Source organism: Odocoileus virginianus, chromosome 7 (assembly GCF_023699985.2).
Source record: "Odocoileus virginianus isolate 20LAN1187 ecotype Illinois chromosome 7, Ovbor_1.2, whole genome shotgun sequence".
NCBI lineage: Eukaryota > Metazoa > Chordata > Mammalia > Artiodactyla > Cervidae > Odocoileus > Odocoileus virginianus.
This window is the reverse complement of record NC_069680.1, coordinates 2,710,598-3,861,677: the sequence shown is the minus strand read 5'-3', so window position 1 is coordinate 3,861,677 and position 1,151,080 is coordinate 2,710,598. Positions and strand designations below refer to the sequence as shown.

The 1,151,080-nt window shown below is 40.9% G+C and overlaps 7 protein-coding genes and 2 pseudogenes across 30 annotated transcripts; 6 read left to right on the top strand and 3 right to left on the bottom strand.

Moving 5' to 3' along the window:
• Positions 1–14,474: 14,474 nt before the first annotated feature.
• Positions 14,475–24,387, top strand: SLC25A28 (solute carrier family 25 member 28). 5 transcript variants are annotated; one of them, XM_070470013.1, is made up of 5 exons: positions 14,691–14,780; positions 20,748–20,879; positions 21,002–21,230; positions 22,318–22,374; positions 23,543–24,387. In XM_070470013.1, the coding sequence occupies exons 2-5, from the start codon at positions 20,847–20,849 to the stop codon at positions 24,058–24,060; spliced, it is 837 nt and encodes a 278-aa protein (XP_070326114.1). In that variant the 5' UTR covers positions 14,691–14,780; positions 20,748–20,846; the 3' UTR covers positions 24,061–24,387. The 5 variants fall into 5 exon arrangements, with proteins under 5 accessions (XP_020752975.2, XP_070326114.1, XP_020752976.1 ...); XM_020897316.2 differs by lacking the exon at positions 20,748–20,879 and having other exon boundaries at positions 14,475–14,780; XM_020897317.2 differs by lacking the exons at positions 14,691–14,780; positions 20,748–20,879 and adding an exon at positions 14,787–15,091.
• Positions 24,388–82,711: 58,324 nt separating this feature from the next.
• Positions 82,712–85,471, bottom strand: NKX2-3 (NK2 homeobox 3). The gene is made up of 2 exons (XM_020907566.2): positions 84,950–85,471; positions 82,712–83,457 (listed from the first exon to the last, which is right to left on the bottom strand). Exons 1-2 carry the CDS (start codon positions 85,305–85,307, stop codon positions 82,712–82,714), a joined length of 1,104 nt encoding a protein of 367 aa, XP_020763225.2. The 5' UTR covers positions 85,308–85,471.
• An 88,027-nt stretch (positions 85,472–173,498) lies between these two features.
• Positions 173,499–196,617, top strand: GOT1 (glutamic-oxaloacetic transaminase 1). The gene is made up of 9 exons (XM_020907568.2): positions 173,499–173,738; positions 181,700–181,881; positions 189,525–189,648; positions 190,103–190,215; positions 190,445–190,549; positions 191,684–191,834; positions 191,920–192,085; positions 192,810–192,952; positions 195,817–196,617. Exons 1-9 carry the CDS (start codon positions 173,621–173,623, stop codon positions 195,954–195,956), a joined length of 1,242 nt encoding a protein of 413 aa, XP_020763227.2. The 5' UTR covers positions 173,499–173,620; the 3' UTR covers positions 195,957–196,617.
• A 5,679-nt stretch (positions 196,618–202,296) lies between these two features.
• On the bottom strand, positions 202,297–267,473 carry CNNM1 (cyclin and CBS domain divalent metal cation transport mediator 1). 2 transcript variants are annotated; one of them, XM_070470010.1, is made up of 12 exons: positions 265,522–267,473; positions 237,373–237,516; positions 233,417–233,557; positions 230,790–230,959; positions 229,024–229,123; positions 228,624–228,671; positions 225,156–225,218; positions 217,358–217,521; positions 208,651–208,807; positions 208,315–208,464; positions 206,137–206,238; positions 202,297–204,923 (listed from the first exon to the last, which is right to left on the bottom strand). In XM_070470010.1, exons 1-12 carry the CDS (start codon positions 267,083–267,085, stop codon positions 204,844–204,846), a joined length of 2,883 nt encoding a protein of 960 aa, XP_070326111.1. In that variant the 5' UTR covers positions 267,086–267,473; the 3' UTR covers positions 202,297–204,843. The 2 variants fall into 2 exon arrangements, with proteins under 2 accessions (XP_070326111.1, XP_070326112.1); XM_070470011.1 differs by lacking the exon at positions 225,156–225,218.
• Positions 267,474–344,463: 76,990 nt separating this feature from the next.
• Positions 344,464–1,010,962, top strand: HPSE2 (heparanase 2 (inactive)). The gene is made up of 12 exons (XM_070470009.1): positions 344,464–344,837; positions 347,729–347,886; positions 410,447–410,608; positions 753,327–753,500; positions 763,870–764,041; positions 786,526–786,573; positions 853,376–853,469; positions 870,203–870,309; positions 874,807–874,921; positions 982,264–982,409; positions 989,617–989,763; positions 1,008,367–1,010,962. The coding sequence occupies exons 1-12, from the start codon at positions 344,548–344,550 to the stop codon at positions 1,008,530–1,008,532; spliced, it is 1,779 nt and encodes a 592-aa protein (XP_070326110.1). The 5' UTR covers positions 344,464–344,547; the 3' UTR covers positions 1,008,533–1,010,962.
• On the bottom strand, positions 374,980–379,886 carry LOC110147019 (small ribosomal subunit protein eS1 pseudogene; annotated as a pseudogene).
• An 11,548-nt stretch (positions 1,010,963–1,022,510) lies between the features above and the next one.
• On the top strand, positions 1,022,511–1,047,703 carry HPS1 (HPS1 biogenesis of lysosomal organelles complex 3 subunit 1). 17 transcript variants are annotated; one of them, XM_020884332.2, is made up of 21 exons: positions 1,022,511–1,022,601; positions 1,024,273–1,024,379; positions 1,027,603–1,027,752; positions 1,027,849–1,027,965; positions 1,031,354–1,031,491; positions 1,031,700–1,031,842; positions 1,033,791–1,033,899; positions 1,034,926–1,035,086; positions 1,035,561–1,035,663; positions 1,036,340–1,036,432; positions 1,036,577–1,036,646; positions 1,038,113–1,038,168; positions 1,039,477–1,039,644; positions 1,039,724–1,039,903; positions 1,040,990–1,041,051; positions 1,041,525–1,041,659; positions 1,041,741–1,041,806; positions 1,042,803–1,042,947; positions 1,045,037–1,045,150; positions 1,046,381–1,046,463; positions 1,046,961–1,047,703. In XM_020884332.2, the coding sequence occupies exons 4-21, from the start codon at positions 1,027,849–1,027,851 to the stop codon at positions 1,047,121–1,047,123; spliced, it is 2,106 nt and encodes a 701-aa protein (XP_020739991.2). In that variant the 5' UTR covers positions 1,022,511–1,022,601; positions 1,024,273–1,024,379; positions 1,027,603–1,027,752; the 3' UTR covers positions 1,047,124–1,047,703. The 17 variants fall into 17 exon arrangements, 16 of the variants coding, with proteins under 16 accessions (XP_020739991.2, XP_020739995.2, XP_020739996.2 ...); XM_020884333.2 differs by having other exon boundaries at positions 1,022,558–1,022,605; XM_020884331.2 differs by lacking the exon at positions 1,022,511–1,022,601 and adding an exon at positions 1,022,633–1,022,810.
• A 1,552-nt stretch (positions 1,047,704–1,049,255) lies between these two features.
• PYROXD2 (pyridine nucleotide-disulphide oxidoreductase domain 2) lies at positions 1,049,256–1,073,935 on the top strand. Of its 3 annotated transcripts, none has more exons than XM_020884353.2 (16): positions 1,049,256–1,049,658; positions 1,053,625–1,053,644; positions 1,056,326–1,056,419; positions 1,056,500–1,056,573; positions 1,061,201–1,061,356; positions 1,063,485–1,063,638; positions 1,065,866–1,065,927; positions 1,066,019–1,066,116; positions 1,067,535–1,067,676; positions 1,068,039–1,068,173; positions 1,069,450–1,069,522; positions 1,069,769–1,069,925; positions 1,070,293–1,070,447; positions 1,071,172–1,071,278; positions 1,072,798–1,072,918; positions 1,073,690–1,073,935. In XM_020884353.2, the coding sequence occupies exons 1-16, from the start codon at positions 1,049,532–1,049,534 to the stop codon at positions 1,073,758–1,073,760; spliced, it is 1,746 nt and encodes a 581-aa protein (XP_020740012.2). In that variant the 5' UTR covers positions 1,049,256–1,049,531; the 3' UTR covers positions 1,073,761–1,073,935. The 3 variants fall into 3 exon arrangements, with proteins under 3 accessions (XP_020740012.2, XP_070326108.1, XP_070326109.1); XM_070470007.1 differs by lacking the exon at positions 1,049,256–1,049,658 and adding an exon at positions 1,053,444–1,053,477; XM_070470008.1 differs by lacking the exons at positions 1,049,256–1,049,658; positions 1,053,625–1,053,644 and adding an exon at positions 1,053,801–1,055,982.
• A 923-nt stretch (positions 1,073,936–1,074,858) lies between these two features.
• On the top strand, positions 1,074,859–1,075,512 carry LOC110131589 (guanine nucleotide-binding protein G(s) subunit alpha pseudogene; annotated as a pseudogene).
• Positions 1,075,513–1,151,080: the final 75,568 nt, after the last annotated feature.

Sequence of the window (1,151,080 nt, the reverse complement as noted above, 5' to 3'; positions counted from 1 at the left end):
AACTACAGTGAAGGCAATGGCAACCCACTCCAGTACTCTTGCCTGGAGAATCCCATGGACGGAGGAGCCTGGTAGGCTGTAGTCCATGGGGTCACTAAAAGTCAGACATGACTGAGCAACTTCACTTTCACTTTCAGGCACTGGAGAAGGAAATGGCAACCCATTCCAATATTCTTGCCTGGAGAACCCCAGGGACAGAGGAGCCTGTTGCGCTGCTGTCTATGGGGTCACACAGAGTTGGGCACGACTGATGTGACTTAGCAGCAGCACCACCACAATTAGAGAAAGCCTATGCACAGCAATGAAGACCCAGTGCACCCAAAAATAAATAAATAAATACAATTTAAAAAACAGAAAAGAAACCTACATTTTAATCCCAATACTGCCTTTAAGCATTTGTAAAGCATGATTCTTTACAAAAGCCTGCAGTGCTTATTTGATTAACAGCTTACAGGCCTGAGTTCTGAGGTTTCCAGTCAGGCGGCCAAAAAAATGGGTTGAGATCATTTCTCCATCCCATTTGCTGTAATTCAACATGTTGAAACAAATTACAGAAATACGCATTTCAAAACAGGTTTTTAACTGCTTTTTACAGGCTTGTCTACAATTAAATTTGCAATTTTCTCAAGATATCCTTGACTCTATCCAGCAAAATCAGTCAAACCACACTATGTATTAGTTGTATGCTTTGCTTAATTTCTCATCAATTCTCCTTCATTCCACACTCCATCCTGCCCTAACCTCTAATGGAGTTTAATGTGGTCTTTGCTATCCCCTCCAAGTTTACTGATTTCTCCTGATGTGTCCTGTAGGTACTTTATTGTCCAAGACCAAATTCACTGTCGCTCCACTCATCACCTTATCCACCCAAACTTCCTCCATGCATATTCCCAACTTTGATGAAATACCCTGTGATTCACCCAAGCAGAAATCTGCAAGTCATTCTTGAATCTATTCTTTCTACTTCCTTTTCCCATTCCATCCAGTTAGTCACTGGGTGTTCCTAATTCAAAGACCTAAAATTCTAATATCTTCTGCTGAAATCTTCTAACTGGTCACCCTACCTCCAAAGACCCATGCCCCTCTTGAGTACCCTTCCATTGTGACATAGTGAAATATAATCATGCTATTTCCTGTTTTAAAATCCTTCTGTGGTTTCCCATCCCAATGAGATATAGTCCAAATTCCTTGGCATGGTGTGGCAGATTCTGCTGACTGTCCACCCCAAACACCAATGACCTCTCTTCCACCTTGTTAACAGAATCCCAATTTTATTCTAGTAACCACACTGCTATGCTTGGCTATGTGTTTCAAGAGTGCTAGCTCCCACATCAGTCCTAGAGAGTAAACTGTGACCGGTCTGTATCCATCACAGTGGCCTATTCCTTTACCAAATATTGAGCCTGGGCATATGGTACAGTTCTAGCTAAACGGAAGTCAACTGTTGGGAGGAATGGGAGGAGGATGAAAGACATTTTTGGGAAAGATTTCCTCCATCTTAAAAGAAATTAAAAGTTTACATAATGAGAGAGAAGAAAAGGGCTCTTTTCTACCTCCTGAAGGATACCTGGAGCTGCTGTAGTCATCATAAGATGGGTAGGGGGCAAGTCTGGGAATAACAGACTAGAAATATAGAAAAAACATGGGAGAAGCCCTATTTACAGACTTATGATTTAAGGCACTAAATTCATAACTTTTCTTATTTTTAAATCAGTTGAATCAGGGGGTTCTGTTAGCTGTGGTCTCCTAACTGATGTGTGCTTAAGTCGTGTCCGATTCTTTGTCACCCCATGGACTATAGCCTGCCAGGCTCCTCTTGTCTTGGCTTAAAATGCCTGATATGGTCTAACCCCCAATATCATCCAAGCTCCTCAACAGGTATTCTCACATACAACCCTGACATATTTACAGTTCTCAGAATTATGCCTTTTCTTACCTCTGAGCCTTTGCACTTCTTATTACTTCTATGTAAATGACTTTCTTTCACTTCTCTTCCAAACGAACTCCTCACGTGACAGCTCACGTGTCACCTTCTCTCTATGAGCTCCCCCAGTCAGCCCTTGTGCTTCCTATCTGCTCATGTAGCACTGTGCTCACGCATACTTCTATTAGGGCAGGAATTGTTTTAAAAGCTGGCGGCTGTTTGAGTGGGCCTGGTATCAGCTGGCCTGGTAGGGAGACAGAATATCTAGGTTTTGGATGATAATGGGTATGTTTGGTCAGGGAAAGTGGGATCCCCTGGGCTTACTCTAGATGGGAGAGGTTTAGACCAAGAAGACTTCAATTACTCTCCAAATAAAACACAGACATTTTGAGCATTCCCTCTAGAGACTGGGTTTGGGGAGCTCTGGTAAAGAAAAAAAAATGAGATAAAAGAAAGATGAGGGACCTGTGCAAGGTGGTAGCAGACAAGACAGGAGAGAGCAGCCCGAGAGAGTCTCCATATTGTTTGTCTATAGTTGTATAAGAAATGATCTCTCACACATGCACCCCAATGTTCATCGCAGCACTGTTTATAATAGCCAGGACATGGAAGCAACCCAGATGCCCATCAGCAGACGAATGGATGAGGAAGCTGTGGTACATATACACCATGGAATATTACTCAGCCATTAAAAAGAATTCATTTGAATCAGTTCTAATGACATGGATGAAACTGGAGCCCATTATACAGAGCGAAGTAAGCCAGAAAGATAAAGACCATTACAGTATACTAACACATATATATGGACTTTAGAAAGATGGTAACGATAACCCTATATGCAAAACAGAAAAAGAGACTCAGATGTATGGAACAGACTTGTGGACTCTGGGAGAAGGCGAGGGTGGGATGTTTCAGGAGAACAGCATTGAAACATGTATATTATCTAGGGTGAAACGGATAACCAGCTCAGGTTGGGTACATGAGACAAGTGCTCGGGCCTGGTGCACTGGGAAGACCCAGAGGGATCGGGTGGAGAGGGAGGTGGGAGGGGGGATTGGGATGGGGAGTACATGTAAATCCATGGCTAATTCATATCAATGTATAACAAAAACTACTGTAATGATGTAAAGTAATTAGCCTCCAACTAATAAAAATTTAAAAAAAAAAAAAATGATCTCTCCCAGTTTCCGTGGATCAGGGATTTACAAGCAGTTTGGCTCAGGGTCTCTTGTGAGACTGCAATCAAGATGTCAGCTGGGGTTCTAGTCATCTGACCTCTGAACTGGCACTGACATATATGCTGCTGAAATGGCATACTTACACGGCGGGCAGGTTGATGTTATCTGTTGGCGGGAGGCCTGTGTGCCTTCTCACATGGACCCTTTCCTGGGATCCTTGGCTGTCTTCACGATGCGGCAGCTGGCTTCTCCCAGAGCAATCTGAGAGAGAAGGATAATGTGAGTGCCAGGTAGAAGCTTTTTAAGACCTAGCCTCAGAAATCACCTATCTTCACTTACACCACATGTTATTTGTTCAAAGCCAGTCACTAACTCTCAATCCACATTCACAGGCGGGGCAATCAGTCTTCACTTTTTGAAGGGAGAAGTATCAAACAATTTGCAGACGTATTTTAAAATCACCAGTCCTCAAGACAAGGTGGTAGGGAAATTTCAAATAATAGCATTGACATCTAGAACTCATCTCTGAATTCTGTGCTACATTATAATCCTCTCCATGACCCTGAACGTTCAGTAAAAAGTCTAATAACACTACAGCCATGTGTTGGAGTACCTTGAAAAATGATGGCCTAGCAGTGCAAAAAGATGACAGCAACGGTAGGAAGTGAATTACCAAGTAGGATGATTGAAAATTTAACAAACACAGGAAATCAGGGCCACAAGTCATTCACAGAAATGAAAGGCTCTTCAGAAATATCAGCTGGGGAGGTGGGATGCAGTTGAAAATGCCCACAGTACTTGGGGTGAAGGCATGGGGAGAAGGATATTAATCTCCTTCTCTTGGTTTCCTTTCTGATTTTATTTGAGTGTGGGCCATGTGAATTTGAGGATTCTGACTCCATCCTGGCTCTGGGAGTGGGACATGCAAGCCAGGCCTAAGGTAGTGGGCTAAGTCCCATCTTTTGGCCACAGCTGCTGTTTTCAGGAGTGGTCACACAGCCTAATTCCAGGCAAAGAGACATATTTTCTGGAGCAAATAAAAAGTTTATTTGCTTTTCTTAGGGAGTGTTTGAGGGAGCCCCCCCCCCCCCGACACTCCCCAAATTCTTGATGACATGGTTAAGTTACTAAGTCCATTGAAACCTGAATTCCATTCTATCTCTGGATAGCCAATTATTTGAGCTAAAAAATATCCGTAATTGTTTAAATCAGTATGAAAGGGATTACTCTTCTTTCAATGTGTTATATGTTTGATAATTTTCACAATTAAAATGTAGGGGAAAATTACATTAAATACCATTTTCTCAGCTACCAATCTGGGAAAGATGAAATGTTTGATGATATACTATGTTAGTAAAGGAGTAAAAAACATTCCATTCTTCCATATGCTCAGGCCCCAAATCTTGGAGTTATCCTTAATCCTTCTCTTACTCTCATACCCACCCCCCACCCAGTCCATAAGAAAAGCCCATTGGTGCTACCTTAAGAATGTATTTCAGAAGCAGCCATTTCTCACTAACCTCATTGCTACCACCCTGGTCTAAACTACTAAGGCAATGAAGAAATGCACATTGGATAAGGCAAACATGGACCAGGTAACAAGGTCAGGGATGTACCTTTAGTAAAAAGAGCAAAAAAGGGAAATAGAACCTGGAAAATAGCCAGGAAAATGACACATATAATTCAGGGCTTTAAGGTTCACATGTTGAGGCCCACATCTGCTGTTTTCCGCTAATGATGATATTTATATTGTTGATAATGTTTGTTGCATCCACAACTGTGGCTAGTTGCTTGCTTTGAAAAGATACCCCATATTTATAAAGGATTCAGCACCACAGAGCGTTAAAAATATATCACATCTACTTAGATAAATACCCAAGTGTCATTCCCTGCTGATAGTTTATCTTCTTTGTATGTCAAGGACAACAGACTGTTTACATTCTCTGATAATATTCAAGGAAAGTTTTGCAATTTTAGCCATTTTACTTAAGAAATTAAAAATATTTAAATCTAGTCTTTACAATACAAATTTCATACATTAATTGAGGTCATACATGACACAGACCTGAAGTCAGGATATTATTGTCAGGATTATTTGTGAGATATCCCAAATTTGGTGCTCTTGTCTAGAAACAAGTTGATTGTGCAAAGAAGCAAAGGACAGTAACTAGTTGTGGGCATCTTGGTTTCTTGATTAGCAGTTAGGTGACATGATGCCATCAATTTCTACAATGGGTGAATGGGCAGTCATAAAGAAAAGTAAGTAATAATAATTATAATAATCTTAATAATAATCAATATTTGTTGGGTTCTAACTAGTTGATAGCATAGTAAGAATTTAACATTCTTTTTTGACTGAATCCTGAAACAATTAAGTACTTGCGTATTATTATTATTACCATTTTACAGATGAGGTAACTGAAGTTTGGATTAAGTCATGGAACTTCAGCTACTCTGTGCTCTCTCCTTCACCTCTGACATTCATGACCAAGGCAATGTCAGGATGAGTCAGACAGAAGTCTCTGTTTCTTCCTTTTTTAAATGATTGTAATTAACTATTTTGGGATTGATTACCTTGATCTAGAGAGGCAACACTGTATGCCTAAGTTTACACTCTGAGGTCAGGCAGGTAAGTGTTTGAAAGCTGGTTTCACAACTTTCCTAGCTGTGTGGCCCTGAGGAAGTTATGTTCGTGAAAGCTCATTTTCTTGTCCATAAAATAACAATAATAACACTTCTAGGGTTGCTGCCCTCAATCTTTCTCCACAGCAGCCAAAATGACCTTTTCAAAATGCAAAATTTGATGATGTTATCTAATTTCAACTCAAAATGAGATCCTATAGTTCTAAAGATATAAACTGATACCTTTAACATAACTTTCAAAGCCTCTCCTGGTCTGGCCCCTAATTTACCTCCCAGCCTGCATCTCAGTTTATGCTTCCTCTAGTCCTCATAAAATACTGGCCTAAACCTTTCACTACAAGACTTTTGCAATATGACAGTCTTTTTGTCCAGAAAGTTCTGCCTCCCTCACCTCTTCTACTGCTCCCCATCTGATTCGGCTTAGCTCTAATTGTTAAGATCTTATTTTAAATGCCACTTTCCTTGTGTAACATAACTTTGTTCGAGTCCCTCTAACATACATTTTCAGTGTATCACAGGTTTTCCCTTCACAGCATACAGCCAGGTTGTGATTTTACATTTTTGAGCCTCTGGTTAATGCCTGTGTTCTCCACTAGACCCTAAGCTCCACCAGAAAAGAGGCCATGCCTAGGGTTACTCATCTTTGTACCCCAGGCACCTCGTTCAGGGCCTGGCATGTATCATTTGAAAGAATACGTGAACTGGCTAACACTATTAAGCTCTACTGACCCTGCTGAGACTATAACGTTAGTCTACAAAACAAGCATCATCTGGATGTTTAAAGCTAGTAGGGTGATATGCTTAGTCACTTCAGTCATGTCTGACTCTTTGTGCCCTGGTGATAACAAAGTAGTATTTCGCAAAGTGTGAATAACCTGCTGGGAAAATGCAGATGTCCATGCTTCATTCCCAGAGATGTGAGTTGATAGGTCCAGGACAGGGTCTAGAAATTTGCAAGTCTCAGGGTGACCACTGGTAAGAGAGGAAGGAAAGGAACAGAAAGAAGAAGCTAACTCACAATCTATCTGTTAGTAAACTCTTACAAAGTAATAGCAGGGCTCTTTTTCCAGTCCTGCTTCCTGAACTCTCTTTTGAACTTGTTGCTTACAAGGCAGCTTCCCAGAATTAAGGCCATGATTAGGAAAAGGATGAGCTTTGCTAGCACCCTGTTGTGTGCTGTCTCCGGCTACAGCTGCAGGACACCGAGGAGGGCTGAGGGGTAAAGGAACTGGAACTTATTGGATGCATCATTGCTACCACCTAAGGGGAGAAATAGCAGCCGAGGCTCAAGATCTGTGTGTCTCATTCATTATTATTTTAAATAAATTCTGCCAAATTCTTACAGTGTTTCAGGTACTAAACTATTCTGAAAATATTAATATTACTATAATGTTACAGTGGAAAAAAGAAAGATACTCCTCTTGATGGGGCTTCCCATATACTGATAAACAACTACATAAAAAGTAAACATTTATTGGACTGTACCTCTTAATAATAGATGAATGGGGGTTTAAAAACATTTTAAATTACATCCTGGATCACTATATGGCTATTATTTTTTTGGTAAAGTGAGATAGAGGTCATCACCAATTCTATTCCTATATTTTGTTATTATAGGTAGTACCAAAGAAGGTTTTTACACAAATAAATGGGATTTTGCCAAATACTTGTCACATTTTCCCATATCCTTACAATGATTAGAAACCATCTCATTTGAAAAAGGATGTGTTATTCATTTGAGTAATCACTTTTTCAATTTCTGGAAATAAACCCAAAAAGGCTTATCAAGTGACTACTAACTGTTCTTATTTCTCTTTTACTTAGAGGCATTTTGGTGTTGGAGCTGAAAACCCCTTAAAAATGTGTTTCAGGATTTTTCTTGTTGTGAATAAAGACCTACTTCAATTATTTCAATTCAATTATTCAATTATTTAGGTCATGTTAAAGTGCTGTAAGAAGACAATTCAGGTAGGCAGAAATTGGTATATTATATACAGGTTTGTTATTTCAAGGGCTTCCCTGGTGGTTCAGAGGTTAAAGCGTCTGCCTGCAATGCAGGAGACCTGGGTTCGATCCCTGGGTTGGGAAGATCCCCTGGAGAAGGAAATGGCAACCCACTCCAGTATTCTTGCTTGGAGAATCCGAACGGAGGAGCCTGGTGGGCTACAGTCCACGGGGTTGCAAAGAGTTGGACACGACTGAGCGACTTCACTTTCACTTTTGTTATTTCAAGATTTAAACAAGTTTAAAATTATACATTTGACAGAATTAAAAGAACATGTCACCATCTGAGATGGAGATATTACTTGTAATTAAATGAAATGGTTTCCAAAAGTTCAGGGTATTATATCTTAGATTATATTATTTTGGGAACACTTTTGTTTTACCAGATACATAAGTAGATGCTTTTATGAATGCAGTTTTATCTACTTTGTGAAAATAAACAGCAAAAACAAGAGACGGCATTATATGACTAGTAGGTACAGAGTTTACAAAATGGTGTAAAAATAATTGTTTAGGGGAATTATACAATTTACAACATGTTTCTGTCAAAATAATAAGGATATAATAGAAATACATCAGCTCAGTTCAGTTCAGTCGCTCAGTCATGTCCGACTCTGCGACCCCACGAATCACCGCATGCCAGGCCTCCCTGTCCATCACAAACTCCCGGAGTTTACTTAAACTCATGCCCATCGAGTCGGTGATGCCATCCAGCCATCTCATCCTCTGTAGTCCTTCTTCTCCTCCTGCCCCCAATCCCTCCCAGCATCAGGGTCTTTTTCAATGAGTCAACTCTTTGCATGAGGTGGCCAAAGTATTGGAGTTTCAGCTTCAGCATCAGTCCTTCCAATGAACACCCAGGACTTATCTCCTTTAGGATGGACTGGTTGAATCTCCTTGCAGTCCAAGGGACTCTCAAGCGTCTTCTCCAACACCATAGTTCAAAAGCATCAATTTTTCAGTGCTCAGCACGTAAAGGAAGGCAAAAAATGAGTGGCAGTGAGATTTGTGCCCAAATAATAATACGGATTTACTGTATCAAGTAAAATTTTTTCTGGTGTCTATTTCATCTTTAGTACAAAATGAACTGAAACTTCCTACTTGATAAGAACCAGTGAAGCTAAAGTAATTTGGGAGGGCTTTGCCTGTGAGCCAGGCCTGATGTTAGGTTTGTTTCTTAGATTGATCAAAATAAGTGATTTTTGTTTTGCCTTTTTTCTCTTTTATAAATAAGATCATTTAGGAGAAAATATTTTTTAAAATGTGGTGATAGTAACTACCACCATCTGAAAAAAATTGTGCAAAGAAAGACAGTTTATTGCTTAAAGGATGATGTAACTAAAGTTCCAAAAGAAGATACTCTTTCAGTTGCTTGGCTACATGGAGGTTTTTATGCACCAGGGCAATGAATTCTAACAAGATGAAGGATGATGGGCAAAGGCACTCTTGTCTTTTATATGGTGGAAGGACAGACTGAGAAACGGGAGGAAGGAGAGGAGAACTGCCTCATCTGCTTTCTGAGGAAGATTAGTTTTAGGAAAGATATGGAAGATGAGGAACAACAAATCGATTCCCTTATACTGTTCCCCACATACTCATTGGAAAGTCTTCCTGTACACATTCCCCAGTTGGAAACTGCTAAAATATATAATTCTATCTTCTCATCCCTTCAGTCCTTACTGATTGCCCCTTCTCTGAATTCCTACAGCTCTTATGGTCTATTCTTGATAATTTAGGAATCAATTTCCCTTTAAGTAACTGTAAAGAAATCAGTCTTATTTTCAAGTGTGGCTGCCAGAATCAATCCCATTCTATATTATACTCATACTTCATGTCTGGTCATGAACAATGGCAATTCAGGGAAAGAGAGTAATGTTAAGTAGTAGTAGGACCTGTTTTAGACCTTCAAGATGAGATTTTTATAAGAACAAAGAGCAAAATGCATTCTAGGGAAGAACATGTGTTGGGTTAGGATATAAATCAGTTGTTGTAATGAAGACTCAGGCTAACAGCAACCTCATGAACAAGCTCCCTCCTGTAACAGAGCATGCAGACCAGAGCACTAATGTAATCCGTAAGGCAGCAGGTTTTCTCTACCTCTTGCTCTGTCACTTGCTAAGCTATGCCATGTCCTCATGACCAAAAACAGTTGACATCTTCTGGGTCTTGGAAGGGAGAAAATGAGGAAAATATTCAAAGGGGACATAATCTTTCCTTTTAAAGGCAGAACCCAGTAATTTCAAATTTGTAACTTCAAATTTGCAATTTCAAATCAATTACACTCACATCCCACTTGCCAGAAATGAGTCACATACAAAGCTAGCTACAAGAGAAACTGGGGGAAAGCTGCTGAGAAGCCATGGGCACTGCCCAAGCTAAAACTTGAAATTTCTATTACTAAAGAAAATAAGACAATATAGTGGTCTCACAGATTAACATAGAAAATGACAGGAGGTAGAAGAGAGCATAGGGAAAACAACTGTCCTAAGAATATAAGAAATTAAGATTCTACAGTGTTTGACTGAGGAGTTGCAGGTGTGGGAAGTTATTGAGGGTTTATAAAGAATATCACCAAGAAAGTTGTCTCTTTGTTTGCTAATTTGTTTTCTAGGACAGTTTAGGTGCTGGTGAGATATAGGATACAGTATGTAAGATGTGATGAGAGGGTATATCAGAGAATTAAGATGGATAAGGTCCTTGTTATTTGAAGTGTGGCCCAGGGTCTCAAATAGCATCAGAATCACCTGGGAGCTTGTCAGAAATGCAGAATCTTAGGCCCCACCCAGACCTACAGAATTATAATGTGGCATTTCTATAGATTCTTTAGTGAATAATATTAAAGTCTGAGAAGCGCTGGGCTAGCTTATGCTATGATATGTAATAGTCCTAAAATCTATACTTTAAAACCACAGATATTTCTTTCTTGCTCATGCTGAAAGTTCATCTGGAAGGAAGAGGGTGGCAAGTAAGTGACTGCTTCATCATCCTCATCCGGACCCCAGCCTGATGGCGCCTCTACCATCTGAACATCACCAGTCAGGTGGCAAGGGGAGGTAATGTGCAGCTCTTACACTTCTCTCACATTTCCTTTGTCAAGCAAACCCCATAGCAATGCCTGGCTTCAACGAGGTAGGAAACACAACTCTACCATGTCCCTAGAAGGAAAGGAATCAAAATACTGGTGAAGCCAGGAGACTCCAGAGGTAGGGAGGTCTTTCAAAGGTCATCACAATGTGCATGTAAAGTGATCAGATACTGGGAAAATATAGTATCACTTGGAAGGAAAAGGAGAGTATGAACAACAACAAAGATATTTCAGAATAATTATTCTGAAGTAATCAAGAAGGACTCCCAGCTTTAGAGTCTGATAGGGTAGAAGTGAAAAACTGTGGAGGAACTGGTTGTTGTGGGGAGCAGAAAGCCTGAGTTTGGAATCAGTCAGTCAGTCAGTTCACTCGCTGAGTCATGTCCAACTCTTTGTGACCCAATGTACTGCAGCAGAGCAGGCTTCCCTGTCCTTCACTAAACCCCGGGGCCTACTCAAACTCATGTCCATCGAGTCAGTGATGCCATCCAACCATTTCATTCTCTGTCGTCCCCTCCTCCTCCCGCCTTTAATCTTTCCCAGCATCAGGGTCTTTTCCAATGAGTCAGCTCTTCACATCAGGTGGCCAAAGTATTGGAGGTTCAGCTTTAGCATCAGTCCTTCCAATGAATATTCAGGACTGATTTCCTTTAGGATGGACTGGTTGGATCTCCTTGCAGTCCAAGGGACTCTCAAGAGTCTTCTCCAACACCATAGTTCAAAAGTATCAATTCTTTGGATATGCTAAATCAGAAATTAAAGTGGATATTCACCCTTCACCTATCTTTCCAACCTCATCTTCTATCACTCCCTCCCATCCCCAACCATGCTCCAGCCACATTGACCTTTCTGTTTCTTTGAATACCAACCTCGTTCTCACCTTAGGATTGTTGTACTTACAGTTTCTTCTGGAATGCCCTTCTCTGAGCCCATCATGAGCTCCTGCTTCTCATTCAGAACTTACCATAGTGTTAGTCACTCAGTCATGTCCGACTCTTTGCGACCCTATGGACTGTAGCCTGCCAGGCTCTTCTGTCCATGGGATTCTCCAGGCAAGAATACTGGAGTGGGTTGCCATTCCCTTCTCCAGGGAATCTTCCTGACCCAAGGATAGAACCTGGGTCTCCTGCATTGCAGGCAGATTCTTTACCACTGAGCCATCAGGGAATACCATAGTGTTACCTCCTCAGAAAGGCCTTTCCTAGTCATACAAATGTAACCACCCAATCACACATTATCACACCTCCCTACTTTAGTTATCAGCATAGTATCTAGGGCTAACCAATATTTTTAATGGCTTATTCCTCCCTCTCCATTAAAAAGTAAGCTCCATGAAGGCATGGACTCTATCTCGTATCACCAGTTTCAAATACAGTGCCAGGCAGAGTTAGTATCCAATAAATTTACTGAATGTTCACATGGAAATTTCACTTACAAGATATGCAAAAAGGGAAATATAGATAGGGCTCCAATGAGGAAAACAGATTTGGGATAGTGAAGTTCTCTAAACTATTAGATGAATAGGAAGTATTAGACCTTTAGGAATGTTCCCCCCTTGTGGGTAGAGAAGTGTAGGAGATTCAGAAGTCTAAGGGGTATAGCAGTGTCTCCTGAAGCAAGGACAACGTTTCAGTGAGTTGATGGGTCAATGATGGGCAAGTGTTACCTCTTAGTGAAGAAAAATGGGAATAAGAAAAAGACCATTGGATTTGGAAAGGTCATTTGTGACCACAGATTAAAAGAGCAAAAATGTAGGGCTTAAGAAGAGAAAGGACTTGTTAGGTATAGCTCATTAGTGGAGCAGTTTGGCAGTTAAGGGAATTAGTACTCTAGCAGGATTGAGTGGGTTTCTTTTTTATGAAACCCAGGCTTCTTAACTTGAAGTTAATGGATCCCTAGGGGGTCCACAAGTCACTTTTAGGGACTCTGCAAACTCAGAAATTATAGGCAAAATTTTCTGTGTGCAGAGGATCAGAGGTGCAGGGAAGAGGATTTGTAGTTTCATTAGTTTTCAAAAGGTCGAGACCCAAAGGGTAAACAGTTATTGCTGAATAAGAAGAAAATAAGCGAGTTTTGTTAAATAAAAAATTAAAAAACTCGGAGGCCCAGAAAATGGCTAAGCTTTAAAGAGAAAAAGGAAAACCGCTTATCTAAGCAAAAGCTAGGAAGATTTTTTTTAAAGTTCACAATTACATCATCATTTCAGTAAAAGTGGGAGTAGAGACCTATCTGGAAACACTGGAGAAACTTGTGGAAACACTGGAGAAACTTGTGCAAACACGATCCAGTGAAGGGTTACTGAAGCCGGGCAGATGGAGCGCGGAAAGCCTGCGCTCATCAACCCAGCCTGAAGCCACAGCAAAGCACCACCTGTGTAACCTCAAGGCCTAGGTGATGCTCAAGGCTGGGGACTGCTAACATTGTTCTTTAGCCATAAGCGCCCCTCTGAGACTCCAGCCCACCTGTCTGCGAGAGAGAGCCGTCTTACAACAAAAGGAATCCTCACCGGGAAGGTGGGCTCATCAGTAGTCAGCTTAGGGACACGCTTCCCCTATTTCACACACTTTCCTGCTGTGTTTGGGCAGCAGCGGCCTCCTGCCCAGCCGCCCCACCTGTCGTTTCTGAATCATCCCGCCCCACGTCGACACCTCTCTTCCCGGCCTCAGTTCTCGACCAGGCTCAGGGTCTAACGTTAGCAGGTCTCCTAACTCATTCTCAAGAACTGCGGGGTTTATTGGGTGACTCCAGGGCCTGAGGAGCACCGAGCCCTCAGGAGTGTGCTCGCCCATGGCCCACAAGGAACAACACTCCAGACCTGGGAAGCGTTTAACCGGCCGCCGCCTGCATGTCGCAACAGCTTTCCTGACAGGCCGGTGGGCCACGCCAGGGGATGCCAAGCCCAGGCCGGCTCCGCCCCACGCCAGCCCGACATCCCGCGGGAATAGAGCTCTGGCGTCGGGGCCCCCAGCCCGCACGCGACCTGCGAGTCTAGGGAGTCGGGGCTGGCGCTTGAGCGCGGATCTTAACGGCACCAGTCAGCGGTTTGACCTTGAAGGCCGAATACCGCCCTTTCCCTCCCCCACCCTCTCTCCCTCCCCACCCCCAAAAGCGATGCAGCCTGCAGCGCACATAGCTCCCCGGGCGCCAGTCTGGGGCCCAAATTCCGCCTCGATAGCCCTGGGCGCTTCGCCCTCTTCCTGTAGCCAATCGGATCCCAACGTAATGCTAGCCAATGGCCGGGGTCAAAGCATCAAGGGTGGTTGAGCCTATCAAAGTTCAGCCTTAAGTTTCTCCCGCCCTCCAGAAAAGTCGGAGGGCGGGTTGATCTTACCTGTTGGCCAATCAAATGGCCAATAAACAAGAAGCTTCCAAGATCAAAGGGGAAGGGGTGGGATCTAAGCGGTAGCAACGCCGCGGGGCGAAGGAATGACAGGCAATTTCACTAATACCACAGACATATTTTTTAACGTAAGCAAAAGGGCGGAGCTAACTTGGCGGCTGCACCAATGGCTGACTGAGGGGCGTGTCCTCGGGGCCAAGCGGGAGCCGGAGGCCCCGGGCTCTCTGGGCCGCGCCTGAGGCAGACGCGACGGGGCTGGGGGGCGGCGGCAGTGGCGGCGGTGGCGAGGGTGGGCGCCGCAGCTGGCCCGGGTGGATGGAGTTGGAGGGGCGGGGTGCTGGCGGTGTGGCGGGGGGGCCGGCGGCTGGGCCGGGGCGGAGCCCCGGGGAGTCGGCGCTGCTGGACGGGTGGCTGCAGCGGGGCGTGGGCCGGGGGGCCAGCGGCGGGGAGGCCGGGGCCTGCAGGCCCCCGGTTCGACAGGATCCGGACTCCGGCCCGGACTACGAGGCGCTGCCGGCTGGAGCCACTGTCACCACGCACATGGTGGCGGGCGCCGTGGCAGGGATCCTGGAGCACTGCGTGATGTACCCCGTCGACTGCGTCAAGGTGAGACCTGGACCTGCTCCGAACCCGACCTGGGGCTGACCCGACCCCCTGGGTCATGCCTGGAGCCAGGATCCCAGCCGAGAGGCAGAGCCGACAGGGCTTCTTTTCTGGCTCCTACCATCACCACACGATTCGACCGATACTCCATGCAAGCAAGGTCCCAGCCGGGAATTGATCCCAGTCAGGAACCGGGACCCATTTCTAACCGTCAGTGAGATCTGAATCGGGACTCTGGGAAGAAAATCTGTCAGCCAAAACCCTGGATCCCAGCTGGGACTAAACAGGAATAGGGTGGGATGGGAAAGGAACAGGTAAGTGCTACTAACTTCATTAAGGTAACGCTTATTGAAGACCCTGAATAGGACCTTAAAAGTTAGAGATGTTCTGATTGCTTTTACAAACACATCTTGTGTGTTTACAAGTGACAGGGCAGGAACCAGAGTCTGGGATCTCTCAGTTAGATGAAAGACTTACTTATTAAATCTTAATCGATGAGTGAGTGGAAATCATTGTGCAGTCAGAATTCAGAGTTCCTGACTGGAAATAATACGGGAAAGACCATGTTCAGGGAAAAGTTTCGGTTTCTCTGTGCAGCAGGCCTGATACCCCACCTATTTCCTGAACATGAAAATTTAGCTGGGATTGGGGTTGTGTATGTGCAGGGAGCACGTCACCCCTCCAAGGAGGGATGGACCTCATAGTGTATATCTTTAGCCACTTGAAGTTGACAAAAAGGGAAAAGTTGCCTATAAGGGAGGCATTGGAAATAGATGTATTGGAAAATAGAAGTTAGTGTGAAGAAAGTAGATGTTAGTGTGAAGAAAATGAAATGGGACCAACATGAGGGCATGATTCCTGGGAAAGTAAAAATAATTTCATCCACACCAGGCAGGCTGTTGAGTGGGTACAAGACTAGGTGGTGACTCGGTGTTTCTGAAGAAAGCTGGGTAACGAGGGGGAATGCATTGTTCTTTACAGTTCTTATTTTTGTGCATTAGCAAAGGAGCCACCACCAAATAAGTTGAGTGAGAAGTAAACTCAAGGGGACTATTGAAATAAATATACTGACAGAGACTAGTTCTTCCTTTACATGTTAAGGGTAAGAGTCGAAAAATAGTCTCACAGCTCTTGGATGTATGTCTTCTTAAACTAGGGAAAAGTTACATGTTCAGGAGGAGAGTATTAACTTGGGAGATGCAAAATCTGTCTCTTCTGCTTCTCCCTGGTTCCAGTACCGTTTCATGTTTTCACTCGTAAGGTGGATGAGGAAGTGGAGAATATGCTTGTTAAGCTTTGTAAATGACACTGAGCTGGTAGGAGTATTCTAGCACACTGCAAGGTAACTCCTACCAAAGGCCATACATTGAAACTGGTAAATGCACTTGACTAAAATGGATATTAGAATTTTAAATACCCATGTCAATTGTGAGGAATAGAAAAAATAGTAAAATCCATGAAAGAGGAGTAAGAGGATGGCTAGTGCTCTAACAATATTGAAATGTCAAACAGATAAGTACAAGTAAAAAAGATTGAGATATTTATATAGAGTCTAGATTGAATGACTATGAGTTGTTAATGCTATGTATCCAAAAGTTAACATCTAACTGCAGAGTAACCTCACTTATTTGAACTGTGAGTAGAGTTTAAAGAGTAGATAGTCCAGGGTGCTATCTTTCAGGATGGGTATCAAATGAAAACTGGATCAAGGAGAGTAATGGCTTGAAAAATACAATATAATAATGTGACTGACTTAGAAATATTACCACTGCTATTCAATTTAAGTGTTGCCCCACTACATTGGGCAACTATCTCCTTACTCCATATATTTACATAAATACTGGTTTTGTTGTAAACAATCTGTAACTTCCTCTGTTAGAAATTCTTCTAGAAGAGGGGTCCCTAACTTCCAGGCCATGGACTGGTGCTGATCCTGTCAGATCAGCGGCGGCATTAGATTAGAAGTAAAGTGCACAATAAATGGAATGTGCTCATATCATCCCAAAACACCCTTCCTTTCTGCCGTCTGTGAAAAAAACTGCCTTCCACGAAACTGGTCCCTGGTGCCAAAAAGGTTGGGGACTGCTGCTCTAGAATACTTGGCTGCATATCCTTAAATGGGGCAAGTCTTTGTCCTCTGACAAGATGGAGTTGATGTTTTAGTCATTGAAGCCATTCAGAATCAAATGTGGTAGTTCAGGTGGGAGATCAAAATGGGTAATGCTGATGGGGGTCAAAGATAAGGTAGGACGGGAAAGCAAGGAGACTGATTTCCTCCTGAGCTGATAAACCCACTGAGGGAACACTTTAGAAAGAGAAGTTCCAGAAATGTTTTGCATAAATGCAGCAGCATTGCTGAAATAAGTCACTTGTAGCCTTCCAAGTTAACTGTTTTGAAGAACAGTTCTTATTCATTTACATAATGTTGGATTTTTTCTTTAATTAGTAATACAACATTACAGTCATGCCTCAAAGCTCTCTATTAAATAATTATTTCATCTGGAGGAAAAAAAAATGCTCAGGAGTTTTCAAAAATACAAAAGCATATTTTAGAAGAATCATCTTCATTTGCCATAGATGCTGGGATTTAAATGACTATAGGGAAAAACTAGGTGAGACCATTAGGACTCAGGGTCAGTTAATACTGATTACAGCAGTAGATACTGTTGTGCAGACTTGAAAGTAAAATTCAAATCTCTTCCTTCAGAAGGGGCTTCCCAGTTTACTTGTCCCTAGGCAGCCCTTCTTCCTCTTTTACCATAAATAGGTGGCAGAGAGGAAGAGCAGCCCAAAGTACCCTAAGACTAGAGGCAGGTATCTGTGTTAGAGCCTAAAGGGCAACCACAGTGTTTGCCAGTGAAAGCTGACAGTGCCTCTGGCATGCAGGACTGTGCATCCCCAGGCCACTTATCAGGGTCAGGTCGACTTAAATATCCTTGGGAGGGACCATGGGAAGTCAGCATAGCCTGGCTAGGCTACAGTTATTCAACCAGCTATTTCCATGGTCATAATAGGGAGATTTGGGAGTGCAAGTGAATTCCAGTTTTCCTCTTCTGTGCTTCAGAGGCAAGCACCAGACTTTATCTAAAAGGATAGGTTCTGCAACCTAAAGCAGTCAGAACTCCTCCCAATATCTTGTTAAGCACCTGTCACCAAGGTGCTGCTTTTTGGCTTTGCAGTGGTGAAGCAAATAAATCTATAAGTTAAGGAGAAAAAAACAAAGGGAAATAGATCTTTTTCAAACTAATGGAAGATTAGGAGATGAAAACATTGGCTTCTTTGATTTTCTTGTGTCTAATAATAAGTATTCAGTAAATGTCAATTGCTCATGTTTGTCATGCCCTGTCTGATGTGCCTTACAGTTATTGATTTAATCCTTGGAACAGCTTCATGAAGTAAACACCATTTTCATTATTTTATAGATGAAGAAAAGGAGGCAAGTTAAGTAACTTGCCCACGGTCACACAGTTAGTGGCAGAGCCATGATTTAAGCCGAGTCTGACTCCCCAGCCTTCCATACAGCCTCCCAGAAGCAGATTTCCAGAACCAAGCAAGGCACAGAATTTCACAATAGTGCTGCTTCCTGCAGATGAACAGCTGGACAAATCGATCATTTCAGCCACAGAGGAACTTTAGATTGAAAACAAAAAATAAAAAATCAAGCCTGATCTATATGGTTAAAATCTATATAGTGGTTAAAGAGCAGTTAGCTGCCCGTCCATATCTTCAAAAAGTGGTAACATGAGACAATGCTGCCATGATGTGTAAACTCTAAGATATGAACTAATATTTCTGAGAATCATATTTGAACACAATAAAAAGCCTTGTATTTCTGACACCTCATAAATTAGCAATGGCTTTTACATGCTTTAACTCTGAATCCCCCCAGTAGCCCTGTGCCCTAGCCATCCTTGGTCTCATGTTACAGATGACGGCCTGAAGCTCAGAGGTTAAGTGACATACCCGAGGCTACACAGCCAGCAAAGCTGGGGCTCCTACTCAGGCTTTCATGCCAAAATGTGGCTTGTTTTACCACACTGCTTCCTTCCCTATTAGTCTGACTTTTCTTCAAAGCCAGGCAGTGTTTTTTTATATTGAAGACTATTTGTTAATTCTTACTTAGAGATTTCATCTTTCTCTGAAAGATTTATTGACTCACAAATTTGGGAAGCCATATTTATTTTTATATTTGGTGTGGCTTAGGCCTGGGTCCTCTCCATGAGGGTGTATCTTCATTGAGTTAGAATTGTGAATTAGATTTAGACATGTGTGTAAAATGTTCAGTGTAACTTGCCACCATCCAGGTTTCTCTTGTGGGTAAACGGTTCCAGGCCTCTGAGGCCAGACCTTCAAGTCTGGTTACCCAAATATGACACTGACTCCAGTAGAACACTGTGATTTCTAAACATTCCCTCAATACAAGATTAGTTGTTTAACAAACCTGTGGAAACACACAGTTGTTAAGCTACCAGTTTATCTATTAGTGTCCCTACGCAGCAAAGGCCTGTAGTCTTGAATAACTCCTCTGATGAATTTTATCCTCCCAGGTGATGTGAAAGATCAGTAAACACATTCTTTATTGGAAATTGATGTTTTTTGGTTATTTTGTTTTGTGTTTTTTTATTGAGAAGTAAAAAAGAATGTATCACATTGTGATAAGATCCTGTGTATTTCTGACTGAACTTCAAATAATTAATCTTTTATCCAGTTCTTTGTTGGTAGCTGGAAGGAGAAAATAACTCTAGAAGATTGTGGATTGCTTGCAGCTAACTAGGATTTGTTAATCTGGTTAGATTGTTTTCTCCCTTGCTTTTGAGAAGAGACATTACTCTTGGATTAGATGGACAATAGGAAGGTTCCAGCTGTTCAATCCAGATTGAATCAGTGACAGGAATGAAGTAGGAATTTAAACTGTACTTGGGCATTAGTTGCCCCTATTGGTTCACTAAAAGTCTTTTTGAACTGGTGTAAACAAAACTAAGGTTCTTCATTCTTCCATTACAAACAAATCTCAAGTGCCTACTGTATTGCAGGCACTGGACATTAATTTATACTGATAGCCTCCAAGCCACCTTAGCCTTGAAATGGGTCAGTAGACAAGAGATCTGCCCTGTAGACTCATCTTTCAGAGAAAGTTGGTGATTTGTGAACTATAAGATTAATTTCCCAAGTTTCAATAAAACTTTGTCCAAGATTGTCAGAATATCTACCATATACATTCATTCCAGTCATTGAATCCTCTGGAGATTCCAAGGGTTATGTTTCACTGAGACTAATTTTTATTCATTGATGCCAGTTTTGGGATTTAGCCAGTTTAGATTAGAAATCTGGAATCTCCCTCAGTTTTAGAAACTAGATTGGTTTCCACCTTCATAGTTTGAGGGTAAACTTTCTTTCCCAGGAAACTAGAGCAACATCTATTAGGAATGTTATTTCTGCCAAAACTGTAATGTGCAGGCCCAGCTGCCAATGCCAAATATTCTGAAGAAGTCAGATTATCATCAAGCTTATGTCAGAGGTTGAGTCCTCATCTCATTAGTATGTGATCAGGAAGCAGGCCCAGGATCAGTCTTCAGTAGCAATAAAGTATATTGTAGACAGTAAATAGCTAACTTTAGAATCCACTTGTAAAGAGCTCTCAGCCTGAGTTTATTAAGATACAAAAGCAACTTTTCCTGAAACACAGGCTTAATATTTGTTGCTGAGGCTCTGAATCACTTTGAAGTTCAAGAACACTTGCCAAAGAGTAATTTTTTGAGGGAAAATAATGGTGTTCTACTCATAGAGTCATGTGTTATTGTTTAGTCATTAAATTGTGTTCAACTCTTTTGAGACCCTGTGGACTGTTGCCTGGAAGGTTCCTTCTGTCCATGGGATTTCCCAGGCAAGAATACTGGAGTGGGTTGCCATTTCCTTCTCCAGGGGATCTTTCCAACCTAAGGATTGAACCCACCTCTCCTGCATTGGCAGATGGGTTCTTTACTGCTGAGCCACCAAGGAAGCCTGTAGAGTCATAGATGACCAGAAAAAGAAAAAAAAAAAAAAATCCAAGGCTTGGAAAGATTGGATATGGATTTGGAAGGCAGTAAAACTGGATGCCAGGTATCACTTCTACATATTGACGCAATTTCACATAGAAGTCTGCCCGGAGCTCAGGCCTGAGTGCTGAGACTGGGTGAGCCCTCAGATCCCTGACACTGCACTTCTCCATTCTGTACTTTCAGACCCGGATGCAGAGCCTACAGCCAGATCCAGCCGCCCGCTATCGCAATGTGTTGGAGGCCCTCTGGAGGATTATAAGAACGGAGGGCCTGTGGAGGCCCATGCGAGGCCTGAACGTCACAGCAACAGGCGCAGGGCCTGCGCACGCCCTCTATTTTGCCTGCTATGAAAAGTTAAAAAAGACATTGAGTGATGTAATCCACCCTGGGGGCAATAGCCATATTGCCAATGGTATTGAGCCTTCCTGTGCTGGTTCTCCCACTTTCTCAACTCTTTGGGCTTTGCAGCTGTCAGTGCTCTCGAGTCTCAGCATGGTCTGAAGCTGCAGCTTTGGGCTGGGGTAGGCCAGATTATAGAGAAGGGACTTCCAAACCTGATGTTCTAAGACAGTGAGCTGCTTCCACCCCGCGCCTTCTTCCGGGCACCTCAACAAATGGTTACAGTATCCTTCCTTATGTACTTGCTTGACTCTTTGGTCTTCTCCCTGGCATCAACTTCTAATGCCCTGACAATGTAGACACACACTCTGAGCTGCCCACTCGGTGTATTTCTTGGTAGTCAGGTGTTAATCCTGCTCCTCAGGGTAGGATTGGAAGTGACCCAGTTACCCACGCAAGACATTAATGGAGCCTCAATTCTTTGCCTCACATTTTCAGGATCCCAATTGCCCAGAGGCAGTTTGTGTAACAGAGGACAAGACAAGAGCTTAACAAGTGAATGGGGGTGGGGCCTGGGTCTTTTGTCCAAAGAAACCAAAGGATGAAGGTTATATGGGAGTGAGGGAAGGGATAGCAGCCTGGAGAAAACCAAAGTGAAAGGGGAGAGGAGAGGGTGAGGGTTAGGGTAGTTCGGACCCTGAGAGAAAAGTCTAGATGGATAGCTGTTAGGATCTGGAGACAGGCTGGGCAGCATGGGGCAGCAGGACAGGTAGATGGGGTTCTGTGGTGGAGACCTAGTCGCCTGCCCCTCGTGTGCTGATGTGCTGGCATCCCCTGGTCACAGTGGATCAGCTTCCTATCTGGGGCATGAGCTGCATCGGTCCTCAGAGCCATCTTTGTTGATGAAATCCGGGCTGTTCTCTCAGACTCTTCCTGGCCTTTGTATGGTAGACTGATGGCCATAGTAAGTTAGAGGGAACAAATAGCCTCATTTCTCTCAAGAGGCATTTAGAAGCAGTGGGTTCCCGTCTTTTAAACTGGCTGCTAGTATCCCCTCTCCCTGGTGTGGTTATCACAGCCACTCCCCTTCACTCTGGGGTCTCCCTGAGTCATTCACCCCCTCCTGGCCTTACATGTGGCAGTTGTTTTTTCCTTTGCAGGTGCGGCTGGGTGTGTGGCAACATTACTTCATGATGCTGCCATGAATCCAGTGGAAGGTAATGATTCCTCACCCTTTCCCTCTGTGAGCAGCTTCATCTACATCTCCAGGCTTTTCCTTTGTTTGGGGTTTGCAGAAGAAAGCCAGGGAGCACAGCATCAGTTTTGGTGGGAAAGCCTGCTGTATTACATTGTCTTACCAGTAGAGGGCGCCCCCTCCACGCTCTCAGTGCTTAGGAAGATTCCCTTAGGCGGGAAGCATATTCATTGAGATTTAATTCATCTGGGGGTTCCCTAGAAAAACATATGAGACTGTCTGTGGCCTGTTCCTGGGTCTTCCTGAAAGTCCACTTTGTAGTGGATTTGATCTAAAAAATTTATCAGATTATTTCACTTCTCTTCAAAGAGATGAAAATGGATTTTGACGTTTGAAACTACTGCCTTTCTTGTTGGAATAAATAATGATTGAGATAGAAATGAAAGAGTGACATTAGCAGAGCTTAGTCCCTGCATGCTGCTTGGATCTTGGCTTTTCAGTTGGAGAATGAGGTCCCCAAACAAATATGTAAGGACAGCACAGTTTCCATGTTCCTTAAAGTTCCAGTTCTTTACCTGTCTGGGCAAGACCACGGCAAGGAAGGGGTCAAAGCTAAGCTGAAGATCTCGAACTCACTCCATGAGTCTGCTTGAGGGGGTGGGAGGTGTTTGGAAACTAAAGGCACACTCTTCTTGGCTAAGACTTCTGTTTTTGGTAGCCCTTCTCCAGCTCTTCCTCCTGTGGAAGGATGGTGTCCTCATATTGTAAGAGGTCCGCATTCTGTGTACCTGAGGATTGGGATTGTTGGGCTGCATGTTTGTCATTATGTTCACTGCCACTGAATCTTTTCTTGTCCTGGCACTTCATGAAAGACTAAGATGGTAGTAATAATAGGTACTTATTCCAAGGAAACCCTATGGAGTCTCTCAACGGTAGATATATATTAATTGGTTGGTCTTAAATCCTACTGGAAGTGGTTCCATTATTTTTTAGCCCTTTATCAACCCTCTCCTATCCCCTCCTCTCAAAAAGGGGAAGCTTCCACTTAGCAGGCCAACTGACAACTCACTCATACTTTTTTCTCTCTCCAATCCATTGGCTGATCCACTGACTTGGGACTCTGCTCCTGGACATTCCTGCTCACCGGCTGAATGCTGTCGATATTGCCTTCTCACTAATGGCACCGCCAGTGGTCAAGCAGAGGATGCAGATGTACAACTCACCGTACCACCGGGTGACAGACTGTGTACGGGCAGTGTGGCAAAACGAAGGGGCCGGGGCCTTCTACCGCAGCTACACCACCCAGCTCACCATGAACGTTCCCTTCCAAGCCATTCACTTCATGACCTACGAATTCCTGCAGGAGCACTTTAACCCCCAGAGACGGTACAACCCCAGCTCCCACGTCCTCTCCGGAGCCTGTGCAGGAGCTGTAGCTGCCGCTGCCACAACCCCACTGGACGTTTGCAAAACACTGCTCAACACCCAGGAATCCCTGGCTTTGAACTCAAACCTTACAGGACATATCACAGGCATGGCTAGTGCCTTCAGGACGGTGTATCAAGTAGGCGGGGTGACCGCCTACTTCCGAGGGGTGCAGGCTAGAGTCATTTACCAGATCCCCTCCACAGCCATCGCTTGGTCTGTGTATGAGTTCTTCAAATACCTGATCACTAAAAGGCAAGAGGAGTGGAGGGCAGGCAAGTGAAGTAGCACCAAATGGAACCAGGGTTCAGCCAGCACTGATGCCCTGCCCACGCCGGCCGTGTTTTCCGTCTTGAGACATGTCCCAGCCTCGAGTGGAGGAAGGAAGGCACAGGGCTTGCTCTCCCCAGGCTCTGGGTGTCTGGCTGACACCAGTTCCTGCCGCCCTCTGTCGCCACCGCCTTTCCTTCCGGGCCCTAAGCAAGTGCAGCGAGTCCCACCACAGCATCTCTGACACTCTCCTTCCTGGGCCTGATGACCTGCTCTAGACTGTTACAGAGGGATAAGCAGCTCATTCCCCTGGTTCCTAATAAAAAGCCTTTAAATTAAATAGTTTCATCGGGTTTGTATTGCCAAAGGGGAAGTGAAATGCTGTCAACCGTTCTTGATTTGAAGTGTAAATCAAGGGGCCTATAGGGAAGGTTTATTGCGTGTATAGTTTTTGTATCTGCTGCTGTTTTCGTGGTGATTTAAGACTCTGGGGTCATACTCCCTCTTGGTTAGTAATAGGCTCCAAGGAATCTCTCTGATGGCAGGAACAATGGGTCTTTGACAGATCCTAACTAAAAAGGTGCTCTTGATCCTCACTGTTGCCTTTTCCCTAGGGCAGTGGCATGGCTCGGGCAGGTAGATCTCTCTCCTCTGATTCTCAGCTCCCCCTGCAGCAGTAAACCTTTCCACTTGACGCTTGGTTTTCTAATGTAGTTGCAAAGCTAAAATTAGTCGGTGAGGCTTCAAGTCCCGAAGATTACATGGTAAATAATAATACTTTTCATTTGATGTTAAGGCTTTTACAAAGTACTCTAACATAGGTGATCTCATTTGGTTCTCCCAAAATCTGAAGTAGGCAGTGCAGGTATCATCTCTGTTTTACAGGTAAGGAAAGCTCAGAGAGGGTGTGACTTGCTCAAGGTCTCACAGTAAGTGCAGAACTGGGACCCCAACTCAGATCATTTATCCCCAGAAGTGAATCTGATTGTGCCCTCCTACAGATAGGGGAAGAGTGGAGGGTATGTCCTACACCTGCCATCTGAGGGAGCTCCCTGCCCAGGACCACTTAGGCTCTGGGAGACTTACAGGGACAGGGTTTTCACTGGTGGGTTTGGTGGGCCAGTTTGTTCCCTGTTTTTTTTTTGTACCTGAGCCAGTTGTTAGCAAGTTGTTCAGTACACAGAGTGGAAATTTAACCCCCTAAAACTTCCATCTGTCATCTTTGCTATGTCATCTGTCATTCATTCATTAACTATTGAGTATCTTGTGTTGGGGACATGATGATAAATAAAACCATCCCCACCCTACCCCCAAAAAAAGATTAAAAAAATTGAAAAATTATCCCAGCCCTCAAGGAGCTTGTCTGGAAAGGAAGATACATGTAAACAGGCAATTACAAGATAAGATGACAAGAAACATGATAAGTAAAACTAGACACTTGTTGAGAGGACAGACTACCCAACCTGGTCTTGAGTGACAGGGTAGGAGGAAGTGACATCTGAAGGAATACCTGGAAGGCAAATGAGCTGGGAAGTTTTATTGTTTGGTCGCTAAGTCGTGTCCAACTTTCTTGCAAACCCGTGGACTGTAGCCCATCAGGCTCCTCTGTCCTTTGGATTTCCAAGCAAGAATACTGGAGTGGGTTGCCATTTTCTCCAGGGGATCTTCCCCACCCAGGGATCGAACCTGCATCTCCTGCTTGGCAGGCAGATGCTTTACCACTGAACCACCAGAGAGGCCCCAGCTGTGAAGAGAGGAGGGGAAATGTTCTCAGCGAAGACTTGGAGCATCTGGGGTTCAGTTTGCAAGGGGTTCCATGGTGGCTGACAGCCTGGGCAAGGCATGCAGCTGGAGAGCCAAGCAGGGGCTGGGTCTTAGAAGCAACACTAAGGAGTTTAGGGTTTATCCTGCAGGCAGTGCAGAAGAATTACAGGGTTTTAAGCAGAGGTATGGTGTGATGAGATCTGCAACTGATACAGATCACTTAGGCTCTCTAAGGAAGGATTAGAGCAGCAAGACTGGACAGGCAGGCAGACTTGGGAGAAGGCTGCCAAAGTCATCCCGGCAAGGCTGCACAGAAGTCTGTGCAGGCCTGTGGTGAGGGAGAGGGAGGAAAGTGGCAGACGAGCAGGGTTAGGGCTGCAGATCAGCGGGATTTGGTTACAGAGTAAATCTTGTTCTCCTTCCACCTGACAACCCTTCAAGTATCCTGTCTGAATGCACTTGAAACAGACTGTCAAGGAAACAGCAGGGTCTCCTGTTCTGAGCCTTAAGTAAGCTCTGCCAACCCTCTGATTTAGTGATGGGAGAGAGATGTTAACAGTGCCACACAGTGATCGCTAAAGTCTGAATGGCCTGTGTAGTAAAAAGCACGATGAAGTCATTGCAGAGGTCATTTCAGAGGGTTTGCTTTTCAAGTGCAAGAGAACAGCTAGCTGCCTCCCAGCACTAACTAAGCCCAAGAACAAAGGGATGCCTCCCAAACCGGGGTCCTGTTGTCAGCTTTCTAGAGCTACTGCCTGGCATGGTACCCAGACCACAGCGGACACGGGGCAATAATATCTGCTCTTCAAGAAAAGGACATGGGATAATTTCAGAAAGAATGTAAGTCACTAAAGACCTCCTCAATTCTAAAGCTGCTCACAAATAATGAGAAAAGATTGCAAAGTGACCTTTCAGTCTTCAATGGTGTTCCAGCTACTGCAGGACAGTTGGTTTGGAGTTTGGACCTGGCCTTAGGTTCCCAGGTCTCTGGATCCGATCACTAGAGGAGACAGAGGCAGAACAGGGTGATGGGGTGAGAGTCTAGATGCCAGTGACTGGGTACCTGGGTCCGAAACCAAGCCTCACTTTCACAGTGCTCACCACACCCATGGAAACTGTGGATTTTGAGGTTAGCCCCCACCCAGAGTCTGCCTGGAAAGTCAGGTAGGTTATTTGGCACTGTGAGGACCCAGCACCAAGCCACCATCAAAGGCTCAATTCCTGCACAGTGCTAACTGATGGGGAAAATGAGAAAATAAGTCACAATTTGGCCAGAGAAAAATTTCTTAATCTGACAAGCAAAACCAGTGTGAATGAAACAATCTTATATTAACACAAAGCAGTGTATAGTCATGTACTAGACTACATGAAACCAACAATGAGATCAAGAGACAGAAAAGATTAAGTCAGAGTTAATGAAGAAATGGCTCTGATGAACAGTAAAATGAAAAAAAAAAAAAAACTTGTAAAAGCCAAAAAAAGTGCTAATTTTATAAACTTTAGAAAACATAGAAAGAAAATACCTCCAATCCTATTACCCAGAGAATATGACAACATTTTGATGTGCACATCGTCTAGTATTTTTTCTATGTGTATTTTTTGTTAATTTTCAAAAATCAGACCACATTGTCAACAGCTTATTTCACATAACCGTATATGGTGCCCATCCTTCCATCTTATTAAATTTTCTTCCATTGCCTCAATGTAAATGGCCACATAATATTCTATTGTTCAAACGTACAATAGCTTATTTGGTCAGTCTCTTGGTGCACCTTTATAGTAATTTATTCTCAAGAGCATTGTTGTGGGAGGTCAAAACTGAACAACAAAAAGGAGAGCAGGGCAGCTGTGGAGAGAAGGTGCAGGGTGGGGAGACAGTTTGGTGTGGCCTCCCAGCAGAAGCTGAAGAGATCCTAAAGGGAGACCAGGTGTAGGGTGGTGGTTGGAAGGGGTGAGGCTGAACAGCGAGAAGGTCAGAGGTAATGGGGTTCTTAGAAGTCATCCCTCCTGGAGCCCTGTCCCACTCTACAGCATCCCTGGCAGACCCACTCCAGGGTTTGGGCGCTCACTTCTACCCGAGGCCCAGCATGTTCACTCGCTGCGAAGTTCATTGGTTAGAAAGTTCATTCTTTGGTCTTCTGCTTCTTCCATTTTAGAATCATGTCACTCTCCTGATTTTGAGGCCAAATTCCTCACCATGGCCAATGGGGCTTTACATAATGTGGCCTCTGCCTGTCTCTCCAATCCAAACCTACAACTTGAACACAAGACATTCAAAACAAACACATATTTTCCTGATAATCTAAAATATCCCTTCTGTTGTCTTCAGTCATGGATTTAGGAGACAAACAATATTCTGTCTAAAACTATCAGAAATCTCACATAATTGCTGTTCAGCTTGGATGTGCAGTACCTATTACCTCCTGCTACCTTACATTGGTGAGCAGAGAACAATTCTATGAGTGTCACACACAGTATTCCTGCATCGTCAGGGCTCCATAAGTGCAAGCTTTCCACCACGACCACCCCTGCCGTCCACACTCACACACGGAAAAGGAAGAACAATTCTTTCTATTGAGGCACTTAGGTCTCCCTGTAATTTCTGCCTGTGATCTCCCTCTGCTGCTGGAGCAGCACAGAATCAGACTAATCCTTTTTCTCTCTGACAGCCCCTCAAAAATATTAAGACAGCTGTCATGTCACCCAAGGAGGGTCAGATTCTGGAGAGCCTGAAAGTGAGGCGAAGGAGTCTAGACTTGACTTGGCAGCTAATGACGAGTTCTCGTGATTCTTAAGCAGGGAGGGACAGGACTAAAGCAATGTCAGGATGATTCAAGTAACAGTCCAGATAGGGGATGACCTGGAGTGGGGGGTGGGTGGCACTAGAGAGACAGGAACTTCAGGTGAGGGCCTGTCATCACTATATAGAAAAGGGGGACCCTCAGAAATATTGTTACTGGAAGATGAAAGGGGCTTGATGATGGTTTAGACAAACATGTGGGAACTCAGGGCTTCCCAGTTCTCAAAGACTGGTAAAGTGGTAAAGACTCCAGCTGCTAATGCAGGAGACACAAGTTTGATCCCTGGGTCAGGAAGATCCCCTGGAGGAGGACATGACATCAGAGGACATTCCCTTAAAGGAAGGACTGAGTCTGAAGGAAGAAGAGAGAAGAGACAAGAGTTTTCCACCCAGCAGTGCTGGCTCAAGGAATAAGCCGAGGGATGGAAAAGATGTGGCTGGTCCTGAGGGCAGAGAAGGGAGGTTGCTTCAAAGACCAAATTGGAGGGTGCTGAGGTCATATGCCCATAAAAGGCATTTTGCTTCAAGAGGGACTATGTGATGAAAATGATGTTCGATGGAGAGGCTGTGTGCAGATATGAACTGGGGATCCACCAAATGCAAGAAGGATGGCAGGAGATTTCTGAAATCACCCGGATGGGAGGTATTTGCCTGGGTTCAGGCAGATGGTAGTGGGACCATCTATCTGTTCACCCTACCTCCTAGCAGATTGATAAAATATGAAACTAAGAAGTTACATTTTATATGGCTCTGTGGTCTAAGATCACATTTAGACACATAGAATTCTGCAAACAACCATTGCATTAACTGCTCAGGTGAACCTCACAATCACGTCTGAGGGAAATATAGGAGAAGCTGTGTACCTTCCACCACTTGATACCATGTGTCGTAGACTTGCTCAAATGTGAGTCGTGTAAGAATCCCATGTGTTAGGTATGCAGGAATTATTATCCCCATTTTGCAGGTGAGAAAACAGATGCTGAGAATGGTTAAAGGCATTTGCTCACAGCCACATAGCCAAGGACTGTCAGCCAGCTCTTTGGATCCTGATTTCACAGGTACAGTGTAAAACACCACCTTGGCCTAGATCTGCTGCCCACTTCAGCTAAATACACCAATTACTGGCATTAATTTACTAGTAATTCAGCTAGACTCAGCCGAGTCTGGTCTGCCCGGACGAAGAGCCCAAGGAGCAGAAGTAGAGGGGAGGGTGAGGGGACCAGCCCTCCCATCACTCCCCCCATCTTTTAGAAGACATTGAACACTCTCTGTGTGCCCCACTCCCGACTCAGACAGGGCCTGGCTTTCCAGGAGGTGGACAGCACATTCGATCTGCATTAGGTCAGCTTGTGCAACAAGATGAAGTTTGGACAGAGTGAGAGCAGGGTCTCAAGGTCACTGTTATTTCTTCATGACAGGGTGGAGTATTAGGAAAGCCAATAAAATGCTGGTGCTTGCTTGGAATCAGAGAAAGCAAGGTGGAGATCCCTGGGGAAGCATGGTCCTACCCCTCGTCCAGCAGATACTCCTGCCAGCCCTTCAAAATCCACTCCCACTCCCCAGCCACCTGCAGCCATCAGCCAACTGCAGTCCGTACAAGCAACAAGTTCTCGAGTTTGAGCTGTCTTCCCCTCCTCCCCTCAAATCCTCTCTCTTTCAGGACCATGAGCTGCTTATTTAAATTTTTCTAACCTATCTAATTACATAGGTAATTGTGAACTGAGATGGTTCTTGCTTTGGAATATGTAAATTTAAGGTACATTTTGCATCTGGCTAAATCCTGAAATCTCTGCTTTATCTTCTGCCTGGCTCACCTGATTCTCAGACCACCTTCCACAAACTGCAGTGACAACTATGACCCAGCAGCAGAGATGGGGGTGGGGAGAGCATAAGGCCCACACACGTGTTCACTACAAATTCGCAGTTACCATGGGCACTTGCTATGGGCACCTCTTAAATCATGTGCAGCTGCAGCTGCTGACTTTCAACACCCCCTGAAAGGAGTTCAGGGTGAAGAGCAGAAATGAGGCACTCTGTGCTTTGGAAAAACTGGCAGAACAAGTCTTCGGATAGAATCTTTCAGGAGTCAATTTTATGCACCCAATTCTTGTATCTCCTCACATCTGGAAAAGCACTAAAATCCTTCATGGTGACATCTGTTCCTTGTAACTAGCAATAACCTTCATGAGACTAGTAGAAACCTTTTGCAAAAAAATATGTGCTTGATTACACGTACTTCCCCTTCACCAAAATCACATATATACTGACCTTCCACCCCTACCTCTTTGGAGCAGTTTCTCAGAGCTATCTGAGATGCTGTATCCCAGGCTATAGTCCTCATTTTGCCCCAAATAAAACCTAACTCTCAACTCTCACTTTGTACATTTTTTTTTAAGTCAGGGAGACAGTACACCTGCATTAATTCTGGTCCCATTTAACAAGTCTAACAACCAAGGCAAAGGTCACCTTGAAAGAATCGTCTGGTTTCTAAGATGCTAATGTGCCATTCCCTTTACCTCCAGCACTTACTCTTGAATCATTCCCACCTAAACCAGAGCATGCCCTAAAGTGGTCGACTATTACAAGGGATGAGGGTTACTGGTACACCTACCAGAGTCCACCTTGAAGAGTCAGAACCACATCCTCTCTGAAGGGATCGGGTCTTTTTTTTTCCAAATGAGCTCTTGAAACAATTGCAGCTGGCTTGTTACATATGGGATTCCCTGCTGACTCAGATGGTAAAGCGTCTGCCCACAATACGGGAGACCTGGGTTTGACCCCCGGGTCGGGAAGATCCCCTGGAGAAGGAAATGGCAACCCACCCCGGTACTCTTGCCTAGAAAATTCCATGGATGGAGGAGCCTGGTGGGCTACAGTCCATGGGGTCGCAAGGAGTCGGACACGACTGAGCAACTTTTCACCTTCACTTGTTACACATGCATGTTCCCAGGGCCCCAGTCAAAGCCTTTGGAGGTATGGCTCAGGAATCTGCATTCAGCATCCACCATCACCCACCACACCCCAAGTGATTATGATATCTCATAAAGTCTGAAAACTGATCCAGTCCAACCTCTCAATTTACAGATGGGAAAACTGAGGCTTATGGTTACAAAGCCATATGACCATAATACAAATTTCTTTCTCAATCTCTCTCTGCTTCTTTCTCCTCTTTTCTCTCCCTCCCTCATTTCCTTCCTTCTTTTCTCTCTTTATTTCAAGACTGTAGACTTTTTCTCTTTTACTACATACAGGTCAGCACAGAGGTTCCAGTTCACTGGGCAGCTTTGCTCCCCACATAGTTACGCGATTCAGATTTCTTGTGCGTTTAAATGTTTTAGGGTTTTTTTCTTTTGAAGTCCTAATTCGTTCTAAAATCAGTAATGAGGAAAGATGGTTTGACACATAGCAACGAACATAATTTTTCATCTGCCCAGGAGGCTTAAGACATGGGCAGAGTGGAAATAAATGGAAAGCAGGCTTATCCATTTGTTCTTTTATTCATCAAACCACCACTGACCATCCAGTGGTGGGACTGGTGCTGGGAGTACAACAGCACCTAAGACAGGGCCCCTGCCTTTGTTCTAAGTCAGTCCACGTCACAGCAAGACTCGAACTGGAAAATGAAACCGGATGACTTAAGAGCAAGCGCTGGCCAAAGGGGCCAGCAGCAGCCCCAAGGGAAAAACAACATGGTCCCAGGCCAGCTTTGTTCTCTCCTGTGACCATCCCCCTTGGCTTCCCTCTTCTTGGAGCAACAGGATCTGTGGTCCAAGACTCACATATAGCCAGACCGGTTATATCCTGGGTTCAAGAACAGAAGTCAGGGTGGGGAATGAAGGGGGTTCTTCCTCCCTCCCACAGCATCAGTGCCCCATGTGCTGGAAACAGGGAAGTCTGTGCAAGGCCTCCCTTGACAGATCAGCAGGCTTAGTGGTCCATGCAGAGCCAATAAACATAGTCTCCTTGGACTTTAATAACATTTTGAATGGGTTCCCACTTAAGTAGTCCTTGAGAAACTTGGAAAATATGGCTCAGTGTGAAAGTTTTATTAAGCAAGATGTTGGGAAATTAGTGGTGTCATTTAGCATCCCCCAGAATCATTTTTGGCATTAATTTGCTTTGCCCTAGGTGGTCTCTGAGCCACCCTTGTCTTACCCCCCTCTGTCTCTCTCCTGATCCCAGTGACCCTTAAAAGGGAGGTGTGCAGCTTTGAACAAGGTTGTAAACTGGGACTTGCATAAAAACAGGGGTCAAGGGAGCTGTAACAGAATGATTTAAGCAAACTAAGGCTATTTTATGTTCCAAGCTAAGTGTTAAAAGCATAAAACCATTCTTAAAGACATGCTGGCTGAGTATATGGAGAATAAAACTTCCTTCTGAAAATAAACTTTGTCTTCCACAATCAGTTCATTATATACCATCACAAAAGTGTGGTCCAGGCAGAGGGGAAGGCATTGCAAATGCAGAGGAAGGAGCAGAAATTGCACACGGGTTGAGAGTGGGGAGGAGCCAGGTTGGCTGCCTGGGGCAGGAGGTGGGTGAGGCTGAGGGAACTGCCCAGGGATCCTGTCCCTCTCTCTGGAGGTCACCTCGTAAATGCACAGCTACCTGCCTGCAAGAGGCAGAAAACAGAAGGGAACAGAGAAAATAACAGCTACTGATAGTTACAGCCACCATGGCTCTGCGCTTCCTAAATGCAGAACACTGTGCTCGGAGACTTCTGTACATTTTCTCACTTGATTTCTCCAATAAATGTGCAAAGAATGCATTATTCCCTCTTTCACACATAATCTAGCCATGGTCTAGCTTAGGGTGGATTTAAACTCAGCACCTGACCCCCACTCTAAAGAGTATAGTATTTTTTAAAAATCACATCATACCGAAGATGAATATAAGTAACTGTGATGACATGATCATTTCTTACTGTTTTCCTGCATTTACCTGCATATGTTTTTTTTGGAAAAATCACATTTTAAAAATACAAGTCATACATATTTAACACATTCTCATAAAAGCCAAAACAATAAGAATCCTCCTGATATTCCTACAATTAAATAGCTGTGAACACAAAAACATACTGGAGAAAAAATTTTTTGAAGAGAAAAACAAAATCTACAGTCCCTCCACTTTCATGAAGCAACTGGGAGTGATGAGAATATTACTTTTCCGTCTGATTTTCTTTCCCCCCTGCATCTGTTTTGTGATATACATTTGCATTTTGTATCCTGCTTTCCTCAAATTATGTCACGGGCATTTTCTGTGTCATCTGCCTGGTCTTCTTGCTAGGTAACATTTAATTGAGAGCCGCAGTTGCTTAAACATCTCCCAATGGCTGAACATTTAGATTGTTTCTAGTTATTTGCTATTATCAAGTGTGCTGTGATTAAGATCTCCAGGCATTTTTCCCCCCCTTTCTCTCATTTGGATTATTTCCCTAGCATTCCCAGAAGTGGAATTATTAGGTCAAAGGGTGTGAACATTCTTAAGGCTCTTGATCCATAGTGCCTAATTGTTTTCCAGAAGGATTGAACCCATTTTTATTACTTGGAAACTGGCTACTTTCTCTATGTGGGAAGTTCTAGGGAAAGACTTTGTTTAAGATTTCTTATTCTGCTTAACTGAAATCACTACACTTTCATTTTGCTGTTTCATACGGCCCCTTTCAAAGTTTGTTGACAGTGTTTGACCAACTGATTACTGGGTGGAAGATTTATAGCAGTCTCCCTGTCTCCAGGCTCTTCCTGCCTTCAATCTGTTTTGCTCACTGCAGCCAGATTAATTCCTCTGGAAACATCACTTGCCTTGAGTCACTGCCTGCTCAATAACTTGTAGTGACTCTGTTTTCTCCAGGATCAAGTCCAAACTCGTCTACTGAGCCTTAAAGACCCTCCTGAGGTCCCACCGCCCTTCCCTATTCAATCGGATCTCCTACCAACTTCAGCAGAAACTTTCAGCCACTCCGCTTCTAATCCTCCAATTATGCTCCATCTGCTTTCCCCTTTTGCTTACGTTTTCTCCCGCCTGGAATGCTTCCCCATCCTTTATACCTAGTTCAAATCCTCTGCTTTCAGGGTGGTTCGGTCTCACCCAGTCAGTTGAGAATTCTCTAAGAAAAGTCATGGAAAGTGGGGAAAGATCTAGAATCAGGAATGCAGAAAGAGGGGGAATCAAGGGAAGGAAGGCAGTGGTGATGGCAGGTATGCCATCGGGGGCCAGGGGGACCCAGGCGCCCTCTCATTAAAGTCATGAATGAATGGGTTGGCAACAGAGATCAGACTGAAGGCAAAATTCTTTGTAGTACTGATGACTGTGAGATCTGTGAGAGAACAGGATTATGGGCTAGGGCTAATAAAATGATGATGACAATCATAATTAGGATTAGCTTCACTTTGAAAAATAATGGTGAAAATGAGAAAATCAATTTATATTTTATGAAAAGAAATGCTCAGGAAGTCCAGTGCTGGAATGGTAGCTTTCTGCTCATCAAGGACTCTTTAGCCATCTGGAGTGCCATCCCTAGGGTATGGCCCTCCTCCTCATGCTCCAATATAGTATTTGGGGCACCAGCCATCACATCCAGAGTCCAGACAATAACAGGCATAAAGATGATGAAGAATGTCTCTGTTTAGGGAGAGTTCCTGGACGTCACAGGCAACGATTTTGCTCAGAACTCATTGGCCTAGTCACATGGCTGCACCTAGCTGTAAGGGAGTCTATATGCCCAGATAAAAATCAGAATTATATTACTAACCAAAGAGAAGAAGAGATGTGGGGGCATGCAGCTAGCAGTCTGTACTACCAGCTATTATGGCACTAGACTAATAAATTTATATCTATGATGTCTTTTAATTTTTATAGCAATTCTATGAGCAAGTACATAGTGGAAAGGAGAGTAAGACCTGGACTGTGTTTGAGTCCAGAGCCTGGGCTCTTTTTTAAAAATGTTTTTAGGCTTTGTGGAAATTTATGTTTCACGATATTAAAAAATCACAAAATAATTGGTAATTTTTTTGACCGTGCAAGGTCTTTGTTACTGTGTGAGGGCTTTCTCTAGTTGTGAGCAGTCTTTGCTGGCAGTGCTTGGGTTTCTCACTGTGGTGACCTCCTTTCTTGCGGAGCATAGGCTCAAGAGCTCCTGGGCTTCAGTAGTTGCAGCAGTAGGCTCAGTAGTTGTGGCTCTCAGGCTTAACTGATCCGAGGCATGTGGAATCTTCCTGAACCAGGGGTCAAAGCTGTGTTCCCTGCATTGGCAGGAGGATTCTTACCCACTGTACCACTAGGAAAGTCTGACAATTTTTTTTTCTTGACCAAACACACACACTTCACATTTCAGAGATTGAGTCTTACAGACTCTGAAGTTGCATCTCATCATACAGAACTGACTGGAGCCCCTCCTTTCATATGAGTTTAGTTACATTTTTATACTGTAGGTCTTATTCGTGAAGAATATATAAGATTTTCTCTGTAGGTTGTAAAAACTCAAGCGGTTCTCAATAAATAATATTGAAGTAAAGTTCTATAGAGAAAAATAGCAATTAATTTTGTAGAACGTTTAAGTTAAACAGTTTTCACAAGTGAGATGTCTACTGAAATAGTTGTGAATGTGAAAGAGGGTAAGAAAGGTGAAATTCTTCCTTGTATTGTATTTCAAATTGTTACTCTGGTTTACCTAGAAAACAAATGAATGGGGAACTGCCTCATAGACAGGGTAGGCAGGTTTGCTAATGCTAATTTTGTGACTGACTGGAATCTGAGTTGCTAGGAAGCATGAACTTTTGGTGGAGTTGGATGGCTTTCATAGCCCTAAATGGAAAGGCAGGGTGAGGGTGAGGCAGGATGGTAGGGGGCAGAGGGCATATTTGATTACAGAAGGAAAGCTGTTTGGAAAAGTATTTCCAGACTGAGAGGGATTGCAGATGGAGAAGGAAGAGAGAGCATAGTGCAGAGGCTACTTTTAAAAATACTGTGGATAGGGAATGTGGTCGGGGAGGCCAAATGGAGTTTAACTACTTACAGATAGGCAGTTTTAGCTTTACACCACTGGCTACCCTGCGTGCTTCCCAAGTTCCCAAGGCCGAATTATATTTAAGGACTGAAGCTAAAGAACGGTCAGACCCAGTAACTGCCAGCATGTTGTCCCTGAGTCCTGCTTTTGGTGACTGTGTGTGCCTGAGTTGTCTGCAGGCTGCAGTATAGGTGGGGCTGCATTCCAAAGGAATGACAGAGTCTAGATGCTGCCAAGGGAGAGGAGCCAGAGAAAATCAAAGGGAGAGGCTAGTTCCCAGAATGTAAGCAGCTGGAAGGCAAGCACCAGGTCTGTTTTCTTCCATCTACATCCTTATGCCAAGTACACGGTCTAGTCCATTGTTCCCTCTACCCTTACCCAATGAAGTTTTCTTAAATGAACAAATGAACAACTTCTTAGCTGAGATCACGAGCTAAGAAGGGTCTATAAACATCTTCCTGCTGTCCCTTTAAGGTGACCAGTTGGGAATGTCAGGAAACATTTTATGGGAGTCAGCCCTGGCCAGCTTTATCACATGGGCAAAGTCCTGGTTGAAGCCAGGGGCTGGTTTCAACAATATGGTAGGTCTCTGGTATGGGGCCTAGGACCTCAAATGGCAGTGACTGAGAAATATCTGAGATTGGATAAGGGGAGTACTCCATCCTTTCTGCCTCTTTTGCCCTCTTCCGACCGTTTATTGACCCCTTATTAAGTCTCAGGCCTTCCCTGGTGGCTCAGACAGTGAAGAATCTGCCTGCAATGCAGGAGACTGGGGTTCCATCCCTGGGTCAGGAAGATCCCCTGGAGAAGGAAATGGCAACCCACTTCAGTATTCTTGCCTGGAGAATTCCATGGACAGAGAAGCCTGTCAGGCAACAGTTCATGGGGTCGCAAAGAGTCAGACACGACTGAGTGACTAATACAACTAAGTCTCCGGTATCATCTTAAATGCTGTACATGTATTATCTCATTTAATCTTCTGATATTCTACAGAGGTCAACATTGACAATCCCCATTTTTCAGATGAAGAAACTGGAACTAGAAGAGGTTAAGTAACCTGTTCGAGGAATGAGAGCTCTTAAATAGAAAAGCAAGATACCAACCCAACTCTCCCTGACCGGAAAGTTTAAGTTGCAACTCTTTGCAATCCCATGGACTACACAGTCCATGGAATTCTCCAGGCAAGAATACTGGAGTGGATAACCTTTCCCTTCTCCAGGGGATCTTCCCAACCCAGGGATCGAACCCAGGTCTCTCGCATTGCAGGCAGATTCTTTACCAACTGAGCTATCAGGAAAGTCCCCGACCCCAAAGCTCTAACCTTAACCATCCCACTCCTGGCCTCTATTGACTCTATGTTCCAACTCACTTACTCAACCTGGTTGCAAACCATTTTGTTTACCTATCTACTTAACATTTTATATTGATATATTTTCAGATGAACAGAAAGTTTGCAAAAACAATACAAATAATCCTCACATAGCTGCCATCCACAGGCCCTAAATGTTGGTCTTTTATTGCCAGGAGTTAAGTATTGTTTTCATTTTCTGACATTTTTATGTCCCGTTGGTCTTAAACTTCCATCGATTTTTTTTGGGGGGATTGCAGATCCTGGCTGAAGGTGAGGAGAAGAATCAGTGTGGCAGCTGGCTGGTGGGGAGGATGCTGCACTGACCACATGGGAACCCTGATCACCCTGGAACAGATGTGCCGACTTCCAGCATTCCCCCAGAGGACAGCAGGGTCATCCAGTGACTCATCTAATGGTGAGGCTTCTGAGGAATGTCCCAGATGCCACACTTGAGAGATTCATTAGCCACAAAACATGTCTAAACAAGGGAAACATTAGCAATGATGGCCCCTCATAATAATTTCACCTCTTCCTTTTGCTGTCAGTTCAGGGCAGAAAGACTTACTGTGAACCTACTATGTGTCATGCACTGAATTAAGTACTGGGGAAAATGATAACCTTGTCAGCGATGCTGCCTCAGAAAAAAAAAGAGATGGTTAAATAGAAAAGATTGGGGAGCCTTGGTAGGAATTTCCCCACTGGTATTCGATCAGGAACCCTCAGTTAGGGAAAAACCTCAAATTATTTTGGAAACAAAATTAGGAAGCTGGAGGTGGGGGAGAGGGGCAAGAGAAGGTGGGACAAGTTCCTGCATGAAAACAAGGTAACCCAGCTCTGTCTCCTGCCTAATGCTGGTGGTCCTGGGGTGGGGGTGGGGTGCAGCTCAGAGGGAAGCAGGCCCTGTGAGAGGTGGCCTGAGAATTGAGGGGGCCAAATACTGCAGTTTTAAGGGCAGAGAAATACAGGTAGAGTCCCCAAGCAAACCTATAGGCTATAAAAAATGAGAGGATTTGGCTAATGCTTCTGGGACAATATCTGCCTACAGAGTAGAGAGGAAAGTCACAGGGAGCACCCTTACCCTCCAGGTCCTGTAAGGCCTGTTAGCCTTCTTGGTCCTTTTTCCTTTCATCTTCTCCATGCCTCCTGCATGTCCAGTTTCATCCTGCAGACTTCTACAGACCCAGAAAACCCCAGAGGGGATCTGCTGAGGCTCTGAGGTCAGGCAGGTCTGGATTCATGTCCCAACTCTGTCACTAACCAGCTGGATGGCCACTTAACTAACCGCTCTGAATCTCAGTTTCTCATCTATAAAATGCAGTTGATGATACCTTCTCATGAATTTGATGTCATGATGGAAGGAGCTTATGCATGGAAAATGCCCAACCTGGCTCCAGGCAGTCTTCTTCCCAACTTCTCAGGCGCTTTCCCCTCCCACCTGCCTGCCCTTCACCTCTGATAGCAACAGTACCCAGTGTGTTGCTTTCTCCTTGTCCATTTTTCCCAGGTTATGGTGGAAACAGACCACAGAACCTGAAGATCTGGGTTTGATTCCTGGTTCTGCCATTTAAAAGTTGTATGACTTTGGGGAAGTCACTTGACCTCTCTGAGCTCCAGGTGCCTCACTTGCAAAATGGAAATGATAGCTACCTCAAATGAGATCATGTAGGGAAGTATTTTGTAAGCATTGAAGAACTTTATGAGACTCAGTTGATGTTTTGCTGCCTTTCTTATCTCTTTCCACAATTCTCCCATTTCCACCCCCATCCTTTGACATCAGGGTAGAAAGAAGCTCTGAATAGGGAGCTAGGGGCTGTAAGTTCTGGTCTAAGCTCCATCATCAATCTTGGGTCTTCTGTCAAATCATTCTCTTCCCAGGGCCTAGGTTTGTCTGTCTGAAGAGACTCTCTCGCAGCCTCTTCTACCATGAGGTGTCACACATTTTTGGCTACAAAGGTCAGGAGTTTATTTTCGAACAGGAATAGAGTCGGACTTGGAGGACGTCACCGCTCCTGTGCGCAGCTCGGCTCTCACCACATTCTTCTATTAACACGTCCACGATCATGCACTTCTGGGTCGTGTGTGAGCCTGAGGGTGTCTCCAATACTCAGTTTAGAGTAATTAGTCTCTTTGACCCTTAGCAGGGGAAATGTCTCCAGTTGGGGGGAAATGAAGTTGTCAAACATAGCCCTTAAGAAGAGGGAGATTTATAGGAGATCACATACAAAAGCACAGGAATTAAACAAACAAACAGGGAAGGAGCACTTAGCAGCTCAGACCAAACAATGTATACCTCACGCTATGCTCAGGCGGGTCAACCAGTGGTCTGAGGTCTCCCCAGGCACCACCCAAGTGTAACAGCCCAGACCATTGTTCATCGTCCCAGAAACCCTTCCCAGAAACCACAGGGTCGCAGGAAGGTAAAACCAATGACGTCTCTGAGGGGAAGAAACGGCAGTGGTCAGCACGTCCTTCAGTGTCCATTTTTTTTAAACTTGCCTTTGTGGAGCCCAAGATTCGGCCCCGCTGTCTGTCCTACCCCACCTCGTGGTGCCCAGCTCCCCAGCTGCCCATCACACCGCACCTCCTCGGGTCCCTCCGGCTCTCCTGCCCTCTTGGTCCTGTCTCAGGTAGAACCTCCATAAAACACAGAACGCAGGGCTTCCCTGGTGGCTCCGTGGTAAACAATCTGCCTACCAATGAAGAGACACGGGTTCAATCCCTGGGCCGGGAAGATCCTACACACCTCACATCAACTAAGCCAAAGCCCATGTCCATGCTCCGCAACAAGAGAAGCCGTCACAATGAGAAGCGAGTGTACCGCAAGTAGAGAAAAGCCCACGCAGCAATGAAGAGCCAGCACATCAAAAGTAACTAAATAAAATTAATTAAAAAAAACAATTATTAAAAAGACCAGGTCAACCAGCAGTTCAAGGTCTAGTTTTATTAAAAAAAAATAATTTCAGCTAAATCACAATTTTTTTTAGTGTAAGTTTGTCCTGTGGAATATTTGGGATATACTCATACTAAAAATTAGTTATGGTTTAACTGAAATTTAAATTTAAGTAGGCATTTGTGTATTTTTTTTTTTTACCTTTTATTTTGTATTGAAATATAGCTTCCCTTGTGGCTCAGCTGGTAAAGAATCTGCTCGCAATGCGGGAGACCTGGGTTCAATCCCTGGGTTGGGAAGATCCCCTGGAGAAGGGAAAGGCTACCCATTCCAGTATTCTGGCCTGGAGAATTTCATGGGCTGTATGGTCTGTGGGGTCGCAAAGAGTTGGACACAACTGAGCGCCTTTCACTCACTCACTCATAGCCGATTAACAATGTTGTGATAGTTTCAATGAAGGGATTCGGTCATACGTACGTATACATACATCCATTCTCCCTCAAACTCCCCTCCCATCCAGGTTGCCACATAGCATGTAGCAGAGTTCCCTGTGCTATATAGTAGGTGTTTGTATATTTTTATATGCTAAATGCTACTACTTTCAAAGCATTTTTTATTTGTTTCATCTCTGTCCAGAATATACCACCCCCAAATCTTTCCTTGGCTGGGTCTATGTCATTCAAGTTCCACTCAAGTGTCCCCTCCTTCGAGTGACACTCTCTGACACTCCCCTTTAATACAGATTAGCCACACTCCCCACATAGTGCTTTTCTAGCATATTCCCTTGTATTACCCTACTCTGAAATGAGTTCGCCTAATTGTTTTCTTGCTTAATGTCTATTTCTTTCAGCTAGAATAAGAGACATTGCTGTGTTTTTCCCTCATCATTTGCCATCACCTAAATGTACCTGGAACAAGCTCAGCATTTAATAAATATTGGTTGAATAAATGAACAAGTAGAATGTATGCTTCAGAGCAGTGCTTTACAAACTTTAATGAAACCCTAGAGATTTTGTTCCATTTTGTTAAAATCCAGATTCTGAATCTGTAGGCTGGGCATGGGCCTGAGACTGGCATTTCTGACAAGCTCTCAGTGATGCTGAAGCTGCTGGTTCACAGACCACACTTTAGGAGGCAGTGGAATTCTCTGTGATGATGGAAATCTACACTCTCCAAAAGGCAGATACTGGCCACATGTGGTTATGGAGTACTTAAAATGTGGCTGGTGTCACTAAGGAATTTCACCTAATTAAAAATTTTACTTAATTTTATTCAGTTCTAATTAATTTAAGTTTAAATGGTACACCTATTTGAACATCACAACCCTAGGGAAGTGATTCTAAATCTTGGCTACACATAAGAATCACCAGAAAGACATTTAAAAATACAGGTGTTCAAGACCTAATCCAGACAAATTAAATTAAATTAAGTCAGTATCTCTGGGTTTGGGTCTTACTTTATTAGTTCTTACTCTTTTTTTTTTTTTTTTTTTTTGGCCATGCTGCACGGCATTCTGGATCTTAGTTCCCTGACCAAGGATCAAACCCATGGCCCCTGCAATGGAAGTGCAGAGTTTGACTCACTGACCACCAGGGAAGTCCCTACTCTTGTTTTTTAAAAGCTCCCCCAGGTTATTCCTAAGTGCATCCAGTGTTGAAGATCTCGCCTTAAAGTTTTCAGAGCAGCAATATTTTCCATTCAATTCTTATCACAGCCTGGAGAGCAGATAAGACAAGTGTAACTAAATATCACCCATCCCATTCTACTGGGAATAACTGAGGTGCAGGAAGGTACGTGGATTTGCCCCACGTTATATAGCTGGAGAAACGGGCAGCAGAGGATGAGATGGTTGGATAGTATCACCAACTCAATGGACATGAGTTTGAGCAAACTCCAGGAAATACTGAAGGACAGGGAAGCCTGGCGTGCTGCAACCCATGGGGTCTCAAAAAGCCGGACACGACTTAGTGACTAAACAACAACAGATATATCTGGTAACTGATGGAGTCAGGAGCCACACAGCCCTGTTTCCACGTCCATCCACCGCCTCAAATTCTTTGTGAAAAGAGGCAAATGTCTTCAGTCTGCCAGTCCTCCACAGCTGCCATCCTCTACCCACAGCTGCCACCAACTTCCACGTGCCTTTGAAGCCCCTTTCCCAGGGCCGTGTCTGGCCTCATCTGTCCCCAGAGAAGAGAACCGATTAGAACCCACACCCTATTTTCATTGCTGATAGAGAAAGGAACAAGTATCCCTCTACCAGACAGGAAGGAGATCCAAAATTGAATGGAGGAGGGCATCTGGCCATGGAACTCACCACTTCCGAGGTGGGGCATCCAAGTGGAGCAGACCCATTCCTTCCTGTGGCACCTGCCCATGAAGGCACAGACCCAGGGGTCTTAGGGAGGGAAGTCAACAGTGACAACACATGAGACCTGGGGGGATCTCCCGAAGAGTTCACAGACCCTGCTGGGGTTTTCCAGGGCAGGGTTGGGAGGGTTAGTTTTAGGTGATGCATGGAAAAATTATTAAATATTTAATACGTATGTGTTTATTTTAATATATATTAAGAAAAACACAACTCATTAAATCTGCAATTTCACAGACATTTCCGATATAAAGTTCCTGGAAAAGTTAATTTACTTAAGAAAAAAGAGAGCACATTTAAAGCAAAATGTTAAGGAAATAAGAGTCTGAGTGGGTCTTTGATATAGCTAACATGGTGATGGCAGTCTGGGTGTACCCCGAAGTTACAGTGGGAGGGGGTGGACAATGTCCTTTGTTTGGGAGGTCAGAGGTGGAAGGGAAGGCTTTCATGGAAACATTCTTATCCGCAGCATGTCTTCCAATAATGAAGAATTTCTCTTGTTGACAAGAAAGCCATTGTCTTGGAATAAAGGCCAGGAATGAAAACAGCACCGCATCAAGCCCTCCAAGGCCCACAGTGAGGTCCAGGTGAGGGAAGGGACAAGTCCCCAGCTCTTTCAAGTCCCGACAAGCCTGCAGCAGACCACACTCCGCCCAACACCTGGGTCCTGCTGCAGACACGCCGGGAGAACTGCGGTTGTCAGAGTGCAGGGCAAGGACAGGCCCTCGTGGAGACCAAAGAGCCTGGTCCTAGCTGTCCAGGGACACCATAGTCTCATCAGTCCCAGCCCCCACCTGGAGCCCAGGTGGACTAAGCTCTGAGTGGCTACAGCCAAAAAGCACACACCTGTTATCTATGGGTCCAGATCCACATACACTCAATTCACACCTTTAACTGCCAAGGGGGCTCGCAGTCCCCTGGGGAATGGATGAACCAGGACTCTGGGATGGTAAGAGGATATGTACTCAGTTTAATGGGGTGACTGCCACACTCTGAGAATGAAAAAGGACTGGATCTAGTTTTTAGGAATGAGAGTTGCTGTTTTTAAGATGCTCCTTCAAGAGGGTAGGAGGTATGAAGAGGCAGAGCACAGAGGACTTTGGGGCCAGTGAAAATACTCTGTGTGATACTAAAATGGTAGACACATGCCATCATGCATCTGTCCAAGCCCATGGAATGTACACCACCAAGGATGAGCCATAATACAAACTGTGGACTCAGGTGATTATGTCAATGTATATATCACTAGTAACAAAAGCACCACTCCGGGGGCTGGTGTGGAATATTGATGTTGGGGTAGGCTGTGCATGTCGGGGGGGGGGGGGTAGTGCAGTGGGGGGGCTGTACTTTCCTCTTAGTTTTGTTGTGAATCCAAAACTGCTCTTAAAAAATAAATTTAAAAAAAACAAACTCAAGAGAATTTGTGAACACACACCCAAAATCCAATCAAAATAATCTAGGGGTGGGTGGAGGGTGACTTTGAGAGAACCAATTTAATTGTGGGTGTAACTGAGGAAGCTTAAATTGTTTATATTTCATGGGACTTGGGCTAAAGAAAGAATGTGCTCAGAACTGGCGAAGTCTATAAAAGGCACCCATGAAAGTTTGCTCAGAGAGCCAGTTTATAGTTACAGTACAATGTGGGGGATGTGGTACCCAAACTCACAGCTTGGAGATCAGCTGTGGAGGCAGGTCACAACTAACACAACTAACAGTCACATCAGTGGCTAACATTAAGAGAATACTTACAAGTGTCAGTCACAATTTAAAAGCATTTAATCTTAAAACAACCTTAGGAGGTAGGCATTAATAATATCCCCATTCTACAGATGAGGGAATTGAGGAACAGAGCTGTTAAGTGACCCACCCAAAGCCATATCTGGCTAGTAGGCATGGAGCTATTTGGCACTCACAGCTGCACAATACTGCCATTAAGACCATCCAACTAACACCCATGCTCCAAGCTCATGCTCGCCAAGCTATACGCAAAGGCAATGCTGGCTAAGACAGCAGTGATGGTTTAGTCATTAAGTCGTGTCCGACTCTTGCGACCCCATCAACTGTAGCCTGCCAGGTCCTTCTGTCCATGGGATTTCCCAGGCAAGAATACTGGAGTGTGTTGCCATTTCCTTCTCTAGACGACAGCAGAGTGGGACTCAAATCTTACCTTTATCACAGTTCAGTTTCTTAACCATTTTATGCCCCAATCCCTCATCTGTAAGATGGGAATAGGAACACCTGTCTTGCAGGGTATATGGGAGGCTGTTCTCAAAGCCCTTAGCAGTGTTCTTGGCATGGGGGAGGCCGTCTTGGTTACTGACCGGCTTAACCTCCCCTACGGGTAAATATTCTTGGGGAACCTCATAACAATGGCTCCCTTTTACTGAGGGCTTCCCATATGCTGTGCCCTCTGCTAAGAGCTCTGAGTACATTCTCCTGTTTCATTGTAACACACCCTGCAAGGCAGGTGATAATCATTCTGATTCAAACATCTGAATTCTGGTTTATCCATTTGCTTCTTGGGAATGTAATCATTTCCCCAGAAACAAATATCTTCTGGGTATGGAAACCCAAATTGCAACTTGGAGCCTGAACAGCTGAGGCCCTGGCCCAGAGGGCTCCATGGGGATGCCTGGAGGGCCACCCCCCTCCTCCCGGGCAGCAGCCATCTGCTGCACAGAGCCACCTCTAAAGGCTGCCACAGGGTATGTCCGGACACCCTTAAGCTGCTAATCCTAGCATCAACACCGTGCTTTTCCTTGAAGGATTTCCTTTAACAGAATTGGTATTGACTAATATTAACACACAATCACAAAACAGTTAACACCAATGCTTGTTTGATGTATGGCCTCCTAGGCAGATATCTGCATATGTATCTATACATCCTTTTTAAAAAACACAAAACAAAACAGAATTCTCTTTTATGTACAGTTCTTGCTTTTTCACTTAACATATGATAGAAATCTTTCCACATCATAATATACAACTCTATACCATACTTTAAAAATCTACATAAAAATGCAGCATGCTTTTAACTGGTTAAGGAACAGTGAACATTTTTCCTTTTTTAACTCCTCAATATATTTAAATTTTTCAACAATGAAAGTATATTGCTTCAGTGAAAAAGAGATTAGAAGTGCTTTTTTCAGAACTGGTTAGAAGTCCATTGAAAAGATGGACTTCCCAGGTGGTGCTAGTGGTAAAGATCCTGCCTGCCAATGCAGGAGACATAAGAGACATGGGTTTGATCCCTGGGTCAGGAAGACCCCCTGGAGAAGGAAATGGCAACCCACTCCAGTATTCTTGCCTGGAGAATCCCATGGACAGAGGAGCGTGGCGGGCTACGGTCCATGGGGTTGCAGAGTCAGACATGCACATTGAAAAGATAATGCGGCAACACTAAAAGTAAATATAGTTTCAGTTTCGTTCATTATTTTCCAGTTCTTTTCCACATACAGGAACTAGAACAAATATTTTTACTTAGTTAAGACAATGCTGAAATACTCCTTTATCACACTATCTGAAACACTTGCCCATTTTACACGGAGCTCCCTTAAAGGTGTGTGGAGCACGGGGGTGAGGGGCGGTGACAGGCTATTTCACAAGACAGTGACCAGAGCAGAGCTCCAGGGACAGAGCCCTTAGTGCTCTGGTGAAAGCCCTGGACCCCTACTCAGAATAATACTTTCAAATGTATAAAATAATATATACAGGATTACAGGAGAAACCAGTTCCATTGAAGCATAATTATCAGAATAGAGATATGTAAAATAGTAATAATATATGTATCTGTTTGTGCACTAAGGAACAAAGTCTAGCAGTGAGTATAATTTCTATCCTTAATTCCAAAGTTGTGATGAACACAAATATTTCATGATATATACAACACAACAATGTGATCTGAAAGCATCTGTGATTTCTATTGGTGACAAGTCTCAGGATCATGAATATGGGTGCGGTTGTTGAGCACATTTGTAACTCAAGGAAATTTTATATTTCATGTTAGCAAAAATAAAGATGTAATTTTCCCCCACCCAAATTCATAGATTCCCTGAACTCTTAAAAGAGAAGTGGGTTCTAGGTTAGCATTTGTAGATGCCTGCTCTACAGAATTTCTATACTTAGTAGCCTAGGAAAGATGAAGGAGACAATTAAGTCTTTTTTCATTTTTTCTTATGTCTTCTACCCAAACCACCATGCTCTCTAGCTGCCATGATTATGAGATCATTCACAATTAATTTTCTAGAGATGGGTTTCTCCTATCTCTAAACAATTGCCCAGCCCCCACCCACTTCCACGCCCTGGTCACCCTCCATAGATACATAGAAAGAAGCTCTTCTCACCATCCTCCAACTCAGCATATTTCATATTTGCACTAGATTTAACATGCACAACCCTCTTTCTTCCTTCCTGATAGTTACAAAGTCGTCAAACAAGTCCAATCAGTTCTGAACGAAGGAAGCTGGATAATCCGCCTACTTATTGGAGGCTGCCTAATCCAAATAGATGTTTTTCATCACTGACGGTATTTTCCAGGACTCTGCAAATCCAGAGGATCAGTCTCCTTCCTTCACACAAGCATCGGCGCTGGATTCGTTTCTGAAATCGCCGGCACCAAACAGGCTCTGGTTCTTGGCCCAAGTTTCAGAAATTATCTGCAATGATTGTACTCTCTTTTCCTTCCACTAATAATTATATAACATATTGTTTTGTGTGGCACCTTATGCTTCTCAGAAGTAATGTTCACACATGAAATGCTATTATCCCAGAGGCAGGATGTGGACACGGAACTCTGGATTTCTAACCCAATGTTCATTCCATGATGCCAAGATTCAATTATTACTATTTCCGTTATAACAGAGAATTCCTGAAACACAGTGAGCTTACGTCCCCTATAACTAAACATGAAAGTCTCCTGATCTCCTTTAATATTATTTGAAAATTTAAAATGCTTAAAACATGGAGGCTAAAAACAAATTGAAGCAATGGGAATTTTAAAATACTCTAGTTTTAAAAGTACTACTCTTATTTTGATTTTTAAAGACAGCAGAATTTAACTTCATTACATTATATCCTAGTTGTGTGGTTGTCCCAGTTTCCCTGGGACTGGCCTGTTTTAAAGCCTTTCTCATACAAACAAGAAACAGGGAACACAGGGGGCTTCTGTACCTGGGAAGACCCTTCAGGGTCCTGCTCAGTTTCAGTATCGCCAGCTCCAAGTGTTTCTGTGAATGACATGTACCCCCGAAGCAGTGCAGAAATGGATGGCTTAGGGTTAGAGGGAGTTCATGAAAGAGATGGAATGAGCATTTGGTCTCCTGACTTCCAGGCCTCTCTTCCTTGCAACATCAAATTAAGTTTGATTAAGCCCAAGGTTTGATTTTTCCAACACAAATCTCCCTCCTCTCCCCACTAACCAGCCAGGATCTGGAAGTTTTGTCCTTGTAGATTCAGAGCCTCCTTCACTCTTCCCCAGGCTTCCCGGTGGCTCAGTGGTCAAGAATCTGCCCGCCAATGCAGGAGATGCAGGTTTGATCCCAAGGTTAGGAACATTCCCCTGGAGAAGGAAATGGCAACTCACCCCAGTATTCTTGCCTGAGAAATCCCATAGACAGAGGAGCCTGGTGGACTACAGTCCATGGGGTCGCAAGGAGTAGGACACAACTTAGTGACTAAACAAAAACAACTACACTCCCCACCCAGAGCAGGTGCAGTTTGGGTGGCAGGATTTGAGAAATATATGTTGCACTGCCTCCCCAGTGGCATATATCCTGCTAGTCTGTTACAGGACTAAAGTTGAAATGATTGGTGAGTGAAGAAGACAAGTTCTCTCTTACATTCTAGCAAATCAGTCCTGGGGAGACTGCCTTGTGCTTCTTCTAGAAGCAAAGCACTTCGAATCTCCAGTGTCCTGGAGTCATTCTGCCTTGCATGTTTGTCTAGCACTATTCGGCCCCCACCCCCACTTCTCTCCCAACACCTACTCCTTCTTGGCAGTGTTGGGGGTGGGTGTCTCTTTGATCTTGGTTCAGGTGGAAATCAGAGGAAATCCTAGATTAGGCTCTGATGGCCAAAGAATGCCTATCAGCCCCAGGGAGGGGCACTCAATTGGAATGAGGTAACAGCATGGACTTTATGTTTATGGAAAAAAGTTGCATCTTGTGATTTTTCTGTAAAAATTGAGGTAATTTGTGTAGGTACTGAGTAGTATGAATTTGATAGAGGGAAAAAACACACATTGCACGCAACAATAGGGTTAAAGGTGACCAAATGTCCCAGTTTTCTCAGGGCCAAGCAATTTCCCAGACTTGGGACTTTTCAGTGATAAAACCAGGTCACTCCAGTGATAAATACTACTTACTAACAATAATTTACTATGTGTCAGACACTATTCTAGCACTTTACATTCATTTACTTCTCAACTGACTCAATGAGAGAGGTACTGTAGTTATTTCTGTTCAACAAATAAAGAAATTAAGGATTAGAGAAGCTTTCTAGGTAGCACTCATGGTGAAGAACTCACCTGCCAATACAGGAGACATAAGAGAAGTCGGTTCGATCCCTGGGTAGGTAGGATCCCCTAGAGGGGGGCATGGCAACCCACTCCAGCATTCTTGCCTGGAGAATCCCATGGACAGAGGAGCCTGGTGGGCTATGGTCCATGGGGCTGCAAAGAGTCGGATACGACTGAAGTGACTTAGCTCGTATGCACAAGATAAGTAACTTACTCAAGGTCACACAGCTAAGTAAGTATGGAGCTGGGATGGGAACCCAGGTCTATCTGACTCTCAAATCCATTACGGTCCTTAACCATCATCATAATATTCTTTCAAATATTTATGAAGGAAACACATATTGGGACTAGCCTTTCGGGGATTATTGTATTGAATTGTGTGGCTCTGAATAAGCCACATCTCTATGACCACTTCTCAAACTAGGAAGAGGTTTAGAAAATAATTCTTCTTATCCTCCTCCTCTCCCACCTCCTCTTCCTCTTCCTCCTTCTTTTTGACACACGATGCTTACTCAATTTTGCAAATGAAATAGAATATTCAGGAATAGATATAAATACATATAGGAACTTACTATTTGATAAAGATAGGACTTCAAATCAGTGGGGGAAAAGGTGGTTTATCCAATGAATGTTGCTGGAACAACTAGGTAGCCATCTGGAAAAAATAAAGTTGGGTCCCTATTTCACACTTTATACTAAAATAAATTCCAAAAGGAGTGAAGGTTTCTGTGAGGGAATGACATCAAAGAAATACTAGAAGGAAGCATGGGAATGGAGAAGATCTTTCTGAGTATGATACAAAATTCAGAAGCCATAAGAGATAACTAATAAGGACCTACTGTATAGCACAGGGAACTCGACTCAATATTCTACAATGACCTATGCTAAAAAAGAGTGGATATTACATGTAAACTGATTCACTTCATTGTATACCTGAAGCTAACACAACATTCAGTATAGTAAATCAACTACACTCCAATAAAAAATTTTTATAAATAAGCCATAAGAGAAAAATTGTTAAATTTAACTACATCTTAAAAATACTTTGTACAGCAAAACAAAGTTAAGATAAAAGCAACTGACGGAAAGATTTTCAAAGTATCATAAAGCAAGAATGGTGGCTCAGATGGTAAAGAATCCACCTGCAATGCAGGAGACCTGGGTTGGGAAGATCTCTGGAGAAAGGAATAGCAACCCACTCCAGTATTCTTGCCTGGAGAATCCCATGGACAGAGGAACCTGGTGGTCTACAGTCCATGAGGTTGCAAAGAGTTGGACATGACTGAGTGACTAATACTCACATATACACAATGGATAAAGCATTTGTACAAATGGTGAGAAAAAGACTGATGAGCAATATAACAATACAGCACAACATAATAAAGAAATAATGAGGATAGACAGTTTGCAGAAGAGACTGACTCAACCATTTGAAAAGATAGTCAGCTTCACTGATAAGAGAAAAGAAATCAAGGCTACAAGAAAGCATAATGTCTCACCAGTTGCACTGGTAAAGATTCAAAAACCAGATAAGTCTATATTGGTGAGAATTTAAATTGGTAAAACCTCTTTAGAGGGCAACTGGCAAAGTCAACCACAATTTAAAATAAACTATAGCCTTTGATTTGACAGTTCTATAGCAACATCACACACGTAGGGAAATGACCTGCAATGATTTTTATTACACTTCTTTTGGTCATTGGAAGAAACCTATCTATTCATCAAAGGGAACTGGTTAGACAGTTGTGCTACATCTATCAGTTCATTTCAGCTCAGTTCAGTCACTCAGTCGTGTCCAGCTCTTTGCGACCCCATGTACTGCAGCATGCCAGGCTTCCCTGTCCATCACCACCTCCCGGAGCTTACTCAAACTCATGTCCATCAAGTTGGTGACGCCATCCAACCATCTCATCCTCTGTTGTCCCCTTCTCCTCCTGCCTTCAGTCTTTCCCAGCACCAGGATCTTTTCAAGTGAGTCAGTTCTTCAGGTGGCCAAAGTATTGGAGTTTCAGCTTCAGCATCAGTCTTTCCAATGAATATTCAGAATTGATTTCCTTTAGGATTGACTGGTTTGATCTCCTTGCAGTCCAAGGGACTCTCAAGAGTCTTCTCCAGCACCACAGTTTGAAAGTATCAATTCTTTGGTGCTCAGCCTTCTATATGATTCAACTCACATCTGTACATGACTACTGGAAAAACTACTAGAGTGGTGTGCCATTCCCTTCTCCAGGGATCTTTCTGACCCAGGGATCAAACCTGGGTCTCCTGCATTGCAGGCAGATTCTTTCCTGTCTGAGCCACCAGGAAGTCCCTAACACTGGAAAAACTGTACCTTTGACTAGAAGAACCTTTGTTGGCAAAGTAATATCTCTGCTTTGGAATACATTGTCTAGGTTTGTCATAGCTTTTCTTCCAAGGAGCAAGCATCTTTTAATTTCATGGCTGTAGTCACTGTCCGCAGTGATTTTGGAGGCCCAAAATACAAAATCTGTCACTGTTTCCAATGTTTCCCTATCTATTTGCCATGAAGTGATGGGACACGATGCCATGATCTTAGTTTTTTGAATGCTGAGTTTTAAGACAGCTTTTTCACTTTTCTCTGTAACCCTCATAAAGAGGCTAATTCCTCTTGGGTTTCTGCCATAAGGGTGGTGTCATCTGCATATCTGAGATTATTCATATTTTTCCAGGCAATCTTGATTACAGTCTGTGATTCATTCAGCTGGGCATTTTGCATGATGTACTCTGCATATAAGTTAAATAAGCAGGGTGACAATATATAGTTTTGAAGTACTCCTTTCCCAATTTGGAACCAATTCATTGTCCCGTATTCAGTTCTAACTGTTGCTTCTTGACCTGCATGCAGGTTTCTCAGGAGGCAGGTTAGATGGTCTGCTATTCCCATCTCTTTAAGAATTTTCCATAGTTTGTTGTGATCCACACAGTCAAAGGCTTTATTGTAGTCAATGAAGCAGAAGTAGATGTTTTTCTGGAATTCTCTTGGTTTTTCTATGATGTTACTTTTCCAGTGGATGTTAGCAATTTGATCTCTGGTTCCTCTGCCTGTTCTAAATTCAGCTTGTTCATCTGAAAGTTCTTGATTTACATACTGTTGAAGTCTAGCTTGAAGGATTTTGAGCATTATCTTGCTAGCATGTGAAATGAATGCAATTGTGTGGTAGTTTGAACATTCTTTGGCATTGCCCTTCTTTGGGACTGGAAGTTCCAGTCCCTTCCAGTCCTGTGGCCACTGCTGAGAAATAAATACAGACAGATAAATTTTTCAAATATATGAGAGACCCAGGGTTGCCTTCATGGATGTACAACCTGTGTACTTCCAAAGGGCTCCGCATTTGCTTTAATGTTCTGATGTCACCATCTTGAAAGTCTTAGTAATTTTTGAACAAAGGTCTCTTCCCTTTCATCTTGCACCAGGCTGTGTAAATTATCTTGCCAATTCTGGAGAAATTCTTGGTTTACAAGTGCTGTCTGAGGTTAGGTCCAGATTTAAAAGGAGAAACTTATGGAAGTCAAGACATTTTTATTTGCTTTTGGTCACTAATGACAACCATTACAATAAATAGCCAAATAAATCTTTCAATTACAGGGCAAACAACCAAAATCATCCATATTTGCTTGATCACTGAAAGCCACACATTTGCCTGCAGGAACGCCTACCCTCAAATGATGAGGTTCACTTTGCTCAAGTTGGAAAAAGCCATTTACAACTCTTCAAAAACTACCTGACATTTCCATTTTCTGTGAAAGGATGGTCCGCACAACAGAAATCTCATGTGGTTTTTGCCTGCCACACAGACTAAACAAAATGATGCTTCTGTTAAAACATAAATGCATGAGATATTTTGCTTTTAGGAATTTTATTACAATAACCCCAGGAGGCAAACACACACCCAGTACTAGCTCCTCACTGACCAGGGTAGCACTGCCGAAGTCTGAACAGTCTTTCAATCTGGGGAGTTTTAGCCAAGGATGCTTATCCTTAAATGAATGGATTAGATATATATTTTATTATAGGACTAGACTAAGTGACAGACACACTACAGCAAAGTGAACCAAAGACAATACTCAGAGGATAAAGAAGGAGAAAGGTGCAGCTTAGACAACAATTATATCTACTTAGTTTGCATTTGGTTTTTCGGCTATAAAATGGGTAAAATACTACTTACTTGACAAAACCATGCCATGGATTAAATGAGATAATGGACATGAATGTGCTTTGTAAATGACTAATTACTAAGGTGTCATCATCCATATCATTATGTAAGCATGTTATTTTCAGTAGGTATCTGTGTTTGTACTGCCAGTGGTGTTTTGAATGGGAGAAGGCAGCCGCATTTAATACCTCCAACACTAACTAAAAAAACTTCTTCTAACTGCAAATGTAATACAGGGCTTCCCAGTGTAAAACAAACAACCCAGAAGTAAATAGGATGAAAAGTAGAAGCTCCCCTTTACCTTCCGCTGCAAATCCTAGTCCTTTTAACAGAGCATAGTAGACATTCTTCCAGGAGGACTTTTACTTATTTATTTATTAACTTTTAATTTTGTATTGGGTATAGCCAATTAACAAAGTTCTGATCATTTTTGGTAAATAGCTGAAGGGACTCAGCCATACATATACATATATCCATTCTCCCCCAAATCTCCCTCCCATACAGACTGCCACATAACACTGAGCAAAGCTCCATGTGCTATACAATAGGTCTCTGTTGGTTATCCATTTTAAATACAGCAGTACGTACATGACCATCCCAAACTCCCTAACTTTCCCTTCCCCCTGGCAACCATAAGTTCGTTTTCTAAGTCTATGAGTCTCTTTCTGTTTTGTAAGTAAGTTGATTTGTATCATTCAGGAGGACTTTTTAAAAATGTATCTGAATAACAAAATAAACTACTAGAATTCTATGAGATGCATCACAACCCCCTACCCAATGTTAGGTAATGTCACTTCTTCTCACCAATAAACCCTTTGCTAAAGCAGAGATGCCCATAACTCCTAACCTTGCTTCATTAAATCAGCTGCCCAATGCAGCTGCTTCCTGGATGTTGAGAATATTCACAAGCAATCATTTTTTTTTCCATTTATTTTTATTAGTTGGAGGCTAATTACTTTACATCATTACAGTAGTTTTTGTCATACATTAAAATGAATTAGCCATGGATTTACATGTATTCCCCATCCCAGTCCCCCCCTCCCACCTCCCTCTCCACCCGATCCCTCTGGGTCTTCCCAGTGCACCAGGCCCGAGCACTTGTCTCATGCACCCAACCTGGGCTGGTGATCTGTTTCACCCTAGATAATATACATGTTTCAATGCTGTTCTCTTGAAACATCCCACCCTCGCCTTCTCCCAGAGTCCACAAGTCTGTTCTATACATCTGAGTCACTTTTTCTGTTTTGCATATAGAGTTATCGTTACCATCTTTCTAAAGTCCATATATATGTGTTAGTATACTGTAATGGTCTTTATCTTTCTGGCTTACTTCGCTCTGTATAATGGGCTCCAGTTTCATCCATCTCGTTAGAACTGATTCAAATGAATTCTTTTTAATGGCTGAGTAATATTCCATGGTGTATATGTACCACAGCTTCCTCATCCATTCGTCTGCTGATGGGCATCTGGGTTGCTTCCATGTCCTGGCTATTATAAACAGTGCTGCGATGAACATTGGGGTGCACGTGTCTCTTTCAGATCTGGTTTCCTTGGTGTGTATGCCCAGAAGTGGGATTGCTGGGTCATATGGCAGTTCTATTTCTAGCTTTTTAAGAAATCTCCACACTGTTTTCCATAGTGGCTGTACTAATTTGCATTCCCACCAACAGTGTAAGAGGGACAAGCAATCATTTAAAGACAGATCCTGCCATTAAATTTTAGAATAATCCCTAGACTGATTACCACATCTATCCTCATGATATTAGGTCTCTGGGGAGTAGACCAGTGGGTGACTCTAATCATTATGGTTTATAATAATCTTGGGTCAGCTTTATAATAACAATAATTTTTAAAGTCACTTTGCATGTATCACCTCTTCAAGTTTTACAAAGGCCCTATTAGGTAGGTAGGGATATTAGTCCCATTTTAGAGATGAAGAACCTGAGGCACAGAGAGGTCTAATGACTTTAAAACTCCAGTGGGATATGATCCTCATGCAAGGCTTTTGAAAGCACAATCAGAGGATCCCAGTGATTTTCCAAGGCCACCTACAGTAAAACCCCCAGGGACTTTGAAAGGGCAGATTCCTGGGTTCCACTTCAGACCTATGGAATCAGGTTGTAAAACTATTTAACCATCACCACCACTCATCTCCAGAACTTTTTCATCATCCCAGACTGAAACTCTGCACCCATTAAGCAACAGCTCCACACTGCTCCTCTCCAGGCCCTGGTAACTACTCTTCTACTTTCTGTCTCTATATACTTGGCTATTTTCTAAGTACCTCATATAAGTGGAAGCATTCACTATTTGTGTCTGGCTTATTTCACTTAGCACAATGTTGTCAAGATTCATCCATGTTGTAACATGTGTCGGACTTTCGCTCCTTTTTAGGGCTGAATAATATTTCACTATATGTCTATATCACATTTTGTTTATCCATTCATCCACTGATGGACACTTGGGTTGTTTCCACCTTTTGGCCATTGTGAGTAATGCTGTTACGAACATAGATAAAAATATTTGTTGAAGTTCCTTCTCTCAACTCTTTTGGATATATACCCAGAAATGCACTCCCTGGAACATATGGTAATTCTATGTTCAATCTTTTGAGGAACCATTGTACTGTTTTCCATAGTAGCTGCATCTTTTTATATTCCCACCAGCAAGGTACAGGGTTCCAATTTCTCTGCATTCGCTGCAATACTTCTTTTCTTTATTTTTTTAATATAACAGCCTTAATAGGTATGAAGTGGTGGAATCTTCACTTTTAGCACACCCCTCCACATGATTGTTACTCACATCAAAGTTTGAGAATTGCTGTCTTTAGAAATCTTAGCAGCAGAAAGAGAAGGGGCAGTGAGCCTTCTAATTTGGAGGAGCAAAGCTGGGTTTGGGCTACAAGTGTCATCATCAATAGTAGATTAATGGGGATGGTTTGATCACCCCTCAAATGAAAAAAAATTTAAAGAAATGGTATTCAACCACCTGCTAAGAAGTTGGTAGATTGAAGAAGAGAAACAGGGAAGACAGTTGCTGACCTTGGTAGCCACCTTGAGCTGAATCAAAGCAAAGAAAAAAGTCCCTCAAACCAAATATTGTCCCATAGCAGCCTTGATCAGAACAAATAACGTTTAACCTCTCAACCCACAATGGGAAAAGAGTTCCTTTCTGGCAACGTGTGATTGAGTAAGAAAAGCAAGGTCCTATCGCCACAGGCGAGGGGAACTGGGGCCGGCTACGACAGAGATGGGGAAAGGAGGCAGGCGGGGAGGAGACGATGGAGCTGTGAGCCGGCGACCTTGGATTTCTCCCCATCAGAAAGTTTCCTTAATACTTACCTTCGTATTCATCAAATTTTTGGATGGTTAAATACACTGATAAGAAATAAGATGGGTCTCAGGCGTTCAAGTGATGAAATTGTGCCCCCTAGTGGCTGTTCTTTAGGACACTCAAGCCATGAAAGATTAAAGAATGGGAGGCGGAGTGAGGAATGGTGGTGATCAGTGGCAGTCTCAACTGAATTGATTCCAGTTGTCTGGGATGGAGAAAAATTTGAAAATATTCTCCCCTGTCCTTTTTCCTGTGATAATCTGTATGCTGTCGAAACATGAATATTATCTATAGTGAAACAGATCACCAGCCCAGGTTGGATGCATGAGACAAGTGCTTGGGCCTGGTGCATTGGGAAGACCCAGAGGGATTGGGTAAAGAGGAAGGTGGGAGGGGGGATCGGGATGGGGAATACATGTAAATCCATGGCTGATTCATGTCAATGTATGACAAAACCCACTACAGTACTGTAGAGTGATTGACCTCCAACTAATAAAAATAAATGAAACTAAAAAAAAAAAAAATCTGGATGCTGGCAGTACTTTCTGTGATGGAGTGACATAAAAAGAGAGAACAAAATTATTCATAATCGCACCATTCAGAGTTATTCACTATTTGCATTTTGCAAAATATTATCTAAAACTTTTTACTATGTATATATTAAGAAGGAAATAATAATCTTTGTTGGTGGTATTCACTGAGGCATTGCATTTGTATGTATGTGTTATATATTCCCAGAAGAATCATCCCAGGATTTTCTCTCCTGTGTGATTTCAACTTGCTTCCACCTGGTCCACGATGCCAGGTGAGATCACTAATACAAACTGATGGGATTGGATCAGGTTGTCTGTCATTATTCTAGATCACCAAACTGCACACCCGAATCTGGGGTTGATCACTTTACAATTGCTTAAGTTGCTTTTGAGTAAACTCTGCCATCATTAGGGGATGCTGTATCCTCAGTTAGAAACCAGACGATGGCTTTGGAGTACTGCCTGGTGAGAACCTGGTATTTGCCTCTCCCTAGCGATGTTGATGGTGTTGAGATCACTGGCCAGAATGTTCATGTGCACCTTTATGGCAGCACAGAAAGACGGTGGAAAGAGCATGACAGTCTTTTATGTCTGTTCACTCAAGTCCTAAGCCCAGGCCAAAACCTCTATGTGTGAAAAGGGCTTCACTGAGAAGCATCAAACCAACACATACTTAAGGGCTGCGCAACCACAGTCCTGCTCCCCGGTGTATATTTAAGAGCATTGAAAACAGGTTCACACAAAAGCTTGTTCACAGATGTTCACAGCATCGTTATCATAACAGCCCCAAATGAAAACAACCCAATTGTCCATCAGCTGATGAATGGATAAACAAAATGTAGTCTATTCATACAATGAAATGTCATTTGGCCATAAAAAGGAAGGAAATTCTGATACATGGTACAACACAGATGAACTTTGTACACACTATACAAAGTTAAAGAAGTCAGAAAAGAGCACATATTGTATGATTCCATTTACCCAGTAGGCAAATCCATAAAGACAGGAAGTAGATTGGTGGTTACCAGGGATGGAGGCAAGAGAATGCAAAGGACTGCCAATCATTATGGGGTTTCTCTTGGGGGTGATGAAAATGTTCTGGAATTAGGTAGTAGTAACAGTTGTATAACTTTGTGAGTACACTAAAAATCACAGAATTGTACATTTTTAAATGGTGAATGTTATTGTAAATAAATTGTGTCTCAATAAATTTTTAAAAACTTATTACGCTATAGTGAAGTGAAAGTTGCTCAGTCGTGTCCAACTCTTTGTGACCCCATGGACTATACAGTCCATAGAATTCTCCAGTCCAGAATACTGGAGTGGGTAACCTTTCCCTTCTTCAGGGGATCTTCCCAACCCAGGGACCGAACCCAGGTCTCCCTCATTGCAGGTGGATTCTTTACCAGCTGAGCCACAAGGGAAGCCCAAGAATACTGGAGTGGGCAGCCTATCCCTTCTCCAAGGGATCTTCCCAACCCAGGAATAGAACCAGGGTCTCCTGTATTGCAAGCGGATTCTTTACCAACTGAGCTATCAGGAAGCTTAATAAAAATAATAGTAAAAGGGGACAATTCCCCTTTGACTCTGGAGAGCTGATCAAGAAGCACCTCTGCCCAGAGGACAGGACAGATTTCTTCGAAGCCAGAGTCTTTCAGGTTCCACAGCTTCCAGCAGGGAAGCCTGCAGGGTCTAGAGAGATCCCACCTTGTAATTTAAGGCATCTGACATCCATCAGTCCTTGGAGGGAGTGCATTTAGTAACACACGAATCCATCCCAACATACTTGAAGGGCTGTCATGTGACACAGGGATTGGGCATCTGAGTAACTCCAGTCGGCAGAATTAGGACCAGTGAATGAAGTGACAATAAACCACAGTCTGGTCAATAAAAAGACAAAGTCCTGAGGGGTTAGAGCCATTCAAACATGGCATCAGTGCTTTATCTGGGCTGTATTCCAGCAAGGTCGGAGGACCAACCCCTGGGACCTTGTATATTTATATATTCTGGCCAGGACTGAATGTTCCAACTCAGAGGTCCTAAGAATCTATATGAAGGATGACAGAGGAAAAAAGAAACTGTGAGAAAGGAGAGTCAAGAGGTGGATATTGCCAGAATCCAGGACCAATGCATCAGAATCCGTGACACAGTCCGAATGGGGCAGCTCCTGATCCACTTAAAGACAGCCTTTTCTCAGCAGGTGGGCGGAGATTCGGAAAGCACAGCTGTGAGCAGTCAGACTACTGACTGACCCTATTTGAGGGAAAGAGTTATTCAATCTCAAACCCTCAAATGGGGACTTTCCTGGTGGTCCAGTGGCTAAGACTCTGCATTCCCAATATAGGGGGCCCAGGGTTGATTCCTAGTCAGGGAACTAGATTCCACATGCTGCAACTAAAGAGTTTGCATGCCACAACTAAAAAGATCCTGCATGCTGCAACCAAGACCTCGCACTGCCAAATAAAAGTTAAAAAAAAAAAACAACCCTCAAATGTTATCAGGAAGTACTGCACAGTGATTAAGTACAAGGGCTCTGGGTTCAAAACCTGATCCACTAATTAGTAGCTATGTGACTTTGGTCAGTGAATTAAGATCTCTGGACTTCCTCTTCCCCAGTTAAAGCAATGGGATAATCATAGGACCTACCTCACAGATTTGTTCTTCGGATTGAATGAAATAAGGCAAATAAAGTGCTTGGCCCTAACATACATTGACAGTAGCTGCTGCCAACTGACCTAAACAAATTGAACTATGCACAAAGGATTAGGCTGTTTTTGGTAACTGTAGGTAGCTCCCAAACATTACGAGTTGTTAAGGGCTAGCTGCTCTCCCAAAAACTTCACTATGCACAAGTTTCAGATCAAATTCTGTCACATTTCAGACTTTTATCAGACACTCTTTTATCAGCAAGAAGACACAAGAGGAACCTATTCTGGAAACTGATCACAACTCTGTCCTTTCAGGTGCTCTAACCAGGCCTTGCATCAAAGGTTTGCTCCAGGGGGTCTCCACAACCTAGAAGCAAGAATGGGTTAACCTGGAGGCTTTAGGCTTTGACATTGTGGCTGGACTCAGGACCATTTTAGAATCTACAGGTACCACAGGTACCATCCAGACTCTTTCTTCCAATCATGCAAGGGTAAGGAGGGACTGTAAGCTGTCTTAGCCAATGAGCGTGTATCTTCCAGACCACTGATTATAATGATGAGAGTCATTTCTAATGGGGTTTTTAACATGCCACATCCTCCCGTCCCCAGTGAAAACCTATCTAATATCCTTATGATGCCAATTATAATACTCTGATGCTAATAGGAGATAACGACTGAGCCTTCATAGTAGCTGTGGACATTAATTAAATGCCACTGGAATACTCCTCTACTGTATGTTCTTGATTAAGACACTGGGCCTTCCCTAGAACACAGATTAACTGAACACATACTTACCATGACACTGTTAAGCCACAGGCATCTGAATACTGACTGCATTCCTCCAGTGCCCTGGTGCTCCTGAAGAGACTGGCTTTTGGTAGGAACTAACCACCTAAATTATGAAATGCCTCCATAATTCCTTTAAATCTTTTAGCCCATTGAGGTTCACAAAACAGCTGTTTGAGGTGTGGGCTATGACTCCCATTTTACAGATGAGGAAACAAGTTCAGAGAGGTTAAGTTATTAACACTTGCAAAATAGTCACAGAGTTATAGGACAGTTGGCAGAAATAGTGAAAAAGAAAAACCCACACAAAAGCAACGAGACTCTCCCTGTATGAATGTAGCATGTTATCTTAGGTGACAAGCAAGAGAGAAACTGTGTGGCCATCCAGGTGGCTCAGCAGAAAAGAACCCGCCTGCCAACGCAGGAGATGTAAGAGATACGGATTCGAGCCCTGGGCTGGGAAGATCACCTGGAGAAGGAAATGGCAAGCCACTCAGTATTCTTGCCTGAAAACTCCCGTGGATAGAGGAGCCTGACGGGCTACAGTCCGTGCAGTCACAAAAAGTGGGACATGGCTGAGCGAGAAAGCACACACACACCAAGCCTGTGGTCCCATCTCCTGCAGAGAGCCTTTCTTTAGTGAGAAAAATCACTCATCCTCTCACATAGCCAGTGCAGCTCCTTTGCCTCCATTTGAGCGTTAATTTCATACTTTCAATTGACTGTGGAGAGATGCACTCTCTTCCCACTGGACCTCTAGGGTCTGTTCATGCTGCCTTGCCCACGCCCAGTTCCAGACCACCTCCATCTAGAATTACAGCAAGCCCGGGGCTAGGGTTACTGCACTTAGCACTGAAAGGCCGCCTCATTCCAGCCTTTTAGATCCCGGCAGCTAATCACTCATCACTTGCCAGTTGGATGGTGTACGCTGGGCTTGCTTTGTGTCTGCCAGGGCCGAAAACAAGCAAAGGGTGGGGGTCATCAGGAATGGAACAGGCTGAGCAGGGCTGGAGGATGAGTGACATGGGAATTCAGAGAACCAACATCCCCAGGGTGTTCAGGCTTGTGGACAGATTCGAGGGTCTCTATAACTGACATTTGCATGTGACTAAGGGCCCACATGCTCTGTCCCTAACTGGGCTTACTGAAGGTTTTATGTGTGTTTTTTTTATTTTTTTAAATGAGAACTTCAACACAGTCACTATCTTTAAGAGGAGCCTTCTGGTGGGGAGATAAGTTTTCTCCTAATTTACCTCCAAGACTCAACCAGCCTGTTCCTTCTCTTCTCTTCCAGTCCCCATGAAATATACTCCCATTCACCTTCTCACCTAGTCCAGGAACCTCAGAGTACCCCCTCTCCTTCACCTCTTACATCTGATAAACTGTTGCATCCCATAAACTGTCACATTCCACAAATGTTCTCTCCTTTTCTGTCTCATTTCTAAGACCCTAGGTTCAGCCTTTCATCACTTCTCACTTGGGCTATTGCAATAGTCTTCCCACTAGTTTCCCCAATTCCAGGATCAGACCCTTAACTCACCCCCTCCCCACTGTAGCCAGAATGATCTCTCTCAGATGTATATCTGACCACATCATTTCCTTGCTAGAAACCCTTCAGCAGCCTCCCATGCCTGGGGAATAAAGTGCAAGCTCCCAGTTCTTTCTGTTGCTCATTCAATAAATATTTGCTGAGCACCTTCCCTGAACCAGGCATTATGCTAAGAGTAAGGATACAGGTGGGAACAAAACCAAAATGGTCTTTGTCCTCAGAAAGTCAAACAAAACAAGTAAATAAGAAAACATCTGACCTCAAATTGTGGTAAAAAGATACAACATAAAGAAAGTGGAGGCTAGATTTGAGAATCACAGTGGGCGCCTACTTGAGACCAAGCTTTCAGGGAAGGATCTCTGAGAACTGAAGGATGAGTAGGGGGTGATCAGGTAAAGAGTGGGAAGAGCATAGAAGAGCTTCATGTCTTTTGGAAACATAAGGAAGGCTGTGTAGCTAACTGCACAGTGATGAGCTAAGAAGAGGCAAGGAGAATTTGGGTGGAGGTGGGGGGGGTGGGCGTTGTAGGGGTCAGACCATGCCTTGTAAGCCATGGAAAGGGTTTGTATTTCATTCTAAATACACTGGGAAGTCATTGAAGACTTTGAAGCAGGTAAGTAACTAGGTCTGACTTTTATTTTCATAAGATCACCTTGGAGGGTACATGAAGAATGTCTCAGAGGGCCACAGAGTGGAAATGCTGTTATGTCCTAAATTCATATGTTGAAGTTCTAGTCCCAGTATCTCAGAGTATGAATGTATGTGGAGGCAAAGTTCTTAAAGAGGCAATTAAGTTCAAGCAAGGTGATTAGGGCAGACCCTCACCCCATATGACTGATCTCCTTAACGAAAGAGATTAGGACACAGATGCACACATGTGAAGACCATGTGAAGACACAGGCAGAAGACAGCTACCCACAGGCCAAGGAGAGAGCCTTCAAAAGAACCAACCTGCCGATACCACGATTTCGGACTTCCAGTCTCCAGAAATATATGAAAATAAATTCTGGGTTTTAAGCCAACAGGTCTGAGGCCCTTTGTTGTGATAACTTAAGCAGACTAATACAAGTGGGAGGTCGACTTAAAAGATCCTGGAAGAGGCCAGGCTGGGAGAAGATGATGGTGGACTGTTTCAGAGGGAAAGAAAAAGAGATGGAGCAGACTGGATGAATTCCAGAGGGATCTTTGAGTACAGACTATAGAACTAGAGATGGAGGGAACAAGGGTGATCAGATCAGATGGGCCTGAACAGGTGATGGTGATGCCCTTTACTGAGATGGGGAGGCTGCAGGGAGAAAGAGGAGTGGGCAGAGAAGCCAGATTCCTTATGGTGACTTCCACGGAGTTCCACGTGCTCAACAATGACAAAGACAACATTGGCTGACACTCCTCCAAAAAATTAATGAATTAAATTAAATAACCCAACATGAAAATTTAAATTAATAAACTTTGTTTTTTAGAACATTTTTAGGTTTACAGAAAAATAAAGCAGAGTTCCCATATAGTCCTCTCCTCTGCACAGTTTCACCCATTATTCCAACATGTTTTAAATCCAAAGGAAATTGTTCCTAGAGTCAAAATAAAGCTTAACCTTTCTATCTCTTTCCCAACACAGAGAGATGGTTTCAGTGTGGAAAAACTTAGTAGTGCCACAAGTGAGCACAGCCTGCCCCGAGCTCTCTCTTAACCCCCTCTCCCACCAACTTGCCACCTTCCTTTTGATGGAACTAGTTTAATTTTCTTCACTTAGCCTGGCCAACTGCTCTTCATGCCTCAAAATTTGGCTCATGTGTCACCCCCTCCCAGATGTCTGTCCTGATTGGTCACCCACTCTGCCCACATTGGGCCAGTAGCCTGTGCAACCCACAGGTTATCCCTGCCAGTATCAGAGAGAAGGAAATGTTCTTTGTGAATGTGTCACCCTACCTCCCATGACACTATAACCAACAGCAAAGCAGGGAGCCTGGCTTATCAAATCTGTATTCCTAGGGTTTCCCTGGTGACTCAGACGGTAAAGACTCTGCCTACAATGTGGGAGACCTGGGTTCAGTCCCTGGGTTGGGAAGATTCCCTGGAGGAGGGCATGGCAACCCACTCTAGTATTCTTGCCTGGAGAATCCCATGGATAGAGGAGAAATCGCTTGGTGGGCTATAGTCAATTGGGTCACAAAGAGTCAGACACAACTGAATGACTAAGCAAAGCACAGTGCCCAGCACAGTGCTTGGATATAACAGTACTCCAGAAATATGTTTTTCAAGTGAACAGAAAGTGGTTGGTGGAAAGAATGAATGAAGGAAAGAAAGAAAGAGGGAAGAAGGGACGGAGGGAAAAAGGAAGAAAGAAGGGAAAGAAAAAGAAAGGTAAAAAGATAAAGGAAGAAAAGAAGGAAAAAAGGGAAAGGAAGGGAGGGAAAGAGGAAGAAAGAAAAAGAAAAAAGTGTATTTGTGAATTCAGAACTTAATAAACTCAAAGCCCGTCAGCAAGACTGCCTGCTAACTGCAGAATACAGCCTCCCTGGGAAGCGGAATCACATGGCAGGTTGCAGAAGGTCCTTAGAGGATATAGAGCGCTGGGCAGTAACAGGAGCAGCTGCTTGCGGCGAGATGTTGTCTAACACGTCAGCCAGGGAGGCTCGGGGTATGTGCTGAGTGCTGGAAGGAAAACAGATCATCTTCTGTGTACATGGCCCGTGTCCCTGACCCCACCATTAGAGTGACCTATTGTGTGCGAATGGGAATTGGACATGTAATCTATAGACTCTGGGTTGAATCCAATTTTGTCCACCTGGTAAATGAGTGTTGGTTAGATGATCTATCTCCCTGGAGGTCATAATTCCACATAAGTGGTAACTGGGTCTTATCAAGCTGTTCCAATTCTTGTAGCTTCTACGATGTCCTCATGTGATACCCCCAGTGTGTTAAATATTTGTTGTGCTTGACAAATAGGTTCTATTTCAAGTTTTCCCGTGGACTGGCTGTGAGACTTTCAAGAAATCATATAATTTCATTTTTATGAAAATGAAATTTACAGGACTTTCATTTCCTATCTGGAGTTACGTATAGAAATGATCTAACTGCCTTCTCTAGAAAATTCCAGGGATACTGAGTGGATGGGTGTGACCCTGGAAATGAAGCAAGGAGCTTAGAGTAGAGTATGCACCTTCAGCATTCTACGATCCTAACCCTTCCATGCTGCCGGTGTCCTGAGGACTTCCCCTTGATGCTAATCACATGAGTTCCTTCTTGCTGGCTTCCCTCACCTCCCTTGCACTGTATAAACTGTGTGTGTGTGTGTCAGGGGGTGGGGTGCTTTTCTCTATCAGAGATCACTGATGCACAGCAAAAAGTACTATGGTTTATATAGTACTTTTAATAAAGTACAAATAAAAAGCAATTTAATATAACTGCTATTTTTATGAGAGAATTACCTTATTTTTCAATCCAGATAATAAATACATCAATCTAGGAATATCAAATATTCTTTAATTTCATAAGTCAGTAGAGAAAAGGAAAAGTGAGGGAGAAAGAAGGAAGGGAGGAGAGAGAGAAAAAATGCCAAGCAGAGATGTAAAATGGAAGAGACAGAGAAAGAGGCAAAGAGGACAGAGGGAGGAAACATCTGGTGGGGGGAGCGGAGAGGAGACCAAGCAGAAGTGGATGGAGAGGGTGAAGAGCATCCAGGGGGAAAGATGAAAACAGAACCTAAATGCCCTTCATGGGCCCTGCTCTTCCCCAGGGCTGTCGTCTTTCATTGCAGGGTTATTTGTTCTCACTTGCCCTAAAGTGTGAGTCTTCAATTCATCACTGTCTAAAAACCAGATCTTCATCTGCACTTTCAGTGACTTAATGATTAAATCCACTGTAGGAACTTTGGTCATTTAAGGGAGAAATTCTTGAGTCTGTAGGGGCAGTGACAAGAGCAACACTTATCTCAGTTGCCTGATGCAATCAAGCAAACCAAGTCAGAAAGCAGGGCTTTTCCTGCCCCAGGGACAGGCCAAGTCACCTACTGATTGCTGAATTTTTCCCCAAACAGTGATAGTGACAGTTTTGGTGTCCTGTAAATGTGGCCAGCACATCCATTCAGTGTCATGTGATTCACGGAGTAAGGAGCAGGATTAACGGATGCATATGGAACCAAGGCCTCCATGTTTGGTTGTGGGGGTTGTTTACTGAACAAGTGCCTGGTCCAAGAGACACCCATATCCGATACAAGCAGCTGGCAAAGCCATGTCCACTTGGAGAAAGCAATGCCTTTTCCTAATTTGCCCAAAGGCACCAGTGGACTTATGTGACCCAAAGTTCAATCAGAGAAGTAAGTATAAGTGAAGTCATTCAGTCGTGTCCAACTCTTTGTGGCCCCATGGGCTGTAGCCTACCAGGCTCCTCTGTCCATGGGATTTTCCAGGCAAGAGTACTGGAGTGGGTTGCCATTTCCTTCTCCAGGGGATCTTCCCAACCCAGGGATCGAACCTGGGTCTCCCACACTGTAGGCAGATGCTTTACTGTCTAAGCCACCAGGGAAGAAGGATTGCTTATTTATCTGAAGGAGGCTGCAAGGGTGTGGGCGGTTCTAGAGACTTGATCTGCACATGAGACGGGCTCCCGTACCCCAAGATGGCAGCAGGAGAGGAGGATGGACTATCTCAAACGTCACACCCATCTTACATTTACTGTCTGGCTTGATCACACCCCCACAGGTAGGTATGAGGTAGGTATGAGGTAGGTATTTCCTGTTTTCAGATGATGACACTGTTGGTTAGAGAGACTGAGACCCACCAAGGGCATGTAGGATAAGCAAATCTGGGAACTTAGCACAATACTAAGCCTAAGTTTGTCAATGAACAAAGGGCTGTGGATGCTGGGAACAGGCATTTGTTATGTAGACTCTGAGTCAGACGTTCTTGCTGACTTGCTGAAGAGGTATTTGGGGCTGTTGTCAAGTCCCTCTAAACTGATTTCTCTCACTGTCAGGCATGAGTGCATCTTCTTTAAAGGACTATCAGGAGTGGAGGACAAAGAGAATCCAGTCCTTCCTCAAGGAACAGCCCACCCTCCATTCTGGGAGACCTCTGAAGCCTGAGTCTGTATGACTTTGCGTCCCAGGCCCACACCAGAGGGTGCTGACCAAGGTCCTCAGAGATCAGAGACAGCAGCAGAGGAACGGTGCATCCCCCTGTGACCACTAGAGGGCGCAGGCAGGGCCAGTCACAGCTTTCCCCAGATACTAAACACGTGGGAACAGTGATAGAGCCCCGGTGTGGGAGGCAGTTCTTAGAGGAAAGACCTCACCACGGGTAGCCATTGAGGTCTTCCCTGGTGGCCCAGTGGTAAAGAATCCACCTGCCAATGCAAGAGACAGGGGTTTGATCCCTGGTCCAGGAGGATCCCGCAGGCCTCAGAGCAACTAAGCCCCTGTGATACAACTACCTAGTCCAGAAGCCACAACTATTGAGCCCATGTGCCACAACTACTGAAGCTGGAGCCTGTGCTCTGCAACGAGAGAAGCCTGAGCACCACAACTAGAGACGAGCCCACGCAGCAATGAAGACCCAGCACAGCCAAAAAGAAAGAAAGAAATAAGAGCCTCCATTGAGGAGGACCTGGACATCCAGGTGAAGCAATGTGTCTTGAAGGCACACTGGAGAAGGCAAGGCGATTGGGTCAGTCACCTGCTCTGGTACCAGCAGTGTGACCTCCAGCAAGTTGTTTTTAAACTTTTCTGAGCCTCAGTTTACTCATCTGTAAAATGGAGCTGCTAGCCTTGGGGTTGCCGAGTTGCCATGAGCCTTCTAGAATATCTAGTATATCACCTGGCATGTTAAGCAACTGCACTGTGGTTTATTACTATAAAAATCCTCCTATGTTTCTGGACTTAGAGGAATTCTGAAATTCTTCTGGAGAGAGGCCCTGAAGAGATTCTGAATTGTAACTTGCTGGTAGAGGTTGTGTTCCTTCCAAATAGTCACGTTTTTAAGTGTATATGCTCGTAATCTCAGAGGAATTTTCTTGTACCACATCCAAAAGAGTAAATAACATTGGGGACATGCAGAGTACAGAGCTGGGTGAGGGGATCTGGGAAGGGGCACTGGCAAGAGAGGAAGAAGTGCTGGATATAAATGCAGGGGCAGAACACTGAAAATAGGGAGGCTGTGATTACAGTGGGGGAAACACTGGATTGGACAGGACATCTGAAGGGCGTAAGTGGAGGGATAACCTGGAGACAGATGCTCTCCTATCTGGAATTGTTTTTTCATTTTTAAAATGGGAGGTTGATTGAGTTGATCCCTTCCACCTTTGACATTCTCTCATTCTACATGGAGAAGCAGGAAAAGAATTCCAAAGAAGCAGAAATGTAGGACAACACCTATATCTGGCCCAAGTTATATTTCCAGTTGCTCATTCTTTCATCAAAGTGCTGACTCTTTCCAATCCCATGGACTGTAGTCCACCAGGCTCCTCTACCCATGGAATTCTCCAGGCAAGAATACTGGAGTCGGGTAGCCATTCCCTTCTCCTCAAACTGGACATTATACTCAAGTGTTGAAAAACAATTGGATGGACAAGAATTCCTTGTCCTGAAAAAAGCATCATCTAGTGGGCAATGTCAATGCCTCTCCTTTCATGTGTTCAGTCTGAGAGGGCAGGAAGGCAATGTTAAGGATTAAATGGGAGGAGAAGGTGGAGGAACTCTGGATCCAACTTATTTATTGAATCCCTCAAGTTTCTGCTGTTTGTTGAACCTGCACCTAATACATTTTGCCAATTTTTATAACACTAGTAATTTTAAGAATAATGTACTTTGTTTACACTGCTCTTTATACTTTTCTAAGCATTTTCTACTAAATTATTTCTCTTTTATATCTATCTTTGTGGGCAATATAAAAGAAGCATAAGACATGATCCTTGCCCTCTAGGAGCTTATTTTTAAATCAAGGGTGGAAATAGGTAGAAAATAAATAAAACCATGATTTGGGTCAAGAGAGAAGTTTTGCAGGTGAGACCATCTCATTTACATTAAAATAATATGATATGTGATGGCCATGAGCTTTGGTAACTGAAAAAGACTTCATAATTGAGAGGCAACATACTTACAAGTTGGGCTTCCCAGGTGACAGAGAAGTAAAGAATCTGCCTGCCAAAGCAGAAGACTCAGGTTCAATCCCTGAGTCAGAAATATCCCCTGGAGAAGGAATGGCCACCCACTCCAGTGTTCTTGCCTGGGAAATCCCACGGAAAGTGGATCCTGGCCAGCTATGGTCCATGGGGTCACAAACAGTCAGACACGACTGAGCACACACATGCACACACGCATACTTACGAGTTAGGAGGGGTTTGACTTGGAAGTGCTGAAATGTTCCTCCAGGAAAGAGCATGGAAGACAAAGGGGTTGAGGGTGGGGGACACTAAAGAGGTGGTATATATCACTAAAAAATAATAAGAAATTTGGTTGATTTGGCATGGTAATGGTCTTGAGAGTATATTTGATCCTATATATAGTAAGACACCACAGTGCAACTGGGTAGATTGTACTTTAATTAAGAGGTATCTGGGGAAAATCAGTCCGGTGCTGGTATAAAGATGGGGCTTATTAGTGATATGCTCAAGCCACAGGACGAGTTAGAATGCCATTATAGTAAAGGGCTTAGATTTTTGAACCCTCACTTAAGACCTGAGGATCTTTGTACAAAGTGTCCATATCCTCAAAATCTTCCCTTTTTTGGAGGTGGGGTCCATGCCATGTAGCATGTGGGATCTTAGTTCCCTGACCAAACCCTTTGCCCCCTGCAATGAAAACATTAAGTCTTAATCACTGGACTGCCAGGAAAGTCCCGAAATATTTTTGTTAACCCTTAAAAATGTAGATAATGGCACTTACTTTTTAGGATGGCTTCTTTTTCTATGCAGAGCCCAGTGCCCAAAATGTTTAGGTATTCAGACAGTGTTAGTTCTCCCATTCCTTCTGCTCTAAGTGAAGAGAGACTCTTAGGGGAAATGTGCATTGATTGACTGGTTCCAACCCAAGGGAAGAGAACCAGGAGCAGTGATGCCCTGGGCAGAAACTACAGTGTGAGTAGGTTGGGGAAGTGGTGATGAACTTGAGGTGCCAATGGTATAAGTACATAGAGAACTATCCCCTGGGCATTTGAAAATATGAATTTAGAGGAGGACCAAGCTAAAGCTGTAGATTCAGGGACACTTCATATAAAAGTGATAGGTGACACCGTGTGTGAGCAGTGTCAAGTTTCAGGACAGCAAGAGTGTAGAAAAATCATGAAACTTGGAGGGTTCCATGAAGTGGGGTTGGAGAAGCAAGAGGAGGAGCAGCTACTCTTTGAGAAAGAAAATGATTAGGAGAGTAGAGACTGTCAAAAATTTTCCCAACTTTCCAGTAAAACGTCACTATGGGGGTTTCCCATATGGGTTTGGTCCCTGGTTGGTCCTGGAACATCCCACATGCCACGGAGCAACTAAGCCCATGTACCACACTACTGAGCTTGTGCTCTAGAGCCCGGGAGCCGCAGCTCTTGAATCCCACTGCCCCAGAGCCTGTGCTGGGCGCAACAAGAGAAGGCACTGCAGTGAGAAATCATGCACCACAACTAGAGAAGCCCCCACCCTGCACAACTAGAGAAAAGCCCGCACAGCAACAGAGACCCAGCACAGCCAAAAATAAATCAATAAGAAATAAATAATAATTTTTTAAAAATGGTCATTATGCTAAACATTGAAGAGAGGTAATAAAGCACAAGCTAGAGAAGTCATCTGATCTCAAAGAATGAGTCTCATATAATTAGCTGGACTAGCAGGCCTTCAACACCTCAGGAGTGCTGCTGAAGGGTACCAATATCTAGCACTTGGGAGATGAGCGTCATTTAGGCAGAGGGAAAGGGAAGTAGCTCTCAAGATTACTGCAATCAAGGTCCACATAATGACCATTTTCAACAAAAATTTAAAAATTCTGCTTCAGTTTTGCCTATAAAAGTTGGACTCAATAAATTTATCCTAAATGCGGTTTTGAAATTATCCTTTGGATAAAATGGCTTGTTAAAACAGTGATAACAAAATCTGATTAGGGCTAGGTTAGCTTCCCTAGCAAAGAAGATGACATCCATCAACTGATACTCTCTTCTCCTATTACTCATTCTCCTCCTGCCTAAAGCCTCTTTCAGAGATCCTTTCTGCTATTTTGCTCTGTGTGTGTGTGTGTGTATATATACATATATATATATATATGTATATATATATATGTATATATACACACAAGGGCACTACTTTAAATTCTCTCATTATTGAAGAATTTATCTTTGCCTGCCAAATTTAAGAATGCACTTAACAATAAGAAATAATCAAAAATTGTTGGCGGCGGGGGTGGGGGGGAACAAATTCAGAAATCTGACTCTAAAGGGGGAAGGAAAGATATCTGAGAAAAGAACGTCAGTGTTAAGATAAAATAGAGAGTCTGCTACATGTTTGAAGGTGAAGGGAGGGAAGGGAGGTAGAAAATATGAATTTACAGGGTGGGGAGACCTCAGAGCTCAAAAGAAGAAGCATTGTTTCTAGAAGTAGGAAAGAAAGTATATCTATACTTAAAGGGGAAGTGTTACTTGTGGAGAGAATGGGTATTTACTCCTCCAAAAACAAAGTAATAAAAACATAAATTGAGGAGAGTGGGTCCCATGACGAAGAGCCTGCCAGTGGAACTCAGCTTTCCCAGTAAGGTAAGGAAAGATCAGTTCAGTTCAGTCGCTCAGTCATGACTGACTCTTTGCGACCCCTGAACTGCAGGACCCCAGGCTTGCCTGTCCATCACCAACTCCCGAAGCTTGCTCAAACTCATGTCCATTGAGTCGATGAAGCCATCCAACCATCTCGTCCTCTGTTGTTCCCTTCTCTTGCTTTCAATCTTTCCCAGCATCAGGGTCTTTTCCAATGAGTCAGTTCTTCATGTCAGGTGGCCAAAGGATTGGAGATTCAGCTTCAGCATCAGTCCTTCCAGCTTTCTTTATAGTCCAACTCTCACATCCATACATGACCACTGGAAAAACCATAGCTTTGACTAGATGGACCTTTGTTGGCAAAGTAATGTCTCTGCTTTTTAATATGCTGTCTAGGTTAATCATAGCTTTTCTTCCAAGGAGCAAGAGTCTTTTAATTTCATGGCTGCTGCAACCATCTACAGTGATTTTGGAGCCCAAGAAAATAAAGTCTCTCACTGTTTCCATTGTTTCCCTGTCTATTTGCCATGAAGTGATGGGACCAGATGCCATGATCTTAGTTTTCTGAATGTTGAGTTTCAAGCCAACTTTTTCACTTTCCTCTTTCACTTTCATCAAGAGGATCTTCTTTGCTTTCTGCCATTTAAGGGTGGTGTCATCTGCATATTGGAGGTTATTGATACTTCACCCAGCAATCTTGATTCCAGCTTGTGTTTCATCCAGCCTGGCATTTCGCATGATATACTCTGCGTATAAGTTAAATAAACAGAGTGACAATATACAGCCTTGACGTACTCCTTTCCCTATTTGGTACCAGTCTGTTGTTCCATGTCCAGTTCTAACTGTTGCTTCTTGACCTGCATACAGATTTCTCAAGGGGCAGGTCAGGTGGTCTGATATTCCCACTTCTTTCAGAATTTTCCACAGTTTATTGTGATCCACACAGTCAAAGGCTTTGGCATAGTCGATAAAGTAGAAGTAGATGTTTTTCTGGAACTCTCCTGCTTTTTCTATGATCCAACAGATGTTGGCAATTTGATCTCTGGTTCCTCTGCCTTTTCTAAATCCAGCTTGAACATCTGGAAGTTCTTGGTTCAGATACTGTTGAAGCCTGGCTTGGAGAATTTTGAGCATAACTTTGCAAGCATGTGAGGTGAGTGCAATTGTGCGACAGCTTGGGCATTCTTTGGCATTGCCCTTCTTTGGGATTGGAATGAAAACTGACCTTTTCCAGTTCTGGTCATTGCTGAGTTTTCCAAATTTGCTGGCATATTGATTACAGCACTTTCACAGCATCAGCTTTTAGGAGTTCAAGTGTTTAAAGGCTGAGGAAAGGAGGCCTTTTATGGGGAATAACCCACAACAGCCCAGGCACAGAAGAAACGGGTGAGCTAGACACATGTACTACACAATGACCACGAGGTTGAGGACTGACAAACTGAGGCTATTTCACCTGGAAGAGTGAAGGTCTAGATGGGTTTTGATGGCTGGCCTCAAATATTTGAAGAACTGACACATAGAAGGAGTAGATGTTTGTGGGAACAAGAGGAACAGTGCATGGAAGGTGCAGGAAGCAGATTCCATATGAACGCAAGGTAGAACTTCCTCCCACACGGCATGGAGAGATGAGTTGTTCTCCCATGGGTGGCGTCCCAGAGCTATGGGAGAGTTTCTTGTCCAGGATGCTGCAGACAGGACTCAGAATCAGAAAAGAGCTAGACTTTGGTGATTTCTAAGGCCCTTCCCACCAGCACAGTTGAAATCTATGAATCTGTAGGCATGTAACACACTTAATTTAAAGAATCCCAAGACTGGGTGGCACCTTAAAGGCCTTTTAATATAATAGCCAATTTGACTCTTCAGCCCCATCTGTGAGAGACTGACCAAGTAATCAGGAACTGTAAAGCACAGCCAAGTTAAGCCTGAATCCATCAGTAAGCCACTAGGCGCCCTGAGTTTCTAATAATTTACCATTTGGGTAAGGAAGTAATCTGCGGACCTCCCAGAGAACTCAGTGTCAAGATGGGTGAGGTGAAACTTTCATTAGAACCTATCTCAATGAAAGAAGAAATACGTGTGAAATAATGGTGAATCCTGGATATAATTTTGAATTGCTTTTTACCCTTGCTTATTATTTGAAAATCCAAACCCTCTAAGCAAATCCTGGATTATTATTCATATTTCAAAAGAATCTTTCACTTTACAAAATAATTCACTTTGGGCAACAAATTTCAGGGATGAAATTAAAATGTATTCAGTTCTTCTCCCTTGCTTGACACAAGCAAAAAGCTCTTTTGCACACAACTTTCCAAGAAGTTGTGTGTCACACAAAGCAAATTCTACTAGTATTACAACATAAAAAATATTTCCTCTGCTTAACTGGCCACACACAAGTCATCAGTGATTGATCTGAGTTCATCTGAAGGGACGCTTAGCAGAGGATATCTAATTTGATCCAGAATTTCAAGCTCTGCCCCAGTCAGGGCTCTGTTTAATCCAGGGAAGGGAAGTAGAAAACGTGGCACTGGGTGGAAAGTCCTCCTGGGGTTGCTGCCACTGTTTACTGTGTGGTCTTGAGGGGAATGACTTAACATCTCTGAGGCTAAGTTTCCACATGTGTAAACTCACAGGTCATTCTGAAGCTTAGAGAGAATGTCTACAAAATCATACACACACACAGAGCTTGACACAGTAAGGAGTCCCCTTACTGTTTCCCCAGGGCTGACTTTGCTTCTCAGCAAGCCACTGAGGTAGCACATTCAGGGCTGCTCATCCCCTTTTACATAAGGATGAGCCAAGCTGCAAACCAAATCTGCAGCCTGCACAAAACCTGGCTTCTGTACATGGCTGCAGCCTGCCAGGTAGTCTCACCATGTCCTCTGGTGGAATATTCCAATTATAACAGTAAAGGAAGAGGGGAAGCTGATTTTAGGAAGGCAAAAAGTAACAACAGGGATTTCCCTGGCGATTCAGTGATTAAGACTCTGCCTTCCAATGCAGCAGGCGCAGTTTGATCCTTGGTCAGGGAATTAAGATCCCAAATGCTCCGTGAGAAGGCAAAAAAAAAAAAAAAAATTAATAACAGATGTGGAAGATGGATCACCTCCAAAGATAGAGCCTTTGCCCTAGTGCCCTGCTAATCCTGTTAGTTTCAAAGGCAGAAGGTTGATTGAGTGGGTGGCCCAGCTGCAGAAGTGCGCTGGCATGAAGGGTAAGCTTTAGACCCCTATAAGATCTCTCAGGGCTCCCCAGGTGGCGCCAGTGGTAAAGAACCTAACTGCCAAGGCAGGTGACAGAAGAGACACAGGGTCGGGACGATCCCCTCGAAGAGGGCATGGCAATCAACTTCAGTGTTTTTGCCTGGAGAATCTCATGGACAGAGGAGCTTGGTGGGTTAGAGTCCACAGAGTTGCAAAGAGCCGGATATGACTGAAGCAACTTAGCACGCATGTTGGAAACATCTCTCAGTCCTCAGGAAATCGTCCAACCATCATTATTATTACATCATCTTCACTATGGTTAAGTGTCAGTTTTCATGGTCTGATTTAAAGGTGAACAAAAAAGCCTCTTTTCACTATATGAAGAGAAACAGAATGAAAATAGTAACCACTTCGGTGCTGCTCTCAATGGAAATGTAAATTGGTACCACCAACTTTAGAAAACTGCTTGGTAGAATCTACTTCCGCTAACTTTCATCCTCTAAGATGCAGCAATGGCACTCCTAGGTATGTACAGAATAGAAACGTGCATTACGGTCATCAAAAGGAATACTAGAACTGTGCTAACACATATGACCCTTTGCATCTAAATTAATCATAATTTTAGACAACTAAAATCCAATCCCTCAGTCATATATGCACTGTTCAAGTGAGCAGCAGCCACATGTGACTTAGTGGCAACCATACTGGACACCACAGATATAGAACACTCCCATTACTGCAGAAAGTTCTACAGGGTACTGTTCTTGGATGTTTGTAGGCGCATTAGTCACCACGGCCCAAATCTAGAAACTACCCAATGCCCATCAACAGCACAATGATGAACCAATTGTGGCACATCCACACAAGGGAATTCTGTAAAATAATGAAAATGAGCAATCTACAACAACACGCAGACTGTATATCTCACAAATTTAAAAAGCCAGGCAGACAGAATACTAGCTATGTGATTACATTTATACAATGTTCCAAATAGGGCAAAAAAACCCCGTGGGTTGGGAAGATCTCCTGGAGAAGGAAATGGCAACCCACTCCAGTAGTCTTGCCTGGAAAAGAGTTGGACACGACCGAGCAAGCGACTTCACTTGGTGGGGATGGTAGTGATAAAAAGGGAGCATAAGGTGACTTGGGGTAGGGGTCGGGCACTGCTTTATTTTATCATCTAGATGTGGTTCGCAGAGAGCGTTCAGTTTCTGAAGATTCAGTGAGCTGTATGTACACTTATGTCTTTCCTGTATATATCATACTTCGATAATTTTTCCAAACTTCCCTTTAGAAAATTTTGCTGCTATGAACGTTACCTACATTTCACGTTTTTTGTGGGAGCGTCTTTTCAATAAAGCAAGCGTAGTTTTGAGATCAGTGCCCTTTCTCCGCCCCAGGCCCCCCTGGACTTGGCCCGAAGCCACACGGACTCACCAACCTCCCGCAGAGCGTCTTACCTCCGCGCCGCGCTCTGGGCTTGGCTCCGCGCCCCGGTAGTGACCGCCAGGACGGCCGCTTCTCCCGCTCTGGGCTCTCCTCGGACTCGCCGAGGGCTCCCTGTCCATTGGGTTCTGGCCGCCCCAGGCCGATGTGAGACACTGCGCCCGGTTCCGAGGCACCTGGGCCACCCGCAGTGGGTTCTGAGGCGCCTCCCGTTCAAGCGGAGCGGGCGGCGGCGGAGCACTGAACTCAAGGCATCGAGAATCCGCCGTTCTCCCCTGGAGACGGGAGAAGGCACCTGGGATATCCCCCCTGAGCCCCGAACCATTAAGCGAAGGAGGAGGCTGCGCTGGAGGCCTTGAACCAACCCGCCCCCTGCACGCGCTGCTGTCCCGCCGAGCGCCCGCCCACCCGGCCCCACCCCTGCCCGGCCCTGGAGTCGCCTTGCCCAGAGTGGCTAGGTTTCCCTCCTGACCCCTTCCTTCCCGCAGCAGGGGTTAGGGGGGACTCGTGGCTCCCCCAGGAACCTCCTTTCACTTCCCTCTTCAGTCGAATTCCTTAAGTCCAAACCTCTGAAATGTTTGCCAGCCTTGACGGCCCCGCCAGGTGGCCCCTGCCCCTGGTTTATCAGCAATGGCTCCGGTCCGCCCCGCTCTCCCCACGCACCTATGAGTGACCCAAGGGTAGAAAACAGTCCTGGGCTTCTGAGTTATACACAGCGCCTAGCACCGGCCTGGCTGATGCCTACCAGACACTGCTTGTTGTTTAGTCGCTAAGTCTTGTCCGACTCTGGGACTTCATGGACTGTAACCCGCCAGGCTCCTCTCTCCACGAGGTTTCTCAGCAAGAATGCTGGAGTGGGTTGCCCTTTCCTTCTCCGGGGGATCTTCCCGACCCAGGAATCGAAACCGAATTCCTGCACTTGGCAGGCGGGTTTTTTTGTTTTGTTTTTTTAAGACACTGCTGCAGTAAGCTGCTTTTACATGGATCATCTCCTTTAATTTTCAAAGCCAAGGTGATTGGCTCATGAGCACTTACATATATAAACATTCATTGAGTTGTATACTTACTATTTGTGTGTTCTACTGTCAGAAAGAAAACCTACAAAGAAGGCACTATTAAGGATACCCATTTTATAGAGAAGAAAACTGAGGTTCAGAGAGTTTCTTACTCAAGGTCTCTAATGATGTTTATGGTGGCCCTGAGATTGAAATAGAGGCAGTCTGACTCCAGAGTTCATCCTCTTAACCCCTCAAGATTGTGAGGCGAGCAGAAGTAACGCCATGGCAGGCAGCTTAGAGTCTTGGAGGCCTTCTCTCTTCCCGCTCGGGGATTCGGACACCGGGCATAACAAAGATGAGGCTCTGAAGAAAGAAAAAGTGCTGTCCTAGAACCTATTCCACAAGCCCCAAGAGTAGCGCCTACCCACTGCTTGAGCCTAATGTGACACTAGTCATTGGATGGGGAAGGATTATCGCTTTTCTCTGCTTCAGAGCTCAGAACCCAGAGGGATGGTTTACTTCACCTACGCAGTCTCATGGGTCTTTAGAAGGCTTGTCTGGATTTTACATTTCCTCCTGAATCACAGGACAATCAGTAACTAGGCGGTGGTTTGGGTCTGGGAGGGTGTCTTTTCCCCCAGAGAGGGAGCTCAAGAAAGAAATAGTTGTTAGTCAAGGGTTTTCACCCTCTGATGGCCAAGGCACTGGAACCTCAGTGACTGAGCAGTACGGAAATCCTTCAGTGAAGAGATGTGAGCTATTTATACCCAAAGATTGAAGGATCTGGGGAAGGATAGGGATCGGGGAAGGGGCTGGTCCAGACTGGCTTTAAGTATTTCAAGACACGCAAAGTGCGCAGGAGCCAATTCATAGAACCAGCTCTGTTTCCTCTATGAGAATCACACGCCCCTTTTCCAGAAGCGGAGGGGATGGATGCAGAGTGAAGGAAGACTAATGCGGGCCAGGAGGAAGCCAAGCAAGGAAGGTGGGTATCCGGCGCTGGGGAGCATTGAGAGGCCACGGTCCAGCAGGATACAGACCAGGAGGGAGAAAAAGGAGTTGCTTACTTAGGAAAGCCCCAGCAGAGGTATGGAATCTGCTCCCAGAGCCTTGGGTTTCATAGTATGCACGCGCTGAAACCCAGGCTTAGAAGCGAGTGCTCCGTGCTGGGCAGCATCTTGATCACTAACCATATTTCTCACCTAGTGAATGCAGGGAAAGTTGATTTGGGTCTCAGATGCAGGTCCTGGATTAACTGCATACATTCCAGCTTTCTACCCCCGCTCCACCCTTCCCTCTCCTTGAGTCTTCTTCCCTACCCCTAAACGTGGTGTCCTCTTGTCAAGGTTACTACCAAGTTCTCAACCTTCTTCCCTAGGTTTTAAGCTGTAGGGCTAGGGGCAGCAATCCCTCGGGGAAGCCATATCCTGCCCACCCCCCTCCCCGAAGCATCATGGGGTGCCCAAGGCCCGACATTCCTCTGGGATGGGGATAGGCTGCAGGTCTTCTGTGGTCGATTTCTGGTGTTCTGGCTCCACCCAGGTGGTCCAAGAGTCTAGCTCTGCCCATCTTCCCTTGCAGCCAGCACCCAGTGTGAAGTTCCACAGTACTGGGGCCATCTGCATTGGGGATGGCCACTCTGAAGCAGCCTGGCCCCATGGTCTCCTTCTGTGTTATATGTTCTAGGGGGAAACGATGCCAGCCTGGCCCCTACGACCTCACTAGGCCCTCACATGGCAGGGAGAGAGACAAATAAATTTTTTCATGACACTATGTGGTGATGCTGGAAAGTACCTAAGACTCTGGTGGCACTATTAGAGAGTGATTACCCCCACTTGGGTGGTTCAGGAAAAAAGCTTGGCCTTGAAGGAGGAGCAAGAGTTTACCAGAAAGATGGGGGTGTTAGAGCATTCCAGAAGGAAGGGAGGACATATGCAGAGACAAGGAGGCGGCAACAGTAAAGCGCTGCTTGGACTGGCTTCCTTTTTGTCATTCAGCTTGAATCTGATCTCAATGTGGCTTTCTCTGATCACCTACTCAAAAGAATCCTCCCTCCAGTACTTGGTTCTCTTTCTTAGAAGCAACTACCTATTTTTACATTTATTTTGTTAGTTGTCTATCTCCCCGGCACACACACTCCTTCAAATCAACGTTCTAAGCCTGCGGACACTTCTATTTTTCAATGTTCTGCAGTGGCCAGAACACTGAAGTGAACATGTATTAGTAGTATCAGTATCAGTGAATACTTGTGAATAGATGGATGGATGGAGTCCGAGGCTGCAGGCAGTGAGAAACGTCTTAGGAGGCAAGAATCCCCTCCAAGCCCTTAGCCTGAGAAACTCAAGGAAAGATAATAGCTCCAGAAGGAAGGCTCTCTAGGAAGGGGGTTGGGGACATCGCGGTGGTGGGAGGCGGTGTCCCAACTGCAGGGCTGTTTGAGAGAGGAGGAAACTGGCGGCGAGGAGCTGAGGGATCCGCAGCCTGGTGTGCCCGGCTCGGGGGTCTTTCTGCTTCTAAGGAGGCAAGGGGAGGGCGGGTCTTCGCCCCCCGCCAGGCGCCGCCTGTCGTGCTTCCCGCTAGGCCCTTTTGGATGCGTCCAAGCCTCTTCCTGGGCGGTCAGTGGGTTTGGTGGATTGCCTTGCCGGCCTGTCTCCCTCTCTCCCCTCCCCTTTTTTTCTTCCCTCTCCTCCGGGACTCTGCAGCTCCCCAGCCCGGCGGCCCCGCAGCAACCTAGCAGCCCCCGCCCCCTCCTCTAAGGGAGAAATTGCTAAACTTGTAGCAATAATGACCCTGCTTTCAGGCAGCCGACTCCCGCTGAACCTCTCGGCGCCCGGGCCGGCCCAGCCTAATCAGCGCGCCCCTCCCTGCTGCCCGCCCAGCCCCCGTTTCCCCTGGCCGCCCCCTCCCCCAGCGCACAAAAAGTGGGGAACAAAACCCCCGCGCATTTCTCCGTCCCTCTGTTGAGCAGACCTCTGCACAAAGCCCCCGCTCTGAGAAGCAATGGGGAGCTCGGGGGGGACGTCAATCCCGACGCGCTGAGGTTTTTGTTCGCGCAGGGGACTTCGCCTTCCTACCACACCTTTTGTTCGGGACTCCAATAAAAAGCCATTCTTTCCGCACCTTCCCGGCCCGGAGCCGCCTTTCAGCGAGGCCCGGCCCCACAATGGCGCGGCGCGCTGAGGCCTCCCCATTCACCCGCCTTGGCACGCTCACAATCGGCCGTGTGGCAGCACTGGCCTCGCACAGGCATTCTCCGCAAGTGACAAGGAGCCGCATAAAGCCTCGGCCGCCGGGGGAGAAGGGAGGGCAACCGAGGGGGAGAACTCGGCCGCGGCGGGGCGCAGCGCCCCCGGGCGCGCTGGAAGGCCGGGCGGCGGCCGAAGATGGAGCTGCCTTCGCGCCGCCTACGGCTAGGCCTAGGGGCGAGGTTTCCTTTACTCTGGAGGCATTCGAGGTGGGCAGAGTCTAAGCCTTGATCTAACGCAGGCCCAGATACTAGCCCAAGCTTCTGGGTGAAACTTGGGGGGATTTCAAAGCCCCACCTCAAAAGGCCTTGAGTCTCCGATCTGTCCTCCCTACGGCAGTAAAGAGAAATAAATGAACAAAGCCCTGGAGACCGGACTTGCAGCCTGGGGCTGAGGCAGAAGAGACCAGGCCTGCGATTGCCCAGGGCGGAACTGCTTTCCCAGAGCATCTTTTCCTTCCCCGCAGCCCTTTTGAAGGATCCCTCCCTACTTTTGTGGGCTAAACAAAGTCTGTAGCCGGCCAACCGTTTGAAAATATTGCACCTTGTTTATTGACTCCTGTAGTGTATGGCAGCGGGTGTGTACATGGCGTGTGGATATATTTAGTTATATATATATATATATATATATATATGTGCTGAATACAGAATAGGAAACAGAAGGAAAGCCGGTAACACCTCCGGTGGGCCCCTAGGTCCCGGTTTTGTTCAAACCCCCAACTTTTGATCTCGCTCCGCTGATTTTTCTTGCAGAGTTCTACGCCTCCTGACAATCTGGAGATCCAGGCCGAGGTATCTGTTGCGGAGGGCAGGCGGGTGGGAAAAGGAAAACGGACTGTAGTGTGGCACTCCAGCCCCGCAAAGTGAGCAGAGGGTGGGTAAGGCCTGGGAATTTCTCAAGCCACGACGCCCATTTTTCTCTCCTTCATGCTGTTCTCTGTCCTTGAATTCTCCGCCAGCGCTCTGCTGAGGCCGCAAGAAGGCTGAGAAAGAGAAGCCCTTCTTGCTCTGGGAGAGACGACTGGCAGCCTGAGTCCCAGCCTTTCGCACTCCCTTTGGGGCCGAGATTGAGGCCATCGTCCTCCCGGCACCCAGTCAGCGTTTCTGCCTCAGAGATGGTCTCCGTGAAGGCTCATGCGCATCCTCTTCGCCCCAGATGCCCCTTCCCCGGACTTCGCGTAAGCTGCGCTCCGGGGCCCTGGGGAGCGAGACGTGTATGTATATATATTTATTTTTTTTAACGAGGGGACCTGGTCCTTCCTTGGAGCCAGCCTTTCTCGCTCTTCAGTCCCGCGGCGCCAGGCTGCGGTGGGGTCGCCTGCCGCGTTACCCGCCCGGTCCCTACCAGGCCCGGATGCCCTGCAAGGTACCCTGAGCGCACGCGGCCCCCGCCGTCGCACCCTGGTGCAACGGCTGCGCGCCGCCGCCGCCCCCGAAACCGGCCAGGTTGCTCACGTTCACGAAGGGGCCGCCTCCAGACGCACTGCAGGCGGGCTGCATGGCCGAGGCCGCCGAGGAGGCCCCGCCGCCGCCGCCGCCGCCACTGCCACCGCTTGCCGGGTACGCACAGCCGTAGCTGCCGCTGTAGGCCGCGGCGGCGGCGGCGGCTGCGGCGGCGGCGGCGGCGGCGGCTGCCGAGTTCCCATAGCCGTAGGCGGGGAAGCTGTTGTAGGAGTAGGCGCCCGCGCCCACGCTGTAGGGCGCGCCGTAGGCGGGCGCGCCAGGAGTGACGCACGGCTTGCCGTCCCGCACCAGCACCGGCACCGCCACTCGGCGCGGCGGTGGCGGGGGCGCGTGCCCGCCCAGCTCCAGAGACTTGTCCTGCCGCTGTCTCTTGCACTTGTACCTGCGATTCTGGAACCAGATCTTCACCTGGGTGGATGTGAGCTTTAGGCTGCTGGCGAGGTGCTCGCGCTCGGGCGCCGACAGGTACCGCTGCTGCTTGAACCTGCGTTCCAGCTCGAAGACTTGGGCTTGCGAGAAGAGGACCCGGGGCTTCCGGCGGCTGCGTGGCTTCGGCCTTTCGCTCTCCTCTGCCGCCTTACAGTCTCCGGCCGCCTCCAGAGGTTTCTTCAGTTGGCAGCTTTCTGCGGAAGAAGCAAAACAACAGCGTCTCTTAGTTGTTCCCGGCCTCTCCGCGGCTCCGGTCCAGGAGCACTGTGACCCTTTTTGGTGGCAACGCGGAGCGTGCAGTAATAACTGCTTGGGTTTTGGGGAAAGTTTGTGACTTCTGGCGCCGTGGGACCCTTCGATCGCCCAAGGCCCCTCACCACGTCCTTGACGGGTGGAGGCACGTAGTGTGGGGAAGGGTAGTTAGCGCGCGTTTATTTAGAACTTCAGCATCTGCGAGAGATTACCCTGTATTAAATGTGCAGCTCGGCTTGCTAATGATTATTTTCAGGATGAAAGCTTGTAACTACATAACTCTAATATTTGCAAATTCGCTTGCCTTCTTTTCCGTCATAAATAGCTGAAGGTGTGAGAGGCATGTTGGTATTTGGCGACCGAAATGCGTGCGATGTGCAAAAATATTCCTGCTTGGAAATGTCTGAGTGTACTGCTATTGCCCAGGAACTGGTGTTTTTTTTTTTTTTTTTACTTTTAAATGCCTACCTACCCACAACTGAGTGTCTGAGTAACGACAGCCGTTACCTTAGAAAGAAAAAGAAATTTGATTGACTGACTGACTTAGACAGTTTCATGTCGATTTTAGGCCCAGGGGAGCTGTCAGAGCACAGGCCTTGGCTTCCGCCACAACAAAACTTCCCTTGGGGAAGGAGATTCTTTTGGCTCTGTCTCCTCACAAACACTTCCTTGGAGGCTTTATTCAGTTATTCTGTTGCCCTACCCAATTCATCTCCCGTCCTACTTGAGCAGACAGGATCTAAATTCGGCGCGTTTTTCACTCATCCCGAAGCCACACAATTTGGGACACAAAGCAAAACGTTACAGATTTTCAAAGAGGCTGGTTGCCTCAGGGGTGCGAGTGAGGAATGAACTGTGTTCCCATGCGCTTTCCCAGCATCCCCTCGCTCTCTCCCGGGTGCCACGGGTGCAAGGACGCAGGGTTGCAGGCGGAGAAGTGAGGAAAGCACCCCCACTGAAGTTCTACCTAAGTTCCTGCGCCCTGCGGACACCAGGCACAACACATAACCTGCTTGGACTACCTTTTCCGAGAAGAGGGAACGGCTGTCCTGGCCTCAAAAAACGCATCTCACGCCAAGGGGAAAGTGGGAAAAGTTGAGGCTCATGCCCCTCTAGCTCTTGGGAAGAGCTAGAGTTGTCAAGCACCCGGCAGCTTAGCCCACGTTGCTTATCCGCATCAGGGCAGCAATAACCACCAGGGCTGCATCGCCTCCTCCCTCTGGGGGGAGTAGTTGGCGGAGTCACCTTGGCCTTCTCCCTCCGCCCCGGCTCCCTTGCAGCATCTGAGTTTTGCGGAGCTGTCGCTGACCAGGAACTGGCATGACACCAGCCAGGAGCTAAAGGGGAGGGCAGCTGTGCCGGCAAGGTTGGTGGGCTGTTTGCGGGAATCCCGCCATTGCTCCAGATGCGCGTTTCCTTTCCCCCTTTACTCACTTTGGCTTCGGTCCCTCACGACCTCGGGCTCCTCTTCATGTTCCTTAGGCCCGCTGCACGAGTCTCGCAGGACCGTTTGGACAAAGCTCTGGGGACAGAGCCCCGAATCCCCGTGGCCATCGGCTGTAGCTAGTGAGTTTAAATAGGACAGTTTCTCGCCCTCTTCTTCCTCGTCCTCCTCCCCTCCGTCCGAAAACTGCGTCCCCTCAGCGGCGGCCAGCATGCAGGGCGCCGAGTGGAAGTGGTGCTCCAAGTCCGCCTGCAGGTGCGCGCCGTGGAAGTGCTGTTGCTGCTGCTCCAGATTCAGAATGTCTTTGACTGAGAAAGGGGTGGAGGTGACCGGGCTTGGTAACATCATCAGGGCCACTTAATTGTCCAGTCCAAATACTCAATAAATCCCAGCGGGGGCGGGGAGGCAGCTCGGCGGCTCCAGGTCTCCTTCTGGACTCCGCCGCTGCTGCCGAGTCGGGCTTTTGACAGACGTGGTCCCACTCCAGTCTAAATCGCCTCCATTGGCCCGGACTTGGGGGTCTGGGTTTTGTTACAGCCACTGCAGGGACTGGGGCCGGGGCTGAGAAGCAGGAGTCCGGGGCTCATGCGTCACGTCGGGGGCGGGGCTCTCGCCCCGATCTCCCTCCCCATTGGTTCCAGCTCCTGTAGACCACACCCCTCCGCGTCCACTGAGTGGGGGTGCTGCGTAGCTACCAGAAATAGACAAGGACTAGTATAGAGTCTCGAAGTCGTAGTGGCTGCGGGAGAGGCTGCACTGCCTGGGGTACGCGAGCGACCGATTCCCATCCCGACTGGCCGCATCTTCCCAAGTAAAGCCAGTTCTGGGAGGCATCCTGAGAACCAGCTGCCAGGAAGGATAGCCCAGGAACGTGGTTTTTCCAGCTGCTGCGGAGGCAGGAAAACTTCCTGGCTTGTAAATACCCGGCACTGGATCCCCAAGGAGATGGAATGTTTTATATATCTATGGACGGGCGACGTGTGCGTTCTCGCCTTGTTGACTTTGCTCAAGCTGTTCCCTCCACTCGGAAAGCCTTCTCCACCCTTGTCTCCATGACAAGCCTGTTTTCTGAAGCTCTGCTCAAATGCCACCTCCTCCAAGGAAGCGCTCCCTCATCGCCTAGCCGGAAGTCATCTCTCTCGCATCTGAACTCGCAGCGCGTATTAGTAAAGGACATTCGTGTCACTTATCACTTCCTGCCTAGTACTATAGCTATATTGCCTGCCTGGTCTCCCCGAGTAAATCATGAGCCCCCGGAGGGCAGAGCCCCAGTTGCATTTGCTTCTATAGCTTTTCCAGCGGCCTCACTAAGCAGGTATGTGAGAGACAGGACGACGGAGTAAATACTGAACTTTGTGGTCTGACAGCTCTTGGTTTGAATCCTGGCCTGTGTAGTGTATGGCCTGGGTGTTTCTAAACCTCAGTTTCTTTGCTTACAAAAAGACAGTAGTACCTTCTTCAGGGTTGTTGCCAGTGATAAATGAGGCAAAACACGCCAAGATTTTAGTGCAGGGCCTGCTCATGTTAGTGCTCGGTACATGTCACTGACTACTGTTCTGCATCAGAAGTCAAGCAGTGTATGTTGACTGCATTGGTGATGATGTTCGGGGTTCAAGGGCTTCACACACTTGGTAGTTTCATACGGTCTTGAGAGCAGGATCTGTCTTCACAAGGGAGGTGACCCAGCCTTGGAGGCTGTCTTTTCCGTCTATTGAAATCGGATGCCTGGGTCTAGGCCTTGACCCTCTCAGGCATCTTTCTAATTTCTCCAACCCACGCCTCTTCAGGCGTCTGTCTAGGGCCCTGGTTGTTTTGTGGGCAAATCTATGGTGTCCCCTGTGATTCTGGAAACTCTGCACAGATAGAGATCATCTTCCTGTACAATAGGCATTTGCTTACCACCACCTCTAGCCCAGTGAGCAGCAGCAGGAGCTGCTGTGAGACCTACAGAAAAACCTGTCCTCAGGGCTGGCCTTGAAAAAATAGGGACCGATTTGGCCCAACCATGGCACCCCTCATTTGGCCCTAGCCTCTCCAAGCATTTTTTTGCGCCAAGATGGTAGAGCGGAGGGAGCACTGGCTTCAGCTAGAAGGGGCAGGTGGGAAGCGCAGGGACAGTGGACAACACCTCCCGGCCGCAGCGGACTGGGAGTGAGAACGGGAGCGGAGAGCTGTCATGGGAGGACTCCCCGCAACGGCGGGAGCAGTGGGTGCCCAAAGCCGAGGAGAGAATGAACAGCCAGTCGGGAGGGGGGAGAGGCGGGGCTGTTCAGGAGGGAGCGGAAATGGTGCGGGGAGTCAGCCCCTGGGGCTGCCTGGGGAACTGGGATTCAGCGCCGGCCACGTGCGCCCGGGAGTAGTTAGCTGGTGGCGGCCCGCAGGCTGTGCGGGAGACTTTATGTGAGTTGGGCTTTGCGCCGGGATGACCATCCTTCAGCCGCAAGGGCGCCCGATGCCTTTCTGCTCTGAATTCTAAGATTATTGAGGCCTTGGGCAGAGCTGGGGTTTCCAGACCAGGCCACGGAGCTGCGGAGAGAAGAATGCGCCTGCTTTTGCTGCGGATCGAGAGTTGCTGGGCGCAAAGATCAGAGAGACGAGGGTGAGTGAGCGGCACTGCTGAGTGGCAGTTCTTGAGTACATGCGTCGCGGTAGCAGGCGAGCATAAAAGAAGGAAACTGCCTGCAATCCCACTCCTCCACCCCCATCCCGAGGGCTAGACTGTCGTTGGGAATATTCCTACTTCCCGCTGGTCTCCTAGTTTTTAAAAAAAAATTTTTTTTTTGCTTCTTTAAGCGGTTTTTTTGAAGTGATATCAAGATTCAGAAAAAAAGACAAAAGCTACAGAAAATATCTGTCCCCAGTGTCCAACCGAAACCTTCATTTCTCCTTGCTACCTTCTCTTGCTTCTCCACGGCGCTTCGCTCCTAGGCCTATCCTAAACTCATCCCCCAAATCCGTATCTTAGAACTCATGGCCCGGGGTGCCGGGAACACCGAGACACGCCCACACCGCCGCTGCTGCCGCCGAGTCCACCGAGTCGCCTTCTCCCTTAGCACGTGGAAGGCTGCCTCCTTCCCACCTGCAGGCCCACGCGGTTCGATCTCCTCCAAACCCATTACCACTGCTACCCCGCCAGATATCCTTGACCCAGGTCTGAAGAATTCTCTGCTGAGGTCCTTGATCAAATTGCTCCTCGCAGGACGCCCTGAGGGACTGGAGACCTTTGAGGAGCCGGATCGTGGAGAGCACAGGCGACGGGGCCTAGCAAGGGGGTTGTACGCCGTGTCCATTTCTCTCCTCAACCGAAGCTCTGCGTGGGGCTTGTCTAGCGGGTGGGAGACTTAGATCTCGGCCTTAAGTCCTGAGCAGGGGCTGGGATCATCTGATTGTTCAGGTTCCCTTTGGTCCATTTGGTTCCCCAGCGGCGGAGCTTCCCTGCAGGGATACCCGCCAGGCCAATCACATCTAGGGAGCCTGCCTGGCCTGCGCCCGCACCCCGACAAGCTTGCGCGCAGCCAACTGCGCGGGGCTGTCCGGAATGAAAACGCCAGAGTGGTGTTACACTGCAGCGGTGGTCGGTTCTCCAGAGTCACTTATCAGAATGTGAAATCTGGTTCCAGCGCCTATCCAGTTACAATCTCATGCTAGGACATTTGCATTCTTTTGTCGGAAAAGAGGATCTTTGAAATCCTGGAGCTGTGCTCGACTAATAATAGGTTTTTGTTCCAGATAGATTAGCTAATTACTGTCAGATAAAGTAAATATCGGTGCATCCAAGACAGCGTTTGATTTTATTTTAATCGAGTGTATCTGCCTATCTTCTGTTTTGTCACATTATACATTTGTACAAGTCTTTCTCCTCCCATATGTGATTACAGGGCATAGTAAAATGATAGCATATTCTCTGAGGGAAAGTGTACCTTTTGTGGAGAAAAACCACATGCTAATCATTACAGCAAACTTTATCAAAGAAAAATGTGATGGTGCTTTGAAAGCTGTAAAGTGTTCCCGTAAAGTATTATTGTATACACAAAAACTGCTTAATTAATATACATATAAATATAGGCAGAAAATTGATCACTTTAGTTATATATGCTAAAGCTTATTCTGTTATCCTTCACTTGTTTAAATAGCCATTTATTTATGTAGCCATGGCTACAAAAAAAATTGAAGATTTTAGTGGCTTTCTAATCTAAATGTATACTATAGTCAGGAGTAATTTTCTTTCAAGGCATGAGAAACCACCATGGGGTGAACTCTGCTAGCTGAAACTGTGTGATAACATTTTAGGCGATTTTTTCCATTGAAAAATTTCCTTCTTCCTTTCTTTCTTTTCTTTTTTTTTTTTTTTTTTTTTTCTGCTCTCCCAGAAACTTCATTTTCAATGACATCTTTGGGGGGGAAAAAAGAGAGACAAGAAAAGTAAAAATATTCCTCTTTTACAGGAGCATTAAGTAGGTTTTTGTTATTTTGTTGTAGTTGCTGCTGGTGGTGCATATGTGTGTATGTGTGTTGATTTGGTTTTTAGTTGAGAGATGTTAAAACATATCCAGATTTGTCAGCATTCTAGAGGCTAGTGTTTTGTGAGAAGGGGAATACATTATCTCCTTTTAAAGAAATGTCAACTAGGTACATCAGTCCCATAAAGTATTAAGCTGATCTAATTTCTCAAGAAGAACTTCCCCCCCAAATTTCAGCAATTTGGTAAGAGAGATTTTAAAATGGCATTTTGAGAATTTTAGCTTGTTTTCCATGTGGTTGTGTAAATGCCAGATTTCCCCAGATTGTGTATGGAATTGAATTTTCTAAATAACCCACCACTTCCCTTCTCTGGGAGAAAATTGGTCCAAGTTCAGTAATCCCTGTAGTTCTTTGTTAATTACAGGCCCTTGCCAATGAAGCAAGTTTCGATTTCTCAGGGAGAAGAGCTTTCATATCTATCTATGTATATCTGCTTCACTCCAAAAAATTTTAAATATCTATCTATGTATATCTGCTTCACTCCAAAAAATTTTAAGTTAACAATATAAATAAAGCTTTTGTTATCAAAACAGTTGTTTTGCTAATAAAACACAGAAATCAGAAAAGCTAACTTTGTCGAGTGAAAGTCGATATTTTTTCAAACAAAAACATGTAAATAAAAGATGCCTATACACAGACATTTATTTGTACTATTTGCGTGTGTTATTTGGGAGTGCAGCGAGCAGTTTTAACTTGAGGATTAAATTGGAATTCTGGATGCATTCCTTTTTTTTTTTTAAGTGTGTTTAACTTCCTGTAGCGAAATTTCGGTGTCTTTAGACCGTTTAAAATACAGACTGACTTCAGAAGGGCGGCTGCAGTCTTTAGAGAATTAATTCACTTAAACCCGAGCACCTCCTTGCTCGGAGCACTAAAGGTTTCGGGGAGGGATGTGGTTATCATGTGCAAGAACGAGCGATTTTTTTTTTTTTTTCGTGACTCTTCCCAGCGCGATCTTATTTACTCCCGACCGCAAACCGAGTAATCTCGGCCTCCTCGGACGCAGAACTCTTCTCCCCTATCTCCCTGGGGGTCAAGTTGGAGCGAATAACTTCAAAACGTTTGAGAAGAAGAGGAACAACAACAAAACCTTTCTCACTTGGAAAGACACTTTTGCTGAAGCCTTGTCGTTTTAAGTAACGCCTTATCCCGCCTTCACTGTGTCCAGCCTGGAGTTCCCGGTCTCTGGTCGGCATCGGGAGAGCGATTCCGAAGGTGCACCGGGACCTTCGCTCCGTTACTGGGCGATCGTATCTGCGGGTCTAGGGGCCCACTTGCCCTTGGTTCCCTGAAGCTCTGGGGGCACCCAACAATTACCACTGCCCTGGGATAGTCCCATCTTGCTTGACCCTGCGGAGAACTGGGGGTGGAAGAGCGTGGACTACTGACTTTGCTCCGAACGGCCGGGGACCCGACCTGGAAAGGACCGAGGCCCCAGGCGGCTGGGGCGCGCCAGAGCGCACAGCCACAGGGACAGAAAGCGTGACGCGCGGGGGAGCCAGGTCCGGTCCCTCAACTCCCTGTCTCGGGACTTGGCGGCCTCGCCCTGCAGAGACGCAGGTGAGTCGGGTCGGAGGTCAAGAGTTCGGCAACCGCGAGGCTGGGGTGTCTGTCAGGTTGCCAGGCCTCGCTCAGCCCTGCAGCCAAGGGCGCCGCGTCTCTCTTAAGTCCGAGCACTTCGGCCGCGCTGGTTGGGACCTGGATTCCCGGGCTTCTCCGCGCGTCTCTATGCGGCTGCTGGCCAAGAGCCCGGGGCCCTAGCGAGGAGCCCCGGGGAGACGCCGGCTGGACCTCTGTCCTTGAACAGTAGGTTCTCGAATTCCGCTGGACCTTTCCTCACTCCCGCCAACCCGAGAGAAGGACCTCCTTACCTCTTGCGGCACCCAGGGGCCTAGGAGAGATGCGGAGGCCGGGACCCCAGAACTTCAGTGGTCATCCTCCTCCCTCTCACAGCCAGTCTCTTTTCCCCTTTCCACCCCTTTCTCTTTCTTTGGGCCTGTCTCTGACTCCCCCGCTCCGCTCCTTTCCTTCCTCACTCCAAGCTTTTCCTGACCACCCTTCCCCCACCTCCTTTCTCCTTCACCTTCTCCTCTCCCTGGCCTCCTCCTCCTCCCCCACCTGTTTCGCTCTCCCTTATTTCCTCATGCCTTCGTCCCTTCCTCCATCTTATTTCATTCCCTTTCCCCCTTTTCAACTCCATTATTTTCTTGCTTTTTGTCCCTGGACCCTGCAGGTGTTTGGTATGGAGGGACTCACAAACCCTTGCACCAGCGGTCCCCACTCCTGAGCCCCAGGCCCCCTCCCCCTTTCCACCCCTGTGGAAAGTCCACTCTGTCTCAGGATCTGCGGGTAAAACTGCCCAGGCACCCTTGGGTGTGTGATAGGAACGCTCCTCTCTACCCTTGGAGCCTGTGGGACTTTTCCTAAGTCCCAGCTCCCAGCCCCCAGCAACCTCCCCCAGCAGCCTCAGGCATGGGCCCTGATGAGCCGGTGGAGCTCCAGGTGGCGAGCTTGGCCACCCTCCCCATGGAAATTCCCACTGCAGGCAGATCCTGCAGAGCCTCCGTTTCCTTCTATTGTGGCAGCCTGGAGAGGATCACAGCAGAGTTGAAGGTGGCAATAAGGCCTGGGCCCCAAGCATCCCTTGAGAGGACAGATGGGGGCTCCCAGACCAGGGCTGACCCCCTCCCCCACTCCACACAGGCTAGAGCAGGCTGGACTGACCTTCTCTCCCCTTTTTTTTCCTGCCAATCCCACTAGATTAAGGGGCCATTTAGCCTTGAGATCACCTCAGCTGGGAAGTGTTTCAGGGACTGCCTTAAAACACAGGGGGCTAAATCTGGGAGAGGACAGAGGGGCCTTGGCTCTCACACTAGCCAGCAGGGGCAAGGACTGAGCACTCCTGGCCTACCTCGCTGCTTTGGGGCCAGTGGGACAACCGAGACACTGCCTTTTGGAGAAGAGACAGGGTCCCCAGCTGCAAGGTAGGCAGCGGGCCAACTTCTACCCTTTTACCTCCCATCAGCAACTACATTTCTGAAGGTGCATTACTCTAATAAATATGGATTTCCAACAGATAGATGCAGACCTCCCTCACATATATGTTTCTATGGATATATCTTTCTCCTTAAATGAAAAGGAAGGTGACTTCCTGTGTGAAGACAACAGTATGTGCACAGGTGGATAGGCAGGGGGAAGAAGGCATGCAGGACTCCCCATAAATGTAGCTTCCACAGTAGAGCTCTGCCCTTTCTGAGAGTGTGGTCAAAACAGGAGGACTGGGCTAACACTCATTCTGAATTCCCCTCCCTCCTTTTCCCCTCACAATGTGAATTACTTGTAGTAACATGAGATTTGTAGAGAAATGTTTATATGATCCAAGATGAGAACTAGCTTCCATGACAATCAGATGCACTATTTCCATACAGGCAATTTATGGTATCATTACAATTAGTCTTGTACAAAGTGGTCCCATAAGGACCTGTCTAATTTGCAGTCAGAGAAGAGGGAATAGATTTTATTACCAGAGTTGTAATGACTGTGTGTGTTCTTGAAAGTAATAAAAACCACATTGAAATTATACTGCAATTTATACTTAAAAAAATAGACACCCATTTACCCATTAGTATAATAGAGACGGTGGCCTGTGTTTGTGTGTGTATGTAATTGTGCCCATACACAAAGCAAGTGAGCATGGATGCGGGCACATATGAACATTTTACACCTCCCACAGCCAGTAAGCTTGTAGGTACTCAAATCACAGAAGCATGCTTGTGTGAGAGTTGGCAGCAACGAAACTCTTCTCTGCAGGAGAGAGCCCACAGAGTGAGGAGACTGCCTTTGGGGTTGGATCTGAGGAAGACAGGGCTTTCTTTAAATCATAATCACACCTATCTTGGGCCAAAGCATTGACCCTGGAGTCCACCAGAGGGGCCTGGAGCCACGGTCTACCTCTTCTGTAGTCTTGTGACCTCGGGCAGTCCTTCAGCCTTGCTAAGCAGCAGTTTTCTCACCTATAAAAGGAGATAATAATGGTGTGGACTTTACAGGCCTGCAGTCAGGATTAAAGAAACGGTGGACGGGAAGCACTTGCAGAGCCCTCCTGTGTAGTCAGTGTTCCTTTGCTGGCGGCTGAGGGTGGGTGTGGGGGGTGATTGCCAAACCCAAGGAAGGGGGCTGTGAATCTTTCCTCCACTGAGTTGAGATCAGACAGCAGTATTCTTGGGTGTCCCTTTTTTCACTTGGGGAAAAAAAAGCATTAGTTATCAATCAAATTTTGCAGGGGTTTTTGTTGGGTTTTTTTTTTTTTTTTTTTGGTCCCCAAACAAGGATACTAGTTCTCTTAATCATTTAAGTTTTAGGATATACCTTCAGAACCACCAACAGCCTCCCCCTCTCTCACTGTCTTGAGCCACAGCAAACAAAATCCCACACCCAGGCCAAGCTTCCCTCTTCCACAAATGCATCATTTTTTAGCTGCAGTAAACAAATCCCCAAAGTCTCATGTCATTGTTATCATGTTTAGATAAAGATCTGGCCAATTAGTGTCCTTGCTGGAATGTAAATAAATCTGCTGCCCCAGACCTACCCCAGTGGTGGGCGTCCTCCTCAACCAAGCAATACCTGCACTTTTTCTCTCCTTTTCCTTCTGGTGTGGACAAGAAAGTCTGGCCTTCAAATTCACATGGTTTCTAATCTCTTGTGTGTGGACCAGATCTGCTGTGTTACCTTCTCTGAACTTATTTTCTTTTTCATAAAGAGGAGTTCATGAAGACCACCTCACAGTTGGGAGTAAGCAGCAGTAATAATCAGAATAATACTATTGATAATAATAACTAATTCTCTCACCAGCAATGGTGATATTAATAACATTAGCAACTGTTCATGGATGGCTTTTCTACAAGCACTGTGGTATGGCTCAATGATTAAGAGCTTCCCCACTCATCAACTTCCACATAAACTATCAACCCATAGGTAAGCCACATGGGTAGGGCTGGGAGACTCATGGGTATGGAGATCAGAGAAGAGCACCAGGCATTTTGTGAAGGCTCCTTAACTGTTCACCATTGTTATTGTTTCTGCTTCTCGTAACAGAATCCTTGACTATAGCCCTATTATTGTAACCATTTTACAGAGGAGGAAACTGAGGCCTAGAGGTGAGGTAACTAGCCCAAGGTTGTTAAGTTCCTTGCTTTCCATATTCAACTCCCTTTCTTCACCCTTCTCCCTTTCCTGGGCAGCCCCAGGGTTACCAGCCTGAGAACCATTGTGTGGGCTGCGCTGCCCAGGCACTGTTCTCTCTGCTTTTGCGAATTCCTGCTCGGTACTGGACAGTCCTACTTCTCCCCTCCTCAAATGTTTCTGCAAGGCCTAAGTGGTAGTCCACAGCCCCCAACAAGAATGTGCCTGGATGGTGGGATTGACTGGAAACTGTCTGGAAGATAAACTGGCTGGGATGCAGCAGGGACGTGTGGACCTTTACCCTGCCTCTCCTCTGGCTACCAGCAACCCCTCTGAGCTGCTTCCGTCCTCACCATCTCCCTCTTTCTTTGCCTTCTCTTCAAAAAGGAGAGAGGCTGCCGCCTTCTTCTTTGACTTCTGAGGCTCTTGCCCTGGAGTTAATACAAATCGTGATTGTAAGCTTCCCACCTGGTAAACAAAAAAATCACAGGCATGATCGTTACAACATTCCTATGAAACAGATTTTTGTTCCTCTCCCTTCAATTTAGAGCCATGGAAATCGAGGTCCAGAAATAAAATGACTTGTCCAAGTTCACAAAACGGATAGGGGGTGGGTGCAAAACTTCCAGGCCTGCAGACGCTGCGGCTCCACCGCAGGGGTGGGCAGCGGAGAACGTCCTGCTCCAGGAACCAGGATTCCAGGGCTACCTGCCCCCAGGGAGACCTTCCCGGTGTCCCTGAGCTGACCACTTAGCCCGAGGGCCGCCTCGATGTGGGAGCCGCGCCTGTAGTCCTAATATCAGAGGAGTCCCCTTCGCAGTCCAGGTAGCGCTGCCAGCCCCCACTGCCAGGGAACAAGCTCCAACAAGCTTTTCGAGGTACCCCCCCCCCCCCCACTTTGTCCGGGCCTCTCAGGCCACTCTGCCCACGCCCTTCGCAGAAGAAGGAACTTCCCACTGGGAAGCAAACCACCGCAACCCGGCATGGCCGGGGACTCTCTGGAGCCAGTCTCCAGTCCCTGGAAACACGGCCCGTCGGAACTTGAGCAAGTGTCCACACCTCGGGTGTGCGCACTGCGCTTCCTAGAACAGAGTGATGGGTTCAAATTCTGTCCCCACTCTATTTCCAGGCGGATTCCTGACTTCTGAGTCCTGCTTTTGTAGAACTGGAAATAGTCAAAGTACCCACCTCATAGGTCGCTCTGAGGGTTAAAGGAGATTACCTCTGTGAACCACTTAGTATGGTGCCTGGCACAATAAACGCTCACTAAATGTTAGTTTATTGTGATTAACTCCGGGACTAGTGGAGGCTATCTTTTCCGTTTCTGGGTGTGAGCTCTGCGTCCCTGGGGGCATCGAAGCTGCAGACGCGGCCGGATGGCGCCTCCGGGGCCCGTGGTTGGACACTTGGGAGCGCGAATTTTTGGAGAAGAGCCGGCGTAACCCTGTGGCGCCAGGTTTGAGGCTGGGCTTGGGCGCTTACGTGAACTCACGCGGTGTTCTCCGCGTGTGCGTCTGTCTGTTCGGAACCGCGTGCGTGTCTTGGCCTGTGCGTGTCATGAGCCGGTCCCGCTGACGCACCTGCGGGGACCTCACCTGCCTCGGTTTACCTGACGGATGCGTGGTGTCCGCGCTGTGTACACAAACCCCAGCGAGCCAGGAGTCCAGGGTGCTCGGCCTCCAGTTCATCGAACAATTTGCGCTATTAATGGTTATTTTATTTATATCGTTAGAATAGTCCCCCCGGGTCTGTTTACACCAACGTCTGGCCGTCCCGGCCGCAGTGTTTGGACAAAGGATTACACTAATGGATGGAGAGCAGGGAGGGGGGAAGGAGGCGCGGTTGGAAACGGGGCTCCGGGCCGACGCTCGGGGTGGGCCTCCTGGGAAGAGGGAGCAGGCCTCTCCTGGGCCTGACCTCTGACCCTAGGAGGGAAGGAAACGTGTCTGCCGGCGATAGGAAGCCTAGGCCTCCGGAGGGGTGGAGGCTGGAGGAGCCTGCGGGGTGGAGGGAAGCGGGTGGGAGAGGAGGGGGCTCCTACCTCTCCTCTCTCAAGGCCGACTCCAAATTCGAGGTCGTCCCGCTTGGGTGCGCACACACGTCCATAAGTAAACAAGACCTGGAGCTACCAGGATGGCGGCCGCTTTGATTCACCCTATCGGTGGCGGCCAGTTCAGTGCTTCGGCCTCCAAATCCGGATTATGACTGAGCCCCGGGCGCCTGGCGGCCGGCGGGGTTAGAGCCGCCTTCGAAGAGTGGCGGCCCAGCGAGCGCGCAGCTCCCCACAGCACCTTCGTGCCACCTGAGCACTCCGGAGCAACACGCGGCCTGGCCACCCACCTCCGCGCAGTAGGAAGGCCCGCCATCTGGCAGCGGGCAGGTGTCTGGGATCTCGGCAGCAATGAGCTCGAAAAGGCTAGGCTTGGAATTCCTGGTTTTCAAGCGTCTTTGCTTACAGGGCTAGGGTTGATGCAGAAAAATATCTAACGCTTGGTTAGCATTTACAATGTGCCAGACACCATGCCAAGCATTTTTACACTCCATACCAGTCCTAGGAACTATTACCCCATTTTACAGAAAAGGAAACAGGAGACTTCAGCAAAGGCTCACAATGTCAGAGCCCTGGCTCAAACCATGCAGTCGCGCTTCAAAATTAGCGCGATGCTTCTTAAAGTTCTGAGGTTCCTGCACCCGTTCAGAACCGTGATGTGAGCTATGAACCCTCTCCCCCAGAAGGATGGAACCGTTTGTCAGTTATTCCATGGGTTTCCCGGTCCCCTCTAGGCCCGTCAATGGACCTCTGATTAATAACTTTGGCTTTACAGGTTATATAAGTATTTGGTTTATTTTTTAAAAATTTTATTTATTTATTTGACTATACCGGGTCTTAGATGTGGCATGCGGGTTCCCCGACCAGGGATCGAACCTGGCCTCCCAGCATTGGGAACTCAGAGCCATAGCCACTGGACCACCAAGGAAGTCCCTTAATTTGTTAATTTTGAACATCAATTAGTAAGGTAACTTTTTCTGTTGTTTTATAAATGAAGATTCCTGAAGCTCAGAGAGGTAAAGTCCCTCGTTCGGGATCACCCAGCTAATAAATGTGGAATTGGGGTCTCAGATCTTTGAGCTCTAGAATCTTCGTGGACACTTCTCCAGTCTCCCCAGACCCTAAGGTTCTCCTTTTCTTTTCCTCTTGCCTCTCCCTTTCGCTACTCTGGGGGGAGGACACGGGGCCAGCCCTTTGGACGGTTTGGTTATTTCTTGGGGCCCCTGAGAGGTGCTGGGCTGGCGGAGGCGCGGCCTCGGGACCCGGTTGCCCTGTGCTTTGGGGGCCGCGCTGCCAGGACGCACGCTCCGGTAAACGGTTTATCTAAAGACAACTTCTGTTTCTCGTTCGCTGTCGGGAGTTGCCCTGCAACCAGCAATGAAAAATGCGCCTTTTCCCGAGACTCTGGCGCTGGTGATTTATGTGGGAACCGAAATCACCCGCGGGGCCTGGGCTGCTCAGCTGGGTTTAGCGGGGTGGAGGGCTGGGGCGGGCCTGGAAGAAAACCTGGTGCCCTGGCCCCTCCAGCGCCCGCTTTTACGGCGCCTCCCCACCACCCCTACCTCCAGGACATTTTACAGCCGCTCCCCCAGGAAGCTGAGCGCTTTATCGCGGTTAAGTAAACACCATTATCCCAGGTCCATTAACAAGGAGATTTTGGCGTTGTAAATAGAACGCAAGAGGGAGAAGAGCAGCTCCAGAGAACTCGCTTGTAAAACGGTAAAGGGTCTTTAAGATTTATGGCCGCTGATTGGCCCCCCAACCTCCTAAGAAATCCCAGTCTTGACCAAAGCCAGAGGTGGGGCATTCCCGCTGCCCTAGAAATCCCGCCCTGGGGTGTTAGGACTTTGAGAGTCGGGAGTCCCCAGGACGCGTCTAGCCTGGTCATTAATTTTCTTAAAGTTACAAACCCAAGAATGCCGATCTCTTTCCGGCTGTGGATGCATAGATAATCTCTGCAGCTCTCCAGGAGCTCTGAGCAGAGAGCATCCAGTGGAGATGGTGCCAGGGGCCAGAATACTTGTTTTCCAGGCTACTGCCTCATTTTTAAACTGGATAGGGCTTTCAGCAGCTACTTAGGAGTCTAGAAAGCACAGGAGACTTGTAATTGGGGAGCATGTCCCAACTTCCTGTGTCCTGAGGTCTCGTTTGGCCAGCTCATATAGCCTTGCTTTTCCTTCTCTTTCCAAAAGGAAATGCCCACCTTGTTTCCTTTTGGTCCAGACTATGTATGTAATCAAGTGAGGATGCTGGTACTGGCACACAGCCCAGCAGACACTCCTGCCTCTCCACCTCTCTGAGTTTCTATTTCTGATGAGTATCTAGTGACCTGTTCCAGGAAGTTTTTACTCATCTAGAGTGTGGTTCTCTTATCCCCTCAAGTCAATATTTATATTGACGAAACAGTAGATTTTGAACTAGGAAATGTGTCTCAGTTTGATGGAGAAAACAAAGGGACAAGTTCTCCAGGCCAAGGGAAGCTTCGGGAGAACCCCACCCCTCCTAACCTTTGCCAAGGTCACTTTCAGGAAGAAGTCGCTGCAGAGAGGCTGCTCCTTCTTCAGCCCTGAGAATTCAGTGGTTCTTGTGAGAGCTTCCACCTGGTGGAAAGGTTGGCTTTGGGGCAGGGGCAGTAGAGAAAAAAACAGGAAGCAAAAGGATGCTAGAAGTTAGTTTGGCCCTTTGGCATAATTAGCTCCATTTAGAGCAGGGACTTTTAACTTTGTTTTTCTTGGCCAAGGACCACTTTATAATTTTGAGAGTCTAGGGAAGACTATAGACCCCCCTGTCAGAATAATATTTTAAATGCATAAAGTTAAATACATACAATAATCTTGAAGTATATTTGTCAAAATCTTTTTTTAAAAAGTAGGCATATAATAAAAACAGAAAAAGAGACACAGATGTACAGAACAGATTTTAGACTCTGGGAGAAGGTGATGGTGGGATGTTCTGAGAGAATAGCATTGAAACAAGTATACTATCAAGGATGAAACAGATCACCAGCCCAGGTTGGATGCATGAGACAAGTGCTCAGGGCTGGTGCACTGGGAAGACCCAGAGGGATGGGATGGAAAGGGAGGCGGGAGAGGGGATTGGGAAGGGGAACACATGTAAATCCATGGCTGATTCATGTCAATGTATGGCAAAAACCACTACAATATTGTAAAGTAATTAGTCTCCAACTAGTAAAAATAAATGGGGAAAAAATAAATAAATAAATAAAATTTAAAAATAGGCATATAATAATATAGGTGCTACTTTATTAATTGATTAAATAAAGATGTATTTTTCTCTTTAAGTTTATGGGCCCCCTGAATCTATCCTCAGCTTGGGGGAATGGGGGAATTCATAAACTGCCAGGTTATGAACCATTGATCTAGGGTCAAAATCTAGACCACTTCATCTCAAAGAGTGTTCTCTGTATCACCTACATCAGAACCTCCTAGGGGTGTTTGTTAGAAAATTACATCTTCTGGGATGTAATCTGTAGGTGGACCTAGAAAACTTTCTTTAAAAGTATTTTTATTTGGCTGCATTGGGTCTTAGTTGCAGCATGCAGGATCTTTAGTTGTGACAGTAGGGTCTGGGCTTCCCAAGTGGCTCAGAGGGAAAGAATTTGCCTGCCAAGTAGAAGATGGGGATTGATCTCAGGGTCAGGAAGATCCCCTGGAGAAGGAAATGGCAACCCACTCCAGTATTCTTGCCTTGCAGGACAGAGGGGCCTGGTGGACTGCAGTCCATGGGGTCTCAAAGAGTCAGACATGACCTAGCAACTAAACAACAACAACAACAGGTAGGATCTAGTTCCCCAACCAGGGATTGAACCCAGACTGTCTGTGCTGGGAGCAAAGTCTTAGCCACTGGGCCACAAGGGAAATCCCAGAAACCTGTATTTTAAACTGAATTCTCTGAGTATTGTTTTCACACAAAGTGTGAGAATCACTGCATCTGGACTTTCCTGAGTAGCATCAGCACTGTGGTTGGTTGCTTGGATAATGATAGGGAGATCCTTGGAGAGCTGAGGGGTGGAATGGGAAAGCAGTATTACTGCTTCCTTGGAGACTAGTTGGAGGAGGTGCACATGGGCTTGGTGGGCACAGTGAGCTGGGCCATGGGAGAGCACCAGGAAATTAGTGGCAGGATGGGAATATTTTGATAAAGGACACCAATATGCTAGCAGAGGCTCTGGGAAAACTTCAGAAATAAACTGGTGCAGTTAATTTGTAGGTTGTAGCAAGCCACAACCTTATGACTGTATATAAACTTCATCAGCTCTTGCACAGGCTTCCTTTCTGCTTCCAGTGCTCTGAGTTCTGAGCTCCTTTACAGAGTCTCCCCATGTTGGTATCATTGGAGCTTTCACTGGAGCGTTCACTCACTCTTCATTCAATGAATTCCATGAACTAGGTCTTGTCCTAAATGCTATGAAAGATACAGAAATGAGTAAAGGGGTGATCACTACACTTAAGGTATTTTCTCGCTCTCTCTTGTCACTACTAAATCTTAAACATACTTGATAAGCATTTGACCCAGCCATGATCTGATGTTTGTGTAATCATCAAGGCCATAGAAACCTTACTGGGAAGGAGGAAGAGTTTATAGCATATTGGTTAGTTGGAGACTTGTCTTTTCTATTGATGAGCACAGTTTTAATGTTAAATTGTTGAAAAAGGTGGGGTTTGTTCTAGGTGTAACAAATGTGTAAGATAAGCCCAACATGACATTTGAGAATAGTTATGAAATTACTGGCCCTGGATCAAGCAAGTTATTACAAATGACAGCATAGACTATACATAGCTCTAACTAATACATTGTCGCCTGGCATGAGCTTGAGCTCTAGCAGTACTGTTTGCCTTATTTTGCATTCCCACACATGTTTCTACCAGGGTCACAGAGCCTATTGTCATAGAGAGCTGGTGGATCTGTGTGCAGAATTCAGAGGGTAATAAAAACAAGAAAGTGGAAAGGAAGTAGGGTCTAGATTCGCAAGATTTGGGTTCCAGTTCTGTTTCTGTCACTTAAGAATTCTGTGACTTGGACAAATAAGTTGAGTTTGAATTTTCTCTTTGGCAAAATGGTTACAGCAATGCATATTTCATAAACTTATTGAGGGAGTAAGTTAGATAATGTGTCATAAAAGTGCTTTGTAAACTACAAGTCATTAGACAGTATAAGTAGTAATTATATGCTTTTGGAGTCAGGCAGACATGGATTCTAGGTGGGTAGATATCACTTACTTGCCATTTATATAAGTGAACTTTCTGGGCTTAGTTTTCTTACCCTAAAATGAGACTAATAATATCTTTCTGTGAATCATTGTTCTAAGATTTAAATGAAGTCCTGGTATGTGAAAACTGTCCAACACATAGTAAAGAAGCCGACAAGCTATTCCTAGGTTGTCAGTGTTGGGATGGCAGTGACTGTGTCCTATTTATCTTTATGTCATTAGAACAGGGCTGAGAATGCTGCACATAGCAGACTGTCAATGTTGGTTGAATGATTGAGGAAGCTTCCTTAATCATGTCACCAAGTGCAGCATAAACTATGCTGAACAGAGTCCACATTGGCTAAGCAGAGCTACTCCTGGGTCAGTTTCAACACTAATTTTATCCCAGTGGGTCCCCTGCATTCACTCCTCTCCCTTTAGGAATGATGAGACTCAGATTCAGTAGCAGCAAATGGCTGCAACACATGGCTTGGGGAAAATACAGGTTTTTTATTTAATCAAGAAAACAACCATCAACAAGTATTTATTGAGTTCGTACTATGTACCAAGCACTGTTCTAAGTGTTGGAAATTAAGCAATAAACAAGACAGACAAGATTTCTGTCTTCAGTCTCTTCAGCCAAAGAATGAAGCCTGGAGTTTCTGTTTCTTTTCTTGTTTTGTTTTTGAGATGAGTAGATTTCAGAGTCTGGAGACTGACGTCCAGGGAACTTGTTGCAGTGACTGAGCTCGAGAAGGTGGTCTCTGTTTAAGGAATTCAGTGGTGTTGCAAAGAGTCAGACATGAGTGAGTGACTGAGCACACACACAAGGACATACAAAGGACAGGAGAAAGAAGCAGAAGCCCAAGAATACTGGAGTGGGTAGCCTATCCCTTCTCCAGCAGATCTTCCCGAACCAGGAATCGAACTGGGGTCTCCTGCATAGCAGGTGGATTCTTTATCAACTGAGCTATCAGGGAAGCCCATAATCACACACACTAGTCAACAAAGACACAATTGCAGAAGGAGAAAAAAGAAGAGAGAGAGGGTCGGGGAAAATAGAATCAGTTTTCTATTGCTGCTGCAACAAATTACCACAAACCGAGCAATATAAAACAACACAAATTTATTGCCTTACTGTTCTCTAAGTTAGAAATCTGACACGGGTCTCACTGGGCCAGAATCAAAGTGGTAGCTTTTCTGGAGGTTCTGGGGGGAATCCACTTCCTTGCCTTTTCCAGCTTCTAGAGACTGCCCACATTCCTTGGCTAATAGCCCCCTCCCTCTGTCTTCAAAACCAGCAATAACAGATTAAGTCCTTCTTAGCTGCCATCTCACTGATTCCCTCTGACCACACTTGGGAAAAACTTCTGTGTTATTAAGGATTCATGTGATTAGGTTGGGTTCACCTGGTTTATCCAGGAAAATCTCCCCAATCAAGGTTTATACCCATAATCACTGTGAAACTTTGTCATGTAAGGCAACATATTCATAGGTTCCAGGAGTTAGGGTATGGGCATCTTTAGAGACCATTATTGTGTCTATCAGAAAGAGAGAGAGGAGAGGAGAAAGGAAAGAAAAAGGGGTGTGGTGGGCGGAGGCAAGAGTGGAGTGGGGAGAGAAGGAGAAAGGGCTGGAAGGCGGGAAGAAATACTTGCCTGGTGTCTTTCCTGGAAGAATGGACTTCCAGTAGTTGAACAATTAAGAATTAAGAATGCAGCTAAATCCAACATTATCTACTCTTTGCTGCACATTCAGCAGCTGCAGACACAACATATGACACTTGAAGCACAATCAAATGCTATTACCTTATGCCCTCTGTCCTCATCCAGGAATCCCCTGCTACTTGCAGGCTGTGTCTGAGTGTTCAGGAAATCAACTCCCTGTTAACTATGCTTTATCTTTGTCCTATTTCCAGGCTTCCATCTGATGCAAGATGAGTCCCAGGCAAAACTGCAAGAAAGCTGACGTTTGTCTTTGATGCCACACTTGTCTTTACCACTAAACAGACTCCTCTGCTTAAAAGCACATGCAAAAATGTCTGAAAGATTTTTTCTTTCTTTATAAGATACACACATAGGAAAAGCCTGGAAGAGAGTCTCCAAAATGATAGCATTTATCAGGTGGTAAAATTATGGATTTTTTATTTCCCTCTTAAACACTACCTGTTCTTTTGTATTTATCAATAAAAATGTTAATTCACAAGTGCTACCCATTTGGTGGAGAATTCACTTTGCCATATAGAACTGAGAGGTAGAGATCAAGATTTAGATTTTATATTTTTATTTCTGGGGAGGCAGCTTTGCCCAGAAGTGAGGCATGTGAGACACAGGTAGATCTGGGTTGGAGTCCTAATTCCTCCACATGTAAGCTGGTTGACCCTGGGCAAAAGACTCAGTGTCTTCAGATGTAAAACAGGGAAACTAAATAACTTTTAACTCATAGTGTTTCTGGAGAATTACATCAGAGGGGTACACAAACTACTTTGGTTGGTATCTGGCACACAATGGGCCCTCAGTAAACACAGTTGTTATTTTTAAAGCTCAACATTCCTTAATTCAACCTTCAAAGTAAATATCAAATCTACTATCAGGGACAGCAGGAGTGGTCATGGACCTGATTTCTGAATATGAACGTGTTTCCATTTGCAAACCTCCAATTTGAGTGAAAACTCATTAGTCACAATTATATAGACAAATAGTATTGGTAATACAGGATGTTAAAGCAAAGAGTAAGAAAAGCAGCCTTTCAAATTTATTTTATATGTTACTTAAGGGGCACTTAGTATTTTCCAGGCCCCCTAGAGATGGGTCTCTGTCCCTAAGAATTTATAGCGTACCTGGAGGAAAAGAAATGAATTTGAGTAGCTATAAAAAGAGATAGAATAGATAAATACCCTGGAAGGCTAAAGAAGGAGGCTTCTATGGAGGACAGTCAGGGGAACTTTCATGGAGGAGGTGGGATTTGAGCTGGGTGGGATTTTGACAGGGTGATGTAGGGTGGGAATACTCTCGATCACCCCAAAAGCATTTTCAAAGTCAAGCTTCCACCAGCATGAAGAGTCAGTCCTTGTTATTACCAAGAACTATGCTCTTTGAAACATAAAAATTTCAATGCATTATTACAATGGTTCTTAAAATGATAAATATACGAAGGGTATAGCAATGCAAGATGCTTATTTGTTAAACAGTCTATCAAAATTTAAGCATGGTATCATCTCAATTATGGAAAATGTACAGAAAAAAGATGACAAGAAATACTTAAAAATGTTAAAGTTTGTTCCTCATAGTTATTGAGGTTATGGATTTTTCCCCTCTGTACAGTAGTGTGTATGTGTGTACTAAAATATTGAGAAGGCATTATGCAAATACAGTTTTAATAGCAACTGCCATGACATAAACACTTATGAACTCACTACCCAGTTAAGAAATAAAACATGGCTTTCAGAAGCATTTTGTTCACATATAAGCAAGTAAGCACATACCCTTTTTCTTCCTTGTTGCTTTTTGCACAGATAGTAGCATTTCGCATTTATCTCCTCACCAAATAGCACTTTCTTGTTGCTGTTGTTTAATATAGCTCTGCATAGTACTCCATTGCGTGGATGAATGAAAATATAATCAACCAATACACTAGTGATGAACTTTTATGTTATTTCATCTCTTTTCTTTCTCTTTTATTTGTTATTGAAGCATAGTTGATTTACTGTCTCTTTGTCTTTTGAAGGCTTTATTTCCTAATCTTTTCCCTCACTCTTTAAGATTTTTAGCTTTTATTAAACATTTAGAATTTTAATAGTTATTGCCAAGTTGCACACTCAAAAGTTTATAGCAATTTATACTTTATATCCATAATTTATAATTTATATCCATCAAATATATGAAAGTGCCTGTTTTGCATTATTCAGAAGAGTCAAAATATGGAAATAAATATCCATGAGTGGATGAGTGGATACAGAAAATGTGGTATACATGTAACCAATATAGGTTATCCTCAATCTCTGAAATATTCTTCTATCTAGTGGGCTTTGTAGGTTTAGTTTTTTTTTTTTTTTTTGTCTTTGTCTAGCCTACCCTGCTAGATGTAGGTTTAGTTTTAAATAACATTTTTGATGATCTAATTATACAAAAGGTAAATGATTGCTAGATAAAATGTATGAAATACAGAAAAGCAAATAAAACTATTTTAAAAACAACCATAACCCCAACCAGCAACAACCAAGTTACAATTTGGGGGGCATTTATTGGTACTACTATAATTTACATTTCTTTTCTTCTCTTTTTTGATACAAATATGTTAACATACTAGTATATTGTTTCTTAATTCACTTTTTTAAAAAGTTAATAACATATGATGAACATTTTTCATATTATTACTTCTATAATGTCTTAAACTTATTAAAATGTTTATTATAAAAATCTGAAACATAAAAGTAGATAGAATATTAGAATATCATGATGAACATCTGTATATATACCACCTAGATTTGAAAATTATTAACATTTTCTCATTTCATTTCATTTATTTTGTTTTCTCTGCCGAGTATTTTATTTTATTTAATTTTATTTTAATTTTATTTTATTTTATTTTTCATTTATTTTTATTAGTTGGAGGCTAATTACTTTACATCATTGCAGTGGTTTTTGTCATACATTGAAATGAATTAGCCATGGATTTACATGTATTCCCCATCCCGGTCCCCCCTCCCACCTCCCTCTCCACCCGATCCCTCTGGGTCTTCCCAGTGCATCAGGCCCGAGCACTTGTCTCATGCACCCAACCTGGGCTGGTGATCTGTTTCACCCTAGATAATATACATGTTTCGATGCTGTTCTCTTGAAACATCCTACCCTCGCCTTCTCCCAGAGTCCACAAGTCTGTTCTATACATCTGAGTCTCTTTTTCTGTTTTGCATATAGGGTTATTGTTACCATCTTTCTAAAGTCCATATATATGTGTTAGTATACTGTAATGGTCTTTATCTTTCTGGCTTACTTCGCTCTGTATAATGGGCTCCAGTTTCATCCATCTCATTAGAACCGATTCAAATGAATTCTTTTTAATGGCTGAGTAATATTCCATGGTGTGTATGTACCACAGCTTCCTCATCCATTCGTCTGCTGATGGGCATCTAGGTTGCTTCCATGTCCTGGCTATTATAAACAGTGCTGCGATGAACATTGGGGTGCACGTGTCTCTTTCAGATCTGGTTTCCTCGGTGTGTATGCCCAGAAGTGGGATTGCTGGGTCATATGGCAGTTCTATGTCCAGCTTTTTAAGAAATCTCCACACTGTTTTCCATAGTGGCTGTACTAATTTGCATTCCCACCAACAGTGTAAGAGGGTTCCCTTTTCTCCACACCCTCTCCAGCATTTATTGCTTGTAGACTTTTGGATAGCAGCCATCCTGACTGGCGTATAATGGTACCTCATTGTGGTTTTGATTTGCATTTCTCTGATAATGAGTGATGTTGAGCATCTTTGCATGTGTTTGTTAGCCATCTGTATGTCTTTCTTAGAGAAATGTCTGTTTAGTTCTTTGGCCCATTTTTTGATTGGGTCATTTATTTTTCTGGAGTTGAGCTGGAGGAGTTGCTTGTATATTTTTGAGATTAATCCTTTGTCTGTTGCTTCGTTTGCTATTATTTTCTCCCAATCTGAGGGCTGTCTTTTCACCTTGCTTATAGTTTCCTTTATTGTGCAAAAGCTTTTAAGTTTCATTAGGTCCCATTTGTTTATTTTTGCTTTTATTTCTAAAATTCTGGGATGTGGGTCATAGAGGATCCTGCTGTGATTTATGTCGGAGAGTGTTTTGCCTATGTTCTCCTCTAGGAGTTTTATAGTTCCTGGTCTTACATTTAGATCTTTAATCCATTTTGAGTTTATTTTTGTGTATGGTGTTCTAGTTTCATTCTTTTACAGGTGGTTGACCAGTTTTCCCAGCACCACTTGTTAAAGAGGTTGTCTTTTTTCCATTGTATATCCTTGCCTCCTTTGTTGAAGATAAGGTGACCATAGGTTCGTGGATTTATCTCTGGGCTTTCTATTCTGTTCCATTGATCTATATTTCTGTCTTTGTGCCAGTACCATACTGTCTTGATGATCTGCCGAGTATTTTAACATACTTTCTGGCATTCGTGACATTTTACCTGAAATACATTTTTCTAGATTTTAGTAAAACCACTCTTCCTCAGTTCTCTCCTTAATCTAGTATTGTTACAAGTGATTTTATATATTTGTATATATATGACACACATATATAATTATGAGATGTTATGTTTATTTTGTATGTATATTTCATATGTTTATAAAACTACATGATAGAGTTACAACACTTCTCTGAGGCAAATAGTGGAATTTGGCAAACTCCTTGTCCTGAGGGACCCAGCACCCTTGTCCTTTCTCTAGGGACCCAACAAAACCACTCAAAGTTGCTGGGAACTTGAAAAAAAAAACATATTGAAGAGTATATACGTCTTTAATATTTTGTCTTTAAATCAACCTTAGCTGTGAGGTAGCTAGGGAAGATATTAATATCCTTATTTTACAGAGCAGAAAAGACTTCCCAGGTGACTTTGTGGTAAAGAGCCCATTTGCCAGTGCAGGAGATGCAGGAGACATATGTTCAATCCCTGCATTGGAAAGATCCCCTAGAGGAGGAAATGGTAACCCACTCCAGTATTCTTGCCTGGAAAATCCCTTGGACAGAGAAATCTGGTGAGCTATAGTCCATGGGGTTGCAAAGAGTCAGACACAACAGCACTAGCATGCATTGAGCAGAAAACCAAGATTCCATGAAGTTAAAGATTTGCTTTAGGCCATGTACTGACGAACAGAGATGGGATTCTAATTCATCTTCTTACTTTAAAAGCAAATATTCTTCCTCTAGGGAGTTTTGCATCTTGAAAGAGAGCTGTAGGAGAGGGGGATGCTTTATACACAACGATGAATAGGTGGTGTGGGATTCCCGGCTTGGAGGAAGAGGTCTGGGGAAAGAACTCCCTTTCCCAAGACCAGTCTCTGCTTGTTTTGCCTAGAGTTGGAGGTGGGCATGTGAGGGTCTGCCTTGTGGGAGGAAGCAGTTGGGGGAGATTTTGTAAAGGAAGAACAAAAAGGATTTTGGAATTTTCTGGACACTGGGAAGGAGACCTTCCCATCGGTGAGAATTCCAGGTGCAGCATTAGTGCCAAAGGAACGTTGATTTGGGAGTGGTTGTGTCGACCCTTCAAATCCCACCCTTAGTCATTTCCATCTTGCTTACAAGCAGCTTTTCACAACATCTCCCCAGTCTCTCATAGCCTATCCCTGGGCACTGCACATTCAGCTGAGGGAGTGGAGACGCCAAGCCTAGCTCTGGTGGTGACCTTATCAAGACTTTTCCATCATACTCTCTGGGTCATCGGAAAAGCTTGCTCATTGTGCAAACCAGCCGGCTTCCAGGGAACTCATCAGCAGGCTGGAACTGGGGTATGTGTGACCCTCGGCTGCTCCCAGGGCTTTCCCCTTCCTTCGGCCTACCCTTGGTTCACCTCTGGAAACAGACCAGTTCTCCACAATTGCACCCAGGGTGACAGCAGGTGTGATGGATGGACACGGAGCTGCGGAGTGGCAGGGAGTGTGGTCAGGAACCCAAGGCTGTGTTTATGAGAAGGAAGAGGCTGTTTCCTGGAGCAAGCATAATGCAGCTCTAAAAAAGGCAGGGGAAATACATCATGTGAGGGAGCATAACCCTGGGAGGGCCGCTGGGAATCTGAGTACCAGAGAAGCCCAGGCAGGTCAAGGTGCCTCTGACAAGGCCTTTTTTATAGGCCATTTGCGTGAGGGTTTGCTGCTGTTCCCTGCAGAGCTGACAGTCACTCAAGGTCTCTGTGGGGAGCTTGCAGGCTAATCTTAGCTGTTGCTTTCCAGACCTTCTCCACTGGCCCTGCTAATGCATTTAGGAAAGAAATAACAGACTCTATTGTTTTAAAAAACTGAAAAAAAGCGACAGTTTTGGCTGTTGATTCTCTCATTGTTGCAAATAGGTTGGGAGTATTAGCTCATAACCTCCTTCTAAACCCAGAGCGAAAGAAAGTTTCACTGGATTCCTCTCTGAAAATGTTTTTCCTCCTAAGAGTATTATAATCTCTGTGTAGCCGTAAGAGTTCTTTTTCCTCTAACTTCCCTGAAGATCCTGCTGGGCCCTGGAGGAGACTTGGGATAGAATGAGCTCTCTGTATTAGTTTCCTATGGCTGCTGTAACAAGCTATAAACCTTGTGGCTTCAAGCAACAGAAATTTATTCACTTACATTTCTGGAGACCAGAAGTGGAAACTGAGTCCTACAGGGCTAATGCCAAGCTTCTGGTGAGGCTCCAGAGGAGAATCCATTTCTTGCCTCTTCCAGTTCTGGTAATTGTCAGCATTTCTTGGCTTTTAGCCACTTCCTTCCCTGGTGGCTCAGCTACTAAAGAATCTGCCTGTAATGCGGGAGACCTGAGTTCCATCCCTGGGTTGGGAAGATCCCCTGGAGAAGGGAGAGGCTACCCACTCCAGTATTCTGGCCTGAAGAATTCCATGGACTATATAGTCCACAGGGTCACAAAGAGTCAGACATGACAGAGTGACTTTCATTTTCACCTTCAAAGCCAGAATCATAGCATCTTTTCTCTCGGCATCTACTTACTTCTTTCTGCCTCTGTAGTCCAATCTCCCTCTAACTCTCTCTTTTATTTTTTCAATTATTTTTATTGCAGTAAAATACACTAATATAGTTTATCATCTTAACCATTTTAAAGTCTACAGTTCAGTGGTACTAAATACAATCATAATGTTGTGCAGTCATCACTGCTATCCACCTCCATAGCTCTTTTGTCTGTAAAACTTAAATTCTATACTTATTAAACAATAGCCCATTCTTTTCTTCCCCCCAGCCCCTGGAAACCATTGTAACACTTTTTGTCTCTATGATTTTGTTCACTCCATGTATCTCATATAAGTGGAATCACATAATATTTAGCTTTATGTGACTAGCTTTCTTGGCTGATATCACTGGCATAATGTCCTCAAAGATCACCCATATCATAGCATATGTCAGAATTTCCTTCCTTTTTATAGCTGAAGGTATTTAATTGTATATATATACCCCATTTTGCTTATCCATTCATCTGTTAATGGACACTTGGGTTCCACATTTTAGCTATTGTAAATAATGCTCTGAACAGATGTGTATAAATATCTCTGTGAGAACTTACTTTCAATTCATTTGTGTCTATACCCAGAAGTGGAGTTGCTGGATCATATGGTTAGTTCTATTTATAATTTTTTGAGGAACTGCCACACTGTTTTCTGCAGCATCTGTACTATTTTACATGACTTTCCCCAGTTTTCCACATCCTTGTCAACACTTATTCAGTTCAGTTCAGTCGCTCAGTCATATCTGACTCTTTGTAACCCCATGAACTGCAGCACGCCAGGCCTCCCTGTCCATCACCAACTCCCAGAGCTTACCCAAACTCATGTCCATTGAATTGGTGATGCCATTCAACCATCTCATCCTCTGTCACCCCCTTCTCCTCCTGCCCCCAATCCCTCCCAGCATCAGGGTCTTTTCAAATGAGTCAGCTCTTCGCATCAGGTGGCCAAAGTATTGGAGTTTCAGCTTCAACATCAGTCCTTCCAATGAACACCCAGGACTGATCTCCTTTAGCATGGACTGGTTGGATCTCCTTGCAGTCCAAGGGACTCTCAAGAGTCTTCTCCAACACCACAGTTCAAAAGCATCAATTCTTCGGCACTCAGCTTTCTTTATAGTCCAACTCTCACATCCATACATGACTACTGGAAAAACCATAGCCTTGATTAGATGGACCTTTGTTGGCAAAGTAATGTCTCTGGTTTTTAATATGCTGTCTAGTTTGCTCATAACTTTTCTTCCAAGGAGTAAGCATATACTAACTATCTCTTCAAGAAAATTAGAGATACCAAGGGAACGTTTCATGCAAAGATGGGCACAATAAAGGACAGAAATGGTAGGGACCTAACAGAAGCAGAAGATATTAAGAAGAGGTGGCAAGAATACACAGAAGAACTGTACAAAAAAGATCTTCATGACTCAGATAATCACGATGGTGTGATCACCTAGAGCCAGACATCCTGGAATGTGAAGTCAAGTGGGCCTTAGGAAGCATCACTACGAGCAAAGCTAGTGGAGGTGATGGAATTCCTGTTGAGCTATTTCAAATCCTGAAAGATGATGCTGTGAAAGTGCTGCACTCAACATGCCAGCAAATCTGGAAAACTCAGCAGTGGCCACAGAACTGGAAAAGGTCAGTTTTCATTCCAGTCCCAAGGAAAGGCAATGCCAAAGAATGCTCAAACTACCACACAATTGCACTCATCTCACATGCTAGTGAAGTGATGCTTAAAATTCTCCAAGACAGGCTTCAGCAATACGTGAACCGAGAACTTCCAGATGTTCAAGCTGGATTTAGAAAAGTTAGAGGAACCAGAGATCAATTGCCAACATTCGCTGGATCATAGAAAAAGCAAGAGAGTTCCAGAAAAACATGTATTTCTGCTTTATTGACTATGCAAAAGCCTTTGACTGTGTGGATCACAATAAACTGTGGAAAATTCTCAAAGAGATGGGAATACCAGACCACCTGACCTGCCTCTTGAGAAACCTGTATGCAGGTCAGGAAGCAACAGTTAGAACTGGACATGGAACAACAGACTGGTTCCAAATAGGAAAAGGAGTACATCAAGGCTGTAAATTGTCACCCTGCTTATTTAACTTCTATGCAGAGTACATCATGAGAAACGCTGGGCTGGATGAAGCACAAGCTGGAATCAAGATTGCTGGGAGAAATACCAATAATTTCAGATATGCAGATGACACCACCCTTATGGAAGAAAGTGAAGAAGAACTAAAGAGCCTCTTGATGAAACTGAAAGAGAAAACTAAGATCATGGCATCCAGTCCCATCACTTCATGGCAAATAGATGGGGAAACAGTGGCAGACTTTATTTTTGGGGGCTCCAAAATCACTGCAGATGGTGACTGCAGCCATGAAATTAAAAGACATTTACTCCTTGGAAGGAAAGTTAGGATCAACCTAGACAGCATATTAAAAACCAGAGACATAACTTTGTCAACAAAGTTCTGTCTAGTCAAGGCTATGGTTTTTCCAGCGGTCATGTATGGGATGTGAGAGTTGGACTATAAAGAAAGCTGAGTGCCGAAGAATTGATGCTTTTGAACTGTGGCATTGGAGAAGACTCTTGAGAATCCCTTGGACTGCAAGGAGATCCAACCAGTCCATGCTAAAGGAGATCAGTCCTGGGTGTTCATTGGAAGGACTGATGTTGAAGCTGAAACTCCAATACTTTGGCCACCTGATGCGAAGAGCTGACTCATTTGAAAAGACCCTGATGCTGGGAGGGATTGGGGGCAGGAGGAGAAGGGGATGACAGAGGAAGAGGTGGTTGGATGGTATCACTGACTCAATGGACATGGGTTTGGGTGGACTCTGGGAGTTGGTGATGGACAGGGAGGCCTGGTGTGCTGCAGTTCATGGGGTCGCAAAGAGTCGGACATGACTGAGTGACTGAACTGAACTGAACTGAATGCATATATATGGAATTTAGAAAGATGGTAACAATGACCCTATATGCGAGACAGCAAAAAGAGACACAGATGTATAGAACAGTCTTTTGGACTCTGTGGGAGAAGGCGAGGGTGGGATGATTTGAGAGAATAGCACTGAAACATGTATATTATCATATATGAAACAGATCGCCAGTCCAGGTTTGATGCATGATACAGGGTGCTCAGGGCTGGTGCACTGGGATGACCCTGAGGGATGGGATGGGGAGGGAGGTGGGAGCGAGGTTCAGGATGGAGAACACATATACACCCGTGTCTGATTCATGTCAATATATGGCAGAAACCACTACAATATTGTAAAGTAATTAGCCTCCAATTAAAATAAATAAAATAAAATTTTAGGTAAATAAACCCCAACAATTACCTTTTAAAAAAAAAAAATAAAGGAGTAAGCATCTTTTAATTTCATGGCTGCAATACCATCTGCAGTGATTTTGGAGCCCCCCAAAATTAAGTCTCTCACTGTTTCCCCATCTGTTTGCCATGAAGTGATGGGACTGGATGCCATGATCTTAGTTTTCTGACTGCTGAGCTTTAAGCCAATGTTTTCACTCTCCTCTTTCACTTTCATCAAGAGGCTCTTTAGTTCTTCTTCACTTTCTGCCATAAGGGTGGTATCATCTGCATATCTGAGGTTATTGATACTTCTCCCGGCAATCTTGATTCTGGTTTGTGCTTCATCCAGCCCAGCGTTTCTCATGATGTACTCTGCATATAAGTTAAATAAGCAACACTTGTTACTTTCTGTAATTTTGATAGTAGCCATCTCAATGGGTATGAGTGAGGTGGTGTCTCATAGCTTTGATTAATGTTTCCCAAATGGTCACTGCAGTTGAGCACCTTTTCATGTATTTATTGGCCATTTGTATATCTTCTTCAGAAAAATGTCTATTGAAGTCCTTTTGAACTGAGTTGTTTATTTTTGTTTTTGTTGAGTTTCTGCTTTCCTCTTATAGAACACTCGTGATCACATTTACAACCCCTTGCATAATCCAGAGTAATCTCCCCTTTTCAAGATCTTGCACAATCTCTTTTCCCTTACAGGGTAACGTTCACATGTTTCAGAGATTAGGACCTGGATATTTTGGAGGGCTGCGATAACTTCCTATAGTTATAAAAACCAATCACACCCTTTAATAATAAAGGAATTTACCCAGCATTTACTGTGTGCTAAGTACTGTGCTATGTGCTTTGATTCAGGCACCTTTCTAATTCTTCCACCCTGTGAAGTAGAGACTGCCCTCAACTTGCAGACAATAATGGCTAACACACACTGAATTCTTAGTATGTGCCAAGCTGTCTTCTTGGATTTTAAATGTATTAACTCTTTTCACTCTTACAGCAACCTACGAGGTAGATACTACTATTATCTTTATATTAGTGATGGGGAAACTGAGGCATAGACAGGGTAAGTAATTTGCCTCAGATCTTCTAGTAAAAAGCAGAACTGGAATGTGAACCTAAGCAAATAGTTACTAAACTTTCTGTCAACCCAGCTTTGTTCTTCATAGCAGAAAGTTTACTTGGCTTTGTATTCTCTTTATTCCGCTGAAATAAAGTGGAATAAAGAACTGTGGCCTGAGGGTCACCTAGAAGGTCAATTGGAAAAACGTTAGTTTTTTTTTTTTCATTGTCTGGGTATATTCCTTTGCATTCAGTATTGTGTTTATATCCACATTGAAATTAAACATTCTTAGAGGAGTAACATACTGTAATTAATACTTCTGTGTGAACAGGTTTACTGGGTAGTTTTTATAATAGAAAAGCATGAACTTGGAGGGTTAAGAAAGGGGAAGCTGGGTGGGAGTCTGGGGTGAAAAATCATGAAGGGGATAGAGGAATAATAGGGAATGAAATGACCCAGCTTCTGTCCTGAGAGGAGGAGTTCATGATGAGGACAGAAGGATGGACAGAGGTGGGAAGACAGAGATAACAAATGAACTGGAGTATTTTGAGCCCATTGAAGTCAAGGTTGCTCCAACTGACCAAAATCAAAGTGTGGAAATGAGTAAATAGTCAGGCATCAGAGCAGGTACTTTACTGGGAAGTAAGGTAGAGAGAAGAGATGATAAAAGGGATTCATTTCATCAGATTTTTTTAGCCCAATAAAATCCCAGTCCATCACTACAATCTAGTAATTCAAAAGTATTCATGAGTAAATAGTCAGGCATCAGAGCAGGTACTTTACTGGGAAGTAAGGTAGAGAGAAGAGATGATAAAAGGGATTCATTTCATCAGATTTTTTTAGCCCAATAAAATCCCAGTCCATCACTACAATCTAGTAATTCAAAAGTATTCATTAAGTTCTTACTGTGGGGACTTTCGTGGTGGTCCAGTGGCCAAGAATCCACCTTCCAATTCAGAGGATGCAGGTTTGACCTTTGGTGGGGAAACTAAGATCCCACATGCCACGGGGCAACCAAGCCCACGCAGCAATTACTGAGCTAGAGCGCCATGGAGCCCTTGTGTTGCAACATAAGATCCCAAGTGCCCCAACTAAGACTAGATGCAGCCAGATAAATAAATATTTAAAAAAAAAGTTCTTACTGTGTGCTCAGGGCTTTTCAAAGAGCAGCCACTGGAGAAGCTCCAGCCATCATGAATACAAACGTGAGGGAATGCCTGGATTGCAAATTGACAACCTCAGGGCCTAACTCTGGAAGTAATATTTTTGCCAGCAAACCATTTAAAAAGTGAATTAGGATTTAAAGCATTTTTTTTCCCCAAAAGTTAGCCATGCCCCATCCAGCTCACCAGTTCACATTCTACATTGGCAACTTCTCAACTTACTTCATTCATTACTAATCCAGACCCTGCAGGCGTGAGTTTGCAACCTTTGGGATAAGGCCTTTTGCCTGCCAAACTTTCAGAATGAAAGCTATTATGCCAAGGAAAACCTTGCTTACAACCATCTAAGTAACTCTAAAAGGGCACATATCTGATCCTTTAGCTTCATTTGTCCACTAGGTATGGCTTCCCATGTGTCTCTAGTGGTAAAGAACCCACCTACTAATGCAGGAGACATAAGACAAGCAAGTTCAATCCTTGGGTTGGGAGAAGGGAATGGCAACCCAGTCCAGTATTCTTGCCTGGGAAATCCCATGGACAGAGGAGCCTGGCAGGCTACAGTCCACGAGGTCGCAAAGAGTTGGACATGACTTAGCAACTAAACAAGAAGAACAAGATTAACCTTAGCCTCCATGAGTTGTGTGGCAAAGAAGTTATTTTGGGCCAACACTCATTAGGGGCTGGCAGGGGCTGAGGAATGAATATTATGCTAGATGATTCTACCAAAAGGAATAGGATGTCAGAGCTAGAAGACAGCTTACTCATTCCTTCAACAGTATTGAGTGCTAGCATTCTGTTAGGTGCTGGGGTCACAGCAGTACAAGACAAAGTCTCTGCCCTCATGAAACTTATGTCTAATCTTGTAGCTACTTGGAAACTGTGTCTGCAGCCCAATACTTTTATTATGTAGACCATGAAACCAGGATCAGAGTAGGAAAATAGATTGAGTAGGGTTAGATGGCTTGTTAGTGACAAAACCATGACTGAAAACAAGGTTTGACACTCATTCCCAGAACTTTTCTACTTCCTACCTTCTTCTTAAAGATTTTCTCTGCCTTCATTTTCCACAATGATCCATTCTTCTGCTGAGGAGGATCTTACTGAGGTTACTTCAACTTGACTATGAGTTGAGTTTCCTGTCTTAAAGGGTTGAGCAATTTGTCCCTTATTCATAGAGCAACTTCCCTCCTTTATTTCCATATTATGTTCCTTCTCCCCTCTAAGTTACATTCAAAGACTTCACTATCTACTGCAATCATGCTATTCTAAAAATGGGTTAAACTCTAGTTAAAATGGGTCATTTTCACAGAATAGTACATACTGTATGATGCCATTTATATGAAATTCTAAAAAAAGAAATTCTATTTATATGAAATTCTAGAAGACTATATGCAACCCTATGGACTGTAGCCTACCAGGCTCCTCTGTCTAGAAGACTGGAGAAAAAAGAAGCATATAAATAGTTACCTTGTGTCAGTGGTGAGAATTTACTGCAAAGAGGCATGACAGAATTTTAAGGGATGATGGAAATGTTCTCTCTTTAATGTGATCATGGTTGGGACTTCCCTGGTGGTCCTGTGGTTATGACTCCATGCTTCAAGTGCAGGCAGTGCCAGTTCAATCTCTGGTCAGGGAACTAGGATTCCATATTCTGTGTGGTGCAGTCAAATAAATAAGTAAATATCAGAAAAACAATCAATTAAAAAATATGGTCATAGTCACACAGGTGTATACATTTGTCAAACTGTAACACTTACTCCTTGGAAGGAAAGTTATGACCAACCTAGATAGCATATTAAAAAGCAGAGACATTACTTTTCCAACAAAGGTCCATCTGGTCAAGGCTATGGTTTTTCCAGTGGTCATGCATGGATGTGAGAGTTGGACGGTGAAGAAAGCTGAGCGCCGAAAAACTGATGCTTTTGAACTGTGGTGCTGGAGAAGACTCTTGAGAGTCCCTTGGACTGCAAGGAGATCCAAGCAGTCCATCCTAAAGGAGATCAGTCCTGGGTGTTCATTGGAAGGACTGATGCTGAAGCTGAAACTCCAATACTTGGGCTACCTCATGCAAAAAGTTGACTCATTGGAAAAGACCCTGATGCTGGGAGAGATTGGGGGCAGGAGGAGAAGGGGGTGACAGAGGATGAGATGGCTAGATGGCATCACCGACTCGATGGGCATGAGTTTGAGTAAACTCCGGGAGTTGGTGATGGACAGGAAAGCCTGGCGTGCTGTGATTGATGGGGTCACAAAGAGTTGGACATGACTGAGTGACTGAACTGAACCTTAGGATATGCATGTTTTATTGTCTGTGGATTATGCATCAGTAAAGACAAATGTTGGCAAAGGGAACTTTTTGAAACGAGCTTGTCTCTCTGCAGAGAGGCAGATAGGATCTGCCAGAATAGAGATTTAGGACTTAAAAGTGCAGTGACTTAACTAGTATAGGTGATTCTACCCTGGGAGAAAGTGAGACTGGAAAGGTGACTCTGCTCTTTGCTCACTTGGCCTCATTTGCCATGTGCCCGTCATGGTGTATTCATTTTGCTGCAGTGGGTGTGATCCTGGTGTTTCCAGATACTTTAACCGGCTAGGCTGACTTCCAAAAATATCTATAGAGAGGCGTGTAAGTATGGGCACATCTATTCTATTTTACAGCTGATTTAGGGACTTTTCAAAGCTGAAATTTTATTACACACATGTGATTTTCACCAAGTCAGGTGAGCTGAAACCTTAACTGCTTTTTAAAAATTATTATTATTTTAGGCCAAAAGTGCCATCTTGTAGCAATTTGCCAAATGACCAACACAAAGGGAAAGGGGAGAAGCACCCATTATACATCCTCAGGGCCTTTTAGGAAACATGGAGTTGCTTCTTTGGCTACATACATGTGGATTTATCAAATACAAGAGAGGTGATATTGTTGATGGCAAGGGAATGGGCACTATTCAGAAAGAAATGCCCCACAAGTATCCCCATGGCAAAGCTTACAGTGTGAACCATCATGCTGTTGGCATTGCTGTAAACAAATAAGAACAAGATTCTTGCCAAGGGAATTAATGTATGTATTGAACATATTAAGCACTCTAAATGGAGAAGGCAATGGCAACCCACTCCAGTACTCTTACCTGGAACATCCCATGGACGGAGGAGCCTGGTAGGCTGCAGTCCATGGGGTCATGAAGAGTCGGACATGACTGAGGGACTTCATTTTCACTTTTTACTTTCATGCATTGGAGAAGGAAATGGCGACCCACTCCAGTGTTCTTGCCTGGAGAATCCCAGGGACGGCGGAGCCTGGTGGGCTGCCGTCTGTGAGGTTGCACTGAGTCGGACACGACTGAAGCAGCAGCAGCAAGCACTCTAAGAGGCAAGACAGCTTCCTAAAACGTGTGAAGGAAAATGATCAGAAAAAGAAGGGAGCCAAAGAGAGAGATACCTGGGTTCAACTAGAGCTTCACCCGGAGAAGGACACTTGTAAGAACCAACGAGCTCACATGTGAGCTGCTGGAAACTATTCTTTATGAATTCATTGCACAGTTGGCATTAAAAAAAAAAAAAAGGAGAAGATCTTTGTACTGTAAAACAAAACTAAACTAAAAACCTATTTCATGAAAAAAAAATCAACTCCACTATTTGTTCTTATCTCTCTTGTGGGTAGAAGGCAGAAACTGAATTTTAGGTTCATCACAGTTTAACCTCCCTTCACTTGGGGTATTGGACTGGAGATTTTTCTGGGATTTTGAACCAGTGGGTCAACCTGCAATAAGCCCAGCCTTTTCCATATCTCCAAATATGATGTCTGTGAGCATGTGTGAGTGTATGCTTATGGTTGGTGGCCTTGTCTCTTCTATCAACTTGGAATCACCTCCAAACTCCTGAAAGTGAGAAGTTATATTCATTTTTACAATAATACGAGTATATACAATGGTCTCTGTGGTTACCTGATAACTTGTGAGTGTTTCATTTCCTCTGCTCAAATTGTAATTGTAATTTAATTTTTAAAAGGCTCAGTGAAAAACACCTGATGTGCAAATCTCTCCACAGAAGGACCACAGAGCCAGTGAAAGCATTGCAGTGTAACATTTAGTTCACTGAAGTTACCCAGTCCTTCTCCAGCCTTACACTGTCCTCTGTGTGGTAAACATACTATTTGGGGGAGTCATACATATAGGGCTTAATCCTAACAAATCATTTGATTTGCTACCACTTGATACAACCCATGGTACTTTCACATGCATTATCCTTATAACCAGCCTGGGACATTATTGGACTGATATTATTATCCCCGTTTCATTGATGAAAAGCCAGGGCTCAGAGAGGATATGAGATTTGCCCAAGGTTATACGTGAGTCAGCAGCAGAATTGAAACAGGACCAAGAGCCATGGACAACCAACAAGAATAAAAAACCTGTAGCCTTATCATAAAAAGATTCATTGGACAAATATAGGAGGAAGGCAGTCACAATTTATTAAGTACCTACTATGTGCCAGGCAGTGTGAGAGGTGCTTTATGCATATCACCTCATTCAAGGTCAAAGAAAATGTGTGGAGTTGTAATTTTGTGTGTGTGTGGGAATGACTATTGTCTCATTTTACAGAAAAGGAAATTACAAGAATATCCCAGAATATTTAAATGACCAAGCCCTAGTTATTCTTAACCTCAACTTCAGTCTCTACTTCTTCTCCTCAGCCTCTAACTTCCCTACCAATCACCATTTTCACTTCATCTTCAACTTCATTCTCAATTTCAACCTCATTCTTAATTTCATCTTCCCTTCTGCATGATCAGGGAGAATCAGTCTCAATAAATGGTTGTTGGTGATAAGGAATTTCATGTTTCCTGAGTAACTCCACCTAGTCTTCAACTTGCCAGCACAATTTCTGACACACTATCTTTCTCACGCCAGTCTGTAAATAATTGTTTTCAGATATTTCTGTGGAATAAGCTTGCGTATTATTTCCTCTGTTAATTTGTAAGCTCCCTCAGGACAGGAATTATGGTTATATTTTGCTCTCTAGACTAAGAAGCTAGTGTAGTTATTTTCGGATTGTGGGAAGTTAATATATGTTTTTTCCCAGTGATGACAATTTCACTCACACTGGGTTCACAGGTTTTCTTCGCTGATCATTTTTATTTGCTTTCTGTGTTGGGTCCAAAGATTTATCATTTCTTCTTGTTTTCACACTATATTATTTACTACTATCATTAGATTGTACTCACTGTATTTACTTATTCATTCAACAAATATTATGCTAGATAACAGGAATAAAAAGAGTTAAGATACAATCACAACTTCAAGTCTTGAAGGATCAACAAAGCTTTTTTCATTTTGAATACATTTCATTTGTGCTGGCTTTGTGGTTTTGCAATTAGTAATCTGAATAAAAAGAATAGCCATAATTTTATTTAAAAAATTGTTGGATTATTCTTGCAAGGAGAAGAGAGCAGATTTTAAGGTTTTAATATGATTCTTTTCAAATGGTCTTTAGCCATAATATGGCTGAATTTTCTCTTCCATTTGTAATACCTTGCATTTCTCTAGTGTTGAACCAGCTTCTTTGAGTTATTTCCTTTTTATGAGAAAGGATCTTACATTAATTTATTTTATTTTATTTTTTAGGATCTTACATTAATTTAAAGGGGCCTCCAAGAAGTAGTAAGAGTCCAAAGAAACATTAGGAACCACTTTACAAAAAAATGAGATACTTTCATGATTCAGAATCTTTACCCTGTAAGGAGATTTATTTATTGTCTTTGGAATACTCCATCCAAAAATAATTGCAGGATGTCCATGGTCAGAGAATGACACAGACTGGAGTCACAGGGATTCTAGCTGGATGGAAGCTTGGTGAAATACAGTATAAGACAGAGCCTGCCCTTTCTTCTCAGTGTGCTAATTTAGATTTTGGGGATAGGTCAGTGTGTGAAGAAAAAGAAAGATACAGGATTACTTTTCCTAGAAACATCTGATTAGGAAGACACTTTGATACATCTTTTAGAAGACATCCAACTAGATAAGCATCATTTTGTTTCTGAGAGCATAAAAAAATAAATTTCAAAGAGCATCCTCCCTACATATTGCAGCCATCAGTGTAATAACCTGCTCATATCCTGACTGTCATAGTTTCCATTGTCCAACGTGGTTCACTATGGTGGTTTTGCAGTATAGACAAGAGCAATAAATAGAAGAATGGGGCCTTGGATATATTCTACAGTACAGTGCAGGTAAGAAGTTGGTGAGCGTTTTTCACCCATCACTTTTCTCCTTTCCTACATCTTTATTTTTTTAGGAACTTCATAATCTGAGGATCTTTTATCTCCTTAAACTTACTTTTCATATGTCTTCTCAATCAAAACCCCCTTTCACAGGTTAGGTCAAGTTTTCTTACTTTCATCCCTCCCCCACAGGATATAATCCCTTCCTCAGTTCCTCTTGGGAGGAATGCCTTTTCTGCCTTTCCCAGTGCTTTCCTTCCTCCAAGGTCCACTTCAGACCAATGTCCTCCATCAAGTCCTCCCTGACAGCTCCTGCCCAGTTCCCTCTTCCTTCTCTGACCTCCAACGACACAATGGTATGTGATAATAATAGCCTTCATTGGTCCACTGGTTGACAAAGCCCTGCATCCACTTGAGATTTTCACAAGCCTCTGAAGTTGGTAAGAAGAATTTTCTTGTCCCCTCAGAGAGAGAATGGGAAACTATTCCAAGGCCATATTGCAAATGGCCAAACTGCGATGTCAGCCCAAGTCCTTAAAGTCCAGACCTTTTCCATTACAGTCTTTTGTCTCTCACTCTTCTGTTAGCCAATAGTGCCTAGTTTAGAGGTGAGAAAAATTAGACTGAGAGGGTTATGGTCTCCTTGAGAGCTGGAGAAGGGGGGAATGTCTCTAAAGCACTGCAGAATGAGGGCATGAATTCACTTGTTTGTTATGAGAAATTTTCTGAACCAAAGAAAAGAGGTATTTAAAAAAAAACACTAGCAGAGAAAATCTCCCTCCTTTGGCTGTATGACAGTTCATGCCTGTTCATATCATTATGTCAGACTTAGAATAATGAACAGCAAACGAAGTCTCTTTCCTCACTAGACAAAAGGAAGAACTGGGTGTTTCCCCAGTAGGAGACCCAAATGTGATGACTGAAACATTAGGATTGAGGCTGAGTCACTGGCATTGGGGGAGGTCAGAGCTTTCCCCCACTGAGCTTTCAAAGCTGGTAAATGTACTTAGGGCTGTAGTTACACACACCTGTTGGCTGCAGCCAGTGCTGGCATTGTTAGCAACTGGAACACGGTTCAGGGAAAATCTCCAGCTGTCTTTAGTGCTTTCAAAATAGATCTTATCCAAATCAAGGCACTAGTATTTTATGTTTTAAAAATTAAAAAAAATAATTTAAGATTCAAAGTAGTTGCAAAATACTACAGAGATTTCCTATATACACTTCACCCAGTTTCCCCGATGATAATATCTTACCTAAATCTTGTTTGATTTTAATGTAGTATCTAAGAGCAAACACTTTATTATTTATGATGGATCTGGCTCCCCTGGTGGCTCTGTTGGTAAAGAATCTGCCTGTAATGCAGGAGACCTGGGTTTGATCCCTGGGTCGGGAAGATCCCCTGGAGAAGGGAATTCTTGCCAGGAGAATTCCATGGATAGAGGAGCCTGGCGGGTTATAGTCCATGGGATTGCAGAGTTGGACACGATTGAGCAACTAACACACATACTATGATGTTTCTAGGGGCTGATGAGCCAAGTTGGGTGGTTCTCACCAGAAGTCCTTCATTCAGTGACTATCAGATGACAGCTGAGTCTAGAGTCATCTGAAGGTTTCTTCACTCACGTGAAGTTGGCTGGTAAAGCATCTCTCTCCATGTGGCCTTTCCTAGTTCCAGTTTCCTAACATAAGGTCTCAGGGTAATCAGATTTCTGGTGGAAGTAGCTTACTCCAGAGCAATTGTTCCAAGAGGTCTGGGTGGAAGGTTCTTATAATGTAGTCTTGAAAGTCCCAGAATTTCACATTCTATCGGTCCTTCCATCTGTCACATCCCTTCCATCACATTCTATCGGTCAAGCAAGTTATTCAGGACAGCCAGATTCAAGGAAAAAGGAATCAGACTCCACGTCACAACAGAATAAGTAGCAAAAAATTGACAGCTATCTTTAATCACTGACAACTGCCCTGCAGTTTGGTTATTCCCAAGTGAGTGGACAAGTGCACTAAGGAAGAGCTCATTAGAAGCGTTGTTTATGTCATTAGCAGGATAAGTCCTTATGTCTGATTGGCCCTATGAGAATTTTCATCCAGTTATAGGGTCACAACACCAATAGGCAGCATATGCTCAATAAATGTCTGATAGAACAACTGAATCACCTTCTCCACCCAGACACACAGTGGAAATAAACAGGGAAGCAATGACTATCTCTGTGGACTTTAGGGTAAACCCTGGAATTAGTCTTCTACTGCTGCAGCTTCCATTCTCCAAATAGGCTGGAATCCATTGTATTTTTTGCTGTTTTTGTGTCTGTTACAGAGTAATCCCCCTGGACTAGATAAGGCACTGTGCTAGGTACTACATGGTTTACCAAAATGATTTATGCATGGGTTCTGCTCTCAGGAACATAACAATCCCTCACTACCTTTCTGCTGTCTATTTTCCCACCTCCACGTTAAACAGGACTGGTGGGGAGGGGAACTGCTTGGGGTGGGGGGCAATTGCCAGGATGGTTGTGATGGTTAAAACAGGTTCAAGTGGTTACTCCATCAGCAGCTTGTCTGTTTGCTTGTTTTAATATTTATTTGACTGCTCCAGGTGTTAGTTGCAGCATGTGGGATCTTCGTTGTGGCATGGTGATTCTTAGTTGTGGCCTGTGGGATCTAGTTCCCTGACCAGGGATCATATCCCCCGACCTCCTGCACTGGGAGGGCAGCATCTTAGCCACTGGACCACCGGGGTAGTCCCAGCAGCTTGCTTCTTGACAGCAGCCTCCAAGGGAGGGAAACATCCTTCTGGTTCTCAGGCTAAGAGCAGGGGATGGGGACTGGCAGGCTGGATCTCCGATTTTTTTCCTCCCCTTTTACTTACATTACCATATGCAAAATAGATAGCCAACAGGAATTTGCTGGATGGCTCTGGAAACTCAAACAGGGGCTCTGTTTCAACCTAGAGGGGTGGGATGGGGAGGGAGGTGGGAAGGAGGTTCAAAAGGGAGGGGACATGTGTATACCTATGGCTGATTCATGTTGAAGTTTGACAGAAAACAACAAAATTCTGTAAAGCAATTACCCTTCAATAAAAAAATAAAAATAAGTAAAAATTCACCCTTGTTCCGTGTCCAGATGTCAAATCATCTGGGGAACAATTCTTTGAGCACGCGTTGTCTGGGCGAAAAGAAAAGCCTTCACCAAGAATGAGGACCATCCAACTTGGGGTGGGTGGACTTGGGAAGTCTTAGGTAGGAACACAATGGGCCAGAAAGGAAGCTGAAGACAGGAGGGAGCTAAGAATGAACCCTGTGCGGCTTGAACTAAGGGAGAGGCGCAAACTGAACAACTCAACCAGTTTGTATATTGAAAATGCTTCCTGTGATCCGCTTTCTGAGATTAAAGTTCCAGCCCTGGGGTTTGTGGGGAGGAAATTCAGAGGAGAGGAAGTTAGGTGGGAAAATGGGTGTGCCTGACAAAAGCAGAATTGGGTGAAAGGGCGCCACCTGGAGGCCTTTTGTGGTGGTGGGAACAGAAAAGTGGAAACGGGGTGCCTCTGGGAGCGGGGTCTCAGAATCAGAAGAGAGGAAGAAGAAGGTTTTCATCTGAAACTCTCTTATAAATGGAGACAGGATAGTGGCGTCATGGGTTGATAGAGTGAGCTGCTGGAAGAGAACTGTGTATGTCTAAACCCTGAGGAGTGTTATTAAGTGGAAGGGAGAGGCGGCCTTAAGAACGAAGATGGAGGAAGGGAGAAGCCAGTAGATAAACCTTAAGGTTGGGCTTTTGAGAAGCCCCCTTGGCTGTGGTACTGCCAGTTCTCTGTTTGTGCCATGCCCTTTCATACCTCGGGACCTTTGCTCACGCTGTCTTTTCCGCAGGGAGTACCCTCCTCTTTCTTGCGTGCATGCTCAGTCGCTTCAGTCGTGTCTGACTCTTTGCGAGCCTGTGGACTGTAGCCCACAGGCTCCTCTGTCCATTGGGTTCTCCAGGCAAGAATACTGGAGTGGGTTGCTTAGACCCTCCGTCAGGGGATCTTCTTGACCCACTAACTGAACTTGCATCTCTTAAGACTTCTGCATTGGCAGGCGGGTTCTTTACCACAGGCACCACTTGGGAAGTCCCTCCTCTCTTCTTGGGCCTGGATAGTATGAGGTTTTCAGATACAGTGGAAGCTTCAGAACCTTAGAGAGTCCTTTCCTGATGATTCTCAGTTTGAATTAAGGGGCTCCTCTTCTGTGTCCCTGTGACTTGGTGTTCCCTTCGGATGTAAGCTCTATTGAGGGAGAGATTGTGTCTGTCTTGCTCACTGTAACGTTCCTATTGCCTAGAACTTGTAAATTCTTGATATATATACCTACTGAATGAAGCACTTCTGTTGCAGCAGTTATCATAGGAATGAAAACTGTATAGACTTCTCTGTCTCTCCCACCGCACTTTTAACTTCCTGACGGCCATCTTGGTATCCCCAGCACAGTAGCTCAGAACCTGGGAAATACAGTATGGTTTATCAGTATTTGCTGAATGAATATAAGAGGGGGAAATCTGGGGGTACATGTAAGATAGCAGCTAGTTAGTGATTCTAAACTCTGGCTCAGGTCTTCCCAGGTGGCACAGTGGTAAAGAATCCACTGGCCAATGCAGGAGACGCAGGAGACATGAGTTCGATCCCTGGGTCAGGAAGACACGCTGAAGTGGTAAACAGCCACCCACTCAAGTATGCTTGCCTGGAAAATTCCACGGACAGAGGAGCCTTGGTGGGCTACAGTCCATGTGGTCGCAAAGAGTCAGACACGACTGAACAACTGAGCATACGCACACACAAGCTTTGGTTCATAGGAAGACCAGCAGGGGAGCATTAAAAATACTGCTGCCTAGGCTACACACCAAACCAATCAAAACAGATTCTCTGGGGGCCAGGTATCCATACTCTTAAAAAGTTTCATAGGCAAGTTAATGTTGGGAACCTCTAGGCGAGGCTCTAAGGGAATGTCAGAACCTAAGGCATTGGAGAGAACATTCCAGAACAGAGTTCCATTCTGCTGGAAGGGAAGGGACTTTAGTTCTCTTCCAAAGCTGTGTAGGTACTGGAGCAAAAGAGAATAAAGAAGGTTAGTGTGTGTGTCGGAGAAGGCAATTGAACCCACTCCAGTACTCTTGCCTGGAACATCCCATGGACAGAGGAGCCTGGTAGGCTGCAGTCCATGGGGTCGCTAAGAGTCGGACATGACTGAGCGACTTCCCTTTCACTTTTCACTTTCATGCATTGGAGAAGGAAATGGCAACCCACTCCAGTGTTCTTGCCCGGAGAATCCCAGGGATGGGGGAGCCTGGTGGGCTTCTGTCTATGGGGTCGCACAGAGTCGGACACGACTGAAGTGACTTAGCAGCAGCAGCAGTGTGTGTGTGTTACTCGTGTCTGACTCTTTGTGACCCCATGGACTGTAGCCTGCCAGGCTCCTCTGTCCATGAAATTCTCCAGGCAATAATACTGGAGTGGGTTGCCATTCCTTTCTCCAGGGGATCTTCCTGACCCAGGGATCGAACCTAGGTCTCCTGCAATGCAGGCAGATTCTTTAAACTGCCTGAGCCATCAGCAAAGTCCAAGGAAAACTAGATTCTATCCTCACACTCAATGGGTTTTCTCTGTATGAGAAGAACTGAGGTAGCCAAATGAGTTTTGCTTTTTTAAGAAATCAGAGCATTTTCAAGGATAATCTTCACCAGAATTCCCAGGGCAAGCAGAATCAGTATTATCTGGAAGCTTATTAGAAATGCAGCCTCTCTAGACCCCACCCTCCCAGACCTACTGAATTAGAATTGGTATTTGCCAGGTGATTCATATGCACACTGAAGTTTGAGAAGGATTGTTCTGAAGTAGTTTTCCCAAAGTGTGGTTGGGGTACCAGCATCATCTGAGGTAAGGATAGGGTGCTGTTGGGAGAATGTGGTTATCACATGTTAGTTTGCATCAGGATTACGTAAAGGGTAATCTCATATTGCTGAACAATTCCCATTCCACATGGGAAATGGTAAATCACCTCACTCAGTAGTTCTGGGGCGGAGTATGAGAATATGCACTTCTAACAAGTTCCCAGGTGATGTTGATAGTGCTGGTCCAGGGACCACCTCTTTGGTTTTTACAAATAAGCGTTCTTATGACCATTCATGTACAAGTCTTTGTAAGGACATATGCTTTCATTTCCTTGGGGTAAATAAACATCTAGGAGCAAAATTGCTGGATCACGTGAGAGTTATGTTTTATTTTTTAAGAAATTACCAAACCATCTTCTAAAGTGGTTGGACCATTTTACATTCCCCTCAACAGTGGACAACAGTTCTAATTTCTCCACATTTTCACCAACCCTTAGTATCATCTATATTTCAGTTTTAACTATTCTAATAGATATATGGTAGTATTTCAGTGTGGCTTTAATTTGTATTTCCTTAATGTCTAATGAGGTTAAGCATCTTTTCATATACTTGTTTGTCATCTTTATGTTCTTGTGGTGAAGTGTCACAATTTTTTGCCATTTTCTTATTGTATGGGTTAATTTTTTATTATTGTTTTTTTTCTTATTATTAAGTTTTGGGAGTTTTTTATTCTGAATATAAGATTTTTTTATCATATATGTGATTTGCAAATTATTTCCTTTTAATCACCATTATCTTTTCATTCTCTTGGCAACATCTTTCGAAGAACAGAAGTTTTAAATTTTGATAAAGTCCAATTTATCAATTTGGTTTTATACAGAATGTACTTTTGGGATTGTGTCTAATAAATCTTTACCTAACCCAGAGTAACAAAGGTTTTCTCCAATGTTTTCTTCTATAAATTTTTTATAGTTTTAGGTTTTACATTTGAACCTATGGTCCATTTTTTGTATTAATATGAAGAGATCCATTCTTTTCACTATCATTTGTTGAAGACACAATCTACATCTTTAATGTCTGTCAACACTGCTTTGTAGTTTGCAGAATATAGTTATTTTGTATCTGTTGTCACATTTATAGCTAAACATTTTATATCTTTTGACACCCTTATAAATAGTATTTTTTATTTAATTTTAATTTCTAGTTGCAGTATGTAGAAATACCATTAATTTTTGCATGTTGATCTGGTATCATGCAACCTTGATAAACTCATTAGTTCTAGTAGTCCAGACCATATTGTTGTTGTTCAGTTGCCAAGTTGTGTCCAACTTTTTGCAACCCCATGGACTGAAGCATAGCAGGCTCCTCAGTCCTTCACTATCTCCTGGAGTTTGCTCATATTCGTGTCCATTGAATCAGTGATGCTATCGAACCAGACCACACTGTTGTCCTTCCCATATGCCTGTAAATATCCTGGAGCTCTGTTCTAGGATTTTATTAAATCGCTTGGGAACAGTTTAACGCTGTTGGGTCTTGTTTTTAAGATTTGTTAGGTAGGAAGGGGGCAGTGTTCAATCCAGGACTAATTAGTTTTTACTACAGAGGCAGTATCCTTCTATGTACTCATACCCCCACCCCCACCCCCACCCATGCATCTTGAAGTTTTCAAGTCTTGCTGGTGAGAACAGATACTCTTCTCAGCCCTGTGTGCTAGTCAGTTACCTCTAACTTTTAAAGATGATTCTCTGGCCTCAGACAGCTTCCTTTTATCTATGTGCTGATCAGTCCTCAGCAGAATACTCAAGTGGGAACCTTCTGCAAACCTCTAAAACTTCCTCTTTCTTTGCAGTTCTCTCCTGAGAATTCCAGCTGAGAACTGAGAATGTGGTCTTCTCAGGCTCTCAGCTTTTATTTGCAGCTCACCGAGTTTACCTGGCTCTGCCTGGGTGCCCTCTCTCTGTGCTATGGCCTGGAAACTCTCTCCAGGCAATAAGCTGGGACAGTTATACTGCTTCCTTCATTTGTTTCAGTCTTTCAGGAATCATTATCCTTCTTTGCCTGATATCTCGTGCCTTTCAAACCACTGTTTCAGGCATTTTGTCAATTTGGGGGGTTGTTTCAGGTGGGAGAGGAAATCAGTCCTTAATCTTGGCCAATAGTTTGCATGTAAAATTTAAAGCGTGCTTTTATCCTAAAAAGTTTTTTTTTTAAATATATTTTGTGGAATTAAAAATAATTGGCTTATGTATTTCTCAGAGAGAACTATGGTTTTCTTCACCTGAAAACTGTTCCTGACCAAGTGAATTGCCCTGTTCTTTAAAAGCAAGCTCACTACTCTCTGCAATGTTAGAGCAGAGCCGCATCTGAATATAAACCAAGCTGTGTTAAATCACTCTGTGTGTATTTCACAATGACCGGCAAAACACAACTGTAGTCCTAGGTACAGCCACTTGAACTAGAGCAGCAGCATTAAATCTTCACCTCACTCAAGTATGGCCATTCTGTGGTTTGCTTTTCAGCTGACATGTCAAAGACATTATGAGGAAGAAGATGAAACTCAAAGGTAAGATTTATAAACATACGCTCCCTGCTCTTAGATTAAGTGTCCCTGAAGACTTCAACCTAAAGTGGACCTCTGTAAGTCAGAATCCTGGTCGTGTACACGCTGATGTCTTCTATTTGGATACCAGTGGGAATTGTTAAGTGACTGTGTAAATCTGACGATAGTGAAGCGCAAGCATTTATTTGAGAATGTTGAACAGGGGGAGGTGCAAAACATGGAGCAGTAACAAATGAAAACTGCCTCTAGACATAGAGGAATGTCAGGGATATATTTAGGCATAAGTTGAAGTATTAAAATTTAAGCACACTATAGAAATACTATAGATTCTGAGGCCTGGATTCAAATCCTATTGGTGACGATTACAGCTGTGTAACATCGGGAAAGTCACTTTGTGCTGTGCTTAATCCCTTCAGTCATGTCCGACTCTTTGTGACCCTGTGGACCGTAGCCGGCCAGACTCCTCTGTCCATGGGATTCTCCAGGCAAGAATACTGGAGTGGGTTGCCATGCCCTCCTCCAGGGGATCTTCTCAACCTAGGGATTGAACCAGGGGAAGTCATTTTACCCTTCCTTAGTTTCCACAGTACTACCTTATAGGGTTGTTGCAAGACTTAAATGAAATAATATGTGCAAAGCTCTTATAATAGTGCCTGGATACAATGAGCTCAATATAAATATTAGTCATTGGTACCACCATCATCATTTTCTTTTCATGGTGCACAATAGAGAGGTTTATGTTAAGGCAGAGAGGTTATGTATTAGCACTCATGTTAATACATTTTTTAAATCACCGAAGGTAACATTAACACTTCAAGTTTTGGTGATAGAATAATGGGAGATGTATCATTATAGAAATAGACAGACCAAGGAATGGAAGGCCTTTGGGGGCAAGATGTTGAGTCTGGAACCGAGCATGTGTTGCAGCTGCAGCATCATTCCAGGAGTAGGTAGGTAAGCAAAAGAAAGTTGGATAAATAGATGGGAAGCTAAATGGATTTGGGTATCGTCCTCAAAGAAATGATAGTTGAAGATGTGGGAATGAATGAGAAGAGAAATATAGAGAAAACATAGAGAAAGATGAGAGTTAAGGACAGAACTTCAGAAAATACCTACAGGATAAGTGCTGACAAGAAGGTTTAAGAAAAGAGAGAGTGGTCCTAGTGTCCAGGCCTCACCCAGATAATTTCCATCAGAAGCTCTAGAGGTGAAATTCATGTGTTAACATTGTCAACACCCTCCCCAGCTAGTCCATGTGCAGCCAAGGTTGAAAACCATCATTCTAGTGGCTTATGTGATGCTTAATGGTCTTTAGGGTTGTGAAGGAAAGCAGTTGTTAAGGAATAAAGTCCTAGTTTATTGGATTTAAAAAACAGAAACTCTCACATTCTCATTTTGCTAAGGAACCTGGGGCTCAAAGCAATTAATTAATTGTGTGACCTTAAACAAGAAATTTAATAAATTTCCAATCTTGTACTTACCCTCATAGCCTTAGACACAAACCCCTCTCCTTTGTCGTCTCTCACCCACTGCTCCCCATCCCAGCCCATCTACTACCCTTGTCCTGAGACTCCCAAGGCTGCACAGTCCTTCCAGAGTCTGTCCATTCAGATTTGAGAACGCATTTCTGACAGCTTAAAGGCGCACCTGATGTCTCTTCAGCACCAGCAGACCAGACCACCCTGTCAGAGGAAAGCCCTTTAAGGGGCTCTCTCAGACCTTTGTGAGCCTGGGAAGAAGGTTAACCTCCAGGAGAAAATGGGGTGAGGGGATCCTGTATTTTGAGGTTCTGGAGGTAGAGAAGCTCTGACTTCTAGCACAGCCCCTTCCTTGCTTTTCATGAATTAGCATTGAAGTCTGAGGCTGTGGTGGCAAGGCTGCTCAACTGATGAGGACACAGCATTTGTGGGAATTCTGTGACTCCAGGAGGCAAAAGGTCAGTTTCTTTTCATTGACAGTATTCTTGCTGCCTGAGGTTTATCTCTGCGGATCTTGACTGGTTTCCAGGGTTAGGCTTCACCTCTATTGTTATCTGGAAACACAGGAACAGCCCTGTTGTCGTGCCAGACTGGGTCAGACGTTGGACCCCACTCCCCACGACACTGTAATTACACCCTCTTGTCACAAATGAAGTCCTATGGTCTTTTAAACCAGCTGGAAGAGGATTTTTAAAGATATACAAACCTGCTCATGTTCTTCTCATACATACATTCATTCATTCAGGCTTGATTTGTACTTCCCCTATCTTTCATTTTTTTCCTCTGGGCTCCAGAAAATTAGCCATGAATATGACACAGCGTTGGAATGCACTCTGGAGCTTGAGGACACGCCTGAAATCCCCTTCAAACACTTGTCTTTCATGCATCCTCATATGCTGAAAAGATGTGCACATGCAACCCCTGAACTCACACATGACTCCACCAGCCCGCAGTAACACTAAAAATGGGTTTGAGTTACACATGTACTTGCTTATACCTCGGCTCACCCACTCCCACCTGGATGTTTGTGTACACAGGGCCCGTTCATTCCTAGCAAAGCCAACATCTGTGTTCACGCCCACATCAAAAACACACCTCCAGGTTCCTAAGAAACAAATGGCAACAGAGAAGGAAAACAGGAAAGCTGAAAGAACTGCCCTGCTCCTCCCCTTCTGTCCTGAAGCAAAGCAACCAGGATCTTTCGGGCTCACTTGGCGTGCTGGGCCCCAGTGTAGACTTTTACAACAGGCCCTGATCTGACTCCAAGGCTGAGCGTAGCAATCTCCTCCCCAGCCATGTCTGCTGCATTCCTCCAGCTGTCTCCAGGGTAGTTCTCCCTAAATGCAAACTATTAGCATTTCCTGTTAAAACATTTCTAATAAATAAATGAATACATCATCTTCTTAACCCAAAGCAGGTCCGAAAGCAGCCTAGGAGCTACTCTGAGCTAAGGACGGACATGGACCACCCAGCACCAGCCCTCTGGCTTAAGGCCAGTGCTGCTTTTGTTTGAATTCTTGTATGAGTAACTGCTCCAGTTGACGCCAACCAAGCTCAGTGAAATATTATTTTTAATATTAAATAAATAGATGGTGGGGTGTGTTGATCTCCCCCCCCCCCCCCCCCCCCCAGTAAACTGTAACATCACAACATAGAAGCTGGCTCTAATATCCAGATTTCCCCAGATAGCAGAAGGACGGCTGACATTCTCTTTGACCTTCCTCATGAAGCACTTACCCCCCAGGAGACAGAAAAGTCCCAGTTGGTTTTGACAGGACCCTATTTGGAGTCAGCTGGGAATTCAAATACTAACAAAACTTCTATGGGATCACCAGCCACTTTTGTTAATTTTTCTAACTTATCAATTCCTTTCACTATACAAAAGGCACATGCTCTTTACATAAAAGTCGGAAGGCACAGATAAACAAGAAGCTGCCAAAATACCTACTAAGAGACAATTACTGCTAAATTTTGGTGACTGTTTTTTCTTGCTTTTACATATTTACATGTATGTATAACACTTGGTGAATGTCAGTTTTACAAAAATGTACATGGTAATACATATGTTTTTTTAACACAGAGTTGATCTTGGGCATCTACTGTATGTCAGTTAATACTCTCCTAAAACTCTACTTGTAGGACTACATAGAACCCTATCACATGAATTTGTCACAGTATACTCTACTGGGATCTTGCTGGTGGCTTAGATGTTAAAGAATCTGCCTGCAATGCAGGAGACCCAAGTCCGATCCCAGGGTCTGGAAGATCCTTTGGAGAAGGGAATGGCAACCCACTCCAGTATTTTTGCTTGGAGAATTCTATAGACAGAAGACCTTGGCGGGCTACAGTCCATGGGGTCACAAAGAGTCAGACACGACTGAGTGACTATAATGATAATGATAGTGTTAATCACTCAATCATTTCCAACTCTTTGGGACCCCATGGACTGTAGCCTGCCAAGCTCCTCTGTCCATGGAATTCTTCAGCAAGAATACTGGAGTGGGTTGCCATTCCTTCTCCAAGGGATCTTCCCAACCCAGGGATCAAACTTGGGTCTCCTTTGCAGGCAGATTTCTTACCATCTGAACCATCTATGCTCTACCAGTCTCCCACTGTTGGATATTAAGGTTGTTTTCAAGTTTTTTTTTTTTTTTCTATTATAAACAACACTCTAGTAAAAATATAAATAAAGTAAAATTCTTGTAGCTAAATCTTTGCTTATATCCTTAGTTATTTTCTTAGGATAAGTCCCAAAAGTAGAATTCTAAGACCTTGGCCACATATTGTCAAATTGTCCTCTAGAAGATTATACCAGCTTACATTGCCACTGGCAAGGAACCAAAATGGTCTCCTGCTTGAACCTCTGCCATTCTGTATATTATTCTTCAAAAACATTATTTATTTATTTATATTTGGCTATGCTAGGTCTTCGTAGCTGCGTGGGTTTTTCTGTAGTTGTGAATGGGGGCTTCTCTTGTTGCAGAGCATGGGCTGTAGGGTGCAAAGGCTTCCGTAGTTGCAGCTCACGGGCTCTAGAGCATGGGCTCAGGAGTTGCGGCGCGCAGGCTTAGTTGCTCTGTGGCATGTGGGATCATCCCGGATCAGGGATCAAACCCATGTCTCCTGCATTCGCAGGTAGATTCTTTACCGCTGAGCCACCAGGGAAGCCCCCAAAACAAAGTTTGACAACTTGTTAGACAAATAAAAGAAAGAAAAAAGGAAAAGAAAAAAGAACCAGCAATGAGTTGGTGATGGACAGGGAGGCCTGGCGTGCTGCGGTTCATGGGGTCTCAAGGAGTCGGACACGACTGAGCGACTGAACTGAACCTTAATCATTTAACAGGAGAGGTGAGCAATATAGAAGTTTTGCATTTCTCAGTCTTTTTTTGCAGCATATCTTTTTTTGCCATGCTGGGCAGCAAAGAATACAGACAAAAGAGGAGCCCCTGTCAGTGATGACCTTCAGAAAAGTTCAGACAAGTGAGAAGGTGTCTTAACATCAGGTATGAGTGAAGGAAGTCGACGTTCTAAAGCCCTAAGGTGAGCCAAGAAGAGAAGTTCTACCACGGGGTTCCCCAAATGTATTCTCAGAGAGATTCATTTATTTGAAGGGAAAAGACACTGAGGTCGAGGAAATTTGGGAAACAGTGGGGTAAACCAGGTTAGACCAGTTTCTTCACAGCAGGATTTCTCAGAACGTATTAATGCTAATGGGGGTGCTGAAGCTTTAGGGGGAGACATGTTTGCGATTGAACTACAGATCCAGCTTTGCCCTCCACCCCATCTTTCCATCTTTTTTAACTTTCCATAGAATATCTCATGGACCTGGTGTTTGGTGGAACACTCTTTAGGAAATCCAGTCTGATGCCATAGTGAAGAGTGGTCTTCACAGGAAAAGCAGAGGATGGCAGCTAGGACAAAAATGGAGGGATGGGGCAGAGAGAAAGGAGGAGACAAGAAAAAGCAGGAGAATAGAAGGGTAATTGGGAAAAAAAGGATAGGTGAGAAACACAAAGGTGAAGGGAAAGGAGAGAGGAAGGAAAAACTTAAGAGAATGAGGAAAAGGAAGAGGGGAGCAGGAAAGTATACTAGAGAGACCCCTCCTTACTGAAACCACCTCTCCATTGCTTTGAGTAGAGACCCAGGGGCCTGTGTCTTCTCTGTGCTCATCTCCCTCACAGCCACCCAACACCAGCATGTTACTCTCTACTGTGGGTTTTCTCTGAACTGTGACCCATCTCACAATCCCTTCCTTAATGGCTAATTACTTAAAATGCAAGAATTCATTTGCAAAGGAAGCTCATAGCATGGAAATAAACAGTGGGCCCCAAAGAAACCCAGAAAAATAAAACAAGAAATTCCAAAAATATTTAATTACTGCATCTCTTATTGTTGTTGTGTAGCTTCTTATAGCATAAAACAAGACCACAACTAACCAAACATACTCTACTCAGCCAGAAAGTCTAGTCGTCTAAAGAGCAGATGAAGGCAAACTGACAGCTTTTAAGCCCCAACAGGGCTTTTAACGCAAAAGGGCCTGCTTTCAAGCAAACTGAAAGCACCAAAGTAGTAAAATAAATTCCTAAAAGCTTAAATGCTGTGCATGTACACAGTGCTAAACCCCTTAGAATTCTACAACAAAAAGATACTTAACTACTTAATGGAAGCTGTTTGTTATTTTTTTTAAAGTCTCAAGTAACACATACTAAAATAGAAATAAGTATTTTGAAATAAACTCATGGAGTGCTCATCCAAATCTGAAGCCCCTAGAGTTCTCAGAAATATGGGATAGGATTTGAAGTAGTTTGGGCTTCCCCAGTAGCTTCCTGGTGGCTTAGTGGTAAAGAATCTGCCTGCAACACAGGAGACGCGGGTTTGATCCCTGGGTCAAGAAGATCTCCTGGAGAAGGAAATGGCAACCCACTCCAGTATTCTTGCCTGGGAAATCCCATGGACAGAGGAGCCTGGTGGGCTACAGTCCATGGGGTCAGCAAAACAGTCAGATACAACTGAGCAAATTTGAAGCAGTTACATTAAGACTGATACCAGATTGCATTTGAACAGTGATTCTCACCGCTTAATTACCATGATTCTTCTGTGTGTGCGTGTGTGTTATTGTTGTTCTCTACAGTTAGTCTCTTATCTTGGTTTTCAGTCCGGATTTATGTTCACAATTGCTCATGGGCTCAGTGCTGGACTGTCAGGTTGACCAATGACATCCCCAAACTTTCTATGATCTCAATGAGTGTAGTGACTAGCATAATACACACTGGGTTAGAGAATGGAGTTGATACTAGAATATCCAAAAGGAAGGAAACTTGACATGTAGTTAACCTATTTAATTCTTCCACAGATAAGGAGTTAGCCTTTCTTATTATTAAAAATAAGAGACATAAACCAATATTACTGACTTTGTAAGTGCTCCAGAGGATGAAAGCCCTCACATTTGAGATTTTTCTGAAAGCCTACCAGCTTTCAACATTTGCTGCATATTTTGAGTTGACTCATCTTGAGCCTCTAACCCATGGTGGCCAGTGATGGTACACATGTTCTCACTTTCTGTGCCTGTGGCAGACATCTCTAATCTATCTCTACCTTCTTTCCCACTGAGTGGTCTCTTAGTACAGTGTTCCAAGCAACCAGTGGGTCAGAGCTGGTGCTGAAAATGAAACCAACTTGTCTTTCTTGCTCTACTCTGAATCTGAGGTGATTTGTTCATAAGGCAAGTGGAATACAGGCTCAGGACTCCTCTGAATAGGGAAGCTTGAGATCTCATGTTAAAGATGGAAGATACAAAAATGAGGGGAACCGAGAGACATAGAGTCACGTGAAAATAAGATCTGACTTTTCTCCCATCCTCTTGAAAGCTGTTTATAAATAACTCCTCCTCGTTGTTTTTGTATCCTGTACTCCTCAGCACAAATGCAAGGATTGAACCAAAAGGTATCAGAAAGTTTTGTCCAAGAATGGATTAGTCTGGGATGGGGAAACTTCCAAAATGGTCTTGGAATAATACTGATAGGGCTATGGGTCATAATTTCCTGGTCTCCCAAGTCTTTCTCATATTAACCCCTTGGAGCTTGACATCTCTGTGAGAAAGGTGAAAGAGATGTCATCTTTTCTTTTATTCACGAGGAAAGAGAAGCTTAAAGTAGGTGAGGGATTTTGCAAGGTCACATGGCTGTGAAGGGATGGAGTCAGAAAAAGAACCCAGATTTTGAAACTGAATCCAACGCTCTTTCTGAAGAAAGTTGTGCTGCTGACATTTGGCTGGAAGCAAGCCAAGATAGGTAGGGCAGGGCCAAGAGATCATTTCAAAGACTTGGTTTAAGGAATTCCCTGGCAGTCCAGTGGTTAGGACTCCACACTTCCGCTGCAGGGGGTATGGTTTCAATCCCTGGTCAGGAAAATAAGATCTGGCAAGCCTTGCAGTGTGGAAATAAAAAAGGTATAAAATGTCACTTTTAGGGAAACATTTTGATATAAACAGAGTAAAGACACCTTATGAAGTGGAACAAAGAATTTGCATGACTTTTTACAATAAAATGTAAGTTTTCAAAGATACTGGCATCCTTTTTCTGGTCATGCCACCAGGCGTTCTGATGGTATGCTTTCATTGTTCTCTGCTGTTCTGGTGGAAGTGAATGAGAAGTATTGCTCTTCAACATGCTTTTCTTCATTCTTTCTTTTCTCCTCCTCCTTGTTCTTCTTTGTCATCTTCATTTATCTAGGTGCTGTTGCCACCCTCAGAGTCCCCCAGAGGCAGCTTGTTTGTGAATCATTTCAGAGGCACGGAGCTGCCATGGCTAGGTTCTGGTGAGGCTCTCTTCCTGGCTTACAGACAGCAGCCTTCTCATCACACACATCCTCACATGGCAGTGAGAGCAAGAGAGTCTTTCTGCTGTATTTTCTTATGAGGGCACTATCCCCACCACAGGTGCTCCAACTTCATGGCCTCTCTGGATGGGTTGATCCAGAGCCTGAACCCTATTATCAAGGATTCTCATGTCCATAGCATTGTCTTCATACTGAGACTGATGTAGGATGTCTGAGACTCTGTGCTTCCTAATTCACCTACAGTGAACTTGTATTGATAGTTGGAATTAAGCATGGGCCCATTCCCAAGCCAATCACCATGGCCAGTGTGAGGGGCTTTACTGATTCATTTAACTGAATCAAAAGTTCATTTCAGGAGCTGAAGTGTCAGCCCATCCAAATTGTACAGCTATTTCATAATCTGGGAAAGAAAGGAGTAGAGGTGATGGGATATGACTATGTTGCCACCTACAATATCCTCTTTAAAGCTATCCACTTTGAACTATTGACTGTGTCTGCTACAAGGTAAGTTGTAAGTACAATGAACAGTCTAACAGTCTATCTGCCTGTTTATAATGAGCTATCGTGAACATCCTGGGAGAGGGTAATAATGGGATAGACCCTACAGAAAACACAAAGGGAAATGCTGTGAGGCCAACACCCGCTCTGAACTCTTATGTTGTGGCAACACAAAGGAATTCAAGAAAGGGACAGAAGCCCCTGACCCCTGAAACTGCATTTGGGGCTTCACTGGGTCCACATTCTTACCTGCATTCACTCCTTCCTCCAGGTCTGGGAAGAGTCATCTTCATTCTTCTTCCATCTGAAAATTTCAATCACTTTCCAAATGGCTTTGGAATATATATAGTTCAAAAGTTGAGAGTCCATTATGCTAAGCGAAATAAGCCAGGCATAGGAGGATAAATATGGATAATTATACTTATATGGAGTACCTAAAGTAGTCAAATTCATAGAGACAGAGAGTAGAACAGTGGTTGCCAGGGGCTGGAGGTGAGGCAAACAGGGAGTATTGCTTAATTGGTAAAGAGTTTCAGTTTTGCAAGATGAAGAGTTCTAGAGATGGATGGTGATGATGGTTTCATTACAATGTCAACTTAATAGGATTGAATTGTATACTTTAAAGTGATTACAATGATCCATGGCTGATTCATGTCAATGTATGGCAAAAACCACCACAATATTGTAAAGTAATTAGCCTCCAACTAATAAAAATAATTGGGAAAAAATAAAGTGATTACAATGGTTTATGTGTATTTTGCCACAACTAAAAAAATATTGAGAGCCATTTGTGGAATTTCTTTTTTTTTTAACCTTACTTTCACCAGAACATTTTTTTTTAAACTTCTATTTGTATTATAAACATCTTATATGAATAGTCAGCAATTTTTTCCCACCTCAAACACTTTTTTTTTACAGATAAATTTAGACCTTCTAGTGAGCTACTGTAGATTTTTTTTTTCTAGATTCACATGTATTTTTTATTTTTTTGTCTAAAATTTTCTTTTTAATTTTTACCCTCCTGATACTGGAGTTTTCTGCAGCTCTTTTTTCCTCTCCCAAATGGAGTAACTTTAATTAGTTTTAGTGGTTATTAGAGTTACCATCATTTCACATTTTCTTGGGAGGATGAGCATAGCCCAACTGTGTTTTGGGTAGGATTCAGATAAAGCCAAATCCTGTCACTAACTAGGGCTGCAGACTGAGGGTCACATCTTTCACTCGTTCTCAACAGTCACCTCCTCTGCCAGGTCCTTTATGAACAAGATTTCATTGGGTTGTTCCAGCTTCCCTGAGAGGTCTGTATATTGTCACCATTATACACAGGGACACCCAGAGATGTTCAGTTCAGTCCAGTTCAGTTCAGTCGCTCAGTCCTGTCCGACTCTTTGCAACCCCATGAATCACAGCACGCCAGGCCTCCCTGTCCATCATCAACTCCCTGAGTTCACTCAAATCCATGTCCATTAAATCGGTGATGCCATCCAACCATCTCATCCTCTGTCGTCCCCTTCTCCTCCTGCCTTCAATCTTTCCCAGCATCAGGGTCTTTTCCAGTGAGTCAGTTCTTTGCATTAAGTGGCCAAAGTATTGGAGCTTCAGCTTCAGCATCAGTCCTTCCAATGCATATTCAGGACTGATTTCCTTTAGGATTCACTGGTTTGATTTCCTGGCTGTCCAAGGGACTTTCAAGAGTCTTCTCCAACACCACAGTTCAAAAGCATCAATTCTTTGGCACTCAGCTTTCTCTATGGTCCAACTCTCACATCCATACACGATTACTGGGAAAACCATAGCTTGACTATATGGCGCTTTGTCGGCCAAGTAACATCTCTGCTTTTCAATACACTGTCTAGGTTTGTCATAGCTTTTCTTCCAAGGAGCAAGCATCTTTTAATTTCATGGCTGCAGTCACCATCTGCAGTGATTTTGGAGTCCCAGAAAACAAAGTCTCTCACTGCTTCCATTGCTTCCCCATCTATTTGCCATGAAGTGATGGGACCAGATGCTATGGTCTTAGTTTTTTGAATGTTGAGTTTTAAGTCAGCTTTTTCACTCTCCTCTTTCACTTTCATCAAGAGGCTCTTTAGTTCCTCCTCCTCTTCTGCCATAAGGGTGGTATCATCTGAATATCTGAGGTTATTGATATTTTTCCCTGCAATCTTGATTCCAGCTTGTGCTTCATCCAGCCCAGCATGTATCATGATGTACTCTGCATATAAGTCAAATAAGCAGGGTGACAATATACAACCTTGACGTACTCCTTTCCCAATTTGGAATCAGTCCGTTGTTCCATGTCCAGTTCTAACTGTTGCTTCTTGACCTGCATACAGGTTTCTCAGGAGGCAGATAAGGTAGTCTAGTATTCCCATCTCTTGAAGAATTTTCTAGTTTGTTGTGATCCACACAGTCAAAGACTTTAGTGTAGTCAATGAAGCGGAAGTAGATGTTTTTCTGTAATTCTCTTGCTTTTTTTGTTATCCAACAGATGTTGGCAATTTGATCTATTGTTGTTCTGCTTTTTCTAAATCCAACTTGAACATCTGGAAGTTCTTGCTTCACGTACTGTTGAAGCCTAGCTTGGAGAATTTTGAGCATTACTTTGCTAGTGAGAATTTTGAGCCAACCTGAGTGGAGGCAAATCCCCGGCTTCCCTTTTTAAAGCAGAAACAAGGATAGCACTTTTCAGAAATAAAGGAACATTTACAAAGATAAATTGTTATTCATTTGTATATAATAAAATGACATGCCTACAGGTGCCCTGACAATTCCAAGGCTGACCATAAAAGGCCAAAAAGTGGGCAGTGATCCAATTCCTGGAAATCCCCACCCCTTTTCTAAAGCAGTTGGAATAATCCTTTCACTCATTAACCTATGAAATTACCCAGTGCATAGGGAAACTGAAAGTGTGTTAGTCACTCATTCATGTCCGACTCTGCAACCCTGTAGACTGTAGCCCACCAGGTTCCTCTGTCCACGAAATTCTCCAGGCAAGAATACTGGAGTGGGTAGCCATTCCCTTCTCTAGGGAATTCCCTTCCCAACCGAGGGATTGAACCTGGGTCTTCTGCATTGCAGGCAGATTCTTTACCATCTGAGAAACCCCATGTTTTGGGGCCTCTCTCAAGCCTTTTGAGACAGATCACATTCTGTCTATGGAGTGTGTGGTGTATTTCTCTCAATAAATCTACCTATCACTCTGCCTCTTACTAGAAGGCAATCAGAAAGCTGTGACATAAAATACCTGACCTGCAGTAAGTCCTGAGGCCAGTTGTGCTATTTCAATGAAAAGTAAATGGGTTCAGGTCTTAGCTCATGCGTTCAAGTCCCAATCTGAATTTTGGCTGGGTTTGAATATCATGTGAACTGTGTGGTTTCAAAGTTAAGAGTGTTTTCACACTCTAGCAATGCCCATCACTAACTAGCTGTGAGACCTCAGGCTGGCCAAATGAGTCCACCCCTCCAAGTCTCATTTCCCTCCTATGTAAGGTTTCAGGGAAGATTGAAGACGTACATACACACAGCATTCAATAACCTCTCTCATAATGTTCTGCTATCAATGAGCCTATGAGTTGGATGTCAATACTCCAGTTTCACAGATAAGGCAGCCTTTGGACCGAGGTCTGCTGTGGTCAAGGCCCATGTTCTTTCCATCTCCCCACTGCTGTGACCCTCATGTGAACACTTGTTCACATACTGTCTTGCACCGTTACCAGACTGTATTTGAGGAGGCCAAAACAGCCCTAAGTAAACAACTGTTGGAACTGCATGCATGAATGCCCATGTTAGTAAAAGGAGAGGAAATGATTTGAATTTGAGAGACAGAAAAAGCTCTTGTACCAGAGGCTAATAGATTAATTCATTTAGACAGTCAGTTAATATTTACTGAGTATTCATAAGATACCTGGCCCTATTCATATAGATTGTACAATTTTGGATGCCTGGAGGGAGTGGGTAAGGCAGGTTGGGGGGATTGGAGGAATGGGGAAGTTGGCCTAAGAAAATTCTGAATTATAAATTTTAATATTTATTATTATTTTCAGATAATTGGAAACCTCAAACTGGGTTAAAAACTATTATTAGAGATAGTAAAGACTGATATTATAGTATGATTTATAATAAATATATTAATAGTAACTGTTATGTGAAAACATTTCTGTTCTCTTTCTAGTCCCAAATTTGGTTGCTTGCAAACTTTGCATAATCTCTCAAAACTAGCCATTTTAAATTCCTAATTAGCCAAGTCCAAGTGAAGGCTTTTATTGGACTGTTTCTATGGGCAGAAAACACTTGAAAAGAAGACTTCACTTCTTGGATAGGAGGTGCACAGAGTCTTCCAGAAAGCAGGACTTCTTGTCTGGAAGGAGGTTTATGTCATTCATTTAATTTATGAAAGGGACAAGCAGCGCAGGTAGGAACCCCAAAGGTCCCAGGTATGTGTAGTTAGTTGAGGGGTAACACCAGCATTGCTGGTGGTTAAGTCAGGATGTGGTTAAGTCTGGGTGAAATGGTAGAAAGTGGTGAGCAGAAGGAAGAACCCAAGGCCAAGGATCCCTCCATGTGGGCATCTGCAGGTTCAGGCAGGTAGGAGAATGACAGGTTAAAGCAGGTTGGATCACAAGTGACACAGTGAGGAAGGGCTCATGGGAGTGGCTCCCAAGCATGAATCCTCAAAATGAGTGTTGAAATGGGAATGGGATGACTCTAGGGACCACACTCCTCTTGCTGTCATTCTTGACTCATTAAATGGATTCTGACTGGTGCAGAAAGGGGATGAAGGAAGGCAGTCTAATCAGGTGCCTCCAAGAAAATTTGAATCCCAGTTTGTCATAGGCTGAGCTATCTTGGTAAATCATTTAATCTTCAGGCTTCCATTTCCTCATCTGTAAAGTCGGGATGACAACAACAGTACCTTTCTCCCAAGATGCTATGAGGATTAAGTAACTTGATGACTGTCACATGTTCAGCATTGTACCCAGCACCTAAGCACCTCGGTGCTCAGTACCAGGCAATGTGATGAATGTTGAACTGGCAGGATCTAGGGCTCCCACTTTTGGTTTGCTAGCTCCTCCAGGGCAGGATCTAAGGTTTTATCTTCAGTGCTCATTAAACTATTTAGTTCACCATCATGATTGTTAATAAAATAACATTCAGCTATTGTGTAACATGGCTTCTGCTTCCAATGATGACTAATACCTGATACCAAGCAACCTCTCTGTGGACTTGGAATCAAGTCCTCCAGGTTTTTTCTACCAGAAGAAGAGACAGCTGAGCTATAGCAACACAGTTGTGTTGTCATGTGAGTCATCCCTGCTCCCACTGCTTATCCTTCCATCAGTCCCTGAACCTCAGATCCTAATAAAAGAGCCATCATAGAAACAAAAAAGAAAGGAATATGAAAGCAGAAGAAGAAAATGGTCCACCTGGAGGGTTGGAAGGCATTTCTGAAGGTTTTCCAGATCAACCACCCCATAGCCGATTAAGTAACAGCGAAGTCCAGAAGGGGACGGAGAGAAGTGACAGGAGGAAGGAAGGGGACCCTCCAAGGAAAGGCAGATTACAGATGTTAAGGGGGTTCAACAGAAGCTTTACTTCTAATTCTGATGTTAACAACTGATCTATACTATGTTGGAACACTAGACTACCTTACCTGCCTCCTGAGAAACCTGTGTGCAGGTCAGGAAGCTACAGTTAGAACCGGACGTGGAACAGACTGGTTCCAAATTGGGAAAGGAGTATGCCAAGGCTGTACATTGTCACCCTGCTTATTTAACTTATATGCAGAGTACATCATGATACATGCTGGGCTGGATGAAGCACAAGCTGGAATCAAGATTGCAGGGAAAAATATCAATAACCTCAGATATTCAGATGATACCACCCTTATGGCAGAAGAGGAAGAGGAACTAAAGAACCTCTTGATGAAAGTGAAAGAGGAGAGTGAAAAAGCTGACTTAAAACTCAACATTCAAAAAACTAAGACCATAGCATCTGGTCCCATCACTTCATGGCAAATAGATGGGGAAGCAATGGAAGCAGTGAGAGACTTTGTTTTCTGGGACTCCAAAATCACTGCAGATGGTGACTGCAGCCATGAAATTAAAAGATGCTTGCTCCTTGGAAGAAAAGCTATGAGAAACCTAGACAGTGTATTGAAAAGCAGAGATGTTACTTGGCCGACAAAGCGCCATATAGTCAAGCTATGGTTTTCCCAGTAATCGTGTATGGATGTGAGAGTTGGACCATAGAGAAAGCTGAGTGCCGAAGAATTGATGCTTTTGAACTGTGGTGTTGGAGAAGACTCTTGAAAGTCCCTTGGACAGCCAGGAAATCAAACCAGTGAATCCTAAAGGAAATCAGTCCTGAATATCCATTGGAAGGACTGATGCTGAAGCTGAAGCTCCAATACTTTGGCCACTTAATGCAAAGAACTGACTCACTGGAAAAGACCCTGATGCTGGGAAAGACTGAAGGCAGGAGAAGGGGACGACAGAGGATGAGATGATTGGATGGCATCACCAACTCGATGGACATGAGTTTGAGCAAGCTCTGGGAGTTGGTGATGTACAGGGAAGCCTGGTGTGCTGCAGTCCATGGGGTCACAAAGAGTCGGACACAACTGAGCGACTGAACTGAACTGAAACTATGTTGTAGAGGCAGAGATTCCTGGGGAGTAGACAGGAGGTTTCTTCCCTAGGTTCTGGGTCTCTGCCTGAGAATCTCTTTGCAAAGAGGCATCTAACATCTTCTGTAGATATTCTCATCAGATAACTAGCTTAAATTATATTAGACTTTTTTTCTCAACCCTAATGACCCTTTTCCACTTTTCTTTTGTAGTACTCAATGTATGTTGCTACCTTTCTTTCCTAGGCATCCCTTTCCTTTTTAAAATGTTGCTTCTCTACTTCTCTTTCATTCAAAGTATAAACATTTTTTTAAAAAAGTCCCTTCATTTCCTTCTTTTCTCTCCCACTGCCTCTTCAATGCTCTATCTCCTGCCCTTTGCCCTTCTGTTCTTTCTGATTATTTGTTTCCTTTTCTGTTTTACTTGCCATTTATCTTGCTCTAATGCTGCATATGAGCCTCTACTCATATTCATGTCTACATCCTCAGTCCAAGATAACTCCATCTCTTCACAGGGAGGAGAAAACTAGAAAAAAAACCCAGAGCTCTGGGTTCTGGCTCTTCTCTTATTGTGTAGCTCTGTTATTCCCTCGTGCTTTTGATTCTTAGTCTCAGCACTGAAAAGAGAGAATGATGCAGGAATACTGCTCAGCAATGTGCTCCACTAATCATCTTTCAACTAAAGCCTTAGAAGGCACAGCTTCGCTACATAAGCTGCAAGATGTTCCAGGCTGATATTATGCCTTTCAGGACTAGGTAATCTGCTGAAGTCCAGCCTCTGCCAGTCTACTGCCCACACTGGGACACTATGTGATTCTGGGATTCACTTTGGAATTACAGAGATTTTTGACAGAAAGCTTCTTCAAAGCCAACAGAATCAATCTAGCCACTTGCCATCTAAGTCCCTGAAAAGGGAAACTCACTACTTCTCGAGGCAGCCTAATTCATTCCATAACCAAATAAGAAAACTAGGTTTTTCAAAAAAAGCACATTCATATATTTTGTCTTGGTGGCTGCTTGCTTAGCAAACTCTCCTTCCATGAACTATAGTTATTTGTAGTCTTCAGTAACCATAGGTCATTCCCCTCCTATCAAAGTCTTTGCAGGAGAGGGCTTTAGAGTTATCAGAATACTGAATTATTTGTCTTTTTCAATTTTATAGATGTGATGGTAAAAATGTGTTTGTAGTGCATGGATCCATCCTTATCAGCCTCATTGTCATGTATGATAATAATAGCTAATATTTCTATAGAATTACTATGTGCCAAGCATTCTGTTTAGCATTTTGCATATATTAAATCAAGTAAATGTGATTTCTCTAAACAACTTTTCCTATTTGCTTCCCTATTGGGGAATTTGATGGCCCATCAAGAAAAGAAGGAATCTAAATGTCACCTAGTCCAATCCTCAACTTGTCCCATAAACCCCAGAGAGGGTGTGTAGTGTGGTAGTGGTAGGATCTTAAGTACCATCTTAGTTGGTAGTGTGGGACCTCAAGCATCTTACTAAGAAGTTCATTGCACATAGCCAAGATCAAGAAAGGTATTGTAGGAACCTGAGATTCTCTTTCATAAGAATTTGCCTTGCTTTGCTTTACATGTGGCTAATACTCTGCCACAGGGTGCTGAAATCACCAACCTTACATTGTTATCTTTTAAAGTAAGTCCTTCTTTGAATTTCTTTTAAGCCATTATATTATCTCTCTTTCCAGAATTTCCTTCCAAGCCACTGAGATTTCTGAATAAGGAACAAAACCATTTCAACTGCTCTTCCATTAACTCCCCTATCAGACAACTAACAGACACAGTTCAGTTGACCTATTCGAGATCTGCCAGGTCTTTCTGCCTGGCTTGTGGAAGGATGTAAGAAGCAGTGGGAGAACAGGTATCAGGAGAGGGGAACCTTGGGTAGAACTCGGAGATGGATGGCGTCTTTCGGGCTTCATGTGGAACAGAGCACATCTCTGGCAGGAAAGAAGGGAGCTGGATCCCTGGTTATTTGCTTCCATGGAAGTTCACCTGAGTTCTTCTCTGGGATGGAATTGGAAACTCCTGCCCAATACTGATTGTGTACATTTCTTCTCAAGACCCTCTCTATGACCCATCTACCTTTGGAACCATGTTTGGCAGCATCAGTAGAGAAGAAAGATTTAAACTAGAAAGATGGAATTTGTATGGATTTCAGGGTTACACATGGGCTTCCCTGGAGGCTCAGACAGTAAAGAATCTGCCTACAATGGGGGAGACCTGGGTTTGATCCCTGGGTTGGGGAAGATTCCCTGGAGGAGGGCATGGCAACCTGCTCCAGTATTCTTGCCTGGAGAATCGCCATGGACAGAGGAGCCTGGTGGGCTACAGCCCATGGGGTCACAAAGAGCTGGGCGCAGCTGAGGACAGCACAGCACACGATCACACACACATCTGTGTGTTTGTTCATTGTACCGCTTAAAACTGCGGGAGCTCGTGTAAGTGACTTAACTCCCTGTCTCCAATTCTTTCCTTGTGACTGATAGCACTGATCTCAAACGCCAATGTGGGTTTCAAACAAGGTAACATGGAATAAGTTTGCATAATGTTAGATATAGACACTCAGTAAATGTTAGTTTTCTTATCTCTCACTGTGTGTGTGTGTTTGGAGAGAAGAGGAGGAAGATTTGAAGAGTATGGATCGGAGAACTGGTCCAGAAATAAAGGATCTATAAGTAGTCAAACACAAAACAGGAAAGAACAGAGGTGAGAAATGGAAAAAATAAGTTTACAAAAATGCTATCAACAGCAAATATTAACTAAACACCTCCTATTTTTATGTTTAGGTTCTCTACCAGTTAACCAGTGTGTAGGACTAAAGGATTTTTTTTTTTGGCTCTCAGTTCCCACCCAACTCCCCTACATCTGGAAGCCTCAAGTCTTAACCACTGGACCACCAGGGATGTCCCAGGGTATTCTTGTCCTCACAAAGCCTCAGTACTTTTGAGAAGACAAGATTTATTCATTTATAAAAGAGATTATTAAAATACAAAGGACCTGCTACTCTAGGAGTTGAGAGGCAAGATCAGTCTGTGTTTCTAGTCTCTGGAGACTGGACGGCAGTTCATTGGTGCTGTGGGTGGGAGGCAAAGGAAGATGAGAAAATCTTAAAATGATTTCAGTCTGATGACAAAGGCTTGGAAATGTCTTTACACGGGGAGACCGCTGATTTTGTTAAAACTGCAGTGGTGCAAATGATCTTGGTATTTTTGTGACAACAGAAAATCCCCAAACAAACCTAAATGGGGCCTGCTGAGGGGGAGAGGTGGGGGTGGGCAGGCTGAAGACGTCCAGTGCATTCTCCTGGTTTCCTTATTCAGTCTGAGAGATGCTGATGCCCCTTGTGGAGTTACTTATCTAGATTCTCTCTAAGCTCCGTTTCTTTCTTTCCCCAGCAGATCCCTGGAGAGATGCCCTTTCAACCTTTCAACTCTGCTAAATGCCTTTTGGGTCCCAGCAGTGCAGCCCATTGGGTGGTTGGATTGACTTACAGCAGACTATTACTGAGGGCTGTTAGGGTTGGTGGAAAGAATTCTAGCCAAATCCTCCAGGTTAGAAGAGAAATGACAGATCCTCCTCAAAGTATTCCTGTGACAAAGCACAGCAACCACCCTACAAATGGTTAATACTCCCCCCTCTTTGCCCCCCCACCCAACTTGCTGCCAGAGATCAGCTAATCTGATAATTATGGCAACAAACACAGTTTAGACAAACAAGACCTGACCCTGAGGGTTTGGAATGAAAACATTTACTCTCTCCCTCCCCAGAGAGGCTGTGCCTGGAGCATACACACAGAGAGACACTGGGAAAATACCCTTGTGCAGACGGACAGGGTGAAAACATCTGTGTTCCTGAGCTGCTTAAGAAGATACAGTTAATGGGGAGAAGGAAAGGGGTGGGGGCGGTGTGGGGAGTGGGGAATGGTCCAGTCGGAGGGTGTGCATGTTTGGAAACATGCACCCAGAAAATATACCCAGAACTGGAGATGTAAGCCAATTGTAACTGATTTTACAACAGAGGCAGAGTGTGAGGAGGGGTACAGAGGAATCTGAGTGATGCAGAATTCCAATGAAAAACCTGGATTGTGGCTGGAGGGGGAGAAACATCTTAAACTCCCAAAGTAGGATTTCTCCCTGAGAGCTGGAAGGGAAGATTATTCCAAATAGTCCACGATGCTAAGTGAATGTATTAGTAATATCTACTTGCCAGGAGTGAAGCTCACAATGACTTGGTTGGTCATCCTTTTCTCACCCCCAGTTTTGCTTCTGAGCTGAACACGCCCTTTCCCCCTCGCTGTCTGCCTCAAAACTTGTCGAACTAATAATACTTTCCCCACTTTAGGAATCTAAAATGATGCTTCCTAGAAGGAAATTTTCTGCTTAAACTGGAGATTTTGACCTTGGCTTGCTTTAACCTGGAATTCCAACAGTTTTTCCTTTCTCAACTACCCTCAAGTTTTGCCCCACGTACCTATGAGCCTAATGTCATCCTAGAGCCAGATGTCATTTCTTTTTTACACGTGGCTAGTGGTGTATCAGCTGGTAAACACGCCTTGTCCCTTAGAGCTCTCCAAAGGATCTCTAGGTATCTGAATCCTTGGAGATTTGCAGATCATATATATAGATGACACCAAGCTAAAAGGAGCAACTACTGTGATTGATGATAGGATCAAGGTTTAAAAGGAATTCTGTAAGGTGAAAGATGGCCTAAAATCAATAAGAGAGATGATGTGCCAGGAATGTGAAGCACTGCATTTAGGTCCACTAATCAATTTACGAGTATGGGATGGAAAGACCTGCAAAGCAACAGTTTATGTAAAAAACAAAACACAGCAAACAAAACATTTTTTGGTCAATGACTAGTTCAATATGAGATAACAGTGAACCTATCTGAGTGCATGGTAGGTGTTAATAAATTACCATAATCATATTAACATTTTACTGTATTCTAATCTAGGGAAGGGTAGAGCTGAACAAACTTTTTTCTTCCTTTTTTTCCTAAAGTATAACTGTTGGCTGACCAAGTAGAGTCTAAGAGGTTATGCAGATCAATTTTCCTTTGTTTGTGTTTTAATTTAATTTCAGATTCAAGGGCCCAGTGGCAATCTACATAGGATCCACCTTGGAAATCATCAAACCTTGTTCAGCTGGTTCCAACTGCCCCTGGATTTTGAATCCCACTTGGGTCCACTTACCTCCTCCTCTACCAATCTGTTGGAGAGTCAGAGAGTCCTCTACTCCTAAAGGAAAGACATGCCTATGTGTGTGCTTAGTCGTGTCTGACTCTGTGACCCCATGGACTGTGTCCCGCCAGGGTCCTCTGTCCATGGGATTCACCTGGCAAGAATACTGGAGTGGGTTGCCATTTCCTCCTCTAGGGGATCTTCCCAACCTAAGAAAAGATACTTCTTTCCAAATAGTCCAGTCTTCTCACCTCTCCTTACAGACTCCATGGTTGTTTGTCCACTTGTTCATTTATAAATCCATTAACATCACTATGTGCCAGGCACTGTACCAGGAACCAGGATTCACTAGTGTTAAGACCCAGTCCTTGCCTTCATCAGGCTTATGTTCTCAGGGGGGTAAGCAGACCCTAAATAAAAACTAAGAAAATTTCAGATAATAAAAAGATATGAAAATTTGGGACTTCCCTGGCAGTTCAGTGGTTAAGACTCAGTGCTTCCACTGCTGGAGGTATGGGTGAGACCCCAGTTCCTTGCAATGTGGCCAAAAAAATAAAAAGGTCTGAAAATTTACGCTGTACTTGAAAATCCTTGCATCTTCTGCCTAGAATTCTCAGAATGTTACCTTCTGCTTCCTAATCCAGCTCAAGTTCCACCTTCCCCTTGAAGGTAGAGAGTTCTACCAGCTCTCTCCTCTGATTTTCTGGTGTCCAGGGACTTGTAACACACAATTAACACTCAGTTGCTCTCTAATTGTTTCCCTTACACTAATTTTGCCTCCCAATAGACTGTAGGAGCCAGTAAACTTTGAAGTTAAGGATATGCCTTCAATTTAAACATATTCAGTCAATCTTTAATAATACACTGTTAAAAAGGAATTGAGAAGCACAGCTCAAACATAACCTGAGGTTTTAAAGCTGATTCCCAGATAACCAGAGAACTTCTTTCAGTGTCTCCGAAATCCTCTAGAATAAGAGAATAAAATCAAGATGGTAGTTTGTTTATTTGCTGAATTTAACTCCTCCAAAGAGCCCAAGAGTCTGTAAGGAAAGGAGATCTTTAAAGCAACAAACATACTTTGAACAGAGTATTAGTAAGATTAGAGAGAACAGCAGGAGAGAAACAGCCAGCAAGCTCAAAAAGGGAAAAAGTTAGGGCAAATTCAGAAAAATGCTCAGTCCAAAATGAAGCCCAGATAACATTCTTTTGGGCACTTCACACTCTTTAAAAGAAAAACAGCCCCAAAACAAAACAGAAATAGTACAAATGACCATCAATAGAGTACTGATTAAAACAATAATGGCAGCTTCGGAAGGTGTACAGGTATGTGGAAAGAATAAAGTAGGTAAAACTATATACATGGATGTGAAGAGATGCCACTGTGTAGTTTCAGAAGCAATTTTCAGAATGATACAGATAATATGATTCTTTTCATTAAAAAATTTGTACACGTGGAGAATATGCATTTAAGGATATATATACTAAATTCTGGAGAGGGTGTGGAGAAAAGGGAACCTTCTTACACTGTTGGTGGGAATGCAAACTAGTACAGCCACTATGGAGAACAGTGTGGAGATTTCTTAAAAAACTGGAAATAGAACTGCCATATGACCCAGCAATCCCACTCCTGGGCATACACACCAAGGAAACCAGATCTGAAAGAGATACGTGTACCCCAGTGTTCATCGCAGCACTGTTTATAATAGCCAGGACATGGAAGCAACCTGGATGCCCATCAGCAGACGAATGGATAAGAAAGCTGTGGTACACATACACCATGGAATATTACTCAGCCATTAAAAAGAATTCATTTGAATCAGTTCTATTGAGGTGGATGAAACTGGAGCCCATTATACAGAGTGAAGTAAGCCAGAAAGATAAACACCAATACAGTATACTAACACATATATATGGAATTTAGAAAGATGGTAACAATAACCCTATATGCAAGACGGAAGAGACACAGATGTATAGAACAGACTTTTGGACTCTGTGGGAGAAGGTGAGGGTGGGACGATCTGAGAGAACAGCATCGAAACATGTATATTACCAAGTGTGAAACAGATCGCCAGTTCAGGTTGGATGCATGAGACAAGTGCTCGGGGCTGGTGCACTGGGATGACCCAGAGGGATGGGATGGGGAGGGAGGTGGGAGGGGGGTTCAGGATGGGGAACACATGTAAATCCATGGCTGATTCATGTCAATGTATGGCAAAAACCACTACAATATTGTAAAGTAATTAACCTCCAACTAATAAAAATAAATGGAAACAAAAGGATATATATATTAAATTGTTAACAATGGTATTTCTGGGAATGGGTTATAGACAATGGGCTTGGGGAGACAGCAGGGGATTTTAATAATTTTATAACTTTTCTAATTTTAATAACTTCATAATTTCTGAACTGTTGTAAATTCTGCACTTAATTATGAATACCCAGAGTGGTTCCTGGATTTATATATGCCCCTTGTGCCACATGGAAGAACTTTCGAAGAGAATTCCTGAGCGCCAGCCAATGGACTGTGCACAGTTTTGCTCTGGGGGCATTCTTAGGTAGCACCGGAGTGTGTCCCACCAGAGATGTGGCAGGGCACAGAGGAGAGCCACGAGGAAGGGACAAGAAGCATGTTTTGTGTTTGCTTACTTCATGCAACTCAAGGATGCACTGAACAAATTCCTTGACAAATTTTGTTGTTGTTGTTATATAAATGGACTCTGGGAAAAGCATGTATAAATAGAATTTTTGCATCACCAGGCAGTAAGGGAAACTAATATTTAAGAGATGTTGAGGTCAAGAATGTGGCTTTGGAGGGACTTCCTTGGTGGTCCAGTTGTTAAGACTCCACTGCAGGGGCCTCGGGTTCCAGTCCCTGGTTGAGGAGTAAAGATCCTGCATGCTGCATGGTGTAGCCAAGCAAAAGAAATTTTAAAAAAATTTTTTTAAAGAATGTGGCTTTGGAATGATGCAGACTTTTTTTTCATTTAGTTTTATTAGTTGGAGGCTAATTACTTCACAACATTTCAGTGGGTTTTGTCATACATTGACATGAATCAGCCATGGAGTTACATGTATTCCCCATCCCGATCCCCCCTCCCACCTCCCTCTCCACCCGATCCCTCTGGGTCTTCCCAGTGTACCAGGCCTGAGCACTTGTCTCATGCATCCCACCTGGGCTGGTGATCTGTTTCACTATAGATAATATACATGCTGTTCTTTCTAAACATCCCACCCTTGCCTTCTCCCACAGATTCCAAAAGTCTGTTCTGTACATCTGTGTCTCTTTTTCTGTTTTGCATATAGGGTTATCATTACCATCTTTCTAAATTCCATACATATGTGTTAGTATGCTGTAATGTTCTTTATCTTTCTTGCTTACTTCACTCTGTATAATGGGCTCCAGTTTCATCCATCTCATTAGAACTGATTCAAATGAATTCTTTTTAACGGCTGAGTAATATTCCATGGTGTATATGTACCACAGCTTCCTTATCCATTCATCTGCTGATGGGCATCTAGGTTGCTTCCATGTCCTGGCTATTATAAACAGTGCGATGCAGACGAATTCTCAGTTTGCCACTTACTAGCTTTGTGATCTTGGACAAATTAAATCACCTCTCATTGTTTTCCTTCTCCTTCTTCTGAATCTTTTTGCTGGGTCTCCTCCTTTTCTTTTCAGCCCTGAAATGCTAGTGTTCTCAAGGCTGCTGTCCAAGGCCCTCTTTTCCCTTCTTTGGGTGATATTATCTTCTGATGGCTTCAGTTAATACTACTGTATGCCTATTAACATAAAAGGCAATGAATAAGACCAAATCTCTCTTATCAGCTTCATAATCTGCCTAATACCTTCTAATGAATCTCCATTTCCCTCATGCTAAAACCCTTTAACATGCATAATATAGTTAGTTTTTCAATATCTTGGGCCAGGTTAGTTTTCCAATCTCATCACTGACACATTCCCTCTTCTCTCTCTGCTCCATTCAGACCAAACCATTTTTAATTTCTTCCACTAACCATGTTATGTGCTCCTTGAACTTTGAACTTTTACAATATTTGGTCCTCCTGCTGGGCAATGCCAAAGAATGCTCAAACTACCACACAATTGCACTCGTCTCACACGCTAGTAAAGTAATGCTCAAAATTCTCCAAGCCAGGCTTCAGCAATATGTAAACTGTGAACTTCCAGATGTTCAAACTGGTTTTAGAAAAGGCAGAGGAACCAGAGATCAAATTGCCAACATCTGCTGGATCATCGAAAAAGCAAGAGAGTTCCAGAAAAACATCTATTTCTGCTTTATTGACTATACCAAAGCCTTTGACTGTGTGGATCACAATAAACTGTGGAAAATTCTGCAAGAGATGGGAATACCAGACCACCTGACCTGCCCCTTGAGAAACCTGTATGCAGGTCAGGAAGCAACAGTTAGAACTGGACATGGAAAAACAGACTGGTTCCAAATAGGAAAAGGAGTACGTCGAGGCTGTATATTGTCACCCTGCTTATTTGACTTATATGCAGAGTACATCATGAGAAACGCTGGGCTGGATGAAGCACAAGCTGGAATCAAGATTGCCAGGAGAAATATCAATAACCTCAGATATGAAGATGACACCACCCTTATGGCAGAAAGTGAAGAGGAACTAAAGAGCCTCTTGATGAAAGTGAAAGAGTGGAGTGAAAAAGTTGGCTTAAAGCTCAACATTCGGAAAACTGAGATCATGGCATCTGGTCCCATCACTTCATGGGAAATAGATGGGGAAACAGTGGAAACAGTGTCAGACTTTATTTTGGGGGCCTCCAAAATCACTGCAGATGGTGATTGCAGCCATGAAATTAAAAGACACTTACTCCTTGGAAGGAAAGTTATGACCAACCTTGATAGCATATTAAAAAGCAGAGACAGTACTTTGCCAACAAAGGTCCATCTAGTCAAGGCTATGGTTTTTCCAGTGGTCATGTATGGATGAAAGAATTGGACTCTGAAGAAAGCTGAGTGCCAAAAAATTGATGCTTTTGAACTGTGGTGTTGGAGAAGACTCTTGAGAGTCCCTTGGACTGCGAAGAGATCCAAGCAGTCCATGCTAAAGGAGATCAGTCCTGGGTGTTCATTGGAAGGACTGATGCTGAAGCTGAAACTCCAATACTTGGGCCACCTCATGCGAAGAGTTGACTCATTTGAAAAGACCCTGATGCTGGGAGAGATTGGGGGCAGGAGGAGAAGGGGATGACAGAGGATGAGATGGCTGGATGGCATCACTGACTCGATGGACATGAGTTTGAGTAAACTCCGGGAGTTGGTGATGGACAGGGAGGCCTGGCGTGCTGCAGTTCATGGGTTCACAAACAGTCGGACATGACTGAGCGACTGAACTGAACTGAACTGAAGTGCTGTAGCCTACTGGTCTAGCACCTACCCTGGTGGTTTCCCAGTACTGCCCTCTTCACACTGCATTGAATGACCTGTTTACACATCTGGTTTGCCCATCAGATCATGAGCCCCAGAAAGCTGGGACCATTTTTGTCTTGTTTGTCACTGTATACTTAGAACGTTATGCCACCAATACTGACACTTGATAGTCTAATTATAGATATTTGTTAAATAAAACCCTGTTGTTATTAACATGAGCAAGGTAATATAATGGGTAAGAATTGTGAGCAAGGTGATATAATGGGTAAGAATCAAGGTCTGGGTTCAAATTTTAGTTCTACTGCTTAACAGCTGTGCAACTTTTGGTGAGTAATTAACTAGTCTGTGCCTCAGTTTCCTGTTACCTTCTGTGACCCCATCTAAAATGCTTAGAGGAAATGGACGAAATGAAATAATTGTTTTCATTACCAAGCAAGTGCTTAGTAAATATCAGATAATTTAACACTTAGAAAGTGCTTAGAACAGTTTCTGTCATATAGTAATAACATAATAAATATTATTTATTATTATTACTATAATTTTGTAATGATAAAAATAATCTCTAGTTTTAAAACTGTAGATTTCTGTGTATAGATTTCGCTTAAACCACAGTATATTTGTATGTAGTAAGTTAGGTAGTCTGATATCTTTTCCCCTCTAGGAAGGTATTTGAATGCTCGAGTGGAAAATTATTAGGAACCGTAAGACAGAAAGGGAGGAGATTCAACTGTGTTTAGTGTTAATAGTGTAGATTTCAGTTTTTCAATACAGTGGTTGCACTTTAATGTTTCTATGGTTGTTGCTTTTGTTCTGATGTCTGTTCTCAAGCTTTGGTGTGCATTGGCATCACCCAGTAGCTTGTTGAATTATCCATCAACTATCTCCATTGCTGGTTCTGGGACAGGGCCTGGGTCCATGGACTTTTACAAAGAGCCCCTGATTCTGATGCAAAATGAGATTTAAGACCCTGTGAGCCAATAAAAAGCAATTCGTTAAAATCAACAACTACTATGTCTGGGTGGCAGCTTCAGGCTCAGCAGGACTTTGCTGAAGTTGCCTTCTGGAAAGGGCCCTGAGAGATTGGTGTCCCAGAGATGCCTCTGCTGCTGGGCTCGATCATTTCCTCCAGGAGACTCCTAAAGATGCCTGGCTTCACCTGTAATAGGAACAGCTGCCAAGGAACCGCCCTAGGCTTGTTAGGGGAGGGGAAGAGGAGGTCCCCCAGGAGGTGTGCTGGAAGCACCATTGGAAGCCCTTGTGGAGGCACCATCCTATAGCAGCAAGTAACAGCAGTGCTTCTCAAAGCCAGACTCCAGGATCACCTGCATCCAGAATCACCTAGAGAGTTTGTTAAAATGCAAGTTCTTTGGTCCTACTCCATACCTACTGAATCAGGATCTGCAATTTAAACAAGCTTCATAGATTTGTCTGAGACATGTTGTTGTTCAGTCACTCAATCATGTCCAACTCATTCAGACCCTATGGACTGCAGCATGCCAGGTTTCCCTGTCCTTCCCTAACTCCCAGAGCTTGCTCAAACTCATGTCCATTGAGTCAGTGACGCCATCCAACCATCTCATCCTCTGTTGTCCCCTTCTCCTCCTGCCTTCAATCTTTCCTAGCATCAGGGTCTCTTCGAATGAGTTGGCTCTTCATATCAGGTGGGCAAAGTAGAGTCAGAGAACTTGAGTTGATCACAGTGCATCCCAGCCTCTGCCATCTGAAGTGGAGAGGTGTTTTTGTTTCGTTTTGTTTCATCACTCTCCTTCCCAGCAGACTGCACAGAACCTAAGCTGACTTCTCGAATTGTATTTTAAAATTTTATTTACTTATTTATTTTTCGTCTGTGCTGAGTCTTCATTGCTGTGCGAGGGCTTTCTCTAGTTGCAACGAACCAGGCGAGTCTTTGTTGTGGTGCACAGGCTTCGCCTTGCAGTGGCTTCTCTTGTGGGGTGAGGGGGGCAGCGCTCTAAGGCCAGGCTTCAGCAGTTGCAGCATATGGGCTTCAGAAGTTGCAGCATGTAGGCTCAGCAGCTGTGGCTCATGGGCTTAGTTTCTCTGTAGCATGTGGGATCTTCTTGGATCAGGGATCAAACTTGTGTCCCCCACACTAAGGCAGATTCTTATCCACTTTGCCACCAGGGAAGCCCCAGGCTTCTCAGATCTTACATGATCACCAGCCCTCAAAGACCAGGTGGAGGGTGTAACCTCGAAAAGACTTGTAAATCAAAGCATAACTTTCTTTGAATTTTTAGATGTTATGCCCTTTTCTGAGGGCAACTCGAGTGGGCATTTGGTTTTCAGGGAGTGTCCGGTTAAAAGGATTTTCTGTAGAGAAATCTCAATTGTGGGCCGTGTCTGGATTCCTCCTGTGGGTCCTGCGAGGGCGGCAGGGCCATCCGGGTGCACTTGGCTCTGCTGAGTGAAGCGTTTTGTAGGTGACATCTATTCTCCTTATCTGTCAAAGAGAGATGAGCCCGGACTGGGTTGCCGCGGGGGATGTTACCGCCTTGGTTTTCCCATCAAACTCTGTCAGGCTTTGTAACTTGAAGGAATGAAAGCGGGGAGTGGGAGAGGGACAGTTTCTAACGAGCTGTCAGCAGGGCCCCACCAGCTTGCCTCTGCCCTGACTTTGTTCCAGTGCTATTAGGGTAAAAATCTTTGAGCTTCTCTCAGAGAAAGAGAAATGGCCCGGGGCTGAGAGGCACAGATTCATAAGTAATTTCCCTCATTATACACTTCCAGTGCTTAATCACCATTTCAAAGAGGAAGAGCCATCACAGTGGACTTTGAAAACTTCGCCCAAGTCAGGATGCACTGCCCTTGCACTGTAGCTTCATCAGGGTGCCCTTCTCAGCTGCCTAAACTGGGGGAGACCTGGCTCTCAGCAAGGCTGAGCTATAGCAGGACTTCTCTCCCTAGTGATTTTTAGGGCTGAGACAAGGCCTAAAAATGCTTGTCCCACTTTTACAAAGTGCTTGTGCAGCGATCGCTCCAGAAGTGGGATCTGCTTGCACGGATGAGTTTTCCAAGGAACCAGAGAGGTGGTCTGAGTCAATGCCAAGTGTAACATTGGATGGGAGGGTATCTAGAAAGTCAGAGCAACCCAATTCCAGTAATCCCAGAGTTGAAAAGCGACAGGTTTAGCAGCAAAAACCTCAGTACACTAGCCGTTTTTGTTTGGTGTAGGAATTATATATTTATTTTTGTCAGTCACTCTACTATTTATTATAAAATTACACACTCAAGATTATAATGTTAAAAAATCATAATTATCTTAAATAATCTGTAATCCAGGATTACAGATGGTGTGACAACCAATAGCCCTGGAATGCACTTGGAATATTTACACAAGTAGTGCATGGATACATTCTTGTAAAATATTTAGAAGTTTACACAGCAAAAAGTCCCTTTCCCTCCCATTCCTCTTCCCAGAGGTAACCACTGTCAACAGTTTGGTAAGTATCCTTCAGTCATCTTTCTAAACATTTATATACACATGTATGTATATATGCACACTCATCTTTTCACATAAATGAGATCATATATCACATATTGTTATGTAACTTAAAAAACCCCGAATAGTGTATATATCTTGGGGATATTTTCATGGCAGTACATATGAGTCTTCCTCATTTATTTTCACATCAGCACAGTACTGTATTTATTATAGGGATGAACACTTCTTAGGGAATCACTCACTAACTGGTGGGCATCAACATTTTGTCCAGTGTGTTTGCTATTTTAAACTTTTAAAAACAATGTATGCCCAAGTTGCACCCAGACCCACTGATTAAGAATCTTTGAGAGTAGGGTGTACATTTTGGATTTTTTTCAGAGAAAAAAAAAAGACCCTGGAAAATTCTAATGTGAAGCAAGGATTGAGAATCATGATCTATACATTAAACAAAATAGAACTCTAGAGCATTTTACGGTAGTATAATTACTATGGAAGCAATCAGAGACTATCAAATAGTCACTGATTAAATTTGAATAATTTACTTTGAAAACGGCTTGAGTGAATCAAGTTATCCAGGTGAAAAATAAGTTTGATGTTTAATAGCTGCATAACATTTTTTATCTTTGGAAATGCTTTCCTTTTTTATCTCAGCATCTTGGATTTGAAGCTGTGAGCAAGGTAGGCCAGGAATGAAACAGTCCAGGAAGCTGATGGGGCTAAAAATGATGCTTCTCAAATTTAATGTGCTTAGTAAAAATCTGGGAATCTTCTGAAAATTCATATTATGATTTAGTTGGTCAGGGGTGGGGCCTGAGATTTTGTATTTCCAACAAGCACGTGGGTGACACTGATGTTGCTGATCTGAGGACTGTACTCATTATTAGTAAGAACCGGGGTAAAAGGTAGTAAGCTACATACAATGGAGAACCCAGTTCAACAGAAGAAACTGAGTGTCCTCAAATGATGGACACTTGGCCTGACAAAGAAAGGGCTGAAAGGAGAAGGGAATACAGGATGGGGAAGGATGAAGGGCAAAGAAGCGCTTCCTCTACATTAGCTGAGCAAGGATATCTTTCATCTTGGAATTCCATGCCCCAGACAGGGGCACATCCTGAGTGTGGCACTAAAAGCATTCCAAGACTGCTGGCTGTCGTACCAGCTGTAATCCTGGAGCTTGCCCAATACTAGTTCTTGTCTCTGTAACTTTCCCTTCTGGGGAATCCTGATGGTAGCCCATGGGTCCTGAAGTGCTCATGCCACAGCCTTTCACCTCATTTACAACCCGCTCCTTCCCCTGGGAACCAGAGGCCCTAACTCTGAACTTGACTTGTCTCTGTCCATCATTTACTCTCTTGGTCAGTGGTCTTCCAGAGGAGACTTTGTGGCCCAGCACTGGCTGTTATACCCATCAGACATGAAGTAGATACCACAAGTCTCTTGGCAATACCCACTCGCTATCTAGGATAATTCTGTCCTCTTTGGGCAATGCCTGTCATCAGTTTTCCTCTCACCCTTTAGAAATTCTTGTTCTGTGTAGAATAAAAACAATAAGCATGTAAGTATGTGTTTCTGATCCTTCCTTTTTCTTGATGTTTGTTTTTTTCTTGAAGAAAGATCTGATTCACAATACACTTTGTTACTTGCTTCACACTTCTTAACTGAGTCAAAAAGATAATATACTTGTATCTTACTAATAGAAATTAGATTTTTTAAATACTATTTTTGTGTTTTTATCATTTGGAAGAAAAGAGCTAGGAGCACTAATACAATGATAAAGATATTATTTTAATGGGCCATTTTCTCTTGAAAATATTGGCCACCAAAACACATTCCAGAAATTCAAGATTAATGTGTGCAAGCTGGAGGGTCTGAGAGGTGATACTGGGGTGGGAATTAGCAGGGGAATGCCATCCATACTGGAGGGAACATTCTGAGGGGAAAAGAACTGGCCTCAACTAGATGAATTTCTTATTATATGCTTTCAGTTCCTTTTCCATGAAAAGAAAAACAGCACTCACTATGGCTGTAATTTTAGTAATTTTATTTGTACATTGCTTTTATTGTCTGTCTTCTCCATTAGATTAGTGAATTCATGAGGACAGGGACTTTGTCTTTTTTTTTCCACCATGTAATCTCTTTCTGGCCCCGCTAAATGGCTGGTGGTATCTTACTGTTTCCCGACCAGGACTGAACCCAGGCCATGGCAATGGAAGCACCAAGTCCTAATTACTGAGCTGCCAGGGAATTCCCTCACCATGTTGTCTTTAGAACCTAGTGAAATGCCTGGCACATAGTATTAACAGAAGGTCAATAAATATTGATACAATGAATAAGTGATTGGAAAAAATAAAGAAGAAAAGAAATAGTGGTATTATGAAATGAAGTTAAACTAGGTTAAAACTAAAACTAAAAAAATCTCTCGAATTTACAAAGCTAATAAATGCATTATTGCCTGCCATATTAATAAACAAAGGACTACACTATTATCAGTGACTGGGGCTACAGCATAGGGTGAACTGGTAAACCCTGAGGAAACTCAGGAAAGGACAGAATACCAGTCATGTACCAGCCACTAGACTGCAGCTACTCTCTATGGTGAGCACTGAAAAAACTCCGGATGTGAAAACACAGTATATTGGCCCCAGATAGCTGAGTACATATCAAAGGAATGATTTCAATGAGCCCAGACTCTTGCATCTTCCTATATAGAAAAGCACTAGATTCCTTAACTTGCAATTTCTATTAGTAGTTTTCTTTAATTAACAGTAATCTTTTGTTCCTACTACCTGTCTTTTGTTGTGAAACTCCTATATATCCTAGCTCCCTGCTCACCTCTTTGGAGCAGTTTTCTCAGGGTTACTAGTGATGCTGCCTCCCTGGCTTGAAGTCATAAACATTCCCACCGAATGAAATGTAACACTTGACTTTTAGGTTGTGAATGTTTTTTTAGTTGACAAAGCTTAGCTTCGGAAGAAAGATTCCTGATTGGAAAAGTTGGAGACCCATTCCTTCAGTCACGTGGAAGATTGAAACATAGCGTACCCCTTTCAAATAATTTTGACGTTGTTATGCAATTCTTTGTAAGACCTATGCCTCTTCCATTACCAGAGCACAATGTTTCTCTGTTCAGAACTTGGAACTCTTGTATGGAAATTAATATGATGTCAGAAAGCAAATACAGGGACTTCATTACAGAATAAGAACTTCCTGTGGCCTTTTTAAACACAAATAATGGACCAGTAATACATTTAAAATGTTTTTTAAAAATACAATTTAACTTAAGGAGAAATTATCAGATATATGTTAATATTATTAATATAATATATAATAAATTACAGATAATATATAATTATAAACATATAAATATTATATTATATAACTAATATATAATATTATAAAATAATATAATTAATATAATTAGTATCAGATTAATATTTGGTATGCATTAACATAAAATAGTCTTTGCTCCCTGGAATAAAAGCACAATATGATATCTAAAATCAGAACATCTCATTCACCCTTTCATTTAATAAAATTTTTTGATGCCAGAGGCCACATGGCAGAGTGGAGCAGGGACCCTGAAGCTAGACTACCTACATTCCTATACCCACCATTGTATCAGCTCAGTTCAGTTCAGTCACTCAGTCGTGTCTGACTCTCTGCAACTCCATGGACTGCAGTAAACCAGGCCTCCCTGTCCATCACCAACTCCTGGAGCCTACTCAAACTCATGTCCATTGAGTCAGTGATGCCATCCAACCATCTCATCCTCTGTCGTCCTCTTCTCCTCCTGCCTTCAATCTTTTCCACCATCAGGGTCTTTTCCAATGAGTCAGTTCTTTGTATCAGGTGGCCAAAGTACTGCAGTTTCAGCTTCAGAAACAGTCCTTCCAATGAATATTCAGGATTGATTTCCTTTAGGTTTGACTGGTTTGATCTCCTTGTAGTCCCATGGACTCTCAAGAGTCTTCTCCAATACCACAGTTCAAAAGCATCAGTTCTTTGGTGCTCAGCTTTTTCTATAGTCCAATTCTCACATCCATACATGACTACTGGAAAAACCATAGCTTTGACTAGATGAACCTTTGCTGGCAAAGTAATGTCTCTGCTTTTTAACATGCTGTCTAGGTTTGTCATAACTTTTCTTCCAAGGAGCAAGTGTCTTTTAATTTCATGGCAGCAGTTACCATCTGCAGTGATTTTGGAGCCCCCCCCAAATTAAGTCTATCACTGTTTCCCTTGTTTCCCTACCTATTTGCCATGAAGTGATGGGACCAGATGCCATGATCTTAGTTTTCTGAATGTTGAGTTTTAAGCCAACTTTTTCACTCTCCTTGTTCACTTTCATCAAGAGGCTCTTTAGTTCTTCTTCGCTTTCTGCCATAAGGGTGGTGTCATCTGCATATCTGAGGTTATTGATATTTCTCCTGGCAATCTTGATTCCAGCTTGTGCTTCATCCAGCCCAGCGTTTCTCAAGATGCATATAAGTTAAATAAGCAGGGTGACAATATACAGCCTTGACGTACTCCTTTTCCTATTTGGAACCAGTCTGTTGTTCCATGTTCAGTTCTAACTATTGCTTCTTGACCTGCATACAGATTACTCAAGAGGCAGGTCAGGTGGTCTGGTATTCCCATCTCTTTCAGAATTTTCCATTGTTTGTTGCGATCGACAGAGTCAAAGGCTTTGGCATAGTCAATAAAGCAGAAATACATATTTTTCTGGAACTCTCTTGCTTTTTCGATGATCCAGTGGATGTTGGCAATTTGATCTCTGGTTCCTCTGCCTTTTCTAAAACCAGTTTGAACATCTGGAAGTTCACGGTTCACATATTGCTGAAGCCTGGCTTGGAGAATTTTAAGGATCACTTTACCAGCATGTGAGATGAGTGCAATTGTGTGTGATAGTTTGAGCAATTTTTGGCATTGCCTTTCTTTGGGATTGTAATGAAAACTGACCTTTTCCAGTCCTGTAGCCACTGCTGAGTTTTCCAAATTTGCTGGCATATTGAGTGCAGCACTTTCACAGCATCATCTTTTAGGATTTGAAATAGCTCAACAGGAATTCCATCACCTTCACTAGCTTTGTTTCAAGTGATGCTTCCTAAGGCCCACTTGACTTCGCTTTCCAGGATGTCTGGCTCTAGGTGAGTGATCCCACCATCGTGATTATCTGGGTCATGAAGATCTTTTTTTATAGTTCTGTGTATTCTTGCCACCTCTTCTTAATATCTTCTGCTTCTGTTAGGTCCATAGCATTTCTGTCCTTTATTGTGCCAAGCTTTGCATGAAATGTTCCCTTGGTATCTCTAATTTTACTGAAGAGATTTCTAGTTTTCCCCCTTCTATTGTTTCCCTCTATTTCTTTGCATTGATCACTGAGGAAGGCTTTCTTATCTCACTGTTGTATGGATATGCCTCTTTTGGCAAATTGTTTTAGTGCTTTTTGCCTCCATTTGTTAATCCATTAAATGGAATAATAAGACGCCTACTTCAACTGTTTTTGTAATTTAAATGAACTCGTTTTTATTGAGCTCTTAGGACAGTACCTGGAGTATAATAAGCACTATGTGCATGTGTGCTCAGTTACTCAGCAGTGTCTGAGTCTTTGCAACCTCATGGACTGTAGCTCACCAACTCCTCTGTCCGTGGGATTCTCCAGGCAAAAATACTGGCGTAGGTTGCCATTTCCTTTCCCAGGGAAATTTTCCTGACTCAGGGATCAAACCTGTGTCTATTGCATTGCAGGTGGATTCTTTACCCATTGAGCAACCTGGGAAGCATGTAAGCACTATTCACATGGTTTTAAATAAACAAACTCCTGTCATGCAGGTATCAAGCACCAACAGGCTCCCAGGAAAGTTGTGAACTAGTATCCTCTGAACTCTTGCGATATATCAAGCACTAATCTGTAGCAGTTTTGCGTCAATTTTTATGACAATTCTGATGGCGACATCGTCCTCCCTCATTCCTTCAGCCAGTACTTATTGAGTGTCCACTAGATGTCAGGAGCTGTTTTCGGTCCTGAGGCACAGCATCTTGGGATTTATGTTTTTAAAAATTATTATTTTACTAAAAAATGATTTTCAATAGCGCCCTCAATTTCCAGATCAGCTCTAAATTGTAGTGTGTCTCACTAATCTCTATTAAAACATTCTTATAACTTCTGAAGTTTTAAATTACTACATTCCTAGAGCTTTGTAGAACTATTTTTTCACATTTCTGTTCTACTTAATTATCATTGTTAGAGACTATCTTAATTTTGTATTCTTGTGGAATCACTTTCAAATCTGTCATTTTTCAACAAAAACTTGATTTTTTTAGGTTATAAAACAATATATTTGTTGAAAAGTATGTTATTTTTCTATTGAAGCAATGCTGTAATGCATAGTTGTATATCTCTATGCCTATCTATCTTTGTAAACTTATGTAGAAGTCTTTAGGATAGACTCCTAAGAGGAGAAATTGCTCGGTGAAATGGTATATGCATTTTAATTTTGACTGATATTGCCAAAATGTATTCTAAGAAGAGGTTTTTAGCTATTGACACTCTTACCAATAGTGCACGAAAATGCCTACACCCCTACACTCTCAACAACATGATTTAACAATATTTATATATATTTTTGTCAGTCTCATAAGCAAAAATAGATAAATTGGTGTGGTTTCAGTTTTATAATGAGGATGATTTTTGGTCCATTTATTGGCTATTTGTATTGATTGCTGATTGATTTCTCTATATCCTCAATTCATTTTTATATTGATACAATGAAGCTCTGAGTATCTAACAGATGTGACTGATAAGCAGGCTGCAAGTATTTTTTCCAAGTCATATTTTAACTTATGGTATCTATCATCAATTTTTTCTTTAGATTATGTCATGATTGGGAGAGTCTATTCCATCCCAGTACTGTTTCAAAAATCTCCACTATCTTCATTATTTTGTTTGTAGTTTAAAATATTTAAATCTCAAAAAATTGCTGCTGTGATAGCAATTATGATTAACAGTAGTACTTAATTTTCAGTCATTAGCAGAAGTCACATATTTTGAAAATCAAATAATAATAAAGTGAGTTTGTTTTAAATGGTAAGTTTCCGTCATATAAATGTTTAATTATATGTTAGACATAAATGACTTGTGAAAGCATTTTATAGAGGCGCCTCTCATTTCTTGCATATATTCCCATGTTTATAGAAAATGGCTGAGAAAATGATTAGGGAGAGACCACGGCAGAACCTCTATGAGGGGAATGAATATTTAAAACAGAGTAGAAGTCTTTTGATTACCTTGTTCTTCACATTCCTATCCACAGAGTGAAAGTCCTATATTTTTTTCCTGTTTTTGCCCAATCAACAAAGACGTGCTTTGGAAAGCAGGTGATGTGGAAGCTGGTTATTAAGAATTAATTCTGGGTGAAAAAGTTATAGAGATCTGTCGCACACAATTTGCATGTAGCTAAATCGACTGCATTATACATTTTAAAATGGTTAAGATGGTCAGTTGTACGTTATTTTTTTTTACCACAATTAAAGAGTTAATTCTGCATTATAGTGTATGTTTTTAATCAATCAACTAGTATTTGAGTACCTATTATGTATCAAATATCTTGTTGTGGTGGAGGATACTGGGAAATATAATTGGTGATTTCAGTCCTCAGGGAACTAACAAGTTATCAAGTTGGAGAAAATAGTTGAGTAAGAATGAAAATGTACAGTCTCAGGCAGTGTAATGATACCAAAGGAGAGAGACACAAATTCTTATAGGAGTTTTAAAAAAGCAGAAATCTGACTACAGTGATAGAAATGTTAGGTACTTAAACGTCTTTGAACGCACTTTAACATATATTTTCCAAATTGACCCTTTTACCAGATCTAGGAGGCATTATCTCCATTTAACAGATAAGGAAACAATGGCTCAGAGGTTGTAATTTTTCTGAGTTCACATGGCAGAGCTGGGAACTAGTTTCAGTGTTTTCCAGTTCTTACTCCTAGTGGGCTTTTTTTAAGCTGGCACTGAAGATTTACTGCCTGAAAATTTTGAGGGTTAGAGCAGAATACAAACGTGCTAGGGACACTGTGGTTATGTATTTGTTAGAATTAGGATTATTCTCTCCTCACTGTCATCATGCCAAAGAATATAAAGTAATTTTTATTTATTTACTGGTTATGCTGCACGGCATACGGTGTCTTAATTCTGCTACCAGGGATCAAACCTGGGTCCCCTGCATCGGAAGCTCGGAGTCAACCACCGGACCACCAGGGAAGTCCCTCAAGTAACTTTTAATACAAAGTAAGGAATCTTTTTTTCTTACTATTTACTGCAGAGAGAAACTCAAATCAAGCTGCAATTAAATGAGGTCTAATGTGCAAGTCTGCAGTTTCACCGCTGTGTGTACACAACCGTTTGGCCAACTGCAGTCCATGACAGACATTCCTTACCCATCATGCCTGACATCATTCTTTAAAGTCATAATATATGTGGTACAGTTAAAATCATTCTGATCTGACCCAGGTGTGACAGAAAGGAAAACTAACACATGTAGCAGAATAAAGTCAGTGAATTCGAATTTAAAAGCTGTTCTCAGGGCTAAGACCACATGAGTTACACACATTTTCTTAAACCACATCCTGCTGGTTCAGTGAACTGACTTCTACCCAGAAAGTGCAGAGCCTTAGGTCTTTTCATACAATAACCCTATCTGATTGCCCAGGGTCAAGCTACTGTTTATCTTTGCCAGACACAACCCATATCCTGAACAGAACCCATATCCTAAAACCTGTGTTTTTCACCAATTATTTCAGGGCAATACAGGCTCTGACATTCTTTCTACATAATCACCTAAACAAGAGAAATAGTCTAATTTTTTGTTTTTTAATTATTAGTTAAAAGCAGCTCAGTGGTAAAGAATCTGCCTGCTAATGCAGGAGCTGCAGGGGCTGCAGGTTCGATCCCTGGGTCCAGAAGATCCTCTGAAGGAGGAAATGGCAACTCACTCCAGTATTCTTGCCTGGAGAATCCTATGGACAGAGGAGCCTGGCGGGCTATAGTTCATGGGGTTGCAAATAGGCAAACACGACTGAATGACTGAGCACCACTACAAATGCACACACAGTGGTCAAGAGCTTGGCTTTTTTCATTTTCTTTCTCACGAGTGCTCAACATTTTGCAAAAGAAGGGCCGTGCTGCCCTCTACTGCAGGATGTTGAAATGTTCACAATACACTTCGATATCCGCCTGCCACCCCCACCACAACCCAGCTTTGTGGGATAGAGGAAGACAATCTATTACAATGTTTTACACTATCCCTTTAGGAGGTGTTTAAAAGAAATGTGAAAAACAACCGCCACAACAACAAACAAACAAAAAAGAAATGTGTTCTTGGAAAATAGATTGAATTTGTTTCCTTCATTATTTCTTTATCTGCCTTCATCATTTCTTTATCTACCTTCATCATTTCTTTATCTACCTTCATCTTATACCAAAGCGTAGGACTTTAGGACATGATCTAACAACAAAAAAAGGACATTACAACTTGGGGGGGAAAAGCTTAAGACATTGCTCTAGAGGTAAGAGGCTGTGTTTTGGTGCATTCAGGGAGAAACAGAGCAAAGGGAGGAAATTTTATTCTGACTTTAAGGTCTGTGATCTTCTGGTCTCCTTTCATTTGGAGTGTTGTCATTAGCTTTCTGCTAAGGTGATCTTATTAAGTGTCCAGTACAATTCTAAGCATTTTAGAGTCAATCGTTTAATAATATTAAAACATTTAATCTTCACAGCAATCCCATGTGGTAGAATTATTACTATCTCTGTGTTACAGGTAAGTTAACTGAGGTATACAGGGGAAATCTAGTCCCAGAGGCCATGCTTTTAACCATTATACTACACTGCTCCTTTAAGTACAAAAATTATATAACACAACAATTTTTAAATGGTGCTCTAGAACTTAGTTACATTAACAAGTAGATAAAGCACAGCCACACTTTTCAGTCTTGTTGATATCTCTGTTATACAAAGGCCGTAGCAGTTTTTAAAAAGTTCTGCCCATGTAGGTGCATAGTTTAGGAACTAATATTAGAACTTGTCCACCCCAGGCCTCACTAGACACGCCCTTTTATGAAACAGGAAACAGCAAGAGACCTTCACTTGGTCTAATCCATCTGTGCAGGTGGGAAGAGAAGTCATACATAGGGAGGGAGGGATTTCTCTGGTGGTCCAGTGGCTAGGACTCCGAGCCAATGCAGGGTGTGATCCCTGGTCAGGGAACTAGACCCCATGCGCTGCAATGCAGAGTTCGAATGCCACTGAAGATCCCGTGTGCTGCAGCTACAACCTGGAGCACCCAAATAAATACTTTAAAAAGTATACGAGAGAGAGGAGAGAAGTGAGGGAAGAGATGCAAGGAGATGGTTCCATCAAGACACACCCAGGAAACAAACGAGTTAATTTGAAGAGAGTGGTTGATAAGCGATCACTTTCCTTAGCAAGAGTAATCTCAATACAGTAGGAGGACAGCATCAACCTAGGGCTTCTACACATATCTTCTCGGCCACAATTTAGACACTGAACAAATCTCCTCTTACAGCTTTGATTTTTATTGTTTAGCACACAACTCAGATTCTAAATATCCTACCCTTTATGACAGCATATGCCCAAACACAACCATTCCAAAGCACTTTTGTGCTTGAGTGCAAAGTGTGATAAACTCCTCTCTCCCTTGACTTATTGCTAAGTGTAGATCTGGGTATCAGGGGCAAGATTAACTGCAATAAGCAGGTGTAGATTTACTTAGAGGTCCATGCAGGGCCCACTGCTGCCCTGGCCTGCCTCTTACACTATGGGGCAGTGCTGTCTAGCCCTGAAGGCTTCAGATTTCCAAGTATATTGTTAAAGGGATTCATTCCTGATCAAGTTGTTGTTGTATGGTTCCCACCTCTTCCATTTCAATTCTTTTAAAGAAAAAAAGAAAAAAAAGAAAAAGGCAGAAGGGGGATGGTAGGTACAGACGGTCCCTTGAACAGATAATCCTAACGAGGTCAGTAGGCAGGGGGAATACCTGCCAGTCTTCCTTCTGACCCTCACTGCCCTTTCCCTGGACTCTTTTCCCTGCCTGCCTATTTGACTGGGCAATGTTTGCCTCTCAAGAATCCTTTGAATTATCCATTGGCAGGGAGGCGGTCTTAATCCATTCTAAGTGTTAAAATTAGCGATGGCCTGGAAAGCATTTTGTTTACTTCAATACACAGAGTTTGCTTAGAGGGGCAGCCTGCAGGACTCAAGAGAGGAGTACTGAAGTTAATCTCCGAGAAACATATTCATGAGGAGACTTGGATTCCACATAATATATAATCTCCTCCCCTAACACCCAGTAATTGTCCCTTTCTAAAACTCAGAACAGATATTATGAAGACATGAAGAAAAACCACTTAAGGTACTTTCTTTACCCCTATCAGCACTGATTTGGTTATGGGGTTGTTTAGGTTGCCAATTAATATTTATTTGGACTTAGCTAAGTTGATAATGTTGAGGTAAACTAGGGTTGTTTTTCCCCGCAGTGAATGACGTAAGGGGTGACCATGATATTGTTGGCCAGTGCTATGAAGACTGTAATCAAACTTTGGGAAGGCTGGGCTATAGAACATCCCACTCAGCAGTTGCCCTTTGCCTCTGCTTAGAGAAGCACGAGAAGTTCACTGTCATTTCACCTTTGGTGTTGAGCTTGCAATCTTAAAGGAAAGTGTTGTCAATGAAACACTGTGGACAGTTACCTTTAAAACTAGAGGTTAAATTTCTGAAAAGAAGCAAATGAAACAAAGGTTGGCAGCTGTTGTGCAAAGGTCTTCTGGCTTTGTTACTTTGAATGAAAGATTCGTTGTGAGATTTGTCACATTATCCAATGAAGGGAGGCTGAAGTATTGCTTTTTTTCTGAAAAACCACAAGTACAGGCTCTTCCACCATTTATTGAATACTTGCTGAAGGAGACTAATACAGACTAAGATCTCTAGCCAAGAGTGTACAGATGTGCAATGATAACAATAGCCAACATTCTGTGAGTGCTTACTATGTGCAACTAAACACTTGATATTTATTAACTCATATAATCCCCACAACAACTCTTAAGGAAAGTACTATTGTCTCCATTTACTGAGCAGGACCCGAGAGGTTAAAATAACTTGCCTAGACTTGCCCGAGTTGGTAAGTGGTAAGGCTAGATTCTAAACATAAGTAGTCTGCCTCCAGAGCTGGGTTCTTAACTGGGCGTTTTCTAAAATATTGCCAACAAGATACAGAAGCATAGGAAAGAGAGATGGATTTTAAGCAGAGTGAGGGTTAAGGCAAAGCTTTGTGGAGGAGGCATTTGCTCTGGATCTTGAAGGTCAACAGGTGAAGAGAGGGGCTGGGGAGGAAGGAACAGCCTGACTAAAAGAAGACACAGTTTGAGTATGGGCCAGCTGACGACAGCAAGATGTGGTTGAGTGCCCGCGTGGGAGAAAAGCTGGAGGGGGAGGCCGCGCCCGGATCCGGAAGGTCCTTGAGGACCAAGCTTTCTCAGTAAGGCAAGGGGAGCAAAAATCTCAAACTATAAGGGTGGCAGAAAGGAATTCCTGGACACTTCTTTTAGTAGGATGGTCCCCTGTCTGAAACCAAGGCAGTGGCCCACTAATATTTCTCTCCGGGGAAAACAGCCGTTCGAGATGGTCAAGGTCGTCCACGAGGGCTCTGGAGCTGCACGTCCCGGCCGAGGACTCACGTCCCGTGCGCAGAGGCCGGATTTAGCTGCCAGCCCGAGCCGGGCCAGGCTGGGTCAGGAATGTGCGTACTCCCGGGTCTGGCAGCGAGAACACCAGTTTCGCGGGTAAGGGAAGGCCAGTACTTCAGAATTCTCGTCAGCTATCTCTCTCTGGCCTCTTGGCCCTTGAAGGTCGAGGAGGCGGCCTCCTCTCTACGCAGCTTGGCTCCTCCCCTCAGCCCCGGGAGGGCCAAGGAAAAACGGCCTCAGTGATAGGAGCATGCTCTGCCAATCAACCACAGCCCCGCCCCTTCCCAGCCAGCATACGTTGCATTGGTTGCATCATTACCGGCCCTCCGATAAGAGTTTTTCTTTGATTGGCTAATAGCATCCCCGCCCTCCTGTCCTTTTTGCGTCAGAAGCTCGCGATTGGTTAACCGCGTTGCCGAGCTCCGGACGCGGCTCGACCATTGGAGGCCGCGGGGCGCCCCTCCCTCCCGCCTGCTAGGTGAAGGTGAGAGTCTCCTCCAGTCGCCGCGGTTAGACCGGACCGAGAGGCTCCAGGCGCTGGGTGGAGGCTTTCAGTCAACTCCTGCTTTCTAGCTATGGCGCCTCCATCAATCTTTGCCGAGGTTCCTCAGGCCCAGCCGGTCCTTGTCTTTAAGCTAACTGCTGACTTCCGGGAGGATCCGGACCCCCGCAAGGTCAACCTAGGAGTGGGAGGTAAGGATGCAGTGCCTAAGAGTGTGAGCAACGTGGGAGTGGAGCTGGCTGTGGGGACCGTAGGAGATGCCGAGGTCTAGAAAAATAAGCTTGGAGGCGAGGCAAGATCTCCGAGGCTTAGTTCAACCTGCCCCTTGTATATGGAGTCCCTGGAAAAGGGAGATGCATCTGTGTACACACAGAATAGGTGTAGCAGTCAACACACAAACAGGTTTTCTGATTCTACATTGTGTATTCATTGTGTATTGCACTGCATTCTTTCTCCTCTTAAGAAATGGGGCAGTCAGGGATTGAAAGGAGGAGGAGAAAAATAAGAAGCCTGATAGGCTTGGAGTCCTGGCTACTGGGGAATGGATGAAGGAGACCTCTTAGCTCTACAGAGCTCTGGTCTGAGTCGGTGAATATTTGAGTGACTACAAGGTATCAGTCAGGTACTTTACCAAGCCTTATTCAGGAAAGACTGAAGCTTGGAGATTAAAATCAGCAGGTGTTAAGTGAAATAATAAAGATCTAAAATGCTTCTGAGACAGGGTAATGCTCCCTTGGGATCTGGGAAAAATGTTTGGGCTGTGGGGGGGAATGGGTAGAGATGGTGGAAAAGAGAGGAAAGAATGTGGACAGTAGAAGCTTACTTTCCACGCATCCTTGTCATCATTTCTTGTGTGTAATTCTTGGACCTTGGACAGCTGAGAGCATTGGGTTCTTTTTTAATTACTACCAAGAAAAAGATTTGGAGTGGAGTGCCTCTGAAGTTCCTTTAACTCTTAATCTTCTCTGATTTTGTTATTTCTGTCAACGTCGTTGGGATGCTTGCAGCCGCAGGACACTTACCCAAGGACATACAAAGCAAGCCAAGGAAAAGAGCACGAGTAGGATCATGTTCTGTGCTAGGGAACAGACAGAGTAGAAGGACTAGAAATTTCAGAAAGAGAAAAACTGAAGTGTTTTGTAGAAAAGAAGCAGTGGCAAGGAGGTTCAGAATCAGGTGTCCCACAGTGATGTCTATTCGTAGGATCTGTTAAAGTTTTCACGAGGGAGTATGGGGGAGGGGTGAGGAAAAGGCAGGTAATGGGTACATGGTAATGAAGCAGCAGGTAATGAAGCTGGGTATTGGATACATGGGCATCCATTATATTATTCTCACAACATTTGTATATCTTTGACATTTTCCATAATAAAGCATAAAAAACCAGTTGTACATAGTTTCACCCACAGAGGGAAAGTGATGCTTTTAGCAGGCAGCAAAGTGGGGGTGATATTGAAAGACCTTGAATTGAATTGGAATGAGCACTATTTAAGCTCTTAATTTAAAACCAATCCAGAACCTCCAAGTAGTTCTTCAGAGCTGGGTATAACATGATGAACTAGTATTGATGTTAATCTAAATGCATCTTTTTAAAACTTTAGATTTTATTTGCTTGGTTACCTTTGAACTATCCTACAGGCTTTAGGTGAGAATTAAATGCATTTAAAATGCTTAGAACAGTGTCTGGCACCTAAGTAGGAGTTATGTAAGTACTAGCTATTACTGTGGTTGTTTTGGCATTTCTTTGGGTGGGTTGCATAAAAGATGTTGAGTAAAAATTTTCAGCTCAAGAACTGCAAAATGAAATAAACCTGGTTCAGGTTGCCCATGCAGAAAATAAGCACCCTGCCAGCTATGGCCAGAAGTGATTGACTCAGAAGCACATTCTGCGGCCTAGATGGGGGTCACTTTAACTGTGAAAGAGCCTTTGTCATGTGAGAACTGAGGAATTCTTTCTCTTTATTACAAGCAAATGATTTATGCAGTTAATCACATTGAGTGCTCAGGATGACTCTGGAGGGTTGTTTATTACTATTACTGTTTTAGAGGTAAGAAAGCTGAAGCCCAGATTGATGAAACATTTTGGCCTAGGTCATAGGCTTTTAAGTGGGGGAGCTGGGATTACAGGCCATGTCAGGTACCTGGGTCTCTGTCCCCTTCTCTATTTTGGGCAGCTTCAGGTGGTCCAGATGGAGCCAGTGCACTGTGGTGGGAAGAGTGAGAAGACTTGGGTACAGGCCTGGGTCTGTAGTCCAGTGATGTGACCTTGGAAGTGTTATTTAACATCCCAGGCGGGACTCCGTCGATTAAGTGAGGAGCCAGAAAGGAATGACCTTCCTCTAAAATACTACTCTTAAGATTCACAAGCATGTTACATGACTGTAGTATAGGATAATAATGTTACTGGTCTAATCAGATGACTTTGAAGTAAATAATTATATGTGAAATGTGACATATAAATGAAAAATGCTATCTAAATGTTATTTTTATTGATCACTGTGACCCATTGTTTTTTTGTGGATGGTAAGTGTTCAGATAAGAGTCTCATTAAAGTATAGTATTGTGAGAAGTCTCTTTATGGCATTCTTATGTCCTAGCTTTGTTTATACACATCCCAAAGTATATCCTTTGTGAAGGAAATGTAATCAATCTCGCTGACTTTGGGGAAGGTGCTTTTTTTTTTTCTTTCTAAGTTAAGATAAAACCTAATGGAAGTTATCCAGCTCAAGTTCTATTGATGCTGGGCATTTAAAATAAGCTGCAACTAATCTCATTAGCTCTTTCCACTTGCAGATAGTTTCCCCAGGAATTTTCTTCTTGCTGTTACTATTTGCATAATTTCCATGTAGTAACAGAGCAGAGCATCATATTTTCCAGTGTTGAATATGAAGCTAAGTTTCAGACAGTAACTTTAAGGGCAGGGGAAACATGCATCTAGCCTGATGCAGCCTGAAGCAAGACATTTCTTCACAGACTCCAGTCCGTTTATCATGTAAACTTTCTTTTGTTCCAGATAAACTGTGCTTGCTTTTATATTTGTTGTTTCTAATGTGGTTTCCTAGCATTTTCAAATAAAATTGTGGGTGAGATGTGCTGTATCAAGGGTTTCTGAGTATCCCCTACCCTTTCCCAGGGACCCTAGTTGGAGAAGGACCTTAAAGAGGCATATGTTCATGGGCTCTTGGGTGGGAATGGATGAGGGAAGGGGGGGTGATGGTTTGATCACTTAATTTTCCATGTTCTTCTGGAAATTGAGACCGCTGTACTCACCTGCAACCTGTGTGACTCTTTAAGAGATGGTCCTTGGGGAGAAGGGCAGTGGTGCATGGAGATGGGGGGTGTGCTGGTAGAAAGACCTCTTGCACAGTCCGTCCCCTGGGGCCTGCTGGCTTCAGGCTTTCCCTGAACATCTCTTGCTCATCAGAAAAAGCACAGGTATCCATGCACTTAATAGTATGGCAGTCTAGCCCTTACCGTCCTGTGATCTTGGGGAAACTTCTGGCCTCAGTTTCCAGATCCCTAAAATAGAGATCATAATATTGTTTTGTGAGTTGTTATAAGAATTAAATGACAGTTTTTTAAAAAAGGTGAAGTGTTTAGCACAGTGCCCTGTATGTACTAAGTATTCAGTAAGTTCTTGTTATGACTATGGCTTCAGCCACCGTCCATGTCTATAATTATAAAATCTTTTTTTCCATCCTGTACTACTTCCTTGAATGCTGGACCCATACTTGCTACAGTTTGCTGGACATGTTGTACAACCACCTCAAATTCAGTGTGTTCAGAACAACACGTGAATTCTACCCTCCCCCCGCATCTTTTCTTTTCCTCTTCTGCTTACTTGGTTGCCCCCTCTCCCACCTCACCCCCACCAGTCTTTATTCAGACTGGAGAGAGTTTGGAGGTCATTGGTGACACTTTCATCAACTCTACATCTATTTATTTGGTCATTAGGTTCTGTCTTTTCTTTTCCTCATAAGTTTATCATGAATGTCTCCTCTTTGTTTATCCCTGCGGCTGCTGCCTTAATTTAGGACATCATTATTTCCTTTGTGGATTATTGCAGAAACCTCCTTACTTAACCATCTATTTCTGTCCTCCTTCCAGTTTGTTTTCCAGTTTGTTGTCACTCAAATGATTCTGTTTAAATGTACGGCTGTCCATGTCACTCACTTAAATGCTTTCAGTGGCTTCCCCATTGAGACAGTGTTCCTTAGAAGAGACTCCAAGACTCCTTGAGTCATTCCTTGCTGTTCTTCCATGGATCTTATTTCTGAGCCACGAAAATGCAGATCCTCAAAAACCTCATCTCTCCAAGCCCCTGGGACCGTGCACAAGTGTTCCCTCTGTCTGGAATGCCCCCTTTCCTGGTCTGTCTTTTAAACTCTTATCATCTTTCATACTCTGTCTTTTGTAAAATCTTCCCTGATCACTTACAGGAGAATTAAGGACTCTATGCTGTGTTTCCTGGGGGGAGACCAGACAGTATCTTGTTTTATCTTACTCACCTCTGTGTAGCTGCTTCTAGTCAGTGCCTGGTTCATAGTGGATTCAGTGAGTACCTGTCAAACAAATGAGAGAATGAAAGAATGAATGAGAAGCTCATAGGTCCAACAAACAGGAATAAAATCCCTGTGGCAGAGCTAGAATAGTGGTTGTTGATAATGCCTCTTCCTCACTGCTCTGATCAACTGAGAGTGACTGTAGGACAGTTAGGACATTCAGTAGGACAGTTAGACAAGGCACTGAGAATAAATCTAGAACTGAATCTGGGGGAAACTGGGCAGTGAAGGAAGCAGAGGTGTGAATTGGCCAATTTCTCTTTTGTTACAATATGGACCCAGTGCCTTCCTGCCTCCAGTCATATTACAGGATTTTTTAAAGTTGCACGGAGTATGTTTGTTACTGGTAAGAGCATTCGTACGAGGACTTTTTCTTTATTTTTCACATTTTATTTATTTATAATACATGATTTACAAATGACATAAATATATCTAGCATAATTATATATTAATAGAAATCTTCTAAACATAGATGGGAAGCATAATAGAATTAGCTTTTCTATGAGCACCCATATTCTTGTACATCTAAATAGTATCCCCTCAGTGCTGTAGTCTGTATATACTGCCATTGCCCAGAGTTTTCTGGAAACCTTCTTTTCCAGAGCATGTTAGACCCACAGAGGAGAACATCTTTTTATAGCTATTCTCCATTCATATCCAGTCCATTCACCTGCCTACTCTGCTGGGCATAATGCAAGTACTGTTTTCAAAGATTAAATTTATGTTCAAAGGATGAAAATATGGGACTATTGAGGATATGCAAAATAATGAGATGTTGCCTCTATAAACAATTCCAAGAGAAGAATTCCAGGAATATTTAGAACAGTGGCAGCATTGTGATCATAGATGAGGTGATCTCTTTCAGGGACGGTGATTACTTGAGAGTAAGTTATTTTGGTATCTCTCTGAAAAACCAGACCAAACCTTGCCTGATAAAGCAGGATTTTTGAACTCGTTGAGAGGGAGTTAGTTTGGTGGGCCAGTGGGTCTCATGTGACTGCTATGACTGTATTGTGCATCAGATTCACCTACCCAGAGACTGGTTGTTGATTCGTGGCTGTGTCAGTCTGGAACTCTGTTCACATCTTTATTACTGGCTTGATATGCTTATCAGATTTGCAGATGACACATTTCTGGAGGATAGGGTTAGTGGATGGAATAGAAGACAGACGCAAAATCAAAATATCTTTTTTTTTTTTAAATATCTTATTAAGTCTTATTTGTTGTCTGACTTTTGATCTAGTAATTTTACATCTAGAAGTTTTTCTAAGGAAGCCCTCATGAATGTGTATAAAGTTATAAAAGCATTCATTACCTTGTTTATATTAGCAAATAACCAAAAGTACAAATAGTTACTAAATTATATGTAGAAAAATATTGTCTAGCCACTAAAATTGTGTTGTATATGGCTCGTGTGTATGAAAAATGCCCAATTACTTCTATGCTAAGAGAAATGCAAATTTAAACTACCCTGAGATAGCATTTGCACTCTTAAATTGGCAAAAATTCACTCAGTGGCTGAGGATGTGGGGAAGCAGACATTCTTATACACTGATGGTAGAAATGTAAACTGATAAAATCCCTAACCTATGGTAGGAATGTGTGACTCAGACAGTATAAGAATCTGCCTGCAATGCAGGAGACCCGGGTTTGATTCCTGGGTCAGGAAGATCCCCTGGAGAAGGGAATGACTACCCACTCCTGTATTCTTACCTGGAGAATGCCATGGACAGAGGAGCCTGGTGGGCTACAGTTTATGGGGTCGGAAAGACTCAGACACAACTGAGCAACAAACATACTTGGTAGGAAAGTAAACTGCTAAAATCCCTGTAAAAAAGCCAAGGTGGCCATATCTATCAAAGCTGCAGATAACACAAAGTATGCTTAAAGGTAACATATTTGCATTTAAAAGGACCATATTCTTTAAACTTTTCATCAGTTGCTGCCAGTTTCTTCCAGTCAGTTTTAACCATATTTGTCATACAACCATGTGTTGTAAATGAAAATCAGTTGAGAGTAGTAAACTAATGTATACCCTCAAAAACAACAACAAAGCTACAAATACACATACTTCTCAACCTACTCTTCCATTTTCAACCCTGCCTTTTAACAGCTATATTTACATACATGTAAGATGATGGATGTACAAGGCTCACTGAAGAACTGTTTTCTAATAGCCAAGGGTTAGAAACAACTCCAGTGTCCATCAGCAGGAGACTGACTAAACAAATTATGGTGCATTTATCAGTTATGCAGCTCTAAAAAGAATATAGATACAGTACAGAGATTTAGGTAGTTAATGATGATGAAAGAGGTTCATAATATACATTTAACAAGTGGAAAAAAGCATGCTGAAAATTCTATATGAAAATGATACATAATTTATAAAAGAGTATACTCATGTAAAGTTTGGAAGGTTATACACCAAAATTTTTACATTCCTCATCTCTGAGTGCTGGAATTACGTGTTAATTATAATGTTTATTATTTTGTTTCTAGGCTTTTCTAAATTTTCTGCAATCAACATGTGTTCAAAAAACATCAACTATCGTAAAAAGTGATTAGAAAAAAAAAGTCAGGGATTAAGGCTGAGCAGAAATCAAGATAAGAATTATTTTAAAAATGTCAGTTTCACCATCCCTTGCCAAAGTATAGGCTTATTGGAGACCTAAACATTCCAGCAGAAGCAAATTCCTGTCAGAAATCCTGCTCAGAGAGGTCACTGGCTTGGATACAGGCCAGAGTAGCTGTCCTCTCAAGCTGTAATCTCAGAATGATCTTAAGGTACTATAGGGAGAAAAAAATCAGTGATAGGATAACCCAAGGTAGACTGGAAATAATTGTAGCATAGAAGAAATACTTAGAAATGTGCTTTAATTACTATTAAACATTATGAAATAGTTAAACTTACATCAGTGAAAATGTGAAGCTAAGGAAGTGAGTGGTAAGAACAGTCAAAGTGGTAAACGCTGGCTGTTATAAAAAATCGGTAAGAGGACAAAGATGTGTTTAAATTGGATGTTGGATGATTGTGTAACCAGTTTTTGGAATCTTCAGTCACAGAGTGTCTCCTTGCCATTTGTCCCAATTCTGTTCTACTCCTCCGCTACTGCCCTCTTTCTCCGTGTTTGTGTTTGCAGGTGAGGCATTCATCTAAAGTAGCACCGAACCCTTCTCTCGGGGTGATGCAGAAAGAAGGCGGTTGCAGGGCAGGTGGCCCTGGAGACCTGAGTGCCATAGTAATATTGACATAGCTAGCATTTGTATGGTATTTTTAATTTGCTAAGTGCTTTTGCGTGTACTCTGTCACTCAATCAGACTCTGTCATATCCCAGTTTTATTTCAGCTTTCTACTTGTTGGAGGTAAGAGCTGTAATTTCCAGAAGGATAGGAATCACATCTGTCCTTCTGCTCGTCCAGCACCTAGTCTGGTGCCTGCCGAAAGCAGGCAGTCAGCAAGTGAAAAACTTTAATTCCCCTCCCAGTTCTGTTTTGATTGGAAGGTGGTAGAACTCCCTCTGTTCACAGTTCCAGACTCTTCCTTGGATGAAGCCTAAGGCTCCTCCGTTGTATGTCTCTTTCTTGTGTCCTAGCTTATCGCACTGATGATAGCCAGCCCTGGGTTTTGCCAGTCGTGAGGAAGGTGGAGCAGAGGATTGCTAACGACAGCAGCATAAACCATGAGTATCTGCCCATCCTGGGCCTGGCAGAGTTCCGAACCTGTGCTTCCCGCCTGGCCCTTGGGGATGACAGCCCAGCTCTGCAAGAGAAGCGGGTGAGTCTTGGGTGAGGATCTGTTTTCTCTTTAGAAGCTGTGAGGGTAAAAAGAGGTTAAAAATTAGGTGTCGTGTCTATTGAACTGTCAGTAAGTAAGGGTTTAAAGAGTGACCTCAGGAACCTGATTGTGCAAGTAACGTGCTTTTGTATAAAGCATAGTTTCTTTAGTTTTTTTTTGCCCAAGAAGTGGTCAGATTTCAGCTGTTGGGTTTGAAGCAGTCAGTGGGAATATCAAGCCAAGGGAGCTTAATGGAATGATCAAGACATCAGGGTCTGGATCCAGCTCTGCCACTACTTTTGACCAGAGGCAGCCCCTCCAGCCCTTACGACTCATCTATGAGTTAGAGAAAGACTAGTTTATGGTTCATGGTCCCATAAGGAGTATTTGCATAGGGAATCATTTAAGGGACCACTGAACGCCCAAAATTCTGAATTTCAGAATTCTATGTGTATGTGTATTCCATACAGATTTTATCAGATTTTCTGAAGGAGCCTGTGGCCCTCCAAAGTCTAAGAGCCACTAGTTTAGATGCTCTCTGAAGATCCTGCCAGTTCTAATATTTGATTCTTCTAGTCTTGATCTCAGCATCTCTCATTTAAGTCCTTCCTGGTACATAGTCTATGTGTAACTAGAGATACATGGAAGAACACATTTGGCCAGAGGCTGTATGTGACAAAGTAGTGTGATAGAGATTATCAGTATTATAGGAATTCAGAGAGAGAGACTGGTAGAGTCTGGAGGTGGGGCTTGAGCTGAACCTTGGGGAATGAGGCCAGGGCTCATTCTGGTTCTGTACTCTGACTCTATTACCTGGGTGGTTTTAAAAGCATACTAGTGGCAGGGTCCAATACCAGGCCTGTTCGATCCGAATCTTGGACAGTACCACCTCCTGCCCTTTTATTTCCTTTCCCTCCAATTCCCTTCCCCTCAAGGGTATTTTTTAAAAGCTCCTCAATGTTATGCCAAAGGACAGCCAAGGTTGAGAACCACAAAGCGCAGAGGAAGAAAAAGGAATATTTGTCTAGAACACTGGGAGTCCAGGGACAAAGGTTGGAGGTAAGCAGGTCTGCTGCTGATGCTGCTAAGTCACTTCAGTCGTGTCCAACTCTCTGTGATCCCATAGACAGCAGCGCACCAGGCTCCCCTGTCCCTGGGATTCTCCAGGCAAGAACACTGGAGTGGGTTGCCATTTCCTTCTCCAGTGCATGAAAGTGAAAAGTGAAAGTGAAGACTCCTCTGTCCATGGGATTTTCCAGGCAAGAGTGCTGAAATGGGGTGCCATTGCCTTCTCCAAAGCAGGTCTCGGTTGTAAAAAGACCTGCGTGAGTACAGCTGGGAACATGTTGGCTAGATCAGGCAGGCTGATTTGTCAGCCAGGGCAAGGGAAGCCCCTTGAAGGTTTGTGCAGAGGAGTTTCCCAATAAGGGTATTTGAAGAAGATAGACCTGGCTGGAGTGCAGGAGGGGGATGAGCTCAGGTTTTTGCAATAGTCCAGTTAGGTATTATGCAATTTAAATCAACTGCCCTATTGCTCTGCTGGGCCATTGTCAGCCTGTTGGAGCAGCCTTCATGTATGAAAGGGACCGTGTCTTGGAGTCATTGATTTATTCTCATGCTGTTACCCACACGCCCTGATAAGCACATGGCAGGGTAAAATGAACATTGCACACTCTTAGATATGTCAGGAGACAGGGAGGCTCTGGATGAAGATCTTGGAACTCAGATTAATGATTAGGTAAGTATCAATAATTAACTTGATTAGAGTTTTATCTGGATTGGTATGAGAGACTGTGAAGGAATACTGATAGAAATAGGATAGAAATGGTAGAGATAATGGTTAGCATTGGGAAGTTGCTCTGAAAATCCAGGGTTTCCACAGGGGAAGAGAGAGAGTCCTGATGAAGTTTGAAAATGGGGAACTTTGGTAACTGGGGGTGATCTTTTGAGACATTGTTGATAAATTAGTTTTAACTCCATTGTTAACAAATGAAAAACAGAGATTCTGTGTTGGCAAGCTTCTTCCTCTAAGACTTTACATTTCTTACATGCTTGTTAACTCTGCTGGCAGATAGATGCTTGTTCCCCTGCCCATTGTTCCCCGTTTTCCTCACTTAATACTCGGGGCTGTTGCTGGTGGAACAGAGCCCTTCCTCTTAGTCTAGTTCATCCTGTATTGTGTTTTTGATCATAGAACAAATTTAAATGGCAGTCTGTAAATATTTGAAGACTTGTACTCTCTTTTTTTTGTGATGGTTTAGGGTACCCTCTTGGCATCTCCAAAACCCTAGGTACCTATTGATACTGAGTTCTGAGTTCTTCCTCTTGCCCCGCACCTCCCCCAGGTGACTGTCTTGTTCAGCCCATTGTCAGCCGATTGGATTCTCATAATAGCCTCTGGCCTCTAGTCTCTTCCCCATTCTAGTGTATAATGCACAGTGCAGCTAGAATGATCTTCCTCAGCAAAAAAAATAAGCTAATCCTGTCACCTGCTTCCCCTGTCACACACACAGTGTCTCCTCCATTATCTACAGGGTAAAATGCAGACTCTGCCCTGGGCATGCTGCGTGTTTTGTAGCCAGGCTTCATCCTGTTCTTCCAGTTAGTTACTCTTGCTCCCAGGTCCTGCCGTCCGAAGAGCCTGCTGTTTTCTAGACCCGTTGGGCCCTGCCGTGACTTGGCACTTTTGCCTCAGCTGTTCCCTCTGCTGGGAATGCCTCCGTTTCTCAGACTCTGCAGTCCCACCTCCAAGTCCTTCAAGGCCTGATCAAGGGTTATTTCCATGTTGAATCAGCGAGTGCTCTGAGTCATCACAGGACTGCACTGCTGGGGAGACAGCAGTGCTTTCTGGATTTAATGTGCAGTCTGTAAGCCTGTCCCTCCCACAGCCTGCCTTCTTCCAGGGTAGGAGTGATGGCTTATTTGTCCACCTCCCAGATCTTCAGCACTTAGCTCCTAGCCTGGCTCCTCAGACACCTCAGATATTTGAGTTCCCTCATTCTCCCAGTTAACAGATGAGTGCTCACCACTAGGCACTGTTCTAGATGCTGGAGCACAGTGGTGACCAAAACACCCCAAGATTCTCCACCTGGCTTATGGTTTTGTGGGGAGAAACCCAAGACTAAACATAATAAATAGAAGCACAATATAGTGTATTGGAAGATGATAAATGCTGGAAAAAAAAAACAGGGCAGGGGAAGGTATATTAGGAGTGCTGAGGGTTGGAGTGGAAGTTTGACTAGGGCGGTTGTGGTAGAAATAGAAATAACATTGGAGCCGAAACTTGTAGGAGTTGAGGCGTGAATGAAAGAATGAACCAGAAAACAAACAGTAGTCATGTCTCTTCTTAGACTGTTCTTCTCAAGATTTCACATTACCATGTCCATTAACCATTTTGAGGAGCCCTATTTTCTAGACTCGTCACCGCCTCTTACCGCTTTTCCATCTTCAGATCTTGGAATCGAGACTAAATGTCCAAATTTCATCTCCTACCTGATAAACATTTCAGCTTCTGAAATTACTGGGCCCCTGCGGGTAGGAGGTCTTGTGAACCATGAGATGGCATCATGGTTTCCTGGCTCGGACCATTGCCTTTTAGAGGTTTGGCATTTTCTCTGTGGCTCTCACCTTCTTCTTATTGTTTTTCAGTCGCCCAGTCACGTTCCACTTTTTGCGGCCCCATGGACTGCAGTGCACTAGGCCTCCTGGTCCCTCACCATCTCCCAAAGTTTGCCTAAGTTCATGTCCATTGCTTTGGTGATGCCATCTAGCCATCTCATCCTCTGACGCCCTCTTCTCCTTCTGTCCTCAGTCTTTCCCAGTATCAGGGACTCTTTTTCTTCATCTAGTTCAGTCCATGTTTATTTAGTGCCACGTGCCAGATACTGCCCAACTAACTGGGGGCACCCAGATCAACACGTCGTAGCGTTGACTACAAGTGGCTCCTAAATGGCTCTCCTGTTCCTCGCAGGGAAGTCATTACATCAGCAAATCGTGACCTTGGACAGGCATTCTAGAGCCAAGCGGGGATTCCTTCCAGCAGCATGGCTAAGTTGGAAGTACAGATCATCTACTGGCATAGTTTTCTGCCAAGTCTTAGCTGCATTTCTCTTGTTCTGGATACCCCTGTTTAGCCACCCAGGCCCCGTTGCCTGCTCCCTTTGAAGTTTGCATTTATTTTCTTTGCTATTATGGTTTTTTCCTTCATCCCAAATAGAAGACTTTCTTGGGCTTTAGAGCAGTTTGCCAAAAATCAGTTCACAGAATGATCAAATAGACATATTATTGATTCACCCAAAGTTTGTTCCTGCTAGTTTTTGATATAGTTTAGAGCAACTCGTGTTTCACTGAATTCATCTACTGTACAATATATTTTTAGAGAGAATTATAATTTCTTGAGAATTTGACATGTCACTGTCATATACCTCATGAATGTCAAGGATTGGTTAATGTTAGTGAAGTGGGTTCATCTCTTGCAAACATTTTTAACCTAGTGCACTGACTTTCTAGGGAAGCCCAGGTGGCTTGTGGTAAAGAACCCACCTGCCAGGCAGGAGACATGGGTTTGATCCCTGAGTCGGGAAGATCCCCTGGAGAAGGAAATGGCAACCCACTCCAGTATTCTTGCTTGGGAAATCCCATGGACAGAGGAGCCTGGCAGGTTACAATCCATGGGGTTGGGTTGTAAAGAGTCGCACACAGCTTAGTGACTAAACAGCAGCAATTGACTTTCTGACTTCTTTTAGTTAACGAATTTGCTTTCTGGAGTGAGAAAGGAGTTGGAAGCTGAGCACAGAAAATAAAACCTATGCCTGAGAATGTCTTCACTGATATCCACATGCACCTGTCACATATCCATGGTAACTTAAAACCCTATTCAAGGGAAACCTTGCTCATTTGTATAGGAAATAACATACAAAATGCTGAGGTGTTTGAAATATGAAATAAGGAATAAAGTCGACATTCAACTTAGTTGATGAGAAATCCATAAAAAAAAAATTTACATTTGGGATACATGACCTTGGTAGCCATTTGCACAAGGAATACAGGTAGATCACATTGTGAAGGCAAAATCTTTAAAGTAATGGGAAGGTACTGGTGCTCGGGGGCGGGGGTGGAGGCGACTACTGTGAGGAACCACATCGGATGTGCACTGACCTTTTCCACTCCAGTCCATGGCCTTTGCTTCTTGCAGTGGACGCCATGCTCCGTTCTTTGTTTCCCTGAATGTCAGTCTCATTTCTGTTTCATGTTTCAGTGTTCTCTCACAGATGCTCAAATCTCTGAATAAAAATAGAGCAGTGGGGAGTAAGAGCGACAGTTGGTATCATTACATGGTTCCGAGCTTAAAGGGGATTTCTGCTCATGATTCAGTATTCATCATGAAGCTGACATGTGGCTAAATCAAAATTTTTTCAAGTTGTTTTTAGGATGTCTCCATTGGTTCTTGTCTTACTGAGCATTTATATCAGAAATAGCTCTGTTTTTCTCTCCTGTTATGATGGTCATTTGGTGATCATTTTCTTTATCTAGCAGTATAACAAACTTTATATTTCTTTTCTCTTTTTTTTGAACATGAGAAAATCAAAGTTTAGTAACACATATATATGGGAGAGGCCTAGGAAAACTGACTCACTCCTATAGTTGTTAATCACACATTCAAGGGATAACTCACTGGACCAAGGGGTATTTTTAAATGTACTGTTGGATTCATAGTGTTTATTAATATTTATTTGGGACATTAATATCCATATTCCTGAAAGAGAGCTCTCTTTTTTGCTTTGTCATCTTTTAGCATTGGTGTTATGCTAGTTTTTAAAAAAAAGATTTTGGAAGCTTTTTTTCTTTATCTTTAAAGGTTTGTTTTTTTCCCTTTTTTTGTGGAAAATTTCAAACGTATATAAAAGTAGATAAAACATTGTAATGAACAAACCCCATGGATCCATCAGCTGGCTTCAACAGTGATTTATATTGGTCACCAAAGTGGAATTATTTTACAGCAAATTGCAGACATCTAAATATATTTTTTTAATTATTAAAAAATTTCCAGCTAACACATGAATAGATTCTCCTTATCTTTTAAAAAAAAAAAAACATAGATTAGGCCAAAGTCCCTTTGACCACTATTCCCTCATCCTAGCTCCCTCTCCAGAGGTTGTCACTGTTATTACATTGGTATATGTACTTCCTTTTCGATAGACTTCTTTATGTGATCTTTTTCTCTCTTCTTTAGACATTTAAACAATATATAACTTATGACATTTCTCTAGTTAGAATTGTGAAGGGGCAGGATTAAAGATGTTCAGACAGAACAACAGAAGTAGGGCCTCGTGACTAGATGTAGAGCGAGGCCATCTGGAAGTATGCCCAGCTCTGCCACTCACCAGCTATAGATCCTCTGCCAAACCACTTCTCTGCATCAGTTTCCTCATGTATAAATTGGGAATCTATTACTTATTTTATAGGGCTGTGTGAAGGTCAAATAAGTATGTGTGTGAAGTGAAAGTCACTCAGTCGTGTCTGACTCTTTGTGACCCCATGGACTATAGAGTCCATGGAATTCTCTAGGCCAGAACACTGGAGTGGGTAGCCTTTTCCTTCTCCAGGGGATCTGCTCAACCCAGGGATCAAACCCAGGTCTCCCGCATTGCAGGTGGATTCTTTACCCACTGAGCCGTCAGGGAAGCCCAAGAATACTGGAGTGGGTAGCCTATCCCTTCTCCAGCAGATCTTCTCGACCCAGGAATTGAACTGGGGTCTCCTGCATTGCAGGCTGATTCTTTACCAACTGAGCTATCAGGGAAGCCCATGTGTGTGAAGGTATTTTGTAAAAGGCAAAATATAAGACTTTAATAATTGCTCAAGTGAGGCCATTCTAAGATGAGGAAGCCTGAGGAGAGAAAGGTGGTGTTTGCATAGCACCTTTGTTCTGTGAGGACATTTCTAAGGATTAGTAAGCCTTCAGTATAGCGTTGAGAAGGTGCATTGCAGATTGATGTTGATGGCAAGCGCATAACATATTTTACAGGCTACTGTTGGAGGGCAGCTTTGATCTTGGGATGGGTGCAAAGGAATGAGTTTGCCTTGAAGGGCACACTTAATGTGGCCTAGGTATGTCCTCTACCTCTGTGTTCAGAGGGATGCTCCCTTGGGAGTCAGGCTTCCAGACTTCCTGGGTGAAGACCTGGCCTTTCTGCTCAATAGCTGGTAACCGAGGAAAGCACTTCACTTCTTAGCCTTTGTTGTTGTTCAGTAGATCTGTCATGTCCAACTCTTTCCAACCCCATGGATTGCAGCACACCAGGCTTCCCAGTCCTTCACTATCTCCCAGAGTTTGCCCAAACTCATGTCCATTGAATCGGCAGTGCCATCCAACCATCTCATCCTCTGTTGTCCCTTTCTCCTCCTGCCCTCAATCTTTCCCAGCATTAGGTTCTTTTCTAATGTGTTGGCTTTTCCCATCAGGTGGCCAAAGTAGCTTAGCCTTAGTTTTCTTATTTGTAAACATGGGCAAATAATACTTCTTCATGTCTTTATGATATAGAGATAACGCATTTAAGGAAGTGCTCTTCATTACTGTATTTTCCCTAATGTTATCTGACCTTACCCTTAAATGACCAGCAACCCTGCTGTTTCTCTTTCAGGTAGGAGGTGTGCAGTGCTTGGGGGGAACAGGTGCACTTCGAATCGGAGCTGAGTTCTTAGCGCGCTGGTACAATGGAACAAACAACAAGGACACGCCCGTTTATGTATCCTCACCAACCTGGGGTGAGTCCTGTAGCTATAGTGAGAGGAGAAACAGAGGAGCCAGGGGAATTATCCTCATGAGTCTCACTGCTTACACTGAAAATGTAACCCAGCCCTGGATCAACTAACAGTGAATGGCTTGAGCAGTGGATTATGGCAGTACATGGGTAACCTGATGCTTAAGTTCAGATTGGCAATACTTTTTCCCAAGACTCTTGGCGAACTTGTGTTTAAGTGAATGTTGAATGTTCCCGGAGGAGGGAGATCCCTCTGTAGCAGGATGTAAATCAGCATGACGACAACTGGTTGAACTTGTTCTTGGTTACAGTCATTCCTCTCAATCTTAACCTCTCACCTCTATGTCCCCCCGTTGGACGTGGAGCCTGTGAGAGCCCTGGAAGCTGCCTTGTGTCCTTTCCATTTAATGCCTGCTAGTGTTTGTAAAACATTTAATGTTTTACCCCTTTGTTTACAGAGAACCATAATGGTGTCTTTATTGCTGCTGGATTTAAAGACATTCGGTCCTATCACTATTGGGATGCAGCGAAGAGAGGACTGGACCTCCAGGGTTTCCTGAATGATTTGGAGGTGGGTGACTAGAAGAGAAAAAGTGGACAGAATGCCAAGGTTTCAGGCAGAGTGGGGGACAGTCTTTGGATCAGTTGATAAGTGAGAGAGTTTGAGACATCCTCCCCAAGCCAAGATGCATTTTTTCTGAAATGGCTCGTAAGGAGGGAGTGCCTGTCCTCTGTGCCCCTGACTCTGCCCCACCATGTCCCTGCTGGTCTCAGAGCTGACGTGGCTTCCTTCTCCCCAGAAAGCTCCCGAGTTCTCCATCTTTGTCCTCCATGCTTGTGCGCACAACCCAACTGGGACTGACCCGACTCCGGAGCAGTGGAAGCAGATCGCCTCCGTCATGAAGGTAACTGCCTTTTCAGGGCTGCTCTTATATTGGTGTGTATTAGCAGTTGATGTATTCAAAAGAAGCACCTATGTACTGAAGAATTTGGAAAATAGAGAAAAGCCCAAAGAAGAAAGTAAGTATTAACTATAAATTCTAGTACTCAAAGAAAGCCACTGATAGCATTCTGGTATGCAGAATATCAGGTTCTTTTCTTTTTAAATTTTTTTAGTGTAGTTATACATGCTTAAGCATGTCACATCGCACATTGATTAAATCAGTTGATGGTTGTTTAGAGCCCAGGTTTCTTGTTCTTGTGAACAATATATGTAATAAACCTTTTTATGATTTCTTTGGGATAACTTTCTACATTGGAATTCAGCTCAGGGTGTGTGTGTGTGTGTATTCATTAACGTGTTTAAAGAATGCTTCTTGATAAACTACTATGTACCAGGTGCCATGGGGGTACAACAGTGAACAAAGCAGAGGTGGTCCTACCTTCAGAGAGTATGGCCTGTCTGAGGAGATAGCTGTGTTGTTGGGGTGCCTTGGAGGCACACATCCCAGACTTTGGGGAGTGCGTGTGTTTGAGGAGGGCTGATGGTAGCAGAAGAAGCCTTCCTGGAAGAAATGGTTTCCCTGTTTAGCCTTGAAGGATGAGGACAGGTTGGGACTGACAGGGGAGGAAAGTTTCCTACAGAGGGAAGAACACTGTCAAAAGTCCAAGACAGAGGTCTTAGTCTGTTTAAGGAAGAGAAAGTAATTCTTGGTATGGGCTAGAGTTTCAGGGGAGGGGGTGAATGACAGGCCAGGCCCTGTGCTGAAACCTCAGACTTGATTCTGAGGGCGATGGGGAGCCCCTGGAAACCTTTGATATCCTGGAGTGACGTGATCAGTTGTGTCCTGTTGGCAAAGCAGCATCATAACACTCTTGGACTAAAGAAATGAGCTTTACTGATGTCATTAGATTTGTTGCTTGGTATTTAGGTGAGCAGAGAAACAGATGTAAAGTGGAGTTGGATACAGAAAGGAAAGATGTAGGAGGAACGGACAGAATGAGACGTTCCTTCCAGGCACCAGTTGGGGAAGGAAGGCCGATGTCTGAGGTCGGTCCCAGGAGCATTTCCTGCCCTGACTCGCTTTCCTTCCTCGCAGCGCCGGTTTCTGTTCCCCTTCTTTGACTCGGCCTATCAGGGCTTCGCATCTGGCAGCCTGGAGAAAGACGCCTGGGCCGTTCGCTATTTTGTGTCTGAAGGGTTCGAGCTCTTCTGTGCCCAGTCCTTCTCCAAGAACTTCGGGCTCTACAGTGAGTGCTCTCCTGCGTTACAGCCCGGCTTCCCTGGCCCCACCGCCACTGGACCCCCAAGGCTGATTCCTGACCTTCTTTTCAGATGAGCGTGTGGGGAATCTGACGGTGGTTGCCAAAGAACCAGATAGCATCCTGCGGGTCCTTTCCCAGATGGAGAAGATCGTGCGAATCACATGGTCCAATCCCCCGGCTCAGGGAGCACGGATTGTGGCACGTACCCTGTCTGATCCTGAGCTCTTTAATGAATGGTAAGGGGCTCACGCCCGATGGGTGAGGGGTGGGGTTGCAGAACAGAGATTGTCCCATTACATCTCACTGTCTCTTCCTTTTACTTTGGCAGAGGCAGGGCAAAACTGCTTGAGCCTCTGTGAGTGTCAGTCATTTCTCTAAAATAGGGCTGGCTCCTACATGTGTGTGTAACACAGAACTGGAAGTGTAGGAAGGAGACCTTGGGTGAATGGGAGTTTCCTCTCCTCTCCCGCCTCCCAGGCTTCCTCCTCTTAAAGCAGGAAATACAGGGAGGGATTTCTGTTAGAATAGAATTAAGTTAGTGCAACAGTTTGGGGGCTCTTCATTCTTATTTAATTCATATGTATTTTATCCTATTTTGAAACAGAGTAATTTTTGTGTAGTAGCTGAATCTGCAATCTCTACTTACTATTAGGCCTGATAAAATACATTATTCTGTCTCGAGCAGCACCTTGCTGAAGTCTGAGTTAAAACATAAGTGGTATTACAGCCAGTCTACCCGAGACTAGCAATAAACTCCATCAGTGAATATAGTCCTTCCCTTCTGTCTAGAAAGTCCATCTCTCTGGTCTCCTTATCCACCCATCTAGGCATCAACATACCATAATAGATAGGTTGTGATTCTGTTTTTAGCTTATAGATTAGATTACATTTTTAAAATTTTTATGTTTTTGTGTGCCATCTCTGCTGTCTGGGTTGGTATTCATATTGCTGTCCACTCAGGACAGGTAACGTGAAGACAATGGCAGACCGCATTCTGACCATGAGATCTGAGCTCAGGGCGCGATTAGAAGCCCTCAAGACTCCGGGAACCTGGAACCACATCACAGAGCAGATTGGAATGTTCAGCTTCACCGGGTTGAACTGTAAGTGGCCCCACCTCCTGGAATGCTCACCGCTAGACACAGCACTCCTTACAGTCAGTGTTCCAGGGCTTGGCTCCCTGAGCTGTCGCCCATTTGGTCAGCCATGACTTTAGACTGGAACAAGTTTGATTTTCTCAGTGTGACCCCCTCCATCTCCTGGACCCCTGGGGTTTCAGAAGAGCATTGTTGTGGCCCACTGTCCTGACCATAACTCAGATATCTTCATTTTGGTGGGCTCCGGAAGTGGCTCAGGGCTGACTGGGAAGTAATAGGATTTGTACCTTGGAACCTTCACTTATGAAACATCTTTTATAAAGGCTCAAGCACCTTTTGGCTTGTCCTTATTCTTAAGTATAAATATTATGTATGATTTTCCAGGGACTTAATTTCTTAACAGGTCTTTCCTAGTCTCCAAGCATTGCCTAGGCTATAACGTTCTCTCTTCATAAAAAAGAACTTAGATTTGTAGTTGGAATTAAAAGCCGATTGAAAGTCTAGTAGGCAGCCTTGCATAATCTTGGTCAACCATCAGTGGAGCATATCAGTGATGGGCCATCCCGTCTGATGAGAGTGGACGCGTTCATCTAGTAAATTATTCCCAAGCACCTCAAGTCAAGCCACTGTTCATGTGGTGCAGATGTGACCTCCGTGTGGCACTTGTGTCTGAGTGGCTCTAGAAACAGGTATGTGCTTTTGGATAGTACGTGGACTGTCAGGGGTGCTGGGAGGTCCTATAAACCAGGACCGTCAGTGCGCCTGTTTGAAATGGGCTCAGAAAAAAGCAAAGGTGGTAGAGATTATATATTGTAGACCCACAGAGATACTTTGGGTAAAATGAGGCTACATAAGAAAGTAAACAGATAGCTTAGTTAACCTTGGGTGTCCTCACCATCCTGGTGTGGGGAATCAGTGCATTGGACTAAGGAAAATCATTCTTATACAATTTTTAAGATATTAAGTGTAATGGAATGGTAGTAGTAGTAAAATGAAAATGGCTTAGTAGTAATATTCTGAAAGCTCACAAGGTGGAGATGTCTTCCCATAAAATATCCATATTGTCCTGCTGTTCAGAGTAGGGACTTAGTTTTATTATGGATTGGAAAATGGTGAGAATAAACGTAGGCTTATAACATAAAGCTACATATTTAGAACTTGGCATCATTTACCACCCCCTCTTTTAAAAAGAAAGAGGAGGGGTTTTTTTTTGTTCCCAACATTTTATTAGGAAAAATTTTAAACATACAGAAAAGTTGGTGGAATTATACAGTGAACTCCATGTGCATACCACCTAGTTTTTACAGTTCTCATGTCGCAGAGCTTCCTTTACTACATCTATCAGAACAGGGGCTTTCATCCTGAAATGATATTTTTAAAATTGTGTTTGTGTATGTTACCCTTTTTTTAGGGAAGGAGTCCCTAAATTTTACTTGCTTTTCAAGTGTGGTACTCCCCTACCCCACAAAAGAAGAGGAGTTTTGTTTCTGTTTAAAAAGAGAAGGTGGAAGTCCTGTATCCACATCTACCTCCGGGGCATGGGCTTAACAAGTGTGCTCTTTTGGGAGTTACAGGGCCTGCCTTAAAATTCCAGATCCAGCGACTAGCTTTGTAGCCTTGGGAAGGTCATGTAACTTCCATGTGTAAAAGGGGGGTGATAACTGAGCTAATCTAAAGTGCTTGGAACACTGCCTGGCACAAAGTGTTTGCTCCTCTGATGATTATGAGTTTATTACCATGTTAGTCTGCTTGGGCTGCTGTAGCAAAATGCCATAGACTAGGTAGTTTAAGCAACAGAGGTTTGTCTCTCACAGTTCTGGAGACTGGGAAATCTGAGCTCAGAGTGCCAGCACCATCAGGTTCTGGTGGGGGTTCTCTTCCTAGCTTGTAAATGGCTGTCTTCTTGCTGTGTCCTTATGTGGAGTGGAGGCGGGAGGGACAGAAGGGGAGAGAGAGAGAGCTCATCCGTGAGTAGGCTGTCTGGTCTCCTCTTAGAAGGTCACTGCTCCCATCACACGTGCTCACCCTCATGACCTCATCTAAACCTGCCACTTCCTAATACCATCACATTGGGGGTTGGGCTTCAACATATGAATAGTCCATAACTATTAATATTATCCTGTTCTCTCAAACTGATGGTGTCTTAAGGGTGCTAATTACTTAAGGGGAAAAAAATCACCTAAAATCCACTAAATGGCTTTACAATAAATCAAAAAAGCTCTAGATATTATGACAGAAAGGAAGTACAGACAGTCCCTTCCCATTTTGTCCACAAGCGTTTCTGCAGACTCAGGGGAAAGCCCTCCTGCATGTGTGTGATTGACAGTTGAGATGCACCAGGCCTGAGAGGTCTAACAGTTTTCAGCCTGTGAGTTCAGGTGCACAACATTTATCCAGTAGCTCTCATCTCAGGGCCTTGTCCAGTGTACTGTGAAAATGAAGTGTCAAAGTGAAGTTGCTCTAGGTGCTCAGAGTTAAGCAAATACAGTTGAAGAAACATAAATGAAGTGATTCTTAACAGTTTTTCATATCAGTGGGTTGGTCTTGAGTCTGTGGGTTTGGTTGAGTTAATGGGCTGTCCAGGTGAATGTAACCGCCAAGGTTTGATGGACAGGTAGTCCCAGATTAACATTCCCATCAGGAAAACCATGTTAAGCTTTCTGGGGATTAGAAAGTTAGCTCATGAGAGTAGTTTCCAGAATCTGTTGAGCGTTACTTCTTGCTGTGTCACACTAACAAAGTAACTCCTATTGTTTTGCTTCTCTGTGAAGGGGGAAAGAAGGAAATTGTCACTATAATGGACTCTTTGGACCTCCATTGCTTAAGGATTCCTTCTGCTCTAATTATATGTCTTTTTTGGTTTTCAACAGCTAAGCAGGTTGAGTATCTAATCAATGAAAAGCACATCTATCTGCTGCCGAGTGGTCGAATCAACATGTGTGGCTTAACCACCAAAAATCTAGAGTACGTGGCCACCTCCATCCATGAAGCAGTCACCAAAATCCAGTGAAGAAACTGCACTCAAACCAGCACCACCAAAGCGGTCCTCTGTTTCATGTGTTCCCTGCCTGCACAGACCTGGTTGTAAACATCACAACTAGATTAGAGACTACTGAGGGACAGAAAAGGCTACTCTGGTGAAGTGGCTTCTGTTTAAACTGGCCCCACGGGAAAAGAACATCTCTTGAAAATAGGGGCCTGGGATTAGAGCCATTTTGGAGGTCAGAGCAAATTAAGGTTTTTATTTGAGAAGAATAAAAAAGTACTTTGATAATGAAACATAAATGTCTTGCCCCCTTGCTGGAAGCGGGAGTATTGCCCATGTCACTCACATGCTCCCCTGTGTTGGTTTACTTTGTATCAAGTCCCAAAGATGAAGTTGTCTGAAGAGCCAAGTGTGATTGTGGGTGTTGGCTGTGTCATTAAAACTCGTCATCTCGACCCAGAGTGTCTGTCTCCCTGCTTCTTCTGCATGGTTGTGTCCCTAGCCCTATGCTTGAATTCTTTAGGGTGATCAAAGTAAGAAATATATTTATATCTCACCCACACATTTAACTGAGATAAAGGTTTCACAGAATAGTATTTACCCTTGCTATGTGTAGTAGATTCTGTTTTCTCTTCTATCATGTTCTGTTTCACTGAAGTAATAAAAGTAAAAGTGCTGATTGAGACCCATGGACTTGATTTTGTCATCCTCTAATGGGTTGTAACCCACAATTTAAAATGAATGCTATGGTGGGACTTCTCAGTTGCCAAAGAAAATACTCAAATGTATTCTTGTGGTCTGCCTCCCTTTGTGAACTCACCATCCCACAGACTCTTGTCAGTGTCCTTCAGAGGCCAGCCGTCGTCTTATATTACATAAGAAACTGAACTTCATGGATTCATAGAACGGTTGACATCACTCAGGGTGATTCTAAAACACAATCCCTCCCACTATAGTTGGAGTACCTCTTAGTCTATTGAAACGATTAGAGCCACTTAGACATAGCTCATATTTTTTCAGGGAGTCCAAGGGCCTCTCCAGATGATGGTTTAGTAGAATTTCAGCCTTACCTCAAACAAGAGGGCTACTACTTGGCATTTTAAAATATTGAAAAATAACTCTTGTTATGTTAACAGGATCTGCTATGTCATCCTGCTACAAGATCTGTTAACAGGCATCCTTTGAGTTGTTCTAAAATCCTATAGATTTTTAGAATATATTTGCCATGCATATCACTGACAAAGGATTACTATTCTGAATTACAAAGGATTATAATCCAGGATTTTTTATTTTAATTTTTAAAATCCTTCATATTAAACATTAAAAGAAAAATACAAATACTGTTAGAAAAAATGAACAAAGGACATGAATGGGTAATTCAGAGGGTACCAGAGCTGTGTGCATTAATGAGGGTAAAGCTCACGGATAATTCTAAGTGGATGAAAGGTGAAATGTGATGCCATTTATGAGACCATTTCTTAAAATGTGCTGCATACTGTAGTTGCTTATGAGTACATACGTATGTAGTAAGTTTTAAAATATAGGTAGGAAAGGTATACCTCAATCTCAGGAAAGTGGTTACCAGTGAGGAGAAAAGGAGTAAGACAGTGAGATGCTTCACCTGTAATTAATATTTTCTTTAAAAATTACATATGTAAGGGAAATCTGAGGGGCTTCCCCAGTGGTCCAGTGGCTAAGACTCCACGCACCCAATGCAGGAGACCTGGGTTCGATCCCTGGTCAGGGAACTGTACCCCATATGCTATAACTAAGAGTTTGCATGCTGCAAGTAAAAGATCTTGCATGCCACAGCTAAGGTTGAGGGCTCCCTGTGCTACAACTAAGACCTGGTGCAGCCAGATAAATAAAACTGAATATTTTAAAAACAAAGGTCTGAGGAAAGACTTTATTGAAAATGATTTATTGTCAGGCCCTATTCCAAGCCCTTTATATATATCTATGTAGGTTCACTTAATCCTCAATGATAAATCAATGCAGTGGGCATTAATGTTAATCTTCACCGTCCACCGAGGAGAAAACAGGCACAGTGAATCGAGTGACTTGCCTAATACCGTATCAGTCACATGACTCACAGGTGATAGGGATCTGAAGCCATGAAGTCTGGCTCGAGTCCACAAGTTTAACCTGTTACTTAACCCTCGTACAGCAGGAAGGGTGAGTGCCGAGCAGCTCTCAGGGTCTCCCAGCGTGGCCTGTGACTCGCTCAGCGTCAAGGGCAGAGTAGACTACAGGGCTTTCTCTGTCAGAATTCAGTCTTTCTGAAGCCTCATCTGAAACTTCCCTTAGTGACTCAAAAAGGTACAAGGTGACCACGTTTATCCAGGGCCGCCTCCTTCACTTGCCTCCCTTCCTGAAAATACCTGTCCAGTTTTTCACTCTTCCCTCACAGGAAGAGGGAAGACACTCCTCACCAATTCCTATCCCTCACCAGTTCCTTCAGCATCTACCTGGAATAGGACACCATGTATCTCCTGGTTCTTGACTTGGCAAAGGACACAGCAACCCCTTTGCCTTTGAAGGGCAGAACCACACATCTCTACCCAAGAAGCCAGTTATACTAGAAGCAAACGTTCCCTCAGTGCAAGGCAAGAACTCTCCATTCCTCACACCTGACCATCAGTGGCTAGAAGCCTCATTCGGACAAATCTCATGTCACAATGGAGGATTCTGGAAGGAATGGAAGACAGTGGGAAGTCACCGGAATCCATCACCATCTCCCAGAGCTTGCTCAAATTCATGTCCATCGAGTTGGTGATTCCATCCAGCCATCTCATCCTGTCATCCCCTTTTCTTCCTGCCTTCAATCTTTCCCAGCATCAGGGTCTTTTCCAATGAGACAGTTCTTCACATCAGGTGGCCAAAGGATTGGAGCTTCAGCATCAGTCCTTCCAATGAATATTCAGAACTGATTTCCTTTAGGATTGACAGGTTGGATCTCCTTGTCATCCAAGGGACTCTCAAAAGTCTTCTCCAACACCACAGTTCAAAAGCATCAATTCTTCAGTGCTCAGCTTTTTGGTCCAACTCTCACATCCATACATGACTACTGGAAAAACCATAGCTTTGACTATATATAGACCTTTGTTGGTAATGTCTCTGCTTTTTAATATGCTGTCTAGGTTTGTCATAGCTTTTCTTCCAAGGAGCAAGTGTCTTTTAATTTCAAGGTTGCAGTCACCATCTACAGTGATTTTGGAGCCCAAGAAAATAAAGTCTCTCACTGTTTCTATTGTTTCCTCATCTATTTGCCATGAAGTGATGGGACCAGATGCCATGATCTTAGTCTGAGCCCCCAGGGAAGCATCTTAGTCCTCATGACTATCACAGATAATCTGGAGGCACTTCACACCCACTCCTTACATGAGGCTGAGGCTCACAGGACCACTGCCAGAGTCATGGGGCTGTCTTAGAATGGGAAGGTTCTGGGCCGGGGGTGGGGCACCCAACACCTCAGCCTGGGGCTCATTCTGAGGCTTAGCAACCTGCAGGAGCCCCTGGAGCACAGGTACATGGCTGCTGCTGCTGCTGCTGCTAACTCGCTTCAGTCGTGTCTGACTCTGTGCGACCCCATAGATGGCAGCCCACCAGGCTCCGCCATCCCTGGGATTCTCCAGGCAAGAACACTATCCTATAAATCTTGTTAAGTCAGCATGTCAGGAACACTCAGTGTTGGGCTGCATCCCACAGGCCTGCAAACCCTGTACTTACCCAGCCTTAAGACAAAAACAATAAAATTTTACAGTCCTTTTTTTTAATTAAAAAAAACTGGCTGCATTGTGCTGCATGTGGAATCTTAGTTTCCCAACCAGGGACCAAACCTGCACCCCTTGCAGAGGAAGCGTGGATTCTTAATCACTGGACTGCAAGGGAAGTCCCTAAAATGCTACAGTCTTGAGGGCTGATCAAGATCTTAGAAGTCATCAGCTGTAGCCTCTCTCTCCCAATGAAAGGGTCTCTTCTGTGTTGTCCCTGACTCGTCACTTTCAACTGGGTTGGGTGGGGGGTTGTGTTCTTTCAATACTTGGTGAAACATCCATTTTACTGTTGGAGCATTTTCATTAAAGAGGTCTTTTACTTTGATCCAGAATTTGATTGCCATCTACCCTATCCCCTGGCTCCCCTCCTCCCTTCCTTTAAATGACACACACTAAATCTTCGGGTACTTCTGATTGATGACCCTTCAAATATTTGAGAGTAGTAGTTGGTATTCCTTGCTTTTGCTTCTCCAAGTGAAACTCCACCCTCCATGATGCTTCAGTGTTTCTGCACAGATTATGGCTTCTATATCCTTCACCACCCGGCTCGTTCCTTGGAGTCCTTCAGTGAACTTGTGTTGGTGCGTGACTGGGTCTGGAGGATGTGAATGGATATGACCTCACACTCATCTCTTCATTACCTTTCATTTTATTTTTCTTTCTATCAATGTTTGTTCTCCTTCCTATTTAAAGATGCTTGCCCTTCATAAGGGAATGAGAAAAACTGGAGTACAGTGATTTCTACCTTCTGTCAATCTATCATTCTTCCCAAACATAGCTCTATACTGAATTCTAGACAGGGGTGATAGGACCTCTGAGGTGGCAAAGATTGGTTCATGAGGGCAAAAGAAAGTCTAAAATATTAAAGTGGTTTTGTGGTCTCCCAAAGCAAAGCCCTACTTGACAAAATCTTATTTCTGGGTATCTTAATTTATCAAAATCTTAATTTCTCTTGTTGGGCAGAATTTGAATTGAGTATTTCTCTCTGGGGGGATTGCTAATGAAAAACCAGTTGGAAACACTTCTTTAAGCCAAAGTATACTTACCAAAGTGCTCAAATGTTTTTAGCATATAAAGAAGTCCCAATCTCATGAGAATCTGGCCTTCTTAATTCTCTTGTTACATGTCTGTTCCCTGCAGTGTGTTCCTTTTTCCCACTAGTGTTCACACGAATGGCCTTGGGTAAGTCTGGGAAAAGCTGGCCTTAGCCAGTTACACAAGGTTCTTTACTGCAGGGCTTCTCCGTGCGCCTCGAAATGTGGGCACGCTCGTTTCTTTCTCAAAACCACCCTGGGAAGGAGCATGGTCCCTGGCCTGTGTCACAGTTTGTAAAATAAGTTATGAATTGCTCAAGGTTCCATGGCCACGAAGTGGTGAAGACTAGGAGCGTGAGTGCTGGGCCGATCCTACCTTTGAAGTTCACATAGAACCCTCAACAAAATAGTTATTAGTATCATTTATTTAAGGCTTCCCTCACGGCTCAGATAATAAAGAATCTGCCTGCAATGCAAGAGACCCGGGTTTGATCCCTGGGTTGGGAAGATCCCTTGGAGAAGGGAAAGTCTACCCACTCCAGTATTCTGGCCTGGAGAATTCCATGGACAGAGGAGCCTGGCGGGCTATAGTCCATGGGATCGCAGAGTCGGACATGACTGAGCAATTAACATAATTTATTTACTGTTAATGAAATTTAGGAGCTTCCCAGCTGGTACTAGCGGTAAAGAACCTACTTGCCAATTCAGGGGACATAAGAGATGCAGGCTTGATCCCTGGGTTGGGAAGATCCCCTGGAGTAGGAAATGGCAACCCACTCCAGTTTTCTTGCCTAGAGAATACCATGGACAGAGGAGCCTGGTGGGCTACAGTCCAGGGGGTTTCAAAGAATCGAACACTACAGAGCATGTGCGCACAGTGAACTTTACAGCCTGTGGGCAGCTCCTGGGAAGAATCCCAAGCAGTCCTGGTGCAGGTCACTAATTGTTCTGTGTGCTGGTTGGAGACAGTAGTAGGTGAGAGATTCCAACCTTCCACAAAGTCCAATAAGCCCTCCCTGCTCCCTTGTTCCTTTTCCCAGCGTCTCTTTGGAAATCACTGGAATTGGGCTACTTTGGCTCCTCTCCAAAGGGCCTGCAGAAGTGAGCCAGCGAGCACATTGCTTCAAACGCTAGACTGGATCTGGCCCCTAAAACCTTGAACTTGGAAGGCACCCAGTCCAGTGCCTTGCAAACACAGGGCTCTGAAAAATGCCAGCCCTTCTCATTTTCATCCTCATGCTCCTTTCTTGTCTAAAGTCACACTCTGGCTTCTCATCTGGGTTTTACTTTCCATTTCTGAAATTTGTTCCTGCAAGATCTTACCCATCTGACATCCCAAAGCAGAGCACAGGGCTTTCCTGTAACCTTACCTGCAACCTCACACCTGGCCTTGAGAGGAGTGCCTCTTCAAGCAGGTGGCCCTCAGGTGTGTGCCCCACCCCGCCCTACATCTCAAAGGAAAACCACTCTGGAACTCTGAGATGCAGGGGCAAGGAAAACAGCCATAGTCCAGGAAAAGGATTTTTATTTTATTTAAAAATTATTTACAATGTATTGAGCCTTCATAAATACTTTATTTCAAAATCCTCTTTTTTTTTTTACTTTTTTTGTAACCTGGAGAAAATCTTGGGAGGGGGTGGGGTAAAGGGGGAGGTGTGGTGACAGGCTTCTTAGGGATTTTGCAAAGAGACGGGTGTGAAGCAACAGCAGTGGCCTAAGGCGTAATGAAAGGAAGACTGGCCAGGCGGAACCCTTGGGCCAGTGGCCAGCTGGGCAAGAAGACTGCGTGACTGCGCACCTTGTTTGAAACAGCATTCACCGGTTTGGGTCAGAGGCACCCAGCACCGAGGGCTGACACTTCGGCTGTTTCTGCCAGGCAAGGGTAGGTGTTGGGGGTGGGTGGTAGCTGTGAGTTATTTACGAGAAATCATGCACTGCTGAGCCTCAGGCAGGGCCAGGCAAAGGATGTGAAGTCAATAATACACTGCTGAAAAAGGCAAAGTCCACTTCCACATGCTGTGCCCCTCCTGTCTGCAGACACCTGCTGGGGTTTGGTGGGGACCAAGTTACGTGGGTGTACGCTGTAAATACCATAGGGTATGCCAAGGACTTCTGACGACTTCCACTTGGTGGGTGCCAGCTTTCGCCATCGATTTTGATGGACACTTGGGAAGGCCATTTACAACTAAAAATCTGTCTCAAACTACCCAGTATTCACTTCATTCTGCATTGCAGAAACTCTGGGCTGAAAGTTCCACTAGTTAAACAGTGGATTTTAATACTTTGCGGGTCTGAGAACTTTGAGAATCGTATGAAAGCTTTAGCCCTCTGGAAAACACACATAAGAAGGCAGACACTAAATTCTGACAGAGTTAGGGGTTTCATAGACCCTCTGAAGTCCAACAATGGACCCCCTGGAGTGACGGACCCCAAGTTAAGAACCCCTGAGGTAAAGGTTCCCGTGGGTAAGCATTTTCTTTTGAGATGCAAATAACCCAGAGGAATTATCAGTCTCTCCACCCTCTATGTGATTATTGATTGAATGGGTTTGGGGAAGTGGGAGTAATGGTTTTGGAGGAAGATGAGGGAAGCCTGAGAATTACATCCCCAAAGAAAAGTTAGGGAATGGTTTTGAGATGAGCACTGGATTACTGGATCCCTGATCTAGGGAACCCAATGGGTGGGATATACATCAGAAAGGGATACAAGTGTCCCAAAGACAACCTTCACTTACTTCCACATATTCTGTAAGGCTGGCTCTGTGGTTTCTCATCAGTTTACTCTTCAAGCAGGTCTGTGCAGTCATCCTGCCACCTGGTGGTTATCCTTGGAATTGCACCTGTCCCAAGTGAAGTGAAGTGAGGTTAAAGTTGCTCAGTCGCATAGGAAGGATTCTCTGCGACCCCATGGGCTACACAGTCCATGAAATTCGCCAGGCCAGAATACTGGAGTGGGTATCCTTTCCCTTCTCTAGGGGATCTCCAACCCAGGAATCGAACCCAGGTCTCCCGCATTGCAGGCGGATCTTCACCAGCTGAGCCACAACGGAAGCCCAACATCAGGTGAAAACGGTGTTGAATGTACCAGCTCTCTCTGGTACTTTATTCAGAGATCTGGTACATTCTAGGAATAAAGTACACTCAGCTGACTTGATGGAGTGAAGGAAAGGGTGGGGGTGGAGAAATGGACAAAAAAAGAAGAGTGATTCTTCAATGTTCCAGTGTAATACACACTGAAGCTGCATGAGAGCTTGCATCCTTCTTGGCTGACCTGGGCACTCTTTGGCTTTTCATGGCTAAAACTTTTCCATATATATATATATATATATATATATATATATATATATATTTGGAATTTAAAACCTGAAGTTCCATCTCTGGCTCCCAAATGGGTTTCTCTTCTCCTTGCTCCTCCTCTTCCAGAGCAGATTTACTGATGGACTGATGACTACTAATCAGGAGCCAAAACAGATGTGTCCCTGGGAAACACAGTGACTTGAGGTTCCATCTTACATTCTTTTCATTCCAGCTGAGACACACCTCCCAGGCTGCTGGAACCCTCTTCTAACAGGAAACTGGTCACCAACAGTTTTCTGTCCTGTAACGTCACATGGCAGCATGACTGAGTCCCGCTGCTCTAATGTTCTGGAGAAATTCTTGGTGCATCTCCTGAACTAACTCTCCTACCTGCTGCCCCAGCCTCCTTTGTTCTCACCTGCCAGTGGCACCTTTTGACCTAAGGGAAGCATGAAATATGGTGCCAAGTGACACCAAGGAACAGGAAGTGCATCAGGGGTCCTAGAGTGGCATTGTCAGCCTGGGGTCATTTCTTCTGCAGTCCCAGACTGTGCTATGGACGAGATCATTTTTAGCATGTTCCATTGAGGCACCTCCTTCCGTCACAGCCACCGCAAGGCTCTGAGTCAAACTGGAGGTGATGAGAGAAAAATCTGCCACACTGACGGCTAGGGGTGAAGAGGTGGTAAAGAAAGCAGTACGCTCTGTCACCAGTGGGAGGCCTTGGGGAGAAGCAGACGACGGGAGGATGGGTTCTCCCCAGAGCTCTGGAATCTCACGCCCCCAGTGGACGCTGACAGCGCTGTCATGTGATGAGAGGCGTTAAGTTGGAGTTCTCCTCAGAGGTTCTCTCTCCATCTGGTGACCTCTTCCTTTTTCGACCACCTGAAAAACACAGTTTCTAAGGGTCAATCTGTAAGGCTGGGAGAACATGAGTACTGTCTCAGGGGCCCAAGCGCTCTTCAAAATAGAAACAGGAATGGAGACAAAGCCCTCGATAGTTTGGCAGTAGTCTGCATTGTCTCCAGGTGCTAATATCAGCATATGCACATCTTGAAGGATTAGAATGCATCTTCCACCTGAGATGACATCTCCAAAAAGCTACATGTCCAGATTAGTGCCAATGGATCGAAGATTTCCTGGACGGGATCGAGCGAAGCCCACACAGTGTCCCAGGAGCATGCCTCCTCATCCCCAGCTCAAATGGTTGCCAGACACCCTCAGAGAGAAGACTGGTCTCACGGACTTTGATGTCCCTGAGCCAGAGGTGGTGGTTGTAGCTGGAAGCCATCCCCAGGGACCTACACTCTCTAGATCAGAGGCAACCTCTCTTCTGCATTGGGGTATGTGGGGGTGGAGGGTACTCTGTTCCCAGCTCCATTGTTTTTAGAAAGGAGTACTTTTCACCTTGTTCTCCCTGCCATGGACTTCCTTCCACAGAGGATATTGCTCTCCTTTTTATTGAGTTTCCTGAATACAAATTTTCTTTAAAAGACCAAGTTGTGAGTATTTTAGGTTTTGCAGGCCATTTGGTCCCTTTTGCAACTACTCAACTCTGCCGTTGTGGCCATCAATGACTAGTGGGTTCTATGATCCAATAAAGTGAAAGTGAAAGTGTTAGTTGCTCAGTTGTGTCTGACTCTTTGCGACCCTATGGATGGTGGCCCACCAGGCTCCTCTGTCCATGGAATTCTCTAGGCAAGAATACTGGAGCGGGTTGCCATTCCCTTCTCCAGGGGATATTTCCAACCCAGGGATTGTACCCAGGTCTCCCACACTGCAGGCAGATTCTTTACTGTCTGAGCCACCGGGAAGCCTCCTTATTTTTTATAGGAATGGGCAGGGGAGGAGGTCAGGATTTGATCTGTGGCCATGGTTTACAGACTCCTGCCCTAGACAACTACCCATTGAATGGGACAGACGCCCAAACTATCAAGGGTGCAGTACCTGCCCAAACCCCATTACAGGTTTCCACATTTGTACCTCACTTGGGTTCCCAAAAGGAGTCAATGGTTTCTCCTTCAGGAGTAAGATCCTAGCATGTTTTTCGTACTAACCAGCTGGTGGGTGGTTTTCATCCTGGTAAAGAAGTACTCACTCAAGGTTCTCAGCAACTTCTTGCCCATGGTTTCCTCCAAGTCGCTGCTGTAGGGGCTGGTCTCTGTGTCCAGGTTGATATGACAACATTCACTATCTGATGCTGAGAAAAAGAAAAGAAGAAAGAACACAAGCCTTTCTACCAGAACACCCAGGGATCCAGGTAGGGTGTTTTTTGCCAATGCTCCTTGGCAGGTGAAAGCTCAAAACCAGAGCCAAGGCAGTGGTGGCTGTAACATAGAAGGGATGTCCAGGAAGACAAAGGCTCTAATTACTTAGCAAGAGGCTTTTTAGGGCCACAAAAGGAACTAAGAAACAAGGGAAGAGGAGCAAGAATCCAACTCTCCAAGCACTGTTAGGTCAGACAGAGGCGAGAACATGAGAATTTCCACTCAGTATCTGCCAGATAAGAAGCACCTTGGAGGAAGGTCGGGTGTCACCTTCACCTTCCTCTCCTTGCATGAACCCTGAAAAAATCACAGGGCTCAATAACAGCTAAGCTCATGTGCTTTCTTCTTCCAAACCGAGGGGGGATTCAGAGAACTGCCAGATCTGAGAGCTGGAAAGGGACCCAGGCCCTGACCACCAATGCCTCTGAATCTCACTGTGGAGGCACATGGTGTGGTGGATTGGAGAAGCCATTTCCCTTCTCCAGGCGTAGGCCCTCATGTGTCATAAGAGGAGGATGGACTGGAATAATCTCCAAAGACTGGCCCATCTCCTCTATTCTCATTCCTTTGATATCATTCCTTGCTACATGTGTTAGCTATTAAAATCCATCATTCTAAAACCATCATTCTAAATTCAGGTCCTGGAATTGTGATTACGCATATCCTAGATTTTCTGAGTTAGCCACAAGTTCAAACATGTTGTCTCACTGACTTCAAAAGTCTATGAGCACTTGTCAGGTCACTGCTCTGGACTTGAGGGATCTCAGTCTTGTGGACTGGGGTGGGTCTGGAGGCAGGATGGGTGCTGGCCTTGGGGTCGTTGGTGTGTGTGTGGGGGGGGTGCAGAACACATGGAGATGATTAGCTTGATGATTAGCAGGCAAGCATAGAAGGATCTCAGGACTGGTGGGACGCTGGGAGCTTGGAGCAACACTGCAGTCAAGACAGGAGTATTCAGTGTCTCCATGGGAGGTGCTATGATCTCAGAGATCAGGACAGATCCTACAGATTACTGCTAGTCTCAGGGGCTCAAAGAAGGGGAAGAGCCCTGCCAGTAAGAGCAAAGGCTGACCTCAGTTTCCTAATCTATGTGCTCAATTGCTCATTCGTGTCCAACTCTTTGAAACCCCAAGGATTGTAACCTGCCAGGCTCCTCGGTACATGGGGATTCTACAGGCAAGAATACTGGAGTGGGTTGTCCAGCCCTCCTTCAGGTGATCTTCCCAACCCAGGGATTTAACCCAGGACTCCTGCATTGCAGGTGGATTCTATACTGTCTGAGCCACCAGGGAAACCCTTCCTAATCTATAAATTAGGCCTAATAATAACTTCCTAATATTTAGGGAGCACGGTACCAGTACTGTGATGCACCCTCCTATAAATGTTATTTCATCTCTGCTCAAAGCTACCCACCATGAAGCAGCCACCGTGATTTTTATCTATTAACATTAGGAAGAATGGGTTTCCTTGGGTGCTCCGTGGTAAAGTACCCGTCTGCTAATGCAGGGGATGTGAGCTTGATTCTGGGTCGGGAAGTTCTCCTGGAAAAGGAAATGGCAACCCACTCCAGTATTCTTGCCTAGGAAACACCATCGTCAGAGGAGCCTGGTGGGCTACAGTCCATGGGGACGCAAAAACGTCAGACATAACCGAGCGACTGAAAAACAACAAACATAAGGAAAGATATCTATTAAGCTAAGGAAACCGAGTCTTAGGTTAGAGTAACTTGCTTAAAGTTGCCGAACTCCTAAATGGGGAAGCCAGGGTCTGAATCCAGGTGAAAACCTAGCTAACAGTGTTCTGAGAATAAACGACCGCGGATCTGATGCCTGGGAGGTGCACAGTAAGCCTTAGTGTTCCTTCTCTGGTAGCATAAGGAGGTGGGGAGCTTTACGTGGGGGCTATGGTCCCAGACTTCCCTCACCTGGCTCACCTGGGGCCATACCAGGACCCAATGGCCTTGACCCATCCCCCCTTTACTTCCACGGGACTCAGCTTCCCTCCCGGACCTGCTCTAGCGGGCACAGCGGCAGGAGACAGCGAGAGCTGTTGCGTGTTCTGCTCCTCAAAGTCGGTCATTTCCTCCCGGGTGAAGGCCATCTCCTCCATCCGCAGGTACACGACCTCGCCGGGGCTTCTCAGCCCATCTGAGCGGCTGCCTGGGGAGGACAGTAAGTGTATCATCTTGCTGGTCTGGAGGAGACCTGAGGCCCCCTGAGAAGAGACTGCAGCTCTGGGCGGGGCCGAGGAGGGAGGCGGGGCCGGGGAGGGAGGCGGGGCCAGGGAGGGAGAAGGGCCTTCCCCACCCCACAGCGGCCTAGTTCATCACCTCCCAACCGGCTTACACGGCAGGCTGCTCCGGTGGCTCAGGAGGGTGGCAGCAGGGTCATCCTTGGGAGTCTGGGGTGTGCCCCGGGTCGTGGAGGCCTCCATGTCGGGGGACTGGGGTGAGCTCTCCATGTGGCAGGCGGTGAGCGCGTTCTGGTACTGCTGCCGTGTGATCTGGAAGATGGAGGCACAGAGCTGGGTCGAGGTTCAGGAGAAGCTGGGCAGAGCCCTCCCTGGACCTGGCTCACCTTCCTGAGCTCAGAAGCACCCCCGCTAAGGTGCTTTGGAACCTTTGGCCTTGGTGGCCTGGGATCCATGTTCTGGGGCCCAGCAGCTAAGGGGCAAAGAGGGAACCCCTTTGCCAACAGCGTTCTGTTCATTTTTATTGGCTCTGGACTCTTACACCTGGAGGAGCCTTCTCCTGAGACCCCGGAGAGGATGGAAGGCCCTTCAGTTAGCAGGCGGTTGCCCATGGAGAGGTTTAAAACACAGGCTTACGTTGTTGCCAAGGGCCCTCTTCCTAAAGGGCAGTCAATGAGGACTCAGCAAGAACAAGATCGATAACTTGTGTAGAGGCTGAAATAAGAAACCTCCATATGAAGAACATAAACTTTGGCAAAACCACAGATGAAGTCAATTTATTACTACTGTTTTTTTCTAATGCCTTCCATAATCATATAGGAATCCATTTGATAAATCCTTCAAGAAAGTAGTGCCAGGAAGAAGCTCCTTTCTGTAGATGCATTATATACTTCCTTATATTGAATGAGGACTCAAATATCCACGAGGTTTCCTTTTTTTCCTTTTATGACAGGAAGCTCACAAATCTATTTATTTGCAGTAACAAACTCATTCCTGATTTGCACCAAATTTGGCTTGTAATCTCAACTTTTATTTAAAACATCATTGGGTTATTTATTTTTGGAAATCCTATATATTATTGGAAGTGCTACAAATATACTAAAGAGATGGAACTGATGATTCGATTTTCAGACATTGGTGAAGGCTCTAGTGCTAATGTTATGCAGAAGAGTTTGCTTTTGCAGACAGACATTGGAATATGAGAATAAAACCTTCCATCCATTTAGTGCATTATGGCTTACAGAGTACTCAGGAATGCATTATCTCCTTTGGGCACCATGGCTGCAAGGGGGTAAGCATGAGAGGTCCTGTGATGCCCATTTTACAAATAAGGAAATGAAGTTCAGAAAGGTTGGGGATTTGCCTAAGGTTTGACAGTTAGCAAGCCTTCAGAGCTCCAGCCCTGAGATGTGCATTCTATTTGGGAAAGTGCTATTCATTCTCAGGGGCCAGGAGATGGAAGGCGAGGTGGGACTGTAGAACTCCAAGTTCTCTGAGGAGAAGTTCCAGGGTCTGATAATGGCTAGGATCTGCTGTGCAATCTGGGCATTTCAGTTTAAAGGGCCTTTACTCTTGCTGTCCAGGGGAAAGCATCTGAGCTCACCTCTGTACATTGTAAATGCACCTGGCTTCATTAGGCTGCCTTTCACAAAACTTTAGGGGAAGTCCCTCCAAAACAGCTATGTTGTTTGGGGGTTCCATAGGCATCAGATGGGAGAAGGCAATGGCAACCCACTCCAGTACTCTTGCCTGGAAAATCCCATGGATGGAGGTGCCTGGTAGGCTGCAGTCCATGGGGTTGCTAAGAGTTGGACACGACTGAGCGACTTCACTTTTGCTTTTCCCTTTCATGCATTGGAGAAGGAAATGGCAACCCACTCCAGTGTTCTTGCCTGGAGAATCCCAGGGACGGGGGAGCCTGGTGGGCTGCAATCTATGGGGTCGCACAGAGTCGGATACGACTGAAGCGACAGCAGCAGCAGCAGCAGCTGGCATCAGATGACTGAAGAGAGGTAAGACACATGGTCTGAGCCAAAGTTATTATCAAAACTCAGTCTTCTAATGTTACCATGGGTTTCTAAAAATGAAGCTTTCTTGGGAGTCTTGAAGGTTCTCCTGGCTTAAACGACAGGAAAATGTCCTAAATGACTCTTGGTAAGCCCAACAAAGCACTTGATATTATTCTATTTGGGTTCTTTTAACTAGTTAGTTTAGATTTGGCTTCCAGTTTAGTTCCCTGGTGACTCAGATGGTAAAGAATCTGCCTGCAATGCAGGAGACCTGGATAAATCTCTGGGTCAGGAAGATCTGGAGAAGGGAATGGCTGCCAGCTCTAGTATTCTTGCCTGGAGAATTCCATGGGCAGAAGAGCCTGGCGGGCTACATATAGTCCATGGGGTCCCAAAGAGTTGGACATGACTGAAGGACTAACACTTTCACTTTTTCACTTTTAGTTAAAGACCAAATGATTCTTCGCCTAAAAAATATGGTGTGAAACACACTGCCTATTCAAGACAAAGGCATTGGGCAATGCCTTGGTTACCTGCTCTAGGGATCTCACAGCCTTGCTTTCACAATGCTTCCTCTTTTAAGTTAGAAAAGTCACAAACAAATATGATGTCAACAAAAATGAAAGTTGCTCAGATGTGTCTGACTCTTTGCGACTCCATGGACTGTTGCCTGACAGGCTCTTCTGTCCATGGAATTCTCCAGGCCAGAGTACTGGACTGGGTAGCTGTTCTCTTCTCCAGGGGATCTTCCCAACCCAGGGATTGAACCCAGGTCTCCCGAATCGCAGGTGGATTTTTTACCACCTGCATCAAAGTGTCCCTTTAAAAGAAATTTGAGAAGGCACTAGCCAAATGTATTCAGGAAATCTCCCCAGCTGCATTTCTAGATTCAAGCATCACTTTTTGTCAGTTCCCTCCTCCTGTTCACCTGTGAAGCCTCTTCTACCTAGCACAGTACTATCCAAGAAAAATACAATGTGAGATCACATAGGTAAATTTTTTTTTTTGGCCGAGCAGCATGTGGGAGCTAAGTTGCCTTACCAAGAATTGAAATTATGCCCCCTGCATTGGAAGCACAGAATCTTAACCACTGGACCACTAGGGAAACCCCCACATAGGTAATTTAAAATTCTCTAGTTGTCAAGTTTTTAAAAAAAGTAAAAGCAAACAGGTGAAATTAATTTTATACATTTCATTTAACTTAACATATCCAAAATAGCTTCACTTCAATGTGTCACCAATATAAAATAATTAATGAGGAATCTTACATTCTTCTTTGTATCAAGTCTTTGGAATCCAATATGTATTTTACATTCTAGCAAACCTCAGTTTGGATGAGCCACATTTCATATGCTCAACAGCCACATATGGCCACTGGATTCTGCATCAGACACTGACGGTCCAGCAGATCAACTAAATAGCTCTGCCCAGTTTTGACAATCCAGCCTTGCATGGCCAGCACAGAATCACTGGTCTGGCTCAGCCCCTTTTACATTCCTTGAGTGCACCATATTCACTTGCCTTCCTTACCCCTTCCTTCCCTCTCCCTTTTGACCTTGCCTTCCCTCACCTTTTAGTCTTTCTTAATTCTTAAAGGTCCAGTGCATTCTCCAGCCAATACAGTGCTTAAAATAAAGTGTCATATGATTTCATAATCAATTAGAAACTACCCTGCATTGGTCACTGTCATTTGATTTATAGTTCTTTTCCCCAATTATATTTCTTGATTACAGCTCATGATGCCTAGAACCATTGTTAACTGCTTACGAAATACTGACTGGCACCAAGCGAATGAAACCACTGTTCAAAGGACAGCATCTTCTTATTCTCTCTTCACTACTGTAGCTACCATTTCTTAGCAATAGCTTGAGTTCAAGTTGTCTTTTACTCTAGCCAGTTAAGAACTCAAGTGTCCTCTAAATTACAAAAGAAATGGAGATCAGTTGATCTTGAAACTAACAGGAATTAAGGGTACCCTTTGGGACATTTTGACTTAGCAGTCAATGCATCCAGAAGTTCACCTTTGAGCCAGAGTGATGTTTCCAATCCTCTTATGGTGTTCTGCTTACATTTTCAACTCTCGGGTGGTTTACTCATCCCTCAAGGGCTTCCCTGGTAGCTCCTTGGTAAAGTATCCACCTGCCAGTGCTCAAGATGAGGGTTTAATCCCAGGTCAGGAAGATCCCCTGGAGATGGAAATGGCAACCCACTCCAGTATTCTTGCCTGGGAAATCCCATAGACAGTAAAGTCTGGCAGGCTATAGTCTGTGGAGTTGCAGAAGAGTTGGACACAACTTAGCGACTAAACAGCAACAGAAATTCATCCCTCAAAACACAATTTTGCAATTTAGAGATTCTGCCTCCAGATGGTGATGGGGCATCTTTGCCATGGTTACACAATTCAGGTTATACAACATCTGTCAAATGTTCTTAATTTAAAGATGATATTAATATTTGTTGAATACATTAAAGAATTCCTAAAGATTCTTTGGTACCTTCGTAACTTATTAACTCCTGTTAATCATGGCTTTGGGGCTTTCCCGGTGGCTCAGTGGTAAAAAATCTGCTTGCACTGCAGGAGACTTAGGAGATGAGGGTTCGATCCCTGGGTTGGGTCGATCTCCTGGAGGATGGCATGGCAACCCACTCCAATATTCTTGCTTGGATAATCCCATGGCCAGAGAAGCCTGGTGGGCTACAGTCCCTAGGGTCACAAAGAATCGGACAGGACCGAAGCGACTGAGCATGCACACACACACACACAAACACAAACAAACACAGACACAATCATGGCTTTAATACCTTTCCCAGATACTCACTGGATATTGGATATACCTTTCTTTCTAATTTTATATTGAACTCAAATTATGCCTGGACTTAATGAACAGTTCTAGAACTTAGTCTGTTGGACAGGAAAAGCCTCTGCAGTCAGTCATAGGGGCTTAGGCCAGTGAAATCACCCTTGAGCTTTCTCAAAAACTCTTCGTATTAAAAAAAAAAAAGGTGGGCTTGAGGAGGTGAGTAAAAGAGCAACCTGAACATGGCCCTAAAAGTCCATTCAGTCAGGAAAAAAAAGTCATCTTATATTAAAAAACAAAACAGAAAAATCAAACCCTTAGGTTAAACAAGAGCTTGAACTTACAATGTTCCCTTCTGTAGAACAACCCATTGCAACTGAAGTTTTTAAGTGACTTGAACCACAAGTTGAAAGAGATTTCTGAATAATACTTTACTAGGTTTCTAGCCTTCCCTAAACTTCTACTGACAGGTAGCTTTCTCAATTTCAAAATATCTAGGTAGACAAAAGGACCATGTGCAGTGATGCCCCGCTGCCCCAGTCACAGCAAGGCCCTCTGGCCTGAGATAAAGGATGACACCTGTACCTGAGAATTGACCTCAGATTTGGAGCTCTCAGCATGCCACTGGCTCACTGTCAGGAAAGGGACTTTCCTTTTATGTTCCTTGTTATTTATAGAATGTTCCATTTGCTTTTAGAAGTGGATATATGAGATATGTGAGATCAATTGTAAATTTTAGGAAAATCCTTACAAACTTGTTGGGTATTCATCCTAACACATTCCATTTTGAGGAATAGCCAAATCCATCTCCTAAAAGTTCTCTCCAAGCTGTGCACTCCCAGAGATGTTTCAGAAAACTCTGGGCTTATCATAGTTGCTCACTAAACATGACGCCTCAAAACCTCCTTCACTTTTCTCTCCAAAGTCTCATGGATTTTCTCGACTTATGATATAAATGGTGTTATGGACTGGATGTTTATGTTCCTCCAAAACTCATATGCTGCAATTCTAACTTCCATGGTGATGGCATTAGGAGGTAGAGCCTTGGAGGTAGTCAGGTCATGAGCAGGGAGCCCTCATGAATGCGATTGGTGCCCTTATAAGAAAGAAGCCTACTTCCTCTATCTCCCCATCTCCCTGCTCCTTCCCACCACATGAGGATACACAGAGAAGACAGCCATTTTCAAACCATGAACTGGACTCTCACCAGATGCCATCTGGATTGACCAGCACCTTGAACTTGGAGATCCAGCTTCCAAGAACTGTGAGAAATAAATGCGGTCTGAGTCGCCCAGTCTATGGTAATTGTTATAACAGCTAAAATAGACTAAGACAAGTGGAAAGACCTGAGAAACGAACTTAACAAAAATTCCCAATGCACTTAAAACAGAATCCAGACCCTGTGCTCTGGCCTAAAGATGCCAGGTAACACTGCTACCCACATTCTATTCCCAACTCATGTCAGCCTCTGTCTGCACATAATGCGCCAGGCCAAATATCCTTGGACCACCAAACTCTCTCCTGCCTCTGTCATTTCTATCTTGAACATTCTCTCCACAGCCCCTTCCAGGTCCCAAGAGAAAATTTCCTTTTCTCAGCCTGCTCTAATAACCATTTCTAAAGCAGCCTCCTTGCCAACTCTGCCCAGGCACTGTTTATCCCATGATCTATTTCCTTCAGAGCCTTCATCATTCTCCTAAATAACCTAGGTTACTGATGTGGTTACTTGTTTATCACCTTTCTCCTCCTGTGAGCCTGGAAGCTCTAGAAAAGCAGGAACTTGCAGTCTTGTTGACCACAGTATCTCGTTGATGCCTAGACAGTGCTGAGCACGAGCAAGTAGTCAGTAGATACCTGTTGAGCCACTGACTCATATCATGACCTTCAATTTCTTTTCCCACAAACCACGTGCCCAGTACTACCAACCACTGAGTTAGCACAGCAGAATTTCTCTCCTCCCACTTTTTCCTACCCCACTTCTGAGGACGGTCTACAATGACAGGGCTTCAGGGCTGGTGGCAAGAGGGAGGAGAATCGTGGGCTGTTGTTTTCTGAGGTTCAACCTCATTATCATGATAGACTAGTTAAAGTGTCCACAATCATACATACCGTGCATACTGTTGGATTTGTTACTAAAGCACTTTCCCTTGGCTCTATCAGCTCTGATTTCCCTGAACTCTCTCAAAGTCCAGTGACTTGAGGGACTTGGACTCTGGAGACAGAGAGACTTAATCTTGCAGCATGCAGCTTGGTTCTGCCACTTCCCAGCTATGAGAACTTATACTCCGCAAACTCCCACGTGTATGTATGCTGAGTCACTTCAGTTGTCTCTGACTCTTTGTGACCCCATGGACTGGAGCCTGCATGGCTCCTCTATCTGCAGAATTTCCCAGGCAAGAATACTGGAGTGAGTTGCCATTTCCATCGCCAGGGGATCGTTCTGACCCAGGGATCCAACTGGCATCTCTTATGTCTCCTGCACTGGCAGGTGAGTTCTTTACCACTAAAACCACCTGGGAAGCCCCCTCAAGCTCCCATTTCATCTATAAACTGGGGATGATAGAGTACCTACCTCTTAAGGTGGTTGTGGGACTAAGTGGATAATTCAGATCAAGGACTTAAAGTGCATAGCACAGAGCACGCTACCAACAGTCACTACCCCAGCCCACTCCAGAGGTACGGCCCCTCCCCTGGTAACTCTCCATGGTTGCTTTTATCAATGATGTGTATTTTAGTTCAGGGTGTCTACAGAGTCATGGAACACAGAAAGCCAGTTAGCACACACCACCCTCAAATTATCAGGGTGAGTGTTCTGAACAGAAGGAGAGGACCTTCTCCCACCTTTGTGATTCAGCACACCATCATCCGGCCTGCAACCGGAACGACAGTCACCAAGTAAGCATGTTGGGTGTTTAGTTGGACTCAGGTAAATAGGTTTCCCTCTGATCTCAGGCCAAGTGTGCAATGATTTGCGGAATGCTAGCAAACAAAACCAACAAAATAAAACCTATCAAAGCAAGAGAAAGGAGGAAATCTTAGAATATGTTTGTCTAATATTAAACTCAGTGAGGGGTATGAAGAAACAGCTTTCCTTAACTATAAGGTGATAAGCATTGCTGCCTCTCTCATACTTGCAAAGTGATTCTCTTCAAATAGCTCAGTGACAGGGCAAGGTGGTATGATAATTATACAAAGATTTTCAGCTAACCTAACAGGTTGCATTGTGTTTTAGATTTCTAGATAATAATATGTGAAACCTTATACATATGTAAGATCATAGCTGGGATTCCCAGGTGGCTCAGTGGTAAAGAATCTGCCTGCCAATGCAGAAGACGCAGGAGATGTGGGTTCAATCCCTGGGTCAGGAAGATCCCCTGGAGGAGGAAATGGCAATCCACCCCAGTATTCTTGCCTGGGAATCCCCACAGAAAGAAGAGTCTGGTGGACTAGAGTCTGTGGGGTCACAAAGAATGGAACACCACTGAGCATGCATGGAGGCACCTGAGAAGCCACTGTACACTATATACTACTACATTGTTGTTGTTGTTTATTTCCTAAGTCGCGTCCAACTCTTTTGTGACCCTATGGACTGTAGCCTGCCAGGCTCCTCTGTCCATGGGATTTCCCAGACAGGAATACTGGAGTGGGTTGCCATTTCCTTCTCCAGGGATACTCTACTATATGCTTGGTTTATTAATCCCCTGCAAATTTATCTTGAATAAACCAAATCAACCTTGAGCCAATGATGGGGCAATTAAAGGAAACAGTCCTGCTGGCAACTTCTCTCAGGCAAGCTAATTCCCTATCTCTTCCTGCCTCAGTTTTTCCACATGAAAAATGGGGAGACAGTCATGAACAACCAGGGTTCAAATGAACAAAGGAACAATAATAGTGACAAATAATTAACAGAATAGAACTGACTGGGGAGAAAAAAAAAACTGACTGAAACCAGGGCCTTTGGAAAGCCGAGGTATGGTGTTCATGCCGCATTCTCTTGGAACGGGGAACAGAAGGCTGCAGGGTCGGGGTGAGGGGAAGGCCCTCTGCAGAGTTACCTTCACGAACTGCACGTCGCTGAGGATGTGGACCGAGTAGTCGGGCGTGTAGAGGTTGTTGCTGCTGCTGCATAGCTGGGTGTTGCTCCCCCCAAAGTCGCTGCGCTCGCGGTTCGGAGACTCCGAGCGGTTCAACCCACTGCAGCGGGAAGGGGACCGGTTTACTGCAGATGATGAGAGAGGAGATGGGGGGAAGGCAAGGAGGGTGGGGTGGGGAGGCAGCAGGGGGAAATAAAAGAGGGAGAGAGAGGAAGGGGTGTTGTTTACTGAGGTCCCACAGGACATTTAGGTTATGGCAACACGGGGCCCTCACCTCTCCCCTCAGAGCCCAGGAAATGCCCTGCTGCTCCATTTATGAGTAACAAATTCAGACCTCTGGGCTCCACTTGGCTCAGGCTCCTTCCCTTCCCGTGACCTCTACCAGCGGGGAGCTGGGTGGTCCACTGCCTTTCTTGGTTCAGGGGTAAGGAAGGGCAAGAGATGAGGACCCTGCTGGGAATGTGGGTGGCTACCCCAGACCATGAGACCCTTTATTAACCAAAGTGAGTTGTTTTATATAAACTCCATTCACAAACCTTCTTTCAGAAAGGCTGAAGCCTTAGGTTTGCCCTAAAAACCACCTGGCAAGCACAGGTAACCAGCTCTCACTGTGGTCAGGCATTTCAGAGGCAATGTCAGGCCTGCTCCATAACTGGCAGGCAGGGACCAGCAGAGACCCACAAGCCATATGGATAGATATTTAAATCACATCAATAAACTGTTAAAATATGCTCTATACTTCTCCTTGACAAATATACCGTCTTAACAACCTAGTAGGCCAGGTCAGGCTCCTTAGATTTTTGTGCCAGAAAATAGGCTGCAGGGGAGACCCTGCCCTGCCCTAGGGCTTCCTGGCCTGGTCTCCTAGAGCTGTCTGGGTGGAAAATTCAGGAGTCCTGTATCTGAAATATGTTCTAGAAGGAAAAACACAGCTCTGGGTGGTATACATCCCTTTGGCTCTGTGAACTACTCACCCCACAGAGAGGAGGTGGAGCTGGGGAAGGCCAAAGTGGGGCCCCCTCTGGGGGGGTCTCAGGCAGGGCTCTCTCTAGGCTCACAGGCTGGAGGCTGGAATAATGCTCCAGACCTTCTGTCAAAGGCCTCCTGAATATTCTGAGTCAGTCAGAATATTATTTTTTCCATTTTCAAGAACAATTTCTTGGGAAAGTTCAATTATGATCGTATCACTTGATTTCAAAATGGACTGGGAACTGCCCTCCCAGGATCAACAGAAGAGAGGTTCCTAAGGTGACCCTAGCATTATCTCCACCACAGAATAACCCTGAGTGAGACTGCAAAGCCCTTTCCACCGCTCAGCATCCCTCTGACACCACTCTGCATTTCTTCCCAAGAAAGAGAAGTGGGAAGCTGCAGCCTCTCCTAACACAGTCAGTTCAGGGGCGCCAATGAAGAGCCTGATTGTTTAGAGATTAGGCTCCTCGGTTCCTTCAGGGAAGAACCTTAGGAATTTAATTTTGTTTCTTAAGATAATGCTGCCATCAATCAAAATGATTAGCATCTCTTTGGAGTGACTTCTGGAGGTCTGACGGTCTGTTTAGCTGTCAAGCTGTTACTGTTGTCTGGCAAACCATGTAGAGGGAAGATTAAAATGACAATATGTTGAATCATTTTCTCATTAGAGCCAGAATAATCACTACCTTGATCAGATTATAGAATTAAGGGTTCTACCTCCAGTCTTTCCCTTCTCAGTTAAGTGTTATCCATATATACACTGTAGAAACCTGGGAGTCTCCTGTGACTCCTGCCAATCCATCAGCCCCACATCAGGTCTCTATCTCCGCTCAAGTCCCAGTTACTGTCACTCTTGCCTCGGCTACAGTCTGGTCTCCCCAATTATAATGTCATAATCTGTTCTTACCTCAGCTGTCAAAAGCACATTTTAAAAACACAAATCAGGGGACTTCCCTGGAAGTCCAGTGGTTAAGAATCTGCCTTGCAATGTAAAGGACACAGGTCAATTCCTGGTGGGGGAATTAGCAACTAAGACCACATGCCACAGCTGGAGAGTCTGTGCGCTGCAACAAAAGATCCTGAGTGCCACAACTAAGACCTGGTGTAGCCAAATAAATAAATATTAAAAACAAACAAAAACACACAAATCAGGTTCCAGTTGAATCTAAGCCCCCCATGACTTGACCCTAAGCCCTAAGCCCCCCATGACTTGACCCCTGCTTTCCCATCTGATCTCCTCCTGGGGCTCTTCCCCACCTTGCTTGTTCTGCTCTAGCCTACTGGCCCCCTTGTGGATCCTCAATCATGTAAGCCTCCCCCACCTCAGTAGATGCCATTACCCCTGCTCCCCTCGCCCTCATTTTACCTTCATGCCCCCTTTTCTCTCCTCATTTTAGCCCTCCAATCCCTGCACTCACTTTTCAGTCATTAGGTCCCTGAAGGAGTTTTAATTTAGAATCTAAATTTTGTTTTTAAAAAGATTTCAGAGCTTTTAGTCACTCTGGAATCAGAAAGCCTTTTCCAGCAACCTAAGTCTTTCCCGGTAGACTGATTTCTTGAAGTGAGGGGTGGGCAGAAGGACACTCCAGAATGCACTGCCAAGGCCCCATAATTTGAGGAAGAGGCCTCAAGAAACATCAGAACTTTCTGTTTGTCTGTCTATTTAATAAGAGTGTGTGAAACCAGGAGTCCTGGAGTCCTGCTTACCAGCTGCGTGACACCAGAGTGACCAGGGGCCGAGAGGGACAATGATGGTGATGTGGAGAACGGAATAAAGCGCCAGTGTGACTACAGAGCAGCAGTATTGGGCAGAAAATGACCCATTCACATTTGGCCCTGGTCCCTTGAAATAAATGGACAAGGTCTGGCTTGACCCACTATGGCTGTTCTGAGGTGGTGGCTGACTGAGTCAGTTGGTAGTGCTTACTCAGGTCTGGCTGTCTGGAAAAGGGGGCAGGCAGTCCTGCAGGAGTGTGGCTTCCTTGGTTGAGAAGAGTCTGGAAAACCACACCTTGATCTGGTAGGTTGTTGTCTTCAACTCAGTTTGGAACAAAGAGAGTGGGTGTGAGCAGGGGTTTGTGGCTTCAGTTACCCTGAGAAATAACCACTGCTCATGGATAATCCTCCACTTTGCCTGGTGGGACCTGTGCCCCACAACCCCACACCTCTGTTCTATATTCTCATCCCTTATGTCATCATTCAAGACAGCTTCAGCAAGGCTGATAGGGAAATATATTGTGCTTACTAATCAACTTCCACTTACTTACAAGCTATGACAAACCTAGACAGCATACTAAAGAGCAGAGACATTACTTTGCTGACAAAGGTCCGTCTAGTCAAAGCTATGGTTTTTCCAGTAGTCATGTATGGATGTGAGAGTTGGACCATAAAGAAGTGAAAAACTGATGCTTTTGAACTGTGGTGTTGGAGAAGACTTTTGAGAGTCCTGTAGACAGCAAGATCAAACCAGTCAATCCTAAAGGAAATCAGTCCTAAATATTCATTCAGCTGAAGCTGAAACGTCAATACTTTGGCCTCCTGATGCCAAGAACTGACTCACTGGAAAAGATCCTGATGCTGGAAAGATTGAAGGCAGGAGGAGAAGGGAACAACAGAAGATGAGATGGTTGGATGGCATCACTAACTTGATGGACATGAGTTTGAACAAGCTCCGGGAGTTGGTGATGGACAGGGAAGCCTGGCATGCTGCAGTCCAAGGGGCTGCAAAGAGTTGGACATGACTGAGCGACTGAAATGAACAGAATTAACTTCTGCCTGAATCACTTCCACTTGCTGTTGAAAACAGAGGAAACAGTTTCAGCCCTGTTCTTCCCAAAGCTCTCATCTTCACCAGCGCCCAGCGCAGGCGTGTCACCCTGCTGTCACTCACAGGGCCCACACGCCAAACACAAGCAACATCAATGTTGTGCTGGGAGGAAAAACATGTTTCTTTCTTTTTTTTTTTTTAAGTGAAGACAATGCTATTGAAGATTTATTCATAATATCCCAAAGGATTCCCAACACCAAAAGATACAACTGTCTTACAAAGGTTGGGTCTATAAAAGCCATCTTTAAAATGAAAAAGGAATCTTTATTTCATGACAAAGAAAGTCCCAGCCCATCTGACTGTTGTGCAAGATCAATGACTTTGTGTCCCAGAGCCTGACATTCCTCAATAGGTAGGATGCTGATGACTCGGCATTTTGGTAATTGTGCACATACACTCAGAAGTTTTTGAGCAAGGGAAATGGAAATGCTTTTAATAAAAAAAAGAGAGAAGAAATCAGTAACAGACGAGTGTCCCAGCAGCATGGCAAACTAGTTCAAGTTGTATAATTCCCCTTGGCATTTTCTAAGAGCACAGAGGCACAGCTTGGGGGAGTGAAGAGAGAAGAAAAATTCTAAGCACAGAGCAAAGAGGTCTAAGAGGCGACGAACTGGGTAGTGATGCATGAAACTGACCACAGGATCCCTCAGCAGGGTGCAGGCCAAGCTGTTGCCATCTCCCTCGCCCATCTTGCTCTTACATCATGCTCTCAATTTGGGTGGAGAAGTGTGGCAAGCTCATTCCTGCAGACTTCGTGTGGTTAGCCTGTAAGGTACATCTGTCCTGGATGGCAAGTTGGAGTTCCTGAGTTTGGGTGGAGAAGACATTGGGGTAAAATCAGGCTGGGGTGAGAGAAGGGGTGGAAGAGGTTTTTAAAGTGCAGTCAGGGCTGGATGGAATCTCCCCTCATTCTGCACGGATAGACAGGGGCCCTGAAAACCTAGACACACCTCTGGGACTCTTGCTTTACTTGTGACACCTGTGCCCAGAGCTTTCGCAACTCTATCCCAGGAACAGGAGACACGCACAGAAGAACACCTCATTCTCCTTTTCAGTCTGGGGATGTGAGAAGAGGTAGGGTTCAGCAGCTGCCTGCTTACATCTTTCCGAGTCTCACTGAGGGACAGCCCAATTTGGTCATCGTCACTATGCCACAGGCCATCTGTGTTTTCTTACTGGATGGGGGAATTTAGTTACACAGGCTTATAAGAGTACAAACTAGGATTATTAAAATTCATCATCCTGGGGTACTATTCAACATCAGACAACCAAATGCCAAAAGCTCTCTGTCAAAGCTACAATGTGAACTCTGCAAATCAGCCCAAGCTAGGAGCCCAGATGAACTCGCTCACGTTACATGGAGCTTTAATGGTTCCCAAATGTTTACTATGCAAGAGCCGACCCAAAGAAATATTTCCACTTACCACATTTCACAAAGTAAAAAGATTATTTTTAGGTACTTCCTTTATATTCTGGGGAAAAAACTATCTCCACTGATCTCAAAGTACATTACAAATGCAACTGGGCATGGAAAAAGGACCCTTGCTCGCGGCCTCTCTCTTGCTTTTGTTCTTTCATGGATTCAGAAGGACTGTCATGGGGAACTTGAAGTCATCTCTACCATCAGGAGAAGAAAAAAGGAATGAATCCAGGGACAGAGAATGATAACTGTAGTGGGGCTGTGTACTCTCAGTGGTTTTATTTTTAAATGAAAACATCTGCAAATCTGGCCAATCACAGCACACTCTGGAGGTAATCCACACACACTCTGCTCTCCTTATTTCACACTAAGTCTCAACTAGAAGGAAACTGCCTTTGCGTAATGGTGGCAATATTTGGAGTAGGGACCGCCGGCCTCAATCCAAGGTGAGTACCATAGTTCATTAGCACAGCTGCTTTCAAAATGCAAACCAGTCGCAGCCCTCTAGAGGGCACAACAGGCCCGCATTCAGAAACGCAGTGAGGTCCCAGGCAATAGAACAGGGCTTAAGGGAGTTGGATTCTGGTACTCAGCCCTCTACATCCTAATTACGCCTCCGACACTGATGCAACGGCTTAATTTCTTAAAGCTGTTTCCTTACCTATTGCTCCCAAACAATTTCTGCCCATCTCCTAAGGTGGTTGTGGGGATTTAAAAAATATTTAAAAAATAACCAGGCTTTTTTTTTAAAACTTAAAAGCCCTCTTAATTTCCAGGGACTCCCCTGGAGGTCCAAAGGTTAGGACTCTGTGCTTCCACTGCAGGGGGCATGAGTTCAATCCCTGGTGGGGGAACTAAGATCCCTCCTGCCATGCGGTGTGACCAAAAAAAAAAAAAAAGGGAGTAAGACATAATATATATAAATTAATATATCTGGGTAATAAATCAAGTATGGGGCCAGAATGTGCCCACAACTGCTTTCTGTAAATCTGATGACTGAGGCTTCTTCTTCTGCTGATATGGAACAGAAGGAAGAATGACTGGAAATACTAAATTATAGGATTATACTGATGAACTAGAACTAACCTTCTGTTAAGTAGGAAGTTATCATTAACTAGGTTGTCTGATGAGCTGAGGGTTAATTTTTAAAAAGTATGTCCCTGCTCTCATGCTTCATTCTTCTTTTTTAATGCTTTGATCTTTTTAGTTGAAAATCTTTAAAAAATGTGCATCTTCCCTTTCTGCTGAAACTAAAGAGCACATTATTCATTCACCAAGACTCCTCACGTGGGAAGGATCTTGAAGGTCCATGATGTGGTTGTTTCTAATTTTGCTGGCATGTGGGAGTGACCACTCAGCTGGTGAGGGCACCAGATTGGCATCTCCGACGGGCCACTCCCCTGGAGTCATCATAAAGGCATGAGCTCCCACAAAATGAGAAAAAAAAATTTATTTCTTGGTGGAAAATCACCATGAAGTAAGAGAGAAAACTGATGAAATTGGAGAAGGTGGTTAATTTGTCTTATGCAGATAAACATGGGAACCAGATGGTTTTTGATGGAAAACTCTGGTTTGTGAGAAAGTAGAAGTCAACATAAATAGTTCTGAAGTTGCAAATTTGGGGGTTTGAGGTCTCGGCCTATTTGAATGTTGAGAATCTACTATATACACAGTGAAATACAACTGATTTCTTGATGATGAGGCTATGGTGGGGCCTCAGAATCACTACCATAGCATTGGAATAAGGAAGACAGATGTAGAGGGTGTGGGAAATTGGATTGTGCTTTAACTTCAGGGTAACTTAAATAAATCCTTAGTTTGGTCATTATTTGCTCCATGAAACTAAGAAATAAACTTCTAGGGATGAAAAAAAGGAAAAACAAGCTCTTAGCCGATTGTTCAGATTTATTACATTCTACTCCATCTTTGAGTTATAGTATGGAGCTGCTTTACCTGATTAAAAAGAAATTGGTAACTTTTCATTAACAGGAGAGGTTAAACCTAATGAAAAGTTGTACTGAAGTTTTTAATATAGCATCCTTTGTGTGAGCACAGCCAGTGAGATTATGGTCACTACAAAGTAACATTTCTAGGAAGATGAGGTGGGGTTAGTGGTTAACTGAGGTCAGAGACTACATAGAAGAAAAGACAGGAAAAATGGAAATAAAGCATAGCCTTTCATTGTTTTCTCCCATTTTTCACCTGTTGCACCTCTTATCCCTCCTTTCTGCAGTCAGACAAACGATAAGGAAAAACTCAAACCATTCCCCACCAGCCCTCCCCATTTCTCACATGGATGCACACAGACATATCCCTGGGGGCTCAGTTCATAAGTGACACCACCGCACCAGCAATGCTTGGGCAGTGAGTACCAGTGAGTATTAGCAGTGCATCGTGCTATGCCTTCGTCCTGGGTGTGTCTGTTGGGAGAGGCTAGTTTTCATGTGGGACAGTGACAGAGACCAAAGGCCTCTTGTAAACCCCATGAATCTATGGAGACCCCATGGATCTATGGAGACCGAGACCCCATGCATGTTTACCTGGGGAGCCTGCCAGAGAGTCCCCTCTGCTGAAGGCGAAGGTACGAGACACAGAGACAGGCACTAAAGAGTCAAGGATTTGTGAGTTGCGAAGGGGAAGATAAACACAAAAGGAGAGAGACAAAGAGCAAAGTGGGTGAGACAGTCTGCTCCTGGATCTTCACAATATCCCATTTCTCTGCCAAAGGGAGTCTTGCCTCTGGAAACATGGAAATCACATCTTCTCACAAAGTCACTCTCCGGAAAGAAGAAAATAATTAGATTTTGCTGAAGGTCTTCCAAAAAGATGCACAATAATCTCAGAGGGGATGAGACCCACCAGTGACAAGAACAGGCAGTGCCCCAGCAGGGAGTAGGCGTGGGCAGGGTTCCATCTGAGGCGCCTTTTTGAGCCAGCACATGTGTTGGGAGCCCAGCACTGCATTCCCCCAGGCCCTTCCGACTGCCTTAGGGCTTCTCACCTGCAGCAGGGCTGAAAGCAAAGTGCAAGCTCCTGCTAGGGTCATCCGTGAGGAAGAGAAGGCCATCTTCTGCCTTGGACTCCTAGTGTTTCCCTCAGTGGGCACAGTGCTGGGGACAGCCAGAGCCTCGGGACACAGGAGGGGCAGTTTCTAGCAATCTTAATGTGAATCAACTTGATAAACTAAATCATAGTCACTTCTTAGCAAGTACAAGTGCTCCAAAGCACCTCTCTTCCTATCCCCTTTTCCTTCTCTCTCTTTCCCCACAGTCTGAAATGGTGCTGGCTATCACTTGGGGCCTGGGTGAAGTGGAGTGTGTAGTAATATTCCAGTCCTTCCCCAACCTTGACCCTGATTGAGCAGTATTTCCAGGAGGGAATCTGTCTTTATCCCTCTTTTCTGATCATTCCCAGAGTCCCTTCCAAGAAGCTAAATGAAGTCAGTCTGCAGGGGACAGCACACTGAAATAGATGGCTTTGGCAGTCTTAGTTGCTGCACCTGATGACTTGCCTGAAATTACCCAATAGTGTAAAGAGGAGAGGGGAGAGCCTTATCCTACCTGATAATCATTTACTTTGTCAAATAATCATATTCTTTGTCAAAGAATATTTAAATGGGCCCCTAGTGTTGCAAGACACACTGGAATAAGAAATCCCATTGTCTTGAGAAGAATCCTAGTGCTTCCAGGCCACAAATTAAATATATCTCAGTCAAGCAAATAGGAGACTTGTTCTCTCCCACTTCCACACCCCTGTGGGCATCTGTTCTGGTCATGCTGAGCTCAGGTCCCATTCCTCCAGATTACCAGGCTCACTGTGGTCCTCCTGGGTTCCCTGGCAATCAGAACCAAGACAAAGGAGACAGTGCTGACTGTGCTTCCTTCACCGAGCACAGGAAAAGCAGAGGACAGACTTATAACCTCAGACTGATTTATAACCTCAGTCTCAACTTTGAGACATCGGTCACAGGGCCAGTGTTCTGGTAAACTCAACATCTCATTTATCACCCTCAAGGCTGACAAAGCTCTAGATTGACATTAAGGACAGGGCTAGTTAGGTAGACTGAGACCCTACAAGGATCCACCACCTTGTGGTTCAGCCTTAAGCTCTTCCTTGACCTACAAGTAAGGTTCTTGGACAGTGAAAGATGCTGGGTGGCTGGACCTGGGCTGAGAGGTGGACCTCGAATAAGCAGGGGCAGGGGGTAGTGGTGGTGGTCTTTGCACTTATCCACACCTCACTCTATTAGGTGTGGAGGGCTCATGGGAGAGAATGGAAAATGTCTTTATATCACTACAAGCTAATTTGATTTCTTTTTCCTCCTGAAGATGGATAAATAAAGATGCTCAGAAGTGTGGGGAGGGAAAGAGAGGTTAATATTTCTTTTTAGTTAACCAGTTTTGAAGGAGAGATTACTATTGCAGGTTTATTCTGTCTCAATGATAAAATAGATTTTGATTGAAAGAACTAGAGACAGGAAGCAAGGAGGAAACCAGATAACATTTTCCTACTACTTAAAAAAATTTTTTTTAAAGAAGAAAGTCATGTAAATTAGATGGGCTTGGGACCTTTACGCAGCAATTTACCCCTAGAGTCCCTACTTCTTTTGGTCTTATGTAAAGGCCAACACATTTAGGTAACACTTTGAATCTCAGTAGTCACTCTACCTTGTGCAAGCACCAGTGTGATGGCTGGTGGAGACCTCCTTTGGAGAACCAAGGTCTACTTGGTCCTATAGACCATCCCTCTCCCATATCTTGACTTCTTGTTCTTCCAACTGATGCTTCCTTCACCAACCTGAATTGAGGTTTGCCGGTTTAAAACATACCAGGGTTTTTTATGTTACAGTCCTCCTTCCACATATGTGGGACCACTCCTTGGGTGTGGGCAGCTATTTCAATTTCATTTAAGCCCTCTGTTGGGCCAGGGTGGGAATTACACTGTAAATTGTCCCAATATTCCCACATAGAAATGATATCCTGGAACACGTTGGATCTAAGATCTGTATTTCATTGTGCTGTTTGAATGAGTCAGGCCCCTGGAATGCATTGAGGTAAATAATTGCATTGAGGTGATTCGGAGCAAGTCATTTCTTTAGTTTCTCTGTTAAAACAGTATATGCTTTTCAGGTGCCATAGATTGTGAGTTCAAGTTTTGGGACCCTCTGATAAATCCCAATGTAAAGCACTATGGAAGATTTTTTTTTTTATGATGAGAAAAAAACACCCATTTGGCATTAAAATGGCCACCATAAATACTAAGAGCTGAAAGCAATGCAAAATTCAGACTGGTGAATCAAAGACAAATCTAGAGAAATAATGCTTTCTGGATCACACTTATATCGCAACAAATGCCATGCCCTCTAAACACAAGTACGATAACTGATGCAGGAAGCAGAGAGAAGGTAGAGCACAGAAGGGGCAGAGAACACCCACCAGCAGCCTGTGCCAGCCCCTGCCATCAGCATGCACGGCCAGCCGCAGACCCCTCTCCACCTGCTGAGATGTGGTCAATGAGCAAAGAGAAGCAGATGAGCAACATACGTGCCAGCCTGAGGTTTACATCCTAAGACCTTGCTGTTGCCGCTTACTAAATGCCACAGACACAATAATAGCATATTAAGGTTTGCAAGTAGAGGACAGAGGGTGAATTATCACAGCACAGAAGGAACGGTTCAACCTCCAACAGAGCACACAAAACCGCCTGCTTGCATTCCCTGGCAGGTGACAGCAAATGGTGCCTCCCCTCACAACCTCTCTCGCTGGTCATTCATCACTTTGCACATGAGCAGAGAAGCAGCAGAAAACATTTTAGACTCTCAGAAACTAAGCCCCCCGTGGCCTGCAGGTACCTGGCAGAAAGCAGTGTTCCTGGCAGAGCATACAAAGAGGCTGCCAGCATTTTTGTTAGTCCCAGCCCAGGCTGAGAGTGGTCAGTCCGGGTCCCCAGACTGGGCTGAGGCAGGACCTTGGCAGGGAGGACAAGGGAGGGGTTTGAGAGATACATACGAAAGACAGAGGATCCAGCCAGGCTTCCAACCTTCCGCACATCGTTATCTAAGGACAGAAGGATGCAGTGTGTTTCAGAGGCAATTCAGAAAACACACCTTCTTAAAGGAATTCTCCCTCTTCGACCCCACCCACAGCACTAATCAACCCTGCAAAAATAGGGTAATCAGGTGGAAGTATAAAGAGTAAAATAAACGTGTCTTTTCATACTGAAAATTACCACTATCCATCCCTAACACTGGATAATGTTACAGTCTACCATGTACTTCCACTTCTAAAGTCTGGGAAAGTAAAAGGCTTGTCCGGGGTCCATAACAGGAGTCATGACTTGGAACCCAGATGCATTTTCTCCACTATCCCACTGCTTCCCCAATAAGCTACGGCTTGGAAACTGGAATACCTGAGCAAGCAGTGGTCATGATGGCTGGGACACCATAGTAGGTGAAGGCTCCGTTCTCGAAGCGAAGGCCTTCCTTACCAACCTCCACCTCCACTTTACCCTGGAGAAAGAAGGAAGTGTGCTAAGGGTGTGGATGAGCACTTCCAGCTCTTTTAGTGAAGACGACCCTAAGCACTTCTGTTTGGATAATAAGTGGACCTAAAATCTTATCACAGGAGAATGTGAATTCCATCCAGGTATGTTTTGGAAAAAGCAGCTTTAACTTCAGGAGCCCTTGGCAGTAAAGTCCTTGCTTAGTTCATAAAGAAGTATCCAGTCATGAACATGCAAGCTTTCCTTGAAGACTCTAATGGCTCCTTCATGAGGCAGGTCCAGCTAGCTCAGGACCCCATAAACCCCATAAACTGCTCCAGTGGTATAGTCTGAGACTAGACCATCTCTATTATCTCTAGCTGAGATAAAGCCAGATTCTGTGAGAAGCCTGAGCATATGGTATGCTATTAGGGGTCTGAAACCGTGTATATGCACTGCAACGATCCATACCAGACCCTACAAGGTCTGTACTATTTTTACCCCCAGTTTTAAAGATGAATCAATTTTGAGGCTCATAAAGATTACATAACTGAGTCAAGGTTAGTTAACTAGTACCAATATTGGAATTTCAAAACTAGGTCTTTCCAATTTCTGAAACTACCCTCTTGCTCCTATATTTTACCCCCACCAAGATTTATTTGAAAATGGTTACATTTATATTAGGCATAAGACTCTACTTGCGTTCCTTGTGTTATATAAACAAAGTAAACACCCTTCTCAATTTCCAACAGTAAAGAATGTGACTCCATTTCTGGAGAAGGCGGCATTTTAACGAGGCTATCTGGAAGGATGGGTTTGAGGCATATACCGTGTCCGAGCAGGCAGGTGGCAGGGGGACTGTAACAGAGAGGCCCTTTCTAAGTCAGTGTGAATTTAATTAAGATTTTAAGACAATCATTGTATTTAGGGTTCACCAGATTCTATTGGGATGAGACGATGAATAGGGACGGGGCTAATGGTGGAGCCAGGCCAGGAGGCGGGGCTGGAACCATGCCTGACACTTATTTACAGGCCTCTCCACTGAGCAACTGAACTGAACTGAACTGAACCACTTATTTACACCCCCCTCAGGGCGGGGGGGTGTGTGTGACTGTATTCATGTGCGTACCAGGAAGATGCTGCATCTCTCTCATTTGCTTGTTTATTCCCTCATAGTCCCCTAAGGAGAAGATTAAGGGACTGCGACGGTTGAAGTGTGGCAGAGAGAGTGGACGTGTTCCATGTGCCTCCAGAGAGGAGAGCAAGGAAATCAGAGATGGTGAGATTTTAGCAAGACAGAGAGAAGAGCTTAAAACAAGGAGTGCCTGAAATTTGGGAGGCAGTGCACAGTTGCATTCCTGGGCATGGCCAAGCAGAGACAAGAGGTGATAGGGATTTTGTAGGACACCAGTTTAGGAAGTTCAGCAGCAGAACCCCCTTGGTTGGGAGCTACCCACTGCACCCCCAACCACAAACATTGCTGACATCAGACTAAATGCCATCTAGATACTATCACTCTAGGATGCCAGCCAGTCACACCTGTCTCCTTCTGTGAGTCATGGACAAACGCCCGCCCCAGCTGGCCTTGCTCCCAAGGCAGCCTTGGAACTTGGCTTGGAGGAGGCATGGGCATTCCTCTTCAGCCTGGAGAAGTCCTATCTTGCCCTTGGAGGGTCCAGCGCTTTCCCACTCACCTGCAGAAGCAGCACAAAGTAGTCCACGGGGCGGTTGCGCTGGTAGAGGTAGTGTTCTGGGGCCTTCTTGTTCTTCTCATCAAACTTCAGCTCCTGAATCACGTTGGGATGTTTCAAGAGTCGGAGCAGGATCTTCTCCGAGAGGTACAGAGACTTAAACGGCTCCACTTCTAGGGGAGAGTGAAGGTAGGAGGAATCGGCAGCAGGGAGGAGTCAGGGTGGACACACCAGAGCCATTCCCGCTCCACGCTCCATCCTGCAATTCCCTTGGGTGGGTGGTCGGGGGGGGGGGGGGTGTCTTAAGCCCAGTGTGCATCTTCGGGCCCTCTGGGGGTATGGGTCCCTGCACTGGCATCTCAGGCTGCTGTTTTGACAGTGTCCATTTTGTTATTAATTTTCTCCTTGATTTTCTTTAAAGCTGCACATAGACTTAAAAAAGAAGAAAATCCTGCCATTTGTGACAGCACGGATGAACCTGGAGGAAGTTATACTAGGTGACATAAGCCAGGCACAGAGGGACAAATATTACATGATACCATTTATATGATGAATCTAAATAGTCAAATTCATAGAAACAGAGAGTAGAATGGACTGGGAGAAGGAGGTAATGGGGATATTAGTCAGAGGGTATAGAGTTCCAGTTATGCCAGATGAATAAATCCTAGAGATCTACTGCACAGCATATAGAGCCCAAGAACAATACTATACTGAAGACTCTAGAGAATCCCCTGGACAGCAAGGAGATCCAACTAGTCCAATCTAAAGGAAATCATTCCTGAATATTCATTGGAAGGATTGATGTTCAAGCTGAAACTCCAATACTTGGGTCACCTGATGCGAAGAACTGACTCATTTGAAAAGACCCTGATGCTGGAAAGATTGAAGGGGGAGGAGAAGGGGATGACAGAGGGTGAGATGGTTGGATGGCATCACCTACTCAATGCACATGAGTTTGAGTAAACTCCAGGGAGTTGGTGATGGACAGGGAGGCCTGGCATGCTGCAGTCCATGGGGTCGCAAAGAGTCGGACATGATTGAGTGACTGAACTGAACTGAACTGATACTTAAAATTTTGCTAAGATCTTATGTTAACACACACACACACACACACACACACACACACACAAATAGTAATAACACATATAGAAGGTGGGAGGAAACTTTTGGAAGTGATGGATATGTTTATGGCACAGGTTATGATGATGGTTTTATGAACATATGTGTATCTACAAGCTCATCAAGTTGTTTACCTTAAATATGTACCATTTTTTGTATGTCAACTATACTGCAATAAAGTGGTTTAAAAAGCAACTGGAGTTGGACATGGATAAGTAAGCCATGTGAACATGGCTAAAAGGCTTTAATGCTATGATCAAATGAAATACGGAGAATTTAATCTTACTTATTTGTATGATGTATATCTGTTGAGCGAAATGAAATTTCAAGTTAACAGGAACACTTAATTTTTAAGTGGAAAGTTCTCAATAAGAAGCATCATTGAATCATATTTACATATTAATAGACATTATTATATGTTATATTATTATTTATATTATGTTATACTACAGTATTATATTAGCCACTTTCCTGGTGGCTCAGATGGTAAAGTGTCTGCCTGCAATGCAGGAGACCCGGGTTCAATCCCTGGATTTGGGTTGGGAAGATCCCCTGGAGAAGGAAATGGCAACCCACTCCAGTACTCTTGCCTGGAAAATCCCATGGAGAGAGGAGCCTGGTAGGCTACAGTCCATGGGGTCACAAAGAGTCGAACACAACTGAGCAACTTCACATAGTATTATATTATGGCATATCATTATATTTACAGATACATCTGCTTTGTTCTAGGAAATCAGATACCCAGTTGACATCTGTAGTCAACATTGAAAGCCTATATTAGAACTATAAAGTCAGAACTATATTACATGTTGAAAACCCTAAAGAAGCTCCAATTTAAAATTTTCTACCTTTTAGCATCTGGAACAGTACTAGCATTCATTATACATTCAATAAATACATGCCAGATTAATTAAATAGTGAACTTACTAATGTGTGTGATTGTTGTAGGTCAGCACATTAATTAGGCATGAGTGAGAAGATTAGACAGTTCAAAGACAATTTTACCTTCTTTACAAGAAGGAGAAATTTATCTTTGGATCCTCTCTTTTCTTCCTCTAAAGATTCTGGGATTCACAGTCCACGTCTGTATTTGAAGAACTCATAGCTCACAGGCCTACACGGCTCCTGGAGGGTCGGGGCCCCAGGACCTTTGTGGCTACATAGGACATCGCCTGTCCCTTTCAGAGGAACCCTCTGGACCACCAACCCCCACCATGAAGCAGGTAGAGGAATGGAAAGTGCAGCGGTGGATTCCTCAGCTCTTTTCTCAAGTAGAAGAGAGAAAAGCAGAACTGCATCATACTCACTTACCCTGAGAAGACCGGAGGCTGAAAACGAGCAAATGCAGGGTCCCCTGCCCAAGGATAACCTCCTTTTGCGGAACAGCGGTTCTCAGTCCCTGCACTGGACTCACGTTACAAGGTTTTAAGGATGACCGGTGCCTGGGTTCCACCCTCCAGAGCTGCCTTGCCTGGCTGGGGTGGAGATGCAGGAGGGCAGGGTTATCATACCTGTGGCCATGAAGCGGTGCGTGGCCAGCAGAAGCTGTGGTGAGATCTTCACCCTCATCTCCGAGTCGGAAAGCTTAAACAAGGAGAAGTCGTGCCGCTTCCTCTCCCTGTGTGGGACTCTCTGCTTTTTCCGATTGTCTGCTGTGGGAACAGGGGACAGACGGCAACTTTCTCAGAGTCACTGTTGATTTTTGGAGGTTTCACCTGAGGCAGGTCCTTTGGGACCATGGGGATTTCTGGAACGTGTCAACAAGTCTCGGTATTAATTGCACTGAAGTGGTGAACAGTGGAAAAGCAGGAGGCCGGCCTGGGGCTCCCACGTTCAGGCTTCCAGGGCTGGCTCCCCTGCTCGTGAGCTACGCAGCATCTCTAAGCATCACAGCACTTGTGTGCTTTAATTTATACAATAAAGTTAGTGATTAATCATGACTCTTCTGCTCATAAGTTTAGTGCCTGCACGCTTAGCCACTCCATCGTGTCCGACTGTATTCAACCTCAGGGACTGTAGCCCGCCAGGTTCTTCTTCTCCTGCATTGTAGGCAGATTCTTTACCATCTGAGCCACCAGGGAAGCCCCATAGGGTTAATGATTAATTATAATTTTTCTGCTCATCTCAGGTAGTTATTATGAGATTTCCATCAGAATCTATCTGTGAAATGCTTAAAAATAACTGTATGCTTACAAAAAGGCCTTCACACACGAGGGACTTGTGTCGTTAGCATCAAGGACTATGGCAGGGCCTGAGGGGTTTCTGCCTTGGCCATACTCCTGTCCTCAGAGCTGGACTCATCTGGTCTCTTCCCACTGATTTAAATCATGCTCTGAGCGGTACTGAGGGATGCCACCCAAAGGAGGAGGGGGGTGGTCACTCCCTCTTTCCACTCATAATTCTCTTGCTTCAACTCTGGCCCCTCCACTGGGATAGAATTGGGGGAAATAAAGGAAAGATCGAGAAAAAATGTGACTAGCTCTATAATCCATAAAGGTGAATTCTCCGGGTGGGGGCCTCAGGCAGGACTATTGTGATTATTGATTGAAAAAAAAATCTGCTTTTTCCAATTTAATTTTTCTCCCTGCTTTTTAAAATCTTGTCCAAAAAATATATATATTTTAGATCTTGTCTAAAATATATATATATTTTCAGGGGGTGACTTCCCTGGTGGTCCAGTGGCTAAGACTCCATGCTCCCAAGGCAGGGGGCCTGGGTTTGACTCCTGGTCAGGGATCTAAGATACTACATGCCACAATGAAGTGTTCACATGTTGCAAATAAAAAGATCCTGAGTGCTACAACTAAGACCTGACACAGCCAAATTAAAAAAAAAAAAATCTGTTTGGGGGTAAAGGGTAGGTTTTCTTTGGTCATATGTCTCTTGCTTTCCCTTAGTACTGAGTAAAATATTGAAACTTTAGCCTATCTCTTCTGGAGAAGGAAATGGCAACCCACTCCAGTATTCTTGCCTGGAAAATCCCATGGAAGGAGGAACCTGGTAGGCTACAGTCCATGGGGTCACAAAGAATCGGACACGACTGAGCGACTTCACTTTCACTTTCACTTTCAACCTGTGTTAGGGGTGCAGAGAAGCAAATTAGGGTTTTTCTAAAGTTGGCCTGGAGCAAAACAGGGGTGCAGGGAACTCTCAGTACAGGATGAACAGACACAGTGGAAATGAAAGGGAGAGAACTCCAGGGGACGGGCTCCCAGGGACTCTCCCCCTCCTTCTGATTTTGCTCTGCCACATGACTGAGTTCCCTTCTAGAAGGAAGAAAGTGCCCTCCTCCACACTGCTCTCTTGTGGGCCTGCCTTGAACTCTCAGCCCTGGCTTTAAGGCTCCTTGTGTCTGGTTGCCACAAATGGTGAGATCCCACAGTGAGATCCAGGCCCAGCTGTCCTGGGGTTCAGGATCTGGGGAGAAGCAACCAGTAGTCCTGGCTCCTCAGCCTTCTCACCTTTCTTAAGGATTCATGCTTTTATTTATGAGTGGGAAAATCGTAACCCTCTCTTTTAGAGAGAGGATGGTTTAGCAAGAGAGCAGCAAAGATATCTATCAGACCATTCTTTTCCAATTACTAGTAAGTAACCTCCTGATTTACATGACGTGTTCATCTAAATATTCCCTCTCTCTCCTCCATCAGAATGCTACCGAATAGTTCATCACTGGAGAATCAGTTTCCTCTGATCTCCCTCTTCACTCCTTCTATTTTATTTTATTTATTTTTAAAATACTTTTTTTGATGTGAACCATTTTTACAGTCTTTATTGAATTTGTTATAATACTGCTTCAGTTTTATGTTTTGGTTTTGCTGGCCATGAGGCATTTGGGGTCTTAGCTCTCCAAGCAAGGATTGAACCCATACCACCTGTGTTGGAAGATGAAGTCTTAACCACTGCACTGCCAGGGAAGTCCCCATTCCTTCTACTTTAATAGTGAGTATTGGAATATCAGGTTGTTGAAACAAATGCCCTAGGAAGAGCTTACTCACTTAGACTGTTGTCACTACTATTAACATCAGCCACTAACACTTCAGTGTGAATGTTTTCACCAATATATCTATTGAGACACTTGGGATTTCTAAATCTAGAGCAGAGTGATAGTCAGAGGTGGAGAAGGGGGAAAGGATTGGGGGATGGAGAGATCAACCCCTATTTTAAGGAGAGGAGCCGGGCCAGGGCTCCACTGCAGCAGCAGACACTGTGACACTCCTGCTATGTTTCATCAAGGCTTGGCCCACCTTGGTCTGATCTCTTCTCGCCCCAAAGGGAAGCACTCTTTCTGCACCACTCACTGCCTTAGAGTCTTGAAGTTTTTTCTGCTAGGAGCTTATCTTTGAACAGTTGCCTCCAGCAAACTAAGGACACAGATCTGGAATGGGTTCTCTGAGGGGAGGATGGGGACTGCTGTCCCAGTTGATGAGATTGGGAGGAGGGGACACTTACTGGCCTAGGGACTCCCATGGATTTGATAACACTTCCATTGTCGAGGAAAGCAGGCCTTTGTAATGTTTGCGAGCAAAGCTTTGATAAGTCTCAGTAGCGAAAGCAGTCACTATCGCAAGGAGGAACCTGTGTTGTTGAGGGGGAGTGGGGAGGAGGGTGAGAAGACTAGAAAGGGGGGAGCAAGGGCCAGAGCCAGGGGTGGAAAGGGAGGAGGTGGGGAAACCAGGCAGCAGGGTTGAAAACACACATAGGACAAGAGCAGCGTCTAAAAGGACGACTTAGGTTTGGCTTAAGTTGTGCTGGGTGATGGAGAAGGCAATGGCAACCCACTCCAGTTTTCTTGCCTGGAAAATCCCATGGAGGGAGGAGCCTGGTAGGCTGCAGTCCATGGGATCGCTAAGAGTCGGACACGACTGAGCGACTTCACTTTCACTTTTCACTTTCATGCATTGGAGAAGGCAATGGCAACCCACTCCAGTGTTCTTGCCTGAAGAATCCCAGGGACGGCGGAGCCTGGTGGGCTGCCATCTATGGGGTCGCACAGAGTCGGACACGACTGAAGGGACTTAGCAGCAGCAGCAGCAGTGCTGGGTGATGTCATGAGTCTCCACAGCACGCTGATGTTGTTGTGAGTGAATCATGAGTGGAACCCCTAGGGATGCTGGGGTCTGTGTCCAGGTGGACAAAGAGACAAACCAGGAACAACACGGGGAACAGAAACAAGGGCAAAGAGGTCATCTGAGGTGCACTTCATTTCCTCCATCCAAAGGCAAGTAGGTCTCCTTCTCATAGTCCTGGCTCTGTTCCTGAGGTTCTCTCTTGATAAACATTTAGCTAGCACACTCAGTGACTCAGCCGTGGTTCAAGCTGGGGCATCTTGCCAGCCCCTGGCAGGAGGGGGCTGACACACAGCAACACTTGGGGCTTTTCCTGACGCCCTTTCACACTGTCCATTAAATTAAACCAGCTCTGAGAACCTCAGAGGAAAATATGATGGCTTTGGAGAAGAGCCACTTACTGTAGAGGTCAGTTTCATCCAAGATCTCTGACTTGATGATCTCCTCTATGATGTCCTCCAGTGTGACGATGCCCATCACCTCATAGAAGGGGTCCCCTTCTCCCTCGTTATTCACCCGCTGGACAATGGCCAGGTGAGACTTTCCTAGAGACAAAGGAAGTCATAGTTAAGCATCTGGGATATTTTCAGAGAACTTTCCTTGTGAGAAAATGATCCTAAATTGCTCTCTGACCAATCTTGGGACCGAACCACTGAACCCATTCCAGGATCTGTTTAAAATATGAAGTTTGTGTACAATCTCTTATAAATGCAAACTTTATACTTTTATATCACTGTCTCTTTTCAAGCAAGTTACTTGGACTTCCCTGGTAGTCCAGTGATTAAGAATTTTCGTGCCAATACAGGGCACATGAGTTTCATCCATGGTCTGGGAAGATTCCACATGCCTCAGAACAGCTAAGCCTGCGTACTACAACTACTGAGCCTGTGCTCTAGAGCCCACGTGCTGCATCTTGAGAAATCCCATGTGTGGGAACAAAGATCCAGTACAGCCACAAATAAATAAATAAAAAGAAAGTTACCTGATATACACAATGCCATTTAAATGTTGATTTTTTTTTTCCACTATAACTTTCCTGTATTAAGTATATCTAAGCTGAAGGAGGATGAAGGATGAATAATCTAATTGAGAGAATTCGAATTTGGAGTTAGAAGAACTAGGTTAGAAGCCTGCAAACCTCCCCGCCGCCATCCCTAACTATCTTAGTGACTCTCTGTGCAACTTACCCTGGACAAACCAGTACATTAAACCTGTACTGAGTCTCAAGCTTCTCATCCAGCATTAGAGGATAATACTAAAATGGCGATTTTCAATGTGGCTCCCAGAGGCTTTGATATGCCTCCCATTGAGAAGTGTGGTCTACACCTCCCAGAATATTGGAAATAAAAGCAAAAATAAACAAATGGGACCTAATGAAACTTAAAAGCTTTTGCACAACAAAGGAAACTATAAGTTAGGTGAAAAGACAGCCCTCAGATTGGGAGAAAATAATAGCAAATGAACAAACAGACAAAGGACTAATCTCAAAAATATACAAGCAACTCCTGCAGCTCAATTCCAGAAAAATAAATGACCCAATCAAAAAATGGGCCAAAGAACTAAACAGACATTTCTCCAAAGAAGACATACAGATGGCTAACAACCACATGAAAAGATGCTCAACATCACTCATTATTAGAGAAATGAAAATCAAAACCACAATGAGGTACCATTATACGCCAGTCAGGATGGCTGCTATCCAAAAGTCTACAAGCAATAAATGCTGGAGAGGGTGTGGAGAAAAGGGAACCCTCTTACACTGTTGGTGGGAATGCAAACTAGTACAGCCACTATGGAGAACAGTGTGGAGATTTCTTAAAAAACTGGAAATAGAACTGCCATATGACCCAGCAATACCACTTCTGGGCATACACACTGAGGAAACCAGATCTGAAGGAGACACGTGCACCCCAATGTTCATCGCAGCACTGTTTATAATAGCCAGGACATGGAAGCAACCTAGATGCCCATCAGCAGAAGAATGGATAAGGAAGCTGTGGTACATATACACCATGGAATGTTACTCAGCCGTTAAAAAGAATTCATTTGAATCAGTTCTAATGAGATGGATGAAACTGGAGCCCATTATACAGAGTGAAGTAAGCCAGAAAGATAAAGAACATTACAGCATACTAACACATATATATGGAATTTATAAAGATGGTAATGATAACCCTATATGTAAAACAGAAAAAGAGACACAAATGTACAGAGCAGACTTTTGGACTCTGTGGGAGAAGGTGAGGGTGGGATGTTTCGAGAGAACAGCATGTATATTATCTATAGTGAAACAGATCACCAGCCCAGGTGGGATGCATGAGACAAGTGCTTGGGCCTGGTGCACTGGGAAGACCCAGAGGAATCGGGTGGAGAGGGAGGTGGGAGCGGGGATCGGGATGGGGAATACATGTAACTCCATGGCTGATTCATGTCAATGTATGACAAAACCTACTGCAATGTTGTGAAGTAATTAGCCTCCAACTAATAAAAAAAAAAAGAGAAGTGTGGTCTAATCTCTTCCCTTGAGTCTGGGCAGGCTTGTGACTGCTTCAATCAATGGAGAACAGGGAAAGTGAAAGTGTTAGTTGCTCAGTTGTGTCTGACTCTTTGTGACCCCATGGACTGTAACCCATCAGGCTCCTCTGTCCATGAAATTCTCCAAGCCCAGGGGATCTTCCTGACCCAGGGATCAAGCCTGGGTCTCCTGCCTTGCAAACAGATTCTTTACCACCTGAGCCACCAGGGAAGCCCAGAGAACAGAGAAGTGTCGGTGATGAGGCTTCTGAGAATGCATCATAAAAGGCATGTAGCTTTTGCTGCAGAAACACTCTAAGAAGTCTGACAACTACCTTGAGGCCACCACGGTGAAGGGGACCCATGTCGGTGCTTAGGTGACAGCCCCAGCTAAGCCTGGCCTTTCAGCCATCTCACCAAAGTGCCAGACAGGTTACAGAAGAAGCCTTCTATGGCAGTGGATCCTGCCCCACCTGCTGGCATCCTCCCCAGCCATCTAAGATGTTTCTAGCCACCGGCACAATCACTGTGAAGCAGAGATAAGCAACTCCCACTTAATTCCTGACTCAGGAGTCTGCAAGCATGATAAAATGGTTGTTGCTTTATGCTTCCAAGTTTTGAGGTGGCTTGTTAATAGCAGCAGTTAACTAGGACAATCAATTTCCATCAAGTGATTGTGGAGTTCAAATGACCTAGTGGATGTGTCCAGGATCAGCTGCACAGAGTCACAGGGTAGTTAGGGAGTAGGGGCAGGGAGGTTTCCACGGTGTGGAGGCACTGTATAAACTATGTCACAGGCATTTAGTTAACTTACTGCCCAACAACTGACTAGCAGTAGTTAACATTTATTGCGCTAACTACATGCCAGGTACCATTTGGAGCACTTTACATGTATCAGTTCATTTCATCCCCATAACAACCCCCGAGACAAGTACCATTATTATTCCTCTTTTACAAGTGAAACAACTGAGGCACAGATTAGTTAACTAATAAGCCTAAAGTTACAGTCTGTGTAAGTGGCAAAGCTAGACTTTGTGAACCCAGGTAAACTGGGTTTTGGTCCTAACCTAGAGACTGTCTTACCTAAGAGTCCTGCTTCACCTTGGTTTATTTTCATCCACTGATAGATGCATTTTTCTGGATCTGTTTCTAAAAGGACAATCTGGGTGGTTCTTTTCCTTGGCTAAGAGAACATCTCCTTAAATTAGGAGACTATCTAGGGTGCTGATTCAGATGCTATTCTTGCCCCCCACCCCCCCAAAAAAGGAAGTTCATGCTTTATCACTGTTACACTGTATAAGCTTTTGCTCACCCACTGCTAGAAATAGCAGAGTAGTAAGCTTGCCAGTGCATCATTAACCATTAAAATTTAAACAACATGAATTTCTGTATAAAATACCTCAAATCGCAAGATAGTTTATTGGGATTTTTAACAGGACAGATGGCATCTATATCACTCAAAAATAGTCTCTAATTTCCTCCCCACCTTCAACTCATCCTTCGACTTACTCCCAAACTGACTTGATCAGGCCACTCCCCCGCTCAAACAGCCTCCCTAGTGTGCACAAAGTATCTAGGCTCATTAGTTTGGTATTCTCAAAACGGTAAAATGTAGCACCTTCCTGTTTTTCTAACTGCATGCCCCGCCACATCCTCCAAATATCCTGTACCCCAGAGGAACCATGTTACCTCCAGCTCCTAACTTCCTCCACATCCATTTTCCAGGTTCTTACTCACACTGTTTCCTTTTCCCATTCTGTCTCTACCGGAGCTTCAAGTGTCAGCTCAGTGCCAGCTCTTCAAGAAAGCTCTCCTGGATTTGCCCCATTCTGAATCTGAACCAAACTTCCCTTGCCTGTGTCTCTAAGCAAGCCCTTGATAACTCCATTAAAGCATTTATCACAATTTGCTGCTTCTCATAACTTACAATATGTGTGCCCTCTATAGCAGCAGTCCCCAAACGTTTTGGCACCAGGGACTGGTTTCGTGGAGGACAATTTTCCCATGAATGGGGAGGGGGATGGTTTTGAGATGATTCAAGTGCATTGCACTTGCTGTGAATTTTATTTCAAAATCTAATGCCGCCACCGATCCGACAGGAGGTCCCAGTCGTTGACCTGGAGGCTGGGGACCCCTGCTCTACTGGGCCTACGTTTCCTCCTCAGATTCTAAGATTCTTCAGGACAAAGGCTCATACACTTAGTCGGGGTTCTCTCTACACAACAGGCAGCCAATAAGTGCCTGATGAACTGAACTAAGACTGAATAAAAACCCACAGTTTATGTAATACATGATATTAAAACCAGACAAAACCCTTTTTAAAAACTAAAATACAGTGTGTTTAAATTAACATTTAAACTGAATCAGTGGTTCTAAAATTATTCTTTGAAACAACGACATCCTGCCCAATTGGATTGAAGTGTTTTGTAGCTTAAATTAGATTATGTTAATTGTTAGGATGTGCTCAATTTAAAATTGTTTTTTTTTTTTTAACACATGTTCTTAAACTTCTGGCACCTGCTCTCACTTTTCTCCTAACATGTGCTAGCAGATGACAAAACAAATGACTAGCATAATGGAAAAAGTTGGAAAAGTGATTTCTTAAAATTATTTTCTATAATTGGATAACTTTTTGTTATGTGGAGCCCAGAATATATATAATACAGCCATACTTCCTGCCACTAAGAGGTTTAGTTCATATAATGGGATTAAATAAATCAACATCTTGAGTTGTTTCACAAGAAGTGTCCTAACTTCCATGTGAAAATCCACCACTGGTCTACACCTTTCAAGGTCAATTTGAGGACAAACTATATGATCATCTGGGAATAGTGATTTCAAGTCCTAATTATATGATATTCAAGACAATGTACTTGTGTAATCTATTTAGAAATACTTTATAATTCACAATCAGCCTTTATGATTCCGTCAAGTGCCTATAGAGATCTATAAACAAATGAAGGAAGTCACTGTTTCTTGGGGACAGACTGGAACAGGAATCAATAATCACATAACCCTGTTCTGAGCTGACAATGGGACAAGAAAACCAGCTGTTCCCATGACACATGTACCCCAGGTCCTTCCCTCAAAGCAGCTGGCCTTGGAGACGTAACTCCTGGCACTCCTGCTCTTCCTGGGCCCCAGAAGTGCTGGGGAGCTGTGGGCCTGAGACGGAGTAGGTTCATGTCTCTATTAGAGAGCTTATCAACCCTGAGGGATGACCTATGAGTATTCAAAACTGCGGCTGTGGGGGCTCAAATTTCGCAAGTGTTTCCATCTTTTGCTGGGCAAAAACTGGTTTCTGACATGCTTTATTTCTCGTCCCGTGGATGAGTGCTGTGTCTCCTTCCAAATGGCACACTTGAGGGAGTGGCTTCAATCTTGGTTGATCCCCTCTGCTGTCCTTCTACGCAGTTCTGCGAATGCTGTCCCTCTAGAGACTAGTGGAATTTCTCAAGTTCCTTCTCATGACCACTAGCCTATTGATTTCAATTTCCTTCCAACTTACTAAAAATTTGGGTATCTGTGAAAGAAATTTAAAATATCAATAACCTCAGGTATGCAGATGACACCACCCTTAAGGCAGAAAGTGAAGAAGAACTAAAGAGCCTCTTGATGAAAGTGGAAGAGGAGAGTGAAAAACATTCAAGAAACTAAGATCTTGGCATCTGGTCCCATCACTTCACGCAAAATGGATGGGGAACAATGGAAACAGTGAGAGACTTTATTTTCTTGGGCTCCAAAATCACTGCAGATGGTGATTGCAGCCATGAAATTAAAAGATGCTTGCTCCTTGGACGAAAAGCTATGACAACCCTAGACAGCTTATTAAAAAGTAGAGACATTACTTTGCCAACAAAGGTCCATCTAGTCAAAGCTATGGCTTTTCCAGTAGTCATGTATGGATGTGAGAACTGGACTATAAAGAAAGCTGAGTGCCAAAGAATTGATGCTTTTGAACTGCAATGTTGGAGAAGACTCTTGAGAGTTCCTTGGATTGCAAGGAGATCAAACCAGTCAATCCTAAAGGAAATCAGTCCTGAATATTCATTGGAAGGACTGATGTTGAAGCTGAAACTCCAATACTTTGGCCACCTGATGCCAAGAACTGACTCCTTGGAAAAGACCCTGATGCTGGGAAAAACTGAAGGCAGGAGAAGGGGATGACAGAGGATGAGATGGTTGGATGGCATCACCGACTTGATGGACATGAGTTTGAGCAAGCTCTGGGAGTTAGTGATGGACAGGGAAGCCTTGCATGCTGCAGTCCATGGAGTCGCAAAGGGTCAGACATGACTGAATGACTAAACTGAACTGTGAAATAATTTAGGTTAATGATGATGAACATTAACATTTATACAGAACTAACAATTCGTTAAGATGTTTCATACAGGGTATAGGAGAGTCATGGACATTGTGAGAAGATTTCCTGAGAATTGTGAGAAGCCCTCATTTTTTGAATGAGAGATGTTTGGCCCCGCTTTCTCCAGAATCTATTGAAAGACAATAGGAACTGTGTCTTATACAAGTGTCTTATGTGTATTTTGAAGCAAGGTAGCTTCTTTCTCAACTTCTGCTAAAGGATTCTCTCTCATTGGGTGCCCACTTCACTTGAAGAATTAAAAAAGACTATTTCTTTAGCATCGTTACTATAATAAACATGATGGCACGTGGAGAACAGCAACGCTGTGTTGAACTGCTCAGGGTGCTTTGCTCAGTACTTTGCTCGGCACACTCCCAGGCTATAGGTAAGTCCAAAGCAACTGGGTCCCTGGAAAAATCACCCTTCCTTTTGCTAAAAATAGTCAAAGTGAAAAAATTTAAGTTTGCTAATTCCAAGGCCTTATTTGATCTGATTAAGATATAAAGACTCAGGGCTTACCTGGTGATCCAGTGGTTAATAATCCATCTGCCAGTACAGGGGGACATGAGTTTGATCCCTGGTCCAGGAAGAACCCACATGCTATAGAGCATTTAAGCCTCTCCAATGCAACTACTGAGCCCGTGTGCCTAGAGCCCACCCTCTGCAATAAGAGAAGCCACCATAATGAGAAGCCTGCTCACTGCAACTAGAGAAAGCCTGCGTGCACTTAAAAAAAGATACAATCGGGCAAAAGGCAATTCTTTAAATAGAAAACTCATGAAAGCTACCACCTGATAAGGTATGGTCCCTTGACCATACTACCATGGCACTGAACACCAATAAATGAAAATCTCTGGATCGGATTGAAAGATAAGGAAACTGGATTTTATGGCGATGCTTTCTAGAAATTAAGGCAACATCTGTCTCTGTTGTAAGAATACATTTCATTCTGGGTTCAGTAGTGTTCTACTTCTGAACTGGTAGTTACTGGCTTGAACTGGTAGCTACCATGTTCCTGGTATCCAGCCTCAGCGGAAGCCCCAGTCCTGTCCTGCTGATCTGGCCTGTTGACACGCCTTTCCTGGCTTCCAGCAGCTGTAGACTCTTTAAGCCTTGATTTGCTGCCCTCTAGGCTACTTCCTCTCAGACTCTGATTTGCAATCTTCAGCTCCAATGCTGTCTACAGCTTGATGAAACACAAAGTAGAGAATACGCACCTATGGCTTAAGACTTGTTTGGACCACAGTGTTAGGATGATTTTGGTGGAACTGGAGAAGTAATCCTCAAAGAAGCATAAGGGGTAAGAATATGGGATTAAGTCATACTAAAGCCCTCCATTAAGCAGGGCCACCTGGGGTAGAGGTACCACAATATTTGGAATACATTCCACCTCGTTCAGTGTTTCTCAATGCTGGCTCTATACAAGAATCATCTGAGAAACTAATAGATACACTCTGAAGACTGGATCTCATGCCCAGACATTCTGATTTCATTTGTTTGGGAAGGGGCCAAGACACCAATAGTTAAAAACATTACTCAGGTAATACCAATGTTCAGCCAAGTCTGAGAATTATTACTTGCTTTACAGTCATGGTTCTCAAAGTGTGGTCCCTGGACTATCAGCATCACTTGAAACGCAAATTCTCAGGCCCCACTCCAGACCTAGTAAATCAGAATCTCAGGGGGTACAGTCCAGTGATCAGTGCTTTAGTAAGCTTTTAGCTGGTTATGGTGCAGGCTAAAGTTTGAAAACCACTGGTTTATAGGTAGGCTCTATGGCACTCTGGTTGTCTGATGACCTCTACTGAAGAAGAGAAACAAGCACTGAGGTTTCTAATACAATCCTCATCCTTTCCATGTACTTGGTTTAAGTCACAAGATGTTAAGTATTCATGAAAGGAGAGAAAATAACCTCCTGGACAAATGATAGTTGTGTGGCAAGCTGATGAATGCTTTCTCTTATATGATGTGGTGGTTATGGTATTTTGCTACAGGGCACAGAGTGGCAGCTGACTCTTTCATGCTGATCCTGGAAAGAGGTTTCTTACAGCTTTGTACCAATGAGACAAGTTTGAAGTACTGCACCATCTATTAGGCTCTTTGTATAACTGAGGTCAATAAAATTTCCCACTTTTGAGAGTCAAATTAGTCTTTTCTGTTGCTCCAAGAATCCAAAGGGTGGCCCTAGTACTGGTTACTGGTAGTTCTCTGTCTTCACTACCTGTCATCAACATGCCCAGACTTCTTAGAAGGGTGACTAGGTTTCCAAACGTTGCTTTTGAAGCAGTGGTTCTCACCTGGGGCTGATTTTTGCCTCCCAGGGAACATTTGGCAATGTCTGGAGACAATCTGGCTTGTCACAACTTGGGGCAGGAGATGATACCGGCATCTAGTGGGAAGAGGTCAGGGATGATGTTGCTCTACAACAGCCTCAACATAAGGAGTGTCAAGGTTGGAAACCTTGCCCTAAAGAAAGTTATAAGTGTCAGCAACGTTACAACTGTACTTTGGTATTTGAAGAAGTTGGAATATCCTTCAAAGGTCCTTAATAAGTGTAGCTTCTAGATGGTTTAGGCATATCCACAGAGAAGAGCTCCCAAGTACCCTATCAGCATACCTCCCATGCCTTGAAAAGAAAATCAAATAATTGATTTGCTTTCTCTCTCTTTCAAAAATAGTTACAGCACTTTGGTAAGGCAATTGTTCCCAAGATAAAACACAGAAGCTGGGGGGAAGCTTACTGCTTGAAAATAGAGAACCAAGAAAAGCAGAAATCATTTTATGGTTTTATGGTTTCTGCCTCACTTATGACCTTCACCTTGTAAAATCTAGTGGCTTTGCTACATTCTTATTCTTTCTGATATCCCTACAATATCCTTTATTTATTTGGTAGGCAGTATTGAGTGCCTCTTCTTTCCTTCCTTTTTTAAAAAAATATTTATTTATTTATTTGGCTGTGTCAGGTCTCAGTTGCAGCACGAGGGATCTAGTTCCCTGACCAGAGGTTGAAACGGGGTCCCCTGCATTGGGAGCACTGCACCACCAGGGAAGTCCCAAGTGCCTCTTCTTTCTGGTTATGGTCTTGGTGACTCTCTATCACTTGAAGTGTGGGACCACAGCACTGCACATCACCTCATTCAAAATGCAGGCTGTTGCATTTGAGTCAGTTCTAATGAAGTGGATGAACCTAGAGCCTATAATACAGAGTGAAATAAATCAGAAAGAGAAAAACGAATATCATATATTAACACATATATAGGAAATGTAGAAAGATGGTCCTGATGAACCTATCTGTAGGGCAGCAATGGAGACGCAGACACAAACAGACTTGTGGACATGAGGGAGCAGTGAAAGAGAGGGTGGGATGAACAGACAGAGTAGCATGGAAATGTATACACTACCATGTGTGAAACAGATAGCCAGTGGGAATTTGTCTTATGACTCAGGGAGCTCAAACCAGTGCTCTGTGACAACCTAAAGGGGTGGGAGGGAGGTCCCAGAGGGAGAGGACATGTGTATACTTACGGCTGATTCAGGCTGATGTATGCAGAAACCAAAACTATATTGTAAAGCAATTATTCTTAAAATAAATGAATTTAAAAAATGATGCAGGTTCTTGGATTCTATTTCGGACTTATAGAATCTGGATCTTGGTGGGTGGGGTCCAGACAGCTGCTTTAATGATATCCCAGGTGATTCTTATGTACATTAGAGTTTGAGAAGCACTGTTCTTGACACTTGCTATTCAGTGTGGCCCTTGAACCAGGCATAGGCATCATAGGATCACCTGGGAGCTTGGCAGTTTGAGTCACAATCTGCAGATGCTCAAGATCTCAGGTGATTCTTATGACTCTTATGGAGTTGAGTATGAAAAGAGCTGGCCAAGACTACCCTGTGTTTCTTTCTACCCTTATGACTAATATTTTTCTGCTCCCATTGTGGATTCCTTTACTTTATCCTCACCTGAAGGTAAATATTAGAGAAGGAAATGGCAACCCACTCCAGTATTCTTGCCTGGAAAATCCCATGGACAGAAGAGCCTGGTGGGCTACAGTCCAGGGGGTCACAAAAGAGTCGGACACAAATTAGCAACTAAACAGCAACAACAGAGATAAATATATCTTAAAGACTTTAGCTCAGAGATTCTCGACACTGGCTGCCTGTGGGAATTAGCTGGGGAGTTTAAAACCTATTGATACCTGTGTCCCACCCAGGAAAGTTCTGACCTAATTAGTCTGGCATGTGGTCCAGGCATTGGGATGTTCAAAATACCTTCAGGTGACTCTAACCTGGGCAGTTGCAATTAAGAACCTCCATTCCAATCCCTGATCCTCTGCTCTTCTCTCTCCTCTGGATTAAATATCCCTAGGACTTCCCTGTAGTCCAGTGGTTAAGAATTCACCTTACACTGGAGGAAATGTGGGTTTGATCCCTGGTTGGGGAACTAAGATCCCACATGTTGTAAACAACTAAGCCGGTGAGCCTCAACTAGAGACTGAAGATCCTGCATGCAGCAACTAAGACCCGATGCAGCCAAATAATCAATTAAAAAAAAAAAAATCCCAGCACAGCCTTTCAATGTCACCATCACCTCTTTCCTGAACTAAATTTATATCTTAACATCAGAGTCTATTTTGAACTGTCATCTTGTTTTAGACATTGTGCTTGAGCTGCCCCTTGTCTTGTCAAAATCACTTATCCAAATAGGACACACGATCTCCAAGACCCACTATCCCCACTCTGCCTCCCTCTCCACCACAACAAATGGGACCTTCAGCTCTAACCCAGGAGTTGTAACCCAGGAGTCAGTTTTTACCTTCCTTTCCTTTGCTCCTATTTAGAAAATAAAAAATCCCAGTAAACTTCCAATTCTTTTTCCTCTTCATTCTCTCAACTGGTATTTATTAAATACTCCTATGTGCCATGGAGAAGGCATTGGCAACCCACTCCAGTACTCTTGTCTGGAGAATCCCAGGGACGGGGGAGCCTGCTGGGCTGCTGTCTATGGGGTCGCACAGAGTCGGACGACTGAAGTGACTTAGCAGCAGCAGCAGCACTATAATACCAAGCACTCATCTAGGCACTGGGCATGCAGCAATGAACACGATGGACAAAATCACTTTCCTCCTGTAGCTTACATTCTAGTACGTGGGGTGAGAGATAATAAGGCAGATAAACACATGAACTCTATTGCTCTGGCTATGGGAAAAGCACAGCAGGGAAGACTGGTGAGGGAGTCTGTGGACGGAGTGACCATGTAGTACAGTTCTAGGCAAGGGATGCCAGATAAAGTCCCTGAGCAGCTGGTGTATGAATACAGATCTAAAGGCGGTGAGGTAGGGAGCCCTGTGGATACCTCGGGGATATCAGCAGCATAAGATGCAAAGGCCTTGAGTTTTGGAAGTGTAACTGATGTGCTTGAGGAATGGTTGCAGAGTGAAAGAGGACAGTAGCAGGCCAAGGTCACGGAGGAAAGGGGTATTTGCCACTTTGATAGATAGAGCCTGAAAGGTCTTTGTGAGGAGTCTGGCTCCTACTTTGGGTGAGATAAAGTCATTGTAGAGTTTTGTGTTTGTGTGTATGTTTGGTTTTGGCAAAAAAGTGATATGATCTGACTTACATTTTAAAAGAATCTCTCCAGCTGCTGTTTGAAGAGTGGACACAAAGTGGGCAGAGGTGGAAGCAGAGAGACCTCACAGCTCTGGTGTTCATCCAAATGAGAGATGGCTGACAGCATGGACCAGAATGTATTGGAGGTAGTGAGATGTAGACAGATTCTCTATATATGTAGAAAGCAGAACCCATGATGGACTGGGTGTGTGGCAAGAGAGACAGAGAAGTTTGGGCCTGAAAAACTAGAAGAATGGAACTGCAATTTAGGCAGTTGGGGCATATTGTACAAGGTGTAGATTTAGCAAAGAGAGCAGAAGTTCAATTCTGGATAGTTTGAAGTTTGAGATGCCTTTTAAGCCTCCAAGTGGAGATGTCAAATGTCAATTAGAAATTTAAGTCTGGTTTAGGTTGGTGATCTTTGGGAGAATGAATGAAATAAACAAAGGGAGTAAGAGAAGACAAAGAGATTTATTTCTCAGCCCTGGGCACTCCCAACATTCAGAGGTTAGAGAAATGCAACATTCAAGCAACAGATATTTGAGTGTCTGATAGGGGTAGGTCCTGTCCTAAGTGCTGACACTGTATCAGTGAATATGATGTAGGAGGAACAGAAAAAGAGACTGAGGAGTGTCCAGAAGGCAATGAAGCCTCATATTTCCCTCTTTCCAATTGCAAGTATATAGTTGTTAATTTCCACACTCTCATTCTATCCTGGACAATTGCACCAATATCCTATCCAGTCCTCCTGTTGATTTTTTCTGCCGTGATCAGTCCTATCCAGTAAAAACAGATTGACTTCCCCCGCAAACACTACATTCATGAGGTTATTCCCCATCTCAGTAACATGGATGGGTAACCAGGGAAGGTCATTTCTGAACTCTTCTTCCTGCCTTGAACTCTTCTTCCTGCCATTAGAGGCCTCCATGGCTTGGGGTATATATATTGCCTTTTTTCCCACTAACTCTGTCAAAATATGTTGTGCCAAAGAATTGAGGCTTTTGAACTGTGGTGTTGGAGAAGACTCTCAAGAGTCTCTGGGACTGCAAGGAGATCCAACCAGTCAATCCTAAAGAAAATCAGTTCTGAATATTCATTGGAAGGACTGATGCTGAAGCTGAAACTCCAATACTTTGGCCACCTGATGTGAAGAAATGACTCATTTGAAAAGACCCTTATGCTGGGAAAGATTGAAGGCGGGAGGAGAAGGGGATGACAGAGGATGAGACGGATGGTTGGATGGCATCACCGACTCGATGGACATGAGTTTGAGTAAGCTTCGGAAATTGGTGATGGACAAGGAAGCCTGGCGTGCTGCGGTTCATGGGGTTGCAAAGAGTCGGACACGACTGAGCGACTGAACTGAACTGAACTGCAGCTTTAAGAGCTTTCATTGATCTGGTATGATATTTGTTTGTAGATTATGTTTTTTTATTTGCCTGGGATGTCGAGGAAGGGCACAGTGATACAGAAGGAAACCTAACTGATGACAGGATAAAAGAAATGTAAGGAAATTTCCACAATCAATTTGGTCTCTGGGCCCTATCCAAGGTAAACAGCTGTCATTCTTATTTTCTTATTATATACAATGACTTCCATATGGGCTGAATCAGGGAAAGCACTTGTTACACAAAATAACTAACTAGATAGAATTCATTTAACTAGATCAGTGAGGTGAAAGGCAAATGGGGGAGTGTCTTAAGTACTATATAAGCATTATCTTTAGCCTTCATGTTAATCTTACAAAGTAGGATCAATATTGTCATTTTTAAAATATTGTCATTTTAAGAAGGAACGTAAGCCTCATTTGGAGTGGTGGAGTGACCTGCCCTAGTCACACAGCTAGTAAACAGAAGAGCGGGGTCCAGGTTCCTGTGATTATGTCTGGCTGTGGTTCCATGGTCTGAGACAGCAAATCACAGATGTGGCTTCTGGTTCTGCCTCAGTCACTAACACTGAACAGGACACTTGTGTCTCCAGATCCCATGTGCCTCTTCAACAAAATGGGGATAAATTCTACTGACTTCACATGCATGGTGAGCACAAAATGAATTACTGTTTGGAAAGATCTTTGCAAATGTAAATGCTTTGCAACTATAACGGATTATCATTGCTATTTTTATAATTTGTCTTTTCTGGGCCTCAGCTTTCTCTGCCTTAAAATTAAAGGATGGGGGGATTTACTTGGTGGTATAGTTGATAAGTGGAGAAGGCAATGGCAACCCACTCCAGTACTCTTGCCTGGAAAATCCCATGGGTGGAGGAGCCTGGTAGGCTGCAGTCCATGGGGTCGCAAAGAGTCGGACACGACTGAGCAACTTCACTTTCACTTTTCCCTTTCATGCATTGGAGAAGGAAATGGCAACCCACTCCAGTATTCTTGCCTGGAGAATCCCAGGGATGGGGGAGCCTGGTGGGCTGCCATCTATGGGGTCGCACAGAGTTGGACACGACTCAAGTGATTTAGCAGCAGCAGAAGTTGATAAGATCCTCCTGCCAATGCAGGGGACACGGGCTCAAGCCCTGGTCTGGGAAGATTCCACATGCCTTGCAACAACTAAGCCCTTACGCCACAACTGCTGAGCCCTCATTCTAGAGCCTGTGAGCCACAACTACTGAAGCACACATGCCTACAGCCAGTGTTCCCCAACAAGAGAAGCCACCGAAATGAGAAGCACGGCAACAAAGTCAGCACAGCCAAAATAAATAAACAAATAAAAATTATAAAAAAATTAAAGGATGGGATCAGGTGATCTCCAAGGTCATTTTTCATGCTCTAAAATGCTATACTAAACAGTCCTGGGCCACAAAACCAGTTTGGCTTAACAGGGTGCTTCTTTGTGATGAGATGTGCTTTGCTTAATTACTCAGTCATGTCAGACTCTTTGCAACCCCACGAACTGTAGCTCGTCAGGCTCCTCTGTCCATGGGGATTCTCCAGGCAAGAATACTGGAGTGGGTTGCCATGTCCTTCACTGGTGTGATGATATATGATATACCAAAATTTTAACAGTGCCAATAATTATAGCCTCTTAAGTTTGCAAAGGAGCTTGAACTCCTAAGTTTTGTATTTTAACATTAAAGAATAAGATGAGAAATATTACCTTGACACAAGCTAGACTTTAAAAAAATTTATACAGTCAAATCAAATCCCTTTTTATCAAATCAGGAAAAGCAACATAAAAAATATCCTACCAGTCCTGCAGCAACCATCTTAATCTGGAAAAGCAAAACAGTTCTTTTTTCTAGTTTTTTAAAAAAAGTCTATACTTTGTAGTAATCCTGCCCTACTTCATCAGAAATAATTAATGCATTTATCACAAAAAATTTCTCAAGCCACTAAAAGGCAAATTATAAAAAAAGCCAGCCATATCACCCAGAACACCATGGTAACCAGCATCACCAGGGCATGAAGAAAATAGTTGTTAGTCACTAGACTCTAAGCTGGTTGGCAGTCTGGCTTGCTAAGCAACACTACAAAAATAGCAGCGTAACCACCCGTTATCTGGAGGTGACTTCGCTCGGTCTTGAGTCTGGTCCCAGGAGGAACTATTCCAGGTCTGAACACCAACCCCATACCTGAGACTCCCAGCCCAAGCCTAATTAATCATTTATTCAACAAATATTTATTGAAGCCTATTGTACATCAGGCATATGATTCCCAACCTGTGTATTTACTTGGCTTCTCAGTTAAATAGAATGATTTTGTGATGAGCGAGGTGGGGACAGGGATTTGCTTGAGGCTGACTCAAAAAGAACTAGCAGCTGACAGCAGAAGATAGAGAAAAATGAAAGAGCAGAGAACTGATTTATAATGCAGCATAAAATAACTACACTCATGACCATGATCATGCGTCATCAAGAAAAGGTTGTTATATTTAGGATCCTTTATTAAGGCAGGCAGGAATGGGCATAAAACATTTTAGAAATATCACCACCAAAAATGGTTAAACTATACAGTTTTGGCACTTGGAGAGAACATGAATTACGTTTGACAAACGTCTCAATCTGCCTAGTTTCCCATTTTGCTGGAAGAAAAGCAACAATATAATCACGGCTTTAACAGCTTTTGAAGGTCCTCTCGGCTCCCTTTCCTTTTCTCGCTCAAGCTCCTGCCTCAGCTAGAATGTTCTTTCCCTTCATAACTGCATATCAGAGTCCCTCTTCATTCACTTCCTCAGAGAAGTTTTTCCAGATCTTTCCAGGGAATCGGTTCTCTCTAGCAGCCAATCCCCCTCAGCCACCCCATTACCCATAGATGTTGTCTGGATGCCCTTGTCTGTACCCCAGGCTGCTCTGTATCACTTCCATCAGGGCCCTTCCTCTTCTCATGTTCTTGGATATTTATATTCATATCCATCTCCCAGAGCCCTGGTAGCCCAGCATTCTGATAACGTCGATAGAAAGAAGACGGGTCGGCAGAGATGGCGCTTTCCCCACTGGGTGTCAAATGGCCCAGGAACCCTGCAGGACACCCACTTGGCCCTCTTTCCTCAGAGCCTTTGCATGTCTGTTCCCTTCTCCTGGAAAGCTCTGGTGAACTCCTCTCCACCCTTTAGGATTCAGCACAAATATCACTTGGGCAGGGGGTAGTTTATCCTAACCTGTAAGACCAGGTCAGGACCCCCTGTTATATGCTCTCAGAGCTCCCTATACTTTTCCTTCAAATCACTTGTCTTCCTTTGTAATTATTTATTATTAATGTGTATCTCCTTACTTGACTACAAGCACCAGGAAGACTGGAGGCCTCATAGAGAATAATGTCATATGGAAAGGAAGGAAGGGAGGAAGGGAAGAATGGAAGGAAGAATTGAGAAGAATCTAGTTTGGAAAGGAATAGACAGCAGGAAATAGAGGATTGAAATTGTTATTAAAGGTCCAGGAATCTCTAAATATGGGCCTAGAGGTAAACCAGTTTATGAGAGTACTAGAAAAATCTATTCACCACTAAAAAACTAAGATCATGGCATCTGGTCCCATCACTTCATGGCAAATAGAAGGGGAAAAAGTGGAAACAGTGACAGATTTTATTTTTCTTGGGCTTCACAATCACTGAGGACAGTGACTGCAGCCATGAAATTAAAAGATGCTTGCTCCTTGGAAGGAAAGCTGTGACAGACCTGAAAAAGTGAAAGTGAAAAAAATAGTGAAAAAAAAGTAAAAGCTCAGTAGTGTCCAACTCTTTGTGACCCCATGGACTATACAGTCCATGGAATTCTCCAGGCCAGAATACTGGAGCGGGTAGCCTTTCCCTTCTCCAGGGGATATTCCCAACCCAGGGATTGAACCCAGGTCTCCTGCATTGCAGACAGATTCTTTACCAACTGAGACAGACCTAGACAGTTGTATTAAAAAGCAGAGATATCACTTTGCCAACAAAGGTCTGCATAGTCAAAGCTTTGGTTTTTCCAGTAGTCACGAATGGATGTGAATGTCGGACCATAAAGAAGGCTGAGCACAGAGGAACTGATGCTTTTGAATTGTGGTGCTGGAGAAGACTCTTGAGAGTACCTTGGACTGCAAGGAGATCAAACCAGTCAATCTTAAAGGAAATCAGTCCTGAAAATTCATTGAAAGGACTGATGCTGAAGCTGAAACTCCAGTCCTTGCCCACATGATGTGAAGAACCGATTCTTTGGAAAAGACCCTGATGCTAGGAAAGATTGAAGCCAAAAGGATAAGGGGACAACAGAGGTTGAGATGGTGTGATAACATCACCGACTCAATGGACATGAGTTTGAATGAACTCCAGAAGATAGTGAAGGACAGGGCGGCCTGGTATGCTGCAGCTCATGGCGTTGCAAAGAGTTGGACATGACTTAGTGGACGAACAACAATAGAAAAATCTACAGACCCCCTGCCCTCAGACACCAAATGCTTTAAGGGAGCCAAAAACATGACCAAGTGTATCTGGTTGTTAAAAAATAGAATCGAGGTAAGCTACTATGTCCTCCAAGTAAAAGACGACCCACAAAACATGATAAAAAGAGGAAACAGAATTTGATTGCAGTCTGTGGGGTTTAGATTAGATATAAACAGAGACTGATAACAAAGGCTGTTATGTCCTAGAAAGGATAAGTAAATCTAAAAAAAAAAAAAAGTGTGAATTAGACTCTCTCTCAGGTCTTTCAGTGCTCCTTTCAGTTCAGATTCTCTTGTTAGCTGGTATATCTACTGCTAGGCTAAGAAAAAAAGAAGACTACTGCATAGCAATATTAAAATAATCATAATGAAAAGTTGCAAAGAAAGAAATATAAATCAGCAATTTTAGCACCTTGTAGAATTAATTGTTTTCACTTTTCCTTGTTTTCTTTTGTTCTTCCTCCCTGGATATGATGGATTATGCTTTGTTTACTGTTATTCTAATTATTGTTTAGAAGGTAAACATCTTATTCTAAGTTTTACTAATTATTATTTAGCAAATGTTTAACACATTTTAAAGCATTTTACCTCTAATTATATTGGTGAAATATAACTTTGAGTGAAATAACTTTTTATTTTCTCTTATAGAAGACAAAGAAAGGAACATTCATGTTTTGGCAGCTTTTTATAGAATTAAACAGTGGGATGACTATTCTTTCTGCTAAAATAGCTCACAATAGAATTTGGAGTGATGAAGCAAAACACTGACTTTTCAGATTATTCCCCAGTGAAAATATTACACTGTGTGTCTGTGCCAGAAGCACTTACTGGCTGGTTGGATGTTCTTTAGGGAACAAATCATATGCAGTAGACCAAAAATTGAAGTGGACCTCTTTCAGCCCCATAATTGCTGCTCAATGTCTTTCTTGTTCACGACTATATTCCCAAGTCCCACCCAGGTGCCTGACCCAAAGCAGGAATTCAATACATATTAATTGAATGAATGAATGAATCAATCAACGAACAAAGGCCGAGTTTGAAAATAGCAATAGGCCATTTACATAATTTTAGATAGCTATGCTTGCCTACAGATCATGAGTACCCCAACATTACATGGATTTTGCTGTCTTTTGTTTAGGAAGACAGAGCTATATTGTTTAACCAAGTTAGATACTGGAGCTATAGTACCCAGAGGCCTTCAGCTTTGGGACAAAGCTTTTTTCCTTCCCTGTGTTATCTATACAAGACTAGTTATCTCCTAAAAACAATCCAATAAATAGAAGAGTAAACTTTAGAAATTAAGTTCAATAAATTTCTAAGGCTGTGTTTTATGAATTTAGTGTTCCCAAATTATAGAACTCAACTCAAGGAGAGTAACTGTGAAAATAATACCACTTCATCAAAAAACAACTCTTTGGATTAGAATGGGATATTTGATCTCTGGAAGAAGGTAAGACCAGAGGGTTTTTCTTTTTCTCCTGTTTAAGAATTTGATTAATGTTGTTATTATATGCAACATATTTTTAACATGACAAAATATTAAAAGTTATTATTTCAGGACAGTAGAATGATTATCTTCTGATGATTTTCATACTTTGTTCTACAGTTTTCAATTTTCTAGAGTGAATAAGTATAGAAACTTAAAACTTTAGTAAAAATTTTGTAAACGCAAAACAACCCTATCATAATCACTCTCTTCTCCATAGTCTCATTGCATATTAGTCTTTCTATTATTTCATTTTTGCTTTCTCTGGTGGCTCAGCTGGTAAAGAAGCTACCTGCAATGTGGGAGACCTGGGTTCAACCCCTGGGTTGGGAAGATCCCCTGGAGAAGAGAATGGCTACTCACTTCAGAATTCTGGCTTGGAGAATTCCGTTGACTGTATAGTCTATGGGGTTGCAAAGCGTTGAACATGACTGAGTGACTTTCACTTTCACATTTGCTTTAATGATTTATGTACAGGTCTGTCTTATCCACATAACTTACATGCTAAGCTATGACTTGTGAAATGTAATATTGTAGGAAGTTGGGGGGAAAGACCAGTCCAGGCTGCCTTCTAGCTTTTCAAAGGCGAAAGCTATTTTCTCACTAGGCTGAAGGCTCCTTGAGAGGAGGTATTGTCTCATATACCCAACTCTTAGCACAGTGTTTGAAAAGGGCTAAATAATTGTTACCTAAAGAAGTAAAGAAACATAATGCTGCTGCTGCTTAGTTGCTTCAGTCGTGTCTGACTGTGCAACCCTATGGACTGTAGCCTGCCAGGCTCCTCTGGTCCAGGGATTTCTCCAGGCAAGAATACTGGAGTGGGTTGCCACACCCTCCATCACCGTGAGAGGGTAACAGGCAGGAAGGCCAGGGGTCTCCAAACAGAAGAAATAGGCTGCAAGTGTCAGACATTTTTATCTCTCTTAAACTGCAGGAGGAACCAAACATGATATTTTTTTTTTTCCTTCTCTATACAAATTTAAAAGGAGTTTTCTCTTAAAATACTGCGTTGCCATGACACCTGGTTTCACCTGAAGCTAACTATTCTCAAAACCTTGAGTTAACCAACACATTTTTCTTATGGAAATGTTTGTCTTAAGTATGTTAATGTGCTATGCATTTACCCCAGACTCTCTAAATTCTGCCAAAAGGCTCAGAAACTACTTGACAGACCAGTATGTTATACTCAGATATTGTTCCCCTAATCTATGTAAACGAAACTATTTGTTTGGTAATCTGCCCTTCTACAAGATTCAAGTCAATTGTTTTATGGCCTGGGATGAATTATCTGGTGCCAAGATTATCACAAAATGCAATTTATGGATGAGGGGCCTGGTGCCATTCTGAGTTTTAAGACATTCCATTTAAGACATTCTTTCATTAACAGACTGCTAGTGACTATATAACATGCAGCTGAAGACTAGCAGGGGGGTACTCTTTCTGCCCCCTTCTGATGACTGTGTCAGAAGCTTTCTCTATCTCCTTTATACTTCATTAAAACTTTATTACACAAAAGCTCTGAGCGATCCAGCCTTGTCTCTGGCCCCGGATTGAATTCGTCTCCTCTGGAGGCCAAGAATCCCAGCGTCTTATGGTTCAGCAACAACCTTTCAACGGGATCTTCCCAACCCAGGGATCGAACCTGGCTCCTGCATTGCAGGTAGATTCTTTTACCACTGAGCAACCAGGGAAGCTCAAAGAAACGAATACATAACACGTTCCCCCAACATTTAGACTTTGACTTTGTCCTTCGGCATGGTCCAAAGTGATTGGACGGAAGGTAATGAATGATTCATTTACTAGAGCTCTGCAGATCCCTTCCGTTATATTCAAGCTTAACTCCTTCCAGTCATTCATTCAGTCATTCAATAAAGACTTATTGAAAACTTACTGTGTCATATCCATTGTTAGGTGCTACAGCTACAAAGGTAGATATGACAGCCTCTGTCCTCCAGATGCTCTTTATATGGATGGGTGACACTTTTCAACAGATACTATAATACCCCATTAATTCAATAATGGAGATACTGAAGAATTAATTAAGTTGGCCAAATCTGAGGTTGACAGGAGAAGTTTCGCAGGGGAGGTGGCCCTTGTGCTGTGTGCTAAAGGAGGGGCTAGAGTAGGAATTGGGCTTCCCTGGTGGCCTACATGGTAAAGAATCTGCCTGCAATGCAGGAGACCAGGGTTTGATCACTGGGTCAGGAAGATCTCCTGGAGTAGGAAATGGCAACCCACTCCAGTATATTTGCCTGGAGTAGGGATTAGTTGGGTGATGTATGTTTCTGTCAAAGAGGACAGCATGAGTAAAGGGACAAAGGCAAGAAATAGCACAGTGTGGCCATGAAGTTTGGCCTTGCTGGAGCATAAAGCTGTGGGAGTGATGAGTCTGCAGGGGAGGGCTGGGAGCAGGTCCTAAGGACACAGTTTAGACTTCATCCTGCAGGCAGTGGGGAGGACTGCAGAAGTGTTTGAAGCAGAGGATGATGACACCAGGGATTATTTATTGGCTCCAGAGAGGATGGATTTGAAGGTTAAAAAAAAAATTTGGAGGATGTAGAACTTCTCAGGAGGCATTTGCACAAATGAGTATGTAATAGATTTGTGTTTATATTTAGTAATCAGAGCTAACATTTATTTAGCACTTATTATATGACAGTTAATAAATAAGCTGTATTATGCAATATTGTCTTGCTGCAGCTGCAATATTGTCTTAATATTATCTTAATATATCAAATAATCCTGACTCAGAGGCTCTGTATCAACCTAGAGGGATGGGACGGGGAGGGAGATGGGAGGGAGGTTCAAAAGGGAGGGGATATAGGTATACCTATGGCTGATTCATGTTGAGGTTTGACAGAAAACAAAATTCTGTAAAGCAACTACCCTTCAATAAAAAAATAAAGTAAAAAATAATCCTATTATTACCCTAATGAAGCAAAGAGTTAAATAAATTGCCCAAGGCCAGGATGCAACCTAGAGCGGTCTGGTACCAAAGCTTATGCTATTAATTCCTATCTCATTTGTTTAATTTCTGTCTCCTGTATTAGTATGAAAGCTCCATTCAGACAGGGGTCCTATTGGTAGTAATCTCCACTGTGCCTACACAATATTATTTATTGAATAAAATTAAAGAATAACCTAAGCAGAATAAATAGTGGACTAAGGTATGCATAGGTATTCAATAAAAGAAATATGCAATATTAGCAAAATTTTGCAGACTTTGTTCAAATATGGGGCTGACTTTGGAGATTATTATGGACTGAATGCTTGTGTCCTTTCCCCTCTCCAAATTGACATGTTGATGCCCCAACCCTCAGTGGGCCTCTAAGGTTCAATAAGATCAGAAGGGTGGGGTCCTAATCCAAAAGAATTGGTAATTTCATGAGAAGAAGAGAGACCAGAGCTGTTTCTCTGTCTCCCTGTGTGTGTGCACTAAGGAAAGGCCACGTGAGGACACAGTGAGAAAGTAGCTGTCGGCAAGCCAGGAAGACAGCTCTTATCAGAGACCAAATCAGTTGGAACCTCGATCTTGAACTTCTCACCTCCAGAAAAGTGAGAAAATAAATTTCTGTTGTTTAAGCCATTCAATTTGACATCTGTTGTGGCAGCCTGAAATCACTGTGGCAGACAGTGATTAATAAGATGAGGGTGAGGGGAAGGAGAGAATTTCTAGCCTGGTAGCCTGTGGGCGCAGTGGTGCTGCTAACTGGGGTAGAGAACCCGGGAAGAGGAAAGATTGGTCATGGTCAATGGAACAACACTAATTATTCTGTACTTAAAGTTCACCTCACTCAAAAATAATTGAGTGAGAAATAAAACTGAAATCAGCCATTTAAGATAATTTATTTAATAAATATTTATTCAATGATATTTGAATAATGTCTTGTCATATGGCCAGGGCTTTCCTGGTGGCTCAGCAGTAAAGAATTTGCCTGCCAGCGCAGGAGATGTGGGTTCGATCTCTGGGTTGGGAAGATCCCATGAAGAAGGATATGGCAATCCACTCCACTATTCTTGCCTGGAGAATTCCATCGACAGAGGAGCCTGGCTGGCTATAGTCCATGGGGTCACACAGAATCAGATATGACTTAGTGACTAAACAACAACAAGAAGTAGTAGTCATGAGGGCCACTGTGTTTGTTCTGAGCACATAAAGTAAGTAAGATTCATTCTCCGCCCTCAAGGAATTAACGGTCTAGTGGGGAGAAATATTGTTCCATTTTGTAAAGCTAGCATGCTTGCTTTCCTTTCCCCCACTTCTAAAGACTTGGAACTCCTAAGAAATGTATAGAGAAAATCTTAAACGGATATGAGCTTTGGAGTCACAAGACCCAGACTTGAATCTGGGTCTTGGAATATACCAACCAGGTGAGTGATGATCTTAGGCAGAGCAAGTAACTCTTCCAATTCTTATGGTCCTCACCTACACCTGCAGAGTTGTTTTACGGATAAAAGAGGTAGAAATTTTTTGTAAAATGCATATTAGCAATTAATGTAATTATAAAAAGCTACATTTCCAATCTGCAGAAACAAGAGGTGAATCATGGGCAGCAAGTCTGAAGTGAAAGACCAGCTTTGAACTCTTGGGATGGCAGGAGTTTGGGGATGGGAAGTATAATAAGACGTGTGGTGGGGAAAAAATAGGCTTTCGGGGCCTTCAATCTGGTTCAAATCATGATTCAGGCAATTATTAGCTCTGGAAAGTTGAGCAAGTCATGTAATCAGTCTGAGCTCTAGTTTCTTCATCTGTAAAATGGAGTTAATAATTCTTACCCAGGAGGGTTGTTCTGAGTATATAAAGAGCTTGGCGTGGTGCCTAGTAGAGCTGTCGCTCAATTAATTGGTAACTGTTGTTCCTATTAAAATGACCATTTTCCTCTCCTACCTCCTACGGGGTTTATTTAGGCGGTTAAATTACCTGAAGTACAAGGGAGTGAGGTAAATGGAAGGGCTGTTATGACTTGACTAAAATGTTATTTTTAAAAGTAAAGAAAGACAGTTCAATTCAGTTTTCCTCTCCTAACCTATGATGGAAACAGAACTCTTATAAAAAAATGACCACTGTATTATATGGCTTGGAGCCAGAGAACACCTACCTTAATAATTATACCTTATATTTATTCTATTCTAAGTTAATCTACCAATCATTGTTTTTTTTTTCATTTATTTTTATTAGTTGGAGGCTACCAATCATTGTTAATAAGAATCTCATAAGGCAATGCTTCTCAAAATTTAATGTACACGTGAGTCTCTTGGGGACTTGCTAAAATGCAGATTTTTATTCAGTGGATTTGCAGTAAAGCATGAAAATCTGCATTTCTATAAAGGTCCCAAGTGAGGCCCATGCTTCTGGTTCATGGACCACACTTTGAGGAAGGAGGGAGGTTCTAAGGGGGCGTGGAAATATCTTCCTTGGTGTAACTACCTGCTTCTCTTTGGAGATCTACCTAATTGCAAACTAAGCACTTGCTGATAGAACACTACCAGGCCTTTTTAAGACCAGATTTAGAAATTCTGCAACAAGACTCATATCTGAGCAATACTGACTTTTTCAAGCAGCCTACTATGTGCGAGGAACAGTGCAAGGTGCCAGAGATACAGTGGTTAGAAAGGCACAATTTCTGCTTCAGGAGACTGCCTTTATTCTAACACTGTCCTCCCTTGGAGACTGTTATCTTTCTTAGGGCAATCTTATTGTCTCCCCTGTTCCCTAGCTCTATATAGATGCCCAGTAAATAATTAATGAATAAATGAGTTCCCAGGAATTTCATTAAAAATGTTGTCTGGCAGAGAAAGGCAAATGCTGTATGATATCACTTACATGTGGAATCTAAAAAATAAAACAAACTAGTGAATATAACAAAAAGAAACAAGATTTATAGATATGGAGAATAAACTGGGGTTACCAGTGGGGAGAAAAAAGAGAGAGGGGGCCCCATAGGGGTAGGGGACTAACAGGTACAAACTATTATGCATAAAATAAATAAGCTACAAGGATATATAGTGCAAAACAAGGACTACAGCCAATATTTTACAATTACTATAAGTGGAATGTAATCTGTAAGAATTGTGAATCACTATGTTATATGCCTGAAACTTATATAATATTGTATATCAACTATACCTCAATAAAAACAAATCTTGTCTAGCAGTGCAGGACAATGAACACTATCTTGGCTATCACATGTAGAAAATGAAAGTTGCTCAGTCACGTCTGATTCTTTGAGAGCCCATGAATCCACCAGGCTCCTCTGTCCATGGAATTCTCTAGGCAAGAATACCTTGCCTAGAGAGTGAGCTGCCATTCCCTTCTTCAGGGGATCTTCCTGACCCTGGGATTGAACCCACGTCTCCTGCACTGGCAGGTGGATTCTTTACCATCTGAGTCACCAGGGAAGCCCAATCACATGTAAGAGGTGGTTAAATTAAAAGGGCTGATAGGGTGGGCCTTAGGGCTTCCCAGGCGGCTCAGTGGTAAAGAATCTACTTGCCAATGCAAGAGCCGAGAGTTCAATTCCTGGGCTGGGAAGATTCCCCTGGAGCAAGAAATAGCAACCCACTCCAGTATTCTTGTCTGGAAAATCCTATGCAGGAGCCTGGTGGACTCCAGTCGATGGGGCTGCAAAAGAATTGGACACGACTTAGCGACCAAACAACAACAACAAGGGTGAGCCTTAATCCAGTCTGACTGGTGTCCTTATAAGAAGAGACTCACACACACACAGAGACTCCAGAGCACACACACCAAGCAGCCACTATGTAAGGGCACAGCAAGAAGGCCACCATCTGCAAGCCAAAGACAGTGGCTCCAGAAGAAATCAAGCCTGAAGACACCTTAATCTTGGACTTTCAGCCTCCAGAACTATGAGATAATAAATTTCTGTTGTTTAAGCCACTCAGTCTATGGTATTTTGTTATGGCAACCCTAGTAAACTAACACAAATTCTCATAACTTTTATGCCCAGAACCAAGACTCCATTCTGGAGGGTACATAAAATGTCAGAAAAATACTGAGACTGGATGGATGAACCTCCAAGTGCAGTGGGATTCAGTCATGGAGGGATTGGGGGGAGACCGAAGAGGGTGAGATAGTAGCCCAGATTGGGTTAAAACAGCTGCAATATATGTACATTTCCTTTCCCTTCTCATGATACCAACACAAAATGTAGGATTGTTCTCTCTTCAAATCTGAGATTGAAAGTAGCTTTTTTGACTTTTTCCTCCTTCTCAGGTTATGTTTTGATATTCAATACAATTTTACTTGTTTAAAAATATCGTGGCAGGAGGAAGACCACAGATTTCTCTCTGAATGCAAATTCTTCATATACAAAGAGTACCTGTGCTGATAAAATAGGTAATGAGACTGAATTTTTGACAAACAAAAATATATCAGAAACATGCAGTCAAGTGAGATTTCTGCTAGCCACAGGGAGCTACATTTGCAAGCAGATTCTAAAGTCAAGGGATTATTTTTTTGCTTTGTTTTTTTTTTTCAATAAACATGCCAACTCATATGTATAGATGAATGCCTCTTTTGAAATTCTGGGAGGTTCTACACTTATTCTAACTGTGTCACTGTTTTCAAATCATTTCTTCAATTGCTTTAAGGGTCTGTGAGATGGTCTTCTGAAAGCTCTCAATGGTGACTCGTGAAGGTAGATTTGACTTTCAAAAACAACCCAGGGTCCTTCTGGGTCAACTCTGGTTAACTAGGGGGACCAGTCAAACTTTAATGTCAAGAGGATCAGCTCTAAAGTTTCCAGGCTGATTTTTCTTCAGTGAATCATTCTCAACCTCAGAAGACAGTTTCCAAAGGCAAACCCCAGACATGTAGTAAACATGTTACAGGCATGACAACAAGGGCAGGGGATGTGACCGCTCTGAAGGAAACTCCATTCATTTGGATATGCAAGTTTTTTAGTGGTTTCCTTTACCAGAATATTTCCTCAGGTCTAGATCTACTTTTCTTCATGAGACCACAGTTTCTGGAAGTCCAAGGATGTCACTGCGTTAGTTAACTTTTAATCTCCAACCTGGGTACTTGGTCTGTGTCCAAGGCACAGCTGATGGAAAGATCAATATGGGGGAAGAATAGCTAAGATGCCTGGGGCTTGCTCTATGTGATTCAAAGGGCAAAACTAGGACCCAGAAAAAAGCTCTGGAGACATAAATTTCTGCTCCTCCTAAGAAATTCATTGTCAGCAGCTGGAGCTGTCCAGCAATGGAGTTTGCTCTGGAATAGGAAATGGTGAACTTCCACCCAGAGCGCATAGTTCAAGGCAAAGACACTTGTTACAGGAACCTTTAGAGGTTTCTCCTGCAATGGGGTGCTATGCAGTGTCCACCAAGGACTAGCCCCTGAGTTCTACCTGCACAATAACTGACAACTGGTGGGCCCTGAAAAATACTGGAATGGAATGAATGAGGCATGCAGTGAATCTTGTGAACCACATAAAGGGGAAGAAGCAGGAACTCAATCAGCCTCAAGGAAGGTAGAGAGAAGTGCAATGAAAAGACCCAGGAAGCCATGCGGTAGGACCTTCCTCGAGTTTTTGGTTCCATAGGAGAGAAGCTGCTCTGGGTACCTGAAGCCTCACGTGTTTACGAAAGTCCATGCGGGGGTCGCACCGAGTCGGGCACGACTGAGCACGCAAGCACTCCCATATTTTAAAGGGGGGAGGAGTGGAGGGAGGAGATAGACCACATGCTCACCCTTCTTAAATTCCTCCAGCACCGTGTCCAGCCGGGTGTCGTTGAAGACGCAGTGTAGGGGCCGGTTGTAGAAGCGGGTGACGGTGAGAAGCGGCGTGCAGTCGTCGGGGTCCACGAAGGCCAAGTCCTTGACAAACAGAATGTCCACAATGTTGTGCCGCTGGTCGCCCTCGTATACGGGGATGCGCGTGTAACCGCTGCGCAGGATCTCGGAGACGGTCGCGAAATCCAGCACCGCGTCGGAGCGCAGCATGAAGCAGTCCCCGAGGGGGGTCAGCACCTCCTCCACCACCTTGGTGCGCAGCTCCAGGGCGCCCTGGATGATGTTGAGCTCCTCTTTGACCAGGTCGCTGTAAGGGTCCGCGGCTCGCAGCGTCTCCAGCAGCTTTTCCCGCGTGTAGAAGGTGCTGATCTCCTGGCGCAGCGCCCAGTCGAGCAGGCGGCCCAGTGGGTAGCACACGGGGAAGGCGGCCGCCATCAGAAGCCGGGTCAGGCACACGCTGTGCGAGGCGATGGCCAGCCCGTGCCGCGAACACACGGAGTAGGGGCAGATCTCGGCGCCCAGGAACACCGCGCCGGTGCACACGAGCGCCGGCAGCCACGGGAAGTGAATTCCCGCGTCGCCGTAGTCCTCCCCGGTGCCCCCGACGCCCGGCGGCAGCGAGGCGTACAGCCAGCCCGCCAGGGCCGCGTTGGCTCCGGCTTGGCCCAGGAGCAGGGTGCAGAGCAGATGGGTCCCCCTGCCGCGCACGGCCTGCACTCGGCGCGCCTGCTCCTGCTCGGCGGCCGAGCCGCTGTTCCGCAGCACCCGTAACTCCACCGGGTCCAGCGAGAGCAGGCTCAGGCGTAGGCCGCTGAACAGGGCAGACAGGGCGAGCAGCAGGAGTGCTCCGAGCGCCCGCAGCCAGGCGGGGGGCAGCAGGTCCCCGCCGGGGCCGTACAACCGCGGGCGGACGCGCAGCAGGAAGCCGCCGGCGGCGCCGTGGTGGTGCCAGGCGCGCCCGTCCCAGGCGCACAGGGAGAAGAGCTTCCCGCCACCGCCCGCGCCGCCTCGCTCCGCCTCGCCCTTGCGGAGTTCCCGCACCCGCACCTGGACTAGGGCTGAGCCCGCCACGCCTCCCGGGCGCAGGGGCCCCAGGACCTCCACGTCCGATGCCCAGTCGCTCTGCTCGCGGCAGCGCTGCGGCCCCGGGGGGCGCGTGGGCACAGCGCTGGGCGCCGCGCCGCTCCCTCCCGGAGGCTCCTCGATAAACACGAGTCGTGGAGCCCAGTCGCCGGTGCTGTTCTCCCCCGGGGAAAAGGTGGGTGCAGGTACCGGCGCCGCGGGCGCCGCGGGCCCGGGCTGGAAATAGACTCGCAGGAGGAAGCTGGTGCCTTCCGCGGCGCGCAGGGTGCCCCCCTCTAGGGACACGCGGCCTCCGGCGGTGTCCTCGGGCCGCAGGCCCAGTAGCCAGGCCGCGGCGGCCGGGGGCCGAGGGGATAGGGAAAAGAAGAGCAGGAGCACAGCGCCCCGGCTGCAGCAGTCTCGGAGCCTGACACCCACCGCTGCAGCGGCCGCCGCCATCCTGCACCCGGCGCGGTTGCACGTGATACTGCAGAAAGCCGAAGGAGAGCTGGAGGGAGGAGGAGCCGAAGCCGGGAACCCGGCCCCGGGCAGGTCACCACGTGTACGTCCCCCCGCTCGCGTGAGCCGGAGGCCGTGGGGGTTCAGACCCAGCCCGGGCCGTGGCTCCCCACGGGAAGCTGGAGATGGTCATGCATCATTGCACTGTGATCCCGACCCACTTGGGTACTCAGAGTCGCAGCCTAGGGAAAGCTGGGTCTTGAAGCATGGCCTCCTACTAGAGCATTAGGGCGCCCCTGGGCGAACTCCTACCCGGCAGTAATTTCCTGCTGGTCCTTCCCCTTTACCATTGGCCAGGGAAATTTCCCAGCAATTCGCCTCTCCTCCTGCCTCTTGCGTTCCCCCTCCTGGTCAAAAGATATTCTGGAGACAAGTCTTGAATCTGTGTGTTTGTCTCAATTTCAGCTGACCTTTCATGTTTTAAAAATTTACAGATTACTTAGGTTAAATCCTTTTTAAGATCTCAGTGTCCATTGATTGGAAATTGTGGAATGAAGCTATGATTCCACTGTGTGATGGAATACTATGCAGCAGGAAAAATAATGATGTGGCTCCACATGTTTGTGATATGGAAATACCTCCAAAGTACTAGTTGAAATATCAAGGTGCAGAGCAGTGTGTGTCATATGCTACTGTTTGTATTAAAAATATGTACGTATAAACGTTTATGTACACATATACATATATAAAGTAATAGATTTAATATGCAGAGGATACACAAGAACTTTGTAATAGTGTTCAACTCAGGGGAGCAACTATAATACAATGCCAAAAGCAGGAAATTGGCATTGAAGAGTTTTGTCTCATTTTACCGCATGTATAGATTTATATAATCATTGCTGAATCAAAATGCAGAACTATTCTATCACCATAAAGAGCCGGGAGGGAGACTTTTTACTGAATTCCTTGTATTGTTTGAACTTACCATGGGCTTGTTACCTTATCTTACTTTGCATTTTGAAAAAAAATTATATAGTAAAATTCATCTCCTGGTGTACTATTCTGTGAGTTTTGACATATGTTCATTTAATGACCACAATAAATACTAGTGCCATGGGGACTTCCTGGCAGTCCAGTGGCTAAGAATCTTCCTTGTAATGCAGAGGACGTGGGTTCTAAGATCCCACATGCTGTGGAGCAACTAAGCCAGCATAATTTAGCTACTGACCCCCTGCACTCTGGGGCTCACTGGGTGCAACAAAATATCCCACATGAAACAAGTGGCAACTAAGACCGGAGGCAGCCAAATAAATAAATATTTAAGAAAAAAAATAGTGCCATCACCTCCAACTTTCACTCTTTTTCTTTGTGGTTAACTCTGCGCCCCCCCACCTCTATTTATCATCTAGCAGCTACTAATCTGATTTGTTGTCTCCAATAGTTTTATTTTCCAGAATGTCATATTAATGAAATAATACAGAATATGGCCTTCTGGCTCTAGCTTCCTTTACTTACTTAGCAATATGCAGTTGCGAGTCACCAATGTTGTTCTGTTTATCAATAGTTCATTCCTTTTTATAGCTAGGTAGTATTTTATTACATTGGAGAAGGAAATGGCAAACCACTCCAGTATTCTTGCTTGGAGAATCCCATGATCAGAGGAGACTGGTGGGCTACTACTGTTCATGGGGTTGCAAAGAGTCAGAAAGGACTGAGTGACTAACCACATTCTATTACATAGATGTATCACAGTTTATCCATTTATCAGTTAAAAAACATTTGAGTTAGTTCCAGCTTTTGGCAGTTGTGAATAAAGCTGCTACAAATGTTTGTAAGCAAATTTTTGTGTGAACATATGTTATCATTTCTCTTGGGTAAATTTACCACAGGTCTGTATTACCTTTTAAAATATAAAAGTAACAATACTTTGGCATACTACCTTTGGCACCTCTGACTAATTTAAAAAAATCATATGTGAAATATTATATTTCATAGAATTTCAAAGATATTGATTGAGAAAGACTTGCAAAAGATGAAGCTCAATATGGTCCAAACTCAAAGTTACCTTCTTTTCATAACAAACTCTTATCATCCAGAGTGGAAGCAGCCCCCTCCTTGTCTGTGACTACCTAGGCCTTAGTGGGCTGCTGCTCACATTCTGGTCTCATAGGCTGCTTTTCACACTCTGCAGGGAGGGAGTGTGAAGCAAAGCTCCTATTGCCTTAAAATACATAGATTCTGTGTGCTACAAGCTGCCTCTTGCATGGGCTGCTTAGGAGACTGAAGAAACATTTAATCCAGAGAAGGAACATTGAAGCATTTATTGGAAATGTAGGGGAAAGAGTGGAGGTGTCAGGCATGTGATTGTTTCTCTTAAGCTGGCAAAAAAAATACATTCTCACTTTTGTCCTCACACTTAGATCTCCCTCCTCTCTCAGCACACAGGTACCTGTTATCCTAAGGGTTCTCCCACCTCTTTTAGGTCACAGGACTTTATCATCATTATAATACCACCTGACACCTTTAGCAAGCTTTAGAGTTACAAAGGGATTCCATATCTATTATTTCACACACAAACACATACATGCACACAGCCTTGTGAAGTAGATGTAATTGTACCCATTTTACAGATAGGGTAAAATGACTGGTAAAACTTCTTTGAATTCTAGGCTGATGCTCCCTCACTCCATAGGGCTGACATGTGCCAAAATCGAAGCTATCAAAAATATTCAATTAGGAATTAAAAAACCTAAATGTCTAATATAAGGTATTACATTCCCATTGAAAATAAAGTTTTAATACAGAAAAGCTTACATAAAAATAAACTATAACCCCATCAAGCAGAGATAAATAGTTAATATTCTGACACATTTCCTTTTTTATTTTCCACATAGATAACTGGGAAGAACACATACATATACAATTGAATACATATTATGCATACAATTTTAGTCTGCTTCTATCACTTAACATACCAAGAACATTTTCCCTAATGTAATAAAAATTCTTTGAAAAGCATATTTTTTAATATTAACAAGTGTTAGGCTTCAGAAAGTCAACTCACAATTCTGGACCCATTTCCTTATCTGTGAAATGAAAGACAGTTTTAAGGTCCTTATCCTTTCATGAATCAGTGAGTACGGACTAATGTACACCAGGTGAAGATGATCTAAAGAGACTGAGTACTTTTCCTTGTCTGAACAAGAGGTTTTGGAAAAGTATTGGGTTTCCAAAGCTTTACTGTAGCTGAAATGATTCCTGGGGACAGATTCAGGCAGTGTGATTCTAGTAAGTAAGAGCTGCCAAAAATGGTTCTCCAGAATCTGGATGTTGACTATCTTTTTGGCTTACAAAGTGGGCAACTCCTCAGTTCCCAGAGAGATGGAAGAAATGATACTTGCCTTTAATCTCATGACTAAGATATTTCAGAATATATGTATTAAAATGCTTTTATTTACTTCATTACTTGTTCATTCATTCAATAAATACTTGTTAATATTCAGTAATCCTTGCCATCACTGAATTTAGATTCCCCTGAGAGTGACAGATGTGAACCAGAAATTGCTTACCTATCTAATTAATTAGTTACTCTTATGAAAGAGATGTTCAAAGTGCATGCAAGTGTATAACCTAGGACAAAGAGGAAAGCCTGGGTAGATTATACCCAAAATGAAATGAAAGTGGAAGAATTTAAATATTAGGAAGAACATGAAACATATATTCTGTATCTTCTTTTTTGTAATACTTTTAAAACTATGAGAATGTATTAATAATATCCCTAAGAATATAATCTGTTGACATTTATCAAGTGCTTACCATGTGCCAAGTACATTATCCCTTTTAATTCTCACAACAGATGAGACAATTTAGGCTCTGATTGGGTAACTTTGCAAAATTCCTGTTGCTGGTGGGTAGTGGTGCTCAGTTGTATACACAGTTTGAGTTCAGAGAGTACAGCTTAAAAAGTTAAGAAAAAAATACCAGTTAACCCTTACTATGTATTAGGCATAAACTAACTCATTTAATTCTCAGAAGAACCTTTGGAAGTAGGTGGTATTATTATTTCCACTTTATATGAGGAAGCTAAACTACAGAGAGATTAAGTACCTTGGTAGCCAAGAATACATATATACAACCAAGGGCAGATGCACTGCCACTGTACCACACAATTTTACACAATACTACAGCTACCTGTCATATTTTTGCCCATTTACATACACCATCTTACATAGTCACACATATATTTCTACAACTATAGTATTCTGTTTCTTTTCATTCATCATTATAGCAGGTTTTCCCTCATTAAAACTAACTGTAAACACGTTTTTCCTTTTTCCTCCCCACCTCCAAGTCCATGTGTGCTCAGTCACGTCTGACTCTTTGCAACCCCATGAACTCTTCGGTCTGTGGGATTTCCCAGACAAGAATACTGGAGTGGGTTGCCATTTCCTCCTCCATCCCATCTCCATATTCTGTTGTTATTGCTGATTATTTGTTAGTTTTACCACAGGCACAGAGGATTGAGTTAATCATCTTTCTCAGTTCATGGGCTTTGTAAAGTCCTCCTCCACTCCATCCTGAAGGTTCCCTGGTGGCTCAGTGGTAAAGAATCTGCCCGCCAATGCGGGAGACATGAGTTCAATCCATGTGTCCGGAAGATGACCTGGAGAAGGAAATGAAAATGCACTCCAGTATTCTTGCCTGGGAAATCCCATGGACTGAGGAGCCTAGGTGACTATAGTCCATGGGGCTGGCAAAGAGCTGGACACAATTTAGCAACTTAACAACAACAACAACACTACATCTTAATCCCAGCCCCATCTCCTCCTGCTTCAGGCAGCCATTCCAACTTATTTGATATGTCCTTAAAACAAGTATAAAATATTGTTTGGGGCTTCCTTGGTCATCCAGTGATTGAGAATCCATCTGCCAATGCAGGAGACACAGGTTCAATCCCTGCTCCAGGAAGATCCCACATGCCGTGGACAGAGCAACTAAACCTGTGTGTCACAATGACTAAGCCAGCACTCTAGAGCCCGTGTTTCACAAAAAGAGATGCCACTGCGGTAAGAAGCCGGTGTACCACAACTAGAGAGTAACTCCTGCTCTTCGCAACTAGAGAAAGCCCTTGAGCGGTAACGAAGACCCAGTATCAGTTTGTTCAGTTCGGTCGCTCAGTCGCGTCCAACTCTTTGCGACCCCATGAATCACATCAGGTGGCCAAAGTACTGGAGTTTCAGCTTCAGCATCAGTCCTTCCAATGAACACCCAGGACTGATCTCCTTTAGGATGGACTGGCTGGATCTCCTTGCAGTCCAAGGGACTCTCAAGAGTCTTCTCCCACACCACAGTTCAAAAGCATCAATTTTTTGGCGCTCAGCTTTCTTCACAGTCCAACTCTCACATCCATACATGACCACTGGAAAAACCATACTCTGCATATAAGTTAAACAATCAGGGTGACAATATGCAGTCTTGATGTACTCATTTTCCTATTTGGACCCAGTATCAGTTTAGTTCAGTTCAGCTGCTCAGTCGTGTCTGACTCTTTGTGACCCCATGAATCGCAGCACTCCAGGCCTCTGTGTCTATCACCAACTCCCGGAGTTTACTCAAACCTATGTCCATCGAGTTGGTGATGCCGTCCAACCATCTCATCCTCTGTTGTCCCCTTCTCCTCCTGCCCCCAGTCCCTCCCAGCATCAGGGCTTTTTCCAGTGAGTCAACTCTTCGCATGAGGTGGCCAAAGTACTGGAGTTTCAGTTTCAGCATCAGTCCTTCCAGTGAACACCCAGGACTGATCTCCTTCAGGATGGACTGGTTGGATCTCCTTGCAGTCCAACGGGCTCTCAAGAGTCTTCTCTAACACCACAGATCAAAAGCATCAATTTTTCAGCGCTCAGCTTTCTTTATAGTCCAAGTATAGCCATAACTAAATAAATCTTTTAGAAAACATTGGTTTGTGTGTGTTTTTTTCTGTTATTGTGATATGTTTCCCATACCATAAAATTCACCCTTTTAGAATATACAAATCTGTGATTTTTAGTATATTCATAAAGCTGTGCAACTGTCATCACTACCTAATTCCAGAATATTTTCAGAAACCTCCCCAAAGAGACCCTTATTTATTAGATGCTTCTTTCCCCCTGACCCAGCCTTTAGCAACCACTGGTCCACTTTCTGCCTGCACTTTTCATTCTCATTAGACATACTGTAGAACTTGTTCTGCTTATCACATTTTCACTCAACACTACATTTGTGAAATCTGTCCATATTGCTGAATTACAACTGATATGATGGTTCTCAATGCTCTTCAATACTGCATTGCCACAACATTAATTTCATTCTAATGTCCCTTAGAGAGGGACACTTAGATTGCCATCAATTTCCATCTACCACCAACAATGCCACAGTTCAGTTCAGTTCAGTTCCTTTCAGTTGCTCAATTGTATCTGACTCTTTGCAACCCCATGAATTGCAGCACGCCAGGCCTCCCTGTCCATCACCAACTCCCGGAGTTCACTCAAACTCACGCCCATCGAGTTGGTGATGCCATCCAGACATCTCATCCTCTGTTGTCCCCTTCTCTTCCTGCCCCCAATCCCTCCCAGCATCAGGGTCTTTTCCAACAAGTCAACTCTTCACATGAGGTGGCCAAAGTAATGGAGTTTCAGCTTCAGCATCAGTCTTTTCAATGAACACCCAGGACTTATCTCCTTCAGGAAGGACTGGTTGGATCTCCTTGCAGTCCAAGGGACTCTCAAGAGTCTTCTCCAACACCACAGTTCAAAAGCATCAATTTTTCAGCACTCAGCTTTCTTCACAGTCTAACTCTCATATCCATACATGACCACTGGAAAAACCATAGACTTGACTAGACGGACCTTTGTTGGCAAAGTAATATCTCTGCCTTTTAATATGCTATCTAGGTTGGTCATAACTTTCCTTCCAAGGAGTAAGTGTCTTTTAATTTCATGGCTGCAATCACCATCTGCAGTGATTTTGGAGCCCCCCAAAATAAAGTCTGACACTGTTTCCACTGTTTCCCCATCTATTTCCCATGAGATGATGGGGCTGGATGCCATGATCTTAGTTTTCTGAATGTTGAGTTTTAAGCCAAAATTTTCACTCTCCTTCTTCATTTTCATCAAGAGACTCTTTAGTTCCTCTTCACTTTGTGCCATAAGGGTGGTGTCATCTGCATATCTGAGGTTATTGATGTTTCTCCCAACAATCTTGATTCTAGCTTGTGCTTCTTCCAGCCCAGCGTTTCTCATGATGTACTCTGCATATATGTTAAATAAGCAGGGTAACAATATACAACCTTGACGTACTCCTTTTCCTATTTGGAACCAGTCTGTTGTTCCATGTCCAGTTCTAACTGTTGCTTCCTGACCTGCATACAGGTTTCTCAAGGGACAGGTCAGGTGGTCTGGTATTCCCATCTCTTTGAGAATATTCCACAGTTTATTGTGATCCACACAGTCGAAGGCTTTGGCATAGTCAATAAAGCAGAAGTAGATGTTTTTCTGGAACTCTCTTGCTTTTTCAATGATCCAGCAGATGTTGGTAATTTGATCTCTGGTTCCTCTGCCTTTTCTAAAACCAGCTTTAACATCTGGAAGTTCTCGATTCACAAATTGCTGAAGCCTGACTTGGAGAATTTTGAGCATTACCTTACTAGTGTGTGAGATGAGTGCAATTGTCCGGTAGTTTGAGCATTCTTTGGCATTGCCTTTCTCAGGGATTGGAATGAAAACTGACCTTTTCCAGTCCTGTGGACACTGCTGAGTTTTCCAAATTTACTGGCATATTGAGTGCAGCACTTTCACAGCGTCATCTTTCAGGATTTGAAATAGCTCAACTGGAATTCCATCACATCCGCTAGCTTTGTTTGTAGTGATGCTTTCTAAGGCTCAACTTGAGTTCACATTCCAGGATGTCTGGCTCTAGGTGAGTGGTCACACCATCGTGATTATCTTGGTCATGAAGATCTTTTTTGTACAGTCCTTCTGTGTATTCTTGCCACCTCTCCTTAATATCTTCTGCTTCTGTTAGGTCCCTACCATTTCTGTCCTTTATCGAACCCATCTTTGCATGAAATGTTCCCTTGGTATCTCTAATTTTCTTTGAAGAGATCTCTAGTCTTTCCCATTCTGTTGTTTTCTTCTATTTCTTTGCATTGATCACTAAGGAAGGCTTTCTTATCTCTCCTGGCTATTCTTTGGAACTCTGCATTCAAATGGGAATATCTTTTCTTTTTTCTTTTGCTTTTTGCTTCTCTTAGTTTCACAGCTATTTGTAAGCCCTCCTCAGACAACCATTTTGCCTTTTTGCATTTCTTTTCCATGGGGATGGTCTTGATCCCTGTCTCCTGTACAATGACACAAACCTCTGTCCATAGTTCATCAGGCTCTCTGTCTATCAGATCTAGTCCCTTAAATCTATTTCTCACTTCCACTGTATAGTCATAAGGGATTTGATTTAGGTCAGACCTGAATGGTCTAGTGGTTATCCCTACTCTCTTCAGTTTAAGTCTGAATTTGGCAACAAGGAGTTCATGATCTGAGCCACAGTCAGCTCCCTGTCTTGTTTTTGCTGACTGTATAGAGCTTCTCCATCTTTAGTGACATCCTTACCATTGCCTTCTGGATCAGTGGGGGTTTCCTCTGATATGTACCCACTGTGGAACTGTTGGGTCACAGTGTATACATATACTCAGTTTTACTCAGTACAACCAGATTGCCCTTAACCAGTAGTGTCTGAAGTTTTCTATTTTCCTACATCTTAGCCTACACTTAGTATCATTCACTTTCCAAATCCGGCCAAGCTAATGGGCATGACGTGCTTTTCCATAAAACAACAACAACAACAAAAACTTGCCTGTCTCTTATTTCTAACAACTTTAAGCATCTCTTTATAAATTTGTTAGCCTTTCAGTGTGAAATTGAATGGATTGGGGCTGAAGTTTGAGGCTGGCATTTAAAGTACATCTTCTCTTTTCTAGGACATATATTCAACAGTGCTTCATATCTGAAAACACTAACTCACGTTTTACTTGGCTTGAAGCCCTGCACCAACCCAGACAGAGGCATGGAGAGGAAGCTTCCTGATAGAGCAGGGGTAAAACAGCCTGGATTTGTTAATATCTACAATAAACAGTTAATTGTGTGCACAGCATTTCTCATATAGAGGCATTTCTAAGAGTTAATAAGAGACGTCCCTTCCCAGGGTAAAGAGTTTTATCCCCCTAAAAAGGTCAAGAGCTTTTGAGGGGAATGATCACTCTCTAGCATCTGGGCAGTCAGAAGCTTAACTGATTAGTCAGTTAATCAGTTCATTCAACACCTGAATGAAGTAATACAGTGGTGGGGTACCAGCCTGGGTCACAAAGAGTTGGAGCCAGGGGCAATAACATCCAGTCAAACAGAAAAAATATTCATAACATTGAAGGTGTTTTCTTTACTGAGTGGGGATGGGGATTGAAAGTTACTTATATGTGATTGGCTTGAATGTTGCTTTCCAGGATAACCCGGTTCTCAGATGGGCAGGAGAGAAAGTAAGTCTTATTAAGATAGTCTTTAATGCACTCAAACATTAGTTTTTTCGTAGCTCAACGATTCTCAAATTTTTATGCATAAAAATCTCTTGGGATGTTTTTTTTTTGACAGGTTCTAGAAGAATAGATAGGAAACTGTTAACAGTGGTTGCCTCTCTGAAGAGAAACTGGTAGCTGGGAAACAGGGATAGGAGAGACTTTTCCCTTTTGATCTTTTAAATTTCATACAATTAATATACTTTTTTCTATTCAAAAATAATTTACATTTTATTAAAAAAATGCACATTCCTATTTTGATTCTGTGAGTCTGGAATAGGACCCAAGAATCTGCATTTTAACAAGCATCTCCTGTGTTTCTGATACAGCTGACTGTTGGTTCACTTTTTGACAAAAGATGATATAAAAGAGTGGCTTTTAATCTTGTTTGGATTTACACACTCCTGTGAATTTCTAATGAAAGCTATGGGCCTTTTCCCTAGAGAACTGCACATGTACTCAAGGACATAATCATGTGAATATGTTGTGAACACAACTGTAGGCATTCGTGCCATTCCAGTGGCATTATGCCATCCATGTTTCTTATGTTAGGGACCCTGATGTAGAGGTTTTGTTCTATATCATGGCAAGGAGTTTTTATTTTAAGAGAAGGAAATTCATAGAATTGAGAAGAATTTCAAGTGGGGGCATTCATGTGTGCACGGGTGTGTGTGTAAGAAAAGAGCAGAGGCAATTTCTACTTTTGATGATGGGGCTCCTTCTCTATTTCTAGAACCAGTTCCTAATTAATAAGGGACAGAAGATGGATCCCTCAACAATTCCCTTCCAGCTACGTCCTGTCCACAAACATGCTAATGAAATCTGCAGATGACCCCAAAAGAGGATATGCTTCAAACACCAGGAAAGCCAAAGAAATTATATAAAACATTAGCAGTATGGCAAATAGAATGACTCTCAGCTTGGAAAAATTTCAAGTTGAAGTATATAGGGAAAAGTAATCAGAAAGAAAATTTTTCATGGGGAGGGCAACACCTGGAAAATAATAATGTCTATAGAACGCCCAAGGGTGATGCTAAATGGCAAATTAGATACATGTCTGTTGTATAATGTTGTGAGAAAAATAAGACACTGACCTCTTGTCACAAAGCAGGGAGATAATGGCTCTTTCTGTTTGGCCCTAGTGAGATAGCACCTGGGATGCTGTTTTTAGTTTTGGACACTTCATTAGAGGAAAATTGTTGATTAGCATTTGGGAATTTGGAGGCAAGAAACAAGAAACAATTAAAAGCATACATTTGAAATGACTCAACTATTCAAAGCCAACAGCAAAGAGAGAAAAAGGAATAAGGAAGCTGCACTTAGATTATGCTGCTGAGAAATCAAAAGTCTCTTCATTTCAAGTTCAGCATAGAACCACTGATTGTTGGAGCTGGGAGGGACTTTGGAGATGACTTTTGCTGACCTTTAATTAAGTTCCTGGGCAGTGCCAAGATTTTTAGCTAGGCAGGTTGCTCTTGAGCTATGGATCCCATAGCTATGTAGAAAGTTTCCTCTTAAAATATAGATCTGATATTATTCTCCTAATTAAAACCCTCCAGTGGGTTCCACAGCATTTAACATAAATTCATCTTTTTATCAGGGCCCACACTATTCTACTGAATCTGGCCTTTACCTAGATCTTGACTTTTACCACTATCCACTGAGCTCACCAATGTTCAGCCACAATGTGCCTTCCCCCTCCATCTCCTGCTGTTTCTAGAACTCTTCAAGGTCTTTTCAACCTCAAGGCCTTTGCATTTCCCGTTTATTTCTCCAGTTCCTTGTACTATTGATTCCGTCTCATCATTCTTCCTTCCATAACCATGTTATTGAAAGTCTCCATCCCCACTCCATCATCCTGCTTATAGTGTTATCACAATTTGTAATTATTTGCATTTAGTTACTTGTTTATTATCTTTTTCTTCTATAAGGACGTAGAATGCAGGAGAGCAAGGACCTTTTCTATCTCACCCATTCTTATATTCCCAGTGCCTTGAATGAAGTAGTAGCTAATGTGTATTGAGTTCTTATTTTATTTCTGAAACTGTTCAGTGTCTGACATGTATGAGCTCATTTAATCCTCACATCAACCCTATGAAATTAAACTGTGATTATCTCCACCTTACAAATGGGGAAAATGAAGTGCAAAGAAGTTAAGTTAAATTGCCCAAGGTTAAACAGTAAGTGCTAGGGACAGGATTTGAATCTTGGCAGTGTGATTTGCCCAGGGCCTGAGAAGTTAATGGAATAGTCAAAGATAGCATCTAATACTTTTGACTGCCTTGTGCTCATTTTGCCTGGAAAACTGGCAATGGATTAATTACTTCGATAGTTACACACTATAACCTTTTCCCCTATGAGAAATTCTAGTAAATGAGAATTTGCTTCCATACTTGAGAATGTGTGATCTTGAGTCATTCCTTTTGGGGCTAATGAGGAAAAGAGGCAATTTAGGAAGAGGGACAGGAACAAAAACAGAAAGTTAAATATATGGTGGAATGAGATTTGAACTTGCTGTGATACAGTCTTGTGAGAGGCAAAGGAAGCTAAGAGGAAGTAAAGCAAGGACATATTTTTCTGGACCATTAGGAAGCAGGGAAGTGGGGTGGTATAAGAAGAATTAAGGGCATGTGCTTTGGCATGAACTTATTATGGGCCAAAACAAGACCTATATAACTCCATATTTTAGAGAGACGATTGAGAAATACCTGTTTAGCTAGACCAAACAGACTAAACAAAATATGTCAAAGGACTTTTTGCATTGAGCATCCAAATGACACAGTCTCTGTGAAACTGTGAGGTCAAGAATGTGGGAATCAGTGACAACCTGGCGTTGCAAAATGAGAAAGGCATATTTGGATAGAGGAGCCAACAGCACAACATTTTCTTCATTTTCAGATTATCTGTTACCAAACAAACCACATTCCAAACCGACCAAAAACAAACTGGAAAGTTTTTAGCATGCATGGTAATTTTAGCATGCAGTATAATTTCAATTACACTGAAATTATTTGGACATAATCACTATTATTTATACAGCTTATGAGGTTCTCACAGCAAGTATACTGGGGTGGTTTGCCATTCCCTCCTACAAGTGGATCACGTTTTGTCAGAACTCTCTACTATGACCTGTCCATCTTGGGTGGCCTTACATGGCATGGCTCATAGCTTGAGTGACATAAGCTTCTTCACCACGAAAAGGCAGTGATCTGTGAAGGGGATAACTGTCCAGTATTTTAGTCATCTGATGCAAACAGTCAGTCGACTCATTGGAAAAGTCCCTGATGTTGGGAAAGTTTGAGGACAGAAGGAGAGAGGGGCGTCAGAGAATGAGATGGCTAGATGGCATCTCCGATGCAATGGACATGTACTTGGGCAAATTTTGGGAGATGGTGAGCAACAGGGAGGCCTGGCATGCTGCAGTTTATGGGGTCACAAAGAATCGGAAACAACTGGGTGACTGAAGAACAATGAACAGCAACACCACTATTATTCACAGACGTGGGGTAAATGTCAAGAGAGTTCCAGGAAAAAAAAATAGAGTTCCAGAAAAACATCTATTTCTGCTTTATTGACTATACCAAAGACTTTGACTGTGTGGATCACAATAAACTGTGGAAAATTCTGAAAGAGATGGGAATACCAGACCACCTGACCTGCCTCTTGAGAAACCTGTATGCAGGTCAGGAAGCAACAGTTAGAACTGGACATGGAAAAATAGACTGGTTCCAGATAGGAAAAAGGAGTACATCAAAGCTGTATATTGTTACCCTGTTTATTTAACTTATATGCAGAGTATATCATGAGAAATGCTAGGCTGGATGAAGCACAAGCTAGAATCAAGATTGCTGGGAGAAATATCAATAACCTCAGATATGCAGATGACACCACCCTTATGGCAGAAAGTGAAGAGGAACTAAAGAGCCTCTTGATGAAAGTGAAGAAGGAGAGTGAAAAAGTTGGCTTAAAACTCAACATTCAGAAAACTAAGATCATGGCATCTGGTCCCATCACTTCATGGGAAATAGATGGGGAAACAGTGGTAACAGTGACAGACTTTATTTTTGGGGGATCTAAAATCACTGCAGATGGTGACTGCAGCCATGAAATTAAAAGACACTTACTCCTTGGAAGGAAAGTTATGACCAACCTAGACAGCATATTAAAAAACAGACTGTGCCACAAAGGTCCATCTAGTCAAGTCCATGGTTTTTCCAGTAGTCATGTATGGATGTGAGAGTTGGACTACAAAGAAAGTTGAGTGCCAAAGAATTGATGCTTTTGAACTGTGGTGTTGGAGAAGACTCTTCAGAGTCCCTTGGACAGCAAGGAGATCAAGCCAGTTGATCCTAAAAGAGATCAGTACTGGGTGTTCATTGGAAGGACTAATATTGAAGCTGGAACTCCAATATTTTGGCCATATGATGCAAAGAGCTGACCCATTGGAAAAGACCCTGATGCTGGGAAAGATTGAAGGCAGGAGGAGAAGGGGACAACAAAGGATGAGATGGTTGGATGGTATCACTGACTCAATGAACATGAGTTTGGGTAGGCTTCGGGAGTTGGTGTTGGACAGAGAGGCCTGGTGTGCTGCGGTTCAAGGGATCGCAAAGAGTAGGACACGACTGAGTGACTGAACTGAACTGAACTGAGGTGAATGTTAACGTTAACAGCCTTAACAGTTTTATTAGCAGGAATAAAAACATATGTACAAGAGCTTTGACTGGTTCACTCTTGATGACCTTGGATTTTTCAACTCCCTGTTGCCTGACTCTAATCTTCACAAAGCAGAGATTGATATTTTTAAAAATTTCTCTTTACAAAAATTATTATATTGAATTATAGTTGATTTACAGTTGTGTTAATTTCTACTGTACAGCAAAGTGATTCAGTTATACATGCATACTTTCTTTTTCATATTTTTCCTATTATTATTTATCATAGGATATCAAATACCATTCCCTACAGTCATTTTACAGTTCAAAGTGATTTATACCATCATTTCAGTATTAGAGTACAATAAATTTGACTATATGCTTTCTTCTACCTATTAACTTTAAGCTTTCATGTTTTCTGATTACTTATTAGTGTCCTTTCATTTGCTTAAAGAAATTCCTTCAGCAACTCTTGTAAGGAAGGTGTAGTGGTGATGAATTCACTTAGTTTTTGTTTGTCTGGGAAGAGATAGGTATTCATAAAACAAATCTGATTACATTAACCCTCTGCTTCCAAAGGCTCTCTGTTTTTCATACGTGGCTTATCAAAGTCCTTCGTGAACTGCCTTCTCTCTGCTTTGTCACCCTGCTTCTCCATGATGATAAGTGGCAGAGCTGGGGTTTGAACTCAGATAATTGACTTCCAGAGCCAATATTCTTAATGGCTTGCTTGCATTGCCCCAGCAGTCAGGTATACTGAATGTCCTTTATTGTCTCCAGGGATCTATGATTTTTCTTGTCTCTAGGCTTTATGACATGCAGTTGCTTATGCTTGAAACTTTCTCTGCCCACTCTCTTGGCTTGGAAAACCCCTTTATATTATCTTTCATATTTTATCTTTGAGGTTTACAAGATTCCCCAAGTCTGGGTTAGAAGCCCTTGTCATATGGTCCTATAAATCCTTTCTCTTCCTCTGACATGTAACTTATTTGTTGTATTATAATTTCCAGTTTATTTACCTCTTTAATGAGATTTTTAATTCTGTGATTTTCAGAGGCTGGGATATTTTATACATCATTACATTCCCAGTGCATATAGGAGGCACTGGTAAGATATCTTGTTGTATAAATGAACAAAAAGATCCTATTCTGCAAGTTTTAGAAACTTAATACTGGGGGTTGAGAAAGGAGTACTGTTGTTATTTTCCTATTTGAATCTCCTGCTGGGGCGGTTCAAAGCACAACCTAAAAAGAACTCAAAGGCAGCCGTGATGCTCAGAAGAGAGAGAGGTCTGGGATGAGTGGAATTTGGTACTGCTTTGCTCCTAGGGTTTTCTCTCCGTGGCCTATTTTTTGTGGGTGGACCAGTTTTTTTTGGTTGGGTGGAGCCAGAAGCCCCCTCACAGCCCAGAATATCTCGCGGTGACTCCTCATCAGCGAGAGCAGCGCAGAGCCTCCTCACAGCCCACAACGGCCGCGCGTCGTGTCACTGAAAGTGCAGTAACGTTCCACAGGTCGTCGAACATGCGGTGACTTTCCAACACGTGTTCTGCCTCCGCTTGACTTTCTGGGATGCCCGAACATGGAACTGAAACCGAGGAAGCCTGCGCAAGAACGATGGTCCTCTAATTGGAGCCCCCTGAGGGGAAGAAACCCAGCGAGTGAGAAAGAGCCCACCGAGCGCTGCAGGCGTTGCCGCGAGCGGCCACCCCACGCCTGACTCGGACCCCACCCTATGGCCTCTGATGGGCTGAGGACAAAAGGGAAAGCCCGCGTAGGGTAGAGAAAAAGAGGAACCCGCGAGGGGGTTATTTTTCCCTGTCAGCAGTGGTGAAGAGTCCCAGGGTCGGTGAACAGAGAAAGGCACCGAGCCGACACCCGACCGTGGGCTGAGGGACCCTGGGCTGAGGTCGGAGAGCAGCAAGTGGTGACTCAGAAGACAGGTGAGTAGCACCCTCTTTTGAGGACTCCGGGAGGGACTAACGGAAGAGGGGGTATACCGAGAAAATATGGACTCTCTGCTAATGAAGGGGATGGGGACCGAGGGCACAAGATTTGGGGTGTGGCCCTGAGGGATCAAATTTATACTCACCATTCTGGAAGATCATGGAAAATACTGGTTGTATTTAGACTTAGATGTGATGCAGTCGGTTGACCCTTTATGGGACTAAGTGGATAGAGCTCAGCTGAAGAAACTGCTTGTTGTAAAACGTTAGTATAAAATCACCGTAGAAGTAACTCCAGTACTGTCTGCGAATCTCCAAGCGTTATTTGCTTATCCCGAGTCCAGAGATGTAGCTGTATTTATTTTTTGTTCCTCTTCATTCTGTTTTGTCCTCCATCCTGTCTTCCTGTCCTCGATTTTCACCCCTCTCCTTCCTTCATCTCCTCCTCCTCACTACCTCCTTCCTTCCATCAAACCAGGAGTTCTTAACCTTAGAATTCTGGTGGTCCCGTGAACTATTGTGGAAAGAAAATCACATTTGTTTAACATATAAATAAAACAGTTCATCTTTATCAATTATGAAAGTGATTGTAACCACAGGAATATTAACAGTATCCAGACTGTCATCAATAGAAATCAAGTGATATTAACAGTGCCTGTACCTTTATCACAAATCACAGATATCATTCATTTTGTGATATGTAGAAATATTTTTGCTCACTACTATAAAATTGAGTTATTTGACTTGCCACCTTACCTTTTATTCAATACATTGACACTGAAACATATTTAATGTTTTATCATTAATTTAAAAATATTTTGATAACTATGTGTGCATGCTCAGTCACTTCTGTCGTGTCTGACTCTGTGACCCTATGGACTGTAGTACAATATAATTCGTTGCCTTTGCATACTTTTAATCCATTCCTAATCTTGCTATGGTGCTTAGACGGTAACCTGATGATCTTGAGAAAGTGAATGACCCCGATCACTCGACCACAAATCTTTTTCTAATTTAGTTGGTTTGCAGTTCTTTCTTTCAACAAAGTAGGAGGACCTAATGTAGCTAGCTGTTAATTGATAGATAATTAGAAGTAATTTTTAGTAATAGGTCACTACAGGATTTTTGGCAAATAAGTCTGGAGATTGAAGAATTACATGCTGTTGCCATAGCAAAATGATTATTCCTAATTACTTATGTAAACAAGCTTTTTCAGAACTTATATTTAAAAATAAATAAATATAGGAAAGGGATTGATTTTGTAGAGCAACTATTACTGACTTTGCTACTAGGGAAGCCCAGAGCAACTGTTACTGTGGGTAAAAGCATGAATTCATAAAATAAAAGCTACATTCATCTCACTAAGAAATATGATGCAAATACAATTTTCCTTATGTTTTGTATTTACATAAATTTTATTATGTTTATACTGCTTTGTTCAATTGGATGCTGATACTAATTGTAATGACAATGTAATTCAGAAGAAAGTTTTAATACTCTGAGCTTTCAGAGCTATGAGCGGATAAGTTTATTTTGTTTTAAGCCAACAAAGCTATGATCATTTGTTACAGCAGTCACAGGAAATGGTTCATTGTTGTTGTTTAGTTGCTAAGTTGGGTTTGATACTTCGACCCCATGGACTGTAGGGGTTTGTTGTGTATATATTTGTTCAGTTTTAGTAGATAAACCAAATAGTTTTCAGAGTGGTTGTACCAATTTACACTCCCAGAAGCAATGTATGAGAGTTCTGGTTGCTCTACGTCAAGGGTTGGGGGTTATATATTCAAGAACTGGATAGTAAATATTTTAGGCTTTATAGGCCATGTGAGCCTATGGCAGACACTCAGGTCTGCTATTGTAGCATGAAAGAAGCCACAGAAAGAAATAAAGAAAGTGAAGTTGCTTAGTCGTGTCTGACTCTTTGCAACCCCATGGACTGTAGCCTACCAGGCTCCTCTGCCCGTGGAATTTTCCGGGCAAGAGCACTGGAGTGGGTTGCCATTTCCTTCTCCAGGGGATCTTCCCAACCCAGGGAATGAACCTGCATCTCCTGCGTTGCAGGCAGATGCTTTACTGCCGGGGTCCAGCCTCGGCAGGATCCATGGGGTACCCTCGGGATGAATGGTGTCGGCGAGAGAAGACACGTGAGACCAGCCTTGATAGGGCCAAATCTGCGAGAGAGAGAGAGAGAGAGAGAGAGAGAGAGAGAGAGAGAGAGAGAGAGAGAGAGAGAGAGAGAGAGAGAGAGAGAGAGAGAGAGACCAGACTGGCAAGGCTTTATTTTTTACCGTAGCTTTGATACCCTAAGTTAGTACATTTCTAAGGGGAAGATAGTTTAACATTACATCAGCTTGTTCTTTACAAAACCAGGGTATTTTCTGCATACTTCTTTGTTTATGAGGGTCTTGTACATTATCTTCTGGCCTTGGGGCCTATTAACATTTTATGCAAGTCAGGTGAATGTAAACCTATTTTCTGTTTCTATGGTGACCTTAACTGAAAGGTAGCAGTCTCATAGGGCAACAGTACAGAGTAGAAGTATAACTTTGTTAACACAAAAATTAATTCTTCTGCAGAAGTTGTCAGTTAAATTTATCTAAGAGGTTTACCCCACACAGACTCTGCGGCTTCAGTGAGGCAGCCTCTGCCTAGCACTCCTGGCTGACAATTAACAACCATCTCATTATTACTACACTAGGGCTAAGCTCTTATTTTTCTAGATCTTTAACTATATTAACAATGGTTTCCATAACACAACCTTAGCACATTAAGAGCAAAAACACAGCAAGCAAATGTTAACCCAATAACCACCTTTAGAATAATTTTTCTTATGTTTTCTAATAGGACTCCTTCACCCCCCAAAAAGGCTCTATGTCTATTAGGGCCTTTATATGATCAGGTTCTTTATGCTGTTTTATGATTAGGGTATTATGAGCAGTCATGCATATTAGTACCCAGGGCATAAATGCATTTGCCAAACAAACTAAAATACCAGCAAAGGAGTTTAAATTAAAACACTCCTTTCACCCTGGATAATCTCATAAAATACCACTACACGGGAAACTTATTGATTAAAGTTCTAAATTGATTCTTATTTGGAAAGAGATCTGGGAAGGCCTTCTGCCTGTGTCACAGAAATTAGGGAGTAGTTTATTGAAGCAGGCATCAGAAAGACAGATATCATCTTTAAGGTGAGCGCCGGGGGCAGCTTTTCGGAATCCCTGAAAACCTGATCTGCCTTGCCTGTCAGGTTTTCTCCTCATGACCTTGTCATGGGTAGGATCTCATGAGCTGGCCTTTTCGAAACCCCTGAAAACCTGATCCGCCTTGCCTGTCAGGTTTTCTCCCTCATGACCTTGTCATGGGTGGGATCTCGTGTGCCGGCTCCCGGCAATTTACCATCTGAGCCACTAGGGAAGCCCCTCTGAGCCACCAAAGAAGCCATGGACAGTATATAAATGAATGAGTATGGTTGCATTCCTATAAAACTTTATTTATGAATAAGGCAATGATGAGTCTTATTTTGTTGACCCTCACTCTTTGTCTTCACTAACACTTGTTATTTTCTGTGCTATTCATTTTCGCCATTCTGGTAGTGTGTAGTGGTATCTCATTAAGGTTTTATTAAAAAAATCACACATCTCTGATGACTAATGAAGTTGAGCATCTTTTCAGCTGTTGAACACTTACATATACACTTTTGTGAACGGCCTGTTCGAGTGTTTTGCTAATTTTTAAAATACTGTTGTGAGATATAATTCACATACTATCAGATTCATCCTTTAAAAAAGTATACAATACAGTGGTTATAAATGTATTCACAGAGTTGTGTTACCATCAACATTACCTAATTTCACAGTATATTTAGGCCCCCGAAAAGAAAGTCCCATAACCATTAACAATTACTCTCCATTCCTTCTACTCCTAGCTCCTGGAAACCACTAATCTACTTTCTGTCTCTGAATTTCCTTATCCTGGACATTTCATATAAGTGGAATCATAGAATATGTGATCTTTTGTGTCTGACTTCTTTCACTTAGCATAGTATTTTCAGAGTCCATTCATGTATCTGTAGTGGGCAGAATAATGGCCTCAAAGATGTCCATGTCCTAATCTCTGGTACCTTGAATGTATTACCTTACGTGGCAAAGGGGCTTTACAGATATAATTAAAGACTTAATTGATATGAAGAGATTATTCTGGATTATCTGACTGGTCCAGTCTAGTAACAGGAATTTTTAAAAGTAGGAGTGCTTTCCTGGCTGTAATTGTAGGGAGATTTAATTATAGAACAACCCTCAAAGAGGTGCAGTGTTGCTGGCTTTGAAGATAGAGAAAGGACCCTTGAACTAATGAATCTGGGCAGCTTCCAGAAACTGCAAAGACAAACAAATGGATACTTCTCAAGAGCCCTACTGAGAACTTGATTTTAGCCTAGTAAGAGCTGTGTTGGGCTTCTAATTTGCAGAATGGTAAGATAACAAATTTGTGTTGTTTTAAGCCACCAAGTATGTGATAATTTGTTATGCATGTGTGCTAAGTCGCTTCAGTCATGTCCAACTCTTTGCAATCCTATGGATTGTAGCCTGCCAGGCTCCTCTGTCCATGGATTTCCCAGGCAAGAATACTGGAGTGGGTTGCCATTTCCTCCTCCAGGGGATCTTCTGAATCCAGGGATTGAATCTGAGTCTCCTGCATTGGCAGGAATGTTCTTTACCACTAGTGACACCTGGGAAGCCCAATTTGTTATGAGAGTAATATAATAGAAAACTAATAAACCTTTACAGTGAAGTAGTTTCAATTATATTGAAATTTGAATAGATTTTAGAACTTTAATTATAGGGAGCTCAAAGTGAGCCAACTTGTGATCATAAATGAACGTGAGTAAAATTTGTTGGTGAGAAAAGAGACCTAAAAGATGTTGGGCTTGTCTAACATTATGAGTGCTCAGAGGATCATTAGCTATTTCTTCACAGTGTCAGGGATGGAAACATACCTGTTTGCTCTTTGTCCTCTATTTTATTTTTGGGTAACTCCCCTATGATTATGGGGCTTCCCTGGTGGCTTAGATGGTAAAGAATATGCCCACAATGTGGGAGAGCCAGGTTTGATCCCTGGGTCAGGAAGATCCCCTGGAGTAGGAAACGGCAACCCACTCCAGTATCTTTACCTGGAGAATTCTGTGGACAGAGGAGCCTGGTGGGCTATATAGTCCATGGAGTCACAAAGAGTTGGACACGACTGAGCGACTAACACATTCATTGATTTTTCTATGATTTAGGGGTTATCTTTTTTAAATTTTGTGGAATTTCCAGGTATAACTAAAATTTGATCCCCAGTATCAGTTAAGGCCATGGAGATTTGTTAGTTTGTCTATTTCAGTAGGTATTGATGTTAATTCATAATCTGTGTTGTAGAGGCACAAAAGTCAATTGGCATTCTTTTTATCTTTTTGTTGTATAAATTCTTTTAATAAATTTTGGATTTTACATTGGCTTAAACTGTGAACCTCTGTCCCAGATTTTTGTTTCTTCCCATTGTTACAGTGTATGAGTGTGTTTAGTAGATATATTTAGGGGGGAGTGTGGCTGTCTGTTCTGTTCATATTTATAACTTCCTTCCTCCAGAGATTCTCAAATCTGTATCATCAAGGATTGGGGCCTATTCCATGACAGTGGTGTATGTGTATTAGTTTCTTAGTCGTGTTCCGACTCTTTGTGACCACATGGACTATAGCCCACCAGGCTCCTCTGTTCATGGAATTCTCCAGGCAAGAAACTGGAGTGGGTTGCCATTTCCTTCTCCAGGGGATCTTCCTGACTCAGGGATTGAACCTGGGTCTCCTGTGCTGCAGGCAGATTCTTTACTGTCTGAACCACCAGGGAAGTACCATGACAACGGTAGTTTCATTAGATTTAAGGATCTTGGTATTAACTCAAGTTTGAATTAACTCCTTGGCTGTGCCACAGGGACACCATAGGTGTTTTTCTCTATAAACCCAAGAATTAGGGTTGTTTTGGAAACTAAGGCCTGGATGGCAGCAACAGCAGTGGAGATATTTCAGGCATAGGATGCTAGTGAGCCATATTCTCTTAGGAGGGTGGACCTTAGTATTCTGGCTGGTGATTAGTCTTCCTTCACATAAATGGTGACTTGGGTTGTGTATTGCAGTGTTTTGGTCTTCCCCCTGAGTATTATGTTGGAACAGGGATCAATACCTGTTTGAGACACACAACCATTAGTTATAGGGTAAGAATAATTTCCCTGAGTCTAGTGTTAGTCACAGCTATGCTGGAGTTGAGACACATTTCAGTAGGAGACACACAGGTCCTGGTCAAGACACATTATCTAGGGCCATTTTAAGAAGGGATCTATTCCTATAGTCCTGTCTCTAAATGTCAGTTATTGAAACTACTAATTTAGGTAAGTTAAATCTCTAACAAAAGCTTAGTGTGTGTGTGCTAAGCCTCTTCAGTTGTGTCCAGCTCTCTGCGACCCCAGTGGACTGTAGCCCACCAGGATCCTCTGTCTATGGGATTCTCCAGGCAAAATTACTGGAGTGGGTTGCCATTTCCTCCTCCAGGGGATCTTGGATTGAACCCTCTTCACCTGCAGCTCCGCACTGCAGGCAGATTCTTTATCACAGCCACCAGGGAAGCCCAACAAAAGCTTAGTAGGAATCAGCGAATGCAAGACAAAGCAGCACAGCTCCAAGTCTAAACTCTCCAGCCGGCAGCGGCACAGCTCAGAGAGCTTGCTAGCCAGCAGACAGCAACTGTACAGTAAAGTGCACACACGCCAGCAGTCCGCAGAACTAGTTAGCGGCTAACGGAAGGAAGGAAAGAAAGACCCTCAGTAGCTGTGGTCATCATCTGAACATTCTACTCACAGCACCAGTTGTATTATGGTGCCCTGTGAGGGGCAGGATCAACCTCTCTCACCAAAAATTTCATTAGGATGTTGAGATTGATTTTACCACAGATGAATAAAGAGGATAAAAAAGGTTTTATTATTCATGAAATGAGGCTTTCTGGAGGTGAGCAGGGCAGGCTCCCAAGCAGGTCCAAGAATAGCTTGAGAGAGTGAGGAGGAGAGACTAGCTTTAGCTCTCATTGTGGAAATAGGGTGTGGATGGGGTGATAGTATTTCCCCCATGGGTCAAGGCTACTGTGTTTTGAAACTTACCAGTGCCAAAGTGGGTAGCAGGCAGGCTCTTTTGCTGGCTTGCCCATTTGTGGGGCACAAAGGTAAACAGGAGTGGTAAGGCTTGAAAGATGCTGCAAACTTTTTATTCCAGTGAATCTTTGATCAGTTGTAGGAAATTCTCCATCATTATCTCTTCAGATGCTGCTTCTGCCCTGTTCTCTCTCTCTTGTTCTTCTGGAGCTGTAACTACATGTATGTTAGATCTTTTGACGGTGTCCCACATGTTTCCATGTTCTGTTTATTTTCTTTCTCTTCATATTCTCTTTCTCTTCTCCACTACTTCTAGCAGTCTTTTTTCTTTTTGTTCTTCAGTTTGGATATTTTCTGTTGATATCTCTTTGAGCTTACTTCCTGTCTTTGGTTAGGTCAGTTTATTTTTAGATACATTCCTTGGGTTCTTAATCTTATATTTTATTTTCAGTTTTAGAATGTCCTTTTGGTTCTTTATATAAATTTCACTTGCCTGTTGAAAATTTGTATCTTTTCATCTCTATCTTTTCCTTTCTTTTGTTTAATATATGAATCATTTAAAGTCCTTGTCTGCTAATTCCAATATCTAGATCACCTATTGCTCTGCTTTTATTGGTTACCTGTCAAGTGGTTATGTTTTTATATACCTAGTAATTTTTGTTTGAATGTCAGATGCTTTATATTAAACACACACACTCACACCCCAATAACAACTTTAGAAGGTTCAGATAATGGAATTTTTTACCAGAGAAGTAAGATTCTAAGAAGGTTGAATAGGGGCCACCTTAATCCTGTTGCAAACTTATTTAGGTCAAGACTGGTTTTCAGTTTTGGTCAGATCTAGTCCATCTTTGTTTTACTTATTCCAAGGACATGGTCCTTTATGGTTTTTTACTGACAGCATGAGGAGAAGGGGGAAGTCCTGTGTTTAGAATCAACATTAAGTTTTCACTCTACTTTCCAGAGGTATTTGAATTATCCTTTCACCTTTTGAAATTTCAAAATATCACATCTTTTGGGGAAAAGACTGGCTGTGGCTTGAGATCACAGCTGCCAAGACTACTGGTTTCTCTATTTTCTAACAGCAGCTTTCTGAAGCCTAAATTCTTAGTCTCTGGTTATGTCCATATTGGAAAATGCAATGAGGAAAAAAGTGATAATAGATGGTAACATTAATCTGTCATTCTCTCCAGTGCTTTCACCTCCCACTGGCTAAATTCAAGACCCTTTATCTCCTAAGTATCCATAGACTCTAGAAAATTCTACTCTGCTCTCTGGAAGTTTTGGCTTACCTTCAGAATTTAGCAAATACTCTGAGGAAGAAACTGGTCTTATGTTTGAGGCTTTTCAAATCTTCAGTTTTGTCACTCCATCCCAAGCAGTTATCAAAGATTTGGCTCATTTCTCTGCCCTATAGTAGCATTCCTGTCCTTGCCCTGACTTCAAATCTCAGCCACTGGCTTGCGCCCAAATATGACAAATGACTCCCAAGCACTGTGCATTCTAAGATTACTTCTGAATGGTTCTCTGCTCTCTGGAATTTTGTCTCTGATATTTCTTATTGCCTTTGCTGCTCTTTTTTTTTTTTTTTTGCCTCACTGCATGTCATGAGTGATCTTAGTTCCTGACCAGGGATTGAATCATGGCACTGTGCCCCCTGCAGTGGAAGGTCCAGCACCTACCACTGGACTGCCAGGCAAGTTCCACATTTGTAGCTCTTTGATGGTTTTAAATATGTGATTTTGTAATTTATCCAAATTTTAATTGTTTTTCAGTGGTAATGTTTATCTGCTTCAGACTACTTCATCCTACATGGAAACATCAGTGTTCATGTCCATATTAAAAAAAAATCTTTTGGAAGGTTGTGGAGCAATGTTTTGAAGACCACTAAACTAGAAATTGATTAAATAGATAATTCTGGTAAGTATTTGGCATGTTTAAGGAAATAAGTGCTATGAAAGTCAAGGTTAAAGAAACTAGTTTTGGGAGTACACTTTCTGAAGGCACTGTTGTCTAAGATGATTATCTAAATGTTAAGCAGGAATTAGTCGGGCATTGTTGAGGGTGGGTTTTTTGAAAATTATTGGAATCTCTTAGCTAGCAGGCTGCATCTGGCCAATTCCTCATACTTTCCAGATAGTCAGTACTGAGCATTTGGAAACTGTGTACTGTGCTTTCTGGTATTCTGAGGTCTGAATGTGCCCATATCATACTTCTTATCTGCCCTTCATGTTAACCTACCTTTCCTAAAATCCTTATTATTTCACATAAATTTAGATGCTAGATTCTTGGAAACAGTCCTTTTTAAATTGGATCTGCCAACTGGATTCAACTTTGGGTTCTAATTGCACAAAGCTAGGGTAGCATTGTTTTAAAGAAACTTTACTTTCCAGTGGAGTAGTTCACTTTTCTAGGACACTGGAATAAGGAAAGAAAAGGTTCGTTAAGGTCCCTTACCTGTGCTGTGTCAGAGAGGAGTGCAGCTTCTTTCAGGAGTCTGAGAGAGTGAAAAGTGTTTTCACAAGTCTTTGAGGCTGTGAAAGATTACTTTAGTTAATTCTGCAGGGCTGCAACAATTTATGAAGTAATGTTATTACCATTGTTTTACGCATGTATAACTGACAGGCTGGGTAACTTTCCCAAGATCATCGGAGTTGGGATTCAAATCCTGCAGATGTAATGCCCATATCTGTATTCTTTACCACTACCCTATTTTGAGTATTGAAAATTGTAGGTTGAGGTATACTCTAACTTGATATAATTTGAAAAAACAAATGCCACTGATCAGACAGTATTGTTGCTTTCATCTGATAGAAATATCCCTAGGATAGAGGTATTTTTGCGCTAAAAAAATTTAGCCAGAAGGTGAAGACTAAGGGAAAACCTATAACCTCATTTGGAGTTTACTGCATTAGCCTTGCTAATCAGCAGTGGGCCTGGACAAGTATTTGTCCAGTCATAATGGCAAGTGTTTTGGCTGGTGGACTTGGAAAGTCACAGGGATAGCCAGGGTTTGGACTGAGAAAGACATTTTTACCACTCTCTGATCATATTTCCCCTCCTTTCTGTTTCCTATAATTGGCTATAATCTGGGGCTGAGGTTTAAAAAGTTGTAATTGTTGTATTATTAATTGAAATCTAAATTTCTGTTTTCTTGATCAGTTTTTCAGTTATTCTGTGTTTATATATGGTTTTATATTGTTTGAAGATTAAAAACTATTTTTCCAGTATCTGTGTTTTCTTTTAAAATTGAAAGCTGTAAAAAAACTTGTTTTTCCCTTGAGTATTACCCTTAATTGACTCCTCCCACACTCATCCCTGTTTCTATAGGAAGAGCAAAATGTTCCTATCCCCTTCTCCAAAACATATTTTAGGACTGAGTACACAGTCTCCACAGAATTTTTTAAAATGCATTTTAATTCATGGCTTGCTCAAGTTTTCAAATTCCTATTTTTGTATGGCAAAGGTGAAGTGTTTCAAGTTTTATTTCAATGTGCATTATTGATCTTTCAAGACACAGTTCAAGCCCCATGCTCTTCATAAAGCCTTTCCTAACTGCTCTGGCCAATCCCAATATTTCTCAATCCAGCTCAGCATTTGCTATATAATCATGCTTTTTGAGATAGTTCACATAGTTTGCTTTTTAAAAAAATTTTGGTTGTTATTTATTTCCTATGGTAGTTTTATTTTATATTATTTTATTTTATATTTTATACTGTTTTATATTTGTGGCCCTTTAGATTCAATGGTGGCTCTCAGATAGGTATTGTATGTGTGTGGTGGTAATGGTGGGGGATGGTAGCTACTATCAGACTTTACAGGTGAAGAGGATCATATCTTGGAAAAGCGTAGAACTTCTGACCTCTTGCTTTAGCCAGTAAAGTTGTTGTTCAGTTGCTAAGTCGTGTCTGACTCTTTGTGACCCCACGAACTGCAGCACTCCAGGCTCCTCTGTCCTCCACTCTCTCTTGTAGTTTGCTCAAATTCATATCCATTGAGTCGGTGGTGCTATCTAACCATCTTACCCTCTGCCTCCCCCTTCTCCATTTGTCTTCAATCTTTCCCAGCATCAGGATATTTTTCAGTGAGTTGACTTTTCACATCAGGTGACCAAAGTATTGGAGCTTCGACTTCAGCATCAGTCCTTCCAATGAACATTCAAGGTTGATTTCCTTCAGGATTGACTGGTCTGATCTCCTTGCTGTCCAATTGATTCTCAAGAGTCTTCTCTAATGCCACATTTCGAAAGCATCAATTCTTCTTCACTCAGTCTTCTTTATGGTCCAGCTCTCACATCCATACATGACTACTGGAAAAACCATAGCTTTGACTATACACAGACCTTTGTCAGGAAAAGTAATGTTTCTGCTTTTTAATATGCTGTCTAGGTTTGTCATAGCTGTTCTTCCAGGGAGGAAGCATCTTTTAGTTTTGTGTTGCAGTCACTGTCAGCAGTAATTTTGGAGCCCAAGGAAATAAAATCTGTCACTGCTTCCACTTTTCCCCTTCTATTTCCCATGAAGTGATGGGAAATTCCCATGGAATTTCCATGCAATTCTCCAGGCAAGAATACTGGAGTGGGTTGCCATGCCCTTCTCCAGAGGTTCTTCCTGACCCAGGGGTTGAACCCATGTCTGTTATGTCTCCTGAATTGGCGGGCAGGTTCTTTACCACTAGCACCCCCTGGGAAGCCCCCATGCAGGCTTGAAAAGAAAGTGAAGTCACTCAGTCGTGTCCAACTCTTCTCGACCCCAGGGACTGCAGCCTACCAGGCTCCTCCGTACATGGGATTTTCCAGGCAAGAGTACTGGAGTGGGTTGCCGTTGCCTTCTCCGTTTAAGTTCAATAAGTGAAGTCGCTCAGTTGTGTCCGACTCTTTGCGACCCCATGGACTGTAGCCTACCAGGATCCTCAGTCCATGGGATTTTCCAGGCAAGAATACTGGAGTGGGTTGCCATTTCCTTCTCCAGGGGATCTTCCCGACCCAGGGATTGAACCCGGGTCTCCCACAGTGTAGTCAGACGCTTTACCATCTGAGTTACCAGGGAAGCCCCCATATAGGCTTAGTAGAATGTTGTACACATAGTAGGGATTCAGAAAATATTTGTTATTATATTAATGAATCAAATGATGCTTTCTGATGGAAACTTCCCAAATGTTCACATCCTCTGTTATTAGCTAGTTCCTAGCGGGTTTTCAGAAATTTCCAATGTGATATGTCTGTCTACTTGCTCCTTTCCTTTCTTCTTCTTTTCCCTATCTTCTCCTTTCCCCTCTCCCTGTCCCTGTAAACTTTTTTGGGGGACATCTTCAAACTAAAGCCATTTAGTCAGACCCTTCTTGTTTCTAGGTTTTGTTCCTCCTTGCAAATTTCAGTTAAAGTTCACTGGAGCTTGCCAAGGGCTGAGAGAAAGACCCAGCTTTCTTCTCTTTCTGCCCAGACACCTGCACAGGCCTTTCTTAGTGGGGTTCACTACAGTGTGATTTACTTGGCAGGTTGGAACCCTCTTCAGGCCACTATCTTTTTATAACTAAATAACCTAAATGGAACTGAGAACAAGAGAAGAAAAGAGAGAATATGAACCAAGCAAGAAAAAGTGCACAAAAAATGCAGATAGTCTGAAGATGTGGGTGGTGGTGCCAGCTCAAGTTTTTATTAGGTGTGTAATTTGGGGGAAATCTCTTCTTGGAATCTCAGATCTTCATTAGAAAAAATTCAGGACAGAGGGTGATTTCTGTGTTCCCTTCTGGCACTAAAACTCAGTGATTCTCTAACCACTAACCAGAGAGGGCAGAAAAAAAACAAATGAAGATCAGACCATTGTGAATTCAGAATGGGAACTCTTATTGGTTGGCACATCTTTTGTGACCTTGTTGCTATATTATTCTAAAATCAGTGTTGTAAGCTCTCTTAATCTTTAATCCTACTTGTTATTCTTTCCTCCATAGTATTACTTCTGGAAACAGAATACCTATAAGAAGAGGGCCCCTCCAGCGTTCACTTTAGGTCTAATTCCTTATGGTTGTTCAACAATTGCTTTTTCTCTTTTAAAAAGCTATGTTTAAGTACACATAATATCCCCCCCCCCCCATTAACCGTTTTAAAATGTATAGCTCAGTGATACTAAATACGATCACATGGTTGTGCAGCTATGACCACCCTTTTCATCTTGTAAATCTGAAACTCTATACTTGAAGTGAAGTAAGAGTTGCTCATTCATGTCTGACTCTTTGAGACCCGATGGACCATACAGTCCGTGGAATTCTCCAGGCCAGAATACTGGAGTGGATAGCCTTTCCCTTCTGCAGGGGATCTTCCTAACCCAGGATTGAACCCAAGTCTCCTGCATTGCAGGTGGATTCTTTACCAACTGAGCTATGACGGAAGTGAAACTCTATACTTATTAAATATTAGCTTCCCATTTTACCTTCCTCCAGTCTCTGGAAACCCCAATTATATATACTTTCCATCATGATGATTTTGATTATTTTAAGTTCTTCATATAAATAGACTCACACAGTATTTTTCTTTTTGTGATTGACTTGATTCACTTAGTATAATGTCCTCAAGATTCATTCATGTTGAAGCATATTGCAGAATTTGCTTTTTTTTAAGGCCTAATAATTTTCATTTTGCTTATCCATTCATTTGTTGATAGACTCTTGGATTGCTTCCATGTTTTAGCTGTTGTGAGCTGCCATGAACATGGGCATGGATGTGCAGCTATCTCCTTGAGACTTTGCTTTCAATTCTTTTAGGTATATGCCCTGAAGTGAAATTAGGGGTTGTATGGTAATTTTATTTTTAATTTTTTGAAGAACCCCCACAATTTTTTCCACAGTGGTTGTACTGTGTTACATTCTCACATACAGTAAGCAAGGGCTCCAGTTTTTCACACCCTTAGCAACACTTGTTTTCTTTATTTTCTTATATTAGAATGGGTGTGAGGTGGTATCTCATTGCAGTTTTGATTTATATTTCCCTAATGATTAGTAATGTTGAGCACTTTTTAATGTGATTATTGGCCTTTTGTATGTCTTCTTTAGAGAAATGTCTATTCAAGTTCTTTGCTTATTTTTTAATCAGATTGTTTGTTTAATCAGATTGTCTCATTGCTGCATTTTAGGAGTTCTCTAAATATTCTGAAATACATAATTTGTAAATATGCTCTCCCATTCTATGGGTTGCCTTTTTACTCTGTGGATAGTATCTCTTAGAGCTTCCCAGGTAGTGCTAGTGGTAAAGAACACACCTGTCAGTGCAGGTTAGATGCAAGAGACAGAGAGGTTTGATTCCTGGGTCAGGAAGATCCTCTGGAAGAGGGCACAGCAACCCACTCCAGTATTCTTGCCTGGAGAATCCCATGGACAGAGGAGCCTGGCAGGCTGCAGTCCTTTGGGTTGCATGGAGTCAGACATGACTGAAGAGACTTCACATACACACACACAGTATCTCTTATGGTACAAAATTTAAAATATTTCATGAAGTGCAGTTTGTGTTTTCATTTGTTGACTGTACTTTTTGGTGTCATATCCAAGAATCATTGCTAAATCCTGTGTTTTCTTCTAAGAATTTCATTGTTTTAGGTCTTACATTTAGGTCTGTGATCCATTTTGAGTTAATTTTTATGTATGATGTTAGGTAAGGATCTAATTTCATTCTTTTGGGTGTGGATGTTCAGTTTTCCCAATACCATTTGTTGATAAGACCATCCTTTTCCCATTGATTGAATTTGGCACCCTTATAAAAAATTATCTGACCATATGTATGTGAGGCCTTATTTCTGGGCTCTCTGTTCTATTCCACAGGTCTATATGGTCTTTATTGCCAGTACCACACTTTTTTGATTGAAAGTGAAGTGAAAGTTGCTAAATTGTGTCCAACTCTTTGCAACCCCATGGACTATACTGTTCATGGAATTCTCCAGGTCAGAACACTGGAGTGGGTAGCCTTTCCCTTCTCCAGGGGATCTTCTCAACCCAGGTATCAAACCCAGGTCTCCTGCATTGCAGGCAGTTTCTTTACCAGCTGATCTATCAGCTTTTTTTGATTACTGTGGTATTATAGTAGATTCTGAAATCAGGAAGTGTGAGTCCTATAGGTTTATTCTTTTTCAATATTGTGACTATTTATGGTCCCTTGAAGTTCTATATGAACTTCTGCAAAAAAATTCTACAGAAATGTCATTGGAATTTTGATAGGGATTGCATTGAATCTATAGATAGATGGCTTTGGGTAGTATTTACATTTTAGCAGTATTCATTCTTCCAGTGCATGAACTTGGGATGTGTTTCCATTTATTTACATTTTCTTTAATTTCTTTCAGGAATGTTTCAACTATAAACCATTGTAGTCGAAACATTGTACTAATCTTTCAGCTCCTTGATTAAGTTAGTTTGTCAGCATTTTGGATTGCGCGAATTTAACTCAGATGACCACTGCATCTACTACTGCGGACAAGAATCCTTTAGAAGAAATGGAGTAGCCCTCATAGTCAACAAAAGAATCCGCAATGCAGTTCTTGAGTGTAGTCTCAAAAATAAAGAATGATCTCTGTTTCTAAGGCAAACCATTTAATAGCACAATAATCCAAGTCTATGCCCCAACCAGTAATGCTGAAGAAGCTGAAGTTGAATGGTCCTATGAAGACCTACAAGACCTTCTAGAACTAACACCCAAAATGATGTCCTTTTCATTATAGGGGACTGGAATGCAAAAATAGTAAGTCAAGAAATACCTGGAGTAATAAGCAAGTTTGGCCTTGGAGTACAAAAGGAAGCAGGGCAAAGGCTAACAGAGTTTTGCCAAGAGAATGCACTGGTCATAGCACACACTGTCTTCAGACAACACAAGAGAAGCCTCTACACATGTACATCACCAGATGGTCAATACTGAAATCAGATTGATTATATTCTTTGCAGCTGAAGATGGAGAAGCTCTATAGAGTCAGGAAAAACAAGACTGGGACCTGACTGTGGATCAGATCATGAACTCCTTGTTTCCAAGTTCAGACTTAAATTGAAGAAAGTAGGGAAACAATTAGACCATACATGTATGACCTAAATCAAATCCCTTACAATTATGCAGTGGAAGTGACAAATAGATTCCAGGGATTAGATCTGATAGAGTGCCTGAAGAATGATGGGTGGAGGTTCGTGACATTGTACAGGAGGCAGTGATCAAGATCATCCCCAAGAAAAAGAAATGTAAAAAGGCAAAATGGTTGTCTGAGGAAGCCTTACAAATAGCTGAGAAAAGAACAGAAGCTAAAGGCAAAAGAGAAAAGGAAAGATATACTCTTCTGAATGCAGAGTTCCAAAGAATAGCAAGGAGAGAAAAGAAAGCCTTCCTCAGTAATCAATGCAAAGAAATAGAGGAAAACAATAGAATGGGAAAGACTAGAGATCTCTTCAAGAAAATTAGAGATACCAAGGGAACACTTCATGCAAAGATGGGCACAGTAAAGGACACAAACGGTAGGGACCTAACAGAAGCAGAAGATATTAAGAAGAGGTGGCAAGAATACACAGAAGAACTATACAAAAAAGATCTTCATGACCCAGATAACTTCGATGGTTTGATCACACACCTACATCTTGGAGTCAGACATCTTGCAGTGCGAAGTCAAGTGGGCCTTAGGAAGCATCCCTATGAACAAACCTAGTGGAGGTGATGGAATTTCAGCTGAGCTATATCAAATCCTAAAAGATGATTCTGTTAAAGGGCTGTACTGAATATGCCAGCAAATTTGGAAAATTCAGCAGTGGCCACAGGAATGGAAAAGGTCAGTTTTCATTTCAATCCCAAAGAAAGGCAATGACAAAGAATGTTCAAACTACCGCACAACTGCACTTATCTTGCATGCTAGCAAATTAATGCTCAAAATTCTCCAAGCCAGGCTTCAACAGTACGTGAGCCGTGAACTTCCAGATGTTCGTTGGATTTAGAAAGGGCGGAGGAACCAGAGATCAAATTGCCAACATCAATTTGATCATCAAAAAAGCAAGAGAGTTCCAGAAAAGCATCTACTTCTGCTTTATTGACTGTGCCAAAGCCTTGGACTGTGTAGATTACAACAGACTGTGGAATTCTTAAAGAGATGGGAATACCAGACCACCTAACCTGCCTCCTGGGAAACCTGTATGCAGGTCAAGAAGCAATAGTTAGAACCGGACATGCAACAATGGACTGATTCCAAATTGGGAAAGGAGTGCGTCAAGAGTGTATATTGTTACCCTGCTTATTTAACTTATATGCAAGTACATCATGCGAAATGCTGGTCTGGATGAAGCACATGCTGGAATCAAGATTGCCGGGAGAAATATCAGTAACCTCAGACATGCAGATGACAGCACCCGTATGGCAGAAAGCAAAGAAGAGCCTCTTGATGAAAGTGAAAGAGGAGAGTGAAAAAGTTGGCTTAAAGCTCAACATTCAGAAAACTAAGATCATGGCATCTGGTCCCATCACTTCATGGCAAATAGATGGGGAAACAAGAGAAACATTGAGAGAATTTTTGGGGGCTCCAAAATCACTGCAGATGGTGATTGCAGCCATGAAATTAAAAGACGCTTGCTCCTTGGAAGAAAAGCTATGACAAACCTAGACAGCATGTTAAAAAGCAGAGACATTACTTTGCCAACAAAGGTCCGTTTAGTCAAAGCTATGGTTTTTCCAGTAGTCATGTGTGAATGTGAGAGTTGGACTATAAAGAAAGCTAAGTGCCCAAGAATTGATGCTTTTGAACTGTGGTGTTGGAGAAGACGCTTGAAAGTCCCTTGGATTGCAAGAACATTCAACCAGTCAATCCTAAAGGAAATCAGTCCTGAATATTCATTGGAAGTACTGATGCTGAAGCTGAAACTCCAATCCTTTGGCCACCTGATGTGAAGGACTGACTCTTTGGAAAAGACCCTGATGCTGGGAAAGATTGAAGGCAGGAGAAGGGGACGACAGAAGATGAGATGGTTGGATGGCATCACTGACTCAATGGACATGAGTTTAAGCAAGCTCTGGGAGTTGTTGAAGAACTGGAAGGCTGGCATGGTGCAGTCCATGGGGTCTCAAAGGGTCGGACATGACTGAGCGACTGAATTGAGCTGAACTTCGGCGCTTTATTCTTTCTGGTGCTATTATAAGTGGAATTGTTTTTGTAATTTCCTTTTCAGATTGTTCATTGTTTGTGTATGGAGATGCCACTGATTTTTGTTTGTTACTTTGTATCCTGCTGCTTTGTTGAATTCTTTTATTCTAACAGCTTTATTGTGGAGTCTTTAGGATTTTCTGTATATAAGATCATATTGGGACTTACCTGGTCTTCCAGTGGTTAGGACTTTACCTTCCAATGAACACGGTGCAAGTTGGATCCCTGGTTCAGGAGCTACGATACCACATGCCTTGAGGCCAAAAAACCAGGATGAAAGCACAGAACTAATATTGTAACAAATTCAATAATGACTTTAAAATCCACATAAAAATAATCTTAAAAATAATATATATAAAGATTATAATATCTGTAGAGATAATTTTACTTCTTTTATTCCTATTTGGATGCCACCCTTATTTTTTTTGCTTAATTGCTTTGACCAGAGCTTCCAGCACTATATTAACTAAAAGTGGTGAAAGTGGGCATTTTTTCTTTTCCTGATCTTAGAGGAAAAGTTTTCAGTGTTTCACCATTGGTTGTGTTTGCTGTGTGCTTTTCATATATGGCTTTCATTGTATGGAGATGGTTTCCTATTTCTATTTTATGTAGGTTTTTATCATGAAAGATGCTGAATTTTGTCACATACATTTTCTGAATCAAGATGATCTTGTGTTTTTTCCTTTAATTTTGTTGATGTGATGAATTATTACATTGATTAATTTTTGTATACTGAACTACTCTTGCACAGCAGGAATTAATCTCACTTTGGCATGGTATATAATCCTTTTAATATGTTGCTGAATTGTGTTTGCTAGTATTTTGTTGAGAATTTCTACATTGGTCTTCATAAGGGATATTGATTTGCAGTTTTCTTCTTTTGAAATGTCTTTCTCTGGCTTTGGTGTCAGGGTTATGCTGGTCTCATAGAATGAGGTAGGAAGCATTTTCTCCTTTTAATTTTTTTGGAAAAGTTTGAGAATGGTATTAGTTTTTCTTTAAGTGTTTGGTAGCTTTCACCAGTGACACCATCAGATCTAGGGCTTTTCTTTGTATGGAGATTTTTGATTACTGATTTATTCATTTACCGAGTCTTGGTACCTTTTATGTTTCTGGAATTTTTCCATTTCTTCTAGGTTATCCAGTTTTTTTTTCATACAGTTCCTCATAGTATTCTCTTATAATCCTTTTTATTTATGTAGAATTGGTACTAATGTCCCCACTTTCTAATTTTAGTAATTATTTTCTCCTTTTTAAAAAGTCAATCTAGCTAAAGATTTCTCAATTTTGTTGATATTTTCAAAGTATCAACTTTTTGTTTCATTGATTTTTTTCTATTTTTCTGTTCTTAGTTTCATTTATCTCTGATCTTTATTTTTTTAATATTTATTTATTTTTGGCTGCATTGTGTCTTAGTTGCAGCACACAGGATCTTCACTGCAGTGTGGGGCCTCTTTGTTGCGGTGTGCAGGCTTCTCTCTTGCTGCTGTGTGCAGGCTGCAGCACACAGGCTCAGTAGCTGCGGTGTGCAGGCTCCCGAGTGTGTGGGCTCTGTAGTTATGGCACATGGGCTTAATTGCCCTGCAGCATGTGAGATCCTAGTTCCCTGACTAGGAATCGAGTCCAAGTCCCCTGCATTGGAAGGTGGATTCTTAACCACTGGACCATGAGGGAAGTCCCTCTACTCTAATCTATGTATTTTTAAATTCTGCTATTTTTTCATTTAGTTTTTTCTTTTCCTAGTTCCTTCAAGTTGTAAAGTTAAGTTATTGGTTTGAGATCTTTCTTTTTTTCAATATTTGTAGCTATAAATTTCCCTCTTAGCACTCCTTTTGCCATGTCTTGTGAGTTTTACTATGTTGTGTTTTCATTTTCATTCATTTCTAAGTATTTTCTAATCTCCCTTGTGATTTCTTCTTTGATATATTGGCTTCTTAGAAGTGCAATGTTTAATTCTCAAAATTTTGTGAATTTTCAGTTTTCTTTTTGTTATTGATTTCCATTTTCATCCTGTGTGGCCAGAAAAGAAACTTTGTATGACATTTATATTTTTAAATCTATTGAAACTTAGTGAAAGTCACTCAGTCGTGTCTAACTCTTTGCGACTCCATGGATATCCTTGGAATTCTCCAGGCCAGAATACTGGAGTGGGTAGCCTTTCCCTTCTCCAGGGGATCATCCTAACCCAGGGATCAAACCCAGGTCTCCCACATTGCAGGCAGATTAAGATTTATTTGTGGCCTAGTCTATGGTTTATCCTGGAAAACATCTCATGAGAAGATGTGTATGTTGAGAAGAATGTGTATGTTGCTGTTTTGGGGTGAAGTATTCTGTATGTCTATTAGATCTGGTTGGTTTATTGTGTTACTTAAGTTGTCTATTTCCTTATTTATCTTTTGTTTGTTTAATTCATTATTGTGAGTGGGATATTGAGATTCTGTCAGTTTTTGCTTCTCATATTTTGATGGTCTGTCACCAGGTGTGTAAATGTTTATAATTGTTATATCTTCTTGCTGAATTGAACCTTTTATTAACATATAATATCCTTTTTCTTTTATAAACTTTTTGACTTAAAATCTATTTTGTATGATATTAATGTAGCTACTCCTCATCTCTTTTGGTTACTATTTGCATGAAATAAATCTTTTGTGTCTTTGTATCTATAGTGAGTCTTTTATAGACAATATATAGATGGATCATGTATTTTAAAATCCATTCTGCTAATTTCTGCCTTTTCTTTCTTTATTTTTAATTTATTTTTTAAAAATTTATTTATTTTAATTGGAGGCTAATTACTTTACAATATTGTAGTGGTTTTTGCCATACATAATTTCTGCTTTTTAACTGAAAAGTTTAATAAATTTGTACTTAATTGCTGATAAGGAAGGACCTACTTCTGCCATTTAACTAACTTTTTTCTATGTGTTATATGTGCTTTTCATTTCTTGATTTTTCCACAGCCTCATATTGTGAAGGAAATGAAAGTATCATGGTTTTAATACTTAAAAGTACTTTTTGAAGTGTACACATTATATGATTCAGTACCAAGATGAGAAAGACTAGTTTTCAAATGTTAAATAGTCTTTAAGGAAAGTGGAACATTCTTGAGAAAGATGAAGTTATTTAAGAGTTCATTTTAAAACAACCATTAGTTAGATGGCTTTATTTAATATTTATAGATGACTCTGTGGAGATATAGATTAATAGTAATGGCAGTCTCCATTTGTTGAGCAAGGACAAGCACAGTGTTAAGTCATTACATTCACAGGACAAAGGGACAATGAACTGATTTCTTATGCTTTTATGAGTGATATTTTTATAATAACATGAAAAAGTAATATATATTTTCAAAATCCTCCCAGTAGATAGCAGAGTCAGTTGGATGTTTTTGTGAATGTTCTCAATAAAACACCTTGTTAAATATAGTATTTAGGTTGGTGCAAAAGTAATTGTGGTTTTGCATTGTTGAACTTTGCCATTTGATATTGAAATACATTCTTAAATAAATGTACATCGTTTTAATGTACATTTCTCTCTCCTTTTTGCTAATGACTTATTACTTGCTGTTTATTTTATATTTATTTAGACTGTAGAAGTGATTTTAGACAAAAAGCAAATTCGAGTGTTTTTTTAATTCAAGTTCAAAGTGGGTCGTAAAGCAGCAGCAACAACTTGGAACATAAACAACACATTTGGCCCAGGAACTGCTAACAAATATACAGTGCAGTGGTGGTTCAAGAAGTTTTGCAAAGGAGACAAGAGCTTTGAAGATGAGGAGCATAGTGGCCAGCCATTGGAAGTTGACAATGATCAATTGAGAGTAATCATCAAAGCTGATCTTCTTACAACTACATGAGAAGTTGCCAAAGAACTCAACATTGACCATTTTATGGTCATTCAGCATTTGAAACAAATTGGAAAGGTGAGAAAGTTTGATAAGTGTGTGCCTCATGAGCTGACCGCAAATCAAAAAAATCATCATTTTTAAGTGTCTTAATCTCTTATTCTGTGCAACAACTCTGAACCATTTCTCAATCGAATTGTGATATGTGATGAAAAGTAGATTTTATATGGTAACTGGCAACAACCAGCTCAGTGGATTGGACCTAGGAAAAGCTCTAAAGCATTTCCCAAAGCCAAACTTGCACCAAAAAAAGGTTATAGTCACTATTTGGTGGTCTGATGCCAGTCTGGGGGCTTCCCTCTTGGCTCAGATGGTAAAGCAGCTGCCTGCAATGCAGGAGACCTGGGTTTGCTCTCTGGGTTGGGAAGATCCCCTGGAGATGGGAATGGCAACCCACTCTAGTATTCTTGCCTGGAGAATTCTATGGACAGAGGAGCCTGGCAGGGTATTGCCCATGGGGTTGCAAAGAGTTGGACATGATTGAGCGACTAACACTTGCCCGTCTGATCCACTACAGCTTTCTAAATCCTAGTGAAACTATTACATTGGAGAACTATGTGTAGCAAATCAGTGAGATGCACCGAAAACTGCACCACCTGCAGCAGGCATTGCTCAACAGAATAGACCCCATTCTCCACAACAACTCTTGACCTCATGTCATACAACCAGTGCTTTAAAAGTTGAACGAAGTTGGGTTACGAAGTTTTGCCTCATATTCACCTGATCTCTCACCAGAGTACCTCTTCTTCAAGCATCTTGACAACTTTTTCAGGGAAAATGCTTCCATAACCAGCAGGAGGCAGAAAATGCTTTCCAAGAGTTCATTGAATCCTGAAGCATGGATTTTTATGCTATAGGAATAAACAAACATTTCTTGTTGGGAAAAATGTGTTGATTTGTAGTGGTCCCTATTTTGATTAATAAAGATGTGTTTGAGCCTAGTTATAATGCTTTAAAATTCACAGTCTGAAACTGTAATTACTTTTTCATCAACTTAATAATTACAAAAGTAACCACAGTGATAAGTGGGCTATGTGCTGGGCACTTCTTTATTAACTCTTAATTCTTCCAACAACTCATGAGGTAGGTATTTTTTTTTTGATGTGTTAAAAAATTTTTAAATCATTTTACAGAGGATAGATTGAGGTACAGAAAGGTTAACTATATAGTTTTTGTAATATGTTCAGTTCAGTCACTCAGTTGTGTCCGACTCTGTGACTCCATGGACTGCAGCATGTCAGGCTTCCTTATGTTGTAATATGTTAGAGCCTTTTTCTTGTAGCTATATGGTTAAGAGAGAACACTTTTCTTTACTGTCCTTTTGAGACTTCCTTCTCAAGCACTTTTGAGGAACTGTAATTTCAAAGCTAAACATTGGAATTCCATTAGAACTGAGAGAAAAGAATCAGAGAACTGAGACCTGAAAATCGTAAAACTGTTAGTACAGAAAAGGGCAGAATAGAATTGTAGCAAATACTTATTGAATGAGGGAATGAAATCTCATTTAACAGATAAATTGAGGCTCAGGGAATTTAAGTGCCCTGTTCAAGTTCTCAGAGCTATTAAGTGTGGGAGTTTGGATTTGAATCCAGAGCTGGAATTTTAACAACTGCATCGCTTTTAACATAAGACTGGTATACTTATTGTTATTTATAACACAGGGTAGCAGAAAGAGAGTTATTGTACATATGCAGGGTAGGTAGTGATGATAGGGACTAGTTCCTAATTTGGCCAGATTTTCTCTGTTGCTATACTTCAAATTGTGGTGGTTTTGTTGTTCCCCAGAGCCTGCGAAAGATTAAAGGGAAATTTTGTCATCGTTTCACTGCTGATGAGAAGTGTGAAAGAGCAGTTGAAGTAATTATTAGATAGTTAAGATTTGGGGAATGAATCTCAAATATCCATTTTGTTTCTTTTCTATATACCAGGGAACATTTGAGTCTCTATTGCAGATGTTAAATAAATAAAGTTGTGTTTTAAAGTGGTGGCGTTCATACTCTTGGTGATTTTGCCAAACTTCCCTTTTTGTCCATTTCTTCCATTATTAACCTTACTGAATCCTTCTTCAGATAATCTGGTTCATTCACTACCCCTCTAATAGACCGTTCACTGTCCTTTCTCCAAGTTCTTGCCTAATGGAGGCTATAATCTCTCGTGATAAATCTGGAATATTCATAAATTCACCATCTTGTAAGGGACTGCAAAGAACTTCTGATCCAGAAAGTTGAAGAGACTTGTCCTGCCAGGGTCATACTACAACAGCTAATGGCAAGGTTAGTCTCTGAACTGAGTCCTCCTGAACTTGCAGTTATAGACTCTGTGTATAGCTCACTTTTGGATTGCTAAGAGTGGTCTCTAAAGAATATGCTGAGAGGGCCTCTGGGTCTCTTCTGACATCAACTTCAAAATATGTGCCAGTGTGATTTTCATATACAGAGTATGGGATTTTTCAAGAAAGTCACGTCTGTTTTATTTACTCAGTGTAGTCCCTGACAGCAATATGCAAATATAGAATTTATTTAGTCTGCCTCCTCTGGTGACTTGCCAGTCTCTGAGTGGGGAGGAACACATTTCATGTTTCCCATGGGTTTTGTTTGTCATAGCTTGATTTCCCATAATGAAAAAGAGCCCTGGGTAGCCCCATATGGGATGAAGCTGGAGATTATTAAATGCTTCTGTCTTATATACATTCGGCATTCACATTTACTTATGAAGTTCCTCGATATATTGAGTTTAGAACTTGCCAAAATCTATCACTTAAAAATTGGTTTCTTGGGTATTCCCATGAACCATAGTATTTGACAAAGGAAAGTTAGCTATTTAGTTACAGTGTAAGAAATTGTAACCTGGGTTTTGTTTGCAGTTTAGAAATCTTTCTTGGCAAAGTGTACTCTTTTAGGTAAAGAATAAAAGCCTTGATTCTTGTTTAGAATTATGAATTCTTTTACCTCTGTTTTTTTCCATTACCAGCATATTCTTTTATCAGAATGGATGTTCTTGGTCCAAAATCCAGCATCATTCTACCTTTCTGTAATTTTTTGGTAGCATTTCTCTGAGAGAGCTCATTTATGTGCTATCACTTTCTGTGGTATTAGTAAAGTAAATTAGAAGCCATTTCTTCTTCCTGTCTAATTGGTTCTGTCATTTATCAAAAAGAACAACAATTACAACTATGTTGTTCTGAAGTGAGATTTTTTTTCTGATGATAAATGAAGATCCAAGGAATTTATATGAGCTCAATGATCAGGAGAAAAATAATGTTTTTTTATAAATTGTAGTTTTGATGAATTAGTTATCTTTGGTATTTTGAAGTCTAGAATCTAAAGAGGCATTTTTTTTTAAAAGGAACTATGTGCCTAGAACATAGTCTCTTTTAAACATTACACTGTTACTCTCTTGCCCTTTTTCATAATACCCCCTTGTTACTTCAGTAAAGGAATGATCTGAACCTTTTATATATTGAACACCTACTGTGTGACCACTACTTTTATGTAGTTTAACTTATTTAGTCTCTTCAACAACTTTATGAAGTGGTTATTTTTATACTGATTTTTACTGATGAAGAAATAAATGGTGAGAAGGCCCAAGTAATTTGCCTGAATTCACATAATGTGATAGAGCTGGGGTTTAAACTCAGATTTGTTGATTTCTGTGGCAGTGAATGCCAGTTGCCTACTTGGTATTCATCCTCTCATCTTTCTTATAAACGGAACCCCAGTTTTATTTGAGGTGGCCAAAGACTGTATTTTTCAGCCTCCTTTTCAGCTAGGAGTGGCCATAAGATGTAAGTGGAAGTTATTGGATGAGGCTTCAAGAAATGACTCAGCTGGGAGTTGTTTTTTGCTTTTCTCATCTTTCCTGTCTAGAAATTAGATGTGATGGCTGAAATTCCAGCATGGGCATGAGGAAACCTTGTAAATGGAAGCTACTTGCCAGTGCTAAGAAGTAGAAAAACAGAAATCTGAGACCCTGATGATAATGTGGTGCTACCATAATAGTTTTGAATTGCCTGCCTACCTTAAGACTATGTTAATGAGAGAGAGAGAGGGAAAAAACCATTTGTCAGATCTGTATAATAAGCAGCTGAATGGAGTTTTCTAATTAAGACAGACTTCAAGAATCATTCTACCTTTGTTGTACCAGAGCAGTAGCTGGTTTGCTTGCCATTGTTTGAATAGCCAAGTGACTAACTTTTTAAGTTTATATAGTCCAGTGTCACTATTCAAAGTATAATGGGTAGACCCAGAGCATCAGCATCACCTGGGAGTTTGTACAGCATTTCAGGCACTACCATAGACCTATTGAATCAGCATCTATAATTTAACAAGATCCCTGTGTGACTTGTATGCCTATTAAAGTTCGAGAAACACTGATTGCCTTATAAGTCACAAGAAGTTCTTAACTGAAAATGAATTTGTAAGTATATTTATAGGTATGCCTTGATTTATGCAATAGATGTATTTATAATAAACAGTAGGGCAAGTTGATGCTTTGTAAATTAAATCATGTTAAACACACCAGGACAGAGGGGCAATTAAAACATTTTTCTTTGGCTGACATACTACTATATGCCAGTTACTTGCATTAATTCTTTAAAAAATCCAATGAATATAGGTATCGTCATCATCATCAATACCATTGCCATTTATGAATGAAGAAACTAGAGATTTGAAAGTTTAAGTAACTTGCACACTCTCAAACAGCTAGTTTACAGCAAAACTGGGGCTTGAATTAAAATCTGCCGGATTCCAGAACCTGTGTTCTTAAAGCATTTAAAGTGATCTCATGATGTAGTCTTCAGTAAGATCTTTCTCTTTTTAAATGAAATGCCCTCTGATCTTTTTTCCTTATAGATTTTGATTTGCTGAAACAAGTTATGTAATAAATATAAGAATATGATAATGCTGTTATATATTAAATATGTTATTATTGGCACTAACAGCACTATTTCTGCTAGAACTCTTTAATTGAACATATATAAAGTCATAAAGATAATACTCAGAATAAAATCTGCATTTTGAAAGTTCCTAAGTATCCTTCTTGATTTTATAGTTTAAATTTTATTTCTTATGCTGTTATTTTTTCTAATTATGTGTTTACTATAGAGTGTTTTGGAAATACAGAAAATAAAAAAGAATAACATAAAATCCTTTGTAAACCCAGAAATAGCTACATCTGCCTTTCAGACTTTTTTTTCTTATATATGTATTACTTTACACATATTCACTGTCAAAGTATTATAGAGTCCTGTTTGAAGTTTTACATATCAGTTTTTCTTAAGTGAGATGCACACACATTAAATAGTATTAAATGATAGACATCTTGAAGATTCATCCTCTTAGGAATTTGAGAATCTATATTTCATTATATTATGCATATGGCATTTACACTATAAAGAGTTAACTCATTGTTCCAAAAACTACTAGAATGCACAAATGGTATTTCTATTATTAAATGTCTTCTAACATGGAGAAGTGAGGTCATTATCTAAAGTGCCTTCAGAATTGGAAGGGCTTGTAGGGATCTCACCTAGTGGGAAACCGTTCCCCTTCCATTATCCTTATCTTTTCATGGCTTCATCCAGTGAAACTGAGCTCACTACTTCAGAAGGCATCCATTTCATTTTTGTTGCACAACTTTATTTGGTAGATTTTCTTCAAACTGGGCCCAAACCTTATTTTCCTTTGTTTCATACCTGTTCCAAAGAATAGCAAGGAGGGATAAGAAGACCTTCCTAAGTGATCAGTGCAAATAGAGGAAAATAATAGAATGGGAAAGACTAGAGCATGCGTCCTTGCATTGGGGAAGGAAATGGAAACACACTCCAGTATTCTTGCTTGGAGAATTCCAGGGATGGAGGAGCCTGATGGGCTGCCATCTATGGGGTTGCACAGAGTCGGACACGACTGAAGTGACGCAGCAGCAGCAGCAGCAGCAGCAGCAGCAGCAGCAGCAGCAGCAGAGATTTTGTCAAGAAAATTAGAGATACCAAGGGAACATTCATGCACAGATGAGCACAATAAAGGACACAAATGGTATGGACCTAACAGAAGCAGAGGATATTAAGAAGAGGTGGCAAGAATACACAGAACTATACAGAAAAGATCTTAATTACCCAGATAACCACGATGGTCTGATCACCCACCTAGAGCCAGACATCTTGGAGTGTGAAGTGAAGTGGACCTTAGGAAGCATCACTACGAACAAAGCTAGTGGAGGTGATGCAATTCCAGCTGAACTATTTCAAATCCTAAAAGATGATGCTGTTAAAATGCTGTACTCAATATGCCAGCAAATTTGGAAAACTTAACAGTGGCGACAGGACTGGAAAAGGTCAGTTTTCATTCCAATCCCAAAGAAAGCCAATGCCAAAGGATGTTCAAACTACCACACAATTGCACTCATCTCACACGCTAACAAAGTAATGGTCGAAATTCTCCAAGATAGGCCTCAACAGTATGTGAACTGAGGACCTGCAAAATAGAAGTGCTTCAGCTTCTCTCTGATTTTTCTCAGCATTAAGTGTAAGCATCTCAGGAGAATGAGATGATCTCATTCAAATTTTTTTGATTTATATTTTTGTGTACTTTTAATATACATTTTTTGGTATAGGAATAAATGTTATAATTCATAAATTAGTAATGTATATTGATCTGTTAAAATATGGTCACAAAATTTGGAGTCCACTTTTCTATCCTTCCAATGTCCTTTCAAATTCAGAAGTCTCTTTTATAGTCATTTCTCTGGGTAATAGTGTCCTGGGAATCTTTCTTCAACTGACCTTCCTAAGATGCTGATTTTAAATTTCTACCACCTGGTTTCTTTCCCCAGAGAGTCTCTGGCTTATCCCTGCAGATGTGGCCTACTTTGGTAGAATAACATTTTGTGAGGATAGACTCTAGCAATATATTGTACCATGAATTATTTAATTATAGTTTTATTTAAATTTTTTTTGTTTAAAAAAATACTTATTTTTAAGTCAGGCCTTAGTTGTGGCCTGTGGGGTGTTCCTTGTGGCCTGTGGGGTCTTCCTTGTGGCATGTGGGGTGTTCCTTGTGGCCTCTGCGGTCTTCCTTGTGTCAAGTGGGGTGTTCCTTGTGGCATGTGGGGTGTTCCTTGTGGCCTGTGGGGTCTTCCTTGTGGCCTGTCGGGTCTTCCTTGTGGCATGTGGGATCTTCCTTGTGGCCTGTGGGATCTTCCTTGTGGCATGCGGGGTCTTCCTTGTGGCAGGTGGGGTCTTCCTTGTGGCAGGTGGGGTCTTCCTTGTGGCATGCGGGGTCTTCCTTGTGGCATGCGGGGTCTTCCTTGTGGCATGCGGGGTCTTCCTTGTGGCAGGTGGGGTCTTCCTTGTGGCCTTTGGGGTCTTCCTTGTGGCCTATGAGGTCTTCCTTGTGGCCTGTGGGGTCTTCCTTGTGGCCTGTGGGGTCTTCCTTGTGGCCTGTGGGGTGTTCCTTGTGGCCTGTGGGGTCTTCCTTGTGGCATGTGGGGTGTTCCTTGTGGCCTCTGCGGTCTTCCTTGTGTCAAGTGGGGTGTTCCTTGTGGCATGTGGGGTGTTCCTTGTGGCATGTGGGGTGTTCCTTGTGGCCTGTGGGGTCTTCCTTGTGGCCTGTCGGGTCTTCCTTGTGGCATGTGGGATGTTCCTTGTGGCATGTGGGATCTTCCTTGTGGCCTGTGGGATCTTCCTTGTGGCAGGTGGGGTCTTCCTTGTGGCAGGTGGGGTCTTCCTTGTGGCAGGTGGGGTCTTCCTTGTGGCAGGTGGGGTCTTCCTTGTGGCCTGTGGGGTCTTCCTTGTGGCATGCGGGGTCTTCCTTGTGGCCTGTGGGGTCTTCCTTGTGGCATGCGGGGTCTTCCTTGTGGCATGCGGGGTCTTCCTTGTGGCATGCGGGGTCTTCCTTGTGGCAGGTGGGGTCTTCCTTGTGGCCTTTGGGGTCTTCCTTGTGGCCTATGAGGTCTTCCTTGTGGCCTGTGGGGTCTTCCTTGTAGCCTGTGTGCTTCTCTTTAGTTCTGGTAGGTGGCCACGGGCTCTGTAGTTTTGGTGGGCAGGCTAAGTTGACCCGCGGCATGTGGGATACTACTAGTTCTTCCTCCAGGGATTGAACCCATATCCCCTGCATTGGAAGGCAGATTCTTAACCACTTGACCACCAAGGAAGTCTCTTATGTATTTTTTTATTGTTAGATTCCCATGTATGGAAGAGCCTGGCTGGCTGCAGTCCATAGGGTCACAAAGAGTTGGACATGACTGAGCAACTTCACTTTCTTTTCACTTTAAAAAGTTATATCCACATAAGAGGTATCACTGAGTCTGCTTTTGGTGAAGTATGTAACCCAGCTGAGTGTTTCATCACTTGGCTTTATGGTACACGAAGACACTCTCCAGTTTACTCTGTGGAAATTGAGAAAAAAATTGTTTTTCAGACAGCTGTAGTGCCATCCTTGTTAGAGAATTTCATTACCTGCATTTAGCCTCCTAAGAGTTATCTCAGACAGAATGGGAAGTTCTGAAAATATCTGACTGCTCCCAGAGATATTATCTCTTGCCAAGGCAGTTCTGAAGATGAAAGTGAAAGTCCCCTTTCTGTCCCCATGTCCATTGACTGATAGATTGTAGCTCAGGAGCTCCAAGCTGTTTCTGTTCCTATCTTCTTGAACTTCTTGCTCATACTGATAAAATACATTTAGCTATACTTTATACAAATGGTATCAGAGAAATTATATGACCACAGATTGTTAATGATCTGTTTGCTTTTATCCTTTATAAGGGTTTGCTTCAGATTGGATCTTAGAAGTCATGTCTATATAGTGGATATAGAGGATATAGTGAACATATCCTCATTGATCAGAGCATCATGGCTTCCTATTGTCCCTGCCATTAAATGGTCATTCCCTCTCTCTGTGGTGTTCATTTTTAGAAGGTCAGTTACTGGATCATTTATCTATCACTCCATCCATCCATCTATCCATCCACTGCCTATCCACTCATTCACCCATTTTATATGTGCCCTGCCTAAACATCTGTATCAAGTAACTCCAGGAGAGAAGGCTTATCTTCCTTGTTTCTCTTGGAAACTATCAGACCCGATTCTCCTAGGTTTTAGTGCCTAGACTTGGACCCTGTTTTCTCAGATTCTGTTTTGTCTGTAATTTGTTAAGCATCTACCTTAAACCTGTTTTATGGTCATTGCATATTTTAATATTTTGATTTTTTTCTTTTTATTTAGAAAAGCTCATTTAATGGAGAATTTCCAGAAGATTCCCAGAATAGAATTAAATAATGAACCCCAATATTTCTTTTTTTGGAACCCCAATATTTCTATCACCTAGGTTCAATAATTACAACATTTTGAGAATGTTTTCAGCTATTTTCCCTCTCTTCTCTTCTTTCTAGAGTATTTTAAAGCAAATGCCAACATTTTTGAAATTGTACTTATTTTGAAATTGTACTTATAAATACTTCAGAATGTATCATTAAGTCTGAAGATTTTTTCCTTTTTTAAAATATTACTATGACATTCTGGGTTTGTTCCATCTTTGATGTTCTAATCTTTGCTTAAAGGGAACTTTCATAATGGGAACGATTTAAAGAAAGAATAAAGAGGAAGTTGGAGTGTGTATATGGGGGCATGAGAGAGTAGCAGTGAAGATCAGAGCTTTTGTCAAAGGGAATTTAAATCTGTCTTTTAAAATTAGATACAAGTGATCAGATGATTCAAAACATAACTGGTTACCTGGTATCACCATATTGCAGTTTTTATTTATTTATTTAAATATTATTTTTATTTATTTGGCTGTGCCGGGTATTAGTTGTGGCATGTGAGATCTTCAGTTGTGGCAGGTGAGATCTTCAGTTGTGGCATGTGAAATTTTAGTTGAGGCGTGTGGGCTCTAGTTCCCTGACCAGGAATTGAACCCAGGGCCCCTGCATTGGGAGCATTGCTTTAATCATGTCCAAATCTGTGTGACCCTATTGGACTGTAGCCTGCCAGGCTCCTCTGTCCACAGGATTCTCCAAGCAAGAATACTGGAGTCAGTTGCCATTCCTGCCTCCAGGGGATCTTCCTGACCCAGGAATTGAAGCATTGTCTCTTAAGTCTCCTGCATTGTCAAGCGGGTTCTTTACCACTAGCACCACCTGGGAAGTCCCTACAGTTATTATTTAATCTGACTTGTAAACAGATGCTTTTCTAGGGTTTCCCAACACAGGTCCAGAACTTGATGATATTCTAATACATATTTCATTATGTATCTCTAAAAGATAAGGTCTTTAAAATCATAACTTGAATTATATAGTTGTATCACCTATAGAAGCATATCACTTGAAAGAATTGGCAGTAAGCCATTACGATCAGTAAATGACCAATTTTCTTTTTTAAAAAATTATTTATTTTTAATTGAGGGATAATTTCTTTACAATATTGTGTTGGTTTCTGGCATGTATCTTCATAAATCAACCATAAGTATACATATGTCCCCTCCCTCTTGAACTTCTCTCTCACTTCCCACCCCATCCTGCCCCTCTAAGTTGTTGAAGAGCACTGGTTTGAGCTCCCTGAGTCGTACAGCAAATTCCCCCTGGCTATCTATATTGCATATGGTAGTGTATATGTTTCTATGCTACTCTCTCCATTCAGTTCACCTTCTTCCCCTTCCTGTGTCCACAAGTATGTTCTCTATGTCTTCATCTCCATTGCTGCCCTGCAAATAGGTTCATCAGTACCATTTTTCTAGATTTCATTTATTTGTGTTAATACATGATATTTATTTTTCTGACTTACCCCACTCTGTATGATAGGCTCTCGGTTCATCCACCTCATTAGAACTGACTCAATGCATTCCTTTTTATGACTGAGCAATATTCCATTGTATATATATACCACAGCTTCTTTATCCATTCATCTGTCGATGGACACCTAGGCTGCTTCCATATCCTAGCTATTGTAAATAGTGAGTAAATAACCAGCTTTCTAATTGCTTCATAAATACTCTGTATTTTTTCATTTTGTTTGAATTATGTTGTGGTTGGTTTATATTTATTTATGGGATCCCCAGGTCGCACTAGTGTTAAAGAACCTGCCTGCTAATGCGGGAGACATAAGAGACTCAGGTTTGATTCCGGGGTTGGGAATATCCCCTGGAGGAGGGCATGGCGATCCACTCCAATATTCTTGCCTGGAGAATCCCTTGGACAGAGGAGCCCTGCGGGCTACAGTCCATAGGGTCGCAAAAAGTCAGACACGACTGAAGCAACTTAACACACACACACACACACAGATGTATATTTATGTATATGTGTGTGTTATTGAAGTATAGTTGATTTATAGTTGTAAAACTAATGTTACATTAGTTTCAGGTGTACAGTATAGTAATCAATATTTTTATAGATTACATTCCATTTAAAATTATTATAAAATATTAAACTCCCTGTGCTGTACATTACATCCTTATATCTTATTTATTTTATTTTATTTTTTTTCCATTTATTTTTATTAGTTGGAGGCTAATTACTTTACATCATTACAGTAGTTTTTGTCATACATTGAAATGAATTAGCCATGGATTTACATGTATTCCCCATCCCAGTCCCCCCTCCCACCTCCCTCTCCACCCGATCCCTCTGGGTCTTCCCAGTGCACCATGCCCGAGCACTTGTCTCATACACCCAACCTGGGCTGGTGATCTGTTTCACCCTAGATAATATACATGTTTCAATGCTGTTCTCTTGAAACATCCCACCCTCGCCTTCTCCCAGAGTCCACAAGTCTAGTTTTACCTCTTAATTCCCTTCTTCTGTCTTGCTCCGTCATCTCTCACTGGTTTGTTTTCTGCTTCTATGAGTCTGTTTGGTTAAATAGTTCACTTGTTTCATGAAATTAAAATTCCACATATAAATATTTTATTTATTTTTAAAATTCCACTTATAAATGAAAATATATAGTACTTGTCTTTATCTGACTTCACTAAACGTAATACCCTTTAGGTCCATCAGATGATGTATTTTTTGTCTCTTTTAATCTAAAACGCCTCCCCATGTACAGTTGTGTGTGTGTGTGTAGAAGAAACTAGACCATTTGTCCTGTAGAAAGGAAACTGAGTCTGGATTTTCCTGTTTGCATTTCCTTGATGTTTAATGGATTTCTTTTCTTTCTGAATTTTCATGTGACCTAGTAATTGAGTTTGGAGATCCAGATTCTTTTTTTGTTTCTTCAAAACTTCTTAGATAATGCTTTGTTTTTCTACTAGGTGGCACATCATATCTAATTTTCTCTCTTCTTATAGTGGTATTTTCCTAAGGATCCACAATTCCTCTTGGTAGCAAAATCTGGGCTTCAAGGGTATTCATTGCTATATTCAATACTATAGGATTTTTTACTTAACCTCATATTTGTGTTTGTCTTTTAATATTACATGATGTTCTAATTATGTTTCCTTTTCAATACTGAGATCTGTGGTTCTCCTGAATGCTGGATATGATAGAATAAAAGAGAATATTACATGAAAGTTGATTTACTTTATCCCACATTACACATATAACAGTGTAAGAATAATAATACCAACACTACTGCCAACAATTATAACTATTATAGATGTATAAATTACTGGGCTTTAAAGTCACTTGAAATAGTTCCTATGTATGTAGTTACGTTGCTATGTGGATACACTTTTAGGTTGCTTTGTTTCATTTTATTTTCAGATTTTAATGGCTGCTTAAATTTTTTTTTAAATTAGGTAAATTATTTACATAGTTATAAGTCAAATCAGTAAAACAAGCTAGTTTAGAAAATTCAGAGTGAGCCATCGAGATGGTGGAGGAATAGGATGTGGAGCTTACTTTCTACCACAACTACATCAAAAATACAACTGCATGTGGAACAGTTCTCGCAGAACATCTGCTGAATGCTGGCAGAAGACTTCAGACTTCTGAAAGGTCAAGAAATCTTCGTGTAACTGTGTAGGACAAAAGAAGGAAGAAAAAAGAAAGAGAAATGAATCTGGATGGAACCTGAACCCTTGGGAAGGCGCTATGAAAAAGGAAATGTTTCAGCACCCTGGAAGTCCGGTCACTGGTGGGGAGATCGACCAGAATGGAGGGAGATCTTCTGAGCCTTGGAGGAGAGTGTAGCAACAAGTTTGCAGAAGGCAAAATGGAGACCTACACAGACAGGTCTGTGCTCATAACCTGCCTTGCACTCATAGCCTCAAATGCTTGTCTGCTGGTACAGGCAGGGGCTGGGTGCTAAAGCTCAGGCTTTGGGGGTCAGACCCCAGGAGAGGACTGGGAGTTGGCTGTGTGGAGATGGCATGAAGGGGCTGGAGTGTGATGCAGCCACAATAGAGACTGAAAGAAGCCTGAGCCCATCAGGGGCAAGTTGCCATTGTTGGGGGGCACGTGAGGGGAGGGGCAGGACTGCCATAAGATCTTCTTTCCCTGAACATGTGTGCTCAAACAAGAAGACACTGCCTACCTGAGCTCTAGGGGTAAATGTGAGCTACCGCTGCCATCATGGGCCCCAGGCTGCCACCACTGCTGAGGAAACCAGGAGCAAGCACCAGTTGCTGTCCCCACGGACACAGACCCCTGGAGCACATGCAGGATGGCACATCTGCACGCCCCCTTTCAGGGGATAATAGCCAGCACACACTGAGGAGAGAGGTGAAAACATCCAAACTAAGAGCCCTTGTGCTGCAAATATTAAACCCATACAAGCTATGCAGGGATGTTCCTGTATATAAATAGCCTTCTAAGACTACAGTAGATAATTGTTTCTCCTAAACTCACAGAGAGAAATACAAGTAAAATGGAGAAGCAGAGGAACCACTCCTATTTAAAAAAAGAGCAAGAAAACTCCCCTGAAGGAACAAACAATGAAATAGACCTAATCAGTCTAATAGGCTATATCATCCAATCTACTCTTGATTCCCTCCAGTGTATATTTTATTTCAATTATTGTTTTCTTCAGCTCTGTGGTTCTTCTTTGTATTTCCTAACTCCTTGTTAAAATTGTCATTGTGTTTATCTGTTCTTCTCCTGAGTTCAGTAAACATTTTCATTGTGTAGATTGCTTATCTCCACTTTGTTCAGTTCTTTTGAGGTCTTGTCTTGTCACTTTGGAACATATTCCTCTATTTCCTCATTTTGCCTAGTTTGTGTTTACTTCTGTGTGTTAGATGTCGGTTATGTTTCTCCAATAGTAGAGAAGTGGCTTTATGTTGGAGACATCTCATGAGCTATATGCTCTAGGTGTGTCCCCTGTATGGGCTATGTGAGTCCTTCTGTTGTGGGGCCAACTACTGTGGGTACCGCGATTGGTGGGACTGGCCCCTGACCTGGTTAATTGCCTGCCCTGCCTCATCTGGTGACTTCTGGCTTCCTGCTAGGCAAGGTTATGTTCTGGCATGGCTGACTATGTGACCTGGGGGTCCTGAGGCTGGTGCTGGCCCACTAGTAGGCAGGCCTAGGACGTAGGGTGGCTTGTTGTGCAGCCTAGGGCCTCCTGGGTCTGTTTCTGGTCTGTTGGTGGGTAGGGCTGAGTACCAGCATGGCTGGCTGCATGACCTGGGGGACCAGGGCTGGTGCTGGCCTGCTTGTGGGTGGGGCTAGGTCCAAGCATGGCTGGCTGTGTGACTGGGGGAGTCCTGGAGCTGGTGCTGACCCACTGGTGAGCAGATAAGCCTCCTTGCACTAATAGTCTAGAGGGAGAACCCCAAAATGATGCATCCCCGTAGCAGTGTCCTTACGGTAGAGCAGGCTCCCCCAAATGGATGCCACCAATGTCTTTCCCTAAGGGAAGTCCAAGTTGCCTCCTGCCTCTCCCGGAAGCTCTCCAAGATCAGCAGTTGGGTGTGCCCTAGGCTCCTTTCAAAGCATGTGAAATTCTTGTGTGCACATTTTAAGAGCAGAATCTCTGTTACATGTAGCCCTCCAGTTCTCCTGTATGCAAGCCCTATTGGCCTTCAAAGGCAGACTTTTGGGGGGCTTGTCTTCCAGTGCAGCATCCCCAGACTAGGGAGCCTGATATGGAGCTTGGACTCCTTGCTCCTTGGGGAACTTCTGCAGTTGCGGTTGTTCTCCATTTATAGTTCACCTACCTATGGGTCTGGGTTTTGACTGTACTGTGTTTCTGACCCTCCAACCTGTCTTGTATGGTTCCTTCTTTATGTATTAAGTAGTGAATTTTTTTTTCTGCTAGTCTTTGAGTCTTGAAGTTAGTCTCAAAGATAGTTGCTCAGTAAATAGTTGTAATTTTGTTACGTCCATGGGAGGAGATGAGCTCAGGGTCTCCCTACTCTGCCATCTTGACCATACTTATATTCTCTCCTCCACTTTTATCTGAGCTTTCTGTTTCCTATGCCTAAATTGTCTATGCACTGGACAATATGGATTCTTTTCCCAAATATTTCTCCTCATTATGGGGTTTTGTTTGTGGAAGGGGAGTTTTGGGTGGTTGGTTTTGTGAGTTATCATAGAACCCAGAAGCTTCAGGTCTTTCAAACTTCCTGTGGGTTCTTTTTTTTTTTTTTTCTTTTTTTAAAGAAATTAATTAATTTATTTAAACTGGAGGCTAATTACAACATTGTGGTGGTTTTTGCCATGCATTCACATGAATCAGCCATGGGTGCACATGTATTCCCCACCCTAACCCTGCCTCCCACCTCCCTCCCCATCCCATCCTTCAGGGTCATTCCAGTGCACCAGCCTTGAGCACCCTGTCTCATGCATCAAACCTGGACTGGCAATCTATTTCACATATGATAATATACAGGTTTCAATGCTATTCTCTCAAATCATCCCACCATCGCCTTCTCCCACAGAGCCCAAAAGTCTGTTCTTTACATCTGTATCTCTTTTGCTATCTCACATATAGGGTCATCATTACCATCTTTCTAAATTCCATAGATATGCATTAATATATTGTATTGGTGTTTTTCTTTCTGACTTGCTTCACTCTGTATAATAGGCTCCAGTTTCATCCACCTCATTAGAACTGATTCAAATGCATTCTTTTTAATAGCTGAGTAATATTTCATTATGTATATGTACCATAGCTTTCTTATCCATTCATCTGCTGGTGGACATCTAGGTTGCTTCCATGTCCTGGCTGATGTAAACAGTGCTGTGATGAACATTGGAGTACATGTGTCTCTTTCAATTCTGGTTTCCTTGGTGTGTATGCCCAGCAGTGGGATTGCTGGGTTGTATGGCAGTTCTATTTCCAGTTTTTTAAGGAATCTCCACACTGTTCTCCATAGTGGCTGTACTAGTTTGCATTCCCACCAACAGTGTAAGAGGGTTCCTTTTTCTCTGCATTTATTGTTTGTAGACTTTTTAATATCAGCCATTCTGATTGGCGTGAGATGGTACCTCATTGTGGTTTTGATTTACGTATCTCTGATAGTGAGTGATGTTGCTTATCTTTTCATGTGTTAGTCATCTATATGTCTCCTTTGGAGAAACATCTGTTTAGTTCTTTGGCCCATTTTTTGATTGGGTCATTTATTTTTCTGGAATTGAGCTGCAGGAGCTGCTTGTATATTTTTGAAATCAATTCTTTGTCAGTTGCTTTGTTTGCTATTATTTTCTCCCATTCTGAAGGCTGTCTTTTCACCTTGCTTATAGTTTCCTTCGTTGTGCAAAAAATTTTAATTTTAATTAGGTCCCATTTGTTTATTTTTGCTTTTATTTCCATTACTCTGGAGGTGGGTCATAGAGGATCCTGCTGTGATTTATGTCAGGGGTGGGATTATGTTTTGTGTATGTTTTCCTAATTTTATAGTTTCTGGTCTTACATTTAGATCTTTGATCCATTTTGAGTTTATTTTTGTGTATGGTGTTAGAAAGTGTTCTAGTTTCATTCTTTTACAAGTGGTTGACCAGTTTTTTCAGCACCACTTGTTAAAGAGATTGTCTTTTCTCCATTGTATATTCTTGCCTCCTTTGTCAAAAATAAGGTATCCATAGGTGCGTGGATTTATCTCTGGGCTTTCTATTTTTTTCCATTGATCTATGTTTCTGTCTTTGTGCCAGTACCATACTGTCTTGATGACTGTGGCTTTGTAGTATAGTCTGAAGTCAGGCAGGTAGATTCCTCCAGTTCCATTCTTCTTTCTCAAGTTTGCTTTCGCTATTCGAGGTTTTTTTGTATTTCTATACAAATTGTGAAATTATTTGTTCTAGTTCTCTGAAAAATACCGTTGGTAGCTTGATAGGGATTGCATTGAATCTAGATTGCTTTGGGTAGTATACTCATTTTCACTATATTGATTCTTCCGTTCCATGAGCATGGTATATTTCTCCATCTATTTGTGTCATCTTTGATTTCTTTCATCAGTGTTTTATAGTTTTCTATATATAGGTCTTTTGTTTCTTTAGGTAGATTTATTCCTAAGATTTTATTCTTTTCATTGCAATGGTGAATGTTTTCTCATTGTTAGTGTATAGGAATGCAAGGGATTTCTGTGTGTTAATTTTATATCCTGCAACTTTACTATGTTCATTGATTAGCTCTACTGATTTTCTGGTGGAGTCTTTAGGGTTTTCTATGTAGAGGATCATGTCATCTGCAAACAGAGTTTTACTACTTCTTTTCCAATCTGGATTCCTTTTATTTCTTTTTCTTCTCTGATTGCTATGGCTAAAACTTCCAAAACTATGTTGAAGAGTAGTTTGGGCACCCTTGTCTTGTTCCTGACTTTAGGGGAAATGCTTTCAATTTTTCACCATTGAGGATAATGTTTGCTGTGGGTTTATCGTATATGCCTTTTATTATGTTGAGGTATGTTCCTTCTATGCCTGCTTTCTGGATGGTTTTTGTCATAAATGGATGTTGAATTTTGTCAAAGGCTTTCTCTGCATCTATTGAGATAATCATATGGTTTTTATCTTTCAATTTGTTAATGTGGTGTATCACATTGATTGATTTGCAGATATTAGAGAATCCTTGCATTCCCTGGGATAAAGCCCACTTGGTCATGATGTATGATCTTTTTAATATGTTGCTGGATTCTGTTTGATAGAATTTTGTTAGGGATTTTTGCATCTATGTTCATCAGTGATCATTTTGTGGCATCTTTGTCTGGTTTTGGTATTAGAGTGATGGTGTCCTTATAGAATGAGTTTGGAAGTTTACCTTCCTCTGCAATTTTCTGTAAGAGTTTGAGTAGGGTAGGTGTTAGCTCTTCTCTAAATTTTTGGTAGAATTCAGCTGTGAAGCTGTCTGGTCCTGGGCTTTTGTTTGCTGGAGGATTTCTGATTACAGTTTCAATTTTCATGCTTGTGATGGGTCTGTTAAGATTTTCTGTTTCTTCTTGGTTCAGTTTTGGAAAGCTATACTTTTCTAAGAATTTGTCCCTTTCGTCCAAGTTGTCCATTTTATTGGCATATAGTTGCTGATAGTAGTCTCTTATGATCCTTTGTATTTCTGTGTTGTCTGTTGTGATCTCTCCATTTTCATTTCTAATTTTGTTGATTTGATTCTTCTCCCTTTTTTCCTTGATGAGTCTGGCTAATGGTTTGTCTATTTTGTTTATCTTCTCAAAGAACCAGCTTTTAGCTTTGTTGATTTTTGCTAAGGTCTCTTTTGTTTCTTTTTCATTTATTTTTGCCCTAATTTTTGTGATTTCTTTCCTTCTACTAACCCTGGAGTTCTTCATTTCTCTCTTTTCTAGTTGCTTTAGGTGTAGAGTTAGGTTATTTATTTGACTTTTCTCTTGTTTCTTGAGGTAAGCTTGTATTACATGAACCTTCCCCTTAGCACTGCTTTTACTGAGTCCCATAGGTTTGGGGTTGTTGTGCTTTCATTTTCATTCATTTCTATGCTTATTTTGATTTCTTTTTTGATTTCTTCTGTGATTTGTTGGTTATTCAGAGCATGTTGTTTAGTCTCCATATGTTGGAATTTTTAATAGTTTTTTTTTTCCTGTAATTGACATCTAATCTTACTGCATTGTAGTCAGAAAAGATGATTGGAATGATTTCAGTTTTTTTGAATTTACCAAGGCTAGATATATAGCCCAGGATGTGATCTATCCTGGAGAAGATAGAAGTGTGCACTTAAGAAAAAGGTGAAATTCATTGTTTGGGGGTGAAATATCCTATAGATATCAATTAGGTCCAACTGATCCATTGTGTCATGTAAAGTTTGTGTTTCCTTGTTAATTTTCTTTTCAGTTTATCTATCCATAGGTGTGAGTGGGGTATTAAAGTCTCCCACTATTATGGTGTTATTGTTAATTTCCCCTTTCATACTTGTTAGCATTTGCCTTACATATTACGGTGCTCCTATGTTGGGTCAATATATATATATTTATAATTGTTATATCTTCTTCTTGGATTGATCTTTTGATCAATATGTAGCGTTCTTTGTCTCTTTTCACAGCCTTTATTTTAAAGTCTTATTTTATCTGATATGAGTATTGCTACTCCTGCTTTCTTTTGGTCTCTATTTGCATGGAATATCTTTTCCCAGCCCTCCACTTTCAGTCTGTATATGTCCCTTGTTTTGAGGTGGGTCTCTTGTAGACAGCATATATAGGGGTCTTATTTTTGTATCCATTCAGCCAGTGTTTGTCTTTTGGTTGGGGCATTCAATCTATTTACATTTAAGGTAATTATTGATAAGTATGGTCCCGTTTCTATTTACTTTGTTGTTTTGGGTTTGAGTTTATAAACCTTTTCTGTGTTTCCTGTCTAGAGAAGATCCTTTAGCATTTGCTGAAGAGCTGATTTGGTGGTGCTGAATTCTCTCAGCTTTTGCTTGTCTGTAAAGCTTTTGATTTCTCCTTCATATTTGAATGAGATCCTTGCTGGGTACAGTAATCTCGGTTGTAAGTTTTTCTCTTTTATCACATTAAGTATGTCCTGCCATTCCCTTCTGGCCTGAAGAATTTCTATTGAAAGATCAGCTGTTATCCTTATGGGAATCCCCTTGTGTGTTATTTGTTGTTTTTCCCTTGCTGCTTTTAATATTTGTTCTTTGTGTTTGATCTTTGTTAATTTGATTAATATGTGTCTTGGGATGTTTTGCCTTGGGTTTATCCTGTTTGGGACTCTCTGGGTTTCTTGGATTTGGGTGGCTCTTTCCTTCCCCATTTTAGGAAAGTTTTCAACTATTATCTCCTCAAGTATTTTCTCATGGCCTTTCTTTTTGTCTTCTTCTTATGGGATTCCTATGATTCAAATGTTGGGGCGTTTGACATTGTCCCAGAGGTCTCTGAGGTTGTCCTCATTTCTTTTAATTCTTTTTTTTCCCCCTCTCTGCTTCATTTATTTCCACCATTCTGTCTTCTACTTCACTTATCGTATCTTCTGCCTCAGTTATTCTACTGTTGGTTCCCTACAGAGTGTTTTTGATCTCAGTTATTGCATTATTCATTATTGATTGACTCTTTTTTATTTCTTCTAGGTCCTTGTTAAACATTTCTTGCATCTTCTTGATCCTTGTCTCCAGACTATTTATCTGTAACTCCATTTGGTTTTCAAGATTTTGGATCATTTTTACTATCATTATTTGAATTCTTTTTCAGGTAGACTCCCTATCTCCTCCTCTGGTTTGGTTTGGTGGGCATTTATCATGTTCCTTTACCTGCTGAATATTTCTCTGCCTTTTCATCTTGTTTAGATTGCTGTGTTTGGGATGGCCTTTCTGTATGCTGGAAGTTTGTGGTTCCTCTTTATTGTGGAAGTTCCTCCCTGTGAGTGGGGTTGGACGAGTGGCTTGTCAAGGTTTCCTGATTAGGGAAGCTTGCATTGGTGTTCTGGTGGGTGGAGCTGGATCTCTTCTCTCTGGAGTGCAATGAAGTGTCCAGTAGTGAGTTTTGAGGTGTCTATGGGTGTGGTGTGACTTTGGGCAGCTGTATATTAATGCTGAGGTCTATGTTCCTGTGTTGCTGGAGAATTAGCATGGTATGTCTTGCTCTGGAATTTGTTGGCTCTTGGGTGCAGCTTGGTTTCAGTGTAGGTATGGAGGCTTTTGGATAAGCTCTTGTCGATTAATGTTCCCTGGAGTCAGGAGTTTTCTGGTGTTCTCAAGTTTTGGATTTAAGCCTCCTGCCTCTGATTTTCAGTCTTGTTCTTACAGTAGCCTCAAGACTTCTCCATCCATACTGCATCGATGATAAAACATCTAGGTTAATGGAGAAAAGATTCTCCACAATGAGGGACACCCAGAGAGGTTCGCAGAGTTACATGGAGAAGAGAAGAGAGAGGAGGGAGATAGAGGTGACCAGGAGGAGAAGAGGGGGAGTCAAAAGGAGAGAGACAGATCTAGCCAGTAATCAGTTCCCTAAGTGTTCTCCACAGCCCAGAATACCCAAAGAGATTCACAGAGTTGGGTAGAGAAGAGAAGGGGAGGAGGAGATAGAGGTGACCTGGGGGAGAAAAAGGAGAGTCAAAAGGGGGAAAGAGCAATCAAGCCAGTAATCACACTCCTAAGTAAAACTGGGTACTGAAGATTGGATTCTTAAAGGTACAAAATTGATAAGAAATACCAAAAGGCAAAGATGAAATATCTAGAGTAGAGGTTAGACTCTAAAAAATGCAATATTAAAAAAAAAATCACAAAAATTATAAAAAATATATATGAAATTTGCTTTAAAAATAGGATCTTTTTTTGCAAGGTAATAGTAGGTTATAAAATTGAAAATTAAAGGAGTAATAAAGGACTTAAAAAATTTTAAAAAATGATTATAGTAAAATATATCTAGGAATTTCTCTGGAGCTTTTGTGGGCAGTGTGGGGTCAGTTCAGTTTCAGATAGCTCCTTGTTCCAGCTTATACTTCTCGAGATCTACAGTCCCCTACCAATGTAGTTGGTCCTAACTACAGGGTTTAATCTGTTTGCACCTGTCACTTCCAAAGAGGTTCCCTCTGTTTATTTTGGCTTCTTCTGTTTGCACGTCTCTTCAGTGTCTAATTTCCGCCCTGACACAAGGGGGTGGAGGTGGTCACTTATCTGGGCTCTCTTGTTCAGTCGTGCTGTGGGGAGGGAGGAACACTGCAAACAGGTATCACTGGCGTGTGTGGGGAGCGCTCGCAGTGTCTGGGCCACAATGGGTTTGCCCCGGCTCACAGCGTGTGTGCTTTCCTGAGGTCTACACTGCTCAGGCGCCAGGTTGCTCTGCATTGGAAGTATCTAAAGTGGGCCCTGGGTTGTGTGCACTTCCCAGGTCTACGCTGCTCAGGTTCAGGTTCTTGGGTACTCCACAACGGCACAGACTCGGTTGGGCCTGCGTTTTGTGCCCTTCCCAGGTTTGAGCAGCTCAGGTGACCAGGTGCTTGGTGAGTGCACTCTCCCCAGGTGGGGCAGTGCGTCTTATCACCTCCCCCATCCCCACCGCTCAGTTTCCTGGGTGCAGTGGGAGCATTGTCTCAGGTGTGCCGTGTGTCTCCTCTGGGGAGCTGATCTCTGGCTGCGACCCTCCTGGTGGATGTCAGCCGTCCAGGATCCCAGGAAGACTTGGTTAGCAACTGGGGGCCTGCTCACACTTTGGTGGAGGATGCCGTCTCTTGGGCCGAGATTGCCCCTCACCGGCTCTGGCTGTCACCTGCCTGCCTCTCTGCCTCCGGAGCGGGATGGGCCAGTCCACAGCGGGATAGCTCTCCTCTGGTATTTGGTCAGTCCTTTGTTCTGTGAGCGGGCTGGCAGTGCCTTAGGTTAGAGCTTTTCGCGGGAAAGTTCTCTCTCTTTTTTTTTGTCTCTGGTTATCCCACCATTTGGGTTGCTATCTCACGTTAGCTCCCTCAGATTGTTCTCAGGGCATTCAGGCCCAGTCCTCACCCTAAGCAATGCAGGCCGTGCCTCCCTGTTCAGCCCTCGCTTGCTGGTGGTGGACGTGAGTGTCCGGGCTACTTCTCTGCTGGGAGTTGCAGTTAGGTGCGTAATCTGTGGGTTTTATTTATTTTTTCCTCCCGGTTATGTTGCTCTCTGAGATTCCAAAACTCCCCACAGACCCGCTGGTGAGAGGGTTTCCTGGTGTTTGGGAACTTCTTTTTCACAACTTCCTGGGTCTCCATCCCTAACTCTTTTGTCTCTCTTTTTATCTTTTATATTTTGTCCTACCTCCTTTCAAAGACAATGGGCTGCCTTTCTGGTGCCTGGTGTCCTCTGCCAGCGTCCAGAAGTTGTTTTGTGGAATTTTCTCAGTGTCCAAATGATCTTTTGATGAATTTGTGGGGGAGAAAATGGTTTCCACATCCTATTCCTCCGCCATCTCCCTGTCCTCTTTTTTTTTTTTTTTTTTTAAAGAGTTTGTTTTGGGGATGTGGACCATTTTTAATGTCTTTATTGAATTTTTTTTTACAATATTGCCCCTGTTTTATGTTTTGTTTGTTTGTTTGTCTGTGAGGCATGTAGGATCTGAGCTCCTTGACAGGGGATGGAATCCACAGCCCCTGTATTGAAAGACAAAGTCCTAACCACTGGACCACCAGGGAAGTGCCTCCCCATGGATTCTTGAACCATCCACAAGTTGGATAATACAAAATCTTACCAGTTTTCTGCCCTGTGTTCAATGTCTGCCATTCTTTCCAGTGAGTATGTGTTAGAAAAGAGAGAGAGAGAAAGAGAGAGAGAGAAACAAGAATGCATAGACATGAGTTGCTGCTGCTGCTGCTACGTCATGTTAGTCGTGTCCAACTCTGTGTGACCCCATAGATGGTAGCCCACCAGGCTCCCATCCCTGGGACTCTCCAGACAAGAATACTGGAGTGGGTTGCCATTTTCTTCTCCAGTGCATGAAAGTGAAAAGTGAAAGTGAAGTCACTTAGTCGTACCCGACTCTTGGCGACCCCATGGACTGTAGCCTACCAGGCTCCTCCGTCCATGGGATTTCCCAGGCAAGAGTACTGGAATGGGTTGCCATTGCCTTCTCCAGATAGACATGTGTTAGCGGGTTTCTAAGACGACTTCAGGAACCAGTTTCTCAGTGCCTTACCCTGACCACAGTATGCTCATTAAAAGTGAACAAAATCATGAGTATAGATGTAATTTTTGTACTGTAGTAAATGTATATCAAATTTAGAATCTATGGGGAAATAAAATTATCATTATTGCTGAGAAAAGTAAAATTTATCCTGTGTAAGATATGTCCTCTGTTGTATGGAAGGGTGTGTCATTTAAATTGAGGATAGAAGACTCCTGAAAGTGTTAAAAATGCAACATTGATTTAAATGTTTATTAACTCTAAATATATGGGCTTACTTGTATGTTACACTGATTGGTTCAGAAAAATCCAAGTGATTAAGGGTTTAAATTCAGGTATACTGACAGACATAGATTTGAACCCCCAAGCTACTTTTTACTAGTTATTGACTTCCAGCAAGTTACTTGATCTTTCTAAGCTTCAATTGTTATAAAGATTAAATGAGATAATGCATTAAAATGCTTTTGTGAGTGCTTGGTACTCAATAAGAACTCCAGAAGGTTGTTTATTTTAAGTATTATAATTTGTCTGCATGATGGATTTCATACCTGAGATGATAAAGGAAGGGCTTAGTGACATCAACTTTATTTTCTTTTTAAAATTTTTATTGCAGTATAGTTGATTTACAGTGTTGTGTTAGTTTCAGATGTACAGCAAAGTGAATCAGTTATGAATACACATATACCCACTCTTTTTTATATTCTTTCCCATTTAAGCCATTACAGGGTATTAAGTAGAGTTTCCTGTGCTATACAGTAGGTCTTTATTAGATATCTGTTTTATACATGATAGTGTGTATGTGTGTGTATGTGTCCTGTGCTATACAGTAGGTCTTTATTAGATATCTGTTTTATATATGATAGTGTGTATGTGTGTGTATGTGTCAGTCCCAATCTCCCAATTTAGTTCATTTGTACCCTTCTTTTAGACTTCACATATAAGCAATATCATATTTGTTTTTCTCTGTCTGGCTTACTTCACTCAGTATGGCAGTCTCTCTGTCCATACATGTCACTGCAAATGGCATTGTTTTGTTCTTTTTTATGGCTGAGTAATATTCCGCTGTATATATGTACCACATCTTTACTGTTCTCTGTTGATGGACTTTTAGGTTGCTTCCATGTCCTGGCTATTGTAAACAGTGCTGCAGTTAACATTGGAGTGCATGTATCTTTTAGAATTATGTATTTTTTCTGGATATATAGTCAGGAGTGAGTTTGCTGGGTCATATAGTAGCTCTGTTTTTAGTGTTTTAAAGCAACCTCCATATTATTCTCCATAGTGGCTGTACCAATTTACATTTGCACCAAGGTGTAGGAGGAGGGTTTCCTTTTTTCCACATCTTCTCTGACATTTATCATTTGTAGATTTTTTTTTAATCATGGCCATCCTGACAAGTGTGAGGTGATACCTCATTGTAGGTTTGATTTGCATTTCTGGAATAATTAGTGATGTTGAGCATCTTTTTATGTGTTTTCTAGCCATCTATATAGATGTCTTCTTTGGAGAAACATCTATGTAGGTCTTCTGCCCATTTTTTGGTTGAGTTTTTTGACATTATGTTGCATGAGCTGTTTGTATATTTTAGAGATTATTCCCTCATTGATTGCCTAGTTTGCAAATATTTTCTCCCATTCTAAGGACTGTCTTTTCATTTTGTTTATGGTTTCCTTTGCCGTGCAAGAGGTTTTAAGTTTAATTAGGTCCCAGTTTTAAATTTTTGTCTTTATTTTCATTACAAGGGGGATTGAAAAATATCTTGCTGTAATTTATGTCAAAGAGTGCTCTATGTTTTCCTCTACAAGTTTTATAGTATCTGGCACTACATTTAGGTATTTAATCTATTTTGAGTTTATTTTTATGTATGGTGTTAGGGAGTGTTCTAATTTCATTCATTTACATATGGCTGTCCAGTTTTCCCAGCATCATTTATTAAAGAGACTGTCTTTTCTCTATTATATATTCTTGCCTCCTTTGTCATAGATTAGGTGGTAGTAGGTACATGGTTTATCTTTCTATCCTGGTTCATTGATTTATTTTTCTGCTTTTGTGCAGTGTCATATTGTTTTTTTAAATGATTTTTAAGCTTTAGTAAGTTTAAACATTTTATTTATTTTTGTCATGCCACATGGCATACAGGAGGGATCTTAGTTCCCTAATCAAGGATTGAACCTGTGCCTCCTGCAGTGGAAGTGTGGAATCTTAACCATTGGACCATCAAGGAAATCCCCAGTACCATACAAGTCCCCAGTACCATACTGTTTTGGTTACTGTAGGTTTGTAGTATAGTCTGAAGTCAGGGAGCCTGATTCTTCCAGCTTATTTTTTTTTCCCTCAAGATTGTTTTGGCTGTTTGTGGTCTTTTGTGTTTCCTCACAAATCAAAAATTTGTTTGTTCTAATTCTGTGCAAAATGCCATTGGTCATTTTATAGGGATTGGATTGAATCTATAGATTGCTTTGGATAGCATGGTCATTTTTACAGTATTGATTCTTCCAATCCAAAAACATGGTATATCTCTCATCTGTTTGTGCCATCTTTTATTTCCTTCATCCACATCTGATAATTTTATGAATACAGGTCTTTTGCCTCCTTAGTTAGGTTTATTCCTAGGTATTTTATTCTATTTGATGTATTGGTAAGTGGGATTGTTTCCTTGATTTCTTTTATCTTTCATTGTTAGTTTATAGGGATACAAGAGATTTCTGTGTGTTAATTTTGTATCCTGCAGCTTTATCAAATTCATTGATGAGCTCTAGTTTTTTGGTAGCATCTTTAGGATTTTCTGTATACAGTGTCATCATGTCATCTGCTAACAGTGACAGTTTTACTTTTTTTTTTTTCCAATTTGGATCCCTTTTATTTCTTTTTCTTTTCTGATTGCCATGTCTAGGATTTCCAAAACTGTTGAATAGCAGTGGCAAGGGTTGATATCCTTGACTTGTTCCTGATCTTAGAGAAAATGCTCTCAGTTTTCAACTTTATGTTTATATTGAGTCTTCCTCTGGCAAGAACAATTTTTGCCTGTTTGTCTGCCGTCATGGTATTGTGTGTTTACCGTTCCTGTTTAACTGCAGGACTTCCTTCTGATTCCATCATGGCTCATACACAGTGCCATGCTGCCGTGCTGTCACTCCAGTGTGTCCAGCTCTCTGCAGCCCTATAGACTGTAGCCCACCAAGCGCCTCTGTCCATGGGGTTCTCCAGGCAAGAATACTGGAGTGGATTGCCATTCCCTTTTCCAGGGGATCTTCCTGACCCACAGATTGAACCGGCATCTCTTATGTCTACTCTGTATTGGCGGGCAGGTTCTTTACTACTAGCGCCACCTGGGAAGCCACAGTGGGACTAGGTAAATGGTTGATGACTTTTTTCATCTTTATAGAACATGAGTAGCACATTACTTGTTTTTTGATAATCTGGTTAAAGCTCAGATGAGCCATGCCCAATTTTGTCTTCATGAAACTCATGTTTCTTTACCAACTGGACATTCAGACTTCTCAGCAAATGGGAGTTTTTCTGAAGCTGGGGCTGGCTGTTGTTAGGTTTGAAATTGCTGCTTCATCTATCATTACTCTCACAAAGAGCTGTAGACATATCTGTATGGGTTTTCATGATATTTCTAATTGATGTACTTCATATTTTACAATTGCTTATTCACCATCAATTATAAAGACCCTGTAAGTCTATATTGCTTGTATTGTTCACTGACTCAATTTCTGGGCTTTGGAACATCATTTTATTAATTAATAATAGTATCATATCCTTTCTTCCTTCTTCCCACCAGCTATTTAAGTTCTCTGTGTTATACAAAGATTAATTTCACTAAAATTTTAAAGAAGTTTCAGTATTTAAACATTAAAACATAGATATATTTAGCCAAGAGGAACAGGGTGGAGCTAGCTTTGGCAACCTCTCCTAAAAGAATGGTGCTCAGGATCTATTTGCTGTTTTGTGAAGTAATGTTTATCAGATTTGAAATATGAATTTTAATCATTTGGGGAACCTGTTAAAATGTAGATTCTAATTTGGTTGGTCAGAGTGGAGCCAGAGATTCTATATTTCTAACTGCTCCCAGTTTATGCTAATGCAGCTAGATCTGTGGACCACATTATGAATAGCAAAGCCTTAAAGCAGAAGTATGATCTGCCCAGATATTCAGTGAGCTATTAAAACACATTTTGCCTCCCATTTACATTTTTATGGGAATTAATTGTATGCAATATCTTAGAGGCAGATTATTTATATTAAATACAAATATAAAATATAAATGAGGGGAAGATCCATTTACAGTTTTTAGCTTCATTAAGGATGGATTAAGAAGCATATTTAGATTAGTATTAGAGGTTTAGTTTAGCTGTTAAATATTTTTCTGATATTATTAAGCATTTCATTTTTACATGTGCCCTACAAATTACTACAATATCTCTATAAATTGGGTTACTGTTCTTATTTCACATATAAAGAAATTGAGATTTAGGAAAGTTAAACAATTTTCTTAAGGCTTCATAGTATTTAAATACTAAAGCTGAGATGAATGTAAGTCTGACCTTGAAGCTCATTTGTTTGGCACTCTAATAAGCTGCCTTCCTGATTGTTTTCCTGGGAAATGGGACTTACATAAATGTTTAAACAGGTCTTATGGACCCCTATAAAGTAGTTTATATGTTTATCTCTCTACGAAAATTAAGGTAGTCTAGCGTTGTGAGTCTTTACTAAGTTTTGTGAGTCTCACAGAAGTGATGAAAGGGGTATGTGAAAATTCACACACACACACGTTTTCCTTAAGTGAGATGCAGTATTGTAAGGAGATATTTCCTCATCTCTACACCAAGGGCCTTAGATGATTTCCAAGATTCCTTCAAGCCCAAATATCCTATAATGTTTGTGACATTTTTGTTTTTTAAAATGGATTAAGATAGATAGGGGAATATAAAACATTTTCACCAGCAGATGGCACTCAAACATTTCTACGGCAAGCAAGCCTTCGTGAAGTTGCTCAGTCGTGTCCGACTCTTTGCCACCCCATGGACTGTAGCCCACCAGGCTCCTCCATCCGTGGAATTTTCTAGGCAAGAGTACTGGAGTGGGTTGCCATTTCCTTAGCTGTTCCCAAAGTAAAAACTACACAAAACCGGGCTTCCCTTGTGACTCAGCTAGTAAGGAGTCTGCCTGCAATGTGGGAGACCTGGGTTCTATCCCTGGGTTGGGAAGATCCCCTGGGGAAGGGAAAGGCTACCCACTCCAGTGTTCTGGCCTAGAGAATTCCATGGACTAGTTCATGGGGGTCACAAAGAGTTTGACATGACTGAGTGACTTCTACTTTCACACAAAACTAGGAACAGATAAATAAGAAAGAAGAAAACAAAAAAAACCCCCAAGCATCCAACTCATTGAAGTATGATGTATTTCAGTCATCATTTTGATGGAAAATTACATGTACATTAAGTAATAGACCCCTTGTTGTTGTTTAGTCCCTAAGTAGTGTCTGAGTCTTTTGGAACCCCATGGACTGTAGCTTCCCAGGCTCCTCTGTCCATGGAATTTTCCAGGCAAGAATACTGGAGTGGTTTGTCATTTCCTTCTCCAGGGGATCTTCCTCACCCAGGGACTGAACCTGCATCTCCTGTGTTTGCAGGCAGGTTCTTTACCACTGAGCCACTGGGAAAGCCCAATAGGCCCCTATATAAACACACAATAATATTGTCATAATCTTTACAGTACTCCACAGCACTTTCACCAAAGTCTATTTACAGCGCTTACCAAATGGATTTTTGTTAACTTGTTCATTTTCCCAACTGGCCTGTGAGGTTTCCAAGGGGGTAGATATTCTTTGCCTTCCAAGGTGGAGAGGCAGACAACACTATCTAGCCTGTAGTCAGCACACTCAATAAATATTTCTGCCTTTCACTTTCCAGAAAATGGATTAAGTATTGCCTTGAATGCAGGAAAATGTTTATGAGCATTGGTCCCTTTAAAGCCTTTTGTTTAATTTTCTTCTTTCAGTGATTACCTTATAGGCATCAACTCTAATGTGTTTGATGTATGTCCTTTGATATTTTTTATCCTTATAAAATATATTGTTTCATGTGTGTGTATTTTATTTGTGCTAATGGTTATAATGCTATAGCTATACTTTTTTTTTCTCATGTGTCATTCTATTTAAGGCCTATCCATGTTGTATGTACATTTAGTTTGTTGCATCTAACTGCTGCCTTCCTCATTTTACCTGTTCATTTCCCTTGTGCTGAACATCTAGGTGCCTAATTCCTTAGTATTAAAATCAATTCTTTACTGCTTATCCTCATTCAGGTCCTTTGATGAGCCTTTTTAGAGTTATTTGGGAATTTATTCCCAGAGTGGGGTTGCTAAATTGTAGGGAATACACATATGTAATTTCACTAAATATTGCCAGATCCCTCTCCAGAATGGCTCAACCAATTTACACTCCCATCAGTGTGCAAGAAGTTTCCTACCTCCCCACATCCAGAGTTAGTTATCCAGTATTCACATTTTGCCAATCAGATGGTGTAAAGTGAAAACATTTCTTGAATGAAGGAATAATCAGTTGAGAATCCACTAGAGCTACTAGGATATATGATACATACTTGCATAATTTTCCCCCTTTGAGGATGATCCCTCATTGTTTGAACTTGCATTGTCTAAATGTAGGAACAGAATAGATTAAAAAATTTTTTTTGAATTATCCCTTAGTATTTGAACACTTGCTCCTCATTATCTGAAGTCTAGAAATCAAATAGATTCAAATAATATATCCTTTGTCATCTAAATTTTCTTCTTGAAACCCAAATAAAGTTGTATAGCAAGGGATCCAGAACACGCTGAGGCCTCATTCCAAATCAGTTACCAGAATATCTGGGGGTGGGTCCAGGCAGTTATTTTTAAAAAGATCCTCAGGTGATTTTTAAAAAATTAATTTATTTTATTTTTGGTTGCGCTGAGTCTTTGTTGCTTTGTGTGGGCTTTCTCTAGTTGTGGTGGGCGGGACTCCCTTGTTCTGGACCTCGGGGACTCTAGGCGGGTGGGCTCATTAGTTGTGGCTCTCGGCCTCAGTAGTTGTGGCTCTCGGCCTCAGTAGTTGTGGCACACAGGCTCAGTTGCTCTGTCATGTGGAATCTTTCCAGAATAGGGATCAAACCTGTGTCCCCTGTATTGGCAGGCAGATTCCTATCCACTGCACCACCAGGGAAGTTCTCCTCAGGTGATTTTAATATGTGGCTGAGGTTAAGAATCACTGCCCTAAACTCTCAAATTGATTTTATATATTCCCGAAAGGGAAAGACATTTTAAAAATATTTATTTTTTATTTGTTTATTGATTTGGCATGCAGAGTCTTCGTTGTGGCATGCGGGATCTTTTTTTTTTTTTTTTTCAGTTGTGGCGTGTAAACTCTTAGTTGCAGCATGTGGGATCTAGTTTGCTGACGAGGGATGGAATCTGGAACCCCTGCATTGGGAGCGTGGAATCTTAGCTACTGGACCACCAGGGAAGTCCCGGAAAAAATTTTTTAATTTTTTAAACACAGTATTATGATGGCTAGGCTTCAGAAGATCAAAAAAAGTAAGTTAAAATGTCTGATGGAAATGAAACATGCTTTCTAAAAGTCACATCATGTTAATATCTCTAGGTGACCAAAAGGAGTTGAAGAATTGGGAAATTTGTTCAGAGTGTTAAGGCAGGTACGGTTTAGCACAACTGGCACTGAACGAGGAAGAACTTGTATCTGCTTATGTGGGGGCAAAACTACTCCAAAGAATTAGGGATCTAGATGTTAGTTTAGGCAGAGGCAAAATACTCAGTTGAGTAAGTATGTATGGATAGAGTGTGTCAGCTGATTTTTATTATTGAGGAGTGAACTGAATCTGTGGTAGTCTTTCTATTGTCAATATTTATATAACTCCCATTATTATGAACTAAGCACATTAGGGTATTTAAAAAGGTCAAAGTGTGCCATTAGCCTAGGGAGCAAAAGAAAATATAATCACAGCTATTCATTTATGTGACACAACTTGTGTTCCAGGCAGCTGTTTTATTACAGGCTCAACTTCTCATTGTTGAGGCTGAAATAGGAGGTAATTGAAATAAATATATATGATATACATATTTCACTTTCTTAGAAATTATCTTTAGCATTATTTCTTACAACTATCTCACTCAGAAAGTGGTATAGTGGAAACTATATAATATAAACAACTTATAGTTATTTGAAGGTATGTATAAACAACATAATGAAGTTATAAAACATGTGAAAGGCGATTTGAATTTTTGTCCTGGGACATTATATGTAAAAGTTCTCAGATATTTTCAATAACAAACACACTGAAAGTGTAGTCTAGTTTTCATTCAGCAGAGCTGGTTTTAGTCTCAGGTCCTTCAAGAAATGGCATTTTGAATTTTTTGACTCTTGATTTCCTTACCTGAATTATGAGGAGACAGCTTGTCCTATCTAAGCTATGAGCATACAATGGGACAGTATATAAATAAGTTATTATACTATTTTCAAACCTTAGATTTCAGGTCATGTCTGACTCTTTGCTACTCCATGGACTGTAGCCCACAAGACTCCTCTGTCCATGGGATTCTCCAGGTAAGAATACTGGAGTGGGTTGCCATTCCCTTCTCCAGGGGATCTTCCTGAACCAGGGATCAAATCCTGGTCTCCTGCATTGCAGGCAGATTCTTTATGGTCTGAGCCTCTAGGGAAGCTTTTATTATACTATTTTGAAACCTTAGATTTCAGGTGAAGGTGTATAAATTTCTTGTTTTATCCATGCAAATTACATTTATTTCCAACATGAAATCCCATCAGTGACATTGATAGTTGAATAGTAACTGTGTGCCAGGAACTAATACCTCATTTAATTCTCATAGTGCACATGGAGGGAAGTATATTTACACATATTTTATAGATGGGGAAATTGGGGCTCAGCAGGAATAAATGACTTATTCACCAAAGGTTCACATGAGCAGGCAGTAAACTGTGAACTGGGATTTAGTTAAAGTCATTTGAGCTCTAGAGCCCATACAATTTCCAGTGTCATATGTTGCTTTTCAGGACTTACCTGAATGTATAAAAGGCAGACAGGACATTTCTTCAGTGAGTGTGACTTAGGACATTAATAATTTTAATGTATTTTTCTGTTACTTTTTTTTTTCCTAACCTGTAGCAGTTCCTCAAATCTCCAAAAATGTTAAAGGATTTCAAACTGAACTCATTAATGAGTTAACTACATCTATTATGGTTATGATCTTGTCCACATAAGTTTACTGGTTGATGGTAACAATGGAAAAAAAATAATCCAGTTAGAATTTCTTATATCATGAGGTGGAACAATCAGTTACAAATTCTCTTCCCCTTCAAGTTTCCATATGGAGAAAGTGTTGCTATCCCTTGCTCCTCTAAGCAGGACAGAGAGCACAGTCTTTCTTATTCCCCAGAACTGTCCATTTTCCACTCCTGTCTTCCCCTCTCCCAGTGGAGAACTGAAGAAGGCATGTAAAACTAACTTTTCTTCGTTTATCAGATGCTAATCATAGGCAAAAGAGCCAGCAGGGTTAAAATATGTGGAACATACTCATTTTATTACTTCATTTATTGACATATTAGATAGAGTTGACTCCCTGCCCCAAGTTTATCACTAAGTTATTTATATATAGCTTAATTCTTGCTCCAGTTGTCAATTAAGGGAATATATTTGTGGCAAGTGTGGGAGAAGGAATAAGAAATAACAAGAAACAAGTAGCACAACTGTATAATATTTTAGGATTTATAAAGAACTTTCTTCATACATCATTTTATTATTTCTTATTTAAAGATATTAATTTTACAGAGTCAGCAGCTGTGACTTGTTGTTATTGTTTAGTCATTAAGTTGTATTTGACTCTTTGCGACCCCATGGACTGCACTATTCCAGGTTTCCCTGTCCTTCCCTGTCTCCCAGAGTTTGCTCAAATTCATGTCCATTGAGCTGGTGATGCTATCTAACCATCTCATCCTCTGCTACCCCCCTTTTCCTTTTGCCTTCAAATGCAAAAGCATTTATATTTGGACTTTGCTGGTGGCTCAGATGATAAAGAATCCACCTGCAATGCAGGAGACCTGGGTTCAATCTCTGGGTCAGGAAGATCCCCTGGAGAAGGGAATGGCTATCCACTCCAGTATTCTTACCTGGAGAATTCCGTGGCCAGAGGAGCCTGGCGTGCTTGTATAGTTATGACTTAGAACAGTTTTTAAAAAGTACCCAAGGTAACAAAGCTAGAATATGTAGAATCTGTAAATACAGGACTTAAACTCAGGTCTTCCAACTCCTGTTCCAGGGGTTTTCCCATGAAAAGTTGGGACAAGTTGACCAGTTGTTTGAGGGAATACAGTACTTTAGCCTTAGAGAGTGGTGGTTAACACAGACATACGCTTTGGAGTCAGTGTGCCCTGGGTTTCAATCCTTGTTGACACTTATTAACTGTGTTCAGTTCAGTCGCTCAGCAGCACACCAGGCTTCCCTGTCCATCACCAACTCCCGGAGTTTGCTCAAACTCATGTCCATTGAGTCGGTGGTGCCACCCAACCATTTCATCCTTTGATGTCCCCTTCTCCTCCTGCCTTCAATCTTTCCCAGCATCAGGGTCTTTTCTAATGAATTAGTTCTTTGCAGCAGGTGGCCAAAGTATTGGAGCTTCAGCTTCAGCATTAGTCCTTACAATGAATATTCAAGACTGCTTTCCTTTAGGATTGACAGGTTTGATCTCCTTGCAGTCAAAGGGACTCTCAAGAGTCTTTTCCAACACAACAGTTCAAAGGGACTCTCAAAGAGTCTTCTTCAACACCACAGTTCAAAAGCATCAATTCTTCGGCACTCAGCTTTCTTTATGGTCCAACTCTCACATCCATACATGACTACTGGAAAAACTATAGCTTCGACTAGACGGACCTTTGTCAACTAAGTAATGTCTCTGCTTTTTAATATGCTGTCTAGGTTTGTCATAGCTTTTCTTCCAAGGAGCAAGTGTCTTTTAATTTCATGGCTGTAGTCACCATCTGCAGTGATTTTGGAGCCCAAGAAAATAAAGTCTCTCACTGTTTCCATTGTTTCCCCATCTATTTGCCATGAAGTGATGGGAACATCTATTAGCTGTTTATTTGTTGCTTAACAAGTCTGAGTCTCCATTTTCTTATATATAAACTAGGTGTAATAATGAATTGTATCTACCTCTCAGAGTTATTCAAGATCAGTGAGATTTTCCTGAGCACCATGCCTGGACCATAAGATCTCAATAAATAGTAGTCATCATGGACAAATACCCAGGCAGCAATGACGCAGTGGACTGGCTGCTGTAGCTTCATGCTTCCCGTCCCATTTTGGTGGAAGGAATTTTTCTTTTCTTTTTTTTCCTAGCTATTAGACATTTAGGAATAGTTCTCTCAGAAGGGGAAAGCAGGCATTGAAATGCCAATGATTTTCAATGTTTAATAGAAGGAAAGGGAGTCAATGAGTTTGTGACAAGCTAAAAATGAGGAAAAAGCATAGGAGACTGGAAAGAAATTATTATAGTCATAATGACCATCATTTAAAAGTATCTTGACTGTATGTTACAAAGTAGAATTTGGCCATAAACACAGGATATGTCATTAGTTCCAGTCACCAATCATAGTACCCATGATGGTCACTGGAATATTTCCACTGCTCTGAGATGAAATGATAAAAAATTATAGTGATTTTTCATGAAGCTAAATTTATTCAGTTTACACACTTGCTGTTTATGTTAACATTTCATTTCAGCTCTTTTTTGGCTGTTAATGTCCTTTTCTTTTGGGAAACAATAGTAATAAGTAGTTGATAGATTTAAGGTTCTTACTAGACAAAATAAAAATTTGGCAAATATGTTGGTTCTTCCACACTAATATTTATTTTGAAATCCTATTGTTTAGAAATCACTGGACCAGTTAATCTTCAAGATTTCTTACAGATATGGAAACTTAGACTCCCAGTAAGCAAAATAATTTATCTATAAGGACCAAGGACCATTCAGTAACACCAGGCAGAGCATTTCCAAGGAGAGATTTCAATGCATCTACTTCCCAATAATTCATATTTTATATAGAGTCCCAATTCTTATTCCCTAGCAAATTACAATCTAAGGCAGAAGAGAGATAGATTGTTATCACCTGGCACACAGAAGATAGGATAGAAACATCAATATACACATTAACAATGAGCTACTTACAGAATATAATTAGGGTTAGATGAGAGGTAAGAGAAGAACTGTGATATGGGGAGGGAGGTCCTATTTGGAAAGAGTAGCCCTGTGTAGATTTATACCCAAACTAGACCAAAGGACTAAACAAGTCATCTCAGAGTCAGTCAGGACTGTCTGGGACTCCTGAAATGTTACTGAATCACTTTATTTGTCTAGATGTCCTCAGGCTGGACATGGCTAGAGTTTCAGTGGCCAGACTAGAGAGATGGGTTTCCTCACAAAGTAAGAAAAGAAACACTGTTTTGTTGGGTTTGATTTTTATACTACAAACAGGTTCTGGTGAAGACACTGAATACTGGTTAAAGTAATTAATTAGGCCACCAAGAAATTACTGAATGGTTGGGTTACTAACAAAAACTGTGGATAAAATTCATAATTAAGCAGATTCTCATTATAACCAAGTTCATTCTTAGTCACAAGAGTAGCTATTTTTGAAAGGTATATTAATTATAGACATCTAGTGGATGAGTGATTTCTTTATTTCATTCAGGTGGTCTTCCTTTGGTCCCAATTAATGTGGCTTCTGAAAGTACATTCACTTGTAGTCCAGGAGGTGTTTAAGCCCTTGGAAAATCTGACCCCTTGTTAAAAATATATAATTAGTTTTAATTTTGAGTATAAGCAATGAACTAATGGCTTCTGAATTTGGAAGATAAGTATTTCCTAAAGGAGATAACCAGAAAAATGCTAATAACTGGGAAAACAAATTACTGAAAAGAAACCTAAAAGTTTACTGTGACAAATAAAACTATGCATTTATTTTCACATTCTTCTTGTGAGCAGTCTATGATTTTAGTGTGCTGAGCATGATTTGATTTACCATTAATTTAGCTCACTGGCATTTATTGAATGCCTACTAAGTGCCTGGTTCTGGTGATACAAAGGTAAGTAAAAACCTTTGTTCACCATCTCTAGGCTGTTCCCATCTCTAGGAGTTGCTCAGTACACATTTAAAAATTACAATAATTTCTACTGAAACTCACACCATACCACGCACCCTTACATAGAAGCACACACATATTTTCAAGGATCTAGATGTGTTAGACATTTTTAGGAACTGTGGGAAGCAGGTTTTAGGGCCAGAGATCACTTCTAATGCTTCAGTATATTAACATCTTGGTTTTAAATATCATCTTTAAATAATATGCTTTTTTTTTTTTTTCCCCCTGCTTTGGTCTCATTTTATGCAGACCTCCTAAAAGGTCTTTATGGCAGTTCCCAGTCTAACCCACCTAAGCTCTATTTCCTGGTTGATTAGTTTGGTAGAAGCTCTTCAGGGAACTTCAGTTGAGGGGAAGGACAGAGAGGTAGGTTGCCATTTTACCATTTTTTAGTGGCTGTGATGCTGCTCTTGGCACATGAACCCTTGGGGAAAACCTTGGCTCTGCATTTTAAGAGTTTTGCATGTTTGATATCAGTAGGCCCTGGGAGGCTCATGCAGTCCCCACACCACATAAAGTAGTTCTCTTCATCTGCCAAGTAGAAGCCCCATTTTATTCCAGAAAGAAGCCGAAAGGTGGAACCTGACAGTGTGACTGCAGCAAACCAGGTCTGGCCTCTCTCTCACTTTAACTGGGGACCTAGGGCTCAATCCTAGCACCCTGGGAGGTGCTGTGGGTTGGGGATCTATGAACCAGGGTGGGTGGTGCACCCCGCAGTTCTTGGCTGTTCTGGAGCATCCAGGAACTAAGTGTGGGAAGATTCTGGCTTTGGCTCCCGACTGAGTTTGGAAACCTAATTGTGTTACTGTTCTGTTCTGGCACCAGAAAGGTGTAATTCCCGGTGGGAGGGATGAGCCCAAGGTTGATATAGAGGTGGGGCTGAGGGGGTGGCTCTGCTGCTGCAGTGGAGTAGTCAACCAGTGGCTCAGATCGGGGCAACGCCTCCCAGACTAGGCAAGCACACAGGGTTGCTTTGACTTGGCCTAAGTCAGGATATATAGTGAATCCCCCAAGACATTTTGGCCTCAGCTGCAGGCAGATGGGAAACATGGACAGCCTTTTACCCATACGGGCAGATAGACCTTTTGATCTCGTCACTCTGTGTGTTCCTTCTGGCCGGTCTTTCTTTGCCCCATCGAGGTCAGAGGCGGCTTGTGTGTGTCTGCCCAGCGCGTCGCAGAGGTCCATATTTGCATCCATGGAATCTCCTTTTGCTCTCTGCGCTTTGGCAGGAATCACAGTCGCCACTGCAGGACCCCTCTGCAACTTAACCAGCCTTGCTCTCACTTCTTTACCCCAAAGAGAAGGGCCTGGAGTAGTCGAAATGCCTGACGCTGTCAGGGCAAACAGGCGAGCGACTGGTGCAGCCTCGACTCCATGGCGCAGGGGCTTTCGCGTCGGGGTCGCAGCTAGAATCGCCCTCCCCAGAGCCTTACTGGGAGGGAAGTAAAAATAAGACGTCCCGCCAGTACCCCAAATGTTACAACGGTATAGTTTTGATCCCTCCCTCCGATTCCCGAGCCTAGAGGGTTAAACCCGGAGGGTACAACACCACCCCTTCCTCCTACTTCCCCCGCCTCCCCCCCCCCCCCCTCCACCCCCTTACCTTTAAAAAGTTTAAAAATGTCTGCAGTCGAAATCTCTTAAAGGGGCGGTGCTGGTGAACGAGTACTCTTGGCACGAGTCTCTGAGAAGGCTGGCTAGGGGCGTGAGTTCGCTCCACCAGCACCAAAACACTGAAGAAAAAAAAAAAAAAAAGAAAAAAGGGAGAGAGAGCTCAAGAGAGGGGGGGAAAGGAAGGGAAAAAAAAGCGGGGGGGGGGGGGGAGGCAGACTGACACACACTTTAGATAAGGACAATTAGTCACCAGCGAGACCCTGTAGGAAGAGAGGTTTAAATCAGAGGGATTTAATGAGGGTGCTCTGTGCCTTCCCTGAAGCCATGCCCTCCAGCAACTCCCGCCCCCCCGCGTGCCTAGCCCCGGTGGCTCTCTTCTTGGCTCTGTTGCTCCATCGCTCTCTTTCCTCCCAAGCTGGAGACAGGAGACCCTTGCCTGTAGACAGAGCTCCAGGTATGAAGGAAAAGACCCTGATTCTACTTGATGTGAGCACCAAGAACCCAGTCAGGACAGTCAATGAGAACTTCCTCTCTCTGCAGCTGGATCCGTCCATCATTCATGATGGCTGGCTCGATTTCTTAAGGTAAGGCAGGGGCTTCAATGGATCATTTTTTTTTAAGTAGCAACCCCCACCCCTTTCTATCCCCCCATTCCAAAGGGGGAAGAAGAAGAAGAAAATGCACCAGGCGGATCTCTCAAAGAGAAGAAAGGTTTTCCTCCTCCAGGAATATTTGCTGTGAGGCTGTAACTGGTGATTGAGAAAAGCAATGTTTTCTATTAAGATGCACATGTTTGCAATGCAGAAGGCATTTCAGAAACTTATCAGTTATGACTGAAAAAATGTTGTGCTTACATATATCCACAATTAGCCTCCCGGACTCCTTCTGAAGAGAAACAAGAAGTTCAGGGTAGTTACAAAAGCGAAGAAAAGATCCGAGAGGAATGGGTGTGTGTGAGAGAGTGCGTGTCTGCGTGTGTCTGTGAATGTTTAAAAGGGATTCGCACGAAAGTGGAATTTTCCACGGAAAGATCGTTTCGTCAGTTCTCTCCCACTCCCAGACAGAGAATCAATCTAGGCAGAGGCTTCAGCGGTGGGCAAATTGGTTCGGATTTTTAATTTTATATCCTTTGCTATCCTCTCCAAACTTAAGAAGTTTGAAAGATACTTTTAATAGACCGAATGGTCCCACAGTCCCTCCTCCTTAAATCTGCGGTAACTGTATAGCTTAGTTTTTCTTGAAAGAAAGGAAGAAAGAAAAGAAAGAAAAAAGAAAGAAAAAACCCTCGCTGCGGTCATAGCGTATATAAGGAGAGCGGAAAGGGTCCTAGAAATACTCTAGGGATGTTTCGGAGGTCTGAATCTCGCACCGGTGGATTAGGAAGCCGGGAGATTTATAATCGTGGATTCTACATTACTCTAGGGCTTGGACTCTTAATTGGGGCGCACCCTCTCCCGGTTATTACTGTTCAGCAGTTAGGCAACCACGATCCCTTCACAACAGGGAGAGAGTTGCATTGTAAAAATAAATAAAAAAAATTGTCTACAATGTCGAATACAAGTGTTGAGTTTTAAAAAATTCCTTCCAAATTGGAGCTCAGCTGTGGGCTCCCTCGAAGAGCTCTGAGCGCTCTCAGTCTCACTTCTCTGCCCTGAGGCCGCGTCCGCCGTGCGTCTTTCGTGAGTATCTTTCACTCTCCCCGAAATTCGAGTTTGCTTCTCGTGTGCGCCCGCCCCTCAGTTCTCCGGGTCTCCTCTGACCTCGGCCGGGCGGGCGGACGCTGCAGGTAGCGGGAAGCGCAGTTTGGGGCGTTTCTTCCACGTGGAGCGAGCGTTGCGGGAAGGCTGAGTGCTTGCTGCCGCGGCTGCCGAGGCCGTTTCGGATTCCTGCCCGCGCCTCCGCTGGGAGGGCGGGAACAGCTCTGCGCGGCCCGGATTCCTCTTCGGAAGCTCTTCCTTGCAGCAGCGCGCGTCTTTGAGCTCGTCCGGGAAGGGAGGGGGGAGCCCAGCGGGGGGGCCAGCGACTACACTCCCTACTTGCATCGCGGTTCTCCGGCTGTGTGGACTCCTTTGGAGTTCTTTTGCTTCTTATCTTAAAAACAACAACAAAACCTTTACTGTTCTCGCTAAATGCTTGTCGCAGAAAAGATTGTGGAAGGCGGCTTTTCGGGAAAGGAGCCGTGGCGGGGCGTATTTGCATTGGCTGTGCAGGCTTCCGGCTGGACGGTTGCTGAAAACGCCGGTTCCGCGGGGCGGACTCGCGCGGCGGTCTCCTCTGCCAGCCGTGGGCCCACACGACGCCCGATTGCGCCCGCCTGGTAACGCAGTCCTGGAGTCCACGGCCAGGGGATCCTTCTCCCTACTGGGACTTCTCTGGGCGGCCACAGCTTTTGTCAGAAACTCTGAAACCGGAGTCTCCGTTGTCCACCCCCCCCCCCCCCCATTCCTATCCGCTGTCTTCAAGATACTCTTTAGTACCATTTGGATTTGGATTTTCAGAACCTGAACCAGAAAAGCGTTAAAAATAACTTAGAAATCCGAAACTCAATAGCTGATGCCCTTAGCATTAAGCGCATCAGTATTGCTAGTTCTCTGCGCCTTTCCTAATTAGCAGTGTTTGGCTTTAAAAAAAACCTATTTATGGAAATCCTGAACCTAAATAGCTGTAAATACCATTGTTCTGATGCTCTTCAGAGTCTGCTGCGACGCGCACGTTCCACATTTCAGCAAACTTCACTTTCCTCAGAGCTTCCAAATGAGCCCAAGTGGGAAGGGAAAAAGATGGAGCCCAACTGGCGGGTGGAGAGAATGTCGTTACCTTTCCTGAGATCTGGCTGAATTATCAGCCAGAGACATTGCTTTTACTGTGCAAGGCGGGTGTAGGAAGTGTTCTCAGAAAGACAAGGATTTGGGAGATGCATGCAGTTCTTATAAGGTAGTGGAAAAGGAAAATCACCTTTGGCGTTGGAAAAAAAAAAAGAATCAAACTTGATGTCAGGTGCCTGGTCTGAGAGAAAGAAGGAGGGTTTCATCTTCTGCATAGAGGTTGCGGTTGCCCCTGGGGCAGAGGAGGCAGACTCCCTCTTTCAGCCGAGGTTTGGCAAAAGTCGGAGCCCGAGGTCCCTGCGCTGCGCGACTCCTTTCGGTGCGCTTTCCCGGCAGGGGTAGAAGCCCAGCAACTGCGCCTTAGTCCCGTATTCTCAGCAGAAGCGTACCGCCACCTATGCACACACTGTTAACAAACAGTCTAACTCTTTGTAAATACTGCCTTCGGTGAGCACCGTCGGGGTGCCTGAGGGAGGGGGCCGCGACCAGCTGGGCGCAGGAGGCGCAGCGCCGGGTACCTCGGCCCAAAGCTGGGCGGGGTAGGGTGACAGGCGAAACTCCACAGAGAATGGAAAGAGGGATTTGCTGGTGCCCTGCGGCCTCTCGCTTGTCCCCCGTATCCTTTCCTTTCTCCTTCTCTACCCCTGCAGCTCCAAGCGTCTGGTGACCCTGGCCCGGGGACTTTCGCCCGCCTTTCTGCGCTTCGGGGGCAAAAGGACCGACTTCCTGCAGTTCCAGAACCTGAGGAACCCGGCAAAAAGCCGTGGGGGTCCCGGCCCGGATTACTATCTCAAAAACTATGAGGATGGTGAGAAACTTGGTTCCCACTTTTGTTGGGTGGGTAAAGTTTGGGGAATGCGGGGGAGCAAATTGTGTACGTGTGTGTGTATGTGAGGGGGCGTGCAGATTTGGAGGAGGACCAGGTTGGAGCTCACCTGAAAAACTGGCGGCTGTAGGCGAGGGGACACAGGAGTGTGGGAGTTCTGAAGTGATTAGGAAGAGGGGGCTCCTCAGGGTCTCCTTGTCCAGGCTCCTGGCTTTTCTCCGGCGGCTGAGTCTCAGACAGAGGCCCAGAAATAGTAGCCAAAACTTCTGGCTGACTAGTCCTGTGGGGAGAAGGTTCAAGGAATTTCTTGAGAAAATTCTTTCAGGTTGGTAGGCTGTTAAAGGGTCAGGGTCACGTTTCCTTTCTGAAATTATAGGAAAAGTTGCCTTTTGTTTTTCTTATTCCTTGCTTTCCTGAGATGAGGCTACCGAAGTCTTCAGCCGTTTTTGAAATCCACTAAAATTTTCTGGAATAGTCGCTTTTAGATTGGTCCCTTGTTGGAAAGGTTTGAAAATCTTCGCAGTGAGTTCTCCTTTAGAGTGCCTAATCTCAGAGTCACACTTTTCCACCCCCTAAGTTTCAAAATGGAATTGTAACTGCCAGCTTTTCCTGCCAGGATCAGAGTTGAGTGTTGGAAGGCCTTTGAAAACTCTGAATCCTATTCTAATGAGAGGCCAGTCGTTTTTTTTATATACGAACAGTCTCATTTTTACTAGGGAAAAGTGAAAATGGTATTTTTAAAAAATTGTTTAGAGGGTTTGGTTTTAATATCAATGAACTTTCTGTGTGGGTAAAATAGGCAAGATGGCAATTGTTGGGTCTTCAGCCACTAAGGTTGTTTAGATTGCATAGAAGAGGCATTAGTGTCCATTCCTGGAGGGCTATCTCTGCCCTGCTGTCCCTTTTCATAACTGAGCTGCAGTTTTATTTTTAAAGGGCTTAGGGACATGTTCTCAGAGCTCCCTGGATTTTGTTACATCTTGTCCTTATAAATCAGCAAAACGAGGAAAAGCCTGTTGTATTTTCTGGGGCTTTCACTGAACAGGAATTTTGGAGAGTTGGGATCTGTTTCAAGGTTGGCTGAGAAACATTTTTTTTTCTAAGTGTCAGATGAGAAAGAGGGCAAGGTTGAGGTTTCTTGAGTTTGAATCCTGAATCAGACTTACTCTTTTACAACATTTGCCAAGTGTGTAGATGTTTAAGGCTACATCTTTTCAAAGGTAAATGTCATTGCTATGAAAATGTGGATTGCAGGTAGACTTTGCTGTCACTCAGCATAAAATGCTGAAAGCTAAAAGATAATCCTGAGCAGCAGCTCTGATGGTAATTTGACCCAGTGCTTTTTAGCTCCCAGGGTCACTGTCAGCTTTGTGTTCAGGTACAAGAAGGGAGGATATTAATGGTTTTCCTGATGAAACTGCTCTTCCTTGAGTCCATTTGAACTACTACTTCTTTAGTTTGTGAAAAAATTTGTAAGAGTCCCAGGAACCACTGTGGCGGGGCGGGGGGGGGGGGGGGACTATTATAAGTTTAGGAATTAGCCTTTTTCTCCAAAATTTGTACATAAGATTATATTACCTATTCACTGAGAATGGGAGATCTGCTTAAAATGAAGGTTACAATTTGTTTCCGTTTGTGAAAGGAGAAAGTGGGCATCATGGGGAGAAAGGAAATTGGTAGAAGGCCGTGCCCCATAAAACTCCATAGAATTAGGAAAAAATCAGAAATGGAAAAGATCTAAGAGGTCATCTTTATTCCTCCCACCATTTCAGGGGCCAGTACAGGATCATTCCATATGGAATCCTTTTCTTGTCTTGTCCAACATGGTATTAAATATCTCTAGGAATGTAGTTTTCACCACTCTTGTGGGAGAAAGTTCTTTTGTCCCATAGGTTTTTGTCAGTAAATGTCTCCTGAATTTTCCCTTTATATTCTCCAAATATGTGAATGTTCCTTTTTGCATTGTTTCAGACATTTATCTTCAAAATAATTTCTTTGTTGTGAGTGTCAGCTTCAAAAAAAGGTTTCCTCTTAGCTGTTTTTTTAATCTAGACTACCTGGATTTAATTCTTTTAAAACTTTCTTTAAAGTCAGTTCTTTCAGACACTAATCTGTTTTATTGCTCCTAGCTGAACTCCTTTTGATTTATGTCTCCCTGGTAATAAGATGCTCTGAACTATACCAGTATTTGAGGCCTTTGCGCAGCTAAAGAGAGTAGGAATGCCCTGTTTCTGTCCTTTGATGCTCATATATCCTTAAATCACCCATATTGTCTTTGTTGTTACATGTTGTGTTGCAGAATTAAAGGCAAAAATGGTTTTGGTATAGGCTCAGCAATTTTGCAAATATTATACTTCAGTCATCACTTTTCATCCAGTGATAACTATCATCATAATGAGCTTTTTAAAATAATTAGGTTTTCTCAATAAATGGCCGTATAATAGGGCCATTTGGGCATAAGTACCTAATTTTTTAAAAAAAGAGATGTATTGGCTTAAACACAGTATAGAATAATGACATACATTTTGAATAATTAGATATAGCTACTGGCACATGATGAAACTGAGTGACATAGGGAGGAGAATATGGAATTTGGATTCAGAAAACCTGTATTTCACGCCTGACTCTATCACTTATGAATATGTGGCCTTGGGCTTGCTGCTTCTGTATAATATATGGATGATGATAATACCTGCTGCACATTGCTTCTGTGAGGGTTCTGAGAGGTAATGTGTATAAAATATTTTGTCAACTGCAAAGGCTAAATATGAAGACTAAATATTCCTACTTGTATTAAAAGCAGCTTCAGAAGATTTATATTTAACATTTTAAAGTGGAATTAAGAAGTAAATAAAATGCAGTAGACCAAAGTTTATACAGAAGAAAGGAGATAGAATTAGGGAATTGTTTGAGAGGATTAAGAAAATGTAGGGAGAATTCTTTTTAAGAATTAGAGGTGGAGAACATAAGCGTGCCTATTTTTTTGTGTGTGGTAATGAGAGAAGAGACTAATATTTAGTTTTGTTATATACTAACATTTAAATGAACTGATACCCAGCTTGGGTGAGGTACACTTCTCTGGTTAATGCATTCATATTGCTACCTTGATGTGATTTTTTGTTTTTGTTGTTTTTCCCTGAACTAACTGAGCAATTAGCAAGTCATGTGGCTTGTATTTTCTGAATACTTTTAAAGCATTTTAAGGCAGCTGCATTTCCTCTTTCTAAAGTCGCTGTTTATCTATCACTTTGGGAACTTCTCTAGTTAGTCCTTTAATACAGTTACCTATTCTACTTTAACTTAGGCAACTTGAATTTCATACAAACATGATGGAAGAAATGAAAATAGGAAATAGGATTATTCTTCATACTTTAGGGTCTTACTCTTTGTCTAACTTCCTCTTGGCTCTATGTGATGTTATGCTATTCTTGCTCCTAACAAAGAAATCATAGGTTAATCTTTTGTTCTTAAATTTATTTGGCTACTGTCTGCTCCTGTTTGTTATATATTCAGTGTGCTTTATTTGTATGCCTGTCTCTCTACTGCCATAATCATATCTTTAATCAAGATATATACCATTTGTTGTGCACATCAAAAGCCAGTTTAATATTTTTAAAATATCACCTTCATCATGTCACTCTTTTGCTGGAAGTCTTTTGATTATTTTTGGATTGCTTACAGGAAATGTTCAAACTCCTCAATTTACCATTCAAAATCTTTTTAAAATCTCAGCTTATCTTTTGTACTCTTATGCTTTCGTATACCTTTTATTGCAGCCTTGCTTGATTTTCACTGTTTCCTTAAAACACCTTTATCTCAACCCCTTGTGTTCAGCCATTCTGTTTGTGCTTTAAATGCCTTTTTCTTGGCTTTGTTAAAATCTTACTACCCACTCTACCCAATTCTGCAAATGCCCCTTATTTCCACAAGCCTTTCCTGAACAGGTCATTTCATAGTTATCTTTTCTTTCTTTGGATGGTTTTGCAGCTTTCTTTCTTTCTTTTTTTTTTTTATTTTTCCATTTATTTTTATTAGTTGGAGGCTAATTACTTTACATCATTACAGTAGTTTTTGTTATACATTGAAATGAATTAGCCATGGATTTACATGTATTCCCCATCCCGATCCCCCCTCCCACCTCCCTCTCTACCCGCTCCCTCTGGGTCTTCCCAGTGCACCAGGCCCAAGCACTTGTCTCATGCATCCAACCCGGGCTGGTGATCTGTTTCACCCTAGATAATACACATGTTTTGATGCTGTTCTTTCGAAACATCCCACCCTCGCCTTCTTGCAGCTTTCTTTCTTTTGGCCCCTTCTGTCTTGTTTTACTTTTTAACAGAATGTAAATTATTAATGGGAAGGGACCATATCTAATTGTTGCATATCCCAAAATGTCTAGCATTCTGTCTGACACAGAGTAGAACTTCAGCAAATATTTCTGGATGCCTACTAGGTTAAAAGCATGTTAAAGGCACTGGAAAAATGGGGGTTGCCAGTGAAGAAATGTGTAAGCACATACATAAAGATTCTATTCATTTTTTACCTTCAGTGCATTTTCCCATGAAGTCCATTCTTAATATTTATTTTAATGACATACTTCATTATTTTAACTGTGTTCTCTTTATCTTTGGTAGTCTAAGTGCCTTGGTTTAATACTGTTTGTTAAATCAACTTTACCACCTGATTTAAAGCCTTGCACTGGACTCACACTTTTTTTTTTTTTTTAAATCATATCTGTTTCTTTTTTGCCTTTGCTTTAGCTTTGCTTGGTCAACCTTTCGTAGTTTCTACATCTAATTTTCCAACTCACAGTTTAATAGTACCTTTTCACAAATTTAAATGTTGTTTTCAATTTTCATTTCCTGAAAATTTTTGCTTCTGAGAGCTTCTGAAATCCTAAATAATGAATGTGGAGTACACTTTGTAATCTCTAAGGCACTATACAACTAATATTATTGTTCTCCTTTCTCCAGGAAGTTTTCCTAGTTTTAGTAGAGATGAGGTAGTTAATTCTTTGTCTTTCTATTCTCAGTCCATCCATCAGGACATATGACATAAGAACAGCACAACTGCCAAAATACATATTAGCCTTGAACATACAGACTTTGCACTATCTCACTTTATTTTACATAAATGTTTCTTGAAATTCAATTACATTTAACAAGTCTTTATTGATTACCTGATCTGTGTTTAGTTTGGTGTTGGACAAAATGGCAGGTTATCAAACAAATAAAAGATACAGTACCATATCAACATTAGAGCACAACTGTAATTATTGCTGTAGGCAAGATCCACTAATCAGTATTAAAATAAGTAGGCATAGTTTATGGCAAAATGGGATATTTGCATAGCATCAAAACATTTCTCTCATAGTATTAATTAATTACTGTGGTGGCTTTAGCATATGACCACCAATTTGATACATTTAGGATGTGGAGCTTCTGTTCTCTACTTGAATGTGGGCTGGATTTAACAACTCGTTTCCAAAGAAGAGAGTCTGTAGGGGGGAAGATAATAACTTTACAGTGGAGAAGCTGTCAGATATCATTTCAATATCACATATTGGTGATCAAGGTTAACATCAGCAGATGAATCATGTTGATATCATGTATTCCCTGATATCATGTGATGAGAAGGACACTTTACCTTTGTGATATTTCCTCAAATCCATAACTCTCTGTAAATATGAGAAAGCACTAGTCAAATTGAAGGATACCCGACAAAATACTTGACCTTTCCCCTTCAAAAGACCTTGTGCCAGCTATCAATGATCTAATGACTTGTTAATGAGATAACATTTATAATGATAAAACTGAAGAGTAACACAAAGATAATATAGAATATAGAAGTGCTAGGTGGAACAAAATAGTTAGCCAGAGCGTGACAGAGAAAATAGAGATGAGTACTGGCTGGACTTACATGGGATTTAGGTTGGGCCTTGTGAAGTATAGAGATGAGGAGAGAGGGTATTTCATTCAAAGGAAAGAGCATGGGGCAAAGCTGAATTATGGATCTGGGCAATAAGGAAATAACCCTGCCTAAATAGAAGGTACATGTTAGAAATTATATTAGTTCATATTGCTAGAAGCATAACATTTCTTTTTATAGAAGCCTATTTGCATACTTTTGTTAATTCAGAAATGTTTATAATTTAAATTATGAAAAGCACATATTAGAAAATATTCTAAGAAAAGCTCATTTTTCTCGAATGTCTAGTTTGGATTTAAAGAAGTTCTAGTGTAATGTATTTTTGTTAGCTTCAAAATATGTAATTAAAAAAGAAGAAAGTACATGTGGAAGAGTAAAGTTTCGTTGGGTAAATCCAGATCAGATGATGGGAATGTTGAATTTTAAGCATAGTAAAATGGAATTGGCCCTATAGGAAAATAGAGGCTATTATAAATATGTTTACTCTATTGGAGAAGGGAAGGACATGTTTTCAACATGGACAGTGACCCTTGCCCTTCCCCATTCTTCTTTTCTAAATCATTGCACACATTCATATACTTTAGCTAAAGTGTATTACAACTGCGCTTGATGAGGTTTGAGTTGTGAAGCATGTTTGAAGGACAGATAATTTAAAACTAAATTATTAATTTGGTTCTTATAGGGTATATAAAGTAAAGGTTTTAGGATTTGCTTGATAATTTTTATCACTCCTCTTTTATTGAGTAAAAACAGGTTACTATTTCATGTTTATTCACTCATGAATTTACTCATTGAAAAGGAAGCTAGTTTCAGGCTCGTTTGGTGCTGAGGCTGAGAAGATGAATGAGGCCCGGGTACAGTTGTCAAATTATATACTCCTGACCTCTTATCACTTCAGAGCATCAGCCAAAACTAGTTTCTAGAGATTTTCTGGGCCAAGAAAAGCCTCCATTCCAAGGTCAACATTTAGCATTTTATGATTTGTCTGCCAGCAACTTTAGAAGGATTTGACACAATTTAATATTGTATTAAAGGGTGTCAGAAATTATCTGAAGTTTTATGTGTATTTTATTCTGCCTTTTGGAAACAAAGTGGATGTGTTTTCTGTAATTTTTGAAATTTGCTAGCCAGGCCCGTAGTGCTAGTTGCAGCTCACTATATATACCCCTGTGAATTTGAATGTGGTATCTCACAAAGATAGTTATCATGCCATTTGGTCACAGTTTAGTAATTATGGATCTATCTAGTGCTGGAAGTGGTAGAGAAGAGATCTGAAAACTCTGGTCTACTGCTTGTAGAGTTGACTTAATTTCAGTGAATCAGAAAATAGACGTTTCAATCACAACCACATTTGCATAATTTATCACTTGATAATTGGGTACAAAGGTAATCCACAGATTGTTGTGTGTTCCTGTTGTGTTGCTGTTGCCAATACCAGATATCACTATTTCTCTTGCCATATTTATTTACATCCTCTCTTCTGTTCTCACAAGGCCTCCTAGTGGCATGGGTACCTCATGGAAGAAAAGAAATTTCTTTCAAAATTCCTGGGCCTCTTCAGCCTGCCAGTCACATGGTCTGGGTTTGTAGAGGCAGGAGCCTCTTCTGAGACTCCTTCATCAAAGTGGATTAGTTGTTAAGACTCTTAACGTCTGTGCTTCTTAGTACCTTAATCAAATTTTCAGCTGTTTCAGTTTGTGAGCAATGGACTGGAACTCTGAACAGTGTGTGTATATATATGAGACAGAGAGAGAGAAAAATAGAGAGACAGAGAGTATGAATACATGAGCATGAAAGAATTTTTCGTGTTTTGTTTTTTTGCACTTGTCCACGGATAGTGATGTAGATAAAGTAAATACACATTTGCGGACTAGTAGCTGTTACTGTGGAGGTTCCCTGGTGGCTCAGACAGTAGAGAATCTGTCTGCAATGAGGGAGACCTGGGTTTGATCCCTGGGTTGGGAAGATCCCCTAGAGAAGGAAATGGCAACCTACTCCAGTATCCTGCCTGGAGATTCCACGGACAGAGGAGGCTGGCAGGCTATAGACCATGGGGTCCCAAAGAGCTGGACACAGCTGGGTGGCTAACACAGCTAGTACTGTAGAAGGTGTAGATATCTTGTTGGACTCCTTTGTCTTTTGGTTTCATGATCAGTTTTCTTGAGTACAGTGGAAGACTGTCATTTTGCTTAATTCAATACATGTTTTTTTATTATAAATCATATACCAAGCTTAGTGTTAGATACTGTGGCTACCCAAGAGGAATAGAATATGAACCATACTCTTAAAGTGCTCTGGTCTTACATATTCAATAGAATTTCTCAATGGTCTTGAGTATCATGTTTCTATTTTAATCAGACTAATCTTTGTCAAGTCTTTCCACTTTGCTCATCCTATACCCTTTACCTTGAACACTGATTTTCTGTCTTGAATTAAAATTTTTACTTGTCTTTCAAAGCTCTGCCCAAATTCCCTTTTTCATTAAGGTTTCTGCTGGGCCAGTCCTTATTAATCCTCCCTCATTCTCTAAATTTTTCTGAAATTCTTCCCTGAATACTTGATCTAATTTAGTCCAAGTGCCCGAGAATTTATGTTTGATTGACTTAAGCAGACATCATTTTTGTCTCTAGGAATTTAAAATTAAAACACACTATGATTGATATACACGTAAAAATCCATATAGAGATAACTATCATCACATTGCATGGAACAGACACGTGAAGTAAAACAAAGTATTTGTATTATTTACAAACCTTAATACATGTGTTTTGCTTTTTGTGTAGTGAAGAATGAAGAATGAAAAATATAAACTGCATATTTAGAAAAGATGGGGTACATATCTGTATCTGTATGTTTGAATTGAGGGATTTGGAAATTGAACCAGTACCTTACTTGCTCTGGAAAGGTAAAAACACCTTAAAAGATGGAAGATGAGATTGGAAAGCTGGGAAAAGTTGAATTGCTCAGATTTGGGTTATTATCTTAGAAATACTATGGAAGGATGAATATTTCCCTGCAGCTTAATAAGAATAATAACACAGTAATATTATCTAACATTGTTGGGTGCTTCTTATGTGTTAAGTACTACTTTAAGGAATTTACATAGATTAATATTTAATCTTATCAGCTCTATGAAGAAAGTAGTATTTTTCCCACTTGACAAATGGGGAGACTGAGGCACAGATTGGTTAACTTGCCCCAAATCACCGAGGTAAAGAGTTGCAGAGCGGGGACTCGGTGACATCATTCGTTAAATCTGAAGACTTAAGCAGAGCCTGTGTTAATGAACTTGTTTTTCTGCTAATTAAATGGGTCATTGTGCAAGTTATTAACTTTCCTAAAGTCTTCGTTATCCGTAAAATGAAGAAAATGGATCACAGTGCTTTCTTGGGGCATCTAATTCTAAGATTCTGTGAGTTAGAGATCTCCTCAGACATACAAGGTGTGTAGGAAAAAATAGCAGTAGGAATAGGATATGATATATTCAAAGGTTCAAGGATGTGGAACAAGCTGTAAGGGCTATTGGAGTTCAGAGAAGGAGGTTAAATGAGAGCTGGAGTAGTCAGGACAGGTGCCTAGGAGCAGAGATCTTGGTCTGGCCTTAAGGGTAACTAATAATAATAATGCTTAATAGTAGCATTTTGTTTTGAGTTCTGTTTTGCATATATTATCTCATTTAATTCTTAAACCAATCTGTTGACAAACGTGTGTGTGCTCAAATGTGTATGTGTGTGTACGAAGAAATGGGGACTCGGAAAAGACATGTCACGTGCTGAAGGTCATAAGATGAGTAGTTAGTGCAGCTCGGATTAGAACCCAGTCCTGTTTTCTCTACACCATGCTTAGATAAGAGAGATCCAGTCTTTGATTCATTCACTAATTCATTTATTTGTCCATTCATCTATCAGGCACTCAGAAGCCTGATGTTCCAAGTATCATGGAACATTAAAAAAGAAATGTGTATCCATAGACCCTCCCATGAGGGTATTCAAAGGTCTGGTGGGTTAGGATACAAAATACGTGTTAGGAAAAACAAAAGAATAATCACAGAGAGACACATGAGCAATTGAAAAAGATGGCTGTCACCTTTTATAATGTGTTTGTGTGCTGGGGTCTAGTTTAGTCTCAGGTTCTTTTTGTTTTTTGTTTTTTTTTCCTCAGGTTCTTTTTGAACTATTCTTCACTGACAAACTTCTGGACAGGTTGCAGAATGTCATTTTTGTAGATTTTGCATCTGAATCTCAGAATCCCTTGAGATTTTAATCCAAACGCAGCGTGAGGTTAGAACTAGTTCAGAGAATGACACAGAGGGGATTTTCTAGAGCACTGTGTGGATGCCAGTATCACTGAGACTTCCAACAAGAAATTAGAAGCCTTTAAGTTCAGGCATTCATTAGGAATCACAGTGTACCCAGTGAGAGGGATTCATTTACCACAAAGGAGGCCCATACTGAGTAAGCAGAGGAGCTGGAAATAGAACATGAGCTTTTGGTGATGGTCACTAAACCATGCACATTTAACAAAATGTTTGTGATCACCATTGAGATAAATCTTTATGTGTCTCTCAGTACCCTAATGGGCTTCCAGGTTGGTGCTGGTGGTGAAGAACCTGCCCGCCAATGCAGGAGATGTAAGAGATGTGGGCTCAGTTCCTAGGTTGGGGAGATCCCCTGGAGGAGGGCATAGCACTCCAGTATCCTTGCCTGAAGAATCCCATGGACAAGGGAGCCTGGTGGGGTACAGTCCATAATGTCGCAAAGAGTTGAACACGACTGAAGCTACTTAGCATGCATATGCACAGTGCCCTAATATGTATACTCTTCATCCAAATGTTTTATTTTTTTGCTGCTGCTGCTGCTGCTAAGTCATTTCAGTCGTGTCCAACTCTGTGTGATCCCGTAGACCGCAGCCCACCAGGCTCCCCCATCCCTGAGATTCTCCAGGCAAGAACACTGGAGTGGGTTGCCATTTCCTTCTCCATGAAAGTGAAAAGTGAAAGTGAGGTCGCTCAGTTGTGTCCGACTCTTAGCGACCCCATGGACTGCAGCCTACAAGGCTCCTCCATCCATGGGATTTGCCAGGCAAGAGTACTAGAGTGGGTTGCCATTGCCTTCTCCTATTTCTTTGCAATTGTTGGAAAAAAAAGGGATTGTGGACTTACTTGCCTGTCCATTATGAATCCTCTAGGAAGAGTAGACTCAGGTTAAATTCACTGAGTTGTAGATTCAAAAGAAACTACAGTTCAGGTTTAGCCAAATTATAACCCATAGGTGAAACTAAACATGTAACCTGAAACCATTAGAAAAATAAATGCTATTGTTTCATAGAACATTTGTAGAAGCAAATGAATGGTACCCCAGCCCAAAGGTCAGGATTTTCAACAACTTGCTGTAGAAAACTTACACTTATTAAATGTCTTCACTAGGGGTTTTTGTGTAGTGGATGACTGAGGTCTTTTGTTTCTTCTATTTTCCTCGTGGCAATAAAGTTGAAATTTAGAAAGCTTTCAAAATGAAATTTCTCATAGAAGTTATAACCACAGGTTTTAAGTTTTCATCACCTAAATGTGGAACAGAACGATTGACAATTTGTGGGGGAGGGAAAGAGAGATTTGAGGACACATGTGGTGTGCATCAAGAATCAGTGTAAATCAGGAAGGTATGGTAAAGGGGATTTCCTGTGTTACAGACCTGCTGAAATAATGCTCCCCCACCTGCCATCAGTACATTCCAAATTAAGGTGCTGGCCTTTGCTGATACCTTGCAGGGGTGGTGTGCCCCTTACCTGACACGTTGTAGTTTCCTTGAAGCTTCAATCAACAGTTGGCTGCTAGGAGAGGTCATTCTGGGGATAATGTGTTACTTTGATTGTGTCCTTTGTTTTGTTCTCATGAGTTTGGCTGGTACATACCCGTGGGGCCAGACTAATATTTTGTCGTTTTTTTTTCCTTGCTGTAGGACAGTTCATTTCCACATTTCCAGTCTGATAATAATAACTACCAATTATTGAGCACTTATACATCCCAAGTACTAGGCCAAAAGCTCTTCAAAGGTGATCAGATTTTTTGTTCCTCACAACCCCTATCTTGTTTGATAGAAGCTTAAAGAAGTTATTCAGTAGTTCTGAATTCTGGCTGCATTCCCCTAGTTAGGGGAGCTTTAAAAATTATTGGGTCCTAGGCTAATTAATTCAATTTCTGGTGGAGCCAAGACTTTGTGATTTTTTAAAATCTTTTTAGAATCCAGGTGGTTCTAAAGTGTGCACCGGAGTAAGAATCCCTGGGTGAAGTGATTTGCATGAGGTACTCCAGCGGGTCTGCTGTGGAGTTCAAGTCTAGACAGTCTGAGTCTCGAGACCAGGCATGGCCAGCTCTACTTCAGTGTGCATGTAAACCACCTGGGGATCTAGTTAAAAACGAGACTCTGCTTTTTCAACCAACTCCCAGGTCTTGCCCGTGCTGCTGATCTGGGTACCACACTTGGAGGAACTAGGCTTTGCTACTGGTTACTAGTACTAGTACCTATGGTAGCCAGAAGGGGTAAATGGTCTCTGAAAGGCAGCAGCAAGACGGAGAGCTGGGAGGGGCTTCTCAGATGGCAGAGATCATAGGCCGATTATATAGATTTTTCAGAGTTTTCTGAGGGCTAAATAACCTGTTTCAGGTTATTTTCCTGTTCCTGACATCCTTGGAAGTTTAAGACTGGCAAAACTAGTTAAAACATCACTTGTTGAGGTGCTTTCATTTATTAGTCAGGTATAGATGTGAGTTGTAATTGTTAAATTGGTCACCTTTCAAAACCTTCTCCTCCTCTTTTTTTAGGGAGGCTGAAACAGGAATTCAGAGATGAGAAGTTATGAGAAATCCAGGAATTTTAAATTAAATGCTCATTCAATAAACATGTATTAAGCACAGTTACTATGTATCAGCATTGTAGTATGTTCTCCCAAAGGATACAAAACTGAGTGGAACACAGTCCTTACTCTGACAGAACTTACACTTTAGTGGGAAAAATGTCATATGTTTACAATAGATAATGATGTGATGAAAGTATAAATAGACAAACTACAGAGGAAGAAGCAGTAAACTTTATCTGAAATAGTTGAGGAAGACTTCATTGGTATCACTGTTATTACTTCTGATTGTCATAGATGTTATTGTTTCTAATTGTTGTAAATATTTATAGGAGTTTAGGTTATTAGAACATTGCTGAGATTTCTTAATGTTTCCTCTATATTACATAATAGTTTTATTATTTTGATATTAAGTGTGCAGATGATTCTCATCAGTAACATGCATGAAAAAAATTGAGATTAAATGTATCTTCTTCTGGAAACAATATCAGTAACATCATCAGTCTACATTTATTGAGCACTTCAGAGATGCTATAAGCGTTGTCTTAATCTTTTAAAAATAGCTTTATTGCTATATAATTTACATTCAATACAATTCACACACCACTTACACACTTCAGTGGCTTTTAGAATATTCACAGAGTTGTGCAACCATCACAATCACATTTTCATCACTACAGAGGGAAACCTCACATCCCTTAGTTATCTCACCCAATCTCCCCACACCCCCAAATGGAGGTAACAACTAATGCACCTTCTGTCCCCATGGATTTGCCTATTCTGGGTATTTAAGATAAATGAAATCAGACAATAAGTAGTTCTCTGGGAATAATTACTTTAACTTAGCATAATGTTTTAAAGTTTCATCCTTGTTATATATCGGTACTTATTTCTTTTTATTTCTGACCAGTGTTATGCTGTATCGATATATCATATTTTGTTTATCCCTAAAAGAATGTTTCTTTTAGTTCCTGAGTGTAATGAAACCTTTTTGATGCAATGCTAAATCTCCTGCCTGACTGTTTGATTGCCTTTGGTATATCTTACTTTTCCTTTGGTCTTACTGTCACTGTCCTAGTCTAGACCATCTACTAAAGTGGTAATCTCCTAATTGGTGTCAGTAGCTCCAGTTTCTTTGAAACAAAGGCAATAAACAGTTCTTGAGTGCCGACCCTCTGCAAGAAATTTTATATTGTGTCTCATTTAATCCTAACCAGGCAGATTTTCTCACCTTTTCAAGTTGGAGAAGTGCTTCCCTGTTGACTGAGCTGGTAAAGAACCCTCCTGCCAGTAGAGGAGACACAAGAGACACAAAACTCCTAAATGTTCCAATTGCCTAAACTTCCTTGGGTTTGGAAGGTCCCTGGAGAGGGAAATGGCAACCCACTCCAGTATTCTTGCCTGGAGAATCCCATGGACAGAGGAGCCTGGCAAGCTATAGTCTATGGGGTCACAAAGAGTCGGACACACACACCCACACACAAGTTGAGGAAACTGAAGTTCAGGGAGGTTAAGTAACTTGTCCTATCTTTACAACTAGGACTTGCTAGAATGAGAGTTTATGATTCTAAAGTTTGTGTTTTTTTCAGCAATACATGGTTGCTTCCAGTCCATTTTAGAGTTTTGTAATATCTGGTTCAGTGATGAGTACATTGTGGGTGGTCAAAATGCTTGCTTACTTGTTTTGAACTCCTGTCTTAATATACCTTTGCAGCATTTAAAAGCCAGAGAGGGACTACTGATCTTCTTACTATAAAATAATAATGCCTAAGGACTCACTCCATATTTCACCTTAGAGTAGACCTCTGTTCCTTGGTATCTCTGCCCTTGAGTGTGTGGAGGTGTTTTTAAAAATCATTATATGCCCTGTGCTAAGCACAGGCCTGGCACATAGTAGGTGCTTGATAAATGTTGAAGAAATAATGAATGAGTTAGCTTGTGGTGATCTGGAATCCATAAAAATTGAAGACAAAGGTCTTTAATTCACGTACCTTGAAGGTAGTTGTCGTTCCAGTGGTTGTTTCTGGATCTGTGTTTGCAATCACCATTAACCAAAAGAATCCCAGAGTCTACAGAGAATTCACGAATCTAATCTAATGAAATATTCACATGCAGAAAATAGAGATCTTTAGGAGTTGCTGCTTCCATGTGAAGAAGGAGCCCTCACATCTTGAGAGTCTTGTATTAGACAAGCTTGTTTATTCAGAAGGAAAAAAAAAATACAAGGAGAGACTAAAAACAGACTAAAAGCCAAATGGACAACTCCTAGTAACTGGATATGAGGCGGGAATAGAATTCTTGGATTTTGGTCCCGGCCTGGCAGTTGATTTACTCGGCTGCTCCCAGTCCCTGACTTGCCCCCCCAAGTAGTTGCATTTGCTTTACTAGTAAAGAAGGGGGCCGTGGTGAGGGCATGAAGTGAGCATTGTGAAATTTTGATGACATTGGAAGACTGATGAATTACCATCATAGACACCAGTTGCATGCTCATCCTTTGACAGTCTTGGTTTCGTGGAAGTTAGAAGAGGTCTGGAAATAACTGTGAGCATAGTTTGAGAAGTAAAATTTTCTTGAGACTGAAGAAATATAGGGTGGATTTTTTTAACGTTAACATTAACCTTGGATCCTTTTCTTGGGTTTTTAGTTGTGGTCAGGAGTATTTGGAAACAAAGGAATATTACTCTTTTTATCTTTTTTGTTTTTCTGTAACAGCTTAATATTTGGGAATTGATGAACTACAGATAATGATTATGTGCCATTGAACCAATGCCATTTCCAATATACCAAAGCCATTTGGGAACCAGTTGTAAAAGGCATTCCTTGAAAGATGAAATTGGGATTGGGGATCAGACTGTGCAAGATGATCTGAGAATTAACTTGAGAGTTAAGTAAAGGGGTTTGGTTTTATTCTTTACATAACAATCAAGGAAATATTGTGATTAAGAAAATTATATGTGATATTTTAGGAATATTTATTTCATAGCTCCTCACAGAACAGAACAGTGGTAGATTCCTAGCTGCAGAGGGACCAAGGAGAGACTAGCGAGAATATCCAGGAGGGAGATGTGGGCAGATTACATTAGTAAAGCAGCAGTGGGAAAGAAAAGGAATAGTTGGGGAGTCATTACGAAGGGAAAATTGACAGGACATGGTAATTGATTTGATATGGATGGTATCCTCTGCAATTACTTTGTGCTCCAGTTCTAACATGAAAGGGAGACTCTTTTTTAAAAAGAGATTCATTGGGATCAAACAGAGCTTACAAACTGAGGGATTAATAACACTGGCATGAGCCAAACTTAATTTTTTTAAATTTAGTCAGTATAAAGCAGGTTTTTGGCTGTCAGTTCAAGTAGAAATAATCTCCCTTTTCACTTCTTTCTTTTCCGGCCTTTTCTTTCAAAAGTCAATTAAAGTCAGACAGTTGGATTGTTAAGGATGGGGTTAAAAATCTTTTCTAAGTATTAGTACATGGGAAGAAAACCCTTTTGTATTTCATATCTGTGTGACAGTTATGAATCTAGCTAACATATAGGGGGAAAATCTTTCCTGTAGCTAATATGCACTCCTAAAACTGCCCTGTCATCTTACAGTTTTATATTCTTGCTTATAAATAGGGACTAGGTAAGTGAGTGGATGGCTCTGTTAATTGTCATCATCTTATCTTCATGTTGTTGTCATCATCATATAGCTATTTTTTTTTTACTGATGACTTGTATTAAGCATTTAATGTGAATCAGACATTGTACCCACATTTTATCTACTATTTTATTTAATTCTCATAGTCTATGCATATACAGACAACTGATCTTCAAGCAGGGTGCCAAGAATACACAACGGGGAAATGATAATCTCTTTAATATATGGTGTTGAGAAAACTGGATATCCTCTATTCATATGCAAAAGAACACAATTGGACCCTTATACTGTGAACAAAATAAACTCAAAATGGGTTAGAAACTTCAAAGTAAGACCTGAAACTGTAAATTATCTAGAAGGAAACATAGGGGAAAAGCTTTGTGAAATTGATCTTAGCAATGATTTTGTTGGTAAAAGTACAGGTAGTGAAATAAAAGACAAGTGGGACTACATTAAACTAAGAAGTTTCTGCAGAGCAAAGGAAACAACAGGGTAAAAAGACAACCTGTACCATAGGAGAAAATATTTACAAACCGTCTATCTGACAAAGGGTTAATATCCAAAAATATAAAAGAAGTCCTCACTTAATAGCAAGAAAACAAATAATGCAATTGAAAACTTGGCAAGTTCAGTTCAGTTCAGTCATTCACGGTCTTTGGGACCCCATGGACTACAGCATGCCAGACTTCCCTGTCCTTCACCAGCTCCCAGAACTTGCTCAAACTTATGTCTGTTGGGTTGGTGATGTCATCCAATCATCTCGTCCTCTGTCGTCTCCTCGTCCTCCTGCCTTCAATCTTTCCCAGCATCAGAGTCTTTTCTAAGGAGTGCATCAGGTGGCCAAAGTATTGGAGCTTCAGCTTCAGCATCAGTCCTTCCAGTGAATATTCAGGATTGATTTACTTTAGGATGGACTGGTTGGATCTCCTTGCTGTCCAAGGGACTCTCAAGAGTCTTATCCAACACTGCAAGTTCAAAAACATCAGTTCTTTGGTGCTCAACTTTCCTTATGATCCAACTCTCACATCCATACACGACTCCTGGAAAAACCATAGCTTTGACTAGATGGACCTTTGTTGGCAAAGTATTGTCTCTGCTTTTTAATATGCTCTCTAGGTTTGTTGTAGCTTTTCTTCCAAGGAGCAAGTTTCTTTTAATTGCAGGACTGCCATCACCATCTGCAGTGATTTTGGAGCCCAAGAAAATAAAGTCTGTCACTGTTTCCATTGTTTCCCCATCTATTTGCATGAAGTAATGGGACTGTATGCCATGATCTTAGTTTTTTAAATGTTGAGTTTTAAACCATCTTTTACACTCTTCCTCTTTCACCTTCAGCAAGAGGCTGTTTAGTTTCTCTTCACTTTCTGTCATAAGGGTGGTATCATCTGCATATCTGAGGTTATTGATATTTCTCCTGGCAATCTCGATTCTAGGCAAAGGACTTGGAAAAACATTTCTCTATAGAATATATACAAATGGCCAGCAGATCTATGAAAAGATGCTTAACATTACTAATTATCAGAGAGATGCAGATCAAAACCACAGTGAGATATCATGTCATACCTGTTAGGATAGTTATTATCAAAGAAATAGAATATGACAAGTGATGATATAGAGAAATTGGAACCCTTGTGTACTGTTGGTGGGAATGTAAGGCACTGCAGCTGCTATAGCTGGAAAATAGTATAAAGAACTGTAAACAAAGAACTGTCATACCTTCCAGCAATTCCAGTTCTGGGTATTTATCAAAAAGAATTGAAATCAGGATCTCAGAGGTATTTGCACTCCCATGTTCATTATAACACAATAGTCTAGATATGGAAAAAACCTAAATGTCCATTGATGGACAAATGGATAAAGAAAATGTGGTATGTGGTATGTACACACAATGGAATATTATTCAGCCTTAAAAAGGAAAGAAATTCTGCCATATGCAACAGCATGTATGAATCTTGAGGATATTGTGCTTAAAATTTTAAGAGGGTTGATCTCATGCTGTCTTTGTTGTTGTTGTTGTTGTTACCAGTCATTCAGTCTTGTCCAACTCTTTGCATCTTTATAGACTGTAGCATACCAGGCTTCTCTGTCCTTCACTGTCTCCCAGAGTTTGCTCAAACTCATGTCTATTGAGTCACTGATACCATCTAACCATCTCATTCTCTGGTGTCCCCTTCTTCTCTTGCCCTAAATCCCCAGCATCAGGGTCTTTACCAGTGAGTCAGGTCTTCTTATCAGGTGTCCAAAGTATTGGAGCTTCACTTTCAAGCATCACTTCTTCCAATGTGTATTCCGGATTGATTTACTTTAGGATTGACTGATCTGATCTCCTTGCTGTCCAAAGAACTCTCAAGAGTATTCTCCAGCACCACAGTTCAAAAGCATAAATTCTTTGGTGTTCAGCCTTCTTTATGGTCGAACTCTCATATCTGTACATGACTGCTGGAAAAATCATAGCTTTGACTATATGGATCTTGGTCAGAATAGTGATGTCTTTGATTTTTAATGCACTGTCTAGGTTTGTCATAGCTTTTCTTCCAAGGAGCAAGTGTCTTTTAAATTTCATGGCTGCAGTCTCCATCCTCAGTAATTTTGGAGCCCAAGAAAAATCTGCTACTATTTCCATTTTTTCCCATCTGTTTCCCATGAAGTGATGGGGCCGGATGCCATAATCTTCGTTTTCTGAATGTTGAGTTTTAAGCTAGGTTTTTCACTCTCCTGTTTCACCTTCAGCAAGATTCTTTAGTTCTTCCTTTTCACTTTCTGGCATTAAGGTGGTGTCATCTGCATATCTGAGGTTATTGATATTTCTCCTGGCAATCTTGATTCCAGCTTGTTATTCGTACAGCCTGCCATTTCACATGATGTACTTTGCATATAAGTTAAATAAACAGGGTGACACTACAGAGCCTTGACACCCTCCTTTCCCAATTTGGAATCAGTCAGTCCATTGTTCCATGTCCAGTTCTAACTGTTGTTTCTTGACCTGCATCCAGGTTTCTCAGGAGCCAAGTAAGGTGGTCTGGTACCCATCTCTTTAAGAATTTTCCACAGTTTGTTGTGATCCATACAGTCAAAAGCTTTAGCATAGTCAGTGACACAGAAGTATATGTTTTTCTGCAATTCTCTTGCTTTTTCTATGATCCAGCGGATGTTGGCAATTTGATCTCTGGTTCCTCTGCCTTTTCTAAATCCAGCTTGAACATCTGGAACTTCTTGGTTCAGGTATTGTTGAAGCCTAACTTGGAGAATTTTGAGCCCTACTTTGCTAGCATGTGAGATGAGTGCAATTGCGCGGTAAGTCGAACATTCTTTGGCATTGCCCTTCTCTGGGACTGGAATGAAAACTGACCTTTTCCAGTCCTGTGGCCACTGCTGAGTTTTCCAAATTTGCTGACATCTGAGGTGCAGCACTTTTACAGCATCACCTTTTAGGATTTGAAATAGCTCAACTGAAATTCCATCACCTCCACTAGCTTTGTAGTAATGTTCCGTAAGACCCACCTGACTTTGTACTCCAAGATGTCTGACTCCAAGATGTAGGTGTGTGATCACACCATCCTAGTTATCTGGGTCATTAGATCTTTTTTGTACAGTTCTTCTGTGTATTCTTGCCACCCTTTCTTAATATCTCCTGCTTCTGTTAGGTCCATACCATTTGTGTCCTTTATTGCACCCATGTTTGCATGAAATGTTCCCTTGGTATCTCTAATTTTCTTGAAGAGATTGGTAGTCTTTCCCATTCTATTGTTTTCCTCTTTTTCTTTGTGCTGTTCACTTAGGAAGGCTTTCTTATCTCTCCTTGCTATTCTTTGGAATTCTGCATTCAGATGTGTGTATTTTTCCTTTTCTCCTTTGCTTTTCACTTTTCTTCTTTTTTCAGCTATTTGTAATGCCTCCTCAGATACCCATTTTGCCTTTCTTTTTCTTGGGGATGGTTTTGATCACCACCTCCTGTACTGTGTTACAAACCTCCATCCATAGTTCTTTAGGCACTCTCAGATGTCATCCCTTGAATCTGTTTGTGACTTCCACTGTAAGGAATTTGATTTAGGTCATAGCTGAATGGTCTAGTGGTTTTCCCTCCTTTTTCCAATTGAAGTTTGAGTTTTTCAATAAGGAGCTCATGATCTGAGTCACACTCAGCTCCCGGTCTTATTTCTGCTGACTATATAGAGCTTCTCCTGCTTTGGCTGCAAAGAATATAATCAATCTGATTTTTCTATTGACCATCTGGTGATATCTCTGTGTAGAGTCGTCTCTTGTGTTGTTGGAAGAAGATGTTTGCTATGACCGGTGTGTTCTCTTGGCAAAACTCTGTTAGCCTTTGCCCTGCTTCATTTTGTACTCCAAGGCCAAATTTGCGTGTTACTCCAGGTATGTCTTGACTTCTTACTTTTGCATTCCAGTCCCCTATGATGAAAAGAACATATATATTTTTTTCTTTTCCATTTATTTTTATTAGTTGGAGGCTAATTACTTTACAGCATTGCAGTGGTTTTTGTCATACATTGAAATGAATTAGCCATGGATTTACATGTATTCCCCATCCCGGTCCCCCCTCCCACCTCCTATTTTTTTAATGTTAGTTCTAGAAGGTCTTGTAGGTCCTCATAGAACTGTTTGACTTCAGCTTCCTTCGCATTAGTGGTTGGGGCATAGACTTGGATTCCTATGATATTGAATGGTTTGCCTTTGCAACAAACAGAGATCATTCTGTCATTTTTGAGACTGAACCCAAGTGCTGCATTTCATACTCTTTTGTTGACTGTGAAGGCTACTCCATTTCTTCTAAGGGATTTTGCCCACAGTAGTAGATATAATGGTCATCTGAGTTAAATTTTCCCGTTCCAGTCCATTTTAGTTCACTGATTCCTAAAATGTCAATGTTCATTCTTGCCATCTCCTGTTTGACCACTTCCAGTTTACCTTGTTTCATGGACTGAACATTCCAGGTTCCTGTGCAATATTGTTCTTACAGCATCGGACTTTACTTTCTACACCAGACACATCTACAACTGGGCTTTGTTTCCACTTTGCCTCAGTCTCTTCATTCTTTCTAGAGCTATTTCTCAGCTCTTCTCCTATAGCATATTGGGAACTACCAGCCAGAGGAGTTCATCTTTCAGTGTCATATATTTTTGCCTTTTCTTACTGTTCATGGGGTTCTCAAGGCAAGAATGAAGTGGTTTGCACTTCCTTTCTCCAGTGGACCACATTTTTCCAGAAGTCTCCACCATGACCTGTCCTTCTTGGATGGCCCTACATGGCATTGCTCACAGTTCAGTTGAGTTAGACAAGTTGTGACCCATGTGGTCAGTTTCCTGCCCAATACATAGTAGATTAATAACAAATGGTATTTACTCTCTTCTTTTACATGAGTCAATACATGATTGCCACATAAAATGATCTGTGGCAGAAAGGACTCTGTGTGAATTAAGTTCGAAAACATCCATTGGGAGGCAAGCAGTAGGGGAGATACATGTGGGGCAACAGAAGCATCAACGTAGGGTAGTTCACAGAGGGTTGGCGGCACCCTTTTTTGCTTCCTAAGCTGGACAGAGCATCTCTTGGGCCTCCTCTGACTAAGAACAGTGAGAACTCCCCATTATTCAGTGTGGTCAATCTATTGAAAGCAAGGTAGGACATTCCTAGGGTATTTAAAGGGTTTTCCTCTATCTCAAAAAAGATATGCCTCTCCCTTTAGAGCCACAGTTAGAGCTCATTTAGAAGAAGATTATTTTCTACATAAATAAAAATAAACAGGAAAACAAAACAGAAAAAAATCACGCTTGATAGGAATTGGTTATATGTATCATCAATTGAGTTCTTTCAGAATACTGGTTTAGTTAGTTTAAGCTGCAAATCCACTCTTAATTTCGGTTTGGTATTGTTTTATGTATAGGCCCTACTTGACAATCTTGACATTGCGACAGAGAGCACTTGATTAGGATTTCCACACAATAAGAAAAACCACTTTAGTAAGTTAATGCTTTTTAAACAAGGGCCTCTCTTTTCCCAAACATGTATCTTTTCTTCCTCAATTGTCTATCTGACATGTAGAAAAGGAAAGGTACGTGTCTCTGCCTTTGAAGGAATGAAGAGTCTACCATTTAAACTTGCTCTCATGTGTTTTGCCTTCTTGGCCTGTTTATATAAATATAAGAAGCCAGAAGCCAGTGAAAATAAAAATCATGAAGCTATCCATGAGACATGCAGAAGCAGACTCCTTGAATGATAAACAAGCTCAGCTGCAGGAAGATCTATGGTCTGATATTCATTATTGAAAAACTTCCATTGGATGGACAGTTTGTCCAGATGAGTTAGTTAATTTTAAGAGCTCTCTGTCCTCTTAGAAATATACCATTCCAGATTGGCTGAAAATGTGTTTACTTTGAACATTCATCAGTAATTTTGGGTCAGCCACCCCACAGCTTGGTTTGCTTTGGTGCCAGCTGCATGTGTCAGGAAAGTTAGATGTCTCTTGTTTTGTTAAAAGGAGGAAAAGTCATGTGGGGGAATGGGACTCTTGGAGAGAGAAGGGAGCGTGGAGTTTTCAGTTTGCCTGAGGATTGAGAAGCTATGAGGAGAGGCTAGTCCATATTAACCTGTAAGGAATTCAGGGCCTTTTTCCAAGGATAACTTATTTTCTCTGCAAATGAAATTTCATTTCAATATTCCAAAACTATTTAAACAAATCATTTCACTTGTGCAATAGCTCTTTTTCTATGCTAGATTTACTAATCCTTACATGTTCTATTTGAATCCTGAGTTTACTCCTAAAATTTTGTTACTGCATTGGCTTTGTTAAGCCTTCTCTTGTCTAAAGTTCTGAAGCAGTAGGAGATAAGAACCGGTGCCCTTTACCAATGTATTGTACTCTTTGTGTTCTCTGGTGGCGCAGTGGTACGGAGTCTGCCCTGCCAATGCTGGAGACATAGGTTTGATCCCTGGTTCAGGAAGATGCCCTGGAGGAGGAAATGACAATCCACTCCAGTATTCTTGCCAGGGAAATCCTATGGACAGAGGAGCCTGATGGGCTACAGTCAGTGGGGTAGCAGAATAGTCAGATACCAACTTAACAACTCAGTTCAGTTCAGTTACTCAGTCATGTTCGACTCCTTGTGACCCCATAAACTGCAACACGCCCGGCCTCCCTGTCCATCACCCACTCCCAGAGTTTACTCAAACTCATGTCCATTGAGTTGGTGATGCCATCCAACCATCTCATCCTCTGTCGTCCCCTTCTCCTTCCTTTAGTCTTTCCCAGCATCAGGGTCTTTTCCAATGAGTCAGTTCTTTGAATCAGGTGGCCAAAGTATTGGAGTTTCAGCTTCGGCATCAGTCCTTCCAATGAATATTCAGGATTGATTTCCTTTAGGATGGACTGGTTGGATCTCTTTGCAGTCCCATGGACTCTCAAGAGTCTTCTCCAACACCACAGTTCAAAAGCATCAGTTCTTCGGCACTCAACTTTGTTTATAGTGCAACTCTCATATCCATACATGACTACTGGAAAAACCATAGCTTTGACTAGACAGACCTTTGTTGGCAAAGTAATGTCTTTGCTTTTTAATAAGCTGTCTAGGTTGTTCATTAATTTCTTCCAAGGAACAGGTGTTTTTAAATTTCATGGCGGCAGTCACCACCTGCAGTGATTTTGGAGCCCCTCAAAATAAAATCTGTCACCGTTTCCATTGTCTCCACGTCTATTTGTCATGAAGTGATGGGGCTGGATGCCATGATCTTAGTTTTCTGAATGTTGAGCTTTAAGCCAACATTTTCACTCTCCTTTTTACTGTCATCAAGAGGCTCTTTAGTTCTTCTTCATTTTCTGCCATAAGGGTGGTGTCATCTGCACATCTGAAGTTATTGATATTTCTCCCAGCAATCTTGATTCCAGCTTGTGCTTCATCCCGCCCACTGTTTCTCATGATGTACTCCGCATGTAAGTTAAATAAGCAGGGTGACAATATATAGCCTTGACGTACTCCTTTCCCTATTTGGAACCAGTCTGTTGTTCCATGTCCAATTCTAACTTTTGCTTCCTGACCTGCATACAGATTTCTCAAGAGGCAGGTCAGGTGTTCTGGTATTCCAGTCTCTTTAAGAATTTTCCACAGTTTGCTGTGATCCATACAGTCAAAGGCTTTGGCATGGTCAATAAAGCAGAAGTAGATTTTTTCTGGAATTCTCTTGCTTTTTTTATGATCCAGTGGATGTTGGCAATTTGGTCTATGGTTCCTCTGCCTTTTCTAAAACAAGCTTTAACATCTGGAAGTTCATGGTTCACATACTGTTGAAGCCTGGCTTAGAGAATTTTGAGCATTATTTTGCTAGCGTGTGAGATGAGTGCAATTGTGCAGTAGTTTGAACATTCTTTGGCATTGACTTTCTTTGGGATTAGAATGAAAACTGACCTTTTCCAGTCCTGTGGCCACTGCTGAGTTTTCCAAATTTGCTGGCATATTGAGTGCAGCACTTTCACAGCATCATCTTTCAGGATTTGAAATAGCTCAACTGGAATTCCATCACCTCCACTAGCTTTGTTCATATTGATGCTTCCTAAGGCCCACTTGACTTTGCATTCCAGGATGTCTGGCTCTAGGTGAGTGATCACACCGTCATGATTATCTGGGCCGTGAAGATCTTTTTTTGTATAATTCTTCTGTGTATTCTTGCCACCTCTTTTTAATATCTTCTGCTTCTGTTAGGTCCATACCATTTGTGTCCTTTATGCAGCCCATCTTTGCATGAAATGTTCCCTTGGTATCCCTAATTTTCTGATGCCTAAAGAAGAACAAATTCTAGTGAATGTAGAGTGATAACTCATGTTTTCATTTCCCTAATGACTAATGATATTGAACACTGTCTCTATAGTTATTTGCCTTATATATTTTCTTTGGTGAAATTTCTGTTTCAGTGTTTTATTTTTAAATGGGTTGTTTTTCTTGTACTAAGTTGTGAGAGTTTTAATATATTCTGGATACAAATCCTTTGTCAGCCATTTGTTTTATAAATATTTCCCCCCTGTATAGAGTTTCTCTTTTCATTTTCTTAAAATGTACCTTTTGAAGTGTAAAAGTTTTGGTAAAGGTGGGTGGTCAAAAGAGTAAAAGAAAATAATCAGTAAAAAATAAAGTTGTACATCCTTCAATTAGATGAATTCAGGTATGCATCACTAAGGTTCCACTTTTGCCTTGAGGACAAAAGGAAGCTCACAGCTAAATCATTTTAAGCCATCCTTTCCTTAAGTTTCTGGGATGATCCATGTGCCTTGTGAGGGCAAAGGATGATTTTGTTTTTGTATGTGTTTTCAGCATGCCTAATACTGTACCTGGTAATAGTAGTAACATTTATTGAATACTTACTACATGATAGGCAGTGTGCTAAGCATTAAAAAAGCAACTAATAAAATAAATGAAAAAAAAAAGTTTTTTATTTGATAAAATCCAACTTATTTAAAAGTTAATTTGTGCCTTTTGTGTTCTAGGGTTTACAAAATGCATTTTAAATGATCAGAATCTACTTTGAATTTATATTACACAGTTACATGCATGGTGTAAGTACCATATTTTCCCTCCCATCCCTCATGCCATTGATATCATAATTTCATTTTAACATATGCCATGCTTGAAATCTGTTGTTCTTATTTTTGCTTGAACCATTCAGTATCTCTTAGAGTAACTAAAATAAGAAAAACAATTTTTTTAACCTTCACTTATTTCTTTTCGGACACTCATCAACTGTTTTTTACTTCCACTTTTCTTTTTTTTTTCCCTTCTGCCTGAATACTTTTCTTTAACATTTCTTAAAGAGTAGGTATACTGTCAGTGAGTTTGAGAAAATTATTTTTCCTTTACCTTTGAAGGATATTTTTGCATAGTGCAAAATTCTGGGTTTACCTTTTTTTTCTTCTTTTAACACTTATTTATTTATTTTTTTCATTTATTTTTATTAATTGGAGGCTAATTACTTTACAGTATTGTAGTGGTTTTTGCCATAGATTGACATGAATCAGCCATGGATTTACATGTGTTCCCCATCCCGATCCCCCCTCCCACTTCCCTCCCCATCCCATCCCTCTGGGTCTTCCCAGTGTACCAGCCCTGAGCACTTGTCTCATACATCCAACCTGGGCTGGTGATCTGTTTCACCCTTGATAGTATACTTGTTTCAATGCTGTTCTCTCAGAACATCCCACCCTTGCCTTCTCCCACAGAGTTCAAAAGTCTGTTCTGTACATCTGTGTCTCTTTTTCTGTTTTGCATATAGGGTTTCATTACATTTTCTTCCGTGGTTTCTGTTGAGAAGTTTGCTATAATTCTTGTTCTTTCTTTTTTATTTTTGGCCATGCTGCAGGCCATGTGCAGAATCTTAGTTCCCATATCAGGAATCAAGTCATGCCCCTTGCAGCAGAAGTGAGGAGTCTTTAACCACTGTCCAGAGAAGTCCCTGTAATTCTTATTACTCCTCTGTAAGCAGTGTATCTTTTGTTTTCCCTAAGTGCTTTTTAGATTTTCTCTTTGTCTTTGGTTTTTTAGCATTTTGACCTTGGTATGCATAGGTATGTGTATGTGCATGTTTGATTATTGTTATTTACCCTGTTTTTAAATCACAAATAAGACCTTTTGTTTGTCAGTATTAAAAGTCTGCATTTTAAACAGATTCTTGAACTGCTGGCTCATATCCATCAGCTCATTCAACTTTAGCACCTGTCTCATCCCCTGTAGCTTTTCCAGAACTACTAATTTCACCATTAGCTCCATGAGTTTTCCCAATTTAAACTTGAACTTCTTTAGCATTTTTACTTGTCTAATGAAGACATCACAGAGCACATAAAGAGATTGGCAAGCCTTCAAGCCTTTTCTATGTCTTTTCCAATGGTGTCTGGAATCAGTTTATTGACCACCTTTTCCAAGTCACTTGTCTGCACCTCTTGGGTAATGATTTCCATCATCTTCTTGTGGATCTGGCGCACCTGCTGGTGCTGGGCCTAAGAAGTCTTCTGAGTCTGGTTGTTGTGATTTTCTGTGTAAAACTCACACAGAACAGATGAATCAAGTAACCATTGGTAGTCTTGACATTAATGTGAGCTTCAATCATGGTCTGCCATTTTTTAACTATAGAGCACATTATGTCACAGGTAAGATCCATGCCATGGAAATTAGTCAGGCAGTTTTTGCCCTAAACAGCCACAATAATTAACTTGAATTTTCTAAATGCAACTTCATCATTTTGCAGATCAGCAAGACTCACTTCAAAAACCCAACCCTTGAGGCCATCAGATGAGATTTTGGTGCCTTGAGTTCTCATGACCAGTGTTTTCCAATATTTCTTATGTTGAACTTAGCTGGTGCTTTCAGATCATACCAGTCTTTATTAGAAAATGGGTCAAACACTTTCTTCATGGCTGCCTTTTTGCCTCCTTTTGTAGGGCACTTATTCTTATGACCACCATGGTGCTGCTAAGAGAGCCAAAAGGGCTATTTATCATATTTAGTGCTACCTGAGTTTGTTGGATCTAGGCCTTGGTTTGTTGTTTGTTGTCTGTCACTAATTTTGGAAAATTGTCAGCCATTATTCTTCAGCCCTCTTGTTCTTTTTTTTTTTTTTTTGCCTTCTAGGATTCTAGTTTTGTGTACAATATTCCATTTCACAGTGTTCCACTGCTGTTGGCCTCTCTGTTCCTTTGTTGTTGTTGTTCTTTTTTTCCCCTTCTCTTTGCATTTCATTTTGGTAATCTGTGTTGACTTGTTTTTTGCTGGTTTGCATTGTTTTTGACAAAAAGTCTACTCTACCTTATGTGTCTTTTTGCTCTATTTTTAAGATTTTCCTTTAATCTCTGCTTTTCAGCAATTTGATTGTGATACACTTTGGTGTGTTATTCTTGTTTCTTCTTTTTAGGTTTCTATGGGTTTATAGTTTTCATTTAATTTAGAAGTTTGGACCATTATTTTTTCCTTCTCCCATCCTGTTTTGGTACCAATTACTCATATAGTAGGATGCTTAATATTGTCTGATGGCTCTGTGATGCTCCATTAAATTTTCTTGAGTCTTTTCCCTCCTTATGTATGTCATTTTATGCCATTAATTTTTTGCAGTGTCTTAAATTCAGTGTACTTTTCATTTCAGTTACTATTTTTCATTTCTAGAAATTAAGTTTGTTTCTTTTTATATTTTTTATATTTCTCATTTTCACTCCTTTGCTTTCTTTTGTATTCTTAAATATATAGACAATATTTTAAAATAATTTTTTCATTTCTTTGGCTACTACGTTAATCATCTGTGTCATTTCTGTCTGTTTTTATTTATTGATTTTTCTGCTGCTTATGGGTCATCTTTTTTTGTTTATTTGTGTGCTAGTTTTAAACTGGATATCAGACATTTTAAATTTTACATTGTTGGATGCTGGATATTTGATATTCCTTTAAATATTATTTGTCTTTTTGAGAGATGAAGTTAAGGTCCTTGGGATCAGCTTGATTTTTTTCAAGTTTTAAGTTTTGTTAGAATAGTCTATGACTAATTTGGCTTCTCTATTGTAGCAATACCTTTCTGAAGCAATACTTTTCTTATTCTGTACCCTTCTTACTCGAAACCTTGTCTGTTATGAGGTCTTTTCAGTCTGATTGCCCAGAATGTGAATTATTCCTGGTCCTGTGTGTCCTGTGCTGATTGTTTTACTTACTCCTTCCTGGTGGTTCTTTTCCTTACCTTGGTGGTTTTCTCACATATGCACGGATGTCAGAAAACTCCACTGCTGGAGCTCATGTTCTTTGTGTAACTCCCTCCTCTCCTGTATGCTGCAAATTTTAGTTGCCTTGGCCTTTCCTAGCTCTGAACTCTGTGTCAGCAACTCAGCAAGACTGCTGAGTTCTGTTTTGGTTCCCTATTTTATACTACAAGCCTGAAAGTTCTCTCCAGGTATGAGACGGCAGATGATAGGGCTCATCTTGTTTGTTTTTCCTTCTTTAGGAATCACTGTCCTGTGCTTTATGTTTTTATGTCAGAAAGCATTGTTTGGTGTACCTTGGTCCTTTTAAAAAAGTTATTCAAGGTAAGGGGGTTAATATGGTTTCTGTCATTCTAGCATAACTGAATACTGAAATTCGTGATATGATTTTGAGTTTCCCAGAATGTCTCCCTGTCCCCAAATAGACTCCTGACTGCTTTTCAGGAGGTTTATAATTCCACTGTTAAATAATCATTAGTTTGGCTCCTTTGGAATTTGAATATTCTGTTAAGATGCAAACACGCCTCATAGGAAAGGAAACATGATGTACAAGTACTTCAATGAATCAGGAGATTGACATTGACATATGTACATACTATGTGTAAAACAGACAGCTAGTGGGAAGCTGCGGTCTAGCACTGGGAGCTCAGTTCAGTGCTCTGTAATGACTGAGAGAGGTGGAATTTCGGGGGGTAGGAGGGAGGCTCAAAAGGGAGGGGAATATACATGTACATACAGCTGATTTTTTTCCTTTGTTGTGTAGCAGAAACTAATGCAACATTGTAAAGCAATTGTATTCCAATAATAAAATTAAAAAATAAATATTTATGGGGCATCTGAAAGCAGAGAGATGTTAAGGAAATAAAGCTCTGGGTACCTGGACTCACAAACTACTTGTGAACCATGCCCAGCTTATTTAGCTTGTCTGGGCCCAGTTTTATCATTTGTAAAATATAAGGGAGGTGAATTAGGGGATTAGTTGGCCTCTGGCTGAGAGCAGAAGTAGGCCAGTGCCTTACTCTTTAAGGAACTTAAATATAGTTGGAGAGACACAACTAAATTTCCTTAAAACTCTAGCAAATCATAAAGGACAATGTAGTAGAATATTATCTGTGCCAAGTGCTATGAGAGTTCAGATATGGTAACCTAAGAGAGTAATGTGTAAGGTCTGAAGGAGTAAGATAAGGCTTTGTGGCGAGGCAAAGGTGGAACTCAACTCGTTCCTTGAATGATGGATGTTTTTGGATAAAGCAAAGGGGACAAAAGTAAGGGGAATAAGATGTTCACTTTTGCTGGAAAATTTTCATTGTCTAATGAAAGTTTAAGTTTCTGAGACTGGATCAATTTCAGGATGTTATTTATGAAAATGGAAATGATTGTTCTTTTCCCTATGTCACTAAGAGAGAATAACAACTAACATTTTAATAGTGGTTATCATTGTTGATTGTTTTGAGATGGTTATAGTGTTTTTCAGAGTTAGGAGTTTTGCAGACACTTCCTAGGGTTTCTTAAACAAATCCTAAATTTTGTACCTCAAATAAAACTAGTTACTAATGTTCCTCATTATTACTCATCCCCTTGATTTCTTTTGTGTTCCCTATCTTGGTTAAAGGCATCATTTCCTACCTTATCTCTTAAGGAAAATTTTGAACTATTTTTTATTCTTTTCTGAGCCTAGTCTCTCTTATTCATTTGGCCATCAGATATCAGAAGTCTTTAACTTAGGTCTTTAACACAGGTATGCGTGCATGCATGTGTGCTAAGTCACTTCAGTTGTGGCCGACTCTTTGTGACTCTATGGACTGTAGCCCGCCAGGCTCCTCTGTCCTTGGGATTCTCCAGGCAAGAATACTGGAGTGGGTTGCCATGCCCTCCTCCAGTGGATCTTCTGGACCCAAGGATGGAACCTGGGTCTCCTGCATTGGCAGGTGGGTTCTTTTACCACTAGTGCCACCTGGGAAGCCCCTAACATAGGTGTAGTAGTCTTTAACTCTGAAATCCTCTTTCTTGCTGCTGTGCTGCCAGCCCTCACATTTCCCTTGGAGTACTGTGACATATTAATAGACTCTGCTCCCCAGCTCTCTTAATACATTTTTCATACTACTATCAGAATTACTTTTGTGAATAGTCTTCAATAGGTAAGTCACTTATCTGATTTACAGCCTCTGACATCTCTTCAGTGCTTGGAAGAAAAAACAAGAACCTTAAGGGTACTCAAGTCTTAGTATTCTCGGTATGATATATGGAAAAGGTAGAATAATCCAAAGAGGAAGGAGAATTAGCAAAGGCATGAAAATATATATGTCCTGGGATTCTTTATCAGATAGACTTCTATTTTTCCTTTAGTCAAGACTTGGCTAAGAAGTCAGCCCCCTTTATCACACACTCCTGAATTCATCCTTTTCCTTTATTTTGCAGATTATAAGTGCATATTACATTGATTCAGAGTTACTTCTGTTCTTACCTGTGTACATAGTAGTAGGCTGTGAGTTCCTTGAGGGTAGGGACAAACATTTATTCATCTTTGAATTCCTATTGTTTAATATAGTGTGTTGAGCACTATATCCAGGCCAGAATATTGGAGTGGGCAGCCGTTTTCCTTCCCCCGGGGATCTTCCCAACCAAGGGATCAAACCCAGGTCTTCTGATTTGCAGGAAGATTCTTTAACATCTGAGCCACCGGTGAAGCCCTGAGTACATTGTAGGAGCTGATGTGTTTGTGTGAATTGATCATCAGTATAGATAACAAACACTCTTGAAAGTCTGGTCCGTTCCGGGACTCCAGTTCTGTAGGTCCCCTGAGGCTGCCACTAGGAGGCTCCAAAGCCATCCACATGAGGAAATTTGGTTTGCTTCCAAGTTAGACAAGGAACTGATGATGCTTGATAAATCCTTATCAAAAGTTCAGATGTCTAAACCTTTATTTTGATTTCTTTAGAATTCTGTTTTGTTTTCTGGTTGACTTTGACATTTAGCAGCTTTGGACTACTCATTACCCTTTGGAGAACTTTAAACCTAAATGATGTAAGTCAAGGATATAAACATTCTAGTCCTAGTTAGTCTACCCATACCATGGGGGATGTCAACTTTCAAAGAAGCTAAGTTAGTTTCTACAGGCTCAAAATGAAGAAAAATGCTACTGACTCTATTCCAGTGCCTAAATATTTCTTCACTTCTTCAAAAAGTATGCATTAAGTATAATTGTTGGTACCTGTCCTTATCTATCATTTTAATAAACCAGATTCCAACAGAAATAGCCATCTAAGATTATTACTGCTCAATCAACAATTATGCCAGACTACTGGCTCTAGTTGGTGTCATTACTGCTACTTTGGTGCAGTAAATTCCAAATCATTTCTTAGCAGGTTCTCTTTAGAAACTTCTTGATATTGGGATCATCTTAGAGCTTCTGAGTGGATTTTATTGTTTGGGTATGAGGAAGAGAGGAGCTATTTGTGTAGTTATTAATAACACTGATTGCTTCATATACCTTTCCCTTCACTTTCCATATCTAACATCTGTCTTTTCTTCATGCCTGAGTTCATCTTCTATGAGAGTTTCTCCAGGATGTAGCATTCTCTTTTGTCCCCCCTGAATTTAGACTAACTAAATCTTAGAGTTGGAAGAACTTTAGTTCATGTAGTCCAGTATTCTACCCAAAGTGTAACATATCAAGTGAGGGTAAAAACAGCCTCAGATTTGTTGAGTAAATCAGCAAAGCCTTGGTTTTGGCCAAGGCTGATTATGTCGCTTTTCTTTTCCAAGCCCAGTCCTTTTCTGAGAACTATTACTTTGCTTCAAACTATGTGTATCACTGCTAATAGCTACTTATTATTACATAGTCCTTCCGTGAGGCTTAGTTGCCATGAGGCAACTTATTTAGCACTTTTGTGAGGAATCAATCAGGCCAAACAAAATAACTCTATAGATGGAATCTTAGCAATTGCAGATGAATGAAAAGTAGGTGTTCTATGTTCTTATACTTTGTATAGATTAGTATTAGATCCAGTTCTTCAGGATTCTCACTTGAAAATAGACTTCAGGTTGATTGGGTGTCAGTCCTGTTGTACAGACGAAAAATCAGGGCTGTGCTCAATTCTGTGAGGCTGTCCTTAGAAATATCTAGCAGATGAATGATTTATGCTGAGTTATTGTGGGAAGTCTCTGCTTCTGGGTTCAGCGTTCAGCCCAAATGTATTGCATGTTTTCATGAACATTCTTGGGATGAAACCATGGTGTCTTCATCTGGGAATGATGTAAAATTAGAGAAATACTGCACACCACAGAGTAGGAAGACAGCTGGAGCAGAGCCTTAAATATTCATGGACATCTGCCAAGTGTCCATATATATTTGCATACATTTAGTAGAAGTGGATAAAAATACTTGCTGAGGCAGATTCTTCCAGGGTGTCATTTATTCTGTTAGGTGTCCCAGTGGGAAGAGCACTAGCAGTTAGGAGGCCTGTGTTCTAATCATTGCTTGGTACAAACTGCTGTGCAGTCAAAACGTTGGGGAAATCACTTCATCCCTGACCCCATTCTCTTATCTGTGAAATTTGAGGGTATTCTACTCTCTACCCATCCCTCTAGAGCAGAGGTCAGCGAAGTACAGCCTACAGGCCGAATCTTACCACCACTTGTTTTTGTCAAGTTTTATTGGAGTGCAGCCGTGCTCATTTATTTATGTATTGTCTATGGCTGCTTTTGCATTACGTTAGCCAACTTGAGTAGCTGCAGCAGAGGCTTTGTGGCCCACAAAACCTAAAATATTTGCTCTCTGGCTCTTTATAGAAAAAGACTGCCAACCCCAACGCTAGAGCACATTTGAAAAAATTGGTGAGGGAAGAGGGGTGGTTCAGTCATCAAGACTAGGGATGCTATTGGTATCTAGTTGGTTGAGGCTAAGAATGTGAAATGTTCTGTGAGGCATGACATAATGAAGAACTGTCTTACATGAAATTCTAATAGTTCCTCCTAGGGATTTCTTTCCTATTTTTAATTCCAAGGAGAACCACTTTTGAAAGCTGTGTCAGCTCTTTTAGGTCACTAAGATAGCAGTTTCCCAAGTTAAATGGTAGGTTAGGAATTTTTTTTAACAACTTCTCATAACTTGAAAAACAATATCCACCAAGAATCTAAATCAATTATTATGCTTAATATTATGGTAAAATGTTAGAATCATTTTCCTTAAAATCAGGAAGAAGACAACAATGCCCATAGGTCACCACTGTACTGGAGGTTCTAGCCAGCAGAATGATGTCAAGAACTTTGAAGGATCTGAAATTTTACCCTTCTTGTAAGCTAACAAGGTAACCTGCCAGTTTCATGAATGTTGACAGAAGATATGAGACTCCTGTGTCAGACAAAAAGGAGTTTACTTTTTATAGCAATAGCAGTGGCCAGAGTATCAGCAAAGTTTTGTGTTGTTTTCTGAGTTCAAATTTCCATAGAACAACAGGAAGACTGCTAGGTGATACTTGAACATGCAGTGGGTTATATATCAAGAGGGTAACCCTAGATTAGGCTTCCCAAGTGGAGCCGTGGTAAAGAATCCAACTGCCAGTGCAAGAGATGCCAGAGATTCAGGTTTGATCCCTGGGTTGAGATCCCCTGGAGGAGGAAATGGCATCCTAATCCAGTTTTCTTGCCTGGAAAGTTCCATGGACAGAGAAGCCTGGCGGGTAACAGTCCATGGGGTCATAAAGAGTTAGACACGACTGAGCATGCACACACAACTGTGAGATTAGGGAAACTGAATCATTCATAGTGAGGAGTAAACAGTCATGTTCTTTATTCTAGAGGGGAATATTATGTTTATTGCATTGGACATTTAAGCATGCCTGCCCTTCGCTCTGAAGTGAGGCATTGTCGCTTTCTTGGAAGACTGTTAAATATACAAATACCTTTGAAAAGATAACGTAGAACAAAGGCAGCCAGCATCTCTGGTTGTAAGCTAAGCAGAAATGCAGGAGTTCTGTGTCTTTCAACAAATAGGAAAAGTAAATAAATAAAATATGCAAGAAGAAGGAATAAACAACCTTGTTTTTATTAGCATATGTGTAATTGTTTACCTAGTGATTTATAAACTTCTAGACACAAATGGCTAGAAATAATAAGAGAGTTCATTGAGATTGATGAACTCAAGCTCCAAATAGCAAAACCATGTGCATTTTTATAAACAAGGGACAAAAGTTAGAATATATTATAAAATACTATTTATAAAATAAAAAGCTATAGTATCTTTGAATATATCTAAGAAATGTTTTGCCAAATTTAAATAGAGTATATTGTAAAATTTTATTGAAAAATGAAAGAGAAGATTACATGGAGATGTAAAATGTCATGGGTAGAAAGACTGAATATCTTTGGTTTATAAATTTAATGCAATTTAAACTCCTACAAGCTTTGTGTGTGTGTGTGTATGTGTGGGTGTGTATGGTGAGTCTATAACTTACTTAACAGATTGATCATCTCAAAATATGTAGAGAAAGCATTTGATAAAATTTAACTTTCATTCATGATATAGGCTCTTAGTAAACTAGGAAGAATAAGGATCTTCTCTAACCTGATAAAAAGCATCTAAAAATGCTATGGTAATATTATTCTTAATAATGAAAGACTGAATATTATTCATCTGAGATTGAGAAGAAGGCAAGATGTTCACCACTCCTGTTCAACTTCATACTTGCACATAGTGCATTATGGCAAGACAGTGAAAAAGCATTCAATCTGGAAAGGAAGACATAAAGCTATCTCTATGTGCAGGTAACATGATGATAATTTACCTTAGGAAATCTCAAAGAATCTATTAAAAATTTCCCAGAACTAGTAATAAGTTTACCAAGGCTGCAGGAAAGGTAGACATAAAACTGTCTCTATTTGCAGATAACATGATAATGTATGTTGGAAAAAACCCAAAGAATCTATAAAAAGTTCCTAGAACTAACAATGAGTTTACTAAGGCTGTAGGATAGCATGTTAATGTACAGAAGTGGATTATGTTTCTATAAAATGAACATTAGAATCTGAGATTTCAAAAAAGGACATATATAATAGCGCCCAAAGGTATAAATCTAACAAAATGTATATTTATGCTGAAAACTATAAAACAGAGGTGGAAGAAGTCAAATATATGAAGAGAGAGAGATAATGTGTTCATGGATTAGAGGACTCAATATTTTTAAGTCATCAATTCTCTCTAATATGTAATCAATACATGTAACTTAATCCCTAACAAAATCAAATAAAGCTCTTCTATAGGTGTGTGTGATATGTGTGTGTGTGTGTGTGTGTGTATGTGTGTATGGGTGCTTAGTCACTTCAGTAGTGTCCAGCTCTTTACGACTCTATGGACTGTAGCATACCAGGCTCCTCTGTCCATGGAATTCTCCAGGCAAGAATACTGGAGTGGGTTACCATGCCCTCCTCCAGGGAATCTTCCCAACCCAGGGATCGAAACTGCCTCTCCTGAATCTCCTGCATTGCAGGCAGATTCTTTACCACTGAGCCACTGGGGAAGCTTGTATGTGTATATAAATATGCACACGCACAGTCAAAATAAAGCTTCTTAGGTCAGCTCCTTTTTTTTTCTTCCCAAGCCTTTAGTGTGGTTGTGTCATTCATTGTAATAGAGTAGGATTCATTTGTAAATCTACATTCCATATATATGTATATATGCACACACATATATATGTAATATATATTATATTATAATTTATATAAACTTTATATAAATTTATGACAAGTTTATGATACTTATTATACATGGACACACACAGGAATTAGAATAGGCAAAAAATATCTGAAAAAGAAGAAGTTCTTTGAAATTCACATTTTTCAAGACATTATAAAGCTACAGTTATCAAGGGAATATGGTATTGGTGAAAGGAAAAACACATAGATCAGTGGAACAGAATAGATAGCTTAAAAGTAAATGCACACAAGTGTTGTGAACTTATTTTTGACAAGTGTGTAAAGGCAGTTGTTCCAGTGCCATTTGTTTTGGAAGGAACAATTGGAAGGAAGTTCTGTGAAAAGATGAACCTTAGTACATACCTCATACTTTATATAAAAATTAACTCAAAATTGATCATATACTTAAATATAAAACACAAAACCTACACAACTTCTAGAAGAAAAAGTAGGAGAAATGTGTGTGGCTTTGGAGTTAGTGAAAACTTTAAAAATAACTATCAAAAGTATGATACATAAAATAAAAAGTTGATAAATTAGACTATAAAAATTAAAAACTTTCTCTGTGAAATACCCTGTAAAAAGAAGTGAAGCCACAGACTGGAAGCAAATATTTTTAAAAATCACAAATTTGGTAAGAGATTTATATCCAGAACTCACAAAAAACTTTTAAAATTAAAGAAGGTTAGAAGCTGAATTAAAAAATGGACAAAAGATATGAGCAGATACTTCACCAGAGAAAATATTTAGATGGAAAATAAGTATATAAAATATGTTCAACATCATTATCATTAGGGAGTGGAAATTAAAACCACAATGAGATCCTGCTATAAACCTATTAGAATGTCTTATCAAACAGAACTGGCAATGCCACGTGTAGTAGTTGAGGATGTGGAACAGTAAGAACTCTCCTACATTATTCGTGAGGATGCAAATTATACACCCACTCTGGAACAAAATTTGGTAGTTTCCTATAAAGCTAAACATCCATTTATCATATGACAGTCTAGCCTTGCTCTTAAAATTTGACCCAAGTCAGTTGAAAACCTCTATCTATAGAAAAAGCTGTATTGTAGATGAATGGGTCAATAAACAGTGGTACATCCATTCAGTGGAATACTGTTCAGCAATATAGAATAATGAACTATTGATTCACAGCAACATGGATGAATCCTAAATGCATTTAGCTAAGTGAATGAAGACATATTCCAAAGACTAAATATTGTATGACTCCATTAATAGACATTCTGGAAAAAAAATAAACTGTAGGGCCAAAAACCCCAAATCAAAAAACAACAAATCAGTTTGCTAAGGGGTGAAAATGGAGAAAGGGATTGATAATGAAGGAGTGGCATGAGGGAGCTTCTTAGGTAATCAGACTGGTTTATGTGGCAGTGTGCTAGTGGATACTTGATTATATGTGCAACTGTCAAAACTCATAGAAATGTTACAACACAAAGAGTGAATTTTACTGTCCTCAAATTTTAAAAAATCAACCAGGATAATGGGAAACTAAAAATGGAATTCACAAATGAATCTTACCTCTATTACAATGAATGACACAGCTACACAAAATGCTTGAAGAAGATAGGATTATTAATAAGAAACTTTATTTTGACTGAATTCTTCAAGGCTAATAATAAAAAGTACTGAACAAAACCACCGAACTGTAGCTGATAAATTTGTTTCTCGAAGTAATGTACGTGTGCTAAATGTTCAGCTCCTTGTGATCCTATGGACTGTAGCCTGCCAGGCTCCTCTGTCCATGGGACTCTCCAGGCAAGAATAATGGAGTGAGTTGCAGTGCCCATCTTCGTGGGATCGAACTCTTGTCTCTTGCATTGGTAGGCAGGTTCTTTACCATTAGCGTCACTTGGGAAGCCCTCTCATACGATTGTGGAATAGCAATTCTGAAGCTGTTTTTAATTGCTGTTGAACAAATAAGCAAATATAGTAGATGACAAGGAGGTTTCTCACTATTAGAGAAAGAAATGACAAACAAATGGGAATTCTAGAATGAATCCTTTGGCATCAGATTGGATTTGGAGGCATCTGTGTGAACTAATGTATTCTATTCCCCCCTCTCCTGGCTTTTAATGTTTATATAGGTAGGTAGATACAGAAAGAAACATGGACATGTGGGCGTATATCAGTTGTATATACATATGAATTTCCTATCTCCTTCTACTGAGAAGGGCCTAGAAGTAGTGATGTCCTAATAGTAGTGAGCACATGTTGTGCCCAGATGTTGATTTTTAAGTTGTTGTTCAGTAGCTCAGTCGTGTCCGAATGAGTCAGCTCTTCGCATCAAGTGGCCAAAGCTTCAGCTTCAGCATCAGTCCTTCCAATGAATTTTCAGGATTGATTTCCTATAGGCTTGACTGGTTTGATCTCCTTGTTGTCCAAGGGACTTTCAAGAGTCTTCACAGGGCTTTTGGAGAAGAATATGATTCCAGAACTGGGGCAGGGAAAATACAAGGTTACCCTGGAACATTTGCAGTGTTAAAAAGTAAGGAAGTGCTTTAAGAAACTGATAGGAGTATGTCAGAAAGACACAGAAGTTAACCTGAAAGAGCTCCAAATAGCCAAAGCTGGAACAACTTGTGTAGCAAAATAGGTAAATATGATGATATGAAGAATAAAACACCTATGAATTCATGATGATATAAACAGTAGTTGCATAAATTAGGAGAAGGGACAGCTCTTCTCTTACAGAAGAATTCCAGTTAATAAATGTAGATGGAATGAGAAAAATGAGAAGTCACAATTAGAATACCAGAGGAATGATTGTTGTAGCAAGATTCACTGATGAATGCTAAAATTATTGAGTAGAAGGTTATAGAAAAACATAGCATTGCATAGCCTCAAATAGTTTCTCCTATAAAATTTTTATTTAGTTGTCTAGGTATGAGATACATGGTATTAACTGAATTGAAAAGAAGAGGACAACTTTAAGACATTTTGAAGCCAAAGTGGATAAACTCAGGGACCTGAAGGGAAAGGGAGAGAGAGGAATTCCAAGATGAGTGGGGATCAGAGACTAGAATATTAGGAAAGTGTGTGGTTGACTAGGTCAGGAAAATTAAAGGAAAAGCCAGTGGTGGGGGCGGTGAGGGAGGTAATGAATATTTTGGCTTGGGACTCCAGTCTCTTAGCACAGAGGCTCTTCTAGCATCTGTGAATCTTCTCCAAGGGAATAGATAGAATCTTTCTTTTCCTGCTGCTGTTTGTAGAGGCTGGTTTGAAGCCAGGAGGGGAGGAAGTATCTCTAGTCTGTCTCATCCTTGGTGAGTTTGTGTAAGAATAAGCCCTACTTTTTGTTTTTTGGTATTGTTTTCTATAAACCTCAAGCTCATGTTCTTTTGCCTTTTTCTTCTTCTTCCAAACTAAGTCCCCTATCTTGAGCATTCTGTTTGTGGTCTTCTATTGCCTATGTCCTAGACTGGATATGTTTGAGGGACTGAATTGTGACAAAGGTAGGCTGATGCTCTTCAGGCCTGCTCCTTATTCTTCTGGATCTGGCACTGCTAATAGCAGCATACAAGATTCTATCAAAGTTGTGATATCTAAACTCATACAATCTGCAGAGAAAACTGAACATGGGCTATAGAACAATAGCATTGCAGTCTCAAGGTTTTAAGGCGACTTAAGTTTTGTTTTAATTTAAAAAAACCCTACATTTCTATATTTTTATTACTTAAAAATTTATAATTGTGATAAAATACACATTAAAAAATTTGCCAAAGTATTGGAGTGAGTGGCAAAATTTGCCACCTTAATCATGTTTAACTGTTCTATTAAATAGTCTTAAGTACATTCACATTGTTGTGCAACAATCACCACCATTCATCTTCAGAACTCTTTAAAAATCTTGTAAAACTGAAACTCTATAGCCATTGAAAAATAACTTCCCATTTTCCCCTCCTCCCAGTTCTCTGGCAACCACCCTATGTACCTCATACAAATAGAATCAGAGTATTTGTCTTTTTATAGCTGGATTATTTTATTTAGTATAATGTATTCAAGATTCATCCATGTTGTAGCATGTGTTAGAATTTCCTTCTTTTTAAGACTGAATTTCTTTGTATATCTACCACATTTTGTTTACTTATCTGTCAATGGACACTTGAGCTACTTTTACCTTTTGGCTATTGTGAATAATGCTGCTATGAACATGCTAGGGGTGGTTTTGTTGAGTTGTACAGTAGGTTTAGGGCTTCCCTGTTGGCTCAGTGGTATGGAATCTGCCTGCAGTGCAGAAGTCACAGGAGATGCAGGTTCAATCCCTGGGTTGGGAAGATCCCCTGGAAGAGGGCATGGCAACTCACTCTAGTATTCTTGCCTGGAAAATCCCATGGACACAGGGGTCTGGTGGGCTACAGTCCATAGAGTCACAAAGAGTTGGACATGACTGAAGCAGCTTAGCATGCACATTAGGTTTAAGTTTGGCATTTTAAGAAATTGCTAAAGTGTTTTCTGAAGTAGCTGTACCATTTTACATTCCCACCAGCAATGTATGAAGGCTCGTGTTTTTCTACATCCTTGTTAACACTTGGTATTGTCAGTCTTTTGTATCACGGGGTAGTACCTTATTGTGATTTTAGTTTACATTTTCCTAATGGCTACTGATGTACAACTTTTCATGTACTTACTAAAAATTTGTATATCTTCTTTGATGAAATGTCTCTGCAGATGTTTTAACCATTTAAAATTGGATTATTAGTTTTTTATTAAGTAGTATTAATATATTTTATCATATATATGATTTTAAAATATTTTCTTTCAGCTGTCTTTTCATAGTCTTAATTTTTAAAAAAATTGCAGTATAGTTGATTTATAGTATTATATTAATCTTAAGTCTGCAAATGGTGATTCAATTTTTTTTAATAGATTATACTTAATTCAAAGTTATTGTAAAATATTGGCTATATTCTCTGTTCTGTACAGTGTATACTTGTAGCTTATTTATTATATACTTATTTTGCCTCTCCCTCTTTCCCTCTAGCCACTGGTAACTACTAGTTTGTTCTCTGTATCTGCCTTTTTCTGTTTTGTTATGTTTATTCTTTTGTTTCATTTTTTAGATTATTCCATATATTTATATGTTTGTCTTTTCCTGACTTATTTCACCAAGAATGAAACCCTCCAGATCCATCCATGTGATTGCAGTATTAATTATTCAGTTGTATAAGCTATTTATGTATTTTAGATATTCACCCCTTATTGGTCACATCATTTACAAATATATTTTCCGTTCAGTAGGCTGTGTTTTCATTTTAGCAGTGGTTTTATTTGCTGTGCAAAAGCTTTTAAGTTTAGTTAGGTCCAATTTCTTTTTGTCTTTTCATTTTCTTAACCAACCAAGTTCAAGAAACCCAGAGAGTCCCAAACAGGATAAACCCAAGGCGAAACACCCCAAGACACATATTAATCAAATTAACAAAGATCAAACACAAAGAACAAATATTAAAAGCAGCAAGGGAGAAACAACAAATAACACACAAAGGGATTCCCATAAGGATAACAACTGATCTATCAATAGAAACCCTTCAGGCCAGAAGGGAATGGCAGGACATACTTAAAGTAATGAAAGAGAATAACCTACAACCTAGATTACTCTACCCAGCAAGGATCTCATTCAGATATGAAGGAGAACTCAAAAGCTTTACAGACAAGCAAAAGCTGAGAGAATTCACCACCACCAAACCAGCTCTTCAACAAATACTAAAGGATCTTCTCTAGACAGGAAACACAGAAAGGTGGTATAAAAGTGAACCCCAAACAACAAAATAAATGGCAACGGGACCATACCTATCAATAATTACCTTAAATGTAAATGGGTTGAATGCCCCAACCAAAAGACAAAGGCTGGCTGAATGGATACAAAAGCAAGACCCCTATATATGCTGTCTACAAGAGACCCACCTCAAAGCAAGGGACACATACAGACTAAAAGTGAAGGGCTGGAAAAAAATATTCCACGCAAACGGAGACCAAAAGAAAGCAGGAGTCGCAATACTCATATCAGATAAAATAGACTTTCAAATTAAGTCTGTGAAAAGAGACAAAGATGGACACTACATAATGATCAAAGGATCAATCCAAGAAGAAGATATAACAATTATAAATATATATGCACCCAACATAGGAGCACCGCAATATGTAAGGCAAACGCTAACGAGTATGAAAGAGGAAATTAATAGTAACACAATAATAGTAGGAGACTTTAATACCCCACTCACAACTATGGATAGATCAACTAAACAGAAAATGAACAAGGAAACACAAACTTTAACGGACACAATGGACCAGCTAGACCTAATTGACATCTATAGGACGTTTCACCCCAAAACAATCAACTTCACCTTTTTCTCAAGTGCACACGGAACCTTCTCCAGAATAGATCACATCCTGGGCCATAAATCTAGTCTTGGTAAATTCAAAAAGATTGAAATCATTCCAGTCATCTTTTCTGACCACAGTGCAGTAAGATTAGATCTCAATTACAGGAAAAAAAATTATTAAAAATTCAAACATATGGAGGCTAAACAACACGCTTCTGAATAACCAACAAATCATAGAAGAAATCAAAAAAGAAATCAAAATATGCATAGAAATGAATGAAAATGATAACACAACAACCCAAAACCTATGGGACACTGTAAAAGCAGTGCTAAGGGGAAGATTCATAGCATTACAGGCCTACCTCAAGAAACAAGAAAAAAGTCAAATAAATAACCTAACTCTACACCTAAAGCAACTAGAGGAAGAAGAAATGAAGAACCCCAGGGTTAGTAGAAGGAAAGAAATCTTAAAAATTAGGGCAGAAATAAATGCAAAAGAAACTAAAGAGACCATAGCAAAAATTAACAAAGTTAAAGATTAAAATCTTTTACTTTTTGGTGAAGTTCAGTTCATTGTTTTTTTCCCCATTCTGTATTGTACATTTGGTATTATAACTAAGAAATTCTTTACCTAACCTAAGGAAACAGACTTTTTCCTACATTTTCTAGAAAATTAATAACTTTAATTCTTATATTTAGACATATTCATTTTGAATTAACTTTTTTTTGTTTGTGGTATGAAGTTAAAAACTTCATACCTTCATATAAGTAGGGCATACAACCCACTCCAGTATTCTTACCTGGAGAATACCATGGACAGAAGAGCCTGGTGAGCTACAGTTAATACTGTTGCAAAGAGTTGGAAATGGCTGAAGTGATGTAGCATGCACATGAAGTTAAAAAAGTCTTAAGTTTTGTTTAAACTATTTTGAAATAGTTGTAGACTCATAAAAATTCATAGTAAAGTTAACTACAGACTTTATTTATATTTCACCAGGTTTTACATGTATTTATTTTGTGTGTGTATTTAATTTTAATGAAATTTTATTACATACATGAATTTCTGTAAAAAATATAGCAATCAGAATACAGAACTATTGCATCACACAAGAGCAACAACCTCATGCTACTTATTTATAATCTATTCTTTATTACTATAATTTTATCATTTTGAAAACATTATATGAATGGAGTCATATAATATATAACCTTTCAAAATTGCTTTTTCTCTCTTGGTTTTGATAGTTTGTATCTTCTTACTTTGTCAGTCTAGCTCAAGGTTTTCCAATTTTGTTTATCTTTTTGGAGAAGCAGTATTTTGTTTAATTGATTTTCTCTGTTGTTTCTCGGTTTTCTGTTTCATAAATTTCTATCAGAATAGAAATCAATAGAAATGTTTATTATCTTCTTTCTTTGTGTTTAATTTTTAATTCTTCTAGCTTGTAAGTAGGAATTTATTGATTTGAGATTTTTCTTCCTATCTAATAATATAGGTGTGTACAGCTGTAGTTTTCTCTTTAATCATTTAGGCTCTGTTCCGTAAGTTTTGATATGTTCTGCTTCCATTTTCATTCAGTTCAAAATATTTTCTAATTTCCCTTGTAAGTTTTTGACTATACCTTGATTAGAAGTTGTTTATTTGGACTTACTTTGTGGCCTGGCATAAGAATATCCTAATTGTTTCATATATGCTTAGAAAGTGTGTGTACTCAGCTTTTGCTTGATATATTCTATAAATGTCAGTAGGTTAAATTGATAGATAATATTTTTCATACATTTGATACCCTTACTGTTTCTCTGTGTAGTTCTGTCAAATACTGAGTGAAGTACTGAATCTCCAACTATAATTGTTGAATTCCTTTTTTAATTTAGCCAGATTTTGCTTCATGTATTTTTTTGCTTCATTGCACTTGTTGTGTGTATATACATTTATGGTTGTTATATCTTCCTGATGTATTGACTCTTTTATCATTATGATCTGTCCCTGTTTGTCTCCAGTAGTATTTCTTGTCTTAAAAATAATTTTGTGTTGCACAGAAAAAGAAAGCATCAACAAAATGAAAAGTCAACTTACTAATAAATGGGACAAAATGTTTGAAAATATATTTCATAAGGGGTCAATATCCCAAATATATAGAGAACCCTTACAATTCTAGAACAACAGAAAACCCCCAAAATTCTCATTAAAAATGGGCAGAAGATTTGAGGAGACATTTTTCCAAGGAGGGCCTACAGGTGGCCATCAGGTACATTAAAAAATGCTCAACATCACTGCTGCTGCTGCTAAGTCACTTCAGTCGTGTTTGACTCTGTGCGACCCCATAGACGGCAGCCCACCAGGCTCCGCTGTCCCTGGGATTCTCCAGGCAAGAACACTGGAGTGGGTTGCCATTTCCTTCTCCAGCTCAATGTCACTAGGGAAATGCAAATTGAAACCACAATGAAAGGTCATCTCATATCTGTTCGAATGGTTATAATAAAAAAAGAATAACACTGTTGATGAGGGTGTGAAGAAAAGGGAACCTCTGCACTTCAGTGGGAATGTAAATTGGTGCAGCCACTATGAAAAACAGTATGAAGTTTCCTCAGAAAATGAAAACTAGAACTCTCATATGATCCAGCAATTGCACTTCTGGTTAGTTTTCCAAACAAAATGAAAATCCTAACTTGAAAGATATATGCATCCCCATGTTATTGCAACAGTATTTACAATAGTCAAGAGAGAGAACAACTTAAGTGTCCATCAGTGGATGAATGGATAAAGAAATTGTGGTGTACATATACAATAGAATATTACTCAGCAATAAAAAGGAATGAAATCTTGCCATTTGTGACAACATGGATTGACCTTGAGGACATTAGGTTAAGTGAACTAAGTCAGATAAAGACAAATACTGTATGATCTTACTTATATATGGAATCTAAATTTTCAAAAAACAACCATACTTTTAAATGCAGAGAACAGATTGGTGGTTGCCAAAGCAGGAGGTGGGCAAAATGAGTGAAGGAGGCACAAATTTCTAGTTATAAAATAAATAAGCCACAAGGATGTAATGTACAGCCTGGTTATTATGATTGATAATACTATATTGCATATTGGAAAGTTGCTCAGAGACCGAATCTTAAAAATTCTCATCATAGGAAAAATTTGTAACTATGTATGGTGACAGATGTTACCCAGACTTACTGTGGTGATCATTTTACTATATGTACAAATTTATAATATCAGTTATATCTCAATAAAAAATTCTGATTACCCAAAGCTTAAGAAAAATAAAACTTAAATAAGTTGACATTCTCATTCCACCCTTAGAGAATTGGCTAGAAAGACTTACCCATGTATCAGGTAGTGTGAAAGAAGGGGAAAAACACACTAGGGCAACCCAAAGTAAAAATCAATGACCTTTGTTAACTAGAGCTGTGGATTCTTTGACTAAAAGGAGTGATGGAGGAACAAAGTTTAACAAGGAATTAGAAGATTTAAAGAATGAACAGAGGTGAACAATATAGTAACTGAAATGAAAAAATATACTAGAAGGAGTCAATAGCAGAATAACTGACGCAGAAGAATGAATAAGTGAACTAGAAGACAGAGTGGTGGAAATCACTGTCACAGAACAGAGTAAAGAATGAAAAGAATCGAAGACAATCTCAGAGACCTCTGTGACAGTATTGAATGGACCAGCATTTATAGGGGTTCCAGAAGGAGACCTGCTGGGTATTATAGGGCTTCTGGGTACTACAGGGCTTCCCTGATAGCTCAGTTGGTAAAGAATCCGCCTGCAATGTGGGAGACCTGGGTTCAATCCCTGGGTTGGGAAGATTCCCCTGGCGAAGGGAAACACTCCAGTATTCTGGCCTGGAGAATTCCATGGAATGTATAGTCCATGGGGTCGCAAAGAGTTGGACATGACTGAGCGACTTTCACTTTCATTTTCAGAAGTAGAAAAGAGAGAGACAGGGCTGAGAAGATATTTGAAGATATTATAGCTGAAAACATCCCTAACATGATAAAGGAAACACTCAAGTCTAGGAAGCACAGAGAGTCCCATATAGGATGAACCCGAGGAGGAACATGCTGAGACACATATTAATCAAACTGACAAAAATGAAAGACAAAGAAAAATACTAAAAGCAACAAATAACACACAAAAGAATTTCTATAAGGTTATCAGCTGATTTTTCAGCAGAAATTCTGCAAGCCGGAAGAGAGTGGCATGATATATTTCAAGTGATGAAAGGGAAAACCTGCAATTAAGAATACTCTACCCAGCAAAAATCTCATTCAGTTTCCATGGAGAAATCGAAAGCTGTGGACAAGCAAAGTTAAGAGAATTCAGCACCACCAAACCAGCTTTATAACATATTTTAATGGGACTTCTCCAGAAAAGAAAGAGACCAGCAACTTAAAACAACCTTGTATGTATATAGACTGCTATATCAAAACCTCCTAGGAATAGCAAACCCCAAAACTACAATAGATGCACTAACTAAAAAGAAAAAACATCCCCAATACAGCACTAAAGATGGTCATCAAACCACAAGAGAATGAAAGAGGAAGGGAAGAAAAAAGACATACAAAAACAAACCCAAGACAGTTAAGAAAATGGCCAATAGGAATATGCTGTTGTTGAGTCACTGAGTCTGCCTCTTTGCGGCCCCATAGACTGTAGCATGCCAGGTTCCTCTGTCCATGGAATTTTCCAGGCAAGAATACTGGAACGAGTTGGCGTTTCCTATACCAGGGAATCTTTTTGATTCAGGGATTGAACTCGCATCTCTTGTGCCTCCTGCATTGGCAGGCAGATTCTTTACTACTAAACACCACCTGAGAAGCCCTATGTAAACCATAGGTAATCAATTAAAATACAATTCATTGAGTGAGAAAAGTGATAATATTAGAAAATGCAGTCTTTTTTTTTTTTTGTTATTGAGGAATTAAAAACTCAGTTACTTTATTCCATAAGCTTGAGTCTTGCTGCAGATTTTGTAGATCATCTCTCATTTTTTTAAAAAACAAAATGCACAATATTAAAAACTGAACAAAATGAAGGTTTGGGGGGCTTTTGTATCTTAATGTGTATGCAATACCTACTTGAGTTTGGTTATGTTGGTATCTTGATTTTTGAGACCTGACTTAGAATCTGAAGCTGCTAAATTCAAATGTTAAAAAAAGTATAAAAACCAAGCAAGGATCTGTTCTCTTAAGCAGTGACTTTGTTCATCTTATGTTGCCGTATTAAGATACATATATTGTCTCTGCATAAGTGGGAAGGAGAAACAGAGATAGCAGTTTTCCTTGGAGTGTTTAGTATCTTCCCCCCTCAAAAAAACTTGTAAAAATTTAAAAGGAGAATAGGAATTCCCTGGTAGTCCAGCGGTTGAAAGTGAAAGGTGAAAGTTAGTCACACAGTCACGTCTGACTCTTTGTGATCCCATGGACTGTAGCCTGCCAGGCTCCTCTGTTCATGGAATTCTCCAGGCAAGAGTTCTGGAGTGGGTTGCCATTTCCTTCTCCGGGGGATCTTCTCAACCCAGAGATCAAACCCAGGTCTCCTGCACTACAGGCAGATTCTTTACCAGCTGAGCAACTACAGTGGTTAGGACTCAGTGTTTTCACTTCATAGGCCCAGGTTTCATCTCTGGTTGGGGAACCAAGACCCTGCAAGCTTTGTGGCCAAAATAAGTAAACAGATAAATAAAAAGAAAAGAATAGCGTAAACTAAATATTCCTTGAACACATTCATTTATTTGCATTATAAACATTGTTTCAGTAAACTAGATCTGATTGGCTGGAGAAAATGTAAAGTATCCTTATCATTGTTGTATTAAAGGGTATTTTCCTCACTGCAAAGCACAAATGAGAGTTTTTATACAGTAATCTTAACAAATTTCATGAATATCATTCCGAAGTCCATCATCCAATAAGAGAAAAGAATTTTCTTTCTCAATGTAGTGCACATTTCACTCTGGGAGGAGTCAGCAATTTCTGGCTCCAAATACTAAGGCACATTTTGGCTTGCACCCCAAAAGCCATGTCATTCTTATACAACTTAATCATCGGCTACATAGAGAAAAGCAACACTGCAATTTTTCTGATCATTTTAATGAGGACCCCTGACTCAATTATCTTTGCGCAAGTCAGTTATATTTCAATTCAGTCATTGAAATATAATTGACTAGCTCTTCTCTTACTTTCATAATAGACACTCCTACCTAGACCACATTTATTTAACTATAAGAAATGTCAGGAAGAATTGGAACTTTTCTGAGTGTCCCCATTAAAGCTGAAAATATGCCACTTGTCTTTTACACGACCTGCAAACATTTTGCATTGGTCTCATTATGCAATACAATATGCAAATATTCCAGTTGCCCTTCTCACCAGTCTGCAAGGCCAGGACAATGTGCACACCAGAAATGTTTTGTTATATCTGTATCTTTTTCTTACAATTTAGTGTTATTTGCTCAATATTTTAAAAAACAGGACATAGGAACAGTAAGTATGTGTTACTGATTTTACTGATTTTTAGTAAGATTGCAGAGTAGGACTGATATCTTTCTTTTCAATAAATAATCTATTTTTATAAAAGTGCAAAATTTTCCTCCACAAACTTACATAATCTAAGGATTAGATAGATGTCATTTGCAAAATAATATTTATGCTGAGAGGTTGAGCTTGCAAAATTAATTACTGTAATCTTTAAAACTATGTGAATTATTATTTTGTATTTTGTAACTTTTATAAACATATCAATTAAAGCTTAAGGAAACAAAAACCATTTGATAATGTAGAACTTTAATGTGCACAAGATTTTGTGTGTGCCCTCCAAGAGTGGAATCTTTGTTTCTGCCAGTCCCATGGAAGTCCTGCTGGCCCTCAAAGGCAGATTCTGTGGGAGTTCCTCATCCCTTTGCTGAATCCTCATGCTGGGAAGCCTAACATAGATTCAGAACCTTTACAACACTGGGAGAACGTCTTTGGAATTGTTCTCTAGTTTGTTGTTTATCCAACAAGTATGAGATTTGATTTCATTGTAATTGCACCCCTTCTACCATCTCACTGAATCAATCTCTCTGATAATGTAGAACTTATATATAAATATAAATGTAGTTAGTCCACTATAGAAATATCAATAATTCATAAACCTCATAAAGGAAACTAAGCATCTTGCCATCAGAAATGTTTTTCTTAATGTGGAATATTCAGGATAGAGATGTCATTCATCAAATTAAGTAATAACTAATTAGTTCTATTTCAGTTAAGATAAACTTCTACTACTTTTTAAAGTTTTTTAAAATTAATTTTTGTTGGAGTATAGTTGCTTTCCAATGTTGTGTTAGTTGCTGTACAGCAAAGTGAATCAGCTATATATTTATATGTATGTATCGGAGAAGGCAATGGCAACCCACTCCAGTACTCTTGCCTGGAACACCCCATGGACGGAGGAGTCTGGTAGGCCACAGTCCATGGGGTCTCGAAGAGTCAGACACGACTGAGCGACTTCACTTTCACTTTTCACTTTCATGCATTGGAGAAGGAAATGGCAACCCACTCCAGTGTTCTTGCCTGGAGAATCCCAGGGATGGCGGAGCCTGATGGGCTGCTGTCTATGGGGTCACACAGAGTCGGACACGACTGAAGCGATTTAGCAGCAGCAGCAGCAGCATACATACATATATATATATACACACACACATGCATATATTCCTTCTGTTTTAGATTTTCTTCCCATTTATGTCAACACAGAGTAGAGTTCTCTGTGCGGTACAATAGTTTCTCATTAGTTATCTATTTTATACACAGTATCAATAGTGTATGTATGTCAGTCCCATTCTTGTAGTCCTTCCCAAGTGGAGAGGGAAACCCCTTGGTATCTCTACACTTGTTCTCTATGTCTGTGTCTCTATTTCTGCTTTGAAATAAGATCATCTATGCCATTTTTTTCTATATTCCATATATATGTATTAATATATTTATTTTTTCCTTTCTGACTTACTTCAGTCTGTATGAGTCTCTAGGTCCATCCGTGTCTCTGCAAATTAGCCAGTTTCATTCTTTTTTATGACTGAGTAATATTCCATTATATGTATGTACCATGTCTTTATTCATTCATCTGAATGGACATTTAGTTTGCTTTCATGTTCTGGCTATTGTAAATAGTGCTTCAATGAACATTGAGGTACATTTATCTCTTCACTGGGTATATGCCCAGACAAAGGCATATATCTGGGATTGCTGGGTCAAATGGTAGTTCTACTTTTAGTTTTTTAAGGAGTTTCCATACTGTTCTCCATAGTGGTTGTTTCAATTTACATTCCCACCAACAGTGTCAGAGGGTTCACTTTTTTGCCAGGCCCTCACCAGCATTTGTTGTTTATGGATTTTTGATGATGGACATTGTACCAAGTGTGAGGTGATACCTCATTGTAGTTTTGATATGCATTTCTCTAATAATTAGTGATGTGGAGCTTCTTTTTATGTGTTTGTTGGCCAAGTGTGTATCTTCTTTGGAGAAATGTTTATTTAATCTTATGCCCATTTTTTGATTGAGTTTTTAAAAAAATATTGAGCTGTTTGTATGTTTTGGAGATTAATCCTTTGTCAATTGCTTTGTTTGCAATTATTTTTTCCCAGCCCATAGGTTGTCTTTTCATTTTGTTTATGGTTTCCTTTGCTCTGCAAAAAGCTTTTAAGTTTAGTTAGGTCCCATTTGTTTATTTTTGTTTTTATTTTCTTTATGGAGTGTATCAAAAAGATCTTGCTGTGACTTATGCTAAGAATATTCTGCCTATGTTTTTCTCTAAGAGTTTTGTAGTGTTTGGCCTTAAATTTAGCTCTCAATCCATTTTGAGTTAATTTTTGTGTATGGTATTAGGGGGCCTTCCCAGGGGACTCAGTGGTAAAGGAGTAGGAAATGGCATCCCACTCCAGTATCCTGGCCTGGAAAATTCCAGGGGCAGAGGAACCTGGCAGACTATAATCCATAGGGCCACAAAGGGTTAGACACAACTGAGCAACAGAACGTGTACATATCTATAATATTAACTCTTTCCTACGCCTATGGCCTTGTACATCCTTGATAAGTACCCTTGCTTTGTGTTTATCTAGTCTTTTATACAATTTTAAACAGATTAGGGTTGAATAAAGAGTCTACGAAGAGTTTAACCAAGATGGTGGAGTAGGAAGGCCTTAAGCTCACCTCCTCTCATGGGTCTGCCAACATTACAGCTATTTACAGAGAGCCTACTGATGAGAAAGACAAGAATCTAACAGAAAAGACTTTCTACAACTAAAGATGTAAAGAAGGAACCACAATAAGATGGGTAGGAAGGGTGGAGCTGTGCTATAGTAGAGACTCATACCCTTGGGTGGGTGACCCAAAAAGGGGAAGATAAATAAAATTGCAGAGTTTCTTCCCAGGGACTCATGGGTCTAAGTCCTACAGCAGGCTCCCCCACTGAGGGTCCTGTACTGGAATGATGAACCCCTCAGAATGATTGACTTTGAAGGCCAGCAGGGCTTACTTTCAGGAGACCAAGAGGGCTGTGGGAGGTAGAAACTCCCCTCTTAAAGGGCATATAAAATATCCCACACCCTCTGGGAACTAGGGATGAAATAGTAGTTTGAAAGGAGCCTGGGTCAGAACTACTTCCTCATCTTGGAGAACCTCCTGTAGAGGCAGGAGGCAACTGGAGCTCAACCTGAGACCATAACACTGGCAGAAGCCATTTGGGGAGCTCATTATACCATGTGGACACTGATCCTGGCAAGCGCCTATTTGGAATTCTTCCTCTAGCTTATTAGCACCTGGACCTGGTCTCACTTGCAGCCTATTGGTGCCAGTACTGAAATGCCTCAGGCCAAGCAACTAGCTGGGCAAGGATATCAGCAGACAGGCTGCCTTAAGATCCCTGAAGCCCACAGCCACCCTGGGACAAGGCCATGTCCTCCAGAGGGCTGAGGACTGGGCCGCACACACCCCATTGCAGGCACTAATCATGGGACACCCAGTGACCTGTAGCCAGAGACCCTGGCCCATCAGTGGGCCAATATCAGGCCCAGGACAATTGCAGGCCTTCAGCCTGCATGGCATGACCCAGACAACCCGCCAGCAGGTTGGCATAAGTTTTGGGATGCCTTGGCCCTGCAACCAGCCCCACCTACCAATGGGCCAACATCAATTCCATGACCTCCAGGGCCATGCTATCTTGGACATTGCTCCATTTACCAGTGAGACAACATTAGCCACATAACTCCAACATCCTCATTCCTGCCCATCAGTGGGCCACCACCAGCTCTAGGACCCCTGGCCCCAGTAGCCAGAGACCTCAGAACCCAGCTCTGCCTGCCAGTAGACTGACTTTAGATCCAGGACCCAGCTTTACCCACCAATGCACGAGCATCAGATCCAGGATTCCCTGGGCCCAAACTCCACTCACCAGTGTGTGGCCACCACTCCTAGGACCACTGTAACCTTGCAGCCAGCTGTATAGGACCCAGCATGCCCATCAGCTGGTCACCTCCAGCTCCAAGACACCTGAGGCCCCTCTGCCAGCTGTCCTGGGATCTGGTCCCACTCACCAGCAGGCTGATACAAGTTTTGGGATGCCCTGGATCCCTCAGCCAGCTGCACTAGGAGCTGGCTGCTCGCCAGTGGGCCAGCACCAATACCCTGCAGGCAGAGATCCTGGGACTCAGCTCTGCCCACCAGTAAGCCACCACTAACTCCTTGATCCCCTGTGCTCTGACTCCATCAACCAGCAGGCTGACACCAGCATGGGGATCCTCTGGGCCTCCTGCCTCACTCTCCCACCCCTACCCCCACAGCAGGCTAACACCAGCTGTGGGATACCTTGGACTCCTTAGTCAGCCACTTCATGATCCAGCTTCACTTAGCAGGCCAACATGCGCTTTGGGACACCAGTTGTGTCTCAAACGTGCAGCCAGTTGTATCAGTAACCAGCCCCACCTACTGATAGTCTGACACTAGATCCAGGAACCCAGGTCCCACCAACTCCAGAACCTGACTCTGCCCACTAATGAGCCAGCACTAGCCCCAGGACCCCTCATGACTCCACAGACAGCCACCTTGTGACCCAGCTCCTCAACCAACAGCCAGCAACCTCCACACAAGGCAGGGCCTGGTAATCAACTGAACCAAGGCCAACCATGCCTACAAGACCACCCACAATAGCAGTCCTCCAAAACAGGAGGAGCCATGCAACCCACATAAGAGGCCTGCCTAGAGCATATTGTTTGGTGACCATATGGAGAGGAGAGTATGCTGCTTGGATGCATAGTATGTCTCCTACAAAAGGTGCCTTCTCCAAGGTCTGGAAATGTAACCAACCTACCAGATGTATAGAAACAAAAACAGCAAATCAGGCAAAACGCAGCAACAGGAACAAGTTTCAAATGCAAGAACAAATAAGACCCCAGAAGAATTAAGTGTAGATAGGCAGTCTACCCAATAAAGAGTACAAGGTATTGATTATAAAGATAATCAAAGAATTTGGGGAAGAATGAATCAATAGTATGAGAAGTTAGAAATTTTAAACAAAGAGAAAATATAAAGATGAAGACCAAGCAGAGGTGAAGATGATAATAACAGAGATAAAAAATACACTAAAAGGGAGACTTCCCTGATGGCCCAATGGTTAAGAATCCACCTGCCAATGCAGGGGACACAGGTCTAATCCCTGGTCCAAGAACTAAAATCCCACATGCCAGGGGCAACTACGCCCTTGTGCTATGATTGCTGAAGCCCATGCATTCCAGAGTCTGCATTCTGCAACTTCTGGGTGCATGCTGCAGCTACTGAAGCCTGCCTGCTCTGGAGGACATGCTCGGCAACAAGAGAAACCATCACAATAAGCCCACACACCCTAATTAGAGAGTAGCCCCCACTCACTGCAACTAGAGAAAGCCTGTGCACCACAACAAAGACCCAGCAGCCAAAAATATATTAAAAAATATATTAGAAAGAATAAACTGTAATTTAAATGATACAGAGGAACATATTAGTGAACTGGAAGACAGAATAGTGGAAATCATTGAAGCTGAATAGAAAAGAAAAAATGAGGACTGTGTAAGAGACCTTTGAGAAAACATCAGGTATATTAAGGAGAAGGCAATGGCACCCCACTCCAGTACTCTTGCCTGGAGAATCCCATGGACGGAGGAGCCTTGTCGGCTGCAGTCCATGGGGTCACTAAGAGTCAGACATGACTGAGCAACTTCACTTTCACTTTTCACTTTCATGCATTGGAGAAGGAAATGGCAACCCACTCCAGTGTTCTTTCCGGGAGAATCCCAGGGACGGGGGAGCCTGGTGGGCTGCCATCTATGGGGTCGCACAGAGTCGGACACAACTGTAGTGCCTTAGTAGCAGGTATATTAACATTTGCATTGTAGGGGTCCCAGAAGGAGAAGAGAGAGAGAAAATGGCAGAGAGCATATTTGAAGACATAAGAGTGGAAAACTTGCCTAAACTGGGAATAGAAACACATCCAGGTCCAGGAACCACAGAAAATTCCAAACAGGATCAATCCAAAAGACCTACACCAAGTCATATAACTAAAGTGGCAAAAATTAAAGATAAATAAAGAATATTAAAAGCAAGAAGGGAAAAATGAACTAGTTACCTATAAAAGAACTCCCATAAGCCTGTCAGCTGACTTTTCAGTAGAAACTCTGTAGGTCAGAAGGGAGTGGCGTGATATTTAAAACTACGAGAGAGGAAAGCCTACAACTAAGAGTATTCTACCTGGCAAGGGTTTCATTCATATTTGGAGAGATAAAAAATTTTGCAGTCAAGCAGAACCTAAGAGTGTTCAGCACCACAAAATCATCTTTACAAAAATGTTAAAAAGGCTTTTCTAAATGGAAAAGAAATGGTCATAACTAGAAATGTGAAAATTATGAAAAGAAAAAGCTCTCTGGAAACGCAAATACACAGTAAGGGTAGTAAGTCAATGACATACAAAGCAAGTGGGAATGTTAAAGCATGAAAGTAGTAAAAAATCATCCATATACACTTTCAGTTAGTTAAGGGAAAAACATGTGGAAAAACATGCTACTAGACAACTAATGTATCAGTGAAGAAATCAAAGAAGAAATAAAAAATATCTGTAGACAAGTGAAAATGAAAACACAATGATCCAAAATTAATGGGATATAGCAAAAGTAGTTCTAAGAAGGCAGTTTATAGTGACTTATGCTTTACCTCAGGAAAGAAGAAAAATATCAAAGAAACAAACTAACCTTACATCTAAAGGAACTAGAAAAAGAAGAACAAACAAAACCCAAATTTGTCAGAAGGAAAGCAGTCATAACGATCAGAGCTGAAATAAATGAAATAGAGACTAACAAAAAATAGGGAAATCAGTGGAACTAAGAGCTGGCTCTTGGAAAAGATAAACAAAATTGATAAACTTTTAAATAGACTCATTAAAAAAAAAAGAGAGAGAGAGAGAGAGAAGGCCACAGTCAGTAAAACCAGAAATAAAAAAGAATTTATAGCTGACAGCACAGAAATACAGAGGGTCATAAGAGATTGCTATACACCAATAAAATGTGCACCCTAGAAAAAAATGGACAAATTTTTGGAAATATATAACCTCCCAACCAAATCAGGAAGAAAGTACAAAAGACTAATTAGCAGTAACGAAATTGAATCAGTAGTAAAAATTCAAGACCAGCTGGCTTCATAGTTGAATTTTACCAAACATTAATACCTATCCTTCTGAAACTACTCAAAGAAATTCAGAGAAAGGAACACTTCTGAATTTATTCTGTGAGCTCAGCATCACCCTGATACCAAAATCAGACAGAAAAAAATCACAAAAAAAGAAAATTGCATCAGTTACCTGTAACTGAATTCAACAGTGCATTAAAGGATCATACACAACGATCAAGTGGAATTTATCCTAGTAATGCAAAGATTTTTCAGTGCTCGCAAATCAATCAGTGTGATACATCACATTAACAAATTGAAGAATAAAGCCATGTGGTCATCTCAGTAGATGTTGAAAATGCTTTTGATAAAGTTCAACATCCAATTATGATAAAACAATCTCAGGAAAGTGGGCATAGAGGAAACGTACCTCAATATAGTAAAGGCCATTTATGATAAATGTACAGCTATTAATAACATCATATTCAAAGCTGAGTGCATTTCCTCTAAGATGAGGAAGAAGACAAGGATGTTTGTTTACTCTCATCACTTCTATTCAACATAGTTTTGAAAGTCCTGGCCACAGAAATCAGAGAAGGAAAAGAAATAAAAGGAATCCAAATTGGAAAGGAAGAAGTAAAACTGTCACTGTTTGCAGATGACATGATACTGTACATAGAAAATCCTAAAAATGCCACCAGAAGACTAATAGAGCTCATCAATGAATTTGGTAATGCTGCAGGATATAAAATTAGCATACATCTATTTGTTGCATCTCTATACAGCAACAAACTATCTGAAAGAGAAACTAAAGAATCCCATTTACACTCACATCAAAAAGAATAAAATATCTAGGAAGAAACCTACCTAAGACCTGTACTAAGAAAACTTTGAAGATACTGGTGTAAGAAATTGAATATAACACAAACAGATGAAAAGATACTCCTTGTTCATGGATTGGAAGAATCAATATTGTTAAAATGATCATGCTACCCCAGGCAGTCTATAGATTCAATACAATCCCTATCAAAATACCAGTGTCATTTTTTTCCTCAGAACTAGAACATTTAATTTTAAAATTTGTATGCAAACACAAAGGACCTTAAATAGCCAAAACAACCTTGAGAAAGAGGAACAGATCCTGAGGTGTTATGCTCCGTGACTTCAGATTGTATTACAAAGCTACAGTGATCAAAACCGAATGGTACTGGCACAAAAACAGACATAGATCAATAAAACAGAAGGGAGAGTCCAGAAATAAACCCACACGTTTATGGTCAATTAATCTATGACAGAAGAGATAAGAATGTGCAATGGGGAAAAACAATCTCTTCAGTAAGTGGTGCTGGGAAAATTGGATAGCTGCATGTAAATAAATTGAACTGGACTACTTTCTCACAGAAAAGTAAATTCAAAGTGATTTAAAGACCTAAATGTAAGAACAGAAACCATAAAGCTCATGTAAGAAAACATAGGCATAACACTATATGACATAAATGATGGAAATTTTTTTTGGATCTGTCTCTTAAGATGAAGACAAATGAAAGCAAAAATAAACAAATGGACTTCAAAGCTTTTGCATGGCCAAGGAAACCATTGCCAAAATGAAGACAGTCTACTGAATGGGGAAGAATATTTGTAAATCATATGACTGATTGGGAGTTGGTCACTGTTGTGATCTATCTGTCTATCTTATCTTTATCCTTTCATCTGTTGATGGGTCAGTGGAATATTATTCAGCCATAAGATGAAATCTTGCCATTTGCAATAATGTGGATGGACTTGGAGGGTATTATGCTTGGTGAAATAAATCTGAGAAAGATAAATACTGTATGTTATCACTTACATATGGGATAATCTAAAAAATGAAACAAAAGAATGAATATAGCAAAACAGAAAAGACAGATATAGAGAACAAATTAGTGGTTACCAGTAGGTAGAGGGAAGAAAGGAGGGGCAAAATAGGGGCAAGGGATTAAGAAGTACAAATTACCATGTATAAAATAAATAACCCACAAGGATATATTGCACACCACAGGGAATATAGCCAATGTTTTATAATAACTTTAAATAACTATTAATATAAAAATACTGAATCATGAACTTGTATATGTGAGATTAATATAATATTATGAATCAACTGTACCTCAAAAAAAAAGTCTATATTGCAAATCTATGTTTTCCACAAACATTGCTGAAATGTACTTTCTAAAAGTTTAGGATGTATGTTAGGCTGTGCCCATCATTTTCCTACTATTTTTAATGTTAAGGTAATTTGTTCATTTTATTTCAAGTTTCTGGATTAAATGACGTTGATATCAGTTATTGCTTCTTCTGCCTTCTGAACAAAACGTTTGTTAGATAGGAAATAGTTTAGTAGATATTCTGTTCTTTGAATTAGATTCCTATCAGAAGATGTCAGGATAATTGAAACCCCTCTTTCTTCATTATAGTGTATTTTGGTACAAATTTTGTAATGTTTTTTTGGAAAGTATCATCCATGTTTGTTTTCTGGATAGATCAGCTGTAGTATGCTACTGCGTAGTATAAGAAGGTTTTCTTTTTGATTCCTCAGTTTTATTGATTACTATACTATTAAGTTCATTAGTTTCTATATAGGAGTAACTTCTGGAACAATCAGTGAATTTGGCTTTGAAAATTTTGGGATTTGGGACTCACCATGGTTTGTGAACTTGAGTAAGTCACTTAAGCTTTGTGGACCTCGGTTTTTCCATACATAAATTAGGGATAATAATGTTACTCATTATCATTTAGGATTACAGAACAGATTGTTGTTGTTCAGTTGCTAAGCTGTCTCTGACTGTTTGTGACCCCCATGGACTGCAGCACGCCAGGCCTCCCTGTCCTTCACTACCTCCCAGAGTTTGCTCAAACTCATGTCCATTGAGTTGGTGATGCCATCCAACCATCTCATCCCTTGCTGCCCGCTTCTCCTTTTATCTTCAGTCTTTCCCAGCTGAGTCTTTAGGAGTGAGTCAGCTCTTCACATCAAGTGGCCACAATATTGGAACGTCAGCTTCAACATCAGTGAATGATTATTCCAATGAATATTCATGACTGACTTCCTTTAGGATTGACTGGTATGATCTCCTTGTTGTCCAAGGGACGCTCAAGAGTCTTTTACAGCACCACAGTTCGAAATATCAGTTCTTCGGTGCTCAGCTTTCTTTACAGTACAACTCTCACATCCATTACATGACTACTGGAAAAACCATAGCTTTGACTATACAGATCTTGGTCAGCAAAGTGATGTCTCTGCTTTTTAATATTCTATCTAAGTTTGTCATATCTTTTCTTCAAAGGAGAAAACATCTTTTAACTTTATGGCTGCAGGTACCATCTGCAGTGATTTTAGAGCCCAAGAAATAAAATCTGCCATTTTTTCTCCATCTATTTGCGATGAAGTGATGGGACTGGATGCCATAATCTTAGTTTTTTGAATGTTGAGTTTTAAGCCAGCCTTTTCACTCTCCTCTTTCACCTTCATCAAGAGGCTCTTTAGTTCCTCTTCACTTTCTGCCATAAGGGTGGTGTCATATACACATCTGAGGTTATTGATATTTTCCCCGTCAATCTTGATTCCAGCTTGTGCTTCATCCAGCCTGGCATTTTGCATGATATACTCTGCATGTAAGTTAAATAAGCAGGGTGACAATATACAGCCTTGACATACTTTTGCCAGTTTTGAATCATTCCATTGTTCCATATCTGGTTTCAACTGTTGTTTCTTGAGCTGTATACAGGTTTCTCAGGAGGCAAGTAAGGTGGTCACAACAAGAGAAGTCACTGTATGAAAAGCAATAAGAAGCCTGTGCACCGCAACAAAATAGATTAGGATTTCAAAAAATAGCTTACTGTTAATGGTTTGGGCTTCCCTGGTGGCTCAGATGGTAAAGAATCTGCATGCAGTGCAGGGAACCTGGCTTGGGAAGATCCCCTGGAGAAGGGCATGACAACCCACTCCAGTATTCTTGCCTGGAGAATCCCCATGGACAAAGGAACCTGGAGGGCTACGTTCCATGGGGTCACAAAGGGTCACACAACTGAGCGACTGAGCACACACTAATGGTTTATACAAATAGTGCCTTTATGTTACATGACAAGAAAGAAAAGATAGGCTTTTGAGCACAAATATGATAGCTCAGTAATGATCTTAGGGGCATAAGCTCATCTCATCTTCTTATTCACCATCTTTAGCATGTAAGACTTTTGCCCTTGTGCTTTTTGAGTCATTGCCACAAAATGGCTATTATAACTTTGGGCCTTTTGTTATTTTCAGGCATAAAGAATAGAAAGGACTAAAATGCTCAAGGAAAAAACTGTTTTTTCTTAGTGAGGTTCTCTCTTTTAATTTGGCCAGGGAACCCCCTTGGGTTATATGCCTGCAGTGCATTGGCATGGCTATTCATGTTACATGGCTACTCATGACTTTCAAGGAAAGCTGGGGAATTGTATATTTTGGCTCTTCAGTCTCTATGGTAGAGGAAGGCAAAGGTGAATGTACTGTGTTTAGGATATAGGTCGGCTAGTCAACAATGTTTGCTTTCATCAGTGGTTCAAAGGATTTAATGATGCACTGTATTTTAAAAATTTTATAGTGTAATTTAAATAAATGGTATTTATTATTCCTCTTACCTTCGTTTAATGATCTTGTAAACTAGAGTGTATTCTTGATTTTATTCTAATTTTGTATTCAAGGCTCAGAATACCTTCGAGATTAGTTACTTACTTGATTGTTAAATGAGTTCATCTTATTGCCTACATCGTAGAAATTAATATAAATATGTTTATGTATAAATATTGCATTATTTCCAACCAGCTTCTGTGTTTTTATCTAAAGTGAGTGAGTGCTATTCTCACATTTGGGTAATCTTTGTGAACCATACATCCTAATGCTCAATTGTCATGGGTTTGTTTTTATATCTGAGCTTCTCTTTTAGGGCTCTTTTGATATGTTTGAAAATCTTTTGCACAGAATGATGGCCCACCATTCATGTCTCCTGCCTTGTTTTCTCTTAGGTGTCAATGATACCGCTTAAAGAGCCAAATCTTTCCTATTGGTACTATTGACATGAGCATTAGTTTTTCTTTTCCAAAGCCATAGGTGTCAACAGTTTTTTTTTTTTTTTTTTAATTTTTAGCGTTTTTCTCCCTAAAATCCTTCAGTTTGTTATGTAAAACTTGAAGGTTTCTAGAGTTGCCTTTCAGATTGCTGCATGACAATGACGTTCATAGTCACTGGTATTCAGACAGGATTTTATTACTTTTCCCCATGGTAAAAGATGTACAGAAAAAGGCCCTAGTTTCAAATAATGAAGTCATTCTTCATTAAAAAAAAAATGCCCCAGGAGGTAAATAATTCCTGGAGGTGAGCTGAGAAGGGGAACCAAGGAGTGAGAATCTTAAGTAAGGTCAGAGAAAACTAAGAAATAGATATCTCCAAAGATTTTGGAGATGACTAGAGAAATTTTTAGGATGCATTGTGAAGTGGGAGACGCTTCAGGTTTACTATTTCTGAATCTTTTCATTTTGGTGAAAATGTAGTAGTTTACAAATTCTGTCATATTGAGTGAAATAGGACTTTGTGTAGTTTCTGTTTTTTTGTTTGCTTGTTTGTTTTTGCTGCCTGCCTTCCTTCTTTTTTTTTTTTTTAGACATTGTTCGAAGTGATGTTGCCTTGGATAAACAGAAAGGCTGCAAGATTGCCCAGCACCCTGATGTTATGCTGGAGCTCCAACGGGAGAAGGCAGCTCAGATGCATCTGGTTCTTCTAAAGGAGCAATTCTCTAACACTTACAGTAATCTTATATTAACAGGTAAGGGTATTGGGGTCGGCTGGAATCTTAGAGCACTGTAGATTGATGGTCTCCACTGGTTAGCAGCTTGATGCTTGGGAGACACTAAAGTGGGATTCAGATGATGTGTCTGTCTCTTTCCACATATCCTTTTAAAAATCATGATGAGTGTTCATATAAAATACTTATTATATTTTGCAGATGTATTTTGACTTGAGATTATGGGTGGTTTGGCATGTGTGTTCTCAAAAGAAGGACCAATGAAAACCTAATGAAGCCTTGTAAAAATATGACTTTTTAGATGTGTGCCAATAGATTTGAGAGAATTACTAAATTTGGTGTCTAAGAAGCAGCTATTTTCCTCTTTCTGTGTATGTCCTTTCTGTGAACCCAGTGAATATAAAGATGAAATGTAAAAGAGATAATGATCCACAGGCAGAGCTGAGAATGTTCTATTTTGGGAAGAGTTTGAAACTATCTAGGGAATTTGATTTTCTTTTTAAGAGCAAAGAGGCTATGAGACTGAGCCATATTCACTTACATCCTTGGTTCTAGGAGGGAAGTGAATATGTGTGAAAGTTTAAAGGAGAAACAACTTTTTGCGGGGTTGCTGCAAACTTTGCTAGTAAAGAGCATGTGAATTGCATACCTTTGTCAAACTTTGGAAAAAATTCTAATAGCACACTCTAGTGTGAGAATCATGAAGGACTTCTGATGAACTGAGAACAGCAGTCTGAGTTACCTCCATTTTCCTAAGGGTACGCAAGGCAGATCTGCATATTGATTCAGATAAACTTTAATAAATCAAAGTGTATGTTTTTTTCTTGTTTAGAGTATTAAAAATAAAAAGATGCAATGTCTGATGGGCAATGGACATCTCACACTTACTTTTGTAAGCTCCAAGTTAGGAAAATTTAAAAATTTTTTACAAACTTGCGGCATTTCACCAGGAATTACTGAATGGCAACCAAGTTGTTTTGCTTTTGAAAAAGCACAAGTCTCTACTAACTTTCCATCTTGTAACTGGTGAAAAACCCAACAACATAAGATGAAAGCCAGATTTAAATGTGACTTTAGAGAGCAGAGAAGAGGATTATGGATTTCATAAGTATAGGCCCTATTTTTTGTTCTTGGATAGGTCATTAAAGAGGGAAAACTTTAAAGTGATTTATGGCTAATAAATCCTAAATTGGTTAGTAAAACTATGTTTAAGTTTAGATGTTTGGAAAGAACATATTTTTCTCCAAATTTCTTTAGTCTACCTCAGATGTACAAATGTACATGTGTATAGTATTTTCAACTTCAGTTATTCGAACATTTTTAAGCATACATTAGAGAGGTCAAATCCTATGTTCTTTAATGTGGCATAGAAAGAGCTTAGGGTAATTCTAATCCTAAACTGTGCATCCAGAGTATGGCTTGAAGGCATATTATCTTTGAAAACACAAATGCTCTATTGAGTTCAATGGAATCTTTTCTAATTCTCAGTAACATAATCCCTTTGGATGTTTATTCACAGTTCAAACTGTTGGAATCAACATTGTCAACTTTTACCCTGACAACTTGCTTACTTTCTACTAAACAAACTTACCCTAGAGAAGAGCCTCTTTCCTGCTCTCACTTCTCCCAAGCTGCTTCAAAGAGCCCTCAGGCATTTTCCACATTTTTCACCCAAATGCCTGTGCAGAGGTGGTACCTTGCTGCAGACAGAGCATTTGGTGTGCCCTGGTTTGTTTACATGAAAGTTCGAAAGGTTTTGGTTCCAGGTGTTGGGAAGAGATGGAGTCATTTCGTTTTAGCACCAGTGGTAAAACTATTTTAATATCTTTTAACTAACTCTTTGATTTTACACAGTGTGGTTTTCTAATTGTTATGAAGTTTAATCCTTGATTTCTTGTATAAATTTTGAGAACATGGTCTCCAGACAGCTAAACATAATATTTAAACATAACTAAACTAACTTTTGTAAATATTTCCCTTTTCGGTGATGAATGTATATTGGTAAGGAGGGTGAGGTTGAAGGGGCAGAGACCTCTCAAATGAAGTGACTTTCTTTACCAACATGTTCAGAATACCTACCCTAGGATTTCTGCTTGGTGATGTTTCACTTATTTTGTATAACTGTGGCATAATGTTTGAAATATCTCTGATAAAATTTGTGGGAACAGGATGAGGAAACTGGGCCTCCAAAATCTCAGAAATGGATCACTCAACCTCTCTCCCCAACTATTTATAGAATTTCATGTATATGGGTAGCAGTGTATCATAATTGTTTCCTGCTAGTGGTCAGTTATTGGTATAGTCTTTATTTTTAAATTGGACAACTAAGATAACAGTAGAGGAAAAAATTAATAAAGTGATTCAAATGTCAGTATAGTAAGAAATTAATAAAGTGATGGAAATGACAGCTGCTTAAAAGCGTACTAAAAATGATGGCTGTTGCCCCTACCTCACAAATAAGCCCTCATTCTTAGGTATTCCATCTTAGTTGATCATACTGTCAGCATTGAGATGAGACGTATGCCTTCATATTCTGCATTCTAGCTCATGATCTCTCTTAAACAGCCATCCCTCAGATGACAGCAAATGATATTCTAGCTCTGAGGATCTTCTAAACAACCTTATGGTCCTAGTGACAACTCAGTCAATAGAAACAAGTAGTCCTCATTATATTTTTTAAAAAATGGATTGTATTTTTGCCTGATACTGCTGCTGTTAAGTCGCTTCAGTTGTGTTTGACTCTGTGCGACCCCATAGACGGCAGTCCACCAGGCTCCCTGGTCCTTGGGATTCTCCAGGCAAGAACACTGGAGTGAGTTGCCACTTCCTTCTCCAATGCATGAAAGTGAAAAGTGCAAGTTAAGTTGTTCAATCACGTCTGACTCTTAGCGACCCCATGGACTGCAGCCTACCAGTCTCCTCCGTCCATGGATTTTCCAGGCAAGAGTACTGGAGTGGGGTGCCACTGCCTTCTCCTTGCCTGATACTAAACACGTTTTAATATCTTCCTGTGAATGATTTACATGGTATTGGAAATAATGTTAGCCTTACCTAGTCTAGAGGGTTTTTGAAGTAAACTCTAAGGTTGTATGAAGGTGATGGAGGAATTCCAGGAGAATTTCAGTGATAGAACTGTTCTAAATATGCTGTAATCTTTCACGCTAACTCTCCAACACATGCGTGTAATCTTGTCCTGTATTATCCTGTAACTTGTTGAATCTGAGAGCATTAAATATCATTGTGCATGTTACTCAAGGAGTGATAAATGAAAGTGAAAGTTTGGTAGGTGACTTTAAGAAAGAGTAGAAATCATAACTTCTGTATCTTTGTGCTTTCATGATTCTTAATGTGATAATTTTCAGTTGTTGAAAATGTTCTACTGTAAACACAATGAATAAATTCATTCAAAGACTACTTCTTAAGGGTTGATTTGGATGTCTGTTAGGTTTGAATAGGTTCACATATATTATTTGTCTCCCTTCCCTTGGTGAGCCCCTCTCTTTTAGGTATAAATTGAACTTTTGTGGCAGATGCCTGTACTATAATCAAATGAAAAGAGAAAATAAAAAGTTAAAAGCCAGCCTTAAGGGGCAATATACTTTCTAGGATTTTTGTTTAGAACATGAACTCCCAGAAGGCAAGGAATATCATATTTGTGCAAATATGCATATTGTGCTGCATTCTTCATGGTGAATACAACATAGTGAATGATCCTGAAATTAAGTCAACTTTTGAAAAATTTATGTTGTAAAGTCATCTAGTCAACTCTCATTTCCAGGTGGCCTGAAATATATAGCCTTATAAATGGATGGCATTCATCAAGATGCTTTCCAAAATTCTTTTTTGAGGACTCTTGTCATGTTGTTGTCTGGTACTTTAGGTTTTGTACTTCTTCTTTCAGTTATTAGATTTCAAAGTAGACTGGAATTCCTATGGTTAGCTTTACTGTATTACTGTTAGAAATGAATTGAGCAAAAGAAGCTCATACTTCCCTGTTATGGTCAATCTTTCTAACTTCAGCTGAGCAAAGGGCTCAAATAAGTGGAATGAAAATTGTTCTCTCAGTTTTCAAAATATAGAATCCAGATCTGTTTAATTATTTGCATTATATAGTATAGGATTGAGGGCTTCCTGGGTGGTGCCAGTGGTAAAGAACCTACTTGCCAGTGCAGGAGATGTGAAATGTGGGTTCAGTCCCTGGTGGAAGAGCCCTTGGAGGAGGACAGAGCAACGCACTTCAGTATTCTTGCCTGGAGAATCCCATGGATAGAGAAACTTGGCAGGCTACAGTCCATAGAATCTCAAAGAGTAGGACATGACTGAAGAGGCTGAGCACACATACAAGCATGAATATTTCAAAGTTGTTTAATTGATCTTCTATTGCTAGGCATCAGTTCTGTTCAGTCACTCAGTCGTGTCCGACTCTTTGCGACTCCATGAATCGCAGCACGCCAGGTCTCCCTGTGCATCACCAACTCCCGGAGTTTACCCAAACTCATGTCCATCGAGTCAGTGATGCCATCCAGCCATCTCATCCTCTGTCATCCTCTTCTCCTCCTGCCCTCAGTCCCTCCCAGCATCAGGGTCTTTTCCAATAAGTCAACTCTTCGCGTGAGGTGGCCAAAGTATTGGAGTTACAGCTTCAACATCAGTCCTTCCAATGAACGCCTAGGACTGATCTCCTTTAGGATGGAGTGGTTGGATCTCCTTCCAGTCCAAGGGACTTCCAAGAGCCGTCTCCAACACCACAGTTCAAAAACATCAATTCTTTGGCACTCACCTTTCTTCACAGTCCAGCTCTCACATCCATACATGATCACTGGAGAAACCATAGCTTTGAGTAGACAGACCTTTGTTGGCAAAGTAGTGTCTCTGCTTTTTTAATATGCTATCTAGTTTGGTCATAACTTTCCTCCCAAGGAGTAAGCGTCTTTTAATTTCATGGCTGCAATCACTATCTGCAGTGATTTTGGAGCCAAAAAAGTAAAGTCTGAAACTGTTCCACTGTTTCCCCATCTATTTGCCATGAAGTGATGGGACCAGATGCCATGATCTTAGTTTTCTGAATGTTGCACTTTAAGCCAACTTTTTCACTCTCCTCTTTGACTTCCATCAAGAGGCTTTTTAGTTCCTTTTCACTTTCTGCCATAAGGGTGGTGTCATCTGCATATCTGAGGTTATTGATATTTCTCCCTGCAATCTTGATTCCAACTTGTGCTTCCTCCAGCCCAGCGTTTCTCATGGTGTACTCTGCATATAAGTTAAATAAGCAGGGTGACAATATACAGCCTTAACGTACTCCTTTTCCTATTTGGAATCAGTCTGTTGTTCCATGTCCAGTTCTAACTGTTGCTTCCTGACCTGCATACAGGTTTCTCAAGAGGCAGGTCAGGTGGTCTGGTATGCCCACCTCTTTCAGAATTTTCCACAGTTTATTGTGAGCCACACAGTCAAAGTCTTTGGCATAGTCAATAAAGCAGAAATAGATGTTTTTCTGGAACTCTCTTGCTTTTTCGATGATCCAGCGAATGTTGGCAATTTGATCTCTGGTTCCTCTGCCTTTTCTAAAACCAGCTTGAACATCTGGAAGTTCACGGTTCATGAATTGCTGAAGCCTGGCTTGGTGAATTTTGAGTATTAGTTTATTAGCATGTGAGATGAGTGAAATTGCGCAGTAGTCTGAGCATTCTTTGGCATTGCCTTTCTTTGGGATTGGAATGAAAACTGACCTTTTCCAATCCTGTGGCCACTGCTGAGTTTTCCAAATTTGCTGGCACATTGAGTGCAGCACTTTCACAGGATAGTCTTTCAGGATGTGAAATAGCTCAACTGGAATTCCATCACCTCCACTAGATTTGTTCGTAGTGATGCTTTCTAAGGCCCACTTGACTTCACATTCCAGGATGTCTGATTCTAGGTGAGTGATCATACCATCATGATCATTTGGGTTGTGAAGATCTTTTTTGTATAGTTTTTCTGTGTATTCTTGCCACCTCTTTTTAATATCTTCTGCTTCTGTTAGGTCCATACTATTTCTGTCCTTTATTGAGCCCATCTTTGCATGAAATGTTCCCTTGGTACCTCTAATTTTCTTCAAGAGATCTCTAGGCTTTCCCATTCTGTTGTTTTCCTCTATTTCTTTGCACTGATCACTGAGGAAGGCTTTCTTATCTCTCCTTTTATTCTTTGGAACTCTGCATTCAGATGGGAATATCTTTCCTTTTCTCCTTTGCTTTCCCCTTCTCTTCTTTTCACAGCTATTTGTAAGGCCTCCTCAGACAGCCATTTTGCTTTTTTGCATTTCTTTTCCATGGGGATGGTCTTGATCCCTGTCTCCTGTACAATGTCACGAACCTCCGGCCATAGTTCATCAGGCACTCTGTCTATCAGATCTAGCCCTTTAAATCTATTTCTCACTTCCACTGTATAATCGTAAGGGATTTGATTTAGGTCATACCTGAATGGTCTAGTGGTTTTCCCTACTTTCTTCAATTTAAGTCTGAATTTGGCAATAAGGAGTTCACAATCTGAGCCACAGTCAGCTCCCGGTCTTGTTTCTGCTGACTGTATAGAGCTTCTCCATCTATGGCTTCAGAGAATATAATCAATCTGATTTTGGTGTTGACCATCTGGTGATGTCCATGTGTAGAGTCTTCTCTTGTGTTGTTGGAAAAGGGTGTTTGCTATGACCAGTGTGTTCTCTTGGCAGAACTCTGTTAGCCTTTGCCTTGCTTCATTCCGTATTCCAAGGCCAAATTTGCCTGTTACTCCAGGTGTTTCTTGATATCCTACTTTTGCATTCCAGTCCCCTATAATGAAAAGGACTTCTTTTTTGGGTGTTAGTTCTAAAAGGTCTTGTAGGTCTTCATAGAACCGTTCAACTTCAGCTCTTCCGCGTTACTAGTTGGGGCATAGGCTTGGATTACTGTGATACTGAATGGTTTGCCTTGGAAATGAACAGAGATCATTCTGTCGTTTTTGAGACTGCATCCAAGTACTGCATTTCGGACTCTTTTGTTGACCATGATGGCTACTCCATTTCTTCTAAGGGATTTCTGCCCACAGTAGTAGATACAATGGTCATCTGAGTTAAATTCACCCATTCCAGTTCATTTTAGTTCGCTGATTCCTAGAATGTTAATGTTCTCGGGGCGTCTCTAATTTTTAATGATTATAAATAATGTTGTGATGAACAACATTGCATATATATCTTTGTGCAATGCCTGTGAGTATGAGTGCTATGTCAAAGGAATGCACATTTAAATTTTTGATGCATTTAGTATGTTGACTTTCAGAAAGGTCATGCTGGTTTATGCAGTGTCTGAGATAACTCATCTTGTCTTTGCTCATACTGATTATTTTCCAATCTTTTATCTGTGTTACTGTAATAGTGATTGATCTTGCATTGTGTTAAATTACATTTCATTGGTTAACTAGTGAGGTTAATAATCTTTTTACATTGGTTGCCATTTTTATTTCTTCTGTGAATTGTACATTTCTTTAGCCTATGTTTTTAATTGAGTTGTTTATCAATTTATTATTGAATAATGTGCTTTTTTATATTAGGGTTATTAATCTTTTGTTATGCATATTACCAAAAAATGTATTGTTGGACTTTTAAAATTTATCTTTGTCATATATATGACTAAGTGACTAATGCTTTCTTTCACTTTCACTAAGTATAGTTTAGTTGTTTTTTCATTTTGTTTTATTTTTTTTCTCTCTCCCTTCCTCTGTGTTTATCCTGACAGGCTAACAGTTTGAGGATTGTCTCTATCCTGCCCTTCGTGTTCCTACTCTAGAACTAGGTGTAATAATGATGTTTCGTTCTGCTCTGTAATGATATTGGGGATGTTGTACATCTAGTACCTGGGAGGCATAACCTGCCTGAGTTATGTACTTTGCTTTTTTCTTGGTGCTATTTTTGGGAATCTTTGTCTTGGAGTGTGTCGGAACTAGAGGAATAGTGTTCTGTTCTTGTATTTGAATAATAAGATAATGAGTGTGCAGTTACTTCATAGTAAGAGATTTGTCTCACCTTTTTATAAGTGAAGGAATCATAGTGGTCCCTTGGTATAGAAATGTGTAAATGGTTAGGCAGCTTTTAATTCTACCTCATGTATTGATTCAGCATGTGAGTTTTGAAATCAGATAGCCTGAGTTTGATTCTGGAACAGCTACTTAACAGCTCCCTTACCTTGGGAAGTTTTTTATTCTCTGTTTAGCTTTAATTTCCTCAAGTGATTGTATCTTACATACTCTAGAGACTTGTTTGAAGATTAAATGAGGTTTTGTACATAATTCCTTAGCATAGTGCCTGAAACACAGTAAATATTCACTAAATGTTAGATTTTATTATTGTGCTTAATCTTACAATGTTTTCAATGCACATATTACTCTTGGGTAACTTAGTTGCTTTTGTGGTACTGAAATCTCTCTGCTCTAAGACCTCAATTGACACAGTATGGTAAGATAAAACCAATCAGAAACAGCTTTGAACTGCTGTTAATTTATGATGTTTCATGATAAATCTCCTACCACTCTGAACCTTAGACTGTTAGTTGTCTAGGATGTGTATAATAATTAGTAAAATAAAGCATGAGTCACTATGTCCCCTGGAAAATGAAAGCCTGAAAATGTGTCACATGTGGGAAGCTTTGTTCAGAATGTTTTGATCAAGCATTTTGAGTCCTTTGAAAGCATGATACTAGCTAGATGAATATTAGTTGGTATTAGAATTATCCCTGAATACCCGAAAATGCAGCTCTGAGGATGAGCAGAACATCAATTAGATGGTATTTTACATATTAAAATGAGCCCAGTGCTATTATCAAAACAGTGAAATGTCTGCATAAAAGTCCATGGCCATACATAAGTGCATAGTCATGAAGTTATGTTGCACATGATTAGAAGTTCCCCTTTACTCCAACTCTTTTTGGTCTTAAGTACAAATATACATACTGTATTGCTTGTAAGTCCTTATATGAACTATTACCTAAGTGAAGACCTTTTTGTTTTTGTTCTTTTTTCATTTATTTTTATTAGTTGGAGGCTAATTACTTTACAGTATTGTAGTGGTTTTTGCTGTACATTGACATGAATCAGCCATGGATTTACATGTATTCCCCATCCCGATCCCCTCTCCCACCTCCCTCCCCATCCCATCCCTCTGGGTCTTCCCAGTGCACCAGCCCTGAGCACTTGTCTCATGCATCCAACCTGGGCTGGTGATCTGTTTCACCCTTGATAGTATACTTGTTTCAATGCTATTTTCTCAGAACATCCCACCCTCGCCTTCTCCCACAGAGTCCAAAAGTCTGTTCTGTACATCTGTGTCTCTTTTTCTGTTTTGCATATAGGGTTATCATTACCATCTTTCTAAATTCCATATATATGCATTAGTATACTGTAGTGGTCTTTATCTTTCTGGCTTACTTCACTCTGTATAATGGGCTCCAGTTTCATCCATCTCATTAGAACTGATTCAAATGAATTCTTTTTAACGGCTGAGTAATATTCCATAGTGTATATGTATCATAGCTTCCTTATCCATTCATCTGCTGATGGGCATCTAGGTTGCTTCCATGTCCTGGCTATTATAAACAGTGCTGTGATGAACATTGGGGTACACGTGTCTCTTTCAGATCTGGTTTCCTTGGTGTGTATGCCCAGGAGTGGGATTACTGGGTCATATAGCAGTTCTATTTCCAGTTTTTTAAGGAATCTCCTCTGTTCTTCCTAGTGGCTGTATTAGTTTGCACTCCCACCAACAGTGTAAGAGGGCCATTTTCTCCACGCCCTCTCCAGCATTTATTGCTTGTAGACTTTTGGATAGCAGCCATCCTGACTGGCGTGTAGTGGTACCTCATTGTGGTTTTGATTTGCATTTCTCTGATAATGAGTGATGTTGAGCATCTTTTCATGTGTTTGTTAGCCATCTGCATGTCTTTTTTGGAGAAATGTCTGTTTAGTTCTTTGGCCCATTTTTTGATTGGGTCATTTAGTTTTCTGGAATTGAGCTGCAGGAGTTGCTTGTATATTTTTGAGATTAACCCTTTGTCTGTTGCTTCATTTGCTATTATTTTCTCCCATTCTGAAGGCGTCTTTTCACCTTGCTTATAGTTTCCTCTATGTGCAAAAGCCTTTTAAGTTTCATTAGGTCCCATTCGTTTATTTTTGCTTTTATTTCAAATATTCTGGGATGTGGGTCATAGAGGATCCTGCTGTGATTTATGTCAGAGAGTGTTTTGCCTATGTTCTCCTCTAGGAGTTTTATAGTTTCTGGTCTTATGGTGAAGATCTTTTTGAACTCAGTTCTTACTACTATATTCAACAGGTTCAACAGACATAAATTACATTTCAGTAAGTGTGATCAGAAAAAAAAGATAACATAGGAGAAAAGGATATAATTGCAAAAACTGTTCATTTTGTACATATACAACCATTGTACTGGCAATAGTACAGAGAATCACTAAAGAATATATATATTTTTAAAGTGGTCACATTCTGCTTCTCTCAGAATTAAACTTGGGAGCATTGATTGATTTCTTTTCCAAGTTGGTGGAATCTTTGTCTTTATGAATCAGAGTGAACTTCCTTGTTTTCAGGAGTCTTTGTGTTAGGAGACTTGAGGAGATGATGATTACTTCCTGCTTTTCACCCATATTCTGTAAAAGATGACGTTGGAAAGAGTCCTTTGAATTTATTTATACATTAGCTCTCCTGTTTTCTTACTATGAGAAGCAGTTTCTCATAGGTTCCTTCATTTAGGTTGATGGCATCACATCAAAGCATAATAAATAAAAGCAACTTTTTGGGACAGTGAATTAAGTGTGGATAGCCTTCTGCAAGTCTGGTTGAATCCAACAGTGGGTTTTAGTGTATTTAGGTCAGTGATCTCTAAGGTCCCAGGTAGGTGTGGCAAAGGATGTACGGGCACTCCAGGATATGTACGAAGAAATCCATCGAGTCAAGATTTTCTGATTACTATACAGTTAACTTGTCAGAAAATTATTAATTTTATACATTTTTAAATTCTGAGAATAGGGCGAGAATTTTCCTATTTGAGAGGAACTGACAATGTTCCATCATCTGTTAGTTTAAGCACATTTAAACATATTGCAGTTCAGTGTGCACAGCAAAGTGGACTTAAAGGGACTTTTGAAAAGAAACATAATTAAATATAATTCTGTTAATAATAATAATGCCAGCACAAAGGAACAATGAGAAAATTGAAAGACTGAGAGTTCACCTTTTAGTAAAAACTTTGTCAGCCACAGAATGCAGTAAACATGATCTGGCAATATGCTGTCTAAAAAAAATGCCTGAATTATCAAGAAGACTATTTGAAAATCAAATTTGTATGTTATTTTAAACAGTATGTGTTATTGAAAGTTTATATAATGCCCAGAAATTATTATTAATACTATCTTAAGAATAGGAGCAAAAAGGTGTTTGAATCATTGTAAAAAAAACACAATTAAAAAACTTTGCTGATGAATTTGAAATTTCTATTTTGATCTATGTTTTATAACATAACTAAAATATTACTACAATTGGTTCATAAGTAGTATATGTATGTATCACATATATGTAATTTTATGTTACATATGGATTATTTATGATAAAAATATTTTACTGGTATGAAATAAAAAAATTTAGGGACCAGAAACCTGTGAAGTCCTTTGTTCCTCACAACAGTATAGGAAACTAGATATGAATAGGAACCTTACAGTTAAACAGACCTAAGATTTGATCTTGCACTAGTGTGAACTTGAGTAAATTACTTAATTTCGTTCCCATTTGTAAAATAGAGAAAATCATATCTTACATAGTTTGTGAGGACTGGATTAATTTAATGGTATGAGTGCTTAATACAGAGCCATATGCTCAATGAATGTTAGTTATTTTTGTTGTTATTATTTTTATTATTGTATTATTATTAATAAAGAGATTGTCCTTTTGGGACTCTTCCATAAATAAGCTTATGTCTAAGGAACTGTCACAATGCAATGTGAGAGGAACTAAATAGATTCCAAAAGAAGTAAGTCCTTGAGTTTTATGATTATTGTCAGAAGTAAAGTTTTCTGTGCAATTTGTTTTGTGAGTGTTGTGTGTGTGTATAAGGGTATAGATTTTGGAGGAAGTAGAGAGTTTATTGTAGAGATTATAAGGGCAAGAGCACATGAACACACTTGTCCACTTGCCACACTTCTTCCCCAGAGCAGCTCTTTTCTCTGTTAGGGTTCTAAAGAGGAGAAATGCAGCTATTCTATAGTTCCTTTAGTCTTTGGATCATTTCCTTTGAATGTAATGACCTCAGCTTCTGTAGGTTACGTGTTCCTTTTCTTAGTATGAAGAAAAGTTGCATATTTGCAGGTAAAGCTTCACACATAATCTGGGTAAATGTGGAAGTAAGATGGGAGTAGGAAGTGATAAATTGTACTATGCAGGGAAAAATAGTATTTTGTTCATTTGAATAGACATTTGATTGTCCTGTGACTTATGTTGTAAAATATATTGCTGTTACAGTGATTGGTAGATGGTACATTGGGGAGAAGATGTCAGAATTGAGAGATCTGGATTTCTTTTTGCTTTATGTGTATCCTTGGGGCAAGCATCAGCTTTCTCATTCATAAATTTAGAATCATAGTATCTGCCTTTTGTCAATATTCTTTCAGCCCGTGTCTGAACACCTATCATTAGTTCAGTCAGTTCAGTAGCTCAGTCGTGTCCAACTCTTTGCGACCCCATGAATCGCAGCATGCCAGGCCTCCCTGTCCATCACCAACTCCCGGAGTTTACCCAAACTCATGTCCATCGAGTTGGTGATGCCATCCAGCCATCTCATCCTCTGTCGTCCCCTTCTCCTCCTGTTCCCAGTCCCTCCCAGCATCAGGGTCTTTTCCAATGAGTCAAGTCCTTGCATGAGGTGGCCAAAGTATTGGAGTTTCAGCTTCAGCATCAGTCCTTCCAGTGAACACCCAGGACTGATCTCCTTTAGGATGGAGTGGTTGGATCTCCTTGCAGTCCAAGGGACTCTCAAGAGTCTTCTCCAACACCACAGTTCAAAAGCATCAATTCTTCGGCGTTCAGCTTTCTTTATAATCCAACTCTCACATCCATACATGATCACTGGAAAAACCATAGCCTTGAGTGGACAATCCTTTGTTGGCAAAGTAATGTCTCTGCTTTTTAATATGCTGTCTAGGTTGGTCATAACTTTCTGTCCAAGGAGTATGCGTCTTTTAATTTCATGGCTGCAATCACCATCTGCAGTGATTTTGGAGCCCAAAAAAGTAAAGTCTGACACTGTTCCACTGTTTCCCCATCTATTTCCCATGAGGTGATGGGACCGATGCCATGATCTTAGTTTTCTGAACGTTGAACTTTAAGCCAACTTTTTCACTCTCCTCTTTCACTTTCATCAAGAGGCTTTTTAGTTCATCTTCACTTTCTGCCATAAGTGTGGTGTCTTCTGCATATCTGAGGTTATTGATATTTCTCCCGGCAGTCTTGATTCCAGCTTGTGCTTCCTCCAGCCCAGCGTTTCTCTTGATGTACTCTGCGTATAAGAAGGGAATGGCAAACCACTTCAGTATTCTTGCTTTGAAAACCTGATGATCAGTATGAAAAGGCAAAAATGATAGGATACTGAAAGAGGAACTCCCCAGATCAATAGGTGCCTAATATGCTACTGGAGACCAGTGGAGAAATAACTCCAGAAAGAATGAGGGGATGGAGCTGAAGCAAAAACAATACCCAGTTGTGGGTGTAACTGGTGATAGAAGCAAGGTCCGATGATGTAAAAAGCAATATTGCCTAGGAACCTGAAATGTTAGGTCATTGAATCAAGGCAAATTGGAAGTGGTCAAACAGGAGATGACCAAGAGTGAATGTCAACATTCTAGGAATCAGTGAACTAAAATGTAATGGAATGGGTGAATTTAACTCAGATGACCATTATATCTACTACTGTGGGCAGAAATCCCTTAGAAGAAATGGAGTAGCCATCATGGTCAACAAAAGAGTCCGAAATGCAGTACTTGGATGCAGTCTCAAAAACGACAGAATGATCTCTGTTCATTTCCAAGGCAAACCATTCAGTATCACAGTAATCCAAGCCTATGCCCCAACTAGTAACGCGGAAGAGCTGAAGTTGAACGGTTCTATGAAGACCTACAAGACCTTTTAGAACTAACACCCAAAAAAGAAGTCCTTTTCATTATAGGGGACTGGAATGCAAAAGTAGGATATCAAGAAACACCTGGAGTAACAGGCAAATTTGACCTTGGAGTATGGAATGAAGCAAGGCAAAGGCTAACAGAGTTCTGCCAAGAGAACACACTGGTCATAGCAAACACCCTTTTCCAACAACACAAGAGAAGACTCTACACATGGATATCACCAGATGGGCAACACTAAAATCAAATTGATTATATTCTTTGCAACCAAAGATGGAAAAGCTCTATACAGTCAGCAGAAACAAGACTGGGAACGGACTGTGGCTCAGATCATGAACTCCTTATTTGCCAAATTCAGACTTAAATTGAAGAAAGTAGGGAAAACCACTAGATCATTCAGGTATGACCTAAATCAAATCCCTTATCATTAGTTAGAACCGTGCTAACCATGGGATTTGTGGATGATAAGACATGGTCTGATTCCTGCCCTCCCTGGAAATATAGTCCAATAAGAAGATAAACAGGCAGACAATTATGGCTCACTGTGGTTAGGTCTATATTAAAGGAATAGGAGTATGAGTTGACCTAGGAGAATCAGAGGGGCCTTTATGAAGGAAATGGTGCTAATGATCTCTAAGTTTCCTACTTTTATTTTAAAATTCTGGTTAGCATGTGCTTCAGAAATTAAGGACTCTTTGGCAAACTGAAAGGGATTGGGACAGCAGGAGTTTTCTTCAAATTTGTTGATAGCCTCTGATGCCTTCAAAAATAATTTAATCCACTTGAGTTTATTTTTGTGTATGATTTTAGAGACTGTCTTAGTTTCATTCTTTTACATATGGTTGTCCAGTTTTCTCAGCACCATTTACTGAAGAGACTTGTCTTTTCTTCATTATATCGTCTTGCCTCCTTTGTCTTAGATTAATTGACCATAGGAAAGTGAAAGTGAAGTTGCTCTGTCTGTCCGACTCTTTGCGACCCCATGGACTGTAGCCCACCATGCTCCTCTGTCCATGGGATTTTTCCAGGGAAGAGTACTGGAGTGGGCTGCCATTTCCTTCTGTAGAGGATTTTCCCGACTCAATCATCGAACCCAACTCTCCCGCATTGTAGGGAGATTCTTTACCATCTGAGCTACCAGGGAATGTGTGTGGGTTTATTTCTGGGATTTCCTTCCTGTTCCTTTGATCCATGTATCTGTTTTTGTGCCAGTACCATACTGTTTTGATTACTGTAGCTTTTTAGTATAGTCTGAAGTCAAGAGAGCCAGATTCCTTCAGCCCCATTTTTCTTTCTCAAGATTCTTTTGGCTATTCAGGGTCTTTTGTGTTTCCCTACAAATTTTAAAAACTAAAAAGTTTTCTCTAGTTCTGTGAAAAATGACACTGGTAATTTGAAAGACCTAAACAAATATAACAGATACTGTAAAACTCTTAGGGGACAACAGGTAGAACATATTTTGACAGAAATTGCAGCAATATCTTTCTTGTTTCATCTTTTAGAATAATAGAAATGAAAAGAAAAATAAACAAATGGGACCTAATTAAACTCAAAAACTTTTGCATAGAAATAGAAACCATAAACAAAATGAAAAGGCAACCCACAGAATGGGAGAAAGTATTTGCAAACGATGCAACTGAAAAGGGATTAATCTCCAAAATTTACAGAGTTCACTCAAATCAGTATTAAAAAAAACCAAACAACACAATAAAAAAATTGGCAGAAGACCTAAACAGACCTTTCTCCAAAGAAGACATACAGATGGTCAACAGGCTCATGAAGATGTTCACTATCTCTAATTACTTGAGAAATGCAAATTAATACTACAATGAGGTATCACCTCATACCAGTCAGAATGGCTACCATCAAAAAGTCTACAAATGATAAATGCTTAAACAATAACGATAAATGATAAATGCAAGAGAGGGCATGCAGAGAAGAGAACCCTCCTACACTGTTGGTAGGAATGTAAATCAGTAATAGCCACTATGGACTGTTTCCACTATGGAGGTCCCTCAAAAAAATAAAAAATAGAACTACTATGATCCAGCAATTCTAAGTGAAATATGTCAGGCAGAGAAAGACAAATATGATATTGCTTATATGCAAAATCTAAAATAAATGATACAAATGAACTTATTTACAGAACAGAAACAGACTCACAGACATAGGAAACACACTTATGGTTACCAAAGTTGGAAGGAGGGAGGGATCAATTGGAGTTTGAGATTGACATGTATGCACTAGTATATTTAAGATAGATAACCAACAAAGACCAACTATATAGCAAAGGGAGCTCTGCTCAATATTCTGTAATAATCTAAATGGGCAAAGAATCTGAAAAAGGATAGATCTATGTATATGTGTGGGCTTCCCTGGTGGGTCTGCTGGTAAAGAATCTGCCTGCAATGCAGGAGATCTGGGTTTGCTTCTTGGGTTGGGAAGATCTTCTGGAGAAGGGAATGGCTACCCACTCCAGTATTCTGGCCTGGAGAATTCCATGGACAGAGGAGCCTGGTGGGCCACAGTCCATGGGGTTGCAGAGTCAGATGACTGAGCAACTTTCTCTTTCACTTCATGTATATGTATAGCTGAATCACTTTGCTGTACACCTGGACTAACAAAACATTGTAAATCAACTGCAGTCCAGTATAAAATAAAAATTAAAAAAGAGAATAGTTTATAGGTAACATATCTTATGTTTTGTACACTAAGTTTAGAGATATTACATTTAGATACCTGTAGATATCATTTAGAATTAAAATTATTGAGCAATTTGGCAGATCTCAGTCTTTCTTCATTCTTGTTTTTTTTTCCATTCCTCTTTGTTTTGCTTGATTGAGGACATGCATTAGGGCCCCACCCTCTGCTTTCTCTCTTCAAGTTTTTTTAAGTTTAAAACTTTTTTAAATTGGAGGATAATTACTCTACAGTATTGTGTTGGTTTCTGCCATACAATGTGAATTAGTCATAGCTATATATATATATATATCTCCCCTCCCTCTTGAGCCTCCCTCTTACCCCACCCTCATCCCACCTCTCTAGGTCATCACAGAACACCAGGCTGGGCTGTCACCAGAGAATATTAATTGGTGAGATCTCTCCCAAAGGTCTCCAAGTCAACACTAAGACCTGGCTCCACAAAAGGCTAGCAAGCTCCAGTTCCCTTCATTTTAATCCACCCTTATGGTTTGACCTAACAGAAGCAGACGATATTAAGAAGAAGTGGCAAGAATACACAGAAAAACTGTATAAAAAAGATTTTCATGACCCAGATAATCACAATGATGTGATCACTCACCTAGAATCAGACATCCTGGAATGTGAAGTCAAGTGGGCCTTAGAAAGCATCACTACGAACAAATCTAGTGGAGGTGATGGAATTCCAGTTGAGCTATTTCACATCCTGAAAGACTATCCTGTGAAAGTGCTGCACTCAATGTGCCAGCAAATTTGGAAAACTCAGCAGTGGCCACAGGATTGGAAAAGGTCAGTTTTCATTCCAATCCCAAAGAAAGGCAATGCCAAAGAATGCTCAGACTACTGCACAATTTCACTCATCTCACATGCTAATAAACTAATACTCAAAATTCACCAAGCCAGGCTTCAGCAATTCATGAACCGTGAACTTCCAGATGTTCAAGCTGGTTTTAGGAAAGGCAGAGGAACCAGAGATCAAATTGCCAACATTTGCTGGATCATCGAAAAAGCAAGAGAGTTCCAGAAAAACATCTATTTCTGCTTTATTGACTATGCCAAAGACTTTGACTGTGTGGCTCACAATAAACTGTGGAAAATTCTGAAAGAGGTGGGCATACCAGACCACCTGACCTGCCTCTTGAGAAACCTGTATGCAGGTCAGGAAGCAACAGTTAGAACTGGACATGGAACAACAGACTGATTCCAAATAGGAAAAGGAGTACGTTAAGGCTGTATATTGTCACCCTGCTTATTTAACTTATATGCAGAGTACATCATGAGAAACGCTGGGCTGGAGGAAGCACAAGCTGGAATCAAGATTGCCAGGAAAAATATCAATAACCTCAGATATGCAGATGACACCACCCTTATGGCAGAAAGTGAAAAGGAACTAAAAAGCCTCTTGATGGAAGTCAAAGAGAAGAGTGAAAAAGTTGGCTTAAAGTGCAACACTCAGAAAACTAGGATAATGGCATCTGGTCCCATCACTTCATGGGAAATAGATGGGGAAACAGTGTCAGACTTTATTTTTTTTGGGCTCCAAAATCACTGCAGATAGTGATTGCAGCCATGAAATTAAAAGACGCTTACTCCTTGGACGGAAAGTTATGACCAACCTAGACAGCATATTGAAAAGCAGAGACGTTACTTTGCCAACAAAGGATTGTCCACTCAAGGCTATGGTTTTTCCAGTAATCATGTGTAGATGTGAGAGTTGGATTATAAAGAAAGCTGAGTGCCGGAGAATTGATGCTTTTGAACTGTGGTGTTGGAGAAGACTCTTGAGAGTCCCTTGGATTGCAAGGAGATCCAACCAGTTCATCCTAAAGGAGATCAGTCCTGGGTGTTCTTTGGAAGGACTGACGTTGAAGGTGAAACTCCAGTATTTTGGCCGCCTGATGCAAAGAGCTGACTCTTTGGAAAAGACCCTGATGCTGGGAAAGATTGAGGGCAGGAGGAGAAGGGGACGACAGAGGATGAGATGGCTGGATGGCATCACTGACTCAATGGACATGGGTTTGGGTGGACTCTGGGAGTTTGTGATGGACAGGGAGGCCTGGCGTGTTGCGGTTCGTGGGGTCGCAGAGTTGGACACGACTGAGTGACTGAACTGAGTTGAAATATGGTTTGAACTGTCAGTAGAGGTTGAACTGTCCAATCCATTAATAAAGGAGAGAGAATAAAAATATCATTTTTATTGTCATCAGAATTCATGTGGGTCCTGATTTGGGCCCTGTCGGTTATAAAATTTTATTTACCCCCATTTAGACAAAGGATACAAAATTAGAAACTCAAAATTACACACAGAAGTTTATATGGAAAGGCAAGAGACCCAGAATAGCCAGTACAATACTGAATAAGAACAAGGTTGAGGACAGATAGCACGTGACTTCAAAACTTATTATAGGGAGGTGGGAGGGGGGACCGGGATGGGGAATACATGTAAATCCATGGCTAATTCATTTCAATGTATGACAAAAACCACTGCAATGTTGTAAAGTAATTAGCCTCCAACTAATAAAAATAAATGGAAAAAAAACAAAACTTATTATAAAGCTACAACAATCAAAATAATGTAGTATTGGTGAAAGAATAAATAAATTAGATAATGAGATAGAATAGAAAGCCCAGAAATAGACCCATACAAATGTAGTCAGTTGTTTGTTGACAAAGGAGGAAAGGAAATTCAATGGAATTGTTGGTCTTTCAATATAGAGCTGAAACAGCTCAATCCTTTGAAACTGCCTGGACATCCAAGCAGTCTAGAAACAGACCCTTCACTTTTCACAAAAGTCAGCTCAATGAATCATAGACTTAAGTGTAAAATGCTAAACTATGAAACTTCTAGAAGATAACACAGAAGAAAATCTAGGTGACCTTAGGTTTTGTCATTTGTTTTCCGATATATCAAAAGCATGATCCCTGAAATAAAAAATTGAAATTTGGACTCAAATGTTTCTGTCCTTTGAAAGACATTGTTAAGATAATGACTGTGTTGGTTCAGAACTATTCTGAATTCTTATTTTTAATTTGGAATAATATAAAATGATGTTTTATGTTTGTCCTGTCAGAAATTATTTTCCCTTTCTCCTTGTGATATATATTACAAAAGGAAAGTTGCTGATCCTCTAAAAATTTATTAGAAATTTCTGTTTTATGAAAGGGAAAAAAATGACCAATAAGGAAGACTTTAATAATGCTTTTAATGAATCTTTTGAATAATTTTAATAGGATCTTTTGGCTTGCCAATCCATTAATAAAATAGAGGCAGAATAAAAATATCATTTTTCTTGTAAACAGAATTCAAGTAAAATGTTTATTACTTTCAATTGCTTTACTTTCAATTGCCAATTTCTCTTTACCCTGATCATATTTTGTCAAGATTACTGTTTTCTAAATGCATTTTGTGAAAACATATACATTCTCATATATGAGTCTCACTTCTGTAAATCTTCCCCTGTCCATTGCACTGAACCCACACTTTATGTTGGAAGAGAAGAGGAGGCTTATTATTCTGTGCTCTTAAGGCAAGGAATGGTATACCTGTCAAGGATGGAGCTTTTTCATTTACACCCTGAGGAGTAGTTACCATATTTGTGCTCTGGTGCCACTCCTGTCTCTTCAGAGAGGAATTTGGGCTGGAGACCTCACCAGGAGCTGAGAATGCAATTTCCTTTTAAAGTGAACCTAGTTCAGTGAAGATTATGTGCTAAGTAGGAAATAGTACAGGAAGCCAATGCCAAGGACATGGTTTTTTCCTTTAAATATCTTCAAGATTATATTCTCTTAGCAGGAGAAAACCCCACACTAACACCCTTCTGTTTTTGAGTTAAATAATTCTATTTTTGATGTTTTAGAGATGTTTACTGGTGACAGACTAATTTGCTAGCATATGAGTTCTGGAGAACAAATTGGTATACCTTCCTTAAAGCTTTAAAAAATAGTTTAAAAAATTTAGTGAATTATAGTTGACTTATAATGTTATAATAAGTTTCAAGTGTACAACATAGTGATTCATAATTTTATAGATTACAAACCATAAAAAGTTATTAGAAAATATTGACAATATGCCTTGTGTTGTACAATACATTCTTGTGACTTATTTATAACTGCTAGTTTATACCTTTTAATTTCTTTCACCTGTGTTGCCCATCCCTCTACGCCTCTCTCCACTGTGGTAATCACTAGTTTGTTCTCTGTATCTCTGAGTCTGTTTCTGTTTTGTTGTATTTATACATTTGTCTTGTTTTTAGATTCCACATATAAGCGATAACATACACTACTTGTCTTTCTTTATCTTACTTATTTCGTTAAGCATAATACCTACAGGTCCATCCATGTTGTTGCAAATGGCAAGATTTCATTCTTTTTTATGGTAGAATTATATTCCATCATGTGGACATACTACGTCTTTATCTATTCCTCTGTTGATGGACACTTAGGTTGCTTCCATGTCTTGGTTATTGTAAATAATGCTGTAAATATGTCTTTTTGAATTAGGGTTTTCTTTTTCTTTAGATAAATACCAAGGGGGTGGAATTGCTGGATTGTGTTACAGATTTTTAAATTTACTTTCCCCCTGTCTCTGTCACATTACTCTCTCCAGATCTGTATTTTGTCATACTTCATATAAGTAAAATAACAGAACCTAATTTCTGTGGGAACTCACACAGCCAGTGTCATCTGGTAGTGATGTTTACTTTTATTTTTTCTAACTTAATTGTCTTATCTGTGATGATTCTACTTTTTCATGTGCTGGCTTTCCAGTGTATGGAAAAGAAAATTTTTTATGTCATCATCAACCTCTTAGTAGAATAATTGAATGGGAGAAGAGTAGAACCCACGTGAGTTATGAAGATAAACTACATTCTGGAGTATTTGGGGGACCAACCTAGATAGCATATTTAAAAGCAGAGATGTTACTTTGCCAACAAAGGTCCGTCTAGTCAAGGCTATGGTTTTTCCAGTAGTCATGTATGGATGTGAGAGTTGGACGGTGAAGAAAGCTGAGTGCCGAAGAATTGATGCTTTTGAACTGTGGTGTTGGAGAAGACTCTTGAGAGTCCCTTGGACTGCAAGGAGATCCAACCAGTCTGTCCTAAAGGAGATCAGTCCTGGATGTTCATTGGAAGGACTGAAGCTGAAGCTGAAACTCCAGTACTTTGGCCACCTCATGCGAAGAGTTGACTCATTGGAAAAGACCCTGATGCTGGGAGGGATTGGGGGCAGGAGGAGAAGGGGACGACAGAGGATAAGATGGCTGGATGGCATCACCGACTCGATGGACATGGGTTTGAGTAACCTCCGGGAGTTGGTGATGGACAGGGAGGCCTGGCATGCTGCAATTCATGGGGTCGCAGAGTCGGAGACGACTGAGTGACTGAACTGAACTGAACTGCAATGTTATAGGTAAATAAACTGAGGCTACTTGTTCAAGGTCACGTAGTTGCCTAGGTAGGACTAAAATTCAGGCTTTTGATTTTTGGGTTCATTGCTATTTTCACTATACTTCAAGATACTTTCTCTCCTGGAAATTGAATAACTTCTGTCCAATTGGGAAAAATTGTGCAATTAAAGAATTAATTCACATATGTACTCCAGAAATTTTATTGAGGGCTGCTTTGACTAGTGTAGAAGTAGACACACAATATGGAGGCAAATACGTCACTGTTTTAGCCACAGATGAGCCAACTGTCTGTCTGTTGGTGCAACTGACAAGATGTTTGACAACACAAGGAGGTTAAGTGTTCTCTCTCAGATGTGGTGATCCAGAGTACCTCTACCTGTGAGTAGGGAAGTGGACCTTTTGCCTGAGTCTTGAAGGAAGAATATGAATTGTAAAATGCATGAGAGGATGCAGATTAACTTTATTGAAAATGTGACATCATTTAACCCTTTGTGGCCTACTAAGACTTTCAAGTCCCTGTAGTAAAGGTATCAGTTACAAGAGCATCCAATTTAAGAAACCACTTCAGACTGAGAGGATTAAGGCTATAGGATAAATCCAAGAGGGACTTTTAAAATTCTCTTTAGGTATTTTATTTTAGTGGACTGGGTGGTAATTGCTAATATCATCACTTTTTAGGGTAAATGATTAGGTTTTAGGCATAGATAATGGAAAAAAACAATATTCTTCAGTTGTATGTTTGTATTTTTAATAGAATTATAATAGTTTACCTAGGTGAGAATACAAATTAGCCATGAAATATTATATATAGAGAGTTTAGAAGAAATAGATTTCTAAATTTGAGCATTATACATACCATGTTACTAAAATAAACTACTTTTTCCCTTCTAATCAGAGTCTCTTTTTCTGAACTTATGAGTTGCTACACATCACTTTCAGTATACTCTCTCTTTTTAGTTTATGCCTGTTACTCCAAAGTTACCAAATTCATGTTTTCTAATTTTCTGCTAATCTCTCTGAACACAAGTAAGCTTTTAACAGACTCTCACCATGGGTCTGTTTTCCATGTCTGCTTTTGTATCTCTGTATTTCTTTGTTCTCAGCTGTTCCTTTCTTGTAGCTCAAAATGACAGTATTTTCTTTTCATTAGCTCTAAACTCTCTCTTAGAGAGGAGATATGTGATGTCATTGTCTACTTCAACTGTTTAGAATTTCATCTAGAGAGTAATATAGTTTGTTTTATTTTATAGGAGTTGTTGTTTTTCAGTCACTAAGTCATGTCGGACTCTTTGCAACCCCATGGACTGCAGCACACCGGGCTCCCCTGTCCTTCACTATCTCCTGGAGTTTGCTCAGATTCATGTCCATTGAGTTGGTGATGCTATTTAACCATCTCATCTTCTGCTGCCTTCTTGTCCTTTTGCCTTCAATCTTTCCCAACGTTAGGGTCTTTTCCAGTGAATAGGCTCTTCACATCAAGTGGTCAAAGTGTTGGGGCTTTAACTTCAGCATCAGGAGTTCCGTATTTTTATGTCTTGTTTGAAAAAGCAAAAGAGATTTAAGCTAATTAAGAAGTCTACTTCCAGTTAGTCTTCTTATTTCTTGATGTAATATTAACATTTGCAGAAGTCTAGTGAGATGCCTTCTTAGAAAAATGAGTCCAGTGGATCCTTAGTGTTAATTATTTTCCCTTTTCTCATTCTAAGAAAACCAGACAAGTCCAGAGTGCAGGTCCCTGGGAGATATGTGTTGAATGTTCACCCAGAAGTTCCATGACAATTCCAACAATATTCTGTTGTGACTTTGAGCAGTCTTTTATCAATCAATCACTTTTTAACTGAAAATCAAATGTATAAAGTACAGTGCTGGGAGCCATGGAGAAAAAGAAGTTAAATATATATTCTCGATTTCCAGAGTAGCTAAAACAAAGTGTTAAATATTGATTTAATAATAAGCACCAATATAAAATATCATTTAAAATGACAAAGTTAATCGCAAATGTGAAATTAAATTGTTACAGTTTATGTTTAGTGTTGGTTGAGGTCAAGGAGGACATGGTTGTCAAGGAAGACATGGTTCCTTTGGGAAAGGAGTCTATGAGAGAGCAGTAACTCATTTTCTAAATTTGCTGAGAAATAGCAAAGGGCTAGAAAACCAATGACAGAAAATTAAAAAAAAATTATAGTGGCAGAATAGAAACTGATCAGTATATAAAGGTATGGTTAACCTTTGAGAACTGATTATTCTGTTTAAAGAAAAGTTTAAATAGCCTGTTTCAAAAGATGCCTAGACTGTTATCAGATTAATGTCACAGAACAGAACATGGAACATGATGTAGAAAAATTAGTGAAGAGTAGCAATTTCCTAAAACATAGGAGTCAGAAAGGCCAGCAAGACTAGAATTCTGATGTTAATATCAACAGTAGGGGTTTGAAAATAACTTTTTAAAGTTTCAGCTTCCTCAGCTATAAAATGGGGAGTTTCATAGATTACTGTGAAGGCTTTCCTGGTGGCTCAGATGGTAAAGAATCTGCCTGCAGTATGGGAGATCTGGGTTTGATCCCTGAGTTTGGAAGATCCCCTGGAGGAGGGCATGGCAACCCACTCCAGTATTCTTGCTTGGAGAGTCGCCATGGACAGAGGAGCCTGGTGGGCTACAGTCCATGGGGTCGCAAAACGTTGGACACAACTGAGTGATTGAGTACCACACAGCATAGAACAAGCTTAGGGCTTAGCACAGTGCCTAGTTCATAGTAAAATCCTCAAATAAATGGTAACCATTATAAATTTTATATAACCAAAGCTTAGAAAAAATATAAGGGGTTAAAAACATAATAATATTATTTTAAAATATTTGCACTATTTTCTCTTATTTTTAAATCAGAATTGTTCTTGTATCAGGTCATGAAAACCCAGGCACTTCAGTTAGCTGATGCAGTTTTTAAAAAATGATTGAGGAACTTCCCTGTTGGTCTAGTCTTTACGACTCTGTGTTCTCAACACAGGGACTGGGTTCAATCCCTGGTCAGAGCACTAGTTCCCACATGCTGCAACTGAGTTTGATGGCTGAAACTAAAGATCTCACATGCCATAGCTAACTTAACTTAACATAACATAACTTAAAAAAGATCTTGCATGCTGCAACTTTAGACTTGACACAGCCACATAATTAAATACAAAAAAGAATAAATAAATAGATACAAAAAAGAATTTTAAAATATAGAAATTATATCAAACATTTTTCTTGACCACAAGGGTATGAAACCAGAAATTAGTTACAGAAAGAAAAGTGAGAAAAAAAATCTAAACACTTGGAGACTATACAGCATGCTACTGAAAAGCCAATGGAACAATGAAGGAATCAAAGAAAACCAGAAAGTACCTCAAAAACAATGAAAACAAAAACATTAAATGAATTTGAAAAAGAACAAACAAGTTCAAAGTCAGCAGAAGTCCTTGCAAAAAAAAAAAAAGTTAACAGAAGGCAGGGAATAATAAAGATTAGAGAAGAAATAAATAGAGACAAAAACCAAACAGAAAAAAATCAGTGAAACCAAGAGCCTTGCTTTGAAAAGATAAAATTGATAAGCCTTTAACTAGGCTTATCAAGAAAAAAAGAAAAGAGATCAAAATAAACAAAGTAAGAAGTGAAAAGAGGAAAAATTACAACTGATATTAATCGAGATGCAAAAAAAAAGAGGATAAAGTTACATGCCAACAAATTGGACATTTTAGAAAAAAGGGATAAATTTCTCGAAACATGCAGTCTTCTAATACTGAAGAAGGCAGAATTAGATAACCTGAACAGGGTGATCACTAGTAGTGAAATTGGATTAGTAATCAAAAAACTGCCAGCAAAGAAAAGTTCAGAACTAGATGACTTTACAGAAGAATTCTACAAACAGATAAAGAGCTAAATACCTATTTGCAAATTTTCCAAAAATTGAAGAGGAGGGAACATTTTCAGATTCATTCTGTGAGACCACTATTGTGTGCATATGTGCTCAGTCTTTCAGTTGTGTCCAAGTCTTTGCAACCCCATGAACTGCAGCCTGCCAGGCTCCTCTGTCCATGCAGTTTTCCGGGCAAGAATATTGGAGTGGGTTGCCAGTTCCTACTCCAGGTTATCTTCCCAACCCAGGGACTGAACCTGCATCTCCTGTGTCTGTTGCATTGGCAGGCAAATTCTTTACCACTGAGCCACCTGGGAAGGCCTGAGGCCGTTATTACCCTGATACCCAAACTAGGCAAAGACACTACAATAAAAGAAAGTTACAGGCCAGAATCCTCGGTGAATACATATGCAAAATCCTCAACAAAATCCTCAGCAAGCCAAATTCAGCAATATATAAAAAGGATCATACAATGTGATCAAGGGGGTTTTATTTCTGTGATGCAAGGATGGTTCAATATTTGTAAATCAGTGTGATACAGACCTTAACAAAAGGAAAGATACAAATCACATGATCATCTCTATAGATTCAGTAAAAGTGCTTGACAATATTCAACATCCATTTGTGATAAAAAACTCTCACCAGCTTTGGTACAGAGGGAACATATCTCAATATAGTAAAGGTCATTTATGACAGATTCACAGCTAACATCAAATTTATGAATGAAAAGCTGGAAGTTTCCCTCTAAAATGAAGAAATAGACAAGAGTGTCTACTTTTGCTACTTCTATTTAGCATAGTATTAGAAGTTCTAGCCACAGCAATCAGAAAATGTAAAGAAATAAAAGGCATTCAATTGGAAGGGAAGAAGTAATATATCACTATTGACGGATGACATGATAACCCTAAATTCTCCACTAAAAGCATCTTAGAACTAATCTAGGAATTCAGTGAAGTTGAAAGACATAAGATTAATATACAGAAATCTGTTGCTTTTCTATATACTAATGATGAGTTATCTGGAAGAGAAACCGAGAAAACCACCTCATTTAAAATCACAACAAAAAGAATAAAATACCTAGGAATTAATCTCACCAAGAAGGTGAAGGTCCTATACTCTGAAAACTATAAAACACTGATGGAAGAAATTAAAGATGACACAAACAGATGTAAAAATATTCCTTGTTCATGTATTGGAAGAAATAATATTGTTAAATGTCCGTACTATCTGAAGCAATCTATGGATTTCAGAAAAATGTATTATATCACTTATATGTGGGATCTAAAAAAATGATGCAAATGAACTTACTTACAAAACAGAAACAGACTCACAAATTTAGAGAGCAAACTTACAATTACCAGGGGGGAGGGTTGGGGGGAGGGGCAGTTAGTGAATTTGGGATTGACATGTACATACTGCAATATTTAAAATGGGTAAGTAACAAGGACCTACTGTATAGCACAGAGAACTCCATTCAGTGTTATGTAACAATCTAAATGGAAAAAGAATTGGAAAAAGAATAGCTATATGTATATGTATAGCTGAATCACTTTACTGTACATGTGAATTAACACATTGTTAATCTACTGTAGTCCAATATAAAATAAAAAGAGAAAAAAAGAAGTTGGGTGTAAAAGTGCACACTGTGTGATTCAATTTATATGAAACTCTAGGAAAGACAGATTTAGTTTACAGTGACAAAAAAATTAGATGCTTGGGTGCTTGGGTGGGGATAAAGTGATTGGCAAGGAAGGTGCTGAAGAAACTTTTTGGCGTGATGAAAATGTTTTATATCTTTATGAGGAAGGTAGTTGTATGGGCATACCTTTGTCAAATTTTGTCAAACTGTATAATTAAAATGGGTGCATTTAAAGTAATTTCTACCTCAATAATTTATTTTGAAATAAGTTCTAAATAATAATGCAATCTCTATCAAATACCTATGACATTTTTCACAGAACTAGACGAAATAACCCTAAAATTTATATGTGGTTTCTATTTATACCACAGAAGACCCTGAGTAGCCAAAGCAATGTTGAGAAAAACAATGCTGGAAGTATCATCTCCCTGACTTCAAACTGTAGTACAAAGCTACAGAAATCAACACAGTGTGTTGCTGGCACAAAAACAGAATACATATCAGTGGAACAGGATGGAGAACCCAGAAATAATCCATGCACTTATGGTCAATTAATCTATGACAAAGGAGGCAAGAATGTATGATGGAAAAAACACAGTCTCTTCAGTAAGTGGTGTTTGGAAAACTGGACAGCTACATGCAAAAGAATGAAATTAAAACATTTTCATACCATATACAAAAGTAAACTCAAAATGGATTAAAGACCTAAATGTAAGACCAGAAATCACAAACCTTCTAGTAGCAAACATAGGCAGAACACTCTTTGACTTAAATTGTGGCAATATTTTTTTGGATATATTCCCCAAGATAAAAGAAACAAAAGTGAAAATAAACAAATGTGACCAAATTAAACTTAAAAGATTTTGAACAGCCAAAGAAACTATCACCAGAGCAAAAAGACAATATACTGAATAGGAGAGAATATTTGCAAATAATATGACTGATAACAGGTTAATATCCAATATATATAAATAACTCATACAACTCCATATTAAAAAAGCAAACAGAGGCTTCCCTGATGGCTCAGAGGTAAAGAATACCACTTGTCAATGCAGAGGACACAGGTTCAGTTGGTTCTTGGTCCGGGAAGATCCCACATGCAATGGGACAGCTAATCCTATGCACCACAACTACTGACCCAGTGCTCTAGAGCCTGTGAGCTGTAATTACTGAGCCTTAAATAATTATCTTAGTAAAGAAAGAATGAAAATCAGTGTACTAAATACTTCACTCAAAAAATTCAAGAAAAGAAAATATATTTATATATATTAATAATAGTATGTATTTACATAAATAAATTAAAAAAGAAACAGGAAACAAAAGTGATTATCTAGAGATGGACACAGGTAGGAGAATGGGATGAATAAAAGATTGAAAGGGAAACTCTATATGCCATTTTATGATGTTTTGCATCTTAAACATTATGAATGTATAACTTATTCAAAAGTTTGAAGAAAATTTAAAAGTTGGGGTTATTAGTTCTTTTTTCAGGAAAATATTCTCATGTAACTCTACAACTATGATGAACAACTAGAGTATAGGTCTGAGAGAGGAATTATTGAGAGGTGGAAAGGGCTGTACTTTTTAAGAAACATCCTTTTTAGAGAATTAAATAATTCAGTTTGCATGCCAAATCTATATTATCTAATTTAAGAGTCTCAGAAGTCGACAAATCTCACTGGAACCATGAAAGCATTTATTTTTTGACTGCCTGCTATGTCCTAGGTATGTTGTTTCTAAGTCTTAAAAGAACCTTGCAGAAATTGGTGGTGATATCTTCAGTTTACATTCTGTGAAAATGTCACATAGAGGAGCTAAAGTACCCAAGCTGGCTTTGAATATTTGATGTGTGTGCTAAGTCACTTGAGTTGTGTCCGACTCTTTGCGATGCTGTGGACTGTAGCCCACCAGGCTCCTCTCTCCATGGGATTCTCCAGGCAAGAATACTGGATTGGATTGGATTTCCATGCCTTCCTCCAGGGGATCTTCCTGACCCAGGGATCGAACCTGTGACTGTTATGTCTCCTGCATTGGCAGGTGGGTTCCTAACTACTAGTGCCACCTGGGAAGTTCTAGGTGAATGTTTAACTGCAAGAGTCAGTTGGACTTCTTCACTTAGACTACATTGTCTCCCAACACTAGTTGATCATGCTTTTAGATATTCTGAAGTAGTAGTATTCAGAACTGATGATGCCTAGGTTCCTGAGAGTTTATTTGAATATTTTACCCATATGATTTTTCATTGGACATTGTAAACTGACATTATTTCCTAGGATCAGTGAATGTGCTTTAAACTGAGCACATTAGGACCACAACTTACCGTCTATAGAGAATGGATTAACTGAGATGTGAAATTTACTACTTGTTCATGATAGCAATAATAAATATCACTTATTGAACATTTATTACTTAGCATGTGTTATACATGTATTGGATCTTATAATGTTTGTTGTTGTTCAGTTGCTAAGTCATGTCTGATTCTTTTGACCCCAGAGACTGCAGCTTATTAGGCTCACCTGTTCTTCGTTGCTCCTGGAGTTTGCTCAGATTCATGTCCACTGAGTTGGTGATCATGTCTAACCATCTCATCCATTGCCACCCCCTTCTCTTTTTGTTTTCAATCTTTCCCAGCATCTAGGTCTTTTACAAAGAGTCAGCTGTTCGCATCGGGTGGTCAAAGTATTGGAACTTCAGCTTCAGCATCAATGAATATTCAGGATTGGTTTCCTTTAGGAATGACTGGTTTGATTTCCTTGCAGTCCAAAGGATTCTCAAAAGTCTTCTCCACACTATAATTCAAAAGCACCACCTACTTTATGGCCCAACTCTTACATCTGTACATGACTACTGGAAAAATCATAACTTTGACTATACAGACCTGCATTGGGAAAGTGATGTCTCTACTTTTTAATATGCTTTCTAGGTTGATCCTAGCTTTCTTTCCAGGGAGAAAGCCTCTTTTAACTTCATGGCTGCAGTCACTTCCCTGGTGGCTCAGACGGTAAAGAATCTGCCTGTAATGCAGGAGACCTGGGTAGGGAAGGTTCCCTGGAGAAGGAAATGACAACGCTCTTCAGTAATCTTGCCTGGGGAATTCCATGAACAGAGGAGCCTGGTAGGCACAGTGATGGGGTTGCAAAGAGTCAGACATGACTGAGTCAGTTTTGCAGTCCAGGAAAAGAAAATCTGTCACCACTTCCATTTTTTCCCCTTCTGGTTGTCATGAAGTGATGGGACCAGATGCCATGATCTTAGTTTTTTGAATGTTGAGTTTTAGGCCAGCTGTCTCACTCTCCTCTTTCACACTCATCAAGAGGCTCTTTAGTTCTTCTTCACTCTGCCTTTAGAGTGGTGTCATCTGTGTATCTGAGGTTGTTAATATTTCTCCTGGCAATCTTGATTCCAGCGTGTGATTCATCCAGCCTGGCGTTTTGCATGATGCACTCTGCATATAAGTTAAATAGTAGGGTGACAATATACAGCCTTGACATACTCCTTTCTTCCCAATTTTGAACAAGTCTGTTGTTTCATATCTGGTTCTAACTGTTACTTATTGATCCATATACAGGTATCTCTGGAGATAGGTAAGGTAGTCTGCTGTTCCCATCTCTCTAAGAATTTTCCATAATCATTAATCCACACAGTCAAAGACCTCAATGTAGTCAAAAGCAGAAGTAGCTGTTTTTCTGAAATTCCCTTGCTTTCTCTATGATCCAACGAATGTTGGCAATTTGATATATGGTTCCTCTGCCTTTTCTAAACCCAGCTTCTACATCTGGAAGTTCTCAGTTCATGTACTGCTGAGCCTAGCTTGAATGATTTTGAGCATAACCTTGCTAGCATATGAAATGAGCACAACTGCATGATAGTTTGAACATTCTTTGACATTGTCCTTCTTTGGGATTGGAAAGAAAACAGATCCTTTCCAGGCCTGTGGCCACTGCTGAGTTTTTAAAATTTGCTGACATATTGAGTGCAGCTATTTAACAGCATCATCTTTTAGGATTTTAAATAGCTCAGCTGTAATTCCATCACCTCCACTACCTTTGTTTGTAGTAATGCTCCCTAAGACCCACTTGACTTCACACTCCAGAATGTCTGGCTCTAGATGAGTAACCACATCATTGTGACTATCCAGGTCATTAAGACCTTTCTTACATAGTTCTTCTGTGTATTCTTGCAACCTCTTCTTAATCTCTTTTGCTTCTGTTAGGTCCTTACCATTTCTGTCCTTTATTGTGCCCATCCATGTATGAAATATTCCCTTGATATCTCCGATTTTCTCAAAGATATCTCTAGTCTTTTCCATTTTATTGTTTTCCTCTATTTCTTTGAATTGTGCACTTAAGAAGGCCTTCCTATCTATCCTTGCTGTTCTCTGAACTCTGCATTCAGTTGGGTATATCTTTCCCTTCCTCCCTTGCCTTTAACTTCTCCTCTTCCCTTAGCAATTCATGAAGTCTCCTCAGATAACCACCTTGATTTCCTGCATTTCTTTTTCTTTGGGATGGTTTTGGTCACTGCCTCCTGTACAGTGTTAAGAAACTCTGTCCATAGTTCTTCAGGTACTCTGTCTACCAGATCTAATCCTTTGAATACTGTATAAAGGATTTGATTTAGATTATGCCTGGATAGCCTAGTGGTTTTCCATACTTTCTTCAGTTTAAGTCTGAATTTTGCAATAAGGAGCTGATGATCTGTGTCACAGTCACCTCCAGGTCTTGTTTTTGCAGACTATATAGAGCTTCTCCATCTTTGGCTGCAAAGAATGTAATCAATCTGATTTTGGGGTTGGCCATCTGGTGATGGACTGGCGTGTAATGTGGTCTCTTGTGTTACTGGAAAAGGGTGTTTTCTGCATATATATGGAATTTAAAAAGATGGTCATGATAACCCTGTATGCAAAACAGAAAAAGAGACACAGATGTACAGAACAGAATATTGGACTCTGTGGGAGGGTGTTTTCTATGACCAGTGTGTTCTCTTGACAAATATCCTTTAGCCTTTACCCTGCTTCATTTTGTACTCCAAGGCCAAACTTGCCTGTTTTTCCTGGTATCTATTGACTTGCTACTTTTGTGTTCTAATCCGCTATGATGAAAAGGACATCCTTTTTTGGTCATAGTTCTAGGAGGTCTTGTAAGTCTTCATAGAACTGTGAAGCTTCAGCTTCTTCGACTTTAGTGGTTGGGACATAGGCTTGTATTACTGTGATATTGAATAGTTTGCCTTGGAAATGAACCGAAATCATTCTGTTATTTTTCAGATTGCACCCAAGTACTGCATTTCTGACTTTTGTGTTGATTATAAGAGCTACTCCATTTCTTCTAAGGAATTCTTGCCCTTAGATATAATGGCAAGATATATTAGATATAATGGCAAGATATTATATCTATTTATCTATCTATCTATCTATCTATCCATCCTTTAGAATTCTAAGGTATTCTTGCCCTTAGATATAGTAGATATAATGGTCATCTGAATGAAGTTCACCCAGTCTCATATGTTTTAGTTCACTGATTTTTAAGATGTTGATGTTCACTCTTGCCATCTCCTGCTTGACCACGTCCAATTTATCTTGATTCATGGACCTAACATTCCAGGTTTCTATGCAATATTGTTCTTTATAGCATTAGACTTTCACCACCAGACACATCCACAGCTGAACTTCACTTCTGCTTTGGCCCAGCTGCTTCATTCTTTCTGGAGCTATTTGTAACTGCCTTCTACTCTTCCCCAGTAACATCATCTGACTTGGGTGTCTCATATTCTGGTGTCATATCTTTTTGCCTTTTCATACTGTTCATGGGGTTCTCATGGCAAGAATACTGGAGTGGTTTACCATTCACTCCTTCAGTGGACTTTCTTTGTCTTGGATAGCCTTGCACAGCATGGCTGATAGCTTCATTGAGTTATTCAAGCTCCTTTGCCATTACAAAGGTGTGATATGGGAAGGGGATCATATTAATATATGTATATATATTACATATATTTACCATTTGTATATGAAATATTTATAGGATGTTTTAGATGTTGAATAAGGGGGGAAAAGTTTCATGGTTAGTCAGGTTTTGGAAATACTGAGTTAAAACAACTCTCTTCACTGAAGGACTTATCAGAGTCTTTAATATGCTTATATGCATATGAATTTCATTGAGGGGATATTGATTATGGTTTTCTTTAACCTTGTTTAACCAGTAACCCTTTCTCTCCTCTCTTCCTTCCCCCATCTTCTACATATCTTGAGATTTGGATTATCTGAAGAATATACTTTCAAAAATACCACCTAAAAATATTTGTTTGGAAACTTCAGGATTCTTAGAATTTGAGTTTATGCATATAATAAAGATAAGAACAACTTTTGAGTTAAAAAGTTTCTAAAAAGAAACCTCAAAGAGAATTAAAAACTCATAGTGAATTTTTAGTTAATAACCAAAATAACATTTCCTTTGTTGAAAGCAAGTATGATAAAAAGATCAGAAAAAAGTCAATGTGGCAGAACTGTGACATTGAGAACATTTGAATTAAATGACATGGCAATGAGATTCATGCCCCCCATAAAAGAGTAAATAAAAAATACCTGGGGCAGAAGAATATGCTGTCAGTACTATCAAGAAACAACACAATAGGGAAAGGAATGCAGAATACCAAGTGAAACATGTGTAGGAGACTTTGTGCCTTTCACTTTAAAATTTTAAATCACTTTTTATGGAAAGAGAGAATTGGACCAAAACTGTTAGTAAGTAGTGGTTGTGACTTTAAAGAATTCTGTTATAGATTGATAAAATAATCGTGGAGTCTGGGGTTCAATTTTTGCTCTATGAGTATTAGCAAAGTGATTCTGGACAAATAACATAATGTTATTTAACCTTATTTCACAAGGTTTAGAATCAGTGACATGATGAATGTGATTCTCTGTGCTACATGCTGCTGCTGTTCAGTCACTAGCTAAGTTGTGTCCAACTCTTTGCGACTCCATGGACAGGCTCCTCTGTCCATGGTATTCTCCAGGCAAGAATACTGGAGTACGTTGCCATTTCCTTCTCCAGGGGATTTTCCTGACCCAGAGATTGAACCCAAGTATCCTACCTTGGCAGGCAGATTGTTTACTGCTGAGCCACCAGGGAAGCTTTTGAGACAATTCAAATAATGAACTGTTAGATATTGCCTGAAGCCAATGGAAAGCTACTGGACTATATTCATGAGAGTATCAGTCTTAGATTTACAGTTTAAAAGTATCATTCTGCCACCTGTGTGGAGAATGTGTAATATTCAAGATAGGGGGACAGGAGACCAGAACAATGAGACTATTGCAATTGTCTAGGAAGAAAAATGAACAGGGCTAAAAATAGTGAAGCTGAAGAAAAAGGGACGTGTACTCAGAAATTAGGGAGACAGAATTGAGAGGTTTTGGTGAACTGAATGTATATGTGTTTGTGTGTGGGAGTGGGGGATATGAGTAGAGATCAGGCTAGGAAGAAAAAGAAGTATAGGATGAGTCTGCGGTTTCCAGGTAGTTCCAGATTGCCACTTACCAGTTTGTCTCCCTTTTTATGTAGTTTTATAGACTTCCCTGGTGGCTCAGATGGTAAACTGTCTGTCTACAATGCAGGAGACCCAGATTCAATCCCTGGGTTGGGAAGATCAAGTGTCGTGAAATTATTAGCATTTACAGTTCAGTTCAGTGAAAAACAAAAAACAGAAAATAAAATAATTTAGTAGCTACATAAATGAAGTTTTCGAATTGAGTGCAGCTTTTGTCCTAAAGCTCTTAAAAACTGTTTTTAAAATCATCAGCATTAGTTGTAATCTTAGATTTATTCTCTTTAATTAGGATGTGGATCTGGAAATGAAAAATCTTGCTCTATGCTGGTTATCAGGGCAGTAGTACACCAGGGAATATAGAGGACTTAAAATTTAGCTCTTGGGTCAAAAGGCTACACAGGCTACTACCTGGTTCTGAAGTGGTTCATTTGATCATAGCCTTCATGCATCATTTCTGGTATTGTATGCACATTTAAGAGAAAGAGAGCCAAAATCAAACCAGTCTTAACAAAGAGAATTTCAGCAGTCACATTAGGAATACTCAGAGGACCCATAGTCTGCCCTCAAATGCATATCTAGAATTTCCACTGACGTCAGTACTTATTACTCAAATGTATCACCAAGGGCATGATCTGGCCCTTAGAAATTAAATTTAAAAACTCCTTGTGTGAGATGCTAGAAATTATCACAGATCTGCTGAAAGGGACAAGCTTGTGACCATGAAAGGGAAGTTTCTCTGTGGTAATATCAACATTGATGGCTTAAGATGGCCCAGAGATGCAAAATACGGACTCAGCTTATTACTGTTTAAGTCTACAAATATTTGTTATCTGCAAATGTGTTTTCAAGAGTATACATGAGTTTTCAAACATGCAGGAGCTGACTCTATTAAGTTTTCATCCTTTGCCTGTTGTATGGTTTCAAATACAATGAAATTAAAATTCTAAACCCAAATATTCCAAAATCACTCTCATTTTATAATTGGAATAAAACAGAGAAAGAAAACTAACCATTTCTCCAATTTGTGCTACATTTCATCTGTTGTTGGGTGTATTTTCCATAATGAAGGTGCCTAGAGTTTGAGAATTGCTGAGAATCTTTTGGATTCAACAAATTGGAAAATGGTACTCTGCATGATCTTCTGATTTGCAAGTTGGTTGGAGATTGAGCTCTTGCCAATACTCAGAAGGAGAGAAATTATCCGTTTTTTACTTAGTAATAAATAGAAGGGAGTTTTCATTTTGTGACACAGACACAGAAGTGGGAAACACATTTGTTCTTTGAATGATGACGATTTGTTTTCTGTAAGAAATTCAATTCAAATATGTACAGAGGTTACCATTTAAACACTTCAGATGAAAGTACTCTTGTGTATTACCGTATTGAAGCTATTAATGCTGATTAATAATACTTTCTTTTCCCCAAGTCTTCAGTTCAGTTAAAAAAACACTAATTCTGTGACTCCTTTAAGCCTGTCTCAGGGCTGATATTCTGGGCTGAAAATCTAGTTCCTATCTAAGTACTTAGTATCTGTTGATGGGGTAGACACAATACACTATGCACAGAAGATAAATGTAGTAAATTCTATAATAGGTATATAAACAAAATTCTGGAAGAGAATAAAGTCAGGGGAAGGGGAATTGTTCACATTTGCCTGCTGTTTTGGAAGGGCCACAAATAACCCTGATCATCTGTGATGGCACTTTGAAAATAAGTGTGGTTTTCACTGATGACAGAGGTGTAGGTAGGATAATGAAATAGTGTTCCAGGTGGAAGTGATAAGCCTGAAAAAATAAATTAAATTAGTGCTTGATATGAATACTGGGGAACAATGAGGCATCTTGTGTGTTTAGAACATAGGGTGTATTGAGTAGTTATAATAGAGATAAAATAGTTGGGACCAACTTTGGCCCCTGAATGTCAAGCTGAGGGATTTGGACTTTGCTGTGAAAGCACTTCTCAATTTCTTAATGTTTTTGTCCAATCTCAGTCCATATCAGAATAAAATTCTAGTCATTTTTCTTAATAAAAATAGTTTAAAATATTATCTCCAAACCTCTTCATCCAGTTCGTAGCTCCTCTCTTTCAGTGCATCAAATAAGTGTGTTTCTCCACTTATTCAGGAAAGCTTTAATATTGAGTAAACAAGCTTATGAATCAGGATGGTGGATATCATAGAAGGGACTCAAGGTGAAAAACAGTGATGTAAAAAATCTCTGGGTGAGAAAAAGAAACAAATGAAGGAGAAACAGTTTTCAGCTCTTATTTTCTCATTTTAGAGATGATGTAGGTGATTACCATAGGCGTGCAGCTAACCCCAATCTGACAAACTGTGGTATTGGGAAATAATCTTGGACCTCTGTGTTAGCCCCAGCACACACACTTGGACAGATTACTCCACTTCTCTGGGTTTCATATTTCTTAGTTTGAAAATAAGGAGTTGGTCTAAATGTGCTCCAGGATCTCTTCCTCTGCTGATTCAATACTGAACAGTCTATAGCAGTCTCTCTATATATACATGTTTGTTTTCAGTTGCTAGTCTCTTAATTTCTAATGCAATTCCCATTTCCTACATTTGTACTCTCTTCTTCTCATGGTTGCTGGTTTTGATATCATATTTGCTTGTGAATCATATTTGTGTGTGGATGATTTCCTACGTTTACTGTATGTTTGCCTTTACCATTGAGCTTTCTCATTTGTGATTTTCTTGTTTCTAGTTGTGTCTCCCCCACCCCGCCCCCCAGCCTAGAGAAGTTCCTTTAGCATTTGATTCAAAGCTGCTTTGGTGGTGCTGCATTCTCATAACTTTTGCTTGTCTATAAAGCTTTTTATTTCTCCATCAAATTTGAATGAGAGCCTTGCAAGGTAGAGTATTCTTAGTTGTAGATTTCCCCCTTTTATTACTTGAAATAGATCATGCCACTCCTTTGTAGCCTTTTTAATCTGCTGAAAAATCAACTGATAACCTTATGGGGGGATTTCCTTGTGTGTTTTTTGTTGCTTTTTCTTTGTTTCCTTTAATATTTTTTCTTTGTATTTAATTTTTATTAGTTTAATTAACATGTGTTTCAGTGTGTTCCTCCTTGGGTTTATCCTGTATGGACTCTCTGCACTTTCTGGACTTGGGTGATTATTTCCCTTCCCATGTTGAGGAAGTTTAATTACTATAGTCTCTTCAGATGTTTTCTCAGACCCTTTCTCTTCCCCCTCCTCCTCCTCTACTTCTTGGACTCCTATAGTGTGAATTTTGATGTGTTTAATGTTGTCCCAGATGTCTGAGACTGTCCTCATTTCTTTTCATTATTTTTACTTTATTCTGTTCTGTGGAAGTGATTTCTACCACTCTGTCTTGCAGCTCACTACTTATTCATTCTTCTGCCTCAGTTATTCTGCTATTGATTCCTTCTAATGCACTTTTCATTTCAATTATTGTGTTGTTCATCTTTGTTCTTTAAATGTTCTATCTCTTTATTAAACATTTCTTGTATTTTCTTTGTCTTTGCCTCCATTCCTTTTCTGAGATTTTGGATCATCTTTACTATCATTACTCTGACTCCCTTTACCGGTAGATTGCCTATCTCCTCTTCATTTAGTTGTTCTTATAGGTTTTTATCTTGCTTCTTCATCTACTACATATTTCTCTGTCATCTCATTTTTTTCTGACCTACTGCAGCCTTTCTGCAGGCTGTGGGATTGTAGTTCCTCTTGCTTCTGGTGTCTGTCCCCTGGTTGGTGAGGCCGATTGAGAGGCTTGTGCAGGATTCCTGATGGGAGGGACTGTTGCCTGACCTCTGGTGGTTGGAGCTGAATCTTGTCCCTTTGGTGGGCAGGACCACATAAGGCAATGTGTTTTGGTGTGACTGTGAACTTAATATGATTTTAGACAGCCTCTCTGCTGATGGGTGAGGCTGTGTTCCTTTCTTGCTGGTTGTTTACCCTGAGGCATTCCAGGAGTGGAGACTGCAGGCTGTTGGGTAGGGCCGGGTCTTGGTGCTGAAATGGAGACCTCTGCGAGAACTCATGGGGCTTCCCAGGTGGCACTAGTGGTTAGGAACCCGCCTGCCAATGCAGGAGACATAAGAGACATGGGTTCGATCCCTGGAGGAGGGCATGGCAACACACTTCAGTATTCTTGCCTGGAGAATCCCTATGGACAGAGAAGCCTGTGGGCTATAGTCCATAGCGGTGCAGAGAGTTGGACGTAAATGAAATGACTTCGCCTACACGCATGTAGGAGAGCTCGTGGATGAGATGGTTAGATAGCATCACGGACTCAATAGACATGAATTTGAGCAAACTGTGTGAGACAGTGAAGACAGAGGAGCCTGGCATGCTATATAGTCCATGAGTTTACAAATAGTCAGACACAACTTAATGAATGAGCAACAACAAGGAGAGCTCATGGTTATTAATGTTCCCTGGGGCCTCAGCTACCAGTGTTCTTGCCTCTATGGTGAGTTACAGTCAACCCCTACCTACCCAGGAAACCATCTAAGATCCCTAGATAGGTCTTGTCCATGTTCCTATGGAGGTACTGCTTTGTGCTGGGCCTCAGGACACATGAGACCTTGTGTGCAATCTGCAAAAGTATAGTCTATTTTCTCCAGCTCGGTGAAGTTACTGCACTCAAGCCCTGCTGGATTTGAAAGCTAAATGCTCTAGGGGTTCTTTTTCTCAGTGCCAGACCCTCAGACTGTCTTAGAGGGCTATTTTTATGTTTTTAGTATGGATGACTGCCACTTCTTTCATCAGGTGTGCTGACTGTTATCCCCTCAATAGGGAGTTTGACTGGTGGTGTGGTGACCAGAGCCTGCCCTACTACACTGTTGGTGGAAGTGTAAATTGGTACATCCACTATGGAGAACAGTATGGAGGTTCCGTAGAAAACTAAAAACCATATGATACAGCAATTTCACTCCTGGGCATATATCCAGAGAAAACCATGTTTCAAAATGATAATGCACCTCAATATTCATTGTAACACTATGTGCAATAGCCAGGACATGGAAACAACCTAAATATCTATCAGTAGAGGAATGGATAAAGAAGATGTGGTACATATAGAAAATGGAGTATTATTAAGCCATAAAAAGAATGAACTAATGCCCTTTGTATCAACATAGATGGACCTAGAGATTGTCACACTGAGTAAGTAAGTCAGACAGAGAAAGATAAATATCATATGATATTGCTTGTATGTGGAATCTAAAAAATGGTACAAATGGACTTATTTACAAAACAAATATAGAATAACAAATGTAGAAAACAAACTTATGGTTACCAGTGGGGAAGAGAGGGGTGGAAGGATAAATTGGGAGAGTGAGATTGACGTATAGACACTGCTATATATAAAATAGATGACTAAGAGAGATGTACTGTATGGCACAAGGAATTCTACTCAATACTCTATGGTGGCCTATATGGGAAGAGAATCTAAAAGAGTGGATATGTGTGTATATATATATAACTGATTCACTTTGCTGTACAGCTGAAACTAACACCACATTGTAAATCTACCATATTCCAATAAAAAAAAAATACTGAACAGTCAAGGCTACCCCTGGCAAATTTTTCTCTGCTGCTATTGGGCAGTGCTTAGGCATGTTAGCATTTTACTCTGAATGCACTCACAGACCTGCAATCTTATGCTGCTCCCTCCCCTTGTCTCATACCTACAGGCCAGGAAGGGTGGTGGAGGAGATGCGAATGGGAAGTACTAGACAGAGAGAGGAAAGTTGGTAGTCAGGGTATACTCTGAGTGGAAGATGTGCAACATACGGACTAGGAGAGGGAGAATTATAACCTAGGTAAAACTGATCTTTCTCATTGCTGAATATGTTGCTTTTTAATGTACCTTCTTTGTGTCAGGTAATATTGATAAGGACTGGCAGGTGGGGGACAGTTTTTGGCTTGTTTCTGTAGATTGTACTCTCTTAACTTCTTTGGATACATTCTGCTGGCAACTAAAGGCATGTATTTATAATAGGTGCTATCTTTGGGGTTGCCAGCTTTCTGTTTGTTTCCCTTTTTGGAATTTTGGTTCTTGAGAAGTAAGCTTCAAATGGTTGACCTCATTCAGATCAGTTTCTAACCAATGGAGCCAACCTGCCCAGCAAAAGTTGTGTTCCAGGGAGGTTCAATGTTGGCTTGTTTGCAGAAATATCTAACTTTAAAAATAACTCCCTGAGAATAAGGGAAAACCCAGGTCCTGTAGATATTTGATTCCCTCTGTGAGACTCTTCTTGCTGGAATCAAGATTGCCGGGAGAAATATCAATAACCTCAGATATGCAGATGACACCACCCTTATGGCAGAGAGTGAAGATGAACTAAAAAGCCTCTTGATGAAAGTGAAAGAGGAGAGTGAAAAAGTTGGCTTAAAGCTCAACATTCGGAAAACTAAGATCATGGCATCTGGTCCCATCACCTCATGGGAAATAGATGGGGAGACAGTGGAAACAGTGTCAGACTTTATTTTTTTGGCTCCAAAATTACTGCAGATGGTGACTGCAGCCATGAAATTAAAAGACGCTTGCTCCTTGGACAGAAAGTTATGACCAACCTAGATAGCATATTAAAAAGCAGAGACATTACTTTGCCAACAAAGGTCCGTCTGGTCAAGGCTATGGTTTCTTCAGTGGTCATGTATGGATATGAAAGTTGGACTTTGAAGAAAGCTGAGCGCCAAAAAATTGATGCTTTTGAACTGTGGTGTTGGAGAAGACTCTTGAGAGTCCCTTGGACTGCAAGGAGATCCAACCAGTCCATCCTAAAAGAGATCAGTCCTGAGTGTTCATTGGAAGGACTGATGTTGAAGCTGAAACTCCAGTACTTTGGCCACCTGATGCGAAGGGTTGACTCATTGGAAAAGACCCTGATGCTGGGAGGGATTGGGGGCAGGAGGAGAAGGGGACGACAGAGGATGAGATGGCTGGATGGCATCACTGCCTCGATGGACATGGGTTTGAGTAGACTCCGGGAGTTGGTGATGGACATGGAGGCCTGGCATGCTGCGATTCATGGGGTTGCAAAGAGTTGGACACGACTGAGTGACTGAACTGAACTGAACTGAACTGAACTGTGAGACTCTTTGGTCTACATGGGAGATAATGGACATCAAGTGGTTTGTTAGTGAAAGGGGCCAATACATATTTGCATAGCAAAAAAAGCGAACGTGAAAGTCGCTCAGTAGTGTCTGACTTCTCCAGGCTAGAATACCTGCATGGGTAGCCGTTCCCTTCTCCAGCAGATCTTCCCAACCCAGGAATTGAACCAGGGTCTCCTGCATTGGAGGCAGATTCTTTACTAGCTTAACTACCAGGGACGCAAAAGGGCCACTTTATATCTTAATTTCATCCAGCATTTTCCACTCGGGGAAAAAGTCTGAAATCATTGTCACTGTCCTTAATTCTCTGGAATTGAAAATATGGGCTTCAGTGCTCTTAAAAGTACGGGTTACCAAGAAAAGCAAATGCTTCTCTGTGGCATTCCTTTGACATTCTAGAAACATTACTATGCCTAGCATTTATTTTAGGATGAGGAGGAATCAAGTTTTATGGTCCTCTCTGCCAAGAGCACAAGCCAAACAAATCTCATACTTCTGACCTGGCTGTGAATGGCAGCCTTTTCCCAATAGCTGTACCTTATGTTTCAGGTTGAAGATGGGGTGACCAGGCCTGAAATGACGTTGGGAGAAAACCTTGAGCACTTAACTTTTTAAAAGACTTTTTTTGGGTACATTCCCATACAGCTTTTTGGTTTAGACTTGCAGATGAACAATGGCTTCTGAATCATAGGCATTTTCCAGCCTTTAGAAAATATTATTTTCTTTTTTGTCACTTTTTATTTTTCTTTTCAGAAAAAGAAAAAAAAATTGACCCCAAAAGCATATTTTTTGGAGAAAAAGAAACTTGGGGCCCTCTCAGGAAACACTTGTTTCTCGGAAAAATGAATGACAAGATCGCTGAAAAGGGATAGAGGGCTTTTTGCTGGATTCAGGAGTAGTGTTGTCTGGACTAAAGAAGCGAAGATCTTTGCTGCTTTTTTTAGTGTTCTCTGTGCCATGGATCTATGATTTGTCTTTCATAGCTCATATGTGCATATATGTTTTGATCTTACAGTCCATCTGTACAGTTTTTCCTTCACTTTCCGTTAATGCACACATTTTACCAACATTCTCTACCTTTGACTTACTGATGAGTAAGGAAGAACTAAAAGGAAAAATAACAATGGGTTGTCTCTTTTCCTTTCTTTCCATGCCATCATTTTCATTGTAAGTAGTTGTATGTTAATACAGAGAAGGAATACATGTAAGAAAGGATATGATATGCTTCTTTTGTGAGAATTTTTTAGAATGCCACCTCCTTATTCCTGCATTCACTGCAGGTTCTGGTTTGAATTGAAAAGCGTGACTTCTTACGGCTGTTAGACTCAGTCATGGGCTTCCCTGGTGGCTCAGCTGGTAAAGAATTTGCCTGCAATGTGGGAGACTTGGGTTCAATCCCTGGGTTGGGAAGATCTCCTGGAGAAGGGAATGGCTATCCACCCCAGTATGCTGGCCTGGAGAATTCCAGGGACTGTATAGTCCATGGGGTCGCAAAGAATTGGACACTACTGAGAGACTTCCACTTTCACTTTACTCAATTGTAGATGTAATGTGCTTATCCTGAACTCACTTTGAGTCTTCTGGAACTCCACATATTGTGGGTCCATCTGAGTTCTGTACTTGTAGAGCAACATGAAGTCTATATGTGAGGTGGCAGGAGATGGTGAGAATTGGGAGTGGCATGTGGAAGATATACATATTGTGCTTGTTACCTCTACTTGTGCACATACTGCATTGTCCCTTGGACTTCACTTATAAAACACAACTTCAAAGATGTAACCTGTAATAATAGAGATTAAATCAACCATAGGCCCTTCTGAGTGTGGGCCTTGTGTGACTGTATAGTTTGCATGTCTTTGAAACTGGTCCTGGATTCTTCACTCACATTTATGATTTCTGGGCTGGAATGACTCAAAGGTTGAACTCAGTGGGACCTGTTGACTAAGAGGCATGTACATATGGCTTCTGAATGTGAATCTGGTTTCTCCCAACAAGGACTCTCCATGTGGTAGAGTCCTTGTTGCTGCTGCTGCTGCTGCTACTTAGTCGCTTCAGTTGTGTCCAACTCTTTGTGACCCTATGGACTGCAGTCTGCCAGGCTACACTGTCCATGGGATTTTCTAGGCAAGAAAACTGGAGTGGGTTGCCATGCTCTTCTCCAGGGGATCTTCACAATCCAGGGATCAAACCCAGGTCTCTTGCATTGCAGGAGCCACTGCAATAGGTCTTTACCACTGACCCACCAAGGAGCCACCAGGGAAGTCCTGGTAGAGTCCTTAGAGAACAATTATTTCAAAAAAACCAGATGAAAACTTTTTGGCCTTTAATCACCTCATCTTGGATATCACATATCACTTCTTGCCTACTCTGTTGGTTCAGTTCAGTTCAGTTCAGTTCAATCGCTCAGTTGTGTCTGACTCTTTGCGACCCCATGGACTGCAGCATGCCAGGCCTTCCTGTCCATCACCAGCTCTCAGAGTTTATTCAAACTCTTGTCTACTCCAGTATTCTGGCCTGGAGAATTCCATGGACTATACAGTGTCAGATACACCTGAGTGACTTTCACTTTCATGTTATTTTTGGTGAAGTATATATGTTTAAATATTTGCCCACTTAAAAATTGAGTTGTTTATTATTAAGATTTGAGATTTTTAAATATATTCTTGATAAAGTCCTTTATCAGATATTTGAGTTGCAAATATTTTGTCTTGGTCTGTGGTTTATGTTAATATTTTCTGGACGATGTCTTCCAAAGAGCAAAAATTCTTGATTTTGATGAAGTCCAGTTTATTGTTTCTTTCCTTTCATGGGCCATGCTTTTGGTGTTTATTACATTCTAATGCACAGGAAAACTTTAAAAAAGTCTTTAGACGTTTCTTTCCATATTACTCTGGACAAAAGCACTAAAAACCTTGCTCTATACTTTTCCCAAATTGCCCCAGTATCTAGATATATAGATTCTTTTGTTTGTTTGTATCTACCCCACTTTCATTCTCTTTATTATAGATAAAACATCCCAATTTTATTTGTCCAAATAAGCGGAGATTTTTTTTTACACATTTACAAAATAAAAAACTGCTGCAGTTACAGTATTTGCAGTGTCTACCTAACTCTCTTTAGATGAGAACAAACATGGGCAATGGGAGCAGTTTATGAGATAACACCTGACAGTGCTGAGTACAAGTAAAAACTTGATAAGGCTATCGTTGTCATTGCCATTCTATGCCGATTTAGCTAAACACTTTTCAACATCACTCACAACTGTGAGTTGAGCGTTGGTATTATATACCCATAACTATGGTGTCTATATAATAAATGCACATATAAGAAGGAAGGAAAGAAAAAGTTCTTTTTTGGAACATACTTAAAAAATTTTTGTTTTAAATTGGAAAATCACTTATTTTTCATAGATGTAGTAACCTCATATATATGGGATGTTACTTACCTAAACCAATAAGGACGTCTAATATCTATAACATGATTGAGAACAGAGAGGCCCAGCTCTGGTGACTTGTTCCCGGTATTGCCCTGTAACAAAATATTTCAGTTACTAACTATTCAGGGCAGAGATAGGGAGAAAAAGTTTTCTTTTGGTCTTTTTAGGTAGCTGTTCTCAATTTCTCCATGAGGTAGCCTTAAATATTTAGAGGACTTTTGAGAACCAGGTTGGTTCTAGAGCTTTCTTTAAATGTTCTTAGATGACATTTCTAGCTTCTCAACTGGCTTTAAGAATCTGTTGAAAGCCCAGAGGTACCAGAACTAACTGAGATCTGTGATCTTGGGTTCTGTTCAGACCAGGTTTAACGAGTACCCTCAGGGGAGCACTGGCCTCATAGAATCAGTGGGGAATTATTCCCCCCTTCTCCATTTTCTGGAAGAGTTTGTGAAGGATTGGTATTATTTATTCCTAAGTCTTTAATAAGATTAACCAGTAAATCCATTTGGATCTGGTCTTTCCTTTCTGCAAAAAATTTTAATTACCAATTTAGTGTCTACTCATTTATGTCTATTCAGATTACTATTTCTTTTTGACTTGATTTTGATCATTTGTATATTTCTAAGAATTTGTTCATTTCATGTAAGTAGTCTAATTTGTTGACATAAAATTGTTCATAATACTCCCTTATAATTCTTTTGATTTTTGTAGCATCAATGTTGTGTTCTTTTTCACAACATGTTATCTATCTTGTCATTTTTTTTTTCTTAATGGGTCTTAGTAAAAGTTTGAAAGTTGTTTACCTTTTATGAGAAGCATTTTAAATTTTATTTATTTTCTATGTTTCTTTTCTATTTAGTTGATTTGCAGTCTAAACTTTATTATTTGCTTTGGGGTTGAGTCTACTCTTTGCTTTCTAGGTTCTTAAGGTAGAAGCTTAAGGCACTGATTTGAGATCTTTTTTTCTAGCAGAGTCATTTAAAGTTATAAATCTCCCTCTAAGTATTGCTTAGGTGAAAACAGACAAATTTATTGCTGGATATTTTGTACTTCAGAAGATATAGTAGCAGTTTTTAATCTTGGTTTGGCAGAGACTATCCAGATATTTATTCTGTTTGGACATTGGTGTTGAATATTTATTGCTCTGCCAAAGCTACAATCTTTAGGGGCATTTTTACACTGTTGCTGGGAATTCTGTTTGTCCCAAACATTTGTCCTCCAGTGAAAGTCTTACAGAGCCATTTTTCCAGCTGTCTGTCTATACCTACTCAGTTTCTGCCCTGCATTTGTGATTTTCTTTAGCTTCTCACTTTAAGTTCAGTTGTTTGCCATGACTATTTGAAACTAAAGAGAGGAGAGGAAGTGAGGGATATAGTGTTCCAAATGATGAAAGGAATTAGAAGTCAGAAGGATTGAATTTTATTCCCAACTTCCCTAGTCACCAGGGTCAGGCATTATTTTGGATGGATGAGGTGATGTGATTTTAGAGATGTCAAGAAGGTATTCTTCATACATTCATTCCTTCTTCCCACCGACCTTTGTCTGGTTGATGCCCCACTTAATGTAACATCCTTGGCTTAGATATTTCTTCTATAATTTCCACACCCTTTGCACTTAGTGAGATCTTCCATCTTAAAACACTATGTCTTAGCCATAACACTGTTGTAGCCATTACTACACTTCAGTGTCACTGCTTGTTTGTTTTACATGTTTTCTGAGGGCAGGGCCCATCAATTTGGTTCATATTGTATATAGTATGCAATACTGGGTATGCAAGTCAAATTTTTAAAAATATTTATTTGGTTGTGCTGTGTCTTAGTTGCGGCATATGGTATCTTCAGTCTTCAAGGCAAGAATACTGGAGTGGATTTCCATTTCCTTCTCCAGGGGATCTTCCCAACCCAGGGGCTGAACACATGTCTCCTGCTTGGCAGGTAGATTCTTTACCACTGAACCTCCAGAGAAGCCAAACAAATAGTTCCCTGACTAGGGGTCAAATCTGGTCCACCTGTGTTGGGAGCACTACATCTTAGCCACTGAACCTCCAGGGATGTCCCCCTCAAGTTGAATTTAAAAATCAGTTTCTGAAATTTAGCAATTACAGCTTGATTTCTTCTATGTTGTTCACTCATCCATGTTTTACCTGAAAGCAGGCTTTGCTGGGAGGGAGCTTGAGGTGCCTGGGAGGCAACACCACAGGAGAAATGGGCACAGAAAGGGGTAAAGGGAATGGTAAAGACTCCATTTGCCTCTGGGCTTAACATGGTTTACTGAAATTCTTGTTTTCTGATAAATTTGCAACATTTTATATTGCCTTTAATGATGAAATGCAAGGTGTGTGTGTTTAATTTGCTTATCTAACAAAACTGAGCTGGTGATCTTTTTGTGCCTCAGAGAAATATGTTCAAATTTAAAATGATCTGACAAACTGAGAAAAGGTAAGATATTAAAAAAAAGAGAATTTCAGTCTGGGATAATTAGTCTAGAAGACAAGTAGGTCAGAGATGGTGTCATGTTCTAGGAATAGTAATAATGTCTGTAAAATGTTTTAAGCATGCTGCTGCTGCTGCTGCTAAGTCGCTTCAGTTGTGTCCAACTCTATGAGACCCTATGGACAGCAGCCCACCGGGCTCCTCTGTCCACAGGATTCTCTAGGCAAGAATACTGGAGTGGGTTGTCATTTCCTTCTCTACCTTAAGCATGAGAATAATACTAACAAATATAAGAACTGGTAAAATTTGCAAGGACATTTTCTTTGACTACACCCTTTTTAAAGAGAACTATAATTCTGTACTTTAAGTCTAGAATCATATTTTTAAGGATATGGAAAGCTTGACAATTTTTGTTTCTTAACTCAAAGATAATTTTAAGTGAGAAATTTGGATAAGAAATAATAACACTACATGTTTATTTTCACCTTAGATTGTTTTTGTTGCTAAAATATAACAAGATTAATAACAACTATACTTTGATTTATAATCTGCAAAATATTTTCTTTTTTGTCTTTAAAAATTATGAAAGAAGTTTGGGTAGAAAAAATTACAGGATACCCAAACTTCTTTCATAATTTTTAAAGACAAAAAAGAAAATATTTTGCAGATTATAATAAAAATAAAATATAAGGCCTCCTCTCCATATTCTCTAATCTCACTTCCCTGGAATGGATACAATCAACAGTATATAAATTTCTAGATCTTTTTATATTCACTAGAAACATATTTGTGTATGTATAACATATATAGCAAAGGAATAAATATAAAATATCTATATGTAAGTGAAAGTGAGTCATTCAGTCATGTCTGACTCTTCAGGACCCCATGGACTACACATTCTATGGAATTCTCTAGGCCAGAGTACTGGAGTGGAAAGCCTTTCCCTTCTCCAGGGGGTCTTCCTAACTCAGGGATCAAACCCAAGTCTCCCTCATTGCAGACAGATTCTTTACCAGTTTGAGCCACCAGGGAAGCCCAGGAATACTGGAGTGGGTAGCCTATCCCTTCTCCAGCAGATCTTCCCGACCAAAGAATCGAACCGGGGTCTCTTGCATTGCAGGCAGATTCTTTACCAACTGAGCTATCAGGGAAGCCCTATCTACAAGTGCACATTTATTCACAATTAATTAAATTATTTTATTGGATATCCTAGACATGTATTTTTAAGAATTTATAGTAATATTTCTTATTGATAGTTTGCTAGCAGTATGATTTCCAGAGTAAAGTTATTCACATTTTAAATATTAAAAGCAAATTGTCTACTAAGAATTCTCTGTGGAGAATAGGTGAATAGGCTAAGGAGCCACTGAACAAAGAAGGATCCACAGAACGAACTGACTGTTCTTCAGGGCCCAGCCATTTGGGCAGCAGTTTTTAAGAAGACTATGCCTAAAGCCACAGTAATAGTTTTGCAATGGCCTCTAATTGGTTGTGGTGATACGAGGTGTTTGTAATTCCTTTGGCTTAGATTTGACACCCATTTCCCTTCCTTGCCTATCCCTGCCAACTTTGTTTTATGGCTTTTGGCTCAGATCTTGGATATTAACTTTGCTTACTTCATAATTTCTGGCTCTGATCATTGGCTGTACCTATGGACAGACTATTGGCTGCAATCTCAGTGGATTCCCTGGTTCCAGATCTAGGATTTTGCCCCTGGTTGAAGGCCATGGTGGTAATACTGGGCTCTTAGATCTTTGTGTTAATGGATGACAGAGGTGGAGAGTTGCATTGGGGAAAATGAAACAGAAAATATTTTAAAATGCTCTCAAAATGTTTAATGAGAAAATTCAGCTACTATATACCAAATATTAGTGAGGAGCTCGGGGTAGATTGGAAGTGTATGTTTCATTCTTCTTTCTGACTGGAAAGAACTCGCTATTGGCAGTTTACTCCCTCATCATATAAATTCTCCTTAAAAATTTTGTCACCTGTTGTTTGAGAGGAACAAAGGGACTAAAAGAAGCTGGCATGTACCTCCTAGCCAATCTGAAATTCAGAGAGTAACTAAGTTATTGTCAAATAGAAAGCAAAGTGTGGAACATTGTGAATAGTATGATTCTATTGTTATAAAATGAAACCCTACCTTAGAATATTAATACCAGTTAGCTAACTCTTAAGCGGTAAAATGCAGCTTTGGCTAATTGAAGCAAAACAAAAAACAAAAAACAAAAAACCCTCTCTTGATAGGTATTTTGGTGACAGATTGATAGAAGTCTTTGAGCAATTTCTGCCCATTTTCTGTCCCCATCCTACTACCCCCATGAGCTTACTATAACGTACATACAACCATTCTCTCATATGCATCAGTGGGGAAAAGTAAAAATCTTTTTGACAAAATATTTGACAAAATATTCTCTCTAATAATTTCCAGCAGATGGAAGTTTCTACCTGTAAGTTAATTTTTGCTAACAAACATTTTGTTTAGATATTGTTTACATACAATGTCTTATTTAATCCTTACAACAATCCTACATACAGATAGGGAATGTGACATACAGAGAGTTTAAATGATTTGCCCAAGCTCATACCTAGTAAGTGGTAGAGCACATGGCTCTAGAGTCTGTCTTCTTTACCATCTTAGCTATTAGGTTGTGCTGCCTGTTATGGGTGAAAATATGGAAAAGGGGGAATTTTTTTTAACAATAGCTAACATTTATTATTTATTACAATTGCACTTATTTCACATGCCAGTAAAGTTATGCTCAAAATCCTTCAGGACATGTATTACAGACTTTATGTATAAAATGTTACTTAAACTTCACAACAGTTCTTTGTGGGAGGCATTATTATTATTAGTATTATTTTAAATTAATATATTTATTTTAATTGGAGGCTAATTACTTTACAATATTGTGGTTGTTTTTGCCATACATTGACATGAATCAGCCACGGGTGTACATGTGTACCCCTGTCCTAAACCCTCCTCCTACCTAACTCCCCATTTCATCCCTCTGGGTTGTCCCAGTGCATTGGCTTTGAGTGCCCTGTTTCAGAGGCATTATTATTATGTTTTATGGATGTAAAATCCGAGTTGCTCAAGAGCATACAACCAGTAATGTCAGTGATGCAATTTAAGCATAGATCTGTGTGATGCCAGGACCTGTAATATTAATAGTTCCTTATACTGATGAAAAACAATAAAACTTAGACACTTTTAGTCTTCTAAGTATTGAACTTATAAACCTAGAGTTATAAGTATAGATACTAAAATGCAACTTTCAGAAATTTTTGAGAGTAACAAGAATGGACACACATTACTGGAGGACTTGGTATGGGGGCAGTGTGGTGCATACTGGGCCATCTGGAGATAGGATAATAAGGTTGTAATCTTAGGCCTGCCAGCTGATTATGTGAATTTGTGTAAGTTAGTTTACCTCTCTGGCTCGAAGACTTATATGTGAAATTAATGCACAGGATTCAGTTCAGTTTAGTACAGTCGCTCAGTCGTGTCTGACTCTTTGCGATCCCATGAACCGCAGCACGCTAGGCCTCCCTGTCCATCACCAGCTCCTGGAGTCCACCCAAACCCATGTCCATTGAGTCGGTGATGCCATCCAACCATGTCATCCTCTGTTGTCCCCTTCTTCTCCTGCCCTCAATCTTTCTCAGCATCAGGGTCTTCTCCAGTGAGTCAGCTCTGCATCAGGTGGCCAGGTGTTGGAGTTTCAGCTTCAGCATCAGTCCTTCCAATGAACACCCAGGACTGATCTCCTTTAGGACAGACTGGTTGGATCTCCTTGCAGTCCAAGGGACTCTCAATAGTCTTCTCCAACACCACAGTTCAAAAGCATCAATTCTTCTGCGCTCAGCTTTCTTTATAGTCCAGCTCTCACACCCATACATGACCACTGGAAAAACTGTAGCCTTGACTAGATGGACCTTATCTTAAAGGATCTTTCTAGTATTCATTACTGCTCTACATTGATTGTAAAGAGGAGATATTAGGCTGTCTTATAGTTTGGTTTTGCCTGGCTATTTAGTTGGAAATTATGCTGTCTGGGTCTGTTGAGGGTTATTTTCCAACTGATGGACTCCCTTTGCCATGAGCAGGCATATTTCTTGAAAGTTTAAAAGTGGAAAAGGAATTTACTTTATATATAAATTTATTTAGACCTCTGGCATCTATACTTGAGAATGAAAAGTCCACCACAGCTACTCATGGTACGATGTAACACTTTAATTTTTAAAAAATCTACTCTGAGTAAGGAATCATGTGAGGCTCTTAATGTAAACATTGTGCATTTCTGGAACTAATCCTGGAATAACAGTCTTTATTGGTATTAAACAGGGATTGGCAAACTATTGCCTATGGGCCGGATTTAGCCCACTGACTGTTTTTGTATGGTTTCCAAACTAAGAATGGTTTTTGTATTTTTAAATGGTTGAAAAAAAATCAAAATAATAATATTTTGTGACATGTTAAAAATATATGAAATCCAAATTTTGGAATCCATAAATTGAAACTTTTGTTTACATATTGTCTCTGTTTTTATTCTACAGTGGCAGAGTTGAACAGTTGTGACAGAACCTGCATGGCCCACAAAGCTTTAAATAATTTCTATCTGACTTTTTACAGGAAAAGTTTGCTTTTATACCCCTGGTTTAAAGCAAGATAGAATAGGAAACTAAAAAAAAAAGTTAGTTGGGGTAGAAATGAAGATAGAAGATCGAGGCATCATCCCTTTCCTCTACCTTTTATTCCTTCCAGTGACCTTCCTGTTCCTCAGTAAGCTCTTTTTTTCACCTTCCCTTCCCCCATGCGCCCCCTGTCTATAGTCACAAACACATACATGTGAAAGAAAGAAAACCAAAGTCTTTCATTATTTTGAGGGTTTGCAGTTGCTCTTAAATATTTTAAATTATATTTTCCTTTACTGTTTTACATCTGGAGTTTGGACCATCTGGGAAAGAAAACTGGGGACCTCCGTATGTAGGCTGTTCATTTGGTAACAGCTAAAAGTAGCGCTAAGACTAGTCAAGAGGGGTGAGAATGAAAATGAAGCTTAGTTGGCCTGTATTGGGATATTTGGACCAGATCTGACAGTTGGAGCACCACCATGCTGGCAATCCTATTTTGTTCCACTGTAAAGAAAACCTTTAGGGGTTAAACTCCTACATTCAGTTCTTTGTAGGGAAACAATAATGCAAAACTAAGGGCTCAATTTGGAGGAGAAATTGAAACTGATTCAAACAAGATTTCATTAACTAATTTGGGGAGAATTTAGAGCTGTTCTGAGCTATACAGTTACTCCTTTCTTCATCTCCACTGGCACTCTGAGAATCAGATCACCTGGGGAAAGCAGATTTAAAAAATTCCAGATGGTGTGTGTGATGCTCCAGCTGTGGAGACTCTCTCCCAGTCAGGCAATCTGCCTTTCTGCCGGAACCCTCTAAAACTGTGCTGCCCATTTGTCATGCTTCTCCAATTGCAGCCTTCTGGATAGCTTCTCTTTGCCTTGTCTGACTCTTCCTTTCCAGTTTTTGTCATCCCTCCTCCATGAGCTAATGTAGTAACATCTCTTCATTGGCTATAAATCCACAGAAGAACCTGATATAAAATATGATTTTGTGAAGGAAAATTGGAAAACATCTGTTTTTTACCCATAAGATTCAGTGTTCACTTGTCTCATATGCCGACATGATTGTGCATGTGTGAAAAACAAAAGAAACGGGAAGAATGCAGAGAAAGGCTAGCATTAGGGTGAGCGAGAAAAAATTCATGCACATGTTTTTTGTAGCTCGCTGGTCAAAGTAAGTTAATCTCCATGTCAGCTTAATTAGAATCCTGGGTTAATGTTGGGAAAGGTCAGTCTCACTGACTTGAATGACCTTAATGGGGCTACCAGAGGAATGATTACTTCTGGATTAGTTCTGGATATTATCTTTATGATAAGCTTTGTCTGGAGTTATTCCTAGCTTATAGTGGCAAGGCCTGAAAGCTTATGGACACCTTTTGGGCTCCAGAGGGTTCAGGTGGGCTTTCCTTGGAACTCGGATACTGTGGAGGGGTGAAGGGAAGAAGCAGATACTCAGATGAAACCCCATGTAGTTGGTTGCCTGCTCCCGTTGTTGCGTCTTTCTATAGTGAATGTGCCTTAATCTGTGGAATATTAGATGGGTAAATTTGGAATCTCTCATTTTACCTATGTTATAGGTGATAACTGGAAATGGACTTCTAGATCCACCAGTTTGCTCTTTGTTTTTTATTTGTCTTGCCTTTTATCCCTGCTCCCTTTTTTCTCTTTTTCTGTTTTCTTTTGGATTAATCAAAGTTTTAAATGTTTCTTTGATAGCTCAGTTGGTAAAGAATTCATCTGTAACACAGGAAACCCTGGTTTGATTCCTGGGTCGGGAAGATCCACTGGAGAAGGGATAGGCTGCCCACTCCAGTGTTCTTGGGCTTCCCTTGTGGCTCAGCTGGTAAAGAATCTGCCTGCAATGTGGGAGATTTGGATTCAATTTCTGGATTGGGAAGATCCCCTGGAGAAGGGAAAGGCTACCCACTCCAGTATTCTGGCCTGAAAATTCCATGGACTGTATAGTTCATGGGATTGCAAGAGTCAGACACAACTGAGCAACTTTCACTTTCACTTTGATGACTTTCTAGCTATAACTTTGTATTATTTTTAAATGGCTTTACTAGAGATTACAATATGGATCTTCATCTTAGAGTTAATATAGTACAATTTCCAATGAAGTGTAAAAGTTTGTAACACAGCAGTTCCACTTGCAGCCCTGTCCTTTATGATATTGTTGTTACATAATTTGACATCTACATATATTACAATCCCCATAATACAATATTATAATTTTTTCATTAGGTAGTTATTTTTCTTCTTTTTATTGTGGTAAAAAGCACATATAAAACTTATCATCTTATCTGGTTTTAAGTGTATAGTTTAGTAGTGTTACGTATATACAATCAGTTGTTTTTTCAAGGAATTAATAGATGGAAAATACCATCTTTTAAAATTATCCACATATTTACCTTTTCCTTTTCCTTTTATTTCTCCTTGTATACAGATTTCCATCTGATGTAGTTTCTCTTCTTCCAGAGAACTTCCATTGGCATGAAGTGTATCTTTTTGAAACAAATCCTCAAATTTTGTTCATATGAAAATGTTTTAGTTATTTTTAATTTTGAAGAATACTTTCAGTTCAGTCGCTCGGTTGTGTCCAACTCTTTGCGACCCCATGAATCGCAGCACGCCAGGCCTCCCTGTCCATCACAAACTCCCGGAGTTTACTCAAACACGTGTGCATCAAGTCGGTGATGCCATCCACCCATCTCATCCTCTGTCATCCCCTACTCCTCCTGCCGCCAATCCCTCCCAGCATCAGGGTCTTTTCCAGTGAGTTAACTTGTCACATGAGGGGGCCAAAGTATTGGAGTTTCAGCTTCAGCATCAGTCCTTCCAGTGAACACCCAGGACTGATCTGCCTTAGGATGGACTGGTTGGATCTCCTTGCAGTCCAAGGGACTCTCAAGAGTCTTCTCCAACACCACAGTTCAAAAGCATCAATTCTTTGGTGCTCAGCTTTCTTCAAAGTCCAACTCTCACATCCATACATGACCACTGGAAAAACCATAGCCTTGACTAGAAGGACTTTTGTTGGCAAAGTAATGTCTCTGCTTTTAATATGCTATCTAGGTTGGTCATAACGTTCCTTCCAATGAGTAAGCATCTTTTAATTTCATGGCTGCAATCACCACCTGCAGTGATTTTGGAGCCCCCAAAAATAAAGTCTGCCACTGTTTCCACTGTTTCCCCATCTATTTGCCATGAAGTGATGGGACCAGATGCCATGATCTTAGTTTTCTGAATGTTGAGCCTTAAGCCAGTTTTTTCACTCTCTTCTTTCACTTTCATCAAGAGGCTTTTTAGTTCCTCTTCACTTTCTGCCATAAGGGTGGTGCCATCTGCATATCTGAGGTTATTGATATTTCTCCCGGCAATCTTGATTCCAGCTTGTGGTTCATCTAGCCCAGCGTTTCTCATGATGTACTCCACATATAAGTTAAATAAGCAGGGTGACAATGTACAGCCTTGACGTACTCCTTTTCCTATTTGGAACCAGTCTGTTGTTCCATGTCCAGTTCTAACTGTTGCTTCCTGACCTGCATATAGGTTTCTCAAGAGGCAGGTCAGGTGGTCTGGTATGCCCATCTCTTTCAGAATTTTCCACAGTTTATTGTAATCCACACAGTCAAAGGTTTTGGCATAGTCAATAAGGCAGAAATATACATTTTTCTGAAACTCTCTTGCTTTTTTGATGATGCATTGAATGTTGGCAATTTGATCTCTGGTTCCTCTGCCTTTTCTAAGAGAATACTTTACCTAGCCATAGAATTCTAGGTTGATAATTTAAAATTTTTGTTTGTTTTTTGATTTAAAAAAAATTATTGTTCTACTTTCTTCTGGCCATCATTCTTAATGTTGGAAAGTCAGCTTGCATTTATATTATTCTTTCTTTATATGTAATATTTCATTTTTCTGTGGCTGCTCTCAAGATTTTTAAATTATCTTTGTTTTTCTTCTCTTCTACTAAGATGTGCCTAATGTGCCTCTCTTTACATTTTTCCTGTCTTGGGTTTGATGAGCTTTTTATCTCTTAAAGTCAGTGCTTTGCATCAAATATGTAAAATTTTCATCCACTACATTTTCAAAAAAATTTCCACACAATTTTGTGCTCTTCTCTTTCTGAGATTCTTATTACACAGATGTTCAACTATTTGATGTTATTCTATATATTAATAAATTCCTTAAACTGTATTCATTTTGTCTGATCTTTTATTCTCTGGGTCTTCAGAGTTAATACATTTTATTGACCTGTTTTTCGAGTTTGTGATCTTTTGAGGGATGCCGCAAATCTTTTGATAAACCCATCTCATCAGTTTTTAAATTTTAGATATTGTATTTTTAATTTCTAAAGTGTTCATTTGGTTCTTTTTTAAGTTTATGTTTTTCTGCTTAGATGTTCCATTTTTTCATTCAATATGATTATCTTTTTTTCTAGTCCTTGGTCGTATTTATAATAGCACCTTTAAAGTACTTTATTGCTGATTCTGCACCATTTTGGTTTTTTTTTTTTACTGTATTTTCTTTTAACTATGGGTCACATTTTTTTTCTCTTCCTATGTTTGTGTGTGTGTGTGTGTATGTGTGTGTGTGTGTGTGTGTGTGTGTGTGTCTGTGTTAGCTTCCTATGTTTACTAATTTTAAAATTTTATCTGGACATTTTATATATATATATATTACAAATATTTGTATTTGTTTTTGCTAGGTCTTGCTGTGGCACATGGAATCTTTAGTTTCAGCCTGTGGGATATTTTTAGTTTCCGCATGCGAGCTCTTAGTTGTGGCATGTGGGATCTAGTTCCCTGTCTAGTTCCCTGACTGGGGATTGAACCCAGGTCCCATGAGTTGGGAGCATGGAATCTTAGCCACTGGACCACCAGGGAAGTCCCTGGAAATTATATTGGATACATTATAGAGAGTGTGGATTTTGTTCTCTTTCTCTGAATAGTTTTTTGTTTTTTTTTTAATCTTAATGCAAGGAGACAACTGTTCCTGACTCATTACCTTGAGGCAGTGTAGACGTTGTTTTACACTTTGATAGAGCAGTTGTTTTACTTTTTCTTTTAATTTAGGGTGAGATGTAGTCTTTGCTCCTATGGCATTACTCCTTTTGAAGTTTTACTGCAGAATCCAGATAATTATCAAACCTTTCTGACTTCAAAAATACAAATTCAAAATACTCTCTCCTTGCATTACACAGCAACTGAAATCTCAGCCTTTTCAGTTTTTCAGCTGTTGCTTCCCAACAGACTTTTTGGAGTATCACAGTTCAGCAGTCAGTTTACACTTAGATTTTATACTTAGATTATAATGTTATTTGGAATACACTCACGTCGAACCAAAGAAATCTGTTATCCAAAAAATCAGTAGCAATGTGAAACCTGCTCCCTCAGTTCAATTCAGTTCAGTCACTTAGTCGTGTCCAGCTCTTTGCAACCCCATGGACTGCAGCACGCCAGGTTTCCCTGTCCATCACCAACTCCCGGAGCTTGCTCAAACTCATGTCCACTGAGTCTGTGATGCCATCCAACCATCTCATCCTCTGTCATCCCTTTCTCCTCCCGCCTTCGATCTTTCCCAGCATCAGGGTATTTTTCCAGTGAGTCAGTTCTTGGCATCAGGTGGCCAAAGAATTGGGAGCTTCAGCATCAGTCCTTCCAATGAATATTCAGGACTGATTTCCATTAGGATTGACTGGTTTCATCTCCTTGCAGTCCGAGAGACTCTCAAGAGTCTTCTCCAACACCAGAGTTCAAAAGCATCAATTCTTTGGCATTCAGCTTTGTTTATGGTCCAACTCTCACATCCATATTTGACTACTGGAAAAACTATAGCTTTGACTTCCCTTGTGCTTCTCTTGTGGCTCATCTGGTAAAGAATCTGCCTGCAGTGTGGGAGACCTGGGTTTGACCTCTGGGTTGGGAAGATCCCCTGGAGAATGGAATGGCTACCCACTCCAGTATTCTGTCCTGGAGAATTCCATGGACTACGGTCCATCGGGTCCCAAAGAGTCGGACATGACTGAGTGACTTTCACTTTCACTTTCATAGCTTTGACTAGACGGACCTTTGTTGGCAAAGTAATGTCTTTGCTTTTTAATATGCTATCTAGGTATATCATAGCTTTTCTTCCAAGGAGCAAGCATCTTTTAATTTCATGGCTGCAGCCACTGTCTGCAATGATTTTGGAGTCCAGGAAAATAAAGCCTGTCACTGTTTCCATTGTTTCCCCATCTACTTGCCATGAACTGATGGGACTAGATGCCATAATCTTTGTTTTTTGAATGTTGAGTTTTAAGCCAGCTTTTTCACTTTCCTATGTCATTTTCATCAAGAGGCTCTTTAGTTCATCTTCACTTTCTTCCATAAGGGTGGTGTCATCTGCATATCTGAGGTTATTGATATTTCTCCCGGAAATCTCGATTCCAACTTATGCTTCATCCAGTTCAACATTTTGCATGATGTACTCCTTATATAAGTTAAAAAGCAGGGTGACAATATACAGCGTTGACCTACTCCTTTCCCAATTTGGAATCAGTCCATTGTTCCATGTCTGGTTCTAACTGTTGCTTTTTGATCTGAGTACAGATTTCTCAGGAGGCAGGTGAGGTGGACTGGTATTCGGATCCTTTAAGAAGTTTCCAGTTTGTTGTAATCCACACAGTCAAAGGCTTTGGCATAGTCAATAAGGCAGAAGCAGATGTTTTTCTGGAACTCTTATTGCTTCTTTGATGATCCAACAGATGTTGAAAATTTGATCTCTGGTTCCTCTTCCTTTTCTAAATCCACTTGAACATCTGGAAGCTCTCGGTACATGTACTGTTGAAGCCTGGCTTGGAGAATTTTGAGCATTACTTTGCTAACATGTGAGATGAGTGCAATTGTGCAGTACTTTGAACATTCTTTGGCATTGCCTTTCTTTGGGATTGGAATGGAAACTGATCTTTTCCAGTCCTGTTTCCACTGCTGAGTTTTCCAAATTTGCTGGCATATTGAGTGCAGCACTTCCACAGCGTCATCTTTTAGGATTTGAAATAGCTCAACTGGAATTCCATCACCTCCATTAGCTTTGTTTGTAGTGATGCTTCCAAAGGCCCGCTTGACTTCTCCTTCCAGGATGTCTGGCTCTAGGTGAGTGATCACACCATCATGGCTAACTGGGTCATGAGGATCTTTTTTGTGTAGTTCTCCTGTGTATTCTTGCCACCCCTTCTTAACATCTTTTGCTTCTGTTAGGTCCACACCATTTCTGTCCTTTATTGTATCAATCTTTGCGTAAAATGTTTCCTTGGTATCTCTGATTTTCTTGAAGAGATCTCTAGTCTTTCCCATTCTATTATTTCCCTCTGTTTATTTGCACTGATCACTGAGGAAAGCTTTTTATTTCTCCTTGCTATTCTTTGGAACTCTGCATTCAAATAGGTATATCTTTCCTTTTCTCCTTTGCCTTGAGCTTCTGTTCTTTTCCCAACTATTTGTAAGGGCTCCTCAGACAACCATTTCACCTTTTGCATTTATTTTTCTTGGGTATGGTTTTGTTTTGTTTTGTTTTTAATTTTCATTTATTTTTATTAGTTGGAGGCTAATTACTTTACAATATTGTAGTGGGTTTTGTCATACATTGACATGAATCAGCCATGGATTTACATGTATTTTACATGGATTTACATGTATCCCGATCCCCTCTCCCACCTCCCTCCCCATCCCATCCCTCTGGGTCTTCCCAGTGCACCAGGTCTGAGTACTTGTCTCATGCATCCAACCTGGGCTGGTGATCTGTTTCACCCTAGATAATATACATGTTTTGATGCTGTTCTCTTGAAACATCTTGGGGATGGTTTTGATCACTGCCTCCTGTACAATGTCACGAACCTCCATCCATGGTTCTTTGGGCATTCTGTCTATCACATCTAATCCCTTGAACCTATTTGTCACTTCCACTGTATAATCATAAGGGATTTGATTTAAGTCATACCTGTATGGTCTAATTGTTTTCCCTACTTTCTCCAATTTAAGTCTGAATTTGGTAATCATAAGTTCATGATCTGAGCCACAGTCAGGTCCCAGTCTTTTTGCTGAATGTATAGAGCTTCTCCATCTTTGGCTGCAAAGAATATAATCAATCTGATTTTGGTATTGACCATCACGTGATGTCCATGTGTAGAGTCATCTCTTGTGTTGTTGGATGATGGTGTTTGCTATGACCAGTACCTTCTCTTGGCAAAACTGTGTTAGCTTTTGACCTGCTTTGTTTTGTACTCGAAGGTCAAATTTGCCTGTTACTCCAGGTATCTTTTGACTTCCATTTTTGCATTCCAGTCCCCTATAATGAAAAGGATATCTTTTTTGGGTGTTAGTTCTAGAAGATCTTCTAGATCTTCATTGAACCATTCAACTTCAGCTTCTTCAGCATTAGTCATTGGGGCATAGGCTTGGATTACTGTGATATTGAATGGTTTGCCTTGGAAATGAACAGCGATCATTCTGTCATTTTTCAGATTGCATCCAACTACTGCATTTCAGACTCTCTTGTTTACTATGACGGCTACTCCATTTCTGCTGAGGGATTCTTGCCCACAGTAGTAGATATAATGGTCATCTGAGTTAAATTTACCCATTCCTGCTCATTTTAGTTCACTGATTCCTAAATTGTCAATATTCACTCTTGCCATCTCCTGTTTGACCACTTCCAATTTGTCTTGATTCATGGAACTAACATTACAGGTACCTATGCAATATTGCTCTTTACAGCATTGAACTTTACTTCCATCGCCAGTCACATCCACAACTGGGTGTTGTTTTTTCTTTGGCTCAGTCTCTTCATTCTTTCTGGAGTTATTTCTCTGCTGCCCTCCCGTAGCATATTGGGCACCTACCAACCTGGGGAGTTCATCTTTCAGTATACTATCTTTTTGCCTTTTCATGCTATTTTATGCAGTTCTCATGCTTTTCGTGGGGTTCTCAAGGCAAGAATACTGAAGTGGTTTGCTATTCCTTTCTCCAGTGGACCATGTTTTGTCAGAACTCTCCACCCTGACCCATCCATCTTGGGTGGCCCTACACAGCCCGGCTCATAGTTTCATTGAGTTAGACAAAGCTGTGGCCCATGTAATCAGTTTGGTTATTTAGTTTTCTGTGCTTTTGATTTTCATTTTGTCTGCCCTCTGATGGAGAAGGATAAGAGGCTTATGGAAGCTTCCTGATGGGAGAGACTGAGGGGAAACTGGGTCTTGTTCTGATGGAAGGGGCCATACTCAGTAAATCTTTAATCCATTTTCTGTTGATGGGCGGGGCTGTGTTCCCTCCCTGTTATTTGACCTGAGGCCAAACTCTGGTGGAGATAATGAAGATAACTGCAACCTCCTTCAAAAGGTCCCAGGCAGGCACTCAGTGCCCCCCACCCTGCAGCAGGCCACCGCCGACCCATGCCTCCCCCAGGGACTCCTGGATACTCATGGGCAAGTCTGGGTCACTCTCTTGTGGGGTCACCGCTCCTTCCTCCTGGGTCCTGGTGCGCACAAGGTTCTGTTTCTGCCCTCCAAGAGTCTGTTCCCCAGTCCTGTGTAAGTTCTGGCAGTTCTATTCAAATTGTGATTCTCCTGTAAATAATACACCATTTTTCCCTGGCTTTTTTGAAGATTTTTTTCTTTCTTTAAGTTTCCAGCAGATTGATTATGATGTGTGCATTGTAGATTTCTTTATGTTTATACTGTTGGGAATTCTCTGAACTTCTTGAATCTGCAGGATTACATCTTTCATCAGGTGTGGTAAGTTTCAGGCATTATTTCTTTACATATTCTTTCTGCACTGCACTTCTCCTGCTCTCTCTCTGAGACTCTGATGACACAGATGTTAAACATTTTGGTATTGACCCTCAGATCCTTGAGAATCTGTTAAAATGTTATTCAATCTTTTTGATCTTTTGTTCAGATTGGATAGTTTCTCTTGATCTATTTTCATAGTCACTGACACTTCATCTGTCATTTCCATTGTGCTGTTAAGCCTCTGAAGTGAGTTTTTTTTTTTTTGAAGTGAGTGTTTTATTTCGTTTACTATATTTTCAGTTCTAAAATTTGCATTTGCTTCTGTTTTATATTTTTTATTTACTGTGGCAGTCTGTATTTATTTTGAGAGTGTCCACCTTTACTTGTTGGAGAATTATTATAATAGCTACCTTGGAGTCTTTGTCAGATAATTCCAATGTATGTGTCATCATTTGCATCTATTGATACAAGTTGAGATTTTCCTAGTTATTTTTATGCCACATAATTTTGGATATATCCTGGACATTTTGAATAATATGATATAAGCCTCTGGGTCTTGTTCAGTACTCTGGAGATTATTGATATTTTTGTTTTAGTAGTCAATTCAACAGAGGTGAGTTCAGGCCAGAAGTCCAAACCAGTCCTCCATGGGTTATGGTTTCAATGAGAGTACTGTTTTCAAAGCCTTTACAGTGCTATTGAAAAATATTCTTCATGTATGCCTCCCCAGCCCCTGTGACAAGTATGCCTCCCCAGCCCCTGTGACAAGTACAAAGAACTGTGGTCCAGTTCTTTGTTCAGTTCAGATAGATTTAATATGGTGATTAGGATCAGATTTATGAATACCCAGCTCAGTGATAAGCCTTTGAACACATAAATAATTCAGTTACTCTCCTGAGCTCCTCCTTTTTGAACCAGATTGATTCTTTTGATGTCTGCTTTTCAGTTTTGTTGAGCAGGACCAGAGTAAACTTTGATCCAATACCGATTTTACTCCACCAATGAGGGAATCCCTTATGAGTAATTTATCCAATGTCCCATTAATTATGAGGCTTTTGTCTATGGCTGGTAAAAATATTAACTACTCCCAGACCTGTGTAAACCGCATATATTATTCCTTCTGCTTCTTTTGTGTGTACATTCCTTGCTTCTGACAATTATAACACATGTATGTGCAGATCAGTAACCAGCAGAAAATTCAGTGCGGTCCTACTGAATATCTCCTGAAACTCCCTCTTTGTACAGATGTAAACTCTAGCCACCTTGCCCTTTCTGGAATACCAGTTTAATCTCATTTCAGGGAAACCAAGGAGGAAAGACTCCTGCTCCTTCCACTGAAAACTGGAAACTTTTTACAAGCAGTAAACTGGTGCAGTTATTTTTTCCTTTTCTCAGAGATCACTGTCCTGAGCTACCTGATGTGCTATGTCTTCAAAACTTTTATTTCATATGTTGTGCCTGGTATTGCAGATATTTCAGATGAGGAGGTAAGTCTAGTCCCTATTACTCCCTCTTGGTGAAAAGTAGAAGTCCCCGCTCTCTTTTGACAGCAAGTTCCAGGTTCTGACCATGATGAATAATGATTAAGAATGAAGATTAAGACTGACATTGAATTGAGGCCAGAGTGTTGGGCATCCAGATAACATGGGTTCTGAAATGAAATATAATGGCAAAAATAAGGTCAAGTCACAAAGGAAGGTAAATTAAATCCAATGTGGTAGCTGAAGTCACCAAAGATTTGGAAAGAATAGGAAGATAAGAGAGCATGGGCTTTCAAAGAGAAAGTGTTGAATTAATAATCTGGAAAATGTCCCCACAGCATGATTGCTCTACAAGGGCAAGGACTTTGTCTTAGTCATTGGTGTATGGGCTAAACACTGTTCTGGGTGCTTGATAAACATTTATGTTGAATGAATATTTGTAGAATTAATATAGTTGAGGCTAACCTTCTAATTTTTCCCCTTGAATATACCGAAATGGGATGATGAGAGTTATGCATAGAATATCTATCTTGTTTCATTTGAAAGCTAGTTTTTAGCTAATTAGGGAAGATGAAAAAAAAATAAGAGTGTATTTAACAAGAAGGGATCTTCACATAATAGGACAAGAACCCTTGGAAGAATCTTCATCTTTTACCTCTTAGCCTTCCAATTCTTAGTTAGTCTTCAATTATAAGATGAGCTCAGACATAGTATAGTCAAATAGTTCCCTTCTTTGTTCTAAATCAAAATTACCAAAGAAACTAATACACTATATATTCTTAAATAGTCTAGTTCTTTGAACTCTGCATGTCAATTACATGAAAGTAGTATGTCTCCAGTAAAAATACATTTATGCAAAATAAAAGGCAAACATACAGACACTAAAAACCAAGTTGCCAAAAGCTGGTTTTCAAATGTAAAGAGCCATCTGTGTGAGTGGATTCATGTCAGTTGTCCTAGTTTTCCTACTCCAAGTTAATTCATATAATCTTATGCAGTATCTCTTGAGAACTTAAATTTTATACTTGCCCTAAAGATATGAGGAAGTAATTCAGAAAGTCCCCCTATAAAGGAGTTTATAAAGTAATCAAGTTTCCATAATACATAAAACAATATTATAACTTCTCTGTGACAAATTCCTTCCAAGAATAAGAGGACACAATGTAAAGGAGATAGAATTTCAGCTGGGACTTGAAAAATGCTTGAGTTTTTGTAGGCTAAGATGGAGAAAAGATGGGAGGGAATTCTAAGTAGACGTAAGCATAGAAAGAAAAAGATACAGATCAGTTGTATGGGCCAGAAAACAACCAGTTTTGATAGTACTTGGATTATTTATAGGGTACTTTTGAAAGGCAAAACAGGGAAGGCTGTAGAAGTCCTCAAATACAAAGTTAAACAATTCGTAGTTAAGTCGGTAGGTCCATCTCTAAGGTAAATGTAACATACTGGCAATGAAATAGGAATAGGCTCAGTATTTTTTAAGCTTATGTAGAGAATGCCACAAGTTCAAATATGGCAAGGTATTAGTGACTTTTGTTTCTGGGATTTCTAATTCCTTATTAAGTATGAGAGCAATCACAACATTCACAAAATATGCACGCATCAACCTAGGCTTTTCGCCTAAGTTTGAATGTCTGCATCAATCACACCACATATATCTGCCTGAAGTATAAGCATGATAATCTTAATCTCCACTTGCCACATCATAAATAAGACATTTTAAAGGTGTTTTTCATAGTTACTGCTGAAAGTTTGGAGCACATCATAAGAAAGGGAGAAACAGCTGTTGGATCTAGATTTAGCAGAGACATGCTCGCACATAGGGCAATCTTAAGAAAATGTCTTCTAACCTGTTCTATTACTTCTTGAGAGCATGAGGTCCCCCTTATATTCATCCACTACTTAAAAAATAACATGGAAAGGGAAAATTCAGCATATAAGAAACTTTGGGTCTACAAAAGCAGAAAATACACCACGATTTAGTCATTAAAAATCAATCTTCAAAGTGAATACCATGGAACCCTAAGGATTCCATTGAAGTAACTCAGGATACCCACATACTCGCTTTCCCATTTATTTCAAATTCATTTTTACCTATTTTAACATACATTGTCTCTACTTTTTAAAAGTTTTTAAAGATCTTATATTGAATGAACACTTATTGACGTGGAACAGTTACACAGAATACAACTGATGTAGAAAGAGCAAGAGAATGCCAGGAAAACATCTACTTCTGCTTCATTGACTATGCTAAAGCCTTTGACTGTGTGGCTCACAACAAACTGTGGAAAATTCTTAAAGACATGGGGATACCAGACCACCTGACCTGCCTCCTGAGAAACCTGCATGCAGGTCAGGAAGCAACAGTTAGGAATGGACATGGAACAATAGACTGGTTCCAAATTGGGAAAGGAGTACGTCAAGGCTATATATTGTTACCCTGCTTATTTAACTTGTATGCAGAGTACATCATGCAAAATGCCAAGCTGGATGAAGCTTAAGCTGAAATCAAGATTTCTGGGAGAAATATCAACAACCTCAGATATGCAGATGACACCATCCTTATGGCTGAAAGCAAAGAGGAACTAAAGAGCCTCTTGATGAAAGTGAAAGAAGAGAGTGAAAAAGTTGGCTTAAAACTCAGCATTCAAAAAATGAAGATCATGGCATCTGGTCCCATCACTTCATGGCAAATAGATGGGGAAGCAATAGAAACAGTGACAGACTTTATTTTCTTGGGTTCCAAAATCACTGCAGATGGTGACTGCAGCCATGAAATTAAAAGATGCTTGCTCCTTGGAAGAAAAGCTATGGCAAACCTAGACAGCATATTAAAAATCAGAGGCATCACTGTGCAGACAAAGGTCCATCTAGTCAAAGCTATGTATTTTTGAGATTAATCCTTCGTCTGTTGCTTCATTTGCTATTATTTTCTCCCAATCTGAGGGCTGTCTTTTACTCAGCCATTAAAAAGAATTCATTTGAATCAGTTCTAATAAGATGGATGAAACTGGAGCCCATTATACAGAGTGAAGTAAGCCAGAAAGATAAAGACCAATACAGTATACTAACACATATATATGGAATTTAGAAAGATGGTAACGATAACCCTATATGCAAAACAGAAAAAGAGGCACAGATGTACAGAACAGAATTTTGGACTCTGTGGGAGAAGGCGAGGGTGGGATGTTTTGAGAGAACAGCATGGAAACATGTATATTATCTAGGGTGAAACAGATCACCAGCCCAGGCTGGATGCATGAGACAAGTGCTCGGGCCTGGTGCACTGGGAAGACCCAGAGGAATCAGGTGGAGAGGGAGGTGGGACAGGGGATCAGGATGGGGAATACTTGTAAATCCATGGCTGATTCATGTCAATGTATGACAAAAACCACTACAATATTGTGAAGTAATTAGCCTCCAACTAATAAAAATAAATGAAAAAAAAAAAAAAAAAAGCTGTGGTTTTTCCAGTAGTCATGTATGGATGTGAGAGTTGAACCATGAAGAAGACTGAGCACTAAAGTGCTGATGCTTTTGAATTGTGGTGCTGGAGAAGAGTCTTTGGACAGCAAGGAGATCAAACCCATCAGTCCTAAAGGAAATCAGCCGAGAATATTCATTGGAAGGACTGATGCTGAAGCTCCAATACTTTGTCCACAAGATTCGAAGAGTCAACTCATTGGAAAAGACCTTGATGCTGGGAAAGATTGAGGGCATTGGAGAAGGTGATGACAGAGGATGAGATAGTTGGATGGCATCACCAATTCAATTGGACATGAGTTTGAGCTAACTCTGGGAGATGGTGAATGACAGAGAAGCCTGGCGTGCTGCACAGTCCATGGGGTCGCAAAGAGTCGGACACGACTGAGAGACTGAACAACAACAACAACAAAATAGAGTAAATATCTAGATCTGTGTTTCACTCCCTTACCTGCTTGCTCAAGTAAGTAACATACCAACCATGTCAAGCTTCTATTAGAATAGGAACACTTGCTTTTCCCAACTCACAGGACTACTGGGATAATCAAATAAGATAGTGCATGTAAAATCTACAAAATGAAAGACAGTAAATATATGTATTTCCCATTTCCTCTCGATCCTCCTTTGGCCTTTCCAAGTAAAGGTTTAACGAGATCATCAAGATCATCATGTTGCCATGGAGCAAGTTCAGTGGAAATGGACTCTGGGAATCTTGGAATCCAGCAGTAGACAAGGAAAGTTAATACTTACAGTGGAAGGAAGAAAAGAAAAGAAAGAAAGTTGGCTCTTTCTTTCTGACTTATTTCTGATCTAGCCAAACTAAAATAGCTAAAGCATCAGGGCTTTACTTTTACACTGTAATATTCTAGAATATACTTCTCCTTAATTACTCTTCAAAAGTGATTTTGAAGTGTAAATGTCTGCTTTCATCCCTTAAAGCTTGTATACTAGCTTCAATTATCATTAACCATAAAATATGTTTTCTTTCATGATATTTTTCTATGATCTATATATATATGCATATATGTACACATATGCTTTCACACATGTATTTTTCTCTTTGCAAAAATAAGATCATGCTATATAGATGCTCTTCAAATTGCGTTTTTCATTTAAATATATATCACAGGAACCATTCTGTATCAGCTCATGTAGTTCTACTGTTCCTTTAATAGCTGTATGTATTTCAACTGAACAGATGTACTAAATTTATCTAATCATGCTATTAATGTGCATATTACTAGTAATTTTCTATTTTAAACTGTGCTACAAAGAAAACATATAGTGAAATACTCATGAATTTATTTCTATAAGATAGGGTCCTGGATTTAGGTTTGCTAAGAATGTTCCTCTTAAATTTTATGCCAATTTACATTCCTACCAGCAGTGTCCATTTTCACAGAAGTTTATCAGCTTTTTGCCTTCTTTATTTCACATCCATTTTCTTCAATCTGTTGTTCACGTTTTTACTTTATGTATTATTTTGTAAAACAAGTATTCTAATGTAGTGAAATCTATCCATTATTTCCTTTATTAGCAATAACTTTGATGAGTTATCTAGATATACCTCAAATTGTGAAAATATTCTTCCACATTTTTGTAACATTTTTATAGTTAGAAAAGGAGTTATATTTAGACTTTCATCCAGAATTTATATTTGTACATTACATGAAGCATGAAAATAAATCTAAATTTCTGTTCTTAAAGTTGCATAGTCCAGTATTAAATTATTGTCGTTCAGTCGCCCAGTCATGTCCAACTCTTTGTGACCCCATGGACTGGAGCACACCAGGCCTTCCTGTCCCTCACCATTTCCTAGAGTTTGCCCAAGTTCATGTTCATTGCATCTGTGATGCCATCCAGCTGTTTCATCCTGTGACTCCCTCTTCTCCTTCTGCCCTCAATCTTTGAGAGCATCAGGGACTTTTCCAATGAGTCATCTGTTAACATCAGATGACCAAAATACTGGAGCTTCAGCTTATTGAATCTATCTTTCCTCATTGATCTAAAGTGTCACAATCTTTTTGATACATTAAATTTCTATATATATTTACCTGTTTTCTAGACTCATTCCTCTAAGCCATTGGTTTACTTCACCTTTCTTGGTGTTTTAAAAATTTTACATTATAATTTCTCAGATACTCTCATATCTTTATTGTAAATAAGCTTTAGAATAAACAAGCCAAATTTCATCGCCTAAAAATCCTCTTGGGATTCAGATTATAATTGTATTAATAATGGTGGGACAAACATACATTATGTGTCACCTAATATGATGAAAGATGAAATACATAGAATTTAGAAAGAAATAACATTTAGGTTTCCTGTTCAAAAATATGGTTTGCTTTTATTTTATTCAAATCTAGTCCTATGACCATCAATAAAACTTCGCTTTTTAAATTTAGATTTCATGTCTTTCTGACTAAATTTATCTCAGTTTTAGACCAAATTCACTTTAAAATGCTTATACCTACATGTATTCTATTTGAAATTAAAACAATAAAGAAAAATCCCTAAAATAACTCAAGAATAAAAAATTATATAAAGCAACAAAATTCATATTTCTTCTCTACAACATGACATGCAAGACAACAACACATTACAAAATTTAAGAGGAAATGACAATTGTCAACTATAAATTGGCACTTGCCAAGATCGTCGCGGACGATTGAACAAGGGCATTCGCCATCTGCCTCTGCAGAGACTGAACCCAGCACTCTTGCAGCTGTTGACCTTCAACACTCCCTGAGGGAGTTCAGGGTAGAGCAAGGCACTCTGTGCTCCTGGCAGTCTGGTGGGACAGGTCTTTAGATAGATGTTTTAGGAACAGATTTTATAATCTCAGTCTTTGCATCTCCTTATATCTAGGAAAGCAACAAATCTCTTCATGGTGACATCAGATCCTAGTGACCAGCAGAAAACGTTTTGTAAATGAATGCTTGATGGTATTGAACTGCCCCCTTCACCAAAATCTTTTATATTGACCTTCCCCTACTACCTCTTTGGAGCAGTGTCTCAGAGCTATCTGAGGTGCTGCCTCCCTGGCTGCAGTCCTCATTTTTCCCCAAATAAAACTCAACTCGCAACTCTCAAGTGGTGCATCTTTTTAGTCAACACTGTGATCACATATTTTTATATTAAGCCAACCTGTCATTCATATATAAATGAAACAGAAAGATATTCATGGTCTAATATAATAATTCACTCAGTTGTACACCTTTAAAATATCTTGCAGATATGAAGAAGAGAGGAAAAAGAGATGGAAGAAAGGTTAGTGAAGTCTCAGAGACCTGTAAGACAACCTCAATTATTTCAATAGACTATAAAGGAAACCTCAGAGGAGAGAAAAAAGGAAAGGCACAGAAAAATAAACAATAGTTGAAAAGGGTTCCCAAATGATGAAATTCATTCAAATAAATATAAAAAAGCTCAGGAACACCCAAGAAATATAATTGCAGAGAGATAAAAAGTTAGACACATCACAGTGAAATACTGAAAGCCAAAGACACAGAGAAAAAATTTAAAGTCTCAAGAAAAAAACTACCCATTATATAGAGAAGAAAAAGTTACCATTAAAGGTGACTCTAATCAGTAGCAGTCGAGGACATGATACCAAGTCCAAGCTCATTCTGCTCACCTTATGACAGGCCAGTGAATCTGGGAGACAAAGTTTTGAGGCCAGGAATATGACTTCATTTGGAAAGCTGACTGATGAAGAAGATGGTAAACTAATGTCTCAAAGTAACCATATTGTTGAGGTTTAATTGTCCGATTCTTTTATAGAGTCAGAGAGAGAAGCAATGAGGAACTAAAGTCAAAAAGCAGAATAGAGAGGAGAAGCAGTGGGGAAGTAAAGTCAAAGAGCCTTCAGTCTTACAAAGCATCTCTGAGAATGGTCTGCCTCAGGGAAGGGATGTGTTAAACTCTTCTTTTCACAAGTCAGATTATCTCCCTGTGAGCTAAACAAAGGCACTTTAACAGTCAGGCAGAGGGTCAGGGTCCTCTGAGGTAGGCCATTATGTATGATTGCAATAAGAAAAGCAACAAAAAGAAAGTATAGAAATAGTTCTAACATGGAGTCAGAATTGGTTCTTCTCTGCAACAGACAGAATGCAGTGGAAACACATAAAGTGCTGAGAGGCAAAACTGTCAACCAAAGATTACATATCCAGCGAAACTATACTATAAATGTGAAGGTAAATAAAGACATACTCCGATAAATGACCAAAAATGAAAAAAATATTGATTAACAGGATTTCATCATAAAAACTTTTGCTCTTGAAAATACATGTTTAAGAAAAAAAAAATTGGAAACTAAGTTACAGACTAGGAGAAGGTATTTTTCTTCTTATACGATATCACTTATATGATAAAGGATTCATATCGAGAATATGGGTATATGCAGAGTACATCATGCGAAATGCTGGGCTGGATGAAGCACAAACTGGAATCAAGATTGCTGGGAGAAATATCAAGAACCTCAGGTATGCAGATGACACCACCCTTATGGAAGAAATCAAAGAGGAACTAAAGAGCCTCTTGATGAAGGTAAAAGAGGAGAGTGAAAAAGCTGACTTAAAAGTCAGCATTCAGAAAACTAAGATCATGGCCTCTGGTCCCATCACTTTATGGCAAATAGATGGGGAAACAATGGAAACAGTGAGAGACCTTTTTCTTGGGCTCCAAAATCACTGCAAGTGGTGACTGCAGCCATGAAATTGAAAGATGCTTGCTCCTTGGAAGAAAAGCTATGACCAACCTAGACAGTATATTAAAATGCAGGCATATTACTTTACTGCCCATATAGTCAAAGCTGTGGTTTTTCCAGTAGTCATGTATGGATGTGAGAGTTGGACCATAAAGAAGACTAAGTGCCGAAGAATTGATGCTTTTGAACTGGTGTTGGAGATGACTCTTGAGAGTCCCTTGGACTGCAAGGAGATCAAACCAGTCAATCCTAAAGGAAATCAACCTGAATATTCATTGGAAGGACTGATGTTGAAGCAGAAGCTCCAATACTTTGGCCATGTGAAGTGAAGAACTGACTCAGTTGAAAAGACCCTGATGCTGGGAAAGATTGAAGGCAGGAACAGAAGGGGATGACAGAGGATGAGATGGTTGGATGGCATCACCAACTCAATGGCGATGAGTTTGAGCAAGAATTGGAAGATGGTGAAGGACAGGGAAGCCTGGCATGTTGCAGTCCATGGTCCAAAGAGTCAGACACAACTGAGCAACTGAACAACAACAACCCAGAATATATAAAGGACTCTCATAAGTCAATAGTAAGATGAACAATTCAATTAAAATACAAGCAGAGTGAAATGTAGATACAAAATATGGGCTAGAGAGAAAGGTTTGGGATCACCATCATATGGATCAGCTTCTAAGTGAGACCACTTAGGGTGGTGTGGAAGTAACAAAGTGATGGGCTTGAACAGTAGCAAGACAAACAAAAATAAATCCTTTAGGATGGAACCTGACCATGTTTCAAGTATGGATGAGTGGAAGAAGAAAAGCCAGAGAAAGAATCGTCAGAAAAATAAGATGAAATCCAGGAGAGGGTAGTGTAACAGATTCGAGGGAGGAATGAGACTGTCCAGAAGAAGGAGCAGGGTGTCAGACACAGTGGAGTCACCAAGTAAGAGGAAGACTGAAAAGAGCCTAATGAATTCAGTTTTCAGATCATTGGTTCATCTCAGCAGGAATAATTTCAGTGGGATGAGGCTGAAAAAAAACCACACTAAGAATCTGAACAGACACTTAACCAAATACAAATGGCTAATAAGCACATGAAAAGATGCACAATATCATTAATTATTTAGTTCAGTTCAGTTCAGTTGCTCAGTCGTGTCCGACTCATTGCAACCCCATGAATCACAGCACGCCAGGCCTCCCTGTCCATCACCAACTCCTGGAGTTCACTCAAACTCATGCCCATCGAGTGGGTGATGCCATCCAGCCATCTCATCCTCTGTTGTCCCCTTCTCTTCCTGCCCCCAATCCCTCCCAGCATCAGGGTCTTTTCCAATGAGTCAACTTGTCACATGAGGTGGCCAAAGTATTAGAGTTTCAGCTTCAGCATCAGTCCTTTCAATGAACACCCAGAACTTATCTCCTTCAGGATGGACTGGTTGTATCTCCTTGCAGTCCAAGGGACTCTCAAGAGTCTTCTCCAACACCACAGTTCAAAAGCATCAATTCTTTGGTGCTCAGCTTTCTTCACAGTCCAACTCTCACATTCGTACATGACCAGTAGAAAAACCATAGCCTTGACTAGAAGGACTTTTGTTGGCAAAGTAATGTCTCTGCTTTTTAATATGCTATCTATGTTGGTCATAACTTTCCTTCATTATTAGGGATGTGTAAATTAGCACAGTGAGATACCACTTCACATTCGTTAGAATGTCATGAGACATACCTCAGATATGTTGCAAATTTGATTGCAGACCACTGCAATAAAGCAGGTCACATGAATTTTTGCCTTCCCTATGCATGTAAGAGTTATGTTTACATTATACTGTAGTCTTATGTAATAGCATTATGTCTAAAAAATGTACATACTTTTACTTAAAAATACTTCATTGATAAAAAAATTGCTAATCATCATCTAAGCCTTCAGCAAGTGTTAATCTTTTTCCTGGTGAAGGGTCTTGCCTTGGTGTTGATAGCTGCCAACTGATCAGGGTGGTGATTGCTGAGGGTTGGGATGGCTGAGGCAATTTCTTAAAAATAAAACAATGAAGTTTGCCACATTAATTGACTCTTCCTTTCACTTGAACACTGAGGGGCCATTTTAGGGTTTTTTACTGGCCTAATTTCAATATCAGTATATTTCAGGGAACTATGGTTTTTCCAGTAGTCATGTATGGATGTGAGAGTTGGACTACAAAGAAAGCTGAGCACCGAAGAATTGATGCTTTTGAACTGTGGTGTTGGAGAAGACTCTTGAGAGTCCCTTGGACTGCAAGGAGATCCAACTAGTTCATCCTAAAGGAAATCAATCCTGAATATTCATCGGAAGGATTGATGCTGAAGCTGAAACTCCAATACTTTGGCCACCTGATGTGAAGAACTGACTCATTAGAAAAGACCCTGATGCTGGGAAAGATTGAAGGCAGGAGGACAAGGGGGCGACAGAGGATGAGTTGGTTGGATGGTATCACCGACTTGATGGACATGAGTTTGGGTAAGCTCCACGAGTTGGTGATGAACAGGGAGGCCTGGCATGCTGCAGTCCATGGGGTTACAAAGAGTTGGACAGGGCTGAGCAACTGAACTGAACTGAACTGAAATCAAATAAGTACAGGTTTCTCACCAGAAACAGTGATGGCCATAAGTAAGTGGAACAACATTTTTGAAATGCTGAAAGAAAAGAATTCTCAACTCCACACTCTGTATTAGGTGAAAATATCCTTTAGAAAAAGATGAAATAAAGATCTTCTGAAACATATGAAAATAATTCATTTTTTGGAAACTTCTTAAAAAATTGCTAAAGTGAGTTCTTTAGCAGAAAGGACATGGTATCAGAAAGAAGCTTAGAAGCTCAGAAATGAAGGAATATTAATAGAAATGACAATTTATTAAATGCATTTTATTTTTAAAGTGAAAGTGTTAGTCCCTCAGTCGTGCCTGACTCCTTGCGACCCTATGGATTGTAGCCTGCCAGGTTCCTCTGTCCATGAAATTCTGCATGCAGGAATACTGGAGTGGGTTGCTGTTTCCTTCTCCAGGGGGAACTTCCTGATGCAGGGATCAAACCCACGTCTCCTGCATTATAGGCAGATTCTTTACGGTCTGAGCCACCAGGGAAGCCACAATTAAAAATCCCTAAAAGAATGGAAAAAGTTTATACTCATTCCCAGTATCTGATTGATTCCAGGACAACTTCACATGGATACCAAAATCCAAGGATGTTCAAGTCCCTTACAGTCAGCCCTCTGAATCCACAGGTTCTGTATTGTGTAGATTTAAGCAACTGCAGATTGTGTAGTATTTTTAATATGTAGTTGGTTGAATTCATGGATGCAGAATCTGCAGATATGGAAGACTGACTGTATATTGTGAAAACACTAATAAAAGGAAATTTGTAGGGGCACATTAATATCAGACAAAGTAGATGTAAGAGATAAGAAAATTACCAGTGATAAAGAAGGATATTGCGTAATGATAAAAGGATCAATTAACCAAGAAAATATAACCCATCCTAAATTTGTATGTAGCTGATAACAGAGCTTCAAAATACATGGATCAAAAAATTACTGGGGTAAACTTATTATTTAGATAAGTTATATTAAGCATGATTCTATTTATTGGAAATTGCACAGAATGTAGACTAACTGACAGCAACAGAAGTCAGAACAATGGTTGCCTGGGACAAAAGAGTAGGATTACCAAGTGCAACAAAACTCTGAGGGATGATGAATATGTTCATTATCTTGACTATGGTATTATTTTCTTATGTATATGGCTATATTAAAATTTATCAAATTTATACTTTAAATATATGTGTAGTGTATATTGATTGTGACTCAATAAATCTATACAGAAGCTTAAAAGATACAGACTGGAGCCAACTCTAGTCTTCCACATTTGTCTTAGTTCATTGTCTCTGTGATTCTCCCTGTTCCTACTCTTCTTCCCTACCAAATCTCTTTATCTTTTTTGTATCTCTGGTGTCTTGAACACTTCAAGCTACTTCTTTGATTCTTGATAGCCCCTTTCTAGGCATATATTAAAGAAAGTCAAGGGACTTAAGGAACTTCTGGATTATCTGACCTTATCATTTCAGTTGAGAAAATAGAACCTAATCTAAAAGAAAAGGGTATGGGAAGGACAGATTGAAAATAATTTTTTTTAAGATCTTGTATCTTGAAATCACAAAACTGCCCAGTTATTTATTAGGTTGGTCTACTGGAAGGAACCAAAAAAGAAGAACAAAACCCCCACAAAAACAAAAAAACAAGCACATTAAAATAGGCTCAATATCATTAGTCATTGGGGAAATGCAAATAAAAACCCTAATGAAATGCTACTTCACATTCACTAAAATGGGCCATTTTTAAATAGAAAATAAGTGTTGGCAAGAATGTGAAGAAATTGGAATTGCTTATGGTATGCTTATGGTCTGAATGTGTGATGTGCTATCTCAGGGATATGATCTGTAGTTTGAGTTGGTGTCATATGTGCTTGTATTTATATTCATTAAATGATTGTAGAAAGACTTGGTAAATAAGTGCTGTCTTTAGGACACTGTAAATTAGTGAGTAATGCAAAACAGAGGGCCCAGACCAGTGTTAGGACTCTAGAAGAGTCGTAGAAAGGAAAATATCTTAATTTCAGAAGATTACAATTAGTTGGAAGAGTAACTTGTATAGTCATAGAATATTAATAACTAATGAACACATATGAATATTCTGAAATTTGAAAAGCATTTTGCTATATGTAATCTCATTGGTTCTTATGATGTCTCAGTGATGTAAGTGGCATAATATTAATACTTATTTAATGAAAGAGAGAACTACTTACATTTTGGTACACTTATTGCCAGCCTAATTAATGTGTTTTTTTGCTGGATTAAAGATCACTTAATGCTACCATCAATGAGAGAGGATCCCTTCCCTCTTAAATATTTTCCATTCTTCTTTGAAAGGTAAGATCCCTTCCTAGAGCTTTTGCAGTTTAAGGCAAACACCTGTCTCTAACCCCTTCATCCTTTGGGCTGAAGAAGCAGTTGGATAGTCAGTACTGATGTGAAGACTACAAATATTGCAGGGAGAAAATAATATTGATTCAGGCATCTTGTGCCTCAGTGAGAGAACCCTTCAGGATAGTATGTGTAGAATTAACGGAGAAGCTGTTGTGTTTGTCAGTTATGATGTGTACTATGTAAGGTATAGATATTTAGAGAGAAAATGCTGTTGGGAAATGTGAGCATGTTGATACGCATGGTTTGATAGTAATCTTCACTCTTTGTGTAAGACTTGAATATGTTATTGTAAGTTGATGTTTTCTCATCTATAAAATAGAATTAATAAAGTGTCTGCCAATGGACTTCTCTGGAGGATGAAAAAATATGCACACAAATAATTTAATATCAGACCTGATGTGGCATAAGCAATTGATACATATTACCTATTAATATATTTCTATGATGAAGAGAAAGTACATAACATACTCTCAGTTCAGTTCAGTCTCAGTCGTGTCCGACTCATTGCGACCCAATGAACCGCAGCATGCCAGGCCTCCTTGTCCATCACCAACTCCCGGAGTCCACCCAAACCCATGTCCATTGAGTTGGTGATGCCATCCAGCCATCTCATCCTCTGTCGTCCCCTTCTCCTCCTGCCCTCAATCTTTCCCAGCATCAGGGTCTTTTCAAATGAGTCAGCTCTTCACATCAGGTGGCTAAAGTATTGATGTTTCAGCTTCAACATCAGTCCTTCCAATGAACGCCTAGGACTGATCTCCTTTAGGATGGACTGGTTGGATCTCCTTGCAGTCCAAGGGACTCTCAAGAGCCTTCTCCAACACCGTAGTTCAAAAGCATCAATTTTTCAGTGCTCAGCTTTCTTTATAGTCCAAATTTCACATCCATACATGACCACTGGAAAAGCCATAGCCTTGACTAGATGGGCCTTTTTTGGCAAAGTAGTGTCTCTGCTTTTTAATATGCTGTCTAGGTTGGTGATAACTTTCCTTCCAAGGAGTAAGCATTTTTTAATTTCATTGCTGCAATCACCATCTGCAGTGATTTTGGAGCCCATAAAAATAAAGTCTCTCACTGTTTCCACTAATTCCCCATCTATTTCCCATGAAGTGATGGGACCAGATGCCATGATCTTAGTTTTCTGAATGTTGAGCTTTAAGCTGACTTTTTCACTCTACTCTTTCACTTTCATCAAGAGGCTGTTTAGTTCTTCTTCACTTTCTGCCATAAGGGTTTTGTCATCTGCATATCTGAGATTATTGATATTTCTCCTGGCAATCTTGATTCCAGCTTGTGCTTCCTCCAGCCCAGCATTTCTCATGATGTACTCTGCATATAAGTTAAATAAGCAGGGTGACAATATACAGCCTTGATGTACTCCTTTTCCTACTTGGAACCAGTCTGTTGTTTCATGTCCAGTTCTAACTGTTGCTTCCTGACCTGCATACAGGTTTCTCAAGAGGCAGGTCGGGTGGTCTGATATGCCCATCTCTTTCAGAATTTTCCACAGTTTATTGTGATCCACACAGTCAAAGTCTTTGGCATAGTCAATAAAGCAGAAATAGATGTTTTTCTGTAACTCTCTTGCTTTTTCGATGATCCAGCGGATATTGGCAATTTGATCTCTGGTTCCTCTGCCTTTTCTAAATCCAGCTTGAACATCTGGAAGTTCATGGTTCACATATTGCTGAAGCCCAGTTTGGAGAATTTTGAGCATTACTTTACTAGCGTGTGAGATGAGTACAATTGTGTGGTAGTTTGAGCATTCTTTGGCATTGCCTTTCTTTCGAATTAGAATGAAAACTGACCTTTTCCAGTCCTGTGGCAACTGCTGAGTTTTCCAAATTTGCTGGCATATTGAGTGCGGCCCTTTCACAGCATCGTCTTTCAGGATTTAAAATAGCTCAACTGGAATTCCATCACATCCACTAGCTTTGTTTGTAGTCATGCTTCCTAAGGCCCACTTGACTTCACATTCCAGGATATCTGTCTTGGTAGTAGGAAATCTGTTAGCAGTTGGAAATGGAAGAAAGACTGTCATAAAGAACATCTTTAGCTAGATAAAAAAGTCTTGAAAGAAAGAGAAAGTCACCTCACCCAGGGAAATCTCCATGAATAGACACTTGGACTTCCAGCAGCATATCCTGATCTGACCACAAAGATAGATCTTGGAAAAAGAAAGGAGAAAAGGTCTCTACTCCTAGGCAGTCATGAAAACAATGAGGTGGAGTATTCCCTGGACTTGGGGATGAGACTTGAAGCAAGGGTGGAATTAGGAAAGGAAGCAACAAACAATAAAAGTCTTATCAGTGCATTCATCTTGATTGAGCTGATTTAGGTAGTGAGATTCTGTACTTGAAAATTACTTATTCTAGGTTATCAGACACTGTAATTAAACAGAATCAAAATTTAATTAAAAAGACATTTACTGAGTACTTCTTACTTGTAAGGTAGTGTCTTTTGTACTTCGTTAATCTTGATATGTCAATATAAGGCAAAGCCCATGTTCTTCAGTCCCTTGCTTAAATGAGCAGATGAATTTGCAATGCAGGTGACCAGTTTTGGATGAGAAATACTGAGAGAACTGACAGAGAAAGAAGTTTTCCCAGCAGCATGGTCTAAAGAAGAAAAATACTTAAACTCACTCTTGAGTGTTATTGGTAATAGGAACTTATTAGAACACAGTGCTTGGAGTCTTTGTTTTGGAGGACTACCAAATTTGTTTATTCACATGTTTTTCAAGCTAGCTATAGCTACTCTTTAAGCATCATATTTGTACAGTCGCTCAGTCATGCCTGACTCTTTGTGACCACATTGACTGCAGCATGCCAGTCTTCCCTGTCCTTCACCGTCTCCTGGAGCTTGCTCAAACTCATGTTCATTGAGTCGGTGATGCCATCCAACCATTTCATCCTCTGTCATCCCCTTCTCCTACTGCCTTCAGTCTTTCCCAGATCAGGGTCTTTTCTAATGAGTCAGCTCATTGCATCAGGTGGCTAAAGTATTGGTGCTTCAGCCTCAGCATCAGTCCCTTCAATGAAGATTCAGGATTGATTTCATTTAGGAATGACTGGTTGGATCTCCTTGCAGTCCAAGGGACTCTCAAGAGTCTTCTCCAACACCATAGTTCAAAAACATCAATTCTTGGGTGCTCAACCTTCTTTGTGGTCCAACACTTATACCCGTACATGACTTGGAAATACCATAACTGTGACTAGACAGACCTTTGTCAGCGAAGTTATGTGTTTGTTTTTAAATATGCCATCTAGGTTTGTCATAGCTTTCCTTCCAAGGAGCAAGCATGTTTTAATTTCATGGCTTCAAGTCACCATCTGCAATGATTTTGGAGTCCAAGAAAATAAACTCTGTCACTATTTCCATTGTTTCACCATCTATTTGCCATGAAGTGATGGGACTGGATGCCATGATCTTTGTTTCTGAATGTTGAGTTTTAAGCCAACTTTTTCACTCTCCTCTTTCACCTTCATCAAGAGTCTCTAGTTCCTCTTTGCTTTCTGCCATAAGGGTGTTGTCATATATATATCTGAGGTTATTGATATTTTTCCTGGCAATCTTGATTCCAGCTTGTGCTTCATCCAGCCTGGCATTTCGCATGATATACTCTGAATATAAGTTAAATAAGCAGGGTGACAATATTCAGCCTTGACATACACCTTTCCCAATTTGGAACCAGTATATTGTTCCATATCTGGTTCTATCTACTGCTTCTTGACCTGCATACAGGTTTTGCAGGAGGCAGGTAAGGTGGTGTGTGGTATTCCCATCTCTTGAAGAATTTTCGAGTTTGTTGTGATCGACACAGTCACAGGCTTTGGCATAGTCAATGAAGCAGAAGTAGATGTTCTTCTGGAATTCTGTTGCTTTTTCTATGATTCCATGGATGTTGGCAATTTGATCTCTGGTTCCTCTGCCTTTTCTGAATCCAGCTTGAACATCTGGCAATTCTTTGTTCACTTACTGTTGAAGCTTAGCTTGGAGAATTTTGAGTATTACTTTGCTATCATGTGAAATGAGTGCAATTGTGTGGTAGTTTGAACATTTTTGGCATTGTCCTTCTTTGGGATTGGAATGAAAACTGACCTTTTCCAGTCCTATGGCCACTGCTGAGTTTTCCAAGTTTGCCGGCATTTTGAGTGCAGCACTTTCACAGCATCTTCTTTTAGGATTTGAAATAGCTCCGCTGGAAAACCATCACCTCCACTAGCTTTGTTTGTAGTAAAGCTTCATAAGGTCCACTTGACTTTGCACTACAGGATGTCTGGCTCTAGGTGGGTGATTACACCATCGTGGTTATCTGGGTTATGAAGATCTTTTTTGTTTAGTTCTTCCATGTATTCTTGCCACCTGTTCTTAATATCTTCTCCTTCTGTTAGGTGCATACTGTTTCTGTCCTTTATTGTGCCTATTTTGCATGAAATGTTCCCTCGGTGTCTCTAATTTTCTTGAAGTGATCTCTAGTCTTTCCCATTCTATTGTTTTCCATTTTGCATTTCTGACTTCTTTCCATTGTTCACTTAAGAACAATGAGCACTTTATTGGTTTGCTGTTATATGACAAACTGCTCCAAAACTCAGTATCTTTAAACAACAAATACTTACTATTATTCCTAAGTCTGAAGGTCAGCTACCTGGGGATTAGCTGATCTATTCTTGGCTTTGTTTAAGTTCCTCTGCTCTTTGGAATATATATATTCCAAATATAGCCAGTGAAATATCTGGCTATATGGTTATAGTGGTGGTAGAAAGCAAGAGAGGAGATGAAAGTATGCAAGGCCTCTTAAGGCCTAGATTAAGATATAAGTTAGATATAAGTCAGTATCATATCAGCCTCATTCTGTTAGCCACAAAAAGTTGCCAAACTAAGGCTGGTTGCCAACCAAACCTAAGATTGACTCATGGAAATAGAGGAGAGTCAGTGAAAATTTCTGAACATTTATCTAATCTTTCAAACATAAGCTCTGAGAATACTGGCAAAGTCTCTTCAAAAAACGCAAATAGTTTGGGGCCCATTACATTGATTTCCATCATGTAAGTCATTCCACTTACTAAAATCAAAACTTTTAACAGAACTTTTTATTTGGTTTCCCAGGTGACTTAGTGGTAAAGAATCCACCTGCCAATGCAGGAGATGTGGATTCAATCCCTGGGTCAGGAATATTCCCTAGGGAAGGAAATGGCAGCCCACTCCTATATTCTTGCCTGGGAAATCCCATGGACAGAGGAGCCTGGTGGGCTACAGTCCATGGGGTTGTGAAAGACTCAGACATAACTTAGCAACTAAAATAAATAAAAATAAAAAAAATTCTTTTTGTGTAGCAAATTAAAATTTGCAGAGAAATTTCACAAGTGTTATTTCAGAACTTCTTATTAGTATAAGGAGAGATTGTCATTTCTAAATAAGGTTCAGAGACATGAAGTGGCAATCCCAGGTTAACAGTCTTTAGTGATGAATAGACAGGATTGGGTTCCACCTGATTTAATACAGAAGAAATTCTGAAACATGGGTAGTTATAACTCAGGAGCCATCTTGGGCCCTTGAGCAGTAAGTTATCCTTTGTCTTAAGAGTCAAGGGCAGTGGGATTGGAAGAACTGGCTTCTACATATTTTCTTCTCTTAGACCCTGAACTCTAAGAAAGGAACCATGTTTTTCTTTCTTTGACATCAGATCGGTGGAAAACGGATTATTTTGTTTGCTTTTACAGTTTCTTTTCATTCCAAAAGCCTGAAGGTTGGAATTGACTACTATTTTGCCTGGAATAACTAGATTTGAAAGCATTTGTCAGGTAGTATTTGGCAGTGGTTAGAAAATGCTTCAGTTTATATAGTTCCAGTTTTACTTAGGATTTGGTCTGAGTATGTGGCAGTTACTACTAGTTTTCTATCCAGCAGCCATTCCTGCCCTTCTTGTTAAAAAGGCCTTACATATACTCTGGTTTCTTTTCAGCTCATATAAATCTTTTGCTTTTTTAAAAAGGATGTCACTTTTGTTTAGGAACAAGTGACTGTATGCTTCAGGGAAGCTGATTCCTTTTCAACCCTAGATAGGTAAATATTAACTACTTTAAGTCAGTCGTGGTAATTCTAATCTCTTTACCAGTGATCGATTTGGGAATGGCCAATGAGGTAAAAATGGAAATCTACTGGTGGGGTGAAGGTTTCTGAGGGAGGTTTGTGCACTTCTGAAAGAGATGCACTGACAAAAACAGTCTCTTTTTTTGCCTCCAGTCACCACAGTGTGAGGAAGTAATGCCTATAGTTGTTGCAGCCATCTTGCTAGCATTAAGGGCCATACCTGAAAACAAACCCAAGCACTCTGATGACAGCAGAGCAGGAATTGGAAAGGATTTGCATCACTGAAGATATCACTGAACCACTGAAGTAATCAACCACGAAAACACCTTAATTTAGGACTCCTCTTTGTATGTGAGATATTTTATTTATTGTTTACAATACTTTGTTCTTGTTTGCTGCTGAGAGTGATCTAATTAATTGAGAGTAGGACCCTGTAATGAGGTACTCTACATCTTGCCCTGACTTGATCCTGAAGGAGGAAGTAAATATGGTGATCGGGAGCATGAGCTTTGAGTGTGTTAGACCTAGGTTTAAATCCTGCATCTGGCTTTTTATTAGCTGAATAACCTTGGGTCAGTAATATAATCTCTCTGAATGTTCATTGAAAGGACTGATGCTAAAGATAAAGCTCCAACATTTTGACCACCTGATGCAAAATGCTGATTGATTGTAAAAGACCCGGCTGCTGGAAAAATGGAACGCAAAAGGAGAAGGGGGCTGCAGAGGATGAGATGGTTAGACATTATCACTGACTCAATGGACATGAATTTGTGCAAACTTCTGGAGATAGTAGAGGACAGAGGAGCCTGGTGTGCTGCAGTCCATGGGGTCGCAAAAAGTCGAACATGACTTAGTGACTGAACAACAACAAAGCCTTTTTGTTTTCTCATCTGTGAAATGAGAATAATAATGTTAGCCATCTTATAGGAACCTGGAATGTTAGGTCCATGAATCAAGGTAAATTGGACATGGTCAAATAGGAGATGGCAAGAATGAACATTGACATTTTAGATCAGTGAGCTAAAATGAACAGGAATGGGCAAATTTCATTCAGATGGCCATTATATCTACTACTGTGGGCCCAGAATCCCTTAGAAGAAATGGAGTAGCCCTTATAGTCAACAAAAGAGTCTGAAATGTAGTACTTGGGTGCAATCTCAAAAATGACAGAATAATCTTGGTTCGTTTCCAAGGCAAAACATTCGACATCATAGTAATTCAAGTCTATCCCTAACCACTGATGCCAAAGAAACTTCAGCTCAGAAGAAACTGAATGGTTCTATTGTTATAGCCACACGTTCCGGGAAACAAACTCACTCAGAAGGACAATGCAGATAGTGGAGTGCAGTTTATTACACCGGCGGGCCCAAGGCAGAGTCTCCTCTTAGCCAAGGACCCCGACCAGCATTTGTGAAAATCTTTTGTACCCCATGTGTACATGTCCAAACCCACCAGCCCAAATCCTTTGAGGCTTACAAAGGAAGGGTAAATACAATCACAGTAACCCCATCATTCACGTATTATGTGTTCAAACAGTTAGTAATCAATAAGCCCAAGGTTACATTCCAACCAGTTAATAACCGATAAGCCTATGGTTACATTCCATGGATACTGTCCGGAGGCAGGGGTGATTAGTGTCTGTTTTCTCTTAGGCAATGAGTAACCTGGATGTGGTCTTTAAGACTCCCCTGCCCAGAGGGGGTCTTATCCTTCCATTGTCATTCCCACAGGCACTAAGCACAGAGTTCAGAGTCCACTGGAGAGGTGGCTGCGCACGACCAGCACAGACAGGCCTGAGATGGAGTCCAGGCCCTATGAATTCCTTCTTCACTATGAAGACCTATAAGGCCTTCTAGAACCAACACCAAAAAAAGATGTCCTTTTCATCATAGGGGACTGGAATGCAAAAGTAGTAAGTCAAGAGATACCTGGAGTAACAGGCAAGTTTGGCTTTGGAGTACAAAATGAAGCATGGCAAAGGCTAACAGAGTTTTGCCAAGAGAACACACTGATCATAGCAAACACCCTCTTCCAACAAAACAAGAGATGACTTTACACATGGAGATCACCAGATGGTCAATAGCAAAATCATATTGATTATATTCTTTGCAGCTGAAGATGGAGAAGCTCTATACAGTTGGCAAAAACAGGACTGGAAGCTGACTATGGCTCAGATCATGAGCTCCTTACTGTAAAATTCAGACTTAATTTGAATAAAGTGGGAGATACCACTAGATCATTCAGGTATAACCTAAATCAAATCCCTTATGTTTATACAGTGGAAGCAACAAATAGATTAAAGAGATTAGACTTGGTAGATAGAGCGCCTGAAGAACTATGGATGGATGTTTGTAACATTGTACAGAAGACAGTGACCAGAACCATCCCCAAGAGAAAGAAATGCAGGAAGTCAGAGTGGTTGTCTGAGGAGTCCTTGTGAATAGCTGAGAAAAGAAGAGAAGCAAAAGGTGAAGAGAAAGGGAAAGATATACACGTCTAAATGCAGAGTTCTAAGAAGAACAAGGAGAGATAAGAAAGTCTTCTTAAGTGAGCAATGCAAAGAAACAGAGGAAATCAATAGGAAATGTGAGGACTAGAGATCTCTTCAAGAAAATTAGAGATACCAAGGGAACATTTCATGCAAAGGTGAGCACAATAAAAGACAAAAACAGTAAGGACCTAACAGAAACAGAAGAGATTAAGAGGTGGCAAGAATACACAGGAGAACTGTACAACAAATGTCTTAATGACTGGATAAGCACGATAGTGTGGTTATTCACCCAAAGCCAGACATCCTGGAGTGTGAAGTCAAGTGGGCTTTAGGAACCATTACTATGAACAAAGCTAGTAGAGGTGATGGAATTTCAGCTGAGCTATTTCAAATCCTAAAAGATGACGCTGTTGAAAGTGCTGCACTCAAGATGCTAGGAAGCTTGGAAAACTCAGCAGTGGCCACAGGACTGGAAAATGTTGGTTTTCATTCCAATCGCAAAGAAGGACAATGCCAAAGAAAGTTCAAGCTACCGAATAATTGCTCTCATCTCACATTCTAGCAAGGTAATGCTCAAAACCATTCAAATGAGGCTTCAGCAGTACATGAACAGAGAACTTCAAGCTGGATTTAGAAAAAGTAGAGGAACCAGACATTAAAGTGCCATCATTTGCTGGATCGTAGAGAAAGCAAGGGAATTCTAGAAAAACATCTGCTTCATTGACTGTGCTACAGCCTTTGATGTGTGGATCACAACAAAGTGTAGAAAATTCTTAAAAGAGATGGGTATCAGACCATGTTACCTGCCTCCTGAGAAACCTATATTCAGATCAGTAAGCAACAATTAGAACCGGACATAGAACAACAGACCTGTTCCAAATTGGAAAAGGAGTACGTCAAGGCTGTATATTGTTACCGTGCTTATTTAACTTACATGCAGAGTACATCATGCAAAATGCTGGGCTGGATGAAGCACAAGCGGGAATCAAGATTGCTGGGAGAAATATCAATAACCTCAGATATAAGATGGTACCACCCTAATGGCAGAAAGCAAAGAGGAACAAAACAGCCTCTTGATGAAGGTGAAAAAGGAAAGTAAAAAACTGGGTTAAAACTCAGCTTTGAAAAAACTGAGTTCATGGCATCTGGTCCCATCATTTCATGGCAAATGAAGGGGAAACAATGGAAACAATGACACACTTTCTTTTCTTGGACTCCAAAGTCACTGCAGATGGTGACTGCAGCCATAAAATTAACAGACATTTGCTTCTTGGAAGAAAAGCTATGACAAACCTAGAGAGCGTATTAAAAGAGCAGAGACATCACTTTGCCATTGTCAAATCTGTGATTTTTCCAGTAGTCATGTAAGGATGTGATAGTTGGACTATAAGGAAGACAGAGGGCTGAAGAATTGGTGGTTTTGAACTGTGGTGCTAGAGAAGACTCTTGAGAGTCACTTAGATAGCAAAGAGATCAAACCAGTCAATCCTAAAGGAAATCAAGCAGAATATTCATTGGATGGACTGATGCTGAAAGTGAAGCTCCAGTACTTTGGCCACCTGATACCAAGAGCTGATTCATTGGAAAAGACCCTGATGCTGGGAAAGATTGAAGGCAGGAGGAGAAAAGGGGACAGAGGATGAGATGGTTGGGTGGCTTTACTGACTCAACAGACATGAGTTTGATCAAGCTCTGGGAGATAGTCAAGGACAGGGAAGCCTGGTGTGTTGCAGTCCATGGGGTTGCAAAGAGTCTGACATGACTGAGTAACTGAACAACAGCATAGGATTCAGTTCAGTTCAGTCTCTCAGTCGTGTCCGACTCTTTGAGACCCCATGAATTGCAGCACGTCAGGCCTCCCTGTCCATCACCAGCTCCTGGAGTTCACTCAAACTCATGCCCATCGAGTCGGTGATGCCATCCAGCCATCTCATCCTCTGTCGTCCCCTTCTCCTCCTGTCCCCAGTCCCTCCCAGCATCAGGGTCTTTTCCAATGAGTCAACTCTTCGCATGAGGTGGCCAAAGTATTAGAGTTTCAGCTTCAGCATCAGTCCTTCCAATGAACACCCAGGACTTCTCTCCTTCAGGAGGGACTGGTTCTATATCCTTGCAGTCCAAGGGACTCTCAAGAGTCTTCTTCAACACCACAGTTCAAAAGCATCAATTTTTCGGCCCTCAGCTTTTTTCACAGTCCAACTCTCACATCCATACATGATCACTGGAAAAACCATAGCCTTGACCATATGGACCTTTGTTGGCAAAGTAATGTCTCTGCTTTTTTTTTTTTCTTTTTTTTTTTGTCTCTGCTTTTTAATATGCTATCTAGGTTGGTCATAACTTTCTGTCCAAGGAGTAAGCGCGCCTTTTAATTTCATGGCTGCAGTCACCATCTGCAGTGATTTTGGAGTCCCCCAAAATAAAGTCTGACACTGTTTCCACTGTGTCCCCATCTATTTCTCATGAGATGATGGGGCTGGATGCCATGATATTAGTTTTCTGAATGTTGAGCTTTAGGCCAACTTTTTCACTCTCTTCTTTCACTTTCATCAAGAGGCTTTTTAGTTCCTCTTCACTTTCTGCCATAGGGTGGTGTCATCTGCATATCTGAGGTTATTGATATTTCTTCCGGCAGTCTTGATTCCAGCTTGTGCTTCCTCTAGCCCAGCATTTCTCATGATGTACTCTGCGTATAAGTTAAATAAGCAGGGTGACAATATACAGCCTTGATGTACTCCTTTTCCTATTTGGAACCTGTCTGTTGTTCCATGCCCAGTTCTAACTGTTATTTCCTGACCTGCATACAGGTTTCTCAAGAGGCAGGTCAGGTGGTCTGGTATTCCCATCTCTTTCAGAATTTTTTACAGTTTATTGTGATCCACACAGTCGAAGGCTTTGATGTAGTCAATAAAGAAGAAATAGATGTTTTTCTGGAACTCTCTTGCTTTTTCGATGATCCAGTGGATATTGGCAATTTGATCTCTGGTTCCTCTGCCTTTTCTAAATCCAGCTTGAATATCTGGAAGTTCTCGGTTCACGTATTGCTGAAGCCTGGCTTGGAGAATTTTGAGCATTACTTTACTAGCATGTGAGATGAGTGCAATTGTGCGGTAGTTTGAGGATCTTTGGGATTGCGTTCAAGGTCAGGAGGGGTGGCTATGAGAAGATACCCCTCGTCCAAGCATAGGATTAAGATTATATAAAGAAATGCATTCCAAGCCTTATCATAATATCTATTACAAGCTAAGTGCTCAGTAAAGTTTTCTTATTTATTAATGTTTGAAAATGCAGATTGATGCCACTGTCCATACAAGGACAGCTTGTTCTTTCTTGTGGAGACAAAAATCTAAGCTGTGAGAAGACTTTTGTTTATTGGAGAAAGTTTTAGAGTTTATGGGAAATTGTAAAGCTCCTAATGGAGGGATTGACTACCTGAGACTTATTTACTTCCATGTCCTTTCTTCTTCCTCTGGGAAAGAGTAATTGGACTACCTGATTCTGCTACTTTGACTGTGGAGATAGTGCTTCAGAGGGGCCTGGCTCTGCTCTTCTTGCCAAGAAGCATCATCCTTTCACATAGTTGGTTGCTCTGGTTTGCCAAGTCATGTCCATGGCCTCTGTGTTCCCTGGCCCTTTAAGCTGAGCTGAGTCACTATTTTCAGCCAGTATTTAAGACAGAAGCTTGTAGTTATTCTCGAAAATCACTTAGAATGCTATCACCTATTCCCAGGTATACTTCTTTTTCCTTTGGGAGGCTATTCTGGTTCCTAGAGAAAAACTGTGTATGCACTGCTGTCTTCTACTTTTACTCACGTAGTCTTGAGTGTTCGTAACAATTTAGGAGACCTCCATCATGATGTTGCTTCTAGATACACTGCCCTCAAGCACACCTCCCAACACACAAACATATACCCTCCCTGTCTTTCCCCTAGGTATGCCTTTAAGGAGCAAAGCATTTTATAGCTTCAGTAGGAGGTCAAAAGCTTGGAAAGACCTGCTGTAGGGAAGCTGCTACAAGACTGCCTTGGAAATAGAGTATCAGATTATCTTTCCGTCCAGGGGAGAGACAGTGACGTGCACTGGGGTACAGCCTGAAACAGAACTGGGCTGGGAGCCAGGAGAACCGTTATTCTGTAAAAGATTTACTGTGGGGCCTTTGGATGTCACTTTGCCTTTCCATGTCTATTTACTCATCCTCAGTTAATAACTATACATTAGCTGAACTAACTTATTTAATGATTATGAAATTTTGATTTATGAATTATACATTCATTTGAATAATTACTTAGTGTTTTATTATTTAAGTGCCTCCAAGAGATCAGGGACAATGTCTGGGTCTACTCACTATTGTAACTGTTAGCATAATTCCTGATTTAGAATAAGTTTAAAAAATAATTATGACTGTAGGAATGAATATTTAATAGAAGAAACTCTGTAAGAGGATCCCTAAAGTCCCTTTTGTTCTGTAAATAAAAGGAAAATTATATTTCCTCATGCCCTCCTTCATGTAAAACCAAAGAGTGCCTCTTTTAGAACAAATACAAAAGAATATTTGAGGAGGGAACCATCTCAGTCCCTGAAGTATCAAGATAGCTGGGGCGTATGAAAGAACTTTTGAGGAAAAATTGGCTATTTTAACTTGACAAGAGTGAATTTGGCAAAGTTAAAAAGTATATACATTTATGCACTTATCTTGAATACCAAGGTAAGATCATGTACAGGTAAGACCATTACTTTGGACTTTCTGGTCTGAATCAGAAATAAGAGAAAGTTCAATTCTTCATATGTTGAAATAAGTTTGGGAGCTTCCAGAAAAGTAGTTGGGAAACGGAAGAATTCTGTAGAAGAAATTGACCCCTATATATGAGATGTTTCTGATGCAGAGGACATCTTGAAATAATATACATCTCTGATGACACTTCTGCAACACTTAGTAAATCTGACCTTTCCTTTCATCTGTCATTATGCCGAATCACATGGCCTAGCAAGCAGCTAACACATTGCAACCAAACTTCACAATTGCGGGCTGGGAACTTGTGCTCTCTCAGATTGATTAGTGATATTATCAGTGTTTAAACCCATTTCCTGTCACCTCGGAGGATGTCAGTTACTTGACAGGAAGTCATTCTGCTGTCATACAGCAGGGCTGCCAATGCAGTTGTTTAAACTTGTCAGTGAGTAGAGAGGTGGCCAGCTTTACTCTGGTCTAAAGCTTTTGCACATGTTGAGTAATGTAGGCATTTAGCATATCGTGGAAGCTCCTAGTTTTGATACTAATGGAATGTGCGTTTCCTTGAGATTTCTAAGTTCTCAAAGATTTTGGCAAATGCTGACATGGAGACTGTTTTAGTTTAAAATGAGCCTCATTTTGTGTTTAAAGAGTCATTCTGCATTAGCTGTATCTTCAAGTCTATTTTGAAAAATCACCTTTTTGGGGAATGGGCAAAAGAGAAGTCCCAGGAGGCAGCACATTTCCTCTAATAAATTCAAGCAACTTTTTCTTTGTATTGAAGATATTATTTGTCATACATTTTCCTTGTCATACTGAGCATTCCCAGACCATCATTTAAAACAGATTGGTAATTTGGCCTTTAATTTTGGCACCTGTACATCTTTTAAAGCTCTGGTCTGTGTTTGGAGACTTAACTACTCTGTAAGTTAATACCCTTTTAGGGCCTAAACACCACCATTAACAGCAAATTGGCCTCTTAGGATTCTGGATAGAACCATTTTTTATATTTATTTGTTTAATCTTTATTAGCCTATGGTTGTCCAGCAGCTCTAAGGGAGTGAATTGCCCATGAGGCTTGGAGGCATGTTTAAATCTTTCTCTATAACTTTCAGGTTGAGGAGAGGGTTTGAGCATTCTAAGTACTTTGGACTGCTTAGATTCTAACCTTGTTTCTAGGCAGCCTTTCAAACCTAGCCTTAAGTTGTTCACATTCTCTGGCCTGTAGGCCTAATAAGTCCTAGATTTTCATAGCTGAAGGATACCACAGAGATCATCTGGTCAAAACCACTTATTTTATAGGTAGGCAAACTGAAGTCCAAAGAGGGGAAGTTATTAAGCTGCTAGAGTCTTAAGTTATTTCTCTTCCCAGGGTATATTTGCTTTTTAGTGGTAGTCTTCTAATATGAATTCTGTAAGAAGCAAGGGGAAAGATTCTTATTAATGGAGTTTCACAAACTGTCAAATGGTGGGGAGCTATTCCTAGACAGGGAAGCTCTTCAAGTAAGTGCCTATTTCTTCTACTTTTCCTCTTTATTAGTACTAATTTCGCCACTGCAAATTAAAGAGGCTTCATTCTACATAATACCTGGGTGTGTTTATTTTAGGAAAACAATTAAGCACAGTGCCTGGAATCAAGTAGGTGCTTAAAAATGTGTATTTAAAGCATGTGTCAAAATAATTGTGAAGATTTTGGTGTAATGAAAAGTAACATTGTATTAAAGAACATTTTCACTGAGTCCAGATTCCCAATTCTAATAATTACTCATCTAAGCATGACTGATGATTGCTGAGTTGTCAATATTCTGAAATTGTGTAGTTAACATTTGTCCTCATGAGAGTTTTGTGTCTATTCTGAAGTATCTGACTAATATTTTGCTGATTCTTGGTTTGTAGAGGTTGAGATGAAAACAAAATCCTAGATTTTTAGTGTTGGATGATTTCTTTGAGGTCATCTAGGTGAAGCAGTTATTTAAAACTTGCTTGATTTCTCTTTGCAATAAACCTGTGAAATTATTAATCAGATTTTGCTTAAAGCACTTCCAAGATTGGGTGGCTTCTCATATCATGAGAAGGTTCAACCATCTTTGAACAGACTTATTAGAAACTAATAAAGTATTGTAAAGTAAATAAATAAATAAATAAAACTGAAAAAAAGGAGAAAGTTTTATCTTTAAAAATAAGTTCTTATCTTTAGCAATACTGTTAATATCTTAAAATTTCTACCCATTGATGATAGTTCTGATCTCTGGAATCAAAATACAAGATTCCTTTTCTACAAGACTGAAGTTCATGAGTCTGTTTTTTTCTCAAGCTTGGAGGGTGTGTTGTTAACATTATTCCTGCTTCTAAGGAAAGATGAAGATTCCTAGTCAGGCTGATTCAGTTGTAATTTTTCTTTGTGCATATGTTTTATTTACTTTTTATAATATTTGTGCTTAAAGATTTTCAAAGTGGTAACTAATAACATATTTAATTTCCTTCTTAGTCTTTTGACTTTCCAAAATCTCATTTCTTCCCAATTCAACACCACTGCCCACCGCCCCCCCCCCGCCCCCACTTCCCAGTCAAAAAAAAGACTGTGTTTTGGATTCATGGGAGAACAGCTGTGATCACAACAGAGAAGATTCTAAAGGTCTGCCATTAATAATTGATCTTTGGGTAATTCCACTTTTCAATCCAAAATAAGTGAATGAATAGACAAGGATAGAGTGTATACTTCTCTGCTTAAAAAAATTCAGCTGATTGTGAATGTTTTCCATTTATGTCTAAATGTTGTTGAACGTAGTGTTACTCACAATGTGATCCACAGATTGACCTCGTCAACATTACCTGGGAGCTTATTAAGAAATAAATTCTCAAGCTTCACCCAGACCTATTGGACCAGAGTGTCTAGTCTGCCAGATCTGAACTTTGATAATTTTTCGGGGAATTCTATGCACACTAAAGTTGGAGATGCATTGGTGTAAACTTAGATTGACGATCAACATCTACTTAAATGCCAAAATGACCTTTCTTATTCTTTCCTTATTATCTACTTTCAAGGTTTGGCCAAATTCAAATGCTTGATATTGCATCATAGATCCTTAACTTACTTTTCTGCTAATTTTTGCTCACACAATTTACTTTTTTATGTTTGTCCTTATTGCCTTTTTTTTTCTTCTCAAGACCCAATTCAAATATAGCCTGTTCCATAAATCAGGAAGTCCCCAACTATAACTAGTTCCTCCTTTTTTCTCAAACTTTCATAGGAATTTGCATCTCCCTGCACATTACATTCTTCTCTAAATTAGAATTTTTACTTGTCTCTTCTCCAAACCTCCACTTACCACCCTATTCAACCCTAACCATAAATTAATTTCTCAGGAGAGTTCTCTTTTTAACTTTTCCATAAGCACATAGTCAGGGATCAAGGAGTTCGTTGAGCAAACGAAATAATCTGCTATCAGTGGTAAAGCAAAATGCTCAGAATTTAGAGACTTGGGTTCTGGTCCATTCTCTGCCATCAGTCAGTTTTATTTCTGTGAGCAGTTCTTTACCTCTCTGGAAGTCAGTGTTCTCATCAGTAAAGTAAAAGGTTTAGACTAGCTGTTTGTTTCCCAAACAGTGGTCTATAAATGAATATTAGTGCATGATGAATTTTTCAGCAATTAAGGGTGAAATGAGAAAAAGGAAAAATGTAATAAATTTTTAATGAGGTTAAATTTATTTAATTTTTAAGTTCTATGTTTATGTCCTCCCCATATTTTTGGTATTAAAATGTAACAGCTGAAATGGTGCTGATAATTAGTGGTAGTAGCTATTTTAGTCTTTATTTTGGTAAAGCAAATGACTATGAAAAAATGAATAATCATATTTTGGTGCCCTCAGTATTTATTTTTTTGAAATGTTACTGGTCCATGAAATCTCTTAAGCATGTGAATCACTGGCTCAGATGCTCTCCAAGTTTCCTCCCAGGGTTAACATTCTATAGTCTGTGAATTGTAGTTGGATCAGGTTTGGACATAAACCCCTATGGAGAACCCAGGTGCTATAGGAACTGAAGTTTGGAATTCTGCAAGAGACTGGCTGCATTTGTCTCTGTGGTCCACTATTGAATCAGTACTTCAGGATGATGGCAAGGACATGTGGCTGTCAGTAACCCTGGTCTGGGGAGAAATTGAAAGCTGACCCTATGCTCAGGCCTCTTTTAAGATCCTCAGAAAAGCTTTAAGAGCTTTTTCACTGAAAAACTACATAATTGAACCAAAATGTAGATTTTAATAACCACCCCCACCCCCCAAGCACCACCCCCACGCCCTGCCCCACCAACCTTGAAAAGTATTTGATTCACACTTGACAGGTCAGTAGGGAACTTACTTAGGTATAAGTTAAGGAAGTGGTGTCAATTAATAGTAAGGAGCAATTTTTCTAAAGTGATGTATGTTTTCAGATATGAAAATTCTATTGCAGCAATAAAAGGACCATTTAAGAAAAGCTTATCAAACTGTCCTCAGAATTACTTCATTCTATTTCCATTTCAGTCTTCATATCCATTCCAGTCCCCCAAGCACTGAGTCTAGCTGCTTTAATGTTCAAGCAGGCTTGACTCAAGAGGCTTTCTGTATCTAATTTTACAGTAGCATATCTCTCAATTATTAACACATTAAAGGCAATATATTTGTAGTTTAGAAATCTGATATTCATTGACTTGGGATATTTTATTTAAAAAATATTTTCCAAAGGGGTCTGTGAATTGTTCAGTTTTTTTTATTCAGGACTAAAGAAAACATTAATTCTGCCAGGAAAATTTTGTTCAGCAGGGCAGAAATATTAGCATCTTGGAGTTTGCCTGTCAATCTTGTATTTTCATGTCCTTTGCCTAGAAACAAACCTACAAGCTAGTTGACTTCTGTTCTTTTCCTCTTGGCCTCTCATTTTTCTGAACACAGAGACTCAAATTAAAACAAAGATAAAATTCCAGGGGAAGCTGGCATTGATCAAGATTTGGATTAAATTAAATTAAGTGCTTTTATTGAACTCAGAAGTATTAGTTATTAAAACCAGAAGGCTTTAGCCTGGTTAGTGTAAAAAAAGAAAACAATGACTCATGCTACAGCACAGACTTTATTGGGAAATTAAAGCAATCATTTTCTCTTATTTCGTTAAAACTTTTTCAGACAAACACATGTAAACAAGATCAGGAGATGGAAAGCAGTGAGGAGTCACTCTTCTTGGGCTCTGGTGCTTTGTGGATTCTAGCTTTCAATTACAAGAATTTAGGGGAAAAAACCTTATCTGGGAATTGAAAATAGGAAGGCATAGTAGAATTTTCTTTTTGGAGAGGATAAGTTATATGTATTGACTAAGTGCTGAATAAGTGCTGCCTTATTTCTGTAGTGACTTGAAATTATGAACATAGGGAAAAGGAGGGGGCAGCAGCATAGTGTAGCATGAAGACATTAGCCAAAAAGTTAAACCACAAAATCCATCCTAGCTTTAGGTCCACTGCTTACAGGCTGGTTGAACTTGGGTAAGACACTTAACCACTCTGCTCCTGTTTTCTCAGTTATAAAATAAAGTGCTAGACTGGATAGTCTCGAAAGGCTGTGCTCTCATTCTATCATCTATTTCTATGTTTTGTTTTGTGCTTTGGGTGACCACCATGACCTACAGTGAATACAGCATTAAACCAAGGTTCGGTTCAGTTCAGTTCAGTTGCTTATTTATGTCTGACTCCTTGTGACCCCATGGATTGCAGCGTACCAGACTATTCTGTCCATCACCAACCCCTGGAGCTTGCTCAAACTCATGTCCATTGAGTCGGTGATGCCATCCAACCATCCCATCCTCTGTCGGCTCCTTCTCCTCCTGCCTTCAGTCTTTCCCAGCATCAGGGTCTTTTTCCAGTGAGTCAGTTCTTTGCATCAGATGGCCAAAGTATTGGAGTTTTGGCTTCAGCATCAGTCCTTCCAATGAATATCCGGGACTGATTTCCTTTACATTTGACTGGTTGGATTTCCTTGCAGTCCAAAGGACTCTTAAGAGTTTTCTACAACACTACAGTTCAAAAGCATTAATTCTTCAGTGTTCAGATTTCTTTATAGTCCAACTCTCACATCCATATATGCCTACTGGAAAAACCATGACTTTGACTAGATGGACCTTTGTCGGTAAAGTAATGTCTCTGCTTTTAATATGTTTAATATGCTGTCTAGGTTGGTCACAGCTTTTCTTTCAAGGAGCAAGTGTCTTTTAATTTCATGGCTGCAGTCACCATCTGCAGTGATTTTGGAGCTCCCCAAAATAAAGTCTGTCACTGTTTCCATTGTTTCTTCATCTATTTGCCATGAAGTGATGGGACTAATACCATGATCTTTGTTTTTTGAATGTTGAGTTTTAAGCCAGCTTTTTCACTCTCATCTTTCATCTTCATCAGAAGGCTCTTTCTTCTTCGCTTTCTGCCTTAAGGGTGGTGTCATCTGCATATCTGAGGTTATTGATTTTTCTCCTAGCAATCTTGATTCCAGTTTGTGCTTCGTCCAGCCTAGCATTTCTCATGATGTACTCTGCATATAAGTTAAATAAACAGGGTGACAATGTATAGCATTGAGGTACTCCTTTTCCAATTTGGAACCAGTCTGATTCTAACTGTTGCTTCTTGACCTGCATACAGGTTTCTCTGGAGGCAGGTAAGGTGGGTGTGGTATTCACATCTCTTGAAGAGTTTTCCACAGTTTGTTGTGATCTACACAGTCAAAGGTTTTAGCCTAGTCAATGAAGCAGAAGTAGATGTTTTTCTGGAACTCTCTTGCTTTTTCAATGATCCAGTGGATGTTGGCAACTTAATCTCTGGTTCCTCTACCTTTTCTAAATCCATCTTGAACATCTGGAAGTTCTTGGTTCATGTACTGTTGAAGCCTAACTTGGAAAATTTTGAGCATTACTTTGCTAGTGTTTGAGTTGAGGGCAATTGTGTGATAGTTTGAACATTCTTCGAAATTGCCTTTCTTTGAGATTGGAATGAAAACCGATCTTTTCCAGTCCTCTGGTCACTACTGAGTTTTCCGAATTTGCTGGTATACTGAGTGCAGCACTTTCACAGCATCATTTTTAAGGATTTGAAATAGCTGGAATTCCGTCACCTCCACTAGCTTTGTTCATTGTGATGCTTCCTAAGGCCCACTTGATTTCACACTCCAGGATGTCTGACTCTAGGTGAGTGATCACACCATCATGGTTATCTGGGTCATTAAGATGTTTTTGCCCATCTTTGCATGAAATGTTCCTTTGGTACTTCTAGTCTTCTTCAAGAGATCTCTAGTCTTTCCCATTCTATTATTTTCCTCTATTTCTTTGCATTGATCACTTAAGAAAGCTTTTTTAAATCTCTCTTTGCTGTTCTTTGAAACTCTGCATTCAGATGGATATATCTTTACTTTTCACCTTTGCCTTTCGCTTCTCTTCTTTTCTCAGCTATTTGTAAGGCCTCCTGAGACAACCATTTTGTCTTTTTGCATTTCTTCTTCTTGGGGATGGTTTTGATCCCTGTCACCTGTACAGTGTTAGAAACCCTGCATCCATAGTTCTTAAGGCACTCTATCTATCAGATCTAATCCTTTGAATCTATTTGCCACTTCCACTGTATAATCATAAGGGATTTGATTTAGCATATACCTGAATGGCTCGTGGTTTGCCCTGCTTTCTTCAATTTAAGTCTGAATTTGGCAGTAAGAAGTTCATGATCTGAGCCACAGTCAGCTCCTGATCTTGTTTTTCTGACTGCATAGAGCTTTTCCATCTTCGGCTGCAAAGAATATAATCAATCTGATTTCAGCATTGACCATCTGGTGATGTCTGTGTGTAGAGTCATCTCTTGTGTTGTTGAAAGAGGGTGTTTGCTATGACCAGTGTGCCCTCTTTGCAAAATTCTGTTAGCCTTTGCCCTGCTTCTTTTTGTATTCCAATGCCAAACTTGCCTGTTACCACAGGTATCTCTTGCCTTCCTCCTTTTGCATTCCAATCCCCTGTGATGAAAATGACATCTTTTTTTGGTGTTGGTTCTAGAAGGCCTTGTACATCATCATAGAACCATTGAACTTCAGCTTCTTTAGCATTATTGGTTAGTGCATAGACTTGGATTACTGTCATATTGAATGGTTTGCCTTGGAAATGAGCAGAGATCATTCTATCATTTTTGAGATTGCACCCAAGTACTGCATTTCAAACTCATTTTTTTACTATGAGGGCTACTCTGTTTCTTCTAAAGGATTCGTGCCCACAGTAATAGATATAATGGTCATCTGAGTTAAATTCACCCATTCTGGTCCATTTTAGTTCACTGATTCCTAAAATGTCTATGTTCACTCTTGCTATCTCCTGTTTGACCACTTCCAATTTACCTTGATTCATGGACCTAACATTCCAGATTCCTATGCAGTATTGTTTTGTACAGCATTGGACTTTATTTCCATCACCAGTCACATCCACAGCTAGGGGTTGTTTTTGCTTTAGCTCATCTTCTTCATTCTTTCTGGAGATAAGATTTTGGTCCAGGTTGGCCCAGGCTAAATCTGGCCTGCCATCTATTATTTTCATTTTTTAAAAATAACTAAAGAAGTCTATATTTTATTCAGATTTCCTTAGTTTGTACATATGTTCTTTTTCTGTTCAGGATCTCACCCATGTTACCATATTACATTTAGTTATCTGACTTTTTTTAGGCTATTCTTGGTTATGACAATTTCTCAGGTTTCTCTTTATTTTTAGTGATTTTGTCAGTTTTAAAGAGGACTGTCAGAATGTTTATAGAATGTCTGTTTATTGGGATTTGCCCAGTGTTTTTCTCATGACTAGACTTAGGCTTCTGGTTTGAGAAAGAAAAGCACAGAAATAAAGTGTCATATTCTCATTGTGACATATTAATAGTACATAGAGCCAACATGATTTATCTCTGTTGATATGGACTTTGATAGCCTTGCTGAAGTAGTGTTTGTCAGATTCCTCCACTATAAAGTTACTCCTTTCCTCCTCTTTCCATAATACATATTTTTGTAAGGAAGTCCTTATGTTCAGCTCACACTTGAGTGGAGAGTTTTAACTTACCTCCTTGAGGATGGAGTAAATACATAAATTATTTGTATTCTGTGTGGGAGATTCATCTCTTTCCCCTTATTTGTTTATTTATCCAGTCACTTATTAAAATCAGTATGGACTCATGTATAGTTATATTATTCTTTAATTTTATTTCAGTATTACTTTATTTCATTGCTCAAACTGTTCTAACTCTGGCCATTAGGAGTTCTTTCTGTTGGCTCCCATATCCCTTTGACATATTCCATCATTAAGTTTGTGTTGTTGTTATTGTTGATGTTAAGCACTTCTGTTTGCCACCTGTTTTTGTAAATAAAATTTTAATGTAACACAGCCACACTCTTCTGTGACATATTCTGTGGCTGATTTTGCATGAGAAATGCAGAGCTATGTCAGTGCTATAGAGACTCTATGACTTGCAAAACCTAATTACTATCTGACCCTTAACGGAAAAATTTCCTGATTCTTTATTTTAGACCATTCTCTATGTTTTCTAATGTTGCATTATAGCTGTAACTTGATGGAATATAGTTTCCAGCATTTTCAGATTTAACTTTATGTAATGTTTTTACTCAGACATGATCTTGACCCTGAAGTATAATCAGTAATGATATCATCAGCAAGCCTTCACTAAACACTCATGGGTTTGGGTAGCTTTGTTTCTTTGGTTATGACTGTTTCCTTTACCAGGGTACTTGACTAGTTGCAAAGTGCCTTTTCTGTCAGCAGTTTTTTCATTGAGAGGATAAGTTTAAGTATCAGGTCTATTGTGTCTTTATTCCTTTTACTAACTCAGAATAAAAGAATTCATATAACCAAAGTCTGAGGTATTTAGTTGCCTATATCTTTGAGAAATTCCTTGATGGTAGCACTAGGTTTTCCCCATGGAAGTAGACAGGTGAAGAATTTGATCTGAATTGAGGAATGTTGAGTTTCACACAAGTTCATCAAGCTTCTTTCACTGGTAATTTTACTCAAATTGGAACCAAAGGTTCCAGTAGTGAAATATGAGTACATTAGCTCACTTCTTTTAAGTGTTCTCTAAGCCATATGCTCTGACCTATATAGAGAGAAAATAAATCATCAGGCTCCATAGTGGTGTAATATGTCTAAACATCTGGATTTAGACATAAATCTTATTTCAATATGGTTTTCACGCTCCTATGTCATCATCTCACCAAATTGGTAAAGTTGTCAATAGAGGGTGAGTAGAGAAATGGGGTGATTTATTTCACATAATAAGTATATTAATGTTCCAATAAAGCAACATTAGTGTTATAAACTCAAATTACCGTTCAACCCTGTAATAACACGGATAGGACTGGAGTGGACAAGGATAATACTCACAAGCTTTCTCTGGTGTACTGAGACTGATATCCTGTGTAATACCATGCACACAGGGGGCAGGATTTGACCCGCAGTATAGCTTGATTCAGATTATAGCATAGTGATTCTTTATAATAGAATTTTAATATGAAAATAAAAATAATGGACTGAGAAAGTTGAAGTTCTCTCAGGTACATTAGCACATAATATAAAGTCCTATTTTTTTTCTTTCACTGCCAATCTTTTCTAATATTATCTGTAGTCTGTTTCATAACGTCCACTTTTAATCCACACTCTCACTAGTTCTCTGAAATTTGCCTTTTTTTTTTTGATTGTTGCCTTAACCAGAACATTTGAAGATCGCCATGACCTAATTGCCAGTTACAATTGTGTTTTCCAAGCCTTAGTTTCCTTGATTTAGATGCAAATTTGAGGCTGTTTTGCATTTCTGAATATGTGTGTGTGTGTTTGTATGTTTGTTTTGTTTGTAAAAGCTAGCTCTTAGCCATTAACTTTTGTCACTCTGTGCAATTTTTCTTAGTGAGTTTGTTCCCTACTTGGCTTATTGCAGATGGTGTGTGTGTGGGTGCTAAGTAGCTTTGGGTCATGTCCAGCTCTTTGCGACCCCATGGACTGCAGCCTGCCAGTCTCCTCCATCCATGGGATTTTCCAGGCAAGGGTACTGGAGTGGATTGCCATTTCCTTCTCTAGGGGATCTTCCCAACCCAGGGATCGAACCCCAGGTCTCCTGCATTGCAGGCAGACACTTTACCCTCTGAGCCACCGGGGAACACCTCTTTACCACTAGTGCCACCTAGACAGCAGATGGTGATCAAATCTAAATCTTCAGTCTGATCTTTCTCCTGGGTAACCATTTCTATCAAACATTTTCATGTGGTGTCTTGAGTTGTCTCAAATTCAGTGTGTCTTTGACCTGCCTTGCCCTTAGAGCAGAATGGAAGGAGACAAAGAACTTGTCTTTTGATAATGACTAATGAGTTTACAAGGTTGAAGTCTCTTTAGTATCCTCTGGTATCCAGGAGGTGTCACTACAGTCTCATATGCATCCTGAAAGTATAGAACGTATCTTTTTGCATGAGTGGATCTCTTATTGTAGGATGGCAGTCTGAATACTAGGTTATCATTACCTGGCCTTTCAAATTGTGCATGCATGACTATCAAGGAGGAAGCATTGAAATTCAAGACACAAATCCTTATATACTCCTGAGAAATGATGGGGAGTTTCTGGAAGACTGAGTCATCTGGTTCAGTTGTTATGTATGGTAAAAATGACGTTAGGTCTAGCATCCAGAACAGTTTAGAGGCAAACAAAGGGGGGTTTATGTTTCCATAGATGTGAGGCAAAGGTGTGATGGTTATTTACAGGCATGTTTATGCCCTTCTTAAAAGAAGCTTTCATATACAGATAATACTGGCCAAAAGCACATGAAGAAGTCTGGTCTTCTTTCATATCTTCTACATCTAGAATTCTTCTCTACATTTCTTCTCAGAAACTAGATGAGCTTGTCTTCAGGAAGGTATTTGAAGGCTGTCACAGGGGAGAAAAACAGTCAAAATTTTCTCATTTAATTTAGTAAAACTAAAGAAACAAAACAAAAATTAAAAAAAATACCTAAAAGGAGAGTCTTGGATGATAATGTGTTTATCTGTACTCCCTTAACCAAATTACAACTTTCTCTGTCCTATTTGCCTGTGGTGAAATATATCCAACCAACTATTGGCTTGACCTTCTGACATCAGAATAAAGATCTTGTCATATTTCAGCACATTTAAACTCGTGCTCAGTTTAGTACCTGGAAAGGAGACCTCAGAAAGGAATGATTTGAACATGGCTAGTGGGAGCATTTTTCTTATATTAGAAATAAACCAGTGCTCCTGATGGAAGGGAAAGGTCACTGTGCTGTGGGACGTGCCTTCTGTGAGATGAGGTTTTGACCACTAATGACACTTGTGCTTTTCATTACGACAGAGGTGTTAACCACACAGTGCTGGCTCTGCTCCAGCCCACGCCATTGCAGCCTTCTGCTTCTATAGCCTTCCTCATCTTTGCCTCAGTTGGCTGTAGAATTCTTCACTTCCTGTCCTAAACTTTTGTGAGGTGTCATGACTGTTAAACAGCTGCCATGTTGCAGGCCAGATGTCACTGCACTTTAGTGTGCATGAAATGTTTCTCCTATAAAATATTAGATAGTTTAAAAATCTGTTTTGAAGGTTTGTAAAACACTTAGGATTCCCTCAGATAAGAGGGCTATTTGTATATTCTTAAATTATCTGTGAAAAATGTGCCAAAGTACAACATACAAAGAGTGGAAATACTGTAGTCCCTCAATCTCTTGATAGTGAAGATAAGTTGACAGCTATTTTGTGGGGAACAAGTGGGCGTAATGCAAGTAAGACTTTCAAACATCTGCAGCGAGGTTTCTAATCAAAGGCCTTTAAAATAAAGTCATTGCATGGTTTTTAGAGTGAGAAGGGTCTGTTTGGACTGAGGAAGAGACTTTATTTAGGGACAGGAAACAAAAGGAAAGACTAAGCCATAATCATGTTATTTTAAAAACTGGTTTATTGAGGTATAATTTTGCATAAAGTGAAGAACAGATATCTTAAGAGAGTAAGTTGGATTAGCATTCACAAATGCATACTCTTAAGTAATCGGGTCCCTATTGGCACCCAGAAATTTCCATCACCTCCAGATAGTTTCCTCACATCCTTCACTAGTGAGCTCATTGGTGAGCACTCACCCTGTCCCACCCTCAAACAACTTCTGGTCTGATTTCTCTCACCATATATTGAGTTTGACTTTTCTAGGAGGACTCCATATAAATAGACTTACGCAGCATGTACTTTTTGCGTCTGACTTCTTTCACTCAGAGTGATGTTTTTGAGATTCACCCATGTTGTTGCTTATATCAGTGACTTGTTCCTTTCTTTTGTTGCTCTTTTGCTCCATTATATATACTACAGTTTGTTTATCCATTATCCTGTTGAGGGCTCTGTGGATTATTTCCAGTCTTTGGTTATTATGAATAAAGTTTTCACAAACGTTCTTATGGAAGACATATTTGAGACATACACTTTCATTTTTCTCATATAGATATCTAGGAGTGGAATTGCTGAGTAAGAGGTAGATAAATGTATGTTTCATGCCTAAACAAGCTGCTGAACTGTTTTCCAGAAAGATTCTACCATTTTATATTCCCACCAGTAGCATTCAAGAATTCTGGTTGTTCATGTTCCCTCCAACATTAATTCTTTCTCTTTACCAGTTCTAGTTGATGTAGAGTGGTACTTCACTTTTTAAAGGTTTTCATTTTCAAATAAGTTTGGATTTATAGAAGTTTTCAAAACTTCTGTAAGTTTGGCTTTGAAAGTTCCTATAAACTTTTCACTTAGCATCCCTTAATGTTAACATCTTACATCTCCCTGTTACCTTGATCAAAGCTAAGAGATTAAAATATAATGTCATGTCAATTATACTTCAATAAAAATTAAGAGGTTGCATTGTTAGAGTACTATTAATTGATTTACAGATTTTATTTGGATTTCCTCAGTTTTTCCACTATTGTCATTTTTCTTTGTTATTGTTGTCCTAGAATCCAATCTAGGATACCATATTGCATTTAATCTCATTATGTTTTTTAAAATTTATTTTTGGCTTTGCTGGGTCTTTGTTGCTATGTGGGCTTTTCCCTAACTGGTACAGAGTGAGGGCCACTCTCTAGTTGTAGTGGATGGACTCATTGTGGTGAATTCTCTTGCTGTGGAGCACAGACTCTAGGACATGTAGACTTCATTAGTTGTGATTTATGGGTTCAGTAGTTTGGGCTCTCGGGCTCTAGAATACAGGCTCAATAGTTGTGCACAGGCTTAGTTGCTCCAGGGCTTGTGGAATCTTCCTGGATCAGGGATCGAATCTGTGTCTCCTGAATTGGCAGGCAGATTTTATTTTTACCACTGAGCCACCAGGGAAGCCCTCATTATGGTTTTGATTTGAACTTTTCTGGTGACTGTTGGATCATTTTCTTCATGTGTTTATTGGCCATTTGTAGATTTTCTTTTGTGAAGTGTCCAGGTGTCTTGTCTTTTTTTTTTTTTTTTTGAGGGGAATTTGCCTTTTTACCATGGATTTTAAAGAACTCTTTATTTGTTCTGAATATGGTTTTGTTGTCAGATATACATGTTGTGAATATTTTTTTCCAGTCTATGGCTTGTCAGTTTTCTTAATGGTATATTTTGCTGAGTAGAACTCAGTGTTTATCTTAAGAGGGAAGTACGTTAGAGTTCCTATGGATCAGAAAAAAGATTCATTTAATATTTTAAAAATTAACCTTTAAGGAAGAACATACAATGACTTCTTCAAAAACATAGGTTGGACTAGGTATGCCTGGATGTTGAGACATAAACTTAAAGGAGGACACTTTAGGAATGTGCTTAGTCTCTCAGTCATGTCCAACTCTTTGTGACACTTTGGACTATAGCCTACCAGGCTGCTCTGTCCATGGGATTTTTTTCAGGCAAGAATACTGGAGTGGTTTGCCACTTCCTTCTCCAGGGGATCTTTCTGACCCAGGGATCAAACTCTTGTCTCCTGTGTCTCCTGCCTAGGAAGTAGATTCTTCCCTACTGAGCCACTGGGGAAGCCGGATTTTAGGAATGGGCCTAATAACAGCAATAGTAATTACTAATACTTGGGCACTTACTATGTAGAAAACGCTTTGCTTATTGCGTTATAGGCATTTCATTTTATTCTAACAATAATCCTATGATTATCCACTTTTAAAGTTAAGGAAACAAAAGCTTAAATAAGTTAAATAATTTGTTCAAATTGTGGTTAGAAAATGGTGAATTGACGTAGTCTGACTCCAGAGACTGTAGGCTTAATTTCAGTACTATCCTGACAGAAAGAAAGAAAATCTGTGAACTTCACTGTGTGTGGCTATGAGCATGAAAGCCAAGGAATACTGCTTCCTGATATCATTGTTGTGGAAAAAGGTGTATATTGATAATTTTCTGGAAAATACTATTTTATTATTGGAGGAGATAGATGCCCTTCTACCTAGAGCATCATGTGTAATTTTTTTGGCCACCAAAATTCAAAATGATGGAATCAGAAAGGTCATCTAAAATAACAGAGGGGAGGAAAGTGTAGTGATGAAGATGTTCAAGAGCAAATCATGTAGATTGGAACTGATGTATGAGATGAAGAGGGACAATAACCAATATAGAAAAACAGCCAGAGTATTAGTGAAATGAGCATGGTCTTAGTCATTGAGTCCCAGGACTGTAGGTTAAGAAGGCTATCATTGAAGCTTCTTTCATGAATGGAATCTCAAGTAAAATAAAAGGAAAAACTCTTTTATACAACTTATGGAACTTGTTAACTGGAGAGGTTGTAAAGGGTGAAAATATATTCAGAAGAAAGATCGAAAGGTTTGATGAATGGCAGTTCCATGGATTATTTAGGAGAACCTTGGACTTCCCTGTAGCTCAGATGGTAAAGAATCTGCCTGCAGTGCAGGAGATGTGGTTTTGATCCCTGGGTCATGAAGATCCTCTGGAGAAGGGAATGGTGACCCCCTCCAGTATTCTTGCCTGGAGAATCTCATGGACAGAGGACAGAATCTCATGGACAGAGGTCCCTGGCAGGCTACAGCAACTAACTCTACTACTACTACTAGACTGTCACAGAGATAGGACAGGGCTTTGAAGTTTATATCCAAGAAGACATCTGTGTTTCCTTTTAGCACATCTCAGGGTAGAACTTTCAGTTCAGTTCAGTTCAGTCACTCAGTTGTGTCTGACTCTTTGCAACCCCATGGACTGTCGCACGCCAGGCCTCCTTGTCCATCATCAGCTCCCAGAGCTTACTCAAACTCAGGTCGACTACGTCAGTGATGCCACCCATCTGTCTCATCCTCTGTCATCCCCGTCTTCTCCCGCCTTCAATCGTTCCCAGCACCAGCGTCTTTTCCAGTGAGTTAGCTCTTCACATGAGGTGGCCAAAGTTTTGGAGCTTCAGCTTCAGCATCAGTCCTTCCAATGAATTTTCATGACTGATTTCCCTTAGGATGGACTAGTTGGATCTCCTTGCAGTCCAACGGACTCTCAAGAGTCTTCTCCAATGCCACAGTTCAAAAGCATCAATCTTTGGCACTCAGCTTTCTTTATAGTCCAACTCTCACATCCATACATGACTACTGGAAAAACCATAGCTTTGACTATACAGACCCTTGCTGGTAAAGTAATGTCTCTGCTTTTTAATATGCTGTCTAGGTTGGTCATAGCTTTTCTTCCAAGGAGCAAATGTCTTTTAATTTCATGGCTGCAGTCACCATCTGCAGTGATTTTGGATCCCCCCAAAATAAAGTCTGTCACTGTTTCCACTGTTTCCCCATCTATTTGCCATGAAATGATGGGCCAGATGCCATGATCTTAGTTTTCTGAATGTTGAGTTTTAAGTCAGCTTTTCCACTCTCCTCTTTCCCTTTCATCAAGAGACTCTTTAGTTCTTCTTCACTTTCTGCCATAAGGGTGGTGTCATCTGCATATCTGAGGTTATTGTTATTTCTCCCAGCAATCTTGATTCCAGCTCATGCTTCATCCAGTCCAGCATTTCTCATGATGTACTCTGCATATAAGTTAAATAAGCAGGGTGACAATATTCAGCCTTGATGTACTCCTTTCCCAATTTGGAACCAGTCTGTTGTTCCATGTCCATTTCTAACTGTTGCTTCTTGACCTGCATACAGATTTCTCAGCAGGCAGGTCAGGTGGTGTGGTATTCCCATCTCTTGAAGAATTTTCCACACAGTCAAAGGTTCTGGCATAGTCAATAAAGCAGAAGTAGATATTTTTCTGGAACTCCCTTGCTTTTTTGATAATCCAACAGATGTTGGCAATTTGATTGGTTCCTGTGTCTTTTCTAAATTCAGCTTGAACATCTGGAAGTTCACGGTTCATGTACTGTTGAAGCCTGGCTTGGAGAATTTTGAGCATTACTTTGCTGGCGTGTGAGATGAGTGCAATTGTGAAGTAGTTTGAGCATTGTTTGTCATTACCTTTCTTTGGGATTGGAATGAAAACTGACCTAGGACATTCTATATGCCTGAACAACTTGTCTTTTCCAGAATATGGCATTGTTTTTTTTGTTGTATAAGCAGTGCTGTCTGGCTCAGATGCCCAGCCATCTTCATCCTTTAAGACTCAACTTTAAAACACCTCTTTAAAAACAAACAAACAAAAAAAACCCACCTCTTTTGTGAAGCCTTGCCCAGCATTTTCAGGAAGTCAGTTATTCCCTACTCAGTGCTTCTTGTAGCTTTTTCTATTTTAGCTCCAATGACAGTGCTTAGGCAATCGTACAGCCTATTTTTTTTTTTTTTTTTTACTGGTAAATAGCTAGATGGCAGATCTTGTGGTCAAAGAGATAAAGAGAGGAACAGGAAAGTACAACCCTCCTATGTACCCAGAACTAGAAAACTGAATATTGGTTAACTTGTAGTGATTCCCACCACAACTATTATCCCTACTGTAAACTAAGGCTCAGAGAAGTTAATTTGTCCAAGGTCAAATAGCTGCAAAGAACTATAGCCAGATTATAACTCTTTGCAGTCTAACTTCAAACTCCAGCTTTTAATCAGTATGATGTGAAGACGTTTTTGACTCCTGAATCACGTTTTAATTTACTCCATACTTGACTACCATGGAGAATACATGGAAGGAAGAAGGATGTTTCTCCTTTCCGTAAGTGCTTTGTGCTTCTGTAACAGGCATCATTATTTCTTGTATATACTTTGTTGTTTAATAAGGTCCTTGAGTGAAAGACTTTTCTTATCTTCACTCTATAGATCTAGCACAGCCTTGCACATGATAGGTGTTCAATGAAAAATTTATTGAATTGAATTAAATATTTCTGTACTCTAGGCATCCAACACAGAGGCTGGGCTGTGACTTAGAAATAAAACTCTCACTGCCTTCACCTTCCTTACAGATCTCTCCAGTAAATGACTGGCAGCAACATACAGATCTCTCCAGTAAATGACTGGCAGCAACATAATCTCATGCCAGTGTTCTGGAATACATTAGCATTTTCTCTTTTAATATGTCTTATTTTGGCTCTTTTAGAGAGTTATTACTAAAGTTCTATTATAAAATAACTACTATGAAAAAACAACAGTTTAAATTATAGAATTGATTCTAAAGAAGGCAGAAAGTTAAAGGAAAGGGGGATATTCTAGTCCTCTGAAGCCCAAGGGAACAATAAAATATTTATACAGTAAATTTTATTTTTGTCACTTGTAATATTTTAAAAAATAGCCTTGCCTTACATATGACTGTATTATGTGTTTAGGAATATGTAGCAACATATTGTTTTGTTTTTTGAAGAAATAAAAATCTAATTGGGAGGACAAGATAAAGTTAAAAGTTGCAATTGATGAAATATGCAATTTACTTTTTTTCTACATGAATGGAAAAGAATCTGTATATCTTTAGAGAAATATTTGTGGAACTTATGAAATGGAAGAGGTGGTTGAAACCTGGAATGGTCAGGGAGGGTTTTGGAGAGAGTGCAGCCTGCTTCAGCACTGCTCCCAAGCAGCTGTATGTGGCTAGAGAAAAACACCTCCATGGTAAGTAACTAGTTTCGTTTTAATGTCATGATTGTTGTTGTTGTTGTTTAGTTACTCAGTCGCGTCTGACTCTTTGCAACCCCATGTACTACAATATGCCAGGCTTCCCTGTTCTTCACCATCTCCCGGAGCTTGCTTAAAGTCATGTCCATTGAGTTGGTGATGCCATCCAATCTTCTCATCCTCTGTTGTCCCCTTCTCCTCCTGCCTACTATCTTTCCCAGCATGAGGACCTTTTCCAATGAGTCAGCTCTTCCCATCAGGTGGCCAAAGTACTGGAGCTTCAGCTTTAGCATCAGTCCTTCCAATGAATATTCAGGATTGATTTCCTTTAGGGTTGACTGGTTTTATATTCTTGCAGACCAAGGGACTCTTCAAGAGTCTTCTCGAACACCACAGTTCGAAAGCATCAGTTCTTTGGTGCTTAGCCTTCTTTGTGGTCCAACTCTCATATCCATAGATGACTACTGGAGAAACCATAGCTTTGACTAGATGGACCTTTGTTGGCAAAGTAATGTCTCTGTTTTTTAATACTCTTTTAGGTTTATCATAGCTTTTCTTCCAAGGAGCAAGCGTCTTTTAATTTCATGGCTTCAGTCACCAGCCACAGTGATTTTGGAGCCCAAGAAAATATCATGATTTAGCTGAAATAGGTCTTGGTGATGCCCAGCAATCTTACTGTTTTTCTTGTCCATTCACTTGCCTAGTCTTCTCTTCTTTCCTCAAAACACTTCTTTTTCTCCCTCTATCCCTTACTTTAATTGGCCTAACAAACATGAGTCCTTTAAACCTAAGTCAGATCATGTGATTCTTCTGCTCAAAATCTCTCAGTGGCTTTCCATGTCTCTCAGAGTAATTCCTCAGTTCATAGAGTGGCCTGCTGGGCTCTGAGGTCTGCCATCCATACTCCACCCCCACCCTGTTATGCCTGTTCACCGTATGACGTATCTCTTACTACTCTCACATTTGTTCCTCCTCTGGCCTCCTTGCTTTTCCTTGAAAATACAGAGCATACACTTATGTAAGGGCTTTTGCATTAGCTATTCTTTTCCTTAGAAATTTCTTGCCTCAGATGCCTGTGTGGCTTGTCTCTCACTTTTTTCAGGCCTATGTTCAAATGTCAGAGAGACTATGTTCAAATGTTATAGACTACCAAGCCCCACTCTCACCACACTCTCCAGCTCCTTTACTCTACTTTATGTCTCTCTCTCTCTTTATATATGTAAATGTATATACACATACACTTATTATACACACACACACACACACACACACACACACACACACACTTGTTTATCCACTTAGTATCTGTCACTTCTCATTTAAAGAAAGGACTGTTATATTTTGTGTTACATTCTCAGAATTTACATGTCATACACACTGCATTTTGAATGAATGAGTGAGCTAGTAGACATTTGAAAAATGGGTGGACATTTCACAGATGAAGGCTATGCAAGTCATTTCATATTAGGGAAATGGTATGAGAAAAATGTAGAGGTAGGAATATGTATGATCAATTGTAGAGACACTGAGTAGGCCAATATGACTGGGCCATTGAGTTTGAGTTGAGAAATGGTAGTACAAAATTTAGAAAGTTATGCTTGTGTACGGCCTGAAAAGTTCTGAAGAACAAACTGAGGTGTTTATTTGTATGTGTAGTTAATGTGAAGTGATGTCTGATTTTAGAAGAATGGTGTGTGTTTTTCCTACCACTGGGACAAAATCCATTAGACACTTTTGACAGAAGCTTAACAATCTGTCCAGTGTCTCCAGTGCCAGAGTTTCAGCAGCTTGCCTTATTTTGAAATATAGATGAACAGGTTTTAATTAATTTTCAGTTTTGAGCTGGAAGATAAATTTGACATATCGTTCAAACCATTGCATGATATTATAAGTACTCTTATGGCAAGACTCTTTGTTTAGCACATTGTCTGGTGTTTAGTAGAAGGCAGTAATTATTAGCAGTATACAAGCTATCAATATTTGTTATGTGGAAACAAGTCCCGAAGAATTTAAGTGATAAGGAATCTGCCTGCAATGCAGGAGACCCAGGTTTGATCCCTGGGTCGGGAAGATCCCCTGAGAAGGGAATGGCAACCCACTCCAGTATTCTTGCCTTGTGAATCCTGTGGACAGAGGACCTAGCAGGCTATAGTCCATGGGGTCGCAAAGAGTTGGACACAACTGAGTGACTAACCCTTTCTTTCTTCACTTTCACTTTAAGGTTACTCAACAAAGTAGCTCCCAACTGTAAGGGTTTTTGCATTAGCTATTCTTTTGGCAACTGTTCTTTATGGTTTCTTTACGGCCAGTAAACCAAGAGATTAGCCATATAATCCAGAGTTTAGAATTAGAACTTTCCCCCTTTGATGATTAACTATTAAAAATACAGCTCTATTTGTTATATTAGAGGTAAATAAATAAATAAAATGTACTTTGGATTAAAATGGAATGCGATAGAACTGTAAGTATGAGTTACTTTTACTTAGTTGATTGCTTATTACGATTATAATCTTATCTAGAATGCATAGTGAGTTTTATTTACATAACTTTTGTCTTGCCTCTGCTTGGTTAGTTACTGGCAGCATTGACATTAGAATGTTACATCTGTTTCTAGGCACCTAAAACCTCTTTTCTACTGATTCTTGATGTTCCTTTATTCCCTGTTAGCCAGAAGGAATACAATTTATTTCCCTTGCTTTGAGATATCAGACACTTAGTGACTTTACCCTAAAAACTGAGTCAGGAATCTGCTAGTCTCTGTGAAAATCTTGTGTTATGAACTCAACACAGAATACCTAGAGAAAACTTACTCCACAGGGCTTCCCATGTGCCCCTAGCTCTTTCATCTGTTTTTATTGTTGGTTTTTTTTGTGTGTGTGTGATTGACTTAAACATATTATAACTTGGCAACTGTATATCCATCTCTCTTCTCTCTGCTCCAGATTTCTCACAAGACAGTGAGGAAGACAGTGTCTCTGTTTCTTTGTGAGTGTGTGCTATAGCAGTTGATAGATTTATATGTCACTATTCAGAGCATCAGAGAAGGCAATGGTAACCCACTCCAGTACTGCTGCCTGGAGAATCTCATGGATGGAGGAGCCTAGTAGGCTGCAGTCCATGGGGTTGCAAAGAGTCAGACACGACTGAACAACTTCACTTTCACTTTTCACTTTCATGCATTGGAGAAGGAAATGGTAACCCACTCCAGTGTTCTTGCCTGGAGAATCCCAGGGGTGGCGGAGCCTGGTAAGCTGCCATCTATGGGGTCACAGAGAGTCAGACACGACTGAAGCGACTTAGCAGCAGCAGCAGCATTCAGAGCATACATTTTCTTTTTTATGACAGATGATCATTTATTTTTTTCCCTGAATTTCTGATGAAAGTTTAGTCTTTTTTCTCTAAAAATATTTTGAAACATGTATTGAGCAAGATGGAAGAAAACCCAATTTTTGAGAGAAAAAAGGGATAGAAGAAGTATCTTCTCATGGTAGTATCTTCTCATTTGGAAGAATCTTCTCATTTGGAAACATTTAAAAGGAGCATGGAGTTAGACACCAGTCAAGTGAGCAGTTTGAGGGAAGGAGGCCAGTGAAGAGAGTATTGTTTAATCCAGGACTCAAGTATTAGTGTTAAGGAGATTTTAGAGAAATAGAAAAGACTGTATGAATGGAAGGATAAGATTTTTTTTAAGAGTTGTAGGAGAGGAATGAAAGTAGTGGAAGACATAAGGCATTTAGGAGGGCAAACTGGTTTTAGATATATTGGGGAGGGAAGAGGAGATGGGCATAAGGTAGAAATAGCCGTGAGGTAGGTGATGATATCGGACAGGAAATTAGAAGAGATATCAATATTGGAAACAGAGAGTTGAACTTTCAGTACTCTAGTATTCTTTTACCTAAAGACTGTTTGGATCTCCTGGTGGAATCAGAGTGAGAAGGAACAGCAGGAATTAACATTTCTTGAGTCTTTCATTAAACTGGTTACTATACTAACCTTTGATATATGCTATTTTGATGATTCTTACTTAATCCTGTGAGGGTATGAGCCTCATTTTTCAGATGAGGATGTTAAGGGACTTGCTAGCATATGGTGAAGCCAGGGTTAAATTCAATATTTTGTTTCCAAAGTCCATGCTTTTCCTATTTATATCATTGATTCTGACACCTAGGAATGGGAAAACTGGAAAGGAACTCTGGGGGTAAGGATTAAGAAATACACAAGGATAATAATTTTGGTATTAGAAGAGTAGATGGAGAGTATGAAAGAATTGTTTAAGAAAGAAAATGGGGTTTTGCTAAGGCAAAAGTGCTTCCCTGATGGCTCAGTGGTAAAGAATCCATATGTCAATACAGGAGACACAGGAGACTCAGGTTTGATCCCTGGGCTGGGAAGATTCCCTGGAGAAGGGAATAGCAACCTACTCCAGTATTCTTGCATGTAAAATCCTGTGGACAGAGGAGCCTGGTGGGCTATAGTCCAGGAAGTCACAAAGAATTGGACACAACTGAGTAACTGAGCAAGGCAATATTAGAATACTGATTTACTAGCAATATTTTTTTTCAAAACCGGGATATATAAATGTGAAATTGATTCTACTTGAAATCTTTTTTTCAGTTGTTTGGTGGCTGATATGCTTGAGTTCTTCTCTCAATATTTCATACACTCAATACATTAGAATATTCCCACCTAACATAAACATATTCCCAACTTTAGCTAGAGGTTCCATGAGGAAAGTCAAAACATTCTCTGACATAAATTGTCTCCCAAGGCAATAGAAATAAAAGCAAAAATAAGCAAATGGGACCTAATCAAACTCACAAGCTTTTGCACAGCAAAGGAAACCATAAACAAAATAAAAAGAAGACCTACAGACTGGAAGAAGATACTTGCAAATGACATAACCAACAGGGGCTTAATTTCCAAAATATACAAACAATTCTAAAAAATTTTACAGAATCTAAAAAACAAACAACCCAATCAAAATATGGGAGGAAGACCTAAATATCCATTTCTTCAAAGAAGACGTATAGCTGGCCAGTAGGCATATGAAAAAATGCTCAGTGTTGCTAATTATTAGAAAAATACAAATCAAAACTATGATGAAGTGTCAACTCATACTGGTCAGAATGTCCATCATTAAAAAGTCAAAAAATAACAGATGCTGGAGAGGATGTGGAGAAAAAGGAACCCTCCAACACTGTTGGTGGGAATTAAGAATAGAGTTGCCGTATAATCTAACAGTCTTACTCCTGGGCATATATACGGAGACAGCTTTGAAAGATATACGCACCCCAGTGTTCATAACAACATTATTTACAGTAGCCAAAGACGTGGAAGCAATCTAAATGTCTGTTGACAGATAAATGAAAAAGAAGATACAGTGTGTGTATACACACACACACACACACACATATTATATATATATAATGGACTATTGCTCAGCCATAAGAAAGAATGAAATTGTGCTATTTGCAGCAACATAGATGGACCTAGAGTAGAGACTGCCATACTGAGTGAAGTAAGGCAGATAGAGAAAGACAAATACCATATGATATACTTATATGTGGAATCTAAAGTGTGACACAAATGAACTTATTTACAAAACAGAAACAGATGCACAGACATAGAAAACAAATTTATGGTTACCAAATGGGAAAGGGGATAGGGGAGAGATGAATCAGGGGTTTGGGATTAGCAGGCACAAACTACTATATATAAAATATATAAACAAGATCCTACTGTAAAGCACAGAAAAGTATATTCACTATCCTGTAATAAACCATTATGGAAAAGGATATGAAAAAGAATATATGTGTGTGAGTGTGTGTATAACTGAATCACTTTGCTGTACACTAGAAACTAACACAATATTGTAAATCAACTATACCTCAATTAAACATTAAAAAAATAAAGCATGTGAGATGAGTGCCATTGTGCGGTAGTTTGAACATTCTTCGGCATTGTCCTTCTTTGGGATTGGAATGAAAACTGACCTTTCCAGTCCTGTGGCCACTACTGAGTTTTCCAAAGTTGCTGCCATACTGAGTGCAGCACTTTCACAACATCATCTTTTAGGATTGGAAATAGCTCAGCTGGAATTCCATCACCTCCACTAGCTTTGTTCATAGTGATACTTCCTAAGGCCCACTTGATATTTAAGTCCCTCCAAGATATCTGGCTCTCGGTGAGTGATCACACCATCATGGCTATCTGGGTCATTAAGATATTTTTTGTTTAGTTTTTTTCTGTATTACCACCTGTTCTTAATATCTTCTGCTTCTGTTAGGTCCATACCATTTCTGTCCTTTATTGTGCCCATTTCACATGAAATATTCCCTTCAGTTTAAGAATTTTCCTTATTACAAGATTCAGACTTAAATTGAAGAAAGTAGGAAAAGCCAAGCCATTCAGGTATGATCTGAATGAAATCCCTTACAGTGGAAGTGGAACTGACAATGGATTCAAGGGACTAGATCTGATAGATCGAGTGCCTGAAGAACTGTGGATAGAGGTTCATAGCATTGTACAGGAGGCGGTGATCAAAACCATCCCCAAGAAATAGAAATGCAAAAAGTAAAAATGGTTGTCCAAGGGGGCCTTACAAATAGCTGAGGAAACAAGAGAAGTGAAATGCAAAGGAGAAAAAGAAAGATATACTCATCTGAATGTAGAGTTCCATAGAATAGCAAGGAGAGATAAGAAAACCTTCCTAAGTGAACAATGTAAATAAATAGAGGAAAGCAATAGAATGGGAAAGACTAGAGATCTCTTCAAGAAAATTAGAGATACCAAGGGCCACAGGACTGGAAAAGGTCAGTTTTCATTGCAATCCCAAAGAAAGGCAATGCCAAAGAATGCATGAACTACCACACAATTGAACTCATCTCATACGGTAGCAAATTGCTCCAATTCTCAAAATTCTCCAAGCGAGGCTTCAACAGTATGTAAACCGAGAACTTCTAGATGTTCAAGCTGCATTTAGAAAAGGCAGAGGAACCAGAGATCAAATTACCAATATCCGTTGAATCATAGAAAAAGCAAGAGAATTCCAGAAAAAATCTACTTCTGTTTTATTAACTACACCAAAGCCTTTGACTATGTGGATCACCACAAACTGGAAAATTCTTAAAGAGATAGGAATACCACACCACCTTACCTACCTCCTGAGAAACCTGCATGCAGGTCAAGAAGCAACAGCTAGAATTGGACATGGAACAATGGACTGGTTCCAAATTGGGAAAGGAGTATGTCAACACTGTATATTGCCACCCTGCTTATTTAATTTATATGCAGAGTATATAAATGCTTGAAATGCCGAGCAGGATGAAGCACAAGCTGGAATCAAGATTACTTTCAGAAATATCAATAATCTCAGATATGCACCACCATTATGGCAGAAAGCGAAGAGGAACAGAAGAGCCTCTTGATGAAAGTGAAAGAGGAGAGTGAAAAGAATGGCTTGAAATTCTACATTCAAAAAATGAAGATCATGGCATTCAGTCCCATCACTTCGTGGCAAATAGAAGGGAAAAAAGTGGAAACTGTGACAGATTTTTTCTTGGGCTCCAAAGTCACTGCAGATGGTGACTGAAGCCATGAAATTAAAAGACGCTTGCTCCTTGGAAGAAAAGATATGACAAACCTAGACAGCATATTTAAAAGCAGAGATATCACTTTTCTGACAAAGGTCTCTATGGTCAAAGCTATGGTTTTTCCAGTAGTCATGCATCAATGTGAGAGTTGGACTGTAAAGAAGAACTGATCCTTTTGAATTGTGATGCTGGAGTCTTGCGAGTCTCTTGGACAGCAAGACGATCAGACCAGTCAATCCAAACAGAAATCAACCCTGAATATTCATTGGAAGGACTGATCCTGAATATGAAGCTCCATTACTTTGGCTACCTGATGCAAAGAACCAAATCGTTGGAAAAGACCCTGCTGATGGAAAAGATTGAAGGAGAAGGGAACAGCAGAGGATGATTGTTAGATAGGATCGTCCTCTCAATGGACATGAATTTGAGCAAATTCCAGGAAATAGTGAAGGACATGGAAGTCTGATGTGCTGAAATCCATGGGGTTGCAAATGTCAGTCATGACTTTGCAATTGAACAACAAGAAAAGCTAGCTCTTTATAAATTTGCCAGTAGCACTGAATTAGGGAAACTGAGCCATTGCTCCTGGGTGAAATACAAGCTCCTATGAGCTTCTGGTCACATTTTCTTCAGCCAGTCAACACACAGTCTTGTTTATATTTGTTCTGTTAAAAGACATCTTATTTGATATGCACTTCCTACAAATAATTTTGTTACCAAACTGAAACCAGATCTGCTCACCCATGAAAAGAAAAGCCAATCTACTGACACATGATTGTGGTAAAGAAAAAGTACAGTGTATATTGCAGGACACCATACAAGGAGAATGGGCAGTTAATGCTCAAAAGAGCCAAACTCCCTGATAACTTTAAGGGAAGATTTAAAAAAAACAAAAAGAACATTAGTATGAGGGCTCTAGGATGTGTGATGATCTCATGGACTTTCTTCTGAGTGGTTGATGGTGCAGTAATGGGGTGATGTTTGGGAATCTTAATCATCAACCTTCTGGTTTCAGCCAGTCTGGGGTGTATGTTCTTGTGGTCAGCATGTAGTCCTCATCTTCCACCTGGGTGGCAGTCTTAGTTTCTCTAGAACAACTCAAAAAATGTGCGTCAGACTGTTACGTAGATCCCTTGGGGAGGAACTCGAACTCTGTTTTATTACCAAACATTGTTTAAGTTATCATTACTTTTCTTGATTGACTTTTTCTTTATTTCTGCATTCCCTCACTTCTCTAATTGTTAACTTCTTTTGTCTGCTCTTAGAACTTGAGAAAGGACTGGGAGACTAAAGCTGTTTTTTCTTCAGACAAGAAACAGGGGACATGGAAGGGCTTTTACACCCAGGAAGGCCTTACAGGGGCCTCCTCAGTTTCAGTTGTATGGAGTATTTCTTTATAATAAAACACTAGCTCAAAAGATTGTAACATATTCATGACCCTGAGTAATGTGACTGTAAATTTCTTTCACTTGCAGCCTCACCACCACATTTTTAAAAAATTGGTCATCATCATGTGAATCCACACATTTACTCACTTTTCCATCTTTTCCATAGCTTCACCACACACTATTGATTTAACACTGTTGAGAGTGGCCTTTCTCTTGAGGTACTGTATTATTGATTTATTAACATTGAACTCAAGACCAACAAAACCAGGACTCACTGCCTGATGGAAGTTTATCTGCTACATGTAGTTCCTCTGGAAGGCACATCACAGCTTTCTTATACTTAAGTACACTAGAGAACACTTTAGCGCTGTACTTGGGGGCCATGTTAAATAATGATATCACCAACAAAAAGCACAACAATGTGAAAAACATGGCCTAAAATAGACTGAGAAAAACATACTTGTTTAGAGTTTGAGAGCTGAAACAAGAAGGCAGACCATCACCTTATTTGACTTCTGTTGGGAACATGCGAATGGAATGTCTAAATTTTGCCATTCTGCACATTTCTGCAAATGAACATGAGAGCACCATGAGTATTGACTTTGATGTTGCAAATAAATAAATTTAGCAAATACACAAATGTGCAAATATAGAATCAGCAAAAATAGCATCAAAACTTTAATTGGGCTTATCACAAACCAATTTTTGTGCTTTGCAATTTTCAGGATTTTTATGATGCTTTGAATGAATTAGGTAATGTTTTAAAGTTACAACATGCTTTACTACTGTGTATTTCTCAGGGTAGCCCTGTAAAGAAAAAAATTTGAATTTATTATCAGATTACTATTAGACAAACAGAAGCTGAAGTAAATAAAGGGATGATTTACTTATTTTAATATATTTATTTTTTAAATGAAGGATACATACTTTACAATATTGTCTTGGTTTCTGCCGTACATAACCACAGATCAGCCATAGGTGTACTATGTCCCCTCCTTCGTGAACCTCTAGGTTGTCACAGAGCCCAGGTTGAGTTCCCTGAGTCATACAGCAGAATCCCACTGGCTATTTTACATGTAGTAGTGTATATATTTCCGTGCTTCTCTCTCCATTTGTCCCACCCTCTCTTTTAAGGGCATTATTTTAAAATCACAGAATAATCCACTGGTTAGTCAAAAAAGTATCAGTGGCAAAATAGCACCAGGCTGAGAGGGTGTTTTTTTGCCCACTTCTACTGATGCTACCCTACATCTCTCTCTCTCTTTTTTTGAGATATCGCTGATGGAAAAATCATTTCTTTGAGACTATAGCCTTTTCCCCCTCTATTTCTTATGTCTGCTCAAAAGTACATTTTTATCCAGCAAATTCTCTTTGAAGGCTTTATCTATCAGTTGCAGTTTTTGACATTTGTGTAACAAGTATGATGTAGTGGTTAAAACCCCATTAAGCTTGGTTCAAATGCTGGTTCTGCCTTTTACTAGCTATGTAGACTTAGGCATGATATTTATCATCCATAAATCTGTTTCCATTTTTTAAAATTGGCGAAATAATGATATTAATATGATATATATTTATATATAATAAATATATAAATTATATATATAAGTAATAATTGGGCTTCCCTTGTGGATCAGCTGGTTAAAAATCTGCCTGCAATGAGGGAGACCTGGGTTCGATTCCTGAGTTGGGAAGATCCCCTGGAGAAGGGAAAGGCTACCCACTCCAGTATTCTGGCCTAGAGAATTCCATGGACTGTATGGTCCATGGGGTCGCAAAAAGTAGGACACGACAGCAATTTTCACTTTCACTTTTTCAAGTAATTAATATATAATCATAAACATAAATAACCATTAGGTTGTCATAAGAGTTAAATAAGGTAATTTGTACACGGTGCACAGCACAATGCTGCTGCTGCTGCTGCTGCTAAGTCACCTCAGTCATGTCCAACTCTGTGCGATCCCATAGATGGCAGCCCACCAGGCTTCCGCGTTCCTGGGATTCTCCAGGCAAGAGTATTCTGGCCCAGAGAATTCTATGGACTGTATAGTCCATGGGGTCGGAAAAAGTCAGACACGACAGAGCAATTTTCACTTTCACTTTTTCAAGTAATTAATATATAATCATATACGTAAATAACCATTAGGTTGTCATAAGAGTTAAATAAGTTAATTTGTATATGATGCACAGCACAATGCTAGGCACATATAAACATTTTATAAGGAGTATGTATTATTATTATAGAGAACCTATTTTAAATGAGGACACAATAGGTCTCTAAAACAGGAAGTGTTTGTATCGTCTCTGTTATTTACTATTGGTTATATCATGAAGTCTCAAAGAAGTTAAGTGAATTGTTTTCCAGACTCCACCATCTTGGAGCTGTCCCTTCTATAAATTTATAATGAATACTGCTGTTCTACTGTTAGAGTATTAATTACAGGAGTTGAATACGACTGAGCAACTGAACTGAACTGAATGTAATAAGTCACTCAGAATGAAATGTGGTCAAGGATTCATTTGTTGTATTCGTGGTTGACTTTCTGATTGCCCAGTTCATTGTCTGGCACATAGTAGGCCTCACTGTATGATTACTAAATGAATAGATTAAATCTCAAGATCAGAATTTTTATGTAGTAAATCCTTTTTCCATTTCCACTCTTATTTCCCTAAATTATTGCCATAAAACCCATGCCTTTTAGGCACTACACTAGGTTGAAAAAGTAAAGAGTAGCAGTTCAGTTCAGTCGCTCAGTCGTGTCTGACTCTTTGTGACCTCATGGACTGCAGCACTCCAGGCTTCCCTGTCCATCAACAGCTCCCAGAGCTTGCTCAAACTCATGTCCATTGAGTCGGTGATACCATCCAACTGTCTCATCCTCTTCTGTCCCCTTCTCCTCCTGCCTTTAATCTTTCTCAGTACCAGGGTCTTTTCCAATGAGTCGATACTTCGCATCAGGTGGCCAAAGTATTGGAGCTTCAGCTTCAGCATCAGCCCTTCCAATGAATACTCAGTGCTGGTTTCCTTTAATATTGACTGGTTGGATCTCCTTGCAGTCCAAGGGACTGTCAAGAGTCTTCTCTGACACTACAGTTCAAAAGCATTAGTTCTTTGTTGCTCAGCTTTCTTTATGGTCCAACTCTCACATCCATACATGACTACTGGAAAAACCGCAGCTTTGACTAGACGGACCTTTGTTGGCAAATTAATGTCTCTGCTTTTTATTTATTTATTTATTTTTTAAAGATGTATATTTTATTTTCAGGTCTTTTAAATATACTCTAGAACAAAGCACAAGTATGTGTGAAATTACCAATGAACATGACAGAATATCTATATAATAGATGGCAAAAATGGCTTAGTTTTTTAATATGCTATCTAGGTTGGTCATAGCTTTTCTTCCAAGAAGCAAGGGTCTTTTAATTTCATGGCTGCAGTCACCATCTATAGTGATATTGGAGCCCAAGAAAATAAAGTCTGTCACTGTTTCCATTGTTTCCCCATCTATTTACCATAAATTCTTGGGACCAGATGCCACGATCTAAGTTTTTTGAATGTTGAGCTTTAAGCCAACTTTTTCACTCTCCTCTTTCACTTTCATCAAGAGGCTCTTCAGTTCCTCTTCACTTTCTCTCATTAGGGTGGTGTCATCTGTATATCTGAGTTTATTGATATTTCTCCCAACAATCTTGATTCCAGCCTGTGCTTTATCCAACCCAGCATTTCTCATGATGTTCTCTGCATATAAATTAAATAAGCAGGGTGACAATATACAGTGTTGACATACTCCTTTCCCAGTTTGGAACCAGTCCATTGTTCCATGTCCAATTCTAGCTGTTGCTTCTTGATCTGCATACAATTTAGTAGGAGGCCAGTAAGGTGGTGTTGTATTCCCTTCTCTTTAAGAATTTTCCACAGTTTGTGGTGATCCCCACAGTCAAAGGCTTAGGCATAGTCAATAAAGCAGAAATAGATGTTTTTCTGGAACTCTCTTGCCTTTTCAGTGATCGAATGGATGTTGGCAATTTGATCTCTGGTTCCTCTACCTTTTATAAATCCAGCTTGAACATCTGGAAGTTCTTGGTTCACATACTGTTGAAGCCTAGCTTGGAGAATTTTGAGCACTACTTTGCTAGTGTTTGAGATGAGTACAATTGTGTGGTTGGTTGAACATTCTTTGGCATTGCCTTTCTTTGGGATTGGAAAGAAAACTGACCTTTTCAGTCCTGTGGCCACTGCTGAGTTTTCCAAATTTGTTGGCATCTTGATTGCAGCACTTTTACAGCATCATCTTTTAGGACTTAAAATAGCTGGAATTCCATCACCTCCACTAGCTTTGTTCGAAGTTATGTTTCCTAAGGTCCACTGGACTTCGCATTCTAATATGTCTGGCTCTAGGTGAGTGATCATACCGTCGTGGTTATCTGGGTCATTAAGATCTTTTTTGGTAAAGTTCTTCTGTATAACCTTGTGACCTTTTCTTATTATCTTCTGCTTCTGTTAGATCCATAGCGTTTCTGTCCTTAAGTGTTCCTATCTTTGCATGAAATATTCCCTTGGTGTCTCTAATTTTATTGAAGAGATCTCTAGTCTTTCCCATTCTATTGTTTTCCTCTATTTCTTTGCACTGATCACTTAGGAAGGCTTTCTTATCTCTCCTTGCTGTTCCCAAGAAAAGTTCCAAAACTCTGCATTCAGATGGGTATACCTTTCCTTTTCTCTTTTGCCTTTAGCTTCTTTTCTTTTCTCAGCTATTTGTAAGGCCTCTTCAGTAAAGAGTAGAAAGATACACAAAACACAGTTCCTGTTCAAGGATCTTGCAGTCTGTTACAGATAGCAGGTAGATAGTGTATCAATTTCCTGTGATTGCAGTAACGAAATACTACAAATGTAGTGGCTACCACAGTAAAAATTTATTTGGTCACAATACTGGAGCCCAGAAATCCAAAATCAAGGTGATGGCAGAACTGGTTCCATTTAAAGTCGTAAGGGATGTTCTGTCCCTTGCATCTTCCAGCTTCTGCTGGCTTTAGGTATTCCTTGGTTTGTGGCTGCATCACTCCAATCTTGACCTCTATGATTCCATCCCTTCCTCCTATCTGTTCTCTTTTTATCTCTTATCCACTTGTCATTGGACTTAGGGCCCACCCTGATACTCCAAGATTATTTCATCTCAAAATCCTAGATTACATCTGCAAAAACCCTTTTTTCATATAAGGTGACATTCATAGATTCCAGATATTTTATGTGAATATTTTGAGGGGCTATTTTTAACCTATCACAGCTTGCGGTAACTGTCAAATTTGTTTTTATGAGGGTACAAACTGTTCCTTTCTTCAGGTGTGAGAAACGATTATGTTGCCAGCTACAAATGGGGAGATGGCAGTATGTACAAAACACAGCTCACCCATGCTTAATTGTTGTCTTTTTAAAGTATATTAAGTTTTGAATATATTCCCAGCTACCCGTGCTTAGTTCTTACTGAGAAATTTAATATGCAGTTCTCCTCATCACAAGCCTCCACAGCCTCCAGAAAGGACAGTGGAATTCAGGCTCTGGTACAAGATTGCTTGGCTATATAGGTCCCTGGCCTTACCCCCATCATTTACCAGCCGTGTAGCCTTTGGCAAGTTGTGCCTGGAAATGGGAATTATGATAGTAGTTGCTTCACTGAGTTGTTGTAGGGATTAAATAATATCGTAAAAGATTTATGATAGTTCCTGGCTAACAGCATTTAATTAGTTAACATTTATTAATTATTTTTAGCTATTGTTGTATTTACCTTTGTGAGGATTTAGGAGAAATATAAGACCTGGTCCTTTTCACTGAGGTCTCTAAAATCCTGTGGAAAATACAGGACTAACATCGTTGGGTTCTAGTTGTAGGATGAGAGACCAAAATTATGAAGTCTATACTAGAGATGGTTATGATAAATCTCATATGAGGTAAGGATGCTTGATCTTGTGCTGTGATAGAGAATGGAGTAGGAGGGTGGGATGAAAAGTGAAAATGTTAGTCACTCAGTTGTGTCCAATTCTTTGTGACCCCATGAACTATAGCCCACCATGCTCCTCTGTCCATGGAATTCTCCAGGCAAGAGTACTGGAGTGTGTTGTCATCTCCTTCTCCTGGGGACTTTTGCCATCCAGGGATTGAACCCGAGTCTCCTTCACTGCAGGCAGATTCTGTACTGACTGAGCTACCAGCTAAGCCTGAAAAGGGTGGGATAAATGGGTAATTTTAATGGAAAAGTGGGCCAAGGCTTGGTCACTTAATTTTACTTTGCTATATGGGAAAAACAATCTTTCTTAGTTCCATTCTGTTTCTAAAACCAGCATTGGTTAGTCTTTTTACTAAGGTGAATTAATTGTAAGATTCCTTCCCGATCTCAAGTTTTCTGAATCTGAACTCTTCTGATTTTTTATGAAATCGACCAGATCAAACAATTTGCTTAGGTGAACCGAGTGCCAGAAGCCTAACCTGTTCTAGCCTCTGCTGTTGTCTGAACTACACTCTTTTGATTAATCTACCGATATACACACTCAATCCTACTCTTATAACTCTTCAAACACATGAAGTGGGTCTCAAATCCCTCTATATGAGAAAGGATTAACTGAATAAATAAATATGCATATCTTTTTCTATAAATACTTCTCTTTCCAATTCCCTCTTCTGATGGAAATACAGAGAAATGGCCTAGAATAAATAGCAAAAGCCTTCTGAAATAGGTGGGTGTTGTTTCTTTTCATTGAGCAAATAGTGTGATCTTACAGTAGTTTTCTACTTTGTAAGTATGCAGCAAAGTACATACTTATTCAGCCAGATACATGAACATTATTATTTCAGCAATTGCTATAGTTTCTCTGTTAAATCTAATAATATATCATGAAAAGCAGGCACCCAAACAAAGTGAAAAAAGGAATCAATTTAGGAAATAAAGTTGAATATAAAAATAAAATTAGAACTTCCTTTATTTTCATAGTTCAACCTTTATATAGCTGTTATACAGTCAAAGGAGATAAATCTAACATTTCATCTGCTGTAATGAACACCAGAATGACAAAATTGCTACACTGAACACCAGAATAACAAAACTAATAGCATTAAGTTTTCCCATTTATAAAGGTTTGATGTTATCTTTATTTAGCATCCGTTCCCTGCTTCCAAAATAGTACAACTGTAGTCAATCTTCAGTTAGTGTTCGTAGCTGGAGAGATATTAACAATAAATGGGAACAAGGTATTAAGATTTTTATTTATTTTATAATGAGTATATTCGTGCCTAAAGTTGAATTACTGGGGTTAATATAATTCAGAGTTTTTCACAATCTCTTTCTATGATCACTAGGTAATTTTTTCTCTATAAAGTTGCTTCAAATTTTCAAAGTGTCATATTAAGAGTATTTTATTTGGGATTTCAAATCATCCTCTTTGCTTACTCAAGCTCCCCTGGACTTCAAACCTCTCTCTTTTGTCACTATGGATACTTTTGGAAGTGTTGGTGGTGGGAATATGGATGAACACAGTATTTTAAAAGAAATTATTTCATTTTTTGGTATATTTTGTATATCAAAGGAAATTTGAAAAATACAGACACATAGAAAGGAAGGTTAAAGACATTACCCAAGTATCCTCCTGAAAAATTCCAATGAAAATCACAAGGCCCTTATTTTTACCCTTGGCAAAATGCTATTCTTATTTTTAGAACTTGTTCACAGTTGGTAAAGCAAATTTGCAGTTTACCTTTTGTTATTACTAAGATGTGATCAAGACCATCTAGTTCGGAAGTGCTATTTATACAGTAGAAACTTTTAAAAGTTTTGTAGACCTAAGTATCTTGCTTTCGAAGCAGTATCTTCACCATACGCAAGACTTTACCTTCAGAAACAAAGACATGCATGAGCAGCAGGAAATTCTTTGAACATTATCAGATGGTGATACATTGGAGGGATATTCTGAAATTAGTGAATCAGCATGGATGGCAGCTTTCTTCTGAAGGATATTTCTTTGTGTCAAAATTGTTATTTCCAGTTAGTTGATCTAGATGGAAAATTGCTTATCTATTCAGGTAATTTTGACATATGATTGTGATTATATAGCTCAAATGTAGAAAATTACAGACTCTGTCAATTTTTTACTACTACTTTATTGAGGGTTTTCTCATCAAGGATGATTACTGTAGCTTCTGGTTGATGGAAGACACAATAAACCTTAAGTTTATAGTTTATTAATGTAGTTTATTATCATTTTCACTTGATTTGTACAACAAATTTTTACAAAATTATATTGTAATTTTATTGTACAATGGAGGTCACTGGATTCCTTGTAAGAAAAAAATTTCACAGTTTTTTTTTTTGGTTGCTTAATAAAATCTAGAATATATACACAATTCAATACAATGGTGTTACTATTACTTGACTTAGGAATTAATATATGAATTTATTGTCTTAAAAAAGATCATTTGCAATTAGTAATTTTGATAACACATTGTAAAAACAGAGAACTATTATTTTTTACATACTAGACTGGCCAAGTTGGAAAGTTTAACAGAGTCAAGTTTTGGTGTGTGGATATAGGAACCCTTGTGCACTGCTAGTGGGACTGAACAGGGATAGATGTTCTGGACAGCAAATGAAAAATATCCTTACTCTCTTATTTTGAAATTCCACTCATGTGTTTACTCGTATGGAAATTGTCATGTGGATTCATAAAGGAACATGTACTTTTTTTGTGGTAGAGTGTGGAAGAGAGTTGTGCAAACTGGATGCTCACTATTGGAAGAGTGCATAGGTAAAATAAGTACAGAGAGTATTACACAACAATTACAAAGAACCAATTTGTTATTATACATAACAACGCAGATGGATCATAAAAACATTGTGAAAGAAATAGTGATATAACAATATCATTTATGTAAATTAAAAATGCTCACATGATAAAAGCATATGCAAAGAAAAATAAATAAAGCACATTTAAGTGGGGTTGTCTGTCTTCAGGATGGGGGAAAACTTTAATGGAGTGTGGGTATAAAGACAAACAAAAAAACTAAATGCAGTAAGAGAGGGGATTTGCAAAGATTCATGATGATAAGGTATCATGAACTGAGTATAATTAATTCTGCCTTCTGAATTTGAGATTATAAGTAAAATAAGCAGCAAAAATAATAACAGAAATTAAAAAATAAAAACCATCTATAATTCTTTTACAAATTCTATATTGTTTGAAAGAATGGTTTTGTTGTTGTTAGCCTTTGTAACTCTGGTACCTGAAACATAGTAGTAAGTAAATTTTTGTTAGTTAAATGAGTAAATTGGATGGATGAATTAATATAAATAATTATTTTTCAGTGATCTTATGTTCCTTATGGTTGTTATCTCCATGTTTTAAACTGCTGAATCAGGGACATAAATAAAGCCTCTCCATTTTGGTGGCTCTGCATGTTGTATCACAAATTGTTTTAATTAAATCAGTGGCTTTATAAAATGCAAACTTGCTTACTTCCATGACTAAATGTTTTATTGGCTCCATTTAAGCTTTTAGAGGAAAGTGACTTTTTCCCCCCTCTTTTTAAAACTTTTAATTTTATATGAGAGTATAGCCAATTGACAATATTGTGAAAGTTTCAGGTGCACAGCCAAGTGACTCAGCCATACATATACAGGTATCCATTCTCTGCTAAATTCCCCGCTCATCCAGGCTGCCACATAACATTAAGCAGAGTTAAAACTCTGTTAAAACTTAATCTGCACATGATTTCTTCTGACTATATATATACTTTTAAAAAAAGATATATTATTTGTTAGTTTTATTTTTGGCTGAAGGGGGTCTTCATTGCTGCATGCAGACTTTCTCTAGTTGTAGCAAGCAGGGGCTACTTTGTTGTGGTGGGTGCATGGGCTTCTCATTGAGGTGGCATCTTGTGTTGTGGACCACAGGCTCTTGGTGCACACACTTTGGTAGTTGCAGCACGTGGGCTCAGTAGTTGTGGCTCACGGGCTCTAGAACACTGGGGCCCAGTAGTTGTGGTGCCTGAATTTAGTTGCTCCGCATCACTTCTGGGATCTTCTCAGACTCGGGATCAAACTGGTATCCCTTGCACTGCATGGTAGATTCTTAATCACTGGACCACCAGGGAAGCCCTGACTGCATCTTTTTGCTTCATTCCTTTCCTCAAACACTCTGAACTCCATGTCATCAGGAATTTGTTTTATTTTACAAATATGACATGTTTGGTAACCATTTGCCTGTACACATTCTGGTCCTAGAATAATGATCTTTCACCCAAGAAGTTTACAAAGTGATTTCAGATACTTGTGACAATCAAAAAAGTCTGTTTCAAGCCAGTTTCTTTTGTAAAGCACTGTCCTGGATTAAGGAGCTGCAGTGATAAAAGAGTACATTGCTTATGTCAGCATGCTTTTTAGTATCAGCCCACTTCTATTGTGCAGCGTTATTTTTTTTTTTTTCAGTTGTTAAGTCATGTCTGACTTTGCAACCTCATGGACTGTAGCACGCCAGGCTGCTCTGGCCTCTGCTATCTCCTGAAGTTTCCTCAAATTCATATCCATTGAGTCGGTGATGCTATTGATATCTAACTGTCTCATTGCCTGCTGTTGCCTTCTTCTTTTGCTTTCAATATTTTTGTGCAGGATTACCAAATCATTCATTTTACACTAATATAACACTTTTCTTGGCTTCATTGAGCCAGAGAAGATTCTGTAATTACAAAATGTCAGAATTGCAAAGGGTCTTTGAGATCACTCTACTGTAAACCCTCATATCACTGGTCAGGGTCCAAACGCAATAGAGGGACATTATTCTGTCTTCAGAATGTCAGTGTATTCTGTCTTCAATCAAGACTACTTTCTAGAAACTACATCATGCTCATTTTTAGTTAACCTCAAATAACCTATAAATGAACAGTGGAATTTTTATTCTGATACTGAAGTGGTAAAAGGAAAGGTTAGTGTGGAAGGTCCTTGGTTGTTAAGACTTGACTTATGTAAATTTGGCTTTTCAGTTTTCCATGAGCCAAGATAAATTTTTCACGGTACATAAACATGTGTGTCATGCGTATCCTTGAGTAGTCTGTTGTGTGAGGGATGAAAAAACTCAACAGGAGTCTCACTGAGAAGTCATATTTTCTCTCTGTCTCTTTTAATTGTAGATAGTTGTCTAGTAATGTAAAGTGACTTTTTTATGCAAAAAAAAAAAAAAAAGTACTTACTAAGAGTTTCCACAGTAGTCATTCTATGAAAGTCAGGGATTTTAAATGATAAGAAACCCAAACAATATAGCTCTGGGATTCAGACAGTGCTGATTACTCAAAAGGCAGACTAATCGTATGCTTAAGGTGCTAGGGAAAATAGATGCACCAGATTTTTAAAAAATAATATTATTTTTTGAAAGCATTGGAGTGATTGCAATGGGGAAAATTAGAAATTTCTTTGACTTTTTTACACTTTTTTTTTAATACAGGTTGGCATTGTTTTTATTTTGAATTATATGGTGGAAGATGTATAGGGAGAGGAGAGTCCATAATTCTCAGTCCTACAAAGGTTTTAGTCTCTAATCTGAAAAATTCATTATTTAATCCAGGAGTTTATGAATCATATGTGTGATAGACTTGATAAGAGTATTCCCAAAGGCCTCAGAATTTCAATCTTGAGTGGATCAGGCACTCCTCCTCATCTTACTTCTATCCTCTGGTCAATTTGGAAAGACACCCACCATAATTGGGTTGTTTCTGAACTCTCCCAAGTCAAAAATCTTAAAAAGCATCTATCCATAACAAGTGGCAGTTTGGGGTCACTAGTGGTTACTCAACTGAATCATCATCCAAATATTTTACTTTATTTGCTTTACCAGTTCATTATTTGAATTGTTTTTTTCCCAAACTTAGCTTAGAGTCTGTCTGAAGCTTGACCACATGTGAAGTTTGACATTTTGAAAGTCAGCTGGTTTGAGTTACTTGTATGTAAGCGTCAACAGATTTTTTTTTTTTTTAAACAGGGAAATGTCTATTGTTTTTTCCACTTGAAAAACTAAATAAAACATACAAATATCTCATGAGCTTTTCCTGGACTTTCCCAGAAAGAGTCTGCATTTATGCTCAGACAGAGCACAGGGAAGTTGCAACCTCAGATGGTTTGGAGACAGTTCACACTGCAATAGCTGAATTCAGTTAGATAAGGCGAAATCTGTGGAAGAAAGACTTCTAGTGACTTAAGTGGAGAGAAGAAAATATAACTTCTCTGTGTCTGTCATAGCACTCTACAGTGTAATAAACTCTAACACAAAACCACATTTGGGACATGGTTGGGTGGGCCTAGTATGTTAGTATGTGCTAAGTTATTTCTGTGATATTCCATTGCCTTTTGGTTTACAACTAGCTCCCATATCCATATCATCTTTTTGAGCTAAAGCCTCCATGGAAACTCTTGGCTAAACAGTTTGGAAGTCTCCCACCTTCTTCTAATCTCTCTCCTCTAAATCATGGTTCATATGGCAGAAAATGATTTATTAGAATGCCAGGAAGATCATACACTCCTTTGCATAAAACTCAACTTTTTTTCCCATAGCCTGGGAGTGCCAAGCATGATCTGAATCCCGGCTAAGGTAGAGAGAGGATCAGGGAGGGAGTAGACCGAGGGATTCTGGCCACTGAATGATAGAAAAATTATAGTTTAAAAAAGCATCACTATTTAACTACTCTTTTTGTTACCCTAGCAGTTTTCCTATTGCTATCTTTGAAGTCTTTTCATTATAGTATTAACAACTATAATTTAGTGTATTATTTGTTGTTGTTATTCAGTTGCTAAGTCATGTCTGACTCTTTGTGACACCATGAACTTCAATGGCACTTTGATAGAATATGTTCAGGGTAAACACTTGCTTCCCCTTCTCTCCCACTTTACTGGGTTTCAGTCTGGTCTGTTTCTGTTTCTCCATGTCATCTCTTAGTTACTTTAATTGGTCAAGCTGTTTCTGCCTCAGACCATCACACAAGCTATTCCTTCTGCCTGAATCTTTCCCTCCCACTCTTTGCCTTGTCAGTTTCTACTTATTCTTAGAACTCGGTATAATTCAGTCCTCATCAAAGAGGATTTTCCATGAGTGATTGAATAAATGCTGGGAGATACAAGGAGGAACAATGCAGACTAGTAGTCCTCAAGGAGAATGTAATATTGCCAAGATGATACATTCTAAGTACGTGAAAAGTTTATGGTAAAAAACCAGCTAGTAAGTTGAGACCTGAATGCTTGAAAGAGGTAGTGATGGTTTTCAGTTGAGGTTTTTGCTATGGACTTTACAGAATAGGTAAGTTTTGAAAAGAACTTGAAGGATGCTAATATTTCCATAGATATTGAAGAGGGGCATAAGAAAATGGAAGAATTCCTATGTGGGAGAGGTGAGTAAGGGAATTGGACTGGAATTGGAATTGGAGAGACTGAGGAACATTGAACTTGAGAGATAGAAAAAAAGCTTATATTCAGATTCAAATGACTTTGAATGCCTATCACATGTCAAGCATATTAATATTTTTTACCTAATTTGTATTTACTCCAGTATATGAAAACACTATTACTTATCTTTAAGCAACTTTCCTTATCTTTGAGATTCATAGAGGTTAATTGACTTGCCCATACAGCTAGCAAATGCCAGAAATTGGAATTTTAACTTTTTATCCTCTTACTTAGAGTCTAGTTCTCTTTTCACTTCCCCATGCTATTTATTACAGTGGTTTAGTTGCTAAGTTGTGTCTGACTCTTGCAAACCCATGGGCTGTATGTAGCCTGCCAAGCTCCTCTGTCCATGGGATTCTCCAGGCAAGAACAATGGTGTGGGTTGCTATTTCCTTCTCCAGGGGATCTTCCCAATCCAGAAATTGAACCTGAGTCTCCTGCATCGCAGGTAGATTCTTTACCAACTGAGCTACAAGGGAAGTCCTTGTATATATAGACAGTATCAAAATAATTATCTTGCATTGGAAATGGGTTGTAGAGGACCTGAATGTGAAACCTGAGTTTTATTTTTTTTTTAGGCAAAAATATCTTTAAAAATCTATAATTTTTTTTTTGATTGTGGGAATTTCCTGATTATAGTAATGTTTTAGCAGGATTATTCTAGTAGGCATGTGCAGGGTGTGTGAGAAATGGGAGAGTTTTGACAGAGGTCCTAATAATGAAGGTGTTGGAGTTGTCTAGGTATGAAGTAATGTGTGGCCCTATCTGGAAACCGGAAACATGGGAAACAAGTTATAATACAAATTAGGAAGAGAAGCAAGGACAAATCAGCAGTGCTTGGTGAGGATTAAATATAGTCAGCTGGAAAGAGAAGCCACTGGTGATTCCAAGATTTTGAGTCATCTATAAGAGAATGATTTACTTCTATTAAAAAAGAAAAGGAAACCAGGGATTGATATTGATTTGGGGGGAAATGTCATGGACTTGGATTATTTATATGATCCTAGCAAGACATAGAATTGGAGATAAGAAGATGTGACTGGAATTTGGGAGAGAAGTCAGAACTTGAGAGATTTAATTAATAAGTAGTAGCAAATGTCATGAATGCATTTGAATTCTTTAGTAGAAAGGGTGTGGATAGTGAAGGGAAGTAAAATATACCACTTTGGAATGTTGATTAAAGTTACTTAAGAAAGGGTTGGTGCAAGAAGGACACCTGACCCTCCTTTGTCCTCTTGCAAGCAGGAAATAAATCTTCCATATGAAAGGTACCTTTCCTGAACCAGGAGGGTAGAAGGGAATTTAGTGTCAAGAAAGCTTTATAAACAAACTTTGTTACTTTTTTACTAGTTTGCTGCCTCAGACTCAAACTCCTTTGTTCTCATTGTGAGTGCATGGGTGCTAAATCACTTCAGTTATGCCCAATTCTTCTCAGCCCTATGTACCGTAGCCCGCCAGACTTCTCTGTCCGTGGGATTCTACAGGCAAGAATACTGGAATGGGTTGCCGTGCCCTCCTCCAGGGGATCTTCCTGACACAGGGATCCAACCCAGGTTTCTTGTCTCCTGCATTGGCCGCCAGGTTCTTTACCACTAGCGCCACCTGGGAAATCCTTTGCTTTCATCAGTCCACCACATATTTTTTCTTGTCTAAAAGGTATAAGAGCTGCTTTGGTCACTTATTTGTCTCATATTTTAATGGACTTCAATACGTACAACATTCAGTTTGTTTTTCTCTTGTTAATCTGTCTTATGTCAATTTAATTATTAGACCAGTCAAAGAACCTAGAAGGGAAGGAGAGGAAGGTCTTCCACTCACTCCATAGTAGAGAACAGAGGACTGGGAATAGATAGTCGGGGAATACTAAGATCTAGAGGGGAAAGGGAGGAGAGAGTACCTGAAGTAGTAGTAGAGTGATTTGACTACATTCCTTCAACTCCCCTCTCCCCATCTGCCTCTGGTAACAAGTCTGATCTCTTTTTCTGTGAATTTGGTTTTTGTTTGTGTGTTTCATTTTTAGATTCCACTTATAAGTGAGACCATACAGTCTTTGTCTTTCTCTGTCTGACTTATTTTACTTATTTGGTCTATCAGTTTAGTTCAGTCGCTCACTTGTGTCCAACTCTTTGTGGCCGATGAACCGCAGCAAGCCAGGCCTCCCTGTCCATCACCAGCTCCCGGAGTCCACCCAAACCCATGTCCTTTGAATATAGACTATTTGGTCTATAGTATTGTTCAAATCCATGGTTTCCTAATTGATTCTTTGTCTGGATGATCTGTGCATTGTTGAGAGCAGGGTATGAAAGTCCCTAACACTTACTGTGTTACTATTTTTTTCTTTTTTGCTCTGTTAATTTTTACTTCATATGTTTAGGTGCTCCAGTGTTGGGTACATACATATTTAAAATTGTTATATCTTTGTTGATGTATTGACCTCTTTATCATGATATAATGCCCCTCCTATCTTTTTTTTTTAATCACTTTTAGCTCCCAGTCTATTTTGTTTGTTACCATTTTCTTGAAATGTCATTTTCCATTCTTTTACTCTCAGTCTATGTGTATATTTAAGGCTAAAGTGAATCTCTTATGGGCAGCATATTGTTATATCTTGTTTTGCTTTTTAAAATCCATTTAGCCATTCTATGTCTTTTAATTGGAGAACTTAATTTGTTTATATTAAAGTAATTATGCAGCTAGGAACTTATTATTGTCATTTAAAAAATTGTTTTCTGGCTGTTTTGTAGATTCATTGTTCCTATTTCTTATTCTGCTGTCTTTTTTGCTTTGATAGCTTTTGGTATCAGTATTCTTTGACTTCTTTATTGTCGAAGAATTAATTGTACAATTATGACACAATTTAACCTTGTAATTACCATGGGACTTGCATGAAATAGCTTGAACTTATAATACCATATTTTAAACTGATGACAATTTAACTTCAATAGAATTTATAAACTTTATACTTTTTCTTCTTTTCCCCCGCACATGTTAGGTTTTTACTGTTAAAACTTACATGTTTTTTTAAAATAAATTGTGTAACTAATAACAGAATATTGTATATATGGTTGTTTTTAGTAGTTTTTAAAAACCTCCTTAAAATGAGAGTTGTAAGTGAATTATACACCATGATTAACATATTGCAGAATCTATGACTGTATATTTATCAATATCAATGATATTTATACTACCTTTTAATATTTTTATAATGTTAACTAGTGTTCTTTTACTGCCACTCAAAGAACTTCCGTTAGTATTTCTTATAAGGTGGTAATGAATTCTCTCAACTTTTGCTTGTTTAGGAAAGTCTTTATCCCTCCTTTGTTTCTGAAAGACAACTTTGCTAGGAATAGAATTCTTGTTAATATTTATTTTCTTTCTATATTTTGAATATATCATTCCATTTCTTCCTGGCCTGAAAATTCTTGTTGAAAAATCTGTTGATAGTCTTATAATGTTCCCTTGTATGTAACTTCTCTCTTTCTTCTTGCTGCTCTTAAAACTTTTTTTTGTTTGTTTTTGAAAATTTAATTTCATGTGTCTTGATGTAGACTTTGGGCACATGGATCTGGATGCCCATTTTTTTGACCAGGTGAGGGAATTTTTCAGTCATTATTATTTTACTTGCTGTTCCTTTCTCTTTATTCTTCTCTTTCTAAAATTCCTATTTTGAAAATATTTCTTTTCGTTGTTTTCTGTAGTTCCTGTAGGCTTTTTACACTCTTTTGCATTCTTTTTCTTTTTGTTCCTCTGACTGCTGAATGGGCTATGCAGCTGTCTGTGTGCTCTGGTTAGGTCCTCTGGTCAGACAAGCTGAAGGCTGTATTCAGCAATGAATGTGGCGACAACTTAGATTCCTTGCCTGGGTGCATTGGGAGAAGCAGCTCTAAAGCCAGTAAAAGACTTTTACCTGTTGTCTTAACTCAAGCTGACTTGCAGCCCAAGTTTCCTAACCCAATAGGGTCACTGACTTTGCAAAACTATCAGTGTTGCGTGCCTGCCTCTCCACATGGGTGCTTCTGGGCTGTACAACTTTTGGGGATTGTCTTCAGCCCTCTCAGTCAGATAGGGCTTTGTCTCCACACTCTCCACAGTAACTGGGCTCTGTGTCAGCTCCTTGCGAGAAGGAGGGGCTATTCCAGGCTACTCTCAAATTTATGAGATTCTCTGGTTGGGAGCGGGCTGGGAGCTACTTTCAGCCTTGGACTATGAATTAATCCCTCTGCCTGTGCATAGCATAGAAACACTGCATGCCCCAGGGCAGCTTTGCTCTGGAGGGCAATTATCTCTGCCCATTCACCTCTTGGCTTGATTGCCACTGGACCACACTGATTCTAGGAGTTGTCTCTAGCCCTTCTGGCCAGGGGGAGTGAAAGTGGATGGAACTGTGATTCAACTCTTTGGATATAGATAAACTGAGATCTAGAGTTGACAAAACTCCTCATTTGAGGACCCAATCAGGCAAAACTGTACCCTACCTAGTTCTCAGGTCAGAGTGCACCCCTGATTTGGTTCTGCAGATTAGCAAAGCCACTGGTTGGGATTACTACATGGGCACTGCAGGAATGAACTTGGTCTGCCAAGACCATGTGCTGATTGTTGCAAGCCCCTCCCCTCTTCTCCATTATAGTCAGATTCCCAGTTGTTGAGCCCTACAGATCCCCTGCAATCCCTGTGGTACACAATCAGAGTAGGGACTCCCATGAAGTGACCTACAATGCTGAAGGCAATGCTGATTGTATTCCTGGGTTCTCTTTTCCACTGGAGGAACTGTACTGGTCTGGAGGAGGGGCAGTGCAGTCATCATGTAGCCATTTCATTTACCCTTTCAATAGAGTCTGTCTTGGTCTTTGTGGTACAAGGTATGCTTTAGTCTCATGCCCATGTTCTAGGATTCTCTCAGTGGTATCTTGTTCTTGAATAGTTATTAATTGTTCTTCTTTTAAGGCGAAGCAGTGTCAGGAATAATCTATGTCTCCGTCTTGGTGATGTCCCATAGTAGAAGTTTAATAAGTCTATTTTACTGTGTATTGACTGATATTTAAAGAAAGTAATGAAAACCATGTGGTATAGAGGAACCTTCTTTTATTTGGGTCCTGAGGATACTTAAAGTAATTATCAGTATTCTGCAGGTGGGATCAAGATGAAACAGGTTCCCTATTCAACAAACATTCAGAGAATGTACTTTTATATTACATAGAGGGGATCTGCACATATGAGCAAGATTTCCAGGAGCTAACTCTATTTAGATGAGAAATGTACATGACTACAATTCAAAAAAGATGAATTCATGGTGTGTTAGAGGCACAAACAAGGCAGTGAAACCACACATGAGGGAGAGGTTAGCTCTGCTTTAGAGTAGTAGAGGAATATATTTTTAAATCTTCTGTTTCCAGATTATATAATAACTAGTATCTCTCATCTCATAATTTGCAACTCACCTTCATAATTTCCTTTTTATTTGTATACCATCTTTACAGTTGATCCATCTTTTTAACTTTAATAATTCAAGGAAATGAATTAAGAAAGTAAACTTCATCTTAGTGCTATAAATGGAAAACCAGTTCACTTGCCATAAAAAGACAGTAACTAAAAATAAAAATGATATAAACAAAATAGTGTTATTAAATTCTATCTAGGTAGTGTTGCCTGTTCCTTGGCTCTGAGTCTAAGTCCTTATAAAAAAAAAGCTTAGCGAGTGTTGGAGAGATGCTCATGACATATTAGCATGGCACTGAGACTTGTTTCTTAACAAATCAGAAAATTAGAAAAAGAATTTAAAATAGAATGCCTTTCTCATTATGTGATTCAGTGCTACCTAATGACTTCTCTTACCATTCTTGTGTCAGTCTCACATTTTAAGAAATTTTTTGGTGAATCAATAGTCCAGATTTTACATCTGATGGATATGACATCAGTAGAAGAGAGGCAAATTTCATGGAAGAAGTCATGTTTGAGACTTTTGGTTGACAAAATCTAAGGCAAGGATATTCCTATGGAGAAACTGCACAGAAAGTATAGTGGTTCCTATGATGGCAGTAGAAAGAGGAGTGGGAAGACTAGCTTTTTATCTTACAGTCTTATTTTTCTGCCCCTAGAACTCATTCGGGGCTTCTCTGATAGTTGAGCTGATAAAGAAACTGCCTGTAGTGCAGGAGACCTTGGTTTGATTCCTGGGTTGGGAAGATCCTTTGGAGAAGGGGTAGGCTACTCACTTCAGTGTTCATGGGCTTCCCTGGTGGCTTAGCTGGTAAAGAATTGGTCTGCAATGTGGAAGACCTGGGTTCGATCCCCAGGTTGGGAAGATCTCTGGAAGGAGGGCGTGGCAACCCACTCCAGTATTCTTGCCTAGAGAATCCCCATGGTCAGAGGAGCCTGGCAGGCTACAGACCATGGGATCACAAAGAGTCAGACACAGCTGAGTGACTAAGCACAGCACACAGCAGCAGAACTCATTCTGGGCCTAGAAATAAGGTTGAGCTGAATGCCATTTCTCATTTCTAATGAGGTGAGCTCATTTCTAATCCCTTCCTCTTAGGTGCCTTCATCTAGATGAAGGCCACCACCTTCAATATTGCATCAGCTTTAGACGATAAATGCATTTACAGGTGTGATTAATAGGTGCCTTTTCGAATGTGGATGACATTGATACACTGAAAATGGACTTCACTAGTGGGATTTCTTAGAGTCTGTCAGCTTTAGAAATACAGCCTCTCAAATGCAGATCATTGAACACATTAATATCATTTTACAAAACATTTTGGGGACCAATTGTCCTTTGATGCTTTGAAATCCAAGATAAATGTTGTCAGTCAAGATGGAAAATGGTATTTCTTTATGGGTTAGACCTTTGAAGAGATACGGGTGTTGAACTTGGCAGCCTATCAGCAGCCACTGGGACTCCTTTCCATTATCCATTTTTTTCCCAGAGATAATTTTGACAAGAGACTGGAAAGAATCCCTCTCTGTTCCCTGGGGAATGTGAAATTACTAGATTTATAAGATTTATCTTGTTTGCCTCAGAAGAGCCCAACTTTGAGCTTGTTAAGAATTATAGTTTGTAGGAGAATGCAAAGTAATAATGAAACCACTTCCTTAGAAAGGATGAATTCACAACTCACGCTAATGTTCAGAAAAATATGATCAATATCCTAGTCATTCTCTTCTTGGAATAATAATAGTAAATCTATGGGTTGCCATATTTTTATGGCCTTTTCTGCTTAGTCTATACCAGACACTGTTTTTCACTTCACACACATTAACTTTAATCTTCACATCAACTTTGTAGATTCTTTACCCATTTCAGATGAAGAAATTGAGGTTCCTATGGAACTGGCCAAGGTAATATAGCTAGGAGTGGTTGAAGTCAATACCTCCTAATTTTATAAGTCTGCGTCATTAAATTTGGTTCCTAAATTTGACATGATAATCCATGTGAAGTGTGATAGGAATATAACCCAGTAGAAATAAACTTTTAATATAGCTTAAGTTTACATTTTTCCTCTCCTCTTTTCTACTCTGTCTTGCATATTAGCATCATGTAAGGATCTGCCTGCATTGCAGGAGACCGGGGTTCTATCCCTGGGTTGGGAAAATCCCCTGGAGAAGGAAATGGCAACCCACTCCAGTATTCTTGCCTAGAAAATTCCATGGACAGAGGAGCCTGGCAGGCTCCAGTCCATGGGTCACACAACTAAGTCGGACATGACCGAGTGACTAATAATAAGCATAAGAAGTTGTTCTAGGATTTAGAGTGAGACCGATCTGGTTTGAGTCCAGCTCTGTCACTTACTAGTTCTAAGACTTGGCAAGAGATTTAATCTTTCTAGTACTCAGTTTCTTTAACTATAAATCAGGTGTAATAATAGTGCCTGTCTCCTGAGGTTATTATTGTTAAATGAGATAAGGTAATTTAAATGCTTAGTACTTTATCTAGTGTGTAGTTAATGTTCAACAATTGCATGTATAATAATCACTATCATTATTCATTTATTTAATCAAAGTTTGACTTTTCCTCTGTGCCAACTTCTCTTTTGTTCTATAATTCTTTGAGTGACCTCCTTTTCTGTGTATGTTGTTTTAAACTCCATTATTTGGTTAACTAATCCTTGACTTAAACTTGTTCTCCACAATGCCCAGCTAGGTTCTACAGATGTGTTAAAAAAATGTCATATGCCAATTACTTGGCCTGGTGTAGCTATTGCATAGGTATACAAATATATGCAATTGTGTGTGTGTGTGTGTGTGTGTGTGTGTGTGTGTGAGTGTGTAAGTGAGTGATATATAGAGAGACAATGAAAGACCTTTGAGACACTAGCCTTTTAGGGCATTATTTTGTTAATAGCCCTGCTGATCTCCTCTTGGAAATCCAGATCCATTTTTAAACAGCTAAACTTTCAGGAAGGTCTATGACCCAACTTGTCAAAGCTTACAGAGAGCAAATGCTGGAAGAAGAGACAGCCCCTCCAGCTGTTCCCTTTCCCCTCTCTTTGCAGATGGGAACATATTCGACAAATCCTTATATGAAATGTGGAAGAAGCAGAAGGGAAACTGTTGAACTGTTTATTTTATTGCAAACAAAGGTTAGGATAGTCTTTCCTGAATATTTTTCTAGGGAGCTGAGAATGAAATCTTGTATCAATTGACTCATATGTTCATTTTGAGAGAATTTAAGATTTAACTACCTTGAATTGTATCTCTGTTCATAACACACCTACATGATCTTTAGCCCAGGCACCCCATTGCAGCAGTTGGGAAAATCCGCTAAGGAAGTAGGGGAAGGAGGAATGAGAATGAGATGAAGACTCAAGAATCATAAGTCACTTTATTGATGGAGCATGTAGAATTAGAAGTCTATTCATGATGAGGGAAGGAAGATAAATCAGGTGTTTGATGGTCTCAGATTTAAGGATGATCTTGTCTATCTATATTACAATGAGCATAACTCTTTCAAGAGAACTGAACATATTCCATTCTAAACTTATTTCTCTGGACTATTTATTATAAGGTCTAATATGCTAATCTCCTAATTTCATTCTGTAGTATCCTTTCCCTCATTCAGTTTTCATCAGTGTCCTAGTTTTCTTTTGATTCAAAGATACACAGAGTTCATTCACACTTTAGGGATTTTGTACTCATCTTTCTCTCTTATTAAAATGCCTGTTTCCAGGTCTTCATGACTGCCTTCTTCTCATCACTGAGGCTTCAAGCCATGTGCTAACTTATCAGAGAAGCCTTCCCTGACCACTTTTGGCAAGAATGCTTTTTGCTTCCCAATATTCCTTTTACCTTTCTTCCCTTGTTAAATACTTTGGCATATAGCCAAACAGCTATATGAACCAGGTTCTTGGTAGCTAGATATTCTGACCAAAGAAATGTAAGCCAAAATATAATGTTGTGCTTTGAAAACAATCCCTAAAAGGAAGGAGGTTCATCCTTCTTTCTCCCCATCTCCCTGGAACATCAAGTGTGGTGACTGGGCTCTAGCAACCATCTTTAATCACGGAGAAAAAAGCATTCACTTTGGATTTGTATTTTTCTGTTGGAGCAGAGATCTGGAAAGTGTGAGTGCCTGATGAATTTGTGAGTTGCTAAACTTGTCATGGGTTGTCTGCTTACAGGCTTCTTTTAAATAAAAGAGAAATCAACTTTATCTCATTTAAGCCATTGCTATATATGTATATATATAAAGATGTGTATCAATTCAGTTCAGTCGCCCAGTTGTGTCTGACTCTTTGCGACCCCATGAATCGCAGCACACCAGGCCTCCCTGTCCATCACCAACTCCCGGAGTCTACTCAAACTCATGCCCATCGAGTTGGTGATGCCATCCAGCCATCTCATCCTCTGTCGTCCCCTTCTCCTCCTGCCCTCAATCTTTCCCAGCATCAGGGTCTTTTCCAATGAGTCAACTCTTCGCATGAGGTGGCCAAAGTACTGGAGTTTCAGCTTCAGCATCAGTCCTTCCAATGAACCCCCAGGACTGATCTCCTTTAGGATGGACTGGTTGGATCTCCTTGCAGTCCAAGGGACTCTCAAGAGTCTTCTCCAACACCACAGTTCAAAAGCATCAATTCTTTGGTGCTCAGCTTTCCTCACAGTCCAGCTCTCACATCCATACATGACCACTGGAAAAACCATAGCCTTGACCAGATGGACCTTATATATATATATATATATACACACACACACACACACACACACACACACACACACATATATATATAATTTGTATATTCATTCATATCTACACAAAACCATGGATTGCCTAGGGTAGTATGATTATTTTGATAATATTGAATCTTCTGATCTAAAAATATGGTGTATCTTTCTATCTGTTTGTGTCATTATTTATTTCTTTCATCGGTGTCTTACAGTTTTTGGAGTACAGGTCTTTTGCCTCCTTCAGTTCAGTTCAGTTCAGTTGCTTAGTTGTGTCTGACTCTGCAACCCCATGAATCTCAGCACGTCAGGCCTCCCTGTGCATTACCAACTCCCGGAGTTTACCCAAACTCATGTCCATTGAGTTGGTGATGCCATCCTTAGGTAGGTTTATTTCTGGATATTTTATTCTTTTTGATACAATGGTAAATGGGATTGTTTCCTTAATTTCTCTCTCTTATCTTTCATTGTTAGTATATAGAAATGCAACATATTTCTGTGTATTAATTTTTTATCTTGCAACTTTACTAAATTCATTGATGAGCTCTAGTAGTTTTCTGGTAAAGTTTTTAGGATTTTCTATATCTTGTATCACGTCATCTGCAAACAGTCACAGTTTTACTTCTCTTTTCTGATATGGATTTTTAAATTTCTTTTTCTTCTCTGATTGCTGTGGCTAGCACTTCCAAAACTATGTTAATGCAGGTGGTGAGAGTGGACATCCTTTTCTTGTTTCTGATATTAGAGGAAATGCTTTCAGCTTTTTACCATTGAATATGATGTTAGGTGTGTCATGTGTGGCCTTTATTACATTGGGGTAGATTTCCTCTGTGCCCCATTTCTGAAGAGTTTTTATCACAAACGGATATTGAATTTTATTAAAAGCTTTTTCTGCATCTATTGAGATGATCAAATAGTTTTTACTCTTCAGTCTGTTAATGTGATATATCATACTGATTGATTTTTAGATATTGAAAAATCCTTTCATCCCTGAGATGAATCCCACTTGATCCTGGTGTATGATTGTTTTAATGTATTGTTGTATTTGGTTTGGTAGTATTTTGTTGAAGATTTTTGCATACAATTTACCATCACCAAGATATAAAAGCAACTTAAATGTCCACTGACAGATGAAGGGATAAAGAAGATGTGAATTATATATTTACAATGGAATAATACTCAGCCATAAAAAGAATGAAGTAATGCCATTTGCAGCAGCATGGATGGACTTAGAGATTATCATACTAAATTAAGTAAGCCAAACAGAGAAAGACAAATATCATATTATATCAGTTATATTTGGAATCTAAAAGAAATGATACAAATGAATTTATATGCAAAACAAAAATGGAATCACAGACGTAGAAAACAAACTCACAGTTACCAAAGGGAAAAGGTAGGAAAAGAATAAATTAGGAGTTTGGGATTAACATATACACATTACTGTATATAAAATAGATCACCAACAAAGACCCGTTGTGTAGCATAGGGGATTATACTCAATATTTTGTAATAACTTATGAGGGGAAAGACTCTGAAAAAGAATATATACATATCCTAGGGATATGACTATACTATACATGTATTATATATATTATGTATATAACTGTATATTATACATATATTATGTATATAACTGAATCACTTTGCTGTATACCTAAGAATAACACATTGTAAATGAGATATACTTCCATTAAAAAAAACTGCACAAAATCAATTTAAAGTATCCCTCTCCTGCTTTCATGTGCATTGCTCTACTAGCCATTACTCTTCGGCTTATCTTCTTTTTATATTTTTAATATTTTTATATATTTGTCTATTTAATTTTGTTGGAGTATAGTTGATTTACAATGCTGTGTTAATTTCAAATACACAGAAAAGTGGTCCAATTATACATATACATATATTCTTTCTTTTTTAGGTTCTTATCTCATCTAGGTTATCACAGAATATTGAGTAGAGTTCACTCTGTTTTTCAGTATGTTAGTCACTCAGTTGCGCTTGACTGTGATCCCCATGGACTGCAGCCTGTCAGGCTCGTATATCCATGGAATTCTTTGGGCAAGAATACTGGAGTGGGTAGTCATTCCCTTCTCCAGGGGGTCTTCCAGACTCAGCGATTGAACCCAGGTCTCCCACATTGCAGGTAGATTCTTTACCATCTGAGCCACCAGAGAAGCCCCATGTTATTCAGAAAAGTTCTTGTTTATTATCTGTCTCTTATATATATATGTAGTAGTGTGTGTATGCTCATCCCAAGCTCCTGACTTACCTCCTCTCTCCTGCAATTCCTTTTGGTAATCATGTTTGTTTCTGATATCTGTAAGTCTGTTTTGGAAGTAATTAATGTGTATCATTTAAAAAATCAGATTCCGCATATAAGAGATATCATATATTTGTCTCTGTCTGTCTTACTTCACTTAGTATGATAGTTTCTGGGTCCGTCCATGTTCCTGCAAGTGGCATTACTTCATTAACCTATGAGTGAATAATACTCCATTGTGTATATGTACCACATCTTCTTTATCCATTCTTCTGTTGATGGATATTTAGGTTGCTTTCATGTCTTGGTTATTGTAAACTGTCATTCAGTCACTCAGTCATGTCCAACACATTGCGACTCCATGGACTGCAGCATGCCAGGCTTACCTGTCCTTCACTATTTCCCAGAGCTTGCTCAAACTTATGTCCATTGAGTCGATGATGCCATCCAACCATCTTGTCTTCTGTCATCCACTTCTCCTCCTGCCTTCAATCTTTCCCAGCATCACGGTCTTTTCAAATGAGTTGGCTCCTCCCATCCAGTGGTCAAAGTATTGGAGCTTCAGCTTCAGCATCAGACCTTCTAATGAATATTCAGGATTGATTTCCTTTAGGATTGACTGGTTTGATCTCCTCATAGTCCAAGGGACTCTCAACAGTCTTCTCCAACACCACAGTTCAAAAGCATCAATTCTTCAGCACTCAGCCTTCTTTATGGTCCAGCTCTCACATTCATACATGACTACTGGAGAAACCATAGCTTTGACTATACAGACCTTTGTTGGCAAAATAATGTCTCTGCTTTTTAATATGCTGTCTAGGTTTGTCACAGCTTTGCTTCCAAGGAGCAAGGTCCTTTCAATTTCATGGCTGCAGTCACCATCTGGAGCCCATTTTGGAGCCCAGGGAAATAAAGTCTGTCACTGTTTCCATTGTTTTCCCATCTATTTACTGTGAAGTGATGGGACTGGATTCCATGATCTTCATTTTTTGAATATTGTGTTTTAAGCCAGCTTTTTCACTTTCCTCTTTCACTTTCATTAAGAGGCTCTTCAGTTCCTCTTCGTTTTCTGCCATAAGGGTGGTGCCATCTGCATATCTGAAGTTATTAATACTTCTCCTGGCAATCTTGATTCCAACTTGTGCCTCATCCAGCCCAGCATTTCAAGCATGATGTTCTCTGCACATAAGTTTAATAAGCAGGGTGACAATATACAGCGTTGATATACTCCTTTTCCAATTTGGAACCAGTCCATTGTTCCATGTCCAGTTCTAACTGTTGCTTCTTGACCTGCATGTGGGTTTGGTAGGGGGCAGGTAGGTGGTCTGGTATTCCTATCTCTTGAAGAATTTTCCACAGTTTGTGGTGATCCACACAGTCAAAGGCTTTAGCATAGTCAATGAAGTAGAAGTAGATTTTTTTTGGAACTTGCTTGCTTTTTCTATGATCCAATGGACACTGGCAGTTTGATCTCTGGTTCCTCTTCCTTTTCTAAATCAGCTTGAATATCTGGAAGTTCTTAGTTCTCATACCATTGAAGACTGGCTTGGAGAGTTTTGAGCATTACCTTGCTAGCATATGAAATGAGTGCAGTTGTGCGGTAGTTTGAACATTCTGCAATGTTCATTTCTGCAGTGAACATTGGGGTGTGACCTGTCTTCTTCATAACACTTTTTAACAGTTGGAGAAATTCTGATTTCTGTCTTTCTATATTACTTGTTCCTCTTATCTACAATGTAAGGTCTGTTGGGGAGGGGTCTTATCTTCTTTATTAACTATGGTGTCCTCAGAACTAAAAAATATCTAGTAGGATTCACAAACATAGAGAAAAACCTTGTGGTTGCCCAGGAGGAGGGAGTGTGGGGGAGGAATGAATTGGGAGTTTGTGGTTGTCAGATGCAAAGCATTGTGTGTAGAATGAATAAACAACACGGCCCTACACTATAGCTCAGGTGCGTGCTAAGTCGCTTCAGTCATGTCCAACTCTTTGCGACGCTATGAACTGTAGCCTGCCAGACTCCTCTGTTCATGAGATTCTCCAGGCAAGAATACTGGAGTGGGTTGCCATGCCCTCCTCCAGGAACCTTTCTGACCCAAGGATCAAACCCGCATGTCTTATGTCTCCTTCATTGGCAGGTGGGTTCTTTACCACTAGTGCCACCCAGGAAGCCAATAGCTCAGGTAACTATATTCAATATTCTGTGATAAACCATAATGAAAAAGAATATGAAAAGAATGTGTGTGTGTATATATATATATATATATTTGTATAAGTGAATAATTTTGCTATGCAGCATAAATAAACGCAGTGTTGTTAATCAACTATATTCCTTAAAATACATTTTAAAAACATCTAATAGGAACTCCATAAAAATTGTTGAGTGAATGAATTTGTAGGCTAAAATTCCTCCTACTTGGATCTGTAGTTGTCTCTGATTCTGTTTCTATGGTTGACCAGTGGTCCTATTAATCAATCATACCTTTTTCCTTTGGAGGATATAGTAATGTATTGCATAACTCTTTCTAGCCTTGGCATGCCTCATGTTATTGTCTTTCACTTTATTGTACTTTCCAGGTATTGTGTTTTTACAAACTGAATGTTTGTGGCAACCCTCCATTATTAAATGATGGTTAGCATTTTTTAGCAATAAAATATTTTAAATGAATATATGTTCTTTTTTTAGACATAATGCTATTATGCACTTGATAGACTGTTGTATAGTGTAAACATAACTTTCACATGCACTGGGAAACCAAAAATTTGTGTGGCTTTCTTTATTTCAAAAATTCACTTTATTGGACTCAATCTCACAATATCTCACAGGTAGCTTGTGTATCCCTGATGCTTTGATCCATTGGGTATTTGACACTCACTTTAACCTTTATTTCTAATTCTTTTTGAGGGGGACATCCATTTTAATCTTTAACTATCTAAAAAGATAAAATTTGAATTATTTTTACTGTATAACCTAAACTATATACATTAGAAAGAAACAGGGTGGAAAATGCTGGATTTTGTTGTATTCACTTCATATTTATAACTGTTACCTCAAATAGAATGAATGTGTTTTTATTTTCTTTATTTCTCACTAATGTGCTAAATGGAACAAGGCTGGTACTTTGTAGAGTTGTGCTCTCAGGATCCCAGCAGCTGCATGTTGCTAACTCATGTCCAACTTGCCATCTCTTTTGACATCATACAGAAAAACACACTAGATCTCCCTAAAAATGAGTCAAAGGCAACAACTGGTACAATGAGAAAGTGTTCAGGATACTTTGCAAGTAGTGGGAAACCAAGGGACACTTTGAAATATTTCTAATGTTTTAAAGGGGGAAAATGAGAAGCTATCCAGGACCAGTGATATTAGCATGGATAGGTGGTCTCTGAGAAGAGATGATAAAATAGGATGCTCTATAGTCAACTCATAAAACTGAGAATTGAGAATGAGTTTCTCTGTACACATTGGGATATGACTAGATTGTTTGAAAAGGGCTTCCCTGGTGGCTCAATGGTAAAGAATCTGTTTGCTGTCAGTGCAGGAGATGCGGGTTTCATCTTTGGGTGGGGAAGACCCCTGGAGAAGGAAATGGCTGCTCATTCCAATATTCTTGTCTGGGAAATCCCATGGATAAAGGAACCTGGGGGGCTACAGTCCATGGGGTCACAAGAGTCAGAAACAACTTAGTGACTAAACCACCACCAGTACCACAGAACTGGAGAGCAGAGTTGTCCCCCTCAAATACTGCATTTCAGCACCCTTGAGCATTCAGACATGGATGCCACTTAGGGGTATTTCAGCAAATGATAAATTGAATTAAAAAGGTGTAACACATCTCAGTGTGACAACCACCAATGTCATACCTTATCTCACATTTCAAAATGAAAGAAACAGTTTCTTTAATTATATTCCTTCATATGAATCAGTAGGCTTTATACACCAAAGTTACAATAGCCATATTTAAATAAATCTGTAAATTACCTTTGTATTATAGAAAAGTAAAAGCATAAGAAGTAAAGAAACTTCAGAAATACTAGAAAGTAATTTCAACCAATTGATGACTTCTAATGCTTACAACTTACTGTGTTCTTCCTAACAAACTAGTGTTGTCATTTTTTAGGAAACCTTGATAACTTGCCATCATGTTTAATCAAGATTTCTGGTTACCTGTTTGATGACACTAGGGCTCCCAATAGAAGGGAAAAGGGAATTAAGATTTGGGGACCTTCTCATTTTGCTTCCTGTATCCCTTTCCAAACTCTCAGTGTTCTTTTCTTCCCACTCCATGTCTCTTCTTAATGAGAATAACTATTATATATTGAGTGTTTATTATAGATTTCACACTCAGTACTTTGTTTGCATTACCTTTTTAACCCTGGCAAAAACTATGTGAATTCAGAAGAGGGAGAGTGATGTCTCACTCTCTCCATGCACACCCAATGAGGAGAGGCCATGTGAGGACAAAGAGAGGAGGCTGTCTGAAATCCAGCAAGAGAGCTCTCACCAGAATCTGGTCATGCTGGCACCCTCATCTTGGGCTTTCAGCCTCCAGAACTGGAGGAAATACATTTCTGCTATGTAAGCCACCCAGTCTATTGTATTTCTTTATGGCAGCCTGAGCTGATGAATGCAACTACTTTATCATCAGAGCCTTTGTCCTCAGTGTCTGGATACTTTCTTTGGCCAGAGCAATAGGAATTCTTCAGTCCCTAAAAGAAAAGCAAATTGATCAATGTAATTCACACTGAGTTGTAAATGACTGATGAGTTTAACCTGAGGGAGGAGGAATTTGCCATTTTAAAGTGAGATTTGTTATAGCTCTGTCTCACTTCTTCCCCAACTCTGTCCCCAATCCTGGCTCATTTTGTCCAGCTATACACACACACACACATGCACAGATTTTTATTTTTATTTTTTGAAGAAAATAATTCTTCTTCAATGCCCTTGACTTTCCTGACCACCCTCTTTTCACACACTTGGGAACAGTAGAACATGGGAAAAAGAGGAGATCTGCTTAGCATCCCACTTGTGAAAGTGAGTCCGCCTCTGACAGTAGATTGTTCTTTTCCGTCCATGACATGAAAAACAAAATCCTATGAAACCTAATCAGGAAGATGTCACTCATCATCCCCCTCTTGAACTAAGAACAGAAATTCAAGTCAGCAGTTATTTAGTATAGGGTTAAGAGTGGAGAAGGAAATGACAACCCACTCCAGTTTTCTTGCCTGGGAAATCCCATGGACAGGAACCTGGCAGGCTACAGTTCATGGGGTCGCAAAGAGTTGGATGTGACTTAGCAACTTAACAACAACAGAGTGGTAAGACTGGAATTGGCTACTTGGGCTTGAATCTTGGCTCCACAGATTATAGCTATGTGAACTTGGACAAGACTTTACCTCTCACAGCCTTCATTGTCTCATTTTTATAACATGGAGTTTATGATACCTGTTTAAAGGAGTGTGGGGGTTTAGTTGGATAATCTATATTAAGTTTATAGCAGAGAATCTGGTTTTCTAAATAGTCAATGAATGTTAGCTTTATTATTATTTACTAAGCACTTCTTGTAAAGGACACTTGGAAATACATAGATAAATAATGTTCTGTTCCTGCCTGCAGGGAGCTTACAAGTATGAATAACAGCGTGCAAGATTCCTATGAGATTAAGGGAATCTCCTAGACACCAAGCCTTTTAAAACATTTTCAAAATTTCTGTTTCCCAGGAAAACTACTGTTATGCTTTCCTACACACTCAGTTTATCTGTCTTCTTAAGCCTTTTGAAGTCAGTTCCACTAGACTTTTTTTGCATCTTTACTCCCAACCCTGTGTACAATGTGGCCAAATATTATACCTCATGTATTATTTTTTTGTCACTTCCCTGGTGCTTCTCCAAAGCATGCACAGGAGGAAGACTTCCTTGGAGGAACATCTAGTCCAAAGGCTCCACGTATCACATATGCTGACTTTGTCGTGTCTTCACAAAGACAGTGTATTATCTTGAAACAAACAAAACGACACCTCCATAGAATGATCAGCATATCTTAATGGTACCAATTAGCATAAAAATACTTTGCTTCTCTTCTATGTTAGAGCTGAGGCTGCAGTATTTCTGTAGTCACACTGTTGTTGTCTAGACAGGGTTATTGCACTGTGCTTTTGGTTTGAGAAAGAAAAGGAGCGAGTCTTTATCTCTTTGTGCTTATAAAATGGCTCTTCCACTTTCTAGCTCACTTTGAACCTCTCTTCCTTCTATATTTAAACTAATAATATACTAAAGGGGCTAACTACCAGTTCTTGTCACTTTTCTTAAAGGCCTGGCTTACATAGCCTTTGTGTGAAATTTCCTTCATTACAGTCTCTGACTTAAGGTGGCACAGAAAACTAGACAGCGGTGAGTGCATGTATAAACAGTATTTAGAACAAGTGAGGGGGAAAAAAGTCCAACCCACTTCTCAATGGGCTAAAAATCACAAAGATACTATGTGGTGTTTGGTAGAGGAAGCATGTTTTCCATTCATGGCTTATTTAAATTGCTTATCTTCCTGAATGAGTTATTTGAGATAAAAATATTGATATGTTTGTTGAGTGAGCACATATTGCAGTAAGCCAATATTGCACTGAAAAAAAAAGGTGATGGCACATTATGCCATCATATGATAGCATAATAAAATTCCAGGTTGATTATGTTGTTTCTGAAATTTTGTACATTCACAAAATCAATATTAGAGAGGTCAGAAAGCCAGAGAGATATCAAGTAACATTTGGAAATATTGGTAACATATGCAGGAAAATTAAAACAGGCACTGTCATTATAGTATCATTTTTTCTTAATTCTTTTTAATCATTCAACAAGTATTTACTGAGTTTCTCCCAATGATTCTGAGACTTTAGCAATTACACCCTCTTCCAACAACACAAGAGAAGACTACACATGGACATCACCAGATGGTCAATACCGAAACCAGATTGATTATATTCTTTGCAGCTGAAGTTGGTGAAGCTCTATACAGTCAGCAAAAACAAGACCGGTAACTGACTGTGGCTCAGATCATAAACTCCTTATTGCCAAATTCAGATTTAAATTGAAGAAAGTAGGGAAAACCACTAGATGATTCAGGTATGACCAATATCAAATCCCTTACAATTATACAGTAGAAGTGACAAATAGATTCAAGGGATTAGACCTGATAGACAGAGTGCCTGAAGAACTATGAAGGGAGGTTCATAACATTGTACAGAAGGCGGTGATCAAGACCATTTCCAAGAAAAAAAATACAAAAAGACAAAATGGCAGTCTGAGGAAAGCTTACAAATAGCTGAGAGAAGAAGAGAAGCAAAAAGTAGAGGAGAAAGGAAAAACATATCCTTCTGAGTGCAGAGTTCCACAGAATAGCAAGGAGAGATAAGAAAGCCTTCCTAAGTAATAAATGCGAAGAAATAGAGGAAAGCAATAAAATGGGAAAGACTAGAGATCTCTTCAAGAAAATATGAGATACCAAGAGAACATTTCGTGCAAAAATGGCACAATAAAGGACAGAAATGCTATAGACCTAACAGAAGCAGAAGATATTAGGAAGAGGTGGCAAGAATACACAGAAGAACTATACAAAAAGATCTTAATGACCCAGATAACTACAATGGTATGATCACTCACCTAGAGTCAGACTTCCTGCAGTGCGAAGTCAGGTCATTTTGAACAAAGTTAGTGGAGGTGGTGGAATTCCAGCTGAGATATTTCAAATCCTAAAAGATGATGCTGTTAATGTACTGCAATCAATATGCCAGCAAATGTGGAAAACTCAGCAGTGGCCACAGGACTGGAAAGGTCAGTTTTCATTCCTATCCCAAAGAATGTTCAAACTACCACACAATTGCACTCATCTCACATGCTAGGAAAATAATGCTCAAAATTCTCCAAGCTAGGCTTCAACAGTACATGAACTGAGAACTTGAACTTCCAGATGTTCAAGCTGGATTTAGAAAAGGAAGAGGATCCAGATATCAAACTGCCAATCTGTTGGATCATAGGAAAAGCAAGAGAATTCCAGAAAAATATCTGTTTCTGCTTAGTTAACTATGCTAAAGCCTTTGACTGTGTGGATCACCACAAACTGTGGAACATTTGTAAAGAGATGGTAATACCAGACCACCTGACCTGCCTTCTGAGAAATCTATATGCAGGTCAAGAAGCAGCAGTTAGAACTGAACATGGAGCAACAGACTGGTTCCAAATTGGGAAAGGAGTATGTTAACACTATATTGTCACCCTGCTTATTTAATTTATATGCACAGTACATCATGCTTGAAATGCTGGGCTGGATGAGGCACAAGCTGGAATCAAGATTGCCAGGAGAAATATTAATAACCTCAGATATGCAGATGACACCACTCTTATGGCAGAAAATGAAGAGGAATTGAAGAGCCTCCTGATGAAAGTGAAAGAGTAAAGTGAAAAAGCTGGCTTAAACTCAGCATTCTAAAATTAAGATCATGGCATCTGGTCCTGTCACTTTATGGCAAATAGATGGGGAAACAATAGAAACAGTTTTCATTTATTTTTTTTGACTCCAGAATCACTGCAAATGGTGACTGCAGGTAAAAGACGCTTGCTCCTTGGAAGAAAAGCTATGACAAACCTAGACAGCATATTAAAAACCAGAGACATTACTTTGCCTACAAAGGTCTGTATAGTCAAATCTATGGTTTTTCCAGTAGTCATGTAAGGATGTGAGAGCTGGACTATGAAGGAAGTTGAGCATCGAGGAACTGATGCTTTTGAGCTGTGGTGTCAGAGAAGATTCTTGAGAATCCCTTGGACAACAAGGAGATCCAACTAGTCAATCTTGAAGGAAATCAGTACTGAATATTCATAGGAAGGACTGATGCTGAAGCTGAAACGCCAATACTTTGCCCACCTGATGTGAAGAACTGACTCATTGGAAAAGACCGTGATGCTGGGAAAGACTGAAGGTAGGAGGAGAAGTGGACGACAGAGGATGAGATGATTGGATAGTATCACTGACACGATGGACATGAGTTTGAGCAAACTCTGGGAATTGGTGATGGACAGGGAAGCCTGATGTGTTGCAGTCCATGGGGTCACTAACAGTCAGACAAGACTGAGCAACTGAACTGAATAGAACTGATTATCATTTCAAGTACCACTAGAGTGACAATTACCTCAGAAATGGCTCAGTGATCCCTACCTACTATATCAGTGCCCTTGGGTAACCCTTGAGTGTGGACTGGACCTAGGACTTGCTTCTGCACAATAGAGAGAAGACAGATGGGATGTAATTTCATAACTTGGTTACAAAAGATCATGCCTTTAATCTTGCTAAGACTGTCTCTCTTTCTGGCACTCTCCTTTGCCTTGGTGCTTGTTCTTGTAAAGCAAGCTGCCACGTTGTGATATGCTCTGTGGAGAGGCCCACATCAGAGACCATGAGACAGAAGATGCAGGTAAGCTGCTCCTGGATAAGATATACTTAAAAAAGGAAACGCTGAGATGGAATTGGCTGTTATTAAAGATTCTCAAAAGTTATTTTTCTTAGTAATTTAGAAACACTTGATCTTTCTTCAGTTTCAACTAGACACAAATGCCATGGGTGTGTGTATACGTGTGTGTGTGTGTGTGTGTGTGTGTGTGTGGTATTTTACAGCATATTTCCCCATTTACCATACTTCTATGTCTTTCTGTTTTATGTATTCACTTTTTATGACTTTTTTTAGCTGCTTTTTTGTTCCATAGAATGCAGCTTGTCTTTAAAGAAAATACATGTGCTTCAAGGCTAAAGCTTACTGACTTTGCAGTCTTCCTTATTTTTCCTGTGTGCAAAATGATGTATTCCTTTCTCAATTTTGAACCAGAATAAAAATATCTGCTATATTAGAAATGACCTTTGTATTTTAAGTGACAGAAACCCAACTCAGACTAGCTTAGATGAACAATAAAGTAGAAATTTAGAAATGTATTGATTGAGGTAACTTCAGAAAGGGGTATAATTGAAGCTCAGGGATTACTGATACCTGGGACTGCAGTATCATAAGAACTGTCCCTTTTCTTCTGTAAACTCTACTACTTTCTGGTCAGCTTCATTTTCTCAGACTGGCTTCTTTCACAAGGCTGGTAACTTGGTTACAAGCAGCCCTTACCTACATCTATGACACAGGCTTGCCACCAGAAAGGGGAGGAAATTCTTTTCCAAGATACAATTTAACAAATGCCAAGGAAAGACTTATGGCAGAAAGCAAAGAATAAATAAAGAGCCTCTTGATGAAAGTGACAGAGGAGAGTGAAAAAGCTGGCTTAAAACTCAACATTCAGGAAGCTAAGATCATGGCATCTGGTCCCATCACTTCATGGCAAATAGATGGGGAAACAATGGAAACAGTGACAGGTTTTATTTATTTATTTGACTCCAAAATCACTGCAGATGGTGACTGCAGCCATGAAATTAAAGGACACTTGCTCCTTGGAAGAAAAGCTATGACAAACCTAGACAGCGTATTAAAAAGCAGACATTGCCAACAAAGATCTGTCTAGTCAAAACTATGGTTTTTCCAGTAGTCGTGTATGGATGTGAGTGTTGGACCATAAAGAAAGCCGAACACTGAAGAATTAATGATTTTGAACTGTGGTGTTGAAGACTCTTGAGAGTCCCTTGGACAACAAGAAGATCCAACCAGTCAATCCAGGTTGGAAGTCAGTCCTGAATATTCATTGGAAGGACTTATGCTGAAGCTGAAATGCCAATACTTTGGCCACCTGATGCAAAGAACTGACTCATTGGAAAAGACCGTGATGCTGGGAAAGATTGAAGATGGGGGAAAGGAGACGACAGAGGATGAGATGGTTGGATGGCATCACCGACTCAATGGACATGAGTTTGAGTAAGCTCCAGGAGTTGGTGATTGACAGGGAAGCCTGGCGTGCTGTAGTCAATGGGTCACAAAGAATCGGGTGTGACTGAGTGACTGAACTGAACTGAAGAAAAGACTGCATGGCTCACCTTGGGTTCCATGGTTGTGGAAAAAGGCAGAAGCCTATATATGTGGTAACCCTCAAGGAAGTTGCCTGGTCATCATATGTGAGGGGGGCATTACATCATTTTTGGAAGGATTATTGTGAGTTACAAATAAAAATTCTTCTGAAGTATTTTTCTTGCATTATTATTGTTATTTTTCTATACTTGTGGAAAGAATACTCTTATCTGTAAATGTGTAAAATAGAAAATGTAGATCTGCTCTAGATTCATCACCAACCAATTTTGAGAATTAGAATAAAATATTATATCAGTGGTAAATGTAAAATAAGAGTTAAGTGTTATCTAATTGTTTTTCTTTGCATGCATGCTAATTCAGTTCAGTCATCTGTTTGTGATCCTGTGGATCCTATGGACTGTAACCTGCCAGGCTCCTCTGTTCATGAGATTCTCTAGACAAGAACACTGGAGTGGGTTGCCAATGCCCTCCTCCATGTCTCTCCTTAGGTATTATTAAATATTTTCTAAAAAGGGTGCAACATTGAAAATATTTAATGTAAGATTAAAGAAAAACTTTGAGGAAGAAAAACAATTACCCAGAAACCCATTTACTTATTGTGTTTTTGCATATATCCTTCCACGTCTCCTTTACATCCCCAAAACATCCAAAGAGTTATGATTGTATTTACCTGTTACTTTCTATCTTGCTTTTAATATTATGTGATAAATATTTCTCACCTAGGTAGCAATAAGAATGATAACATTATGCTATTCAGTTGTATTGATAGTCATAATTTATGTTGTACTTCCTATTTATTGGCTGGATTTTACAATTTGTTGTTCATTCACTTAGTTGTGTCTGCCTCTGCAACTTCATGAACCCCGCACACCAGGCATCTTTGTCCTTCACTATCTCCTGGAGATTGCTTGAACTCATGTCCATTGTGTTGGTGATGCCATCCCACCATTGCATCTTCTGTTGCCCCCTTCTCCTCTTGTCCTTATCTTTCCCTGCATCAGTGTCTTTTCCAATGAATCGACTCTTTGTATCAGGTGGCCGAAGTATTGGAGCTTCAGCATCAGCATCAGTCCTTCCAGTGAATGTTCAGGGTTGATTTCCTTTAGGATTGACTGATTTGATCCCATTGTTGTCTGAGGGACTCTCAAGAGCCCTCTCTAGCACTGCAATTCAAAAGTATCAATGCTTTGGTGCTCAGCCTTCTTAATAGTTCAGCTCTCACAATCCTACATGACTACTGCTTTGACTATATGGATTTTGTTGGCAAAGTGACATCTCTGGTTTTTAATATGCTGTCTAGATTTGTCATAGCTATTATTCCAAGGAGCAAGTGTCTTTAAATTAATGATGATGGTAGTTACCATTTGCAGTGATTTTGGAGCCCAAGAAAATAAAATCTGTCACTGTTTCCAATTATTCTTCATCTGTTTGCCATGAAATGATGAGACCAGATGCCATGATCTTAGTTTTTTGAATGTTGAGTTTTAAGCCAGCTTTTTCACTCTCCTCTCTCACCTTCCTCAAGAAACTCTTTAGTTCCTCTTTGCTTCCTGCCACTAGAGTAATGTCATCTGCATATCTGAGGTTGTTGATTTTTCTCCCAGCAAGCTTCATTCCAGCTTGTGATTCATCCAGCCTAGCATTTCACATGATGTACTCTGCACATAAGTTAAATAAACAGGGTGACAGATAAACAGGATGTACTTGTTTCCCAACTTTGAACCAGTCTGTTGTTCCAGGTCTGGTTGTAACTGTTGCTTCTTGACCTGCATACATGTTTCTCAGGAGACAGGTAAGGCAGTCTGGTATTTCCATGTCTTTCAGAATTTTCTGCAGTTTGTTGTGATCCACACAGTCAAAGGCTTTAGTGTAGTTAGTGAAGTAGAAGTAGACTTTTTTTTTTTTTTTGCATTTCCTTGTGTTATCTATGATTCAATGGAAGGTAGCAATTTTATCTCTGGTTCCTTAGCATTTTCTAAATTCAACTTGTACATCTGGAAGTTCTCGATTCATGTACCACTGAAGCCTAACTTAAACAATTTTGAGCATAACCTTGAGAGCATGTGAAATGAGTGCAGTTGTACAGTAGTTGGAACATTCTTTTGCATTGCCTTTCTTTGGGATTGAAATAAAAACTGACTTTTTCCATTCCTGTGGCCACTGCTTTGTTGTCCAAATTTGCTGACATATTGAGAGTATCAGTTTAACAGCATCATCTTTTAGGATTTGAAATAGCTCAATTGGTATTTCATCACCTCCACTAGCTTTATTTGTAGTAATGCTTCTTAGGGCCCACTTGACTTCACACTCCAGGAGTAGGCACTAGGTGAGTGACCACACCATCATTGTTATCTGGGTCATTAAGACTTTTTTGGTATAGTTCTTCTGTGTACTCTTGGTACCTCTTCTTAATCTCTTCTGCTTCTGTTAGGTCCTTACCGTTTTTGTCCTTTATTTTGCCCTTCTTTGCATGAAATGTTTCCTTGATATCTCCAGTTTTCTTGAAGAGATCTCTAGTCTTTCTCATTCTATTGTTTTCCTCTATTTCTTTGCATTATTTACTTAAAAATGTTTCTTGGCTCTCCTTGCTATTCTCTGGAACTCTGCATTCAGTTGGGCATATCTTTCCCTTTCTCCTTTGCCTTTCACCTCTTCTTTTCTCAGCTATTTGTAAGGCCTCCTCAGACAACCATTTGCTTTTTTGCATTTCTTTTTCTGGAGATGATTTTTGTAACCACCTCTTGTTCAATGTTATAAACCTCTGTCCATAGTTCTTCAGGCAGTCTTGTCTACCAGATTTAATCCCTTGAATTTATTTGTCACCTCCACTGTATAATCATAAGTGATTTGATTTAAGTCATACCTGAATGGTCTAGTGGTTTTCCCTGCCTTCTTCAATTTAAGCCTGAATTTTACAATAAGGAGCTCATAATCTGAGCCACAGTAAGTTCCAGGTCTGCAGATTGCATAGAGCTTTTCCATTTTGAACTGCAAAGAATATAATTGATCTGATTTCAATATTGACAGTTGGTGATGTCTATGTATAGAGTCATATCTTGTGTTGTTGGAAGAGGGCATTTGCTATGACCAATGCATTTTCTTGGCAAAACTCTGTTAGCCTTTGCCCTAACTCATTTTGTATTCCAAGGCCAAACTTGCCTGTTACTACAGGTAGCTCCTGACTTCCTACTTTTGCATTCCAATCTCTTATGATGAAAATGATATCAGTTTTGATGTTAGTTCTAGAAGGTCTTATACGTTTTCATAGAACCATTCAATATTAGTTTCTTCAGCATTAGTGGTGGAGGCATAGACTTGGGTGTTATGTGGTTTGCATTGGAAACAAGCCAAGATTATTCTTGGGATTGTACCCAAGTACTGCATTTCGAAATCTTCTTGACTATGAGAGCTAATACATTTCTTCTAAGGATTTCTTGCCCACAGTAGTAGAAACAATGGTCACTTGAATTAAATTCTCACATTCCTGTCCATTTTAGTTCACTGATTCCTAAACTCTCATTATTCATTCTTGCCATCTCCTACTTGACCACATCCCATTTACCTTGATTCATGGACCTAACATTCATGGTTCCTGTGCAATATGGTTTTTTATAGCATTGGACTTTACTTTTATCATCAGGCACATCCACAGCTGATTATCATTTCTGCTTTGGCCCAGCCTCTTCATTCTTCCTGGATCTATTTTTCTGGTCTTCTCTAGTAGTATATTGGACACTTACTGACCTCGGGTCTCATCTTTTAGTGTAGTATCTTTTTGCCTTTTCATGTTGTTCATGAGATTCTCGAGGCAAGAATACTGAAGTGGTTTGCCATTCCCTTCTCCAGTGGACCAGGTTCTGTTAGAACTCTCCACCATGACCCATTCATCTTGAATGGCCCTGCATGACAATTTAATTTTGGCTGTTGTATATAACATCACATTACATTGCTAGTAGTGTACTGGATAGGTTGTATGTGCATAATGTTGTTTACAAACAGGCAATTATAATAACAGCAAAGTATTCAATAAGTACTTGTTGAATAAGTGAATGTGTCAAAATATGGTTTCATGAAAGTAAGTAGAGTTAAACATGGAAAGAACATTGGACTGAGGTTAAAAAGAGAGGGAAAGTCATGTGCAGTTCAAAATTGTGGTAGAGGGAAAAGGTGTTAAAATTAAGATGCTTCCTGTATCATGAACATTGACTTCTGTGTATGCCTTATCTGTGCCCTTGGACAAAACCTTTATTCTCATGAGCCTCAGTTTCTAAAGAATATTTAAAGTTACTTTCAAGAAAAACAATTAGTTTGCTGTCTGATGTTGAGTGTATGTAGACAGTCTGACCAAAGAATGCTTATCAATAATGCTTTTCTAATACAGATTACAAAGAGCAAACTATAGTAATTGTGAGCAATTTAACTATCTTGATGGCTGCTGGAAGCTAGTGTCTACCAAAGGCAGGATATCTTATGAATCCTTTGCATGTTTGATTGACTTTTTTATGTCTATGGGAGTAAAGAAAGAAAGCAATGAGAGAATCTTTGTCATCTACAAATGAATGTGACAAGTAGGTAAAGCTATCAAGAGATCAAATGTAAGCAAAATATTTTTAAGGGAGATAAATGAATTCTGGAAACACTAGAGTGATTTATATGTTCTAATATACGTAAAAACAATGTAGAGGACTATGAAGCTTTTACTTTGTGAACATTTGGAGGAAAAACTAGTGATCAATAAAAGCCATTTTGTGTTAAGAAGAAACTCTGCCAAAGTAAATTTGGTTCCTTATTGTATGGGGTTAGTGGCTTGATATATTGGATATTCTCATACACAGAAGTTATATTGATTTCAGAGAATCAATTTACAAAGGCTTCCATGCCATACATCTTGCAGCTAAAATGATGCATTTGTATATACTTACGTGAATTTACAGTTGATTAAGCAACTATTGTAGTATGATGACAAAGCAATCTAAGCAATCTTTGCTCCACTCATAGATGTTTAATGTCCATAAGGAGGGAAATAATGATCCCCTTGGTTATTAAAGTTAACAGTGCTCAGGAGGGTCCTTAGCTCTCCAGGTGCCCTTTCCTTCCAAAGACAGCACTGAGAAAAAGATAAAAGAATAGATGGGAAAGCTTAAATAGTTTAGAGATGAAAAAACTGGAAGCTAACTTACAATTTTAGAGGTGGATAAAGAAAAGAGGAAACTTTCTACTTAAATCAAAAGGCAGATGGTATTGAGATACCTACCTTTTGATTTAAGTAGAAATAGTGTCAGACCAGGCAGAACGAGTGTATTGTGGGTTTCCTAAGGAATGATATTGTATCTCATCGAGCACTGGAATTCATTCTTATCCCTAAAGCCTAGCACATTATGCCTGGAACAGAGGAAACAGTAAACAGTTATTGAATAAATGATAAATGCAAAAACTTGAACAAGAGCTTCCTTCCAAACTGAGAACATTCTCTGACAATATGTATCTTCGTCTCTCAAGAACAATCAGTTCAGTTCAGTCGCTCAGTCATGTCTGACTCTTTTCGACCCGATGAATCGCAGCACACCAGGCCTCTCTGTCAAGAACAATGAAACAATGTAAATTATAGTTTGCCCAAGACAGTGCTACTGCCTCTAGCATTGTGCAAAGAGAATACTGCAATGGTAGAGTTTATAGGTATCTTAACCAACTTTCCTTTCTAGATAGGGAACCAAATCCCCAAAAAGACCAAGAGGCTTGTCCAAGATCTCATAGCTAATTAGAAACACAATTGCTTTAGGAAATGTTTATCTTTTGTTCCTAGCCCAACAAAGCTTTCCCTGCCTCCTTCCTGCTCTGCTGATCTCAGCTGCTTCATAAGCAAGTCTTTGAATACATTTTCTACTTGAGCACTTGATATAAATTGATTCCTGTCCATCACTCCGGAACACATTCCCTACCTCTTTGCCTGCTAAACTGATTTGGATTCTTATTTTGTGCCTATTTTGTCCCTTAGTAGAGGCCTGCTGAGAGGCCTTCCTGGGAACCCCATTGCTCCCAGTCTTCAGTTTTAGTCAACATTGTCATTCTTTTTCTCTTAGGTAGGCAGAGATGGTGGTTTTATTAGTTATCTATTGCTGTGTAACAGACTACCCCCAAATTAAGTGGCTTAAACTACAAATATTTATCACCTCAGTTTCTTTGTTTTTAAATGTGTTATTTATTTATTTAAAAATATTTGTTTGGCTGCCTTGGGTCTTAGTTGTAGCATGCAGGATCTTTTGTTGTGGAGTGCAGGTTTCTCTCTAGTTGTGGTGCTTGGGCTCTAGAGCACACAGGTTCAGTAGTGGCAGTACGTGTAATCTTAGTTTCCTGTTTCCTGACCAGGGAGCAAATCAGTGTCCCCTGTATTGGAAGGTGGATTCATAACCATTGGACCACCAGGGAAGTCTCATCATCTCATTTTCTGTGGGGAGGAATCTTATAGATGCTTTGTTGGGTGGGTCTGGTTTAAGGTTTCTCATGAAGTTACAGTCAAGATATTGGTTGGGGCTGTAGTCTCATCTGAAGGTTCAGCATGTGGAGTGTTCATTTACAAACTCATTTACATGGTGTTGACAGACCTCAATTCCTTACTGGCTGTTGGCCAGAGGCTTCAGTTCTACACCACATGGATCTTTTCATAAGTTGCCTAAGTGTTCTCATAGCATGGCATCTGGTTTATCCCAGAGCTGATGAACTAGAGAGAAACAGAGAGAGGGAAAGAAAAGCCACTGTTTTTTATAATACAATCTCAGAAGTGAAATGCCATGTTATGTGATATTTCTTACTCAGACTTTCCCGGTTACAGAGATGGAAGAGATTACACAAGGGTTGGGAAATGCCATGGGTGGAGGAGCCTGGTAGGCTACAGTCCATGGAATCACAAAGAGTCGACCATGACTGAGCAACTTCACTGGTTCACTGGATGAATACCAGGAGGTGGGGATACCTTTGGGGTCCATACTGGAGACAGGCTGCCACAAGAGTGCAGGAGTGCTCTTTGGCAATGAGGTCCAAAAGCAATTAAAATTAAAGCTTTTTTTATTGGGGAATATATTTGTGTAGCCCCCAAATCAAAATAATATAAAAATACTCAAACAAGATTCCTATTCTTGTCCTCATCCTTGTCCCTTCTTATAGGTAACCATTTTTAAAAGTTTATTTTATATTAATTTAGAGGTGAGAAAAACATTTTTAAAAAGAATCAGATGGTAAATATTTTAGGCTTTATGGACAATTCAGTCTCTGTTGCAAGTATTTTAATTCTTTTGTTGTAGGATGAATGTACTCAAAGAAAGTAATAGTAAGGAAGAGATCCTGTCTGTATACAAATAAAACTGTTTATGTACACTGAAATTTGAATTAAAAATTTTTTTCTGTGTTATAAAATATTCTTATTTTGATATTTTTAGTCATTAAAAATGAAAAAATAATATTTAGCTGTGGGTTGTTTTTAATCAGGCTGACATTACTTTGCCAACAAAGGTCTGTCTAGTCAAGGCTATGGTTTTTCCAGTAGTCATGTATGGATGTGAGAGCTGGACTGTAAAGAAAGCTGAGTGCTGAAGAATGGATGCTTTTGAACTGTGGTGTTGGAGAAGACTCTTTAGAGTCCCTTGGACTGCAAGGAGATCCAACCAGTTCATCAGTCCTGGGTATTCACTGGAAGGACTGATGTTGAATCTGAAACTCTAATACTTTGGCCACTGATGTGAAGATCTGACTCATTTGAAAAGACCCTGATGCTGGGAAAGATTGAGGGCAGGTGGAGAAGGGGACGACAGAGGATGAGATGGTTGGATGGCATCACCGACTCAATGGACATGATTTTAGGTAGACTCCAGTAGTTGGTAAGGGATAGGGAGGCCTGGCGTGCTGCAGTCCATGGGGTCTCAAAGAGTCAGACATGACTGAGTGACTAAACTGAACTGAACTGATTTTTCCCACTAGCAGTAGTTTGCCAACCTCTGTTCTAGATTTTCTTTTTGCAAATACAAGCAAATATGATTATATAGTTTTCTATTTTCCCCTTTATGGACATTAAACAATTCTCAGTCACTCCAGAGCAAGCCTCTTATCTGTAATCTCTTCTTGGTATTTATCTGAAGAAATTAAAAACACTAATTAGAAAAGATAAATTCTCTCTATATTCATTGCAGCATTTTTACAATAGCCAAGATATGTAAGTAACTTTAGTACCCATAAATAGAAAAAAATGAATGAAAAAGATGTGGTGTATAATGAAATGGAATTTTAGCCATAAAAAGAATGAAAACTTGGTATCTGAAACAACATGGGTGGACCTGGAATGCATTATGCTATGTGAAATAGGTCATATATAGAAAGATAAATGCCATATAATTTCACTTATATATGGAATCTGGGGAGGTGGGACTCATGTTCCAGTGTCCTATCTTTTTCCCTTTTCATGCTGTTTCTGGGGTTCTCAAGGCAAGAATACTGAAGTGGTTTGCCATTCCCTCAGGTGGACCACATTTGGTCAGAACTCTCCACAATGACCCCTCCGTCTTGGGTGGCCTTGCATGTCATGGCTTATAGCTTCATTGAGTTACACAAGGGTGTGATCCATGTGATCCTTTTGGTTAGTTTTCTGAGATTGTGGTCTTCATTCTGGAGACAATGGGATTGTACTTTTTGCTCCTTCTGTTTGCCTTCTGATAAATGAGGATAGAGGCATTTTATTATTTTTTTTTGTGTGTGTGACATCATGGACTGTAGCACACGAGGCTTCCCTGTCCTTCATTATCTGCCAGAGTTGCTCAAATTCATGTCCACTGAGTCGGTGATGCTATCTACCATCTCATCCTCTGCTGTCCTCTTCTTCTTTTGCCTTCATTCTTTCCTAGCATCAAGGTCTTTTCCAGTGAGTCAGGTCTTTGCATCAGATAGCCAAAGTATTGGAGCTTCATCTTCAGCATCAGTACTTCCCGTGAATATTCAGGGCTGATTTCCTTGAGAGTTGACTGGTTTGATCTCCTTGCTGTCCAAGGAGCTCTCAAGAGTCTTCCCCAGCACTATAATTTGAAAGCATCCATTCTTGGGTGCTCAGCTCTTTTATGGTCCAGTTCTTACAAATCTACATGATTACTGGAAAAACCATAGCTTTGATTATATGGACCTTTGTTGGCAAAGTGATGTCTCTATTTTTAATATGCTATCTATGTTTGTCATAGGTTTCCTTTTAAGGAGCAAGAAGTCACCATCCACAGTGATTTGTAGAGCCCAAAAGAAAATCTGTCACTGTTTCCACTTTTTCTTCATCTATTTTCTATGAAGTGGTGCGATCAGATGCCATGATCTCAGTGTTTTTAATGTTGAGCTTCAAGCCAATTTTTCACTTTCCTCTTTCATCCACATTAAGAGGCTCTTTAGTTTCTCTTTACTTTCTGCCATTAGAGTAGTATCATCTGGATATCTGAGGTTGTTGATATTTCTCCCAGCAATCTTGATTCCACCTTGTGATTCATCCAGCTCAGCATTTCACATGATGTACTCTGCATATAAGTTAAATAAGTAGGGTGGCAATATGCAGCCTTGATATACTACTTTCCCAATTTTGAAACAGTTCATTGTTTCATGAAAGGTTCTAACTGTTGCACCTTGATCTGCATACAGATTTCTCAGAGACAGGTAATGTGGTCTGGTATTCCCATCTCTTTAAGAATTTTCCCCTTCCAGTTTGTTGTGATCCACACAGTCAAAGGTTTTAGCATAGTCAATGAAGCAGAATAGATGTTTTTCTGAACTTCCCTTGCTTTGTCTATGCTCCATCAAATGTTAACAATTTGATCTCTGGTTCCTCTACCTTTTCTAAACCTAGCTTGTACATTGGGAAGTTCTCAGTTCACATACTGCTGAAGCTTAGCTTGAAGGATTTTGAGCATAACCTTGCTAGGATGTGAAATGAGCACAATTGTACAGTAGTTGGAACATTCTTTGGCATTGCGTTTCTTTGGGACTGAAATGAAAACTGACCTTTTCCAGTCCTGTGGCTACTGCTGAGTTTTCCCAATTGCTGACATATTTAGCATATCACTTTAACAGCATCAAATATTTGGATCTGAAATAGCTCAGCTGGCTTTCCATCACCTCCAGTAGCTTTGTTCGTAGTAATGTTTCCTAAGGTCCACTTGACTTCACACTCCAGGATGACAGCTCTAGGTGAGTGACCACACCATCATGGTTATCCAGGTCATTAAGAGCCTTTTTTTTTTTCCCGTATAGTTCTTCTGTGTATTCTTGCTACCTCTTGTTAATGTCTTCTGCTTCGGTTAGGTCCTTGCCATTTCTGTTCCTTATATAGCCCGTCCTTCCATGATAAATAGTCCAAGTAAGTCTCCCATTATTAGTCCTAGAATTCTATTCATATTGTAAGAAAAAGTGTTACAATGTAACTTTGTTGTTGTGGAGACCTATTTTATCACCTTTACAAACAAATAATCTTAACCATTTGTCAATCCCAGATGCCCTAAAAGCCCTGAGGTAGGGACAAACCATTTTTGTTCCCTTTAGTTTTCCAGTAATTTTATAGAATATGGTTCAGATAGGTGCTCAAAAGTTTTTATTTGTTTTCTTCCTTCCCCTCTTTTCTTCCTGACTCCTCATGGATGTCTTTTTCACATTACTTCCATGTCTGTGTTCAATGATTGTGAGAATCCACTCCCTGTGTGTCCATTCATCTTGTGTTTCAGAGTGGGACATCTTCAAGGCAAAGGCAAATGCATCTGTTATGCTTAACCTGATGGCCTTTTGTAGCTTAGCTTCAATTTGTTAGGCTCTGAGACACATTTACTAAGTGAGGAGGGATTACAAAGTAGAATACCCTATCCTGTTATTTTTGATAGTCACAGTAGTTTGGTGTACTTTAGATGAGCAGGAACAATGTACCAAGCACTGTGCTAAGAACATGACCCACATTATCTGTAATAATCCTCAACTACCCAACATATACTGATGAAGAAATGGATTTCAAGGGAGACTGAGTGACTTTTTCAGGGTAATAGATGCATTAAATGGCAGAACTGAGACTTGAACCCTTGCTTCCATAATATCAAAATCTGCATATGATATTCTCCATTTATCTTTTCAAGTTAGATTCATAGTTGAAACTATAGAACCCACTCTAGCTAGTTTAAGCATCAGGGAAATTTATTAAAGGATATTGAGTAGCTCACAGAATCTCTGGGAATGCCAGAGAAGCCCAGGATTTAGTCTTTTTCTTACAGCTGATCACTTGTATCAAGCACAGAAATCTTTCCTCACAAATATTCACCTTACTCATTTATAATGATTCAACCCTTATTTTAAAAGAAGAGCATGGGGACTTCCCTGGTGGTCCAGTGGCTAAGACCTCACACTCCCATTGCAGGGGACCTGGCTTCAATCCCTGTTCAGGGAACTAGATCCCAGGTGCCACAATGCCACATCTAAGAGTTTGCATGCTAGAACTAAAAAAAAAAAAAAAAAAATCCCTCATGTTGCAAGGAAGATTGAAGATCCCACATGCCAGAACTAAAAACTGGCACAGCCAAAGGAAAAAAAAAAAATTAGGTCAACGAGGATTTCATGAAAGCAAAACCTTTAAAATTTGTATTAAAAATTCATGTGTCTAACTGAAAAAAATGAAAGAAGAACATCAGAATAAGTGACAGAACATCATGGGGAATATCTTCTTAATAAGGCTGTTTAGCACTCATGGGAGGAGATCTGTGACTGCACTGATTTCAGAGATTTCCTCACAGGATGCTGGTTCCAACTGCTAGAGAATAGACTTTGAAATGAGAAGGTCTGTGCTGATAAGTGATGTCACATTTGGGCAAAGGAGTATGTGCTAATGAACCATGCAAAGCCCTAGTCACTAAAGTTGGGGTTTTACAGATGTGTTTTCATGGATCCTTATTTACCATGAACGTTTAGATGGTAATTGGAGCACAAATTGTCTGTTAAAATAATTATTTCAGCTTTCCCCTGACCATCATAATCTTTTGGTAATCCCTCTTTGGGCCCTCTCCAGCTGTCTGCCCCTTATTCAGAGAGAGATCAACTTCCCTCTTGCTGTTGTGAGTGAAGGCTGAGTCTTAATGTGTGGCCACGTATGTTGTTTCTCAGCCTTCTAGTCAAAAAAGAGGCCAGATCACTTTATATGGTCACTGGCTTCTCCAGTGTGGAGAGCAACTCTTTTCATTCCCAGAGCCAACATTCCCGTTGATGACAATGACATAAATTCTAATAATTTTCAGTTACTAATTATTCAGTATGTGCCAGCAACTGTGCTAAATACTCTCTCTGCCTTGGCTCATTTAATCCTCACAAATGCTCAAGACAGGTATTGTTATTATAATCATTTTACGATTGAGGGAACTGAGGATCAGCGAGGAAAATAAACTTCCCTTGAGCTCAGTTGGTAAAGAATCTGCCTGCAATGCAGGAGACCCGGGTTCGATTCCTGGGTCAGGAAGATCCCTTGGAGAAGGAAAGTCAACCCACTCCAGTATTCTTGCCTGGAGAATCCCATGGACAGAGGAGCCTGGCAGTCTACAGTCCATGGGGTCACAAGAGTTGGACATGACTTAGCGACTAAAGAGAGAGAGGTCACCCAGTTTGAACACCTAATGGAGCCAGAATTTAGACCCAAGTGTGTAGGAGTACAGAGCCTGTACATTTAACTATCATGTCAGACTACTTCCCTTGACTAGAATTCTTGTGTGTTGACTGTGAGGCAGTGTCATCCAAATATTCTCCTGGCAGCTGGATGAAGCTTCTTGTAGCAGGAAAGGCAAATTCTCCTGAGAGATGGATGAATGTTGTACTCCACGGAAGACTATGTGGTCTGCCTGAATTGCTTGTGCCCCTGGGGCTCAAAGAGGAGGCTATGATTATTTTAGTTGAGAATTCACTTGATTTAAAACAAAATTCTTATGGGTAGAGTTCTCACTATTTTTAGTTCAACCCCGTTTTTATGGAAAGTTTAATCTAATTTAGTTAAATTATATAAAATGTTAGTAAAAGATGTTCTGGAAGTTAGAATGGAACATATGACCCAAGGGAGGTGGGTTAGTCATTAGGAATAGAGTGTCGGTCTGTGAGAGCTGTTCAACACTGGGCCATTGTATCATCTCTGGAAAATCCTGAGGACTAGCTCCATTTCTGTCTTCTGGAGGTGGCTTAGGTATGAGATTCTCTGTGGAAGACCTTGTGTTTTTTTGTGATTCCTATTCTTTGTTCTTTTAGTGTCTTTATTTGGTTTTTATATAAAAGATATTCTAGCCTCATAAAATGAGTTGGGTTATTTTCTGTGACCTTCTAAGTTCTGAAACCATTTCATAGGGTTTGACTATTACTGTAAAACACTTGAGTTTGGTGTCTTTTATGGGGGTAGTATTTCATTATTAGTTTCATTTTTTAAAAGGGAATTAATTTGGGGCTTTTATAATTATTTTTGAGTAAATTTTGGTAATTTAAATTTTTGTTGAAAATTGTCCATTTCATTTAAGTTTTCACATATATTGGCATGGGTAATGTTTCCTAATTTTAAAAAATTGGAGTATAATTGATCTACAATACTGTGTAGTTCTAGGTGTAATTCTTAATAAAATTACTTAAACAACTGTCTCAGTTCAAGTCCTCTGAGAAGCAGATACCAAGAGAGAAATTATATATGTATAAGGTTTATTTGGAGAAGCACCCATGAAACGTAGGCGAAATGAACAGTAGGCAGGGAGAGCCTTCAGACAGTGATAGAGGTCCAATTGTGAAAGGAGTAGGAGAAGGAAAGAAAATTGGTCAGGAAGAGCTTCAGACCACTGTGCAGTTCTGAGAAAGTCTTGACCAGGCTGTTGAGAGTCTTTAGGCAAATGTTCTCTGTTAGAGATATCTAGGAAGATGGCCTACCTCTGCTGCATCTTTTGTGCTTGGGAGCAGAAAGTCAGGGACAGGACTGGGGGCATGGCTTCAGTGAATGCTGTTGTGGATCTAAAGGTGTTGTCAGATAACTAGGCTTCTAGCAGTAGGTTTTCTTGAAGAGAGAGCTGAGTGGGACACCTTCATGTCTGCCACAGTTACTGTTACATATTACATTGATAAACTGGGGTACGTTCCCAGAATTTACAGCTGGTGTCAAGTGAACCAAGAAGCAAACTTTCCATTTCAGTGGTATTTCCCTCTAAATGTGAATCCTCTGATATCAAAGTACATTGTTTGTAAGAATACTTTCATCTCTTCCTTTCTAGACACATTTTCAACTATCTGACTTTTTTAGTTTCTGGAGTCTATTAAAACTTTGCCATTTTGGTAGCTAATAATTTTTCAAAATGCTTCAAATTTCTGTTCTGATGTGAGTAGAAAGAACAATCTTGTATATACTTTTCACTTTCACATAAATATTGGTCAGTCTAGGATGATAACTTCGTCTCTTGAATATATTTTAAAATTGTTCTTTCTCTCCATTCCCTGAGCTATTAGATTAGTTCATTTCCCTTCTCCTCATTTCCTGGGATTATTTTAGTAGCTTTTTAGTCTGTTCTCTCTTCTCTACAGATACAAAACACAAATCTGATCCTTGTATAAAACTTTAATGGCTTACTTGCCTTAAGAAGAAAAAATTCCAAGCCTCCTAACATGATAAGTGAGAGAGGCAGTTTATAGTTTAACCCTCCTCACCTTGCTAACCTTATCACTTTCTTTTTTCTCCCCTGTGCTTCCTAGTCAAGGGGTACTGAACCACTGAGCAGGGGTACTGCTCACTACATGCCTGTGTAATACCCCTTTCTTTGTCTAGACTGGACTCTTTTGTGTCCATTTGACATATTGCTGTTAAAAATCTTGCCAGGCATGACATTCTCTTCTCAGCTTTTCTAATTTCTTTTCAGAATTGATCACTTCATCTTTTGTATTACTACAATTTCCTACCAGTCTCCATGTTTTGTATTGTAACTATTTGTGCCTTTTCCTCAAGGGCCCAGGCTGTATCTTATTTTTCTTTACAGCCCTTGTACCTAGCACAGTGCTTGGCCCATGAGAGGTGCTCATTAAATACTGGTGAACTGAACCAAAATTGAGTTAAATTCTTTGTATTGTTCACAATGCCTACCACAGTTTCCTTGAACAAATATTTGTATTATGAGATGTAAATGAATAAAATGATGATATACATAAGGAACCATAAAAAAACCTCAATTTTAATATTCATTAACTGAATTTATTGTTGATGCTTAAATCTTATCATTTTCAGTACTTGAGCATAGTTGCCTTACTTGCCTTGCTAAGGGATCAACACCATTCACATATGTATCACATGCGTATATATAAGTATGATCATCCAACAGGCAAAAATTGAGGGCCTTAGTTATTTGGCAAGTATGACCCTAACATGATATCATTTTCATATAATATATACCTTAATATTAGATTGTATCTGCAGAAAAATGTCACTAGTGATATGTGATTGCTCTTCTTTAAAATTTTTGTGGGCCATCAGACTAACAAAAAAAGAAATGCAGTTTCCTTGCTAGGTATCCCCTAGAGTCTATTCTCTACAAGTGTTACATTTGTTCTTCCTTTCATTCATTTCATTAATTCATTCATATTTCAGCCTATAATAGTAAGTAAAAACATTACACCAGAAAAATAATAGTAGCAATAAAAATAGATGCCAGTTATTGAGTGCACATTCAGGTACAAAACTAGGTGATTTAATCCTCAGAACAACTTTATGAGCTACTAAATATTATTTTCATTTTAAAGATGAAGAATTGCATGTTCAGAGAAATAAAGTGGTGGAGGAAGGATTTGAAGGCAGGGGTTGGTGCTTTGAAATAGCTCTGTTTCATGATTGATATCAGACTTACCTATTTCAGAATCATTTCCACCTATTCATCTGAAGATTGTTTATACTATTTATATTGCTGAGGTTTTATTTTTTTCCACTCAATCCAGGAATCTGATGATACCAACTTCTAAATGAGATTAGTCAGTCAGTTCAGTTGCTCAGTCATGTCCAGTTCTTTGTGAACCCATGGACTGCAGCATGCCAGGCTTCCTTGTCCGTCACCAAACCCCAGGGCCTGCTCAAGCTCATGTCCATTGTGTCGGTGATGCCATCTAACCATCTCATCCTCTGTTGTCCCCTTCGCCTCCTGCCTTCAATCTTTCCCAGCATCAGGGTCTTTTCAAATGAGTCGATTCTTCACATCAGGTGGCCAAAAGTATTGGAGTTTCAGCTTCAACATCAGTCCTTCCAATGAATACTCAGGACTGATTTCCTTTAGGATGGACTGGTTGGACCTCCTTGTTGTCCAAGGGACTCTCAAGAGTCTTGTTCAACACCACAGTTCAAAAGCATCAATTCTTCAGCACTCAGGTTTCTTTATAGTCCAACTCTCACATCCATACATGACTACTGGAAAAACCATAGCCTTGACTAGATGGACCTTTGTTGGCAAAGTAATGTCTCTGCTTTTTAATATGCTGTCTAGGCTGGTCATAACTTTCCTTCCAAGGAGTATGCGTCTTTTAATTTCATGGCTGCAGTCACCATCTGCAGTGATTTTGAAGCCCAGAAAAATAAAGTCAGCCACTGTTTCCACTGTCTCCCCATCTATTTGCCATGAAGTGATGGGACTGGATGCCATGATCTTAGTTTTCTGAATGTTGAGCTTTAAGCCAACTTTTTCACTCTCCTCTTTCACTTTCATCAAGAGGCTCTTTAGTTCTTCTTCACTTTCTGCCATAAGGGTGTTGTCATCTGTATATCTGAGGTTATTGATATTTCTCCTGGCAATCTTGATTCCAGCTTATGCTTTTTCCAGCCCGGCATTTCTCATGGTGTACTCTGCATGTAAGTTAAATAAGCAGGGTGACAATATACAGCCTTGACGTACTCCTTTTCCTATTTGGAACCAGTCTGTTGTTCCATGTCCAGTTCTAACTGTTGCTTCTTGACCTGCAAACAGATTTCTCAGGAGGCAGGTAAGGTAGTCTGGTATTCCCATCTCCTTAAGAATTTTCCACAGTTTATTGTGATCCACACAGTCAAAGGCTTTGGCGTAGTCAATAAAGCAGAAGTAGACGTTTTTCTGGAACTCTGTTGCTTTTTTAATAATCCAACAGATGTTGGCAATTTAATCTCCAGTTCCTCTGCCTATTCTAAACCCAGCTTGAACATCTGGAAGTTCTTAGTTCATATCCTGTTGAAGCCTGACTTGGAGAATTTTGAGCATTATTTTGCTAGCATATGAGATAAGTGCAATTTTGTGGTAGTTTGAACATTGTTTGGCCTTGTCTTTCTTTGGGATTGGGATGAAAACTGACCTTTTCCAGTCCTGTGGCCACTGCTGAGTTTTCCAAGTTTGCTGGCATATTGAGTGCAGCACTTTCACAGCATCATCTTTTAGGATTTGAAATAGCTCAACTGGAATTCCATCACCTCCACTAGCTTTGTTCATAGTGATGCTTCCTAAGGCCCACTTGACTTTGCATTCCAGGATGTCTGCTTTGGTGAGTGATCACACCATTATGGTTTTCTGGGTCATGAAGATCTCTTTTATATAGTTCTTCTGCATATTCTTGCCACCTCTTCTGAGATAATGGCATACAAAATTAAGTTCTGTATCATACTCCTCTTTTTTGGACAGCTAATGTATAGAGTTAGGACATTTGTAATTTAGCTCTTATTTTACCAAGAAGAATTGTTTCTATTAAAAATGCTAGAGATTCTCCCTCAACATCTCCCAGTTTTCAACCAGCTGATGGTAAATTGGTGTGGTGGAGATGGTGTCTGCATTTAAATCAACAATGATAAAATAGTCTTGTGTGGATCTGTATGTGTATAACATTTATGAATGGCTTCCTCCTTTCCTGCTTCCCCCACCAAAAAAGCAAGAACTGAAAAACCTGTCACAATATGGAATAGTTGCCAAGTCCCCAGGTGGGGCTTCCCAGGTGGCTCAGTAGGTAAAGAATCTGTAATGCAGGAGACGCAGGAGACGCAGGAGACGCAGGAGTCGCAGGTTCAAGTCCTGGTTTGGGAAGATTCCCTGGAGTAAGAAACGGCAACCCACTCCAGTGTTCTTGCCTGGAGAATTCCATGGACAGAGGAGCCTGGCGGGAGTTTGTCCATGGAGTTGCAAAGAGTCAGACACAATTCAGCACAACACAGAACAGATATATAGCATGTGAGTCATTTATTTTGCTTTTAATAAAGGTATACTACAATATTGCACTTCCCTGGTGGCTCAGACGGTAAAGCATTTGCCTACAATGCGGGAATCCCATGTTCAAACCCTGGGTTGGGAAGATCTCCTGGAGAAGGAAATGGCAACCCACTCCAGTATTCTTGCCTGGAAAATCCCATGGAGTCAGGAACCTGGTAGACTACAGTCAATGGGGTCACAAAAAGTCGGACACGACTGAGAGACTTCATACTACAATATAACCTAAGGGGAACTCAAGTCAGACCTATAGCAGCCTCATTTCCTCCCAGTAGGAGGCATGGCAAAGAATGTTTCTGAGGATAGATGCTTCAGAGATACAGCAATGCTAATGTGGAAAGTGCTGACTGAGGAGGGGAGCAGGGGCTGAGCTCTGTGTAGAGGCAGGGGCCAGGCCAATGTGTTAAGACTAATCAGAATAGATGATCTGATGATCTCCCGGAATATAAACACTCCCAAAACTTAATGGTTCTATTTATGTTGAAAGAAATCAAGAAACAAACTTTGTTATATTATTTGGAATAAATCTGTGCAGATGGTAAGCAGAACCAGAAACTGTTTGAAGTTTCATGACCGGCAACCGGCATGCATGAATATGATAACCTTTTCTTTTTGAATGAGCTTGATTTTATCAACTTGTTTACCTATCTGTCACGATAGAGTATAAAACCTAAACGTTGTATAGACTGATATCTGAGAAATGTGTTCCTGGTAGCTGAGAAACGAGAGGGTCATATATCAGTTTTCTGCTCTTTGTTAAATGCAGTAATAAACTAGTTTTTCAAAAATCACCTAACTGGTTGTCAAATAGAGTGTGACAATGGACAGATTTATAGCAAGGAGTAGACATTGTCTGTGAAACAAATTGCTCTCTTGCACCAGTATTTCATGCCCTGTGCAGATAAATCAAAAACAATTTGTCACATTCTCAAAAATTCACTCCCATTAAGTTGTTAAACAAAGCAAGTAATTGCAGTACAGAGTTTTCTGTTCTTTACTTTTCAACTGAAGGACACCATCTAGGTCTCTGACAAACCTAGAAGGTTACTGTAGCTGGAGCAGAACTGGTTAAATCTTATTCTGCCTTCCAAAAGGGAGCTAAAAGTAATTGCAAAATATTTCGTCCCCCTTGGCTCTGTGTGTAGACTTAAAATTAAATTGGTTCTGGTTAGCAAGCTAGAACAGGGCAACTAAATTGAATTTTCTGAGGAATGTTGTGAATCCTATATGAAAAACACACACACACATGAAGTTTGTGTTTTTCCTGCCATCTTTTCTTTCATACTTTGCTCTCTCCTGTCCATTATAATCTTTCTATACTCTCTTCCCTGTTGGTAAGGCCAGCCTCAAGTATATCTCATTTGGAATTTTATTTGCATTTTTACCCATTAATACTTCTCCAAAAGTTTGTCACTCATTTGTCACATGCTTTTCTAACACTCTTCCTCTCCTTCTTAAGTGCACATTTCTCTCCTTTCTCTTCTCACTTACACACTTTTCATGGAATGAGATTTTTATTAGCATTTCGTTGAGTTTGCACAGAGGAGAAACAAACACAGAAAGACCAGTGGCTGGAGCATGCAAAATGTTAGGCTATTTTTAAAGCATAATCACAGAGTTTTGGTGATGCTAATTTTCAGAGTTTATGATGGTATTCTAAAGAAAATTCTAGAATTATCTCCTTAGAACTAAGTTTTCCCCCTCCCTCTTATTTTTCCTTTTTCCTTTTGATATTTTTTGTTTGTTTGTTTTTCCTGTAAAGCTAGTTGCTTGCTCATTGTAGACAAAATGTAAAATTCAGAAAAGTATTAAATTTTATCAGAGTTTACTGGGGTATATAGAAGAATAAAGAAGATAAAAATAATCTTACCATTGAAGACAAAAACAATGAATTATCATATTTCCTTACAATGTTTTTGCTTTTTAGTATATAATGCTTTGCTGTTAAGATTATACTGTGTATATTCTTTTGGCTATTGCCTTAACTTTGGAAACTTTTATAATAGTATTTTTTTCAATTGATCTTTGATATAAGGGCCTGCCTGGCCTTGGGATGAAGTCTTCCGCATACCTCCCTTCCATTATTTTCTGAATTTCTAGCTAGTAGGACATCTGGAATGGGGTAAAATTGGCTTCAGTTGGGCAGTGGATGGATGTCTATTTTCTAAGCTCTTCTTTTACGCTTGAGTGTAGAGGGTTGAGTACCTTAGTGCTGCTACAGTTCAGATTTCTCAGCTTCCACTAGGGTGCTTTTTCACAGGACTTGGGCGGTTTCTCTTATTAAGTATTCATTCTGCATATCAAAAGATACTAGATCACACATACATCTGATGTTATAGCAGATTACTCAGTGTAGCTAACTTGGAGTAAGAAATGTTTGCTCTTTGACCTTTGGGTAACATATTGGAACCATCTTAATTTTTATTCTATGGTTCCTTCCAGGAAGATAAATGCCTCAACTGATACTAAATTGTGTGGATTTGAGAAAATCATAGTGCTGTTTTTTTTTATTTTACCTCTTATTTTTGTTGAAGAAATAGCACTAGATCTCACAATACTGAAGCCCTCTATTTTCACCTACTAAAATTTCATTCCCTTCACTGATCTTATGGGAAAGAGGGGGAAAAAATTAGCTATTTACTTTATGCCCCTCAATTATTTCTGGATTTGAGGCTCCACTAGTCATTCAGTATGGTACTTGCTGTCTTTTATTAAGACATCATGCCCTTCTTTTAAGTTCTTTAAAACTTCCCTTTCAAGAAATATGTTTAAAAAGTTTTGAAGATCCATCTCAGTTTCTCCCAGAGAAGGCTTTAAATTTTCTATTATTTGCTCTGATTCAGGTATTTTCAAGCCATGTGGGTATAGCCAGTTGTCTACATTGCCGGGCTTTGTCAGTGGCATTTGGGTTTTGTTCATTTTGGAAAGTTTTAGACTAATTTTTCTCACAAATCAAATGTCTTTAGGGTGATATTTTACAATATTTCAGAAGGAAACCAAAAACCAGAAATAGTTCAGTCTTCTCTTAGGTCAGTTCTCTGTCAAAGTGTTGTTGGGCCTGCTTTGCCTCTACCATGCACTAACTAAAGAGCCTTAACTGTTTATGTGTCTCTTAAACCATAAGAGCAGGAGCCAAATCCTAATCTTTGTACTGTCTCCTATAGCTCCTAGCAAACAGTTTGGTAGTGGTCACCAAGTGAATCGCTGCCCCTAGAAAACAGAACCACATTATATCTTGGTTGAAAAAATACAATCCAAGAGTAGAATGATATTTGGTGAAATCTTGTTTCCTCTCCAAGCTACTTCTATACTCAATAGACTTATTTCTCATTGTTGTCTGATAACTTCCTCTCTTTCCCTCTCTTCTTTCTTGGTTAAGCTCTTCTTTTTTTCTGGTTTAATTCTGTCTTCTATTTCTGATTCTTCATATTCTGCATCACAAGGACTCGGAAAATATTTTCTTGTGGAGATAGAAATTTCTTTGGAATGACTGGTGGAAACTCAAATCCACAAAAAATTGAGACAAATAAACATCTAATAAATATTTTTCTCTTTCTCATATAATCATTGAGGGAAATGAAATATTAGTAGGTGAAAATGAGAGTCCTGGTTCTATTTTTTCTACAAAAGTAAGACACAAAATAATACAAATAACACTGTGAATTCTTAATCCCACACTGTTTACTATCAGTTGGGTCATTTATCTTCCCGGAGGGTGGTCACATGAAGCTGAGCAGGCAAAAACTTAATACCTTTTAGTTAAGCAAAGTTTTCTTAAAGGAAGATTCAGTGCTCATGCCTTAAGATTTTAAACAAAGTAACCTATGTATTTTGCATTGAATTTGGTCTACTGGAAACATCACTGGATGATTAGCTGACCTGGGTTCAAGGTCTCTGTTCTGGGTCATTCTGAGTCTTAAATGTGGTAGTGATGTAGAAGCACTTTGCAAGCTACAAAGCAACACGCTGACACTGAGTAATTACTATTTTTCTGGGCCTGTCCTCGGCAAATATTACCTATTCCTATGTGTGAAGAAGCTTGAACTCTCCAAGGCAACTATCAGTCTGAGGCTTTTACTTAAGTATCTTAGATGCTTTGCTTCCCTCTATTTGCTATTGAATGTTCTAAGCACTTTTTAAGTAATTTTTAATTCACAAAATAGGGTGATCTCTATCATATAAGTGTAACTACAGTGGTGAAAAAGAGATCTTCAACAAACTCTGGGTGGTTGTTGGGGATACAGGAGGGAAAGGAAGTAATAGTTTGTTGAACACCTACCATATATCAGTTACTAGTTTTTACTTTTATACCATATCTCATGATATTCTCCCAGTAACTCTGTGAAGTGGGTATTATTATCCAGACTGATTAGATAAGGAAAATGAGGTTCAGATAATTAATTCAAGATCACAAATGCTAGTAAGTAGCAGGATCAGAATTTAAATTGAATCTGTCTCCCGTCAAAGTGTCTCTACTATTCCAGGATGCCTCTAATTTATACCAGGATGCCTGTTTCACTTGTGATGTTAATGTGGAATAATGTGCAGTTTTAGGCCAGGCAGGGACAGAGCATTTCCAGTGACTGTTGTTAATCACCAAGAAAAGAAACCTAAAGTGAGAGGTCTTTAAGGTTGAGAGCTGCTTCTTATTTCTCCGTCATCTTTTTTTTCTTCAAAAATTTTTGACTGAGAGCTATAAAGAGCTCTTAGCTTTAGTTTACAAACATTCAACCGATGTACTAGCATTAAAAACAATGCATAACATTCTACCTCCTTACTCTGGGTATAGTGGCCACATTGCCCTGAGACCTCAATTATGAATATATATGAAAACACAAATCCAATTACCCCTCAAAATTTTCTATGTTGATTTCTTACCTTACTGGCCATTTAAAACTCAAGTCTGGATTGATACAGAAATTTGGGAAAATTTAAGCCCAACTGTCATTTAAGCTTCTTTCCCCTTTCAGTTATACTCCTCCCACCCTAGGTGGGTCTCTGTAACCTCACTAATGACTGATGTAAATTACCCTCTGACAAGTCTTGTTTCCTTTGTCTTTTTTCCTTCTGCTTAATCTAGATCAGTTTGTGGACCAAACCTGGTATGTGATCTGTTTTTATACTGTTCTGAAAGCTGCATGTAGTTTTTCTAGTTAAAGTGTTGGGGAAAAGAAGAAGATGTGACAAACCCTGAGAGCCAAAGATATCTACTATCTGGCTTTTTACAGAAAAAAGTTTGCTGGCCTTTGATCTTATTTTCTAGCAGATTAATCCATGGAAAAAGCCCTCAGAGGTGCCATGAGGTATATGACAAATGGGATGGACAGTAGCCCTGGACTGTGAATTCTTGGTTTCCAGTCCCTGGTTAACCTTCCTCTCTCTGTTTCCTCATTTAGAAAAGGATGTGGAATAATATGATATTTAAGTTCTTCTTGTTTTAACCTTCTAACGTTTGTGGTTTTTTTAACTTTTAAAATTGTATTAGTAATTTGTATGTAAAATAAATGTTTAATGTAATATAAAATATATATGTATGTATGTGTGTGTGTATCTTTAAAAATCTAGGTGAAACTTTTCAAGCCTTTTGCACACACTTGTATACATACACATATAAATATATATTTACAGTATTTTCCAACTCAAAAATTTGTTGTAGATATCCTAACTTGTCAGTGTATCAGAATATTTCATGTCTAAAAATGGCAGTGCAGTGGTCTATTAACACTCCAGGTGTGTACCATGGCAAATGGAAATTCTGCACTTGCCTTGAAACAAAAAATTTTGCAAAGCACTGATTTGGGCTATTTCCCACTCTTAATAAAAAGATAGTGCTAAGTTAATCTGTATAAGTGAGAGTTCTTGTTTCTTTTCAAAGTCTTCTCTTCCTCAAACACACCATGCTTATTCTTGATCCTTGTTCGTGTTATTCTGCCTTGCTTATGACCTGCTGTATTACCTCACATCTATCTGATTCTGCTAGCTCTGATCTTTATCTTTTTTCTTTTTTTCCTGAGAACTTTCACATCCCATTGCTTAATCCTAATTTATTCTGTTTATAGAATTCCTACTTTTTTGGTCTCCTCTATCTTCTAGAAATATGAGATTTACCTTTTAAAGGGAATGCATATATGAATGTTATTTCTGCCCCTAGTTTTTCCCAATTACTTAGAGCAGTTTCCTTTAAGTGAATAATAGTTTAGTTTCTTAAAGGTATATAACAATATAAAAATTTTTATTCTGTTCAACAAAAAAATTATAAAATCCCAGATTTTATTGACTAGGGGCACCAGTTGTTTTTCTGAATGCCTGTAGGCAAGAAAAAAAAAAAAGGTATCATTATCTCTATTTGACACAAATAGCAACAGAGGCTCCAAAAGATTCTATGATTGGTCAGAATCTGCATCAACTAGCCATTCTTCCCTTTGGATTAGAGAGAATTAGGCATATCCTTTCATTTTCTCAGATTCTAACACAGCACACAAAATATACATGTACCCAGAGGTGGTAGTCTGGAGTGAGTTTTAGAGTCAGAAAATCCTGGGTTGGGATCCTTATTTTACCATTTTCTAGCTGTGTAACTTTAGACAAGTTACTTTATCTTTGTAAGCATTGGGAATTTCTTTATCTATAAAATGGGCATAATAATAATTCTTTCTCATAGCTCTGTTGTAAAGATTAATTACTTAAATACACTGTATGACATGTTCAGCATAGCTCTTAACATAGAGTGAATTCAAATTATTGTTATTATAAATGGTATTAAATGAATAATCTAACTTCATTACCAGTCATTCTAATATTCTATCACTTTTAATTATTGGCAAATCTTCTTATATCTAATCTATATCCTTTATACTAAAATTTTATTTTCTAATCTTATATTGTTGGTTTTCTCCCTGTCAGTTGTCTTGTAATAAATAATTCCGATTCCTATCTTTTACTCAGATGTTCTTTTGGCACCTCTGACTCTCCAGGTTTTCCATAGGTTGATAATTAGCTGTCAGGTACTGAATTGAAGACCAAAAATGGGGAAGAACTTGATAAACTTCTTAGTGTACTAGACTACCTAGGGACCTATGATATTACTAATATCATAATGTATTCACAATGAAACTGCATAGCAGTGGTTCAATATCTTCTTGACTTGCTGGTTGAGTTTCTCACAAAGCAGATTCTGAGGTAGAGACTAACATGGACAGAGTTTTCTGAGAAGTGCTCTCAGTATCAACACTTTAGGGGGAAGGGAAGGAGTCATAATTAGGCAGAGGGAGAGGCTGGTCTGTGGTAACATTCCAAACAAATGCTCAGCAAACTCCACCAAAGTTCTGGAGCTGGGATGGTCTTTCAGGATTGAGGTGAGGGAATCAGAACTTCAGACCCTCACATCAACCAGTTATTGGATGCAGGCTGTGTGACCTTGGAAGAAGCAGTTCTTTTCAACCAAGGACATTTCCTGGAGAGGGCAGTTAGCTGAGGATTGTCAGCTGGTAGCACTCCCAGTAGTTAAGGAAATAAATTCTTCGGTCTTGAAGGGGGACCTGATAGCTGCAATATAGCGTCCATTACAGCATGTTTCGTACGATTGTATCTAGTAACGCTGTAGGGCATTGTCTTCCATTGTTTCTGTCAAATATCAGTTTTTTACTTTCAAATTCTATCTCCAGTTGTGTCTTTCTGGTCTTGGCTCAGAAACTCTATAATGCATCTGAGCACAGCAAAAGGTTAAAAATCTAGGGCCAGTAACTTTCCACCTAATCCTCTCCAGCCTTTATTAAATAGTGCCATGTTGGCACTACTTATAGTAACTAATTGAAAAAATATTTATAACTAATTTTCTAATGCTAATCTAGGAGAGAAGCCCCCCCCCCCCCCCAAATGCCACGTTTTATAGATAGTGCTGCCATTCCTATAGGCTAGAAGGATTTGGGCCTGAACATTTACGTAACATCTAGGTTATATAAATAAAACACCTCCCTTTTCCTAAGTTTAGTTTTTTCTCCCCCATCTCATCTATCAGTCGCTGGGCTCCAGTCAGAAGCACCTGTTAGGACCCATGATAAGTATTAAATAGAAATAAAAGCAAACATTTAGCCCATATATGTGACTGATGTTATTTGTGGTCTCTAATTATTCCTTTCTCTTATTATATCCAGCTAAATGAGAAATTGAGAACTTGGAATAATGTATTAAACATTAAAGAATTTTTTGGAAATATCTTACATTTGTATGTCATTAAGATTGACACACACACACACACACACACACACACACACTTACTTATATGAGTTTAAATATTAAATGTCAAACAGTACTATTAACTCATATTATTCTGCTATTTGAGATTATAATTTATTTGCCTCTCTTTAATATAGATGATCTGTAGAGCCAGTTTTCCATTGTTATTATTTTTAATTTTTGTCTTTATACAGATTTATTGGTTAACTTGTTCTTTAGCCTATAATTTATTTGATATTTTTTTAAACAGAAAGGAAGGGTAGAAAATATATAGAGACTCCACAAATTTTACCAGGAGCCACCACTATATCAGTCATTTCAACTGCTCTGTCATAACCGACTCTTTGTGACCCCATAGACTACAGCACGCCAGGCTTCCCTATCAATCATCGACTCCCAGAACTTGCTCAGACTTATGTCTATCGAGTTGGTGATGCCATCCAACCATCTCATCCTGTCATCCCCTTCTCCTCCTGCCTTCAATCTTTCCCAGCATCAGGGTCTTTTCCAATGAGTCAGTTCTTCATGACAGGTAGCCAAAGGATTGGAGCTTCAGCTCCAGTGTCAGTCCTTCCAATGAATATTCAGGATTGATTTCCTTTAGGATGGACTGGTTTGATCTCTTTGCTGTCCAAGGACTCTTAAGAGTCTTCTCCAACACCACAGTTCAAAAGCATCAATTCTTTGGTGCTCAGCTTTCTTTATATTCCAACTCTCACATCCATACATGACTATTGGAAAAATCATAGCCATGACTACATGGACCTTTGTTGGCAAAGTAATGTCTCTGCTTTTTAATATGCTGTCTAGGTTGGTCATAGCTTTTCTTCCAAGGAACAGGTGTCTTTTAATTTCATGGCTGCAGTCACCATCTGCAGTGATATTGGAACCTAAGAAAATAAAGTCTGTCACTGTTTCCATTGTTTCCCCATCTATTTGCCATGAAGCGATGGGTCAGAATGCCAGGATCTTCATTTTTTGAATGGTTAATTTTAAGCTAGCTTTTTTGGTCTCCTCTTTCACTTTCATCAAGAGGCTTTTTAGTTCCTCTTGGCTTAATTAAACCGACCAGAAAACATGCTGTTCTTATGTCTGTGCATGTAGCTTCTTAGTTCTTTGTTTCTGGGAGATTTGAAATACAGTAGAACTTTGTGCTTAAGTTATTCTGGGAAAGGACATTTCCTCACTGAGATAAATTCACTTTTACGTGTTAAAAGAAACTGTATGTGATTAATAAGAGGATGGCAAGCTCATAGCTCTCATTAAAATTCTTCGTCACTTTCAAAGTCCTGCCTTCAATACCATGTTTTCTATCCCACCTATGTTCAGTTCAAGCTTGCTATCCAGTTGGCCTTTGTCTCTTCCAACCATGATCTAACCCTTTGTCCATGTTATTCTCCATCTCCTCAGTCAGTCTTGAAATCATTACATTTCAAGATGTTTCCTTTTGTTCCAGAAACTATTAAAATTCCATCTGTTACTTTCAGTTATAAGAAAAATATCATATTATTTTTTCTCAGATCTTAGAGCGCATTACTTACTTTATCCTTACTAAATTGCAAAGAAAGTAGATGAAGCAATAATTCTTTCCAAAATATTATCATGGTGTACTAGAATATATAGTTTATAAAGTATTTTCATATTATATTTGCGTATAATTCTTGCACAAACCCAGTAAGGTGGATGGCATTTTCTCCATTTTACTGGGTCTCAGGGTAATTAAGTGACTTATTTAAGATTTCAAAGCTATTAAACCTACTTCATTTAACCTGGGTTTTCTGGCTTTAAGTGTAACAGCAAAGTCTTCTCTCCCTTAGCTCTTTTACTTGCTTCAGTTATGGTACATATTGATTTAAATAATAATTATCTGTTTATATATCTGCCTCACTTAATAGATTGCACACATTTTGAGGGCAAGCACCAGGAGGTTTTTTTTGACCTTATACCTTAGGTGCTTAATAGAGTGTCTGACATGACATAACTACTCTATAAATTTGTCAAATGAATTAATGGAATCAAGAAAGCCTCAAAAATTATTATAGTTCAAACACAAAGGTGAAATAAAACTGAAAAAGAAATCTAAGGAGTAGTTTTCCAGGAATATATAAGAAAGTTTACGTGCCTCTGAAGCAAAAGACAAGGGAAAGAGTTGGTGAGACCACTTCTTGACCAGAGCTAATGAGGCATAGAGCAGAGAAGAGACCAGAAAGAGACTGAATAAATTTTGACATGATTTCCATTTTTTTATAGCTTTGTTGAGGTATAATTTATATATCATACAATTCACTTATTGAAACTGTACAATCCATTGACTTTTAGAAAAATTGCAAAGGATGTATTTATCACCACTATCAATTTCAGAACATTTTTACTGTTTCCTATCCTGCCAAAACCCTGCAATCATTAGCCATCACCCCAAACACTCATCTCCTCTAGTCTTTGGGAATAACTAACTTTCTGTCTCTATAGTTTTACTTATTCTGGACATTTCATATAAATGGAATTATACAATAAATGGTCTTTTGAGATTGTGTTTGTTTATTTAGTATAAAACATTCAAATTTCATCCATGTTTTACTATGTGTCGATACTTCATTCCTTTTTATGACTGAATAATATTCTGTTATATGAATATATCGCATTTTTTATCCATACACCAGTTGATGAACATTTAGGTTGTTTACACCTTTTAACTATTATAAATAATGCTATAATGAACATTGTGTTCAGGTTTTTATATGAGCATATGTTTTTATTTATCTTGGGTATATATCCAAGGGTAGAATGATCAGGTCAGATAATTACCCTGTGTTTAACTGAGGAACTGTGAATCTGTTTTCCAAAGTGGTGACACTATTTTACATTTCATCCAGCAGTGCATGAGAGTTACAGTTTCTTTATATCCTTTCCAGTATTTGCTATTGTCATCTTTTCGTTAGCCTGGTTTTTTTTTTTTTTTTTTTTTTAATATCAGGGACTATTATTATGGATTGTGCTAAAAAGATTAGGGAAGAGAATCTTGCCATGTGCTAGGTATTTATGCATGCTAAGTCACTTCAGTTATGTCTGACTCTTTGCAACCCTATGAACTGTAGCCCATCAGGCTCCTCTGTCCATGGGATTCTCCAGGCAAGAATATTGGAGTGGGTTGCCATGCCCTCGTCCAGGGGATTTTCCCAACCTAGAGACTAAACGTGTATCTCTTACCTCCCCTGCATTGGCATTCAGGTTCTTTACCACTAGCGCCATGTAGGAAGCCCAGGGATATGTAGGATTACCAATGTTGTTTGAATATGTAAGAAGAAATCAGATTCATAGAGTATTTTCTCTGATATTTAAAAGATTACTTAACTACTGGTTTTTTTTTTCAACATTTTATTATGAAAATTTCATAGACCCAGGTTGACAGAATTTTGCAGACTTCCCCAGTGGCTCAGAAGGTAAAGAATCTGCCTGCAATGCAGGAGGCACAAGAGATATGGGTTCAGTCTCTGAGTTAGGAAAATCCCCTGGAGAAAGGAATGGCAACCCACTCTGGTATTCTAGCTTGGAGAATCCCTTGGACAGAGGAGTCTGATGTACTGCAGTCCATGGGGTCACAAAGAGTTGGACATGACTGAGAAGCTATTCCAGAAAAACATCTGCTTCTGCTTTATTGACTATGCCAAGGCCTTTGACTGTGTGGATCACAGCAAACTGTAGAAAATTCTTCAAGAGACGGGAATGCCAGACTACCTTACCTGCCCCCTGAGAAATTTGTATGCAGGTTAAGAAGCAACTGTTAGAACCAAACATGGAACGACATGGTTTCAATTGGGAAAGGAATACGTCAAGGCTATATATTGTCACCCTGCTTATTTAACTTATATGCAGAGTACATTATGCAAAATGCTGGGCTGGATGAAGCCCAAGCTGGAATCAAGATTTCCAGGAGAAATATTTAATAACCTCATATATGCATGAGGATGACACCACCCTTATGGAACAAAGTGAGGAGGAATTGAAGAGCCTCTTGATGAAAGTGAGAGGAAAGTGAAAAAGCTGGCTTAAAACTCAACATTCAAAAAATGAACATCATGGCATCCGGTCCCATCACTTTGTGGCAAATAGATGGGGAAACAATAGAAACAGTGACAGACTTTATTCTCTGGGGCTCCAAAATCACTGCAAATGGTGCCTGCAGCCATGTAGGTAAAAGATGCTGCTCCTTGGAAGAAAAGCTATGACCAACCTAGACAGCATATTAAAAAGCAGAGACATTTCTTTACCAACAAATATCTGTCTAGTCAGAGCTATGGCTTTTCCAGTAGTCATGTATGGATGTGAGAGTTGGACTATAAAGAAAGCTGAGCACCGAAGAATTGATGCTTTTTAACTGTGGTGCTGGAGAAGACTCTTGAGAGTCCCTTGGACTGCAAGGAGATCCAACCAGTTCATCCTAAAAGAAATCAGTCCTGAATATTCATTGGAAGGACTGACACTGAAGCTGAAGCTCCAATCCTTTGGCTACCTGTCACGAAGAACTGACTCATTGGAAAAGACCCTGATGCTGGGAAAGATTGAAGGCAGGAGAAGAAGTGGGGCGACAGAGGATAAGATGGTTGGATGGCATCAACAACTTGATAGGCATGAGTTTGAGCAAGCTCTGGGAGTTGGTGATTGACAGGGAAGCCTGGAGTGCTGCAGTCCATGGGGTTGCAGAGTCGGACATGGCTGAGCAACTGAACTGAGTGACTATTACTTTCACTTTCTTTGACAGAGTTTTATAGTGGACCCTCATATACTCACCACATGGATTCTACCATTAACACTTTGGTATAGTTTCTTTCTCACCTTTCTATCCATGCATCCATCCATTCATGCTTCTTACTTTGGGTGCATTTTAGCAGAAATCAGTATAATTAATCCCTACATGTATGAGCATGCATATCATTAACTAAAGTTTATCATTTGTATATAGAGTTTTCTTTGATGTCATAAAAAATTGGCATCTAATGGAATGTAAATCAGTTCAGTTCAGTTTAGTCACTCAGTTGTGTCTGACTCTTTGTGATCCCAATAACTGCAGCACACCAGGCCTCCCTGTCCATCACCAACTCCCGGAGTCCACCCAAACCCATGTCCATTGAGTCAATGATGCCATCCAACCATCTCATCCTCCATCATCCCCTTCTCCTCCTGCCCTCAATCTTTCCCAGCATCAAGGTCTTTTCCAATGAGCTAGCTCTTCATATCAGGTGGCCAAAGTATTGGAGTTTCAGCTTCAACGTCAGTTCTTCCAATGAACACCCAGGACTGAACTCCTTTAGGATGAACTGGTTGGATCTCCTTGCAGTCCAAGGGACTCTCAAGAGTCAATTCTTCGGTGCTCAGCTTTCTTTATAGTCCAACTCTCACATCCATACAGGACCACTGGAAAAACCATAGCCTTGACTAGATGGACCTTTGTTGGCAAAGTAATGTCTCTGCTTTTAAATGTGCTGTCTAGATTGGTCGTAACTTTCCTTCCAAGGAGTAAGTGTCTTTTAATTTCATGGCTGCAGTCACCATCTGCAGTGATTTTGGAGCCCAGAAAAATAAAGTCAGCCACTGTTTCCCATCTATCTGCCATGAAGTGATGGGACCGGATGCTGTGATCTTAGGTTTCTGAATGTTGAGCTTTAAGCTGACTTTTTCACTCTCCTCTTTTGCTTTCATCAAGAGGCTCTTTATTTCTTCACTTTCTGCCATAAGAGTGGTGTCTTCTGCATATCTGAGGTTATTGATATTTCTCCCGGCAATCTTGATTCCAGCTTGTGCTTCCTCCAGCCCAGCGTTTTTCATGATGTACTCTGCATATTTAAATAAGCAGGGTGACAATATACAGCCTTGACATACTCCTTTCCCTATTTGGAACCAGTCTGTTGGTCCATGTCCAGTTCTAAATGTTGCTTCCTGACCTGTATACAGGTTTCTCAAGAGGCAGGTCAGGTGGTTTGGTATGCCCATCTCTTTCAGAATTCTCCACAGTTTATTGTGATCCACACAGTCAAAGGCTTTGGCATAGTCAATAAAGTAGAAATAGATGTTTTTCTGGAAACTCTCTTGCTTTTTTGATGATCCAGTGGATATTGGCAGTTTGATCTCTGGTTCCTCTGCCTTTTCTAAAACCAGCTTGAACATCTGGAAGTTCATGGTTTATGTATTGCTGAAGCCTGGCTTGGAGAATTTTAAGCATTACTTTACTAGCATGTGAGATGAGTGCAATTGTGCGAAGAATAAGGATCTATTGACTGAGTTTTAACAAATGCACACACATGTGTAACCTGGGTTATAGGGTTTTAAGTTAGAAAAGAGCTTTGAGAGCTTTAGATTATCCCCCCTTCCATTTTACATATAGGAAAACTGATGTCCAAAGAAGGGAAATAACTTGGTCAAAATTAAGGGAGGAATAGAACATCAGCTTAGCATGCTTTGACTCACATTGTCATCCAGACCTTAGGTATTGAGGTTGCTATGATCCAGAGGCAGCCCCCTAACATGGCAATAATCTTAGACTTTACTCTCATGTTTATTGTACATAGGCTTAAATGAAGCAGGGCTTTATATGTCAAGTATGAAGTTTCTTTTCAGAGCACTTCATGAAAAGAAAATAAATTAAGACTCTGGAAAGTCTAACCAAGATCACAAATTTAAATTCTCACTTCTTTCTTTAATCAAACACACCATTATTTATATACTTTTTAATCTGCAAAATCATATTCAAGTACTATTTCTGCTAAAACTTTATTTCAATTCTCTTTTCTAATCCTTTTACAATTATTGTTTGTTTCAGATAATTAATGCCTCTTAAGTCAGCATTTTGTGATTGTTAATTGAAAACTTAAGTCTTATTTAATGTTGAAAGAAAAAAATGGATGACTGTGTGAGTTGTAATTACATTAACAGTTTATAGCATTTTCAAGCAATCTGGATGTCAGATGCTCTGGAATTAAAATCTTAACGATTGAGGTACTTGTGTTGATTAGCCTGGTTAAGAAAGATAGGTAAAGCTGGTAATAGTAACTGAGGATGTGCTATATGTCAGACATTATGTGAAGAGCTTTACATGGATCATCTCCTTAATTCTCATAACCCTCATGGAGCTACTATTATGAATATTTTACAGCTGAGGAAACTGAGGTCTAGCAAGCTTAAGTAACTTGCTCAAGTTCACTAATAAATAATATGACTAGAATCAAATTCAGACCTGCCAGATCTCAGAGCCTACATTAAAACAGCTCTGATATACTCCAAGACCAGTATCTTTGAATATTCTACTGTTGTCAGTAGCTGCTGAGTGGAGAACTTGAACTTATAACATTAGAGGGAAATATGTTTAGATTCAGCATGAGAAGTTTTTCTGACAGGGCTGTCATGAAGTGGATGGGGTAACCTGTGTAGCTGCAAACTTCAGACATGAGACATATTCAGACAGGGGTAGGTGATTATTTTAGAGAAGATATTTACATACAATTGGAGGTTAGGTTTATTCAGAGATTTCTTCCCCAATGCTGGAATCACTTGGAAGAAATTTTTTTTTCAAACCAACTTTATTGAGGTAAAATTAACATACAATAAATGTACCTGTTTTAATTGTACATTTTGTATAAATTTGTACAATCATGTAACCACTACTATAATCAAGATGTCAGTCAGTCAGTCAGTCAGTCATTTCAGTCACTCAATCATGTCTGACTCTGCGACCCCATGGACTGCAGCACGCCAGGCTTCCCTGTTCATCACCAGTATCTGGAGCTTGCTCATACTCATGTCCATTGAGTCGGTGATGCCATCCAACCATCTCATCCTCTGTCGTCCCCTTCTCCTCCTGCCTTCACTCTTTCCCAGCATCACGGTCTTTTCCAATGAGTCATTTCTTTGCATCAGGTGGCCAAAGGATTGGAGTTTCAGCTTCAGCATCAGTCCTTCCAATGAATATTCAGGACTGATTTCCTTTAGGATGGACTGGTTGCATCTCCTTGCAGTCCAAGGGACTCTCGAGTGTCTTCTCCAACACCATGGTTCAAAAGCATCAGTTCTTCGGTGCTCAACTTTCTTTACAGTCCAGCTCTCACATCCATACATGACTACTGGAGAAATCAAGAGGTAAAACATTTCAATGTCTTCAAAGTGCCCTTGTGTTCCTCCCCAGTGAATGCCCCCTCCATTCCCATCCCCATGCAAACATTCATATGCTTCTCTTACCATAGGTTAGCTTAGTCTTTGCTAGAGTTTCATATGAATAGTATCTTAGTGTATGTTGGGTTTGGCTATTCTCACTCAGCATAATTCTGAGATTCATTCTTGTTGCATGTGTCAGTAGCTCATTACTTTTTATTGCTAAGTAGTAGTCTTTTATTTGGGTATATCACAATTTCTCAATTCATTCACCTGTTGATTTATTTCCAGTTTTTGGCTACTATTGATAAAACTACCATGGAGATTATACACACATTTTTGCATAGGAATTTGTTTTCATTTCTCTTCAGTAGATAGCCAGGAGTGGAATTCATGGGTTGTATGGTAAATGTAGGGTTGTATGTAAATGTAGGAGATTCCTTGGAAACTCAGCTAGTAAAGAATCCTCATGCAATCCATGAGACCCCGGTTCCATTCCTGGGATGGGACGTTCCCCTCAGATGGTAAAGAATCTGCCTGCAATGTAGGAGATCTAGGTTCGATCCTGGGTTGAAAAAATTCCCTGCAGGAAGGCGTGGCAACCCACTCCAGTATTCTTGCCTGGAGAATCCCCATGGACAGAGGAGCCTGGTGGGCTCCAGTCCATGGGGTCTTAAAGAGTTGGACATGACTGAGTGACTATGCATGCGTGCATGCGCACATGCACACACGCACACACACATGAGGCAAATGTAAGAAACTGCCTGTTTTTGAAGTGGTTGTACCATCTTACATTCCCATCAGCCTCATCCTAAAAATGAGGGTAATAATAATACCTACTTCATAATATTGTTTGCAAGAATTATATGAGATAATGTACATGAAACAGTTGGACCAGTTATGGCACTTGGTAAGTACTCACATTAGCTACCCACTTCCTCCCTGTTCCAAGAGAGGGGGTGATTCTGCAAAGGTTTAACACCAAAAAATAAAAGTGTTAATTGCTTTTTCAACACTGTACTTCTCACTTCTGTCACAGAAGTTAGTCACGATTCTTGGCTACAGAGATAATTAAAATCATTCAGGGGAAACGAGACTTGTCATAAGGCAATTTATTTTCAATGTCAGACAATTAACTGGTTGATGAATTAGTTTGTGGTTTTTGGAAGTTGGGTCTGTAACTGAACTCAGCAGAAAAGACACTGGCATTGCTTTGAATATCCTGATTTTTCCTACATTGATCTGTAAAGTATAGTAGAGGGTTCTTCTGTTCAACAAAGGCCTGAGAGTTCATAAACTGAGAGATCCGGAGAGAAGGGTTCATATTTTTTTGTTTCTGGTATATTTGCTGTTTACTCCCATGCCTTGCACATGATAATCCCTTAATAAATATTTATTGAACTAAGTAGAAGATTGACTAAGTGATGTCAGGATATATTGAAGAATTTTTATTATAAATTTATTCCAAAACTCATTTAAGATCGCTGGGATTGTGATGACGCTTTGGTTATCATATTAGGTTGTGACCTTGGACAACCGAGGATTTGGATAATGCAACTGGCATATAGTATGCCTAATCCCAAGAGCCCTGTTATTTTCTGATAGCATTTATTTAACTTAAATAAGAGCTCTTCTCTTTTGAAAAGAATTTTTTGACTTCTTGCTCATCTTTTCTTTTTTTTTTTTAATGTTTTCCATCTCTAGTTTTGTGTCTGAAAGATTTGTGGCAAAATGCTAGAAGTATAAATAATTCTCTCACACATTTAAGAATGTAACAACTGTTAATCCCTTTACTTACATTCCATGAGTCAGTTAGAAATGAATGTTCCACATCCATAGGCTTTCATCTACACTGATTCTGCATGGTTTGAATTATTTATTCAGTTTATTCTTAACCCTTCTATGCTTATGGGATCACTTTGAAATTTTGATGACCTGCTACTCAAATGGTTTTCTTTGGCTATTGTTGCTCATTTGGATATGATTCTCTTTTTTTGTTTGTTTCTTTCTAAGTTCAGTGGGTATTCAGTTGCTATTGGAGTAAATGGAGTGGCCAGAAGAATTTAAAATCTAGCTCTGTCAGTAAAATAATCACAACAAAAGCATACCTTCTAATCTCCCTGTGCATACAGTGTAGACATGTGTAAACTATTAGGATGTCCTGGGCTTAATGCCCCCTCTATACTCCCAGATGAGTATGTTAACATATCCTCCACCCGCGGGCTGCCCTGGTGGCTCAGACAGTAAAGAATCTGCCTGCAATGCCGGAGACTTGGGTTTGATCCCTGGGTGGGGAAAATCCTCTGGAGGAGGAAATGGCAACCTCCTCCAGTATTCTTGCCTGGAGAATTTCATGAACAGAGGAGCCTGGTGGGCTACAGTCCACAGGGTCACAAAGAATGGGACACAACCGAGCGACTAACACACACACACACACACACACACATCCTTTACCTGGAAGGTTTTTTTCTTTTGTTTCTTTCATTTGTTTTTATGTACTGAATTTTTATGTGCATTATATAACAATACCACACTAATATTGAAAAAAAGTTTTTAAAAAGAAAAAACCAGGATAACTGAATTTATCCAAATAATCAACTCATTTCATTTTCTGTGTTCTTTTCTAGTCCTTATATACATGTATGTACATTATTATATAGTTGAAATCATAATATAGAAGCATTTGGATATGCTTTCTTTACTTAGCATTATATCATACGCTTTTTCCCATGATATCATCTACCCCTTAGAATAATAATTTCAGTGGCTTATTTCTCTATCAGGTGTATAACCACTTTTTAATTGTCAAACATTTAAATATTTTGCAGTTTTTTTCCTACTGCATTCAGTAATACCACAAATTATCTCATTAAATGCTTCATTTTTTCTTTATAATTATTTCTTAAGAATAAATCCAGTAAACCAAGAGTGAGGTCATTGGGCCCAAACATAATAAAAAATATTGACATATATCTTGATCACTTTCCATATGCTCATTTGTGAATGGAGCAAATCTCTACCCAAATTTAATCTTCACAATAACCAGCCCCCTTCAGATAGCTATATTATTGTCTTTAATTTATGGCTATGATAATTATGTTAAACAACTTAACTAAATAAGCATTGAAATCCTGCCACTTTGAAAATAGCAAAATTGTAGCTTGCGACCACTATCAATCTGAGTCTTATGTTCTAGATATATTTTACTAAATTTCTCTTCTAAAGAATTACATTAATTTGTAGCAGTTCTCCACTCTGTCCTGTCCACCCAGACTATGAACTTTATAAAACATTAACAGCACCCCCCCACCTCCAGCACACTCTACTCAGTCTTGTTAATTTATTAAAAGCAAAAGATACCCCATAGTTAATCGAGAATATTGGAGCTGGAAAACAACTCCTGGAGTAGCATCTTATTGATTAATAAATTGAAGTTCAAAGTTCAGGTCCTTGATTCCCTGGGCTAGTGTCCTTTGCAGTGTACTTTGCTGCTATCCAGCTATTCATGTCTCCCTTCTGTGTTCTGTTTCCTGTTCTCACTTGGTCCATGCCCACAGATGCCAACTATAAATGTTGCAGAGTAAGCTCAAGCATGAAAGTGTAAAGAATAAATCCAGTCTGTATGACTGAATCAAGCTCATTTTCAGTTCGTTTTTATTGGAGGAGGAGCAAGAGAAAAAAAAATCTAAAACCCAAGTCTATATTGTTTTAGAAAAGAAAGTGATAGATATTACACTGATGTCACTGGTGAGATAGCTAATTCTGGGGATATGACTCAAAATGACTAGTTTTCATGTATCTTTTCATCAATTTCAAATTGAAAGGCATATGAAATTTAATTGACTTCCCACAGTTCCCTGTTTTTGGCAGAGGAATGCTTTGTTCATAGTTAACAAGAGATTTATTAAAGCCTTTTGGATTGTAGAGAAATACCTTTTGATATCCAAATGACTTATGTGTGTTTCAGTGTATTTATGCCACTAAGTTTGAGGAGGAGAAAAGGAGAGGATAACTGAGAAATTAATATGTGCCATATTTGTGTTTAACAGAGGATATTGTCATTCCCATTTTACAAATGAGAAAACCAAAGCTTAGAAAAGTTAATTGACTTACTCAGTGTCACAGAAGATAATTAAGAGGTGAGATGGTATCTCTCTGATTTCCTTATGGTTTCTTCTCTCATTGACACTCAATGACATTTTTGCCTAATTTCCTAGTACAAAAATTGATATGGTCAATTATGACTATCATTTTAAGTGGATAAATCAAGATTTTTAGCTGGAGTTTCAATATCAAGTTCTCAAAAGTTAATGGAATGAATAGATAGAAAAGTAGAAGGATATAGTAGAAAAACACTATGAACCAGTTCAACATAATTAATATTTATACAATTTTCACACAATAGCAGGGTACAAATTCTATTCAATAGACTATAAACCAGGAGACACTGCAGCATATCCAGGGACATAAAACAAGATGCAAAAATTTCATGATCTAAAGGTATTGAAATCATTCAGAGTCTGCTCTTTTATCACTGTGGAATTATGTTAGAAATCAGTATCAAAAGATATTTGAAAATAACCCACATGTATTTAAGTGCAATGTGACATTTACCAAGAGAGATCTTTGACTTAGCCATTGAAAGCCTCAATAAAGTTTAAGAGACTAAAAAAACACAGAGGGTGATTGCAGAGAAGAAAGCATTTAAATGAGAAATTACTGTCAAAATGAGAAATTAATATCAAGAATATTTTTTAAAACCCATGTATTTGGAAATTAGATGTCCATTTTTAAATTATAGGTGTATCTAAGAAGCCTTAGAAGGAAAATTAGAAAATATTTGTAACAAAATAAAAATGAAAAAAGATTTATCAGAATTTGTTGCATGCAGCTGAAGCCACTCAGTGCAACTAAACACAATGTAGAATCTTGAATAAGGTATGAAAACAAAGAGTGGACCCATAAAATTTTGTGAAATTTGAACAAAATCTGTATTTTAGCTGTTAATACTGTATCACATGTTAATTTTCTTTCTTTTTTTTTTTTTTGCATAGTATTTTTTTGTATTCTCAGAATTGAATTAAAAGTTTCAGGCCTGTCTCAAAAAATTTTTTTTTAAATCCTAAAAAGCTTTCTAGACTTTTAACAGTAGTATTAGATGTTTCAAATTTCTGAGTGAATATAAATTTGAAATCTAGCATTCTAGTCATGCTTAGTAAACAAGTATAACCAAAATGTCATAAATTCTTTAGCTAAGCAAACACTTAATGTTTCCTAAAATATATATATATATATATAATACATACAATTATATGTATAATACACATGCAAAAACAAAAGCTTTATATTATATGTATAATACACACAAACAAAAGTTTTTCTACTACATTTGATAAAAGCTTGAGAAACAACAACAAAAAAAAGAGACAGAAATTGGAAAACATAAACTAAATGAAATGGGAGCACTGAATACAAAGTAGAAAAAGTGAAACAAACTAGATAAAAGTAAAAGAGTATCATAATCCAGTTGGTTTTAAACATAGCTGCTCATTAGAATCACATGTGGAACTTTGGAGAAGAAAACAATACCTGGGCATTTGTATTTTTCAAAAAATTCCAAGATAATTCTAATGTGCATCTGGATTTTAAAAAGTGTTTACAGGTTTTTCTATTAAATGGTAGTTTTTTTAATATCAAATTGTCTTATTTTATCAGTTTATCAGTTTGATTTCTCTGTCAAATCTGAATTAGAGTCTTGCCTGGTAGAGTATTCTTGGTTGTAATTGCTTCCCTCTCATCACTTTAAATCTATCATAATATTCCCTTCTGGCTTGTACAGTTTCTTTTGAGAAATCAGCTTATAACATTATGGAAGTTCCCTTGTATGTTATTTGTCGTTTTCCCTTGTTGCTTTTAATATTTTATCTTTGTCTTTAATTTTTGTCAGTTTGATTACTATGTTTCTTAGTGTGTTCCTCTTAGGGTTAATCCTGCCTTGGATTCTCTGAACTTCCTGGACTTGGTTGACTATTTCCTTTCCCATGTAAGGGAAATTTCAGCTATTATCTCTTCAAATATTTTCTTGGCTCCTTTCTGTCTATCTTCTCCTTCTGGGATGTCTATAATGTGAATGTTGGTGCATTTAATATTATCCCAGAGGTCTCTTAGACTGTCTTTATTTTTTTCATTCTTTTTTCTAAATTCGGTTTTGTGACAGTGATCTCCAGCATTCTGTCTTCCAGGTCACTTATCTGTTCTTCTGCCTTAGTTAATCTATTGATTCCTTCCAGTGTATTGTTCCTCTCTATTTGTTCTTTTGTTGTTCTAGGTTTTTGGTAAACATTTCTTGCATCTTCTCCATTCTTTTTCTGAGATCCTGGATCATCTTCACTATTATTATCCTGAATTCTTTTTCTGGAAGGTTGCCTATCTCCACTTCATCTATTTGTTTCTCTGGGGTTTTATCTTGTCCCTTCATCTGGAACAAAGTCCTCTGCCTTTTCACTGGATTAATTTTCTGTGGTGTCATCTTCATTCTAGTGGCTCTGCCTTCTGGTGGCTGAGACCATGAATCTTGTGTAAGCTTCCTGATGGGAGGAGCTGACAGTGGCAAAAACTGGGTCTTGCTCTGGTGGGCAGGGCCATGCTCAGTAAAACTTTAATCCAACTGTCTGCTGATCTGGGACTGTGCTCCTTCCCTGTTTGTTGTTTGGCCTGAGGCAACCCAGTCCTGAAGTCTACAGAATCTATGGTAGAGTTAATGACAACCTCCAAGAAGGCTTCTGCCAAGGAGTACCTCCTAAGACTGATGCTGCCAGGGGTCCCAACAGCACAGTTGCTGGCCCCTGCCTCCACAGAAGACCCTCCAACACTAGCAGATAGGTCTGGTTCAGTCTCCTGTGGGATCACTGCTCCTTTCCCCTGGGTTCTGGTGTTTGCAAGATTTTGTTTGTGACCTCCAAGAGAGGAGTCTGTTTCCCCCAGCTCTGTGGATGTCCTGTAATCAAATCCCACTGGCGTTCAAAGTCAGATTCCCTGGGGATTCCTAGTCCTTTTGCCAGATCACCAGGTGGGGAGGCCTGATGTGGGGCTCAGAACTTTCACAACAGTGGAGAAACTTTGGTATTATTATTCTACAGTTTTGCTGGCCCACCCGGTATGGGATTTGATTTTATCATGATAGCATCCCTCCTACCATTTTGTTGCCATTTCTCCTTTGTCTTTGGACATGGGGTATCTTTTCTTGGTGGGTTCCAGTATCCTCCTGTTGTTGGTTGTTCAATAGCTAGTTATGATTTCAGTGCTCTCGCAGGAGGAGATGAGCACACATCCTACTACTCCACCATCTTCAGCCTTCTTCCTTATAATTATCATTTTTAATAGACAAAATATTTATCTTTTTCTGACTTTAGAAAGTATGCTGAAGTAATTTCCTTAAATATGGGAATGTGAGTGATTAGCTTCCATCGACAGATTTCAATGGAAAATAGATGTAGAGAGAATGGAAAGAAAAATCTGTTTGCTAAAATTCCTTCAGGGCTAATTACCATGTACTGCTGGGCTTTCTTTAGAACTTACCCTGATATTTGTGTGTGTGTGTGTGTGTGTGTGTGTGTGTGTGTATACATGTGTGCAAGTACATGCATATTTAAAGGTCTTTCTCTGTATTTATTGATTTCTGCAACTGGTCTTTTTGTGTGAACTTTCATTTTAAAATTACTTTCCTTGTATTTTCTTTTGCCACATTGTTTTTACTGGGGCTTACATTTCCTGTTTTCTAAAGGATACTTTTGTGCTAAGTTTGGCAAATGCTTGCTTTTCGTCTCTTCCCCCATGCTGCTTCTCTTACTTCTTACCTCTATAAGTTTTCCCTTTACATCTTCAAGATTCATCATTTCTGTCCCTTCTCCATTTTTGCTTTTTCTGTTTGTTCCTGGTTGCTGAATTGTTTTCTTTCAAAGGCCATCCCTGTGAATATTTAGATCCTCTTTCTTTCCTGACCACATGGCTTCACAGTGCCTCTTTGTCCATCCTTCTTGCTCCCTATTTACTAGCGTCATTGATCCTGTGTTGTCCCACATGGTTCACATTTTTTAAACCAGAAACATCTGCGTGGGGAGGAGATGCTAATAATAAATAATTAAATTTAGCACTTTCCCATGTCTTAGACCTCTTTACTAATGTTACTTAATTCTTTTACACAACAACAGAATGCGTTGGTAATATCATTTTTTTTTCCCACTGCAGAAACAGAGGGCCTAATGACTTGAAGAAACTGAGGTAAATTGAGATCCAACCCTGGAATTCATGAAATATTGCAGCTAATATTATGAGTCCTAACTTTGATTTGAAAAAAATACATATTGTATGATTGTATTCTATAGAGAATGAATCAGAGGTGATACAGCTTTTGTGATACGGGAAAACTCATTGTTTTAGTATCTTAGTCATTGGAAATTTGTGACTTTTTTAACAATTAGCACTGAGGTATTCCTTTGTGTTATCTGTAAATTTACAAAGGAACCAAAACTATTAAGTCTGCTTTACCTTCTTTAGAAAACAGAAGATTGAGAAGGGTCTGACCATATGTTTGTCTTTATATGTATGTAACTAATTGCAAACGAGATCCATTAAAACTGGGAACTATTTTTTGACAGTTAGTTCAGCTTCCCTGGTGGCTCATTTGTAAAGAATCTGCCTGCAATGCAGGAGGCCTGGGCTCGATCCCTGGGTCAGGTAGATCCCCCAGAGAAAGAAATGGCTACATACTCCAGGGTTCTTGCTTGGAGAATGCCATGGACAGAGGAGTCTGGTGGGCTATACAGTCCACGGGGTCACAAAGAGTCATACACAACTGAGGGAGTAACACTTTCACGTTACTTTTTATTTCTTTATTATATCTTTATTATATCTTCCAAATTCATGATTCAACCTAAAACTTGCCTCCTTAAAAATAACATTCTGGCTTCCCATTCTCTGTTGAATTAAGGAGGTACTCCAGGAACCATAGCTGGCTCTGCATTAAATATATCAATTTTTTCTCATACTTTTCTGATTCTTTCAATCCTTTTCTCTTCCTGAATCTCCAGTCTTATTAAGTTAGTCATCAGGCTGTTGTACTACTTAGCATCAAGCCTGGCACATGTTAAGTCATTTCAGCTCTCCATTCTATGTATGGATGAACATCACTATCCCTTCTAATGAATCCTTTTATCTCTCTTCCTAGGCTTTGTGTTTGATTCATTAGTGTGCATTTCTTCTGTTATTTTATAGATCTTTAACTCCTTATTAAAGCATTGTACTTAGTAGATGCTCTATAAATTTATCGGGAATTAGGCATATGTGAAAATAATATATCTTTATCAACACGTTCTACTAGATTAGATGGGCATGCCTTTTATTTAGTCCAAGCAAATGTATTACCTTCTATGCCTTGGATGTATCTATATATTGTATATATTTCATTATTCCTGTTTTATAGATGAGAAAAATAAGTATCAAAAAGATTGAATAATTTGCCCAAGGTAGTGGATTAAAACCTGAATTGACCTAAAGCCAAGCCAATACTTTGAGAACTTTTACTTACAATAATAGAATATGCCTTTTCATCTTACCACATTTCCTAAAATGATAACATCTGAATTTACCAAAGTAGTCTTTTCAATCTGATACTTCATTTATAATTATTATAAAATATTTCCTATAGTCTTTGTGTTGTACAATAATAGCTATAAATGGAGTATAACCTTTAAAATATTTTTATTTTTTAATTTTTACTTTGTGTTGGAGTATATTTGATTTACAATGTTGCTTTCAGGTGTACAGCAGAGTGATTTGGTTATAAATATTAATACATCTATCAATTTTCAGATTATTTTCACATTTAGGTTATTATAGAATATTAGTAGAGACCCCTGTGCTATATAGTAGGTTCATGTTGATTTTATATACAGTAGTGTGTAAATGTTAAACCATAACATCTAGCTTGTCTCTTCCCTTGCCTTTCCCTTTTGGTAATGATAAGCTTGTTTTCTGAGTGTCTGAGTCTGTTTCTGTTTTATAAATAAGTCTGTATTATTTTCTAAGATTTCACATATAAGAGGTATCATATGATATATGTCTTTCTTACTTACTTCATTTAGTATGATAATCTCTAGGTCCATCCATGTTGTTGCAAATGGCATTATTTCATTCTTTTAATGACTGCATTATATTTCATTGTGGCTACTCTTGTTGAGGAGCATGGGCACTAGAGTGCAGGCTTCAGTAATTGCAGTGCACAGGCTTAGCTGCTCCATGGCATGCAGGATCTTCTCAGACCAGGGATTGAACCCATGTCCTTGCATTGGCAGGTGGATTCTTAACCACTGGACCACCAGTGAAATCTCTTAAATTTCTATTTTAATTAAATATTTTTAGAAATCTTTTACTGTAAGCCATCTACAATTTTGTTTGCAGATACAAAGTACTAAGAGGCAATTTAGGTAGTAATATAGTGAATACACATGCTCAAACTGTGTCCAGATTCTGGCTCCATTGTGTCCCAGCTCTATTATCTTGACATTTTACTTAACCAGTCTGGTCTTGGTTTCTTGTCAATTGAATGGGAATAATAATAGATACCATCTCATAAGTTTGCTGGGAGGATTAAATTAGCTAATGCTCAGTTTGGTGTCTGGCAAATCATAACTGAAAATAGATGCTAGCTGTTTTTCAAAAGTAATAAATATGATACTTCTGCATTGCAGGCAGATTCTTTACTGTCTGAGTCACCAGAGAATCCCAAATTAAATAATAAGTAGGATTTAATCTTGATAAAGAGTAAACTGATAAAGAATTTAAATAGTTAAAAATCAACTGTGCCATTTTTTTTAACTTCTAAAACCAATGTGCCAGTTATTTGTAGGATTGTGATTTGCCAAGGCCTATGTCCTACTTTAGGTTGGGTAGCAGATATGCAGTGAGTGAGGATATTTTGGGGCAGTTTACATTCAACTTTTAATTTATTCAATGTTTATCATGTTCCTTGTGTTGCTCTGGATTCAGAAAAGAACAAAAAAAAATCTTAGCCCAATGGAAATTTGCATTAGGCTTAAGAGTATATCAAGGGAAGAAGGATAGCTTCTGGGGGGTGGAAAAGGATCTAAGCCACAGAGAATGTTAATATATAGTAATTACAAAGGAAAGTATGTGAGATCTAGTCTTTAAAACTAACCTGGAATGTCCATTTCCAGCCAAGATGGAATAATAGGAACCAGAATTATGCTCTTGACTTAAATAAGTAAAAAGTTGGACACAATATAGGTAGGTTTCAGATTCTGGACAACAGACAGCACGGGACTATCACTGAGAAAAGAGAAAGAAGTGTCTCCAACTTATTGGCTGCAAGTAGTTTCTAGGTCATGTGTAGAATATATAGGATACTATTTTTGTTGTTGTTTAGTTAAGTCATGTTTGACTCTTTTTCAACTCCATGGGCTGTAGCCCACTAGTCTCCTCTGTCCATGGGACTTCCCAGGCAAGAATACTAGAGTGGGTTGCCATTTTTTACTCCAGGGGATCTTCTCAGCCCAGGGATGGAACCTGAATCTCCTGCATTGGCAGGTAGATTATTTACCACTGAGCTACCAGGGAAGCAAGCCCATAGGATGCTATGCATGCTAAGTCACTTCAGTCATGTCCAAGTCTTCGTGACATTGTGGACTGTAGTCCGCCAGCCTCCTCTGTCCATAGGATTCTCTAGTAAAGAATACTGGAGTGGGTTGCCATTCCCTTCTCCAGGAGATCTTTCTGACTCAAGGATTGAACATGCGTCTCCTGTGTCTCCTGCGTTGCAAGTGGATTTTTTACTTCTAAGCCACTGGAGAAGCCCATAGAATGCTATTGGGATGTATAATAAAGGGATATAATTCTCTTCCTGAAAAGAGGCTTCCTTGAGGAAGTGAAATTTATGCTGAAACCTAAAAGTTTCATTTATTCATTCAACACATATTTATTGAGCATCTGTCATATTCACGCAAGGGTTTCTCAGGTGGCTCAGTGGGTGGTAAAGAATCCACCTGCCAATGCAGGAGATGCAGGTTTGATCCCTAGGGTGAGAAGATTCCCTGGAGAAGGAAATGGCAACCCACTCTAGTATTTTTGCCTGGGAAATTCCATGAACAGAGGAGCCTGGCAGGTTACAGTCTATGGGGTTGGAAAGAGTCAGACATGACTTGGTGACTCAGCAACAACACATTTATGCATTGTTCTAGGTGCTAGCAGAGAAGGCAATGGCAACCCACTCCAGTACTCTTGCCTGGAAAATCCCATGGATGGAGGAGCCTGGTAGGCTGCAATCTATGGGGTCACACAGAGTCAGACAGGACTGAAGCGACTTAGCAGCAGCAGCAGCTAGGTGTTAGGGTGGCAGAACTGAACAAGATGGCAAGGTAGGTAACTTGCTCTCATGGACTTACTTCCTGGTTATGGAGATTAGGGATGGCATAACCACTTAATATTTTAGACTGAAAATAGAGAAGCTTCAATCACCTAGAAGTGAGAGAGATCATAGTATGTCCAAGCAATTAAACATTTAGTTTGATTAGAATGGAAATACAGAGGACAGGTGAACTGCAGTGAAGCTGGAGGATGATGCAGGGGTCAGAGCATGCAGAGGGTTGTAGGCCATGCTGAGAATATGGTACTTTATCCCAGTAGTAATAGGAAACCTGCTTTTGAAGCAAAAAAGAGATTGATTCAGTTGCTGTTTAGTTGCTAAGTTGTGTCCAATTGTTTGCATCCCCATGGACTGCAGCATGCCAGGCTTCCCTGTTCTTTACCATCTCCTGGATCTTGCTCAAACTCATGTTCCTTAAGTTGGTGATGCCATCCAATGATCTCATCCTCTGTTGCCCCCTTCTCCTTTTGTCTTCAATCTTTCCCAGTATCAAGGTCTTTCCCAATGAGTTGGCTCTTTGTGTCAGGTGGTCAAAGTATTGGAGCTTCAGCTTCAGCATCAGTCCTTCCAATGTATATTCAGGTTTTATTTCTTTAGAATCAACTGGTTTGATCTCCTGACTCAATTACATATTATTTAAAAAGTCTAGTCAAGAATGAATTGGCATGGACAAGAAGCAGGGAGATCAGTTAGCCGGTTAATGCAGATGTTCCAGTGAGTGGCTATAGAGACGGGATTATAACAGCAGTATGAAAAGAAGTAAATGAGTGAGATAGATTGAATGCTTGATCAACTGTCTGGGGAAGATGAAAAAGGGGGATATGAGGGATGACATCCCTGTTTCTGTCTTTAGAAATTAGGAGAACAATTTTTTTTTTTCTGAAGAGATAACTCTGAAGAAAGCATATATTTGGGGGAGAATAAGTTTAACTTTTACAAAACTGCATTTGAGATGCCTGTGAATACCCACTTGGAGTTGTCAAGGTAATGAACATACAGGTATAGGGCTCAGGTGAGAGTGCCATCAAGATACAGGAGGCTTAAGCATGTAGACAGTAATAGAAGTCATGGGTGTTGATAAAAGTAACTCTGTTCCCAATAATATGCCTAAGCATCTCTTGTTTTGATTTTGCTTCTCTGTATGCTTAGTGGTTGTTTTAAGGTATTCCACCCACATCTGTATTCTGTAAGAGATGCTCTTAGTCTTTGGTTTCTTTTAGAGTACTTCCTACTTCTTCCTAGCTTCTTGTATAAACCTCTATACATAGTGCAAGTACCATAAACACTTTTGATAGAGAAACCAGGAAGAATTATTCCTGTTCCAACTGATGACTGGCAAGGACTCATTTTTCTCTCTAACAGGTTTATCATTCCACATTTGAGGCAATAGTTATCTTAGGCATTACAGGAATTTTGATGGATTTTTTTTTGTCTTCTGCCATAACGTGTATTCTGGCAAAGTAAATGTGCATTCCCTTATTGGATCAGGCGGCCAGGAATGTAGAGTTCTGGGAAATCCCTAAAGTAATGAACTCTGCAGTGTAAAGACCCATGTGAATCATTTTCAAGCACGAGTTGATTGAGCTTGTCCCCAAACTGGCAAAGGTTTTATGGAGCAAACATCTGTGGCCTTGGTGGACCTCAAGAAAATAGGCTTACAGGTTAAAATTTTTTAGTTAATACTGGGGAACAACTGTGGCTCTGTGTGTGTGTGTGTGTGTGTGTGTGCATGCATGTAAGATGCATTTCTTCAGAATTCTATTCCAATGAGGAACATGAGTTTTACATTATGATTGTTTCCCTTTCTGTACATGACATTGCCTTCAGTCTTTTGCCTGTTGAAGCTGCAGTGCTGGTCTATGCTGATGTTTCTTCAGTGCAGCTGGAGGCATGTCTTTTGGCAAGGTTCTGTGTTTATTATAATCTCTGTGATGTGCAGAAGTAAATTTCTTCTTTAACTTTCTCTTTAAATACTTAGAATTATGAATGTGGTTTTAATTAAGGATTTCAAATTGAAACATTTCCTTTTCCTTAGGACAGTTTTTAGTTAGAATACTTTAGAGTTTTGAGAAATACCAGATCCTAACACACAAAATGCAAGAAAAAAAAATCATCAGTCATTCCTTTAAATTGCCATGGTGTGGCTAAGGTTATAGTGCATGGATTTAGGTTGCAGTCACAGCTAAATAACTCTTCTTTGGCCCTTTAAATGACTACAAGCTATTTGCAGACTTGGAAAATCTTCCCTAAATAATATGGTGAATATTCCTTTATGTAAACTCATGCCTTTAAAGGCTTAGGTCTTATTCCAGGTCTGGCTTTTCATATCCCATACTAGCTTTTCCTTTCTTAGGCTCATGACCTTGACAAGTCAGTTAGCCTTCACAAACCTCAGGAGATGCATATGTGTAACTCAGATGTTTTGCTCTTACCAGCCACAAAATGAATACTCAAAATTAAATAACTCTATGTGCTGTGCTTCCTTTCGGTTATTAAATCCATCTATCTATCTACCTATTTATCACCATCTATCTGTCTAAATAATCTTGTAAAATTACACTGAAATAACTCTGCAGAGCTATTACAGAATCTGAATAACAATTGTTGCCTCCAGCAATTGACTAGAGGTAAGAGGGAGACTTATTTTTCACCATATGGATATCCTTTTGTACCACTGAATTTTTCCCCCATGTTTAAGTATTTTTAAAAAAAAACAAAGCAAAATCACTGTGAATATAAGCCTCTATCTTGTGAATTGTGAGGATTATTTTCTCTTCTTGGAATTTGTTTTTTTCAGATATTCCTAAGATTACCCTCCCAGTCCTAAGTGGGCAGTCTTCTTTATTTTCAATGGAAAGTCTGCCATGCCAACAAAGGATCTGTATTAATTCTTGTTGCTGTTGCTGCTGTCTCTATCTCATAGTGTTCTTCTGTATTTGAGGATGGCTTGTAGGACCCACTAGTTCCTGCCCAGCAGCATTGCTTTGTTTGCTTGTTGTTTTGAGCCTCCACTCTTTTCTTCTTCACAGTCTCATGGCTGCAGCACAGTCTGCAAGCAGCTGCTAAGGAAGAACATGGAAAGAATGATGAACTCATAGAATTGCCAGTGTTTTCAGGAGGTCTACTCTTGCAGAAAGCTATTGGTTCCTGTTTCGTGGATGGGGATTCCACAGCTTCCCTGGATAGATGTGGTCCAATTGAGTCCTTCCACCCTAAGTTGTTAGTATAACATTTCTCTCGCTGACTTGGATGAAGATAGAGTACATGTATGACATGAAGGTGATAAAATCAGGACCCAAAAATATCTGAGTAGGCTGCCACTAAACTAAGTATCACAAGATAGACTTAAATATACATATAGCCAAGTGATCTATCACTTAAGGAAATAAATGTTTGAGCATCAGCATATGAAAGAGAACTAGGATTTTAGGTGAAAGTGATGGGCTACCAAAAATGTAAATGCTTAGGTTCTTTTAAAATAAGAATACCTAGAATGAGAACTATAATAATCCCATCCTGTCAGATAATAAATAAGCTGTTATTTTCCATAGCAGCATCTTATTTTTGAGGAGGTAGTAACAAATTGTGTTTATAGGAGAGTAATAAAAATGGAGAATAGCCTGAATCATTTTGATGATGTTTAATTACGATAGCTAGTACTTGTTTTCCAGTTGCTGTGCATCAAACATTCTTTTAAGTGCTTGTATTAGTTTTTATTGCATAACCGTGGTAGATTAGATTATTGTTTAGTAAATATTTGCTCCTCCATCACCCCAAATCCATTAGGAGAGTAAACTTTCCCACCCCATTAATGTTGAGCAGAGCTGTGTGACTTGCTTTGGACTCATGGTCTGCAGAGTTTATTTCCTCTCCTCTTGACTTTGAGCTGGGCATATGACTTTCTTTGACCAATGGTAAGTTACTAGATGTGATGGGCAGAAGCCCAGCTCTTTTTTAAAATTTATTTTTAATTGAAAGATAATTGCTTTACAGCATTGTGTTGGTTTCTGCTGTACAACATGATTCAGCTATCAGTATACATATGTCCCCTTCCTCTCGAACCTCCCTCTCACCCACTGCCCTATTCCACCCCTCTAGATTGTTATGGCACACCAGGTTGAAGCTTTCTCTGTTATATAGCATATTCCCAATAGCTATCTGTTTTACGTATGGTAATGTATATGTTTCAGTGCTACTGTCTCAATTCGCCCCATCCTCTCCTTCCCCACTGTGTCCACAAGTCTGTCCTCTATGTCTGTGTCTGTATTGCTGCCCTGCAATTAGGTTCATGAATACCATATTTCTAGATTCCATATATATGTGTTAATATACAAAATATGTTTTTCTCTTTCTGACTTTCTTCATTCTGTATAAAAGGCTCAAAGTTCATCCACCTCAGTTCAACTGACTCAAATTTGTTCCTCTGTATGACTGAGTAATATTTCATTGTATATATGTGCCATTATCTTTTTTTTTTTATCCATTTAGCTTGCCTTCATGTCCTGGCTATTGTAAATAGTGCTGCAGTGAACATTGGGGTAAAATATGTCTTTGTAGACTATGGTTTTCTCAGGTGTATGCCCAATAGTGAGATTGCTAGGTCATATGATAGTTTTATTCCTAGTTTTTGAAGGAGACACTATAGTGGCTATATTAATTTACATTCTTCCAACAGTGCAAGAGGGTTCACTTTTCTGTACATCCTTTCCAGCATTTATAGTTTGTAGATTTTTTGATGATGGCCATTCTGACCAGTGGGTTGATACCCCATTGTAGTTTTGAATTGCATTTTTCTAATAATGAGTGTCATTGAACATCTTTTCACATGTTTATTGGCCATCTGTATGTAGAAGCGTAGCTTTGTGTGTGTGTGTGTTTTCTTAGTTTGGTTTCTCCCCTTACACTCCTGCTTTTCATTGTGACATGAACTTGTCTTAGTAGCTGCTCATTTGAGGAAGATAGGACATATTTGGAGCAGACCCAGACCCAATCAGCAGCTTTTGGAGAAAATCATAGGTAAGACTAGTGTATAGCTGAGCCTCAGTCAACCTATAGACAAGAAAGCTAGAATAAATGCTTATTGTTTTCACTATTGAGTTTTGGGGTATTTTGTTATGTGATATTATTGTGGTAATAGTTGATCAGTTTTGTAACAGACAACCTCAAAATCTTCATGGCTTATAGCAAGAAACTATTTTTCTCAAAAGTTTATAAATCAGTTGCGGGCTTCCCTCATAGCTCAGTCAGTAGAGAATATGGCTGCAATGCAGGAGACATGGGGTCTATCCATGGGTCAGGAAGATCCCCCTGGAGAAGCAAATGGCAATCCACTCCAGTATTCTTGCCTGGAGAATTGCTTGGACAGAGGAACCTTACAGGCTACAGTCCATGGGGTCACAAGAGTTGGACGCAACTTAGTGACTAAACCACCACCACCACCATGAATCAGCTGTGGTCCTACTGGATTTGGCTGAGCTAGTAGGGTAGGTTTGGCTTTATAGTTCCAGTTAGGTTCAAGTCTGCTTTGTGTGTTTTCTTACTTTCCTTGTATTAGTGACTCCCTGGTCCCATGTTCTTATGAAAAGATAATCACAGCACACAAGAGCAAGCAAACCAAAAGTTTCTGACTAAGTCACTTCTGCTAGTTTTACACTGGTGAAAGCAAGTCATTTGGCTAAACCCAACATCACTGGTACAGGTAAGTATGCTTCACCCATGGTGTAGGCCCTGCATACATCACAAAGAAGATGAATGTTTACTTCTAACACAGAGAGGTATGAAAAGTTGAGGACAATGATTGTCCAATCTACTCCAGTGATATGCACTTAATTCAATCTTTATAACAACACTATGGAATCAATACCATTACTATTTTTCTGTAACAAATGGGATAACCTGAGATACAGAGTATTAAGTATCCAAGTATCACACAGTCATAGGTTGTTGTTATAGAATTTGAACCTTTGGAGTATGACACTGAAGACTACTTTTTACCATTATGATTCACCTTTTTCCAAACTTGGCATATGAGCAATGTGTAAAGGAATTAGAGCTGTTTTGTTTGGAGAGGAGAGGCCATGTGTTCACCATCCATCCTCCTACCTCTGAAGGGCTATCATATGGAAGAGAGAGATAAAATACTTTTTATGTATCTTCAAAATGTAGTGCCCTTGGTATTGGTAGCAGGTAGAGAAATCAAAGGGATATAAATTTTGGCACAATTAAAGAAAATCTTTTTAATAGTCAAATGTTCTCAAAGATAGAATGCATCTAAGAAGATACCTAGATGACTACTAGGTATAGATGTTATAGAGAAGGTTCATATGATGAATCAGGTTAACTTGAGAGAGGAGTGAAACTTCAACCCTTCTAGCCAAAACATTCTGTAATTCTATTAAAATGTTAATTGTTCTAGAAGTATTCATTTGCAGTCAGTAAAAACTGAAAACCTAATAAAGCTGAATTTTCTGATGTTTAAAATGGCTAGAAATTTTTTTAATTTTTAATTTTATATTGAAGCATGGTTGACTAAAAATATTGTATTAATTCAGGTATACAGCAAAGTGATTCAGTTATATGTTACACATATCTATTCTTTTTCAAATTCATTTCCTATTTAAGTTAGTACAGAATATTTAGCAGAATTCCCTGAGCTATACAGTAGGTCCTTGTTGGTTATCTATTTTAATTATAACAGTATGTACATGTGAAGCCAAATCTATCCCTCCTTCTCCATGCTTCTCCCCAGTAACCTTAAGTACATTTTTTTAGTTTATGAGTCTGTTTCTCTTTTGTAAATAAGTTCATTTGTATCATTCTTACAATAAGATTCTAGATATAAGCAATATCATATGATATCTGTCTTTCTTTGATTTACTTAACTTAGTATGATAATCTCAAGGTTCATCCATGTTGCTGCAAATGGCATTGTTTCACTCTTTTTAGTGACTGAGTAATATTCCATTATATATCTGTACCATATCTTCTTAATCCATTCCTCTGTCGATGGATGTTTAGGTTGCTTCCGTGTCTTGGATATTGTAAATAGTACTGCAATGAACATTAGGGTGCATGCGTCATTTCAAATTAGAGTTTTCTCCAAATATATGCCCAGGAGTGGGATTGAAAGATCATATGATAACTCTATTTTTAGCTTCTTAAGGACCATCCAGATGGTTCTCCATAGTAGCTGCATCAATTTCATTCCTACCGGCAAAGTAGGAAGGCTACTTTTTGTCCACACACTTTGTAGCATTTATTATTTATTATTTGATGGCCATTCTGACTGGTGTGAGAAAAGACCACACTGTAGCATTGATTTGCATTTCTCTAATAATTAGTGTTGTTGAACATCTTTTTATGTGCCTGTTGGCCCTCTGTATGTCTTCTTTGGAGAATTTAGGTCTTCTTCCAGTTTTTTGATTGGACTGTTTGTGTTTTTTATATAAAGCTGTATGACCTGTTTGTTTATTTTGGAAATTAATCCCTTGTCAGTAGAATCATTTACAGATATTTTCTCCTGGTCAGTAGGTTTTCATTTTGTTTATAGTTTCGTTGATTTCCAAGGAGATCAAACCAGTCAGTCCTAAAGGAAATCAGTCCTGAATATTCATTGGAAGGACTGACACTGAAGCTGAAGCTCCAATACTTTGGCCACCTGATACAAAGAACTGACTCACTGAAAAGACCCTGATCCTGGGAAAGATTGAAGGCAAGAAAAGAAGGAGATGACAGAGGATGAGGTGGTTGGATAGCATCACCAACTCAATGGACATGAGTTTGAACAAGCTCCATGAGTAGGTGATGGGCAGAGAAACCTGGCATGCTCCAGTCCATAGGGTTGCAAAGAGTTGGACATGACTGAGTGACTGAACTGAACTGATAGTTTCATTTGTTGTGCAAAAGTTAATTAGGTTCTATTTGTTTATTTTTTTTTTATTTCTGTCACTCTAAGAGATGGATCCAAGAAAAATATTGCTGCCATCTTATGTCAGAGTGTTCTGCCTGTGTTTTCCTCTAGTAGTTTTATAGTATCTGGTCTTACATTTAGGTGTTTAATCCATTTTGACCTTTGTAGTGACCCCACAGTGGTTCACTAAGAATATTCTGCAGTGTCACTTTAGCCACTTAGAAAAAACATTATTTTCCTTTATGTAATTATTTTTATAAAACTTTGATCTGCTTTTTAACAAAATATCACATGTGTCACAAGTAGCAAGTATAGTTAGCAATGTGTTCTACATTTATTCTTCTGGTGCTTTTCAAATTAAAATCCCAATTGGTTAAACTTTAATATACAAAATTTAATTTATATAAAATCCCAATTAAAACAGGCTGAGATCTGACAAATCATTCAGCCTTCTGAAATACTGTCTTGAGTTGACTCCTTTGGGGGCCCATTTTCTAGAATACAAACCAGTTAGAAAATTAAAAACAAGCAAACAAAAACTTTCCTGCCAATGACAATTCTTTATATGAAAACTAAACTTTTAGAGGAAAAAACAAATCTCATCTTGAAGGATCAGTGGTCCTCAATATCTATAAATTTATAGAAAATAAATTTATTGGATGCCACACTTTTTGTTCTAGATACTTAAGACAGTTTTTCACTTAAATATTATTAAACTGTTTTCTGTTTTGTTTTTCAAATTTCCTTTTATTGCTTTCATTAGAATAACATACAAGAAACAAAACATTGATATTTAACAAATATTTATTAATATTCTCAAAGTGAGCAAACTTTCTTAACATAGGAGATACTAAATTTTTGTTTTGTATTTCACTTTATTAAAATCTGTATGCAGAGTTTTTTACATGAAACATGGAATTCTCTGTACTTCCTATATGAAAAACTGGGTGGTGATTTTCTTTTTCTTTCTTTTTATTTTTTTTTTTTGGTTATTTTTTTCACTTATTTTTTTTTCATGCATATGCTTTATTTTATTTTATTTTTTTCATTTATTTTTATTAGTTGGAGGCTAATTACTTTACAATATTGTAGTGGTTTTTGCCATACATTGACATGAATCACTACTTTAATACTCCCATTATATTTGTTTCTTAAATTATTTTTGTTTTGTTCTTACTCAGATTAAGTTCAGTTTATTCACACCTTCTAAAAAATAGCTTTATTGAGGTATAATTGTTATGCAGTGAACTGTACATATCTAAAGTGTCTTATTTGTTAGCTCCAAAATCACTGCAGATGGTGACTACAGCCAAGAAATTAAAAGACACTTGTTTCTTGGAAGAAAGGCTGTGACCAACCTAGACAGCCTATTAAAAAGCAGAGACATCACTTTGCCGATAAAGGTCTGTATAGTCAAAGCTGTGGTTTTTCCAGTAGTCATGTACAAATGTGAGAGGTGGACCATAAAGAAGGCTGTGAAGTGAAAGCAGTTCATTCGTGTCCAACTCTTTCAATCCTATGGACTATACAGTCCATGGAATTGTTCAGGCCAGAATACTGGAGTGGGTAGCCATTCCCTTCTCTAGGGGATCTTCCCAACCCAGGGATTGACCAGGTCTTCCACATTGCAGGTGGATTCCAAAGAATTAATGTGTTTGAACTGTGGTGCTTGAGAAGACTCTTGAGCATCCCTTGGACAGCAAGGAGATCAAACCTGTCAGTCCTAGAGGAAATCAACCCTGAATATTCTTTTGAAGGACTGATGCTGAAGCTCCAATACTTAGGCCACATGATGTGAAGAGCTGACTCATTGGAAAAGACCCTGATGCTGGGAAAGATTGAATACAGGAGTAGAGGGTGACAGAGGATGAGATGGTTAGATGGCGCCACTGACTCAATGGAGTTTGAGCAAACTTGGGGAGATAGTGAAGGACGGGAAGCCTGGCATACTGCAGTCCATGGGGTTACAAAGAGTCAAACATGACTTAGAGGCTGAACAACAACAACTTCTTTAAATGTGGGTAGAATTGCTAATGAAGCTGAAGCTATCTAGACCAATTTTCTTTGGGGAGGTTTTTTTTTTCTTAACTAGTTTTGATTTCCTTAATAGATATAGGGCTATTTGGGTTATCTACTTCTGTTATCTGTAAAATTTGCAATATCATCTCTCTCCTTCCTATTACTAGCAATTTGTGTCTTTCTCTCTTTTTCTCCTGATTAATCTGGCTTGTGATTTATCAGTTTTATTGATCTTCTCAAAGAACAAGCATTTAGTTTCATAGATTTTTGTTATTTTTCTGTTTCATTGATTTCTGCTTTGATCTTTATTATTCCCTTTCTTGTAGTTACTTTGTCTTTAACTTGCTGCTTTTTCTAGTTTCCTAAGGGAGAAGATGAAATCTAACATAGGTATTTAATGCTATAAATTTCTTTTGAAGTACCTTTTTAGTGGTATTCCATAAATTCTGATTTATGTTGTAATTGTATTCTGGTTAAATAAACTTTCTAATTTTCTCTCTCTTTCTCCATGCATGCTTGCATTCTAAGTCACTTCAGTTGTATATATGCTTTATTTTTCAGAGAAGTTTTAGGTTCACAGAAAAATTTAGTGGAAATATGGAGTTCCCACATACCTCCCTCCTGAATAGGCATAGGCTCCCCCATCATCAAAGTAGTACTCTCCCTTATCAGAGTGGTACATTTGTTGTAATAAATAGATCAACATTGACACATCATTATCAAACCAAAATTAATAGTTTACATTATGGTTCACTCTTAGTATTGCAGTCCTGTGAGTTTTGACAAATATATAATGACATGGCCCAGTGGCTCAGCAATAAAGAGTTTGCCTGCCTTGCAGGAGTTGTGGATTCTATTCCTGGGTCAGGAAGATCCCCTGGAGAAGCGAATGGTAACCCACTCCAGTATTCTTACCTGGAAAATTCTGTGGACAGAGGATCCTGTTGGGCTACCTTCCATTGGATCACAAAGAGTTGGACATGACTAAGCATGCACGCGTAATGACATGTATCCTCTGTTATAGTATCATACAGAATTATTTCCCTGCCCTAAATATCTGCTGTGTTCTATCTGTTCATCACCACCCCCACCAACCCCTGTCAACCCCTGATTTTTTCTGCTCTCTCCATAGTTTTGCCTTTTCCAGTATGTTAGTCACATTGTTGGAATAATGCAGTACATTTTCAGATTACCTTCTTTCACTTAGTAATATGTACTTAAGGTTCCTCCATGTCTTTATTGGCTTGATGGTGCATTTCTTTTTTGTGCTGAATAATATTCCATTGTCTGGATGTATACGGTTATTTATCCATTCACCTATTTAAGGGCATCTTGATTGCATCCAAGTTTGAGCAATTATTAGTAAAGCTGCTATAAATATCCATTGCAGATTTGTGTGGAATTAAGTTAGAAATCAATAACAGAAAGACCTTTAGAAAAAGTTTAAACATTTGGAAATGAAATCAAACATTTCTTAATAACATACAATTCAGCAGTTGCACTCCTTGATATTTACTCAAGTGAACTGAAAACTTAATTAATACAAAGAGGCACTAATATTATTTTCTGCATTGTCTAATCAGTGGTTAGCCCCCACCCCATCTCCTGTATTTTTCACCTAACACATTGTATATTTTATCTCTAGAAATTTGATTTGGGTTTTTTTTATTGTGTCTTTAGTTAACTTCCTGAACAAATGAAATACAGTTACAGTAAACATTTTAAAGTCCTTCTTTTCCAGTTCTAGCACACCTGCCAGTGGGTTTGGTTTTGATTAACTGGCTGTTTTCCTTGGTGTGGGTCATGTTTTCTTACCTCTTTGCATGCCATGTTGACTGAATGCCTAATATGAAAGTTACCTGGTCAGAATCTGTGTTTTTGCGTTCTCACATGTTATTTTGAACTCTGTTTAGAGATAGACTTAAGTTATTTGAAAACAGTTTGATCCTTTTATGGCTTGCTTTTATAATTTGGAAGATAGCTTTGGAGTAGTTTTCAGTCTAAGGGTAGTATTCTCTAAAACTGAGGCAACTCAGGCCTTCCTGAGTACTTTATCCAATATGTGGCAGGTTATTAATATTCCCAGTCTGGCTGGTGGGAATTAACACTATTCTCAGTGTTAGTGAGCATTAGATACTGTTTCGTACTCTTTTGGATGGTTCCATGGCTTCAGGTGTTTCTTCATACCCATGTGCTGATCTGTTAGACTCTGTTGAAACTCTCTGAGAACTTTCTACAGATATCAGGGTCATGTTTCCATGCATCTCTCTCCTCTCTAGTACTCTGAACTAGGTGACTTTGTCTCCTAGACCTTCATCTGCATTTCCTCTAATCAAGGCGTCTACCAGGCTCCCTCTCACTTCCTCCCTGTGTTGTGGCCTATAAGCCCTTTCGAGATAGAAAGATGGATATTTATAGCACCACCTTATTTATTTCTCGTTTCTTAGAGTTCATTGTCTTTTGCTGTCTGATAGCCAATGTTTTGAAATTCATTATTTCGTATATTGAGTCTGGTCCTTGTTATTCCATTTTGGCTGGAAGCAGAAGACTCCCACATTTTCCTTTAAAGTACATCTAGTAACTTATCAATGTGAAAATATCTTATGAATCTGTCAATATATCCTCTATTTCTTAAATCTGGAATTTTTCTTTTTATGGCCACTTAGTTTAAATTAATTCTTAAGAGAAAATTCTCAACTATAACTCAAGTTTTAATTATTCTTCTAACTTAGGGGTATTTTTGTTGGGCCTCTGTTGAGATTATATTCTATAAAAATTTTAAACACCAACATTTTGTGCATCTGTTTTCCTGTGACAATAATTGCAAACTGTTTTGATAACCAAATAAAAAATTTAATTTGACCTAATTAGGTATCTTTACTGCCTGCTAAAATTACCCAGTGGTAAAACCTGCTATCATATCTCCTCTAAGGTCTTGAAGAAGGAGATGACCTGAGAGTTATAATTCTTTAGATTCTTTGGATTATTAGGAAATGAAAATTTCAAAACATGGTTTAAAACATTTAAAAATGGTTTTAAATAGTGCACATTTGATCAGTAGAACTCAAAATTTTTCTAATACCAAGCTGGCAAAGACTTTCTAGGTTTAATCAAATCATGAATGTCAGAGGGAAGAAACCCAGCCAATTATACAGCAACTTCTACTGATGCACAATGTGTGGCTTTGACACTGTTATTTGTTAGGGGCAGTTTGTATTTGTGGGTATCCTATTGACTGGTCTGGAAAATGTGCTATGTATAGTGTTTTCATGTAGTCCTCATGTGGTCATATTAAGTCTGATAAACTGGGTTAGTTTAGTCTCTCAGTCTCATTGTCTTCATGTAGAAAAATGGGAATAATTGTAATACCCATCTTAGTATAAGGAAAAAGTAAGATACTTCCTTAGTCCATGCATTCTCAGTAAGGGCAGTATAGCCTCATGTTGGTTTATTTATTTATTTATTTTTATTATTAGTTGGAGGCTAATTACTTTACAACATTGCAGTGGTTTTTGTCATACATTGAAATGAATTAGCCATGGATTTACATGTATTCCCCATCCTGGTCCCCCCTCCCACCTCCCTCTCCACCCGATCCCTCTGGGTCTTCCCAGCGCACCAGGCCCGAGCACTTGTCTCATGCATCCAACCTGGGCTGGTGATCTGTTTCACCCTAGATAATATACATGTTTCAATGCTGTTCTCTTGAAACATCCCACCCTCGCCTTCTCCCACAGAGTCCACAAGTCTGTTCTATACATCTGAGTCTCTTTTTTTGTTTTGCATATAGGGCTATCGTTACCATCTTTCTAAATTCCATATATATGTGTTAGTATACTGTAATGGTCTTTATCTTTCTGGCTTACTTCGCTCTGTATAATGGGCTCCAGTTTCATCCATCTCATTAGAACTGATTCAAATGTATTCTTTTTAATGGCTGAGTAATATTCCATGGTGTATATGTACCACAGCTTCCTCATCCATTCGTCTGCTGATGGGCATCTAGGTTGCTTCCATGTCCTGGCTATTATAAACAGTGCTGTGATGAACATTGGGGTGCACGTGTCTCTTTCAGATCTGGTTTCCTTGGTGTGTATGCCCAGAAGTGGGATTGCTGGGTCATATGGCAGTTCTATTTCCAGCTTTTTAAGAAATCTCCACACTGTTTTCCATAGTGGCTGTACTAATTTGCATTCCCACCAACAGTGTAAGAGGGTTCCCTTTTCTCCACACCCTCTCCAGCATTTATTGCTTGTAGACTTTTGGATAGCAGCCATTCTGACTGGCGTGTAATGGTACCTCATTGTGGTTTTGATTTGCATTTCTCTGATAATGAGTGATGTTGAGCATCTTTTCAGGTGTTTTTTTGCCATCTGTATGTCTTCCTTGGAGAAATGTCTGTTTAGTTCTTTGGCCCATTTTTTGATTGGGTCATTTATTTTTCTGGAGTTGAGCTGGAGGAGTTGCTTGTATATTTTTGAGAATAATCCTTTGTCTGTTGCTTCATTTGCTATTATTTTCTCCCAATCTGAGGGCTGTCTTTTCACCTTGCTTATAATTTCCTTTGTTGTGCAAAAGCTTTTAAGTTTCATTAGGTCCCATTTGTTTATTTTTGCTTTTGTTTCTAAAATTCTGGGATGTGGGTCATAGAGGATCCTGCTGTGATTTATGTCAGAGAGTGTTTTGCCTATGTTCTCCTCTAGGAATTTTATAGTTTCTGGTCTTACATTTAGATCTTTAACCCACTTTGAGTTTATTTTTGTGTATGGTGTTAGAAAGTGTTCTAGGTTCATTCTTTTACGGGTGGTTGACCAGTTTTCCCAGCACCACTTGTTAAAGAGATTGTCTTTTTTCCATTGTATATCCTTGCCTCCTTTGTCAAAGATAAGGTGACCATAGGTTCTGGGCTTTCTATTCTGTTCCATTGATCTATATTTCTGTCTTTGTGCCAGTACCATACTGTCTTGATGACTGTGGCTTTGTAGTAGAGTCTGAAGTCAGGCAGGTTGATTCCTCCAGTTCCATTCTTCTTTCTGAAGGTTACTTTGGCTATTCGAGGTTTTTTGTATTTCCATACAAATTGTGAAATTATTTGTTCTAGTTCTGTGAAAAATACTGTTGGTAGTTTGATAGGGATTGCATTGAATCTATAGATTGCTTTGGGTAGTATAGCCATTTTGACAATATTGATTCTTCCAATCCATGAACACGGTATATTTCTCCATCTGTTTGTGTCCTCTTTGATTTCTTTCATCAGTGTTTTATAGTTTTCTATGTATAGGTCTTTTGTTTCTTTAGGTAGATATACTCCTAAGTGTTTTATTCTTTTTGTTGCAATGGTGAGTGGTATTATTTCCTTAATTTCTCTTTCTGTTTTCTCATTGTTAGTGTATAGGAATGCAAGAGATTTCTGTGTGTTAACTTTATATCCTGCAACTTTACTGTATTCGTTGATTAGCTCTAGTAATTTTCTGGTAGAGTCTTTAGGGTTTTCTATGTAGAGGATCATGTCATCTGCAAACAGAGAGAGTTTCACTTCTTCTTTTCCTATCTGGATTCCTTTTACTTCTTTTTCTGCCCTGATTGCTGTGGCCAACACTTCCAAAACTATGTTGAATAGTAGTGGTGAGAGTGGGCACCCTTGTCTTGTTCCTGATTTCAGGGGAAATGCTTTCAATTTTTCACCATTGAGGGTGATGCTTGCTGTGGGTTTGTCATATATAGCTTTTATTATGTTGAGGTATGTTCCTTCTATTCTTGCATTCTAGAGAGTTTTAATCATAAATGGATGTTGAAGTTTGTCAAAGGCTTTTTCTGCATCTATTGAGATAATCATATGGTTTTTATCTTTCAATTTGTTAATGTGGTGTATTACATTGATTGATTTGCGGATATTAAAGAATCCTTGCATTCCTGGGATAAAGCCCAGTTGGTCATGGTGTATGATTTTTTTAATATGTTGTTGGATTCTGTTTGCTAGAATTTTGTTAAGGACTTTTGCATCTATGTTCATCAGTGATATTGGCCTGTAGTTTTCTTTTTTTGTGGCATCTTTGTCTGGTTTTGGAATTAGGGTGATTGTGGCCTCATAGAATGAGTTTGGAAGTTTACCTTCCTCTGCAATTTTCTGGAAGAGTTTGAGTAAGATAGGTGTTAGCTCTTCTCTAAATTTTTGGTAGAATTCAGCTGTGAAGCCATCTGGTCCTGGGCTTTTGTTTGCTGGAAGATTTCTGATTACAGTTTCAATTTCCTTGCTTGTGATGGGTTTGTTAAGATCTTCTATTTCTTCCTGGTTCAGTTTTGGAAAGTTATACTTCTCTAAGAACTTGTCCATTTCTTCCAAGTTGTCCATTTTATTGGCATAGAGCTGCTGATAGTAGTCTCTTATGATCCTTTGTATTTCAGTGTTGTCTGTTGTGATCTCTCCATTTTCATTTCTAATTTTGTTAATTTGGTTCTTCTCCCTTTGTTTCTTAATGAGTCTTGCTAATGGTTTGTCAATTTTGTTTGTTTTTTCAAAAAACCAGCTTTTAGCTTTGTTGATTTTTGCTATGGTCTCTTTAGTTTCTTTTGCATTTATTTCTGCCCTAATTTTTAAGATTTCTTTCCTTCTACTCACCCTGGGGTTCTTCATTTCTTCCTTCTCTAGTTGCTTTAGGTGTAGAGTTAGGTTATTTATTTGACTTTTTTCTTGTTTCTTGAGGTAGGCCTGTAATGCTATGAATCTTCCCCTTAGCACTGCTTTTACAGTGTCCCATAGGTTTTGGGTTGTTGTGTTTTCATTTTCATTCATTTCTATGCATATTTTGATTTCTTTTTTGAGTTCTTCTATGATTTGTTGGTTATTCAGAAGCGTGTTGTTTAGCCTCCATATGTTTGAATTTTTAATAATTTTTTTCCTGTAACTGAGATCTAATCTTACTGCACTGTGATCAGAAAAGATGACTGGAATGATTTCAATTTTTTTGAATTTACCAAGACTAGATTTATGGCCCAGGATGTGATCTATTCTGGAGAAGGTTCCGTGTGCACTTGAGAAAAAGGTGAAGTTGATTGTTTTGGGGTGAAACGTCCTATAGATGTCAATTAGGTCTAGCTGGTCCATTGTGTCCTTTAAAGTTTGTGCTTCCTTGTTCATTTTCTGTTTAGTTGATCTATCCATAGTTGTGAGTGGGGTATTAAAGTCTCCTACTATTATTGTGTTACTATTAATTTCCACTTTCATACTTGTTAGCGTTTGCCTTACATATTGCGGTGCTCCTATGTTGGGTGCATATATATTTATAATTGTTATATCTTCTTCTTGCATTGATCCTTTGATCATTATGTAGTGTCCATCTTTGTCTCTTTTCACAGCCTTTATTTGAAAGTCTATTTTATCTGATATGAGTATTGCAACTCCTGCTTTCTTTTGGTCTCCGTTTGCGTGGAATATTTTTTTCCAGCCCTTCCCTTTTAGTCTGTATATGTCCCTTGTTTTGAGGTGGGTCTCTTGTAGACAGCATATATAGGGGTCTTGCTTTTGTATCCATTCAGCCAGCCTTTGTCTTTTGGTTGGGGCATTCAACCCATTTACATTTAAGGTAATTATTGATAGGTATGGTCCCGTTGCCATTTATTTTGTTGTTTGGGGTTCACGTTTATACCACCTTTCTGCGTTTCCTGTCTAGAGAAGATCCTTTAGTATTTGTTGAAGAGCTGGTTTGGTGGTGGTGAATTCTCTTAGCTTTTGCTTGTCTGTAAAGCTTTTGAGTTCTCCTTCATATCTGAATGAGATCCTTGCTGGGTAGAGTAATCTAGGTTGTAGGTTATTCTCTTTCATTACTTTAAGTATGTCCTGCCATTCCCTTCTGGCCTGAGGGTTTCTATTGATAGATCAGCTGTTATCCTTATGGGAATCCCTTTGTGTGTTATTTGTTGTTTCTCCCTTGCTGCTTTTAATATTTGTTCTTTGTGTTTGATCTTTGTTAATTTGATTAATATGTGTCTTGGGGTGTTTCGCCTTGGTTTTATCCTGTTTGGGACTCTCTGGGTTTCTTGGACTTGGGTGGCTATTTCCTTCCCCATTTTAGGGAAGTTTTCAGCTATTACCTCCTCGAGTAACTTCTCGTGGCCTTTCTTTTTGTCTTCTTCTTCTGGAACTCCTATGATTCGAATGTTGGGGCGTTTCACATTGTCCCAGAGGTCCCTGAGGTTGTCCTCATTTCTTTTGATTCTTTTTTCTTTTTTCCTCTCTGCTTCATTTATTTCCACCATTTTATCTTCCAACTCACTTATCCTATCTTCTATCTCTGTTATTCTACTCATGGTTCCCTCCAGAGTGTTTTTTATCTCATTTATTTCATTATTAATTTTTAACTGACTTTTTTTTATTTCTTCTAGGTCCTTGTTAAACATTTCTTGCATCTTCTCAATCTTTGTCTCCAGGCTATTTATTTGTAACTCCATTTTGTTTTCAAGATTTTGGATCATTTTTATTACCATTATTCTAAATTCTTTTTCAGGTAGATTCCCTATTTCCTCCTCTTTTGTTTGACTTGGTGGGCTTTTTTCATGTTCCTTTAGCTGTTGGGTATTTCTCTGCCTTTTCATCTTGTTTAGATTGCTGTGTCTGGAATGGGCTTTCTGTATTCTTGTGGTCTGTGGTTCCTTTTTATTGTGGAGGTTTCACCCAGTGGGTGGGGTTGGACGATTGGTTTGTCAAGGTTTCCTGGTTAGGGAAGCTCGTGTCAGCGTTCTGGTGCATGGAATTGGATTTCTTCTCTCTGGAGTGCAATGGAGTGTCCAGTAATGAGTTTTGCGATGGGTCTATGTGTTAGGTGTGACTTTGGAGAGCCTGTATGTTGACACTCAGGTCTATGTTCCTGCGTTGCTAAAGAATTTGCGTGGTATGTCTTGTACTGGAGCTTATTGGCTCTTGGGTGGTGGTTGGTTTTGGTGTAGGTATGGAGGCTTTGGGATGGTCTCTTATTCCTTAATGTTCCGTGTAGTCAGGAGTTTTCTGGTTTTCTCAGGTTTTGGGCTTAAGTCTCCTGCCTCTGGATTTCAGTTTTATTCTTCCAATAGTCTCAAGTCTTCTCCAACTATACAGCACTTCAGGGATTTTAATCTGTTGCACCGGTCCTTTCTGAAGCGGTTCCCTTTGTTTTTTTGGCTTCTGTTTGCCATCTCTTTGGTGCCTAATTTCCGCCCTGACACAGGCGGGCAGAGGTGATCTCTTATTTAGGTTCGCTAGTTCAGTTCAGTCCTGCCACGGGGAGGGCGGGATGCTGCAGACAGATACCGCTCTGTGTGCATAGCACTCACCGTGTTCCGGCCACACTGGGTTTGCCCCGCTCACGGGTGTCAGTGCTTTCTCCGTCTACACTGCTCAGGCTCCTGGCTGCTCTATAGGGAGCGGGCCCTGCGTTGAGTGCAGTTCCAGTTTTCAGGTACTCCACAAAAGCGCGGATTCGGTTGCGCCTGCGTTTTGTGCCTTCCCCGGCCTGAGCGGCTCCGGCAGCCAGAGCCTTGGGTGCAATCTCCCCAGCTACGGCACGCTTTTTCCCTCTGCGGCCCCAGCGCGCGCCGCGAGTCGGGTCTCAGGAAGTCTTTAGATAGAAACCCGGGGCCTGTTTGAAGTGTGGAAGGAGGTGGCTTCTCAGGGGCTGAGTTTGCCCTTTTCCCCTCCCCCCTGCCTCCTACCTCCAGCGGGGATGGGCCGACTCTTCTCTGGAGTTTCTCAGTCCCTTTGTTTTGCGAATCGCCGGCAGTGTGTTCGGGCCGGTTAATTTTGTCCCTTGCTATCCCACAGTTTAAAAAAGCTCCCTCCGATTGCTCTCAGGGTCTTCGGGCCACTCCTTACCCTAAGCAATGCCGTCCGCTCCTTTCCATTCCACCCCCGCTTGTTGCTGGCAGGTGCGGACATCTGCGGTACTTTTCTGTTGGGAGTTGCTTTTAGGCACGTAATCTGTGGGCCTTATTTAATTTTTCCTCCCAGTTAGATTGCCGAAAACTTCCCCCAGTCCCACCAGTGCGAGGGTTTCCTGGTGATTGGAAACTTCCTCTATTAAGACTCCCTTCCCGGGACGGGTCTCCGTCCGTAGCTCTTTTGACTCCCTTTTTATCTTTTATATTTTGTCCTACCTCCCTTCGAAGACAATGGGCTGCTTTTCTGGGCGCCTGATGTCCTCTGCTAGCGATCAGAAGTTGTTTTTTGAAATTTGCTCAGCGTTCAAATGTTCTTTCTATGAATTTGTAGGTGAGAAAGTGGTCTCCCCGTCCTATTCCTCTGCCATCTTGGCTCGTCCCCCCATCATTGTGACTCAAGTTGGTTTAAAAAAATTGATTCTTAGGGAAATGTGTGAAAAAAAAAACTTTGATATTACAGTGGTTTATTCCCCTCCATAGGGCTATAGTAATAAAACAGATACACAGTATATATGTGGCATTAAAATTTCATGGAGGAGAGAGGGTAATTAAGAAAAATAAATATCTAAAAGACTCTTGGGAAAGAGGACAATAAAAAAGGCTGAGAATCACTGCCTTAATCCAGTATTTAGCCATTTTCATTAGTAGTTTGCTTGATCAATTAGAATGCATTTTTTTGTGTGTATGTGAGTTTAGTGTTATAAATCAGTGGTTCCCAACTCTAGACCAACACAGTGGTCTAGAGTTTTCTGGGAGCCTCAGAGTTAGAAGGGGTCTTTGAATCCATTTATATACTAATTATTACCTTATAGGCTAAATAAATTTTAAGTTTTGTATAGTACATATAAGTTTTAGCTCTTTATACTTGGTATAAGTTTGGTAAACACACTTATAGATGAGAGAGTTTTTTAGACCAGCATTAGAGAACTATTTAACCTGTAGGATATCTGAACTACAATGTTGATTGTAGACTTGAGTACCCTGAGATGAACACTTTTTAACTTGAAGCAGGAAGACATGGAAGAAATGGAGACTAGTGTAGTTTTCCTCTACTGACTAACTTTTAGTAGTACTGGACAGGGTGAGTAGGAGTAGTCAAGAAGCAGCAACTGTATACATATAGGTAGCTGAGTTGTTCCTAAATTGGGAAAAATGTGTCTTGATCATATATATTTATTCCTTTTATTTTTCTCAGGTCTATTCCTGTTTCTTTTTTTTTAAATATAAATTTATTTATTTTAATTGGAGGCTAATTACTTTACAATACTGTAGTGGTTTTGCCATATATTGTCATGAACACATGACAGCTGTACATGTGTTCCCCATCCTGAGCCCCACTCCCACCCCATCCCATCCCTCTGGGTCATGCCAGTGCCCCAACCCAGAGCACTCTGTCTCATGCATCTAACCTGGACTGGTGATTCGTTTCACATGTGATAATATACATGTTTCAATGCTATTCTCCCAAATCATCCCACCCTCGCCCTCTCCCACAGAGTCCAAAAGACTGTTCTATACATCTGTGTCTCTTTTGCTGTCTCACATATAGGGTTATCATTCCCATCTTTCTAAATTCCATATATATGCATTAGTATACTGTATTGGTGTTTTTCCTTCTGGCTTACTTCACTCTGGATAATAGGCTCCAGTTTCATCCACCTCATTAGAACTGATTCAAATGTATTCTTTTTAATGGCCGAGTAATATTCCATTGTGTATATGTACCACAGCTTTCTTATCCATTTGTCTGTTGATGGACGTCTAGGTTGCTTCCATGTCCTGGCTATTATAAACAGGGCTGCGATGAACATTGGGGTACACGTGTCTCTTTCAATTCTGGTTTCCATGGTGTGTATGCCCAGTAGTGGGATTGCTAGGTCATATGGCAGTTCTATTTCCAGGTTTTTAAGGTATTTCCACACTGTTCTCCATAGTGGCTGTACTAGTTTGCATTCCCACCAACAGTGTAAGAGAGTTCCCTTTTCTCCACACCCTCTCCAGCATTTATTGCTTGTAGACTTTTGAATAGCAGCCATCCTGACTGGCGTGTAATGGTACCTCATTGTGGTTTTGATTTGCATTTCTCTGATAATGAGTGATGTTGAGCATCTTTTCATGTGTTTGTTAGCCATCTGTATGTCTTCTGTGGAGAAATGTCTGCTTAGTTCTTTGGCCCATTTTTTGATTGGGTCATTTATTTTTCTGGAATTGAGCTGCATGAGCTGCTTGTATATTTTTGAGATTAATTCTTTGTTTGTTGCTTCATTTGCTATTATTTTCTCCCATTCTGAAGGCTGTATTTTCACCTTGCTTATAGTTTTCTTTGTTGTGCAAAAGCTTTTAAGTTTAATTAGGTCCCAATTTTTTATTTTTTGTTTTTATTTCCAATATTCTGGAAGGTGAGTCATAGAGGATCCTGCTGTGATTTATGTCGGCGAGTGTTTTGCCTATGTTTTCTTCTAAGAGTTTTATAGTTTCTGGTCTTACGTTTAGATCTTTAATCCATTTTGAGTTTATTTTTGTGTATGGTGTTAGAAAGTGTTCTAGGTTCATTCTTTTACAAGTGGTTGACCAGTTTTCCCAGCACCACTTGTTAAAGAGATTGTCATTTCTCCATGTACATTCTTGCCTCCTTTGTCAAAGATAAGGTGTCCATAGTTTCGTGGATTTATCTCCTGGCTTTCTATTTTGTTCCATTGATCTATATCTCTGTCTTTGTGCCAGTACCATACTGTCTTGATGACTGTGGCTTTGTAGTAGAGCCTGAAGTCAGGCAGGTTGATTCCTCCAGTTCCATTCTTCTTTCTCAAGATTGCTTTCCCTGTTTGAGGATTTTTGTATTTCCATACAAATTGTGAAATTATTTGTTCTAGTTCTGTGAAAATTACCGTTGGTAGCTTGATAGGGATTGCATTGAATCTATAGGTTGCTTTGTTTAGTATACTCATTTTCACTGTATTGATTCTTCCAATACATGAACATGGTATATTTCTCCATCTATTTGTGTCATCTTTGATTTCTTTCCTCAGTGATTTATAGTTTTCTATATATAGGTCTTTTGTTTCTTTAGGTAGATATATTCCTAAGTATTTTATTCTTTTCGTTGCAATGGTGAATGGAACTGTTTCCCAAAGTTCTCTTTCTGTTTTCTCATTGTTAGTGTATAGGAATGCAAGGGATTTCTCTGTGTTAATTTTATATCCTGCAACTTTACTGTATTGATTGATTAGCTCTAGTAATTTTATGGTGAAGTCTTTAGGGTTTTCTTTGTAGAGGATCATGTCATCTGCAAATAGTAAGAGTTCTACTTCTTCTTTTCCAATCTGGATTCATTTTATTTCTTTTTTTGCTGTGATTTCTGTGGCCAAAACTTCCAAAACTATGCTGAATAGTAGTGGTGAGAGGGGGCACCCTTGTCTTGTTCCTGACTTTAGGGGAAATGCTTTCAATTTTTCACCATTGAGGATAATGTTTGCTGTGGGTTTGTCATATATAGCTTTTATTATGTTGACATATGTTCCTTCTATTCCTGCTTTCTGGAGGGTTGTTTTTATCATAAATAAATGTTGACTTTTGTCAAAGGCTTTCTCTGCATCTATTAAGATAATCATATGGTTTTTATCTTTCAATTTGTTAATGTGGTGTATTACATTGATTCATTTGCAGATATTAAAGAATCTTTGCATCCGTGGGATAAAGCCCACTTGGTCATAATGTATGATATTTTTAATATGTTGTTGGGTTCTGTTTGCTAGAATTTTGTTAAGGACTTTTGCATCTATGTTCAGAGTGATTTTGGCCTGTAGTTTTCTTTTTTGTGTGGCATCTTTGTCTGGTTTTGGTATTAGGGTGATTGTGGCCTCATAGAATGAGTTTGGAAGTTTACCTTCCTCTGCAATTTTCTGGAAGAGTTTGAGTAGGGTAGGTGTTAGCTCTTCTCTAAATTTTTGGTAGAATTCAGCTGTGAAGGCGTCTGGTCCTGGGCTTTTGTTTACTGGAAGATTTCTGATTACAGGTTCGATTTCCATGTTTATGATGGGTCTGTTAAGACCTTCTATTTCTTCCTGATTCAGTTTTGTAAAGTTGTATTTTTTAAAGAATTTGTCCATTTCTTCCAAGTTGTCCATTTTATTAGCATATAGTTGCTGATAGTAGTCTCTTATGATCCTTTGTATTTCTGTGTTGTCTGTTGTGATGTCTCCATTTTCATTTCTAATTTCGTTCATTTGATTCTTCTCCCTTTCTTTCTTGATGAGTCTGGCTAATGGTTTGTCAATTTTATTTATCTTCTCAAAGAACCAGCTTTTAGCTTTGTTGATTTTTGCTATAGTCTCTTTTGTTTCTTTTGCATTTATTTCTGCCTTAGTTTTAAAGATTTCTTTCCTTCTACTCACCCTGGGGTTCTTCATTTCTTCCTTTTCTAGTTGCTTTAGGTGTAGAAGTAGATTATTTATTTGACCTTTTTTCTTGTTTCTTGAGGTAAGCCTGTATTGCTATGAACCTTTCCTTTAGCACTGTTTTTGCAGTGTCCCATAGGTTTTGGGTTGTTGTGTTTTCATTTTCATTCGTTTCTATGTATATTTTGGTTACTTTTTTGATTTCTTCTTTGATTTGTTGGTTATTCAGCAGCATGTTGTCCATCCAGTCTCCATATGTTGGCATTTTTAATAGTTTTTTTTTCTTTAATTGACATCTAGCCTTACTGCATTGTGGTCAGGAAAGATGCTTGGAATGATTTCAATTTTTTGAATTTACCCAGGCTAGATTTATGACCCATGATGTGATCTATCCTGGGGAAGATAGAAGTGTGGACTTGAGAAAAATGTGAAATTCATTGTTTGGGGGTGAAATGTCCTATAGATATCAATTAGGTGTAACTGGTATATTGTTTCATTGTGTTTCCTTGCTAATTTTCCGTTTAGTTGATCTATCCATAGGTGTCAGTGGGGTATAATGTCTCCCACTATTATTGTGCTATTGTTAATTTCCCCCTTCATACTTGTTAGCATTTGTCTTACATATTGTGGTGCTCCTATGTTGGGTGCATATATATTAATAATTGTTATATCTTCTTTGATTGTCCTTTGATCATTATGTAATGTCCTTCTTTGTCTCTTTTCTCAGCCTTTATGTTAAAGTCTATTTTATCTGATATGAATATTGCTACTCCTGCTTTCTTTTCATCTCTCTTTGCATGGAATATCTTTTTCCAGCCCTTCACTTTCAGTCTGTATGTGTCCCTTGTTTCGAGGTGGGTCTCTTATAGGCAACACATACAGGGGTCTCATTTTTGTATCCATTCAGCTAGTCTTTGTCTATTGTTGGGGGATTCAACCCATTTACATTTTAGGTAATTATTGATAAGTATGACCCCGTTGCCATTTACTTCGTTGTTTTGGGTTTGATTTTATACACCCTTTCTGTGTTTCCTGTCTAGAGAAGATCCTTTAACATTTGTTGGAGAGCTGGTTTGTTGGTGCTGAGTTCTCTCAGCTTTTGCTTGTCTGTGAAGCTTTTGATTTCTCTTTCATATTTGAATGAGATCCTTGCTGGGTACAGTAATCTGGGCTACAGGTTTTGTTCTTTCATCACTTTAAGTATGTCTTGCCATTCCCTTCTGGCCTGAAAAGTTTCTATTGAAAGATCAGCCGTTATACTTATGGGACACCAGAGAACTCCTGACTCCGGGGAACATTAATCGATAGGCACTCATCAAAAGCCTCCATACCTACACTGAAACCAAGCACCACCCAAGGGCCAACAAGTTCCAAAGCAAGACGTACCATGCAAATTCTCCAGCAATGCAGGAACATAGCCCTGAGCTTCAATATACAGGCTGCCCAAAGTCACACCAAACTCATTGACATCTCAAAACTCACTACTGGACACTTCATTGCACTCCAGAGAGAAGAAATCCAGCTCCACCCACCAGAACACCGACACAAGCTTCCCTAACCAGGAAACCTTGACAAGCCACCCATCCAACCCCACCCACAGTGAGGAACCTCCACAATAAAGAGGAACCACAAACTGCCAGAATACGGAAAAGGCCACCCCAAACACAGCATTACAAACAAAATGAAAAGGCAGAGAAATACCCAGCAGGTAAAGGAACGGGATAAATGCCCACCAAAGCAAACAAAAAAGGAAGAGACAGGGAATCTACGTGATAAAGAATTCTGAATAATGATAGTGACAGTGATCCAAAATTTTGAAAACAAAATGGAGTTACAGATAAATAGTCTGGAGACAAGGATTGAGAAGATGCAAGAAAGGTTTTACAATGACCTAGAAGAAGTAAAAGAGTCAGTATATAATGAATAATTCAATAAATGAGATTAAAAAAACACTCTGGAGGGAACCAAGAGTAGAATAACGGAGGCAGAAGATAGGATAAGTGAGGTAGAAGATAGAATGGTAGAAATAAATGAAACAGAGAGGAAAAAAGAAAAAAGAATTTAAAGAAATGAGGGCAACCTCAGAGACCTCTGGGACAATGTTAAATGCCCCAACATTTGAATCATAGGAGTCCCTGAAGAAGAAGACAAAGAGAAAGACCATGAGAAAATACTTGAGGAGATAATAGTTGAAAACTTCCCTAACATGGGGAAGGAAATAATCACCCAAGTCCAAGAAACCCAGAGAGTCCCAAACAGGATAAACCCAAGGCAAAACACCCCAAGACACATATTAATCAAATTAACAAAGATCAAACACAAAGAACAAATATTAAAAGCAGCAGGGGAAAAACCACAAATAACACACAAGGGGATTCCCATAAGGATAACAGCTGATCTTTCAATATTCCTGTTTCTTAGCCATTAGAATTACCAAGAAGATCTCCCAGAAATTATGTCAAGTCTCTATTTCTCTGTGAAAGTCAGATTCCTGACTATTTTCTTGTGCTCTCATGCTATGGAAATGGCAAGCTACTCCAGCATTCTTCGACAGAGGAGGCTGCCTGGCTACAGTTCATGGGGTTGCAGAGTCGAACATGACAGCATGCATGCACTCACATGCTATGGGGCTGATGTTTAATGCTCTTGGGGCTCTGGTTCTAGAATAGTAAAGATCCTAGTTCCACACAATGGATATCTATCTGAGCCTTGGCTCCAGCCCAGCCAATACTCTTGTTATGAATTCATTTATTGCTATGTCTGTTAACCAATATTTAATTAAGAGCACATAATTATTTCAGTTGAGGTGTCAATTTTCACCTTAATATCATACTGGACAACTCATTCCTGCTACCACTAGAGAGCTTATATTTCAAAGATTCAACCCCTCTAAGAGATATTTAAATCATGAGGCATCTCAGAGTCATAAGTAACAATGACAACATTCTTTACCATTCATGGCACTAGGGTTAGCCTGCCACAGTGTTGAGACATTGCCCTCTGAGTCCTGTTTTCTGCATCCCCCATCTTGTTAGTGCCAGAATCATTATCTTTAAGCTGTCCAGTGGCCATTAATATGGTTACCCTCTCATGTCTATCCTCTCTTGACCTCAAAAACTTCTCTTGGTCTCAATTTCTCAACCTGTAAATGGGCATATTAATAGTAGCTACTTCATTGATTTTTTGTGACAATTAATTAAAAAAATACATGTAAAATTCTCAAAACATAGAAAACTGCTCGATTTTGTGAACTCATAAGTGTTAGCTTTTTTATTTCAGGGGGAAGGGTATTCCAAGTTGACTGAACAGCATAAGCAAAGGTGTGAAGTATGACTCTGAAAATTTGCTGTGTTTTCATGTGTGTATCTATTGTAGATTTTTGGTTTGCAGTTACCATGAGGTTTTGATATAGCAGTCTATATATAAACTAGGTTGTTTTAAATTGCTTGTCTCTTACTCAAATGTACCTCCTATATTCTGCATTTGTACTCTTTTCTTCTCACAATTGCTGGCTTTGATATCATATTTGTATGTGGATGATTTCCTACTTTTACTGTTTGTTTACTTTTACCAATGAGCTTTCCCATATATTCTTATTTTTAGTCATGATCTTTTCTTTTCTGCCTCGAGAAGTTCCTTTAGCATTTGTTGTAAAGTTGATCTGGCAGTTCTGAATTCTCTTAGCTTTTGCTTGTCTATAAAACTTTTGATTTCTCTTTTGACTCTGAAGGAGAGCCTTGCTGGGTAGAGTATTCTTGGTTGTAGATTTTTTTCCTTTCATCACTTTAAAAATATCATGCCACTGCCTTTTGGCCTGCAGAGTTCCTGCTGAAAAATCAGCTGATAGCCTTGTGGGAGTTCCTGTGTATATTATTTGTTACTTTTCCCTTATTGTTTCAAATATTTTCTCTCTGTCCTTAATTTTGTCAGTTTGGTTAAGATGCTCAGTTTCTTAAACTTTCCTAATTTGTTTTCATTCTTTTTTCTTCCTTCTGTTCTGCAGCACTGATTTCCACCATTGTATCTTCCAGCTCATTTATTCATATTTTGCCTCATTATTCTGTTATTAATTCCTTTTAGTGTATTTTTCATTTCAGTTATATTGTTCATCTCTGTTGTTTTTCTTTAAATCCTCTATCTCTTAACATTTCTTGTATCTTGTTGATCTATGCTTCCATTCTTTTTCCAAGATCTTAGATCATTTTTACTATCACTACTCTAAATTATTTTTCAAGTAGATTGTCTATCTCCACTTCATCTAGTTCTTCTAGGGTTTAATTTTGTTCTTTTATCTGGGACATATTTCTCTGCTATCTCAATTTGTCTAACTTGCCAAGAAAACTCCTACCAAGGAGTTCCCTGGGGCCTCTGCCACTAGTGTTCTTTCCCCTGTGGTGAGCCACAGCCAACCCCCACCTCCCCAAGAGATGCTCCAAAACCCACAGGTTTTGGGGATGATATTAACACCACAACACAAACACATTTTAAATGATATCACTTTTTTTGCCAGATAATCTGGGAATATACTAACCATTTGTAATGAAATCAGCAAATTAAATTATGTGCAATGAAATTGGATAAATGAAATGTAATGAAATTTTTACTGTAAAGGGCAGATAGTGTGTGAGTTCATGCTTTTGTAACCCATAACATCTCTGTCACAACTCTGTTGTTATATGTGAAAGCAGCCATAGAAATACATGAACACATGATTGTGGCTGTATTCCAATAAAACTTCAGGGACACACAAATTTTAATGTCATGTAATTTTCATGTGTCATGAAACAGTAGTCAACTTTTTTACTTTTTTTCAGCAATTTAAAAAAATGTAAAATTCATTCTTAGCTTGTGAGCCATTTAAAAACAGGTGGTGGTCCGGATTTGGCCTGTAGACTACAGTGTTGATCCCAGATTTGGAACATTGTTCCCCTGGTGAAATGAATTCTGCATTCTAAACAAGTTACCTTGAAACAAACTTTTGTAATACAACTTGTTGGTAAGGTAGGGTCTTTGTAACCTCTGTGTTTTCTAGCAGTCCCCTTTGCTGATTGTTATTCACAGATGTCATCATGAATGAACCAAGATCATTCTGTTGATTTTGAGATTGTACCCAAGTACTGCATTTCAGACTCTTTGGTTTGAGGGTCCACTTCATTTCTTCTAAGGGATTCTCTCCCACAGTAGTATTAATAGATATAATGGTCATCTCAATTAAACCCACCCATTCTCATCCATTTTAGTTCACTTATTCCTATGATGTTGATGTTTACTCTTGCCATCTCCTGCTTGATCATGTCATTTACCTTGATTCATGGACCTAACATTCCAGGTTTCTATACAATATTGTTCTTTATAGCATCAGACTTTACTTTCGCTGCCAGACAAACCCACAATTGAGTGTCATTTTTGCTTTGGCCCTGCCACTTCATTATATCTGGAGCTATTAATAATTGCTCTCCATTCTTCATCAGTAGCATATCGGACACCTTCCAACCTGGGGGCACATCTTGTTATGTAATATCTTTTTGCCTTTTAGTACTGTTCATGAGGTTCTTGAGGCAAGAAAACTGGAGTACAAGGAGATAAAACCAGTCAATCCTAAAGGAAACCAACCCTGAATATTCTTGGTAGGACTGAAGCTGAAGCTCCAATACAAACTCCAGTACAGCAGAGGATTAGATGGATAGCATCACCAACTCAATGGATGTGAATTTGAGCAAACTCTGGGAGATAGTGAGGACAGGCGAGCCTGGTGTGCTGCAGCCTGTGGGATCACAAAAAGTTGGACAGAACTTAGTGACTGAACAACAATAACAACATCATGAACGGATTCTCAGGAATTCATTCCACTTGCAAATAATTGTAATACCAGCTCACATTTACTAGTAATGTTGATTATGGCATCCTTTTGCACAATTCCAAAGAGTCTTTTCATCAACTTTTCATCTAGCTCTTAGTCTCTGATGTGGACTCCTTGTCCTTCTCCAAACTTACTTTTGTATAACTTCTTGTTGATTTCTTAGTGAAGGTTTTAGTCTAAGGCCATAGAAGTCAACCTACAAAGAACAAGAATGAAATTTTTATTGTCTAATTTGGTTTTCTGTTAGTTGCCCTAAAAAATCACTTTTTAAATTTAAATTTAAAGTCAACTTTAAAGTTGCCAAAAATCAAAGTTTATATTGCAGGGTTTTGTTGTTGTCTGTTTGTTTTTTTGTTCTTAACAGACTGCTAATTATCAGCACTTACTCTATGTCAGACAATCCAAGTCAAGATTGGCAGAATTTATAGTTTCTGAGTCAACCCTATTTAAACTAAATGTCAGCCTTCAGAGGTAGGGATGTTAATGATTAAGACAGATTCATTTACATAAGCATTCAACAATCATTACTGTAGCATTGGGCAAACTGCTTAGGCTTTTTGAATTTCAGCTAGCTTGTCTGTAAGTGGTAAAGAGTCTGTCTGCCAATGCAGCAGATGTAAGAGATGCAGGTTCCACTCCTTGGAGAAGGGAATGGCTGCACCTTCCAGTATTCTTGCCTGGAGAATTCCATGGACAGAGGAGCCTGATGGGTTATAGTCCATGGGATCACAAAGAGTCAAACACAACTGAGTGACTAACACTTTCACTTTTAAAATAGGAAGAATAGTTATTTTGAAGGATTGTTAAGGATTGAATGAAATGGTATATGATATATAATACACATTGATAGCTATGATTTTTATTTGATAGCTATTATTATTATTTTCCTCTAAGACACTGTTTTCCTTTTATAAAACTGTTTTTCAAATGGTTCAACCTCCACATTTTTTTTCTATATACAATGTTTTGTGAGATCGTGTTACATTTTCTCATCTCTTTGACATTGTGTAACATAGGAAATTTTCTGTACTCCACAGTTTCCACTCTGCATTCCCTGTTTCAAATAATGCATACAAATACTAAATAAAACTTAGGTCAGATCCTTAGGTAACTCCATTAGTAATACTTCTTTGCTAAAAACCATATACATTTAACTTTCATCTTTGCTTCTGATCATTAGTATAATTCTCTTTCTACTGTAAGACACAACTCCACTGAGATCCATACTGTACATTTTTTATGTCTTTGGAACTAGCTTTGGGGTCCATGTGCATGTGTTTGTTTACTAGTCTGTATATCAAAGCTTAATTTTTACGTTGTAAATGTTGTACTTGTATTAATATACTTTGGGGAGTGATCTAAAATTTTATAGTGTTCAGTGTTCTCAACCAATAAAGAGATATTTTTTTGCTCCAAAAATATACTCTTCCCATTCCAGCTAGTAATTGCAAAACTGAATTGCCTTCACATTGTTGTTTAGTTGCTAAGTCGTCCCTCTAATTGGAGCAAGAAATGATTTTGTAGATTATCTAAATTTTTCTTGTCATTAGAGTGGGAATGAAGTTTTCTGTATTCTAAGAAGTTATCAAAAAGTCCAATGAAAAAGAGACTCAGATGTATAGAACAGACTTGTGGACTCTGTGGGAGAAGGCGAGGGCGGGATGTTTCAAGAGAACAGCATCGAAACATGTATATCTAGGGCGAAACAGATCACCAGCCCAGGTTGGATGCATGAGACAAGTGCTCAGGCCTGGTGCACTGGGAAGACCCAGAGGGATGGGGTGGAGAGGGGGGTGGGAGGGGGGACCGGGATGGGGAATACATGTAAATCCATGGCTAATTCATTTCAATGTATGACAAAAACCACTGCAATGTTGTAAAGTAATTAGCCTCCAACAAATAAAAATAAATGGAAGAAAAAAAAAATAAAATTACTAGTTCTAACAGCTTAAAAAAAAAAACAAAAAGTCCAATGAGTTGCCACTAGAACTTTTAAAGAGGTGAAATAGATTAATTTATCTCCTTTTGTTAGCTTCATTTATTATAGGTGAATGTTATATATGAGGAACCTCAGTGGTTTAGAATAACTCTTTATAAAACTAGCTGACTCAGACGGTAAAGAACCTGCCTACAGTGTGGGAGGCCTGGGTTTGATCTCTGGATTGGAAAGATCCCCTGGAGAAGGGAATGACTACCCACTCCAGTATTCTTGCCTGGAGAATTCCTTGGGCCGAGGAGCCTGGTGGGCTATAGTCCAGGGGGTTCAGAGAATCAGACATGACTGAGCAACAAACACTTTCACTTTTCATACTTTTTTTATAAAGCTAAACCTCAGGGACTTCCCTGGTGGTTAAGACTCCACATTTCCACTGCAGGAGGGGTGGGTTCCATCCCCATTTGGGGAACTAAGATCTTGCATGGCACAGCTAGAACAAAAAACAAAAGAAAAAGACCCTAAACCTACAAGTACCAAAAACTTGGTTTTCTTGACCCTCACTAGTAGTGTGTCTTTCATTTTAGTGCCCATGGATCCTGGTTTTCATATATTTCTCTGTATGCTCCTTACATGTTATATATCCTTCTCTTTTCTCCCTTCTACAACTTCTGCTCCTTTAGGGCAGCAGTTATATTTACTGTTCATATTTATTCTTCCCAACCCCCCAGCATGCTGCCTATGTATAGCAGGAGGTTCATACATTTTTGCTAAATTCCAATTTAAAAAATTTGTTCTTGATTATAGATCACTAGACTACTCGGCATTACTGACTCAATAGACATGAGTTCAAGTAACTCTGGGAGTTGGTGATGGACAGGGAAGCTTGACCTGCTGCAGTCTATGGGGTTGCAAAGAGTCAGACAAGACTGAGTGACTGAACTGAAACTACTGGGTCTTTAGAGACATTTCACTCCCTGAATGGAAAGTTGAAATGTCATGAGTTGGCCCTGACAAGCAAAGATATGCTGTCGTTAATGCCTAATGATACATTAAAAAGACAATAAAACAAGACACAGGTTTCAGTCTTCTCTGTGTGAGTAGTACATTTAGCATTCATAATTGACTTTCTTGTAAGTGAACCTTGAGACAATTCCCCCTCTGCTTGATTACATGGTAAACCATTTCTCCTAAAAGAATCATCAAGTCATAAAATAGTCATTATGATGCAAAGTGTGTGTGAAATGTGCAATATAAGAAAAGCAGTGTAGAGAAAATTAAGAAAAAGAGCAGAAGACATTCAAGAAAACTTCACTTTTAAATTTTCATTCTTGCCTATAACATCATCATTTCCCAGAGGAAAGAAGGCAACTTTTTCTTGTTATGTTATTCTAGATTGTTTTTCTTAATATAATTTAAATTACTGAAACACAAGTCTTGCTTATTATCTTGATTTTTCTGATGAATGTACTTAGAAATAGAAGATGAAGAAGATAATAATATTTCCTTTCACTTGTTTAACACTTGACAGTATACAAAACAATTTCACATACCTCATATGGGAGGCAAGGCCTTTAGTTCCATTTTACAGATAAAGGAACTGAAGCTCAATGTAGATATATGAGTGGACTAAAGTGATGTAGTAAGCAGTAGAACTGAACCATCTCTTCTGGCTTAGCATCAGAAATTATCTCTTTATAACTTCCCTATTTTTGTTAGGATTCTTTTATATCTATATTGACATTACCAATTGAATAGTTGGTACTAAGGAAGAGATTACTATGGGTAGGTGAGGTTCTTAGGGGAGATGGCACTTTTAGTTTTTCTTGACCATTTTACTATAAACCATGTTACTGCATTATACCAAAACATTTTTCCTAATAATATTTCTGGAAAGGAGAGGAGATGAAAAGAAAGGAGAGGTGATAGGAGATGAGGCAAAAAAAAAAAAAGAGATTGAGAAAAAGATGAAGGTAGGAAGCTTGTTTTTTCTGTCTACTATTAGTATCAGATGCAGTAACATTGCCTAGAAGAATTTGGAATAGAACTTAATTCTTCAGGAGCCTTTTTTGTTGAAGCACCTTGCTTCTCAGGAGAGGAATGGAAAAATTGCCCCTATACCTCATTTGACTTTTTGACAGACATAAGAGGAAAAGTATCTTTGTCTATGTTTTCTTTACAAGCTCTCCACAAGTGCTCAGAACTTTGGGGGGAAGTTTTTCTGTTCTTCCTTTGTTTAGTTGTGAGAATAAAATAGTTTGGCCTTCTGTAAATTGCCTATTTTGTAAGAATTTTTCAAAGAAGATTAATTGCACAGATATTTATAAAAATATCTGTGTGATTTTCATTTGTAACTATTCAGATATGTGGTTTTTGCCATTTGTGTTTAATTTACATTCTGAAACTTTTGTGTTGGAGCTCATCCAAACAACATATAGCCCTGCAGAGGGCTTTGAAGCTGTGAAAACAAATAAGTGATCCAATGAATGTTATATACATATAGGAAACTTTTCAGCTCTTGTTCAAGGAAGTCAGCAGCTCTCTAGTTGCAGGTGAGTAGAAAAGCTCATCTAGTTTTTCCCAGTTTCTTCCTTCAGTTTCTAGGTTGTTAGAAAAGATAAACAGCTATAAGTTTTGTGAAATCTTCACTAAAGAGAATTAGTTTTTTGAGTATAAATGAAAATGGGGGCTACCATAGCTGGACAGTCTTGCTAACATGGTGGATTCATGATAAATCCTACATTTTTGGAGTCATTTTTAGTCTCTCTTTCTGGTTTATCTCCCAAGTATAATAGCATCTATGTTCCCCAAGTCTCTTAGGAGGCAAGGTAAAGGAAGAAGAATTACCAGTCTGGCTTGGTCTCAGTAATTTTAGGTGATTCTGGCTTCTTAGGACACTTGGTTGTAGAGAAAAGGATTCCAGAAAGAGTTGATCTGGTCCTGTATACAACTTTCTTGGAGGTAGAAGTGAACTTATTTGCAGCACAATTAAAAACTAGTTTAGTATTAATGACCTCAATAAGCCAGCAACCTAGCAAGGTTTTAAGGAGGTTGAGTGTAGGATTAGAGACATTTTTAAAGAAAGAATCCCTCAAAATTTGAAGGAATCTGGGAAATAAGACCCAAGTGGTGAAAAGTCAGGGAGAAACTACAGAGAAAGTATTGTTCTGTACGAGTGATGCTCACTCTTTTCAGAAAGAGGAAGAGCAAAGGGATCTGGAAAGAGGCTACATGAGAAGCAAGAGTTGGTTATTGGGCATACTTTCTTGAGAAATACCTTCCTGGGTGTTGTGCCCCAAAAAATATAAAGCCTTTTCACTTTGTAAAATCCTGTGTAACATTGAGTTTAAGGACAAGTGGGAGTGGGGTGGGGGAAATCGAGGCATTCCAGGAAAATAGCTGCAACCACAGCATCATTAAATTTCAAGGCTTCCTCTATTCAGCCAGGCTCCCTAAGCTTCAGGTAATGTCCTGCATCTGTCAAGACATTTTGGGATTTCACTTTCAAAGATTTTTATAAGGTCCAGCTCACATGAATATCTCTCCTGAGGGACATCTTCTCTTCCAGATTTACCTCTACACATGTATGGTTGGCAGTTTAAGTCATGTTATTACTGTGTGGAACCATCTCAAAATATAGACTGTTAGTTTTAGATACTTAGTTGTACTTACACTGCCAACTCACTTTTACATGGATTCACAATACATTTTAATTTCAGGATTATTTCTAGTCTTACTTTCTGGTTCACTTGCTAATTAAACATCTGTTTTCTTCTAGCTTTCTTGGAAGACAAGATAAGGGAAAAGCAGTATCTACCCGGTTTTAGCCAGGACAGTCATTCTACGTCTCTGGAATTTCTCACCTATAAAATGACAGTAGAAGCATCCACTTTGCAGGCTTATTGGGAGGATTAAAGTAACAATTCTAATCCATTTAGCATAAGTCTTAGTTCCCTGTAGGTAAGGAGTCTACCAGCTTGTTTCAGATGGTTACTTCTAAAGTTGATAGGAACTAGTTTTATTAATCATTTTCTTGTGCTTCTAAGCTGTATTTCTCATTTATATAAGGGTTTGAGCTATTTATTGAACAATGTCAAATAGACATGAAATGTGCCGTCTACTCTATATGGGATGATTGTGTGGTACATAGAGGCCTTTTCTACTAGGAAACTTCAGTCATCATTAGCTTGTATAAAACTAGTCCTTTATACAAAAGTGATGCCATTGGTATATTTGAATTCACTTCATATATTAAATAAGAACAAGTATTTTTTAAAATTCTTATTTCCTAATTTTTACTTTTAAAATAAGGCTAACTTACTTCTAATTATCACTTCTTTATGTTTATCTATATACTAAGAAAGAAGAATGAGCATTTCCACTTTTCTAGTTCTCATCTTTCCTCCCTTTAGAAGATCTTATGGCTGTGTTAAACCTTTGATTTTGACTTCTAGAGCCTTTGGAGAATCTATTCTATAATATCCTGATGATGAATCCACTACTTTCCTACACTGGGTAGACTGACTGACTTATTTATTTTTTGCTTCTTCAACCCAGCTTGGTTTATTGAATGGTTGATCCTGGTCCTTGAAATGTATTGACTTTTGCAAGGATATGCATGGTTGCCAGATATTTCAAGTCTTAGCTTTTTCTTTTGTTTAGATATTTCAAGTCTTAGCTTTTTCTTTTGTTTACCCTGATTCTATGTAATAATGGTGCTGATCTATACTTTGGCAAGGAGTAGAGTACTTTCACATGTATCTAGTGTTGTCCTTTACAAACATGTGTGCACATGTGTTTTATACACATATGCAATGAATGTGAATATTCATTGTGCAGCTTATGGTGAAACTTATTGAAGTGGGAGGGAAAGAGGGTATCCTTCACTTTCTTTTCACTAGTTCTTTCCTTCTCTGTATCTTCTCCAGTGCATGCTTAGTTGCTCAATCGTGTCCAACTCTTTGCGACCCCATGAACTGTAGCCTGCCAGGTTCCTCCATTCATGGGATTCTCCAGGCAAGAAACTGGAGTGGGTAGCCATTCCATTTTCCAGGGGATCTTCCTGACCCAGGGATCAAACCAGGATCTCCTGTGTTGCAGGTAGATTCTTTCCTGAGTCACCAGGGAAGCCCATCTTCTCCAGTACTCATATTCTATACTAGAGGGTTATTATACTAGACAATTCACTTAACCTTTTTGAGCATCAGTTTCTTCATTTGTAGAAGGGAGATAGTAATTCTATGCCCTGTTGGAGAAGGTGTTTTGTAAAGTGCTGTGTAGTTATAATGAATGTTTTTTCTTCCCCACTGATCTGTGAGCCTTGGAATGGCCGAGAGTGAATCTGATTCACTTGTGTAAACCCAATGTACTTGAAATATAGTAGGCCCACAACAATGTCTTGTGAGAGGAAGGAAAGGAGAGAGTAAAGATGAGAGGGAAAGGCAGCAAGAGGAAGGACAGAAGGGAACACAGAATTATGAGCAAAGGGAGAGGATGAAGGAAACATCTTCAGTGCATTTGGTATTTTCTCATTTTGGTTGAGTTTACAGGTGAGATTCTTTTGGAGCTATAGGAATGTGTTGAAAATAAAGGAACACTGACAACCTGACTTCCCTGCCATTGTCTCAGCACTTGGACACTCCTACCCATCTTCATGGCCTCTGAAATGTATGTTCTATTCCTTGCATCCACAGGACTAACTTTGACTCATCTCTTTTGGTGCAGGGATAAAAATTACCAGATTGTTGTTGTTGTTCAGTTGCTCAGTCGTGTCCAGTTCTTTGCAATCCCATGGACTGCAGTATGCCAAGCTTCCCTGTCCTTCACCATCTTCCAGAGCTTGCTCAAACTCATGTCCACATGAGTTGGTGATACCATCCAACCATCTCATTATCTGTCATCTACTTCTCTTCCTCCTTCTTGCCAGATTAGGAGTAAGTAAATAATTCTTCCTTTAGAGTAAGTCTTGGCTTTCATGAATTTCAAGCTTTGATCTGATTGTTTTTTCTCTTACTGCTCTTTGACGTTTCTTAGTTTTTAGTACCTTTACTCTCCCCTCTTCTATTTTCTTTTTCAGTTTCAAATCCTGAATTAACTGTCTTGGTTGTGGACAAATCTGCTTCATCTTAGTCTTAGTCTTTTTAAGACTTTTTTTTCCCACCTGAATTATTTTATGAATGATATGCACAAAAAACATCTAGCTAGTGCATAAATGTTTGTTAACATTTAAAAACTTAATATGCTAGTTCTTATTATTCTCCCACCAAGTTGAGTCACTAAATTCTTATGAAAAACTCAAGGCCAGTTCCTGTTTCCCATGAATAGTACAGTGACCATACAGTTTGGATATTCTAACAAAGTTCTAATTAAAGAAATTCTGTCACGTTGACAACTTGTTCTCTTATGAGTCTGGCAAAATACGGTAACACAGACATGACACAAGCTGGTCTACAGAGTGGGTCACATATCATATGTAGAGAGATTAATACTTCATAGATGATGCATTACCTAGGGCAGTGTTGGCAAATACCTGATACATTTGTCACTGCTACCACTTTCACCCTTTCATTCATATAAGACATCAATAAATGACCACAATTTTTCCCCACTGAGGTTATACTTTGTCTAAGAATCCAGGAATGTATCCCTAATCCAAGTAAGTTGGCATATAAAGTGAAATCCAATAGCCATGCCTGGAGTAGTGGTTAAAACCATTAGCTTTAGTGTTTAGGCAAATTTGGGTTCAATCCCAGCCCAATTGCTTATTAGATGTGTAACTTCTCTTAGCCTTAATTCCCTTAGTTATTATATGGAAATAACAGTAAATGTCTCCTAGGATTGTTTTAATTATTAAATGATTAACATGAAGTACTCAACAAATACCTGATACATAACAAGTGTTCAGTAAGTGGTAGCTGCTATTATGATTAGGATTAAAAGAGTTACTAAATGCATTTTGGGAGGCAGTATGAACCATCCCTGACTGAAAGGCAATGGGACGTAGATTACACTCTTAAGAGCATATACAGTTATACAGCATTTATAACTATCTACAGTTATATAGAGTTATACAGCATCTGCATAACACTGGGAAACCTTTTTAGTTTGGACTTTGTGTCTCCTGTCAAGTGTTTTCATTGAATCTGAAAGTGGATGGTGAATTGAAGAGTTGAATATGCCAGACTGTCAAGAATATGCTTGGGCTAACTTTAGGCATTGATATTCTTCTTCTGTATTTTATACTTGCTTGGAACTTCTCTGAAGTTGTTTTGTATCTGCAGATACACACTCTCTAAACTTGCCCAGAATATTGTGGAATTCATTTCCTGCACTCATCAGTGTAAACCCTGTCACTGAAAATAATGTGCCATTACAATAGTTTGCAGCTGCATTTGCTCATTTATTTGTTAATTTTAATCTATTTATTTGCTTGGCTTGAGTTTAAGTAACTTTTTGATTTTCCAGATTTATTGAAAGTTTTTTTTCCTTAAGGATTAAAATGTTTAAATTGTACATCAGTTATTCCTGCAATCTCTCCAAAAGATACCACCCTATTCCTAGGTTTCCTAGATAATAGGGAAAAAAATGTACACAGCTGTGCATCAAGGCATATCTCTATGCTCAGCATACTGACATATAGACTTATGCTGTATTTTAAGATTCTTGTTTATATAATAATGAACTTCAATACCTGGATCATGAATATATATATATATATATATATATAAAACCAAATGTAGGAAGTAGCATAGCATAACTGAAAGATCTAGGAGCCTTGGCTCCTAGTCCCAGATCTGGTATTAACTAGTTGTCTGACCTTTCTTACTTAAATCCCTTAATTACCCTGGGCCTTAATATCTTTATCTCCTATATGAACATATAGGCCCACAGTACGGATTCTTGGTGGTGCCTCTGGGGCATTTTAGAATGCCATGTCATATGAGTAGTCTGAAAAGATATATTCAATATTGTTACGTTATAATTGAAAAGCAAAAAAATATATCATTCCCGTAAAGAAACAGAAACTAAAACTCAAAAAGTCTCTTCTTGGTTGGTAGGACATGTGTTAAAAAAATTAAGCGACAAAACTTTGCAGGTATCTCTGACCTCTTCTACATTTATTTGCCATGTTTGAGATGCCAGAATTTTTTTGAATTGGTGTGTTCAAATGTGAGTACAACAAAATTTCTATCATCTAAACTAGCTAGGAGCTAGTTAATTAAATAGTAGTACTCTTCTACTCTTACTTTCCAGTCTCTGCTCCTTGAACTCTTAAAAAAATTATTATTTCTTATGAATTCTAAGTGATCATTTGTAGGTAATATAACAACTGCCATTATAAAGCTTTCTTTTTTTTTCCCCGAAGTGAAAATGAAGTTGCTCAGTCGTGTCTGACTCTTTGTGACCCCATGGGCTGTAGCCTACCATGCTCCTCCATCCATGGGATTTTCCAGGCAGGAATACTGGAGTGGGTTGCCATTTCCTTCTCCAGAAGATCTTCCCGACCCAGGGATCAAACCCGGGTCTCCCGCATTGTTGGCAGACGCTTTACCGTCTGAGCCACCAGGGAAGCCTTTTTTCCCAAAAGCATCCCTTAAAAAGTGCTGTGTTTTCAATTTCAAAAATCCAAAACATGAAATCAGAACATAAAATAGCAGTTATACTTTTAAATTTCTGACTAATGTTAAAGAATGTTCTACTTAAAAGGGGTGAAAAGTCTTCACTCAGTATTTCTTAATACAGCTATCAAAGAGAACTTAAAATAATTCATATATTATCATGGTCAATAAAATCATTAGGCTTAATTTTTTTCATAGTATGTATGTATGTATATGATATCAAGTAATTGTATGTTAAATCTAAACAGAACATTTTGACTTTCAAAGCACTTACAAGTGAATCTGTATAGAGATCCCAGGAGGTAGGCAGGCAGGGCATTATATAGCTATCAAAAACTTTAACTTTGACCTGCTTCTTTTTTAAAACTCTCAAAAGTTGGTGTAGGCTTTTTATCCTGGCTTCTTTTCTTGTTAAGCTATATAATAAAAAACAAAAATTTTCTATCAATAAATTTGTGATAATATCCATGGCTAATTCATTTCAATGTATGACAAAAACCACTGCAATGATGTAAAGTAATTAGCCTCCAACTAATAAAAATAAATGGAGAAAAAAAAATAAAATAAAAAATAAAGGGATTATAATAGGAGCGAGAAGCATGACACACCAACACAAAGAAAGGGACAAACAAGACACACTTGGAAATAATTCAGGCTTAAAGATAACAGTTTTCTAAACAACAATTATTATACAAATACATTGTAGGCAAACAAATTTTGAATGAAGAGGTCCTAAATCTGGTTATTAGGGAACTCCTGGGTGGTCTAGTGGTTAGGACACAGCGCTTCTACTGCCAGGGGCCCAGGTTCAATCCCTGGGTAGGGAACTAAAGAAAAAAAAAAATTCTGATTCTCTACAGAATCAGCTATGACAAACTTCCATCTAATGGTGAATAAACTCTAGCTGTAAAGAAAATATGCAAAGTTATCTTGCTTGATAGGAAACAGAAATCCCACACCACATGCCAGACCCCAGTTCCCTTATTCTGCATCTGTTCAAGAGGGAAATTCTTGGAATGGAAAAGAATTCCTATTGGTTGGAAAACACAACTACTGGTAATTAAAAATTCTGATTCCTTTACTGAGCAGTCCCAAGGCAATCAGCAGAAGCTTGTGCTCTGAAGACTCCAGCTGCCTTTAGGCTACAGATGACCCAGTTTCCAACCTGATGTTAGTGCATGGCACACCTGTGCACTGGCCAGGAGACACTGGAGAGTAGACGGGAAGTCCCTTGTCCAGGCTGCTAGCAGCCACATCAGAGACGTACACCAGGTGTCACTGGAAAGTAATGAGGTTCAATCAGATTTGAAGCAAGACAACTGGACCAAAAATAGGATTTATGCATTCGATTGAGGATTGTTTCTCAAAGAGATGACCATGGAAAACATTAAATGCTGTCATTGCTCATAGCACTTTTAGAGTGTCTCCTTGGGAATGACCTTTTAGAGTTATGATCTCTAGAAAATTTGTTCATTTCTTTAATACCTGTCAGTCTTTTAACCAAAAACTTTGAGATATATGTAGATCTGATGCTCAGATAGGAGGTCTGCACAGGAGATATATACCACCAGAGATGCTTTCATTGCCACAGACTACCTGTTAGAAACAACAAAAGATGAGAAACCAATGTTGAAAGTCATCTTAAGGCTACTCACCCAGTTGTCATCACTGAAACATTCATTTGAAAGGAATAAAGTATTGAGCCCTTCTGCCCTAACCCCATGCTCCTAATTTAGTTGGGCAAATTACTTTTTATTTCCCTTTTTCTGAGTTCTTCCTCATCCCTGACTGACTGTGAAGAAACTCCCTTGTTAAACCACCTTTCTCCACCCAGTTGCAACTTTAGGAGTTATCTCTATTTCATTTGGGTCACACTTGGTAATCCGTTCAGCCAGGAAATTAAAAATCTTAGTGGACTTTAACAAAAGCCTTACCTTGCACATAATAGAAAGAGATATTCTTGATTTAATGTCATTTGTTAATAGGAGGTTAGGGTTTTTAGTCAGAAGGCAAGGGTTAGAATCTTGGTATTCTTAAGTAATGTCACCACTCTGAGTTTCAAACTCCTCATGAGAATAATTATACCAACTTTTCAGATCTGTTATAAAGATTAAGTATTAGGAATATATATATAATGTAAACCTACATAATGCCTAGAACATAGTATGTATTTAATATGTAGTAGCTGTTGTTAGCAGAGAAGGCAATGGCACCCCACTCCAGTTCTTTTGCCTGGAAAATCCCATGGATGGAGGAGCCTGATAGGCTGCGGTCCATGGGGTCGCTAAGAGTCGGACACGACTGAGCGACTTCACTTTCACTTTTCACTTTCACACGTTGGAGAAGGAAATGGCAACCCACTCCAGTGTTCTTGCCTGGAGAATCCCAGGAGCGCCTGGTGGGCTGCCATCTATGGGATCACACAGAGTCGGACACGACTGAAGTGACTTAGCAGCAGCATCTGTTGTTAGAAGTAAATGCTTAAGTTCTCACAGGCTGAGTTTCCCAAGGTAACACGACTGATTTTTTTTTTTCATTTTTCCATTTATTTTTATTAGTTGGAGGCTAATTATTTTACAGTATTGTAGTGGTTCTTGCCATATATTGACGTGAATCAGCCATGGAGTTTCATGTATTCCCCATCCCGATCCCCCCTCCCACCTCCCTCTCCATCCCATCCCTCTGGGTCTTCCCAGTGCACCAGCCCTGAGCACTTGTCTCATGCATCCAACTTGGGCTGGTGATCTGTTTCACCCTTGATAGTATACTTGTTTCAATGCTATTCTCTCAGAACATCCCACCCTCGCCTTCTCCCACAGAGTCTAAAAGTCTGTTCTGTACATCTGTGTCTCTTTGTCTGTTTTGCATATAGGGTTATCATTACCATCTTTTAAAATTCTGTATATATGCATTAGTATACTGTATTGGTCTTTATCTTTCTGGTTTACTTCACACTGTATAATGGGCTCCAGTTTCATCCATCTTATTAGAACTGATTCAAATGAATTCTTTTTAATGGCTGAGTAATATTCCATGGTGTATATGTACCACAGCTTCCTTATCCATTCATCTGCTGATGGGCATCTAGGTTGCTTCCATGTCCTGGCTATTATAAACAATGCTGTGAGGAACATTGGGGTACACGTGTCTCTTTCAGATCTGGTTTCCTCGGTGTGTATACTCAGGAGTGGGATTGCTGGGTCATATGGCAGTTCTATTTCCAGTTTTTTAAGAAATCTCCACACTGTTCTCCATTGTGGCTGTACTAGTTTGCATTCCCACCAACAGTGTAAGAGGGTTCCCTTTTCTCCACACCCTCTCCAGCATTTATTGCTTGTAGACTTTTGGATAGCAGCCATTCTGACTGGCGTGTAATGGTACCTCATTGTGGTTTTGATTTGCATTTCTCTGATAATGAGTGATGTTGAGCATCTTTTCATGTGTTTATTAGCCATCTGTATGTCTTCTTTGGAGAAATGTCTGTTTAGATCTTTGGCCCATTTTTTGATTGGGTCATTTATTTTTCTGGAATTGAGCTGCAGGAGTTGCTTGTATATTTTTGAGATTAATCCTTTGAACATGACTGATTAGTATCCTGGATAGACTTGGATTCAAGTGTGTTGTACCTCTGATTACTGCTGAACTAGGTGTTGACTTTTTCATTTCATTAATATTTATCTGTCTTTATCTCTGAAGCACAGATCAAAAATAGATAAAGGTCTAAGTTCTTCAATCTACTGTCTACTTCTAAGGAAATTATTTTTAGACATACAGCCATCATTTAAATAATTACCAAGTTACCTAAGACTATGGATAGCTTAATATCATAAACTCAAGCATAGCCCACAACCCCAAAATGTAAGCAGTTCTCAATGAAGTCAAAGGACTGACCATTCCATACACACTGAGTGGTTCTTACTGAAAGCTTCAACTTTGCACATGCTTTCTGAGGAAATTCTGCTCCTTTTTATACTTCTCAATTCAGAGAATATCAGAGCTGGAAAAGACCTCAGAAATCATCTAGCTTATTTCCTCAGTTTATAGATGAGGGAACTTTGGCTCAGAAAAAGAAAGTGATTTGGTCATAAGTAAGGTCATATAAGTAAGAAATAGAGCCACATCAGTTAATGACTAATTTAAATGAGCACTTGCCAGTGGTAACTCAGAAACACCAAGGAATTCCTGTCTTCCAATGAAACTATCATCCTAGGAGTGAAAGAGAATACTTTAATCAGAATTTAAATTGTGATAATAACACTTTCTAAAAATATAAGAAATATGTATCTAAAATTAAGTCACAAGACTCAGGATTTTATTTACCTTTGCTCACCAGACAGTAAACTCATCCAGTTGGAGGCTTTAGAACAAAAGCATTTGAATACCCTTTCCCCAACTTGGGAAAAGAGTCATGTACAAATATAAATATTTAGAGAGAAGACAAAATTTATCATTTGTAGATATATGTAGAATGCAATTTTTCTCATGAGAGGTAATGTTATGTTTACTTTCAACAGTAAGAATGGGAATGGGAATAGCTGAAGTAGGAAATGGGAAATTTGAAGAGCCGTTCACTACTATTTCAATTGGTCTTATGTTATGGTTTAATTTAATTATTGGAATTTGATATAATTTAAAAACCTCTCCATATTCAAACATAAGCCAAATACAAGTAACTTTTGAATTAGCTGTAACACTCCAGTTTCACTCCAGTTTTGTCATAACTGAGAATGTATGTATTGTATCCTACATTGGGTTCTTCTTTTTATTATCAACCATTTCCTTTATATCCCAATATAGAATTTTAAGTCAGAAGGGATTTAAATCTCAATGAATCCAATATCATATCATTGACATGACTAAAAAATTTGAGGCAAATTTTTGGCAAACTCAGCCACAACCAGTTAATCCAACTAGACACCACTGTGGCTTATAAAAGTGTACTTGTGGAGTCAAAGACCATAGCTATGAGGATCCTGAAGTCTGCACTGGGTTGTTGCTCCTAGGTAAGCACATAAGAGGAGAGTATCTTCTGATCTTCTGATGACCGTCTCTGTCTTTGGATTACTAGTGTTTTTGTATTACTAGTTTCCATTGCTTCAGTGTATATAAGTAAATGTTTTTTGGCTATCTATTATGAACGAGGCAAGGAGACACAGTATGGAATAAGAAAGACAGCTGCTGCTGCTGCTAAGTCATTTCAGTCTTATCTGACTTTGAGACTCCATGGACTGTAGCCCAGACTTCTCTGTCTTGGGATTCTCCAGGCAAGAGTACTGGAGTGGGTTGCCATGCCCTCTTCCAGGGGATCTTCCTGACCCAGGGATCAAACTTATGTCTCTTATGTCTTCTGCATTGGCAGGTGGGTTCTTTACCACTAGCACCACCTGGAAGCCATGTTAGCATATTACATGAGAATTAATGAAAAAGGAATCCTTATGGAGAAAATCCTCAGGGGAGTAACTGTTCCCCCTATTTCACTCACAGCTACAATTCTGGGAGCAAGACATTAAATAGGATTCCATAATGCATTATAGCTACATAGAAGTGAGGCTAAACCTTAGCAACATGAGTGAAAAAAGTAAGTTCCAGAAGATTACTTAAAGTATGAGTTTAAAAAGTTATTATGTCTTTTTTTAATGATGCTAAATTACAACTGAAACTAAGAAATGCACTTTTTAGGAATATATGTGTTATTAACCTGTATTTTTAAAAAGGCTATGGGAATCATAAACAGAAGATTGGGATAGTAGTTACCTCGGAGTAACTACTCAGAGATTCTATCAGAAAGGCAGAGAGAAGTGATAGGGAAGGAGCATGTAGGTAAATATTATCATCATTATTATACTTCTTGTGTTGAGTTTTGAGTTCTTAAGTGTTAATTAGTTGACTAAATAATAGAGTGTGTCATGAACCAAAAATTATGATTAATTCAGTACTATGTACAATAGATTAAAAATTTTTTTCCCTTCTTAAAGTTAAGTGACAGACCTTTAAATAAACATGGCTATCCTGTGCTCCTTTCATTTCTTAGTTCTAGGATAGACAAGCTGATTTCTTTTTAAATTTTTTTTCATTTATTTTTATTAGTTGGAGGCTAATTACTTCACAACATTGCAGTGGGTTTTGTCATACATTGACATGAATTAGTCATGGAGTTTCATGTATTCCCCATCCCGATCCCCCCTCCCACCTCCCTCTCCACCCGATTCCTCTGGGTCTTCCCAGTGCACCGGGCCCGAGCACTTGTCTCATGCATCCCACCTGGGCTGGTGATCTGTTTCACTATAGATAATATACATGCTGTTCTCTTGAAACATCCCACCCTCGCCTTCTCCCACAGAGTCCAAAAGTCTGTTCTGTACATCTGTGTCTCTTTGTCTGTTTTGCATATAGGGTTATCATTACCATCTTTCTAAATTCCATATATATGTGTTAGTATGCTGTATTGGTCTTTATCTTTCTGGCTTACTTCACTCTGTATAATGGGCTCCAGTTTCATCCATCTTATTAGAACTGATTCAAATGAATTCTTTTTAACGGCTGAGTAATATTCCTTGGTGTATATGTACCACAGCTTCCTTATCCATTCATCTGCTGATGGGCATCTAGGTTGCTTCCATGTCCTGGCTATTGTAAACAATGCTGTGAGGAACATTGGGGTACACGTGTCTCTTTCAGATCTGGTTTCCTCAGTGTGTATGCCCAGAAGTAGGATTGCTGGGTCATATGGCAGTTCTATTTCCAGTTTTTTAAGAAATCTCCACACTGTTCTCCATAGTGGCTGTACTAGTTTGCATTCCCACCAACAGTGTAAGAGGGTTCCCTTTTCTCCACACCATCTCCAGCAATTATTGAGACAAGCTGATTTCTTTAACCACTCTCATTTATCTTGGTATGACTAAAAGTCAACTTATTATCTTCTTCCCAAATATTTTTTTTCTTCTGTATTTCCTGTTTAGGTAGATGACGCTATCTTCCTCTGAGCCACTCAGGCTTGAAAATTTGGAGTCATTTCTCTGAAGCCTACGTTTTACTTTTGTTTCCTCCCTAATCCAGTTTTCAAGCCCTGTACAGTCTTTCCTGGCCCCGTCTTCTCTATTCCCATTGTCATCATCTTTGCGGAAGCTCTATTATCTCTCTTATAATACAACTACTATCTCTGACTTTTGCTTGCCGCCTCTCCCAACCATTTTCATGGTGCTGTCAGACTTATTCTCCCTTTATACTTTCAGACTTCATGGCATGCTTCTGCTCAGAACTTTTTAACACTTAAGGATAAAGTCCAAACTCAATAGCTTGCTCTTCCCAACCTGCCATCTGCCCCTGCCTGTTTCCAACCATATTTTCTACTCTTCTCTTTTTATCCATTATATAAAACAGCTGAACTATTAACTTATTTTTCCTTATAAATGATTTCCTGACCTATCCTGAGAAGAAATTTTCTTAATTAAAGGATAATTTGTCTACTAGAATGAACAATGAACATGAAGTAAGAAAACTTGAGATTAAATTCACCAGCTGTAGGATCTTGAACAAGTCACTGAATTTCACCAAACCTCAATGTCCTTATCTGCAAAAAATGAAATCCAACTGAACATTGTCATAGGTTTAAATAAGAATATAGATTAAAATATAAATGTGTACTTTTAAAATGCTTTGTAAAATATTTTAAAATGTAATCATATGCTTAGTTGCTCAGTCATTTTCAGCTCTTTGCAACCCTGTGGACTGCAGCCCGCTAGACTCCTCTGTTCATGAGGATTCTCCAGGCAAGAATACTAGAGTGGGTTGCCATGCCCTCCTCCAGGGGATCTTCCCAACCCAGGGATCAAACCTAAGTCTCCTGCATTGCAGGCAGATTCTTTACTGACTGAGCCATGAGGGAAGCCCTAAAATGTAATTAGGTACTTTGATTTTTGCTTCTCAAAGATGATCTTGAATGCCTTTCTTGGAAATTTTTTTTTACCATGATCACCTCTTCCTCCAACTGAATCTAAGACCTTCCTTCTTTGAAGTCCAGTAGCCTTTTCACTACACTTAGCTTGGGTAACAACCAGCATACCTTTCATTATTAAAGATGTATGTTTATATTCTAGCTCTCCTAATAAATTGTAAGGATCTGGAGAACTGGGTTCCAAATTATAATTCATCTTTGTTTCTACCTCCTAGAACTTAGTATAGTGTCTTGAACAATCTGAGTGTTCTCTTACACTTAATAGATGAATGATAAATTTGAATTTATGTTTATAAAACTATTATTCACCTTTCTGTAATATTTCTTTTTTAAAAAAAATCTCCGTCTTATCTTTCAAGAATAGAATACTGGAGAGGTTTTGGAAGGGTTTGAATCTGATAAGAGTTTAGAGTTTCATGTGATGCATGTGTGCTAAGTCACTTCAGTCATGTATGACTCTTCGCAACTCTATGGACAGTAGCCCACCAGGCTCTTCTGTCCATGAGATTCTCTAGACAAGAATACTGAAGTGGGTTGCCCTGCCATCCTCCAGGAGATTTTCCCAACCTGGGGAAGATCTATGTCTCTTGCATTGGTAAGTGGGTTCTTTGCCGCTAGCAACACCTAGTATTTTATCAAATTTTCTTTGAATTTTTTTTTTCAATAAAAACCTTACATACATTTAGAGATCTGTGTATGCTTCCTAGATCCAATTTCTTCTCTGTCATGATTTAATGACTATCTTGATTTTTGTATTTGTTTTGAATTTGATCTTTTTTTTATTATTATGCATAGAAAATAGTAGTAGGGCCAAGGAGTGGCATTGAATGACAGCTTTGGCATCCCTCATCATTTCTGGTACCTGGCCCATTCTTTTTCTCTACCTTAAGTAAAGTACAGTGCAAATGCTGTTTAAGCTTCCCTTCTAACCAGCTTACTGCCTCTAAGCCTCTCCAACACAAAAATTCTTGTCATCACTGACTTAAAATAATGTAGACATTTCTCATGTTGCTGAATTAAATTATGAGTATTAATGAAAATACTCTGTTACACTGTGGTGATATTTGGTATGTCAACTAGGCAAGGCTGAAGTTTCCAGAACTTCAATCAAATGCTAATCTAGATACTTCTCTGAAGGTACTTTATAGACATGATTAAAGTTCATAATCAGTTGGCTTTATTTAAGGGAAACTATCTTAGATAATCTGGATGGGCCTGATTCAGTCGGTTGAAAGGCCTTAAAACAAAATTGGGACTTCCTGAGGAAGTCTATTCTGCTTATAGAAATCAGCTCTGTCAGTGTCTGTCCTTCCTGATGGCCTCCCCTATATGTTTCAAATTTGCTTGTCAGACCTCGCAATCCACAATAGCATAAACCTTATAATAAACCTCTCTCTCTCTCCCTCTGTATGTGTATATATATACACACACACACACACATATATATATATATCCTACTGATTTTAATTCTCTGATTGAACTATGACTGATACATACACTTTTGAAAAAAATTCTGGTAGAGTATCTATTTCTTTCTTTGCCCTTTCTTCCTCCCTCTCCTTTACTTCTGTCCCTCTCTTTGTTCCCTCTTCCCTTCCTTCTCACCTTCCTCCTTCCCTTTCTTTTTAAAGGTTAGGTATGTTGTTATTCTTGTTCCATCATTCAAAATTTATTGAGTTGTTTCTCTATCTCCTCTCTCTCTTTAAGGCTGTTATTTTTATCTTCAATCATTGAACAGTGTATTGCACATAACAGCTATACAATACACATTTGCTGAGTTGACAGAGTATAGCCATCCCTCTCTGTTTCTAATTTTGTCAGTTCTAACATCCTATAAGGGACTTCTCTGGTGGCTCAGACAGTAAAGAATCTGCCTGCAATGCAGGAGACCCAGGTTTGATCAGGTCAGGACGATCCCCCGGAGAAGGGAATGGCTACCCTCTCCAGGATTCTTGCCTGGAGAATTCCATGGGTGGAGGAGCATGCCAAGCTATAGTCCATGGGATCGCAGAGTCAGACACAACTGAGTGACTTAACAACAACCATCAACAACATCCTATAATCTTATAAACCAGTGAAGAAAGTATTTAAGAAAAGAGCATGAAGAAAGAATAGATAGGCTGTAGCTTGGAGGAACAGAAATAAAAAGCATAGCTTTCCATACATCTGGCTCAGAAATCTGTGAATTCTTATCAGAGGGTGCTTTAAAGTATCAGATCACTTTGTAACTGGTTTTCTGAGAACCTGCTTTGTGCCAGTCAAGTGCAAGGAGACAAATAGATTATAAATGTATAAAGATAGCAAAGCATGCCAAGGTCCAACTAGAGATTTGCATGGGGTACTTCAAGGGTCTCAAGGAGGCAGTTTACTCACTAAATATGTGAAACATTATTTCATTTCAAAGGTGGTTTAGATTCCAAAGAGAAGGTGTGAAAACCCACAATTAGAGAGCTACAGGCAAAAGAACTCAAGAGGCATATAGCTAGTATCCCATTTTCTTTTAAATATATAGTTGAAGAGTAGTCTTTTCAAGTTGTAACACATCCATCAGTATAGCATAATGGTTAAGCTGACAGACTTTATACTCCTTCCTGCACTGGAGAGGACTGAGTGGCTCAGGAACTTGCCATATCTTATTGATTCTAAGATGGGCTCTTTAGCATTTGATGAGTTATTGTATAGTGAACACCTTTATAAACCCACCACTGAGGTCAATAAGTGAAACTTTTTTAGTCATGCTGAATCCCTTCTGTGTGCCCCATCACAATTAACCTCGTCACTTCCTTCCAAAGTAACGACTATAGCAATCACTTCTTGTATTTTTTTTTATAGCTTTGCCATCCGAATGTGTATCCTTAAATACTATAGCTTAGCCTTGTCCATTAAAAAAATTCATGTTTTTGAAGGCTCTTTTAATAAGTTCTCCTTTCATCCTTTTCTGTTCCTTACAGTTTGTCTATGGAAGAATCCAGGGTATTTGACCTATAGAGTTTCCAATAGACTGATTTGTGCTGATTACATATTTCTGTTTCTATTCAACATGTTCTTCTCTTCTCTGTATTACCTGAAAATTGACAACTGGATCTAAAGGCTTGATCAGACTCAGGTTTGATCTCTTTTGTAAGACCAGTATTTCTCAAACATTTCAATTTCAGGATTACTTTATTTTTAAAATTTTTGAAGGGCCACCCAAAAGCTTTTGTTTGTGTGAGTCATATTTATCAATATTTGCTATATTAGAATTAAAACATTTAAAAATATTTATGTAATATTTCATTTAAAATAACAATTGCATGTTTAACATAAATATCATTTAAAAATCATCAGTTCAGTTCAGTTCAGTTCAGTCGCTCAGTTGTGTCCAACTCTTTGCGACCCCATGATTCGCAGCACGCTAAGGCCTCCCTGTCCATCACAAACTCCCGGAGTTTACCCAAACTCATGTCCATCGAGTCGGTGATGCCATCCAGCCATCTCATCCTCTGTCATGCCCTTCTCCTCCTGCCCCCAATTCCTCCCAGAATCAGGGTCTTTTCCAATGAGTCAACTCTTCGCATGAGGTGGCCAGAGTACTGGAGTTTCAGCTTCAGCATCAGTCCTTCCAGTGAACACCCAGGACCAATCTCCTTTAGGATGGACTGGTTGCATCTCCTTGCAGTCCAAGGGACTCTCAAGAGTCCTCTCCAACACCACAGCTCAAAAGCATCAATTTTTCAGGGCTCAGCTTTCTTCACAGTCCAACTCTCACATCCATACATGACCACTGGAAAAACCATAGCCTTGACTAGATAGACCTTTGTTGGCAATGTAATGCCTCTGCTTTTTAATATGCTCTCTAGGTTGGTCATAACTTTCCTTCCAAGGAGTAAGTGTCTTTTAATTTCATGGCTACAATCACCATCTGCAGTGATTTTGGAGCCCCCCAAAATAAAGTCTGACACTGTTTCCGCTGTTTCCCCATCTAATTGCCATGAAGTGATGGGACCAGATGCCATAATCTTAGTTTTCTGAATGTTGAGCTTTAAGCCAACTTTTTCACTCTCCTCTTTCACTTTTGTCAAGAGGCTTTTTAGTTCCTCTTCACTTTCTGCCATAAAGATGGTGTCATCTGCATATCTGAGGTTATTGATATTTCTCCCGGCAGTCTTGATTCCGGCTTGTGCTTCTTCCAGCCCAGCATTTCTCATGATGTACTCTGTATATAAGTTAAACAAGCAGGGTGACAATATACAACCTTGACATACTCTTTTTCCTATTTGGAACCAGTCTGTTGTTCCATGTCCAGTTCTAACTGTTGTTCTATATAGGTATATTTTACTAAATTAAAACATGTCTAGTGAGAAGGATAACTTTTTTTTTTATCATTTCTCCACATGTCTTTAATGTGTCACTTAATGGAAAGTGGCTAGATTATCACATTTGCTTTTGCATTCAATCTCTTGCATTGTATCATTTTATTTGAAGTGTTTGAAGAAAACCTGATTATTTCCAATACAGATACTGTAGAAATGTAAGGACCTCACAGACTATCTGATGAAAGGGTTCCAGGGTCTTTAAAGAATCTCTGGGCAAGTCTTTAGGTAGTTTTGTTTTGTTTTTTTTCATCAAGAGGGACACAATGTACATCTTTTTATGGTGATAGCAGCTATTGATGCTCAGTGCCCAAATGTGTTAAATCATTGGATGTTGTAAATTAGTGGTATTCTGTCATTTATTTTAAATTTATTGGTTAGAATACTTAAAAAAAATCTGTTTCCCACCATCTACTGTGTACTTAGTGATACAATTAATACAGAAAAGATAGAATAAATGATTCTTTTCCCTTATTTACCAATTTTCAAGATAGGTTAATTGGTTTTCTACCATCTCCCAAAGGTGGTCAATTGGTTTCTAAAATATCACTATAGATTAATGGACTTAAATATATTTCATATGTTCCAGTAAATTTCAGTTATTATTCTTTTTGAAGTTTATATTGCTGTCTTAACTAATTGGAGCCTCTTGAAATTGCCTTCCAAATTGTGATAGTGAGGAAGCTAAGTGCTGTCATTTTTTTCACTATCAACATTTCTGAAATAAGTATGTGTCTTACAATTAGTTGGGTGTCATTGTTTATTTGGAATCATTTTTTTCTATCTGTGAGGTATAAAATAATAGTGAATAATACAATCAGTAGCATCATAGATTTGTTAAAATACTGTAACACAATTAAGTTTATATTTTGCTTAAAATCTGATTGAGGCATGTTAAGCAGTGCATAGACAGAGTTATGGTTTTTTCAGTAGTCATGTATGGATGTGAGTTGTTGTTCATTTGTGTCTGATTCTTTGCAAACCCATGGACTGCAGCACGCCAGGCTTCCCTGTCCTTCATCATCTCCCAGAGTTGGCTCAAACTCATATCCATAGAGTTGGTGATGCCATCCAACATCTTTTCCTGTTTCATCCCCTTCTCCTCCTGCCCTCAATCTTTCCCAGCATCCGGGTCTTTTCCAATGAGTTAGTTCTTCACATTAGGTGGCCAAAGGATTGGAGCTTCAGCATTAGCATCTATCCTTCCAATGAATACTGAAGACTGATTTCCTTTACGATTGACTGGTTTGATCTCTTTGCTGTCCAAGGGACTCTCAGGAGTCTTCTGCAACACCACAGTTCACAATCATCAGTTCTTTGGTGCTCAGCCTTCTTTATGGTCCAACTCTCACATTCATATGTGACTACTGGAAAAACCATAAAGAAGGCTGAGCACCAAAAATTGATGCTTTTGAACTGTGGTACTGGAGAAGACTCTTGAGGGTTCCTTGGACTGCAAGGAGATCAAACCAGTCACCCCTAAAGGAAATCAACCCTGAATATTGATTGGAAGGACAGATGCTGAAGCTGAAACTCCAATGCTTTGGCCATCTTTTGTGAAGAGCCAACTCATTGTAAAAGACCCAGATGCTGGGAAAGATTGAGGGCAAGCAGAGAAGGGGATGACAGAGGATGAGATAGTTGGATGGCATCACTGACTCAACAGACATGAGTTTGAGCAAGCTCCAGGAGATGATAAAGGACAGAGAAACATTTCTATGGAGGTTGCAAAGATTTGGACACAAATTAGCAACTGAACAACAATCAACAAGCAGTGTGTGTCCATTGTGTTATATCATCTGAAATGTTGGCCTGTAAGTTTACTATGACAAAATTATAAAAAAAATTTGAGGATTATACCAGATGCTTTAAAAGTCTAGGCCCCAAAGTTGTATACATCACTTACAGCCACATTCCTCATTGGCTGAATTTAATCACTTTTGCTACTTAATTGTGAGGGATGCTGGGAAGCATAGTCTTCCATTGTGCCTAGGAAAAAGTGGTATGGTGAATACAACAATGCCTTTGTAACATTAAGTAACTTGCTTATCGTCTGTATCTCAGTTTTCTTATATATAAAGTAAGGACAAGAGCAAGACTTACTTTACAGGGTAATATTAAGACGTGAATAAGTTACTGCAAAAATGTTTCATTCAGTAAAAGTGCTCAGTAAATGTTACATATTAATAATATTATTTCAATAGCAATGTCTTAAATGCCTAATATGTTCCAGAAGTCTGAGCATGATTAATCCTTAAAAGGCATTCTTTGGAGCATGCTCAGATTTAATAAGCACAGAAGGTTTTGGCAGCTGTATGCATGCTCTAAACTAATCCCCTAATGAAGCCATCTTTTTTGAATTCACCTTGAATTGTCAGGTCAAAGAAAAAAGGTCTCTAGGAATAAGACTTGTTGGTAGTCATGGATTGATTTTTGCTTCTTCCCTATGGGATCTGGTTCCATTTTTGTCTCTCTGACAGCCTCATGGATTGTTAGGTGTTTGGAGAGCTGTCTGCCTCTTTACTATTTGAGTATGCTTTAAAAAGTTTCCAGAAACTGATGTTTGTTGATAAATTGGAATAATCAGAAAGAAGAGTATTAGTGAAACTGTAAAAGTAGGAACAAGATTTTATGCAATGGTGCCAGCTGTCATCCCACTTAGGAATACACATCATAGATTTCAATGCTTTTCAGACATCTGCTTTCTTAGCCATATAAAACAGTCATTCTGTCAGCAAAGTCCTGGCACAAGAGCTCCATTATTTCAGGAATCACATTTCCAGGCCTGGTGCCTGTATCTTCATAGTTATGGATATGGAGAAGTCCCACAATATTCTTTTGCAAAATTAGCCCATGACCTAGTACTTGTATATACATTTTCTTATTCTATGGTTGGAATTCAAGCTTCTTTCTACATTAGCTAAGTAGTCCTAGGTCACTGGTATGTGGGCACCTTCTCTGTCTCATAATCTGAAAAGAGTAGTCACTATCTAAATCCTTTCCCCATGTGGATAATGACCACAAGTTGTCTCTAATCATCTGGTGCAGATTCTTAGCTACTTCACCTAGACTGTAGAATCCTCCAAGCTGAACTCATTTCTCATGACAATTATCTAAACCCTTAACATTTGGAGATTGAACCCAGATCTTGCAGTTTATTTCAAGCTGTTTGTCAGCTTTCACTTGAACCTAGAAACTATTGTTGTCATTTGAACTCTTTACCATCTGACGATTGAAACCAGACCCCCAAGCTGGTCTTCCAAGCTTTTTAATGACAAACGATTGAACCCAGACCTCATTCCTGACATCCAAAACTCTTGCCATTTGAGGATTAAATTCATTCTCAAGTATTGTCCAAACTCCATGCCATCTGAGGACCAAACTTTAGGTCTTAGGACTTTTATCTGTGTCCTTTACAGTTTCTGGATTTAACTCATGATGTTCATATGTTATCAAAGTGTTGTATCAATTGAAGGGAGACTGACTGCATAACAGAAGGCAGACAGCCAAGCTCTTTAGCAGTTAGATATTGAACCCAGACCTCACTGAAGATTGTCTTCCAAGTTTTGTGCCAGCTGGATTTTGAGCCTGGCCTGTGGTTGTCTTCCAACTCCCTTATTGATGAGGGAGAAACAGAGGTCCCAAAACCATATTAAGCATTCTATCTCTTGGGATAAAACCTAAATGTGGTCATTATCCAACCTCTTTACCAGCTGTGGATTGGACTCGGCTGTCAAAAACCAAGCAGAAAAATTGGTTGAAAGCCTGTTTATCTTTTTCAGCTGCTAAAAATTTTGAATGATGATATTAGTAACTCTGAGGAGCAGAACTTCTAAAAATCTGGTTTTCCACCACCTGCATCAGAATCACCTGAGGCTGCTTATTAAAAGGCAGATTTCTGGGTTCCTTCCCAGTTCTTCTGGCTCAGAATTCTTAGACCTGTGACCATGGAATCTGCATTTTTGCAAGCACTCTAGCTGATTCCATGCACACTAAAATTTAAGAGCCATTGCCCTTGAATAAGGTCTCCCTTTATCTGTTGAAGAGCAACTCAGATCTCCCAGCTGCTATCCAGCTGCTCACCAGCTGGGTCTAAAATGCAGATTCTTATGAACATACTGTATCAGTACATTACTAACTTGGATGTATAAGCCAAGTTTTTCCTAATCATTATTCAGTTGTGCTGGTTTATAGGATGGGACTCATTCCCCTGGTTCAATAAATAAGGGGACAAGAGTAAGCTGAGTTGTGGACAGCACAGCCAACTCTGCCACAAGGATTTTATTTCTCACTCAGAAAGGACCACCACCAATACAGTATCCTGCCTTGGGGGAAGCATATCAGCAACCCTGAATGCATTTTCTTAGGACTACACCATTCTACAAATATAGAAAGGCCAGTATAACTTTCATGAAGGTAAAACTGGCCCTCCCCCAGCTTCGCTCCAGCAAACAAGCTGGTCAAATTGGCATAGTGGGTGAGACCATAGTTCTTTCCTATCCTACTTCTTCCCTCTTTCCTGCAATCCCCCAGTATAAAAAAAATCAGAACATTTACAAATGTACTGTTCTGTAAGGAAATGCAGAGGGGCAGAGAATGAAAAACAAACAAATCTAGATGTTAACATCTGGAGCAGACCAAATTAAGACATAAGAACTCATTATTGTAGCAATTACTTACTAAGTCTGGGAAACTTAAACCTAAATCTGGGTTGAAATTTTTCAAGCATGCCTTAATATAAAAATAACTTGGGAAAAATCTGCATGGACTATTGTGAATCAAATTGAATTTCATGTCCACTATTGAAAATGTACGGCCTTATTTTCCCATTGATTCTGAGGGGAGAACCATGCTCTCTAGAGCCGACATGTGTGTGTTTGTTTTTAACCAAGATATGTTAAGTTAAAGACTATTTTAAACCATGAAGTCTTTTTCCCACACACAAGATGGATGTTTATTTTTAAGTTTCTTTGTTAAAGTGAAGCAAAATTCTCATGTTTGAAATTTTGTTAGTAAGCCTTTCTTGTTTCTACACAACAATTTTACCATGGAGTTAGATTCCATAAGTTGTTCAATTGGTAAGTTGAATCTGACTCTTTGTGACCCCATTGCAGTAAGCCAGGCCTCCTTGTCCTTCTCTATCTCTCGGAGTTTGCCCAAGTTCATGTCCATTGAACTGGTAATGCCATCCAACTATCTCATCGTCTGTTGCCCTCTTCTGCTTCAGCAAGAAACAAGCATAATTCTTGTAAATTCTTCTCCTTCTTCCCAGGAGGGTATAACCACTGAAACTCAGGGCTCTGTCACTGAACCTACTATTTTCAGACTGAAGCCTTTCATTTCTGAATTGCATGGTGTCTTTTGCCCATGAAATAGAGGAAGTGAAGGGCTTCCCCGGTGGCTCAGATGGTAAAGAGTCAGCCTACAAGGTGGGAGACATGGGTTCAATCCATGGGTTTGGAAGAGCCCATGGAGAAGAGAACAGCTACCCACTCCAATATTCTTGCCTGGAGAATTCCATGGACAGAGGAGCCTGGCAGGCTACAGTCCATGCGGTCACAAAGAGTCGGACACAACTTTGAAATAGAGGAAGGAGTGATGCTAATCTAAAATAGTCCCTTCCTCTCCATTAAGTTCTATTCCTTATCCTGGTTTCTTCTTTACCTTCCACTCATCTTCTTCCTCTTCTTACTTCTTCATTACATTTATTATTATTGTTTTCTGTCTTCCCCACTAGAATATAATCTTCATTAAAACAGGGACTGAATCTGCCTCTTTCACTACAGTTTCATTGTGCCTGACACAGAATAATATTTATTGACTGACTGAAAGACTGCCTGATTAAATAAATGAATGAATGAGAACATCCATAAAAGAAACAAGTTACTTAAAAAATCCCCACTGATTTGGGAGAATAATTAAAGATAAAAATTTTCTAAGTCAAGATGGTATTGAAAAATCACTTTGAAAATACAATCAAAGTCCTTATGATAAATACTGAATGGGATTTTCATGGGTCTTTGTTTGTTTGTTTTGAGGGTTTTGGATATTCACTTTTTAAATTTTATTTTTAATTGTGGTAAATATACATAAAATTTATCTTTGTAATAAGTTTTAAGTTCACAGTCCCATAAGTGCATAGTTCTGATGGTAATTACATACTAGTAGGGAAGAAAGAAAACAAGTACATTAAGACATTCACATTGTTGCACAACCATTACAAACATCCATCCACAAAATGTAAAACTGAAAAAATTTTCATTTGCAAAGATGAAGCTCAATAGCAATTAAGCAATAACACTTCATTCATACAGAAGGTAGGATGACATAGCAGCAATAATCTGTACCAAGAATCAGATGATTATGATTTGTAAGCCAGGCTCTGCCACTTAGCAACCTTGTGACATTGGAAGAATTCTTTAACTTGAACATTCTTGAAATTTTCACTCTGCTGCCTTTCAAGATTATGGGCATCCCATAAGAACATACATATGAATTGTTGTTGTTCAGTCATTAAGTCATGTCTGACTTTCTACAACCCCATGGACTGCAGCATGCCAGGCTAATCTGTCCTTCACTATTTCCCAGAGTTTGCTCAAACTCATGTTCATTGAGTCAGTGATGCCATCTAACCATCCCATTCTCTGTCACCCCCTTCTCCTCCAGCCCTCAATATTTCCCAGCATCAAGATCTTTTCCAAAGAGTCAGTTCTTCACATCAGGTGGCCATAGTATTGGAGCTTCAGCTCCAGCATCACTCCTTCCAATGATTATTCAGGGTTGATCTCCTTTAGGATTGACTGGTTTGATCTCCTTGTAGTCCAAGAGATGCTCAAGAGTCTTCTCCAACATCGTAATTCAAAAGCATCAGTTATTCAGCACTCAGCCTTTATGGTCCAACTCTCACTTCCATACATGACTACGGGAAAAATCATAGCTTTGACTATATGGAGTGTGTTGGCAAAGTGATGTCTCTGCTTTGTAATACACTGTCTAGGTTTGTCATAGATTTTCTTCCAAGGAGCAAGCGTCTTTTAATTTCATGGCTGCAGTCACCATCTGCAGTGATTTTGGAGCCCAAGAAAATAAAATCTGTCACTGTTTCCATTTTTTCGGACCGGATGCCATGGTATTAGTTTTTAGAGTATTGAATTTTAAGCCAGCTTTTTCACTCTTCTCTTTCACCCTTATCAAGAGGCTCTTTAGTTACTCTTTGGTTTCTGCCATTAGAATGGTATCTGCATATCTGTGGTTGTTGATAGTTCTCCCAGCAATCTTGATTCCAGTTTGATTCATCCAGTCAAGCATTTTGCATGACGTACTCTGCATATAAGTTAAATGAGCAGAGCGACAACATACAACCTTGACATACTCATTTCCCAATTTTGAACCAGTCCATTGTTCCATGTCCAGTTCTACCTGTTGCTTCTTGATCTGCATAGAAGTTTCTCAGGATGCAGGTAAGGTGGTCTGGTATTCCAATCACTGGAAGAATTTTCCACAGTTTGTTGTGGTCCACACAGTCAAAGGCTTTAGCATAGTCAGTGAAACAGAAGTAGTTTTTCTGTAATTCTCTTGCTTTCTTTATGATCGAACGGATGTTGACCGTTTGATCTCTGGTTCCTCTGCCTTTTCTAAATCCAGCTGAACATCTGGAAGTTCTTGGTTCACATACTGTTGAATCCTAGCTTGAAGGATTTTGAGCATTACCTTGCTAGCATGTGAAATGCGTGCAGTTGTATGGTAGTTTGTGCATTCTGTGACATTGCCCTTCTTTGGGATTGAAAAATGCAAAGCTTTATGCAAAGAAGAAGCAATGTATTGTTAGAGGTTTCCAGAAAACAGAGCCAATAGGATGTGGGGTGTGTGTGTGTGTGTGTGTGTGTGTGTGTGTGTGCATCCTAAGAAAGAGTGCTTGAAAGAGACTGGTTTATTTAAAGAAAACAGCTCTCACAATGTAGACGCTGACAAATCCAAAATCTGCAGGGGTATGGAGGGTGGGCTGATGGGCTACAAATCCAGGGAGGAGTTGCAGTTTATATCCAAGGCAGTCTACTGGAAGAATCCCATTTGCTCTAAGAGGTCAGTCTTTATTTCTATTAAAGTCTTCAACTGATTAGATGGGGCACACCCACATTATAGAGGGTAAGCTATTTTACTCAAAGTCTACCGATTTTAAATGTCAATTTCTGTGAAGGTATTTTTTAACCTAATTCTTGTGTACCATAATGTTTGAATAATGTCTGACCTAATATCTAGGTACCATGACCCAGCAAAGTTGATACATGAAGTTAAACATGATATGGTGATATAGTGGGCAGATACATTCCTTGGTGAAATTACTGCCCCAGCAATCTCAACTATTATTTATCTCAGCAATAGTTAAAAGCAGCTTTTAACTATTAACTTTCAGTTCAGTCACTTAGTCGTGACAGACTTTTGCAAACCCAATGAACTGCAGCACGCCAGGCTTCCCTGTCCATCACCAACTCCAGGAGCTTACTCAAACTCATGTCCTTTGAGTCGGTGATGCCATCCAACCATCTCATCCTCTGTCATCCCCTTCTTCTCCTGCATTCACTATTGCCCAGCATCAGGGTCTTTTCCATTGCGTCTGTTCTTTGCATCAGGTGGCCAAAGTATTGGAGCTTCAGCTTCAGCATCAGTCCTTCCAATGGATATTCAGTACTGATTTCCTTTAGGTTTGGCTGGCTTGATATCCTTGCAGTCCAAGAGACTCTCAAGAGTCTTCTCCAACACCACAGTTCAAAAGCACCAATTCTTTGGTGCTCAGTCCTCTTTATAGTTCAACTCTCACATCCATACATGACCACTGGAAAAACCATAGCTTTGACCATACGGACCTTTGTCAGGAACGTAATGTCTCTGCTTTTTAATATGCTGTCTAGGTTGGTCATAGCTTTTCTTCCAAAGAGCAAGCGTCTTTTAATTTCATGGCTGCAGTCACCGTCTGCAGTGATTTTGGAGCTCAGAAAATAAAGTCTGTCACTGTTTCCATTGTTTCCCCATCTATTTGCCATGAAGTGATGGGACCAGATGCCATAATCCTAGTTTTATGAATATTGAGTTTTAAGGCAACTTTTTCACTCTCCTCTTTCACTTTCATCAACAGACTCTTTAGTTCCTCTTCACTTTCTGCCATAAAGATGGTGTCATCTGCATATCTAAGGTTATTGATATTTCTCCCAGCAATCTTGATTCCAGCTTGTGCTTCATCCAGCTGGCATTTTGCATGATGTACTCTTCATATAAGTTAAATAAGCAAGGTGACACTATACAGCCTTGACAAACTCCTTTCACCGCATGATAAAATATATAATTCATTCACTCTTTCATTTCCCAGTCTTTCACTAATTTGTAACTAAATTTTAGCTGCTCTCTGTAAGCATCTTTCTACCCTTTTCTGTTGAAGGCTGTTACAGTTATCTATTGCTGCATAGCAAAACACTCCCAAACCTAGTGGTTTACAGCAATAGTTATTCAGTTCACAGGTTTTCAGTATGTTCAGTGCTTGGCAGGGAAAACTAATCTTTGCTCCAGTTGGTATCAGCCAACTGCACATCTTTACCTGGGAACTGATGATCCACTTCCAATGTGGCTTACTCATGTGGCCAGTAAGGTGGAGTTGGCACAATACCTGCTGGGGTTGAAGGCTAGGGCCCTCATTCCTTTCCACATGGATCTCTCCGTGGGCTGCCTGTCTTTCTTATAAAATGATGACTGCGTACCAAGAGCGAGCATTATAAAAGATAGAAATAGGAAGCTCCTGGTTTTTGAAGAGGCCAAATATTGTCTCACTGTCACTTCTGGAGTATTACAGAGTCTAGATCCAGAGCCTAGATCACAGAATCTAAATTTAGATCTTGACTTACTATGTAAATTGGTACTTTCCTTTCACCATGAAAAAATTCCTTTAGGGTATAGTGTCTGCTGTTTATCTTCTGCTTCCAAATCTTCCATTAATTCCTTTTTGGCCAACTCTAACCCAGAACAGTGGAGAAGGCAATGGCACCCCACTCCAGTACTCTTGCCTGGAAAATCCCATGGACGGAGGAGCCTGGCAGGCTACAGTCCATGGGGTCGCTAAGAGTCAGACATGACTGAGCGACTTCACTTTCACTTTTCACTTTCATGCATTGGAGAAGGAAATGGCAACCCACTCCAGTGTTCTTGCCTGGAGAATCCCAGGGACGGGGGAGCCTGGTGGGCTTCTGTCTATGGGGTCGCACAGAGTCGGACACAACTGAAGCAACTTAGCAGCAGCAGCAGCAACCCAGAACAATATGGGGAAGGAGACTTGGGGGAATGTTTCCAACTTAACCAAGTTAGCACAAAGCAAGCATCACACTCAGATTGTCATTTTCCTCCAGAAAATATTTACTTTTTTTGTTATTAAACAAATAGGAACCAATTACCTTAATCCATTTTGGGATGGAGCTGACTTGAAATTTGTTTCAGTCTTTGTGAGGACTTCTGTTTCTCATTAATTCTTTCTACTAGGATACATCTTTTCAGGACCCCAACAGAAAGCTTAGGATAAGTGTTATATTTTAGTTCGGTGAGACTGTGCTCACGTTCTCAGCCCTTTAGCTGCTCCTTTCTCCTTAACTCTGCAGCTTATTTCTGCACACATGCAAATCAGCAAATACTCTGAGAGGAAGACCATGAAAGAATGAATATTCAGCTAACCTCAGTAAGACACCCTTCTTTCATGGATCTACCTCTTCGGTCCTGACTTTTCTTGATAACACTCCAATGCCTTCAAACTGATTTTTTTAGATCCAGTTTTTCTAGCAAGAGGAAGAATAGTCTGATACAGCATGACTCTTCATAATCAAGAATGGAAGTCTCAGAGTTATTTTTAATATATTGGCCACAAGGGTATAACGTAATAGCAAGTTATATTGAGTGATAAATGGGAAGGGGCAGAGATAACACTAAGAAACAATAAATAATGGTTATTTTACTGGCTGACTTCCCTATTGCTAAAGATAATTGTTTATATACAATAAATAAATAAACCTCTGCTGCCTCTAAGTATGGAGCATCATAATACATATATTTTCCCAAATGAAAAGCAGGTCATAAATTGCAGTTTAGTATGTCTGCCCTTAATGTGTTCCTTAATTGACTGTTTTCTCTGTCCCTGGTATTTTAATAAATGTGTCCTTTCCCTTTGGTCATTTTTGGATAGATTATTAATCTAATCATAAGTCACAGCCTCAAATTTGGTGAAAATCCATAAAGTCATTTTTACTTAACATGGCACAGAGAAATAAACAGACAATTATGTTTTCTGTAGACTGGATCTGTATAATCTACAAAAATGCTAGCAGGACTAATCAGTGAATTTAGCAAGATTGTAGGCTATGTGTTCAGTATACAAAAATCAATTATATTTTTACATACTAGCCACAGACCACTAGAAAATAAAATTTTAAAATACTATTTTCAATAGCAGCAAAAGAAAATATACATAGTAACAAAATTGATAAAGCAGATCTGTGAAAATTTACATAATACAATTTCATTAACTTGTACAAGCTTTTTGGGTTAAAAATTCAAACTGTGCCTCTTAACCGATTACTAGCAGGGTAACATTAGGTAGGTGTTTGGCCTTCCTAGACTTAACTTTCCCTTTTTGTGAAATTAAGGTAGTAAAAATTACCTCAGAAGGTTGAAATGTTCAACATATATGGCACATAGAAGTTCTTAGTAAATGTTGGTGATTCCTCTCTTCTCTGAATAATAATATAGGGATATGCTCTACTTTTGAAGTTAAAATATTTTATTTAAAATATGGCTAAATTGGCTATCTTAACCTTTTTAGATATTGGTTGATTTACTAAAATAAAACATAATGAAAGAAAGAATACCATTAGAAAATATAATGAATGTATCTTTCTTTTTCTTCTTTGCCTTTAACTTCTCTTCTTTTCTCAGCTATTTGTAAGGCCTCCTCAGACAACCATTTTGCCTTTTTGCATTTCTTTTTCTTGGGGATGGTCTTGATCACTGCCTCCTGTACAATGTTATGAACCTCCATCTATAGTTCTTAAGGCACTCTGTCTATCAGATCTAATCCCTTGAATCTATTTGTCACTTCCACTGTATAATCATAAGGGATTTAATTTAGGTCATACCTGAATGGTCTAGTTGTTTTCCCTACTTTCTTCAATTTGAGTCTGAATTTGAATTTAAGTCTAGATCACAACAAACTGTGGAAAATTCTTAAAGAGATGGGAATACCAGACCACCAGATCTGCCTCTTGAGAAATCTGTATGCAGGTCAAAATGCAACAGTTAGAACTGGACATGGGAAAACAGACTGGTTACTAATTGGGAAAGGAGTATGTCAAGGCTGTATATTGTCACTCTGCTTATTTAACTTATGGCAGAGTACATCATGCAAAATGCTGGCTGGATGAAGCACAAGCTGGAATCAAGATTGCCAGGAAAAATATCAGTAACCTCAGATATGCAGATGACACCAGCCTCATGGCAGAAAGCAAAGAAGAACTAAAGAGCGTCTTGATGAAAGTGAAAGAGGAGAGTGAAAAAGTTGGCTCAAAACTCAGCATTCAGAAAACTAAGATCATGGCATCTGGTCCCATCACTTCATGGCAAATAGATGGGGAAACAATGGAAACAGTGAGAGACTTTATGTTTTAGGGCTCCAAAATCACTGCAGATGGTGACAGCAGCCCTGAAATTAAAAGACGATTGCTCTTTGGAAGAAAAGCTATGACCAACCTAGACAGCATATTAAAAAGCAGAGACATTACTTTGCCAACAAAGGTCTGTCTAGTCAAAGGTATGGTTTTTCAAGTAGGCATATATGGATGTGAGAGTTGGACTATAAAGAAAGCTGAGTGCTGAAGAATTGATGCTTTTGAACTGTGGTTTGGAGAAAATGCTTTGAGAGTCCCTTGGACTGCAAGGAGATCCAACCAGTCCATCCTAAAGGAAATCAGTCCTGAATATTCATTGGAAGGACTGATGCTGAAGCTGAAACTCCAATACTTTTGGCCTCCTGATGCGAAGAACTGACTCATTGGGAAAGACCCTAATGCTGGGCAAGATTGAAGGCAGGAGGAAAAGGGGACGACAGAGGATGAGATGGTTGGATAGCATCGCTGACTCTATGGACATGAGTTTGAGTAAGCTCTGGGAGTTGGTGATGGACAGGGAAACCTGGTATTTTGCAGTCTATGGGGTCGCAAAGAGTTGACACAACTGAGCAACTGAACTGATTTGAACTGATATCAATTAATTCACAAATCAAAGGCCAGAGAACTGTCATATGGAAAATACTGCTTTATAAATACTGATAGTGGTAACCCACTCCAGTATTATTGCCTGGAGAATCCCATGAACAAAGAAACCTGGTGGGCTACAGTCCATAGGGTTGCAAAGGGTCAGAGACAACTGAAGCGTCTGAGCATGCATGCAGTGACAAAGAAGGCTATTTATGGAGAGACAGTAATTTGGAACCCATAGGATAAAGTAAAGCATGTTCTATTGTAATAACAATATCTAATAAAATGTATTTAATTATCATTACTCCAGAAAAATAATATATATATTTTTCTATAACCTTTAACTCTATCAGACCCATAGAGCATAAGCTTAATTCGCAGGTATATTTTTGTAGCATTATGTTCCAGATTACTTAAAATATTTTTAGTTAGCAGTTGATTTCCAGGAAAGCTGATTGTGAAATTCAGTATGAGGACAGGAACAGATATACAATAGGTTATAAAAGGTCATTGCATCCAGTAGATCGTCTGGCTTCTTTTAGACTAGTGACTATATGAGAGCTTTAAAACACAAAATATATGTATTTAGTTTATATGTGTGTATATATATATATATATATATATATAAAGACGCTTGCTTCTTGGAAGGAAAGCTATGATAAACCTAGACAGGATATTAAAAAGCAGAGGCATCACTTTGCCAACAAAGATCCCAATTATCAAAGCTATGGTTTTTCCAGTAGTCATGTACAGATATGAGAAGAAGGCTGAGCACTGAAGGATTGATGCTTTCAAATTGTGGTACTAGAGAAGACCCCTGTGAGTCCCTTGGACTGCAATTAATTAATCAATTAATCAATCCTAAAGGAAATCAACCTTTATATATATTGGAAGGACTGATGCTGAAGCTCATGCTCTGATAATTTAGCCACCTGATGCAAAGAGCTGACTCATTGGAAAGACCCTAATGCTGGGAAAGATTGAAGGCAAAAGGAGAAGGGGCAGCAGAGGATGAGATGGTTGGATAGCATGACTGACTCAATGGACATGAGTTTGAGCAAACTCCAGAAGATACTGGAGGACAGAGAAGGTTGGCATGCTACAGTCCGTGGGGTTGCAAAGAGTTGGATACAACTTAGTGACGGAACAACAACAACAGCAATATATATATATATATATATATGGGCTGTAGCTCACCAGGCTCCTCTGTCCATGGAATTCTCCAGGCAAGAGTACTGGAGTAGGTTGTCATTCTTTTCTTCAGGGGATCTTCCCAACCCAGGGATCAAACCCAGGTCTTCCTCATTGCAGGCAGATAATGTACCATCTGAGCCAACAGGGAAGCCCCCCAAATATATATAATTTATATAAGTATATGAATAATTTACTATATCTTATCATAAACAATTTAATCAATAATATTTATATAGTTTATTATATACCACCTCTAATTATATAAATATATGTTTTACACTTTACAAATGATTTAAATAGATATATTTTGTACATACATATATCAGCATTAAGCTGATTGCCAAGAATTTAGCTGGAGATGGAGATAGCAACCCATTCCAGTATTCTTGCCTGAGAAATCCCATGGACAGAGGAGCCAGGCAGGCTACAGTCCATGGGGGTCACAAAATAATTGGATACAACTTGGTGACTGAACAATAAGAATTTAGCAGTGAAGAAGTCAGACATAAATTTATGGTGAAGCTACTAAAGCTTAGATTTTAAGATCCATCACCTACTAGTGTGTGAGTACCAGTAATGGGAAAGGAAAGCTAGGTTGCAATAAGGATGCATTTCTATGTAAGCATCTCTAGTATATTGTCTAAAGAAGTCTCAGAAGAGAGGGATCATAAACTCTAAAGCCTAAATAGTCTGTTGTGATTTCTCTTCTCATTCTAAGTAATACACATGTTTATACATAATTCTGAATATTTTGTACTTATAATTTGCATCCTTCTCTTAAAGAAGGCTCTCTAAGTTGTGTTAGTTTCAGAATCCACAACTTTAGACCTCTCCTGGTTGCTGCTCTCTTGCAGTCTTACAGGGGACGTGCATAATATTACAGCTAGTTTGATAAAAGAAAGTACTAGACCCAGACATGGATGGGGAGATAGTGAAAAGCAGGGATACTAGGACCTGAAGGGTATAAAAATTAGTAGATACAAAAACAAGGAGAGGTACAGATCCCTGAGCAAAAATAGTGATGTTGCAGTGTCTTTGGGCCAAGCAGAAAGTTAGCAGCTACTGGTTGCCATGGAAATTGACTGTGATCATGATTTTGAAGAAAATTATGAATTTGGGTCAGACGAAAGGGGCAAAAAAATTTTTTACGGCTTTTCTCCATCTGTTCTGCCTGTAACAAGAAAAGATCAAAGAATTAAGTAAAACCTTGCCAGGAAGTAACAGAAGGCAGTCCCAGATAAAGTTGGTAGGGAAAGCACTTAATTAAAGTCAATGCCTTGAGAGAATAGGTCAGATAAACAGATTGGATTTTACCTTTATTGTGTAGCATGCTTTGAAGTATAGTTATATATCTTTAGTATTACTCAGTATTTAATATTCCCAAGAATATAAGCCTCTAGGTCCCTATAGCATGGAAGACATTAGTTATTAATATAGTTATTTTCTTTATTTTTCAAATTTAACAGATGCTAGTAAAAGTTCAAAACTTACTGCAGTATATTGAGCAAGGTGTGCTCGTCCACTCTTATTCCTCCTAATTCTGGAGGTTATCTGTCAGTTTCGTGGGCCTCTGTTCAGACCTTTATCTGTGGTAATGCAAAAATATATGCTCATAAACATACAGAGAGCTTTAAAAATCCCCAAGAGGAGATAAATAAACTCACTGTTTATTTATTTATTATTATTATTATTTGCACTTGACAGTATATCGTAGCTCTATTTCTGAGTATAGATCAACCAATTAATTGTTTCTAGTGTTACATTATATTCATAGTAGGCTTATCCCTTAATTTGAAAATTTTTTATGGAAAAATATAAACATACACAGAAAAGCAAAGATAATTGTATAATAAAACTATCACTCAGTTTCAACAAGGAGTAGCTCATGGCAATTTTGTTGCATCTGTATATTCACCCAGGCTTCCCTGGTGGCTCAGTGGTAAAGAATCTGGCCTGCAATGCAGGAGACCTGGCTTTGATCCCTGGGTTGGGAAGATCCCTTGGAAGAGGGCATAGCAGCCGACTCCAGTATTCTTTCCTGGAAAATCCCACAGACAAAGGAGCCTGGCAGGCTGCAGTGCATAGGGCGGCACAGAGTCGGACACGGCTGAAGCAACTGAGCAGCAGCAGCATGTACTCACCCACTCTCCTACCCACTTGTGAACTGACGTTGTGTCTAAGATTTTACTAAATCAACGAGACGATAATGTATATATTTGTAATTGTATCTCTGCATGCGTATTATCAGAACTTTGAGCCCCAGAGCACTGGAGTGAGTGAATGTCATTTGGGGGATTCTGGGGTGGAAGAGTCAGCTGGGAAGGTAGATGTTCAGACTGTGCTCAGTTGCCTGAGAAAAACTAAGCAGAAAACTAAAATCTGGAAGTTAGCTGTTTTGCATAGCTGGGGGCTTGGAATGGAAACCAGTCGTTAAAGATAAATGTTTTCAGTTAAGATAAGCTCTAGCTTGCATGTTAAGCTAGTAAACTGGAACTTCAGAGCTATGTAACTAGGATACTAATTGGAGATTATCTAGACTGGAACTTTATGGCACCTTTGAAGGGCTCTCTAAATGTAATAATGGGAATATAAGTTTTTATGTAGAGACTGTAAAATTAGGGAAATGTGAGCTGTATTTGAGAGGGCCCAGATTGCACTCAGATTTTGTTAGTGTGATTTCTCTGAAGATTATCAGATGTTTGCATTATTCAGACCTAGTTATAAAATAACATGCTTTACCAGTAAAGAGAACTTTGTTTCATCTGACTCAGAAAAAGGATTAATATCTTTTTAAACTCTCCTAAGTGTTAGTTGAAGGACTGTTGAGGCATGATTGACTTCTAGAAGAGTTCAGAATTCTGATTTCTTAATTTAGCGTTATATGCTAGAAATCATATGTGATTGACCACATGAGCTATTGCATTAATTAGGTTGCAAGTTGTAATGTTTCCAGTTAATGGCATTGGGTAAAGTGTGGAGCAAATGAAAGAGTTATTTCTATGGAGGAATCACTCTTCCTTGGAATTGAATTGAACATAGGAGTTAAGGATTTAAAAAATGGAATGATGAGGCTTTTAGGACACAATGACCAGGAGAGTGATGGTACCATCAACAGAAAGAGGATTTCTGGGAGGGAAAAGGGAGTTTGCGGGGGATAGTGATGAGTTCAGAAGATTCTTGGAGTCAGAGAACTGTGGACTGTGGATGTTGGTTTTAGAATGGCTCATGTATAGTGTTTGACCGAAGTCATTTAAATAAGTCATCTATTGGAACTTGTAAAAGAACTTAAAGCTGAGGAGTAGTTCTTAGAATATCTTCCCATTTAGTATGCAGAAAGTTAAAATGAAGCTGAGTAAAAGCTGTCAGAGATGAGAGAGCCTAGACAGAGCAGTGACCCAGAAGAGGGGAGTCAACCCTTTCCTGTGTCTTCCACAGTGGCTTAGTTGTTAAAGTGTTCCTCATGAAGAGGAACTGAGGGTTAGAGCAAAAAGTTGCATGTGAATTTGGATGAAAATTGAAGTGTTAGATGTCTGATTTAAAGCATGAGATTTTCAGATCATGGAACCAATAGGTGGAGAGTAGGTGGAGGTTTGGTGCATGCTTAATCGCTCAGTTGTGCCTGACTCTTTGAGACCTCATGGATCATAGCCCGCCAGTCTCCTCTGTCCATGGGATTCTCCAGGCAAGAATACTGTGTATCTACCTACTCCCCTCCTATTTCCTCCATGATATGAGAATCTAACTTTTTAAATCAGACATCTAACACTTCAATTTCCATCCAAATTCACATGCAAGTGTTTGCTCTAATCCTCAGTTCCTCTTCATGAGTATCATAATACCTCTCTCTCAAAGTTGCTGTTGAGTTTAAAGAATGCGCTGTGCTATTACATAGTAGGCACTCAGTAACTTAGTTCACTTGCTCGCACCCTTCATGTGGTATGACTGAACATAATGGATTCCATGTCAGGAGATTTGGGTAACATAAGAATGGCAGACACAGCATCTGAATGTACTTATTGCCACTGAACTGTACACTTAAAATGGTCAATTTTATATTATGTATGTATTACCACAGTAAAAAAATAAAAGAGTGGCAGAATTTTGAAGATACTGATGCTGTGTGAAAGATACATGGGGATTCATTATATTTGAGTCCCTGTGTATATATTTGAAATTTTCCATAACCAAAAGTTTAAAAATTAAGACTCTTTAAAGTCAGATTTAAATCATGCAACATCTTTGCTGAAGCATAGGGATTAGTATTTAAACTGTCTGTTGTACAACATCCCCATAACCATCTACTTACTTGAAAAACATTGTATCTTTTTAACCAAATTGTTACTATGAGATCATCATCAGTTCAGTTCAGTTCAGTTCAGTTGCTAAGTGGTGTCCGATTCTTCGTGACCCCATGAATCGCAGCACACCAGGCCTCCCTGTCCATCACCAACTCCCAGAGTTTACTCAGATTCATGCCCATCGAGTCAGTGATGCCATCCAGCCATCTCATCCTCTGTCGTCCCCCTCTCCTCCTGCCCGCAATGCCTCCCAGCATCAGGGTCTTTTCCAACGACTCAACTCTTCGCATGAGGTGGCCAAAGTATTGGAGTTTCAGCTTCAACATCAGTCCTTCCAATGAACACTCAGGACTGATCTCCTTTAGGATGGACTGGTTGGATCTCCTTGCAGTCCAAGGGACTCTCAAGAGTCTTCTCCAACACCATAGTTCAAAAGCATCAATTTTTCAGTGCTCAGCTTTCTTCACAGTCCAACTCTCACATCCATACATGACCGCTGGAAAAACCATAGCCTTGACTAGACGGACCTTTGTTGGCAATGTAATGCCTCTGCTTTTTAGTATGCTCTCTAGGTTGGTCATAACTTTCCTTTCAAGGAGTAAGCGTCTTTTAATTTCATGGCTGCAGTCACCATCTGCAGTGATTTTGGAGCCCCCCAAAATAAAGTCTGACACTGTTTCCACTGTCTCCCCATAATTCCATGAGGTAATGGGATCAGGTGTCATGATCTTAGTTTTCTGAATGTTGAGTTTTAAGCCAACTTTTTCACTCTCCTCTTTCACTTTCATCAAGAAGCTTTTTAGTTCCTCTTCACTTTCTGCCATAAGGGTGGTGTCATCTGCATATCTGAGGTTATTGATACTTCTCCCGGCAGTCTTGATTCCAGTTTGTGCTTCATCCAGCCCAGCATTTCTCATGATGTACTCTGCATATAAGTTAAACAAGCAGGATGACAATATACAGCTTTGACGTACTCCTTTTCCTATTTGGAACCAGTCTGTTGTTCCATGTCCAGTTCTAACTGTTGCTTCCTGACCTGCATATAGGTTTCTCAAGAGGCAGGTCAGGTGGTCTGGTATTCCCATCTCTTTCAGAATTTTCCACAGTTTATTGTGATCCACACAGTCGAAGGCTTTGGCGTAGTCAATAAAGCAGAAATAGATGTTTTTCTGGAACTCTCTTGCTTTTTTGATGATCCAGCGGATATTGGCAATTTGATCTCTGGTTCCTCTGCCTTTTCTAAAACCAGCTTGAACATCTGGAAGTTCATGGTTCACGTATTGCTGAAGCCTGGCTTGGAGAATTTTGAGCATTACCTTACTAGCGTGTGAGATGAGTACAATTGTGCAGTAGTTCGAGCATTCTTTGGAATTGTCTTTCTTAGGGATTGGAATGAAAACTGACCTTTTCCAGTCCTGTGGCCACTGCTGAGTTTTCCAAATTTGCTGGCATATTGAGTGCAGCACTTTCACAGCATCATCTTTCAGGATTTGAAATAGCTTAACTGGAATTCCATCACATCCACTTCTAAGGCCCACTTGACTTCACATTCCAGGATGTCTGGCTTTAGGTGAATGATCACACCATTGTGATTATCTGTGTCATCATAGTCACAATTAAACTTAAATCATAGGAATTAAACATAGTCACAAGGAAACTTAAGAGACATGAAAATTAAAGGAAATATGAGTTCCTGGGTTGGATCAATAAAATTTCTGTGAAGGACATTTAGGTCTATAAATTAGATAATAATGTTGTTATATAATTTTTGTTAATGTTATTTTTTGATTTTGATTGATTATTTTAGTGAAAATTTCCTGATTTTGATAATTATACCTTCATACTTGCCATTAATCTTAGGAAAAATACATGAAAATGTTTAGGAATTAAAAAAAAAGTCACAATTCTTGAGATCCCTCACATATAACTTCTTCATGATTTAGCTATGTGAGCATCTCACCTCAGGATAGCAGTCTTTGACACTCAAACAAAAGCAGCTTTCCATCCAGTCTCCATCAAATTAACCTGATTTCTTGTCTTCATAGGACTACTGCCATCCAAATTTATCTTATTATTGCCTATTATCTCCCTCACTCCCAATCATCCTTTTCTCCCTATTTAGAGTATAGGTCACTGAAAGCAGGTACCTTGTCTGTCTTACTGATTGCCATAAACCCATTGTCTAGAACAATATCTAGCACATAACAAGTACTTAGCAATATTTGTCAAATGGATGAATGCATTTATATATATACAAAGATGAGATGAATAGCACCAGAAAAAAATTGGTTGTAGCAATTGATGTTATGAATAACTAAAAAATTTGTCAAATACCACTAGCCAGTTGATTTTGTAATTGAAAATGCCCATGACTCCAAAATAATTAACACTTGGAATGCTATCTGCTATAATAGTAGCAATGATTGGTTACTTTCTGTATAAAGCAAAAGCCTAAGGAGATAGGACATGGCATAAGGATTAGGGAAAATTGAATTTCCAAACTTAACGGGTGTAACAGTTAGGGGAGAACACCTGAAGTCCAAACTATCCTGGACTGTTCCTGGAGCACTAGATATGCCCCTGAGAGAGAAAGGGTCTCCAGGGTGATGATATAGAGCATTCATACACTTTGAAAATAGCTCATTGGCCTGAGGGCCCATCCTAATGAAAAATTTCACATTCCAAGTTACTTTTTTGTCTATTAAGTGGGCATGTCATTATTACCTTGCCACATTTTGAGACATGCTAGAGAAGAGCTAAGGCAAGCATTTGTTTAATATAGTCATTAAGTAACAGCATTCCTCATTTCATCTTCTTCTGACCTTTTCAAAGCTCTTCTTCAAAGCTATTCTTTTTGAGGCTATATTTACCCCATATTAAATGTCTCTCTGAGTAAATTCTTTGGGTAAGGACCAGTCTTCATGGTGTTTTCCTAATGCAAGACTTTGGAGCTATCTATAAATGACAGATCTCCTTTGTACAGTTGGTTAGAGCATTACCACCGCTCTGACCCCTGGGTAGCAGGAACCATTTCCCAGTCCTCAATTTTTGAAGGAATTTGTAAGGAGCTGGACTTCATTAGACTCTTAAATGCATAAAAATGCCAACCACACTTTGCAGACATGACGTTTTCAGACACTTGTGACTTCAAAAATACCCTTTATTCTTTCCAACGCAGTAAGAAGGCTGTTCCCCCATGGAGACCTAGCCACAAAGCAAGCTTGAAGTTTTCTTTTGTTTGCCTTATATGGAATTATTGATGAACTAGCTAGAAGCCCCCACCCCCCGCAGTCACACCCCTTTTTACGTTTGAGGTGGAGGAGGTTAATGGTAGAAACAAAGCTAAAGTTGTTTTCATTTCACTCTTCTTTATGTCTGACAGGATCAAATATATTTTTACATGAATATATATACCAGTAATGTTTTCACCTTGATGATCAATAAAAGATAAAAACAAGTAGCTAATGACTGGATTTATTGGCTGAAAGGAAAACTGTTTTGGATCATTTGGTAGGACTGTGTTCTGGCAGAAGTATCTACACATCTAATCAATGGGCATAGGATTTTACCTCTTTAATGATACATTAATTTATCAGTTCTTCTTTTGGAGAAGGCAAACCACTTCAGTATTCTTGCCTTGAGAACCCCATTAACAGCATGAAAAGGCAAAAAGATAGGATACTGAAAGATTAACTCCGCAGGTTGGTAGGTGCCCAATATGCTACTGGAGATCAGTGGAGAAATAACTCTAGAAAGAATGAAGAGACAGAGCCAAAACAAAAACAATACCTATTTGTGAATGTGACTGTTGATGGAAACAAAGTCTGATGCTGTAAAGAGCAATACTGCACAGGAATTTGGACTGTTAGGTCCATGAATCAAGACAAATTGGCAGTGGTCAAACAGGAGATGGCAAGACTGAACATTAACATTTTAGGTATCAGCAAACTAAAATGGACTGGAATGGGTGAATTTAACTCATATGACCATTACATCTACTACTGTGGGCAAGAATCCTTTAGAAGTGGAGTAGCCATCATAGTCAACAAAAGAGGCCGAAATGCAGTACTTGGATGCAGTCTCAAAAATGATAGAATAATCTCTGTTCAGTTCCAAGGCAAACCATTCAATTTCACAGTAATCCAAATCTATGACCCGATAAGTAATGCTGAAGAAGCTGAAGTTGAACAGTTCTATGAAGACTACAAGAGCTTCTAGAACTATATACCCAAGAATGATATCCTTTTCATTATAGAGTACTGGAATGCAAAAGTAGGAAGTCAAGAGATACCTGAAGTAACAGGCAAATTTGGCCTTGGAGTACAGAATGAAGCAGATCAAAGGCTAATAGAGTTTTGCCAAGAGAATGCACTGGTCATAGCAAACACTCTCTTCAACAACACAAGAGAAGACTCTACACATGGACATCACCAGATGGCCAACACCAAAATCAGATTGATTATATTCTTTGCAGCCAAAGATGGAGAAGCTCTATACAGTCAGCAAAAACAAGACCAGGACCTGACTGTGGCTCAGATCATGAACTCCTGATTGCCAAATTCAGACTTAAATTGAAGAAAGTAGAGAAAACCACTAGACCATTCAGGTATGACTTAAATTAAATCCCTTATGATTATGCAGTGGAAGTGACAAATAGATTCAAGGGATTAGATCTGATAGACAAAGTGCCTGAAGAACTATGGCCGGAGGTTCGTGACATTGTACAGGAGGCAGGGATCAAGACCATCCCCAAGAAAAAGGCAAAATGGTTGTCTGAGGACGCCTTACAAATAGTGGAGAAAAGAAGAGAAACTAAAGGCAAAGGAGAAAAGGAAAGATATATTCATTTAAATGCAGAGTTCCAAACAATAGCAAAAAGAAATAAGAAAGCCTTCCTTAGTGATCAATGGAAAGAAATAGAGAAACACAATAGAATGGGAAAGACTAGAGATCTCTTCAAAATTGAGATACCAAGGGAATATTTCATGCAAAAATGGGCTCAATAAAGGACAGGAATGGTGTGGACCTATCAGAAGCAGAAGATATTAAGAAGAGGTGGCAAGAATACACAGAAGAACTATACAAAAAGACCTTCATGACCCAGATACCCACGATGGTGTGATCACTCACCTACAGCCAGACATCCTGGAATGTGAAGTCAAGTGGGCCTTACAAAGTATCGCTGCGAACAAAACTAGTTGATAGAATTCCGGTTGAGCTATTTCAAATCCTAAAAGATGATGCTGTGAAAGTGCTGCACTCCATATGCCAGCAAATTTGGTAAACTCATCAGTGGCCACAGAACTGGAAAAGGTCAGTTTTCATTTCAATCCCAAAGAAAGGCAATGCTAAACAATGTTCAGACTACTGCACAATTGCACTCATCTCACATGTCAGCAAAACAATGCTCAAAATTCTCCAAGCCAGGCTTCAACAGGACATGAACCGAGAACTTCCAGATGTTCAAGCTGGATTTAGAAAAGGCAAAGGAACCATCGATCAAATTGCCAACCTCCACTGGATCATCAAAAAAGCAATAGAGTTCCAGAAAAACGTTGGCTTTTGCTTTATTGAGTGTGTGGATCACAACAAACTGTGGAAAATTCTTAAAGAGATGGGACCACCTGATGTGCCTCCTGAGAAATTTGTATGCAGGTTAAGAAGGAACAGTTAGAACCAGACATGGAACAGCAGACGGGTTCCAAATTGGGAAAGGAGTGTGTCAAGGCTGTATATTGTCACTCTGCTTGTTTAGCTTATATGCAGAGTACATCAAGAGAAATGCTGGGCTCGATAAAGCACAAGGTGGAATCCAGATTGATGGGAGAAATATCAATAACCTCCAGTATGCAGATGACACCACCTTTATGGCAGAAGGCAAAGAAGAGCTAAAGAACCTCTTGATGAAATTGAAAGTGGAGAGTGAAAAAGTTGGCTTGAAGCTCAACATTCAGAAAATCCAGATCATGGCATCAGGTCCCATCACTTCATGGCAAATAGAGGGGGAAACAGTGGAAACAGTGACAGATTTTATTTTTAGGGGTTCCAAAATCACTGCAGATGGTGACTGCAGCCATGGAATTAAAAGATGCTTGCTTCTTGGAAGAAAAGTTACAACCAACCTAGACAGCATATTAAAAAGCAGAGACTTCACTTCGCCAACAAACGTCTGTCTAGTCAAAGCTATGGTTTTTCCAGTGGTCATGTATGGATGTGAGAGTTGGACTATAAAGAAAGCTGAGTGCTGAAGAATTGATGCCTTTGAACTGTGGTGTTGGAGAAGACTTTTGAGAGTCCCTTGGACAGCAGGGAGATCCAACCAGTCAATCCTAAAGGAAATCAGTCCTGAATATTCATTGGAAGGACTGATGCTGAAGCTGAAGCTCCAATACTTTGGCTACGTGATGTGAAGAACTGACTCATTTGAAAAAATCCTGATGATGGGAAAGATTGAAGGCAGAAGGAGAAGGGGACGACAGAGGAGGAGATGATTGGTTGGCATCACCGACTCAAAGGACATGAGTTTGAGCAAGCTCTAGGAGTTGGTGATGGACAGGGGGACCTGATGTGCAGCAGTCCATGGGTTCGCAAAGAGTTGGACACGACAGAGCAACTGAACTGAACTGAATTTGTAAGTTCTTCTTTTAAGTTCAACTCAAGGGCTTTCCTTGTATCTCAGCTGGTAAAGAATCTGCCTGCAATGTGGGAGAATTGGGTTCGATCCCTGGGTTGGGAAGATCCCCTGGAGAAGGGAAAGGCTATCCTATTCCAGTATTCTGGCCTGGAGAATTTCATGGATTGTATAGTCCATGGGCTCACAACGAGTTGGGCACAACTGAGCGACTTTCACTTTCACTTTCAATGTTATATTAGGTTTTATAAAAATCAGAAATGATAATGAACATATTTTCCCATACTATTTCAGACACCAGTAATGTTTAACTGTTACATATCTCATATAGCATGGAAAATATTCAAAGCAGGGTAATTTCAAGGAGCCATTTTCATTTTGTGCATGCTAGAAAAAGAAAATTAGACAAGTGGAAACTTAGAAGTATAAATTGAGTGACAGGAAGAATAATTCCAGAGAAGGGGTGTGGAATTAGGCATCAGAAAACTGGCCCACAGCTCTGTTTCTATGCAATGTTAGGCAAATTTTGAGATCTGTAGGCTTTCATTTAAACACTCACTGTACGGGCAATATAATATAATGAGTAAATATGAAGTTATTTTGAAAAGAAAGAAGGGCTATAATATTGGGGGACCAAAAGGGTTATTTAGTTAAACACATGTATATCTGCAGCAGAATTGCATTCACTTTGTACAGATACTTTTATATCAAGTGCCATTTAACAAGTAGTTTGGTTAAGTACATGAAACTTACTAATAAGGCAACAAAGTTTCATTTGGGAAGTAATCACTTTCAAGGAAAAAGTCTACCTGTCTTCCATCCTATCTTTCCCAGCAGATGTGCTAAACACATAGTCTGTCTGCTTTTTCAGATGTTATTGGTCCTCAACACTAAGCAATCTGGCTTCCACTTCCATCTGTATTAATTTTCTTCAAGCTCGTTGGTCTTCATTTGATGGCTAGTCCCAAAGCCTTTTGTTAAGACTCATTGGTCTTCATTTGATGGCTAGTCCAAAAGCCTTTTATTAAGACTTTGGTACCATCTACTATAGCATTATATTTGTTCCCTCCAGATTCTAGTACCTCCCCCACCTTCCCACTCAATTCTAACATTATGTACTCATAAAGGGAAAAACAATGATAAGCTGTGGGGAAATGATAGAAAATGAGACACAAGGTTATATGTAAGTTGTGAAACATAAGATATCCTCTTTGTTCCATGACAATAACATTTTTGTAAAATGTTCATAGATAGGAACTCAGAAAAAGAGGAACTATGAGTGCCATCTTGTGGCAAGGCATGCCCTACCACAGCTAATTTGACATACTTCACACACTGCTCTTCCCCTGCCCAAATATTGTATAGCTGTATGTGTTCTGCCTGTATGTGTCATTTTATACTGATACCATTCCTTTTTGAAGCTTTAAAAAAAAATCTGTAGTCTATTTGTCACTGCAGTAGTTCTCAGTCTTTATCTTCCTTTATGTATCTTTTTTACTTTTCAAGATTTGCTATTATATCCACCTTATTATATTGAAAATCACCTTCTTCTTTGGATCTCATTGCTGTTCTTTCATCTTGGTTCTTGAATCATTCTATGATTTTCTCTTATCTCTTCTTGACAATTCCGCTTACTTCTCTCCTGACAACTGTGTCTCTACACGAAGACTCAGCCCATAGTAGAGTTGTCAGATAGAAAACAAGACCTTCCCTGGTCCAGTGTTTAAGAATCTGCTTTGCAATGCAAGGGACCTGAGCTTGATCCCTGATTGGGGAATTAAGTTCCCACAATGCCTTGGAGCAATTAAGCCAACATGCTGCAACTACTGAGCCGTGCTCCGGAGCCTGTGTGCCACAACCCAACACAAACAAATAAATAAATAAATGTTAAAAAATTTTTTCAGGTTCCAGCCTCCAGTTTGTGCACAGACCACTATGTCTGAGTAGGGCTGAGTGTGTGTGGACCATTCCAGGTGATTGCTGATGCCTTTGAGGGCAGGATGCAAGTCTTGTAAAAAAAAAAAAAAAGAAACCTGAGGGATAATATCGATAAAAATCTAGAGATGAGTAATTGGAACAGGAGGGAGAACAAGATGAGGGAGGAGTAGGTAGACATGGAATACATCTCTCTCCATGGATACATCAAGAATACACATCCAGACACAGAAGTACATTCAGAACACCAGCTGAGAGTGGACAGGAGTACCTGACCAGAGGAAAGAATATATAGAACCACTCAGGACTTGGTAGGATGAAGGAACTAGTGGGAGAAATAGAAGTATTAGTAGGACTGGACCTGCCCTCGGTGGATGGGGTAACTGAAGCAGGGGTCCAGCCTCCACATCGGGGCAATGGTATGAGTCAGAGGAGAAGCATTTAAGGCTGAGATTGAAACAGCTGATCTGTGGCAGCCTAAATGGAATGAGAAGCAGATAGTCCTTGCCACAGCCATACATACCCCAGATAGGGATGCAGATCCCCTGGAAGGTGCAGCAGCTGGGAGCTGGAGTTTAGGGTTTGTGGAGCAATCCCAGGGTGAGGGCTGCTGTTGACTGTGGAGAGACTGATCGAGGGGATGTGACAGAGGAGACTGTGGTAAGAAATGCCTGTGGAGGAAAGCCAGGCAGCCATGGAAGCAAGGTGATACTGTTGAGTCACGCGTAGGGGTGGAGACATCACCACAGCCTCTCTCTCCCCACAAGCCAGCATTGGCAGATGAACAATAGAGAGGCTGGCCCATCAAATGGCGGACACTGAACTAGAGAGCAGGACCCCACCCTGAGTGCTCCTTTCAGTGACTGATGGGCTGAACTAATGAGTAGGACCCCAGCCAGGGGGGCCCGTCTATGTGCCTTACTCACCCAATAACAGAGAAGGAGTCCAGGCAAAGGAGCCCTCTAAGTGCTTGAATGGGCGGAGCTATGGAGAAAGACTGGCCAAAGAGGCCTTCTGATCGCCAGCTACAAGAGGCTCAAAAAAAGACTCTTGATAGGGCCTTAATTCCTGCAGTGGAGGCAGTCCATGTCCCTGTACACTTGGCACCACCAGGGTCCCCGCAAGCCAAGCAGCCGTGCCACCTTCACGCTCAACTCTTACTAGAGCAGAGCTGCACAGGCAAAAAAAAGTCTTGCATTTATGTGTGCAGGGTTGCTTCGGTAGTGTCCAACTCATTGTGACCCTGTAGACTGTGGCCTGCCAGGCTTCCCTGGCAGGGAGGGGGGTTCTCCAGGCAAGAATACTGGAGCTTATTGGCCAATACTGGTTGCCATACCCTTCTAGAGCACTATATTTCCTGCTGCCCTAGCTGTCAACTCCCCTGAGTACCTAGTGCTGCCAGAACCGCTGCAACCCAAGCAGCTGCATCACTCCACACCTGGCCCTCACAGGGGCAAACTCAAGTCCTCCAGGACAACCTCAGGAGCAAACCCCAGTGCACAACCCACATGCGGAGGTGGAAATAAAACCACAATTGAAACCCAGGGGCTTGCTTAGCCTTCCTTAGCCAGTGTGGCTAAGGAAGAAGACACAAAACCTTCCCACCAGCTGTACAAGCTGCAGATTAAATCCACATATCATCTAGGCAGACTGTGTGTCTATGGAATATTTAAAAGGTCATTGAGAGCGCCCACGAAAAGCACTAGTTCTGATAGCTGTGGACATTGGAGGCAAGCACACACAGGAGCAGGACCAGATTAGAATCTGAGCTGCCCCCACAGCAGGTCCAGAGATCAGCACAGTGTTGGAGGCCATCCTAGGGAGGTGAAGTGGACTGACTCCCGGTGAGGGCAAGGACTCTGACAGCAGTGACTCAAGAAAAACATTTTTCATTCTTCTTGACTTGTTCTGTAGATTCTTTTGGATTTGTTTTATATTTTTCCCTCCCCCCACCCCCATTGTAGTTGTCAATTTTATTGGCACTATGAAATCTAATTAAGCTTTTGAGCTTTTTTCCCCCCTCAGTCACATTTTTTATTGTTTTATATACCTTTGTCTCTACATTGGGCTTTTGCAATTCTCTGGAGTTTACCTTTTCCCCCTCTTTTTTCTTTCTTCTTCTTTTTTTTTCTTTTCTCTTTTTTATAATTAAAAAAAATTTTAAACCTATTATATTTTTTCTACATTTCTTCCTTTGTGTGCCTTTCCTACTGTTCTTTTCCCCTTTCAGTTAATATTTAATGTATATAAATCTTCTACATCTACCTCTATTTAACTGTGCATATCTATTCTTTCTTTCTTTACTTTCTTTCCTTTGCTCTCAACATTTTGTTAGTTTTATTTTCATTGCTTTATTTCCCAATTGGTACCCTCCTTTAGTTTCATTTTACAGTTTGTGCTTTAGTTAGTTTTGTTCTAGTAGATACAATTTTTTATTTCCTTTGTTCTCAGGTCAGTCTATTGTACTTTAATTTTGTTGGACTGTTTTCATTGTGCTTATGCTGCATATCTATATGTGTATATTCAGTCACACTTTTTATTGTTGTTATAAACCTCTGCCTCTAAGTTGGGCTTTTGCAGTTCTCTAGAGTTTTCCTTTTTTTCTTTCTTCTTCCATTTTTTTCCCTTTTCTCTTTTTTATAATTTTAATTTTTAATTTTTAAGCCTGTTATATTTTTTCTACATTTATTCCTTTGTTTGGACAAAGTCCCACATTTATTCATTTATTTCCTACTGTTCTTTTCCCCTTGCAGTTAATCTTTAATGTATATAAATCTTCTTCATCTACCTCTATTTAACTTTCCATATCTATTCTTTGTTCTTTTTTTCTTTCCTTTCCTCTAAACATATTTGTTACTTTTGTTTTCATTGCTTTATTCCCCACTTGGCACCTTGCTTTAGTTTTGTTTTCTGGCTTGTGCTTTTAGTTAATTTTGTTCTTAACTGGTAAATATAATTTTTGATTTTCCTTTGTTCACCAGGTCAATCTACTGTACTTTATTTTTGTTGGACTGTTTTGACTTTGCTCATGGATTTATATGTATATGTGTATGTGCCATTTATTTTAATTATTATTTGCCTGATTTTCTAACCTCCATTTGTTTGGGGTTCATCTTTGGTTTCTCATTTTTGCATATTTGTTTTAATCTTACTTAATGCCATAACAAACCAGTTGTTGAATCTTCATTCCTGACCAGAGATCAAGCCCTGAGCCCTTGGAGTAGGAGCACTGACTCCAAGACCCTAGGATATCAGAGAATTAACTCTAAGGAGTATCAAATACTGAGAACTCACACAAAGGAAACCACTTGAATACAAGACCCAGCATCACCCAACCATCAGTAGCAACCTGTGCAGGATGCCTCATCTAAACAACAAACAAAACAAAAATACAAACCCAATCATCAGCGCACAGGATTACCACCTCACTCAGCCTTGCTCATCAGAGGAAAGACAAACAAATAAACAACAACAACAACAAAAACTCAGCACAAATTATCACCCTATACCAACTTTACACAAACCACTGGACCACCCTTAGTAGGACAGAAACCCAAAAAGAAAGAATGCAGCCTTGAAGCCTGGGGATAGGAGACTTCAAAAACAATAAGTTAAAAAAAAATAGGAAGAGGCAGAGAAATACTACACAAATGAAGAAACGAACTAGAAACACAGAAGTCCAAATAAGTGAAGAGGAAATAGGCAAACTACCTGAAAAAGAATTCAGAATAATATAGTAAAGATGATCAAAAACCTTGAAGACAAAATAGAGAAAATGCAAGAATCAATTAACAAAGACCTAGAAGAATTAAAGAATAAACATACACAGACAAACAACACAATTACTGAAATTAAAAATAGTCTAGAAGGAATCAATAGCAGAATATCTGAAGTATAAGAAGAAATCAATGAGCTGGAAGACGAAATGGTGGAAAAAAACTTCTGAAGAGCAAATAAAGTAAAAAAGAATGAAAAGAACTGAGGATAGTCTCAGAGACCTCTGGTACAATATCAAATGCACCAACATTCGAAATATAGGGATCCCAGAAGAAGGAGAGAAAAAGAAAGGGTATGAGAAAATTTTTGAAGAGATAATAGTTGAAAATTTCCTCAACATGGAAAAGGAAATAACTAATCAAGTCCAAAAGGCACAAAGAGTCCCATACAGGGGCACAGAGTCCCACACAGGATAAACCCAAGGAGAAACATACCAAGACACATACTAATCAAACTAGCGAAGACTAAACACAAAGAAAGAATATTAAAAGCAGCAAGGGAGAAGCAACAAGTAATACACAAGGGAAGCCCCGTATGCTTAACAGCTGATCTTTCAGCAGACTCTGCAGGCCAGAAAGGAATGGCAGGATATATTTAAGTATTGAAAGGGGAAAATCTACAATCAAGATTACTGTACCCGGTGAGGATCTCATTCAAAATTAATGGAGAAATAAAAAGCTTTTCAGACAAGCAAAAGTTAAGAGAATTCAGGACCACCAAACCAGCTTTACAACAAACGTTAAAGGGACTTATATAGTCAATAAATATGAGAAGAAGAAAGATCTACAAAATCAACCCCAAACGATTAAGAAAATGGCAATAGGAACATATATATTAATAATTACTTTAAATGTAAATGGATCAAATGCTCCAACCAAAAGACAGAGACTGGCTGAATGGATATAGAATCAAGCCCCATACATATGCTGTCTACAAGAAGCCCACTTCAGATCTAAAGATACATAAGCTAAAAGTGAGAGGATGGAAAAATATATTCCATGAAAAAGGGAAGAAAAGAAAGCTGGAGTAGCAATCCTCATGTTGAACAAAATAGGCCTTAAAATAAAAAAGATTACAAGAGGTAAGGAAGGACACTACATAGTGATCAAGGGATCAATCCAAGAGGAAGACATAACAATTGTAAATATCTATGCAACCAACATAGGAGCACCTCAATACATAAGACAGACACTAACAGACATAAAAGGAGAAATTGGCAGTGACACAATAATAGTAGCAGACTTTAACACCCCACTCACATCAATGGATGGATCATCAAAACAGAAAATTAATAAGGAAACACAAGTCTCCTTTAAAATGTATCATTTAATGATACATTAAATGAGATGGATCTCACTGATATCTTCAGGACATTCCATCCAAATGCAGAAGAATACACCTTCTTCTCAAGTGCGCATGGAACATTCTCCAGGATAGACCACATCTTGGGTCACAAATCAAATGTCAGTAAGTTTAAGAAAATTGAAATCATAACAAGCATCTTCTCTGACCATAATGCTATGAGACTAGATATCAATTACAGGAAAAAAAAACTGTAAGAAACACAAACACATGGAGATTAAACAACACATTTCTAAATAACCAACAGGTTACTGAAGGGAAATAAAAAAATTCCTAGAAATAAATGACAATGAAAACACAACAACTCAAAACCTACAGGATGTAGCAAAAGCAGTTCTAAAAGGGAAGTTTCCAGCAATACAGTCCTACCTCAAGAAACAAGAAAAACATTGAATAGACAACCTAACTTTACAGCTAAAATAGCTGGAAAAAGAAGAACAAAAACCCCCCAAAATTAGTAGAAGGAAAGAAATCATAATGATCTGAGCACAAATAAATGAAAAAGAAATGAAAGAAACAACAGTAAAGATTAATAAAACTAAAAGCTGGTTCTTTGAGAAGGTAAACAAAATTGACAAACCTTTAGCCAGACTCATCAAGAAAAAAAAAGAGAAGAATCAAATCAACAAAATTAGAAATGAAAAAGGAGAGGTTACAATAAACAATGCAGAAATACAAAGGATTATAAGAGAATATGAACAACTATATGACAATAAAATGGATAACCAAGAAGAAATGGACAGATTCAATCTTCCAAGACTGAACCAGGAAGAAATAGAAATTATGAAAAACCCAATTACAAGCACTGAAATTGAAGCTGTGATAAAAAATCTCCAAAAAATCAAAAGCCCAGGACCAAATGGCTTCACAGGAGAATTCTATCAAATATTTAGAGAAAAGCTAATGCCTATCTTTCTAAAACTCCTTCAAAAAACTGCTGAGGAAGGAACACTTCCAAACTCATTCTACGAGGCCACCATCACCCTGATACCAAAACCAGACAAAGACAACACACAAAAAAAGAAAACTATAGGCCAATATCACTGATGAACATAAATGCAAAATTCCTCAAGAAAATTTTAACAAACAGAATTCAGCAACATGTTGAAAAGCTCATACACCATGATCAAGTTGGGTTTACTCCAGGGATTCAAGGATTCTTCAATGTACACAAACCAAACAATGTGATACACTGTATTAGGAAATTGAAGGATAAAAACCATATGATTATCTCACTAGATGCAGAAAAAGCTTTTGACAAAGTTCAGCACCCATTTATGATTAAAACTCTTCAAAAATGGACATAGAAAGGAACCTACCTCACCATAGTAAAGGCCATATATGATAAGCCTACAGCAAACATTATTCTGTATGAATGAAAAACTGAAAGAATTCCTCCTAAGATCATGAACAAGACAAGGGTGTCCACTTTCACCACTAGTATTCAATATAGTTCTGGAAGTCCTCACTACAGCAGTCAGAGAAGAAAAAGAAATAAAAGGAATCCAGACTGGAAAAGAAGAAGTAAAACTCTCACTGTTTGCAGATTACATGATACTGTACATAGAAAACCCTAAAGATGGTATCAGAAAATTATTAGAGCTAATCAGTGAATTTAGCAAAGTTGCGGGAAACAAAATCAATACTCAGAAACACTTACATTTCTATATACTAACAATGAAAAATCAGAAAGAGAAATTAAAGAATCAAGCCCATTCACCATTGCAACAAAAGTAATTAAATATCTAGGAATAAACTTACATAAGGAGACAAAAGAACTGTACACAGAAAATTATAAGACACTAATGAAAGAAATCAAAGACAACGTAAACAGATGGAGAGATATTCCATGTTCCTGGGTGGAAAGAATCAATATTGTGAAAATGACTACACTACCAAGAGCAATCTACAGATTCAGTGCTATTCCTATCAAATTACCAATGACATTTTTCACAGAACTAGAACAAAATTTTCACAATTTATGTAGAAACACAAAAGACCCCAAATAGCCAAAGCAGTCTTGAGAAAGAAAAATGGAGCTGGAGGAATCAACCTTCCTGACTTCAGATTATACTACAAAGCTACAGTCATCAAGACAGTATGCTACTGGCACAAAAACAGAAATATTGACCAATGGAACAAGAGAGAAAGCCCAGAAATAAACCCATACACCTATGGGTACCTTATTTTTGACAAAGAAGGCTAGAATATACACTGGGGCAAAGATAGCCTCTTCAATAAATGGGGCTGGGAAAACCGGACAGCTACATGTAAAAGAATGAAATTAGAACATTTCCTAACACCATACACAAAGATAAACTCAAAATGAATTAAAGACCTAAATGTAAGACCAGATAAAACTCTTAGAGGAAAACATAGGCAGAACACTTGATGACATAAATCAAAACAAAATCATCTATGACCCACCTCCTAGAGTAACGGAAGTAAAAACAAAAGTAAACAAGTGGGGCCTGATTAAACTTAAAAGCTTTTGTACATCAAAGGAAATTATAAGCAAGGTGAAAAGACCAACCTCAGAATGGGAGAAAATAATAGCAAATGAAATAACTGACAAAGGATTAATTTCCAAAATATACCAGTAGCTCATACAACTCAATGCCATAAAAACAAACAATCCAATCAAAAAGTGGGGAAAAGACCTAAACAGACATTTCTTCAAAGAAGACATACACGTGGCTAACAAACACATGAAAAGATGCTCAACATCACTAATTAGAGAAAGGTGAATCAAAACTGCAATGAGATATCACCTCACACCAGTCAGAATGACCATCATGGAAAAGTCTACAAACAATAAATGCTGGAGAGGGTGTGGAGAAGAGGGAATGCTCTTGCACTGTTGGTGGGAATGTATTAATACAGCCACTATGGAAGACGCTATGGAGATTCCTTAAAAACTAGGATAAAACCACCATATGACCCAGCAATCCCACTCCTAGGCATATACCCTGAGGAAACCAAAATTGAAAGAGACACATGTATCCAATTATTCATTGCAGCACTATTTACAATAGCTAGAACATGGAAGCAGCCTAGATGTCCATCAACAGATGAATGAATAAAGAAGTTGTGGTACATATACACAATGGAATATTAGTCATAAAAAGGAATGCATTTGAGTCAGTTCTGATGAGGTGGATGAACCTAGAACCTATTATACAGAGTGAAGTGAGTCAGAAAGAGAAAGATAAATATATTCTAACACATATATACAGAATCTAGAATAATGGTATTGAAGAATTTATTTACAGGGCAGCAGTTGAGAAACAGACATAGAGAATAGACTTATGGACATGGGGAGAAGGGAGAAGAGGGTAAGATATATTGAAAGAGTAACATGGAAACTTACATTACCATATGTAAAATGGATAGCCAATGGAATTTGCTGTATGGCTCAGGGGTTGTGTTGAGTGGGGAGGGTTGGATGCAGCGGGAGATGTGAGGGAGGTTCAAACGGGAGGGGATATGTGTATGCCTATGACTGATTCATGGTTGAGGTTCGACCGAAAACAGCAAAATTATGTAAGGCAATTATCCTTCAATAAAAAAAGAGAAAGAAAAAAACCCCCAGGATCTCCAGTTAAATTTGAATTTCAAACAAACAGTGAATAATTTTTAGCATAAATATGTCCCAAATATTAATGGGACATGCTAGTATTAATGCATTAGCATTATTTGTATTTGCTAAGTCTGGCCATCCTAGCCTTTAGCTTTTTCTTCTTTTCTCATTTGTGATAGATATAGAGATGTAATGCTCAGATTTCCCTTCAAAGAAGTGCTTGCTGTCCAGCGGTTGGGAGTGAAGTTCGCAGACAACAGCCTCCAGCTATTAGTTCCTTTAGGATCTGCCTCACCCAAGTTCAGCCTTTCTCAGGGCAGCTCACATTAGTGACTGGAGTTGCCGATGTAAAGACCAAACCATTTTATCTTATGCAAGGTGTCTCTGACAGGCGGCATTATACTTTAGAGCTACCCATCAAGTTGGTCAAGGCATTTTCAGCCTGCATTGCAGTTTGAGGTCTTCTATTCAATTCACTTCCTTTCCTTGCTTTCAAAAGTGTTGATCCTTAGTAAACATCCAGATTTTGTTTCATCTTCTATTCTTGAAAAATCCAACCTCTCAATTCATTCCTCTGACTTCAACTGTGACCCCTCCTACTATGTTGGTATGTCCCAAGTATGTGTTTGTGGATCTCTCATACCTGCATTCACAATTGTCCACAGTACATCTCCACCTGAAGGTCTGTTTTCTAGACAAAACTAAACTTGCCATCTTTTTATTGATTCATGCATCAAGTATCTACTAAGTGCCTACCATCTTCCAAATGCTTTGTCACTGCTGCTGTTGCTGCTAAGTCGCTTCAGTCGCTTCCATCTCTCTGCGACCCCATAGATGGCAGCCCACCAGGCTCCTCCTTCCCTGGGATTCTCTAGGCAAGAACATTGGAGTGGGTTGCCATTTCCTTCTCCAATGCATGAAAGTGAAAAGTGAAAGTGAAGTCTCTCAGTCGTGTCCGACTCTTTGTGACTCCATGGACTACAACCTACCAGTCTCCTCCATCCATGGGATTTTCCAGGCAAGAGTACTGGAGTGGGTTGCCATTGCCTTCTCCTTCTTTGTCACTGAGGTTATAATAATGAACCAAACACATACCAATTCCTGCCCTCATTGAATATATGAATATTCATGCATTCATAAAACATATATGAATATATATGTTTTATTGAGGAAGATAGATAATAAACAAGATAAGTAGATAACATGTAGGTTATAGACTGGGCTTCCCTGGTGGTTCAGTGGTAAAGAATCCAAAGAATCCGCCCGCCAATGCTGGAGACACAGGTTCAATCCCTGAATTGGGAATATCTCCTGGAGAAGGAAATGGCAACCCACTCCAGTATTCTTGCCTGGAAAATACCATAGGCATAGGAGCTTGGTGGGCTACAGTCCATAGTGTCACAAAAGAGTTACAGACTAAACAACAACAGGCTATAGACTGAAAAGTTGCTAAAGAGAAAAAAAAGAGCAAGAAGCAAGATAAATGTATGTGTGTGAGTGTGTGTGTGTGGGTTTTTTTTTTTTAATGTTTGTGAGGAAGCAGAGAAAGTTTTAGAAATAATGGCCAGAGAAGGAATGTTAGAAACTTAGGTTTCATTGGTTTAGCCCAACAGTTTAGTTTTTGTCCATATAAAGTCTGATGTAGGTGATTCATCACTCCATTCTGTGAGTCAGCATTCAAGGCTCCATCCACATTGTGATGCTGCCACACAGACTTATAGCTTCTAAGGGCAGAGAGAGACAGTATCCAATAAGTTACTTGTCCTGGAAGTGACACATCATTCCTGCTTATGTTGCCTTTTGCCAAAATTAAACCACATGCTCCCACCTTTTGCTACAGGAATATCTAGCAAATGTCCTCCTGTATACCCAGAAATAGGAAATTGTGCAATGAACATGCCATTTTTGTTACCTGCCACAAATGACTTCACTTAGAAAGAGAACTTTGAATAAAGACCTGAAGGAATTTTCCTAGAATTTTTTCTCTTCTTTAAATTTGTTTAGTTCAGTTCAGTCACTCAGTCGTGTCCGACTCTTTGCAACCCCATGGACTGCGGCACTCCAGGCCTCCCTGCCCGTCACCAACTCCCAGAGTTTACTCAAACTCACGTCCATTGATGCCATCCAACCATCTCATCCTCTGTTGTCCTCTTCTCCTCCTGCCTTCAGTCTTTCCCAGCATCAGGCTCGTTTCAAATGAGTCAGTTCTATCACATTGGGTGACCAAAGTATTGGAGTTTCAGCCTCAGCATCAATCCTTCCAATGAATATTCAGGTATGATTTCCTTTAGGGTGGACTGGTTGGATCTCCTTGAAGTCCAAGGGACTTTCAAGAGTTTTCTGTTTCAAATATGTTATTACTCACAACCTGTTTCTCATAGAAAGCTTCAAGTTATATTGCATTCTTTTTTTTCTTCTCTAACCAATAAAAAGTCTAACTCTTGTCTATAGTGTTGCAGCAATCTCCTATATTCTATTTCTATCTCTAGCCCTTCTCTGTTTCCCAGCCCCAAATCCATCTTCCATGCCACACTCGGAGTGAAAGTTCTAAGGAAAAAGTTCTGTTGATGTTGCTTTTCATTAAAATTTTTAAATTGGTATAAGAACCCCAATTGTAACCATGCATTTGTGATTTTCCCACTATTAGTAATACATTTAAAAAATTTTTATGGCTGTTAATATTCCACTGTATATGTGTAACACATCTTCTTTTCAGTTTTGTATTAAAGTATTTTTGATTAATAATGTTGTGTTAGTTTCAGGTGTACAGCAAAATGAGTTAAACATATCCTGTATCTATTCTTTTTCAAATTATTTTCCCATTTAGGTTAGTTATATTAAGATTTCTCTGTGCTACACAGGATGTTCTTATTGATTATTTATTTTAAGTATAGCAGTGTATATATTTAAATTTGTATAGTTTGTACATTTTGGAGATTAATCGCTTGTCAGTCACATTGTTTGCAAATACTTTCTCCCGTCTCTGTGCGTTGCCTTTTTGTTTTGTTCATGGTTTCATTTGCTGTGCAAAAGCTTTTAAATTTAATTCAGTCCCTTACTGATTTATTTATTTTCATTACTCTAGAAAGTGGATCAATAAAGATATTTCTGTGATTTATGTCAAAGAGTGTAAGAGTGTTCCGCCTATCTTTTCCTCCAGGAGTTCTGTAGTATCCAGTCTTACATTTAGGTCTTTAATCCATTTTGTGTTTATTTTTGTTATCCTGTTATAAAATGTTCTAATTTCATTCTTTAAAATATTTTTTTTTTGGAGTGTAGCTACTTTACACTGCTGTATCAGTTTCTGCTATACAGCAAAGTGACCCAGCTATACATACACACATATGTCCTCTTTTTTTGGATTTTCTTTCCAATTAGGTCACCACAGAGCACTGAGTAGAGGTCCCTGTGCTACACAGAAGGTTCTCATTAGTTATATATTTACCCATAGTAGCCAGCACCGCTTATTGAAGAGAATGGACTTCTCTTCTCCACTGGATATTCTTGTCTCCTTTGTCATAGATTAATTGACCTAGAGGTGCATGGGTTTATTTCTAGATTTTCTAACTTATGTAGATCATGGCAAATAGATGGTGAAACAATGGAAACAGTAAGAGACTTTATTTTCTTGGACTCCAAAATCACTGCAGATGGTGACTGCAGCCATGAAATTAGAAGACGCTTGCTCCTTGGAAGAAAAGCTATGACCAACATAGATAGCATATTAAAAGAGCAGAGACATTACTTTGCTGACAAACGTCCCTATAGACAAAGCCATGGTTTTTCCAGTAGTCACGTATGGATGTGAGAGTTGGACCACAAAGAAAGGTGAGTGCTGAAGAATTGATGTTTTTGAACTGTGGTGTTGGAGAAGACTCTTTGAGAGTCCCTTGGAATGCAAGGAGATTCAACCAGTCAGTCCTAAAGGAAATCAGTCCTGAATATTCATTGGAAGGACTGATGCTGAAGCTGAAACACTGAAATACTTTAGCCACCTGATGTGAAGAACTGACTCATTTGAAAAGACCCTGATACTGGGCAAGAGTGAATGCAGGAGGAGAAGGGGATGATGGAGGATGAGATGATTGGATAGCATCACCAACTTAAAGGACATGAGTTTGAGTAAGCTCCTGGTGTTAGTGATGGACAGGGAAGCCTGGTATGCTGCAGGCCATGAGGTTGCAAAGAGTTGGACACAACTGAGTGACTGAACTGATCTGACTGATCCTATGCATGCATGCATGCTATGTGCTTCAGTCGTGTTCGACTCTTTGTGACTCTATGGATCATAGCCTGCCAGGCTCCTCTGTCCATAGGATTCTCCAGGCAAGAGTACTGGAGTGGCTTGCCATTTCCCCCTCCAGAGGATCTTCCCAACCCAAGGATCAAACCTGTGTCTCCACATCTCTTTACTACTGAACAACCTGGGAAGCCTTTTTATTACTTTTGCTTTATAGTATAGCTTGAGGTCAGGGGGCCAAATTCCTTCAGCTCCGTTTTTCTTTCTCAAGGTGGCTTTGACTGTTTGTCATCTTTTGTGTTTTCATACAAATTTTAATATTTTTTGTTCTAGAGCTGCAAAAAATGCCATTTGTAATTTGATGGGTATTACATTGACTTTTTAGATTGCCTTAGGTAGTACAGTCATTTTAGCAACATTGATTCTTTTAATTCAAGAATTTGATTTAACTTTCCATCTCTTTGTGTTATCTTTGACTTCTTTCATTAGCATCTTAGAATTTTCAGAGTACAAGTCTTAGATTGGTTTCAGTTCAGCTCAGTCGCTCAGTCATGTCCGACTGTTTGTGATGCCATGAACCGCAGCATGTCAGGCCTCCCTGTCCATCACCAACTCCCAGAGTTTACCAAACTCATGTCCTTTGAGTCGATGATGCCATCTAACCACCTCATCTTCCGTCGTCCCCTTCTCCTACTTCAATCTTTCCCAACATCAGGGTCTTTTCAAATGAGTCAGCTCTTCGCATCAGGTGGCCAAAGTATTGGAGTTTCAGCTTCAACATCAGTCCTTCCAATGAACACCCAGGACTGATCTCCTTTAGATGGACTGGTTGGATCTCCTTGCAGTCCAAGGGACTCTCAAAGAGTCTTCTCCAACACCATAGTTCAAAAGCATCAATTCTTCGGTGCTCAGCTTTCTTTATAGTCCAACTCTCACATCCATACATGAGTACCGGAAAAACCATAGCCTTGACTAGACAGACCTTTGTCAGCAAAGTAATGTCTCTGCTTTTCAATATGCTGTCTAGGTTGGTCATAGCTTTTCTTCCAAGGAGTAAGCGTCTTTGAATTTCATGGCTGCAGTCACCATCTGCAGTGATTTTGGAGCCCCCCAAAATAAAGTCAGCCACTGTTTCCACTGTTTCCCCATCTATTTGCCTTGAAGTGATGCCATGATCTTAGTTTTCTGAATGTTGAGCTTTAAGCCAATTTTTTTCACTCTCCTCTTTCACTTTCATCAAGAGGCTCTTTAGTTCTTCTTCGCTTTCTGCCATAAGGTTGGTGTCATCTGCATATATGAGGTTATTGATATTTCTCCTGACAGTCTTGATTCCTACATGTTCTTCATCCAGTCCAGTGTTTCTCATGATGTACTCTGCATATTTGTTAAATAAGTAGGATGACAATATACAGCCTTGACATACTCCTTTTCCTATTTGGAACCAGTCTGTTGTTCCATGTCCAGTTCTAACAGTTGCTTCTTGACCTGCATACAGGTTTCTCAGGAGGCAGGTAAGATGGTCTGGTATTCCTATCTCTTGAAGAATTTTCCACAGTTTATTGTGATCCATATGGTCAAAGGCTTTGGCATAGTCAGTAAAGCAGAAATAGATGTTTTTCTGGAACGCTCTTTCTTTTTTGATGATCCATTGGTTGTTGGCAATTTGATCTCTGGTTCCTCTGCCTTTTCTAAAACCAGCTTGAATGTCTGGAAGTTCATGGTTCACATACTGCTAAAGCCTGGCTTGGAGAATTTTGAGCATTACTTTACTAGCATGTGAGATGAGTGCAAATTGTGTGGTAGTTTGAGCATTCTTTGGCATTGCCTTTCTTTGGGATTGGAATGAAAAATGACATTTTCCAGTCCTGTGGCCACTGCTGAGTTTTCCAAATTTGCTGGTATATAGAGTGCAGCACTTTCACAGCATCATCTTTTAAGATTTGAAATAGCTCAACTGGAATTCCATCACCTCCACTAGCTTTGTTCATAGTGATTGCTTCCTAAGGTCTGCTTGACTTAACACACCACAATGTCTGGCTCTAGGTGAGTGATCACACCATCGTGATTATCTGTGTCATGAAGATCTTTTTTGTACAGTCCTTCTGTTATTTTTGCCACGTCTTCTTAATATCTTCTGCTTCTGTTAGGTCCATACCATTTGTCCTTTATTGAGCCCATCTTTGCATGAAATGTTCCCTTGGTATCCCCGATTTTCTTGAAGAGATCTCTAGTCTTTCCTGTTCTGTTGTTTTCCTCTATTTCTTTGCATTAATCACTGAGGGAGGCTTTCTTATCTCTCCTTGCTGTTCTTTGGAACTCTGCATTCAAATGGGTGTATCTTTCCTTTTCTCCTTTGCTTTTTGCTTCTCTTCTTTTCTCAGCTATTTGTAAGGCCTCCTCAGATAGCCATTTTGCTTTTTTGCATTTATTTTTCTTGGGGATGGTCTTGATCCCTGTCTCCTGTACAATGTCACAAACCTCCGTCTATAGTTCATCAGGCACTCTGTCTATGAGATCTAGTCCCTTAAATCTATTTCTCACTTTCACTGTATATTCATAAGGGATTTGATTTAGGTCATACCTGGATGGTTTATTCCCAGGTATTTTATTATTTTCGGTGTAATGGTGAGTGGGATTGTTTTCTTTACTTCTCTTTCTGATATTTCATTGGTTATGTATAGAAATGCAACAGATTTCTGTATATTAGTATAGTATTCTGCAACTTTATCAAATTCATTGATGAGGTCTAATATTTTTCTGGTAATATATTTAGGATATTCTGTGTACAGTATCATGTCATCTGCAAACAGTGATGGTTTTACTTCTTCTTTTCTATATTATATTCTTTTATTTCTTTTTCTACTGTAATTGCCATGGTTAGGACTTCCAAAATTACTTTGAAAAATAGTAGAAAGAGTGGACATCATTGTTTTGTTCCTGATCATAGAGGGAGTGTCCTCAGTTTTTCACCGTTGAGAACAATGTTAACTAGGCCACATATATTTCTCATATATGGCCTTTATTATGTTGAAATAGGTTCCATCTATACCCACCTTCTGGGGAGTTTTTATCATAAATGGATGTTGTATCTTGTCCAGAGCTTTTTCTGCATCTATTGAGATGATCATATGGTTTTTATTCTTCAATTTGTTAATGTGGTGTATCACACTGATTGATTTGCAAATATTGAAAAATCCTTACATCCCTGGGATAGAGTCCACTAGATCATGATATAAGATTCTTTTAATATATTGTTGGATTTGGTTTCTTAGTATTTTGTTGAGGATTTTTGCATCTATCTTTATCAGTGGTATTGCCCTGTAGTACTCTTATGATATTTTGTATTTCTGTAGTGTGGATTTTAACTTCTATTTCACTTCTACTTTTTTTAGATTTACATATTTTTAATTGAAGGATAGTTGCTTTATAGTCTTGTGTTGGTTTCTACCAAACATCAACATGAATCAGCTATAGGTTTACCTATGTCCCCTCCCACCTCTCTCCCCATCCCACCTCAGTCCAAGTTTGACTCAGTCCCCTGAGTCATACATTCCCATTGACTGTCTATTTTACATATAGTAATGTTTGTTTTCATGTTGCTCTCTCTGGGCCCTCTCCCTATTTTTCTTTGGTGAGTCTGGCTAAATGTTTATCAATTTTGTTTTATCTTTTCAAAGATCTGATTCTTAGTTTCATTTTTCTTTTCTATTGTTTTTTTTTTCTCTATTTCTGCTCTGATCATTTTGATTTCTTTCCTTCTATTAACTTTGGGTTTTGTTTGGTCTTCTTTCCTACTTGCTTAAGGTGTTAAGTTTAGGTTGTTTGAGATTTTTCTTTTTTTCTAGTGTAAGATTGTATTGCTATAAACTTTCCTCTTGCAGTTGCTCCTTCTGCGTCCCACAAGTTTTGCATCTTTTTTTTTTTTTTTTTTTTTTGTCTCTAGGTATTTTTAAATTTCCTTTTAAATTTATTCAGGACCCATTGGTTATCTTGAAGCATATTGTTTAGGCTTCACTTTTTTGTGTTTTTTTTTTTTTTTTACAGTTTCTTTTTTTTTCCCCCTTGTAGTTTATTTCTAGCCTTGTAGCATTGGGGTCAGAAAAAATGCTTGATGTGATTTCAATTTTCTTGAATTTACTGAGTCTTGCTTTATGGTACAGAATGTGATCTATCCTGGAGAATATTCCATGTGCACTTAAAAAAAAGAATATATATTCTTCTGCTTTTGGATGGAATGATAAATATCAGTTAAGACCATCTGGTCTAATGTTTCATGTAAGACCCATGCTTCCTTACTGATTTTCTATTTGGATAATTTGACATTGATGAAAATGGAGTGTTAAAGTGCCCCACTATTATTGTGTTGCCACTGATTTCTCCTTTTATGGTTATTAGCATTTGTGTTTTATATTGAGGTGCTCCTATGTGGATGCATATATATTTATCTTCATTACATCTTTGTTTTGGACTGATACCTTGATCATTATGTAATGTCCTTCTTTGTCTCTTGTAATAATCTTAATTTTAAAATCTATTTTGTCTGATATGAGTATTATTACTCCACTTTCCTTTTGATTTGTATTTGCTTGAAATAATTTTTTCCATCCTCTCACTGTCAGTCTTCATGTGTCCCTAGGTCTGAACTGGGTCTTTTGTAGACAGCATATATATGGGTCTTATTTTCATATCCGTTCAGCCCCTGCCTTTTTATTGGATCATTTAATCTGTTTACATTTTGCATTTAGATTTTTGGGGTGTGGTTATCATGAGGTTTTGATATAGCAGTTTATATTTATATACAATATTGTTTTATGTTTCTCATCTCTTAATTTCAAATGTATTTCCAGTATCCTGCATTTGTACTCTCCTTTTCTCATGATTGCTGGTTTTGATATCACATTTGTGTGTGGATGAATTTCTGTCTTTACTGCCTGACTTTACTAGTGAGTTTTCCCATTTGTTAGTTTCTTGTTTCTAGTTGTAGCTTTTTCTTTTCTGCATAGAAAGATCCTTTAACATTTGTTGTAAAGCTGGTGATAGTGCTGAATTCTCTTAGCTTTTTCTTGTCATTAAAGCTCTTAATTTCTCCCTTGAGTCTGAACAAAAGCCCTGATGGGTAGAATCTTCTTGGTTTCAGGTTTTCCCCTTTCATCACTTTAAACATATCATGCCACACCCTTCTGCCTCCAGAGTGTCTGCTGAAAAATTGGCTGATAACCTTATGGGGGTTTCCTTGTTTGTTATTTATTGCTTTACTCTTGTTACTGTTAATATTTTTTTTTTGTCTTTAATTTCTGTCAATTTGATTATTACGTGTTTCAGTGTGTTTCTGTTTAGGTTTGTCCTTTATGGGACTCTCTGCACTTCATAGATTTGGATGACTGCTTCATTTCCCATGTTAGGAAATTTTTCAGCTATTATTTCTTCAAGTATTTTCTCAGGCTGTTTCTTTTCCTTTTACTTTTCTGGGACCCCTATATTATGAATGTTGGTGTGTTTAATGTCATCCTAGTGGTCTCCTAGACTGTCCTAATTTCTCTTCATTCTTTTTTCTTTATTGCATTCTGCAGAAGTGATTGTCCCCATTCTGTCTTCCAGCTCACTTACCTGTTTTTCTGCCTTAGTTATCCTGCAATTGATTCCTTTTAGTGTATTTTTCATTTCAGTTATTGTATTGTTCAACTATGCTTGTACCTTGTATTTTTAGCTCTTTGCTAAACATTTCTTGTATCTTCTCAGTCTGTGCCTCCATTCTTCTTCTGAGGTTTTAGGTAATCTTTACTATTATTATTCTGAGTTCTTTTTTTTTTTTTTCCATTTATTTTTTATTAGTTGGTATTCTGAGTTCTTTTTCAGGTAGATTGCCTATCTCCAGTTCACTTCATTGTTCTTCTGGGATTTTATCTTGTTCCTTCATCTGCAACATTTTCCTCTGCTGTCTCATTTTGTCTACTTTCTGTGTTTGTGGTCTCCATTCCACAGGCTGTGGGACTGTAATTCCTCTTGTTTCTGGTATCTGCACTCTGGTGGGTGAGGATAGTCTAGAGGCTTGTGGAGGCTTTATGGTGGGAGGGGCTGGTGCCTGCCCACTGGTGGCTGGAGCTGGATTTGTCCCTTTGGTGATAAGGGCCATGACAAGGGGTGTATTTAGAGGCAGGTCTACTTTCAGGAAGACTTTAGGCAGCCTATCGACTGCTGGGTGGGGCTGTGTTCCCATCCTGTGGGTTGTTTTGGCCTGAGGCAGAGCCAGACATGAAACAATGAACTGGTTCAAAATTGGGCAAGAGTACTTTGTCAAAACTGAGAAAGGAGTATTTTGTTACCCTGCCTATTTAACTTAAATATAGAATACATCATACAAAATGCAGGGCTGGATGAATCACAAGCTGGAATCAAGATGCCAGGAGAAATATCAATAACTTCAGATATGCAGATGATACTACTCTTATGGCAGAAAGTGAAGAACTAAACAGCCTCTTGATGAGAGTGAAAGAGGAGAGTGAAGCTGGCTTAAAACTCAACATTCAAAAAACTAAGATCATGGCATCTGGTCCCATCACTTCATGGCAAATAGATTGGGAAAAAGTGGAAGCAGTGACAGATTTTATTTCCTTGCACTCCAAAATCATGGCAGATGATGACTGTAGCCATGAAATTAAAAGAAAAAAAAAAAAAGCTAAAAACATAGACAGTATATTAAAAAGCAGAGACATCATTTTGCCAACAAATATCCACATAGTCAAAACTATGGTTTTTCTAGTAGTCATGTATGAATGTGAGAGTTGAACCATAAAGAAGGCTGAGTGCCAAAGGACTGATGCTTTTAAACTGTGGTACTGGAGAAGACTCTTGAAAGTCCCTTGGACTGCAAGTAGATCTAACCAGTCATTCCTAAGGGAAATCAACCCTGAATATTCACTGGAAGGACTAATGCTGAAGCTGAAGCTCCAATCCTTTGGCCACCTGATGTGAAGAGCCTACTCATTGGAAAAGACCTTGATGCTGTGAAAGACTGAGGGCAGGAGGAGAAGAGGGCAACAGAGAATGAGATGGGTGGATGGCACCACTGAGTTGATGAATGTGAGTTTGAGCCAACTCTGGGAGATAGTGATGGACAGGGAAGCCTGGCATGCTGCAGTCCATGGGTTGCAAAGAGTCAGACATGACTTAGCAACTGAGCAGCAACAATCCCAGCACTGAAGCCTATAGGCTGTTGGGTGGGGCCAAATCTTGGTGTCAAAATGGCAGCCTTCAGGAGAACTCACAGTCATAAGTATTCTCCAGTACCTTAGCCACCAGTGGCCTTGTCCTCACAGTGAGCCATAGCTGCCCCCTGCCTCCCCAAGAGACCCTCCAAGACCAGCAGGTATGTTTAGCCTAGGCTCCTATGAAATCATGACTTCTCCCCTGGGTCCTGGTTTGCATGACTCTTTGTGTGTACCCTCCAAGAGTGGCATTTCTGTGTCCCTCAGTTCTGTGGAGTTTCTGGGATCAAGCCTCACTGTCCTTCAAAACCGAATGATAATGGAGTTTCCTTCTCCTGTTGCCAAACTCCCAGACCAGAGAGCCTGATGTGGGACTCAGAACTCTCACTCTGTGGGAGAACCTCTGTGGCATATATTTTTTAGTTTGTGTGTTTGTGGGTTTCAAAGAGTCAGACATGACTGAGAGGCTTTCACTTTCACTTTCAAGTTCTTGTAGTCTGGCATGTTGTCTCCAACTCATGTATACATCACAAAAGTTACAACAAAGAGCAATATTTTAAAAATATATCAGCACTTAAGTAAAAGTGAAATAACTTGCTAATAAAAATTTAGTGATTTATTAATTGTTGCAAACATTAATTGATGAAACATTTTTTTCCCTAAGAATGAATGGCTTTCTATTCAAATCTTCACTATGGTTTCATTTATGTCTGCACCTTGTAAGCTTCTCTCCACTCTTACGCTTCCTGCCTGTAATTTATCATAAAGAATATATCACCTGTTTTCTGATACTCTGTAAATAGTTCTCAGAACCACTTAATTCTGCCTTCCTGCATATACTGTTTTTCCCTCTTTCTCTCTCTCACTCTTCCCCAAATATGTTCTTATAGAGGAAACAGTTTTAATGCCCTGTAACTTAAAATTTTCTCAGAAAATTTCATCTCAAAGGAGACAAAAACATACATTTATGGGAGACCTGCATTTTTGGAACCAACATGTGGCTCTCTAGTAAGTCTTTTTGAAATCAAGAAGCCCTCTACCTTTGATGTCAGCTTTTTGATAAAAACTATCTAAGTGAGCTTCAGTGGTTTGACTTTGCAACTAGATATCCTTAATGACATTAGCACTATTCAGACTGGTTTCTAGTTTGTGAAATTAGGGATTGTGTCATTCATTCTTGTATTCCCTTTACCTCACTCAATGTATTCCATTACTAGGCTTTCAATAAATGCTAAATATTGAATGAATTCTCTAGCTAGTTTTGCTTCTGAACATCTAAAAACATATTTCTAAATTAAAGTTTTTGAAAAACAATACATATTAATTAATTTTCTGATTCTCAAGGTAATTTCCTAAGCATAGAACCTGTGGTATGTATAAACACATCAGCATTTCTTAAAATTATTACTTGCTGGAAATCTTCCCTGAATAGAAGAGTGAAACTGGAAAATAGTGTCCCTCATTTGTGTTCCCACTTCCCACATTGAGTGAGTCAAATAGTATGGGAATGCTTCTTCCTCTAGCTTTATTACAATTGATTCCACACCACCCAGGTGTCAGTTTCAATGTGTGAAAGGAGCTCTGAGGCTTTTGGAATGGAGAGAGAGGGAGAGATTGAATAATTTCAAGGTATTCTGTGTTAGCGATTTCAGGCGCTAATCTTCTCCAGAACTTTTAATGATTTATTTCTGTGTGTAACAGATGAGGGAAAATGAAACACTAACTGTTCTCTTTCATGGGCTACAATCATATCAGTACATTTACTACATAGACTCACTGCCCCCTGAGCCCATTTTCTGCCTGATAACCAAAGTGGAGCTAGATTACATACTACAACTTAAAATTAATCTCTCATTTCACATGTTTCACAATATTATTTCAATTCTCATATGTAATTTGATGTAATCTCCAAAGATAAAGACATTTTGGATTTATGTTGTATCATCATGAAGTCCATTAAATTTGATTGTGAATTGGAACTTTATACTTCATTTGACTTTCACAACTTATTTGAGATGATTTCTCTTAAGAGGAGGAAAATCTCTTTTATACCAGAATTTATTACACAAGTCTCCTGTGCTTCCTCTAGAGCAACTTCATAGATCCATGGACATTGAGAGCAGTGAGGAGATGGACGTGTGAGATTATCTGATTTAATCACCTCCTTTTATAGGTGAGCAAATTGAAGCTCTGTGAGGACAAGGGAGTTGCCCTAATAACCATCCTAGAAGCAGAATCTTAGTCTCCTCACTCTTATGTATAGACTTGGTCTTGAGTGTTTTTGTGTTTGATATGCTTACATTAGCCACAGCCATGGCATGAGGAGCCACATCATGCTTCCCCTGATTTAAACCTTACCAGGCACGGAACAACTGACTGGGTTCAAGACTGGTAAAGGAATACATCAAGGTTGTATATTGTCACCCTGCTTATTTAACCTATATGTAGAGTATATCATGCAAAATGTTGGGCTGGATGAATCACAAGCTGGAATCAAGGTTTATGGGAGATATATCAACAACCTCATATATACAGACGATACCACTCTAATGGCAGAAAGTGGAGAAGAACTGAAGAGTCTCTTGATAAGGGTAAAAGAGGAAAGTGTAAAAGCTGGCTTAAAGCTCAACATTCAAAAAACAAAGATCATGGCATCTGGTTCCATCACTTCATGGCATATAGATGGAGGAAAAGTGGAAGAAGTGACAAATTTTATTTTCTTGGGCTCCAAAACCATTGCAGACAGTGCCTGCAGCCATGAAAATTAAAAGAAATTTGCTCCTTGGAAGGAAAGCTATGACAAATGGAGACAGTATACTAAAAAGCAGAGACATCAGTTTCTGACAAACGTCCATCTAGTCAAAGCTATGGTTTTTCCAGTAGTCATGTACAAATGTGAGAGTTGGACTATAAAGAAGGCTGAGCATTGAAAAACTGATGATTTCATTTTTTAAAAAATGTATTTAATTGGAGGCTCATAATTTTACAATATTGTAGTGGTTTTTGCCATACATTGACATGAATCAGCTGTGGGTTTACATGTGTTCCCCATCCTGAACCCCGCTCCCACCTCCCTCCCCATCCCATCCCTCTGAGTCATAGCAGTGCACCAGTCCTGAGCATCCTGTCTCATGCATTGAACCTGGACTGGTGATCTGTTTCACATATGATAATATACATGTTTCAATGCTATTCTCTCAGATCATCCCACCCTCGCCTTCTCTCAGAGTCCAAAAGACTGTTCTATACATCTGTGTCTCTTTTGCTGTCTCGCATATAGGGTCATCGTTACCATCTTTCTAAATTCCATATATATGTGTTAGTATACTGTATTGGTGTTTTACTTTCTGGCTTACTTCACTCTGGATAATAGGCTCCAGTTTCATTCACCTCATTAGGACTGATTCAAATGTATTCTTTTTAATGGCTGAGTAATATTCCATTGTGTATATGTACCACAGCTTCCTTATCCATTTGTCTGTTGATGGACGTTTAGGTTGCTTCCATGTCCTGGCTATAAACAGTGCTGTGATGGACATTGGGGTACACGTGTCTCTTTCAGATCTGGTGTCCTCGGTGGGTATGCCCAGTAGTGGGATTGCTAGGTCATATGGCAGTTCTATTTCCAGGTTTTTAAGGAATCTCCACACTGTTCTACACAGTGGCTGTACTAGTTTGCATTCCCACCAACAGTGTAAGAGGGTTCCCTTTTCTCCACACCCTCTCCAGCATTTATTGCTTGTAGATTTTTGGATAGCAGCCATTCTGACTGGCGTGTAGTGGTACCTCATTGTGGTTTTGATTTGCATTTCCCTGATAATGAGTGATGTTGAGCATCTTTTCATGTGTTTGTTAGCCATCTGTATGTCTTCTGTGGAAAAATGTCTGCTTAGTTCTTTGGCCCATTTTTTGATTGGGTCGTTTATTTTTCTGGAATTGAGCTGCATGAGCTGCTTGTATATTTTTGAGATTAATTCTTTGTTCATTGCTTCATTTGCTATTATTTTCTCCCATTCTGAGGCTTCCTTTTCACCTTGCGTATAGTTTCCTTCGTTGTGCAAGAGCTTTTAATTTAATTAGGTCCCATTTTTTAATTTTTGCTTTTATTTCTATTACTCTAGGAGGTGGGTCATAGAGGATCCTGCTGTGATTTATGTCAGCGAGTGTTTTGCCTATGTTTTCCTCTAGGAGTTTTATAGTTTCTGGTCTTACATTTAGATCTTTAATCCATTTTGAGTTTATTTTTGTGTATGGTGTAAAAAGTGTTCTAGTTTCATTCTTTTACAAGTGGTTGAACAGTTTTCCCAGAACCACTTGTTAAAGAGATTGTCTTTTCTCCATGTATATTCTTGCCTCCTTTGTCAAAGATAAGGTGTCCATAGGTGCATGGATTTATCTCTGGGCTGTCTATTTTGTTCCATTGATCTATGTTTCTGTCTTTGTTCCAGTACCATACTGTCTTGATGACTGTGGCTTTGTAGTAGAGCCTGAAGTCAGGCAGGATGATTCCTCCAATTCCATTCTTCTTTCTCAAGATTGCTTTTGCTGTTTGAGGATTTTTGTATTTCCATACAAATTGTGAAATTATTTGTCCTAGTTCTGTGAAAATTACCATTGGTAGCTTGATAGGGATTGCATTGAATCTATAGATTGCTTTGTATAGTATACTCATTTTCACTATATTATTCTGCCAATACATGAACATGGTATATTTCTACATCTGTTTGTGTCCTCTGTGATTTCTTTCCTTAGTGTTTTATAGTTTTATATATATAGGTCTTTTGTTACTTTAGGTAGATATATTCCTAAGTATTTTATTCTTTTCGTTGCAATGGTGAATGGAACTGTTTCCCAAAGTTCTCTTTCTGTTTTCTCATTGTTAGTGTATAGGAATGCAAGGATTTCTCTGTGTTAATTTTATATCCTGCAACTTTACTGTATTGATTGATTGGCTCTAGTATTTTTATGGTGAAGTCTTTAGGGTTTTCTTTGTAGAGGATCATGTCATCTGCAAATAGTAAGAGTTCTACTTCTTCTTTTCCAATCTGGATTCATTTTATTTCTTTTTTTTTGCTGTGATTTCTGTGGCCAAAACTTCCAAAACTATGCTGAATAGTAGTGGTGAGAGGGGGCACCCTTGTCTTGTTCCTGACTTTAGGGGAAATGCTTTCAATTTTTCACCATTGAGGATAATGTTTGCTGTGGGTTTGTCATATATAGCTTTTATTATGTTGACGTATGTTCCTTCTATTCCTGCTTTCTGGAGGGTTTTTATCATAAATAGATGTTGAATTTTGTCAAAGGCTTTCTCTGCATCTATTGAGATAATCATATGGTTTTTATCTTTCAATTTGTTAATGTGGTGTATTACATTGATTCATTTGCAGATATTAAAGAATCTTTGCATCCGTGGGATAAAGCCCACTTGGTCATAATGTATGATCTTTTTAATATGTTGTTGGATTCTCTTTGCTAGAATTTTGTTAAGGACTTTTGCATCTATGTTCAGAGTGATTTTGGCCTGTAGTTTTCTTTTTTTTTTGTGGCATCTTTGTCTGGTTTTGGTATTAGGGTGATTGTGGCCTCATAGAATGAGTTTGGAAGTTTACCTTCCTCTGCAATTTTCTGGAAGAGTTTGAGTAGGGTAGGTGTTAGCTCTTCTCTAAATTTTTGGTAGAATTCAGCTGTGAAGGCGTCTGGTCCTGGGCTTTTGTTTACTGGAAGATTTCTGATTACAGCTTCAATTTCCATGCTTGTGAGGGGTCTGTTAAGATAATCTGTTTCTTCCTGATTCAGTTTTGGAAAGTTGTATTTTTCTAAGAATTTGTCCATTTCTTCCAAGTTGTCCATTTTATTAGCATATAGTTGCTGATAGTAGTCTCTTATGATCCTTTGTATTTCTGTGTTGTCTGTTGTGATGTCTCCATTTTCATTTCTAATTTCGTTCATTTGATTCTTCTCCCTTTCTTTCTTGATGAGTCTGGCTAATGGTTTGTCAATTTTATTTATCTTCTCAAAGAACCAGCCTTTAGCTTTGTTGATTTTTGCTATAGTCTCTTTTGTTTCTTTTGCATTTATTTCTGCCTTAATTTTAAAGATTTCTTTCCTTCTACTCACCCTGGGGTTCTTCATTTCTTCCTTTTCTAGTTGCTTTAGGTGTAGAGTTAGGTTATTTAATTGACTTTTTTCTTGTTTCTTGAGGTAAGCCTGTATTGCTATGAACCTTCCCCTTAGCACTGCTTTTACAGTGTCCCAAGGGTTTTGGGTTGTTGTGTTTTCATTTTCATTTGTTCCTATGCATATTTTGGTTTCTTTTTTGACTTCTTCTGTGATTTGTTGGTTATTCAGAAGCGTGTTGTTTAGTCTCCATATGTTTGAATTTTTAATAGTTTTTTTTTTTCCTGTAATTGACATCTAATCTTACTGCATTGTGGTCAGAAAAGATGATTAGAATAATTTCAGTTTTTTTTTTTTAATTTACCCAGGCTAGATTTGTGACCCAGGATGTGATCTATCCTGGAGAAGATAGAAGTGTGCACTTGAGAAAAAGGTGAAATTCACTGTTTTGGTGTGAAATGCTCTATAGATATGAATTAGGTCCAACTGATCCATTGTGTCATGTAAAGTTTATGTTTCCTTGTTAATTTTCTGTTCAGTTTATCTATCTATAGGTGTGAGTGGGGTATTAAAGTCTCCCCCTATTATGGTGTTATTGTTCATTTCCCCTTTCATACTTGTTAGCATTTGCCTTATATATCATGCTTATTCTATGTTGGGTGCATATATATTTATAATTGTTATATCTTCTTCTTGGATTGATCCTTTGATCATTATGTAGTGTCCTTCTTTGTCTCTTTTCACAGCCTTATGTTAAAGTCTATTTCATCTGATATGAGTATTGCTACTCCTGCTTTCTTTTGGTCTCTATTTGCATGGAATGTCTTTTCCCAGCCCTTCATTTTCAGTCTGTATGTGTCCCTTGTTTTGAGGTGGGTCTCTTGTAGACAACATATATATGGTTCTTGTTTTTGTATCCATTCAGCCAGTCTTTGTCTATTGTTGGGGCATTCAACTAATTTACATTTAAGGTAACTATTGTTAAGTATGATCACCGACTCGATGGGCATAAGTTTGAGTAAATTCCAGGAATTGTTGATGGACAGGGAAGCCTGGCGTGCTGCGATTCATGGGGTCGCAAAGAGTCAGACACAGCTGAGCGACTGAACTGAAGTGAACTGAACTGATGATCCCATTTCCATTTACTTTGTTGTTTTGGGTTCGATTTTATACACCCTTTCTGTGTTTCCTCTCTAGCGAAGATCCTTTAGCACTTGTTGAAGAGCTGGTTTGGTGGTGCTGAATTCTCTCAGCTTTTGCTTGTCTTAAAGCTTTTGATTTGTCCTTCATATTTGAATGAGATCCTTGCTGGGTACAGTAATCTGGGTTGTAGGTTTTTCTTTTTCATCACTTTAAGTATGTCCTGCCATTCCCTTCTGGCCTGAAGAGTTTCTATTGAAAAATCAGCTGTTATCCTTATGGGAATCCCCTTGTGTGTTATTTGTTGTTTTTCCCTTGCTGCTTTTAATATTTGTTCTTTGTGTTTTATCTTTGTTAACTTGATTAATATGTGTCTTGGGGTGTTTCGCCTTGGGTTTATCTTGTTTGGGACTCTCTGAGTTTCTTGGACTTGTGTGACTGTTTCCTTCCCCATTTTAGGGAAGTTTTCAACTATTATCTCCTCAAGTATTTTCTCATGGCCTTGCTTTTTGTCTTCTTCTTCAGACTCCTATGATTTAAATGTTGGGGCCTTTGACATTGTCTCAGAGGTCTCTGAGGTTGTCCTCTTTTAATTCTTTTTTTTTTTTCCTCTCTGCCTCATTTATTTCTACCATTCTATCTTCTACCTCACTTATCCTATCTTCTGCTTCCATTATTCAACTGTTGGTTCCCTCCAGAGTGTTTTTTATCTCATTTATTGCATTATTCATTATAGACTGACTCTTTTTTATTTCTTCTAGGTCCTTGTTAAATATTTCTTGCATCTTCTCAATCCTTGTCTCCAGGCTATTTCTCTGTAACTACATTTTGTTTTCAAGATTTTGGATAGTTTTACTATCATTATTCTGAATTCTTTTTCAGGTAGACTCCCTATCTTCTCCTCTTTGGTTTGGTTTGGTGGGCATTTATCATGTTCCTTTACCTGCTGAGTATTTCTCTGTCTTTTCATCTTGTTTAGATTGCTGTGTTTGGGATGGCCTTTCTGTATTCTGGCAGTTTGTGGTTCCTCTTTATTGTGGAGGTTCTTCCCTGTGGGTGCGGTTGAACAAGTGACTTGTCCAGGTTTCCTGGTTAGGGAAGCTTGCATCAGTGTTCTGGTGGGTGGAGCTGAATTTCTTCTCCAGCTCTGGATTGCACCCCAGAGAGTGCAATGAAGTGTCCAGTAGTGAGTTTTGAGATGTCTATGGGTTTGGTGTGACTTTGGGCAGCCTATATATTGAAGCTCAGGGCTATGTTCCTGTGTTGCTGGAGAATTTGCATGGTATTCTTGCTCTGGAACTTGTTGGCTCTTGGGTGGTGCTTGGTTTAGGTGTAGGTATGGAGGATTTTGGATGATTGTAATCTTATTGATTACTGTTCCCTGGAGTCAGGAGTTCTCTGGTGTTCTCCAGTTTGGGGCTTAAGCCTCCTGCCTCTGGTTTTCAGTTTTATTCTTATAGTAGCCTCAAGACTTCTCCATCCATACAGCACTGATGATAAAACTTCTAGGTTAATGGTGAAAAGATTCTGCACAGTAAGGGACACCCAGAGAGGTTCACAGAGTTCCATGGAGAAGAGAAGAGGGAGGAGGGAGATTGGGGTGACTGGGAGGAAAAGGGGGGAATCAAAAGGGGAGAGAGCAATCTAGTCTGTAAACAATTCCCTATGTGCCCTCCACAGTCTGGAACCCTCAGAGAGGTTCACAGAGTTACATGGAGAAGAGAAGAGGGAGGAAGGAGATAGAGGTGAGCAGGAGAAGAAAAGGGGGAATCAAAAGGAGAGAGAGAGCTAGTCAGTACTCTGTTCCCTAAGTGTTCTCCACAGCCTGGAACACACACAAAGATTCACAGAGTTGGGTAGAGAAGAGAAGGGGGAGAGAGGAGATAGAGGAGATAGAGGAGGTAGAGGTAACCTGGGGGAGAAAAAAGAGACTCAAAAGGGGGAGAAAGTAATCAAGCCAGTAATCACACTCCTAAGTAAAAATGGTTACTGAAGATTGGATTCTTAAATGTACAAAATAGATAACAAATACCAAAAAAGCAAAGATTAAAAATCTAGAGTAGAGGTTAGATGCTAAAAAATACAATATTAAAAAAAAAAAAACCCAAAACGTGTAAGAAATATATATATGAAGTTTACTTTAAAAATAGGGTCTTTTTTTTTTTTTGCAAGGTAATAGGTCATAAAAGTGAAAGTTAAAGGAGTAATAGAGGACTTTTAAAAAAAGAAAAAAATAAATAAAAATGATAATAGTAAAAATATAACCAGGAATTGCTCTGGAGTTGTTGCGGGCAGTGTGGGGTCAGTTCAGTTTCAGATAGTTCCTTGTTCCAGCTTATACTTCTCAAGATCTATAGGCCCCTTCCAGTGTAGTCAGTGTCAACTACAGGGATTTTAATGTGTTGCACCTGTCACTTCCAAAGTGGTTTCCTCTATTTATTTGGCTTCTGTTTGCAGGTCTCTTCAGTGTCTAATTTCTGCCCTGACACAAAGGGGCGAAGGTGGTCTCTTGTTTAGGCTCACTTGTTCAGTCGTGCTGTGGGGAGTAAGGAACACTGCAAACAAATGTCACTGGCCTGTGTGGGGAGCGCTCGCAGCATCTCGGCCACACTGGGTTTGCCTCTGCTTACAGCCTGTGTGCTTTCCCGATCTATACTGCTCAGGCTCCAGGTTGCTCTGCAGGGAGCGAGTCCTGGGTTGCGTGCACTGGCCAGGTCTAAGCCGCTCAGGTTCAGGTTCTCGGGTACTCCACAAAGGCACAGACTTGGTTGTGCCTGCGTTCTGTGCTCTTCCCCGGTCCGAGCAACTCAGGCAACCAGGTGCTTCGTGAGCACACTCTCCCCAGGCGGTGAGTGCGTCTTATCACCTCCCCAGTCCCAGCCGCTCGGTTTCCTGGGTGGCAGTGGGCACGCCCGTCTCCGGTGTGCCGTGTGTCTCTTCTGGGGAGCTAATCTAGCTGCGACCCTCCTGGCAGATGTCAACTGTCCAGAATCCCAGGAAGTCTTGGTTAGAAACTGGAAGCCTGTTTGCAGTTTGGTAGGGGATGCCGTCTCTGGGGCCGAGTTTGCCCCTTTCTGGCTCTGGCTGGCGCCCGCCTGCCCCCTGCCTCCAGTAGGGGATGGGCTGGTCTGCAGCCTGCTAGCTCTCCTCTGGTATTCACTCAGTCCTTTGTTCTGTGAGCGGGCCAGCAGTGCCTTAGGTTAGGGCTTTTCACGGGATAGTTCTCTCTTTCTCTCTTTTCTCTCCCTCTCTCTCTGGCTATCCACTGTTTAGGTTTCTATCTCACATTAGCCCCTCAGATTGCCTTCAGGGCGTTCAGGCCTGGTCCTTACCCTAAGCAATACAGCCCTCTCCTCCCTGTTCAGCCCCCACTTGGTGGCAGATGCGAGTGTCTGGGGTACTTCTCTGCTGGGAGTTGCCATTAGGCACATAATCTGTGGGTTTTATTTATTTATTTATTTTTCCTCCCAGTTATGTTGCCCTCCAAGATTACAAAACTCCCCACAGACCCATCGGTGAGAGGGTTTCCTGGTGTTTGGAAACTTCTCCTCTTTTAGACTCCCTTCCCAGGATGGATCACCATCCCTAACTCTATTGTCTCTCTTTTTATCTTTTATATTTTGTCCTACCTCCTTTCGAAGACAATGGGCTACTTATCTGGGTGCCTGATGTCCTGTGCCAGTGTTTAGAAGTTGTTTTGTGGAATTTGCTCTGCGTTCAAATGTTCTTCCAATGAATTTGTGGGGGAGAAACTGGTCTCTCCATCCTATTCCTCCACCATTTTAGGACCGCCTCTCCATTGATCCTGATGATTTCAAATTGTGGTACTGGAGAAGACTCTTGAGAGCCCCTTGGACTGGAAGGAGATCAAACCAGTCAATCCTAAAGGAAATCAGCCCTGAATATTCACTGCAAGGGCTGATGCTGAAGCTCAATCCTTTGGCCATCTGATGTGAAGAGCTAACGCATTGGAAAAGACCCCAATGCTGGGAAAGATTGCAGGCAAGAGGAGAAGGGGGTGGCAGAGGGTGAGATGGTTAGATAGCATCACCACCTCAATGGACATGAATATGAGCAAATTCCAGGAGACAGTGAAGGACAGGAGAACCTGGTGTGCTACAGCCCATGGGGTCACAAAAATTCAGACACAACTTAGCGACTGAGCAACAACAACAAACTACCACCAGTAAATGCTGGTGGCGTGAGAGAACCTATGCTTGAAGGAAGTACAAGTAGTTAAGTATGGCTACAACATAGGGAGTAAAAAGGGGATGTGACAAAGGAAGAAGAATTACAAGGAGACAAAAACTCTTTCATAAGGAACCTTCAGGTTACTATCCTAAATGCAACAAAGATCGTATCAAGCCTTAATGTAGGTTTTTTTTTTTAGAAAACCTTTGTTGTTGTGACGCAGAATAAAGTTATAGTATAAAGGACAAATAGCAAATTAATAATGCTACAAAAGAAAAACAGATTCAAGCATCCTGCTTTTAAAAGGTTAACATGTTTACCTTTAGAAAACTTCTAATATCACCTAATAATGTACTTATTTGTTTGACAGTTATAAAAATTCTAGGAAATAATTCAGTTTGATTTTTCCTTGGTTTTCTCATCTCTAAAATGAAACTAAATGTCTCATTTGGTTATTATGGAGATTTGATGAGAGTTTGCTTGTAACTGTTTGTATTGCTTGTATTCTTTGTTGTGAAAAAGATGGCTAGCTTGAAGTCACTTTGTTGAACTACCTACTTGCTAAATTGCTTCAGCCATGTCATACTCTTTGTGACCTTGTGGACAGTAGCCTGCCAAGCTCCTCTGTCCATGGGGATTCTCCAAGCAAGGATACTGGAGTGGGCTGCCATGCCCTCCTTCAGGGGATCTTCTCAACCCAGGGACTGAACCACATTTCTCAGTATCTCCTGTATTGGCAGGTGTGTTCTTTACCACTAGCACCGCCTAGGAAGCCCTCAACTACCTAACCACTTTTATATAACATCTTCTAAGTCTTGCATTATTAACGTACATTATTGTGCTTACTTGGGAATTAAGCCTGCCTGTGGTACTGGGGATGAGAAGAAATGGCTTTGATAACTCAACCTTATTGACCTCCCTACCATTTTTTTTTCTAAAATCTCCAAGAAATTTAAGGACTTTGTGGACATCGAAGTATCTACTGGAAAAATAGCTTAGCAGTGGTGACTGGATGTTCTCTCTCTCGTCTTGCCTCCACAACTTTCTATTTTGAAAACATTTTAAACTTGAAGAAAGACTTGAAAGACTAGATTCACCAATTATTTACATTTGCCACATTTAATTTATTTCTGTCACCTCTTCACCTGTCCATGTAATTTTTTGAGGAATTGTTTGAGAGTGAGTTGCAAACATCATGACATTCACCCCTAAATATTTTAGTATATATCTCCTAGGAACAAGAACTGTTTCCTGTACAACCACAGCATCATTAAAATACCAAAGAAACTTGATTTCATTGATTCACTATCATCTAATATATAGTTTCATATCCTAATTTCCACTAATCATCCCAATAATATCTCTGGTGGGTATTCACACCTGCTTTCCCTCAATCTGCATCCAAACAAGGATGATGTTTATATTTACTTCCCTGGATCTTTTTATCTAGAACTATTCACCCAATTACATTTTGTCTTTTGTGACATTGGCATTTTTGAAGACTCCAGCCCAGTTTTCTTGTAAAGTGAACTTAAATCTTGATTTATCTGACTGTTTCCTTATGGTTAGATTCTGTTTGAATATGTTTGGCAAGAATACTACATAGGTGATGTATATATCTCCTTTTTGGAAAGCTCTGTGGGCTGCAGTATGGAAAAAGGATTGAAGGATGCTAAACAGGGAAGCTGTGGTAGTTATTTGTGTGAGTGATATAGTGGCCTGCATTAGGGGAAAGATGATAGGGACTGAGGTAGGGAAAATCTCAGAAAAGTTTAGAAGATGAACTTGATTATCTTGATTGTAGAGAACAAAGAACCTAGGATAATTTCTGGGGTTGTTGATAAGTGACTTTGTTATTCACCAATTCAGAAAATATAAAAAAGAGAAATGTTTATCAGAATATCTGATGACTTTATGTACTATTTGGAATGCCTATGGATCATTCAGATAGAGATGACTGATATGAAGAGTCTGGAGTTCAGGAGATGAACGCTGGACTGGAAATTTAAATTTGGGCCTAAAATATTAGCATACATGCAGGGTTTAAAGCCATAGGATGGTTTAGATCACCTGAAAAGAGTATTATGTGAAAAGAGATGGGGTGATAAAGCTTTCTTAATTAAGATTTAGCTATAGCTCATAGTCCAGGACACTTTCTGTAGAGTTGTTGCTTCAGTTCAGTTCAGTTACTCAGTCTGACTCTTTGCAACCTCATGGACTGCAGCATGCCAGGCTTCCCTGTCCATCATCAACTCCCAGAACTTGCTCAAACTCATGTCCTTTGAGTTGGTGATGCCATCCAATCATCTCATCCTCTGTCATCCCCTTCTCCTTCTTCATTCACTCTTGCCCAGCATCAGGGTCTTTCCCAATGAGTCAGTTCTTCGCATCAGGTGGCTAAAGTATTGGCATTTCAGGTTCAGCTTTAGTCCTTCCAGTGAATATTCAAGACTGATTTCCTTTAGGATTGACTGGTTGGATCTTGTAGTCCAGGGGACTCTCAAAGAGTCTTCTCCAACACCACAGTTCAAAAGCATCAACTCTTCAGCACTCAGCTTTCTTTATAGTCCAACTGTCACATTCATATATGACTACTGGAGATACTATAGCTTTGACTATATGGACCTTTGTTGGCAAAGTAACGTCTTTGCTTTTTAATATGCTGTCTAGCTTTGTCATAGCTTTTCTTCCAAGGAGCAAGTGTCTTTTAATTTCAAGGCTGCAGTCACCATCCACAGTGATTTTGGAACCCCTAAAAATAAAATCTGTCTGTTTCCACTGTTTTCCCATCTATTTGCCATGGAGTGATGGGACCAGATGCCATGATCTTAGTTTTCTGAATGTTGAGTTTTAAGCCAACTTTTTCACTCTCCCCTTTCAATGTTATCAGGAGGCTCTTTAGCTCTTCTTCATTTTCTTCCATAAGGGTGGTGTCATCTGCATATCTGAAGTTATTAATATTTCTCCCTGAAATCTTGATTCCAGCTTGTGCTTCATCCAGCCCACCATTTCATATGATGTACACTGCATATAAGTTAAATAAGTGAGGTGAAAATATACAGCCTTGACATACTCCTTTCCCAACTTGGAACTAGTCCGTTGTTCCATGTCCGGTTCTAACTGTTGCTTCTTGACCTGCATGCAGAGGTGGTATTCCCATCTCCTGAAGAATTTTCCATAGTTTGTTGTGATCTGCATTCTCAAAGGCTTTGGCGTAGTCAATAAAGCAGAAGTAGATGTTTTTCTGAAATTCTCTTGTTTTTTCAATGATCCAGTGGACGTTGGCAATTTGATCTCTGGTCCCTCTGCCTTTTCTAAAGCCAGCTTGAACATCTGGAAGTTCACGGTTCACATATTGCTGAAGCCTGGCTTAGAGAGTTTTGAGCATTACTTTACTAGCGTGTGAGATGAGCATAATTGTGTGGTATTTTGAGCATTCTTTGGGATTACCTTTTTTTTCTAATTGGAATGAAAACTGACCTTTTCCAGTCCTGTGGCCACTGCTGAGTTTTCCAAATGTGCTGGCATATTGAGTGCAGCACTTTCACAGCATCATCTTTCAGGATTTGAAATAGCTCACCTCCACTAGCTTTGTTCGTAGTGATACTTCCTAAGGCCCACTCAACTTCACATTCCATGATGTCTGGCTCTAGGTGAGTGATCAGACTGTCATGGTTATCTGGGTCATGAAGATCTTTCTTGCATAGTTCTTCTGTATATTCTTGCCACCTCTTCTTAATATCTTCTGCTTCTGTTAGGTCCATACCATTTCTGTCCTTTATTGTGCCTATCTTTGCATGAAATGTTCCCTTGGTATCTCTAATTTTCTTGAAGAGATATCTAGTCTTTCCCATTCTATTGTTTTCCTTTATTTCTTTGCACTGATCTCTGAGGAAGGCTTTCTTATCTCTCCTTGCTATTCTTTGGAACTCTGCATTCAAATGGATATATCTTTCCTTTTCTCCTTTGCATTTAGCTTCTCTTCTTTTCATAGCTGTTTGTAAGGCCTCCTCAGAGAACCATTTTGCCTTTTGCATTTCTTTTTCTTGGGGATGGTCTTTATCCCTGGCTCCCGTTCAATGTCATGAAGCTCTATCTATAGTTCTTCAGGCACTCTATCAGATCTAATCCCTTGAATCTATTTCTCACTTCCACTGTATAATCATAAGGGATTTGATTTAGGTCATACTGGAATGGTCTAGTGGTTTTCCCTACTTACTTCAATTTAAACCTGAATTTGGCAATCATGAGCTCATGATCTGAGCCACAGTCAGCTCCTGGTGTTGTTTTTGCTGACTATATAGTTGTTGCCTAGTTTTTCAGAATTTAAGTTCTGAGGTTGTTTCACTAATTTGGTATTAATTCATCCAGTAAACTCAGAATTATTGAGCCTCATCACAAGCTGCATTTGTCTCTCCAGTATTCTTTTTTGAAGAATCTCCATGGACAGAGGAGCCTGGCGAACTACAGTCCATGAGGTAACAAAGAGTCAAACATGACTGAATGACTAACTAAGCCCACACACAGACAACTGGATAAGACAATCACCAGTACTGACCCCATATGCATAATAATTCATGTTTAATCCCGGTACCCTGATTAAGTGTGGGACCATCTTCCCCAAATGAGCCACATTCTAGTTAAGATGGGATTACCAGACCTCCCCCATTGTTAGTGTGTTCAGTCCCAGAAAGTGCTGAGGCACATTATGCAGATCAACCAAACATGATAAAGATGATCATGTCAGCTGTGCATGTGCACATGCTTCTGCAATCTGGATTGCAGCTCTGCTCTGGAATAGTTCCAGACTGACCTAGCAGAAGAGAAAGAAAAAGAATGTTCTCTCAGCTCCATTTGATTATTTGACTTTATTCCCTCCCCACTCCTCCAAGATACCTTTTATTCTTCCTGCACAAGAAGCCTAGGTCACCAACCAGAGAGTGTTGTGTGTTCTCTTAACAAAATCCTTCCTGTTCCCAATGCACTTAGACTTTGGGTGAATATCAACAAAATGGAAATTCTTATTCCGTGGTCTCTAAAGAGGAGATCTAGGCAATGTAAGTAGAAAAGGGAAAGCCTAATATTTTGGACAGGGAAAGAGATGGCTGAGCCCCGTGGGGAGGGCTGAGTGTTCAGCTGCCAATACTTGTTACTTAAGGACTGACATTTTCCAGATCTTACTTCAGGGAAGGCAACACCTGATTTCACTTAAAACTGCAGCATCTGCTCTGCTGCTTTCCCTGACCAGGCCCATGCCTCACCAGTCAGAACCTTGGGGCTAGACTAAAGGAGGATGCAGTTATTGGTGAGTGGGTGTTGGGATGAGTGGGAACCTCTTGAGAGCCTCCACGAGAGTTGTGATCTGATTGTGCCGTTGACGCAGGAGGTTTCTCCCACACACGACCAATACAGTCAAGCGCTGAAAAGTGAGAGAGATAGCTAACACAACGATTTATGCATAGTGCTATATATTTTGTTTTGGTGGTAGTGGTATTTGTTTAATAGTTCTCTAGCTTCTGCTTTCTTGAATTACCAACATTGCTTTATATGTGGAACAGTTCATAATTTTTCTCTTAAATATTCTATTAGCCTTTCCAAGGAGAGCTGTAAAAGTTGATCAGGGCACTAATGTTCAATTATTTTGTTTTCTATTCTTGTCTTTAAGGTCTTCTTGGCCCTGTGTACACCAATATACATGCTGAAGGCTGATAAGACCTTAAGAACCAGAATAGAATATAGGTGTTTATGTATGTGGATGTAAACATGCTTAGTTGCATCAACTGTGTCCAACTCTTTGTGATCCTGTGGACTGTAGACCCTCAAGCTCCTCTGCTCATGGGATTCTCCAGGCAAGAATACTGGAGAGGGATGCCATGCCTTTCTCAAGGGGATCTTCCCAACCCAGGGATCGAACCCACATCTCCTGCATCTAATGTATTGGTGGCAGATTCTTTACCACTGAGCTACCAGAGAAGTCCCATTTATGTATATATGTATATACAAATGTAAAAATATTTAAAATATATATTAATATATATTATATACATTTATATATATAATATATAACATATACAATATATAACATATACAATATATATTATATATTATATATATAATATATTTACATTTACTCAAATTATGATCCAAATTTCCTGATGTCAATTTTAATCTAAAAGATGTCCATTAAGGCTGTAATAAGACAAAAGCCCAAAATTACAGCAATGCAGAAGATTTTTAAAGCTCAGAAATATTTGTTGTGGTGAATTTTTTAACAACAGAAGTATGATATTTTTTGTTCTGCAACCTGTTGTTTTTCACTTAGCTATATGTTAACTTTTTTCATGCCAAAAGTTCTTTTCTATAGTGCATTTATTGAATTCTATCTTGTGGATTTATTTAGTCACTCTCCTATTGTTGGAATTTAGCCAGTCACAATGTCTCCCTCTTTCTCTCTCTGTTTCTTTCTGTGCCATTAAATATGTCTGTAATGAACATTCTTATGTAGTTTTCATGCAGTTCTATATATTTCCTCAGAGACAATTTTTAGAAGTCAATTTTTATTTAAAGGGTATATGCTTTTTAAAAAACCTTTGATACACATTGCCAAATGTGTAAAAGGAGATTTTAAAATCTTTTGATGATTACCTGATCTGAAATTTTTACAAATAAATTGGGATTTAGAGCAAAAGATTACAAAATACAAGGGAGTTTATTACTGTATATACTAAAAGTATCTAGACCAGAATAACCAGGACAATTGTCATTGAAGACTATGCAAGAATAAATCCTATCTACCTTTCTGGACTGGAGCAAAGAAAGAGATCTAATCTGAGAATTGGGCTCTGATTCATTATTGGTGATGTACTTATTGAAGCATAATTAGTACTAAATAAACCCACTGGGTCTGAGATGTAGAATATTAAAGCCAGGATTCTTTTTTTTTAAAGAAATCTAAGAAAATAAAAGGAGATAGTCTAGTAAGGAAATAATTAAACTACCAAAAAATAGATTCCTGCAATGCCCACTGGATTAAATACTTCTGCTATACAGAATAACCTTGACTGCTGGATGAAGGTTCATACACCTCTGTCCAGGATCTTGGAAACAGACTACCATAATGGAGCTTTTGAATGGAAAGCAGATAAAGTAGAATTTAAGGGTCTCTGTCAGAAAAGGAAATAAATCTTTTCTAATCAATCATAATTCTTTGCTGGCTTTGTTAGTTTACTGTGACCTAATGGAAGAATTTATGACTTCAAACTGTGGTGCTGGAGAAGATTCTTGAGAGTTCCTTGGACAGCAAGGAGATCAAACCAGTCAATCCTAAAGGAAATCAACCCTGAATTTCATTGAAAGAACTGATGCTGAAACTCTGATACTTTGGCCACCTGATGCGAAGAGCCAACTCACTGGAAAAGACCCTGATACTGGGAAAGATTGAAGGCAGGAGGAGAAGGGGACAACAGAGGAAGAGATGGTTGGATGGCATCACCAACTCAATGGACATGAGTTTGAGCAAGCTCCCAGAAGTTGGTGATGAACAGGGAAGCCTGGCATGCTGCAGTCCATGGGGTTTCAGAGAGTCAGATACGACTGAGCGACTAAACAGCAATAACAATGGAAGAGTCATCCTTGCAATTCTCATCTTTTCTGAAAACCTCTGGTGTCTAATAAATTTTTATTCAGAGTTCCAACCTCCCAGCAGTAATTCTCATACTCAATGCATTTTGTTAATGCTATATTTGTCTCTAGAATTGGTACATGGAAGGTTACTTTCTGTAGTTTTGTCCAAGGATGGACACTTTCTCTTTATTTTTCATAGTAAATATTTTTCATTTTTGTAGTAAATCAAATCAATCGAATATAGTAGGCATCTAATTTGCATTAAGTGTAATTCTTGGACTCCATTTTATTACCTAACCTTTACAATTTACATTCTGTTATGAGGGTCATGTTGACAATTTGAGTCTCCAGGTATCACTGTCCATTCAGATTTTGTGCTAAATATACCTCAGAATATCTGGGTTTTCCTTTTCCTTAGTGTATAGTTGCCTGAGTAAATGACTACAGGACACTTTGAGGAAGGAGAATCATTGTAGTTTATGATGCTGTGAACCTAAAAACCTAGCTGTGTCTTCACTCAGTGGGTTCTGGGTGATCTGAAAATTGGCTCAGGACCAAGAACTAGCAAAGGAGGAGAACTTTTTGTTGAGGCAACCATCCTCAGCCTCCGGCTTTCCGTGTTTGTCCTTTTGTGGTTATAGATATTAAGTAACACTCCTGTTGGCTGCCCATCTGTTTGCCCCTAGAGATGTCATTTAACCATTTCCATAGTTTCTTGCTAGTCAGCTCCCTTGGCTCTTCCTCTAACCTTATTGGCTATTATGGTAGTAGCAACTTTTGGCTTCTTACAGTTAGGAACCACTGCTTGAGCTCTTTTGGTTTCCCCGACTCCACCCCCCCACCCCCCCACTCTATCATCATGGTTATTGACAAGCTCAAACCTGGCTTTCAAATAAGAGCAATAGTTGAATTTCTCTCTCACCAGCACATTCCTAATGGCCTTGGTGGAATGCTGTCCTTTGGGTTCTTCCCTAGACCGTAATCCTCTGGTGGGTCTTCTGGCTTTATTAATTTATCTATTGTAGCATGGTCACTTCCGTCTGTCTCTTTTATTCCCCCCTCTACCACCAGTCAGGGTAACTCCAAGATTTCTACTTTGCTGAAAACGGCCATTGCTTTTCCTAGGCTTCTGAAGTCAGTCTGGCAGCAAGTTTGCCTGTTTTCCTGGTATCCTTGCCAGGGTGTTAAATCCCATGTCCTAGGAAGGTATCCACAAATCAGTGAATTCTTGATTGTTCAGTCTTATATGAATAAGGCATATTATCAGGCATCTTTAAAATCCAATCCCAGGAGTACATTCTCAACTCCTATTGATACATACTAGCTAATTCTCACAACTCCTTGACTTCATAGTCTCTTCATTTTCTGCCTTTCCTAATGCTGGACTTTAGTTCTAGTCATCAGCCTTGTAGCCATAAAAAGAAGTAGGACAGGTCCTGAGAGGTGTCACCTGCTGTTTCACAGGGTGAGGCTTTTGAAGTGTTTTCCAACCCAGGGCAAGTGCTACCTATTACTAGGGATGTGTAGGCCACTTTGTAAATGAAGTTTGGATGGGTGTTTAGCCCCAACATCTGGAGCATCCATTCACATGTCTCTGTTTCATATTTCATGGTACTTGGCTTTTCCAACCAGGGCCCTGATATTACCATTTCAGACCTGTCTTGACTGAGCTTTCAAATGTCTCTGAAGTCCTGTAACTATGTCAGATCTTCAGTCCTCTGCTTAGGTATATCTGCTCTTCTACTACAGGATATAAGGGGACCTTTATAAATGACCAGAGAAGTTTCCTGGCTCTCATACTGACCTATTAGTTACTTGTTGACAGCCCTCAATTTCTCATTATTTTTTTTCAGAGCCTCAATACAAGTTTGCAATAATCTGCAAATATTCTGTCTTTATAGACATCCCATCCCTCCTCACCCCCCCCCACCCCCCATATCTTTTAAATTATTGCAGCTGCATCCTGCTACTTGGCTGTTTTCTCACCTCACCACCACTGAAATCTTTGGCACTATCTATCTCACTCAAAATGTGTGGTAGATGAGCCAGTTCCAAATCTCCATCTTACGCCTGCTTTCTTTCACTATTCTCACTATTATTTGTGGTAGTTTGAGTATGCCAAGAAGCAGACACAAAGGTAGAATTAGATTGCCAGAGATTAACTGGCATTAGGGGTGGGGAGGAAGTTGGCCAAAGTGAAGAAAATCTCCAGACTAGTCTAATGTCTGGAGAGCGGAAAGGAAGAATAGAGTAGGAATATTGAGTTATAGCATGATTCCAAGAAAGGTTTTGTTAGGCCAATAGAAACTCCTCAAGCCAAATTTGTCCACAGGGGTCCTTTGGCCACCATTTTCATTGACTGGGAATAGCTCAGAGGAAGTGTAGCCTCAGAATGAACACAGTGGTGAATGCAGAAGGGAAGCAACTGGAGCCGATAACCAGTTATACCTCCTGTAGCAGGATTTTGAATGACCTTTTTCATAGTTCACAAACAGAATCACTGCTTAATATCAGTGAATCTTCAAATACTAGCAGATGAGAGCATCTGAAGGGCTATATCCAAGAGAGGGGATTCTAGCATGTACAATTCAAATTCAGACCATACACATATACACACACTAGGAATCACTCTATCATACCGTTAGTATTATCAGTTTTTAAATTCAGAATGGGTTTGTATAGCATTTCTTGGTCAGTCCAAAGAAATTGACTCCCATTTGTGACTTGTGTTTGTGTATGAAAATATGTACCAAGTTTCCTACAGCTGACTGATAAGTGCATCTTTGGAACATAAGAAAATTACAACTGGAAAACTCCTGTGGTCATGAGACATCATAAGGATTTGTAGGCGTTTGATAATATAAATGACCAAGTGTGTCTTCTAATCACTATTTAGTGGCTTAAGCAAAGGGAGTTCTCTACCCACGCTTTTTCTGCACAAAGACTCTTCAAGGTTAGCAACTTCAGAAAAATAATATAATATACAAGTGTGTCTTTTGTATGTGGCCATTGAGACTAGTGTATGTGTTTTTGTCTCATTATTCTATACTGCACTGATAATCTGCTGGTTATACCCAATTTACTATATGTCAGCCTATAAATTCCTTGAAAGCAAGGACCATGTCTCATCTTTGATTACACTAAATGTCTAAATGACTATTTCGTTGCCAGTAACTGTTTGGTGACCTCTTTACTTAACTATCTCCCTCCTTCCCTGTGTCAGTTCTTTATTGTTCCCTATTAAAATCACAGTCTTTGGAGAGACAACCCATATTTCTCTATAAACATTTCTTTTCCTTGCATTATTTAGCTCCCAATCCCTTCACACATGGGAGAGCTGGGTCTGTCCCAGAGCCAAAATGATTTTAGGCTAGGTAAGAAGTGTACTTCTTACTGCCATACAGTAAGATTTATCACTGTTTCAAGGAGACCTTTGCCAAAACCTGGTTAGTATGTCACCATGGCATCTTAGGAAATGTATCCCTGAGAAAATGGCTTTATAAAAAAAAATAATAATAATAAATAAATAAATAAAAAGAAAATGGCTTTATGACTAAAGAAACAGTTTTCATATTGTCCCTAAACAAAAATATCACGACAGCCACCTCTACTATCTACCGCATCAGAACAAGCCATATTCAGAGGCTTCACCACACATTTCTGCTCCTTCTCCAACTACCACCTATCTTAGGCCCTCTCGAGGGCAACCATCTTCATTAAAATGTGTTAGACAATTTCTTTTTCTTCCTGATAAAAACACTAAAAAAATCAGGAAGAAAAGAAAACTTTGTAAATGATAATAATGAAATAAATATTCACCTACCCACCATTAACTAATTTTGTTAAGATTGATGTCTTTTTATATGTACACACTTCAAATCCTATTTTTTTAAAGAAAGAAAATGTTACAGATATAAGTAAAGTCAATCTGTGTAGTCCTGTCTAATCCCATTACTTTCCATCTCAGCATAGAGGTAACCACTAACCATTTCTCCTCACTTTTTACTTTACAGATATAGGTAAAGCCAATTTGAATATTCCTCTCTAATCCCATTACTTTCCATCTCAGCATAGAGGTAACCACTAACCATTTCTCCTCTTTTTACTTTATATTTGCATGGTACACATATAGGTGCATATGTAGTATACTGTCATTCAGTTCAGTTCAGTCACTCATCGTGTCCTACTTTTTGTGGCCCCATGGACTGCAGCACGCCAGGCCTCCCTGTCCATCACCAAATCCCAGAGTTTACTCAAACTCTTGTTCATTGAGTCGGTAATGCCATCCAACCATTTCATCCTCTGTCTTCCCCTTCTCCTCCTGCCTTCAATTTTTCCCAGCATCAGGGTCTTTTCAAATGAGTCAGTTCCTTGCATCCAACACCATAGTTCAAAAGTATCAATTTTTCAGTGCTCAGCTTTCTTTTAGTCCAACTCTCACATCCATATATGACTACTGGAAAAACCATAGCCTTGACTAGATGGACTTTTGTTGGCAAAGTAACGCTTCTGCTTTTTAATATGCTGTCTAGGTTGGTCATAACTTGTCTTGGAAGGAGCAAGCGTCTTTTAATTTCATGGCTACAATCATCATCTGCAGTGATTTTGGAGCTAAAAAAATAAAGTCTCTCACTGTTTCCACTGTTTCTCCATCTATTTGCCATGGAGTGATGGGACCAGATACCATGATCTTAGTTTTATGAATGTTGGGTTTTAAGCCAGCTTTTTCACTCTCCTCTTTCACTTTCATCAAGAGGCTCGTTATTTCTTTACTTTCTGCCATAAGGGTGGTGTCATCTGCATATCTGAGGTTATTGATATTTCTCCTGGCAATCTTGATTCCAGCTTGTGCTTCATCCAACCAGGCATTTCTCATGATGTACTCTGCACATAAGTTAAATAAGCAGAGTGACAATATACAGCCTTGACAAACTCCTTTCCCAATTTGGAACCAGTCTGTTGTTCCATGTCTCAATCTAACTGTTGCTTCCTGTCCTGAATACAGATTTCTCAGGAGGCAGGTAAGGTGGTCTGGTATTCCCATCTCTTGAAGAATTTTCCACAGTTTATTGTGATCCACACAGTCAAGGTCTTTGGCATAGTCAATAAAGCAGAAATAGACGTTTTTCTGGAATGCCATTTCTTTTTCGATGATCCAATGGATGTTGGCAATTTGGTCTCTCATTCCTCTGCCTTTTCTAAAACCAGCTTGAATGTCTGGAAGTTCACGGTTCACATACTGTTGAAGCCTGGCTTGGAGAATTTTGAGCATTATGTTACTAGAGTGTGAGATGAGTGCAGTTGTGCGGTAGTATGAGCATTCTTTGGCATTGCCTTTCTTTGGGATTGGAATGGAAACTGACCTTTTCAAGTCCTGTGGCCTCTGCTGAGTTTTCCAAATTTGCTGGCATATTGAGTGCAGCACTTTCACAGCATCATCTTTTAGGATTTGAAATAGCTCAACTGGAATTCTATCACTTCCACTAGCTTTGTTCGCAGTGATGCTTCCTAAGGCCCACTTGATTTTGCTTTCCATGATGTCTGGCTCTAGATGAGTGATCATACCATTGTGACTATCTGGGTCATGAAGATCTTTTTTAAAATAATTCTTCTGTGTATGCTTGCCACCTCTTCTTAATTATCTTCTCCTTCTGTAGGTCCATGCCATTTCTGTTCTTTACTGTGCCCATCCTTGCATGAAATGTTCCCTTGGTATCTCTGACTTTCTCAAAGAGATCTCTAGTCTTTCCCATTCTATTGTTTTCCTCGATTTTTTTGTACTGATCACTGAGGAAGGCTTTCTTACCTCTCCTTGCTATTCTTTGGAACTCTGCATTCAAATGGGTATATCTTTCCTTTTCTCCTTTGCCTTTCACTTTTCTTCTTTTCATAGCTATTTGTAAGGTCTCCTCAGAGAACCATTTTACCTTTTTGCATTTCTTTTTCTTGGGGATGGTCTTGATCCCTGCCTCCTGCATAATGTCACAAACCTCCATCCATAGTTCATCGGGCACTCTATCAGATGTAGTCCCTTAAATCTATTTCTCACTTCCACTATATAATCGTAAGGGATTTGATTTAGGTCATACCTGAACAGTCTAGTGGTTTCCCCTACTTTCTTCAATTTAAGTCTGAATTTGGCAATCAGGAGTTCATGATCTGAGCCACAGTCAGGTCCTGGTCTTGTTTTTGCTGACTGTATAGAGCTTCTCCATCTTTGGCTGCAAAGAATATAATCAATCTGATTTCGGTGTTGCCCATCTGGTGATGTCCATGTGTAGAGTCTTCTCTTGTGTTGTTGGAAGAGGGTGTTTGCTATGACCAGTACATTCTCTTGGCAAAACTCTATTAGCCTTTGCCCTGCTTCATTCTGTACTCCAAGGCCAAATTTGCCTGTCACTCCAGGTGTTTCTTGACATCCTACTTTTGCATTCCAGTCCCCTATAATGAAAAGGACATCATTCTTGGGTGTTAGTTCTAGAAGGTCTTGTAGGTCTTCATAGAACCATTCAGCTTCAGCTTCTTCAGTGTTACTGGTTGAGGCATAGACTTGGATTGCTGTGATATTGAATGGTTTGCCTTGGAACTGAACAGAGACCATTCTATCATTTTTGAGATTGCATCCAGGTCTGCATTTCAGACTCTTGTTGACTATGAGGGCTACATGCATAATATATTTACATAATGAATGTATAGTATTTTTTATGCTTCTGCAATTCATCTAAATAATATCATAACATGTGTATCATTCTGCAACTCACTGTTTTTTTACTTAAGGTTTATTTTTGAGATGTTTCTCTTCCATTACTTGTAGCTCTGGTTCATTCTCTTTAAACTACTTGTCAATTCTCCTTGATGGACATTTAAGTTGTTTCTAATTTATTTTTAATACAAACAACATTTTGGTCAAAATTCTTGATCTTAATCCTTATTCACCTGTGAAAAAATCCTCTCTGGAGGGAGAAAGCTTTCAATTTTTACATTTAGTATGCCATTGGCTGTAGATTTTCTTTAACTCTCTACTGAGGTATGATTGAAATATGAAAAGCTGTAGTTATTTAATGTACCAACTGGATGTGTTTGGAGATAAGTATACTCCCGCAAAACCATCATTACTATCAATGCTGGCATCTTTCTTCATCTCCAAAAGTTTCCTCCCACTCCTTGTATTTTTGTTTGGGTTCATTCTTTTGTCATAAGGGCATTTAACATAAGTTCTGTTCTCTAAGCAAAAGCTGAAGCACACGTCAGTATTGTTCAGTAGAGGCTCTATGTTGTACAGTAGATCTCCAGGACTTATTATTTCATTTTCTTTCTTTTAAATTGAAGTATAGTTAGTTTACAATGTTGTGTTAGTTTCAAGTGTACAGAAAAGTGATTCAGTTATATGTCATCTGCTGATGTTCATTTAGGTGCTTCTGTAATTTTGGGGTGCATGTATATTTTTGAATTAGAGTTTTCTCTGGCTATACACCCAGGAGTAAGATTGCTGGGTCATATGGTAGCTCTATTTTTAGTTTTTCAATGAAATGCCATACTGTTCTCCATAGTGACTGCACCAGTTTACATTTCCCAACAATAGTGTAAGAGAATTCTTTTTTCCCCCTACACCTTCTCCATCATTTATTGGTTGTAGACTTTTTATGATGATCATTCTGGCTGATGTTTGGTGATACCTCACTGTAGTGTTGATGCATTTCTCTAATATTGCTGGAAGAAATATCAATAACTTCAGATGCAAATGACACCACCCTTATGGCAGAAAGTGAAGACAAACTAAAAAAACCTCTTGGTGAAAGTGAAGGAAGAGAGTGAAAAAGTTGGCTTAAAGCTGAACATTCAGAAAACTAAGATCATGGCATCTGGTACCATCACTTCATGGGAAATAGATGGGGAAACAGTGGAAACAGTGGCTGACTTTATTTTGGGGGGCTCCAAAATCACTACAGATGGTGATTGCAGCCATGAAATTAAAAGACGCTTACTCCTTGGAAGGAAAGTTATGACCAAACTAGATAGCATATTAAAAAGCAGAGACATTACTTTGCCAACAAAAGTCCATCTAGTCAAAGCTATGGTTTTTCCAGTAGTCATGTATTGATATGAGAGTTGGACAGTGAAGAAAGCTGAGCGCTGAAGTAATTGATGCTTTTGAACTGTGGTGTTGGAGAAGACTCCTGAGAGTCCCTTGGATTGCAAGGAGATCCAACCAGCCCACCCTAAAGGGGATCAGTCCTGGATGTTCATTGTAAGGGCTGATGCTGAAGCTGAAACTCCAATACTTTGGCCACCTCATGCAAGAAGTTGACTCATTAGAAAAGACCCTGATGCTGGGAAGGATTGAGGGCAGGAGAAGGGGACGACAGAGGATGACATGGCTAGATGGCATCACCGACTCGATGGACATGTGTTTGGGTAGACTCCAGGAGTTGGTGATGGACAGGAAGGCCTGGTGTGTTGCGATTCATGGGGTCGCGAAGAGTTGGACATGACTTAACGACTGAACTGAACTGAATAATTAGCAATATTGAGCATCTTTTCATGTGCTTTATTACCCATCTGTAGGTCTTCCTTGGTGTTGCCTGATGTCAGTTTTATATGTCCATTCTTCTACATTTATTAATAGATATTCTGTTAAGAAGAGCTGTTCCTCCTTTTCCTTTTATTTATTTAGTGAATTAATATTTATACAAAATGACTTTCAGATACTCATTTCATTCTGTGGGTTATAATCCAGTGCTACCATTATTTATTTTGTTGTTCAGACTGTCTCAGCTTTGGCCAAGGCAAGAATACTTCAAGTGGACTCCTATGTCCTTTTAACATCCCTTCATGATTTTTTTGAGCCTTCCTTATTTTCTGGTACCACAAGATGGTCTATGCTCTTCTCATGTTTTCTCTGACCTGGCTCTGGCATCAGCTATTTTTCCAAGGAACCCTGGTTCCTTTTAGTATAGAATTATATTTAAAAACCAAGCTCTGGGTGCCAGGTGTGTTCATTGATACTGGAGTGTCATTACTTCCAGGCCTGCTCAATGGATAGGAAATGTGTGTAAATATTAAACACACCCATATATACACATATTTTTGTATCTATTCATCTGTACATATATTAAAACCATGAGTTATACTAATACCTCCTTTTTCAATCCATCTCCACAAGGCTTCTTGTAGCCTTCTCCCTTTCCTTATTTAGAACCTCTTTCTGTAGCATAGATTTATGATTTGATTAACCAGGCCCCATTTGATAGGCATTTGGATTGTTTTCAGTTATTGATTACCAAAAAGAGTGCTGTTTATAATGGCTAAGATATGGAAGAAAACTAAATGTCCATCAACAGATGAATGGATAAAGAAGATGTGGTATAGATACACAATGGAATACTATGCAGCCAAAGAAATGAATAAAATGCCATTTGCAGCAACATGAATGGACCTAGAAATTATCATACTAAGTGAAGTAAGAAAGGGAAAGCAAATACCATATGTTGTCGCTTATGTTTGGAATGTAAAATGTGACACAAATGACCTTATTTATGAAACAGAGATAAACTCACAGACATAGAAAACCAACTTATGGTGACCAAGGGGAAAGAGCGGGGTGGAAGGATAAATTAAGAGTTTGGAATTATATAATAGCCAGGACATGGAAGCAACCCAGATGCCCATCAGCAGACGAATGGATGAGGAAGCTGTGGTACATATACACCATGGAATATTACTCAGCCATTAAAAAGAATTCATTTGAATCAGTTCTAATGAGATGGATGAAACTGGAGCCCATTATACAGAGCGAAGTAAGCCAGAAAGATAAAGACCATTACAGTATACTAACACATATATATGGACTTTAGAAAGATGGTAACGATAACCCTATATGCAAAACAGAAAAAGAGACTCAGATGTATGGAACAGACTTGTGGACTCTGGGAGAAGGCGAGGGTGGGATGTTTCAGGAGAACAGCATTGAAACATGTGTATTATCTAGGGTGAAATGGATAACCAGCTCAGGTTGGGTACATGAGACAAGTGCTCGGGCCTGGTGCACTGGGAAGACCCAGAGGGATCGGGTGGAGAGGGAGGTGGGAGGGGGGACTGGGATGGGGAGTACATGTAAATCCATGGCTAATTCATATCAATGTATAACAAAAACTACTGTAATGATGTAAAGTAATTAGCCTCCAAATAATAAAAATTAAAAAAAAAAAAAAAAGAATCTGCCTGCAATGTGAGAAACCTGGGTTTGATCCCTGGGTTGGGAAGATCCCCTGGAGCAGGGAAAGGGTACCCACTCCAGTATTCTGGCCTGGAGAACTCCATGGACTGTATAATCCATGTGGTCGCAAACAGTCGGAGACCACTGAGCGACTTTAAAAAAAAAAAAAAAAAAAAGAGTTTGGAATTAGTAGATACAAACTACTATGTGTAAAATAGATAAACAACAAGGTCTTACTGTATAGCACAGGGGATTATATTCAGTATCCTATAATTAGCCATAATGGAAATGAATATGATAAAGAATACATATATACTTTGTTTATATATGTGTGTATGTGTGTATATATATATGTATGTATATGTATATATGTATATGTATGTATATGTATATGTGTGTGTGTGTGTGTGTGTATATGTGTATATATATACACATACACATCATCATTTAGATGGAATTCTGATGAGATCCAGAGGTCTTATGATACTCACTGACATTTAGTTTTCCCTTTAATCTAGTTAATTTGATTAATGCAGTAATTAGTCTCTAGCCCAGAGCCTTGTATTAATATAATATTGTACTTTTTATTCACAACGTTTTCCAAGTCTCATTCTCCTTCAACAGCTTCAGTCAAATTATAGGCATTTATGCTGATTTCTTTATAACCTAGTTAAGGTTTCGTTCCCCTGACTAAACTGGAGATATTCTTCTTTGAAATAAAATTAGTTCTCAACTTAGAGATAGCTTCACTCTGTGAAATGTCTGTTTTCTTCCTAGGCAATTCTCAACCTGTTCTCTCTTAATAGCTATGATTAAAATGCCCTACTTCTTATTGGTTGTACTCACTAATTCTAATGGTTCCCCGCTAACTGATGATGTCTGTCTGAATTACAAAAGGCAGAGGTAGTTCAGAGTTCACCTCACTCTGTTTTTACTCTCAATTTTTTTTCCCTGACTTCCACCAGAAATTCCTCTGTTCTTCCAGTTTTTATTGAATAGTCACCTGTGCCTCCTCAATATTATTCATTCCAACCTGAACACTTAGGGTAAATTGAGTATATTATTTAAATGCATTTAACAGCATGTAGTAATAGACCATAATCTAGAGGGAATTTGCTACCATGAACAATGATAATTCAGGTTGGATTATATATAGCGTGAGGACAGTCTGCAAGTGGTATTGAATAATCCTAAATAATGCCTCTATGAGTCACACATTTATTAAGGTTTATTGTGTGTTATATACTGAAATGGATGCTAAAAAAGCAGACATGGTACTTTTTTTGGTAAATGCTCCAATCTGCCTTGAGAGAGGAACACAGAACTGAGCAGTGATAGAAAGATTGGCTATGGCTAGATCAGGAGCCAACGAAGAGTGGAGAGAGATGAAAGGAGGGAGCCCCAATGTCTCTATCTTGGGGGATAAAGAAAGACCTCACAGAGAAGGCTATAGATCTAAACTATGAAGAATGAAGAAAAGAAGAGAAATGATATTCTAGGCAGAGATAAAAAGCTTAGAATAGTGAGAGCCAAGGAATAACATGGTTTGTCAAGGAATGATGAGGAGTTCTAACATGGCATAAAGTTAATCAGACTAGTATTTGAGGAATTCTTTGGCCAAGTCTAAGCAAGTATCAGGCAGAAAACATAGTTTGTTTGTTTTAGGGGCTCAACCCAGTCTTACACATTTCTGAATCGAACAAAAATATCCAATTTTGTTAGTGACTACTTTCTTCTTTTGAAAACTTCTTGTGAAAGAAGAGTGCTTCTTCTGTGTGGCTAAGGATTTAAACATGTGTTTCTTACTGTTAGCTCCTAAAGGACAGTACTGAACTTCAAAAAGAGAAACTGGTGCTGAGTTCAACAGAGTTGTTGTTGTTGTTGTTTAATTGCTAAGTTGTGTCTGACTCTTTTATGACCCCATGGATTATAGCCCACCAGGCTCCTCTATCCATGGGATTTCCCAGGCAGTAATACTAGAGTGGATTGTCATTTCCTTCTCCAGGGAATCTTCCTGACCCAGGGATCAAACCCATGTCTCCTGCATCTCCTGAATTGCAGGGGAATTCTTTACTACTGAGCCACCAGGGAAGCCCATTCAACTAGTAGTGTCAGCTTATTCTAATTATGAGCACATGAGAATATGAATAGAATATCAAATCACATGAAAAGCAAAATGTAGAAATGGGACATACTTGAACAGAGCTCAGTTGATACTCTGACATCCTCTGAGGCAACTACTCCCTGCCCCACCCAACCCCTTCAAAGAAAAAGTTGCACTTAGTGGAAAGGGGCATGTTTGGGGTAGGGTTAATACTGGCATGACTTCCTATATATTGAATTATGAAGAGACTTTAATGCCTCATCATGACAGAATTCTGGGGAAGCACAAATTGGAGACAAAATTACCTAGAAAATCACTGTTTAATTCCCAGGTGACATTTGTGCCTCCATAATTTCTATAGAAGAGGATTTAAAAGTGGCTATAAGGAAGGACACTTTCAGTCACTGATGGGACCATCAGTGATGACCAGACCATGGGGTTGCGAAGAGTCGAACATGAATTGGTGACTGAACAACAACATCAGGAAGGAAAAGGATGAAGGCAAATATATAAGTTTTGTTCATGTAGCAATTTGCATAACATATAGAGAGTTCTGACAAAATGTGGCCCTCTGGAGAAGGGAATAGCAAACCACTTCAGTATTCTTGCCTTGAGAACCCCATGAACAGTATGAAAAGACAAAAAAAGAAAGGACACTGAGAGATGAACTCCACAGGTCAGTAGATGCACAATATGCTACTGGAGATCAGTGGAGAAATAACTCCAGAAAGAATGAAGAGATGGAGCCAAAGCAAAAACAACACCCAGTAGATGATGTGACTAGTGATAGAGCAAGGTCCGAAGCTATAAAGAGCAATATTGCATAGGAACGTGGAATGTTAGGTCCATGAATCCAGGCAGATTAGAAGTGATCAAACAGGAGATTGCAAGAGTTAACGTTGACATTTTAGGAATCAGTGAACTAAAATGGACTGGAATGGGTGAATTTAACTCAGATGACCATTATATCTACTACTGTGGGCAAGAATCCCTTAGAAGAAATGGAATCGCCATCACAATCAACAAAAGAGTCTGAAATGCAGACTTGGATGCAATCTCAAAAACGATAGAATGATCTCTGTTCAGTTCCAAGGCAAACCATTCAATATCACAGCAATCCAAGTCTATGCCTCAACCAGTAACACTGAAGAAGCTGAAGCTGAATGGTTCTATGAAGACCTACAAGACCTTCTAGAACTAACACCCAAGAATGATGTCCTTTTCATTATAGGGGACTGGAATGCAAAAGTAGGATGTCAAGAAACACCTGGAGTGACAGGCAAATTTGGCCTTGGAGTACAGAATGAAGCAGGGCAAAGGCTAATAGAGTTTTGCCAAGAGAATGTACTGGTCATAGCAAACACCCTCTTCCAACAACACAAGAGAAGACTCTACACATGGACATCACCAGATGGGCAACATCGAAATCAGATTGATTATATTCTTTGCAGCCAAAGATGGAGAAGCTCTATACAGTCAGCAAAAACAAGACCAGGACCTGACTGTGGCTCAGATCATGAACTCCTGATTGCCAAATTCAGACTTAAATTGAAGAAAGTAGGGGAAACCACTAGACTGTTCAGGTATGACCTAAATCAAATCCCTTACGATTATATAGTGGAAGTGAGAAATAGATTTAAGGGACTACATCTGATAGAGTGCCCGATGAACTATGGATGGAGGTTTGTGACATTATGCAGGAGGCAGGGATCAAGACCATCCCCAAGAAAAAGAAATGCAAAAAGGTAAAATGGTTCTCTGAGGAGACCTTACAAATAGCTATGAAAAGAAGAAAAGTGAAAGGCAAAGGAGAAAAGGAAAGATATACCCATTTGAATGCAGAGTTCCAAAGAATAGCAAGGAGAGGTAAGAAAGCCTTCCTCAGTGATCAGTACAAAAAAATCGAGGAAAACAATAGAATGGAAAAGACTAGAGATCTCTTTGAGAAAGTCAGAGATACCAAGGGAACATTTCATGCAAGGATGGGCACAGTAAAGAACAGAAATGGCATGGACCTACAGAAGGAGAAGATAATTAAGAAGAGGTGGCAAGCATACACAGAAGAATTATTTTAAAAAAGATCTTCATGACCCAGATAGTCACAATGGTATGATCACTCATCTAGAGCCAGACATCATGGAAAGCAAAATCAAGTGGGCCTTAGGAAGCATCACTGCGAACAAAGCTAGTGGAAGTGATAGAATTCCAGTTGAGCTATTTCAAATCCTAAAAGATGATGCTGTGAAAGTGCTGCACTCAATATGCCAGCAAATTTGGAAAACTCAGCAGAGGCCACAGGACTTGAAAAGGTCAGTTTCCATTCCAATCCCAAAGAAAGGCAATGCCAAAGAATGCTCATACTACCGCACAACTGCACTCATCTCACACTCTAGTAACATAATGCTCAAAATTCTCCAAGCCAGGCTTCAACAGTATGTGAACCGTGAACTTCCAGACATTCAAGCTGGTTTTAGAAAAGGCAGAGGAATGAGAGACCAAATTGCCAACATCCATTGGATCATCGAAAAAGAAATGGCATTCCAGAAAAACGTCTATTTCTGCTTTATTGACTATGCCAAAGACCTTGACTGTGTGGATCACAATAAACTGTGGAAAATTCTTCAAGAGATGGGAATACCAGACCACCTTACCTGCCTCCTGAGAAATCTGTATTCAGGACAGGAAGCAACAGTTAGATTGAGACATGGAACAACAGACTGGTTCCAAATTGGGAAAGGAGTTTGTCAAGGCTGTATATTGTCACTCTGCTTATTTAACTTATGTGCAGAGTACATCATGAGAAATGCCTGGTTGGATGAAGCACAAGCTGGAATCAAGATTGCCAGGAGAAATATCAATAACCTCAGATATGCAGATGACACCACCCTTATGGCAGAAAGTGAAGAAGAACTAAAGAGCCTCTTGATGAAAGTGAAAGAGGAGAGTGAAAAAATTGGTTTAAAGCTCAACATTCATAAAACTAAGATCATGGCACCCAGTCCCATCACTTCATGGCAATATATGGGGAAATAGTGGAAACAGTGGCCGACTTTATTTTTTTCAGCTCCAAAATCACTGCAGATGGTGACTGCAGCCATGGAATTAAAAGACGCTTACTCCTTGGAAGGAAAGTTATGACCAACCTAGACAGCATATTAAAAAGTAGAGACATTTCTTTGTCAACAAAGGTCTGTCTAGTCAAGGCTATGGTTTTTCCAGTAGTCAGGTATGGATGTGAGAGTTGGACTATAAAGAAAGCTGAGCGCAGAAGAATTGACGCTTTTGAACCTTGGTGTTGGAGAAGACTCTTGAGAGTCCCTTGAACTACAAGGAGATCCAACCAGTCCATCCTAAAGGAGATCAGTCCTAGGTATTCATTGGAAGGACTGATGTTGAAGCTGAAACTCCAATCCTTTGGTCATCTGATGCAAAGAGCTGACTCATTTTAAAAGACCCTGATGCTGGGAAAGATTGAAGTCAGGAGGAGAAGGGGACGGCAGAGGATGAAATGGTGGGAAGTCATCACTGTCTCAATGGACATTAGTTTGGGTAAACTCCGGGAATTGGTGATGGACAGGAAGGCCTGGTGCGCTGCCGTCTATGGGGTCGCAAAGAGTCGAACTGAGCGACTGAAATGAAGTGAATAATTAGTGATGTTGAGCATCTTTTCATTTGTTCATTGCCCATCTGTATGTCTTCTTTGGAGAAATGTCTATTTAGATCTTCCCCCTAATTTTTGATTCTGCTGATTTTTGAATATGCAGTTCTATGAACTGTTAGTGTTTGTACATTTTGTATACTAATCCTTTGCCTGTTTCTTCACTTTTGTTTTATTAATGGTTTCCTTTGCTATGAAAAAGCTTTTAAGTTTAATTAGATCCCATTTGTTTATTTTTGTTTTAATTTTCATTACTCTGTGCTTTCTGATCTGTATATTTGGACATTTCTTAAGGTTTTATCCTGACATTTTGTCCTACAAAAGTCTCAAGAACTTTCACAGCATCAGCTATCTCAGCACTGTATAGACTCCCAAGCCCCTCTCTTCCATCTCTCTCAGATCTCAGCTCCTCATCTATCTGCGTGCTAGTCGAGGCTCCTTAAAGCTCTGTTCGTTTGAGATGCCAAGGCAATCTGACTATAGGACATAGAGGTATTGGTAACCTCTGATAGAAAGAGTAGACGTCATCTTTACATATCTGCTAGGATGGAAGTGACAACAGATGCTCCAAGAAGATTCCATTTGTTGAGCATCTACTAAATGCACTGTATTCAAATATATGTCATTTTAATATAAACTCCAGAGTATATTTGTTGAACTAGTGAGAATAATTATTAGACTTATCTTTTATCAGTAACTTTCAGTTTCTTACTACACCATTTTCATGCAACAAACAGGATTTAGGCCGTGTGAACTCCTAAGCATGATTGTAAGGGAAATTGTTCTCTGATAGATACTGTAAAGGATATAATGAGATATGGTACCAGCCTTAAGGAACTTGACAGTTTAACTGGGTAAGTGAATCATTCACTCTGGAGAAGTGACTAAATCAAGAGGTAATCCCAAGGTAAGACAATGTCACAGGAGATGTCACAAGGCACTCATATGCCAACAAATGGTATAAAGCCTGAGTTTAAAGAAGGTTGAGGTCACTGTAGGGAGATTGGTGTTTATTGAGGAATAGCTTCAAGGAGGAGGCAGGACTTAAACTTATCCTTCACAAAGTATTTCCCAAACTTCTAGATTGCTAGTTCTCAATTTTTGCCATATTAACAAACTGTCTATATTGTGATTTTTCCAGTTTCCTTTTAACTGACAAGTTTATGGTAAATACCATTTCTTTGTCTTCAATCATGAAATCCACGAAATCACATGTTTGATGTGCTTTTGTGTTTGATATGTGTTTTTCTATTACACATGAAACAAACACAGAAAATCCTCATTATGTCAATCCTTAATCAAATATTGAGTATTTTTCTGATAAAATAATTTAACTTTTGTGGCACAATTTAAAATATTAAAACCATCAAAGTGACCTAGTTAGAGGTTTTAATATTCAAATTGTTTTTTGAGTAATTTATTTTGTTATCATTCTTGTAAGTTTTCTCTTGTTTAGTTAACTGATATAATTCTTCTGGATCTTTTTTAGTGGATTAGCATGTAACTTAAGCATTTATCAATCATTATTTTCATTGATCTCACAAAATCCTGTGTCTTTTCTTCAGATTTGCAACTTGACTTTCCTACAGCTTTGGAAATATACTGGGTTTACCATATATTGGAGAAATTAAAAGCATCATTGATAGTATTAGTGAGGATATTAGTGAGGATGTTGCTAAGTGGAAGGAATGTTTAAGTCAATTCTCAGGTCAACAATGACTATTTTAGTGTTAGGATTACTTTTTTCCTATGTATTCTTTAGCACTAGGGCAGCCTTCTCAAAACATTTTATATCAGAAACATTTGAAATATTCTCAAGGATCAGGGAACTCCTAGATGAAAAGTGTAATCATTTAGCTGTAGATACTATAATCCAATAATAACTGCTAGTGCTCTTTTAAACAGAGTGGTGTTTTCCTGAAAAATCTGTTTAGTTTGGCTGACATTTTAGGCTATTCTTTCGTTGGTCCCCTCTCCCTGCATATTTCAATGGTGTATATAGAATAGACTTCAGTTTTTCCCTTTTAAAATGTCCTCCTTGACTTTTGGTACCTTACCTAAGTAAGACTAGAAGTATTATCAAAACTTTCTGTCATATAAATGCTATTGAGATATAGTATGTGATATATGGTAAGATGCAAGCTTAGGTTTTTTCCTTCCTATTTAAGACTGAAAATGATTTTTTATACAGCCTTTTTAGAAGAGGAAAATAAAAACCAAGTAGTTAACTTTGTTTCTTGAAATCAATCTCTTTTATCCTTTTTATAAATTTAAAAAATTTTAAGGTAAACATAATATGCTTTTTTTAAGTAACTTGTTTAAGTCAAAATGGGATATAATATTTCTAAAGGTAGTTTGTTAGGTTTATTTAAATAACATTTATGAATTTACATTAATGTTGTTTTCAACAGGAAAATAAATTAACAGTATTGAATAACAAAGTTACTAAAACTATATGTCAAAGCAATATGAGTAAAATTATAGCCTAAGACAACATTTTCTAAGAGACTTTGAAAGAAACCATCTTCTTACTGAGTGGCAATGTCAGGATTATGTAGATAATTATAAGATTGATATACACATGTGTTGGTTTCATGATCATTTTAATAGGCCTAAAAATGCACTTTAATTTTAGTTGCCATTTGGAACTAAAAATAAATGATTAAATTTATTTTTTAAAGAATGATTATGTTTATTTCTTTAATGTGACACCTATGCCATTTGCTGTTGTTGCTTATTTACTTGATTCTGGGTTTAACGTGAGATAAGTTCCCATGGATTTTATTTTCAGCTAAAATGAGACAATTTCTGTCCTTTTTCTTGATGCTTCTTAAAAAATACTTTCTCATACATTGTTGTTGCTGTTGTTGTTCAGTCACTAAGTTGTATTCTACCCTGCAACACCATGGACTGCACATGTCAGGTTCCTCCGTCCTCCACTATCTCCCAGAGTTTGCTCAAATTAATGTCTGTGAGAATTATCATACATATACACAGAGATAAAGATGGCAGTAAGCCCTGAAACCCACTTCAAAAACTGATAATGGATATAACCAAATGATCATGGTCCTGCTTTATAAGACTAAAAAACCTATGTGTCCACGCTAAGTTTCTTCAGTCATATCTAACTCTTTGCGACCCACTGGACTACAGCCCACCAGGCTCCTCAGTCCAAGGGATTCTCCAGGAAAGAATACTGAAGTGGGTTGCCATGCCCAGGATTGAACCTGCATCTCTTATGTCTCCTGCATTGGCAGGTGGGTTCTTTACCACTAGCGCCATGTGGGAAGCCCTAAAAAATCTATAGCAGCTGCTATTCGAGCACCGTGGTCACTGGGTCATCTTTTGCAGAACTCCCTAATGACATCTTATAGAGCCCCACGTGGTGCTGCACAGAATCCCATTTGAGAAACTCTGCCCTAGGGACTTGGATAATATATACAAGGATAATGTGAACCCCTGTAATTAATTATTAATCTAAATTTTTTTTCAGTCTGTATACCACTGAAAATTGTGTCATCCGTATTTTGTGAAACAATGTATAAAAGGGCAAGTAAAATCTGGATATGTTTAAAAGAGGGGGAAAAGGCATGACAAATGAGAATAACCAGAACAAAGGCCAGTAGGGCAGGGGTTCTATAATAAATAGAACTGGATAACACGCACAAAGAACTTTTTGACAAAAGTAGAGGGGCCTGAAGTTGGGGAAACATTATGGTTGAGTTGTAGAGGCCTTGAATTGAAGAAAACAAAGGTCTTGAAAATCCACTAAGATTTTGAAGAGTAAGTGAAACTTGTGAAATTGGGAGAAGATGAATCTGGCAGTGTGGGAAGAATCTAGAAGTAGACAGGCAAGTACATTCTTGTGATAATTCATGCAAGTGTAAATAATAGCCAGAACCAGAATGGTGGCCATAGATGTGAAGGAATGGGATGGGTTTGGAACTTAAGGTGAATAGCTTTCATGATATCTGGGGTCAACCTGACAATGAACATAGTACTATTAGTGGTTATGGTATTAATATTTCCATTTTCAGAAATATTAAAATTGTGAAATTGAGTGACTTTTTTTTGGAAGTGTTTCTAGGTTGAGTTGTTTTCTGAGACTCCCCAACCAGTCATCTTCTCTGGCCTTGTCTCCTGACACTATTCCTCTCATTTCATTTCATTAGAGACTACAGATCCCACAGTGCCAGATTTTCAGATTTTTTGAGAACTGTAAATCTAGCTAGTTTGTGATACCTTTCCATTTCTAAATGTTAACAATTCAATTTTTTTAAACAATTAAAATACACTATATCCTATGTACTAGACTTGGTTGCCAATTTGTGACCTTTATCTGGAGTTGTGTATGCTGCTTTCAGAAATCACCTTGAAGTGAACCCTGAACCAAATGGTAATAGTCCCTTTTGGAAGCCTCTGTATAATTCTTATTAGCAGGAAGCTCATAGAAATGTTTTTTTTAGTAGTTAATGTTTTCATTTTGTTGGGATGTTGATTTGCAAGTTACAAGCCTTTCTCTGCTTCTTCCCAGCCAGGTCTCTAGACAAACTTTATAACTTTGCTGATTGCTCTGGACTCCATCTGATATTTGCTCTAAATGCACTGCGTCGTAATCCCAATAACTCCTGGAACAGCTCTAGTGCCCTGAGTCTGTTGAAGTACAGTGCCAGCAAAAAGTACAACATTTCTTGGGAACTGGGTAATGGTAAGTAAGGATGTTATTTCCTCTGAATTGACAAGATAAAGGGTAAAATATAAATTGACTCGGGATATAGTCTCAGACCATATCTAGTACATCCCAGAAAACTACTGGGGTTGTTTGACCATTGAGTTGACTTTCCAAAAAGACCAAACAGTTGGAGAGTAGATTTAGTGAATCACACTATTTGCATCTGCAGTTATCTCTAGTTGCCTTATTCAAAATATAGGGGGAATGCCATGTGTGACTTATAATTAACAAATTGATGTTAAATCAGATATAGCCTATCTGCACAGCCTAAGCTGCATTTTACAGTGTGTCTCTGTGGAACACTGGTCCTGTAAGATGACCTTATAATAATTCAAGAGAGTTTGGTGAAGTATATTCGGGAACTGATCTTCAGTATATGTACGTCTTGAAGGTTCACACTGCACATTAGCATATAAAAGACTCTGCGAAGTCCTCCTGCAATGAAATCTGTATAACATTTTTAATCCAGCTTTAAAATTTTTTTTACTTCAAGATAGCATCTCTCTTTTTAAAATTTATTTATTTTGACCAAGCTGTGCAGCATGCAGAATCTTAATTCCCCTGACCAGGGATTGAACTGGTGCTCCCTGCATTGGGAACATGGAGTCTTAACCACTAGACCACCAGGAAAGTTTCAGCCCAGCATTTAAAAAAATCATTTTAAAAATAGGTTTTGATTGGTTTCAGGGGCATGCATCCTGTGTAGTCACATAGGATCCCATGCTTAGAAGAGAATCATGCTTGATTTAATGCTATCATGCTTGATTTAATGCTCTTCTATTATCATCTTGACACGACTGAGTGACTGAACTGTCATCTTATTTTTTAAATAAAAGGATCTACATTTTCATTTTGCATGGGGGCCTGAAAATTATGTAGGCAGTCATGTTTAATCATTGCAGTCTATGTGTGTGTGTGTGTGTGTGTGTGTGTGTGAGAGGGAGACAGACCTATTATCATCTCATGGAACAATGTTCCATGGAACACACTTGGGAGAAATACTGCCTAAGTCGCACTATTTTTCCTAGCGATACGAATGTATGATTTGTTATATATATGATATTCTGTAAATTCCATGACTGTCTAATATTATTGAGTCAGCTAATATGGATTATAGTTAAAATTATGGATAATTTAAATTGGAAAATATTCTGATTCCCTAATTAAAAGGCATTTTGGTAAATTTTAGAACAAAACAATTGAGTCTAATAAACCAAGAATTCTTTTAAAATTGCTGTTACAAATTGATATTAACATTTTTGTCCATGACCTCGTATATATATGCTAACTCATATTTGTTTGGAGCACTGTGTGTGTGTGTACACATGCACATGCACATGTGTGTTTTTATGCACTCTAGAATTTGAAATTCTCATAAGGAAGCAGGAGATGAGGATTTTTTAAGAACAAGTGTCTTTTTTTCTATCAGTAACCATTTACTGGAATGTAGCTCTCCCTTCCCTGAAGTCGGGGAAACTGGGGGAGAGTTAGCCACCAAATGGAGACTTGAGCTGAACTGAAGCTAATTTGGATACAACGAGCATAACTAGGGTAGCCTGAGATTTTTCATCTTCCCAACCAGTCTAGGTATCATACATTCTAGGACAAAAGCAAGTGTGATGTGGTCAGCTTAGAATGAGGCAAAATTATTACACAGTAGACAAAGACATTTACTGATCTCTTCCCATCCTATCTTCTATTTCATGTCAGAATATCTTGACATTCTTTGGTATTTCGTGTTGTCTACTCATGACTACCATACCTAACCTTACCCTGCTCCTATATTAGACTCTACCCAGCTTAGCTCTTTTCTCCAAACACAACAAAATACTGTTCAAACAATGCATTCTCCAAACAGGACATTATAGCTGTCATAAGGGACAATGTTTAAAATGAGTGAGTGAAAGACAGTAAGGAGTGGTAGTGCCTCTGGTGAGCTACAGAATACATGCTCTGCCTAAACTTTTTGTTTTCTTTCTAAATTATTTCTAAATAAAATTTGTTTGTAAAAGAATCTCAGCTCTATTGTAAAGTAATTATCCTCCAATTAAAATAAATAAAAAGAATCTCAGATGGTTGTAGATAAGCACAAAGCAATTAAAACTTACTTACAAGTGACTGATGGGAGTAATTCCTCCAGGGTTTTTGGTATCTCTGAATTTGGGAGCTTATTAAACTAAGTAAATCTTTAATTGATATAACTGAAGTGATTTAGTGGCAGAAGGTGGGTGGGGAGAATATATGCATCTTTCTGTATATATCCATCTGTTCCAAATAACTGAGAGTCTGCCTCTTTCCATCCTTCCCCAAAATTATGCTGAACAGTTTGGAGATGGAGCTAATTGCATTTTAAAAATGTTCAGTCACCTTAGCCACACTTGATTCTCATCATCATCTTTTTGGTGTCTCTTCAAGGATTAACAAAACAAAGAATCAGTTTTGAGGAGGAGAAAAGGCATGGTCATAGATAAGAAAATAGATATATAGACAGGAATAGATAGAAAAATAACCAAGGCTATGAATTTAAAATTCAATAAGGTAGAAAGTATCTGGTAAGGTTTCTTGTGAGAATTTTCATCAAGATAGATATAGTTTTTTGAGTTTCTAGTCAAGAAGACTGGAGTTGGTCTGTTTACCTCTTCTTCCTTTTATTTGAAAGTTGCATTTCTATTTTTTGATATGACAAATAAGTAGTCTGCCCAACTAAACATATCTTTTAGGGTTTGAAGATTTATCTGGTTGCTTTTTCTAATTCATTTTAAACTACTGATAGCTTTTCTTATGCTAGTATCATATCCCTAGAGATATCTAGTGTATTCTGTTCACAACTATTCTGTGTTATATATTCAGGCCCTTGCCCCTCAAAAATTATCTGGTCATCCTCCTGGCCTGGATTTGTCTCTCTAATCTTTTATCCATTTTCTTCTCTGTAACCTTATCTTTTTTGGACAGATGTAATAGTTTAACTATTATATCCACATTTAGGGAGGGACAATAGAACTGGTCAGTTCTCTTATCACTCAACCTCCCATATACTCACATCCTGTTAACAAGTACTTTAGAGTAAATCTGGCATTGGAAAAACTGAAGTAGATATTTCTTTGGTTGTTTCTCCTAGAGTAGCTAAACTTCAAGTGACTTACTTTTTTCTTCTTTAAAATTGGTGGATAGTGTGGGCTACAGACCATGAAAACAAAAATATACTCAATTTCAAGAGGTGAAAATTTAGAAAGCTTAGGATGTCAAAGATTATGAAAGAATGACTTCCCTGATACAAGATTTTTAACAACTATGTTTTGTAGATATGAAATGTTTCCTTGCATGTCAGACTGTTTGCAACCCCTTGAACTATAGCCTGCCAGGCTCCTCTTTTCATGGAATTTTCCAGCCAAGGATACTGGAGTGGGTTGCCATTTCCTACTCCAAGTCACCACTTTACCTGCTTACTTTTTTCCTTTCCCTCTCTGCCTGCTTCTCACCTTCATCAACTATCTTCTCTATTCTTTATCCACATACTCCCATCTACACATATACTCTCAATAAGTTCATAGACTTATACAACTATTTCCACAGTCCAACTTTAGAACATTTCCATAACTCCAAAAAGATCCCTCATGCTGGTTTTTAACCAGTCTCTGTAACCATTCTCAGTCCCAGGAGACATTAATCTGCTTTTTGTCTTTTGTGGACATTTTGTGTAACTGGAATCGTACAGTATGTAGACTTTTGCATCTGTAGACTTCTTTCACTTAGCATGTTTTTGAGGTATATCCATGTTGTAGCATGTAAAAGTAGTTCATTCCTTTTAGTTGCTGAATGCTATTCCAATGCATGAATATACACATATATTCATATATATATACATGTGTGTGTGTGTGTGTATATATATATATGTATATATATATATATATATATATATATCTCACATTTTGTTTTTCCATTCACCAGATTATAGGCATTTAGATTATTTCTACTTCTTGATTATGATTAGTAATGGTGCTGAAATATTCGTTTACAAGTCTATGTGTGGATATATACTTTCATTTCTTATAGGAAGATACCTCAGAGGGGAATGGAGTTGCTAGTTGTATGGTAATTTTATGTTGATTTTTGAACAAATTAACCACATCACTTTCCAAAGTGGTTGTACCATTTTACATTTTCCTTAGTGATGCATGAGGATTACAGTTTTTCTACATCTTTGCAAACACTTTTTATTGTCTATCTTTTTTATTCGAGCCATTTTAGTGGGTTTGAAGTAGTATATTAATATGACTTTAATTAGCACTTTCCTAATGACAAGTGATATTGAGCATCTTTTCACATGCTTTTCAACCATTCTTACATTTTCTTAGGTGAAATGTCTACTCAAATCTTTGGTCTTTTAAATTAGGTCATCATATTGTTTAGTTGTAAGAGTTTTAAATATATTCTGAATGCACGATCTTTATCAAACATATGATTTACAAGTATTTTCTCCCAATCTGTAACTTATTTTATCATTTTCTTTATGGCATCTTTTGAAGTTCAGATGCTCTGAATTTTTATAAAGTTCAGCATATCAATATTTTTTTTGATGTGTTGTGCTTTTGATATTATATCTTTGCCTAATCCTAGATCACAAAGATTTTTTTAACCCAAGGTCACAAAGAGTTTTTTCTATTTTTTCTTTTAAAAGCTTTGTAGTTTTTGCTTTTGCTTTTAGGAATAAGATCCAGTAGGAGTTAAATTTTGAGTATGATGTGAAATAAGAATCTAAATTCATCTTTTTGCATATGGCTATTAAATTGTCCCAGCACTGTTTATTTAAAAGATTTTCCTTTTCTTATTGAATTCTCTTGACATTTTTGTCAAAAATCAGTTGACCATAAATAGGTTTATTTCTGGGCTCAGTTCTCTCCCACTGAACTGTATGTCTGTTCTTGGACTACATTGTCTTTTTTTGATATATGTATTTATTACAAAATTATTACCATGATAAGTTCAGCTGACATCCATCACCTCACATAGCTACAAATACTTTTATCTTGTGATAAGAACTTTTAGAATCTATTCTCTTAGCAAGTTTCAAATATATTATAAAATATCATAACTATAATCACCAGGATGTATATTATATCCACCTGACTTATTTATTTTATAAAGTAAGTTTGTACCTTTTGATCATCCTCACCCATTTTCCCACCCTCATGCCTTTTTCATTTCGTCTAGGTTGTATAAATTATTGGCACAAAGTTCATTTCTTGGTGGTGGTGTTCAGTTGCTGACTTGTGTCCAACTCTTAGTGACCCCATGGAATGCAGCACACCAGGCTCCCCTGTCCTACACTATTTCTCAGTTTGCTCAGATTCACGTCCATTGAGTCGGTGATGCTATCTAACCTTCTCATCCTCTGCTGCCCAATTCTCCTTTTGCCTTCAATCTATCCCAGCATCAGGGTCTTTTCCAATGAATCAACTCTTCACATCAGGTGGCCAAAGTATTGGAGCTTCAGCTTCAGCATCTGTTCTTCCAGTGAATATTCAGGGTTGATTTCCTTTAGAATTGACTGGTTTGATCTCCTTGCAGTTCAAGAGACCTTCAAGAGTCTTCTCTGACACCACAGTTTAAAAGCATCAATTCTTCAGCACTCAGCCTTACATTCCTACAGCTTCTTACAGTTCTTACAGATACCCACTCCAGGATTCTGGCCTAGAGAATTCCATTGACTGTATAGTCCATGGGGTCACAAAGAGTCAGACACGACTGAGCGACTTTCACTTTCACTTTTCACAGCCTTCTTTATGGTTGAACTCTCACATCCATACATGACTACTGGAAAAACCATAGCTTTGACTATATAGACTTTTGTTGACTAAGTGTTGTCTCTGCTTTTTAATACGCTGTCTTGGTTTGTCATAGCTTTCCTTCCAAGGAGCAAGTGTCAGTAGTCCCTTAGCCTTTTAATTAATGTGAGGTCCTTAATAGTATTTCCTCTTTCATTCCTAACTTTGGTCATCTGTTTCTTCTCTCTCTATTTTTTGGTTAGTCTAGCCAAAGGTTATATCGATTTTGTTGATCTCTTTAAAGAACCAACTTTTACTTCAGTGGATTGTTCTCCTTTTTTATATCATTGATTTCTACTCTAATTTCTATTATTTTATTTCTTCTTTTTCTTTTTTTCTTTTTAAAAGAAAAACAGATTATTGACTTGCGATCTTTCTTATTTTCTAATATAGGAGTCTATAAGGCTATAAGCACTGTTTTTTTCCCTAACCAATAAAAAAAGTTAAAAGTCTAACATATATGTGTCAGCAGAGCTTTTTTCCCCCGAGGACTGTCTTCTTGGCTTATAGATGGCCACCTTCTCACTATGTCCTCACATGGCCTTCCTTCTGCGTGTGTATCCCTAGTGTCTCTTCACATTCAAATTAACTTTTATAAAAAAATTTTTAAAAGAATGGTTTTAGGTTCACAGCAAAACTGAGAAGGTACAGAGATTTCTCATATATTCCTTGCCCCCACACTTGCGTAGCCTCCCCCACTATCAATATCCCTCACCAGAGTGTACATTTGTTACCATTGATGAACCTACATTATACATCATCAGTCAGTCAGTCAGTTCAGTCACCCAGTCGTGTCCGACTCTTTGCGACCCCATGAATCGCAGCACACCAGGCCTCCCTGTCTATCACTAACTCCCGGAGTTTACTCAAACCCATGTCCATCTAGTTGGTGATGCCATCCAACCACCTCATCCTCTGTCATAATCACCCAAAATTCATAGTTTATATTATGGTTCACTTTTGATGAGTACATGGTATGGGTTTGAGATGTATAATGACAAGTATCCACCATTATAGTATCATGTGGAGTATTCACTGCCCTAAAAATCCTCTGTGCTCCACCTATTCATCCCTCCCACCTCTCCCTAATCCCTGGCAACCACTGATCTTTTTACAATCTGTATAGTGTATCCTTTTCCAGGATATCATATAGTTGGAATCATACAGTATTACAGCCTTTTAAGATTGGCTTCTTTTACTTAATACCAGCTTCCCTGGTGGCTCAGATAGTAAAGAGTCTGCCTGTAATGCAGGAGACCCAGGTTCAATCCCTGAGTCAAGAAGATCCCTTGGAGAAGGAAATGGTAACCCATTCTAGTATTCTTGCCTGGAAAATCCCAAGGATGGAGGAGCCTAGTGGGCTACAGTCCATGGAGTTGCAAAGAATCGGATACTACTAAGCGACTAAAACTTTCTTTCACTTAATGATATACATTTAAGGTTCCTTCATGGAACCTTTCATGGCTTGATGGCTCACTTCTTTTTAGTGCTGAATAATATTCCATTATGTGATTGTACTACAGCTTATTTATCCATTCATCTACTGAAGAACATCTTGCTTGCCTCCAGGTTTTGGCACTTGTGAATACAAATGCCATAAATCCATGTACAGGCAAAGTGAGGACATAAGTTTTCATATCCTCCGTGTAAAAACAAGGCACATGATTTCTGGATTATATGCTCAGAGTATGTTTTGTTTGTAAGAAACCACCAAACTTCCATAGTAACCATATCATTTTGCATTCCCATCAGCAATAAATGAGAGTTCTGTTCCTCCAATTCCTCCATATTTTAGCTAGTATTTGGTGGCATTAGTGTTACAAATTTTGGCCATTCTTAATAGGTATATAGTGGAACTTCACTGTTGTTTTTAATTTGCACTTCCCTGATAACATATAAAGTAGAGCATCTTTTTTCATATACTTGTTTGTCACCTGTATGTCTTTTTTGGTGAGTATCTGTTAAGACCTTTAGCATATTTTTAAATCAGTTTGTTTGTTTTCTTAGTTAGTTTTAAGCTTTTTCTATGTTTTGAATAACAGCCATTTATTAGCTATGTCTTTTGTATTTTCTCCCAGTCTTTAGCTTGTCTTCTATTCTCTCACATTGCCTTTTGCAGAGCAAAAGTTTTTAATTTTAATGAAGTCCAGTTTCTTAATTATTGCTTTCATGAATTGTGCCTTTGGTGTCATCCTATATATTTTTATATATTATATTTCATTTTAATTTCATTAAAATATTTTCTAATTCTTCTTGTGATTTCCTCTTTGACTCATGGATTATTTTTCTGATTTCCAAATATTTATAGATTCTCAAATTTCTTTCCATTGTTGAATTCCAGTCTAATTCTATTATGGTCAGAGCACACATATATTAACATACACTGGTGTTCTTTATTTCTCTGTGTGCTTTTGAATCACTATCTGCTGTCATTTTCTTTCAACCTAAAAGATATCCTTTCTTATTTCTTGTAAGACAGATTTTCTCACAACCAGTTCTGTCCTTTGTTTTTCTGGGAAGATCTACATTTTGCTTTCAGCTTTGAAGCATAGATTTCTGCATACAGAATTGTAGGTTGATGTTTTTCCCAGAATTTTGGATGTATCATCTCACTGTCTTCTGGCCTTATTTCTGATAAAAATTCAGCTACTAATTCCATTGTGTTCTAAATGTGAAGAGTTGTTTCAGTTCCAAGATTTCCATTTGATAATTTTTTGTAATTTCTATCTTTATTTATTTTTAATATCTCTATATTTATATTTAGTCAGTAAAATAATACTTTCCCTTAATTTTTTATTCTTCCATTAGTTCTTTAAGCATATTTATAATAGCAGTTTTGAAGTCCTTGTCTGCTAAGTCCTACATCTGAGTTCCCTAAGAGATAGTTCCTTTTACTTTTTTGCTTGCTTATTGGCCATACTTTCCTATTTCTTTGCATGTTGTCATTTTTTGTGGTTGAAAACTATACATTTTAGTTAATATGTTGGAGCAAATCTGGATTCCAAATCCTCCTTTCCAGAGATTTTTTTGTTGTTTCTTTTCTGTTTGTTTAGTCACTTCCTGGACTAGTTCCATAGAGTTCATCTCCCTTGCATCATGTAGCTATTACTATCTATTCATTTCTTTTTAATTTTTCAATTATTTTTTAATTGTAGAAGCCAGCTTCCCAGGGGTTGCCTCTGAGTCGGCATAGCTTAATGGTGAGGTGATGAATGATCAGAGGTTATGCTTACCTTGAGCTGTTAAAGCTTTCATCTTTACCATTAGATCTGTGTATAGGTTTGTGAACACATTCAAAATTTAGGCATTTTGAAAATCTGACTGGCTTTTAATTTCTGACATGCCTTTACATGTGTCCTTTATGAGTATATTATGTTTCACATTCATCTGGGAATGTGTGGATAGCTAGTGCCCTCTCTAGTCCCTCCTGAGAACAACTTTCCAGACTATGAGGGGTATTTGTGGGCTTACCAAAATCCTCAGTTATTTCCTTGCTCCCTAAATCTCCCTGTTACATTTCTTGTGAGTCTGCTGATCTATTTCTTGCCCCTACCAGTGTCAAAACCTCAAGTTAACCAAAACGTTGGCCTTCTCTGCGATATGTCCTTCATTGCAAATCCAGTTAGCTCTTCCATCAGTGGAACTGCTGGATTTTAGGACTTTCCTTGTCTTTTTAGGACTACCAAGTTAATAGGAACTGGGCGAGAGGATTTCACTCTAAGTTATTTCACTCAGCCACTTTGCTATAATTGAACATTAAAATTTTTCTATATTTTTGACACGAAGTTCATCTTTATGAAGCTTTCCATTCTTACCATTTGTATTAGTTTTCTAGGCCTGTCATGACAAGCTCAGTGGTGTAAAACAAGAGATAATTGTTCTATCACAGTTTAGGAAGTCTGAGATCAAAGCATTTCCAGGGTTAATTCCTTCTGGAGACTTTAAGAGAGAATCTATTCAGTGCCTCTCTCTAGCTTCTAATAGCTACTAGCAAGCCTTGGAATAGCAGTATCCCTTCAATTCTTTCCTCCATTGACACATGGGCTTCCTCCCTGTGTGTTTGTGTACCTGAATCTTCCTCTCCTTTCTCTATAAAGACACCAGTCTTTGGATTTAGGGCACATCCTAATCCCATATGACCTCATCTTGAGTAATTACTTCTTCAGAGACCCTATTTCCAAATAAGATAACATTCTAAAGTTTTGGATTGACATTAATTTGGGGGGATACTGTTCAATTCAATATACCGTCTATTATAAACTATCATTTGAAAATCAGTATGGTCTCTCTGTTGTGGATTAGATGACCTTTTGTGAAGATTAGTTTGAAAATAAAAAAAATGATAAAATAGCACTTGACTTTTTTGTTGGGATAGTTTCTCAAGTTAAGCTAGCTTGTACCCTCCTTTGGTTATTTTGTTTACATTGTTAAGAAAAAAGGGAGAGAAATCCGTGGCTAGGAAAAGGTTGGCAGAACCTCACTCTTCCCAACTCTGACTTGCATGTCTGCTTTTAATCTAGAACCAAATAACTATCGGACCATGCATGGCCGGGCAGTAAATGGCAGCCAGTTGGGAAAGGATTACATCCAGCTGAAGAGCCTGTTGCAACCCATCCGGATTTACTCCAGAGCCAGCTTGTATGGCCCTAATATTGGGCGGCCCAGGAAAAACGTCATCGCCCTTCTAGATGGGTAGGTCAGATTATTTAGCAGTTTTTAAAACATTGTTCATTACATGTAATAACTTAATGTATTTGTACTCTTCCTGGTTATTTCTGGTCTTAGGAAGGACAGAGAGACTCTTTCAAGGTGACAACTCCCACCATAAACCAAGGATTCTCTACAAACAGTTCAAGAACTTATCTCTCTAGGCCTTCCACAGTCAGCAGAAGTGGGTGGGATTGGGAGGAATATCACAAACTCCAAAACAGGTTGGAAAGGATGTGTTGTTTTAAAAAGCAAATTTAATATTATAGCATTGCATAATATCACTTAATATTTTTTAAAAGGCAAAATATTACCTACTATACTCTTGGGACTTCTTATAGAAAGTAAAACTTGACAAAATCCTAGACAGTAGAACTAGGTTAAAAAGTTGAGAAACACTACAAACATCTGTACATTAAAGCATAGCTTAACAAGTTTGTTAGGTATTCTAGAGAATTACTATCATGTGATTTATTTAATTTTGACTGGATCAAACAGTCATTTGTTAAGCATTAGTTGTGGATGGTCACTATGTTAAATGCTATCTTCCCCAGTGCTGCTGGTGAGCCAGGCCCAGATAAAATAAGTGGAATATTCAAGCATGTTGAGTCTAATTATGCAGGGTTGGAAGGAATGTCAGAGGGAATATCATGAGGAAGACTGAAGTTAGATGTTGAATCCAAGACCCAAAGTGGAGATGTGACTATAGCTGGAAGGGTGGGAACGAGGAAGTTGGGAGAGGCAGGAGTTCATCTGGCATACGTTTTATGTGGCATCCTGTCATATTCCTATAAATTCAAAAACAAGTAAGATGTTTTGCAGTGAATTGTACAGCCCAAGTGATGTTAGATAAATGCTATACAAGTATAAACAGATATAATCCAGTAGAAAGAAACCTACGGCTAACCTCCTTAATGGTCCTTGTGGCTTGATGGCTCTTATGCCTCTCTCTCTCTTCTTTTGTGGTAGCTTAGCCTTGATCTAAGCTAGTTAACATAGCAGACATTGTTGAAGGCTTGGGAACATGGAAGGATTTACACTGTAACATTAACAGTCTGAAATTTAATTTTAGGCATTTTCCTTTTTACAAAGAATCCCCAAGCTTTTAATTAACTCCTGTCCTTCCTTCACCCTTCTTCCCCTCCCCTTTCTTTCTCAGTAGAAAGTTCCCTTTTTTCTTGCAGAACAATTTTTGTTACCTTTACTCCTACCTAAAATTACAACTCTGGGCTTCCTTTTGCATACTTTTGCTGAACTTTTAAATTATCCTATGTGTGTGGTGGAGTGTGGGGATGGTGATGGAGAGGTTGGCCTTATTTTACATGTTGTAATTAGGGGATAAGAATCACATATTTAGACCATTTTCATAGTTTGTAATATATAAGCAAAGCCAATAACTAAGTCCACATGGTTATTCTTTTAGATTATACCTTTTCTTTAATGATTTGATTAATATAGTTTCATGGGACTGATAGTGTTTTCTCAGTAGCATGACCTTTATCAGTAATTCATTCATTCTGCAAATACTTCTTGAGTAATTGCTATGTTCCAGGTACTGTGTTTGAAAATAGGAGTGTTATAATAAACAGAAACAATTACTTTCTCTACCCTCACAGAGTATGTACTATGGTAAGGGAGACATAGGCAATAATCAACTTATCTTAAGACTGAAACAATAACAAGGAGAAAAACAAAGTTCTATGAATGACTGTAAATGCTGAGATTTGACAAAGTTAGGTGGTTGGAAGTGTTCCCTAAAGGATTAATATGTAAGAGAAACAACCACATGAAAAGATGCTTAAAGTTGCTAATCATCAGAGAAATGCAAATCAAAACCACAATGAGATAGCACTTCACGCCTGTCAGAATGGCTATGATCAAAAAGACCACAAATAACAAATGTTGGTGAGGATATAGTGTAAAGGAAACCCTAGTAGACTGTTGGTGGGAATGTAAATTCTTCAGCCTCTTTGGAAAACAGTATGGAGGTTCCTCAAAAAAACTAAAAATAGAACTACCGTATGCTCCAGCAATCCCACTTATGGGTATATAGCCGAAGAAAATGAAAACACTAATTCAAAAAGATATATTGTGCCCCAATATTCATAGCAACATTATTTACAATAGCCAAGATATGGAAGCAACCTAATAAATGGATAAAGATTTGGAATGGAATATTACTCATCCATAAAAAGGAATGAATTTTGCTATTTCAACAACATGAATAGACCTGAAGGGTACTATGCTTAGTGAAAAAACCAAACAGAGAAAGATAAATACTTTGTGTTACTACTTATATGTGGAAACTAAAAACTTAGCAAATTAATAAATATAAAAAAGCAGAAACAGTAGCAGATATAGAGAACAAACCAGTGGTTACCAGTGGAGAGAAGGCAAGGGGAAGGGACAAGACAAGGGTAGGAGATTAGGAGATACAAACACAAGCTTATGTATAAAATAAATAAGCTAACAAGTATATATGGTACAGCATGAGAAATATAGTCAATGTTTTACAGTAACTTTGAATGGAGTATAATCTATAAAAATATTGAATCTATGTCATACACCAGAAATAATATAATATTGTAAATCAACTATACTTCAATTTTTAAAAATTCATTAAAGTATAATTTGAACTTGAACGAGGGTTAACTGGACAAAATGAGAAGTGAACAGTGTCAGTGTTCTTGAAAAAATGAAAAGCATGTGCAAAGATCCTAAGGATGAAAAAGGGGCCAGATTGGCAACAGAAAGGTATATTTAGAGAAGTAATTATGTATATCTATGGCTGATTAATGTTGAGGTTTGACAGAAAACAGCAAAATTCTGTAAGGCAATTATCCTTCAATAAAAAATAAATAAACTAAAAAAAACTAAACAAAAAAGAGTTATATTATATAGAGACTTACAGGCATAATGAAGGGCTTAAAATTTCTTCTAAGCACAGTGAGAAAGATACTGAATATTTCTAACCTGGGGAGTGAAAAAATTTGATTTATTGTACAGAAAGTATTCTATGTCTCCTCTATGAAAAATATATTGGAGAGGAGGCAGGGAAATCAGTGAGAAAAGCTGTTGTAGTGGTACACATAATGATAGGAACCTGAAATGGGTTGTGGAAATGGAATGTATCATTGGCAGTAGAAGCCACAGGACTTGATATGTTGGATAAGTGTATAGTGATGTGCTCCTTCATGGATCACAGCCTTGTTGTGGTGAAGGGACTCTTGTGTAATTCAATGAAGCTATGAGCTGTGCCCTGTAGGGCCACCCAAGACAGATGGGTCATAGTGAAGAATTCTGTCAAAATATGGTCCACTGGGGGAAGGAATCGCAAACCACTCCAGTATTCTTGCTATGGGAACACCATGAACAGTATAAAAAGGCAAAAAAGATATGAAATTGGAAGATGAGTCCCCCAGGTCAGAAGGTGTCCAGTGTGCTACCAGTGAAAAGTAGAAGGCAATCACAAATAGCTTCAGAAAGAGTGAAGTGGCTGTGTCAAAGGAGAAATGATGCTCAGTTGTGGATGTGCCTGGCATTGAAAGTAAAGTCTGATGCTGTAAAGAATAATATTGCTTTGAAACCTGGAATGTTAGGTCCATGGACCAAATTAAATTGGATGTGGTCAAGCAGGAGATGGAAGAGTAAACATCAACATCTTAGAAATCAGTGAACTAAGATGGACAGGAGTGGGCAAATTTCACTCAGATGATCATTGTATCTACTACCGTGCAAGAATCCCTTAGAAAAAATGAAGTAGCCCTCATAATTAACAAAAGAGCCTGCAGTACTTGGGTGCAGTCTCTAAAATGACAGAATGATCTCAGTTCATTTCCAAGGCAAACCATTCAACATCACAATAATCCAAGTCTATGGCCCAACCACTAATGCCAAAAAAGTTGAAGTTGACCCTAAGTTCTATGAAGACCTATGAGACCATCTAGAACACACACACACACACACATACAAATGATGTCCTTTTCATCATAGGGGATTGGAATGCAAAAGTAGGAGGTCAAGAGATACCTGGAGAAACAGGCAAGTTTGGCCTTAGAGCTCAAAATAAAGCAATGCAAAGACTAATAGAGTTTTGTCAAGAGAACACACTGGTCATAGCAAACACTCTCCTCCAACAACACAAGAGATGACTCTATACATGGACATCATGGAAATGGTCAATGCTGAAATCAGATTGATTGTATTCTTTGCAGCTGAAATTGGAGAAGCTCTATACAGTCAGCAAAAACAAGACCTAGAGCTGACTATGGCTCAGATCATGAGCTCTTTTTTGCAGAATTCAGACTTAAATTTTAGAAAGTAGGGAAGACCACTAGGCCATTCAGGTATGACCAAAATCAAATCACTTATGATTATATGGTAGAGGTGATGAATAGATTCAAGGAATTAGATCTGGTAGACAGAGTGCCTGAAGAATTATGGAAAGAGATTCTTAGCATTGAACAGGAGGCAGTGACCAAAACCATCTCAAAGAAAAAGAAATGCACAAAGGCAAAGTGTTTGTCTGAGGAGGCTTTACAAATTGCTGAGGCAAGAAGAAAAGTGAAAGGCAGAGAGAAAGGGAAGGATATTCCCAACTGAATGCAGAGTTCCAGAGAATAGCAAGGAGAGATAAGAAGGCCTTCTTAAGTGAACAATTCAAAGAAATAGAGGAAAACAATAGAATGGGAAAGGCTAGAGACTTTTTCAAGAAACTTAGAGATACCAAGGGAACATTTCATGCAAGGATGGGCATGATAAAGGACAGAAACGGTAAGGACCTAACAGAAGCAGAAGAGATTAAGAAGAGGTGGCAAGAATACACAGAAGAACCATACAAAAAAAAATCTTAATGACCCAGATAACCATGGTGATGTGGTCACTCAGCTAGAGCCAACATCCTAGAGTGTGAAGTTAAGTGGGCCTGAAGAAGTATTACTTGAAACAAAGCTAGTGGAGGAGATAGAATTCCAGCTGAACTATTTAAAATCCTAAAAGATGATGCTACTAACATGCTGCACTCAATATGTCAGCAAATTTGGAAAACTCAGCAGTGGCCACAGGACTGGAAAGGTCAGTTTTCATTCCAATCCCTAAGAAAGGCAATGCCAGAGAACATTCAACCTACCTTACAATTGCACTCATTTTACATGCTAGTAAGGTAATGCTCAAAATCCTTCAAGCTAGGCTTCAGCAGTACTTATCCGAGGACTCCCAGATGTACAAGCCGGTTTTAGAAAAGGCAGATGAACCAGAGATCAAACTGCCAACATTCATTGAATCATAGAGAAAGCAAGGAAATTCCAAAAAGCATCTAATTCTGCTTCATTGACTACGCTAAAGGCTTTGACTGTGTGGATTGCAACAAACTGTGGAAAATGTTAAAGAGATGGGAATACCAGACCGCAAAGTGTCATACATGACTTAGCGACTGAAAAACAACAACAACAATGGGAATAGAGGAGATTAGTTAGAATATAGAAAGAAAAGAGTCAAAGGCTTGGGAGAGAGCTCAAAGGAACTATCATATTCAGAGATGTGAGAAAAGAGGGATGGCCTCATATGTAAGAGGAAAGGGAAAGATTGAGATGTAGGGACCAATAAAACAGAGGGGATGCTGCTAGAAGGCCAAGAAGGCAAGTAATAGGAAGACAGAAAAGTGCCATTGAACATGGGAACATGCAGGTTGTTGGTGACCTTGAAAAATATAATTAAGTGGAGTGGTGGAACTGAAGTCAGATCACAATAATTTGTAGAGTGAATGAGAGGTGAGAAATTGGAAACAATAATGTGGACAGCTCTTAGGAAAATTTGTACTGTGAAAGAGAGTAGGAAAATGAAGGGAGATTTGGGGTCAAGGAAGATAATGGCGTTTTCCATTTAATTTAATGTGGGAGATAGCAGAACAGGTTTGTATGTTGAGACTTATATAGGAGAGAAGAGCTAGATGGTATAAAAGATAAAGGATATAACCAAATAAGAAGTCTTTTAAGGCTAGAAGAAATAGAATCCAGAGGAATTGGCCTTTACATTTAATAAAGGCCCATTTAAGGGAGATAGTTACACCGGGGTAGTAGAAGGTAAGAAACAAATATTTCTCTATGTCAAAGATTAAAAAATCATACTAAGGAGACACTTCTACACAGTATATAAGGTATAGTTAAGGCATCCTAGTTTGTGTACATAGTGTAACTGTGAGCATATAGATGTTAGCTTGTTGTGAATAAGAACTTGGACACAATTATAAGAGACAGTTGAAAAAAATGAGCATGTGACCAGGTGGTATGGTGACAAGTGGTAAGGCCTAGTTTCCTACATTTACAGATTAATAGGATGCAAGAAGCTAGGAGAAATTACAGAAGGCAAGAAGGAACGGTACTGATGAACATTTTTTTTCTTATGTTCCTGAAAAAATGGAGATTTACCTTTCTTAATGTATACGTACTAAATACACAGTGCAATACAACTTTAAATGCATAAATATTCCCAGTGACTCAACTAACAATAACAAAAATGTCAGCACTCTAAATTACCAGCTCTGTAGTTTTTCCAGTCCTCTTGGTTATACAGATAAATTTTTCCATAGTTGTGATCATTGTATATGCATCATTTTAAATTCTGCATTTTTTGCTCATTGTTTTATATTGCCCTTTCCTTATTTCTACATAGTTCTCATATTTGTCATTCTTAATACCAATAAAATATTCCAGTGCATTGATGTACTGAGTCTGCCTAAGCAACCCCTTACTGTTGGGCATTTGGGCTGTTTCCAGTTTTTGTCTGGAATATATACCACAGTTGTAAACATCTTTATACAAATAGTTTTTTTTTTTATTTCTTTTGAATTACATCCTTGGGCTATATTCCAAAAGCTGAGTTTCTGGGTCAGAGTATATGATAATTTTTATGGTTCTTGTATTTGTTGCCAGATTTCTTTTCAGAACAGTTTCACCAGGTTTCAGGGCAGTAATATATTAATGTATCTTTTCCCCCAATACCCCACAGCAATGAGTATTATTTTTACTAATGTACTATATTTTAATTAATGCAAGATTATATGTCATGGTTGTTTAAATTTGAATCCTGTTAACTGTGAAAAGAACCAAACATTTTCCAAAACTTAATATCGTTTCCTTTCCCCTTATCCCACATTTGCCTAAGGACACAATAACCATTTTGCCTGAGGCACAGACTAGGTGGTCATTTTAGATTCATTCCTCTCCTTTGTTCACAGACTCCATTTGTTGCTGTTGTCCAGTCACTAAGTCATGTCTGACTTTTTGCGACCCCATGGATTACAGCATGCCGGGCTCTTCTGTGCTCCGTTATCTCCTAGAGTTTGCTCAGATTCATGTCCATTGAGTTGATGATGCTATCTGACCATTGCATTCTCTGCCCCCCCTTCTCCTTTTGCTTTCAATCTTTCCCAATATCAGTATCTTTTCCAACGAGCCCACTCTGCATCAGGTGGCCAAAGTATTGGAGCTTCAGCTTTAGCAACAGTCCTGGTGAATATTCAGGGTTGATTTCCTTTTTCGTATTGACTGGTTTGATATCCTTGCTGTTTAAGGGACTGTCAAGAGTCTTCAGCACCACAATTTGAAAGCATCAGTTCTTCAGCTCTCAAACTTTTTATGGTCCAACTCTCATATCTGTACATGACTACTGGAAAAACCATAGCTTTGACTCTAGGTACCTTTGTCAGCAAATTGATATCTTTGCTTTTTTAGTATGCTGTGCAGGTTTGTCATAGCTTTCCTTCCAAGGAGCAAGTATCATTAGTTAGTTATTAAGTTTTGTTATTTCTGACTTGTTAGTGTCACTCATATCCCATCTTTTTTTCATTTTTATTTTTTGTTATTTCTGACTTGTTAGTATCACTCATATCCCATCTTTTTTTCATTTTTATTTTAACCTTATCATTTTTCTTCTTGAACAGCTTTCTCCATACCTAGATTTTAAAAAATGCAACATGTGGTCAAGTCACTCTTGCTTGAAATTCAAATCCTTTCACATGCACCCTTGGACTTTAGGGTCCAGTACCTGCCTTCTTTGCAGCTAGTCAGCAGCTCCATACCCTTGAACAACCTGTCCTCAGTACATCAAAAATATATGTCCATCTTAGAAGGTGCCATACTTTTTTACCTTTGCACCTTTTAATTTTGTATCATTTTCTTTGGAATACCACTCTCTTCCCTCATTTTTCTTCCTTCCAATAGATCTTCTCTGACAACTTGAGGCAGAATTTCTTGTCACCCCCTTCTGTCCTTATATGGTACTTTACTTTTCTGCTATAGTACTTACCAAATTGATGATAACTTTTTTATTTACATATTTGCCTCCCCCAACAGACTGTAGAGTAGGATCAGGACTCAGTCTATGTTTTATTGATTCTGCAGCCTTCAGATGTAGGAACAGCTTTAGTTTTTTAGAACCAAACTAATTTTTAAGTTTAAAAAAGTATAAAACTACTTAGGTATTTACTGGACTATACAAGACTATTTCCCCCAGTTAGGATATGAAAAAAGCAGAGATAGAATCTTCATGTTTGTGTCTTCAGGGACTACCATGTTGCCTGGAATATGGGAAGTACTTAATAAAATGCACATTTTATTATTTTCATTTCCTCATTCAGGAAGTGGCTCTTCCCAGTTATTGATTTTTATCTAAAGGCATGAAGTAGTGTTCTTTAGGGTTTTACCTTTTTTTTATGCTTTTCTTTTTCAAACTTTTATGCATCATGTATGTAATGACAATTTTATCTTAATGTATTGCTTTCTTATTACTTTGAAATATGTTTTTATTGTTTCAGAAGTTACTTTTTATGATAGTAGTTCTTGTCTATTTTCTTATTGATTGTCTTCTCTGTTTCTTTCCTTATACAATTAGGATAAAGCTTTCAATTTTATCTAGCCTTTTAGAAATGTTTTAATTTTCAAGGTTAGGCTCTTTCAACTTGTTTGGAGTTTATTGGGGACCTACTCTAGAATAAGGACCGAATCTATTTTTGGTGATGTGGCAATGTCAAGAAAAACAGTTATTCATTGAAAACATGTTCACTAAGGCCTTCTTTGGGGACTTTTAAGTTATAGTGAGATTAGTACTAAATTATCTCTCAATAAACATTTATTGAACGCCTATTTTGTGTTTGATCCTGGCTTAAGTGTTGGGTTTATGTTGATGAATAAAGCCAAAGTAACTCTTACTCTCTTGGAGCTTAGCAAGACAGTAAAAATAGTGACAGTCACACAGTCCTGGAGTCTTTGAAACTCCATGGGTTGCAGCCCTCCAGGCTCCTCTGTCCATGAAATTTTCCGGGCAAGAATACTGGAGTGGGTAGCCATATCCTTCTCGGGGGGATCTTTCTGACCCTGGTTCACTGCAGGGATAGAACCCAGGTCTCCTGCATTGCAGGTAGATTCTTTACTGTCTAAACCACCAGGGAAGTCCTAAAAAACCAGAACCACAGTAAATAAGAAAACAAATAAATTATCCCAAATTGCGTGTAATTCTATGAATTAAATGGATACCTGGAGTTGGAAGACTTGTTTGGACAAGGTATTCAGAGACAATTTATCTGAGGAACAATTTATTTAAGCCAAGAATAAAAAAATGAGAAGGAGCCAATTGTTCAAAGTGTAAAGTGAAGAAAGTTTTAGTTAGAGGTGGTCGGTCATGTTAATGTCCTGAGTCAGAAACAAAATTAAGGCATTTGAGCAACAGAAAGATGGGCATTATAGTGACCAAAAGGAGAGCAGCAGGAGGTGAGACTACATAGACAAGCAAGGATCATATTATTACTGAATCATATATACCATGGTAAAGAGGTTGTATATTTTATCCTCTGAGCAATGGAAAGCTATTATGGAGTTTTTATAAGGGCAGCAGCATGTACCAGAGTCTACTATATTTTGTGTGCCAAATAGATTTTAATGTGCAAAAGTAAGAAATCAAAAGAGCTCAGTAAGGAGGTTTTCACTATGAGGTATGTTTAATTAGATTAAGGTAATGGGAGAAGAAATGGAGAGAAGTTAAGATAGACATGCTTTATTGATGGATATCTCAGTAAGGTGGAGGTGAGAGAATAGGAGGAATTAATAGAAGATGATTCCCACCTTTGGAACAGTTAGCATCTCTCATTCAAGAGCCATCACATGCAGAAAAGGAACATTTTCAAAAGAAAGATACACCAAAATGAACACATATTCATACTCAGGAAATAATATCTCTGTAGCAACAAAAAATGATTTTAAACTATACTGGGTATGCTTCAAGTTGAAGATAGTGATCTGATCACAAGGTCCACTTCCTTCTGGTACCACCATCCCAATTCCTTTTAAAAACTGATAAAGAACAATACTTAATAACAAACACACGAAAGAGGGATCATCTGCAGGTGAGAGACTTTTGACAGATTTCTCTAAGACAATAAACAGATGAAAGCTTATTGACAGAATAATAAGAGTGAGGAAGTGGCAACCCAGAGAACATGGACTCTCAGAAAAGATGAGAATTTGCCTTGCAGATAGGCTCAGAGTCAAGAGAGGGTGAGGTGAGAAAGGGTGACCAAGCCAAGGGCTTAATATGAAAATCTGTCTGCAGAGGGACAAGCAGACGTGGAGAAGAGGAGGCCCAGTAAACCATGCACATGGAGTTAACCTTTGGTTAGAATGACTTATGGCAGCATTTCCTCAAATATGCTCTGGAAAATACCAGTCCTGCAAAATAATAGCATTATGTGAAGGGAGAGGGGAGTAAAATTTCCATAGTCAAGTAAGTTTGAGAAATTCTGAAATACACAAATGTACTGAAACACTTCCCAGCATCTTTATTATATTAGTTTACATTCTGAATCTCCAAGAAGGGTATTTAGCATGCAGAAATTTAAAAAGTTATTTGACCTTAGTCTTGTTTTCAGTGAGTATCTTGAGAGACTAGTGTTCCACTAATGTGTTTGGAAAATGCTGACTTGGAGTGTGAGCCCTTCTTTAGGTGAGAGATGGCCATAGAGAAAACAATAACAGAAGAGTCACAATTTGGAGAACTCAGAACCTGGATCACTTCAGTAGCCCCATGACTGGTCAGTGCTTCCATTCCTGTCCTCTCTAACACTCCCTGGTGGCTCAGGTGGTAAAGAATCTGCCTGCAGTGCAGGACTCCTGGGTTCAGTCCCTGGGTCAGGAAGAGCCCCTAGAGCATGGAATGGCAACCCACACTGGTATTCTTGCCTGGAGAATTTCATGGACAGAAAAGCCTAGTGGGTTACAGTCTATGAGGTCGCAAAGAGTCAGACTTGACTGAGTGACTAACCCACTGTCCTCTCCAATCTCTTCATCACACAGTGCCAGAAAATCTTCTAAAAACATAATTCCTATGCTGTCAGTCATTTGCTAAAGACTCTTCAATGACTTTTCATTGCTCTTAGAATAAAATTGAATCTCCTTGCCATACCAACAAGGCTCTATGACAAATGATCTGGCTGCTTCCCAGCTCTTCATCCTTTTCTTCTCCAGATTTCCCTTTTTCTTACTACACTCAAGCCTCACTGACCTGGCATGTGCTAAGCTTCTCTCTCTCTCTCTCTTTTTTTTTTTCCAGAAGGGTGGATAGGATGGGGTTGCACAACATATACTCTTTTTTCTACCTAAATTATTCTCTCAGCTTGCCACATTACTGATTTCACCTCATCCATCAGAGTCCTTCCTTGAGTAGCCTTGCTAAATGATTCTCTATCAGCACACTGTTAGTTTTCATTATGGCATTTATCACAAAACCGCATATTTAGTATTTGTTTCATATAGATTATAAACTTCATGAGAGCAGGAAGTTGTCTGTTATATTTACTAATGTATATTCAGTACTGGCAAAAAGCCTAGTGTAGTACTTGGTGGGTGCTCAAATTTGTTGAATGAAGAATGGAAGTTATCCTAACATTCTATAGAGTTGCTGGTAGCATATTCTAACTTGAACCTGTGTTAGAACAGAAAGGTAGACAGGGCCTTTAGCTCCCATGGAGGCCCAGAAAGCTATGGAAAGTATTCTAATTTGGGCAAAGATGATAAAAGCAGAAGAGAATTAGGAAGCAAATAATGGTCTTTTCCATGACAGTAGACCTATAAATTCAATAATCTGCAAACCAGAAATAGGAAAATTTCCTTCTTCTATCCAGAATTTCTATCTTTAGTTGCATCTAATTACCAAAACTTCTATGAAGTGCCTAATGCTATTTAGAGGCTCCACTTGTACTCAAAGTGGCAAATAGACAATAGTGAAAGCAGTATGGGTGGGTAGGATGGGAAAGTTCACTATGTTCCTATACACAAGCTCTCATCACTTGTGGGCCCTGGGCATTTCTGACCTCATGGGTCCCTTCCTCCAGAAAAACATTAAAACAGCAGCTTTCTGTTTTCCTGTAGTGAGTCAGTGTGGCAGGACTGAAGACAAGGGTGGAAATAGCAGGATGGTAAAGTGCATACACTTTAGAACTAGATGAGACCCAGGTCAGCATCTAGTTAGGTCACCTTCTTGTTGTTCAGTTGCTCAGTCATGTCCGACTCTTTGTGACCCCATGGACTGCAGCACGCCAGGCTTCCCTGTCCTTCACTATCTCCTGGAGCTTGCTCAAACTCATGTCCATTGAGTTAGTGATGCCATCCAACCATCTTGTCCTCTGTCGTCCCCTTTGCCCCTGCCTTCAGTCTTTCCCAGCACCAGGGTCTTTTCTAGTGAATCAGCTCTTCACATCATGTGGTCAAAGTATTGGAGCTTCAGCTTCAGCATAGCCCTTCCAATTAATATTCAGGATTGATTTTCTTTAGGATTGATTGGTTTGATCTCCCTATAGTCCAAGGGACTCTCAAGCATCTTCTCCAAAATCACAGTTTAAAAGCATCAATTATTTGGTGCTTGGCCTTCTTTATGGTCCAACTCAAGGTCACCTGGAGGAATTCTTTAATCTCTTTAAAACCTCGGTCTCTTCACTGGTAAAATGAGGCAAATGAAATCACCTATTTCTTAGGCATGTTGTGAAGTTAAATGAGATAATGAATTTAAAGTGCTTAGTGTGGTTCCTGGCACAATTGACACCTAAAGAAATGTCAGCTACAATCGTTAAAAACAAGTGTATTTCAAAGATAAAGAGGCAAGGTTTTTTCCTAACTAACTTTTTGCACATGATTCAATGTAGCCCTCTAAGCAGTTCAGAGAACTGAATATAGATGAGAACTAGAAAGATTAGCTGCAATAACATGTCATTATAATGAGGGTGATCACAGCTCCTGCCTGCAAACTTCCTTACACCAAATTCTCATTTGAAGTGGGAAGTTGCACAGCTGGGGACAGTTTTGTGCACAAAGAAATTATTATTAACAGTTATTCCTAATAACCATTCTGTTTTATTTCAACTGTGAAAGAGTTATATGACTTAAACTACAAGAGGAGAAAACAGTTTATTCCTCTTAGTTCATAAGAAGAGAGTTTCCATCTCTGCCTCTAGAGAGAGGCAAGGCCTCCCAGCAGCTGTTCAGTGCTAATTAACAAGGAAGCACTGGCTACTGCAAAGGTCTGCTCCCTAGCTGAGAATTATGCTAATAACTACTTACTTCTAAACTTGCTTTCTTTTCTTTTTCTTTTTTTCCTGGACAAAACTTCTTTCTTAAAAAAAACGAAGAAACAAAAAACTTCTTTCTTGATTAGAGAAACAGCCTAATTCCTGACCCAAGCTGAAGGCTAGCAGTTATTACTGTTATGATAAAGGATGTTTCTCTCATCTTCTTTTGTCAGAGAAGTCAGATAGGGAATAGAAAGAATATTGTAGAAGGAGACTGGAGTCCTGGGTCATAAATTAAAGTTTAACACATATGGTCTTGGGAAATATTCTTTTTCACTTTCTTTTTCCCATTTCTTTCCTCACTTTCCCATTCTACTTTCCCTTAAAACCTTATTTTTTTCTCTATGAATGGCCTATCCTAATAGGTGTTGGTAAGATCATTTTGTAAAAGGTATGGCCCATAGTCATCCTGCATTGGAAGTACCTGGAGAGCTTCTTTAAAATGCAGCGTGATATTTAGTCCGGAAAATCCCAAGTCCCCTTTATCCAGTTTCTCCCAATAGTGACCTCTTGTGAAACGATAGGATAGTATCACCACTAGGACACTGGCATTGATACAGTAAAGAAACAGACAATTTCCATCACCATAGGAATGTCTCATGTAGCTCTTTTTTTTTTTTTTTTTTATGTAGCTCTTTTACCCTGCTCACTCTTGCTGTTTCTTAAAACTTCTGCCAACACTTATTTGTTTTTTATTTCTACAATTTTGTAATTTCAAAAATGTTATATAAATGGAATAATATAAATACAACCTTTTAGGACTGGATTGCCACTCAGCGTATTCACCCAGGTTGTTGTGTGTGTCAATAACTGGTTCCTTTTCATTGCTGGTTAGTATTCCATGATGTGGGTTGACTACACTTTGTTTAACCATTCACTCACTGAAGGACATTTGGCCCTATTGTTGTTTATTATGAATAGAGCTGCTATGAGTATCTTTGTTTAAAAATGCAACATGATTCTTAGTCTCCAGCCCAGACCTACCAAACCAGAATATGTGGGGATAAGACCTAGATGTTGGCATTTTGAACAGGTGATCCAGGGGAGAAATAAATCAGTATTTTATTTGTTCTAGAGCTTAACATATAATTAACCTAGTATAGCTTAATATATAACTAGCCATGGAAATGTAGATGGCTTTGTACTAAATGGAAGATGTGTGGTTTGCTATAACTCAAAATGAATAATTTCCTCACAAGCTTTTCCTAGCTTTTGTGTAGAATGGCTGTCACATCTTATTCATGCTAGTTACATAACCAAAGATTCTCTTTGTGAGCAAGGAAAAGAAGGATCAGGGTCCTACACTCTTACTGAAGTTTATAGTCATTTAGACATCCAGTTCCTCGTAAAGAATTTATCCTCTTTCCTGGGAGCAAAATTCAGAAACTAGTTTTTAGGGTTACACTCTGTGGTCCAAAAGTAGAATTCAAACCCCAAAGACCATGAATAAAGATGTGCCTTATTATAAGAGGGAGCTGTGATATGCCCTGGGAGAGAAGGCTCAACAATATTTTAGATACGTCATATGTGCAGGTGGATAACAAAGGAAAGAAACTCTCCCAGATTTGGGGTCCCTTGGGGGAGGAAAGGAACTCTCACAATGTAAGGGGATATTTTATTCTTTTCCATAGCAGCATATATGCTCCAGTGGGAAAGATCCCTTCAACATGCCTGAAAGGTCTACCTGGCATTAGCTAATTTCCTTAGGTAGAGGTCCCTGCCCCTTGCTTCTCTTGTCCCTTTTTGCATGACTGGATGTCAGCATGAGGGCAGACATCTTCTGTTCTCTGAAATAATCATCCAGGATTCCTGCTTTCATAATTCAAGTATGGAGACATCCAACCTTGGAAAACCCAAGATCTTCCCTTTTTGTCATTATTCACATCCTAGGTCATCTTTTACTTGTTCATTCATAGACCTAAATCTAGGGATTAGAATGGAAGTGGATGGTTGAAAATCCTTGGATAATACTGAACCCTAAATGGAATTTCACTTTCCCAGTGGTATTTCACTCCTGACAGCACTAGTCTGTGTGCATGTTATTCCACCTCTAATATTACTATTGCTGAGCATTCTGCAGCTGTGTTGAAGTTATTCATTTATGTGGTTTGGGCCAGTTTCTGAGAAACAGGCAAAACTAGGGAGCAGAGGAATCCATCAATGTTAGATTTAAACAAAGAAATTTATAATCTTTTTGGACTTGTCGTCTTGCTTATTGCCAGTATAGATATAAAAACAGAGTATGGAAATGATCCAGATACACAGTAGATATAGAAAGACCCTAGTTTTCAGAGAGGGAACATGGGGCTAAGAAGAAGTCACCAAATTTAGTGGCTTTAGTGTCTGTTCTGTGAAGTTTTTATCTAATCAGTTTTAAGTGTTATTTCTGTGCTTAGTTTTTGTTTTTCTAGATTTTTAAGAAATCATTCAAAGGGTTCTGAAAGCAGAAAATTTGCTCCTTTTTAGGTGAATTTTCTATACTTCTCAAAAAACAAAAGTGTGTTTAGTGATCCTGGTTGTTATTGTTTGGTCGCTAAGTCATGTCCGACTCTTTGTGACCCATGGACTGCAACACACCAGGCTTCCCTGTCCTTCACTATCTCCTGGATTTTGCTCAAATTCATGCCCATTGAGTTGGTGATGCCACCCAACCATCTCATCCTCTGTCACCCTCTTCTCCTCCTGCCTTCATTCTTTCCTAGCATCAAGGTCTTTTCCAATGAGTCAGCGCTTCGCATCAGGTGGCCAAAGTATTGGATCTTCAGCTTTAGATCAGTCCTTCAAATGAATATTATGCTTGATTTCCTTTAGGATTGACTGGTTTGATCTTCTTGCTGTAGAAGGGACTCTCAAGAGTCTTCTCTAGCATCACAATTCGAAAGCATCAATTCTTTGGTGTTCAGCCTTCTTTATAGAAAAACTCTCATGTTTGTATATGACTACTGGAAAACCACAGCTTTGACTACAGGGACCCTTGTCAGCAAAGTGATGTCTCTGCTTTTTAATATGCTGTCTAGGTTTGTTATAGATTTTCTTCCAAGGAGCAAGTCCCTTTTAATTTCATGGCTGCAGTAACCATCCGCAGCAATTTTGGAGCCCAAGAAAATAAAATCTGTCATGTGACAAATAGATTCAAGGGATTAGATCTCTAGACAGAGTGCCTGAACAACTATGGATGGACATTTCTAACATTGTACAGGAGATGGTGACCAAAACCATCCCCAAGAAAAAATTCATCCTGGTAGTAATATTTGGGAATTCATATTTTGTTTGACATTATTTCTGAATTAGATTCTTCTTCCTCAGAATAAGTGTAGAAATGCTCCCATGTTTTTGAAGTTGTTCTCATTATTTTACTAAGAAAGAAAAAGGAAGAATGTAGTTTACAAAAATTTTCATGTGAACAAATATTTAATGTTTTTCCCTCAACTTTCCTATTGCTTAAATATGCTACAAAAGCTAAAATAATAAAATTGGTCTAAACATGTTAAATTGTGATTGTCATATTTTTAAAATATTATAATGAAATGAAACTATATTTTACTGTTTTGATTTACTTTACAAAATAAGACCTCAGGTAAGGATCTAACTTTACTTTTTTCCCAAATAGTCACAAATCACATGACACCATTAAAAATATGCTTCAATTTTTCACATACTAAATTCTTTTCCATGTAATAAATTCTTATATATAAATTTTTATAAAAATCCCCTTTTGTTCCATAGATATTCTTACTAATTCCTGATCTCTTTACTAATTCCTAGGCTCTCCTGACTAACTCCTAGGAATGTTTTAATAATTGCAGGTTTTATGGTGTATTTTAATATGTGGTAGATCAAATAAATATCCCTTTGGTATTCCAATTTTTTTTCAGAACATTCTTGGCTTCTTTCAGATTAATGTTAGAATGATTTTGCAAAGTTTCAAAAATATCTGGTGGGATTTTTTTTTTATTAGAATTTCATTGAACCCATAAATTAGGTTAGGAAGAATAATTGATTTTCCTAGTCCAGATCATGGTAGGTCTTTTCCTACACTCAGTTTAAAAATATTTCTCTGTAAACTATATAATATTACATATATGGGTCCAGTGTATTTTGTGTTTAATTATAGATTTTATAGATTGAGGATGAGGCAGGAGCGTGGGGAGAAAACTTTTGCATTATTTTAAATGCTCCTGGCGCTAATGCTAGTTTTCCCATTCTTTTTGTAATGTAACTTTTGATAATGGAAGGTTATTTAAAGACTTAATTATCAACCTTTAGCAGAACAAACTATCCAAAGCATATGAGGAACTCCAGATTATAGTATCATAAAAGACACATTTCCAGTTTCTAAGACACTAAATTTGATGTGTTCTTAATTGCCTGTCCAGAACCTTTTAGCCAGAAAGGGCATTAATGATTCTTTTACCCCTAATTTTCTTGTGAATGCATAACTGTTATCATCAGTGACCATTTGCTTCAAGTTCTTTGTGGCATTTTCAGAAGAACTGGAATACACTCAGCAATGCCAGCATTAAAGTCTGTCCCTGTATTGCCTGTCTTAGGCAATGGCATTACTGCAGTTAAAACTTCGGGATTCTCTCTCACCCTCTGTCTTACTCCCTTTCCTCACCTAAACTCACCCTTGCCAAACCCCCTTGGATGCACCAACAATGTTTTTTCAATTGTCTTTTTTCATTCCCACATTTCAAAGCCTCCCATAACTCTGAGGTCATCTCCCACCAGTTTGTCCACACCACTACTTTTCACCTTTACTATAGCCAAAGTGATCTTAAAACTCACATTTGAGCCTGACACCCCCTCACTTGCTTAAGCACAGGATAAATCCAACAGGCAGGAGGAGCTAGCAGTATTTTACAATATTCTTGGGTGCTAATCATACACAGATAAATAAGGCCAAGATGTTAAGGAATAAAGGCCAGATGTGTCAGCATCATGGACCAGTTATCTGACCAGTCTGTCAGATAACTTCCTACCTGTCCGCTGACATCCAGATATCCTGGACTCCTGAGAAAATACTCATCTTGATTCTATCTGGCTTTATTCAAACTGTTTCTATGCCTGACCTACTCTTTAGGGCAAAATCCTACCCTTCTTTCAATGTGAGATTCAACGTCTTGTGAGATGTGAAGCTTTACTCAGTGCTTATCCCTCTTTTAACACCATAGAAGGTAGAGCTAGCTACTCCCTTGACTGTTCTCCGCCAGCAGTTAGTTCACACCAGTAGTGCAGCACAAAGGCACTGATAGCTTATTTGTCTCATTGTCTGTCTTTTCAGCTTTACTGTGGTTGTTGCATAGCAGAGGCTCTGACTCAGTCACCTCTCGACACTTTTGCTCCAGTACATTCTTTGCCTTACAGATAACACTGAAATGCTCAAGTCTGTGAGAGGAGGTCAACAAGCAAATGAGGTGCTGAAGCCTTTTTACTTAAAAAAAAAAAAAAATAGGGTAGTTCTTTCTCAAGGCAAAAATTCAACTTACTTTTTTGCATTTTAGAGTTGTATGTACTTCTTGGCCTCAGTGAAAACAGCTTGAAAATGACATAACATTTGGAATAAGAAAAACTGAATTTAGTCTGCATTACTATATGAATTTGAACAAGTCACATAACCTCTATGTGACTTAGCCACCTCCACTATATTATTAGAAATATTTGCCTACCAGGGCTGTTTTGAGTTATGTGAAGTTGTACACATAGAAAGCTGAAGAAAATTTTAATGAGAAAGCAGTATAAATGTCAGTGTAATTTTCATTATGGTCATTTTTATATGTAAATAAAGATGATTTTACTTTTCAGAGATTTTAGAAATAATTTTGTAAGAGTAAAGCCTATGTAAACACACACACACACAGGGTTGGCCAAAGGGTTTATTTAGCTTTTCCATAACATCTTACGGAAAAACCCAAACAAACATTTTTGCCAACCCAATACTTAATGACACTTGTGTCTAAGCTTGTCTAGGCTTTCTAATTTCTGAACTATCCTGGGAAGGGGGTACTTAATTTCATTTCCCCTTCTTAATTTTTGGGTTTTCCTACTTGGTCTCTGCAGCTTAGAGTACATATGTGACAGAGATCGTATTTTGGATCCTAATCTGTTTTCCCATCTCCCTGGACTTTTCCATTTTCCTCCTCTCTATTCAAGCAGAATTCCAGAGAGTTCCAGGAAAACATCTATTTCTGCTTTATTGACTATGCCAAAGGCTTTGACCATGTGAGTCACAACAAACTATGGAAAATTCTGAAAGAGATGGGAATACCAGACCACCTGACCTGCCTCTAGAGAAACCTATATGCAGGTCAGGAAGCAACAGTTAGAACTGGACATGGAACAACAGACTCGTTCCAAATAGGAAAAGGAGTACGTCAAGGCTGTATACTGTCACCCTGCTTATTTAACTTATGGCAGAGTACATCATGCAAAATGCTGGGCTGGAAAGAGCACAAGCTGGAATCAAGATTGCCGGGAGAAATATCACTAACCTCAGATATGCAGATGATACCACCCTTATGGCAGAAAGTGATGAGGAACCAGAAAGCCTCTTGATGAAAGTGAAAGAGGAGAGTGAAAAAATTGGTTTAAAGCTCAACATTCAGAAAACTAAGATCATGGCATCCAGCCCCATCACTTCATGGGAAATAGATGGGGAAACAGCGGAAACAGTATCAGACTTTATTTTTGGGGGCTCCAAAATCACTGCAGATGGTGATTGCAGCCATGAAATTAAAAGACACTTACTCCTTGGAAGGAAAGTTATGACCAACCTAGATAGCATATTAAAAAGCAGAGACATTACTTTGCCAACAAAGGTCCATCTAGTCAAGGCTATGGTTTTTCCAGTGGTCATGTATGGATGTGAGAGTTGGACTGTGAAGAAAGCTGAGTGCTGAAGAATTGATGCTTTTAAACTATGGTGTTGAAGAAGACTCTTGAGAGTCCCTTGGACTGCAAGGAGATCCAACCAGTCCATCCTAAAGGAGATCAGTCCTGAGTGTTCATTGGAAGGACTGATGCTAAAGCTGAAACTCCAATACTTTGGCCACCTCATGCGAAGAGTTGACTCATTGGAAAAGACCCTGATGCTGGGAGGGGTTGGGGGCAGGAGGAGAAGGAGATGGCAGAGGATGAGATGGCTGGATGGCATCACCAACTCGATGGACATGAGTTTGGATAAACTCTGGGAGTTGGTGATGGACAGGGAGGCCTGGCGTGCTGTGATTCATAGGGTCACAAGGAGTCAGACACGACTGAGCAACTGAACTGAACTGATTCAAGCAGATAACTGATTGTGTACTTATTGACTCAGGGGTGGGACATGAAAAGATGGAGAAGAGAATGTACAAGCCTTTCTGGCTTTTGAATTTTAAAGAAAGAATTCTGGGCATACAACTTAAAATAGTGAGGAGAGTGGAGCTACTATCCCAGATTCAAGTGATTTTTCTGGGCTGGAGAAAGGAGAGGAAAAGAGAAAGAGAAATCCATGGGCTACAAAAGCAGAGGCTACCTGTGTCCTGCTTCCAAAAGAAGTGCTGCTAGGAAGGGTGGCATGAGTCCATTAAAAAGAGCTGTTTAGGGTGTCTAGAAATACTACTTCTCTAGCCAGTTGGGCTTCCTAGGTGGCAAGTGGTTAAGAATCCACCTGCCAGTGCAGGAGCCTCAAGAGACATGGATTCAATCCCTGGATCAGGAAGATGCCCTGGAGTAGGAAACATATTCTTGCCTGGAAAATTCCATGTCCAGAGGAGCCTGGCTAGCTACAGTCCACAGGACTGCAAAAGAGTCAAACACAGCTGAGGGACTGAACAGCAACAACGACAGCATGGAATAGTGTGGCCTTGGGTGCTTTTCTTCTGGCCCAGTGTTTCTAGCGGAACCTCAAAGGGCACAGGAGGGTGGCGAGTTGCTAGCAAGACTTAGCTGTGTGCCTTTCAGGAAAACAGCTGAGCATGCTGATTGGGAAACAGTTCTCTATTTAACTACTCTAGAAATGGTTAAATTTCTCTAGTTGTGCTCAAGTTTCTACACTCAGACAAGCATGGCAGTCCATCACTAGTGCATATTTGAAAATGGCAACTCACTCCAATATTCTTGCCTGGAAAATCCCATGGACAGAGGAGCCTGGCAGGCTATGGTCCATGGGACCACAAAGAGTCGGACACGACTGAATGACTAAACCACCACCATACTTACATGAGCTTCCTGGTGGCTCAGACGGTAAAGAATCTGCATGCAGTGCAGGAGACCCAGGCTTGATTCCTGGATTGGGAAGATCCCCTGGAGAAAGGGAATGGCAACCCACTCCAGTATACTCGCCTGGAGAATCCCATGAATGGAGGAGCCTGGTGGGCTACAGTCCATGGGGTCACAAAGAGTCAGACACAACTGAGCGACTTATACTTACATTAGTAAACTGAGCTTTCCCATTTTCTCTATAGGAAGAGAAGGTTTTCAAAGGCATATGTTGTGCTGTCTTCCTTGGAAAATGTTATTGTTTATTTCTTGGTAGAACTTAAAGTCCTCAGAAAATAGAAGATGGAAAAGATAGGTGGTGATCACAGGGAAAGCAATGTGGGAGCCATCAGGCATGAGATTGGGAAAACAGACATAGATATAATGCTATCTTGGAGTCTTGATTTCCAGATGGTAAAGGATGTATGGAGAGCTAGAATTATGATTTCTTTCACCTTTGTACCTTTTAACCTTCTAAGGCTATGGATAGGCCATGGAGGTGAACCCTCTCAGAAAGCACAATTGCCCAAGAATTGGCCTGATCTATGTCTCATCTTATTTCATCCCTGAGGATATGGTTTACTTTAAGTTGCAACATCTTTGTTTTTTCTGTTTCTTACAGATTCATGAAGGTGGCAGGAAGCACAGTGGATGCAGTTACCTGGCAACAGTAGGTATTCACCTTTTCTGCTCTTACTTATTTTCAAATGCTGTGAAATGAAAGATAAGTAGCTGTCATGAAGTTGTAACTAACAATTAATAAACTATCCTTCATCCTCCAAGAAAAATAGTTAAAATTAATTCCAAAGTTATTATTATGATACATAGGCTTTCATAGTAATATAATTTTATTGTTTCCAGAAACGAAAACAAAAACAGTGTAACATTTTGGAAAGCTCAGCTATTGTGTACACTTTTAAACTAACCTTTCATTAGTGTACAGCTTATGGGAATCTAAGCATGCCACCCTAAGCTTTTTAGGGGGGAATAAATTTTCTTAAGAGAGTAAATAGTTTTAATTGTCTAATATATCATATGAAAATAGAAACATTTCATTATATTAATGGCAGTAGTCTTATTTAGTACCAAGAGAGCCACTAATATGAAGCAAGTAAACACACACACACACACACACACACACATATATATATATATATATAAAGAGAGAGAGAGAGAGCAGTTTTGAGAAAGGATCACCGTTCCAGTGAATAAGCTTACAATGGCAGAGACCTGTTACACCAGGGTAGCTTGACTGATAATGATAATTATCTGATATATAAATTAAAATTTTCTTTAAGTCCCCTTACGAAATTTGTGCTGGCATGTCCAGTGTCTCACAGTGTCTCACCGATTTTATACTGGAATCCTGTCCTTCGTTTCTGTGAGATCTGTCACATAGCATCTTTCGAATCATCTCTTATCTGATGTGATCATCACAATGCAGACATGCTCTCCGATTCTGGGCCCTCAGAGCTGTCAGCTACGGCCATCCTTCTCAGTTACTCTCATCCTGCCTGCTTAGCATGTTTACTCCTTCTGTCTGTCCTTCATTTTAAGTGGGTCACAGAATCCCTTAGGATTCATGACAGTTATGAAACAAAGAAAAGTGAATGCAATTTTATTAAGTATCCTAAAAGAATTTTTGGTTGTTGGCAATCAATAACTTTAATCATAATGAAAAATATTTTATTCTACATTTATATTCTTAGTTTCTGTAAACAAGAAGTTCCAAATACTTCCAGAAATTCTTTTTCTCCTTCAGTTTGTCTTTGTGAGCCTTGGATTGAGTGGGTTTGAGCATCCTGTTATTCCTTTGCTTAAATTCCCTCAAGTTCCTTCCCTTTGCTTGTAGACCACAAGCCAGACTTTCAGACTCTCTACTCCGGCCTTTAAGGCCCTTTATGTTTGGTCACTGCTCTCTTCTGATCCCACTCTGTCCATACTCATTCTGTCACAGCACTGGTGAGGTCTTTCAGTTTGTAGAGGGTTCATATGAATGTCTGCCCCAAGAACTTTATATGTATCATTCCCTCTGCCTGGAATGTTGTTTTCTTTATTTTTTGTGTAGCTGACTCCTTCTCATCTCTTAAAATTCAGCTTACGTGTCACCTCCTTCAACAGGCCTTCCCTGATGATTCTATTTAAAATAGAACTCCTATTTAATTCTCTTTCTTAGTTTGTTTTTCCATAGTACTTACAATAACTTACAATTACTGTTTTTTTGGTATTGGTTTTTGTAATTTGTGTGTTTTATCTTTTACCAAAATAATGCTTATTCAGTTCAACAAGTGCTTATTTGGACAATTCTTAATTGGGCATTTACTATGGGAGAAAATAACAACAAGGATAATAATAATACCAATGTGGTAGAAATTTTAATGCATATTACTACATCTGATCCTCAAAACAACTAAATGAGATCCCATTAGACCACCAGGGAGAGATCAGGACTGTTTTTAATCCCCGTTTTTCTACAACTTAGAGAAAGGTGTATAAAATCAAAAGATTACACAAGGAGTGGCAGATTTGGGGTTCAAAGCTGGATCTGTCTCACTCCGTGGGCTTCTCTTAACTGTTAACTGCTTTAGGAACCAGTCAGTGATCCCTTACTGGAATTCTAGTTGCTATAGTTGTTTAGTTGCTAAGTCATGTCCAACTCTTTTGTGACCCTATGGACTGTAGCCTGCAAGACTCCTCTGTCCATGGAATTTCCCAGGCAAGAATACTGGAGTGGGTTGCCATTTCCTTCTCCAGGGGATCTTCCCAACTCAGGGGTTGAACCTGAGTCTACTACATTGGCAAGCAGCTTCTTTACCACTGAGCCAGCAGGGAAGCCCATTACATTCTAGGGGGGGAATCAAAATCTTCTTCAGAGTCTTCACCAAAAGCTATCTGGATAATGTAGCATAAAGACTAAAGAATGAAGTATTTAAGTATTTAAGGAGATATTTAAGTAGTATTTAAGGAGAAGTAATGAGATCAGTATGCAAAAGTTAGTGGATAAGAATGTAGGGCTTGTTCAGTTATCATGGCTGACAGGGAGGGATCAGAGAAACTTTTTCTCTCCTACTCAAATACTTTCCATAGTACAAATGCAGTGAAGTGAGCAAAGTATTTTTTTAAAGGAACAATCATTTTTTGTAAAAAACAGCTTATTAGCGATTTTAAAAAAATATTGGCCATCTCTCAAGATAAATATCATGTATTTATAACAAAAAATACCCTCAAAGAAGGCATGGGGTTGCATTTCTTTTGGTTCTAGGATCAACACTCATTTGGGGACAACAAGTAGTACCTTGTCTGCCATTTATTCCTTACAACCATAATCTTCAGTCAAGACTTGGGATAGTCACAGAACAATTCTAAGAAATCCTGGCTAGAAGGACTCAGTGAAAATTAAAGCCAAATGCAATGTTTCTCTAACCCTGAGTATGCTGAGGTGAAAATTTCTTAATAATGTAAAGAAAATCAAGAGTCATTGTCAGGAAAAAAAGGAGCATAGAATTTGTTGATATACAACTGTCTGTTGGTAACCAGAGTTATCACTTCAATACTGAGATAATGAGCTTGGAGCCTGAAAAACTAGAACTCTGAGTATGAAGTCATAAATAAACAAGTTTATATAGTTAGACTATTTTGATTTGGACTTTTGTGCTCTTGGATTTACACAACTTGATGATTTGTTCTGCCCACCAACCCATGCCGAAAACCCAGAAAAAGTTAGTGAGATGAAGTTCTGATTATAGGAATGGTGGAATAGCTTATATCAAATATCAATGATAAGTCTGGACAACAAATATCAATAAATAAACAAATACACACACACCCAGAAGAGAGATCAAAGAGCTCAAGGAAGTTATTCAATCCCTGAAAGAAGTGAATGACACTGGTGAGATCTGTGGTTACTTAAGAATCCATACAGTATGAGATGGCTTTAAACTCAAAATAAATACATGGTCATATTGGCTTGATATGTTGGAAAAAGGAGTCAAAAGGTAGAAATCTCATAAGGAAGAAGCTATGGGGCAACACACCAAATATGCATATAAACTTCTTTTCAAATCTTTGCCTAATCTCTGAACTATACATATATAAGGGAGACTCCATGGAGCCTGGTAGAAAACAACAGTTGGAAGTCTGAAAATGTTGAACAGAAATTTCAACTGTTGTCTGTCACGTGAAGGGCAGAGATTAAAATTTGCATCTCACAAGTTTAGAGGGGCCTGGTGAACAGCTTGTGCTTTCCAGTGAAAACTAAAAGACTTATGCCCAGGAGTAAAGTCTATGTCCCAGGACTAAGGATTTGCCTTAAGTCTAATGTGTAACCAACTTGTGTAATATAAATTGTTAGAGTCATCCTGACAAATTGTAAACTGCAGCTGCCACAATACCAGCTATTCATCCAACTGCCTGCTAGATCCCAAACTTAACACTCTTCTATCTCTACAGCATATCATCCACGCTTTCCAATATACAATTTACAATTTAAAAATTAGTAGGAATGCAAAGAAACAGAAAAATGTGGCCCATGGCCAAGAATGAGCAATAACTAGAAACCCTGAGATGACCCAGATGATAGAATTAGCTGACAAGGATTTTAAAGAAACAATTGCAAATATATTCAAATAATTAAGAGAAAATGTCCATCTTGAGTGAATACAAAGGGAAATATTGTCAGTAACATGGAAACAGTATATATGTAAAAGTACCAAATGAAATTATTAAAGAAAAAAAGAATAATAACTGAAATGATGGGAATTCCCTGATGGTCCAGTGGTTAGGACTCCACGTTTCCAATGCAAGGGGCATGGGTTTGATCCTTGGTCAGGAAACTAAGATCCTACAAGCCAAGCAGTATGGCCAATATAACTGAAATGAAAGACTCTCTGGGTGGGCTTGCTAAAAGATTGGAAAATACAGAAGAAAGGGTTAGTGAACTTGCGTATAAATCATTTGAAATTATATAATTTAAGAACAGAGAAAAAAATGGAAGAAAATTATCAAAGTTTCAGCAATCTCATTGACAATATCAAGTAACATCTATGCAGTTAGAATCCAGAGGACAAGAGAGAGAGAATGGGGCATAAAATCTTTAAGAAGCCAAAGCTGAACTTCTCTCAATGGTGAAAAACATTAACTTATAGAACCAAGAAGCTAGGCAAGCCCTAAGAAGGATAAATACAAGGAAAATCACACCTGGGCATAATAATTAAATTGTTGAGAACAAAAGGATGGAGAAAATCTCCAAAGCATTCAGACAAAAATGACAGCATAGAGAACAAAGACACAAATGATGGCTAACTTGACATCAGAAACAATGGAGGACAGAAAACAGTGGAACTGCATTTTTTAAAAAGCACTAAAGAAAAGAAAGTCAAGCTAGAATTCTGTCAGAAAAAATATTCTTTTAAAATGAAAGTGAAACAAAGATGTTTTTGGCAAACAAAAGTCAACCAGACCTGCGCTACAAGAAATACTATAATAAAGGAAGTTCTTCAGACAGCATCAAAATGAAAGTTGGATCTCAAAAAATAATGAAATACCTTGAAAAGTATAAATTTATAGATAGATATTTTTTCTCTTAATTATTTAAAAAGCCTGACTCATGCAAAATATAGCATTGCTCAGTTCAGTTCAGTTCAGTCGCTCAGTCATGTCCGACTCTGCAACCCCATGAATTGCAGCACACCAGGCCTCCCTATCCATCACAAACTCCTGGAGTTCACGCAAACTCATGCCCATTGAGTTGGTGATGCCATCCAGCCATCTCATCCTCTGTTGTCCCCTTCTCCTCCTGCCCTCAATCCCTCCCAGCATCAGGGTCTTTTCCAATGAGTCAACTTTTCACATGAGGTGGCCAAAGTATTGGAGCTTCAGTTTCAGCATCAGTCCTTCCAATGAACACCCAGGACTTATCTCCTTCAGGATGGACTGGTTGGATCTCCTTGTAGTCCAAGGGACTCTCAAGAGTCTTCTCCATTGTAGTATGGGGATTATAACATACATAGATGTGAAAATATATGGCAATAATACCACAAAAGATGATGAAGGCAGGAGGCTGTAAATGGAGTTATACTGTTCCAGATTTTTTTAATGTGAAGTAATACAGTGTTTAAGAAGACTGTGAAATTGTATCTCTAGAATTAAAGTTTCAGATAGAACTAAGGTTGCTGACCTAAACTATGGAGGCTATCTTGGATTATCCAGATGGACCCAAGAATAACTATTAGAATGAAAGAGGCAGTCAGAAAGAGGAGGCATAGGAAGATTTAACCACAGAAAAGAAAGTCAGAATGATGTGATGTGAGAAGTATTTGACTGCTACTGTTGCTTTTGAAGATGGAAGAAGTGGGCCATGAGCTAAGGAATGTGGACAGCCTCTAGAAGTTCGAAAAGTCAAGGAAATGGATTCTTCCCTAGCACTTTCAAAAGGAATGCAAGCTTCCCAACACTTTTATTTTAACCCAATGAGATCAATGTTAGTTTCTAACCTACAGAAAGGAAAGTGAACGTCACTTAGTCCTGTCTGACTCTTTGGAATTCTCCAGGCTAGAATACTGGAGTGGGTAGCCATTCCCTTCTCCGGGGCATCTTCTCAACCCCGGGATGGAACCCAGGCATCCCGCATTGCAGGCGGATTCTGTACCAGCTGAGCCACCAGGCAAGCCCAACCTACAGAACTGTAAGATAATAAATTTGAATTGTTTTAAGCCATTGCTTGTGATAATTTGTTTAGAACAGCAATAGAAAACTAATACAATACCTAATCACAGAGATTCAAAATATCACATGAAAAAACTAAAAGAACAAAAGGAGAGAAATAGATAAATCTCTTGTCACAGTTGGGGATTTAAAAGCATCTCTTTTAGTAATTAATAGGACAACTAGATTAAAATAAAAACAGGAAGGATAAAGAAGGTTGAATAACATCATCATTAAGCTTGACCTAACTGACAGTTGTGGGCTGCATTTGAATGTACATTTTTTCCAGTGCACATGGAACATTCAACAAGATAGATCGTGTATGCTCATCTGTAAAAACAAGTCTCAATAATTTTGAAAGGATTGAAATCATGCACAAGTTTTTAATTGAAATATAATTGATTTACAATATAATTTCAGGTGTACAGCAAAGTGATTTAGTTTTATATATATATATATTTCTAATTATTTTCTATTATGGATTATTCAGTCAGTTCAGTTCAGTTGCTCAGTCGTGTCCGACTCTTTGTGACCCCATGAATCGCAGCATGCCAGGCCTCCCTGTCCATCACCAACTCCTGGAGTTTACCCAAACTCATGTCCATTGAGTTGGTGATGCCATCCAGCCATCTCATCCACTGTTGTCCCCTTCTCCTCCTGCCCCCAATCCCTCCCAGCATTATGGATTATTACAAAATGCTAAATACAGTTCTCTGTATTATACAGTACATTTTTGTTGCTTATCTATTTTATATATAATGGTGTGTATCTGTGAATCCTATATTCCTAATTTATCCCTCGCCCACTTTCCTCTTTGGTAACCATAAATTTGTTTTCTATGTATGTCTGTGAGACTGTTTCTGTTTTGTAAATAAATTCATTTGTGTTATTTTTTAGATTCCACATATGATATATCATATAATATTTGTTTTTCTCTGTCTGACTTTACTCAGTATGATAATCTCTAAGTCTACTCATGTTGCTTCAAATAACAACATTTCACAATACTTCATCATTTTTATGGCTGAGTGGTATTTCACAGTGTGCATGTGTATATATACACACACATATCCTCTTTATCCAGTCACCTATTGATGGACCTTTAGGTTGCTTCCATGTTTTGGCTATTGTAAATAGTATAGCTATGGACATTGGGGTTCATGTATCTTTTTATATTAGAATGTTCATCCTTTCTGGATACATGTCCAGGACTGGGATTGCCGAATCACATGGTAACTCTATTTTTAGTTTTTTAAGGAACCTGCCTACTGTTTTCCATAGTGGTTGCACCAATTTACAATTTACATTCCCACCAACAATGTAGGAGTGTTCCCTTTTCTCCACACCCTTTCTGGCACTTATTCTTTGTAGACTTTTTTGATGATGGCTGTTCTGACCAATGTGAGGTCATACCTCATTGTAGTTTTGATTTGCATTTCTCTAATAATTAGCAATGTTGATCATCTTCTCATGTGCCTGTTTTGATGACAAAGAAATTAAGTTAGATATCAGTAATAAAAATATCTATAAAACACCAAAATACTTTGACATTAAATAGCACACTTTAAAATAATCTATGGATCAAAGGAAAAATCATGAAACAAACTAGGAAATACTTGGAAATGAATATGAATATGATGGTGTATTTTTATTTTGAAATTAAATAACACACTTTAGAATAATCTATGGATCAAAGAAAAAATCATGAGGGAAAGTAGGAAATATTTCAAAATAAATTTGAAGGTATATTTTATCAAAATTTGTGGAATTCAGTAAAAAGAGAGCTTAGAGGGAAATTTATATTCTAATATGCTTATATTAGAAAAGAACAAGCATTGATATCAATGACCTTAGTTTCTATCTTAAGACACTAGAAAAAGAGCAAATTAAATCCAAACTAAGTAAAATAAAGAAAATTACAAAAGTAAAAGCAGAAAACAATAAAATATAAAATAGACAAATAGAAAAGAAAATTTATAAACTGGGAGTGTTTCTTTGAATCGGTGAACAAATTGAAAACTGAGAGAGAGAGATTGAGGGGCAGGGAGAGAGCAAGAGAATGGGAAAGATAGAACAGAAATTTCCATTATAGGAATAAAAGAAGGATTCTCACTGTAGATCACATAGATATTAAAAGTATAAGAAGAGAATAATATTATGAAGAACTTTATGCCAACAAATTTGATAACTGAAATGGACAAATTCCTTGAAAAATACAACTTATCTAAAATGACACATTAGAATTCTTAATATCATTAAAGTATACCTGGTTCCTTTTGGAATATCTGGCAATTTCTAAAATATACCTATCCTATGAAAAAGCAATTCCATTGCTAGGTATTTACCCAAAGGAAATGAAAATAAGCCACACAGAAACTTTCATATGAGTATTCATAGTGGTTTTATTAACGTTAGACAAAAAACTAGAAACAGATGTTCATCAGCATAGAGTAGATTTAACAAATTGTTGTATATTCATATAAAGGAATGGTACTCAGCTAGATCAAAAAACAAAGTAATGATACACTTCTTAACCTGAATGAGTCTCAAAATCATTATGCTAAACAGGGAAAAAAGCCTTATGTTAAACAGCACATTGGTGTTATTCCAATTATATGAAGTTCTGGAATTTTGAAAATTAGAAAATTAAATGCTTCTGTGGTTGTAGGAGGTAGAGACATGGATTGAGAAGGAAAGGCACAAGAGGGACTTTCCTTGGGTAACTGTAATGTTCTATACTTTGATAGGGATTTGAGTTACACAGGACTATGCATGATTTTGTCAGACTTCATCAGATTATAATCATTTAAGTTTTGTGCAGATCATTATATGTGAAATTTACTTAAGAAAAAGAACCATATAGATATTGAACTTCAGATAATGGTATGACTGATGAAGTGTATAGGATAAAGTGTACTAAAGTCTACAACTTACTTTGAAATGCCTCAAAACATAAAATAAATCAGTGGATGGATAGAAGGATAGATTGATAAATGTTCAGTTCAGTCGCTCGGTCGTGCCCGATTCTTTGTGACCCCATGAACCGCAGCACACCAGGCCTCCTGTCCATCACCAACTCCTGGAGTCCACCCAAACCCATGTCTATTGAGTCGATGATGCCATCCAACCATCTCATCCTCTGTTGTCTCCTTCTCCTCCTGCCCTCAATCTTTCCCATCATCAGGGTCTTTTCCAGTGAGTCAGCTCTTTGCGTCAGGTGGCCAAAGTATTGGAGTTTCAGCTTCAACATCAGTCCTTCCAATGAACACCCAGGACTGATCTCCTTCAGGATGGACTGGTTGGATCTCCTTGCAGTCTAAGGGACTCTCAAGAGTCTTCTCCAGCACCACAGTTCAAAAGCATCAATTTTTCGGCACTCAGCTTTCTTTATAGTCCAATTCTGACATCCATACATGACCCATGGAAAAACCATAGCCTGACTAGATGTATGATGAAGCAAATGTAGCAAAATGTTATAGAACCTAGGTGGTGCATATATGCTTTTCACTATACAATTTTTTCTGTTTCTATTTTAAATCTTTCATAATAAGATATTGGAAAAAAAGCCTATATTGTTATACCTAAATAAATAATATTATATATTATTAAATAATCTATTGTGAAAATAATTATGAAAATGGTAAAATGCTTTTAAGTGACTAAAATAAAATATAAAATATACAATTCATACCTCAATAATGTAAAAATGCACACAATTCAAAGAGAAGGCACTGATAGGTTAGCAGTATTAACCTTTAGACATAGAGAGTATAGGAACACTTATGGTCATTTTACTTTTCTGTAGTTTCCAATTTTTCTGTAATAAAGATATGTATTGCATTTTTGTTTATAATAAAGACCATCAGTACCCAGCTCTACCCTTCACAACCCCAACTCCCCCTCCCCAGAAGCAATCATCACAATTTTAGTCATTTCTGATATTTGTTTCCATATTTCTAAATAACAATCTGATGGTATTTTAAATTTTTTGCAGTTTAAATATTATCAATTTCCTACTACAAAGGATGAGTTTAGCTCTCATATCTCCCTTCCTCCTTACACACTGAAACATACTTACATTTCCCTGTCCTCCAATATTTCATATCTTAAGTATTGGGTAGATCAGAATTCAGTGATTACCGTTTTACTGCTATGTAAATATGACTTGCAGAAGAGAATGTACAATGATTACGTTTTCTTTCTTCCACAATTTTTTGTTTTCCTGCAGTTAATAACTCTTTTTCATTTACTTAATTTCCCTTAGTCTTTCCTCAATTCATTCCTAGACTCTGTACCAGAGGGGTGAATCTTGCTCTTTGTGCAAACACGCCAGGTAGCCATCAGTTTCATCTCATCCTTGGAGATGTTCTCCTGGAGCATTCTCTCCGCTGGTCCCATCTGGACTAGATGATCTCCGTGCTTCCTGCACAGCTGTTGTCCTGGGATCTCCCTTTACCATCATCCTAGGGATTCCTTTTGGCTGTCTTATTTGTTGGATCCATGCCTTTTTATGAAGTTCACTCCCTATTTTGGTGGAACATTTTTTTCCCAAGAACTTCCTGAGAAAAGATAAATGGGGGGTAAACATGTTGAGACCTTGTATTAGAGTTTGATTTATATTTTGGATGAATATGATTTCCCTTGGATTTTGATGCTTTGGCTATATCTTATTCTAGCTTTTCTTGTAACTTTTGAGAAATCGGATGCTTTTTAAATTTCCAGTCCTTTTATTTGCCCTGTTTTTTCTCTGTTGGTACCACTAAAATCTTCTTTTTGTCCTCAGTGATCCTGTGTGTGACTCTCTTTTTATTCTGTTAATAGGTATGTGGTAGACCCTATCAATCTGAAACTCATGCCCTTCAGTTTAGGGAAATTTTTCTGAATTTTTTCTTTGATGATTTTCTTTTTCATTATTATTTTTGTGTGTGTTCTCTCTCTCTCTCCCTCTCTCTCTCTGCGACTTCCACTAGTCAGATATCAGACCTCCTCAAACAGTAGTCTTGTTGTTGTTCAGTATCTAACTTGTGTCCAGCTCTTTGTGACCCCATGGGCTGCAGCAAGTCGGGCTTCTCTGTCTTTCACTATCTCCCTGAGTTTGCTCAAACTTATGTTCATTGAATCAGTGATGCCATCCAACCATCTCATCCTCTGCCACCTGCTTCTCCTCTTGCCCTCAGTCTTTCCCAAAATCAGGGTCTTTTTCAATGAGTCAGGTTTTTGCATCAGATGGCCAAAGTATCAGCTTCAGCATCAGTCCTTCCAGTGAATATTCAGGATTGATTTACAGATTGACTGGTTTGATCATACAAACAGTAGTCTAATTTTTATATATTTTTCTCTTGTTTTTTTCTTCTGTTTTCTGTTAAATCTCCTTAATCATCCAAATTTTCTGTTAAAATTTTCATTTCTGTTATCATATTTCTGGTTTTCAAAACACTTTTTATTCCTCAAAGCTTCCTTTTTTTTCTTTTTAACTTACTTTTTATTGAAGGATAATTGCTTTACACAATTTTGTTGTTTTCTGTCAGACCTCAACATAAATCAGCCATGCTGCTGCTGCTGTTAAGTTGCTTCAGTCGTGTCCAACTCTGTGTGATCCCATAGACGGCAGCCCACCAGGTTCCCCCGTCCCTGGGATTCTCCAGGCAAGAACACTGGAGTGGGTTGCCATTTCCTTCTCCAGTGTGGGAAAGTGAAGTCACTCAGTCGTGTCCGACTCTTAGCGACCCCATGGACCGCAGCCTACCAGGCTCCTCCATCCATGGAATTTTCCAGGCAAGAGTACTGGAGTGGGGTGCCATTGCCTTCTCTGAAATCAGCCATAGGTATACATATCTCCCCTCCCTTTTGAACCTCCCTTCCACTTCCCTCCCCATCCCACCCCTCTAGGTTGATACAGACCCTCTGTTTGAGTTTCCTGAGCTGTACAGCAAATTCCTGTTGGCTTTCTATTTTACATATGGTAATGTAAGTTTCCATGTTACTGTTTCCATACATCTCACCCTCTCCTCCCCTCACCCCATGTTCAAAAGTCTATTCTCTGTGTCTGTTTCTCCATTGCTACCCTGTAAATAAATTCTTCAGTACCATTTTTCTAGATTCCGTATATGTACGTTAGAATATGGTATTTATCTTTCTCTTTCTGACTCACTTCACTCTGTATAACAGGTTCTAGGTTCATCCACGTCATCAGAACTGACTCAAATGTGCTCCTTTTTATGGCTGAGTAATATTCCATTGTGTATATGTATTACATCAAAGCTTCCTTTTTATGGCTTCTTATGGTTTCTTCCTTGTTTCTGAATGCTTCTATCAATTTTAGTTGTGTTTGTTTATTTTGTTTCTTTCCTTACTTTCTCTTCTCTTCCTTCCTCCCTCCCTTTTTCTTCCCCTTTTCCTTCCATCTTCCCATTCTCTTTCCTTCTCTTTCTTTCTTTCTCCCTCTATCCCTTCTTTCCTTTCCTTTCTTCTCTGATAGTTTTTCTTATCGTTTCTTCATTTCATTTTTACCTCCACATTCTTCCCTCCTTTCCTCATCTCTTTATTTTGTTTTTGTCTGTCACATAAAAGATTTTCCCCGAATGTAAAATGATCCTTAAATCTCTACTCCTATTTAAGAGAGAGGCATGAAAACTGATCATTTTTGCACATGAACATTTCTTCTTAGCTAGTTGGACATCTATTTAGGGTGATCTGCCTGAGTTATTACATTAGGGGACTCCTGACTGTTCTCAGATATGCAGATGACACCACCCTTATGGCAGAAAGTGAAGAGGAATTAAAAAGCCTCTTGACAAAAGTGAAAGAGGAGAGTGAAAAAGTTGGCTTAAAGTTCAACATTCAGAAAACTAAGATCATGGCATCTGGTCCCATCACTTCATGGGAAATAGATGGGGAGACAGTGGAAACAGTGTCAGACTTTATTTTTTTTGGGCTCCAAAATCACTACAGATGGTGATTGCAGCCATGAAATTAAAAGATGCTTACTCCTTGGAAGGGAAGTTATGACCAACCTAGATAGCATATTAAAAAGCAGAGACATTGCTTTGTCAACAAAGGTCCATCTAGCCAAGGCTATGGTTTTTCCAGTAGTCACGTATGGATGTGAGAGTTGGACTATAAAGAAAGCTGAGCAGTGAAGAATTGATGCTTTTGAGCTGTGGTGTTTGAGAAGACTCTTGAGAGTCCCTTGGACTGAAAGGAGATCCAACCAGTCCATCTAAAGGAGATCAGTCATGGGTGTTCATTGGACTGACTGATGCTGAAGCTGAAACTCCAATTCTTTAACCACCTGATGCGAAGAGCTGACTCACTTGAAAAGACCCTGATGCTGGGAAAGATTGAGGGCAGGAGGAGAAGGGGACGACAGAGGATGAGATGGTTGGATGGCATCACCGACTTGATGGACATGAGTTTGAGTGAACTCCGGGAGTTTGTCATGGACAGCGAGGCCTGGCCATGGTGCGATTCATGAGGTCGCAAAGAGTCAGACACAACTGAGTGACTGAACTGAACTGAACTGAACTGTTCTTATCTGTTGGTCTTTTCTCATGTGCAATTTAGTTTTTCCAGAAAAGAATTCTCTCTGCTGACAACTTGGAAGTATAAATCTGCTAGCACCCGCACATCTAAGAAAGGAGCTGTATGTCTCGTTGTTTATTATGTAGCCTTTCACTCACTCCTCTTGTTTCGCCCCAACTCTGTTTGATGGTCTTGACTCCAGCTCAACCTCCAATGCTCTGCTGTCTTGGGAATGGGACAGTTTCTCAACTATGTAGCATAGTGGATCATATTTATAGATACCCACTGTATTAGAATTAAAATAAAAACTTTAAAAACACTTATTTTAAAATAAATTCATTACTATTTACCACAAAATATATATTTTTATAAAATAACTATATTTTCCAAAAAAACAAAAAAGCTAGTGAGAAGAGTGGCGTTATTTTATATTCATGAAAATCTCTTTAATACCTAGCTTAATTGAAGATGTGTGGATTCTTATATCTTCCATGTTTTGTGGCAATATATTGTTTGGCTTAAGATTATGCACACAATTTGCCCTCACAGAGGTATATAGCTTAAAAAGGGAGGAGTATTTAAATAGCCTTTTTCAAATTATTGTGGCTGTTCTCAGATACTGTACCAAAATTCAATAAGTGATAGTTTCTTAAAGGTTAGTTGCAATGTGGATGTATTATGAAGCCTTATCTATGAACTTTTCATATTCTGATGCATAAATTTTCTGGTTTTGCATTTTGACTGTATCTTTTACCCAAGAATAATTTTAACATCATGCATTAATCATTTGGAAAATACTGTTTTGTTAGGTTGTGACACATGTTGACACATTTTATTATGAAATATCAAAAAGCACATTTATTAATATCACCCCAACCTAATCAGAAAAAGTCTTCAAGTTTTGGGAAGCTGACAACCTCATGGTGGCAGACGCAAATATTCTAAAATTCTAATTTTCACTTAACAGTTCAAACTTTATAATCACCAACAAGTTCTATCAGTTGTTTACCTTGAGGTGACAGACTTTTTTTTTTTTCATTTTGAGAAAAATGTCTTCTAAATACCCATCTGAATAACCATTATTTGTCTGTCAGTGACTCTTTCAAGTAAAAATTTTGCTTCATGAAAAAAATGACCAATTCAATTTGCAACCTAAACAATCATTAACTGTTTATCCTTGAGACAACATTATCATAATTAGCTGTGAAAGTGACATGTTTTAGTAATATTTCTCAATTAGTCATACAGATGTTTCTAAAATGTATCTTCAGAGGTTAAAATTTAATAAAGTTTATAATTTTTATTACTCTATAAAGGGAATTATTAAGTAAAACTGACATTTTGTTTTATTGTAAGTATGTGACTTGACCACCAGCACAATTTGATGTTCCTGCCTTGATTTGTCTTAAGCTCTTTGGCTCACTGTTGCTTTTGTACCATCAGTCCAAGTGTCAAGTAGTTTTCTCAGTACAAACCATGAGAGTCAAATAAATTATTTAACACTTTATTTAATCACCATTTGTATTTAGTGCCAAGCATTTGTGTTTGGTGCCAATACACCAAGGATATTTTACTGCCAGTCACATGAAAGAATATATTTATCAATGATTAGTTGTTGTTAAAGTTGGATAGACAGAAGAAAAGGCTATGTCTGTAGATGTTGAAATATTAATATCTAGAGATACTAACTTTGTCTTCATGATTGCAGCTAAATTTTTAATTTAATGTGTGTTGTTAAGAAATAGCCTGGGGTGATTTCTGTTACTGACTTTTAATGAGTTTTCATCTAGCAGGTATTCAGCAGTATCAGCCTCTATGAGTCTTTTAGCTATCTTGTGTATCTTTCTAGTTGGTGCAGTATGATAACCTATTCTTTAAGATGCTTTTCTAAATTTATGTATACCCTGATGTACTTTAAATAGATAACCAATAAGGACGTATTATATAGCACAGGGAACTCTGCTCAATGTTACATGGCAGCTTGGATGAGAGGGGAGTTTGGGGGAGAGTGGATACATGTATATGTATGGCTGAGTCCCTTTGCTGTCTACCTGAAACTATCACAACATTGTTTATCAGCTATACTCCAATATAAAATAAAAAACTTTAAAAATAAAGTTATTTTGAAGACTTCTCTAGATTTTAAATTTAGAGAAGTCTTCAAAATAATTTTGAAATGCTATTTGCAAAATAAGACAAAAATGTTCCTACTTTCATATATGCATAAGAAAAACATTAGAATTTCAAAATAACTTTTTGGATGATTTTAAGGTTACACTAAAAATAGCTTGTAATAACACAGTAGAAGTATTGAGAACACGTTGAGTTACCCTCTGAAAACATACATGTTTATACCCCAAAATATCATAGAAAAATCTAGAAAACAAGAATAAATAAGTACATATTCCATTATATCAGGGCAATGACATTGTCACATGTTATACTGACTCTTATGAGAAAGTGAGAGTGAAAACGGCAAATAATTGTCATCATGTTATTATGAAAATACCTTTTGTTTCACGGACTTCCAGGATCTTGGGGACTCCCAGGAGTCCCTGGACCATACTCTGATAGCCACAGATGCAGAGTGAGGGTAGGCATCAGAGAGTCAGGTTGTTTCCCAATATTCTTGTTTCAGACCCTTTTCTCTCCTATTCACAAAGGCACCTGGTGCTTCCAGCTTCTGAAACTTTATAGGGTTCCACAGCAAGAAGCAGCCTGCTTCTGGGTTTCCCTGAAAGGACTCACAGGTGTAAAATTCAGCCTTCTCCGGTTAGCTAAGTCAGTCACCACGCTTCCTTCTGTTTTCTAATATCAATATTTTTACTGTGGTATTTTCCTGTCCTGTTCTCTTAGACCTTCTGGTTAATACCTTTCTCTCTCTCTCTCTCTCTCTTTTTTCTTTTGGTCCCATTACCATTGTTTCATTGGGATTTTGGGAGTGAGCTTAGGAAATGCATTCTTAAACCACCATATTTGACTTGAAATCCTGCTATCTGCCTTTTTGATCCTCTAGGATTATTTTTAATAACAGAAAATTTAAAGATTAATTAAAAAATATGAAGTCAATGTTAATATTTATCAAGTTAATATATGAATATATGTGTGCTCAGTTCTGTCTGACTCTTTTGCAACCCCATGGACTGTAGCTCACCAGGCTCCTCTGTCAATGGAATTTTTCAGGCAAGAATACTGGAGTGGGTTGCCATTTCCTACTCCAGGGGATCTTCCTGACCCAGGGATAGAACCCATGTCTCTTGCATCTCCTGCATTGGCAAGCACATTCTTTACCACTTGCACCACCTGGGAAGCCCCATTTATCAAGTTTGGCAAACCCAAATGTTCTCTATGCTTAGGCCTCATCAGAGACAAACAGAATAAAAAATTACAGCTATGTAGCCCAGACATCAGTATTTTGAAATTTATTACATGATTCTGACATTTAGTGAGGACTGAGAACTACTGCCCTGGATTCTTCCGATTGAGCAGTTAGCTTGTGAGCACTTAACTTCCAGAGAGCACACTCAGCATACAGCTTCTAGACCACCACCAGCAGCAGCACCACCTGGGGGCTTGTGAGAAATGCACATTCTCAAGTCCCATTCCAGACTGACTGAATCAAGACCCAACAATCTGGTCTAGCACACCCTCCACGTAATTCTGATGCTCTCTGAACTTGAGTACCACAGAGGATGACTGCTTACTCTCTAAGAATACCTTCATCACTGAATTTTTTGGCATAAAACTTTATTCAGTAGCTTCTCTTCTGACATGGCAATGGGATAAAAGAAGCAAGAAAAATTTTCTTGGGAGTTAGCCTTTAGAAAATTCCTGCCACTTGTAATCAAAGACAGAGCTTCAAGTCATCTAATTTTCAAGAAGTTTTCCTCTCCTATAAGAAAGTTGGCATTTTTCTCTTTTTGGTCTTGCTCTGCATTTATATACCTCATTCCTCACTTCTGCTGTTGTAAGAAAATGAAGTATGGTGCATATAAAATAGCTGTAGGCTTAAATAGATCAATTTTAAGAGATCAAGTGTATAATTTAGACTTTTGACTGTATTTAAAGGCATAAAAATGAACATTTAAAAAAGTCATCACAAGAGCAACTATGGGTTTGCCCACAATGTAAGTAATTGTGAGCAAAATGATCCTGAGAATAGCATCTATTTGAAAATTCATGAACATTTCCAGAGGTGATTGGACATTAGAGTGACTTGGTAAGCAACAATTCTGCTTAAAGGAAAAAGCTGAAAGAATCCATCACATAGGTAATCAGTTTTAGAGAAAAGAGTGCTAATGAAATGCAAACTTTATTTACAAAAAAATGGAGAAAAAAGCAATGTGATTCACAAGAGTGTTAAAACTTATTTAAAGCACTATTTTGGAAGTGAAGAACTTCTAGTGTTACATCTTATAGTTTGGTGGAAAGAACAAGGACTCTGAAGTCAAATAGGCTTGGGCAAAATCCCTCTGATTCTTAACAGTAGGTTGTGGCCTTGGGAAGAAACTAAATCTTTCAGAGCTGTTTTCCCATCTATGAAGTAGGGCTAATGTTTACTTCACAAAACTGTTATTAAAATTAAATGAGGTAGTGCATGAAAAGCACTTTGTACAGTGCACACAACAACATACTGAGCCCTCATGAAATGTTGAGTTCCCTTTTCCTTTCCTCTTCTGTCTTTCTGTGACCCTTCCCAATCTCTCTGTTTCTGAAAGTGTCTGAAAGTGTTTAGCACCTGTTCTATTACTGAACATTTTTATATTGGATTGGTCAAAATGTTAGCTTGGGTTTTTTTTTAACATCTTACAGAGAACCCTGATGAACTTTTTGGCCAACCCCAATAGCACTGTGTGGACACTTCAAGTCTTTTGCTTATAGCCTTTTCAATCAAAGGAAGAAACTGAGTGGTTCTGTGAGGTAAACCTGTTGTGTTTTGCTTATTAATTCATTCAAGAGATATTTATTGAGCATGTATTATATTAGGCGTCATGCTAGATGTTAAAGATAGACTCGGGAGAAAAAATGAGACAAGAATCTTCCCCATGAGGTGCTTAGTGGTCTTCTAGTTAGCAAAGAGTTTATCCCTCTAGTGATCACTTCTTTTTTTTTTTTTTTTTTTGAGAGAAAATAGGATGCTTTATTTTTTTTTTTTCCCATTTATTTTTATTAGTTGGAGGCTAATTACTCTACAGCATTGCAGTGGTTTTTGTCATACATTGAATTAGCCATGGATTTACATGTATTCCCCATCCCGGTCCCCCCTCCCACCTCCCTCTCCACCCCATCCCTCTGGGTCTTCCCAGTGCACCAGGCCCGAGCACTTGTCTCATGCATCCAACCTGGGCTGGTGATCTGTTTCACCCTAGATATACATGTTTCGATGCTGTTCTCTTGAAACATCCCACCCCCGGGTTCTCCCATAGAGTCCACAAGTCTGTTCTATACATCTGAGTTTCTTTTTCTTTTTTGCATAGTGATCACTTCTATAAGCCATGCCTATCCTTCTTCTGGAAGAGAAGGTAGAAAGGGAGAGGTGTTCCTGGTAGGGGAAATAAGAATGACAATAGGAAGCAAATCTTTGTGGGCCCCAGAGAGAGCTATGCCTAGATAAATGTCTGCTGCAGAGCATTTAAAAAGGAAAGGATAAGGAGGAAAGGGAGCCGTGAATAACATGGAGCTTGACTACAAAAGAATTAGAGAAAAAGAAAGAAGGAAAAAAAGATCTTTCTTTTTATTTTTTAAAGATCTTTCTAAAATAGAGTTGAAGAATCAAAGAAGCTCCATTTTAAGAAAGTGAAGACTGGAAATTCCCAGTGGTCCAGTGGTTTCGAGCCCACACTTTCACTGCCTAGCCTGGGGTTCAATCCCTGCTCAGGGATCTTACAAGTCATGCAATATGACCAAGGGGGGGAAAAATGAAGATTATACACACGCACAGCTATAAGGGTGTATTTTATTTAACTGGGCCTTTTCTGGTGTCAAACTCTGTGTTAAGTTCTTTACAGAATTGTTCCAGTGCATGGGTTTGCTGCCTGACAGACTGAGTTCAGGTCCTTAGCATCTACTGTCTGTGTGACCTTGGGCAAGTTTCTCAGTACCTCACTGAGCCTCAGTGTCTTTGTTTTAAGTTCAGTTCAGTCACTCAGTCGTGTCCAACTGCGACCCCATGGACTGCAGCATGCAAGGCTTCCCTGTCCTCCACTATCTCCTGGAGTTTGCTCAACCTCATGGCCATTGAGTCAGTGATGCCATTCAACCATCTCATCTTCTGTCACTCTCTTCTCCTGCCTTCAATCTTTCCCAGCATCAGGGTCTTTTCTAATGAGTTGGCTCTTTGCATCAGGTGGCCAAAGTATTGGAGCTTCTTCAACTTCAGCATCAGTCCTTCCAATGAATATTCAGGATTGATTTCCTTTAGGATTGACTGTTTGATCTCCTTGGTCAGAGCACATACATATACATAAAACCACAAAGAAGGCTAATTATGGCATTATCTCCAGGTTCTCACAGGGGTCTCCTCTGCTTAAGGAGGGAAAGTTTGAGAAATGCCGATCTAGGGCTTACACATAGATAATAACATCTGCCATTCATTAAAGCTGCCCAAGCACATGATGTACATTATATCAAGAGTACCTACTACCTGTATGGATATTAAATGGCTGCATATGGGGACTTATTAAGCTTGAAATTCTAAGATCACCCCTCTATCATTGTGCCAGGTCCTGATTGTCCTTGTCTGAATCACCCCGAGACTCACCCTGGAGAGGTGCTAGTTGGGTCTAGCTATCCATCTTGTAACTACATGGAAAATCAAAGAGTCTGGGTGCCAGGTTAGATGTAGAAATTCTTGACCCTCTTTATTCTTCTCTTAAGCAAGTGTTGTACTAGTCTGGGGTCAGACCGTCTGATTTTGAATTCTGACTCTAATGCTTAATTATCTTGTACAAGTCATTTGACTGCACTGTCTGCTTTTGCATCTGTAAAATAAGTATTCATTAAAAGTGTTTTTTTAACCCTGTGCCAAGCACTGTTTAAGTTTCTTGAGATAGATCAGTAAACAAAACATACAAAAATCCCTGTCCTTATGGAGCTTAGATTCTGGCAGGGAAATAGGGATTGGTTGGAAGGTAGAAAAGATGGGTAGGTAGAAAGGCAATAAACAATAAATATAACAAAATTTATATTATAGAAGGTCAAAAGTTGAAATGAAGTAGGGAGGAGGCCAACTGCAGTATTAAACAGAGTGATCTATGAGAAGGTGAGATTTGACCAAAGATGTGAAAAAGTTGAGAAAATTAGCCAAGTTGATACCCTGAGGAAGTGTGTTGTAGGCAAAGGAGAAACTAGATCAAAGGTTCCAAGATGGGAATGGGTCTTAGGTATCATATTCATTCCCACCATGTAGAATTATTGTGAGGATAAGTGAAATAATGCGTGTATAAAGCCTTTAACACATAAAATCATGAGTGTTTAATATGTTTTGGTTGCAATTATTATTTATCATTTTTATGGAAGTCAGATTTCTAAATATTCAATATGTTGTAGAATCTTTCAGAATGACCAGCATAGTACATGAATGGAATAGTGCCTCTTTGAAACTGTTGTTTTTCTCCCTACATATTCTTGACTTGTATACATACTACTATGAGATGAAAAATGTATTTATTGTCTTTGAATAATTTCCTTCCTTGGCAAAAGTCATGAAAAAGGTGTAAACTGAAGCCAAATGGTAGCTGTAACCATTGTTCCCAAGTATTCAGTTGCTTTATCAGTCTCTCAGAGGTTACTGTCTGAAAGGTTCCTATAGTCAAAAACACAACCATTGTCTAGGGAGGACTTTCCAGTATTCCCAACCAATCTAACCATTTTTCATTTCCATATCTCTTTTCTTTCTAGAAGAAAAGAATGTGAGATGTTAATGTTATTAGAATTCAATTTTAGCTGTCTCAAACTCTCAAATCCTCAGAGGAATCAGAGCTCTCTATACATAGTGTTTTATATACTATATTGTGTGGGGTAAGGATGATGAAAATTGAATGGATGAGCACTAACTGAAAACCTTCCATCTGCCAATGTTTAATACACCAGATATTGTTGTATTAAATCCTTGAAAACCCTGACTACCTTTTTATTCAAACTGTGGTCCAAACCAGCAGCATCAGCACCACTTGGGAGATGTTAGAAATGCAGACTCTTGGGCCCCACCCCAGACCAGTTATTGACTCAGAAAACTTGCATGCTCTATCACTCAGTCGTGTCTGATTCTGTGTCCCCATGGACTGTAGCCCGCCAAGCTCCTCTGTCACTGGAATTTTCTAGGCAAGAATACTGGAGCAGGTTACCACTTCCTACGCCAGGGAATCATTCACACCCACAGACCAAATACCCATCTCATGTCTCCTGCTTTGGCAGGAGGATTCTTTACCACTGTGGCACCTGGGAAGCCCACTGAGTTAGAATCTGCATTGTAATAAGAACCCTAGGTGTTGCACAGCCACACTGAAGTCTGAGAATTACTGCCCTGATGAGACAAATACCATTAGCACCATCTTTCTCAGATGAGGAGAGTAAGCTTCAGAGAGAGCCGGTAACTTGTCTAAACACAAGTAAAGGGTGATGCAGGATTTAATTGAAGTCTCTCCACAGAGTTCAAACTCTTTCTACTACATTCTTTCCCTCATGAGTTCTTTGTAATACGTATATTTCATAGTCTATTTTATAGAGAAAGAAGTAGGTTAGCTTCTATTTGAACCTACTTTGAAAGCATTTGCCTAAACAGTCTGAGATAAACAACTGGTCCAAAGAAGCTAGCCTAGAAGATGATAATTGAGTTTGTGTGTGGCTGTGGGCAGATGAGTCACACACTCCCCAGCTCTTAAGAGGTAAGCTGCCTCTCTGTTGAATTAGGGAACCCAAGTGTAATTGTTGGCAGGATTCTCCCCAAATCCTGTTCTGATGAGCAGAAGACAAGAGCAAATGGAGAAAGGCAGACTGTAGCCTGAGGAGATGAACAATCTGGCGAATGAGTCAGGGAATGTCTTTTTTTTTATGAGCAAGGAGGAATTTATATGGTTTGCCTTGAGTCAGTCGCCTCTGATGTTGGGAAAACAGACTGGGAACAGCTGGACCACACTTTGAATCAGTTGCCACAACAACTTGATACATTTGTCTCTGGTGTCATTTGATCACTTTGAACGCTGTTATTACCTCAGTGTGGATGTTTGACTTTCAGGCTTACTTCGTGCAGTGAGTAGTCTGTTTGATTGTGTTCCTCAGATTACATGGAGTGTTGCTTATATTCTTTTGGGAATTTGGATTCTAGGATTACAGGACATGGCAATCTCACAGGTGACTGGACCCGAGGCTCCCATAGAACCACTGTTGTATTTACCATTATCAGAACTCTGATTTCCAAGAATAAATCACACCTGATGGCATCTAGGAAAATCATACAGATATTCAAAGTCATCTCCAAATTTCAGTTTCTCCTCTCAGATGATTTTTGTGAGCAACATCTTGCAAACTTGATCTCAGCACAAAAGTGATGGTTGTTACTATTATTTAGTATTTACCTTTTTCTTGGAAAAGTTAGGCAAGACCCAATTTGAAGGTTTGCAAAGTAAATTGAATGCGCTTGTGTGATTTAAAGAGCTGCTTAAATCTTTTTTAGAAGTTTAGAAATGACTGGTCTCTTGATAAATTGAAAGTGAGCCCAGCTACTGTCACAAGAGGAAGGGCTGAGGGTTCTGCATGAATCATTTGTTCTCTTTAAGAAAATTGGCTGTTTTCTCTTTTCTGATAAGAAATGATCCCAGCTCCCAAATTTATGGCAGCTGAAACTGAAGGTCCTGATAAACTTATATTACCAGGCCGGTGCCCCCCACCACAACATTCTCTGAATGTCATAGTTAGGCTTCTCTCTAAGGAAGAAAATCTCAGAGAATTCAAGTAAGCGAAGAGAAAAAAAAAAATTATGTCATTAGAAGCTAGGGAGGATGATTTTGAGCATGTGCAGGATGTAATTTCATTATTGTCTAGAGTTACATGGCTGTTTCTGGAATCAGGGAGTTTCCTAAACAGAATATATTGTTGTTAGATGGCAGCATAACTGTGGTTTTCTGCTGGTATTTTAGTGCGGAGGTGGATAGCTGTTTCCTGTAATTTCCACCCCCCCTCCCTTTTTCCTCTCTTCCCACTTCATTTTGTATAAATAAAAGGAATCAAAAGAGTAACAAAAGAACCACCACCACCAAACATTTCTGTTAAAGTTCTAAACTTGGCCTAAAATTCAAGGAATTCAAATTTTCTATCATTTGAAAAAATTCATTTATATTGTGTATAATTAGCATAGATTTTCAATGCTTGTTCAACTTTTACATAAGACGCTTTAATGTGAATCACATGAAAAATGTGGTCAAGTATTATGAGCACTTTGATATTTGCATTTCCTGTTCTGTGTGGGTAATTTTGTAAATTTGGGGTTAACCTAACAGACTGGGAGGGGGGCAAAGAGGAAGTTGGCCAGCTTGGCTTGGAAAATGCCCTTCCTTATTGAGTATTTGGCATGCCCTAAGTGAAGGGCTGGTGATTTCCCTGCAGCATGAGGGACATTATCTCATGAAGAGCCAAGTTTTACCATAAGGAGAGCATAAAAAGCCTCTGTTCCAGCAGGGCAGTATCATCAGTGTCACCAACAACAGCAGTCTTTCAGTGCTTAAGAAAACCAACTTACTGAGTGAGCAGATTATGGACTGGAAGGACTCAAAACCCCAGGAAAGACCTCCAGGTCTTAAGAGAGTCCCCAGATTCTTACCCAGCTAACCACAGAAGCCAGAACTACATGCTGTTTCTTTGAGTTTAAGGCACTTTTAAGGTAATCAATCCTTTTACAATTCTAATGAAAGTTGTTGATTTTCTTAGAAAAATGTATATGTGTGTGCAAAAATACACCCATGCACACACAATTTTATGTGTGATTTCAAGGTGTTTATGGATCCCCTGAAGCCCATCAATAGACCTAAAGGAATTCAAATACCCTGTGTTAAGAATTAGGTTTGAGCAGCCTTCTTCCCATCACACTAACTCCATACTCTCAAGTCTTCTTTTAAAATGTCTTTGAAGTAGAACACATAAAGGCCCAGCAATCTCATATAAATTAATTTATTATTGTATAACAAGAGGCAGAAAGGGGTTGTGGGAACCAGAAGAAAGAAATTTTAGTCTCCCCTCTGTTACTTCACTCCATGTTTTATTTATGATTAGTGTTTGTTAAAGCACTGTACAGAGAAATGGACATGATACACAGAAGACACGTGAATGAGCCGTTTTATTCTTATCTTACTTTATTTTTCCTGGACATATATTTGCCAGAATTTTGACGTGAGAGAAAAAGAGGCAGTGAAATGTTTGTATAATCTCATGATCCATACAATTTCTATGAATTCCTCCCTTATAGATTCATGGAATGTTGCTGGTAGGCATGTATTCCTGTCTAGAACTTCTGGGAACATCTATAAGGACAAACATTTTACAATCATAGTAAGAGTTTTAATTAACATAAAATAATGCACAACCCATATATAACAGATATTTAGTGAACAGACTGCAAAAAGCTGCTGATTATTCTGGCACAGCATCATTTTGTATTATTTATAATTAAGCAATTGCTTTCTGCTGTCTTGCTTCTGTGATTGAGCTTCTGCACTTCTAGAGATACGCTGTGTGCAAGTTTAGCAGAGAGACAGGAAAATCCTCTGGATGCCATCTACCCTAGTCTCATCCCTTTCTTTCCTCTCTGTTCAGTGCTCTGTCTACCTCCATTTACTCAGATTATGATCACTTTCTGTCTCCTGGGAACCCTCAATTCACATGGTTTCTGTTGCTTGCCTCCTTGCTCTCTGCCCAAGGCACATACATAATTGGAGTTATAATTCTAGTGTCTCCAGGAGGAAGGAAACTTATATCTTTTTATATGTAATTGTCATTTTATTTCATTTTTGCTACTTGTCAATGTCCTTGGAGTCTCTTAGGGCTTCTCAACTCAGTCTTCCCAGCTCCTGCCCACTTTTATTACTATCTTTTTAATTTATATGTGGTTTTGTAGTATGGAAGAAATTCCATTTTTGACTTGGAACCCAGAGAGCTTAGCCTTCTATCTATAATCTGCTATTCACAAGTTGTAGGGCCTTAGGCAAGTCAGTTTCATTTTCTGAGTCTTGATTTCTTCATAAAAAGAAGGTAATATCTTCCTCATAGAATTATTGTGCAAGAAAAAGAAGTGACATATGTTAAAGTATAAGGTTGAACCAAATAAAATTGATAATATTCAACAATTTTTGGCCCACAAGGAAGGCAATTTCATGTGGTTCAACTAATATCAAGCACAGACCATTGTAAATTGGAAATAGTCAACAAATGTTGGATCTGAATCTGTTTCAATTAGGGCTAGTGGAACAATGATTACAAGGTTGCTTTTTAGATATCTTCCCTGATCACACTGAAAAACAGGTATGAAGATTCCTGAAGAACACCCTTCACAGTGCTGTGGGAAGACACTTAAAGTCTATTCTGCAATATATCCCCTTTCCCCTGAGGATAAAATATGAAAGTTTCAGGATCACAGTATTAGATAACAGAAGGGATTTCAGGTCCTCTAGAAAAGAATTGGAGAAGGCAAAGGCAACCCACTCCAGTACTCTTGCCTGGAAAATCCCATGGATGGAGGAGCCTGGTAGGCTGCAGTCCACGGGGTTGCAAAGAGTAGGACATGACTGAGTGACTTCACTTTCACTTTTCACTTTCATGGATTAGAGAAGGAAAATGGCAACCCACTCCAGTGTTCTTGCCTGGAGAATCCCAGGGACGGCAGAGCCTGGTGGGCTACTGTCTATGGGGTCGCACAGAGTCAGACACAACTGAAGCAAATTAGCAGCAGCAGCAACAAACAATAAATACTGCACTTCTAAATTTTTCAACCGTCTTGCCAAAGTTATATTGCTATTTAATTAATAAAATTATGTTATAGCACATGTACTAAAGAGTACTTAGAACTTTGTTTTGGTCAAAACAACATTATTATTCAACTTTGCAGATGATGAAAAAGAGGTTGAGAAAGGTTATATAATGTAATAAATTTATCTTTGTTATAATAATTCATCAATTAATATATTTAGTTAATAGCAAAGCCTTTACCAGAACCTAGATTTCTAGCATCTCATGTTTTCTTCATTTCTTTACTCATCCGGCACATATTTATTGAGTACCTGCTATATAACAGGTGCTTCTGTTATATAGAAGCTCTGTGCTTCTTCTGTTCAGTCCCATGGTGTGGTTCATTGGTTGGAACTGATGCTTAAGTGGAGTCATCTCCAAGTTCCATTTTAGTTCTAGATAGAGTTCTATTCTTAATAGAAGCAAGACAAATAATTGTTAGAATTTCCGACCGTTTCTGTAAGAATGATACCAGTGCTGCTTTTTAACATTTTGCCCAAAGAGATAAATTGAACATCTAATAATAGATTGGAAACAAAATTGGTCTAATCCATGTTGTGGTGATACAATATGGCACTTTATGATAGGTGTTAAATTTAATTTGGATATTAATATATAAGGCAGTGAAATAGAAGAAGATAAATGTGCAGAGGAACAGGAACAAAGAGAGGAAAATGATCATTTATGATGCTTCTTCTTTTTAGAAGATGTTTTTCTTTTCTCAACACTCACCAGGAGGACATTTGAAGGGAGATGAAAACTGGAAGCACTGAAAACAGACTTATTCCTTAAAAATGATCAGTTTTCTCGGGGCTGAGTCTGCCTTTAGTATGCACATTAGGAGATGTTGGATTTGGAGAGAAATTAATACTCAAATTAGTTGTAAATGCACACACCTCCAGTTATAGATGGTCCAGAATAATAGTTTACATGTCCTAGAAGGGCATTAAAAATAAAATCAGTAGATTACTTTCTTCAAGTGGTAATTTAATTAAAATGTAAAATATCAAGGAGGCAGAAAACTAGCGCCTACCCTTCTCATGTCCATTGGCCACCAGCTAGCTCTTCAGGGCCAGTTAGCACTGTATCTAGCTCCTCTATGTTTCTCAAGACCCAAGAAACTTCTCTGTTAATTGACATGTTCCTAGAACACTCACGGCAAAACGCTGTGCTTGTACTTTTAAGAGCCTTGATACATGAATTCTATTCCTTATAAATTTTAAGCCATAAACAAGGTTTATGAAGTGCAGGGCTGGCTATGTGGCTGTGTGACCTATACAGTTTCACGTAGGGCTCCAAGCTTAGAAGGGCTCTGTACCTAGATTAACGCTTTGTCGTCAATGTCTTGAGATTCTTAATTTTTAACAAGGAGTCTTGCATTTTCATTTTGTACTGGATCCCACAAATTATGTAGCCAGTCCTGTCTCCTTATAATCATTTTTAGACTTTTCTTGCTCTGTTTAAAAATTTTCATGAAAATGCTAAATTTTGTTGGGAAGACTATCAAATAATCTATCTAACCTGATACAGTAAAGGGCATGAAGGATTAAGAAGTGAACAGTGTGATTCAGTGTGATTCTTCTCTGCTTCCAAAATGTCAAATACTAAAATTCCCCATTCTGACTATTAACTTTGTATGTATGCTTTATCTCATTTAATCCTCATAACCACCATGCACGGTTGGTAGTATTATACTCTGAGGTATAATGATGAGGAACGCGAGGCTCAGAGGCCTTCACTAATTTGCTCAGGATTTAAAGCTCAGTCTAATTTTTGGTTGGTTGGGTGTTGCATAATCAGCATCTGTTCCAGTTACACAAAGATCCTTCTTTATGTAAGACCAATGTTTAGTTTCTATTGAGTCCTTTCTAATTACCTCTCAATCCTAACCCCTTTCATTTTCTTTGTCTCATCTCATGACTTCTCCCATATTCTCATTCTTTTTTTCCCTTGGTTCTTACTTCTTCTAGACCTAGACTCCCCTTTATCTCTCATTCTCTAGTCAATGCAAATTCTCTTTCACTGTAAAGAAATTACTGTATATCGCTAAGCTTTACACAAATAACCGCTTTGCCAGCCTTTTACAATTTTGTGACTTTGATATCATCTTGTAAACAAAATTTATGTAAACCAGCCATCACTGTAGGAAAGCAGTAACTATTTTGCATAAATCATAGAAAATATTCTCCAGGTAAACTAGTCAGTTACAGCTATCATTATCATTGCATATTTTGCACTGAGAAATCAGCAAACAGTGCAGATCAGATACTGTTGAATTAATTAATGCCTTTCTACCTTAATTTTACAAATTAAGTACCCTGGCATGTAGGTATTTTTAAAGAAAATAGAGTTCTTATTAGCATTCAATTATTTAAATTCTATTCAACAAAGTTCTTTTTGATTATGATAAAGACCATTGTGTGTGTTAGTTGCTCAGTCATGTCCAGCTTTGCAACTCCATGGACTGTAGCCCACCAGGCTCCTCTGTCCATTGAATTCTCCAGGCAAGAATACTGGAGTGGATTGCCATTCCCTATTTTGTCTCACCTAGACTGTCAATATTCAGCTAACTGGTCTCCCTGTAACTTCTCATTTTCTTCTTGGTAATCTCAGCACTTTAGAATGACATGTTGGGTTTATCATAATCTGGATGTGATTTATTGTTCCAGTTTTATCCTTCTCCATTCTTCTGCCTCCCTCACCCCTGGGCATGCTGTGTTCCAATTGAGATAATGGTTCTTTTTCCATAGTATGCACTTTCATGCTAGTGCTATTTCTTCCTTCTGGAATGCCTTTCTTTCCCATCTCAGTCTTACAAAATCTTACCTCTCCTTTAGAGTTGAGCTCCCATATCATACTTCTAAGTCTTTCTTAAGTAATCTCCTACCTCAAAACACCAACCATTAAATTGGAATTTCCTTCTTTTTTGCCCTTCCTTTCTTGATCTTTGAAACTGGGGCTTGTTCTTATGCACTAAATTTAAAGATTCATAAGAAAAGTAAAAGAAGTAGTGGAGGATGAAGAATTACAAAATTCATTAACAAATGCAGGGTACAATTCACCTCGGCTTATTATTTGAGGATTAGTTATTTTCAATCAGTCAATAAACACTGGATGATATGTAAGGGTATTAGACAAGGCCTCTGCCTTCAAGATACTTACAATATAGTTCTTTACATCAAATTAAATGAGTAATACAAGAGTAGATAATTATGTACACTAATTTTGAGACCCAGATTAGCCAAATTTATAGATTTGACAACTGAAGGCACTTCATGAGATCATTTGACTTGGCCCCCTAACTCCGAGAAAGAACTTAATGACCTCATCCCATGGGTCGGACAAACGAGGGTCAAAGAGGAGCCGGAGCCCAGTCCTTGTCCTTGTGTAGTTTCCCTCCTCCCTCTTGGCTTTGTACTAATCAGACGATTCATCAACACATTCTGCTAGTTCTTCCTTCAAAATGTATCGAGTCAAAACACTTCTAACCGTTTTAACTACTACCATCGATATTTAAAACAATTTTCATTTCTTAACCGGACTATTGCAATAACCTCCTAACTGATCTCTTTGCTCCCACCTATAGCCTATTTCAACAAGTATCTAGAGTGATACTATCATTCTTCTGCTCAGAATCCTGCAATATCTCTTCATCTGTATTAGAAAAATAACCAAAGTCTTTAGGTTGAACTATAAGGACCTACCTTAACTGCGTCCCTGGATTCATCTCCTGCTGCTATCTTCCCGCCTGCTGTCAACTCTACTTCCTTGAACATGACAGCCATGCTCCCATCTTTGATCCTTTCATTTGCTTTTCCCTTTGCCTACAATCCTCTTCCTCCAGAAATCCACATGACTCTCTCATTTCAGTATTCTGCTCCAATGACTCCTAATGAAAGTGGTCTTCCCTGGCCACCTTTTGTAAAAAGGCACAATTTCCCTCAGTCCAACACTTCTTGTATCCCCTCTTTCCTGCTTTATCTTTTTCTTCATAGCATTTATTCCCAGTCTAATAAGTTTATTAGTTTATTTTTATTTTTTCTCCCTCTTCTAAAATGAAAATTCCATGAGAACAGAGGCATTGTCTGTCATATTTAATGCTATATCTCCAGTACCTAGAATACTGCTTGGTATTAATACATAGTAGATCTTCCATAATGAATTGTTGAATGAGAGACCTAAAGGAATCTTGCTGAGGACTGAAGTCCTAATCAAACTGTGTCCATACCATTCCTTCTGTTTTCTTGACTCTTGGAATGTCTAATTCTCACACCTCTGCCATTGAATCTGTTCATTCTTTGTGACCCATATTAGATTTCACCTCCTCTATAAATTTTAAGTGACTTTTATCTATATCTAAACTCTCATTTTCAACATGGGACAAATTTTTGACAATTCATCATACCCTGTCTTAGTTACTTCAGGTTCATCTTTACTTTCTTTAGATATTTTGAAATTTATTTTAGAAGTTTGTATTATCTTCCTCACTAGATCACTGTTTAAAACAAATCAAATAGTATTTATTGTGCTGTACTATTTAAGCATGTGTTAGATGCTGAACATACAACCTTGAGCCTTTCTGATTCCATAGCTCTAAAACAAGAAGAGGTTAGACTAGACTCTATTTTTCCAAAGTGTATTTTAAGGAACATCAATGGTTGGTTCCTGTGTTAATCGTGTTTTCCAGAGAAACAGAACCAACAGGAACTATGTATAAATACAAAAAGAGATTTATTGTAAGGAATTGACTTCTGATTATGGAGAATGGAAAGTTCAAAACTGCAGAATTGGCTGCCAAGGTCAAGACTCAGGAGAGCTGATGGTGCAGGTGAAGTCCAAAGGCAACTGCTGGACTGCCTTTTGCTCTCTCTCTCATTCAGGGAAGCCAGTCTTTTTGGTCTATTGGCTGTTCAACTGACTGGATGAGGCCCACTCACTTTATGGAGGGCAGTTTACTTACTGAAAATTCATTGATTTAAATGTTAATTTCATCCAGGATTACTCTCCAAGTAGACACATAAAATTAACCATCACAGACTCTGAAAAAAATGACCCCATTATGAAATAAATTTGTGAAACCCTGGATTAATTAATGTGTATTCACTGTGGTCTTCTCAGATTCTAATGTGTGCTACTAATTTTTAGGGTGTGCATCCTTTGGGACTAGTGTCGCATGCACATGCTTTGGGGAAATGCTAGAGCAAATGGTCATTGAGATTACTTTCCTTTCTAAAAGGTCAAAATCCTAACTGAATTGCCCAAGGCCATAAGGCTACATAGTATTAAAATTTAGACTACAACTCAGTTCTTTTAGACATGCATAAGATTATTTACTGTAATTTTGTAATAGCAAAAGATTGAAAACAACATAATGCTTTATAAACAGGGAAGTGGTTAAATAAAAATCATTTTATATGCTCATAAAAGGATACTATGCAGCTTAAGCGACTTCCCTAGTGGTTCAGCAGTAAAGAATCTGGCTGCAATGCAGGAAATGCATGTTCGATCCCTGGGTTGGGAAGATCCCCTGGAGGAGGGCATGGCAACTCACTCCAGTATTCTTACCTGGAGAATCCCTTGGACAGAGAAGCCTGGCAGGCTACAATCCATAGGGTCACAAAGAATCAGACACAACTGAAGCAACTTAGCATGCATACACGCAGCTTAAAGAAGCGGTTCTTTGTGTACTAATATGATGCAGTCTCTAAAATATATCATCTAGTTGAAAAGGAAAAGTCAAGAATGGTATGTATAGAATATTACCTTTTGTGTAAAAATGTGTGTATAGATAGGATGTGTGGAAGGAAATATGTGCTTTATTTATACATGCTTAAAATCATTGATAACATTTTTTTGCCTCCAAAAAGAATAGGGTCACTAGGACATCGAGGTGAAAAGGAGACTTTTCATTACATTCCTATATACTCTTTTTTCCTATTGATTTTTGAAACTTGCGAATCTATTGCATAAAAAACAAAAATTAAATAAAAATCAAGCTCAGGTGATTCTAATGAAGCAGAGGTTTGGACCAGACTACATGTTGTCCTCCTAGATTAGAATCCGTTGAAACCATTCAAGCTTTATAATGCTTCCTCTGGGGACTGCTCCCTCCTCCTGAATCCCCAATTTCTCAGCCCTCAAGAAGGCTTGTGATTCTCTGGGGGAGCACCAGTGCTGGTTATTCTGTATCTGCCAAGCTTAATACAACCTGGGAGGAAGGGTGTGTGTGGCAGGGCAAGGAGGGGCCAAGGAATGACTAGTAGCTCAGATTCAAGGTGGGCTAGGGGCTATGAGCCTTGACCTGTGGTACCAATTTAGCATATTCCCTTTTTGTGTTTCAAGTTTCTCCTCTGGAAAATTAGAATAACAAGATCTGACTTACTTGTGTCAGGCAGGGTTTGAGGCTCCAATGAAATTATATATGAAAATGTATTTGGCAAACACAAGGGGTTCCATATATATATGGAAGAGATGGATTTGTTGTGGAGGGTAAAATTGCTCCAGGTGCATCCACTAACATGACGATGAAGCCATTTTGTTCTTGGCGCTGCACCACTATCCCACATAAAGGAAGCAGCCATATCTTCTTCAATCTCTGGAATCTCACCCTGAGTTTATAAGGGAAATTATGGGGGAGCTGAAGTACAGACATCCAGCTGATGCCAGGAATTACCTCCCCTGTTCAAATGGGCTCACATGTCAGCCCTTTGCCAAGGTCTTTTCTGTGGCCAAGAAAGGCTATTATGTGTCAAGGGAGCTTTTTAAAAGCTGCCTTTTTAATAGGGATGGAATAATTTTAGAAGTAGAACGTGGAATTATTTTCAGAGGCATTGGAAGGGGACCCTGTAATGAGTTGTATGATCTTAGACCAATGATTTCACCTCTCTGGGTCTCAGTTTCCAAGTCTGCAAATGAGACAGCCCTTACAACCGCGTAGACTTTTCCAGTTCTAAAGTAAGAAAACTACCCAGCACAAATGGAAAAGGAAAACAGAAATCCCAGTTATTTGTGCAATTCTGTGCTCAAACTGTCATCAGATTTAGAAAGTAAATTTGCAGTGAGTTGATTGTGCTGAGAACTGCCCCAGGATCAGTTCTATTTCATTAACAGGAGAGTATTCTTTTCTCTCCCGTATACTTCAGTTTGATTTGCCTTACGAGCAGCACTTCCCTGTCTTCATTCAGACAAACAAATAAATAACCAGCCTAGTAGCCAAGAATGAAATTAGTAGCAGGTGGAACAGCTTAGTTTTAACGATGCTGCAACCAAATTTTAATTGAACAACAACTCATAACTTCCCTGTTTTTAGCCCATTAGAGCTTCACAAGTACTTAGTGAAGTTGGCACACCTAAATCCCAGGGAGGAAAATGCTAATATTCTTGACATCTTTTGTCAGCTCTCCTTTCCATCTCTAGAAATGAACTCATTTCCCTAGAAAGTTTCAATTTCTCTTTGGCCTGGGTTTTGTGCGTTTTCTTTATCTTTAAGAAAAAATTTGTGTTGAAATTTTTTTCAGAGGAAGCTCTTTACTGCCTCTTTTCCTGGAGTGAGAGGGTGATTTCAAAAGAACCATTTGTAGAACCTTCTTTCTGATTTGTTTTATTAGAAGTCAAAAATGGCTGCAGAAAGAATTATGTAAAAACATTCATTTCTCCACACTCATAATTAATAAGTTTTAGTATTTTTAGGTTTTGCTTGTGACATTTTTATATAAAACAAAATATAGATATAAAATTGAGGTTTACCTATTCCCCTACCTTGTCCCTTACTTCCTAGAGATATATAACTTTAGATTGCATGCATTCTGTCAATAAGTTTTATAGTTTTACTAAAGCCATGAGAATCTTTATCTATTCTATTGCTTTATATACTTTAAACATTCATGTGAATTATATAATTGAAAATTATGTAGAATTACATAAGTATAGGGTGATAACACTACATGTTCTATAAATTTCTTTGTTCAACATGTTTCTAAGATCTGTGTATATTGTTAAATATAAATTTATTTCATTTATTTTCTCTCCTACACAGTATAATAAAAAACATTTCCTATTATAAAATCTTAAGTATATTCTCCATTTTTTTCTTAGAGTTTTAAAAGGTTTTTTTTTTTTTAATTTTTATTAGTTAGAGGCTAATTACTTTACAATATTGTAGTGGTTTTTGCCATACATTGACATGAATCAGCCATGGATTACATGTGTTCCCATCCCAATACCCCTTCCCACCTCCCTCCCTATCCCATCCCTCTGGGTCTTCCCAGTGTACCAGCCCTGAGCACTTGTCTCATACATCCAACCTGGGCTGGCGATCTGTTTCACACTTGATAATATACATGTTTCAATGCTTTTCTCTCAGATCATCCCACCCTCGCCTTCTCCTACAGAGTCCAAAAGTCTGTTCTATACATCTGTATCTCTTTTTCTGTCCTGCATATAGGGTTATCGTTGCCATCTTTTTAAATTCCATATATATGCGTTAGTATACTGTTAGTATACTGTTAGTATTGGTGTCTATCCTTCTGGCTTACTTCACTCTGTATAATGGGCTCCAGTTTCATCCATCTCATTAGAACGGATTCAAATGTATTCTTTTTAATGGCTGAGTAATAGTCATGCTCAGTCGTTTGCAAGACCATGGATTGTTGTACACCAGGCTTCTGTGTCCATGGAATTTTCCAGGCAAGAATACTGGAGTGGGTTGCCCTTTTCTCCTCCAGGGTAATCTTCCTGACCCAGGGATCAAAAAAACTCTTGCATGTCCTGCACTGGCAGGTGAATTCTTTACTACTGTACTACCTGGGAAGCCCGAATTTTAAAGCTTTTTTCTTTCTTTTGATACTTAGGCCTAATTCCATCTGGAATATATTTTTATTTTTAGATGTAAACTAAAACTCCGATCTTATAATTTTCTTCATATAGTTCCTGCACATTGGGATAAATTTGTTCCTAAGGATCTTACAGGTTTGCTACAGATGTGAATGTCATTATTTCCACTATGTTTTTTAATTAGTTGTTTTTAGTATTTAGGAATGCTATAGGTTTTGTATGTTAATTTTTAAAGTTATTATCATGTTAAATTTCCTCTCTGGTTTTCAGTTAATTTCTATAGTTTATTTTTGTTTTGTTTTAGTCACTAAGTTGTGTCCAACACTGTAGCCCACCAGGCTCCTATGTCCATAGGATTTTCCAGACAAGAATACTGGAGTGGGTTGCCATTTCCTTTTCCAGGGGATCTTCCTGACCCAAGGATTGAACCCATGTCTCCTGTGTCTCTTGCATTGCAGGCAGCTTCTTTACCTACTGAGCCATTGAACTTTTCTATAGACCATTGTATTGCTTACAAATTATGATCAATTTGTCTCTTTCTTTCTAATAGCTATGTGCTTTTGTTTTGAGTTTCTTTGTGTTTTTTGTCTTTTTTTTTTTTTAATTAGTTAGGATCTCGAGTTCAGTTCAGTTCAGTCGATCAGTCGTGTCTGACTCTTTGCGACCCCATGAATCGCAGCACGCCAGGCCTCCCTGTCCATCACAAACTCCTGGAGTCTACCCAAACTCATGCCCATCGAGTCAGTGATGCCATCCAGCCATCTCATCCTCTGTTGTCCCCTTCTCCTCCTGCCCCCAATCCCTCCCAGCATCAGGGTCTTTTCCAGTGAGTCAACTCTTCGCATGAGGTGGCCAAAGTACTGGAGTTTCAGCTTCAGCATCAGTCCTTCCAGTGAATACCCAGGACTGATCTCCTTTTGGATGGACTGGTTGGATCTCCTTGCAGTCCAAGGGACTCTCAAGAGTCTTCTCCAACACCACAGTTCAAAAGCATCAATTTTTCAGCACTCAGTTTTCTTCACAGTCCAACTCTCACATCCATACATGACCACTGGAAAAACCATAGCCTTGACTAGACAGACTTTTGTTGGAAAAGTAATGTCTCTGCTTTTTATTATGCTGTCTAGGTTGGTCATCACTTTCCTTCCAAGGAGTAAGCGTCTTTTAATTCCATGGCTGCAGTCACCATCTGCAGTGATTTTGGAGCCCAAGAAAATGAAGTCTGACACTGTTTCCACTGTCTCCCCATCTATTTCCCCTGAGGTGATGGGGCTGGATGCCATGATATTAGTTTTCTGAATGTTAAGCTTTAAGCCAACTTTTTCACTCTCCTCTTTCACTTTCATCAAGAGGTTTTTTAGTTCCTCTTCATTCTCTGCCATAAGGGTGGTATCATCTGCATATATGAAGTTTTTGATATTTCTCCCAGCAATCTTGATTCCAGCTTGTGCTTCTTCCAGCCCAGCGTTTCTCATGATGTACTCTGTATATAAGTTAAATAAGCAGGGTGACAGTATACAGCCTTGACATACTCCTTTTCCTATTTGGAACCAGTCTGTTGTTCCATGTCCAGTTCTAACTGTTGCTTCCTGACCTGCATATAGGTTTCTCAAGAGGCAGGTCAGGTGGTCTGGTATTCCCATCTCTTGAAGAATTTTCCACAGTTTATTGTCATCCACACAGTCAAAGGCTTTGGCGTAGTCAATAAAGCAGAAATAGATGTTTTTCTGGAACTCTTTTGCTTTTTCGATGATCCAGCGGATATTGGCAATTTGATCTCTGGTTCCTCTGCCTTTTCTAAAACCAGCTTGAACATCTGGAAGTTCATGGTTCACGTATTGTTGAAGTCTAGCTTGGAGAATTTTGAGCATTACTTTACTAGCATGTGAGATGAGTGCAATTGTGAAGTAGTTTGAGCATTCTTTGGGATTGCCTTTCTTAGGGATTGGAAAGAAAACTGACCTTTTCCCGTCCTTTGGCCACTGCTGAGTTTTCCAAATTTGTTGGCATATTGAGTGCAGCACTTTCACAGCATCATCTTTCAGGATTTGAAATAGCTCAACTGGAATTCCATCACATCCACTAGCTTTGTTCATAGTGATGCTTTCTAAGGCCCACTTGAGTTCACATTCCAGGATGTCTGGCTCTAGGTGAGTGATCACACCATTGTGATTATCTGGGTCGTGAAGATCTTTTTTGTAGAGTTCTTCTGTGTATTCTTGCCACCTCTTCTTAATATCTTCTGCTTCTGTTAGGTCCATACCATTTCGGTCCTTTATCGAACCCATCTTTGCCCAAAATGTTCCCTTGATATCTCTAATTTTCTTGAAGAGATCTCTAGTCTTTCCCAATCTGTTGTTTTCCTCTATTTCTTTGCATTGATCCCTGAGGAAGGCTTTCTTATCTCTCCTGGCTATTCTTGGGAACTGTGCATTCAAATGGGAATATCTTTCATTTTCTCCTTTGCCTTTTGCTTCTCTTCTTTTCACAGCTATTTGTAATGCCTCCTCAGACAACCGTTTTGCCTTTTTGCATTTCTTTTCCTTGGGGATGGTCTTGATCCCTGTCTCCTGTACAATGTCACGAACCTCTGTCTATAGTTCATCAGGCTCTCTGTCTATCAAATCTAGTCCCTTAAATCTATTTCTCACTTCCACTGTATAGTCATAAGGGATTTGATTTAGGTCATACCTGAACGGTCTAGTGGTTTTCCCTACTTTCTTCAATTTAAGTCTGAATTTGGCAATCAGGAGTTCATGATCTGAGCCACAGTCAGGTCCTGGTCTTGTTTTTGCTGACTGTATAGAGCTTCTCCATCTTTGGCTGCAAAGAATATAATCAATCTGATTTCGGTGTTGCCCATCTGGTGATGTCCATGTGTAGAGTCTTCTCTTGTGTTGTTGGAAGAGGGTGTTTGCTATGACCAGTGCGTTCTCTTGGCAAAATTCTATTAGCCTTTGCCCTGCTTCATTCCGTATTCCAAGGCCAAATTTGCCTGTTACTCCAAGTGTTTCTTAACTTCCTACTTTTGCCTTCCGGTCCCCTATAATGAAAAGGACATCTTTTTTGGGTTTTAGTTCTAAAAGGTCCTGTAGGTCTTCATAGAACCATTCAACTTCAGCTTCTTCAGCATTACTGGTTGGGGCATAGGCTTGGATTACCATGATATTGAATGGTTTGCCTTTGAAACGAACAGAGGTCATTCTGTCGTTTTTGAGATTGCATCCAAGTACTGCATTTTGGACTCTCTTGTTGACATGATGGCCTACTCCATTTCTTCTAAGGGATTCCTGCCCACAGTAGTAGATATAATGGTCATCTGAGTTAAATTCACCCATTCCAGTCCATTTTAGTTCACTGATTCCTAGAATGTCGACATTCACTCTTGGTCACCTCCTGTTTGACCACTTCCAATTTGCCTTGATTCATGGACCTAACATTCCAGGTTCCTATGCAACAGTGCTGTTTACAGCATCAGACCTTGCTTCTATCACCAGTCCCATCCACAACTGGGTGTTGTTTTTGCTTTGGCTCCATCCCTTCATTCTTTCTGGAGTTATTTCTCCTCTGATTTCCAGCAGCATATTGGGCACCTACCGACCTGGGGAGTTCCTCTTTCAGTATCCTATCATTTTGCCTTCTCATACTGTTCATGGGGTTCTCAAGGCAAGAATACTGAAGTTGTTTGCCATTCCCTTCTCCAGTGGACCACATTCTGTCAGACCTCTCCACCATGACTCGTCTGTCTTGGGTGGCCCCACACGGCATGGCTTAGTTTGAGTTTAGAGTTTGAGTTAGACAGGACTGTGGTCCTGTGATCAGATTAACTTCAGTATGCTGTTAAATAGTGAGGGTGATGGAATAAATCCTTGTTTCTTCTTGACTTGTGTGGGAATGACTTAATTTTCACCATACAGTATGATATATTTTCTGGGTTTTTGGTAGATAGCCTTTATCAGGTTAAGAAGATCTTCTTTTCTCTGTTAAAGAGTTGTTTTATTATTTTAAACTTATTTTTATTTTTTTATTTGGCTTATCAAGGAGTAGAGTTTAATGTCTTTGAATAAATAAACCAGATCAAAGAACCTTTGTCATGATCGAAGGATAATGAATGATTATCTTTTGGGGGAGTCATTTGGAAAAGGTTGAAATGACCAAACTTTCTACTAAATATAGGAATATCTAAGATATTTGTTTTTAAATGTTGAGGAAATGCCATTTGATGAACTTTATCTACTTATTTTTGGTGCCATATCCTTTCAGCATTTGCATTTAGTCAGACATGTAATTTTATACCTCAGACTAGGTTTTCATATAAGTAAATTAGCATTAGTTTATTTATTTTAATTATTTTCCCTTTGTGTAAATATTAGACAAGTATAAAGTTCATATTTATTTAATAAAATGTATGTATGAAAAATCACCAGTAATTTAGCCTGTGTATGGAGTATTCTTTCTTTTTGGTCTTTTAAGCTTGCTTTTGTATTCCTCTTGAGTTGTTTTTCTTTAGAAAAGATTTTTATTGGAGTATAATTGATTATTATTTTTGAATATTACTTTTTAAGTAATGGAAAGTGTCAAATTTTATCTAACTCTTTTTGTATCCATTGAGATGATCATGTGATTTCTCTCTTTTAGCACATTAAGATTGTATATTACATGAACAATTTTTTTGACATTGAATCATCTTTCTATTTATAGATAAACCCTATCTAGATGGGAAATTTTTTTAATACATTGCTAGCTTCTATTTGCTAGTACTTTAAGATTTTTGTTTCTATATTCATAAAGGAAATGATTCTATGATTTTATTTTCTTGTTCTACTCTTTACCGCATTTAGAATCGGGGTTCTACCATCATAAAATGATTTGAGTAGTTTTTGTTCTTTATTCTTTGAAACAATGTATTCTTTTACCACAATTTAACATAGGGATTATTTGTTCTTTAAAGGTTTTGTTAAACTGGTTTGTAGAGAACTTCTGGTCTGGTCATGAGAGAATAGTTTGTATTGGACTGACCTTCCCATCAAAAGCAATTCAAAAAGGTCGTCAAATAATAAAATAACCTCTCAAAGGCATCAGAGTATAATCAACACAGAGACTTGAGGGGATAGGACTTGAAAAAAGGGAAGTCTATAAAGTGAACCCCCTATCACCATCATCCCTAAATTTCTCCCTAAGGACATTTTCCAGATTATCACCTAGAGGAATAGAGTTCAAACAGAAACAGCATTCTTTGGGGCTGGGGAAATAGAATATGGGGCTGCCAAAGTGGTTGTGGTATTAATGGGCAAAATCCCAGAGTAAAGCAAACCACAAAGAAGGAACCCAAAAATATGATACAGATTCTCCACAAGTGACTGGCCAACTCCTCAGTTATAATGTATAAGTGGTGAGATGACTAGAAATGAAGCAAAAAACCATAGTTGAGAGGCTGGACAACTACACAAAAATTTCAGCAGCCACATAAAATATTAGAGAAACAGATTAGAGCTCAAGTCGCATCAATGGGCAGGAGATATGCCTGGTTGAGAGTCTCAGTTGAGACTCTAAAAGCCTGATCAGTTCAGTTCAGTCACTCACTCATGTCTGACTCTTTGCAACCGCATGGACTGCAGGCTTCCCTGTCGATCATCAACTCCCAGAGCTTGGTCAAACTCATGTCCATTGAGCCGATGATGCCATCCAACCGTCTCATCCTCTGTAATCCCCTTCTCCTCATGCTTTCAGTCTTTCCCAGCATCAGGGTCTTTTCCAATGGCTAATACCCTGGGAGTAATGACCACACCCTGGAAATAAGGACAGTCAGTATCTTAGGGGTAAGGGTTAATCCAAAAAGGCCAAACCTACCAAAGCCTTAAGCTAAACTTTAATAGGATCAAGATGATCTGCTGATATTCTCTGTTCTTTCCAGAAGCAAACATAGCTGTCTTTGGAAAATGGAAAATTGTCCATAGCCTTTACAGTTTTTAATTTGCAATGTCCAATATCCACTTGAAAATTATGAAGCAAGCCAAAAAATAGAACTAAGTTGTCAGAAGCTGAGAGAGAAGAAACACACTCACAGACGTGCATATGTACACTTATGTGATTCTGGCATTTGTGTTATCAGACAGGGAACTTGAAATAATTCTGATCAATATGTTCAAGAAAGTATAGAAAATATGAATAAAGGTTAAAGACAGGATTTTAACAAAAAATTGGAACCCATTTTACAAAAATCAAATGGACAATCTGCAAGTGCAAAGATATCTGAAATTAAGAACTCTTTGGATGTGTGTAACAGATGAGATATATAGCAAAAAAAAAAAAAAGGATTAATTAACTTATAGACAAGTTAATAGGAAATATCCAAAATGAAGCACAGGAAAAAATAAAAGGAATGCTGAAAGTGAGTACATGGAATATGTGGGATACAGTCAATTTTTACTGTTGACTTTTTTTCTGGAGTGCCAAAATAAGAGGAGAGAATGCAACAGAAGCAATTTTTGAAAACATAATGACCAAGAAAATGCCACAAATTGAAGAAACTCACCTGTTTAAAAAGTTATAATTAATATCTGACTCAGCAGTTCTTCTTAGAGTTATATATTCCAAAGAACTGATAATAGGTATTTTTTAAATTGCAAACAGGTATTCTTAAAAGCAAGTACTTTTCCATGAATGTTCATAACAGCAATATTTACAAAAGCCAAAAGGTAGAAGAAGTCTACCTTTTGAATATATAAACAAAATATGGTATTCAATGGGATAAGTACTGGTACATGACACGACATGGATAAACTTTGAAAACATTATGCTAAGTGAAAGAAGCCAATCATAAAGGACCACATATCAAGTGGTTCCATTTATATGGAATGCCCAGAATATGTATATCTATAGGAACAGAAAGATTAGTGGTTCCTAGGGGGTGGTGGGAGAGGAGAATGAGGATTGACTGCCTAAAGGATATGGGGTTTCATTTTCAGGTGAAAATGTTTTGGAACTAGATACTGAAGATGGTTGTACAACATTATGACTGGGCTAAATGCCACTGAATTATGAACTTTAAAATGGTTAATTTTATGTTACACAATTTTGGCTCAATTGAAAAGCATTTATAGAAGAAGCTCAGCAAATTGTTATAAGGATACATACAAAGAAAACCACACCTAGATAAATCATAATTGTACTGAGAAAAAACAGAATTAGCCATTGAAAGAAATCTCATTTCATTATCTTCTATCTTCTATAGTTTGTCTTGAGAAGTCAAATGTAAGTAATACGATCACTCTTTTGAAGGTGAAGTGTTTTTGTTTTTGTTTGGCTGCTTTTAAAATTTTTTCTTGATTCATATCTCACACCAGAAATGTTAAATAGATTACAGAAAGATAAAACAAAAGCTTTAGAAGAAAAGTGTATTCTCATGACCTTCAAGTAGACAAAGATTTCTTAAGATATAAAAATCTTTAACTCTGATAAAAAGATTGATTAACTGAACTTCTTTTCAATGAACAATCTCTTTTCATTAAATTTTTTAAAAGACACCATTCAGTTCAGTCAGTTCATTCAATCAGTCATGTCCAAATCTTTATGACCCCATGGACTGCAGCATGCCAGTGGAAAGGCAACTCACAAACTGAGAGAAGGTATTGGACGTATAGTTACAACAGAAGGTTTGCATATAGGATATGTAAAATGTCCCAGCTAGTCAATAAGAAAAGACAAGAGATTAGATCTTAGAAAGAGCAAAAGATACAAACAGGGTCTTCACAAAATGTCCTGTTTCATGTATGGAATATTCCTCTGAGTTTCTGATGTAAGTTGTAGCCCCCAGCCCTCATTCTTGAGACCTGTGCTTAATTCAGGTTCTCTTGATTCTACTCACCATTCTGAATTTGAATACCTATTTATTTCTATTTAGAGATTTTTCTTCATTTCAGAAAAGTTTAGCTTATATTCGTTGCTTTATTTGCGTAGCATTTCTATATGTTTAAGATTGGAAGGGGGGATTCCTAGTATCCATTCAGTCATGTGTGTTTACTTAGAAGTCCAAATTCCATTTTTATGAAGTCAGTTTAAATTAGAATGGGTGATACAGCTTGGATTGTTTCTGGATTCATAACTGTATTACTGTAAATCATTGTGGGCACAGTCAGTTAAAAGTTCACAGAGAAGGAAGCTATTTAGAATAGGAAGAGAGAAATAGAGGGATCTATCTAGAGGTTTATACAACCATTGGAAACCAGTGTTGGCAAACCAGTGCCAACTTTCTTTGCTGGTTGACCATATTTTGAATGCTTGATTTTTGTCACTAGGGACCTAGTGGGGCTTTGTTTATGTGTTTTGTATAAGCAAAGTACCTAATAATTTCAGTGATTCAGTGATTTCTCAAGGATTTGAATCTAGTCACAAATTATATCACCTGGGATGCTGATTAAAAATGTAGGTTCAAGAGCTCCACCCAGAGTGAGGGAATCTACATTTAGCATGCTTTCTATAATGGAGATTTGTATATTGGAGTGTGAATATCATTACAGATAGGTACCAGAGATGTGTATGTTAATTAACCCTACAAGTGGTGGTTGTATATCAACTGTGGGAAATATGACAGATAATGCTTTTTTTTTTTTCATTTATTTTTATTAGTTGGAGGCTAATTACTTTACATCATTACAGTAGTTTTTGTCATACATTGAAATGAATTAGCCATGGATTTACATGTATTCACCATCCCGGTCCCCCCTCCCACCTCCCTCTCCACCCGATCCCTCTGGGTCTTCCCAGCTGCACCAGGCCCGAGCATTTGTCTCATGCACCCAACCTGGGCTGGTGATCTGTTTCACCCTAGATAATATACATCTTTCAATGCTGTTCTCTTGAAACATCCCACCCTCGCCTTCTCCCAGAGTCCACAAGTCTGTTCTATACATCTGAGTCTCTTTTTCTGTTTTGCATATAGGGTTATCGTTACCATCTTTCTAAATTCCATATATATGTGTTAGTATACTGTAATGGTCTTTATCTTTCTGGCTTACTTCGCTCTGTATAATGGGCTCCAGTTTCATCCATCTCATTAGAACTGATTCAAATGAATTCTTTTTAATGGCAGATAATGCTTTAATCCAAGAGAGTAATTGATGGATTTTTAGCTGTGGAGAATTTTAATTGCTTAGATCATCAGGGATTGTCAACCTATAGACTATAGGCCAAATATAGCCCATCATGGGTTTTTGTTTGGCCACCTGGTTTTACAAAATGTTATTTATATTTGTAAATGGCTGGAAAAAATCAAAGAAGAAAAATACTTGTCACATGTGAAAATTCGATGAAATTTAAATTTTAGTGTCCATAAATAATTTTATTGGAATACAGCTATGCTTATCAATTTATGAATTGTCTATGGCTGCTTCTGCATTATGATAGCAGAGTTACAATGTTGCAGTAGAGACCATATAGCCCCCAAGGCCTAAATTACTGATTATCTGTGTCTTTCAAGAAGAAGTCTGTAGACACCTGGGCAAGGCTATAGGCTTTCACCATACTGTGCAGGCCAATCAATCTCTTGATAACCCCAAGGCTGTTTCCACTTCTCTATCTCCCCCAGCAGCCCCCCTACACACACACAGAGACACACACACACATGCATTCTCTCTCTCTCACTCACACACACATACACCCTGACTGAATGTCCAGCAGTAAAGCCCTGGACTGAATTGTTCATTGTGAAAGAAGAAAGCAAACCTGTCCTCTTCTCACTCAGAAAGATTCTGTAAGTTTACCTGTGAAGTATTCTGTGATCTTTGGGAAATCTGTTCTGGAAATATCAGTAACTCTCATTATATTAATTCAACCCTTACCAACACTTGGTGCCACTTAGAAGAACTGATTTTAGCCCCAGGAAAACATAAAAATGTCTTAAAAGTTCTTGAAAGGGGAAATCCATTTACGACAAGCTAAAGGTTAATGGATTCATTATTCAACCTCAAATTGTATTGTATCAAATAAATCATCTGTTACAACAAAGAAAAGAGTGTTTTTAAACTTGAGAAGAGAATAGGACTTCCTGAAGCTTTCCCAAATATTTAATAAGATTAAAGATAGATTTTGGAGAAAATAAAATAAAGCAGAAAAGAAAGCTAAGGGGCTTTGCTTTGTTTTATGTATATAGAGGGCAAGATAATCTATGAATTATTGAGTGCCTTTTTTTTTCACAGCTTCTCTCAACCTTCTTTTGGGTCACTTTTCTGTCCAATAACAAAATGATACAAATAAATAAATGAGGAAGTAAGAGTAAACAGAAAACAGAGTTAGAAGAATAATAAAGCAATGGAAAAGATTAACACTCTAATGTATATCAATGGCTTTATTCTCTTGTTAGAGATTCACCACAGATTTGATTTTCTGGTTTCAAATAGTCCAAAAAAAGCAGAAACTATAATTTAGTGTTCATGAGTCAAAAACTAAACTAATTTTTCTTAAAAAAAAAATATCATTTTCCTGATACTAAATCTTGAGATAAACATTCCTGGTAGGTCCTCATAAAAAGTCTTACTATGTGATGACATGGATGCTCTTTTACGCATGCACACACACATACACGTACATATATAATATAGATGCTTTTTGTCTATCCTATTCTTTCAAAAGCATGCATACAAAACCTACATTAAGGTAAAGGCATGGTATAGGGTCTGAGGCAGTACAAAATAGTAATTTCTTGATCTCATAAATAAATGAAGATGTGGAAAATCAAACTCAAATAGGAAACTTAGATGAGATGTTTGGGCAAGTTATTTTGTTTTGCTTTCTTCATGTGTTGAATATATTCCTGTGTGCAGCTGCTGGAAAATACCATGTTAAAGTGTTGTTTTCTCAGTCATGTCTGACTCTTTGCAACCCTACAAACTATACTCCACCTCTGTCCACAGAATTTGCCAGGCAAGAATACTGGAGTGGGTTGCCATTTTCTTCTCCAGGGGATCTTCCCAACCCAGGGATTGAACGCAGGTCTCCTGCATTGCAGGCAAATGCTTTACTGTCTGAGCTACCAGGGAAGCCATACACAAACACAACTTCATTAATACCAACTGAAATGTAGTAGTTTCACACATATTGAGGGGACACCACATGGTATAATTTCTCTCTGTGTCAATGAGGAGACCTTGAGCTTTGGATACTGAAAAAGCCTTAGAAGTCGTCTTAGTTAAAAATGGCAAATGTGTGGCATATGTGCCTATGTTTTTTATTCTCAGTACCATGGCAGACATTACTAATTGATCACATTAATACACAGATGGATAATATAAAGTGGCAATAAGGCTATTTCTCAACAAAACCCTTAATACAAGTACTGTATCAAAAGATCAGTGCTGGTTGGGCTTCCATGGTGGTCAAGTGGTTAAGAATCAGACCGCCAATGCAGAACACATGGCCCTGGTCCAGGAAGATTCCTCAAACAACTAAGTCTGTCCACCACAATTACTGAACCCGTGTTCTAGAGCCTGTATTCTTCAATAAGAGAAGCCACCACAATGAGAAGACCATGCACCACAACTGGAGAGTAGCCCTACTTGCTGCAACTACAGAAAGCCTGTATGCAGCAACCAAGACCCAGTGCAGTGAAAAATAAATTTTAAAAACTCAGTGCTGGCATGCCTTATAAGAATAAGAAGGCTTTTAATGGACTTCTGGTTTTAGTCCCAACTTGTAAAGAGCTTGGAAGTTGTTGCTCTCACTCACTGAACTAGAAGAAACTGAACAATTTGATGATGAATGATAATGAATGAATTAAGACTGCAGGGCAAACCACCACCAAGAAATATGGATAGAGATGTGAATCCAGAGAATCATCACCAAAATTTGCTTACCTAGAACAGAAAATTGTTATTGTTCTTGTTTAGTCACTAAGTCATGTCTGACTCTTTTGTGACCCCATGGACTGTAGCCAACCAGGCTACATTACAATAAAATTCCCTCCACCATTCTAGCAGAATGTCCCCTTTCAAATAGAGAAGCTAATGTACAGTAGCAGTTCAACAGCTGTCATACAGGGGCTGGTATCATCGAATGAACAGGAAAGAAGGGTTATTGACTGGAGAAAGAGAAGAGGTGGGAGATGATAGAGCTAAAGGATCATCAGCAATATAAGATGGAGGGCAAGCTACAATTTCAATGCCTGACGTTGATGGCACAGGCTCTGGTTCTATCTACCCTCTTAAATAAAAGATCCAGTAATGTCCAGGTAGCATCCTATGGGTGTCCCCATTGGCTCAGTGGTAAAGAATCCACTTGCAAAGCCAACCACCAGTAGCACCCTGTGTAGGACGCCTCATTTAAACAAACAAAACAAAAATACAAACCCAATCATCAGCAGACAGGATTACCACCTCACTCAGCCTTGCCCATCAGAGGAAAAACAAAAAAATAGACAACAACAACAAAAAACTCAGCACAAATTTCACCTTATATGAAGTTTTCACGAACCACTGGACCAACCTTAGGCAGGCAGAAACCAAAAGGAAGAAAGAAGTCAGCCTTGAACCATGGCAAAAGGAGACCTCAAACACAGTAAGTTTAAAAAAAGTAATGAAAAAGCAGAGAAATACAATGAAGGAATAAACTAGAAACACAGAAGTCCAAATGAATGAAGAAGAAATAGGCAAACTACCCGAAAAAGAATTCAGAATAAGGTAGTAAAGATGACCAAAAACCTTGAAGACAAAATGGAGAAAATGCAAGAATCAGTTAACAAAGACATAGAAGAATTAAAGAATAAACATACAGAGACAAACAACACAATTACTGAAATTAAAAATACTCTAGAAAGAATCAGTAGCAGAATATCTGACGCAGAAGGACGAATCAGTGAGCTGGAAGATGAAATGGTGAATAACTTCTAAAGAGCAGAATAAAGTAACAAGAATGAAAAGAACTGAGGATAGTCTCAGAGACCTCTGGGACCATATCGAATGCACCAACATTTGAATTATAGGGATCCCAGAAGAAGAGAAAAAGAAAGGGTATGAGAAAATCTTTGAAGAGATTATAGTTGAAAATTTCCCCAACATGGAAAAGGAAATAGTCAATCAAGTCCAAGAGGCACAAAGAGTCCCATACAGGATAAACCCAAGGAGAAACACACCAAAACATATACTAGTCAAACTAACAAAGACTAAACAGAAAGAAAAAATATTAAAAGCAACAAGTAAAATATAAGGGAAACCCCCATATACTTAACAGCTGATCTTTCAGCAGAAACTCTGCAGGCCAGAAGGGAATGGTAGTATACACTTAAAGTACTGAAAGGGGGAAATCTACAATCAAGATTACTGTACCTGGCAAGGATCTTATTCAAAATTGATGGAGAAATAAAAAGCTTTTCAGACAAGTGGAAGTTAAGAGAATTCATTACCACCAAACCAGCTTTACAACAAATGTTAAAAGGACTTACATAGTCAAGAAACACAAGAGAAGAAAAATCTACAAAATCAACCCCAAACAATTAAGAAAATGGCAATAGGAACATATATATCAATAATTACTTTAAATGTAAGTGGATTAAATGCTCCAACCAAAAGACACAGACTGGCTGAATGGATACAAAAACAAGACCCATATATATGCTATCTACAAGAGACCCAACTCAGACCTAAAGGCACATATAGACCGAAAGTGAGAGGATGGAAAAATATATTCCATGCAAATGTGAAGCAAAAGAAAACTGGAGTAGCAATCCTCATATCAGGCAAAATAAACCTTAAAACAAAGAAGATTACAAGAGATAAGGAATGATCAAGGGATCAAGGGATCAATCAAGAAGACATAACAATTATAAATACCTATGCACCCAACATAAGAGCACCTCAATACATAAAACAAACACTAATAGACACAAATGGAAAAATTGACAGTAACACAATAACAGTAATAGACTTTAACACCCCACTCACATCAATGGACAGATCATCACAACAAAATTATAAGGAATCACAAGTCTTAAATGATACATTAGATGAGATGGATCTCATTGATATCTTCAGGACATTCCATCCAAATGCAGGATAAACCTTCTTCTCAAGTGTATATGGAACATTCTCCAGGATAGATCACATCTTGTGTCACAAATCAATCTTCAATAAATTTAAGAAAACTGAAATCATAACAAGCATCTTCTCCAACCACAATGCTGTGAGACTAGATATCAATTACAAGAAAAAAACTGTAAGAAACACAAACACATAGAGATTAAATAACCAACAGGTTACTGTAGAAATCAAAAGAGAAATCAAACAAATTCTAGAAACAAGTAATAACGAAAACACAACAACTTAAAACTTATGGGATGCAGAAAAAGCAGTTCTAAAAGGGAAATAAGTATATAGCAATAAAATACTACCTCAAAAAACAAGGAAAACATCGAATAGACAACCTAACTTTATACCTAAAACAGCTGGAAAAAGAACAAAAAACCCCCAAAATTAGTAGAAGGAAAAAAATCATAAAGATCTGAGCACAAATAAATGAAAAAGAAATGAAAGAAGCAATAGTAAAGATTAATGAACTAAAAGCTGGTTCTTTGAGAAGATAAACAAAATTGACAAATTTTAGCCAGACTCATCAAGAAAAAAAGAGAGAAGAATCGAATCAACAAAATTAGAAATGGAAAAGGAGAGGTTACAACAGAATGCAGAAATACAAAGGATTATAAGAGACTATTATGAACAACAATATGGCAATAAAACAGATAACCTAGAAGAAATGGACAGTTTCTTAGAGAAGTTCAATCTTCCAAAACTGAACCAGGAAGAAGTAGAAATTATGAACAACCCAATTACAAGCACTGAAATTGAAGCTGTGATCAAAAATCTCCAAAAAAACAAAAGCCCAGGACCAGATGACTTCACAAGAGAATTCTGTCAAACATTTAGAGAAGAGCTAATGCCTATCCTTCTAAAACTCTTTCAAGAAATTGCAAAGGAAGGAATACTTCCAAACTCATTCTATGAAACCATCATCACCTTGATACCAAACCAGACAAAGAAAACACAAAAAAAGAAAACTACAAGCTGATATCACTGATGAACATAGATGCAAAATTCCTCAACAAAATTTTAGCAAACAGAATTCAGCAACACATCAAAAATCTCATATACCATGATCAAGTTGGGCTAATTCCAGAGATACAAGGATTCTTCAGTATATGCAAATCAATATCACACACCATATTAACAAGAATTCTTCAATATATGCAAATCAACCAGTGGGATACACCATATTAACAAATTGAAAGATAAAAACCACATGATAATCTCAATAGATGCAGAAAAAGTCTTTGACAAAATTCAGCACCCACTTATGATTAAAACTCTTCAAAAAATGGGCATAGAAGGAACATACCTTGACATAGTAAAGGTCATATATGATAAGCCCACAGCAAACATTATTCTCAATAGTGAAAAACTGAATCATTCCCCCTAAGATCTGAAATAAGACAGGTTGTCCACTTTCACCACTAGTATTCAACATAGTTCTGGAAGTCCTAGCTACAGCAATCGAAGAAAAAGAAATAAAAGGAATCCAGATCAGAGAAGTAAAGTTCTCACTGTTTGCAGATGACATGATACTGTACATGCTGCTGCTGCTAAGTCACTTCAGTCGTGTCTGACTCTCTGCGACCCCATAGACAACAGCCCACCAGGCTCCCCCATCCCTGGGATTCTCCACGCAAGAACACTGGAATGGGTTGCCATTTCCTTCTCCAATGCATGAAAGTGAAAAGTGAAAGTGAAGTTGCTCAGTCATGGCTGACTCTTAGTGAACCCATGGACTGCAGCCCACCAGGTTCCTCCATCCATGGGATTTTCCAGGCAAGAGTAATGGAGTAGGGTGCCATTGCCTTCTCCAGATACTGTACATAGAAAACCCTAAAGATAGTATCAGAAAATTAGTAGAACTAATCAGTGAATTTAGCAAAGTTGCAGGGTACAAAATCAATACACAGAAATCACTTGCATTTCTATATACTAACAATGAAAAATCAGAAAGAGAAATTAAGGAATCAATCCCATTCACCATTGCAATAAAAAGAATTAAAAATCTAGGAATAAACTTACATAAGGAGACAAAAGAACAGAAAATCATAAGACACTAATTAATGAAATCAAAGATGACATAAACAGATGGAGAGCTATTCCATGTTCCTGGGTAGGAAGAATTAATATTTTGAAAATAACTCTACTACCAAATGCAACCTACAGATTCAATGCGATCCCTATCAAATTACCCATGACATTTTTCACAGAACTAGAACATAAAGTTTCACAATTCATATGGAAACACAAAAGACCCTGAATAGCCAAAGCAGTCTTGAAGAGAAGAATGGAGCTGAGGAAATCAACATTCCTGACTTCAGATAATACTACAAAGCTACAGTCATCAAGACAGTATGGTACTGACACAAAAACAGAAATATAGACCAATGGAACAAGATAGAAAGCCCAGAAATAAACCCATGCACCTATGGGTACCTTATTTTTGACAAAGGATGCAAAAATATACAATGGGGGAAAGACAGCCTCTTGAGTAAATGGTGCTAGGAAAACTGGACAGCTACATATAAAAGAATGAAATTAGAACACTTACTAACACCATAAACAAAGATAAACTCAAAATGGATTAAAGACCTAAATGTAAGACAAGAAACTATAAAACTCTTAGAGGAAGACATAGGCAGAACACTTAATGACATAAATCAAAGCAAGATTGTCTATGACCCACCTACTACAGTAACAGAAATAAAAACAAAAGTAAACAAGTGGGACCTGATTAAACTTAAAAGCTTTTGCACAGAAAAGGAAACTATAAGCAAAGTGAAGCAACAGCCCTCAGAATGGGAGAAAATAATAGCAAATCAAACAACTGACAAAGGATTCATTTCCAAAATATATAAGCAGCTCATACAACTCAAGACCAGAAAAACAAACAACCCAATCAAAAAGTGGGGAAAAGACCTAAACAGAAATTTCTCCAAAGAAGACATACACATGGCTAACAAACACATGAAAAGATGCTCAACAGCACTCATTACCAGAGAAACGCAAATCAAAACTACAATGAAATACCACCTCACACCAGTTATAATGGCCATCATCAAAAAGTCTACAAACGATAAATGCTGGAGAGGGTGTGGAGAAAAGGGAATGCTCTTGCACTGTTGGTGGGAATGTAAATTGATACAGCCACTATGGAAGATGGTGTGGAGATTCCTTACAAGAATAGGAATAAAACTACCATATGACCCAGCAATCCCACTCCTAGGCATATACCCTGAGGAAACCAAAATTGAAAAATACACATGTATCCCATTGTTCATTGCAGCACTATTTACAATAGCTAAAACATGGAAGCAACCTAGATGTCCATCAACAGATGAATGGATAAAGAAGTGGTGGTACATATATGCAATGACATATTACTCAGCCATAAAAAGGAACGCCTTTGAGTCAATTCTAATGAGGTGGATGAACCTATTATACAGAGTGAAGTAAGTCAGAAAGACAAGGATAAATATCATATTGTAATGCATATATATGGAATCTAGAAAAATGGTACTGAAGAATTTATTTACAGGGCAGCAATGGAGAAATAGACATGGAGAATAGACTTATGGACTTGGGGAGAGGGGAGAGAGGGTGAGATGTATGGAAAGAGTAACATTGAAACTTACACTACCATATGTAAAATAGATAACCAACAGGAATTTGCTATATGGCTAATTCAGGGGCTCTGTATCAACCTAGAGGGGTGGGATGCGGAGGTAGAAGGGAGGGAGGTTCAAAAGGGAGGGAATATATGTATACCTATGGCTAATTCATGTTGAGGTTTGACAGAAAACAACAAAATTCTGTAAAGCAATTATCATTCAATAAAAAAAAGAATGATGGAGTATACACACTTTCCCTTATTCCTCTGATTAAGTACAAAGGAAAAAAACCTAGGTATTATTTATAAAACAAACATGAAAAAATTCTGAAAAGTGAAGAGAGTAAGATAGACTGGGAACCAGGGAACAGTATAGTGGTGAGCTGACTGGTTTAGGTTTTTTTTTTCCTCTTATAGCCCAGATTGATTCTAGAAAAGCTGGCAACCCAGAAGCACCAACAGATCAAACAAAAAATGCACCAACAAAAGCCTGCTCTCTCTAGCTAAAGGATCAGGAAAGGAACAAGCTAGCAAAACAGAAAACTTTTAGACAATAACCACTCTAGTCACACAACCACAGGGGGAAAAAAGTGCAGTACCATCCCCACCCCTACTCCTGCCAGCAAAAGCCAAGCAGGAAGCCCAGACTGTTACCCTGGACGGGCTATAATACAGTGTCTCAGTGCCTCCATCAGTGAACACCTAGTGGAGAATGCCAGGGCTTTTCATTACTGCTAGGTTGTAACAGAGATCCTCCTCACCATCCCCACTCATTGTTACTGAAGACCAAATGGAGAGCTGGGATTCCCACACTCAGCTGTTGGAAATGAGGTGCCTCATCCCCCTCCCTGGGGTGCTATCAGAGAATACCTAGTGGAGAGTTAGGACTTTTACCACCACCCAGCAGTAATGCGACTACTCCCCACTCTTGTGAGTGGATGCCATGTGGGGAGAAGTAACAAGGCACTCCTACCCTTGAATTTAGGCTAGTATATCAATGGAAGCCTAATGGGGAGCTGGAACTCTTACACCCACACACCAATAAGGAAGTTCCCTAATCCCTGAGTGTTAATGGGGGACAAGTGGGGAGCCTAGACTTCTACCCATACTAGGCAGTAACAAGGCAGTATTCCTTCCTTATCCTTTCTGAGTGGTGTCATCGGAGGCCAACCAAAACAAAAGATTTAAGACCCAGAGTCCTATGATGCAATACCCAAAATGACTAGATATCATGTGAAAATCACTTGTTATACCAAGAACCAGAGGAATATCAGCTTAAATGAGAAAAAGCAATCAATAGATGCCAACATCGAGATAACAGATGTTCAAAATATAAGCCTGTTAAAGCAGCTGTCATAAAAATATTTCGCTAAACAATTACAAATATTCTTGAAACAAATATAAAAAAATAGAAAGATAGCAAATAAGTAGGAAGTCTCAACAAAGAAATAAACGAAGAAGAACCAAATTGAAATTTTAGAATTGAAAGTACAAAAAATGAAATAAAAAACTCAGTGGATAGGCTCAACAACAGAATGAAGCAAAAAGATGAAAAACAATCAGTGAATTTAAAGATACAATAACAGAAATTACCCAATCTTAACAACAGAAAAAACAACAACAACATAGACTGGGTTAAAAAATAAAAATGAACAAGAGTCTCAGAGATCTATAGGACCAAAAGATTTACCAAAAGATTTAACATTCATGTTGTTGAAACCCCAGAATGAAAGCTAGTGAGACTAAAAAAATACCTAAAGAAATAATGGCTAAAGCTTGCTATAACTGGGCAAAAGACGTAAACCTTTAAATTTAACAAGCTGTGTAAACCCCAGATACAGTCAAAGAAATCCATACCAAGATACACCATACTCAAACTGCTGAAAGCTAAAGACTGAAAAATCTTGAAGCCAGTGAGAGAAATGGCACCTTGCACGGGTACTCAGTTGCTTCAGTCATGTCCAGCTCTTTATGACCCTATGGACTGTAGCCCCCAGGTTCGTCTAAGGGATTCTCCAGATAGTACTGAAGTGAACTGCCATGCTCTCCTCCAGGGGATATTCCCAACCCAGGGAGCAAACCTGTGTCTCTGTGTCTCCTGCATTGGCAGGTGGGTTCTTTACCACTAGCATCACCTGGGAAGACTGGCATTTTACTTATAGGTAAAAAACAAAAGAGAGAAAAAAATGTAAATGATGGCAGATTTTTTAATCAGAAATAATGAGGCCTGAAGAAAGTGGCACAGTTTTTAAGGGCTGAAGTAAAGAATTGTCTACCTATTCTGTATCCAGCAAAAGTACTTTTGGGAATGAAAGGGGAATCAAGACTTTTTCTTTTTTTTTCTTTTTTTTTTTTTTGTGTACAATTTACATTTTAATAGTGATTGCATGATTAATTTTTCCAGAACTATTTTGCAAGTTAAGGTGGATTCAAATCATTTAACATCATCCCAACAATCACTTATAAATTTAGTAGTTCTTTCAATAGAGTAGAATTTTTCAAGGGGTCAAGAGTAAATGCTTAACCTATTTTTGAGAAGTTTCAACCATCCAAGCTGATCTTAATACTCTTCATCAAAATTTGTGAATTCACAGAATCTACTCCAATATCTAAAATAGAAATCTATGAAGTGTTTCACAAAACTGAGCGACATGCTCTCGTTCATTTGTTCTTCAAAAAAAATGATGATGGGAGACTAAGAGTTTGTTGACAAAGACCTACCTAAAAGAATGGCTAAGTTTTCTTAAAAAAAAAAAAAAAAAGGAATGATAAAAGATGGAAACTTGGAGCATCAAGTAGGAAAAAAGATAAAAAGGCAAAGGGTGAATAAATACAATAGATTTTCTTTCTCCTCTTGAGTTTTCTAAACTATGTTTGATGGTTGAGACAAAAATGTCAGTCTGTTGTGATTGTCAGTGTTGTAAAATTATAGGAATAATGCCCTTACCTTTCACAGAGGCAATTGATATATACTATCTAAAAAAGTTGAATATAGTAAAAGCAAAAGCATAAATCCATTAAAAAAAATTTATAAAAAGCATTTTAAGGAACTAGTATCTGATATACAACATATTAATATAATGTCACTCTAAAATTATTGATATTAGTATTTTTATTATTCCTATATGTATGTATACATGTATATGTATATATATACAGATGCATGTATACAGACATACAGAACTGACTGGCATGATTTTCTCTGAATGTTGATAAAGTTGGTGCACTGAGATTTGGTTTAATCACCAAATTCTTTATACTTTTTGTTGTCATGTTTAAGTTTTAAAATATGTGTATTTTTAACAGAATTATTTTTATTATATTTTAAAATCATGAATCAAAAGAATAATTAAAAATAATTTAAAGGAAAATTATAAAATATTAATGATACTCAAATTTAATTATAAAAAAATGCAAATACTGAAATTTAAAATAGTTTCTTTGGGGGCTCAATTCACATTCCATACAACACAAAAACCAACCTTATATTTACCCCAATCTTGAAATCTAATTAATAGATGGATACCTCTCTCCCCCTCAGTCTGTCCCTCTTAACACAAATAAACACATATACACACACATGCATGTTTGTTCATGATAAATGTTATCATGTTCATGATAAATAGTTTCTTTTAAGGCCTTACATGGGGAGAGCCAGCCTTTCTTTTAAAATGAAGACATGGCTATTGTTGTGAAAAGAATTATATTGGTGTAAGGTTTTTCTCTAGGTGCAATATTCTACACAGCGACTATAATTCAAGGTGTAGCTCTATGACATTGAGTTTGCTGGGAATAAATGTTAGATGTTGTTTTCTAGTCACTAAGTTATGTCCAACTCTTTTGCAGCCTCATGGACTGTAGCCCAACCAGGCTCCTCTGTCCCTGGGATTTCCTAGGCAAGAATACTGTGGTGGGTTGCCATTTCCTTCTGCAGGAGATCTTCCTGACCTAGGGATCAAGCCCACGTCCCCTGTATTGGCAGGCAGATTCTTTACCACTGAGCCACCAGGGAGGGAACTAAAATATACAGAGTATTGGTGAATGCAGCTAGAGTAGCAGTGTGTGTGTGTGTGTGTGTGTGTGTTCACACGCATGTACAAGTATGAGTGCTGGGTGTCTAGAAATAAGCAACATCCTCATGCAGAGGAGAGCTGAACCTCTGGTTTTCCTGCTTGTATGATACATGCAAGTTAGGACATGTGATTTCATTGACAATGTTGATGCTGAAATAAATCTACCTCAAACTATGGCTGGCCTTCAAATGAAAACTCAGGTTTTCACCAGAGGCCTAGTGGAGGATACTGGATGTAAGTCAAAAGGCTGCCACCCACTGATATGTAGCTTCCATTAACTGACCTCCCTTCTAATATTCTAGATTCCATGTCCTCTCTGGTCATTAGTAATTATCTTAGTCATTGTTCCACCCTGAACTCAGCTTGCCTAAATATAGGAGAATAAGAATCATCTCTCCCCTCCTCAACTGTCCTTGCATGATATTAGAATTCAGCCCATTGTTGACAGTTACCTAGTCAATTCAAACTAGAGTTCTTAACTAGAGTTCTCTGGGTTAGTCTTTTTATTTTCATAACAGGGGCCATTTCTCTCAAAGGACAACCTTTTTATTATCCACTGTTGATCAAACAGATTGGTGTAATGGAGCTTTGTAGTAACGAATACTTATGCACTAGGAAATATAACATTGTTTTCTTATAAATAAACCCCCAAATCTCAGTGGCTTAACAGTTAGACATTTGTTTCTCACTAATGTCACATTCAATGCTGAGGTACCTGGTGGATGGCCTTTTATGTGATTTTTCAGGACCCTGATTTTGTCCATCATGTGACTTCTCCTTGGAGACTCTTCCATTCATCTGGCAATGGAGGAAAGAATATATAAGGAAGGACATGGCTTTTTAATTTCTGCTCAGAAGTGACACACATCTCCAGCTACTTTAGCCTAAGGTGACACATCACTTCTGCTCACAATACTTTGACCTATTAGTCTGATGGGCACCCCTTTTGTGATCTAGGCAGAGGTATAATAGGTTCTGGCTAGGCTGCTGCTTCTTGTACACAGCTCTGCACTGTAGAAGGGGAGCACAAAATTTGGGTGGTCAATAAATTATCTCTACCCTCTCTAGAGGAGCAAGCCCAGGTAAATGTGGGGCTCACCTCAGGTGCCATGCCTTTCTTAAGGATCAAAGCTTGAGCTGGCGGCTGTCTGATCAAAGAGTTGTTAGGTATTTTGTGTTAAATTTTTAGTTGTCTCTGACTGGAGGGTAATTCTAATCTATTCCATGCTGGCTGAAACAGGAAATACTACTTGGTTTTAACCCAGCATTTTTTAAACTTATTTTTGACAATGGAACCCCTTTTCTTCGTATAACAATTACTGATAAAAATACTCTGAAAAACACTCTTGCAAGAAAAAGAGTAAAGTTATACCATCTCCATTCCTTTACTTATCTCCCCAGGTTTTTGCTTTTGTTATTGTTTTGCTTATGCTTTTATTTGTTGTATTTTATTTTCTTGAGAAATTTGAGTTTAGCTCAGGGTTGTTTAAGTGTTCAGGATAGCTGAAATAGACAAGACTAAAGGAAGTCGAAAAGCAGCAACTTGATTACAGATAGATGAAGTATGCACCGTAATCTTCATAGCCCTCACACTTGGCAGAGCAGAGTAGAGAGGGAAGTTTTTGCTATCTGTTGCCTAGTACCTTCTTGGTCTCTGGTTTCCTAGTTACTATATTTCTTTTATTTTTTTGTTGCACTGGATCTTCATTGCTCTGCTTGGGCTTTCTCTAGCTATGGACGAGTGGGGGCCACTTTTGATTGTGATGTGTGGGCTTCTCATTTACCTGGCTTCTCTTGTTGCAGAGCATATGCTCTGGGGCACAAAGGCTTCAATAGTTGTGGCACACAAGCTTAATTGTTCCAAGGCATGCGGAATCTTCCTGGACTAGGCATCAAACTCATGTCCCCTTCATTGGCAAGCAGATTTTATCCACTGCCACCAGAGAAGTCCCTACTACATCTCTTTGAGCCACAGGTTATAATCTGCAAAACAGTGAGCGTTCAGGAGGTTAAATGAGACACCATATGTAAAACAGCTAGCAAAAAAAAAAAAAAAGGGGGGACTTAATACATATATGGCTCCTCCCTTCGTCATTCTCCTTTCTATGTTTTCCTAGTTGGCAATGCACTAATTATAGTCAAGTTAGTTGTTCTATTCAGTTTCAATGGCAATTATATGAAAAGAGGTCAGGGGAAGATTGTGGTAACTGTATAAGCTCCCAGTTTACAAACACTGGATGAAAATAAATACTGTACATAGATGGTTAGATTCTAGTAACTTAGATCCTGCCATTTCTATTATTGATGACCCACAGTTAAACTGACCAGGAAGCTAATGACTTAAGCTTCAAGTCCTTCACTTGCATCGATTCCTAGGAATGCTGGGAGTTGCTCAGAATTGTAGGATGTTCTAGGTGGTGAGGGGGAAGCATTGCTGTGTAAACATTTCTGATAAATTGCATAAAGATCGCTTAGAAAAAGAGAGATTTGAAAGAAGTTTCTGGGAGTTTGTTGTGATTTATTTTGTCATTCTAATAAATATTTACTTTTGTACCTAATTTTGTGTTTTTTACTTCTGATTTCCTTTTCTTATAGAGGGTCCCACAAATTGTTTACATTTCAGACTCAAAACACACAGATGCACCCCTGCTCACACTTTTGGTGCCATCACGAGCTACTACTCTGAAAATTCCCAGAGTTGCCCCCCTCAGAGCACTCTGCAGCTGGCTTTCCTATCCCTCTCCTTCCCTGCTCCCCTGGAGCTCTCCTTAGGCTGCTAGGATCAAGGGCCAGCTGTTTGAGTCCCTGCCAAGACAAAGTGTCTCTCCACATGCATTGTGTTCACTGGGGAGAATGATTAGGGCTCAAAGCTCAGGACCCAAAATGTACACGAAGTTAGGAGAGAAAAGTTCAAGAAAATTAGACCTTTGTGATTGTACTCAAGACTCAGGCCCACTCTTTTGGTGAATTGTGGGTTAGATTATACAGACACCCATGCTTTCATTAAATATATCTTTTGAGTACCCATTGTGTGCCTGATGGATTGCCCACCACCTTGACTGTTACTTGTATAATTTTTCAATAATAACATTTTACCAAACTATGAAATTCCTGTACCACAACCCTTTAGTCAGTTGGGTGACTCCTTTATAGATAATATAAGAACTGGTTGAAGAAAGCCAAAAGACACCTACATTTCATAGGACCTTTTCTTCCCTAACAGCATTTATTTCATCCAAGCTTTACTTCTCAAAGTAGTTCTGAACACAAGATAATAACGTTGACCCATAGCAAAGAAGATCAAGAATAGTGCAGCCTCAGAAAGCAAACCAAAGGTAAATATGAGAATGTGCTCAGTAGGAACCCAGAGGGAGGCCCTTGGAGGAGGGGCAGATAACAATTTATAAAGCTTTGGAGAGACTAGCATCAGTCTCTCCAGTGTTTGACTTCAAGGTGTCAGAATAGCTTTTATAGGTCAGTAGGGTTGTTCTAGTGATTATCCAAAGTTCTCTCCGATCCAGTGGGGAAGGCCCCAGTTTTACGCATTACCTGCCCAGGCAGGAGGCAGGGTGTTAGAACTGTGAGCAGACAGCCCCTCCTCCCTGAAAGCAGCAGGCAGCAAAATAGGTCCGGAAATTCCTGAGCTTTGGAAAGCCAGCACTAATGCAATTACCTGAAATAAAAGAAGAGGCCAGATAATAAGGGGCAAAGGTTTTTCCTTTTAAAGTAAAGAGCCAGGTAAACAAAACCAGCTGCCCCTGGAGCCAACAAGCTCTCCTCATTAAATGTTTTAAGAGGCTAATGGGCATAAGTGGCTAATTGGAGTACAATCCTGAAGACTAAATCTAGGGGCCTAGAGAAGGGGGAAGGGGACTCGAGGTTAAGCAAAGAAAAAAGGAGATGAGACTTGCTCCTGGCAGAGGATCCCTATCTGGCCAGAATGGAATGGAAATAAAAGTAAGATGATTTCATCTGGAATCTCTAATATTTGTTTGGATCTCTGTGATACCGACTTCTTGAGGATCTCAGCTGGGACAATTTTATGTTTATATGCTAGTGGAATAGGATCTGGAGTAAGTTTTTTAAAATAACTAATTATGGGAAATTTTATGTATATTTACTATGGAAAGTCTGAAAGGGCACAAGTCAAAACGTTAACCATGAGTTTCTCTAGGTGTTGGACTTACCAGTGATTTTTCATTTTCATATTTTAATTTTATGTGCATTTCCTATTTTGTCTACAATGAGCACTTGTTTCTTTTATAATAAACAGATAAAGGGCAGACGTTTAAATAAGATGAAAAGCATTAAAATAAAAATAAAATTTAGAACAAAAGAGAGCAAGAGAGTTGGTGAATGATTTGGTAAGTAGTTCCATTTACTTTGTATACTCTGTCATCTTTGCTACCTTCCCAGGTGTGTGCTTGGCATGAGCTGCCGATCTGGAGGCCATCAGAGGAAGGAATGATGGTTGCTGGTACTGAGCCAGACAGGCTATTTGTCCACACACAAAGGTTTCAAGCCCATTGTGTTTGTAGTAATAGTTCACATAAAGGGTATTTCTGCACAGCCTCTCCTCGCTTCAGCTTTTAGTTGAATAGCTCAGCCATTTGTGGTGTGATCCTAAGAGATGCTGAGATTTCAAGAGAGTTTAGAGGAGGACTATGAGTTATCTAAAATTATCAATCTAAGCATTTCTAGAACCAACCACTCTGCCAGGTTTATATGGAAGGTGCCAAAGCACATCTTACTGGCAAATTCCCTTCCTCTCTCTTTCCCTGCCTTTCCTCTCTGATTTTGTTTGGTCCTCTGGTGCCTTTGTAGCCATCACTAAGCTAGTTAACTCTTGAGAAGAAACCTTGGCAGCTCAGAATCATCTTTACTCTCCCACTGAGGAAGACAGAGGAAAGCACAGAGAGTTGCCCCCCATCACTGGACAGTCAGTTGGAATCCAGTGTCACTTCCACTTACCCAGTCTTGGTTAGAAATCACCATCTTTTCCATTTTTAACAATTTATTCTTTCCAAGTGGTTATCATAGGCTCTTATGTCCAAATCTAACTGATATATTGAGCCCTTTACTATAGGCAGCCACTATCTGAGAGCCAAATATCTGTAATAGGCAAGAGTTTTTCAAACAACTACAAACTTCTGACATTGAGTGTTTTCTAAGAAGCTTCACGTATAGGAAGTGCAGCAAGCTAATTGTCCCAGGGTACCCAAGAAAAAGACTCAGGTATTTATCAACTCATACCTATGGTTCATTTGTCTCCTCTCTTAGAAGGACTACTAAATTCTGCAGGACCAAAGTTCTTATTGGTGAATAGATGGGGAAATGGTGGCTGACTTTATTTTGGGGGACTCCAGAATCACTGCAGATGGTGACTGCAGCCATGAAATTAAAAGACACTTACTCCTTGGAAGGGAGGTTATGACCAACCTAGACAGCATATTAAAAAGCAGAGACATTGCTTTGTCAACAAAGGTCCGTCTAGCCAAGGCTATGGTTTTTCCAGTAGTCATGTATGGATGTGAGAGTTGGACAATAAAGAAAGCTGAGCAGTGAAGAATTGATGCTTTTGAACTGTGGTGTTGGAGAAGACTGTTGAGAGTCCCTTGGACTGCAAGGAGATCCAACCAGTCTATCCTAAAGGAGATCAGTCCTGGGTGTTCATTGGAGGGACTGATGTTGAAGCTGAAACTCCAGTTCTTTGACCACCTGATGCGAAGAGCTGACTCACTTGAAAAGACCCTGATGCTGGGAAAGATTGAGGGCAGGAGGAGAAGGGGATGACAGAGGATGAGATGGTTGGATGGCATCACCGACTCAACGGGCGTGAGTCTGAGTAAACTCTGGGAGTTGGTGATGGATAGGGAGGCCTGGTGTGCTGCAGTTCTTGGGGTCGCAAAGAGTTGGGCACAACTGAGCGACTGAATTTAACTGAAAATTCTTATTTCCATAGTACAATATAAATGTGGATTTATGTTTGCAAATGAAAGTTGGTGAAACTTCACGGTAATATGGGATTCCTTGGCATCCAGATGTGAATCTGACTCAGACTGCAATTATTAAAAAGACACTGATGGTCAGGCTGGGGAAGGGACTCTTATTCAGGCCAAAGACAGAGGCAATGTTCAGGGCCACAACTGAGAAGCTTTTAGAGGATCTCCCATCTCTGTTAACTTCTCTGATTCCCTGAGAGAGCTCATCTATGGCCATGACTTCATTCATTATTTACAAACTGAAGAAAAGAAAACAGCGAGGTCAACATTTTCTATCTCAACTTTTCTCTATGCTGACTTCTCACATCTCCAAGGACCTGTTTTCTCTTTGATATTCTCTGTGTCTTTGATATCTAGGCAGAATAATTTCTTTCCTTTGACAAACCTAAAACCTAGTCTGACTAGCCTATGTGTCCTTGGCACCAATGTCCTCTAAGACATTCTCTCTCATAAGCTCATAATCATCACTGACTCCCTTCCCATCTCTCCTACACTCTACAGCTTTATTTTATTAGTTCTTTCTTCACAGGCTCTCACTTTTACTTTTTCTGTGACCTCCCTTACTTAGACCCAGATTCCTTCTTGCTTGCACTGTTGAGATAAGATAACCTTGTCACACTGGTTTCCTGCCTAGAGTTCTCTAGGCTCTTGTCTAATTCATGGACCTCAGGATAGCCTGAGACCAACTGAGAATGATTGAATCCAGCTTGTTAGGTTAAGAGTGGGGCCAAGAATAGGCTCTAAAAAGCTTAAGCTAAAGTTTTTACTGGAATTCCTCCCCCACATGTCACATGAAGGAGGAGCTGGACTATTCCTGGATCCAAGAAAACAGCTGTTGAGTGAACAATAAGAGGAAGCCAGTTTTAGACCCATGGTAGAAGAACCTTTCCTGGGTTCGAGCTGTGCTACAATGGATCTGTACTAGTAGGGTATGAGAGTCGATTCCCTGTCCCAGATAATCACTCTCGGGGATGTTGTCACTGGCTACCTACTTTAGACCACATGACCACTAAGATCTTTTCAGACTCCAAACTTTTGCAGCATAATCACAGCGCTCCCCATTTCATTCTCTCTCTCTCTCTCTCTCTCTCTCTCTCTCTCTCTCCCTCTCTCTCTTTCTCTCCCCCTGCCTCCCACCTACTGGAAATCCAGAGTTTGTTTTTGCTCCTCCATAATACCCTCATTCCAGATCCTCATTCCAGTGGATGAACAGTGTCTTTCTCCAGATAGGTGTTTCCCTGCTCATCCCATCCATGGCTTTTTAGTTTGGGTTGCTACCACCTTGGGTATTTAAGTAACCTGGAGGACAGATTTGGTTATTGAGTACCTTCTGTGTGCCATGTTCTGTTCTCAGCATTTCTCCTGATTTTTATTCACAGGGTACAGTAACCCTGTGAAAATACATGTTTGGGTTCTTTTTAAACCAATTTTAAAGAAGGGGAAGCCTAGTATCATATAGGTAGTATGTAGCAAAGCTGAGCTTGAACCAAGGCTTTCAAACTCCAAGTTTTGTGTACTTGAGAAAAGTGACCAGAGGAAGGAGGGGAAGAGTGAGGCCCTTCAACCCTGGGTCATGGAATCTGTGGGGTAGGATGCATGTTCACAGGGAATCCTACATATTGAAAGAGTACATCTGGTACTTTTATCTCAAGGAGCCTTAAAACTATGTTTTGCCAGCAAAATTTATATTTCTGATGTTTAAAATAGTTACGGGGAGCTAACAAAGAAAAAAGAGGAAACTATAATGTATTTGATCAAAACATAAAAGAACACTAATTACAGTACATTTTTAACATACACATAGTCATTATGTAGTATAATACAAATATTTATGTCCTTCATTATGTGTTATATTAACATTGCACAAATTATTTTTTTATTTGAGCACTGCAGTGTTTTCATATGCCCAGCTTTCAGGTAGTATGCTGTCTAATCACAACCAAAAAACAACTGGAGGTGCTGACAGTGGATTACTAATAGAGGTTGTGAGGTGATGGATATGGACATTACCAGCTCTGTGTGTTACACATAGTAAATGTTTATTGGATCTGAGTCTAGCATCTAGTACCAGGAATGAGGTGAAAGGTCCTGTCATTGGTTTGTTTTATTCCCTAATATCAGTAACCACCCAAATTTTCAAAAGCATGTACCCTTTGGCACAACAATCTCACTTTTAGAATTCTATACACATGTAATTTAGTCAATCTCCTATTGTTTATGACCCCATCTTTGTGAGCTGAAAATTAGAGAAATCAGAAAAGAACTAAAAGTTGTTGAATGCTTACTGTATGCCGGACACTTTAGGTTTATCTGCTTAATCTTCAAACAATCCTGGGAAGCAGATAGGTTACCTCTCTTTTAAGAATAAGAAAACCGAGGCTCATAAAGCCCAGGCATGTTATCCAAGATCATATAGATAGTAAATACCTGAAATGGAATTTGAATTCAGGTATCTCTGGCTCCAAAACTTGGACTCTTTCCAATATACCAATGATTTAAACATTAGAGTCTGTGGAAATGTGTGACGTGCTGAGGGAGGCCAAGGGGAAGGCTGAATGGGAGGCACTCAGCTACCACCCACACTGCAGCCAGAGCACCTGGTTCAAAGTGTGACTACAAGGAATTTTAACCATTCCACTACATCACGTATTAGAATGACAATTTAAGGTTACAAAGGATTTTCACATGGTTCTAAAACATGTACTGAGAGGTTGGTGACTAACTAAAAATGACATAGTCTATCATTATTCATCAACCAAGGAGACCTAAGTAGATTGGAAAAGGCACACAGGAGTCATAAGTTTTGACTTAAATTGATTTAATTTGGAATTTTGCAAAGACGAGTATTGGGAGGTTTAAGATAATGGAGGTTACTTAACTCTGGACTTAGTCTTCAGGGTAAGAATTCTCAGAGAGTCCACACAAAGCCGGATGGACTTGTTTTGGTTGAATGTTAACAGCGTAGTGTCAGCACAACTTGATGTTTCACTTAAGCCATCTAAGAGAACCAGGGACTGCCACACTGAGGAGTGCCAAATGTTGCTATTTTAGGATAGGGCACCTGGACTGTAATCTGTCTTTCTTGTTTATTCATATCCATTCATTTATTGTAGAAGTGGAAGGAGGTTGACTACAAGGTATTTTGCCAGGGAAGTGAACTGGAGATGAAATTTTTGCGACTCACTCACTGCACTAAATCTGATTTTTTGTGGTTGGTGTTCTCTTATTTAAAGATGTGGAAACCTTTCAAAATGTTTGAGTAGTCTTGAAAACCTCTCACATACCTTTATTATTTTAAAGTGGGAGTAAGGATGGTATGGAAGGGTTGTTAAATTACTTTCCCTATGGGGGCAACAAAGTAAGCTTTTCCCCATTACCCAATTTGTGTTATGGATTCCTATCAGTTCCTATAGAGCAATAAATGCAGTTTCAATGGACAAAGGCCGAAAAAAATCACAGTATTAGCCCACAGATGGAGGTAAAAATAAAGAGGATAAGATGTTTATTTTTGTTTGACAAGTATGCAGGATCAAAAGTTTTTAGAATGTAAAAGCTCAAGTGAACCCGGGCTGTTGTTTCTCAGGCAACAGAGACCTCTGGCTAGAGAAATATATTTGTAATCTCCTGCTTGAGATTTTACCTGATTCTTATTTTATTTTTATTCCAGTTGCTACATTGATGGCCGGGTGGTCAAGGTGATGGACTTCCTGAAAACTCGCCTGTTAGACACACTCTCTGACCAGATTAGGAAAATTCAGAAAGTGAGTAAAAATCTCTGGGGAAGAAGAGGAGAGAGTTTGGGAGTAAGGCAAGGGAAGGTCACAGGGTTCCAGCTGGATGGTAGCACTGTGGATAGCACAGTCTAGACTGGCATGGCCACGAGCTACCTCTCACAGTTGATGATTATTATTTATTATTTTTAGATTGAGAAGGGTTTGAATGTGCCATATCCAGGTTTAAAAGCTCCTATATTTAATAACAAATACTTCGTAATAGTTTGCTTCTAAATTGTGAGTTTGTTAAGGGAAGGATAGGTTTACTTTCTTTTGGCAAGAGTTTATTTTGGATTAGTTTAAGGAGAGGATGATTACATTCATTTAGTGGAATTGTGGTCTAGGGTATTGGCAATTTTGAGCCACATGTACAGTACTCCTAGGCATCTTAGAATCAGCCAAGTAACATCTTACTTTTGTAGACATAGATTAAATTAAGCAATCACATGTAGGTCATATATTAGCAAGAAACCTGTGGTCAGTAGTTCTCAAACTTGAGTAAAATGAAAATCACTAGAGGCTGTTTGTGAAATTTCCACTCTCACTTCTGATGATTTGACTTAGTGTGTCTGGAATGGATTCCAGACATCTCTGCCTTTTAATAGTCATCTATCAAGTGATTCTACCCAATGCTGATCACATTTTACAATACACTAGATTAGTTAAGTCTGAATTGTGAGGGTCTTATGTCTACAATTTCCATCTGCCTCTACAAAATAGTATCTCATCTTTCTTTAGTTTCCTAGTCAGATACTTTTCCAGGGAAAAGTGAAGGTGAAAGTCACTCAGTCAAGTCTGACTCTTTGCAACCTCAAGAACTATACAGTCCATGGAATTCTCCAGGCGAAAATACTGGAGTGGGTAGCCTTTCCCTTCTCTAGGGGATCTTCCCAACCCAGAGATCGAAACCAGGTCTCCCGCATTGCAGGCGGATTCTTTACCAGCTGAGCCACAGGGAAGCCCTTTCCAGGGAATGAAGACCTTTTAAACATTCAACTTCCTCTTGGGCAGATTAAATACATCTTTGCCAAAAAAACAAACATGTAGGCCCCCAACTAATATGGAGTGAATGGGGGAAGTTCCCTGGTAGTCCAGTGGTTAGGAATCCATGCTTCCAGCACCAAGGGTTTGGGTTCAATCCCTGGTCCAAGAACTAAGATCCTGCAAGCCATGGCATGGCCAAAATATATGTATATGGGATGAATGAATAAGTGAATGGGTAAATAAACAAATGGCTCATTCTAAAATTAGTTGTGTAAGAAAATACATTTGGCGCAATCATAGAAAAGCACTTAATGTCATATTCAGATTATAAATAACCCTTTGAGTCTTTAGAAGCTGTGAGGCCTCAGGACTTCTGAATTTCTACATCCCAGTCTGATCCCTCTGGGGATCACCATTATCTGTCACTGTCTCCTACTAGGCAATGCCTAGAAGAACTAAATGATTTGAAATATCTGTCAGTTTCTGTTTGATATTCACTTAGTTTTTAATATTTAACTACTATTTACTGAGCTTTTAACAAGTAGCAGGCATAGTGCCAGCTGCTGAGGATACAAAATAGAATGAGACATGGTCTTTGCCCTTGAGGAACTGTACAGTTTCAAGGTTTAATACTTACTTTGAGCAAGCTGAAAAACATATTACCTAACGAAGTAGAATGTCAACCTATTAAACTCTATAGAGTTTTCTAAGCACATTATGCTAATCCAGTATTAATTATTAGTCTCTAAAAAGAGGGGAGGAAATTTCTTTCATTTATTCACTTGTTCATTCTTTCATTCAATGGATGTTTACTGAGTGTTTACTGTGTTCCAGGTACTAGTCTAAGTTTTTGTATTACAATAGTGTTCAACATAATAAGTCACTGTATTTTTGGTTTTTCCAGCTTTGAGTCTAGCAACCTGATCAAAGGATTATCACTGGAAGTAAAATGATTCAGTGGTGTCATGGCACTGTGAGCAAAGGTTCTAACTATGTTCATGTAATTCTTTAAGTAGAACTAGGTCAAAACCAAGACAAATGAGTTAGGAGTTAGGTTCTCCTCTTTCTCCCCACTACTGATTACTCTCCACCACTGAATATTCCTTCACCATCACAGAATGTTCAGAGACTGAAATTAGAGACTAAACTTGCTTCCTGAATTGTCCAGGCAAGCCTGAAGAAACTTAAGGAAAAGGTCTCAAACTCTGGGCACAATTGAAATTCAGATCTTTAAAAACACGTCTGATGGACACAGAAAAGGAAAGCCAAGTGTGATTGCAGAAAGGAGCAGTGGAGCCTCGAAGAGAAATGGCCTATATGTACAGAAGGCACCTGGCAGGAGGTAGATAGAATTAGCAGTAGGGCCTGGAACCACCTTTTGGCTCTGGCAAATACAAAATTCTTGGTGGTCCCCTTAGGCTTATGTTTCTGTTCTGGTTATGTCTTGCTGTGCAATAAATTATCCCAAAACTTAGTGACTTAAAATGATCATTTATTATGACCCTGAATTCTATGAGTCGGGAATTCCCATAGGATGGCTTTTCTTTGCTCCATTAGTTTCAACTGGAAAACATGAAGGCTAGGCTAATTCAAAGGCCAGTGACTGGAATCATCAGAAAGCTCATTCACTCTGAAAGTTGATGTCAGTTGTCAGCTATCACCTTTGTAGGGCTGATAACCAGAATACCTCTCCATGTAGCCTTGGATTTCCTCTCAAGGTTTGAAAGTCAGATGCCCAAGAGAGCGAGTCAGGTGGAAGCTCTATTAACTTTTCTACCTATCCTCAGAAGTCACAGGGCATTGCTTCAACCATAGTCGATTCATTAAGACAGTCACTAAGACCCTTAGGGATTTAAGAGAAGAGGAAATAAACCCTTCTTGATAAGGGAGTGATGAGGTTCTGGAAGGGCACATAAGACCAGAAACATTTTTTCAGTCACTTTGGGAAAATACTGTCTGCCAAAGTTTCAGCCTCCTTGTTTTATTTAGTAGCCCATTCAGTTCTCTCTCTGACTGGTTTTCTTTTTCCAAATCTCTTTTATAAAACTCTTGCCAGAAATTGCCTTAAGTGGGTATCTGCTAGGGTTGTTCTTAGATCACAGATTCATTGAGGTTTGATTCATAGGATAGACCTTCTATTGGCTACAGTAACCTGGACCCAGTGGTTAGGGCCTTGAGAAGGGGAGTCTCTCACCACAGCAGAGGATATGCTAGGTAATGGCCTGATTTGGGGAGACGAAGGCTAGGAGACCAGAAGAGATTTATCAGTTGAAAAGTTACTTTGTCTGTCCCTGAAATCCCCTGTGGGTGGAATGGGGGTTTAGTAAGTTTGATACTAGGGTACAGTCTGGGGCAGAGTGATCAAAGTTCTTTCCTGTGAGCCCCCCCTCCCCCAACCAGCTTGGAGATGGTCCAAGTAAACATTTTATTAGGTGTATACATGGAACTCTCATCCAAAAGCTAGAAATGGAATCTCTGTTTCTTTTTTATTTCGAGAAGTTCAGAGAAATCTTATTGATCTCTCCTTAGGTCCTAGCAGTGGAAAAAGGGTAGATTTCCTACCCAAACAAATTCATGCAAGGTGGTGAGGCTGTTTGAAGAAGAGACAGAAGACAGGATTTGAAGTCTAGTGGCTTGGATTGTATGACCCTCAGCCATTCACTTACCCTTTCTGATTTTGTTTCTTCACCTGTAAATGAGGTTGCTAAGAACACAGTCAGCCCTCTCTATCTGTTGCTAAGAACACAGTCAGCCCTCTCTATCTGTATCTGTGTGTTCTGCATCTGTAGATTCAACCAAACACTGATTGAAAATATTCAAGAAAAAAAAAACATTTTAGAAGGTTACAAAAAGCAAAACTTGAATTTGCCAGGTACTGGCAACTATTTACCTAGCATTTTCATTGTATTAGGTATTATAAGTAATCTAGAGATGATTTAAAGTATAATACGTGGAAGAATGTGCATAGGTTATAATACAAACACTATACCATTTTGTATATGGGACTTAAGCAACTGCAGATTTTGATATCCACAACAGTTCCTGGAACTAGTACTTGATAGCAACCATTGTACTATCCTCCTTCCCTCACAGGAAGATTAGGAAGATCACATGAGACCCTGGTTTGTTCATTGCTAGTGAATAGTAGTTCTTATTGTCATAATTATTGTTCTTTCAGTTATTAAAGTTTTTTTTTTAATAACAATTCATTTTACTGGAGAAGCTTCTTGTTACCTTTATTCTCAACTTGTTCTTTGCTTTCTTCCTCTTTCCTCTTTCTTTGAACCCTGGAGAATATGATAGGTGATATTTTTGGCACCTGAAAGACAGTGACACAATTGCTAAAAACAGCTGTGGTTCCCAAATTTGGACTGCCACTTAAGAATGTTTAGTTTTCTGAGCAGTGGGTGAATTCTGGTTATATGAAAATCTACATGATGCATTTGAAAACCAAACAGTGTTTGGACAACCCACTCGTTTGGGTGATTCACGCACTCGCTCTTTTCCATTAGAATGAAAATAATTGTCTGTACTTTGAGAGATGAGTCAAGGGGAAGAGTTGAGAATCTCACAATGCAGCCAATAGTCCGATGGGAAAGTGAGAGATGTTTAGGATACAGTGCAGATGGTATAGTGCGGATAGCTGGGCAGACTCCAAAACAATAACATAAGAACCAAGATGAACCATTTTGGCTCAAGTCACTTGGACTCTATGATTTGTGTCTTCATTTCCTAGAGGAGTCAGAGGAGGAAATAACACTTTTTGATATTATTTTCAGCAATTCAATAAGCACAGGAAGGAGTTGGTGAAATCCCAGTCATAAGGGAAGTATTTTCAAAAATACTGTCCTTATGATTGCATTTTGAATACTAAATAAACTGAACAATTGGCTTCCCTAATATTTGAAAATTTCCTTCCCTTCTCCCTTCCTTCCTTCTTCCCTTCCTTCCTTCATTTATAAACTATTTATAACATTCTTGTGTATTCCAAACTCCTGAGGATAAAACAATGAGCAAGAAGGATATGGTGGTTATACTCACAGACTTTAAGTTCTAGTGGGAAAATAATTAGTGAAACAATGATAGTAAGATGCAATGACTCATATAACAGTGGAATTTAGGGTGCTGCAGGAGCCCATGGTGGTGTATCTACTGTAGTTTGTAAAGGAAGGGAAATTCAAATATTAGGGAAGCCAATATTTTTTGTTAATATCATCATTATTTATGATTGTTTATATTGATAAAGAGTAATTCTTTTGAAATCTCAATAGATGCTGTAACATTATAGCACTTTTACCAATATATCTTAGTGACAGGATCATAGAAGTAGGTAAGGCAGGCAAGCATTTAATCCTTTGGAAGTAATGAACAGATTAAAAAGGAAACTTTTTCCTCAGTCAGTCTCTGGTTTACCTACTAGTTATATCAAAGTATATCAAAGGGGAAGAGAGTAGAAGAATAACAGTTAGTCTTAAAGATCATAGAATAACTGGATGCACAATTAAAGGAAAATGAGGACAATGACAATGTTAACCTTCTCTAATGAAGAAAACCAAAAATGAAAACACACTAGTAGGTTAAGAACAGTAGTATTACCACTGGAAAAAATTAGTGTTTGATTGATTGATATATTGATTGAGTCATTCAATAATCTATCTATATTTTCTCAGTTCAGTTCAGTTGCTCAGTCGTGTCCAACTCTTTGCGACCCCATGGACCACAGCATGCCAGGCCTCCCTGTCCATCACCAACTCCCAGAGTTTACTCAAACTCATGCATTGGTGATGCCATCCAACCATCTCATCCTCTGTCATCCCCTTCTCCTCCAGCCTTCAATCTTTCCCAGCATCAGTGTGTTTTCAAATGAGTCAGTTCTTCACATCAGGTGGCCAAAGGATTGGAGTTTCAGCTTCAACATCAGTCCCTCCAATGAATATTCAGGATTGATTTCCTTTAGGATGGACTGGTTGGATCTCCTTGCAGTCCAAGTGACTCTCAAGAGTCTTCTCCAACACCACAGTTCAAAAGCATCAATTCTCTGGCACTCAGCTTTCTTTATAGGCCAACCCTCACATCCATACATGACTACTGGAAAAACCATAACCTTGACTAGACGGACTTTTGCTGGCAAAGCAATGTCTCTGCTTTTTAATATGCTGTCTCGGTTGGTCATAACTTTTCTTCCAAGGAGTAAGCATCTTTTAATTTGCTCAGTCATGACCATTTCCATCTCCAGGGCATCTTCTCGACTCAGGGATTCAACCTGAGCCTCCTGCATTGAAAGCAGATTCTTTACTGCCTGAGCCACCAGGAAAGCCCATGTTGAATGCTTGTTTCAATATGCCAGTGCCTATCACTTAGCAGGCGCTCAGTCAATATTGCAGAGAGACAGTTAGGGAGGGGAAGGTGAATGAATAGAGTAAAATAGTGGTAAAAGTGTGAAAGAAGCAAAGTAAACCTTTGTCTCATCACATTCGGATGTTCTATCTCTGCCGTTCAAATCCAAAAGAATCTAATTCACTACTAATTTTGTAGCACCATGTTGAATAGATAGAAACTGATTTAGGCAACCATAAGTGGACTATGAGGCTTCCCAGGTGGTGCCAGTGGTAAAGAACCTACCTGCCAATGCAGGAAATGCAAGAGACTTGGATTCAATCCCTGGATCAGGAAGATTCCCTGGAGGAGGGCATGACAACCCACTCCAGTATTCTTGCTCAGAGAATCCCACGGACAGAGGAGCCTGGCGGGCTACAGTCTATAGGGTCACAAAGAGTTGGATATGACTGAAGTGACTTAACACACACAGCACACAAATGGGCTATGCCAATATGTAGGCATAGTAGGAGAGTTTCCTCTGGGTATGTGTTTAAGGGTGAAAGAAAGGTCTCTTTGTGGCTCTGAGTAATATTTTAGTCAGTTTGCTAATGCCAGATACTTCGCTTTAGAAAAATAATTTGATTCTACTTTAGTGGGAGAATGCAGAATGTAAATAACCCAAGGAGAGGTAAACTACACTGATTTAAAGTCACACTAAGGCCTTAATATAAAATAGATGATCCTTTTCCAAAAGCAAGGTTATTTCCTCTGTAATAATTTTATTTTACTAAAATATTTTATTGAAATATAGTTGAATTGCCATGTTTTGTTAATTACTGCTATATAGCAAAGTGATTCTGTTATACATATATACATTATTTTTCATATTCTTTTCCATTATGGTTTATAACAGGACATTGAATAGTTCCTTGTGTTATACAGTAGGACCTTGTTGTTTATCCATTCTGTATATACCGGTGTGCATCTGCTAATCCCAAACTCCCAATGAATCCCTCTCCCAGCCTCCGCCCCTTGGCAACCACCAGTCTGTTCTCTTTGTCTATGTTTTTGCTTCTGGTTTACAGGTAGGTTCATCTGTGTCATGTTTTAGATTCCACTTACAAGCGATATCACATGGTATTTGTCCTTCCCAGGAGCAGGTTTGGATAGAGGGGAAGAGAAACACAGGCCAAGGGAGAACTCGAGAGACAGATGACCCTAAACACAAACTGTGCCACACTGATACCTTAGGAGACATCCAGGTGTGATTCTAAGTTTAATGGGGCTGGCAACTTATACAATGGGAACCACTTTACGAAAAAGAAAAGAAAACAAATTTGCATGTTTTAGAAATATATCTGACCATATAAACAAATTACTAGGGCCCTTCCCAGGACATTAACAGAGGCCCGGGGAAATGGGGAGCTGAAGTTGATGAGCTTCCCAGTAAATAGGTGTTTGTGACTCCACTTGACTATGCATCTGAAAATGGGAGAATATGACCCAATGGAACTTTTGGCTCTTCTCTTTCAGATATAAGACACTGATGATAAATAAGGGACTCTAGCTGGAAAGATATGTTTACCACAAAAAGCTCCAAAGTTTTGGTCAGTGTCATTCTATGAACTATATTTCCTTGATTCTTAAACACAAACAGTGATAGAATTCCAGCTAAGCTATTTAAAATCCTAAAACATGATGCTGTTAAAGTGCTATACTCAATATGCCAGCAAATTTGGAAAACTCAGCAGTGGCCATAGGACTGAAAAAGGTCAGTTTTCATTTCAATCCCAAAGAAAGGCAGTGCCAAAGAATGTTCAAACTGCCATACAATAGCATTTATTTCACATGCTAGCAAAGTAATGCTCAAAATCCTTCAAGCTACACTTCAACAGTATCTGAACCAAGAACTGCCAGTTGTAAAAGCTGGGTTTAGAAAAGGCAGAGGAACAAGAGAACAAATTGCCAACATCCATAGGCTTTCCTGGTGGCTCAGATGGTAAAGAATCTACCTGCATGCAAGAGACCCAGGTTCAATCTCTGGGTCAGGAAGATCCCCTGGAGAAAGGAATGACAACCCACTCCACTATTCTTGTCTGGAGAATCCCATGGACAGAGGAGCCTATCAGGCTACAGTCCATGGGGTTACAAAGAGTTGGGCATGACTGAACAACTAACGATGGATCATAGAAAAAGCAAGAAAATTTTTTTAAAAAAATCTACTTCTGCTTCATTGATTACATGAAAGCCTTTGACTGTGTGGAACACAACAAACTGTAGAAAATTCTTAAAGAGATGGGACTACCAGACCACCTTATCTACCTCCTGAGAAACCTGTGTGCAGGTCAAGAAGCAACAGTTAGAACCAGACATAGAACAACAGACTGATTCAAAATTGGGAAAGGAATATGACAAGGCTGTATATGTCACCCTGCTTATTTGGCTTCTATGCACAGTACAGTGAAATAGTGGGCTGGATGAGTCACAAGCTGGAATCAAGATTTCTGGGAGAAATATCAACAACCTCAGATATGCAGATTGTACCATTCTAATGGCAGAAAGCAAAGAGGAACTGAAGAGCCTCTTGATGAGGGTGGAAAAGAAGAGTGAAAAAGCTGGTTTAAAACTCAACATTCAGAAAACTAACATCATGGCAACCAGTACCATCACTTCATTGCAAATAGATGGGGAAAAGTGGAAACAGTGACAGACTTTATTTTCTTGGGCTCCAGAATCACTGCAGACAGTAACTGCAGCCATGAAATTAAAAGGCACTTGCTCCTTGGAAGAAAAACTATGACAAACCTAGACAGCATATTAAAAGACAGAGACATCAGTTTGCCAACAAAGGTCCCTGTAGTCAAAGCTATGGTTTTTCCAGTGGACATGTATGGTTGTGAGAGTTGTACCATAAAGAAGGCTGAGTGCCAAAGAACTGATGCTTTCAAATTGTGATGCTGGAGGAGACTCTGGAGAGTCCCTTAGACTGCAAGGAGATCAAACCAGTCAATCTGAAAGGAAATCAACCCTCAATATTCATTGGAAGGACTGATGCTGAAGTTGAAGCTTCAGTACTTTGGCCACCATAAGGTGGCCAGATCCAACTCATTGGAAAAAACCCTGATGCTTGGAAAGACTGAGGACAAGAGGAGAAGGGGACGACAGAGGATGAGATGGTTGGATGGCATCACTGATTCAGTGACATGAGTTTAAGCAAACTCCCAAAGGTTAGTGAAGGACAGGGAAGCCTGGCGTGCTGCCATCCATGGGGTCGCAAAGAGTTGGACATGACTTAGTGACTGAACAATAACAGCAACCTTAAATTTAATAATAGCTGGAGGGAAAGTAAACAGCTGGCTAGTTCCTTTTGATGGAAAAATTCTTATTTCAAAACCATTAAAATGCATCAACAACTTACAGAACTATAGTAATTATATTACCTTTTAGACAAATGCCATCCACTGAGTGCATCAAATATTACCAATCCATTGAAGAAACCAGTAAATTTTTTGAAGGCCATACTTGCTAAGTAGAAAAACTAGAACTCCTAATTCCAAGGCCCACACTGTATCCAATACACCATTCTGAATCTCCCATGCATGTTGACCATTAATTTTGTAACCCATGTAATATTTATATTCCTGACCACTCAGGATTAGGAAACCTTTTTAAAAAGAATACTGAATGTTCTTGGTGAGAGAATATAAAATTGACCTCAGTCAGTTGATAAAATCTGAGATGGCTGTTCTAGATGTGAGGGCTGAATGAAAGTTGGGTGCTACAATATTAGGTGATATATATTATCACAATATTAGAGAGTGGAAGAAGACAAGGATTTTCAGGGAGTGATTTGCATTCATTCACTGGACTCCATTCATATGTTTCATGTACACAGTATTTGGCCAGAGTATAGTGAGGTCCTGTTGTTGTGGAAGGCAATGAGTATATTAAGGACATATTGGGGGACTAGCCCTCAGAAAAAATTGCTCCTTGAAGCAAAAATCTTCTTCATGAGGAAAAGGCAGTTTGGGGTGACTGTCTAACATTTTCACATGGAAGTAGGGAGATTACAGGGTTTGTCCTGAGCAAGAGGAAATTACCTCTGAGGCTGGTGAAACTTATGACTTTTCAGTAGGTAGACAGTCCAGTAAGCCTGAGGGGTTGGTTAGTCATAGAAAAGGACTGGAGATGGGAAGAAGAGTAATCTATGTGCAGGTAGCTGCTGTCCAGTCTTTCCCTCCACCAAGCACTTATTCTTGAACATAGTCATTGCTTTGGGACTGTGAAGCTTTCTTCCTCATTTTCTTGCATATGCTCATAATTTCCTTGTCTCCTCTGTGACTTTCCTTTTTGTGTATTTTCTTATTTTAATTTTATGTTTAGTTGCAATTACACTCAATTGCTTTTCTGTGGTTTGAGATAACAAGAGCAGAGAATGCAATTTTAAATCCTAAAAATGACATACAGAAACAGAAGCCACAAATTAAAAATTGATCTGATACCAAAAGAAAATGGGCAAATACGGCACTCCGGAACAGGGAGATGATAAAAAGAATTATACAGAAAAAAATTAATGAAACTGACAGGAAGTACATTAGACAGAAGAAATAAATCAGAAAGAATGTGAGGAGATATTGGAGTCACTGAGCTCAGAATAGCTCAGCTTGTCTTACCTGAGAAGAACATATTAAATATGGAGGCAGTTTAGTGAACCAGAAGCTTCTAGGTCTCCTCAAACAACAAAATTCAATTAGAAAGTGAACAGAGTTCTGAGCTGAAACTGTGAAAATTTAATGTTTGTTCTTATGGTTCTGAAATTATTAGCTATACTCTCTGATACTCAGCCTTTCCATTGGTAAAATATTACCTCTCTTACTTATTAACAAATAAACTACTTCATTGTCTTATTATTTAACAAGTATTTAATAAGCAAAGTGACTGACAAACATTCTATAAGGTATGCAAAATGGGAAAAAATATGGCTTTCTCAAGCTGCTTATGGTGTAGGATGGCTAGGCAAACAGAAAATTACAACTCAGTATAATAAGGTCAAGGATAGAGATAGATTCAAAGAACTTTGGAGGCCAGAGGAGAGAATTAATATCCTGAAGTTTTGAGAGATGTTTCACAACTGAGATCACATTAGAAATAAGCTATGAAAAAAACAATGTCCCAGACAACACGGGTGAGGAATGAGTAAGGGAGAAAGTGATCAGTGAAATCCTAAAAGAAGATTATGTAGTTGAAAAATGGTGAGTCCATTGTGTGGTGAACCTCTGGTCTTGGGGGGAGGGAGAGGAGAACAGGCAACTAAGGGGTAGATATGAAGGGTCTTAGATACCAAGTTAAATAAAGCAGTTGGCATTATAGCCCATGGATCAGAGGTTCCCATCACCATTTCACTATGTTTAATATGCTTTCATGGACAAGTGAATAAAATAGACTGTGAGCTGTGTGTAGTTTACTGGCTCCTTTGCTTTTTTCCATGTTAAGGAAGCATTTCATAATTCTGGTGAGTGAAAGGAATGTTATTATGATAACTTTGAACCTACTTTCTTTTATCAGTACTTTTAAGTAAATCATTCCCCAAATCACTGCTTTCAATATTATCTGAAGCAAGTCAGTCATAACATGTCTGCCAACTAGTCACACAGACCACTCCATGAGCACCTGATTGAGTTCTGCCGCTGGTAATGAGGAGCCATGGAGGTTCTGAAGCTAGGGTGAAGCTGGTTAAAAGACAGCAGCAGTGTAGAGGAAAGTCTTGAGAAGGAGGTCTTCCTTGCAGGAAGACCAGGGGAGAAAGGATAAGATCAAGAACTCAGAAGGGGACAGTGAGTAAGAACGGAGGGGGCAGAATGGAGTGATTTTGTCCTCGTCTCACACAATAGGTAGCGTAGAGTCAAAAACACACAAGAAGGATGGGAAGAAAAACTGGAACATTATTGAGCTCTCACCTGGACGTTTTATGAATGCAATAAGAAACAAAGAGACAGGAGCACCTCCAAGCAGAGCCATGTCCATGGGTAAGGAAAGTTTAAGAAGTTCCCTAAAGCTATTCAGCTCCTTCTAACCAGTGACATAGGGGACCCGTTCTGGTTGCTTAAAGAACTACTGCTTTTCCTGAAGTCCTAGGGAAGGTTGATTTCCAACTATATGAGATGCTGGAATTAATGGACTCCAGCTTCCTTTGGAGGGTGGGCCTCTTGCCAGGCCTGATTAGCCCAGCTGGCCTGTCCACTATTCCTGTTTTATTGCTTCCTTTCTCATTAAGGAAGGTGTTGGGTTTGGATAACCATAAACAACATGTCTGCTGCTACAAGGCTACCATCACTTGCATAGCCAGTGGCTGAAGCCAGGCTCTCAGGAGTCTTTTTTAAAGACAAATCACAGTTTTGGAGAGACAGGAAAGGGAAGCCCGGGTTTGAAAATGTGCCACAGAAATGGTTATTTTCCTATATTTAACTGTTTTCTTAAAAAAAAAAAAAATATTCAAAGTGGTAGGGAAAATAAAACTTTTTAAAAAGTCAAAGCTATTTTTCTCTCTCACCTCTCCTCTTTCAGTATAGCCACACGAAACAGACACAGTCCTGATTTCCTCAACACCTGAAATGAGACGGAGGGAGCTAGAGGGGTTCCCTTCATACCACCCTGTCCCCAGCAGGCCAAAGGATTCTGAGCAGCCACTGGCAACCAGCTGAGCTGTTCTGTGGGTGCTTCAAAGCTCCCTTGTCCACATGGACCTAAGAGCTGAAGTCTGTGGGGGATAAAAAAACTGCTGAAAGGGAGCCAACCATTCAACTCCCCTGTCCCTTCACCTCAATAATCTCGGCATTTGGGCATTTGTACTTCTCCCTTGCCAGACAATGTGTTTCTTAAAATAACCTTCATTGGCACATCATTTTTCATCAGGAACTGTACCCTTGTTCTTTGCAGTCCTCCAATTTTCTCTCTTCTAGCACAGGGGGAATCATATTTACTCAGAAAACCGCAGTGTTGAACTATGGCCCTCAGTTTCTTAGAGTTTCACTTTCTAAGGGAATTTTGCAGCTGGTTCCATCTGTTTTTCCTGATTTTTTCCTCTACTCTTCTGCCCATACTAATTTCCTCTCTAGGCCCAACCAGCACCCAACCTCAGTACCTCCCCCACACATTACTATGATAACCTCTTCTTGTCTCACGGTAGACACAATATTCATTAAGCCTCTTACGGTGTCCCAAACAGTAAATGCTCAAAAAATCCTTGCTGATTCACACCAACCTCTAACATTGATACTTTCTAGGAATTTCTCTGCCATATAACATTTCATATAACTGACTTGCTTTTGTATCAAAGCACTCTCTCCTTGTGTTTTTTTGGCTCATGTATTAATAGCTTCTCTAGAAAATGACAAGAATTGCTCCTGTGCTGAGTGGATTAACAAACTACTCTGGATGCTAATTACATTAATGTGAGCTATCCATGTATATTTTAAATTCTAAATAGACCTTTCCCTGCTACTTAGCACACATCTGGTCTAATACCTACCACCACTGCTAAGTCACTTCAGTTGTGTCCAACTCTGTGCGACCCCAGAGACGGCAGCCCACCAGGCTCCCCCTTCCCTGGGATTCTCCAGGCAAGAACACTGGAGTGGGTTGCCATTTCCTTCTCCAGTGTGTGAAAGTGAAAAGTGAAAGCGAAGTCGCTCAGTCTTGTCCAACTCTTAGCAACGCCATGGACCGCAGCCTACCAAGCTCCTCCGTCCATGGGATTTTCCAGGCAAGAGTACTGGAGTGGGGTGCCATTACCTTCTCCAACCTACCTACCTACCACCACAAACGTGTCTGTATCCAAATAAAAGCAACCAGTTCTAATGTTAGATCACCAATCACAATCTCATGTACTTTGGACAAAGAGAGTGATCTAGGTAACATTTGCTTTACTTTAAGAGCTTATCATTTGCCAGACACCTTTCCAAGTGCTTTACAAATATTAGGTCACTTAAATATAAAAAAATGCACATTTATTATTCTAATTTTGCAGCTAAGGAAATTAAGGCACAACAAGGTCAACAGTGCGTCAATAATGAAGCCAGGATTCAAACCCAGGCAATGTGTGTGCAGACCACTAACTGCTAATCAATTCTACCTCACTAATTATAAGAAGTTTTAGATTGTCTCCTTCCAAATCTTCCTGCAAGTCAGAAGAGAATTCAAATGAACTTTATTTACACAGTGTTTGTGTCCTTGATGAGTCCTGTGTACACAGCAATTTATAAATCCATCCATTTTCTGGAATCAATTCCTCATTTAATGGAGCTTAACTAAAATCCTTATATAAAGGTGCTAGAGGGATTTCCTGACCTTCATCTAAAACATCAACCCTCCTCTTCTTCCAAGGCACTATCTGTCAGATTAATAGATTTTATTTTCCTCCTAGAACTTCCTATTTCTAAATTTATGTTTGTGTGTTTATTGTCAGTCTCTTCCCCTTGACTAAAATATGAGCTGATGAGAGCAGAGACTTGTGTTTCATTCACTGTTTGCCCCTAGAATTCTGCTTGGCATATAGCAGGTGCTCAATAAATATTTACTGAATGAATGAATAAATCCATTTGATAATGCCTTCATGTTTTTGCATAGACAGCCTTAGCCCTTCTTTGGTAGTGATGGTGGTCTAGTTGCTAAGTTGTGTCCAACCCTTGCAACCCTATGGACTGCAGCCTGCGAGGCTTCTCTGTCCATGGGATTTCTCAGTCAAGAATACTGGAGAGAGTTGTCATTTCCTTCTTCAGGGAATCTTCCCAACCATCAAGCCTGGGTCTCTTAAGTTTTAAGCAGATTCTTTACGGCAGGCGGTCTCCTGCAGTGCAGGCAGATTGTTTACCAACCAAACCACCAGGGAAGCCCAGTATAATTTTAAATATTCCCCTTAACTAATTTCACCTACTCCTGTGGTCTTTTTCTACCATTCCCAATATTTACCTCTAGCCAAGATCTTTTATTTTTGAGATGACCAAATCTGGCTTTTTTGTCTCCTGTATTTGTTGTTTATGTTATTTTAATTTCCATAATCAAATTTACTCTTGACCTTTGCGGAATAGGAGCCAAGGGGATCAGCACAAGCATTACAAAATACTGATACATTTTGACATTTTGTATTTAGAAAGGACTTAGATTTCATGTCCTCCAAATATGTTACTTTATATGCTGGTGAAGAAATTGAAGTCCAAGATAATGATTCTCCAAGCGTCTCATGGCTGCTATGTGGTAGATCCCCAGATTTTCAGGATTTATTCCCCTTTCCACATCAGTTATCTACCTATTAGGGTCTACCTCTCCTATTGTTAATGATACATATTAGACACTCAGCTCTACTGAGATACAATTCACATATCATGAGACATACCCTTTAAAAGTTTGAAATTCAGTGGTTTTTAGTATATTCACAAAATTGTGAAACTGTCACTATTTAATTTTAGAACATGTTCATTATCCTCCAGAGAAACTCCATACCTATTTGTAGTTACTCCCCATCTTCCCCCTCATTCTCTTTCCCTTTTTCCAACCTTAGAAATCCATTAATCTACTTTCTGTCTTTATGGATTTGACTGTTCTGGACATTTCATATAAATGAATATAATATGTGGCCTTTTGTGTCTGGTTTCTTTCACTTAGCTTAATGATTTCAAGGTTCATCATCTTATACTATTTACTTTTTTGTTTTATTTTGTTTAACAGAACCACTTTTCTCTAACTGCCTTAATCACCTCTATATCTGTCTTCAAACAAAAATTAAACTTTGAATATCCTAGAAGCCAAAGGCGAAAAAGAAAAACAGAAATATATTACTAAGTTTCAGTTAATCTTAAAGGAAACACAAAAGTTTATCAAAAGCATGAATGTTTTAAGGGGAATCATTACTGTAGACCTTTACTTTCACCATATGACTCTGTTTTCTAATCGTTTAAGGTATTTTTCTTGCTCTCTTATTTATAGTGTTTCCAGCTTTCCTTGGGTTGGGCACTCTAAGCAGTGTCTAGAAGAGGGAGAGGACCACCTTTTTCTAGGTGCAAGGGGAAATTCTTCTTTAATCTTTAGCAGCATTCCAGTTTGACCTCTACTATTAATTTTCAGTGAAGAGTGTTGCAGTCAACCTATGTCCTAGAATATACACTTGTTCTCCTGTCACAATGTCACTTTGGTTCACTCAGGAGAAAAAAATGATCATTTCTTTGAATGGACATGTATCGATATTAATATGTATGTGTGTGTGTGTGCCAGCTATATGGGCTATATCAACATGAAAAAAGCACAGATCATGATCACCTGGGAACAGAGGATCAGAGGAACTTTAAGAGAATGTATGGTCCTTCTCATTTAGGAACAGTTTTTAAAAATCTCATTATCTCCTTCTGCTTTTGTTATGTGAACAGGTGGTTAACACATACACCCCAGGAAAGAAGATTTGGCTTGAAGGTGTGGTGACCACCTCAGCTGGAGGCACAAACAATCTATCAGATTCCTATGCTGCAGGATTCTTGTGAGTAGAACTTGCAATTTCACTCCCAAGGGTCTTAGGAAAGGACAGTGAAATTGCTTATTATTCTGCCCTTTGGATGGGGTGGTGGTTCGTTTCCTACTGAAAATTCTTCATCCGTTTCTTCGTAAATGTGTTTAAACACTCAACAAACAGTGATTAGGGACTTGTCTAAATAATAAGATCTCAGGTACAGGCATTAGAGCAAGAATAATAAGGGTAGTTATTAGTAATAAGGTTAATAATAAGTAGATAGTAATAAGAGTTTTATTTTATGTCTACAGTGCAAAATACGGTACAGACAGCATATATTTTTTTTCTTGTAATTTTCAATAGAGTTCTGGGAGATAGGTAAGAATAAGAGGGAGGTTTTGCCCTTTAGAAACTTAGACAACTGGAAGAATAGAGATGGAGGATAAGAAAAGCTATTGGAGATAAGTTTCATCATCATAATTTTAACTGCATAGTGCTTACCATGTGCCGAGGGCATATTTAATAGTGCTTTGTGCATATTTAATGATTTAACAACCAGTGTAGTAGATGCCCTTATTTTATAAGAACCCACTAAGATAGATGCAATTATTAATTAATGGCAGAGGTTGGACTCAAGTTATAGCAGTCTGCTCCAGAGGCCTACCTTTTTGCCACTAAATTATACCACCTTTCTTCCTTCCTTATATGGTCTGTCCACACAAGGGATAGACATGCAGAAGAATCAAGAATTTCTGACTGGGAGTATCAGGAAGGACTTTGTGGAGGAAGAGGCAATTTAGTGGAACATCGAGAAATTTCTCTAATTTCTATAGGTGAAGGTTGTTGCTGAGGGTAGTAGGGAGCACTCTAAGCTGAAGGAACATTATGAGGAGAAATGATTAGTGTGAGAAAGCCTCAGTATCTGAAGGGGTTAGTGAAGGTATGATTCTGCTAAGCCGCTTCATTTGTGTCTGGCTCTTTGTGACCTTATGGACCTTAGCCCACCAGGCTTCTCTGTCCGTGGGATTCTCCAGGCAAGAATACTGGTGTGGGTTGCTGTGCCCTTCTTTAGGGTATCTTCCCCACCAGGGATCAAACCCACATCTCTTATGTCTCCTGCATTGGCAGGTAGTTCTATACCACTAGTGCCACCTGGAAGCCCAAGGAACATTGTGAGGAGAAATGATTAGTGTGAGAAAGCCTCAGTATCTGCAGGGGCATGATCATGTTAAGTCACTTCAGTTGTTCTGACTCTTTGTGACCCCATGGACTGTAGCCCACCAGGTTCCTCTGTCCATGGGATTCTCCAGGCAAGACTACTGGAGTGGATTGCCATGCCCTCCTCCAGGAGAGCTTCCTGATTCAGGGATCAAACTCAAGTCTCTAATGTCTCCTGCATTGGCATGCAGGTTCTTCACCACTAACACCACTTGGGAAGCCTAGGTATGATTAAGGACAGAGTTTTACCACCAAATCATAGAAGACCTTAAAAACCAGGGATGCAATATGAGGCCTTATTCTATACTCAGTGACAAGCCATTGACTATTACAGAGGAGGAGTGAGGTCCTACAGAGATCTGACCTGTGCTGAAAACACTATGTTTGATAGTTTGCACCAGTTTGGAGAAGCAAGAGATAGGAAGATGAATTTGAAGGCTACTGCAGTCATCTGGAGAGCAACTTAAGCCAGAAGCACTTAAGCCAAGGACCTCCTCCTGGCCTGCCATTGTCATGTGACAGGGACAAACCACTCAAGACCACAGACTGACCAAGTGACCTGTTTCTGGTCCAATCTAGTCTGTGGTCCTGGTTTTTCATCTGAACAAGGTTCTCCTAAGAACTGCAGCTCTGCCCTCAACTACACATTTCACTGCTAACAGCCACTTCTAATTATATAGCTATAGTTCCTCTCCATTAAGGCAGCTTCTTTATTACATTTGTGAAGGGCAAATCAGGCTGGTCAAGCAGATGTCTTTTAAGGTGGAATCCTGGCAGATGCAGATGAAGATGATGAGTCCGTGTCTACAAGATATGCCTGGGGTCTTCCAGCCCTGTGTCCTCACGTGGAGCGGCACAGAGAGGTTGTTCAGTGTTGCTGAGGGTCTTCTTTCAAAAATACTCTCCTCAGCAGGTTTCACTGTGACAGCTGGATTGGCTGCTGGAGGCCCCTTGAATCAGAATATGGCCTTTGCTTAGCGATCTCAAAAGAACTCAGCTGCAGGGCCTAGCAAGTAGTCCATCTGTACTGAGTGTTTTCATGAACATTCTTCCCTTTAGAGAGTGATGTGAAATGAGAAATAACACGGACCATCATGGAGAGAGCTAGAGAGAGACCTGCCTTTTCACTAGCATCAGCTAAATATCCATAGATCTCCGCAGTCACTTTTGTGAACATCGTTGTTTAGATTTTGGTGTAGTTCAGATGTTCCGTGCTTGGTTGACAGATCAAATGAAACCCAGCTCATTCTGCTCCTGGTCTTTTCTCTTACCTTTTTATCGTCCTCGGGTCGTAAGCTCTACTGGCAGTACCCAGAAACATGCTCCTTGAGTCCAGTTCTCCAAGAGGCATAAATTGCTTCCTGGAGAAAAAAAATGTACAGCATTCTAGGAAGCTCCAGAAGGCTAGCAAAGAGTTGGAAAGACGGCATTTTACAGCCCTTTTTCAATATATGGCATAACTATAAGCTTACCAGGACACATTCACATGCATGCATAAATTAGAATTCTCTGCTGCCAGTATGCAAGGGTGGTTTTCCCAGTCAGGACTTTGAGATTCTTTGATGCCCTACCCTTGGCATACTGCTGTGTCTGCAGCACCTAGTCATGTCTGTCATGTAATAGATATTCAATAGTGTTTTGTGGATAGAAATTAATAGCCACAGAAGCATCCTTGGTGAGATGTGCCAATTATCTTGCCACTTTTCGCTAATTAAGCATAAAAGAGCGACATGGAACACCATTTATTTCCCCTTCTCAGGAGACTTATTATTACAGAGGAAGATGAAGACAATTCCAGAACTAACCATTCTATTCTGAAAAGCTATGGAAAAGCAGGGGCTCTGGCCATAGTCATTTGTTAATGCCCTAGTCCTGGGATGTGCATATAGGATGAGGGTTTAAAGAGGAGAATGAATATTCTCTCTCTCTTTAGAGTTCCTTCAAAAACTACCCATATACTCTCAGAAGAAAATCCAGAAAACTCAGATTTACTAATTAGTACCTTTTTTTATTTGTTGTACCTTTATTATTCATTATTTATTTATTAGTAGTAGTACCTTTTTTTATTTATTGACTATATATTCTTATATTTCACTGTGCTAGGCTGTGTAGAGGTCACAAGTAGGAATTTGATAGCATTCTTGTAAATATGTAGGTACAGTTATTTACATACCCAGTCCTTTCAAATGACTTATGTGGTCTCACAGGCATTTTTTTTTTAATCTATTCTTAATGCTAAGAACAAGATCTAGAATTTACAGTTGATGAATTCATATTGTTGGATGAATAATAAATGAATGAACAGATGGGATCTTATCACATGTACAAATACAAGTATTGATATCCAGATGCCATTAGAGATAGGGATTCACATACATGTGATTATGTATTTACTTATCATTTTGTCTCTTCATTCATTCAGTAAGCCTGGGGATAGAAGGATGAGAAAGACAAACTTGTTTGTACATAGAAATACTTGTTGTTTGTTAGAACCTACGGTATTTGTGCTCTTTCAGTGGAGAGAACACTGACTTAGGAGGCGTCAACCCAGAATTCATGTTACAGTTCTACCACAGGTCAGCTAAAACTGTGTCTCAGAGGCTAAAGCAAAGCTAAACCTGTTCTCCTAATTTTACAGTGTTGCCAAATGAACAGAAATAAGAAAGACAAGTAGCTTAGCCATGTGATATTCCAAAAGCATTTTCAGTTCCCTGGGTTATAATGTCCCAATCTGAACAACAGCAACAAAATGTTTCTACTATATTTTTGTCAGATTTCCTTTTGGATTTATAACTTTTGTCTTTGCATTTTACTGTGTTTGCATGTGAGTTATATGTGATTCATTATCAGTAGGTATTTGTTAGTTTTATCAGAATAAAATATAATTGTCAATGTGGAAAAGATTCAAAAATATTTTAATACTTGTTCATAATGTAAAAATTAGCAGTGGTCTTTAGTGTTAGTAAGGTCACTGGTTTGGAGCTCCATATTATTTCAGATTTGGGGAATCATAACTATGCATGATTTGTCCCTAGTATGTAAATGGTGATTCTCAAAATCCTATAATCTGATTTTATCCAGATCAGTTTGAACTTAGACTGTTGAGCACCTATAGTATTCCAGAAACTGTGATGGTTGTTTGGGGTGCAAAGCTAAAATGTGTCTATTCTTGATGCACTCATACCATCTGGGGAAAGACAGAGAACTAAGTAATTATTATTAAGTGGGCCAGCAGAAGGTGTGACTAAGAGTTTTTAGATGTATTGATTTTAAATGTATTGATACAGCATTTTTTCCCTTGCTTTTCAGATGGTTGAACACTTTAGGAATGCTGGCCAATCAGGGCATTGATGTTGTGATTCGGCACTCATTTTTTGACCATGGATACAATCACCTTGTGGACCAGAATTTTAACCCATTACCAGTAAGCGTAAGACAAAGATTCCCAACTCCTTTTCCATGTCCTTCAGTTCTTTTGATCGTGCTCTGATCCCCACTGGGAGAATTTTTCTCCTTCTGTTACTCATTAGTTTCACAAATTGGACGGAAGTATTTTTGACCCATTTTACAGACTTTTAGCTTTACCTCCCAGACATACCCCAAGATATACACACGTGTGTGTACATATGGGTTTATGCGTACACACGTTTATGCATTTATATATATTTATATATTTACCACTATTATTTGAACAAACCTTGTGCAGTTGAGATTCCAAATCTACTTGTGGCCTGTTTGAACTCTGCTTGAGAGTGAATTTTTCCAGATTGTTTTCTTTTAATGCTAATAGGAGACATTAGTTAATGTCAGATGCAACATGTTGAAAGCAGATGGGAGAGTGTTGTCCAAGATCAGATACAGTAGAAACCCATCCCTTGGAGAGTGGCTTAAGTGCACTTATACTGGATGTTGATCTCTGTGTGATGAGGGGATTTGCCCAGGGTGTCACCTACTCTAGGAGAGCAGAGGAAAGGGGAGGCTAAAGAAGAATGGCAAGAGCAGAGAGCTGGGTATGTCCAGTGACTTTATTGACTGATCAGAGAAATCCCACTTAGTCCAGAAAAGCTGTTCTTATCAAAAATATTATGTGAGTTATCCTCCTTACAGACATCTCGGTCATGATAAAAGGTGAGTCCTCTCATTAACCCGTAGAACGTCAGAGCTGGGATTCTCCTTGGAGATGATCCGGTTCCACCTCATGTAACAGAGGGACTGGTAGCCTGGGTTGGGGGAGGGATGTGTAGTGCCAGCCCTAGTGCCTGCTCCTGTGCCCTGGCCCAGAACTCTTCCTACAGAATTACTGCTGCCCTGGGGTCCACAGTAAACAAACCCAGCTGGAACCCAGTGAGCGTTCCTGCCCTTTGCTTCCCTCTGCCCATTCCCACCCTCCGTGTTCATCTCACCACCCTCACCCCAGCCCTTAACCACCAAGCCCAGAACAAAGAACAGCTTGGCACCCAACAGCACCATTTCTGTGTCTCAAAAAAATCCCTCTAGTTAGTGTACTAAGGAATTATTATATCTCTGATTGTACACGACTCAAATTAAGTCACAAATACTAAAGCTGACTGGCACAGTTGCTTTTATTCACAAGGCCAGGATACCTCTCTCAGTGTGTGAGGGGGCTAGGGTGTGGAGGGACGGAGAGGAAGCTTTCAGTTTGGACCTGTAGGGGGTTCTGTTTGTTCATTGTTTGTTTTGAGCTCATAAACTTGTGGTGATGAAACAAAATAATGATTAGAAAAGCATCTATGAAATGTAAGCACTGAACAAATATAATGTCACACAAATGTAAATATTTATTGACTATCAGGCACTTGGGAGGAGACTAGTAGTAGATAACCGCATAAATAGTAAGAGGGGACCAGTGAGGGCTTCTTTAGAGTGTGTGCAAGGAAGTCTTCTCTGAGAAGGTGACACTTCAGCCAAGAGTCCACCGACAAGAAGGAGCCAGACATGCAGATTTTTGCAGAAGGGCTTTCAGGCAGGGGAAAGGGCTAGCACAGATTCCAAGGCAGGAACAGAGTTGGCATGTTTGAGGAAATATAAGAGTGCATGAGGCCAGCTTGGGTCAGATCACACAGGGCTTTGAAAGCTAAAGGAAGTTTGACTTTTATTGTAATATGAAAAGCCACTTGAAGGTTTTCTGCAGGGAAATAACATGATCTAACTTACATTCTTAAAAGATCACCCTGGTATAATTAATGCGTCAAATGTTACTTATATGTTTAAAAATGTGGATGTTTGCATGAGTGCTAAGTTGCTTCAGTCATATCCAACTCCTTGGACCCTATGGACTATAGCCCACCAGGCTCCTCTGTCCATGGGATTCTCCAGCAAGAATACTGGAGTGGGTTGCTATGCCCTCCTCCAGAAAATCTTCCTGACCCAGGGATCAAACCTGTGTCTCCTACATCTCCTGAAATGCAGGCAGATTCTTTACCACTGAGCCACCAGGGAAGGCCAATAATATGGGTAATACCTAAAAATTTATAGGACACTTTCATATACAGCAGGCTTCCCTGATAGCTCAGTTGGTAAAGAATCCACCTGCAGTGCAGGAGACCCCAGTTTGATCCCTGGATCGGGAAGATCTGCTAGAGAAGGAATAGGCTACCCACTCCAGTATTCTTGGGCTTCCCTTGTGGCTCAGCTGGTAAAGAATCTGCCTACAATGTGGGAGACCTGGGTTGGGACGATCCCCTGGAGAAGGGAAAGGCTACCCACTCCAGTATTCTGGCCTGGAGAATTCCATGGTCTGTATTCCATGGGATTGCAAAGAGTCAGAAACAATTGAGCGACTTTCACTTCACTTTCATATACAGTGCATCAGTAATACTCCAAACATTCTTTCTTTCCCTCTGTTCATCTTTTTTCCTGTCTTTCCTTCTTTCCTTTATTCCTTCCCTCAAACATTCGAATCTCATTCACTTCCCTTGATCATGTACTATATGCTGAACACTATTTCTGACAATGAGCCATGATGATGAACCAAAAAGACAAGGTCCTTGAATTCCTGGAGCTTATAGTTTAGTGAAGTATACTAAGAAGTGGAAAGTATATATAAAATATATAAGATATATAATAAAGTATATATAAGATAAGATATATAAAGTATAAATAAGATAACTACTCTTGGACATAATTGCTGTAAAGTGAGCCAGTTGACATAAGTGTGCCTTTATTTTGCTGAAGAGAAACTAGGGTTCTTTGAAGTTGTTTAGCAGCTTATCCAAGGTCAGACAAGTAGTAAGAGCTGGAACTCAGAATTTTTCAGTTCAAAATGTTATTTACTTTTCAACATGCCACACTATTTCTAGCAGTACTCTCTTTGGTGTCTGTGATGTGGTCTGAGGCCACTGTTTGTCTCAGAATTGGGTTTAGAGTTGGGATCAGGCATCTCGAGGAACTGGAGAGAAGAAAACCTAGGCTAGAAGAAAGCCTATGGTCTTGGGTGACTAGACAGTCTTGAGTTCCAGAGATGGACAAACCTAGATTGCTTATCAAATCTTTCTGTACCTTTGCATGGCCAGCTGTATGTTAAAGATGCACGTTCTCATGATTTTGTTCTCCCCAAATGAGAGATAATACAGGTGACTTTCTTTAAAAGCTTACCATGAGATGTCTTGCTTGATAGGTAGTAACAGCACAGAGGTTCTTTGAAAGCTAAAACAAGCCCTATTGATTTAGTACAAAGGCTCAAGTGATCTGAGCAGCTGTATTTCTGGAAACACCAAGCTCTAATAAAGAAACTGTATGTAAAAGCACTTTAAAAGGTAGCAGGCTTTCTTTTTATCTTTCTTTGGGCTAATAAATTCTGCACCTTATAAGCAGAGAACTTGGCAGCTGGGAGAGTGTGTCCTAAGTCTCCTGGAAAGAATTTACTAGGCTAGACCAGGGCACCAATCTGACAGACCTTGCCAGCCGACCCCTGGGATGTGTAATGGAGACACCTAGGAATCATACTGGTTGTCACTTCAGAGATTTGTACGGTTGAGGTCCAAACACTGCTGATAAAAACTTTGGATTTTACATTGTGATTAAATCTTCAAGAGTGTTAAGAGTTTGTGTGTGTTAGTCGCTCTGTCGTGTCCGACTCTGCGACCCCATGAACTATAGCCTGCCAGACTTCTCTCTCCATGGAATTCTCCAGGCAAGAATACTGGAGTGGATTGCCATTCCCTTCTCCAGAGTTAAGAGTTTAGGACATTAATAAGTTGTTCTTTGGTTGCCTCCCAGAAAAATCAGTATTTTCTATTTCAGTTCCTTCAAATTCAGCATTTCAGGAAAAGATCTTATTAGCAAATACTATTTTTTCCTGTTGTTGTTATTATAGGGTCTTAGCCTAATGGCTCCTCAACTCATATACCATATTGCCACTCCACCGACCCAGTCAGCTGAGTATGTAGGATTCCAATCCAGTTCTGGAAAGGCCATTCCAATCTAAGGGAAGAGAGAATATTGAAGGTAGCTCTTTAAAAACAACAACAACTTATTTTGAGAAAAGATTGTTTTCCACTACAGCCCATGTTCTTTCTGGCTGTTCCTCTAGAGAAGTGCCAACTCTCCTCCTGTTGTGAGATTTTCCTTCTCCTGGGAAGGAGAGAACATTTAGTCCAGCAGTGCTTCATCACTCGACTCCCACCCTTTTCCCCTGACCCCCTTGCTGTTGGGAAAGAGGGAACGTGTGAGTCTCCACAGCCTGTCGACTAGTCATGGGCTCCCTTGGGAATAAGAGATGTTTGTGCAGAAGAGATCTGCACATTCAGTGGACATAGTCCAGACCCCACCAGCCATGGGCATTTCTCCTAAGCAAGGGTTTTGGAATTTAGCTTGCTGCTTTTTTTAAGAGCTTGATTTACAGAGCTTTCAGGGAAAGGAATGGTGAATTACTAGTCGACATCTTCTTAGCTCTCACGCTGACCTAGCAGATATAATTCAATTCAAAAAAGCATTGACACTTGAGATGTGTCTGGCTCTAGGCTAGGTATTCTGGGGACATGCAGATAAATAAGATTCAGTTCCCTCATCTGTAGAGCTAACAATCTGGTGTGTGTTTGTACTTGAGGGATTATAATTTAATCCTTTACTTAGGATGAAATAGAAAACAAGTTCCCATCGGATAGCCTTTTCTATACTGAGTGTAGTGGTAGGGATATTTATATTTACTGACAACATTCTTTTTTGCTGACTGTCCCTTATGAACAACAATAAACATTCACTTCAGCCCAGTGCACACTTATTGAACACTCGCTGTGTATGTTGTTCTAGAATACAGTCAGTAGCCATGGATTAGTTTATAACTCACTAGTCTGCGGTGGGATTGAACCTGTAGCTGTGGTTCCCATAGCAACATGGCTATTGGGAAGAAAGTCTGCATCTTACTGTTATCTGCATAGCTCCGTTAGGGATGAGAACCTTGCTGCTCTATCTTTGTTTCCCTTTGAAACATTAAGACACTGTTCTTTATGCACTGCACAACCATGATGTGGACACAGGATCAACTTAAATCTGTCCCTTCCCTGAGGAAGAAGATTCAGTGATAGAACCACATCCCGCTGATGCTGGATGTTGCACAACACTGCCTAATGAGGAGGCCTCAGGGGAAGCAGTGGGAAGGAGTCTAGTACTCTGATAAGATCCACAGGTTCTATTCCTAGCTCTGCCATCTATTAGATGTGTATCTCTGGATTTTAGTTTTCTTCATCACTCAAATCGTAATAAAAATGTCTCCTCTATCTGCCTCCAAAAGGTATTATTATAATCCTTGTGAGAACTAGATATGACAATAGGATTCCAATTTCATATATACATATACACATAGAAAATTACTGCAAGGGACTACATCTAAATGTCAAAGTGGTTTTATTTGGGCCATGGGGTTACAGATAGTTCACATTTTCTTCTTTGTGAATTTTTATGAAAAATTGCTGCAATCAGCAATATTGCTTTCATAACCTGAGCAAAATAAAGGCTATTTTAAAAAGAAAAAAATAGAGCAAAAGAATTAGGTGCTTTATTACACTTGTGCTGTATGCTTGATACAGTGCTAGACACTGGAGAGTGTCCCTGCCTTCAAGGAGCTTACAGTGAGGATAGGAGATCGGTCAGCAGGGATAGTGGCTGAAGTGCTTTAGCAGGACAGGAGAGGGATGGAAGCCTGCCTGGATAAAGGGCAGGCATGGGGCATCAAGGAAGGCTTCCTGGAGGAGACAGTGCCTGAGCTGGACCTTGAAGAAGAGGAGCAAGTTAGCCATAGGAAGAGAAGTTTGGGGTCTGGGGAGAATCTTCCAGAGGCAATAATATGTACAAAGGGTCAGAGGCATTAATTTTCCAGAGAGTCATGGTCAATGGTTTATGAAAAATTACTTAGGAAAGCTTTTCCCATTGGTGTCCATTGGCCACACAGGGTGTGTAAAAATTAAGGAATTTTAAAGTCACGAATCTGGAGGTGGTGGGACAAAGGTGTTAAAAAACCTTGCCAAACCGGCCTGTGACCTATTTCTTGGCGTAGCTTCATTTCTCTTTCTTTTCTTTCCCGTGGGAGCCATCAGGAAGATGAAAGAAGCAAAGTACCTGTTTAGGAGTAGCTGTGATGTGAAACCCAATCCTCTCATCAGAGGCCCTGACAAAGACTTCTCCATGTGCAACCTCCCTTTGTGGGAACCTGCAGCTGCTGAGAGAAGGGCACCCTCAGCTGCAGGATCAATCACTGGGACTTGGGCCGGCTCCATGTCAGTGGCTGAAGTGCCTGGGCTGCATGCCCAGTGGGCATGACTTGCTTCTTTCCTCTTCTGTGCCTCTGAACTCTGGCCTCTCAGACCAGAGCCTGCGCCTGCACCATGTGACCAGGCACGCAGCTCTCTTTTGCCCCTGATACTTTAAGGAGAAGCCCATCTTATTTTTAACTACCAGTCCTCATCCGTTGCTTATTTATTAATCCGCATGGTGTGAATAGGATGTCAGCAACCCATATCAGCAGTTGAACAGCTCACCCTGGTGGAAGCTGCAACCTGGAATCAAAAGATGCAGGCTCCAGGGTGTCAACACGGTGCTCCAGTTGCTTGAGTTTGCATTTCCTGCTTTGTAAGATGGGGCTAATGTGCTGAAGTCAAGAAGTGGGGAGTATCTGAATGTAGTGCTTAAAAATATTGACTTTGGAATCAGACTGACCTGAGTTTCAAACCCAGCTCTACCATTTACTATTGTGTCCCTCGGCAGATTACTCAACCTCAACAATCATCCATTTCCCTTCATAAAAGGGAGACAATAAATAATAGTATCCATCTCAGGGCACTGTTGGAAAGGGTTGAATGAATCAATGCATAAGTATCTTTCACCACCTAGAAAGTACTCAACAAATGTCAGCTGCTATTAATATTTTATAAAGTAATTTTGTAAAATGTAAAATTATGTAAGTTAGTAATAATCATCATTAATAACTTGAATATAACTTGTGGCAAGTTAATATACAGTTGAATATTCTTACAAATATCTGAAAATCAATCAAGTAATAATAGCTAAAGTATGAAAAGATTTTTTTTGGTAAAAATTAAGTGATGAGAAAATTAGAAGAAGAGGAAAGCTCTGATTCCTGCACTTGAAAGGAATTGATTGCAAATGGTTAAAGACAAACTAAAAATTACATTTTATTTTCCTCCAGAGAAGATGCTGCCAACCTTTCCCAATGAAGGCAATTAAGTCAGTAGCCTCACTGGGACACTAGCTCTAACACCTTCATTTGGTATTTATAAATGGCCCAATAAGCTCTGGAAACCATGATATGTCACATCAAAGCGCTAATGACAGCACATTATGTGAAGCACTGAGAAGCAACAATTGAAAATCTCACTCTGCCATCAACCATTTATATTGCTCCCAGATTGCAATACTGAGGGATTACAGCTACAGCAAATTGTGCTGCAACCTAAATAAATTAGGGAGAGGGAGAAGAAGCAATTATAGCCCCACTATGCTTGAGCTTAGGAGCAGAGCGCACCATCCCCAAAGCAACTTTCAGAAGATGGAGGAGCATGACCAGCCCTGGAAATGAGAAAAGCTGCACCTCACCCGGCTTCATCAGTTCACCTGAAATGCTGGAATGTTACCTAAAAATAGTCTGACTAGAAAGCAAGGAAGGGAGAGAGGGAGGAAGAAAAACAAAGATAGGAGAGGAAAAGTGGAATGTCTTCTGGTAGGTTGTAAATATCTTTTGCTGGTGGCACAACATGACAAACTTGAGGTTATTTCATGATATTTGCAGACATCAAGGAAACAGCAATGTTCTCGCAGAGGGAGCAGCATCTGCAAAGGCTGAGGAAGGGAGAGGCTCCATCACACCATGGCCAGGCAGCCAGCACACTGCTGGGCACAGTTTATCTCAAGCTCCCCACACCTGATTCCCAACCCTACCTGTGTCACCACCACTTGGCAAGCCACTTTGCTTCCTGTCTCTTCCCGTGAACAGTGGTATCCCATTGCCTGCCCCTACGTCTAGGGTCCTCGACCTGGCCTGTTGCCTACTGCATTTCCCTGTCACCAACCTGGCCATTTTCATGTGCACCCTCTGCCACCTCTCAGCAGGATTTGAAATAAGAATGGCAGAATAACAATACTTGTGGGAGCTGGTGGTGAACATTTGGGAGTTTGTCATACAACTCCACTTTTGTCTGTGTGTTTAAAATTTTTGATGATATTTAAAATGTCTTCATGCTAGGGTGTTGTGAAAAACAATAAAGTAAAGCACTGCTTTAATTGCTTTGGGACATAAAAAATAAAGTCAGACTCTCCCCATGTTTACAGTCTCTTTGGGATGACAAAACATAGAGCCTTTGAGAGAGAGCTAATAGATGATGCACTAAGGTCTGTCTTGCTCACTCAGTATCTCCAGAGCCAGACCTCCAAGTAGGAGATATTACTGTTGGCTGGAAAGAAAGCACTAGAGGGGAGAATCAGGGAAGGCTTGTACAACAAGATGTCATTAGTGGACATTTGTAAGATTAGTATCCAACAGATACATGTTTCAAGCTAAGCTTCTTGCCCATAGGGCACCCTCTGCTGAGACAGTGGGAAGGAAGGAGTGCCTTAGGATGGATGGAAGACCAGGTGTTCCAGATCTGATCTCAGGTTCTGCCACCAGCTCATTCATCCCAGGGTGCTGGGCACTCTAGGTTCACTGCAAATGTGGGTATTGAACTCGACCATTTGAGGTCCTCTTCAGCTCTGATGTTTTCCAATTCATTGTCAAGATTTCTATACCAGGATCTTCAGAAGTACCTCCCAGCTGAACTGATACTAATAAAACCTTTTAAAATAAAGCTAAACCACACTGTTTTACTTTGAAATCATACAAGGAGTGAGTCCTCTTTTTTTAAGGCTCTTGTAACCCCGTTATAGCAGTTATCACTTTTGTTATTAGAGTTGTTTTGGATACGTCTAATTTCCTCTCTGACCGAAAGCTCCTTGAAAACACAAGCCATCTCTTAAATCTTGAAATCTCCCACAAAGCCCTGCTCATAGTCAGTCCTTACTGAATTCTAAAGATGCTAAGTGACTGGGGAATCTGGGGGCTTCAGTGCACTGCTCAGTAATGGAAATACGGAAGCAGGCATTTGTTGTCAGATGTTACATGCACACTGTGTACAGGGAGATAGGCAGCTTAGTCCTTAAGAGTTTCAGCTCTGGAGCCAGATCTGAATGTTAATCCAGTTCCAGTGTCTACTTGCTATGTCCCATTGGGAAGATTCCTTCATCTTCCGTCATCTGTATAATGAGGATGCCAATGGTTCATACATCTCAGGGTTCTTGTGAATGCTTAAGATAGTACCTGATAGTAAGTGTGTAAAAACGTGACCATTATTACCTATTCTAAATATATGAAAATGATTTCTTGTACATAAATTGTGGAAATATTTTCTTAGGTCAGTCTCCTAAGGCAAAATAAATAAGCAAATGGGACTTAATAAAACTATTTGTCTTTCACTGTTGAGTTGTAAGTGTTCTTAATAATAGAGATCCCTTATTGGATATATGATTTGCAAACATATTCTCTGATTCTGTGTGTTACCTTTTCATTCTCTTGACGGTGTCTTTTAAGCGCAAAAGTTTCTAATTCTAATAAAATCCAACGTATTTGTTTTTCTTTTTCTCATTTGTGCTTTTGGTGTCTGATCAAATTTTCATTCTGTGTTTTATCCTAAGAGTTTTATAGTTAGCTCTTACATATAGATCTCTGCTCCATTTTGAGTTAATTTTTGTATATGATGTGAGATAGTGATTCAGTTTCATTCTTTTGCACGTGGTTTTTCTCATTGAATTGTCTTGGGACCCTTGTTGAAAATTAGTTGACCATAAATATAAGGGCTTTTTTCCCCTGTACTTTCAATTCTGTTCTATTAATCTAAATGTCTGTCTTTATGCCAGTACCGCACTATCTTGATTACTGCAGCTTTGTAGTAAATTTTGAAATTGAGAAGTATGAGTTCCATAAAGAAGATGTTTTTCAGTTTCAAAATTGTCTTAGCAACTACTTTCAGTTTTGAGCATTGTGTTAGCTGCTCACAGCTCAAGTGAACTTGAGTGGTTCACCCAAAGCCCAATATTGGGTGGCAAGGTCATCATTACCGACATCACCTATTTCAGCTTTAGAAAATCCTTGGCTCAGTAACCTCAGCCACATTGTCTTTAGGTTGGAGTCACAGGGCTCACTGCCCCCATTGTCATGGTAATATCCCTTTCTTCACCTTCCTGGGGAGAGTGAATGAAGGAACAAGTCAAGCTACAGTTTTGGTGGCTTATTTCAATCCTACCTCTCACTGCTCAGCTTCTAAATATGAATTTAACTTTTGTTTATTAATAGACAGGACAATAAGGGACCCTTACTTCCCAACCTCACCCACTATTTGGGTGAGAGCATTCACCACCAGACCCTAGGAAAACTTCTTATATCCCTGAACCTAGTCTGCAAAGCCTTTGTCCCTCCTCTTACATAAAATCATGCCACTACTTACATCCCATCTGTATCACTGTAGCTATCAAGAACTATGAAGGGCCTGAGATTTTTACCTACTTGCAACCTAGTATGTCCGCTTTTGCTGTTTCATAGATGTAGGCAGAAGACACAAGACTCCCAGGTCAGCAGCAAGAGATTATATACTCATACACAGCAAACATCATGAACATTGGTATATTTGCATTGATTCTCCTGGCCACTAGGCTGCACAGGGGCAATGCCATGGGCCCAAATGTGTGCTCCACATGTGGTGGGTTTGAGTTGCAGCTGAGGAATTCAGGACCAAGGACCAAGTACTTATTGAACAAGCAGAAAACATTGTAGCAAGCAGTACATAAGCCAATCTTCCTCCACACCGAAGCATGTATGGTAGTTATATACTGTGGTCATGTTGACCCATTTTGTTGCTTGTGTGAGTAACTATATAAACTGCTCTTTATTTGAATACAGATAAGCCTTATAGACTAGCACACTCACCAAGATCATGCAGGAAGAGTCAGAATTGGTGGCCACCAGGTTGGTGGCCTCTCTCAACAGCCCACCCCTTAGCCCTGTATGTTTTTGGATGAACTCCAAATTTACATCCAAGTGTGACACTCTGAGAGTCACTCTGGTTAATCTGACTGACAGAAGTCAGGGACCAGATTTGTTCAATTTATCTCATATAATATGATGGTTAATTTTATGTGTCAAGTTGGTTAGGCAGTGGTACCCAAATATTTAGTCAAACATTATTCTAGATATTTCAGTAAAAGTATTTTTAGATGAGATTAACAGTTAAATCAGTAGACTTTAAGTAAAGCAGATTATCCTCCATAATGTGGGTGGGCTTTATCCAATCAGTTGAAGGCCTTAATAGAAACAAAACTGACTTCTCCTGAGCAAGAAGGAATTCTGCCAACAGACTGCCTTTAGACTAACCACAGCATGACTCTGCCCCAGGTCTTCAGTCTGCTGGCCTACCCAACAGATTTTAGACTTGCCAGCTCCCACAGTCATGAGTCAATCACTTAAAATCAATCTTTCAGACAGATAGATAGATAGACACAGAGAGAGAGATACACACATAACATCATAATGGTTATTGGTTCTGTTTCTCTAGAAAACTATTATACATATAGCATTTGACTAGTTACTATCAGAGGGACCTTTGTATCAGTAAAATACTGACAGTATTGTACTACAATTCACCCATTCATCTTTTTTCCTTTTCCTTTCCCAGAAGAGGGAGAAACATTTGAGTTGAAAGAGATTGTGAAACTTTGGTTACAGAGACTTTATTTTAGTAATCTCTCTGTTCCTCAAACATAGTACACACTCAATAGAGGTTTGTTGAGTTAGAGGGACTGGGTGCGTCAGTATGATTGGCATTCTTCTATTGCCTATGATTGCCTGCCTAAGCATCTCCATCCAGCAAAAATGCCCAGCTATCTTTCAATCTTCATATCACAGATAAACTTTCACAAAGCTTTTCTTGAATTTTTCTAAGTGAATGTTTTCTCTCTTGCTTCTAAATTTCATTAACATTTTATCTGTATTTCCTTTATGCATTTTGTAGGTATCATATTGTCTAGAAATATTCATAGTCATTTGAAATCTTGTCATATTTCCCTTCCAAGAATATAAATTACTTGAGAGAAGTATACTGATATACTGAGTCTTACATCTCCTCTAGCACCTAGTACAAAATTGGTACCTAATAAACAGTCAAAAATTGTCTGCCGATTTGGGCTGTCTCAAACCCGAATAGGGAATCACTGTTGCAAATATGCTAATCATCCACATCTGGTGTTAAAGGTGTTTCTGATTATTAGTTAGCAGTTCAGTTTCCCTTTCGGAAACATGGCCCTTTTGCTAATGATCACTTTAACTACCACACATCTCTGTAATGACTGGTTGCTTTTAAAATGAGCCAGTAACTAGATGTTTATAGAGATCATACATGTGAAAGACCTGTGAAGAGAATACTCAAAAGCTCAGAGACTCAATAGCATGGGTGTTGAATTTTTCTAGAAATCCTAGTTCTTGTGTCTCACTATCATCTTCATCTTGTAACCTACCATGAAATGAGAGTCTGCTATATGCCAGGAACTAGGTTATTTTATACTGTGTTTTTTAATCTTTAAAACAACTGAAATTTTCTTTGTTACCTTTTAATTTTAGATTTATTTTTATCAAAGTAACATTGGTTTATAACATTTTATGATTCATGTGTACTCCATTATATTTCTACTTCTGTATGCCATGCAGTGTGCTTGCTACCAGAGAGCTAGAAATACTGTCTTTCATCTGCTATTGAGAAAACAGAGACCTAAGGACTTTAGGTAATTTACCAGAGGTCACTCAAAGCTGACCTAATCTTCACTGTGTCTTCCAGTATTGGAGACATAGTCATGTCACCTTCTTCAAAAACCCTTGTTAGATTCCCATTGCCCTCCACCCTCAAGGATTCTTGTGATCTGGACTTGCCCTCAGTTTCTAGTCCTATTTTTGAACCAGTTACTCCCAGATTAATATCCCCAAAAGGAATCCCTCACTCTGGTTCTCTGCTGCTGCTAAGTCGCTTCAGTTGTGTCTGACTCTGTGCGACCCCATAGACGGCAGCCCACCAGGCTCCATCGCCCCTGGGATTCTGCAGGCAAGAACACTGGAGTGGGTTGTCATTTCCTTCTCCAATGCAAGAAAGTGAAAAGTGAAAGTGAAGTCTCTCAGTCGAGTCCAACTCTTCGCAACCCCACGGGCTGCAGCCTACCAGGCTCCTCCATCCATGGGATTTTCCAGGCAAGAGTACTGGAGTAGGTTGCCATTGCCTTCTCTAGTAGCACTTTAATTATGTTTTTTTTTTCCAGAGTTCTAAGACTTTTAATTTGTCCCAAAATTGCTGAAGCAAAAATCATGATAAAACATTCTGCTTTCCTTTATACCTCCCAGCGCAAAAAACACTGTGGGAGAAGGCGAGGGTGGGATGTTTAGAGAGAACAGCATTGAAACATGTATATTATCAAGGGTGAAACAGATCACCAGCCCAGGTTGGATGCATGAGACAACTGCTCAGGGCTGACGCACTGGGAAGACTCAGAGGGATCAGGTGGAGGCGGGAGGGGGGATCGGGATGGGGAATACATGTAAATCCATGGCTGATTCATGTCAATGTATGGCAAAAACCACTACAATATTGTAAAGTAATTAGCCTCCAACTAATAAAAATAAATGGAAAAAAAAAAAACTCCGTAGGAAAAAAAATGGTTTTGTACATGGGAAGAAACAATATAAATTCAAAACTTACTGATAAGGATTAGCTCTATCACTCATCTCTTTAAAAAGTTTATACTAATATCCAGTCAACACCAACAGGGTTACCTCCCTTGAAATGTTGCACTTTAATTATGTTGTATCTGGTTCTTCAATACTGTCTATCATAGTTGTAAATATAGGTCAGTCCCTCCTTTTGGACAATTAACAAATTTAAGGCAGAGAATATTATGACTTATTGTGCTTACCACATAATAGTGCATAAGGAAAGAGCTTTAAATTGGCTGAATTAAATTGAAATGAGGTTGAATGTTGGGTGACTAAACCATTTGAACCCATACCCCGTTTTGAGGAACAATTGCAACTGCTGCCTAAAGGGAACTGATTATAAATTCTCTAATCATTCTCTATACTGTAAGATGCCAATCATTCAGGCAGTTGTGTATCAACTACAATATGGACAGAATGGATCTCAGATATATTCAGGACTACTTTCTTTTGCTAGCTCTGAAAAGAATGGGTGCCATGGTGCCATATTAACTCAACCAAGACTTGGGAGGGGATTTGAAGGGTGAGAGAGAGGTAGCTTGCCAAATTAAATGTCTTAGAAACACCAATTTAATGACTTACATATAAATTAATCATAAACATGTGGATTAAATTTCCCCAGAAAAGGCATGTTTTGGCTCTCTGTGGACCACAAATGATTGAAAAATGATTGGGGATATTTCCTGAGCCCAAAAATGAAGAGAGAGCAGGTCTATTATACTTTTTAACTATGAATATTAGTGCAATAGATAAATTATCCAGGGGGTCTGGGGAAGCTAGAAATATGCACAGGAAATACGAAAATGAGATTCAGCTTGAACGTATGCTCCAGGTACATCTGGGGCAAAATAATCAGAAACAGAGAGATTTTGTTTGAGGGAGAACCCAATAAAGTTATAGAGACTACCAGACATTCAGGATAATTTCTACTTGGCATGACCCATGTGATAGAAAGTAGGTCATTCTTATTCCTGAGGATATAAGACAAAAGGCCCTGGACTATGGGATATGAAACAGCACTCATTGCCCACAGAATGTAAATAAGCCTTTGCTTTTGGTTACATCAAGATTTACCTGGAAGAAGAAAGATTTGGCTAAAATTGGACTAACTTTTCCAAATAACTCAAGGAAATAAATGATCAAAATCAAAATTAATCTTTTGAGCATAGAGTCCAGAGGCAAGATGGAGTCTGAGAGCCAAAGGAAGAGAAGTTGAAGCTCAAGTTCAAGTGCGATATGTTCACTAGGAAAAGATGTAATCTTTGTTTGATGCCATAAACACTTTATGGACCATCAACAGGAGACCTTCCTAGAAGTGTTTATCCTTATCATTTGAAAACACTTAGTAGACATCTAAATAGGCCAAACTAAAGTCCAGTCATTATAGGCAAGCTCTGACCTTGGAAACTGGGCCATGCAGTGTTATATAGGTACACTGAAGTGAAAATCAAATGCTCTAATGACAAGGAAGTACAGAGGTTTTCTTCAAGTCTAGAAAAGAGAGTTGTTCCTTTCCAGGAGGCAGGATGTCTTGATCTCATGAAAGTCTCTGGATGCCCAGTCAAGTATGAGAAAAATAATAATGGTCAATGATAATTACAATCAACATTTGTACCACACATTGCTATTTACCTGGTGTTTCTTATACATTGTCCCATAATCTTCCCAATAACCACCAGACAATATGACTATTTCATTTTTACAGATAAGAAACTGAAGCACAGAAATGACAATTTGCTAGCTAATGGCAATGTCAGGGACTCAAGACTGGTTCTTCTCAGCCTTAATTCAGTATTCTTTCTGTACCTAGATAATTCCTTACTGTTTTAGTATAACTCTGTATGGAAGATTACTATAGCTTGTTGAAAGTTTCTTTACATAGTTTAAATTTCTTGGTGGAATTGGTTGGATGGTCTAAGTGTTTTACTGTACTAACTATTTAATACTCTAATACTTTAAGGTAGTCCTTATTATTACCCTCATTTTAAAGATAGAGAAACAGGTGCAGAGAAATTAAGTAAGTGGAGGGGCTGAAATTCAAATCTAGACAGTCTGATACAAGGACTTGCTCTCTAACCATTCTCATTTTCCCTGGTGAGGAGAAATCCATAACAAAATGAAGTCGGCTTCTAATTCTGGGTGTATCAGTTCTGAAGTACAGATTTCAGTTAACTGCGTGGTTCTGTACTGGAGAAAAGCTGATGTGATGTGTCTGTCAGCAGATGACATGGCGACCCCAGCCAGACATGTAAGTCTAGTCTCAGCTGCTGCTGTAACTGCTAAATCCTAGCGGAGAGAGAATTCCGCAGTGTAACAATAAGGAGTGACGTTTAAGTAGTACAATATTTAAATGATATGACCCCAGAAGTATAATCAGAGAGTCCCATTGGCAGGATGGTGCTTTTTCCTTCTTGGTGGGGAATAGAGAGAATGGAGTTCCCTTTTGTGATTAGGAGGAAAGGGGACAGGCTTTGGGGTTTGATGTTGGGATGCGCAGATACCCTTGCCTTACTCTCTTATTTTCTTCTCTTGTTCTATAGAGAAGTAGTGACCAGGGGACTTGAACCCAACAGCTGACCCACTGATTCAGCTCCTCTTTGTTTAAATATACCAGCTTAACGGAGACAAGGCAGGGAAAATCATGAACATCTGGATAGCTGACTCACAGCTGCCAGGAGGCGTTTTCCTAACAGGCTGACTAAAGTCTGCAGTAATTCCATAAGGGGTTTAAGTCAAAGATGAGGATTCAAAGGGAATGAGAAGACCCACTCCAATCAAGGCCAAGAATGAAAGTGTAGTATTATCAAGCAGTGACATGCAACAGTGTGGAATGAGTGTGAAGGGAATATAGACAACTTGCAACAGCTTGTAGGCAGACTTATCTGGATGACTCCAATTCATATAATATGAATGTGGGTTGAAAGTCTTGAGGAAAGTAGGTGAAAGAAGGCACTTACAGGTGATATGACGACTGTCTTCTAACATCTGAAAGTCTGTCATGTAGGAGAGTTTAGATTTCTTCTATAAGGTGTAGGTTTCCTGCAATGCACAGAACTGCACCCCTGTGTGGAAACTAAAAGGAGGATTTCAACTCCTGCCAGAAGTGATGAACCAGGATCGGAAGCCTAAGTCTGACCCTAGAGCACTTCACCTTTTCTCTTACTTAATTTTTATTTTATCTTGGAGCAAAGAGCCGGACACACTAGGCAACTAAACAACAACAACAGTAGTTGATTTTCAATGTTGTGTTTGTTACAGGTGTACAGGAAAGTGATTTGGTTATACATACACGTGTATCTATTCTTTTCAGAGTCTTTTCCCAGTTAGTCTATTACAGGATACTGAGTAGCATTCCCTGTGCTATACAGTAGGTCCTTGTTGATTATTTTGTATATAGTAGTGTCTATATGTTAATCCCAAACTCCGTCCCGGCCTGAGAACTAGGGGATGAATACAGGGTCTCTTTTCTGTGACTTCCTAACACAGGTCTCTTTGCCACCAAACCTTCCCTATCATATTCTTGTCCTCTCTACCATAAGAGCTCCAATGAAACTTTTTATACTCAGACTTCTGAATTTTGCTATGTTAAGACTAGTTTTAAGAATTTAGCGGGGGAAAGAAATTAACAGAATCTGTTTTCCAAAACTTTGCCTCATGAAGCTTTCTTAGGCTAATTTGAAACTCAAAGCTGAGCACCGCCCCTGTTGTTTTAAGTGGTTTCTGAGCTTCTAAAGAACAGTGAAAGTCTTTGATTCAATATATAAAGAGCTGAATCAATATATAAAGATTTACAGGGAATGAAAGCTTAAATTGGTTATAGAGAATGAAAACTAAATTGGTTATTTTATGTATTCTTTGTTTCAAGAAATATTTTATAATAAAAATTTTAAATACATTGGTTTAATCTTAAAATATCATTCTCATTATACTTTACTGCCTTCTGTAGTAAAGAAAATCAACCCAACAGTCTGTTAACATGTCTTTTTCCAAAGTGCCAGGACAGAAAATGTTCCAAAGGAGCTTTCTGACTTAGGGAAGCCAGGCAGAAGTTTTCAATAGGGCTTTAGCAAGAGGGGTTAGCTGAAGTTCAGCTAGTTTCGGGAACAGTTGGATCAAGACAGTTCTCAGAAGAGCAGAGAATTGCACTTGTGAGTTAGCAGCCATTGTTTGGGCAATTTGAATTTTATTAAGAGTAGAGAGGAACAGCTGGTGGAAGACAAGGACATGCTGGGGCCATAGTGGAAAATCCTCTGGACTTAAGTGTCTCTTAATTTACAAAGTGGACAAATATACCAGTTGTCTGTTCAGCATATAAAAGGCTGTTTTCTAATGATGTTACCCTAACCTACTGTGAGCCCTCTGTCCATAACCAAATTTGCAAATTTTTTTCAAATAATGCTATGGTTCAAAAAGCTTTGAACACAGTAGGCTTTCAATTAATGTCTGCTTTTTTTAAAAAATTAATTTTTTTATTGAAAGATAATTACTTTACAGAACTTTGTTGTTTTCTGTGAAACCTCAACATGAATCAGCCATAGGTATACATATATCCCCTCCCTTTTCAATGTCCGCTTTGTCTAAGAAAAGGCCCTACCTTTGAAGAACTCACCAAACAACAAATGAGACAGATATAAACAAATCATTCTATCAAAATGAAAGAATATTCAGAGTATTGTGATTTCAAGGAAGAAAGTGGCATGTTTGCCAAGGGAATGATATTTGATTTACACCTTAAAGGATGATAATGGTGATGATAAAGACAATAATATTAATATAAACTCCTGTTTATTCAGACCAATCATGTGCTAGACACTCTATGTACACATGACCTCAAATCTTCAAAATATTACACTCTCTTCATCCATTTTGACTGCTATAACAAAAATCCCATAAACTGGCTAGCTTATGAACAATATAAGTTAATTTTTCACAGTTCTGGAGGGTCAGAAGTACAAGATCAAGGTACCAACTGATTCCATATCTGGTGAGGCGTGCTTTCTGGCTCATAGATGGCTGCATTTTCTCTGTGTCATCTCATAGAGGAAGAGGAAAGGGATGTCCCTAGAGTCTCTTTTATAGGGACCCTGATCCCAATCAAAGTGCTGCACTCAATATGCCAGCAAATTTGGAAAACTCAGCAGTGGCCACAGGACTGGAAAAGATCAGTTTTCATTCCAATCCCAAAGAAAGGCAATCCCAAAGAATATTCAAACTACCACACAATTGCATTCATTTCACACACTAGCAAAGCAATGCTCAAAATTCTTCAAGCTAGGCTTCAAGTGTATGTGAACCAAGAACTTTCAGATGTTCAAGCTGGATTTAGAAAAGGCAGAGGAGCCAGAGATCAAGTTGCTAACATTCGTTGGATCATAGAAAAAGCAAAAGAATTCCAGAAAAACATCTACTTCTGCTTTATTGACTATACCAAAGCCTTTGACTTTGGTAGATCACAACAAACTGGAAAATTCTTAAAGAGATGAAAATACCAGACCACCTTACCTGCCTCCTGAGAAATCTGTATTCAGATCAAGAAGCAACAGTTAGAACCAGACACAGAACAATGAACTGGTTCCAAACTGGGAAAGAAGTACATCAAGGCTGTATATTTTCACTCTGTTTGTTTAACTTCTATACAGAGTACATCATGTGAAATGCCAGGCTGGATGAAACACAAGCTGGAATCAAGATTGCCAGGAGAAAAGTCAATAACCTCAGATACGCAGATGAGGCAGAAAGTGGAGAAGAACTAAAGAACCTCTTGATGAAAGTGAAAGAGGAGAGTGAGAAAGCTGGCTTAAAACTCAGCATTCAGAAAATGAAGATCATGGCATCTGGTCCCATCACTTCATGGCAAATAGATGGGGAAACAATGGAAACAGTAACAGACTTTATTTCCTTGGGCTCCAAAATCACTGGAGATGGTGACTGCAGCCATGAAATTAAAAGACACTAGCTCCTTGTGAAAAAAAGCTATGACCAACCTAGACAGCATATTAAAAAGCAGAGACAACTTTACCAACAAAAGTCTATTTAATCAAAGCTATGGTTTTTCCAGTAGTCATGTATGGATGTGAGAATTGGACTATAAAGCTGAGTGCTGAAGAATTGATGCTTTTGAAATGTGGTGTTGGAGAAGACTCTTGAGAGTCCCTTGGACTGCAAGGAGACCAAATCAGTCAATCCTAAAGGAAAGCAGCTCTGAATATTCATTGGAAGGACTGATGCTGAAGCTGAAGCTCCAATACTTTGGCCACCTAATGCGAAGAACTGACTCATTTAAAAAGACCCTGATGCTGGGAAAGATTGAAGGCAAGAGGAGAAGGGGACGACAGAGGATGAGACGATTGGATGGCATCATCGACTCAATGGACATGAGTTTGAGCAAGCTCCTGGAGTTGGTGATGGACAGGGAAGCTTGGCGTGCTGCTGTCCATGGGGTCACAAAGAGTTGAGATGACTGAGCAACTGAACTGAACTGAACTGACCCCAGTCATGAGGGTGGAGCCTCCCAAAGGCCCCACCTCCAAACACCATCACAATTGGGGATTAGGATTTCAACATATGAATTTTGAGGCGAGGAGCTCATTCAGTCTATAGCACCCACGGAGATAGATCTTATATACGGTACTTAAGAAGAAGTAAAAAGTGGAGCTCTGGAGTTTAAGTGTTTTGCCTAAAGCTAAATATGTTAATGACGGAGCTCAGATTCTAGTCCAGAACAATCTGGCTCCAAAGCCCACCATTATTCTCAGTGTACCAGTGTTTGCAAAGTGGGGGACAGACATGCTGTGAACAAGCTTAAGAGAAACAAGGCATGGCATTACATAACACTGAATTCCATAGTGGGGGGAATTATTCCCATTTAATTGTTCTGTTAACATCTGGGAGAAAGTTTCAGTTTGACGGACAATGTCCTTATAGCCCTTTATTCCTGCCAACCTCTCATTTTACAAAGAGCCGCAGGCTCAGAACATTTGGTAACTTTCTAGCTAGAATTTAATAATGCATTTTTTCAGAGTACTTATTTTTTTGGTTGCCTTCTAATTATAGAAAATGATACTTTTTAAAATTTACATAACTCTATGTGAAGTTTCCAATTTATACACTTAAGTAAGAAGTAAGTAGTTTTTAAAATATTGAGAAAGTGCTGGTGGAGATGGATGTTGAATCTGTGATGGTGGCCTGTGTGAATGACACTGGGGACACTGAGGCACTGCACCTTATTCAATGAGACTTTATTAGATAATCAGTGATTGTGGGAAATAGCTGCTAGTGGTAAAGGGAAAAGAGTACCCCAAGAAGAGATAATGACTCACAAAATGAGAAGCATATTAAGATACGATGTATTTGTAAATTGTGAACAGTTTGGGAAGTTAAAATATATATGGTGCAGGTTGAGGCATGAAACTGGCAATGTTACTGTTGCATAATAATTTCACAATAGAAATGTGATTGATATTAAATACCATCTTTGTCTTTCTGGTTTTCTATTGTGAAATTTCCTTTCCTTTTTTGTAAGAAGGTGCCATAACCTTGATTAAAAACTTGAAAAGCTTCATTTGGTATAAGCAGGTAAGAGGTGAAGATGAAAGGAATCAAAATATACCATCCCGATATATGCCACTTTAGCAAAAGGATTGTTTTAGGCTATAGGCAGTTGGAAAGCAGTGAATGCAGAAAGTACTATCTGCCTCCCTCTATTGGCCTATTATGAAGGTCTTCCCCTCCCATCTCCCATACCAGAAGGAAAAAAATCAGTGACTGTCACTGAAAACAGAACATCAGCACAAATAAACCTTACTAAAATAACCATTATCTTCTGTTATATATAATTTCTCCCATATATTTACCTTCCCACAGTTTACCACTCCTATAAGCCCAATATCTTTTTCTTAGTCTTACCCCTTCTCTATAAATCCAGCACTTTTTGCTAAAATAGTATATTACCTCTGAGACTAACTGCTTCTGTGGGTTTTCACTTAATTTCTATGAAGACCTCCACCGCATGTAAAAATTAAAGTCTTAACATTAAATAAAATCTGTATGCCTTTTCTCCTGTTAATCTAGCATTTGTCAGTCTAATTCACAGGCCCCAGATGCAGAACCTAACAGGGTAGAGGAAAAAAATTTTTCCCTCATATATAAAGCCCTTTTAAGCAAATAAGCCACATCACAAACTTCTCAGAAAGGAATGTTGGGGAATAATTAGGCTGTTTTTAGTTTGAAAAATATGCCCCCAGAGTGAGGTATACCTGTGTCCTTGAAGAAATGTGTTTTAGGACAATTCATGGTATTTTCCAATCCTCTACCTCCAGTTGCTTCAGGTAAAATAATAGTAAAAGAAGTATGTGGTAACTTATACACAAGGTAGGTTATATTCATTTCCAACTAATAATAAATAAGTTAATTTTCTGAGAAAGGCCAAAATAAGTGGTTTGGTTACAGTTAAATATTCTTATGTAGAAAGCAAAACCTGAGAGACCATTAGGCTCACTGGAGTATACTGCCCTCTTTCTCTTTGTTTCTTCTCTCATCTGTGACTTGTACAGAGGAAAAGGAGTACCTTTGAGAGAGAGGAGGTAGGAAAGAGAATTGAGGCTTTCTTACGATTTAATTCGAACACCTTAGGTGAAAAGAAATACAGTAAAAGCCATAAATAACAGTATCTCTATGTGCTGTGATACTGGTCCCAAAGATGAGGACAGAAAGGACAAGTCAAGCTTAAGGCATAAGTATGTCTTTATCCCAGGATGGTGGAAACTTTTATCCTCCTCATTTAATCATTGTTGTCACTTACCAAAAATATGCCTCTTTTTAAATTTATTTTTTATTGAAGGATAATTGCTTTACAGAATTTTGTTGTTTTCTGTCAAACTTCAACATGAATCAGCTGTAGGTATACACATGTCCCCTCCCTTTTGAGCCTCCCTCCTTTCTCCCTCCCCAACCCACCCCTCTAGGTTGATACAGAGCCTGTGTTTGTGCTTCCTGAGCCACACAGCAAATTCCCATTGGCTATCTATTTTGCATATGGTAATGAAAGTTTCCATGTAACTCTTTGCATACATCTCACCCTCTCCTCCCCTCTCTCCATGTCCATAAGTCTATTCTCTATATCTGTTTCTCCACTGTTGCCCTGTAAATAAATTCTTCAGTACCATTTTTCTAGATTCTGTATATATATGTTAGAATATGGTATTTATCTTTCTCTTTCTAAGTTACTTCACTTTGTATAATAGGTTCTAGGTTCATCCAATATGCCTCTTTAATATAAAACATGAAGCCTCAGATTAACATCAGGCAATCATTTCTTTTAAAAGACACTAACTTAAGAGCAACTTTTAAAGCAAAGAAATACTTATGGTATAATTTGGCACCTTTTTTACTTATGATAACTTATCATGTAGCAACTAACCCAAGATTCAGGGCAAACTATATTACTTAAGGCATTCTGGTCAAGGCTTACGACCACCACCTGCAGTAACAGACCAAACTGAGGGGAGTTGGGGGACAATGATTAATTAAGTTATTAAATTATTGGAAATCCCTAACAGAACTTGTAGATTTAATACAGTTTAAATTTTGTTTTCTATGTTTGCTTTTCTCATTTCACCCCGTTTTGTTTTGTTTTTTTACTATCACAGTATTTTATAACTTTTAAAATTTTATCCATATTAATACAGGAAGCTTTTACTAAGGAACCTTCATTCCTAATCAGGTCTGGCCTTTCAGAAAGGAAGACAAGACACTGTCTCCATATATATTGGATCAATCAAAAAGTTCCTTCTGGTTTTTCTATAGGATATTATGGAAAAATCCAATGAACTTTTTGGCCAACCCAATACTTGGGTTTGCTGACTTCCTTTCACAAATATCCACTGTTGAATGCTAGTTTTCCAGAATTTCTCCAAAGCATTCTCTTGGTAAGTTTGTTTTAGCTGGTAGGAAAGACACTACCTAAACTGAACCTTGGTATGGCAGTAAGGAAAGCATTATCTAAACAGTCTTGGTAGCATCTCAGAGCAGGAAGGGCAGAGTTAGGGTGTTTATGGAACTTTGGAAGTCTGACTTAGGATGGGTGTTTTATTGTGGGAGCTTGGTTAGGCCTGGGCAAGGATCACAATGTATTAGTTCAGTATTGGTGGACAGCCAGGTGAAGATTTTGACTTGAGGAGTTCAAAGGAGTCTTGAGGAATAAACTGTTGTTTGCTACTTTCTGTTGAAGGGTTGATGGGTCTTCCAGGAAGTTCCTGGAGTGCACAATGAAATGATTTTCAACTTCTATCATTTATTCTTGGATAAGAATTTCCTGCTGTAGTAATGTTATTTTGATAACTGGTGAAGTGGAATGGTTAAGTCAGGTTACTGTGGATGGTAAGCTGTGCAGATATAGTTTCAATTCATGCCACCCAATTCCCTATTTCTCCCCTTACACTGCTGAAGATTCATTCAGGTTTTTTGGTCATCATGGTAGCACACTGAAAATTGTGATTAGGATCAGGAGTTAATATATTTTGTATAGCCCAGTGCTCATCAAGTGTTCATTTCCTCTGCTTTCAAAGGCTTCTGTTAAGATGTGGAGCAACTGGAATGCTCATACATTGCTCATGGAAATGAAAAATGGTGCAGCAACTTTGGAAAACAGTTTTGCAGTTTATTTAAAAGATAAACATAAACTTACAGTACAATCCAACAAATTTACTCCTAGGAATCTACCCAAGAGAATTAAAGACATGTGTCCATACAAAAGCTTGTGCATGGATGTCCATAGCAGTGTTATTCACAATAGCTAACAAGTAGAAACAACTCCAATGCCCATCAGCATTTGAATGGATAAATAAAATGTGATATGTCCATGCAATGGAGTATTATTTGGCAATAAAAGGAATTAATTATTATATATGCTGCAACATGGATGAAACTTGAAAACATTATGCTAAGTAAAAGAAGCCAGTTACAAAAGACCACATATTTTATCATTGCACTTCCATGAAATGTCCAGAATAGGTAAATTTATAGACACAGAAAGTAGTGATTGCCTGGGGCTAGCAGATGAGAAGAAAATGAATTGGGAGGAATGAGGACTGACTGCCAATGGTCATGGAGTTTCTTATTTGGGGTGATGAAAATGTTCTAAAATTGTAGTGATGATTGCAAAGCTCTGTGACTATACTAAGACTAGGATGGTATGTTTTAAATGGGTGAATTTTGTCATGTGTGAATTACATCTCAATAAAGCTATTTTTTTTGTGTTCCCATAAAATGTAAGCATTCTTTAGAGAGAGTCATGCTGTAAAAGAATATGTTAACTGAGTGCTGAGAGTGAAATTTCAGGAAAGGAATCTTGGATTTGGTAAAAATTGGGACGAGGAGTGGGAAGGAACAGTCTGGAAGAGGACATGCCTGTGGAGCTAATGAACTGGCACCACCGACCTCTCTTGGTTCAAACACTGCCTGGGCTTACACTTGCAGCTGGCCAAATCACACAGGGGTGTGCTCTATGTGCTCTGGCTCCTAGAGGAGGACTATTTTTAAAATACTCATTTCTCAATATGACAGCTATTTGTAGTGATAATCAGTAATAGCATTATTTCTTGATGCTTTTTTTAGTATTAAGACAGTTGACCGTGTAGACGAGTGAATATATTTCTATTTTAAAGACACTTCTATTTATATAGATTTTTCAAATTCAGAAAAGATTCTAGTGTAAATTAAAATTTGCATTTCTCAAATAGGGAGAGTACACCTTACAGCTTGTATTCTATTTTACTGTTTAAATTTTAAACAAAAATCTCCAAGTGGTCATATAAAATAACAGTATTGAAATAACTCTAGCTCTGTTTTCTCATCTTTAAGATCATAAACAGTGCAATCACTGTTTATTTAGAATCCCCAGTTTAAGTGTAGGAATATGTAGTCTCACAGGGTTGGAGATGTGAAGTGCTGGCTGAAAGAGAGTTTACACAGTTCTGAACAGCTCACACTGTTCTGAGCTCATTCTCAAAAGGAACATGTGTAGCCATCTACATGTGTGTAGGAGACCCACTGAATAACTGAGAGCCCTCAGAATAACTTCCATGTAGAATACAATGTTTACTAACAGTTAAATTATTAAATTGTGCTAACTTGAAGCTTACACATACATTATTAAAACTCAGGGCTAACTGGTAACCGTTGTGGTTGTCTCAAATTTAGGTCAACAAAAGACTTTTTCAGGGAGGAGTACTTTATCACTGGCAGTGTTTAGAATTGTTGGCACATGGTGATAATAAAAAGCAGACCAACCTTTAGTCAGTTTTATTACTGTTTTTGAAATCTCTACACATAATGTACCCCACTCCATGCCTGTACCAAGGCAGACTGCTCCCACTACCCTACACTGGAATGCCACTGATGTTGTTGGCATAAGTCTGAGTTGGTGTAATTGTATTCATGGTAAGTGATGGCTTATGTATTCTACTAATAACAACTATAGTTACTGCGAATAAAATATGTAGATCTGAGAGTAAAAAATTGTATCCTTTAAATCTAAATGTGCTGTAAAGATGTTAAATAAGCCTAGCACTGAAATCAAACAGTTAACTTTTAGCAAACTTCTAAGCTCACGGAGATTCTAAAGCCCACATTAAGTTGTAATAGTTAAAATGGGTTTTCCAAGGTAAAAATTGGTTTTGTTCATTAAGAAGAAAAGACTGACTTTTTAAATCTTTGTTTTTATCAAAGTGTAGTTGATTTATAGTGTTGTGCCAATTTCTGCTGTATAGCAGAATGACTCACTTATGCACATATAGACATTTTGAATATTCTTTTCTATTATGGTTTATCACAAGATATTGAATATAGTTCCACGTGCTATGTAATAGGACCTTGTTGTTTATCCATCCTATATATAATAGTTTACATCACTAATCACAAACTCCCAGTCCTTCCCTCCCTTACCTCACTGCCCCTTGGCAATCATAAGTCTGTCCTCTATGTGTGAGTCTGTTTCTATTTCATGGATAGGTTCATTTGTATCATATTTTAGATTGCATGTATAAGTGACATCATATGGTATTTGTCTTTCTCTTTCTGACTTACTTCACTTAGTATGATAATCTAGTTGCATCCATGTTGCTGCAGATGGCATTATTTCATTCTTTCCTATGGCTGAGTGACATTTCATTGTATGTATGTATCACATCTTCTTTTTCCATTCATCTGTGAATGGACATTTCCATGTTTTGGCTGTTGTGAACAGTGCTGATATGAACAAAGGGGTGCATGTATCTTTTTGAGTTATAGTTTTGTCTGAGTATATTCAGGGAGTGATATTGCTGGATTATTGTTGTTGTTTAGTTGCTAAGTCGTATCAGACTGTTTGTGACCCCATGAACTGCAGCATGCCAGGCTTCCTTGTCCTTCACTATCTCCCCGAGTTTGCTCTAATTCATATCCATTGAGTTAGTGATGCCATCCAACCATCTCATCTTCTGTCACCCCCTTCTCCTCTTGCCCTCAAGTCTCTCCCAGGAGCAGGGTCTTTTCCAATGAAGTGGCTCTTTGCATCAGGTGGCCAAAGTATTGGAGCTTCAGCATCATTCCTTCCAATGAATATTCAGAGTTGATTTCCTTTAGGATTGACTGATTTGATCTTCTTGCTATCCAAGGGACAAGAGTCTTCTCCAGAACCACAGTTCAAAAGCATCAGGTCTTCAGCACTCAGCCTTCTTTCTGGTCCAACTCTCACGTCTGTACATGACTACTGGAAAAACCATAGCTTTGATTATACAGACCTTTGTTGGCAAAGTGATGTCTCTGCTTTTTAATACACTGTCTAGGTTTGTCATAGCTTTTCTTCCAAGGAGCAAGTATCTTTTAATTTCATGGCTGCAGTCACTGTCTGCAGTGATTTTAGAGCCCAAGAAAATAAAATCTGTCACTGTTTCCACTTTTTCCCATCTATTTGCCATGAAGTAATGGGACTGGATGCTGGATTATATGGTAATTCTATTTTTAGTACCCTGAGGAACCCCCATACTGTTTTCCATAGTGACTGTACCAACTTACATTCCCACTAACAGTGTAGGAGAGTTCCTTTTTCTCCACGTCCTCTGCATCATTTGTTATTTTTAGACTTTTTAGTGATGGCCATTCTGACCAGTGTGAGATGATGCTGTGTGTGTGCAGTGCTTAGTTGCTCAGTCGTGTCCAACTCTTTGTGACCCTGTGGACTGCAGTCCACCAGGCTCTTCTGTCCTTGGGAATTCTCCGGGCAAGAATACTGGAGTGGGAAAAAAAAAAAGAATACTGGAGTGGGTTGCCGTGCTCCCTTCCAGGGGATCTTCCCAACCCAGGGATCAAACCCATATTTCCCACATTGCAGGCAGATTCTTTACCAACTGAGCCACCAAGGAAGCTGAAGAATACTGGAGTGGACAGCCTATCCCTTCTCCAGGGGATCTTCCTGACCCAGGAATCGAACCAGGTCTCCTGTATTACAGGTGGATTCTTTACCAGCTGAGCTACCAGGGAAGCCTTGTGAGATGATACCTCACTGTAATTTTATTTTTCATTTCTTAATAATTAGTGAGAGCTTTCCTGGTGGCTCAGCAGTAAAGAATTCACCTGCAATGCAGGGGACACAGGTCTATCCCTGGGTGAAGTAGATCCCCTGGAGAAGGAAATGGCAATCTACTCCAGTATTCTTGTCTGGGAAATCCCATGGAAAGAGGAGCCTGGCAGGCTACAGTCCATGGGGTCACAAGAGTTGGACACTGCTTAGTGACTAAATCACCACCACCACAATAATTAGTGATGTTGAATATCTTTTCATATGCCTACTGGCCATCCGTGTGACAACAGACAAACTCTTACAAACTACTTAGAACCAGATGTTGAGCTCTTGGGGCACCCGACACACATTTTGTTTTTAAGTGTTGAAAATATTTTAGTGTAAAAAAAGAGCTAGAACATGAAAGGAGAAAATAATAAGTAAACAATTATAACAATACTGTATAAGAGCATTTGACATAGTAAAGGCATATTGTCTGGGTGTACCTACTTTTCATTGGAAAAGTATATGAAATATAAGATAAATATATACAAGGAAAAGCAAAACCAGTTGACCCAATACCCTGAATCATTAAGAATTCTAGAAATGTCTTATATAATGTACTCACATGTTAGAGATTTAAAGTTTGTTTGAACAACTAAAATATCCCATCAACCCATCCATTCTCTTTCTTACTTGCCTGCTTTTCTGCCCTTTTTACTTTTCTTTTTTAAAAAATTCTTCATTCATTCAGTTCCCCTTATATTCCAGGCACTATGCTATGTAGTAGATCATAAAGATGAATGTTATCATTTCTTCCCACAAAAATCTCTCAGTCTGGTAGCAAAGACAGACACACAAACAACTTATTATAATTCAGTATGGTTAGTGCTACAATATAAGAATGTACAGAGAGCTGCAGGAGCATCAAGGAAGGGGTAACTAGCCTTTTATGGGCAGAGAGGTACTCTATAGGAGGTGACATCAAACTGTGGTTGGGAACTTCACAAGTGGGATGGGAGGTGGCAGATGAGCAGAAAGAAGATATTCTCCCATGAGAGTTCAAGACGTGTTTTGCTTTTTTCTTGTGTTCTTCAATTTTATACTGAAGTAATTTTAAAACCAGTTTATCCTCAGTGTTTTACTGAGTACCTCAAATGGGCAACATTCAGTTAATGGGAAATCCCTGGATTATTGACAGCTTACATTAATTGGTTTTTTTTTGTAAATTTATTTATTTTAATTGGAGGCTAATTACTTTACAATATTGTAGTGGTTTTTGCCATACATTCACATGAATCAGCCATGGGTGTACATGTGTCCCCCAAGATTTTGTAGAACAGGTTGTCAAGCTCACTTAAATAGGACCTTCACAAACTTGAATTCTTACTCAAATATTTTCTTCCTGCTCAGCTCTATACACAAGAATGATTTGGGATAAGTGGTACTTTATAATTTTTCCCCATCTCCATCTTTCAGGTGTAAGAGGTCCTATTAATTCTAATTGTCCATAACTTGACACAAAACTTTTTACAGTGCTTGATTCCTTTGAGAACAGGGTTAGGGAAGGTAATACACCCTGCCCTGAGAATTCCTTTCTTCAGAAAGCTGTTTTAGGCTGAAGGGCATACTCAGCCTTTATTAGATATAATGCCATCAAGTCCATCAAAGGGCTGCTTTCTCCAACCCCTGAAGCTCCCAACCACAGCAAAACCAAACAGTCGAGAAAAGGAGAGCTGCTTTTTCTCAAAAATAGAGCTTCTCCCACGTGGATTTAGATCAATGAAAATTCATTCAACTAAACCCTAGATGTATGTTTGTGCCTTATTATTTTCTAAACTACCACAATATCATCCATCCTGCATGTTCTTCTTATACTGTGACATTGACATTCCACCTATAGACTAGAGGACACTGCGTTTCCCTCATTTTGAATCTGGGCATGATCTGCCTGGCTTCAACACAACCACATATTCTCCTGTCATTCTGTTTTTCCTGTTGGTCTGTCTAAGAGAATGGTCCAATACTTAGATGTTTCAGAGGCTTAGAAGAGAGAGAAAATGGGCATTTCTGCAGTTCTATGACTAGTAACAACCTCCCTTAAAGTTGTCTGCTTTTTATAGTTTCAAGTGCTTTATATTGATGCTGAGGGTGCAGAGAACCTGAATGTCTCTCACCTTGCTGTGAATTGGTATAGCCACTCTGGAAAAAAACTTGCTAATTTCTTGAAAACTAAATATGCATTTCCCATGCAACCCATGCAATCATACTCCTAAGCATCTATCTCAGAAAAATGAAAACTTATGTCCACATAAAAACTTATACTGTTGTTCATAGCAAGTTCATTAGTAATAGTTAAGAATCTGTTAACAACCACAATGTCTCCCAATAGGTGAATGGTTAAACTGTGGTACAGCCATACCGTGGAATACTACTCATCAATAAAAAGAAATGCATCCAGCAACTTGGATGGATTTCAAAGGTGATATGCTGAGTGAGAAAAGCCAGTATCAAGAGGTCAGATCACATATTATTTGTCAGTTCAGTTCAGTCGCTCAGTCGTGTCCAACTCTTTGCAACCCTATGAACCGCAACACACCAGGCCTCCCTGTCCATCACCAACTCCCAGAGTTTACTCAAACTCATGCCCATTGAGTTGGTGATGCCATCCAAGCATCTCATCCTCTGTCGTCCCCTTCTCCTCCCACCTTCAATCTTGCCCAGCATCAGGGTCTTTTCAAATGAGTCAGCTCTTCGCATCAGGTGGCCAAAGTATTGGAGTTTCAGCTTCAACATCAGTCCTTCCAATGAACATCCAGGACTGATCTCCTTTAGGATGGACTGGTTGGATCTCCTTGCAGTCCAAGGGACTCTCAAGAGTCTTCTCAAACACCACAGTTCAAAAGCATCAATTCTTCAGTGCTCAGCTTTCTTTATAGTCTAGCTCTCACATCCATACATGACCACTGGAAAAACCATAACCTTGACTAGACGGACCTTTGTTGGCAAAGTGATGTCTCTGCTTTTTAATATGCTGTCTCAGTTGGTCATAACTTTTCTTCCAAGGAGTAAGCATTTTTTAATTTCATGGCTGCAGTCACTATCTGCAGTGATTTTGGAGCCCAGAAAAATAAAATCAGTCACTGTTTCCACTGTTTCCCCATCTATTTGCCATGAAGTGATGGGACTGGATGCCATGATCTTAATTTTCTGAATGTTGAGCTTTAAGCGAACTTTTCCACTCTCCTCTTTCACTTTCATCAAGAGGCTCTTTAGTTCTTTTTCACTTTCTGCCATAAGGGTGGTGTCATCTGCATATCTGAGGTTATTGATATTCTCCCTGCAATCTTGATTCCAGCTTGTCCTTCCTCCCTCCAGCCCAGCGTTTCTCATGATGTACTCTGCATATAAGTTAAATAAGTTTCTCTTCACTTTCTGATAATTTCAAAATAAATTTGAACTGAGTTTGAACTCAGTTATTTGAACTGGGTTTTTGTCTTACTCTCTTAAAATCCTTTCAGACATGTAGGCATTTGATTTATCTCTGTTTAAAAATGAAGAAACTGAGTCTCAGAAAGGTTTTGACTTTCCTAAAGCCACTTGGCTAAGATGATTCTGGAACTGGGTCTCTGATTCCAGTTCCAGTGCTCTTTCATTCAGGTTTTAGTAGCTTAGCTTAACTTAGCTCTGAGGATCAGAAGCTTAAGGCTTCTGTTCTTCACAAATGCTAAATTAGGTGAACTTTTCATAGTGTATTCAACTGAAAGTTTTAACTGTCTGAATTTATTAGATAGTGGATCATTTTATGAAATAGCCATTTGTGTCTCTGTAAAATTAATCCCTTATTTGTATGAGTGGAAATGTTACACAACCAAAAGAGCATGAGTTATCTATTTGAGTGCTAAGCTTGAGTTCAAGATCTTTTTTAAAAACCTATACAATATTTGGAGCTTTAGGGCCTAAAAAATTGAAAGTCTCAAACTATTTGGAGGTTTCTGTCTGCAGAATGGCAGGTTGAAGTACATTTTTTTTTAAATCATTTTTGTAGTTTCAGTATTTATAGTTTAAAAAATATAAAAGTTGCTAATCCAAAATGTGTATAACATCATACAAAATTTAGAATTATTTGTTATACTTCAGTGAAACATGCTATGGGTATTTTGATAGGGATTGCATTATATATGTAGATTGCTTTGGGTAGTATGAACACTTTGACAATATTAGTTCTTCCAGTTCATGAAGCATTTATTTATGTCATCTTCATTTTCTTTACTCAGTGTATTATAGTTTTTTCTTTTGTCTCCTTGGTTAAATTTATTCTGAGATATTTTATTCTTTTTGATGTAATTGTAAACATGATTTTTATCTTCATTTTTCTTTCTGATAGTTTATTAGTGTATATAAATGCAACAGAGTTTATATATTAATTTTGTACCTGCAACTTTCCTAGATTTATTATTTCTAATCATGAATGAGGTTTTTTTTAGTGATATCTTTAGGACTGTCTGTATATAGTATCTTGTCATCTGCAAATAGCAATGGTTTTACTTTTTCCCATCTGATTTGGATGCCTTTTATTTCTTTTGTCTGATTGCTGTGGCTAGGACTTTCAGTACAGTGGTGAATAAAAGTGGTGAGAGTGGGCATCCTTGTCTTTTTCTTGATTTTAGAGGAAAAGCTTTCAGGTTTTCACTGTTGAGTATGATGTTAGCTGTGGGTTTGTCATATACAGCCTTTATTATGTTGAGGTATGTTCCTTCTATACTCACTTTGTTGAAGTTTTGATGTTGATTTTTGTCAAAAGTTTTTTCAGACATGAAAATCCAAAAAATACCAGCTGTGTAGCAAATTTACAGAGCAGATGGTCCAGATTGGAACCATTGGAAGATGGAAGACTCCAAGAGGAGGGTTTCGGAGGAGAAAATGGCAATTTAATGAAACAGGCAATATGTTGGAGATTTTAGGAAAAACTGAAGAAAGGCCTTTTAGAAACTCTGAGTTAGAGAGGAAGAGTGAGGATAAGGAGAAAACCATATGAGAAAGTCACATTCAAATATGAGCAAACTAAAAGTTGACATAACTTTCAACAGGTTATTTTCAAATTTTTAATAATATAAAAAGATATTTGTGGTTATAGAAAAGACCATTAATATTGTCAGCCTTGGAAAAATGTGTAAAACAAAGGCATGACCAATAAAAGTTGGAAAGTGGAAGGTGAGAAGACAGATGGAAAGATGAGAGAACTAATGACCTTCTCTTATAAAGTGGAGTTGAGTGTCCTGCAAATACCACCCAAATAACCTGTTAATGTGGCAAAGATGAGTGAATTGCTTACTGTAGTAATGGAGATATTAGAGTATATTACCTTGGCAAATCTTACTCTATTTTTGTTCTCAGACTCTTTTAATATACAGTGAAGTATTAGTGATCTGGCAACAGGACTCTTTCCCATTCTAGATTTTGCTTGTGTACATATTAAATCCCCTATTTCTGGCTTAAGACCATTCACAAAAAGTGAGAAGAGAGCTAGTCACCTCTGCTTCAGGATCAACCCCTGAATGCTGTCTAAAGGTGTGAAAAAGCTTATCCTGGAAGTTTCAGATGGACTCATCCTTTCTTTACTTACAGGACTGAATCTGAGCTTCTAATGCAGTTCTAGATCTTTTAAGTTACCCTCAGGTCTTCCCATTCTGTCTTCTCCATCTGATTGTTTACAACTGAGGTCTCCACTGACAAATTAAATGTTGGGTGTGGATTTGGGGAACCCTGTATTATGTACAACCAAAATTACTCTATAAATTTCTCTGCAAATTTCACTATATCTTGTCTAGACTTTGAAAAGTCTTTTTTCACTTGGCACTCTGCTAGGGAAACTAAAAGTTTCTTTTAACAGAAACTAAAAGCCAGGGATTTTCTCTGTTCTGAAAGGGCTTTAACATTAAGGAGTTTTGAGGATTTCTGGCTGGCCAGGAGAGTAGTAGAGTGGGTGAAGAAGAGACAGAAGCAGAGTGAAATGGAAGAAATTCTGGTGAAATTATGTCATTTACAAAATAAGTTCAAAAAGCAGGAGTATAGCCCGGAAGGTTGAATCATTACATTTAGACTGAGACAAATGCATGAGAGGTTGGAAATGGTTGTTAAGTGTCATCGTGCTCCTCATGACCTGGGTCCCCATCCAAATGGCTAGGCCATTGCCATTGGAAAACTTGATGGATTTCCAGTTCCTATGGAACAGAAAGTTTGAAGACAAGATCTCTCCCAGAATCAAAGTCTCACAGACAAAATAGCAAGAGTGAGAAATTTTCTTACAAGGTTTTGAAAACTTACGTGAGGCATAGTTTACCCAAAGCATACTGGTCAAGAAGCAGTAGTTGGGGTTCAGGACACACCATCCCTAAATATGGCACCTAGGTATGTTGAATATTATAAGGTGAAGGAGTTGGAGACAGCAGAAGCATAAAGGTCACACTGACCTCTCTCCCACTCTGCTTGGCAGGGAAGCCAAGAAAAAGTCAACAAACAAGCCTTGCTAAACTTCCCCTCTTTACTACACTTATCTCATACTCTGACCAATCACATTTCTCAATCATTATCCACTCGTCATCAAACCTCACATAAAAATACTCATGTTTTAAACATTTCCTTGGGTCTTCATTTCTTTATGAAGTCTGTGTCATGCAAAAACTTACATTAATATATTCATTTGCTTTTTTCCTGTTACTCTATATTTGTCAGTGTAACTTTTAGACTCAGCCAGGGACCCTAAGAGGGTTGAAAACTTTTCCTAACAAAACCTCCTGAACTTCTTAGTCCTTGGGGCCAGCTTGAGGAACAGACTCTTGAGTCTTTGTCCTGTCCTCTTTGAACTTTCATCTTAAAGATGCACAGTAAAAACAAAAATGGGAAGGACATTCAGAAACAAATAGTAGTGGTTTTACTAATAAGGCAAATTTTCATCAAGGATAAAAGTTTTTCCAATCTGATCAATAATCAAAGGATTCTTAAAATGACTTTCATATTCTTGGGACACAAAGTAAACTCAACATTTGAGGGGCTCAAAGAAGTGAAATAAAAAAAGAATCAGAGTAGGGCCAAATGCAGGACTTTTAAACTTGTGTTAATATCAAAAATATTAACTCAGCCACCAGCAGGAGGCTGAGGGTGTCTGGGAAGCACTGTTTTTGAATTGAGAGCCTTGAGTCCTGATGGTGAAAAGTTCTCAATTGGATTTCAGTGGGAGTACCAAAATGAATGAATGCTGACTCCAAAATACCAATCAACCTATTGGTAAGGCAAAACTGAGTTTGTCGTGATAAGAGAAATACCTTTACAAAGTCTCAGCAGCATCTCAGAGGGTGAGAACAAAGTAAGGATATTTACGAAGATGTTGAAGTCTGATTTAAAATAGGTCTTTTGATGTGTGGACTCGCTGAGGTTTGGGTAAATATCATGACATAATAGTTGAGGACTGGTAGATACAGCAAAGCAAGGGTTTTGAGGGGAGGGTTTCATAGTGTCTTGGAGAGTAAACAATCAATTGATACTTTCCCAGGTGGCTCAGTGGTAAAAAATCCAACTGAATATGCACACATTGAAATTTTGAGCAGTTGATGTTCCTTTAAATGGGTTTTCATAAAGATGCTGAAACAAACAATAAACTTATTTTCAAGTTGTATCTTCCTGGGCAAGAGCTTGAAATAGTGAAGTCATGTTGATGAAGACAGTGAAATAATGAAGACAGTGGGGTATCAACAGGTAACTGTGTGTGTGTGCATGGTAAGTCAATTCAGTCGTGTCCAACTCTTTGTGACCCTATGGACTATAGCCCACCAGGCTCCTCTATCCATGGGATTCTCCAGGCAAAAATACTGGAGTGAGTTACCATGCCCTCATCCAGAGGATCTTCCCCACCCAGGGATTGAACTGTGTCTCTTATTTCTCATGCACTAGCAGGCAGTGTCTTTACCTCTAGCACCACCTGGGAAGCGTTGTTATTTTTGTTTTTGTTCAGTCGCTGCCTGCCCTTTTCCTCCTGCCCTGATCTTTCCCAGCATCAGGATCTTTTCCAATGAGTCAGCTCTTCAAATCAGGTGGCCAAAGTTTTGGAGCTTCAGCTTTAGCATCAGTCCTTCCAATGAATATTCAGGTCTGATTTCCTTTCGGATTGACTGGTTTGATCTCCTTGCAGTCTAAGGGACGCTCAAGAGTCTTCTTCAACATCACAGTTCGAAAGCATCAATTCTTTGGTGCCTGGTTGCTAACTAAAGAATTATGTTTAAATGTTCTGTTGAAAATTACAGAGGTAAACAGTAGAGGAAGTAAAAACACAATTTAACCCTATCGGGAGAAGGAAAAAGGGAATAGAGGGTGGGGCTTTAAAGAACTAAACACTTATACAAGAAAATCAGGGATAATTTTCAAATTTGATAATTTAAAAATGGTAGTATATTTGGCAAGAGAGACAATACTCTTCATTATGAACATTTGTTGTTTTTTTTTTAGCTTTGTGAACATATGTTACTCTAATAATTAAGTAATAATAGTGTTAGTTGCTCAGTCGTGTCTGACTCTTTGTGACCCTATGGACCATAGCCCACCAGGCTTCTCTGTCCATGGAATTCTCCAGGCAAGAATATTAGAGTGGGTAGCCAATCCCTTCTCCAGGAGAGCTTCTTGACCTGGAGATTGAACCTAGGTCTCCTGCATTGCAGGCAGATTCTTTATCATCTGAGCTACCAGAGAAGCCCCAATAATAATAAAGGAAGGGCTAATTAGCAATTGATTGTTCAGTAGAAAGACACTAGACAGTAAAGGCTTTGGTTAGACAAGGAGCCGTTGAATATCTTCTCCAAGTTTAGTGAGGGGGAGGGTTAGGGAGAGCGTGGGGAAAGCTAAGAAAGGGAAGCAAAGTGAGTGCTGAGCAGTTAGGCAGCAAGGAAACAAAGAATAGGACAGTCTAGAGGAGGGCATCAGAGGGGGAGGGAGGTCTGCTGGTGACAGAGGCAGAGGCGGCCGGACCAGCTGAGAGCCTGCTCTTCTGTCCCCTGCGTTCCCTCCCTCTGCTTCTCCTTTTCCTCTTTCACTGGCTGATACATGGGCCTGAAATAGATTTTATTACAATTTTTGGTGTACTTATTGACTATAGTTTTATGTTTCCTGTTCATAATTGAAAAAGCAGATGAGTTAAATATTTTCTGTTTGTCATACACACACAAAAAATACTAAACTAAATTGAGTTGCTTTTTATTTCTCTGTGGTCTTCAGTTGACTTCCTTCTGTAGGTGAGTAGTCTTCAAAGACTTAAACCCCCCACCCCCCAACCTACACCATTTCTTTTGGTAAATGTCATTTGCCTTCTCATATGCCAGAATTTTATTGTTTCCCTGGTGATTTGTGCTCTTTTATGACACTTTTCATTATTTTAACCAACTCTAAGTTTTATCTATGAGGTCATAAGTTGATCACTTTGTAGCTTAGTATATAATATTCAAATTATTTCTAAACTCATTTTTCACCTTTGCCTATATCTTTCCAGTAGAAATGTGAAGCAGGAGTCTCATTCCACTTAGTAAATCAAGAGTAAATTTCAAGTTTTAGTTAAATAATGAAAACAAACGCCTAGATTATAAGTGTCAGCATGTGAAAATACCAACTGGACATTTACACAGGTTGAGCAGAATTCTAGCAGAAAATTATTTATTAAAGTAACTTTTTATCTTTATCATAGAAATTTAGCTCAAATATACAATTAGAAGTTATAAGAAAAGGTTAAGTTACCTGTATTCAGTTTTGAAAATTTACAAGGAGTTAAAGGCTCCAGTGTAGGAAGCCTAGGGCAAGAAAAGTCAAGAATTGGCATCATGGCCATACCATGGCAGGAATATTAGACTGGAATCAGAAGACATGAGATGTAGTTCTAGCCTCTTACTAGCTCTGTGACCTTACTAGCTATCAAATTACTTAAACTCTCTGAGAATCTATTTCTTTATCCATGAAATGGGGATAATAATAGTATCTATATCATAAAGCAATTGTGAGAACTAATTGAAATAATGAATATGAAATGCTTGACATAGTGCTTGGCACATAGTAAGTATGTAACAAATATTAACTTGCATTTATACATTATATATTTATAATATTTATGACTTGTTGTATGTAATATTTATATTGCATATATAATGACCTTTGAGCAACATAGGTTTGAACCATGTGGATCCACTTATATGAGGTTTTACAATAATAAATATGACAGTTGTTGTTTAGTTGCTAAGTCATGTCTGACTGTTTTGTGAACCCATGGACTGTAGCCTGCCAGGCTCCTCTGTCCATAGAATTTCCCAAGCAGTACTGGAGTGGGGTTAGCATCTCCTTCTCTAGGGTATCTTCCCGACCCAACCCAAGGATCAAACCTACATCTCCTACATTGGCAGGCAGATTCTCTTCTGCTGAGCCATCAGGGAAGCCCAGGTACAACAGTACTACATGCATGATGCAGAGCTGGTTAAATCTGCGGATGCAGAATCACACATGGACAAACCGCATATAAGGCAGGCCAGCTATCTTGATATACATGCAATTTTGACTGCATGAAGGGTTGGTGCCCCTAGCCCCTACATTGTTCAGAGGTCAACTGATTATATATTATATTTAATATACTTTAATATTTTATTGAAATATTAAAATGATTATAAAAGTATAATTAATAATTTGCCATCAATGTTACTATGACTGCTGCTGCTGCAAATTCACCATTTCACTTCAGGTAAATGATTTTACCTGTTTGGGTGTCTGTTAGAATATATGAGTTCTCACATCTTTGTTTTAATGTGACACTCCAACTCGGCTCTTTTTTGCTTAAGACTTACCATGGACCACCCCAGTTAGGTAGTGATCTGTGTTCTGTCCATACATAGGGCGATAGCGGACATTCTCTTCTTTCTAAGGTTATTACATAAGCAAATTCAGTGATACTTAGGCCTCAAGCAACAGGAGAGTTTATTGACAATGAACCTAAATTCTTTTCATGGTCTATAATTATTTGCCTAAGCCCAGGGTTCTATCTGATGTCTTTTCCTTGTCAAGTCTGCTCAGCCTGTTTTCTTAGGGGTCCTCCCCTATAACTAGCTGCAGATCTAACTCACCCAGATTCTTTCTTCCCTATCCCAGAAAAATAGTTTAAAAGAAAAAATTTCCTTTTCTCTTTTTTTTTTGAGAGTTATTTCACTAATCTCTGGAGACTTCTGAGGTCAAGGTAGCTCCCAAGGTTCTAGAAATTGAATCCTGGTTTCTATGTAATCACCCTGGGTAATGAGTTCCTGCCGCCCTTTCATTTCCTGGTAATTTCTCTCAATGCTCACAGTCCCCAGACTACCACTCCCATTTAAATTATAGAAAACTGAGGACAACTTGGGAATGTCCTGAGGCTGAAGTAGACCTTGTTCCTTACTCCCATGCTCAAAGGAGAGCATCTCTTTCTGGGCTTTCCTCTGGATCTGAATCTTATCTACACATTGGGTAAATTGAGCAGGTCTGTGATGTCAGAATGGTTCCAAGTTCTTCAGGATGCATCAGGGCACCTATGACTTCCTGTTCAGTTTCCTTCTAGGTCTGTCCAAGGGAAACTTCCACCTTTTCTCTCTCATTTCTAACATTCTCTTTTTCAGTTTTTATTCTCTTTGCTTTTCTATTTTTGAGTATTCTATTGAGATACCCTCTAGCTCAGACTCTTTCCTCAGCTGGGTCCAGTCTATCAACAAGCCCATCAGTGGCATTCTTCATTTCTTGTTACATTGAGATATCCTCTAGCTCAGAGATTCTTCCCTCGACTGGGTCCAGTCTATTAGCAAGCCTATCAGTGGTATTCTTCATTTCTTGTTACAGTATTTTTGATCCTTATCATTTCTTTCTGGTTCTTTTTTACGATTTCTTGGAAAATCTCTCTACTTACATTGCTCTTTATTCTTGCATGCTGTCTTCTTTATCCATTAGAGCCCTCCTTACTTTATCCGTTGATCATAGTTGTTTGGAATTCCTGGTCTAATAATTTCCAGCATCCCTGCCAGGTCCTATTCTGATGCTTACTCAGTCTCTTCAAATTGTGTTTTTTGCTTTTTGGTATGCCTTGCATTTTTTTTTACTGATATCTGGACATGGTGTACTGAGTGAAATGAACTGCTATATATAGGCCTTTAGCAATGTGGTGGGGAGATGTGGGGAAGGGGAAATGTTCTATAGTCCCATGATTAGGTCTCACCCTTTCAGTGAGTGTGTGCTTCTAGACTGCAAACTTCAAGGTGTTTCTCGATTTTTTTTCCCTCCCCTTAGGTGGGACAGGATGTCCAGAATGTTTTGGGGTTGGGTATTTCCCTTCCCCCAGGTCATTTAGGCTCTGATAATACCCCAGTAGATAAGGCTCTGGTTAACTAGTTTCCTCTGAGGGTAGACCTTGTTAGGAGCAAGAGTACTCTGCTCTTTCAATATGCTTCCTTTTCTCCACCTCCTGCTGAAAACCTGAGGGATTTTTCTCTAGCATTTACTGTGGGAACCTGGTTGAGATCCTGGTGGTATATATCAGCATTAGAGCCGGTGGGCATGACTGGGTCCCTCTGGAGTTTTTAACTCAGAGTCAGTCACGGTTCTGGTTTCCCTGCCTGGCCTCTGGTTCCCAAGATGGTTTCACCTCCCAGGTCTCCTCTCTGGTTAATGGTAATGACGTGTATTTGCCACCTGACTCTCTAGTCTTGGAAGCAGCAGTGTGCACTGTGTCCTTCCCTCCCTTATGGATCCAAGAAGAGTTGTTGATTTCTCAGCCTGCTCAGCTTTTTACTTATTGTTAGGATGGGATGGCAACTTCCCAGCTCCTTACAGGTGGAACCAGAAACTAGAAATCTAATGTTCTCTTTTTTAATTAACTCTTAATTATGGAAGTAATGCATGAATAAGCTATTCTTGAAAAAATATATTCCAGATAAGAGGCGCTTTCTTTTTATTCCATCCCTAGTCTTATTCCCATCTCTTTCTCCTTGGAGGTTTCCACTTTTACCATTTTTTGGTGTATTTTTACAAATTTCATATGTATGTGCATATTTGGAGACCTTTATAATATAGTGGGGGGCTTCCTCAATGGCTCAGATGGTAAAGAATCCACCTGCAATGCAGGAGACACAGGAGACTCAGGTTCGATCCCTGGGTCAGGAAGATCCCCTGGAAAAGGAAAAGGCAACCCATTCTGGTATTCTTGTGTGAAAAATCCCATGGACAGAAGAACCTGGTGGGCTACAGTCTGTGGGGACCATGGGGTCGCAAAGAGCCAGACACAACTGAGCCCACAAGCACAAAACATTAATATGATAGACCTATCTAATGTTTTAAAGTGCTGCAGTAATCTACAGTATGGCTGCACTCTGCTTTATTTAGCAATTTCCCTTTTGATAAACTTTGACAGTATCTCTGACTTCAAGAAATAAAGTAGTGCTCAATGAAAGGAACCAATCACAAAGGACCATATATTGTATGACTCTGTTTATATGAAATATGCAGAATAAGCAAAGCTATAGAGACAGAAAGTAGATTAGTGGTTTCCTGGGCTGGGGTGAGAGGGAGAGCAGTGTTGGGAGTGAGGGGTACAAGATTTCTTTTTAGGGTAGTGAAAATATTCTAAAATTGATGGTGTTGACGGACACATGACTCTGTGAATATACTAAAAGCCATTGGATTGTACACATTATCAATGAATTGTATGGTATGTGAATTATAGCTCTATAATGCTGTATAAAAGAAAAAGAAATATATTAATAACCTCATTAGATATGCTTCTTCAGGGCTGATTAAATCAGAGACCATCTCCAAGGTCTGTCTACTGGTGCTGGTGGTTTTTACCCTCGGCTCCTCATCTGTACAGGCAGCATGTTCTATAATAAGCCTAGTCTCTTTAGCAGTTAAGATTTTTTGGGATGGGGAATACATGTAAATCCATGGCTAATTCATTTCAATGTATGACAAAAACCACTGCAATGTTGTAAAGTAATTAGCCTCCAACTAATAAAAATAAATGGAAAAAAAAAAAGATTTTTTAGGTTTAGGCCATGACCTATGTGACCATAACCTTTGTAAAGAAGTGAGGAAAGGGGTAGACAGGGGCTGAGCGGTGTAGACCCCTTGTGGTTTCCATCATCTATCCTAAGAGCGGGAGTCAAGCAGGAAACTTGCTCTCACCCCATTTCACTTGTGACTCTAGAATGGAAGGCAGCAAACTCAATGTCCCCCTTTTATCCTTGTGGGCCTGAACAACAGACAACACTTCCCAGAGTAGGCTCTCCAAAGAGTTCTTCATCGCTCCTGGTAAAAATGGGCCCTTTCCTTAGGAGTACAAAGATGTTCTATATGCCTGGCCCTGCAGTCAGGCTTACCAAAGAGGCTAGAGCAGTTTCTGTCTCCTTTGAACTAGAGGCCTCTCTGTGAAGGCTTTTCTACAACAGGAGTGGTTTCAGATTTTGATTGCTGACTCTGAGGCCCTAATAGTAAGCACTGCTATTATATTAGGAAACAATAAATAATCAATCACCATATGTTGAATACCTAGTATATACCACTCATACTAGTAAATTCTCACAAGAACCCCTATAACAAAGGTATCTCCTTTCACAAATGGGAAAAAATGAGGTTAAGTAGCTGATCTGGAGTCTTACATATCTAGTTCCCCAAAGCTTACACCCCTTTGGCTACATTATGCTGTCTTCCATGTATTTTAGCCTTGGAAATCATGCTAAGAGCTTGAGGACATGAGGTCAGAGGCCTTACTCAACTAATCCCTGTCTCATTCACCACCTCTTGCAAGCTGCTCAGCACACAGTTGTTCCTGGTACATGTCAGTGGAATTGTACTCTTAGAACCGTCTGCCTTACTTCATCGGTGCAGGCCACGTCTGAGCATGGCCATGTACTACTTGAGGCACGAGCTCCCTATTGGGCTCACACAGGAGGCCAGGTGGAGACTTTGACTAACTCCAAGAAAGGGATTTTCTCTTTAAAAAGAGTATGTTAAGAAGAGTCTAAAGGGAAATGTTAGAAAATTAAAATCTGTGGAATCAGCATGAAGGCTGCTTATGGATTGCATTAGTCATGGAAGGTAAATTCACTCTGAAGAAAGCAGAAAAGTGGAGAGATGGGAGGATTCAATTCAATTCAGCCAGTTCAGTTGCTTAGTCATGTCTGACTCTTTGTGATCCCATGGACTACAGCATGCAAGTCCTCCCTGTCCACCACCACCAACTGGAGTTTACCCAAATTCATGTCCGTTGAGTCGGTGATGGCATCCAACCATCTCATCCTCTGTTGTCCCCTTCTCCTCCTACTTTCAATCTTTCCCAGCATCAGGGTCTTTTCAAATGAGTCAGTTCTTCACATCAGGTGACCAAAGGATTGGAGTTTCAGCTTCAGCATCAGTCCTTCCAATGAATATTCAGGACTGCTTTCCCTTAGGATTGACTGATTTGGTCTCCTTGCAGTCCAAGGGACTCTCAAGAGTCTTCTCCAACACCACAGTTCAAAAGCATCAGTTCTTTGGTGCTCAGCTTTCTTTATGGTCCAACTCTCACATCCATACATGACTACTGGAAAAACCATAGCCTTGACTAGATGGACCTTTGTTGGCAAAGTAATGTCTCTGCTTTTTAATATGCTGTTTGGTAGGATGCAAATGACAGGTATAGGAGTTAACAAAGAACCTTCAGAAGGAAGAAACCCAACCGCAGTCATCCCTAGTGCACATGAGCATATGTGTATCAGGTTAGGAAGGAGAGAAAATTAGAGGATGGCCAAAGCAGAATGGTGCACATTGAAAAATGGTTACATGTTCATAGAAACAAATAAAACTGACCTCTGAAACAAACAGATTCTATCTCCAGACAAAACCCAAATCATCAACTATAGCATCTTGCCTTGATGGAAGGTAGGGACTACTCTATTTGGAAAGTAGTTTTGTTCTGAAATTAGAAGTAAGGCCAGATAAGAACAGAAAAGGATTAAAGGAATCCTCTTCCTCTGGATTAGAACTTCAGGACTTGGAGCCCAGAATAGATAAAAGTCCTCCTGAGAAAGACAGCTTTTAAAATGAGCCTGGCCTAATTGTCAGTGCCAGAAATGAATAAGGCTGGACTTGAGGACCCTCCCTTGCCTACCAATTATTTTGTATGAGATTTTTTTTTAATGTGACTTTGTTTTAGAGGGATTTTTGAATGACCTCTATTCTTCTTGTAATTTCTTCATCTCATGAAATAAGTCAGTGATTCATGAACATTGTGACTTCAAAATTGGAGTCTGATCTCTGGAGTAAGTAAATCTTGAATTCAGTCCTAGATCTACTATGGACATATTATGAGACACCAGTTACTTCCTCAGTTGTTTCTCAATGTCTTCTTTTGTAACAGAGATAATATAGTTTTATTGGTCAGTGACCTTTTACTCCTTTGAAACCCATTCAACAATGATTCATTAAATATGGGTCTCCTTTGTGCAAGGTATAGGGCTAGAGTCTCTGCAACATGATCCCATGCTTAATCCACAGGATTATTGTACCAGGCAGCAAGTGGACCAAGCACTGACATGCATTAGGTCCCTTCTACTTTCTGTTCTAGAAATATCTCTCCTGGAATCCGCCTCTGGTATTTCCTGAGTTTTCCAAGTTTAGATAATAAATCTTCCATTGCACTAGGATAAGTTAATACCTTTATTTGCCTGAATTATATTCTAAAAAGAGTTATATAGTCCTGCTGCCCTCAATGAGGCCACAGTAAGCATATTTCATTAGATTTATACACTTAGATTTTATACTGTACAGTACGAAGAACTTTAAACATTGAGTAATTAACACTATACAATTGGAAACAGAATCTGGGAAGGAATAGTATTTTAAAAATTGTGCAGGATGGGTTATTTTGAGCCTCAAACTTCGAGTCAGAAAATCCAAGGTACAGTTTGGTCATGATCCAGTTGACCTATACTTGTTAGTTGTTTACCCCTGAACCCCTCGTCTCTGGCCACAGGGTCACATTATACAAAGGACTGCTTCTGTGGTAACCATCAAATGGCTCTGTTTAATGAACAAATTAAGGGAATGGGTAGATTGGGGCTGAGCAGACAAAACAGTGAATTTTACTACGAGGCTACCAATAACTGCTGGTTTCCAGTTCTTAGCACATGGACAGTTAATTAACAGCTTATTTTAAAAAGCAAAACAAGCTTTCTCATAGTTCAGAGGGAGAGCTCTGAAGTACCTGGGGAATATTTCTTAAAGAAGAAAAGTCAAGTCAGCAAACATTCACTTACCTACTGGGTACAGTATATCATACTACGTGGTAGGGCACAAAAGCGATAGAAGCCGTGCCTCATAGATACTGCCAGTGAAGGCAAAATAAGGGACCATGACTGAATGAAGACAGATTAGGTAAGTGAAGAATAAGGTTCCTTCGGGGAAAACTCCCTTCAAGGAGAAAGAACTTTCAGACCTGGCTTTGGAAAGAAGTGAGGGTCAAGGAAAGGGGAGCTTGGAGAGAGGATTCCAGTTGCCAGGAAAAAACCTTTGAGACAACAAGTGGGTATATTGGAAAGTGGCCAGAGATGCCAGTGTGATATAAAACAGCTGGTCCAGGGAATTTCTCTTAGATGGACTCAATTAGCAAGTGGGACTATGTTGGATTCTCAGTTCCGAGAGGAACGTCAATGGAAGTGGTGTTTGACAAAGCTTCTTTTGCACGTTGAGAAATGGTTACAGGGACTCTTGAGGGCCTGGGAGTCAGTGGTGTAGGAGAGTCCAGGAGGCAGGAAAGTCTTTTGGGCATCAGCCCTGGCCTAATTCAGAGATTAGAGCTTTCCTGGAAGAGGTGAATGGGAGAGACTTCTGGGTGGAGGAGTCCCCAGTAGTGGTCCTGTTAATATCCTCCTTCACCTCATCTCTACACCCTGGAGCCTGGTCCCATGCAGAATAGACAGAAGTAACTAAGCACTGGTTTTACACATGATTAGAGAGAGGAGATTTGCTGGTGGAGACCAGGAAAGGCTTTGTGAGATAAATCTGGAAAGATGAATTGAATTTTGACAAGTACAATGATACTTGATGAGGAGGAGAGAGAGAGTGAGAAGGGATTAGATTTGCAAGATAGAGATGATATTTAATCTTGGTTCAAAATACTATATGGTATGTTATGGCCCTTTATAATTTAATTAAATTTGTATTTTATCATTTAAGTTTTTAATTTAATTTTATAATTAGATTATAATTTATATTTCAATTAAAATTAGAGAAAGAAGAATGGAAAGCTCACTAGATAATCTCACCTATTTTATAACAGTTTTATTGAGATATAACTCACATAACATGAAATTCACTTTAAAGTGTAAATTCCGTGGTTTTTAGTATATCCATAGAGTTGTGCAACCGTCACCACTCTCCAATTGTAGGACACTGTCATTACCCTAAAAAGAAACCCCACACCTATGAGCAGTAAACTGAACTATTTTAATTTAACTCACAAACAATGAGAGTGGAGGCTTCAATTGCCAGGAATTCTCTTTCTTTATTGTTGTTGTTCAATCACTAAGTTGTGTCCGACTCTGCTTCCCCATTGACTGTAGCACACCAGGTTTCCCTGTATATCACCAAATCCCAGAGCTTGCTCAAACTCATGTCCATTGAGTTGGTGATGCCATCCAACAATCTCATCCTCTGCCATCCCCTTCTCTTCCTGCCTACAATCTTTCCCAGCATCAGGGTCTTTTCAAATGAGTCAGTTCTTCACATCAGGTGACGAAAGAATTGGAGTTTCAGCTTCAGCATTAGTCCCTCCAGTGAATATTCAGGACTGATTTACTTTACCCAAAATAAAGTCTGTCACTGTTTCCATTGTTTCCCCATCTATTTGCCATGAAGTGATGGGACTAATGCCATGATCTTCATTTTTTGAATGTTGAGTTTTAAGCCAGCTTTTTCACTTTCCTCTTTCACTTTCATCAAGGGACTCTTAAGTTCCTCTTTGCTTTCTGCCATAAGGGTGATGTCATTTGCATATCTGAGATTATTAGTGTTTCTCCCTGAAATCTTGATTCCAGCTTGTGCTTCATCCAGCCTGGCATTTCACATGATGTACTCTGCATAGATGTTAAATAAGCAAGGTGACAATATTGACAGGTTTGACGTACTCCTTTCCCGATTTGCAACCAGTCTGTTGTTCCATGTCCAGCTCTAACTGTTGCTTCTTGACCTGCAAACAGATTTCTCAGGAGGTAGGTAAGGTGGTCTGGTATTCCCATATCCTTAAGAATTTTCCACAGTTTGTTGTGATCCACATAGTCAAAGGCTTTGGTGTAGTCAATGAAGCAGAAGTAGATGCTTTTCTGGAATTCTCTTGCTTTTCTATGATCCAACAGATGTTGGCAATTTGATCTCTGGCTCCTCTGCCTTTTCTAAATCCAGCTTGAGCATCTGGAAGTTCTCAGTTCATGTACTATTGAAGCCTCTCTTGGAGAATTTTGAACATTACTTTGCTAGCATGTAAGATGAGTACAATTGTGTAGTAGTTTGAACATTCCTTAGCATTGCCTTTCTTTGGGATTGGAATGAAAACTGACCTTTTCCAGTCCTGTGGCCACTGCTGAGTTTTCCAAATTTGTTGGCATACTGAGTGCAGCACTTTCACAGCATCATCTTTTAGGATTTGAAATAGCTCAATTGGAGTTCCATCACCTCCACTAGCTTTGTTTGTTGTGATGCTTCCTAAGGCCCACTTGACTTCACACTCCAGGAGCTCTGGCTCTAGGTGAGTGATCACACCATCATGGTTATGTGGGTCATTAAGATTTTTTGTATAGTTCTGTGTATTCTTGCCTCTTCTTGGAGCTTCAGCTTCAGCATCTGTCTTTCTTAGATGGATAGAAACTTTGAATGACTCTCCTTAATCTTTGAGTCCCTTGTCACTGCTTCTCTAGGGAGAAACATTCTTATGTGAGCAGATTGCCAGCAGGGAGAGGAAAGGGCCTGGAGCACTAGAGCCTGGAAAGGAGGGACAGGTGAGAAAGCTCTGTGGACCCTGGGGGAAGGAGAAGGAGAAGCCAACTATGGTTAAAGTTGTGGAGCAGTGAGCAAGGCAGCACTTCCACAGCAGCCCCAGTAATGCAGGGATCTTACAGGACAATCGCACAACTGCTCTTGCCCCACAGACCTTCCCGGGCTCTCCTGAACAGGAAGTCATTTCCCTATTTCTGTACTTCTACCCTGGAGCAGTTGGACATGCTCTTCTCTTCCTTTCTGCCTTGGTGCCAGGCCTGAGCCAGGAGTTATCTGAGTTATCTCCCAGAGATAATTAATCCCCACAACAGCCCTATGGAGCTGAGATGGCTATCCCACTTTTTGAGAGATTAACAAACTATAAAGCTCATAGAGTTAAAGAAACTTGCTCAGAATCATACACTAGAGAAGTGCCAGAGTGTATTTCAAACCCAGGACTCCAACCAGGACTCATTTAGCTTCTGGGTGTTTACTGTCACTACTTCCGTGAGGGTCAACATCCTTATGCAACCCTCTTGACTCCCCAGGACAGAACCAAGGTATAAGAAAAAGTCTACTTACCCAAGCCTGATAAAAGCACTGTGGTGACTAAGGTTAGAAAAATCTTTGAACCCCTCACTAATGCTTTTGAGAGTGATGTGATCTTCCCAGCAGTGTCTTTTCTGTTAGCTCTTTGCACATCTGGCTTGCTAGATCCCAGATGTGTGATTTTCATCCCATGTGGTGGGGCCACAGCACTGGGGATCCTGCCGGTTCAGCTGTGCTCAAGAAGGCCTGTTTCTTTGACAGGGCCTGCAGGAGGTGGCTAGTGGTGGTTTTGTAGCCCCTGATTTATTACTGTCTCCAACCAGAGACAAGTGCTACATGATTTTGTACACACACACATATGTGTGCATGCTCATACACCAACCCACACACACTCACACACACACACTCTCTCCATCCATTTGGAGAGGAACATGAAGAAGAAAACGTTCACAAGGCATCACCATTGATTTCTCTTTTCTCCCAGATCAACTGGGCTGACTTCTCCCTGTTGCCTCCTTTGCCTGTGGTCTGTCAGCTGGAGGTGATGACAAGGAATATTTCAGACTCTTTCCCCATCTGCTCCAAACACCAGGAAGCTGCAGGCCTGCTTCCCTCCAGGCCAGCTTAGAAATCCTGGTGTCAGGATAGAGCAGCCTTCCAAAAGCCAACCACAGAACATTTAATACCTGTGCAAACCCCACATAGAATTCATATGCCATAGGGTCATGGCTTTATGAGTGTTTCCATGACATGGTATTATTACACCCCAGATCTCTCACCTCATATGTCACTCAAGCATTCTCTGTCAGGAAACCAAGGAATAAACATCCAAAAAGAAGATTAATATTAGAGAGACTAAAAGAGTAAAGTTCACCCAAACCATATGGTGCAGCTCAGAAGGGATGTGTGTCAGCCCTGCTCTCTCCCCTCACCCCTGCCTTCCACCTCATCTCCTCTCACACACCAAACAGGAATCCCTTTACAGTAGTGTTGCTTGGTTACTTGTGTCAGAATCAGCGAGGAAACTTGTTAAAAATGCAGGTTCCTGGGAATCAGCATTCTGGGGACATGGCCTAGGAAGCTGTATTTCACAAGCTTTCCTTGTTTGTGACCCACAAACATCTACTCCTGTTTCAGTGTACATTGTCATAGCATTCACTACTTCCTTGGGCAGCTGTCTAGTCTAAGATAATTGTAATGAGGGGAAAGACCTCTTTCATTGGGCTTTTCTTTCTGTTTCCTCTTCCCTCTGAAGCCAGATGGACTGTCAACCTCACTTCCGTTGGAGAGCCTCTAGCTTAGACCCTTCTGAGTCCCAACTCAAGAAAGAGAGAACTGAATTCACTCACAGGACTGGTATAGCCAGTCAGGGCAGGGAACTGAAGCAAAAAGCTTTGACCTTCTGGGGTCTTGCAGAGGCCTGGAGCTGGGTGTCTTTGTTTAAAGCCCACCCTCTGGACTTGTTACTGGCAGATCCTATATGCATACCCTTAGGTAAGATGTCCCAACTCTCTGTGACCCGTTTCTTCACCTGCAAAAACAAGGATGGTTATGATAATGATATTATAAATTTTGTGAAGACTAAATAAAATAATACTTATAAAGTTCTCATGAGAATGTGTGGTATATATTAAGTGCTCTATAAGTACCATCATTGTCGTCATCATTGAGTGCGAAGACAACAAGGAAAAGAATTCTTCAAGCTTTGCCTACTTAGGTTTCCTGCTTGCTATTTTCCTGATTCCACAAATTGACAAAAAGAAAAGCTTAAGAATAAATCAAAACCACAATGAGGTACCATTATACGCCAGTCAGGATGGCTGCTATCCAAAAGTCTACAAGCAATAAATGCTGGAGAGGGTGTGGAGAAAAGGGAACCCTCTTACACTGTTGGTGGGAATGCAAATTAGTACAGCCACTATGGAAAACAGTGTGGAGATTTCTTAAAAAGCTGGAAATAGAACTGCCATATGACCCAGCAATCCCACTTCTGGGCATACACACCAAGGAAACCAGATCTGAAAGAGCCACATGCACCCCAATGTTCATCGCAGCACTGTTTATAATAGCCAGGACATGGAAGCAACCCAGATGCCCATCAGCAGACGAATGGATGAGGAAGCTGTGGTACATATACACCATGGAATATTACTCAGCCATTAAAAAGAATTCATTTGAATCACTTCTAATGAGATGGATGAAACTGGAGCCCATTATACAGAGCGAAGTAAGCCAGAAAGATAAAGACCATTACAGTATACTAACACATATATATGGACTTTAGAAAGATGGTAACGATAACCCTATATGCAAAACAGAAAAAGAGGCTCAGATGTATGGAACAGACTTGTGGACTCTGTGGGAGAAGGCGAGGGTGGGATGTTTCAGGAGAACAGCATTGAAACATGTGTATTATCTAGGGTGAAACGGATAACCAGCTCAGGTTGGGTACATGAGACAAGTGCTCGGGCCTGGTGCACTGGGAAGACCCAGAGGGATCGGGTGGAGAGGGAGGTGGGAGGGGGGACTGGGATGGGGAATACATGTAAATCCATGGCTAATTCATATCAATGTATAACAAAAACTACTGTAATGATGTAAAGTAATTAGCCTCCAACTAATAAAAATTAAAAAAAAAAAAAAAAAAGCTTAAGAATGAAAGGTTGTTACATGGACCATGAGAACCAGTTGTTCTTCTCCAGTGAGTATCAAGTAAAATGACATAGGCAGCATTCATCATGGGAGGGACTGCCATTAGTGGGGTGACTGGATCTCCCAGCAGTTTGCCCAGAATTGCCTCACTTTGTTCCTATTGTAACTATTAATACCCTTAAAATGTCCCAGTTTGGATAATAATTGTCAAGTCACCCCAGACATTAGATTTTCAAAAGACATTCAGTGTGGGTTGGAAGCATTAAGACAGGTTACTAGGAAAGCTTGTGGAATCTCTTCCTTGGAAATATTTAAAACATGACCATCTGGCTGGGATGATTTAGAATAACTGCAAATAAGTACTCATTTATAAACCCCTCAAATGCTTTGTTTGGTTTGGTTTAACTAAACTGCCTTGCCCTGCCTCCAGGAGGTATGTAGGTAGTAAAATTAATGGAAACAACATTCTTAACTACTCAATTTGCCAGACAAAAATTGCTTTGTGCTGTGGGCTAGTAGATGTGAAGGAGCAACCATTTTGAGTTTAGAGACAATGACACTCTGCCCCAGATTGTGGAAAAGAAATGCTGTAGGTTTTAACAAATTCTTAGACAACTAGACATTTGAAATAAGAAGGCAGACAACTACTTGGGTAAGAATATTGTAAGAATAGTTAACAAAGGGCCAGGTACTGTATAGATATTAATACATTTCATGCTAAAAAAACCCATAAACTTAGTCCTACTATTATGCATAGTTATAGATAAGGAAATTGAGTCACAGAGAGATAAAGAACTTGCTCGAGTAAACAACAGAGGCACAATTTGTCCCAGGCAGTTTGGATCCAGAGCTTGTGCTCTTCACCACTATACTTACTGCAAGTTTCCTGGAGACAGAACCACTCCGTTTAAATGAAGTGGGAACAATAGTACCAGTTAGCTTCTAGTGTACCTGAACTGGTTATTGGTGACAGCACACTGCCTTGCAACTGAGGGAAACAAATTGGTCTTCACTGAGGTATAATTGAAGAAAAATTCTATTTAATCCTCATGGCATTTAATTCTCATGACATCCGTGGAAAGTAGGTATCAGCATTTACATGTCACAGGTGAGGAAAGTGAGGGCTTGAAGAGGTTAAAGAGTTTGCCCAGGCCCGTTAGCAAGTTAGAGCAGAAGCAAGATTCTTGACTCAGGAAGCCTAGCTAAGTCCAGAGACCCTGCTCTGGGCATCTGTGAAAGTGCCTTTGCTCACTTATCCCTCCAAACACATAGCCTGCAAACTTGAACTTAGAAAATTACCCTAACCATGTGTGTGTGTGTGTGTGTGTGTGTGTGTGTGTGTGTGTGTACACAAATAAGAGAGGTAAGGAGGAAGTACAGCAACAATGTCCATGGTGGTTTATCTGTGGATAGTCGAATGATGGGTACTGTGTTTCTTCTGTATATATTTTCTAAGTTTTGCTTAATGAACATGTATTTTATATCATAGCTTGATAATTTACATGCTATATACTTCACTCATTTAAAATGTACAATTCAGTGATTTTAGTATCATCACAGGATTGCACAACCATACCACAACCACTTTTAGAACATTTTTGTCACCCCAGTAGGAAACCTCATAGTCATTAGCAGGCACTCCCTATTTGTCTTCCACCCTTCCAGCCCCAAATAACCACTAATCTGCTTTCTATCTCTATTGAAATGCCTAATATGGACATTTCATATCGATTTAATCATATAATACATGGCCTTTGATTAATTGCTTTGTTCACTTAGCATGATATTTTCAAGGTTCATCAATTTGTAACATATATTTGTACTTTATTTATTTTTATTGCTAAATAATAATGCATTAAATGGAGGTATCACATTTTACTTATCTACTCATCAGTTGATGAATGTTTATGTCCAATTTTTTGCCTGTTATGAATGATTATGTACAAGTTTTTGTATGCATGTATGTGTTTATGTTTCTCTTAGGCATATAGGTAGGAATTGGAGTTGTTGGGCCATATGGTAATTCTTTGTGTACATTTTTAAGGAACACATGTATCCTTTTGAAAGTAATATTTTTAAAAAAGCCAGGACCCTCAGAACCACTTATATGATAGTTGGAGCACAGAAGTGAAGTGAAGTGAAGTCACTCAGTCATGTCCGACTCTTTGCGATCCCGTGGGCTGTAGCCTACCACTCTCATCCATCATGGGATTTCCAGGCAAGAGTACTGGAGTGGGTTGCCATTTCCCTTCTCCAGAGGATCTTCCCAACCCAGGGATTGAACCAAGGTCTCCCGCATTGTAGGCAGACGCTTTTACCGTCTGAGCCACCAGTGCATCAAGTCTCAGCACAGATCATCTTAAAATCAGATGTTCCATGTCAAGCCTCTTATAAAATCAGATAACAAAGAGAAAAATGTATAAAAAATAGGAAACTCATCCTCAACAGAGATTTAAATGTACATCAAATCATTTGTCTATTCATGTTACAAATATTTTTGGTACCTGTTATACACCAAATATCTATTATATACCAGATATTCTGGTATCTATTATATACCAGAAAAGACCAATGGATTTCAAGTCAAAATATCTAATCATTCCCTTTATGGGGCCTCTTGAAGGGTGTCTGTGAGGCTCCGGTGAGATTGAGTGCTTAGTATACTGTAAGCATACTTACAGTATACTTACAGTATGCTTACAGTATGGCTGTTCAGCTGTGAAAGGGTTATAGTAGGAGTGTTCTCAGGAAGGTGAATTTTTCCTGAGGTAGAACAAGAAAATACACTCAGTGGAGAAGAAAAGACCTGAGAGGCAAAGAGAAGATGGGCCTACATGGGAACAGGACTAGGCTTTCGTCTCAGGCTGCTCAGGGATTATCAGGAGGCCCCAAAGAAAGGATCCAGGCCCAGGACCACCCATGAAGTGCATCTCAGGGCAGAGACAGGCCTGTGTGGCTTCATCCCTTCCCCTGCCTGCTTTTTATCCCATTAAAAACTGGTTGGGAGAAGAAGGTACATATTGCCTCATACTTCAGGAGATGGCAGTCTTATTAACAAAGGACTAGGGAGAAAGAAGCAAGTTGTGACCATCATTCCCAGTTCCTAGGACTGTTGTCTGTCTAGGGGAGAAGATTTTCAAGGAGATTTAGGGATGCAATCAGTAGTAATGATAAGTAGAGCTTCAGAGGTGACCCAGGGATTTAGAGAGTGAGAAAAGAGATCATGGATGAAACAGAATCTTTATAGCCCCAGCTTTGCACTCTTTTCAAAACCTTCCAATAGTCTGTACTACCTATAAAACAAAGTAAGTCCTTAGTGGCACCATGACTCTTCAAGATCTGACCCCAACTTTATCTTCCAGCCTTACTTCCCATTGCTCCCCTTTAGTACCTCCAGTCACACTGAAGTATTTACTCTCTCCCAAATAAAGCCAGAATCTAGCCTTTGTCTGAAATTATTCTCAAACTTTCCAGGATACGTATAATGCTTTCTCTGAGTAGTGATACTCACAGGTTGTCTTTATTTCTTATCAGAGTGTAGGTCTCTCAGGGGCAAAGACTGTCCCTTAATTCACCTGTCCCTGATAAGGGTCTGGCATGTAATAGCTATTCAGTAAATGTTTGTTGAATCAGTGGATGGATGACAGTGAAAAAGAGATATGGATAAGGGGAGTGAGAAGGTGGTTGGGGAATGGGAGGTTGGACATAAGCAGATAAATGCCAGTGCAGACCATGAAAGAAGGCTTCAAGGTGTGAGACATGGAAGTATGCTGAATTTCAGTCACCTGGGAGTGGAGATTGGTGGTGGGGTGCACAACTGGACAGAGGAGAAAGGAGTATTCAGGGCAAGAGAGGGATCTATCCTGGGACTCAGACTTGAGCTAAAGAACCAATTGACAGAATGGCCTTCATCTCAGGGATGAACTCAGATGCCTACAGGGGCTGAACATGGAACACAGATGAGTAAGGTGAGGGTCACAGCATGAGCCTTCTCTGATGGGCACAGCCTCTGCACAGCCACAAAGGGTTCCTCAGGTGAGCCACCATGGATAGATCTTAAAATGTTTTCAAGAAAAATCAAAAATATATATTTTAGTGAAATCTCCCATTTGTGAATGTTAGAAACTGAATAGAATTCTTTAAAAACTTTTTATTGAAACATATATACAAAAATGTACACATACCTAAGCAAAGTTTCAAGTAATTTTCACAAACCAAACACAGCCATGTAACTCGTAGTACTCTGATCAAGTATCAGAATATTATCAGCAGTTCAGGAGCATTACTCAAATGCTCACTTCCAGTCCTTACTGTCTCAGTAGTAACCACTATCTTGACTTCTAATATCACAGAATAATTTTGCTACTTCTATACATTATATAAATGGAATCATGTAGTATTTTATTTTGTGTGTGTCTAGGTTCTTTCATTCAACATTATGTTTGAGGATGTAGCTGTGGATTGCTCCTTCTCAACTGTATAATATCCCACCATGTGAATGTAGCACAATTTATGTCTCTTCTACTGCTTTAATATATTTAGTTTCAGTTTTTTAACTGTTACACATATAGTACTACTAGGAACATCTAGTAGATGTCTTTTTGTGAACATAGGTGCACACTTTCTACTGAATATATATCTAGGAATGAAGTAGCACTCATAAAATAGGTATATGCTCACCTTTAATAGAAACTTCTAGAATGTACAGATTTACATTCTCACCAGCAATGTATGAATATTCCTGTTTCTCCACAACCTTGTCAACCATGGTTTTTATTTTTCATTTTAGCCATTCTCATGGATGTGTAGTGGTATTAACATTATGGTTTTGATGTATATCACCCTGATGAATATTGAAGTTGAAAACCTTTTCCTATATTCATTGGCCATTTAGCCTATTTTATGAGGTTCAAGTTATTCTCTCATTTTTCTACCAAGTTTTCTATCCTTTGTTTTCTATATTCTGGATGTGAATTCCTTTGAGAGATAAATGTACTCTGTGTATCTTCTCCCACTCAGTCATATGCCTTTTCACTCCTTGAGTGTACCTTTTGATAAACACAAGCTCTTAACTTTAACATCATACAATTTGTCAATTTCCTTTTTATGATCAGAATCATTTGTGTCTTGTTTAAGAAATATTTGCAAACTTCACTGTCGCAAAGATGTTATGCTATGTTTCCTCTAAAAGCTTTATTGTTTTACCCTTCATATTTAGCTCTGCAATCCATCTGGAATTGTTTTATTGTATGATATAAGGTAGGGTCAGCAAATATTTTTCCAGATGGATGTTGGATTGTCTCAACACCATTTACTGAGAAAGATCATCCTTTCCCCAATACTCTGCAATGTTGCCTTTGTAGTAAATCAGGTTATTGTTTATGTGAGGATCTGTTTCTGGACTCTGAATTACCTTTCATTTGTTACTTGGTTTATTCTTGCCCCAAAACCTCAGTGTCTTAATTACTATAACTTTATAGTAAGCCTTCACAGCTAATGGTAAGTCTCTTCCAGCTTTGTTTTTCTTCTTCAAGGTTGCTTTGGATATTTTCGACCCTTGGCATTTGATCTTTTGCATGTGAACTTTAAAACCAGCTTGTTGCTTTCTTTTTCCAGTAAGCAGCCTGCAATGACCTCTAAAAATGATGCACTATTCACTTGACCCAGAAAACCCCCACAAAATCATGCAAATCAAGAGGTTCGAACCTTCATGTTCACTTTAAGACCACTAGTGAAACCACCCAGGCCATTATGGGTATGCATATCCTAAAAGCCATCAAGTATCTGAAGGATGTCACCTAAAGACACAATGCGTGCCATTCCGTCATCACAGTGATCGAGTTGGTAGGTGAGCACAGGCCAAACAGTGGGACTGGACACAGGATCGGTGGCCCCAAAAGAGTGCTGAATTTTTACTGCATGTGCTCAGAAGTGCAGAGAGTCCTGAATTTAAGGACTTAAAGTAGATTCTCTGGAGGAGGGAATGGCAACCCACTCCAGTATTCTTGCCTGGAAAATCCTATGGACAGAGGAGCCTGGAGGGCTACCATTCGTAGGGTTACAAAGAGTCAGATACGACTGAAGCAACTGAGCACATGTTGATTAGCAATGTTGTGTTGGTTCAGGTGTACAGCACAGTGATTCAGTTTACCTGCTGAAGTTTTGATAGAAGTTGCTTTATGACTGTAGTTTAATTTAGGGAGAATTAGCACCTTTTCATGGTATGTCTTCCATACCATCACTCTGGTAAATCTCTTCATTTATCTAGGTTTCTTAGTTTCTCTCAATAATATTTTATAGTTTTTCAGGGTAGAGGCCATACCCACTTTTCATTACATATATTGCTAGGTATTTGATATTTGTTTATATTATAGCTTTTATTGTTTTATTTTCTATGTAGTTGTTGCTAATATATAGCAATCAAATTGATTTTTATATGTTGGCCTTATATCTAGTGATCTTGCTAAATTCACTTAATTCTAATAGTTTGTAGATTCTTTTGGATTTTCTACATACATGATAATATTATCAGCAAATGATAGTTTTATTTCTCCTTTTCTGATTATTACTCATCTTTGATCAGGGCCTTCTCTTTGCTGAAAAAATACACTTATGGGGGTGATCTGTAATTGCAATTGAGAGTCTTTGTTCATACCTCCTTCCACCAAGTTCATATTTCCTTTGCTCTGAAAGTATGCTCCTTCCTCTGTTCTCTGTATCCCAGAGGTCAGTGTAGCTCACAGTAAATCTCTTTAGATCTAGACTCTTTTAAAATCTAATAAGCTCACCCTCCACATTAGTATCACCAGTCTCTTTTGGCTAGAGGCACATGTGGTAAACAATAAAAGTGAGAAGTCAGCACGGTTTATTATTCACTCAGTCTTTTCTGGGTAGGGAGCTAAGTCTCTGGGAGGGACAGTCTCCACTTCTCTGGTGGCCTACCTGTGCCCTTAGGTTTCTTAGTGGTAACAGGAATATAGTTTTAAGACTGGCTTTATTCTACCTCAAGTGAACCAGCTTAATGCTTATAAAGATGGTAATTATGGTGTACGGTGCTAATGATGGCATACTGTGGTTGTTTCCTGGTTTCGTGGATTATGGCCCTTCTTCTTAACGCTGCTTTTCACTCTTTCTGTTTTTGTCAGCGGGTTTTGAAGGAGGAGAATGAAGTTTAAATTCCTTTATTACATCATCTGTAACCAGATGTCCCCTTCACTTTTTCCCTGTTCACATTTTTGAAAACTAAAATTTATAGTTTTTTATTATAAACTTTATAAAAACTCATTGTAGAAAGTATAGAAAATAAATGGAAATGCACAGAAGAATCATTAAGAACGGAATAGTAAGGACTTATTTGCCTGAGGAGAGAGCAGCAAAGACTTCGGTATAACTACAAGACAAGAGGTGTTAATGGACAAAAGAATCCCTTAGAGAGCCAGACAGTGCCAAAATATACAGCCCTCAAAGGGAAGTTTAGTTAGACAAGTCCACAGGACAAGCTGGGTGTGCAAACATAAACAGCCCTCGAAGGGGAGATCTGGGCAGGCAAACACAAAGGGCCCTGCGGGAAAGGGGAGGTTGCAGAAAAGGCAGAATGTGCAAACAGCACCGCTCAGAGGGGAGGCATAAAGAGGGTGGAATCCCAGGCGTTAGAGGTGCTGGAAGGCTTATTAAGTTACATTCCGTTCCCTGGGGCTAATGCTCACTCATTCCCAAAGAAGCATTTAAATGCACTTTGCTCAATGGCTTAAGGGGGGCATGATGTCCCCAGAGAAGACAGAACTGTTTTTGCTGGGAGGGACCTCAAGGAGGACCTAGGCCAAAACCTCGTAAAGAATGGTCCATGTGCCACTGATGGCATAAGGAGTTATTTTAATGGTACACAGATATTTTTTTTTTTTTACTTTCACAGTTATATTTATTTTAGTTTATGTTAGAAAAAAATTATAGCTAACACAATGAAACCATAGTTTCACAGATAACCTTATTTAGGATGAGGCTAAAGTTGCTAGTCATGTTAGGCCTGGGTTGATTGAAAGAAAAAAAAAAACTGTTAAGCAAATAAAGCACAGGTATTATGCAAACATTGCAAAAATCAAGACGCTTTGGGAAATACTGAACTAGAGCAACCCGTCATCCAGCTATGAGGAAACTAAGCCAGAGAAGAGGCAAAGCAGAACCGAGACAAACACTCATGTTTCTTAATTCCCAGACCAGTGTGCTTTCTTTTGTAACCAAATAGATTTCCTAGTTAATGTAAGATAATTCAAAATTGGAAGAGTTTCTAGATATTCAACTTACCCTTCTGTTGATTTACCCTTGTATTACTTGTTTAGCTATAAACAAACTCTCTGCCGTTGTGTAGTCATTCATTGAATAAACGTTACAAAGCATTGTAGGGAGAAATATAAGGAATACTGAGGTAAGAACATGGAGTTCCTGATCACAAAGAATGTAATTTTATGGGGCATTAGATGGTTAAGTGAAAATAATTATTCAGGACACAATAAAATAAATGTAGATACAGCAATACAAGAGTAGAAGGACAGAGGAAGAGGCAGTTTTTTCCAGCTGGAAACTGAGAAACTTCATGAAGTAGGTGCTGCTTAAATTAGGCTTGGGTGAATGAATAGGATTTCAGTGGGCAAAAAGGAGGGAGAGGATTTAAATAGATGTTTGTACATCCATTCATGTTCATAGGCACATTGTTTGCAACAGCTAAAATGTGGAGGTAAACCACGAGTGCACTGACGAATGGATAAACAAAATGTGGTATATGCATGCTATGGATTATGTTTCAGCCTTCAAAAGGAAGGAAATTCTGACACATACTACATCATCGATGTTGAGGATATTATTCTAAGTGAAATAAGCCAGTCACAAAAAAGACAAACACTGTATTAATCCACTCATGAAGAAGTACTTTAAGAAGTCAAAATCATAGAGGTAGAAAGTAGATGGTGGTTGCCAGGAGCTGGGGTAGGAGGCAAATGGGGAGTTGGGTGTAAGGGTATAATATTTCCATTTTACAAAATAAAAAGTATTCTACAGATAGACAGTGGTGCTGACTGCACCATTTGAATGTACGTAGTACCACTGAATTACACATTTGAAAGTAGTTAAGATAGTAAGTTTTATGTTATATGCATATTACCACAATAAAAGAAAGAGGTAAAAAAGGAAGGAAGGAAGAAAATCTCATATTTAAGTAAACAACAGGAACAAAAACTGAGAGGTGCCTGAGTATATGGTGAGTTTGGGAAATAGTGACTAGTCTGATCAGCTGGAGGCCTATGTAGAGGAGTCAGTGTGTAATGTTCTGAGATAAAAGAATTGAAGGACAGGATGAGTCTGAGATTTGATGGCCATTGGATGCAGTGCCAAGAAATTTGAATTCTGCTGTGTAGATGATGAGACAATGTAAATGGGACTGAGGAGTCACATAGTGACGATTACATGCCTATATCCCCACTGACTTAACACTAAGAGTATCCAAAGTACTCTTTGGTGTGACTCTTTGGTGAGTTCTGAGGAGGACAGAGTATTAATGAACAAGGTCATGAAGCCAGATCATATTATAAAAAGAAACAGGGGCTAGAGGACTGATCAGGCAGAGACACAGTTGGCTGTCCACCTGGACAAAAGGAGTTCCAGAGGGAAGGAAAAGCAACTCTTCAACCAGCACAGGAAAAGCCACAGAGGAAAACACAATAGCAGTCATTGTGAGGACAAGTACATTCTCTTTGCTGTTGTGACACTAGAGAGGCTTCAGCAGCCTAAGTCCTTGGAAAAGAAGGAAGGCTAATGACTGTGTGTAATCTGAGAATCCAAAAGGAAAGAGGTGAAATCAGGGCTTGACCAATGGGATGGCAGGGCTTGAAGTGGTAGAGAGGAGGCTGGTAAGAAAGGTGAGCTGGAATAGACCATGAGAATTCACCCAGCCATTGCCAAATTTGAAGTTTGCTCTGTGCAGAGTAGGCTTAGGGAAGAGGTGAGCCCTTTACTTCACCTAAGGATGCATGTCTGAGAATGTAATTGACCCCTGGGGATCCTGGGAGACTGAACACATAGATAGGGCCACCCAAAGTCACACAAGTCAAAAAGAAAGGAATACAGCTTCCAAAACAGGCAGAAAGAACAGACAATGCAAATTGAGATCACTCAGGAAGAATAAGCATCTACCACGATTTGCATAATTAATCATTAATATATGTGTGAACATTGTTCTCTGTTCTCAGTATAACTTTATGGTAAGATTTCTGGTCCTATCTTTTAAATTCCTAGGAATGACAGGAATATGTTTTCTTGAAGCAGTTCAGATAATCAGCTATCTGTGGAATTCATGTAACAGATGCTTTGAATCATGTATAATGTTAGTAATCTGCAAATAAGTGTGTTTATACATGTCAGATAAACTAAGGGATGGGAATAGTGATGAGGCTAATTGCAAAATATCAGAAATTCTACAAATAATTGGTATCCTGCTTTTTAATCCAATTTATTTTTTTATTGTTTTCCTTCTACAGGCAGAGTCATTTAATGTGTCCTTGGAGAAACTAAAAGGAGAATCAGGGGCTTTCATGATCCTTGGGGACCTCACAGTCTAGTAGTTGACAGACATATAATATAGGAAGACTGGAATAAACGTGATAGAGGAAGCTCATCTAGTGTGTCTTGAAGGTTCAAAGAAGAGAGATCACAATTCTTATATCTCATAAAATCTAGATACTGTCAATTGAGACAGACACCACTATTTTATTCCCCACTCAGAAAAAAAGAATTCTGATAATTAAATTATGACATGTCATTGATTTTAAGAGGCATTCATTTTCAGGAGATGTTAAATCACTTTAGAATTGATGAAATGTGGTAATTGACGAATTTTGACAGTTTGAAATAAGAGAAGAGGCCCACCAAGCAGGGGTTCTTCTGTTTTTTATATACTACATACTTTCTTTGATCATTCACATGACTTCAATCCCTCTAGGATCATAACTCACAAATCTTCATTTCCTGCCAGAATTTCTCCCCTTAAATGCATATCCTTATATCTAATTTCATTTCTTTCATTTAGCACTCATGTAGTAGTGCCTATCATGCACCAAGCAGCATTCTAAATGTTTTATATTGTCATAAAACCCTTTGAATAAGAATTATTATTATTCCCATTATAGAGATTAAGTAACTGCCCAAAGTCGTACAGCTAGTAAGTGGCAGAACTAGAAAAAAGTGGATCTGAGAGACGTTGCAAATCCATAGGATTCAAATCTAAAATACTTGTCAACTGAGTGGTAATGGAAGCTGAGAAAGAAGAACAGTTTTTAAAAGGTGGTTAACAGGAAAAATCATGGCTTTAGTCAGTTTAAGCTGCTGTAACAAAATGCCATACACTAGGTGGCTTAAACAACATAAATTTGTTTCTCATGGATCCAGAGCCTGAGAAGTCCAATATCAAGATGCCAGTAGAATCAGTTCCTGGTGAGAGCCCGTCTCTTGACTTGTAGATGGCTGCCCTCTCACTGTGTTCACACACGATGGAGAGAGAACGAGCTCTGCTCTCTCTTCCTCTTCTTTTAAGGACATTAATTTCATCATGGGGCCACACTCTCATGACTTCATCTAAATCTAATTACCTTCCATTGGCCCTATCTCCAAATACCATCACACAGGCGGGTTAGGACTTCAACATATTCATCCAAGTAGGACATAAACATTCAATTCACAACAATCATCAACAGGGATAAGGAAGTCAAATAAGAAAATTTCCTTTGGGAGAAAAAGATTTGAACTGGACAAGTTGAGTTCTTAGTGCTACAAGACATGCAGGTGCAAATATCCTCTACTCAGTTGGAAATACAGGTGTGTAGATTTTGGCAGATATTGGGCTGGGATATTGATTTGGGAGTCAGATGCAGTACTGAACTTTGGGAACAGATGATACTGCTGGTAGAAACGAGCTAAGGACAACTTGAGGAAACTACATCTAAGAGAGATAGAAAAGAGGCTCAGTCTGAAGTAGGAATGGTGGAAGGTTTCAAAAGGCAAAGAAGAGGGTTTGAAGAAGGAGGCAGTTGTTGGTCAATGTTAAATTGACAATGTTAAATACAGAGGTGGAGAAGAATGACTCAGTAAAACCCTGATGTTAGGTGATGAGAATCTCAGTGGTGATGAGAAAGAACTCTTGCATCAGACTGATTGGATGGGAACCAGAGAGTAGGTGATTTTAAAAGAAAGCAGGAGTTGCAGATATTTTTTCAAGAAGTTTGTCTATACTGTGAGGAAGAGTCATAGTACTATAGTAGGAGTGAGGAAACAGCTTCTTAAAATGGAATTTTGATGTAGTGAGGGAACTGGCTTAATGAAAATGTCAAGATATAAGATGCACATAATTAGAGGAGTTGACTTCTGAAGGAGGCTGGAAAAAAGGGTCATCTTAACAAGTAGGAAATTTCATTCTCTGCAATGGAGGGATAATAATAACAGTATTATTATTTTGAACTTTTGCTAACTATCAAGAATTACTCTAAGTGGTTTATGTGTGTAATCTTATCTAAAATCCTATGGAGTAAACACTATTGTTTCCCCCATTGTATAGATGAAAATTTGAGGCTTAGAGTTGTTGTCCCCCCCCCCCCAATTATTTTTATTAGTTGGAGACTAATTACTTTACAATATTGTAGTGGTTTTTGCCATACATTGACATGAATCAGCCATGGATTTACATGTGTTCCCCATCCTGAACCCCCCCCTCCCACCTCCCTCCCCATCCCATCCCTCTGGGTCATCCCAGTGCACCAGCCCTGAGCACTTATCTCATGCATCCAACCTGGGCTGGCGATCTGTTTCACACTTGATAATATACATGTTTTGATGCTGTTCTCTCAGATCATCCCACCCTCACCTTCTCCCATAGAGTCCAAAAGTCTGTTCTATACATCTGTATCTTTTTTTCTGTCTTGCATATAGGGTTATTGTTACCATCTTTCTAAATTCCATATATATGTGTTAGTATACTGTATTGGTCTTTATCTTTCTGGCTTACTTCACTCTGTATAATGGGCTCCAGTTTCATCCACATCATTAGAACTGATTCAAATGAATCCTTTTTAATGGCTGAGTAATATTCCATTGTGTATATGTACCACAGCTTTCTTATCCGTTTGTCTGCTGATGGGCATCTAGGTTGCTTCCCTGTCCTAGCTATTATAAACAGTGCTGCGATGAACACTGGGGTACACATGTCTTTCAGATCTGGTTTCCTCGGTGTGTATGCCCAGGAGTGGGATTGCTGGGTCATATGGCAGTTCTGTTTCCAGTTTTTTAAGGAATCTCCACACTGTTCTCCATAGTGGCTGTACTAGTTTGCATTCCCACCAACAGTGTAAGAGGGTTCCCTTTTCTCCACACCCTCTCCAGCATTTATTGCTTGTAGACTTTTGGATAGCAGTCATTCTTACTGGTGTGTAATAGTACCTCATTGAGATTTTGATTTGCATTTCTCTGATAATGAGTGATGTTGAACATCTTTTCATGTGTTTGTTAGCCATCTGTATGTCTTCTTTGGAGAAATGTCTGTTTAGATCTTTGGCCCATTTTTTGATTGGGTCATTTATTTTTCTGGAATTGAGCTGCAGGAGTTGCTTGTATATTTTTGAGATTAATCCTTTGTCTGTTGCTTCATTTGCTATTATTTTCTCCCATTCTGAAGGCTGTATTTTCACCTTGCTTATAGTTTCCTTTGTTGTGCAAAAGCTTTTAAGTTTCATTAGGTCCCATTTGTTTATTTTTGCTTTTATTTCCAATATTCTGGGAGGTGGGTCATAGAGGATCTTGCTGTGATGTATGTCGAAGAGTGTTTTGCCTATGTTCTTCTCTAGGAGTTTTATAGTTTCTGTTCTTACATTTAGATCTTTAATCCATTTTGAGTTTATTTTTGTGTATGGTGTTAGAAAGTGTTCTAGTTTCATTCTTTTACAAGTGGTTGACCAGTTTTCCCAGCACCACTTGTTAAAGAGGTTGTCTTTTTTCCATTGTATATTCTTGCCTCCTTTGTCAAAGATAAGGTGTCTGTAGGTACGTGGATTTATCTCTGGGGTTTCTATTTTGTTCCATTGATCTATATTTCTGTCTTTGTGCCAGTACCACACTGTCTTGATGACTGTGGCTTTGTAGTAGAGCCTGAAGTCAGGCAGGTTGATTCCTCCAGTTCCATTCTTCTTTCTCAAGATTGCTTTGGCTATTGAGGCTTAGAGTTTTAAACAACTTTTCTGAGGTCTCAAATATTATACACAAGATTTCATTCTAAGTAACTTGATTCCAGAATCTCCAGCCTAGACCAGCACTCTGTAAGGTAATATTTTGACATGGCTTTTGGGGGTTTCCCTAGTAGCTCAGCTGGTAAAGAATATGCCTGCAATGCAGGAGACCCTGGTTTGATTCCTGGGTTGGGAAGGTCTGCTGGAGAAGGGATAGGCTACCCACTCCAGTATTCTTGGGCTTCCCTGGTAGCTCAGCTGGTAAAGAAGCTGCCTTGAATGCAGGAGACATGGGTTTGAACCCTGGGTTGGGAAGATCCCCTGGAGAAGGAAATGGCAACCCTCTCCAGTATTCTATTATTCTGGCCTGGAGAATACCATAGACTGTGTAGTCCATGGGGTCGCAGAGTCGGACACAACTGAGTGACTTTCACTTTCAGAATGGAAGTTTAGGATACTTGTGTCAGATAGCCTAAAACTATGCAGTAAAATGGGGCTTCCCGGGTGGTGCTAGCAGTAAAGGACCCACCTGCCAATGCAGGCATAAAAGACGTGTGTTCGATCCCTGGGTCAGGAATATCCCCTGGAGCAGGGCATGGCAACCCTCTCCAGTATTCTTTCCTGGAGAATCCCATAGACAGAGGAGCCTGCTGGGCTATAGGGTAGTGAAGAGTCCAGCTGAAACAATTTAGCATACACACATGCAATAAAATAGAATTTGAAGCCATCTGTGGCACGTGGGCAAAGGTAAGATTGGGGACCTCTCTGGGAACAGGGAAAATTGGGAATCTATTGTTAGGAATTCAGTAGAGAGCTGCCAAGGGTGAATCAAAAGATCCATGTCCTTCTTACCTACCATAGTGAAAAAAAATGATTGTTACAAGACGATTAATGTGTTTGTTTTTCTTGATACTTCTAAGATGCATCCAGATGCTAGAGTACTTGATTGTAGAATTAAGGGTGGGGGAATGGGCCTGTTGTCTCAGCTTCTCAATGTGCTAAATAGGATTCTGACAATGGTAGGCCCATATCAGTGTGCAAAGGAGCTTCTGCACCTCCTTACCTAAAGGTTAAAAATAGTATCCATCTCTGAATCTCTGAATTTCTGCAGGAAGATAGAGGAGAAGGGATTTTGTCCACCCATCATCAACAGGATGTTGTTTATTGACATTCTTCACTAAGTCAGAGAATCAAAATGATGGCAAAAGTTTTATAAGAGCTATTAGACGTGAGTACTATATCCTTCTCCGTGGCCTTAGTGCTTTGGCCTTTTATGGAGTGTGTAACTTTCATTATATTATACTTTTTGTGGGAATTTTTTGTCCTCCTATGAGACTGTCAGCTTTGGAAAGCAGGGATTATGTAGTGTCCATATCTGTATTTCCAATGCCTAGATTTTCATAAGTGCATAGTAAGTCTTTAAATTGAGTTACTATAGAGGAGAAAGACTTCTTATCCTGCTTCTTGGAAATTATGTCTAGTTCAAATAATCCTGAACTTAAATGAATTCTTGGACATGGACATGTCAGTTTCAGTATTGTCCCTGTAGATATTATATAAGTAATCTGCAGAGACAGTTGAAGTGTTTCAATAAATATGCTTCTCTATAGTTCAGAACTTGACATATGCAGCATATTTCAGGGGAGTAAAGTTCAACTTTGAAAAATTAAGTTTTAGAAATTAAACCCTGACTTAGCAGTTTAGGACTTCCCTGGTGACTCAGTGGTAAAACATCTGCCGGCAATACAGGAGACTTGGGTTCAACCCCTGGGTCAGGAAGATCTCCTGAAGAAGGAAATGGCTACCCACCAAGTATTCATTTCTGGAGAATTCCATGGACAAAGGAGCCTGGTGGGCTATAATCTGTGGGGTCATAAAGAGTCCGACATGACTGAGAGATTAACACTTTAACTTTCAACACTTCAGCAGTATAAGGATATTCTAGTGTTAAAGTCTTTAAAATTATGAACAGTAGAAAACTATTTTCCAACTGTAGTGACTTTAAACATTTATGCCACACTAAATTATCACATTGAAACCCCGTTTTTTAAAATTATATGAAGAGAATTAATAAAAAGTTCTTTAAGTAGTCATTTGATACTAAATCAGGATATTTCTAAAGAATAGCTATTATTCTTCTTCACATTGTTCCTGCTTCTGCTTTATAATTTGATACAGTTTATATGACAGTCCTTAAGTCTGTACAATCTTAAATTTAATTATCCTGAATTTCCTTTCTATATCTAGAATCCAATTATATCATGGTGGATACATTTGAAACTATGTACTTTAAACTTGCTGTTTCCTAACTGGATTATAAGTCTTAATGTGCTATGGTTTAGTTGCTTTTGTTTACTTAATTTTCTTACTGTTTAACTTTTGCTTCATCTTGCAAACTATATTTTCAGAGAGCAAACATTATCCATTTAAGTTATTTACGTGCTTTTGAGGGAGTTTATGTTTTATATCATTGGTTTACTGCTACAAGATCCTTTGGACTCTCTTCTCTATGCATGTAGTCTAGAAAAAATTCTTTTGCTTTCTTCATATGCTCTTGATTTCCTCAAAAATGTGTTTAAGACACACTTGTAAATGGTTTTAGGGGATGGTCAAGCCAACCATAATTGCTTTTGGCCCACTCCATCTTCTTCATGGTCCAGCAATGGTCAAGGTCACACACTCTTTACCACATGGGCCAGTTTATGTCACACCACTTACAGATCACAGTCCTTGCTCATGACCTTGTTCAAAATTCACACAAATATATATTTTTAGGCACAAGAGAAACTAGAGTAAAACATATGTATAAATAAATCCAAATCCGACCCATGGCTTAAAAATTATTCAATTATGTGTTCTACCATTGACGGCTTATTCAAGCAATAAAGTTATTCATTTATTCAACAAAAGTTATTAACTTCTTTCTATATTCCACGTACTCTTTTAGCTACTGGATATACAGGAAACAAAAGAAACTATTCTAGTTCTCATGGAATTTTTATAGCCCCCACCCTCACAATATAAAATAAACATGATAACTAAGATATATAACATGTAACATAAAGATAAATGAGAATAATTTCTTAAAAATAGTAAGAGAGATGGTTAGAAAGTATTAGTGAGAAAAGTGAAATTTTACATAGAGTGGGATCTCTGTGAATATCTATTGGGCATCTGCTCTGTTCCATGAATTTGGTGAAGAGGTAGACACAGTTCCTGCCTTCAGAGAGCTAACAGTCCAACAGATACAACAGATATTGAACAAAAAATTGCAGTCTGATAAGTGGCCTAAAAGAGGGGAGTACAACTAGGTACTATTAATATTAGGGATGCCAACCTAGGGTTCAGGGGAAATTTACTTAAAGAAATGACATTTTAAAATAGACCTATTGGATGAGGGTTTAGCTATGTGATGATGAAGGGCAACATTCCAGGTGAATCAGTACAGTCACTCTGAAATGCCCAAAGTTCTAGAATCATAGAATTCAGGGGATCTTTAGATATACTCTCTCCAAATTCTTCATTTCATGTATGGGAAAACTAAACCTCCAGAAGATCCAGTTATTTAGCCAAGTTATACAAGAAGTTTATTTTTGGGGGCTCCAAAATTGCTACAGATGGTGATTGCAGCCACGAAATTAAAAGACACTTGCTCTTTGGAAGAAAAGTTATGACCAACCTAGACAGCATATTAAAAAGCAAACATTACTTTGCCAACAAAGATCCATCTAGTCAAGGCTATGGTTTTTCCAGTAGTCATGTACAGATGTGAGAGTTGGACTATAAAAAAAACTGAGCACCAAAGAATAGATGCTTTTGAACTGTGGTGTTGGAGAAGTCTCTTGAGAGTCCCTTGGACTGCAAGGAGATCCAACCAGTCCATCTGAAAGGAAATCAGTCCTGAATATTCATTGGAAGGATTGTTGCTGAAGATGAAACTCCTTTTGCCACCTGATGCGAAGAACTGAATCATCTGAAAAGACCTTGATGCTGGGAAAGATTGAAAGCAGGAGGAAAAGGGGATGACAGAGGATGAGATGGTTGGATGGCATCACCGTCTCAATGGACATGAGTTTGAGTAAACTGGAGTTGGTGATGGACAGGGAGGCCTGGCATGCTGGAGTCTATGAGGTCACAAAGAGTTGGACATGACTGATTGATTGAACTGAACTGAACTGAACTGATACAAGGAGTTAGGATTAGGATTAGGACTAAAACCCAAATTTCTGAGGAAAGCTTCATAGAAAAGGGATTCTCATCTGTTTTCTTCACTGTTACATTCCTAGAACAGTACCTAGAACAGTAATAAATATTTCATTGAATTAAAGAACAAATGAATGGCCTGATTGGTTTGTCAGTGTTGTTTCCTTTTCCATTCTATCCTAAAGCTCATACATAATGCTGTGCTAGGGCCATAAGGCTGAGTGTGATGCATGAAGTTAAACACGTACATTTCCTGTCCTCCAATAGTTTGTCATATTAGACAGCAAGTCTCAGACTTCTTAATCTCAGGCTCCCTGTACACTCTTAAAAATAACTGAAGGACCCAAAAATATGTGGATTAAATCTATCAATATTTACTTTATAGAAATTAAAACTGAGAAAAATTTAAGTATTTATGTATTAATTCATTCAAAAATAATAACAAATTCCATTATATGTTAATATAAGTAACATTGGGCTTCCCTGGTGGTTCAGATGGCCTAAAAATCTACCTGAAATGCAGGAGACCAGGGTTCAATTCCTGGGTCAGGAGGATCCCCTGTCAAAAGGGAATGGTTACCCACTCTAGTATTCTTGCCTGGAGAATTCCATGGACAGAGGAGCCTAGTGGACTACAATCCATGGGCTTGCAAAGAGTCAGACAAAGACTCAACTCAAAGGTTGAGTGACTAACACACACACACACATAAATAAAATAGCTGTATTTTCAAAAACAAAAAATTAACTAATGAGAGGAATGGCATTGTTTTACATTGCTTTTCAAATCTGTTTCATGTCTGGTTTAACAGAAGATAGCTGAATTTTCATCTGCTTCTGCATTCAGTTTTTTGCAATATATTGTTTTTGTTGAACCATATGAAGAAAATTTGTACTTAAACAGACATGCAGTTATAAAAGGGAGTTATTTAATAGGTTTCAAGATGATTCAGATATTGCTATTTGATACTATGTCAATTAGCAGTGATTTTTCAAAGGGTAATTACAATGTGGAATCTAGACCTCTACCAATGAAATTTTTATACTTTGTTGCATTAAAATCCATTCATCTGTCTTGTTATTTGAATGGATCTTTTACTCATGCATGATTTTGTATTTAACATCATTCATTGGTCATTTGGAAAATATTGGTTCACTGAGGTATATGGATCCTCCAATTATTTATTATTGAATTATAGAATTTGAAAAAAATCACTTTGTTGACATCTCTACCAATCTCATCAAGAAAGTTTTTAACTAGTGGGAAGCTATCATACTCACAGAAGTAGATCAAAGTTTTCTAAAATTCTAATCTTCACTTGAAAGTCATTTCCCTTGAGGTAAGAGACTCATTTCATTGATTTTGAAGAAAATGTCTGTTAAAATGCCCAAGGCTAAAAAAAAAAAAACAAACAAACCCCAAGGCTGAATAATCATAGTTTGTCTGTTAATCATTCATTCAAACAAAAATTATGTTCCATGAAAAAAGAAAAGCAGTTAGTTTAGCTGGAAGTCCGTCACATAAGCTCTTCTTGAGCTCTCCTTGTGCTTTGTTGCACAGTAGAAATCCATTTTGCATACTTATTTTATCACAGGGAATATTTTTAAAAGACTTCAAGGGTCAAGAATTAATAAATAATTTTTCTACCATTTCATCAAGAACATCCTTAAGAGAAACTGATTTTATTGTTATTGTTCACTGCAAGTGTGTGTTGGTGAATACAACTGCTAGTACAGTTTGGTGGCACTGCCTTGATGTGTGCCGAGGCTCTACTATTTTTACCCTCTGTTGCTTTTCCACCATCAGTCTAAATGCAACATTGTAATGAGGCAAATGTGCATGCATGCATGCTAAGTCGCTTCAGTTGTGTGCAACTCTTTGTGACCTTATGGACTGTATCCCTCCAGACTCCTCTGTCCATGGGATTCTCTAGGCAAGAAAACTGGAGCAGGTTGCCATGCCCTCTTCCAGGGGATCTTCCTGACCCAAGGATCGAACCCATGTCTCTTATGTCTCCTGCATTGGCAGGCAGGTTCTTTACCACTAGTACTACCTGGGAACGAGGTAAATGATGACTTAGTATTGGGGAAATAGTTTTGACTTCACAGACCCCATGAAAGTATCAGATCCCCTGGAGTTTGCAGATCAGCCTTTGAAACCTGCTGAATTAGACCATCCCTAACAGTTCTTCTAGTGTCTCAGTATCAGTAGTTCTATAAAATTGACTTTTTTCAACATTTTAAACTTTTTATTCACGTTAACATTTCTGATTGGCACTTAAATTAGGGCTTTACCTTCTCACTAAAGTTTTCCATGCAGGGATCTTATTCCTTTTCCATGCTCCTTATTACATGAATGGATCTTTTACTCATTCATGTAACATTTGCTTCATACAAGTCATTACTGATGTGGTTGAAGTAAATATGCATTCCGGCCTGTCCTTTCAGACTCCTTTTTAATTGCATCCTTAGTGCTATTTGCTCATCCCTATTTGTTTTCTCTCAGCCTTGAAAACCTAGAACCTTGGAACTATGAAATTGGAAAGCTTCTCCAAAGCAGAGCCAGAACTGATATAGGCAAAAGAAGATGGGATAGAATTTGGGGATTCCTAGAGTAATCTTCTTATATCTCTTTAGGCAGAGGAAAGTGGACCTGGCAGTGGTTTCATCAGCACATATTCTGATTTCACTGATCTGGAATGTGACTCTGACATTGGAATTTTTAAAAAAGCTTTCCAGATGATTCTACCATATGCAGTCAAGATTACGAACAGATGAGGAAACTGAAGTTTATCAGTGTTAAAGTGGCTTATTCCAGTTAATACAACTGTCAGCGTGGAGCTTAAATTCCAGATTTCATACTCCTCCAATCAAGGACTTTGCTGCCATCATGCCTCCTCTTAAAGTTGTAGCGAGACTTCAAGGTTCAGAGAGAATTCTGGATGACAGAGCTAAGAAATATGTACTTCACAGTATGTAAAACCAGGAGTGAATATGGAAGTTAAAAGAGAAGATGCAAAGAGCTTAGGGCAAAGTGCCAAGTAACTGAAAGAAGCATATGTGTGGGAGACACAGAAGAAAAAAGAAGGAAGTGGAGGGAAAGAGTGAAGAAGGGAGGTATGGAACAGTGAGAGCCAGGATCAAAGAAAGAAAGAGAAGCAGACATGGCAACAAAAAGGTGAAAACATTGTTGAGGTTAAAATGACACCCACACTCTTCTAATAATATGAAAAAAATGTTTAAAATAGGATCACACAAACAGCCTTCTTAAAATGCCTTTCAGGGATGGATAAGCATCATGCCTTGCAGTGTTACATGTCATGGAGTTGATTTGTTGATAAAATAATTCAACAAGAGAGGGCCATCAATTCCCTGAGCCTAATATTAAGCAATCACCTATTGCTTTCCCTATGTGATGAGTCGGTAATTCTAAAGAATGATACTCTTATCAATAATTTTCTATTTGGTGCTGCTACTAGAGAACCACCCTATGTCCAACAATGGACAGTTAAGACAACACATGTCAGAATACTTGGCAGTACATGAGAAGCCATCTGCTGTGGTCCCACCACCATCTTCGCTACCCCCACAAATGGGTATGCTCACTCCATTCACTTGCATTCCTCAAAAGCCTGCTCAGACGTTTCACTTCTTCTATTAAGCTAAACCAAGCAGTTCTCTAGAGATGAATGCACGTCCTTTATTGGGAAACTGCTGCAAGATCAGAAGCCATCTTAATTAATGTCAATTGTTCTTAGTCTTGGCTACACATGTAGGATCATGTGGGGAGCTTTTAAAAATTCCAATTGCTATGCAACATTCCTAGGCAAGAGGTAAGACCCATTTATCAGTATTTTTTTAAACTCCCCAGGTGATGCTAGTGTACAGCCAGGGTTCAGAATCTGGGCCTTCTTAGTGATATATACTGGACGACATTACAGAGACCTAAAGAATGAACAGTCTGCCTTGTTCACTCCCAGCTGCCCCAAGAAACAAATGTAAAATTATAATAAATACATTCCCAAATCTACTAGTGATATTAGGCAAATCAAGTTTCAGGAAGCTTCATGACTATCAGGATCCACAGGAAGATGAAGAGAGCCCCGTGGAGGAGGAGACTGATGGTAGATGCTTGACTTTGAGACACCCTTCTTTCCTGGCTCCTCGCCTGTCTCTCTGGCAACATTTCATCTCCCTTTACAAGCACTTCATCCTCTATTCATCCCATAAATGTTAATATCCTTTAGGGTTCTTTCCTAGTCTTTCTTTTTTCTTATTCTACATATACCTTATATAAGCTCATCCACTCACATAGCTCATTATTGATATCATCCATAAGTGCATATGTTTAGCCTGTTTCTCTCATCTGTCTTTGAGCTTCCTATTGGATACATCTGATTGGATACTTCACAGGTATGTCTGTATACAGACTCAACATCTCAATTTCCCTACCTCTCTACTCCCTTGCCCTAAGTTTGAAAGTCCTCCTGTGCTACATCTAAAGGGATGGCACCAACAGCCAAACTCACCCAATTGCCTGAGTTAGAAATCTTGACTTCTGCCTTCATCTCACTCCCCAAATCTTCTTAATTTGTCTCTATGTTTCTGCTATGCCTCTCTTCAGTCTATTTTCTATACTGCAATCAAAGGTATTATCTAAAACCCAATGTCTATTAACACTTGCTTAAAAGCCCTTTAATTCATTGCCTCTTGAATAAAATTCAGATTCGTTAAGATGGTGACCAGGGACTCACATGAGGTGGTATCTACTCACACCTCTAATCCCATTCCTGCCGCTCTTTTTCTTACACTCTGTGCTCCAACTAAATTGAATTTCTTCTAGTTCCTTGAATGTGATATTTCTTTCTCATCTCTGGGTAAACTTTGTTATGTTCATTGTGGCAATTCCAGTGCCTCCCACAGTACTTGGTACAAAGTAATCACCAAGGAGCATTTGTGGCTTGTGTGTATGTGTGCATGAGAAACTGAAGTCTTAGAATATTCTCCTTCCTGACAATGTGCTAATTCACTTGCACTAATCTATTGATTCGCTTTCTGACCCTTATGGCAGAAAGCAAAGAAGAACTAAAGAGCCTCTTGATGAAAGTGAAAGAGGAGAGTGAAAAAGTTAACTTAAAACCCAACATTCAGGAAACTAAGATCATGGCATCTGGTCCCATCACTTCATGGCAAATAGATGGGAAAACAGTGACAGACTATTTTTTTTTTTTTTTTTGGCTCCAAAATCACTGCACATGGTGATTGCAGCCATGAAATTAAAAGACGCTTACTCCTTGGAAGGAAAGTTATGACCAACCTAGACAGCATATTAAAAAGCAGAGACATTACTTTGCCAACGAAGGCCAGTCTAGTCAAGGCTATGGTTTTTCCAGTAGTCATGCATGGATGTGAGAGTTGGACTATAAAGAAAGCTGAGCACTGAAGAATTGATGCTTTTGAACTGTGGTGTTTGAGAAGACTCTTGAGAGTCCCTTGGACTGCAAGGAGATCCAATTAGTCCATCCTAAAGGAAATCAGTCCTGAGTATTCACTGGAAGGACCGATGTTGAAGCTGAAACTCCAATACTTTGGCCACCTTATGCGAAGAACTGACTCATTTGAAAAGACCCTGATGCTGGGAAAGATTGAAGGCAGGAGGAGAAGGGGACGACAGAGGATGAGATGGTTGGATGGCATCACCAACTCAATGGACATGAGTTTGAGTAAACTCTGGGTTTTGGTGATGGACAGGGAGGCCTGGAGTGCTGCAGTCCATGGGGTCACAAAGACTTGGACACGACTGAGTGACTGAACTGAACTGAACTGAACTGAATCTACTGATTCAGAATAATAATGCTCCTCTTACCCTACTTGATTCTAATCTCTGTTTTTTTTAACCTTGGCTTAGCAAACCTCATTCTGGCCTCTTATCCTATTGACCTCATTTCTTGATGGTTTACCACTAACCCTGACCTTTTTCTTTCTTCCCCATCTCTGACAACCAGGTCCATCACTGCTTAATTCTGCCTTAAAAGTTTAGAAGGAAGGACATTAATATTCACTGTTTACATCAGAAACACTCTCTCTCTTTCTAGGATCACCTCAAAGTTCCCTACCAGAACTATGCTTTTAGCAGTTTTGTCTGAGTTCTCTATTAATGCAAAATAAAGCATTTCAGCTATGTCTGAAATAATTTTCCTAATCATAAACTGAGAATATTGTTTCAGTTATGCCTTGGTTCTGATTCTGATTGTACCTTTGCATTTGAAACAAAGGGACTGTTCTGTTGTCCGTGTCAACTGAGGCCTCAGCCCCAAAGTTGAGGTCAGCTTCTTAACAGCTTCGAATTAGGGACAGAAAGAAAGTTCTTCCACTCTACCCCAAGCCAAGTGAGAGGACTCCTCAGCTGCAGATATGTTCCAGGAGGACTTGATATGTGTTCTCTGAAGCTTGGTACACACAGAGTCCAGTGCCTTGTCCTCACCTGGAAAGGTCTAATGAAGAGACTGGCTAGAGATATCCTTGACAGTTGAATGAGGTGAGTGAGACAGCTTGGGCTAGCATGGACACTTTGGGAGGCAATCACACCAGTTGTCTTTAAAGAATCACATGCAGCAGAAAGAGTTTGTGAAAGATACATCATAATGGTAGAAGCTTAGAGGAGTTTTAAAGGGTCATAAGGCCTGTTGCCTGTGTAAGAAAGCAGTACAATATGGAGGGTCTCAGCAGGAAAACACTGGAAGAACCTTCAAAAGTGTCCCCCAAGAGAGGATCCATTACTTGGACATCTCCCTCAGAGGATACACCAAAGCCAGATTACTATAGCACTAGTCAGTAGGCATTTTTGCCCCATTTTACATTTCTTCTATACCTCTACTCCTTTAGGAATTGCTGGAGAAGAAGATTAAAAGCGAACAGACAAACAAAAATATGTATCCCCCTGCTCCATTACAGTTTCTGATTTATGTCAAGCCTGTACTGGTCAGGATATGAATAGAATTGGATGAAAAACTAAAGTTTTGATACAATATTGAACCGGTATTTTTATTACCTGTAAACTGAGATTAATATCCAAAATCTAAGAAATAAGCTTCAAGAGGAGATTCAGGGATAGGAAACTAGCTTTGAAAGACAGTGGTTAAAAAAAAGCATGAAGTTGTTTGCTGTGGGTATCCCACCAAGTTGAGCCCTTTCAGTAAACTATTACTCTAGTACTCAGTTTTTAATGGGGCAGGAAAAGAGGGCATATGAAGTAAGATTAGTAGATAGTATGCTAACTTTTTATCAAACATGCCAGAACTAATATACCCAAATGGAGTTCTCTTCAAAAGGATTCACTTCAGAAGATTCTGCAGTTCTTTTACTAATACTGCCTTTGCTCAAAATATGTCTTAAACATCTCTTTAGGAATTGCTTCCTGGGTTTATAGCGTATTATTTTTGCATCTTATCTATGTATAATCTTCATCCTGCAAATGTGAGCTGGATTATTTGAAATACTTAAATGTTTTTTGGAGCCAAGTCTAATGAGTAGAGTGGATAATTTAGCTGAGAAATTTCACTTGGGGTGAAAAAAATCCCAGGTTATGACTATGAAGTGGATTTCTTCCATGACTTTTACTGGCTGACAAGGCAATTAAAATTTAAATATCCAAATGGTTGTGAGTCACAGCAGTGTTATTTGAAGTACCAAGTGACCAAGTTGGTGTCCAACTTTAAGAATTGAATTGTCCTCAATCTCTTGGTAGGACAAAAGCAGGTGGGAGTTGTCAGATCTTCAGAGCAGATGCCATCAATCCTTCAGGATCATGGTTTTTGTCAGTTCTTCTAATTGTGATGTCCTGGCATTTAAAGCTTTATGTCTGACCCTTATCTGTTACTTTTTAAACTATAAATTTCTTCTTCTCCTGAAAAGCTAAGTCATCTCCCAGCCTCCTTTTCTTTAGACAAAACAACAAGCACAGTTGTTGGACAGCAATGAAAAATCTGGTTAATTGCTCTCTGAGGACTGAGTGAAACTGTTTCACATCATTAGAAAAAAATGAAAATGGTCATTTTGAAATTCAGAATGACTATTAATGACCAACAAAATCAGTATGCTCTCCATCTGCAGTTTAAGTCCCCATGAAAGGATTCACACGTTGGCTTTCATTGTTCTGTCTAATTTTGAAATTTCCAGAACCTACCAATGTCTGCCGGATAGCTTCCTAACTCCCTCCATCCTCAGAGTGAATAATCTTCACTGAGCTATCCCAGGCCTTCATGCTTTGCTTCCGGAGGCACCTTTTGCAGTTCCAACGCTGACCCTGTTACTGGAGTGATCTGAGGAGTTCTCCCCATCTTGAATACCAATCAGAACCACCTCTGAAAAATCAGCCCTTAACTTCATCGAAGAGTTAACTGCTGTTTGGAACCATCCAGGTCTATTCAATATAAAAAACATATGTTTAAAATTGACATTTGGACCAATTTTTGCATTCATTAGATCCCAGATTTAGAAGAATTGCATGTGATTAACATTACGAAACATAAACACTGTGTTCCAGTGATTCAAAAGAAAGCCAGGAAATTTTGTATTATGGTGTTTTTGTATCTTCAGAATGTCCCATGTGACTCTCATAAATATCTCCCTCAAATATACCTTATTCTGTAAAATTCTACTTTATACTGTTTCAACCTCAACTTTTAGTGATGCTTCTTGACATCATTTAGCTACTTCATTTAGAGTCTAGCCCATTGGCTGAAATCTTTTTTTGCCCACACTGCCTTTGAACCATCCGGCTTTGTGGCAGTCATAGCTTAATATCCACTGGAAAAGGGTACCGGTTGAGATTTGCAAACTTACAAAACAAAATTAGAGGGAACCTTAGAGATCATCCAATCCCTAAACCTGAGACTACTAAGGATGCAAGAAGGGGGATATCTGGCCCTAGGTCCTCAATAAATATCAAGATACCAAGGGATCAGAGTAAATTCAGAGCACCTGAAAAAATGAAAACAGATCCAGAGCCAGGAAGAGAAAGAAACCAGGTTAGCCTTTGGCCCTGAAAATCAGTAAGGCCAGAAGCAATAAAGGTCAAATTAGTCAAACAAAGGGAAACTTTTCCACGGTCTGCAGTCTATTCTCTAAACACCAGAGAGAGAGAAGGCTATTTTTCCACCCTCTGAAAGGTAAGATGATAGGCTAAAATCAGCTGATTCAGATGTAGGAAGAATCTTTTTAGATCATCCTCTCCTAATCTTTTATTTTATTTTAAAAGAGGAAACCAAGGCCCCAAGGGGTTGTCTAATATAAAGATGATTAGTGGCACACCTGGACTAAAAATCTATTACTTCAGCTTCCAATATAATCTTTCCATTATGCTACAACACAATACTACTGAGTGCTTGCCATGTGCCAAGCATATACTAATATTGCTTTACCCAAAATATATTATTTAATCTTCCTGACAACCTCTTGAGGGTCAGTACTTTTATCATCTCCATTTTTTCAGCTAAGTAAAGTTGGACAAAGAGAGGTTAAAGTACATGTCCAGGATCACTAAACAGAGGCAGGATCCAGACCCACACTGACTCAAGAGTCAGAGACCTTGCCATTCCATACTCCCTATGGAGGAAGAGGCCTTTCAAGACTTCTGTGCTCGTCATCGTGTTGTAAATTATCCCTTAGGACCTGATGTACCTTCTCTATTTTTTCTAAATTTGTACCTTATAAACTATTTGGAGGAAGTGTTAAAGATATACTAGAGACAACATATCAGGAAGAGGAGAGTTTTCTTCCCCCGAGCTCTCAAATATCTGAAGAACTGCTCAGCCATAGAACTTAATTAGGGCCCTTCCATGTTAAAAAGGCAAACATTAGACATGGCATGTCTAGGAAGGGCCCTTATGAAATCCAAATAGAGTTCTGAATTAAAGATATGGGGGGAAAAAAGTAGAAATTAGCCCTAGAAGGCTAATTTGCTTAGGTCACATGTTAATAGAAAAAGAAAAGAAAAACAACTAATAGTTACTGAGTACTTATACTTATTAATTAATTTAATTCTCACAACATCCCTATGAGTTTAGGTATTATTGTGAACCCCATCTATGGATGAGGAAAACTGAGGTACAGAGAGATAAGGCAACGTGCTAAAGGTTAGACAATTAGGAATTAGATAACAGAGTGGAAGTTTGGAATTCACTAGATAGTTTTCTGTGTTGTATTTTCAATTAAATATTCATAAAAATAACTGTTCCATTTCCTACGTCATGGGATCTAGGTAAAGGAAGCCCACATATCTAGTAAGGCCGCATCTGAATTGTGGGTACGTGTTTGAAAGTGAGATGTGTGAGACAACTTTTGCTGTCCTACATTTGGAAAACCAGTCATCTTTCCCTGGAAGACCCCCTTTGAGGTTTTAAACTATGAATATTAGTCATGAGTTCCCCCCACACACATTTTTAGCCTATGTATGTGCTAAAATTGTCAGGCCCAAAGTAAAACCGACCTCGACAGCAGCTTCAAAGTTAGGAAACTGACAAATACTCCTGGAGGGCAGAGCTGCGGGTGGAAAGATCTGATGCTTTGATGGCACTAAGTAGATGCTGGGAAACACACTGTTTCCCATCTTCTGTTTGCCAAAGCAGGCTCCTTGCTCTTCCCATAGGCCTCCTGTGGCCTACTGAAATGGCAACCTCTTTTTGAAGTCTCACTTGTATCTCCAGTTAGAAACAACTGTTCCTACTTCCGTGCTCCCTCTTCTGCCATAGGTTTACATTTTAGCACTTACTGCTTTTGATCTTCTGTGGTTAACTATTTAGATGTCTGTTTCCTCCTTTGGGGTATAAACTATTAGAGGGTGGGGACCAGAACATCAGTATCACCTTATGAGAAATGCAGTTTCTTGGGCCTACCCCAGTCTCACTGAATCAGAACCTCTGGGTATGGGGCCCAGGAATCGGTTTTAGCAAGTCCTCCAGGTAATTCATTATGCACCCTACAATCTGAGAACTACTAGAGCACCAGTCTCCAACCTTTTTGGCACCAGGGGCCAGTTTCATGGAAGACAAGTTTTCCAAGGACAGGATGGGGGATGTATGATTCAGACGGTAATGCAGGTGCTGGGGAGTGATGGGGAGGGGCAAATGAAGCTCCGCTTGCTCGGCCACTGCTCACCTCCAGCTGTGCAGTCCAGTTCCTAACAGGCCATGGACAAGAGCCAGTCCACAGTCCAGGGATGAGGGACCCCTGCATGAGAGGATTAAAAGCCATGAACAGGCAATGGAACACAAGTGAACTGCAGTCAGCTGGCTGGGCTTAGTACCTTTGAGTGGAAGAGACTACATACCTCACCCTTCCCATCCCCATCTATTATACACACACCCCTCCATTATGCCTGTCTATAAATACAAGTGAAGCAGCCAGAAGGAAAGAAGCCAGTGGGCACAAATGTGGTCTGCAAGTTTTCGAATGAGACTAAGCCCTGGCAATTGGTGAAGATCACAGGACCTGGCCCAGAGGCATCAGGGGTGATTCTAATCATTTCAGCAATTTACAACTGAAGGCAACTCCATGTTATCACTGTTAGCAGAGGAACAATGGGAGAGTTACCTGGTTTGTGGTTTTTAAATCATAAAATGTTACAAAGAGGTTAAATTTGCTCTGATAATCTTCCTGGCTGCCCAAATTGAATTTTTTAAAGCTCAAAGTCTTCTGTGATCCTCTAGCTCCCATCCAGTTAATGCACGCCACTTGGTCTGCATAAAGGGTCCTCCCTGACCTGGTTACAAAGCTACCTTTTCTACCCGTCACACAGAACACAGTTATTTGTAGTCACATCGAGTGAACATTTTGGAACAAGGCAGAGCAGGTCTCCATTAATTAATGAAAATGATTACTTACACATGTGTCCTTTACCCCAGTAGCTTCTATCAAATAGGAACTAGTATCCCCTTGGAGCAGGAACAGAATACATAGCTAAGTTTTTGTTAATTAATATATGTTTATATTTTAATTTTAAGAGGTTTTTCAAATTATAAAAGTAACACATAATCATGATAGGATATTCAAGTTGTATGTGAGGACATAAATGATTCCTTTAAACAAAAGTATCAGCTGTTAATAGTTTCTCATTTTGGTTTCAGAAACTTTGCACATATATGCAATAATATATTTGTTGTAGTGTAAGCCTTTTTAAATACCATGTTATACAGTTCATTCTTTTCACCTAATTTATCTTGGAAGGCTTTCTACCTCAACAAATAGTTCCACCTCTTACTATTATAAAGATATGCCATCATTTATATAACTCTTTATTATTCAATTCAATTCAGTCGCTCAGTCGTGTCCAACTCTTTATGACCCCCATGGACTGCAGCATGCCAGGCCTCCCTGTCCATCACCAACTCCCAGAATTTATTCAAACTCATGTCCATTGAGTCGGTGATGCCATCCAACAATCTCATCCTGCCATCCACTTCTCTTCCTGCCCTCAATCTTTCCGAGCATCACAGTCTTTTCAAATGACTCAGCTCTTCGCATTAGGTGGCCAAAGTATTGGAGTTTCAGCTTCAGCATCAGTCCTTCAAATGACTATTGAGCACTGATTTCCTTTGCCTGAGTGCTCAGTCGTGTCCGGCTCTTTGCCCCCATGGACTGTAGCCCACCAGGCTTCTCTGTCCATGGGATTCTCCAGGCAAGAATACTGGAGTGGGTTACCATTTCCTTCTCCAGGGGATGATTTCCTTTAGGATGGACTGGTTGGATATTCTTGCAGTCCAAGAGACTCTCTTCTCCAACACCACAGTTCAAAAGCATTAATTCTTCGGCGCTCAGCTTTCTTCATAGTCCAACTTTCACATCCATACATGACTACTGGAAAAACCATAGCTTTGACTAGATGGACCTTTGTTGGCAAAATAATGTCTCTGCTTTTTGATATGCTGTCTAGGTTCGTCATAACTTTTCTTCCAAGGAGTAAGCCTTGGTAGTAAATCTTTTAATTTCATGGCTGCAGTCACCATCTGCAGTGATTTTGGAGCCCCCAAAAATAAAGTCTGTCACTGTTTCCATTGTTTCCCCATCTGTTTGCCATGAAATGATGGGACCAGATGCCATGATCTTAGTTTTCTGAATGTTGAGTTAAGAGACATTTAAATTGTTTACATTTTTGCTATTATCACAATGTTATAATTAACATTCTTGTATTCATTTACTCAAATATTCATCAACAGTTATTGGTCTCTTTATGTATGATGTAAAGTGGGAAGGACTAGGCATATGTATCTGAATAATATTCCTTGCCTTGTGGAGCTTACAATCTAGCAGCAGAAATATGTAGAATAAATGAAGATAATATAATTATAAATTAGGGAAAGTGCTATGAGAGAAATGAAGTGTACTAATGTAGAGTTAGCTAGGAACACTTACCTGAATACAGAGCCAGAGAAGGACTTTTTGAGAAACTGACATTTAAATTAGGGCCCAAAACTGGTAGAGCATTCCAGGCATAAGGAAAACCATTTGCAAAGCCCAAGACTCAAAGGAACTTAACATTTTCAAGGAATGGAAAAGAGTCCAGTGTGGCTAAAAAATGGTGGATGAGAGAGTGTGGCATGAAATAACATTGGAAAGGTAGGCAGAGACCAATTGTAAAGTATCTTATAAGCCTTGGTTTGAAGTTTGGGTTTTATCTGAAGTGTTATGGGAAGCCAATGAAGAAATTCATTCAGGACAGTAATATGATCAAATATATTAAAAGATACAGATATGAATACAGATATAGGTGTATAAAAGACTACTCAGATACTCTGTGGAGAACAAATTATAATGAGACAAAGGTGAAGCCAAGAAGGAACCAATTCCAGTACTATAGGCAAGATAGCCTGGTTTGGGCCAGGCTAGTGGCAATAGAGATAGACATATTTAAGATCTATTTAAAAGGCAAAATTGACATGAATAACAGGAATGATGAGGGGATTAAAGAAGAGAAAACTGGACAACTAAGGAAGAGTGGATACATTCACTGCATGGGGAAGATTAGGAGAGAATCATTTTTGGGGGAAGGATGGATGAATCAAGGGTCCATTTTGAACATGTTAAGTCTGAGATGCTTGGGAGACATCCAAATGTAGCATTGAGTATGCAGATTAATCACAAGTTTGGAGCTCAAAAGAGATGTCTGGACTGAAGATATAAATTTATCAGTGTATTTAAAGTCAGGTGAAAGTATGAGGACTGATGACACATGCGAGAAACAGGATGAGAGATGTAGACTAACCTTCTTTAGGAGAAACAGTGCTCTGACTTGTATCGGAAGAATAGGATACAGAGACAATGGTACGTGAATTGAGTGATGGGAGGAAAGGAGCTCTCAAATCATGATTTCTTATATTGCTTAAAGTATAGGGTGAGGTCATGGACTGAGAGGAAGGGAAGTGAGTAGAGAAGAGGATTTTAATAGAGAGGAAATGTACAAAATCTTGGACTTCCCTGGTGGCTCAGATAGTAAAGAGTCTGCCTGCAATGCAGGAGACCTGGGTTCCTGATCCTGAGTCAGGAAGATCCCCTGGAGAGGGAAATGGCAACTTGATAAAGAAGCTAGAGAAATATCATAGGATTACTGATAGCACCAAGAACACATATGAGGTATGGAATCATATGACCATATTTAAGGTGAAACCTGTCTGCCTGATTATATGCTTTTCTTCAATTACATTCAGCTGCTTGGGTACAAAAATGGGGAATACAGGTGGTTAAGGATGTCTCAGTGTATTGCTATAGGTCTGTAGTAAAAATACCTGGAAATTACTTAATCAAAAGGTGTGTGCTTAGTCGCTAAGTCGTGTCCGACTCTTTGCAACCCCATGGACTATAGTCGACCAGGCTCATCTGTCCATGGGATTCTCCAGGCAAGAGTACTGGAGTAGGTTGCCATTTCCTCCTCCAGGGCATCTTCCCAACTCAGTGATTGAATCCTGGGTCTCCTATATCTCATGCATTGCAGGCAGATTCTTTATGCTGAATCATCAGGGAAGCATCTGCATCAATACATTTGCAGATTTAAGTGGAAGGTTTTTTTTTTAAAAAAAAAATATTATTTTCATCTCTGTCTCTTTCAATGCAACAAAAACAAAACAGTAGCTCAGCTGGTAAAGAATCCACCTGCAAGAGACCCTAGTTGAATTCCTGGGTCGGGAAGATCCACTGGAGAAGGGAAAGGCTCCCCACTCCAGTATTCTTGGGCTTCCCTGGTGGCTCAGCTGGTAAAGAATACACCTGCAATGTGGGAGATCTGGGTTTAATCCCTGAGTTGGGAAGATCCCCTGGAGAAGGGAAAGGCTCCCCACTCCAGTATTCTGGCCTGGAGAATTCCATGGACTATAAGGAGTTGGACACCACTGAGAGACTTTCACTTTCAACTGGATAACAGTATTATCTAAGACCAATAACTTAGAAATTTCAAAACAGAAAAACTTAATATGATTTAAGGAGAAAAGCAATTTACGTGTATAATTTATCTGGTGTATATGAAGTTTTTGCTGCAGGTTAATTGATTGAGTAAGGGTTCGGTGTGTGTGTGTGTGTGTGTGTGTGTGTGTGTGTGTGTGTGTGTTGAAAATGCAAGGTGACCTACCTTGCCCTGAACAGATCCAAAGATACCATTATTGAGCCCAGAGTGTATTCAAAGCGGTTTGCGGTTATTACCACTGATTTTTCACAGTGCTTTCCCACTGTGCATGTCTGTGTCAGGAAAATAGAGTGGTTTGGCTAGATATGATTGGGATTTGCTATGAGTGGGGTGGAGCTGTCAGACTTATATGGATTTTTCTCTTAAAAATATATGGCCTTCCTCTTTCTTTTGCAGTAACTGTGAAGCTCATTTGGGGCTGCTGCTTCCCAATCACTTGGCTCCCCATGTTCTAATGAATTACAGTACAATTCTCAGAGGGACTACGCTTCCGGCTGACACACCAGACCAGAAACTCAGAGCGGTTTCTTCTCCAAATTTCTTTCCGGGGGTCCACAATTTCATAGGTCTCTCCTGTCACTTACCAGTCAGAGGTTATTGTAACTAATTGGGTGTCTGTCCTCCACTGGCTCTCAGTTTGATTTGCACACACTTAGCTCCACTGATGGAATCACCATGTGGCCTAAAGTGATGATCCTCTTGTTCTCCAACCCTTTTTAAAAATAATTCCAGCTCTGCCTCCGGAAATGCCCTCTAAAACTCACATCACATGTTTTTTGATAAAATGACATGACTCAGAGAATATAAGCATCTAGAATTGTATCTCGTAAAGCTCAGCTTTCAAAACTTAAGTGTGTTGAATTGAAGCCAGTCAAATGAACTACAAGCTGGCTGGAGGAAGACAAACAAAGAAGAGTGATGAGTGACTTTGGGCTGAACAGAGGGATGCCTGCTGTGAGGCTGTCAGGGGTGAGGAACCATTTAATTGTTGTCTCTCTCATCATCATTCATAATCTAGAAGGCAGATGTTAAAGTCACCTTCATGCGAATGTAGGTGACACTGAATTTAGAGGCATTCTCGGAGGCATAGAACATGTTGGTGTAAAGTTCACAAAAGAAAAGGATATTTTCTCCAAAGTGGCCACTGCTGTAATAGAAGGTTCAGAGGTTCAGAGGTTATCTGACCATGCATGATATCTACCTGTCCCAGATCTGAAGGGCCTCAGATAAGCAACTTGGGAGCTTGAAAACAGGGTTAATTTTACTGTCCAGGTGCATTCATCAACTCTGTGACTATAGACTATAGGATACAGAGATCTATTTTTAAAATATGGTGGGCACTGCAGTGGCCTTGTAATAGGAAATGAGTTTAGCTGTTCAACACATACTTACTGAGTACCAACCAGCCTTGTGCTAAAACCATGCTACTTTCTGGGACTATAGCTATAAAAGAAACAGACATGAACTCTTGCTCTCAACCTCAGAGTCTATCTATGGATGAGACATAATAAATAAGTGACCAGATAAATAAAATAATTACTTTTTTTTGTGAAGTGAAATGAATGAAGGTTTAGAGAAATCTAGTGAAGGGACTATTTTGGATAAAGTGATGAAAGATAGATCCCTGAAGACGGACACCTAAGCAGAGACCTAAAGTATCAGAATGAGGTAGTTTCAAGAAGAGCTAAAGGAAGCACTTTTGTGCTAGGGCCTTATAAGGGAGGAAGCCCAGAGGATTCATAGAACAGAGAAGGAAGCAAGATGTAGTGAAGCAGAAGAGTGACAGGACATGGGGTTGGACAGCTAAGCAGGAACCAGCTGGTAAAGGGAGAAAGGTCACTGTGAAGAGATCACAGCATCATCTTTTAGCTATTTCAATTCCTGAAAGATGACACTGTGAAAGTGCTGCACTCAATATGCCAGCAAATTTGGAAAACTCAGCAGTGGCCACAGGACTGAAAAAGGTCAGTTTTCATTCCAGTCCCAAAGAAAGGCAATGCCAAAGAATGCTCAAACTATCACACAGTTGCACTCATCTCACATGCTAGTAAAGTAATGCTCAAAATTCTCCAAGCCAGGCTTCAGCAATACATGAACAGTGAACTTTCAGATGTTCAAGCTAGATTTAGAAAAGGCAGAGGAACCAGAGATCAAATTGCCAACATCCATTTGATCATTGAAAAAGCAAGAGAGTCCCAGAAAAACATCTATTTCTACTTTATTGACTATGCCAAAGCCTTTGACTCTGTGGGTCACCACAAACTGTGGAAAATTCTGAAAGAGATGGGAATACCAGACTGCCTGACCTGCCTCTTGAGAAATCTGTATGCAGGTCAGGAAGCAACAGTTAGAACTGGACATGGAACAACAGACTGGTTCCAAATAGGAAAAGGAGTACGTCAAGGCTGTATATTGTCACCCTGCTTCTTAATTTGCAGACTATATCATGAGAAACACTGGGCTGGAAGAAGCACAAGCTGAAATCAAGATTGCTGGGAGAAATATCAATAACCTCAGATATGCAGATGACACCACCCTTATGGCAGAAAGTAAAGAAGAACTAAAGAGCCTCTTAATGAAAGTGAAAGAGGAGAGTGAAAAAGTTGGCTTAAAGCTCAACATTCAGAAAACTAAGATCATGGCATCTGGTCCCATCACTTCATGGCAAATAGATGGGGAAACAGTGGAAACAGTGGTTGACTTCACTTTTGGAGGGCTACAAAATCACTGTAGATGGTGACTGCAGCCATGAAATTAAAAGACGCTTGCTCCTTGGAAGAAAAGTTATGACAACCTAGATAGCATATTAAAAAGCAGGGACATCACTTTGCCAGCAAAGGTCTGTCTAATAAAGCCTATGGTTTTTCCAGTAGTCACGTATGGATGTGAGAGTTACCATAAAGCTGAGCACTGAAGAATTGATGCTTTTGAACTGTGGTGTTGGAGAAGACTCTTGAGAGTCCCTTGGACTGAAAGGAGATCCAACCAGTCCATCCTAAAAGAAATCAATCCTGAATATTCATTGGAAGGACTGATAGTGAAGCTGAAACTCCAATGCTTTGGCTATCTGATGCAAAGAACTGACTCATTGGAAAAGACCCTGGTGCTGGAAAAGATTGAAGGCAGGAGAAGGGGATGATAGAGGATGAGATGGTTGGATGGCATCACTGACACAATGGACATGAGTTTGAGTAAACTCTGGGTGATGGACAGGCCTGGCATGCTGCAGTCCATGGGGTCGCAAAGGGTTGGACATGACTGAACGACTGAACTGAACTGAAATGAAGAACTTGGATTTTAGTCTAAGAGCAGTTAGCAGCCTCTGACAGGATTTAACAAGGAACCAATCTGATCTAAGTTTGAGGAGGATGACTTTAGCTGCTCTGTGGAGAATGGATTGCAAACAGTCAAGAGTAGAGGCAGAGAAGTCTAGAGAGAAGGCTGTTGCAGACCAGATGGAAACTGATGACTCGGACTAGGGTAATGGCAATGAAGAGGGCTGAAGTGGGCAGATGAGAGATGGAGTAGGAGGTAGAAATGAACTGGATGGGAATTAGTAAGGATAAGAAAAGAACCATTTTTTACATTCTGCCTCCTTTTATGCAAACCCCTGAATAGTATCATCCTCAATCACAACAGTGCTGTACAAACCCCAGAATGGGTTTAAGGCTCCTGAAAATGCTTCCACCCTTCCCCAAGCAAGGCTGAAAATTCTTGCAAGGGACTTGAGTTGGTGTTAGCACAGTTGGTCACTGGCCCCTATTGCAGAGTGGTAGGCCCCAGAAATTTATACCAGCATCATCTCCCTCAAGCCCAGTGAGCCCTGATCATAATCTAGTCATGACCACACAAAGGCAGTCCTTTACCATCATTCACTTTTATGGCTGAGATTTTCTCTCCAGGCCTCTACCCTGCATTTATTTCTATGTGAATTCCTAACCCACCCTTCTTCCCATTAGTGTCATCTGTAAACTTAATGATGACCACATTCTGTATTTTAGCCTCCAGGTCGTTTAGAAACAATATTCTCTGTATTTATTTTTGAAGTCATGAGCAGATGGCTGTGCTATATGAACACAGACACTGAAATCTGAACCAAGGAATGAGACTCGTTCCCCATGACTAGTGCTAAACTTTATACCATAGAGTTTAATTTAATATTGGAGTTAGTGTTATAACCAAAATAAAACTTATGTCAGAGTTGATCTGATACATCTAATAATGTGATTGTTATAATGCCACAAGAAATGATGCTTGTGTAAATGAGTTATATACATTTCTATTCCACAGTTATACCAAAGCTATAAAGCTATATAGTTCTCTTATAAGAATTGTCAGTTATTATCTCTATCACCCACCTGAACACAAGCTCGTTGTAAAAGACAATTGTCATCACTGTAGTTACAGGGATGAGGTCCCCTTGCTGCACCTAGTCCTCTCCTATACCTTCCCCCTACACCGGGCCCTCAAGTAGCACACTACTTAAAGAGCACACTTGCAGGTCCTTAAGTAGCGCACTTCCACATCTAACCATGCTGGAAGGATAGAAATAGCAGAAACTCCAGCTTCTGAGGCTGTGGACTTTTTGCCTGAAACAGTCATAATATCCCTGTTCTGTGGCATGACTAAGGAGTTTATAATGTTGGGAAATTACATCTTAGACAATACATTCTTAGACAACCCTTGATATAATTTTGCCTTGCTACTATGGGAGCGTCTAACCTACAAGAGAGGTATTCTTACTGGAGAGTTACATCAAAAATTCTAGGTTGAAACCTTATTTACATGGATATTAAAAGCTGCCAAATGCTTCTTCCTTCAGGCTGTCAAATTCTCAAATTCCTTTATGGAAGTAAAATATTGAAGAATTTTTCTACCAGTCTCGCCATTCTGGGGTTTCCCAGGTGACAAGAGTGGTAAAGAAACAGTCTACCAATGCAGAAGACATAAAAGACACAGGTTTGATCCCTGGGTTGGGAGGATCCCCTGGAGGAGAGCATGGCAACCCACTCCAGTATTCTTGCCTAGAGAATCCCATGGAGAGCGGAGCCTGGTGTGCTGCAGTTCACAGGATCACAAAGACTCAGACACAACTAAAGCGACTTCACACGCATGCGCACACATGCCCTTCTGAGCTTGCATGCTCCTCAGCCCACCCTACTCCTAATATTTCATTTCCTTTTCTTCTGAAACCTGGAAGCCACAGAGGTAGATGTAGGTCACTGCAGCAGTCCATGGGTCTGCTTTGCTTTCTCTGAAACTTGTGGGCTTCACTCATCAGACCCACGTTTCACCAGAGAAGAATCCTTCTATTGCCCTTATTAGCAGCTGCTATCTTTTCTTCTGCTACCATGGCTTTTCCTTTCATTGTCAAAAAACCACTTAGGATTGCCCTTAGGCTTGTCTTCCCAGAAAGCAGCCCATCATTCTTTCTTGTGTTTTTTGGACTCCCACCCTATTTTTCGGTATCTGCCTATGAAACATACAAGAAGAGCTATTACAATGCCATAGCGTTGTTAAGAAAAGTGAAGACTGATCAGGCCACCTACATAATCTGCAGGACCCCATGCAAAATGAAAATGTGGGACCCCAACTTTTAAAAAGTGCCATTAAAGGTAATAGAATGCAAAGCTTTTTTGCTTTCTGCCAGTCTCTCTCTTGACTATGACATCTTTCATTTGCTATTTAATGTTGTTCTACATAAAGAAATAAAATTTTAAATAATTAGCATGAATTTTGCCTTTCATCTTGATTTTGTGCACGTGAGACTTAAATGCTAATAGAGCATTTAGCTTATATGTGAATTACCAAAATTATACAATTTATATTTTATAGCCTATATATATACATATGTATTTTGTTCCTACCATAACAATGGAATCACTGCACAAAATTAACTCAGCTATTTTTATTTCACTTCTTGACATGTGGATATTCTACCAATGTTCCCTACCCTCAGATTACTGATAAGTAAGAAAGGACTGATAGAAATAGAATCTGTGGGGTGCTCTATCTTTCCCTTTACTTCTGTTTTCGTCTTCAGCAAAGTGATTAGCTAATACAGAGAAGTAATATGAGTAAGAAAGGACTTGATAGGATTCTTTTATGTTTCATAGAAAGCTATTGCCTTCTTCCTGTATTTGAAATGAGTTCTGATGTGACCAGAAAGTGTGGCCTCTTGAGGCTCTCAGCCCCTCCGCTTCTCACTTGCACACACTCATCTTGCACTCCCACAAGTTATGGATTCACCAGAATTCTGTGCTTGTGGAGCTCATCACAAACACTCTGTGTTAATTGGAAAGCAGAGAACTATAGACACACATATTGATACATCTGCTTTGTTCACATGAATGCTTTCTTGTCTCATTAGATTTCATTTACAAAACACAAAATGAAAGACAAAATTATCAAGAAATGCATTAAGCCAAATGCAGGGCTCTTTCCAGCACAGGGCCCTTCTGAGTATGCAGACAAACAGTTATAGGGTTGGGTAGTTGGTAAAACAGGTGGAACAGAATCTTGACTTTGCCAAAGGAAATCTCATTATGAAAATCCCCTAACTTATTGGACTTTCTGCTCCAGTTTCTATCAAGAACATCTGACAATTTTGTTTATATCTTTAGCTAAGGAAGTAGAGAAGATAGGCGGGAACTCTGCCCATTTTTTCATTCCAATTTACAAGGAAACTTCATTGAGATAAAAGTGAGAGACCAGGTAGTGAACCTATATAACACAGACTTTACTTCTTAATTATAAGGGAAATTTTAAATGCATTTTCAGTGTCCCACTTATACTTTTAAAACAACTGCTGTCACTTAAAACTAAGACATGGTGATCAGAGAAAAATTAGAATAAAATTTTCCATCCAGCTTCTTTTGTAGGGAGAATTTGACTTTGTGCAATTCAAGACTTATGTCAGTGCTTTTGCAAATGTCAGAATTATCAAATTATGTGATGAAGTTTATAATAATGTCTTCATCAGGGTTCAATAAGCTGTTCTCCAGCTGGCAGTTTCCTGGAATTGGACTTTCTTTTGAACTTTGAAAATTTTGCACATTTCAAAGAGTCCATATTTTATTTCATACTGGGTTTCTGTGCCAAGGTTGCTGTTCTTTCCAGCTTCCCCATCAATTAATATTTCTTTGTGCAAAGTCTGTAAAGCCCCATAAGTGAAGCTCTTAGGGTTTGTAATGATTGATTTCCAATATGTGGGGAAATATCAAAGGTAATTATTGAGTTCGTATTTTTGCTTTCCATTTGCACTTATTAAAAATAATAATATATATTGGCAAAGTACTTGCTCCAAAGTGTTCCTGTCACTAACCCTCAGTCCCTCCCTGAATAGTAAGGATGAGGTAATGGCTGGAAATAAAAACCTCTTCCAATGGTTCTGTGTTGTGTCCAATCAGGAGAACAGGTTATTGTCTCTGGTCAGAGGGCAGCATCATTAAAGAAAAAAATCAAGCCTCAATTCAGAAAAAATTTGCCATACAAAGGACTACTTTGGTTAATCTCGTTTCTAGTGTATTTTCTGCTAGAAATGATCGAGGTTGGCAACATGGCTTTGCCAGTTAGCTACCGGTCCTTCTCTTCACTTGATGTTGATAAAAGTGGTCACCATGAAAGCTAGACTCAAGGCACAGGATAGATGCAGTCTCTGTTGCCTCTGTCTCCTGCTCTCAAGATTCCCTGATGGAGGTGGGCTTTTTCCCACAAGACCTAATTACTCCCATCCCAGAACTACCTAGAAACCGCACACACTTCTTTGGTTTTCATAAAAAGGAACAAAGTACCTACCAGCATCTATTGTAGGAAATGAAGGAGAACAAAGGTTCTCTGTCCATCCCCAGCTTGATTCTTCATCTTTTCCATATTTCTACACACATGCCCTGGCTTTGGAGTAGTAAATATACTTTGGTGACTGAAAAGTTAATTATTCTTTTAAAATCACAGAATGTCTGATAGCAATGAAAATATCCTAAAAGCCATTAGATATACAGTGTCTCCTTAAATGACAGATCTTACCTTGCACCTTGAAGTCTGATATACTGTGAGGCCTGGATCTATTCAAGATGGGCCTTGTAGAGCCAAGTCTGGAATCGAGACAAACTTAATGGACCCCATACAAGCACAGACAGCATATCCTACACTTAAAACAGTAAACTGTGAAGTTATTTGGGACAATTTCCTGACAACTGGTTTTTAAATCTCTCTGCAGATGATCCTAGGGTCTATCAGTTGTGGCCTTCCCCAGCAATTTAACTTCTGCCCACCAGCAAAGGGGAGAGGTGGAGAGACTAATCTAGTTATCTGCAGCCAGCATTTCTTTTCCTCAGGAAAGGCTTGACCTTAGAAGTGACTGAAGCATTGAAAGCCCTTTTCCGGTGTTCAGAAAAAGTAAAGGGAGCTAACCCCTTCTGCTAACCCCAGCTGAGTGTGAGGTGTATTTGTCCTATGGGGGATGGATTGATAGACAGAGCTGAGTTGGTCATGCTTTCCCACCAGTTACACCTTGTAGCCATTTTAGGTTCAGCCATGCATGCCAAATTGAATCAAATGCTTTTTAAAGTCTCCAAAGCAGGAAAACATTTTTCCCACTGGTTTTTGTTTTTTTTTTTTTACATATTTGTTAATGAGTGTCTGCACAATAAAGATGTGGTCTGTAGCTTGTTTTCCAAGGAGAAATCCAATTTGGCTCTAGGGGATGTTGCTGCTGCTCAGATACAGTTTAATTCTTTAATTGAAGCAGCTGTAAAATAGCTTGTGGACAACCTAATGTTCCACGGGCTTTCCTAGAGCTGTCTGGGAGGAGACCACCTTCACTTTGGGGTTCTGAATCCCCTGAGCTCATCAGATTTGTCAAGAAAATATCTCCTCTGGGATTGGTCGACCCTGACTTTGGCCTGTTGGAGCTGCAGTTAAGTCTGTGGCTGACTTCATGGGCTTAACTCAAATCTTTCGTATTCAAAAAGGTGCTAGCATTCTGCTGCTCTGAACAAAGGACTGAACCAGCTCCTCTCTAGACACTTCCAGGAATCTCTGTCTTCTGTAATCTCTCCAGAAGGCAGCCTGTTATTATGAAGCCTCTTCTCTAAGCACCTCACATGCACTTAACTTCCCTGATGTTCAAATACTTTGGGGACAAAAAAGGTTTGGTATAAAAGAAGAGATCTGCTCAAGGTCACACACCTGTACCCTCTGTCTACCAACACCCAAAGGATAAGTCAGTTAGAGAGATGGGACCTCAGGGTTTACTTAAAGACATTACTGGCTTTCGCCAAGTTAAATTCTTGAGCTGTTCAAGGTGTGAAACTGTGTCCTAGTTATTTCTGTTAGTCCAGTGTATCACAGGTGCTCAGCAAGTGTAGAATGATGATGATGATGCTATCTAAGCCAAAAAAATCTACTACCTGTTTATTCATTTCTATTGTTGTTCAGTTGCTTAGTCGTGTCCAACTCTTTGTGACCCCATGGACTGCAGCAACCTCATGGACTGCATCACATCAGGCTTCCCTGTCCTTCACTATCTCTTGGAGTTTGTTCAAACTAATGTCCATTGAGTAGATGATCCAGTCATCTCATCCTCTGTCTCCCCCTTCTCCTCCATTTCTAGTGACTGATGATAATGATGATATATAGACCAAAAACATCTACTACCTACTTACTCATTCCTAGTGAAAACTTGTCCCTGGCCTGATTCTCCAAGAGTTTGGTTCACACAAGTAACTGGCCCCCAACTTTTTCTTAAAAGTGGCACTATTCACTTTTAACATTTATCATTTTTTGCCCACTTTTTCTTTCTATCTTGTTCCTGTGTTTTTCTCCCATATATACTTAATCCTCTGTTCTCTTTTGATTGGCTAGTTGCTTGAATTATATCTTGTCCACCTTGGGCCTTACTTTTCCTATCACTCATCCTTTCTAAAATATATTCAAATACAATACATATCATTATTTAGTTGCTAAGTCATGTCCAACTCTTTTGCGACACCATGGACTATAGCCTCCCAGGAAATCCATGGGATTTCCCAGGCAAGAATACTGAAGTATATTTCTATTTTTTTATCCAAGGATCTTCCCAACCCAGGGATTGAACCCACATCTCTCATATTGCAGGCAGATTCTTTACCACTGAGCCACTAGGGAAGCCTAGCATGGCATTTATAGAAGATGATTATTAATAGTAATATCAGCAGGTATTTCTCAGTGTCTGTTACTCACTAGGCATCGGGCCTTTGCTTGCATTTTTACATTAATCTTCACAACATCTTCAGAGGTAAGCACAAGTGTTATCCTGTTTTACAGACGACAATCCTGAGGCTTACAGGGGAGAATAACTTGCCCAAGGTAGTAGTCATACCCAGGAAGTACTGAAGTTGAACTAAAATCCAAATCTAACTTCAGTTAGTTCTGTTCCCTTTTAGATCACAAAAATGTTGTCAAAGAGGTCTCCTCAGTGAAACAAAACCTCTGTACCAGCAGCCCTCTCACTTTGTGAGGTCATTGTCCTTGACAAAGCCCTACCCACTCAAGCCCAGTCTTCACTTACTGCCTCTCAACCTCTTACCCACTTGAGGTGAAAGCTGTAAGTCACACTCAAGAGGCCTCCTTGATTATCCCGCCATGATTTTGCCACCTGCCCTCACTGTGTTTCAAGAAGCTGAAAGAATATTCTGGGACACTAGCCACTGGGATGAGAGCTTCCCCTTACTCCTGCTTCCTGAATGAAAAGCACCAAAAGAAAGAAAACATCCATCAATAGGAACTGGTTCTGCCTTCCAGAACTGGGCCAAACATTTTCCCAAACCTTGTCTTATTTAAAGTTCATCATGATCAAGCAAGAAAGGTCCTCATGGTTGAGGAACTTGTGGCTTAAAGCTGCTAAGTTACTTGCAATGATCACAGATAAATTAAATTTATATAACTGGAATTTCAATCCCAGTGTGCTTGACTCCAAAGCTCCTGCTTCTCTGCCTCTGCTAGGATCATATCCAAGTCTCCAAATCCAAAGAAATCCAAAGAGGTCCAGGAAACTAACTCCATTACAAAAACAAAGAGCATAGTACAAGTTTTCCATGCTTGGAAATAGTTAACTGGGGTGATTAGGAGGAATATTCCTAAATCATTCTTAAGATCTTAGACATTCATCAAACATAAAATGTTAGGTTTAATGGGATACTATTTACTTCCACTGCACACTGCTGGTAAAGAATCCGCCCGCAATGTGGGAGACCTGGGTTCAGTCCCTGGGTTGGGAAGATCTCCTGGAGAAGGGAAAGGCTATCCACTCCATAAATAAACAAGTATGAGTGTGTCCATATATTTATGAGATACTTTATGAAGTATGGGATGCACCAGTATTTTCTACTTTCCACTTTCTAGGTCAGTAGTTTGCCAAATAAGGACCCCCAGGGGAGATCTGGCAGTATCTGAAGACAGTTTTGGTTGTCACAACTAGAGGAAGGGTATGCTACTGGCATCTAATAGTTGTAGGCTGGGGATGCTGCTAAATATCCTACAGTGTGCAGGACAATCTGCCACAACAGAGAATCATCAGACCCAAGCTACCAAGAGTGTTGAGGCTGAAAGACCCTGCTCTGTGTTTTAAGATCAAAGAAATGATATACTTTTTCCCAGGGTCCTGGCATTCTAGAGAAGGGATTATTCCTAGCATATTCCCCTGCATCCTGGATAAAAAATAACTGTGCCTGAAACCAGGAATCTGTTTAGGGAAAACTCACTATTTTTTCCTTTACTGTCACACTGCTGCCACACTCATAGCAATTCTAGCACAGCATGTGGATTTTTTTTCATACCAACAAATTATCTGACACAAGCTAGGTGTCCTACAATTCAGTGCAGTTCTGGCACCTCCTATGTGGAGTTAGTGTCACATCCCACAGCTTAAGGACTAAGTCTTACAAGATTGCCCCAAATTCAGATGCCAATTGCAAGTCCCAGGTTGTCCCTGGTACTTTTCACCAACACCCTCTCTAAATCAGCATTCCTTTGACTTTCTTCCTCAGATTTGATAACTTGCTAGATCAGCTCACAGAACTCAGAGAAACACTTAAGTTAATCAGTGTATTGTATGATGAAGGATACAGATGAATAGCCAGTTGAACACATACATAGAGTGAGGTCCAGAAGAGTCTTATACATAGGAGCCTCCAACACATGGATGTGTTCACCAACCCAGAAGCTTGCCAAACCTCATATTTTGGGGATTTTATGAGGGCTACCTCATGTAGATATTATCAATTATTAACTCCATTTATAGTTCCTCTCCCCTCTCCAGAGAATGGGGGAGTAGAGCTGACTCTACTTCAGACTTCAAAATATACTTGGTCTTTCCAGTGACCAGCCCCATCCAGGAGCCCAGTAAGAGTAACCTCATTAGAATAAAAGATGTTCCTATCACCCAGGAAATTTAAGGTGTTTAGGAGCTCTGTGTCAGAAGACGGGTCAAAGAACCAGGAACTGAGGTTAGATAATAATAATGTATAACTTATTACTTCAGAGACTCAGAGAATCAAGAAGAACCCAAAAAATTTAGGAAATTTGACAATCCTAGTGAAAAGCAGATTTATTATCACTGACTTTTCTGTTTGCTGAACCCCAACTTAAACTGAGATTCTGGCAGCCTGAACCCTTTCTCTTCCCTGCAGTGCTCAGTTGATTATCACTTTTGTCCCAGGTTAATTCTTCATATTCCAGGCCCATTCTGGGCTTTGCTCATGTCTTCAGAGTGCAGCAAACAGGGGTACAGGGCATTTTAGTGGGTAGTTCAGCAAGGAGGAGGGTGTTTACCTCTTGCTTTTCCCTGCGTCTAATTCAGCCAGTGAACTATGGCCTGCCTCTGTTTTACTAATTCATAGCATTCGGAAGGAGTGAGGATGGGACTGATTTTTATCTCCAGGCAGCACTTGCTCTGAATTTTTTTTGATAGTAGACTTTTTTTTTTCTATTTATTTTTATTAGTTGGAGGCTAATTACTTTGCAATATTATAGTGGTTTTTGCCATACATTGACATGAATCAGCCATGGATTTACATGTGTTCCCCATCCCGATCCCCCCTCCCGCCTCCCTCCCCATCCCATCCCTCTGGGTCTTCCCATTGCACCAGCCCTGAGCACTTGTCTCATGCATCCAACCTGGGCTGGTATTCTGTTTCACCCTTGATAGTATACTTGTTTCAATGCTATTCTCTCAGAAACATCCCACCCTCGCCTTCTCCCACAGAGTCCAAAAGTCTGTTCTGTACATCTGTGTCTCTTTTTCTGTTTTGCATATAAGGTTATCGTTACCATCTTTCTAAATTCCATATATATGTGTTAGTATACTGTATTGGTCTTTATCTTTCTGGCTTACTTCACTCTGTATAATGGGCTCCAGTTTCATCCATCTCATTAGAACTGATTCAAATGAATTCTTTTTAATGGCTGAGTAATATTCCATTGTGTATATGTACCACAGCTTCCTTATCCATTCGTCTGCTGATGGGCATCTAGGTTGCTTCCATGTCCTGACTGTTATAAACAGTGCTGCAATGAACACTGGGGTACACATGTCTCTTTCAGATCTGGTTTCCTCGGTGTGTATGCCCAGAAGTGGGATTGCTGGGTCATATGGCAGTTCTATTTCTAGTTTTTTAAGGAATCTCCACACTGTTCTCCATAGTGGCTGTACTAGTTTGCATTCCCACCAAAGAATGGTTCCCTTTTCTCCACACCTTCTCCAGCATTTATTGCTTGTAGACTTTTGGATAGCAGCCATTCTGACTGGTGTGTAATGGTACCTCATTGAGATTTTGATTTGCATTTCTCTGATAATGAGTGATGTTGAGCATCTTTTCATGTGTTTGTTAGCCATCTGTATGTCTTCTTTGGAGTCATCAAGACAGTATGGTACTGGCACAAAGACAGAAATATAGATCACTGGAACAAAATAGAAAGCCCAGAGATAAATCCACGTTCCTACGGACACCTTATCTTTGACAAAGGAGGCAAGAATATACAATAGAAAAAAGACAACCTCTTTAAAAAGTGGTGCTGGGAAAACTGGTCAACCACTTGTAAAAGAATGAAACTAGAACACTTTCTAACACCATACACAAAAATAAACTCAAAATGGATTAAAGATCTAAATGTAAGAACAGAAACTATAAAACTCCTAGAGGAGAACATAGGAAAAACACTCTTCAACATACATCACAGCAAGATCCTCTATGACCCACCTCCCAGAATATTGGAAATAAAAGCAAAAATAAACAACTGGGACCTAATGAAACTTAAAAGCTTTTGCACAACAAAGGAAACTATAAGCAAGGTGAAAAGACAGCCTTCAGAATGGGAGAAAATAATAGCAAACGAGGAAACAGACAAAGGATTAATCTCAAAAATATACAAGCAACTCCTGCAGCTCAATTCCAGAAAAATAAATAACCCAATCAAAAAATGGGCCAAAGATCTAAACAGACATTTCTCCAAAGAAGACATACAGATGGCTAACAAACACATGCTCTGAATTTTTAAGGGAGCATCAGACTGAATTCCGGAGAAGGCAGTGGTACCCCACTCCAGTACTCTTGCCTGGAAAATCCCATGGACGGAGGAGGCTGGTGGGCCGCAGTCCATAGGGCCACTAAGAGTCAGACATGACTGAGCGACTTCACTTTCACTTTTCACTTTCGTGCATTGGAGAAGGAAATGGCAACCCACTCCAGTGTTCTTGCCTGGAGAATCTCAGGGACAGGGGAGCCTGGTGGTCTGCCGTCTATGGGGTCGCACAGAGTTGGACACAACTGAAGCGACTTAGCTGCAGCAGCAGCAGACTGAATTCACTAATCAGCGAGACAAGATGTTTGGCTGCATACTGACATCTCACCCATTGGATCAGGCCAATATGTTTAATTCTAGCAACACTTTTAATCATAGATTCAGAGAACTGCAGTGGTGAAATTTATCTATGTAATTTTAGTATTTTCATCCATTAATCCAACAAGTATTTATTCAACAAACTGAGCCTAGAGCTACAATTCTGCCACCTCAGTACCTTGCTTTATATCTATGTCTAAGCCTCAGTATCCTCACCTGTAAAAAGAAAAATAACAGTGCTTCCTCAGGATTTACTGGTGAAATTAATGAGATAATACATGTGAAGCACATATTAATCACTCAAGAAATGTTCATTGACGTTGTTAAAGCAAATATGAACCCTGGTGTCACTGAAGGGTCTAATGGAGAATACCGTAGTAAATGGGCAATTAACAAGCACTATGAAAACCACTATGAGAGGGGAAACCTCTGGTTTCCCAGGATCACATACAAGAGAAGCCCAAACCTGGACATTGGCTTCAGAGAGGCCGCTAGAGGAAATTCCACTTAGGCAGAAACCCAAAAAGTGAGGAGTTAGCTAGTAGGGCATGGGGGAAAGAAGTACTCTAGACAAAGGGAATGGCATTTCTGAAGACCCGGAGGTGCAGGAGGATAGGCCTTTCACGGAAACGGAAGAAGGAAAGGAGAACGGCTCAGAGATAAACTGTTTTCATTCGAGTGTATATCCTTCAAGTTTAATTGCAGAGACACTTTTTTACCGCTCAAAAATAGAATCACTCTATTTTAGAGTCTGTGCTTTTTCTGCATACTATAATGAACATCTTTTGACATTGTTAAATATTCTTCTAAAATAGAATTTCTAGTGACTAGTCTAATTTCTAGTCACTAAGGGTGTTATGGTCTTATGGTCTGCAGTGTAGACAACCCAGGCTACAAGCCCAAACCCTGATCACAGCTCCATCAGCAGCTGCCCCTTGCCACCTTTCCAGCATAGTGATGCACACTCCAAAGCTCCAGTCTGCTCCCAGGAAGCCAGACCCCAGGTCGAGGTCCAGGCTGGTTCTGGCAACAAAACTTCTTCCCTGGCCATACCCCTCTACCCCATACTGGGCCACATCTTCTATGATAGGATATGGTCTCATAGATTTCTCATTACCAGTAGCTCTAACAAAATTCATCACCTAACTCACTGGCTTAAGGACAATTTTTCTTGCTAAGATTATAAACTTCATTTTGGCAGGAACTGAATTTGTCTTATTCACCACTATATTCCTACTGCCTACTATGGAGCCTTAAACATAGTACCCAGTCCATAACTGAATTCTAGCACCTCCTGTAAGTCAGGCATTCTACTAGGCATGGGCTTTAGGAATGGGTAAGTAGTCTTAGACCTTGAGGAACACGTGGTTCAGTGATTAATCCAGTAAATTCTGAAAGCTTCCGTCAGTTTCGTTCTCTTTTCCCATTTATTTTGGTTCAACTTACTCTATATACTGCATTTTCTAGCTTTCAGACCACAATTGACTTTTTGACAAATACTGAAGAAAAAGAGAAGATTTAAAACCTCTGTCGTTCTAGTGTCATCTGTTATTTGTTTTCCCTCTCAAACTAATAAATGGACACTATTTTTCTTCAACCTCTCCTCATGTCTGATATACTTAAAGAGTGTCTGTTCAGTCTCTCTTTGTCCCTTGAAAATTGCAATGCAGTCCTTGTTTGGATTTTTTTGTTATTTTTGTTGACATGAAAATCTAATATATTTGCTTTCCTTCTTTATGATTCTTATTGTTTGAAAAGCTCTCTTCATATTCTATCTTTCATGCAATGTCTTTTTGTTGTTTTTGTTATTAGATATATATATATATATATATACGTGCATTCTTTATTTTTTTCTTACCTGCCCTATGCATAAAGTTTTTTTTCACTTTTCATGTCATTTCCTTAAGAGATATTCAGAAATTATTCCATTTGCTTAATTTTATTTGTCATTATATAAATGACACATACTTGTAGCAAAATAAAAGAAAGAGGAGAAAGGGAAGGAAGGGAGGAAGGAAGGAAGTATAATTTGATTCTGCTGGTTTACATAAGGGAGAAATAAGGACAGTGAGAGAGGGAAAGTGAAGTTTTTTTTTAAAAAGGTTGGCTAGATAGGGAACTGAGAGTAGAATATGATTGAGAAATTAGTCTGCAAACAGTGCAGAGAGCTAAGTAAAGGTGCAAATTTGATGTTCACTTTGGCTTTTAACCTACTGTCAACTGACTTACCAGCCCAAATCCTAGATTCCCCTAGGGGGAATTACGTTCTACACTGATTAAAGACAACTATGAAAGAAGAAACTCTAAAAGTTTTAAAAGAAAACGTAAAATATCTTTATGAACTAGACATGAATAAGGATTTCTTAAACAACATACAAAAAGAAATGTATATTTTTTGCCCACTAGATAGGTAAAAATTAAAGGTCTGAAAATAACAGGCGTTAGCAAGGCTGCGGATCACAGGGAACTCACACAGACACTGCTGGAGGACGTGTAAGTTGGAATAATTGGAATCACTTTGGAAAATAACTTGGCATTATCCTGTAAGCCTGAATATTTTTACACCTGCATGTAACCCAGCAATTCCTCTCGTAGGTTTATACTGTAGAACAGTGCTTCTCTAAGCTTATCAAGCATCTGAATCACCTAGAAAGCTACACAAATTGGGGGCCTCACCCCTGGACATTCTGATTCGGTACACCCATGATAAAGTCCATGAATTTTGTTTCTAAGAAGCACCCAGCTGATGAGGCTGCTGCTGGTTTACAATCACAGTTGGAGTAAGTAAAGCTTCTCCAGATTTCTTCACCTGGGTCTTTGGAAACAGGAACAAGAATGTTCAAATAGAAAAAGCAGAACACAACTCAAATATCTATCAGAAGAATGGGTAAATCAACTGTAGTATTTTACACAGTGGAGTATCATACAATATTGAAAAGGAATACTAAGTGGGCTTCCCAGGTGATGCTAGTGGTGAAGACTGCCTACCAATGCAGGAGTCATAAGAAACAGAAGATTGATCCCTGCGTGGGGAAGATACCCTGGAGGAGGGCATGGCAACCCACTCCAGTGTTCTTGCCTGGAGAATCCCATGGACAGAGGAGCCTGTTGGGATATTGTCCACAGGGTCACAAAGAGTTGGACACAACTGAAACTACTTAGCGTGCACAAACTCTAAGTATTTGTACTACTTGAACAAATCATCAGGGCCTAATGTTACGTCACAAAAGTAAGTCACAGAAAATTACATATCATGTGATGCCATTTTTATAAAACTAACAAATTAATATGTTGCTTAGGTACAAATACAGAGATTAAACTATGAAGCAAGACAGCAAAAAACAAAAATGAGAAAAGGAAGACTCATAACTAGATGCAAGAGTGTGGGTATTCTGGTAGCCTTTAAGAAGGGTGATGGGTTCTCATATGCTTCAGAATTGTCATTAAGTTACATATATGCTCTTGTATATGGAAAGCAGATACATAACAATTTGAAGCTATATTTGAAGAAAATTCTCACAGATTGAAGAAAGGTCTTGACTTTCTGATTAAAAGTAGTCCCCAAATACTGGCAAATTAATGCAGAAACTCACATTGACACATTCCTGGTAAAAGTTCCAATGTCAAGAATAAAACATGACTCCTATAAGCATCCTGACAGGACACAAGAGATAGAAAACACGGAAGCTAACCAAACATAGACTAAAATTTGTGTTCACTTCAAACTTCTCTACAACAGCAACCACTACAAACAAAAAACTTTCAGAATTTACTTAAAGAATGTTTGAAAGGAAAGGAAAAATTATAATGCAATAAACTTGAATCTGCAGATTATAATGCTAATTATTATGAAAATGATGTGAAACTGATATTTTTTAAATGGAGATTTCAGTGGAAGAAAAAATAGAAAAATCCATGTAATACAGATTTATTATATAGTATATATAATAGTTCTCATCAATATATGTATCATGATATACATATCATAAAATATATTATATCTGCATATATTTATATATATATTTGTGTGTGTGTGCTCAGTCGCTCAATTGTGTCTGACTCTTTGCAACCCCATGGACTATAGCCAGTCAGGCTCCTCTGCCCATGGGATTTTCCAGGCAAGAATACTGAAGTCAGTTGCCATTTCCTCCCCCAAGGGATCTTCCCAACCCAGGGATCAAACCACATCTCCTGCATTGGCAGGTGGATTCTTTACCACTGAGACATGGGAAGTCCTTATATATATTTATATGTATTATATATAACATGTAATTTTATACATGTGTTATATAATACACATATTATTATATATGTATCATTTATATTATATATCATAATATATACTATATTGTATATTAGTAGGTGTATCTTATATCAGTATATATATCTGTATATACTATATATATACTATGATATGCAATATTATAACTGTGTAATAATCATTACACTATATAGTATATTGTATAATACTATATAAAATAATGTATCTATAATATACATTAAAATATAGTAAATGTGGCATATTATATAATAACAAATATGGTAATGTATAGTATGTATGTATAGTATGTATAATATACATACATATTTCATGCATATAAAATTTAGTTTGTGATAAAGGTGAGTTTAGGGATAGATTATTTACTATATCATGCTACAACAACTAGTAAATTATTTAGTCAATAATAGAGTTATTACCATGCACCAAAATATTTTTCAGTGAGTTAAAAGGTCAAATTTTTAAGTGGTAATATAAAAAGAACTAGAAAAAGTGTCAGTGAAGATTGATCTGATCCTTGTGTGAGGAAGGACTTTCTAAAAATAAAAGAAAAGGAAAAAATCAGAAGAAAAAGACTGATATGTTTTTCTATAAAATTGTTTAAAAATTCTCCATGTCAAAAACATCATAAAAAGTGATAAAAATCAAACTACAAACTTGTACAGAATATTTGTTTTATAAATATTCCAAAGGATTCTTCCACTAATATTAAAAGTTATGTTACAAATCAATGAGAAAAACATAGACATTCCATTGGAATATTGTGACTGTGATAATAACTTCACAAAGATTACTTCAAACCAAATTACAGTCAAGTAAGAGCAAATTGAACCAATGAGTTTTTCTTTTCATCTGCATGATTGACAATGATGACATATTTGCCATTTTACATATAAGGAAACCATATCTAACTGCCATCCTAAAGGTACTTAAAGTTAAATAAGGTAAATATTTGGGCAGGGCTTAGTGCTCAGGGAAGATCTGGAGCTATTCTGGTGAAAAAGGTGCTTTGAGACTGTTCGGATTTATGCAGTTCACCAGAACTTTTTAAGCACCTAATGTTATAAATGATTACAAAAGTAGGGAGGGGGAAGATTATTAAGAGGCTTCTGCCTGAAAAGATGAAGGCTCAGAAAGCAAAGTTGATGTCTTTAAGATCTTGAATAGCATGCCTGTACTCAATAGGATGTCCACTGAATTCCAGAATTGGCAGGGAGGGAGGAAGCTCCTAAACAAACTAGGTGGCCCTGTTTATATGATGAGTTATAAACACTTAAGTCATTACCCCATAGTAGGATTTAAAAGCAAATGCAAAACAAATACAAAATATGTTGTGTGTCAAATATAAAAATAAAACATGATAATAGCAACAGTATAAATTAAGGTGGCAGTAAATAGTCTTTTGTAAGTTCAAATACATGTGTGAATTACAGATTCAGTATTTATTAATCAATTACAAATGGACCCTAGAGTGGTTAAAAACTAAACTTTTTAGTTTAGATTTATTGAGGATGACCAAGAATTAGCGCCATGGTTTGCTTTTTTCTGTTTGCATTTTTTACTCTGGAATTAGGACTCTGGGCTTCCCTGATAGCTCAGTTGGTAAAGAATCCACCTGCAATGCAGGAGACCCTGGTTCAATTCCTGGGTCAGGAAGATCTGCTAGAGAAGGGATAGGCTCCCCACTCCAGTATTCTTGGGCTTCTGTTGTGGCTTAGCTGGTAAAGAATCCACCTGCAATGTGGGAGACCTGGATTTGATCCCTGGAAGATCCCCTGGAGAAGGGAAAGGCTACCCACTCCAGTATTCTGACCTGGAGAATTCCATAGACTGTATAGTCCATGGGATCGCAAAGAGTCAGACATGACTGAGCGACTTTCACTTCATTTCACTTCAGGACTCTGATCTCCTGTCTGAAGGAGCTTCATCCTCCTCCCACCACAGAAACAGTCTTTAGTGACAATATTTGGAAGATGACATTTTGGATTCTCATATTAGTGACAATCCTGAAAGATTGGAAACCTTACATTCTAAAATTAAACAGAAGTCATAAACCAGTAGGAAAGTAATGTTTGTCTTAGTTGCTCAGTAGTCTTGCCTGACTCTTTGTGACCCCATGGACTGTAGCCCACCAGGCTCCTCTGTCCATGGGATTTTTTCTCTAGGCAGGAATACTGGAGTGGGTTGCCTTTCCCTTCTCTAGGGAATCTTCCCGATCCAGGGATCAAACCCGGGTCTCCTGCATGGCAGGCAGATTCTTTACCATCTGTGCCAAAAGTAAAAGTCGTAGGAAAAGAAAGTTGAAAATGCAAGGCCCTAGCTGATTATTCTTTTATATGTGAAAAACTGATTCATTTGCTTTGTGTGCCACTCTGGGTTCTCCCCATGGACATTTCCTCATTTGGTCAGTTCCAGAGACCTCTTTAGATAGTGCCCATTTCATACGAACTGAAGATGAGTGCTTTGTTGTGGTGACCTTGCTTACAGGGTTAGAGTCTTCTGTCCTGATTCCCTAAACTCCTGGTATGAAGTGCTTTCTGGCCTTTGTGTTTGTGTGTATACTCAGAACACCTGAATATATGTTGCTCTCTGACTCTGTTTCTCTGTTCCCTTCAGGACTATTGGCTCTCCCTCCTTTACAAGCGCCTCATCGGCCCCAAAGTCCTGGCCGTGCACGTGGCTGGGCTCCAGCGGAAGCCCCGGCCAGGCCGAGTGATCCGGGACAAACTAAGGATTTATGCTCACTGCACTAACCACCACAAGTAAGTGTTCAGAGAGATGGCACAGAAACCACCGCTGAGAATTTTAGGCCGTTTGAGAACTTCGTGCTACACTGGACCCCTTCAGGACACTGAAAACTGCTTCTGGATTCACTAGACCCGTTCTTTGCAAGTTTCAAATGATTTCTGATAAACAGTTTTTTCTCCAAGTAAAACCCCTTTCTCACACTTAGAATTATTCATAAAATGTTCATAAAGATACATGCCATTTGTTTATTTACTTCTTCATCCAACAAATTTTTATTGAGCATTTTCTCTCAGCCAGTTGATGTAATGCCCAGGAGGCTTATTTGTGTGCCTATGCCTTAACCAAAACTAGAGGTATAAAACCTATTCCTAAGATATACCAGCAGAGCTGGAGGAAATAAGCCTACTTTTCTAAGATGCATGTTGGAGAGCTATACCACTAGAAACCTAACCATGTACCAGTGCATCCCAAGCTGGGAGTACCCAAAGCTAGTCATGTCAGCTTTACAGCCATTTCAGTATTTTGAAAACTATTTCAGCTATTTTAAAGGTTAGATGGTTAAATAAAATCTGGGCTTCCTTTTTTTAGGGGGCCAAACCTTGAACAGTCAGCACAGTAACGGGGATGGTTATCCTCTTTTTCATCTGAAGCTGAGGTTATCAGGGTTGTCTTTTAAGAAGTAGGAAACATAATTAGTACATAAAGTTTAGCAGATAAAAGATTTTAAAATATGAGGATCATAAGGTAAAAACTTAAAACAGAGCCTAAAGCAAAACCCACCTGACCAAATACGGCTTTCTTACATTGCTTCCAATTTAAGCAGCAGAGTAGGCAGCCCTGGAAATAAGAACCCTTTCTCTTAAGGCAGAGAAACTCTGTGTGGAGTGGGAGTGAGGAAGAAGGAAGGAAGTGCTTCCAGCCAGACCTTCATTCCAGCAAGCCTATCAGGGCCGATCACCGGCAGTGGAGAGCACAAAGAGTTCCAGTGGTCAGGTTACAACAGATGCCCCTTCCCCTCCCTGATGACAGAGGAGCCATGCCAATTAATTTATCATGATAAGATTTTTCAAAGAATCACTCTGAGCACAAGGGGACCAGGGGCCAGTTGTCTTGTCTATAGATACAAGTGCCTATTGTGGATGAGAGGAGGCTGGATTGGGCAGAGGCCAGAGGCTTTCAACGGTCCCTTTTGCTCAACAGGAAGCTCAATCCAATAGCTGACAGAGAGTGACTGCTTTATGGCCTTGGTTGGAGTTATCTGATCAACATACAAGGAAACATTGTGTTCCTTGTCTCCACCCTGGCCTTGAGGTAACCACCCAAAAAGTGGACTCCCAGCTTCAAGAGAGGAAAAGTTCTCTTGGCACCTTTTGTCTCTTTGGGGAAGCACATCAGTCTGTGCCCTTTATACTATGGCTCTGCAGACCCAGGAGAAAATGTCAGTAGCCAATCCATGGGCTTAGCAGAATCTGGAGGGTCCTCAGAGAGGTCTCCTCACTTGGTTTCATCCCAGTGTTCATCCTGATTCTCTTTGACATTCTTGTGGGAAGTTGTCACTCATGTTCTGAATATACTAGGCACTCAGGGCCAGTGCCTCATGCATTTTTGTATTATTGGTGTCCCACAGAGTGACTGGCCTGAAGAAGGTGTCAGTGAGTGTTTTATGATTGAATGCAGAAACAGGGCATCAGGGCATCACTGATGCTTTATACTTGTAGCTGTCTTCCCCTTTGCTGTCACCACATTGGCCAGAAGAAAGGGATATGGTGGAGTGCATTCACCAGCATAAAATCATTCATTATATTCAATATTCTCTCTCCATCACCTGATCTCCTGTACTTTCTATGGGAAGTCATTCCAGAACCTCTCCTGGGAAACTGCTTCTGCCAGTTCCATCCCTCCTCCCTATTAAAAAAAAGAAAGAAAGAAACAACTTTACTAATCTATGTCACTGATGACCTTAGATTACTGGGGTGAAGGTCTTTTTGTTCTTACTAGAGAAGAAAGCCCCCAGTAGATACACTGAGCTAGCTGAGAATGAGCTGGCTGAATTTGCAGATCTCCTCCATGTCAGTGGATGTCCAGTGCCTTGGATAGATGGGCAAAAGGAGAGAAGTGTCTCTGCACTTTCTCTGTAGGAAGCCACATTCCCTGTCTGAGCCCCCTCGCCTGCCACAGCATTATCAGGAAGCACTCCTGATCCACTTGGTTTATTTGTAGCCAAAGAGACCAAGGTCACAAAAACGTCCCAGAGTGGGCATGTTAGCTTCATGCTGTTCAGTCTTGACCAGTCCTCCAAAAATACATATCCTTGGTCAAAACAGGGAATTGATGAGAAAGTATAAGTTTATTGATAGAATAACCCGAAAAAGGTCTTTTAAAATAGCTCCTGCGCTCAAGTGTATGTTGAACACTTGCTATGTGCCAAGCCTCTTGCCAATTATTTGCATTAGTGTAATTGTATTAAATTCCAAAGGTTCTACAGTATCACATGTATATACAAATAGCAACACTAATAATATAAAGAATTTTACATTTGGAAAGAATCTTTAGAGATCCTTGGCCTTTTGTCCTATATAACATAGAAATTCCCTTTATAGTCTCCCTGACAGTCATGAACCTCTACTTGAATACCTCACTGCTTCTCATGGCATCTCTTAGATTGTGGGTCGTTTCTGACCTAGTAGAGCATTGTCTTTTATGACTGATTTAAGATAACTAAGTCAGATACTCATACCAACACTAGCAGGTGCTTTTCTGCTTTCTGTTCTAGAGCCAACAAATTAGGACCTGGCAGCACAGCAGTTCTCACCCTAAGGCTTCTTATTCAGAGAACAAACAGGTTTTGACTAGGAAACAGTCTTTTTATAAACCATTCTGCTAACACAATGTATGTATCTGGGGAGGAGCTGAGATCCTTAGCCAAGTTTAGAACCAATTGGAGCCTGGTGGATCCTGAAGAAAAATTGAGTCTTTTGGGGTTCAAGTTTGTTTATTGTTGGCAAAGCACGACTTCCTGTTTTTCAGAAGAAGTTTTTTTAAAGACTCATAAAAAGGTTCCTGAGGCTTCTTGGACATCAAATGGCTCTTACAAAACAATATTTTGATGAGTTAAGTGTAAATGAATCAGAAACATGTGGATTAAATTTCCCTTAAAATACACAGGGGCTTTGAAATTGGGAAAAATATGTTTGGCAAAACATGGCCTGACTGTTACCGAACCCAAAAACTTTGAATTAGATTTGGAGAAAATGGACCAATCCAGTTTTCAAATACGTAGACTTTCACTGGAAATGGACATGGATTTCAAAGCATCATCCTCCCTTCCCTTTCCTAGTCTCCCAGCTTCACTGGAAATATTTCTAGAACAGGGACTGTTTTTCATCTGTAAGTCAAGAGGCACCTCCCGATACGACACCCCTCACCTCTTACCTCCATGATATTCCAATCCCAGCCCCCATCCTGACTCACTTCCTCCCCCTCCCATGGCAACACGGAGATGTCAGGCCGCAAAAGAACAGCCGGAAAGATGAACTCCAGATACAGGCCTTTTCCGCTAGTGAAAAAGTCTCACCGTGAGTGAGACATGGAGCAAGATAGATGTTCTACCAGATAGAAAGGGGCATTAACGAGGAGAACCAAAAGCCACCTGGGCTTGACGACATCAGAAGGCCAGCAGTTGCCTCCAGGCCACCCTTCAATAAGACTCCATTTTCTTAGCAAGCAGATACACCTCCAAGATTATTTTTCTGTCGGCAGAGAATGGAGATTCTTCAGGAATCTGGATTCTCAACATAGTACTTTCAGGTTGGTGCTGCACTCCCCAGCCAAGAATGTGTCTTCACAGCCAAAAGGCCTCTGCTTAATGTCCTTGCCCACCAGCCAAGCAGCAAAAAGGAATGACTGAGGGAGGTCTTCAGTGTCAGGTCCTCCCTGAGGAGTCTCCATGAGCCCTATGGGAGCCTCCGCAAGTTGGTGTCTGAGCTGGCTTTCAGTGCTGGTTTGTCTGCCCCAGGGAACTATGGAAATGGAAATCAGACCACTGCCAAGCAGCTTGAAAAGATAGCTTTCCCTGAAGCAATGCTGTGATTTCAGGTCTCCCTCCCACCCACCACTTCCCCACATCCTGCCCTTCTCCTCTGTGGTCTCCAAGGGCTCATTCTGCCCTAACCCTGCGGAGGAGAAACTCATAAATGCAAGAACGCAGCTCTGTCCGCCTGGGCTGCTGGCCTTTGAGAAGGTTGTCTGATGATAGTTAGCAGAAGAGTTTACCACAGTCTGTGAAAGTTGGTATCCTTACATGCCTATTTTCACTCACACTTTAAAGCCTAGTTAATGGCGTCTTCCTCAGTTTTGCACACAACTTAAAGCCCACCAATGAAAATCGTTTGTGTTTTTTTAATGATGGTGGTAACAGCTTTCCTGATAGCTCAGTTGGTAAAGAATCCACCTGCAATGCAGGAGACCCTGGTTCAATTCCTGGGTCAGGAAGATCTGCTGGAGAAGGGATAGGCTACCCACTCCAGTCTTCTTGGGCTTCCCTCGTGGCTCAACTGGTAAAGAATCCGCCCGTAATGTGGGAGACCTGGGTTCTATCCCTGGTTTGGGAAGATCCCATGGAGAAGAGAAAGGCAACCCACTCCAGTATTCTGGCCTGGAGAATTCCATGGACTGTGTAGTCCATGGGGTCACAAAGAGTCGAATACAATGTGACTTTCACCTTCAATAATGGTAAATGCTGACATCGGCTAGCAGCATCTTTCTTCAGGTCTCTGATGACACAAGTCCACTCAAAATAAATTGGCATTCTCTTCGGATTGAATTCATTTGGCTCCAAAAGTTGGCTCACATGCTTCAGGGGGTTGAGAAGAAGGACCAGAGGAGAAAAGACTAAATAGAAGGGTCATTTAATAATTTATCACTTAGTAATTTTTCAGAATATCAGTGCAGGCATCCAAAAAGCCTTGAATGAAATAATGTACCCTCCTACAGATGCAAGAAAAATCATCAGACACACAGCCAAAAGGATATACATTGGTAATTAATCACATAATCTTAACAGATCACTCTAAGCAAGTGGTTCCCAAACCAAACTCATCTGCCAAATATACTGAGATATTTTTTTTAAAATATCGATTCTCAGACACAATAACAAGTGGATTAAATAATGGAATGAGCCCAGAAAACTGTATTTTTTAAAATCTAAGTTATTGTGTTAACCTGATGTTGGTCACTCAACTCTTAATTAGCACCTTTAGAGGCATAGATGAGTGACTCAGAGGCTGAGGTGTGCTCTTTCTACAGAGAATGATATTTTCCTCTGGGCTCAGTTGACTTCAAGTTTCTTGGAACTCCTTCTTTGAAGGCAGGACCAGGCCATTTTTTCTATTTTCTCTCATTAACCCATCCAGAAGGGGACCTAAGGGACCCCTTAGAAACAAAATCCTTTTTCCTACAAGAGAGAAGAAAATCATTGCAGTCTTGTTGATAATGCTAAAGGCTGTTGTGTACAAGCATGTATTTCCCTCAGGCTTCTGTACTGGGTTAAAAGGATTCTGAAACAGTGAATAGTTCTATAATCATGGAGTAGATAAAACAGCAAAAGTAGAAATCAAAAAGGTCAATAAATTTGACTACCTAAACATTTTTAATTTTTATACATCAGAGTACAATGTAAACAAACTGAACTAGTCAAAGAAAACTGGGGGAAATTTTTCAATATACCTGAAAACAAAGGATCACTATCTTTAATAAATAAATAGTTTTAAAAAATCAATAGAAAAACAGGCAAAGGGCATGAACAGTCAGTTCACAAAGGAAGAAATGAAATGGCAAAGAGGCAAATAAGAAAAATACTGTGCCTCAGTGTGAATTTTTTAAAAATACAAATTAATACAACATTGAAATCCCATTATCACCTCTTGAGTTTGAGAGATGATATTTTAAACCTTAAACTGTAACCTTTTAAAAGGTTATTATTAATATCTGATGTTCTTAGGGATATGTGGAAATGGGTGCTCTCACGCATAGGTGATCAGAGCAAATTGATGCAAGCTTTCTAGATAATATCTGTATTGTCAAAATGTATTAGTCAGGATAGGTGAGGTTATGCTGTGATAACTAAGGACCTGCAAATCTCCATGGCTTTCACTAAGAAAATGTATTTCTCTTGCACACTACACATCTGTCATGGCTCAGCTGTAGCTCTGCTCCATTATCATCCTCATTCCAGATCAATAGAGCAGCTTTAATCAAGAACATTGTCAGACTTCTGGCAGAGGGAAGAGACATGGCAAAATATGAACTGCTTACTAAAGCCTCTGCCCAGAGATTTTAACATGTCCACCCACGTTGCGTTGACCAACACCAATCATGAGATCACTCAAGGCTCAACAGAGCAGGAACAAAAAAATCTTCCCACAGGGAGGAGCCCCACTGAGAATAAAGCAGCAGATTTGATGAGGAATCATGTACTGCTTTCCCCTTGCCCTAGTGTTTGCAACTTCCGGTACTTTATCTATCTGAAATAAATCATAATGTCCAAAAAGTTTATGTAAATAAAGTTCTTCATCACATAATTTATAATAGCAAAAAAATGAAAAACAACTATGTCCCCAAAGGAGAAGGCTAGTTAAATAAATTTCTACGAATGAAGAACTTAGCATTCTTTTGTGAGTAGAAGAATATATAATACAATAACATGGCAGCATGTTGAAGATGTTCATGAACTAAAAAAAGAAAATGCTAACAATGTGATCCCAGTTATGTAAAAACTGAGACATATATATGTATGTGTCAAAGAACTCAGTAAATATTTGTCAAATTATTAAACTAAAAATACTGGAAGGTTGTCAACCAAAATGTTACCATATTTTAAAACACTTGGATTATGGGGGACTTTTCTTTTTCTTCTCTGTGTTTCTCTATATTTTTCCTTTTTTTCCCAGTCAGCCTTCCATATTCAGAAAAAGACACTTTGTTTTCTAAAGTCATTGTAATATATTTAAGCAAAAACAAAAGGCCTATGGTGGGAAGTGGGTATCTTCTTTGCAGGAAACCACAGTAACAAGGCCCTTCTGTCTTTCAAAGTCTAGGATGGCCAAGAATCATGAAGTAAATGCCCTTTCCTGGGGTAGTCCTGTTCTGTGCAGCCCATAAATGATTTAGAAGCATCTAACAGACCACTGTTTTCATCTTTCCCTCTCTCTCTCTGGATATCAGCCACAACTATGTTCGAGGGTCCATTACACTTTTTATCATCAACTTGCACCGATCAAGAAAGAAAATCAAACTGGCCGGGACTCTCAGGGACAAGCTCGTGCACCAGTATCTGCTGCAGCCCTATGGACAGGAGGGCCTGAAGTCCAAGTAAGTGCCAGCCCAGAAACAGCTTAGGAGGGAGTGCAGTAGGAGCTGGGTGTGGAGGGAGTTGGATGGCCACTTTGCTGAGGGCACCAAGGTTGCTGCTAATTCACTCAGGGACTGCTTACTCCCTTTAGCACCCTGGACAAGTCCTTCCCAGCCCCTCTAGGCTTGGGGTCCCCAACAATAAACTCAAATGATGGACTAAATATATCTCAACAAGGGCATTCTTGGATCCTGGACTAGAGGACTCTGCATTATGCCAGATGATCACATTGCAAGCTATTTAGAATCCTTGGTCCCTACCCAATGAATGCTAATAGTGCCCCCAGTCATGTAACAACCAGAAACAGTGGTAGTTAAGAACCACGTCCCTTCCAGGGGTAGCATTCTGTACTACTGTAACTATTTGTCAACATCTACAAATCTTGTGGGGTAGAGCACCTCTAAAGGACAGAGCACTGGACAAAAATCAGAAGTTCAGAGATCAGGAGTCAGTTCTAATAAATTAAAAATTTGGATTTAACTAAAATATTTATTTGGGGTTAATTTGGATTAATTTTTAATTTAATAAAAAATAAATGTGAATAAAAACCTGGAGAAAGAAATAAAACACTGTAAGAAAAAATAAAAATCAGTTCTGCCCCAACTTTATAACTTTGGGCACTTCTCTCTGGAACTGTTTGCTTATCTATTCTGGGAGCTCGGTAGTCTTTTCAGACTCTGTAATTTATGATTCTGTGACACTCTCTACTGCCCTCAGCCTCATCTAGAGACTCCGGCCTCTACCAACAGAAAGCAGCTCTAGGCCACCCCATCCTGGAGGGAGGCCTCCCAGGACGGACGTGAGTGCTGTACCGACTGGGAGCACTCCCATTCCACTTTTAATGTTTACCAAGTTTAACAAAGCTGTAAACTTGGAGCAGGTGGCTTGGACTCCCACAGCTGCCCACAACTATTTGCGCTGTAACTGTTCGCCATTTCACTGCAACCTTGGTGGCGTGCATTTGGTTTCCAACTGTATGTGATGGGAGCAAAACACAATCTGGGAAGTCACTTACTGAGTCTCTTAGCCCACCCTGCATTTGTTATTTGCAGTCTTGGTTCACAGACTGGCTCTCTTTTCTGGCTGCATGTCCATTACTCTCAAGCCTAACCTATGCCAGCAGAACTCGAGTATTTCATCCCCTCTCTCCATTTCCCAGTGGTTCACAATTGGTGTGCTGAGTTTCTGGTCTTCATTCTAGGCAGAAGACGCTGTTCTGGTTCACTTAATAACCTGGGGAAATCCTTTAGTCCTAATCCCTAGGCCTCAGTTTTCTCATCTGCAAAATTCAAGTTATATATATGGTAAAGTCCCTTCCAGCTCTGAAATTCTCGCCCTGGTCTGATCTTCTGAGGCCTGTGTGCTTAAATCTTGCACTGCCTCATGACCTGCAAAGTCACATCCGCAGAGAGGTGACTCCACAACAGTGACGGTGATAGTTCAGGGTCCTTTAGAACCCAAGATGATTAGGAGCTGAGCCTGCCCCGTGTCCGGAAGACCACGTGTACCGCATGGAAGAAACTAACCAAAGGCCTTAGTCTAACAGGCTAAGGTGTCAATCCCTGCTCTGCCACTTGCTGGCTGTATGTCTTGAGGCAAGTTACTTGATCTCTGTGAGCCTCAGTTTCTTGAGCTGTAAAACTTTTTCTGTGGAGAGGAGCAAATGAAGTCTTCTATGTAAATTTCGTGACACATGGTAAATGCTCAGTAAATACTCTTTGCCTTCCTTTTCCTCACCTCAGACCTCTAGCTAGTTGAGGATGAAGAGAATAACTGCTCAACTGCTCTAAGGATGTTCTTCAAAAGTGGCATCTTCTTAGACTTTTGAGATAATATGTGGATAAGACATTTGTTAAGATTATGATAAAAAGAAACACAAAACCATGAAACATGCAGAAATGATGGCAGGTGGCATCATTTTTACGAGCTTGTTTCTCCATCACCCAAGGGCACAAACCTCTAACCCTGTTTGCCCAACTCTACATCCCTGCCACCAGGATTACAGCTCTGATGTTTGAACTGCCCACATCCTGGCCTCTGTCCTGCTTCTGTCTTTAAAGTGACTGAAGTGACTCTCAGTGGCTACTGATATGCTGCATTCCCAGTTATGCTGTCTTGTGCCTCACCTTGTCATCATATTGTTGAGGAGCTATGTAATGGCTTTATTAGATTGTCAGAGAGGGACAGGAAAAAGAGAATTTCATTCCACAGAGGTCCTGAAGAGGAATTTGGTAACGTCAACTGAAATTAAATAGCAGTATCATGCAACTGGAAGAAGAGGGAGTTGGAACCAGGAAGTGTGGCTATAAATCCAGCTGCTACCATTTACCTGTGTTACCTCAGCTTGCTCACCTGTCAGACGAGGTTATTGTGAGAATCAAGTTAGAGCATATGGGTGAAATGAAGTCTTCTACAAATAAAAATTTCACACATCCATGCATACAGATACATATATAACCACAGACACTCACATAATTATACATATATTGTATTAAAGAGAGTTTGGGATTGAAAGTCTACAAAACTGGATTCCAGCCCTAATCCTGCCACTGCTTCACTGTGGTACTTCAGGCCCTTCACTCACGTCTCCAAGCAGGTTCCTCTTCCTGTGAGCGACTGCTCATTTAATACCTCTCCGATTCTAGAGAGAACATGCTGCACCATCTCTGACTGTAGGCTGCCAGACAGGGACTGCCGTGTACATGCTCAGAACCCGCACCCTACTGTCCTGCTCAGTAACTGCTAATAAGAGCAGGAGCCCTCAGTGGTTCTGGGATGTAGGTCTCACAGGAAAGGTGCCGTTTCAGTGCAGCAAGCTCTGCAGGAAAGGATGAAAGGAAATGCTAGGAAGTGATTTCAGCTCTTTGGTGTCTCCTTCTCTGTTTTATAAGCCTCTGGGGCCAGATTCTGTGTTCTTGGCCTGCTAATTCCTGCTGTCGCCTGAAGCCATGTTAGTTCAGAGCAGGGATGGAAAGCTCTGGGAACCTGTAGCTGCTCCTGTCAGTAGCAACCAGGAAAAGGATACAAAGCAAATCAGTGCGCCAGTCAGGCTACCAGTGGGGCCTTCTGGCCTGGGGCTTTAGGAGCAGGGAGATACTGGCAAACTTTTTCAATTAGTAGAGAACATGGGGTAATTCTCCTTCTCTTGGAATTGCCATCAAGGCTGGAAATAGTTCAGATCTTTGAAAGGGTAGTGGCATGTGAACTTGGGGCACTGGGACGTCAGGTATTCTATAGGTAACACCCTTGAGGTCACTCAAAATGCGTAGTCCAGGCATCCAGGTCCTTAGCGAAGGTTCGTCTTTCTCATCTCCACGAGCAAAGTAGTCAAGAGACCCACCACTCAAATCTCAACTCTTTAGGTAAGAGATTGTTCTCACTCTAGGAACCAGACAAAAAGTGAGTGCCCTGTACCCTATGGGATAGAAGCAGGGAAACTTAGAAAACTGCGGTGTGGATCAGAGAAGGGTGTTCTGTGTCTGGAGTATATATTCTTCAAGGATGACTGAAGAAAATGGGGAGATTTGATTTAGATAAGAAAAATAAGGTAACTTGTGAGGACTTTCTTTGGATATTCAAAGGGCTGCTAAGTGAAAGGAAAGAGATTTGGCCTAGGATCCTCTAAAATGACAGAAAACCAGGAACTACAATTTAAAAAAGAAAGAGCTCACCGCAAAATGAGCTCATTTTTCAAAGGCTTGCCTGGTTTAACTGGGGACAAGACAGGCTTCCTTAGGAGGTAGACTATTAATCAAAGAACAAGCAACATGGCCATCTCAGGGGTGCTTTAAGATTCCTTACTCAGTGGGAGGTTGAGGTGAAAGATTACTGCTTCCCATCAAACTCTAAGATTCTATTATTCTCTTCCATTCCCCTCCCCTCAACCCCCACTTCACTTTTGGAGCCTATATGGTCACCAGGAGAGTAGCTTCTTCAAGCCATCAAAAAGGCCACACAAAGAAACAATGCTATGAGAGAAAGAGGTGGTAATACCAGCTCAGTTCTTTTCAAAAAAATCTCCAGCTGCAGGTCCTTCCCCTGTCATTTTCACTGCTTTCTCATCTTTCTGAAGGAAAGATTCACCTAAGATTCACCTAAGATTCACACCTAAGACAGTAATGGTTCCCCCTCTAGGTAAGTCTAACAGCACCTTTGGCGCAGCTCCACCATCCACTAGGGAATCTGCCCAATGCCTCACGTGATCACAAATCAATGAACATCATCCTCTAGGAAATCATCTCTCCTAAGACATAAATATCTCCAATGCCTTTCAATAAACAGGAAGGCAACATAGAAGGCAAGTTGTATCAAAAAACAGGAGGACTCAAACCAGGACTCTGTAACAACCTAGAGGAAGTAGGATGAGGTGGGGGGGGAGGGGGGTAGTTTCAAGAGGGAGGGGACATATGTATACCTATGGCTGATTCATGTTGATGTTTGGCAGAAACCAACACAATTCTGTAAAGCAATTATCCTTCAATTAAAAAGTAAATTAATTAAAAAAAAAAAAAAACAGGAGGAGGACTCACTTTGTAGGGGAAAGTCAAACCAGGAACAGGTATTTGGTCAGATCCCAGCATTTTCCCCTATGTGTCATATTCAGTTCCATTTGGAGGGAGAATGATCCAAAAATTGGAAAAGAAGGAAACAACTTTCATCACGCTGGCTCTTCTATTCTGACACATTGATGCTGAGAAACCTGGGGTGGGATAACGTTTTGAGGTGGTCTGGTTCACTCCCCTGCCCTCAGTCTGTGACTGGGACATCTGGACCAGAGATGCCCTATGTCTAAAGACCCCTAGGAAGGGAGTGCCCACAGTTTCAATCCGGTCTGAACATTGAGTTTTATAAGAACACTGGGGCCATCTGTGCCTGTGACTGGGACTTTATAGATAATAGCAGCACCATGAAGCATTTTAGAGTTGAAGAAACTGAATTTTAGGGCCTTAAGTGACTTATTGAAGAGTGACACAACTAGTAACTGATAGAGCTAGAAAGTACCTAGTGTCCAGTTCTCCTGAGTCAACTGTACTTTCTTCAACACTGCACTACCGCAAAAGTCAAGTAGTGTAAAATTATAATGATATTGACAAATATACATCATTTACAATATATCTATTTGTATATAAATATACAAATATATATACACATATACATTAAATAGCCAATCTCTGTCATGACACTGAGGTCATTCCATCTTTGACTTATGAATATATTATGTATTCATGATACATTATGAGTTGATTCGAAAAGCGTTTGGTGAGCCATCAGGTTTCTCTCCTTTAGGCTAACCCATCCCAGTTCCATTCACTTTTCTTCAAAATTCCTAACTTCAGATCCTCATCAAAAGTTCTTCTCTGAGCTGTTTTTAAGATTCCATTTCCAAGTCACAAAATTTTAGTGAACACCATTTTTTTCTCAACTAGATGGAAGAATTCCTTCTGTTTCTTCTATGCTCTTCTCAAACAAAGATTACTGAATACCAGGAGTGACTGTAAGTTGGTTTGATTTGAGGTCTCTAAAAATCACTCTCAGCTTATTGTATTCTGAACCCAGAGCACACAGACACTGCCAGCTCCCCTAAACCTAATGGAGCCCCTCCTCAGAGGGAAAGAAGCTGTCAGAGGAGGCTTCCCAGGGAAACGAGAGTACCTATCCTCATCCACTCATCAACTTGGTTGAGATCCTACTTGTGCCAGACATAACTATCTCTCTTCAGCACTCTAACTTGCAGTGGCAACTAATCTGGCTAAATTCTTAATGAATGTGGTTCCATAACTAATAAGAACTGAGGAAACCCAAGTAGACAAATTAGAGGGAAAGTCTGAATGTAAAGTTTAATGTGATATTTCAGAATGGATTGTCTCTTGATTGCCTTAATGCCAGGCCACGTCATCACCTGACCTTCAAGAGCTGTTTAATAGGGACATTTGAGGGGAAGGGATTAAAGTTCAGCTCTATTATTAGAAACAAAAAACTAACAGGAAGCAGACTGTGGTGGTGCCATGAGAGAGGTACAGAATATTTCTGCTTTGGGGCTAATAAGTTTCATGTTAAATGATTAAATTCCATACCTGCATGAGCCTCTCCTTCAGCTGCCATAATTTTTAATTGAAAGAATTTCGAGCCTCCTTTTATGAACCAAGAATCTTTTTGCCTATTCTGCGAAGAGATGAACATACTTTTTTCCTTTTTATACATACTGCTATTTTTTTCCATCTCTCTGGGATATAACTTTTGCTTTGATTTCACCCTCATTAAATCCTATATCAAAGGAAAACATTGGCATCTAACCGCATGCCTTTAGAGAGGTGTCATTTGATGTTAGCCAAACAGAGTGGTTCTGAAAATGCTCAAGTAACTCCCAGGTGCTAAGACGTTAAGAATATCCTCATGTCCCTGTTGGAACAGACCACATTAAGATATTTCATCTCCAAATTCAGAGTTTGGCTAGTATGAAAAGTCCTAAGGGCTGACCTGGCCACCGCCAGACCCACCACAGTTAACAGGAAGCATCACATTTATTTTGGGACGTGGACAGATACGGCAAAAGGAGCTTTGTGAAAAACCTTACCTTTAAGAATTCTCACTCAGAAACAAAACACAAAAACCTGTTTTATGGGACTGAAGGGCCATTACTCCATACATCTCAACAGACTCAAGACGTCTAAGTGTTTAAGTACTAGACTGCTGATATTAGTTGGTACTTGGAAATTTTGAACACTGGTCAACCAAATGTGTACTCCCTGCAGGTTTCTATTATCTTCATTTGTCTGGAATCACTTAGTTTCTTCTTGAAATAAACCATTCTGTGAAAGTTCTGCTGTTCTTAAAATATGACTTCAGAAAGGGGAATTCTGAAAGTACTCAGAGTACTAATTCTATAGCATCCCTGACAAAAAGCCTATCAGTTTCTGCTTTATGATACTCTTCATCTCATGAATTGAGTTGAAAATGAGTTGGCCCACTTTAGAACTAGACAAGTCTGATTATAGGAAAGATCTTCCTTCAGTTCAGTTCAGTTCAGTTCAGTTCAGTCGCTCAGTCGCGTCTGACTCTTTGCGACCCCATGAATCACAGCACACCAGTCCTCCCTGTCCATCACCAACTCCTGGAGTCTACCCAAACCCATGTCCATCAAGTTGGTAATGCCATCCAGCCATCTCATCCTCTGTCGTCCCCTTCTCCTCCTGCCCCCAATCCTTCCCAGCATTAGGGTCTTTTCCATTGAGTCAACTCTTCGCATGAGGTGGCCAAAGTATTGGAGTTTCAGCTTCAACATCAGTCCTTCCAATGAACACCCAGGACTGATCTCCTTTACTTGTGGCCAAAGCTCATTTTCTTTCCATTTCTACCTTGTTTTAGAAAAATTAAGCATAGTAAATCTATGTCATCCTTATAACAATTTTCCATTATGTCTTCCCTTAGAGTTCGAGTCTCTCAGTTTTTTAACCATTCCTCAATGCATGTGTCCCAATCACTACTGTCTGTTCACCTTGGAATCCACTAAGTTATAGAACCTCAGTGTGTCAGTCGCTCAGTCATGTCCAACTCTTTGCAACCCATAGACTGTAACCTGCCAGGATCCTCTGTCCATGGGATTCTCCAGGCAAGAAAACTGGAGTGGGTTGTCATTTCCTCCTCCATACAGAACCTTATCTCTTATAATTAACCGTTCAATTTTCTTACCTCATACAAGCTTAGTTGTAGAGGTCTGAAAAGTAGGAAATATGAACATTGTATTATTATAATTTACCTCAGCAACGCAGAACAGTAATATTCTAAAATCTTTTCCAACTTCATAATGAATAGTATTATTTTAAGTTGTATTCTTTAAGTATTAGTGAGGCTAAAATTTTTGTGTCTATTAGTATTTTATTGCTTTTGTGAATTTTCTGCATCCCATTTACTTATTTTTCTATTGGGCTGTTATCCATTTTATTAATGATTTGCACATTTTTTCTAACCATGTATATCATGTGTTAACATATCTTCTTCAGCGTTTTGTTATTTTTCCAACTAGTTCATTTTTAAGGTATTATCTTGACATGCAGAAGGTTCCCTTTTTATATACTCAAATTTATCTTTTTCTTTGTGCTTCCTTCTGTTCCATTTATATGTTTATCTATTTATATTCCTGAAATCAGAAGAATACATATCTTTACTTTCTGTAGTTTCTTTTTTGTTTCATTTGTTATATTCATTTCTTTAATGCATTTGGAATTTGCTTTGATGGTTCTGTAAGAGGTAAGGAGCAACAATAGTGCTGTTGAAGCTAAGAGTGTGTGAGGAAATCTGTTAACCTCTGCAGGGCTTCCGGTGCCAGTTTTAAAATGTCAGGGGGGAAAAAAAAAGAGGATAGAGACCTCTGTTTCCTGGAGGAAAAGGCCCTGCTGTTACAGATGGAACCACGTCACCTGTAGCCCGTCTGAAAGGCCACTCTGAGGCCCTCGGGAAAACAGAGGAGACTCAGAGACAGGAGCACAGAGTGGTAAGAGAGACGCCTGGGGCTGGGGAGATTCATGAAGTGTCTCTGAGTGAACAGAAAGGTAGTACTTCTAACCAGCAAAATCCAAGCAGTGTTCCAGTTCAGGAAGTCTGAAACAGATGCTGCGAAAGTATAAATATAAATACACATGATATATGTAGGCCTCAGGGTCAATCTGTAGAAAAAATAAAGAGAAGTAAATATACAGAGAAATAAGCCTTCCAAATTTTACTTAGTGAAAGCTTACTCATCAAAACAGAGGAGTTTGGATTCTTTTCACCCTTGTGCTCATTTGAGGAGGTTTGGTGGCTCTTAAAGAGTTAGTAACTATAGCCAACAGACACAGCATTATCTAAGTAAATCATTATATACATATCTGGAAAATACAGTGAGGGTACTGAATGATATATTTAACCCCCTTAATTCCTTCTACCTGAAGAGAGCTTGAGCCCACTCTTGGTCTGTGTGGAGTTCTCTGTGACACAGTCCAAGACCTGAGAGAAGTCTAAATGACTTTAGAGACTTTGTCTTTCAAGCAGAGCAGTTTTTCTTTTCAGTGCTAAAGAAATGCAGTTTGTTATCTGTGCAAATGCTCCATCGGCTTTGGTCCTGAATTCCTGCTGTAAAGTCACACACGCACTTCCCTGCTGTCCATGCTGCGGAGCACGTTCATCCCACCAGAGAACTCACTACAGGGAAGACATTCAACGAGGCAGTTCTGCAGAAATAGCAGAAGGGCCCACTTCAGACTATTCAACAAGAAATTCGCCTTTAAAAAGTTCACATCTTTGTTTTAGTTTTAAAAATGTGGCCTCTTACATGGTACTCCAGAAGAGTAAGAAAAGATCTGTTTATTCAAAATAAATTCAGAATGTAATGGTTAGAAAGCTATTTGATTCCCTGCCCCCCACCAAACCCTGCCCCAGCTGCAAACATATTCCCACTGTTTCTTCATCAGCTCCTGCTGCTCAACCATGGCTGCGCTTTGAATTACCTGGGGAGCTTTAAAAACCCCAGTGCCCAAGCCATCCCCAAGACCAATTAAACCAAAGTCTCTGGGCTGGGACCCAGACACCAGTATTTTTTTAAAGCTCCCAAGTTAATTCAAATATGTGGCCAAAGTTGAGAACTATTGTCCCTCTAGAAAATGCTGGAACAAGATTCCAACTGATTTGCATCTTTGATTTCACCCAGATTCTATTTTTCATTCAGGCACTAAGCCATTTTGCCAAAGGTGTGAACATGCCAGGAGGCCCTGGGAGCTTTCTATGACTAAGTGGAAAGATGTGTATGGCTCCCAAAGGTTTTACTGTTTGTTTTAACTCCCAGATTAGTAGTGTACAGATCACTGTGCAGATTAGAGGATTATAAAACGCTTTTATATTTTACAGTGACTTGCCATCTTAAACCAAAATGCTCAGGAATCCAGTGTCTTCATTGTTGTTTTCTGAGAGATTTCATTTGTTCTCAGCTCCAGAACACATTTTCTTCCAGATCATTTCCAGCATCTGGAATCTCTCCACATAGCTGACCATCAATACTGGGGTGTCCCCACCCCAGCTCCACTCACTGAACCCAAGTCTCCTTCTAGTGTTTGTGGCTCAGACAGTAAAACATCTGCCTGCAATGCAGGAGACCCGGGTTCGATCCCTAGGTCAGGAAGATACCCTGGAGAAGGAAGCGGCAACCTACTCCAGTACTCCTGCCTGGAAAATTCCGTGGATGGAGGAGCCTGGTGGGCTACAGTCCATGGGGTTGCAGAGTCGAACATGACTGACTGACTTCACTTTCATTCTCCTGCTTGGAAGGCAGATTCTTTACCCCTGTGCCACCTGGGAAGCCCCCATGGTTTTTGTAGCTGGTTTCTCTCGTGGTCTGAGTGTGATATACCTATGACGTGGAGCTCTGAGATGGTCGCAAAATCAAACTTTCTTCCCGAAGTGCCCCCAGATGACTCCTTCTCATCTGATGGAAATGAACACTCTCAGTATAAATCCAAGTTCCTTAGCTAGGCTCTCATCTTCTCTGCCAAGTATGCTAAGTTATTTTAAACCACTAGAAGCAGATGGTAGGATCCCATGATGGTTTAGACCATTATTACACAGACTTGGATAAAACACAGATCAAATCATGACCCCCAAACCTAACTGCCAACAGGAAAAGCTTATACCCCTGACAACCTGCCTATAAAATCCTCAGCTCTGCTTGCATAAAGGAATCTGAGTGTTTTCCCTGCTCAGCGACATAAGAAGTTAGATCAACATTTCTCATTTCAATGTGCTCTCAAAGAGTAGGACATAGGGAAAGTAATCTTACCAACCTTAAACTGTTTAAGTGGCCAGGAATTTCATATATGATGAGGGCTTTTCGAGGGGTAAGGGGAACAGGAAGCATTCACCCCCATTTTTCACTTAGTCTCCTCTCTTTAACAACATCAGAGGAAGGGACTGGAGTGTCCAAGCAGCCACATGAGAATAGAGAGGCTGACTGAGTGGAACTCGACAAGAATTCATTTAAACTACTATCCTGGGCAAGAAGGCACTGAACCACGTGCCACTGAAGATTTTTTTTTAAAAAAAGAACAATTAGTTTAGCAGGTGAAATGACCGCAGCACAGAGAATAAATTTGAGATGTTGCATACTGAAAAGAAGCTGCCAAAAACGTGCCCCTCTTCCAGCTGGGGCTCTCAGATTAGGTTGGGGTGCAGGAGGCCACATCCAAAGGGGCCTGGAAGGAACATCAGGCTTTTTGACAGTCTACCAGAGTTCAGGCAGAGCAAAAAGCACGTAAGTCACCCGTGGGAGGAAATCATCTTCCCTGTGACCCCTGAGGAGTAGGAACTCTCTGAGGGGGTCATGAGCATCCTACCGCCTTTGCTCCCGCTGGGCAAGTGGGGACCAGGAGACACTAGGCTGCTGCAGCCACTTGTGAGCAATCCTCCTCAGCGGGTAGCCTCTCACGGCCATTTCAAAGGAACCTCCCTCCTGTCTAAGCTACTCCAGATGCACAGCCTCTCCCGGAGAAGCAGGGGCACGGAGCGGAGCAAGGCCCCTCTGTCCTCAAACCCGGCCGAGCTCCCTCCAGGCTCTAACCTGCCCCTGACCTGGAGAAGGGCAGGGCAGCTGCACACACCAGCTTCCTAACTCAGCGAGGAGGCCTCTAAGGGCAGCGGGGCCTCGGGGAGGGGCGGGGGGGGGGGGGGGTGTCTGCAAAGCGCACACAGGTGCAGCCGGCGGGAGGGCGGGGCGCCAGGACCCGGGCTGGAGAGCGGGAGGCCGGCAGCCCCGCACCTACGCGGACCCCTCCCTGCATGCCGGCGAGGAAGCCGCTCCCCCGGCAGGAATCGCTGCGGACTTCGCATGGTTCCTTAATATTAGCTACATCGCGGCACTGGGGGGTGGGGGGCGGTTAATGGACCGCAACGAAGTTTTTGCCGGGATTGGACTGATCCTGAGGTTTGTTGCTCCAAGAGGCCAAGCGCCGGGCCGGTCTCCGGGACTCCCCGGGACTGGAGAGCGGGCTGGAGGGGCAGAGGCAGGAGCTCTGCTGCCTGGGAGCCGCCGCGCGGGATCTCGGCACCGTTGTGAAGAGCAAGAGTGCCCTCTAGTGGCTTGCGGGAGAGCACGCTGGCGCTAGAACTAGGAGGTGGTACGGGTTTTGCCCTTCAGGGTCCCCACCACCACTCAGATTCTTAACACCTTCTCCTTTTTCTCCTCCTTCCTCCCTCTCTTCTGCTCCCTACTCCGTCTTTCCCTCCTTCTCTCCCTGTCTCTCACTTAACAATCTAGAAACCCGAAACCAGAGTCAACTGTGACATTGCTAGACCTTCTCGTGTCATGCTCAAAGTGTGAACTGTAACTCGAGTCTCTGTCCTCCCACTCTAGTGTCTTTTCCTTCCAGATTGTGATTCATCTACCCATATATTTACATCCAGCCCTTCTTTTACTGAGCACCTACTGTGTGAATTGGTGAACGGGAGAGCGCAGGATGAGCAGGACCAACACAGGGTCTTCCTAACTAGGGGAGAGGCTGACAGGCAGTCAGCAATCCTGATACTGTGATGTGCGTGGAGACAGAGAAGTGCTAGATGATTGGGAGTACTTTGCGGGTACCTAACCTGAAAGACAGGTAGGAGTTAGTAGGGAAAAGGAGGCTGGAAGCAGGGCGGGAGTACAGAGAAAGTTCCAGGCAAGGTGACAACATGTACAAAAGCCCTGACAGTAGAGGGTTTGTGACTGGAGGAAGCGTAACACAGAATGAAAGGAGGTGGTGGATGGTCAGGAGCTTCTGTGGGCAGGAGCTCCAGGGAGCCCCTGAGGGTTGGGGAAGTAGGTAAATGGCCTCGCTTATGGGGTCTCGTAAGGCCCTTGGAGAATGTTCTAAGACTAGCAGGAAGTTACTGAACATTTAGACAGATGAATGTCATGATCATATTCCTGAGCAGGATCACTGAATTTGGATTTAAACTCTGCTTCAAGCTAGCTATTAGACTATGGGCAACCCACCTGATAAGTATGGGAACCAGAAAGAATCTTAGGGTTCACCTAGTTTATCTTACAGACAGAGAAACCCAAGTTCAGAGAGGGCAGATCACTTTCTCAAAGTGGTGGAGATGGAACTAGTTGTCTCTGAGACCTTTCACCTCCCATTCAAGGCCCCAGATATGCCAGCAGAAACCAGTCACTAGCTCCCCGGGCTGCTCCCCGGCTGCTCCCGATAATACACAGGCTTCCCTTGCCTTTGCCCCTGCAAACATCCACCCAGGGCCAGACCAACAAGTTATCTTCAAGACTGGCAGAGATCATGCTCACTAGACTTGCTTCCCTGAAACATCAGAAGAGCTGAAAGCTTACTTCAGTATCCACAGCTAGAAAGAAACTTAATGAGACCAGAGATTGTAGACAGGTGGTTGGGGGAGGATGTGACCCAGCCAAGGGGATCCCACAGAGACCCAGGGAGCAGAGGGCTTGACTCCAAATTGAGACATGGAATCCCATTTCAAATAGCATGCAGTGTAAAGAAAACAAGTTTAGGAATTGCAAAGCAACTCAGACTTTGAAAAAACAGATGGTGATAAAAAAAAAAAAACAACGCAGTTGTCCTAATATTTGGATAATTTAAAAGCCCTCAGCAGCTAGGGAATTAAGAAAAATAGCTCCACGTAGGCTGGATCATTTAGCATCTGGTTTGAAAAGTCACAGGCCGGGAAAGAGGTCCCAGAATGTGATGAAAATATGATAAGAAAGGTTTTCAAAGAAAGAAACATGATCCTAGTGAGTGCCATGTGGAATTGGGGAACAACACAAATAGTAGAAACAGGTGTTAGGAGACCTGAATCCAAGACTAAGCTTAGCCACCTATTAGATGTGTGACCTTGCCCAGGCCACCTAACCTCTCTGACCTCATCTCAACAGTGAAGTTAAAATAATAATACTTGCGTATGTACCTCACTGGGCTCTTTAGCAGTCACAAGGGAGGCCAGATAGGACTGCGGTATAAGGCTGCAGGCACATCTCAGCTCCACCACTTAATGGCTGCATGACTTGGGTGAATCTTAGATCCCTCTAAATGTCGATGTCTTCATCTGCAGGGATGCTAACACCTGCCTCGGCTGGTAGTTGTGAGGACTTCATGTGGTAGAATAAATCACAGTTATCTTGCCTTTGGCATAGACAGTACTCAGTAATCAGTGATTTTTATCATTCACATGATATGTTTGCAAATTGTTCAGTGCATAAAAGTGAAAGATAATTGTGATATTTAGTGTGATATGACTTAACTGGGTAATAGGATAAATATTACAATAAAAACATAAGCAGGAAAAATAGAATGGAAGTGGTATAGCAAACTGTCCATCATTATAATGAAGGAACTTTGTAGATAAGGATGTGTGAGGACTTAAAGTCTCACAAAATTAGCTCATGTTGGCTTAGCTAAGAGATGGTCATATAGATCTTTTTTAAGAATGAAAAGCCCTAGCAATGATCAATGGTCTATGTCTGATTGGGATAAGGTATCTAGTGAGTGACTGTGAGAATCAGCGATAATTCAGGTCTTATCTAAGATCTCCAGAGTCATTGAGAGCAAGAGTAATTGGTACGTTAATGAAATCTGTAAAGACACTCAGCAAACCTCCAAGGGAGCCTCTTTGGAATTGGAGAAAATCAGCCCAGGAATACTGAAAATAATGTGAAAGGGCCTCAAAAGTCCACTTGCTCATTCAGAAAATATTCCACCCCAATTCTATGCCAGAGCCTTGTTAGGCACTGAGTATTCAGTATGAAAAGCACCATTCCTTTCCTCACCAGCTCACAGCCCAGAGAGGGGTACAGGGTAAGTCCTACCATTCAATGAGGTGTTTGAGGGAAGTTTTGGGAACAAGAGAGCCCATAGTTGGGGCTGCTAACCCAAGGCTCAGAGAAGGTTCCCCGGAGGGGACAACAAAAGAGCAGGCTTGGCAGGGACCCAGAACAGTTGACCCACAGAGGAGGAAGACTGACTGTGCTCCAGGTGGAGGGAGCACCACTCACAGTGACCCGGATCACACAGGGGCAAAAGGCACCCTCGAGTTCTGGGAATCCTTTGTGATGTCAACAGATGTCTATGGCCCTCCCACATTATAGTAATTGTCCCTTTAATAATCTCTTGCTTGATAAAAGCACATGATGCCCCCTTCTTCCCAAAATACCTATTAGGAATTTGACAACAGTTTTAAATGAACTCATCTCTTATCCCAACAGTGTCTACAGGCATTTGCATTTGAAAAATATTTACTGTTCTTTTAAATGAACTAGTGTATTTTATTCCCAACAGGATCTACTGACATTTTCATTTGAGAAAGATCCACCTCATTTATGTACAAAGCTTAACTGTTTTTCATCAGGAACAGTCTGTTCATGCATGCACTGATGATGTCCTTACAATAACTGCCAGCTCAGCCCAAACCCCCCGAGGTCTGTGATCTACAGTTAGCCCTGGAGTAAGGGGCAGCGGCAGCATCTGAAACTGGGGAGGTGGCCAGAGCTCGGCTTCATCATCCGGATTAAGGGAAGGGATGGCGTTGTTGGAGAGTTTGAAGCATGGACAGCCGCAGATGGCTTTCTCAGCAATGTGGCCGGCATGGGGGATGAAGGCAAGGCCAGAGGCCAGAGACAGGTCACGGGGGATATTCTGAACTAAATAATAGCACTAAAGAAACAGAAAGAAGCAGATTTGAAAAATATTAAAAGGTAGAATTGGTTGGATTTAGCAACTTCCCAGGTGGCTCAATGGTGAAGAATCCTCCTGCAATGCTAGAGACACAGGTGACACAGGTTTGATCCCTGGGTCAGGAAGATCCCCTAGAGGAGGAAATGGCAACCCACTCCAGTGTTCTTGCCTGGAAAATTCCATGGACAGAGGAACCTGGTGGGTTATAGTTCATAACGTTGCAAAGAGTCTAACACAACTTAGCAACTGAGCATGCATGCAGCAACTCCAGACCTCGGACCTGGAAGAGAAGACCCAGATGACTCTCAGCTTTCTGGCTTAGGTAATCCGATAGATGGTAGGACCAGTCCAGAGATTACAAAGTCAGTAATTTGAGGAGATCTTGATTTTGGACGCAATGACTTTTGAAGTTCCTTTGGGACAGTTAAGCAGAGATAAGTAAATCCGAAGAAAGATGCAGGCTTCAGATACAGATTTGGGTAGCATCAGTGTGCAGATAGTAATTCAAGTCCTGTGTGTGGGTAACAGTATCCAGTGAAAATATGTAATATGGAAAGCAGAGAGGTCCAAGGACCAAGCGCCAGGAACCCCAGCGTCTGAGAAGCAGGTGTAAGGGAATAGTCCCCCTGAAAAGGAAATGACATGCAAAAATGAAGGAGAAAAACAGGAAGAGGGAGACACACAGACAGACAGGCTGCTACCATGAGAGCCAAGTGAAGAGAGTTTTAGGAGAGGAGCCATGAAACTCGCCGTGTCACAGTACAAGGACCAAAAAGTTCACCTACCCGGCATGACAATGAAAAGAATAACAGCAGAAAACACTGTCTCCCACTTAATGGCTCACTATGCTTTCAAAGCCCTTTGACATTTATATTTCATTTCAATTCGTTCTACAGCCCATACAGCCTGTCTTCTCACAGATGCAAAACCGCAGGAAGTGTGATGCAGAGATTTGCCACCGCCATCTAGGAAGTTAGTGGTCAGCTCCTGGAGTTAGAGATCAGTCCAGAATCTAGATCATGCTCCCTGGTTCTGCTCACACCTGAGTCAGCTTTTTAACCAACCAATAAACCTGGTGGCTCAGACAGTAAAGAATACGCTGTCTTCACCAGAGAGGGTTATAGAAAGTTCTTGCATTCTGACGAGGTCAACACTGCCCTTTATATCTCGATTCTCACACCCCTGCATCTTCCAGATGCAAGCCTGGCTCTTCATGCAGGAGATCCCTATTTGTTCATTCATTCCTCAGTCATACCAACAAGAGAGGGGGGCTGCCCCTGGCCCATCAGATCTGGACCAGAACTGGTCCATATCAGGCTGGGCCTGGAGCTGCCACTCAGCCCAGCTCTTCCTGGGAGCAATTTACATTGCACTTACCTCAGGGAGTTCACGGCTCTACTGAGCAGGGGGTCTGATCATGAATCTCTAAACCCATCTGTCGGTTCAGAGCACAGAAGGAATGCTAGACCAAGACCTCGTATCAGTTTCTACAGTTTTACTCTCTTCACAGCTCAGATGATACAACTGCAATGTCACCACACTGGAGGCTGGGCAAGGCCCAAAGACAGTCAACACTATCATGTTGATTTTCTAAAAGTCACTTGCAGCCTTTATTTACAGCTAGTGGCCTGGTTCTGGCCTTTTCTACTTACCCAAAGAGCTGAGCTTCAGTCTGGGTGCATGGCTTCCCAAGTCACATCAGAAACAGCTGGGAGCTTGTCTGGATTCTGTACCACAGACCCCAGATGGGTGATGAGCCATCTCCCTTTGCTGTCTAAGTCCTTCTCAGGGCCGAGGATGGCTGACACACAGGAGGGATGAAAGCAAACAGGATAGGTGAACTGGGTGCCTGCTTTATCACTTACTTCATGGTGTCCCTAAAGTGGAAACATCCTTTAAATATTAGACATGGAAACTCATGCTCGGATTAGAGGAAGGTAGGTGGTTACGTAGCCACTGTCCTCCTTTAGAACTGCCGGAGACAAGTGGCACAATGTCAGTTCTCTCATCTCTCAAGTAAACTAATGAAGATGCAGTTAAATAGGAACTTCTGAAGCCATCTTCAGCCTGTGTGTTATTTGACACTTCAGGTAGAAGAGTCCAGTTCAGTTCAGTTCAGTTCAGTTCAGTCGCTCAGTCGTGTCTGACTCTTTGCGACCCCATGGACTGCATGCAGCACGCCAGGCTTCCCTGTCCATCACCAACTCCCGGAGTTTACTCAAACTCATGTCCATTGAGTCGGTGATGCCATCCAACCATCTCATACTCTGTCATCCCCTTCTCCTCCCACCTTCAATCTTTCCCAGCATCAGGGTCTTTTCAAATGAGTCAGCTCTTCGCATCAGGTGGCCAAAGTACTGGAGTTTGAGCTTCAGCATCAATTCTTCCAATGAATATTCAGGACTGATTTCTTTTAGGATAGGTTGGTTAGATCTGCTTGCAGTCCAAGGGACTCTCAAGAGACTTCTTCAACACCACCAACTGGACTGCTATTGTGGTTTGAAAACAATGGGCATCAGACACTTCCTCTTCTGCCTCAGAGACTTTGTATTTGCCTGAATAAATGATGCGTCTCTGGAACTGGACTACCTGTGTTCAAATCCTGGCTCCCAGGACTACAAGCTGTATAGCCTTGGGCAAGTCACTTAACCACACTAGGGGGAATGGGACGGGGACCATCTCTTCCTCAGAGCATTGCTGGGGTGTTCGCGTGCGTTGTTTGAGAGGCTGGGCGGAGCTGGTGTCAGTGAGTGGTCACTAGCCGTGCACGGTCAGCGGACAGGGGCAAGCTGGGGCTGCCAGGCTCTGCTGCTGCGGCTTCCTTTCAAGGCAATAACAAGTCCGTGCTGTCTCTCCTCCCCGTAGATCAGTGCAGCTGAACGGCCAGCCCCTGGTGATGGTGGACGATGGGACCCTCCCAGAACTGAAGCCCCGCCCGCTGCGGGCCGGCCGGACATTGGTCATCCCTCCAGTCACCATGGGCTTTTATGTGGTCAAGAACGTCAACGCTTTGGCCTGCCGCTACCGATAAATCCCCTTACACTCACAAGTCACCAGCAGGCCTGCCAGACTACTTTCCACTCTTCTGCCCTAATGGTATCAGTATTTTTTCAGGCATCTTCTGAGCAACCAACCAGTCTCTGCCAGCCCATCCTGCTGGAATCAACACTGGCACGCTCTCAAAGAGACAAATACCCTAGCATGAGCTTAACCCAAGTAGGTCACTCCCACCCCAAGGGAAGAGGTGGACATCACCGGTACCTGTGTTAGCACGAAGGCGTGTGTGTAAAGCTGTGTGCAGCCTTGTACATGCACCATGAGAACAAGCTGACGGTGCATGCCCAGAACAGAGACAACAGCTCCCCACAATCCTGCTCACATAGCAGTGTAGCTACAGACCTTGGCCTGTGGCTGCTGCCCTCAGCAGATGAGGAAGGAGAAAACCCTGTGGACCTTCGGCAGCCCAGTCCTGCCTAACTCCTTTCCTTTGTCTGTTCCCTGCTGTTGCCTTGGGTTTCATATCACCTCTCCTCCCATAGGGGAGCAGGTGGGTGAGTCAGTGCTGGCCTGCTGGGCGAGCTGTTTATGTAATTTCCTGGCTGATGTATGAGTGTGTGCATCTGGGTTTCTGACAGTGGCATCAATCACTAGCTATTCCTCTGGGAAGCGGGTGCTTCTAAAGTAAAATTGCAATCATACTCCAGATTTTGTAAGAAGGTTCTATTCCTTTGTGAATCCAGATTCCCCCAGGGTTGGGACGGGAGTCAGGTAACAGTATTCATTGAGTGGAGAGCAATGTATTAGGCACCACAGAAAGCAATCATCATCTGTCATGTGGCTGCGAGGGAGAGTTTTAGAAAGAGAAAGCACACCCATCCACCAGACACAGACATAGACACACATACACACACACACACACACACACACACACATGCCCCAACTGAACAAAGAAAATAGTTAGACCTATCTCAACTTTGAGAGAATATTAATGGCTTGATAGGGTAAGCCCTTAATGGCTTGGTTGACCAAAACCATCTTTAAAAAAGGTACAAATCAAAGGTCATCAGCGCTGTGAAGACACAACTGAATCTAACAACTTTCCACTGCTTCCCAAGTAGCTGAGTGCTCTCAAAGGCTTATATTAAGCAGAAAACTAATGTGCTCATAAAAGATGACCAGGTCCATGCTCTCTAAGACCAGCTTATTTGAGCACTGAAAAACACTTTCAGGTCACCACACTGGGGAAGGGAGATCTGGAGGCTGAGGTCTGGTGGGGAAACTGTGGAGGAACGGGAAATGGAAGACCCTCTGGGTTGGGCAGTGGGGAGTGGAGTGGTTTAAATTTCAAGATGAGGACCTTCTGTATGGTTCAAGAAGTTTGTGTGGGTCTTTGCAAACAAGTTACAACTGAAATGACTTTCTTTTCTGTGGATGTGATTTTCTTTTGCAGGATAAATGACACAAAGGATTTTTTTTAAGGAGGAGGTATTAGACAATGTTATAGGATTCCAATAGAGAGAGATACAACTTCTGCTGATGTGGAAGGATAGAAATTGAGGAGGGGGCAAGGTGGCTGAGGCCAGAGGCTGCAGAGACTGCCTGAGGAAGAGTTAAGGAGCAGGGCCAAGTCTTCAGAGTGAATGATTAAGGAAGATTAGACAAGAGAGGAGGGAGCAGACTCTCAGCGTGGAGACCTGAAAATTGGGAGAGGGAGTGGAATCAGTTTCAACAAGCTAATTATTAGGTAAGGAGGAACAGCACCAGGAGGTGTGATGTGGGAAAGGGGAGACCGAGGACCAGGCTGGACCCAGTCAGGGCTGGTGGTGGCTGAGTGGTGGCTCAGGGCATCCCACTGATGCTTCAGATGTGGGAGCAGGAGAGAGAGAAGTCCCAACACTGGGGGTAGAAAGGCAGGGAAGAAGCAGCCAAGAAAAGTGAAGGAAAAGGAAAAGAGGAGTAAGAGACAAAGAGGTTGTTTCCCCCAGTTTAAACAACTTGGTGCGAATATCACAGTCTTTTCTTTAATATATATTGGTGCAGGTACAGCTGCAAGCCCTCATAATAACAGGAGTGACCAGAGGTCCCCATGGGCCAGCCCTGAGCTAGTTTGCTTTACTAACATAGCAGCCCTTCAGGGAGATACTATTCATATCTCCATTTTTCCTGTGAGGCCTGGAGTGGGCCTGTAGCTGCCCAGGGTCACCCAGGGAATGGGTTGCTGAGCTCAGAATAGTCCAGAGCCTGTTCATTTAAGCACCCAGCTCAGTGGCTGCCTGATTCACAGACTTACCTCCTTTCCTTTTCATAGGTTCCACTAAATCAGTACAGCCAGGACCTCTGAAGCTCCACTCAGACACACTTTCTGTAAATAAGTGTTGATTTTTCACTAAGACTCTAACTGTTGCAGGATACAGGCAGTTTCTGCTTATTTTGTCTTTATATATTAAATATTGCTCCTAAATTTTGGTTTGGGTTTTATTCTTCTTTTTTAATTAATAAAAAGGGAGGAGGGAATCAACAGAGTTTATCTTTGGAGTCCTGCAATGCTAACTTTGCAACTGCCTCCTGGAAGAAGTATTTGCATAGTTCAAAATATACCAAGAAACTCACTATAACATCACATTCCATAGGGATTTTAGTGCAGGGCATCTGTCCTGGCTTTCTCATTTAGGAGTGAAGGGTAATTACTAAATCACTAGGGATCCTCCTAATAAGGGATTTTCCTACTACACTCACCGCAAAAGACGGATTGTGGCAGAACTCAGCATCACCCTGCACGTTGACAGCTTGCACCCAGCTTGCCAGGCTGGGCCCGAGGACAAAAGAGCTCATCTACCAGCTTCCTCCCATCATTTTTTTCCTTCCCAAACAAGACATGGCCAAGACAGTCTTTTAAGACTTAAGAGCCATTTTATTTTAAACCAAAGAATGGGCTTGCACAAATGCTTATTAGAAAGCATAATAATGTCTAATGAGAAGTTTGTGCCTTTTGCTGAGATAATTTTCCGCCCCTGTCTCCTGCCTCTAGGAATGATTTTCTTTCTCCTTTCTTATCACAAAGGCTCAGAACAAATTCTCATTGTTCCTTGAAGAGAAAGTATCAATTCTTCTAGTGCCCTGAAAAAGCTGCAAGTGTGCGATATTAATGTTATTTCCAGCTGGAGACAAGCTGGAGAACACCAGACCTGCGCTTCAGTGAGCCTGTGCCTGGGACCCCCAGAACCGCCATTCCCGAGGCCCACTTGCCCTCTGTAGCCCTAGGCCCCCCACCGCCCCCCCACCCACCCAGTGAAAGCAGTCCCTGGGCAGATGAGCCCCTGCCCTGCACCCTCCAACATGGCAGAGGGTGTCGGCAGGTTCTGCCTGAGAGGCCTCCCCTGCTACCTGTACCCCAGGCCCCTGTATGTGGGGTGGATGCAGCTGCAGGATTCACTTTGGAGACGCAGTGAGAGCAGCTTCACATCTGAAAACAAAATGGAAAGTGTTTCATTTCCGCAAAAGCCAAGGCGAACCAGGTGGGTCACTCCGATCATAAAAACAATGGGACACAGAAAGACTCTAAGCTTTTGAATTATCAATAGAGCAAACAAAAATAATAGAGCTGTGTATTGGAGAAGGCAAGGGAAGAGGGGGCGTAAACACGTCCCTGTCTCCAACCTCAGCACCACTGGCCACTGCTCTTTTCCACTACCTTCTATCCAGTTCCACAGCCTCACCTCTGCCAGCCACTCTATCCCCTATCCAGAGCCCAGGGAAATCCATTGTACTGAAACGGAATTACATTTTGATAGTAGAATAGTCCACACGGTCTTTTCTTAAGAAGTACCAGAATTACAAGTAAGATGGTAAGGAATACTCAAAGCGAGGCAGTTATAAAGCCCAAGAGTATTAAAATCACTGCCTCTGAGTTCCACTAGCAGTCTCTGTAACTGCTATGCCCACTCCTGATGGTGGTGACTAGTTAGGGTGTTTGGAAGGACCAGAGTGGCATAACTAGGACTTGAACCCAGATTGGTCAGAGTCCAAATTCTGCTCTCATTGTACTCTGCTCACTCTTGCTGGACTGGCTATGGCCAACTTCCTCTCAAAAGGAAGTTAGTTTTTCTCTGCTGCCCACAGCTAGCTCTCTTAAGGTCCTTTGTGTGTCCACCCAGAACACTGGTGGTGACTTCGCCCAGGAGAGTCGATCTCGGGGCGTGGAGGAACTGACCAGTAGCTCTGCTGAGTGGTGAGTTGAAGTGTGACCAACCTTGGATGTAGAATTTTGAATCCAGGCTCACCTTGGCTCTCCTGATGTGCACCTCTTCTGTCTTTTCTGGAGAACCGTTTAAAGGGCCATGTCTGCCACTACTACCCACCGCAGGTGATGTCTTGGTATACTGAAGTCGTGGAGGTAAGTGACAGAGCTAGTCAGCACCTGCACAGGTACTGCCTCTGAGCACTGCTCCTCCTCCCCCACCACCAGAGCTTTGGAAGTTTCTCTTCACCTTCCCAGACTAAATAATAAATGCAGTGACTATAGCCCTCGGAGCAGTATTTGCAAATATCACTGTAAAACAAAAAAAGCCAAAATACACCAAACCAGTGCTTTGGCATCCACTTCCTTCTAAACACCAGAGTAGCCCCAGGAGCCCAGGAAACATTAGAGAGGAGCTGAGCAAGTTCCACAGGACTGGGTCGAGGGTGCATCCCACTGTCCTGGGCATCCAGCAGAGAAAAGGGCCTTCTGTACAGACCACGTCATGCATGTTATTTTCTAATTACTATTCAAGAAAATATTCTCAGATGCTTTTCTACTTGTAAATGTTATATAGTAAATTATACTTTTGGAAGAAGCAAAGAGAAGTCTTAGTTTTAGTCAACTGGAAATAACAAAATAAGTGCAGGAACACCTCCCAGGGAAATGTTCTCTGTCTAGGGGATTTGAACAGGGGTTAATATTTTCTTCCAGGGAACAGATTATATTAAGGTTTGTATGAGCCTAGTAATAGCAGAGAGTTTGATTCCACAAGGTAGTTTATATTTTGAGGTAAAGTTTTCTAAGTAATAAAATGTGGCTACTCTAACTTTCTGTTCTCAGGGTCTCAGGGTGTTCTGTGGGGAAAGGGAGGCCGCTATTGTTCACGCTGCACCTTGACCTGAAGACTGATTGCTGATGAACTCAGATATGCTGGGGATCTTTGGTTTCATGCTGTGCTACCTTCTTCCTCTACTTTTTTACCCATAAATATTGCTTCATGCACTCCAAGTGGAAATTCAATTTTATTATTCCAGTTAGATGTCATTGACTATGTTAAAGTAACTGTTAGCTGCAAATGGGTAAATCCTAACCTGTCAGAGGCCTAACACAATTAAAGTTTATTTCTTGCTAATAGATCACATAAAGTTCAGTTGGTGGCGATGGATAAAGTGGGCAGTGTTTCTCTTCTCTGTAGTCCAGATTGACATAGGCTCTGTCATCTTCACTTGGCCTCCAAGGTCGCTATGGCATCAGTATACAGTTGGAAGTCAAGGAAAGAGAGTATGCAGATCACATGAGAGTATTATGAGGGGGTCTCACCTGGCATAAATTCCTTCCCCTCAATTCTTTAGGTCATAAGTCAGTCACATAGTCCCATCGAATGGGGGTGTAGAAAATGAAGTCCCTGCTGGGCAGCCACTTCCCCACAGCAATTATGTTTTGTTCCTATAGATTGGTTGAATGTCGATGTCCCTCCAGAATTCACAGGCTGAAATCTAATCCCCAACTTGATAGTACTTGGAGGAAGGTCCTCTGGGAAATGATTAGCTCATAAGGATGGAGCCCTCATGAATGGGAGTATAAAAGAGACCCCAGAGGGCCCCTCTGCCCCTTCCACCATGTGAGGACATATCCAAAGAACACAGCCTATGAACCAGGAAGTAGGCTCTCACCAGACACTGAATCTGCCAGAAACTTGATCTTGGACTTCCCAGCCTCCAGAACTATGAGGAATAAACTTCTGTTGTTTACAAGCCACCCAGCCTATGGTATTTTTGTTATAGCAGCCTGAATGGACTAAAACATTTGTGAAAAAAGAGCACAAAACTTCGATGGACAGCTAGGAGGCCAGAGAATAAATCAACAATATTGGGTCCTTCCAGGTGATTTGCCATCAAGTGAGTGTTATACACTATGTGTGGTGCTATCTAAATTCAAAGGATTTTTTTTTAATGTACTTCATAATGACCTCAAGGAGCTTTCTCTTCCATCTCCCCCATTCCTTAAATCCCTCTTCTAGTATTTGGCTGAATTTTAGCAGAAAATACTTTGTGTTGTCCCACTGCCATCCAGTTAGGCTAGTGGATACTGTGGCCAGTTATCTACTAGACACATCAAAAATACCATTTAGAGCCTCAAGTAGCAACGTAGTTAACGGTTCACTGGCGAGTCATAGAGGCCTCAGCTATAGCCAAGATGGGTACCCATACCTGGAGATCCCACTGATTGAATCCATCCAAGGACAGCAGGAACTCGAAGAAGGCTGCTCTGACAGAGACCTTGATTCTAGTCCCAGCTCTCTACCAACTGACTGTGAGATGCCAGATAAGTGACTCAGCCTCTCTGGACTCAAGTGTCCTTCTCTGTAAAATGAGGACTTTGGATAAGTGAACCCTAGGGTCACCTGAAACTCCCCGTTTCCAAGCCTATGTCAGATGGTCCCTGTTCCAGCTGCTCTTGTCTTCCTGTATAATTTCATACATATTACATATGAGGAGGAAACAGTAAAATATACATACGTATATATATACACTCAATTCATATATTAACTATATCTTTTGGAGAGTTTTCAAAACTAGCCTTAAAATTTTTGACACTATTTCTACATATATGCAAAGTGCTTCTCAGGATGCATGCGTGCAAAGTTCAACACAACACATTTTGATGGTGGTTTCTTTTTTTCTGGAGATATTGTCATGATTTTTCTTTGCGTTAATTACATGACTTCTTCCATCCAGTTTCTTCCAAGCAGTGATTAAGTGCAAATTTAATGCAGATGAAGCATGCCCCAAGGTACACTCACCTTGCTACTAGTTATTAAAAGAAAATGACTGACCTCACTTTTAGAAATTAGTTAAATCAAACTTTAAGACACATGCATGGAATTACTACTGCAGCACCTGATGTAGCATAGTAGAATTTTATCACGGTGTGAACTTAATGTCCTGGAATTCAATTACAGGTGGCACAGGCAGAAGGTGGGAAATTGGAGGGACAAAGAAAGGAAAGAAGCAGGGGGAAACAAAAGAATGGATAATCACAAAAATGCTAAGGGAGATGCAGGAAAGAATGAAGAGCAACATAAAGGACAAATGTATGGGGAAATCTAAAGATAAAACTATAGCAATGTCTCATGAGATTTAATATAGAGAGAGAATTAAAAATGCATTACAGTAGTAGCATACATATTGAAAGCAGGTAAATGGAAAGTATTCTAATATTCTTTTACTTTTGAGGAAGAGGTAAAAGTACCAATTTATATTAAACTTTGATAAGTCAAGGATGCATATTTTAATCTCCAGGGTAACCACTAAAAGAATATTAAAAGAGGAATTACTTCTAAGTGAATGGTGGGGGAAGTGGGGAATCATAATTAAAAATACTTGATCTAAAATCAAGAAAGAAGAAAAAGACAACGAAGAACAGGTGGGACTAATAGAAAGCAAACTGTAAAATGATGAATTTAAATGCAAAATTATGTGTAATGTCATTGTCAATAGAACAAATGCTCCAATTAAAAAACAAAAGCTTTCAGATGAGATAAGAAACAAAAGTTCAACTAAATGCTGTTTGAAAAAAAACCTAAAATATAAAAAGGTAAAACAATTAAGGAAAAGCTATATCATGCAACGAAAGGTAATTAGCTACATTGATATGAAACAACAAATGCTTTTGGAAAACAAAAAGCAGTGTTAATAATAGAAAGGGACATTTCATAAAGGAAGAAATTTGATTTAACAGTAAAAATACTAAATTTGCATGCACCTAATCTCCTGGAGAAGGAAATGGCAACCCACTCCAGTATTCTTGCCTGGAAAATCCCATGGACAGAGGAGGCTGACGGGCTGCAGCCCATTAGGGTTGCAAAGAGTCGGACATAATCAAGCAACTAAGCACAATGAAGAATTCTATGTAAAGTAAAACCTCACAGAAATAATAGGAGAAATAGACAAATCCACAATTATAATAGATTTTTTTACATATTATAAGTCTCAGAAAATACAATGAACAAATTTCACCTAAGTAATATATATAGAACAGTGGAGCTAACAAATAAATACAGAATAATTTTTTCAAGAGTACATGGAAACATTTACAAAACTTTAACTACATGCTATGACATAAAGTTTCAAAAAAATTCAGAGAATGGTATTTCATAAAGTATTTCTCTGATAACAGTGAATTACAGGTAGAAATTTTTTTAAAAAAATTTTTTAAAAGATAACTAGAATACCTACCTATGTTTGTGATTTAAGAAACAAATCTATAATAATCCATAAATCAAAAAAATCAGAAATCACAATAAAAAGAAAATATTTCAAACTCAATGAAAAATACTACATATTGTACTTTGCAAGAAGTTCCAACTTCTGGTAATTAACATTTACATTTTATCAGACTGACCCTTTTGCCAACAGCAATTCTAAACTCTCCACAAGATACCAAAAAACCCCAGAAAACCACACACAAACACACACACAGCTCTTTGAAGGCAATAGGGAACAGCTGAATGTCTAAAAGCAGCATAAACTGCAGGAGCCATGACACTTGAATGACAGAAATCACACAGGGTAAGAACCACATTCATCTGGCTTTTCCCCTAAAGGAATTCCACCACTTCACAACAAAAAGGGAATTGAAGTTAAGCAGAAAGCAGCTGTATATTAGACTGTGGAGTAAGAAACTGGTTTTCAGGAATGACTGAGCAGCTGAAAATGGAAGGGAGTAGAAAAGGAGAAACAATGAAATGAAAGACGCTCAGTCGTGTCTGACTCTTTGCGACCCCATGGACTGTAGGAATTCTCGGCCAGAATACTGGAGTGGGTAGCCTTTCCCTTCTGCAGGGGATCTTCCCAATCCAGGGATCGAACCCAGGTCCCACATTGCAGGCAGATTCTTTACCAGCTGAGCCGCCAGGGAGGCCCAAGAATACTGGAGTGGGGAGCCTAACCCTTCTCAGTGGATCTTCCGGAACCAGGAATCGAACCGGGATCTCCTACATTGCAGGTGGATTCTTTACCAGCTGAGCTACCAGGTAAGCCCTGGAGAAGCAAAGGGAGAAGCCCAAAAAAGCTGGTGCCAAGTGCCCTCAAATATTTGACTGACCTCTGAACTGTGTATGTGCAGAGTGAGACTCCAAAACTCTAGCAGAAAAAGAGCCAGAAGACTGAGAGCAGCAGAGGTAGAAATTGCTGCTCAGTCTGGGGACAGAGTTTGAGTTCAAGTCCTACCAAGTTAGAGGAACTTGGTAAACACCTCAGACTTCCCAGTAAAACCCCCAAAAGGCCACACCTTAAGAGTAAGGATCACACCCTCTTAGGATTGAGGAAGAAAATGAAATACGCCATTCTAACAAAGCCTAAGATCAAGCCTCTACAATCAAAATGAACTACCATTGATTCAACTGCCTCATAGACCAAAACTCAACACCTCAGTGGAAGATAACAGAATTCAGAGTCTTTTCGATGCATCCCCTACAATGTCTAGTATAAAATATAAAATCAATAGACACACAAAGAAGCAGGTATATGTGACTCATAGTCAGTAATAGTGTTGTGTTGAGCTATACTGGAGCCTGAGGCAACAGGAAAAATCATAAGTAATGATCATCTTTATGTTTGAAATTTTGATATTTTATTCATCATGTGTTTTATATTGACTTTTAAAAACATTAATTCATATAGTATGTATCTTGATTACCAATTTTTGACATCCCTTTAAATTTTGCATTTATGTTGAGTATCACATTCTCACCCAAATCTTAGTCCTGAAGCCAGCAAAGGAGAGAATACAGAAACATAAAAATACTAATAGATTTTTTGAACAGGCATAAAAAGATGAAAGAAGAAACAAAGAACAGACAGGACAAGTAAAAAACAAATAACAAGATAACAGACTCATAAACTCAAACCATGTTAGTAATCACAGTAAGTTGGCTTAACATACAATCTGACAATTTAGTCTGGCAGAGATTGTCAGTCTGGATAAAAAATTAGATCTAACTATATGCTGGCTACCAAAATACACATGTTAGATATGAAAACAGAAGTATGTTAAATGTGAGGGGATGGAAAATTACATATGTAGGAGAGGGAAAGGGACTTCCCTGGTGGCTTAGCAGTAAAAAAATCTGCCTGCAAAGCAGGAGACCCAAGTTTGATCCCTGGGTCAGGAAGATCCCCTGGAGGAGGGCATGGCAACTCACCCCAGTATTCTTGCCTGGAGTATCCCATGGACAGAGCCTGGTGGGCTACAGTCCATGGGTCACAAAGAGTCACAACTGAAACAACTGAGCAAAGCACAGGGGAGGTAAAATTTCTCCTCAACCCTCTGAAGATTTCTGGCTGGGACTGACCATAAACGGATTAACAGGAGGAAGGCATACAACTTTTATTTAGTAATTTTTTCACATGCACATGGAAGCTCCCACAAGGAAAATGAAGACCCAGAGGAGTGGCAGGGTCAATGTGCTAATATACTAGATTCAACAGAGTGTGGCAATTGTGGAAAAGTAACTAAACTATTTGAGGAGACTAAAGAAAGCTAAGAATTTTTTTTAACAAAATCTGTTTGTACAGATTTCTCTCTGCCTGGACTCCTCATTTCTGGAGACAATGATGTTTCTTTTCTCCTGATAGGAGGAGGGTGTCTTTCACACAGGAATTTAGTTTCACGCCCTGTTTCAGGAAGGCAAGGGAAGTGCATCTGCTGTTTTTTCAAGTGCCTTTAGCTCAAAATAATCAGTATACCAAAATGGCATGTCCTGAACTTTACATGCCATGTTAACACTAATCAAAAGAAAGCTGTGATAGCTATACTATTCTCAGACAAAGTAGATTTAGTGCAACAAATATTACCAGAGATTAAAAGATAATTTCATAATAGTATAGGAGATAGTACATTGATAATAATGTACTAACATAATTATTATAACATAATAATTATAAACTGAAAGTTGCTCAGTCATGTCTGACTCTTTGTGACCCCATGGACTGTACAGTCCATGGAATTCTCTAGACCAAAATACTGGAGTGGGTAGCCTTTCCTTTGCAGGCAGATTCTTTATCAGCTGAGCCACAAGGGAAGCCCAAGAATACTGGAGTGGTTAGCCTATCCCTTCTCCAGTGGATCTTCCCGACCCAGGAATTGAACCAGGGTCTCCTGCATTGCAGGCAGATTCTTTACCAACTAAGCTATCATAATGCTCTCATAAATATAATAATAATAATGATAAACACGTATGCATCAAATAACAGAGCTTCAAAATAATATGAAACAAAAGATGACATAACTACAGGGAGAAATAGACAAATCCACAATTACGATTAGAGTTCAAAACCACTCACTCAATATTTGATAGAGTAAGTTCACAGAACACCATTAAGGATATAGAAAACTTGAATACTGCTATCAGTCAACTTAATCTATTTAACATTTATAGATCCCTCAACCCAGCAAAACAAGAAACCATATTCTTTTCAAGTATACATGGAACATTCACCAAGACAGCTCATAAGATAGACCATCAATAAACGTCTTGATAAAAGTATTGAAATCACACAGAGTATATTATCTTATGAAAGTGGATTGAAATAGAAACCAATAACAGAAAGATACGTGGAAAACCTCCAAATATTTGGAAATTAATAACACTTTTAAATAACTCATTGGTGAAAAAATCAAAACAAAAATTAGAAAGCATTTTGAACTAATGAGAAATGAAAAGACAACATATCAAAAGTCATGGATGCTGAGAAAGCGGTACATTGTGGGAAATTTATAGCAGTAAACTCTTCAGTTATAAAAATAAAACCTCTCAGATCAATGGTTCAGTTTCTACCTTAAGAAACTATTTTTTAAAAATAGCAAATTAGATTGGTAAAAAAAAATCAAATTAAATCCAAAGTAAACAAAAGAAAGAGTAAATATCAACACAGAAATTGGTGAAATAAAAACCAGACAACCAATGAAAGCTGATGAAACCAATAGCTGTTTTCTTTGAGAAAAATCAGTAAAATCCTTAGTGTGACCTGAATCCTTCTAAATTTATTGAACAGAATAGAGCCCATAAATATATCCACACATGTATGGTCATCTGATTTGAGACAAATGTGTCAAAGTTAATTCAGTGATGAAAAGATATTTTTTCAACAAACGATGCTAGAAAAACTGCACATTTGCAAAAACAAAAAACCAAACCCTTCCTTTACACCACCTACAAAAATCAATTTAAAATGGATCATTGACCTAAATGCAAATCCTAAGACTAAAAAACTTCTGGAAGAAAACACAGGATAAAATCTCTGTGACCCTAGCTTCAGTTCAGTCCCTCAATCATGTCCGACTCTTTGCGACACCATAGACTGCAGCAGCCACCTCCCTGTCCATCACCAACTCCCGGAGTCTACTCAAACTCATGTCCATTGTGTTAGTGATGCTATCCAACCATCTCATCCTCTGTCGTCCCCTTCTCCTCCTGCCTTCAATCTTTCCCAGCATCAGGGTCTTTTCAAATGAGTCAGTTCTTCGCATCAGGTGGCCAAAGTATTGGAGTTTCAGCTTCAACATCAGTCCTTCCAATGAATATTCAGGACTGATTTCCTTTAGAATGGACTGGTTGGAGCTCCTTGCTGTCCAAGGGACTCTCAAGAGTCTTCTCCAACACCACAGTTCAAAAGCAACAATTCTTTGGCACTCAGCTTTCTTTATAGTCCAACTCTCACATCCGTACATGACTACTGGAAAAACCATAGCTTTGACTGGGTGGACCTTTGTTGGCAGAGTAATGTCTCTGCTTTTTAATAAGCTGTCTAGCTTGGTTATAACTTTTCTTCCAAGGATCTAGCATCTTTTAATTTCATGGCTGAAGTTCACTACCTGCAGTGATTTTGGAGCCCCTAAAATAAAATCTTTTTTTTTTTTTTTTAGAAAAAACACTTTTTCCACTGTTTCCCCATCTATTTGCCATGAAGTGATGGGACCAGATGCCATGACCTTAGTTTTCTGAATGTTGAGTTTTAAGCCAACTTTTTCCACTCTCCTCTTTCACTTTCATCAAGGGGCTCTTAAGTTCTTCACTTTCTGCCGTAAGGGTGGTGTCATCTGCATATCTGAGGTTATTGATATTTCTCCCAGCAATCTTGATTCCAGCTTGTGCTTCATCCAGTCCAGCATTTCTCATGATGTATTCTGCATATAAGTTGAATAAGTAGGGTGACAATATACAGCCCTGATGTACTCCTTTTCCTATTTGGAATCAGTCTGTTGTCCCATGTCCAATTCTAACTGTTGCTTCTTAACCTGAATACAGATTTCTCAAGAGGCAGGTCAGGTAGTCTGGTATTCCCACCTCTTTAAGAATTCTCCACAGTTTGTTGTGATCCACACAGTCAAAGGCTTTGGCACAGTTAATAAAGCAGTAGATGCTTTTCTGGACCCTAGCTTAGGTGAAGACTTTTTAAATAGGACACAAAAAAACACAAATATTTCTATTCTTCAAAAGTCACCATAAAGGGAACAAAAAAACAAAAAGACAGATTGGCTAAAACAAGTAAATAAATAATGATAATAATGCAAAACAGATACCTAACAGTTTGTATCTAAAAAAAGAAATCACAGAAATAATAACAAAAACAATCCAATTTAAAAATGAGCCGGAGGGCCGTAGCCACTGTCCCGCAGGAAGTGAGGGTCGCAGTCAGGAGTCGACGGTCCCTGTTACTTAGCGGGAGCAAACTGCACGGCGGCGGGCAGGAGCCTAAAAGCCAGGCAGAGGCGGAGCGAGCTTCCAATCCTTCCCCAGGCGGTCACGTGGGCGGTCACGTGACCACACCCGGAAGCGCGGCGCGGACTCCTGGCAGGTCGGTAGGTGTTTGGCTACAACTCGGTGCGCACAGTCCGAGGGCCTCGGTGGGCGACGGGGTTTCCTCCGGGACGCCGGCGCGGCCCTCCCGGAAGCAGAGTCCCCACCGCCAGCCTCACCCACCCGGCGTGGGACCGTGGGCGGGTCGCTTCATTTCCGGTAGCCAGAGTTTCTGCAGCTACGAAATGGGGCGGTTGCCACTCTGAGGTTCGGGGAAATGGGGGGCGAAACTTCCGCATAAACTGTAAAGTGCAGGGCAAACAAGAATGCTGCCAGTGGGCAGGTCCTATTGCTGCGTCCTCCAGCCCTTAGGGGCGGCGGTCATAGGGGCAGTTTGCGGGGGAGAATGGTGAAAATAAGTGTTGGGGGGGCGGGGGGAGAGAAGGGGCAGACATGTTCCCCAAGTTGCCCCGGCTCCATCTAAAGCTCCACTGAGTCCCTCCTTAGAGCAGAGAGCAGGGAAACCACAAAATAACAACAGTGAGGTCCTCTTTCCAACAGACCTTTTGAAATGAAAGCAGAACTTAGTGTCCACTAGAGAGTATTTCCATATTAATGGGAAGATGGCGTTAAGGCCAGTCATGGCAGTGATGTAGTAGTTATGTCTCATGTTGCACAAGATGCTGAGCCCTTAACAGCCCTTTCTTGCCTTTTGTTTGCTTACAATGTTTGGCTTCCTGATTAAGGCAAAGCTTTATATTGTTCCTGCTTTTTATCATCAAAATAGGAGTGGTTCTGGAGCTAGTTTAGTTCACCCTGTTTTTGAGGAGGGGAGCTGGGAAATCAGTATAGTGACTCTCCCACCTCACCTCTCTGTGTGAGAAGAGCTTTCCAGGTGGCACAGTGGTGAAGACTCTGCCTGCCAGCGCAGGAGACACAAGAGATGTGGCTTCAATCCATGGGTGGGAAAGATCCCTTGGAGAAGGAAATGGCAACACATTCCAGTATTCCTGCGTGGGAAATACCATGGACAGAAGAGCCTGGTGGGCTATAGTCCATAGGGTTGCAAAGATTAGCACATGATTGAGCACACACCTCTGTAAGAAAGTAGTTGCTAAGGATGTGACTGCCTGGTTGCTCCCTGACTCACTAGAACCCTGGAGGGAGATGGAGCCAGAGGTTGAGCCCAGAGAAGTGTAAGTGCCTTGGCAAAGCCAGAACTAGAACCAGGTCTCCCATGCCTGTTGTATTGGTTTACTGCCATTCATTGGATCATCCTGGGATATCTCCTGTCTTCCAGGACTGAGTCTCTGAATCCCTGGGATGTGCTGTGCTATTTCCCAATAGTCACTCATAGCAGGCTCCCTGGGGGTGCTCAGGGTAGGCTTGCTGACCACACCATGGTTCAGAGTGACCCACAGGGAAGTGAGAGTGCTCAGGAGGAAACAGTAGGTGAGAATTACTGTTTGTGGCCACCTGCTATGTCCAAAGGACTGTGCTTGCCGGGTCCATGTTCTCCATTGTGGGAAAACAGGGGTGAGCAGTATGCGGAGCACTGGGACACCCCCTGGCAGTGGGGAGTGTGTTCTGAGCAGACTGCCCAAGAGCCAGAGAGAAACCTTTGACCACTCAGTCCTCCACCATCTTGTCCACTCCCTGGAATGGGCAGCAGTTGAAATGAGAGCCTCTGCTTACTCTTATGCCCCCCACCCCCGCCTGTTTTGAGTAGGTCGTGGAATGCTATGCTGCTCTCCATGAGCTGGTTGCCGAGTCTGTCTGCTGCAGCCCTTTCTGAGCCTTCGGCTGTCAGGAAGCTCTGCTGTGCTCCTTGCCACGGTAGGTGATTCTGCCTGAGACGGAGGCAGGCAGCAGCCACCCTGGGGCTGCTCGGACTATGGGAGGTGGACAGGGTGAGGCAGGCAGAGGACTGAGCTCTCTCAGGCTCTGCAGAGCTGTTTCAGCCCCATCCCCTGCCTGCCCCAGCTCTGCATCCTCATGTCACCTTTGCCTGTTTCTGTTCTTCGTCCCTGGCATCTAGGTGATCATCACAGCCTGTTGGTGTTGTTTAGCTGCTAAGTCATGTCCAACTCTTTTGCGACCCTATGGACTGTAGCCCACCAGGCTCCTCTGTCCATGGGATTTCCCAGGCAAGAATACTGGAGTGGGTTGCCTTTTCTATCTCCAGGGGATCTTCCTGACCCAGGGATGAAACACACCTCTCCTCCATTGGCAGGTGGATTCTTTGCCATTAAGCCACCTGGGAAACCGCATCACTGCCTACCAGACCTCTAAGCTACACCTCCTGAATCAGCCCCTTCCTCCTCTGGCCTTCAGCAAGGAGTGGACCCACATTACCCCACACCAGGATAACTGGCCTTCATAACCTTGACCCCACCCATCCATGGCGCACACCCTTACTAGCCTAAAGGGACTCTCTGTTCACAGACTCTATTATACAGCCCACTATTCTCCAACCCACCCACTTCCTTCCCATCAGGCCAGCCCCTTGAGTCCTGAACTTTGCCAGGCTCATCTGGGAGTCCCAGGGCAGCCTCTTTCGGGCCCACCTGCCCTCACGCAGCAACCTTTCCTTTCACACCCCATTGCTTTCCTGGTCTCTGCTTGGTGAGGAGCAATTCCGTGGGAGTAGGCTACGTTCTCTGTTTTTCACTGTGCTGGAAACACTGTGAAGTTAAGTGCTCTGAGTTAAAGTTGATAATCCAACTGGAGACTGGGGAGGAGCTCCGTAAGTATCACCAAGCTGGTCACCTAGGGGATCCTGAAGAGTATAACTGAGTCTGAGACCTTGAGATAACAATGGTCCTTCTGAGGAAACTGGACGTCCACCCGTAGCAGAGTTAAGAGCAGGGCTTCCTCATCACTGTCGTGTCTTAGCACACGTGTAATGTGCTCGTGTCCATGTGACATCCTGAGGTACAGGAGAACGTCTGAAGCCCCTGCCTGGGGCAAGCAGCTGGCCCAAGAGCTCTGGCTTCACCAGGCGTGGCCAGGCTGCCCCAGGAGTTGAGAAGGTCAATGTCTTGCTGTACCTCAGGGGGCCAAGGCCCAGAGTAAGAAGCTGTGAATTAAAAATCTACCATGGGGAATACATGTAAATCCATGGCTAATTCATGTCAATGTATGACAAAAACCACTACAATATTGTAAAGTAATTAGCCTCCAACTAATAAAAATAAATGAAAAAAAAATTAAAAAATAAAACTAAACCAGAACCTCTTAAAAAAAAATCTACCATGGTGAATAGGAAAACACATTTTACATAATCAAGAAATGTGTGTTGCAGAGAGGGTACATGTGTGGGTGATGGGGAAGGTCTGAAAGGGCAGAGGATGCTGGTGGAGGTGGCCGAGGAAGCAGCAGCTAAGCAGGGTGAGAACTGTGGCCAAGGTCACACAGCCTCTGTGTCCACCAGGGCAGGAGGAACTTGTGATTGAAACTCCCATAATGCTGGACCCACTGCCTGTGGGCTTTGGAGCTGATACTCTGGAGCTGTTTTTGACTTGAGTAGAAGTACTGGACCACCCAGAGGGAGGTGCACTAGCCCCCCAGTGTTCCAGACCAGGCCCTGACTGCCTGCCTCCCTTGTGCAGTCGACCCCACGTCCAGATCACGAGCTGGGTCCTTCTTTACGCTTGGTCCTGGTAGGCTGGTAGTGTGTCTGATGCTGTGTTTAGAAAGCCTGGATAACACAGGAAAGGGCCCAGCCTTAGCATTCAGTTCAGTTAAGTTCAGTTGCTCAGTCGTGTTTGACTCTGCAACCCCATGAGCCGCAGCACGCCAGGCCTCCCTGTCCATCACCAACTCCCGGAGTTTACCCAGACTCATGTCCATTGAGTTGGTGATGCCATCCAACCATCTCATTCTCTGTCTTCCCCTTCTCCTCCTGCCCTCAATCTTTCCCAGCATCAGGGTCTTTTCAAATGAGTCAGCTCTTCTCATCAGGTGGCCAAAGTGTTGGAGTTTCAGCTTCAACATCAGTCCTTCCAATGGACATGCAGGACTGATCTCCTTTAGGATGGACTAGTTGGATCTCCTTGCAGTCCAAGGGACTCTCAAGAGTCTTCTCCAACACCACAGTTCAAAAGCATCAGTTCTTCGGCACTCAGCTTTCTTTATAGTCCAACTCTCACATCCATACATGACTACTGGAAAAACCATAGCCTTGACTAAATGGACCTTTTTTGGTGAAGTAATGTCTCTGCTTTTTAATATACTGTCTAGGTTGGTCATAACTTTCCTTCCAAGGAGTAAGCGTCTTTTAATTTTCATGGCTGCAGTCACCATCTGCAGTGATTTTGGAGCCCCCCAAAATAAAGTCAGCCACTGTTTCCACTGTTTCTCCATCTATTTGCCATGAAGTGATGGGACCGGATGCCGTGATCTTAGTTTTCTGAATGAATGTTGAGCTTTAAGCCAACTTTTTCACTCTCCTGTTTCACTTTCATCAAGAGGCTCTTTAGTTCTTCACTTTCTGCCATAAGGGTGGTGTCATCTGCATATCTGAGGTTATTGATATTCCTCCCGGCAATCTTGATTCCAGCTTGTGCTTCTTCCAGCCCAGCGTTTCTCATGATGTACTCTGCATATAAGTTAAATAAGCAGGGTGGCAATATACAGCCTTGACATACTCCTTTTCCTATTTGGAACCAGTCTGTTGTTCCATGTCCGGTTCTAACTGTTGCTTCCTGACCTGCATACAGGTTTCTCAAGAGGCAGGTCAGGTGGTCTGGTATTCCCATCTCTTTCAGAATTTTCCACAGTTTGTTGTGATCCACACAGTCAAAGGTTTTGGCATAGTCAATAAAGCAAAAATAGATATTTTTCTGGAACTCTCTTGCTTTTTCGATGAGCCAGCACATGTTAGCAATTTGATCTCTGGTTCCTCTGCCTTTTCTAAATTCAGCTTGAACATCTGGAAGTTCACGGTTTACATATTGCTGAAGCCCAGCTTGGAGAATTTTGAGCATTACTTTACTAGCGTGTGAGATGAGTACAATTGTGTGGTAGTTTGAACATTCTTTGGCATTGCCTTTCTTAGGGATTGGAATGAAAACTGACCTTTTCCAGTCCTGTGGCCACTGCTGAGTTAAAAATAGGAGTAACTGAAGATTCCTGCTTTGCTGTGAGGGTGCTGTGAAGTAACACCAGGAAGGCCCTTGTGGTAGTGCCCAGCACATAGTAAAGTCCAGTAAGTATTTTCTGGGATTATGATTTTTTTTGTTACTCAGGCTGAGTCTGTGGGTGTGGTGCTGGAGGTGACCTTCACCTTGCTTCTCCTTGGCAGATGAAGTGCGTCTTGGTGGCCACAGAGGGTGCGGAGGTCCTCTTCCACTGGACAGATGGGGAGTTTGAAGAGAGTCTGCGCCTGAAGTTTGGACAGACAGAGAATGAGGGAGAAAAGGTGAGTGCAGGGCAGGAGGGTCAGACAGGCGGGAATAGCACAGCACTGTCAGGAGGCAGGGGAGCCTGCCCACCCGCCCTGGCCCAGGGGTGAACAAGGCTGAGTGTGGCACCTCTGTGGCACCTCTGGCACCTCTCACACCCACACATCCTCAGAGATTAGCCCTCGGTGCTCTGGAAGGCCGTGACCCACCCTCACCCCGGGAGATTTTGAGCATCTTGTCATATGCCTATTTTCTACTTTATATCTTCATTAATGAAGTGTCTCTTCATGTCTTTGGCCTATTTTTTGTTGCATTGCTTATTTCTTATTATTCTTAGCAAGTTTTGAAAGTTTCCTAGGTGTTATGGATATGTCCTTTAGTAGATACATGTTCTGTAGATATTTTCTTCCAGTCTGTGTCTTGTCTTCGTATCTACTGCACAATATCTTTCAAAACAGATATTTTTAATATGATAACTCCATGTTATCCACTTTTTGCTTTTATGGATCATACTTTTGGTGTCATATCTAAACCTTTGCCCAACCCAAGATCACAAAGAACTTTCCCCATATTTTCTCCTGGATGTTTTCTAGTTTTAGGTTTTATGGTCTGATGATCCACTTTGAGTTTTTGTATAGATTGAAGTTTATTTCTTTGCATATAGATATCCAGTTTAATACTTTAATATGACAACTCGGCGATAGTTGTCCTTTTCATTTAGATAAGTTCTACTGTACATTCTAAAAGAATAATTTATTTTGGAATTTTTTCCAGATTAATTTTGTATTGAACACTTTGTTATTGAGGATCCAGTAGAGAGTCCTTGCATTTCTGCAGCCACACAGACTGGTTGCCTCTCAGTGTCCTTCCTGGTCCAGTGGGCCTGGTCATCAGCTGTGCCATGTCAGCAAGTTAGTTCACCTCAACATCACTGATACTCTTTAGGAATAATGCAACGTATCAGAGATCATAGACATTTAAGTGATTTTATTTAAGCTAAAAACAGGTCTCTCTGTTAGGCTCCTTTATTTTTTAGTAGTCAATATACAGAATTTTTAAATTAAGAATTTTTAAGTATTTTAGTTCTTAAACCATTGTATCAGTATGGTCTAAAAATTTAAGAGGCAGACGATTTGATAATGTTTCTCTTCCTCTTTTTAAAAGAAAGGAAGAAATTCTTCCTTCCTCAGAAAGGAAGAAATTCTGATTTTTCAGTTCCTAAATGACTAGCATAAAGAAAAAAAGTCTTCAAAGTTTTATTTCTCTTGGATAAAACACTTTTTCCCCCTGGTCCTATAAATAACATGACTTAATTGTAAGAAATTTGGGAAGTAACAGAGAAATAGTTTTTAAATGACCCATAATTCTTCTACCTCAAGCTATTAGCTCTTCAATATATTTTCTTTGGGTCTTTATCTTTTACAAATAGTTGAGATTATACCACACTTACAGTTTTAATTCCTGGGTTTTTTTCACTTGCCGTTATAGAAAAAGCATTATTCCATTTTGTTAAATATTGTCAAAAGCATAAATCTTAATAGAAACATTATATTCAGTATATGAATAAATATAGCATCATTTATTTAGCCATTTCCCTGGTACTTGACATGTATATTGCTTCTAGTTTGCTATAGCTATTGCTGTTGGGAACATTTGTGCTTGAATTTTATCCCACATCTCATTATCTCCTTAGGATAAATTCCTAAAAAAGAATCATTGATTCAAAAGCCATTCAAAGATATTGTACCACTTTATAACCACACCACATATCAATAATACAAGAGAATTCTCTTTACACCCTAACTACACCAAAGATTATCATTCCCCCACCACGCCACCAAAACAAAAGAATTCTTGTCACACCTGTATACCTAGTGAAAGCTGCTACTTTTAAAATGAGTTGCTGTACACCATCTAGGTTTTTAAGTCACATTTCTATTAATGTAATTGATTCATGACAGTTCCAGAAAATTATGGTACATGAATAATTCAACCAGCATTTCCCTATGTGAAGGGATATTTATTCAACAAATACTAATCGAGAATCCACTATTCGCCAGCCTCTCGGGGCCAAAGCAGTGAATGTAGCAACATGACCCTGCACTCGGAGAATTTAGAGGATAAAGATGAACCAGATGGCAAATACTGTGGGGTTTTTTTTAACCAGAGTGTGGGATGGGGCAGGCTGGGGTGGGGTGGGCCTGGGGATGGTCAGGAGAGGAGCCCCCTGAGCTGGGACCTATTGAAGCTGACTGGCAGTCCCTGCAATAGTGGACACGGGCCTGGGTTCCTGAATGTCCAGTCTGTGGGAGGAAATTACGCCCCACATGCCGTAGCCCCCTTTGTATATGCCGCACAATACCCATGGCCGCTTGCCTGTTTTTCTTTTCAAGGCCAGGTCTTACTCAGCTTCTTGTAGCCAAGTTAAAACTAGGACTCTGCTTCCTCCCTGTTTCAGTCAAGGCCCCTGAGATCAGCATGGGGAAGGTCAGCTGTGCCCTTGTACCTGTTCATTCTTGTGTCAAGAACTTGACTTATTACAATTCGCCCTGACCTTATTCCATTTTCATTCACAGATCTTCAGCACATCTGTCCAGTTTCTTCTTGGTTTTGTTTGTTCTGTTCTTTATTTGGAATGCGGGGGAATGGATGAGGGAAGAGATTATAAAAGTAAAGGCATGCTTGTCACCGAACTAGGAAAGTATAGAAAGATATAAAAACTAGGGGGAGAAATCATTCCTGATCCTCCTGTTCAGAAGCAATCACTTTAATGATGTTGAATTTTTAAATATTTTTCAATACTTTGTTTTTCTGTGCATTGAAAGTACAGAGCATTCACAACCTTTTTTTAAAAACATGACACTGTATCGTAGGAATTTTCCACGTCACTGAGGTGCTCTGATATTTTAAGTGCTTTGTATCTTCTCATTGTTCAGATGTACTATTGTATATTAAACTCTTTCCCTGGTACTAGACATTTACATTCTCTCCAGTTTCTTCTGCTATAAATGATGCTGCAGGGAGCATTTTTGTGCGTGTATCTCTGCCCCATTTCTGATTGTTTTCCTGAGGTTGCTTTCCCTGAAAGAGACTTACTGCAACAAGGGGCCTGGACTTTGGTGCACATGTCAAACTTTCCTAGAGTCGGCTTCCTCTGTGGAAGCATGGCCTAATTCCTTATCTTTCCTTCCAGAATTAAGGCCTGAACAATGCAATTAGCTGCCTAACCTTTCCCAGTCTTCCTGACCCAAGATTTGGGGCAGGGTCTCCCTGTCAGGACAGTGACAGTCTCCTGGGTGTGTCTAGAACTGTGGAGCCCTTGACGTCAAGTTCCAGGTCTTGTCCATTCCTTTGGCCCCAGGGTCTGGCCCCCTGAGCAGTGTTGTTCTCTACCCCCGCTTGCAGCCTCCCGCCCTGGAGGACCAGCTTAGCACCCTCCTGGCCCCGGTCATCATCTCCTCTGTGACCATGATGGAGAAGCTCTCGGACACATACACCTGCTTCTCAACGGAAAATGGCAATTACCTGTATGTCCTTCACCTGGTGAGTGTGCCGCCCTGAGGCCCGTGTTCCTCTGCCCCTTGGTTCCTCGGACAGTGCACACGCCTCTTCCTCATCTTGAACCGCAGACTCCTTTAGAAGGCAGATGCTGCATCTTAGCAAAATCCCCTGGGAACTGACCACCCCCCGCCCCCTCTCCCATCTCTGTCCCTGGGGGCTGGCTGACATCAGCTGATTTCTGTGCCTGCAGTTCGGAGAATGCCTATTCATCGCCATCAACGGAGACCGCACAGAGGGTGAAGGGGACCTGCGGCAGAAGCTGTGCATGCTCAAGTACCTGTTTGAGGTGCACTTCGGGTTGGTGACCATGGACGGACAGCTCATCCGAAAGGAGTGAGTCCTGGGGTGCTGTGCTGAGCCCCTCTCAAGGCCTTGGTGAAGCTGCTGGTCCCACTCTGCCCCTGTTCCTTCCTGGCACCTCCCTGGGTCTCTCTAGCTGACGTTTGTCATGTATGTGTGAGCGAGAGGCCGAGAAGTGAGGTGAGTTGCTCAGGCACCTGCCTCCCGGTTCCACCCCTGTCCCACTCTGTTCCTTGGCAAGAGCGCAGCCAGATGCACCCCCACTGTGTGTGGGTCCCCCGGTTGTGCTGTGTGGCTCCTCCAGGTGTGCTGTGGGACTCCCCCCCAGGTGTGCTGTGTGGCTTCCCCAGGTGTGATGTGGGACTCCCCCCAGGTGTGCTGTGTGACTCCCCAGGTGTGCTGTGTGGACCCCCAGGTGTGCTGTGTGGACCCCCAGGTGTGCTGTGTGGTTCCCCCCCCAGGTGTGCTGTGTGACCCCCCCCAGGTGTGCTGTGTGACCCCCCTCCCAGGTGTGCTGTGTGACTTCCCCAGGTGTGCTGTGTGGTTCCCCCCAGGTATACTATGTGGTTCCCCAGGTGTGCTGTGTGACTTCCCCCCAGGTGTGCTGTGTGGTTCCCCAGGTGTGCTGTGTGGTTCCCCAGGTGTGCTGTATGGTTCCCCCCAGGTGTGCTGTGTGGTTCCCCAGGTGTGCTGTATGGTTCCCCCCAGGTGTGCTGTGTGGTTCCCCAGGTGTGCTGTGGGATTCCCCCCCAGGTGTGCTGTGTGGTTCCCCAGGTGTGCTGTGGGACTCCCCCCCAGGTGTGCTGTGTGGTTCCCCAGGTGTGCTGTGTGGTTCCCCAGGTGTGCTGTGTGGTTCCCCCCAGGTGTGCTGTGTGACCCCCCCCAGGTGTGCTGTGTGGTTCCCCAGGTGTGCTGTAGAGTGTGCTGTGTGGTTCCCCAGGTGTGCTGTGGGAATCCCCCCCAGGTGTGCTGTGTGGTTCCCCAGGTGTGCTGTGTGGTTCCCCAGGTGTGCTGTGTGGTTCCCCCCAGGTGTGCTGTGTGACCCCCCCCAGGTGTGCTGTGTGGTTCCCCAGGTGTGCTGTGTGGTTCCCCAGGTGTGCTGTGGGACTCCCTCCCAGGTGTGCTGTGTGGCTTCCCCAGGTGTGCTGTGGGAATCCCCCCCAGGTGTGCTGTGTGGACCCCCAGGTGTGCTGTGTGACTCCCCCCCAGGTGTGCTGTGTGGTTCCCCAGGTGTGCTGTGTGGTTCCCCCCAGGTGTGCTGTGTGACCCCCCCCCAGGTGTGCTGTGTGGTTCCCCAGGTGTGTTGTGTGACTCCCCCCCAGGTGTGCTGTGTGGTTCCCCAGGTGTGCTGTGTGGCTTCCCCAGGTGTGCTGTGGGTCTCCCCCCCAGGTGTGCTGTGGGACTCCCCCCCAGGTGTGCTGTGTGGCTTCCCCAGGTGTGCTGTGTGGTTCCCCAGCTGTGCTGTGTGGTTCCCCCCAGGTGTGCTGTGTGGCCCCCCCAGGTGTGCTGTGTGGTTCCCCAGCTGTGCTGTGTGGTTCCCCAGGTGTGCTGTGTGGCCCCCCAGGTGTGCTGTGTGGTTCCCCAGGTGTGCCATGTGACTCCCCCCCAGGTGTGCTATGTGGTTCCCCAGGTGTGCGGTGTGGTTCCCCAGGTGTGCCGTGTGACTCCCCCCAGGTGTGTTGTGTGGTTCCCCAGGTGTGCTGTGTGATTCCCCAGGTGTGCTGTGTGGTTCCCCAGGTGTGCCGTGTGACTCCCCCCCCCAGGTGTGCTGTGTGGTTTCCCCAGGTGTGCTGTGTGGTTCCCCAGGTGTGCTGTGTGGCTTCCCCCAGGTGTGCTGTGTGGCTTCCCCCAGGTGTGCCGTGTGGCTTCCCCTGGGTGTTTGTCACGGGAGCTTGCCCAGCTCTGACAGTGATCTCAGACTGCTCCTTTGGTTAAAGCTGGGGACACCACTTTTCTGTGGGTCTCCCTTGCTCTGCCTCAGGCTGCGGCCCCCGGCCTTGGAGCAGCGTGAGCAGGTGTGGGGGCGCTTCCAGAGCCTGCTGTGGACCTACAGCCGCCTGCGGGACCAGGAGCAGTGCTTCGCCGTAGAGGTGACTACTGGGTGTGGGAGTCCTCGGGCCACAGAAGTGTCAGGCCACGGGGGCCGGGCAGCGTTGAGACCATGCTCTGACATCTGCCCCCCACCCCAGTGAGTGAGGGCACCGGCAGCCCCCTAAGCTCATGCATTTCAGAGGGTTGCTCTTTCTGGCTTCACAGTTAGGCATTCTGATGGGCCTCCCTACAATAACACAGCTAGACTTTGGGTAAAACAGACTTCTTGAGTGCAGTTTTTGGGCTCAGTAAATTATGGAAATTTCTGAAGTTAGCTCCCTCGCCTCTGATCCCTTCCCCCAAATTATATTGAGCTGAAACTAGAGTAGGAAGTAGTAAAAAGTAAGCAGCACTAAAGTCAAGATTGCCTGAGTGCAAATGATGGTACCAAGCTACAGCCAGCGAAGTACGCCTCTGGCCAGCGGCAAAAAAACTGAGCCTCAACTCCTACTTAAGTGCAGATCCGAGGAGTAGGCTGCTCATCAGTAGCACCCCCTTGCTCCCTATTGTAGACAAACACAGATTCTCTGTAGATCAGAGAATTGGTTCTCCTCTTTGTATGCATCAGAACCATCGAGAGGACTTATTAGGTGCCTGGGCTTCATTTTTCTCAGTCAGTTAGGCATTGAGGATGGGAGGCTCTATAATTTGCATTTTGAACAAGTTCCCAGGTGACGCTGCTTATGCTGGTCTGGGAACTACATGTTGAAAGCCACTGATTTAGAGAACAGATGAAGAGCAGCAAGTGTGAGCTCACCGTTAACAGTCAGGTTCGCAGGAGAATGAGCCGTGAGCAAGTGTCAGGGGAATCAGCCCCCGACAGGTAGACCCCCCAGGAGCTTGATACACTGGTACAGACCGAGCCCCTCAAGGGCACAGCCTGTGTTGGTCTGAGCCTCTGTGCTCCCAAGCTTCTGGCACATGGCATGTGCTTACTGTGGCCCGAGTGAATGTATCACTAGACTTTGTCTGGGACAGGAGGAATTGGGGTGACATGGCTTCCATCCCCCTGCCCGCATACCCAGGCCGTGGAGCGGCTGATCCACCCTCAGCTCTGTAAGCTGTGTATCGAGGCGCTGGAGCGGCACGTCATCCAGGCCGTCAACTCCAGCCCCGGGCGGGCCGGCGAGGAGGCCCTGCATGCCTTCCTGCTCGTGCACTCCAAGTTGCTGGCTTTCTACTCCAGGTGAGCCCCAGGACCCCTCACATTCACCCTTTCTTCCAACCCCTTCCTGAAAAGCACCACCTCCTGGGCCAGGGAAACCTTCCAGACCCATCACTTCCAGGAAGCGTTGATTCTTAGATTCTTAGTTCTTCATCCCCCTCAGTTCACTCCCCTCTCTGATTTATTCCTTCCTGGAATACTGTCTCAGAGTCTGAATTTAGGGTTTCCTGATACGCCATTCCTGGTCCCTGGTGGTTTTCCACTGGTCATTTTTTTTTTCAACACAGCCAAGTTTTATTTTTAAAACTGAATGAGTTCATTAATTTTGTATATTCCATGTCTTTCTCAGAAGAGGATAAAGTCAGCTGGCATGTTTATAAACTGTGGAGGGCAGGGATCCTGCCCCAGACCCCCTTACCTGCCTTCTCCCACCCACTGCCACCTGTGGGCAGGGGCCGTGGGCACGTGCTGACCGGGTACCTGTCCTCTCCACAGCCACGGTGCTGGCTCCTTGCGCCCAGCCGACCTCCTGGCCCTCATCCTCCTGGTGCAGGATCTCTACCCCAGCGAGAGCACAGCGGAGGACAGCGACCCCCAGGTCTCTCTCAGGGCAGCACTCTGGGCAGTGGGAGGCCACCAGAAAGGCGACTTGGATGGCCAGCCTGGAGAGCGCTGGGCAGGCAGCTGGGGAGACTGGTTTCTAAGTCTCAGTCCTGAATGTGTGGTTGGGCATGACTTTTCTAGCTGCTTTCAGGTGCAGGGAATTCTAGAAGGCAGGTGGATTAGTGGGTTAAAAGTGCAGGTTTCCGGAGTCACATAGTCCCAGCTCCGCCACTTAGCTATTTGCTGTGCAAGTACTCACTCCATCGGAGCCTCAATTTCCTCATCTGTGCAATGGGACAACCATGGCATCTACTTCTCAGGGTTGTTGTGAGGAATAAAGGTGGCAGTTTACTTGGAGCCCAGCGGTGCCTGGGGCATAGTGAAACGCTCAGTAAGTGCTGGCCAGCGTGGTTGCCACACCATCCTCCTCATCAGTGACAGTGTGGCAGTGATTTGGATGCCAATTTGTTGGACTTTGTAGAATTTCTGTGGTTCTGGAGGAAGACTAGAAGTGAAACATCCCTGGGAAGTGAGGGCGTGCACTCAGGGCTGTGCAGTGGAGTGGGCGCAGGGGCTGCTGAGTCCCCTGAGGGCTGTGCCGTGAAGCGCTGGGAAGAAGAGAAGCCAGTCAGGCAGCTTTAACTAGCATCCGCGGGCCTGTCCTGTCACAGCCTTCCCCACGGAGGCCCCGCCGCAGCCAGAGCATCCCCGTGCAGCAGGCCTGGAGCTCTTGTTCTGCAGACCCAACCAGGAATTCGGGGACCGTATGTGCTTTATACTGCGGGGAGGGGCCAGGAGGGAAGAGGAGGGGAAGGTCTGCCTCTCCTCGGAGAGCAGGGCCCAGGGCTGAGCCCCCTGGGAGAGCCTCTCCGTAAGCCCTCAGCCCAGGTGCGCCTTCTCTCTCCCAGGAGACAGACAGCCTCTCCCCCATTGAGGAGTACTTCACACCAGCTCCTTCCCCCGGGGAGCAGAGTTCAGGTGAGACCTACAGTGGAGGAGGGACCCTGGACGGTGAGGGGGAGGAGGTGGGTGCCAACTGGTAGCCCTGGGAATCTGTCCTAGGGGTCAGTGGATCCCAATGCCCTGTAAGAGCCCAGGCGCGGACACCCACATTCCTAGAGCCCAGGACGCTGTCTGCTGCAGCCTCTCTGTCTGTCTTGCCAGCTCCAGCTTGAATTCAAGGACTATTGAGGCTACTTCAGTGATCCATAAAACTTTTTATGACAAGTCGATTTCATTTAAAAGTTCAACTCGCATATGTGTGCTCTCACCACCTTTTGTAGTTAATAAGTAATCAGCTAATTAATAGTTTATTTCCAGCACAGTGGTTTAAAATATCAGTATTCAATCTGTATAGTTTATACCTTACTTCCAAAGTATGTGGACAAACAATTTAAAAAAAACCCAAGAATGTTTGAAATATTATTAACAAAGCAAAAAAGGAGCCTGGGACCTCTGAGGCCACGTGGCAGCTCATCTCTGCTTGTCCACTTCTCCAGGGCCAAGGTCACAGCTCTCCTGGGTTTTGTAAGCTTGCCACAAGCCCAAACACATCAGAAAGCGCTACTTTGGGGTGATGGCTGAAGTTCCGTTTTCTTCTCACTGCTTCCTCCCCTTGTTCCTCCTCCTGACCCCTTTCTCTCAGAAAGAGTTTTTTCATGCCTCAAAGCTGTAAATAATTCCTGTTCACAGTGCACAGAAGTCACAGCTTACAAACGGCTTGAGTTGCTCTCATCCATTTTAAGTCAGGTGTTTGAAACACAAATTCAAGCTTTCCCCAAGAAACGTGATTATAAATGATGGTTTTTTGCAGTGAAATATACAAGAGAACACAATTAGTACAAAGCTATAATATTTCAAATATGTACTTGGTTCAGTAGTTTTTGTGAGCTGTTCTAGGAAGGGAAATCTAGTTCAGTTCCCAGCACACAGTAGGTACTTCAGTAAAAGTTTGCTGATTGACTAAATGAGCCGGGAACTGTAGACTGTGCTGCCTCCCAGGGAAGAGTGAAGAGGCACTGTTATAGCCAGAGAGGGGCTCAAAGGGGCAGAGAGGACAGAGACAGGGAGGGGGCTGGGGGCTGAGGAGGGGTGTGAGGGACCTGCCCCACCACTGCGAGGCCCAGGGACGGGAGCTCGTGCCCAGCAGCCAGCTTGGGGGTGGGGAGGCGGGGGGCGGGCAGGGGTGCCTCTCTTCCCCAGCCCAGGCTGCGCTAGCTGTGGTTCCATGGAGGGAGCTTGCCCTGCACCCGCCAACTTGGGGTAGAATGAGAAGGGGAAGGCTCTCCAGTTCACACTGAGGTGCTATGCCCCGTGAAGTGCTGTGAGCTGCCAGCGCGGGAAGGGCCTCTTTTCCATCCTCCCCTGCTGACAGGCTGTTGGGCCGGTATTTACATCTTCCCACTGTTTCTGTCATCCTGTTATCATCTACGGTCTGTCTGCAGGTAGCACCATCTGGCTGGATGGGGGCACCCCACCTACTGACTCTCTCCACATCCAGGTGAGTTTCTCCTGGGGGCCCAGGGCGCTTGGCCAGGGTACCAGCTGATCCGAGATGCTGCAGAGGGTCCTGGGGACTCTGAGGGTTTCTCCTGGGGTGACTCTCCAGGCACGCCGGTCTTCCTGGTGCTGTCTCACGGCTGTCTGGCCAGTGCAGGGGACAGAACTCAGCCCAGAGGTGAGGGCCGGGGATAGGGTGAGGAGTGGTGGGTGAGGGTGGCCTTCTCCCTCCCTCCACCCCTCCCCCAGACACACAGCCTCCACTTCTGAGAAATCCCCACCCTCACTGTACTTAGTGAAAGTCTAACTTAATTTTTAATGGTTTTTGTTTTTTTTTTTAAATAAGAGAGTAAATATGTTCACTGTAGAAAAATTGGGGAAAACAGAAGTAAAATATGGAAAAGGAACAAAAATCACTCAGTCCCAACCCCAGATGTTAGCTTCTGTTGAACACTTTTGGAGTGTTTCCTTCGAGGCTTTCCTATGACTTTATAAATGTATTTATACACACACACACACACACATATTTATTTTTTCTTTTGCCCAATTTGAATCCTAACGCTCTTCATTATTTTTTGTTTTGAGCATTTTCCCATTGACGAAGCAGTCCTTGGCAATGTGGTTTTTAATGAGACTATTCAGAGTGCATCGCCTGCATTATGTTATTATTTACTTAGCAAATGCTTGGAACAGCCAGTGCGTTGCATCCAGTCCTTTGCTGTCGTCGTAAGACTACCGTGACTTACTTACAAAGAAGCTTTTGTGGCATCCCTAATGATTCCCTTAATTTTCCGCTTCTGCCCACTGAAGACTCTTACTCAGAGCCCTCCTGAGGCTGGAGTCTTCTCACTTAGTCCTGGAAGCCCTCACTTGTACCTTTAGAATGACTTTCGGAGGTCTGGAAGGCAGTCAAATGATCAACTGTTAGTAGGCTTTAAACCATTTGTGTATATGAAGTTGGGAAGGAGCCTCCCCCCCCAGCTCATGCCATCCCATCTGCTTTTCCCACTTTCCTTTCTTCCTTTTCCCCTTTCTTACTACCCACCACCTCTGTGTGGCGTCCAGTCCTGACTGTACAGAAGGGCCCCAAAGATGCTGAGAGAGACAGACAGACAGCAGGATGGGAGCTGCCAGGGGAACCTCAGCAGAAGGCCAGCATTTAGGAACTGGGACTTTGGGGGCTAGAAGAGTTTGTCCCTCGAGGTTCCGAGGGAGACAGCAAGTGGGCAGCTGCAGGGGGGACCCAGCCTGGGGAGGACGCCCGACGACTGCCCCTCCTCTCCCGCTGACAGCTCCTCTTCCTCCCCAGATGGCTGAAGACACCCTCCAGACGCTGATCCTTCCCTCCCCAGGACCCTCTGGCCCCAGAAGGATTTTCCTGGATGCCAGCGTGAAAGACAACTACTGCCCCATGGTGCCACACACCATGTACTGCCTGCCCTTGTGGCCAGGCATCAGCTTGGTGCTCCTGACCAAGGTATCAGCGCCCCCGCCTGCCCTGGGGCCGTCCCGGCCTGGACGCCCGCCCCACGGCCACCCTGCGCGTCTCCCCTCAGTGCCCCAACACGCCTCTGGCCCTGGCCCTGTACCAGCTGTTGGATGGGTTTTCTCAACTGGAGAAGAAGCTAAAGGAGGGGCAAGAGGCTGGGAGCGCCTTGCGGTCACACCCCATCATGGCGGACCTCCGCCAGAGGATGGACAAGTTTGTCAAGAATCGAGGGGGCCAAGAACTTCAGGTGAGATGCAGGCCCCGGATGCCCCACCTCGGGGAGGGGAGGCAGGGCCTGTTCTTGTCACACCGGAGGGGCCAAGGCTCAGGGGAGGGGGCCGGCCTCCGCCCCACCCCCACCAGGGGACCATGCTCCTGATCCCCCACAACATAGCAGTGCCCTTGATGTTTCCTAAACATTCTTGTGTGACTTTAGCAGAACACGGGTTCCAGCTCCTGTGATTCAGATGAGGAAACCAGGGCAAGACGCAGATAGATGGTGATTTAGCCAGAGTTACCAGACGGGTGAGCGGTGGAGGAAGAGCCCAGCTCTAGAGCTCAGTAATGGCCAGTGGTCGGCCCACCGTGCCCCTCACCATGGGGCTGGGCTCACAGGCTTCAGGACACAGGGAGGCCGTTCCACCCACAGGGGGCTTAGAGCCCAGGTGGGGTCATGAGGCCCAGACACAGGGACAGTATCTGAACAGAGGAGGAAACCAGGTGCAATCCAGGCAGGAGCCGAGGAGGTACGCGCCAGAGGAGAACCCTGGGCTGAGATCGGAGGCCGTTCATGTAGCTGGCAGGGCTTGGGTTTGTTTGAGGAACTGAGATTCATTGCAGCTGAAGTTTGCACTGGTTTGAAAATAAGCAGGGGATTAGATGAGGCAGAGCAGGCGACTGAAGCCCAGTCAGTCCACAGTGCCCCATGTCTCTTGGTGCCCGGCACGCCCCAGTGAGGTCTCAGGAGGCAAAGATGCCTGAAGGGGATCAGCACCCCCACCCTTGCCTGCAGCCACCCCACCCTCAAAGCACTGACCTGTCTCTCTGACAGCACTGGTTTACATGTCTGCCAGCGAGGCCAAGAGCCTGGGACTCGAACCCAGAAGCTGCTCTTTAAGTAAAAGCCTGCTGAGTGACTAGACCATGGTGTACAGTGGGCTGCAGCCTGCTGGGGGCCCTGCCAGAGACCCAGCCTGGCTGTGGACAGCAGCTGTGTGCTGGGCCTAAATAAGCCATGGAGATGGGGAGCCTTCTAGAGCCCGACATCAGAGCTCCCCTGGACCTCACTGTGGAAACACTGTCAGGAAGACACCTGTCACTTGTCTGCTTACAGAGAACCTGGCTGGAGTTCAAGACCAAGGCCTTCTCCAAAAGTGAGCCCGGCTCATCCTGGGAGTGAGTGGTGGGCTCTGAGGTCAAGGAGGGCATCGTTTGGACAAGGGGGCAGGTTTCCTCCAGGTCCAGGAGGAAAAGATGCTTGGACAGAGGGGGTCCTGGGAGGGCGGGTCCAACCCCCACGATGCTGAGGGGAGGCTGGGGGCAGAGAAGACAGAAGTTGAAGAGCAGGGCCTGAGGACCCAACACCACTAGCAGAGACCCAGGTTCCGCACGGACCAGCGTGACCTTGGGCAAATCACTGCACCTTGTTTCTCCATAAAATAAACCAGAAGGTTGGAGGTGATTTGAGTTTCTCAGAGCCCCATGCTGGGGGAAAATGGAAGCTGACTCCCAGCTCAGTGAGGGCCAGGGTGTAGTTCATCAGCCGCATCCATCAGTCCAGGAGGAGGGTGACCACAGGGATGGGGCACCGTCCTGGGTGCGGCCCTCCGGGATCCTTCCCTCTGTGACAGTTCATCTCTGGCCCCCAGTCTGCTCCATGTGTGCAGGAAGGTGAAGCGGCAGCTATGCGTTGTCTATCGGTTCAGCTTCCTGACCATGACCCCTGGCTGTGGGTGCCCCCACCTGCCCCAGCACCTGCAGGACCAAGTCCAGACGCTCATGCAGTAAGTGGCGGTGTGAGCCCTTGACGGCTGGGGCGGGCGCCGGGCACGCCTCACCCTCCTGTTCCCCTGCTCCCTTGGCAGGGAAAAGCTGGCAGACTGGAAGGACTTCCTGCTGGTGAAGAGCAGGAGGAACGTCACCATGGTGTCATATCCTGATGCCCGGCCCTGGGCTGCTGCCTCCTCTGCCCACTCACTTGAAGGACAGCCACTTTAGGGAAAGAGACCACATAGTTCGCATCTCAGCTTCCTTTTGCTGAAGAAAGTGAGGAGACTTTAGTGTCCTGGAAGTGTCCTATCTGTAGGAATGCTCTGAGGCTGGAATTTCGGAAATCCCTGGCATCCCACGATGACTTCATAGAGATCATCTGTGTAGGTGTTGTCCAGCCAGCAAAGTGGCAGTAGGTCTCCCAGGAGGGGCAGGGCCCTGGGGTCAGATAGGTTTGAGGGGCTGAGTCCCCCCTCCTTAGATGCTTCAGTACAGTGGAGTATGAAGGCTCTGAGAAGGCCAGCAATAAATGTGTTTATTGGTCCCTATTTAAAAGCCATATCCTTAAGACTTACCCTTTTATCAGAGAACTAGTTTTATCAAATACTGGTCTTCCCTGAAACTTTATATGAAGAGTCTTTTTCAGTATTAAAATTTCCTGAGACTTCGGTCTTCAGCATGCAGGTAGAAGGGGTGACAGAGGGCCTTGCCAGCCTCCAGCCACTGCCCATCCTCTCAGAGGACCCTTCCAGCTCAAGATGAGGCGTAGAGATGAAGAGGACTGTGGCGAGGCATGTGGGTGGCGGCCAGTGGGGCTCACTCTCAGCTCTGTAGCTCTGCTCACCCTGGCCTCACCATGTGTGTCATTTAAACCCATTCAGCCTGAAGATGGTAAAACATAAGCATGCTGTGTTCCTTGGGAGCAGAACTCCCGGCGTTCAATGTGCCAGAGCCGGAGATCCATTGTACTTGCATCTTAGACCTTCTCGGGGTTGGGAGTTCAAAGGGAAAGTGAGACCTGGGAAAGAGGGTATCCTGGGAGGGTGGCTGAAAAGGAAGCCTATGGGGCAGGGGGGTCAGTGCTTGAGAAGCCTAGGTGGATGGAGGAGCTCCTTCCCTGGTTCTGGCTTCAAAAGCACCTTAACTCAGCCCCTTACCTTCCTGGAAGACTTCCCAGGCCTGGTGCATTTCATCTACGTGGACCGCACCACTGGTCGGATGGTGGCCCCTTCCCTCAGCAGCAATGAAAGGACTTCATCGGAGCTGGGCAGGGGGCCCCTGGCCACCTTCGTCAGAACCAAGGTAACCTGGCCCAGCCCAGGCACTCTCCCTGCGTGTCAGACAAGGTGTGCCTCGACCCCTGCCTAGGAGGGCTAGTCCCCGCCCTCGAGCCCCCAGGAAACTCCGAGCACCCCCATGGGAACCCTTACTGCATTCTTCCTACCTCTGCGTCCAGCTTTGTAGGCTCCTAAGAGAACAGTCCTGTCTTTGTCACCCTAGGGCCCTGGCCAGTGTGTGGGGCCACCTCCCCAGATGTGTTAATGTTCCTGGAGCAACAGTGTCTGGGTAGTGAGGCCAGGGGGGGAATGGCTGGGTCCCAGTAAGGGTTTGTTGAGTTCACTAAGACAGAAAGAGGACACACAGGTTAATGGATTTGAGTATCAGGATGAAAAGATAGGTTTCTGCAGAGGAAACAGTCTCCAGGGCTCCTTTATTTTCTTTGATTCATCTTCATGGCAAGCTAGTATTTTTGCTGGGGAGGCCTCTGCCACGTTATAAAAAGCTATATTTTATACATATATAATACATAATAGGTTACTATGTATTATACATGTTACATATATTTTACATTATTATATATTATATATGTATATTTTATATATCCAAGTAAAGTGTGTCCATAATGGTGAAAACAAGGTCACTGACAGCCCATTGGAGACCCAGCTCTGCCCCTCACTAGTTGTGTGGCCTGGGGCGGTAGGGAGTCTTAAGTTTCAGTTGCCTCTTCTATAAAAGAGAACAGTAACACCAGTAACGTCGTGGAGTTAGTGCACAGATTACAGATGCACACACACGGTGATGCGCAGCTCATGGCACTGAGTGTAGTTGGGGTTGGTTGAGCATTTCCTGGGACCATCCACACTGGCATCTTCATCTCCTTCCAGGGTAGCTGGGGTTATCTTGGTACGTTTCTCTCCGTCGTTTTCCTGTGCAGTTTGTTGTAGTTGAGGTCATCCTTCATATGCAGTGTGTTTCCCGCATTTTTACTTCACTTTGTATCTGGTGCATTTCCTCATGTCATTAATTCTTTATCAACATGATTCTCATCAGCTCTGCAGCAGTCCATCATGGGAACGCAGCATCATGTACTTAGCCATTTCCTCAGTGTTGAACACTGAGATTGTTTGCAGATTCTATCATAAATAATTCTGGGGCACACACTTCTAGGCATTTATCCTTGTCCTCATCTCTGATTATTTTCTCAATATGGGTTCCCGGAAATGGAATTATGAAGTCAAGTGGGAGGAGTTGTTTTTAAGGTTATTGATATCCGTTGTTGAATTGCTTTCCTGAAAAATGGAGCAAGTCCATGGTATTTGTTTGCATTTAATTAGATGCTGTGTGTGATCAGGTTGGGAGTGGCTCGTGTACACCTGTCACTGAGCGCCTTGGTCGGAGTGCAGCAGGCCTTGGCCAGCCCTGGGAGGCAGGGGGTGGGGGCAGAGGTGCCCCCTGCTGCCAGCGCCTCTCAGGCAGCTCACCGGCAGCAGCAGAAGTCCTTGAATCAGGGAGGAGAGCCTCGCAGAGAGGACCTGAGCCACGTTGGCCCTTGGTCACTGTGTTCCCACTGGGGCCCTTGGTGAGCCCTCGTTCAGACTTCACCTCCAAGCAGGGCGTGTCCCAGGGCCAGGGCACTGTGCATCCAAACTCTTTTCTAGCACTTTCCTGGCATAGAGCCACGCCAGAGATCCTCAGCCCTGAGGGGGTCCGTGTGAGCCCTCGACATCAGAAGTGTTCCAGGTGGCCACCCTCTCGTCTCTGCTTGTGTCCCTGGCTCTGTTCTGGCCTGAAAAATGAATTTGCTACTATATAGCTTGTGTATATAGTGAAGATTCATAAAGTGTTGATACGTATGTTTTGTCCTTGCAGTAGTGAGAGGGATAGGTAGTCCGTCCATCTATCCATTGTCCGTTTATTACTAAGCTCCTGCCCTGAGCCAAGGCTGGGCCCAGGCACCAAGGAGGAAGATGAGCAGGAGAGGCCCCTGGCCTTCCAGGAGTCCTCCTCCAAGTGCTTTTTTTCACTGGGATTTGAGAGCCGGAGCCCAGCCCCCGGCGTGGGGCGAGGGCCACCCTCAGGCTGCAGACGTAAACACCGTCCCCTCCCTCAGGTCTGGTCTCTGATCCGACTGGCGCGCAGATACCTGCAGAAGGGCTACACCACGCTGCTGTTCCGCGAGGGGGATTTCTGCTGCTCCTACTTCCTGTGGTTCGAGAATGACATGGTGGGTGTGGCTGGCCCCGGCAGGGCAGTCCTGCAATTCTCCCTTTCTCCTGGATTCTGTTCAGTCTGTCTCTCCAGCTGTTCTTGTCACCAGTGGGACTGACAGCAAAGCCCAGCTGGTTGGGACCCAGAGCTCAGGTCCGCCTTTGCAGTCAGGCTCTGTGACCCCTGCCCCCCGTTCTCTGAAAAACTCAAGCTGTTGTTCAAGAGGCATCCAGGTAACACATGAACAGACCGCCATGCCCCGTGTGAGCAAGGATGCTCAGCCCACACTTTCTGCGGCAAAGCCTCGCTTCCTCTTCCCACTGCTGAGACAGGTAAATGGAGGCTGAGAGCAATTGAGCAACCTGCCCAGGGCAAAGCTGCTCATACCTCTCATGCCCCGCTTCTGCCCCTGGCAGCATGCCGTCCTTCCCCTCAGCCTGAGGTCGCGGCATCCCTTTCCATGGTGCAGTGTGGCTGTTGGGGTCTTGCCGCTCTCACAGCCTCACACCTATACAGCCCATGTGTTGGTTGGGATGAGTGTCTCCGATCCCATTTTGCAGATGGTGGAACTGAGGCCCTGAGATCAAACACCACGGCCAGGGCACCGAGGTCCTAAGTTATGACGTCAGAACCCAGGCTTGGCTTCCTGACCTGCAGGCTCCCATCTTTGCTCTGTGCCCTCCTCAGAGGTGCCCAGGACGTGGGGCTGAGCATCACCTCAGCCTCTAGGGAGAGACAAGGCTCTCTGTGTGTGTGGCTGGCCTCATGGGGTAATAGGCGGGTGGGTACAGGACTGCAGGAACCCCATGACGCCACCTGGTACATGGTGGGAGCCCAGCAGAGCCTGAGTCTCTACCCCAGCGTGTCCTTCCCTGGGATTCCCAGTCCTTGCAGGGAGAGACTTGGCCTTTGGTTACAGTTTGCTCTTACCGACACCTCCCCAGTCGCCGTCCCTCACACTGAGCCAGGTGCAGTGGTTGGTGGGAATGAGAGCTACCACCGTGGTGCCCGCTATGGCCCCAGGAACTTTATGTTCATCACATCTAATATTCTTGGGAGTTTATTCTTACCCCCAGTTCACAGATGAGAAGAGAGGGTAGAAAGACGTCAGTGCATTTTCCCAGCACCAACCACTTGCTAATCAGGGCTGAGCCGGGCCTCAGACCCACTAAGTCTGACTCAGGCCCGTGGTCTTCCCACCATGCCGACCGCCTCCCCACTCACGAGGCTCCTCCTCCTCCCCCAGGGCCACAAACTCCAGATCATGGAGGTGCCTGTGCTGTCTGATGACTCCGCTCCCGTCGGCATGCTGGGAGGAGACTACTACAGGTGACGCCGACCCAGAGGGCCACTGGGGACAGAGGGGGACAGATGGCAGATGATAAGTGCCCGTCTCAGCAGAGGGAGTAGCCCCTCCTTGAGGAGTGTTTCCTTGCCCTCCACCCCCGCCCCGAGCCCGCCCTCCTTGTTAGAAGCTCCTCACGGCCCAGCACTCAGAGGAAGAGAGTGGGGTGCTCTTGGGGTTCCTCCCCTCCTGTTGCACACCGAGACAGCATTTGCAGCTGTCTCTGCTGGGCTCCTGGGACCTTCCCTAGCTGGCTCTGTGGCCCCATAGCTGGGGCCCTGCTGTCCAGGGTTGGGATTCCAGGGGGTGGGCCGTGGCGGCCTGGGGCTGAGTCTCAAAAATGGGGAGTCAGCAAGGAGCAAGGAAGTCCTTTCCAGCCTGGTGCTGGAGTCCAGTGAGGGACCTCATGCCCATGTGGTGCTGGGAGAGGCCCCTGGCCCGGCTCCCTCCTGAACGCTGTCCTCCTCCCCCTCTCCCCCAGGAAGCTCCTACGGTGTTACAGCAAGGGCCACCCGGCCGAGGCTGTCGGCTGCCATGAGCTGCTGACCCTCCACCTGTCGGTTGTACCCACGGACGTGCTGGTGCAGCAGGCCGGCGAGCTGGCCCGGCGTCTGGGCGAGGCCTCCCACGTTCCCCTGCTCTAGAACCAGAAGGGCTGCCCTGTGCATCGGCCTGTGCCCCGGTTCCCCAGGCCTGCCTGGCTCACAGACAGCGCCATGGCAAGAGCCTCCTCCTGTCCACGGCGGCCCCAGGGATGGCACTGTCCCCAGGGCAGCCCCAGGATGTCTTAAAGAAACTCACTTAGAGCCACCTCCATTGTGGATAATGAGCAAACCCCCAAAGCCTGCCTTCTGGAGAAAGAAGAGGGCCAGTCTCCTTAGAGCAGCTGTGAATGTGGGCTTAGACCCAGGGCCTCCCCACTTTGGGAACCACCTCTGCATTCACCCCAGGAGACCGACAGGAAGCGCCCAGCTCTTGGAGTGGAGAGAGCGCCTCAGGAAGCTGTCTCCTCCCCGCGTGAAAGGTGCTCCCCTGGCTGGGTTGAGCTCTGGCTCTATGTCCTCGCTGTGGCTCTGGACGGGTGTCCCCCACCTCTGAGCCTGTCTCCCCACACACAGTGTGACTGCACCCCCGTCAGGACGGTTGTGGGGCTGCAGGACGGGCGGCAGGCACTCAATAAATGCTGGTCACAGTTACTGTTGGGGTCCCAGCCCCTGGCCCGTCTTGGTGGCCTCTTTGTTCCCTTCTTGATTCTCGGTCCTGCCCCAGCCCTGCCCTAGAGGTCCGTGTCACTCAGTCCCACGGATCCCAGGCTGTGAGGCTTCTCAAAGCTTCCCGGGGAGGGGGCGGGCGGAGCGGGGGTGGTCCTGGTGTGCCCTGGATTGAGAGCACTGCCCTGGGTGCAGCCCCCGACCTGAGAACAGACACAAGGACAAGAGGCCGGCAGGGCCTGGGACCTGGGAGCACCCACTACTCGGGCTGAGAGGCCACGGCTGGGACAGAGGAAAGAGAGGAGGCGAACGCAAGCACGGCGCAGTGGAGCCGAGGGTTCACGTGTGACACCAGATGAGAGCTGAATTTCACGCAAAGACTGGTCTTTCCCTTGAAGTGAGCAGCTTGCGGGGTCATGGGTACTGAAGAAGCTAGAACCTCACCTTGGGCTAAAGGCCTCAGAAGGTGGCGGTGAGGGAGTCAGGCGTGATGGGGACTGCCTTCCTCCTCAATGTCCTGATGCCACCAATGGGAATTGCCCCACGACTGTGGAAAATACAGAAGAGCAAAAGGGGAGGAACTAAAGCCTAGACTCCACTCTTCTCACCTACTATTTTCCTTTACCTGTTAACCGCTATGTGATGTGGCAAGTCCAGTTTAACCAGTCTTTTTAGTTTTTCAGTATTATAAATAATACTGAGGAGAAGGTCCTACTTGTATTTTAGCAGAGACACACAGAGTGTAATTTTTCCATGGTGTGTGGAGGGGTGTCTGAGTTGAGAGTAGAAATGTCCCCAGGAGTCCCTCTTACCCAGAGGCAACTTTCCACATTTTCTCCTAATTGTGAAATGCACTTCTAATAGTGGGTTTCTAGAAGGCTGACAGATGTCAGAGGTGTACAGAGACTCCCAACCCCTAGGGTGCTTTTATCCTACATGGGGAATGGCCTAACCAGTGGGTAGGGAGCAGAGGGGCCCCTAATTCAGGACAGGGCACAGGAGAGTGAGCACTTAGCTGAACCTTTTTACAGATGTCTTTAAATCCTTGAGGATTCTTGGGAAATGAGAGAGGTACCAAAATATGCAAGAAAAATGTTCAGACCTTCAAAAGAAAAAGGCAGACCCCAGAATCACAGAGAACTGAACTAACCCCCCAAACCTTTCCAGCTTTGTGAAAGCGTGTGAAGCAGATGGCATTAAAGCATTTGGGCAAGGACGCGGGGTTCTCTGGATGTCCCTGGGGCAGATTGCCCCCCTCCCCCTGCAGTGTTGCAGAGGCCCCGGTCCTTCAAGCAGCAGGTCCCTGAGCCTGCTGCAGGCATAGAGCAACTACCCTGTTACAAGCCGGAAGGACCGGAAGTTGGACCTGAGTCCATCTCTTTACTTGGATTCCCACCCCCAGCTCATCCTGGACATTGAATTCCTTAATGAGAAGCAGGACAGCGCAGGGGAGGGGACGGCCCTTTGGAACACACTTGTACGCGCGCGCGCGCACACACTCGTCTGAGCCTCAGTGCTCCCCGTCTGGGGCCCACATGAGGGGTTGCACGACTGGTCGGCACAGCGCCTGGCACAGCAGAGCCCTGGAGAATGAGCAGCACAGTGATCGCTCTGGAGGCGCAGGACCTCTGCCAGGTCAACAGGTGACCGCCCATGACTCTGCCCCGGGTGGACAGGCCAAGCCGCGGGCAACTCAGTGTCCCCTTTTAGTCGTGGCCCAGGGCCAAATACGGCAGCTGGGCTGCAGCTCCTCCTCTTCCTCCTCTCCCTGCTCCTCCCCCTGCCTGGAGAGGCACAAAAGGCTGCTTGCAAGCAAATTCCCAGCCTAGTCCTAGGCAGAAATGACCGCATATGGCCGAGGGCTCAGCAGGGCCATGGGTGCCTCTCCCCACCCCGCATGGAGACGAGCTCTCTCGGACACCAGGGGACGCCTGAAGCCTGAGTACGATGCAGTGGTGGTAGGCGCAGGTAAAGTGGGCTTGGCTGGAGTTGAGGGGCCAGAGGGCAGCCTGCTCAGAATCCTGGTGGGGGGGGGGGGGGCGGGGAGCATCCACGCCCCTGGCTTCTCACTGCTTTGGCACAGGCTGGCTAGGATTTGGGGTAAAAGCAAGTGCTAGGGTGAAAACTCCACCCGTCTGCGAGCAGGTGCCAGGATTCTGGAGCTGGCTCTGCCGTCGATTTGCTATGTGGCCTGTAGCAGATTTTTGCCCTCCATGGGCTTGAGTCTTCCCATCTAAAATGACCAGGGAGGACTAAGTGAGCTCAGGAGTTTCCATGTATCTCCTGTGAAATTAACTAGTTGCTGCCACATAATTGGAAAACAAATGGTAGATAAGGGTTGCAAGGAAGGAGCCCTGGTACAACAGACCTGTGAAATCCTGCCACCCCAAGTGTCCTGGGGCTTCCCTGGTGGCTCAGATGGTAAACAATCTGCCCGCAGTGCAGACCTGGATTTAATCCCTGGGTTGGGAAGATCCCCTGGAGAAGGAAATGGCAACCCACTCCAGTGTTCTTGCCTAGAGAATCCCATGGATAGAGGAACCTGGCAGGCTACAGTCCACGGGGTCACAAACAGACACGACTACCTAGTGTGAGCAGTTAACACAAGTGACCTGAGTTCTGGTCACCAGCACCTGACCACTGAGGCCATCCTGAGGACACTACAGTCATTCCGTCAAGGGGAGTTAGGGAAAAATAGACACGAGTCCCAGAGGTCCTCCCGCCTATCTGCAGAAGTGACAGCCCCCACTGCCTTGCCCGGCTGGGCTGCACAGGACCTGCTGCCGTGACCCGCTGCGCTTTGCTGAGCCCCAGGCTGCAGGGCACTGACTCCACCCTGAGCCTGTGAGGTACCAGGCCAGGACCAGGCTCCTCTTCTTGGGGCCTTCCGCTCACAGGGAGCCTCAAATTCTACTTCTTTATACAGAAAGGGGATAACAGGCCTGGAAAGACCTGCTCATCACACGGCTTTAAAGCTGCATCCCTTTTTGGGCCTTTCTTCATTTTCATCCCTATGGAGAGCTGTCCTGTGCTGGTAAGTGCTTACCAGTAACCTCTCCAGGGGAGAATGTATGCACTTATATCCATACATAAGTTTATTGTAAATAAGTCAAAGAAGTGTAGCACAGTTTTGCAGATAAAATATACAATACTCTAAATTCCAGGCAGCCAGTCCACTCTTAGCAAGTACTTGTGACTTTTGCCGAACTCAGTAACCAACCTATGGCTGCAATTAGACAAATGAAAATAGTTCTGAAGGAAACATTGTTTGATATTTTTATTTTCTTTAAAGAGCAGAAAGAAAGTGAAACAAAGATTTATGTCAGAACTTCTCTCCTCCTTCAACAGTTGGAATGATCTTGCTCAGTCAGATAATATTTTGCGAACAGGAGAACAATTCCTCAATTGTTTGCTCTGTTTCACAATGCAACTGCTATGGGCACAACTCTCAGTTAAGTTTAATTTGCATTATTAGCATTTTCTCCATCACTTTCTTAAGTCTAACAACCAAAAAAAAAAAACCCCAGGCCCTGGTGTGTAGTGTTCATGGATTTCCATGGTATGAATACTCCCACTGCACCCTTTTTCTAAGTTACCAACGTGATGTCTCTGAATGTGAATTTGGGAGAGAGATGCAGCCAGGTATCATCAGGTAGCGTGGCCCCTGTATGTGTCCATGGATGTAAATAACCGTGAATGCATAGACAACAGGAAAATACAGTAAAACAGTTAGGAAGTGACAAGCTTTGAGTGAGATTACCTTTGTTTTTAATATCATTATTTCACTGTAAGTTTATATAATTTTTATCAGGGGCTGTGTTTGACAACTGTCTCACCAACTTCCAGGGCTGGGGGACTCCAGCTCCAGTGCCCACTGACTGGGCTCAGTAAACGGAAGTTACTCCCCCTTTTCTGCCCTTGGAGACAACCCGCCCCTGCTGTCTCTTGGCAGAGAGAGTTGATCCTAGGTCCCCAAGTACCTAGGTGAATGGCTCACAAGTGTGCGTCCCAGGTGTGAATTTTTCTTCAATGTTGCTTCTCTGATTGCCAAGCAAGGCAGGAAACCTGGTTTGAAGGCTTATCCAACCTGAGTGAGGAGCACAGCAGCATCTTCTGAGATGCAGATCATCTCTGCTCCCTGAAGTAACATGGGCATCACCCTGACTCAGTTATTTGACCAAATTTGCCTAAAGGATGACCCAAGGAGCTTGTTAAAATGCAGTTCAAAGGCTCCCCTACCTGGTGATTAGGGTTCTGAGGGGATCATCACACCTCACCAGCTCTTGGATTGAATCTGATGTGGCGCCTGCAGCCCACACATTTGGGAACCCCCGTTCAGCACACCCCTTCCCTGCATCCCTCTGTGCCTACTGCGTAAGGAACTCTGCAGTCAGGCCTGGAGATTAGCTGAGCCCGCAGATTAAGACTCCTTCCAGGGGAAGAGAGAGGTCACCAGAAGCCGCAGGACAAAGTTTCAGCCACAGCTAGAGTGGGGGAGTGGTGGAGGGAGGAGAAACTAGGGCTATTGGATCCCTGCCCTTTGCCATTTGAGGTCTGTTTGTGTGTTTGCGAGCTTACATGTGATGACTGAACTGGACCCTGTTGCCTGGAAGCCTTTATTAGTTTTCCAGGATTTATGATCAGCACTGATTATGGGTCCGCTAAGGCACAAGTACTTTAGGTATATTACTGGTCATCCTCCCTGCGACACTGCAAGCCCAGCAGGCCCTCTGTTTACACATGAAAAAGACAGCAGACACCAGGGTGAGCCCAGGACAGTCTGCCTTTAATCTGCTGTATGTGTTTGAGAGCATGACTTTTCAGACTTCAGATTGCAATTCATTCATAATTCCCATCCATCACACTTTTTTAACTTTCTTAAGAAAATTATCAAAAGCAGGTAAAAACAGTACTATATCAACCAGCATTTTTAAATGAAATATAATCAAATAGATCATGACATGCTTATCACATGATGATTCAATATTCGTTCATAAAACACGTGCTAGGCCTGTGGGTCTGAGACCACCTGCATCTGAATGACCAGGGAGCTTCTGTGAAGTCCATCCTAGTCCGTTCCCCCAACCTGCCCAGTAGATTCCGGGGAGGGCTCCAGGAATCGGTGATGACACATGTTTTCAAGTGATCCTGAAGCTTCTCAGAGCTGGAGAGGCACTTGCTAGCCATGGACTTGCTGTGGGACATGGGACCCCAAACCAAGTTCAGGGCTTGCACCCCAGGGGCTGCCTGCCGAAAATTTTTGGAAAGAAACTTTATACCAGACAAATCTGCCCAATCGTCTAGCACCCTGAAGCACACTCAGCAATTATAGCAAACGTTGAAGTTGTACATGTTGAGTTCATTTTGAGCTCTTCTGTCTCGGGAACACTGGAAACTGACAAAGATTCCCCTTCTGGAGCAGTGGTGCGGCCTGCTTGGGCAAAGCAAGCCCTGCTTGGCAGCAGCTGTCCACATGACCAGCACTCACCTGGATGACCAAGGACACTGGCATCAGAGCACAATCATGCCTCCTTCTCTTCCCCTAGGTCAACTCTGACACTCCCTCTGACAGTCATCTTCTCATCCTCCCTTGCTGGAAGCCCAGCAAGGCTTTGTGGGGTCACTTTCACCTGATGCCTGTGGGTTCCCCTTGTCCCCACTCGAGCATGAGCCATCAGCCAAGCCAAGGTGACAGGACTTTTTTCAATTCAGGGCAAGAACCAGGGTTTTGTGACTCCCCAACCAGGTGTCTTACAGTATCAAGCTAGATGCTGTTCCAACATCCAGGTACAGGTGAGGGGGTCCCCCAGGTTCTGCTATCTCGCCAGGATCATCATGGGCATGGGGACAGGGGTGGGTGGCCATACTCCTCAAAGAATGTATCTGCCCACTGACCACTGGCACTTTCCTCCCCTCTCCTCTGTCTCCTTGCAGGACACAACGGGCTGGTGGCTGTGAGTGCCTCCCCCTCCGCCCCACTTCACTGGCCCCTGGGTGTGTGGCTCCCAGCAGGAGTGTGAGGAAGCTGGCAGGATGAGGGTCGCTGGGGAGAAGCAAAGGTCGGCCGGTCCCCTCACCCTGGTGCTGACCAGTGACTGGCTCAGGTGGACATCCACAGTCCTTAAAGACGATACAGGATTGCTTGCCTCTCCTTAATGCTCATAGGTTTCCACCTTAACCTTTCAAAACCAAGGTGATAAACGGCTGGGAAAGTGTGTAACGGACGTAACACGGGAGGCAGGTTGGAACCTTAGGGAGCAGGTAACTGGGGCTGGGGGCCCTGTGACTCCAGATGGTGGGCTGTCCTTGTATACAGAGCCAGTGTTCCCCAGCTAGGTCTAGGCCAGGCACCACCTTGGGGAACATGCAGCTACACATGGTCCAAGGTGCACCCTGGAGAGAGTGGGGTGCACTCCAGCCAGTCCAGCAGAGGAGGCAGGGCCCTGCCCCGGCACAGTTGGCGTCTGGGTCCCAGGCTGACCACAGGCCAGGGTGACCCTGAGGCCGTGCTTCTCAAACCAGAGTCCGTGTACTCCTCGGAGGCCATAGTGCGTGATGGAGGTTCAGGCCTCAGGATTCACACAGAGCATTCTAAGCAGTGTTGCTGTAGCATATGAGTGCAGGGGATTCAGCAATGTGGAGAGCCAGGAGACCTGTGTTACATCTTAATACTTTCCCCAGTATAGCAGTTTTGTTCGGACATGTTACAGGGGACATTATTTAACTCAAGTGAAAGTGAAAGTCACCCAGTCGTGTCCAACTCTTTGCAACCCCGTGGACTATACACTCCATGGAATTCTCCAGGCCAGAATACTGGAGTGCATAGCCTTTCCCTTCTCCAGGGGATCGTCCCAACCCTAGGATTGAACCCAGGTCTTCCACATTGTAGGTGGATTCTTTACCAGCTGAGCCACAAGGGAAGCCCAAGAATACTGGAGTGGGTAGACTATCCCTTCACTAGCTTATATTCCCGACCCAGGAATCAAACCAGGGTGTCCTGCATTGCAGGCAGATTCTTTACCAACTGAGCTACCAGAGAAGCCCCCTATTTAACTCAACTGATCACTGATTTAAAACACTTATTTTTATAATAATATGAACATGCGTTTGTCTCCCAGCTCAGCTACTTTCCACCTGTGAAGGTTAAGTCCAGTCAGCTTATCTCTCTGACCCATGATAAAATGAGAATTAAAATGCCCACCCTCACTGAATTGAGGGGAAGGGAAATAGATGATGTGCCCTGAGGGCCCGGCACAAGAAGCTTTGCACAAAAGGTGACCTTGGGGCATCCCAGGATGAGAGGATATAGGAAGAACTTACTCTAGGTTGTGCACTTCGCTGGATGATTTGGGACAGCCTGAGAAAGTAGGGAGTTGGCCCTAGATTGGTTACTGTTGAAGAGCAGGGGCATCTCTAAACCGTGTCTGCAGGGAGGGGAGATTGGCGTGCAGAGAGCAGTCACCACGCACACATGGCATCGTGCATCTTGGCCAAGAGAGTCAGTGTTTGGGATCTTTAGGTGACCCACAGACCTTGTCTCGTCTTTGCTAAGACACAGCTGTGAAGTGGCCCTGCTCTGTCACATGCATCATGGTCTCAGACCACCTCTGTCTGCGGTCATCACTGTGGGACTGTTGACATCTAGTGGGAGAAACATGGCTCGCCTCTGAGGCCAGGCCAGTTTCCGAATGTGACACCGAGGCTCCTTTTTCCTCCTTTCTCGTGAGGGTGTGTCAGGAGCGTAGATTCTGTGTACAGACCAGGTTCAGTTTCCATACCTCTCCTCATCAGTTCTGTGAACTTGAGCTGTTAGCCTCACTGAGCCTCACTTTCCTCCTCTGTGAAATGGGAGAATCACTGTGCCTACCTCTAAGGTGGATCGTATGAGACGATGCTTGCACAGCATCTGGCATAGTAGTCACCAAAAGTCTACCTTCTGAGCTAAACCATCTGTGTTATCACCTTGGTTGTGGTGATGGTGGGAGGGCCAGCATTTGAGGTCAGTAGATGCAGGACTAGTTTGGTTCAACAAATATTTATTGATTTTCCACCAAGTGCTAGATAAAAATTAATACTCTCCCTTGAAGCATTTGTTCCCCACAATGACGCCGTATTATAATCATAGCTTCCTTGACCGAACACATCCCCATGTGCCAGGGGGACCCCTGTTTAAGTTCCTTCTAGGAACCAGCTCAGAGAATTCTCACAGCAGCCCTGTGAAGCAGGAAAAGTGGCTGCTGCTATCATCAGCCCCATTTTTGCACGGGAGGAAATTGAGGGCAGATGGATCAGGTACTGAGGTCGCCCCAGCAGGAAAGGAGGGGAGTGGAACAGTGTCCTCAGTGCTCACACGACACGCCCCCCGGGCTGCTTGCCGCCACCCCGCCCGGGAGATGGGCACGAGCTCACAGAGGCTCCAGGCCTTGCAGGAGGGAAGGTCACCCGGGGCTGGGAAGTGGAGGGGCGCGAGCAGTCCTGTCAGGTCTCAGAGGACATCTGAGGAGGTGGGCATTAAGGAAGGGCGGGGGAAGGGCATCTCAGAGGAAGGGACAGCTTGAGCCAGCCCTGTGGTGAGGTCCCTGAGACTGCGGGTTGACCCGAGGAATAAAGGGAAGGCCTGTGTGCCTCGTCCCAGGCGGCATACCTGCAGAGATTTGGGGTGAACACAGCGGTCTTCGAGAGACGCCACGTGATTGGGGGTGCGGCTGTTACAGAGGAGATAATCCCAGGTGAGCCAAAGAGGTGGGTGAGGGACGTGGGGGTGACCACTGGTGATCACTGTGACTGTCTTCATCCAATTCATCTTCAGGGTTTAAGTTCTCCCGAGCATCCTACCTCCTCAGCCTGCTACGACCGCAGATTTTCTCCGAATTGGAGCTGAAGGTAAGAGTGTGTGTTTGTATACATGTGTGTGTCCATCCACCTGCTCCGTGGCCTGGGGGCTGGGAAAGCGGGCAGCTGCTACTCTTCCCTCCGAGGGTGTGTCTTCTCCCATGCTCTCCTTGATGCCTGCCCACAGATGGGCTTCATCTGGCCCACCTGCTATCTTAAAGATTGAGAAATTTCACACACAAATCAAACGTCTCAAAGCCCATGTTCCTAGAGGCCGCAGCAGCTGACCCCTTTCACGAATGCCATCCTGGCTGTGCTTTGTCCATCACTCCCCGGGGCCCTGTCCAGCCCCCAGAGGAGCCCTTGGGCACCCGGGCACCTGAGTTTGCAAAGCGGCCTTAGGTCCTGGGCCCACCTGCTGCCCTCCTTACACTGGAGAGCCAGTCACCATCCCTGCAGCTTGAGTAAGGAGTCAGACTTTCGGCTCTTCGGGCTCCTGAGCCGTTGTAGGGCCCTGGGAACTCCCAGTCTGCCGCTGTTGACTCCTCTTAGCCTTACCTTAGTCCGCAGTCTTGCCCCCGCCTTTTCAGTTTCCTTTTACCCCAGCTGCCTTTTTGACAAACACGGTCATGCGTTCCTGGAGCCACTTAGCTGCTGGGTGCCTCTGTCACCCACCACTCAGAGAGGGTCCTGGATTCCATGCTGACAACACTTCAGCACCAACTCTGCGCTGATTTTGAAATTAATAAGACATTAAGCCATGGTCACCCATGAAAGAAATGATTCTTTGAGTCCCTGAGACAGCGAGCACACCTGTCACCATCCAGGATCAGGTGAAATCCTGCCAAGGCCTGGGGAGGGGTCTCTGTCCCCAGACAAACCAGCCTATCACTGAAGGCAATTTTCAGATACACTAGATATGCACGGTGGCAAGTGCATGGGTAGGAGCCCCCATTTTATGGGGGAGCTCAGGGGGTTAAGCTCACACACAAGGAAACGACCGAGGAGCCAAGTCGAGCCGACTCCTCCCCCTTGTTCTGAGCTCTGATGTGCCGCCGCCAAGGGCAGTCTTGATAGCCACCCTGCTCAGCCTCATGCACTTTGCTGGTGGCCGTGGGTCAGGTCTCAGATGTGAGCTCTCAGGACCGACCTCTGTCCTGGGGAGAGCACAGGGCTGCCATTTCAGCCTCTAGAACAGAACCTAACTGTTCAGTTTTGAATCCCTGCTCTACTGTTAGCAGCTGTGTGACTTAGCCTTGAGGTGCCTTATCTTCCATATCTGTAAGATGGGGATGTAATCTTAGCAGCCCCAGAAGGCTGTTGTAGTAGTTGGTGTTCGCTCATCATTAGCTTAGTGCTTGGGACAGCCGGCTGGGGCTCCAATACTTTGGCCGCCTGATGTGAAAAGCCGACTCGTTGAAAAAGACCCTAATGCTGGGAAAGAGTGAGGGCAGGAGGAGAAGGGGCGACAGAGGATGAGATGGTTGGATGGTATCATCGACTCAATGGACATGAGTTTGAGCAAACTCCAGGAGATAGTGAAGGACAGGGAAGCCTGGCATGCTGCAGTCCATGGGGTCACAAGGAGTTGGACATGACAGTCACTCTTTTTATGGGAGGAAGTCCTGAAATCAGAGAAATAAATGAATCATGTTCAACTACTTGAACCTGAAGCAAACTCTGGGTTCTTCTTGGATCCCTTTTTGGGGGTTTATTGATTCATTCATTCAGCAAATGTTTTTGAGCATCTTCCCTGTGCCAGGCACTGGGAGACACATGTGGACCGAAGGTGGTGAGGGAGGGTGGCGAGGCTGAGCTGTCAGTGAGAGAACTTCAGGTGGAGGTAAGCACACCTGTAGAAAGGAAAATAAGGCAACACGACAGTGAGGGCTTATAGGCCCAGCCTGGACTGGTGACCAGGAAAACCTCCCTTGGAGGTGGGGGGGACATTGGAGCTGACATTCAAATGCCAAGAAGTCACCAGCACTGTGGACATCTGAGGGGAGAGTATTCCAGTCTGAAGGAAGTGGGAGTGGACAGGCCTTAGGGAGAGGAAGGTCAAGTGGCCGGAGCAGAAGCACCAGGCAGAGGGGCAGCAGACAGTATGGGAGAGGGGCAGGGCCAGAGGAGCCTGGGCCTGTGGGCTGTGAGGAAGGGCCTGCATTTTATCTGAGCACAGCAGGGAGACAGAAGAGGTGCTGAATCGGGAAGCGAGGCGATGGGGTTCATGACTTTATGAAAGATCAGTCCTCCTGCTGGATGGCGTGGATTGTGGTGGAAGTGGTTGCAGGGCGGTTTAGAAGGTGCCAGCTGACCTGAGGCAGGGCAGGGGGATGGGGAGATGTGGGCAAGGTCTGGAGGCTGAGCTCTGAGACTTGGTGATGGATGGGAGGCCAAGGGTGAGAGACTCAGAGGAACTGAGCGTGCCTCCTGCATGGTAGAGAGTTCACTGTATCAAGAGGAGCCAAGCTGGAAATTCCTCCAGTTTGTAATCAAAGAAATTCCCCATCTCAGCATTAGGAAGGATCCTGTGGCTCTCCCATCCCCACCCCTTCCAACACTCAGACTCACCCCCACAATGCTCAGTCATGGAGATCCTGCAGTCTGGAATGCCCGTGGTTGGGGAAGACTTCTGCTGTAATATTGGAAAGGTCTCTTTGGGTTTCTGTGTGTTTTCCTAACACTTCTGCTCACAGATCTCGTTTCTGTCCTCTGGGGTGGTGCCCTGTCTGCAGCAGTGCATTTAGTCAATAGACTATGTATTGATCACATGGTGTCTAGATGCTGCAGATATAGCGCTGAGCAAAAGAGACTCAGCCCCTGAGTTCAGAGAGCTCACATTCTACCTGGGTAGACAGAGGAAAACTAAGTATGTCATTGACTAGGTGGTGATAAGTGCTTTGGAGAAAAATAAAGCAGAGCCAAAGAGTTGGGGGGAGCTGAGCATGCTACTCAGGTAACATCTGAGCAAAGACCTCCAAGAGGTGGGAGCAGACCAAAGTGTATCTGGGGGAAGAAGTCTCTAGAGGCCAAATCTGTCAAGTTGCATACTTTAAATACATACAGCTGCTTGTATGTCAATCACATGTCAAAAAAGTGGTTTAGGAAAAAAGTCTCTAGAGGGAAAAAGAAGTCTTATTTGTAGTGGTAGCACAGGCCCCTTTTATTTCCACCTTCTTTGAAGAAGTAAATGTGCTCTTAGAAAGTTCTGTGTGCTAATCAAATATTTGTAAATCAAATATTTTAAATGCATCAAGGGAACTTCCATTTAAAGTGACCGTGGAGTAAATGAGTCTGCAAAGTAAATAAAAGGGTTTTTTTTATGTGAATAATTTATCTACTTTGTAAGTATGGATTTTCACATAACTGTGGCTTTATTGTGTCTTTCTCAGTTTTAATTATTTCTGAAATGGGAGCACTTAAAGATTACTGCTGAGAGCCAGGACTTTGGAGTCACAGAGATGTGGTTTGAAACCTGGATCCGCCTCCCTTTGTGACCTTGGACATGTTATTTCACTTCTCTGAGCCTCTGCTATTGCATTTGTACAGTGAGGATGATATACTTACAGAGTCAATGTGATGTAACCATTGTAAGCCCTAGTACAGTCCCTGGCACTGGGTAATGTGGCATAGCGTGGCGGGGCAGGCATGGTGTGGTGTGGTCTGCCACAGTGTGCCTGGGCAAGAGAGCTTTTTATACGCTTATATCAAAGATAGGAACCAGGACCACATCCCTTGGGAAACTACATGTATATGTTCGTGCTAAGTCACTTCAGTCATGTCCAACTCTCTGTTACCCCATGGACTGTAGCCCGCCAGGCTCCTTGGTACCTGGGATTCTCCAGGCAAGAATACTGGAATAGGTTGCCATTCCCTTCTCCAGGGGATCTTCCTGACCCAGGGATTGAACCCACATCTCTTATGTCTCCTGCATTGGCAGGCGGGTTCTTTACCACTGGCGCCACCTGGGAATCCCCTGGAAACTTGCATACAGGTACCTAAATACATACAGGTCAGTTCAGTTCAGTTCAGTCGCTCAGTCAAGTCTGACTCTTCATGACCCCATGGACCACAGCACGCCAGGCCCCCCTGTCCATCACCAACTCCCAGAGTCTACCTAAACTCATCTCTATCGAGTTGGTGATGCCATCCAACCGTCTCATCCTCTGCCGTCCCCTTCTCCTTCTGCCTTCAATCTTCCCAGCATCAGGGTCTTTTAGCTCTTCGCATCACGTGGCCAAAGTACTAGAGCTTCAGCTTCAACATCAGTCCTTCCAGTGAACACTTAGGACTGATCTCCTTTAGGATGGACTGGTTGGATCTCCTTGCAGTCCAAGGGACTCTCAAGAGTCTTCTCCAACACCACAGTTCAAAAGCATCAATTCTTCAGCACTCAGCTTTCTTTATAGTCCAACTCTCACATCCATACATGACTACTGGAAAAACCATAGCCTTGACGAGACAGAATTTTGTGGGCAAAGTAATATCTCTACTTTTTAATATGCTGTCTAGGTTTGTCATAACTTTCCTTCCAAGGAGTGTCTTTTAATTTCATGGTTGCAATCACCATCTGCAGTGATTTTGGAGCCCAAAAAAATACAGGTCACCCAAGCACAATCAGAGAAGGGTCATGGGCAGATCCCTTCAGATGTTTACCTGTACTGTCTGTGTTCTGCAGAAACATGGGCTGAGGCTTCATCTTCGAAACCCCTACTCCTTCACCCCCATGCTGGAAGAGGGCGCAGGGGGCAAAGTGCCCCGGTCTCTTCTGCTGGGCACAAACATGGCGGAAAATCAGAAGCAGATCGCCCAGTTCTCAAGGAAGGATGCCCAGGTAGGGAAAGTTACCACTGATAGATATTCTCTTCCATCTCAGCCTGGAGGCTTCTCTTTTTTCTTTTTAAACATTATTTTCTGAGAGATGGGCTCTTTAAAAAAAAATTTTTTTTATTTGACTGCCCCAGGTCTTATGGTTGCAATATGTAGGATATTTAGTTGCAGCATGTGAAAACTAGATCTCTGACCAGGGATTGAACCTGGGCCCCCTGCATTGGAAGTGCAGAATCTTAGCCACTGGACCCCCAGCGAAGTCCTTTGGAGGCCACTGTTGAAAGGAAATGGGCCTGGTTGGAATTCTCCTAGGGCAGGTTGTCCAAGGCCACAGGGGTGTGGACAGGCCACCCCATCTGCCCTACGAGGGCTCCAGTCTGTGCCAGCCTTTCATCTGGGGCACTGCAAAGAGAAGGGCTGGAGAACAGTGGCTAAGACCAGTGAACACAGGAGACCCTCAAACCCGTTTGTGTTCAGCATGAAGCCACTGTTCAAGTTTCAAAAGGGAATCCACTGATATGTCCTTATACCTCTCCTTCTTTCAGACAATTCCAAGTGGTTATCCATATTAAAGCGCATGAAGGTAAAAAAGAAAAAAGGGTGAATCAGAGACAGTTAAGGATAGAACAAACTGGATCAGGAATTTAGGATAAGAGAGTTACAATAAATATTCATCTATTTTGGCATCATTCCCTGGCAGCCCAAGGCAAGAATGTATCCATGATGATGAGCAGGTCTGATGCAGAAGGCACAGATTTTCCCTTGGGACTGCACTGCAAGGAGTTTGTTGGGTAGCTTTGTCTAGATGAGTCATTGAATGTAGTGGGTCTGGTGTGATTGGTTTTACAGACAGAAAAAGATTCTCTGAATGGCCATTTGTTGTACCAAGCCTAGATACAAGCTGACGGCATAGCATTAACTCATATCTTGGTGGAGACATTTTTCTAAGAAGAACCTGGGTTAAGCAATCCATGCGAGATGACTTTTGTTGTTTTAATCTACTATCGGGTAAAACCAAGAAAACCACAGATCCAGCCTCTCTCTTTAACCAGTGGTTTCCTAACCTGGTGGACAATCAGGTCACTTGGGGAGCTTTGCATTTTTTTTCTTTTTAAGTGCTTTTCACATGATTCTTTTGTACAGTTGCACTCTGTAGGTTGCACTCCCTATACTCTCTCCTCCAAATCCTACCCATCTCAGATGCACTGGAGAGGATTCAGGACAAGACTGGGTCCCTGGGCTACAGGACAGTGGCCGTAGCCATGGCTGGTGACCACAGGAATAGGAGGCAGAGGCCACATCTCAGTGTGGAAAGTCAGGAGCAGAATTCTGGTTTTGTCTTTGCACGTTGTCACATTGAAGACCGGTTGCAGAGAAAGCTGTTTTACCTTCATTTTAATCAAGAGTCTCCAGTGCAATTCAACACAGAGTTTTTCTTAATGTAACAGGTGTTAGAATTCCATGGGTATATCCAAGAGTTCTAGAACCAGAAATTAAAAGCTCTGGGCTAAGAAGTAAGATAGGGCCTCAAGTGGCATAGATGTCCATCCCTGCTCCTGTCACCCATCCAGGGAAGAGGGGTCACAACCAGGCTGTCATATGCATTCTGTTGTAGGAGATTGTGGGGTGAAGGGAGGCAGGGTTCTGTTCCTGCTGATGATGAAAGGATGTGGGGGGTGGGGTTTGCAGACCAGGAAGGAACAGTCAACATGCTGGGGTACAGAGCATGAGATCTTACTTCTACCAGTAAGATATAGAAAGACAGAGACAGAGAGAAGAAACTTTTAAGTGGTCTTTGGTTTATCACAGAGACCATGTCCTAGGGTATTTGAGTTTTCCATGGCTGACAGCTGGCCAGCCTTAGACCTTGTCCCTGCCACCCCCTATGACCTCCCACTATTACTATGCAGGCTCTCTCTCACCTCCCCTAGTGCTGACAGCAGTGCACAGACCTAGAACTGAGAGTAACTCTGCACGGCCAAGAAGAGTCATGCTAGGCAGGGCGTGGGGCCTGAGGAATCATCAAGGCTTGGCTCAGGGGCAGCAGGCCAGGTGGTCTGGAGGGCATATCATGGGGACAGGGTCCTGTAAAATTCTAGGCAGTGGGACCTTGACTCAGAGCCCTGTTCCAGGCCTTTCCCAAATATGAGGCATTCATGGATCGCTTGGCATTGGCCATTGACCCTCTGCTGGACTCAGCCCCGGTGGACCTGGAGGCCTTCCAGCGGGGTTCCCTGCTACAAAGGCTCAAGTCGCTGTCCACCCTCAAGCCCCTGTGGCAGGCAGGTAAGTCCAAGGGTGGGTATCAGGGCATGATGAATGCCTTCATGTGGCTGAGCCCAATTTCTCCATGATTGGACATAAGCCTGAACCTCTGAGGCAGCCTGCCAACTGCTGTCAATTAACAGGGGCTGCCTGGAGTGCTATAAGTGAGACAGTCTTGTCTTAGGCTGGCATGCTCTAAAAAGGGAGCCTGAACCAAAGGCTTATGTTCAAGTAGTTCATTTTGAAGGGGGATCCTAGGGAAAGGAGGAGGAATGGGAAAGAGGGAGAGTCAGTACCAGGGTGCGTTACTGAACTGGCCACCACTGTGAGTGATAACGTCCTGCCTGGACCTTCTGAGGAGCCTTAGGGAATGCATGTGACAGCGTGCCCAGGAGAAGAAAGGGGAAACATTTACCCACTGGGTTCTGTTCCCCAGCATTCAGAGGTTGCCCCCATGGGTATTAACTCCCACATGAGGCACTGACTTCTGGGTTGTGCATCCATGGGTGCCAAGCGAGTCCTATGGGTATTCTGTCATGGTGTCAGAGAGGCCCCAGGCAAGAAATGAAGAAGAAGCGCATCTTACAGGCCTGAGGTGAGATGCGGTCAGGTTGCACTGCATGCAGCTGGCTGGAGCCTGCATATAGCTCGTCACCATAGCCATCGCTGGGGGAGGCTGAGAGAGATGGGGCCAAGAGAGTTTGAAGAGATGCCCCCATCCAAGAAGGATGCTAGATGACTGGACTCAGCAAGAAAATATCTGTGGCGAATTATTGATGTCTGCTGTGAGTATGAGAAGGGAAGTTTCACCAAGCCTGCTATTATTTTCTACCACTCCTCTAGGGTACAAAGTGTACCCAAACTGTGGTGCTGGAGAAGACTCTTGAGAGTCCCTTGAACAACAAGGAGATCAAAGCAGTCAATCCTAAAGGAAATCAGCCCTGAGTATTGTTTGGAAGGATTGATGCTGAAGCTAAAGTTCCAATACTTTGGCCACTTGATGTGAAGAGCCGACTCACTGGAAAAGACCCTGATGCTGAGAAAGATTGAAGGCAGGAGGAGAAGGGAATGACAGAGGATGAGATGGTTGGATAACATGACTTTTGGATAAGATGACAGTTGGATAACTGACTCAATGGACATGAGTTTGAGCAGACTCCGGGAGATAGTGAAGGACAGGGAGGCCTGGTGTGCTGCAGTTCATGGGGTCACAAAGGGTTGGATACAACTGAGCAATTTAACAACAAACAACAAGGATACAAAGACCAGGCCATCTATATTTTATAAAATTACTGAACCAGTTAGCTGTGGTCACAAAGTTGCCCCATAACAAACTACAACATTCCAGTGGCATGTAAAAATAAACATTTATTTTTCGTGTGTCTGCATGGTTCAGCAGGTCCCAACTGGGCTGAGCTGGTCTGATCTGGTCTCATGCGTGCATCTGTGGCTGGGGCAGCCCTGCTCCAGGTGCCTCTCATCCTCTTCTTGGAAAATGCAGGCTTGTCCAGGCATGACCTTCTTATATCAATGACAAAAGTGCAGACAGCAAACCCCGAGGTGCAGGCCAGTTTCAAGCCCCTGATTGCATCATGTTGGCAAACACTCCAATGGCCAAGCAAATCATGTGAGCCCAGAATCAGGAAGTAAGGCTGGTCCACTCAGCTAGGGTGGGAGGCAGTGCAGTTACAGGGCAAAGTATGCAGACACGGGAAGGGTGAAGGAGCCGAACTAGTAGAATCTATCACAAATGTCAAGAGCAGACATTGCCTCCCACATCACCAGTCCAAGGAACCTCATGCAATAAACATGCATTAAACATTCACGTAGTAAACATTTATTGAGCAACTGCTATGTGCCAGACAGCAAGCTTGGCACTGCGGCAAAATGCCTAGAGTTCATGACCTCTACTTTCAAGGTTCTAGTGCCCAGTTACTCTCTGAGCTAGTTTAAATCAGTGTCAGAGAAATGGGTTAGCCAAACCACTGCCTCCCAGGGTACAGCCTTAGAGAATTCAAAGAGAGTAAGATACAAATTTAAAATGGCCCCCAAATAATTCTAACAGTTAAAATGTATTAAGTGCCTATAGATTTAGAAATGCTTTACTTACCTCATTTAATCCTCACAATAGCTTTTAAGGGTAGAAAATATGACTCCCATTTTATAGATAAAGAAACAGGTGCAGAGCCATTAGGATCAAAGTGTTCCCTTCTTGCCTGTCTCGGTTTACATTTTATGAATCTTTCAGGTTGCATCCTGGGAGCCCAGCTGCCCCTGTATTACCAGGTCCTCACAGCTTCAGCCGCCAAGGTGAGTGGTGCCCCAGCCTCAGGCTGGACCTCGCCATGATGGGGCCTCTGCTCCCCAGGTAAGCCCTTCTCCCTCCCATCTGCTTTCCCAGGTACTGGATCAGTGGTTTGAGTCTGAGCCTCTAAAAGCCACTCTAGCAACGGATGCAGTGATTGGAGCCATGACAAATCCTTACATTCCAGGAAGTGGGTGAGTGTGGAAGGTGAGGTGGGGCAGCAGGAGGGGAGCAGATACCCCCGCAAGAGCGAAAACTATCACTCACTGAACTCACCCGATGAACCAGGCAGGTGCCAACTACTTCACACAGGATTCATTTAACCCTCAACGCAACATTGGAGAGCTGTGGTTCAGAGAAGGGATATATCCTTCCCAAAGTCACCCAGCTAGTAAGGGCAGAGCTGATTTCCAGCCTGACTTGTCTGACCCCCGCACCCCTGCCAAGTCTTCCTTCTTAGCCACTGCTCCCCACTGCTGCAGTAGAAGAGCCTCGGTCCTGTCTCCTGCTGTGATGTCTCAACATGAGTATCTCTATCTATCTATGCATCATCTATCCATCTACCTATCTATCTATCCTCTCTCCCCTTCCCACGAAGCCCCGTTGCCTGCCCTTCTCCCGCAGGCCCTTTCCCTGGGTTCCAGGATGCACGCGCGCGCACACACACACACACACACACACACTCGTTCACATGGATGGGACGCTGCCTTTCCCTTTGTCAGTGGGAGGTGTGCTGACAGCCTCATCCGAGAGGGGGCAGTCAGACACAGTGAAGTGTGCAGTTGTGGTATGACTGAATGAGCCCTGTAGGAGCAGGAATGGAGGGTGTGTGTGTGTGTGTGTGTGTGTGTGTGTGTGTGTGTGTGTAGGGATAGAGGATGCTGCCAAGTCTTGGGCCATTTCCAGGGCACCAGAAGATGCAGCTAGAAGCTGTCAATGTGGCTTATCTCTCGAGGGATAAGAGCATCCCTCGGAAGTCGTTTTTCAACACACACTAAGCCAGCCCCAAACTTCCCAGGGCCATGGAAAAGGCGGGGGTGCATTGGCAAGTGCTTGCAACACCTTGACCAAAATCAACCAGCCAAGTAGGATTTTCTAGCTGGGGCCTCTGGGTCCTTTTCTCTGTGGGTGTCCAGGAGGCTTTGCCACTGCCCAGTTTGTGAAATGGACCTTTAAGACATTGGTTTTTTTCCTGTTAATTCTTTCAATAAATATGGATGGAGCAGTTGCCTGCACTAGGTGCTGAAGACACCGTAGTGAATGGAGCTGAAATCCCCATGGGAGAGGCCGATATAGAATGTGGAGTGGAGAACTATTTACTGTGGGCATTGTGATGGGAAAACGGGGCAGGGGGGCAATGTGGTCCAGGCTCAGAGAAGCCCCCATGAGGAAGAGATATTTCATCTGAAACTCTAGGGACAGGAGGAATTAGCCAAACAAAAGAGGAGGGGGGAAGGGGGTTCTAGATTCCAGAACAGCATGTGCAGATGTAGAACTGCAAGTGAATTATGTGGTCCATTCAAGGCACTGAGAGAGAAAGAATATTTGCACCTAGAATTCTGGGGAGATTAAACCCCATCTCCAGCCACTGATTCTGATTATCTGTCTTCAGGTATGTGCTACTCCATCATGTGATGGGAAGTCTGGAGGGGATTCGGGGAGCCTGGGGCTACGTCCAGGGTGGCATGGGTGCCCTCTCTGATGCCATCGCAAGCTCAGCCACCGCTCACGGAGTCAGCATCTTCACCGAAAAGGTGAACAGCCCCTTTACACCCACCCCAATTTTTGGCAAGTATCTTAGAATAGAACACAGTCTCAGATTCAGAGGGTCCTTAGTTTACTGATGAACAAGGCTGGGTTTGGGCTCTGCACACTGTCACTGGCTGAGCAGCTATGACCCAGGCCTGTCCCCTTTTGAATTTGCACTACTATCGCACATTTGGGGTGAGCCTTTGTATTGGGGAGTGGGCTGACGCCTCACCAGGATCTGCAGGAAATCGGCAGGGGATGAGAAGGCTGTGGGTGCCTAGGAGCAGCACAAACAGTGGAAATCCCCCAAGAGCCAACCCTTGTTTCCCTCCCCGGGGGTCCTGGGGGCTCCTGCCGCTGGCCCTAGACGGTGGCTAAGGTGCAGGTGAGCAGTGGCGGGCGCGTTCAAGGAGTCGTGCTGCAAGATGGCTCGGAGGTGAGGAGCAAAGTGGTGCTGTCCAACGCGTCGCCACAGATCACCTTCCTGAAGTTGACGCCACAGGTGAGGCTGGGGAGGAGGTGAGGCATCTCCCAGCACAGGTGGGGCTGGGGTTGGAACCTGGGGGCTTCAGGGGGCTGCATCAGGGTGGGAGATGTGAATGCCAAGTCTCCCCACACTTGGGGAAGCCTGTCCTTCTCCACTTACCTAACAGGCAGGTAGCAACAAGCCTCACAGGTGAAGGAAAGGTCCAGGGAGGTGAGGTGACTGAGCCCAGGCAGTTGGCGATTGGCAGAGCCACAGCTAGAACCCAAGTCTGATTTTCAACCCAGAGTTGTTTCTGCAGCTTTCCTGCTGTTCTGATTTTTCCCCTCTAACCAGCTCTGATTCCACTGTTTATGCCAATAACCCATCATCACATGAACATTGCATAACAACCACACAACTGCTGGGCATATCACAAGAGTTATGGATTAGTACACGGAGCAGGAGGAATCAGTTGACATTGACTGAGTTCAGCTGATCTGGGCTCACCCACACATCTTCCAGCAGCTGGGGCACTTGAGGGCCCTGCTGACGGCTGTGGCTAGTCCAAGGGTCTCAGTCAGAATGTCTGGGATGACTCAGCTCTGCTCCATGTGTTTCTTATCCCCCAGTGCAATAGTCCAGACATGTCCTCAGGGTCCGGCGCACAGCAAAATGGAGCAAACTCAATCACGCAAGTGCTTCTGTTTGCTTCCTATTTGCTAACATTAGCCTTGTCTCACGACCAAGCTCAAGAGTCACAGTGGGAGGGCAATAGAAAGGGGTGTCCGTATAGGGAGGGGTGGGGACTTGGAATAGCTTTTGCAATTGACCACATGTGCCCTGTCCCCCAAAGATGTGCTAATATGTGTATGAGCATGGAGCTCCCAATGACGTGGGGTTTATTCTTGGGGACAAGGCATCATTTCTCTTGAGTGATTCCACTAATAAAATTCAGCAAGCACCAGTTTCAAAAGCATCTTAAGACAATTTTGAGATCATCAAGGCTTCCAAGAGCTTAGAGGCCAGAGGAGAAAGAGGCTGCAGCTCTTGGGCCACATCCATAGCAGGAGCTGGTCCTGCTCCTGGTAAGCAGGGCCGCTTACCACCAGGACGTTGGCAAAGTACACAGGCAGAAGTGGTTAATACTGAGGGTGAGGAGTCCAGGAGGGCTTCACAGAGGAGGCATTTTGGCTAACTCTGAGGGAGGGAGAGGATCTCCTGCAGCAGAGGTTGAGGGGCCAGTCTGAGTAAAGCAGGAAGGCAGCCCCCTTGGGGCTTCAGCCACCCCTAGGGTGGAACCTTCTCTTTCCAGGAGTGGCTTCCTGAGGAGTTCGTGGAGAGAATTGCCCAGCTGGACACCCAGTCGCCTGTTACCAAGATCAATGGTAAGGGACACAGCGGACTGCAGAACTGTCTCTTCTGAGATCTTCTGAGTGAGAGATTTCCATGTCTGGGAAAGACTGACCTGTCTCTGTTCCCTGCCCCCCAGCCTGCCCCCTGTTTGTAGGTGAGACACTTTTTCATGCTTCTTGTTTCCAGCCCACCGTGTCGGGGAGCAGGTGCTGGGTAGAGAAGGAGGGCCCTGGAGGGGCTGAGGACCCAGACCCAGACCCTCCCTTTTTGTCTCTCAGTGGCTGTCAACAGGCTGCCTGACTTCCTGGCAGCCCCCAACACTCCCAGGGGCCAGCCATTGCCCCATCACCAGTGCTCCATCCACCTGAACTGTGAGGACACCCTCCTTGTCCACCGGGCCTTTGAAGACGCCCTGGATGGCCTGCCTTCCAAGAGGTGGGGGACCTGGAGACGCTCAAGCCCCTGGTTCGAGCACAGGGTGTGTGTGGGGGTGGGGGCAGGGCCCACTGCACGTCCACCTCCCTGGGCCGGCTGGGACCCGAGAGCCTGGAGCCTGGAGGTCTGGCCGAGTCAGGGACCTGGGGATGAGAGAGCTCCCCGTGGGTGGTCTGGACTGTCCTGCTGGTCACCAAGCCCGTGCAGGCAAACACCACCATAGCCTTACGGAGATGATCCGTCCGGCCCAGCATCCCCAGCTCAGGTCTTCATTTTGTCCCGTCATGTCAGGATGGCTCCACGGCCCTTCCCTCAGGCAGGCGTTGCCCTTCGGGCCCTGCCCTCTCTCCTCCCCTGTCATACACAGACCTCTGATCGAACTCTGCATCCCTTCCTCGCTGGACCCCACCCTGGCCCCCCCTGGCTGCCACGTCGTCTCCCTCTTCACTCAGTACACACCCTACACGCTGGCTGGAGGCAAGGCCTGGGACGAGCAGCAGAGAAACGCTTATGCGGACAGAGGTAAGGAGAGCTAGGCCGTCAGGTCTCCATAGTGACAGCTGGCTGAGTGGCCTGAATGGACCCCTCTCCCCCTGATGGCCCCACTCCGGATTAACACCTGCAAGGCCTGTGCCAAGGAGAGAGGAATACCCAGGGAAATCAAAATCAACACAGTGAGTGCCTGCTGGGGTCAGGCTGTGGGCCAAGAAAGCCAGAAAGACATAGTTCTTGCCCTCAGGTTGCTCACAGTCCAATCGGGGAGAATAATAAACCAATCTTACAGTCAACAGACTGTGTGAACCAAAGGAGGAGCCACAAGCCAGAGTGACAGGAAAGCTTTCCAGAGAAAGGGGCATTTGAGCTGGGTTTTAAAGGGTGAATAGGAGTTGACCAGTCAGCAAAGGGCATTCCAAGCAAAAAATATAACTTGAGTGGATCAATGAGGTGAAGAAATTTTTGCGTATTCAAGGGGAGACAGAGTTTAGAGTTGGAGTATAAAGGTGGGAAAGAGTGGGAGGCTGGAATAATCTGAGACCCAGAGGCCTTCATAAAGAATTGTTTATTTGCTGGTGGACTATGTTGTTTGTTTTGTTGTTGTTGTTTTGCTTATTGAGGTATAATTTGCATATAAAAATATTCATTTTAAATGTAGAGTTTAATGAATCTAGTAAACTTGCCAAATTGTATAATCATAAGCCTCTTCTTTTTCGTAACGCTGTCTCATTTCCCTGTGTTTGGCACCCAGTGTTTGATTGCATCGAGGCCTACGCACCTGGCTTCAAGGGCTCCGTGGTGGGCAGAGACATCCTCACACCCCCTGACTTGGAGAGAGTCTTTGGGCTTCCTGGGGGGGTGAGTTCGTATAGGATGGGAGGCTTTCATCACACTCTCCCTTCATTCTCTTTGCACCTCCACTCCTTGACATGCCCACTTGGTTTTATCCTGGCCCTCCACACCCAGCCTTAGGCAGGAAGGGAGGACAGGGGCAGAGACCACAGCGTACAGAGGACAGAGACACGGTCAGTTGTAGGCAGTGGGGGAGGAGAGAGGAGACATAGACTGGAGAGGCAGCGCCCACTGGGCAAGTCACCAGAACTGTGGGATTTCTGCCCGGACGTCCATGTCAGCATCCCCCATCTGCCTTTCTCCAGAGGGACCTCCCCTCCCCTAGGCAGCTTAATCTCACACTTCTCTTCAATTTATCAACCACTCACTCACTGAGCCTGGAGGCAGGGAGTGGGTAGGACACCAGGGCCAGAATAGCAGCGACTAGCTGCGATTGGCTATTGAGTACTTAGACGTGGCCAGGCCAATGTGAGATGTGTTTCAATATAAAATGCACCCCAGATGGCAAAGACCAAAAAAATGCAGCAAGGCTCATCAATAATTTTAATATCGACCACATGTTGAAATGATATTTTGGTTAAATTAAACATATTATTTAATTGGGTTAAATTAAATATATTATTAACATTAATTTCACCAGTTTCTTTTTAAATGTTCATGTGGCTAATGGAAAATCTAAAAGTATATGTGTAGCTCCAATTATATTTTTATTGGACAGCATAGGCTGGCTAGAGTGTGAGGGAGGCCAGGCAGTGGAGAGGGAAGGGAAAGGGTTGAGGTGGAAGGCTTGGGGCAGGTGGATTGAGACATCTTGATAAATGCATGTGTAGAGACGGGGGTGGAGGGAACGTAAAGGGTCCACCTGGAGGCCAAGGAGGGGGAGGTGATGCCATCCATCTGTCGAGGAGGAAACTCCAGGGAAGAGAACAAGCTCAGCTGGGGACACGCTGAAGGGGCAGGCGATGGTGACCCCCACCATGATTTCCAGCAGATGTTGGTCTTGTCAGACCTACCCCTCGGGTGTGATCTTCCCCTTCCCCCACACCCCTCCCTCCTCAGCTGGTCTGACCCAGGCCATTGGAGTAGAACCACACTTGGGTCCCAGCACCCTGGTCTGCCACTCACTGTGACCTTGGACCCTGGGGCCCAGGCTCAGATGAGTGTCTTGGCCAAAGAAAAACACATTAGCAGTCAAAGTAAATCAAATTCCTCTACTTTTCAAACAGAGTCAGGGGGATTTATAGTCCACGACACAATCTTTAAAATCTCCCTTTTCTCTCCCATTCAGTTTCCTCCCCCTCTGAAGATGCACCCAACCCTTCTTCCTTCTTGAAAAATGCTTCTAGGAAAATTCACCCCCAGCCCTGGGACTTGTGCCTGTTCCCTCTCTTCCTCTTCTCATTCTGCATCACGAGAGCCCAAAAACATCCTGGAAGGAGAAGAACCTTCCTTGGAGAACAGGGGAGGGGAAGGTGGTGGAGACTGTAACACTCCTATGTTAACGACTACGACCCTGCCTCTGCAGAACGTATTCCACTGCGCCATGAGCCTGGACCAGCTGTACTTTGCGCGTCCTGTGCCCCTGCACTCCGGCTACCGCAGCCCCCTCCGCGGCCTGTATCTCTGTGGCAGCGGGGCCCATCCTGGTGAGTGAGCCTTGGTCCCACTACCCCGGGTGGGTGGCGAGGGCTGGCCAGACATCGGAAGCTTGCAGACAGAGGGGAAGGTGGACAAGGCGGGAGATGAGAGGGAGGGGAGCAGAGAACTCCCAGGAAAACAAGCCCTCCCCTGCATTGAGAATTCTCCAGCCAGAACCCTCAGGTTCGCTCACCTCCTCTTCGTGAGGCCTGGGGACACGTCCTAGTGGAGGCATCTCTCCAGTTCCCACTGGGGGTTGTGAGGGACCCATGTGTCTAAATTCTGCATCCATATTTGAGACCAGTAAGGATCAGCACAGTCCAGTTTCTCAATTATAAAATTCTTCCCTGCTCCCATCCCAGGCCTAACTGACCCCGTGCAGGCTCATCTCATATGGGTGCTTCCTCTGAGCTACGTGGGCCTCGGTCTCCCAGACGGGCCTGAACTGCCAGGTCTTCCCCTCAACCCCTAGTCCCACATTCTAGTTTCTTGCGCTGGGAGTCTTGCCACCTGGCCCATCAGCTCTCAGGCTGGGAAGGGCAAAGGGGGACACTTGCTTGGACCAGGCACTGGCCCTTCCTGCATGGATTCAGGAAGCCTGGAGGAGTGTCCAGGATCTGTCTTGATAATCGTCCCAGGTGGTTCTGTTATCCATGCCCAGTATCACCCTTTAGTCTTCCCTGTTCTGCTTTGTGGCTGGTGCCTTGGCAATCCCATGGGGGGATAGAAGGGTGGGAGGGTGTGAGCACAGCTTTGGCTTATGGGAGGCTCCCTTCCAGGAGGAGGTGTCATGGGAGCCGCTGGACGCAATGCAGCCCACGTGGTCTTCAGGGACCTCAGGAGCATGTGACCTCAAACTAACTCTGACCCAGGAAGATGAATTCACCCTTGAGATGTCACTTTCCCAGGATATGGCCTGAGGCAAGCAAGGGCCCAAGCCACTGTTCTAGAAGAAACATACAAGTCACACGGGGTCCTGGTTAACCTCTCATCCAAGGCTTCATGAATAAACTGGTTTTGCTTTATATAGATAGTTTGCATTTTTTCTGTGTATTAGTGGAATAGGTAATATGTAATAACCACATGGGATAGACTTGTCTGGGATACTCAGTAATCTCACAGCATCAGCTCCAAACAATCCATGTGACCAACAGGCACCCTCTCCTCACTGCCAGGCCCCCACTGCCAGCTGATCAGAGCACTGCCCTGGGGAGGCCCAGTCTACTGCTGTCACACTTCTGGCAAACTGTATAAGAAGGGACCCAATTCCCCAGCGCCCCACAAAGTTACCCACGGGGCCACTGCCTGGAGCAGTGTGTGGCCTCTCCAGTCATCAGAGCCTCCAGAATGGGGCAAACAGCAGGTGGGGTGAGTGCAAAGTGGGAGCAACCGAGGGTCATCTGGGGGCCCACACTCCCAGTCTAGAGACTCAGCCTCTGGCTTGCCATGAGCAAACCATGCCTGTCACATTACTGAAATCTTTCCTTATGAACTCGCATTATTCTAAAGTGAGTTGGGTTGTCACTCTTGGTCTGAAAGAGTCCCACAGATGTCCCCAAAGTAGCGCACCTCTCCCAGCCAGCCCCTTCACCTCTCCCAGCCAGCCCCTTCCATCCTAACAGCCAAGGCTGTGGTGCAGAGGCCCCAGAGCAGAGCAGGTGGAAGATTCCCCGGGGCATCTCCTTCCACCATGAAACATACAGAGTAACACAGATCTGCCTTATTACCAGGAGAAATATCAACAACCTCAGATATGCAGATGATACCACTCAAATGGCAGAAAGGGAAGAAGAACTAAAGAGCCTCTTGATGAGAATGAAAGAGAGTGGAAAAGCTGACTTGAAACTCAGCATTCAAAAAAAAAATTAAGATCGGGCCGAGGCAATAAGAGCGGCGGCGGCGGCGGCAGCTCCCGCAGCTTCGTCTCAGGTCCGCCTTGCTCCGCGGCGGCCATCAGACCCCGGGCTCAAGCTCGAGGGGCTGGGAGCCGCGCGCTCTGCTCAGGCACAGCGACACCGCCCTCCCCGCGCGCTCCTCCCCGAGGAGCCGATTCCGCGCCCGGCCCGCCCGCCCGGCGCTGCCCCGGCCCTCTCGGCCCGCTTGAGGCCGCCCGCGCCCGGCCCCGCCGCCGCCGCCGCCGCCGCCGCCGCCGCCGCCATCGCCATCGCCATGGGCTGTCTCGGAAACAACAAGACCGAGGACCAGCGCAACGAGGAGAAGGCTCAGCGCGAGGCCAACAAGAAGATCGAGAAGCAGCTGCAGAAGGACAAGCAGGTCTACCGGGCTACGCACCGTCTGCTGCTGCTGGGTGCTGGAGAATCTGGTAAAAGCACCGTTGTGAAGCAAATGAGGATCCTGCATGTTAATGGGTTTAATGGAGAGGGCGGCGAAGAGGACCCGCAGGCTGCAAGGAGCCACAGCGATGGACTATATAACCACTAGATGATGGCTTCAATTTCTCATCTTCCCGGCTATGTCCTATCACACTTGCATGCTGGAATTGCCCGTCTTAGGAACTTCTAATAAGAATACTATTCTGTTGTGGGGGTTGGGGGGATGGGGCCCCAGCACCTAACTGCTAATGATAAAAAAAAAAACAAAAATCAACAAAAAAAGTAATCCCTAATTGACAAATATGTAGTGTATCAACCACCCAAAGCATCTACATAAACAGTGATTGACAGCTTACTGTACCAAAAGTTGGCATTTGAGAGCTATGACCCCTCTCTATTGAACCACCTCCTTATTGAACCACCTCCTGTGTACTTCCTAGATGCTATGCTAGATCCCTGACTGAACCCTACTAATAACTACTAACGGCCTGCTATTCTATCTGTGACTCTGTTCTACAAGTAAAACTTAAGTATTAACAAATGTGATAAATAAAAATTCTCTGCATGTCTCAGCAAAAAAAAAAAAAAAAAAAATTAAGATCATGGTATCTGGTCCCATCACTTCATGGCAAATATAAGGGGGAAAAGTGGAAGCAGGGACAGACTTTATTTTCTTGGGCTCCAAAATCACTGCAGATGGTGACTGCAGCCATGAAATTAAAAAATGCCCGATCCTTTGAAGGAAAGCCATGACAAACCTAGACAGTGTATTAAAAAACAGAGATATCACTTTTCTGGCAAAAGTTCATATAATCAAAGCTATGATTTTTCCAGTAGCCGTGTACGTACATGAGAATTGGACCATAAAGAAGGCTGAACACTGAAGAATTTATGCTTTTGAATTGTTGTGCTGGAGAAGACTCTTGAGAATCCCCCTGGACTGCAAGGAGATCAAACCAGTCAATCCTAAAAGAAATCAACCCTGAATATTCATTGAAAGGACTGATCCTGAAGCTGAAGCTTCAGTATTTTGGCCATGTGATGTGAAGAGCCAACTCATTGGAAAAGACCATGATGCTGGGGAAGATTGAAGGCAAAAGAAGAGCATGGCAGAGGATGAGATGGTTAGATAGCATCACCAACTCAGTGAACATGAATTTAAGCAAACTCCAGGAGATAGTGGAGGACAAGGAAGCCTGTCATGCTGCAGTCCACAGGGTCGCAAAGCATCAGATACAACTTAGCAACTGAGCAACAACAAGCCTTATTATATAACTTTAATAAACCCAGATTTCTCACCTGTAAAGAGTTGTTTTAAAGATCAAATAAAACGATAGATCACTATCTCTCAGGATAATTTGATTCACGGTGGTGCTCTTGGTGCTAATATTGTGGCTGGAGATATTATTGTCATTTCTAGATTCTGCAGAAGACAGTCTTTTCGACATCCTTTTTAACCTGGCACCAGATTGAAACCAGCCTGCTAGAAGCAGTGTGACCAGAGAAGAGCAGAGAAATCTTTGGGTCCACCAAGCTTTTCCCACAAGAAGGGCTGTCAACCTTGTCCTGTCCCCCTGCTCCATGCACCATTGGAACAGCTAAAATTTTGAGCTTGTTAAAAATTTGGTTTTAGCCTGTGTTCCAAGATTTGCCTTCCTCAAAAGACTTACCAGGGTGCAAGGAGGAGGGGAAAGGAAGAAAGAAAGAAGGAAGGGAGGGAGGGAGGCCTCAGGGTGAGGGCAAGCACTTCCTCTTAACACTTAGGTAAGGAGAGCAGAACTGAGTAACAAATAGGAACTTGTGAGATCCCAGGGGCCTGGGGCGGATCACATCAGACTTGGTCTTTCAAAATACTATTTTTTTGTAAATAAAAGTTACAGATGCTTATTTCAGGAAAATTTTAAAATATAATAAGAAAGAACATAAAACTCAAACCTGATCTTACTTGCAGAAATCATCACAGTCACCATTTTACAATGGTAATTTTCAGCAATTTTACATAATTGGGACTATATTTTATACTCTATAGGTGGGTTTTGCACCTTTCCTTCATTTTACTTCATGTCACGAGCATTTTTCAGTCTCATAAAAATTTTTGGAAAACATTATTTTTAACGGCTGCTTGATATTCTCTTGTAAGGATTATGCAAGACTTATTTTAGGACACTGAGAGTAGCCTTGGCCTTGACTGCTAATTAACCTCCCTTTCATCACGGCCACTCTGACTTACATGACTCGCTCTCACCCCTAAGAGGGTGCTGCTGCTGTCCTGGCAAACATTCCCTCTGAAGAAGGAAGAACTTGGAGGAGGGGCCAGGGGAAGAGAAAGAGCAGTGTTAGCAGTGAGAGGAAGAATTTCCCACTGTTCAGTGACTTCCTGTCTCTGTCTCACATCTCTGGAAGATGACATTTGGTTTCCACTTATCAGGGGCCGGCCCTGTGGGGTGCCTGGGTTCCTGCAGGCCCCAGCACGCCACCAGCCGAGCAAAGGGGATCGCGCTTTCCCAAGATAATGACTGCAAATTGGCCGTGGATCAGCAATGGGTCCCCTGCTGACTTCAGAATATAAAACTCTAATAAGGATAAATAAGTCAGTGCCACGCTGTTCCCTGATTTACAGTTGCCTATTTCCCCAAAGCAGTAGGAAACACTTCCTCTGAGGCACAGCTGTGCACATGTGAACCTCACCTGGTTAAGTCATCAGAGCAGGCCGCTCCTGCTCTGACGGTCCCTGGGTGATGGTCCAGAGTCTGAGTGAGATGGAAGGTTTGCAGCTCTGGGAGGGATTCGAGCATCCTAGCTGGAGGAGTGACAGATGTGGCTGGCCAATCCACCTGCGGCCCTTGTGAGTGTGCATTTTTCTGACACACATTCTCTTTGCAAAGTGCCTAACTCTCCTGAGTTCTGTGGGACACTGAGAAGGCTCCCGTGGTCAAGGCAGGAGCATGGAAGGGAAGAGGCTGGCCCAAGCCCACAGTGACATTCTGTGGGAGTGGGAGACACATGATAGACCACAAAATGCAAAATAGGGAGAAACGTGAATGGACAGCAAGTCTGACAAAATATATAACCTCACCAGGAATCAAAGTCAAGCAAGTGTGTTTTACCTATAAAATTGAGAGGGATCGTTTATAATAGAAAATTACCAGGTGGTCAGAAAATTATAAATAGAAATAGAAAATTATCTATGTAAAAATATAAATAGAAAATTATCTGGTGGTCAGAAAAGACACTCTTTTATGCAGTGGCAGCAGCATAAATTTGATTTTAATAATGAGATTCAAAAGCCAACACTCAAAAGCCAACCCATTTGGTATTCAGCATCTTGTCATTTAGCCTGAGGAAAATGTCAGAGATGACCCCCGGGAGTTAGGTACAATCATATTCATGCAGTGTCATTGACAAATGGCAAAATATTGGAAAGAGTTTAAATATCTTGAAATACAGAATTAATTACATTAATCATGGTAACTAAACTGCATTGATGGAATATCAAGGTGCAATATTTTCATTTATTTGTTTATTTTTGGCTGCCCTGGTTCTTCACTGCTGCTCACGGATTACTCTAGTTGCATTACACAGGCTTCTCATTGCAGTGGCTCCTCTTGTTTCAGAGCATGGGCTCTTGGGCACATGGGCCTCAGTAGTTGTGGCTCACAGGTTTTGTTGCCTCATGGTACATGGGATCTTCCTGGACCAGGGATCTAACCCATGTTCCCTGCATTAGCAGGCAGATTCTTAACCACTTGACCACCAGGCAATCCCAAACAGCAATATTTTAAAAATCATGTTTTGAAGTAACTTTTTCAGTCACACTGAAAAAAATGCTACTTCCCTGGTGGTCTAGTGGCTAAGGCTCTGTGCCCACAGTGTAGGGGCCTAGGTTAAATCCCTGGTCAGGTAACTAGATCCCACATACTGCAACTAATACCCAGCACAGCCAAATAAATAAAAATAATTTTTTAAAAAGGTAAGATACAGTGGAATCCCAATTCTTTCATATCATAAAGCTATAAAGATAGACATCTTTCTGTCGCTCTCTAATATATAGGAAAGTGAAAGTGTTAGTTGTTGAGTTGTATCCGACTCTTTGCGCACTGTAGCCCGCCAGGCTACTCTGTCCATGGAATTCTCCAGGCAAGATTACTGGAGTGGGTAGCCAATCCCTTCTCCAAGGGGTCTTCCCCACCCTGGGATCAAACCAGAGTCTCCTGCATTGCAGGTGTTGGCATTGTACGATCTAAGCCACCATATATTTATCTATGAGATATATGTATATGGGAGATATATGAATGGCTGTATATCATCCATACACATATGGATAGAGAGAGAGAGAGAGAGAGAGAGAGAGACGGGGATGGAGAAGGGCAGAGGCAGACAGAGGGGAAAGGCCTGAGACGCTCACATGTCAGCAGTAGCCTGAAGTCTTTCTGGCCACATGGTGGCAGCTTGGAAAGCGTTCCTTTCTACTTACATGTGACCTATCTTCAGTTCAGTCACTCAGTTGTGTCCGACTGTTTGTGATCCCATGGACTGAAGCACACCAGGCCTCCCTGTCCATCACCAACTCCCAGAGTCTACCCAAACTCATGTCCATTGAGTCGGTGATGCCATCCAACCATCTCATCCTCTGTCGTCCCCTTCTCCTCCTGCCCCCAATCTTTCCCAGCATCAGGATATTTTCAAATGAGTCAGCTCTTCGCATCAGGTAGCCAAAGTATTGGAGTTTCAGCTTCAATATTAGGCTTTCCAATGAACACCCAGGACTGATCTCCTTTAGGATGGACTGGTTGGATCTCCTTGAAGTCCAAGGGACTCTCAAGAGTCTTCTCCAACACCACCGTTCAAAAGCATCAATTCTTCTGTGCTCAGCTTTCTTTATAGTCCAATTCTCACATCCATACATGACCACTGGAAAAAACCATAGCCTTGACTAGACGGACCTTTGTTGGCAAAGTAATGTCTCTGCTTTTTAATATGCTGTCTAGGTTGGTCATAACTTTCCTTCCAAGGAGTAAGCGTCTTTTAATTTCATGGCTGCAGTCACCATCTGCAGTGATTTTGGAGCCCAGAAAAATAAAGTCAGCCACTGTTTCCACTGTTTCCCCATCTATTTCCCATGAGGTGATGGGACCAGACGCCATGATCTTAGTTTTCTGGATGTTGAGCTTTAAGCCAACTTTTCCACTCTCCTCTTCACTTTCATCAAGAGGCTCTTTAGTTCTTCTTCACTTTCTGCCGTAATGGTGGTGTCATTTGCATACCTGAGGTTATTGGTATTTCTCCCGGCAATCTTGACTCCAGCTTGTACTTCCTCCAGCCCAGCATCTCTCACGATGTACTCTGCATATAAGTTAAATAAGCAGGGTGACAATATACAGCCTTGACGTACTCCTTTTCCTATTTGGAACCAGTCTGTTGTTCCATGTCCAGGTCTAACTGTTGCTTCCTGACCTGCATACAGGTTTCTCAAGGGGCAGGGCAGGTGGTCTGGTATTCCCATCTCTTTCAGAATTTTCCACAGTTTATTGTGATCCACACAGTCAAAGGTTTTGGCATAGTCAATAAAGCAGAAATAGATGTTTTTCTGGAACTCTTTTGCTTTTTTGATGATCCAGTGGATGTTGGCAATTTGATCTCTGGTTCCAGAGTAGATAGTGAGCAAGTGACATTCACTTGGTAGCTTGCTCTGTAGAAATCTTCCAAAATAATGAGTCTCTTAAGAAAAAGTAACAAAGAGGGTTGTCAATAGTGAAAAAGCATTAGAACCAGACCTACACTTCCTCCACTGGGTGTTGGCTTCTGCCTGATCTCTCAGGAGCTCTGGAGGAAGTGCAGGTCTGGCTCAAAGGCTGGCATGCATAAAGGGGCTGACAATGCCTTCCTCACAGAGGGGATGTGAAGATTCTATATATAAACACAGCCCATAGAAACACACCCACCCTACAACCCAACAGTGACACTCCCAAGTATACATCAGACAAAAGTGCTTATAAGCATTCACCAAAAGATACATAATACACTGCTCACAGCAGCACTATTTGTGATACCTCCAAACTGGTGGCAACACAGTGCTCATCAACATACAAGCAAGTTATAGCATATTCATACAAGGGAATCCTGTTCAGCAATGAGAATGAACAATCTGGAACTGCATGCCGCAGCACTAAAGCACTAATGCCTGGTCATCTGTTAGCCGCAGGGCTGAGCCTGGAGTCTGCCATCACTGAGGTCGTTTCTCAGAAACGCCGGGGTGTGGACCCTGGTTCTACTACCAGCTGACCTTGGGAAAACTCCTTAACTCCTCGGAGTCTCAGTTTCTTTTGTCTAATAGGGATAATGATCTTTTCCCTGGTGCAAGGCACACAGCAGAGACTAGATTTCTTGCTGCCTTGCAAAATGCCGTTACTGCCCTCAGAGGCAGATGGTTCAGACAGACTGAGAGGCACTCTGAAACATTCTGGGCCCACAAGAGGAATGAAATTAAAGCCACTACATGAAGAAATGGAGCAGGAGACCTTCTAGTGTCAGGTTTGAAAATCGCTCAGACGGAGGGCCCCCAAGCCAGGAGCTTCCATCCTGGGACAGCAGCACACACACACACACACACACACACCCCTCAACAAAAAAGCACCAACTCACACACACAGATCAATTTATCAGGGCAAGAGAGAAAGAAGCAGGCAGGGCAGTTTGCCAAAGATGGGGTCTGTGTGTGGGCTGTTGAGCTGTATTTCAGGTCCAATGAATCAATCTGCCTTGAAAGAGCTCTTCCAAGTCCCTGACTGTAATCAGAGCTGCCTTCCTCAGGGTCTGTTTGTTACTTTCAAGGTCAGGTGACAAATACAGATCTTCAGAGTCACATACAGTCACTCTTCACCTGCCTCTGGAAAAACACTGCAATATCTGGAGAATCAGCTAAGGACTAGTCTGACTGCAGGTGGTTCAGAAATAGGGTTGGGTTTACCTCTAATTTCTCTCCTTGTTGGCTCTCCAAGCCTCACTTCAACGTTGCCTCTACAATGCCTCCCCTAGCACCAAGATCTCCATTAATTCAATTGTTGAGTCTTACTGTAGCAGAGATACCTGGGCATCAGACCAAAAAAGAATCAGGTAATAATAATGGCTGCTGTTTATTGAGATCTGATTTGGTGCCAGCCAATGCACCAGCCATGCGTTTCACATCTGTTACTTTGTTTAAATTCACAGCAAACCAAGAAGCCAATTACACTGGGTGTCTGTTTTCACAGGTGAGAAATAGCCCAATGAAGTTAAATAGCTTGCAAAGGTCATAAAGCTCAGAGTTGACACAGTCAAGATTAGAAGTGAGGTCTTTCAGACACCAAAAGTCACTTTCAAAGCAAGAAGCTACACTCTGGATCCAACTAGTAGATAACTGGTTGTGCTATTATCAAGTCCCATCCCACTCTTTACTGGCCTTCTGCTGTGAAGGTTCTGCATGAACGTGAAGTCCCTTGTCTCACAGCATTCACAGGATTGTGGCGGGGGTGGGGGGGGGAGAACACGTATGTCAGGATTAACATCTCCAGGGCCAGATGAACCTGTACAGAGCATACTTGTGGAACCTGATGGAGAGATGAGCTACCTGTGAGTACATAGGGTCACAGAGTATTTCTTCCAGCAGAGGCTCCCTGAGCTAGAGTGAGATCACTCCAGACTTGCTGGGTGAAAAGGATAAAGAGGGCATTCTAGTTCTCCCAGGGCGCCATGCAGCGAAGGCAGGGAGTTAGCAATGGGCAGAGAGCTCAGGATAATTTTGAATGTGCTTTTGAATTGGTGTGTGTACTGAAATACATGGCTTTCCTGATGGCTCAGCGGCAAAGAATCTGCTTGCAGGAGATACAAGAGACGCGGGTTCAATCACCTGGAATCGGAAATGGCAACCCACTCCTCTATTCTTGCCTGGGAAATCCCATGGACAGAGGGAGCTTGGTGGGCTACAGTCCATGGGGTCACAAAAAGCTGGACACAACTGAGCAACTGAGAACACACACACACTTACACACAAGGATGGGAAATAGGCAGGACAAAAGGCTCAAACCTGGCTGAAGGCTGGCTTCATTCTACAGCCAACATAGTTTATCTGAGAAGACACTGGGGATTATACACAAGCTGGAAGGTCACCAGTCCCTTCATTTGTTTAAGGGACCACATTCACAGTGTTGGCAGAAACCCTCCAAGGCAAGTTCATAGGCTGTCTTCTCTTGGCTTCTTCAAAGGCACCCAACTGAAATGGAAGTGAGTTAGGAATAGGACAGTGTCTCCAGAAGGTTAGAACCAGAACTTCAGACCACTACCCCCGCTGTCTTCTCAGAGCAGGAGCTCAATGTGGGGGTGTCCATAGGAGGCCAGCAGAGATCCTTCTGGTCTCGATATAAGAGACCTGTCACCAGCAGCCTCAATGCCAATGGTTCCTTGGTCACCCCTGCCACAAGAAAAGGGAGAGACCCTGGCCAGGGGACCTTTATTTGGGAAGCTTTAATAGGAATCCCCTACTTTGTAGAGATGTTTGTAAAACCTGGTAAGTAGTGGGCCCATAAGCCCTTTATTCCAGGAGCAGCCCAGATGCATCAGTCGTTGAGTACCTGTTTGGGGACGGTGTAACCAACTTGCATTTCATCAAGGATGGAGGTGGGTGAGAACCCAGGGGCTGGGCTCGTCCTAGAGAAGGTGGAGAGTCATCTGCACACTGTCTAAACTGGAGCAGCTTGTATTTGGAATCGGGAAGTTTAATAATAGTAAACAAACTTCCTTGGAAAGGGGTGGCCTGAAGGGGAACCATTTATTAGGAGGAAGAAAAAAAAAACCCAACACCACTAACCCTCCTCAGTCTATAATGAGAAAACCTCTCTCCTGTATAAACCACCTCCTAACATGAGTCACCCCAAGACCCAGCTCCCAACCCTCAGCCCAGGAAGCAGGGCACAGAGAAGCAGTCAGGTATAAATTACAGGAGCCCTTCAAGGCAGGAAGCAAGGTGAGTTATAATGGTAGAGTAAATTAATTTCACACAAGTGGGATTAGCAGTTAAATAAATAGCAGTCCCACCACTAGCCCTGTCTGGAATGCTGAATATCCGTCCCCTGGCGGGGGACAGAAAAACCTTACAGCTGAGCAGGAATTAGGTCACAACACGGTCGCCTACCCGCACTTAAGGACACGTCCTCCAGAAATGTAGGGCAGAAAAATATTTGTATTTGAAAAGACATTCCAAACTGAGAAGAGATGTATGTTGGGGGGGAAGCAGCCACGTTTCATGGTGGCCACGATGCCCCAGGGGCCAAGGGAGCCCTAAATGCAACCGAAACAGCAGGGCAGGAGCCTCCCAGAGATTGGGGTGAAGCGGGCACGGCAGTGAGTTATAAGGATGGGCCCCTCAGCAGCTTCCATGCCAGGCTGAGTACGTGTTGGTTTTATTTTCATATTGTCAACCTCTTGTTTGTTTGGGCTTTTTAAGTCTTCTGCTCCTTTCACAGTTTGAGAGCAGTCTCTGCTCAAGTGAGTGGAGCACTGGGTTCTTTGTGACCCCAGGGTTTGAGGTACCTCGGGCCAAGAAAGTAGGTTCCTCATCTACAACGTCAGGTCAGTCACACTTCACAGAGCTGCTGTGAGGGTGAAAGTAAATTAAGTCAGAAGCAAAAAGCCCCTTATCCAAGCTCTGCCATGCTGAAGGTGACGTATCAATAAATAGCAGCTCTCTCGCCGCTCCCCGCTTCCTATAAAGCAGAGGATCTGTACTGGATACTCTCCAAGGAGGCTGTCTAAGTATTAAAATCTACCTAAGGTGGCAAGAATTACCCTTGCTTTGGGTAATTCTCGGTCACACATGCAGGGGAGCTTCGCAAGGCTGTGGACCTCGCTCTGCATTTGTCGGGAACCTTGAGCTAAGTCAAGGTGGATCTGCAACCGGAGGCTACCGTGGAGTGGCAGCAGGAGGAATGTTACTCTGTGTCCCTTACCCAGGGGTTCCTAAACTTTTTTGACTATACCTCCTTGGGCAACTCAAAGAACACCCAGTTCATGCCTATTTATTCCATGCCCCTCTTGCATAATTAGGGCAATGAGCTTTTAGGGAGGCAGTGAGAATCATAGAGGAACCCAATGAATTTGTTGCACTGAACTTGCTGAACATGGGACATTGGAATCACTTCTCGTTTGTGTTAAAGGAGAAGAGCCTGATGTACACTGGGCTTTACATTGTGAGTGCTCTCAAGTCTCAAAAATAACCCTACTTCATTTTGTTACACTAACCTCAGTTGTGAGATGCAAGTTACTGCCGCTGCTGCTGCTGCTAAGTCGCTTCAGTCGTGTCCGACTCTGTGCGACCCCATAGACGGCAGCCCACCAGGCTCCCCCGTCCCTGGGATTCTCCAGGCAAGAACACTGGAGTGTGTTGCCATTTCCTTCCCCAGTGCATGAAAGTGAAAAGTTCAAGTGAAGTTGCTGAGTTGTGCTCTTAGCGACCCCATGGACTGCAGCATACCAGGCTCCTCTGTCCCTGGGATTTTCCAGGTGAGAGTACTGGAGTGCGGTGCCATTGCCTTCTCCATGCAAGTTACTAGAGTAGCATAAAACCACAGGCAAGCAAGCCACTAAGCCAGTGTCCCTACAGGAGAGTCTGACCAGTGGTGCCAGGTTGCCCAGATTTCCCCACTTTAGCATTGGAAGTTCCACATCCTGGCAACCCTCTCAGTCCTGGGCAGGCTGGAATGGCTGGTCACTCTACAATCCAAGCAAACTGTAAGGGACTGTACGTCCATCTCTTCAAGCAATTGGGATCTGTATGGGATTAATGCCTTAATTACATTCATTTATACCCACATCTGAGGAGAAGGCAATGGCAACCCACTCCAGTGTTCTTGCCTGGAGAATCCCAGGGATGGCGGAGCCTGGTGGGCTGCCGTCTATGGGGTCGCACAGAGTCGGACACGACTGAAGCGACTTAGCAGCAGCAGCAGCATACACACATCTGAATGATGAACAATTTATAGGATCAAAATACTCACCACAGGACAAACCCAAAGTCTCTTATCAGACTGAAATGGATGATGAGGGCATAAAACCAATAGCAATTTATAAATAAAATGTATGAATAACAGCTATTGGAAAGGATAACAACTCAAAACAAATGCCAATCAACTAACTAAAAATTCTCCTTCCAAAATCTGGAGTAATCCTGCCTGTCTATAGCATGGAATAACAAATTTGAATCCTTGGTGAACCCTGTGGACACTAATTTTGGCTTATGAATACCAAATTTTTGAGAATTCCTGGCAAGTAGCCTTTAACTGTACCCGAGAAGCAACATGTGTGAGTCACCTGCAGAAGTTAGGAGAGAGACTGGTATTCCTGGGTCATTCATAGTCATCAAAACAACACTTAGTTCCCACCAGTGTCAAGGCTGACAAACCTTCAAAGGCAATGCATTCACTCATTAAATGGTAGCTCAGCTGGCAAAGAATCTGCCTGCAATGCAGGAGACCCCAGTTCAATTCCTAGGTTGGGAAGTTCCTCTGGAGAAGGGATAAGCTACCCACTCCAGTATTCTTGCCTGGAGAAACCCCATGGACAGAGGAGCCTGGAGGGATACAGTCCATGGGATCGCAAAGAATCAGGCACGTCTGACTGACTAAGCACAGCACAAGGCCCAGAGAAGTTGAATGACCTTTCCAAAGCTGTAATTGTTGCAAAGACACCAAAAAGAGTTTGAGTGTTATAAGAGGTGTGTTAGGAAGCAGAGTTGTAGGAATGTTAGATACTCAACCTGTCCTATTTATTTAATCACTCCCTCCAGGTATACTTAAAGAGTGAAAGAGGATGGATCCCACTGGTCCCTAAAAAAGAAATGTCATGGTTCTAAACCCCAGTATCCTTATTGGTGTTGCAGGGAAAGTCAATTCTGGCTTCATGTTGAAACTGTTTCTTTGACTTACTTTTTATGGCTTTTGTTGTATTGTTGTTGTTCTGTTGTTCAATTGCTCAGTTATGCCTGACTCTTTGTGACCCCGTGGACTGCAGCACACAAGGCTTCCCTATTCTTCACTGTCTTTGGGAGTTTGCTCAAACACATGTCCATTGAGTCAACCATCCCACCATATCATCCTGTCACTCCCTTCTCCTGCCCACAATCTTTCCCAGCATCAGGGTCTTTTCCAATGAATCAACTCTTCACATTGGGTAGCCAAAGTATTGGAACTTCAGCTTTAGCATCAGACCTTCCAATGAATATTCAGTGTTGATTACCTTTAGGATTGACTGGTTTGATCTCCTTGCTGTCCAAGGGACTCTCAAGAGTCTTCTCCAGCACCACAGTTTGAAAGCATTAATTCTTTGGCACTCAGCCTTCTTTACATCCATACATAACTACTGAAAAAAAACCATACCTTTGACAATACGACCTTTGTCAGCACATAATGGCCTGCCTCAGAGAATCTTGCCCCTCTGTTAAACTAAAGTGCCTTTATTCAGGACCCTGTCCACCTATAGCTGACAGGAAGAAGTTAAAACATCCCCTGCCTTAAACTGACCATTCTAGGAGATATATGCAAGACTAATGGCCTTTTTACATTGTTTCCTCACCTCCCCCCAACTCTGATCTATAAAAGAACCTGGCACCCAGACCCCGATCATATGGTTATTTTGAGACATTAGACTGCCGTTGGTCATATTCTTTGCATCAGCACCTCATCTCTCTGAGTCCTGCGGTGAGCAGAGCGAGCTTGGACTCAGTAACATTGGGAAATAGGGTCTGAACAGACATAAACAGGTTAAGATGTGGTCATTAGGGCGGGTCCTGATGCAGTATGACAGATGTCCTTACAGCAAGAGAGAGGCTGGAGAGGCACACTCTGGAGAACATCATGCGAAGACATAGACACAGAGGGAAGACAGCCACGTGGAGACAGAGGCAGAGCTCTGAGTTATGCCGCCATAAGCCAAGGGACAGCTGGGACTTCCAGAAGCAGGAGGCAAGGAAGGATCCTCCCCCAGAAGCTTCACACCTGGATTTCCAACTTCTAGTCTCTAGAATAGTGAGACAAGAAATTCCTGATTTTGTTGGTTTGTGGTACTTAACTTGCAGCTGCTCCAGAAAACTAATGTCTTCCCAGGTGGCTCAGTGGAAAAGAATCTGCCTACAATGCAAGAGACGGGGGTTCGATCCCTGAGTCAGGAAGATCCTCTGGAGAAGGAAATGGCAACCCACTCCAGTATTCTTGCCTGGGAAATCCCATGAACAGAGGAGCCTGGTGAGCTATAGTTCATGGGATCCCAAAAGAGTAGGACATGACTTAGCAAGTAAACAACATGAACAGGAAGAGGCCTCTAGTAGCTCACAGCCCCAGAGACTGGATACCTTGCAAACACAGGGGGAGTGGCAGTTTCTCACCAGTGTCTTCACTATTTCTGTGTCTTTCCTATTTCTGTAATAGCAGCATCCAAGTGCTTTGGAGCCTCCCTCCCCCATGTAGGGGGCACACAGCCCAGACCTGGAGAGGGTGGATGACGTCTGGGCACCAGGAGGTTGGGGGGACCTGGCAGTCACCCTCTCCTCCTCCCTGGGGGGTGATGTTCTTGGTCGGGTGCCTCTAGCAGGACCACTTGACATTTTCCTGCCCACACACCATTTGGCAAGGGCATGGGATTCGATGAGCCGTCCTGCCCTTTGCTGTTTTTTTCTAGGACAAAAGCAAATTGCTCATCAGATTATCAGGGGAGGGGCTACATCTGTGGAAAATGAGAAGATTACACATTATTTCAATTTCAGGTTTAACATTTTGTAAAGCACTGTGCAGGACTTGATTGGGTTACAAACTACTCTGTGATCTGACTGCCCATGAACTTCCACCCAAAGGAGGGAGGAGGCTTCCCCATTGCGACAATGGTACCAGCCAGTGTGAGGTCAGTCGTTATAGATGTTCACCAGATGTAGAGTATGACTCTAATTTTATACAATAAATGTACTTATGAATCTATCTGTATGTGAAAATGCCTAGAAAGGAAACACCAAAGTGTTCTCTCTCCAGGTAGAATTATAAATGTTTTTATTTTACTTTTATCGCTTTTCTAATATTGCTGCAATAAACTAGTAGGAATGATGTAATAAAACTAACAAAAGGAAAACCACCCATGGTTACAGCTCTTGAGCACAAATATTGTAATTATTTTGATGACTGATGGACAGATGAAAACAGGAGAGAGCTATAATAATGTATGCAACTACACATAATATGTAACATTAACCCTTTCTTACTCTGTAAAGGAATAAAGAGGGCTTTTTCCAGTGTAGCACTTTTCTTCCTAGTTGTAAACACATTTCCCAAGTTCAAAAATTTGTGGTTTCACTTGAAGTCATCACAAGCATCTTCCCGTGCTTCTTCATTCTTAATAATCATGATATTTAACAGGTGCATAATCATTAAGTACATAATCCTTCATTTACTCAGTCTCTATAGTTGGACATTCTAATCTTAGGTTTGGAATTTTAAACTTATGAATTTTGTGTTTCACTTCTAACATCAAAAATTCAGAGGACTAGACAATTTACAGGTTGTATTATCCCCTTTATAATCCCATTGGTTTATTTTTATTAATGAGCAGTAACTTATAACTCTCTGTGGCTCATATGCATGTGTTTGTTTGTATCTCATCAAAGTGTTATCCCCTTTTCTTTAAATTATAGCTTTTTAAATGTCCCCAGCATTTTGTGTCCCCAGATACAAGTTGATTTGCTCTCCCTCATGGGATGGCAACTTCCCTTCTCCTGAAGCTGAGAGAAGGCCTGCAGAAATCAGTTTAGAGCTGAGATTCTCCTGACATGTCTACTCCATGAAGTTGGATGCACCTGGTCCAAGGGAGGAGGGTCTTTGCTGCTCTGCCATCGCCTTGTGCTCCCGCCAACGCTCATGAGCTGAAAATCAGCCGAGCTGCTACTTTAGCTGTTTGACGGGAGTTTGGATTTGAGACTGTTTTGCTCCATACCAGCCAGGTGCCATTCATGCCACTATTTTTCACTGTGCTACTAGTCTTGCTGGAATGAAAGTGATTTTGAATGTCAATTGATACTGAATAACAGGATACTATCTCTGCCACCATGTCTCCACTTTCCTGAAACAGCAGGGCTATTTATGAATTCTGCCCACCCTTCGCCCACACGACTCCCCTCACTTTCTGCAAGGAGCCAGATATGTGACAATATCACTCTCATCCTGTGCCTGTGGTCAGATCACCAAATGGTCACTACGCTCTTTCTGGCAAAGCCTGGACACAGCACTGGTTGGCAAGACACCTGAGGGAGAAAACCGTATGATTCTTGGACTCAGTGATGCTTCATGTCTGTTTCAGCGATGGTATTCTGTGAACCTCTATCCAAATCTTTCCACTTTCCCCTTTTTAATTTAAAATCTGGATTGTGTAGTATTTCAAACAGAATATAAGAAGTCTCTGCAGTGACACAAGTCCTAGCCCTGCTGCAGGGAGGGGAACCTCCCTAGACCACACAGTGAGGGGCAGAAGCAGCCTGGAAGCTGAAGGCAGAGGATCCGTGAGTGGTACACAGATAATAAACCCAGACCAGGTGAAAGCAGAGACATTTCCTTAATGGTACTCAGCTAAGGATTTTCACCAATCCTTGGTGAGGAGTGATTGGAAATTAACGTCAGAATCCCACAGTATCATGTAGAGTTCACAATATGTAATTAGGCTTAAGTTTACTTTACAGTGAGCTGTCTGTGATTCAGAGTGAAGTTTCAGGTGGTCTCAAACAATTCCTTTGCTCTCTTTAGATGTTCTACAATAAAAATGCTATTGGATGTCATTATAATTATAAATCTAATAGAGGGTCCCCTAGTGACGTCCAAACAAGATTCTAACTCCCAAAGTGAGACCACCAGCTTAACAGAACCCTTATCAGAATTCTGCTTAGATAGTAGATGCTTAGATCCTACTTGAATCTACAAGAGATACTGTTTGTCACAGCAGTGTCAGAGGGCTTATCCATGCAGGCGGGCCCTCACTTCACAAGCATGTATTGAGCACTTCTGATGAGGCAGGTACTGCACTGGGTGTTAGGGATACAGCCAAAAATAAAACAGTCCATAACCTCAGGAAGCCTCTGGGAATTAAGCAAGCAATAAAGACATGAGTGGGAATAGGATTTTAAGAAGGGATCTGGAATACTCACTAAGGGAAAAGGATTTGGAAATCAATGAGAAAATAGTAAAAAAAAGACTGATGTAAGACCAAGCCCATCTTGTGACAGACCAGGTCTATGGAATCTGTATGGAACATTGAAGATGAGATGAGAGGGCTGCTTTCTGTCTCATGCTCTGAGGGCATACATAGCACAAGCAGTGAGATTTTGAAGGATTTGGATAGCTTTGAATATCAAGATGTCAGGTGGCAAGTATCCTGTAGTGTGTGCAGATGGCTTGAAGTGGGGCGTGTGAGCGAGGGGAGGAATTCACATCCCCCTGGAGTAGGGGGAGATGAAGCTATTAGGGAGCGATGACTGAAATGCTGATCTTGGAGCACAGCTGCAGGAAGCCTGGCCAGCGAGATCCACACAGGCGATGGAAAAGGGAGCATTTTATCAGGTTCCAGCCTTGCCCGATGCCAAGGGGAGGAAAGGAGGATGAGAGGCAAGGAAGGGAGTCTGGAGGCAACCCAGCTTTGTTAATGCTTAACCTCAAGAAGTTTAATTGCCATGAAGGCTTTAGTACTTGGGTTCTCAACAAAGGAGACAGAGCTTAAATCAGAGCTTCTAAAGTGACTGTTGGAATTTGTAAGTCTGCTCTCAGGCCATTTGGCCTTGGGATGTGTGATGGAGTCTAGCAAAACCTCACCTATTTGCAGCACTTGACCTTGAGAAGAAACTGACGGTCTAGATGACTGCCCTCCAAGCTCCCACCCTCGACTACTCAAAACCTCCCCTCAGTTACTGTGGTTTCTAGCTGTGTTTCCTGCCTCTGTCCACTTATCCAAGTGGCCTGGGTTCTCTTGATAATAATGAAAATTATAGAAATGCCTCTTTGTATCTGTGTATAGCTCACAGCTTACAAATTCTGACAGTTTTTACTTCACTTGCTAGAACGACATGTAGACTGAAGCAGAGTACATGTTATATCTCCCCATTTTACAGCTGAACAAACTGAGGCTCAGAGAGTAGATGGGTATTTTCTCAGAGTATCATGGCTGGTAAGTGGTGTTAGACGTCCAACTCAAGTTGTTTGACGATAAAGCATTATGACTGAGTGGTCTTTATAAGACAGTTGTGTCTGCACCATCGACTGTGAGCAGCTGATTGGTCTTCAGCCTTAGCTCTGGATCTTCAGTTTTCAAATGAGGACTAATTCCTGAGAGAAGAAACACTCCCTCCCAGCAGCCAGGATTGGAGGATAGATAGAAGGAGATGGTGGTAATGATGGTGGCCGCCCCAATGGGAAGAGTAAGACTCAATGGGCAGGGCCCTGCCCCAGCCCTAATCCAGTTTGTGGTGGCCAGGATCTTAGTCCGCAACACCTGGAAATTTTGGCATAGTAGTCTATTTGTTGTTTGGGCACTCAGCATCCATTTGATTTCATTTGCTAACAGCACATAGAGAGCTAGATGTTTATCTGTGCCCCGCCCCCTCCCCACCGCTCCACGGGTACCATCTTGGGGCTCTTCTCAGTCCTGGCTTAGGACACACAAATGGTCCTGATAAAACCAGTCAGGCTCTATCCTGGGACTTTGACAATTCCTCAAAGTGAGACAGAAATTGTTAGAGCAAATTTATCTCAGGGCAGTGCCCCAAGGCAGCTATTAATTCATTTCTCCTGCACAGACCCCAGACAGACTCTAGTTCATGTCCCTTTCAAAGTCCTGTTCTTGGACATGTCACTGGGTTCTGAAAGCCACCTGGTGTCCCTCTGAAAAACTCCCCTGGATGTCAGTTTCTGTCGCTTGCAACCCGAGACCACCTCTACCTCCCTTCCCTTCCCCACATCCTTCTTCTCTTCTATCTCCCTCTTAGGGGAAGCAGAACAGCATAAAGAAAAGAGCCTTAGAATCAAAGTAAAAATCTGAGTTTGAATCTAATCTCTGCCAAGGCCTAGATTTAACACCAAATTAACAGAGATTTACATGCACATGGGACACTTTTAGTGGTGCTTTTATCAATAGATCATGAGACATCAGGTCAATTAAAAACAGTTTCTAAGATTCTAACAGATTCTAAGTTTCTAAGACTAAGGAAGTAATTCATAAAGCTGAGGGGAGAACTGTTTATCCTGAGGCAAGGTGCGGAACTGGAACAGGATCCACAGGCCTCTCTCCATCTCTGAGGGGAGCTTTGTCCTAGATACTGTGGGAAAGAGGACAGACTTGAAATATCCTCTACAAAGAAGAGTAAACATGCTGGGGAAACAGGGCACCAAGCGCCACAACCGTCCCTTTTCACTTGGGATAAAGAGGGCACTGAGCCGGCGATGGCGCCAGTGAGAGTCGGAAATCGTGGCCACGTCAGGCTGGCACCGACTCAGAAGGTGTGTCTGGGCGCCTGGACAGCCCTTCCCTGTTGTGCATGGTCTCCTGTTTCATGCCACATGTGGAAAGGTGGGGTGGGGGGGTGTCATCGGGGCTGCGTGCGGGCTTCCCTGCCTTACCCAGAGGAACATGTGGGTCCCCAGGATGTAATTAGGCTTCAGGAAGTCAACAGACAGCTAAAACATCAGGGTCTGACTCAGGACTTTGAAATGTGGAGCGAAGTCCAGGGCTACTGTGCTTCAGTCCCTCCTGTTTCAGTTGCCGTGAGCCGTTCCCGCTCTGTACTCATCACTCTGAATCTCTTTCTGTCCAACTTAAAAGCAGCATTTTTGGGTGGTTTTTTTTTTTTTTTTTTTTTTAAATTTGGTTCCACATAGCTTCCACCAGCCCTGGAGGCTGAAGCACCTCCTGCAGGAATGGCAGAAGTCCCTCTGGGCTGCCCACTGGCCCCGCCTTTGTTTGGAGTCAGAATTCAGTTCAGTTCCCTCAAGTGATGGGTGTGCCTGTTGGATGACCGTGCCCAAGTAAACTCTCCAGGCTGGGCCCCACCCATGGGCCTCCTGGGGTTTCCTATCAGATGAGGGCTATGGGAACTAGGCCCTCGGCGTGGCCCATCTAGAGTTGAGTCTCTAACCTGGAACTTTCGAAGTTGTTAAAACCTGTGTCTGTGAGCCCTCAGAGAGTTGAGCCTGTAGTTGGACAGGGCAGGAAAGAAGAGGTCTCTTTCGGTGACCTCCCTGCAGGGGCGTCAGCTCCAGGACGCTGATCCTAGAGGGCACATTACTTCCCTTCTCCCTCCTTTTTCTCATCACTTCCAGGGATGAGGATGGACAATCCCTCTGCTGTGGACTAATGTCTGCCTAGAGAGAGGCTGTGCCCTCTCAGGTGAGGATCTACTTGGTAGCTCCCTTCAGGTGTTTGATTGAAGTGGGCTTCTGTGTGGTCTCATGGCATGTTTTCACTGTGATTAATTTGTATTACTCTCCGGGGTGGAGGTGGGGGGAGGTTCCCCCCAGCTCCCCAGCTGCATGGGTTTGAATCTCTATCCCAACATTTGCAAACTACATGGACAAGTGACTCAGTATCTCTGAGTGACGCTTCGTCATCCCTAAATGGAGATACTAGTGCTTCGAGAACTGTGGTGATTAAATAAGATAAAGTGGGAAGCATTTGGCACAGTCCCTGGCATATAGTAAGGGTCTATAAATGTTAGCTCCCTTTCTGTGGTTGATGGTAGCAATGGCCACCATCTGTTCCCTGGGATCAAGACAGGTCAGTGTGAAAGAACACCCTGATTGATTAGTGAGGTCTGCATGAGCACTGGAGTGGCAGCCTCCTGCAGGTATTTATCGTCTTTGGGCTGCTAGTGCTGATGTGCTGTGTTCAACTCTTAGTGACCCCATGGACTACAGCCTGCCAGGTGCCTCTGTCCATAGATTTTTTTCCAGACAAGAATAGTGGAGTGGGTTGACGTTTCTTCCTCCAGGCAATATTTCCGACCCAGGAATTGAACCCACATCTCCTTGTGTCTCCTGCTTGGCAGGTGGATTCTTTACTACTGAGCCATCGGGGAAGCCCACCATCTTCCGGCTAGATAATATTTAAAATCTCTTTGATTTTTAATGGTCCATGACTAACGGCATTTGTTTTAAGAAACAGCCATGCCACCCACAGTCCAAGTTACTTAAGGTGGTCATGGGAGAAGGAAGATGGGTATTAAAATTTTCTTGTCTGGGTTTTTCACCCAGAAAACTGAAAATTGGTTAGTATGGTCTAAAGTCCTGCCCACTGCAAACATGTTGGCCACTATGGCCCAAACAAGCAAACAACTAGAAACCTTAGAAAACAATAGATGGAAAGAAAAGTGGAGGAAGGATTAACATAAAATTCAGTTTCCTTTGGGAGGAGAGAAGGCAATTCCACTGGGGTGAGTAATATTCTTGGTAATATTCTATTTTTTAAGCTGGCTATTAAGTACTTGGGTGTGTAGTATTGAATATTTTTGGGATATTCACAAAGTTGTGCAACCATCACCACGATCAATTTTAGAAAAATTTCATCACCCCCAGAAGAAACCCCATAACCATGTCTCTCTAAGCCTCCCAGTGCTAAACAATAAGTAATCTACTTTCTCTCTTTAGGAATATACCTATTCTGAACTTTTCATATAAGTGCAGTAATCCAATGTGATTATTTCATGGTTGGCTTCTTTCTCAGCACATTTTCAAAGATCATCCTTTTGGTAGCATGTATCAGTACTTCACTCCTTTCTAGTGCTGAATAATATTCCATTATGTGGATAGACCACATTTTATTTATCCATTTATCAATTGATAGACATTTGAGTTGTTTCCACTTTCTGGTTGTTATGAATAATACCACTATGAATATTCATGTACAAGTATTTGTGTCCACATGTGTTTTTACTTCTCTTGGGCAAATATCTAGGAATGGATTTGCTCAGTTATATGATAAATCAGTGTCTAACATTTTGAGAAACTGCCAAACTCCTTCTCAAAGTAACTGTACTGTTTTATATTCCCAGTCTATACAGCAAGGTATAAAGGGCTGGATTTCTTCACATCCATGCCAACACTTTTTATTGTCTTTTTTAATACAGCCATCCTAGTCAGGATAGAGTGGTATTTCATTGTGTTTTTGATTTGTATTTCCCTCATGGCCGGTGATATTGAACATCTTTTCATGTGCTTCGAGGCCATGTGTATATCTTCTTTGGAGAAAGGCCTGTTCAGATCCTTTGTACATTTATTTGTCTTTTTATTATTGAGCTATATGTGTTCTTTATATATTTTAGATACAAGACCCTTATCAAATACAATTTGCAAAATTTTTCTCCCATTTTTGTGAGAATTTTTTATTTTCCATTTCTTGATCAAGACTTTGGTCTTTTTTTTAAAAAATGTATTTATTTATTTATTTGGATACGTTGAGTCTTAGTTGAGGCACACGGGATTGTCAACCTTTATTGCGGCATGAGGGATCTTTTTTCTTTTTTAAGTTGTGGCATATGGGACCTAGTTCCCTGACCAGGGGTTGAACCTTGGCACCCTGCATTGGAACCTTGGAGTCTTAGCCACTGGTCCACCAGGGAAATCCCAAGACTTTGGTCTTAAAACACAAAAATTTTTAGTTTTGATGGCATCCAGTTATCCACTTTTTTTCTTTTGTGTGTGTGTGTTTTTAATGTCATATCTAAGAAACCATTGCCTAATCCAAGGTCATAAAGATTTTCCTGTGTTTCTTCTGAGAGTTTTATAGGTCTAATTCTTACATTCAGGTATTTGATCCATTTTTTACTAAATTCTTTGCATGTGGTATGAGATAAAGATCCAACTTCATTCATTTGCATATGGATACAATGTATTTATGACCTAATCTCAGGAGTGACTTCCATTATTTCTGCCATATTCTATAAACCACACAGGCCAGTCCTCTCACAATATGGAGAGACTACACATCCCCCTCTAGTCATGAAGACTGTGAGTCACAGGACATAATCTTAGAAGCTGGCTACCATACCACAGACTTTCAATATTCATAAATTAGAGAAATCCCTTGACATTATCTTTACTGAATAACAAAAACGAGATTATAGAATACTCCCTCAGCTATAAATGATAGCTAACATCTTCCTTTATTATTGATTTTCTTTCTTGTATATCCTGGTAATATTAACATTTATCATTTCTTGGTCAACTATTTGGTTCCAGTCAATATTCCTAACCATTATTTCTAGTCCCCACCTATTACTGGTTACTACAAGCAAGGGATTTTTTTTTAAATAGACTTTTAAAATAATTAATCTTATTTTTGGCTGTGCTGGGTCTTCATTGCTGCGTACGGGTTGCTCTAGTTGAGGAGAGAGGAGCTACTCTCTAACTGTGTTGCGCGAGCTTCTCATTGTGGTGAATTGTCTTATTGCAGAGCACAGGCCTGTGGCATGTGGAAACTTCCAAGACCAGGGATCAAACCCGTGTTCCCTGCATTGGCAGGCGGATTCTTATCCACCGTACCACCAGGAATGTCTTTTATACCCATTAATAGAGAAAGGAAATGAAGAAGGGGTTAAATGGCTTGTCCAAGATCACCCACCCAGCCAGGAAGTGGTAGTCAAGTTCTGAAACCTTGACTTATGAGGCTTCAGAGTCCTTCCTCCCTCCCTCCCCAACCGCTGCCCCAAAGGCTCCTCTGAGGGCACATCAGGTCTATTTCTGCCCGCTTCTCTGCTCCCTCCATGCCACTTCAACCTGCTCATTCTTAAAGTCGGCTTCCTCAGAATGCTCAGACATAGATGCTGAGGTGTCCTTGGCGTTAGTTTGCATTAGATCAAGCTGCAAGGTCTGGAGAGTGGGTGCCTTGTTGGTGCTGGGTCCCGGGGGGCCTGCTCAGTTCAGCTGCCATTCTTGTTGCCACAGCAGGTTTCTAAGGTGTGTGCCAAAGTTCAAATAGAATCCAAGTACATTTTTATTTGCATTTTATAGTTTATTTTGAATAGCCGAGCTCCTTAATAGTTATCCAAAGTGTATTATTTTCCTTTAAAAGCACACTTTAAAATGTTTCACAGCATCTAATACAATTTTATTACATCTTAGAATCAAAGTGTTTTCTAAAATTAATGTCTGATTTTATGACTCAAGACTATGGGAAAATAAGCTGAGTTACACATTCAAAAATTACATTACTGGATACTTCTATGTGTAAGGGGTGTGATATGCTCCCCGCTTTCTTTCCTGTATTTCAGGGAGAGTCAGAGACTAGCCGATGGACATACAGACTACAGGACTATTTTTGATTCCCAAAGAAACTGAAAGCCATTTCCAAACATTAAATTCCTTGTACCTTTTTGAAAAGATGAGATATTGCAATGATACCTTTTTCACTGTAAGTATTTGCCAGTAAAAAAAAAAAAAACAAACAGCTGATGTCTCTCTCCTTTAAAACACACACAGTAAAACACAGGCAGGAATTCTCGTTGTGCTCTGATCCTTCCCAGCTCACCTCCCAACCCCTGGGGATTTTATGTTTCCAGGGAGGGGCAGTATATTGGAGATCTAATTCACCCAACAAACTTCAGAAAAAAAAAAAGTGGGTTTTTTAATAGCCATAAAATGGCTCATTCATTTTGCTGTATTTAGTTGCTTCATGGCCCTCAGATGACTCTCAAGTCCGACCAGGTCACAAAAACAAGCTTGTCGTTTCAGAGGGATGCCTGCAGCTGCAGAGGGCATTCTGAAATGAAGGCACCCCTTATTTGTGATTGTTGCTGTTCAGTAGCTCAATTGTGTCTGACTCTTTGCAACCCCATGGACTGCAGCACGCCAGGCTTCCCTGTTCTTCACCATCTCCTAGAGTTTGCTCAGACTCATGTCCATTGAGTCGGTGATGCCATCCAACCATCTCATCCTCTGCCATTCCCTTTACAAGAGATCCTTAATGAGGCTGGAGGGCAGCAGCTTGCTGAGATCACTGCAGGAGCCTCGCAGCTGGCCTCCCTGCCTCCCAGTCTCCCTAACTCTGCCCAGATTCCACTTTACAGAGAGCCCTTCTGGAAAAGCCTGGTGTTTCTCTTCCCAGCATAAAATCATTCTGATGCCAAGTAGGGAGAAAATTGGGCATTACTGAAACTGATTGGTGTCATTTCCAGGGCTCCGAAGAGCTCTGGCACGGTAGTTCTTTATGTCTTCGTGCAGAGAAGAATTCAGCGAGAGCAAAGTGGTAGATAAGAAGTGATTTATAAGAATAAGACACTTGGGAGGTTTACAAGCAGGCGAGTGAGAAATGCTGCGCCCCCAAAAACTTAGTGGCTACACTCTTATAATCAAAGGAAAAATGGAGAAGGGGAGAAGAACTTCTTTGTCTTTCTTGAGAAGATGTCACATTTCCATCACCAGTTCTACCCCCATATAGAGCAGGGAAGTTTATTTGTCCCTCCCTATATGGTCAGGCCAGGACTGTCATAACACTTTGGAAAAATATTTTTAAGTCTCAGTACAATGAGAGTCTTTCATTTTGAAAAGTGACCTTCCCATAAATGATTGTTTTTTGTGTGCACAGAGCCTGTTTTGGTCATCATTATCCTGATGACATCATTGGGCAGGTTGTAGGCTTTATTTTCTACAACTGTTTTATTGTTTGGGGGTATTGTGCAAAGAACATGTCTTAGGGGATAAACAATGTGTTTTGGAGGTTACTAACTCACTGAGCTATTTCAAATCCTGAAAGATGATGCTGTTAAAGTGCTGCACTCAATATGTCAGCAAATTTGGAAAATTCAGCGGTGGCCAAAGGACTGGAAAAGGTCAGTTTTCATTCCAATCCCTAAGAAAGGCAACCCCAAAGAATGCTCAAACTACCGCACAATTGCACTCATCTCACACGCTAGTAAAGTAATGCTCAAAATTCTCCAAGCTAGGCTTCAGCAATGCGTGAACCATGAACTTCCAGATGTTCAAGCTGGTTTTAGAAAAGGCCGAGGAACCAGAGATCAAATTGCCAATATCTGCTGGATCATCGAAAAAGCAAGAGAGTTCCAGGAAAACATTTATTTCTGCTTTATTGACTACGCCAAAGCCTTCGACTGTGTGGATCACAATAAGCTGTGGAAAATTCTGAAAGAGATGGGAATACCAGACCACCTGACCTGCCTCTTGAGAAACCTGTATGCAGGTCAGGAAGCAACAGTTAGAACTGGACATGGAACAACAGACTGGTTCCAAATAGCAAAAGGAGTACGTCAAGGCTGTATATTGTCACCCTGCTTATTTAACTTACATGCAGAGTACATCATGAGAAATGCTGAGCTGGAAGAAGCACAAGCTGGAATCAAGATTGCCGGGAGAAATATCAATAACCTCAGATATGCAGATGATACCACCATTACGGCAGAGAGTGAAGAGGAACTAAAAAGCCTCTTGATGAAAGTGAAAAAGGAGAGTGAAAAAGTTGGCTTAAAGCTTAACGTTCAGAAAACTAAGATCATGGCATCTGGTCCCATCACCTCATGGGAAATAGATGGGGAGACAGTGGAAACAGTGTCAGACTTCATTTTTTTGGGCTCCAAAATCACTGCAGATGGTGACTGCAGCCATGAAATTAAAAGTCGCTTACTCCTTGAGAGGAAAGTTATGACCAACCTAGACAGCATATTAAAAAGCAGAGACATTACTTTGCCAACAAAGATCCGTCTGGTCAAGGCTATGGTTTTTCCAGTGGTCATGTATGGATGTGAGAGTTGGACTGTGAAGAAAGCTGAGTGCTGAAAAATTGATGCTTTTGAACTGTGGTGTTGGAGAAGACTCTTGAGAGTCCCTTGGACTGCAAGGAGATCCAACCAGTCCATCCTAAAGGAGATCAGTCCTGGGTATTCATTGGAAGGACTGAAGCTCAAACTCCAGTACTTTGGACACCTCATGTGAAGGGTTGACTCATTTGAAAAGACCCTGATGCTGGGAGGGATTGGGGGCAGGATGAGAAGGGGACGACAGAGGATGAGATGGCTGGATGGCATCACCGACTCAATGGGCATGAGTTTGAGTAAACTCCGGGAGTTGGTGATGGACAGGGGGGCCTGGTGTGCTGCGATTCATGGGGTCGCAAAGAGTAGGACATGACTGATCGACTGAACTGAACTGAATTCACTGAATTCACTGGGCAGGATATAGGTCTCACGTTCAGTTCAGTCGCTCAGTCGTGTCCTACTCTTTGCAACCCCATGGACTGCAGCATGCCAGGCCTCCTGTCCATCACCAATTCCCAGAGTTTACCCAAACTCATGTCTATTGAGTTGGTGATGCCATCCAACCATCTCATCCTCTATCGTCCCCTTCTCCTCCTGCACTTAATCTTTCCCAGCATCAGGGTCTTTTCAAATGAGTCAGCTCTTCGCATCAGGTAGCCAAAGTATTGGAGTTTCAGCTTCAGCATCAGCGCTTCCAATGAACGCCCAGGACTGATCTCCTTTAGGATGGACTGGTTGGATCTCCTTGCAGTCCAAGGGACTCTCAAGAGTCTTCTCCAACACTACAGTTCAAAAGCATCAATTCTTCAGCACTCAGTTTTCTTTATAGTCGAACTCTCACATCCATACACGACTACTGGAAAAACCATGGCCTTGACTAGACGGACCTTTGTTGGCAAAGTAATGTCTCTGCTTTTTAATACGCTATCTAGGTTGGACATAACTTTCCTTCCAAGGAGTAAGCGTCTTTTAATTTCATGGCTGCAGTCACCATCTGCAGTGATTTTGGAGCCCAGAAAAATAAAGTCAGCCACTGTTTCCACTGTTTCCCCATCTATTTGCTATGAAGTGATGGGACCAGTGCCATGATCTTAGTTTTCTGAATGTTGAACTTTAAGCCAACTTTTTCACTCTCCTCTTTCACTTTTATCAAGAGGCTCTTTAGTTCTTCTTCACATTCTGCCATAAGGGTGGTGTCATCTGCATATCTGAGGTTATTGATATTTCTCCCGGCAATCTTGATTCCAGCTTGTACTTCATCCAGCCCAGGGTTTATTATGATGTACTCTGCATATAAGTTAAATAAGCAGGGTGACAGCATACAGCCTTGACATACTCCTTGTCCTGTTTGGAACCAGTCTGTCTCATGTTACCATTGTTTTATTGTTTGGGGGCCATGGCTTATGTTTCTGTTGCTTGGTTTTGTTGTTAAGCAAAGCCTGCTTGGTTTAGTGGTTATGCAAACCTGCTTTCTCGAGTAATTATTAACTTACTAGGGTCTCCCATATATTTCTACTTAAAATCCCCTAGTGGGATTAATTATTTCATCAACTATTTAGTCTCTTTATTCTGTCCCTATCATTATGGCCCTCCTGAAGTAGTCTGGGGGATGAGGGGAGAATCAAACCTGAATCTGATGACAATTCTAGCTCTAGCTCCTAATTTACAGGAGACACAGATAGACGCACGCATTAAATGACACTGGGGACACGCAAAATTCAGACTGTAGAAACTCTATAGGGTAAATGACCAGTGTGAAATGAAATATTTCCTGCCATGTTGGTGGCAAAAATATATCACAGCTATCCACGATTCTAGCCCTTCGAATATGAATTTCTGAGCCATGCCAGCAAGCGGTGCCACTTCCTGCATGAAGAACTTAAGGATGTCACAATCATCAGCAATTACAGCCCTCCAGTGTGAGCCGGAAGGCCCTAAGGAAATTCAAGAAAGAGAAAAATATCTCCTTAAATATGCAAGATGCTAGCCCCAAAGAGCTGAGATACATATGAAAGGAAAGACTTCAATAATCCCAGACTCTTGTATCTTCCTATGCATAAAAGAACACTAAATTCTTTAACTTGATATCTGGTTTTCCTTAATTAGCAATAATCTTTGATGTTCAGACTGCCTACTCCCGTGTTTATAGCCTGACTCCCTTTCCCACCTCCTCAGAACAGTTTCTCAGAGCTACTGAGATGCTGTCTCCCAGGCTCAGAGTCCTTAACATTCCCACCAAATGAAATAACTCTCTAATTTTAGATTGTGACTAATTTTTTAGTTGACACCAAGTTTCTTCAACAAAAATGGGAAGAGAATGAAAAAAGAGAAGGAAATGAAAGGGGAGCCTATGATTTAAAAGAGACTATAAAAACCAATTTACGAACTGTATCTAGATACCTAATCAAAGAAGCAAACTGTTAATAAAAGTAGGCAAATGTGAGCACTTGACTGTATAGATGATATTAAGGAAATATTGTTAAACATTTTAGAGGACTTAAGTTTGTGAGTTTGTTTTTTTCCCAAGAATCTTCATTTTTTAGAGACACATATTGAATGTTTACCGTTGAAACAATATAATGTCTGGAATTCATGTCAAATTAATTCAGGAGAGTGGGAATGGATGGAGGAATAGCTGAAATAAGACTGGCCATGAGTTGGTCATCACTGAAGGAGGGCGTTTTGAATCTGTTATATTGTGCCCATTATTTTTGGTATATTTGGAAAATCTCTGTAATAAATAATTTTATAAATGACCTGATGGGTCCCTTTTGGTCTAGATCAGCAGTGATGGATCTCACTGAGACTCCGATTAAAATATAGGGAATCTCCCTTTTAAAAAATGCATGTACACTCAGCTATTTCCATACAATCTGGGAGATCAGATTCCTCTTACCCCTACACTGAATGTCAAATTTGAGTGTTAACCAGTACTCTCTGTGGTCTGGTCCCAACTACTTCTCCAGCTTCTCTCCACCACCTGCCGCAGGCTACCCACACCTGCTCCTCCACACCTCTTCTGTCTGAAAACTCTCCTAGGAAGGCCCTCATCAAATCTCCCTCCTTTCTATGGTTCTCTTTCACCAGCAGCCACCCAGTGCATGCCAGAATTCTCCAGCACCCTGCCCTCCAGCGGGTGGCTTATTCTCTAGTTCCCACCAGCCCTGTGCTAGAAGCCTGGGCTAGCAGGTTTGTTACTGTTATACCACGAGCTCTCCCAGGGCCAGTTCACTGTTTGCTTTTCTGTGCTGAGCCCAGAGCTCTGCACACAGCCAATAAATGTTGGTTAAAATGAATTCAGCGGAAAATGTAAAGCCCCAGGGTCAGGGGAGAGCTAATGAGATCTCACAGCTCAAATACTACTTGTCGGAGCAGGAGAATAAAACGCTGAGCTCACTGAGAGCTACTGAGCCAGTCTCGGTGGCATTTGTCAAATGCGAAGTCTGTGTCCCAGGGTAGCAGGGGTGGAGGTGGGGGCCGGCAGGGCCTCAGCCTACAGGGATTCTGCTCTTGCCTTCAGCCAAAAGGTGAAGACAAAAAGAGATTCACTCAGTCGTGTCCACCTCTTTGCGACCCCAGACTGTAGCCTGCCAGGTTCCTCCATCCGGAGTTCTCCAAGCAAGAATACTGGAGTGGGTTGCAGTTCTCTTCTCCAGGGGATCTTCCCAACCCAGCCAAAAGGTGAAGGCTCTCTAAGTGTGGGAGCCAATTTGAGTCCCATGACCGGTGCTTCATTCTCCCCCTCGAGTCCAGGGAGGATGTGTCTGTGGTTGAGGAAGAGGTCCTTAGGCAGGGGGCAGCCGTGCTGCTCCTTAAGCTGTATGCTGGCCTGCACACCTGCTGACCATACAACCAGTCCTGCACACCCACTCCCTCGGCCCTCACCCCTCCCGTCCTCCTGAGCTGCAAATGCATGCGTGAGCTCAGCCTCATTCGCCCCTCCGTGTAAGTTAGTGCAGTTTACTGGGCTGAGGTGAGATGGAGGACTGAATGATGCACATTCAGGAGACAGCCTGAGACCCAAGGCTTCTGGGACTGCAGAAGCAGGATGTCAAAGAAGAGTGCAGAGAACTGGGGGAGGTTTCATCTAGGGCAGGCAGAGTGGCTGAAACTCGGAAAGAAGCCACCAGGGGCGGGAGCGCAGGGCTCCATCAGGACGAGACCCGGCCAATGACAGGGCCCAAAGGTGGATCTCAGGGGCTCAGATCCCTACCCACCCATCATGGCATTCATCTGGCACTTGGTATTTCTTTTAAACAGTTAACCTTTCCTGCTTTTCAAAGGTAGCTCTGGACTTGAAAAAGATGGCAGTGGGCCAAAGGAAAATGGTGACTTCTCTGAGTTTGTCTCAATGGCTAAATCACAGTGTTAGGTACAGTCTGGGCTACTGCAAACAAAGATTCCCTTCACCTTGGTTTCCCTGAATGCACTGGAAAGGAGCTGTTTTGTTGAGCACAGTACTGAGGTGTAGCCCTGGGCACTGCACCTGTTATCTTCGGAAATCTTCTTGATCATCCTTCAGAGGACATAATGTCATTCCCCCTTCATGTCTGAGAACACTGAATCTCAGCGAGTAAACTAAGTAGTTAAGTCCCTTTCCAAGGAGACATGGTTAGCAGGTAGAGGCACCAGGATCAGAAGTCAGGTCTGACATGCTTAGACACCCAGGGCCAGTCACACCATCATTTTCCAAATGTGGTTGTTGCCTTTCAGGCAATGCGACTCCAACCTTCTTCAGGGAACTTTCTATGCCTTGAGAATCGCTCCCTCAGCTCTCACCACTAACAGTTTTGTGGATCAAACACCAGCTGATATTAAATACCAATTCCCACAAATGTAGCTTAGTACGGACAAGGAACTGTCCATCCAAGCTGGAAGGGGAGCCAGCAGGGAAGTTGAGCCCAGGAGCTGAGTGGGGGTCACGCTTACCGCTAGAGGCTTGGCCAGGGTTTGCTCTCTCTGAGCAATGAGGCGAGAATTGGTAGGAGGCAGTTCTTTGATATCTGTTCCAGAAGTGGATCTTCCCCTCCAGGGCCTCTCAGTCCCTAGGCAAGGTTTCTGATCCCCAAATCCCTCTCTTCCCCTTCTGTCACCAGCATCTTAGGAGGGACACCCAAATTGTGTTCCAGTCTTAGTCACACTCACATTCTCTGACAGATCTGGAAATTGCTCTTATTAATCTCTCATTATCTCACCAGCCATGTGGTCTCAACTTGCCCCGTTTTGTCCTTCAAAGCTGTGTGCCGCCCCTCCTTCCTTCCCAGGGCGCAAGAAAGGATGTAATGAAGAATGTACTCAGGAGGAGGGCTGGGGTCGTTTCCTGCCCTCCTGTTCTTGTCTGCAGAACTTTAATTCTCGTTATTCATTCTCGCATTTTTTCTTTAATCGTAGATCTCCGTAGCCTGACGTGCATACTTACCATTTTTTTTCTTTGCTCTTTGAAGACATTCATGGTCACTTCCCAAGTCTCCTGAGCCTGTTCCGCCCAGAGTTTATCCTGTGTGTATTTTCTATGATTTCCTTTGTTGCAATTTTAACTCTTCTATAGCAATTCCAACATCTGGAGCAGGGCCCACCTTTCTAGCCTCTGTACCTGGTCCTTCTCCCTGGAAAACGGCCCCAAACTCCAAAACCTCTGCTTCTCATGGGTCTTAATAGCAATGCCAGCTGCCATTGCGCAGTTGTGTTACAGTTTTCAAAGCCTGTTTGCTCTCCCAGGTAATCCTCCCAGTAACCGCATGTCTGTTTCACAGAAGGGAAACTGAGCTTCAGCGACCATGGGAGGTTGCACAGCTGTAGGAAGAGGCGACCCTTCAAGGTCAAACCAGTAGGACCTGGGAGAGCCCAGTTCCCACAGCGAGATAACCCTCCCTGGAACGAGATCCCCCCAGCACAGTCTGTCTCTTGTCCTGGAACTTGCCCGAGCAGTCGGAACACACCAAGTGTGTGTCTTGCTGGGGGAAGGGCAGGACTGGGAGACCTTCCTGTGGGTGTGACAGACGCGGGAAGTAGCCCAGGGAAATGTGGCTCCGAGACGGTCTCCAGCAAAGCCGGGATGGAGGCTGAAGCTGTGGATCTGAGACGTAGTGATGTGTCTTAAACCAAGGGCTATGGTGAAGGGCAAAGGGGAACTGGCAGAAGGCTCAGCAGACAGCGTTAGAGTTAAAAGCAGGGCAGTTAAGGAAATGAAATCTCCAAACAATAGCCATCCTATTCATAGCTTTTCCCACCTCTCCCCTTTTCTTCCTTTCTGGTCTGGCGCTATTTATCTTGAGTTAACTACAGATTCAGAGGAAGTTTCAAAGATAGTACAAAGATATATGAAGCTTCATTTTGTAGATCTTCATATCAAAAGATAGTGCAAAATGTCACCCAGTTTCCCCCAGTGGTTGTGCAACTAGAGGACAACATCAAAACCAGGAAACTGACACCGGGACAATGCGTGTCCACAGCTCTATGCCGTTTTCTCACGTGTAGATTTATGTAACCACCACCACAATCAAGTTACAAAACTACCCCATCATTGCAAAGAATATAGCTTCTCTTTTGTTTCAATTGCTGTGCTAAGTATCATCTCCTTTACTTCCTGTAACACCCACCCTACCAGACAGTGACAATAATTATCTCCATTTCTCACATCAGAAGACTGAGGCTCAAGATGGTCAGGTTCCTCACCCAGGGTCTCACCGCGAGCAAGCAGCAGAGAGAGAGATCTCGAGTGGGGTCTCTGTGTCCCCATCACGTAGCCAAACATGTGGTAGCTTCTCTGGGCACAGGTCATGAGGTCCCTTTAGTCTAAGTCAGCTAGGAGTCAAGTGAGCTTGGACTTGACTTGGGACTCAGGGACCAAGCAGAACATCATCTGGGTCTGCCTTGTTTGATTCATCACCAGAACTTGATGTTCTTCTGGTTCACATTAACAAAACTTCAGTGAGGAAAGTGGTTGGTGGGAGATAGTGGAAGAACTATACAATTTAAGAAGTCTGTACTATCAACTCTAAATCAGAGAATGAATTTGTAAGGGACAGAATTTCTCCTGGAGAATAAGGAAGGGCAAGCGTTAGAAGAGGTGTGAGCCAGAGGCTGTAATGAAACAAGGATGGGCCTAGGAGCATTGAGGTTGGGAGGGGGTATTGCCTAAAGCCTCTAGGGGCAGGACAGGAGTGCTGGAGCTCCTATAATGCTTGTTCAGGCAGGAGCCATTGACACACAAGTTCCTGCAAATCTGAATCTCTTTCCTACCATGGCAGCAGTGGTCCTGCTCAGAGCAGATGCTTGGAGTACTTGCCCCAATTTCTGCCTCAACAACTTTATTTTGTAAAAGAAGAACTTTTCCACCTGCATCATCAACTGACTTGGAGGTATCAAAACTTGATGCCTTGTTTCACCACTACTGGGTCTAACCAGGCAAAACAGACAAAGGACCAGGAACTGTGAGCAGTTCTAGTGTGCTGAACCTAAAAGAAGACTCTCCTGAACAGTAAAAAGTGGGATTTAAGTCATCATGTATGGACTTCATCATATATTTCATAGTATACACTCATGGTTTCATATAATAACATGGACACGGATTCTCTCATATGGACTTATGGATTTATTCCACCCTACCCAAGCTGCAGGGCTTCCCAGGTGACTCAGAGTAAAGAATCCACCTGCAATGCAGGAGACATGGGTTCGATCCCTAGATCGGGAAGATTCCCTAGAAAAGGAAATGGCAACCCACTCCAGTATTCTTACCTGGGAAACCCCATGGACAGAGGAGCCTGGTGGGCTACAGTCCAGGGGTTGCAAAAGAGTTGCTAAGACATGACTTTGCACCTAAAACAATAACAACAACCCAAGTTACAAGCTTTAGTCCTTAATTAGCACAAACAACCAGAATGCAACTCCCTTTTCTAGAACATAAAATCCCTAGGCCATTAGCCATCCTAGACCCATTTGATGAACTTCCTCCATTGTGTGAGTTCCCTCACAAGACAAGCAGATTTTTTTCTCATTTAGTTGATCCCTATTGTGGCCTTCGTTTCCCCTTTAATAACTTCTTTTTCTCTCCCTCCAGGAAATCAATTCAAAATATAAGTGAAATGATGAGAAATCTCAGACATATTTTCTCTTTTTCTTCCCAGCATGACTTCTTTACTTTTGAAACAAATGAGTTGTAACCTGTCACACCTGATTATGACAATGCAGTTTGAGAACCAACCAACCTCCATTATTTTTCCTGCAATATGGGTCACTATTTTTTAACATCAAATGCAAGGGTATCAGAGACTCTAGTACACTGACTGTGATCAGAATCTCTGTGTGGTTAGTGTGGCTGCTGGCAGAACATCACTAATTTTGCGATGCCTTTAAGGCAGTTTCTACCTTGTGTTTCCCTTGTGGCTCAGGTGGTAAAGAATCTGCCTGCAATGTGGGAGACATGGATTCAGTTCCTGGGTTGGGAAGATCCCCTGGAGGAGGGCATGGCAACCCACTTCAGTATTCTTGCCTGGAGAATCCCCATGGACAGAGGAGTCTGGCAGGCTACAGCCGATGGGGTCACAAAGAGTTGGACATGACTGAGCGACTAAGCTCACAGCACAAAACAAGATGATGCTGTTTGGTGAGACGGGGCTTGTGGAAGTGGCTCGATGTGGCCGTTCACACAGCCGTTACTTACACTTAATTTCTTTCCCTTCTCTTTTTATGGCTGCAACATTTTATAGTTACATGTTAATCACATTTTCTACTTCCTTCTCCACTAAGCTCAGCCCAGGCAGTGATCTGTTTAAGAGCTTCCTCTCAGCACGAAGCAAGGATGCCTGAATTCTTGGTTGACAGCAGCTTGTAGACTTGGAAGCTTTCCCTCTGTTATCCTGGAGAATGTGGGCTTGTTTGAGGTCAGGATGCGGGAAGTGTCTGTGTTGGCCAGACCTGCTGTGTCCCTGGGGAGCCATACTTCAACAGCAAGAAAAATGTACAGCTCTCGCTCTTACTAGCACATCCAGATGTGCACACTCTGATGAGGCAGCATGCTGAGACGTGTTCAAGGCCAGCACTCGGGGCAGCTGCTCTTCAGAAGCGAGGTCTGCAATTTGGCAACAGGCACACTCTCCTGCCGTTTGTCTGGAATTGACATTGCCGTTCATTGTGTTTTGAGATAAACAGTAAATCTCTCCTGCCTCTGATTTGATCTAACAAGCTGCTGACGCTTATGGGTCGAGCGGGTAGTTTGGCTCCGCAGTGGGGGACCTCCAGCTGTCTTTCAGGGGGTGGCCTCAGGGAATGAATTATAGCCCCCCGGCCATGAGTGTTACCTGGAAACTGTGCACGTGGAATCATGACCTATGTCTGCAGGTCTCAGGAGGGCCGCAGAATGTGAATGTTCTCAGCAGACTGGTTGATTGACTTAGCTGTGATTCCAAAACTCTACGGAGAGGTGCACAAAAAGGCTTCTCGGCTGTGGATGTCAGGAGAGGCTGGTGTTGGGAGACAAAGCACATTCTTCCTCCAACCCAAAGGGTAGCTGATAAACAAGTGGGAACTTCAAGTTCAATGTCCAGAGGGAGTGGTCTTGATAGGGGCAGGTGGTTTATATCATGGCTGTTGTTTTTTCTTCTAAGTAATCTCACCAAGAGATGCTCTTGCCTCAAGATGAAGGTATCTTCCTTTAGATCTAACATTTTCTAAGGTAAAGTTTTACTGTGTCCCACATACCCTATGTATGACTTCTCCTCCCTCACAATAGATTTCCATGGCAGGTGTTGAGATCACTGAGGCTCAGAGAGAAAAAAACAATGTGCCAAGGTCCTCCCGGTAGCAAGTGGCAGAACTGAGGTTCAAATAATGCTTTATTCTTGAAGTTACTTTACCTCTAAGAGGGTGTATTCATCTGCTTGGTCTGCTGTAACAAAATACCACAGTGGCTTAAACAACACAAACTTACTTTCTCAGAATTCTAGAAGGTAGGAAGTGCAAGATCAGGGTGCTTGTCTGATTCAGTTGCTAGTGAGGACTGTCTTCCTGGCTTGTAGATACCTACCTTCTTGCTGCTGTGTCTTCACATGGAAGACAGAAAGAGCAAATTTCAGTGTCTCTTCTCATAAGGACACTAATACTCTTGGATCAGGACTCCATACTTATGACCTCTAACCTTAACCACTGTTGTTTAAGAGGTCCCATCTCCACATATAGCCACATTGGAAGTTAGTGTTTCAACACATGAATTTTGGTGGAGTACAAACATGTAATCAATGAGGAATACAAAATCCCACTTGGTATAAATGTTTTGAAGTTAAATGCATGGAAAGCGTTCTTATGAAGTAAATAGATGTCTTGCTTATATGAAAGGGGAACAAGTGGAGAGCTGCACCTAGGAAGGTCTTGATGGGAGGGGGTGACTGAGGATTGGGATGACCAGAGTAGAGGACTAGACTTAGGTTGTATGACCCAGCGAGAGGCATAGATCTGGCTGGAGAAGGAGCATGTGAACCACGGGTTGTTCTGAGTTGGGTGTGGGTGGTGTCTGAGGTTCCCCTAGGGGGACCAGGGATTTTGGATAAAAAAGATTCTCAACAAAGAAGAATTGCAGAGATTCCCACATCTTCCCCTTCTTCCCCTGAGCCCCTTTCCTTTCCCTATGATTTTATATTATTTATTTATATTGGGCTTTGCCTCTGGAGCCTTATAGGCAGAATTAAATAGGGCCATGGATGCCATTTTATATCCTATCCAGTATCATAGTAATCCACCTACAACATTAGTGCCACAGATTCATCCAGCTTCTTCTTAAATATCTCCTCTGGCAAGAAACTCATGCCTCCTGGGCCAGCCCATTTTCAAATACCTTAACTAAAACATGCTCCATCTCTCTGCAGGTCCCCATTTACCTTCTGGGGCAACCCAGAAAGGGTCAGTCCTCTAGGAGACATTTAGTACAAATCTTTTCCCTCTCAAAATTCACAGTTCTCTTACCTGTTCCTCAGGCTCAGTGTGTCCTCCCATATTTCCATCTCTAAGATGATCTGGTCACTTTCTAAGATATATTTTTGCTTCTACAAAAAGCAGCAGGCTCTAGTTAGATTAGCATGCATTCACAGGAATTAAGCCCATTTTAACTACTCCCTCCACTGCTTCCCCTTGAGCCAGAAAGCTGTCATTCTGCCACTCCAAGACTATTTAATGACATTATCGATGTACCTAGACCACCCAGGGCATGACAGCTCGGAGGTACAACGGTCAGAATTCCTGCTCTCATTGAGCTTTGAGACTAATGGAGGAAAGAGGTAATAAACAGACAAACAAGAATGTCAGGTACAAAATGCCATGAAATAATAGCATTTCCTTTTGCAATCAAACTGCAGTTCTAAAGTCTAGTGAGCACTTATTTTAAGCAAGGTACTTTGCTAATTATAGAGCTAATAATCTTGTATGCAAGGATTTTTAAAAAATAAGCTTCATAGAATTTTACACTCTTTGATCCTCACAAGAATCTCATAAGGTAAGTAGAACGGGTATTGTTTTTTATTATTAAGCCCATTGTGCAGACAAGGAAGCAGACTTATTCCAGCAACAACTCAGCCAGTGAGTGCATGAAAACTCGAAGGCCTTGACACTGTTGCTGGCCCAAATCTTGGCCTTCTCTGCCCACAGAAGCCAAAAAAAAAAAAAGATATGGAGGAAGAGTTTGGAGGAAATAGAAAGGTGGCTTTAATTCTCAGCTGGCAGAGAGGGGAACACAGGAGGCTTATGCCTCAAGAACTGTTCCCCGCCTCCATGAGTAGTCTAGGGGCTTACATACGCAAGGGCTCGCAGTCAGGAGTTGGTGATGAAGAACAAAGGTGGTAGGATCTTGATTTCTTCCTCTTGCATTGTTTCAAATCATCATAAACTGGCATCAGTAACCCAGTAACTGAGTCTGGCAGTTCGGTGGTGGTGGCTCTGCAGTCTTCTTTCTGATGTGTAACTACAAGCGGAAGGGTGCTGTAAGGGAAGACACCAGATGGGGTCATATGCAGCGTAGAGTCAAAGGAGAAATTGTGAACTGTGTCTCCTGCAGTTAGGGGGCAGAAAAGCAAACTTAGTAACAGACATGCAGAGTTAGGAGCAGTTAAAGCAAAAAGAAAAAAACTAAACTAAGTATGTTCAGGCCTGCTCACTGTTTTTATCTTCTTTGTTCTCAGGAAAAAGGAAAGAAAAACTCATTCCTCTCTTTTACTTTTCTCTGCAACAACACCAGCACTCTCTTCATGGTGTCTATCTGCCACAAATTAACAAGTTTGCTGGTAGCTCATCTGGTTTTCCCCAGCCAGCTCTGATTCAGTCATTAGCAGTACTGTGTGCCAGTTCTTGACAAATGTGTGCATTCATATACTTACGTAGTGCCTTTGGTGGTTTGAAAGAAGGTGAGGGTGGGATGTTTCGAGAGAACAGCATGTATATTATCTATAGTGAAACAGATCACCAGCCCAGGTGGGATGCATGAGACAAGTGCTTGGGCCTGGTGCACTGGGAAGACCCAGAGGAATCAGGTGGAGAGGGAGGTGGGAGGGGGGATCGGGATGGGGAATACATGTAACTCCATGGCTGACTCATGTCAATGTATGACAAAACCCACTGCAATGTTGTGAAGTAATTAGCCTCCAACTAATAAAAATAAATGGAAAAAAAAAACACCTGAATTGGAAAAAAAAAAAAAAAAGAAAGAAAATGTATCTTGCATCTCCCTGTCATAATCAGCCTTTGTAGGGAGGACCCTGATATAGAGAGCTGGGAACAGGCTTGCCAGGATCAAGAGACACCACCGCAGAGCAAGAAGGCTGGTTTCTGAGTCAGGAAGTGCAGGCTGAGATATGTGGCGAGATCAAACAGTACTTGTTCAATAGCCAGGACTCTGGGGCAGGTGGAGAGGCCCAGGCAGGCAGGGCACAGCTGCAGGGGAATAACCGAGCTGGGTCCGCAGATTGTTGGGGCCATGGGGATGAGCTTCTCCCAATACTGAGGAGGTGGCTGCCTTTGGAAGTCTGTTAAATGAGGTGGCAAAAAGCACTCGGCTCCCATTCTGAGTGCTCAGCTTTTCTGGGACTCAGCATTTCCCCCCTCATTTTGCTCGCTCAAAAAAGGACAACCCAAAACAATGTGCCCATCTTTCTTTGGTTTTCTCATTAAAAAAAAAAAAAACCAACACAGGACATGTTTTATTCATTCTCAGATTGGTTCTGTAATCATTTTGCTATGTAGCCTTTCTATGACATACACACACACACAGCTATATATCAGTCCCTCATATTTGCAGGTACAGATCAGTTAGCTGAACCAGCACCCAATGGGGAAACTTAGGTAGATTTGCCATTAAGATGGGGCCAAGCTCTGTCAAAGACAGGAAGCAAGCTCCATGCAGGAAACCAGACAGAATGCAAAGAGACTTGCCCTTGGGCGAGGGAGAGCAAGGTGATGCTGCAGACATGGGGGAGCAGAGACTTTTCATTTTTTTCCCTGCTGACTTGGCCAGTTGGATGCAGACCCTGCAGAAGATCATCCTTGCCAAAGTAGCTGGGTCAGAGCATCAGAGAGTCAAGGGGCCTGAACTACAGTAATTATCATTATACTAGGGCTTCCCTGGTGTCTTAGGGGTAAAGACTCTGCCTGCAGTGCAGAGGACCTGGGTTCCATTCCTGGATTGGGAAGATCACCTGGAGGAGGGCATGGCTACCCACTTCAGTAGTCTTGTCTGGAGAATCCCATGGACAGAGGAGTCTAGCAGGCTACAATCCATGGGGTCACAAAAACGTCGGACACAACTGAGCATGCGCAGCAGCAGCAGGAAGATAGGCGGTCTGGGTGCTGCTGAGTGAGCTTTCAGCCGTGCATTCAGTAAATGGTTAGACCCTGCTTTTCTATAGCAATCAGGATGTCCCGAAACTAACACGTGGCATGAAAATAAAATGTAAACTAAGGGAGTGAAAAACAGAGCAAACCGTTAATTTAGGAGAGTCTAGTGCTTTCAACCTTTGATCAGTTTGATGCCATTTGATAAGTTGTTTAATTAGCTGCAGGAGTCTCTTGAGCCCACTTCTTATCCTAGAACAGTACAGGAAAGGGTCAGAGGAACTCCAAGATCCCTCCATCTCAGAGATACTGAGTTCTTGGGAATAAAACTGCAGGACAAATGAGGGGGCAGAAGAAAACTTATAAAGAATTCTTCAAGGACACCAAATGCGTTCAAATCTTGCTAATTTGCCTTCTCTCTGCATTGTTGCATTTCACCATGTACAGTGTTTTCACATATATTAACTCCCTCATTAAATCCTCACATTGACTGGAGGCCTCCTTGTTTCACTGATGATGATGGCTCAGTGGGCAGAAGTAAATGAGTTACCCAGAGGGGCGTGCGTCACAGGCCAGTGCACACACAAACCCAGGGAGTCTGACTTGGTCACCCTTGTTCAGTGAACCCATCCAACAATCCTACTTTGCTGTCCATGCCTTCATCTGTTCTTCATCTTATACACTCTCAGATTCTTACCCTGACTCCTGCCTACAGCTCATATTTCTGCCTGCTCCCTGACTTCCATTCCCGTCCTTGGGGTGCATTTGTTATTGTCCATCCAGGCAATCCTCAATTCAGACCCTGAGGCTTACCCTGGTTACCTGCATAAAGCAAGAAAGTCTTTCTGCCACATCTCTGAACAAGAAAATCAATTCAACAAATATTTATTGAGCACTTACTCTGTGCAAGGCACGGTCTGTATATTAAAAAGAAAAATGGTATGGCCTTGAGGTGGTGGGAAAAATAAAAACATGGTTCAACTAATTTGTAAATGTCTGGGACAATACAGGGAGCAAGGCAGGCTCTATAAAGTGCTTGTCCAATCAGGCTAATATCTTGATTTGTTCCAGAATATGAATAATGACATTTTGAAGGATATGTCATTCCTTTAGGTGGCAGTATGACTTCTGTTCCAGACACCAAACAAAAACCTACATCAGGGAGTGTTCTGTGCCTGAGCTGAGTGGGGGTTCAAAAAATGAGGGCCCCGAAGGCAGAAGGGCACACACATGGAGTGGAGTTATAACAAAGTGGCTTCTAGGGTTGAAGGTGATATTAGCAGGGAATGTTGTGCTGTTTGCATCTCCTTACCCACTTTCCTGGCATCCCGGGTGCCATAGACAATAAAGAATCTGCCTGCAGCACAGGAGACCCGGGTTCGATCCCTGGGTTGGGAAGATCCCCTGGAGAAAGGAATGGCTACCCACTCCAGCATTCTTGCCTGGAGAATTCCATGGATGGAAGAGCCTGGCAGACTATATAGTCCATGGTGTCGCAAAAAGCTGGACACAGCTGAGTGACTTCCACTTTTTTTTTAAGCCACTTTTCCAGAATCTTTGCTTCTTTCCAATTTAGTACTCAATTTGGCTCTATGTGCATCTTATATGTCCTTTTTTTCCCTCGCAGAGGGATCATCATCCATAAACTTCTTGGCACATGAAACTAAGAGATTAATTCAAGGCTTCTAGGAAAGTGTTTGACTAATAGAAATTGGAAGTAGAAATAAAAGGAAGCAGACAGTGACTAAGACCCCTGGAGAATATCTTCTTAGCAGTCAGGCTTAAAAAAACACAAAATCCTGCCTTCTGATGCACCACATGGAATCACAGAACTGCAGGGGTGGACATTGAGGCATGTGACTCAAGTCCTTGACATCACTTCCAGCAGAGGGCCCCCAGCCTCAGTCCGAACACCTGCCCTGGTCATCAACACCCTTGCTGGCCAACTGGACAATCCTCTGGCAGCTCTGCTTATGCAAACTCCCTCTTACAACTCACTTCCTCAATCACTTCCACTCTGTGATCACATCGAGGCCATAACGAACAAGCATAATCACTCAACTTTCAGTGTCTAGGACTCTAACACAAGATGAAGAGCCCCTAGTGTGTAGGTACCAAATTAAACATTTGAGATGCTTTCAAAATCATGAAAGAAATACAGCTCACTGTAGAAAACTCCAACCACACAGTAAAAAACACTAAGGTCTCCCTGTACCCCTTCCCCAGAAATACCCACTATGAGCAGTTTGATAGGTATGCTTCCAGACATTTGTTAGCGTTTCTATTCACCAAGAGTGTGACTTAGTCCAGTTTCCACTTTTGAAAAGCTCTCTCTGGCTGCAGGATGGAGAACGGATAACTGGAGGAGCCTCCAGTGAAAACAGGAAGTCCACTTAGAGGAGGTGAAAAATAATGACTTCCTGGACAAATATTGCAGCAAAGGAGATGCAGTCAAGTGGGCAGATCCAGCGTATTTTAGAACCAGTAAATAATTGTTGAGTGACTCACTGAACAAATGTTTGAGGTGACCTTCCTTTGCTGTGCTCCTCTTTTGTCCACCTTCTCCCTGGCAACAGTCAAAGAACCAGAAATCTTTAAAAATAGACCTGAGCTTCCCCTCACCTGCCATCTAAACCAGGTCCCTGGATAGTGGGGTAAACACCAGCGCAGGGAACTGTAACCGCTGGACATGGAGGAAACTTACCTTCTAAATCTTTATTTTTAGAAGCACTAAATGCTTACTAGAAAGTGACCCTCCAATATGCACGTATATTTGGTTCATGACAGTTTCTGACCCAAGAGCGGAATTTGAAGAGGTCAGATATTTGGGGAAATAACCAACTCACGCCACCTTTTGAATTGCCCGCCCACCCCCCACCCCCACCCCAGGGCTATCCCTGGCGAATGAGCCTATTTGCAGATTTCTTTTTGTCTTCCCACTTGTTTTCAAGTTGCTGAGTCTTCCCTATACATAGCTAAGGAAGAGGCTGGCTTAGCCATGAAAATAGCTGCTTAGAGAAACAGAGCAATTTGGAATGAGCAAAAATAGTTCTTTGTGGTCACTTGAGTGTCTCATTTTCGATACTGATTTCCGTGCCCTCTCCAGTGTGGTTTTTGGAATCACATGTGGAGGCAGGTGACGGCACCACCCTTGTTTATTTCCTGGTCCACACAACACTCGGGCTCTCTCTAAACTCGGGTTTAGAATGCTGAAATAAACCCAGGGAGCAGACTTATTTCCTTGGGTGTTCATAAGGTAGGTACCACATTTGTGATGCTCCATGATGTCTTATAATGTGGTTCAGACACTGCCGAGCATCTCATTTTTTTCTATGAAATATTATTCTTACCACCAGGTTCTGCTGAATTCCTCCTATTTTGCTTTAGTGTTCACTGCCCACAGGACTTCTGGAAATTTGTGGCATTCCTCGAGAACAGTGGTCTTCAATCACACCACACCTTAGACCTATGAACCCCTGGAAATGAGGTCTAGGTACTTATCATGTGAAAAGGCTGCCTGGTTTGTGCCCTTGAAATCCTGCTGCTTTTGAGCCATCTGTACTTGCACGCTATTGTGACACAGGGAGCACCTAAGTGCTCAGAATGCAAGCATTAGAAACCCCAGCAGCTGTGAGTGTACACCTATAAACCCAGCCCAGACATTAAGAAGGCACTCCACTGGCCCACATCTCTCACCTGGAAATACTTTGTCCATCATGTGTGGAGAAAGGGATGAAACACCCAAAACAAGTCAATAATAAACAGGATGGATGAATCTCAAAATAATTATGCTGAGTAAAAGAAGCCAGACCAAAAAAACCCAAGTGCATATGGCAGGTTTCCATTTATAAGAATTCTAGAAAATGCAAGCTAATCTCTTGTGACTGTGATCACTGTTTGCTGGGTGACAAGGAAGGAGGAGGAGGGGTGGGTTATAAAAGGGCACAAAGAAACTTTTGGAGTGATGGGTATGTTCATTATCTTGATTGTGTTGATGGTTCCATGGACATATACATATGTCAAAACTTATAAAATTGTACACTTTCAAGTATGTGCAGTTTATTGTATATCAATTATACGTCAAAAAAATTGAAGGAAAAACAAGACTGCTTCAAAAGAATGAGATGGGGAGTGCTTTTTCTGAGCCATAGGAAGTGCATTAGACTACAATAATATTTCATCTTCAATACCACTCCAGATCAGTGCAAAGCCTTCACATGCATTATCTCATTTAATCCTCATAACAGACCCAAGAGGAAAGGGAGGTGTAGAAACAATGAGTTGTTTGCTCAAATTCCCCGAGTGAGTGAGTGATAGAGGTGGGATTAGACCCACATCAAACAATTCCACAGCCCAAACCCCAAAGTCCAAAGAAGTACTTAGTTCTGGCTCTGCCAACAAACAGCCATGGGGCTGAGCTGAGAGGGTCCCTGGCAAGTATTCTTTTGGGGGCCTGAACATCCTCCAAGTGATATCTCTTTATAGTAAAGATTTTCCTTTTTTGGTGGGGTCACCAATTGTCCTTCAAGTTAGTCAGAGCCTGTAAGTCTTAAATAAAAAACTAGCTGATGCCATTTTATTATAATATGGCAGTCTGAATGTAGGAGACACTATACGTTAAGTTTGAAATGTAAAAGTCCATCTTACTTGCAGCTCGATCCTTTTAAAGTATGGTGGGTTCCTCATGCCTGGGCAGCCCAGCCATCCAGTGCGAGTCCCCGAGGTCCATGTTTCTGGGGCAGCTGAGGTAACTGATCATCTGTGTTTGATGCTGCTGATGCTGGCCTTCTGAGCCCCACAGACAGAAGGGCTGCTCCCCTCCCCACTAGAGGAGAAGTACAAGAACCTTAGAGCCCTTTGGCCCTTCTCTACACCCTAGTGCTCCAACCTGTTAGAGAAGAGATTCAAAACTTTTCTCTCTTATTGGATCTCATACTTGTTTGCCCACACTTAAAAATCTCCAGTGTTCTCCAAGTCACAACTTTCTCCATTTATTGGGAAAAGAGCCTGCTGATAATTGTCCTTCAAAACTAAAAATCTATCCCTTCCTCAGACTAATGCCATGACCTTGAGCAAGTCACTTTAGCATTTTCTGAACCAGTGTCTTCAGATGTAATAAAAACAAGAACGAACTAGGGAAATGACCTTGGGCAAATCCTCTAACCTCTTTGTGCCTTATTTTCCTCATCTGTAAAATGGGAATAAAAATATTTGCCCTCCTATGGTTAGACATGTGATTGTTGTAAAGATTAAATAAAATAATGGAAGTGCTCAGAACAGAGCAGAACACATAACTGTTCATTGTGGCTGAAATGCTGTTTACTTTGCCTTTTACAGAGAGCTTTCAGTGTTGCTTTTACACCCACTTTATAGAAAAATGACCCTAATGGTCAGGAAGGTTAGTGAGTGAGTACAGTTAGAACTGGACATGGAACAACAGACTGATTCCAAATAGGAAAAGGAGTACGTCAAAGCTGTATATTGTCACCCTGCTTATTTAACTTATATGCAGAGTACATCATGAGAAACGCTGGGCTGGAAGAAGCACAAGCTGGAATCAAGATTGCCGGGAGGAATATCAATAACCTCAGATATGCAGATGACACCACCCTTATGGCAGAGAGTGAAGAGGAACTAAAAAGCCTCTTGATGAAAGTGAAAGAGGAGAGTGAAAAAGTTGGCTTAAAGCTTAACATTCAGAAAACTAAGATCATGGCATCTGGTCCCATCACCTCATGGGAAATAGATGGGGAGACAGTGGAAACAGTGTCAGACTTCATTTTTGGGGGCTCCAAAATCACTGCAGATGGTGACAGCAGCCATGAAATTAAAAGACGCTTACTCCTTGGAAGGAAAGTTATGTCCAACCTAGATAGCGTATTAAAAAGCAGAGACATTACTTTGCCAAAAAGGTCCGTCTGGTCAAGGCTATGGTTTTTCCAGTGGTCATGTATGGATGTGAGAGTTGGACTGTGAAGAAAGCTGAGCGCTGAAAAATTGATGCTTTTGAACGGTGGTGTTGGAGAAGACTCTTGAGAGTCCCTTGGACTGCAAGGAGATCCAACCAGTTCATCCTAAATGAGATCAGTCCTGGGTGTTCATTGGAAGGACTGATGTTGAAGTCAAAACTCCAATATTTTGGCCACCTCATGTGAAGAGTTGACTCATTTGAAAAGATTCTGATGCTGGGAGGGATTGAGGGCAGGAGGAGAAGGGGATAGCAGAGGATGAGATGGCTGGATGGCATCACCGACTCAATGGGCATGAGTTTGAGTAAACTCTGGGTGTTGGTGATGGACAGGGAGGCCTGGTGTGTTGCGATTCCATGGGGTCGCAAAGAGTTGGACACGACTGAGCGACTGAACTGAACTGAACTGAACTGAACAGTTAGAATTTGAGCCGGGAACTGCCTAGATAATGAGAAAGTTCCCTCCTGCTCTAGCACTGGGTGGTTTTTCTTCATTGTTTGACATCAGTGAGGTTAGCTTTGCAATATCCTTCCTAAATGGTATCCCAAGTCACTAACAATTCTTGGATGGTATGGGAGAGGGGTGGGATGGAGGAAGAGGAGAGTGAGCAGAGGGTACACTGTCATCTGTTGGCAAATCAGCTAACCCTGAGGAGTTTCTTTGGTTAGCAGTCGGCTTCTGCTTGCTTGGAGTCCACTGCTTCCTATAAAGGGGATTAATTTTTACCTCTGAAATTATCTTCTGCTAGTGAGTTTGCAAACTTTTTCTCGTGTGAACTCTGAAGTTATTTGGAACTGGATGTAAGGCACCCCTGGTAATCTTGAATCAACAGTAATCCCGAAGGACACTCAGACCCTTGATTTAGAAGGCATCTTTGTGAAGCAGAGTACAAATCGAGAGTAATAATGCCAGAACTATAACTTCTGATTCTTCTTTATTTACTGCCGCAAAATCCCAAACCTTATCCGGCAATTTAGTGGTCTAGTTAAGAGGAACATTTTTCAGGGACAAAAATGGTGAGCTGAGTTGGCCTTCAAAATTGAAAGAAAAAAAAAAAAAAAAACCTAGTGTCTGCTCATTGTCAATGCTTTCATACTCAGCGTTCCGGCTTCTGGGTGCAAGAAGCAGAAAGCCATTTGGGTAATTTAATTTAAACAGTAATGGAAGGAGCAAGGAATATCTAAAGGCCACAAGTTTATATACTCACATCCATATCCTTTTCCTTAAAGAGGACTCCCAAGTTGTAAGAGCCTCAGGCTCCACACAAGCCATTCCTGCGCTCTTCAGCTCTCTCTGCAGACTGCTGTCTTCTGCCACGCCATTCAGACCAAACCCCAGGCTTGTCGCCTAGAGTCTGCCACTTTCGGCTCAATTCTTTGACAGAAAGAACTCAACAGTCTCACCAGGTGATGGCCAACCTGTGCCTTGACTCCCCCTCCCACCACCCCGCCCACCTATCACTTGGAAAAGTGGAGGGGATGGGAGTCGTTTAGTATAAAAATAAGCCCATCCCTTTAGCACAGTCTAGGAGTGAGGGTGATTCCCAAAGAGCATGGCCTCAGATTTGGATATAACTACAGAGGGAAGCAAGATAGAGTGATCCTGAAGAAAAGGACCAAGTTCTTAAAGTCCTGTTGCTCCTCTTCTTCATCTGCCTTTCTCTTTCCTTCCCTTGGAGGTGGCAGTCTAGCTGAGGGCTGAGAGGCAGCAGGGCCAAGGAGGTGATGCAAGGCCCTGGACCCAGGAAGTTGCCATGGGCTGAGATGGTGGTGGCTGGATTGGAAACTCAGAGACTGCAGGATACAGAATGGGGAGGGAGTAAAGAAGTAAATATCTGGAGGCTAATTGGCACCAAGTTTTTCTCTGTGGGAGAAGAGATTTACAAACATGGACAAAGGGAAGGATAGAAAAAAGGTGATAAACTATAGCTGGAAGTGTTGATGTAAACTTGTGGTCAGATAGATAAATGATTGGATGGATAGATGATTAGATGGGTGGATAGGTAGTAGATATAGATAGATAGATGATTAGATAGATGGATAGATAGATAGATGATTAGACGGGTGAATAGATAGATTGGGCTTTCCTTGTGGTTCAGACCGTAAAGAATCTGCCTGCAATGCAAGGCAAGACCAAGACCAAGATCAAACCAAGACCCTGGTTTGATCCCTGAGTCGGAAAGATCCCCTAGAAAAGAACAGCAATGCCCTCCAGTATTCTTGCCTTGGAAATCCCATAGACAGAGGAGCCTGGCAAGGCTATAGCCCACAGGGTCGCAAAGAGTTGGACACAACTGAGCAACTAACACTATGCTATAAATAGATAGATATAGATAGATGAATGGATGGATAGATAAATCAACAGATGATAGATAGATAGATAGATGATAGACATTCATAGACAAGTAAACCAGAAGCATTAATTCTTCTTTACCATAAGATGTCAACAAACAAACGTGGAAGGAATGATGGAAATTGATTATCACTATTTGGCAACCATCTAAGAGGTCGTTGGTACAGGTATCCAGAGATGCTAAGGCTGAGTAGATATTTGATGAAGAATAAGATATGGCATAGGCTTAGACTACCTCCCCACAAAAAACATGTCAACCACAAATGGAGACTGGTGAACTTAGAGCAGAGGAGTCTGGCAGAAACCACCTTGAGCAGACAATGGAGAGTCCATCTCAGTGGAGCAAAGGGTCAACATTTTGAGCCCCGGAGGAGATGTACCGAGATGAGCTCAGCCTCATTTTTGTATCTTTCCTGTCAAAATGCATGGCCTGAGTCTACACATGAGGAAATGCTGGAAAAACACAGTGAGAGATCTGTACTCTTTATAAATTGTCATGGTCGAGAAAGATAGGGAAAGATGGAGGAACTGATTCATCTGGAAAGGAAATGAAGACATATGACAGCCAAAAAGAACGTGTGCTTTGGGACTGGTCTTGAACCAGAAAAGAAGAAACATTGTTGGGACCTTTGGCAAATTCTGAGTGAGATATGTGAATTGGAAGGTCCTGTTGTAGCGACATCATCTCCTGGTTTGGAGGACTTCTGGCTGTTATGTAGGAGAGTGTCCTTGACTTGGGAAGTCACACACTGAAGTATTTAAGGGTGTGGGGGATCACATCTGTAACTTTTTCTCAAATACCTCAAAAAAAGAATAATGATAAGGGGTAGATACACACACAGAGAGAGAAAAGAATGGAGCAAATGAAATAACATGTTAACAAATGGGGAATCGGCGTGAGAGGGTGATGGGAATTCTTGGTACTGTTCTTGCCATATCCCTGTTTGTCTGATTGTACTTCAAAATCAATTATAAAAATCTGTTTATTAAATTACCAAGACCTGCTATTGCCATCCACACCCCCAAACCTTTGATAAAGGGAAGGGAGGGCTTCCTTTTAAGAAGCAGAGCCTCTTAAAAAGGTCTAGCCATTATCCACTCCAGTGAAGCAAGTCCAGCCCCCTCTTCTGCTGACCAGTGCAAAATGCCAAAGCAAACTAGAAAAAATTTTAAATCTCTCACAAGAGTAAATAGGAACCAGAAACTGGTCCTGCTTTGGTAAGATACTCTGAAACGACCCTTTGTTTACAATATCAAAAGCAAACAACTGATTCATGCCAGAAATAGAAAGCCTTTAAAGTTTTAAAAACAAGGGCTTCTAGCAAACAATTGGAGCTGATCAGTGCCAAGACAAAGGCATTGCCCTAAATATTTTCATCTACTTTTGTCATATTACAAGTACTGGCACCGAAGGAGATTTCATGGCAGACCATAAAGACTCATGCTTGGGAGTCAGACACATGTGGGTTAAAATTCTGACTCCTCTGTTTTCTAGCTGTGTGTCTTTAGGCAAGTTATTTAACCATTCTGAACTCTAACCTCTGCATCTGTCAGGTGTGGGTAATAACAGTTCCTTCCTCTGGTTGGGGGTGAGGCTTGATGAAATATCATATACAAAACATCCTGCATTTGGGAGACTCTCAATAATACCTGTTTCCTTGTTTCATGTGAAACACACGAGAAAGCTTTAAGGCCCAGACGGATCCCTGGGTCATACTTTAAGAGCCATCTCAGCAATGAGGCACTTGGCCAGCTTCATTTGTGTCTTGCAAGCCCAAAACTCCTGTAGTTTGTGATTTCTTGCTTTTCCCCCAATGACATTTTTCCTGCCTGTCTTTATTTCGACCAACCCATCCCTTCATCTCATGGCCCCAGGTCCAGACAACACTTTTGACATGACCAAATTTATTCTTTTCCCTTGAAGACATTTCCCTTCACTCTCATGGCTTATAAGCTAGGGAAACCAAAAGGAAAAATGTTTGTCTGTCTCAGCCTGTCTGCAAAGAGGGGCAACACGGTAAGAAATTGGACTGAGATGAATTTTCAAAAGGCTGAACTTAATAGCAAGAAGTCAAATAAATCTCAAGGAGTATATACACAAGACACCAGAGCACTGCTTTGGGTCATCGTCTCTTAGAAGCTGGTTGATCCTGAGAAGAACATGCCATGTTTTAAAAGCCAGCCTGATGTCAGTGTCAGAAATTGTTCTTGGTTGTTCTTCCCATCATTTCTCATGCACAGTATAGTAGGGCACTTTACCCAGAAGCCGCTGTTTCAGGACAAGTTTCAGAATCATCTCCTACCTAATACTTTACCATCATGTCCATTGGAATGAGAAGGGAGGAGAGAAGGATGGACTTGCTGGGCTTTCAAGCTTTCATACGAATTGCTTCAAGCCCAGGGAGGACAAAAAGGAAACAGCAGAGGAGATAAATGGCCGAGATCCTCTGATTCTATTCAGCTCCAACTTCCTGTCCTGAAGCCTGCAAGCCTGTTTCAAATATGCTTCTTACAGAGCATCTCAACACGAGAGATGTTCCTTAGGTTTTCAGAAGACAGAACTGTGAAATAGTGCTGCTTTAGGAAAAAAAAAAAAAGCTTTCTTCCACTTCTTTCTTCTCACCAAAGAAATGCATAGTCATACTAGTTTTCATTTAACAAAGAACTGCAAAGCATTGTTCCTTGCCATTAAGAATCCTTCCAAGCTATTCTTTGTGTTCGTTAGGACCAGAGTTGAATTAATTAAATCTTTAATGGTGGGGATGTAGGTTGTTCCCCATATTTTACTATTGTGATAATGTTGTAAGGGTCATTTTACCAGCACAGTCTTCACATGTAGTCATGATTTTTTCCTGAGAATTAAGTTGTTTGTTGATTAGTCGTTAAGCTGTGTCTGACTCTGCAACCCCATGGGCTGTAGCCCACCTGGTTTCTCTGTCCATGAGATTTCCCAGGCAAGAATACTGGGATGGGTTGCCATTCCTTTTCCAGGAGATCTTCCTGACCCAGGGATCGAACCTATGTCTCCTGCATTGGCAGGAGAATTCTTTACCACTGAGCCACCAGGGAAGCTGAGAATTAAGTACCCACAGGTAAACAATGGTATGCACATTTTTGAGACTCTTGCCACATACTGCCAGCTCTCCTGCCAGAGAAGCTGTCTGAATGAAATAACACGTTCTTATTTTCAGGAGATCACAGCTGCCAAGTTCTTCCATTATTTTCTTTATCCCACTGTGAAACTAACACATATGACTTACTTACACAATTTGGGAAGGTGAGTTAGATTTGCTAGCTTGTGGAGAAGCAGAAAAAGAAAGAAGAGAGTGCTTTAAGCATCTGTTCAAGAAAACATGGGCTGTTGCTGGTGATAGCTCTCCACCACTTAGAGATCTCAAAAAACAGCATTTAGAAATCTTTCTTTCTTTTTTTTTTTTTTTAGAAAGGTACACAAGGTCAGTCTAGAAGATTTGAAATGTAAAGAAAACCACTAAACACCCTCCAAAGGTCCACAACCCAAAGGTTAGCACTATGAACATTTTGGCAAATTTCCTTTCAGTCTTTTTTTCTTTACATACATGTTTTGTTTGTATAAATGACTAATACATTCCATTCTGTAGTCTGATTTGTATCACTTTGTCCAGGGGCTTTCCTGATCTTCCCCTGCCTTGCTTATCTCCAATGCCTTTGGGGGACACAGGCAAGATGGGGCCCTGGGCAAGAGGAATGCATTCTTAGCCTGGCCTCCAGGAGGAAAGCCATACTTCTCTCCAAGCTTCTGACCTCTGGCTCCAGCCTTTGAAACACTCCTAACTGATCCTGCCTCTACAACAATCTATAAGCCATTAGCTGGGGCTATATTAAATCCAGAAGGGTTCATCCCTAAGACCTCAGCTTTTATCCAGGGTCGATATAATAAACGACCAGCTGAAGAACATTTTTGCATCTTCTGCAGAAGTCTCTGGAGGGAACGTCTATTATGTGCCTCACCGTCCTTATATTGAGATTCTCACGATAAATTTGTGCTCACATTGAATGTCAGGGAAAAGTTTGCTTCTCCTGATGAATGGCTATGCTTCCTTTTATCCAATAACTCATCACATTTCCCCTTTCGCTTTAGCTCAATTTAATGCGCAATTGCAGTAACTATCCTCTGCCGGGTTTCTGGTTTAATCATTTCCTCCCTTCATCCAGATGACTTTGGAGATTTCATCTTTAATCTCACTGTCCTAGGGCCTCGATTTTTAGGTGTCAATCATCTCAAATCTGTTTGGAAGTTAGCAGCAATGCAAATTAGAAATAAATAAACAGCAATCTTGACCCCTAGGCCATCTCTTTATAGTCATAGCTGCCTTAGTAATTAATAATTGCCTTCATTAATGCCAAGTTCCTTCCTGGTATTTCCAGGCAACTGCGCCCAGAGAGCTATTATAAGATGCAATTGAGCATGTTAGGCCTGAATGAGAAGAATGGAATTCTTTAGGAATGAATTATTCTATGTTTGTGTCACTTAGTCTTTTTCCTATATAACTAAAGTCCTGGTAAGACCCTCTGGTAGAAAACAGCCTCTTACTGATACTGTTGTTGTTTAGTTGCTAAGTCATGCCCGACTCTTTGTGACCTCATGGACTGCGAACCCTAGATTCCTCTGTCTATGGGATTTCCCAGACAAGAGTATTGGAGTGGGTTGCCATTTCCTCCTTCAGGGGATCTTCCAGACCTAGGGATAAACCTGTGTCTCCTGCTTGGAAGTTGGATTCTTTATCACTGAGCCACCAGGGAAGCCCCTTCTTACTGATGTAACAGTAGGTTACGTCCCTGCAAGGATGATAGCCACACCACTTCCATGCCAGCGCACTTGACAACTGATAAAGTGGAATGGAGAGAGGGGTCTCTTGGCAGCACCCAGGGCCCATGAGAGGGACCACTATTGTCTCTTCCTGAGCCTGATCTGTCATTTACATTTCCTCTCTCCTGAAGCCCTGACTTTCTTTGGTGTGTGTCTCTCTACTTTAATGATCTCTCTGGCTCTCATATCCACTCCCCTAGCCCCATCAGGGCCCACTGCTTGCATGGTAGATTAAATTAGAGACCACAGTTCCTCACCCCTCTCTACAACCCCGGCCATGGTCTCAACATGGAACAGAGTGGATTTTTCCCTCTCCTTGACTTTAGGCTTGACTCCATGACTTGCTTTAGTCAGCAGAATGGGGCAGAAGTAACAGCGGACCGGTTTTAAGCCTAGGCCTCAAGAGGCCTGGTGAGTTTCCACTAGATCCCTCTGCCCTGAGACAAGCATGAGCAGAGCTTCCCCAGATGACTTGTAGATCCATGAGCAAACTAAATGCTTATTGTTGTATGCCGCTGAGATGTTGTAGCACTCCTGTGTGCGGTGTCCCAGCCTATCCCTAGGACCGTAGCTCAGATCAGAGTCCTGGGCCTCCTGCTTGTCCCCTGGGGGCTGGAACCTCTCAGATATCTTAATTACAAGCAGGAGTAGAATGTGTGCATCTTCATCTCTGACATTTGGGTTCCTGACACCAGAACCAGTTAACACTTACTGAACATACAATTACATACTGTAATATGCCAGGCCCTGCACTAAGGGCCTGTGTGTACTATTCCAGTTACTCCCCTAGAGTTTTGTGGTTTATTACATCTTTGCTGTACTCACAAGGAGACTGATGCACTTAAAAGTGAGTAATTGCCCATGACTCTCAGTCACATGGAGGGAGAACTTGAACTCACTGACGTCTAGCTCCAGAGTCCACACCAACACCACGCTGTTGCCCTTTTATTTACCTAGATTGTGTGTCTCACTCTGTGCCCCAGAAACTAGGTTGGCAGACAAAGCAATCTCCATCCTGCTGGGCTCTCTACCCATCTCTGTGCCCTGGGCCAGAAAGCCTGGTGAGGGCCCAGGTCCTGGGTCTGATAAGTGGCCGTCCCTTTGTAGCTCCTTCCCCCACTCCAATCCTCCTTCCCTTCTGCCCCCCAGCCCCCGCCATTGCAGGCAGCCTCCTAGACACAAATTGTGACAGGAGCCTGTATAGGTCTCATCTAGACCCCCAGTGCTGCATCCTGTTGAGCAGTAGTGAGGCCTTGGGGAGCCACTCTGTGGCCAGTGGAGGCTGAAGAATCAGAGATGAAAAATGATAGGTAGTCAGGAAGGCCTTCCAGAAGCTTCAGGGAGGAGTTTCGTGTGGCTTATAGAAAGTTTGTATCATATTTCCTCTTCCAAGGCAATGCCTAAGTCCCCCACTACTGCCAAAACCCACAGAAAAACAGCAAGGCACCTCTGGATATGGCCCTCAAGAACTTCAGTGGCAGATGGGGAAACCGAGGCCCGTTTCTCCAAATGCAGGGTCCCATGCTTCTCCTCTCAGCAAAGTCAGGAATAAATACACTGCTGAGGCAGCACACCGGTCCCCTTACGGAGGCTTTAACCAGCCTTTGTCTTTAACTTGAGATTATATTCCTTAATCCTAGTGCTGCATCTTGTGCACTCCTTACTGAAAATGAAAGTTAGTCACTCAGTCGTATCTGACTCTTTGCAGCCCCATGGACCTGCCAGGCTCCTCTGTCCATGGAATTCTCCAGGCAAGAAACACTGGAGTGGGTAGTGAATCCCTTTTCCAGGGGATCTTCTTTACCCAGGGATGGAACCCAGGTCTTCTTCCTTGCAGGCAGATTCTTTACCATCTGAGCCACCACTCATTACTGTCAATGCGCTAATTCATCCAACTGAGACTGAGTGTGTCAGTCCCTCTCTGGGCCCTGGGCCACTGAAGGCAGCATGTGTTCCTTTAGAGGTTCTGATCCAGCTGGTGTTTTGTGAAAACCAGGGGCCCAGGTGACTGCTCCTCCCAGAGAATGTGTTTCTGAGCAGACACGGGCCAATGTCATCCTGAAGAGAAGGAGCTCCTCCTCTTTCTTCATTTCTCTTGTCCTCAAAAGTCTGCCGCCTACCTGGTGATGAGCTGTCTCATGAGATGGTGCTCATGGCCTAAGAGACTTCCTCCTGACGGTGGAGACCAAAGGTAAGCTCTGCTTCTGGTTGAGAAAGTGCCATCTATCTTTCATATATTTCCTGGGAGCAAGGAAAAGAGAGGGTTCCTCCATTCGAGTCTTCACCCCTGCACCCCAATCCATCCCTCTACAGTGGGCTGGTGACTCACGCCGGGTCTCTCTCAGAGAGGAAGGCTGAGATGTGCTCAGGAAAGTCCCCAGAGGTCGCCACCCAGCTGTCCCTCAGCAGGAACCTGTGTCCTCTTTGCCTTTTGACAGGTCTCAGGAAGGGACAGCCTCCCAGAGGTCCTCTGTCTTTCAGAGCCGCCCCTTGCCTGTCTCAGTCTCTTCTGATGGGTGTAAATTGGTTCACAAATCCTGCAATTATTTTAGCTCATGCTCCACTGAGTTTCCTCGGCGATTTTCTGGTTTATTGCCTATTGCCTGGTTGCTAAGATTCCTTGTAAATTGCGTTGCCCTCTGCTCTGCTCTGCCGTTCGTCCAGACTCGACGTCGAAGCCGTGGTCCTGGCATTTGCCGTGTGCTGGCCATGAATCGCTCGAAAGCAACATCTCTGCTGCCGGCAAGTCCCCCACCTCCACAGCAAGGAGGTTGCACTGTGGACAAAGCCCCAAGGGCACAGAACTAATTTATGCCACCAGGCAGAACTCATCTTTCTTGCCTGTCTCATTCTGGAGGAGGAATCAATATATTGAGGCAGTGGGATCACTCAGCGCTCTTGAAATGTTTCTTGACACCACCCCATCACACCCCGGGGACTACAGGTAACTGAAAGACAGACAGATGGCTCTCCTCTTGCACTACAAAGACAGATAGAGAAGATGTGAATGGTGAGAAAGAAGAGGTGAAAAGTGCAAGATTTAGTCAGATGATCTAGGTTCAAATGCAAACTCTGCCACTTCCTGGCTGTGTGATCTTGGAGAAGTTACCTAAGCGCTCTTCAATTGCTATCCTATAAAATAGAAGTAACAAGAGCACCTGGATTGTTGTGAGGTTTAAATGAGATCGGGCATAAGCTAAGTGCTCAGTAAATGTTAACTGTTTTTACAATTATCATCACCAACATCATCATCCCAAAGTGGCATGCATGAAGCCAGTGAACACCGCACCCTCTGCAGCCCTTCACCCAGCCGATCCATCCCCCTGTATCAGCTCTGTTATTCTGGCTCCTCCTGGGCTTGGTGTTGCTTGTTACTTCCCTCCCTTGTCTGTCTTTCTCTCCAGCTCCCTCTGGTTAACACAGTGGCTTCATGTTTCCTTGCACCCTTTAATTGGGAGAGGCAAGTCACTCATCATAACAAAAAGAGAGGCCCAGGCTTTTAATCCCACCTCTTCAGAGCAGAACTGTAAATTACACACCACATTTCTATAGATGCCATACAGTTATATAAATTATAGGCAATGCTCTTAAAACATAACACGTATGAACCTTTATATAGATAAAATATTTATGTGCGTCCCTATAGAAAGGTTAATATACCTTCTCCTGACATAGACCATTTCTCAAATGTTCTCAGCGGTCACCAGCGGCCAACGTGCAGATGGAAGCATTGTTCCCTATTGACCTTCCTCTTACCTCTTTATCAAAGAGCTTTTAGAAGCTGGGCTTCTCTGGTGGCGCAGTGGGTAAAGAAATTGCCTGCAATGCAGGAGGCCCCGGTTCAATCCCTGGGTCTAGAAGGTCCCCTAGGGAGGAAATGGTTCAGTTCAGTTCAGTTCAGTTGCTCAGTCGTGTCCGACTCTTTGCGACCCCATGAATCGCAGCGCACCAGCCTCCCTGTCCATCACCAACTCCCGGAGTTTACTCAAACTCATGTCCATCAAGTCAGCGATGCCAGCCAGCCATCTCATCCTCTGTCGTCCCCTTCTCCTCCTGCCCCCAATCCCTCCCAGCATCAGGGTCTTTTCCACTGAGTCAGTTCTTCGCATGAGGTGGCCAAAGTATTGGATCAGCATCAGTCCTTCCAATGAACACCCAGGACTGACCTTTAGGATGGACTGGTTGGATCTCCTTGCAGTCCAAGGGACTCTCAAGAGTCACCCCAGTATTCTTGCCTGGAGAATTCCATGTACAGAGGAGCCTGGCGGGTCCATGGGGTCATGAAGAGTTGGACACGACTGACTGATTAACACTTTCACTTTCGACACTTTGCAGAACCTTGAGGGCTTAGAAGTCTCTACTTTTGCAGAACCCTTCATGGGCATTCAGAGGTGAAAGAAACCTGAATGGGCATTGAATCCAAACTCCTACCACACCTAGAAATGCTTTTCCAGTAACCATTAGTCAAGTGATATGGTAAATCTACAGAGAAAGAGCCTGTTCCATTGATGGGAGGGCAGGTCAAGATGTTAGTTATTTTTCAAGTTGAACTGAAATGTCCCTTCACCGTTCCTCACCCTGCACCTCTTGGACAACAATGGAAAATATCTGACCTTTTAAACACAACAGGCTTTTCAACCATTTGACTCTGCCATCCCATCTTTCCTTAGCCTTCTTTTCTCCAGGCTTTAGCCCACATTCCCTCAAACATTCCAGGTGTGGCTTCCTGCCTCTTCTCCATCTTGGTCATTTTCCTCGGGCCACACCCTGGTGTATTAATATGCTCCTTAGAGTGGAGAGACCAGCCTGGGATGCCTTCTTCCACCTGTGGTCTGACCAGCCCAGTGGTACTCCCCTTCCCCACGGTACCATCATAAAGTTAGAATCCTTCTGTAATCCAACATTTGAATTGGCTTTTCAGTTGTAGCTTTGACAACTAAAGCCTCTTCAGAGCTTCCTTGCTGGTACCTGATGCTGAGTCATGACTCCTCTAACGTGTGCTTGCAACATTGGTTTTTTTTTTGACAATAAAAGTGGAACTTTACATTTTTTCCCTGTGATCTTCAGCTCAGCATCTCCATTTCTTCAAGCAACCAGGACTGCATGCGAAAAGGGGGTGGACTCAACCACTCCAGCCCTTCAAGAAGTTTGACTCTTTACAGTGACCTGGGCCATTTGTTTCTCTTTCACCGGTGTCTCTCGTGATGCCATGTACACAGCAGGCATTCAGGAACAGTTGAATCAGCACCCAGCCTGCCATGTCACCCCTCACAGCATAAGCTCACTGTGCTGCAGTTAAAGTGCTTTGAACATCCTCAGATTCTATGTGGATGTCAGTTATCGTGAATACTGCTATTCATATGGCTGTGAGCTCAGTCGCTGTCATGTCCAGCTCTTTGTGAGCCAATGGACTGTAGCCCACCAGGCTCCTCTGTCCATGGAATTTTCCACACAGGAATACTGGAGTAGGCTGCCATTTCCTACTCTAATTTATATGGCTGTTAGAAGTTTATTGAAGGCAAGAGGTATGGATTGTTTTTCTCCATTTCCATAGTAGCTGGCACGATGCCTTTTATACAGTGGGTGCTCCAAGAAAGCTGTTGGCTGAACTGAATTGAAGGAGTTGGCTCAGCATCTCAGACACAGAAAGACCAAGCGTGGAATAAAAGATTCTGGCAAGGCTGCAACTGGAGATGACTTCATGGCACAAAAGGGGAAAGAAAGATGGGAAGTGGGGGCTATGCTGAACCTAAAGGGCATCATTTCCCTGGATATCTACAGTACATCAGCTATGCATCCATAACTAGCCACACCATGGCAAATGGTTTAACAACAACAAGCATTTATAACTGGTTGTGAGACCTTGGGTTAGCTGGGCAGATCTAAACCAGGCTTGGCTGACCTTGACTGGGCTCAATCTTGCATCTGTGACCAGTTGGTGGGTCAGCTGGAGGCCCCTGACACACACACTCATGGTTGGCTGGCTGTAGGCTATGATGGGGTGACTGGACCATGTGTCTCGCATCACCCAGAAAGCTAGATCATGCTTATTCACTCAGCGGCTCAACAGAGTTCCAAAAGAAAAAGCAGAAATGCACCAGATGTCTTGAGGTCTTGACTTGTTATTTCCACCACATTCCATTGACCAAAACCAGTAACAAAACCAGCTCAGGTTTGAGGGAAGGAGGAAGAAAAACCTCTTCCTCTTATATGAGGAGCTGAAAGTCACACGGCAAAAAGAGTGAATGTAGAAGTGTATGAAGAACTGGGGGCATTTAAATCATCAGCTAATCTCATCCTCACTTCTTTCCCTGCTTCTGTCTATTCTTCCCCTCCCTTGCTCTCTCCATCCATCAAATACACACTGACTGGACACCTACTACAGGACAAGACCATGCAGGCTTTGGAAGCATGGCTGGAGAACATTTCTTCCAAACTCTAGACTTTGGAAGAAAACCACTGCTGTCACAGATTAAGAAGAGGGCTACTGGTAGCCACAGAATTGCTTCCAACAGGCATGAGTAGCCTCCATACTGCTGTGGTCACAGCAAGATGTCCCTGGGCAACTGATTTGTCCATGTGAATTTGCATCTGTGACCAGGCTGAACTCTGATGCCTGCCCAGCATTGCTGCTGCTGCTGCTCCTGCCAGAATCCTGAACAATTTATGAATTCAGCCAATCACTGTGCACCCTGCCACGCCACGTGTCAATCTAGCCCCAGCGAGGACATAAACAACCTGATGGGTCTCTTGAGGACTTGAGAAGCTTGGCAGCTTACATCAGCCACAGAACTCCCCCAGAGTGACTTGGGACAAGGCTGGGACCGCCGGGTCGGGTGCAGCGCGGGATAGAGAGCCCTGTGCAGAGCTGTTGGCAGTGTACTGTTATAGCTCAGTTTTATGAGCTCTTAAATCTCAACATTTACTAAAATGAGGGAGCCAGGCAGGAAGATTAAGCACGGCTGGGCCCTTTAAATCATCAGCACCAGCCATGCTGGGGGCTAGATTTGTTTGAGGCCCTGGCATGATCTCTGTGTCCAGGACCGAGGGGAAGGAGCAGTGGATAAGAGCTGGGGTTCCTGGCCAAGTTTTGCCACTTACCAGCTGTGTGATATTGAGCAAATGACAGAACTTCTCTGTGCCTCAATATCCTCTTCTATAAATGGGGCTGTAAGCACTTGAAAGAGAATGCCTCTTGAAGTTCAAGTATGCTATTACAGAATCCAATGACTCCGGGGGTTCTTGGTGGCTTCCAGCTTCAGGAAGAGCCCCTCCACTCCCAGCTCACCCTGCAATGACTTGGAGCTACCAGAGGCCTGGAACTCATGTTTCCATAGGAACCCTTAACTCTTAATCAGCCAGAGTCAGAAAGAGATGCTCTCCTCCAAATTTGCTGCTGCTGCTAAATCACTTCAGTCATGTCTGACTCTGTGCGACCCCATAGACAGTAGCCCATTAGGCTCCCCCGTCCTGGGATTCTCCAGGCAAGAACACTGGAGTGGGTTGCCATTTCCTTCTCCAATGCATGAAAGTGAAAAGTGAAGGTGAAGTTGCTCAGTCGTGGCTGACTCTTAGCAACCCCATGGACCGCAGCCTACCAGGCTCCTCCGTCCATGGGATTTTCCAGGCAAGAGTACTGGAGTGGGGTGCCATTGCCTTCTCCTCTCCTCCAAATTTAGATGACCCTAATTCTGGAATATTGTCACTCAGAATTGCCTTGGTGTTCCTTCATGCTGTTAATTTGCTGGGTAACTCTGCACAAGTCGCTTAACCTCTCTCAGCCTCTAAGAGATATCATAATGCTCCCCAGGGCTTTGGTGGAACAAATAGTGCATTAGGGATGAAAACTCTTCAGCACTTGTAAATTTCTGTGTAATTTATTCATTTGGTCAACAAACTTACTGAACACCATGCACCAAGCGCTCTGGCAGGCCCTGGGGATAGAAAGATGAGTGAGCCTCCCTCCCAGCAGATGCTCACAGCCACGTGGAGAAACAGGCAGTCCTCAAACTCCTCAGGGTCTAGGGGAGCTGGAGGAGAGGTAGCTGGTGAGCCTGTGTGTCAGGGAGGCTTCCCAGGGGAGGCAAGAGGTCAAGCGTGATGACCCAAAGAGGGGAGCCAGCCCAGAGGTGAGTATTCCCCCAGAGAGAGCAGTGGGGAAGGACAAAGAGGGCAGGGGACAGCATGGCTGATGGGGCCAGAATGGGCAACTGCAAGCTCTCTGGCTGGGACCTTCTCAGCAGGGAGGAGGTCAGGATGGGAGGGGTGGGGCGAGCTCACAGAGGGCCTTGCGGGCCATGCTGAGGGGGCTGGAGTCTAACCTGAAGGTCACAGGTGTCCATTCGCAGCTGCAGCAGCCGTTCTTGTGGGGTCTATCTTGTGCTCACCAGAAGGGAGCTGCAGTGCTGTCAGCCAATCCTCCTGAGCACTTCCTCTGTGCACAATGCTGTGCCACAGGCTCATCTCCCCCTGCAAACTCACCTGGAAGGTAGAGCAGTAATTACCTGCGTTTTGCCCATGAAGTGACCTCGTATTTCGCCTGAGGCCACACAGTGAGTCAGAAGCAGCGCTGGCTCTGCCGAGATGCTTTACCTCCTCTCTGGGAGCCTGGATGTAAAACAGCCTCTCCCAGCTTCCCGGGACCCCAGGACAGGTCTCTGTCTCCTCAGACCCCCTGGTTTCACACTCCCAGCCTGCCCATCTCCCTCACCTAAAGAAGTCACCATCCAGTCTGAATTTAACCTCCCTGCCAGGGACTAGACTGGACCTGCCAGGAAAATCTGTCCCTGAAGAACACACTTTGAAATGCTCTTCATTAGACTCCTAATGTGGGAAATTAAAACTGCGAGCTTGAAGCTTTTCAGGGCAGCCAAGAATATTTACGGTAATACCATTTTAGAAGATCAAATATTTATAATAGAGTAGACTCCATTGTGCTACCCGTTGTCTTAGCTTCTGGGGCTGCGGCAGCTGCATCACGATCGGCTCAGTCATTAAAATGCTTTCAAAACTGTATGTGCTTGGTAGCTCCTCTCCAAGAGGCACGGTGTGGCCCTACACGAGGAGCGCCACCACAGGCCACGTGAGGCAGGATTCTGTTAGTACCGGTGACCGTGAAGATGCGCCCCTCTGACTCTATCCCCCCGCCTGGGAGATGTCCCTCGCTTGTGGAGATACCAGGTTTCCCATCAGGACCCTTCCCATCAGTGTACCTGATGCTGTAATCACCACCTCCTTCCTGGATGCCCACCAAGGAGCCCGTTTCTTTAAGGGCAGATAGTGTCTGTCTTTCCCAGGACCCAGCACAGGGTCTGACACATGGTGGGGATGGAAGACACCATTCCTGAATGAACAACAGGCCCCAAACTCATAATTCTCTTTAAGAGCTGATTGTGAACCCATTGAAGATGGGTTTTGATGAATCTTTTTTTTACCTTTAGCTGTTTGCTGTGTAGGCTTTCTTATAATCTACTTCAAGTTGCAAGAGTACTTTTTTGTTTGTTTGATTTCAAGTCACTCCTTCTAGGTCAAAAGTGGATCTCTTACTTGCTTTTTCTAAACCATCTTCTTCTTTCTCATCATCATCTGATATTAATCAAATAAAAATTTTATTCTTTGTATGGTCTAATTATTCTATTGATTTTTCTGCCATTTGCATCCCAAATCACCACCCCATTTGTCTTCTGGAAACTTCCTGTTTGAACTGACTCTGATGTGGGGATGTCCAGTGACCAAGTTGCATGCCATAATCCCCTATGGCTGGTCTACTGCTAGGTTCAGAAGGAGAATAATGTTTTTCTGGCAGAAGGTTAATCAATGTTCAGGTTTCTTGGCCTTTACAGAATGTCTTCTTAACAATAACTGCAAGGCCTCTATGTCCTTTTCCAGAGTTTTCTCTGATAGCTCAGCAGAATACAACTCAGGTCCAGGAGACAACAGCCCTAATCCCAGGAGAGTCACTTCTCTGGGTGGTGCTTCCTGAATCAAGGATGAGTGTGTATGGACTGTGGGGCTGGGGACCAGCATCTGTGTGTGGGTTTTACACATACAGCATCTATTTGCATGGACAGGCTGACAAGGACACATCAGAGTGTGGCCAGGAAGTCATGAGGCTATGCTTGGCTCATGAAATAATGAGACTGATTTCTGGCTTAGCTCTGAAGGCCAAAAGAGGGCTTTGAGAGGGTTTCACATCAATTCTATTAGACAAGAAGTCTAATCAAATACTCTTTGAAATATTTAAATAATTTAAATTTATTAGTTTGCCTGTACCCATAGTCAGTTTCCACCTCCCAGAATGCTGATGGATTAGTGACAAATGGCTTCTTTCGAGCAACCCGCTTGCTTGTGTGTTCAATGATTTTACCCTTTATTATAGATCAGTGGTTCTCAAACTTGTCCCTGTGGCTGAGCACCTGGAAGTTATGGGGCTCTTTGCGGAACACCATGAAATACTGACATATTTAATCCCATTATATGAGCCAGCAGCAATTTTACTAGCAGAAAATATGACTATATTAATTTGTGCAGTATAATATGCAACCACAAACACACGTGTCCTAGAAGAAAAAAAAGGCTGTCAAGCTGAGACTGGCTGTGTGTGTGATTTATCTTTTGTATTTGTTTGCTGCTTGTTCATTCATGCCGTTGTCTCCTGAGGCTGCCCTGCAGTCAAGAAGCAGTAGGTACCAAAGCTTTAAGAAAAAAAAAACAAACAAGAATCTGGATGAGAATACCGAGCATTTGTGAGCAGCAATCTGGGCCATGAAGGTCAGAAATCCCCTTCCAGCTGCCCAGACATGGGGCTCTGATCTCCGCAGTGCCCCAGGGACTCAGGCATCCCCCAGCGCTGTCCTGAAGCCCTACAGCTAATGACATATCTGGTTGAAGCACTAGATTCTGGCGTGAGTCAGCTCCCACGGAGATGACATCACTGCTACTCTATATTCTCCAGCATCCTTATATCTGTTGGGCAAATCTCTTCCTCATGAGCGCAACAAGCCAGGTAGACATAGCTAGAAGGATGGAGAAAGCAGGAGTCAAATGGAAGTCATCACCTAACCAGCCATATTGCCCCGGAGAGGCCCCACCCACACACTGCAGTCGCTCTCACCTTTGGCCTGAGCTTGTGCTGCCGAGGAAGAGGACAAGAGGTCCTTCATCTCTAGCCCCTTGTTTCCTATAACAACCCTGCCTGGTCCCACTGCCTCAAAAGGTCCTACCTATTTGAGACCCACAGTCTTCACGGGTTCCAGTCTTCAACCAATGTTTTCACCACTTCTTTCTGTACCTACTGTGTCAGTTTCCTAAGGGTCCCACAACAAATTGCCATACACTCAGGGCCTTAAAACAGCAGAAATTTATTCTCTCACAGTTCTAGAGGCCAGAATTCCAAAAATCAGTATCCTAGCTCAGAATCAAGGTATCAGCAGGGCTGTGTTCCCTCCAGAGTCTCTGGGGGAGAATCCGTGCCTCTTCCAGTTTCCAGTTCCCAATATTCCCAGCTTTCATGATTCTAATCTCTGCCTCTGTCTACACAGGGCCTTTTGGCTCTTGTAAGGATGTAGGACCCCCCCCCCCCCCAGATAATCCAGGATGATCTTTAGTTTGGTCACATCAGCCAAGACTTTTTCCAAATAAGGCCACATTCATGGGTTCTGTGGAGAAAGAAATGGCAAACCACTCCAGTATTCTTGCCTGGGAAATCCCATGGACAGAGGAGCCTGGCGGGCTATTGTCCATTGATCACAAGAGTCGGACATAACTTAGTGACTAAACCACCACCACATGGGTTCTGGGAATGAAGAAGTGGACATTTTCATGTTCACATCCCCCCTCTTTGGGGGAGGGGAACCATTCAACCCACACCCCCCAAAACAAGGTCACCCCAGCAGGAAATCTCAAACCAGGTATGATGCTAGTTCACCCAAACATCGCTGCTAGATTCCCTTTCCCTCAATCTGCTTCTTCATCCTCCTCTTGTCCACGGGGTCTCAGCTTAACCATGTATTGTAGGGTCTAAATGGACAGGGCAGCAGCCACCTCAGTGAACCAACCGTCCAGCAGGCAAATCTTAAGAGTTACATTTACCTTCATTCCCATCTCACCCTAAGGCCAGCACCTCATCCTGACCTCCTAGAAGGACATAGATTTTCCATACAGGCTGTGATGTATCCCCAAATGATAATTTTTTAATTAAAATTTTAAATCTAGCTCCTAAAGAGGATCTTTTGGGTATGAGGTTGATAATACTAAAGAAAAAAATTACTATTGTTTCTTTTCTACCATTAGGATCAGAGAGTGAAATTCTCACAAGGTTAATTAAAGCTGAGAATTTCTGGGAGCCATTGGAAAGTCTTGTCTCCTCTGCTGCCAGAGAAATACTGATCATGCGATAATAAAGCAGGTGATACTTAAGAACAGAGTTCCACCTCTGAGTGATTCCTTTGGGTCCAGCAAAATGGAAAGGTGAGCCCCTACCAAGCCCAGCCGGCTGACCAGATCTCCACCCTACTACCAGAGGAATTACGCTAGGCCCAGGAATGAGGGTCCCCAACTTCACCCCTACTAATCCTCTTCTGCTTTATCGCTTCCGAAACGCTCATCATCTGCCAGAGGATTATCATTTCATGTGCTGCTTGTCATCAGGCTGTTAAACTTCTTGCTCTTATGTATTCATTTTAGCCATTTAGATTTTCCATCTCATTGTCTCTTGTCTGCAGTGCAGAATCGAAAAGGATCCTCTGCAACTCTTTCCAGTCCAAATGCGATTCTTCTCTCCTTTCAGAAGGTGAAACTGATGCCCCCCCCCCACATCCCATGGGATCAGGGTGGTCAGAGCATTTGCTGACGGTCCCACCTCCGGAGCAAATATGACCTCAGTGCATTTGTAGGGTGCAGGGAGGCAGGAAATTCTGACACCGCTACTTGGTGAAACTCAGCATCACTTCCTGGCCAAGTCATTAGGAAATTATCTGTTTCTTTTAATGTCTGTGTCTCACCAGACTGTGAACTCCCAAGGACAGAGATAATAATAGCACTAATAGCCACCACTTATTCAGCTTTACCTGTGTGCCATGCACTCTTCTAAAGAATGTAATGTACCTAATCTCATCTAATCCTACACTGCAGCTCGGAGAGCTGGGTGCTGCCACTGTCTTCAGTTTGGGGATGAGGATGCTGATTGCGGAGAGGTTAAATGATTGGCCCAGGTATGGAGCTGGAATTTGAATTCAGTCCAATGTGCTCCAGAGCCTCTGCCTCTTAACCCCAGCACCAACCACAGCTCCTGCCACACAGCAGGGGTTTCATGCAGTGTGATGAAAGGAGCAAGTGGGTGAATGAATGAATATGCTCCCGGCTTCCCCTGCTCTGCCCAGGCTCAGCCTGTACAAGCATCTCCCCGCCCCGCTCCATCCTGCCCCATCAGCCTTGCCCTGCGGGATGACTCTTCAGCCTAGCCCTTCCAACCGTGTCCCAGATCTGCATCCTGATCTCTGCTACAAGGACCTGAGCCTGGTGCCTTCTACATTGCCATGAGGTACCAGAATGAGTGGGTGATTCTAAGGGAGAGGAGCTGATCATGACTGCACAGTGAAATGCCCAGAGGATCCAACAAAAAGAAATCTAAATTCCCTGCTGACACTCTGGTGAGTCTGGCATCACAGGTGGAAGGCAGGTGACTCAGTTCACCCCATCATCACATGTCCCCCTTTCATGAGTACGCTTTGTGTTTTTGTAAACTATTTAACCTTGGGTCTGGGCTGCTGAGGAAAGAGGCAGAAAGTAGGTGTGAGCAGAGGCCTGGTCCCCTGAGTGTCCCACTGAGTTGGACACGATGCTCCTGGACCTTTCATGGACTCAGAATCTCAGAGAGCAGAGGGCTCCTAAGGGTGCCAAGAAGTACAGGCACAAGGTGGGCTTTGGAGGCAGGCAGGTCTGGTGCTCCCTCCTAGCTGGGTAGCCTTGGACAAGTCTTTAAACCCTCATCTGCAAAACAGGACAGTAAGGCCTGTCTTAGTCATGCAGATTAATAAAACATCAATATGTAAAGGACCCACCTAGTTCTCTAGAGGCCTGGTTAGGCTGTGTTTCCTACTTTGGCCCTGCAGTGAGTCTGAAACCATAGCACTGTGTGGAATGCTGGTTAGATGCCCATGCCCTAGAATGGGCATCCTGGGGCAGGTCTCGGCTCTGAAGCTCAATATCTGCGTGGCGGCAGTTTTCCCCTGTGCCTCAGTGTCCCCAGTGATAAATAAGGAATCGGCTGCCCTTCCTGGCAGTTGTTGTGAGGATTAAATAAGACAAAAGTCTCGATCAATGTTCCTGTAACCAGTACCTCCCAGCAGAGATAATGGCAGTGCCTTCATTACAAACCCCTCCTCATCACCAGGAAATATGGAAGTACTGTCACCTGCAAAGCCAGAACAAGAAGACTCCTCCTCCCTCCCCAGTCCTCACACTGGGGCACCTGATCAAAACCCCCAGGAAACCACCGGAGCCCTCAGAAGCCTGTGCCCACCTAGAATGTTCAGCTCCCTGCCCCCAACCCCCAAAGAGATGTCCCAGCAAAGATTCAGAATGGAGGTCTGGGGTTCTGCACAGACCCACCTCGGTAGGAATCCCAGCTCCTTTACGTGTGACTTGAAGCTAGGGACATAACCTGTCTGGGTCTCAATTTCCTCATCTGTAAAGTGGGGAGAATCATCGGATCCTATCTCATGGGGTTGTGGTGAGGCTTAAATGAGATAATGGAAGTCATTCATTTAGAACAGACCTTGGCAAATAATGAGCACTCAATAGAGTTTAGCTATAACCTTTTCTACTGTACAGCACTTTACACTGTATAAAACCTTTTCACATGCATTCTCTCTTCTTGACAATCCAGTCATAACAGCAGACCCAGCAGGGGGGGATCGTTCAAATTCATCAAGTGCTAGACATATACCAAGGCAGGAATTATCCCCATTTGACAGAAAAACCCCAGGCTCAGAAAGATCATATGACAGTCCTAAGGCAGAGCCAAGCCTACATGACACCAGAGAGCATCCTTTTAATCACTGTGCCAGAGTATTTCCCCACCAAGGAAAAATGTCACCACACCCGCGAAGGCATTTAATTCTGTTACAGCCCTACGCATCTAGGTCACTTCTCTGCACTGGCTCTGCTGGGTAAACAGCTCTGCTACGTGTCACTCCAAGAAGAAGCCACTGTTATAAGCCAAAGGGTGTTGACACGCTCTAAACAATTGCCACCTATTTTCATCCTGCAAATAAATGCCATGGTTCTGGCCAGGGGCAGGGTGACCTCAGTATAGATGAGAGCCAAGCCCTGTTGACAAACCCCTCTAGGCTGAGGTGATGGCCCCTGCTTGGCTGGTTTCCAGTGTGTTCTCCGTATTAATATGCGGGCTGTCAATTCCTTGTTGGAAATTGTGTTCTTGCATACATCATGAAAGCCGTGACCATATTCACATCCCTCAAACACTTGTCTGTCCGCCCAAGAGATCCCTTTAGCTAAAAGGCTCAAGCCTGAGTAATCCCTCGAGTTCACCAGACACCCTTTTAAGAAAGCAGCTAAGGCTAAGCTCAAGCAGCAGACACATCTTCTGCCCAAGAGAGGAAAGCGTGAGAGAGACAAATAGCCCCCAAAGGTAGAACCTTCTAGTTTACTTTAAAAGATGAGACTGTATTCATTCGTCAGCCTCGCAGTCCCATCACGGAGCTGCCCCAGGCCACACACCATGTCCAAAATATGTTCCATGAAATACTCTGAGGATGTTAATAAATAATTCACTGGGGACAAGAGGGTACTGGGTGTGTGGGGCAGGGGGACTCATTGCCAGTTAAGTTTGGGGGGACTAGAGAAAATAATGCCAATGTCCTTCCTTCTCAAGCTTTTGCAGAGGCTGGGGTGGATGAGCTACTGGAGAAGGGCCCAGCACGTGATGCTCTGCAAACTTGTTTGAAGACCCTCACTCGAGGATGCCATTCAATACGGTGATGCCAGAAGCACCTCTGCCCCGCTCCAGAGAATTCTGTAAAGGTAGAGACCTGCCTCGTCCATGTCTGCTTCCCCAAAGCACCTGGGCCTATAATAAAAGTTTGTTGAATTGAGCAGAATTCTAAAGCCCCTTAATTCTAAAGCTGTTTGTCAGCAGCTTTCCAAGGACTCTGTCCTTGGAATTCTCGAAACATATTTTAAATGCTCTCAAGTGTCTCTGATTTCTTGGAATAGTTTCTACTTTTGCCTCGGTTAAATACAGCTTAGATTCCTGCCCAGGATGTTATTGGTTTCTAAGAACTGCCCGCTAGAATACTGGGCCCTTATCCTTAGAAACAAGAGAAAGGCAACCAGCCCAACGCAAGTTAAAGACTGAGTTCCTCTCTTCCCTAGTGTGGGGTCCTGGGCGACTCTCAGCTTCTCATCTGGATCCTGCGCTTGATTACTTCTCAGACTCAAGCAGAGGATTTAATAAAAGAGTGGAAGTGACATACCTGGCAAGTGGCAGGCCGTTCCTCAATATCAGACCCTTCCCTGTCATACTTCCAAAGGCCTAAGTCACAGAGACAGGCTCAGCCTGATGGCTGGGAGGTCTCTGGTGCAGGGGAAAATGCAAACCTTTACCTGACAGTTATGACCGAAGCCATGGAAGAGCTCAGGAACATGAACTCTACAAACAGCAAAGTTATGCACATCTTAGAACCCAGACCTGGATTCCCAGCCAAGAAAGCCCAGATTACAGAGGTCCTCTCCTCGAGGGAAAGCGTTTACACTTTGTCAAAACCACAGAATGCCTAGTACTTAGCCTGAGGTTTTAGCAAATAGTTCATAACCCTCATCACCAAACTTGGCTTCCCACTCAGAGCACTTCCGTTTATGCTGTGCAGTCAGCAGCTCCTGGCCAGCAAAACTGGGGTGGGGGCCCGCACCTGGCCACTGAATAACTGTGTGATTTGAGACAAGCTACCCAACTGAATGGACATGAGTTTGAGCGAACTCCTGGAGACAGTGAAGGACAGGGAAGACTGGCGTGCTGCAGTCCATGGGGTGGCAAACAGTCACACACTATTTAGAGACTGAACAACAACAAGTGTCTTTAAGCCTCAGTTTCCTCACCTATAAAATGAGAATCCTAATATCTACCTCCTGAGAAAGTCATTACAAAGGTACATGAAAGGGCTTTGCACACTGCATAGTGTTCAGACAAAAAGAGGTGGTCTTGGCCCTGCCCTGACGACAAAGGCTGACTCAGAGAACCTTTGTTGTTCCCTGATCTGCTGGGCGATTCTGAATGTGATCTTCTCGCCCATCCAACCTGGCACATGGAGCAACCTTCCCTTTCACGTTCAATTTCACCAGAGCTACATGAGCACCTACTGTGTGCTGGGTGCCTGGCCAGACTTGGGGATGACCAGGACCCAGCCCTTGGCTCTCAGGAGACTGTTTCACATGCAGAGCCAAGGCACATGCCCTCTCTCTAGAGAGGACCATAATGCCAGGCAGAAAAAATAATGCCCAGGAAATAATTTTAAAAGAAGAACAGTCTACATGCACAAAACCATCCTTTAAAATGACACATTTGGATAGATACATAGTTGTTAATTTACCTCTGTAATTTTTAATTGCTTTAAAGCTCAAATTTTCTTCCAAGTAAAATCTCTCCCAGAGCTCCAAAGTATTGCAATGACAGCAAGAATGACAAAGAGGCTGTGAAAAACATATAAGCAGAGCTCCTGGGGTTGAATGAGCAGTTGGATGTCACCCCTTGGACACCCCTAAGCCCAGATTGAGAACTCCCAGTCTATCTGACAAGAAATCACAGAGCCACTAAATTATTGTTCTAAGGAACAGGTACCAGCAGAAGAAAATGATCATATAATGATAAAAAATCAAGAACAAAATACCAGGTGCACCTTGGCTCCTACTGAGGGGCTGCACATCAAGGTGTGAGTGTGGGGTTTCAGGTTGATTTTAACTGTAACTAATTGTGTCTTGTCAGGGGACGACAGGGAGTGTGTGTCCGCTGTTTGGGGCACGCAGTGGAGGAGGAAGTAGGATTTTCCAGGTGGGATTGAAGGTGCTTCAGGGCAGGAACCTGCATTTGAAGGTAAAACTGTTATAGCCATGCTTTCTGGGAAACAAACTCACTCAGAAGGACAATGCAGATAGTGGAGTACAGTTTATTACACTGGCGGGTCCAAGGCAGAGTCTCCTCTTAGCCAAGGACCCCAACCAGCATTTGTGAAAATCTTTTATACCCCATGTGTACGTGTCCAAACCCACCACCCCAATTCCCTTGAGACTTACATAAACAAAGGTAGGGTAAATACAACTACAATAACCCATCATTCACGTGTTGTGTGTTCAAACAGTCAATAATCAATAGGCCCGCAGTTACATTCCAAACAGTTAATAATCAATAAGCTTGTGGTCACGTTCCAACCAGTTAATAATCGATAAGCCTGTGATTACATCCTGATAGATACGGAAAATGTTTATGACCTGTCCGGAGACAGGGGTGATTACGGTATGTTTCCTCTTAGAAAATGAGTAACCTGGATGTGATCTTCAAGATTCCCCTGTCTGGAGGGGGTCTTATCCTTCCATTGTTGTTCCCACAGGCACTAAGCAGAGAGTTCAGAGCCCACTGGAGAGGCAGCCGAGCATGATCAGCACAGATAGCCCTGAGATGGAGTCCTGGCCCTATGAATTCCTTCTTCAAAAGGATTAACTGAGCAGAGATCTGGGGACTGTGAAGTCAGGGGGTTAAATGGAGCACAAAGTCAGAGGAGAGAAATTGGGAGGAACGAGGCAGAGGAACCCGCCGTTGGTGTTTTTCTTTGATTTCCAGGCTGCAGAGAGCTGTGTTGGGCAGTGGGGTGGGGACATGGAGTTGTCTCTGTTCTCTCCTGGAAAGAGGGTTCAAGGGTGCTTCCTGACATGGTCCCTGGGGGAAAGAGCTCCCCAGCTTCCCTGTCTGTCTCTCCTAGGAGCCAGGGCCCTGGACATCCTCGCCAAGGTCACTGGTGAACCCTAGGGAGCCCTATAACAGAGGCTGGCTCAGGGGCGGCCATAAGAGGGCAGGAGAGGGCTGGGAATGGGGTGCACGCAGCCCCTGCTGGTGTCCTGACCAGGCCTGCAGCCGGAGACCCTGGCAGCCTGCTCTGGCCCGGAGTCTGGGTGTAGGTGGGGTGTAGGGAGGAGAGAGAGAAGAGGGGAGGAACAAGACTAACACTACTCTTTGAGGACAAAGGCCGGGACAAGAACGGGACAAAGTCAGCCAGACTTGGGCTGGATTCCCAAGTGAACCACTTCCTGCCTGTGTGAGATTAGATGAGTTAACTGTCTTCTCTGTGCCTCTTTGGTAAGCTGGGAGATGTCAGTAGCAAAGTTATGGAGGTATTAGTCTTAATGTACTGGCCAATGCCAGTCCTACATACACGGGCATAGACTGAGGGCTGTGTGTGGTCAGGGCCAGAGCTTCTCTCACCTTTCCTGGAAGAAAGTCCCCTGGGGACCCATGGGCAGCCTCCCCAGAGCCTTTCTCTGCTGGAGAACACACATACCTCTCACCCACCCCCTCTCACTCCACCCCCATCACTTTCTCAGTCAACACCAGGAAACAACTTAACCACCCAACGTCCTGACTGCTAGGAACCCAGCCTCCAACCTGCTTGAATGTGCTCCCAGGTTTGGGGTCCCATCCAGGGTTCCCTCCAGATCTAGGGCCCCATCTGTATGGTTCACTTCCCCAGAATGAGTGAGACCAGAGTACACAGAATGCCCGTGTGCACACGCAGACACACACAGGGTCTCTGAGCGCAGACACCAGAAGGAGGCCTCTCTGGTGGGTGGCCTGAGACAATCAAGGCCCCAGTCCTTTCCTCTTCTGCCCCCTAACCCTTCCTCACTTTGTCCCTTTTAGGACTTTGCTCCCCAAAACTACAGGTTAGGGATATGTGCAATGGATCCCCCTTCACTGACTCCCCTAGGGCATGGAGATGAGGATCACCCTGTGTCTCTCTCCTTGGGGTTCCTAGCCCCTAACAGAGGGCCTGTTTATTAGTTCACACTTGACATACGTTTGTGGACCAGAGGTCACTGGATGATGTTTCTATCACCTGGGACAACCAGGGGCCACTAACTTCCTTGCATCTCACACAGATGCGCCAGCTGCTCTGTCCTCCCCTGCTCTCACCCCAGATCATGCAAACAGGAGCAGCCAGCCCCATGTCCTCTCTAGGTCCTTATAATCAGGTGGTCACAGAACATGATGAAAGCAGTAGAACTTCTTCCCAGAAAAAGTCACCTGTGCATTCTTTTGTACACATGTTTTTAGAGAACCTAATGGATGCCCCACCCTCCCACCCCTGCCAAGGTCACTCCTGAGCCCTCCTGGGCAAGAGGCCTTGCACCAGTTCCTAGTATAGCTCTCCTTACCCTGAGAGTCAGATCATGACTAGAGCTGACTCCGCAACCATAAGCAATTTAGTTTGCCTCTGTGGGCCTCAGTTTCCGCATCTGTAACTGGTAGTGAGGATAAACACAGAGCCGGCTTTACAAAGTCATTTAAGGAGCAGACGTGCTCATGTGCAGAAGCACACTGGCTTATCTGAAGGGTAGCCTCCCTTCTAGGCTCTGAGGAGGTTGCATAGCCCCTACCCTTGGAGAGCTATTGTTAGAGGTCCAAGCTTCATATCTAGGACATAAAAGGAAGGACTGTATCCTTGGCCCCAATTCCCCTGTCCCTCCAGTTTTCTGTCTCTAGCAGTGCCCAGGCCAGAAGCTTAGGCTCTTTTTCGCCCCAGGCCCCTGCAGCCTCTCCTTCACAGATGTGCATGTTTTATCCTTTTGTTTTTGTTGTTTAATCACTCAGTCATGTCCGATTCTTTTTGTGACCCCATGGACTATAGACCACCAGGCTCCTCTGTCCATGGGATTTTCCAGGCAAGAATACTGGAGTGGGTTGCCATCTTAGATATCTCTCAATTCTGTCCTGCTCTCTCTCTCATTCTGTTATATGGATGACTCCAACAGTCCCCTATTCACAGACTTGCCTCCTCAATCGATTCTCAAAAGAATATCAGAAGCTGTCCCTAAGACACCCATATGAGCATGTCAGTTCCTTTCTTAGCACTCTTCAGCGGCTCCCTATCACCACCATACCCCCACGAAGAAAAATCACACACAGCTTACTCATGGCCCCTGATTCATGAGGTCCTGCTGACCTCATCTCCCCATAGTCGCTAAGGACTTGAGGCTCACGAGTGTTTGCTGCTCTCTCTGACCCCTGGGCCTTTGCACATGCCATTGCCCTTTCTAGCACACTCATCCCTAGCCTTCTTCTCCTCCCATCTCCTCCCACCTTCTCCAGCCAGCTGCTAGGTGTCCATCATCTCTCCACTTAAACCTCACAGGCCCTGGGAAGCCCTCCTGTCCCTTTTCCCCAGGTCTGGGTCAGCAGCCCCTGCCCTGTGCCCCTCTGTCAAAGCGCCGGCCTCTCTGGTTTTAGTCAACCATCATCCCGTCCAGTCACAAGCTCCGCAAGGGTGGGGACCAAGCCAGAGCTACAGCAGCCTCAACCCCTAGCAGTACCTGGCCTGTGGTCGAAGGATGTTCCAGAAGAGTGAGCTGAATAAACGGATGAACAAATGTACACATGGGGTGAGAGGAGGCACATGAAAGAGAAGCCATGCCTCGGAGGACTACCTCCACCCTGGCATGCTCAGGGACAGTACAGTTCCTCGTCGCCTTTCCTGCCCTCCTCTGTGACACATTCCTTGTCCTATAGAAAGCCCCTATCCCAGCAGTAAACTGCAAAGAAGCTTGGAACCCGATTAACTGATGGAATAAAAATAACCAGAGCTAACATTTAGATGCCCTGGGCATTGTGCCGAGCTCACTACAGGGGGCACTCTATTTAATCCTCAACAAAAGTAGCCTCATGGCTGCTGTCCCATTTCACAGATTAAGAAACCAAGGCACGGAGAAGGTAAGGGGTTTTCCAGGAACCCCCAGTGGGCTCTCACAGCCTAGCTGTCTCATCGGAAAGCCCAGTACTTATCCCTCCCTTCTCTCCCTGTTCTTACCCAACTGAGAGCTAGCCCCACCAAAGCCATACAGCAGATTCACAAAGATCTGGATTTGCAGCTCAGATGTCCACACCCTGGGTCTAGGACTCTCACCCTGGCCACCCTGACTGCTCTGGGCAGCCCCCAGGTCCAGAGGTTGCCACCCATTTCCTTCTAATGGACTATTACCTGGACACCCTGAGGTGCTCCCGGAAAGCTGAGCTCCTCTCTGGACCCTGCGAACCCCCACCAGCAAGCGTATGCGCACGAGGTCATGCACATTATCCCGGGTTCCTGCCTCCAGCTGGCCACTTAAGGAGCTCAGTTCTTCAGGTGGCTTGATTGTGACTGCATCACAGCTGCCAGGATCTCATCTGAAACCCCTCTTGGCCCAGCAACCCTGTTTGGAGCTGCATCCCATCCCCCCTGTCTTTTTGTATGCCCCCTCCCCGGCTCCTGCCTGGACGCTGTTACTCCCTCACATGGGATTCAGGTTTTCCAGCTAAGCCCAGGGAGCCTGGGGAGGTGACTGCGGGGCTGGGGGGGTAGGGGGGTGGCAGAGAAGGGCCCAGACCCTCCTCCACGTCATTCAAGAGGCTCCCTGCTGGACCTGTTCACAGAACAGGATTCCACGTATGCTTTTGTTTGAACAAAGGATTCCTTCTGACTGTGAGAAAAAGTCTTTAAGCCTCTAAAGCTGGCTCCAACCCTGAGCAGCTTCTGCCCTCCCTCCAAGCCTCCAACCTTAACATCAGTGCCCAGCAAAGACAGATTCCAGCCTCTCTCCCTTGTTGTCAACTTGCAGATATTTATAGCATCACCGTGTCCACCAGAGAGCGTAATGGGCTTTTTAGGCTAAACCAATTAAACTCTCCTCCCGTAAGTCATGTCTCCTGGATCGCTTCTGCTGCCCTTCTCTGAACTTGTTCTATCTTCATTATCTCAGCTCTTCGTGCAGGGAGGACAGGACCTGGGAGTACACAC

Excerpts from the sequence above, each read along its gene's own strand:
- SLC25A28 (XM_020897316.2), top strand. The coding sequence starts at position 14,490 with ATGGAGTTGGAGGGGCGGGGTGCTGGCGGTGTGGCGGGGGGGCCGGCG. Across the intron at positions 14,781-21,001 it reads ACCCCGTCGACTGCGTCAAG|ACCCGGATGCAGAGCCTACA; the intron begins GTGAGACCTGGA and ends CTGTACTTTCAG. Across the intron at positions 22,375-23,542 it reads TGCCATGAATCCAGTGGAAG|TGGTCAAGCAGAGGATGCAG; the intron begins GTAATGATTCCT and ends TGGCACCGCCAG.
- NKX2-3 (XM_020907566.2), bottom strand. The coding sequence starts at position 85,307 with ATGATGTTACCAAGCCCGGTCACCTCCACCCCTTTCTCAGTCAAAGAC. Across the intron at positions 83,458-84,949 it reads CGTGAGGGACCGAAGCCAAA|AAAGCTGCCAACTGAAGAAA; the intron begins GTGAGTAAAGGG and ends CTTCTTCCGCAG.
- GOT1 (XM_020907568.2), top strand. The coding sequence starts at position 173,621 with ATGGCGCCTCCATCAATCTTTGCCGAGGTTCCTCAGGCCCAGCCGGTC. Across the intron at positions 181,882-189,524 it reads CAGCTCTGCAAGAGAAGCGG|GTAGGAGGTGTGCAGTGCTT; the intron begins GTGAGTCTTGGG and ends TTTCTCTTTCAG. Across the intron at positions 192,086-192,809 it reads CCTGAGCTCTTTAATGAATG|GACAGGTAACGTGAAGACAA; the intron begins GTAAGGGGCTCA and ends CTGTCCACTCAG.
- CNNM1 (XM_070470010.1), bottom strand. The coding sequence starts at position 267,085 with ATGGCGGCGGCCGCTGCAGCGGTGGGTGTCAGGCTCCGAGACTGCTGC. Across the intron at positions 208,808-217,357 it reads GCGACGTGCAGTTCGTGAAG|ATCACACGGCAGCAGTACCA; the intron begins GTAACTCTGCAG and ends TCCATCTTCCAG. Across the intron at positions 208,465-208,650 it reads CCACCGGAGCAGCCTGCCGT|GCAGCCGCTCAGATGGGCTG; the intron begins GTAAGCCGGTTG and ends TGTCCTCCCCAG.
- HPSE2 (XM_070470009.1), top strand. The coding sequence starts at position 344,548 with ATGAGGGTGCTCTGTGCCTTCCCTGAAGCCATGCCCTCCAGCAACTCC. Across the intron at positions 344,838-347,728 it reads GGCTGGCTCGATTTCTTAAG|CTCCAAGCGTCTGGTGACCC; the intron begins GTAAGGCAGGGG and ends CTACCCCTGCAG. Across the intron at positions 989,764-1,008,366 it reads CAGGAGGGCCTGAAGTCCAA|ATCAGTGCAGCTGAACGGCC; the intron begins GTAAGTGCCAGC and ends TCCTCCCCGTAG.
- HPS1 (XM_020884332.2), top strand. The coding sequence starts at position 1,027,849 with ATGAAGTGCGTCTTGGTGGCCACAGAGGGTGCGGAGGTCCTCTTCCAC. Across the intron at positions 1,027,966-1,031,353 it reads CAGAGAATGAGGGAGAAAAG|CCTCCCGCCCTGGAGGACCA; the intron begins GTGAGTGCAGGG and ends CCCCGCTTGCAG. Across the intron at positions 1,031,843-1,033,790 it reads GGACAGCTCATCCGAAAGGA|GCTGCGGCCCCCGGCCTTGG; the intron begins GTGAGTCCTGGG and ends GCTCTGCCTCAG.
- PYROXD2 (XM_020884353.2), top strand. The coding sequence starts at position 1,049,532 with ATGACCGCATATGGCCGAGGGCTCAGCAGGGCCATGGGTGCCTCTCCC. Across the intron at positions 1,063,639-1,065,865 it reads CAAGCCCCTGTGGCAGGCAG|GTTGCATCCTGGGAGCCCAG; the intron begins GTAAGTCCAAGG and ends TGAATCTTTCAG. Across the intron at positions 1,072,919-1,073,689 it reads TGGCAGCGGGGCCCATCCTG|GAGGAGGTGTCATGGGAGCC; the intron begins GTGAGTGAGCCT and ends GCTCCCTTCCAG.